The sequence below is a fragment of the Saccopteryx leptura genome, chromosome 2, assembly GCF_036850995.1.
Source record: "Saccopteryx leptura isolate mSacLep1 chromosome 2, mSacLep1_pri_phased_curated, whole genome shotgun sequence".
NCBI classification, from domain to species: Eukaryota; Metazoa; Chordata; class Mammalia; order Chiroptera; family Emballonuridae; genus Saccopteryx; species Saccopteryx leptura.
Genome location: NC_089504.1, coordinates 145104363 through 145937583, shown reverse-complemented (window position 1 = coordinate 145937583; position 833221 = coordinate 145104363). Strand labels below are relative to the sequence as shown.

At 39.2% G+C, this 833221-nt stretch overlaps 5 protein-coding genes, 4 non-coding genes and 1 pseudogene across 16 annotated transcripts; 7 read left to right on the top strand and 3 right to left on the bottom strand.

The window, feature by feature from the left end:
- Positions 1–120759: 120759 nt before the first annotated feature.
- Positions 120760–633379, bottom strand: TMEM117 (transmembrane protein 117). Of its 5 annotated transcripts, none has more exons than XM_066369004.1 (8): positions 633072–633379; positions 620373–620680; positions 523764–523896; positions 345135–345234; positions 284536–284633; positions 214428–214587; positions 135226–135355; positions 120760–122496 (listed from the first exon to the last, which is right to left on the bottom strand). In XM_066369004.1, the coding sequence occupies exons 2-8, from the start codon at positions 620647–620649 to the stop codon at positions 121850–121852; spliced, it is 1545 nt and encodes a 514-aa protein (XP_066225101.1). In that variant the 5' UTR covers positions 620650–620680; positions 633072–633379; the 3' UTR covers positions 120760–121849. The 5 variants fall into 5 exon arrangements, with proteins under 5 accessions (XP_066225101.1, XP_066225103.1, XP_066225102.1 ...); XM_066369006.1 differs by lacking the exon at positions 633072–633379 and adding an exon at positions 632832–633043; XM_066369005.1 differs by lacking the exon at positions 633072–633379 and adding an exon at positions 632743–633042.
- Positions 283376–283451, top strand: TRNAV-AAC (transfer RNA valine (anticodon AAC)). Its single transcript has one exon. It is a non-coding gene; the product is annotated as a tRNA-Val (tRNA).
- Positions 419554–427031, top strand: LOC136393916 (GTP-binding nuclear protein Ran-like). The gene is made up of 4 exons (XM_066366518.1): positions 419554–419643; positions 421077–421124; positions 421785–421967; positions 426054–427031. Exons 1-4 carry the CDS (start codon positions 419554–419556, stop codon positions 426684–426686), a joined length of 954 nt encoding a protein of 317 aa, XP_066222615.1. The 3' UTR covers positions 426687–427031.
- On the bottom strand, positions 448435–449793 carry LOC136393915 (septin-10 pseudogene; annotated as a pseudogene).
- TRNAP-GGG (transfer RNA proline (anticodon GGG)) lies at positions 569203–569278 on the top strand. Its single transcript has one exon. It is a non-coding gene; the product is annotated as a tRNA-Pro (tRNA).
- On the top strand, positions 581360–581435 carry TRNAS-AGA (transfer RNA serine (anticodon AGA)). The gene has a single exon. It is a non-coding gene; the product is annotated as a tRNA-Ser (tRNA).
- TRNAV-GAC (transfer RNA valine (anticodon GAC)) lies at positions 584800–584875 on the top strand. Its single transcript has one exon. It is a non-coding gene; the product is annotated as a tRNA-Val (tRNA).
- Positions 633380–674741: 41362 nt separating the features above from the next.
- TWF1 (twinfilin actin binding protein 1) lies at positions 674742–687094 on the top strand. The gene is made up of 9 exons (XM_066369003.1): positions 674742–674856; positions 676485–676562; positions 678480–678658; positions 680001–680096; positions 681254–681358; positions 683303–683428; positions 683696–683846; positions 683974–684095; positions 685742–687094. The coding sequence occupies exons 1-9, from the start codon at positions 674832–674834 to the stop codon at positions 685910–685912; spliced, it is 1053 nt and encodes a 350-aa protein (XP_066225100.1). The 5' UTR covers positions 674742–674831; the 3' UTR covers positions 685913–687094.
- Positions 687095–707772: 20678 nt separating this feature from the next.
- IRAK4 (interleukin 1 receptor associated kinase 4) lies at positions 707773–733898 on the bottom strand. Of its 3 annotated transcripts, none has more exons than XM_066369001.1 (13): positions 733804–733898; positions 726168–726310; positions 725304–725473; positions 722387–722532; positions 721420–721596; positions 720272–720432; positions 718685–718749; positions 715133–715247; positions 714702–714811; positions 712676–712859; positions 711648–711710; positions 708917–709075; positions 707773–708683 (listed from the first exon to the last, which is right to left on the bottom strand). In XM_066369001.1, exons 3-13 carry the CDS (start codon positions 725462–725464, stop codon positions 708648–708650), a joined length of 1377 nt encoding a protein of 458 aa, XP_066225098.1. In that variant the 5' UTR covers positions 725465–725473; positions 726168–726310; positions 733804–733898; the 3' UTR covers positions 707773–708647. The 3 variants fall into 3 exon arrangements, with proteins under 3 accessions (XP_066225098.1, XP_066225097.1, XP_066225099.1); XM_066369000.1 differs by having other exon boundaries at positions 726198–726310; XM_066369002.1 differs by having other exon boundaries at positions 721432–721596; positions 726198–726310.
- A 115-nt stretch (positions 733899–734013) lies between these two features.
- Positions 734014–767375, top strand: PUS7L (pseudouridine synthase 7 like). 2 transcript variants are annotated; one of them, XM_066368998.1, is made up of 10 exons: positions 734014–734146; positions 735353–736278; positions 746111–746270; positions 747768–747925; positions 749397–749524; positions 755242–755340; positions 757168–757249; positions 759343–759623; positions 763688–763741; positions 764795–767375. In XM_066368998.1, the coding sequence occupies exons 2-10, from the start codon at positions 735369–735371 to the stop codon at positions 765119–765121; spliced, it is 2199 nt and encodes a 732-aa protein (XP_066225095.1). In that variant the 5' UTR covers positions 734014–734146; positions 735353–735368; the 3' UTR covers positions 765122–767375. The 2 variants fall into 2 exon arrangements, with proteins under 2 accessions (XP_066225095.1, XP_066225096.1); XM_066368999.1 differs by lacking the exon at positions 747768–747925 and having other exon boundaries at positions 749332–749524.
- Positions 767376–833221: the final 65846 nt, after the last annotated feature.

The window sequence follows — 833221 nt, the reverse complement described above, 5'->3', positions numbered from 1 at the left end:
GCCTTTTCTACCCTGCTCTGTATCCTAGGGGCTGATCTATATAGACCATATTAATGGGTTCTTTTGTCCTCTGGATTCTGGTTTGGTTTGAGCAGTGGAGACCACTGGCAGGATATATGGGAAGGAAGTCAAGTTTGGGTTTATTCTGCAGGCTGTTTTCCTGCCAGGTCACTATCGGGATTAGCTGTGTCACTTTATTGAAGGCTACATCTCTTCTGACAGGTGGCCCTCTCTGTTCAGCGACCCTCTCCAGGTTGATAACTTCTTCAATTTGCTTCTTCTGGATTAGAGACACGGCCAACCCTGGCTGTTGTATCCTCAGGAAGTACCTGCTGTACTTCTTGTTGGTTTTCTTATTTTCTGTCACATCGTTGTGAACGGTCCCTTTATTAAACTTTCTTTAATTAATCAGCTTGATTGTGCCATCTGTTTGCTGCCAGGACTCTAACTGATGCACATGGAAAGGGAGTATGAGAGGGTTGGGAGTGTCTTCAAGAATTGATCCTTCATGTTTCAATATAAAATGTTAAAGAATCCCATGTTAGGAGGAATTATGATATTACATTTTAAATTTTTGATGCACTAGAATCTCAGAAGTGGTGAATCCAATATTGCCCTATTCATATGTTTTGCTCTAGGGTAAAAAGAAATAAAAATGTTATCAAATTAAATTTTAGTTGCATAGAAACTTTTTCTCCTATAAAGAAAACAGATAGGCTAGGACATGACCAACACATGCTACAGAAATGGTAAAGTGGCTTTTAACCATCCCTTCACCATTACTATGGGAACAACCTAACGTGAGCTGTGCTGAAGGATAATTTATAAATGTCAATATTTTGGCATGTACAATATTTGTTGAATATATGAACTCAAGTATCTATAATATGTAGATTTTTAATAAATGATTTTTTCTGTAGCCTATTTATATTTAAAATTTTAGCAGAGCATAAGGTTTATTTTTATCAGCTATTATTTACTATGACAAATAACAATACCCTCCAAGAGGGTATTAATTTCAACGTGATTTTTTTTCTGATGTAGGTTTGAAATTTCATATCAAATCTTCCTGAAAAAAATAAATGTTTTACTTTTATGAAGAGAGTAAGAAATAGTCTCTGTGTGTGTACCTACACAGACTCATGTCTACATCTATGTGCTTATTATATATTCACCACTTAGATATTTTATGCCTTTTGGAAGAAGAATCAAGGCTGAAATGGCATATTATCAATCTATGAGAAATCTTTGTAGGGCTCTGAACACTTCAGTAGCTTAGAAACCCTGGTTTCTATAGATTGCTGGAGGAAAATAAACTCATAACATTGAGAAGAAAAGAGAAGAATCTAAGATTATGTTCATTCAAGGACGATTAAAGCTATAAATGTGTTCAGATTGAATTTTTTTCCCTTCAAGGTTTATCCTATAAATAATAGATCCCCTGGAGAATTACTGTTTACCTTGGCAAGCAGTGATCAATTGCTTCTTAAGAACTTTGTTCCTTGAAAAAGAGGCTGTTAATACCCTATTTTTTACTCTGGAGGTAATTGGCCAAATGCCATGGTTGAATTATGCCAATGTTATGTGAAAATGAGAACTAAAAAATGTGAATTTAATTTGTGGGAACTTGGCTTTTTAGAGAGCAGCCATTGCTAGAAAGTCTATATCACTTTTCCTTATTTTCCTTTTTTTTTTTTTTTTTTTAAAGACACATGAATATTGAAGTATGATTCTTTGGTGATTTGTGTATGGCAATTTATATCATTTATCTCTCTTTCAAAAGACTGCCATATTGCTTTTTTCCTTGGCCTTTTGTGCTGGTAATGAGAATATGGGTTTGTTCAATTGCACTGCAGTATCATGGAACTCCTTTCAGCCTCCCAATAACTTGCCTATCTATAGCCGAAGTTGAGACACCCTATAATTGCCTTTAAAAAAATGAATGGTATATCAAAGCTCTATAACAGCAATCAATACTCTATATATTGGAGTAGCAGAGATTATTCAGTTGAACAATGCTGAGGGTACATGTAGTGAATAAAAATAAGCTTCAATTCACTAAGCATTACCTCATCTATCAAATTCAACATTGCTGCTTGGTTAGGAGTTCTGAAGGTCAGCAGGTTGCACAAAACACCCTCATGGTCCCAGTCCTGTTGCTCTAGACCTTATCATTGATGAAGCCAACCTTTTTTTTTTTATTGGAGCAGGCCTTCTTATTTTTTCAATGTAGCGTATTAACGATACAATAGTAAATTGGGCTCAGAGAGATTCATGCCGAAAGGAACCCCGAAGGCAGTAAGTGAATGCTACACACTCTGTGTGCACTTTATTCGCTGTGGTTCCTGCATGCTCCCCCTCTGCAGTTGTTTGTTACATCGAAGTTGGCTCATTGTGTTCTTACTGACCTTTCATTACTGATGCACTGTTTTCTGACCTAGAATTTAATAAATGAATTGTCACCTTGTTGCAGAGTAATTGCCTTTACTTAATAAACCTGTAGGTAAAAGGCTGGGATACCTTGAGCTTTAATGGCTCTGGATCTGTAGCGAACTAAATTGACAAAGAATGGGACCATTGGGGGAGATTTCAGTCGGATAATCTGAGTTGCAGTTTCCTGTATACCTTGTATTTGCCAGGAGGCCAGGACAGCTCTTTCCAAACCTGTTGTCTTTGGACAGGATCAAATCATTGTTCGTAGAGATGCTTTGTATGACAGATTCTGAAATCTGTGGGTGGAGCACAGAGCGCATTCCTAGCAGCTGTGGCTGATGCAATGCTGTGAGAATACTCCAGCTCCCAGAAGCCTCCTGGGCATACCCAGGAAGGAAGCGCGCCTGCTATAAGGAAGTGACTTAGTGTCAACCACGCAGCTCCCTGATCTTTTCAGCCATTGGCTATGAAGGACACACTGTAACACACCCTATAGACTGAACCTATGTATATAAAAGCTAACTTACTTCCTGAATAAAGTGGATCTGCGTCACTGAACCTGTTCCCCGGAGTCGGGTCTTTGCGTCTCCGTCGTCCTCACCCCCACAGGACTTGTCCACAGAAATCTTTTATTGTGAATGACAAATGCCATAATACAGGTTTGGACAAAAGTAGATTTACAGTTATTCGTATGGAAAATAATAATAATACAAGAATAAACTTTCACATACTCACAACTGTAAATCTACTTTTGCCCTACTCTGTATATTACTGACACCACCAAAATACTGTATTTAAAACATGATTTTCCATTATCACCAGTGTTAAGTGTCTTAAAGTATCACTCTGGAATAAGAGTGTGACTAACTGGTAGAAGTAGAGATGATGTCGAGTTCATTTTTGAGTAATTTTATCTTTCATTAAAGCACAGCAATAAACAGGGAAAAAGTAAAAAATGTAAATTTCTGAAAATATATATAAAGAATCCATAAATAATAGTCTAATAATAAACTTCTATCAAAAGAGATGCATGGCCTTATGGAGAAAATATAAAACCACATGGAACAAATACTTTCTGTGGGCCTACTGAATACCAGTCACTGTTCCAGGCACTGTCAGAGCTTACGCGACAAACCAGTTTCCCTGCAACAGTCAGTGTGTTGCTGGGTAGGAGCATGCAGGTACCACCGTGAATCAAGTAGACACAAAGCATAAGCAGTCGTGTATTGCCTTTTTGTGGAGTTTACATTCTAAAGAAGGAAGAAGGTTAACAAATAGATGCTATGTCAAGTGGGGGTAAATGCTACAAATAAAAATCCAGTGGTTTCTGGTAGTAACACAGACGGGTGATAGGGTGGACAGGAAGTCCTCTTTAAGATAAAATATTGGATATTGGAGCAAATATGTGAATGATGTGAAGGTGTGAGCCATGTGTACACCTGAAGGGAGAGATTTCCAAGCAGATGAAAACAGGGTGTGAACGGGAACAAACAGGAGTGTGCTTTTATGTGACTTGAATGAACTAAGTGAGCTGAGACTTATAGAAGATGTGGGCAGAGGAGTGGCTGGTGACCAAACCGTGCAGGTACACATTCCTAGGCCACGGTTAGATCTGTGTTTTTATTCGTAGTGAGATGGAAGTCCTTAGAGAGTTTTGAGCATGGCTGTTACATAATCTGATTGACAGTTTAAAGGATCACTCTTGCCCCTGTGTGGAGAATAGACAGGTGCGTTGGGGGAGGGATCAGAGTGTAGTGAGCATGGAAACAGGAGGTAAATTTATATGGCAGAATTTCAGACAAGATAATAAGAATTTGGATGAAGATAGTGACAATTAGGGTGAAAACTGAAAGCCAAAAGGATTTAATATTGAAGAGCCAATTAAGTGAAAAAGTGAGCAGGAAGATTAAATATCATAAAAATGTCATTCTCCCCAGTAGTTCTAATAAGAAAAAAAAGTTATTTTAAGGTGATCTTAAACTATTGTAGAAAAGCAAATAGCCAAGAATATTTTAAATGTTATATTTGGGGGGCAGGGGAGACTTGTTCTACCATAAATTAAGATGGTATAAAGCTATAGGAATTGAATCATTGCTATAGAAATAAACAAGAAAGATGATGATGGATATAAAAGCATGAAGACCTCAAAAATCATCCCATGCCCATACGGATACATGATCCGTTCCAGTGCTTACAGTAAAGAAATGGGCCTGTGGAAATTGCTCATAGAAAAACAAAAACAAAAATGTATGATTACTTCATACAAGTCAATTCTACATGGAGTAAAGACCTAATTATGAAAAGCAATATAAAATTATGAAGAAATTCTAAGAGAATGCTTTTTGTCTCAGGAGATTTTTAAATAGAATCAAAAAGCATATATCATAAAATTATAGTTAAATTTTACTATATGAAATACAGTGAAAAAAGAGGCCACAGACTAGAAAAGGTATTATATAAGGCATTATATATAATCACAAAGGATTTGTCACCATACTATATATATTTTTAAAAAACTCTGGCCTGACCTGTGGTGGCGCAGTGGAGAAAGCATTTACCTGGAATGCTGAGGTTGCTGGTTGGAAACCGAAAGCTTGCCCGGTCAAGACATGTATGGGAGTTGATGCTTCCTGCTCCCCCCCACCCCCCTTCTCTCTCTCTTCTTTCTAAAATGAATAAAATTTTTAAAATCTTTAAAAATAAAATAAAATATAAACTGAAAAAAGAGACAAGAACCAAGCCTCCAATAGAAAAATTCTGAAGATATATATACTGTATAGATATTTCACAAGAAAGAAAACCTCAAATGTCTTGTAAACATGAAAATTTGCTTAGGCTCCCTCAAATAAGTTTATATTAAAACCACAATGACAATGTTTATTTTAAATCACAGAATTTTTTTTAAAAAATAGGATAACACCAACTGTTGAGGAGGGTGTGAAACAACAGGAACTCTTGCACTCCAGCAGTGGGATTATACATCACACACCCCTGCAGACCTCTTCAGAGGACAGTTTCGCAATATAAAGTTGAGGATGTGCGTCCCGCTTGCCCCGGCTGGAACTCCTAAGTGCATGGTGTAGAGCTGCACTGGCCAACAAAGTAGCCACTAGTCATCTGTGGCTATTTAAATTTAAAATACTTACAATTACATTGAGATTTAGTTCCTCAGTTGCACGAACACCATGCAAGGGCCCAGTGGCCACTCTCTGACTACTGGCTACTATATTTGATAATACTTTTTTCATTGTAGAAATTTTGTGGGACATCATTGATCTATAGAAGTTTTCATGCACATGTACAAGAAGAAATATAAAGGATATATTTACAACAGCATTATTTGTAATACCAAAATTCTAGGAAACACTCAACTGTCAATCAGTAGGGTTACTGATAAACAAAATGTGGTATGTTTATAATCTAGAATACGCTAAAGCATAAAAATGAATAAAAATACAGCAGCATGAATGAATCTCATAAACAATTCTCAGAAACCACAACAAACGGGCTAGAAACAATGTTTAGGGAGAAAAAATTCAAGATGTATAAGTGCATGCATAATATGTAAGCATAAAATATTTAAATGTCCAAAATCAAATATTGGGTAGGAATACATAGGGGTGGGCAAAAGTAGGTTTACAGTTGTGAAGTTTATTCTTGCATTGTTTATTCTTGTATTATTCATATATTTTATTATATGAATAGTTGTAAACCTACTTTTGCCCACTCTTTGTATTCCTGCAAGCATAAGTATTCTTAAATGCATTGAGTGACAAATACCGTATTTCTCCATGTATAAGACACACCCTTTTTCTAAAAATTTGGGGTCTAAAAGGTGGATGCTTCTTATACAGTAGTTGTAGATTATTTTACTTGCATTTCACACTTGAGGAGTTGTATGAATTTTATGATGAATAAAACCTGAGCTCAATAACTTTATGTAATTTTTTTTTTTCAAATCTTGGGCCCAAAATTAAGGTGCATCTTATACATGGGGAAATATGGTACTCATTAGACTAGTGGTTGCTTCTGAGATATGGAAGATGGGTGCCAGGTACACACAGTGCATGATTGTATTGGTCATATTTGTGTATCATTTCATTCTGTGTCCTTTAGGTATTTCAAAATAATGTTGCTATTGTTGGCATTCAGTTAAGTAAATTTACAAATTCATTAATTGTGATTTTATTTCTATTTCTATTCCTATACTAAGCCAGTTAGTTTTTCACATGTGAGTATGGAAATCACAATATTTGTGGAATCAAGGCTTTAAACAATTATACATCCTAATACCAGGTATAAAAGTTTTCCATCTTAATTATTTAAATAAATCTAGTACTACTTTTAAAAATATTTATTTATTTTAGAGAGAGAGAAAGGGTGGAGGGAGGGGGAGAGGGAGAGAAAGAAAGAGAAAGATTTTTTGTTTTACCTATTTATGCATTCATGGGTTGATTCTTGTATGTGCCCTGACTGGGGATTGAACCCACAAACTTGGAGTATCAGGATGATACTCTAATCAACTGAGCCACCTGGCCAGGGCCTGTACTACTATGTTTTTAAATTATTTTTATTTTTAGTTTATTTATTGTGGTATTAACCCCTTATTAGACCTATCAGCAAATATGTTCTTCCATTGAGTATGTTGTCTTTTTATTCTGTTAATGGTGTCTTTTGCCAAGCACAAGATTTTTAGTTTAATATAGTCTTATTTATTTATTTTGTCCTTAATATATATATATATTTATATATATATATCTCACATGATTATATCAATAGATGCAGAAAAAGCATTTGATAAAATCCAGCACCCATTTATGATCAAAACTCTCAGCATAGTGGGAATACAGGGAACATACCTCAACATGATAAAGGCCATCTGTGGCAAACTGACAGCAAACATCATACTCAATGAGCAAAATTAAAAGCAATCCACTTAAGACCAGGAACAAGACAGAGTGTCCCCTTTTACCATTCTTATTCAACATAGTACTGGAAGTCCTAGCCACAACAGTCTGACAAGAAGAACAAATAAATAAAAGGCATCTTAATTGAAAAATAAGTAAAACTGTCATTATTTGCTGACAGCATGATACTGTACATAGAAAACCATAAAGTCTCAGTCAAAAGACTACTGAACCTGAGAAATAAATTTGGAAAGGTGGCAGGATATAAAATTAATATTCAGTTCAGTGGCATTTTTATACACCCAATAATGAACTGTCAGAGAGAGAAATCAAGGAAACAATTCCATTTACTATTGCAACAACAACAAAAAGTAATTAGGAATATATTTAACCAAGGAGATAAAAGACTTGTACTCCGAAAAGTATAAGACATTGAAAAAAGAAGTCGAGGAAGATTCAAACAAGTGAAAACATATACTGTGTTCGTGGATAAGACTTAACATCATTAAAATGTCCATACTAACCATTTCTGACTGGTTGTTTTTTTATAGTTTCAATGTCCTTTTTAATGCTTACTAAATTTTCACTCTGATCATCCATTCTTACTCTAAGATCCTTAAGCATCCTAATAACCATTATTTTAAACTCTGCCTCTGGTAGTTTGGTTGTTTCTATTTCATTTCATTCTTTTTCTGGAGATTTTTCTTGTTGATTATTTGGGTCGTATTCCTTTGTCTGCCTATTTTGTCTGTGTATCAGGTATCTCCTCTGTGACTCCCAGATTTGTCATGGCATTTTCATGAGGAAGATGGGCTCAGCAGTATTAACTTCTAGGCCACCTGATCTCCTGGCTCTAGGAATGTTTCTTTTAGGTTATATTTACCCTCCTGTTGTGAGTCTTGAATGCTGTTGGCCCTTTCATGGGTGGAGTTATCCTTTCAGGCTGTCTGGTTCTAAGGATCAACCTTGATCACATGAATTAGATGCTGTGCATGTCTGTCCTATGGGTTGTTTTTCTCAGTAGGGTCTGGTGCCTGCTGAACTCTTCCTTTGAACATGCCGTTTATGTGGCTAGCTGCGTCTAGCATTGGTACAATTTGTCACCCACTACTAGTTGTTATATCTCAGTCCTCTTGGGTAGAGTTTAGATGTGGGTTGATGTCAGACATTGTTTGTAACCTGCCATGGGCTACCTGTCTGGAACTACCTCTCTGTTCACTGTTTTTGTCTGTGTTTTCTGTGCCTGGGTGTGTGTGGGAGGGGCTAACCTGTCTATAAGGATCAACTTCCTTCTTCTTAGAGCTGACAGCAGCTCTATTAAAGGGCCCAAGTTTCTTAAAATTTGCCTGCAGTTTTCAGTTGCTCCACCTCCTCTTGCAGCTGCCTGGTCTTCCCACAGAATCTTCTGTAGAAAGACGGTAGTGTGGGCTCAGACTGGCCTCACCCTACCAACCCCTCCACAGGTTGCAAGGTTAGTTGGTTAGGGCAGCTGAGGTTGGGATGATAATGTTAGAGGTACCTCCTACTTCAGGGGACTCTCGGTCAGGAGTTCAGTACAGGGAAAGTGTCCCCTACTCCAAAGCCTAATCCCTCAGCCACTGCTGAATATTCCAATTATATTTCTCCCCAGCAAGGTGAGCAGCAGGTTCATACTGGGTGGAGTCACCAGTCCCAGTCCCCTCTACAGAAGTTCTTTCATCTGGAGAGCCCCTGTACTCAGGGAGGAAGATTGAGAGAGTCTTCCACTGAAGTTGAGTGTACCCCCCCCCAGAAGGTGGCTAAGCTCCTCAACTGGTCCCAATAATAGGCCCCAAGGAATTTACATTTTGAATGTCTGTGCTCTAAGCCTCTCTCCTCCCCCCTGTGGATCTTAGACCAGTGGGGCAGGATATCTAGGACTTGGGCTGGCTGAATGTGAAGCTCTACATCATTTAATGCAGTGGTCACCAAACTACAGCCTGCGGGCCACATGCAACCCCCTGAGGCCATTTATCCGGCCCCCACCGCACCTCTGGAAGGGGCACCTCTTTCATTGGTGGTCAGTGAGAGGAGCATAGTTCCTATTGAAATACTGGTCAGTTTGTTGATTTAAATTTACTTGTTCTTTATTTTAAATATTGTATTTGTTCCCGTTTTATTTTTTTTTACTTTAAAATAAGATATGTACAGTGTGCATAGGGATTTGTTCATAGTTTTTTTTATAGTCTGGCCCTCCACCAGTCTGAGGGACAGTGAACTGGCCCCCTGTGTAAAAAGTTTGGGGACCCTTGATCTAATACATGTAAACTTCTATACAGGTGTTGACCACAGAAAGTGGAATTTGCCTCAGCTGGGTTTGGTGCCCGACACACTCTCCCTCTGAATATGCTGCTAGAAAGATTAGCTGGTCCTGCTTTAATGCAGTCCATAGCTGGCCACTGGATGTGTTGGTTCTGGGCCTTCCAGAAAGGACCCCAGTGCAGACCAGTGCAGGACACTGCCTGTGACTGGCCCTCAGCAACCTTCCTGGAGATACAGGCAAGTCAGAGTTTGAAACTGCTTCTCCTGGGGCCTAGGTGCACATAGAAATACCAAGCTGCATACCCAGGTTGGCTTCTACCCACACTGGGCCTAGGGGTAAGTCAGCAAAAGATCCAAGTTTCCCCGAGGTTCTCCTGCTGCTTCTGCCACTGAAAAAGCCTTTGGTAGAATCTAGAACCTGAGGCAGTTCAAGGATGAGGAAGGGTGGTGGGTGTGGCTCTGGCCCTCAGCCCCAGGTGTCAGTCTGACCTGACTTTTCACAGACCTCAGTAGAGTTTGGCCACCAGGTATCTGGTGGGTGTAGCCTCTGAAACTCAGAGATGTGGTCTGTCTGCAGTCTGGACAGTTTCTACTGAATCTGGTGGAAGCACCAGTCATAGTCTCAGGAGAATGTGGGGAAAGCTCCAGCCTCTACACCAGAAAACTGAATCACTGACATGCCCCCTGCTTCCTGGACAAGGCTGCTTACTTCTCAGAATGTCCCAGTCTCTACAGGATGGGGCAGGAGAGACTCCCAAGGGTGGAACTGTTTTTTTCTCCCAGGCTGATGCCACACGGAGGGGACATTTCACCCAGGAAAGAGGGCAACTGCAGTATTGAAGAGTGGCTCAGCACAGAGGTTCCGGTGGCCATCCACTACCGCGTGACTCCCCAGGCGACCAATTTCACACTCTCCCCGTACAACTCTAGTCCTCCCAGTCCTCACTCCCCTGGAGCCTCAGGTTAGTGGCTATGAACAAGATTTCCTGTGCTGGCCCTTTACGGTGGAGCCTGCATGTCTGAGAGCTCCCGTCTCTTTCTCACTGACAGAAACACCTGCTCTTTTCACCAGCGGATGATGTGTGGGCGCATCTCCTAGGCTCTGGGGCTCTGGGCTGGGGCGCCAGGCCTGGGGCTGAGCACCCACACCTCGCAGGGCGACCCTTCCCGCAGTGAGAGTCCCTCTGGACCCTCCACCTTGCTCATTCCTGGGAGCGGGGCAGACTTTTCATGTCTCTGCCCTTCCTACCGGTCTCTGTGGCTTCTTCTGTAATTCTTGGTTATAAACTGCTCTTCCTTTAGTCCAAAGTTGATTTTTCAAGATGATTGTTCTTAAATTTAGTTATAACTCTAATTTAGTCCTGGGAGATGGCAGTTGGAATGTCTGCCTACTCTGTTGCCATTTTGGAATCCCCCCAGTACTACTTTTTAAAAAGACAAATGGTAAAGAAAAAATATGACTTCACCACCTTGCTACAGATTTTGGTCTTAGCAAATGCTTGCATATTCTACATAGTTGCAGTCACATTATGGTTTGTATTTCTACCTTTTGCATAGCATTTACTTACAAATAATGTTTATATTATTAGGTATTCATAAAATTTTAATGATAAATATTTTATTGATTTGTTGGAAATATAATTTATTTTCTTCTAACTTTTTCACTGTTATAGCTGCTGCTACAATCCATACCATGTAAGTTATTTTCTTAGACTGTATTATCAGAGTAGACTTAATGAAGTAAGTTATAAACAGTTCTAATGATGGGATTTTCTTGTTTTATTACTTTTCTAAATGCTGTGCTGATGAACAATGCCACTGGCAATGTATGGAATAATTTTTAAAACAACCTTGCAGCTACATTATAAATTTAATTTTATTCTTCAATTGGGTTTCCTTTATAGGTATAAAATGGTATACTACTGTTAACTTTAATTTATTTGAATTTCTGAGGTTAAACATGTAGGCATTCTCATTTCTATTTATGTTCTTTGTTTATGTATTTCTGTGCTTTGATGTTTTTCTTGTAGGTCAAAATAAAATATCCATGTGTAATTGTTAGAAGTCCTTTAACATATTTTGTCATCTTTTCCTCAATATATTACATTTCATAGTTGATTTTTTCTTTTTTGTAATAAACAATTTTCACATGCATCATTAATGGTTACTTTTATAGTTTCATACACATCTTTTTTGTGACAGAGAGAGGGACAGATAGGGACAGATAGACAGGAAAGGAGAGAGGTGAGAAGCATAAATTCTTCATTGGGACACCTTAGTTGTTCATTGATTGCTTTCGCATATGTGCCTTGACCAGGGGGCTACAGCAGAGTGAGTGACCCCTTGCTCAAGCCAGAGACCTTGGGCTTCAAACCAGCAAACTTTGGGCTGAAGTCAGTGACCATGGGGTCATGTCTATGATCCCACGCTCAAGCCAGAGACTCAAGCTGGTGAGCCCACGCTCAAGCCAGTGACCTCAGGGTTTCAAACCAGGGTTCTCTGAGTCCCAGTCCAATACCCTATCCACTGTGCCACTACCTGACCAGGCTAACCTCTTACATTTCTTAAAAAAGTCAGATTACTATATCTCCAAATAGCTCCTTGTGCACATATCGAAAATGAGAAAGTTATCATTTTGAGGAGCCATCCATTCCAGTTCTGGAATCCTCTAAGTTCTTCTGAACATCAGCTGAAATCTATTTTCTATAAATTTCAACTTAATTTATGTTGTGTTCCTAAGGCCGTACTCTCCCACTTCCCTTCAGATATTCTACTAGAACCTTCATCTTCCAGTATGAAATGTCTCTAATTCCTTCATTCTGTCTTGTTTACAACCTCCAATGCTCTATTCCAGATGTTCTCCAGTTGTTCATAAGCCTATACATGTGTCAAGCCTAGAACCAAACCCCATATTCCAGGACATATCTCTTCAACAAAAGCCAGACTCAGTTTAGGAACTGAGACTGGGGGACTCCTTTACTGGACTTCTCCACCTTACCGAAAAGAAACAATTATTTTCTCTCAATTCACCAAGTGATCTTTTCTATTTGAAATACATAAAAAATTTAAAACCTTAAATAAGGGAACATTTATATTCAAATTATATTCTCCCAAGAGTGTTTATAAAATCATCTTCTAAGAGCATATTCAATGCAGTGTAAAATCTTATTCTATTTGGTGGCAGATTACTATCCACAAGGAACCCAGTGGCTTGTATTTTCTACTTCAAATTGAATTTTTCTAGTAATTTGTGCTTTTCATGCACAGTAAATACATGAATACATTCCTCAGTACAGATCTCTGTGTTCCATTTCACCATCTCTAAATCGTATTCCAAAGGAAGATAACTTTGCCTTGCTGCGAATAAAACAGCTTGATTATATTTTAGTAATTTGGATCATTTTAACTGCAAGGCAAAGCCAGTAGAAAAAGAATTGTATCATGCTGTTTACATTCTCACTCTACATAGAGCAAGACCCAAGTCAAACACTGCACTGAGTAATGATTAACACTAACGACAGTTATTGCATTGAGACATTTGCCATATGTTTTCTGAAGGTTGCTTCTTATTATTTCATATGTGACATTTGTTAGCCATACCATAGTTTTATCTTCTTTATGGAAAACTACTTCTATGTTGGCTTTTATCAAACACAAACTTCTTTGTTTATGTGTTGCTTTATGTATATATATTTTTTTATAATAATTTTATTTTTTTAATGGGGTGACATCAATAAATCAGGATACATATATTCAAAGATAACAGGTCCAGGTTATCTTGTCGTTCAATTATGTTGCATACCCACCACCCAAAGTCAGATTGTCCTCTGTCACCTTCTATCTTGTTTTCTTTGTGCCCCTCCCCACCCCCTTTCCCTCTCCCATTCCCCCCTCCCCCCCGTAACCACCACACTCTTATCAATGTCTCTTAGTTTCACTATTATGTCCCACCTACGTATGGAATAATACATTTCCTGGTTTTTTCTGATTTACTTATTTCGCTTCGTATCATGTTATCAAGATCCCACCATTTTGCTGTAAATGTTCCGATGTCATCATTTCTTATGGCTGAGTAGTATTCCATAGTGTATATGTGCCACATCTTCTTTATCCAGTCATCTATTGATGGGCTTTTTGGTTGTTTCCATGTCCTGGCCACTGTGAACAATGCTGCAATAAACATGGGGCTGCATGTGTCTTTACGTATCAATGTTTCTGAGTTTTTGGGATATATACCCAGTAGAGGGATTGCTGGGTCATAAGGTAGTTCTATTTTCAGTTTTTTGAGGAACCACCATACTTTCTTCCATAATGGTTGTACTACTTTACATTCCCACCAACAGTGTATGAGGGTTCCTTTTTCTCCACAGCCTCTCCAACATTTGCTATTACCTGTCTTGCTAATAACAGCTAATCAAACAGGTGTGAGGTGTAATCTCATTGCTGTTTTGATTTGCATTTCTCTAATAGCTAAAGAAGATGAGCATCTTTTCATATATCTGTTGGCCATTTGTATTTCTTCCTGGGAGAAGTGTCTGTTCATATCCTCTTCCCATTTTTTTATTGGATTGTTTGTTTGTTTGTTGTTGAGTTTTATGAGTTCTTTGTATATTTTGGATATTAGGCCCTTATCTGAGCTGTTGTTTGAAAATATCATTTCCCATTTAGTTGGCTTTCTGTTTATTTTGTTATCATTTCTCTTGCTGAGCAAAAACTTCTTAGTCTGATGTAGTCTCATTCATTAATTTTTGCCTTCACTTCTCTTGCCTGTGGAGTCAAATTCATAAAATGCTCTTTAAAACCCAGGTCCATGAGTTGAGTACCTATGTCTTCTTCTATGTACTTAATTGTTTCAGGTCTTATGTTTAGATCTTTGATCCATTTTGAGTTAATTTTTGTACAGGGGAGAGACTGTAGTCCAGTTTCATTCTTTTGCATGTGGCTTTCCAGTTTTCCCAGCACCATTTATTGAAGAGGCTTTCTTTTCTCCATTGTGTGTTGTTGGCCCCTTTATCAAAAATTATTTGACTATATATATGTGGTTTTATTTCTGGACTTTCTATTCTGTTCCATTGGTCTGATTGTCTATTTTTCTGCCAATACCATGCTGTTTAGATTGTCGTGGCCCTATAATATAGTTTGAAGTCAGGTATTGTAATGCCCCCAGCTGCATTCTTTTTCTTTAGGATTGCTTTGGCTATTCGGGGTTTTTTATAGTTCCATATAAATCTGATGATTTTTTGCTCTATTTCTTTAAAAAACGTCATTGGAAGTTTGATGGGAATTGCATTAAATTTGTATATTGCTTTGGGTAATATAGCCATCTTGATTATATTTATTCTTCCTAGCCAAGAACAAGGTATATTCTTCCATCTCATTATATCTTTTTCGATTTCCCTTAACAATGGTTTATAGTTTTTATTATATAAGTCCTTTACATTCTTTGTTATGTTTATTCCTAAGTATTTTATTTTTTTTGTTGCAATCGTGAAGGGGATTATTCTTTTGAGTTCCTTCTCAGTTGTTTCATTGTTGGCATATAGAAAGGCTATTGACTTCTGTATGTTAATTTTGTATCCTGCGACCTTACTGTATTGGCTTATTGTTTCTAGTAGTCTTTTTGTGGATTCTTTGGGGTTTTCGATGTATAGGATCATATCATCTGCAAAAAGTGATACCTTTACTTCTTCTTTTCCGATATGGATGCCTTTTATTTCTTTGTCTTGTCTGATTGCTCTGGCTAGAACTTCTAGTACCACATTAAATAAGAGTGGAGAGAGTGGACAACCCTGTCTTGTTCCTGATTTAAGGGGGAAAGCCTTCAGTTTAGTGCCATTTAATATGATGTTAGCTGATGGTTTATCATATATGGCCTTTATCATGTTGAGATATTTTCCTTCTATACCCATTTTGTTGAGAGTCTTAAACATAAAATTGTGTTGTATTTTATCGAAAGCCTTTTCTGCGTCTATTGATAAGATCATGTGGTTTTTGTTCTTTGTTTTGTTGATATGGTGTATTACGTTAACCGTTTTACATATGTTGAACCATCCTTGAGATTCTGGGATGAATCCCACTTGATCATGATGTATTATGTTTTTAATATGTTGTTGTATTCGATTTGCTAGTATTTTGTTTAGTATTTTAGCATCTGTATTCATTAGAGATATTGGTCTGTAGTTTTCTTTTTTTGTGCCATCCTTGCCTGGTTTTGGTATGAGGGTTATGTTGGCCTCATAAAATGTGTTTGGAAGTATTGCTTCTTCTTCAATGTTTTGGAAGACTTTGAGTAGAATAGGAACCAAGTCTTCTTTGAATGTTTGATAAAATTCGCTTGTATAACCGTCAGGGCCTGGACTTATATTTTTGGGGAGGTTTTTAATGTTTTTTTCTATTTCTTCTTTACTGATAGGTCTGTTTAGCCTTTCTGCTTCTTCTTGACTCAGTCTAGGAAGGTTGTATTGTTCTAGGAATTTATCCATTTCTTCTAGGTTGTTGAATTTAGTGGCATAAAGTTTTTCATAGTATTCTACAATAATTCTTTGTATATCTACGGTGTCCGTGGAGATTTCTCCTCTTTCATTTTGGATTTTGTTTATATGAGTTCTTTCTCTTTTTTCCTTGGTAAGTCTTGCCAAGGGTTTGTCAATTTTGTTGATCTTTTCAAAGAACCAGCTCCTTGTTCTATTAATTTTTTCTATAGTTTTTCTGTTCTCTAATTCATTTATTTCTGCTCTGATTTTTATTATCTCCTTTCTTTGGCTAGTTTTGGGTTGTCTTTTTTCTTCTTTTTCTAGTTCCTTAAGGTGGGAAGTTAAGTGGTTCACTTGGGCTCTCTCTTGTTTGTTCATATATGCCTGAAGTGATATGAACTTCCCTCTTATTACTGCTTTTGCTGCATCCCATAGATTCTGATATGTCGTATTGTCATTTTCATTAGTCTGTATATATCTTTTGATCTCTGCACTTATTTCTTCTTTGACCCATTCATTTTTTAAAAGTATGTTGTTTAGTTTCCACATTTTTGTGGGATTTTTTTCCTCTTTTTTGCAGTTGAATTCTAGTTTCAAGGCTTTATGATCAGAAAATATGCTTGGTACAATTTCAATTTTTCTGAATTTGCTGATGTTGTTTTTGTGGCCCAACATATGGTCAATTCTTGAGAATGATCCATGTACACTGGAGAAAAATGTATACTCAGTCACTTTGGGATGAAATGTCCTGTAGATGTCTATCATATCCAGGTGCTCTAGTGTTTTGTTTAAGGCCACTATGTCTTTGTTGATTCTCTGTTTGGATGACCGATCTAGAGCCGTCAGCGGTGTATTGAGGTCTCCAAGTATGATTGTGTTTTTGTCAGTTTTTGTTTTAAGATCAATAAGTAGCTGTCTTATATATTTTGGTGCTCCTTGGTTTGGTGCATATATATTAAGAATTGTTATGTCTTCTTGATTCAGTGTCCCCTTAGCCATTATGAAATGGCCATTTTTGTCTCTGAGTACTTTTGCTGTCTTGTAGTCAGCATTATCCGATATGAGAATTGCTACACCTGCTTTTTTTTGGATGTTATTTGCTTGGAGTATTGTTTTCCAGCCTTTCACTTTGAATTTGTTTTTATCCTTGTTGCTTAGATGTGTTTCTTCTAGGCAGCATACAGTTGGATTTTCTTTTTTAATCCATTCTGCTACTCTGTGCCTTTTTATTGGTGAGTTTAATCCGTTTACATTTAGTGTAATTATTGATACTTGTGAGTTCCCTATTGCCATTTTATATCTTGCTTTCTGTTAGTTTTGTGTCTTGTTTGATCCTTCTCTTTTGTTTTTCTATCTTTTGTTTTTATTTGGTTGTATTCCATACATCTTTCCTCTGTTGCTATCTTTTTTATCTCATGTGCTTCTGTGGTGGTTTTTTCAATGGTGGTTACCTTTGAGTAATGAAAAGGGTCCCTACCCTGTTCATTGTAGTGAACTATTTTGTGAGTACTTTTGCACTCCATCGTCCTTTGCTACTGTTAATCTCCATCTTCTCCCCCTCTTTCTTTTTGTTGTTGTCACAGTTTAAATTTGGTTTTATTGTGTTCTTCTTGGAGCTTTTACTTGTGGCTCTGTTTTTTTTTGTTCTTTGTATCTGATTGGAGAACCCCCTTTAGTAATTCCTGGAGTGGGGGTTTTCTGATGATAAATTCCCTCATCTTTTCTGTATCTGTGAATGTTTTTATTTCTCCTTCATATTTGAAGGATAGCTTTGATGGGTATAGTATTCGTGGCTGAAAGTTCCTCTCTTTCAGGACTTTAAATATTGGGGTCCACTCTCTTCTAGCTTGTAGAGTTTCTGCTGAGAAATCTGATGATAATCTAATGGGCCTTCCTTTATATGTTGTATTCTTCTTTTCCCTGGCTGCCTTGAGAATTTTTTCTTTGCTGTTGGTTTGTGTCAATTTCATTATGATATGCCTTGGAGTAGGTTTGTTGGGGTTAAGAAAACTCGGAGTTCTGTTTGCTTCTTGAACTTGAGGCTTTAGTTCTTTCCACAGGCTTGGGAAGTTCTCATCTATTATTTGTTTGAGTATGTTCTCCATTCCATTTTCTCTCTCTTCTCCCTCTGTTATTCCTATTATTCTTATGTTATTCTTTTTGATGGAGTCAGATAATTCTTGTAGGGCTATCTCATTTTTTTAATTTTTGAGTCTCTTTCTTCTTCTTTCTGCTGTGCCTCAAGTTGCTTGTCTTCTATTTCACTAATCCTCTCTTCTATCTGACCTGTTCTTTTAGCTAAGCTTGTTACTTCGTTTTTCAGCTCGTGAATTGAGTTTTTCATCTCTGTTTGATTTGTTTTTATAGTTTCAATTTCCTTGGACATATATTCTTTGTGTTCATTGAGTTGTTTTCTGAGCTCCCTAAATTGTCTTTCTGTGTTTTCTTGTATATCTCGGAGGATTTTTAGGATTTCTATCTTGAATTCTCTGTCATTTAGCTCCAAGGTTTCCAATATATTAAATTTTTTCTCCATAGATTTTTCCTCATCTAGCTGTGTTACCTCTCTTTCTTTTGTATCCATGATATTCGATTTTCTCTTCCTTAATGGCATCTGAGGATGGTTTTGTTGATAGTATTAATGAGATTTAATAAAGAATAAAAAGTTAAAAAAAATAATATAAAAAATCGAAAATAGTTGTTTTTTTTAAAAAAAATTAATAATGAAATAAAGAAAAATAAAAAAAAATAAAAATTTTTTAAAAAAAGGAAATTATTCCCCCCCTCCTTTTTTCCTCTCCTCTCCTCTCCCCTCTTTCTTGAGAAAATCTTGTGGTGAACTGTGAATTGTAACAAACAATGCCTGTGATGAGGGCCTGAATTGGGGAAAAGTAATAAAGGGGCAAAAAAAAAAAAAAGAAAAGAAAAGAAAAAAAAGAAAAACGAGAAAAAGAAAAAAAGAAAAAGAAAAAAAAAGAGCGTATGGACCCACAAAAAGCAAATAAGGAAAAAATTTGGGTCAAGAATAAAATGATTTGCTTTTAGGTGTTGGTTGTCTAAGAGTTATGATGAGAGGAATAAGAGGAAAATGGAAAAATGGGGAGACAAATTAAAAAATTACTATTGTATTTAGTGGAACAAGAACTAGATAAAATGGAGAGCCAGGGATGGGAGCACTGCTAGTTAGTTAAAAAGGTGAAGTAAAACCCCCCCAAAATGCCACAAACATAAGTTTGAGTCCCAGATAAGATAATTTGTTTGTTATTGAGGTTTGAATGAGAGGAGATGTAAAGGAGAAAGGAAGAAACTAATATAGAGGGAGAAAAGAAAGAGAGATAGAGAGAAAAAAAGAGGGAACCACTAATAGAAGAAAAAAGAAAGGAGAGAGAGAAAGAGAGAGAGAGTTAAGGGTTTTGGAGTGCAACCCTCATAGAGAGAAAGGAAGAGAAGAGAAAAGATAATGGGAGATGTAACACTTATGGGTAGTGTAGTTCAAGGAGAGGAGAGAGTAAGACCGGCAGAGAGTTAATCGGCCAAATTGGAGGAGGAAAAAAAGTATCAAGAATGAAGATAAGAGAAATAAACGAACAAATATAATAAAATGGGATAGGTTATAAAGTCTGCAGATTATTCTTGATTTTGAGAGGTTATCTTCTTGCTTTTTCTTTTCTCTCCCTCTTCCTGGTCGGTGACTCTGTACCTCGGGTTCTGCCCCTTTGGCACGCTCAGGTAGAGGTTTGCAGTTGATAAGTCTCTATGGCAATGTCATGTATTGTGCTTTAGTCTCGTTGGCAGTCGAGGCTATTAGCATTTATAGGCTCCGACAGTGAGAGAGTCCGTGTTCCTGGAGCCTTTCTCCTAGTCTTTCCTTCCTCAATTAGTAGCCTGATAATCCAGCTATGGGGTTGCTGCTGCCTCTGCCTGGATAGTAAGAGGCTCAAAGAGCTGGCAACTCCCCACTCTATTTCCACTCAGCACAGGGCTCTGGGTAAGGCTCAGTCAGTCAGAGCTGCTAGCATAATCAGGCGGGCTTTCCGCCCACTCAAAGACCTCTGGTTCTGTCTGCCACTCTGTCCGGTAACACAGGCGGGCGCCCATTTCCGGGGCGCTTGGAGGAAACTCTCACTCACTGGCTGTGCACGCAGACCAGGATATCCGGCCAGCAGTCTCACGCTCTGAGTGAAACCCCCAACCGCAGGGAAAAGTTGCAGCGTTGGAATTGAGTCTCGCTCCGTCCCTGTGTGCGGCTTTTGCAAGGTGCTGGGGCGGCCTGAGATTCCGCTTTGGCCCACACAAAGGCCCCTGACTCTGCCCCTCTGTGCGATAACAGGGGCGCGCACTGCCGAGGCACTCGGAGGAATCTCTCATTCACTATCTGCGCGCGCAAACCCAGATATGAGGCCGGCCGCGTTTCCCTCTGAGTGAAACCCCCAGCAGCACGGAAAATTTCCACCGTTGGAATTAGTTCTCACTCCCTCCCATGCGTGGCTTTCCCAGGGCGCTGGGGCTGCCCAGAGACTCTGCCCTCGGCCCACAGAAAGGCCTCTGACCCTGCCTCTCCGTGGGGCAACACAGGCACCCACTCTCGGGGCCTAGGAAGAAATCTCTCGCCCACTAACTGCGCGCACGCCGACCAGGAGACCGGGTAAAATGGCCGCCCCGCTTGTCTTTCTTTGTTTGGGTTTGGCGCAAGTGTTAGCTTGTATTGCCCGGGTTGTCACAGGATCAGTTTTTCCTCGGCTTGGATCTCCGTGCCACAGCCTGGTTCAGCCGTTTGTGCCGTGGCCTGAATCTATTCACCCCCTTTGCCCGCCTCAGTTTCTATATTCACAGTTACCAGAGAAAGCCGCCCTGTTTAGGTTAGTGAGGAAGGCGGAGCATTTCTTACTCCCTATTTCCTTCAGGGTTTGGTTATATATTTAGCCAATTTTTCACTCGACCATACCTTTGGGTGTATTGCGAAGCATCTGGAGGCTCCAAGTATAGGTTTTTCTGTTTCTGGTTGAAGATCTTGTTGAGTTTTGGGGGAGATTTATCGGAATCGCTTCCTACCCCGCCATTACTCTGACGTCATCTCCTTCTTTATGTATATTTTTAATTACATTTTTAAAACTTACTCTCTTTCCTATTATTCCTACTGCTGGCATCACTTTGTCATTATTCTGATGAGGGAAAGACAGCTCCTTAGGCAGGTCTGCTCTGAGCCATGGAGAATCTTTTTGAATGCTGCCTGTTCTGATGCAAGGACGAAAATCATAGGGATGGTATTGAGTGTGGAAGCAATGAAGAGTGTGGAAGCCTCCTCCCTGGTTTCTCATTATTATTCTTATTAATCTTCCTTTTATATACTTTATCTCTATAACTTGGGATAGTTTTCCTTTATCATTCTTCTTCTTAACAAACCACATTTTTCTGCAAAAATTTAACTCAAATATTAAATCCTTATTCTTACTCCAATTTCCAGCAACTTATATTCCTCCACCTCCTCTTCCTGATTACCGTTCACTCACATTGGTTTGTTAATCCTACTGAGTACACCTGAAAGCAGGACTCATGGTCTACTCACCTTCTAACTTCCACACAGTGCAGTGGCTAGTGGAGAAGGCAATCTCGATTAATATTTTTATATTCTAGATTTTGACTGAGGTACATATATAAGGAATGGGGTGGGGAGGGAGAGAGAAAACATTTAAGTTCTATTCTCTTAGCAAATTTCAGTTATACCATCCAGTGTTATTGTAGGGGATTAAAAAATAGTTTTTCTCCCACCCTCTGAATTTTTCTAGCTAAGCTAATAATCAAATTAACAGAGACAGATTAAAAAGAGAAAATGTCTGTGGTGGCACAGTGGATAAAGCATCGACCTGGAACACTGAGGTCACTGGTTCAAAACCCTGGTTTTGCCTGGTCAAGGCTCATATGGGAGTTGATGCTTCCTGCTCTTCTCTCTCTCTTTCTCTCTCTCTCTCTCTCTCTCTCTCTCTCTCTTGCTCTCACTCTCTTCTCTCCAAAATGAATTTTTAAAAATTCTAAAAAAGAAAATATCCAAGTTTATTATTCAAGCACACACATGGGATTGCCATAAAAAAAAATGAGATCCACCAAGGACATACTGGGAAATTGAGACTTACATGCCATTCTGGAACTAAGAACAAGGGGCCATTGTGGTCTGGAACTCCAAAGGGCAGAGAAGCAATTCCCATGCAAATGGAAAAGCAAGTGATTGGTAAGTAAATGCCTCCTGGGCTGTCTTTCATTTTGGGACACGGGATTTTAAGCAAATTGGCCTTGCTTGTTAGGTTTCTCCCTGTCTATCACACACTAGTTTATATTAATCTATAGATAGCTATGATGATATATCTCTCTTGGAGCAGGTCCTCTATCTAAATTCCTTCTTTAGGCTTTTAAGGGGGAGGGAAAAGTTGTTTTTTATTTGTTTTGTTTTTCTGAGTCATTCGCTGAAAGTCTGTATCCCTTTACCAACCTCTCCTTATTTCCCCTAGCCCTAAGCCCTGGCAGCGACTCCTCCACTCTGTTTCTGAGTCTGACTTTTTATTTAAAATTCCACATATAAGTGATACCATGCATAATTTGCCTTTCTCTGGTTTACTTCACATAGCATAATGCCCTCAAGATCTATTCATGTTGCTGCAAACTGCAGGATTTCCTCCTTTCCCATGGCTGAACAGTATTCTGCCATATATATACACATCTTCTCTCTCCTTTCATCTGATTATAAACACATAAATTGTTTCCATATCTTGGCTATTGTGAGTAATGTGGCAATGAACATGGGAGTGCAGATATCTTGTCCGAATCCTATTTGTGTTTCCTTTGGATACATACTCACATACTCAGAAACTCGATTGCTGGATCATGTGATAGTCTAATATATGAGATGTATGATGTCAAAGAGATTACATTTATTTACTTATTTATATTATCACTGAGACTGTATAAATACTGAGGCTTTGATTAGGAAAAGAAATAAAGCCAACGAAAGTTCATAGAACCCCAATACACAGCTAATACTAATATAAATAAGTTTGCAATTTCCAAAACAAGACAAAGAAATTGCAAAGTTATTTCTAAGCTTTAAACCAACTCTCAAGGTTATAATAAAAATGATGATCACTACAAGAAAAAGAGTGACAACTCCCCCTTTATAAGAGGCACTCTTCTCGTGTCTGGTCAACTCACATGCCACGCTAGGGTACTCTTTAGAGATAAAATTTAACATCTGCTTGGTTTCCTTTCTCTGTCACCTTCTGGATCCTGCAGGTGAGGCCAATATAACCCTACCTGTGAACTGAACTTCCTTAATCAACCTTAACCCAGGAAGACTATTTTAAGAGCCACCCCAATTCTGTGGGACATGACATCTAATGACTCTTCTTTCATATCTGGGTCTAATTTTTCATTTACTTGTTCTTATTTTTGGTTATTCAAATGCCTGCCTTACACATGAATTTCTATGTCATTCTTTGCAGTATCTTTTTAGAATCTTTAGATTTGGATATTGAAATTGTTCATTCAAATCTTCTCCCAAGGACTAGAATGTGAATGACTACATAAAAAGCTGCCCAATGAGGTGACATCAGAAAAATGGTGCTGTGAGGAGCGATACCAATAAATCTCTCCAAAATTTCAACAAGTTCTTCAACCAGAGACAGAAAAATCTATCCTTGGAGCGTCTAGAAGTCCCACACACTGAACACGAAGGTATGATCAAGCAAAAAATTGACTAAATATATAATCAACCCCGAAGGAAATAAGACGGAGAAAGGAACACTCTGCCTTCCTCACTAACCTAAGCAAGGGCTCCTTTCACTTGGAACTGAGAGAGTAGGAGCTAAGGCAGGCAAAGGGGGTGGAAAGAGCCAGGCTGCAGCTCAGACGTCCAAGCCAAGGAAAGACTGTGCCTGCGGTGACCCAGCCAACCCAAGCTAATGCCCGTGCCAGACCCTGACAAAGACGGCCGAGTGGTGGCAGCCATTAGACCTGATATGCTGGTCAGCGAGCGCGGATAGTGTGCGAGAGGTTCCTCCTAGCACCCCGGGAGTGGGCACCTGTGTTCCCAGACAGAGGGGCAGAGTCAGAAGCCTTTGCGTGAGCTGTGACCAGAGTCTTGATGTGGTTCCTGCACCCTGAACAGCGGCGCGCGGGGAGTGCACGAAAGTGAACTTCCCTACACCCGAACTTCTCCGGGTGGGCGGGGCGCCTCACCCAGCCATACAAGCTAACAGACCCGGGAAGGATTAGTTTAACCCACAGTCTGCTCACCTCCCAACTGACCTATGCGACTCTAACTGACAAGATCTCTCTCAGTTCAGCGATCTAAGATAAGAGGCGTGATATTTTTTAGTGCCTCTTGCTATGCCCATAGGGGTGGGGGCAACTTCTGATTGGCAGAGCTTTCATACTCAGGGCTATACGTTAAAAAGAGGGATTTGGCAGCTTGTAAGACCTCCTGTTTTGCAAACAGCGACTAGGGCATTTTCTACCTAGCCAAAACAGGTTATAAAGTGCAAAAAGCCTGAGGAGAGTGGTCCCACAGAGTGCTGAGTCATACTGGACATGCCTGGAGGCACATAGAAAGGCACCTTGAAAGCAATTGGCTCCCAGCCCCATCTGATTATGCTAGCAGCTCTGACTGACAGAGCCTCACCCAGAGTCCTGCACTGAGTGGGGATTTTCCAGCTCTTTGAGCCTCTTACTCTCCAGGCAGATGCAGCAGCAACCCCATAGCTGGATTATCAGGCTGCTAATTCAGGAAGGAGAGACTAGGAGAGAGGCTACGGGAAAACGGATTCTCTCATTGTCGGACCCTGCAAATGCTAACGAGCCTCAACTGCCAACGAGACTGAAGCCTAATATATGACATCTCCATAGAGACTTATCAACTGCAAACCTCTACCTAAGCATGCCACAAGGCAGAGCCTGGGGTACAGATTCACTAACCAGGAAAGAGAGGAAAGAAAAAGGAAGAAAATAACCTCTCAAAATCAAGAAAAATCCACAGACTTTATAACCTTTTCCATTTTTTGTGTGTGTTTGTTTGTTTCTTTCTTTCATCATCTTGTCTGAATTATTTTCTTCTTCTTCCACTTTGGTCATTTTATTCTCTGCCCGTCTTATTCTTTCCTCTTCTTGAACTATACTACCCATAAGTGTTACATTTCCCATTTTCTTTCTTCTCTTCTTCCTTTCTCTCTATGACAGTTGCACTCCAAAACTCTTAAATCTCTCTTTGTTCTTTTTTCTTTCTTTTGTTTTTTCCTCTTTCTTTTTTTCTCCTTCTATATCAGTTTTTTCTTTTCTCCTTTACTTTCCTCTCATTCAATCCTCAATCACAAAAAAAATTATTTTATTTGGGACTCAAATTTTTCTTTGTGGCACTTTGGGTGCTTTTTACTTTGCTTTTATAACTCATTAGCAGTGCTCCCAACCCTGGTTCTCCATTTTATCTAGTTTTTGCTCCACTTAATAAAATAGTAATTTTTAAATTTTTCCCCTATTTCCTGTTTCCCTCTTATCCCTCTCATTATATCTCTTAGTCAACTATCACTTACAAGAAAATCATTTTATTCTTACACAAAATTTTTTCTTTTTTGCATTTTGGTGGGTCCATACTTCCTTTATCACTTCTCCCCAACTCAGGCCTTCCATTATAGGTAGTTTTTGTTCTATTTAGCACAATATAATTCACAGTTCATCACAATTTTTTCTCAAGGAGGAAGGGAGAGGAGAGAAGAAAAAAAAGGAAATAATAAATTTTCTTTTTTTTTTTACTTTTTATTCTTTATTAATTCTCATTAGTACTATCAACAAACCACCCTCAGATGCCATTAAGGAAAAGGAAATCGAATATCATGGATAAAAAAAACAGAGATGTAGCACAGATAGATGAGGAAAAATCTATGGAGAATAAATTTAACATATTGGAAAACTTGGAGCTAAATGACAGAGAATTTAAAATAGAAATCCTAAAAATACTCAGAGATATACAAGAAAACACAGAAAGGCAATTTAGAGAGCTCAAAAACCAACTCAATGAACACAAAGAATATATTACCAAGGATATTGAAACTATAAAAACAAATCAAACAGAGATGAAAAACTCAATTCACAAACTGAAAAACGAGGGAACAAGCTTAGCTAATAGAACAAGCCAGATAGAAGGTAGGATTAGTGAAATAGAAGACAAGAACTTGAGGCACAAAAGAGAGAAGAAGAAAGAGACTAAAAAATTTTAAAAAATGAGAAAGCCCTGCAGGAATTGTCTGACTCCATCAAAAAGAATAACATAAAAATAATAGGTATATCAGAGGGAGAATAGAGAGAAAATGGAATGGATAACATATTCAAACAAATAATAGATGAGAACTTCCCAAGCCTGTGGAAAGAACTAAAGCCTCAAATTCAAGAAGCAAACAGAACACCAAGTTTTCTTAACTACAACAAACCTACTCCAAGGCACATCATAATGAAATTGGAACAAACCTACGACAAAGAAAAAATTCTCAAGGCAGCCAGGGAAAAGAAGAATACAACATACAAAGGAAGGCCTATTAGATTATCATCACATTTTTCAGCAGAAACTCTACAAGCTAGAAGAGAGTGGACCCCAATATTTAAAGTCCTGAAAGAGAGGAACTTTCAGCCAAGAATACTATACCCATCAAAGCTATCCTTCAAATATGAAGGAGAAATAAAAACATTCACAGATATAGAAAAGATGAGGGAATTTATCATCAGAAAACCCCCACTCCAGGAAATACTAAAGGGGGTTTTCCAACCAGATACAGAGAACAAAACAAAACAAAACCACAAGTAAAAGCTCCAAGAAGAACACAATAAAACCAAACTTAAACTGTGACAACAAAAACAAAAAAAAAAAAAGGAGGGGGGAAGAGGATGGAGATTAACAGTAGCAAAAGATGATGGATTGCAGAAGTACTAATAAGATAGTGTACTACAATGAACATGGTAGGTACCCTTTTCATTACTTAATGGTAACCACCCTTGAGAAAACCTCCACAGAAGCACATGACTTAAAAAAGATAGAAACAGAGGAAAGAAGTATGGAATACAACCAAACAAAAACAAAGGATAGAAAAACAAAAGAGAAGAATCAAACAAGATACAAAACTAACAGAAAGCAACTTATAAAATGGCAATAGGGAACCCACAGTGTCAATAATTACACTAAATGTAAATGGATAAAACTCACCAATAAAAAGGCACAGAGTAGCATAATGGATTAAAAAAATAAAATCCAACTGTATGCTGCCTAGAAGAAACACATCTAAGCAACAAGGATAAAAACAAATTCAAAGTGAAAGGCTGGAAAACAATGCTCCAAGCAAATAACATCCAAAAAAAAGCAGGTGTAGCAATACTCATATCTAATAATGCTGACTACAAGACAGAAAAAGTACTCAGAGACAAAAATGGTCATTTCATAATGATTAAAGGGACACTGAATCAAGAAGACATAAAAATTCTTAATATATATGCACCAAACCAAGGAGCACAAAAATATATAAGACAGCTACTTACTGACCTAAAAACAAAAACAGACAAAAGTACAATCATACTTGGAGACCTCAATACACCACTGATGGCTCTGGATCGTTCATCCAAACAGAAAATCAATAAAGATATATTGGCCTTAAATAAAACACTAGAGCATCTGACTATGATAGACATCTACAGGACATTTCATCCCAAAGTGACAGAGTATACATTTTTCTCTAGTGTACATGGAACATTCTCAAGAATTGACCATATGTTGGGCCACAAAAACAACATCAGCAAATTCAGAAAAATTGAAATTGTACCAAGCATATTTTCTGATTATAAAGCCTTGAAACTAGAATTTAACTGCAAAAAAGAGGGAAAAAACCCTACAAAAATGTGGAAACTAAACAAGATACTTTTAAAAAATGAATGGGTCAAAGAAGAAATAAGCGCAGAGATCAAAAGATATATACAGACAAATGAAAATGATAAAACGACATATCAGAATCTCTGGGGTGCAGCAAAAGCAGTGATAAGAGGGAAGTTCATATCACTTCAGGCCTATATGAACAAACAAGAGAGAATCCAAGTGAACCTCTTAACTTTACACCTTAAGGAACTAGAAAAAGAAGAACAAAGACAACCCAAAACAGCAGAACAAAGGAGATAGTAAAAATCAGAGCAGAAATAAATGAAATAGAGAACAGAAAAACTATAGAAAAATTAATAAAACAAGGAGCTGGTTCTTTGAAAAGTACAATAAAATTGACAAACCCTTGTCAAGACTCACCAAAGAAAAAAGAGAAAGGACTCATATAAACAAAATCCAAAATGAAAGAGGAGAAATCACTACAGATATCATAGATATACAAAGAATAATTGTAGAATACTATGAAAATGTATATGCCACCAAATTCAACAATCTAGAAGAAATTGATAAATTCCTAGAACAAAACAACCTTCCTAGACTGAGTCAAGAAGAAGCAGAAAGCCTAAACAGACCAATTAGCAGGGAAGAAATAGGAAAACTATTAAAAGCCTCCCCAAAAATAAGAGTCTGGGCCCAGACAGTTATACTAGTGAATTCTATCAAACATTCAAAGAAGACTTGGCTCCTATTCTACTTACTTAAAGTCTTCCAAAAAATTGAAGAAGAAGCAATACTTCCAAACACATTTTATGAGGCCAACATAACCCTCATACCAAAACCTGGCAAGGACGGCACAAAAAAAGAAAACTACAGACCAATATCTCTAATGAATACAGATGCTAAAATACTAAACAAAATACTAGCAAATTGAATACAACAACATATTAAAAACATAATACATCATGATCAAGTGGGATTCATCCCAGAATCTCAAGGATGGCTCAGCATACGTAAAACGGTTAACATAATACACCATATCAACAAAACAAAGAACAAAAACCACATGATCTTATCAATAGATGCAGAAAAGGCTTTCGATAAAATACAACACAATTTTATGTTTAAGACACTCAACAAAATGGGTATAGAAGAAAAATATCTCAACATGATAAAGGCCATATATGATAAACCATCAGCTAACATCATATTAAATGGCATAAAACTGAAGGCTTTGCCCCTTAAATCAGGAACAAGACAGAGTTATCCACTCTCTCCACTCTTATTTAATGTGGTGCTAGAGGTTCTAGCCAGAGCAATCAGACAAGATAAAGAAATAAAAGGCATCCATATTGGAAAAGAAGAAGTAAAGGTATCACTTTTTGCAGATGATATGATCCTATACATCGAAAACCTCAAAGACTCCACAAAAAGATTACTAGATACAATAAGCCAATACAGTAAGGTCACAGGATACAAAATTAATATACCAAAGTCCATAGCCTTTCTATATGTCAAAAATGAAACATTAGAGAACGAACTCAAAAAAATAATCCCCTTCACGATTGCAATGAAAAAAATAAAATAACTAGGAATAAACATAACAAAGAATGTAAAGGACCTATATAATTAAAACTACATAGCATTGTTAAGGGAAATCGAAAAAGATACAATGAGATGGAGAAATATTTCTTGTTCTTGGATAGGAAGAATAAATATAATCAAAATGGCCATATTACCCAAAGCAGTATACAAATTTAATGCAATTCTCATCAAAATTCCAATGACATTTTTTAAAGAAATGGAACAAAAAATCATCAGATTTATATGGAACTATAAAAAACCCCGAATAGCCAAAGCAATCCTAAAGAAAAAGAATGCAGCTGGGGGCATTACAATATCTGACTTCAAACTATATTATAGAGCCACGACAATCAAAACAGCATGGTATTGGCAGAAAAATAGACACTCAGACCAATGGAACAAAACAGAAAGTCCAGAAATAAAACCACATATATATAGTCAAATAATTTTTGATTAAGAGGCCAACAAAACAGAGAAAAGAAAGCCTCTTCAATAAATGGTGCTGGGAAAACTGGAAAGCTACATGCAAAAGAATAAAACTCGACCACAGTTTGTCCCCTTGTACTAAAATTAATTCAAAATGGATCAAAGACCTAAATATTAGACCTGAAGCAATAAAGTACATAGAAAAAGACATAGGTTCTAAACTCATAGACCTTGGTTTTAAAGAGCATTTTATGAATTTGACTCCAAAGGCAAGGGAAGTGAAGGCAAAAATAATGAATGGGGACTACATCAGACTAAGAAGTTTTTGCTCAGCAAGAGAAACTGACAACAAAATAAACAGACATCCAACTAAATGGGAAATGATATTTTCAAACAACAGCTCAGATAAAGGCCTAATATCCAAAATATACAAAGAACTCATAAAACTGAACAACAAACAAACAAACAAACAATCCAATAAAAAATGGGAAGAGGACATGGACACTTCTCCCAGGAAGAAATACAAATGGCCAACAGATATATGAAAAGATGCTCATCTTCATTAGTTATTAGAGAAATGCAAATCAAAACTACAATGAGAAACCATCTCACACCTGTTAGATTAGCTATTGTCAACAAGACAGGTAATAGCAAATGTTGGAGAGGCTGTGGAGAAAAAGGAACCCTCATTCACTGTTGGTGGGAATGTAAAGTAGTACAACCATTATGGAAGAAAATATGGTGGTTCCTCAAAAAACTGAAAATAGAACTACCTTATGCCCCAGCAATCCCTCTACTGGGTATATACCCCCAAAACTCAGAAACATTGATACGTAAAGACACATGCAGCCCCATGTTCATTGCAGCATTGTTCACAGTGGCCAAGACATGGAAACAACCAAAAGCCCTTCAATAGATGACTGGATAAAGAAGATGTGGCACATATACACTATGGAATACTTCTCAGTCGTAAGAAATGATGACATCGGATCATTTACAACAAAATGGTGGGATCTTGATAACATTATACAGAGTGAAATAAGTAAATCAGAAAAAAACAAGAATTGCATTATTCCATACATAAGTAGGACATAAAAACAAGACTAAGAGACATGGACAAGAGTGTGGTGGTTACGGGAGGGGGGTGAGGGAAAGGGGGAGGGGGAGGGGCACAAAGAAAACTAGATAGAAGGTGATGGAGGACAATCTGACTGTGGGTGATGGGTATGCAACATAATTGAATGACAAGATAACCTGGACATGTTTTCTTTGAACATATGTACCCTGATTTATTGATGTCAGCCCATTAAAATTAATAAGAATTAAAAAAAATTTGAAAAGGGAAACTATTTGATAAAATGGCTAAAAAAAAAAAAAAAAAGGCTGCCCAATGAACACCGAACAGGCCTATGGCATGAATTAGAAATATAATTTGTGTTACACTACTAAAATTTTAGGTATTAGGCTACAGTGTTAGCCTAATACCTAAAATGTGTAGAATGTGGTTTATCAGGAGGAAGGTAGTCACAGACAGAAAAGCAGGAAAGTGTTACGCTATGGAAAAGACATTTGCAAAAATCTGTTTCCAGCAATAATTTGGTAGGCAAGCCATGTCCTTATTGAATTGTAGCCTTAGGAAAGGAGTTAGAAAACTATGTTAGTAGTCTAGCCTAACTAGTGGTGTCTGATTTTGGCAGGGTTTTATGGGGAAGAAATAAGCTTAGGAAAGAGTTGGCCATTTTGCAAGCAGAAATGAGAGGGAATAGAGAGTTTTAAAATGTGAACCATTAAAGGTTTGAAAATGTCTGTGGCTTCTAGATCCCAAATATTAAGTGATTTGATTGAAAAAGGCTTTGATTAACAAAAAATCTTCTGTTGAGTAAAGTGGTTAGGCATCGTTAGGCATCATTAAGTTAAAAAAAAAAACAAATGGGGGAATTAGATAAGAAAAATCAAGCTGACTTGAGAGCAATGTCTGGAAAACATCTTTGGGTGTGGTTATAAGATCATGCTACTTACTCCAAGCAAATAAATCTGAAGCTGTTCATGAGGAAATTGCATGGCGCATAAAACCATGAGGGTGGTCTAAGGAAGCTTGTAATTAAAGAGCATTAAAATAATCTTTGAAAAGGCAGGGAGCTGTCAAAGTGCTCCAGCCCCACTTCAGATGTGCCAAGGAGAATATGAGCTATGGAAGAACCTCCCAAAGGGTAAAGTCAGAAGGCCATGGAGAATAATGTGCTAGTTAGTGTTCCTTACAGAAAGCGGCTCAGAGAAGAATCAAAGAACTTCCGGTGCTCTTTGGGTAAGAGCCTTCCCAATATTTGTTCATCTGTGCTGCGCACCAGTGCAGCTAGTAATTCCAGGTCCTGAGTGGAAATGGCACAGAATTAAGAAAATAGGCTTAAAGAGAAAAAAGTATGGGCTTGGGAGGACTCTTTGCAAAAGATAGTTTGCAAAAGGCCAAGAGCCCCGGGCTTGCTTCATTATATAGCCATATGCAAATAAGGAAGTCTGGATACAAAGTCACACATCACCAAGGCAACCCAAGAATTCTCCCAAGTGCAGAAATCACCCAACATCAGAACAAACAAAGGGTGAGAGGAAGGGGATGTAAATTGCTTCTAACAACTTAAGTAAGCAAGTGAAGTGGGGTGATGGAATGAGTGCAGATACTCAGCTTCATAACCAATATGGAGGTGGGGGGGAGAACTTAGCCTTTGGCAACTTAACCAAGCACGTGAGGTGGGGGGTTGAGCATACTGTCAGCTTACTGCCAGTTCCCCACACCTTTGTCCCCCAAAAATCTAAACTGCAAGGACCCTGTCATCTTGCAGTTCCTAACACATCTGGATAACCCCTGATCAGTATCTACTGAGTCTCCTCCTTCTACCCTTTCCAAATAGAACTATTTGTTATGGTGGATGTCAAGGACATATTCTAAGTCCGTAAGTCACAGGACTATGAACAACTATATCTGACATACTGTAGAGGGCATGTATTACTTAATACCCTGGACTTTGAACTGCACATCAGAAGTGAGTATAATCTCCATGTGGAAAAAAAGGAGAAAATTAAATTTTGGTTACCAGAAAGAGTAGGCTACAGTGGTAATGTGCACCAATATCCATGTTCCCAAGAGGCTGGGAAAGGTAGGGAAATAGATTGTCTCAGAGGTCCTCCAAAATAACCATAGCCCCAACAACACGTTGATTTTAACCCAGTAAGCCTCCCTTTGGATTTCTAACCTCCGAAATTGTAAGATAAGAAATTTGTATTGACGCTAAGTTTGTGGTATTTTGTTATAACAACAACACGAAACTAATACAATATGTATTGATATTACCAGACTGAGACCACATTCAAACATTCCCAACTGATAGGAAAGCAATCTCCAGAAAAATTAGAAAATTTAAAACATAATACTTATCATAGTAGAATTTCTTCACACACACACACACACACACACACACAATGAGGCTGCAACCTAAGTGTCCTTCTAGCTCATTTGTTAGCCAGGTAAAGAAAGCCGGTACTGTTAATGAGTTAAGTTGCATTTGATTGCAGCAGTTGAAGAAATGCATCAAGAGAAAATAAATTCAAAATTATTACTCTTTTGATGAGCACAGTTGTTAAAATAGTTAAAAATATTGCAAGCAACATCAGTAGTTGACAAAAATATCAATAAAAATACAGGCAAATAGGCCCTGGCCGGTTGGCTCAGTGGTAGAGCGTCGGCCTGGCGTGCGGGAGTCCCGGGTTCGATTGCCAGCCAGGGCACACAGGAGAAGCGCCCATCTGCTTCTCCACCCCTCCCCCTCTCCTTGCTCTCTGTCTCTCTCTTCTCCTCCCGCAGCCGAGGCTCCATTGGAGCAAAGTTTGCGCTGGCGCTGAGGATGGCTCTGTGGCCTCTGCAGAGCGATGCCCCAGATGGGCAGAGCATCGCCCCCTAGTGGGCATGCCAGGTGGATCCCGGTGGGGCGCATGCGGGAGTCTGTCTGACTGCCTCCCCATTTCCAACTTAAGAAAAATACAAAAAAAAAATATACAGGCAAATATTTTGAGTGGTCTGTTTTCATTCTTGATGAGGAAATGTTACCTACCGTATTTAGTTGTTAATTTGGTGCCATGTTTACAGTTACTGAATTATCTGAGGGGAACAACTACAGGTAAACACATTTTTAGATAAATTGAAAAAATATTAATTCAGTACAAACCAAAATGGAATCTGCTAAGATGCATTACAACCCACGATGGTAAAAATATATGTGGAGCAGAAAAAGGTTAAGTTGGATAAATTAACAAAGCTAGTGAAAAAATAAGATAAGCCTATTGTTATTGTATTATTGAAGAGCAAACACTTGGCAGAAAATATTTGAATCTATCATGCTATTAAAACATAAGTGTCAACAGTGTACTTCATTTGATCTCATGGATATATCTATCCATCATTAGTTCCATGAATTTGTGTCAGGAATAAAAACTGAATATCCTGACTTGGCCTCCTACACAACAGTCTGATGGCTTAGCAGTGTTAATGTTTTATTGTCAAAATCAAGAGTCAAAATTGACTTTTTTTTTTTTAAGCAAGGAAAACAGTGCTGAGCCACTATTGTAACACACAAAATGATTTTGGAAATCAGTTTTACCAATTGATAATGTTCAGTGAATTCAACCTAAAGTTTTGAGGCAAAATAGCACTTGTAATGTGGAACACATACTGTTTAATATTTTTATAACAACTAGTTTTTGAGTCATAAGTAATGTAAACTGCTTTATATGTTTCCTGTGCTATAAATTTTAAACAAAAACCAAAATTTCCATTCCAACACACATTTTTAGTGATATGTTTTCCCAGCTTATACACTTCATAAGGGCAGACATGTATTATTATGATTATTATTTTTTGTATTTTTCTGAAGTTGGAAACGGAGAGGCAGTCAGACAGACTCCTGCATTCGTCCGACCAGGATCCACCCAGCATGCCCACCAGGGGGTGATGCTCTGCCCATCTGGGGCTTCGCTCTGTTGCAACCAGAGCCATTCTAGCGCCTGAGGCAGAGGCCACAGAGCCATCCTCAGCACCCAGGGCCAACTTTGCTCCATTGGAGCCTTGGCTGCAGGAGGGGAAGAGAGAAACAGAGAGGAAGGAGAGGGGGAGGGGTGGAGAAGCAGATGGGCGCTTCTCCTGTGTGCCCTGGCTGGGAATCGAACCCGGGACTCCTGCATGCCAGGCCGACGCTCTACCACTGAGCCAACCAGCCAGGGCCTATTATTATTTTTTTAATGCTACAATCACAACACCTAAAATAGTACGTGACAATCAATTATCATATAATGCATTTGATGAATAGTCAGGGAAAATTTGTTGAATAATGAATTGGTCTAATACAGTCTAAGGGAGTTACTTCTTCTTATCAAGGTAAAGCTTTCAGAGCCTGATCTTGCCTCAGAGCTAGAATGGACCTATGTAGTACAGAATTTTGTCTACCAGCCTACATCTCTGAATAACCATGATTCTTGTGCCTATGATTTGCCAACTCATGGGTCCTTTTGTGATCCTCTGTGTGCCTCAGATGTTGCTCTGAGCTAATATTTGTTCATTGCCAGTCCTAAGTTGTGTCACCAAAAACACCTCTGCTCCCTTCCATCAGAAGGCCAAGCTTTGTCCCTCACTGTTTTAATTTTCTAAGCCCCTTACAATTAACTGAGCGCTGAGGTAGAAGCTTTGTCTTAGTGATAAGAGCAAAATCTAAGTTATCAAAATCAGGACCAACATTTACAGTCAAGTTATTATTGGGTGACTTAAAATTGAGAGCCCCAGCCCTGGCCAGTTGGCTCAGTGGTAGAGCATCGGCCTGGCGTACAAGAGTCCTGGGTTCGATTCCCAGCCAGGGCACACAGGATAAGCACCCATCTGCTTCTCCACCCCTCCCTCTCTCTTTCCTCTCTGTCTCTTCCCCTCCTGCAGCCAAGGCTCCATTGGAGCAGGGTTTGCCTGGGCGCTGAGGATGGCTCTATGGCCTCTGCCTCAGGCGCTAGAATGGCTCTGATTGCGGCATAGCGACACCCCAAGATGGGCAGAGCATCGCCCCCTGGTGGGCATGCTGGGTGGATCCTGGTCTGGCACATGCGGGAGTCTGTCTGACTACCTCCCGGTTTCCAACTTCGGAAAAATTTAAAAAAAAAATTGTGAGCCCCAGAGCACTGGGTTAGTATGTACAGCTCTCCTTCCCAAGGTCAAGACGGGATCCAGAAATACTGTTAGGGCTGGTGACTGGTGACAGACATCAAGGTGTAAGAGCAATGAGAAGTCGGAAATACAAATTGAGATAAGATCTGCAAATGGGAATATTATTTTATTTGTATCAGTCCCACTTGCTGATCTTTCTCATCAAATATGGATTTCCAAGGTCTGAGCAGAGGGGAGCTCTGGGACAAGAAACTCCAAAATATATTCTGTCTAACCCTATGACCTTTATCTTTTTTCTAGAGCTCCCTCACTTCTATTTTCAAGGCCAGTATTCACCCAAACTGTGACCCAATTAAAAAAAAAAAGTCATTAACCTTCAGCATAGCTGAGCTATATTGGCATTTTGAAAAAATTCACACTGATTCTAAGATAGATAAAATTAAACAAGTAAAATATAAACCACATGAAAATTATTTCCCTAAGGATAAACTCCCTTCTAGCCATCACAAAGGCTTGCTACATTTTCATCTGTCTCTAGCACGGCTTCCATCTCTCTTTGATTCTTTCGTATTTCCATGAGACAGATGCCATCTCTGTCCTCATTTTGCTGGTAAATATCCCAATCTTCTCTCTCAGGCAGACATATCTTCCATTGTAGTGTATTTTGAAGTTGCCCCCACCACAACTCAGTATTTCTCAGTCACAAAATCTTAATCACAGCCCACCTCAGAAAAAAAGACTAAATTTTGTTTTGATGATTCAGTTTCCAATCACTGCTAGAACTTTGTACAAAACCCACTGGTTTGCTATGGCAAACTTTTGTTAAAATCCTCTCCTGCACCAAGCCCTGTGCGACATTCTAAGCGTACAAAGAGGAGTTGGCACAGGCTTCCCTGTCAAAAATTTGGTACCACAGGTGAGTCCACAAACAACCAGTGAAACACTAGGCATGCTATGACTTCAGTTGGGAACTATATTATCAAAGTAATTGCTGAATTTGGCAGGCACTGAGTAAAATAAAGGCTGAGGTCCTTCTCATAGAAGAAAGCATTGGATATAGCAAATAGCTACTGAAGACAGTTGAGAGTAATTTCAGTGGGACATGGCTACACTGTCTGTGAGATAGAACTTTTTTTTTTTTTGGACATATAGCAATTAATTTATTGGATGCAGAAGTGAAATTGTTATGAATAGATGAAAAAATAGCATTGCACAAGTCTTTTGGAGGTTAGCAGGCTGGTCTGTGGCAAAATTTTGTGACATAATGCAGCTGGGTAAATAACATGTTGTCTGAACTTCCCTAGGTCTTCAAAGTTAGCAGTAGTGTCAAAATAAGTGGCATATTTTCTCACTCTTAATTCTTCTCTAAAATTCCATAGATTACTTGATCTCCTTTATCAGATGTTAGAAGTTCTAATCATTAACACTCCTTATTTTTGTAATGGTGTTCAGGACAGTGTATAATGTATTTTTCAAAACATTTTTAAAATGGATCCATTGAAATAAATTAATAATCCCATTTTAACTGATTCATTTATAAGAATATATTTACTTGACAAAAGGGAAATAAAATGAAAAGGAAGTCTTAGGTAAATGAAGAAACAGGAAAATTATGAAACCAGAGTCTGAGTAAAATTATACATTTAAATTTGTCAAAGCATTGCAGGTTTTTTTTTATATAAATTTTTATTAATTTTAATGGGGTGACATCAATAAATCAGGGTACATATGTTCAAAGAAAACATGTCCAGCTTATTTTGTAAATCAATTATGTTGCATACCCATCACCCAAAGTCAGATTGTCCTCCGTCACCTTCTATCTAGTCTTCTTTGTGCCCCTCCCCCTCCCCCTTCCACTCTCCCTCCCTCTCCTCCCCACCCCCCCACCCCCGGAACCACCACACTCTTGTCCATGTCTCTTAGTCTCGTTTTTATGTCCCACCTACGTATGGAATAATGCAGATCTTGGTTTTTTCTGATTTACTTATTTCACTCTGTATAATGTTATCAAGATCCCACCATTTTGTTGTAAATGATCCGATGTCATCATTTCTTATGGCTGAGTAGTATTCCATAGTGTATATGTGTCACATCTTCTTTATCCAGTCATCTATTGAAGGGCTTTTTGGTTGTTTCCATGTCTTGGCCACTGTGAACAATGCTGCAATAAACATGAGGCTACATGTGTCTTTACGTATCAATGTTTCTGAGTTTTGGGGGTATATACCCAGTAGAGGGATTGCTGGGTCATAAGGTAGTTCTATTTTCAGTTTTTTGAGGAACCACCATACTTTCTTCCATAATGGTTGTACTACTTTACATTCCCACCAACAGTGAATGAGGGTTCCTTTTTCTCCACAGCCTCTCCAACATTTGCTATTACCTGTCTTGCTAATAATAGCTAATTGAACAGGTGTGAGGTGGTATCTCATTGTAGTTTTGATTTGTATTTCTCTAATAACTAATGAAGATGAGTATCTTTTCATATATCTGTTGGCCATTTGTATTTCTTCCTGGGAGAAGTGTCTAGAACTTTTTTCTATATCAGATTCTCATCAATTCTGAAAGTGCTTCTTTAGCTTTTTTTTAAAAGGATGAATTATAGTTCCATATTTTTAGCTTTCATCTTTTTAAACTTTAATTTTTGGGGTTTTTTTTAAAACTACATATAAAATATTCTTCTGAAAGGGGATAACTAACATATAGTCATAATTTTGCCAGTTTTATACTCAGTAATACTTTTATATTTAAGATCAATAATCCAGAGTCAAATGATTTGAGATCCTTTGTGTTTAAGTTTTACAAATCTCTTTGATTTCAGAAAAGTCCCTACAAATACTGTATTTTTTGCTCCATAAGATGCACCTGACCATAAAACACACTGAGGGTTTTAAGGAGGAAAATAAGAAAAAAAATATTCTGAACCAAATGGTGTGTTAAAATATTTAATAAAATGCCATATTTTTCACTTCATAAACTGCATGGGCATTTTCCCCTCCACTTTGGGGGGGGGGGGAGTGCGTCTTATAGAGAGAAAAATACGGTAAGCATGTAAATTACTCAAAAGTTAAATTTTAAGTTCTATTGATGTTATTCTTCCTAAATCTCAAAAGAACCAGAATGCACAACACAGTCCATTCTATTTACCTTTTGTTAAATATTTTCTACACTGTTTAATATTTTTCTTATTTCTACAATAGACATAAATGGTTTCATCTTAAAAACTTATTTAAAAAGAATTCTGATAAAACATCTTAACTTGGAAACTATATGTTTCCTCCTGATTTTTCCAAACATAGAACCATTTCACTCGTATTTGACAAGACGGTTGAGGGGTTTTGTTACAACACTGTGAAATCATACACTTGCTCAAGTATTCTTCAGACTTTCACATTGCTGTCAACACTGACCTAGTGTTACTGAAAGAAGATTCCTGGGAACTATCGGCTCCTGTTCCTTCATGTCGCTGATGCTGAGAACCCACATAACTCAGGACCGCACATTTTATTAGTTTATGGCAAAATTGGAATAAAGCCCAGAATTTTAGATTTCTATTTGAGGATACTTTTATTATAATACAGCTGCTTCCTTAAGTAGCTATAAAATAATAAAAATCACTTTTGAAATAAAAGTTGTAATGTCAGTAAAAGACTTTTTATTATACCCCAGATATTTAAATATACCTATGATAAATAATGATAGAAAAATCCCCTAAATTTTAAAATTTAGGAAATTTAAGAAAATTTCACTTAAAGTCAGTGTTTGACTTTAGTAATAAGCACAGTAGCATGTAGTCTTAAATATTTACATTATTGTAAATATCTTCAATCAATAAGTATATTTTAAACATTCCTACTTGCAGATTATTGTCTTAGTTCCCAAGGAAAATTGTTGGGGAGGTTGAAGAGGATTAAAGAGAAGTAAAGTACATGGTCTTTATATTTAAATAAAACTTTCAATAGGCCCTGGCCGGTTGGCTCAGTGGTAGAGTGTCGGCCTGGCGTGCAGAGGTCCCGGGTTCGGTTCCCGGCCAGGGCACACAGGAGAAGCGCCCATCTGCTTCTCCACCCTCCCCCTCTCCTTCCTCTCTGTCTCTCTCTTCCCCTCCCGCAGCAAGGCTCCTTTGGAGCAAAGATGGCCTGGGCACTGGGGATGGCTCCTTGGCCTCTGCCCCAGGCGCTAGAGTGGCTCTGGTCGCGACAGAGAGACACCCCGGGGGGGCAGAGCATCGCCCCCTGGTGGGCAGAGCGTCGCCCCCTGGTGGGCGAGCTAGGTGGATCCTGGTCGGGCACATGCGGGAGTCTGTCTGACTGTCTCTCCCCGTTTCCAGCTTCAGAAAAATAAAAAAAAAAAAAACCCCAAAACTTTCAATATAAAATGAAGGGAAAAGCCATGAACAAATAAAAACAACTTTCTTATTGATATTTTTGTCTTTAAATTTTATATGCTAGGATACAGTGAGAGAGAAAATCATTTTTAGCATCTCTCTTTAATCCCAAATTTTATTCCTCTGTATTAAAAATAGTTCCAGAACCTGATCACCTCTTGCCATTTCTACTGTCATAGAAAGAAGGTGACTGCCTTTCTGGATGGTTGAGGGCTTACAGTTTTTAAGCCTTACTCCTCCCTCTTTTTCATCTGCCCCACATCTGGGAAAGTTACTTTATAGAAAGCCTGGGTGTCCCCTCCTTTGGCATCAGTGAGAGATTCAAAGCATGTGTGAGAACTCTCAATCCAGCCCACTCCCTCATCACCGCACAATGCCAAGCCAATTTTGGACCATGTTGGCAAGTCTATCCTGTTTCAAAAGGCCTCTTGTATTGGTAAGCTGTTCTCTCTCTTGGTATGTGCATGTATTCAACAGTCTCAACCTCTGACACAAAATTTGGAGGGGGGTGCATCTCATTTCTGTGGGGTGGCCACAACATATTATCACACTCGTTTAAGGTGCCATTAACACTTGCTTGGATTCTTTCAACAAGCTTCTAAATTTTTGGTCCCTCAACTTCAGTTCTTGCCCCATTTTTGTCTCTTTCCCATAAGGCGACCTGGATGTTAACTTAAAAATGTAAGTCATTCATGTCACTCCTCTATTCAAATTTCTTCAATGGATTCACTCAAATAAGAGTCTTATTTACCACAGACAATAAGACCATTTGTGATCTTCCTTCCACTACTTTTATGACATCACCTCTTACCATTCTCCTTTATCATTTCAGTCTGGCTCGTCACGGCATCCATGTTTCTTTGATGTGCTAAGCATGCTGACCTTGTTAGCATTTACTGTGCCCTCTGCTGAACTTCTGGTCCTTTGCTATTCCTCCAGCTATCCTGACTCATTCCCTCATTCTCTTCATATGTCTGCTCAAATATCTCCTTATCACTGGGGCCTTCTCTGACCACCTATAACATGTAAAAGGAGTAATTTCATCACTCTCTAATATGCCTAATCTCTACTATCCTGCTTTATTCTTTCTTTATAGCATTGACCACTCCCAACATATAAACATATCATAATATTAATTATTGCCCATTTTCAACTAAAAGTTAAGCAATCTGAGGGCAGGGACTTCAGTTTGTTCATTGTTATATTCCCAGTACTTATCAGTGCCTGGCTCGCCCCACCCCACACACACATACACACTGACATACACAAACAGTCACAACTCATGGTTTTGAAAATACATTGCTTGGGTTACTAAGCTAATTATTGAATCCCACCTTCTCTATGGACACACATATATAAAATGAACAATACTGACAGTCTTTTCTGGTTCTTATTCCAAATTTCTATTCTCCCTGGGCAAGTAGATAAGAAGTAATATGCAGAATTAAAAAGTTACACTAAAAAGAAATTAGTTTTGTGCCCCAGTCTTATTCCAGACATACATTTTGCTATCAAAGAATGCCCATTGGACTGCCATTTCCACAGAGAACAGAAGGCTATGTCTTAAACTGAGACCATGGGCTTGGTTTATATTCGGGAGATGAGAAAGGGGAATTCTGGAGTCAGCAGAGACTACTTTACACCAGACACTGTGGTAATTAAATAGAATAATTCTGCCAGCCATTTTTTTAACTCCCTATGTTTTCTTTAGAATTCTGCCATGCAGTTTTCCCATGGAGGGGCCTATTAGATGCTATTTCGGAAGCTACAGCTTGTCTCAAATGCATCCTTTCTCCTCTGTTGCTTTCACTCAGTGTGGGGGAAATGGCTGCATTCGTCTTGCTCACAGGTTTACCGGCTGCAGGCTATTTGTGCAGGTAGTGCAGGAGCACGTGAGCACCATTGTAAGGATGTAAATGCTTTCCCTCAGCGGGGCAAGGAGGGAGAGCTCTCCCCACCACTGATAGGGGCAGTGGGTTTGTCCTGATCCCTTGCCCTCCATTGCGAAAAGCAGGTTTTTCCTTTCCCTTTGTACTTTCTTTTTTCCTTTTTCTCTCTTCTTTAGGCTTTCTTGTCTCGGTGAGCCTCTAATAAATTGTAATGGCCCACCATCCTCTGTCTCTACTGTTCCTTTACCATCTGCCCGGATTCAATGTGAATCTGCATGGCCACGACCACTGGCCTTACACTGAGCATGGCAGTCCTTGGGAGGCATCCCCTCCAAAGAGATGTGCACTTCCAGAGGCTCCGCAGAGATGCAGAATCAGACTCCTCTGCCAGGTAAGACAGTGTTTGTAGAAAGCTGCATGAAGAGGGGTTCCCACAGGAACTTCGACGTTTGTTTTAGTTGGATCTTTAACATACTTCTTCTGTTAAATGATAATTGGAAAACTAGATCTCAAACTATACTTAAGTGCAAGGATCAAGGCTGTGTGATGCCCTAATAGGACCCAAGGAGATACGATACTATTGCATTTAACCTGTGGCCATTCCGAAACTGGAAGTAAAATAAATACTGGGGTTTCTGCACCTTGCATTTGAATTGATGACTTTGAATCCACTTTTTCATATTTTATCTTTGTCTTTGTTTGCATCTCTCTTTGTGACACGTAACATCCTATGTTGTGTATATTTTTACTCCTACCATTCTTATCACATTTATCACACTATTCCTTGTATTTCAGTTACTTTTATAGGTTGGTCTTCCCCAGAGTGTAAATTGCTGGAAGGCAGGAAGGATTTATCGTGTAATCTCCTTCACCTTGGGTCATACTATTGCAGGAATCAAAGGATGGCAAAACACCCAGACAACTTGATGAAGGAAGTAGGATTTATTTAGCCAGCAGAGCAGCATAACCCCAAAAGAGGCAAGCCGAACACGTGCTCCCCGAAGTTAGATTTCTTACATCTTATATACCTTTTACAGAGCACAGGTTTTCATGCAAGGGTCTCGTGATCCCTTTGTCTAGCGGAATAGTCACTCACATGACTAGCATGGGAAGGTGAGTTTAGGTGAGGTCAGAGAATAAGTGTTGGAATTTGTAAATTAAAGTCTTAAAAACTTTTAAGAAAGGAGAGAGGAAAAGGCTTACAGATAAGCTCTATCTTCCTTTCTCTGTGTAGCAAGTTGCCCCATGCACCTTTTCAGAGAACTATGGTAGCAGTTAATCCTCTGCAGGCTCCCTTCCGCTGCATTCTTCCTGCTTCTTCCTCCCCCGTGGATGAGGAGTAGAAGGGTCTGACTTCTCCTTCCATAATACCCTTTACCAGAATTCAGAGGGTCTGGTTGCTCCTTAGTGTAAATCTGTACCTAGGATTTCTCAGCCTCCACCCCAGGTTTTTATCTAGTGTAAAATAGTCTTTAAAATACCAACGCAATAAAAAATTTTAACCACTTCTCAGATGTCAAAATAACTCAAATCAGGGGCAAGGAAGATCAGAGACCTCCAGCAATAAGATATCCCATTCTTGACCCTGAGTTTATCAGCATTTGGCATTGGTGGTGTCTAGCCAAGCTCACTAATAAGAGAGGCAGTGGTCTGTTCTCATCACATTATCAGATTCACAAAGATTAAGAATCATTATATATTCCTGATAGATTTATATTTTGTCCTTATAGAATGTCTCCCTTTATCTCTAATAATGCTCCTTTTCTTGTAGCCTTGCTTTATCTGACGGTCATCCCATCACTATTGTTTGAGGGTGTATGGCCAGTAGCCACGACTACCATTACAGCCGCCTGGTCCATGCAGGTTCACATTTGATTCTGACAGACATTAATGAAACAACAGAGCCAAGAACTGGTGGGCCATTAGCTTTCATCCTAGCTCGCACCCAGTGGGCAAGAAATACACACAGTGGGAAAACACTTCCCTTTCCATTCAGGGCTCCCAATGCCACTGACTTATCTGAGTTTCCTAGAATCAAAGGTTTCTAGCTCACCAGCCTTATTCACTTCTGTTCTCCATCTCCTTCTCTCTACACAAACTCTGCATAAACTGGCTTCTCCTTCAGCACTCCGCCATCTTGGCTGCTTCTCTTCTCCCCCACGTGGCCTTTCTCTACTCTCCTCCAGCATGGGCTCCTCTGCCCATTTTATAGTGTAGAAATCAAAACCTTTAATCCAATATACAAACAAGGAAGTCTCTAATACAAAACCACTTAGAGTGGGAAAGGTTTAGTCTTAAAACTAAGCCTTAGGCCCTAGCCGGTTGGCTCAGTGGTAGAGCATTGGCCTGGCGTGCAGGAGTCCCAGGTTCGATTCCCAGCCAGGGCACACAGGAGAAGCGCCCATCTGCTTCTCCACCCCTCCCCCTCTCCTTCCTCTCTGTCTCTCTCTTCCCCTCCCGCAGCTGAGGCTCCATTGGAGCAAAGTTTGCCCGGGCGCTGAGGATGGCTCTGTGGCCTCTGCCTCAGGCACTAGAATGGCTCTGATTGTGGCAGAGTGACGCCCAAGATGGGCAGAGCGTCGCCCCCTGGTGGGCATGCCGGGTGGCTCCCAGTCGGGCACATGCGGGAGTCTGTCTGACTGCCTCCCCGTTTCTGGCTTTGGAAAAAATATAAAAAAAAAAACCCCAAAAAAACAAAACAAAAAAAACTAAGCCTTAGGCTATAACGACCCTGCCTGCTTACAGCCTGTCGCCCACACCCAATGCAAACTATAAGCGAGCAAACATATACATCATATTTGCAAACTTATTTGACCAACAGAGGGTTTGTTAGGTAGATCTCTTTCCTACCTTTGATTTTCAATCTTATGTTTAATGCATGTTCCTAGAAAGCAGCATATTCTTGCTTTTTCCTTTTACATCTAATGAGAAAACTTGATGTTTTACAGTATAATAAAAATGATTATTTTCCCCTACTTCCCTAGCAATGATATAAACTGAAAAATTTTAAACTGTTTCCCTTCCCCTCCCATATTTTGTGTTATTCTCTTTTCTATTGTCTTCTGGCTTCTCTTGCTTCTCTGCTGTTTTAAGACAGGCAAACTAGGGCTCTGGCTGTCTAAATGCTTTTCTCTTGTCTGTTTATAAGCAGATTCAGTATGATTTACCTATATGTGGTTAACTATTTATTGTGACTAGGATTTATAACAATTCTTAAATGGCTTGATGTTTTTCATCAGTTTTTAAAAATTCTTGTCTCTCATCTATTCAGATGTTAAATTTACTCTATTGTCTCACTCCTTCCCTATAGGAACTGGTTCTTTAACCAGTTTAGTGCCTTTAACCTAAATTACATTTCGAGTGATTTTAATATTGCTGCTTTTGCTTTCTTTGTGTTTGCACTTGACTGATATTTTTTTAAAATCCACTTCTCCCTTATTTTATAAAATATATTCATATGACTTTATTTTGTGGAGGTTACTTAGACTACTTAAAAGTCCTTTTGTTTTGTTTTAAACACAATCTGACAGTTCCTATCTTTAAAACTTTCATTTACATGTCATGCTATAACTAATATACCTGATTTGATTTCTTTCTTTAAAGTTATTATTATTTTATCTCACAATTTGCTTTTTTTCCTTCTTTAAAATTATTGCTGTTTTATTTATTTTTATTATTATTATTATTATTATTATTTTTGTATTTTTCTGAAGCTGGAAACGGGGAGAGACAGTCAGACAGACTCCCGCATGCGCCCGACCGGGATCCACCTGGCACGCCCACCAGGGGTGACGCTCTGCCCACCAGGGGGCGATGCTCTGCCCCTCTGGGGTGTCGCTCTGCCGCGACCAGAGCCACTCTAGCACCTGGGGTAGAGGCCAAGGAGCCATCCCCAGCGCCCGGGCCATCTTTGCTCCAATGGAGCCTTGGCTGCGGGAGGGGAAGAGAGAGATAGAGAGGAAGGAGGGGGGGTGGAGAAGCAAATGGGCGCTTCTCCTATGTGCCCTGGCCGGGAATCGACCCCGGGTCCCCCGCACGCCAGGCCGACGCTCTACCGCTGAGCCAACCGGCCAGGGCCTATTGCTGTTTTATATAATGTGCAAGTCACTTCATCTTTCTCTCTTTGTTTTTTTGGATGTTCCATTGAACTTTCCAGTGTTGTGAGATCGTCACTGGCTTTTCCCTTGTGACCCATAGACAGATCTTAACTATATTCACTAGCTGGTGTCCTAACGGGCTCAACACCGTTAACCAAGCGCTTGCCTAGACCGCAGGATAGGAAAGCCCTTGCACAGTTTCCCCAGGACCTCAGCAGAACTCAAGGCCTCCCTTACACCCCCTGCCAGTAGGACCCAGTGGCTGCTTGACTCTGGAGAGCTAAACAGCATGAAGTTGCTCAGGAGAGGGAGGAGGCTACATTTCAGGGAGCCATGTTACCAGAATCCCTCCTCAAGGTATTTAATTTAATCCTCCTACAAAACATTTTCAAAGAATATGTTCATTTTCCCAGGTCTACATTAGGAGACACAACCTGTGTAACAGCACACAGGGGTGCACACCTGTCTTTGGAGCTGAGCTGAAGCACTGCTCATACTATTCTCTTAGGATGCACTCCCTGTGCAATTTAAAGTCTACTCATCTGTCTGGAAAGGTCTCTGCTCTGTAAACACAGTAGACTATTAGAAATCCTTTCTGTGCAATCTCTCCATATGACCTAGGTCTACTTCCACAAAACAGTTGTAAAGGATTGCCATCCCAAGACATCCTATGGTTCCTCAGGACAGATGACAATATTAGCTATTGTAACAAAAACAATTACAACAATGTTGGTCACCAATGATTGGCTGTGCACTTTGTAACACCATGCCAAGTAAATAAAATGTCATTAATCTTCACAACTTTACAGAGGAGTGTAATTATCCTCTTACTACAGGTGAAGAAAGTCGGACTTTAGGGAGCTTAAATAATTCACCTGAATTCATTCAGCTTTTCAATGGAGCACCTGGGTGTAGACTATCTTGGTTGGCTTGTCCTTCTAGGGCTTGCTCAGAGCCTCTTTAGGGCAGGGGAGGATTGAAAGGGTGTATTTCCAGCCCCACCCATGTTCCCACAGGAGAGAGGCAGCCCAGAAAGCCCCTGTCATGAGGATGGGGAGTGGGTGAGAACTGGAATCGAAGATGGCATTGACCACTTGCTCTGTGGGGGCCTAGTTCTGTTCTTCCAACACTTCCTGTATCTCAAGGCTTGTCACGGGTGTGGCATGCCAAAGCTCTTTTCTTACTTGCCATGTTTCCATTTTTCTTCTTCTTTCTATTTCCTTGCTCCATTTCTGAGCTCTATTCTAAATTGAAACTTCTAAAGTATTACATGATCACCAACAAAGCCAGAGCTACAGGAGACTTTAGAGATAAGATAAAGATAACTCCTCTTGATCACACAGAAGCTGGGGTGGTCGATGAGGCCTAGAGAGAGTGTGTGTGTCTTACTGGAGGAGAAGTCCCTGACTCTTGGCTCTGTTTCTTCCCCACAATGTGATGCCTCTTTAACACTAGGTGAGATAACTCACATGGTTAAAGGCATACTTTCTCTCTCAAGGGTACTTAAAATTGTGGAAGATGTAATGCCTGACAAACAGGAGGCTGAGACGGGTGCCGAAGGGGCTACCCTCTGCCTGGAGGAAAGAAGACTGATGTTCTGGCATTTCTCCAGAGAGAGTAAAAATTAAGGCTGGAGCAATTACATGTGGTGTTTGCATACCCACTAATGGCTGTTGCTGGACATCAATTGATATAATTATGTTTTCATCTTCAACCATTCACTTATGCTTTGAAATGTGAATGTATTAAGAACTAAATAGAATATTTCCCGGAGGCATTTCCTGGCATGTGAGTGGTTTTTTTCTTTTTTCCTTTTCTTTTTTTTATGACAGAGACAGATAGAGAGACAGAGAGATATGGACAGACAGACAAGAAATGAGAGAGATGAGAAACATCAATTCTTCATTGCAGCTCCTTAGTCTCCTTAGTTGTTCATTGATTGCTTTTCCATATGTGCCTTGACTGGGGGGCGATAGCAGAGCGAGTCACCCTTTGCTCAAGCCAGTGACTTTGGGCTCAAGTCAGTGACCTTGGACTTCAAGCCAGCAACCTTTGGGCTCAAGCCAGCAACCATGGGGTCATGTCTATGATCCCGCGCTCAAGCCAGCAATCCCACACTCAAGCTGGTGAGCCCACGCTCAAGATGGATGAGTCTGTGCTCAAGCTGGTGACCTCGGGGTTTCGAACATGGACCCTCCGTGTTCCAGTCCGATGCTCTTTCCACTGCACCACTGCCTGGTTAGGCCATGTGAGTGTGTTTTTAAGTAGACTTATGTTTAAGCCTCAAAGTCATCAGAGCTGACATGAAGACAAAACTACTGCTCTGAAATCAACCTGAGAGAAATCAGGGTAGGTGTTCAGAAACATCTACTCTCCCTGGCCTACGTTTCTTCCTTTCTTTTTTCTTTATTTCTTCATTCAGCAGAAGCATTATCTGTGGCCAGCAAGTGTTTTATCTCCAGGTATGTGGATATGCCTGAGGCAGGACAGTTTTTCAGTAGAATGGAGGCACCATACACCATCTCAGTTTTGTGTACCCAGTCAATGGAAAGAATGATCAGTTAGGATTTTCAGTTGCAAAGAACAGAAATCATCGTTAGCTAACTTGAGTAAAAAAGTTATTGGAAAGGTTTGGGGAGCTCACAGAATCCTTGGGAAGAATGGAGGTCAGTCCACTTAGAGTGTCTGCAGCCTCCATGACTGACAGCATCACTAGACTCATAGACTTCTTTCTGGAAATGTGATATCCATTATCCCTGTTTTTTTGCCCAATCCTCTCAAGATTCAAAGTCCAACGTGAAAACATTTGATTGTTCAAGTCATATGCTAGTTGATGGAGTGTGAGAAGAGCTGGTATCTGACCCCTCTATTTCTCCAGTGGGAGACCCTGTACTTATTTAAAATCAGAAGGGTATTCAAATATTAGATAGTCAAAGAATCAAATATCAGATAATCAAAGAATTGTGAATAGTCAGCAATTTCCCAGTTCATTGAAAAAGTTATTCTGGCCTAATTTCACATTATCCTGATAAATCCATCAGGCTTTCTACATTTATGGATTTACTGGATGTATGATGACATTTTAATTTATCTATGCGTCCTGGCCAGAGGCCTTAATATGGGAAATACATATGTTGGGTCCAGTCTCAACAGCTAAAGTACTTTATCCTCAAAATAACTCTGTGCCTAAATGGCCTTAAAATCTAGAGGAAAACAAGAGTTTGTGTTCCCGACATTAAACATTATGTTGGCTATATATTATAGCACTGTTCAATAACTGTTAGTTGAGTGAATACTTATAAGAGGTACTTTTTATTTGACATTTAGCTGTGTGCCAGGCGGTGTGAAAAGCAGTTCATATGGATTATCTAATTTAATCACCATTATTATTATCCTTACTCTACAAATGAGGTAACAGGTATAATGAGGTTAGGTAGCTTGTTCAGTGTCCAGTGTGGAGATAATAAGTGGTGGCATCACCAGAACCCCGGTCTATATAAAGTGAGCTAGGAAATGGGAGACTTCCTCAAACATGTGCTCTACTCTATGCTCCCAGTAAATGCTGAAAATCTTCAAACTTTTATTGTTATCATTAATATAAATATATCCTAGAATAGAAACAGGGCAAAAAGTAGAAATTGTGCCAATTCTTCTCTAGCTAGCTCTATTTTCTTAAACAGTCTACCTAGACCTTTAGTTTTTTTCCTCTAAGTGAGGAAGGGAGAGTTTTGAGGGGGGAAAATATTATCACCTATAAGAGGGACAGATAAGCACTTTGGGACATGGTCAGAGTTTGTGATTTTCAGAAGCAGGAGGAAACAGGTCAAATGTTCTACTTATATTTCATTTATAAAGATAGAATTTCTACAGACATAAGCCAATTTCTAGACAGAAGCTAAACAGAAAAAAAAAGCCACAAATCCAGAGAGCTTTAAAAAAAAGAAAGAAAGAAAAGGAAGTTGACAGTTGCTAATTGGTTAATTAGTGCTTAACTAAAATGACTCCAAATTTGAGCACTCCCAGATGAACAGTCGGAAAAGTAAGCAGGAGACACATTGAATGTACTTGAAGTGGAAGGCACGTGCTGTTAGTTGGATGAGCAGCTGGCCTATGTTTTCTCGCCCGCCCTGGGTGAGGTAGTGCTTTCCTGAAGTAGCATGTGAAAATGCATATAACAAAGGGAACACTCAGTAAATATTAGTTCACTTCCCTCCTCCACCCACCTTCATTCCTGCAAGGAGAGAGGCTGGGATGAACCCCTGTTATCAGCGAGAGAATGCACGTGTGCATTCATTCATCAACAGAATTTCCGGGGGTTGAAGGGGCAGTCTGCTGTATGTCAATCACCACCATGCTAGACGCTGAGAAAAAAAATAACACATCCACATGGTCTCTGTTCTCATGAAACTTATAGTTGTGCACAGAAAAAGACTTTAAATCCACGATTACTTAACCTTCATGATATGTGCTGTGAAGACAAAGGAGACAACCACCGAGAATCTAAAGAGTGGAAAGGAAGGATGCCCACAACTAGAAGCAGTCTCCCTTTTCTTCTCCCTTCCTCCTACCTCAGGCAGGGATCCCACGCCTGACATAACTGGGCAAGAGGTGAAGAACTGGGTATAATACTGGCCATGTTCTCATAATCCGATTGTACCTGGCCTCCAGCTCAGACTCGGACCGGAGCTCCCAGGAAAGCTTGTGAGGAGCTCCAGCCGGTGCTCCCAGGGAGCTCACACGTGGTCAGCCACTTTAAATTGCCTCATTCCCTGAGGAAGCTCTTGGCAACATTCTCTGAGCCAGCAGCTGAGGTATTTTTAAAATAGGCCAGCAAAGGATGTCTGAAATAGCAGATGCTCTTGTTTAAATGTCAGTGAGATGATGGGGTTGCATAGTTACCTCTGTGTCCTTAAATCTCTCTGTAGCTTTATAGTTAAGCAATTGTTCTTTCTCAGGCACTGAGTTTTGGCTGATCTTTATATCATAAACATAGAGGCATACAAGAGCTGACTAATGTTTGCAGGCAACTGAAAGTTATTTCTTAATAATAGTAGCTAACAATAATTAAGTATATACTTACATGTCATACACATTTTATACATCAGCTCTTGAAGGCATTATTATCTTACTTTATGAAGATCTTGATGCTATAACAAGCCAGGACTGGGGGGTTTTGAAATTTAGCTCAGTCCCTGAGAGCTTAATTTAAATATTTCAGTTTGAACAGAGGTCTTAAAATCAGGCTCTCCAAATTGTATTCCGATTCAGGACAGTGCTTTTTGCTGTGTCACCTAAGGCAAGTTCCATAGCCCCTTGGGCGATGGTTCATAAAGTGAAGGGGTTACACTGGATAAATTCTAAGATCCTTTTCAATTATACCATCTTTCTATGTGTAATTGATTTTAGAGAAAGGTTTCAAAGTAATTCAATGGAGACAGAGAATTTTCAATAAAAGATGCTTGAGCAATTATATATCTCTGCAGAAAAAAATAAACCTTGACCAATAGCTCTTTCTAATTCAAACCAATGAGTCATACCATCTACATGTAGAGAGTGATGATGGTGAAGAGTTTAAAACCCTTTGCTTTCCTTATTCAAGAAAATACACAAAAAGAAAAAGAGAGGCTGATTTTGATGACACCTAGACTGAAAGCAGTATTAGATTTCATTTTTTCCCCCAAATTGTTTCCTAATTCCCCATGGGTACCTTTCATACGTGATAAGATAGAAACTTCAGAAGTGAAACTTGAGGCCTTTTCATTGATTCTCAAATGAAATCCTAATGAGAGTATGTTCTATTTATATAAGGATCAGAGTTGGGAGGGGAACAATACTCCTACCACATTTGCAGCAATCTTGAATAACGGCAGTTTAGATAAGGTTTGTCAGTCTTCTCACATGGTTAGAATTCAAACCTCCAGGAAGCTGGAAATGAGTAAGTACTGTCTTTTCAACCAGAGCATAGGACCAAGTTCAGTTTTCTACTTTATCCCAGATTTCTGTGCAATCATTAAAAAAAAAAAAACTTTAAAGTGACTCTTGCAAATTTCCCTGCCTATAAATAGAAAAAAAGAAAGCATCTCATGCCTCACCCGAGGGTTGTGGGAACTCATTTTTGTTTGTAAATGTTAATCAAATGATAGGCATGGATACTGCAAAGTATGGTTTCTCTGTAATTTCAAACTGGCCGGGTTATTGACGGCAGTCTGAGTAATTATTACAGCTGGAGTTTGCTATGTAATTTGGTGCCCCTCTTCCTTTCATGTTAATTTGGAGCTAGGTGGGAGCTTTAGGGCTTTCTGTAGAGACAGTGCCTATAATGATTTATTTAAATTCTGACCATGCTTTCTAATTATGTAAATATTCAATCACTTCTATTGCTGCCTTGCCTCTCAAGATGCCGAGAACATTTTCTATACGTAACATTTGGCAAAGTTTCCTGGCTCCTATGCATTAAATGTTATGAGAAAATAAGTGTTGCAGGGGAAAAAAGAATCAAGCTGAGTGCTTTTAAATCATTCATCATTCTTCCTAGGTAAAAAAAAATCTAGCACTTACATTTAGAAGCACTAACCATGCACCCAACAATTTTGTAATTGCTTGTGCTCACTGGAAGACCTGAATATGTCATCAGTGTAACCCCGCACCCATTCTTTGGGCATACTAATGACTTGGCCATTCCAAGGCAGGAAGTAGACACCTGAGTCTTGACTGAATTCATTAGGATCAGTGTGAGATGGCCATACCTTTTCATGTGCAATCCCAAGAGAAGAGTATCAAGCATTAGCAAGCTGTAATTATTTTTCATCATGATATACTGTTATCTTTTACTTCCTAATTAAACTTTCGGACTTCCATCTCCTAACAATCTCCCCATGCTCATTGCACGGCAGCTACAATGGCTTCCTTGTTGTTCTCTCAAACACCGTAAAGCAAACAGCGCCCACTCCCACCCCTACTCCAGGAGCCAGGACTGCTAATGTTCCAAATCCTGCCTCAATTGCTCCCGACTTTCTGCTTTTCTCAAATGCCATTTTTTGGACATTTGACCACCCTCCTCACATAATGGACAGCACCCATTTGTCTCTGTTGAACTCTATCTCCTTATCCTGGTTTATTTTTTTTCAACTGACAACATACCCATTGATATATTTTTATATTACTATCTGACTAGTATAATATAATATACATAATATAAAATAAGTGATATATTATTTGACACATATTTAGCTATCTTCCCCCCACTTATAACTCTGACTTTTCCCCTTCACAACATTTATCTCAATTTGACATATTTTTTTTATTGTCAACACCTAGAACAGTATAGTGATCACTCAGAAAACACTTAGTAATTAAATGAATGATTGAGTCATGACTGATGAGATTGTCTCCAATTCCACAATGTGTGAAATGACCCTATTATCTAAAAAAAAAAAACGCAAACTTTTTGGCATGATATTCAAGGTCTTCCAACAGTCAGGCTCCAAACATCTGATATAATCTTGACTTCTGCCATATATTGGCACCTGGCCCATTCATCATCTTTCTCTTCCAATCCTGAGGGATAGCAGCTATTCTCAGCACACACGCAGCGTTCTTCCCTCTCAAGGTTTTGTTCAAGGTGCATCGGTGCACCTCTGCACTGCCCTCATTAAATATTTCCCTCCTCTGTTAGTTTGCTAAGGCTGCCATACCAAAGTTCCACAAACCGGGGGGCTTAAACAACAGAAATTTGTTGTCTCACAGTTCTGGAGACTTCCTGTCTGAAATCAGATGTCTGCAGGGTTGGTTTGTTCTGGGGTCTATAAAGAAGAATCTGCTCAAAGCCACTCTCTCCTGGCTTCTGGTGGAAGCTTTTGGTGTTCCTTGGCCTCTGCTGCATCGCCATGATCTTGACCTTCGGCTTCACATGCTGTTCTGTCTGTGTGCGTGTCTGTGTCTGTGTCCAAATTCCTCTTTTTATAAAGACCTCAGTCATATCAATGAAAGGACCATACTTTTCTATGCCCTCCTCTTAACTAACTACGTCTGCAATGACCCTGTATCCAAATAAGGTCACATTCTGATGTACGGGGAGTAGGACTTCAACACATGAATTTTTAGAGGACACAATTCAAACCATAGCCCTTTCTTTAAATCCTAGAACAGATATTATTTCCTTCCAAATGCTTTCCTGATGCTGTTAGAGGGAATCTCTCTCATGTCTGTGTTCCCGTGGTGATAGCTTTGTATCTATATTCTTCCTTTTACAACACCTACTCCACTAACTTATGATTAGTTTGTGTATTATTAGTAGTAGTAGTATTAGTATTATTAGTTTGTGTCTGGGATCATGTGGTAAATAAAATACTTTCTGCCTTCCTGGAGCTCCTAGACTAGTGGGAATGACATTTTAAATTCTAGAAGTGCAGAGATCTCATCTCTTGGTAGATACTCATAAATTTTGGTTGAATTCAACAATTACTCTTCAATTTAATATTTGCCAGAGACATACATATAAAAAAGCAATGGGATAACAAAGGAGAATGTTTTACAAGAGAAGTGCTTGCTTTTGTCTGGAAAAATCAATTGGCTTGAATAAGTGTGGAACAACAGAGATTTCAAGCAGAGGTGGCAATGGTTTGGGGGAGGCATGAAAGAACAAGTCACATTTGTGACATTGCAAATAGCCAAGGATTCCTGGGATGCAGGAGTGGGGAGAGATGGGAGAGACCATCAGGAGTTACATCATGAATGTCTTTAGAATCATAATTAGAAATTAAATGTGACTGAATAGTGAATACTATTTTTGTTCTCTCCAAATTTGTCTAAAGCCCCCAAATTGAGGATAATTGATAAGAGGAGCAACAGGCACCTTATTAGATCTTATTAAGATGAGTCCAAGGCCCTAACCAGTTGGCTCAGTGGATAGAATGTTGGCCTGGTGTGCAGACGTCCCAGGTTTAATCTCCAGTCAGGGCACACAAGCAACCATCTGCTTCTCTCTCTCTTCCCCTCTCACAGCCAATGGCTTGACTGGTTCGAGTGTCAGCCCTGGGCATTGAGGATAGCTTGGTTGATTCGAGCATCAGCCCCAAACAGGGGTTGCGGGGTGGATCCTGGTCCAGGTGCATGCTGGTGTCTGTCTATCTCCCCTCCTCTCACTTAAAAAAAAAGACTTCCAAACCAATCTTTCTTCTCTTTCCCCAGCCCTCCTTCTGGCTTATATAACAATTCTGTTTGCTGAAGGGGAGATTGATAGAGGCAGTGAATTGTATGCTTAGAGGGAAAGTAGTTTGTATCTTCCTTCCTTCCCCTCCACTCCCCAAACCAAGAGAGGGAACACTCATAATGAGATAGATAAGGATAGATAGAGATAGAGAGATGCTAGAATGAACAAATGAATGAATGACACAGGCAGAGAGGTTCGGGATTCCTACAGAAAGAAGAGGTGAGCATTTTACCCCTAAAGTAATGCTTGTTCACCTACAGAGACTCTTAAGCCCTTCCGAGTGGAGAGAATCCTTGAGAAACATCCTTGGACTTAGAGGCTGTATGTATTTCTTTTTTTTTTTTTTTTTTTTTTTTTCATTTTTTCTGAAGCTGGAAACAGGGAGAGATAGTCAGACAGACTCCCGCATGCGCCCGACCGGGATCCACCCGGCACGCCCACCATGGGGCGGCGCTCTGCCCACCAGGGGGCAATGCTCTGCCCATCCTGGGCGTCGCCATGTTGCGACCAGAGCCACTCTAGCGCCTGGGGCAGAGGCCACAGAGCCATCCCCAGCGCCCGGGCCATCTTTGCTCCAATGGAGCCTTGGCTGCGGGAGGGGAAGAGAGAGACAGAGAGGAAAGCGCGGCGGAGGGGTGGAGAAGCAAATGGGCGCTTCTCCTGTGTGCCCTGGCCGGGAATCGAACCCGGGTCCTCCGCACGCTAGGCCGACGCTCTACCACTGAGCCAACCGGCCAGGGCTGTATGTATTTCTTGACCAGAGGATCCTGAAGGTGAGAGGCTGAGTAGAGCTCCACATGCTAGCGACAAGGCTGGGAGTACGGGGAGCGGCAGGGCCGGCTGCTCCTCCAGCATCTCTGTGGTTGAGTGTGCCTCATAGATCGTCACCCAAGGGACACCTGCTTCTCAGGGTTGTTGGAAGGTGCTATGAAAATACACAGAGGTAGGGTAAACAATTAGAGGCAGAGAGGTGCCTTAGGGCAAAAGGCCCTGAGTGGACGAGAATCCAGGGCCTCTCTGACTCTGGAGACAGTTCATGCTGAAACAGCAAAACAGCAGGATAAGATCTAGCAAGAAAAAATGTTTAGGCTCTCAGAACAGAGATTAAGCGTCAGTATGGTTTTTGTCCTATATTTCACCCCTGAAAACTTCTTCTTTCTGCTTCCTTGAGTTATTTGTACTGGCTAATAAATATCTGAGTAAGGCTGGGAATGGGGCCTTAGTCCTTCAGTCTGCTGACCGGGGATGTTGTCTCCCCTCGGCCCCTTGGAGCATTTCATCTGGTCTCCAGATAGTTCATTGTCACCGCAACAAGTGGTGCCCTGTGTGAGGAACGGGAACCAATCGTAAGTTTCGCTACTTCAGGTCATTCATTGTCACAGCGACACAGGGTGAGAAGGCTTTGGGGATAAGACACAGGGAATTGAGTTGCTGGGACAAGAGCTGCTGGGCAGGAGCATGGGAGGAGTGGGAGGATCTAAAACAGGCTCAGCAGAGAATATTTAATTCAGCATCAATTATACAGTGTGGAGGTCCCTCCAAAGAACCTGCAAGCTTACTCCACAAGAGAACCAGCATTTGGATGCTGCCATAGGGCCCTCGCTGATTAAATGGTTCTTCCTTCTTCCTTCCTCCATCCCTGTTCACTAACCCAGAACTTAACGATAGAAGCTGGAATGAGAGGGCAAATCAGAGGAAAATGGAAGAACAGACCCTGTTCACTCTACCCTTTCCCTGCTGCAGGGCCCCCTAGCCTTGAACTGGACACTAAGCTGAAGGTTTTTTTCGGGCTAGACTGGATTTATTTCTACATTTGAGCTGCAAATTGGTTGTACCACTTAACTTCAGTCCATTTTGAAAGATGTCAAATGGAACTTAACTTAAAACACAGCAATTTTCAACTGGTGAGCTGCAAGAATTTTTAAAACGTGAAATGCCTGATTATTTAGTCAGGGGCATTGACCTCTTTTCCCTCAGAATGTCAAATAAAAAAGTGACAACAGCCAACAAAACAAGAGCCATCCTGTATAAATTAATCAAAACCATACCCTTTTTCTGTCAGATCAGCAAAAAATATCTAGTTTTTTGATGTGCTGCTCAATTTTAATAATTAGCTTATGTGTGCCATGAGATGAAAAGGGGTGATAAATTGCTGTTATAGTGAGTGCAATGTTGCTAATGGTTTTAAGTCAAGGAGCCATGTATTCACGTTGGTCTTTCTATATAAAACACCAGTGAAATCCGGTACATCTTTCAAACCCAATCATCATTTTCTCAGGTGAGTCTCCCTATTTCTAATATTCACCCATATAGCAGTATGTCTCTCCTACAGAGAAGTGCAGGGTGGTTTTGAATTTAAAATTCTTTGTTAAATGCTTCTCTCCCACACTTGCATGGGAGTTTAATGGGAAAAAATGTCTTTATTCTTTCTTTTTTTTTTTTTTTTTGCTCTTTTGTCCTTAAGGCCTAGTCTGAATATCCATAAAAATACTTATTAAATATAAGAACAAAAAGTTCTTACAATATTTTTCATGACTACACTGTAAATTTTCTGAAAGTGAAAATTATGACCTATTGGTACTTCTACTTATGAATTTGTCTAGATTAGTACTCAATAACTCTTTTAAAATTAAATTAATTCTCAATACTGTTAGTTATTTTGAAACTCCACATGTCTGATAATTCCCGTCTGATATCTAGAGCTTACAGATGTTCCTGCTGTTTATTCTTTTCTTTTCCTCTGGTCTCAGTCAGGCCTTATCTCCTCATGTATCTTGCTATATATCATTGATTCTGTGTGTGACTTTGATACTGTGAGGGGAACTCAGGAGTTAAAATTTTAGCTTGAGTTATGGTGGCTTTGGTTAAGGTTGGTGGGCATAATGGTTAATGCAAATAAAAGTTTCGTTCTGGGAACTAGCGTACCTGAACAGGCCTGCAGGACAACATGATCTGTGAGTGATCCACCTTTGTGCCCGGGGGACTACAAGTAAAGCCTTTGTGCTCCAAGGATGAAATGGACTATGATCCAATTAACTTTGAGTATGATCTGATAAACTCTCCTGTGAAATCCCAAAACGCTTACCTACCCTTTCCCTCCCCTTATAAAAGGGTTGGCTGGGAATGGGGGCGGAGACGATTTGAGAATGTAAACCCCATCCTCCCAGGTTGCCGGCCATCTGAATAAAGCAACCATAAGGATTTCATCTCTATCTCTACCTTTTGGGCTGATTTGGTGACAGGCAGCGCAAACTCTTTTATTTCCAGTTTCAGTAAGAAAAACTGTTTCTAGAAATAATTTACGTAGCACAATAATATGCTCCTCCAGGAAAACTTTTATTTGCTTTCACAGGTCCCTGGGGCATCAACATTTAGGAATTATTTAAATCTAATTTCAGACTAAGATTTTCTCAACAGTATGGATGGTTTGAAACTGTGCTGCAGTCAAAGAAAGGCTAGTAGTGTACTTGTGGGTCACACTTTGTCCTGAGGTATAGCCTTTTGGGTCCCAATCCAAGATATAAATGGTTTACTATGCATCATCTTGGATCACCTGCCCCACTAGGATCAGCAAATGTCCCCAGGACAAAACCAGCAGTAGTGGAGTCTTTCTCTTTTCAATTTTGGCCTGATATTCCCCAGAGTCTCTTATCTCTCTGAGCTTGCTGCAAACTATCTGAGCATATAGTTTTTTGTCTTGTGCCATCTTTTCTGGTTGTCCTCAGAGACAGTCCTCAGGGCTGGTGCAGATTATCTAGTCCATTATTACTAAATACTGAAGCCTTGAAAAGCACAATGTGCAGCTGACTCAATGCTTTTGTCTAACTCTAACAGATCGACCATTGGCTTTGGTGGATTTTAAATCAGCCATAATAAGAATCCTGGATTGTGGGCTGAGTGCTGGGTAACATTTTGAAAGCTACCAGTAAATGTTAATGAAGTAACAGATTCTATACCTCCAAAGGCTAAAAAGAGAGACAGACGGAGATGGAAGGAGACTTGACTTGGGGTAGTGAACACACAGTGCAATGTACAGATGATGTGTGATAGAATGGTGCCCCTGAAACCTATATACTTTTATTAATCAATGTCACCCCAATAAATTCAATTTTAAATAAAATTACCATAGTAAGAATGCTGGATTGTGGCCTGAGTGCTAAGTAACACTTTAAAAGCTACCAGGAAATATTAATGAAATATCAGATTCTACAATTCCAGACTTTAGCCAAGTACCTCCACAACTGCAGACTGATACAGAATACATTCAAACTTTTATGCAAGTCAGTCTTAATTCCCAGTTACAGTTAAATGTAGGAATTAACATCCTGGTAACTTAAAAAAATAATTTCCACAAGGAGTCTCCTTACCCAACAGCAGGATTTGTCAACAGGTAAAAAGAGATAAATAGGCCCTGGCCGGTTGGCTCAGTGGTAGAGCGACAGCCTGGCGTGCAGAAGTCCCGGGTTCGATTCCCGCCGGCCAGGGCACACAGGAGAAGTGCCCATCTGCTTCTCCACCCCTCCCCCTCTCCTTCCTCTCTGTCTCTCTCTTCCCCTCCCGCAGCCAAGGCTCCATTGGAGCAAAGATGGCCCGGGCGCTGGGGATGGCTCCTTGGCCTCTGCCCCAGGCGCTAGAGTGGCCCCGGAGGGGCAGAGCATCGCCCCCTGGTGGGCATGCCGGGTGGATTCTGGTCGGGCACATGCGGGAGTCTGTCTGACTGTCTCTCCCGGTTTCTAGCTTCAGAAAAATACAAAAAAAAAAAAAAAAAAGAGATAAATAGAACAATGACACCTGACCAATCAGACCTGAAGAGCAAAGCTTCTTTCTGTGGTGACTTTAAGGTATTTTTTTTTCATTATTTCATAAACTATTTATCAGAACCCAGAGGTGTGCCAGGTATGGCCATTGATGCTGGGCATGGAAAGCAACAATTGAAAAGAACGCCATGGGCCTGCCTCCTCACGATAGTGTGCACTCTACTCAGTGCTTAATGTGCTGCTGCTCTCCCACTTCCCAACCTTACTCAGAAGTCACTGTTTCATCTATTCTACTATCCAAACACATTCGGAGTAGGTCGTGAGCAAGGGAGCATCCCTAAAAGGAGTTACTCACATGGGCTTTTGTCTTTCTACAGCACCAGGTTTATGAAGGGAGACTGCCCCAATAAGCCGACTGAGTCACACACAGGTTATACACAGAGAGAGGGAGCTTATGGGCACGAAGTGCTGGTCACTGGCAGCGTCCACAGGTGGAGGGTGGGGCGTCGGTCTCAAGCCAGGCTGCTGCAGCAGTGGCAGGCATCCAGCGGAGTGGGAGCCCGGCGGGGCTCTGAGTGTGACCCTTGGCACAACCAGGCTCGAGTGTTGGGTGTTTGGAGCTCTAAGGTCTTTCAGCCCACAATGGGTGAAGGTCTCACTCAGATTGGAGTACAGACTTGCGGTTTTGGACATTCTCGGCCCTCCTCGAGATGTTCTGTTACACCCCACTACCTCAGTCTTGACATAGCAATTGGCTTGCTGTCATAACTAACAGTGACTCCATATTGTGTTGTCAGAGGTGTCCAAAAAATCTGCTCTGTTCTTGGTCTATACAGAGTGGACCCCCAAATTGGAAATTCATGGCAACGTGGAGGAAGGTAAGGACACTGATATGCAAGGTCACCCTGATTCCTAGGTCCCACTTTAGTATTTCCCCTTTGTGTTGAGTATCTGCTACCTGGACAAGAATCTCTTTATCCTGCTTTACCTTTCTTCTCACCACGACCAAAGTATCATAGTGAGACTTCTGCTCAGCTGAATCAGCAGCTGTCTCTAATGAGGCTACGGACAGGACACAGCACTGTTTCCGCCATTTTAATAGAGCACAGCTCCAATTAAAAGCCAAGAAAAAAATGAAAAATTTCAAATGCGCTATCCTTATTAACTTCCTAGACCTTTCCAGAAATTTCTAACACTCCTAAAGAAAGCGACAGTTAGGCCAAGCACATTTGCTAAGTATAAAAGAGAATTAGAAAGTTAAATAGACTAGCAATATGCTGTGCAAATTAATCAGGCTCCTCAGATTGGGTCCTATGTCTAAAAACCAGGGCCATGACTAGAAACTCATGTTTCTCCTCTCTCTCTCTCTCTCTCTCTCTTTCCCTGCACTGTAAATCATTCAGCCAAATTGACACATACTGGTGAAGTGCAAATATGTATGAATAAGTTGGTTGAACAAACCTGCCTTGTGTTTGGATGTGGACATTAAAGACAAACAAGTCAATATTGTGATTTGACAGAGTTAGAAATAAGAAGTTGGAGGATTACAAACGTGTAAGATTTGAGAATTAAAGTGTCAAAGTATGAAAGTAAATGAAACTTCATTAACACCGCAGTAATTCACATTTCCTGAGGAAGTAATCTGATATGGGCAGTCTAAAATTGTAAAACTGCACTGTTTCTACTGTTGGTTTTCTATTATGTTAGTAGTTAATTAATTAATTAATTAATTGAAACTGAACTTGGCTGTCCAATTAAATTTTAATTAATACAATAATTGGAGCTAGTCAAGCAAAGCATTGTTTACCAGCAGCCCTTCGGGACCTGCTTTTGAACAGAGCAAAATGTTTCATAATGAGGTGTCAATTATTTATATGTAAATGGTATTTCTAAAGGGCCTGAGGGCATCTTGAAAAGTTCATTCTCAAGAGATTTAAACTTCTTTCCCACCTGTAACCTTATTTAGGTTTATTATTAATTTTCTTAGCATTATGTATTCACAGGGAGTTAACAGGAGTGTAAACCAACTTTTCCTATGCTTGTTTTAAAAATTCTGAACTTAGAGCAAGTAAATAAGTAGAATTTTCTTATATTTTTATTTAGTCTTTTGAATAGCTCATCAGTGGATAGCGTTGTGTCTGTTTATGAGACCAGTTTGACTAAATTCAGCTTAAATCTGGTTCTTTTAAGGAAAAACATGTCATAAACTTGATAGGCTGATTTATCCTTTCCCCTCCCTCCTCCCTCTGTCTCTCTCTCCCTTTCTCCTTCCCTCTCTCCATCCTTTCCTTCTTTACTGCAACTTTGCCAGAAGGTCCTTGGCCTTTATGTTTGTTTATTTGCTGTACACACTAATCAAATAATTTTTTTTTTAAGTGAGAGGAGAGAGATAAAGAGATAGACTCCTGCATGTGTGATCCTGATCCACCTGGCAACCCCAGCTGGGGCCATTATTCAAGTCAACCGGGCTATCCCCAGAACCTGGTGCTGATGTTCATACTGGCTGCAGGAGGCGAAGAGAGAGAGAAAGGGGAGAGGGAGGGGAAAAGAAGCAGATGGTCACTTCTCTTGTGTGCCCTGACTGGTCATTGAACCCGGGACATCCACACTCTGAGCCGAAGCTCTACCACTAAACCAAGCGGCTAGGGCCTAACCAAATCATTTTAATCAAAGATATTTACATTCTTGTGGAACTTACATGAACACTTTTTCCTTTAATTCTCACAATTCTAAGATATTTAAAAAAAAACTTTTTTGTTTCATTTTACAGATGGGAAATTAAGTCTCAGAAAACATGAAGTATCAGATTCAAGATCAACAATTACTAGGTAATGAAATTGCTGTTATTTTAACACATTTGCCAATATTAACCAATTTTATGTGCTATAAAACTAGAGTAAGATATCTATTAAATATCTCATGACCGTACCACCTGGGCATGCAGCAGAGTCTGGGATGCCTGCAAATGCTCTCTTTCCCTCTGAGTTTGTTGCCCTTCTTTCTGTCTTCACCAGCATTGCTCCATGTTAGACAAAACTAGACCTCCAGCAATCCCACTGTCCAAACACGGAATCCTTTGAAATCTTATCTGAAAAACTCAAACTATTTTAAATTGTCTTTCCTGCCCCAATTTTGCCTGCAAATGTTCATTTCTGGGCCTTATATCAGAAGGACTTTTTATGTCTCTTATAAGACCTATGCCTTTTGCATGAAATTTGACACAAGGATCGCACATCTAGATATAACTTTGACCTGTGATTTTGGGTAATGCCCCTATGTTGAACCACTGTCACCATGCCAATTCTAATTTTATATTTGTATTTGTGTAAATGCCCATAACTAAGCATTTTTCATTTTTTAAAATATCTAAAATCATTATCTTTAACAAGCACATGATCTCTACACCTTCTTCTCTAACCTCCTGAAAATGTTAAAATTTCCTAACTTGATAGATAGTTGAATTCAGGAAATAATCAGCAGGATAACATGTTCCCTATTAACGTGGGACAAAAGCATCTCATCTATTAAACATAAAAACCAAAAAAAATCTGACAATAACAATCTATGGAAATATATATTTCTGAAGAGTCAGATATAGTCACCACTGAAGAGCTGATGCAGAAAGCGAGGTACAGAAACCTGGAATTGCATTGACAATTAGCGGAGGTAGACAGCTGCATATATTACAATCACATCAATTTCAATTACATTGTGACTAAATAGCTTTAGGCTACGTAGTCTGGGACTGTGTTTCCTTCTCATAGGTTCTGCTGATGCTCTCCACCCTCCGTAGTCTACTGCTCAATTGACAGATAGTGAAGTAGGGTAAAATTTAATCTGTATTTCTAAGGCATCTCCAGGTTGTGGCTAGAGGTGAGGTTATTATTTTTAGTTATGATTTATTATTTATAATACAAAAACAAACATGATTGTTCTAAATAAGTTTCATTTGTTCTTGCAACCACTCGTAGATTCAAGTTCACCATCAAGTATTTGTAGGAACCCAGAGAGCTATCTTATGTGTTCTCCTGAGTAATTATGCCCCCTTGGGTCTCTGCTATTGCTCCCTTAGGTTCCAAAGATCCCTAAAGGCACCATAATCTTCTGGTAAGCTCTGCCACTGCTCCCTCAGGCATCATTGTGAATGCACTCAAGTCCTATAGTAGATAAATGGGCAGTGGGTGGAATGCCTGTCCTCTCTTTGTGGTATCATATGTCAGAGGGGTCCCCAAGCAGCACTGCCTATACACCAACCTTTTCAGAGCTTTTATGTGAAACCTCTTTCAGTTTTTCATGATCATTTTCTCTCTTTTTGGACATGTTTACAGGCTGGAGATTAATTTGAGTGATAGCCATTATGTTGTACTCAAAATTCTTACTCTTTTTCAATGACAAAGGCTTTGTTTAGTGTGGCATGTCTGCATCCTTTTTCCTTTTGGTTAAACACTTTTCAAGACGGCTTCTCAGACCCTGTGAAAATAGACTTGAGTCAGGGCCATACCAAAGTATTCCAGACACATCAGAATGCTAGCACTAGGCATAGAGTAGACTAAAGAAAACAAATCTTTGCTGTAGAAATAAGAACACATTTATAGACTAGCAGAACTGATAGGTCAGTTGATACTCTGATATTTTGTTCAACATATGAAAACTTTAAAGACAATTTTAAAGGAAAGCAACTCAATACTTAATAGTCATATTCATTTGAGTCAGAGCATCTAAGTGAAAACTATGCAATTGGGAGTCAGCTTAGAGTTCCAAAATGGATTATCACTTATTGGGTGTTAAATCTCTTTTATCTTTCATTTTCTCATCAGTATAACTCTAAATTCTAATAGAATATGGATAACATTATAAACTTAGATGCTACGTTCCTCCTTCTTGGACAAGAAACTATGTAATAATTTTTCACTCCCTCCTTTCAATTAGTAAAAATATGTTTTTATAATTTTATTTTTAAATGTGAGAATTAAAAAAATTTATAGAATATTTTTTGTAATGTATGAATATCTGAGGCACGTTATTTTAGTATTTTACAATTATGTCAGTTCCACAAAATCAGGGTAAGCAGTCTGGACAGAGGCTCCTTTTGACAGAAGTCCTTTGTACTTTGTTGTGTTACCAAGTCCAAGCTAATACCACTCACCACACAACAGCCAATCAGTTGAGTGACAAGGTATTGGAGCAAGGGAAGTGACTTTATTTGGAAAGCCAATAAGCCAAGAAAATAGTGGGCTAGCAGCTGGAATAACAATCTCAAGAAAATATAGAATTCAGGCTTCTTTTATGCAAGAGAAGGGGAAAATGGGAAAAGCAACAGGTGATTGACAGCTGCAGACCTCTGGACACCAGCTGGTCCAAGGAAGAGTATTAAACTTCTTTGTTCTTAATCTGTTGACTCTAGTTGGTGTCAAGAAATTCATGCAAATTTTTGATAAACAGATTTGTTTTTTGTATATACTATCCTATGTCCTCCGCAGAAGCATTTTCTGAATAAGGAACTGTTTTTGCAAAACTCAAGTCACAAGCAGAGTTTCTCTAATGATTAGCTTCTCTATATGCAAGAGTAAGTAGAAGCTATTAACCTGAAGACCACAAAAACAAAGAAGGCTTGAACAAGATGATGTCAGAGTTCGCCCCCTGGTGGGCGGAGCGTTGCCCCTGGTGGGCGTGCCGGGTGGATCCCGGTCGGGCGCAAGCGGGAGTCTGACTGTCTCTCCCCGTTTCCAGCTTCAGAAAAATACCAAAAAAACAAAACAAAACAAAAAAAGATGATGTCAGAGAGACCAAGCACTTCACTCTGTCACAGCTGCAGTTTTCTTCTGCTGGTTCTTCAGAATAAGCTGTTTCAGGGTGCTCAGGAGCCAGACCTGAGTGGAGTGGAGCAGGAAAGTATTCCATTGATGCTGGCTTTATCTCATTGCATTCTTTTCTCTCTTCTCTTTAGGTTCTGGGGTTACTCTGGGACAGTGTGGGTGGGGGGACTAAGATTGAAATACTTGCATATGCTGAGCACTGGAGAAGCTTTGCCTTTAAGCATTGGATTTCTCAGTCTGATTAATAATAACCAAGGATTAAAATGGAAGTGTACAATTCTTCCTCCATGTTCACTGAGCTCTTTCCCTAGAACTCCAACTTTACTCCCATTATTGAGTTGCTGAGAGGATTTGGCTTTGTGTATTATACAGCACCACATGAATATTATTTGAGTAATCATCATGTGAGATGGAATAGTAGAACTGATTTACTAAGCGACCACTGACTGCTAGGACTGAGGACCCAAGTCCCAGTGATGAAAGTCATACATAGTCTGAAACTAAAAATTAAAATTCTAAGAACAGAATTAATTCTTCATTCTTAACAGATCACCTTAATTAAGTCCATATTGTCATTTCAAGACTCTTTGGGAAGTATTTCTCAGCTGCCATGTCCTATTCTCCATTGACATGATGATTGCTACTGTAGAGGCCAGAGATGAGCAAAATCATCAAGGTGTTCACTGCACTGACTTGCTGGTGGGGTGTCTGGTCCATACTGTCCTACAACAGGAACTAAGAATGGGAAATCCACTAGTTGTAGCCCTGCATTCACAGTCATCATAGGCTACAGAGAAGAGCTGCCTTGTGTCCTCTTTTTCACCACAAACCTTAGTAAAACAGCTTTTTAAAGTGCCTTTGAATTTTTGATATATAGCAAGTTTTCTGATTTGGGTGCAAAGATAATGATCAAATTATTGATGTGATATTTTTGTACACAAAGGTTGTTTCAGATACACTTTATATTTTTCTGCATCAAGGTACTATCTTCTTCTGAGTGATACATCAGTGTACCTGAAATGATCCAACTGTTTTCAGTGATTTTTCTTAAATAATATGTGTTCAAAGATGTCATTTATTTGCAGAGAGGAGTTACTATGAATAGTATGCTGGTCCAGCATTGCACTTAATGACAGGACAAACTGAGATGAGATTTGGGACACACAATTTTAAATGTTTCATATAATGGTAACTAAATCACTTTCTGCTTGAGTGGTGCTTGCTAATTAGTTCTATATGTTGTCAAAACTCTTCCAGCATCTCATTTTTATAGCATAATAACCTTAGCCTACTTCTTCCCCAATATGTAACCTTTGCTAGTTTTTTCTCAACAAATTGTATGGTGTGAGGAAAATCAACAGCTTATTTTTAGCAGCAGTGAGATGGATAAGCCCAGGAAGAGTTTCAGTCAAGCTTTGCCTTCTTCTGAGAGGGAAATGCATGTTTTTCCTATTTCAAGCTGCACAGTTTACAAGCAGAAGTTGGAGGTTTTGCTGAACTTCCCAAACTTAGATCTAGTGGCTCTTTAAGGCCTTTCTGAGTGTATCTATATTATAGATTCTATAACCACCCTTTCCTGCCAAGTTCGATTCCATAGAGATTTTTATCCTGAACTGTGCTCAATAAGTGTTAAGGCCAGTTAAGTAACAAAGAAAGCCGTTAATTGGCAAAGCTAGGTGGTGGTGGTGATTGAACAAAGAGAAATCTCGACACTTTTCATGTGTCAAAAGGTGCAAGGTTAGTGTGGTTATGTTTTTTTTTTTTTTAAATACTTATCAAAAGTAACATGATTTTCAACCTACCTAATTTTGCTGATTGTTAGAGAAAAATTAATGAGGGATTGATTTAATCGCAGCTGGAAGCCATTTTTGTGCACTTGGGCATAATTAATTCATATGTATAGTCTGGTAGGTAAATGGTTGTTGCTACTTTTTATAAAATCAAGGTAGGTCATCCTAGTAGAAAATTGCCTTGTAGCAAAAACTCTGTATTTTTTTTAATACCTCTTATAATGGTAGGATGCATCTTTATTAAAAATTATGACTCCTACACAGGAATAGTAATAGTCATGATCTGGAATGTCATTAAAGTAAAAATGCTGGGAGTAAGCAGGTTTGAGAAGAAACAGACATGAGTTCTTTGTTTCACTGCTCACTCTAACCATTCTAAAAAGAATGCCATCCATGTTTCCTGACTGCCTTTTCCTCACCCAAACTTTCCAGAACTATACTACTTTAACCCCATCTCTACCCATCCCCATTAAATTCTCTTTCCCTAGAAAGAAGGTCATGAAATTCTACTAACAATCATTACAGAGTGGTTTGCATCTTATAAAAGATGCTTTTTTTCTTATTTCTTAATGCAATCCTTTAAAGTAAGATCCCTGTGTGTGTGTGTGGCAGACAGAGAGAGACAGAGGAAGGGACAGATAGGAACAGACAGACAAGAAGGGAGAAAGATGAGAAGCATCAATTCTTCATTGCGGCACCTTAGTTTTCATTGATTGTTTTCTCATATGTACCTTGACCAGGAGGCTATAGCAGACCAAGTGACCCTTTGCTCAAGCCAGCGACCTTGGGCTCAAGCTGGTGAGCCTTGCTCAAACTAGATGAGCCCACAATTAAGACAGCAACCTCAGGGTTTTGAACCTGGGTCCTCCACATCCCAGTCCAATGCTCTATCGACTGTGCCACCACCTGGTCAGGTTAAAGTAAGATCCTTTTAATCCAAGGTGCACATGTAATAAAACTGAGACTCAGCATCCTTGAGTGCCATTGTCCATGGCCATCTGTTAGTGACCAGCAGAGTGGGGAAGGAAGCACAGTTGCCATCCATAACTCTGCTGCTCTGAGTATTTCTGTCATGTAGCTCCATACCATTTCATCTCAACTGTCTGAGTACTTGTTATAAATGCTGATTTCTGAGCTCCATCTTAGAACTACTGAATTAGAATCTTTTACAATAGTGCCCAGTAATCTTATTTTAAATAAATACTACAAGTAGTTTCAGTGCGTACTCAGTTTAAGAATTCCTGTGTCATATTATGCTATCTTTGATGTGATCATTCTTCAGAAGACATTTGAATGATTTTACGATTTTTAATAGATTTTATCCTCAAAGAAAACCTTGTAATTGCACAGAATGAGTATTAACTTTCCTGCCATTCCCTTTTCCCCAGTATCGTTTAAGACAGAGAAACTGAGACAAGGGGAAAAGTGATTTGCCCAAGGTCACAGAGTAAGTCCAGAGTTAAAAGCATTTTTGAAATTGAAATATAAAATGCCACTACCAGAAATCATCTGTGTAAGACTGCTTTTTGAAGTGACTCTGTATTAGCTTGGCTGTGTGGGAAGTACTTGTTTCAGTAAGGCCCATTTCTATGGGGCAGTCCGTGCCAATGCAGACATTGCAAATGGAGTCTAGATTTTAAAATTAGGAGTAATGAGCAACTCTTGACAGAAAATGTAATAGTGCCCTTTGAAAGCTAGTTTCCACTTCAAGTTCCAATTGATTGTATTATTTGTTTAGGTCTCCAAAGGTCTGATTAGAGAAAGCAGAAGTAGTAAATTCAAAGCCTATGTGATGAGTCAAGGGGAATGTACCCTTTGGCAGTGACTTAGATTGAATAAATTCCCATCATATGGAAGACATGGTCATTGACTTATTGTCTCCTCTGACTTTGGTGTCCCCTTTGGGCAAATTTCTATTTGTGGCTCTGGGATTTAAGGAAATTGGTGCAGTGTTCACCTTGGATGATATTTCTTATTTTATGCAGTAAAAAATTGGGTGGAATGGCATGGCAAATTGCCATAGAAAATGACTATTCAAGGATAAAAGAGCCAAAATATCATGGGTGCTCTTTATTGGATTAGTAACTCATTCTTCTATCACTTGCCCCTCCCCAACGCCCAAGGGTCAAAGTCCTTGTTCCAATCTTGGGCAACTCTGAAGGACCTTCCCAGCTCCAGGGCTCCCTGTTAGATTGGGTAAAAATTTTATTGCAACTTCATCACAATTTAACTTCCCCCTCTGCCCAGTTCCACTTCACTCATGCCTCACAGGTACACTAGAGTACACCCCCAATATGCTACTGTGTGCGAATCTCAAAGTCTAAGAGTCTGTTTCTAGGGAACTGGTTCTACAACCAGGCCTTTTGAAGACAATGAGTGGTTATTTCCCTCATAAGTCTAATGACAGGTGCTGAGACATCCATGCAGAACTAGCCTGTGAGCACGATTCCTTATCAAACATTCCAGCCTACTTGAAGCAAGACTTGAAGAGTGCTGTAGACCTCTGGGGAGAGTGATTGATCTTCTTCCCTGTGGGCCATGCCCATCCTCAACTCCAAGTCAAAGAAGAGGTCCCTAGAAGAGCTTTCAATTAAGGTTGGAGCTGTCCACACAGAGAGACTATTTATTCTATGGCTGGAAATGACCAGAACTGCAGAATTGTGAGTTTTGAGGCTTCCATGGACTCCAACAGAACACTATAAGAGAGTTCTTGGGAAAGCTGGACAAGTCATCATCTAAAATTAGGGGCATATGTTAATATGCTGTTTGCTCTGAAGACGGCTAAAGATAGGCAGGAAATTAGGACAGCCTGTATTTGTACAGAGAAAAGAGAAAGCGACAGAGGAAGTAGTGGTTAGGAGGCACAAGTTACTACATTCCAAGTGAATGCTGTGCATGGTAGCTGTGCTAGAGCTGTGTTGATGCGACTTCAGTAGTAAAAAGCCAAGGGGTATATGTCTAGGGGCAGGAGCCAAGGGAGAGTTAAAGGAGGTCATCTGGAGTGTCCACAAACTATGTCAGTCTCTAAGCTCTACATCAAGATTTATTGGACTGGGCATGTGCATCAGATCTCCTGAGGGTTCTTCACTGGTCACCGCTTCTACCTGAGCTTTACACTCCCAAGGTTTGTTATATACCTTTCTCTCTCATTCAATCTCCTCCCCCATCTCTCTTCCATGAATCACTTTTTTCCAACCCTTCAAAATTTTCCTTAATTTCTTTAAGAGAACAGTTGAGCTATCTCTTTGCCTTACTCCTCATCTATGCTCCAAATAGCCAATATGTTCGACCTATTCTCTAACATTTTGGACAGAGAACCACTTAAAATAGTCACTAAAATTGTATATTATTCCAAACAATTTTTACTTATTGTGGATTTACTTTATTTAAAATTACTTGATGCTTTTAAGAAAAAGTTGTTATAAAGATAATTCCTTAATTTAAGGAAGAAAGGAGACCGAGTGTTTTTATGTACTCAAGGTGATTTGATAACCATAATTAGGTCTTCAATTTGGCTCAATTAAATTCCCTGGCAGTAGAGAAAAGAGATGTGAGAGTTATAAAACATTGAGTTTCTGGCAAAAGAAAATGTTTTAAATTTATCAATAGAGAAACTTTTTTCAGAAACTAAATTCAAACATGAATTTATTGCATGAGTCATTAAATAAGAGATGCTATGATTTGTGAAAGATATATAAATGCTGTTATAATGAATGGCTCTTGAATGAACATCTATTAAAACCTGAAGGCATAATATCACACTGTAAGAACAGTTTTGTGGAATAGTGAAAGCACATTTGACCCAGAAACAAAGGATCTGAGCTTGAATTCTGGTTCTACAACTTCAGGTAACTTTGTATAACCTTATTGATCTCTTTGAGCAAGTTGTTTTTCTTTTTTCTTTTTTATCTCTAAAGATTAACACCTGCTTATGAGACTTTCTTTTGAGAAATAATTAATATATATGACAGTGCATAAATTTGCCTGGCTCAAACTAGAAGATCAGTAAATGTTTCTTAAATTTTGATCTGTGAAGAAAAGAAAGATAAGGAAATATATTCATTGACCAACTATATACATATTTTCACAGGGCATTTAAATTTATTTTTGTATTTTACATATACAATTTTCCTTTTCTCCCAAATCTCATTCCCATCTTAGAAAGAATCAGACTCTTGGATCCTAGGCTGATCTTGGCCCATACAAAATGATAGACTCTCAGAAAAATAAAATAAAATAAGACAACAGTGACTCCCTTCTGCTGAATGCTCTGGTAAGGACATCCAGGGGAGTTTCATAGTGGGCTGAGCCCACTCTGCCCCTGAAGCCGGAGACTAGTAGGCTCACAGCTTGAGAGGCAGCAGAGCAGAATATTTTTTCTATAGCCCCAATAGAACTTTTCAAATTAGCCCGTAGCAACAGAAATCGTGATATGGTCACCAGCACATAAAGAATGCTGTTGCTCCAGAGTATGGTAAGGGCCCATGGTAAATATACTGTGTATGGGCAACAAATGAGAACAACTCCACTGAGGCTTATGGATAGTCAGTAATGGCCTCTCCAAGAACTAATTTCCAACTTAAAATATTTCATAAATGAATTAAAGAATTGTCACTGTTGAGACCTGTTGGGGACCGAATAAATAAACAGGGTACTTTTGCAATCTGGACAGAGGTGCTGGCCCCAAACCCCACCTCATTTGCCTCGTTAACAAAGAGCTACACCTGATTCTCATTTGTCTCACCCATGTTCTCCGGAGGAGGCTGGAAGCTAGTTTCTTATTAGTGTAAAGTAGATTTGGATGGTATGGTGGGGGTTGTCTTTGAGTTGCCTTGGAAACATAATTGAATTGCTGATGGATCACATTTTTTTCTATGAATAAAAGTGGATGTGGCCCTGGCCGGTTTGCTCAGTGGTAGAGCGTCAGCCTGGCATGCAGGAGTCCCGGGTTCGATTTCCGGCCAGGGCACACAGGAGAAGCGCCCAGCTGCTTCTCCACCCCTCCCCCTCTCCTTCCTCTCTGTCTCTCTCTTCCCCTCCTGCAGCGAGGCTCCATTGGAGTAAGGATGGCCCAGGTGCTGAGGATGGCCCTGTGGCCTCTGCCTCAGGCGCTAGAATGGCTCTGGTTGCAACAGAGTGACGCCCCATTTCTGTAGAAATGTTTCCATATGAGGACGAATCGTTGTCTGAAGAGTATCAGGGTGAGCCCGAAGCGGAGAGATGTAAATGTGGGAACAATTTGGAGTCTAAGAATGACTTGGGAGGATAAAAATTTCGTGGCTGTGGCTGCCTTAACCGCGGGACCTCCGCCGCCCTCGGCTCCTTCCTACATTCAATCCTCTGCTCCTCCGTACCCTTATCAGGCTAATTCCACAGTCTATTGCTCAAAACCTGGGAAATCCCTGCTCCAACAGTCTATAGACCAAGCTCAAAATATAGGGGAAACAATAAATGGCTTTACCTGTTTTCCTGTTGTAGAAAGACAGGACAACAAGGGAAAACTAGTGCGAGAGCATGAAACTATACCTTTTAAAACCCTGAAAGAACTTAAACTTGCTTGTGCTCAGTATGGGCCTACTGCCCCTTTTACACTTGGTTTATTAGATACTATTAGTGCAAAGGCTCTGCCGCCAAATGACTGGAAGGTGATTGCTCATGCCTGTCTCTCAGGGGGTGATTATTTGCTGTGGAAGTCAGTCTTTTATGAAAAGGCCATGGAGCAGGATGAGAAAAATCAGCAAGAGGAGGTTGTTTTTATGTTAACTGGAGAAAGACAATATACCCATACGGCAAATCAATTAGAGTATCAACTAACTATTTATAATATAATTAATCAGATAGCCACAAAGGCATGGAAATGCCTGCCTACTTCAGGAGCCAAAACGGAAGAATTTGGAAAAATTAGACAAGGTTCAGATGAGCAATATCAAGAATTTCTTTCACGGTTAATTTAAGCAATTGAAAGAATAGTAGAGGATAAAAATGTAGGAAAGATTTTAATAAAGCAATCAGCATATGAAAATGCTAATTCTGCTTGTCAGGCTGCACTTCGGCCTCACAGCAAGAAGGGAGATAGAGAGGACTACATCAGAATATGCGCCGATGTTGGGACTTCATACATGCAAGGTCTTGCTTTTGCCAGACGTTAAGGCAAGATTTCCAGGACTATACTTTGATAAAAGGCGAACAAGCAAAGGCAGGAAGTTGGGGAAGTACTTCTGCCCGTGGATATTGTTTCCAAGGCAGGGGTGTGGGACATTTTGCTAAAAACTGCCCTGCTCCCCCCAGATAACAGTCTTGGCCTCTCCCTCAAGGACGGCTGGACCTTAAAACCCTGGACCTCTGCCCACGTTGTAGGAGAGGGAAACACTGGGCAAATGAGTGTAAATCTAAATATACTACCAAAGGCCAGGGAAACGGACAGTGGGGCCCTCCCCGGCCCCATCAAATAATAGGGGTAATGTATCGGTTTCCTCAGCATATTATGATTCCAGCAGGCCAAGCATTGCCCAACTATCCCGGGCAACAACAGGCAGTGCAGGACTGGACCTCAGTCCCACCTCCAATTTGTATTAACTCCAGAGATGGGACCTCAGCTATACTGACTGGAATTTTGGGGCCACTTCCCAGTCATACAGTAGGACTCTTATTAGGCAAAGTAATTTAACTATAAGAGAATTTTTTATTCTTCCTGGAGTAATAGATTCGGATTATACAGGAGAAATTAAAGTAATGGCTCACACTCTGAGGAATATAGTCACTATCTCCCCTGATATGAAAATTGCTCAATTAATCCTTTTACCTCCTTTAAGACAAGGCCAAACCCTGCAAAAGGGACCCCAAGAGAATCAAGGATTTGTCTCCACTGATGGTGCCTATTGGATTCAAAAAATAGGTCATGAACACCCTGAAATGGAACTAACAATACAAGGACATAAATTTAAAGGACTATTAGATACTGGAGCTGATGTATCTGTTATTGCTAAGCTACATTGGCCTCCTTCCTGGCCCACTCATGCAGCAGCCACAGAATTACTAGGTATAGGGCAGAGTAAATCCCCCTCAACAAAGTTCTAGTATTTTAAAATGGGAAGATAAAGAAGGTCATTCTGGATTTTTTCAGAAGTCCAGAGATGAGGTGGAACCAGTACAGAAAAGCATGTGTAAGTGGCCAGTCTGGTATGAGAATCAAGAGGGAAGTGTCCCGGAAGCCAAACCATGACAGGTTTTCAAGGAAAGAGTGGTCCGTGTGTGTGATTTTTATTTATTTATTTTATTATTATTATTATTTTTGTATTTTTCTGAAGTTGGAAATGGGGAAGCAGTCAGACTCCCGCATGCGCCCGACAGGGATCCACCCGGCACGCCCACCAGGGGGCGATGCTCTGCCCATCTGAGGCGTCGCTCTGTTGCAACCAGAGCCATTCTAGCGCCTGAGGCAGAGGCCATGGAGCCATCCTCAGCGCCTGGGCCATCTTTTGCTCCAATGGAGCCTCCGCTGCGGGAGGGGAAGAGAGAGACAGAGAGGAAGGAGAAGGGGAGGGGTGGAGAAGCAGATGGGTGCTTCTCCTGTGTGCCCTGGCCGGGAATCGAACCCGGGACTCCTGCACGCCAGGCTGACGCTCTACCACTGAGCCAACTGGCCAGAGCCCATGTGTGTGCTTTTTAGAAATGCAACATCTCAGGCCAGACCCACTAAATTAACATTTAAAGTTTGATGTAACTCCCAGGTGGTTTAGATTGCACACTGACCTGCCGTGTTGCCCTGGGAGCCCCGCCTATCCCCTCCAGTGCTCATCCCATTCCCGACTGCTTGCCATGCTCCCTCTGTGTCTGCCCTGGAGTCGCCACATCCTTCCTTGTTCAGTGCTATTCCAGGAATGCACGGATCATACCCCCTCTTCAAGGTCTTCGTATTAACTGTTCCTTCTGTCCGAAATGTGCTTCCTCCGGATATCTGCGGGGCTCCTTATTCATGATTCTGTCCAACTGTCACCCTCTTAGAGACCTTTGCCAATTACCTTGTCTAACAGAGCAACTCTATCCCTGCATCCAGCTGTATACGGCACAGTTTATATATTATAAATTGATTTGTTTTTCCTGTACCTTTCTGTATTAGAATATAAGCTACATAAACACAAGGGCTTAATTTTGTCTACTAAAGGAGTGTCTGGTCTAGTTGGCCATCAATAAAATATTTGTTGAATGAATGAATGAATGTACCTCATGCTCCAGCATACGTGATTTGTTGCCATTCTCTAGACACAATTTATCTGTGCTCCTTCCTCTGCCTTCTACTGAAATGCTATCCAGACCCACCCCTCCACTAAAACAGTCTTTCATGAGCCTTTCTCTCACTTTTTAAAATTATTATTATTAAGTGAGAAGTGGGGAGGCAGAAAGACAGACTCCCACATGCGCCCAACTGGGGTCCACCCAACAAGCCCCCTCCAGAGTGGTGATGCTCTGCCTATCTGGGACTGCTGCTCTGTTGCTTGGCAACTGAGCTATTTTAGCTCCTGAGGTAGAGGCTATAAAGCCATCCCCAGTGCCTGGGGCCAACTCACTCAAACTACCTGAGCCATGGCTGCAGGAGAAGGAGAGAGAGAAGGGAAGAGAGAGAAAGAGAGAAGGGGGAGGAGAAGGGGTGAAGAAGCAGATGGTCACCTCTCCTGTGTGCCCTGACCTGGAATCAAACCTGGGACATCCACATGCTGGACCGACTCTTACCAACTGAGCCAACCCGACCAGGGCCTCTAACTCTGTAAGTGAAAATAATCCCTCTTTTTTACATTTCCATCTAAATTTCTATCATTTTTACAGAAGCATCTACCCCAGCTTGTCTTACATTTTGTGGGTTCAAATGATTGATCATCTTTTTGAACAATTTTATGGAGGTATAATTTACATATGTGCATAACTCACACCGTAAGTTTATAGGTGATGTGCACGCCATCTAACCATTAGCCAACCAGATATAGACTATTTTCATCACCACAATGATTTCTGTCATATCCCCTTTGCTGTCTGGCCTTGCCCCACAAATTGCCACATCAGGTAGCAACTAATCTGGTTTCCATCACTGTGGCTTATTTTGCCAATTTTAGGGTTCGACTAAATCTGACTTTATTTCATTTAGCATAATGTTTAAAATGTATCCATGTTGTTTTGTGTATCAGTGTTTTCTTCTTTTTATTGCTGAGAAGTATTCCATCATGTAAACACAGTACAGGTTGTTTGTTTACCCATGCACCTGTTGATAGGCCATTTGATCGTTGCCAGTTTGAACTGCTCTGAATACAGCTGAGAGAACATTTTCGCGCTTTCCTTTTGCAGATGTGCATTTTTGTTTACCTTGTGTAAATACCCAAGGGTAGAAGGAACTGGTTTTATGACAGGTATTATTTATCTTTATTAAAATTGATAACATGTTTGAAAATAGTTGTATAATTTATACTTCTACCAGCAATGTATGAAGTTATTTTTATTTCCCTGATGACTAATGATGTTGAGAATCTCTTCATGTGCTTATTATTGTTCCTATATATTCTTTTATAAAATATTTATTCAAGTCTTTGTCCTTTGACTGAGAAGGAAAAGCCCTTTATATGTTTTTTTATATTCACATAAAGTTATTTTTATATATTTATTTATTCTGAATACTAGCTATTTGTTAGAAATTGCACATATTTTCTCCCTTTGTTGCTTTCATTTAAAATTACATTTTAAAAAGCATAGATGTTTAAATATCTTCTTCCTTATTACTTTTTATGGTCTAAAAAATCTTTGCTTACTGCAATGTCACTGTTTTAAAGTCAAGAATTATCTCCGATTCAAGGCATTGTTCACAGGCATTCACTAGTGATGTTTATGTGACTGTGAAAGTCATGACTCTCAGAGCTGGAGGAGCGTGGGTCTAATGCACTAGGTACCGCCCCAGTTACTTAGTTGATGATTAAGCATAGAGGTGGGACACCATGAAAATGGGATTGCCTCAGTCTTAGTGTTCCCACTTTCTCTGATCTCAGCAGCTCTTGTTCTGCAGGCACCAAAGAAGTAATCAATTCAGTATCAGTCACATAGTTACAGGCAACAGAAACCAGACATGTTTTTAAAAACATGAATCTATAGGAAAGATATTGAATAGCTCACAAGCATTGGGGGAATCTGCAAAAGTTGTCTTGGAAAATAGGCAAGCACCTAGGGAGCTCTGGAGGCTGAAAGGCAGGTGATTCTGGCATGATGCCCCCTCACTGCTGCTCAGTGGCTCTGCCCACATCATCTCTGTTGAATACCTCCTCCAAGCAACTCGATTACTATTGTCCCCCAGTGTGGGTCAAATAAGTTTGCAAATATGATGTATATGTTTGCTCGCTTATAGTTTGCATTATGTGGGGAACAGGCTGTAAGCAGGCCCGGTCGTTATAGCCTAAGGCTTAGTTTTAAGACTAAACCTTTCCCACCCTTTTACTACTAAGATCTTCTCAACACTAAGCTTTTCTCCACACTCTTGACTGTTGCATGATGTGAGGTGGTGCACTCTTATGAGGAATCCCATTTATGCCTCAGATAAGTGGCTTTGTATCAGAGACTTCCTTATTTGTATACTGTCTCAAAGACTTTAATTTCTACACTATAAAATAAGTGAGACCAAGGGCTCTCTCTCTTGGTTCCTGAAATTAGCACTACAGAGGAGAAGCAGCCAAAATGGTAGAGTGCTGAAGGAGAAGCCAGTTTGTGCAGAGAGAAGGAGATGGGGAACAGAGGTGAATAAGGCTGGTGAGGTACAAACCTTTGAACCTAGGAATACTCGGATAAGTCAGTGGCTTTGGGAGCCCTAAATAGAAAGGGAAGTGTTTTCCCAGGGTATATATTTCTCGCCTGCCAGGTGTGAGCTAGGATTAAAAGTAATGGCCCACCAGTTCTTGGCTCAGTTGTTTCATTATCATCTGTCTGAATCAAACCTGAACCTGCATGAGCCAGGCAGCTGTGTTGGTGTCCAAGGTTACTGGCTTTACACCCAGCTAGAGTGAATTTTAAATCTCCTTTCATTTTGCATTATTACTCGTGACTCACTATTTTGTTCAGGAGTATCAAATTCACTTAACATACGCTTATTAATCTTTTTTTTTTTTTTGGTATGTCAAGCAGAGTTCTAAATGCTGGGGATATACAAATTATATATATATATAATATATATATATATGTGCTTCTGTTATGAAGCTTATGGCATTATGAAGGTTATGGAAACATACAGACAATAACAATACATATCATAAATAAATGAAATATGCAATATGACAGGCTTACTTTTTCTTTTTTTCCAAATGAGAAGAGAGAAGATAGAGAGACGGACTCCCACATGCACCTTGACCAAGATCCACCAGGCAACCCCCATCTGGGACCAATGCTTTGCCCTTCTGGGGCCATGCTCGCAACCAAGCTATATAATGCCTGAGGCGGAGGCTTCATGGAGCCATCCTCAGTGCCTGGGACCAACGCACTGGAACCAGTTGAGCCATGGCTATGGAAGGGGAAGAGAGAGAGAAGGGGGAGGGGAAGGGTGGAGAAGCAGATGGTTGCTTATCCTGTGTGCCCTGGCCAGGAAACGAACCTGGAACATCCACATGCTTGGTGGACACTCTACCACTGAGCCAACTGGCCAGGGCTGATGATAGGCTTTTTATTTGTTTTCTGGAAGTAAGTAGAGAATGTGTATCTCCCATTTTAGCTTCTGTTTTAGTCAATGTGGGCATTTCATCACATATATGAAAATAAGGAGTTCCCCCAAAGTATGTATAAAAATTGGATGTTGAGGAGGCAAAAAGAAAGAAAGGAAAATCTTATGTTGTTTTATTTATAGTATGGGTGAATACTTCTTATTATTTTATATTTTCCTAATAACATTTACTGAGCTCTTTGTTTTAGACTGTACAATTCAGTCATGTATATTATTTAATTGTATACTCACAAGAATTATATAATCCCTAAATTACTACCTTTACTTTTCTGAAATAAGGCAACCGGGAATTTAGAGTGGTTATTTCACTTATATGAAATTGAAAAACAAGATTCACTCCAACTCTTTTCCTGCTTTATCCTGTATTTCTCTCATGATGCCATTCCTCCAGTTAATAGAGAGGTTTGGTTACTGACACCTCAAATGATGGGAAGTATATTGTGTGCTCATCTGTTTTCACGTGGCTCCAGCTCCCACACTGAAGTGTGCCAAATTTCATGAGTGCCCCTAATCCACAGAATGAGCCTTAATGATTTTACCTATGGCCTTCACGAATGTTTCATAAATAATAACTAGCCCCCATTGCAGTTCAGGGATGATTATTTCTACTTCTGGGGATAGGAAATTGTAGGAAGAGAAGCAGTTATTGCATCTTGCTCTGACTGATGAAGTGCATCTTATTTGTATCAAGTCAGATCATAAAATTCATAAAACTGCATTAAAAATTACTGTAGGAAAATGTTTCCACTGACCTCAGAAGCACTCGGAGCGTCACTGATCTGGAGGTCGCAAGAAGGATTATTGTTGTTGCTTGTTTCTTCCATTAGATGTTTACACTTGGCAGTCTATTTGGCAATAAGCTCAAGGTTATGCTGTCAGTGCAAGATCATTAGCTTTACAGTTTTTCAAAAAGCATTTGCCTTAGCAAATGTTCATCCCAACCTCAGTGAGCATGTTTATGTCCAGGTGTAAATCCTGTTGCTGAAAAATCTGCTTGCTAATTACACTGGCCACTGTTCTGTATTTCTCTGTGCGTGAATCGGACAGCAGAAATGCATCAGAAAACTTCTCTTCCTGAACGACATTAGCTAGGTTTTCAGCCTAAGCTTGGGTGGTTGTGCATTGGTAAGCAATTTCTTCCTGTCAGCTCTCCAGGACAAGGTCTAAAAAGCTGTGCCCCCTTCACCCCACTGTCATCAAGGCAACTAGAAAAATAAAAAATGTCTAGTTATTTTTGGTTAAAGTGACTTTGGATTGATATCAGAAAATGTTTGGGCTTATGAATATCTTCTTTTATTTTCCAGGAATGCCTCTTGAGAAGGAAAAGGATATGGTTTGGTAGTGTGGTAGGGGGTGGGAGGTTTGGCAGGGTCACATGAGACTTGGAAGAGCAAGTAGAATATGGTGTATACTGTGCTCAGGGCTTGATCTGCAAGGATGGTGATGTCCCTACCGTCAAAAAAGAAGTCTAGAGGAAAGAAGGCTATGTAAAGAAATAATTACAATAGTGTATGGTAACTCATATATGAGAATCGCATCTTTTCACTGAGGCAAAAGAAATGGCTTCTTCTGTGGAGCAGGTTGATAAGGTAGATTAGTCAGGGTTCTCCTGAGAAACAGAACCAATTGTATAGATGATAGATAGATAGATAGATAGATAGATAGATAGATAGATAGATAGATGATAGATAGATAGATAATCGATAGATACACAGAGACATAGATAGAGACACAGATAGATATGTGGATAGATAGATAGATATAGATATACAGATACAGAGATTTAAGCTCATGTCATGAATGACTGGATAAAGAAGTCCCGTGATTTGCTGTCTGAAAGCTGAAGAAACAGGAGAGCTAGTGGTATAAGCTCAGGTCTGAGTCCAAAGATCTGAGATGCAGGGATGTCAGTGTTTGAGGGAAGGAAAATAAGGAATGTTCGGGTTCAAACACATAGCAAATTCATCCTTCCTCTGTGTTTTGTTCTATCCTGACCCCCAAGAATTGGATGATATCCACCCACGTTGTTGAAGGTGATCTTCTTTACTCAGTCTATCAATTCAAATCCCAGACACACTCAGAAATAACGTTTTACCAGCTCTCTGGGCATCACATAGCCCCATCAGGTTGACACATAAGATTAACCATCACAGAAGGTTTTATATAACAGGTGAGATTTTTGATGGTCTCACAGGTAACTGAGAATTGAACAGGTTTGGTTTTCAAATTGGCAATACATTTCATATTTTTAATATTAAATTTGAATTATGTGGTCACACATATAGTACTTCTACTTATCACCTGTTCCTGCAGTGACTTTTGAAATTTATTTTGCATTTTTAGGGATCACAAAAATTTCACATATATATATATATATACACACTCCTATAATTAACAGATCTGAGAATAATAACTAGGAAATAGTTGGTCTGCCTACATGCAGTGTTGGAGCAAAGAGCTAAATGCAAGCAGGGCTGAGGCAGGGATGGAGGGGCTCATTTGGGAGCTCTTTAGAGTCTGGTCCCTGTGAATTCTTTAGGCAGAAGCACATCTGAAAAGGCTAAGGCCATTATAAGGACCACCCAAGAACCTTGCTACTAGCTGATGTGTTATCTTAAAAGCAAAAAGGTACAAAAACAGGACTTTGTAGAATCAGAAGACTTGGGTTCCAGGGCTGGTTCTGCCACATTGAAGATACGTGATTTCACATGAAACTCTCTGTCCGACCCAGGCTCCAAGGTTGTGAGGATCAAGCCAAACACAGTAGCTGTGTTAGTCTGGGTTCTCCAGAGAAACAGAACCAATAAAGAGATTATGCTAAAGAATTGTCTTTATACTAGCTAAGTGGAGACTGGCAAGTCCCGAGATCTGCAGCTGGCAAGCTGGAGACCCAGTAAACCTGATCAGCAGTTGTAGTCTGAGTTCAAAGCCTGAGGACCAGGCGGAGCTGATATTTCACTGCAAGTTCAGTGGCAGCAAATAAGCCAATGTCCCAGCTGACAGTCAGGCAGGACAGATTTCCTCTTACTCAGTGGTGGGATTCAAATAATTTAACAACCAATTCTCTGCCTTAATGACTGTTTTAAGTATAAAAAAGGATATACCAAAAAGAAGTTTATTATTTCATACATTTAATACTTAATTCAGAACAATAAAAGAAGTACACAAAACTAGATTATGGTTATAAGAAAGAATTTTAAAATATTAATGAAAAAATATTAATGTAACATACATTTTCTTCATTTTATTGATACTAAACAAAAATTTCTGAGCTGACTTAATAAATGGCATAGACTATGCTGATTAAATATGATTGAATAATGTGTACAACCAACCTGTTTGTCACAGGAAAGTTATAAACATTCTTCCACAGCTTCTGAAATGGGCCATAAGATAACCCTTGAAATCTATATTTCTATTGGTTCATTATGTCCTAGCTTCCTGTTGGTTTCACCATTCGGGGAACACTAGCGCGCTCATAATATCTCAGGGGAATTTTGGGTGTAACACAAAGCTGAAACAAGTGACAGCTTGTCACCCCCTGGATGTTTGGCACTTTTTCTCTTTATGTTATATGTTTGTTTACTGAAGTAAAAAATGTGAAGGAATTAAAATGCAGTATTTCATCAAAGGTATAATGAGTTTTATGAAATGAATAAATATTACAAGCATAATTCCATCAACTTCTTTTCATCTATGGACAGAACGAACATTACTACGGGTGCTTAGAATACGCTGTTGAGCAGATGAACATTAAAAAAGAGTAAGGAATGTAAATTTGTGATTTCCACATTGGGCGGCTGCCCAAGTGCCCACCTTAGAGAGAACCCTCATTACAAATGCCATTTTAACAACTGGCTCACTGAACTCAACAAAAAAAATAGGTATCGGTTCTGCAGAACTGGTTTGAACCAGCTGAATCCCAACACTGCTCTTACTCATGGGAGGGTCAGTCTTTTTGTCCTATTCAGGCCTTCAACTCACTGGATGAGTCCCAGTCACATTAGGGAAGGCAAACTGCTTTACTCAGTTTACCAATTTAAATGTTAACCTCATTCAAAGATAACTAAACAAAAACACCGAGAATAATGTTTGAACAAATACCTGGGCACCTGGTGGCCCCACTCAAGTTGACACATAAAATTAACTATCACAGTAGGCAAACTTGCTAAGTAAATTAAAGTGGCATATGACTGTAAGGTATTCATATGAGGCGTTCACGTAGCCCCTACCCATCAACTACAAGCTGTGGAAAAGAGGGTATTTTTTTCCTCTATCCAGCCATTCATTAATCACTCATATATAAGGCCTATCTTGTACTAGCACTGCACTTGGCTGAGAGATAAAATAGTAAACAAAGCAATCTCTATCTTCATGGCCATTATCATATGCTGAAGTAACACACATTAATCAAGCATTTACAAATGTAAACATTGATGAGTTGTGCTTTCTGCTAAGGAGAAAAATGCCAGAGAAATACCCTTGGACTAGGGGTGGAATGGGGTTGCCAAGGAGGTTTCCATGAGAGAGTGAAGCATAAACTGAGATTGGAGGGTGAACAGGGCTACAATAGATGAAGAAAGGGAAAGGAATATTTATTCAACAAATATTTAATGAATGCCTCTTCAAGCCTGTCACTGTTCTAGGCAGTTGGGCTAAATCTCTGAAGAAACCAGATAAAAACCTTTGCCCTCAGGGAGCTTACAGTCCAGCTAGAGGAGAGAGACAATAAAGAAAACATAGTAAATAAGTAAATCATATAGCACACTAGAAGATGACGGGTGGTATGGAATGATGTCATAAAGAAAACATAGTAAAGAAGTAAACCATATAGCACACTAGAAGATGATGGGTGGTATGGAATGATGTAAAAACTAGAGAAACTTAAGAAGTGTCAGGAGTGTAGGAATTTAGGGCAGTTTAAATAGGACACTCAAATTTGTTCTCACTGAGACAGTGGCACTTGAGCAAAGACTAGATAGTGATGGAAGAATGACCACATGGACACCGGCTTTTGTAAATGTCCTAAGACACTTAAGTACATATAAGATGTGTTTGAGGAAAAACAAGGAAGCCAGTGGCTGGAGTAGAGTAAGTGGGGTGGGGGGGAAGGCAATAACAACATAATGTGCAAAGCACAGAGCAAAAGCCATTTCGTAATTATCTCTTTTAGTCCTCACAACTCTATAAGCCAGGCACAATTACCTTCATTCTACAGATGACAATGAGGTTCAGAATTATAAAGCGTGTGATTCTGAATTCTGTTAATCACAAGTTTCATTCATCCCAAAGACTGCCAGAGATGCTGGAATGTAATGGCTGAAAATATCACCTCTGGGACCTGACTGTCACAGTTTGAGTCCTGATTCTGTTCATTACAAGCTGTGTGATATTGAACTAGTGATATGACCTTTCTGTGCTTCAGTTTCCACATCTGTAAAAATGGAATGATGATAGTATGAGCTTATAGTGTTTTCATGAGAATTAAATGAATTAATTAATGTAAAGTACTTTTATATTGTGTCTGGCACATAATAATTACTTCAATAGTGTTAGCTATTATATTGAATTCCATTCTATGTAGTTGCTCAAGCAACTACTGTCATTCTCTTCTCCCAGCAAATGGGAACTGAGTGCCCGCTAGCACCTGGGTGCTGGTGATATGGAGACAAATGAGGGCAATTACTGTGAGGTTCTCTAAGACAAGAAGGCAAGCTCTGACCAGGACAGATACCATCCATGGTGGTTACAAAATGATGAATGTAAGCAAGCTACTTAGACTTTGTCATGTTGATAATGGGGGCTTTTAAGCAGTGGAATAAGAAATAAGATTTGACTTGTAAATATTAATATGACAGCAGTGTGGAGGCATGGCAAGATAAGGGGGAAGGAAAGTTAGAGAAGACATTTCTAGAGTGCCAGGAATAAGAGGAGCAAAGTCTGAATTAGGGTCTAGTTAACAAGAATGCAGTGGAAGAAATGCACTGGAGAGACTGCAAGTATGCAGACTGACTAGATGAGTGATGTCTGGGAAAGCAAATTATCCTGGATAAGTCTTATATTTGTTAGCATAGGAAGCTATTAGGTGTTAACAAAAGAGAAAGGAGCAAAACTGGCTAAGCCCGATGAGCTCAGGAAGCTACACCCTCACAGATACTGCAGGGAACTGCTGCATCCTCTGCCAATGGGCCGTTATGTCCCTGCAGAAACAACTGGCCCATCTGCCCAGATTACAGGGTAGGAGGGAACTGTAAGGAGGATATTCCTTGCTGGGGGCGTGCACAGCAAAAGACAAGATGGCATAGCGGGAGGTCCTCCTACCAAGCACATGCATAGAAGACAAGTGATAAAGCAGAACTTTGAGGAAGGCACAATAGAAGCAAAAATGGCGACCATAAAGGGGAGGAGTCCAGTCTGGGAAAATCTTGGGGAAAGACCCAGTAGTATAAGGGCACAAAACCCCGGAAGATCCAGGAAAAGGATTGTATGAAGGAGGGCCCAGCACAACCCAGGGAAAACCCAGGAAACAGGTTGGACAGTTTGAAAGACAGCCTGCTTGTTTCTGAAACACAGAAAATATAGAGAGGATTAGCAGGGACTTTGGGAAATTTACTACTAGAGCCTGTCCCCTCTTTATGTCCTTGAGAGCATATTATTTCTTTTCATCCCAATAAATCTTGCTACTGTGCTTAAACTTCTCCCACATGTGTGTCCCTTAAATTCTTTTCTTGTGACTCCACAAAGGCCCATTTTCTCCAGCAACACATTCATGACTTGAGCATCTGACTGAACTGTAAGGTCAGCTACCAGACAGGAAACTTATGCAAACTGTTAAAAAGCCAATTCAGTAGATCAGAAGATGTCGCATTATTGGGTGAGTATGCTAACCTCTAATGGAGGTGCGGTCTGTGCTTGTTTTCTCTCACAACATTGCTACTAGGTAGCATGTTACCCCAAAGGCAAGTCTTAGGCCAAAATCTGTGCAATGCCCAAACACCATAGCAAGAAGACACAAAAATAGTGCCACACTCACCTGACCAGGCAGTGGTGCAGTGGATAGAGCATCGTACTGGGATGCAGAAAACCCAGGTTTGAAACCCCGAGCTTACCAGCTTAAGCTTGGGCTCATCTGGTTTGAGCAAGACTCACCAGCTTGAGCCCAAGGTTGCTGGCTTAAGCGAGGGGTCACGCAGTCTGCCGTAGCCCCCTGATCAAGGCAGATGATCAGGCAGATGTACATTGATTGCTTATGAGAAAGCAATCAATGTACAACTAAGGTGCCACAATGAAGAATTGATGCTTCTCATCTCTCTCCCTTCCTGTCTATCTGTCCCTCTCTCTGTCTCTGTCACATAAAAAAAAAAAAAAAATAGTGCCACACGCTGCACCAGGCATCTAACCAGCCCCTTGCAGAAAAGGTTCAGGGGAAGTGATTTTGGTACTTTCTGAGAAAAGGGCAGCTTGCCTTCTGGCTAGGTGACAAGGTCCTGTGTGGAGTGGGGAATGCAGAACCATTGGGACGTTAGCCTTAGGCAATTTCTGGATTCTTATTTTGGGTTTGTGCAAGGGGGGGGTGGAGGCTAAAATATTTCTAGCTGATCACATTTCTTAAACATGTTCATTTCTTTCATAATATTTTTTTAAAAGTGTTCTAATATCTCAGGCTAATTATATACTCTAAAGTCTTAGATTTTGACAAGAATAATTCAAATGCTTAGTAACCATCCTTGAAGGTTGATTTCTGATGGGATACTTCAAATACTAAGTAAATCTCCCCTTAGGGCATAGATTAAAATTTGTACTATTTTAAAATTAAAAATACTTCAGACTGTTTATAAAGAAATGTTTTAAAAGTGATCGATATAATAGGAGGTCTGTGGGAAAGTTTTAGACACAGTAAATACAAAATGTTTATGAGGGCCAAGTGGATATGGTTAGCAGGCATTTTCATGTTTAAATCTAAATTTCAAGAGGGGACTTGGAAATGTAGAATTAGGCATCATCAGTACAAAGAGTCTAGATCAGGCGTTCCCAAACTACAGCCCGTGGGCCAGCGGCATGCAGCCCCCTGAGGCCATTTATCCAGCCCCCCCCCTCGCACTTCCAGAAGGGGCACCTCTTTCATTGGTGGTCAGTGAGAGGAGCACTGCATGTGGTGGCCCTCCAGTGGTCTGAGGGACAGTGAACTGGCCCCCTGTGTAAAAAGTTTGGGGACCCCTGGTCTAGATCAAACAGAGGGACAAAACAAACTGGCTTGAGTTATACCCATATAGCTATGAATTTATTTGCATACTCTACACTGGGTAGCTTGCTTGATTTCCATTCCACATGGATAATAATCACACTAACTACATATATTAATTTATTAATCCTCACAATAACCCTCTGAGGTAGGTGCTATTATTCTACTTATGTAGACGAGGAAACCAAGGTACAAACAGGTTAATGAACTTGTTCAACATCACATAACTTAACATTCTTCTTTTTTTTTTAATATTTTATTCCATTTTCAGAGGAGAGAAAGAGAGAGAGAGAAAGAGGGAGAGAGAGAGAGAGAAGGAAGGAGGAGCAGGAAGCATCAACTCCCATATGTGACTTGACCAGGTAAGACCAGGCTTTTGAACTGGGGACCTCAGTGTTCCAGGTCCACGCTTTATCCACTGCGCCACCACAGGTCAGGCCAACAACATCACATAACTTAAATAAAAAGTGGTTCAGAGCCTGTGTCTTTCACCACTAAAATGAAAATTAAAAACCTATTAACAAAGGAGACAAGGTAGGTAAATAAAATGCAGAGACTTGCTGTTTGTTTATTTTTAAAATAGAAAATCAGATTACTCTCTTTAAATAGAGCTGTTGAAATTCTGTTTCTTTCTGTAAGTTCCAAACCCATAGTAGAGTTTAATGAAGGTTCTTAAGTAAACAATGTGGTAATTAAAAAGCAGTCTTTTTAAGTGGCTGGTTGAAGGGGAGGGCAGACTAGGACAGTAACCAAAGACTGGGCTCCGGGAAACGGTAACACCCAACTCTCTCCCCGTGAAGGGAATTAGAGGTTTGATTCGTCAGCAAGGTCAGGCACCCAGGAGCAACAATATTTGCATAACTCTCACCAGACTGTCCTCCCTGATTGCATCTCTGGGAGGGCTGTGTGTACTCTTCTCTTTGCCATTCGAGGTCTTGAGCTAAATTTACAAGTCTCCTGGGGCCACCAGGTAGAGAGGAATAGCCCATGCCAGCTGCAGCACTGGGTCACAGTCCTGAATTATTCATGTAGCCTCTGGGAACAAATTCAAGTGGTGTTTTCCCGGGAGACAGACACAAGCACGGGACTGTGTAGTGCCCCCCTCCTCCTTAACGTGGTTTCACAGGATGAGACTGCTCTTCCGGGAGCTGTGCGGATTCCACCGGGGGTGGGACCGATGTCTCACATGCACAAAAGGCCTTTAATTTTAGTCCTTTTCTTGTTCTTTCCAGATAACTTTATCCACCTGCATAGAGGGTGGGATTATACACATAGACCACCAGGGTTCAGCTCTCAGATCCACACTTGCCAGCTGTCACATTTGGAGACATCATGTCATCTCTGCATGTCTTAATTTTTCACCTATAAATTGAAGATTATAATATCTACCTCAAGCTATTGCAAAGGTTTTAATAGTCCTGAGAAAAAACAATACTAGCTGCTACTCTTATTATTAGTAGTGATAGTAGTGATACTAGCAGTACATAGAGCACAAAACTGAGAATAAGGGACAAAACTGAGATAAGGCATTCTTCATACACATTTGTGACACAACTGTTTGTAATACACTATGAGTTAATATATTTTAGAAGTCCCATTATTATTTGACAAACAGGACAGTTATATTGCTCTCTTTATTTTATATACACACACACACACATACATACACACACACACATATATATATACATATTTTTAAATTTGAAACATTTTATTTAAGAAATATAAGATAATTTTTGGACCATAAAATTTTTATAGATCTATTTTGGTCCCTTTTCTTTTTTTTTTTTTTTTTTATAATAAATTTTTATTAATGGTAATGGGATGACATTAATAAATCAGGGTACATATATTCAAAGAAAACATGTCTAGGTTATTTTGTCATTAAATTATGTTGCAAACCCCTCGCCCAAAGTCAGACTGTCCTCCGCCACCCTCTATCTAGTTCTCTGTGCCCCTCCCCCTCCCCCTAACTCTCTCCCTCCCTCCCTCCCATGTCCTCCCTCCCCCCACCCTTGGTAACCACCACACTCTTGTCCATGTCTCTTAGTCTCATTTTTATGTTCCACCAATGTATGGAACCATGTAGTTCTTGTTTTTTTCTGATTTACTTATTTCACTCCTTATAATGTTATCAAGATCCCACCATTTTGCTGTAAATGATCTGATGTCATCATTTCTTATGGCTGAGTAGTATTCCATAGTGTATATGTGCCACATCTTCTTTATCCAGTCTTCTATTGAAGGGCTTTTTGGTTGTTTCCATGTCTTGGCCACTGTGAACAGTGCTGCAATGAACATGGGGCTACATGTGTCTTCACGTATCAATGTTTCTGAGGTTTTGGGGTATATACCCAGTAGAGGGATTGCTGGGTCATAAGGTAGTTCTATTTGCAGTTTTTTGAGGAACCACCATACTTTCCTCCATAATGGTTGTACTACTTTACAGTCCCACCAACAGTGAATGAGGGTTCCTTTTTCTCCACAGCCTCTCCAACATTTGCTATTACCCGTCTTGTTGATAATAGCTAATCTAACAGGAGTGAGGTGGTATCTCATTGTAGTTTTGATTTGCATTTCTCTAATAACTAATGAAGATGAGCATCTTTTCATATATCTGTTGGCCATTTGTATCTCTTCCTGGGAGAAGTGTCTGTTCATGTCCTCTTCCCATTTTTTTATTGGATTGTTTGTTTGTTTGTTGTTGAGTTTTATGAGTTCTTTGTAAATTTTGGATATTAGGCCCTTTTCTGAGCTGTTGTTTGAAAATATCATTTCCCATTTAGTTGGCTGTCTGTTTATTTTGATATCAGTTTCTCTTGCTGAGCAGAAACTTTTTATTCTGATGTAGTCCCATTCATTTATCTTTGCCTTCACTTCTCTTGCCATTGGAGTCAAGTTCATAAAATGTTCTTTAAAACCCACGTCCATGATTTTAGTACCTATGTCTTCTTCTATGTACTTTATTGTTTCAGGTCTTATATTTAGGTCTTTGATCCATTTTGAATTAATTTTAGTACACGGGGACAGGCTGTAGTCGAGTTTCATTCTTTTGCATGTGGCTTTCCAGTTTTCCCAACACCATTTGTTGAAGAGGCTTTCTTTTCTCCATTGTGTGTTGTTGGCCCCTTTATCAAAGATTATTTGACCATATATATGTGGTTTTATTTCTGGGCTTTCTATTCTGTTCCATTGGTCTGAGTGTCTATTTTTCTGCCAATACCATGCTGTTTTGATTATCGTGGCCCTATAATATAGTTTAAAGTCAGGTATTGTAATGCCCCCAGCTTCATTCTTTTTCCTTAGGATTGTTTTGGCTATTCGGGGTTTTTTATAGTTCCATATAAATCTGATGATTTTTTGTTCCATTTCTTTAAAAAATCTCATAGGGATTTTGATGGGAATTGCATTAAATTTGTATATTGCTTTGGGTAATATGGCCATTTTGATTATATTTATTCTTCCTATCCAAGAACAAGGAATATTTTTCCATCTCATTGTATCTTTTTCGATTTCTCTTAACAATGCTTTGTAATTTTCATTATATAGGTCCTTTACGTTCTTTGTTATGTTTATTCCTAGGTATTTTATTTTTTTTGTTGCAATCGTGAAGGGGATTATTTTTTTGAGTTCGTTTTCTAGTATTTCATTGTTAGCATATAGAAAGGCTATGGACTTTTGTATGTTAATTTTGTATCCTGTGACCTTACTGTATTGGTTTATTTTTTCTAATAATCTTTTTGTGGAGTCCTTCGGGTTTTCGATGTATAGGATCATATCATCAGCAAAAAGTGATACCTTTACTTCTTCTTTTCCGATATGGATGCCTTTTATTTCTTTATCTTGTCTGATTTCTCTGGCCAGAACTTCTAGCACCACGTTAAATAAGAGTGGAGAGAGTGGACAACCCTGTCTTGTTCCTGATTTAAGGTAGAAAGTCCTCAGTTTTATGCCGTTTAATAGGATGTTGGCTGATGGTTTATCATATATGGCCTTTATCATGTTGAGATATTTTCCTTCTATACCCATTTTGTTGAGAGTCTTAAACATAAAATTGTGTTGTATTTTATCAAAAGCCTTTTCTGCATCTATTGATAAGATCATGTGGTTTTTGTTCTTTGTTTTGTTGATATGGTGTATTACGTTAACCGTTTTGCGTATGTTGAACCATCCTTGAGATTCTGGGATGAATCCCACTTGATCATGATGTATTATTTTTTTAATATGTTGTTGTATTCGGTTTGCCAGTATTTTGTTTAGTATTTTAGCATCTGTATTCATTAGAGATATTGGTCTGTAGTTTTCTTTCTTTGTGCCATCCTTGCCAGGTTTTGGTATGAGGGTTATGTTGGCCTCATAAAATGTGTTTGGAAGTATTGCTTCTTCTTCAATTTTTTGGAAGACTTTGAGTAGAATAGGAACCAAGTCTTCTTTGAATGTTTGATAGAATTCACTAGTATAACCGTCTGGGCCTGGACTTTTATTTTTGGGGAGGTTTTTAATAGTTTTTTCTATTTCCTCCCTGCTGATTGGTCTGTTTAGGCTTTCTGCTTCTTCATGACTCAGTCTAGGAAGGTTGTATTGTTCTAGGAATTTATCCATTTCTTCTAGATTGTTGTATTTGGTGGCATATAATTTTTCATAGTATTCTACAATAATTCTTTGTATATCTATGATGTCTGTGGTGATCTCTCCTCTTTCATTTTGGATTTTATTTATTTGAGTCCTGTGCCTTTTTTCCTTGGTGAGTCTTGCCAAGGGTTTGTCAATTTTGTTGATCTTTTCAAAGAACCAGCTCCTTGTTTTATTGATTTTTTCTATAGTTTTTCTGTTCTCTATTTCATTTATTTCTGCTCTGATTTTTATTATCTCCTTTCTTCGGCTGGTTTTGGGTTGTCTTTGTTCTTCTTTTTCTAGTTCCTTAAGGTGTGAAGTTAAGTGGTTTACTTTGGCTCTCTCTTGTTTGTTCATATAGGCCTGAAGTGATATGAACTTTCCTCTTATTACTGCTTTTGCTGCATCCCAGAGATTCTGATATGTCGTATTTTCATTTTCATTTGTCTGTATATATCTTTTGATCTCTGCGCTTATTTCTTCTTTGACCCATTCATTTTTTAGAAGTATGTTGTTTAGTTTCCACATTTTTGTGGGTTTTTCCCCCTCTTTTTTGCAGTTGAATTCTAGTTTCAAGGCTTTATGATCAGAAAATATGCTTGGTACAATTTCAATTTTTCTAAATTTGCTGATATTGTCTTTGTGGCCCAACATATGGTCAATTCTTGAGAATGTTCCATGTACACTAGAGAAAAATGTATACTCTGTTGCTTTGGGATGAAGTGTCCTGTAGATGTCTATCATATCCAGGTGTTCTAGTATTTCGTTTAAGGCCACTATGTCTTTGTTGATTCTCTGTTTGGATGACCGATCTAGAGCCGTCAGCGGTGTATTGAGGTCTCCAAGTATGATTGTATTTTTGTTAGTTTTTGTTTTAAGGTCAATAAGTAGCTGTCTTATATATTTTGGTGCTCCTTGGTTTGGTGCATATATATTAAGGATTGTTATGTCTTCTTGGTTCAGTGTCCCCTTAATCATTATGAAATGACCATTTTTGTCTCTGAGTACTTTTTCTGTCTTGTAGTCAGCATTATTAGATATGAGTATTGCTACACCTGCTTTTTTTTGGGTGTTGTTTGCTTGGAGTATTGTTTTCCAGCCTTTCACTTTCAATTTGTTTTTATCCTTGTTGCTTAGATGTGTTTCTTGTAGGCAGCATATAGTAGGATTTTCTTTTTTAATCCATTCTGCTACTCTGTGTCTTTTTATTGGTAAGTTTAATCCATTTACATTTAGTGTAATTATTGACACTTGTGGGTTCCCTACTGCCATTTTATAAATTGCTTTCTGTTAGTTTTGTATCTAGTTTGATTCTTCTCTTTTGTTTTTCTATCATTTGTTTTTGTTTGTTTGTGTTCCATACTTCTTTCCTCTGTTGCTACCTTTTTTAAGTCAAGTGTTTTTGTGGTGGTTTTTTCTAGGGTGGTTACCATTAAGTAATGAAAAGGGTACCTACCATATTCATTGTAGTACCCTATCTTATAAGTATTTCTGCACTTCATCGTCCTTTGCTACTGTTAGTCTCCATCCTCTCCCCCCTTTTTTTCCTTTGTTGTCACAGTTTAAGTTTGGTTTTATTGTGTTCTTGGTGGAGCTGTTACTTGTGGTGTTGTTTTCTTTTGTTCTTTGAATCTGGTTGGAAAACCCCCTTTAGTATTTCCTGGAGTGGGGGCTTTCTGTTGATAAATTCTCTCATTTTTTCTGTATTTGTGAATGTTTTTATATCTCCTTCATACTTGAAGGATAGCTTTGATGGGTATAGTATTCTTGGCTGAAAGTTCCTCTCTTTCAGGGCTTTAAATATTGGGGTCCACTCTCTTCTAGCTTGTAGAGTTTCTGCTGAGAAATCTGATGGTAATCTAATAGGCCTTCCTTTATATGTTGTACTCTTCTTTTCCCTGGCTGCCTTGAGAATTTTTTCTTTGTCATTGGTTTGTGTCATCTTTATTATGATGTGCCTTGGAGTGGGTTCGTTGGGGTTAAGAAAACTCGGTGTTCTGTTTGCTTCTTGAATTTGAGGCTTTAGTTCTTTCCACAGGCTTGGGAAATTCTCGTCTATTATTTGTTTGAGTATATTCTCCATTCCATTTTCTTTTTCTTCTCCCTCTGATATACCTATTATTCTTATGTTATTCTTTCTGATGGAGTCAGACAATTCCTGTAGGGCTTTCTCGTTTTTTATTATTTTTGAGTCTCTTTCTTCTTCTCTCTGTTGTGCCTCAAGTTGTTTGTCTTCTATTTCACTAATCCTATCTTCAATCTGGGCTGTTCTGTTAGCTAAGCTTGTTACCTCGTTTTTCAGCTCGTGAATTGAGTTTTTCATTTCTGTTTGATTTGTTTTTATAGTTTCAATTTCCTTGGTAATATATTCTTTGTGTTCACTGAGTTGTTTTCTGATCTCCCTATATTGCCTTTCTGTGTTTTCTTGTATATCTCTGAATATTTTTAAGATTTCTATTTTAAATTCTTTGTCATTTAGCTCCAAGGCTTCCAATATGTTAAATCTTTTCTCCATAGATTTTTCCACATCTATTTGTGTTACCTCTCTTTATTTTGTATCCATAATATTAGATTTCCTCTTTCTTATCGGCATCTGAGGGTGGTCTTGTTGATAGCACTAATTAGAATTAATAAAGAGTAAAAAAAATAAAAAATAAAAAATAAATAAAAAAAGGTAAAACACCCCACAAAAAAAAAACAGTAATAATTTATTATTTCCCCCTTTTTTCTTTCTTCTCTTTCCCTCCTCTCCCCTCCTCAGGGAAATATCGTACCTATAATGGAGGGCCTGATTTGGGGTGAAGAGTTCAAGGGGCAAAAAAAGGGAGTAGGGACCTACTAAATGCAAAAAAAAAGGAAGAAAATCTTAGACAAGCATAAGATGATTTGCTTGTAAGTGATGGTCAACTAAGAGATATAATGAGAGGGATAAGAGGGAACCAGAAAAAAGGACCAAAAAAGAATAATAAAGAAGAAAAAAATAAAAATAATAAGTAAAAATCTGTTGTATTAAGTGGAGCGAAGACTAAATACAATGGAGACCTTGGGTTGGGAGGACCCAAAATGCCACAAAAATAAACAAACAAGAAAAAAAATAAAAACAAAAGCAAAAAGGAAAAATAAAGCCAAAAAATGCCTTGAGTCCCAAATTAACTAATTTGTTCGTGATTGAGGATTAAATGGGAGGAAAGTAAAATGAGAAAAGAAAAAACGAATAGAAAGGAAAAAATAAGAAAAAGAGAAAAACGAAGGAAGAAATAAAATAGGAAGAGAAAAAAATACAAAATAAAGCAAGACAAAAAAAAAAAACAAAAGAGGAGAGAGTGAGAGTTAAGTGTTTTGGAGTATAACCTTAAAGGAGGGTGAGGATGAAGAAGAGAAATAAAATGTAACACTCATGGGTGTAGTTCAAGAAAAGGGAAGCATAAGATGGGCAGAGAATAGAAGGACCGAGGTGGAGGAAATAAAGGCAATAAGATAGAAGAAACAAACAACAACAACAAAAAAGGAATTAGTGGAACAAGTTGTAAAGTCTGTGGATTTTTCTTGATTTTGAGAGGTTAACTTCTTCCTTTTTCTTTTCTCTCCCTCTTCCTGGTCGGTGACTCTGTACCCCAGGCTCTGCCCCTGTGTCACACTTAGGTAGGGATTTGCAGTTGATGGGATTCTATGGCAATGTCATATAATTGGCTTTAGTCTTGCTGGTAGTCAAGGCTTGTTGGCGTTTGCAGGGTCCAATGATGAGAGAGTTTGCTTTCCTGGATTCTCTCTCCTAGTCCCCCCTTCCTGAATTAGCAGCCTGGTGATCCAGCTATAAGGCTGCAACTGCTTCTGCCTGGGGAGTAAGAGGCTCAAAGAGCTGGGAAATCCCCACTCTATCCCCACTCAGTGCAAAGCTTTGGGAAAGGCTCTGGCAGTCAGGGCCTCCAGTGTAATCAGGCGGGGGTGGGTGTCAATTGTTGTCAAGGTGACTGTTCAGCGCCTATCATTCAGTTGGACCTCTCAACCCAGGCTTTCCACACTTTGTAGCCTGTTTTTGCTGGGAAGAAGAGGCACTAGTCTCTGCTTGCGACTAGTGTAGTATAGATCTTATTATCTGCCAAGTCCTTCTTGTTAGCGTTTATCCCTGAATATGGAGGCTCTATCAATCAGAAGTTGCCGCCGCCCCTTTAGCGAGAGGCACTAAAAAATATCACGCCTCTTGTCTTGGATCGCTGAACTGAGAGAGATCTTATCAATTAGAACCGAGGGTGCGCAGATTTCATGGGTTAAGCTAATTTCAGTGATTGGGTCGCAGCTGTGCTCCCGAAGGTATTTTAGGCTGCCTGCGTGCGCCCCTCCCCCAACGCTTGATTGTTAGCTTGAATGGCTGGGTGAGGTGCCCCGCCCACGGAGAGAATCTCCCAAACCTCTCCCGCTCGCCCTGCCGCTGGCGGCTGGATCGCACCAGGCGCAGGATAATGGGGCCCCCTGGGTGTGCGGGCCAGTAGGGCGCTCTGGACGCGTGGAATGCCCAGGGCACGCGCGCGAATGGGGTGCTCCGGGCACCGGTGGCTGGCGACTCTCACTTGTAGTGCGCGGGCCACTGGGAATGTAAGCGGTGCTCACTCTGCAACCGGACCGGGCGCGCGCCCCACGGCTCGCGGCGGCTCGGCTCGCGGCGGCTCGCGGCGGCTCGGCTTGCGGCGGCTCGCGGCTCCCGAGTGTGGGCTAACTCACCCCAGGCGCACTTCCTCGCGGCTTGAATGAACGTCCCTGCGGTAGCTTCCTCCACACCCTCGTCTCTCAGATTCAAGTGATAACAGTCCTTTTGCTATCAGTTTGTGTGGAATTCCGGAATGCTCCGAGGATAGATTTTTCTGTTTCTAGTTGATAAATTTGTTGTGATTTAGGGGAGAGCTGTCGGACGCACAGCTCACGGCGCCATTTCCATCTATTTTGGTCCCTTTTCAATTTTTATATATATCCAGAAGCCTCAGGAAATGGAAGTTGCCAGAACCACTTACTATTTATAAAAGCTTGATGCTCATCACAATCATTGGCATTAGAGAGAGTCCTAATTTGTATTGCACATGAAATGAGCTGAATATATTTACTTTTTCTTATCTTTTACTATTAGCTAATCTATTGATGAAATATAATGTTAAAATATATCCTTACAGATTGCAAGTATTTTTACTTGTAAAGTTCTTTGAGCTCTAGCATAAAAGATGACACAATTATAATTATAGTAATGTAAGTAATGTATTTTATCAAATAAACATTATATTTATGTAAGCTAAATTACTAGTGAAAAAATGGTTTAAGTGAACTATGTTCATGGAAACATAATTCTAATATTCAACTACTGGAAGCTTTAATTACTATTTACTTAAATTTTTAATTAAAAAATTCTTAGCTTTATTGAGATCTATTTTTTTTTTTGTATTTTTCTGAAGTTGGGGAGGCAGTCAGACAGACTCCTGCATGCGCCCAACTGGGATCCACCCGGCATGCGCACCAAGGGGCGATGCTCTGCCCATCTGGGGCGTCACTCTGTTGCAACCAGAGCCATTCTAGCACCTGAGGCAGAGGCCATAGAGCCATCCTCAGCGCCCGAGCCAACTTTGCTCCAATGGAGCCTGGGCTGCAGGAGGGAAAGAGAGAGACAGAGAGGAAGGAGAGGGGGAGGGGTGGAGAAGCAGATGGGCGCTTTTCCTGTGTGCCCTGGCTGGGAATCGAACCCGGGACTCCTGCACGCCAGGCCGACGCTCTACCACTGAGCCAACTGGCCAGGGCCTTTATTGAGATCTAAATGATATACAACATTTTGTAAATTTAACGCATTCTGTTTAGTGATTTTATGTATGTGTGTATTTGCAAAATGATTGCAAAAATATAATAAAGTTAGTTAACACATTTATCACTTCACATAGTTATAATTTTTTTTGGTAGTGAGAATGTTTCAAATTTACTTTTTAAGCAAATTTCAAATATACATTACATTACATTACACCCCCAGGACTTATAACTAGAAGTTTGTACCCTTTGACCACCTGCATCCATTCCCCCCTACTTACCTCTTGCCCCTGGCAACAAGCTATCTCTTCTCTGTTACTATGATTTCTTTTTCTTCTTTAGATTCTACATATAAGTGAGATCATACAGTACTTGTCTTGCTCTGTCTGATTTATATCACTTAGCATAATGCCCTCGAGCTTCATGCATGTTGTCACAAATGCCAGAATTTTCTTCTTTTTTAAGTCTGAGTAATACTCCATGGTATGCATTTGTGTGTGTGTGTATATACCACTTTTTTCTTAATTGTCTTTATTTTGTAAAACAGATTGAGATTTACAGAAAAATTGAGCAGAAAGTATACCTCCTGTAGACAGTTTCCCTTTCTATTAACATGTAACATTAGTCTGGTACAGTTGTTACAATTAGTGAACAAATGTCAATACATTATTATTAACAAGTCCATAGTTTATTCAGATTTCCCTAGTTTATACTTAATGTTCTTTTTCTTTTCCAGATTCTATAAAGAAAACCACATTGCATTTGGTGGTCATGTCTGCTTCCGCTGCTCATCACTGTAACGTTTTCTCAGATTTCTACCTGTTCTCAGTGGCCTTGATAGTTTTGAGGAGCACAGGTGACATAGAATGCCCCTCCATTAGAACTTGTCTGATGTTTTCCCCATGGTTAGACTGTAGTTATAGGTTCTAGAAAGGAAGACCACGAAGGTAAAGTGCCATTTTCATCACATCGCGTCAAAGGTACATGTTTTGACTATGTTAATCATGATTGCCTGGGTGAATAAGGTTTTCCTGGTTTCTCCACTGTAAAGTTACTGTTTTTTTCCTCCCTCCTCACACCGTACTCTTGGGAAGAAAGTCACTGTGCAGAGCCCACATGGAAGGAGTGAGGAGTCATGCTCCTCTCTTCTTTATTTTTTAAAAATTTTTATTAATTTTTAATTTATTGTGCTTACACAAACTCAAGTGTCCCACTGAATATAACTTCCTCACCCCCACCCCTGTGTCTCTTTCTATCCCCCCTTTGCCCCCTCCTCTTAACGCCCTCCCCCCTTTCCTCTAGGTAAAGGGATTAGTGACACTATATATACATGTATATATACATGCTCTTCCTTTCTTTAAGGTGGAGCGTCTACATAAATTATTGGGAATTCTTCTGCATGAGAATTTTGTTTTTTCCTCTCTAACCTCATTTTAAGGTCATTCAGCCATTCATTTCTGTTCGCATGAACTCATGGATTTTATGCTTTGGGCTAGAATTCAATACTTTATTTTATTGTGCAAATGGTTCCAGCTTTGGCAATGGAGCTTTTAAAATTGGCCCCTATGTCCATTTGACATATCCCTTAATGTGGGTTTTTTTGTTTTTTATTTGTTTTTGAGCACTTTCTTATTTTCTGGCACCACAATATGCTCCAAGCTCATCTTGCATATTTCCTCCCTCAGAATGAAAATCAGCCATTTTTCTAGAGAGCCTTTCATAAGAAAATGGTATTAAAATCACAATCTGGGTGCTAAGTGTGCTCATTGTTACTGATGTGTTATTTCAGACTCTCTCAGTTGACAGAACAAAGAAATATATGTTTGTATACTAAACTGTATATGTACATACAGGGTCCTTGGGTTACGACACAGTTCTGTTCCTATGATGGTGATGACACTGGAATTTACGTGTAAGTCAAAACACACCCTAGTCTAAGTCACTTACATATCCTAACACAGTTGTAAAATCATAATCTAGAACACAAAAACACAACTAAGTCACAGAAAAAGGAAAAGGACATAAATATACTGTCCTGTCATAACAGAAAAAATGACAAAAATAAGTGTAAAAAGAAATTCCTTACCATTAATCCTGTGGTCAGCTCGCACACTGGAAGGGGCATTGCAAGGTGGGAGAGAGTGAGCTATTGGGAGGAGGAAGCTGGAGAGGCAGGAGAACCTGCAGAAGGTGCTGGAGATACTGGGTCAGGTGAAGCAGGATTGTCTAAGGAACATGCAGGAAATGCTGGAGATGATTCTACCTACACTACAGGTGTTTTTTCTAAAGAAGCAGCTGATGTAGAAGGTACAGGATCTGTTGCAGGCCTCTCTACCTGCTTAAGGGATTATTCTGGGGCTAGTCTGGAGCTAGTTTGCCCATGTAGTCCATAAGTATGACACTAACAGTGTAAGCCAAAACACTCATTATCTCAAATTTTTTAAGTTTTTATAGACTTGAGCATCATCAACTCAAAACATTGTATGTTGATACTGTCATAACTTGAGGACCCCCTATATACCTATAAATATTTCTATGTAATCATTGGTAGCAATATTAAGTTAAACTGACTTTATCATACTTTTCTCTCCAACTTCAATCTATTACTACATGAATCATTCTAGCCTCTTCCCTTGCTTATCTTTTATTTATTTTGTTTTGTTTTTGTATTTTTCCAAAGTGTGAAGTGGGTGGAAAGCAGAGAGACAGACTTCTACATGTGCCGGACCGGGATAGACTCCCCACCTGGATAGACCTGCATGCCCAACCTGGGGTGATGCTCAGCCCCTCTGGGACCTTGCTCCGCTGCAGGTGGAGGACATGGGGCCATCCTCAGTGCCTGGGCCAACTTTGCTCCAATGGAGCCTTGGCTGCAGGAGGGGAAGAGAGAGATAGAGAGAAAAGAGGGGGAGAAGGGTGGAGAAGCAGATGAGCACTTCTCCTGTGTGCCCTGGCCGGGAATCGAACCTGGGACTTCTACAAGTCAGGCCAACACTCTTCCACTGAGCCAACTGGCCAGGGCTCTTCCCTTGTTCGTCTTTTATTTTTTTATTTATTTTTTATTTTTGTATTTTTCTGAAGCTGGAAACGGGGAGGCAGTCAGACAGACTCCTGCATGTGCCCAACCGGGATCCACCCGGCACGCCCACCATAGGTCGATGCTCTGCCCATCCGGGGCGTTGCTCTGTTGTGACCAGAGCCAGTCTAGCGCCTGAGGCAGAGGTCATGGAGCCATCCTCAGCACCTGGGCCATCTTTGCTCCAATGGAGCCTCAGCTGCGGGAGGGGAAGAGAGAGACAGAGAGGAAGGAGAGGGGGAGGGGTGGAGAAGCAGATGGGCGCTTCTCCTGTGTGCCCTGGCCGGGAATCAAACCCAGGACTTTCGCACGCCAGGCCAACGCTCTACCACTGAGCCATCTGGCCAGGGCCATCATCTTTTAAATTCTTATTTCAACAGTGAGAAACCTGGCTCCTCCCATCCCTCAACCATTTACTTAATTGTTCAATTCCAGTGCATGTACTAGCAGTCTCAGAATTGTTAACCTGCAACCCAGTAGGATGCAGTTTTTATATACAATTCTTTTTGTTTGCTTGTTTTACAGACTCCACTCATTACCAAAGTCCACAATCCACTTTAGTAAGGTTGTTTCATTTATATATATTTAATATAATTAGATACTCTTGTCACATTCTTTCCTGAATGATGTTTCCAAAAAATATTTGCATACATTAAGATTCACTCTTTGTCCTATAATGTTCCATGGGCTTTGAGTAGTGTATAGTGTCAAGTGTCCACTATTACAATATTATACAGAACAGTTCCATGCCCTGAAAGTCCCTGTGTTTTACGTATTAACCCCACTGCCACACACACATCTGAATCCCTGGCAACCACTTACCTTTTACTGTCTGTGTAGTTTTACTTTTTCCAGAATGTCAAGTACTCAAAATAATTTAAATCATACAGCCCATAGCCTTTTCATACTGACTTCTTTTACTTAATAATATGCACTTAAGATTCTTCCATATCTTTTTTGTAGTATGATATCTCATTTATTTTTATTGTTGAATAATATTTTATTGTATGGCTGCACCAGTTTATTTATCTATTCACCAATTGAGGATATCTTGGTAGCTTCCAGTTGGGATTATGAATAAAAGTACTATAAACATTCATGTTTAAATCTTTGTGTGGACCTAAGTTTTCAAATCAATTGGGTAAATGTCTAGGAATGTTATTTCTGGAACATAGGTCATGATTAACTTTGTAAGAAACCGATAAAGTACCTTCAGTGTCTGTATCATTATATCAATACATTCCCACCAGTAGTAAGTACGAGTTCCTGTTGCCGCTCATCCTCAGCATTTGATATTGTGACTGTTTTTTTCTTGCATTTAACCATTCTTATAGATGTTTAGCATTATCTCCTGGTTGTTTTAATTAATTTGCAATTCCTTAATGACAAATGATGATAAATATCTTTTCATATAGTACTTGCTATGTGTATATCTTCTTTGGTGGTTGGATATTTTGTTCATTTCTTTCTCATTGGGTTGTTTTCTTAATATTCAATTTTAAGAGTTCTTTGTATATTTTGATACCATACTTTTACAGACTTGTATTTTGCAAATATTTTCTTCCTGTCTGTGGCTTTTCTTTTCATTTTCTTAACAATGTATCTTGTAATGAATAAGTTTTTAATTTTGATAAAGTCTTACACTTAATTTTAAAATAAATTTTGTTTTCCGTGTTGTGTCTAAACAGTCATTGCCAAACCCAAGGATATCTAGATTATTTCTTGTTATTGTAAAGAAATTTTATAGTTTTTCATTTTATATGTAAATTTATGTTCTATTTTGAGTTGATTTTTGTGAAAGGTATATGATTTATGTCTAGTTTCATTTTTTGCATATGAACGTCAATTTTTTTCATCACCATTTATTGAAAAGACTATCCATTCTCCATTGTCAAAGATTATTTGGCTATTTCTGTTGGTCTATTTCTGGCCTCTCTTATTCCATTATATTGACCTATCTGTCTATCTTTCTCCCAATATTGTGCTGCCTTGAGTACTGTAGCTTCATAATAAGTCTTGAAGTTTAATAACTTGAAGTCTTCTAATGTTATTCTTCCTGTTCAGGATGTGTTTGCTATTCTGGGCCTTTTGCTTTTTCATGTAAACTTTAGAATTAGTTTGTCAATATCCACATAATAGCTTGCTAGGATTTTGATTGGAATTGAGCTGAATACATGTATAGATTAAGTGGGGAGAACTGAGATCTTAATCATACTAAATTTTCCAAACCTTGAAATGAATTCTCTCTCTGTTCATTTATATGTTCTGTGAAATTTTTCTTATCAGGGATTTATAGTTTTTTATGTATAGATTCCTACATATTTTGTTAGATTTACACCTAAATATTTCTCTCCTTTTTTGGTGTTATTTAAATGGTAGTGTGTTTTTATCTCAAATTCCAATTGTTTATTACTGTTATAGAGGAAAGCAGTTGACTTTGAAATATAGAGCAATGATCCATCTGCCCAGGACCCTCCCGGCCTTCTGTCCCAGTGCCAGCGAGTCCTTGTCCCTGGACTCACACTAGCACTCCCTGCGCATGCCCTACCTCCACTCATAGACCAGTGATGTGGTCCTGGGACCTTCTGCTTCAGAATACCTGTGCTGTTTGTTTAAAAGTGCATGTCCTACGTATGGAAACTCAGTACTTTCTGTTCAATTTTGTTGTGAACCTAATACTCCTCTAAAAAATAAAGTCCGTTTAATAAAGAAAAAATAGGTGCATATCCTATTGACTAGATCCTGAGTCAGGATCTTAGAGGTTGGGGAGTACAATCCATGACTATAAGTCCCTCTTGCTCCTATTCCGCCACCGCCATCATCCTGGCCCTTATATGCACTTAAATTTTATTGCCATCACTCTTAGAGTAGACGTTTAATAAAACACTAAATTAAACTGAATGTGAGTGTATAATGTGCAATTCAAATGTACCAAATAAGTATATACTCTCATCGTGCTATAAGGAACAAAAAAATAAAAAAGATGTGATCTATGTCTTTAAAACATTCACAATTTAGTAGAGCTAACAGAATAAAACAACTAACTAAGATGCTTATTAAGCTCAGATAATGTAAGAACATAGTAACAGGAGCTGGAATGATTACTTCTAATGAAAGAGATCAGGAAAGATTAGTGGAAACGGTGACATTTATATTAAGCTTTGAAGAATGGAGAAGGAAAGGTGTGTGTTTCAGGGAGAAGAAACCCCAGGAGCAATGTCAATGACCTTGGCAGTGATTGGCATGCATGTGTGGCAACTATGGGGACCTGGGAGGCGGAGATGACTCGTACGCACTTCAGCTAAGCCCTGGGACACCAGAAGTAAACTGGTGCTAGACTGTGACAGTCCTTGCATTCCAAATTAAAGAACTCAATTTTATTCTGCTAAAAGGAAAAAGGGAAGAGGAGTTCTTGAAAATTTCTGAACAGTGGGTGACATGATTACCTTGGTGAAATATTATGGCAGAAATATAAAAGGAAAGACTGGGATGAAAGACAGTTGGGGGGCTGTGGCAATAATCCATGTGACAGATAAAAAAGACCAGTCTAGATGAGTAGCCAGGGGGGTTCTAGAGAAGAGGAAGTCACTTAGGAAGGTTTATATTTTCTGTCAATTTCAATTAATTTTTTTAAAACAGTAATGTCAAAGCTGATGCTGAGGTTTCTAGCTTGCATAAGTAGATGAGTGGTAATAATAACCAAATGCAAACAGACTTAAGCCAATTGGACAACGCATTCCTCTTTGGCACTTTTATAAATAAATAAAGTCTCTAAAAGTTTGAGATGATGGAGGTTGTACAATAAAGGCAGGATGTTATATAAAAAAAAGTAGGTCTTAGACCAAATTCCGCCGACACTTAGACATTTATTAAATACTTTCTCAGCAGGCATAAAATGGTGCATTTTGTCTGTCCTATAATCTTATTAACATCTCATATCTCTGTTCTATTAGGAGACTTAACACAACTTGCATGAAATATGCACCGAAGGCAGATTGAACAATATTTTAGAGGCAAGGTGTGGTCACCTTTCCAGTAACAATCAGCAAACCAGGATTCTTTGATCTAGGGGCTAGAGCCAGAAAGTCCTCTAGGGATTAAATCTTAAGTGCCTCCTTTAAAAGCACAAGACACAGGACTTGCTAGATTCTGGTTCATGCAAAAATGGGAATTAGCATTAAAATATCATTATAACTTGACTATCAATTTTTACCAATGAGAGCTCATTTCTGCCATTCATTATACTATGTAGTAACATCAAATCAGAGATCCACATAGCTAGAACACTGTAGAAAGTACTTGCAGTGTGGTCTTTCTAATCTAATGTTAAAACTTGCTAGCTGACCCGCCTAGAAATGAGAGTTTCTATTAGACAACTTACTACCCAAGAACGTATGCTTAATAAACATGCACACATTTGCATTCCTTTAAGTTGAAGGGTATTTTAAAATAATTTTTATATCTTATAATACTAAGTGCTAAAGTACAAAAAGAGGAATGGTTTTGAGGAAGAAATAGTAATTTGCTTACGTAAATCCCAACGTTGTACAAAAAATATATAGCTGCGCAAAATAGACAGATGTTTGACCATCAAAAACACTCTGTGTCTAACTTTGCTTAAATTCTTTGCTTTTTTTTTGGTGCCATGTAAAATTCTCTGCCAATAGAAACATATAGCAAAAGCTAAAAGCAGTTTTCTATCAGTATTTTTGTTACAATCTGTTTGAGAAAATTGGTTTTCCAAAGTAGTAAACCAGTAAGATCATATCAGAGCAAAGACTGGCCAAAGAAACAATACATTCCGACATGTATGAATTTTAAATATGCTAATTATCACAGAATCCTGCAGGAAATTAAATGAATATAATATGTTGGTAGTTAAATTTGATCCAGTGAAACTAGACTTCCTCACCTTAAGTTCTAAGAAATGCTGCAAGCAAGACACGAAAATCAATTTTGTTTGGAGGACCATGGTAAAGCACACAATGACAGCCAACAGCAGCAGCAACAACAACAAAAAACCCTGCAGCTGAAGCCTTTCACTGATCTCTCCTTGCCATGTGTCCTGCTGTCTGTCTGTCCTCCTACCATACTGCTTGCATGAAGTCTAGGTGTAGAGTTCAAATATATAGAACTATGTATCTACAGGTAACATATATTACATTGCCCCTCATTTGAATTTGGCTATACCCCTTACTGGTTCTGCAACATTGTTCCTGACCTACTCTTATACTCAGCTTCTTAGTCTGCAAAAAGGAGATAGTTGTGTTTATCAAGACTCTATATAGGGATCAAACAACCTAATATGGGTAAAGTGTTTAACAAAGAGCCGGACACACAGTAAAGCACTTAGTATTTGTTAACTGTTACCACTGCAGCACAAAGCAGGGAAGGCTGAACTCAAAAACATTGTGACAAGAGACAAACTTCTGTGTTTTCTTTGTTGGGGAGAGCCATCCATTTACCTTGTAGCAGGGCTTCAGGGTTCAGGTAAGATCTGAAGGAGTAGTTCTTGTTCTGTAAAGGTAAGACTGATTTCCCTTGAGGCAGAAGGAGTAGGACATTTGGTGGCCTGACAAAGAAAAGCCTTCTCAACAACCAGTAGGATGTGGAAGAGGTTAAATATGGGGCCAATAAGCCTCCTACGAGAAAGAGAGACATCGCCTCTGTTGAGGTTCAGGATTATCCAAAAATCTATAATGGATTCCCATGATTTCAGTTAGTCATTTGGCAGGAAGAAACAAGGGCCCTGTTAACCTAAAAATAAAAAGCCGAAATGAGAGGCAGCAAGATCTTTGGGATCAAAATGAATTGTCATTCTGAGAGCCCCGAGGCAGAACCCCAAATCCCAAGCAGTGCTCCAATCCCAGGGTGAAGGCAAGGGTTTATGAGAAAAGAAAGGGAATAATTTTCATGAATAGAAGATAAAAATTTCTACTGGTGCTGACAAGCTGAGTTACTCTTTTGTTACACATGGCTGGCTACCGATTCTGTCTTCAGAAAGAGAGTCCATAATTGTTAGTTTTTGTGATGAGATGTCTCCTTTTCCGGTTGGCCTTACCAAACAGTTGTTTGTAGGACAATGTTGGTTTGGCCCAGTCCAAAACTTATTTGCCCAGTTCAAACCTTCCAAACATTCAAGGAGCAAGACATGTAAGCAGTTCTCTTGGAATGTCTGCTGTGGCTTTATTTTAAAATGGCTCCACTTATGTCAACTTTTCATAGTCCCAAAGGGGTGTGAGTTATATGGAAATGAAGAGTTGGGCTCAACACCAACAGTAAAGTTGATTTGGGGACAGGGCTGCTTTCAGTCCTTTGTCACCAAGACTAGAGGACTCCCTAGACCCAGCGCACTGCTCACTGAATTGTGCTTTGTATAAAGAATGATCCTGCATGGAGGATGAACTAAGAGTCTGCATGTTGGGAATTCAAGGGTGGAATATCCAGTATATATTTACTGAAGGTGAAATTTAAAACAGAGACCTTTATAAGACATGATTTAGCCACAAAGGGGCCAATGAGCCCATCAATCAGACCTGCTTTATAAGGAAGCACATTAAGGAACTCCTTAGATTTAATCTGTTACCACCTCATCCGTGAAACATTGTATACTCAGAAGATCTAATCATCACCTTACCACATGTTTCACTCTGTGTGTGACTCTGTGTGTGTGTGTGTGTGTCTACACAGGTATTTTTGTTTACAGATTCTTGGAATGAATGACAAAGTACTTATACCAGTCTTTGCTTGGTTTCGTATAGTGACTGCTATTTTGGTGTGGAACATGGTTTTGCAAAACAAAATAAAACAAAAGCTCCATAACACACTACGTGGAGTTGCCCACACTACTTGCTGATGTCCCTCTTGTCTACCTAGCAAGACAATTTGGTATCAGTTTGGCTCCCGTGGAAGCACTGCTCGCCCTTTCCTCCCAGGGCCACACGGGGGCAGTACTGATGGAGACTCCTTGCATAACCATCCAGGAATGACTGTCCAGTTATTGCCATGTCGGCCCTTACGATTCTAGAATAAATAAATTCTCACCAGCCATGAATTATCAGATATTTCTTCATCTGTTCAACAAGGATAATATTATTAATAGTGCAGTAAAAACAGGACTGCATTTGTGGATCTGTTGTTTTTGTTCCTTCACTAATCTTCTATATTTTGCTTTTTGGCCTCAACATGCTAAAATAAACATGTAATTTGCATAAAAGAAGACATCTGATCCAATATTCCTTAATTAATGTAATTCTTTGAAGGGTATCCCAATATCCTTGGAAAGTCTTTGAGCACCTAGGCAGAATGAGGAAAGAGCTCACTGCACTTGTTTAAGAATTCCTGTTTGTAGCAGTGTCTCTCTGAAGTATGTTACTAAGTATCCCCACAGCTTCTGGACAGCCCCTGGGCTCACAGAGAGATGGTGGGAAGGTTTGAGATGAAAGATTGTTTTTTCTGTCTTAATGAGCACAATTAATTGAGTTTGCTGAAAATTCTCTCCAAATTAGGACAGATAAAACATCTTTTGCGGTGTGATATGTTTTCAGCGGGCAACTCTGGTTTCTTCCTGTAGAGACTGCTTACCAGCTTCCCTGTTAAGAGTTTATTCCCAGTTAAGTTTTTGACTTGATGCCTCAACCTCAACAGTGCCCTGAAAACACAGACACAGGAGCTTAGGAAGCAAAGTCAGGCTAGAGCCTCTTTTTTTTTTTTTCCGCTGGGGTGTCCAGTGATGGAGGCCGATATCAACTGCTTAGTCATTTTGTCTGCTCGGTTGTTTAACTGCTTGCTCTTTCATGGTGACTGGTTTCTTGTGAGCACTAACATGTGACACAAAGACCTGATCACTCCCCTGTGTTGGATCATATGCTTCCACCACCCGACTAGGCTGCCAGGCCACTTGCCACAGTCCTAAGTCCATATATATTCTAACCTGGGTTACTTCTCTTTCCATACAATGTATCTGACCAGGTAGACCAGCCAAAGCACTGCCCCTTGGGAAAGGTGTCTTTTTCCAATGTCTTTTAACACCTCCCTGAATAAGCCATAGGACAGTTGCTGTCCACGTTCAGCTGGTGCCCAAATACCAGGGCAAGCTAACCAGATACCAAGCCTGGGGTTTTTTTGGTCTATTTTGGATCTGCCATGTGTCCACAGGTATGAGTGAGGGAAGTACACTATTATCATAGAGCTGATGCTGTCTTAGTGCAGGCTGTTATAACAAAAGTACCATAGACTGCGTGTTAACAGTAAACATCCCTCACATCTCTGGAGGCTACAAAGTTAGAAATCATGGTGCCAACAGATTTGGTGCCTGGTGAGGGCTGGCTTCCAGGTCCACAGACAGCCATCTTCTTGCCAGGTCTTCACCTGTTGGAGAGACTGGCTCTTCATCTCCTTCTGAGGACACCTATTCCATCATGGGACTCTACTCCCCAAACCACATCCGAAGCTAATCACCTCCCAAAGGCCCCACCTCCAAACATCATCACATTGGGAATCAGGCCTCAACATATACATTTTAAGAGGCTACAAACATTCCATCCATAGCAGATGCCACGGGCTGGGAGGGGGCCTGTGGGATCTGGCCAGCGTGCCCATGCAGCTTGCTCGTGCTCTCTGGTCCCGCTTGTGTTTGATACCAGATGTACTGCTTCCTTCTTGCAATGACTAATGCTGGGCCTACCCAGCCTTATGCCTGGCATTGACGGAACCCAGCCCATGATGAGCAATTGAGCCGTATGGTCGTGTGGTGTCCCATCTCTGCCAGGGCCTAGCTCCACATTAGAAGCTGTTGTTGTTCAGAAAGCATGTAATTCTGCTGCAGATGGCACGGCTTTGCTCCAGGAACCCAGGGGCCTGTGTTGAGATTCTCTCCGTGGGGCATGGCAAGGCTCCCCTCAGCCTTCTTTCCTCACCACCAGGGCCTCCAAACCTTCAGGGTCCACTGACCCTGTGTCCTAAGTGGTGACAGAGTTGCTTGTCTCTCGTCTTTGACGTCCCGGAGAGTCCCCTCCCTCCTGTCTAGGCTTCAACTCACTTGAACCGGGCAGCCTTTCACGTCACCTGGTGCAGGGGCTGGGGCTGTGTTTCCACGTGTGAAATGCAGCCCACTAGGCCTTGTGCTTTCTTTTTTGTGTTAGGAGGTGCAAGGTGTACTCATTTTGAGGGGATGTTTCAGTATGTTCGCAACCACTGGGCCTTTAGAACTGTTATAAATGTGTCAGGCCCCTGGATTTTCTCAGGGCCCAGATCCTGACTTACGGGGCACATTTCTCTTACCAAGACCCTCGGTAGGCCAGCCATCTCTTACCCAATCCCTCCTATAAACTTAATATCGCTGATAGAATGAACCAAGTGGAAATTCTGTCCAGATGACCCAGATTTCTTTGAACTGAGCTTTGACTAAAGTCAGGCGAGTTATCCTTGGGTAGCATTATAAATAAATGTTTTCATCTGACCCAAGTGAATGCAAATGGCTATTGATACTCATTTCTGGTGAAGATAGCAAAGAATGTGTTTGTGTTGCTCCAGGAAGGGCGTGCCCCTGGGGAAGGTGGCTCTCTGGAGCTGAGGCCAACCCTGCGGAGCTGACAGCCAGTGGTGTCCATTGATGACATCCCACACAGCTGGGCAGCGTGTCCTCTCTACAGATCTGAGCACTTCTCAAGTGCACCACGAGTCACTGAGGAGCTTTTTATAGGTGTTTTTGTTTGTTTGTTTTACAACTCTTATAGAACTGAGATTCTTTATTTTTTCCTTAAAAATAAAACAAAATAAGAGTGGACCAAAGCCAGAACTGAGACACATGATAGCTTTCCTACATTGTATAGTTATCTGTACATATGAACCCAGACATATGTGCCCCTTTTGAAGAGTGGTGCATAGTTCACTTTGTTATATGAGTTGACATCTTTGGCACTCTTTCAATCCTTGCAAAGATCTGAGTTATAAGATCCTCTTCTGGGACCTTAACCTGGATGGCCCAACCTAATTGGTCACCATTTCCTTATTGTCAATGGTGAGCACACAAAATTAAAATCCTAGTTAAAACAGGCCCATTTGGTGAATCAGCCTCACACAAGCAAGTGGTGAATAATTTTGTCCAATTGTAGAGAAGAAACCAAAGTCAGCAAAGTCAAGGCCAAATTGACTTAATCATCCTGCTCTACTGATGGCACCTTGACATCTATTCTTTGTCAGAGTGACTTTTAAAACATTGCTATACCATTAACACCATTTCTTACCTAAAATTCTGTAGCGGTTTCCTGTTATCTTCAGAAGGAAGTGCGAAGTCCTCAACATGGTCACCAGGCCCAAACCTGCTGACCCCTGCCCAGCCCCCAGCCCTCCCATCTGAGAGAGGTACTGGTGTTATTGGAGGACCTTGCAGAACAGTAGAAAGATACACTTTAGCCACATGATAACACAAATAACCATGCAGTTATAGTTAGGAGGAGCAGGGACATTACTTCTGTCTTTTTTTGAAGGTAGCCTGTTTTAAAAGCAAATGCAATCTTTCTGACATTAGTCTCTGGCATTATTTCAGTACGTTTTTGTTTTTCCCCCCACAAACATGTCCTTATATCTCTGGGTTCAGCTTTCTTCAGTCACTAGGGGCTCCTGTAAGACTCTAGACATGTTCTCAGTGTTTCATTCTCAGCAGTGAGGTCCAGTCCCATAAGCTGGCTTGTTTGGTGAGGGGTGAACAGGGAACATTCAAGTGTTACTTCCCTCTGAGGGCGGGTCAGGTGGCAGGGCTACAGCTCAGCCTGGGGTCTCACAGGCAGTCCAGTTCTGCTGGTATCCTGCCATGAACCCCACACCACTTGAATGGCGGCCAAGTGACCCACAAAATGCAAGCTGGCCAATATCCCAACCTGGGCTGTCCCTGTGCTCTCCAAAGGAACACCCACCCCCCCACCTCCCATCCCCACCCCCACCCCCACCACTGCTCCCTGCTTCACACTGGTCTGAGTACACCTTGCGGGCTTGAGCAGGGTCTGCTGACGCACCTCCCCCCACCCTAGACCTCTTGGATAAAGAGCATTTTCTGCCTTCTTGACCCTTTCAAATGGATGAACCGTGTAGAGAAATTAAACCTTTGGCCCTAGCTCCTCAATGTCCAGGTTTATTACCCTTTTATTTTTGAACTTGGGCTATGACAAGTCCTAAATATTTAAATCCTTAGGTTTCAAAAAGAAAATCTATTCTCTGTCCTTTAGAAAGGACAACACGAAGTGGGACTGGGGGCAGGGATCGGGGCCGTGGAGTAAAAAAAATCTTACTTCACTGCCTTGGGGTAAGAGGTGGCTGATGATAAAATGCCCACGAGGCAGAAAAAGGGGACGCAAGACATGTCTCTCCCGATGTTCGCTCTCCCTACAGCCGTCGTTCCGGGCGGGCGGGCTCTCGGCTGGCAAGGCTGGCTTGGACGCTGGCCCTAAGAACCCACACTATCGATTCGCTCAGGGCTGGGAGCCAGGTTTCCCTTCCAGCCCATACAAAACTAATCAAATTAATGGATGCTGCTGCTGGTTTTCATCAAAGGCCATTAAAATATAACTCTTTCATGAATAATTCTAAACACTGACTCAAAGCGATTGATTACAAGAACTACATATTTCCAATGGGAGGAATAATTGATGTTTTCAAATGTAAATTGGCTCCTAAGGAATTCTCAAGTTGGAAGGGTACAGCTGGAATCACAGTTCATTTGAGTTTTAGAGCCTCTGCTTTGTGTTTATTTTCCAATTTTGGTTTTCAGGGAGCAACCTACGAAATCCTATAAACCTGTTTCATCCTTTCATTCTGTCCAGTCCTGCCCGCGAATCCCTTGAGAGCACGTAAACACCTACGAGCTGCTCACGAAGCTGTGTAGACGCGGGCGTATATTCACTTCCTTCTGGAAGCCTGGCATCTCAGGATCCGCAGCCAGTCCTCTGGTAACTGCTCTCGCAATCAGTCACAGTCAGCTCACGCAAACCAGTCTGCAGAGGAGGAGCCGCCAGTCAGCCGGGGATACAGCTCCGCTGTCAAGGGGATTAGACCGACGGGCTTCGGCTGCTGCTCTCGTTTGCTGCGCTTGTTTCAACTGCCTCATGAGCTACGTCTGGGTTTGGCTCTTAGTCCCTATTTGAGCCTTCCTTACTCGAGGAAGAGTGTGGACACATTTTTTTTTTCTGGCTCAGCTGTGGCATTTTCTTTTAATTCGATTTTTTTCTCTTTTAATTCAATTTTTTAAATTTGCTATCCTTACCCCTTGTTAACTTTGTGTGCCAACCTGTGGGGACCACAGGTGCCCAGGTTGTAACTCACTGTGTCAGTAAGAGTGTTTTCAGATGAGATTAGCACTTGAATTGGTAGATTGTCCGCCCCAGTGTGGCTGGGTAGAGAACAAAAGGCAGAGAGTGGAGAAACTCCTCCCATTTTTCCTGCCTCACTGATTGGGCTGGAACAGCTTACTTTACCTTCTCCTTCTCTGGAACTGGGGTTTGTATCATTGGTTCCCTTCGTTCTCAGGCCTTTGGACTCAGACTGAACTATATTAATACTTTCCTGGGTCTCCAGCCCTCAGAGACTTGATGTGGGATTTCTTTGCTTCCATAATCTTGTGAAACCTAGCTGGGTATGTATTTTGTAAATGCTCTTTTGTCTAGAAATTCCGCAAATTGTTCCTTGTCCATTGCAGGCACAGAGCTGAATGACATTTTCCTTTGCAGTTAATCGGGCACTGCAACACAGCCTGGTCAATGGAGTGCAGAAAGTGATGTATGCCATTTCCAGGTCTGTTCCCAAACTGTCTCTAAAACCTTCCTCATCATCTCTCTTCCCTCACCAGCCACAGACACACAACCACTTGTTGGGATATGCCAGAATCCCCAAGTCGCTGAAGGGCAGGCCACCCAGTGGATAGCCAATTCAATTGCAATATGAGAAAGCAATGGACTTTTATTGTTAAGACATTGGGAATTTGGAGTTAAACACACTCATTAAAAACCACTGGTTAGCAATAAGTGGCCACTGAAAAAGTTAAATAATATGATCATATTTAGACTCTAGAAAGGCTGTTCTGGTGAAAGTGTGGAAAATAAATAGCACTGGACAAAGCAAGAGTTGGGAAGACCAGTTAGGACTACATTGCAGGCACCCCAGCAAGAGATGGTGAGGTCTCTGCATGGTGGTAATCGATAAGGACAGACACAGGAACTACGTGTGATCTATTACCACTGGAGACAACTTGCATTGTGTAAACGCAGAGCCTCCCAGTTTGTTTGGAGCTCTATTGCTCTTCCAATTCAAATTCAAGAACATTATAGCAATTTCACCATTATCAACTCTAAAAAGTAATTGTTACAGTGGTCTTTCTTGACCTGGTTAGTCACTTTCTTTCCTATTACACTTTTTGTTTAGTCAACCATGAAAATTTTTAAAAGTAAGCTTAGGTTTAAGTCAAACTGGAATGTCTAGGTAAAATAATGTATTAAAAAATATATACATCTATAAACTAAATGGAAAATGACAATACTGTTTGAAAATGTGATTTTATAAAGCACCATGGTTTGGCCAAGGAATTGCCTTGAATCCATGAAATACTGTACTAAGGTGGCTTTTCTTAAAAGACGGGGCTGGGGCGACATCTGATTCACAAGTGGCTTCCTCAGCTGCATCCAAATACAGCCAGGGAGATCGGAAAGTGCAGGGTTCAGGTGTGTGTGTCGACCCCCCTTTAAATGCGGATGACACTAGCACCTTCACATCGGGACTTTTGAAAGTTGATGGATTACTGGCACAATGCGAACGTCTGAGGAGAGAAGCCGGTAGAGAACCATGAAAAGAAGGCAATCATTTACGAACTTGAGAGCAGAGGAAACCTTGAGGAATAAATCCCGCCAGCAGTTCGAGGGATTATAGACATTGATTTTAGACAATTTAGCCACTTGCTTTAAACTAGGGGATCTGAACTTCTGTTAAAAGTGAGAAAGGATTGCACAGGAGCTTGTAGAGTTCAAAACAACTGCAGCGCAGGGAGACAGGAAATGGGAAGCAAACAGCCTAACCACGTTCAATGGCAGCGTGACAGGGAGCTGCTGGTGGGGCCAGCACCGAAGGGTGTGTGCCCCAAGGCTGCACAGCTTGCTGCTGTGCACAGCGTGCTTTCACACACAGATGATCCTCTTCAAAACTCTGGGAGGTAGCCCCACTTCAGGGAGGAGAAACTAGGGCTCACCGTGTCCAAGGGACATGTGTTTAAGGCTAGTGCTTGTCCTATCACAGCACAGCTAGCTCACCTTGGTAATGATTTAAAAAAATAGTAATACATTTTCGACGGTCACTTCAATATAGAATTGTCTCTGGAGCCTATATTTGAATGATGACTTCTAAAACCAGCCATTTGCTAATCATTCTCTTCCTTGCTTGAATATTTGAAACTGCCTATTCCCTTGTTGACATTTCCCTGGGGATGTTTAAAACATGCAGGGACCCATTCTTTTCCTTCCCAAAGGAAAGGAAAATTGTGGGGGAAACCAGTACCAATGCCGAAAATTGTATTAAGACAAATCTGTGTTGTGGTTTTATAAATGTAGCTTAAATCAGAACACCTGGCAATGAATGAATACTTCTGCCATTTAATTCAATCTTATCTGTTTTAATCATATGCTTTAACTTGTAAATTGCATCCAGACAGCTGTTAGAAATTATTTAAGTAAGGATCCTGAATGATGAGAGTTGTTAGATCTCAGGCATCTTAAGTTTTTATAACTGCTTCTCATCAAAGACCATGATTCAGATGGACACTCTAGGTTAGACGGATGTTTATGAGCAGTAAGGAAAATGGGACTTTGGAGTCAGACAAGCCTGGTTCAAGTCTTAACTCTGCATTTGCCACCTTTGTGATCTTCAGCAAGTTAATAAACCTCTCTGACCCTCAGCTTCATTGTCTGTAAAGGAAAATTACTTACTTTCAATGGTTAATGTGAGGATTAAATGAGATGGTTTGTTTGCTCAGAGCAAATACCTATAAAGGTAACGTAAGCACTGAGCAAAGATCTGACTAGAATGAAAACATTTGTATTAGGGTGAGGAGCATCTATAAATGGGTTTTGTTCCTAGAGTTCTCAATTATAAATTATAGTGTTTTTTCTCAATAACACAGGCAAGACCTCAGAAAGTGGTATTAAGGAACTTAATACTGTATGAAAAACCGTTGGAGGACAGAGGTAAGAAATAAACCTGGGAAATACATTATGTGTTTTACATTCTCTAAAATAAAATAAGCTGCTGTCTCACATTAAGTTAAAACAATATCGGGGTGTATTACACATATTACATTAGTAATAATACTGTCCACTTGTTTCTCACTAAAAATTTTCAGAATATTTATAGCCAAAATATCTGCAAGATATTTTGGTTACCAAGATGCCAGCTTTCTATGCCAATGATATGCCTACACACAGACTTTGCCCCCATGTTTGTTTTCCTATCAAGGGGGTTCCAGTTTCTCTGAAGTAAGTACTGGTTTTTGTCTTGATCTTCTCATGTTGCCTACTGTTGGGTAAATTAGTTTGTAAAATGTGATTTTTGAGTTTGCTCACTTTCATTGTTAAAAATGGTGCTGCCCACGTGAATGGCACTGTCCAAGTGAAACTGCAAATTACCTTCCTGCTTGGGAAGGGACTTTGTTATGCTAATGTTGCTGGAAGAGGGGTTTTTGTGGGCCCAGGTAGCTTTAAAGGAGGAGGAAGAAGGAGGAAAAAAAAAAAGAAGCCAAGATGGAAGGGAAGGAGAGAGAAGCCAGTTTTGCAGAGTAAGAAGCCATGTTGGCAGATGGGGAACCAGAGGTGACTTAGACTGGTGGGGTCTTTGATTCTAGGAAAAACCAGATGAGTAAGTGGCTTTGGGAGCCCTGAATGGAAAGGGAAGTGTTTTCCCTCTGTGTGTGCGTGTTTTATTCACCAGCAGGAGCGAGGCTAGAATAAAGGGATGGCCCACCATTTTCTGGCTCCACTGTTTCTTTACCATCTGTCCAAATCTAACGGGAACCTGTACCTGCCTGGCAGTGATGGCGGCCATGACTACTGGGCCTACACCTACACCTACTCTCTTGACACTTACTTCTGTAATTTGTTTCATGGGCCCCGGTCTCCTCTCCTAGGTCTCACCATGCTCCTTGGGGCAGACACAAAGTAATTTGAGTGCTAAACCTAAGCATACTCTTAAGAGGCCTAAGGAACCAGCCAACCTACCTTTTGTGACAAGCCCTCACCTGTGCTGACCATAACTTTCTGAGTCTCCTCTCTAACAGTAGGAGTGTTTGACTCATGGTAAATTTCCTTTTACAAAGGCCTTGCTTCCCTCCCTAAGGTTTTAATGCTCGTTCACCCAAAACAGCCATTTTTCATTTCCAAGACTTCATTTCAGCAAATTCCACCATCAGCCAAACCATTTCTTTCTGTTATAAATATCCACCAGAATGACTTGTGAGCTGCAAATACATCTAAACTCTCTAGTTGTTCAAAGTATAGAACAGATGTAGTCCTAAAGAGTAGTAAGTCAAATATTTATGACCCTACTTCTCTTATCTATATTGGTTCCTATATTGGTTCCATGTATTGCTTCATGACCCTATGTACACAAACATGTTTAAAAATAAAAACAGGGGTAAATGAGAAAAGTGCCAGTTTCTCTGTTGTAAACCTTAGTTGCTCTCCCCCTTTTGAAGACTAAGAGGTTAGAGTTGGTTCCGAGGGGCAAAGCTGGAGGAAACCAGGCAGCTAGGCTAGTGCGCCACACAATGGCCTTAGGGAGGAAAGCTAGCAAAAACGCAATACCCAGATTGTGGTTGCATGACCAAGGGTGTTAATTAAAAATAGGGATCATTTTAGAGTGAGGACAGATAGAAGCTAAGGTGATGAGGGGGGAGGGTGCTGAGGTCTGGGCTGAATGTCAGCTAATCCCGCTGGCCTCATGAGCCATCAGTTATAGGGACAGCTAAGAGTGATTCATTAGTGTTACCTTTCTCATGTTTCGTAATGGGTTGTGTTGGTGACCCACTGGCCAGCCAGATAACTTCACAGAGTTGCTAATAGGGCCCAGCGGTGAGATACAACTGTGGTATTGACTCCCACCTTCCAATCCATGTGTCTGTTGGATGACTTCTCTCTGTCACATTGGCAGCCAGTAGTGCTTTTGCAAACTGCTTGTAAAATATAAGCTATAAAACATTTTGTGCTTGGCTGACCTTAGAGCAAATGGGGAAGAAATGATTCTTAACATTTCTAACAGGATTCATAGTGATCCTAGATGTGTTAAAAGATAAGGGAACATGATAAGCAGCCATCATGGGGAGAAGATGAGGTAACTAGCTATAGTTATATAAATGGGCATAGGGTGATGAGATTTATGTCTAGGCATACATCATCAGGCAGAAATTCATGGTGTTTATTTAATTTTCCATTTAAACGACTAATGAAATACTCTATAATGTAGAATACTAAATTAATGCAATTTCTGTACTTCACAGAATAAAATAGTATAATTACTAGACAGTAGAAATATAATTGTTTACAGTCCTTAAGCAGCACTGTAATTAAGGCATCATATTTGTTGTACTTTCTTTAGAATCTGTGGTGAGTGATATTGAATCCATTTAACTCTTCATTTTCTGAGTTTAACTACACTTTTCTTAAAATGCTCTCAAGAGTACAAAAAGTTCTGTAGAGTCATAGTCTATTGGCATATGACTCAGAATTTAAGATTACACATGAATGGATGTCATTTTAACTTTGATTTTATTTTATTTCCTAACCTTAGCTGGCCTAAGTGCAAATGGAATAAACAATATCCCAAAAAAGTTAGGAAAAAAAGGAAGACTAGTGTATGGCTAAAAAGGTTGAAATTGGTATATACAAGTGGATATTGAAAGCTTTTGAAGGTTCAAATCTTGTCTATTAAAATGCTATCCCTGGAGAGTGTTCCACTTGGTACTAATATTTATGAAAACTTTAAAGATACACTTTCATAATCAGCTGATAGTTTCTCTCATCAACCCCTAGAAACACATATGCGTACTGTTCTAAATTTTCTTATTTTTTCTACATTATTTCTAATTAAGCCCCCCAATGGAACACTTTTTTCTTAATACCCACATAAAGATTCTCAAATATTATTAAAGCATCTACTATGTTAAGATTTTATTTTTAATTTTGATCTTCTTAATTTTTTGTTAAACTTATTGGCGTGACATTGGTTAGTGAGATTACATAGGTTTCAAGTGTGTAATTCTATGACACATCATTGGTATATTACATTGTATACATACTACCCAAATTCAAATCTTCTGTTACCATATATTTGGCCCCTTACCCTTTACAACTTCCCCACCCTCTTCCTCTCTGGTAACCACCATTCTGTTGTCTGTGTCTATGAGATTTTGTTGTTTTTCTTGTTTGTAAAGACTGCACACTGATAATAAACACTTTATAAATCAATTTCCTTCTTCATTTTACAAAACAATGACTTTTAGAATAATTAAAAATATAGTCATAGGTAGTATTATTTTCCTATCCCAGAGGCAAAAGTTGAAAGTTCTATGCTATGCAAATTTGGTAGTGGCCAATGTTATCATAGGTCAGGTATCACATGGTAAGTTACTTTAGACAGTATGGTCAATGGGCTATGTTAGTGAGCTTGATCTCTGCATTTTTAGTGTCAGAGATACAGTAGTTATGATTCTAGCACCATTCATGGCTATTAAAGGTAAAAGAAACAGCAGATGCATGGTTCCAATAGCTTAGCAAACAACTGATGTAAGAAAGATGTTTATAAAAGCTGGCCTTCAAGTGACAGATAAATGCATAGCTGTCTTATGCATGCTAAATCCAGAATGCTGCAAGTTTAAAAGCAGATAGATCAAAACAAGAGAGATTTAAAAAATCATAAAGACAAAATACAGCTACGTCAATATGTGACAGGAAAATAATTTTGTCTTAAAAGTGATCTTCCCCAAGCCCTTCAAGAAACATGTTAGCATAACTCTGGAACAAAATTAAAGGCAAGTTGGAAGTGCTCCATTTTTTAACTTGGCTGGCATAGAGTTTAGGAAATAAAAAGAGCAGGGACTGTTGTTAAAGATACAATTAAATCCCTCTATTATAAACAAAAGACATTACATAATTACTGGTATATAATTTTCTTATTTATTGAGATATTTAATTCTTAAGAAAAGAAAACAAAACACGTACACAAAACAAGCCACTAAACATATTCTTTCATGCATGATCTTTTCTATCTCACAAGATTCCACTGCATGTCTTTTAAAGGAGTTCCCTTGCTCAGGGTTGGCAGATGTTTTTCAATTATCTCTGTCCAGAGCCATATTTACAGGAAGATGTACAAATATTGTAGATGGTGGGTTATGCAACCCTCGTATGATTAAAACTTCAGTTCTTTGTTTTTCTAGGGCTTTGTGTAAATGCCAATAAATTTGAGAGTTCACCCAACAGTGCCTCTTAACCTTTGATCTTATAGGTGAAGGGCAGGATTTTTAATCAAGTAGCAATTTATCTTTAATTAGGAAAACATAATTAAGTATTATCACCTAATTGCAATTACTGGTTGGAGAAAGTCACATTTCACAAGTGGTGACCCAGGCTGGATTACTGTTCTCTTATCATGGAATTTCGCATCTGTATTTGTATTTGGTAGACAGTCAAGAAAAAGTCAAAGGTAATCACCATGCATCTCTGCAGTCCAGCTATCAAAGTCACCAACTCCGCTGCTGAATAAGAAACCAAGAGATGCTTCCTGAGCTGCATCTAGGCTACATCTGTTTCCTGCTCAGACATCATATATAGATCAAAATAATTGTATACAAAAAACTCAAATAAAGTAGATTAGAGACCTGTTCCACACTTCGTTTCTGGTACAGTTAAAAACAGTTTAATGTCTCAAGGCACCACTATGGTTGAACATCAGATACACAGGTAATCAGCTAATCTTCTACTATGCTGTGAAGTCAGTAAATAGCTTGTGCAGTTGTGAAAAGCAATCTCTAGAGTGCTGTTAGATATGTAGTAGGCACATGTATCATAATACAAATAGAAAACAATGAGTCCTAGAAAAAGCATGTTGAGCACCGTTGTGGCATTGTTTGTATTTCTCTACCTAACACTAAGTAAACCTTGCATTTACAAAAAGAAAGATTAACCTTTTAAAGTTACACTCGGGGTTGTTTTTTTTTTTCTCTCTCTTCAAGTAAGTGAATCTAGTTCATAGGAGTACTTCTAGAAGTTGTTAAATCAGGGTTGGCTTCTGTCGCACTGGTCTGCTCATTCAAGTGCGAGCTCAAGTTTTCTGACGTTAGGTGGGAAGACTTATAGACAATCTCATTGAAGTCAGACCTGATGCAAACCAAAGGAGGGTCGTTCAAAGGGTCTTCCACGGAGGCCTGTGTGTTTTCTCGAGTGATTCCCATGTCTTTACTATGTTCTGATGGGGATTTTCTTTTCATGCGAGTGTAAGTTTTGTCTTGATTCTCCATGCCTTGCTCATTTTTCAAAAACCGTCCAAAGAACCATATGAAGAATCCAAACCACACAAAAGCTATCAAACTTGGAACAAAAGCCAGACACTTGACATCAAGGCTAGCCCCTGTGAACCTACTGTGTAAGAACAGGTCTCCCTCAGCATACGTTTTATTTGTCTGAGGGTTAGTGTGATTGGACCGCCATTCCCAAGATAGCTTGGTTCTGTTCAAATCTTTTAAACTTTCTGAGTCTTTCACTGTATATATCTTCTGCCCTGGGCCGATATACTGTCCATATTCATGAGGCTTATAAAATATCTGGTTCTTCCACATATTAAGATCCAAAATCAAGACGAGAAAGATAATTCCATAGTTAAACCATTTACCTGTATTAAAAAAGAAATACTGTGTATTAGTCAAAGACCCATAAAATTGCAATAGGGTTTTCTCCAGTAAAATGGAGACAGTAAAAATTGTTAATGTGTTAGATCTGTTAACAATTAATTTTTTGAGAGTGATATGCTGCCATTAAGTGAAAATCGGCAAAGAGATTTTCCTAAAAGGATTCGAAGCCTATGAAAACGTGACTATAGTTCCCACGGCCAGAATTTATGCTCTTTACATTAACCAGGTTAAATCTCCTTGTTTTATAGGCTCTACAGCCATATTCAGATTTGGGTCCATGAAGGTTATTCTCTACATTTCAATTAATGTTTAAAAACAAAGTTTTAATAAAATTCTTAGAAAAGTCCAATGTCTAATTCAACATCTCTTACAGTTTTATAATTATGTCTAGGCAGGACATAAATCATTTTGCAATGCAAGCACAGCAGTATATCAGTTGAATTCACAATGCCGTTTGTAGGTGACCTGTTGATTAAACCATTAGTTGATGTGATTCAGATCAATAATCCATGAACATTCACTTCAAGACTTTAAAAATAATTGCATCAAATTCTCATTGAACAGAATGCATTTATCAGACATATAAATATAACAAGAGCAAATGAACTGAGAAGATACGATTTGGAGAGATCAGAACTTACTATGATGTCTTTGTAGTATTTTAGAACTTTATATAAATAAGATATTATTCAGAGTCATATTAACTAGTGGTATCTTTATATTTGCAAATGCAATCTGTGGAGATTTCAAGGAATATTACATTCCACTAAAATTTTATTATAATCATCATTTACTGCAAGTTTTACATCAAGTTAATCACAATAAAATAGTAATACCCACCTCATAGATTTGCTGTAAAAAATTAGTTGACATATGTAACATAACGGGTTCTAGAAGCTTTTGTTGTAATTATTACATTCATCATATCAAAATTATTTCACTTGTATGTGAAAATTCCAGTATTGAATATTATTGTCACTGCTTCACATGGTTATAGAACTGTTGGGACTGCAGAGAGCTAGGAACTTGGGCAAACTTATTAAACTAAGAATGATAAAAATGTATCTTGCAATATGTACTCTAACAGAATATATAGCTATATAAAAAGATAACTTTGTGAAGAGTTTAGGAAAGTATTTTATCATCATCACACATTTTCAAGTTCCTAGGATATGCATGGTTGAAGGGTTTTAATCCTGGCTGTGTTTAAATTCTCTAAACCCCAATTTCTTTACATGCAGAAAATAATAGTACTTATTAAAGCTGTTAGCATTTTTTATGAGATTATTAAATGCCAAGAACAGTGCCCAGCATAATAGAAATTCAATAATTATTACTATTATCATCAAAGCCTTGCCCAAGTGATGATGATGTCTTCACTCGCATGGGAAGGTACAACTTTTATTCTATGAAGAAAGTTTATGTAAACTCTATGAAGGGAAATTATAACTGCCTGTTTTGAAATTATTCAACTATATAGAATTTATAATATTTATAATTGAAGCTCTTGCCTGAATGATTTATTTTGCTCACCTAAACTAGAAAGCATGTTGGAACACTGGATAGGTCTCCAGATGTGATAAGACATTTATAATATAGTGTGTCTGTAAAGTCATGGTGCACTTTGGACCGGTCACAGGAAAGCAACAAAAGACGATTGAAATGTGAAATCTGCACCAAATAAAAGGAAAACTCTCCCAGTTTCATACCTATTCAGTGCAGTTCGATGTGGGCTCACGCACAGATTTTTTAGGGCTCCTTAGGTAGCTATCGCGTATAGCCTCTACAGACTCGTCACTGACTGATGGCCTACCAGAATGGGGTTTCTCCACCAAACTGCCAGTTTCCTTCAACTGCTTATCCCACCGAGTAATGTTATTCCTATGTGGTGGCGCTTCGTTATAAACGTGCCGACATTCACGTTGCACTTTGGTCATGGATTCGAATTTAGCGAGCCACAGAACACACTGAACTTTCCTCTGTACCGTCCACATCTCGACTGGCATGGCCGTGGGCTGCTCCGCTGTATACACGGTGTTACATCATCATCTGCGCATGCACACATGCTGCCACATCATCCTACAGAAACTGGGAGGGTTTTCCTTTTATTTGGTGCAAATTTCACATTTCTATCACCTTTTTTTGCTTTCCTGTGACCGGTCAAAAGTGCACCATGACTTTACGGACACACTGTATTTGGCACTGTTAAGTTCAAACCACTCCTGCCCACCTGGTCCTTCAAAACTAAAACTGATTCTCACATAGAACTAACCTGAAACAAATTTTCTGGCTAAAAGCAGAAAATGTAATCGAGTACCAAAATTGAATATCATTACCAAACATTTATTGTGCTCATTACAGACTCTGCGTAGGATGCCTTAGAAAATGCTTAAAAGCCCTGGCCGGTTGGCTCAGTGGTAGAGTGTCAGCCTGGCGTGCAGGAGTCCCGGGTTCGATTCCTAGCTAGGGCACACAGGAGAAGCGCCCATCTGCTTCTCCACGCCTCCCCTCTCCTTCCTCTCTGTTCTTCTCTTCCCCTCCCAGAGCCAAGGCTCCATTGGAGCAAAGTTGGCCTGGGCACTGAGGATGGCTCTGTGGCCTCTGCCTCAGGTGCTAGAATGGCTCTGGTTGCAATAGAGCGATGCCCCAGATGGGCAGAGCCGGGTGGATCCTGGTCGGGCACATGCGGGAGTCTGTCTGACTGCCTCCCCGTTTCCAACTTCAGAAAAATACACACACACACACATACACACACACAAAAAGAAGAAAATGCTTAATATGTTTCTGTGTTCCAGAGAGAAACCCATCATCTTGTTGGGAAAACAGGGCAGAAACATCAACAAAATTTGAGAGGTGCTCCACGCGGGCTCAACCCATAAATGCTGAAGATGTTGAGAAAACAGAATGAAAACTGAAGGCTGATTTCTGTGGAAAGGATTTTGAAAGAAACAGTAACTCGTGTGGTCCTTGAAAGAAAAACAGGATGGAGAGTAGTTTAGAAAATCTTTCATTTCTTTTAGTTTGTTTTTATTATGCCGCAGGTAGAATAGTACACAGAGAAAGATCAGATGATGTGTAAGAAAAGAAGCTGAGGGGAGAGAGAAGGGAAAGAAGGAAGGACATTGTAAGAGAAGAAAGGCAGGAGAGGAATGAGTGACAGGCAAAATGAAAAAGTTCAGAGGTTTTTTATCCAGTACTCAGGAGGCTCTAGTGTGCAGCTTCCATGATAGAAAGCAAGAGGAGAGAGGTGCTTGGGGTGTTCTTCGCTGCAGATTTGTACTCGTTCCCTTGCTGTGAACTCCATGTGTTATAGCGCTTGATGGAATGGTGAGGGGAAGAGGTCCTTGAACTTGTAGGACTGACCATCACCTTCTTGATCCACAAAGGGCCCTTGGAGAGACTTCACCTTCTCTAGGTCGTTTTTATAAACTCCTGAATAGGGCAATCCTCCAGTAAGGGTGTCCCTGTTTCTATGGAAACAGGATATCAGGAACTGAAGTCAAGCAGCAGCACGGCATCAGGGAGATGCCCACGGAGCTGGGAGAAGGGTGCTGATCCGGTGGGGAAGAGATGCTCAGTGAACATTGACAGACAGAAGAAAAGCAAAATCAGAGAATAAAAATGGAATGATGTACACTGATTACACCAAGAAGAAACTCTGAAGATAGGAGAAGCTTTTTTACCTACTTCAAAATCATTTTTCTACCATCTTAGATAAATGGTACTGGCTCAGTCTGACCACTAAACTTTGACATTAAAGAATCACTTTATATTATTTCTCATGTCACCTGGAGTCTGAATATTTAGAGGAACCACATTAAAAATGTAAGGGTTGACATCAGTTAATGGATATCATCACCCTGCTTTAAGACATCTTTGCACATTTGCGACAGAGAACGCCCTAGTGACAAAAACTGTGGGCTGGACACCAGCAGATGGAGATGTCATTCTAACACTCAGCTTGAATAATACAACCTTGGGTGACCTGTTCAACCTCTCCAGACCTCAATAATTTTATTTCAAGTTGAGAACACTGAACTAGATGCCTTCCAGTTCTACGATTTTGTCCTCATCTCCCAAATCCTTCTACTTACTAGCTCTGTGAATTCAATTTTTATTCTGTGAGATGGAGAATAATATCAATGTAACTGCATCAAAGGACTATTGTGAGGATATTATGAGAAGTTAGATTTGAAGTTGTCTGAGATATATTGTTTTCCAAAAAGGTAGGGTAGTATTATTTATACAATTTCTTCTTCAATCCAGTTACTATAGGCTGTTGGTGACAGAGTAGAGGGAGAGAAGAATATGTAAGGTTTGTAATAATTATATGTCTTAAAGGCGACCAGTTTGGATAAAACAATGAATTACTGCACATTGACACTAATGGCTATATGTCACTGGACCAGTCTCCTAAGAGGACCCAGTATGTATATGGAAATATGCTTTGAAAATCAGCATATTTAACGTGAAAAAATCATTAGTGATTGGTAATTGGTCTATAGGTTGCAGAATACTGCTCCTGAGAAAAGGTCTTATAGATACACAGATTCTGAGGCTAAAGAACAGGAGATAGTGCCATCCCCCACCCCCCAGCACAGAGGCCATGTGGAGGAGGGAAAATACAGAAGGCCAAGAAGAGACTGAGGCAGAATCTCTACTGATATCTTATTGCCTTAATTGATTCTATGGCTGCATCATTGTCCTTCCCTACACTGTCATAGACATTCAGTCAAAACTTGAAGCTTCTGAAAATTTAGACGAAATGGCTCTTACTTTTTGTTTCCAAACGGCTTGACATAACTTCTGGTCCATTTATCCATTTGTACAGAGGAAGGATGTTTATCTTTCTCTATCAACCATCCTTACATTTTCCACACAGTGTTTTGTTACCTTGGTAATGCTTTCTCCTCTTAAAAAAAGAAAAAATTACTGTTGCCCTATGAGATGTGACAAAACAGCAGAATCAGGTGGGACAACTCAACCTCGTGTTCTTGGCTAAAACTTAAGGAAATTGAGCTAGATAATCCTTACAGCTTCTTCCCAGCCCTAAGAGTCTCTTAAATGAATCTGTGAAATAAATATGGCCTAAATATTCGTGTTTTATGATGGGCCAGAAAATCTCTCCATTATAATAAAGAGGCGGAATATACAATTTTCAGATGGAGAAAGCTTTCCTTAAAAACAAAACAAAACAAAACACTAAAGGAAACAAAAACAAAAAGGGATTGTATATTCTGAGAAACACTGTTTACCATAAAAAATAAATCTGGCCCTGGCCGGTTGGCTCAGCGGTAGAGCGTCGGCCTAGCGTGCGGAGGACCCGGGTTCGATTCCCGGCCAGGGCACACAGGAGAAGCGCCCATTTGCTTCTCCACCCCTCCGCCGCGCTTTCTTCTCTGTCTCTCTCTTCCCCTCCCGCAGCCGAGGCTCCATTGGAGCAAACATGGCCCGGGCGCTGGGGATGGCTCTGTGGCCTCTGCCTCAGGCGCTAGAGTGGCTCTGGTCGCAACATGGCGACGCCCAGGATGGGCAGAGCATCGCCCCCTGGTGGGCAGAGCGGTGCCCCATGGTGGGCGTGCCGGGTGGATCCCGGTCGGGCGCATGCGGGAGTCTGTCTGACTGTCTCTCCCTGTTTCTAGCTTCAGAAAAATGAAAAGAAAAAAAAAAAAAAAAAAAAAATCTGAGTTCCTGACATAACCACACAGAAAGGATATAAGACACAAAAAAGGAAAGACTAAAAAGTGTTTTTCTTTCGTTGTTGTGAATGTACAATCAACAACAACAAGGTTTGTTATTTCAACATTAATCATATGAGAGATACTGCATTTCCCCCTGTTGTTTCAACTACATAACATAATGTAAATCAGCAAGGAGGTAGGGTGAAAATCCATACATTATTTCTATTAATCTCCTTGTTGAAATATCTCACTGTCTCCTTTAATGAGAAATCACTGCATGGTGTTGGAGGGATTACCTCTTTCCTGTATTTTGTGTTTTTAATGAATCTTACTGATTGTCAAAAATGATATTATAATGGTAATTTTATCATTTTAGTTTGTGGGAGTCTATACAATCCTGGGCTCGTTAGTTTTCAAAGGATTCTTCATTAAATATCAGCCTCACTTACCATAGGAAATGACAACAGTTTGGAAGAAAGTGTCTTCTTTTCAATTAAGTAAAAAGCCCATAAAGCGCTCATATTTCCACCACGACCAAAACTTTCAGTATTCAAATATGCAATCATAATACTTTAAAAGTCTCTTTCTCAGTCGTTTCCAGTTAGCACTGTGTCTGAGCTGTGTGCTATGAGGACCTCTGACCAAGTGGATGCCACTCTGGCATCCAGAGAAGACACATGTAATTGTCATGTTCCACAAAGGTGTTCAGTATCCACTATGAAATAGCACGAGGCCTTGGCCTTGAAGAAGATGAGTTTTGGATAATGAAAGAAATAACCGTCTGCGGTAATGGGCTTCTTGGCCATACTCAATGTCTTCTCATTGTGGACATGAGCAGTGAAGACAGGGCTCCTTGAGTGAGCATCCCTAAGTCCGTCCCTAGGAAATTGATGAATATCTAAAACCACATTAAGTGCATGGGCCATGGGGAGACCATTTAGTAGACTGAAAATACTTGCTAAATAACTTATGAATTAATGAGTCATTTGAGTTAGTAAAGTACCTTCTTAAGACTTGAAAGCAAATAAATACAGCTTCTCAAAGTGCCTTTCTTGTCATTATTGTTGTAAGTGGGAGATTAGTCCTTTAGGACATAAACCAGTATGACAAGTAGAAGAAGAAACTAAGGCTGATGAAAGAGAAAGAAAGGGCCATGTAGCATACTGATGATTACACTGAAGATTCTTGAGACTGGGAATTGCGTCACTTTGGTGTTTGTATTTCCTAGGTCCTAGCTTGGGTTTAGACACATACTAACTCAGATAATGTCTGTTAACATATGAGACAACTGAGCTAATGTGTCAAAATAATACAATGAGTGACATTCTATCATCTGAGTCAGATACAGATGTCACAATGATCTGGTGAATTACAGGAGACTGCTAAACTCTAATATAATCTGGAAAACCAGAACAATAAAATATTCATGTATCAAAGTTTAATTAATTATATAGTTCAAGTTCTTCCCCTGAGTGTAAAGACAGTTTCTGAGGAGCTTGTGAGTTTTATAACAAAATTCCTCGTCTGGTCAGAAATGAAGACAGGACACCTGAATCTGGGCAGGGCAGGCCAACTCAGGGGCAGCAAGGACACACAGATTACCAGCCAAGCCACAACAGCTGGAAGTAGATAGTTTGGGACAAATAAAATGAATTGCTGCTTTATGTAGAAGTAAACAGTTAATTCTTAGGCATGCAGAAATGTGTTGAAAATGGAAATTGCTTCAGGAAAGGTTTAGAAAAATTCACAAGTAGGAGACTAGCAAGAGGTCCTGTGTACTCTGAATAAATGCACGGTCTTTGGGGACTGTCCTGGTGAGCAGGATGCATCATTTTTCCCTATAACAAGTCCCTCGCTAATACTGTCAGAAAGAATATTCTGCTGGATGGACCACTGGCCTGCTCTCCCTGGCACTTCCCATGACCTGACTGACACAGGAGAGCTCTTTAAGAAACAATCTCTGGGAACTCACTTGCCAGAAATCATGCACCTTTGGAAAGAAAGCGAAGGGGTTTTTTCATTATTTTCCACACTCTCGCCATTGTGCAGCACCTGTGCCCTCGCACTGTTCAGGGAGCCAAAATAGAACACAGACGCTACGGAGGCTTGTTTTCTTCTACAATTTCCATTTCTGCTGAAAGGGTTCCCATGGGCCTCATCGTGCCAACAGCGTGAGTTCTCCCCTCGCAGAGGCACAGGCCTCCCTTCTGCCTTTCCCCCAGCCCCCTCCTAATTTACTCAGATGACGGCCACCAATGGGACACTTCCTTTGTCTGGCTGGGATGACAGATGGCAGAGCTTCCACCAGGATTGGCATTAATAGGACTCAGAGGAGCTTCCGAGACTGAATTGAGAGGCCATTCCTCTCCTGTCCTCACAGACTTAGTACATCACATTTTGAGTCCATCTTTGCACTCACCTTATAGGTAAATGGGAAGAAGGCAGAGGAAAGAATTCTACAGTTGCATTTAGCATTTACTTTGGGCTTGGGCTAAAAGCACCAATGTGATCTAATCACTACTAACCATTTATTCCCTTTGATACTGAAGTCAAAATTCCCAGGAAAAAAAATATTTTAACATACCCTTAGATAGAGATGCTCTCCATACTGCAGCAGACCATCTGCCTAGGGGGATCCAGATGAATTAAACAGATGCAACAACTCAAGTTATTTCTGACACGGAATCAGGATTAAAAAATATTCCAATCCTTAATGCTTTGGAAATGTCAATGGGAACCCATCAGTGTCAGACACGCTGCTACAGCCAGAGCATTTCAATGGGAGAGAGATTTTTCTCCCCATTCTCAGTGCCCTCCTTCTCGAGGACTCAGAGCAGCCACAGTAGAGAACTCAGAATATGACTGAACAATAAGAGTGCCCTTTCTTGGCTGCCTAATATATATTTTTAAATTAAACAGAAAACACAAAACCTGGATGAATAAGTAGAAATGCTTTAGGTAAAGAGAGTAAGCCTTTGAGTGCTTAATACATAGCAGCTAGTGCTTTATGGGCCTTGTCCATGTGAATTAATTTAATTCTCACAGCGACCAAGGGGTAAGTACCAGTATGGTCTCCATTCAACAGATGAGAAAACAGAGCCTCTAAGAGGTTCAAGAGCCTGACAAGGGCCATGCCACCTGCCAGCAGCAGAGCGGGAGCCTGGACACCGAGCCTGTGCATCGCGCCCCCTCAGCCTGCGCTGAACACGCTTTGCAGACCACACAGCATTGATGGTCGAGCCATTCTTGACCCTTAGAGGACCCCAGCCATCCTTGTCTAGCCTGTTCCAATGCAGAAGAAACACCGCAGAGAAAGGAAAACACGGAGGCATATGGGGGTCTGTGCGATCGCTTCCTAGCCTGGCTCCAGTTTCTCCCGTGGTCCCAGACCTGCCCCAGCCAGCTCTGCCTTGGAACCTCCTTCACGGGCCGCAGCTCTACACATCCCAGCTCCTGGCAGGCCTCCCCCTTCTGCCTTTCTCCCTGGCCACCCCATTTCTACAGAACTTGAATTCTGATCCTCGGCTTCTGTTTGAAGAGTTGCATATAAAGAGAAAGTAAAGTTGAGATGACAAAATTGATCCCATCACCTTTCTGGAGTGCCCATGTGTCTTCTTTCCTTGGACTGCCCTCAGCTCTGGCTCCAAAGTCATCTGAGTCCCCCCCCCCCAAGGACTAGATGGCACTGTGGGTGGCTGCCCTGGGCTTCAGCACCACACAGGCCGCCTGCCCTGTGAGCCTGCAGCCTGTCAACCTCACAGACTTGTGGGCACAGGAGGGCATGGGCCACCTGGGGCCCTGAGTCGCGAAGTCGGCTTGCCCAGACGGGCTGCAGCCATTCGTTCCCACGACGGCAGCCCTGTAGCAGCTTTCCTTCATAAATAATGCCTGACCATTAAAAAAAATGAGAGAGAAATTCTGACTATGATGATGTTGCTCAGGAGCAGTGTTTCTCAAAGCGTGGTCCCCAGGCACCCTGCACACGCCTCGCGGGTGGCACTGGAGAGGGCGGCCCGTTCCGGCCCCATCACTGCACAGGCTCCGACTTAGTGTGCGGCCCACGGATTCCTTTCTAAACAAGTTCTCCAGGTGATTTTTATGTGCACTAAAGTTTGATGGCCACTGACGCACATAGAGCATTTCATCCTTAACAATCCCCGCGATGATACTTGATTTGCTTATCAAGTAAAGCTCTGACGTCCCCCTACAGAGAAAAGCCGCCCGAGGAGCGGCAGATTCAGTTAGCGTCTGTGGGGCATGTGGAAATCCAAAGACTACCATCTAGGGAGCAGGTTCAACTACAACGGGGAGCTTCGTGTTTGGGAAATTTGACTTCAGTTTGCCCAGAAACAAGGATTTTACAAAGTCGGATACAGTGAAAGGCCTTTCGCAGGAGGTTAGATCGTACCCCAGAGTGGCCTCAGCAGCCCCTTTAGCTGCTTGACCAAGCAAAGAGCAATGAACAAACACAAGAGGGGGAGGCCATGACTTTCTTTAGCCTCCCAATCTATCACCGGTTCCCTAGAAAGTGGTGTCACTGGTGGGCCTGGGGAGACACATGATCATCTTACCACAAATTGAATTTCCATGTTTATGGTGAACCCCTGCACCACAAAGCCCACATGTTCCCTATTTTATTTTTTAATTTAAATTGTACAATCCTCAGAAGCCTCCCCGACATGTCCAGGAATCCAGACATTTGCATGCATGGCCTGGCTCAGGGAGACAGTCTGACCTCAACCGTGGCTTCTCAATCAGAGGGAGAAGTTCCCCAAGATCAGCAACACCTGGGGAAGCTTTTCAAAAGTCCCATTCCCTGGCTTTTGCCCAGACCTACTGAGTGGGAACCATTAGGATTGGGGCCCAACAACCTGTATATTTATAATGTTCCCCAGGTGAAATGATAATCAGTTTAATTTGGCAAACATGGCACAAAAACCTTAATCACAGTATATTCCACATTCTGGCAAACTTTATTAACATGCAGTCTCCATTAGGTTTTACAAAATAATGCATGGTGGGACAAGGGTTTCAGCTCAAAGGCATAGGAGTCTCTACGCCAAAGCTAATGTTCAGGGGGCCCCTTCCAAGGCCCTCAATGTAATTTGCAGTTGTGCTTTTGTATTCATACTATTAAACAGAGGATCCCAAATTGTGTAAACTTTGAATCCCACAAAACTTGAACCTGCCCATCTGTGAATGACAGCGTATCTGACAAAACCATGCAGAACAGTCTCACATTACTTTTAACAGCTTGATGTTTTTTTAATCTCCCTCTTCCCTTTTTTAAACCTGATTTCTGCACTTGAGCAGCATATTTTTTGATGGGGATTCTGACATTCAGTCAGAGACAATATTAGTGCCATCATGGCCTGGGACAAGAGCCGATAGCAAGAACAGATGGTCCAGGCAAAAGGCCACCCAAAGGGATACGATGATGCCATGTGCATGATAGCTGTTTTAGAAGTCCAAGAGATTAAGTGGGGACTCTGAAACCACTCTATGTGACCTGAAATCAAACTGATTGATTTACCCAGTGAATTTAATAGATGGGCCTCATTCATTCTAAATAGGAAAAGGAACCTGCTGCATCTTCCCTATTCATGAGCTCGTTCTCCAATTTAGGAAGGTCTCCTCAAGCTGAAAACAAAAAGCAGCCATCGGTTCAGACGCAAAGGTTGTTTGCAGTTCAGGTTTTCTGTGTTCAGACTACCCTCACTCAGCAGCACAGACGGTAGTGTAAACCCAGATTTCTTCAGCGGTTTTTATTATAGCAGATGTGGGATCCTCGGACATTTCCCTTAAATCACAAACATGTTGGCTACCTGTGAAACAGCTTGGGCACTGATGCCATCCTTTATTTGATCACTCAGCTGTCTGTTTCCTCTTATAAAGAAAGAGAGATATAAAACGTAACCCTAGGAAATCTTTTTTTAGATGAAAATGACTGAGATGTCGTGAAAGAGTATTACAGTAAACCATATTGGGAGTGTTTCAAGAGCAGGACACATCTGAAAATGAAATGATCTGAGGAGCCACAAGAGAATGACTTGAGACAAACACAAGCTCTGCCACAGAAGGAGGTTTTTACTCTGTCAGACGAGAAGTGGCCTAGCTCCTTGGAGGCACGTGGTGTGATTGGAGTTCTAGGATACCATTGTTTTTATCTCAACCGTAAATGAAGAACAAAGTATAAAAAGTATGTTTCATGTTGAGAAAATTTACTGAGCTGTATTTCATGAAAAGGAAACCCACCAATGAACAAAATCAAGGGAAGGGGTGGTGTAGGGAGTATGGCGAACTCTATATTATCTATGAGATAGCATTAACTAATGCTCCACATCAAAGATATATCCTCCCCCTCCATAATCCTGTGCTATACCACTAGGTCTGACACCAGAAGCGGCTGCCTGACTGGGAACTACATTTGCCCCCACTCCTTGACTCTAAATGGGGCTATCTGACCTGTTATTGCCAATAGACTGAGTATAGCTGACATATTTCTTTTCAAACCAAGGTGGTATTGAAACAGGTAAGCCTTCTTTTATTTATTTTTTTTAAGATTTTATTCATTTTTTTTAGAGAGAGGAGCAAACACGCTTGGGATAGAGAGAAAGAGAGAGAGAGAGAGAGAGAGAGAGAGAGAGAGAAGGGGGGAGGAGCAGAAAGCATCAACTCCCATATGAGCCTTGACTAGGCAAGCCCAGGGTTTCGAACCGGCAACCACAGTGTTTCAGATCAATGCTTTATTCACTGTGCCACCACAGGTCAGGCCAGGTAAGCCTTCTTAATCATTTCCCCCATTCTCTTTATTCCCAACTGCCTGCTAGATATTGAAGTTGAAATTGTTAAAGCCGTCCATAGTGTAAGTCCCAGAGTAACAGCTGGAGCCCAAGCTGATCTGGAACCTCCTTGTACTGTTAAGTGAGTAAAAATAAAACTAGACTTAAAATGTTACCATTTGCTTTTTAAAATAGCAGCTAGCACAACTCTCAGTAGGAGACCAATCTTGCTCAAAGTTATAAATACCTGTTATGTGAATACGATATTCTTCTTTGAAGATCTTCTGGAAGAAAGGAATCTTGAACTGCATGTGAGGCGTATGCAACCCAGGGAGATTTACATCAACGTCGCCCATGAAATGTGGGAATTCCCAGTCCTATCAGAAAAAAATCAACACAAAAACATGTATGTGATTTGTTTTGTACCTAAGCAGCAAAACACCAAAAAAAATTACTTTTTGTAAGCACTTATTTTAAATTCATTTAAATGCAGCCAGCTGTTGTATGTACCAGTTTCCTTCTGTGATGGTTATTTTATGTACATTAGATAGTGGTATGCATTCAAAATCAAAATTAAGTCATAACTTATATGCTCACTTTTCCCTTTAATGTGGTGATAAGAAACCAATATGGAGTTGATTTGCATCCATGCATGTTTATCTCTCTCTTCTGAAAAACTGATTTTACAATTTTATAGGAAGGAAGTAATCCGTATTTTATAAACACAGGATAATTTTCTTTCACTACTTTTAAAAAGTATAAACCCCATAATAGCATGGTTTATGTAAGAAGACAAAGTAAAAAGGATCTGATTCATTTAACCAAATTCTTCAATTTACATCAAGGGACTTTTATTAATCATCTTTGCTAGCAACTATATGAAATGGAAAAATGCCAAAGACTCCTGTCTTGCTCTCTTGCAATGTAGCATCAGTTGGAAGTAAACAATGCTGAGCACAGAGCCTGGCATGCTACCATAAGGGACAAGCAGCAAATTAACTCCCAAACTGTCATTAGTTAATTCCTTGTCCCAAAGGTGAGCAGATGGGATGACCCTCCCTTTCACAAGGAAGGGAAACAGATGCAAATGAGGCTATTTTTAGGTGTCTCACCTGCTCTTGGTTTTTGGAAAGAGGCATCAAAATAAAGTTCCTAACTAGCAGGTGAAGAAAGAATGCACTAAATATAAAGGAACATATCAGGTAGATCCATAGGCATTAATACAGTGTGTCCGTAAAGTCATGGTGCACTTTTGACCGGTCACAGGAAAGCAACAAAAGATGATAGAAATGTGAAATCTGCACCAAATAAAAGGAAAACCCTCCCAGTTTCTGTAGGATGATGTGGCAGCATGTGCGCATGCGCAGATGATGATGTAACACCGTGTATACAGTGGAGCAGCCCACGGCCATGCCAGTCGAGATGTGGACGGTACAGAGAAAAGTTCAGTATGTTCTGTGGCTCGCTAAATTCAAATCCATGACCAAAGTGCAACATGAATGTCGGCACATTTATAACGAAGCGCCACCACATAGGAATAACATTACTCGGTGGGATAAGCAGTTGAAGGAAACCGGCAGTTTGATGGAGAAACCCCGTTCTGGTAGGCCATCAGTCAGTGACGAGTCTGTAGAGGCTATACGGGATAGCTACCTAAGGAGCCCTAAAAAATCTGTGCGTGAGCCCACATCGAACTGCACTGAATAGGTATGAAACTGGGAGAGTTTTCCTTTTATTTGGTGCAGATTTCACATTTCTATCATCTTTTGTTGCTTTCCTGTGACCGGTCAAAAGTGTACCATGGCTTTCCGAACATACTGTATTCCACTTTTAATAATGAAACAATCATTAAACCATCAGTTCTATATTTAGTGACTATTTTTTAAAAATTTGACTATGAAAAAAATAATGAACAAAATACTAATTTAAAATTTCAATCCATTATCTCAATATAAAAGATTAAAAATTTTATAAGACTTTTATACATGCAGCTGATAGAAGTGGGCTAATAATAAGTGCCTGAATGTGGTGGGGTTTTCCTGTCTGTTCTGTTCCCCTCTTTTCGGTGAAAAATTTTTTTTGTATTTTTCCAAAGTTAGAAGCAGGGAGGCAGTCAGAGAAACTCCCACTTGCACCCAACTGGGATCCACCTGGCATGCCCACCAGGGGGCGATGCTCTGCCCATCTGGGGTGCCCTCTGCTATGGCCTGATCCACTCTAGTGCCTGAGGCAGAGGCCATGGAGCCATCCTCAGCACCCAGGCCAACTTTGCTCCAATGGAGCCTTGACTGCGGAAGGTGAAGAGAGAAACAGAGAGGAAGGAGAGGAAGAAGGATGGAGAAGCAGATGGGCGCTTCTCCTGTGTGCCCTGACTGGAATTGAACCAAGGACCTCCACACACCAGGCTGACGCTCTACCGCTGAGCCAACTAGCCAGGGCTGAAATCTTTTTATTTTTAAGTGAGAGGAGGGGAGATAGTGAGACAGACTCCCTTCCACATGTGCCCTGTAAAATCCACCCGATAACCCCCATGTGGAGCCAATGCTCAAATCAAATGAACTATCCTCAGTGCCCAGGGCCAACACTTGAACCAACTGAATCACCTGAATCACCAGCTGTGAGAGAGGAAGGAGAGCGGGGGACAGGGAGGAGGAGAGACGCAGGTGGTTGCTTCTCCTGTGTGCTGACTGGGGATCGAACCCAGGACGTCCATATGCTGGGCCAACACTCTATTATACACTGAGCAAACTGGCCAGGACCTTTGCTGTGAATTCTGATTAAGGGAAATTAGGCCTTAAAGAAAGGAGAATACATGTGTAGTAGTAAAACGGAAGCTTTCAATGTCTATTTCTTGATCTGTGAATCACTTCAAGTTGCTAATAAGAAATATACAAGAAGAAAAATGAAATGATGCAACACCATCTCTTTTTATTGGTATCTATGCAAATATCTTGCTGGTCTCACCTCTCCCTATTTTTCAGACATTAGCAGCAACCAGGCATGGAATTTGGGAGATTCAGAAAACCCAGAGCATTAGAGCTAAATGAATGTAAATATTCTGATCTGAATTGTAAACTATTGCATTTTATTAAAATGTATTTCATATTACCTTGTTCTTTCTATATTACTTGCAAGACTCCTGAAAAGAGAATTGAAACTGAATTTGGCCTTTCGATAAATAGAGCTGACATCTCCCATGAAGAATTATGCTTGGCAAATAAAGAGCCAGATGACCAGAATCTTTCACTAGCGCTGGAAAAACAAGTCAAAGTATTATCAGCAGAACTAGTCTCTCTTTTTATTTCTTGGTTTAAGAAAGAGAGTAATTCTTGGTAATAATTAGGAAAATGTACTTAGTGTACCTTCTTTTTTGGAAAGACATTGTTGGACTATTCTCATTTAGCTTTTCATTTCATTTAACTGAAGTTTCTATTGAGTACCAAATTGGTTTTAGTTTGAAAGCAATCTCTAGAGATTTCTTTTAGCCTGGGATCAAAACTTCATTCACTAAAAACTAGTTTCTCAATTATTTCCCACCTCTACTTGGAGATAGAAAGATGAGTTATGGAAATAGAGGTTGAAGAGAAGAGAAAGTCTTGCTCTTTATCTGGAATGTAGCACTACCTGTCTTTTTTTAATATAAGAAATTTAAAAAAGGATTAATAAAAAAAGGTAATACATAAATTCTCTTACATTTTTCCCCCCTTTACATATTTTTTATAATCACATTTTGTTTTTCAAAACTCTTTTCCTGGCCCTGGCTGGTTGGCTCAGTGGTAGAGTGTCAGCCCGGCATGTGGAAGTCCCAGGTTCGATTCCCGGCCAGGGCACACAGGAGAAGCGCTCATCTGCTTCTCCACTCCTCCCTCTCTCCTTCCTCTCTCTCTCTCTTCCCCTCCCACAGCCAAGGCTCCATTGGAGAAAAGTTGGCCCAGGTGCTGAGGATGGCTTAATGGCCTCTGCCTCAGGTGCTAGAATGGCTCCAGTTGCAACAGAGCAACGCCCCAGAGGGGCCGTGAATCACCCTCTGGTAGGCATGCCAGGTGGATCCCAGTCGGGTGCATGCGAGAGTCTGTCTGATTGCCTTCCTGCTTCTAATTTCAGAAAAATTAAAACAAACAAACAAACAAAAAACCCTGTTTTTCTTACTTTTGTCTCCCCCTCCATTCCTATCTTACTACTCTAGTCTTTGTACTTCAATGCCTACTCTGTATTTCTCCAGACTCATTATTGAATTGGTGTAAACTCTGGCGTTATTTAGCAGGGTGGCATGGTAATAAAAATAATTGCTCCCATTGGCAGAATGTCTTGGGCTCATCTTACTGGAGAATGCGTGTCTGAGGCTGGTAATAATCCAGGTATTTATTTGAAGGATGTAGAAAAAGGAAGGTGGACAGTGCCCTGAATCTCCCTATATTTCAGTCTCTTTCCCAGCATGATTTAAGGTCAGGTTCATACTGAGAGTGAAGCAGAGGAAGCCAATAGGTCTGTTTTCAGGAGGATTACACAGAAGACAGCTTCACAGTCTAGAGGAGAAAGGGAGCAGACCATCTTTTCCTTTCTGCCCTTGCCCACTGCACAGCACTGGCCTCCTGAGGTCCCTGACTGGGACTCGGGGCAGATCAGAGCTCTCCCAGGGGCACTGGGAGAGGGCCACAGAGAAGGGGGCCTTTGCTCAACAAAGAGATGCAAGCTGGCCTCATGAGGAGGCTTCTCATGCAATATGGGTCACACTGGGGAGATCTCCAGAAACAACTGTGGGTGACTTTAATAGTCATGGAGGGAAGCGCCACGACTACATATGTAGTAGTTAGTAAGTCGGCAACATGTGAAACAAAGGGCTGAGGAAGTCTGGATATTTGGATATGACTTACTGACCACTTGCAATGTTCTAGCATCATTCTAGGCAATATATTTATATCTACACTTATATGCAAAGTGATCCTGAAAGCTTGCTATTAACCCATTTTACAGATGAGAAAGTTTACCTCAGAGAGATTAAGTTGTCACAATGCGACATGTCACAGAACCTGGCCCAAAGAAGACATTTTCTGCTAGGTCACGCTGCCTTTAACTATGAAAAGTGACTACCCTTATTGTTTATTATTCAGAACCGCAATGATCTGCACCTGCTCTATCTGGTGGTGGTTGAGGATCACTGAGGGCAGCCATGCCTGCTTGTCCCTCACCAGAAGCCAGTTCCATGAGGAACTTGAAACCACATTTCTTCCACCACCACTCCAAAATGGCTCCCATTTCTATCTGACCCGACTTTGACAAGAATATCATTCTTTCTCCACAAAGCAGTTGTCCCAGAAATAGTTAGCTTCTAATCAGACTGATGAGAGAAATTTGACTAATGGGTGATTGATAGCAAATATTAATTCTCTTGGTATTGTAACTATGGATGTATGTAACCAGTTTCATAGACAAATTGCTTATAAGTGTTAAAAAGGCCATGGCTTTCTTTCCTTCTGCACAAATGTGAAATATGTATTTTTAACACAATGTGAAAATGTTGAATTCAGAGAATGATGAGGCGAGATGTGTTTGGCTCCTGAGGCCAGGGTAGATCCAGGCTGATCTTGTGATTACATATTATGAAGTAGTCACTTACTTTGTTCTTCAAAAAATGTTACCAGTATTTAGTAATTCAAAGCTTCTTTACTAATTTTTGAGACTAAACCTAACAATGACTACAGAGGTCTTTCACAGTCAGAGCTCAGTGATGTAAGAATCATTTAGGCATATTGTATCGTACACGCTCTATTCCAGCCACATCCTGCTACAGAGACAAGACAGCATTTCCATTCGGATGGGCATAGTTCCCATATAAAAATAAATGAGCAATGCCATGGTATATATCTAACATATGTTTTACATACTATGATTTACTATGCCTGCAAGCAATGAAAATCACACTTAAACACTAATGTTTATGTCCAAATGTGGCCCTGTTATTCACGAACCACATTTGGACAGACTTTCAGGACAGTGGTAAGTATACAGGCAAGATGGTCTCAGTATATCCTGGAGTCATCATTTCCCCACGTTTTCGCATCGAGAGGCATGCCCCAGGGCCAAAGAAGAGAGAACCAGGTACTATGCAGGGGAACTCAAGCTTGACACCAAAACTGTCTTGAATTCCCCAACTGGCATTCAATTTCCCAAATCAGACGAAGAGATCTCATTTCTATCTGGAGAACCGTGACAGGATAAAAGAAAATGTAATAACACTGATTACTCTATCCTGCAAAATACAGTCATAGTATCAGAATACAAGTTTTATTTTTGGGGTCAAGGATTGGCCACCTGGTTTTTAAGGAAATTGAGAGATAGATCAAATTAGATTTTACTGAAAAGTGTTGATAACCATTCAGAATAGAATTGATAATAGGTTCGTGAGGTTAATAAAATATACCAACATTTTTCAATCTAATACTTTGTGTATCTATTTAAAGGTATTAAATTATTAAACTTTAAATGATTGCAAAAGCCTCTTTCCAGATATATTTCTTTCTCTTTTTTATTCTCTATTCTTTCAGAATTTAGATCCATGAATAACAGAACATCATTCTACCAAAAATTCCCCCAGCTTATAAAGTGCCCTTAGCTTTTTCTATGCTTAGCAGTGTCCTAGCAACAGGATTTTACATGACAGTGAGCAGTGGTGGCTTGAAGAAGTGTGCTTCTACTTTGGGTGATGTTTTTGTTTCTTATTGAGAATCTTAAGTGCCTGATTTCTTTCCATGACCCTATGCTTCTTCTAATTGACAAAGTTGCTATGGTATCACTTGGCTGGAAAAGCCTTGGAAACCTTGTCATATAGAACATATTGCATATATGTTTATTTGTTGTCTGTCTTTCCCATTGGGATGTGAGCTCTTGGGAGCAAAATTATTTTCCCTGTTTTGTTCACTGCTATAGCCCTCCTACCTGAAATAATGCAAAGCATACATTAAGAACTCAAACATTTGTTCAATTAATAAATGGAGCACTCTCAAAGTTAAAGACACACAACAATGCCTTTTTTTGGTTTCACGTGAATGGATACTCAGGATGGATTTAGGTAAACAGAGATGACATAGTAAATACTTATTTTTGTAAACAATATTATACATCAACTTGAGAGTCCTTGTTATGAGAAAAATTTGTTTTTTTTCTTCCCTATAGACTAAGTATACTGGGGTCATAGAGTAACCTAAAGATGAAGCCATTTGACAAAGATCACAGAGGAAAGAAGATAGCAGATAATTAGAGAAAGAAAGTAGAGGCCAAATGTAAATATTATGAGATGAGGCAGGTAATATTTGGGGAATTAGTTAAAAGGGGTGTTGGGATTATTCAAGAATAATGAAGCTTGTAATGAAGCTCACAAGACCCATAGTACAAGAAAAAAGAACATAAACCAATGTGTGATTTTAAAAAGGTGGGATAATCATTTCCCAAGGTGGCTGACACCAGAAATGCTGCCAAAGCCAACCTGAATATCAGAGATGCCCTGCTGTAAATGTTGTACACTTATTTTTTTCTTAATAGTCACTATTTTTTTTCCTCAAGAGCAAGTGAATTCTATAACTTCTATAACCTCTCAGGAGGCATATGTGATATTTAAAATATTAAAAACCATTGGGAAAACATCTCAGCCTTCTAGCTGAAGTCAGCTTCTGTCAACAAGTAGTAGAGATGGTAGATTGTGTTTATCACTAAAAGAAAGCCAAGTCAAAGTGTAAATCCTTACTTAAAACTTTCAAAGAATTTGACTTTTTCATGTGTATTGTGTATTCTATGATACCAATTAACTCTCAAAATTACCATTGCCTAAGCAATCTAATTTATTCTAAAGACCTATTTTGTAGTGTTGTTTAATGTATTTTCATTATCAATAATTATTTGTACTAGCAAAGGTCAACATGAATTTTCCTGACTAATTCTGAAGCCAATGGTCATCAATAAAATTATAATAATGCCTATAAAAAAAGCAAATGAGTCTGCCTGATCAGTAGTGGCACAGTGGATAGAGTGTAAATCTGGGATGCTGAGATCCCAGGTTTGAAACCCTGAAGTTGCCAGCTTGGGCTCATCTAACTTGAGTGTGGGCTCACCAGCTTGAGCATGGGGTCTCTGGCTCGAGTGTGGGATCATCAATATGATCCCATAGTTACTGGCTTGAGTCCAAAGGTCACTGACTTAAAGCCCAAGGTTGCTGGCTGGAGCCCAAGGTCACTGGCTTGAGCAAGGGGTCACTGGCTCAGCTGGTGTGCCCTGGTCAAGGCACGTATGAGAAGCAATCAATGAACAACTAAAGTGCCGCAACTATATATGAGTTGATGCTTCTCATCTCTCGCCCTTCCTCCCTTTTATCTCTCTCTCTCGCTAAAAATAAAAAAGCAAATAATTCAATCACAGAGTAGACTTGAAAATTAAATGTAGTTTGTTACTTTTAAGCGACCTTACCGCAAGGCTCTGCCAGGACAGCAGTGGGTTTTTATTATATAGAGACATATTGAAAGCATTCTTTAAGTACCAAGGTAGAAGTGAGTCTGATGAATGCACTGGCCCTTATTTATAGATGTCCTACCTGGCAGATTGATGTGACAAAGAACAAAATAAAAGTCAGTCTTTTTTTGTGTGTGTGTGACAGAAATGAAGAGAAACAGAGAGAGGGACAGATAGGGTCAGACAGATAGAAAGGGAGAGAGATGAGAAGCATCGATTCTTTGTTGTAGCACCTTAGTTGTTCATTGATTGCTTTCTCATATGTGCCTTGACTGGGGGGCTACAGCAGACTGATTGACCCCTTGCTTGAGCCAGCAACCTTGGGCTCAAGCTGGTGAGCCTTGTTCAAACCAGATGAGCCCATGCTCAAGTTGGTGGCCTTGGGGTTTCAAACCTGGGTCCTCTGTATCCCAGTTCAATGCTCTATCCACTGCACCACCACCTGGTCAGGCATAAAAGTCAGTCTTATAAGTGTTTACAACTAATAGAAATGCTTCATGTGGCATCTAGGAATGATGGGAAATCAATATTCCTTGCTAGGGCAATGCAATTTACTAGTACACAAGGAAAGAGTGCTTGACATTTTAGAGATGTCCATGGGGGGTGAGGAAGAAACAAGGAGACAAACCATTGGCTGTGACAAGTTGCTGATAACTAAAGTTGATGCAAAGTCTAAAAAAATAGATTGTTATAACTCAATAATAGGTTCTTTCGGATAAAGTCCCATTGGTCATCAAACAACAACTTGACCTACTTTGCCCTTCTTAAGAAGAATGAATAATAACTATGTAACAATTTGGTGTACTGTTTTACTTGAACAAGAACTCCTAATAACTTATCTTTTCCAAACAAAGAGTGAAATATAGTGGAAAGAAGTTATTAGACAACACACTTTAGTGTTATTTCTCAGATTTCTCAGACATTGGCTGTCATTCCATAACACATAGTTCTTGCTTATTCTGTGCTTTATTGTATTCGCATGTTTGGTACAAAATGTCACTGCTCTGGCGCTATACATGCTGCTAGTAATGGTCACATTCAATTGTCTGAATGACTAATTTCTTCTATAGGCTATACAGGAAAATTAATTGCATGCTGTCAAAAGAGTATATATTGTCCTTGGTACAGTTTTTATTTAATATTGAGGTCATTTCTCTGTGAAAAAATAATAGTGGAAACTAGTGAGTAAATGTGATTCAATATAAATATCAATATATTCACTTCACAAACAATAAGAGTTTGAAGTTGATCTAGATATCAGAAGAGTGGTTAAGGTGAGTGACCTCTAGGGTTTCTTGCAATGGGTTCATTTCTGTATTTATAATTTTTCATAGAAATTTCTCATGGAGCATACAGTTTAGGTGGGAGACACAACAGTCAGCAGACAGCAATATAATATGATGTCAAACAAAGAGCTCTGAAGGAATTAAAGTGGGAGAAAAGGATGGAGAGTAGTGAATTAGGAGAGGTGGGTGCTAGTTTAGTTAGTTAAAGGAAAGCTTCTTCATGGGTGACCTTTGTATGGTATGAAAGAGCAAACCCTGGAAATCTCTAGAGGAGGAGCTGATCAGCCAGAAGAAGGAGCAAGTGCAAAGGTCCTGAGGAGGAAATGAGATGTATATGTCCAGAAACAGCAAGGTTAAAATGATTAGGGGAAATCAGAGAGTTTCTATGAGAGTGGTAGGCTGGCTATAGGGAAAATAAAGACCAATTAGGAGATCTGAAGTAGTTTAGGTGTGCGATGATGGTGGGGTGAAACAAGGGTGGTCAGGTGTTTAGATCAAGATATATTTTGAGGAGACCTGAAAATGGCAGCGGAGTAGGCGGATGCACAGACGCCCAGCTCTCACCACTAAACTGGAATACAAATCAATTTAGGAAAAATCAGCATGAAAAACCAACTCTGGACTACAAGAACAGCTCTCAAAAACCAAGGAGCAAAGAAGAAGCCACAACAAACCTGGTAGGGAGCACCTGAATCTCCCCTGCTTACAGAAACGGGGGTGGGGGTGAGGCTGAGAGCCCAGAGGAAATCTAACTCCAGGAAAAAAAAGAGCAGAAAATACTGCTCACAGCCACTTGCCTGGCGACCAGGGAGTGAGGTGTGTTGAAAAGATCAACTTATCTCCCAAGTGGAAAGGAAAGAGAGAGGGACAGACTGTGAGGGGCTAAGGAATGCAGGAAACAACCTAAAAAAAAGCTGAATCATTTGTGCTGGAGGCGGCCATAGCTGGGGGAGGGACTGATCCTTCCCCACAAAACAGTACTGAATTGCTTCTGGATCAGAGATCTCCAGACATATCTCCAGCTCCAATCAGCGCAACAAGACACAGCTGAAAACAAGAAGTGGGGAGGAGGGCAGTAACTCAGGTCTCCATGGAGATCTGAGATACACCTCCCCCTACTAAAGCTGAGAAAACACCCTGCCCCCAGAGAGATTAGTTGGTGGAAGAGGCCTTCAGAGTCTCAGGTTACACCCATCCCATTCCTGGATACAGTTTCAAGGAAGCCCCCTGCTGAGATCAGTAAACAAGACTATCACCTGGTAAGAAAACAAACAAATCAAGACTTCAAAGCTGCCCAAATCCAAAAGTGGATTACAAATAATAGCTGATACCAACCCAAGAAGACCTAGAAATAACAAAACTGAAAACTGGAGGCAGACAACAAGCCTAGACTCAACCAGCTCTATAAGCAAAACACCCAAACATAGACATAATGAGAAGACAAAAAAGTCTAATCCAAATGAAACCACAAGAGACACCTTCAGGAGATGAACTGAGTGATATGGAAATAATCAAACTTCCAGATATGGAGTTCAAAATAATGATTGTAAGGATGCTTAGGGATCTTAGAACAACAATGGATGGTCATTATGAACACCTAAATAAAGAAATAGCAAGTATAAAAAGGAATGAGTCAGAGATGAAAAATACAATATCAGAAATAAAGACCACAATGGAAGGAATTAAAAACAGAATAGATAGAGCTGAGGATCGAATCAGTGAGTTAGAGGACAACTGGTATGAAGGCATGAAAGCAGAGAAGAAAAAAGAAAAGAGACTCAAAAAGTCTGAGGAAACTCTTAGAGAGCTCTGTGACAACATGAAGAGAAATAACATCCACATCATAGGGGTTCCTGAAGAAGAAGAAAAAGAACAAGGGATAGAGACTTTGTTCAATCATATCATAGCTGAAAACTTCCCTAAATTAATGCACGAGAAACTCTCACAAGTTCAAGAAGCACAGAGGACTCCATTAAAGAGAAACCCAAAGAAACCAACACCAAGACACATCATAATTAAAATACCAAAGCTAAGCAATAAAGAGAAAAAAATTAAAAGTTGCAAGAGAAAAAAAGCTATCACCTACAAAGGAGCCCCCATAAGGATGACATCTGACTTCTCAAGAGAAACACTTGAGGCCAGAAGGGAATGGCAAAAAAAATATTCAAAGTAATGCAGAACAAGAACCTACAACCAAGACTACTTTATCCAGCAAGGCTATCATTTAAAATCGAAGGAGAAATAAAAAGCTTCCCAGACAAAAAACAACTCAAGAAATTCATTACAACCAAACCAATGCTGCAGGAAATGTTAAGGGGTCTGTTGTAAACAGATCAAAGTGGGAAAAAAAATATAGCAAAAAAGGAATACAGCTTTAAAGAATAAAATGGCAATAAACAACTACATATCAATAATAACCTTAACTGTAAATGTATTAAATGATCCAATCAAAAGACATAGGGTAGTTGCAAGGATAAGAAAACAGGACCCGTACATATGCTGTCTATAAGAGACACACCTTAGAACAAAAGATACACATAAATTGAAGGTAAAAGGATGGAAAAAAACATTTCATGCAAATAGAAATGAAAAAAAAAAGCTGGGGTAGCAATACTTATATCAGACAAAGTGGACTTTAAAACAAAGGAGATAGTAAGAGATAAAGAAGGCCACTACATAATGATAAAAGGAGTAATCCAACAGGAAGATATAAGTATTATAAATATCTATGCACCTAATATAGGAGCACCTAAATATATAATGCAGACTTTGATGGATTTAAAGGGCGAGATCAACAGCAATACTATAATAGTAGGGATTTCAATACCCCACTAACATCACTAGATAGATCCTCAAGAAAGAAAATTAACAAAGAAACAGCAGACTTATTGGACACACTAGATCAACTTGATTTAATAGATATCTTCAGAACCTTTCACCCTAAAGCAGCAGAATATACATTCTTTTCAAGTGCTCATGGTACATTCTCTAGGATAGACCACACATTAGGTCACAAAAGCGCTCTCAACAAATTTAAGAAGATTGAAATCATATCAAGCACAACGGCATGAAACTAGAAATGAACCACAACAGGAAAGCTCAAAAATTCTCAAACACATGGAAACTAAATAGCAGGTTGTTAAATAACGAATGGATTAAGAATGAGATAAATGAATAAATAAAAAAATTCCTAGAAACGAATGACAATGAGCATACAATAACTCAAAATTTATGGGACACAGCAAAAGCAGTATTGAGAGGGAAGTTCATAGTACTACAGGCAAACTTTAAGAAGCTAGAAAAAGCTCAAATAAACAACCTAACCCTGCATCTAAAAGAACTAGAAAAAGAACAGCAAGTAAAGCCCAAATGTAGTAGAAGGAAGGAAATAATAAAGATTAGACATAAAGGCTAAAGAAACAATGACATAGAGGATAAAGAAACAATACAGAGGATCAATGAAACTAGGAGTTGGTTCTTTGAAAAGGTAAACAAGATCGATGAACCTTTAACTAGAATCACCAAGAAAAAGAGAGAGAGGACTCAAATAAATAAAATTAGAAATAAGAGTGGAGAAATAACAACTGACACAACAGAAATACAAAATATTGTCAGAAAATACTATGAAGAACTGTATGCCAAAAAACTAGACAACCTAGATGAAATGGACAAATTCCTTGAAACATACAATCTTCCAAAAATCAATCTGGAAGAATCAGAAAACCTAAACAGACCGATTACACCAAATGAGATCGAAACAGTTATCAAAAAACTCCCAACAAAGAAAAGTCCTGGGCCTGATGGCTTCACAAGTGAATTCTATCAAATATTCAAAGAAGTAACTCCTATCCTTCTCAACCTATTTAAAAAAATTCAAGAGGAAGGAAGACTTCCAAACTCCTTTTATGAGGCAAGCATAATTCTGATTCAAAAACCAGGCAAAGACAACACAAAGAAAGAAAATTATAGGCCAATATCTCTGATGAATATAGATGCTAAAATCCTCAACAAAATATTAGCAAACCGAATCCAACAATATATGGAAAAAATCATACACCATGATCAAGTGGGATTTTTTCTGGGGAGGCAAGGCTGGTACAACATTCATAAATCAATCAATGTGATTCATCACATAAACAAAAAGAAGGAGAAAAACCATATGATAATTTCAATAGATGCAGAAAGAGCATTTGATAAAATCTAGCACCCATTCATGATCAAAACTCTCAGCAAAGTGGGAATACAGGGAACATACCTCAACATGATAAAGGCCATCTATGAGAAACCCACAGCCAACATCATACTCAATGGGCAAAAATTAAAAGCAATCCCCTTAAGATCAGGATCCAGGCAGGGGTGCCCCCTTTCACTACTCTTATTTAACATAGTCCTGGAAGTCCTAGCCACAGCAATCAGACAAGAAGAAGAAATAAAAGGCATTTAAGTTGGAAAAGAAGAAGTAAAACTATCATTATTTGCAGAGGATATGATATTCTATATAGAAAATCCTAAAGTCTCAGTCAAAAAACTACTGGAACTGATAAATGATTTCAGCAAAGTGGCAGGATATAAAATCAATACTCAGAAATCAGAGGCATTTTTATATGCCAACAATGAACAGTCAGAAAGAGAAATTAAGGAAACAATCCCCTTCACTACTACAACCAAAAAAATAAAGTACCTAGGAGTAAACTTAACCAAGGAGACTAAAGACTTGTACTTGAAAAATTACAAAGCATTGATAAAAGAAATCAAGGAAGATACAAACAAGTGGAAGCATATACCGTGCTCATGGTTAGGAAGAATAAACATCATTAAAATGTCTATTTTACCCAAAGCAATCTATAAATTCAATGCAATAACAATTAAAATACCAATGACATACTTCAAAGATATAGATCACATATTCCAAAAATTTATATGGAACCAAAAAAGATAACGAATAGCCTCAGTGATCTTAAAAAAGAAGAATAAAGTGGGAGGTATCAAGTTATACTACCAGGCCATTGTACTCAAAACAGCCTGGTACTGGCATAAGAACAGGCATATAGATCAATGGAACAGAACAGAGAACCCAGAAATAAACCCACAGCTCTATGGACAACTGATATTTGACAAAGGAGGTAAGGAAATACAATGGAGTAAAGACAGCCTCCTTAACAAATGGTGTTGGGAAAATTGGACAGCTACCTGCAAAAAAATGAAACTAGACCACCAGCTTACACCACTCACAAAAATAAACTCAAAATGGATAAAAGACTTAAATGTAGGCCATGAAACCATAAGCATCTTAGAAGATAACATAGGCAGTAAGCTCTCAGACATCTCTCGGAGCAATATATTTGCTGATTTATCTCCATGGGCAAGTGAAATAAAAGACAGGATAAACAAATGGGACTATATCAAACTAAAAAGCTTCTGCACAGCTAAAGACAATAAGAACAGAATAAAAAGGCAAACTACACAATGAGAGAACATATTTGACAATACGTCTGATAAGGGGTTAATAACCAAAATTTATAAAGAATTTGTAAATCTCAACATCAGGAAGACAAACAATCCAATCAAAAAATGAGCAAAAGAAATGAATAGACACTCTCCAAAGAGGACATACAGATGGCCAATAGGCATATGAAAAAATGCTCAACATCACTAATCATTAGAGAAATGCAAATTAAAACCACAATGAGATATCACCTCACACCAGCCAGAATGGCGCTCATCAACAAAACAACACAGAATAAGTGCTGGTGAGGATGTGGAGAAAAGGGAACCATCCTGCACTGCTGGCGGGAATGCAGACTGGTGCAACCACTGTGGAAAACAGTATGGAGATTCCTCAAAAAATTGAAAATTGAACTGCCTTTTGACCTAGCTATCCCACTTTTAGGAATATACCCCAAGAACACCATAGAACGGCTCCAAAAGGAGAAATGCACCCCCATGTTTGTGGCAGCATTGTTCACAATAGCGAAGATCTGGAAACAGTCCAAGTGTCCGTCAGAGGACAAGTGGATTAAAAAGCTTTGGTATATATATACTGTGGAATACTACTCAGCCATAAGAAATGATGACATCGGATCATTTACAATAACATGGATGGACCTTGATAACAGTATACGGAGTGAAATAAGTAAATCAGAAAAAACTAAGAACATACATACATGTATGAATCCATACATAAATAGTACATAAAAATGAGACTCAGAGACATGAACAAGAATGTGATGGCAATGGGGGTGGGGGGTGGGGGAAGGGTGGATGGGGCGAGGAAGGAGAGAGGGGTGGGGGAGGGGAGGGGCACAAAGAAAACCAGATAGAAGGTGACAGAAGACAATTTGACTTTGGGGGAGGGGTGCACAGCACAATCAAATGTCAAAATAATCTGGAGATGTTTTCTCTCAACATATGTACCCTGATTTATCAATGTCACTGCATTAAATTTAATAATAAAGAAAAGATATATTTTGAAAGCATCACCAACTGAACTTCTAAATTTACTCTTAACAACTGGTTAATGATAGCAGTATTTATTGAGATTGGGAGACTGGGGAACCACTACACTTGCAAAAGACAGAAAAGTGGGCTAGAAATCCAGAATCTATTCAGAACCTGATATTAGACATCAAGTGGAGGTGTTGTGCATTTGGTTTGGGAGGCTCAGGGAGAGGACAAGCCTAGAGATACAGATGTGGGAGTCACCAGTGCATCTGTTGGTCTGGCATAGAACTGGATAAAGTCCCCTTGAACAGGAGTATAAAAAGCCGAAGAAAAAGGGCCAGGGACAGAGCACGGAGGCACTCCAACACTTTGGTTCCGAGTTCAGAGGAGATCGAGCTCTTTCAGGGTGGTATGGCCGTTAACTCCACCACTTTGAAGTTGTAAGAGGAGAGGACAGGAAGGAAAACTGCAAAGGAATGGCATAGATTACAAGAAGAACAGGAGAAAGTACATCCTAGAAGCCAGGTGAAGAAAGTATTTCAGGTAGAACGGAACGAGTGATCTACTGAATTGAATGCAGGTGAAAGTTTGAGTAAGAAGTTTAAAAATTAACCACAGGATTTGGTAAAACCAGGGATATTGATTTTGACAAGGCCTCTGAGCTCCAGAGGAAGCTGATATTGGGGACAAAAGCCTGCTTGCAGTGTGTTCAAGAGAAAATAGGAGGTGAGAAGTATAGGCAATAAATATAGAACTCACGAGGAGTTCTCTGTTAATGAAAGCAAGGTAAAAAGGCAGTACCAGGAGAGAGGCTACAATTCTGTTCATTTCAAACACATTTGTTAGTATCAAACACATTTCATTTTATACTAGGGGACTCTGAGACCTGAGGTTCCTTTTTCTATTTTCAGAAGCTTCTGCAATGACTGATGTTAAAAGGGGTACCGGAACAGATAGACTGGCTGCGTCCAGCTGGTGTCTCTTCTCCTGGGCAGTGTCCATTCTGATCTCTGCTCTACCAGTAACTACAAATTCTGACCATCATTCTTTTTGAAGTCAAGATGACTGTTATTCTGAAAACAAAATAAAACAAAACAAAACAAAACAGCCCTGGGCAAGGTTCATTGTGTCTTGAATGCAGCAGGCTTTTCGACACAACAGGCTGTATCCTCGCTGCTCCATGTCCTATGTTGTTTCCTTCTGTTTTCATTCTCTCTTAGTTAAGGCTTCAGATTCTGGCACGATCATAAAGTCTCTGCCCCTGACTCCCGAGGACCACCCAGTGATAACAGAAAGTAACAGAAAGTAAAACCTATAGAGCAATGGATTTGAACTGCCAGACGTCCCATTCCTTTCTTCAACGAGTTTTAGGTCAAGAGTGTTCATCCTCTGAGCTCTAGAGAAAAATTATCAACCCTCAAGTAAGAGGGAAAAAACTGGAAATACAAGATATATAGAGGCAAGGCAGAGGGATGGAAAAAATGAAAATACCTTTTGTTGTTTGTGAATTATACCCTCAGTGAATTGAAAAATTTTCTGAAACTATTGTTAGTCCAGAGGTCAATGGCCAAGAAAAAGCTGAAATGCATTGTTTTTCTTGATGGGCACCCATAGGAGAGAGTTTATCACCCTCAGGTTCCTTTTGGAAACAAGTTTGCAAGCTGGAGTAAAGAAGCCTAACATGCATGTTAGCAGTTGCTTGTCTTTATATTGACACAATCCATTCAGAAAAGCCTGAGGTGGCTATAGTAGGCTTGACTTACAGCACTAATAGAGTGAATAGGAAGTCTACATTTCTTGCAGAAATTCCCAATAACACTCTTACGTTCCCCATAAGACGGCATCACATTATTTTTCAACTAATTCAAGTTATTCAATGCTTATTAGAAGAGACCAGATGAAATTTAATCAGTAGCCCCTGAACTCTATTTCACTACATCCTTCTTATTGAGAACCCCATTTAGGAGAAAGAAAATCCTATTTAAGAACTCAATGATATTTTCATATTCTATTTAGACTAAACAATTCAACCTTTGTCACGGACTTTCTCTGTGACAAGCATTTGATCTACTGTAAACCACACACAGTTATATATGGTAGGTAGACTTTTTCTCATTTTATAAGGAAGTAAACCGAGGCTCAGAGAACAATTTTTCATGACTCTTTCTGATCTGGCTCCAATGCTGCAAGTATTTTCCCACCTAAAAGCCAACTGTCATGCTCATATGTGTTTCTGTTGCTGCTAACTTATATCTGTAATGAAGTTTCCTTTTGGTGGTATGTTGTAGCTCATTTTGAAATAATACTTCTTCAGAACTAATTTTCTACCTGCAGCACACAGAGAGGGAATCCTGTCTAACTTCCACTGCAAAGTGAAGAAATGGGTCTATGTTTATCCTGCAAGTCATGGACAAACCTGCAGAATATGCCGGCTGAGATGCACATAGCTCTAGAGCAGCGGTTCTCAACCTGTGGGTCGCGACCCTGGCGGGGGTCGAATGACCAAAACTGCTGCTCTAGATGGTTTATGACCATTCTACAATTTTTCTGCCAGTGCATAGATTTGACCCTAAACTTAGAATATTTCTTGTAATGAATACTATCTCTCAACTTCTTTGGACTCTGGTTCTCTCATTTGAGTATATTTTCCATCATACTTAGGCACACTGATGCCACAGTCCTAGATCACTACACTGGAAAACAGGATGGATTTGGGGATGGTGTAGTGCCCACTAGTAATGGCAATCAAACTTTGCAACTTACTAAAATAACAACTTTTATGTTGCTTTGGAACTTGTATGATGGTAAAGTTTGTGCTCCTAACATATTGTGGCTGTGCATATTATGAAATGATAAAATTTTATATCATGTAGGTGATTCAAAGTAGAGCAGAAACACACATACACACAAACTAAAGAATATATTATATACATGGCATAGCAATCTAACAAAAATATTTTATTTCATCTCAAGTCTTCCTTGTTCTGTATGTTAGTAAACTAAGTTATTGTGCTAATGGGAGCCCCTTCTTACTTCAAGAATTAATTCTTCTGGCTCATAATTATGATCAGTAAAAACAACAATTTCCACAAATATAACATTATTAATAATTTTATTCAAATCCTTTCATATATTTAATTTTAAATAGACATATTAGTGCAACCAACATTAAAAAGCACATTGATAATTTTATGAGGTAGACTCTATATATTATGTCTGCATGGTATGTCAGATTTCTAATGAAATGTGTCATATAAATAAAAATATTATAGATAAGAGCCTGTATAGAAATGAAGCAACACTGGACTTTGGGAGGGCAGCAAAAATTACAGAAAATTGTTTTATGCTACTTTAGAATGATATCTCATATAATTTTTATTCATAAAAATTGATAAGCCTATGGTTCTGAAAATAGACTTTTAATGCACAGAAAGCAGCAATATGAAGGCAATCATAAAGACTAAACATAAAATTTGCCTTCAAGCATTGGATTGTATTTGGTGAGTAATAGGAAAATGTGAAATTATTACATTTGCCAGTTGCCAAAGGCTTTGCTCTATAAATATCTGAACATATATATAGAAATCAATTAATGTTATTTTTCCTATGTAAACCCAGGTGCACTGATTCATTTCATCTCACGAGAGGAGAAGTTGGTAAATCAACATCATTTAAAAACTGTTTAAGGAATACACTATATTCAGAAATTAATTTCTGAAAAAGGTTCCAAACTGCTTTACAGAAATATTATTTGCTGATCGATCCACACCCTCACTCTCAACTCGGAGATATTGGGACATTTAATATTGTGTTTGCCTTAACCACACACACAGATTAAAAACTTCAACTAATCATATACTATTTGCCTTTCAGTGACTGCCTTAGCCCCAAATGAGAACTTCTTCAAATCTCTCCTTTGGGAATAATACATACTAAGAACACTTAGGCATTTTAAGGCAAGCACTTCTAAGGTAGGCTAATTAACTCAAAATCAGTGAAAGATTTCTTCAAATGTACTCCTGAACCACTATTACAAAAAAATGTGAAGAGGAAAAAAATTATCATATGAACAATTTTTATTTTTTAAGTCAATGGTTTATGATTTAGTGTGCTTTTACTGAATATTATATAGCATTACCAATAGGGCATTCGGCTTTGTTCTAGGCTCTGCCTTCATGGGCCTACAATTTGAATGTAGCATAAATGCATAAACAGAATAATTTCAGAAAATGCTTAGTGCTAAAGAGAAAATGAACCGGGATGATTATTTGGCAAAAGCAACATTACATAGGGTTAGAAAAGAACTTTGTGAGGTCCGAACCTCCCAGTTAAAGGGATAGGCACTGTGGATGCAAAAAGCTCTGAAACAGATGAACAGAGCCCCCCCTTCAAGTAGCGCAAGTCTAGAGGGAGTGAAAGATCAAAGAACTAGTGAAGAGTCAAATAAATGAAATCAGTGTTAATAACCTCTGCAGAGGAAATAACCCAGAGCCTGACAAAGAGAACGAAGAGGCCACTAGGGGAGGCATCTTGAAAGAGGTGATATCTGAGCAGGGTGCTGAGGATGAGAATGGTCCAGCCACACAAAAAGCAGAGAATATTGAGCAAAGCGGTTGCTCATTTACCTGCTTTACGCCAGGTATTCTACCAGGTCCTAAGAGTACAGTGGTGAACAAAAGCCCATGTGAACCCTGGCTTCTTGGAGCTTATGGTCTAGTAGGGAAGTTGGACAGGAATCAAAAAATTATGGAAATAGACCTTGGTACCTGTGGGCACACTTATATGACCATGCCCATCCATCACTCACTTAACCACTAGGATACAATTATTTTTGGTACACTTAACTCTTCTTGGCTGTTTTCCTCAGTGCCAGCCTCAGTGTAAGAATCTTCTGTTACAGCTCCATGATAAACTAGTCCATGGCGTTCATTAACTTTTCACAATTTATGTGTTGATTATACACTACTTGAAAATACATTTCTTTATATTTCTTTGCCCTTAGCATAATGCTAAATACATAGCAGGAAGTAAAAACTATTTAATTGTTTGTTCACCAATATTTACTAAGTGTTTGACCATGTGCCAGAGATTATACAAGGCCTTGGGATACCAAAGATATAAAAAAAAATTCCTGCTTCGAAGAAACTCATCTTCTATAGAAGAGGTTAATAAGTTAAACATTGCTTCTAGGAAAATATGAAAGCCTTATAATACAGGCATGATACCAGTTCTCCATGAACCTATGGGGGAAGGAGTTCCTCATTCAAACTGTGAGAGAACGAGTAAATTAACCAACTATTCTCTGTCTTCTGTTTTCACAGTGACCACAGTCCACTGAGAGCATGCAGCTTATCACCCCGCTGCAGGAATACCATGTAGCCACCACATAAACTGCTCATTTGACTATAATTTGTGGAACTATTGGTTTTAAGAAGAGTTCAAATGAACTTTTCCTAATGAGCAATATTGTTAATCTAACTTTAGGTGTCCTAAAGAGAATCTTCCACAGATGTACTTTTCTTTGACTTAAGTCCTATTTTTCCCAAGATAGACCATGCTTACTAGTACATGTAGTACAATAAGAAAACGCAACCTCTGGGACTGCCACAGTGCTCAGTGCATGTCATTTGAACACCATTGTTAAGCAATAAAAATAAGAATGATTTACAAAATTTTGAGGAGCAATTGGAAGTGTTGTAGGTGTCTTACATTAATCTGAGTCAATTTGTAACATTGCTTCTAAACATAAGACAGATAAAAAGGGGTATATGATTTATGATCAGTAAGAATATTATTGTGAAAAGTGATTAAAATGTTAAGATCCCCAAGCCTTTAGTTAAGATTGTAAGCGTTATTTAGATTTAACCTAGTATTGACTACATACTCTGGTGACCGTTTAGATTAATTGCCATGTGGAGTAACATTAGCCAAGCAATTTCCTTGGTCAGTATTTACATTACACATCAATATTTTGTAACACATACCTTAACCAAAGCCAATATTTTTTATCCTAGACTCCTGAGGTAATTACTTTGGTAAATGACTATGGCATAAATCAGATAACTATATAATAATTCACCACTGAAAAACAGTTATGTGCATATCATTTTCCCCAATGCCTCTATAATTAAATAAGAAAACTTCACAATTCCATTTACCTTCATGAAATGGTACTTTAGGTATTGATACAGACACACACACACACACACTCCTAATTGTTTTCAGAGAACATTCGACCATGTAAATTAAAATTGAAAGCAAAGAAATTACCTGGTCTACCTAAGTTAATTACTTTTCTACATCCGGTACAAATTTGTGTTTTCTACGAGATTCAACTTTTTCTTTTTATCCGGTCAAATAGTTGAATTAAACAAATAACATGATAAAAGATAAAAATCAAACCACTTGCTTGTGCAAAGACAAAAACTGCTTAGTTTTTCAATTTTAAAGTCTCTGCTTTGCCAGTTTATAAACAGAGCTGTTCTTTAAATAGAATTATTTTCACATTTTTTCACTTATACATTAATTTGGGAGTATTTTTATGCAGTCATGTTTTAACATACATCCACATTAATCTGATTAATTCTGTCCAGAAATCTTTGCTAAAGAAATAATTTTAAAAAGGAAAAAATCCTTAAGCATAAAAAGAGATTTCAATTTACTGTTATTTTATATGGTGAAAAAGTAGAAACAACATTATGGTAGCAGAGTGGAACAAATTATGCTATATCATCCCATGGAAGATTATACACATTTCTCAGGATTATAATTATGCAGACTTCATGAAATATTGTTAAGTAAAAATACATAAAACAAAATTTAATATAATATATGCTATCATTCTAAGTAGAATCTTGCAGATACACCATAAAAAAAAAAAACCTGGCAAAAGAAATAAAGATAATATACCCAAATTTGTTGTTGTTATAGTAAAATTGCAGATAGTTTAAAAAACTCTTGGTCCTCACATTTCTATAATGATCATATATTCTTTTAATTGTGTATACAAATATTTACAAATACGTACTCTAAATACTTTTCCATTTTTTAGAGAAATTCCTTTTTTCGTTTGGCTTTAAATCTCTCTTTAATGCTAAAATAGTCAATTTCTTTCCTTAAGCTATAACCTTTTATCCTCTTATAAATCTTGCTTTTATTCAATCTCACTTTTATTTACTTTTGGTTGAAGCAATCCCCTTTCTGCTCTGGGTTCAAAGGGGCTATCACATCACCGGCACTCTCTCAATGTCCCCTGTGCTGTGAGATTTAATGAAATAACATCCATGCAGCACTTTATGCTCCTTAGAGAAAGGTGCTATATAAACACAATGCATTATAATTATTTATGTTATTATAGAAGCCACAGAGATATTAGAGCTACAATTTAGCACAAGCAGACAGGGTTGGACGAACTCCAAGTGCAAGCTGGGCAATGTCCCTTAGTGGCAAACCAGAAGGAGTGGGAGGAAGTTGTTTCCTGTGCTTAGAGTGCCAAAAATGCAATCCTAGTTTCTCTCAATGTTAAAAATAGGATGGTTTCGTTCTGATGTACAGTTTTCTAAAAATTATAGTATGCCATTTACATTTATTTGATATACCACTCTCCTGACTCTGTTCAGTTCCAACTAAATATATTTCCAAGTATTTATGGACGTAAACTTACAGAGCCAGCATTAAAAGCAGATATTATTATTTACTAAATCCAATAGTTTGTGTGCCGATGAAGAGTGACACAACTTCTGAGTTGTATTAGGAGTCATTTAGTGTGGCCGCCCTCTACCTTATGCACAAATCCCCTCTCCAGGTGCTCATGTCTAGAGAAGGGACACTTCACTTCCTAACATAAGCTCTGCTTTAAGAATATTCTCCTTTCCATGTAGCCAGATCCTGTCATCCTGTAGTTCTGCTTTCCAAAGCCTCACTGTTTTTCCTCTGACAGTTCACTAGGCTTCTTTATTCACTCATTTTTTCCAACACTTCTTCTGTAGCCATTGTGTGAGGCTCTGGGGGTGCAGAGGATTATGACACTTCTCTGTCCCAGAGGTTCTCACAGACTAATGGGGCACAGACACCAAGAGAGAGAAATCATCCTAAACACAGTATGTACTGTGTTGGAGGTAGGACGTGCAGTGCCAAGGACGGAGTGGAGGAAGAATATCTGAGAACATTAAAGAAGGCTTCCCAGAAAAAGTGATTTTGCCTTCTGTTAAAAAATTGACTAAGATGGCTAAGATTCTGCCAATTGGATAAAGTATGAAAGGGTGTAAAAATAGATGTGAATGGGACAGGTTTATGTGGGGAACACTGAGAAGTTCAGCGTGGCTGAATATGAATGAAAGCAATGACATTGAGTGGCCTGTGTGCGCGGGCCCCATTGTCAATGCTTACAAGATTGGACCTCATGGCTCATGCAGTGGAGCCAGTGGGGACTCTGGAGCTAGTGAACAGCATAATAAGATCTGTCCTTAGGAAGGTGACTATAGTAATAACGTAGATAGATTACTTACTAAGGTGTGGAGAGCCTGTGTTAAGGAGCTATTGTAAAAGTCTTGCCTAGCCTTTTACAACAAAACTATAGTCTAGTGGTAGGAAGGCAAGAATAAAATTTGAGAAATTAATAATGGCACTGATGTCAGTGTATCGAATATGAGAACCAAAGGAGCGGGAGAGGCAAAAGGTGACTCTATTTCCTTACTCGAGAGACTGAATAGGTGGTGACATCATTAACTAGAACAAAATTTTAGAGGCAGAGCCACTTGGGGAAGGATGATAAGGTAACAAACTTAGTTCTGACTGTAAGTACGACGTTCCCATAGGACCGTGGTCGGCAAACTCATTAGTCGACAGAGCCAAATATAAACAATACAACGACTGACATTTCTTTTGAGAGCCAAATTTTTTAAACTTAAACTATATAGGTAGGTACATTGTTATTAACTTAATTAGGGTACTCCTAAGCTGGCCTTTGAGCCACACTCAAGAGGCCAAAGAGCCGTATGTGGCTTGTGAGCCACGGTTTGCCAACCACTGCCATATTTAAGTGGTGATGTCCAGAATACCACTGGAAATGTGGACCTGCTGCTTGGGGAAGAATTAAGAAAAAAACTAGAAAAAAATATTCCAAATAAAATAAACAGAACAAAATAGTTTAGATGAACTCATTTGAATACCCAACGAGGCACTATTGTGATCCTCCTTATTCTGTTAATATTGTTATTTCTTCCTCAAATGCTCTTGATACCATGAACTCATTCAGAAGGCAATAATGTAAGTGTAAAATTAAGGAAAAGAGCTTAATTTAACTACATTTTGCTACTTTATCATTTTGCCTTTGGGTTTAGTTTTGTTGTCTGACAAGTGCAATTCTTCTTGTTTATCTGTTTAACATGTAATCTTCTAATTTGTCATTCTTATCCTATTACACTAGTCTTTTATTACCATATCACACCAAACTATCTTCCCCAAGACATCGTCCAGAGGAAAAATAACTTAAGACATTTCAAAATCTCTTAAATGTAAGCTGTGAAACCATAAGCATCTTAGAATAAAATATAGGCAGTAAGCTCTCCGACATCTCTCGTAGCAATATGTTTGCTGATTTATCTCCATGGGCAAGTGAAATAAAAGACAGGATAAACAAATGGGACTATATCAAACTAAAAAGCTTTTGTATAGCTAAAGACAATAAGAACAGAATAAAAATACAAACTATACAATGTGAGAACATATTTGATAATACGTCTGATAAGGGGTATTGTCAAAATTTATAAAGAACTTGTAAAACTCAACACCAGGAAGACAAACAATCCAATCCAAAAATGGACAAAAGAAATGAATAGACACTTCTCCAAAAAGGACATACAGATGGCCAATAGGCATATGAAAAAAAATGCTCAACATCACTAATCATTAAAGAAATGCAAATTAAAACCACAATGAGATATCACCTCAACACCAGTCAGAACGGCGCTCATCAACAAAACAAACACAGAATAAGTGCTGGTGAGGATGTGGAGAAAAGGGAACCCTCCTGCACTGCCGGTGGGAATGCAGACTGGTGCAGCCACTGTGGAAAACAGTATGGAGATTCCTCAAAAAATTAAAAATCAAACTGCCTTTGACCCAGCCATCCCACTTTTAGGAATATATCCCAAGAACACCATATCACTGTTTCAAAAGGAGAAATGCACCCCCATGTTTATGGCAGCATTATTCACAATAGTTAAGATCTGGAAACAGCCCAAGTGTCCGTCAGTGGACGAGTGGATTAAAAAGCAGTGGTACATATATACAATGGAATACTATGGGGCTATGAAAAAGAAGGAAATCTTACCTTTTGCAACAACATGGATGGACCTGGAAACTATTATGTTAAGAGAAATAAGCCAGGCAGAGAAAGAAAAATATCATATGACCTCACTCTTTTGAGGAATCCAATGAACAAAGTGAACTGAGGAACAGAATTGAGACAGAGGAGAGATCAAAGGGACCAGAGGAAAAGAGGACAGAGGGAAAGGGGATGATAGGATGGGATAAACCTGAAGGGAAGGGGGGAGGGAGATGCTGGGAAGGGGGAAAGGGAGATGTTGAAGGGAATACGAGGGAAGGGGGGATGCATTTGGGGCAACACTAGAATCTATATAAACACAATAAATTAAAATCAATTAAGAAAAATCTCTTAGTTTTAAAAAATTGCCCCACTATCCCAAGCATACACTGTTTCTGAGAAGTCAACCAATGGGCTTGACAATTGCACATAACTTAGTTCTCTGTTTACCAAACAGCATCTGCCTTTTCTATGTACTTCTTTTTTTTTTTTCTTTCTGACTCACGACAGATATCGACCACAGAAGACAATACTCATGAACCTCCTGGGAAAATGCCGGAAAGCCACTGAGAATTCTAATTAGCCTCTGTGAAATTGTCTCCACCCTTAGCATCGCAGGTTTTGCTTCCAGCTAAGTACTGCCAAAGATGTTTCTGTTCTGCCTCTCAGCTGGGTCAGGGATCAGGCTGATTGAGGCTCCACAGCATTCATTTTTTCTGTTCTAGCCACTCTGTTCTTCTGGTGCTATACATAGGTTACTTCCATCAATTTTCTCTATGTCAACGTCTATCCCCAGAGGATGGATTATTTCCCAAAATACTCCTCAGTCCATCATGCAAATGGAGTCTTGGCAGGCTGATCCCTGAGGGCTCTCCGTACAAATCTGATTATATCTGACTCAAAGTAAATACAGATGGGCTGATCACGGTAATGCCGTACATCTCAAGTGGAATACAGGAGTCCGGCTTACCTGCCAGAAATCCGTTCCAAGGCCTCCAGGGGATGCCTAAAGCTGTGGGTGGTGCCAAGCCCTTACAAGTTCTTTAACTGCCAGCAGCCTCTTCACTGGCAGATGCAGCCTCTCCAGTAATTTTTATAATTTCAGTCCTAACCTATTCTTGCATCTGTGTAACCATCCCTTACTTGCAGTTTAATGTCTTGGTTTCCCTTGTTTCTGGGGATCCATCCCTGAAGTCTTGCTTAGTGCTGTCTAGGGCTAGATCTTGTGGTGAACCAGAACCTGTTTTGTGTTTGTGTCTTTCACCCACAAATGCAATGCCTTTCCCCTAGGTGCTTATGGCTCCCTGTGGCTGAAACCCTCTCCTTCTGAGGTGAGAGAACAAAATTAGCTAGGATTTCTCTTTCCTTCTTCACAATGTCAAGGTAAGACAATTCATTCTTACAATAGAGCTCAGCAACCTCACTATGAAGTTGTTTTCTTTCCTTGTTGAGAACTTTCACCTTCTCACAGACAAGAAGTACTTTATGTCTCTGCAAATCTGAATTTTCACCATCATTACTCATGCGCTTTGGGGCCATTTTTAAATAAAATAAGAGTTACCTGAACACTAGCACTGTGATAGTGCAGCATTCGATCTGATGGCCCAGATGGATACTGAGTGACTAACTGGCTATTGAGTGACTAACTGGCTGGGAGTGTCTACTGCGTGGAAACACTGGGCAAAGCAATGAGTTACTTCCCAGGAGAAAGAGCAGGAACAGTGTGAGAGTTCATCATGCTACTCAGAAAAGGTGCACACTTTAAAACTTATGAATTGTTTACTTCTGGAATCTTCCATTTACTATTTTCAGACCTTGGTGAGCTGCAGGTAACTGAAACCATGGGAAAAAACCCTGCAGATTAGGGGTACTATAGTAACCAGAATAGAGTCTATGTACTTTCCAAATGGCCAATGGAAAAGGAATTGTTGAATCAAACAGAACTAAATCTCTTCAATTCTGAGAAACTCAAAACACTGTCTTACATTAAACTCAAACAGAATTTTGATCATTCTAAAGTAATATAAACCAGAAGATAGAGATTTCAAAACAAATATATGGAGCTTAAAAGGCAAACTCATTTAAGAAAAAGTCATTTTTCAAATTATTGTGCATCATTTAATTTTTACAAATCATGCATGAATTTTCAGATAAATCATGCATGAATTATCCTTTGGAAATAATAAAAAACAGTACCATATATCCATTTACATTGGGTCTGCTGAGTTTATTATTTTTAATACTAATAAAAAAGTTCTATACTATGAGTATGCACATAAAATTAATTCTAATTGTCTGCTTTTTCCAACAATGACAGTTCTGGTGGCAATTTTCAAAAGAACTGAGGAGACATAAAACTTCTTATGACTAGTTCTCTTTACAATTTAACACCACTAAAAATTGTTTCCCAAATTAAAATCACTTTACTTTTTATCGGTGAAATGTTCTTTTTATAACTTACTACGCATATATCTGTCTTAAAAAAAGAAACAAAAGGGAAAAAGGCAAGAGAAGTAAATAAAAATGAAAAGAAGATAAATCTGTTTACCAGCCTCCTGTCTGACCCCGATGCAGAAAAGGATTTACTGAGAGCAACTGCTGGGAAAGGCAATTTCAGCGTTTTTCTGCCTCGGCAATATATCTACTGATGCCTGCGCTGTGCGGAGAAAAGGAGCATCGTCCCGAAAGCAGTTCAGTTTTCAGAAATCACTTCTCAGAAGTACTCTGAACTGTATTCTAATTGCTAAACTCACTTGCATTTTGACAAACATAACAGTTTGGCTTGAATTTTAAAATAATTTTTGTTAAAAATCCACAAGCAAAATATAATTAATTTATTGTTGTGCAACCCTAATCAAATATCTGTGTCAGAACCAGAATTTATTTGCGGGCCTTAAGTGAGTAAAGTATGTCAGGACAGTCTTGGTTATTCCAGCAATGAATAATTTTTAGAAGAGATAGAAAATATTTTTGAGACTTTTAAAGAAAATACCAGTGATATGGGCACATGGTTGGAGAAGAACTGGGTCAGTTAAAAACACAGGCTATCGATTGGTTACTTCTCTCTCCATCCTCTATTGCATTTCCTTACACTGACATTTGGAGCTGAGCATCCTCGTGACCTTCACAGATGTCACCTTCGCTTTCCCTGGCTGAATTAGAAGTGCCTGCATATGGCAAGTTGGCAGACTTTGTCTTTCTCTCCCGCTACATTGTAGTAACTGGAAGGCAAGGGCTATCTTAGTCATCTTCTATATTCTTAGCACCTAATACAATACTAAAAACATAGTAGAAAGACTTAAATAGTGCCCAAAAAATGGGTGAGTGAATCTATTCCATAAGGTATCTGTAATTTCCTAAACTAGGGAAAAAACCAGAAGGATGCTACTTCTAAGAGTGCTTAACACTTCTCTGGGAACCCAAAATGCAGATTCCAGAATATATTCCCACATGGAGTATCACACACCAGCACCCAGTGCTCTGAAGTTGTCAGGAATGAATGTCAGTTTCTAAGTTGCAGCTGATAGTGGAGGGACAGGACAAGCACTCGGAAATGAGCCTCTTGCACTACTTAAACCAGCTGTTAGGATCTCCTCCATTACAAATTCTGCTAAAGCATCCTGACAGTTTGATTCAAAGCTGTAAATTCAAAGCTGTAAAGAAAGAAGCAAACAACAAAAAACACCTCATTTATATTTTACTGAATGGGTGGTTTTCTTTTAACATACGGTCGTAATTAAGAAATTTACTTAGTGCTTGTTTGAACAATAGAAGATAACTTTGTGTAACAGAGGCCCAAAAAATGAGTTAAATTGATCTAAAAAAACAAAATAAATGAAAAAACAAAACAAACTCATACAGAGAGCAAACTGATGGCTGCTGGATGGGAGGAGGCAAGGCGCAGTGGCAGGTCCCGATGCACGTGGGGCAAGGGGTTGTGGGGGCCCCTCAATACAAATGAGCAAATCTAAAAAACACCACCTGTATTTTACCCAACAATTCCCTGGGAGCACCCGGGGGTGAGGGGTGGGGATGATGGCGGGGGGTGAAGGGGGGGGTGAGGGGCAGTGGCTCGGGAAGCAGGGGGGAGGGGGGAGGGGGATGTAAAGTACAGCGTTAGGGAATAGAGTCAATATTATTGTAATAACTATGTATGGTGCCAGAGGTTCTAGACTTTTTAGGGCAGGGGTTGGGAACCTTTTTGGCTGAGAGAGCCATGAACGCCACATATTTTAAAATGTAATTCCGTGACAGCCATACAATGACCCGTGTACGTTATGCATTATCCAATAAAAATTTGGTGTTGTCCTGGAGGACAGCTGTGATTGGTTCTAGCCACTTGCAACCAGGAACATGAGCGGCAGAAAATGAATGGATTGTAATACATGAGAATGTTTTATATTTTTAACATTATTTTATTAAAGATTTGTCTGCGAGCCAGATGCAGCCATCAAAAGGGCCACATCTGGCTCGTGAGCCATAGGTTCCTGACCCCTGTTTTAGGGGGATCACTTTGTAAGTTATATACATGTGTAACCACTATGCTGTACACCTGAAATTAATATAATATTAAATGTCAACTATAACACTGGGGAACAAAATTTTTGTTGCATCCACAAAAACACTTGTTCTTCCCTAATTCAAATGTGCTGATCTCAAATCTGACATTAGTTTTTCTCTGTAAGCTAGAGGTTTTTTTGCAAGTCAGATTTTAGGTTTTCATCTTATTGTAAAATTTTCAACATTTAGTTTAACATAATAAAGGAAAATGTCTTCTTGGGCATCATCTTTGTGAAACTATAATAATTTATATAATGCAGTAAATACACTAATGCAATAAAAGATATGATTGCATCAGAATTTGTCTACAATTTTTAAATAGAACATATTAAAACACTTATTTTAATCATAAAATTTGCACAAAACTTATTTAAATTCTATTCAGGCAAAAATTTGTGTTTGTAGCTCTTGCGTTTGTGTCCTTGTTGAGGACAATCTCGTTTGATGCTCCAGCAGTAATCTGCTCATCACTAACAGCTCCAAGATTTTTGGGAAACTTATCAAGGTGATGGTTCAGGAAGTGAATCTTAACGTTCATGTTACATCTAATGTCGCGGAAAGCCAACAGCATCCTTTAAACCAGAAGTTCATAGTTTTCTGCTTTTTTGTTGCCAAGGAAGTTCTTTGTAACTGTCACAAAAGACTGCCATGCTGCTTTCTCCTCCTTATTCATCTTCTTGGCAAATTCTTCATCACATATGAGGGTTTGAATCTGAGGTCCATCAAATACACCTGCTTTTATCTTCTCAAAAGACAAGGCAGGAAAAGCAGAAATAATATATTAAAATCATTCACTTTCTCTATTCAAAGCCTGAACAAACTGCTTCATTAAACCAAGTTTGATGTGAAGTGGGGGAAAAATGATCCTGTCTTGATTAACTACAGGTTCATTCACAATATTTTGCATCCCTACTTCCAGAGCTTCATGTTTCGGCCACTCCTTCTGTGTCCAGTGTTTCTCCCGAGCTCGGCTGTCCCACAAACACAGAAAGCAAGGATATTTTGTGAAACTTCTCTGTTGTCCTAGCAGGAAATTTACCATTTTAAGATCCACACAAATGATCCAGTTATGCTCCTCATAGTTCAGAAAGTCAAGGACAATTTTTATGTCATTATAATCTTCTCGCAGATGAGTTGAATAACCAGTTGGAACCACTGCAGAAAAATTACCATTGTGTAGGAGAACACATTCAGACTCTGTTTAGAGCTGTCAAAAAAATAGCCGCCATTCTGTTGGACTGTAATTGGTAACATCTAGCTGGCTGAGAAGACTACTGATATCATCACAGTAAACAAAGTGTTCGTTTTTGGAAAAAAGTCCACAAAAATTTGTTCACGCTTCCTGAAATGGGATATTTTAGCTGACTGGTGAAGTACATTCTTTTCTTGAAGCACGGAAGCTAATAACTCAGTTGCTTTCTTTGATAGGCCCAAATCTCTTATTAAGTCATTCAATTCAGGTTGGTTAAACTGCTGAGGGGTTAATGACTTCTTGGCATCAGAAGAAGACCCTTCAGATTCTACAACCATTTCCTCATGCATCTTTTCAAAATACACTTGATCACCACGTTCACTTTATTTGTCCTTAAAGAAATAAAACCATTGAAAACTGGAACTGGGAGTGTCTCAGAATGTGGAATAGGTCGTATTGCTGAAGGAATATTAGGATATGAGATCATATGCTTTTCTTTTTCTTGCCAATGCCCTTTGTATGGATCAGACAGAAATAACAGTCACTGCTCTGGTCCTTAGGTTCACGCCAAACCATGGGAATACCAAAAGGCACTCCTTTGCATTTTCTTTTTGTCCAGTCATGAAGCATTTCCTCACAATTATGACACACAATATGAGGAGCCCAATTCTTGTCTTGATCGCCAAGGGGAACTTGAAAATAGGCAATATATGCACGTGTCACAAATGATGAAATATTGTGCCTTTGACGTTGAAGTGTGTAACAGCCACATATATAACAGAAGGTGTCAGGGCTATTCTTACATTTACGCCTACTCGAAGAAGCCATAATTCAATCTTAAAGGAAAATAAGAGGGTGTTTTTATCAGATAGTAATTTTTTACATTTAAAAACAACTACAATTATGTAAAAGTGATGTTTGGAAAACATTAATTGCCTTGTGGTTATGTTCAATCCAAGAGTCGTTGCCCCTTAACTCCAATTTAAAAACCAATGCATGCCATTAACTAACAAAAAGAAGTTAAAATTGCATAAAAACTAGAGCATGCACCAAAAAACGAATTTCAGATTTGGTACCAGCGATGCAGAGATATATAGAAACAGTTTTAAAACCTCATGCAACAGAAAATGGAAAAAAAAAATTGTTCCCCAGTGAAATCAGTGAAAGTGACTGCTGACTGATTACTCAGTAAACAGTGCTAAGATAACTGCTTTTCCAAATGGAAAAATAAATTGTGTAGGTAGAGCGCAGAGCATTTATCTAGCAGCTGTGGCTGATGCAATGCTGTGAGAATACTCCAGCTGTCGAAATCCTCCTGGGTACACCCAGGGAGGGAGCTTGCCCACTATAAGGAAGTGACTTAGCGCCAGCCACGCAGCTCCCTGATCTTTTCAGCCAATAGCTTTGAAGAACACGCCGTAACACCATATAGGCTGAACCTGTGTATATAAACTAGCTTACTTCCTGTATAAAGCGGATTTGCGTCACTGAACCTGGTCCCCGGAGTCGGGTCTCTGCATCTCCGTCTTCCTCACTCCCTGTGGGCATTGTCAACAGAATTGAATCACTGTTTCACACCATACTTATAAAAGAAATTTAAGGTAAAATAAAAAACTAAATATGAGAAGAACCACAATAACCTTTAGGAAAAAATATGGAATATCTTTACGACCTCATTTATGTCAACATGATAGACCTAGCTAGAGGTTATTATGCTAAATGAAGTAAGTCAGACAGAGAAAGACAAATACCATTTCATTTATAAGTTTTTTTAGATTTCAGATTTGGAATCAGCAATGCAGAAATATATAGAAACAGTTCTAAAACCTCATGCAACAGATAATGAAAAAAAAAGTTCCCCAGTGTTATCTATTAACTTACACAGAAACAAACATAAGTCTGAAAATATACACACCATCATACTTTGCAGGCTATGGCTTCTGAAATGATAAGGAAGTGTATCACTGACATCAGTTAGTATTTCAAGAGGTGCAAAGATGCAGTTAGTTTGAAGTCCTGTATCAATGGATCGCTGTTAAAAATATGGTTGATTAATAATAATGCAGTTTTTTGTCAGTACTCACTGTGACTGGTGATAGCGAAACCCCGAAGTTGGAATTTGGCTTCAGCAATAGTAGTCTATAGTTGTAATCAATAGGAAACTATGTAAGGGATAAGAAATGGTTCGTATGCTTGCTGTTTTTTCGTAGGGGCTTTCTGGCCTTCCTCTGTTGAAATGCAGCAGGACCTGGAAAGTGTCCTTGGAAGCAACATTTAGGAGGAACTCAAAGGTTAAAAAAGGAGATAGCCAGTCTTGAAAGCGGCTAAATCACAAATCTTAAATCTTTACCTTGTCTCCCAGAGAGAATAGGGAGTCTCTTTTACAGATGGTTCCCAGAGGCATCAGGCCCCTGCCCTTGGCTGTTCCTTGAAGACAGTTGACCCTGGCTCTCTTGAAGATATTACCAACTACACCAAACAAGCCCATGCTAATTAGACCTGTGTTTACATCAGAAGAACTTGCAGAGGAGACATTCCTGCCAGCGGAACTCCCCCACCTCCTGCACATTGTCATGTCAGTGACCAAGGCTACAAACCAGGATATGCTAAATGTGCGCATACCAGGTGTACCTATCCCCAGTCAACAAATGCCTGTGGCTGCCGCCCCCAACCCCTATATCTAACACTCCTTCCTGTAGCTCAGGGCTTACGCCTTTCTGGTCTCAGCCCGTCTGTTGGCAGATGCTTTAATAAACGTTTTATTTATAAACCTCTCCACTCTGGTTCCTCTCAGCAGTAGACATTACAATTGGGGAACGTTTTCAACAAAAGAATGTTGTTTTGATGCTTTCACTGGCACAGTACTTTAAACTTGGAGATATAGGTTAGAATATAAAGAAATAAAATCAGCTCGCACGAAATCAACTCTATTTAAGGATGTGAAAAAAATAAGCCCTGTAGAGAAAAATAAACTCTGGGAGAGAAGAGCTCCATTTTAATGGTCTCAATGTTTCAGCACGAACTATCTTCCACTTCTGCTGACACTTCCTTACTTCGGTCCTTCCTGCCATCACCACACTTTCTCCAAAGGTACAAATACCTCCTTTTCTTAATTCAAAGGCAAAAATTGCAAGTGAAATAAAATGCCTTTCTGCTAGTCCTTTTTAATAGAACTAGGTCTATACCTTCGTATATACCATGTACAAGAATAAACTCAAATGAATTTAAGACTTAAATATAGGACTTGAAACCATAAAACTCCTAGAAGAAGATACAGGCAGTAAAATTGCTGACATTTCTCATAGCAATATTTTCTTCTGATATACCTCCTGAGGCAAGGGAAATAAAAGAAAAAATAACAAAATTACATAAAACTAAATTTGTTTCATAGTAAAGGATACCATCAATATAATAAAAAGACAAATTACTAAATGGGAAAAAATATTCGCCAATGATACATCTGAGCAGGGGTTAACAGTTAAACTTTATTTTAAAAACTCATACAACTCAAACCCAAGAAAACAAACAATCCAATGAAAAAATGGAAAGAAGATCTAAATAAACACTTCTCCAAAGAGAACATACAGATGGCCAATAGACATATGAAAAGATGCTCAACATCATTAATCATCAGAGAAATACAAATTAAAACCACAATGAGATATCACCTCATACCTGTCATAATGGCTAGCATCAATAAATCAACAAACAAGTATTGGTGAGGATGTGGAGTAAAGGAACCTTCATGCACTGTTGGTGGGGATGCAGATTAGTACAGCTACTATGGAAAACAGTATGGAGTTTTTTCAAAATATCAAAAACGATCTACCATATGACCCAGCAATTCCACTCTGGGGATTTATCGGAAGAAACCCAAAACACTAATTACAAACAATATATGCACCCCTATGTTCACTGAAATGCTATTTACAATAGCCAAAATATGGAAGCAGACCAATAGACAAGTGGATAAAAAAGCAGAGCTAAATATATACAATGAAATATTACTCATCCATAAAAAGGAATGTTACCATTGGTGTCAGTATGAATGGACCTAGAGGGTATTGTGCTAAGTGAAATAAACCAGTCAGAGAAAGGCAAATACCATACAATTTCACTTATATGTGGAATCTAAAGATCAAAATAACTGAACAAAAACAAGTGAAATAGACTCATAGATACAGAAGACAGACTGATGGTTGCCAGAGGGGAAAGAGGCTGGGGGACTGAGTGAAAAATTTGAAGAGATTAAGAAGAACAAATTGATAGTTATAAAATAGTTGTGGGGATATAAAGTAAACCAAGATAACAGTCAATACTATTGTAGTAACTATGTATAGCACTAGGAGGGTACCAGAAATATTGGCAGGTACACTTTGTAAAGTATATAATTGTCTAACCACTATGCTGTACGCATAAAACTAATAAAAATATAAACTGTAATTAAAAAATAAAAAAAGTAGAACTAAGTCTAGCATTAACTTTCAAAAGAATTGAAGAAAAAAATGAGATATAAACACAGAAAATACAAAAAAAAAAGCTTTAAAATGTATGTTTTTGAAAGGACAGTAAATAATGCCATCACCTACTAGGCAATGAGAATTTATCTGGTGTGTTCTGTTTTAAATTTGGTCTTGAGGCCCTGGCCGGTTGGCTCAGTGGTAGAGCATCGGCCTGGCGTGCAGAAGTCCCGGGTTCGATTCCTGGCCAGGGCACACAGGAGAGGCGCCCATTTGCTTCTCCACCCCTCCCCCTCTCCTTCCTCTCTGTCTCTCTCTTCCCCTCCCACAGCCCTCCCACAGCCGAGGCTCCATTGGAGCAAAGATGGCCCAGGCGCTGGGGATGGCTCCTTGGCCTCTGCCCCAGGCGCTGGAGTGGCTCTGGTCGCGACAGAGCGACGCCCCGGAGGGGCGGAGCATGCCCCCTGGTGGGCAGAGCGTCGCCCCCTGGTGGGCGTGCTGGATGGATCCCGGTAGGGCGCATGCGGGAGTCTGTCTGACTGTCTCTCCCCATTTCCAGCTTCAGAAAAATACAAAAATACAAAAAAAAAAAAAATTGGTCTTGATAATTTCTGAGATGTTCATAATGTTAAATAACATTTCTGTTTTAAGACAGTCTCCGTGAAAACAGTTTTTATAGCCACCTGAGGTGAAACACATCTACTCTTAAAGGTCCTGTGTGTTTTAATCACAATGCTGCAGCAGGATTGTAACTATTGATAGCAGCTGAGTCAAGTGCTCCCTGTTACTCCACTGGATACTACTTGTTTGTCATTGGCCACCTTAATAAAGCATAACCTCCCCAGGCTGGGTGCTCAGTCCCCCCTCACTGGGTTCTACCCTCACAGAGTCACTTCAGTTGCTCTACAGTGAGACTGAGATGCAGGTATATTTTTAAAGTTCAAAGAATTCTAATGTGCAGCCAGATTTGAAACCATTGTTCTAAAAGATGAGTAAAGAAAAGTTTAGAGGAAATATTCTGATGACAGGGTACAGTTAATAGTCTTTGACTATTTTTCTGAGATTTTTAAAACACTAATCTATCACTTTGATTTTGTGATTGCTTTTTATTTCTGAAATCTTTTATTGATTGATTTTAGAAAGCAGAGGGAGAGAGAGAGAGAGAGAGAGAGAGAGATCAATTTGTTGTTCCACTTATTTATGCATTCATTGGTTGATTTTTTTTATATGCCCTGACTGGGGATCAAACCCACAACCTTGATGTATCAGGATGATATTCTAACCAACTGAGCTCCTTAGCCAGAGCATGGCTCGTTCTTAAAAGAAAAGTATCTTTATTAGTAAGAGAAAACACAATGTTCCCTAAAAGGGAAGTGAACATCTTACTTGACTATTGTTAACATCCTAAATTCTCTTGGGAACAGAGCCAGATTTAAGAAAATTAATTTTTTTGATGATTTTATCTCCAGAGCTCTCCTATGTTCATATATAGAGAATTTGGGGTTTATAATCTGAAAGAGTCCTACATAACAAAGCACATACTTATATAGACCATCAAAACCATGAGGTTATGTTGAAAGATAAGAATCACTCAGAGGAATTAATACCTTTTACTCTGTGAATATTCAATACTTAAAACTTAAGTGCTCTTCAACCCAAGAGTATTCTTGGGAACACACCTGAGATTTATGATTCATTCACAGACTCTGAATATTCTGGAGCTCAACTTTATTTCTACACCGTTGTATCCTCAGAAGAAGTTTAAAATGCATGGCTTAATGAAATCCTTTCAAATCAGTTAGCTATGGGAAAAATTTCAAACTTTTGATTTAGAGGACTATTTGCCATTGACTGAAAGGTTAAAAAATAGGAAGACTGATTTAATTGCAAGATCACACAATAAAAAAAAGGTCCCCTTTAACTAATATGTTATATGTGGGGCTGTGTAATGACAGACTAGATAAAAATCATGATGGAGGCCCTGGCCGGTTGGCTCAGTGGTAGAGCATCGGCCTGGCGTGCAGGAGTCCAGGGTTCAATTCCCGGCCAGGGCACACAGGAGAAGCGCCCATCTGCTTCTTCACCCCTCCCCCTCTCCTTCCTCTCTCTCTCTCTCTCTCTCTCTCTCTTCCCCTCCTGTAGCCGAGGCTCCATTGGAGCAAAAGATGGCCCGGGCGTTGGGATGGCTCCTTGGCCTCTGCCCCAGGCACTAGAGTGGCTCTGGTCGGGACAGAGCGACGCCCCGGAGGGGTAGAGCATTGCCCCCTGGTGGGCAGAGCGTCGCCCCCTGGTGGGCGTGCCGGGTGGATCCCGGTCAGGCGCATGCGGGAGTCTGTCTGATTGCCTCCCCCGTTTCCAGCTTCAGAAAAATACAAAAAAAAAAAAAAATCATGATGGAGAAGATTTATAAATAAATTATATTCAACTCTCTAAACAAATGGCAAATCGATATCCCTATCGGAAACAAAAGCAATCAAAATTAATTCACTGACCCAGAAAAATTATGTCTTCTCATAAGGCATCTCTCAGAGCACCATCATTTGTAATGATATATTTCTTTACTGTGGCCATTTGGAAAGGTACAACCATTATGCCACTTCAGGTGAACTGAAGATCTATTTTGGCATAAGGCATCTTTTCCCTGCGTTACGAAAACTCATCAGCTAAAGTTCACATAGATTGCAACTACATAGGAGGCACTTGACTCTGAAATCAATCTGTCCATTCAGATTGTGTTCTGCAGGGAGCTGGTCAAGCTGCATTTGACACAATGAGGAACGACTCAGCGAAATATGCGGAAGTGGCAGTCTGAGACACAGGAACCAAGCGTATTCTGGCGCCTAGTTCCTTGCCTCTCACCCAGTGGGGGCAAGAGTCTAAGAGACAAATGGACTTACTGAGTGCTCTTCCTATTAGAAAAAAAAAGGGAATGAGAGAGCAAGTGCCAAAGGGTCTGACTTCGTTGTGTATTTTGTGTGCTGCGTGTGGTCTGTGTACTTTGAAGAAGAGATTATGGACAACCACACTCTGTATTTTAAAGCAGGATGATGGACAATCACATTTATGTTTTATGAATGATGGACATAGCGTAGGCATCTTAATGCAGAAACTGAAAGTTGATCCTCCTTTTCGGAATATTGTAAGTGGTATACACCACTACTAAAGCAACATGCTATTTATGAATTAAATATAATTAAGCATTTGTCCAAAATAATCATTTCAAGAGCATAATATGAGAGCAGTAGCACAAAGAAATAAAAGCCTTGTTTCCCGGCTAAGACTTTGAAGCGATTTGTTAACTTCTTTAAAGACAGCCAACTTACACAAACAAAAAAATTACTTTTTTACTGACTTGATAGAATATTAGGAAAAATAATTTAACACTTTAAAAGACATAGTTTCATAGATCTCAATTTCTTCATTTGTTAAAAGAGGAGAAAACTTTAGCAGATAATCTGTAAGGTTCTTTGTAGCTCTAAAATATTCTGTTTCTCCAGATGTGAGATAAATAATTTTAGTAGAGGATAAGAAACTACACTGTCCCTGTCATTTGTAGAACCATAAAAAAGAGAATCTAACAATTTCAGGCTTCATATTCAGATATTTTTAATTTTAAAATGTAGAATTAGTTACATATGTTCATACAAAATAATAATAACCATCTGAAAATACGTAAATAATAGTGATGTTGGCTGTATAAATGAATAGCAATGAGCTTTTCTGTTCGCCTTGATCCCCACAGACTTTTGTGCTAGTCTGTTTCATGTATCTTTAGTCCTTCAGTCTCTGAATGATAATTATAATGGTAATAATATTAATAATGGGTACAAGTCATTTAGGATCTATTTTGCTCTTCATACTTGACATATCTTATTTAATCTTCAGAGTAATACTATGAATGTGTGTTTTATAAAATGAGAAAAAATGTAAACTAAGCTCAGAGAGGTAAACTATTTAAGGTGTCCCTTCTACTTTGTGACGATTCCAGAAACTGAGTTCAGGCCAGACAGCGATCAGGGTGCTGTTCCTTCCACTATTCACAGGACAAAGGGACTGAGGTGAATAGACACTGAAGACATGGGAGCCGGTGAAATGAACTGTCCCCCCACCCCCAAGCTCAGCTCAGCTCAGACTGGACAGCATTCTCACCGTGAGGACTTTTGCATGGATTAGTGTCCCTTTTCACCATGACATTGTACCAAAGGAGCTCTACTCTCTCCCTTCTGCCCTTCACCCTGGCTCCTAAGTCTCAGACTACAGCTTGTGAGTCCCATTCCCCTTTCCAGTTCCCAGTTAGTTGAAATCTCTGATCTAAAACTTGACGGCTGGTTTAATGCACCCCTCTCTGGGCAGACCCACTCTAATAAACCATCCAGGTGAGAGGTGTGGGAGACCCTGCAATCCTAGGCCGACTCACTTGGAGAACCAGAGACAGGACCTTGGCCTTATCCCATCCAGGGTCTTTTCCATGCAGCAGTGATGGCATCAGTAGAAAGAGAAGCAGCGTGGACATGCACTGTGTGCAGGCCCTTCTGGGCCTGGGCCCTGTGAGACTACACAGGCTGCACGCCTGTGAAGACAGCCTGACTTGCCTGTTCAGTCTTTACCTGGTGAACACTATCCTCCTGGGCAGCTTTCCTCTGGCATGTGAAAACTGTATGACACCCCTATTATTAAACATATGTAAAGCAACGGACATTTGTTTTTCATCACAACTAGAGTTCTTAGGTGGCATTAAAAAGTTACTTTTATTATTTCCTTATTAAAAGGAAATAGTTCCATGACATTGTAGTTGTGATTTTGAATGAAAGCCTGCTTTTTCTTACTTGCTTCTCAACTATTATAAGATCTACTTAAATATCTACTCTCCAAGAAGAATGTTAAAATCCTTTGAAGTTGAATGTCTCAATATAAACTTGCAAAGAGGCCTGTTTCTTAGGTTATTACAAAAGAAGAAAAATGCCTTCTTTTTTTGGTCTAGTACTAATAAAACAACAATCATTCAGGTAACCAACCTGCAAACTCTCCCACTGTTAACACTGTTAAATATTTATGGAGTCTTTTTTCTTTCTTTCTTTCTTTCATTGTGACTAATCAGCACTTCATTTCTGCTTTACTTAGCTTTAGCTCACCCTCTGCACTGGGAACACTTTGCCTAGATATGCAGATCATTGCTGCTGACCTTGATAAAGGTCTGTGTTTGTGTAATTTAGATTAGTTCAGTACAGTAATTGTTTGGAACAGAGGCCAGGAATCTTCCCAGGGCTATTAAGCATTCTCTTTGAGGACTCAGTGCTCTGGGAGAAAGAGAAGGTCAAATGGAAGCTGCTTTGCCACCTCTGTCCCCAGGTCAGGCCTACTGCTGCAATCTAGAAGCAGCTGCCTAGAATCCATCAGCGGGAAGCTTTTTGAAAAGGGGGAGGGGGATGATTCCCTAGATTTTCCTGGAAGCTGAGATGTAGTCAAGCTGGCTAATCTTTGGAACAAAGCAGAAAGCAAAGCCAAATAGGTCATAATAGTGGTCCTGTGGCCTTTGGATGTGACAGACCGTTTGCTCTGGTTTTGCTTTAAATAGCTGGTATCCCAGAATAGTTTTTGAGAAACTAGGTGGCTGACTTGTAATTTTACAACCTATTTTAAGTTTCTTTTCTTATGTAGAACTATTCCTTTTTTGTTTTGTAAAATATCTGGGGACCCCTACTAACAGTGAGTACAAGTGAAGAATAGATAGCTTCCAAGAATCCGAGAGTTTGATCTCTATCCCTTTTATTCCACTAATTCACCCTGACAATAGGCTTAGTTCTGAATAGCTCTCAAGATGGGAGGACTCAGCACTTGCCACTGCAGCCTCCTCGGAGAGCCTCACTGCTTAGCATTCTCTGCTTTCGTCAATCCAAAACTGTTTCCTTTAACATCCTCCCCGATGCAGTCATATCCCTGGAGCCAACAGCCAACACGTTTTAATGCCTTTTTAGCCTCTTTTTCCATAAACACTACTGTAATTTCTATCCCAGTTTTTCCTTATCCAGCTCTGTAACCCATTCGAATGCTTGTTTAGCCAGGATTGCTAATTCCCTCTTGCCATGGCTGTGCTTCTCCTGACACGTTCCAGCTGGTTCCCGGCCTCTCTCAGAGGACAGTGCCTATGTCTGAACCTGAACCCAGGCACAGTCTGACACCTGTCAGGACAGAGCACGAGCATGACTGACACCAACCCCATTCTAGATGCTATACCTCTTTTAAAATAGAACTTTGCATGCTGTCAGAAATAAAAACATGCCTGCAGGCAGCTGGATGTCCATAATGCATAATCAGTTCTCTTCTGTTGGGCAAATGAGTCTGTAAAATATGATTTTTGAGTTTGCTCACTTTATTGTTAAAAATGGCGCTGGTCTGTGAAATTGCTAATTACCTTCCTATTGGGAAGGGCCACTGTTATGCTAATGTTTGCTGGAGGAGGGGTTAATCACCAAAAAGTTTTAAAATGAAAAGGAGAGAAGAAGGAGGGAAGAAGGAAGACATCTTTTTTTTTTTTTGTATTTTTCCGAAATTGGAAATGGGGAGGCAGTCAGACAGACTCCCGCATGCACCCTACCAGGATCCATCCAGCATGCCCACCAGGGGGCGATGCTCCGCCCATCTGGGGCGTCACTCTGTTGCAACCAGAGCCATTCTAGCACCTGAGGCAGAGGCCATGGAGCCATCCTCAGCGCCTGGACCAACTTTGCTCCAATGGAGCCTTGGCTGTGGGAGGGGAAGAGAGAGACAGAGAAGAAGGAGAGGGGGAGGGGTGGAGAAGCAGATGGGTGCTTCTCCTGTGTGCCCTGGCTGGGAATCAAACCCGGGACTCCTGCATGCCAGGCCGACTCTCTACCACTGAGCCCATCAGCCAGGGAGGAAGCCATTTTTTGCAGAGTAAAAAGCCATGTTGGCAGATGGGGAACCAGAGGTGACTGAGACTGGTGGAGGCCTTTGATTCTAGGGAAAACTGGATGAGTCAGTGGATTTGGGAGCCCTGAGTAAAAGGGAAGTGTTTTCCCACTGTGTGGTTATTCGCCAGCCAGTTGCGAGGCTAGAATAAAGGAATGGCCCACCAGTTTTTGGCTCCACTGTTTCTTTACCATCTGCCCAAATCTAATGGGGAACTGCACCTGCACTGCCATGATGACCGTGACTGCTGGCCATACATCTTCCCTCCCCCAAAAACTCCAACCCCTACTACCCCATCCAGAAACAACTACTGGACAGCATTTCAGAAAACAAATAATTTACATGCATTCCAAAGTACTTAGACGGTTTGGGATGAGAGTCTGAGCTGTTTTTCCCAAAGCTTCATATATTTTTATCAGAAAAGCTCCTGGGCAGTTGGAAACTGACTTAAAAGTGAGCAGATCACCTCCCCAACGTTGCTGAAAAATGAGCTGCACTACTGCTGGCTGTCCTCTCCAGGGGCAGAACACACAGCGGATCAGTGCTCATGGAGGGCGTCCCGCGGCCTCCAGATTTGATAGGTGAAAGAGGGTGCATAAAATCATTTTCCATTTCTATTGATCAACTATTTCTTTATATTCTTTACTCATTTTCTTACATTCAAAATTTGCTTCATCTAGAAGTGGATAAGGAACTAGGTTGTGATCTGACTTTATTTCTTTTTCCAAATACCTAGTCAGTCGTCACAATAGTTACTGAAAAATGTATCTTTCCTTCACTGACATGAAATACTACCTTCATTTTATATTAAATTATTTCTGTATGTACTTTAGATGTATTCTATATCTCTATACTAATCCAGTGAATTTTCCATTTTTTCTTTTTTTTTAAAAGATATTTTTATTCATTTTAGAGAGGAGAGAGAGAGAGAGAGAGAGAGAGAGAGAGAGACATGGGAGAAGCAGGAAGCATTAACTCCCATATGTGCCTTTACCAGGCAATCCCAGGGTTTCAAATCAGTGACCTCAGGACTCTAGGTCAATGCTTTATCCACTGTGCCACCACAGGTCAGGCATCCATTTCTTCTTAATGCAGAACGACTTTAGTTGTGGCTTCATGATATATTTTAACTGCCAAGGCCCATCAGACTTTTAATGGCTCATTTTGCATACGTATTTTTTCATGATAAATGTAGAATTGTCAGGTTCACAAAAGGTCTTGTTGAGTTGAGAATATATAGTATATATATTTATAGAAAATTACACTCTGATAATACTGAATCTTTCTGTTCAAAGCTAAGTATGTCATTACATTTGTTTATTTTTTATTTATTCTAGCAGGAATTTTCAAGAACTTCCACATAGCCTAAATATCTTTATTAACTTTATGTCAGCTATTAGATCTTTTTTGTTATTGCTCTCGTAAATGGGATAACTTCTTCCATTGCATTTCCTAATTGGTTATTGACTAGAGAAAAGCTATTTGATTTCTATGTATTTATTTTAAAACCAAATATCTTTTTGAAACCTAATTGTTTCTAGGAGTGTTTGTGCTGATTCTCTTGGTTTTTGAAGTATATGACTGTATCAGCTGCAAACATGATCATTTTGCTTCCTGCTTTATACTCCTATCTTTTCCTTGTTTAATTCCATTTGCTGCTATTTCCAGAGCAATGGGTGGTAACATGGGAGATGTTTTAGACCACTTCAGTCATGGCCATTTCATGATCCTTTTAGAAGGACTTATGACTTGCTAGAGGCTAGAAATCCAAAAAAACTAGTATCTCACACCAAGAATGTGTCTCCTTGAGATCTGGAGGGAGAGTAAAGGAAACTGGGCTGTGATTCTGGTCAATTCTGAAAACCCGGATATTATCATAGAGGTTTTGGGTTTTCTCACCCATACAGAGACCCAGTGTCTAATACCTAGATTTGTAGGTATTGAGAGGCAGTGAGCAGGGCATTGATTTGGTTCCACAGATTCTACCTGAGATGGAGTGGGCATGGAGCTAACAGCTGGGGCAGTGGTGGCCAGATTTCCCTGCTTTGAAACCACAACAGTGGCAGTAGCTCTTGGCAGGCCTGGTCTAGGCTGGTGTTCTAAGGGACATACCTGGAAGCTAAGTCTAGTGTTTGTTCCACCAGCTCTTTAAATATTTCACAATCAATTCTACCACATGGCCTTTTCTATTTAAACTAAATAGAATTGTTTCTGTTATCTGCAACCAACTCTCACTGACAGAACATCTTAATGTTGTTCCTAACTTGAAAGGAACTATATTGAGAATTCTAATATTTCTGCATTAAGTATGATGTTGGCTTTTGAACATGTGTGTGTGTTTGTGTGTACAAATATTTTTGCGTAATACTTTAAAAAATGCTTTTGTGATTATTCCTTTAATTTCCTCCCTATTCATAGTTATTTACTCTTCTCATATCTAATTTTATGTTTTTATTTTGCCTCCTTGGTTCCTTTAGCTTCCTGCTTTGATAATCAATTGACAATGGACATTCACTATTCATTTATTATTTTTTAAATGTTTTACACATTATCTTTACAGTTATTTTTCACCATCCTTGTATGTGTGAGAGTATATTTAAAGAATAAGATCCACCTTTTACTTCTGTTAAATTACATCTTCTTGGAGTTGACCTAGAGTTTTGTTATTTAATACATTATCTATACTTCATCTTTGTTTTATCTGAAGTTTTGACTAGAATATAATTTACATAATTTGTTTTTTAAGAAAGTTAAATAGGATAAAATTAAAAGTAAAAGCCTACTCCTAGCATTTAGAAATAACTTTATAGACCAACATTGACTTTTAAATTTTTTTACCTATCATCTTCAACCAGTTCTAAATTCACCAAATTATACTCACACTTATCCCATATTTCTTTACCTTAATTTACATCAGGACACAGGATAAAATTTCTTAAATAATGCATCAATTGCCTAGAAGTGCAAAACTTATTTTTTAAAAATTATTGTTCTAATGAACTTTTAAAAATACTTTTTGTAAAAATATTCAAAACAAGATTCTGTAAACTTCAGTTCTAATGAAAACTTATATAATATCCTTTGAAATTAGAGATCAAAAGTGTTTCTCCTATTTTAAATATTCAGTCAGCCTATTCCCACCGTAAGCCAGTGGTTCCTGACCATTCATGGCCACTTCTCTGCTCTAGGGTTTGTACAGAAAAGCACTGTTAGGCTGCACTTATTGTCATCAACACTCAATGTATATGTATTATTTTTGCCCAAAGTATTCTGTATTCTTGAATTTAATGATGCCAAGGTACTTTGAATAAATATGTATGCATAGTGTAAAGAATGTATATATTATATATTCAGATATAAAATATATATATTTATACAAAGTGAATACATATTCTATCTATCTATCTATCTATCTATCTATCTATCTATCTATCTATCTATCTATCTATCTCTCTACCTGGATATTGCCATGGAGTCAATCCAGTCTCAAGTCCTCTTTGTCAACTTGAAAACACTATCAATTTTAAGATACACTCACAATTAATTTAAAATCCATTTTTAGGACAAAGAAGAAATGGAACTAATGCCCTGAATGTTCTCCCTAAATATGAGATGCATTTTGATGTGAAAATGGGCGTGCTAGAATGGGCGCACTCTGTAACACAAACTCTCCCAAGAACCTCTTGCATGTGAGGTGTCCTCATCTCAATCAGAAGACACTGCTTATTTTTTTTCTCAGCTATTTGGATGACTGGCCCTTTGGGAATACGTGGTCAGGTTTTCAGTCCATAGCAGAGACGTCTCTCAGGGATGAAGGGCGTGGGTGTGCTTCACAGGAAGGGAGCGGCCCTTTTTCTCCTGGGCTCGCTTCCCCCCTTATACTGGCTCTGCAACAATCTCACTCCACTGGGTACCACCAGGTATTTTCTACAAGTTTCCACAACTACAAAGGAATATTACACAGCTGAAGGGCATAGCAGTTACAGAAGGCATCAACTTTGAAATAATGTTCTAAGTACTAGACTTGCTTTAACTTCATAATACAACCTGTCAGCAGCTTCCTTTTTTTTTTTTTTACTTTTTTTGGCAAGAACTGCTCTAATAGACAGTGGGTCCTACTGATGACATTTATTCATGTAGTTTAGAATGAATAATTCTGTAACAGATGCAGCCTGCAGCATGGGAGGGGAGAAAGTGCAAGAAAAAAAAATCAGGATTTAAACATTTATAAAGTACTTGCTCTATGACTGATACCATGTTTTACATCTAGAACTTACTTGGGGGAAAGAAAGTTTTGGTTTAAAAAGAAAAGCCTTTAAAATGCAACTGTCAGGCATTTTTCCAATGCTTAATGGATTGCTTTAAAACTTAAGACCAGGAATACAGGAATTATTTGTTTCTGGTTTCCAATAAAGCTTCATTAATCACCAGAGATCACTGAAAATCAGTAAAATGTCATAAAAGCTTGTGTTTCATTTTCTTGCCAACCTAGTGCTGACACTTGTATAGTGAAGGTAGAAAATGAAATGGATTAGATGTGTTTTAGAATACAAACTAGTGGTTTGTGGCAAATGGGAAATATACGTATGTCTGCATCTGCATATAAAATAGATGTATAATCGTAGTTTTGCTGGCATGAGAACTTTTTATTCCTTACCATTAATTTATTTCTTTCATTAATTTATTTCTTTATTCCTTTCCTATTTTCAAAGAATCACAGATAAAATTTACTGAGTATTATCCACATTTTATAGACAAAGACTAAGATTTACAGAGGTTAAGAAATATACAAAGATAACAAATTAATAAATGGGGAGGTGATCTACCCTAGGGTTTATACCCCAACAAATTTGATTTTAGAATTTGTCTTCTTAAACACAATACTCCACAGTCTTCTCACAAAGCAGTCAACAATAAATGATCACATGTCTTATTCTGTGACCAAGAGTATGAATCAACTAACAGCACTCAAGACATTAGGTCAAACATGTTCATTGCCATATCCTAAATTTGTTCTATTTATAAAATATACATCATGTCTCTCTTACAGAAAAACAAGACTTTGTAATAAATCCTAATTTCTTATTTTATTTCTTATACTTTAAATCTATAGTTTAAAGTCAATGCATTTTAACAGCAAGAATTATTTCTGGATTTTACATACAAGCTAAATTAATACATATTACTCTTTGAGAATTATGCCACTTCAGTAATATAAACTTGGGTTTATCCAGAAACATCTGACTAATGCTCTTCCATATTGTTGTGTGCGTTGACAACATGCACATATTTTTAACCTTAAAAAATAAAAACCCTCACCAACAAAAATCTTGGACCTTTTCACCACAATTATGGTAATAATATTTTAAAACAATATATATAAAAAACTGCACTATCGAGTAGCTATCATGAGATAAATTTTAGTTTTAACTTTAATGGTAGAGATTTGAAATTCATAAATTCTTCCCTTTAATCTTGACTTTGCCAGTAATTAACAAGATTACCCTGAACATGCCACTTAAGCTCTCCAAGCATCTATCTGCTTCTTCATCTGTAAATACTGTCCTCCTACCAGGTTGTACTACCATGATGATCAGTAAGATAAAAGAAACGCACATGAGTTAGAAATTAAAGATATTATTTAAATACAAATTATTATTTTAAAATGATTTTGTTCAGAGTCTAATTTATTTTATACAGTTCATTTGCTAAAATATATGCTAAACTTTTAGAAAGTTTATTCTGAGCATGTCAGTTTCATATTCAATGCCACCAATGGCTCCACATTTCCAAGTCCAGCCAGTCTACACTCCTCTTGATTTTCAAGACGCTCCATAGTCTGACTTCAGGCTGACTGTGCAGCGGCGGCTCCCGCTACTAACCACCATGGTGCTGCTGCTCTTTTTAAGCCTCGATCCACACACTGTCCCATATTTACTCCTAATGCTCCTCATATCTTGTTTCTGTTCCCTTTTCCCCTTAGTAAATTCTCTTCCAATCTTCAAATCCCCAAACTTCCTTGACCATGCCTGGAGTCCCTAAAGAAGTGAGTGTACCTCATTTGATGATGTCCTTGTTATGTTGTCTGATTTTTTGTTTATGTTTTAGTCTTGCTCTCCTCACTTAATTATAATCTTCTTAAGGTGAAAGCCCAGTCTATATACTTTCTCAGAACATTTTTATCATATTGAGCACATAACTGGTGATCACTTTTCTGTCTTAGATGATGAGCTAGACAGTCACTGAAAAGTACCTATTAAATGTCAGGCACTGAGGCACTGTGCCTAGAGCTGAGGAAAGAGGTGGTCACTGTTCCACTTGCCATGGAGAGCACAGCATGGGGAAGAATCAGTTCTGTGCATATTCACTAAAGAGTTGTGGGTTTTTCCTTAGGGGACTCCATGGGAGTATCATAACCAAACTTTAGGTAGTCAAGGCAGGTTTCTCAGAGGAGGTGACCCTTGAGCTTAGAATCCCAGAAAGAATAAGAATCAATCATTTTTTAGCTTCCCAAGCTGACTGAGCTAAAAAGCATTTAGGATTCACCTGAGAACCAGAGCTGTACCATGACTTTTCAAGTACTTCAATTTAAATCATGTCCACCTAACTCTTAATTAGTAGGTTTTCCATTAAGTCACATGGCTTTACTCAGCTGAGCTAGTGATATGCATAATGCATGCTATTTTCCCAAAGTCAATGAATCCATTACCTTAATTACATTACTGGTCAAACACTTGACTTGAAATAAAATGCCCTAAATTTAATATCAGTATTTCCCTAGCAGATACAATTCTATATAATATGTGCTTGTATTTGACTGGAATAGAATTTGGGGTAACACTTAAGAAGACAAATACAAGTTTATAAAACATTAAGAAAATGTCACCACAGGAGCTATGGAAAGATAGGACAATATTATTTAGCACTGAATGTACACAACATACAAGCCACCAACAAATCTATTGTCATCTTCAAGAACTCAATTGTGGTAAATACAAGAAGTCCTTTAATAACTTAGAAAACTGCAATTTCAGAGAGCTTAAGCCATGTGCATCAGGACAAAGAAGACAGATTTGAAACTGTGAGTTCATGTTCTTTCCCTACATCACCTTAGTTACCTAGCTGATTGGACAGAGAAGTGATCTCTAACCAAGCTCTCCAAACCAGGCCAAGTCCTCTTTTTTCAATGTTTTCATATCTCTCTGGACTTTTCCATAAGAGAAACCACCACAGCTTGTACTTATGTATTTATTTCTATGATTCATTGATTAATATCTGCTTCTGCCCCTATATTCCAGGCTCCAAAAAGGCAATGCCATATTTATCCACCATATTTTATGCCCAGGTCTTGGCATATTGTTGGTATTTAATAAGTAGTTGTCAAATAAATGAAATTTACAACATACAGTCTGAAGCGAGAAACTTGGGAGTTGCTGATCAAAGACACTTTCCTGATAAGAACAGCCCGGTCTCAGATAAGGAAACGATATAAATTGACTGAGTGGTTCGGGCAACACAATTGTCTATCAGTTTTGAAATATTAAGAAACACTCTCCAACAATCTTACTGTATTTTTTGCTCCGTAAGATGCACTTTTGTCCCCCCCCCCCCCCCGCCAAAGTGGAGGCGAAAATGCCCGTGCATCTTATGGAGTGAAAAATATGGTATTTTATTAAATATTTTAACACACCATTTGGTTCAGAATATTTTTTTTCTTATTTTCATCCTTAAAACCCTAGATGTGTCTTATGGTCAGATGTGTATTATGGAGCGAAATATATGGTATACACTTATAAATTGTAATAAAAATATGTAATGTGATAAGAAACTGTTGCTTTGGCCGGTTAGTTCAGTTAGTTAGAACATCGTACTGATATGTCAAGGTTGCAGGTTTGTTCCCTGGTCAGGGCACATACAAGAAGCAACCAGTGAATGCATAAATAAGTGGGACAACAAATCTCTCTCTCTTCTCTCTCTCAAAATCAATAAGTTAAAAAAAAAAGAAACTGTCAATGTACAAAGACATATTTTTCAATCTCTTGGTATCAGTTTCAACTGAATAAGAAGAACTTTTATATAAAATTATTTTAAACTGAAAGATATTTTAAAGTTATAAATACTTAAAACCTTTTAACTATGTTAAATTTCTGAAATTGAATACCAGTATTTCCATTGCAATACATTTCTGTATTTGTGTGTGTGGTTTATTTAATTTTGTTTTTGTAAGGCCTAGCTATAAGCTGATTCTGCCTAAAAATTTTTATAAGGGAATTTATACATTAATTTGCTACAGTTATAACTTTTAATTTAGATTATAACAGGGATCTATAGAATAATTTTATCAGTGGTCTTATTATTGCACAGTATTTGAAGGTACCCTTCCCAATAAATTCTATTAAAAAAAAAAAAAGAAGGTAGCTTTAAATAAGCCTATTTAGTTTCTCTTCATTTGGCCCAGTTCTTTGCTTGATACACAGCAATCTGGTATAAGCCACTGAAAGACTTGACTTCATTCATCTAAATGAAGAGATGGTTTTTCACTTTCTAATAGGAAGTGAAATGCTTGACCCAAACTCATTCCATTCTTGTAAAGTGAAGACAGGAAGAAAGGGGGTTAAAGTAAAACCTATGTAATCTGACTGCAACTCTTAGCAGCAGTATTATGCTGCCACCTTATAAACAAGGGACACAGAAGCCCAGAGAGGTTACATAATGCATCCAGTGTGGCAGAGCTGGTAAAAGACCCAGTCAGGATGTGTGTTCTCTGAACCTTAGTTTACAAACCAGTAACAGAGAAGTGGCTGCTCCATCTCAATGTACCTAATTTATATAAAAAATGATTAATTAGTGCTATGCCTCTGGCACAGAGTTGGCACTTCATAGGAACTCACATAATTATTGAATAAATATTATTTCATTAGCTAAATGAATTTTTGGCAGCATATGTAAAGCCCATGTGCCCAAGGTGGTGATAAAAAATTTTCCTCATCAGCCCATGGGTCAACAAGTGACAGCGAGCACCGTGGTGGAGCTGGATGCGCCGGGGAACTGAAGAGTGGCAGCAGGAATGGGTTCAGTCCCTGGGCAGCTCTGCCTAGATGGGAGGGGGAAACCCAGTGTACAAGAAAGGGTATCCGACACTCTGAGCAGTAAGAAATTGTTAAATTCTTATTGCTCAATATTGTAGTCAATATTGTCCATTAAATTTCAACGAAATGTAGTCAATATTGTCCACTAAATTTCAACGAAACTCAATGCATCACTAATTCGTAAACAATTACCCTGTGATCCAAACCGTCAACATTTAAGCTTAACCTGACAAGAAGTTCCTTGTTAATTGTTTAAAAGTGCTCTAACTTGTTGGCATGCAGGCTGGATATAGATGAAACAAATATGAAACCCCAAGGAGCACTGAAATGGGCTTGAACTTAATGGTTATTAGTGATGGGCTAGCCCCAAAGATGACTTTAGGCTTATGAAACATTACTGTTATTAAAGCTGACAAGGATTCCAGAGGATCTAATATCTCATGTGACAATTTCTGATTAAGCATCCGGGGTACTTTATTTACATTACAGTGCCTTAGCTTCTGCAGAGATTAAAAAGATGCTTAGATGATCAAAGAGTTTAAATGGCACCAGTTATGTGATTCAGTATCTGCTGGAATAAAAGAAAGAAAGAAAGAAAACTTTTAAAAAAGTGTCCCAGGCCAGTTAGCTCAGTTGGTGAGGGCATCATCCCGAAACACCAAGGTTGCAGGTTTGATCCCCAGTCAGCACATACGAGAAGCAACCAATGAATACATAACTAAGTGGAACAACAAATGAATGCTTGTTTCTCTCTCTCCCTCTTTCATTCTCTGTCTAAAATAAATCAACAAAAAAATGTAATAGGAGAAATATTATAGCTTATTTAGAGGTCTTTCTTTGGCCCCCAAATCAAATACTCAAGTGGTCACCTCTATACTGAAATTGACAAATTGATTAATGGTGTGATTACAAATGTTTCTGTATATTGATTTCTGAGGAATCAAAGCATTTGTGGTTAGATTCCCAGACCAGCAGAACAATATATTCAGCTATAAGCAGACTGAAAGTTTAGCTGAATACTGTGATATTTTTAATATGTGAAGTAGTATAAAACAAGACTATCATCTCAGAGTAATATAGAAAAATAGTAAGGCTTGCTACTGCTACCCAGAGGGAGGTGTCCTTCTCTGTGTGTGCATATTTGTGTAGTCAGTGTATGGGTGGGGAGGTGGCAACATGTTCTCAACCACACACTTCACATCCTTTAGGATGGGTTTTAGATAAAGTAAATAAACAAAAGAAATAAGTGTTTGAGAGGACATAAGAAATTGGAACTCTTATGTACTATTGGTGGGAATGTAAAACGGTATGGTTGCTATGGAAAATGATATGGTGATTCCTCAAAAATTTAAAATTAGAATTACTATATGATCCAGTATTCCACTTGACTATATACACAAATGAATTGACAGCCAAGCCTCGAACAGATATTTGTATCCCCATGATCACAGCAGCCCTATTCACAACAGGCAAGAGGGGGAAGCAACCTAGTATCCATTCATTGATGGATGAACCTTGAAGATATTATGCTAAGTGAAACAAGCCAGTTATAAAAGGTGTAATACTGTATAATTCTACTTACATGAAGCACATAAAGTATTCAAAATTAAAGACAATGTAGAATGGTGGTTGCCAGGGGCTGGGGGAAGGAGGGAATAAAGACTTATTTTTTAATGAGTATAGACTTTCTGTTTTTTAAGATACAAAAATTCTAGAAATATATGGAAGTGATGATTGTGTTTAAAGCAAAAACTTTATTCTAATATTTGTTAAAATGGTAAGGAAGACTCTATTCAGGACTATTGTTAACAGTGTCAAGACCATCACAATAAGGAAGAGAGATCGGGCTCAATTCTGCACACAGTAGACAGCTGGTGATTTATAACCAAGGAGCAGAGTGGCAGGGGTGGGGGGTCAGCATTGGAAGATGGGACATTACTGAGAGGACACATCAAAGATAGGAGGGTTCTTACTAAATGAACTTAACAGGATTCTTGCTGAAGGCAGGCCAAAGTAATCAGATATAAAAGATGACTGTCAATGTAGTTCTTGGAAAGATACCAATGGAATAAATACAGTGGTCCCTTCTCTATCACGGCAGTTATGTTCCAGATCTCCCCTCCCACCATGATAGGCGAAAATCCATGACGTAGCGACCATATATTTATTTTATTATTTATATATATATATTTTTAGGGTTATTTATATCACATATATTTTAAGGCTTTATAAACCCTCCCCACCTCTTATAAACCTTTCCCACACTGTTACTAACATTTCCCACACTTTTATAAACACTTCCTATGCTTTTAAACACTTTCTACACTGTTTAACTTATGTAATTTTAACATAAAATTTTACATGGGTACTTACCAGTGAACACTAATATTTCAATTAATATCTTTTATATTACTTAAATATTGTTTTCAAATTTTTAGACTAGAAAATACTTATTTTACAACAAAAATAATTAAAATAATAAATATATAAAAATACTTATATACCTTAAAATCCCACAATATAGAAAATCCACGATACAAAATTGATATATACAATTTAATAATCCATGATACAGTGGAACCGTGAAAAGTAAACCATGATATGGCAAGGGATGACTGTGTTTCACAGAACTGGAAAAAATATATAAAAAATGTAAATGAAAACACAAAAGATCCCTAATACCCACATCAATCTTGAGAAAAGAGAACAAAGTTAGAGGAATCATGATACCTGATATTAGACTATTCAAGGCCATAGTAATCAAAACATCATAGTATTGGCATAAAAAACAGACATAAAGGTCAATGGAACAGAATAGAGAGACTAGAAATAAGCCCATGCCTTTATGGTCAATTAATATTTGACAAAGGAGGCAAAAACTTAAAATGTGATAAAAATAGCCTATTCAACAGATGGTGTTGGGAAAACTGGACAGATACGTGCAAAGAAAAAATAAGAAACTAGACCACCTTTTTACATCATACACAAAAGTAAATTCAAAATGGATTAAAGATTTAAGTGTTAGGCTTGAAATCATAAAAATCCTAGAAGAAAATACAGACAGTAAAATCTTGGACATTTCTCATAGCAATATATTTTCTGATATTTATTACCTTAGGCAGGGGAAACAAATGAAAAATAAACAAATAGGTCTACATGAAACTAAAAGATTTTGCACAGCACAGAATGAAAAGGCAACCCACTGAATGAAAGAACATATTTTCCAGTGATGCATATGATAATGAATATCCAAAATTTATAAGGAACTTATAAAACTCAACACAGAAAAAATCAAATTAAAAATTAGGCAAAGGACTTCAATAGACACTTCTCATAAGAGGACATAAAGATGGCCAATAGACCTATAAAAAGATGATTAATGTCAACTCAGCATCAGAGATATGCATAATAAAACCATAATGAGATATCACCTCATACCTGTCAGAATGGCTATCATAAATTAACACACAAACAAGTGTTGGTGAGGACATGGAGAAAAGGGAGCCCCCTGTGCACTGTTGGTGAGAATGCAGACTGATACAGCCTTGTGGAAAGCAGTATGGCATTACCTCAAAAAAATTCAAAATGAAACTGCTTTATGACTCCATGACTCCACTTCCGGGAATATATCTGGAGAAACCCAAAACACTCATTTGAAAGACTATATGCATTCCCATGGTCATTATAGCATTATTTACAAGAGCAAATATCTGGAAGCAGCCCAAGTATCCATCAGTAGAGGAGCAGATAAAAAACCTGTGGTACATTTACACAATGGAATACTACTCAACCTTTTGCAACAGCATGGATGGACCTGGAGAGTATTGTGCTAAGTGAAAAACCAGTCAGAAAAAAATAAATACCCTATGACTTCACTTATATGTGAAATCTAGTTAAAAAAATAAACTGACAAATAAAATAAAAACAGGGTCATAGATACAAAGAACAGACTAACAGTTGTCAACGGGGAGTTTGGGGGGCTGGGTAAAAGTCATGAGGGGATTAAATAAAAAAATAATATTTATAGACAAAGACAACAGTAAAGTGATTGATTACCAGAGGGAAAGTGGAAGGTGGGGAAGGTAAAAGAGGGTAAAGGGAGGAGAAGTGGTGCTGGAAGGAGACTTCAGTGGGTAGTGAATACACAACACAACATACTGATTATTACAGAATTGTACATTTGAAATCTATATAATTTTATTAACCAATATCATCCCATATCCCAATAAGTTCAAAAAAAATTTTAAATAGCAAGGAAACATGAGTTATTTTCTTACACCCGTCAGAATGGCTTTTATCAAAAAGACAACAAATAAAAAGTGTTGGCAAGGATGTCAAGAAAAGAGAACCCTTGTGCATTATTGGTGGGGATGTAAATTGGTTTAGCTATTGTCAAAACCCATATGGAGGTTCCTCAAAAACTAAAAGAGAACTATCATACAATCCAGAAATTTCACTTTTGAGTATTTACCTGAAGACACTGAAAACACTAATTCAAAAAAATATACATGCAGCTCTTATGTTCATTGCAGCATTATTTACAACAGCCAAAACACTGAAGCAACCTAAGTATCCATCAATAGAAGAGAAGAATAACATTGGTATGCTGATAGAAATTGCACTGAATCTGTGCATTTTTTGGGTAATATGGTCATTTTAACAATATTAAAATATGGAAGCAATCTAGATGTCCACTGATAGATAAAGATGTGTGTTATATGTATACAATGCAATATTATCAGCTGTAAAAAAGATGAATAATATGATTTCACTTATATATGGACTCTAAAACGCAAAACAAATGAACCAAAACAAAACAGAAACAGACTCATTGACATAGAAAACAAACAGATGTTCGCCAGAGGGAAGGGTATAAGGAGATGGATGCAATAGGCAAAGGGGATTAAGAGGTATAAACTTCCAGTTACAAAATAAATAAGTCATGGGGATGTATTGTACAACACATGGAATGTAGTCAGTAATATTATAAATTTTTATGGTGACAGATGGTTACTAGACTTGACACAATGATCTCCTCATAACATATTTAAATGTTGAATCACTATGTTGTACAACTAAAACTGATATAATATTGTATGTCAACCATGCTTCAATTAAAAAAGAGTCACTGAGACAAGATGTCACTGATGCATCAAGAGACTTTTATTTATATATTCCATTTAACAACTATTCCTAGTTTTCTCTTTACCTCTTTACACCAGGCTTTTTAAGGTCTCTGAACTCTCTTCTAAATAAGCACATCATTCCACCACAGGAAGATTCCAGAATTCTCTGGAAGCAAGTTGAAACGGTAGTAAGAATTTAAGGTAAATATTGGGAAAATCGGTCCGAATCCCAATCAAAAATATATTTCAGTTAAAAAATACAACATTGATAATAACATTTGCTTTGCTAGAATTTGCTGCTATGTCTGGTCTGTGACAACAGTTTTCCAGAAGTAGCTGAATAGATGAACTAACTACAAGAGCTAATAGTTTGCTTGTGGAGATGTTTATTTACTGGCAAAATAAAATGCACTGGTTCTTAAAGCTTCAAATTCTAAACAGAACTGAGAGTGTTGGTAGTGCTGAAAATCTTGGTAACTTTTATCATCCGTGGCAGATAAAGTTAATTCAACCTCAGCACACATTTACAAAAACTTACTGCAACACACTGGCTAAACAGTGTTGATACTGAGATAAATATGATGGTTCATACCTTCAAGGAGTTTATAGGCTGGTGGGCTCTGCACAGTTTTGGAACCTGCAAAGGAAATCAGCCTTAGCTAAAACAACTCTGATGTTCTATAGTAAAAGAATAAAAGGGTTATTAATCAACCATGAGAAAAAGCTCAGGTTTTTTATCAACTAGAGATAACATCAAACTGCGTTTGGATGACAAGTCTACTATTTAGAAGTCACTTAATCAGCTCACTGCTCCACAGAGAGAAACACATTTGTAATCTGTCACAGAAATTTGGGTCTGGGTCTAGGCATCTAACTCACCACGTGTGATCTTGAGGAATGCATTTTCCTTAATGAGCATTCCATGACACTCACAGGCCAGCTCTAAAAGTGTGCAGATATGGATATAAAGTATTGGGAGCTTCTGACCTTGGCAAATGTGGGATTTCTACAGACTCAAAACTCTAAGCTCATAGCAAGCACACTGGCATCTGAAAATACTGACTCCAAATGCAATAAAAACACTTGAGTAATTTGCTGCTAAAAAAACTACAAGTTCTAATTTAAATTGCTGTGTAACAATAAGGAAAAAATTGTCTTCTTCCATGTAGTGGAAGAGAAAATTATCCATTAATGACCAAGATGAAATATAAATATAACAGATGCTAAAATACTTAACATATTCATTATCCCAAGACATTCAGTGATTAACTATGCACATTGTCTTTTGTTATGCAAAACATGCAGCCGCTTTATTGAACATTATAAGGATTTCTAAGCAAGTAAAAATGAGCATGTCTTTCAGTTAGCAAGCTATATAACACCAATCAAATTTTCAACGGAAGCATAAACATCTTTCACTTAATCATCTTGGCAAAAACTATGCATTTGGTTCAGAACACAATGCTACTTCTCTACATAACTCAAGCAAGTTTAATTCTTTCCCTTTCATTTATCCTCTTAAACGTAAGTTTATGTCTGAATGCATTATAAATTCACTCAAATTTTAATAATTGCTGAAATGTGAATTATATAGTTGTGAGTTCTCCAATTTTATATTTCACTAAAGTTCCCCATTTAATTTTCATTAATTCTTTTTTGTTGTTTTGAGATGTCAAAGATCTTAGAAGAGAGGATATATATTTTATTCATCTTTGTGGCCTTAGTACTTAGCCTATAACTATTAACTACATATTAATAAAAAACATCACTGGGCTTTTCAAAGACTTATTTGCTGGGTAAGGTCACACTGGTGACATTAAGGAGAGGATCATAAGAGAAATTGACTCCCAAAGACTCGGCCCTGAGCGGAGCTGAACACATGCCTCAGGCCAGAGGGAAGAAGGGTTTGGTTGACCAGATAGCTCATGAAACTGAGATTTGAGAAGGAGGAAAGATGCATGAATGTTGTGCAAATAAGTTTGTAAAATTTGTATTTTTTGAGTTTGCTCACTTTTATTGTTAGAAAATGGCACTGGGCAGCACCAGGTATATGTCATGTGGTCTGTGGAATTGCAAATTACCTTTCTGCTTGGGAGAATTTGTTTTGCTAATGTTTGCTGGAGGAGAGGTTTTCATGCCAGGAAGTTTTGAAAAGAGCAGAAGAGAAGAAGAAGAGGAAAGAAGCCAGTTTTACAGAGGAGAGATGCTATGTTTTAAAGATGAGAGCAGAGAGATGCAGAGTGCTGAAGAAGAAGCCAGATTGGCAGGGAAAGAGAGAAGCCATGTTGGTGGACAGGAGAAGGTGTGCGATGGGGAATCAGAGGTAAGGGGGGTGAGCTCTGCTGAGACTGGTGGGGCCTTTGATTATAGGAAAAATCAGAAGAGATTCTCCTGGTTGTGGAACCAGAGAATGTGTCCTTGGCTTTGGGAGCCCTGTGTGTGTTGCTTGTCAGCCGGTGCGAGTCTTGAATAAAGGAATGGCCTACAATTTTTTGGCTCCACTGTTTCTTTACTGTCTGCCCAAATCCAACCTGAACCTGCATGTGAATGGCCATGACGGTGGCAACTACTGCCCTACAATGAACCTGTTGAGTTTTTGAGAAACTTGAAGCCATTCAATTGGGCAGCACAATGGGTGAGTAGTATGAGCATGGAAAGAGGTGAGGCTTCCACATGAGCGATCTCATGTCTGTAGTGTTCTCCTAAAGACCACAAAAACTGCAAAAGGGTCCCAAACAGGGAAGCAACAGAATCAGAGATGTTTTATAAAGAAAAATTCACAGTGGAAGATGGATTTGTTGCCCTGAATTTCAACACACTGCTTTTCTTAAAGCCTTCTGGTGCAACAGAGAAGAGCTACATTCTCTCTTTGGCAGTAGAAGATAGCTAGCATGTCCCTCTCCAAACTATATACTTCAAGGTAAACATCCCCATTTCTTCTGTTGTGGACAAGTCCTGCCAGGGGTGAGGACGACGGAGACGCAAAGACCCGACTCTGGGGACCAGGTTCAGTGATGCAGATCCACTTTATTCAGGAAGAAAGCTAGCTTATATACACAGTTTCAGCCTATAGGGTGTTACTCAAAGCCAATGGCTGAAAAGATCAGGGAGCTGTGTGGTTGGCGCTAAGTTACTTACTTATAGCGGGTGAGCTTCCTTCCTGGGTATGCCCAGGAGGCTTCTGGGAGCTGGAGTATTCTCACAGCATTGCATCAGCCACAGCTGCTAGGAATGTGCTCTGTACTCCACCCATATTCCATTATTCCTTTGTCATTTTTACTGGGTGTCTCAACATCTTGGTTGTTGGCCTTTGGACATACTCTCAGGTTTGTCTGTGTATCTTGAAACACAGCGCTCACAGCTTAACATACAGTGTGTCCGTAAAGTCATGGTGCATTTTTGACAGGTCACAAGAAAGCAACAAAAGACGATAGAAATGTGAAATCTGCACCAAATAAAAGGAAAACCCTCCCAGTTTCTGTAGGATGATGTGGCAACATGTGCGCACGTGCAGATGATGATGTAACACCGTGTATACAGCGGAGCAGCCCACGGCCATGCCCGTCGAGATGTGGATGGTATAGAGGAAAGTTCAGTGTGTTCTGTGGCTCGCTAAATTCAAATCCGTGACCAAAGTGCAACGTGAATATGGGTGTTTATAGTGAAGCGCCACCACATAGGAATAACATTACTCAGTGGGATAAGCAGTTGAAAGAAACCAGCAGTTTGGTGGAGAAACCCCGTTCTGGTAGGCCATCAGTCAGTGACGAGTCTGTAGAGGCTATACGGGAGAGCTACCTAAGGAGCCCTAAAAAATCTGTGCATGAGCCCACATCGAACTGTACTGAATAGGTATGAAACTGGGAGAGTTTTCCTTTTATTTGATGCAGATTTCACATTTCTTTCGTCTTTTGTTGCTTTCCTGTGACTGGTCAAAAGTGCACCATGACTTTACGGACACACTGCATAAGGCAGTACTCACAAAGGAAATGACTGACGGATTTCAACAGACCTAAAGTGAAAACAACTACAAGTCGAGCAAACTCTACCATAAACCAAAATGTGATTCTCTGATTACCTGCATCAGATTCACTTTTGGCCTTCGAAGATTCAGATTCCAGAATTCTAGCTTGACATTTTATATCAAATTTTCAGTGGGAAGTTTTTAGAAATTTACATTAAATATGCACATCCATCCCACCCTGTATGACACCCACATACACACATACATACCAGGTGATTTAGGGTGGGGACAGACTTAAAGCTTCAAAACAGCTGTTGTAAACAATCTTAATAAAATAATAAAACTCAAAATAATATTTATAACATATGTAACAGAAAAACAGATCATGAGTTTAATATGCAGAGAGCTATTACAAGCCAAGGAGGCAAATATTAAGCACCTTGATGAAAAATTGAGCAAAGGATATAAAAAGAAAAAATTCAAACAGCCACTACACTTAAGAAAAAAATGCTCACCTTCACTACATGTCCACCATCCCTTATACTCAATTTTGAATAAGAAAAAGCTCTGAAAATAAGATTTTCAAGCTTCACACAGCAGCAAGGCTAATCTGACCTCAGCTCTTTTCGTGGCAAGGGGGGACGCTTAGTGTGGACATTCACTTGTTTCCTGGCTGAAGGATGAGGTGTTTGCTTATTTACGGTTTGCTATGCTACCCCAAGCCCCCTGAGGTGGCGCTATAATGTACTGTTTTGTATTATCTTGCTAAAAGTCAGAAAGAAACCCAAAATTTCAGAGTTATTGAACTAGTTATCACAGACATGCGTAATTAAAAAATATATATCAAAATGAAATATTCATTTTTTGGCCAATCAAACTGCAAACTAGCAATACAAATCCAATATTCTTTGTTGGTGAGGGAAATGGTCACCTTCCTATACTTATTGTGGAATGATATATAAAACACCCTCTGGAGGGAAATTTGCCTAAGCATATTAGACTCATTATAGTATGCAACCATTTTAACTTAACAAAGCAACTTCTGGGAATTTCTCTCAAGAAAATAATTATTGTATCATGTTCATTGCAGCACCACAAATAGTAATAAAATGAACACAAATGTTTAACAGTAGGGAATTTGTTAATACCATCTCAGATGAGATTATAATACATTCATTAAAATGATCTTGTGTAAGAAAATTTCATGATGTGGAAAATTTTAATAACATATTATGAAGTGAAAAAGCAGGTTACAAAATAATAATAATGTAGATGATGATTCTGTTTTGGAAAAATACATATATAATTATGTGTATAAATTAAAGTATACAAATAATAATAGATTTACCTGGATGATTGCATTATAAATAATTTTATTTCTTCTCTGTTCTGTGCTTACAATTTTTTTTTGCAACGAACTTGTAATGCTTTTGCAATTTAAAAAGCAATACATTTTTAATGTACTACTCCACACTCTACATAATTCTGCTGAAATGTTCTGACTATGATGAAGTAATATTGTGCTATTACTTCTCTTATCCTGGACACTTCTACTAATACAGTCCAGGTTAACTTTATAAAAGATGAATAAACAATGTATTTTAATTTGACATAATGCAAACAAGCTTTCATATAAGGCATAACCACAATAATGATAATAACAGTAACAACATTAAGATATCACAGGAAAAGAAATCTAATGAAATTATAGGCAACCAGAAGCCATACTGCTGACAGCTCTCCAAGGAGATCCGTCCTATGTCTCACCTCCTTTTCCTTCTATAATTACAAGATGGTAGACGGATGTAAAACCTCTCTGATTTTAAAAATGGGCAGGATGGGGGTTTCAACTTCAAAATGAAAGTTTAAGATAATATATTTATTCTCATTTTCTCTCTAAATACCACTGAAATTGTTGATGTAATATAAAAATGGGTAGGGAAAGATGTATGACAGAGCATAGAACAACAGAGAACACCACAAAAAGCTCCCATAGACTGAAATGATTCCAGAGCACAGCAGAGACAGAGGCTTTCAATCCATTCATAACATTGACATAACACGATACAAGTTAGTAGGAAAAGAAGGATACACACATCTCACTGATAAATATACATACAAAACCAAATTGAGCGCACATTGAACAACAACGCACTACCACAAAGTAGGACACACTCTAGTGATGCAAGGATGGGTCAAGGTAAGAAACCCATTCTCATAGTTTATTACATTAATAAAGTAGAAAACAAACAAAATCACGTGATTATCTCTAGTGATGTTAAAAAGTTGCTTTATTTTATAAAAATTCACCACAAATTCCAGATAAAGACCTAGAAAGCATTTCTTTTAATATGTTAGATACCAACAACAAAAAGGACACTCAATGGTCAAATGAGTAAGGAAAAAACCCTAAAATTTCAGTAATAAAATAGGATCAACCCATGAGCTGGTCATCCATAAAGCGATTTTAATATTCATTTATTATCTTACAGCTCTGGAGGTCAAAATTTCAGAGTCTCAAGGAGCAAAATCAAGGTGCTGGCAGGGCTGCCTTCCTTCTGGAAGCTCTAGGAGAGGAATTCGTTACTTTGCCCTTTTCTGAGTATAGATGCCATCAGAACTGTGTGGCTTGTTGGCCTCCTCCTCTAGCTTCAAAGCCAGGAGTGTCAGGCCAAGTCTTTCTCATGCTGCCATCTCTCTGGTTTTCTCCCATCTCCCTGTTCCTCTTTTAAAGACCCTGGTAATGACCATGAGCTTTCCTGGGTAATCTGTATACTCTCCCTATTTTAAGGTCAACTGATTAGCAACCTTAATTCCAGTGCAACTTTTATTTCCCTGTGCCATATAACTTAACATATTTGCAGGTTCTAGGGACAGATTTCAAAAGTAGTGTTGAAAATATTTACACTGACCCTCCTTCCTCAAGTTCCATGATGACCTATTCATTACAGCCTCATTAGCAAGTTCAAGTCTATTCAGAGATGAGAATAACTTTCTAAGATGTTCAAAAACAAATCAGACTTATTTTACTGACAGGTCAGGGACTTGGAAAACCAGTTAAGTAGTGAGATGAATTTGCACAGAAATTGTGGGGGTGACAAAACACTGTAGATCTATGGAATAAATAATTTTTTAAAAAGATGTTCCATTATTCTTTTAAATATTTGTCTCATTGGGCCAATCTCAGAAAACAACAGACAATCTTAGAGATTAAACAGAAAATGTTCCGGAGCGACTAACCACACAAATGCAGACAGAACTAACACCTGGAACATGCTGAAGGTGATAAGCTTAGTGTCTTCTCCATATCAAGGTTTGTCTGATATAAGCTATCAAAGTATTTTATATAATAATCAAATTATGCCCTTGTATTGCTCATCCCCATGGTCATATAGCTAGAGATATTTTCTTCAGTTATAAAAATCTCATTTTATGAGAATCCCTCTTTCAAAAGTTCTCTCACTTATATTGTTAAAACCACATTTTCTTCCTCTCCTTAGCAAAATAAACCATAACTTTTTATTGCTTTATTATAGAAATTATAATAAATATATATTAAAAGTTACCCCTGCCATGAAGTTTGAACCCTTGAGTGGTTGGTTCTATATGAACTAACGCAACACAAAAAAGTGTACTTATTAACAATAAGTAGTTTGTAGCTGAAAGCAGATTATTATTTTTATAATTAATAAAACATAGGTTCTCTATGACTGAATTTAAGATTACGAGCCATTACAGGGTTAACTCATTTGGTGCAGTTTTCTCACCCATAGAAAACAAAATGTTTACTCCTAATGTAAAAGTCAGCTGCTGCAGTCCTCCAGCATTTCATTCACAGGAAAGCTCCTCAAGGGGGTGTCACCACGGCTCTCTTAGCAACAGGACAGGTAAGCCAAGGCTCAGCTATAATATTCTCCCCTCTCTTCCTTCTTCCAGGGATTAGGAAAAATACAACAGGGTCTGCCATGCTCAGAATCTTTTTCTGATGACTTTGCAATTAATTTTCTTAGCCTTTTTCATAGTATGAGGAGGAGCAATCCTACCAAATTTTACTTCTCTTCAAGTCTCTTTTGTAGCTGTTTATAATGGGTATGTTAACGACACTCATTCAGGACACCAGTTTCAACTAGAACAGTTTAGTTGAGCAAAAACTGGGCTCAGAGAAATATAGTATGGTAAAGTCAGAACAAAGACTTCTTTGAGTAGAAATGGTTGTGCTTTGCAAAATATGAAGAAATTGAATTATATGATAAATATTTCTCAAATCTATACCAAATTCAATGCATAAATTGTCTAATGTCAACAGGACCTTAAATAAGCCGTGTAAAAACAAACATTTCAATTTCTGATCAATACAAATATGATTCTCATATAAAAAATTTTATAAGTAGCTCAAATACATTGAGCCCATAATCTAAAAAAAATAACAAAATTGCTTCCATTTGGAATAAAACATGATTATTGAGTACCAGAGACATGTCAAGTACTGGTCTAGATGCAGGTCTAAGCATAACCAATATCTGTTGAATATTTTCTGTGTTGGACCTGAACTATTCCATGTAATTCTCACAACTTCTCAATGAAATAATTTATATGGAAACTAACAAATGCAATGCAACAGGTAAATAAATATAATTAAAATTTTTAAAAACTGCCATGGACAAAGAAAGAAGCATTTAAGTTTATCTGAGAGAGGCAGACAAGGCTTCACAGAGAGGAGACCATTTATGTTGAGAGTTAAAAGATGGTTGAGGGTTAAATGAGCCAAGCATTCCCATCGAGGAGAGGCCCTTATAGTGCATGTGTGAGGGCCTACACCATGAAAATGTACTATGACAGGTGATCAGCTGGTATTTCAGAATTGCGTATCAAATGGAGTTGGGGGTGCGGGAAGGGGAAGGAGGGTGATAGAAAGAAGTCAGCAGCTAGGCCTGAGCTAGTAGGGCATGCAAAGGAAATTATGCATGCAAAAAAAATGGCACGCAAGATAAAAATCAGAGAAATTTTGAGGATGAGATTTTGTTGTTGTTAAAAAGATTACTTTGGAGAAATGGTATAAGACTAAAAGAAGATAAAGAGGTTGTAAGGGTCTAAAGAAGGACCAGATTCAAGAGCTATTTAGCAAGAATGTATAACCTTGATGACTGACCTGAAGGTAAGTGAGAAGGAGAAATCTTGGATATTTCTCAGGTTTTTGGCTTGAATGACCGAATGGATAACAGTCTGAGGGATTCATGATAGGTTGGTGGTTTTGGACACGATGAACCAAAATGCACCAAAATGCCTAAGGAATACCTAGGTGGATGTGGCCAGCTGGCCGTTAGACATTCAGGTCTGAAATCCAGCAGAGACATGTGAACTTGAGAAAGACCAGCTTTAAGGAAGACTGGAAGCCATGGCAGAGCTTGAAACTGCCTCGGAAAAAACAGCTGAGAGGAAAAGTTAAAAGAAGCCAGGGCAGAACCTCGGGGGACACCAATGTTTAAGGAGTAGTTAGAGGAAGTGGATTTGACAAACTGGACTAAAAAAGAGACGTATAGTTTGACTTTGAGTCAATAAAGAGAAAGTTTCATTGAAATAAAAAGAGAAAACCACTTCAAAAGCTGAACTAAGAGGCAGTCATAAGGAAGAGTGAATGTATCCACCAGACCTTATTTATTCATTCACGATTAGAAAGAAGGACCTACTCATTTACATACTCCCAAAATCAGAATATACTTTGGCCTCCATGACCTTGTCCTTTCCCTGACTCTTGCCCAGAAGCTCATCTTGAATTGAAAGAGGAGGTTGTGGGGAGGGAAAAATCATGCCGAAAAGACTGAAGAATTTTATTTTTAACTGAAATGTTCTTGGGAAGTTGGATGTAGGCTGTAACACTGTATATGATAGAGAAAAGTTTTCAGAAAATCCTCTCTTTCTTTCAAGTTCTATTAGCTGTGGCAGCTGTCACCTCTATGCCTTCTCTATTTTTTCCCCATAATAATTCCTTCCAACCTTCTGGCTCCTACTGTCCTACTGCATAGGCAAGAATCCCCCTCTAGGTCTCCATTTTCACATCCGTACCTCAGACCCTATTCGTTAAATCAAAGGGTATTTCTTGGCACTCCCTTTAAAAGGCCTAGAGAAGGCTGAAAAAAATTATACATATAAACACTTAATTTTTCACCAGGGACATATTTTTTTTGTATATAAAGTTAGTTTCTAATAAAACTAAAAAAATATATACCTCTTTGGTTTCATGTTATTCATACACTTTAGATCTTACTCAACTCATCAAACAAATGTACTCAGCTATTGCAATCTAACAAAGATGAAATAAATGGCAAGCATCTCAGACATAAATACATTTTTTCAGCAAAGGAATATTTATAAACTCTATTTTCATAAAAAATTAGCAGAAAATGTGCCAAGTACATATTTGGTTTTAATTGTCCAGCTTTCACCATAGGAGCCATAGGAATGATGTAGTTTTACAGGACAAATGCAAAATTCTGAACAATTCCCCAAACTTCATCAAATGCAATAAATTCCAAGTAGCATCTGGCAACTTAGAATTTTCTTGGGGTTCTTTTATGTAAAGCAATCTGAACCAAAGTAACAACAAACATTTACTTATCATCAGTATATTAATTTAGAGCAGTGAGTTTCAGAGCAATAACATTTAGGCTTAAAAAACCCCTCAAATTCACAGAACAAATTCCTAGTGATCCTGATCCTACTAGATAAAAGGAAGAACCCAAGACTCTGTCGTTTGACCAGCATCAAGTTGACTAATATGGTGACCATCGTCACAAGAACCATCTGCAGTGTCTACTAATTCCCAGGCACCACTGCAAGCTAACTGCACTAGAAACTTCTGGCAATCTTCCCAGAGAACTCACATTCCTCTTCTAAGAGTGTTGGTGACCCCTATGATCAGATTATGGCTATAATACATTGTTACTCAGACTCTAACTTCTTCATGTATCATCACATTAATATAGTTTGCCTTAATTAAAATCAAAAGAGCCCTGGAATGATTAATTGCAATTCAAAGCATACCTCTGAATTAATTTATTTTCTTCTATCCAGATTATATTATTTGGTATGCAAAAAATATCACATTTCAAGTATCTTTTTAATTTGACAATCATAAAAATCCTATAACGTGGGTCAGGAAAAGATCGTTATGTTACAGATGAGAAAATGGATTCTTAGAAATGAAATGACTTAATGAAGGTCACCCTGCACTAAGAAAGGTGATGGGGTTAAGCAAAGGAATAAGAAAAACCTAATGGACACAGACAACAGCGTGTTGGTTGCCAGAGGAAACCATGCGTGGGGAGAGGTAGCAGAGGGTACAGGGGGGGGGGGTAAACAGAGATGGAAGGACACTTCACTTGGGGTGGTGAACACACAGTGCTATGTACAGATGATGTGTGATAGAATTGTACACCCAAAACCTGTATAATATTATTAACCAATGTTACCCCAATAAACTCAATTAAAAAAATACAGTTGGTTCTAGTCTATTGTAGGAGTGTTCCCCTTATTACTAAGCTTCCTGCTACCTATAAAATGCTTTCCTGTGGTTCTGCGTATGTCATTTCTTTTGATATGCAAAACAATTGTAAAAGGTATGGAAAAGTATGGGCTTTAGAGTAAGAAAGGCTGTTGTTTTATCACTTGCAAAATTATAGCTAATAATACTATCAATCTTGTGGGGGTGGGTGGGTAAGGAGATAAATAAGATAAAGTGTGTCTAAGCATCTAGAACAATGGCCAATATACAGTGAATGCTAGCTTTTTATTTTTTTATTTCTGCCTCCTTCCCTCTCTTGCTCTGTCCCTGTTTTCTTTTTAGTCCACTTGTGTTTCCACTGCCCTTTTTAGTAGCTTGTTTCTCACTTACACTATAAATGGTCTCATTTGGTATTGGTCCTAGACTTAGTAGATTAGACTTTGAGCCACTGTTGCACAACATTCTCCAAGGCTCCAGTATAGCCAGTAGCCACGCCACCATCACAGCCGCCTGGCCCATGCAGGTTCACATTTGATTCGGACAGTCGGTAATGAAACAACGGAGCAAAGAACTGGTGGGCCATTAGCTTTAATCCTAGCTTGCACCTGGCAGGCAAGTAAAAACACACACTAGGCTCCAAAACCCACTCATTCAGTGCTCACAAAGCTACTGACTTATCTGAGTTTCCTAGAATCAAAGGTTTCTAGCTCACCAGCCTTATTCACCTCTTGTTCCCCATCTCCTTCTCTCTGCACAAACTCTACACAAACTGGCTTCTCCCTCAGCACTCCACCATCTTGGCTGCTTCTCCTCTCCTCCACATGGCCTTTCTCTGCTCTCCTCCCTGCTCTCTGCCCTCCTCCTAGAATGAAGTCATTCTTCTCCTCTAATGCTAATCTCAGGAACCGAGAGAGCAAGCTCCCGGTCTGCCCCCCATTTAATAGTGTAGAAATCCAAACCTTTAATCCAATATACAAACAAGGAAGTCTCTGATACAAAGTCATTTATCTGAGGTATAATGGGATTCCTCCTGAGAGTGCACCACCCCACATCATGCAACAGTCAAGGGTGTGCGGAAAAGCTTAGTTTTAAAACTAAGCCTTAGGCTATAATGACCTGCCCTGCTGACAGCCTGTCCCCCACACACAATGCAAACTATAAGCAAGCAAACATATATGTCATATTTAAAAACTTATTTGACCAACAGCTCCTCTTACGTGGCCAACTGCAGAGTAAATGGACTTCTGACTTAGAGACTACCTGCTGGGAGAGTGGGTTGAGATTTAGAAGACCCAGGTTCTAGACTGGGCCCAGCACTGATTAACTTTATGAGCTCAGGCTTTGGCTATAAATATCAGGATATGATCATATGGTCCTAAATGTTCCTCCTGCTCTAAAATTCTACGATTCTAAGAAATTATTAATGTTGTCTGTCTAAAAATGGTTGTTTTTCATTTTTTTTATTTTAGGCAAATTATTATAAAATGAATGTTCTGAGTTACTGGGGGTTATTGTACTGGCTTCAACAATTTCTCATTTTCTACAGCATTTCTTTTTTAACTTGTTCCTTAGCTTTATCAATGTATCTTTAAAAATTAATAGAAGAGCCCACAGAAATAGCTCATATCCTTGATACTCCATTAGGAATAGCTACAAAGTATTGGTCCTTTTGTGCTGGGGAGAGAATATTTGAAATGAATGTCTGTTAGTAGGGTTTACATTTAGCATCTCTATGACATTCTGACCTGAATTACAACCATATTCTGAATTTAAAACCTACCTAAGGCCCTGGCCGGTTGGCTCAGCGGTAGAGCGTCGGCCTAGCGTGCGGAGGACCCGGGTTCGATTCCCGGCCAGGGCACACAGGAGAAGCGCCCATTTGCTTCTCCACCCCTCCGCCGCACTTTCCCTCTCTGTCTCTCTCTTCCCCTCCCGCAGCCAAGGCTCCATTGGAGCAAAGATGGCCCAGGCGCTGGGGATGGCTCTGTGGCCTCTGCCCCAGGCGCTAGAGTGGCTCTGGTCGCAACATGGCGACGCCCAGGATGGGCAGAGCATCGCCCCCTGGTGGGCAGAGCATCACCCCTGGTGGGCATGCCGGGTGGATCTCGGTCGGGCGCATGCGGGAGTCTGTCTGACTGTCTCTCCCTGTTTCCAGCTTCAGAAAAATGAAAAAAAAACAAAAAAAAAAACAACAAAAAAACAAACAAACAAACCAAAAAAAAACCTACCTAAGCCCTGGCCGGTTAGCTCAGCGGTAGAGCGTTGGCCTGGAGTGCGGGGGACCTGGGTTCGATTCCTGGCCAGGGCACATAGGAGAAGCGCCCATTTGCTTCTCCACCCCACCCCCTCCTTCCTCTCTGTCTCTCTCTTCCCCTCCCGCAGCCAAGGCTCCATTGGAGCAAAGATGGCCCGGGCGCTGGGGATGGCTCCTTGGCCTCTGCCCCAGGCGCTAGAGTGGCTCTGGTCACAGCAGAGCGACGCCCCGGAGGGGCAGAGCATCGCCCCCTGGTGGGCAGAGCGTTGCCCCTGGTGGGCGTGCCGGGTGGATCCCGGTCGGGCACATGCGGGAGTCTGTCTAACTGTCTCTCCCTGTTTCCAGCTTCAGAAAAATACAAAAAAATAATAATAATAATAAAAAAAATAAATAAATAAAACCTACCTATGAGGTGCTGGCACCTCAGGAAATGAGTGAATGTGTCAGTCTTCAACATTGTAGTTTTTTTTCATTTGTTTGTTTTTGTTGTTTTATCTTGTATAAGTGTTGCAATGAAAAGTGGCAGCTGCTTCACATAACTTCCAGGGCCAACTGTGAAACACACATACCCAGGGGTGAGGGCTAATGGGGGGCACATTGTGTTGAGGTGATGATCAAGCACTAATGATTTCATTGCACTGAGAAACAACCATGCATCTATTGGAAAAATAAAATTTGAAGAATTATATCTTGCTGCCTCATATGGCTTTGAAAAATTATTGCTTATATGTAATAGTATAGGATTTATATTTTCCCAGTTTTTAAATCATGTTCTAGCTCCATATTAAAAAAAAAAAAATACCTTGGAGATTGGAGCATTTCAATCGGGATAAAGCTTAAATGTCTCTATTTTCCACTTGCTTACCCAAATCTTATAATTCCTTCAAGCTACATTCTTTCCACATTATCCATAAAGACTTGAGTGATCTCTTTTCCTCACAATAATCCTCATAAAACTCACTGCCTGTTTCAAAATTGTGATCTATATCGTATGCTCACCAGACTATTAGTTTCATTTTCAAGTGTGTTTGTCACTTCAGTACTCATGATTGACTCCTGATTTTTCTTTTTTTTTTTTCCTTTTTCTTTCTTTCTTTCTCTTTTTTTTTTTTTTGCCTGTTAACTCCAATGCTCCAGCAAAGGTATTACCTTCTGCCAAAATTTTTCCGTCATCATGTGTCACCTGCCAAGACATAGTCTCTGGCAACTCCTGCAGAATGCTCAGGTGGCTGGACTTCCCCACGCTGTATGGATATGACTTACCATGGTAAGTCTGTCTACTATTTGGAGGCTAGTCAATGGTCTACAAATACATACATATATTGAGGTTCATTTTAGGATTCTCTTTGAATAGTCTCTCTTTCCACTGGACCAGCACTGATGTCAGATATTAAAAATGGTGACAGTAAATAAAGTGGTGATTCAACCTCTTAGACATTAATAGTTAAAATGGGTAATACTTAAACTATAAGCCTTTTTGCCATATAACCACTTGGGACCTATCACAGAAGTTACCATATGTTTTCAAACAGGAGTTTAAACCTTGAGTAAGAAAAATGAAGATGTAAAGCAATTGTGAAAAGGCGTTTAAAATACTTTAAGGAAGGTTATTCCCGAAGTTGGGGAATATATTAAAACATTACACAGACATTTAAACAATCCTTTGTTTCGAAGTAGCCTGTAAACAAAATCAATTGGGATAACTCATTTTGAAAATACATGCCAACTTGTCTAAACAGCATGGCTGTTTAATTAAAATAGGTTCATGCTTGTTGTTCTGCCCTGTGTTCCAAACTGACTGATTTTACTTTCTATAGCTATGCCCTCATGAAAAGGGCCCTACTCAAGAGAGGTCAATGGATTTTAAAATCAAGTCTACCAAGAGTCATAAGTCTGTTTTTTAAAGTAGCCTACTTCTGAGAATCATGCACAAACCAGAAAACAAACATGTTTTAGATGTTTACACAGTGAATATTTGTAGAATGTAATTTTCGTAATTATTTTTTCAGTGAGTTAAGAATTACTTTTCAGGAAATATCACTTATTTTTAAGTGCTTTTCAACTGGATCAAGAGTCCTTTTTAATGCTTAATGTAGCAATGTATTCATATTTTTATTTGGATATTTAAAATCTGTACTATTATAATTCAATGGAAATGACCTAGTCTAATATTATTGATGGTTCACTCTCCTTATGTTGGTAAATATTTCACATCTTAAAAAATCTCATGTTCTTTGGCTTTTCTGAAATAATGTTATGTTCATTTCCTTTGTTCTTTCATTCGGCAAATATTTACGGTAAAACTGTGTTACGCTGAAATTGAGCTAGTTTTGAGAATGAACAAATTGAAAAAACACATTTCCTCTCTTTGAGGAACTCATACGTTATAGGAGGTAGGTAGATACAAGGGTACTAGGGAGGTACCTAGATAAATTATAAGAAGTGTTGAGAAAACATATCAACAGTGTAAGAATTCACCAAAATATGATCCTTGGTTCTTTTCTTTAAAAGTCTCTCTTTTGCAAGTGTTCTCTTATCACCTTGAAATCCATAAAGCTAAGATATTACATATATAATGTATTTTTATGTTATGTATTTGTTTATATCTATAAATCTAAGACACACACACACAGCCTGATGAGAGAAGCCTTCAAGAGAAGAGGCTGTTAAAGAGAAGAAAGGCTAGCGTGCACGTGTGGGAGAGAGAGAGAGAGAAAGAGAGAGGGAAAGAGAGAGAGAGATGATGATACAGCTATAGATGTATCTTACAAAACCTTTCCTCCTGGGTACTTTGTTCAGCAGAAACTATCTTGACGCTAGACTACATGGAAGTTGTACAACTCAATAGTTTAAAGTTTTCTCTACACCAATCCCCTAGAATTTAGTTATATAGAGCATTTATGAAAGGCAAAGAATGAGAGGCAAAGAGTAGATGAAAACTTAACAACAGACATAACTTCATCACTCTCTACAGTAATTAGCACTGCCTAACCCTGCCCCCCCCCCCCCCCCATCCACACACGGGAGCAGAGCGTAGCTCTGGCTCCTCACCTCTCCTCTATTCTTTCCTCTTCCTCTCTCTCCCTCTTTCACTGTCCCTTGCTTACTGTATAGTAAAAAGGCACAGAACATTCTTTACCTTATGAAGAGAAATTTCCTCTCTTCTAAAGCCTTCATACCAGCAACTAGGTCGCTGGGGGAGAGGAATTTAAAATGTGACAAAAGTAGAAATGTTTACTTTCCACTTGAATAATTCTTCTAAATAAATAATTCTTTCTAAATTGTCTCCACTTTTCTACTCTCATTTCGTCTATTAAGTGATTAATTCCTCTGTTCAACTACAAGCCCTCGTTCGTGGACCACGCCATCGATCTCCTTTCCTCCACCCTCTGTCACCAGCACCTGAGGGATGGGCACTGTGAGTGAACTCGGAAATGTTCTCTGAACGTAATGGGACTAAACTGAGTTCCCACACTGACGATTATGATAGCATTCCCAGCTGGACAGATTTTTCTTGTTCATTGTTCTGCCTTTTCACATTCTAGCTGCCTGCCCTTCTCTGAAGCTTTCCCTACTGCTCAGTCGACTCTGATATTTCTCTCTCTCTATCTACTAAGGCATTTTGGTTTCTTTGCTTACTCTACAACACATCATATTTTTAATTCATATACCTTAGATATATCTGTTCTTCAATCTAGCAGAAGAGATGAATGGGTGGGACATAACTGCAAATTAAATATTTAATGAATTGAAGAGGTAGAATAAAATCAAATGCCATAATTATAAATATTAAACAGAATCAGATAAAATTTCCTTAGAGAGAAGTGTACTTTTTTTTTTTTTTTTTTTTGTATTTTTGTATTTTTCTGAAGCTGGAAACGGGGAGAGACAGTCAGACAGACTCCCGCATGCGCCCGACCGGGATCCACCCGGCACGCCCACCAGGGGCGACGCTCTGCCCCTCCGGGGCGTCGCGCTGCCGCGACCAGAGCCACTCTAGCACCTGGGGCAGAGGCCAAGGAGCCATCCCCAGCGCCCGGGCCATCTTTGCTCCAATGGAGCCTTGGCTGCGGGAGGGGAAGAGAGAGACAGAGAGGAAGGAGGGGGCGGGGGTGGAGAAGCAAATGGGTGCCTCTCCTATGTGCCCTGGCCGGGAATCGAACCCAGGTCCCCCGCATGCCAGGCCGACGCTCTACCGCTGAGCCAACCGGCCAGGGCCGAGAAGTGTTCTTTATAACCAATTTCTCATGCTCCGTAGAAATGGGTGATTGATAATAAGTTGTGTTATATTTTATTGGCATCTGTTTATGCCTTTGTTCTAGAGATTTGACTAGAACTACAGAAAAATGTGACATGAGTAGTTTTCACAATAAGTGTAGAAAAATCCTATAATAAATATTCATAAAAATAATTATACTTTCACTACAAGTATTCAGAATCAACTTACTAATTTTGTTAAAATTTTTACAGCATTAGTACCATATTGTTATGGTTTTATTTTTTTACCAAACATTAAACTATCTTTTGATAGTATCAGCTAAATTCTCCTACCATTAGAAAAGGGTAGGGTCAATTGCTTTTAAACCACTTAAATAATTTTAACGAGGACAAACCTTTTAGTGAAAATACTTGCTCATTTCCACTAATTTTGCTACTTTTCTATTTTTCTTTTTTCTGAAATATGTGAATATGGAATGGATTAGATCACACTTTAGTTAGTTATGGTCTTGTTAGGATATCTGTATTATATATTTTTAAATATCTTGAATATATATGCCTTTAGGGGCTCTGTTTCTTTAAATCCACTCTCTTACCACATGTGTTAGTTCCTGGAATTTCAACAGAATGCTCCCAGAGGGGGACAGAGTTTGCGCAGGATTCAGTGCTGAAATGCCACTTCTTTATCCTCATCAAGCCGTTATTACTCTGGGCCTACTGCTGCCCGTGTGGGGCTCTGTGCTGGGAAGCCTCCTGGGATACAGAGGTATAAGCTATGGTTTCTGCTCTGTAGGATAAGAAATGCTGATTTGCAGTCTAGGTACAAAGTTCCAAGAAGTTAAAAGCAGGAAGTAATCACCTGTCTGCAAAGTGGCGGACTTGCAACAGTTCTTAAAGACAGGGTCTAGAAGAGCAGAGCAGGAAACACACGTGGGGAGAAAAAAGGGGGCTCAGAACATCCTGGCATGAGTGTACTGTGGTCAAGGGCTAAGCAAGCCCTTGGTCTGGGGCAGACCTAGGGACAGGAGACGAGGGCGGGGTGGGGGCACAGCCAGGGCCAGACAGGGAGGGCACTCACAGGCTGCTCCTGGAGTCGGGACTTCCTTCGTGGATAGTGAGGAGTTACTAGCTTTGGCTAAGACATAGCATTTCAGGCTTGAAGGTGATGATGGTGAGCTGTGTAGCATATATGGGGCCGAGACATCTAGAGAAAGCAGGTTCCACGAGGGGTTATTTTACAGTAGCACAGAGGATAGGCAGGACTGGACTGGTGGCAGAAAAATGAGAAAGAAGGATTAGGCTCAAAGACACAGAGCAAAAGATGAATCAGTAGGTTTGGCTCACTGACTCCATGTTGGAGGAGAGTAAAAGGAGTTAAGAGACTTCCCCTTTCGGCCTTAGTCTTCTATTTTGTATTCGGTACCTACTAATTTGGCTGCTGAGGCCCAACCTCTCTCCCTCTTTTCTTTGGGACTGCCTTACCTCCAGACAGTTCATGGATAGGCACAGCTCAGTCCTGCGCCAGCAATGTGGAATTAGGCCTGACGCCTCGAGAGTAGTCTCCCCATGAGGTATTGCTTGTATCTGCTTGTGAGATAGGAAGCTAAAAAGGCTGCTTTATAGTAAGAGAAAAGAAGGAAGCATACGTGGGGGGAAGGTAAGAGAAGAAAAAGTAGGCCTGGGTTCCCTGTAACATTTTGGCTATGTTTTCATGTGTCTCCCAAATGCAACTGCATCCCTCCCATAATTCTGTAGTACATCCTTAAAACACAGGAATGCATTCCCCCTTTGATTAAGCTGGCATGGCAGGGTTACTGTTACTTGTAGCCAAAGCGATATATTCCTTAGTATGAACTCTATCTTCAGTCATCTGGTGCTCTGGCTACTCTTCAAACACTTCAGCACTTTACTAGTCGGTAAATATTTTCATGCCATCTCCTTCATCCGGAATGTCTCTCCCTTCCCAATCCTGCTGACTCCAACTGTGCAAATACTATAAATCCTGACTATGCTTCCTTCTTCCATTTCTCTTTATTAGGCAATTTTTGAGGAAGTCCATAATATCTGTAAATTGTAATGTTACACTGACCACTTCAAGTCCCTGCTTATAGTGAATTTACTGGAGAAATAATTAAAACCATATAAATAAGGCGAAGGTGGTTGATGGTCATAGAAAAATCATGAAATTCTTGCTCTCACATATATAAGTTTAAACAAACTCAAAAGACAGTGTTCACTTGCCTACTAATACTTTTGACTCAAAGGTGGATTGGACGAGGTACCAGTGGGCCACCTGGCCAGAGCAGATATATTAGTTTGAGTATTATAAGAAAGAAGATAAAAATAGCCTTTAAATAAGCAATACATGATTCTTCGTTGCGTAAGTGCTATAAATTCAGTTTTATAAACATCCAGAGGAAGTCCTACAGCAAGGGAGAGTCAGATATGGAACCTGCTAATGCTTTCTCACTCAAAATCCAGGGCTTTCTCCACTCTGTGAAACTATCCCATTGGAAAAAGAACAAATACGTCAATTTTTAGATGAGTAAAAGAATACATTTTTGTTTTCAAATAATTTTTAAAGCAATAATGTATTTTAAATGACCATCCATTAAAATAGTTATATACTCTTAAGAACCATGTTGAACCTAATGTTTGGACTATATTATATACCAAAGAAAAAAGAAACTGTTTTTCTCTTTTAAGACAGTATAGAATATTTCTTATAAAGATCTCTTTGTAACTCTAGAAATGAGAAAACCAGTCTGCTAGCCTGTGAAATCTCACATAAATTTGAAACACAATAGAGTACACAGTACTTTCATTCCAGCAGTGCTAGCCTTTGTTCGAATAACATATACTGCCTCAGGAGGGGAAAACCCAATATACCTTATGAAAACAATACAAAAATGTCTAGATAATGGACGGGGAAGATAAAATGCCAAGAGATAGTTAATGTCTCTTTCTGCCCCATTCAAAGGACACTTCTAAGACCCCAAAGCATCCACACCGGAAGATTACATGAGTAGAACTGGTTAGCATGATGCCATTGTACAAACAATCTGTTACTAAGCAGGGCAGAAATATTGTCTACATGAAAATGGAAGGATCTCCAGTGAATACTGAAAAGAAGCGATAATTTCCACAACCAGTAAAAGCATCTTTACATCATTCCATTTCAACTGCTACAAACCGAGTTGCTTTGGCGAGTGCTTATCCCCGTTGTGCTGGATCTCTGTCATCCCCACGTCTGCAGCTTTCCATTTACTAAACGGCAGGGGGTCTTCTGTGTTTTGTTTTGTATTGCTTTGTTTTGTGTTGTTCTCTGAAGCCTTGGCAAGAAATATCACCATGCTGTATGGTTTCTAGGGGCCCACCTTGCAAAGTTCATTCAGTGGATTTTTGGTGCACCTCTCATAAAAACCCAACTGACTTATCCTGGTGAAACTGCTGAAAATATGAACAGAGGAGGCCCATTAACAGCAATCGTGAACGATGCACTCCTTGAGCTTTATGGAGCCTTTCACTGGAGAGCATTTGTTCTACTGAACACAAAGCACAGAGCAGATTCAATGAGAAGAGGAAGACACAAAGACCCTTACCTGCATTACAATGAGGAGGTCAAAGACCAAGATGAAAGAAGCCAGGAAAGCTCTGGAAACTTCATCACTGGGCAAAAATCCCCGATTCAGCTTGTCCCAGCTGATCCAGTCAGTTGTAATGACGAGTACAACCACGGAAGTCAGAGTAAACAGGACTGTCCTGCAAGGAACAAGACATTCGTTAAAAGCATGAGATGTAGTAATACAGACCGTGCACATTATATGTGCTATATTAAATGTCTCCTCCTTGCCAAGTACCTACTGCAAGGCATAATCACCAAAAGGAAGATGGGAAAAAAAGTAAATTGGCCCTGGCTGGTTGGCTCAGTGGTAGAGCGTCGGCCTGGCGTGCGGGAGTCCCGGGTTCAATTCCCGGCTGGGGCACACAGGAGAAGCGCCCATCTGCTTCTCCACCCCTTCCCCTCTCCTTCCTCTCTGTCTCTCTCTTCCCCTCCTGCAACCGAGGCTCCATTGGAGCAAGGTTTGCCCGGGCGCTGAGGATGGCTCTGTGGCCTCTGCCTCAGGCGCTAGAATGGCTCTGGTTGCAACAGAGCGATGCCCCAGATGGGCAGAGCATTGCCCCCTGGTGGGCATGCCGGGTGGATCCCGGTCGGGCGCATGCGGGAGTCTGTCTGACTGTCTCCCCGGTTTCAGCTTCAGAAAAAAAAAAAAAAAAGGAAATTAAGTGCTTTCTTTCAAAAGCAATTAGAGAAAAGTATGATAGCATCTCCTCCAAGATTTTCCCATAGGGACATTAAGATAATGATTACAGAACAAATAACGACAAAAATTTCACAAATGGCCTTGGCTAGTGCAATGTATCACAAAGAGAACATTGGTATGTACCTCTCATTATATGTACATCATTTTCTGAGAGTACTGAACACATCTAATAAGAACTTAAGGCAGATGGTAAATGGGTGAGGAAGTCCTTGCATTCTATTATTATCTAACAAAAGACAGGAATTGCTAGACCTCACATCATTACCCTCATAGCCTGAGGAGCTCCATAGAGAAACCACCTCTAGGCCCTGGCTGGTTGGCTCAGTGGTAGAGCATCGGCACAGTATGCGGATGTCCCAGGTTTGATACCTAGTCAGGGCATACAGGAGAAGCAACCATTAGCTTTCCATCCCTCTCCCACCCCTTCTCTCTCTCTCTCTCTCTGTTTTCTTCCTGCAGCCATGGCTCAATTGATTTGAGCGAGTAGGCCCCAGGTGCGTGAATATCTCTGTGGCCTCTGCCTCAGGAGCTAAAAATGACTCAGTTGCCAAGCAACAGAGCAATAGCTCCAAATGGGCAAAGCATTGCCTGGTGGGAGATTTCCTTTTTCACAATATCTTATTTGGAACAATTTATACTTTGATACAATGGATATAAAACACACCTTCTTAGATTCCACCCCTATGGTGACTAGAAAAGATATTTAATTTTGGAAAATAAAAATTTCCAGTAAAAATTTCATTTATTTTGTTAAAAAGACAAACTCAAAATAATTTGACTAATGCCTGACCTGTGGTGGCGCAGTGGATAAAGCGTCAACCTGGAAATTCTGAGGTTGCCGGTTCAAAACCCTGGGCTTGCCTGGTCAAGGCACATATGGGAGTTGATGCTTTCTGCTCCTCCCCGCTTCTCTCTCTCTCTCTCTCTCTCTCTCTCCACTCTCTATAATGAATAAACAAAATCTTTAAAAAAATAATTTGACTAATGATCTTTAAAATATAAATTAAAGATCACCTCTACTACCATTTAGAATGCCTTTGATCATTTCCAGTAGTCCAAATGCATTAAATAATTGTAAAGATTATTTTTACAGTTCAAAAGAAAGAAATTGCATATATATATATATATATATATATATATATTTTAAACCTAAGACTAATGTGATTTCAAACAAGTTTTTCTCCAGGTTAAGTCACTTTATTTTGTGTTTTTGTATTTTTGAGTTTGAAAAACTTTCAGCAATTCCAAATGAAATTAACACAATTTCATTTTTTTTTAATTTTTATTTATTGATTTCAGTGAGAGAGGATAAGAGAGAGGCATGAACATTGAGCATTCCTGTATGTGCCCTAACCAGGGATCAAACTGGCAATTTTGTGCTTCTGGATGATGCTCCAACCAACCAAGCTATTGGGCCAGGGCCACAATTTCTCTTGTCAACAAAGAATATAACAGCCTCCATGAAGGAAAGATAAATAGTGACTATTCTTCAAAGCTTCTTTGGGTAATAAGGGTATTTCCTTTTCACATTTAACTTTTCAAATGATGTCCCACAAGGATGCCATGAATACATACAGCTCTTTGAGATGCACTGGATGACTGAAGAGGTTGATAAATATTGGGGAGCCCAGTTTCCTTAACATCAGCCGTCTTTGCCTCCTCAGCCTGCGTCAGAAAGCCCTGTACCTCCCTATTGGCCAGCACTGCAGTGGGAAGCCCTGGTTCTCTAGTACCTCACTGCAGCTCTGTGAGCATTGCCCCTTCTCTTATTTAGTTTGTTTTCTACAGATTAATATCCCCGGCATTTTCGCTACCTTTTGCAAGGATAGATGATTATATAGAAATTGGTACTCTAATGGCTCCTTCATTGGTCTAAATATGGAAATTGATACTGTAAAATTAAATACTCATACTGAGGAACTTTTATACCTGTCAAAACTCATGAATTCAAAATAGGTGTCTGCTGAGAAATCTGAAACCTCATCTATTATACGATTTATAAAAAAATTGTTTTTATTCATATCAGTAGCTTCCTGCCTGACCAGGTGGTAGCACAGTGGGTAGAGCGTCAGACTGGGATGCAGAGGGCCCAGGTTCGAAACCCCGAAGTTGCCAACTCGAGCACAGGGTCTTCCAGCTTTGAGCGCGGGGTTGCTGGCTTGAGTGTAGAATCATAGTCATGGCCCCATGGTCACTGGTTTTAGCCCAAAGATCACTGGCTTGAAACCTAAGGTCACTGGCTTGAGCAAGGGGTCACTCACTCTGCTGTAGAAACCCCTCCCCCACTCCTGGTCAAGGCACATATGAAAAAGCATCAATGAACAACCAATTTGCCTCAGAAAAGAATGGATGCTTCTCATCTCTCTCCCTTCCTGTCTGTCTGTCCCTATCTGTCCCTTTCTGACTCTCTCTGTCTCTGTCAAAAACAAAACAAAACAAAAAAACATCCTTGTGAGTGATATCATTACAACTAATCACTAAAACTATTTTTGGAGTTATCATAATGCCTGTTGTGTGAGAGCTTCCCTAAGGCAAAATCTGTACCAGTTCACCTCTGGGAGGTTTGCTTTATTTGATATATTTCATTTAATCCAATCATTGGTATTTTCCTGCCTTTATTAAGTACCTGTTTTGACTAAGAGTATTGCTATGGATCTCAAGAAAAAGTTTCTGGTAATATTTACTCCAAAGGGAAATTTAAAAAAAAGTATTTTGTCTGATATTTAATATTTAATACCACAAAAAGAATAAAAATGGCAATTATTAAATATGAATACATATAGCTCAGAGATCAAGCCTTAAAAATAAAAACTCAGGAGAATGAAAAAAAAAAAGGCATAGAGGGACCAAAATACATTAATTGGCCTTAGGCCTCCCAACTTATACTCAGTGTCTTGGCTATATTTGACTAAAGAATTTATGTGTTGCACGTGGTTTGATTTTCCAAGCCACTTCTTATAAAACTGATAGATTTCATCATGCTATGATAATTCAGTCAAAATACCAGTTTATAAGCACTGTGACTCAGTTAGATTATATAAAAACCACCTCTTTGATGTGAAACTGCTGTGCAGGAACCAATAGTAATGGCAGACTACCATTACAGTAACATGCCGCTTACAATGTGCCCAGCATGTATACGCACTTCACACGAATTAGCTCGTATAATCCTTACCACAACCCTATTATCACCACCCTCAATTTACAGTTGCTGGAATCAAGTCACAGAAAATTCAAATAGCCTGACCAGAGTTACAGACTGAATAAGTTACATAAAATATAAGATGTAAGTGGTATAAGATGATTCAACCCGAGGCTAATTCATGACAGTCTGTGTCATAACCATCGTACACATTGCCTCTCATAGGAAACACCAGATATTACCCTCTTGTTACTATGTTTGTAGCTAAAATTTCGCTTGTTTTCCTTGGAAATGACCCAGAACAGTTAACATTGAAAAGTAGAACTGACAGAGACTGGCGACCACTGCCAGGGAACAGCTCAACGGAATGTTTTCATGGCAGATGAAATGGAACCTGATGGAGCTCCTTGGGTTTTATTTAAGCAATATGGTTGAAAAGATGTTTACTCTGGTCCATGCTTCTTGGGGAGCTCCAGCTCCTCTTTTTAAGAAGCATCCAATTAAGCACTTATCTGGATTATTTCCCTTCAGGCTGCAGCCAGCACCAGCAGGACATCCTAAAGCATCAATTCCACTGGCTGCTTTCTGGCTGCCAAATAGGAAGAACTCATACATAATTATCAGCTTGAGTGGTTAGTCTCACTTCCATGTTTTCAACATTCCAATTTGTTTGCTTTTCCACAATTGCTGCTAATTCCTCTTAGATAAATAGGAGTTAGACTGTTTGATCAAGAAGGGTTAACAGAGTTTTTCTAATCCAATGGCTTCCAACCCTGGGTGGGCTCCTGGGAACTACAGAGTTGCTGCTAAGCAAGTGTGGATCTATATGTGCACTAAAGGTTGTTGGCAGAGTGAACAGATAAAATGCTTCCAGACAGGTTAGGGGCTTGGCTCGAGTCACACAGACTGCCAGTGACAGAACTTCAATGAGGACTTAAATCTACTGACTCGGAGAAGGAATTGCCCTAGAGTAAACTATTTTCCTTTTTCAGCTAAAAATCTGCAGATATTTTCAAAAATTTCGTATCATCTTGATCTCTTCTGGAAACATACACATCTTATAGCCTCTTCTAATACCTATTTTATATGGTAATCAGAGACAGAGTCATGCATGTAAGTAAATGGAGATAATGTCTCCAAACATGATATAATTCTTAGTCTGAATCATTCCATCTTAACTTCTGCATTTCTAAAAATACTGAACCTCATTACAAGTAATGAAGATTTATATGTAATTAGTATTGTTTTTCTTCTTCCATTCATAACCACTTTAAGATAGGCATTGCATAGACAAATTGAAAGCAGACATTAAACCAAGAGAGAGAAGAATTAGCATTAGGTTTTAAGGTCTAATTCACAGGGCTAACTATCACACGATTTCATTTTAATTAAACCAGGGAGTAGGAATGTGAAGACTCTCCTAACTAATGTACTATAAATTGTGTCAAACAAAATTGCAACATTTTACTATGTTTTATCCTACTGAAAATGGCAATTTCATGTGTTTTAATATATTAGCTATTATTACTCATGCTCTAAATTATTTATAATCTTTGATTCCAGACATGAATCTCATGTTCCTTTCTGATCATGCTGCATAATTATTGTAACATTTAAAAGAAAATTTAAAAAAGCACTCTATTTTTCTTTAAGGTACCTGTGTTAAAATGTTGGAACAATCAAAACAAGTCAGATCATGTGTCAAAATTTCTCATAGTAAAATCAAAATCTGTGAATATTTTTAAAAATGGAAAGTTTAAGGTTACCACTACAATAAAAGAATGCATGGATCAAGATATCAATTTTAATTTTACAATTAGCTTATAATATAGGCCCATATTTCAAGTGTGAAACAAGAAACGAAATGTGCCATGACAATGAAATTTAACATGATTTAATACCATCATTTCTAATCATGTTGTTTGTTTAGAGGGGCAAATACAATAAACAGGCGTAAGAAGAATACTTCCCTTCCCTTTCATTGCAAAACCGAGAGCCAGTTCAAACATCCAGTTCCCTGCTGAACTCGTAAGTACCAGCACACAGAAGTCACAGATGGCCATGAGAAAATGCCAACCCTTTTCATTTTGCTTGTTCTAATCATCAATGTTGCCAATGCAACTCGGAGAGAAAAACAATCAGCACTCGAGTTCTCAAGCCAGTTAATCCTGAAATATGGGAGCTTATTCGGTAGCATAGCCTTGCTGACAAAGTCAAGGTTGCTCCCCAGAAAGTCAGCAAGGAAATGGATTAGTGTCCTTCTGGTCTCCTATTCTTGAGTTCAGGAAGCAGTAAGGGAACACAAAGGTGAAGTGTGCTAAGTGATCTGGTGAAAGAGCATAGATTCTCCATCTGGCTTTTAAAGAAATGCCACTGCCAGGTTTTGGCCAATCTAAACACGTTTGTCAAGATAGGATCCCTAAGAAAGAAGATGCAGTTATTAACTCATCATGTTTGTGGCTCTAATGGGATCTGGAGTCTGTAAAGGAAATTATTAGATTCTAATGTTGTCCATTAAGTGATACATTTATGTGTTATTTATCATTACAGCTCTCTGTTGTTCAACGAAAATAAGTCCCCTGAACATGCATGGCCCAAAAATCACTGAGCAAATTGAAGTGAAGAAACAGCTTGGTAACTGGTTCCTGAAAGACCACAAGAGAGGAGGCTGAGACAGACTCCTCTGGGTCAGAGCATTTGGCCACGAAGTTAGTAATTTATATGAACAAGGTCCTGACGTCCTAATCTATGTAAACAGTGCCCTTTCGAGTTTTTCAGTGCTCAACCATTGCCACCTTGGGTGGTATCCTGGGCATCGACAACCTTGGTAATAGAGGTGGCAAATGAAATGATCATATATTTCTTAGTTGCCTGAATTCTTCTATGTCTGAGTAGTGTTAGTTTACCAAGAGGTACTTAAAAGTAGCTTATCGACATAGAACACAGTCTTGGTCAGGAGAAAGCATTTTTTTCTTTAGTTTTAGGTGTGGAGTAAAACATGTTTTAGGAAAAATACTATATAGTAGATTGAAAAATCCTTAGGATATAGGCTGTGTCATTTATTGTTGATTAAAAATGACTGGCACATCATTGGTACTTAAAAAAAATAGGAAATGAATGAATAAATCTATGTACTGTATTTCTCCATGTATAAGATGCACCCTTTTAAAAATTTATTCATTTTAGAGAGGAGAGAGAGAGAGAGAGAGAAGAGGGGAGGAGCAGGAAGCATCACCTTCCATATGTGCCTTGACCAGGCAAGTGCAGGGTTTTGAACTGGTGACCTCAGCATTCCAGGTCGACGCTTTATCCACTGTGCCATTACAGGTCAGGCACTAAGATGCATCTCTTTTCAAAAAACCTGAGGCCTAAGAACTGGGTGCGTCTTATACAGTGGTTGTAGAGTTTTTTACTTGCATTTGCTGCTTTTTTGCACTTGTTTTTGTGCTCATTGTTGAAGACAGTGATTCATCATCAGGTACAGATGTGGACGAGCTAATGGATGGGAGTTTTGACAGTGACAGTGATGAGGAGTTGTATGAATTTTATGATGAATAAAATGAGTTTAATAACTTTATGTAATACATTTTTTTCAAATTTCAGGCCCCAAAATTAAGGTGCGTCTTATACTGTATTTAACCTGTAGTAGATAATACTCATTTATTAATCTTCACCAAGCGCAGATACTACTGCAATTGATGATACTTCCTCCAATGTCTACAGAGCTTCCAAAAAAGAGGTCTATGCAGTGCAAGTTCGATTGGATGGACATAATGGCCATATTAGTACTGCATGTCTCTTAGCAAACTCACCAGCCCAATTTTTCTCCCTAATGAAAATTATCTTATATATACTAAATAATTCACCAACTCAGTAAAATAAAACATATGAGATATGCTCTCCTCTTTGATACCCCAAATATATAATATTACAACAAGTTCAGTAATAAAAATAGTAATAAAGATAGAACTATGGATAAAGGTCCATTAACTACAAATACTGTAATGCCAGCAAGAACTATAACCATTATTAAAGAAAACTGAATGATAGCTATGATATTCCAAACACACTTTTGACTTTTAAAAATGCAAAGTAGGCCCTGGCTGATCTGCTCGGTGGTAGTGTCAGTCCAGCATGTCGATATTCCAGGTTCGATTCTCAGTCAGGGCACACAGGAGAAGCAACCATCTGCTTCTGCACCCCTCCCCCATCCCTTCATCGCTCTTTCTCTCTTCCCCTCCTGTAGCCATGGTTTAATTGGTTCTAGTGCATCAGCCCCGAGCACTAAGGATATAAGGATAGCTCTGTGGAGTGTCCACCTCAGTGCTAAAAATAGCTCAGTTGCAAGCATGGCCGGAGGTGGACAGAGCATTGGCCCCTGACAGGAGTTGCTGGGTGGATCCCAGGTGGGGCACATGCAGGAATCTCTATCTCTCCTCCTCTTACTTGTAAAAATAAGAAAAATAAATAAGTAAATAAAAATAAAAATTCAAAATAGAAAGTTTAAACTAAGTGTACCAAACCTCATCTTTTTCCTGTTGTTAGATTTGCTTTTAAAAGAAATAAGAAAAATAACCAGGTTTTAATTAAGTAGGAGTGAGCAGAACAAATGTATGTGTTATTTGATTTAAAAAATAGGATGAATTTGCCTACTGGGTTAAAAATAAATGTTCAAGTAAAAGTGTGTGACTTTGTTGAAGCCAAGATATTTATATAAGTCAAAATCAAAGCAAGAGTGTATTTTGAATATCATCTCAAACATCTCTTGAATAGAATATACCATCAGGAGACTGTCCATTGGGAAGAATACTTTCAGAATTCTCCACGAGTACACAGCTGGAAAAGAAACAAATCTTTTCAATTACATTGGGAACATGACATAATGTCTAGGAAAGTAGATATTACGAACATAAAATACTTCTCTATTATGAAAGAAGATCATGAAATAGACAAGAGGAACAAGAAAAAATTCCCTAAATTTGTACAAAAATACTTAGAAAAGTAATGTCATGTCACAATGGAAGATCAAAAGTTAGTATTGGGATTCATAAGAGACACACTTCATTCTTGAATTCTAAGGGAAAAGATATTTTAAAACATCTAAATCTTTATTACTGCAAATATATATTTAGTTTATGTTGGGCACTCATGAAAAATAATTTGATTTATTTAAGAATAAATCAGGATAAACTAGAAAAAAAACAATATATCTCACTCAAAAATAGGAGAAGAACATACTGGCAATAGTGATCAGAGGACCAACGATTAAGTTTGATTTAATTAAACATTGCATATCAGCATTTTAAAGGTAGATCATCAGCCTTGTCTGCTCAACCCAGTGGAGAATTTTGAAGCTATATAAAATGCGTAGTTTAATCAAGTATTTAGAAAGCTCCTTGATAGAAAATGCTGTCTCAAGTAATGTACAAGACTGGAAAATATAGTATTGCTTTTTGAATGAGAAAGTCATATTGTAATGCATACCAGGGTATGGAGAACTCAAGAAATATTTGTTTGCATCTATCATGCCAAAGGCACAGAGCTAAGCTGAAAGGACACAGGAGTGATCTCTGCCCGTGAGGAACTTGTTGCTAGTTGAAGAATGCCAGTACATACAAAATGATCACAAGTAAAAAACATAAAGCTATGGATATTTCCGAGAATATCTGATTTATTTTTATTCAGGTTTGAAAGGTAGCTGGGAGGTCTAATAAAATTAGACCTAAAAGATGGATAGATTTCTAAAATGGCAAGGATACTGCAGGCAAAAGACAAATGTAAAGGAAAACGTGAAAATGTTAGTGGGCGGGCAGCGAAGCATGGGGGAAGAATGGTGAACGCTTTCAGAGTTTCTAGATTGTGTGACTAAAAGGATTGTGAAGACTGTCACTAAACTAAGAAATGTGGATGAAAGCAGGGATAAAATATTACAAATTCTCTTTGGGACACATGACTGAGTTTAAAGGGCTGGCAGGACATATACACAGGAATGAACAACAGTTGGCTGGAGTTGGAAATCCAGGCCAAGGAAAGGTCAAGTCCTAAATCTTGACTCATTCAAACCCATTAATTGTTAGAGTTTTGGAGATAAGTATGATTTTGGGGGATAAAAATAAATATAAAAAAGATAAGGGCCTGATCAGGTGGTGGCGCAGTGGATAGAGCGTCGGACTGGGATGCAGAGGACCCAAGTTTGAGACCCTGAGGTTGCCAGCTTGAGCACGGGCTCATCTGGTTTGAGCAAAAGCTCACCAGCTTAGACCCAAGGTCGCTGGCTCTAGCAAGGGGTTACTCGGTCTGCTGAAGGCCTGCAGTCAAGGCACATATGAGAAAGCAATCAATGAACAACTAAGGTGTCGCAACGAAAAACTGATGATTGATGCTTCTCATCTCTCTACGTTCCTGTCTGTCTGTCCCTATCTATCCCTCTCTCTGACTCTCTCTCTCTCTGTCCCTGTAAAAAATAAATAAATAGCCTTTAAAAAAAAGATAAGGAAAGTCAAGGGCAGAATCTTGAAGATCACCTCTGTTTATGGAACATCTAGGGAAGGATGAAAACTGGTAAGGCCAGAAATATATGAGAAATCCACACGGAAACAACATGATAGAAGCCAGAGAAAAATAATTTCAGGAATAAATTGGTGACCCCAAATTCCAAATGCTACAGAGAAATTTAATGGGATAAAAATTGAAAATGGATTAATGTTGAGAATACCTTTTTTTCTTCGATACAAGAATCATCTGGAAATTGCAAAATTGGATGTAAATGTAGTTTCAGATATTTTCTCTGTAAACTCAGATGTGAGACTAATTTGTGTTCTGCTCCCAGAATCTTTGGTAATAAGGAAGAGAAAATTGAGAGAACTGAGTAATTCAGTTTAAAATTATTTGGCTGAGAGTAGCCAAGTAATTGACAGTTTTATTAGAGTTTATCCAAATATATCAGGCAAAGGTTTCAATTTTCTGGTGTATTTTATGAATAAAAAATAACCAATTCAAGTCATTCTGTTTTGTAAAAATATATTTCCCAGTAACAGATTTTTGACTTTGACTTTATCATTTCCTCATTAAGAGGAAGTAGTTAGCATGTATATTTTGAGGAATAGGTCAACTATGTATCAGCACAGAATTATGACACAAATACATCTACTCTTCAGTACTTTGAAGTGTAATTAGGGAAATGAGTTATCATCTAATTAGGAAAAGAAGACTATCATGTATCAAAGTATAATCAGGAATAAAAGAAAATCTTAAGGAGGCACTGGAATTATTTTGTGTCCTGGGGGAAGCGAAAAAAATCAAGACAAAGGATCATCTCGACGGAGGGACAAACTTGGTAGGAGTCATAACATAGTGTTGTGAGGTAATGAATAAACCTGCCTAAATGGCAAGAGATAGGAGGGATGGATTGGATACGGAGCTGAATAAGACCGGATATTTTTAGGTAAGATCACATTGTTGATGGCCTTAAAAGTCTCCAAGGAGAGTTTGATTTGATGCTATAGAAAAACATTTAAGAACTATACTATCCATTAAAATAATTGCTTTTAGGAAGACTTCAGTCCTAGAGGGAAATGAAACTCAGACTGAGAAAGAGTAGAAAGTAGACTACTGTAATAATGAATGAATAAGCTTATAACTAAATTATGATACAGAGGACAAATATAAAATATATTTGAAAGTAAAGTTAATGGAAGTTAGGCTAAACTTGACTGGTATAAAAACAGGGAAGTTGGGAAGAAAGCTTGTTTGAGAACAGAAGATTAAGACAGATATTTAGATAGCTTCAGAAACTGATACTTGCTTGCCCCAGATCCCCGAGGCCTTAGAATAGGCAATATTTGAAGATGATGCCCAGTGATTCTTGCCTGTGCACAACAATTTCCTCACCTTGAGTCTGGGCAGAACCTATAAATACGATGCGATATCACTCTTGTGATTATGTTACCTTATATGTCAAAGAGATTTTTGACAGATTTAAATAAGATGGTTAATTAGTCCACGTTGGTTTAATCAGATGGGAGATTATCTGGTTGGACCTCACCTAATCACAGAAGCCCTGAAAAAGCAGTTTTCTCTGGATGGTAACAGCATAGGCAATTGGAGGGATTTGGAACGTGAGAGGGAAATTCTCTGTTGCTGAGACAGAGAAGTCATGGGATGATATATGAGGGTCTCTGGAAAATGAGAGCAGTACTGGTAGGTAGAGAGCCAGAAAATGGGGACTTCCGTCCTATACCTCATGAAACTGAGTTCTGCCAAGAAATGAGCTTAGTGAAGGACGCCATGCTCCTGATGAAAATGCCACCAGTTGACAACTTAAGTCTGAACATAGTACCAGGACACGTCTTGTTAGACTTCTGACTTACAGAGCTTCTGTAATATAAACTATGAAAGATAATATATGTTTTAAAAAAACACACTAAGTTTGTGGTAATTTGTCATGCAGAATGGAAAACGAATACAGCTGTAGAAATTTAGGACTTCTGGGATCCTAAAATGATTGCTCATTCTAAACATGTTCAAATGAGATACAGAAAAGAAATGCTTATCTCTTGATATCTCAGACAATTAAAACAAACTAAAATTATTACTTATCCAAACTAGAGAATAAACCTAACTTCTGTGGAACATGTATTCACAGGAAAAAGCTCACTGAATTAGAAAACCAAACATTAGTCTTCAAAGAAAAGTTGGTCCAACTACCTGTCTCCAAGTGCGTAAATAATTGTACAGGAAAGGCTAGATCTGTGTCTTTCTTTAAAATGAAACTGAAAGAACAATGCTTTCAAAGCTCATTTAAGCATATGAAAATGCTACCTATTACTGATATGCATTTTCTCTTAGTTCCATTTAACCTATTATACCCCTAGAATCCATTTGATAGGATCTGCTTGAGAAAAAGTCTTCATAAATTTTTTAAAAAAACCTTGTCAAAGGAAACAGAGAAATGAGTGTTTAGTTGTGGTTCATACTACTTATTTTTGTGTACTTAGAAAACAGTTACCCTTTCAGGCTTAATTTCTTGATCTCTGAAAATGATGAAAATGATTATGATGATGATAAAGAAGTAGGTGATGATGATGATAACAGGAAAAAAAGTACTAGCTAGTTATAATTAAATTATCACATCCAAATACTTCATTCTGAAACCAATCCTCTGAGCTAAATATTATTAATCACTTCATTTTGCATGCAGAATATTAGACTTATGAAACCTGTCCAAGATAACAAAGCTATCATTAAATATGGAGCTTAGATTTAAACCCAAGTCTCTCTGGGAGAAACTCCAAAAAACATCAAAACCTCCATGCTTCTCATGTTTGTGATAATTGTTCAAATGGTTCTTTATGGAATATGAAAAGCTATCATGGTAGGAACTCTTTATTCCTACATTATTTTCCTACATTATTTTCCTACTGGCTACTATGTAGGTGCAAGACAATGTGTATGGGAAGGTGGATGCTGCCATAGTTAAAGCTTAGCTAGAGAGTGATACAAAATAACTCTTGATCTTGAGAGAGATTTCTAAATTCATTTTTTTCAATGTCTTAATCCATGCTTTGCTTTTCCTAATAAGTCATGACTCAACTGCTACCCGTGCTTGTGTGAAATTTCAAATTCTTAATGTTTACACTCGTTAGGAAAACATAGAATATTCACCTTTTCTACCAATAGCTTTGTTTGTAAGGGTGTAGTAATGGACTGCTAGCAAATATTATACCCCAATTGCTCAAAATTAAGAAACCAGATAAGGTTTTTAGGCAATTTCCTGGATATTCATTCAAAGATAAAAACATTTCACATTGCCTAACCCTGTGGTGGCACAGTGGATAAAGTGTCAACCTGGAACACTGAGGTCGCCAGTTCAAAACCCTGGGCTTACCTGGTCAAAGCACATGTGGGAGTTGCTGCTTCCTGGTTTCCCCCCTTCTTTCTCTCTCTCTCTCTCTCTCTCTCTCTCTCTCTCTCACTCACTCTCTCTTCTCTCTAAAATGAATAAAATCTAAAAAAAATAACTGAAAACAAAAAACCTTTCACATCAAGATGAGTAAACCATTCCGAATCTTGTTTTAACGAAGAACTATAAAAGGAAATAAATCCAGCATGGCAATGAGAACATAAGTGAGAAGAGATTTTGATGAGTTTTCAGAGAAAGATATTGGTTTGGGACGTAGTGACACACAAGTGAAGGCAGCAGAAATGCAGGCACACACAAAGGCTCAGCAGAGAGTCCCCCATTCCACTGACAGTCCCAAGAAGCTTAAAGCAGCGAGATAGCAGGTATAAAAATCAAGAAGGAAAGTGCACTGAAAATAAGCGAGCTCTCTTTATTTTCTTCTTCTACTACCCATGGCTTTGGTCTTCCCCTTGAATAGATGAAATGTCATCACCTTAACTACATGACAGTCATATTAATTTATTTTTCAGTGAATCAATTTTCAAAACATAACATACAGTTTAAAAACCATTAGCAAGTTTGCAAATGTTGGACTAAATCAATAGACTAAACATGTAAGGCAGTTACAGAAATTTGGGGAAAATCACAAATATGTGAAAATTAAACAACACAGAATTGCCCGTGGGTCAAAAAATAAATTGCAAGAAAAGTTAGAAAATATTTAAAAATGAATGAACCAAAAACACAACAAATCAAAACTTAGGGGATGTGATTTGCAGAGGCAAAGTTACAGCTGTAAATGCCTATATTAAAAAGGAAGGGAGGGAGGGAGGGAGGGAGGGAGGGAGGGAGGGAGGGAGGGAGGGAGGGAGGAAGGAAGGAAGGAAGGAAGGAAGGAAGGAAGGAAGGAAGGAAGGAAGGAAGGAAGGAAGGAAGGAAGGAAGGAAGGAAGGAAGGAAGATAGGTCTCAAATAAATAACCTAATTTTGCACCTTAAGAAATTAGAAGAAAAAAAAGAGCAAGCTACACTAAAGCACAGAATGAAGAAAACTGCTGAGAAAGGCAGTCATGTGTATGTAGCGTTTTGACCTCCACAAACCCCCTCGCTCTACCACACACACAGTTGCCAAGAATAGGCTTTGGGCTTGGAACACTTGCTTACCAAGAGATCAAGGGTCCTCCAAGCCACGTTAGGCTAATCATCATGTATGGGAATATCTTTCCCTGTTTCCGATTCGCTGTGTGTTCCTTTGTTCTGCGTAAGCACGTGTACCATATAGCACTTGGCCAACCCCACTGCTATGCTTGCCCCTTGTAGGGAGGGGAGAGTCCTTCGCCCTGGAGTCCAAGAGGAGTGCATGCAGGCCATTTGTTTTGAGAGAGAAACCCACTGGTACATGAATATTCATAGCAGCATTATTCCTAATAGTCAAAAGTGGGAACAACCCCAATATCCATTAACTGACGGATGGATAAATAACATGTTTTATTTATATATATAATGGAAGATATTTAGCAACAAAAAAGAATAAACTATTGATAAATATTATACCATAGATAAACCTTAAAAATTTTATGCCAAGTGAGATAAGCCAGTCATAAAAGACTATGTATTATACAGTTCCATTTATATGAAATATCCAGAACAGATAAGTACATAAGGACAAAATACAGATTGGTGGTTGCCAGGTGTTGGGGGAAGGAAAAAGAGGAACAACTATTTAAAAGGTATAGGGTTTTCTTTTGGGGGTGATTAAAGTATTTTAGAACTAAATAGAGGTAGTGGTTGTACAATATTGTGATTATACCAGTGTTACCAAATCGTATACTTGAAAATGGTTAATTTTATATCCATTTCACTTAAGTAAAAAATAAAGTTTGAGAAAAAAATCCTGAATTTCTCCACTTGTCTCCATCTAACAACTCACATTCTAGTTTAAGCCACTGTCCTCTCTCACCTGGACCATATGGACAGTCTCATAACTGGAATTATGGCTGATAGTTTTTGTTTCCCTTTAACACATGCTGCACTGAACAGCCAACACGGCTTTTTAAACTCGAATAAGATCATAGTCCTATCTCCTCCAAAGGTGTCTCATTGTACTGAGGATGAAATCTAAACGCCCTACCTTAGCCCTGTATGATACACACCTTGTTCCCCTTGCAAATGTCACCTGGTACCATTTCACTCTGGCCCTGCCCTTGTCCCTGGCCCACACCAACCTCCTTCCTGCTCTATATCCTGTGCATTAGCTGTTCTCATCTTTGCTTTCCTGGCTTCTTGTCATACAGAATCCAGCTTAAACCTCAGACAGTGGTGCTGAACTCCTAATCACAAACAGCCACCTAAGCACTCTTTTTTCATATCATCCTATTTTACTTCTCAACAAGCAATCTTCAGAATCCGGTATTTGTTTGTTTCGTGCATGTTTTTTACTTGTTTGTCTATCATCTACCCCCACAACATATTCTGGAAGCACACTGCCTGCTTTTCAATTCCAGCTCTGTCACTCTGGGGACAATTTACATTATTTGTACAGAACTCATAGGACAGTTTTGAGGCTTAAATATGGTAATGTTTATAGAATGTGTAAAGGTGGGACTAGATTTAGTATAGATTAGTTATTATTCATTTTGTATTTTTTAGTTAATATCCATATAAGTGATAAACAGTATTATTTCTATATATTCAAACCATATCTTTATATTTTTCTCCTTTTGTTGGTTTTATGGTATCTAAAAAAGCATCTCTTCTGTCAGATCTCTGTGGTTCTCTGAGTACTTTGGTCCCTCTGATGCATATACACACACACAATCTGAATGACAAAGGTTGCCCACGCTGTCAGTCACTTCCCCTGGAGCAGTTGGGTGGGATGTCTCCACTCTCCTTATGCCTTCCCTTACACTTCACCAGTAACATCATTTCTGTCTGAGGAATCTCTGAGCAGACTTCCTATTCCACTCCATTTCCCTTCCCCAAACACTCCCCCCTCTCAGAAACACTGTCAGGTGTCCTGAGAGCCATGGAGCTAAGACAATAGATTTTGAGAGGGAGCGCACTGCCTATGGGTCATTCTGAAGGTAACTTCACAATGTTCATGTGTGTGCTTGGCAAGGAAAACATATACCATTGGGGGGGGTGCACTTGATTAATAGTTAAAATCAAGGGGGGAACAGAAAACACTGGGAGTAGATTCTGAATTTCTAACTAGGGTGAGCTTTTTAAAGGAAACAACAGAAATTAAAACAATGAACAAATAAGGAACACACTATTAAAATAAAAAGGTTATCTTCAAATCAGTTTAATATATATAGCTTTACCATATTAAACTGAATCTCTTATCTATGTAGAGAATGTTAGTCTACTTGTAGGTATACTGAGAACTCTTTAAATTTTTTAGAAAAGCATGAAATTGAATAACATTTTAGAGCCTAAAACAGGGATTCTAATTATTGAGTTGAATTGTTGCAAAACATTAAACAATTCTATTACTTTGAAAATGTTCATGTGATCATCCAGGATATAAATGTACCTTCACTAAAATAAATTATGAACTAACAGACTATGGCTTGATTATTTTATTTTATCAGGTGAAGAAATATGTATATTTTCAATTTATACTTTTCATGTACAGGCATGTGTCTTTCCATTAGTTTTCCTTATGAGAGACATAATGACAACTCCAAAGAAAGAATAGCATCATCAATGGCAGGTCAAATGGCTAATTCTCTTCAAGAATGGCCCTTTAATCTAGATGACATTACTTTGCCTTACAGCAAGAAATAGTTAAAATAATAGATGTAGAACGGATTTTATGTTTTTCTAGAAGGCATGAGGAACCAAATTAAATAAACAGCACAGCACTTGGTTTCCTTAAAAACTCTATGTTATAGGTAAAAGCAGCTCTGAATTTATTTTACCATATCATTAATGTTCCAGAATGAAAGTGTTATCTATCTCAAACACCAGCTCATTTAAATTAAATGTTGTTATAAATGCCACTAGCTCTCTGTGACATAGCAAAAGAAAAGTTATAGCCTTATAAAAAGCACAATTTCAGTAAAGAATTATCACATGAAAATTAAAGCAAGAATTAAAACAAATTCTGGTCAAGACACTTTCCTGCCTATCTTGTACTCCTTAAAGGTTACTTTCATTTAGTAAGATAGCAATATTAAAAACTAATTTCATACTATGAAAAACTGTGGTATATGATGTTAATTTAACTTCTATAAAATTATTCAGTATGAACCACAAGCCATGTGAAACTTATACTCTGGTAGCTTAGTATAAAGGTATTTGTATCTAACTATTACTTTCACACTGCAAACAAGAAACCTTCATTTCTTTCAAACATAAAGCAACAACATGGATGGACCTTGATAACATTATACTGAGCGAAATAAGTAAATCAGAAATAACTAAGAACTATATGATTTCATACATAGGTGGGACATAAAAAATGAGACTCAGAGACATGGACAAGAGTGTGGTGTTTACGGGGGAAGAGGGGACGGGAGGAGAGGGACGGGGTGGGGGGAGGGGAGGAGCACAAAGAAAACCAGATAGAAGGTGACGGAAGAGAATTTGACTTTGGGTGATGGAAATGCAGTATAATCAAATGTCAAAATAACCTGGAAGTGTTTTCTCTGAACGTATGTACCCTGATTGATCTATGTCACCCCATTAAAATTAATAATAAAACAACAACAGCAAAAAAACATAAAGCAACAGGAGTGAACAGACTTCCCTGTTCTTTTGGTCCTATCGGTGGGTGAACAAAAAAGCCCTGACTGTATCATAACTCTGCTTCAGTTTTTTACTTCCTGCCAAATAAAAAGTAAGATTCTTTTTTTATCTCTGTATTAGTTTTCTAAAACAAACAAATAAATAATGAGTGTATTAGTAAATACACATTATCAATGCAAGTTTACAGAACTGTAATACACACACATATATCCACACTGCAGTGTGAGTCTATGTATGTGTGTAAACTGAAAAATTTGTGGTACTACTCAAATTTTAGAATGTTGAATATAGTCAGTATAACACTTTTTTCCTCCTTACTTTTAAGACAGAGCTTATCTTTTGCATAAAAATGTTCAGCAAGAGCTCTGGAGAATTTGGCTTCCACCTCTGTTAATCCTTACAAGGTTTCCTTTTACATAAAGCTCAAATGGATTTTCTTTTAATAGCAAAAACATTGGCTGTTTACATTCCATTTCATTAAACAAGGTAATTTTCAACTTTGAACAAAGGTCATTATCTTGTAATTCCTGCACAAATCAGTAGAGAATAACAATAGGATTAATTTTTCAAAGTGAAAAGTGAAAAAAAAAAGACTACTCCAGAAGTTCAATCAGAGAGACATACTGACTTGCTTTTAATTGAGTTTTACTCTCATGCTTTTTCAGACTTCTATTCTGCAATTTACCATTCAACTGGAAAAAGTACAATGGTTTTCTTTACCAGTAATATGTCATAACATCAATGGCAGGATTTTTTGAACACCACAATACCTTCTATCTATGTTCCTATTATTAAATTGGATTCAAGCTTTATTTTTTAATAGGAATTTTCCCCATAACAATACTACTCATAAGTACCTACAGCATCCACGTTTTTCAATATAAACTAAGTAAAAGTAGTACAAAAAAATGCTAAACCCTCAATACCCAAAGGTTTTCTTTCTATTATGGCAGAAGTCTAAAATTTTGGTACCAAGAGCAAAATTTCCATATTTTCCTGCACTTTCTACTGTATAATTTCATAGAAGATCAGTTTTGAGTTAGGCAGACCTATGTTTGAATCTCAGCGCTGCTTGTTTGCTCCTCATGTGACAATAAGGAAGTGACTACTCTCTGAGCCTTAGCCGCTCCCTCTGGGAGATGGACACGATCTCCATAACATAGGAGGTGCTCCATTAATGATCATTGTTTTATTAATGTTTTATTTTTAGTTGGTATTTTTAAAATTATATTTTAACTTAGACCAACATACAGTATAATTTTGCAACCTATATAGACTTACTACTCAAAAAATATCCTAAAAAATCCAAGACAAACTGAAGACTTAATTTATTTCATTACTAGAGATATTGGAATTATGTTATATATAGTCTAATATGCAACTCACAATTAAAAACTAGAATATTTTACAAGCAGCTTGTTAAGATTGCTCTCTCTCTGTTTTCTGGTGGAGTCTGATTAAAATACTTCACCCCAAGATCTGTGCCTGTCTATCTCTCCTTCCACTGCCAGAATACATGATTTATGAATGGTCTCTCACTATAAAGCTAGTAGTGGGGAGCGGGTCTGGAAGAATGGGGGGTTGTTTTTAAAAACTGAACTAATCCCTGTCCATCAAAAGAAAAAATTTGTCTTTTTTTCCTTCTAAATTTGAATAGTCCAATTTACATGCTGTCATGGCAAATAATGATTACCATCTTTTACATGATCTCATTCTGAATAGTATTTTTCCTAAATATCAAGTAATAAATACTGTATTCTTTTTTGTTTTTGTATTTACTGTGCTCCAACAATTGATTATATGACCAAAAGATTAAAAATAAAGGATATTAGAAAATGCCTAGAAAATGTGAAGTTCTTTACTACTAAGAACTTTTTTGGTCAGGACAAATTACAGCATTTTTATATACACTCTCTTTTGATATCATATGGATTCTTATCTAACATTAAAAAAGTCTTTACACCTGGTGTAAATAGGCAGGATATGAGCAAAGGGTTAGACCCTTCGTAGCCAGGAGGCAAATCAGAAAATCACAAGTAAATTTCTAAGGCACAACCTCATTGGAATTACCACAGTAAATACATTTGTGACTACAGACTGCTTTAGAGAATTTTTTTTTTTATCTTTCTTTAACCTGCAGATATTTGTGGGGTTATTTTGATGACCAAGTAGATTCTTCTGGGCAGCAGACTTACCCGCAACGGAAGGACATTACAGCTACCACCAGTCCCTACCTAGGGATTACCTGGAACAATGGGGAAGATGTCCACAGCCAGTTCTGTCCAGAGAAACAAAGCCTAGTTAAGGTAGGTTTCAACACAATGTCCCACTGTGCTCCATTAGTCATTTTCATGGTAGTTTTTTTTAAAGAAAGTATTGGTTCTTAATGAAAAAAATATTTCATAAGTTAATGGGTTTCATTCTTCAACTAATCATATATTAGTAGTACTAAATATGGGCCAGAGTATAAATAATTTAATAATGAAGTAAGTTTTGGTATATATTTAGTTTCAGATGCTTTTTTCTCTAAATAAAAGAACTAATTTTAGTTCAAAAAGGGTAATTTTTTTAAATGTCAAATATTATTTAATCATTGTAATGGTAACATGAGAGAAATATTTAGATAAAGTGTTCAGAATGCAATGATTTATCATTCCTTGAGGTCTATATTTAATAGCATACTGGCTATAAAGCACCTAGATTGGAGGAATCTTTTATAAGTGTTACCCATAATCATTCTCATTCTTATCATCACACTCAAAGGCCAGTGCACTTTGGCATCACTCCTTGACTGAAGTCAACAGTGTCATAGATTCCTGGAATGTTTTGCGATATAAGAAGGAAAGCAGTTGCACAGGGAACAAAGAGTAAGTTATAAAGACTTGCAGTTTTGAATTCTAACTTAGCCACTTAGACATTGTTATATTAAACAAGTTTTTGAGGTGTCTGAAATGCTGTTTCCTCGTCTTTAAACTAGGGTTACAAAACTACATCATGGTGTGTTGTGAAAAGCAAATGAGATCATTTATGGAACTCATCAAGCACATTGTAGGAACTCATACTGCAGGTTGCTATATGATATAACTAGAACATTTAAGAAAATGCTTAGGCTTATTACTTCATACTAAGACATAGTTCTCAGTCCATTAAGACAGCAGTCCTATCTCACATGTAACCTAGTAAGAAATAATGCCTTGGGAATGCTATAGGTATTAACAGAACACCAATATAAAAGGTAAAGCATATTTTCATTTATGTTTTATACACCAAGATAGAAATATGACACAAATCACAATGTGAGCCACATATGTAAGTTTTCATTTTCTAGTAGCCACACTAAAAAAAGTGAAAAGGAAAAGGTGACATTCATTTAAATAATAGGTTTATCCCAATATATCTAAAATATTGTTATTATAACATATAATTGATAAAAATTATAGATGATTTTTTACACGTTTCTCTCTAACTAAATCCTTGACATTCACTTTGTGCTCCTTATGTATATATTCAGCCACTCTTAGTGCACACCTCAATTCAGATGAGCTGCACTTCAGATGCTCAGTGGCCACATGTAGCTAGTGGCTCCCCTACTGAGAAATGCAGACAGATGAAACATTTATCAATATTCATCTCAATATTCCAGCAGCCTGGGGCACAGCCACTGCTACATATTTCCAAATTCTGTGAGTTATACACGTCATTCTCAAGGAACTCCATCTTCTCTACTGATATGCTCAACAGAAACATTGACTCCTGAATTGTGAAAAGCTATCCATGGTAAAATATAATTACAAATTGTATTTTGAACTCATTTTGAATATTTCTTCCAAAGAGTTTTAAAAATATAATTCTTTTATTTAACAAGATTGATTTTTCTCCGGTAAGAGTTTATATAAAAGAAATGTCAAAACACGCTGATGTTTTTTTTTCCCCTGGAGATGCTTTAATGTTAAAAATATTTCCCTAGAATACATACCATATGTCAGCAGGAAAGAAGAAAAAAATTTTTTCCTACGTAAATGAAATTTTATAATCAGCTCGATGAGCAACAAGTCATTAAAATACTGAAAGAAATAGATCAGCCACTATACAATGAGGCCGTGTCTGTTCATATCTCATAGACAGTAACTGCCTAAGGTACCAAGGACTGTCAAATCAAAAATACAAACACATGCCGGTATTTTTGAAAACCTAGTAGAATAAGTAGGGAGGTTCTTTTATGTTTTGACAGGACTTGCACTATCTGGCATCAAATATTACATCACAGATGCATTTTGTCCATATTTTGTCCACCTAATGTTTTGGTACCTACTGAGTTAAATTCTAATTTAAAACAATAAGAAAATTCATAGCAAAAAGATAATTAAGTTTTCATCCTAAAAAAAAAGGAATATTCAAACTATTTTTAATATATAATACAATTTATTTTTTATTTCCATTTTATTTGGTATTATTGACAAAAATTTACTTATATATTTATGTTGTACAACAAGAAGTTTTGAGATTATATCATATCATATATATGTAAAATATATGTGTGTGTATGTGTGTATATACAAATGATTACCACAATCAAGTTAACTAACAAATCCATCACCTCACATAATGTGTGTGTGTGGTCAGAACATTTAAGATTTACTCTCTTAGCAAATTTCAAGTATACAATACGACGTAATTAACTATAGACATCAGCTATACATTAGCTCCCCAGAACTTCCTCATTCTGCATAACTGAGACTTTGTACCCTTGGACCAGCATCTTTCCATTTCAAATTAGATTTTATCTTTCCATAAGAACAAAAGATATAAATAATCTTGAAGATTTTTTAATTTGCTTATTTTAAAGATATGGGATACAAATTATTCTAAAGAAACCTACGAGAACTATCAAAGTTATGACGGAACAGCAGTGAGTTGAGAAATATTATAGCAGCAGTAATTCTGGCTCAACACAAAAATGTGCAAAATGCATATTTTATATAAGATAGAAATATTTTCTCATGTATTTCCTCTTTATTATATATTTTAGCTCCTTGTTGTGGAAAGAAAATGCATAAAATGTTTAATTTCATCAAGCAGAAGCAGGGATCTGGGAGTTAAGTGGTGTCTAGGTTGGAGTACCTGATTTGGGAAAGAAAAATTCTCATTGATATGCAACATCTACTACTTACCTTTCATTTGGTCTTGGCCCAAGTCATATGGTCTCTTAAATAACCTAGTAAGTATATGGGCTACTTGAGGATTTAATGAAGTAGCATTTGTATAAACATCTGGTATATAATAGGTATTTCATAAATCCTTTATTCCTTTATGTGAGGAAAGGTTAACTAGGACAGAGAGAGGCCACTTGCTAGGGCCAGCAGGGACCAAGTTACCTGGAAAAGGGAAAGACCAAGCATAAAACCAGGCTGTTTATCTAAATAATGTCCAAGTTACAAACCTTTTTGAAAAAGACTTAAAACAAAATTACCATCACACAGGGACTAGTAAAATCAATAGCTTGTAGAAAAATTGTGCATTTTTAAGATAATGAAAATGCTTTAAGGGTATTGATTTTTTAATAGAAACATTTCTTTTATTATCCCAAATAATGCTATTTTTCAGAAGAAGAAATCAAGTAAAATAAAAGTCCAGGTTATTTTATACTTTTTAATTGTATCTGTAAATTCTTTCGGGGTTTGTGACATCATACTAAATTCTAATGTGTTATATTACTACTGGCTATAATTTTTGGTATAAAATCCAAGAATGCATGGTAATATAAGGCAGTAAAATTCCACATTGTATAAATCTACATCAAAATCCACATCAAATACCCATGTATTATTTATAAGAGTAATTTCATCTTGTGATTCAGATCAAATCATAAATAATGAGATGAGGCCTAAAATGAATTTAGCTTTATTGAAACATGTGATTGCATATTTCTTTCCTTTTTCATATTTAAAAGGTTAAAACATGACATTTTGGGTTCACATCTAATATTAACTATTTTAAGTATAATAATGAGATTCCATATATCTAACCAACAGACCTTTACATACTGTAGGCTAGGTGTAGCTGCAATTTAAAAAAATATAGAAATGCAATTTAAAATTTAAAAAATATATTCTTTTCAAAAAGTATACATGTAGTTTTATATACACATACATATATACATAAAAGTTATATATACATCTAGGTATATATAAACTACATATACATATCTTTATATGTATATATGTGTGTGTACATATGTGCATGTACTGTGTCTGTGTGTATGTATCAATATATACACATTTACTTTAAAACAAAGTTTTTCTAAAATTGCTAAACACAAATGACATTCCTAACTAGTGCTTCCAGTAATGCAAGTTGAGTTATAAATGACCGATATAAATAATTTAATATAAAATGCCCTGGGGGATCGGAGGCACTGTCTGACTTGGCTCTGTGTGTCAGATGATTAACAGCTCACTTCACCAGCAATCTGTAGGCATCATCAGTGTCCAGTAATATATTCTCATTCTGAAATATAGAAGGATTGTTTTTCAAAACTTATTTTCTGTATTAGTTTTAAATGCTCATAGAAAATTACATATAAAAGTATATAGTAGAAAATAAAATTGCTCTGGCAATAATTTGATGGGTGATTTTTCTGCCTGGGTTTTTTATTCTTTGGTTGTATTTTATTCCAGTATTTTCTCTAGAGCTGTGTGTGTATGCATGTGTGTGTTATAGAATTGTGATCCTGCTATGTCCGAGTTTGTATCCTGTTTCTTCACTTAACTTGTTAAATTTGGGATATTTTTATCAGAAAACTTTAGCATTCTTCAAAAATACAGTCTTAAATAGTTGTGTGATATTACATGACACAAATTTATTAAACTTATTTGGTCTTGTCATTAGACATTTAGTTGTTTCTAGATCCTAGTCAACATCTAGTACTTTCTTAAGCTATGCTCCCAAAGCAGAATAACTACTGAGTCAAATGGCATAACTACTTCACAGGTACTTCTCAAAGTATAAAATGTATTTCTTATAAAGTTAATTCAAATCACAATCCTCACTACCAGTGTACATGAGTGTCTATTTTTATCAAACCCAGTAGAAACATTTTTTAAAATCTAAGTCAATTTGGTAGGTGAAAATGGTATTTTGTGGTTTTCATTTGAATTGTTGGGATCAATAATGAAGTTGCTTATTTTATGTTTAGTAGTCATTTCTATGCATTTCTTCTATCAACTTGTTCTATATTCAAAAAAAAATTTTTAATAGATGAATTCTTTATCTACTGAGAACATTAATTCTTGGTCCAACACCAAAATGTTTTAATTTAAATACATCAGATCAAATATGTCCTCCCCCCCAACTCCCACACACTCACATGCCCTCACCTTATTCATTAACGTCTGGTTACTCATTTGACAATGTAATCATATCAGTATATATATGTAGCAAACCAAAACAACTGTCTACCTCAATCTTACACAGTGCTACATGTCAATTACATCTCAATTAGAAAAATGTAAATGTTTTCTCCCCTGTTTATTTCTCTCCTGTGTTTTGACAGGAAACTTTTATGAAAAGTAGGAAGGTAATAATGTTAGACACCATTTAAAACCATTGTTCAAAAATGCATTGGTTCTTAGACATTTGTGCTTCAAACATCAGTGTTTTTTTTTTAAATTAGAAGTTCAATCTAGAAAGGATTGCTATTTTTTTCTTCCTTCTCCCTCTCCTTCTCCTTCCTCTTCTCCTTTGTTGTCACCCAAGTAACCAACTATCAAAAACAATAACCTCCTCCTTTATAATCTTTATTGTTCTCATTTTGCTGCAGAACAAAGAAAGAATTTTCTTGAACAAGGTGGGCCTGACATTTTTAAAATGCCTTTAAAGACTACTCTGTTTCAAAAAATATATAGCATTTAATAATCTGAATCTTTGGATACAGATAAAATTTAATAGGTGGAAGATGACGAAGGCACTGTGGGCAAGGTGGAACATAATCAAAGCCACAGAGCGGGGCACATGTGGAGCTTGTGAACACAGGAGCAGACCGTGGGTAAGCTGGTATGTCAAGAGATAGAAAACAGGAAATGGAGAGCTGAACCAGAGGCTACAGTACAAAGCCCTGAAAACTATGCTAAGAAGCTTGTAATTTTTTCCTGTAGGAAAGCAGGCTGCAGGCACAGGGCAGTGAGGGAGGGGTGGGAACTACCTCTCAGGGAGAGGTCACCACTCAGGGGAGTGTCACTGCTCAGGGAGTGAAAGTTTCTGAGTGATCTGACCGAACCAGTGCTTTAAGAGGCTGATGCTGGATGCTTTTCTTTGTTACCAACTTGTTTGTAACCTTGAACATTTGTGCTTGGCTCAAATAGAGGTGAATGACTCAAACACCATTTTCTTCAATGACCTAGTATACAGAGTTACTAACTAAAAAAAATAGTTTTTGTGTCATCTAATAAGATTATTTGCTATTTCTAATTATGCTGTTGCCAAGGTTATAAGTTAATTCAATATATAGTTTTTAAAATCTACCTTACATATAAATGAATGAGCTGTAAAACATTTCCTCAGTGGTCTGGGCAGTGGTCAAACTACACTTGGCCTCATGTTGCTATCAGAAACGATTAAATGCCAGGTCTCAGAGGAGCTGAATCTCTTATCTTATAACCACCCTTAGGATTTCCTGAGTAAAGAAAAGCACCCAACAACCAATGGCCTGCAGACATTCAATGCCGATGTCCTGAGAGATGCTCTGAAAGCACGGAGCTTTGCTAGCTCATAAATTGGCCATGACAGATCCATCAGTAACCACCTTTTAAATGCCTCCGTGGGGTTTTCAGGTTTCCATTTTAGAAGCTTGTTTTCCTTTTAAATCCAGTTAAATTATGGTGATGCCTCAGCTTTTTTCCTGTAATAATGTTGTAAATCTCTTTCAAAGGTGAACGCGTGGACTTGGTGTTGTATCTATCAGAGATGTCAGTCACTGGGAGCCCTGGCTCTGGGACCGGTAGCTCCGCTGTTTCCCGGCATGAGGTCAGGTGTAATGGGGAAGGTGCCCAGACAGCTCCCACAGCAGTCAGGGCGCGGAGAACCCTCTCAAAATCTTGACCCTCTTTGGATAATTTGCCCATTATATGGATTCTAGTTTGATAATACCATTTCCTGCAGGCTTCAGCCTAGACTAATAATTGAGCAAATAATATGAGAGATCATTAGTCGTGTCTTACCTATGTTTAAATACACGGGCAAGAAAAACACACAAAATAAAAAAGCAATCTTTTCTCTATTAAATATCTTTTCATTCTTTGTACTTAAAAAAAAAAAGAGCATAGAAGAAATGCTGCCTTCTCAATCTGTTGGGGTTTATTTTCTAAAAAAACTTTCTATAGTCGATTTACTCAGTAATTGTGTAATAGCTCCATTATTCATTAATGGCATAAAGGGCCGCCAGTCACTAGCATACAGACTTCTCTTTGTGACAGAGAAAAGTAATGATCTGAAGATACAAATTACAGCAATAACATAAGTGAATTGTAATTTGAAGGCCTAAATACCACCGCTGTGAGCAGATATGGGAGTTTTGCTAATGCTGATACTTTCAATTAAATGGGCTGAATATTGTCTGACATACTCTTAATAGTGCCAAATTTATTAATATATCAGTGTTGTGTACCTGAATGCTAATTCCAAACTCTTACTCTTCCTCCTCTGCCTGTACCTCTTGAGATGATTAAAAATAACCACTCTTCCTGCGGGACTGTCAGTCAAAGCTCTGCCGGGCGCAGTATATGCAAGCCCTAGGAATGTTTTTAGGCCATCAAGCATCAGCTCACTGGAAGGTGCTGAATAAATTAAACCAAAAACATAAAACCCAGGTTGATGCGTTTGAACTTCTCAGCAAACGTTCTTCATACATATTTAATTGCTCCACTGAGATTGTTACTGTTTGGAGAGGTTTCAGGCATTATTTCCATTCCATTAGTAAGCTTGCAGGGTGTCTACTCCTTAACTCAAAATGATTGATTCTATAAATGCCTTCCACTTACTGACCTCAACGCTAATTGAGTTTGTGTAAAGATTTTTTAAAAAGTGTGTTTCCAGAAATTGTTCAAAATATATTGCTGTCACTTAAACTCCTTGTAGCAGGAGAAAATGGCATGTCTAAATGATGACACTAAACATCGGAATTGGATTTTTAAAACACGGTGCGTAGCAAACTAAGTTACAAATGCTGGAGAAAAAGCAGCTAATATAGATTTTTCAATGCAAAAGCACGCTGTCTTCTTTAAAAAGAGAATAAACATTGTGGATATATTAACATCTTACCCTGCTAGCTTCCAGCTCTCTTTCATGTGGTAAATGTATTTATCATAAGAAAACATAAATTTCCTGTATTCTATTACAGAATATCTTATTATTTAGTTCTACTCAAGAGGAAAAGCTAAATGTATCTTAAGATCTTTATAAACAGATGTAAAATGATGAAGTGTACATTGCCCTACTAGCAGAGTAAAACTCCTACCTTCATACATAGGTCGTTAAGATAAAATATTACTAATTAATGCTAACTTAATGTAACTCAGCTTGAAAATGTGACCTTACAATTCTCACTTTTATTCACTGCTTTGTTACCCTACAGACTGTGATCAAACTTACATTCTTAAATCTCTATCCTAATATAGAATGAGTTAAGGCAGTTTCTACAATAGGATACATTAATAATTATTTTGACTCTGCAAATATGGAGTTATATGGATGTTATGTATATTGTATATGTAATGCATGTCTTTCAAATAGTCATTTCCCATTTGAGAATAGAACCTAACTTGAGATCATAAAGAGTTTTCTGTTCCCAATAATCCTACTACATATTTTGCTGATAATTATCCTAATGTCTAGGATAAGTATTCCCTTTAGTCCTCTAAATACACCATCCAGAGCTGTCAGCAGTACAATTCTTAGTTTTCCCCAAAATGATTTTCCTTAAATAATTACATTTAAAGAATAAACTATTTGAATTCATTCATAGTTAGTATTTAATCTAATTTTTAACAACCTGAGACATGTGTAAACTCTTAGATTACAATAAGGCACAGAATACCCTGCAGGGTGTCTTAGGTGGAGCTTGCTGATCAATTGAGCCTGACCAGGAATCATACAAGATAATAACCTAGAAGTCTGTTTTTGTGTATTCTGTAAGGACATTAGTTCTAATGGATCTAAATCTGATCATACCATCATTGAAAAGGTAATCTACAAGAAGGTATAGGAAGGATTCAAAATCAAACACTGAGACAAGAATATTAAGAACTTTTAATTTCTAAAATTGCCTGTTGTTGACTGGAACAATGTGAGAAGATGTGAGGAAAATGATAAAGCTATCAAAAAAAGGGCAGGGGATTTCTGTACTACACATGGAGTAAGAAATTCAAGGAAGAGACAGAGCCTGTGACTCCACAGAGTTATTATAGACATATATGTAAAAAGCCTAGATCTAGAAAAAATGAAACCCTCTGCTTGCCTGTTTCCTCCGTCCCTTCTTCCTTGCAAACCTCCGAACCATAAATGTTTACTGAGTGTTACTATGATATTAAATTATGTTCGTATTTGGGATGCCAAAATCAACTCAAAGCCCCTTTCATTTATACTCACAATCTCTACACATACACATCACCACATGGGACTGCTGCACTGAGTAATGTTTCACCCTCTTGCCTACACTCAGCTTTATTCAACTTTTCTTATAACTGCTATGTTACAAAACATACACATTTCTTCTTATCTGTAATTTCTTCACATTTATTTTGAAAGCAATGTGAATGTTTAAGCATGTTTCACAAGTGTGGTCAAACCCAAGACCATGTATAAAGAATTCCTTTCACGGCTTTTTCTCATTAGTCTATAAATGTTTTTTGGTGCTCTATATACAGTACAGCATTCTGCGTCCATCACTGCTCAGTAAATATCTGCAGATATCACTGTTTTTGTTCATTATGGTTTCAATGAATATAGAAATAATATTTCTGCATGGGTATATTTAAAATACATAACTTATTTTCAACTTGTACTGTTTTGCTTGTACCCTGAGGTTATAGAACATTCATTTATTTATTCAACAGATATTTATTTAATAATTGTCTGCCATGAACTGTACTAGAAAATAGCTATAGTCTTTACCTTAAAGAAGCTTGCTGTTTAATGGAGTATATGAACAAATGTGAATTATAATGTGGACTAAAGTATGCTGCAACAGAAATGGAAAATGGTCTACGGAAGCAAAGAAAGTTATGTAAACAATATTTGAGGGCCTAGGATGGCTTTACTGAAGAAATGGTCTAAACCAAGTCCTAAGAACAAGAAAAATTAAGCAGATGAAAAGTGAGCATTCTAGGTAGACATAATTAGAGACATTTTTTTGGGGGGGGGGGGTGTCAAATGATCTTTAATTGAAATATTTTCTTTTGTAGTTCTTCACAAGCCGGGCATCCCACTGCACTGCTGTAGATGTCATCTATGGTGTCATGAGGGTGGCAGCCATCAACATTGTCACCCACAGACTGGACAGTCCCCAGGGTCTCTTTAATGTTTCTGAGGTGTTTGTTCTCTAGCTAAAGATTGGTTCTATAGCTATGGGATGATGTTGACAATTTCATGAAAAGTGGTATTTCCACTGTGTTTATGAATTTTTCCCCTTCTTTCTGTCTCCTGGTGGTTCTTGAAGGGCTTTGATGGCCAGGGAAGAGGCAAAAGGCACTACCTCAGTCTAGGCCTGTCTGTTCTTAATAGTCAGTTTCACTGTAATCCTCAGAACCAATGTCATCACCAATCTCTTTTGAAAATAGGCCAAGAGGACCCATCTTGGTGCCAGGCAGACATGGTACAGACTTTCCCACTGGTGCACCTCGGGTATACAACTTTGATCTCTGTTGGGGTTGGACTGTGGCAGCATGGTAGAGCCAGCTGGTGTTGGATGAATTCAGGAGGGCCAAGGACAGCTGCACTTAAACTTTCTCCCAGAGGTAATAAGGAACTAGGAAATTCAGATCAAACATTTGCTGCAAACTAAAAAGGCTGGGTAACATATAAAAGCAATATTCTCTGAAAGCACAAAAAAGCTAACAGGGTAGTGAAAAATTACTAAGATGAAATATAGAGGAAAGATATCCCAGAGAGGTAGGCGTTGCAATCAATGCTGGTTTTGCTTGGAAGAGGTCTGTTCATCAATTCTGACTCTACAAACTTGAGAAGTTTGTAGATTCAGAATAAAAACCTCATCCCTCACTGGGGTGAGGACTCTGATAAATCACCATGGCTCTATATTGAGAACATGAAAGGCTATCCCCTTAGGCAGGGGAAATAGTAGCCTGTTAATATAGTAGCCTTGCATGGACTCTCATCCTAGCTTTATTATAAATACTTCATCTGGGTAATGATGTCTCAAACCTTGAAATTATATTGAGAAAGAGCTAACGTACCTAACAAAAGAAACAAAAAACTACTCTGAAGAAAAAAAAAATCACCATCTTAAACCTCAAATTATTCTTTAAAAAAAAATTTAATGTTTATTGACTTTAGAGTGAAAGAGAGCTAGGAACCATCAATTTGTTCCTATAAGTGCCCTGAGCAAGGATCAAATTGGTAACCTCTGTGCTTTAGGATGATGCTCCAACCAAGCAAGCTATTGGGCCAGGGATTAAGCCTCAAATTGTTCTTATAAAGCATTTTTCAGATACTAAATGCCTATTAGAGAGCCAGCAATACCCAGGTATGCAAGGAAAAAAAATATTAAAGTAAGAATCTGTAGACACAATATAAACATTCAAAGCATTCAAATATGAGAATGATCAGACACAGACCTTTCACAACTATATTCACTATTTTCCAAGAAATGTGTCACAAATAAACCTTAAGCTTTAAAATTCCATGCGGGAACTAAAAACTTTAAAAAACGACACAGTAAATTAAAAAAGAGAAATTCTATAAGTAAAAATTATTGGTTGAAATTAAGAACAGGATTAGCAGAAAATTAATTGGAGAGAACTAATTAACTAGAAACAAGCCTGAGGAACCTATTAAGAACATAGCAACGAGTGACAAACTGGAGAGGAAAAAAAGCAGAGGTGCGCCTCAGAGACGGAAGATACAGAGAGAAGGTTTAACATTCATTTGTCAGCATAGAGAAATGTAAGAGAGTAGCACAGTGGCAATATGGAAAAAAGAAAAAAATAGAATTGAGAAATTTCTGAATTTAGGAATGAAATCTGTCCACTGATTCAATAATCACAAGAAATTCCAAGCATGCTACAATGTCATTATACACACACACATACACACACACACACACACACACACACACATACATATGTATATATATACACATGTGTTATACACACACACACACAAATCTAGATTTAGGCATATCAATGTCAGAGAGAAAGAGACCAAAAACAAAGAGAAGAGCTCAGAAGCAGCTACAGAGAAAGAACAGATTACCTTTGGAATTGGTTAGAGTAGCAGTGATCAGGAGGGAGAAAAATGATATATTTGAAATGATATATTCAGTGCATTAAATGCAAAAAGGAATATTAACCTAGGATTTTATAGTCAGCAAAATGTTCTTCAAGATTAAGGTAAAATTAAGCAATATTCAAATTGTAACTGGGGGATTTTGTAACTAACAGACTTACACTTAAAGAAATAATAAAGAATTACTTCAGGCAGAAGAACTGATGGGAAATGAGACCAGGTGAAAAGTAATAGATGGAGAAAAGAAAGTAAAATTGGAGAAAGTAAAGATGTTAACATTAGATTTTGATAAAAACGCATTTCTTAAAATCCTGGTAGTACGCTAGAATTAAAGCTGGGTTTATTGCTCTCATGCTTTCAGGGGAAAATAAATGACATGATGAAAAAATACTGATCCAATCAAAAATAAAAAAAGCAAAAGGGGTAACAATTAAAGTACAAATTTAGGCCCTGGCCAGTTGGCTCAGCGGTAGAGCGTCGGCCTGGTGTGCGGGGGACCTGGGTTCGATTCCCGGCCAGGGCACATAGGAGAGGCACCCATTTGCTTCTCCACCCCCCCCCTTCTCTCTGTCTCTCTCTTCCCTTCCCGCAGCCAAGGCTCCATTGGAGCAAAGATGGCCCGGGCGCTGGGGATGGCTCCTTGGCCTTGTACACTTACAAGAGACATCTAAAACAAAGATGGTTGAAAATGAACAAATGGAAAACAAGATACCCATGACAACCAAAGAAAAGCTGGTGCTTCTGTATTAAAAAGCAGACTAAAGGCAAAAAAAGCGTTTCAAAATATAAAGAGAATCACTGCAAATTACCATAGGTGTACCAATTTTAAAATTGTATACACCATCAAGATGACCTCAAAATATGGAAATAGCCCTGGCTGGATGGCTCAGCGGTAGAGCGTCGGCCTAGCATGCGGAGGACCCGGGTTCGATTCCTGGCCAGGGCACACAGGAGAAGCGCCCATTTGCTTCTCCACCCCTCCGCCACGCCTTCCTCTCTGTCTCTCTCTTCCCCTCCCGCAGCCAAGGCTCCATTGGAGCAAAGATGGCCCAGGCGCTGGGGATGGCTCTGTAGCCTCTGCCTCAGGCGCTAGAGTGGCTCTGGTCGCAACATGGCGACGCCCAGGATGGGCAGAGCATCCTCCCCTGGTGGGCAGAGTGTGCCGGGTGGATCCCGGTCGGGCGCATGCGGGAGTCTGTCTGACTGTCTCTCCCTGTTTCCAGCTTCAGAAAAATGCAAAAAAAAAAAAAAAAAAAAGGAAGTAAATTGCTATCCCGATAAAAAGAAATAGATTCTACAAGTATAGGTAATTTTTAACATACATACATATAGCTCTTAGTACTGAACCAAGCAGACAAAAAAATCAGCAAAAATATTTAAGAATTTAATACAATTAATAAACTTGACCTAGAGGTCAGAGAACTATGTACCTCCAAAATACAGAATACATATTTCCAGGACATCAGAAGGTTTTTAAAATGTGACTATACACAAATAGTTATGAAATATGTGTTGGCAAATGTTAAACTATTCTTGCTAACTACAATTCAATTAAGCTGTCAATCAATAAACAGATAACTATACATTACTGACATGTAAATAAAGTAACACTTGCGTATTTACATTAGAAGTGTGCCTGTGATGTGATTAAGTTTCAATTTCAAAATGTTTCATTCAAAAGGAAACAGCAAAAAAAAGAGAAAACAAAGGAAAAAGCAGAGATTAGTAAAAACACAATCAAAAGGGTTAACAATGACAAAGGTAGTTCTTAGGAAAGACTACTTAGTATTAAGAAACTATAAATAATTATAAAGAAAAAGAAGAGGCACACACAACTAATATGAGTAATGAGGTCAGAACCATGTCTACAAATCCTGCAATCCTTAAAGATGGAGAACAAGTTTATGGCAATAAATCTGAAAATGTTGACAAAACTAGATAAATGTCAAGAAAGGTAAAATTTATCAAAACAAACAAGACAGAAATTAGAAGGTGACTGTAAATCATCCTTAACAATGAAAGAAAATGAGTTATTTATAAACAAAATATTCTCACAGAAAAAATTTAAGGCCCAAATGTCTTCAATGACTTTGCCAAACATTCAAGAAATAAAGAATTCCAGTTTTATACCAACATTTCCTGAGAACAGAAAAAAAGTGTACAAACTCAAACGTATTCTAGAATGCCAGCATAACCTGAATCTATACACAGTTGACAGTGTAAGAAAAGAAAAATACAGGCCAGTATTACATATGTACCTAGATGTAGAAACTTCAAAGAAGTATTAGCAATTGAATCCAGCAATATATGAAAAGTAAAATGCAATGTTACCAAACTGGATTTATACCCCATTATGCAGATTATTTTAATAACAGCAAATTAATCAAGATACATAAATGTTCATAAAAGCACTTATAAAAATAACAAAAACTTGGAAGCACACAAATGTTCTTCAAAGTGAGAATGAACAAATAAAATGTGTTATATTCACACAATAGAATTTCATTTAGTAGTCAAAACAAATTATATATACCTGCATTAATATAAGTGCAATTTAGCAATATAGTATTATGTAAAAAAGTAAATGGCAACATGATATTCTTTTCATAAAAAAATACAATGAAATATTTTAAAAAGAAAACGTTTTTTTGGATTATTTTTGCTTGGGTAGGCAAGGATGAGATAGAAGCAGGCCATGTGGATGAATGTCAATTAATGTGAGTGATACTGCTATTGCTTTGCATATAGCAATACACATACTTAATGTATTATTTAAAATAGTTCACTAGAATAATTAAATGAATATGTAATGTGAGCATCAATAAACTAGAAATGAGATGGTATCCTGAATCAAGAATTATGATTAATCTAATTTTGTGCACCTAAGGTTAAAAAAACTTTTCAGAAAAAGAAAATTAAAAAATCAATCAACATATACATTAGCTGGGGTGTATATGACCATATGATTATCTCTACAGATGCAGAAAATCATTTTATGAAATTCAACATCCATACATAATAAAATTCTAAGCAAACTAAAAATAAAATATTATTAAGCTAATAAAGGCAAACTACAAATAAATCCACTGCAAATATCACACTTAATAAAGACATTATTGAAATCAGGAACAACTCAATTCTTCTTACTTCTACTCAGGAGTTGTATTGGTGGTTTTAGACATCACAGTAAGGTAAGAAAGATATAAAAATCATAAAGATTTTAAAAAGTAAAACAGTCATTCACAGTATTATTAGTAACAAAACCCCCAAATAAACTGTATATGAATCATTAAAAATTAGTAAGAGCATTTAGCAAGCTTGCTGAATACAAGAACAATATATAAAATCTAGTTTTATTCTTACATGCTAGCAAAAGTTAGAAAATAAAATTATTATAAAAAGATAATTTACAGTAGTATCCAAAAATATGAAGTCTCTTGACCCTGGCCAGGTAGTTCAGTTTGTTAGAGCATTGTCCCAATAAGCCAAGGTTGTGGGTTCAATTCCCCATGTGGGCACCTACAAGAATCAACCAATGAATGAATAAATGGGTGGAACAACAAATTAATATTTCTCTTTCTCTCAAAAATCAATCAAATAGATTATATTTTAAAAGTGTTTAACCCCTAGTAATATGTCATATAACAATGTCTACTGGGAAAATTTCATAATTTATTGAGAGCATTAAAGACAACCGAAAAAAAAAGGGATACATCTATGTTCAGAACTGGAAAATTCAAAATTGTTAGTTAAAAATGTTAGTTCTTCACAACTTGAGTCATAGTTTTAGTGAAATTGCCTTCAAAATCCCAGTCTTGTTGGGGAAGTTGACATGCTGATGTAACTAGAGATATTCACTACAGCATGTAAACCTTGTAAACATAATTGTGAGTGAAAGAAGGAAAACATAGAGCATGAATATATAGACTGTAAAAGAGGAAGCACTAACCCAGACCATACTGTCGAGGAATTCATATGTAATTGGTAAAACTATAAAGAAAAGCAAAGACTGGATCACCATAAAGTCCGAATGGAAGTTGACTTGGGCATGGTGGAAGATGGTAAGCAGGGTGTAATATAAAGAGGCATGGGAGAGTGCATTATTTCTTGACTTAGTGGAGGACACACGGGTGTTCAGTTTATAATTACTCATTACATAATTCCTATGTTTAAGTCTTTGTTTCTCTGTGTGTTTTATTTTTCAATTTAAAAAAAGCTTTAGTGCACCAGACAGAGGGGGTAAAAATGTGTGAAGATCCAAAGGCAAGTGATTATGTCAAGCCATCTAGGAATTAAAGGCATTGGTTATGATCAGAGCAAAGTGTGTCAATGGAGTTGCAGGTGAAAGGGGAAAAGGGATGAAGTCGAAGACCCACGCAGAAGTTTCATATTATCAACACTGAAACTGAAACCCCAGTGAAAGTTTTGGAAGTTCATAAGAGCCCTCTTTAAGGGGGAGCCATCAAAAGATTTTAAATAGGGCAGACATTTTCTTCTGGCTGCCCAGTGATGAATGAGTTAAAAGGGAGGAATGATGCAAACAGGAAGATAAGTAGCCAGCTGTTGTGGTAGTTTCTGAGCAAGAAGGTGACAGCCTGAACTGCAGGAAATGGCAGAGAAGTGTGGGGCAGGGGAGGGCAGAAAGGATGAAAGAAAGGAGAGAAGGAGAGGGGGAGAGGAGGAAAGAGAAGAATTAAAGGGAAAATAGTGAGTTCACTTCGGGAGTCTCTGTGACATTCAAGATGAGATATCGAGTAAGCAGCATTATTTTATCTTCCAATTGATACATATTTACTAAGTTTCTGCAGTTTTGGGCACTGAGCTATAAGGGTGAAACAACAGAGGCTTCCCTCATTGAAATTTTCATAAATCTTAAGCTCAGTAAAAGCCAAGGTAGAAAGAGTTGGAAGCTATCGTTGGCTTCTACAATTTCTATTTTTGGAATAGGAAAATTACTGTGAATAAAAGTAAACATTTCTATAAAATCATAGCATGTGACTCAGGAAATAGGATATAGAACAAGCTGAAATAATAGATTATAGTAGGGCAAGGTGGCATAATTAAAATTTTTATTGAATTTATTAAATCAAGCTAACTTGATAACTGTTCAAAAGCTGGGAGCAGGTGTCAGCTCTCCTACTTACTAACTACACCATATTGAGCAAGGCATGGTCCACTCTTGGGCTATGTTTTCTCATTTCAAAGAGTTAATGTGCCAAGTAAATGAGGTAGTATAAAAACACCCTGTTTAGGCTGTAATGGAGGCTTGACACTAAATCTAAATCCGAAATGAAGATAACATGGTGCTTTTAGATAATGTACAGGAAAGCGGGCCATTAGCGCATACATCAAGGATATGACTGCAGAGTTAAGTAGCTCACAAAATTGAACAATGAAAGATTTTGAAAATGTAAAATTAGTTTGGCTTATGTTATTTTTATAAGTAAGTAGTACCACCGATTTGTGTGTTGAACATGGCTGTAAAGTATTATTAGAATAAAGTGTAACATTTTCCACCCAAAGCCTACACATCTATCTACAAGTTTTCTTCCAATGTGGTTAAAGCTAACACTTGTTAAGTGTTATAGCTTAATTATAGTTTCCAAAGGATGTCTCAAACAGTGGAATTGGTGGAAACACACGCATATTTATTGTCTCTATTACAAAGTAAGGAGGCAAATGTGAGGAAAGGCTCCCAAAGATTAGAGTGACTAAAGAGATGATTTCTAGAAAAGCAAGAATTGGGGGGACGGGGAATCTAGCAGTGAGTTGCTCCAGGATCTCTGTGCAATAGGCGTGAACTGTGCCATGCCCTTTCCTCTGGCATGGTCCATCCAGTTCGGCTCCATGAGCCCATGGCGTTGTCTAATAACTCCATACAACAAGCTGTGGCCACGTCTCAACCATTGGGAGGTCACAGTGGTGTAACTCTACTCAGGGTTTGGGTTTTTAGTTTTGTTTGGTATTGATTTGTCTAAGGTAAAACGGTCTTTTTAAATTTTTTATTTATTTATTCAATTTAGATAAGGGAGGGGAGGGGAAGGGAGGGGAGGGGAGGGGAGAGAAGGAGGGAGGGGCAGAAAGCATCAACTCCCATACGTGCCTTGACCAGGCAAGCTCGGGGTTTTGAACCAGCGACCTCAGCATTCCAGGTCCACACTTTATCCACTGCACCACCATGGGTCAGGCACTAAGGTAAAATGGTCTTAACTAAGCTAGGGTACTTCATTCATTTCTCCAATATGATGCTTAATACACATCTCAACTTAACATTTAGCATTTCATTGCTTGAATGAGAAACTTTGAAAAAAAAGTCTGACCTCTTTTCCCCCTTTCTTTCCCTGATACCAGCCTACCTGGCAACTTAGGTGTTTAATAGATACCTGTCCAAACAGATATTTTGACTCGTCTCCAAATCTGCTCCTCTATTAATTTTCCATCTCTAAATGGCATCATCTGCCCAGGTGCTCAAAGCCACAAGGTACAAGTCATCTTTTGACCATCTCTCTCTGTAACTCTTTACTTCTATTTTCTCTTCAAGACGTATTCTGAAATTGGTCCCCCTGTCCATTTGTACCACTACCATTCTGATCCATGCCAACATATGTCTTGCCCAGATCACTGTTTTTCAGACTGCCTTCATATAATCTATTCTCCACACAATAACTAGTGTGACTATTTAAAAAAAAAAAAAAACTGGCTAAATTTTCACAATGGTTTTCTGCTATACTTCTTAGGGTGACCCTCTACTTACTGCCTCTTGGACCCACCTAATCTCAAATGACGCCCTCCCCCAACTTTCCCACTTTCTGAAAGCCACACTATCTTCTCTATTCTTGGAAAACGCCCAGCTTGTTTGCACATCACGGTTTTTGCATTAACCATTTTCTCTGTATGGGATGCTCTCAAAGATCTGCTTGTGGCTGGTTCCTTCTTGTCATTCAGCTCTCTAATTAAATATCTGTGGGAGTTACCCTGGCCACACAATTTAAAGCGGCATTTTTCGGTCATCACTCTGCTTTATCTTCTTTCTGGCGAAAATTTTTATGGGTTTTTGCTGTTGGCCCTCCATATCTATGGGTTCTGCATCCATGGCTTCAACCAACTGCATAGAAATATGTTTTTAAATGTTACAACGTACCTAATATGTTCTATCTAGGCCTACAACAGTTGTGTCTGTACTGAGCTGGTAAACATTTTTTTTTCTTCTCATCATTCCCTAGACCAGTGGTTGGCAAACTCATTAGTCAACAGAGTCAAATATCAACAGTACAAGAATTGAAATTTCTTTTGAGAGCCAAAGTTTTTTTTTTTTATAATTTTATTTTTTTAATGGGGCGACATCAATAAATCAGGATACATATATTCAAAGATAACAAGTCCAGGTTATCTTGTCTTTCAATTATGCTGCATACCCATCACCCAAAGTCAGATTGTCCTCTGTCATCTTCTATCTAGTTTTCTTTGTGCCCCTCCCCCTCCCCCTTTCCCTCTCCCTTTCCTCCCTACCCCCGTAACCACCACACTCTTATCAATGTCTCTTAGTTTCACTTTTATGTCCCACCTACGTATGGAATAATGCAGTTCCTGGTTTTTTCTGATTTACTTATTTCACTTCGTATAATGTTATCAAGATCCCACCATTTTGCTGTAAATGATCCAATGTCATCATTTCTTATGGCTGAGTAGTATTCCATAGTGTATATGTACCAAACAGAGTCAAATATCAACAGTACAACAATTGAAATTTCTTTTGAGAGCCAAAGTTTTTAAACTTAAACTATATAGGTAGGTACATTCTTTATCAAGGTAGTGCCCGCATGTGGTATTTTGTGGAAGAGCCACACTCAAGGGGCCAAAAAGCCGCATATGGCTCATAAGCCGCAGTTTGCCGACCAGGGCCCTAGACAATATAGTATAACAACCATTTTACATAGCATTTAGATTGCAATAGATATTATAAAAATCTAGAGATGAATTAGGTACGTAAAATATGAGTAGGTTATATGCAAATACTACACCATTTTATATCAGAGACGTTTGGATCTGTGGATTTTGATACAGCGGGTCCTGGAACCAATCTCCCATGGATACCAAGGAAGGACAGCAATTAATTAATTAATTAATTAATTAATTAATTCACTAAGTGGTTTGTTTTCATCTGTATAATCCCACTAGAATACAAACTGCATGTCCTGACAGCAGGTACCTCATCAAATTTTGCTCATATATATTCAGTGTCTAAAAAAAACAGTGACTGACATATAACAGATAATAAATTACTTGTCAAATGAATAGTTAACATCTTCATACCCAAAACCTCAGCAAATCCTGTCAGTTTTCCTTCCACAATATATATGGGATTTATCTACATCTTCTTATCTCAGCTACCTTTCCAACAGTTCAAGCCACCAACATCTCTCTCAAGGGTGCCTACATTGTCCTCTTTTTTCCTCTATTTTTTTTATTTTTTAAATTGAATTTATTGGGGTGACATTGGTTAATAAAAGTATATAGGTTTCAGGCCCTGGCCTGTTGGCTCAGTGGTAAAGCACTGGCCCATTGTGTGGATGTCCCTTGTTTGATTCCCAGTCAGGGCACACAGAAGAAGTGACCATCTGCTTCTCCATCCCTCCCCATCTCTTTTTCTTTCTCTCTCTCTCTCTCTTCCCCTCCGACAGCCATAGATTGATTGGTTCGAGCACATCATCTCCAGGCACTGAGTACAGCTCCATAGAGGCTCTGCCTCAGGTGCTAAAAATAGTTTGGTTGTGAGCATGGCCTCAGATGGGCAGAGCATCGGCCCCAGATGAAGTCTGCTGGGAGGATTCCGGTAGAGGTGCATGCATGAGTCTGTCTATCTCCCCTCCTCTCATTTGGAAAAGAAGAAAAAAATTATATAGGTTTCAGGTGTGCCATTCTATAATATACCACCTGTACACTGCACTGTGTGTTCTCCACCCAAAATCAAGTCTCTTTCCATCACTATTTATCCCCCCTTTACCCTTTTTTACCACCCCACCTCCATTTCCCTCTAACAATTACCATACTGTTGTCTGTGTCTATGAGTTATTTCTTTCCTTTGCTTGATCCCTTCACCATTTTCACCCAGACCCCCGATCCCCCATTCATCTGACAGGTGTCAGTCTGTTCTCTGTATCTATGAGTCATATGGTATGTACTTGTCTTTCTCTGACTGAGTTATCTCACTCAGCATAATAATTTCCACATCTATCCATGCTGTTGCAAAAGGTAAGATTTCCTTCTTTTTTTTACAGCTAAGGAGTATTCTATTGTGTGAATATACCACAGCTTTTTATCTATTCGTCTGGGCACTTGGACTATTTCCATACTGTGGCTTTTGTAAATAATGCTGCAGTGACATAAGGGTGTATATATTTTTTCAATTTAGTATTTTGGGTTTCTTTGGATATATTCCCAGAAGAAATGCTAGGTTATAAGGCAGTTCTATTTTTAATTTTTTGAGGTAACACCATACAGCTTTCCACAGTGGCTTCACCAGTTGGCATTCCCATTAATGGTACATAAGAGTTTCCTTTTCTCCACATCCTCACCAACACTGTTGTTAATGGATATTTATTGATGAGAGCCATTCTGACATCTTAATTGGTATTCTTGCTTCCCTCAGCAGCCAGAGCAATCTTTAGAATTATGAATGAATCCCTTCTGGCCTGCAAAGTTTCTGTTGAAAAATCAGCTTACAGTCTTATCAGAGCTCCGTTGTACATGTACTGACTGATTTTCTTTTGTACTTTTAAGATACTCTCTTGTCCTTAACTATTTGCAATTTAATTAGGATGCATCTTGGTGTGGGCCTCTTTGGGTTCATCTTGTTTGGGACTGGCAAGAAATATTCAAAAAAAAATGAAAAGCAAGGACCTACAACCAAGATTATTCTACCCAGCCAAGCTATCATTTAGAATTAAAAAAAAAAGATAAAGTGCTTCCAGGCAAGAAAAAGCTAAAGGAGTTCATCTCCACCAAACCAATACTATATGAAATGTTGAAGGGTCTTCTTTAAGAAGAAGACAAAAAGATCAATAATTTGAACAATAAGATGGCAATAAATAATATCTATTAATAATTGAATCTAAAAAACAACATAAGTAAATAAATGAACAAGCAGAACTGATACAGAGAACATTTTGATGGTTGCCAGATAGGAGGTTAGAGAGATGGAAGGAAAAGGAGAGGGATTAAGAAGTACAAATTAGTTCTGACAAAACAGTCATGGGGAGCATAGGGAATATGGTCAATAATATTCTAGTAACTGTATCTGGTGTCTGATGTGTACGAGAGTTATCAGGATGGTCACTTAGTGAGTTATGTAATGTCTAATCACTGACCTTAATAATCTGTCAACTATAGTTGAAATATTTTAAAAAGTGATTTATAAATTTTAAATAAAATCATATCATGAATCTATTTAAAACCATACACAGCTTTCTAACTATATTAGAATAAAATATCAACACCTAAAATAATCTAGATACTGACTGCCTGCCCATTCTCTATTATTCCTTCCCCACCCTAACTTCTCACTTTTGTGTCTCTTCCTAATCGTACCTGTCAATTAAACTTTCTGGATCTAAGGTTCTTTGGCTGTAAAAACAGTATTTCTGCAAAGGCACAGAAGCTCCATATAAACATACACTGGACACCTGTTGTGTGCCAAGAACTCAGCTGGGCCCTGGAAACCGTTATCTGAACAGGCTTAGTCTCTGAGTTTGAGATCAACATACAGGCAAACAAACTACATAATGGTGCAGTGAAAGCTATCAGAGAGAGAAAGCTGCATGATGTGAGATCAAATGGGGTTGAAGTTACTAGCAGACCCGGGAAGGCTGCACAAAAGAGCAGCCAGTGCTTGCAGAGGTCCTGTGTGGATTGTAAAGCACACTGGAAATGCAAAGTATGTAATATAGTATTTGTGTTCAAATATAAAAGTAAGTATGAGACTTGTTTTCAGTTAAGTCTGTTTCATCTTTACACATGAGTAGAAGGGAAGAGCTGTTTGAGTAAACTGAATTTTCCAGCTAACTTGAAAACACATTTTGTTTTAACTTATTAATATGTCTAAAAATCTAATAATCCATTTCTTGCTTTTATAAGGGTAATAGACTAAACATGATTGAATCTTTTCTTTCATGACTGCAAATAATACAGTGCCCCAGGGTCATGTTTCTGCAAATCAGCTACTGCTGTGAGTCTGGAATGCAAATATTGGGTATGTGGGAGATTGGGCACAGCATGTAATGAGCCCCGGGCATCCGCCCCAGAAACTGCCCTTGTAAAAATCCAGGATATCAGGTTGTTTTGGTATTATTTAACTCTTTATTATTTTTTAAAACACTAATTGTTTGGGGATTAGAATTAGTTGGGCTGATTTTTAGTGTATTTCTATTATACAAGTGCATTAGTTTACTAGGGATGCGATTACAAAGTACAGTCTGAGTGGCTGAAACAACAGAAATTTATTTTCTCTCAATTCTGGAGGCTAGAAGTTGGAGTTCAAGGGGTTGGCAACGTTGGTTTCTTCGGAGGTCTTTCTCCTTTGTTATCTTTTCCCTCTGCCTTCATATGGTTTTTCGTGTGTGTGTGTGTGTGTGTGTGTGTGTGTGTGTGTGTATCTCAATTTCCTATTCTAATAAGGATATCAATCATATTAGATAAGGCCCACCCCAATGACCTTATTTTAACTTAATTACATCTTTAATGGCCCTATCCCCAAATACAGTAACATTTTGGGGTACTGGATGTTAGGCCTTCAACTTAGGAATTTGGGGAGTATATCTAGTCCTTAACAACATGTATTATATATTATATATTATATGGTAGGATTCAAATAATTTAATGCATTCTCTGCCCTAATGACCATTTTAAGTATAAAAAAATATATACCAAAAGGTAGTTTATTATTTCATGCATTTAATGCTTAAATAAGAATATGAGAGGTACTCAAAACTAGATTATAAGAAAGTTTTAAAATATTAATGAAAAAATATTAAATAATACCTGACAAAAAACAGTAAAACTGTTATTTAAGATATTTCCAAATCGCGTCCTCACTTGCAATTTTTTTCACCTATGGATAGATGAACATTACTATGGTTGCTTAGTACATGCTGTTGTGCAGATGAACATTAAAAAAATAAAGAAGAGTAAGGAATGTAAATTTGTGATTTTCACATTGGGCGGCTGCCCAGGTGCCCATCTTAGAGAGAACCCTGATTACAAATGCCATTTTAACAACTGGTTGCCGAACTCAACAAAAAATTAGGTATCAGCTCTGCTGAATCGGTGCAAACCTGCTGAATCCCAACACTGATAATATACATTGATCTATATATAGATAGAAATAGAGAGGTGGATAGATAGAAAGATAGATACATATTGAGTTCACTATATATATATACTTACATACTTGCTTTGAGTTCACTGGGTTACAAGTGAGGTAAACTGTCCTTATTTCAAGATAGAAGACATTCTGTGATCCTGAAACCAGGGAGTTTGCTATTTACATACTACAACTTTTAGAAAGAAATTATGCATTCTACCCACACTATTTTAAGGGCTTTTCCAATGACTCCCACCTCCGTATGGGCACAACTCTGTTAAAGAATATTCCTAGAGTGCAGAAAGTCAGGGGAGTTTAACTGGAGTCCTCTACAACTAAAATGGATTTACAAGCAACGATGCTCACTATCCAGTTCACTGACCTCAGAGGCTTCCAGTTGATGCTATGATATCTTGCATAGAAAAAGTATATTGCGGTAAAGTCACTAATGAATGTATTTATATAGTAAAATTGCTTTAATTGAAAAAATATATAGTATCTACATATAATGTAGGTGTGAACTTTGAATTCAGTTGAACATTATATACATATATATATATATATATATGCATCTTATGTTAAAAGGAAAAAAAATCACTTATTCACAGGGGAAGAAAAACATACCAAATTGCCTTTGATAGTTTCAACCTTGGCAATGTTCTGTTCTTTTAATTCCAGCAACTCTATCATGGTGCTATTCTTGCAACGCAACTGGGGTAATTCAAATGTACACCAAGTAAATGTTAATGCAGTTTCATGGCAGCTTTTTGGCCTATCATTTCCTCCCTGATACTCGCATTTCATTTCATGTCATTAAGTACTAAGTTACTTCATGGTATGTCATAAGGGAATCTGGGCCAGCTGCATTTTAGAAATGTGAGGAGAAACCTAAAAGTGATGTGTTCTTTCTCAATTAGGTAAAACATACAAAGTACATTTTTGGCGTATAGTCTTTTCCCTTTCCTACCCCAAATTTACCACTCCACACAAGGACACGTGAAGATGCTGGTATGTTTCTCTCTTACCAGACCTGCAGATATAAATCCCTTGTGCCTATTCTGGGGCACAGAGTACAGCTTTCTGCATCCCCACAGCCGGAGGGAGAGTGGGAGCCTTGGTGGTAAGGGTAGCTGCCCTGCCTCAGCCTTCCAGAAGATTCTGGGGAGATGGGATAAGAGCAGGGCTGCAAGAAGACTTGGGCGGAGGTGAACCTGGGGAGAACAAAGCTATGGCAATTTTCTGAAATTCTTCATTTGCCCTACAATGACAGCTGCTGTGTACTGCTGAATCACAGTGAATCGCCTCACCTCTGGCATGGCTTGGTTACTGAAAGTGTTCAGAAGCAAGACAGACAGAGGAACTGGGAATCACACTGTCATGAAGGGTCTGGAAAGCAAAAATGAAGCTTCCAGTTGCTTCCAAATCCTACTTGACATGCTTCTAACACTTGAAATTTTGTCAAAGGTGATCTTCCTTTAGATCACGATTTTGTTACAAAAATATATGCCGGTTCTTGAAAAGAGCATGATTTATTCCTGGCTCCCCTTTACACTGGATTTGTCATAGATCAAGGGGTTTGAGAAGGGTTAATAATGTAAATGTAGATTTGAGGTAAACAGAACAAGAGTCTAATTTAACATGTTTGCACTGTGTGGGTTCTAAGGCAGGTTGATGCTGATTGAAATCTGTAAAGTCTAAGATTGACATAGAGATATGCAAATAAAAGATGGTCTGTAAAGGGTCATGAATGAGAGTGTCGTGGACCAAGGGCTACCATCAATTCGATGTTTGTGCATGCATATGTTCAAGTGTGTGTATGTGTGGATTTATGGGCATTTGTGTTTGCCTGGGGTAAGTGTACATGTGTCCAGGCGGTGTGGGTGTGAAGCCGGTAGAAATGGTGTTCTTCCATAGTCATAAGGAAAGCATTCCAAAGACCCACATAGGGGGAATGAGGCATTTATGGTGAGATTTGGGGTTGAAATGAAAGGCTGCCCACAAATTTCCACTGTCTTGTCTTTGTCTGCCCCTCTGAGGAAAATGTCCAGCCTAGTCTTCACCAGACCCAACACAAAGATTAGTGGCCAGGTATTCTGTGCCATGGTTCAATTCATATCAAAGCTCAGTCCTGTCCAGCTGCTGCTTGGAGACTGTGTACTTGTAAGTCTACGTGGCTGCTGGCCCCCACAACTCCTGGGGCCGCATGGCTGCTTGAAGAAGGAGTGAACAAAAGGCAAGCATGCATTTCCAAGTGGGGAGAAAAGAGGCTGTTTGTTAGGCGTGGGTTTATATTACCTTGGGCTGGTTAGAACCAGCCTTTCTTCAAACCAATCAATCAGCTTCTTAATTTTTCACAGGTTTCTACTTGTTCCTCCAACTAACCAATCATATCCTTCTACTAGGCTAGCCTGACAGGCTTCTATGGCTGCCATATTTGCTTTTACGGCCCTTATCTTAAAGTGGTAGCACAGAAGCACCTCCCCCCATAGCCTGGGGATGGACCTGTTATACTTTGAGTAGACTGAAAAACTTCCCTACAAAGGGGATGGAGGGGTGCTAATCCTCTTAGCCAGCAAGGCTGCAATCCCCTAGAGCAGTGGTTCTCAAACTTTTTGAAGTTGGGGTGCATTTAAAATCCTACAAATAATTGTAGGCACACTACATACAAACTTCTGAGAAATATGTTGTAATAGCTAAGTCAAATATTAAAGAAAAAAAAAGTCCAAGCGTGCTTTTATGGCAATTAAACAAAATAAATACGACAAAATTAAATTTATTCTGACATTAAAAAACATTTTTGTTACATTTTTTGAGTTGCTTTTTAGAATTCATAAAAAAGAGGAGTTAAAAAATAAAAACATGACAAAAAAGTTATCTTTTTATATATGTAGATACATTCTTAGTAAGATTTAGTAAATTCAGCAAGTCTCAGCACAAATGTGTTAAGTATTTTGAGAAACATAAGCCTGATGCATCCTTCCAATTTCTTCAATGTTTGGGCATATATTTGAAAGGCAAACTTTCATTTCCTCATCAATACATTGAAGAATTGCTCTCTATTTACTCTTAATTGTGTTGAGTGCAGAAAACCCCACCATACATATCATCTTAACTTTACACCAAACAAAGGATAGAAGAAACTTGCCTCCAATCTTTCCAGGGAACATGGGGGGTAGTGTAAACAATCCAGCACCACAGTTTAACAGCCTTTTGCAACCTTATCAGTCAAGTGAGATGGGGGGTTGGGCAGACTGTCAGTTTATAGCCAATTCCTCTGTCCCCCCAAAATCTAAACTCCAAAAACCCTGTTGGTTTTTTGTTCCCTGACAGGCACATATTTCTCTGGAATACCATATGGTGCACCTGGAAATCTTCTAGGGTGCATCTGTGTACCCTGGTGTACACTTTGAGAACCACTGCCCTACAGTGTTCAGAACTGTAATTTCCCAGTGAAGCAAGCAGGCTTTTCAGTGTTTGATTTCCTTTGCTTTATTTCTGTATTAATATTTAGCTACATACATTAACAGGTGGTGTGTGTGTGTGTGTGTATGTGTGTGTGTAAGATGTAGGAGAGCTGTGGATTGACAGCCTGGGTGATGGATCACATACCACAAAGTCCTCATCTTCTGGAAAGGCCCAGCTAATTGGCAGGCTGAGGCAGACAATCATACTTTGCAGAAGCTTCTCTTGTATTTTGGGTACTTTTGTTTATTATTGATTTGGATTTATGTTTTTGCTTTGGTTTTCTATAGGACCTGACAAGTCGGCCTGTACTAGTTTGTTGGTACAGTGGATAGAGCGTCAGCCTGGGATTCTGAGGACCCAGGTTCAAAACCCTGAGGTCGTGGGCTTGAGCGCAGATTCATCTGGCTTGAGTACAGGCTCACCAGCATGAGCATGGGGTAACCAGTTTGAGCATGGGATCAAAGACAAGACCCCATGATCACTGGCTTGAGCCCAAAGATCACTGGCTTGAGCAAGGGGTCACTGGTTTAGCTGAAGCACCTCCCACCCCCATCAAGGCACATATGAGAAAGCAATCAATGAACAACTAAAGTGCCACAACTATGAGTTGATGCTTCTCATCACGTATCTCCCTTCCTGTCTGTTCCTGTCTGTCTTTTCCCTCTCATTAAAGTAGTAAGTTTTAACTTTGGCAGCAAGAATCAGACTTCATCCAATATGCACATAAACTGAAGGGTCTAGTTCCAAATGATGGTCTAAGTAGACACCACCATGAAGAGAAAAGACTTTAGTGGAGGTAGAGAGGACTTTGACACAATAGAGAGCCCCAAGTCATCTACAGAAACACTGGTATTCTAATGCTGGAATAAGGGGAACTTAGTACAATATAAAGAAATTCATATGGAATGGTGGAGGGACTGAGAATTAAAAGAAAGTTAAAGGAGATTTTTTCCAATTCTTGCTTTATGATTTGTTACTTAGGTGCACCTTCACAGTTTCAACATCTTCCTGGGCTGCAAGCACCATAATACATGATTTACAGAATGCAGCATTCTGAAAAGACTTGTATTCCTAGAAAGCCTAGTATAGGGCATTATAGCATTAGTTCCATGTAAGACCAGTGTAGAGATGTAATGAGGACTACATCTTAGAAATATTAAGCCAACATATTTCAATTCTTGCTAATGCCTAGTTTCTGATAGTCAGTGTCCCTCTATCAAGAGCGTGAGCTAACCTGAACACAGGAATAAAGATAATACAGGATGGACACAGTATAAGAAAATTTCCTGCCTAGGAAAATGGAGTAAATCTTCCCTTCCAGCCACTGGGTATCAAAAGAAATGATAAATAGAAGAAGGATGAGGAGACCGGACAGCAAGGATCTTATCCCCTTACACCACCAGGGTCTACTTTAATGGGGAAGTGGTGACACACAGAAATGACTAGATAAAAATGAAGGTGCTCAACCACCTCAAGACTTCTCTGGTGGTGGCCCCAAAGAGGTGGCAGTGCTTCCTAGAGAGGAATGATGTCACAGCTTTAGGGCATTTGTAGGGGAATGTAGCCAGGTACAAAAGATTGAGCCAACTCCCGATACCTCCTAGAAGTGTGGGATCAAGGAAAAGGGACTGCTGTGACTTGCGTTGGAAGTGGGGGAAGGCAATGAAATCCATAACTAGAATAGGGCTTGAGAGGTCAGGCAGAATCAACTGTACTTCAGCCATCACTGTTCACAGATAAGGCTAAACCAATAATTCCACTGAAAAGATCCAGAGGCTTTCCTCTCCTCCAACACCTTAAAGTAAGGCAAGGAAGTCAAGACAATGGGTGGGAGAGGGAGACCTAAAACACCAAACTACTCCAGACAGACAACACCTCAGATGTATCATTAACAAATAATGAAAAATCTTGTGATGATCTTCCACACAAACAAATCATAGCGTCTAGAAGTAGGCTTTATAAAGAAGACGTGGTCAGTTACAGATCACAATATATTCTGACTTCTTTGAACATCTGCAACATATCTGAGGTATCACTACATTGAGAGGAAAATGGTATCAGAAAATAAAACAGAAAAGTGCATAGTTAGAATCTTATTCTAAGGCTAGAACACTGGTCATATGAATGATATGGCTGCTGTTGCCTTGAGGTATAACTAGAAGTAGGCAACAACAAAATATCCTTCTATAAATAACTCAAGTTGACTAAATAACTTGGGAAAAGGCTTCTCAAATTGTTAAAAGGGGGAGAGACAGATGGTTTTCTCTTTTTTTTCTGATCTACTGAGGATAAAGTGTTTTAAAATTGAGCCAAGTATATATGAAATGTTTATAATAGGACGGCATTTTAGAGATGTATAGGGTCTTTTTTTTTTTAATTTTTGTTCTTTTTTTTTTTTTTTAATTTATTCATTTTAGAGAGGAGAGACAGAGAGACAGAGAGAGAGAGAGACAGGGGGGAGGAGCTAGAAGCATCAACTCCCATATGTGCTTTGACCAGGCAAGCCCAGGGTTTTGAACCGGCGACCTCAGCATTTCTAGGTCGATGCTTTACCCACTGCGCCACCACAGGTCAGGCAATGTATAGGGTCTTAATCCATGCTCATGACATGACCTGTCACTGATGATGTTAAAGTTAAACACATGGTCCAGGAAACATTTTCTGGATTTCTTCACTGCAGGGAAGTTAAGTTGTTTCACCCTTTCTATCTACCTTTGGGAAGCAAGTCACCGAGTTCAGCCTAGACTCAAGGGGAGTTGAGATTCACTATCTTAAAAGGATGAGTACCCACATATATTATTTAGTATTCTTTTATACAAGGGATTTCTCTGTTGGTTCCCATTTTTTTATTCAATGATTTGTTCAAAGTAGTATGGGCTCATGGATATTTATTTGGTACTTTGGATTATGATCTAAGATTATGACATTTATTTTGTTGATTAAATTGTGCTAACTTTGGCCATGGAAGCTATTTCAAGTTTATTCTTGTGGGCCTTTGACATGCCCTCATCATTCTATTTTTTAGTGCTTACTTTTTTGGCAATGACAAGATGTTCCAGGACCATCTTAAATTTATATAGTCTCTGCCCCAGACCTAGAATCAGTCATTTCTCCCAGGTTCCCTGGATTCTTTTAGTGAAGAATGGCATTTGAAACCAAAATGCAGGCACAGGGTGTGCTCATTGCTACTGGAGTGTCATTCTAAGACCTCTCAGCACAAGAGAACTAGGAAATATATGTATATATTCTAACCCATACATGCAAACATATCAAAAACTATTTTTGTAACTTCCTATCTGTCACTATATTAAGCTAAACATGACTTCATAATAATATCTCTGACACTAATCTAGTGCCACATTGTTCATTACAGCCTACCCCTGATTTCCTGTTTGTACTGTAAGTTCCCTCTTTCACAGTGAGAAATCTGGCTTCCCTCACCCATCATTTATTTATTCATTAATTAATCCTAGTATTCATGTAAAGCAGGTACAGAATTGTCCACTGATGACCCATGAGAAATGATTTTACAAACTAGAATACAGTTATGTCTTGTTCCCTTTGTCTTTAGTCTTTCAATTACCAGTCAAAACACGATTTCCCAAAGTTACTTGGAGCAGCATCTTTTTTACCTCCTCCATTCACGTCATTCAATATCTTGCCAAAACACAGCTTCTAATGGCTGGATAGTGTTCAAAAGAATAAGCATGCTAAGACTACATTTCCTTAAGATGTTCCTCTGAGTTGTTTTAATCATTATTCTGAGCACTCCATGTCTGTCCAACACATAAATAACCTTAGACCAAAAAACAGTCTACACAGAATTAATTTTAGAATGCAAAGAGTTTTTTATATCACCTAGACTATTCTTGCAATTAATATGTGAATATTCTCTCTCTGGTAGATATTTTCTGAAGGAGCACTGGACTCACTATTTTCCAAGGAGTCAAGTCCTCTTTTTTATGGCTATCATGTTTAATATCTTCTCACTTTCAGTGTTTCCTAGTAAAATGCCCAGTTTTTGTTGTGATTATAATTTCAAGCATTTAGAACATCAACTATAATCTTTATTTTCAATCTTGCACATATATTTTAAAGAAATTAAGTCTTTGAAACAAACAAGAAAAACGGTAATTGACTTTCCATATGAGAACTTAAATGAAGCTTCTGTTAATACATTTCACTTTATTGGCATATTATACTATGTATTGTATTATACATCTTTTTCTTGCCTAATTCCTGTAATTGAGAGAAAATGATATACAATTACATCAATTTCAACTACACAGAATGTTCTGATTATTACTATTGGCTTATAGGAGCTATTAACTCAACATGACCAATCATCAGCAAATTATTTTAGTTTGAATTACATTGATTTTTTAAATAATGGGTATATAGGGAGGCAATGTAATGCAGTAAAAAGAATATTAAACCATGAACCAATATCCCTGAGTGTTCATTGCCACAAAGACATTGGTTAATTTTGTGCCCTTGGATCGGTCACTAAACTGACTTTTGTTTCAATATCTTTGTCAATAATATAAGGGTATTGATATATAAGTAGATAAACTCAAGGATTATGTCCTTTAAAAAAATTATTTACTGATTTTTAGAGGGGGGAAGAAGCAGGAAGTATTAGCTCACAGTAGTTGCTTTCTGTATGTGCCTTGACCAGGCAAGCCCAGGGTTTCAAACCAGTGACCACAGCGTCCAAGTCAAAGCCTTATCCACTGCACCACCACAGGTCAGGTAATTTTTTGTTTTCCTTTAGTCAATCCAAACCCATTTTCCAGGAAAAAGAAGGGGTTAAAGCGAATATAAATGTGAAAAATATTATTAATCATTAACTGTGTTAAATGTCTTAGAATCTTGGAATAAGCGAGGCTGCTCGGTTTGGTATGATTCAGGCTCTGACATCAACCTGCCTAGAGTCAAATCTCAGCTCTGCTCTTTGCCAGCTTTTTAATCTCTCTAACCCACAGGTGTTTGTCTTTAAGATGCAAGTAATATAAATGGTGATGACTTGATTTAGGGGCAGGGGGTGAACATACAATACAGTGTACAGAGATTTGTTGTAGAATTGGGCAACTGAAACCTGTATAATTTTGTTAACCAGTGTCACCCCAATAAATTCAATCAAAATACAAATAACAACAATGTTTAGCTCACGAGTGATGATGCAGATTAAAGAAAAGGAAAACTGTGAAGAGGTCAGTCCTGGGCTCACCAGAAGCACTCACTAAATGCTAATTGCTTTGGAATAGAATTATAAAGCTATTTCAATAGTGAGGCAATAACTGAAAAGTAATATGGTTAAGAATCACACAGCGATTACTCAAAGCTAGTGCTGATTTCTTACATGTAGGTTTGGGCTCCTTCATGGTTCATATATAATACTCTGGGTAGACTACTAACTATATAGAGGGCAGGGTTATTCCTGGATTAATCACCAGAGTCTGTCAATAAGTCAAACCTATAACTGGAAAGGTGATTATAGCATTGTTCCAGACTTATTCAGAAAGGGCTTCATTATAGCCACAAATACAATGGCTCAAACCATAAAGAATCAGCCAGAGCAGCAAGTGAAAAAAACTCAAAAGTCCCTGACAATTGTTCAGATGCCTGAGATGAAGAGATAGACCTGTATGCACGTAGGTTACCATGCTGTGTTTTTATCTGTACATTCTGAAATATTTTTTTGTGCTATTTTAATGTTTGGTACTGGTCTTCTGGGAAACTTTGGACTCTACAATAAATATGTTTCATATCATGTTTGGCCCATGTTGTGGTGGCAGCAGAAATGCAAATGAGATGACCCCCCAGAGGAGGGAGACACCCTAGGGGACAAAATGCAGTTCTTCATACAAACTGCCCATCAGGATGTCTTCATTCCAGATTGATTCTCTACTAAAAAAAAATATTAAAACATTCTAGGTTTGTTTACCAAGGAAGACTGAACTCATTTATTCTGGTATCAGTGATGAAACAAATATTTATTAAATAGCTAGTAGGCCCCTGGGAATACTGAAGAAAACAAAACATGGCATTTCCTTGCAACTCACAGTGGGAGGAACACAGTAAGAAACCTACATAAATGCACTTGCACGGTGTAGTTGGGAATAAAAGACCAAACTGTAAATCTTCATCTCTCATGGAATCTCTGACTCAATCCCAGGGGACTCGGCACTGGGCCAACACTGTTGGTTGTCTGGTTCACAGCCTAGTGATCGGTTGGTTTTTGGCAGTTCCTGAGAAATCTAACATTTTGGGGTAAGACCTTATATGTACTTCCCTCTAAATCCCCAGCTCTGCGACAAGATTATTGATATCAGAAAATGAAAAAGCTTTCTTGTTGCCAGGTACCCACATTTGGGCTTGAGATCGCCGATTGCTCCAATCTTCCTGTAAGAGCACTCTTCTTACTTGTTGAACTTCCATCTTCTAGGTTCTACTCTGTGCTTCTTCTCGACCCCTAGTTTCTTCAGGGTCCGAATTAGACCCAGCTTCCTCCATGGCTACCCCAATTTTCTTTGGTCATGTTCCATTTCCACATGGAACTCTCAGTCAGTGTGAGATAATTAAATTTTTGGTTATAAACCATTTCAGGTTATCTGCCATTCATTGTAGTTATGTAAATTTTGACTTGCCTAAATCATCTGCCTGGTTGCTGAGGGTTGGGATCATGCTGCATGTTTTCTCTAGCATCCACAATTCTAGCCCAAGGTAGAATCAGTGATAAGAGCTTATTAAATGCTTGCTTAAAATATTGCTGATTTTGAGCTACCTTAAACAATAGAACACATTTAAAGATTGGCAGAGAGCAACATTTATTTTTCAAAAGTTTACTGAGCCAAGCTGAAAATGTGCTACACTAAGAATATATTCAATTCCTAGGTGTTTGCATTATAAGAAAATATTCATACTATTATGTTGTGTTGTCTAAGGTTCATAAAATCTTTTTTTTTTTTTTTTTGTATTTTTCTGAAGCTGGAAACGGGGAGAGACAGTCAGACAGACTCCCGCATGCGCCCGACCAGATCCACCCGGCACGCCCACCAGGGGCGATGCTCTGCCCCTCCGGGGCGTTGCTCTGCCGCGACCAGAGCCACTCTAGCGCCCGGGGCAGAGGCCAAGGAGCCATCCCCAGCGCCCGGGCCATCTTTGCTCCAATGGAGCCATGGCTGTGGGAGGGGAAGAGAGAGACAGAGAGGAAGTAGGGGGTGGGGATGGAGAAGCAAATGGGCGCTTCTCCTATGTGCCCTGGCCGGGAATCGAACCCGGGTCCCCCCGCACGCCAGGCCGACGCTCTACCACTGAGCCAATAGGCCAGGGCCTAAGGTTCATAAAATCTTAAAAGAGTTCTAATGAATCCTCATCAATAAATGGAAACATCTCATTTCAGTACCCAAAACAGAATATGCATCTAAAAATACCCTTTGAAAGGTAAGTTTTCTGTGCTAGATTAAGAGTCTAAAAAGGCTTGACATTAAACATAATATATAGTTTGGTGCTGAGTACCGAGCTATAGGAAAACAAAACAATCTTTTTATTTTCCTTCTCTCTTTCTCCTCTCCTATAAAGGACAAAAAAATTATCAAGACAATGTTGAGAATTAGATTTTGAGAATTAGACTGTGGTTATGAGACAGAATGTTCTTGTTTTAGAAACTACAATGAAGTATTTATTCTTCTGTAAAAGAAGAGGTTTAGGACACACAATGCAATATTCAGATGATGTATCATAGAATTGTGTGCCTGAAACCTGTATAATTTTAGTAACCAATGTCATCCTGTAAATTTATTTTTAAAAAAGGAAAGAGGTTTAGGAAAATACAATGAAACATGTATCCTTTCCTAACAGAAGGACATTCTCTCACATGACTACAGTCTAACTATAAAAATCAGGGAATTAATATTAATACATAAGCATTATCTAATAATACAGTGAGAGAAAAAGAAAAGAAAATGAAACAAATGTCATAAAATGTTGCCTATTGGAAAGCATGAATGAAAAATACACAATAATTCTTTCTACTATTCTTATAACTATATGTAAGTTGAAAATATTTCAAAATAACACCATTTAGATTTATGATTCAAACCAGTGAAATATTTAAAGTACTATTTTGCCAAACATGCTGACTTAGTTTGTTTAGGCTGCTGTAACAAAATACCATAGACTGGCTTATAAACAGCAGAATTTATTTCTCATGGTACTGGAGGCTGGGGAAGCCAAGACCCAGGTGTCAGCAGATTTGGTGTCTGGTTAGAGCACACTTCCTGTATGAGTAATAGCCATCTTCTCTCTGTGTCCTCATATGATAGAAGGGACCAGAGAGCTCCTGGGGGTCTCTTCTATAATGGCACAAATCCTATTAATGAGGACAGCACCCACTTAACCTAATCACCTCCCAAAGGTCCCACCTCCAAATACTATCATATTAGGGATTAAATTTCAATATAGAAATTTTGAGGGGGCACAAACATTCAGTCTATAGTATATATTTTATGTAATCTCCCCTACCTCTAAATTTTCATAACATTTTTATTTTACCTATTGAAGCCTGTGTTTCACATCTTGATGTGTGCTTTAAGCATGCCAAATCCTTCCTCCCTGCACGCCCTCAGAACGAAAATACAAAGCCTTGTACAAAGTGATAACATTATATTTATTAATTTTAAAATGGAGAAAAAGTTCTATTCTAGAGTATTATTATGATTCTCAATAAACACTTGAAAGGCTGTCCATATATTAGTGCCAATTAAAAATTTTGTTGAAATAATATTTTATATTTAAGAAAGTAATACAATGTATAATATTCATATGAAAATGTTTTTTCTCGTTGTTTGATTTAAAGAACTTGAAAAAAAAGTCAAATATTACTGTTTAACTTTGTCCTTCCATAACTGCCCACTTTAAATAAAAGATGGCTTGCCAAAGTCACTAATGCATGATTAACCTCCAAGTCAGTATCGGTTTATGCAGAAGTATGACAAAAGCTGAAATTCAGGAGACTTGATAGTAAGAAAGAGTGAATGAATAAGTGAGTGAGACAAGCTTGCATTTTTTTTCTGACTTAATAGCAAAGATCTGTCGAGCATACACATGGATCCAATGGTTCCTGTGTGATTTCCAGAATGTGGGTCACTCAAATGCCCAGCCATTGCAATTGAAATTTTATTTAACCCTTCATCTGACCTGTGATGCCTTCCTGTACATCCTACCTCTAGTTCATCAGAAAGCTTCCTAAGTACAGTGACAAACATCAAAGCAAAGCATTTCAACCTTCAATACAGTTTGGGCACCCACCCTTTCTTCCAAAGAGAGAAGGCATTTAGAAAGTGAGCTCTTAACCAGCACTAGAAAATGTAAAAACAAGATATTCTGAAAACAAAAGCTGATGTTATAGAAACAGCACTTCTGGGGGGAATTCCATTCTGATCCCAGAAAGACACTGTATCCTTCCTATAATAAGAAATCTAAGGGAGGTGGCCTAGTTTCGATCAGTGGCTCATGAAATAAAGAATCAGTTCCACTAAGATAATGGTGAAAAGTTGCCCTGTAGAGAACATCAGAGTATTAGTTACCAGCAATTTTGGTTTGAAAGTCAATCAGTTGTGAGTTTCCAACAGTGACTAATGTACCACAAAATTGAGTTTGTGAATCGCCCATCTTAGAACCAGATGCGAACCACAGTTAAGTCATGGATACTAAACAACCATCTGTACCTTGGTGATACTGAGACTTTGTTCCCCAATCAGTATGAAAAAAGCTGATGCAGGTTATGATGGGAGTGATTTAAATAAGGGATTACAGCTATTCTGATATAACTGTCACCTGAAATGAAGGTCTTAATTCTAATGGGCAGGTTCTGATCAAAGCACACAAAAGCAAACTTTTTTTTAAGGAGGACTTTTATGCCAGTAAAATACATTATCATGGCAGCATTTTATTCAAAGACATTTGTAATGTGACCACTCTGTAAAATATTTTCAGGATAAAGATAAATACCAATGGTTATTGAAAGACATGGAGAAATAACAAGACTGAAGATATCTGGGGTTTTGACAAGTCAAGTCATAAAAATATTTGTTGTTTTGTTAATATGAAAGGCTTGCATTTTTAGTCTACTAAAGATGGGAGTGGGGGCGTGAATCGTGAGAAAGAATGAAAAGATAAGGAAATATTTTCCAAATCGCTGAAAGAGAAAGCCATAAACTTGGTTAAATGTTGTTTTGTTTTAGGATTTATTGTTTTGATTTTAAATTTGTGCATTTATACAGTTACATGTGAATCCAGGGACCTTTGAAAACATGACTTATACTTAAGAAAACTTAATAAGTATGACATAGGTCATGGCTCAGGGGAGTATTCCATTCAACCAGCAAATTTCAGATTGAAGAGGAATAACTCTGTTCCACCAATAACAGTTATACAGAAAAACTATGTGGTGCTTTCAAGCCCCTATTAAAGGGGCATTATATTTTAAAGATTCATAAATCTAAGGATTGTTCTTGAGCTCAATGTTCCAGCCTTTAGCAATTAGAAGGCCTATAATAGGGTAATACTAATTAAGCAATTGAAGAATAGCTTAATTCTTTTTCTTTAAATTTCACTTTTCTTTAAGAAATGAGGAAAAGAACCTCAGATAGAAACTTTCAGGGTCAGTTTGGGGGTGATGCATGACTGCAGTTATAAATCCCACAGTTTTAATAATGTTTTAATAAATGTTCTAGTTATAGGTAAAGCACAGAATTTGTGGGTAGAGCAGTCATCACCACGATGAGTTTTAAAGTACTGAAAATAAACATTTAAAAAGTTTTTCAGAAAAAATAACTCATAAGCATTATAACTCTCCTTATAAAACATCTGTTAATCACAAAGCCAAAAGACTTTTAATTATCCTCTCACCATTTTGAATAAAGTACTTTATCTGAAGAAATCTACAGAAATATCAGATGGTGTGGTAGATTTGAAAGTCTTCATCAAATTAATTAATTCAACAAGAATGCATTTAATGCCTCCTGTGTGTCAGGTACCGCACTAAGTCCTAGGGACATAGTGAAGTAAGATGCTATTTTGCTCTCAAGTAATATGACATAGGCAGAAATATGTAGATAAAATTATAGCCATTTTGACTCTAATACACTTCTTTAAACCTTTGAAGGTATTTTAACTTAAATCCTTATGAGCTCTTCATTCTTTATCTTTCTATTAATAAATAAGAATTACATACATAGTAAATTTTTACTACAGAATTAAACACAAGGATTTATTAATTCAATACCTGTGTAGCAAATAATTTTAAATGAGTACCTTCTCTTAAAATAAAAGGTTGATAGCTTTCAGGGGGAGGTTGGGTGATGAGGGTTGAAGAGTTGAGCAAAAAAAGGAAAAGAGAGAGAGAAAAGAAAAAACCTCATGGACACAAACACCAGTTGGTAATTACCAGGGGGTGGGGGGAGGCTGAGGAGGGTACAGAGAGGATAAATGGTGATGGTCGGAGACTGGACTTGGAGTGGTGGACACACAATCCAGAGTACAGATGACGTGTTAGGGACCTGGGCAACTGAAACCTATATATTATAATTTTGTTGACCAGTGTCACCACAACAAATTCAATAAAAAATAAAAATAAAATTAAAGGACATGCTCTGAAGAAAACAAATCAGTAAGTAACCAAATCAGTAAATCTATTTAAATTCTTCCTAGGGAATATTCATTTTTAAATATAGCTGTCCCTCTAATCGGCTCTCTTGTCTTCTGACTATGCTCACTGTTCCAATCTCCGCCAATCTTATTCATGCCTTGACTGAGTACAAGTCTGGCTTCTGTCAATAACATTCTGAAAAACGATTCTTGCCAAAGTCATTATTCGTGGTCTTTATGGAGTTAAAACCCATGAACACTTTGCATTTTGATCTTATAAGCTCTTTTTTCTGCATTTGACTGTTGAGATTGTATGTCTCAATAGATGCTCATCTCTTGGCATCTGTAACACACACTTTTCATATTTTTTATTCTTTTTGTTTCTCTGTCTTCTTTGTTGATGCCTCTTCTTGCCTGCTCCCAAATCAAAGAACGCTATAGTTTTCCTTTAACAGACTTTTTAATCTCACTCTACACCCACTCACAATCCTTCAAATACCATTTACTTTCCCTGAGCTCACTTAGAACCAGATCACAGTACATATGGATCAAGCCATGATTGGGAGAAGAAGTAGAAGAAATACTGAGTGTAGTCAGGAGGTGAGAGAAAAGATTGGAGGGACACCTGAACTTGGAAATGAATAACCTCTACTCATTATCCATGCTACCTCTTCCTCTTCTCCTCCCTTCACATTCTTTACTTACAATATATAATATATATTGTCCATATGACCATATATATAAATATATGGTCAGATTCCTTATTTTCATTTTCAAAGTTAAATTCTCAGCACCATGGACAGCACCTAGTGCTGCATAACAACAAACATACCACTTAACAGAAACTAGCAAAGCAATACACAACAGTAAGTAGTGAAGACAGTACTGAAAGCCACACAGATGGCTCAAGCATCTGTGCTCCTAAACCACTATTTTATACTGTGCTTACCATTTAAGTATTTACTTAAATTTTAGTTAATAAAAACAAGGTTTGTTCTTAATTCAGCAAAATTAAGTCTAGAAGGCCACTAGATTATGTTAATGCTCAGGCTCAAATATGTGTCTGAGAATTAAATCTCTCAGACATTAGTATAGAATTTACTTTTTTAAATGAAAATCTCCAAATAATATGACAACACAGTATGTGTCAACACAGTAGTACAATATGAATCACCTTTTTATACAGAAGTAGGAAATTTAATCTAACAGGAAAGCCGGTAGAAGCATACCCATGGATCTTTGTGCTTAGGAGGAGCCAGACTTAAACTGGACCCTGTGAACTCAGCATAATATTCAAAGTTAATATGACTGATTTGATAGGTATAGTTATCTGATTTGGACTAAAAGTGTTCTGTTTTTTCTTAGTCACAGAGGCAGCTTTTAGTTAAGGATAGACAACTGCTTAAAGAGATGTGTTCAGATGGAAGGAACACTAAATAAAGGCAAGAAGACAAAATTCACCCAGAGGAACTATATGGGCTAATTTATTATTTGGGAAGTAAGGCAAAAAGCATTTCACACTATAGTTGCCCCTGGAACCTCTCATAAATTATTGTCTAGTGTACAAATTTTGCTCATTAATGATGATGGATTTATACAGAATGTATTAAATTACAATTAATATAATGCAGAATAATATAAAGCAGAAAATGTGCAATACTTTTGTAGTTAAAACTGTAGAGTCATGGAATCTTCAAGTTTGACAAAAATTTAGGAGTAATTTCTATATTTTTTCTCATTTAACATAAAAATCCTGCTATAGCATCCCTGAAAGATGATCTAGCCTTTTACAGGAATACTTTTACTAATGGGAAATCAGCTTTTCATCTGGCAGATTCATTCAGCACTGACAGGCTCCCGTTGTTAGGGCGGTCTTTCATAGGTGCGTGTAAATCTGCTTCCATGTGACGTACACTCATTGGTCCATGTCTTAGTTCATTGTGCTGATACAATAAAATGCCACAGACAAGGAAGCTTATAAACAACAGAAGTTTATTTGTCATAATTCTGGAGGCTGAGAAGTAGAAGATTGAGACACTAGCATGGTTGCATTTGGTGGGGACACTCTTCCTGGTTTATAGCTATTGCCTGTCACTTGTTCTCACATTGTGGAAAGGATCCTTTTTATAGGGCACTAATTCCATTCATGAGGACTCCACCCTCATGTTCTAAGCATCTCTCAAAGGCCTGGACTCCTAGTATCATCATATAAAGTACTGGATTTCAACAATCGAATTATGGAGGGAAAAAGATATTCAGACTATAGCAGTTCATATTCTGCCTTTGGGGTAAAGCAGACAGAATTACTCTTTCATCAGCATCTTATGTTTATAATAGAAATAGCATTATAGAGCTGAAAAGGATCACACATAATAATAAAACACATCTCTTTGTCATAAAATAAAATAGAAACCTAAAGTAGTCATACAACCTGATATTGGTAGAGCTATTACTAAAAAACACCTTTCACTGACATTGCATCTGATTCTTATGCCTTTTTAATTACATTTTTGCATTATTATTTTATTATTATCATGTTACTCTTCTACACCATGTATATTAAGATAATAATAATTTATGACTAGCTCTTGACTAATCAAAGTGAAACAACTAGGTTCACTTTGTTGGACTTTAATAATAATCATGGTAATCAAAGCAGGAAAAACACCAGCAGCTACATTTGTTTCCAGGATAAAAATTAAAGCAATCATAATCAATATATGCCTATCCAAATCATCATAGCACAAGATAAAGTACTTCTGATTAAAAAACATTATCAAAAACAATAAAAGCTGCCTGACCAGGCGGTGGCGCAGTGGATAGAGCATTGGACTGGGATGTTGAAGGACCCAGGTTCGAGACCCCGAGGTCGCCAGCTTGAGCATGGGCTCATCTGGCTTGAGCAAAAACTCACCAGCTTGGACCCAGGGACGCTGGCTCCAGCAAGGGGTTATTCGGTCTGCTGAAGGCCCGCAGTCAAGGCACGTATGAGAAAGCAATCAATGAACTAAGAAGTCGCAACGCGCAACTAAAAACTAATGACTGATGCTTCTCATCTGTCTCCATTCCTGTCTGTCCCTTTCTATCCCTCTGACTCTCTCTCTGTCTCTGTAAAAATAAAAAAAAATAAAAAAAATAAAAGCTGATCTTCTCTATGCATTAGAATGAAACAGAAGTGGACAAGGCACGCAGATGCACACAACAGCATGCTATTAGCATTCTGTGGGCCAACTTCTAGAGCAGTGGTTCTCAACCTTTCTAATGCTGTGACCCCGCAATACAGTTCCTCATGTTGTGGTGACCCCAAACCAAAAAATAATTTTGGTGGCTACTTCATAACTGTAATTTTGCTACAGTTATGATTCGGAATATAAATACCTGATATGCATTATGTGTTCTCATTGCTACAAATCAAACATAATTTAAACATAGTGATTAATCACAAAAACAATATTTAATTATATATTGAGAAATATTTATTACTAATAGACCTCCTTACCTAGTGTATTGGGGCTACCATTCCGTAAATAGCTGCTTAACTAATGGATCTGTTTTTTCCAGATTAGTGGCAAGTTTTCTATATAGAACAGTGTGAACTACGTCATAGGATACACTGCAGTTTCTGCACAGCATGGTATCTTTCAGGGCTCTTTCACACTATAAAGCAGCAGTTTCTGCGGTGGAATCCACATCTCATTTACTTCAATGGGAGACCCGTGGATTCCGCAGAAGAGAGATCCCTGTACAGCAGAAATGCAGTTCCACACAGTTCTTCCTCTCCTATTCAAGTCAATGGGAGGCCTCAGCAGATTCTGCTCAAATATAGAGCATGTTGTTTAATTTTTTCCACGCTAGAACTTTTCCTAGAACAGAAAAATTCCAAAGGTGGAATCCACTACCCCCAATAGACTGAAAGAGGCCTCACACTGAGGAATCTGCTGTGCGGATTCTGCAGTGTAAAAGATCTGCCTCCTAGAGAAGTTTATTGGGGGTGGCGGATTCCACCTTTGGAATTTTTCTGCTCTAGGAAAAGTTCTAGCGTGGAAAAAATTAAGCAACATGCTCTATATTTGAGCGGAATCTGCTGTGGCCTCCCATTGACTTGAATAGGAGAGGAAGAAATGTGTCGGAAACTGTCATTTCTCCGCCTCTTATTGAAATCAAAAGGAGGCTGCGGCGGATTGTGCAGTAACCCAAGATTCTCGGGAGCTCTCTTCCACAAAATCCGATGCACTCCCAATGAAATCAATAGGTGGCGGATTCAATGCTGGAAACTGCGGATTTCAGCAGTTTCCTCATTCAGAATATGGGGAAATAGTGGGAGATATGGGAGATAATTATACATTGGAGAACAGTGTGAACTACATCTTATAGTGGTCTCTTATAGTATTAGACCAATGTAGTTCACACTGTGTAAATGTATGGTGCTTTGTGTAAGTGTAAGCTGCTTTGTGTACTGTGTAATGATTACACACAAAGCAGCTTACACTTACACAGTATTGTGTGTATGGTGTGTGTACTGTTTTTACATTATTAACCTTTTTTACACCAGCAGGCTGTCTCGCAGGCTCTCTTGGCTCTCCGTCTCCTAGGCTTCTGCCCTCCTGCACTTGCTGCACTCGCCCACTGATGACGTCATCAAGCGCCGGACACATGTAATGCGCTGCTATGAACTGTAGAGCGTTCCCCCCCCCTTCCCCCACCCCTAAGGCCCCAGACGGATGATGCAATCACGTCTGCGCAAGACCGCAGGCATTCAGTTTGAAACGCACATCCTTAACGGCGTGCGTTCAAGCTGAATAGCGCTGCTGCAGACAGTAGCATGGCTTCTCAGCGGCTAAAGCCATCGGGAAATATGTATTTTCCGATGGCTTTAGGCGACCTGTGTTTTGGTCGTTCGACCCCCGCCGGGGTCGCGACCCACAGGTTGAGAACCGCTGTTTTAGAGCATCTCAGTGATCACGCACATTTTTCAATACTTCACCATTAAAACACCTACATTAACATCTTTCTAGCCTCCACCATCAGTTCCCTTGCCATTTGCCATCCAACCCTTAAAAATATATATATATTTCAGCTTTGTGTTGTGGCAGCCCTCCACTTCTAGGGATCAACTTCTGTAAACATCAAAATAGGCCAGTTTATGGTGCAATTTCAAGCAATCCCCAAATCTCAGTGGCTTAATATTTGCAAAGGAGCTTTTCTTGCTCACGCTACATGTCTTCTGTGTTGTTAGGGATGCTTGGTTTATTCTAGCCATTCGGGGAAAATGCACGACAAGGGATCCAGCTAGACATAAGCTTCCACAATCGCTACCAAGAAAAAGAACTCCCTTCAAAGTCTGATTGAGGATGAAAGGCTTCTCTCTAAACATGACACATACCACTTTCACTCACATTTAAATGAGTCAAAGCAAGTCATGTGATCAAAGAGAACAAGAAAGTGTAATTTTGTCATTTGTTTGGAAGACAGAGAACTGGATGCAGTATTTGTGAAGCCCTAAGGATTACCACATCTTCCAACCCCTTCTGCCAGTTCCTCCCCAATCACAGAAGAGTGTCACCCTCGACTTTTTAAAAGCTAACCCTTTGTAAAATATCATCCCAAGATGCTTCCTATCAAAAGCATATAAACTGTGTCTCCAGAGAGTAAATAAAGCAGAAAGACAGGAGTTAAGATAAATATCATATTATTTGTTTCTCTTTATGTATACATTCTTTTACTATGGATATAAGTGAGTGAAAATAGATTTTGGTAGTTCATTGAAAAATAGAATAGTCTCTGGCATTCATGTGGAATTTAGATTCTTAAATCTTTATTCTTTCTAATTATGCAAAGGTCTGAGAAAAGGGCTTTGGAAGGGAAGGTTGTGAATATTCTCTCCTTTCCCTTTTAGGATTTTCAAACAGCCACAATTTACTTTCCTCTCCCTATTGGAGATAAGAGCCCATGTGCTGTAACCTCATCTTTGCACAATTCTCTGTAAGAGAGAAACAGAAACCATTTTCTTCAGTGTAGCAACATCTATCACTAAGAATCACGGAAGAACTCAGCCACACAGTTGTGAACAGAATAGCTTTTGACAGGCACTTGTGAGTTAAAGCAGCTACATGCAAGCAAGAGATAAGTATACTAGAACAAAACTGCACGTTGTACTGTTTAAACTGCTGCACATAATCACATTCAAACTAATGAAAGCTTTCCTTTGTAGAATTTCCTCTCCACCATAGATTTTTTACACTAATTCTTCTTTCCTTAATTAGAACAAAACAAAAACAAAACACCTCTTTTTGAGTGGCTGACACATAGTATGTAAATGCTATCTTCTATTTCATTTAGAACCTTTCCAATGATTTCTGGATGTTATCTCCTAGAGCTAAAAAAAATATGACCTTTATATTTGCTAAATCCCTTTTATCTGAAAAGTATGAACAAAAAGGAAGACTTCTATGCTTCCCACATAATTTCCATATTCAACTTTTTCTATCAGATTTTCCTTTTATAAAAGGAAGAATACTGTTGTCGAGATAATCTAACGTATAGAAATGGATAAAATAGAAAAAAAGCATTTTTAAAGTGACATTTAAATTCTCTTCCAGTTACTTTATGCTTTCCACAATTTGAAATACTTTGGAAAAATCATTTCTAATAATTATCTTCTATCAATAATTATAGAGAAACAATGACTATAAAAAGAAGTTTTAGTTTGTTCTCCATTCAAATCTATTAACTTTCAGTGACTAAATTATTTTTAAAAACATTTAGAATATGCTTTAGATAGCCCATTAGAACTATGTTATCACATTTGTCAAAAAATAAACCCATTTGTATAAAAAGATATTGGTAATACATAGACTAGAATAATAACATTCAAGGGGAAATATAATAAAATGTTCAGGAAAAATCTAGTAGGGATTTCTTTCCTCAGAAATGGCAATTGCAATTAAGAGTACCCAATGACAACAACCACGGAGGCCTTCAGGTGACCATGCATGCCTCACCTTTGCAAATAATATACATGTGACCTTGGTAACTGACCACATTGAACAATAATTGATAGGCTGTCTTTGAAGATACATTGAAGGATACAAAATGTCTGCAAACATAGTAAGTGTATATTGTTTTTTATTGAATTTAGTGGGGTGACACTGCTTTGTATAATTACATAGGTTTCAGGTGTACAATTCTATAATACATTATCTATATAATGTATTGTATGTTCACTTCCCCACGTTAAGTCTCCTTCCATCACCGTTTATACCCCCCCCCCTCTGACCTCCCCACACCCCCTTGGCCTCTTGTAAAACCCATCCTTTATCTGTGTATGTGAGTTTTTTTCTTTGCTTCATACTTCTACCTTTTTTACCCAGCCCCAACCTCCATCTTCTCTGACAGCTGTCAGTCTGTTCTCATATCTATGAGTCTGTTTCTATTTTGTTTGTTAGTTTATTTTGTTCAATAGTTTCCACATATAAGTGAAATTACATGGTACTTGTTTTTCTTTGATGGGATAGGTCATAAATACTTTTAATACTAGAATATATCTCCTCTTTTTGGTGACAGAGACAGAGAAAGGGACAGATAGGAACAGACAGGAAGGGAGAGAGATGAGAAGCATCAATTCTTTGTTGCAGCTCCTTAGTTGTTCATTGATTGCTTTCTCATGTGTGCCTTGACCGGGGTGCTACAGCAGAGCAAGTGACCCCTTGCTGAAGTCGGCGGCCATGGGTTTCGAACCTGGGTCCTCTGCATCCCAGTCTGATGCTCTATCCACTGTGCCACAAACTGGTCAGCTTACCTTTAAGCTTCTTAAAACCCCTGCAGAGAATTCTGTAGGGTGGAATAATTTTCCAGAATCTCACATTCTTATCTAGCACCATCATCTAAAAACAGATTAATGATAATCATTGGGACAGTGGCACACTTATGTATCTCTTGTACTTCCAGAGGCAGTTTGAGTAATGATTAAAAACTAGGCTCTGGCCTCAAAGACCCATGTTTGTTATAATAGGACCTACCTTACAGGGTTGTCAGGATGAAATGAGTAAATATATAAAATCTTAAGTACTTTGTATAATGTTTGTAGCAAAACATACCTTTAGTAAACATTTGCCACAATTATTATGATATATATTATTTAGACAAGCTACATGAGGAACTTCTAGCCGGGGAAAAAACATGAAGGTTAAATGCATCATAAAAATAGGCCACACTTGATTCATAGACACAGGTGTGAATAAACGTCTACAAAATCATGTTCATTTTTACAATTTTGAAAAATCTACTTTTGTGTACCTGCTAAGTATTGGGTTTAAAATGCCCTATATCTCTAGCAACAGTTAATGATAGTGCAAAAGCACAAAGACAGCTTAGAGTGTCAATTTTCCAGGTACATAGTGACTACAATTTTTCTAGCTTGTACGTTAAAAAATGAATCCCCCAGGCCCTGGCCGGTTGGCTCAGTGGTAGAGCGTCAGCCTAACGTGCGGAGGACCCGGGTTCGATTCCCGGCCAGGGCACACAGGAGAAGCGCCTATTTGCTTCTCCACCCCTCCGCCGCACTTTCCTCTCTGTCTCTCTCTTCCCCTCCCGCAGCCAAGGCTCCATTGGAGCAAAGATGGCCCGGGCGCTGGGGATGGCTCTGTGGCCTCTGCCCCAGGCGCTAGAGTGGCTCTGGTCGCAACATGGCGACGCCCAGGATGGGCAGAGCATCGCCCCCTGGTGGGCAGAGCGTCGCCCCTGGTGGGCGTGCCGGGTGGATCCCCGTCGGGTGCATGCGGGAGTCTGTCTGACTGTCTCTCCCTGTTACCAGCTTCAGAAAAATGAAAAAAAAAAAAAAAAAAAAAAAAGAATCCCCCAAATTAAATCCAGAAATAAACAGATTTCCCCATCATTTCAAAAGGCGGGTGAATAGGCCAGAACTTACCAGGCAGTAGGCATTGTCAGTTACAACTTTTTTGCATGTTAGTGAACATACTTTTCATACATCAGGCTGCGTAGCAGTGCCAGGGAGGCGAGAGCACCGCCAGGTGAGGGCGCCCTTGCTGCGCTCTCCGCCTCGATTGTTTCTGTCTAACCTTGCGCAGACACTCAAATAATGGTGATGCCACAAAAAACAGAGTTCTATAAGAATAAATTGATTTTTAATTGCAATAGACAGGGCTGGTGATATGGGAAACTACATAAAGAAGTAATGCCAACGAGCCAGATGTGATTTGCAAAGAGGTTTCTTCTCCGTATAACTTCAAAGAAAATTATCTCGTGTCAAACATACTAGAAATTTAGCATTTACTGAAGACATTTGAATATAACATTTCATTGATAAAAATTACAGCTTGTTTTTGATGAGTCGAAAACCTGCTTGCCTATGGTAAACTTTATGTATCACTATATAATCAAAATTTGTACCTTGTAAATGTGTATATGCAACAATATGTAAGCAGAAATTTAAAACATAAAATAATTATGATGATTGGTTTTAATCATTTTAATGGAGTAGAGTATACATTTATAATGTCTCTCCAGCTGGAATTCAATACATCTAATTCAAGTACTTCAGTGAATAAGGCAAGGCATAAATCAATAAATTAAACAACCTCTTACCAGAATAAAACAATCCTAACATTTCCTTTCTTCCAGAAAGCTCTCGCCGATTTTCCCCAGTCAGGATAGGGTTTGTCCTGAAGCATCATATCGGTGACCTGAAGCAATCAAAAACACTTATTTAGCACTTGCAGAAATTTACATTCAGGTTCCGATATGTAGATAATTTACATTTTATTAAAAATAAAATTATGTACGTACTTTAACATTAGAACACAGGCAAAGATAAAAGTTTGAAGAATTGCTTCCTTCAGTTAAAAACTTTAATAGTTCACATTCTTTACATAACAAATGAGCATATTTAAGGTCAATCTGACAAATATTGAGATTGTTTCTTAAACATCAATCAAGATTACCTTATAAAAGGAAGTATCATTAACATACTAGTAACCTGTCTATAGAAACAAAATACAGACGAACACGTAATAAATTCAGTACCATGTTCTTGCTAACTTAATCAGAAACTCCAAATCTAAATATTTCCAGTAAAAATATTACTAACCTCCTTTCCCTATTTTTCTTCAGTGATGTGTAAGGTGTGATACTTGAGCCCAGTTTTATGGCACATTATTCTAATTACCTAACGCTGCAGACCAGCGTGGCTCCTACTTCTGGGTCTTGAGTGAGAATGGTGAGGAATTAAGAAAGCAGCCTTATTAAGAAAAAAGGATGGGATCGGGAGGACTCTTCAATGCTGATGGCAATATCGGAGTGGCCCATCACCCGTTTGCTTTATTATAGAGCCATATGCAAATCAAGGAAGTCCTTGATACAAAGTTACACATCTGAGGCAAAAACAGGAACTCTCCCAAGGCATAAACAGGAATCCCCCCATCATGCATAAGCGAAATCAACCAACATCTGAACAAACAAAGAGTAAGAGGAAGGGCATGTAAATTGCTTCCAGCAACTTAAGGAAGCAAGTGAAGTGGGTGCAAATATTCAGCATCATAGCCAATATGGAGGGGGAGGGGGGAGAACTTAGCCTTTTGCTAAGCCTCGAATCTACAATGGCTTTTTGCCATTTACAGCCCACAACAACCTAGCATGCTCTTACCTCCATGCAATTAGCAATTTTATTTCTTTTTTCAGAAAAGTTCTAACTTTCTCAGGCACACAGATTCTTCCCATCTTCTGAGACATACATAAGTCATATTACCATTGTGAGGCCTTCAATGTCCTTTCCAACTATCGTTCTTGAACCTTTCATGTTACATATCTCTCTCCACCTTCTTTTTTACACTTATGTTCACTTTTTCTCTCAACTAGCCTTCAAATCATAGAGTTGAAGATTTATCTTTGTATCATTTCCAATATCTAAGGATCTTTTCTATAAAAGACTAAAACATTGCTCAAAGAAGAAATGATAAAGTGAATTACAATAAACATGCTTACTTTTAAAAAATGCATTAACAAAGTAAATTGCTCATTGTCAACATCCATATTACTAGTTTCAGTAAATGTCTAAAGTATCATAGATGAAATAAAAGCATCTTTTAAAAACTGATGGGACTGAAAATAAATTTCCTTCTTTCTTCTAATAAAGGAAAACATGTTTGTATATTCTATAAGCACACAGACATATCATTGTTTTTCTTTTCCCAGAAAATCTACCTTCCATTCAAGAGAAGAAAACATTATTTAATTAATTATGGTTTTATTTATCAATGCTCAAACCCACCCCAAAAAAAGACAGAATCAAAATTAAGAACACTGATATGGAATGCAATAAATTGAATAGAGTAACAAAGACATTTTATCATCTATTAAAACAGGGGTCAGGAACCATTTTGGCTGAGAGAGCCATGAACGCCATATATTTTAAAATGTAATTCCGTGAGCCTGACCTGTGGTGGCGCAGTGGATAAAACGTCGACCTGGAAATGCTGAGGTCGCCGGTTCGAAACCCTGGGCTTGCCTGGTCAAGGCACATATGGGAGTTGATGCTTCCAGCTCCTCCCCCCCCTTCTCTCTCTCTCTGTCTCTCTCTCTCCCTCTCTCTGTCCTCTCTAAAAATGAATAAATAAATAAATAAATGTAATTCCGTGAGAGCCATACAACACCCATGTACCTTATGCATTATCCAATAAAAATTTGGTGTTGTCCCGGGGGACAGCTGTGATTGGCTCTAGCCACCTGCAACCATGAACATGAGTGGTAGGAAATGCATTGTAATACATGAGAATGTTTTATTTATTTATTTATTTATTTATTTTCCATTTTTCTGAAGCTGGAAACAGGGAGAGACAGTCAGACTCCCGCATGCGCCCGACCGGGATCCACCCGGCACGCCCACCAGGGGCGATGCTCTGCCCACCAGGGGGCGATGCTCTGCCCATCCTGGGCGTCGCCATGTTGCAACCAGAGCCACTCTAGCGCCTGAGGCGGAGGCCACAGAGCCATCCCCAGCGCCCGGGCCAGCTTTGCTCCAATGGAGCCTTGGCTGCGGGAGGGGAAGAGAGAGACAGAGAGGAAAGCGCAGCGGAGGGGTGGAGAAGCAAATGGGCGCTTCTCCTGTGTGCCCTGGCCGGAAATCGAACCCGGGTCCTCCGCACGCTAGGCCGACGCTCTACCGCTGAGCCAACCGGCCAGGGCATGTTTTATATTTTTAACGTTATTATTTTTTTTATTAAAGATTTGTCTGAAAGCCAGATGCAGCCATCAAAAGAGCCACATCTGGCTCGCGAGCCATAGGTTTCCAACCCTTGTATTAAAGTGTATTTTTCTTTGCCCCTTAAAACCTTATTGTTTCAATGTAACTAAACATTCAAGGGTAACTTCCAACAATGTCTTGACCTGGAATGGGTAAGATTTAATCCTCTGTGATGCAAGATGGTGATTCAGTGGGGAGCCCCACTAAATCAGTGACCCCTCCAATACTACTGGACTTTCTGCAGAAGGTGCATCAGTTCTCAAGCAAGCCCATCTTGTGCAACACTGCATCCCAGAAAAGGTCTCTGGAAACTTCCACTGGCATGCTAAAGCTATGCTCACTTAAGATGTCAACAGGCCCCGGCCGGTTGGCTCAGTGGTGGAGCGTTGGCCTGGTGTGCAGGAGTCCCGGGTTTGATTCCCGGCCAGGGCACACAGGAGAAGTGCCCATCTGCTTCTCCATCCCCCCCCCTCCTCTCTGTCTCTCTCTTCTCCTCCCACAGCCAAGGCTCCATTGGAGCAAAGTTGGCCCGGGCACTGAGGATGGCTCTGTGGCCTCTGCCTCAGGTGCTGGAATGCCTCTGGTTGTGACAGAGCAACGCCCCAGATGGGCAGAGCATCGCCCCCTGGTGGGCATGCTGGGTGGATCCCGGTCAGGCACATGCAGGAGTCTATCTGACTGCCTCCCTGTTTCCAACTTCAGAAAAATACAAAAAAAAAAAAAAAAAAAAAAAGATGCCATCAGAACAGTGGGTAAAGAGCCCAGTGTTTAGGACATATTTGATCCTCATTTTTCTTTATATTCTTTCTCAACATCATTTCTAGAACTGGAACTCTCATGCCTCTCTTGGTTGATGAGAATCAGAGCAGTTCATTGACCTTCACTGAGTAATACTGCAGCTTTATGCTAGCTCTAATTTGGGAACGGCAGTAATGCTGTGCAATGTGGCTTCCTTGTTGAAGAGATTCAACATAGCAAGTGGTTTTAATATAAACTCTCAATTTCTTTAAACTGCTAATTACTTTTATAAGTATAAATAAGAGCATTAAGAATTCAAAATGAAAAAAACATTTTTAAAAGGAAACTTGTTTATAAATGGTTTTCTCATCTATTTTCTTCATGACACATTAAAACAAGATTTTTTTCTCATGCATGAATTGTTTCATCAATCAAGAAAATCATATTCATCAAAATAAACAAAGGGAAGATGATAGAATAAAAATTAACCATGAATCAAGTGAGTTATTTTGTTACACAAAATGAATAAGTTCAAAAAATCAGAAAAATTTAAATCCCAAATACCCTGGGCATAAAAGAGTTTTATATCACAACTCCACTTGAGAAAAGAATTATATTTTTCCAGATACAATTTTATTCACTGCTGTTCTGTTACCTTCTTGAATAACAATCTTGTGTCAAATTTTATTTTTACAAAACCTCAAGGTTGAGTAAATAAATACTTAAATATTTCATGTTTTGCCAGTTTTTTAAAAGATTTAATTAATTCTGTTCAGCAATATTTACCTTGTTCCAGAAAGAGTCTGCATAATAATACATATTTTCAAGGAGCAGAATGATTATTGGGTAAATTTTATTCTATTTGCAATGTTTTCTCCAGGGCACTTTCTGGGAAATAATTATTATATTTTCTAGAAGGAGGCAATCTGTTGCTATATGACAAATTATTACAGCAGCATGTTTTGTAAAAATGGCATTCGAGGATAAAAGATTTCCCAGGAAAATGGCAAGATAAGGCCAAAAAACATTCTTTTCTGATGCCAGACAGCTGTCTTGTTCACCCCAAGCTTCCAACTGTTTATTTTAAGTCGTATCGCCAGATCAATGTCAGGTTACTTGCTAAATTGGCAGGAGCAGAGACAGTCATTAAAGGGATGCATTCAATAAAGAAAAATCCAATTACCTTCTGCATTAGAGAAATCACATTCATTCTGGTGTTGGTCAAGGACAGTCTTTGTGGGAAAACATGCAGAGAAGGGAGAGCTAGAACGATGCAAAAGGTTGCCGTGTAGCATAAATACAGTGTGTCCGTAAAGTCATGGGGCACTTTTGACCGGTCACAGGAAAGCAACAGAAGAAGACAGAAATGTGAAATCTGCACCAAATAAAAGAAAAACCCTCCCAGTTTCTGTAGGATGATGTGGCAGCATGTGTGCATGCACAGATGATGACGTAACACTGTGTATACAGCGGAGCAGCCCACGGCCATGCCATTCGAGATGTGGACGGTACAGAGGAAAGTTCAGTGTGTTCTGTGGCTTGCTAAATTCGAATCTGTGACCCAAGTGCAATGTGAATATGGGCACGTTTATAACGAAGCGCCACCACATAGGAATAACATTACTCGGTGGGATAAGCAGTTGAAGGAAACCAGCAGTTTGGTGGAGAAACCCCGTTCTGGTAGGCCATCAGTCAGTGACGAGTCTGTAGAGGCTATACGGGATAGCTACCTAAGGAGCCCTAAAAAATCTGTGCATGAGCCCACATCGAACTGCACTGAATAGGTATGAAACTGGGAGAGTTTTTCTTTTATTTGGTGCAGATTTCACATTTCTATCGTCTTTTGTTGCTGTCCTATGACCGGTCAAAAGTGCACCATGACTTTACGGACACACTGTATAACAGAATACTTGTTGATGCTTCCCCCAGAGGCAGATTAAGAATTGAAAATTGCAGGTCCTTTTTTTCTTAAAAAAAAAAAACAACTGGAAGAAGTTTAACTCTTTGAGTATCACAACCCTCCCCTTTCCTCTATACTAGCCAGGTCTTGGCACAAAACTCCTAACATCATCATGGCCCTTTCCACACTATGCCCTGCCGGGGTCCTTCTCAGTGGAATATAAACTATGTTAGGGCATGGCATTGTTCAACCTGAGCGAAAACATGGATGCGGAGGTTGAAAAGTCAGTAAACGATTGATATTGATCTGTACAGGCATCGAAGTGAAACCTTTGCTCCTCTAGGAGTTGAGCCTACCTGGTGTGGTGGCAGCAATGGCAAGGGTGGTATTTTAGTACATTTGCTATAGCGCCTCGTAGCATACAAAGCTCTTAGCTGTACTTTTCTTAATACCCGTCACAGTAACTGTATAAAGTAAGTCATTTTTCTCCATCTGTCACCACTACAGAAAGATAAGTCAGTGAGGTTAAGTAATAACTGAGCAGGTCGCGGATCCGGTACAGACCGGCACGTCCCTTTCCACGCCAGCCTACCCAGGTACGAGCCCTGGTCTTTTGTTTCATTTTGTTTTGTTCTTACTACTTTTTGATTTAGAGCAAAGTAGTTCATCTCTCTGTACTTCAATTTCTTATTCATTTTCTATGGGCACACAATACATATCACTAGGTGCCATAATTATTATTTATGTGTTATTGTTTACATCTGGAATTTCTACCCATTTAGCATCGTTTGACTATTGTGTTAAATAAACTGGATTTAGAGTCCAAGGACTTGTCAATCATCTTCATTTCTTCCATAAAGACAATACTATCATATGGAACTGTTAGAAATCATCAAGATATAGTGTAATGTTAAAATGTTACAGTAAAATGCGGGTGTTAAAAATCAAAGGGAATGGAGGTCAGCCACCGAGGGTTGCAATAATCTATGAAAGTTTCACAGAGGACTTGTGAAACATAATTGAGCATTAATTTGCATCCTATATCATTCTCCAATTTTGCCAATCTATTCGGAGCCTGATTATAAGCTACAAAACTGAAAAGATCTAAAGTGAGTGGCTGCCTTCATCCTGCAGATATACCCACCACCGAATGTAAGTTCCATGATTACAGGGATTTTGTCCGTTTTGTTCTCACTCTATTCCCATCATCTAGCATTGTGTCTGCTGTGTTCTAGACTCTCAGTACACATTTACTGAATGAATGTATAAAGGATAAATAAATGATGAACCAGAGGGAATCAAGAGGAATATGAGAAAGGCTAGGATAAGGAGCACAGTCCCAGTAACTCTTCCTGTGTCCTCCATTGAAAGCTCCTCCAGCAATTAGTGGTGATGATGGTGCTAATGAAGGTGGTAGTAATAGTTGGGGCAGGAGGAACAGTACAGAGATGGCAGAGTACATTCCTTTTCCTTCTAACCCTGCCCTTTCACTCCCTGGACAGGTAGAAAGACATAGGAGATAAAATGTTAAAATTCTAAAAGAGGCAGAGATGGTCTTTGTCAACCCCTGGAAAAATAAGAAAATCAAATATGATTTCAAGAAAGAGTGTTATTAAGCCTGAGATGCATGCTTATTCACATGATCCACTAGCATAATAAATCTGCTTTATTGTAAATTTATTTATAAATGAACTAAATAAGGACACATATAAATCATATATTTTACTGATTTCAGAGAGAGAGGCAGGGAGAGAAAAAAAAAGACAGGATCATCATTCTGTTCTTGTATGTGCACTGACCAGAGTGGGAACCAGAAATCTCTGTGCTTCAGGACAATGCTCTAACCAACTGAGCCTTCGGCTAGGGCTGAATCGCATATTTTAAAGATTAAAACATAGTACACTTTCATAAGTCTTGTGGTTTCGACATATTGTATAACAGAGGAGGGATGTTGGACAGTGCCCAGCTTGTGGATCCTTATATTGTGGTCCAGTTTTGTTGGTTTGCATCTATTGTAGCATAGCATTATTTTCTCTTCTTCCTTCTTAGGTCATCTGTATGGAAACAAAGTCTAAATTGTGTCTCTCTGGCAATAGGGAAATACTGTACTGCAGTGGTCCCCAACCCCTGGGCCGCGGACCGGTACCAGTCCATGGGCCATTTGGTACCGGTCCACAGAGAAAGAATAAATAACTTACATTATTTCCGTTTTATTTATATTTAAGTCTAAACGATGTTTTATTTTTTTAAAAATTACCAGATTCTCTCTGTTACATTCGTCTAAGACTCACTCTTGATGCTTGTCTTGGTCACGTGATACATTTATCCGTCCCACCCTAAAGGCCGGTCTGTGAAAATATTTTCTGACATTAAACCGGTCCGTGGCCCAAAAAAGGTTGGGGACCACTGCTGTACTGTATAGGGCAATGTGTCTTGTCACCTTTTGCTGCCCCTGATTCCCACCCGGCACCTACCACATACACAGATGTGCATCTAAAATTTGTCTTACACAACAGCACTTCCAGCTGAGACAAAGAAAGAGCCAGGCTCTAACCAGAAAGGATTACGTGCATTCACAGAGGAACATTAGCTGAGTATATAATTAAGTAAATGGAAACCCTGGGTGAAAGTTTTCTAAATTACCTAGTGATGCCTTGAATGAATTGTTACTGGAACTATCTGAAAATCACTGACAAACATATACTGGTGAACATAAAATTTAGGATGTATTCTACAGCTTTTTAGAAGCACAACCAGGATGTCATAAAGCATGAATATTAATGTACCTGCTTATTATCTCCAATGATAGCCTGCACTGCCTTCGTGATGTATTGCACCTTACTGCCGGATCCCTGCTGATTTACAATGAGTCATAGACTGTTTTATTATTAAGTAAGGAAATTGGGCATGTCTCAGAATATAGAACATTTTGAAAAATATACATGACTCACCTGAATACAGAAATATACACAATCAAAAAGTACCTTCCCAAGCAAAGTCTGCAGAGTTTCAAATAGTGTGTTAACAAATGCAAAATAAATACAATGTGCCCCAATACAATTTGCTTTCCACCACATTGAATTATAATTTAGAATAAATGAAAAAGTGAGAGTTGTGACTGATTTTGCTGAGCAAGAAGCCAGCAGAAAAATATGTACACCATCTTCTGACATGTTATTCCTTATGAGAGGCTAAATAATCAAGTGATGATAACCCAATATTATATGATTGAACATTTTTTTCTGTTTTGGCTTGAAAGAATGAGTAGTTTTCAGTACGCATATATTTTCTGTTTTGTTCACATAAACAAGTGATGGTTACTAGACATTTTAATCATACAAAATATACAATAATATCATCATGTGACATATATGAATGGAAGGGCAATAGAAACAGAAATGAAGAATATTTTAGAAAGGCAATTTTAAGAACTATTATCTAGCAAGGAACCCTTGAAACAACAGAAAGAGCAAGCATATTTTCAAAGGGAAAATCAATCTCATTTTAAGAGTCTTAGATTTCCAGTTTTCTGAATGAAATGCCCAGTGTGTGCTGGCCGTAACGAGAGAGACCAAGGAGCTGGCTCAGCCTCTCAGGCCCAGGACCCCCACGTAGCCTGCCATTTCTCTCGTATAATTACAATAATTTACCAACATATTCCACCAACTCAGTAAGATGACAAATCCAAAGCTATAGGCCAGTGGGATGAAAAGATGTTCTACTGGGTTGACATTCCTACTTCTTGGGCAGATAAATTAATTTATGCTCATCTCATTAAAGATGGCCATTGCCTCGTGGGACAGCTGATTGCCTTCTTGCTTGGGAAGGGGCATAGTTATGCTAATGTTTGTTTAGGGAGGGATTTTTGTGTGGAAAAGTTTTAAAAGGAGGGGCTAGGAGGCCATTTTGGAGAGAGTGACAACATTCTTGTAGAGAGGAAGAGCCCATGTTGTAGCAGGGAGAGAGGCCACATGGAGAAGAGGATGTAGCCAAGATGGTGGAGTGCTGAAGCAAAAGCCAGTTTGTGCAGGAGAAGGAGATGGGGAACAGTGGTGAATAAGGCTGGTGAGGTGGACGCCTTTGATTCTAGGAAAGCTTGGATGAGTCAGTGGCTTTTGGAGCCCTGTATGGAAAGGGAAGTGTTTTCCCGCTGTGTGTCTTTACTTGCTTGCCAGGTGCGAGCTAGGAATAAAGGAAAACGGTGCCCCACTATTTGGCTCTGCAGTTTCTTTACAGTCTGTCTGGATTAAATGCGAACCTGCGTTGACCAGGCGGCTGTGATGGTGGCCATGGCTACTGGCTTTACACTACTGTTAGTAAATAGTAAGTCCAAGAAAAGGTTGATTGATAATCATCCATCTGATATAACCACCTTAGTTTCATTTTCAGAATTTGAGACATTATAAAGTAAGGCAGCCAGAGAGTAACATGGTTTATAAGTGAAAGCAAGCATTATTTCTATGTTCTACTGTTGCCTGAAGACATATAATTATAACACTATGGACTGAGTGCTATCTGACATAATATCTTTAGCAAGCTTAGAAGTATGAAACCAATATTCTAAATGTGTATCTTGGCAATAAAAACTCCTAATTATCAGCATTCACTGTCTTAAAATAAAACCAAATATTTTCATTTTAAATACAAGTGAAATATTGGTTTTAGGGCATATTTTAAAAATTAAACAGAGTAAGTATGCTTTAATCAAAATTTTCAGATGTAGCTATTTATTCAAGATGCTTTCATTAAAATTATTTTGAAAAATGTGTGTGTGTATGTGTGTATATATATATATATCGTATATATATATCAAAGGGCATATAGTGTATAAATAATACATAAATAATAAAAGTAGATAGTAGAGCATTGTAAGACCAGTGGCCATTGCCATCCATGGCCATGCAGGTTCTTACTGGATTCGGGCAGACGGTAAAGTGTGGAGCCAGAAAATGGTGGGCCATTTCATTTACTAAAGTCTCGTAATGACTGACGAGCAAGCAGGCAGGGAAGACCGGTTCCCTCTCACTCAGGGCTCCCAAAGCCCTGACTCATTCTGTGGACTCTTCCTCCAGACCCCTAGGCCCCCCACCAGCCTCAGCAGTCCCCAGCCAAACAGGCCAGGCTGATATCCCAGGGTTCCCCACACCTCTCAGCACTCCCCCCCCCCCATCTCTCTCTCAACTCTCCAGCCAAAACCAGCTAGGGGAAAAACCCTTTCCCAGGCAGCAAATAGAACACAATTTCCCCTCCCAACAGGAAGGCAATCTGCAATTTGCAATCTGCAGCCCTGAGGGCAAGCCTTCCATAGACTATACACACTTGGCATTGCCCCAATACAAGAAAGCAAGCCTAAAAAACACTTTGTTACAGACTTGTTTGCCCAACAAGCATGTTCTCACTGCCTTAAAAAATACAAAAAAATCAAAGGTCTTGAAGTCCTCTGTGTACTTGTCCCCAAATTACCCTGTCTACCCCTATAAGAGGTAATCACAGTCCTAAATCTTAGATGTATATTTTTCATTTTCATGCTTTTATTTGTGGTTTTCTCCATCTGGATATAACTATAAATATAACAAAATATTGCTTAGCTACATATATTTTGTATATTAATTGTAAGGTCGGTGGATAATTGGGGATGGTCACATGGGGAACCCAGACCCATGAACTTTGGCTAGGACCGCCCACAACCAAGTGTGCCAAAAGAGTCCTCACAGGAACCCTTTGGAAAAAAGTGACCGTCTGCCAGCCAGTGAGATTTCACCACATCATATTAGCCCGACTTCCCTAGAGGACCCCTTTAAATATCTCCCACGCGGTTTAATCCTTGCGACCTCCCTGGCCTCCATCTTTCTTCGGGGCCAGGGAACCTTGCCAGGCGGGATGCGCTGTACTCAATAAAGCCTTTTGTTATTCCACACTTGGTGGCTCTGGCCCCTTCATTCCTTCTCGGTGGGGAAAAATACCTTACATTAATAGTTTACAGAATAATACAGTATAATTTTCGTATATCTGGCTTTTTTTTTTTTTTTTTTTTTGTATTTTTCTGAAGCTGGAAACGGGGAGAGACAGTCAGACAGACTCCCGCATGCGCCCGACCAGGATCCACCCGGCACGCCCACCAGGGGCAACGCTCTGCCCACCAGGGGGCGATGCTCTGCACCTCCGGGGCGTCGCTCTGTCATGACCAGAGCCACTCCAGCACCTGGGGCAGAGGCCAAGGAGCCATCCCCAGCGCCCGAGCCATCTTTGCTCCAATGGAGCCTCGGCTGCGGGAGGGGAAGAGAGAGACAGAGAGGAAGGAGAGGGGGAGGGGTCGAGAAGCAGATGGGCGCTTCTCCTGTGTGCCCTTGCCGGAAATCGAACCCGGGACTTCTGCACGCCAGGCCGACGCTCTACCACTGAGCCAACAGGCCAGGGCTTTGCTTTCTTTTTTTTTTTTTTTTTCTCAACGTTGTTTTTCTGAGGTTTATCTAGAGTGAAGCATATAGTTATACCTTTTATCTCCATTCTTCTGGTATTTTTTATTTTATATGACTAATTTGTACCTTTTTCTTTTAATATTGATTAATGTTATAAAGATTTGTCAATTTTATTAGGCTTTCAAAATTTTAATTCGCTCTTTATCTTTATTATATTAACTTATGCTCATATCTTTATTTCCTTCATTCCATTTTTTAGCATATGGAAGATCTTCTTTTGGCCTTCATAGTTGCTAGGTAGAAATCAATTATCTGTCATTTCTTTACAGGTCATTGTCTGGCATTTCCTTGAAAATTCTTATTACTTCTAAAGTTATTTTCCCTTTAGTGTTCACTTTAATGTTTCTAGGTATGAGAATTTTTTCTGTTTTGAGCATAATATGAATTCCAAAGATGATTCATGCATTTCAACAATTAGAGAAAATTTTAACCTATTCTTTTTCCTTCAAAAATTTGCTTCTCTCCCGTCTTCTCTTTAGCTTTTGGAACTTTGATTAGATCTACATTAGAACTCACTTCATATCTCTTACTTTCTTTTAGATATTTTCTATTTCTTTGTACCCCACTTTGGAGAAACATATTTCACATGTATTTTATACTTAACTAATTATCTACCTTTGTCTAACACGTTCGTTGACACAACAATTAAATTTTTCATTTTAATCATTATATAATTTTATTCATAAAAGTTATGTTTGGGCCATTCCAAATGACCCCTTCATTCCTGGCTTATAATTTCAATTCCTTTTTAGTTGATTATTTGAAATTACTATTTTATGTTCTATATAGATAATTCTAAAAACAAATCTGTGTGGGTGTAATTTTGTTAGCTGCTATTACTCATATACTTGTTTCCTTGTATGTTTAGTAATTTTAAATTTTTTAGCCATTTATTGGCATTTTGTTTGTGAAGGTATTTTAAGAGGTCATTTGTGAATGTGCTCCTCCAGAGAGAATTCATGCTTTGTTCTGTGAAAGATCTAAAGAAATGTCTAACCAGGAATCACTCTAAAATAAATTCTTACTATGTGGAGTTTTAACAAACCTGAAGGTGGTGAGAATCGGGCCATCTACCCACTTGAGGAATAGCTTATGGTTATAAATTCTCAGGACAGATTTTTATTTTCTCCTCTCTCCAGAACCTATGACAAGACAACCAAGTTTCTAATGTGCCTCCCTACTTCAGGCATTTTTTTTTTTAGTCAAATTCACATTGAGAATGAAGCTTTTCAGGGTTCTCAGCTTTTTTTTTTTTTTTTTTTTTTTAACAAGGACAGAGAGAGAGTCAGAGAGAGGGATAGATAGGGACAGACAGACAGGAATGGAGGGAGATGAAAAGCATCAATCATCAGATTTTGTTGCGACACCTTAGTTGTTCATTGATTGCTTTCTCATATGTGCCTGACCGCAGGCCTTCAGCAGACCAAGCAACCCCTTGCCTGAGCCAGAGAAGCGAGTGAGCTTTTTTTTTGCTCAAGCCAGATGAGCCCACGCTCAAGCTGGAGACCTCGGGGTCTCGAACCTGGGTCCTTCCGCATCCCAGTCCAACGCTCTACCCACTGCACCACCACCTGGTCAAGCAAGGGTTCTCAGCTTTTATGTTGACTGTTTCTGATTTGACAACATACCTTGTCTGGGCCTTCAGTTCTGTCTGTTTTCCCTCATATAAGTGTAAAAGCAAGAGCCTTGAGTCACTAATGATTGGTAGATGCTTAGGCCAGTCACTGTTTCTCTCTTTACTTATCTGATTTGCGTCACATTTTATTTTTATTCTCTAAGGATAGACTTTATTTCATAAAAAAAGACAATGGTTTTGAAAAGATTGCTGTTTTTTTATTATATTTGTTTGATTAAAAAAAATAAATATAGCCAAGCTATTTTGTATTTGGAGGTGGTAGTTGTTATTGTTGTTGCTTCCTCCTGGTTTTACCAGTTCACCATATTCCAAGAACAATGAAATTTTCCACACCTTTTCTATCATTCTCACATTAACACTTAAAAGAACCTAGTATTTTAACAAAGAATTCAAATTTTCATCATTAATTCTATAAAGGAATGATTAACACCCAGAAAAAAATTAATTCTAGAAAGAATAAAGATAGCCAATAATGTTCAAAGGTGGTGCACAGTCCAATGTACCCCATGGACTCTCTGTTTTGTTTTCAAGTCTACAAGTATAGAAGCTGGTTGCACTTGAGAAATGCCTCCCCTCCCCACACCTCATTCTTACCTTTAATTAATCTGATGCAGAGAAAAGGCTAATCAAATTTTTACTTCATATGTTTGAGAGCTTAACACATGTTTATTGACAACCAATTATGCATTTTTCTCCATGATCTAGGTGTTGCTACATTCCCAGTTTTATAGAACAGGAACATTCTGCTTGAAGAGGCTAGATAAGTGGTCTGCGGTCACGGTGTGGCAGGGCCAGCATGCAGACTAAATGCAGGAGTGCCAGGCTCTGAAGCTGAAGCACTTAGCCAATGTACTATGTGTCTAATTTTAGTAATATCAATGTTTTACTATAACTGTAACTGGGACTAAATATGTTATATTACTGATTTACTGATATTGGTCTGACTAGCCATAAAATAGAATTAAATAAAATGTACTAACAAAGTAAGCTTATAAAAAAATTTCTGTAAAATGTTAAATCCAATTTGTTGCTCTTCTAAGCATGATTTGATATTACTAGTTTGATGATTACAGTTATGTATTCTGTAAAAAATGAAGAGTACACATTCAGTCCTGTGCCTTCACCTCTGGTCAAGTCCTGGTTACAGTGAAATGGCCTGCGCTCCTCCAACTGACACACACAAAAGGTTAACATCTGAGCAAGAAAAATAAGCATAAGCGGAGCTGCGCCTCAGCCCTGCCCTGCCTCACTCCCACCCTGCTGGGATTGCAGTTCTGATTCCTTCTCAAGGCCAAGAGGGCAACTTGACTGTGGAAATGTGTGCAAACCTACTACAAAGAACAAAAACACGAGTTTATACGTTACTTGCTAGTTTCAATTCCTGTAACAACCAAAGAAGCAAACTCTGACCTGGAGATAGGCCAGCTCTGGGAGATGTGCTGACCTTCAAGCAGTTATCTGAACACACTAGGCTAGCCTGCACATAGCCCTTCTCAGCACAGAACTCTCAGCCCGCTCCTTTTGATTCCTTTCTTTTATTTTTGTTCATTCTCCCTCCTTCTCCCACTTTATCAAAAAACCTGCCTGCACCAAAAAAGTAAGATGTATTTTTGAGGACAGGAGTCCCCCCATCTTATCAAGTGGCCAGCACTTGAATAAACCTCTTTCTTTCTCATCAGCACCTGTGTCACGAATTTGGCTTTTGTTGGCGACAGGCAGTCAGACCTGAAGGTTATTTTTCTGGTTACACAATGAATAATTTATCATGTATTTTTCAGAATATTTTTGTGGAAACATATTTTGTTCACTCAATGTATTCAGCCAATACTTCACTTGCATTAAATGCACAAAAATTTTCAAAGCACTCAGAAATATCATTTATTGGTGTTGGACAAGTTTGACAATCTGCATTTCACAATTGGAGAAGCAGACACAGAGAAATTTCATGGCTTGCATAGAACAATTTAGTACTACAGCCAAATTAGGCCATTGTATTCTTTTTCTTAAGTGAGAGGAGGGAAGATAGTGAGACAGACTCCCACTTGTGCTCCAACTGGGATCTACCTGGCAACCTCCGTCTAGGGCCAATGCTCTAACCAGCTGAGCTATTCTCAGTGCCTCAGGCTGACAGTCAGACCAACTGAGCTATACTCAATGCCCAAGCCGACACTCAAACCAGCCAAGCCACTGGCTGCAGGAAGAGAAGAGAGAGAGGATGAGAAGAAGGGAAAGAGAAGCAGGTGGTCACTTTTCATGTGTGCCCTGACTGGGGATCAAACCTGAGATATCCGCATACTAGGCTGATGCTCTATTCATTGAACCAACCGACCAGGGTCCCATTTTATTTTTAATTTTTTTTTTTTGTATTTTTCCGAAGTTAGAAGTGAGAGGCTGTCAAACAGGCTCCTGCATGTGCCCGACAAGATCCATCCGGCATGCCCACCAGGGGATGATGCTCTGCCCATCTGTGCCGTCACTCCATTGCTGCCAAAGCCATTCTAGCTCCTGAGGCAGAGGCCCTGGAGCCGTCCTCAGCGTTAGGGTCAACTTTGCTCCAATGGAGCCTTGGCTGCGGGAGGGTCCTCAAGGAGAGAGAGATGAAGGAGAGGGGGAAGGGTAGAGAAGCAGATGGGTGCTTCTCCTGTGTACCTTGACTGGGAATCAAACCCAGGATTTCCACATGCCAGGCCGACGCTCTACCACTGAGCAAACCGGCCAGGGCCCCCTTTTATTCTTAATCCTCTTCTCTTACTTACACTTGCATTTGAAAAATGACAATCCCCTTATGAAAATAGTGAAAACACTGGGTATCTAACATATCTTGAAAGACAATGCAGTCAGAGAAGGAGGCATGGGGCCCAGAATGGGGTGCTGAGGACTTGGTTGCTGTGTATGAAGACACTACCACTGAAGAGGGAATGAGCCTGCATTGTAATCATCCTTTTCTCCCAAACCCACCCCCATCGTTACTCTCCTCTATGATTTGGAAAATGTTTATATATTTTATATGCTTATTAAATATTTTCTGTTTCAAAGGTGGTTTTTTTTTTTGGTTTGTTTGTTTGACCATCACACACTCCTTTACTTACAGGGAGAAAAAATTAAATTAAAAATTAAATTGCTACCCGGGTTCGATTCCCGGCCAGGGAACACAGGAGAAGCACCCATTTGCTTCTCCACCCCTCCGCTGCACCTTCCTCTCTGTCTCTCTCTTCCCCTCCTGCAGCCAAGGCTCCATTGGAGCAAAGATGGCCCAGGCGCTGGGGATGGCTCTGTGGCCTCTGCCTCAGGCGCTAGAGTGGCTCTGGTCGCAACATGGCGATGCCCAGGATGGGCAGAGCATCGCCCCCTGGTGGGTGTGCCGGGTGGATCCCGGTCGGGCGCATGCGGGAGTCTGTCTGACTGTCTCTCCCTGTTTCCAGCTTCAGAAAAATGCAAAAAAAAAAAAAAAAATTAAATTGCTAGTCCAGCTCACTTTAAAGCAATGCTCAATTTATGAGCACTAACTCTGTGGCTCTCTCCTGAGCACTGTGATAATTCCTTGACTTGCCTCAGGTTGTTCATCCATATATTGGGGTATGGTAGGCTGTGCATCCTTCGCAAGATTGTTGTGGGGCCCTGTAATGATTAATTTTATCTGTCACCCTGACTGGACTACGGGATGCCCAGCTTGCTGATGAACCATTAGATATGAGTGTGCCTGGGAGGGTGTTTCCAGGAGAGACCAGCATTTGAATTGGTGAGCTGAGTGAAGAAGACTGCCCTAGGATTGCTGGGCATCATCCAATCTGTGGAGGTCCTGAAGAGAACAAAAAGGAAGAGGAAGGGCAAATCTGATCCTTTTACTAGAGCCACAACACCCATATTCTGTTCTCCTTGGACACAGGTGCTTCTGATTCTCAGGGTTTTAGACTCAGGCTGAATTAAACCATCAGCTTTCCTGGGTATCCAACGTGCAAACAGCTGACCATAGGACTTCTCGGCCTCCATAAAAGCATAAGCCAATTCTAAGAATAAGTTGATAGATAATTGGATGGATGGATGGATGATGGATAGATTAGACTGATGGCAGATAGATAGATTTATACGTGTGTGTGTGTGTGTGTGTGTGTGTGTGTGTGTGTGTGTTCTGTTTTTCTGTGAACCCTGACTAATATAGACCTGGGAAGATACTATTTTAAATAATCCAGTGTGTAAAGTTATTACTGTACAAGGTGAGCATATCAGAGTCCCTCCCCTCATGGAGTTTAGAATCAAGCAGTAGAATGCACTCAAATCAGTTTGATGCATGACAGACAGAAAAATACATGTCAACTGAAGCCATTACTACAGGTCTACCATCTCTTATCCTGAAGCTATTGGGGGCCAGATGCATTTTAGGATTAGAATTATTCAGATTCTAAATAGGCAATATTGTACGTATACAGTTCATCAGGTACACCTCCATCATAAAATATGCTAACGTTTATGTAACAAAACACATGACTGTCACACATAGTGAGATAAATAAACAAAGAGCTTCAGATTTCTTACTTCAAATATGATTTCAACAAAACTGAACGGGGGCAGAGCAGGTTTTGCCACTGAGAGGGTTGTTTAAAATTTTTTCTGTCGGTGTTCTTTTCCAAGCTTTTTAGATTTCAGAATTGTGAACAAAGATTTGTAAATCTGAGGGGTATTTAACTAAAATAATTACGTATTATCTGTTTCTTACTCCATATATTGTCTTAATTTATTTAGATATTTTTCTAGTTATTATCTAGAATCTAGATAAATGGTTTCTCTTTCTTTAGTGAAAAGAAGTCAGCAACAAGTATCAGAATGACCTGGATAAAGTTCCTATTGCCCAACTGCTGAGCCTCACTCAGGGTTTTCAGATCTCACCTACCTGGAGTAGAATCCAGGACTAGGTGTTTTTCAAAGTTGCACAAGTGATTTGCTACACACCTTTCAGAGAGAACCATGATTTGAAGCGACATTATTTTTGCCTTATATCTATGTGGCTTGTGTAAGAAACTCAACAAGAATATTTTCTGTAAAACAAACCACTCCCGAAACCCAAAGTTGTTTTTTCCAAAATCTTAGCATTTTGGATGCTATATTTTAAAAGTGTTTGGATATCATGAAAGTGGGTTGCCCATTTTATTAAATTCCTTGAGTGGTCATTTTCATTATTACTTTCCCAAAATTGGCTCTTCTATATACCACACTGTGTGCACACAGCTGGCATGGCCCAGTCCTTGGGCTACAGCTGGTCCTGTTTGTTACCTCTGCTCACTTAATTGAGCAATTTAATCAGCTTTTGGCATAATGCCTTTGAACCTTCTGTCAAAAATCATGCTTGGTTGCTATTTACTTAAAAATAGGTAAACCCAGAATGTCACACATTTTCAACCATTTCACCAATTTAGCACACAGTTTCTAAGAATTCAGCAGCAATTATTAAAACTCTGGATTTTTATTGATAAAATCAATCTAATTTTTCTAAAATAAGCTCTGTGTCCCCTTAGAGCGATGCAGACAAGTTCATTGTGATAGCACTTCTTAGTTCTTTCCCTGAGTGTTGAAGAATAGCAATACATCACTGCTTTTCTTTTCCCATTTACATTTCTGAGCCTTTTCCCTTTCCTTTTAACACATAGACCTTTAAGCATTGCAGGTTACAGAGACATATTTGTTTTATGGAGGAGTAGCTAGACAATATTTAGTTTTATCTTTCAGGTATAGCATGCTGTCATATCCTTTCGTACATTGCAAACAAGTTAATAAAATTCATGTTCATGATAACATGAGCCTAAGGTAAATACCTTTATTTCCCAGAGTATACTACTGTACAGAAGCAAGTCCAATATTCTTTTAGTATGTCTAACTTATCTAAGCCCTTTTCGCAAATATTTCTATATATTTTTTACAATAACAACTAATCCTTTCATTCTGTAGAAAGAAATACCATTTTCTGAACTAACACTTGATTGAAGAAAAGATTTCCTGCAAACAGATATTGTAAATAAATATTAAGAATGCAAAATATGCTCTTTTCTAATTATGGCAATAATGTGGATGGACATGGAAGTCATTCACTCGTTTATTGAATAAACATTTAGTAAGGATAATCTATGTGCTAAAGCACTATTCTAGATCCTCGGGCTATGTTAGTGAAAACAAGCAAAAATTATGGTATTTAGATTCTAGTGGAAGAGAATTTTAAATAACAAATATAAGCTACATATCATGTTATATGAGGTATGACGGGGAAAAATTTAAAAGAAATGAGCATGGGAGGACAGACAGCAGGACAAGGGGGAGAGAAGGGCAGAAGATGGAAGTACTCAGTGGGGGGGTAACATTTAAGCAAGTGGACTGCATGTGGGAGACGTTTGTACAAAACAGAAAGCATCAGGAGCCAGGAGGCTTGTCTCCAGTCCACTGATCCCCTCTATTTATCCACTGATTTACGAAGACAAGAATCAAGAAGAACTAACTGGTCAAGCCTGATGAGGAGATCCTTGGCCCTCTGGCCCCTAAAAATTGCAAAGTTAAAACTGAGTTGCTGTAGAAACCAAGGTCACCTGCCAATACTCTCAGATTCTGTCTCTTTACCAAGTTAAGGGGCCCTTGAACATGGCAATGAAATGGAGTGAGAGTAAAAATAGGACCAGAAAAACAATAAGGAAAACTGAATCAGGATTAGCAGCAAAGAGTAAGCAGAAAGCACAAAGTCAAATGGAATCTAACCAGAGCCACTGAGAGGGAAAACGGAACCACATGCCTAAAAAGAGAGGAGCCAAAATTTGGAATAACTAAAATCAGACATGGAGATGTAAGAAGTTCACACTGGCCAGGCAATTTAAGGTGATCTTTAAGGCCTGGCTCTACATGCCTGCCTGCCAGGTAAGGTGTTTCCAACCACTGTATTGCATTTCAGAGCCCCCTTTTAAATACTTTCTGGAGGACCTGAAGATGGCAGCAGAGTAGGCAGACGCACAGACTCCCAGCTCACACCACCGAACTGGATTATAAACTAATTTATAAAAAATCAGCGTGAAAAACCAAATCTGGGCTACAAGAACAGCTTTCAAAAACCAAGGAGCAAAGACGAAGCCACAACAAACCTGGTAGGGAGCACCTGAATCTCCCCTGCTTACAGGAACGGGGGGGAGGGGGGTGAGGCTGGGCTCTCACGCCAAAGAAAAGAGCAGTAAATACTGCTCACAGCCACTTGCCTGGCGACCAGGGAACGAGGTGTGTTGAAAGGGCTCGCTTGTCTTCCAAAAAGAAAGGAGAGAGAGAGAGAGAGACGGATGGTGAGGGGAAGAGGAATACAGGTGATGACATGAAAAGCTGACTCATTCAGTGCTGGAGGCAGCCATAATTGGGGGAGGGGCTGATCCTTCCACAAAGCAAAATACAAAAGTACTTCCAGGTCACAGAGATACAGACATCTCTCCAGCTCCAATCAGCGCAACAAGACACAGCTGAAAACAAGAAGTGGGGAGGAGGGGCAGTAACTCAGGTCTCCATGGAGATCTGAGATACACTTCCCCCTACTGAAGCTGAGAAAGCAACCCGCCCCCAGAGAGATTAACTGGCAAAAGAGGACTTCAGAGCCTCAGGTCACACCCACCGCATTCCTGGATACAGTTTCAAATAAGCCCCCTGCTGAGATCAGCAAACAAAACAATCACCTGTTAAAAAAACAAACAAATCGCCCTGGCCGGTTGGCTCAGCGGTAGAGCGTTGGCCTAGCGTGCGGAGGACCCGGGTTCGATTCCTGGCCAGGGCACACAGGAGAAGCACCCATTTGCTTCTCCACCCCTCCGCCGCGCTTTCCTCTCTGACTCTCTCTTCCCCTCCCGCAGCCAAGGCTCCATTGGAGCAAAGATGGCCCGGGCGCTGGGGATGGCTCTGTGGCCTCTGCCCCAGGCGCTAGAGTGGCTCTGGTCGCAACATGGCGACGCCCAGGATGGGCAGAGCATCGCCCCCTGGTGGGCAGAGCGTCGCCCCATGGTGGGCGTGCCGGGTGGATCCCGGTCGGGCGCATGCGGGAGTCTGTCTGACTGTCTCTCCCTGTTTCCAGCTTCAGAAAAATGAAAAAAAAAAACAAAAAAAAAAACAAACAAACAAACAAATCAAGACTTGAAAGCAGCCCAAATTCGAAAGTGGGTTACAGATAATAGCTGATGCCAACCCAAGAAGACCTAGGAACAACACAAATGAAAACTGGAGGCAGACAACACCAAGCCTAGACTCAACCAACTCTACAAATAAAACACCCAAACACACAGACACAATGAGAAGACAAAGAAGTGCAATCCAAATGAAACCACAAGAGAAACCTTCAGGAGATGAACTGAGTGATATGGAAATAATCAAACTTCTGGATGCGGAGTTTAAAATAATGATTGTAAGGATGCTTAGGGATCTTAGAACAACAATGGATGGTCATCATGAACACCTAAATAAGGAAATAGCAAATATAAAAAAGGATATTGAACTATTAAAAAAGAATCAGTCGGAGATGACAAATACAATATCAGAAATGAAGACCACAATGGAAGGAATTAAAAACAGAATGGATAGAGCTGAGGATCGAATCAGCGAGTTGGAGGACAACTGGAATGAAGGGATGAAAGCAGAGAAGAAAAAAGAAAAGAGACTCAAAAAGTCTGAGGAAACTCTTAGAGAGCTCTGTGACAACATGAAGAAAAATAACATCCACATCATAGGGGTTCCTGAAGAAGAAGAGAAAGAACAAGGGATAGAGGCTTTGTTCAATCATATCATAGCTGAAAACTTCCCTAAATTAATGCAGGATAAACTCTCACAAATTCAAGAAGCACAGAGAACTCCATTAAAAAGAAACCCAAAGAAACCTACACCAAGACACATCATAATTAAAATACCAAAGCTAAGTGATAAAGAGAAAATATTAAAAGCTGCGAGAGAGAAAAAGGCTATCACCTACAAAGGAGCCCCCATAAGGATGACATCCGACTTCTCAACAGAAACACTTGAAGCCAGAAGGGAATGGCAAGAAATATTCAAAGTAATGCAGAACAAGAACCTACAACCGAGACTACTTTATTCAGCGAGGCTATCATTTAAAATTGAAGGAGAAATAAAAAGTTTCCCAGACCAAAAAAAAACCTCAAGGAATTCATTACAACCAAACCAATGCTGCAGGAAATGTTAAGGGGCATGGTGTAAACAGATCAAAGTGGGAAAAGAATATAGCAAAAGAGGAATACAGCTTTAAAGAATAAAATGGCAATAAACAACTACATATCAATAATAAACTTAACTGTGAATGGATTAAATGATCCAATCAAAAGACATACGGTAGCTGCATGGATAAGAAAACAGGACCCGTACATATGCTGTCTACAAGAGACACACCTTAAAACAAAAGATGCACATAGGTTGAAGGTAAAAGGATGGAAAAAAAAACATTTCATGCAAATGGAAATTAAAAAAAAGCTGGGGTAAATACTTTCTGGAAAGGGTTCTGTGTGCATCTTCCTCCCACAAATACCAGGTTGGATTATTTTACTTCATTTCTTACGACGTCACTCTCAGATTCACCTAAAGTAAGGATTTAATTTCATCAGCCTCTTCTTGAGGTATAAAGTTAGCTAGATTGATTTTTCTTTAGGCTTAGTGGATAGACAGATCAATGCTAAGTAAATCACTGTTTAAAGTTCCATATGAGTTAAGAGTTTTGCAGAGGATCTCTCTGCTTAATACACTACAACCCATACATAAAACAGCCACCTCCCCCTGAAAAATATTGATGATTATTTAAGGGCAGCAGATGATTAATCCTCAAATTTGCCTGAGAAGCTACCCACTTCTTTGTTTAATTTTATTTATGACCCAAGACTCAAGACCAAGCAAAAATGCAGCATACCCCTTTCTCTCATTAGACTATGAGTTCCTTCTGGTTAGAGGTCCCAACATATTCAACTTGAATTCCCCCACTCTTCCTTTGTTTGGCACATAGTGTTAATTCAAAACACATTACTGAGTGCCAAGCATTGAAAATATATGCCCTTTATGTCCCAGGGGCTATCAAATATTTAATAAATGATTAAGTACACAAATAAATATTAGGTGAACAATATCAGTTCTAAGGGGTATAATATGAGAACCTACATAGCCAAAATTATTCTCTTATAAGATATAACATAAAATAATATACTATCATAATATAGAAACATAAAATTTCTTCTTTGATAACTATATAGATAAAAGGAACAGAAGAAATATTAAAGGTCATGAAGATGTTGATTTTTTTTCCTATTTACCTCTTTTCATTCACAATATGGGAAAAATAAATATGCAAATATAGAAGTCTGGCTACAATTAAAAAGCATGTGCACATTAAATAGTTTTCAGAAACCTCCCTAGTGAGAGTCCATCTGTGCAAGAAACTAACATGTAATAGAAAACTTGAGTGCCTTGAGAATTAAATAAGAAGGATGCCTAAACATGAACTCGCTGCTGGATAGGATAATTGTTTTACATACCCTCCCAGGTTCTTGCACTTCTTAAGTCACTGTGAACAAGTAAGTCAGGCATGCCTAAAGCTAGGGTGACTCCTTCTGTCCACTGGAGAACCACGATCTAGTTGTACTCTCATGAAATGAAATTTTAATGTGCTTCTAAAGTGCTGAGCGCACACACACGGAGTAACAATATCAGTTCTAAGGGGCTTTGGGAGATTGGGAGAGGAAACTGATTTTGCTTTTGTGGTGTCATTATTATCTTTTTATATACTTTTTTTACAAATTTATAACCTTTGCTTATTTTGGTTTTCTTCCACCAAATCATTATAACGTGAAGAGTGCTAAGAGAACCCTTCTATTAGAGTCTGTAAAATGAAGACCTCCTAGATACACAATGTGGCTAGTCAAAATTGTTTAAATGAGCAGAGTTCTGCATACTACTAGACTTTTTAAACATATGTTCCTTGAAAAAATAGGCTCTTATGAGAGTAAGTCATTCTCGTGTTCACCTACCCCGTTCCATAGGCAAACTGGTTGAGTGTAACACAACATATGGGGATGTTTGGCAGTAAGCAATTCACATGCGCATGCCTCCAGAGTCTCCTGTTTTTTTCTGTGCATTTCACAGCTCAGAGAGACTGGCTATCCATTAAACAAACACGTAGAGTGAAGAATAATCTCAGGACTCCCTTTTCTTGGTTTGCCAACCTAAGTTCCCCAAGGGGATAAAAATATTCTGATCACTTTTATGTAGGCATAAGGTTTATGGGAAGGCAGGTCAACAGGGGTCCCTTGACTCAGCTGTCAGTGTTGGTGCAGGAGGGCGAGGGCTTTCCATGCTATCTGTGAGAGCAGATGTCACAGCCCTAACCAAAGCTCATTAGCACAGCACCCAAAGGCCATGTGCACAAAAGTGGAAGTTTTAGCAGAGATTCCAGTCAAATCATCTGCTGATCATTCTGCCTTCCGCCTGCTGAAATGCCCTTAGGGGGCTTCTCTTGGATTTGCATGCTTTCTGTCTCACATTGCTGCAGAACATTCTGGTGACCCGCTTTAATGTGCAGCTTTGTGTCAAATGGGTAGTAGGTGGAATGTGAAAAAAGGCACTAATAATAACACTGTAAGAAAGTATAGCTATTATGTATAGATTAGGTAGGTCTGAAAATGAGCAAGAAATCTAATGAACTGCTTTATTTCATATATTAACCAGATTCTTTTTGTTGTTATTGTACACCATGTTAAACAGAAGCAGGCAAACCATTAAACGACCAAATCCATGATTTCATAGAGCAGAGACCCTCCACCTGATTCAGGGAACAGAGTGGAAGGAAGTCAGTGGGCCATTTATAGCACATGATGGAATGTAATACAAAACACACTACCATATTTATATCACGTGAAGTATTTTACCAACTAGAAATACCGTATTAAGTTATGCATACAATATTAATTCACAACTATGAACATAAGTTCATGAAAAAATGCTTTGGCACAGCACCACTGCCTTTTTCTAAGTTTTTACATGGTTAATAATTTACTTTTCTCTTGTGGTTTTATGTACTACTTCTAAGAAAACAAGCAGGTGGTGAAAAGTCTGAAAAACAATTTATAAGATTAAACTGAAAACTAGAAAATTTTAATCATTGTACCTTTTCTGTAAATTGGCAAAATTATTTATTGTCCAGTTTTTATGGTTGAACACTGTGGTTCATCTCATTGACTGTAGTCTGAGAACCCTGTTCCTTCAACCATCACTTCAGCAGTCAAGCTTTGCAGGGCTGTAAGTGCCAAGCACTATAGCAATCACTGAAGATGTGAAGTCAGACAAGATGTAAATCCTTATCGAAACTTACTGAAGCCTTTTTAAGATGAACATAGCCAAGTAAATCAATGATTTCTAGTGTACAATTTCAATGGTAGAGGTACGCACAGGTTACTAAGGCAGTAGAGAGTAGAAGCATCTAACTCCTACTGAATCATATCAAGGAAAGCTTCCTAAAGGAGGTGATGCACTCATTTCAGAGTAATAGTAGGGGCTACTTCAAGAAAAAAAAGAGCATTTTAGGCAAAGAGAGGAGTATGGTCAAAAGTTTGGGTGTGTGGGACAGGAAGCTATGCTTCTATATGATTGAGACTGTATTGGTTTTCTATCATTGGCTATAACAAATTAACACAAATTTAGTGGCATAAAACAATATCGAATTTTTAGCTTACAGTTGTGCAATCAGAAAATGAGGCCTAGTCTAACTCTGCTGGTTTTCTGCAATCTGTTTCTAAGTTCATTCTGATTGTTGGAGAAGTCAGTTCCCTTCAGTTGTAAGACTGAGATTTCCTTTTGTACGTTTAAGTCTGAGGGTCATTCTCAGCTTCTAGAGACCACCTGATTTCCTTGATCCTCTTCCTCCATCTTCTACCCAAACAACGGTGGGTCAAGTCCTCATGCTTTGAATCTTTTTGACTTTCCCTTCTGACTATCTCTCCTGCTGAGTCTCCTGACTAACCCCTCTGCTTTTTTTTTTTTTTTTTTTTTACAGAGACAGAGAGAGAGTCAGAGAGAGGAATAGACAGGGACAGACAGACAGGAACGGAGAGATGAGAAGCATCAATCATTAGTTTTTCGTTGCGTGTTGCAACTTCTTAGTTGTTCATTGATTGCTTTCTCATATGTGCCTTGACCGTGGGCCTTCAGCAGACTTGCTGGAGCCAGTGACCCTGGGTCCAAGCTGGTGAGCTTTTGCTCAAGCCAGATGAGTCTGCGCTCAAGCTGAGCTGGTGACCTCGGGGTCTCGAACCTGGATCCTTCCACATCCCAGTCCAATGCTCTATCCACTGCACCACCACCTGGTCAGGCACCCCTCCGCTTTTTAATGTTGCTTCTATGAGTCCATGTGATTACTCTGGCTCATTGAGATAATCCAAGACAAATTCACTATTTTTAAGATGATGAGTAATCTTAGTTCCATCTATAAATTCTCTTCAAGCAGTACCTGGATTAGTGTTTGAGTAACCAGGGTCAGGAATCTTGGGTGAGAACTTTTAAAATTCTACCTATTGGCCCTGCCTGGTTGGCTCAGCGGTAGAGTATCAGCTGGCATGTGGATGGATGTTCTGGGTTTGATTCTCAGTCAGGGAACACAAAAGTGACCATCTGCTTCTCCACCCTTCCTCCTCCCCCTTCTCGCTCTCTCTCTACCCCCTCCATCCCACAGCCATGGCTCAATTGGAGCAAATTGGCTCCCAGTGCTGAGGATGATTCCATGGTCTGGCCGCAGGTGTGAAAATAGCTCTGTTGCCAAGCAATAAAGCAAGGCCCCAGATGGGAAGAGCATCCTGGATGGATCCCAGTTGGGGCGCATGCAGGAGTCTATCTCTCTCCGCTTCCTGGCTTCTCACTTAAGAAAAAAAGAATTCCACCTATTGCAGAGGTGTGTTTTAGGCTTTGAGCTTGGGGAGAACTTCCTGTATATGAACAAGTAGCTAGGCAACCAACCAATACATGGAACAGGAGGGAATTCTGTCAAACGGGGCGGTTAGTGATGAGCTCCCTCACTTCCTGTGTGCTTACACCAAGGTCAAACATTTGGGCCCTTCTCCACCTTTTCCTTCTCCTTCTCTCAACATACTACCCAGTTTCATGTTAATCCTTTATGTTTTTTTTTCTTTATCTGGCCTGCCTTTGATCCTAGTTTTTAACCCATTTTCATTTGTGCAAAACCATTCTATGTGTGCTCTAGACCTAGAAAACTTACTCTTGGTTTCTTTAAGTAAGTTCTCCCAGATCCTTAGTGAAGACCCCAGCACAGCACTCCTTAGGACTGTTCAGTTAACTTTTACATCAAACAACATAGTGATAATGTTTGGAGCAGCAGGGACGAGGCGAATACATGCTGAGCACATGCCTTTAGTATAGCTCAGTGCTTTATTATTTTTTTTCTTCTTTTTTGAGCTCAGTGCTTTATAATTAATCATGCCCAGCTTCGTGTCACCTAAAAATATAAGCACTCTCAATTAACAACTATGCAAAGTAAATATGCAAAATTAAAAGAGCAATAGGTTAAGACTGCACCATGGTGTACCGTGGCACATGCAACAATAATTATATAGACATGCATTCAATAATAGGGAATGCCTGAAAGAACAATGATCTAATTATATACTTACAAATAATGTAATGTAGCCTTTAATTGGGAAAAATATCAGAAATACACCAAAATTTAAACTACTGTAGTATCCCTAACTAAAAATTATTGACAATGTTTTGCTTTTCCTTTATACTATGTCTTAGTATTCTAAATCTTTCATGATTATATATATGTAGATATATAACAACAGCAATTGATAATTATAAATGGTCATAATGATGTCCATAGGAGTGTTTCAATATCCTAAAATATATTTTAAAAAATGGAATATACTAAGATAAGGAAAGCTACTAATATATTTAGAAAGTTATTTTAAATTAACAATTTGGATTAAAGATTTTTTTGTTGTTTATACATCAAATGAAGTTCTTGTGTGTAGGGCTGTCATGCCACTGGCCCTCTCTTCATACTATTGCCAGTCGGTACAAGCAGACTATGAGATACACTCAACCCCTTGCTGCAATTCAGGACAACTCTATGCACATCATGGTGTATGTCTGTATTACCTCTCACGTTCTTTCCTTGGTTTCTGTAACAACTTCATGATGCCTCAAAACCTTTTGTTATGTAGAAAGAATATGGTGAAATATCAGGAAGTTTTTTTGTCATAGTACCTTCAGAATCTTACTGGGTAAGAGAGAGGAATCTGTGCTGCATCCAGTTTAATAAAGGGGCATTCATAACAGTGGTGGTGGTGATGGTGGCAGAGAAAGTAAACTGTTCACCCAAACCGTGTGCTCTCGTTTACCAAGTGCTGAACTAACACTGGGAGGTGGCCACCCAGCTTGGGACCATATTTCCTGAGCCCTCCTCTTTGTAGCTAGATGAGGTCATATGATTAGTTCTCCCCAGTAGAATGCGAGTTTATGTGATTCCCTTCATGTCGAGGCAACAGTAGTTATGGGATAAGTATGCCTTTCCCACTCTCTTTTTAGATTCTTCTACTGAGATAAAGAAGACACAAAGATCTCCAGGAATGACTGAGTTCTCAGAGGAAAAGAGCCTTGGTCCCTGAATCACAACATGCTAATCAGAACAGCTCTCATTGGACTATTACCTAGCACTAAAATCTTTAAGGTATTTGTTATTACAGTTAGTTTTTTCCTAAATAACATAATGATGAGGATAGCCAGTATTAACAGAGCACTTACTAAGTGCTAGGCATTATGCTAATCAATTTACATACTCCATCCCATTTAAAGTGTTTCTCAGACTCTGAGAGGTAGATACATTATTTCCTTTTTATTCTACTTTTTTTTTAAGGGAGAGGAGGCGAGATAGTGAGATGGACTCCTGCGTGTTCTCTGACTGGGATCTATCCAGCAACCCCAGTCTGGGGCTGGTGCCAGAATCAAATGAGGTATTTTTAATGTCTAAGGCTGACACGCTCAGACCAATTGAGCTATCCTCAGCACCCAGGGCTGACAATCGAACCAATCAATCCACAGGCTATTGGAGGGGGTAGAGGGAGGGGGAGAGAGGCAGATGGCTTCTTTTGTACGCCCTGACTTGGATGGACCCCAGGACATCCATACACCAGGATGATGCTCTAACCACTGAGCAAACAGCCATGACTATTATATTTTTTAAAAAAGTAAGAAAACCATAATGTTGAAGGGTTGACTAAATTATCAAGGATAATTAAAATATTACATTTCTTTTATGTAGTAGGTTTGGAAATCATCTCTAGGATCTGATTTTTCAACCCATGCTCTTCATTACAATGAGATATTTACAGGTTTGTAATTAGTTGAATGACCTTATCCAAATGGTTTGATTAATGAAATGATGCCCACCTAGAGGGAATCCTGAGGTCTAATATATCAATCGATGAATTGCATGATTAAGTTCTATGTTTCAAACCTGTAGGTAACAGGGAACCTGCAAAAATAAGTAAATTAGACGGGAGAAAACGATCAAAGCATATATGAAAAGAATACAGAAATGGCCTGGGTCTTAAAAGTTAAAATCATATAAAATTAAATGTAATTTTCTATCATCCTAGTTTATAAACAAATTAGTCAGATACAAAATGGGAGAGGCACGGCTTAGCTGTAATTTACGTGACAAAGTACAGTTATCAGTATATTCAACATGGATTAATAAATTGATGTGATTATTAAAAGCAAATGTTATCTTGGCTAAATTAGCATGAGGAGTGATAGCCTAGCTCTTTTCTGCACTGGTCAGGACCATAGCAGGAGTAATAAATTCTGTAGTGCATCCATATTTAAAAAAATATATTGATAAAATAGTGACTGGATATTTAAGTATCTTGAAGTCAACTAAACTGAGAAATGATGTATGTTGTAAAGGTTTTCCTTGAAAATACAATGTTGAATTATGTTATGTATTTTTAAATATATAAAAGAGAAAGTTTTGATACTGCTGCAACAGTTGTAACAACAATCACAAAACATAAGTTTAAGAGAAGTAATTTTAAATCACTGTAAGAAAAAACTTCCAAAAAAGTCAGAATTGTCAGGAGCTAGAATGGACTTTTCCAAAAGTAACAGATGGCCATCACTGGAGACATTCAAGCCAACTCTAGACAATTCGTTGGCAAGTTGTAGAGAACAATCCAGTGATCATTGAAATTAATAAGACAATCATTACATTCTCTCTTAAAACTGAGAAACTATAATTGAATGAATGGTTTGTAACTTTAAATTTTAATCCATTCATACCCTAATTAGTACTTACTTTATATATTGTTAAGATTGAATTATTAATAACTTTCATGAGGCATGACAGAAGAAATGTGAGGGGTTTCAGCCTGAATATACCTAGCTCACCATCATTAATTAAACTGGCAACAATCCACTTCCCTCTACCTGCAGAGGCCCAGCAACAGGAAAATGTAGAACACAAATAAGCTATAAATAAATAAATATTTCAATTACAGTGCCAGCTTGTGATTATGTGTGTGGAAAGAGTAGACTGACTTTTCTGCAAAGAGATAGTTCATTTTGCATTGAGCCTTAAATGAGTTGTAACAGTAAATCCTTTGTGTAAAGAAGAAAAGGAAGGTGGATATTCAATAATATTTTGCCCAGCATATGTTTTGCATCTAGCAGAGTTAGATACCTAACCATTTAGCACAAAATAGCTGTGTATCTTTCTGTTCTAAAACAATATTTTCCTCCTGAAATGGTCAGTATAGTGCATTGTAAACAGAACGCCCCTACAAAAAATGCAGTAAGAAATGGTCCTGGGCTTTTTGCCAAAGATGCTTCTTGTGCCTCTTTAATGGTTTGTAGCTTGATTTTTGTTTATTTGAGAAATGCAGCTGGGATAGCAGTTTGTCAGCATGAGGAAGACGATGGCCTAAGGTATTTTACATGTCAAGCATACAATGTCCATTTCCTTTCTTAGCTAGTCTTCTATGTTCTGTACCAGTCCTCAGTTGCTATTTTTTATGTCCTAACTTTGTCATTCTCTTCCTGTGTTTTATAAATTATTTGAGGAGTTTAACTGTTTTGAGACCATTACGTAGCATCCTCTTCATCACCAGCGAGAACTCGCAGTACTGGGGACAGCTTATAATGCTGAGGATGAGCAGCCACAGTCGGGTGAAGACCACCACAATTCAATCTCCTTACAGGATTATTGTTAAAGAGGAAAATACTTTTTTCTGTTGTTTAAATAAACTAAAGCTTAAAAACAAAACAAGCTCTTTTTGCAGTGTCCCTTGGAGTCTAGGTTGTCACTTGGACTCCTTTCCTTCTTTCCATATGTAAGGTGAAAAATTAGTCATTCTGCACAAATACATTGAGAGCCTATTAATTACTAAGCTCTGGACATGATAATAAGGATCCATGAATTAACAAATCATAGCTCTTTCTGCTGAGGAGTTCACAGTGTAATGGGGATCTCAAGGCATGAGATTATTAGTTTAAAAGACTCCCACACTAAAGCAGTATCATTTATACATCTCAATTTAACAAATATGTATCAGTCATTCACTTATTCATTCATTTCATGGATATTTATTGAGTACCTACTATGTGCCAAGTTCTGTTTCATATGCTGAGTATACAGCAAAAAGCAAAGGAGATATATATAGATATATAAATATATAGATATATCCCTGCATTAGCCAAGCTTAAATTCTACTATAAATAATAATGTTCTCTTCTAGTTAGTTCTAAGTGATGCAAGCAATTTTCCATGCCAATGGTGGAAGAACAAATTAGTAATAATGTTTGAGAAGAAACTTAAAAATAGGTATGAGATTAAGCGTCTTTGTTTAAAAAACCCACACAAACCAAAAAACCTTCTTTAGCCCCATCTCTCCCATAAACTTCTATCTTATCTCTCCTTTCACAACCTAACTAAATCATGTACACTGTTGTTCCCCATCTTCACCTCCCACTTAACACAACTGTCTTCAAACTGTTCCTACAGCATAGCTCTGCTGTACTAACTGCACACCTGACACTGAAGATCACCCATTTCAATCAAACCAATAATCACTTTTCCAGTACTTCACTTGTCTGACTTCTCAGCAGCATCTGTCACTGTTAGCTACTGCTCCCTTTTAAAACACTCTTTCCTTTGAATTCATGATACCATTCTTCTGATTTCCTCCCATTTATGTTGTCAGTCTTTATTCATCTACTTTTTCCTGTTCTATTTCCTTCATCTGACTAAAAGCAATGGCATTCTTCGAGCCTTGATCCTCAGATATCATGTTCACCCCACTCTACACTCTATGCTCAGGTAAACTCACTAACTCTAATGATGTCTATAATCATTTGTTGGCCACAGATATCTGAATATATGTCTCTAGCTCTGTACTTGCCCCTGTTACAGGCCCTCAGGCCTGGGCTGGTCTATCTCACCTCTTTAGTGGCATTTACTTCTATGCATCATTTAGCCATCTCAAACTCAACTTCCTAGACTCCAATTCCCATTCTTAATAAACTTCTCTTCCAGTGCTCGGTGTCTTAGAAAGACACAGAAATCTACCCAGTTTCACAAGCCAGAAACTTGGGGTTATCGTTGGTTCCTCTCCATTCTCAACTCCCATCACTAGTTATTGCAAAAATCTCATCAATCCAACCTACAAAATTTCTCTCAAGTATGTTCCGTTCTTTCTGTCTCCACCACAACCGCCTTAGTAGAAGCTCCATCTTCCTTGCCCCGAACTCCCAACTGATATCTCTGCTTTGATTCCTCCTCATTCTTTCCAAAACATTCTCCGTTTTCCAGTCAAAGTAGCACACGAAGCTGCTTTCAGTAGTTTCTTATACTCTTAGAAATCAACACTTAACACAGTTTATAAAAAATAAAAAAAAATTTCAAACCTGGCCCAAAAACCATCTGGATGTGTCTGTCCCCCTGCCCACTCACTCTGCTGCTTCAGTCAAAATCTTGCAACTTTGAGGTTTTTATATTTCTCTGAATTTTCCTTTTTGGATCTTCAAACATTCTGCTCCTTCTCCCTGAGACTCCATTCTCTACTGCCAATGCTACTCGTGAACCTGATGATTGACTTTCATCTTCAGATGCCACCGCTTTTTTAAAGAGGCCTCACCTGGCCTTCTTGGTTTAAACCAGGATTTTCTGATGTGCAACAATCTCATTAAATAAGTTCTGTACGATGCTTATCAAAATGCTCAGCACATTTTAATGTATTTGTTTTCCTTGCTACATTGTAAAAACCATGTGTACTTCATTTATAAGTGTATTTCCAGGAACTAACACAGTGCTAGGTATAAAATAGGTATTCAATACTTTTTTGTTGAACAAAAGAATGAATGAGAATAAATGAATGAATGAATAAATGAATTAGAGTATTCAAAATTCTGGCCCAAGAAAAAAGGTGCAAAATTTCACTGTCAATTATATATTAAATAAACAACAACAAACAAACTTCAAAAAAAACGTACACTACTTACTTAAAACACAAAATGAAGGAATAGTTAAATATATCAGAGCAGAAATTGGAAAACTTTTCTGTAAAGGGTTAGATAGTAAACATTTTAGGACTTCTGTCCTGCACAGTCTGTCACAATCTCTCAACACTGCCATTGCAGCATAAACGCAGCCACACACAATATGTAAACAAACAAGTGTGGCCGTCTTCCAATAAAATTTTATTTACAATTTGGTCCAAAGGCCATAGCTCTCTGATTCCTTTATTAAAGAATATCCACATGATGGTACATTTGGAAATCTTTAAAACTAATACAAAGTATATTCAATAACATGCTAATATCATAATGTCAAAAAAAATGAAGCTCTGTAAATTATAAACACAGTTATATTAATATGGTAAAATATTTGCATAAAAGAATCATACAATACTGTTAAAAGCAGTTACCCATGGGTCGTGGATGTAGGCAAAATTGTTTTTTCTTTGATCTTTTCTGAATTCTTAAAATCATTAACCATCTCTTTTACATTTAAAATAAATATGAAATGCATCATCTTAATAATTAATAAAATTAAGCATTAACGTTATTTAAATATAAAGAAAAGTTTCCCATAAATAACTAGAAGACAGTATTCAGGTGTCTGCCTGACATGGCCACCGCCTAGCACCCAACTTCACTCAGCCAAGCATCACTGTTCACCAGCTATGCTCCAGCCACACAGGCCTCTCTTGAGTTCTCTAAATACACTGATCTCTCAGCAGTCTCAGGGCTCCCACTGCCTGGACACTCTTCCCGCTACTTTCTCTCTTCCTGGATCCTTCTCATACTTCCGCTCTCAGCAAAAATGTTATTGTCTCAAGAGACTGCCTCTGACCATCCCCTCTAACTGAGTCGCCATCTCCTGATATGCTCTACGTCAGTTTGTAAAATAGAGAACATCAGAGTTGGGTGGAGTCTGAATTAGATAGAGTCGTCAGAGATAGCCTCTTGAGAAGGTGCCTGGTTGGCCCACTGAACGAGCAAAACAACTTTATTATGATACTTAAAATGGCTAAGAAATTTAACTTGGAAGAAACCTTTCAGCTCTCACATTCATTTAAAAAATTACTACAAAGCTGCAGTAATTAAGACAGTAAGGCTCTGGCATATAGACTAAATAAAGAGAAATATGTAGACCAATGAAATAGGACAGAGTATCCAGAAATAAATCTTACATATATAACCAAAATTTTTTCTACAAGGGTGCCAAGACCACTCAGCAGGGTAGAGAGTTTTTCAACAAGTATTATTGGGAAAACTAGATATCTACAGGCAAAACTATGAAGTTAGACCCTTATCTTAAACCATACACAAAAAATTAACTCAAAATGAATCAAAGAGTTAATTATATAAAAGCTAAAGCTGTAACACTTTTATAGGAAAATGGGAAAAGCTTCCTAACAATGGCAATGATTTCTTGGATGTGACACTTACAGCACAGGCAGTAAAACAGATAGTTAAATTGAACTTCATCAAGGGACACTATCACACTCTCAACAGTAAAAGACAACCCATGGAACAGGAGAAAATATTTATAAATCATGTGTCTGATAAGAGGTGAATACACAATACATAGTTTTTAAAAGACTCCAAAAAATCAACAGAAAAAAACATCCCGACTAAAAATGGTCAAAGACTTTAGACATTAAAGCAGATAAATAGATGACTAATAAGGACATGAAAAGATTCTCAATATTACCAATTATAGAATACGTGCATTACAATCACAATGAAATATCACTTCACATTCAATAGGATGACTACTATTTTCTTTAAAATAACTTGAAAATACCAAGTGTTGTCAAGAATGGAACCCTTATTGTTCATTGGAAGTAAAGTGGTAGAAACCCTATAGAAAACAGTATGGAGGTTCTTCAAAAAAATAAATTAGAATTTCCATATGATTCAACTATTTTACTTCTGGGGAGAAAACTGAAAGCAGCGACTTGAAGAGATGTTTGTATACCAACATTTTGGCTGCATTATTCACAATAGTAGCCAAAGATGGAAACAACCCAAATATCCACCAGTGGATGAATGAATAAACCAAACGTGTTTTATACATATAATGGAATATTATTCGACTTTAAAAAAGAAGGGAGTTCTTGTACATTTTATAATATACACGAACACTGAGAACATTATGGCAAGTGAAATAAGCCAATTACAAAAAGACAAATATTGTATGATTCTACTACATGAATAACCCAGAGTAGTCAAATTCATAGAGACAGAAAGTAGAATGGTGCATGCCAGGGTCTGGAGAAAGTTTAATGAGGAGTTGTTTAATGGATACAAGCACTACAATTTGGAACTATGAGAAAGCTGTGTAGATTAATGATATTGATGATTCCACAAGACTGTAAATGATGAATGTCATTAAATTGTACATTTAAAAGTGATTAAAATAGTAAATTTTATCCCTGGCTTGTTGGCTCAGTGGAGAGCATTGGCCATGATATGTGGATGTCCTCGGTTCAATTCCCAGTCAGAGCACAGAGGAGGAGCAACCATATGCTTTTCCACCCCTCCCTCCACCCCACTTCTGCAGCCATGACTCAATTGATTCAAGTGAGTTTGCCCCTGGCGCTGAGGATGGCTCCCGTGGCCTCTGCCTCAGACACTAAAAATAGCTTAGTTGCTGAGAAAAGGAGCAACGCCCCAGATGAGCCTCATAGCGAGCCTACCGGGTGGATCCCAGGTGGGGCACATGTGGGAGTCTGTCTCTCTGCCTCTCCCGTTCTCATTTAACAAAAAAAAAAGGTAAATTTTATAATATTTATATTTCATTACAATAAAACATTTTAAGCTCATATTTTTGGTTCAAAAATTCTAACAGGTAATCTTTATGAAGAAAATAGCACGAAAAATTTTAAAAACTTCATGCACAACATGCATGATTATTTAAAACAGTACAACACTAGAAAGAGCCTGAATGCTAACAGTGAAAGAATGGCCACTTGAACTAGGTTATGATCACACATAATCATGATATAGTCATTGAAAAGATTTTAATAATGAGTAAGTGCTTGTGTTATTATGCTAAGTGATGTAATTTGGAATATAACATTAACATGCAATAGTAATAATGTATGGAGACATACAATTTTAAAAGAACATGAGTGTTAACCATGGCTTTCTCAAGGTGGTCAGCATATGAGTGATTTTTGTTCTTTTTTGTTATTTTCCATGACTTCAATAACAACCACAAACTTCTTGTACAAATATAATGTTTTGGGGGAAAACTGTCCCAGCAATAGGTTCTCCAAGGCAGCCATCAATCCTGCAGATACAGAGTATTTCTACCTGGCCTAACTAAATGTAGGAACTTAGGAAATAAAAGGACAATTTGGAACTTTCAAGAGGAGAGGAAATAATTTTTCTTTTAGTTCTGGCTGTGCTAGGTACTGAGTTACACACAAGTATTTTACATAGTGTGACCTGTATTTTGTAACTCAAACCTGAGCTCTGCTATGTGTACACATCATTTTCTTTACTCTTCTGGGGAAGAAGCTAAGACTCAGGAGGGCTACGACTTGCTCCCCGTTGGAAGTGGCAGAGCTGAAACCAGAACTCCGATTGTCTGATTTCAGAGTGTATTTTTTATTTCTTACATTATTGATCTCCATTAGTATTGAAGGAAGAGTGTGCCTAGGCATCTGAAAAATTGTATTAGTCTCTGGGCCAGGGGATTTAATATAAGACAGAGCTGCATTATGGTATAAAATAAATTTAATCTCTAGTACAATAAAGCACTTTTTATAGCATATAATTTCAGATAAAAATACTTTAGGTGCTACCCTATTGTATGGAGCTCAAACTTCTAAGAAACTCAAGTAGAAGAAAGATATAAAAATCCTCCAAGAGATGTAGCAATCTCTGTAAGAAGAGTGCTCCTTCAATAAATATTTATTAAGCGACTACAGTGGGCTAGATATGATACCAGTGTGGAAACAATTTACAGGCTTTAAATTTTGACAGTCTGGTTATATTTGATTTCTATATTGGATAAAAAGCTTTAGACATTCAGAAGGGGAGGCTGATTTCAGAGAGAGTACTGGGAGAATTCTGTGCTGACATTGCTCTTCTGATCTTCAGTCAATAAGGAAAATTTTGCAGAACGCTTAAATTTGTGTGAACGTAAGAATCTGACTACAGCGCTAATATAATCTTTTAATTACAAGACTGGTAGCAGCATAACCACTGAAGTAGGAAAGCATGCTTATTTTAGAAAATTTGATTTGTTCACTTGGAAACAGACGAGTCTTGTGTAATTCACCTCCACAAAGACCATGAACTTGCCAAACTGCAAGCATTTCCAGAGCCATAGGCTGGCTCTCCCCCAAGACTGTTCTTATTAAGGAGATTAAAGTTGACATTGGTATATCGGGTTCAAACACAATGTGAAACTTCATTTGTTCCCACAAAAATTCCTAGTAATAACCCCAAAATGTTCATTTTTTATAGATTTACCGGTATTTGTTTGTTTTACTTAATTGAAGGTGTTATAATCATATGGTTAAAATATACCATCCAGAGCATAGTTAAGTGATTCTCAGAGTATATTCAGGACCTCTCTGCTCATACCTTCTGCTTCATTTGCCTTCTCTACCAAGACCAAGGTTCTAGCCCCCTAATTTAGAAATCCTCTAGTTATGTTCCAGAGCTTCAGGAATCTTCCTAGTTTGTTTCTTCTATTTCAAACCTCTTATTCCATATTTCCAGCCTGTTTTCTTTGACCAGGGTTTTTGCCCCAGCCCTCAGAGTGGTTTGGCTCTATATCTTTAGTTTATCTTTCAACCCCACGGTGCTGTCTCTTAGGTCTCTCTCATTCCACTGTACGTCCATTCATCTCAGGACCACTGGGGATGCAGAAGGCATTGTGCCCAATCCCCCCCAGCACCTTCCTCATGCCCCAAGGATCACTGGGAGCCGTTTCAATTAACTTGAGAGCCCTCTCATCTGGAAAGGAAGAAAACAAGAATTTGTTCCAATGTATGGCTCAATGTTAAATAAAAACAAGTAAAATACTTGAGAAAAAATTGACTTTGCATATTAAAATGAGTGCCTTCAATATTTCTAAATGCTATTACAAGATTAGCTGTTTGTCCTAAAACATAACAAAGTAATCTGGATGCTATACAGAATGTTACCTTTCAGAACTCCCATTTCTGAACACTGCCTAATCAATGGCAATCCAGTAACACTATTAAAATTTGTACATGATGCTCACCATTTCATTTGGGGAGGAGTCAGTGAAATATTTTATTCAATCATCATTTTTGCTTAAGTAAAATGAGGCCAGATTTTCTGTTTTCACTTCGAATTCTATAAATCCTTACAAATAAACCTGGTGACTATCCAAAATCATTATAGTGCTTTCAGCGATGTCACATATTTACCTATTCTTGCTTCTAAGGCAAAGATAAGAATTTACTTACTGATTCTTTTATCCTATTGAAACTTCAAGAGAAAGATCATTTCAGGAATGGAAATTTAGCGAAAGATCGAAATGTAGATTGAGAAATGTAGAGCTCATCATAAAAAAATGATTTTAGAGCACTTTTACGCTCTCTATGTCCCTAAATGTTATGTCATGGAATCCTCTTGAGGACAGAAGTTATTAAGAAGGTATGAGAAGCTTGGTGAGCAATTTAAAAATGATATACTCAGTGCTGAAGAACTTTTATTTCTTAAATGTGGCTGGTCTAGACTTCTGTTAAAACACAAACATAGATTTGCTAAATTGTTCTCTTTCTTTCAAAAAAGAATATGTAAGCTTTTTAGTAAGCCATCTTTAAAGTTTTCCAGCTGATGTTTTCAAATGGCAAAGCCTTCTTTAAGACTCTCCAAATACATGTAAGTGCGCCAGAAGACAGGGCCAACGCTGGCCAGGAGAGGTCTTTGGTCCATGGGCTAGTGTTGCAGGAATTACCCATACACATTTATTTGATGCTGCTGACCAGTTAAAATATACTAAACATCAGCAAAGATTTTTCTAGGCTACAAAATTCACTTGGAAGAAGCTGGTTAATATTTGACTTAAAAATTAATTTTTAAAGTTTTCATTCACTTTATTTAAACTAAAACAAAAAATAAAACAAATAAACAAAAAACAATTTAACCATTTTTCTTACCCTGCTACCTGCTGCCTCTGGGAGTTCTCTATGAGCTTTTTTTTTTTTCCACTCTTCATATAAGAGAAATCATATGGTATTTGTCTTTCTCTTCCCAATTTATATCACTAGCATAATGCTCTCGAGGTCTATATATGTCATCTGTCACAAATGGCAAGATTTCATTCTTTTTGCAACTAATATTCCACTGTGTAACTAGATATCACAACATCTTTTATCCATTCATCCACTGATGGACACTTAGGTTGTTTTCATTTCTTGACTATTATAAGTAATGCTGCAATAAACATGAGGTTGCATATATCTTTTTGAATTACAGCAGATCCTCAAATAACATTGTTCCATTCAATGTTGTCTCATTATAATGTTAATGGAAAAAAGAAATTGATTCCTGGCTGGGGCCACTGTCAGTGTGGAATTTGCACATTCTCTCCACGTCTGTGTGGGTTTTCTCTGGGTGATCCAGTTTCTTCCAATATCCCAAAGATGTGCATGTGAGGTAAACTGGCATTTCTAAACTGTCCCAGTGTGAGTAAGGTGTCAGTCTGAATGCACCCTGCTCAGCAGAGGCATCCTGTCCAGGGTGGGTTCCTGCCTTGTGTCCGGAGCTGCTGAGGTAGGTTTCCAGCCATCCTCAACTCTGAACTGGAATAAGCAGGTTGGAAAAGTATTCTTACTTACTTTAATTGGTATTTTTAAAATGTATGTGTAGCTCACATTTATTTCAATGTTCAATGTAAGTGTTCTAGGTCTTTATTTAGAAGTTTGGTGGTATTTTCATGACCAGAAATATGCCACAGGAGCTTAACTTTTGTTTATATCAAGTAGCCTATGACAAAATTGATTTTGCAATCTGTCATTTGCTTAAAGCTGCAATTTCAAAGAACTCTTCAACATTAAGCTAAGGATTTACTGTAGTGTTTTCATTTCTTCAAATATCCACCATTCTAACAGGTGTGAGGTGATAGCTCATTATAGTTTTGATTTGCATTTTCTTGATAATTACTGATGTTCAGCAAAAATAAGTAACTTTGAGGAAGGCAAGTTATGTAATAACCATGCAGAAGGTCACACAACTAAATGCACAGTAGTCTAGTTTTATAAAATGACAGCAAGATGACATCAGAGACATTTTCAGGGGCCACTGCATGTATTCATGTAATCTGAGATCTACATAACCTCATTCATGTATTCTTCCCTTTACTGTTAATGCAACAGTAAAAAGATACATCTAGCAAGAAGAGAGAAGAAAAGGAGAAGATAGATCAGCAACCTGTTAAAACAGTGAGGTTTTGACAACATAAGCTTCTGGACCAGGCTAGCCCATGCAGTCCGTTAACTGATATGCATTAGGTCAGATCATGAGGAGCTAACAGACAGGTTGAGCGACAAATGAGGACACTTTTTATCAGAAAAAATCAGAGATTTTTTGATCAACACCATTTAGCTCTGGGGGAGGAGGAAAAATACATCCAGGGGCAGGGTGCCCATTACCACACCTGGAGAGAACTCAGATTGCTTCATTCAGAGGAATCTTAAGGGAGCAGAGAGAGCAAGACCAAGAAGTAGCATCCACCCCAAACTTCACTGCTCACAAAAATTAGGGGGCCAGGGAATGTGCAGATACTCTACGCTGTTGTATAGTGCATTTTCACCAATGAGATAAAAGTTGGTTTTGCATCTCATCTGCATAATTGAACTTTCTTTGACTTGTCATTTGCTTTTCTGATATTCTTGTCTAATAAAAAAAATCAAATGTTTCTTTTTTTTTTTTTTTTCATTTTTCTGAAGCTGGAAACAGGGAGAGACAGTCAGACAGACTCCCGCATGCGCCCGACCGGGATCCACCCGGCACGCCCACCATGGGGCCACGCTTTGCCCACCAGGGGGCGATGCTCTGCCCATCCTGGGCGTCGCCATGTTGCGACCAGAGCCACTCTAGCGCCTGAGGCAGAGGCCACAGAGCCATCCCCAGCGCCTGGGCCATCTTTGCTCCAATGGAGCCTTGGCTGCGGAAGGGGAAGAGAGAGACAGAGAGGAAAGCGCGGCGGAGGGGTGGAGAAGCAAATGGGCGCTTCTCCTGTGTGCCCTGGCCGGGAATCGAACCCGGGTCCTCCGCACGCTAGGCCGACGCTCTACCGCTGAGCCAACCGGCCAGGGCAAATGTTTCTTTTTTTATCGCTTCATATTCATTTTGAAATATCTCCTAATTTTGGTGAGAAGTATATAAAGGCCTAAAGAAGGTCAGTATGTCAACTTGTTGTAGAAGTGAATGGGCAGTTGAAGGCCAGAGTGGACCACAAATGCTTGTCCACACACAGTGGTTCTCTTCTATGTCTCTGACTAGTCATCCTCAGTTTTATTTTTAGTTATTTTTATGTATAGTTCTTTAGAATGACCATGTTCTCTGTAGCCCCACTACAGCATCGTCCACTTCTTATTCTTTAAGCTCACCCTGGTGCTTTCAAGCAATAGGCAAATTCTAATGATTCCCAAATGACCATCTAGAACCAAAATGAATTTCTTTATCCAGTTGCTGACTATATTCTTCTGCCCTGATGTTCCATAGGAACATGATGGCCTCACACCAGCATGTATAGCTGACTTCACCACTTAATTCTCAGCTTCCTTAATTACGAGTCTTGGTGATCAGGATCTAACACATCATCTGGGATAACTAGGCATTCAATAAAAATTAATAAATGCATTAATATACCATAACCATAAATCAGTAAGAATAGGGAATAAATATAACAAAACAACAAACTGAATAATGAAAACAAAATGATACTACAGTAATAACAATAGCTAGCATGTAATAAGTGCTAAGAATTTTCCCAGTACTCGGCCTGCATTAACTCATTTAATCTTTATCCTTATTGAATGTTAGCTACAAAGCACTGCACCAGTTTATGTCTACACACATATGCATTTAGAAATGAGGGTATATACAATTCTATTAGTGTAATTCACAGACCCCTAAAAAGTGGACATTATTCTTATTTTTCTTTTAAGGAGATGGAAGCGATCTAAAGGATACAGATATAGACATCAGCTCACTTTACTAATATGGAAACTAAGGCCTAGGACATATTACTAAGTAACAGGATTGAGATTTGAACCCAGCTCTACACAAATTCAACAATCTTTCCACTGTAAATAAAAATGGTTAACTTAGCTGTATCATTTTTACCTATTAAGATAGAAACATACGCAATAAATTTCATATACATTTTCATCAAAATGTAATTAGTTGCAAACTTGCAGTGATTAAGTTGCATATACGTTAAATACTGACTGTGGAAAAGTCTGTTTTTGGTGTCAAATGAGTGAGGTATTATTTACTATCCACAATAATCCCATTTCCCAATGCTCATGAACCTCTTGATTATAATCACTTAATAATTGTGTAATATTTGGCACACAATACTCCGTTCCTTCAGATGGAAAATGGAAATAGTAATAAATATACCCAATACATTTAAATAAATCAATAGGTTTTAAAAATTTAGAAGAGACTGTGGCACCTGGGCTTTACAAATTTTATGTTACTGTGATTACTATCGCAGCTACAGTAATTTTTTTCAAATCACCAGTATGAATCAGGGCACTGACAGAGTAATTTCTTCCACAGTCTAATGAAATTCAATTCTATTCAATAGTCCTATTCCTGAAAAATTATGTACAATTCAAATTTTTAATAAAATAAATAGCATTCTTTCTTAAAACAAATTTCACTGATGGATTACTTTGCATTGTAACCAACCCTTTCCTTTTAACATTTATTATTTAAAATAAAATTTTAGAAGGTAAGGTAAAAGTGGATTTCTGTATATTAAATATATTTCTAATATCTAATATATATAATAAAAACCTAGATTTTTATATATTAACTTCTCTGTATGTAAATATATAAATATGTATGTATTTACATAAGTATGTAGAAAAAGTCACTTAATACACAAGCAAAGTAATTTAAACACTCAGTAAAATGACACCACTGATTTGGTGATTTAAGAGTTAAGGCTGCTTACAAATGTGTGAGCCTTACTCCAGGGAGTGGCTTGGATATGTATATACATTCTCAGTATTTATCTTTATCCTTGGAACACCTTCAGGAAATGTCATGTTATTTTCAGGTTAGTGGTGGGGTCCTGCTAATTAACAATCTGCCACTTCTCTCTGTCTTCCTTTGGCCAGGGTTTTTGTGCTTTCATCTGTCCTCTGATTTGAAACTAAGAACCTGGGCGGAAATGAGCATTACCCTAAATTGCCTACATTTGTTTCTGCGCCTCCTCAGTCATTTCCACATCAGCACTTTGCTTCTCACCAGGCATCTGCTAGCTCGGGTTCTTTTTCTGAGTTACTTTTAGTCTCTCATGAACTATATCAGTTAACTTCATTCTGTTGATGATGTCAACAGAGTTACAAAGTAATTAATAATACTCTTGTCAGCATTTTCACATTTAATGCTATTGTAAGGGAGGAATGAGAAATATCCTTATATATATTTTAGGGTCTCAAATGCTAATCCATAGGCATGCAAAAATTATATGCCTCACAGTTTGACACCAAATCTTGTGATTATCTGGCTGTACTTTATACTCATGAATTTCAAGCATGAATGGGCAAAGCCTTCATTAAAAATTATGGACCCACAGTTCAGGGGAAAAAATGCTAACATCAAAAGTGAGGCTGGCATTTGGTAAGCAGAGCTCTGCAATTGTGTCAGCCTGATTAACCATTCACACCTTTGCATTCACGTTAGAAAATTAAACCATCTGCAGTTTTTGCTTTTGCTTTTTTTAAGGTTTTTAAGGAGTAACTAATGTGCTTGAACATTGCTGGCTGTTGTTCCTCAAAGTAAAGTGAACAAGAGTCGAGTCCAACAAGCTGGCAAATAATGTATCTCAAAGGGAAGGAAGGGAAGACGGCAGGGATTTAAGGCAGTGACAGAGCATCTGAAGAGAAACCAACAACCATTTGAAGCACTCCAGGTAAGCAGCCTTCCGCATAGCATGGCTGCACTATCTGGAGATAAACAATGATTGCCTCTCGCTGCGCCACTGCTGAGATATTGCTCCAGGACCTATACAGTTTCCTCCAATTCTCTCTCCATTAATTATTTTTCATTTACCTCCCCCCCCCAGTCCTAATCATCCCAATTATCGCAGAATTTCCCTGCTGATTCCTCCTCTCACCCATGCGAGCCCCCAGTCACTTAGGCTATTGCCATCTTTTATGACGCAACCCTTGTTCCCTCTGGCCACCTTTCGTCTTCACGTGCACATTAGCTACAAGCTGTCAGCCAGCTGTACCACAGCAACACTGCCAAAGAGCAGGGTGGACACTGACAACTACTGAGAACATGGTCAATAATTGTGTAGAGTCCATGTGAATTGACTTTTTCAGGCCTTGCTAATTTTTTTTAAACTTCCCAAATGCAACTTAATTTTTACAATGACATTTCTAAAGTTTATTATTTGCAATCTGTACTAAAACGCCCTATACCCAACATCTAACACCCAACAATATATAATTATTAATATTTTTAAGATGCTGTGGTAACCAAAAATTTATTTAAATGTGAATAAAAGAACTCAGATTTCCTTAAAAATCTTCTTTTAACTGGAAAGAATACCAATATAATTTTATGTGGAGTCTTGTCAAGTGCATTCAAGAAATGTCAAACTATATTTTTAGCCATGGAGTTTGCTTAATCTCATAAGACTCTATCTCACCTTTATGTTGACAAATGAACAGGACTGAAATATCAGGGATCTGAGCTGCTGTCAAGATTCACTTTTCATCAAAAGTTGTTGTTCTTGTGTGGCTGTTTGCTCAAAACTTCTGAATTAAAATCTACACTTACCAGCGAATTCTGCTGGGTTTGCTACTGAATTCCTTTGTTGTCATACCTTAATTGACTCCACGCTTTACTTTTATAGACAAGTCAATGAACAGTTGTGGAATCATAACACAGCGGGAGAATCAGATGAGCAGTGCCTGATAGTGGCAATGACTAGGAAAATGTCATCTTTACTCATCTGCTTCCCAAGTTTGCTCTTGACTGGCATGTTTGGCCCAAACTCCCTTGCCTTCATGTTTTTCTACATATAATCCATTTTAGAAAATAGAAAATTAGTATTTTAACAAAACTTTCAACTTGAACGCTACTAAAATAAGCAGTACTAAAAGTATATGACAAGAAAATTACTTAATTGAGTGTGTTATTTTTGTCTCTAATACCGGTAGAGGAACTCTAATACTATTTGGAACTCAGAGCCTATCAGCAGGAAAAATTATAAGACCAAGATTTTGGTGGTTAAAAGTTCAAATTCTCTACTTCGTGTCAAGGTTACATTTTAAAATTCAGCATTTTTCTGAAGTGAGATGCGGGGAGGCAGAGATACAGACTCCTGCATGTGCCTGACCGGGATCCACCTGGCAAGCCCACCAGGGGGCGATGCTCTGCCCATCTGGGGTGTTGCTCTGTTGCAACAGGAGCTGAGCCATTCTAGCGCCTGAGGTGAGGCCCGGGAGCCATCCTCAGTGCCCGGCCAACTTTGCTCCAATGGAGCCTTGGCTAAGAGAGAAGAAGAGAGAGAAAGAAAGAAAGGAGAGGGGGAAGGGTGGAGAAGCAGATGGGCGCTTCTCCTGTGTGCCCTGGCCGGGAATCAAACCAAGGACTTCCACATGCCAGGCCGACACTCTACCACTGAGCCTACCAGCAAGGACCTAAAATTCAACATTTTTAAACACTACTATTTAGTCTCTTATTTTGGTAAATAGGAACCACGGTTTATCCACTCAAATTTGTCTTATCATCTTTTGAAAGCATACATGAGATATAAGTATTCCTTAAAGAATATAAACTTTACATTGTGAATTTTCAGCACTAAACATAACATATAATTCAGATCTTACTTCCTATAAGCAGTGGAAATTCTGGCAAATGACATAGCACTAACATCAGGTATATTTATTCGTAGAGTGACCTACTTAAAACAACTCATTTTATTAAAAAAAAACAACAAAAAAACCTGACTTAAATAGTTCCCTATAAAAAATAGTGAATATACAATTTTGGTATTAGCTCATGTTTTGCTGAGCTGTAGAAATGGCAGCATAGAGAAAATAAAAAGATATAAAAATTAGTGAAAAGTCTTTATTAAGAAAATGCAAATTGTGAACTATATTTTAAGATGTTCTCATTTGTAAAATACTGTAATTTTTTTAATTAAGTAACAGTGTTAACAGTAATAATTCCACACATTTTATCTTTTCTCTCACAGCAGTCTGCAGCCATATTTTCTGAGTAATAATTACTAAAAGTAAGCCACCCTCTGGGTGAATGGCAATAATACTCACTAACATTAAATGAGAGGTAAAGAATGAAATTAAAGCACATGGAGCACTGGGGACGTAGGTCACTTACTGGTGGGAGGGTGACTCGGAAGGAAGTTTATGTAGATGACACTGTATTAGAATAGGCAAAATTATAGCATGCTTATTTTCTGTATTATGAACTTGAAAAAGGCGGGGGTTGGGATGCCTGCCCTGATATCTACAGAGGCAAACTTCTTGAATAATTTGAGCCAAAGCCTGGGCATAGGGATATTGGTCAGCTCTTCAGCAAGGCTGGTGGAGTGTATCAGAAGCAAGTCATTAAGTTGCTCTACAAAAAGCCAGAATCAAGTTCTAGACTTAGAGCTAGGCAGATTTATTGACTGTTCGCTTTCATTGCCCTGTGGCAACGTGAAGGCCTTTGGGTGCTGCCACTCAGTGAGTAAGCCAGCCCAGCTCCCATCCGCCGTGGCCAGCATGGCTGCTTCTCTGTCGTACAGTCTCTCAGAACCAAAATATTTCTCCCCTTGATTTCCTTTCAGCTTACTATCAGATGGTTCTGACCTCAGCATATGTCAAAACATTTCCATGCCAACTCCCCGGAATCACCTTATAGAAATGGTCCCAAGCATGTCTTCACATTAGAATCTCTGGGAACCTTTTAAACATTCTAACACCCGTGCTACAATCCAGACAAATTAAATCATTGTCTCTGGAGTGGGACATAGGCATCTGACACCTCTGAACCTTCCCAGGTAATTCCAATGTCAGGACAAATTTGGGAACCACACCACCTTACGGAACTCAGGTAAAAAGTAAGTGGGCAAACCAACTAAACAATAAGCTTGGTTCATTGTTTCTATATGGAAACTGCCTAAAAACTTTACAAATTCTGACACTTTAATATTTGTATTTGTTGAAGTTTTCACAGCGACTATTCATTCAGTGCCCATCCATACACCATTTCCTCATGATTAAGCAAATCTAGTCAGTAAGTCAACAGACGCAGCCTGCGCGTCAGGGCTCTCTGCACCCATGCTGATGGTGGCTAACCTGACCACACCACGAGCTTTTCGTTCACACTTCAGAAAGTGTTATTATGAACATGTGTTTTTGCCCACTTCAGCCTTAACTGTTCAGGAGGATCGAGTGCCAAGAGGTACAAGAACTCCGGTGGTTTTTATCAGCTGTGATTAGAGTGCAGGGAGTTCTTATCTCCCCTGCTTCTTAGTGTTTGTCACAAAACCGGGGGAAGCAACCCTTAGACAGGGTAAGTTTAAGAGTGTGACAGGGATGTTTCAGAGCGCCCCTTGCCCACATTCACTCCTCACACTGATCTTTCAACATTCACATCACGTCGGTTTCCAGCTTAATTCCCCCGGTTCATAAAACACAAAATATATGATCAGTGGGCAGAATTTGTGCTAAAGTCATTCCCTACTTGACATTCTTGGTATTTCTGCACTAAACTGAATTTTGATGCCTCTTTGTAGGGGATATGTTCTCTGTTTCAACACAGCTCCCTCGGCCCCCCATTCACAGCCTTTTATCTCACACCAGATGTTTCACAGTTTTACGAGATTGCCCTGGCCCACAGGGCATTTGAATATGCAACTCCAGTATTTATTATTTATGCAAGTTTAACACAAAAAGCCACTGTTATTCATTAAAACCTCACCACAAATTGATGACTGAGGATATTGAAAGAAGGTTGAGAAGATACGTACAGACCAAAAGATGTTACAGGACAACATTGTAAAGGGCTGGCTGGGGAAGGCCCTTAACAAGATGTCTTTAATAAGAAAAAGTTAACTGTGCATGCAGTGATACTAGAATTCCATTTTTGCCATATGTAATATGTTCTAATGTTTACTACCTCACACATTTTCTATTATTCTGTAGACACTCAGTATATATTAAGTAAATTATTCATTATTTTTAATTAATAAAAGAGCGAGACCCTCAGAAAAGTCTAAGACTACTAAAGGTCTAACTTTGCAGCATCAAAGTTTGGTAAATATTCAAACTTGATGCAATTTATTTGATGATTTTTTCACATAAGAGTATTTGTGAAAATAGTCGTTTAAATAAAGGCAAATGATACCTGAGAAAACATTTGGGCTAAAATATTAATTAAAATAAATTTGTACAATACCCATTTAGTAGAATACACCCTGAGATTTAACAGGTCCTTTGAAACTAGAGAACTCATTTTCTCAAAAGTAGTGTAGTCTATAGGTATAGTCATGGGTCAGCAATTTCAAAAAGACACCAATGGCCCTACCTTAAAGACATAAAGGACTGAGAAAGGAAAATACCAGGTATCAAGCATAATTTTTGGCTTGTTTTTCTAAATGTTCATATAGTCAAAGTAAAGCATTTGTAAAAAAGAAAAAACATTTTCTTTAATACACATAGATATGGTATTTTATACTTTGGGAAAAATGGATTTTAAAATCATCTTTGAAAGGACTTTTTATATTTCCACAATGTAGTAAAGCCAATTTGTTGGTAAAATTTTTTCAATAATTATGTCATTTTAATTAACTTAATCCTTTGTTGTAGTCAGAAAAATCATATAATAAAATATATATGGCCCTGGCCGTTTGGCTCAGCGGTAGAGCGTCGGCCTGGCGTGTGGGGGACCCGGGTTCGATTCCCGGCCAGGGCACATAGGAGAAGCGCCCATTTGCTTCTCCACCCCCACCCCCTCCTTCCTCTCTGTCTCTCTCTTCCCCTCCCGCAGCCAAGGCTCCATTGGAGCAAAGATGGCCCGGGCGCTGGGGATGGCTCCTTGGCCTCTGCCCCAGGTGCTAGAGTGGCTCTGGTCGCAGCAGAGAGACGCCCCGGAGGGGCAGAGCATCGCCCCCTGGTGGGCAGAGCGTTGCCCCTGGTGGGCATGCAGGGTGGATCCCGGTTGGGCGCATGTGGGAGTCTGTCTGACTGTCTCTCCCCGTTTCCAGCTTCGGAAAAATACAAAAAAAAAAAAATATATATATATATATGTAATAATCTATAAGGTCAACATATAAATAAATATTTATTCAATGAAGGAATGAGTTTAGATATTAAGCATTTTGTTAGGCAGAAAACTGATTCATTTTGCTAATTTCTTATTGAGGCAAAATATAATTACACTTAGATTTATCAAGAATCTTCTACTGATTCTGTCACCCTAGTTGAAATTGAAAACGCCAAATAGAAATTGGGATAATTATAACAGAAGTCAAGGAAAAAAGTACTCAGACCTTGAAAACCATTTATTTTCTCCAATAGCTACAGGTTCACAGTACCTTTTATGATGTATTTTAAAATCTTTATGAGAGGTGCTATTCTTTCCAATGAAAATAGATGGCTTCTCTCCAGGCTTCCTGTTTTATCTAGAGCACTTGGTTAATTTAGACATTACTTCTCAAATACCTTCTTAGTAGTCAAGAACAACTTGAAACTTTTAAGTTTGCACATGTGGTGTTCTAACTTTCTATAAACCCTGTTCTATAGCATTAAAGAAACTACTGAGGTGGACCTAATCTTCTGTTGTATTTGATACCTTTGGAAATTTCAAAAGTATTGATCTGATATTATCCTTAATTAGTAACAATTATTATTTTCTGCTTAGTTGACTTGTTTCCTTGTGCAATATCATGTTCACAACACTAGTTAAGATGTTTCATTGAGCAACTTGGTATACTAATGAAGGATAATGGAGCCAGGCCCAGGTGTGGAATAAACCTCAATATATTTTGCCAGCCAGGGCACATGGATGTTCTTTATTTCCCAGATGGCATTCAGACATGTGTGAACAGAGAAGAACATATGCCAAACATGATTTTACGTAACCATGCATTATTATTTCCTCTGTTCAATCAAATAATTCAGTCTCTTGAAACATATTATAATAGCTTTTATTAAGCAAGAACAACAAAAAACATAAGTACCAGGCACTTCATTGCTATAATTTTTTTGATGTTTATAGAACATTTAACTACAAATTCGACATACACTGTGAATATAAAAATTCTCTGGTTCTAAGTATCCTTGGGGCAAACAGCTGCGAAAGGACAGCAACTCATATGAACAGAACAGAGCTCAGTAGTCTGGAGTTACAGTCTCCCTTAATTATAGTATAATACAAAGGCATCCTTTCACTTCTTTCCCAGATACAAGGTGCTTTTAACCACCTAAATTTATTTGTCAGAAGGGAATAGAAATAAATAGATAAGTTTTCTAAAGTTTAAATATACTAGTTTGTCTGAGATGTGATGGACTCAATAATACCTGCAAAAGCAGGCACTCCCCTCCTCGCAGCTAATGACAACATTCAACAAATTTTATTGACATGCTGGTGGAAAAACAAGTACCCAGCCAACTTCTCTGTCTATAGTCCATGTCTTTTTAAGATCTATGGTTTAATATTCCCAAGAAATGATTTAGCTTAACAGAATATTATAGTAGTTGAAAGCACTAAAAACTTTAGGAAGTAATTGAAAACTTACACACACACACACACACACACACACACACACACACACACTAATGCTGGGCCCACAGAAAACAGCACTAAATAAAGGTTTAAAAGTGTTTAAGAGGAATATCTACTTGTAAAATTACTGCAAAAAGAAGCATATAATTTCTTTTTTGAGGTTCTAATCTAAGCTGATATTAACAATCAGCACTCATTTCATTTTATTATTGGCTTTCAGAAGAAAAAAAATATATCAATGTATCCTGGTTTTTATTTAAGCTACCTCTAGCAAATGATAGATAAATGGTACTTTGAAAAGTATGAAACATTGTTAGGAAAATTATAAAGAATGGGTGGACAAAAAGGATACGTTCTTTGAGTAAATATAAACCAAGTAATAGAAATAGTGTATAATGAAATTAAAAGATGCTGAGCCCTGGCTGGTTGGCTCAGCGGTAGAGCGTCGGCCTAGCGTGCAGAGGACCCGGGTTCGATTCCCGGCCAGGGCACACAGGAGAAACGCCCATTTGCTTCTCCACCCCTCCGCCACGCTTTCCTCTCTGTCTCTCTCTTCCCCTCCCGCAGCCAAGGCTCCATTGGAGCAAAGATGGCCTGGGCGCTGGGGATGGCTCTGTGGCCTCTGCTTCAGGCGCTAGAGTGGCTCTGGTGGCAACATGGCGACGCCCAGGATGGGCAAAGCATCGCCCCCTGGTGGGCAGAGCGTTGCCCCATGGTGGGCAGAGCGTTGCGCCATGGTGGGCATGCCGGGTGGATCCCGGTCGGGCGCATGCGGGAGTCTGTCTGACTGTCTCTCCCTGTTTCCAGCTTCAGAAAAATGAAAAAAAAATTATAAGAAAAAAAAAAAGATGCTGAAACTGAGTTGGGAATGGAAAAGATAAAAAAATGAGCCTCCCCTGCCTCTGCTGAGAATGTCTTTCCCTAAGATATGTTCTTAGTGTCTTTCACATCTTAATGTAGTTCAACCCACTTTCCTAGATACCTTTCTTACTCTTAGAATAATATATTCCATACATTTTTAATAAATGAATATAAATTACATATAATACACCTATACCATACAGAATTTCTGATAGATATTGAACTAAGGCAGTTGTAAGCAGAGCCAAAATATCTTATTGTATTCTTAAATATACTTGTGCTATACTAAAATCTATTTTACTCAGAAATCTTTTTTAATTTCACATGTTATGTTACTGTTTTACAAATCCAAAGGTCCTGAAAATTAAGACTTGATCACCATTTGTGATGCTATCTAAAAACAGGAAATTGGCCTCTCTTGTCTTATTAATTTTTTAGTGAAAAATTATTATTTTGAAGAACATGAAACACATTGATAAAATATTTATAGAGATGTTAAAATATTTATACATGTGAAAGCAAAATCCCCGCATTTGGTTCTATATTTTCTATAGAATAAAAAGGTAATGTAAAAAATAATGCCTCTATTATGCTCTTTGAGTTAATCAAATGACCAGATGAACTGGCAATGATTTTTGGCCATTATGGATGCCATTAATTCTATGTCTCAGGTTTTGTCTGTGTGGGAGCCAATGCTGGTGCCCAACCGGGATTCTCTTCACTTGCTGGTGTTCTCTATTCTCCAGGAACATGATACCAGCCCGGTGGATCAGGCCATGGGCAGACTTTACCTGGAGCCATATGACCACATCTCTGCTTGCCTCCTTCCCCTCTTCTCTCCTGCTTTACTCATCCCCTTACTAGTTTCTTGGAGAGCACTTCCTCAATAAATCATGAGTCCCCAAACCTGAGACATGCTCTTTTTCTATGGAATCTCACTTAACATAAAATCTTACTGAAAGAGAGTCTATAACCTAATTAAGTTCTTGATCCAGTTTCTCATTCACTGTAGAAAATAATGAAATGGAACTACAAATCTACCAAACATGGAGTTAACTAATCATGGAGTAGACTGAAGTCATAAACTAGCTCTAATGAACAGGCTGATGAAGAAAGCAAAAGAGAAAAACTCAGAGTAATGTTGGGCTCTGGAGTCCAGACCCAGCGGTTAAATGTCTGATGTGTGCCCTTCCATTTATCTTCACACTCATTCAGTGGGTTTGCCAACTCTGATCCTTCCTTCCCTGCTTCGCAGTTTAAATTCCTTTCTATTAGGAAGTTCAGTAAAGTCATTATTGCTACTTTATTTTGGATACAAATCAATTTAATTATGCCTTTTATTCTGTCATTTAAAAATATCAGTGGAGGAGAAATAATTAGAAAACTGGCATTGATCATAATACAAATTGTCAAGCTCAATTCTAGAAAGAATAATAAGCTAGATACCATGTCGGTTACATTCCAGGTTATTGTTCATTGACAAACAGCATTTGAGAGCAGTCCACAAACTAGTGCCATGTATAACAGAAAAATTTGAACTAAATAAACTAATACTAATTGGTAAAATAAAAGTAACAAAAAGAACCACACCCCTTCCTTAGTAAGTGTGCAATAAGCATGGAACAATAGAAAAAAAACTTACCTAATTTTAGGTTAGCATGTATACATAATTACAAAATTTGTTTTATATTTCAGCTAGAAGGAATAATTTATTCTCAAACACTGCAGAAGTATTTCCTTCCTCTGTTCTGTTCTAGATGTGTTAATAAATACTAACCCAGAAAGAGTATAAATTATCCCCAGGTACACAGCATTCTTTTTTTTTTTTCTTTCTTATTTTTTTGTATTTTTCTGAAGCTGGAAACGGGGACAGACAGTCAGACAGACTCCCTCATGCGCCCGACTGGGATCCACCCGGCACGCCCACCAGGGGACGACGCTCTGCCCCTCCGGGGCGTCGCTCTGTTGCGACCAGAGCCACTCTAGCACCTGGGGCAGAGGCCAAGAAGCCATCCCCAGCGCCCGGGCCATCTTTGCTCCAATGGAGCCCTGGCTGCGGGAGGGGAAGAGAGAGACAGAGAGGAAGGAGAGGGGGAGGGGTGGAGAAGCAGATGGGCGCTTCTCCTGTGTGCCCTGGCCAGGAATCAAACCCAGGACTTCTGCACACCAGGCCGACGCTCTACCACTGAGCCAACCGGCCAGGGCTACACAGCATTCTTAATTCTGCCTGCCTCCATCTACCAAAGTTTAACTAATTTCCATCTTACACAGAAACAACTGTCTGCTCCCGTGGCTGAAGGGGTACATCTCAGCCTACCTTCCTTTTGTCCTCTAAGCCAAGAACAGAACTTATGCCACTGACAGCAACATTGACCATTCAAGGAACTCTAGTAGGATCTGAGAAACTCAACCTTTGTTTGGCCAAAGAATGCCTTTTATACTCAAATGGTTACACCTCCATTCTCGGAGAATTCCCTCCACTGAAGACTGTTTATGAGCATGTGTCCTTCTGGTTACGGAAACAAGCTCAGCAGAAGCAAGTGCATAGCCTTTGGGGTGGAGGCAGAGCAGGGAAGGAAGATGGGAAGAATTGTTATCTATATATCCTGAACAACGCAGCTGTCCTCCCCATCACCGTTTTAGTATGTGCCATATTCATTTTAGAACACGAAGTCACAAAACAGAATGAGGAAAAAGGAAATGGAAGTTAAAGCGTATGTGCTCTCATGATCTACCTACTCTTTCAGGAACTATTTCCTGGGTACTTACTGCATGCCTGGTACTATGTTGTATGCTAGGAATATAACTGTGAACATAACTGGCACTGTAATTCCCCTCAAAGCATTTATAGCCACTTGATCTATGGAGACACAGTGGACAGAGTGAGCTGGAACCCAGAGGTCACTGGTTCGAAACCCTGGGCTAGCCTGGTCAAGGCACATACAAGAAGAAACTACTACAAGTTGATGCTTCCCGCTCCTCCCCTGCCTGTCTCTCTTTCCTCTTCTCTCTCTATAATCAACAAATAAAATCTTTTTAAAAAGCATTTATAGTCAACCAAGGAGGAGTTTCCAACCTTCTTAAATAGTCTTTTGAAACAAAATTAATAGCATTATAAATATGAATTATAAAATCTCTTTGAAGAAATAAAAAAAATATGAAAAATAAAAAGGCAAAATTTGTCACTCAAATATTTAAGACAAGGTATAACATTTACACGTAAAGCAAAGGCAGTTAAAATAGAATGGTAAAATAATTTTATAATTTTAAAGACTATTGTTCTAAAATCATATTCCTGATATAGCTTTAATAGAGAGAAATAATTAAGCAAATTTAAAAGTTTTATTCCTTGTTATAATCTGGCTACAAAGGCTATGTTTTACCCACTTAAAGGCATTTCCTCATGAAGGTACTGACTAAGCTTATCTGGCTCTAATGGAACTATGAGTTTCAAGAAGAAAAACAAAGTCTATTAAAATCGCATACAATTTAACAAGCAAATGGTGGCTATAAAAACTTGAAATAAAGGAAAGTCAATTGGCAAACAACCAACTTGTTCTGTGTGTGTATGAATAGCTTCATGGTGGCAGTGGCACACTTATATACAAAAGTCCACAGACAACCCTGGGAGAACTATGTCAAGGCCAAACAAGGCTCTATGATGAAAGAAGCTCAGTGATGATTTTAGTGTTTACTGTGAGAACTGTTTTCTTTAGTCATGGCTCAACTTCACCTGATTCGTACCCTGCCCTGCATGCCCCCTCTCCCAACCATGAACCCAGAGTCTGATGTTTCTGTCACTATCATAGCTGTAAGAGAAAAGCTCTGAAGCAGGAAGAGGAAGGGGATGGGAAAAGGGATGGTTAGGGCTACATAAACAGGAAGTGATTTTCCCTGGTGGTAATAAACGAGGAGCTCTCATGATGTCCTCAGAATCCCCTGCCACCTGAGACCCGACCGTAGGCTGTGTGACCTTTGTCTTGTGAAGGAGGGGTGGGAACACGGGAGCAATGTGCTGTGGGACCGACCAGCCCCACTCAGCTCCTTGCTCCATGGCACAGAGCATGGGCAGATTTGTGGATATGTGGCAATGGGGTCGCATGAGACATCCCATGTTTCTGATTCATGCATACCTTCATGACAGCTCTTCTCTGCACCCTCCAACATAAAGGGCCAGCTCAGTGATAAATTACACCAGGTGTCATTTTATGTGTTTTGGGTTTATTTTTAATTTCTTGATTTAGAGAGGGAGAGAAACACACACACATACACACATACACAGGGTGGGGGGGACCTTGACTGATTAGCCACTTCTTTCTGCACTCATTTGTTGATTCTTGAATGTGTGCTGACCGGAGATAGAACCTAAAACCTTGAGGTACCAAGACAGCGCTTTAACCAACTGAGCTACCTGGCTGGGGCCTATGTATTTCTTTTTATACTAATTATTCTTAAAAATCTATTTCACAAAGATTAGGAACTTTAACCCTGACTGACATATCGTTGTCCTCTGCATGAGGAGCACCGCAGAGCCAGGAAAAGCCAGGACTGCCTAGGGAATGGAACCCAAAGCCTGACGCTCAGTTGAGAGGGCCGAAGAGGTTTGCCAGATTGGTTGGCACACCGCTGCCTGGTGTATCGTATCAGTCCCTGTGTACCTTTTAAAGCCACAGGAAAGCTATGAATTATGTCTGGAAAAGAAAAATCCTCTATTTCAGAAATACATTAAAAAGCACACATTTATTAGAAATGTAAACAGTTACTTGCTCCTCCATGGCAATCACTTTCATCATTGATATTCATTTCACAATGAGAATTCTGTAGACAAATGAAGGTCAAAGCTACCCTAAGCTCCTCTCATGAGGAAAACTATTCTTTTTAAAATGTTATCAATGCACACATAGGTAGACAGACATATAAATATTTATACAGAAACTTACTGCCTAGTCAGTGAACAGAAATGGAAACAAAACTGATGTGTTCTGGGAACCCTCCCTGTGTGACTGTACTTGCAAATCAGGAGAGCACTGTGCTTCTTTTGTCATCCCTGTCCCTGTGTCTAATCCGTAAAGGTCAATATTTCATATAACATAAGCAGAAAGGGACTTTGGATTCTTCTCAGTTTAGAGAAAGGAAGATGAGAGGCCCTAGAAGGTTAAGTGACTCAAGATCATATTGCTGAGTTAAACCTAAAACATAATTTCCTTGACTCTCAATCCAGTCCTACTTCTGTAGTATTGGCAGTACAGCTCAGAGTGGTCATCTCTGGGATAGGGAGAGGTAAAAAGTTATCAGATTAGCTAGTAGAAATAGAAGGCATTAAATAATAAATTTAGAAGAAACTATGAAGGTTAACCAGAACTTAGAGAAAAAAAAAAAGACCACAGGCTGAACTATGAAAATATTTACATTTTCCTCAAGTAAGGCAGAAAAGTGCATAGTTATAAATCCAACCAAGAACAGTTAAGGTCGTTGGGCAAAGCTGCACCATGCATGTGCCTCCCCAGGCTTCTCTAAGAGTTGTATGACACCTTATGGTTCAAAAGAAAAAAGTCGCCTGACCTGTGGTCGCACAGTGGATAAAGTGTCAACCTGGAAACGCTGAGGTCGCCGGTTTGAAACCCTGGGCTTGCCTGGTCAAGGCACATACGGGAGTTCATGCTTCCTGCTCCTCCCCCCTTCTCTCTCTCTCTCTCTCTCTCTCTCTCTCTCTCTCTCCCTCCCCTCTATAATGAATAAATAAAATCTTAAAAAAAAGAAAAAAGTCTAAATAAAAACTATAACTGGTAAATAGAGGCAGAGTCATATATGACCTAGGAGACATTATCTTAAAGGAAAGTCAGAGTAGGAGCAAGATGGAATAGGGTCACAAACAAATAACAACGTCATCACAGGAAAGAAAATGATTTATGTATTAAATAGCTGACTTTTGCCTGCAAATTGCAAAGCAAACTCTGAGGTCTTAATGGTCTGTGGCTTCTCTCCTGACTTTTCTCAGGGTCAGTGTCAGACAGAAGTCAAGAGGCAATGGACCATATTGTCTTAGTCTATTCTAGCATTGGCAGTTGGAAGGAAACTCCAGCTCTGAACCCCAGGCCTTGGATAAGAAGCAATGCTCACACTCCAGAGGATCCAGAGCAGGGTCAGGAGGCTGAGGCAGCCTGAGGCTTGGGTCCCTGACCCAGCCTTGCCATCACTTCAACGCACTGGGCCCAGCCAAGGGCAGGAGGCCCCGAAGCATGAATGACAATGATAAAGCTCTAAGCCTACATTCCACTTCAGCATTTTAAGTCTTGGCCACATATTTAATGTTTACAGAAAACCTGTAATACTGAAAAGGAAGTATTAATTAAACCCTTTCAAGAAATGTGCACCCTGAGGCTCAGAGAATTGTGTATTCCTGTGGAAGGTCAAAACCACTGGTAGTGAGGTCAGAGAATCCACCTTTCTGAATTCTGATCTAATTCTCCACTTTAGTAAGCAGACTGACTATAACAGCATGGAGTCAAAACCCACAAATAAAGCAGAAAGTTTTCAAAAGGCATCACCTCAAGTTTCACAGAAAGTATATATTCTAAGTTCCTTTTAAATAATTATTTCCAATGGAAATAAAAATTTTTGTCATGAGGCAGCCTGGTCTCAATAGCTGGTATATTCTGATTGTTACTTCTAGAGAGTGCAAATAAAATAAATCACTTTACAAATTTAGATTTTAAAGTTAATGGAATGGGATGCATCTGGTCATTTGCTCTGTTAACATTCTATGACTGAACAAAGGTGGGAAGAAGCTCAAAAACAGTCTCTACAAACCCTTTTATGGTTGCTTGATACTCCTGCAAGATGATCACAATAGTAGCACTTAACATATCACTGCTTCTTTTCCCTGAAAAACTTCTTGAGAAGAAGCAAAACTATCAACAAAATGGCAGTGATGGTTCTGACAATCTACCTGTGGTCTCTAGAACACATCTGTCCATGCCAAGTCTTATTTAGGTTGGGTATCATCATTCCTTTGGTAGGTTTCCTTTTCAAATGAGTACATGAATAAAGCTAATTAGGATTAACTGCACTTACAAAAGGTGTTAATAAATGTTAAAATATCCCATTCTTATGAGAATTATGCTCTTTGCACTCCAAGATTTTCTTATAAACTTCTAAGTCCTAGAGCCTTTTAGATACCTACTATATTAAATTAACCCAAAGGTTAATAAACAGAAGCTACTTTCTTGACAGATAAGCTCAGCATGAGATATCATTTGACTATTTGTTGCAGACTTATAATAATAAAAACTGATGATAAATAAAAGGGATCAAATATATAACTCTCAGAACTTTTAGTTACCATTAAGTTAGGTTCAATGAGGAAACAATACATAAAACTATTTTAGAAGTTCTTCAAGAGTGTTTAATATGGTTTTTTGAGACAGGTTAGAAAACATTCCTTACCTGAAAATTGTACGCGTCTTAAAAACAACAACAACAACAAATTTTTACAAAATTATTAAGGACTTCCTAGGGAATAATTTTCTATTAATTCCATGAATTTGTATATCTCTCTCTCTGTGTGTGTGCACGTGTGCACATTTCAAGGGACAGCCATCAGTATTACCATTGTATTTTTTTCCTAAGGTAAACAGATAGTATATATACTCTCTGGATTTTTCTATATTCATGAATTTGTCCCACTCGAAATAGAGGTAACTATTTTGCTCTAAACCATCAAAAGCGGTGTCTATCCAACATTTTAAACAGGTCTTCTATCTGATATGTGAAATGAGTGAAGTTAAAATTTCTTACCATCCAAGCTGTGACAAAGTCCCCCATCCAGGTCCCTACTGCAGCTAATTTCATGAAACTTTCATTTCGGATGCCCATATAGTCTGTAATGATATATGCTCTGTGGAAACAAACACACAAGACATTGTCCAGACTCAGAGAGCCATACAGTCAAAGCTTCCTGGTTCAGCAACACGCAAAGGGACTTTTCCCCCTTTCAATATACGTTCCTGCTTTGTCTTACCTACACACTTAGAAATCTGAAAGGCTAGGAAGAGCTCAGAGGGTGTCTGGGTCAGTTCCAATTAGACCTGGTGACTATACCAATTACCATGTGCATTCCATTTTGAGCTGCAAGACTGACAACAGCTTTTGGAAAATCAAACAGAAATACTCAGCAAGGGCATCACTTCATGCTCACTCGAGCATGAAGAGAGCAGAAACAATTCCTGAATTAGAGGAACTTGAAAGGAAAGAGAAGAGCTCACTTTCCTTCAGTTCTGTCAAGTCAGAACTATTGAAGAGGTGCAGGACTGAGGCTGTAGCTATAATATACTACCTAAAAAATGTTCAGAATAATGTCAAGATTTGGGAAAATCTTCTACATAATGAAGAAAATTTGATTCAAATATATTTATTTTAAATTATTACTTAAATAACAATAACCAGAAGATTTAATTTCATCGTCCTTTTGTTTAACTAATTCTTATCTTCTTGCCATAACACCAATTCATATTCTTCACAGCTCAAAGAGAGATTCAAAGATACAACTGATCACTAAATAACAAATAATAAGACCATTCTTACTATTGACTAAGTATTACATTTCCATTTTCTCATTTGATAGTCAAGAAAATCCTAAGTATTATTTTCCCCATTTTTCTATTTCTCAGAAAACTGAGACTCAGAGGGATCACTTAACTTGCCTAATCAACATCACATAATTAATGAATGATAGTTAGGATCTACCTATGTATGTATGTATCTATCTATTTATTATCCATCTCTGTAACTAAGTTTTTCCACTCATATTTTTTTTTAAATTTGTTCTTTTCTTATATGATAATACCTGTACAACTTAGAGTACTAGTTGAACTTGATTCTTCTTATATTAACTTTAAAACAACATAAAGAATGATATATTTGTTATTTATCTACTAAATGTATGAAGAAGCACATTTTTGAAGTCACTGAGAGATAAACCATCTCCAGTCCAGTTATTTATTTCCTGGGGTTATTTCAGATAGTTTTGTAATCCGTAAAATAAACAGATAATTAAATAGTTTTTATTTAACAACAAGAACAAATTTAGGAACTTTTAAAAAACAACTCTTTTTCAACATGCTTCATTCAGCTACCTTGGAGGATCTATATAAATCTCTTAAGGTCTCACTCCAAAGTTCTGGGTCTCTAATTCAATGGCTTTCCATTATAGCCAAAAATAGATATAACTACGATAAAGTACACGCTTACAATGTGCCAGAGACTGTTATTAGCACTTTATCTACTGTGTCCCCATAAACTTTCATATCAGAACAATGAAATGGAGCATTACTCCTATTTCACAGATATAGAATTGAGGCTTTAGACAGATTTTGCAACTTTTTCAAGGTCAAACATCTGGTAAATGGACAAGACTGAATGAATCTAAATCTGACTGACTTCCAAATCTAGGCGCTTAACCACTATACTATACCTTCTTCCTACAAGTGCTGATGGAGAGATTTTTTTTAAAACCTAGAAAGGCTATCTACTCTGTTTGCCCGTGTACCAGCACACGTGATCTGTTTCCTTTGAGGGTAATTCATTATAAGACGTCAAGAGTAGCACCCAGGAGCTGCATCTCCCCAGAGCCACCACCCAGTCTCGGACTTCCACTGAGTTCACTAATCCAAGCAGCCTTCGGGAGACCTGCATTCCTGCACTTTGGATTCCATGGGACACCCTGTTAATGCCTAATAATTACTGCTCCCATCTAATTATTGCCCACCATTTTTGTTCTTAAACTAACCTGACATAGCTTCTCTTAGGTGCCATGACAAGAGTTATAACCAGTCACCAAAAGAAAGTTTTTAGACCCTAAAAATGTGAATATTTTGAATGTTTCATTCAGTTTTAACTATCCTTTAATTCCTTTGAGAAAGGAATGCCTCTGAACTGGCTGCAAGAAGACTCAGCAGTGTGGCTGACAGACTGAGGCTGGTTTTCAGGGCACTCCAATTAAGAACAAAAATCAATGTATATATTGTGCCCGTCTGTTATGCCACTGCCCAAGAAAACATGGAGACCTTTATTTAAATATTAGTGTACTGTTTATATGTACAAAATATATAAGTGTGCTACAGTTCAGAATAGCACACCCCTCCTTTAAATAAAGGGGTATAATACATGTTCTCATTAAAACCCTATCTGGCCTGACCAGGCGGTGGTGCAGTGGATAGAGCATTGGACTGGGATGCAGAGGACCCAAGGTTCGAGACCCCGAAGTCGCCAGCTTGAGCGCAGGCTCATTTGCTTTAAGCAAGGCTCACCAGCTTGGACCCGGGGTCGCTGGCTCGAGCAAGGGGTTACTTGGTCTGCTGAAGGTCCGCGGTCAAGGCACATATGAGAAAGCAATCAATGAACAACTAAGGTGTCACAACGAAAAACTGATGATTGATGCTTCTCGTCTCTCTCCGTTCCAGTCTGTCTGTCCCTATCTATCCCTCTCTGACTCTCTCTCTGTCTCTGTAAAACAAAACAAAACAAAACTAAACAAAAAAACCCTATCTGTTAGAATGTGAGATGTGAGGCACACTGTGAGAGTGTGTCAAATGAGTGGCAAAAAGTGTGGGAACATCTGTGCATTTCATAGATAAAAAGCTAAATAAAGAGATCACATATCTTAGCTTGGTAGTCTACAGGGAATCTGATTTTGAAATAAAAGGTGTTGACAAAAGACCAAATAAGGACAGATAAAGTATAGCTTGGAGAGAGTGGAGGCTGCATTTCTAACAGATTAAAGATTTTATAGGTTTGCTACAGAGAGTCAACAGAAGGTAACAAAAAGAGCAAATTAAGCAAACATCACTTAGTGGAGAATAGAGGGCTGGAGAGAGGTCACAGGAGGTTGGAAGAGGATCCCTAGAACTGAGTATGCCAATAATATGAGTAATTCGGGATGGCAGACATAGAATTCGAACACTTTGCAGGTGTTAAATACTATCAGGATGCTAAATATCGCACACCTTCACACTCAGCCATCCCTAGAATTGAACTCTCCATGTAACAGCCAAGCCCATGGGCCATCTCCTTAGTCTAACAAATGTCTAATTATTATCAAATGCTTTTCAAGTTAGAAGTGATATCACATTATTGCTCCATAAATTGACTCTGCATTTTTATTAATTACACAGCTTCATCTGACTTAACAATAAAGAATTCCACAGTCTGCTTTCACAGTGTGCTTTATAAGCTACACCACACCGGCCGATAGTAAGAACAAAAGGAAATAAAGGCAGATTTCCACTCTCCTTGTGAGCATTTCTGGCCCATGAGGTTCTTCCCAGATAATTCAATGAGGTTTCAAAAACTTATTTGTTCTGTGAGAACTCTTAGCTACCACAGTGCTATTCTCCAGTTGACACTGATGACAAAGATGGTTCCCAAGCTATCCTGTCCTACTGATGTTCACCAAAGTTGCTGCTATAGCTACCCATGTTGTCAGTGTATAGGCCAAGGTCCAAATGTACTGAGGCATGGAAGACATCATTACAAATTCTATTATTGTACCCTGTGACACCTTCATCAATTCTGAGATCAGTCACTGGTACACCCACATTATTACACTATCCTGGGTTGAAGACAGAAGTTACATTACAAAGAACACTAACCAACTCCACCCTTCCCACAGTCTTTATTATCAATTCCCGCCAAACACAACTCCTTTTCCCCAAATCTTACCAGTCGCAAATCTGTTTATACACAGACTTCCCAGTCATTTTTTATTGGCCAATCTTAAAAACCGACTTCAGATATAACATATTTGAAGAAAGTCTCCAACAAGAAATCAACAAGCTCAAAACTAAACAAAAACGAAGAAGTCAGAGGAAACTATGCAAAAAGCAGAGAAAAAGTAAGAGGCTATGATAAAAATATTTTTCAGATCGGCAAATTCAAAATTCAATTATTAGTTTCCTATAAAAAATACATCTAAAACTAAGGCTACATAAGAAAAATAGTAAACAAGGTAAAAAAAAAAAAAAAAGGTGTGCAAACAATAACAACAAGAAAAACCTGGTATAACTATACTGACTTGAATTAAGACAAAATGTACTATAGATTCACACAGAGTATGTGAGATATTAACAGGAATCTTCACTTAAAATCGTCAATAGATTCTGTGAGTTTAAACAAAAATGACATATAATGAAATCATTTTACTCTAGGCTTATTTACACAAACAAGAATTAAGTTATTTTTATTTTTGTATTTTGATGGCACCTTATATCTTCCTGATAAGTTAAAATTTTTGTCATTAATAAGGTTCTCTCTTAATCGAGCCCTTGAATAATGTCTTTCTCAATGTCATTTTGTTATAATCGACAAAATGGTAAGAAAACAATAGGCAAATTTACACAGAAAATGTGAGATATCAACATTACAGTAAGTTCTCTGTTAACGCCTTGTGAAAAGACTTAAAACTAATCACCCTCTAGGAAGACTAACTGAAATATAAACCAAAAAGGCCCAAATAACCAATGTCAGAAATAAAAAAGGGGCATCGGTACAGATGCTACAGAGATTCAACAAATCATAAGGGTACATTTTAAGAAATGTAGATGAAACCAACAAATTACTAGAAAAATATTTACAAATTGCCAAAATGTACATAGGAATAGCTCTAGTCACAAAACTGAATTTTATCATTAGAAACTGTCCCACAAAAACATTCTAGGCCCAGATGTGCACATAGGCACCAAGAGAAATGTGCAGGAATGTTTATAGCATCATTATTTATAATAGCCTAAAACTGGAAACAGCCTGAATGTCTATCAACAAAAGAACGGAGGGCATAGTCATACAATGGAGGCTATTCAACAATGAAAATGAAAAAACTACTACTGTACAAAGCCTAGATGGAGCTCAGAAACTATTACATAAAAGAAGCCCAGACACAAAAAAGAGAACACACTATATAGTTACAAGTATATAACACTTAGAAACAGGCAAAAAGTAAACCACAGTGATCAGGGAAGTATTACAAGTGGTAAAACTGTAAAGAAAAGCAAGAAAGGGAAGAGCATAAAAGTGAAATAGGGGTTACTTTGGAAGGAGAGGGAGGCTATCTATTAGAGAAGACAACCAGAGGGCATCAGGATGCTGCAGGGTGCTTCTATGTCACTTGAACGGCGATAAGGTGGGTAACGTGGGGATTCACTTATAAATATTTTATAACAATTCTTTATAATAATACATTATAAATATGTGTTCTGTGTACTTCTGCACAGGTATGTTATGTCTACATTTTTAAGAATGATAAAAACATCAAGTACAATGTTATTGTAGAAAAGGATTCAGGAATGGCAGCTACAGTTGTCATTTTGTAGGGGAAACATTGGGATAGCAAAAGATCGACACAGCTTTGAGGTAGAGGGGGTCACAAAGGCAGGTGGGGGGATAACAGATGGTTCCCGAAGTATGATCAAGCCCATGTGTGGGTTGGAACAGTGCCATTAGTGAAATGCCCTCACTAGAACAAGAACAATATAAAGGGATAATATACGATGAAGCTGAAATTAATGATGTAGTGAAAGGCACTGCATACCTACAATGTAATTCAGCCCCCGTTTTGAAGCCTGTGGACAATTCACATTCAAAATTCAGATGGTCTGAGTTTCTTTCATAAGGCTATGCTTTAAACATCTTTCTGATTTTACCTACCCATGTTTCTTTATTTCTTCAAGGAAAATGATGGTATAGCCTTATCAAAGCAAGAGCTACCATTTTGACATACATGGTGCTTGCTTAGGTAGAGATTAAATCAAGGGCCATGTGAAAGACCCGTAACAATTTACATCTGCTTCATTGAATTCAGCGGGTAGAACAGAGAGTCACCTCAAAGCACTTGTTCCCTCGGTTCTGTGAAGAATCACTTGGGCAAATTGCCAGTAGCTCACTGGGTTAAAATAAGAAAGAGAATAGGAAGAGTATACTAAGCTCCTGTGACTCTCACAAAGCTGTCCAAGACCCCTGACATGCAGAGCTGCTCACTAGGGAGAAAGTGGGTCAGCCTCTTCCTCCAGCAGAGAGGTACAGAGGCCTGTTGAGGGTGTGGCTAAGGCCCAGTGGAACGGAAGAATGACGAGGACACTCCCAAAAAAAACCATGAGAAAAGTGGGTGGTCAAGAGGCAGACTTAGGGGCATCCATGGGAGGGCTGTTTTTGGCACCTGATATAACTGATGCGGGTTCTTCTGAGCCCAGCCATTCTGTGGTGGCGGACTCCTCATGGCCCATGCAGGGTTTTGGGGCCAGAGAGGACACCAATGCTGAGTGGACAGGAGTCTCTCTCATTATGCAGGTGCACACTTCAATAGCAACACCATGTGGCAACAAGACACTTATAAAATAGAATAGTCAGAGGACACAGCTTCTTCCAGGGCTGGTATTTGAAAAAGACCCCAGTGACCCCCACACTGGAATAGATAAGGCATCAAATTTAAGGCCAATCTGTTGAGTAAAACTTCAGAAGGTAAACTGGACTCCTTGCTAATGAATGTAGGTAGAGCTTCAGGTCCTTAATTAGAATGGTTAGAATAAATTAGGCTAAAGTTGTACTGAGTTTATGAAGCATTCATGCTACCAGCATCTGATAACATAGATTTCTGTACAATCAGCTTATAGCACCTTTATGTGTATATCAGTCCCAACAAGTACTAAAAGCATAGGTCTTCAATGGAAATTACAGTTCTGTTTGCCTGGAAATTTCTTTTCGGGGAACTCAGGTCCAAGGAGCATACCCAGCTCTGAAAGAATAGCCACAAAGATACCTCCCAGCCACCTGCAACTTAACTCAAAGGAATCCATCAGTTACTTATTCATTCTTTGAGCAATGTGATTGAACACTTCTTGTATGCCTGGAACTGTGGTAGGTGCTGGAAATACAAAGATGAATATTTAAGATATTTGCTTAAATATCTGGGTTACAATAGTCTAGATTGTAAGATGATGTAAGTACATCAACAGAACCCTTTGGGGAAAATGTTCTACATGAGCAGAGAGGCAGAAATGAGGGCTTCCAGCTCTGGTGTGAAGGGGAGGGCAGAGGGAAGAGCAGGCTTCACAGGACAGAGAAGGAAAAACATGTCTGAAGTAGGAGGAAACACAGGTACAGAGACCAAGATGGCTGAAAGCAGCAGGTGTGCTAGGCGGAGCTCAGGGCAGCTCAGGGCTGCTCTCCGCACGCCCCAAGAGACAGGAAGCCCGGAACACGAGTGCAGCACGGAGCACATTGCACAGCCTGCATGAGTCTCGCTTTTTCACTCACTCATTGAAATGGGAACATTAGAAGGATAAACCCCACTTTTTCATTCCAACATCTACCTAAATATTATCTACTTCACATCTTTCACATGCTTTCCATTTAGGAAGCTGTATCAGACAGTTCTCCAGAAAAACAGAGAGATCAACAGATAGATAGAGACATGGATAGATATAGATGATAGCTAGATGATAGATAGATAGATAGATAATAATGATGATAGATAGATAGATAGATGATAGCTAGATAATGATGATGATAGATGATTGATAGATAGATAGATAGATAGATAGAGATGATAGATACAAACACACACATACAAAAAGATTTCTTTCGGGGATTTCGCTCATGCAATTGTGGCGGCCAGCAAGTCCCACATCTTTAGGGCATCCTGGCAGGCTAGAATTCCTTGGGCTGGAGCTGATGTCACAATCTACAGGGTAAACTTCTTTCTCTGGGAAACCTGTTCTTGCTCTTAAGCCCTTTCAACTGATTGGGTGAGGTCCACCCACGTTATTGAGAGTATGCTCCTTTAGCTAAAGTGAAGTGGTTGTAGATGTTAATCACATCTACAAAAGACCTTCACAATAACAGCTGGCTTGGTGTTTGCTTAAATATCTGAGTTACAATAGTCTAGCCAAATGGACACAAGCCATACTCCCAATTTACAGATAAATATTCACTTGTTTTTACATCCAAAACAACTCTCATTATCATCTGATATAACATTTTTAAATTCCTACAATTTAATTTTAGAATTTAACATAGAATTTCTGTAACCTTGCCTCTGCTTTCTCTAATACACATGCACGCACACATACACAAAATACTACCTCATAAAATAGAGATGATGCTTCTCATTAATAGTTTAATTTAGAGGTTGATTTAGCAATACCTTTAGTATATTATCATTCAAATTGTGGGATTTGACAGTATTTCTGAAATTTTAATTCAATATCCATGAACTCACACCTGTACTTTAATCTGTAATAAGTTTTGTTTTATTGTTTCAACATCAGGCTGTGAGCTCCCTTTCTCTTCTGGCTCCTTTCTGAAGTTCTCACACTGGAGTGACTTTGCTGTCAAGCATCAACTTTCTGCTCTTAAGCAAACAGCTTCATGTTACTAGATAAATCACTCACATTCAGTCCAGTCTAGAAACCATTCCTTTGAAACCCAAAGGTACTGACTTTTTTTTTTTTTTTTTTTTTTTTTTTCATTTTTTCTGAAGCTGGAAACAGGGAGAGACAGTCAGACAGACTCCCGCATGCGCCCGACCGGGATCCACCCGGCACGCCCACCATGGGGCGACGCTCTGCCCACCAGGGGGCGATGCTCTGCCCATCCTGGGCGTCGCCATGTTGCGACCAGAGCCACTCTAGCACCTGAGGCAGCGGCCACAGAGCCATCCCCAGTGCCCGGGCCATCTTTGCTCCAATGGAGCCTTGGCTGCGGGAGGGGAAGAGAGAGACAGAGAGGAAGGCGCGGCGGAGGGGTGGAGAAGCAAATGGGCGCTTCTCCTGTGTGCCCTGGCCGGGAATCGAACCCGGGTCCTCCGCACGCTAGGCCGACGCTCTACCGCTGAGCCAACCGGCCAGGGCGGTACTGACTTTTAATTCCTCTGGAATACAGAAGTCATGGTTAGACTGGGTACTTTTATTAAATGACCTATTTTTTTTTTCCATTAAAAACAGACTCTTCCTTGAACAGACTATCTCTTACATACACTGCAGCTTGCACATGGTACTAAGCAGCCATCAGCCGGTGAGAAACATTGCAGAATGTTTAATAACATGAAATCACGGCCAGCCAGTTCTGTGAAGATCAGCACCCTTCTGGGGTCCTGACAGCTCCAGGGCATCACAGAAACACGGTAAACATCTAACACGGTGCCTGATGCGTGCAGTAAATATTTGTTAAATCTGAAGGGAAAGGGACATAAGTGCCACCTTTCGGAGAAACACAACATTCTTTCTTAGATGATCAGAAAGAACTAGAAATTGATATCAAACCAAACTGAGTTTTGTATAAATTTATGCTCCATTTATTAATAGAAGAGCACATACGTACTACAGTTTTAAGCTGACTCATGCAAAAATATACTTTCAGATATCTTCATAAACCTCTTAGTTGAAGTGACTCATTGCTTGTGACCTGGTAGCTTACAGGGCAGGAGGTAGGTATGGGACACCACTGGATCTCTCAACAATAGTTGCCACATATGTGTCTCAGCAACCAGAAATCACAAGTCGGGGGCAAGCAATCAGAGTCTGAACTGGCATCCCAAAGCTAAGGATCAGCAGATAACTGAGGCCTATTTAGAGCTGCTCAGCTGATTAAAAAAATGAGATAATCAAATCCACGGAAATGATTTAATAGAAATGCGAGCACCAGGGTACAAAATCAGACAATGTCCATAGGCAAGGACAAGGAAGCTGGTAGCAACTCCTGAGCTAAAAACTAGGCCCTCCAGTTACAGACACGGTTAGCTTTTATCCTGCTCCTGCAGCTGGAGTGAGGGCACGCTAGGCGTGTTGACAACAGAAGAGCATACCTAAGCGGCCCCCAGACGTATATTGGTGTCTGAGCCCGGTAAACCTTTCTGGTTTTTACAGTCAAAGTGTAAGTGCAAAATGCAAGAACAATCAGGGACACAGCACCCTTCGTCAGATAACGTTTTTAGAGGCTTTATTTTGTCTAACAATCCTCCTGCAAGTCAGCAGCATTCAACACTAAGAACAGAAGATATCTAACAGGACAACTATAAGTTCGACTAATTTGAATTATTTATTGTCCATTTAACTGAATCATCCGTTTCCTTCCTGTATCTTCACAGTGTAACTTTGTCCTCAGTGATACCCAAGAGCAAGGAAAGTGACATGCATGAATTGTGTTTTAAACCATAGATGGAGATAAAACTACTTATGACAAAACAAAAAAATATGTATATAACAAGATCTGTCCAATGAGCATTATATAAGTAAACTGTGATAAAGAAATAAAAAAAAATACTAATACCTGGAAAAGAGAAGTGAGAGGAAAATGTTACTCATACTAATTTTAATACAGTCAGGTACTGCCTGTATTTAATAAGATAAGAAAAATCATCTTTATTTCCTTTCACGAATGCCTACTAAATTTAAGGATCAACAAAATAACATGCCATACAATGTTTTTACTCCTGTCTATCTCATACACACAGCCATCTTCAACCACTCTGAGTCCCCTTGCTTTTCTATGCCTGAGGTTTTGCACAATGCTGTTCCCTCTGCCTGGAATACGCTCCTTTACCTTCTTTGGGATTCAACCCTTGCCTATGTTTTGAAATAAAGCTCCACTATCACTTCTTCCTTCTACTCTTCCTCCACTACCTTCTAAAGCTGAGATTTTGTTTTCTAAATCATAATACTTTCCCCCTGGTTAATCCACACATAATAAACTTTTGTTAATTAAATTATTGGCATTCTCTTAAAAATAAATCTGGGTCATTACTCATTGAGAAGCAGATAAGTTTCAATAGAAAATTTTACTGCCGTCCATGAACATATGTTCCCTATATTTTGGTACTTTCTTTTAAGAAAATTTTAATCACAGTTTTTCAAATTTACTATTAAAATATGAAAAGTATTAAAGATTGGAGGAAATGTCACCTGACATTCCATCACTCAGTACAATAACTAGTTTCCTCCCAATATATTTTCTATACATAGTTTCTAAACCAAGAAAACAAGATGTGTATAAGGACAAAATGTGGCAGAAGAGTAGAGATGATAACTAGATAGATCAAGATTTACAAAGATAAATTATAAAATAATCTACAAACAAGAAAACTGATCATTTGTATACCTCAATAAATCTATAACACTACAGAGACCTGAAAATGGCAGCGGAGTAGGCGGATGCACAGATAACCAGCTCTCACCACCAAACTGGAATACAAATCAATTTAAGAAAACTCAGCGTGAAAAACCAACTCTGGTCTACAAGAATAGCTCTCAAAAACCAAGGAGCAAAGAAGAAGCCACAACAAACCTGGTAGAGAGCGACTGAATCTCCCCTGCTTACAGGAAAGGAGGGAGGGTGAGACTGAGAGCCCAGAGGGGATCTCACCCCAGAAAAAAAAACAGAAAATACTGCTCACAGCCACTTGCCTGATGACCAGGGAGCAAGGTGTGTTGAAAAGACCAGCTTATCTCCCAAGTGGAAAGGAAAGAGAGAGGGTCAGATTGTGAGGGGCTAAGGAATGCAGGAGACGATCTAAAAAAAAAGCTGACTCATCCATGCTAGAGGCGGCCATAGCTGGGGGAGGGACTGATCCTTCCACACAAAACAGTACTGAATTGCTTCTGGATCAGAGATCTCCAGACATCTCTCCAGCTCCAATCAGCACAACAAGACACAGCTGAAAACAAGAAGTGGGGAGGAGGGGCAGTAACTCAGGTCTCCATGGAGATCTGAGATACACCTACCCCTACTGAAGCTGAGAAAACACTCTGCCCCCAGAGAGAGTAACTGGCAGATGAGGCCTTCAGAGTCTCAGGTTACACCCACCGCATTCCTGGATACAGTTTCAAGGAAGCACCCTGCTGAGATCAGTAAACAAGACTATAACCTGTTAAGAAAACAAACAAATCAAGACTTCAAAGCTGCCCAAATCCGAAAGTGGATTACAAATAATAGCTGATGCCAACCCAAGAAGACCTAGAAATAACAAAACTGAAAACTGGAGGCAGACAACACCAAGCCAAGACTAACCAACTCTACAAACAAAACACAGACAATGAGAAGACAAAAAGGTGCAATCCAAATGAAAACTTCAGATGAACTGAGTGATATGGAAATAATCAAACTTACAGATGCGGAGTTCAAAATAACAATTGTAAGGATGCTTAGGGATCTTAGAACAACAATGGATGGTCATTATGAACACCTAAATAAAAAAATACTAAGTAAAAAAAGAATCAGTCGGAGATGACAAATACAATATCAGAAATAAAGACCACAATGGAAGGAATTAAAAACAGGATAGATAGAGCTGAGGATCGAATCAGCGACTTGGAGGACAACTGGAATGAAGGCATGAAAGTAGAAAAGAAAAAAGAAAAGAGACTCAAAAAGTCTGAGGAGGCCCTGGCCGGTTGGCTCAGTTGTAGAGCCTCGGCCTGGAGTGCAGAAGTCCCGGGTTTGATTCCCGGCCACGGCACACAGAAGAGGCACCCACCTGCTTCTCCACCCCTCCCCCTCTCCTTCCTCTCCCTCTCTCTTCCCCTCCCGCAGCCGAGGCTCCATTGGAGCAAAGATGGCCCGGGCGCTGGGGATGGCTCCTTGGCCTCTGCCCCAGGCACTGGAGTGGCTCTGGTCGCAACAGAGCGACGCCCCAGAGGGGCGGAGCATTGCCCACTGGTGGGCAGAGCATTGCCCCCTGGTGGCCGTGCCTGGTGGATCCTGGTCGGGCGCATGCGGGAGTCTGTTTGATGTCTCTCCCTGTTTCTAGCTTCAGAAAAATACAAAAAAAAAAAAAAGTCTGAGGAAACTCTTAGAGGTCTCTGTGACAACATGAAGAGAAATAACATCCGCATAATAGGGGTTCCAGAAGAAGAAGAAAAAGAACAAGAGATAGAGACTTTGTTCAATCATATGATAACTGAAAACTTCCCTAAATTAATGCAGGAGAAACTCTCACAAGTTCAAGAAGCACAGAGGACTCCATTAAAGAGAAACCCAAAGAAACCTACATCAAGACACATCATAATTAAAATACCAAAGCTAAGCGATAAAAAAAAAATATTAAAAGCTGCAAGAGAAAAAAAAGCTATCACCTACAAGGCAGCCCCCATAAGGATGACATCCGACTTCTCAACAGAAACACTTGAGGCCAGAAGGGAATGGCAAGAAATATTCAAAGTAATGCAGAACAAGAACCTACAACCAAGACTACTTTATCCAGCAAGGCCATCGTTTAAAATCGAAGGAGAAATAAAAAAGTTTCCCAGACAAAAAACAACTCAAGAAATTCATGACAACCAAACCAGTGCTGCAGGAAATATTAAGGGGCCTGTTGTAAAGAGATCAAAGTGGGAAAAGAATATAGCAAAAAAAGGAATACAGCTTTAAAGAATAAAATGGCAATAAACAACTACATATCAATAATAACATTAAATGTAAATGGATTAAATGACCCAATCAAAAGACATAGGGTAGCTGCGTGGATAACAAAACAGGGCTCCTACATATTCTGTCTACAAGAGACACACCTTAAAACAAAAGATACACATAGATTGAAGGTAAAAGGATGGAAAAAAAAATTTAATGCAAATGGAAATGAAAAAAAAGCTGGGGTAACAGTACTTATATGAGACAAATTGGACTTTAAAACAAAGGATATAGTAAGAGATAAAGAAGGCCACTACATAATGATAAAGGGAGTAATCCAACAGGAAGATATAACTATTATAAATCTCTATGCACCTAATATAGGAGCACCCAAATATATAAAGCAGACTTTGATGGCTATAAAGGGCGAGATCAACAGCAATACTATAATAATAGGGTATTTCAATACCCCACTAACATTACTAGATAGATCCTTAAGAAAGAAAATTAACAAAGAAACAGCAGACTTATTGGACAAACTAGATCAACTCAATTTAATATATATCTTCAGAACCTAAAGCAGCAGAATATACATTCTTTTCAAGTGCTCATGGTACATTCTCTAGGATAGACCACATTTTAGGTCACAAAAGTGGTCTCAACAAATTTAAGAAGATTGAAATTATATCAAGCACTTTCTCCGATCACAACGGCATGAAACTAGAAATTAACCACAACAAAAAAGCTCAAAAATTCTCAAACACATGGAAACTAAATAGCAGGTTGTTAAATAACGAATGGATTAAGAATGAGATCAAAGAAGAAATAAAAAAAATTCCTAGAAACGAATGACAATGAGCATACAACAACTCAAAATTTATGGGACACAGCAAAAGCAGTATTGAGAGGGAAGTTCACAGCACTACAGGCACACTTTAAGAAGCTAGAAAAAGCTCAATTAAACAACCTAACCCTGCATCTAAAAGAACTAGAAAAAGAACAGCAAGTAAAGCCCAAATGTAGTAGAAGGAAGGAAATAATAAAGATCGGAGCAGAAATAACTGACATAGAGGCTAAAGAAACAATACAGAGGATCAATGAAACTAGGAGCTGGTTCTTCGAAAAGGTAAACAAGATTGATGAACCCTTAACTAGAATCACCAAGAAAAAGAGAGAGAGGACTCAAATAAAATTAGAAATGAGAATGGAGAAATAATAACTGACTCAAGAGAAATACAAAATATTGTAAGAAAATACTATGAAGAACTGTATGCCAAAAAACTAGACAACCTAGATGAAATGGACAAATTCCTTGAAACATACAATCTTCCAAAAATCAATCTGGAAGAATCAGAAAACCTAAACAGACAGATTACAACAAATAAGATCGAAACAGTTATCAAAAAACTCCCAACAAAGAAAAGTCCAGGGCCTCACAACTGAATTCTACCAAATACTCAAAGAAGAACTAACTCCTATCCTTCTCAAACTATTTCAAAAAATCCAAGAGGAAGGAAGACTTCCAAGATCCTTTTATGAGGCAAGCATAATTCTGATTCTAAAACCAGGCAAAGACAACACAAAGAAAGAAAATTTTAGGCCAATATCTCTGATGAATATAAATGCTAAAATCCTAAACAAAATATTAGCAAACCGGATCCAACAATATAAGGAAAAAATCATACACCTTGATCAAGTGGGATTTTTTTCTGGGGAGGCAAGGCTGGTACAATATTCTTAAATCAATCAATGTGATTCATCACATAAACAAAAAGAAGGAGAAAAACCATATGATAATTTCAATAGATGCAGAAAAACCATTTGATAAATTCCAGCACCCATTCCTGATCAAATCTCTCAGCAACCTGGGAATACAGGGAACATACCTCAACATAATAAAAGCCATCTATGACAAACCCACAGCCAACATCATGCTCAATGGGCAAAAATTAAAAGCAATCCCCCTAAGATCAGGAACAAGGCAGGGATGCCCCCTTTCACCACTCTTATTTAATATAGTCCTGGAAGTCCTAGCCACAGCAATAAGACAAGAAGAAGAAATAAAAGGCATTCAAGTTGGAAAAGAAGTAAAACTATCATTATTTGCAGATGATATGATATTGTATAGAGAAAACCCTAAAGTCTCAGTCAAAAAACTACTGGACCTGATAAATGAATTCAGCAAAGTGGCAGGATATAAAATCAATACTCAGAAATCAGAGGCATTTTTATATGCCAACAATGAACAGTCAGAAAGAGAAATTAAGGAAACAATCCCCTTCACTATTACAACCAAAAAAATAAAGTACCTAGGAGTAAACTTAACCAAGGAGACTAAAGACTTGTACTTGGAAAATTACAAAGCTTTGATAAAAGAATTCAAGGAAGATACAAACAAGTGGAAGCATATACCGTGCTCATGGTTAGGAAGAATAAACATCATTAAAATGTCTATATTACCCAAAGCAATCTATAAATTCAACGCAATACCAATTAAAATACCAATAACATACTTCAAAGATATAGATCTCATATTCCAAAAATTTATATGGAACCAAAAGAGAACACGAATAGCCTCAGCAATCTTAAAAAAGAAGAATAAAGTGGGAGGTATCACACTTCCTGATATTAAGTTATACTACAAGGCCATTGTACTCAAAACAGCCTGGTACTGGCATAAGAACAGGCATATAGATCAAATGGAACAGAACAGAGAACCCAGAAATAAACCCACAGCTCTATGGACAACTGATATTTGACAAAGGAGGTAAGGAAATACAATGGAGTAAAGACAGCCTCTTTAACAAATGCTGTTGGGAAAATTGGACAGCTACCTGTAAAAAAATGAAACTAGATCACCAGCTTACACCACTCACAAAAATAAACTCAAAATGGATAAAAGACTTAAATGTAGGCTGGGAAACCATAAGCATCTTAGAAGAAAACATAGGCAGTAAGCTCTCTGACATCTCTCGGAGCAATATATTTGCTAATTTATCTCCACAGGGAAGTGAAATAAAAGACGGGATAAACAAATGGGACTATATCAAACTAAAAAGCTTTTGCACAGCTAAAGACAACAAGAACAGAATAAAAAGACAAATTACACAATGGGAGAACATATTTGACAATACATCTGATAAGGGGGTAATAACCAAAATTTATAAAGAACTTGTAAATCTCAACACCAGGAAGACAAACAATCCAATCCACAAATGGAAAAAAAAATGAATAGACACTTTTCCAAAGAGGACATACAGATAGATGGCCAATAGGCATATGAAAAAATGCTCAACATCACTAATTATTAAAGAAATGCAAATTAAAACGACAATGAGATATCACCTCACACCAGCCAGAATGGTGCTCATCAACAAAACAACAAAGAATAAGTGCTGGCGAGGATGTGGAGAAAAGGGAACCCTCCTGCACTGCTGGTGGGAATGCAGACTGGTGCAGCCAATGTGGAAAACAGTATGGAGATTCCTCAAAAAACTGAAAATCGAACTGCCTTTTGACCCAGCTATCCCACTTTTAGGAATATACCCCAAGAACACCATAGAACGGCTCCAAAAGTAGAAATGCACCCCCATGTTTGTGGCAGCATTGTTCACAATAGCGAAGATCTGGAAACAGCCCAAGTGTCCGTCACAGGACGAGTGGATTAAAAAGCTTTGGTACATATATACTATGGAATACTACTCAGCCATAAGAAATGATGACATCAGATCATTTACAATAACATGGATGGACCTTGGTAACATTATACGAAGTGAAATAAGTAAATCAGAAAAAACTAAGAACTATATGAATCCATATATAGATGGGACATAAAAATGAGACTCAGAGACATGAATAAGAATGTGATGGTAACAGGGGTGGAGGGTGGGGGGAGGGGGATGGGGATGGGGCGAGGAAGGAGAGAGGGGGTGGGGGAGGGGAGGGGCACAAAGAAAACCAGATAGAAAGTGACAGAAGACAATTTGACTTTGGGTGAGGGGTATACAGCACAATCAAATGTCAAAATAATCTGGAGACGTTTTCTCTCAACATATGTACCCTGATTTATCAATGTCACTGCATTAAATTTAATAAAAAATAATAATAATTATAAAAAAATCTATAACACTAATAGTAAGGGATTTCACTGAACTCTCTTGATGACTTTATTTCTGCTTCAGCAACTGAGTGGGTGGCGGTGTCTTTCACCAAATTAGGAAACACAGAAAGACCAGCAGATTTGAAGAGAAGAAGTATATTTAGTTTGAAAGAGTTGGGATTGATATGCCTATAGAACACCAAAGACATGCCCAGTAAGTAGCTGAATATTCTAGTCTGTGCAGGGACAGAAAGTTGCAAAAACAGTCAGGTTAGAGGGGGAGCTTGCAGTTTGTAGTTATACAAGTGGGTAAAACTCCACAAAGAAAAGAAAAGGGAACTGAGGTCAGAATCTGAAAAATGACAACCTCAAAGGAACTGGAAAAAGAAAAAAAAAAACACTACTGTTTAAGAAGAGGACTACTCCAGAGACAGGAGAAAAATTAAGAGTATTATGATGAAATATAACAAAGAAATCAAGAAATAAACTATAATAAAGAAAAAAATTACTGACAGAATAAAATGTTTAAGTAAAAGGAAAAATTAAGAACTGGAAATATGTGTTAAATCTAACATTTAGATCACTGTTGAGCTCAGCAAGAACATTTCAGTGGTTGAATAGAGGCAAATATTAGAGTGCATGAGTTCGGTCATATATAGGAAGAAAGGTAATGGAGAAAATGAGTATAGGTATTTTAATTCCAGAAGACTGGTAAAGGGACACAGAGATACACCAATAATTAAGCAACATAGGCTTAAGGAATGAGAGATACAATTGTGTTTCTAACGAAGGGAAATGAACCTAGGTGGACTTTATCTTGTATAATGGCTATTTTTGTTCATTACTTGCTTTCTCTATTGAATTCATAAGTGGTGAGACAGCAGAGACACAAACTCAGGTATAGCGGTGGCTCAATAAATGTTATTTAATCAATGAATAAGTCAATCAATCAGAAAGAATACGAAAAATAGGACCTATGCACCCAGACTTGAAAATTATAGAAACTTGATGTCACAGAGTAAAACTGGTATGGGAATATGTAACTCTAAATTTTAGTTCACATAAAAAAAAAATAAAAGGTTGTATGACTTTAATAAAAACTTTTATAATATTAGGACTTTAGATTCCTTAGCTGTAAATAAGAAAGTCAAAGTTAATCGGGAATGATGGAGGCTTTAATTCACCTCACTCTGATGGATTGGTTATAGCCGCTTGGAATAATGTGTTGTGAAGAATTGTGAGGCTCTGTCTTTACTAAAAAGAGAAGAGGACTTTTATGGACCAATAATGGACCATGTTTTCAGAAGCAAGAATGGGGGACACATATGTGACATATTTTCCAACCCTGAAATAGTTTATGCATACAGCTCCTAAAGAAAATATATGATTTATGGTCCTTTTTTTATGAAAATACATTTAGAATACAGTTTTAAAAAGAAAAATCTACAATAAGTTGGACTTAAGACTAGAGAGATATTTTATGTATGGCTTGGTTCAGATTTCTTTATTATAAAATCCAAACTAGTGTGTCTAGAACATACAATCCATATGTAGGAAATCAGAGAGTTGTAGCATTTTTATGTGAAATGGTAATGCTTATTTTATCACCTAAATATATAGAAGAACAATGGGTTATCCACCCCTACCCCTTACACCTCTAATATTTGGTCAGTGACTTTTCAACATCCATAATGCTCAATGGACATTCTTTTATTCACCTCAAAAGACTGAAGTTAGTGCTAAGTATAATTAGCCTCATCAGATAGGGAAAACAGCACAGAGGCTAATGAGCAAACCGGCAATGGATGTGGGGATGGTGTCAGGCAGACACGAGCCTAATTTAGGTACTTGCTCAACTTTTCCAGAGCTGTACAGAGAAAGGTTCCATTGAGGTCTCAGTTCTGTGTTTCACCATTTCCCCATGCTGAAATACTGCTCTAAATGCAGGTAGGCCTTTTTTTTTTTTTTTTTTTGTATTTTTTTGTATTTTTCTAAAGTGAGAAGCAGGGAGGCAGAGAGACAGACTCCCACATGCACCCAACCGGGATCCACACAGCATGCCCACTAGGTAGTGATGCTCTGCCCATCTGGAGCGTTGTTTCGTTGCAACTGGAGCCATTCCAGCGCCTGAGGTAGAGGCCACGGAGTCATCCTCAGTACCCGGGCCAACTTTGCTCCAATGGAGCCTTGGCTGTGGGAGGAGAGGAGAGAGACAGAGAGAAAGGAGAATGGGAGGAGTGGAGAAACAGATGGGCGCTTCTCCTGTGTGCTCTGGCCAGGAATCGAACCTAGGACTTCCACACTCCAGGCCAACACTCTACCGCTGAGCCAACTGGCCAGGGCCACAGGTGAGTCTCTTAATTTTAATTTTTATCTTGCTACAAAGTACTATAATTTTGAGTCATTTACTTATAAGCACCTAGCAGTATTTTATTCCTGCTTACCATTATGCTTAGACATAAAAAAGATATAGAGAAGTGAAGGTTGCCATTTTTTTAAAAATAGAAACTTAACAAAGTAATATGTTTTTCTCAACACAAGTGATTAATGGAACAAATAGAGATAAAATCAATTATCCTTTTTAAACTCTGTTTGATTGGTGTGCTGACCATAGCTCAACATATTTGCAAAAGAAGGTTTAGTCTAATTTGAACTGTTGAGAAGATTTTACTTATTTTATTATAAAGTGTCAGAATGGAAAACAAACAAATTTATAGAGCCAAATGAACAAATACAGAAAGGGCGTTTAGCTCCTAGAAGCCAGCTCAGACACTAACAGCTCTTTTGCTGTTATTAAATTGGTTTATTATAGGACATGAGCAACTTTGGGAAGGCCTAGCATACAATGTGCTTCAACCAAGCTTTTCTTAGTGCCTGAGGCAGAGTCCATGGAGCCATCTTCAGCCCCCGGGGCCTATTCACTCCAATCAAGTCATGGCTGTAGGAAGGGGAAAGAGAGAGAAAGAGGTAGAATAGATACAGAGAAATGACAGGGGGAGAGGTAGGGAAGCAGATGGTTGCTTCTTCTGTGGGCTCTGACTGGGATTCAAACCCAGGACATCTACATGCCAGGCTGATGCTCTACCACTGAGCCAACTGGCCAGAGTGAAAATAATGTTTCATGAATATAATTCTGGCCATCTGTCCACAAAGAAAACAAGATTGTTTTCATAAAACTTAATTTTAATATTAATGTTTCTTAAAAGAAGAGATGTTAATTGAACAAATGCTCAAAGAGTTGTGAAATTTTATGTGTTTAAATCAATAAATTTTTAAATAATTATTTTATTTCTTGAATTAAAAAAAAAAGTTTAGCTCTTAATAGTCTAAACTCTGGAGTCATACATATCAAGTTCCAATCCTCACCCTACAGTTTATCATCCCTGGAGGACAAGGGAAGTTTACTTAACTTTTCTTGACCATCCCTAATAAATAATAAATAAAATCCATTGTTGTTTTATATATTATCCTGATTGTCATCTGAAGGCAGATCTCTTAAATTATTAATGCAATGTTAATAGTAAAGTAACAAAAAGAAAAAAGAGATGTAAGAGTAACAAACCAAACATTCACAAGCTCTATTTTACCTGGCAAATCCCCATTTCTAAGAAAAAACTAAGCAATGTCAAAAACTGAGATTCCACGTACACTGTAAATATTCCATGTGCACTATAATTAGAAGTTATCTTTTATTCTACGTGCAAAATGCTCAATATCTATTACTTGTCAATTATTAATTTGGTGTCAATTATCCATTTGGATTATGTAACCTATAGAAGAAATTTCCTACATTCAAATGTATTTTCCTAGACATGTAATTGTTATTCAAAATAACAATACATAATTGTCATTCAAAGCAACAGACCAATTGATAAAACTAAGGTACAAGAGAAAGAAAACTGGAGTTCAACTTCAAAAAATCTTCAGCTCTGTCACTTAAGAGTCATGTTTGACCTCAGGCAAGTTATTCGCCCTCTTTGAAAACTGTGTCTGCTTTCATATATTTTAAATGGAAATAGTAATACCAATCACAGGGCCTCTGTGTGGTTTAAATGAATTAATAAATAAGGTAATTTAGTAGCATGTGGCAAATGGTACAGTGCAATAAATATTTGTGACAGAGGACCTAAGTGCTCCTTAATTGAAAACATTTATATGCTATAATTTTTATTAAATTGATTGCATATGCTTAAAATAATTTTTAAAAATTGTAATAAAGGTAAAAAGGAGAGTGAGTGGGAAGCCAAAGCAATAATTTAAGTGACTTTAGTTTGCTGTTACAGGTCATATACTAACTAATACTTTTACCTTATAGCAATCTTTCAACACCTGTTGAAATAGCAGTAAGTAGTGGTCACTTATGAACAAGCAATTCGGTATCTCGTGTACAGTGACCCTGCTCCTTTCTCTTGACTTGATTCCCTCTCTTTCCCTCTTCAAGAGAAGTACCAATTCCACTCTTCTTACTAGAGTTTATGTTGTAAAGTTTTAGTTCTGGGGTTGGTTGGGTCAAAATGAACTCGTGAGAATGAACACTAGAATGATCTGTCCAATTATGACATGAGAGCTAGTAAAAAAAAAACCAAACAAACAAAATTAAATTACCTGTCATCTTCTGAAATGCTTAAGGGGAAAATCTAGTAAACACCAGATAAAAAAGTCAAGGATGAGATATTATACCTGCTCAGGAGAAAAGAAAAATAGGTGTATCGATTCAGCCCCGTGACTTTCTCAAAATCAAGCCATACAAGCTTTAACATCAGTCACCTCAGTGCTGTGTGATTCCAGGGGCAGCTGCTGGGACCCAACAGCATGCCAAGAGACAGGTTGCAGGAGTGGCCTGAACGCGTGAAGAGACAATCTCAGGAAAAGATAAGATAAAGTCTGCCCCAAAGTCTGAAAATTAAGAAGGAATAAAAAGCCTTTGTCAGGTAGCTCTGTTAGAGTGTTGTCCAGATACATCAAGGTAGCAGGTTCGATCCCTAGTCAGGGTACACACAAGAATCAATCAATGAGTGCATAAAGAAGTGGAACAACAAATCACAACCCCTCTCTCTCTCTCTCTCTCTCTCTCTCTCAAATAAATAAATAAATAAATAAATGTTTTAAAAGAAATAAAAAGAACAAAAATACAATGGAGGAGAAATATGAGGCAATGTTAATGAGAGATAGACAGAGACAACTCCTTTCAGCAACAAAAGGAAAGGGAGAAATACACATGTAAGTAGAAAGATACCATAGCAACCAACCATATGGTTAGAAATGAAACCTGCAGCCTGACCAGGCAGTAGTGCAGTGGACAGAGCATCAGCCTGGGATGCTGAGAACCAAGGTTCGAAACAACCGAGGTCGCCGGCTTGAGCATGAGATCATAATAGATATGACCCCATGGTCACTGGCTTGAGCAAGGGGTCACTGGCTCGGATGAAGCCACCCCCCTCCAGTCAAGGCACATATGAGAAAGCAATCAATGAACAACTAAGGTGCGCTACCATGAACTGATGCTACTCATCTCTCTCCCTCTCCTTCTCTCTCTCTCTCTCTCTCTCTCTCTCTGTATCGCTAAAAAGAAAAGAAAAAGAAATAAAACTTGCAAAGGGAGTAAGCAGGGCATTGTGTGGCTTTCTTTGCTCCTCGGAGCAGAACTATTGATTAATGCCCCTTCACTCAGGCTTCTAATTCAATAATCAGCTAAGGAAGGAATTTCTCTGATAAAATGTATCCACAAGTTATATAGAGAAATTATAGAGAGAATTATTCTCAAAAGAAAAATATATGGAGCTGTGCTAAGAAAAGTATATTAGGCCCTGGCCAGTTGGCTCAATGGTAGAGCATCGGCCCAGCATGTGGGTTGTCCTGGGTTTGATTCCTGGTCAGGGCACACAGGAGAGGCACCCATTTGCTTCTCCACCCTTCCCCCTCTCCTTTCTCTCTGTCTCTCTCTTCCCCTCCTGCAGCCAAGGCTCCATTGGAGCAAAGTTGGCCCGGGTGCTTAGGATGGCTCCATGGCCTCTGCCTCAGGCTCTATAATGGCCCCGGTTGCAACAGAGCAAAGACCCAGATGGGCAGATCCCAGTCAGGCACATGCGGGAGTCTGTCTCTCTGCCTCCCTGCCTCTTACTTCAGAAAAATACCCCCAAAAAAAGTGTATTATAGGAGGAAGAAGATCTCAGACCATAATGTTAAAGCAAGTGATCATAAAAACTTTTCTGTACTCATTCATTACAGAAATAGAAATTTTACTCTAATTCCAAATGTTTGTAATGTCAGCCAAAAGATAACAAGAAAGTTGAGATAAACAATAAAAAGGAGAACAGTGTTTGGGACCATTTCTGAAAATCTTTTTTCGTATTTGGGCTAGAAGGATGGGGGCAGAAATATTGAGGAATGGAAGAACAAGAGATGAAACAAAGAGGAAGAAAAACAGAGCAACAGAAATAGAAAGACAAAAGAAAGAACAGAAAACTAGAGCGAGAGACATTCAAAGAAACTGATAAAGGCAAAAAAAGAGAAAGACAGAGACTGATTTACTGAGGAAAGAAAGGACTACAAGAAATCACCCAATTCTGTTCTCTGCATTAAGGCTGCTTTATACCTAAATTGGCTAGGCAGAAGAAAATAAATCTTTTTAGATCAACTGGTAAGTAAATTTTGAAAGTTTCATGAATAAACTATTCTTGATAGCCAATCCCTTATCTGGGAAATGTTAAACAAAGCATAAGGCAAACATAAATTCTACATGCTTAGCTGTATTTCTTTTTGACATTAATGGAGGATGGTTTCAGTCTATCCTCCAGGAAATAATTTTTCTTTCTTATACCTTCCCTCAGGCTTCTTATTCTCTTGGCTAAATCATTGTTTCTTTACCTGTTTTTCTTGGTTCTAATTTTCTAAACTTTTAATTATTTTTATTGCTTTCTTGAGTAACTTCTGCAAATCCCACTGAGCCCACCTCAGAGTGATCTAATAACAAGAACCACAATGTGGTAGGAAATTCAGCAGTTACAGAGGCCTTCTTTTCTCCAACCCTTAAAAACTCCCCTTAAAATAAACATGGCAGTTTCCTTTATTGTGCCAATGGGGAAAAGGCACAAAGAGATGAAACGCCTTGGAGATTTCTAGATGGAGAGGGGAGGTTGGCAGACATGTGGTCAGGAACAGGAACACAGGGGCAGCCAGTCCCTGTGTGGTGGAGAGAGGAGGGTGGTGGGACGTGAGACAGAAACAGAAAATGGAAGCCAGTCTCTGAAGGGGCTTGTGTGCCAGAGATAGGATTTTTATTCAGACCATTGGGCAACGGGTGTTTTAAGCAATCACGCACGGGATTGGACTTGTCTTAGTGGGTGACTACTCTGGCCAGTCGGGAGAGTGATCTAGAATTGGTGAAGAGGCTTCTGCCCCATAATCTGTGAGAATGCTGGAAGTCCCTTGGAATGACCTGTTGAGAGGTGGTGAGTCTCAAACTATGACAAAAGCTACAGCAATGGAGGGTTTGGACCCACATTCAGGAACCAGTAAAGAACAGAGGAAGGACAGCCAGTGAAAGAGCCTGAGAGGAATAGCCACAGAAGAGCAGGTGTGAAGAGTGGCACCTATGATAATGGCACCAAATGCTGCAGTGTGGACAAGCAGCAGCACAGAGACTTCAAAGAAGCTGCAAAACTGGTGCTCAGTAAGTAGGTCATGGTGGATGACCCTACAGGGATGCTTTTATTAATGGTGAGACCAGAAGGCAAACTATCACGAGTCAAGAAGTAAATATTCAAGAAATAAAAACTCTTCCATCTAGAAGTTTTACGGTGATGGTGAAGAATGAGATAAATGTGAAGGATATTGAAGAGGCAGAGAAGGAGTTTTGCTTCAGGCAATGTTGAAGACAGAAGAGAACGGGCAGAATAGAAGCAAAAAATCATCAAGCATCATATCCTCATGTGTGAAACACATCACCACTTGGCAATGAGGGAGCCTTAGCTAAAAATAGAATGAATCTGGCATGAAATATTTCCATGATATAAAATATCTAAGCACTGATATGTGCAATATCTAGGAGACAATTAGAATTTTTAAGTGAAATGTATTGATCTCTTCATGCATGTATATGTATATTAAACTCTCCATTAGCACTGCCCATAGGGGGAAAAAATGACCAGAACTACAAATAGAAAGCATAAATCCCAAATGAAACATTATCAGTCACTATATATTATTTTCCCACATATTAGTGGGTAATACACTGCTAGTGCTTCCCATCTGGCATGTTTATAGGGCATAAAATAACCCATGTATTTGGTTTTTAGCTTGTTATTTTCACTATACCACAAATTATAGAGATAGCTAGCATGGTGTCTAGACCATTATAGAAGATAAATGGAATTAAACTTTGTCAACCTTTGAAGTCCTGATATACCTGGTTCCTTTGCTTTAAAACAATCATTCAAATTTTTAAAACAGTTCTAAGCAATTCATGAAAGCTTTTTTTTTTTTAAGTCTATTTGTCCCTAGGTAATCTGTAACTAGAATTCTCATTAACACAGTATCAGGTCATCATTCTTGATGTCCCCACTACCCTCTGGCTTGCTCTGCTCCCAACTTGCTATGGCTTCTAGGCCCGTTCAAGCCTTGGTGGACTTTTCTAAAGTACTCTTCCATATGCTATGGCAAAATAATATTACAGGTTTATTTCCTCATTGTCTTCTTCACCAATAAAATGTGACATTCGACTCCTAACCTCTAGATTTTGAAATTGTGTTTTATGTAATTCTTTACTGATTGATTTGAGGGAGGGAGGGAGGGAGGGATTTGAGGGAGTGATTTGAGGGAGGGAGGGAGGGAGAGAGAGAGAGAGAGAGAGAGAGAGAGGAACATCGATCTGTTTATGTGTCCTGACTGGGAATCAAACCAGTAACTTTGTGCTTCAGGATGATGCTACAACCAAGCTATCTGGCCAGGGATGTGTTTTATGGAGTTTTAAGCCAGGACTTCACTCAATTTGCCTGCCTATCCAGGATTCAATTAGAGCATTTCAAATTTTATTAGGGTCACATATGTTATCTGTAAACAGGGCTGCACCACTAGTTTGAAGAAAAAAAAAGATGAAAGCACTTTTTTAAAAAGTTTTTGATTTCCTACTGTGCCACTGTTTTTTTTACAAGCCTAGTAATGCCAAAATAACTAACAACCACATACCCAAGTACGTACAGCATTCTAAGGAAAAGTATTCAATATAGGACTTTCTTATTTCGACTTTGGATGAAAAAAAAGTAGAGTGCTCATACTACTTTGTTCAATGAAGTCTACTATGAACTATAATACCATTTAGGGCAAAATACCACTGAAATCTGCATAGAACAACTGTAAAAAATGAATCAGTCATCAGGCAGAAATCTATTTTAGTATTTTTGTGCTGAGAGATTTAAAAAATAAGAAGAAAAGAAATATGCTGATACCAAGAAAAGACAGATTTTGTTAAAGGATAATTAGCTGCTGCTATGTTTTAAATCTCTTCAAAAAAGTAGAAGTAAATTTAGGTTGACTTTTTTTTTAAAGGTAGCTTGAGGTTGCTTTTGCCAGTAACCAAATAATAACAGCAGATTTTTGAGTAGATGGACTAGAACCAGATGTCAAAAGCAAATGATCACATCATGAGACTGCTCCTTCCCTGATCAATAGAAAGACATGATAAGAGAGTAGGCTGGCCCTTTGCCAGTCATACCCGAGGCAGGAACTGTCTGGGATAAGACGAAATCAAGGAACAGCATAAGGAAACCACCAGGAAGAAACAAGAAAAGAAGAACTTAACTGTTCTATCACTGGTTTAAAAATATTATCTCTCAGATCCACTCTCAATATTATTTGAAAGAATTGAATAAGACTTATTTCTTCTAGAAGTTTTAAGACAGAATAAGAACAGCTAACAGAGAAACTGGATGTCACTATCTAGTCCGGCTGGCTATTTCTCAAGAGACACAGAGAGATGATAGTAGAGGATCTGGTCCCCAGCCTTCAAGAATCAAAAACCTGATTTGGGTAGTGTCTGAGAAGTAATTCTTAGGGCTGGACTCACAGTAGACTGATGTAAAACATGAAATACTAATGATCATATATAAATATAAATACATACACACTATAAGGACAAAAGTCTTCATATTTGATTGATTAGAGTGTTCTTTCCCAACAGGCAGACACATCTGGGGATCCAAATGACGATTAGACACTTATATGGTTACATGGACTTAGATAAAGGGACATTAGTTAGATGATTCAATTCTTTAATAATAACCTACAGAAATGCTTGTTGCCTCTATCTTTGTAGGAGAGATACCCTGGACAAAACAGAAAAATGGTATCGCTGGCTCTCTCCTGGACACTTGGCCATATCATGCCAACCCTGACCTCAGTAATCGTAAGTCCTCTGAGAGGTCAGAGACATCATCTTCTTCTTCATTACTATATCTCAGGTCTGGTACCTGGTATGCATTCAATACATATTTTGTTGACTGACTGAACTCAACTCACCTTTTTTCTGTTTGCAAGACTGAACCAATGCATATTATATTTTAAAATGTTATTATTCAACCAGGTTACTATAGACCCTGCTGATCTTTCACTAAAGTTGACTCTCTGTCTCTGCTCTAATATTATATATTACACATGGACTCTCAGAAGGAACATCCTATAAATCTTATTTCAAAATTCATTATGGATATATAAGAGAACTGTCCCTAAGCTCCAGCTTATTTTATTTCCAGTTTGGTGTAATTCCAGTTTGACTACTGGTGAAGATATGGAAGCCATCTGTAAGTCAAGGGGAAAGTAATAGCTACCTGGACGTAACTGATGACCATTAACTGAATCTTCACATCTCTCTTTGCCATCTCTGCTCTGCTGTCTCAACTTTCTTTTGAATCTAAAGGTTCACTTTCTCTTCCCTTTTCCATGCCTGTTCTGGCTGACACAATTCTACATCTAAGAAATAGTTTCTATTTCTCCTCTCATTTTCCGACTCATTTCTACGTGGCCCCATCATATTTCTATCTGCACCACCATGCACCCCATCATTTAAAACCCTTTTCCACATACACTTCTTGCAAAATGCCTCCTCAATCCTAGTCACTGAATGAACTCGCTCTTTTTTCTAAATGCTCTTGCCAAGAAATTATCTGTTTTGGAGAGCCCACACACAAAAAGCTAAGAAAAAAAACCAAAACCACTTTTTTTTTTTTTGTATTTTTCTGAAGCTGGAAACAGGGAGAGACAGTCAGACAGACTCCCGCATGCGCCCGACCGGGATCCACCCGGCACGCCCACCAGGGGCGACGCTCTGCCCACAAGGGGGCGATGCTCTGCCCCTCCGGGGCGTCGCTCTGTTGCGACCAGAGCCACTCTAGCGCCTGGGGCAGAGGCCAAGGAGCCATCCCCAGCGCCCGGGCCATCTTTGCTCCAATGGAGCCTCGGCTGCGGGAGGGGAAGAGAGAGACAGAGAGGAAGGAGGGGCGGGTGGAGAAGCAAATGGGCGCTTCTCCTATGTGCCCTGGCTGGGAATCGAACCCGGGTCCCCCGCACTCCAGGCCGACGCTCTACCACTGAGCTAACCGGCCAGAGCCCACTTTTTTTTTTTTTTTTCCTTTCATTTTTCTGAAGCTGGAAACAGGGAGAGACAGTCAGACAGACTCCCGCATGCGCCCGACCGGGATCCACCCGGCACGCCCACCAGGGGCGATGCTCTGCCCACCAGGGGGCGATGCTCTGCCCATCCTGGGCGTCGCCATGTTGCGACCAGAGCCACTCTAGCGCCTGAGGCAGAGGCCACAGAGCCATCCCCAGCGCCCGGGCCATCTTTGCTCCAATGGAGCCTTGGCTGCGGGAGGGGAAGAAAGAGACAGAGAGGAAAGTGCGGCGGAGGGGTGGAGAAGCAAATGGGCGCTTCTCCTGTGTGCCCTGGCCGGGAATCGAACCCGGGTCCTCCGCACGCTAGGCCGACGCTCTACCACTGAGCCAACCGGCCAGGGCCAGAGCCCACTTTTTAATGTTAATGCTTCAGTATCAGACCCAGTAAAATGTTTGTATGTACTTGTGCAACATCTGTTGCATGTAAAACATGTACACACATAGCACAGACAAGTGCTCTTTCATGTAAACTTATCACATTACAGAAGCCAAAGGTCGTGGTGATGTACTGAATCCCTTTAATACCTGAGCAACATATTTCTGTCATGACCTAAGTGCCCATAAGAAAAAAAAAGGTTGATCAACCAGGCAGTATCCTAACTAACTATAGTCACTGCCTCTTAATGATGTTGTTAGTCAATGATGGGTTGCACACGAGAAAGTGGTCCCATAAGATACTACAAAGTGCCCTGCAGCGGTAGAGCGTCGGCCTACCGTGCGGAGGACCCGGGTTCGATTCCCGGCCAGGGCACACAGGAGAAGCGCGCATTTGCTTCTCCACCCCTCCGCCGCGCTTTCCTCTCTGTCTCTCTCTTCCCCTCCCGCAGCCAAGGCTCCATTGGAGCAAAGATGGCCCGGGCGCTGGGGATGGCTCTGTGGCCTCTGCCTCAGGCGCTAGAGTGGCTCTGGTCGCAACATGGCGACGCCCAGGATGGGCAGAGCATCGCCCCCTGGTGGGCAGAGCATCGCCCCTGGTGGGCGTGCCGGGTGGATCCCGGTCGGGCGCATGCGGGAGTCTGTCTGACTGTCTCTCCCTGTTTCCAGCTTCAGAAAAATGAAAAAAAAAAAAAAAAAAAAGATACTACAAAGCTAAAAAATTCCTATAAACAAGTGACATTATAGCCATCATACCATTACTCAGGTGTTTACGGTGAAAGTGCAAACAAGCCTGCACTGCCAGTCATACAAAAGTATAGCACATATAACTATGTACAGTATGTAATACTTGTTAATGACAGCTACTGGTTTATGCATTTTCTATATTGTATTTTTATCAATATCCTAGAATGTACTCCTTCTATTCATAAAAAGTTTGCCATAAAATAGTATGCCGTTATGTCATCTCGTGTTTACTGCGTCTCTTGATTGTATCGTTTTCTCTTGTGCTTAATTTAATCTCAATGTATTGTTCATCATGGCCCCTAAGTGTACAAAATCCACTGCTAATGCTGCCAGTGAGAGGCCACACTGAGCGACTGACTTGGAAATAAAATCGGAAGTGGACTATGAAGGTGGAAAATCAGTGGTGGCTACTGCTCGCCAGTCAGGCTGCCCCATCCCATTGCAGCTACCTACGATCTTGAAGAACAAGAACAAAAGTGACAGAAGCTGTTAAAGGATCTGCTTCGCTGAAGGCAACAGGACTAACAGAAGTTCAGGAAGGGCCTACATCGGACATGGAGAAGCTTCTAATGACCTGAATTAAAACCAGACACAGAAGCGCATCCCTCTCGGCCCCATGGCGATTTCAGCCAAAGTTTGTTCACACTGTTCAAGGAAAAGGCTGGACCTGACTATGATGTTGAATTTACCGCTAGCTCTGGATGGTTAAGTGAATCAAGAATTGTTCTGCATTACATCATGTGAAAGTGAGTGGTGAATCTATGAGTGCTGATGTGAAGACAGCTGAATGTTTTCTTTTTTTTTTTTTGTATTTTTCTGAAGCTGGAAAGGGAGAGGCAGTCAGACAGACTCCTGCATGCGCCCGACCGGGATCCACCCAGCACGCCCACCAGGGGGCGATGCTCTGCCCATCCGCGGCGTCGCTCTGTCACGACCAGAGCCACTCTAGCGCCTGGGGCAGAGGCCAAGGAGCCATCCCCAGCGCCCAGGCCATCTTTTGCTCCAATGGAGCCTCAGCTGCGGAAGGGGAAGAGAGAGACAGAGAAGAAGGAGAGGGGAAGGGGTGGAGAAGCAGATGGGCGCCTCTCCTGTGTGCCCTGCTCGGGAATCGAACCCGGGACTTCCGCATGCCAGGCCGACACTCCTGCACTGAGCCAACCGGCCAGGGCCCTGGAAACTCTTAATAAGCTGATTGTGGAAGGGAATTAGTTGCCAGAGCAGATATTCAATATGGATGAAACCTCCCTGTTCTGGAAACGGATGCCTGAAAGTTCTTTCATTCACAAGGAGGCCTAGTCCATGCCAGGTTCCAAGGCTTCTGAGGACAGTCTTGCTTGGGGGCAATGTTACAGGCTACAAATTCAAACCCTTTGTGATCTGGCACAGTGAGAACCCTGGGCACATCAACAAGCTCAGAGAGTACGACAGGTGCAATGAGAAGTCATGGATGACCCAGCTCCTCTTCTAAGATGTCCTTCTGAACGCTATGCCAGCAAAATGGGTAAGTACTCTTTGGAGAATAATAAACCTTATAAGTAATTTTGCTTATTGTTGCTAATGCTCCTGGACATCTAGCTTTTATTGGTAATTTTCATCCCAATATCAAAGTGAAATTTCTCCCTCTAATCACCACCTCTCTGATCCAACCAATGGATCGAGGAGTTGCAGCAGCTTTTAAGGCCCACTGCCGGACAACAACCTTCACCCAGGCTACGGCTGCAACTTAGGAAGACACAGATGCCTTTCTGGAAGGTTTATGTAAACGACTGCAACTAGAGCAGTGTGGACTTGGAGTGGTGTCACCAAGGAGTGACATGGCACGTGGACAAAGACACTCAAGAGGTTCATCCAGAACTTTGAAAGGATAAAGAGGTTGCAAAAGTCATCCAAGATGTGCTGAGATGGCAAACAGCTGTAGCCCGGGTGTGGACGGGGTGGGCAGATGAGCTCCTGGAGGCGGCTCCTGGGGAGCTGACGCGCGAAGAAGCATTGGGCTGGAACAGGAACACGCAGAAAAGAAAACTACAGGAGAATAAAATTAAGAACCCCCAAGAAAATCCACCATGAAAGGTTTGGCAGAAGCTTTGCAGACTTCAACAAGCTCCCTAAATCTGTTGAAACCATGGACCTTAAAATGAAAGGTTTTCATTAATGGAGAGGAATGTTCTTGGTGCGTTATCTACTTACAAGCACATCTGTGATGAAGAAAAGAAACAAACCAGCACAGACGTATTTCTGAAAAGAGTGACACGTCCTCAAGAAGAGCCTCAGGCAGATCCTGCAGGAGGTGTTCCAGAAGAAGGCCAGTGTCATCGGAGATGCCAGCGCCACACCGGTCATTGCCCCTGAAGACCTTCCCCTGGGACACGGTGTGGAGGTGGAAGAGGGTGAGACTGATGATCCTGGCCCTGTGGAGGCCTAGCCCAGTGTGTGTGTTTGTGTCTTCGTTTTCAACAAAAACGTTTAAAAGTAAAATAGAAAGTAACCTTACAAGGTCATAAATAAAATATTTTTGTACAGCTGTATAATGTGTTTGTGTTTCAAGCTAAGTGTAAGAGTCTAAAAGTTTTAAGAATTTTAAAGTTCATAAAGTGAAAAAGTTACAGTAAGCTAAGGTTAATTTATGAATCAAGAAAGAAAAATGTTTTTATAAATGTAGCGTAGCCTAAGTGTTCATTGTTAATAAAGTCTACGGTAGTGGGCACTAACTCCCCAGGCCTTTACAGTCACGCACTGACTCACCGGAGCAACGTCCAGTCCTGAGGGCTCCACGCATGGTAAGTGCCCTGCACAGGGGTCCCACCTTTTATCTTGCATACTGTATTTTTACTTTCTCTCCTCTATGTTTTAGATAATTTAAATACACAAATATGTATCACTGTGTTACTGTTGCCTAAAGTATTTGGTAAAGTAACACGCTGTACAAGTTAGCAGCCTAGAAGCAATAGGCTAGACGCTATAGCCTAGGTGTCTAGTAGGCTACACCAGTGTTTTTCAACCTCTGGTTTGCGGCTGTGCGCTCTGTGGTGTTAGGGCAACAGTGAAATAGCCATTGATGGTAGCACAACAGTTCTCAGAATGTATCCTCATCGTTAAGTAATACATGACTGTAATTGAGTAACTAGTCTTGTTAAGATCACACAGCTGATGTAAATATATGATGGTGGGTATATACGAAAAATTGTCACAAACTTTCAGATAATAAATATTTATTAATTGTACATAAATTAGGTAAAGTATCTAACAAAGTCCCAGACACACAGTACAAACTTTTGAAATTTTAATTCCGTTTCCCCCTTTTCCCTTTAGTTGAGTACCCCCTCTACTCACACACATGCACATGTGTGCATGTGTTCCCTGATTAATTCTATTCATTCATTGCTGAGGAGAGAGTTTTGAGAAAAACCAACATGCATGCTCACAGGATGGATTTTCTTAGTAATAATAAAATTCTTGGTATCTATCTTTATAACAGGAATGAGAAAATTAAATATTGGAATGAAGGAAAAATTAAAATGGATGTTCCTATCGATTGATTTATGCACTTTTATCAACCATCTGGACTTGCTCCTTGTGCTAAAGATGTCAAAGGTAATTTTTTAATACTTTTCACTAATGCAGTTCTTTCATTACTCCTTCTGGGGCTTTCTATATAATCAGCAAACCAGCCAAAATAAAAATTTAGGAGCCATTATTATTAATAAATGCAGGCTTCTATGTAAAGTGTCAAAACATTTCCAAAGGGCCAGATTTTAACCTCCAATTCATTCCACTCACTCTTGTCCAATTACAAAATGCATGCCTTTCTAGGCGAGGCACACATTTTTAAAGTTTGACATTGACATGCACCACACAGAGAGCAAACTGGGCAGAGGTCCATGACTTACTATGATTTATATTCTGTCATTGAAGCTAATGCATAGGGAATGGCTTAAAATCCTCTTCCCTTCCTCCAACCCTTTAAATGGAATCAAGCATGGGACAATATTAATTTTTGAGTTAACTTACTCTAATTGAATGGCAATGTTTTATTATAGTCATGTATCAAACAAAGACCACGATACATCATAAGTGACATAGCCAAAGTAGATCCTTTATGCTTTGCTTTTCATTCTCCTTGGGGTTTTTTTTAATCCACAAGCTCTTTAAATACCACCATTAGTATATTAATATACTCTGTTAGTAAATTAACATTACTAAATCATCCCTATACTAGTGACAGCATTCCTAAATCATGCACAATGATATGCAAACCAGTTCATTCTTCTTCCAACAGAGGTATTCTTGTACCATAGAAACACATAGCTAAAGGAATCTTAAATGGACATCCAGTCTCCATGCCTTCTTTCAAGAAGAAACAATTTTCTCACATGTTCTGCCTCTTTGTCCCTCAAATGGTTCTGTCTCTTAGAAACATCTAATTTAAAGTAATGAGTTTGTATTATTCCTCTTTTTTATTGTGGTAAAAATATATATAAGATCTACCCTCCTAGCAATTATATTCATTGCACAATACAGTATCATTGACTATAAGAACAATGTTGTACAGCAGACTTAGAAGTTCTTCATCTGCATAACTGAAGCCTAATACCCATTGAGCAGCAACTACCATTTCCCCTGCCACAGCCTCTGGCAATCACCAATTCTACTTTTTGCTTCTATGAGTCTGACTACCCTTATACATCTCATATAAATAAAATCACAAAGTAACTGCCCTCCTGTGACTGGCTATTTCACTAAACACAATGCCTTCAAGGTCCATTCATGTTGCTACATATGATAGGATTTCTACTTTAAAGGCCGAATATTCCATTATATGTATACCACATTTTTATTTTCTCTATTCAATCCTTCTTCATTGGACATTTAAATTACTTTCATATCTTGGCTGTTGTGAATAATGCTACACTGAGCATTAGCGTGCACATATATATCTCTTTGAGATCCTGATTTTAATTCTTTAGCTGGATCATACAGTATTTCTATTTTTAAAACTTTGAGAAACCTCCATACTGTTTTCCATAGTGGCTACACTTGTCTATGTTTCCATCAACAACATACAAGTATTTCAGCTTCTTCACATTCTCACCAACGCCTGCTATTTTGTTTTGTTTTGTTGTTTAGTTTTTTTATAATGGTCATCCTAACTGGTAGTTTTATATTAGAGTACTAACATAAAGACAGTTATACAGACAAATGGAACAGAATAGAAAACTAAGCCCGGCCTTGGCTGGTTGGCTCAGTGGTAGAGCAGCAGCCCAGTGTATGGACATCCTAGGTTCAACTCACAGGGGACACAGGAGAAATGACCATCTGCCTCTCCACCCCTCCTCCTCTCCCTTCTCTCCCTTTATCTATCTCTCTCTTCTCCTACTGCTGCCATGGCTTGGTTGGAGCAAGTTGGCTGTGGGCACTGAGGATGGCTCCATGGCCTCACCTCAGATGCTAAAATAACTCAGGTGCCAAGCAACGGAGCAGTGGCCCCAGATAGGCAGAACATCACGCCCTAGTGGGCTAATGATGGATCCCAGTCAGGGTGCATGTTGGAGTCTGTCTCTGCCTCCCCACTTTTCACTTAAGATAAATAAATAAATACATACATACATACATGTATATATGGGCAACTGATCCTCAACAAGGTGCCAAGATAACACGTTGGGAAAAGAATAGTCTCTTCAACAAATGGTGTTGGGAAAACTGGATATCCACATGCAAAAAAGTGAAATTGGGCCCTGACCGGATAGTTCGGTGTACTGAAGCACAAAAGTTGTCAGTTCAATCCCTGGTCAGGGCATGTACAAGAACAGATCAATGTTCCTGTCCTCTCTGTCTCTCTCCTTTCCTCTCTCTCTAAAATCAATAAAATAAACATTAAAAAAAATTTTTTTAAAGAAAAAGTGAAATTGGAGCCTTCTCTTACACCATACACAAAAATCAACTCAAAACTGATTAAAACTTAAATGAAAGACTTGAACCGATGAAAGTCCTAGAATAAAACAGGAGGAGATCTTTATGACATGGTTCTTGGTGATGATTTCTTGGATGTAATACCAAAAACACAAGCAACAGAAGCAAAAACAGCCATGGGAGACTACATCAAACAAAAAAGCTCTGCACACCCTGACCAGGTGGTGGCACAGTGGATAGAGCGTCAGACTGGGATGCAGAGGTCCCAGGTTTGAGGCCCCCCCAAGGTCACCAGCTTGACCACAGGCTCATCTGGTTTGAGCAAGAGCCCACCAGCTTGGACCCAAGGTCGCTGGCTCCAGCAAGGGATTACTCGGTCTGCTGGAGGCCCACGGTCAAGGCACATATGAGAAAGCAATCAATGAACAACTAAGGTGTTGCAACACGCAATGGAAAACTAATGATTGATGCTTCTCATCTCTCTCCATTCCTGTCTGTCCCTGTCTATCCCTCTCTCTCTGACTAACTCTCTGTCTCTGTAAAAAAATAAATAAAATTAAAAAAAAAAAAGCTCTGCACAGAAAAGAAAAACCAGAGTGAAAAGGCAACCTACAGAAAGGATAAATATTTTCAAACCACCTATCTATGATTTTATCCACACATGAAAAATCTGGAATGCAATGTATAGCTAAACAAAGTTAAGCATTTAAATCCACACACTGGTACAAGAATGACTTATTGCTATATTTAACTCTGAGTTATTTTATTATAAAGAGAAGAAGCTGACACATCAGATTCTTCACTGTGATCGGCACAACCCTTCTTTGCGACCGGCAAATCATGCTCATTCATATTCCAAGGTGAGGCACCCAAGCAGAGTGTCTCCTTGTGTTACCTGGGAAGGCTATACTTTCTCCCTCACCAGTCATACAAATCCCATGGCTTATAATTAATCTCATCAGCCCCCGTCTATGTTACTGGAAAATGTGGGTGTAGTATTTGGAAGAAACAGCACATATCCAAATAGATGGTTGCAATTCTGTATGAATAAAAACTGATGACTGACTGAATCTATCAGGATTTTTTCCAGGCTAACAAGAGAGAGAGAAAAAATAACTGGAAACAGGCAAATATTACTTGTTTCTGTTTTTATACTTCAATTTCTCATGGGTAAATATAACATCCAGACTGCTGTCCTTTCCAAAGCCTTAAATTTTGAAAAGAATGCAAAGTTGATTACAGTCTGCCCTCTGTTGTGCCAACTTGACTGCAATGCTGAGAACAGAAACGTTTCCCCCACTGACCTTACTATCAATCACTGGACATTGTCAAACTTGACATTTTATTGTCCCTTTCTTAGTGACACACTGTAAATAGAAACATTATTGTTATAAATTGTTCTTTGGAGTTTGACATTGTACAAATTACACTGTGTACTCTATTTTATTAAATGATAAAACTCAGCAGGCTTTCTGTCAGGAGGCCAACCTATGGTACTCTGTTATCCTAAGAAATGAGTGCTATGTTGGCAGGCTAAGCAAAAGGTCTCATCATAACCATTCTGTCAGCAAATAAATCATAAAATCTTTTCTTAGGATGCACATTAAAGCATTTATCCTGATCTTCAACATATATTTTAACACAGAGAGCACTACACAACAGCTCAACATGGGCTGATGCCTGGATTCAGCAAAGAACCAACACATAAACACAACGTCAAGAACTTAGTATGCAAGCAAAAGGGCAGCAGAATGAAAGTAAATTGGAATCAAGTGTTTTTCTTGTGTTTAATGGGTATTTAAGCCAAACACAAACATCTGATGTCTGAATACATACGTTCACGGTACCAGGAGAGATATATGGAATATTAAGAATAATAAGGTGGCCTGGCCTGGGGTGGCACAGTGGCTAGAGCGTCAACCTGGAATACTGAGGTTGCCGCTTTGAAATCCCGGGCTTTCCTGGTGAAGGCACATATGAGAAGCAATAAATGAGCAACTAAGGTGAAGAAACTATGAGTTGATACGAGTAGATACTTCTCACTCCGCCCAACCCTCTCTCTGTAAAATCAATAAATAAAATCTTTAAAAAAGGGAAAAAAGGTAATAAGGTTGTCTGCATGGAGCTTACAGTCTAGTTGGGTAAGTACTGGAGAAACACATTAAACACTAAAAAAAAGAAGACATTACATGATAAATGACTGATAATCACAATAAATGCTCTAGAACAAGGGTTGGTAAACTATGGCTCCTTTAAAAATAATAATTATAGGCCCTGGCCGGTTGGCTCAGCGGTAGAGCGTCGGCCTGGCGTGTGGGGGACCCGGGTTCGATTCCCGGCCAGGGCACATAGGAGAAGCACCCATTTGCTTCTCCACCCCCACCTCCTTCCTCTCTGTCTCTCTCTTCCCCTCCCGCTGCCAAGGCTCCATTGGAGCAAAGATGGCCCGGGCGCTGGGGATGGCTCCTTGGCCTCTGCCCCAGGCGCTAGAGTGGCTCTGGTCGCGGCAGAGCAATGCCCCGGAGGGGCAGAGCATCGCCCCCTGGTGGGCAGAGCATCGCCCCTGGTGGGCGAGCTAGGTGAATCCCGGTCGGGCACATGTGGGAGTCTGTCTGACTGTCTCTCCCTGTTTCCAGCTTCAGAAAAATACAAATAATAATAATAATAATAATAATTGTAAATCATCTGTAAATGGTTTTATTGGAACACAGATACACTCATTTAAGTGTTGTTCAAAACTGCTTTCATTCTAAAACAGAATTAAGTAGTTGCAGCAGAGACTTTATGGCCCACCAACCCCTAAAACAGTGGTAGTCAACCTGGTCCCTACCGCCCACCATTGGGCATTCCAGCTTTCATGGTGGACGTAGCGGAGCAACCAAAGTATAAATAAAAAGATAGATTTATCTATAGTAAATTGTTTTATAAAGATTTATTCTACCAAACTTAGCAAAAATCCAACATAAAGTACTTGATAAGTAATTATTATTATATGCTTTAACTTGCTGTAACTCTGCTTTATAAATTTTATAAAGTAAAGTTACTTTCCTACTTTATAAATCACCATTACTGTGAAACCGGTGGGCGGTTAGAAAATTTTACTACTAACAGAGATGCAAAAGTGGGTGGTAGGTATGAAAAGGTTGACTACCCCTGATTTAGAAGATCAAGCCAACACACAAAGGAGGGTAGAACAAAAGAAGCAAAGAGAAACAGAGGTGAGTCCCTGGCACACCTTTCTCTGAATTGCCTTGTCTGTGAACTGCTTCTCACATAATAGTGTCAAATGACAAAAATAATACCACTCAGTAACAAGTTTGATGTCTGTTTTTCAAGGGTAAACAATGCATGAATTGAAAGATTACAGTGCCTCACAAGCAGTGGGCAGAGTGATTTGGAGAAGGAGTGAGTTTTATAGAAAGTCAGAAGAGGAAACAGGGAATTGACTGCCTAGGAAGTTGGCGATTTCTTCATAAAGCTAGCAGGCCCTGTTCTCTATGCTAAGGTGAGCTAACTAAGCTGAGTTGGAGGATTATGATTGGTGTAAGTTGGTTTCCTTGACAGGTGCTTCCCATAGGTAGAGGCTGAATTTGGTTAGATTGATGACATGGGCAGGACTTTGGGAAACCCCCATTTTGTTAGTCCTCATATAATACGAATTAACTTTATCAATAACATAACTTTTCTATTCTTCTCCAGTCAATTTGCATCAGTGTTCTGTAGCTACCAATCAAAGGCTTATACAGCAAAACCCAAAACTTGATATTAGGCCACAAGTGGGTGAAAAAAAAATTTTGCTAAAGCACTTATGGGAGGAGACAACTACACAGTTAAAAATACAATATTTAAAAGCTAGGGGAAAAGCCTAGAATAGAGAATTATGTGAGGTTTAGCAAAGGGGCAAATTAGAAATGAAGAAATATACGGTCTACCGGAAAGTTCTGTCCATTTTTGGCATAAAACAAAATATAAATTTTTCTTACCGTCAATAAACTTTATTAAATAATATAATCGCCATTATTATTAATGATTTCTTGCCAGCGTGAGGGCAATTTGTATATCCCATTTTTGAAAAATGTTTTATCTTTTGATGTGAAAAATTGAACCAGTGCTTGTTTGATATCTTCTTCAGTTTTGAATTTTTCGCCCTTCAAAAAATTTTGTAAGGACAAAGCAAGTGATAGTTGGATGGTGCTAAGTCCGGAGAATATGGTGGATGTGACAGAATTTCCCAGCCTAGTTCTGCAATTTTTGACGAGTCCCCAAAGCAGCATGTGGCCTGGCATTATCATGATGCAGTATGATGTTCTTCCTATTGAACATCGCCGGCCTCTTTTCTTGGACTGCTGTCTTTAAATTATCCAGTTGCTGACAATACTTCTCCGAATTGAGCTTTTCGTTCGGTTTTAAAAACTCATAATGTATTGGTCCTCGAATGTCCCACCATATACACAATATTCTCTTATTCAGAGTCAAATTTGGTTTAGAGGTGGGAGGGCTAGGTTTTCCAGGTTCACAATATGCCCTTTCCTTACGATGTTTTCGTAGGTAATCCACTTTTCATCCCCAGTTATTATCCAGTTCAAGAAGGGCTCAATTTTGTTCCAAGCAAGCAGAGATGTGCATATGACGACTCGATCATCCAAATTCTTCTGACTTAATTCATGTGGCACCCATCTTGAATATTTCCACACCAGTCCTATCTTCCGAATATGGTCCGAAATGGTTTGCTGAGCTGAATTAAGCCTTTCTGCGATCTCCGATGTTGTCAGAAAAGGATCTTATTCCAACATGGTCTTAACAAAATCGTCATCGATCAAAGATGGTCGCCCAGAACATGGCTTATCAGAAAGGTCAAAATCACCTGTTTCGAATTTTTTGAACCATCTTCTGCATGTCCTATCAGAAACTGTACCTTCACCAAACACTTTCAATAAATTTCTACATGCTTCTGTAGCATTTCTTCCTTGTTGAAATTCATAAAAATTACAGTGGCGTAAATGAACTTTATCAGTAGCCATGGGTACACTATCGCTTCACACATAAGCCTAACGTGAATCAACTTTGTTTTAGTTAATTTGCTATGTCAGTATGTATACATTAAGTGATAAAAATAGAGAGGCTCACATGCACCAAATAAACGTGCTTACGTGTCAAAACTTGTGATAGAAATGAACAGAACTTTCCGGTAGACCTAAAATATCTATACACACACACACACACACATACATGTATTATGTATGTGCTTGCATGTGTGTGTATGTATATATTTACACACACACTCAAATGAATATGAGCTAAATATTCTTTAATATTGGACTTACATTCTTCTGTACCTGTGAGCAGTTGGCATGCAGGTATCCCTCTGCTGTATAAGAGAAATTCTAAAATTCACCTGTGCCCCATTTTTTTGCATGTGCCTTTGAATTTCAAAGAGAGGCAGGATATACCACAACACATCATACTAGGAAGGCAGCATGCATCATGGCCATAGTGTATAAACAAGAGATAAATACTCTAATCTTAGACTGATGTGAATAATCTATATGGTCATATAAAAACAAAAACTACAGCAAAAATAATAGCTAACACCTATATGGAGCTTACTATGGGCCAGGCAAAGTTTCTAATGCAACCAATGAATCCACTTCACTAACCAAAATCATTCAGATGCTGAGTAGCAATGCCAAGATTTAAAGCAGGTGGTCTTTTTCCAGAGTCCAGCCTTTTAATCAATATGTTATACTGTTCCTTCCCTGACTCCCAATTTTCTCATCTGTAAAATGAGAATTCTTCATCAGAGGAGGAATAAATTAAAGAATTTGGATAAAATACCAGCACTTAGTACTAACCAAAGCTTAGAAGACACAATAGCCTTTTCCAGAAACTTCAAATTGATGAACATATTTATCAATATTGTCATCTTAGTTACAAATAATATTAACATTCCTACAAGCTAATAAGATAATACAGAAATAAAATTGTCTCTCTATACTCCTATGTGGCCCTGGTCAACTGGCTCGGCGGTAGAATGTTGACCCGGCATGTGGAAGTCCCAGGTTCAATTCCCGGCCTGGGCACACAGAAGAAGCACCTATCTGCTTCTCCACCCTTCCCCTCTCTTTCTTCTCTATCTCTCTCTTCCCCTCCTGCAGCCAAGGCCCCACTGGAGCAAAGTTGGCCTGGGAGCTGAGGATGGCTCCAGGGCTTCCACCTCAGGCTCTAGAATGGCTGCAGCTGCAACAAAGCAATACCCCAGATGCGCAGAGCATCATGCCCTGGTGGGCAGACCAGGTGGATCCCGGTCAGGCGCGTGCAAGAGTCTGTTTGACTGCTTCCCTGCTTCTAGCTTCAAATAAAAATATATATCTATATCTATATATATATATCTATATCTATATATATATATAGATATATATATAGATATATATACTCCTATGTGTCTGAAATATAGTCAACAAATAACAAAAAGTTCAGCTGCTTCACTGTAGATATCCTTTCAGAAACCATTGGTAAGAGTAATATTTTTCTGTACAGTTAATCTTTATAGACAAAGAATCATTCCTTCTTTTGCATTTCTCAATGATCTTATACTTTATAGAATTAATAAAATTAAAGACCCTATCTAATATACTCAACACTTTATTATCTCTTTAATACTTAAAACAGTAAATATTATTCATGCAAACATACCAAACATAAATAAATCTCTACTGATATTATGTTATTATATCTATCATGTGGCATAAAGAGAACATATAAAAGACTAAACGTTGTCCTTGGCTGGTTTTCTCAGTGGTAGAGCATCAGCCTGGTGTGTGAATGTCCAGGGTTCGATTCCCAGTCAGGACATTTGGAGAAGTGACCATCTGCTTCTCCACCCCTCCTCGCTTCTCTTTCTCTCCTCCCCTCCTGCAGCCATGGATCGACTGGTCTGAGTGCATCAGCCCCAAGTGCTGAGGATAGCTCCATGAAGCCTCCACCTTAGGTGCTAAAAATAGCTCAGTTGCGAGCATAGACCCAGATTGGAAGAGCTTCAGCCCCAAACAAGAGTTGCCAGGTGGATCCCAGTCAGGGAACATGCGGAAGTCTGACTCTCTATCTCACCTCTTCTCACTTGGAAAAGAATAAAATAAAAAGTGTGATTCGAGGATTGCTGTGGAGTAGGTGGAAGCTACACTCACCTCCTCCCAGCATCAATCCAGATTTACAGCTAAACTATAGAGCATTCAACCTGAAAAACCAATTGAAAGACAGCTAAACAGAAGTACTATTGTGACCAATGATTTACAGAGAAGCCACCGAGAGACTGGTAAGAAGGGTGGAGACACAGAGAGGATTGGCCCCTGCACCCTTGTACAGCAGTTTAGAAATCAGAGGGATATCTCAGCTGTAAAAGTATACACTGAAGAATACACAAGGGCTGAGAAAAAGAGCCAGCATAGCATTAGGCAATGAAAATCAGTGGGGACTCTGTCCACCTGGAAGAGGAGAGAGTCTGCTAGAAACCCAGGTGCTCTCCTGAAGGGCCAATGCATAGGATCTTACTCTTGGACACTTACACAAGGCTCCATTAGAGGAAAGGTGACTCAGATCATATGGAAGTCATAAGAAGAAGATACGGGTGATGTGGCCCTGAGGTGAGATCTGGAAGGTCAGTCACTAAGTTTCCTGTCCTGAGTCCCTATCCCACACCACCCTCAAATGCCAAGTTCCCAGGGTTGAGCACTTCTTACAGCACCAGCCTGGGGAGTACACTGAGCCAGACCTCCAACTCTGGTGACACCACCCTGTCAAGCTCAAGTCTTGCAGAAAGGTCTTTTGGCTTCACCCAACAAGATGTTTGGTACGCTCTTTATCTGGAGAATAAAGATACATGGACTGAAAGAGAAGGTTTGGAAAGGATGTTTCATACAAATAAGAACAAAAAAGGTGGGGTGGCAATACTATGTCAGACATAATAGACTTCAAAGTAGAGGCCATAACAAAAGACAAAGTAGTACATTACATAATACTAAAGAAATCAATACAGCAAGAGGATATAACCTTGTGAATATACATACCCCTAAAATAGAAAGAAAATTTTAGTGGACATAAAGGGAGACATGACAGTAATACAATCATAGAAAGGGAGTTTAAGACTCCATTAACATCAATGGATAGCCCTTCCAGACCAAAAATAAAAAGTTTAAAAAATCAACAAAACAACGGGGCCTTAAATGACATACTGGAACAGATGAATTTAATTTATATTCACAGAACATTATATCTGACAATGCAGAATATACATTTGTTTCAAGTGCACATGGAACATTTTCTGGGATAGACCACATGTTAGGACACAAAATAAATCTTAATAAATTCAAGAAGATTGAAATCATATGAAGCATCTTCTCTGAATACAATAGTATGAAACTTAACATCAATTACAATAAAAAAAATTGAAAAACAAGCACACGGAGGCTCAATAACATTTTACTAATCAATTAATAAATTAACAATGAGGTCAAGAAAGAAATCAAAAGTTCCTTTGAGATAAACAATAAGGAACACACAAGAAGTAAAAGCAGTCCTGAGAGGAAAGTTCATAGTGTTACAGGCCTACCTCAAAAAGCAAGAAAAACCTCAAACAAACAATCTAATCCTACACTTAAGACTAGAAATATAATCATAAACAAAGCCCAAAGTAGAAAGAAGGAAATAATAACAGAGCAGTGATAAGTCACAGAGACTTAAAAAAAAAAAAAAAAAACAAGAAAAGTATTCCATGGCCAATGAAACCAAGATCGAAAAACCTTTAACCAGACTCAAAAAGAAAAAAAGAGAACACTCAAATAAAATCATAAATGAAAGAAGAGAAGTAACAACTGACACCACAGAAATACAAAGGATGGTAAGAAAATATTATGAACTATTATATGCCAAGAAATTGGACAACCTGGGCCAAATGGGTAAATTCCTAGAAACATACAATCTTCCAAAACTGAATCAGAAAGAATCAGAGAATCTCAATAGACCAATTGCAACTAATGAAATCAAAGCAGGAATCAAAAACTTCCCAGCACACCCAAGTCCTGGACAGGATGGCTTCACTAGTGAATTTTACCAAACATTCAAGAAAAAACTAACAGCTATCCTTCTCAAACTATTCCAAAAAATTCAAGAGGAGGGAAGATTCCCAGGCTCATTTTATGATGCCAATATTATCCAAATTCCTAAAAAGACACAACACAGAAAAAAATATATATATAGGCCAATATCCCCGATGAATTTAGATACTAAATTCCTACAAAATATTAGCAAACTGAATCAAAAAATATATTAAAAAGATGAGCAAGTGGGATGTATTTCTGGGATGCATGGTAGGTAAAATATCCACATATCAATTAACATGATACAACATATAAACAAAATAAAGGAAAACCACCACATGATCATATCAAAAAATGCCAGTAAAAACTTTTGATAAAACCTGGCACCTATTTATGTTAAAAACTCTCAGCAAAGTGGGAATAAAGGATTATATCTCAACATGATAAAGGCCATATATGACAAACCCACAGCCAATATCACATTCAGTAAGCAAACTACAAGGTTTTCCTGTAAGATCAGAAATAAGACAGAGATGTTTACTTTCACCACTCTTATTCAACATCGTACTAGAAGTTCTAACCACAGCAATCAGACAAAAAATAAATAAATGGCATTCAAATTGAAAAGGAAAAAGTGAAACTGTTCTAATTTGCAGATGATATGATATGGTATATAGAAACCTCTAAAAATTCCACCAAAAAAATGACTAGATCTGATAAATCAGTAAATTAGCAGAACACAAAATTAATATTCAGAGATTAGTGGCATTTTAATACACCATTAATGAACTATCAGAGAAACTAAGAAAACTATCCCATTTACAATTGCAACAAAAAAATTAAGTACCTAGGAATAAATTTAATTAAGGAGGAAAAAGCTACTGTACTCAAAATAATAGGATACTGAAGAAAGAAAATGAGGAGGAGGCAAATAAATGGCAATATATACCATGTTCTTCGATAGGAAGCATTAACATTATTAAAACTAAGTGAAATAAGCCAGTCAGAGAAAGAAAAGTATCATATGATTTCACTTAAATGTGGAATCTAATGAACAAAATAAACTAACAAATAAAATAAAAACTGACTCATAGATACAAAGAACAGACTTTGGAAGGGTGAAAAAGGTAAAGGGATTAAGCAAAAGAAAACACAGACACAGGCAACAGCGTGGTGCTTGCTAGAGGGGCGGGGCGGGTAGAAGAGAGGAAAGGGGAACCAATGTGATGGAAGAAGACTTGAATTTGTGTGATGAACACACAGTATGATACACAAAACAATATGTTATACAATTATACACCTGAAACCATATGTATGCTTTTATTGACCGATGTCACCCTAATGAAGTCAATAAGAAATGTTTAAAAATAGAATAATGACAAGAATAGTATTTCAGAAGATGCTACCTAATGGGAAAATAAATACATAAAATAGAGTGAACCCATTAAAAAATAAAAATACTGAATGTTGAGAAGTGCTTAGTTTCCATGGCATTATAATTAAATAGAGCTTAGTTTGTTCTTTGAATAGTGTTAGAAACATCCAGGTAGCTTTGGCTTATCCAAACCAAATTCTGAAACTTGAACAGCGTAAAAGCAATGAAAAGATCTTTCCACTAACCAAATTAGAATGGTTAGAATTTAAGATCAGCTTTCCAAATTAAGTATTTAAGCCATAGAGTTAAACGCCGAAGAAGAAATATTAAGGCTAGCAGAGAAAAATTGAAAAAAAATTAATATCGCTCCACTCTATGGGCCTTGCATTATGGTAAATTTGCACACATTCATAAATAATTTACAGACTATGAAAGGCAAAACAGTTCTGATAGAAACAGATCTCAGCATTAAATTAATATCATTCATGTCACATTAACCTTGCATGAAGAAATCAGTCCTCTCAACAAAAAGATGACTTCAAAAGGACTACCTCTGATATTTTGTTAGCATTGACAGGGGTTTGAATCAATGACTGATAGGTAATAAACCTCTTAACACTGCCTGTTACTTTATTTAGTTCAGTTTCTCCCAACAGGCTTAGCTAAAGGCAAACGGCAAAAGAAATTTCCCTGGAGGATTCGGTACAGCCAGAGCTACTGTAAAGGTGAGAAGATGAATAATGCATTATCAGATACTTTAAAAAAAATTTATCACATACATTGTATTCAATTTTTTTTTTTTTTGTATTTTTCTGAAGCTGGAAACGGGGAGAGACAGTCAGACAGACTCCCGCATGCGCCTGACCGGGATCCACCCGGCACGCCCACCAGGGGCGAAGCTCTGCCCACCAGGGGGCGATGCTCTGCCCCTCTGGGGTGTGGCTCTGTCGCGACCAGAGCCACTCTAGCGCCTGGGGCAGAGGCCAAGGAGCCATCCCCAGCGCCCGGGCCATCTTTTGCTCCAATGGAGCCACGGCTGCGGGAGGGGAAGAGAGAGACAGAGAGGAAAAAGAGGGGGAGGGGTCGAGAAGCAGATGGGCGCCTCTCCTGTGTGCCCTGGCCGGGAATCGAACCTGGGACTTCCTCTCACCAGGCCGACACTCTACCACTGAGCCAACTGGCCAGGGCCTCAATATTTTTTTTCAATGCTATCTCCACTTCCCTCTGTATTTCTTAAGTATATTGATATTTGGGGGGGAAAACATAAATTTGTCATTGTCCTATTATTTTTGATGATTCTATTTTAATATACTTTGGGCCATGTTTCTTTCTTTCTAGCTTTTCCCAGACAGGACATGTGTAGCACACTTCAAAAATTACTGAGGTATATCAGGTGGCCCTTCTTGCTCACATGTTATTTCTTTTAATATGTCCATTCCCCATAGAGGAAACTATTTAGTCACCTCCTCAGAAAGAGAACAAAAGAATTAATGGCATTTGGGCACATGTGTTTCCAGGATGAGATTATGTTTTGCTACCAAGAGCATGCGACGTGCCCTTGGGAGCAGGAGAAAAGAGGAAACTAGTGACGGCATTCATAGAACCCCTGCAGACGGTGGTGGGAGAAGGGGACAGGTGACACCGTCATCAGAATGTAGTTCTACAGAAAGGCAAACTGATGCCGAGAAAGAGAAATGACCACAACATAGGAAGCATGACCTTGCACAGTATGGAAAACCTATCGCTTGCACAAACATGGCACAGGAATGATGGCTAATATTCTCAAGCAACAAGATTATTAGCACAGGCCTGACCTGTGGTGGCGCAGTGGATAAAACGTCGACCTGGAAATGCTGAGGTCGCCGGTTTGAAACCCTGGGCTTGCCTGGTCAAGGCACATATGGGAGTTGATGCTTCCAGTTCCTCCCCCCTTCTCTCTGTCTCTGTCTCTCTCTCTCCCTCTCTCTGTCCTCTCTAAAAATGAATAAATAAATTTAAAAAAAAATTTTTTTAAAAAGATTATTAGCACAAAAGGGGGAAAGAAATAAGGTAAGCCATGAAAACCAGCAGGAAACTAAAAGAAAGAGAAAAATGAGAACTTATAGAGTGGATTCCGAATGCATATAACAAATTTTGTGTAAATTAAAGAAAAGTCCCCCTCTCTACAAGAGGTTGGAACTGGAAAGGTAGCATCCTTCAAAGGGAAAGAAAGTCAAAGGAAATTAGTTTTTTCTTTCACATTTTTTAAAACTAAAATAGAGCTCACAAACGTGTGTTGTTAAGGGTCAAATGAAAAGGAAGGTATGTTTCTTCACGGTCTCTGGAGCAGATGGTGCTCAGAGGAGCCCAACATCACCTAGCACAGCACATAGATAATAAGAGGCAGTTTTATTAAAATTTCATGTTAGGACACATTATTTTGAAACATTTTTAAGAAGGCAGATATTTCTTAATACGTTCACGATGGAGAGAGAATGCACTGACAGGAAACAAGAAGTTTTAGGGGTTCATATGACTACGTTGCATAACACAAGCAAAATCAAGCAACATTGGAATTCATCCATTCTATCAACAGGTGTGCAATACCAAGGCTAAACTGCACTGAGAGAAGTTAGAGTTGTCAGAAACCTGCGCTACTAGAAAAGTCACTACATTCAGGTGAGTATCACTCATGGAAAAGGCCTCCTCTTTTTTTTCTCAGGGAACACTGTTCCAGGCACCAATAATAAACGGCCAAAAGTAACAGGGATGACCAAAGCTTTCAGGCAAGACTATTCTTTGTATTATGTTTCTATATACCCAGGCATTGATATAGCTACATCTAGAGAGAAAAGGCTTGAAACAAGCTTTAAAATATTTTCATCCAATGATATGATCCTATACATCGAAAACCCAAAGGACTCCACAAAAAGATTATTAGAAACAATAAACCAATACAGTAAGGTCGCAGGATACAAAATTAACATACAGAAGTCCATAGCCTTTCTCTATGCCAACAATGAAATATTAGAAAACGAACTTAAAAAAATAATCCCCTTCACGATTGCAACAAAAAAAATAAAATACCTAGGAATAAACATAACAAAGAATGTAAAGGACCTATATAATGAAAATTACAAAGCATTGTTAAGGGAAATCGAAAAAGATACAATGAGATGGAAAAATATTCCTTGCTCTTGGATAGGAAGAATAAATATAATCAAAATGGCCATATTACCCAAAGCAATATACAAATTTAATGCAATTCCCATCAAAATTCCTATGAGATTTTTTAAAGAAATGGAACAAAAAATCATCAGATTTATATGGAACTATAAAAAACCCCGAATAGCCAAAACAATCCTAAGGAAAAAGAATGAAGCTGGGGGCATTACAATACCTGACTTTAAACTATATTATAGGGCCACGATAATCAAAACAGCATGGTATTGGCAGAAAAATAGACACTCAGACCAATGGAACAGAATAGAAAGCCCAGAAATAAAACCACATATATATGGTCAAATAATCTTTGATAAAGGGGCCAACAACACACAATGGAGAAAAGAAAGCCTCTTCAACAAATGGTGTTGGGAAAACTGGAAAGCCACATGCAAAAGAATGAAACTCGACTACAGCCTGTTCCGTGTACTAAAATTAATTCAAAATGGATCAAAGACCTAAATATAAGACCTGAAACAATAAAGTACATAGAAGAAGACATAGGTACTAAACTCATGGACCTAGGTTTTAAAGAACATTTTATGAACTTGACTCCAATGGCAAGAGAAGTGAAGGCAAAGATAAATGAATGGGACTACATCAGAATAAAAAGTTTTTGCTCAGCAAGAGAAACTGATATAAAAATAAACAGACAGCCAACTAAATGGGAAATGATATTTTCAAACAACAGCTCAGATAAGGGCCTAATTTCCAAAATTTACAAAGAACTCATAAAACTCAACAACAAACAAACAAACAATCCAATAAAAAAATGGGAAGAAGACATGAATAGACACTTCTCCCAGGAAGAGATACAAATGGCCAACAGATATATGAAAAAATGCTCAGCTTCATTAGTTATTAGGGAAATGCAAATCAAAACTACAATGAGATACCACCTCACACCTGTTAGATTAGCTATGATCAACAAGACGGGTAATAGCAAATGTTGGAGAGGCTGTGGAGAAAAAGGAACCCTCATTCACTGTTGGTGGGACTGTAAGGTAGTACAACCATTATGGAGGAAAGTATGGTGGTTCCTCAAAAAACTGCAAATAGAACTACCTTATGACCCAGCAATCCCTCTACTGGGTATATACCCCCAAAACTCAGAAACATTGATACGTGAAGACACATGTAGCCCCATGTTCATTGCAGCACTGTTCACAGTGGCCAAGACATGGAAACAACCAAAAAGCCCTTCAATAGAAGACTGGATAAAGAAGATGTGGCACATATACACTATGGAATACTACTCAGCCATAAGAAACGATGACATCAGATCATTTACAGCAAAATGGTGGGATCTTGATAACATTATAAGGAGTGAAATAAGTAAATCAGAAAAAAACAAGAACTACATGATTCCATACATTGGTGGAACATAAAAATGAGACTAAGAGACATGGACAAGAGTGTGGTGGTTACCAGGGGTGGGGAGAGGGAGGACAGGGGGAGAGTTAGGGGGAGGGGGAGGGGCACAGAGAACTAGATAGAGGGTGGCGAAGGACAATCTGACTTTGGGCGAGGGGTATGCAACATAATTTAATGACAAAATAACCTAGACATGTTTTCTTTGAATATATGTACCCTGATTTATTAATGTCATCCCATTACCATTAATAAAAATTTATTTAAAAAAAAAATAAAATAAAATAAAATTCAAAAAGAAAAAAAAACAAAACAAAAACAAACAAACAAAAAAAAAATATTTTCATCCAAAAAATAAAAATAACAGATTATCCATCGCTAGGATTAGAGCCCCACATCTCTAAGTCTACTACAGTTCGAGAACTGGGCTGCTTTGGGTTTTATACAAACAACTAGAGTAATCTTCAGGCAATGTAAGTAGGATTATGTCACCTTCTGCTTTCACTTTCCATTGGTTTTCCTTGTTTTTAAAATCCAAACTCTGTGGAAGACAGGCTGCAAACTGACAAAGTCCTCATAGCCTAGGGTTTAGTTTAAGACTAAATTCTTCCCCACACCCTTGGTTGTTGCATGGTAGGGGGTGGTGCACTCTTCAGAGGATTCCCCTTTAAACCTTAGATATGGCTTTTTATCAGAAACTTCCTTGTTTTACAAATGGCTTTTGTTCTCTGCAGTATATAATAAAGCTGGCCAGGATACTTGCAGGAGTTGAGTATGTGGCTCCCCTTCCCCCTTCCTTCCCCTCCCCCATTCCCTTCCTGCTCCCTTTCCCCTCTCCTTTCCAAGGCAATCACAGCTTCAGCTTTCACATTCTTCACTTTTCAGGTGGGGAAGACAAAGCCCAGAGAGGTCGGGAACCACAAAAGACCTTCTGCTTTTTTCCAGTGGTCAGCACAATGCCGGTGGCAAACCCCGTGCGGCTCTTTGGCCCCTTGAGTGTGGCTCTATCAGAAAACACCACGTGCAGGCTCGCAGGTGCGCTGGGCATGGGTCAGTCAGGTGACTGGGAGAGGCCCCTCAGAGACAGGCAGCAGGATATGCAGTGCTGGGGAGCGAGTTGAGTGAGCATGTGGCTCACCAGCCCTGGTTTGCCGACCACTGCAGAGAAAGAAGCAGAAGGTACTTTGTGGTTCCTAACCTCTCTGGGCCTTGTTTTCTGCACCTGAAAAATGAAGAATGTGAAAGCTGAGGCTGTGATTACCTTGGAAAGGAGAGGGGAAAGAGGAGGGGAAAGGGGAAATGGAAGAAGGGGAAAGGGGGGAAGGGGGGAAGGGAAAGGGGGGAAAGGGGGAAAGGGGGGAAGGGGGAAAGGGGGAAGGGGAGCCACATGCTCACTCAACTCCTGCATGAATTGGGTGCACCTCCCCTGGGCTGGGTATCCTGTGTGCCCGCAGGTGGTGTTTTGTTGAAAAGCCGCACTCAAGGAACCAGAGAGCCTTCAGTAAATATCAGCTGGTGTTAAAATGGCTTGCTGGCTGCTAGTTTTCAATTGCTGGTTTAGACCTTTAAATGTCATGGTAAGGGGTTTGTCATATATATATATATATATATATATATATATATATTTGTGTCTCATATTTTTAATAAAGTTTTTGTTAAATTTCCTAATAAATTAATATTTCTAATAAATAAATTTTGGTTTAATGCTATTCTCTTTACATGGAATCCCTAGGCCACATTCCTCTCTTCCAAAATCCTTCTAGAATTGGATAGCATTTTCCTCGGGGAGGAAAGGTTGAATCCATACTCCACACCATATGTAAAGATAATCTCCAAATGTATTTTAATATTAAAATGACACCAAGAGAAAAATTAACAGAATATTTGTCAGACCTCACTTAGGAAAGGACATTTTAAGAATTCATAAAGGACAATGAGATACCATTTTATTTCTATGGATCTAATAAAATTTTAAATGATAATATGCATGCTAGTGAAGAAATATGGTAACAAAGCTGGTATGACTAGACACAATATGGTAGTTTGTCCTTTTTGCCCTCCCAAATATTTACCATAAAGAAATACTCCCATACTTAAAGGTGTAACACCTTTAAGAGGCAGTCTCCTTGTTTCTGTTATCTAAACGGAAATGCTGAAATCATCTTAAGTCTCTTCTTCCAGACTCTGTAGTCAGTTGGAAGCCAAGTATTGCGTTATGAAAGTTATTCTTTTTCTTTTATTTTTACTGTCACCCCAACTTTGGTTTAAGTTCCATTAATTTTTACCTAGACTGCTGAATAAATTTTCTAAAAATAAAATCCAGTCTTTACCATGGGCTAATAATATATTACAAGATTTCTAAAATTACACTGTTATTAGAGTTAATACAATTAGAGGTATATTGAAAAGGAGACAAAATAATCGCTATTTATGGAAGATATAAATGACTACCTGGAGAAAAAAGACTCCCCAAGAAACTATTTGACCCAATAATTGACTTATAAAATAAGAAGATGAAAATCAATTCTTTCCTTTCCTAAAACATTTACTGTCTTTACCAAAAAGGTTTTTTCTGAGCCCTTCCCTGTAGGGTAGAGGAAGAAGAGACGGCCAAGTACAGGTCTGGTCAAGAAGGGTTCAAAGAATGGGTCGAAATCAACAAAGGAAGGAAATGAAGGCAAAGGAATCAAAGCTGAGGGGCCACATGAGCAGAAACGCAAAGGTGGGGAACTGCGGGTGGGCAGCGCACAGGCCCACCTGGGAAGGAGGTGCGTGCAAGTGTTTGCCAAAGTGGAGACCACGTGGAAATGGTGGTTTGAGTTGGGCACAGAATGACAAGGCACCCAAATGCCAAGTGAGGAAACATGGACTTTCTCTTCACAGTCAAAGGAGCTTTGTAGTGATGGTTATGATTTCGTTTGTTTAGCTTTGTTTTCATCAGGTAAGTAAAAGAAAGCAGTCATTTTATTGTACCAAACTATATCAGTTTACTGCAGAGCAAAGAAAATAGTCAAAGGACTTTTTATACCACCTCTATAAATTCATCCTTCCTTTTCACTGATTTCACAGAAAATTTCACAGTTTTATATACAGTGTCTTTCCCAGCATATACCGTGTCCATTACACCTGTGACCCATATTTCTTCATGTTTAATACTTGGAGAATCAAAGCTTTGGAGCAGCAACAGAGGAAGCGAGTGGGTTTTGACCCTGTCCCTTTTGATTTACAGGGTGTATGGTGCTCTGTTATTTTGATTTGCCCAAAGGTTAAAGCTTAAAGACTGTACAGGACAGTGCAGTCCTCCAAAGAGATAAATGCACCAGGGCCAGCTCTCAGCAAAACAGCACTTGATATTTTTTGCTATTGGCTGTTGGCCATTTTAGCATAAAGTCAACTGGCTGGCTATAGCTCAGCCTGGAAAAGGCCTGGCAAATTTGTCCAAGTATCCAATCACTCTGAGTGGAGTGGCCAGTCATAAGCCTTTGTCTCTGCCAGGCTTTTCCAAAGAGCACAACTATATTCTGAGACAGAATTACCAGTTCCTGACAGGTACGATCCCAGAACTCCCTGGATCCAACTAACAAAGAGCCCTAAACCTTCAGGTTATCCCTGAACCAAAGTCCACTTCCAGGTGTCACGTAAGACCAGATCAGACATCACGGAATCACTTGTTAAATGGGAGACTCCAGTTCTGACTCAAATCAGTCTCATATTCTGGGACTAGACTTAACTAATCTAGTTTCAAGGAGAATTTTTAGGTTGCAAAGATACTGGAGAAAAATATGACATAATGAAAAAATCACAGTTTCTGCAATTGGAAGTTGAGTTTAATTTTACCAGTTGAGCTCCCTTGAGCCAATCACTTAATTTCCCTGAACATAATATCTTCCTACCTGCACAATAACATAATCGTAATGTCACAGTGTTATTAAGTCAAAATAGAAAACATTTGTGCAAGCATATTGCAAACTTCAAGCTGCTTTACAAATATTTCTTGTTATTGCCAATTTGTGTTTTATACAGCAGTTCCTAAAGTGTTGTCTGGGGGCCCTGGTGGTACTGAGACCCTATTAGTTCTGCAACAACAAAACTCTTTTTATAACAAAACTAAACTATTTGACATTTTTTACTCTGATTATCTCAAGTGTACAGGAGTTTTCCAGAGCATAAGTCATACATGATGACATCATCATTCTATCAGTTAATGGAATGGTGTGCTTGTATAATCTGTATTTTCCAGAATTTTCTAAAGTAAATTTTGGGGCCCTCAATAATTACTAAAGGAGTAAAGGGGTCCTAATATCAAAACATTTGAGCAATGCTGTTTTATAAGTTCAGAGCTTGTTAAATGTGCTTTAGAAGCAAATAATGCCCTGGCCGGTGGCTCAATGGATAGAACATTGGCCCGGTGTATGAATGGCCCAGGTTCGATTCCCAGTCAGGGCACACAGAAGAAGTGACCATGTGCTTCTTCCCCCCTCCATCCTTCCCTTCTCTTATTCTTCCTCTCCCCCAGCAAGTGAGTCAATTGGTTCAAATATGGCTCAAGCACTGAGGATAGCTCTGTTGGAGTGCATCAGCCTCAGGTGCTAAATAAAAATGGTTCAGTACTCAAGCATCGGCCCCAGATGGGGTTGTCAGGTGGGTCCTCATCAGGGCACATACAGGAGCCTGTCTCACTATCCCCCCTCTTCTCACCTAAAAAACAAACAAAACAAGCCCTGGCCGGTTGGCTCAGTGGTAGAGCATCAGCCTGGCATGCAGGAGTCCCAGGTTCAATTCCTAGCCAGGGCACACAGGAGAAGCGCCCATCTGCTTCTCCACCCTTCCCCCTCTCTTTTCTATCTCTCTCTCTCTTCCCTTCCCGCAGCCAAGGCTCCACTGGAGCAAAGTTGGCCCAGGCGCTGAGGATGGCTTTATGGCCTCTGCCTCAGGCGCTAGAATGGCTCTGGTTGCAACAGAGCAACACCCCAGATGGGCAGAGCATCGCCCCCTGGTGGACATGCTGGGTGGATCCCGGTCAGGCGCATGCGGGAGTCTGTCTGACTGCCGCTCCATTTCCAACTTCAGAAAAATACAAAAACAAACAAACAAAACACATCATTCACTCCTCTGGTAAATATGAGTGTATATTAAAGCAGAAGAGAGGGATATCTTTAAATGTTATACATTTGTAAGTTCATCCATTTAAAAATAAGAAGGGAAAAAGAAAAACATTGCAAATTCTGTTTTATGTACTACAGTGCACATTGAGTACCTTTTATGTTTCACATCTTGCTCTTAAACAGGGGTCCTCAAACTACGGCCCGCGGGCCTCATTCGGCCCCCTGAGGCCATTTATCCGGACCCACTGCACTTCTGGAAGGGGCATTTCTTTCATTGGTGGTCAGTGAGAGGAGCATAGTTCCCATTGAAATACTGGTCTGTTGATTTAAATTTACTTGTTCTCTATTTTAAATATTGTATTTGTTCCCATTTTGTTTTTTTTACTTTAAAATAAGATATGTGCAGTGTGCATAGGGATTTGTTCATAAGTTTCTTTATAGTCAGGCCCTCCAACAGTCTGAGGGACAGTGAACTGGCCCCCTGTATAAAAAGTTTGGGGACCCCTGCTCTTAAAGAACAAACAAGAAAAGTCCAACACACTTTCTGCTCCAAAAATTCTAAAACAATTTGTAAGCAAAGAAGTATTTTATAGAGCAACTGGATACACTCATTAAAATTCTGAATAAGGCTAAATATTTTTGTAAAATTAGCAATATAATCAGGCATAATTTAGAACTACATGTTCTTACTGTGTGGCACAGAAAAAAATGAAAAGAATTAGAACAGGAATCTATGTCAACAAGTAATATTATCTATGAAATCAAAATTACAAAAATGATAAATATTTAATTAAAATGAGATAAAAGTTGTTGTTCTTGGGAAACAAAACACAGGAATTGACCCTGGTTATTGTAACAAGAAGTCATAAGTATTGTGTGATTTCATCTACTGTTCATGCATTACAGTGACAAAAGTAAAAACTATTTTTAAAATTAACTTCACTAACACATGTAGCCCCATGTTCATTGCAGCACTGTTCACAGTGGCCAAGACATGGAAACAACCAAAAAGCCCTTCAATAGAAGACTGGATAAAGAAGATGTGGCACATATACACTATGGAATACTACTCAGCCATAAGAAATGATGACATCAGATCATTTACAGCAAAATGGTGGGAACCTGATAACATTATACGGAGTGAAATAAGTAAATCAGAAAAAAACAAGAACCATATGATTCCATACATTGGTGGAACATAAAAACAAGACTAAGAGACATGGACAAGAGTGTGGTGGTTACCAGGGGTGGGGGGAGGGAGGACATGGGAGGGAGGGAGGGAGAGAGTTAGGGGGAGGGGGAGGGGCACAGAGAACTAGATAGAGGGTGGCGGAGGACAATCTGACTTTGGGTGAGGGGTATGCAACATAATTTAATGACAAAATAACCTAGACATGTTTTCTTTGAATATATGTACCCTGATTTATTAATGTCATCCCATTACCATTAATAAAAATTTATTTAAAAAAAAAATTAACTTCACTATTTCATGATATTGTAAGAATTCACCAAAATCTCAAATAAACTGCAGCAGAACTCTTACAAATGTCCTTTGACCATCTGAATTTCTGATCTATCCAGACAGATTTCTGTTTGGGATTTGAGCCAGGAGCAGAGAAAGTCAAGCAGGTCTGGATCTGAATAGAATCTGAGGATAAAGACTGCTTGGAGTGCAAACCTAGCTCTGGAGTGGAAAACAGGACCAAAATAGGATGTAAGCAGGAATCAAGAGTTAGAAGCAACATCCAGGACCCCAAGCCAAAACATTTTAAACACTCAATATCCTACTGAAATAACAGCCACAAGAGAGACTAGCTCCATTTTCCATTATTGTTAGCTTTCAGGTTCATTCTTCTTTGTTAACACGGATAGTCAGGAGTGAACTGTGCTGAGATGACTTATAGCAGGAAGATTAAGTAAAGGAGAACAATTCATACGATTGAAAACTCCATAATGCAGAATAACTTGAGACATGGTCTTACAATCCATAGAAAACACTGAAATAAAGATTCTTTTAGCAAAATTCACCCTGACAAAGATTGAGTCAAGAAAAAGACAAGCCAGAATTAGGACACACCATAATGGCTTTTAGGAAAATTTAATATCTCTGCCACTCTCTCTCTTTTTCCAGACACTGTGATTTCAGAAGTTAAAATTGTTCAAAGAGCCCCACCTCATTTCTTCTCTTTCTCTTCTCTTGAAAAGAAGGGAGCAAAGGCGACAGTATGTTTAAGCATTTTATAATTGTTATATTCAGGGATAATTAGACATGGGAATAAGGAAGACCATTTCTCTCTTCCAGGAAGAAGAGAAATTGAATAATTTAAAAGTAGTCCAGATTTAAAGAGCTAAACATACAAGAGCTAAAATTTATTATTAACAACTGTCTTTTGTAGATGAGAAAGCATCATTTTGCTGTCCCCTAAATATATATTTCTCAATCTATTTTTCATGTTGTTGAAAATGGACTCTTGAGCCCCTGTAAGACGGAGTTGAAGGTGACCTTGAATGTATACTCAGATCAAGGTCCCCAGAAATAACTTGGTGATAGTGAACCAGACAGAATGGTTATAACATAGCCCCTGAACCACTAGCCAACCTGAAATACTAATGGCCTTATAATTATGATTTTTATTTTAAAGTTCAAATGAATACATGTTATATTCCTACTGGCCAAGTACATTTCTTGAGTTTGCATTTATGTGGCAAATATACCGAATCATTGACTAATTCAATCAAGACAAAAATTGTAAGCATTTATTATATAAAAACACTTTCTTAGGTACTATGTAAACAAATGAGATAAAGTCCCCATCAAATTAATTTTCAGCAGATTATGAGAAATAAAATCAATACAAAAGGAGTCCCCCAAAAATGACTATAAAATGAGAGATGCTCTTATGTTAAAAACAAAGGATTGGTAAGGGCAGCCTTATAAATTAATAGCAAAATATGGTATATGCCAAATTTGTAAATTTATATCAATGCAGAATCAACATTTGTTTTCTTCCCTGGTAACATTTGATGAACACGTACTGTATCAATCACTGATATTTAATCCTCATAGCATTTAGCTGAATGTAATTTTCAGGAAGTCTGCCCTTATGAGATGGTACAGACTAGCAAAGATTCAGAGAAATTCTCCCAAATCTAGTTCCCTTACTCTTTAGGAATCGAGATTTAGGATCAACTTTCACTCCTGCCTCGGGAGTGCTGGTTCAAATGTCTGATGAAAGCAGCAGTATAGAGAGCGCTCTTTCGTATAGGAAACAACAGCACAAGAATATCTTCAGCACTGGACTCCACCATGTTCATCGTTATGCCCCTGTAAATACACGAAGTCAACGAGTAATCAGACTTAGCATGGGGGCCCAGGAGCCAGGGAAGAGCACTGAAAGGACAGGCCTTGGGAATTCATGCCCTGTCTCCAGGTAGGAAAGATGATGCGAATACGTAATTATCCCCGACAATAACCTTTCCTGATACAGAGGAAGGAAAGAGAGAAGAACACCTTACAGGGATACCATCTGCTTCAAAGAACACACTTCCTCTTACAGCTGAAATAGCACTTGAGGGCACAATTCGATTTTTAAACTGTATTTAAAATAATTGCAATAGTTAGCATAACAATGTAGAAGTATCTTTTAGATTGATATTGTTGCATCCACCGGTTACGAGAACAAATGTCAAATGTCGGAGACTTTCAGGAGTTTAGATGTTACTTTATTGGCCAGTTTAACCTGCGCAGGGGCGAACTCCCAAGATGTCTGAAGACACCGTGCTCACGAGGAGCTGCAAACGGAAGCCGTGCCTGGCGCTTACAGCTAGGTCCTTATATATCCTAAGTGAGCAAGCATTTTACAGAAGCAGATGTGGCAGTTTAGCTATTGGCTAGGGAGGTCGCACGCAGCATAGCAACAGGGGCCGGCATAGCAACAGGGGCCGGTTTTAGCTTAGTGGAGAATTTCAAACATAAACTTCTGATGAGGGTCTCTGACCTTCTTTGTTCTCAGCCTCACAGGGGCCCTATCAGCACTCCCTGTTCCTTCAATAGTTACACTCTTGGCAGCCCCAGCATATCAGTACTCCCTGAATCTAACAATATTATGTTACCACTGACAATGGGATGATGATATACTAGTGTAAAAGGCTTTTAAATATATATAGAGAGAGATAGTAGCAATGGTGTCATTATCATGCCGAATTTCTAAATTCTATAAATATAGAAAAACTTTGTAAAGTGCAAAGTTTAATATAAGTGATAATTAATATAAAAGGGTGAGAGCCATATTCAGTACTTAGTAATAATACATATATTAGAATTTAAGGCTTTAGGATGAAAGACCACTCTTAATTCTGGGTTTAAAACACATAAAACATATTTCTAGCTACCAAATATATCCGTCATCTGCTTTTTTTTTTCCTTTTGTATTTTTCTGAAGCTGGAAACGGGGAGAGACAGTCAGTCAGACTCCCGCATGCGCCCGACCGGGATCCACCCGGCATGCCCACCAGGGGGCAACGCTCTGCCCACCAGGGGGCGATACTCTGCCCCTCCAGGGCGTCGCTCTGTTGCGACCAGAGCCACTCCAGCGCCTGGGGCAGAGGCCAAGGAGCCATCCCCAGCGCCCAGGCCATCCTTGCTCCAATGGAGCCTCGCTGCGGGAGGGGAAGAGAGAGACAGAGAGGAAGAAGAGGGGGAGGGGTGGAGAGGCAGATGGGCGCCTCTCCTGTGTGCCCTGGCTGGGAATTGAACCCGGGACTTCTGCACGCCAGGCCGACGCTCTACCACTGAGCCAACCGGCCAGGGCTCTGTCATCTACTTTTAAATACAGTGTTTAGGCCCTGGCCGGTTGGCTCAGCGGTGGAGCATCGGCCTAGCGTGCAGAGGACCCGGGTTCGATTCCCGGCCAGGGCACACGGGAGGGGTGCCCATTTGCTTCTCCACCCCTCCGCCGCACTTTCCCTCTCTGTCTCTCTCTTCCCCTCCCGCAGCCAGGGCTCCATTGGAGCAGGGATGGCCCGGGCGCTGGGGATGGCTCTGTGGCCTCTGCCTCAGGCGCTGGAGTGGCTCTGGTCGCAACATGGCGACGCCCGGGATGGGCAGAGCATCGCCCCCTGGTGGGCAGAGCGTCGCCCCTGGTGGGCGTGCCGGGTGGATCCCGGTCAGGCGCATGCGGGAGTCTGTCTGACTGTCTCTCCCTGTTTCTAGCTTCAGAAAAATGGAAAAAAAAAAAAATTAAATACAGTGTTTAAGCAGAGATGGACATTCTGTTGTTGGAGACCATTTTAGATTTTAAAATATTAATAATGCTTTACAGAATCAACATCATGTTCTGAAACACTGTTGAGTTTCAAAACATTTTGTTTGTGTTTTTTTGTTGTACTTTAGGGTAATTTTATTTAGGACAAAGAGTTTTAATATAAAACAATAAAAAAACACTAGGGAGGAAAAAAAGCAACAAAAGACATAACAAAATAAAAGGCATTTCACAGAAGAAACATGTAATCATAATAAAAATATAAGAGATGTTCACCCTCTATTAATCAGAGAAATGAAAATTAAGACCAAAAGGAGATCATTTTACACTGAATAGACTGGTATAAATTAATGTTTGATATTACCAAATGTTAGTGAGAATGTGGATCAAATAGAATAGCACTAGTGATGGTGTAAGTTGGTACAAGTGTTTTTGAAAATAATTTGTCATTGGTAAAGTTGAACATTTAGATACTATGATCTTGCAATTCTCATCTTCATTTACATTCCTTAGAAAAACTTGCAAATGTGTATCAGAAGAGTTTACACTATTATTAATAGTAGCACAGGCCTGACCTGTGGTGGCGCAGTGGATAAAGCGTCGACCTGGAAATGCTGAGGTCACCGGTTCGAAACCCTGGGCTTGCCTGGTCAAGGCACATATGGGAGTTGATGCTTCCAGCTCCTCCCCACCTCCTCTCTCTGTCTCTTTCTCCTCTCTCCCTCTTCCTTTCTCTCTCCTCTCTAAAATGAATAAATAAAATAAAATTAAAAATTAAAAAAAAAATAGTAGCACAGTATAATAGAGGGGGACATGGGAATAGCCCCAATGCCCAGTGATAGGATCATGGTAAATAAATTCTGGTATGTTCATGCAATAGGTTATTTTACTTCAGGGAAAATGAATGAAGTACACACCCAGATGCCATATCAAAGGTGAAAATAAAAAATTACTAAAGTTCAAAGATAAGCCAAATTTTGCAATACATTTTAGTTTTATGCTATATAATAATTTAAATAATGGCAAGGAAATAATAAAAATAAAATTCAAAATAATTGCTAGCTTGGCTCAGCAGTAGAGCATGGACCTGGCATGTGGAAGTCCAGGGTTCTATTCCTGACAAGGGCACACAAGAGAAGTGCCCATCTGCTTCTCCATCCTTCCCTCTCTTCTTCCTCTCTGTCTCTCTCTTCTCCTCCAGTAGCCAAGGCTCCATTGGAGCAAAGTTGGCCCGGGCGCTGAGGACGGCTTCATGGCCTCCGCCTCAGGTGCTAGAGTGGCTCCAGTTGCAGTAGAGCAACGCCCCAGATGGGCTGAGCATCACCCCCTAGTGGGCATGCCAGATGGATCCTGGTCAAGCTCATGCGGGAGTCTGTCTCTCTGCCTCCCCTACCCCTCCACTTCTCACTTTGGAAAATTAAAATAAATAAAAAAACAAAATAATTGCTAGCTCTGAAGGGATCCTGGATGATACTATTGATAACGTTCTGATTCCTGATTTAGGGGTAGAGTTTATTATATTGTTATGCCATAGCATATTTAAAAAGTTACATGTAAAATCATGTTACATAATTATTTCTTAATTATAATTATTTCTGATTGTTCTTAACTTCCCAGAAAGTATTTTTAAATAATTTATTTTCCCAACTATATTTTATCAATCCTTCATATGTGCTTTTAAGAGCCATATAAGTAAAGATCATTTATTTATTTATTTTAACTTTTCTTAAGTGAGAAGTGGGGAAGCAGAGTGACAGACTCCTGCATGCACCCCAACTGGGATCCACCCGGCAAGCCCCCTACCGGACGATGCCCTGCCCATTTGAGGCCATTTCTCCATTGCTCAGCAACCGTGCTATTAGTAAAAGTCACTTTAAAATGGTCAGAAGTTTCAACTAAATGCCACATATACTTAGTCAAAAATACTGAACTATGACTAAAATACCCTTTAATATGTTAATTGTTTAAATCCTTACCTAATTTTAACTCAGATTTTCTATACTATCGCAGTCATCGTGCTTATAAATAATGTGGGTATAATTTTGATATTTTTTTTATTTTTATTCATTGATTTTAGAATGAGAGGAAGGGAGAAAGAGAGGGAGAAAAAGAGATGAAGAGAAATGTTGATTTATTGTTCCACTTATTTATGCACTTATTGTTTAATTCTTTTATGTGCCCTGACCTGGTGTTGAACCCACAACCTAAGTGTAGAGGACAATGCTCTAACCAACTGAGTACCTGGCCAGTCTAATTTTGATTTTATATCAAACAGTGTAAATAAAGATTAATATGGTATCAGTGTCATTCTAAGAGAATTATCCAATTTATTTTACATATAAGCAAATAGTTACCCACCTTTTTGTTCAAATGATCTTACATCTCAAATATTTTAAGCTTAAAATTTCATTAAAAGAAATTAAATAATATTTTAGTATTATTTACCTAAGAAAGTATGCCAGAAAGTTTTTCTGGCATACCTGTCTGTTCTAACAGGTTTTAACATGTTCTCACATTAAGCGTTATACAACTGACTCCCACTCACAGTAGTGCGGGCTCTGGCTCTAACACCTGAGTGTTGTAGATGCGAAGTATTAAACATGCTGATGTGACACAAGTAACGAAACTGAGACATCACATCTCTAATTCACACGGCATCCAATAAAGGATGAGCTTGATGAGATTTAGAGATTTGTTTACTAACTCAGTCAGAAGTTTTGCATTTTAGACTTATTCTAGCCTCAAAAAAGTCCCCAGAGATTAACTTTAAAAATAATTATCAGTAATCACAAAAGCCGCAGACTTAGGAACCAAAAGAAGGAGTCTACTAGAGGAAAGCCTTCTACAGCAGAAATCTCAGATTTATATTACAAGGCCATCTAATTACCGACTCTCTACAAATCAATTTCTTTATATATAAATAGATGATTACAGATCACAGAAGCTTTTGTCTTTCGCTGTGAATAATGGTGGAGATTTGCATATATTTTTTAATACTGTATGACACAGAGGAACCATAAAAAATGAATTGGGAACAGGAAGAGCTAGAACACCACGCATCTAACTAAGACTGCTTTTAGCTGAGTAAAATCAGACGCCAGTATAGCTTGTGATTCTGCAAATATATTACTTTCAAATTTATGGCAATTAATTACTTAAGACATGACTAATATTACTAAATCAAACAAGTCTCCAAAACTACAGTTTAAACTAAATCAGAAGAAAAAAATATGTGGCTAAAATGCATTATTCTGTTTTGTACTGATATTTTCCAGCTTCCTCAATCAATTTATTCTTGGATTTCTTATAAAAAAAAATAAATTTACTGAGCACCTCGTACATGTCATGCAAATGCCAATGCAAAACAATACTATGGGCCAATAAAACCTGTTTTGATTAAGAGTTTATAGTGTTATTCCACAAATAATTATATCATAAAGTCCATTTGACTCTAAAAACTACTTACTTTTCCATTAGGTAATCATAGATCAAAATTAGAAATTAAGTAATTTAGAACAGGAGTTGGCAAACATTTTCTGTGAATAGCGGCAGAGTAAATATTTTAGGTTTTGAAGGCTGGATGGTGTCCGTAGCAGCAACTCCACTCACCACGGCAGCACAGAAGCAGCCACACATGGTAGACGACAGGTAGCAGATGATACATAAGTGAAGAAGCAGGTCTGTGTTCCAGTTACACTCTGTTTATGGACACTGAAATTAAAATTTCATGCACTCTTCACATGTCATGAAATAGGATTATTTTCATTTTTTTTCAACCATTGAAAAAATGTATCATTTCATTTCTCCAAGGATTCCGTAAATGTCTTCCTTGTTTAGTCAGTAGCTGAAAGTTCCAGCATGATGAAGAACATCTTATCTACCCGTTGGTTATTACTAGGAATGACCAGCTCTTGAAGGGTAAGCAGGACTTGGAAAGGCAGAGATAGTAGGAGAGCATTCCTGTCAGAGAGACAACCCTCAGTAAAAACCCACAGCCCGCAAAGATTAGGTGACACACTGGGAATTGAAAAGGGTTTCATCTGTCTGGAGCCAGAGATATCTGCAGAGAGCTGTTGGAGAATAAGAGATGAAGCAAGAGGTAGAGCATGTCTGGCATGTGAGTGAGTTTAGGTTTTCAGAGATAGTGCAGTATGCTGATTAAAATCCAGGGCTCTGGAGTCAAACTGTCCATATCTTGGCTCTGCCACTTACTGACTGGGCCTCAGATTCAGTTTCCTCATTGTTAAGTGGAAATTGTGAGAGTGCCAACCTCATTAGAGTATAGTGGAGATTATTTTTTTTTATTTTTATTTTTTACAGAGTCAGAGAGAGAGAGAGAGGGATAGACAGGGACAAACAGACAGGAACAGAGAGATGAGAAGCATCAATCAATAGTTTCTCATTGCGCACTGCAACACCTTAGTTGTTCATTGATTGCTTTCTCATATGTACCTTGACAGCGGGCCTTCAGCAGACCGAGTAACCCATTGCTAGAGCCAGCGACCTTGGGTCCAAGCTGGTGAGCTTTTGCTCAAACCAGATGAGCCCACGCACAAGCTGGTGACCTCGGGGTCTCGAACCTGGGTCCTCGGCATCCCAGTCTGACACTCTATCCACTGCACCACCGCCTGGTCAGGCTATAGTGAAGATGAAATGAGTCAAGACATGTAGTGCTGGGTGTGGAATAAGCATTCAATAAATGCTAACTTTAAAAAAAAATGTAAAAATCATTCTTAGCTCATGAGCCAAAAACCAAACCAAAACAAGCAGGGTTTGGTCCACAGTTTGTAGTTTACCAACCCTGGCTTAGAACATAAAGTTGTTCTCTTTTAGAAAAGTCTTTTTCTAAGAGGGATCATTTTTATACATCACATTTAAAAAAAAGTAAACCTTTGTGTTTTTGTCTTTCTTATATAATTTTAAAGGTTCTACGCTGGTACTTTGGACAGAATTACCAAACTTCAATAAATTACTTAGAGGAAAAACTCCTTTATTGCATTTAATTTGAATTCATTTTACAAAGTACCTCCCTAAGGATAAAGAATTTTGTAGTACGTTTCCCCTCAATCTCATAAAATTTTATGTTAAGTTCAGAGGATCTGCCTTATCTAAAAGATCTTGATATATTTTTAAACACTGGATTTTAAACAAGTGCCAGCAAATATATTGTACATCGAGTCCCAAATGCCTTCCCTGTGGTTCACCCAATCATGCGTACATTCTTGAGCTACCTGCAGAATACGTCATTGGGTGCAAACAACCCACCACAGATGAGCCAGCAGTGTGTCACAAGCAGTATGGAAATGAAACATCAAGCCGAGGAAAGATGCTTCTCCTCGAATGCAGAAGAGCTGCTTCACATGCTGCATGGCTTCATTCTCAGACGGCATATCCAATTTATTTCCTATGGTTTTATTAATTGCTATGAAACAATTCAATAATTCTGTGGGATCTTAAATATTTCTGGCATAGTTAGCATATCTCTCTCCTCCAAAGGCACGATCCTGAACAACCTCGGTTGAAGCAGGGAGAAGTACCAATAATATGAAAATGTCTTTTAAACAAATGGTGTTCCATTTATTAAAATTAAACATTTTTGGCCTGACCAGGCGGTGGCGCAGTGGATAGAGCGTCGGACTGGGATGCTGAGGACCCAGGTTCAAGACCCCCAGCTTGCCAGCTTGAGCGCAGGCTCATCTGGCTTAAGCAAAAAAAAAAAAAGCTCACCAGCTTGGACCCAAGGTCGCTGGCTCAAGCAAGGGGTTACTCAGTCTGCTAAAGGCCCACGGTCAAGACACTATGAGAAAGCAATCAATGAACAACTAGGGTGTCATAACAAAAAACTGATAATTGATGCTTCTCATCTCTCTCCGTTCCTGTCTGTCCCTATCTATCCCTCTCTCTGACTCTCTCTGTCTCTGAATAAAATAAAAAATAAAAAAATTAAACATTTTTGGATAATTGCAACATTCCTTTCTCTGAGTTTTTATCATCAACACAGAAGTTATGATTATTTAATTTCTGCAATTTTCCTTTCCGAGTTCTGTCTCTTGATTTTGAATTTCTTTTGAGTTACTTGGCTTGTAGGGAATGTCAAGGAAATATGTATTAGCTTTTTTTCTTCCTCAAGTTTCTCTTTGAATTTGTATAATATAAGTACAATAATATATTTTAGTATCAGAGAATTTCTAAAGCTATATCTGAGAAGTAAAGATTTTCTATAAAGAAGAAAATATAAGATTTGTACCAGGAACCTGAAACTCTCAGCAAATTAAATAAAATCATGCTGTTGGAGTCATTTGCTTAGTTAGAAGGACTCCGCCAAAATCATGATGCAGGAACATTCTGCATCTTCCTCAAGGTCAAAACTGAACACGAAACTATCTTAATGCTTCTAAGTTGTTCTTAGAAAGTAAGCTTTCATTTAATCAAAAGTTTAGAACATAATTTAGCAATTTAGCAGATGGTATTTCAAATGAGAGCAAAATCTTCCAGGAGTAATTCCCTTCAGATCAACATAGAGGTGCAGTGAATTCACCAAGCTCAGGGCTGACGGGTGACATTGTCTCTGTTTGGTCACTCAAGGGGTAGAAAATATAAAGTATAAACCATTGTTTAGGTTTTCTACACGAAATAAATTTAGCCCAGACCATTCAACAGAAAACCAACATATAAAAGTTCTTAATGGTTCAAACATCAAATGAAAACAAAGCTCTCTATATTCTGCAGAACTTCAGAGCAGAGTTCTTGACCTGTTGGCGGCACGTTGTACCCGTGGAAGTGTTAACTTCAGGGAAGCATCCAGTAAAGAAACATAGGTTGGGAGGGCGTTATAAATGTGCCTCATTTGAGCAACTGTTCTAATGAACACTTTCCACTACCCTCAGCGGGTTAGAGTATTAAAGCTTTGTTCCTGCTGAGCGTGCCTGGATATTTTCTATTTGTTAACTCCCCAGGAACTTGTTGTAATATCTCCCGGTGAGTATAAGACAGTAGTACATTCTGTAGTTGCCAGCTGGTAGGAGCAAGAACACCTGGGCAAAGTACCTGCTTAATGGCATATTTCTTCTCCATGGCAGGCACGGCAGATTGAATAATTTGCTTCCTAGTTTAGCCTTAAAAAAAAAATACATTGCACAAAGTATGAAAGAAATGGTTTAGGTCCTGTATTTACTGCTGCTGCTCCGGATGTGTGTGGTGGATTTGGGATTTGCTGCTCTTCTCCTCCGCTGGGCTGACCACTTTACAACTTGCTACAATGAATCCACCGTCAACCCTTTATCCATTGCTGCTCTCAAAGGGCTTTACTTATAGTATCAAAGTTCAGCTACTAAGGGAACAACTACTTTTATCCATGCATAATCAGAAATTAACATATTTTTGTGGACACTGATTACTGAAATATATAACAGCATTGACTAATTGGGGATGTGGGCTGATTTGCTAACCATATTCAAATCTACAGGATAAATGTAGGATCATGAATAAAATACCTCACTTGCATACTAAATAGCTTTCAACTTCCTGAGCTGAGAGGTGCGAACAATAAATCAAAATCTTTCTGACACCCCAGCAATAATCCATTAATTTATTCAGAAGGGACAAATTAGTAATATTTTTAAGGACTGGTTTTTTTCTTGCCTTTGGTGTTCAAGTTATGATTTACTTGAATGTTATATTACCTTATATATAACTGAAACTCCACTCTTCCCATCAGTAATGAACAGAAGGAAAAGAGGCTCACATGCTAAGGTAGTTTATATGTCACGGACCACACTAACTCGAAATATTACAAAGTGATCTTAATTTTATCAACAACTCACCTCTCTCTGATGTCCCCTCACCAGTTTTAAAGTACCTCCAGCCCCTTACAAAATCCACTGAAATTATTTCTCAAAAGAGGGCAGGACATTTCTCATATCTGTTTTTAACATGGTGCCTGAGGAGCCACCTGGCATCTGCCATTGCCTCGCCTTCCTCCCAGGATGTCAGTCCCCTTCCATGGTGGTTGTGGCAGTGGGTGTATCTGCAGCCTGGTTCCCTGAGGTCCCTCAAAACCCAAAAGGGAACTTTACTACCAGGATCAGCACTGCTGATGGCACTGGGCCCATGCCAGTCCACCAAGCTTTGGCACCAATGCCGGCACCAACCCTGTGGTACCACAGGCCAGCTTTGCCAAAGTAAAGGGAAACCCTCCCCAACCTTGCCATACCATGAGACCAAGGTTCTCTAAAGGGCTACCTGTGCTTCCTAGGTCTCTTAGATAGTCTCACTTGAAAGAGCACTTTGATTTCCCCACTGCCCACTGCATGGCACACGTCCACAGCCAGCTAACCCAGCAGTATGAGAGGTCAGCACTGTGTGAGAGCCAAGTTCAACCTTCCTTTTTAATGACTTGAACAGTCTGGATTAAGCTCAAGGCATGACTGTGCCTTCCCACTTGACCATCCTTTCCCAGGTGGATCTCACATATCCCAAGAGGAAGAAAACACTACTATATTTGTTTTATAAATAAATAAACCAAGGCTTAGAAACCAAAACCACCACAAAATTCACAAGAACTAATGCAAAATGAAAATGTGGGCTCCTTGTTCAAGAACTATTACAAATTTCCAACTAGAGACAGGGGAAAATTAAACCAAGAGCAGGGTCCTTCTGAGAACCGGGCCACGGTTCACTGTACAGTCACACCACGCATCGAGAAGGCCAGCCCTGCTCAGAGAAGTGAAATCACTTGCTCACCGCCATGCAAAGGGCTGGCTCAAGCCAGCCAGCCCTAAGCTCCTACATTCAAGGCCACCAGCTCCTCTGCTCCTCATGCAACACTGCTGTCGTCCTTCAGGTGTTCCCAGGCTCAGCCAAAACCTGAGCGGAAAGCATAGCTCAGGTCCAAGATGGGAATCACAACGTAACCCTGGTCTAGTCTCTTACATATAGACAAGGTTACTACTGAACCAATTTTAAAAATCAGCGTTTGTCACCATGTAAAAAAAGCACAAGACAAGGTTAAATTCAAAACACTAAACCTCTGAGAAAATTGACTGGACCTTTGGCATGAAGAAGACACATACTAGGAAAAATAATGTACAACAATTCATAGACCTTTCCAAATTTTTTTCTAAATTACCTCTAAGTAAAAGACGTTCCCATGTTCTTAAGGGTTCCAAGAAGAGAGACTCCAACCTTCATAGAAAAACGCAACCTACCTCTTTTCTTAAATTCTCTTGCTGTTTCTGAGACACTGAATTTTTCTAAGCATCATAATTTTTACTTAAGCGCAGTTATTAAACATCTTTCTGCTTTAGACCAGAACTGTCTGTGTATATTCTGAAAATGTCCCAAGTCAGACAGATTTGAAATTAAAACCTCATGTATACCTATCACTTACTAGCAATTTAACCTTGCTTTATAAGTATGAATAAGAGGTAATGACCAGCAAATAAGCATTCAATAAATATTAACTTTAATTTCTTCCTTTTATTTTTTTTTAATTTATTTTTATTTTTATTTTTTTTTGTATTTTTGGAAACGGGGAGGCAGTCAGACAGACTCCCGCATGCGCCCGACCAGGAGCCACTCGGCATGCCCACCAGGGGGCGATGCTCTGCCCATTTGGGGGGCCGTTCTGCTGCAATCAGAGCCACTCTAGCACCTGAGGCAGAGGCCACAGAGCCATCCCCAGCGCCCAGGCAAACCTTGCTCCAGTGGAGCACTGGCTGCGGGAGGGGAAGAGAGAGACAGAGAGGAAGGAGAGGGGGAGGGGTGGAGAAGCAGATGGGCGCTTCTCCTATGTGCCCTGGCCGGGAATCGAACCTGTGACTCCTGCACGCCAGGCTGACACTCTACCACTGAGCCAACCGGCCAGGGCCTCTTCCTTTTATTTTAAACACAGCTTTTCTCACAGTGTCTGCATGAGTGAGCTTATAAATTTATTTCTGATATTAACTAATAAATGACTAAGGGTAGTTATTTAATAAATAAAAACTATAATCAGGCTGCCCATAAAAGCCCATTTATACTGTGCAACCCAGTTTGACCTGACAGTCATTGTCTCAACCTTAAGGTGTACCATTTTTAATGATAGGTTTTTTTGTGTGTGTGGTTTTTTTTGTATTTTTCTGAAGCTGGAAACGGGGAGAGACAGACAGACTCCCGCATGTGCCCGACCGGGATCCACCCGGCACGCCCACCAGGGGCGATGCTCTGCCCCTCCGGGGCGTCGCTCTGCCGCGACCAGAACCACTCTAGCGCCTGGGGCAGAGGCCAAGGAGCCATCCCCAGCGCCCGGGCCATCCTTGCTCCAATGGAGCCTTGGCTGCGGGAGGGGAAGAGAGAGACAGAGAGGAAGGCAGAGAGGAAGGGGGGGGAGGTGGAGAAGCAAATGGGTGCTTCTCCTATGTGCCCTGGCCGGGAATTGAACCTGGGTCCCCCGCACGCCAGGCCGACGCTCTACCGCTGAGCCAACCGGCCAGGGCTAATAGGTTTTGTGATTGCTCTGGATATACTGTAACTGTTATCACTTCAAAAGTTACCACCCCTCCCATACCAGATTTTTTTTTATCAAAAAAATGATTTTGTTTATAGATCTGCAAACTAAACCAGAAAACAGAAAAAACACATTCATTCATGAGCACATGTTTAATCAGCACTTACTTCCTAGAACCCCTCTGTTAGGCAGGTGAGGGCAACAGAAATTTAAAAAACCAAAATCCCTGTCACTAGTTTTGTCTTGTATCTTTTTTTTTTTTTTTTGCCTTTCCAAAATGGCTCATGGACTAGAAACATTAAGAACCATGTTCCTATGTGAAAATAATAACACATCCTTTATTTTTGCCTTATAAAGATAATATTTCTTCTGCCACTTAAGTTTTTGATATTTCTTCATTTGTGTAGCTCATACACAAGTACCACATACTGAAGCTTCATTTGCAAACGTGGTCAGCGCACGCTTTGTACCAGCTCTGGCTGTTCTCAGAGGCTCCTTCCCATGCCTCCCCCTGCTCTGACCTCCAACAGCACTTCTTGCTGCTCCAACTATCTGGTCGGTACTCATCACACTGCCTTTCATTCCATCGTTACATAGGGACAGTTCTTTGTCACCAGCTGTACTATCAGCTCCTGAAGGCAGCTGAGAAACCTTAACAAGAATACAAATTGAAAGTCATTAAACGTTAAATGCACGCCAAATGTTTTACATACTTAGTTATTTAAATTCGAAAAGTCCCTTTAAGGTATACATTATAGATTAAAAATTTTTAAAAAACGAAAAAGAAGAAGCCTAGTGGAGACAAATTATTGGCCTGAGCTCACCCTAGTGGAAAGCCCAGGCAACATGTGACCCAAGGTTGTTTTGACTCCTAAGTCTATGCTCTTAGCGTACTATTATTTACATAGCCCCCAAATCTACACAGTTATCTAGGCTCTGGAAATACAGAGCATTCTCCAAGCATTTAACTTATAAAATGTTCCAGTCAACAGGCATAATGAATGTTCAAAAGTGACGTATTCATTAATATATTTAAATAGCTTTTAATACAGAATAGGTAAACACATTTTAAAGGTTTTCAGCAGGAACCCAAAGACGATGTGGTTCTCTAAATCAGTTATTTTAATCATCAGTTATATATTGGTTTAGCACCTGGCATATATCTAACAGACAATAGACACTCAATAAACAGTTATTAAATAAAGGAACAAACTTAAATTCAGGACTAGACCTTGGATTTTTGTTTCATTTTCTTCTGTTTGTTGCCGGACTAAGCAATTTAAACAAATTAAATTTAAAGCAATCCCTAAGCCCAACGTCAGCCTGAATGGCATGCAGGAGATCTGACCGCTGGGACTCAATGTGGATATGGTGGGTGTGGCAAGAGAGGCAATCGCTCAGAACCACAAAAGACCTCAGATGAAAGACCAAAGCAGGAGGAATGATACTTCCTGACTTCAAATTATACTATAAAGCTATAATAATCAAAACAGTATATAATACTGGCGTTAAAACAGACAAATAGACCAATGGAACAGAATCGAGAGCCCAGAAATGAAACCCAAGTATATTCTGTCAACTGATACTTGACAAGGGAGCCAAGATACAACAGGGAAAGGACAGTCTCTTCAATAGCTGATGCTGGGATAACTGGATATTTACGTTTAAGAGAATAAACCTGGACCACATCTTACACCACTCACAAAAGTTCATTTGAAATAGATTAAAGACTTAAATCTAAGACTTGAACCCATAAAACTCCTAGAAGAAGACAGAAATAAAACTCCTTAACAGAGAACTTGGTAATGACTTTTTGGTATGACACCTAAAGTACAACTAACAAAATGAAAGTGGGACTATACATCAAACTATTAAGCTTCTGAACAGCAAAAGAAACTACCAACAGATTAAAAAAACAACCTATAAGTGGGAAAAATGACTTGCAAACAGTATATCTGATAAGGATTTAATACTAGTCAAAATATACAAAGAACTCATACAACTCAATAGCAGAAGAAAACAAAATAACCCAATATTTAAAAATGGCCAAAGGACCTGAATAGACAATTTCTTCAAAGAAAATATACAAAAGGCCAACAGGTATATGAGAAGATGCTCAACATCACTAGTTACTAGAGAAATGCGAACTAAAACCACAGTGGGTATCACCTTCCTCCTGCTAGAAGGGCCCTCATCAAAGGACAGTAGCAAAGACGAGTGTAGATGTGGAGTAAAGGGAATTCTTGTGCACAGCTGGTGGGATTGGATATTAGTACAGCCTCTATGAAAACAGTATGGAGGGTCCTCAAAATATTAAAAATAAAACTACCATGTGAGCCAGCCATCCCACTTCTGGGAATTTATCTAAATAAATGAAAAAACTAACTTGAAAAGATGTCTGCACCCCCACATTCAAAGGAGAATTATTTACAATAAATGAGATATGAAAACAACCTCAGTATCTATCAATGAATAAATGGATAATGAATAAATGGATATATATACACACACACCCCACAGAATCTTTTTAACCATAAAATCCTATCATTTGAAACAATTAAAATGGATCTTGAAGACATTTTGCTAAGTGAAATAAATCAGAGAAAGACAAACAATGTATGATATCTCCTACATAGGAAATCTAAAACAAAAAACCAAACTCATTAAAAAAAGTGATTAGGAGATCAGACTTGTGGTTTCTGGAGGTGAAGGGTGGAGGATGAAGTGAGGGCAAATGGGAGGAAGATGGTCAGATAACCACAAGGTACAAACTTCCAGTTATAAGATTAAAAAGTACTAGGGATGTAATGTACAACATGACTATAGCTAACACTGATGTGTCAGAGGAAAGCTGTTAAGAGAATAAATCCTAAGAGTTTTGATCAAAAAAAGTAATAACTCAGAACCCAGGACTGTAATTCTTGTTAAAAAAAGGCAAAAAACAAAAGTCACCTTTTGTACCAAAGATTTTGAAAGAAAGAAGCAGTGGGGATGGAAAGTCTGTAGTGACAGCAGCAGTATTTTTAGCATCCTCTGAGAATCTCTTCTAGCGTGCCTGGTTGTGTGAAGGAAATAAAACATTACAGAATCGAAAGGGGGGAAATAAAATAAAGCATGCTGTACATTTCCCATTTTGTGTTGTTGTTTTTTTTTCTGTATTACCTAGAAAAGAAGCTGCAGCTATATCTTCTTTAAGTTCTCAATGCCAAATTGGAACAAACGGGGGAAATCTCCACTGAAGAAAACCTGTCTGTCTTCATTCGCAAGCAGTGCATCAATCTGTTTTCTACCCACTCCTTGATGTGGAAGCCTCCTCAATGCCCGGTGCGGTTCTGACCATTGAATTTCAATGTTGAGCAATATTTCTTGTAATGTCATTTGCAGAAAACCAGCATCAAAGTTGTCTGAATACTTACTAAAATGGGATTTTCAGACTCTGCCCCACCCCTACATAACCAGAATCTCTGGGTGGGAGCCCAGGACTTCACATTTCAAAAGAGACTCCTTAAATGATTCTTAAGCATGAGAAATTTGAGAACCACTCACACTGACCTTGATCCAGGCCATAACAAACCCCATTAATAGAACACCTCTAGTATTACCTATTTCAGAATTTGGTCCCTGAGACCCTAAAACTTATCACGTTTCTTAATTTTTCCTCAGAGTTTTCTTAGATTGTCCAGGACACTCCAGAAAGATGTGCGTATCTGGGTAAGTAGAACACGCTTGGATCCAAATCCCAATTTTAGATTGCTTATTGGCTGAACTTCAGGTAATTTACCTCTAAATTTGTTTCTTTATCTATAAAACAGAAATAGTAATAAAAATAGTAACATCTCACACCCATAAATATAGTTTATGCTCCCAGTATCATAAATAGATTAAAATACCCATTCATTGTAATTTTTTACATTTTTATTCTTTATGCCTAAACTTGGGGCCTCACTGTATCTTTTCATAGCCAAGACAGAGCCTGGTCATTAATTATTTCGGCCCCCTGGTCTCTTGGCTAAAACACAATCAAGTCTTGTGAAAGGGAAGGGTGAGCGCACACCTGGCCAGAAGATGGATCTGAGCAGCCGCACGAGCCTCTTGAACCTGCATCCACTCTGAGACCAGAGAAAAAACTGCCCATCTGGTGTGAAGCTCAGCTTTTCTGCCTCTCACAACTACTAGGAAAGCCAGCTTTAAGTGAATCTTACATAGAAAACCACAAATTTAGTCAAAAGACAAAGGGCAATTGTTATCTTTTAAAATCATTATGCAATTCACAAAATTAAAAAAAAAAACATATACTTTCTTTACAGAGAGAGCTTTTCTGGTACATTTTTAATGTTTCTGCAAAAAACCATTTTGTTCATGAATTTTCAGGAACTCTTCTATTGTGTCACAGGCCAGGACACCTCTGCCTCTCGCCTCCCTAGCATAATGCTTTCCCTTACTCTTTGGCTTTCCGCACTGCCCAGAGGAGCTCGGGTCTTCGGTAACCAGAAAAACGCCGCAAGTAACCGCAGTCTCCAAGCCCTCAGAGAGAGCAGAGGCTGGCAGCAAGAGGTAAAGCATCTGCTGGGGCCAGAATCCAGACTTTTCATGATTCTAAAGTTAGGTGCCAGGAATAATGAATGAGAGTCAGTGGCATCTGTTCTGGCCTCTGTTCGGTCATTAAAATACCTGTGAGGTGTCACTTCCCCTCTGGGCCTTGTCTTTCTTATCCCTAAAATGGAGCTTACCTTCCCTTTCTCGCTTCTCCCCAAGGATCACTACAGGATGAATTGGGGGAGGGGGAGGTGTACATGAAAGAGCTTGGTTGGTAAAGTGATAACAACACAGATAGAGGAGACCATGGCTGTCAGATACTACAGGATGACTGACACAGCACCTATCCCCAACTCCTCTTCCTTCCTCTGCTGGAGAGCTAAGAAAGCAAGTAGTTTCTCTCTCATCCTTTCTTACAGATAAAAACAGCCCGTTACACAGTGGTAAAGCTTCCAAGTAGAGATGGCTAGCGTTGCCTTCCCTTCCTTCTCTCTGCCTTGAACAAAGATGTGATGTCTGAAGCTGAAGCAGCCATACTATAACCATGAATCAAAGAGCACAAAGAGGAAAGCAAGGATGTGGAGGATGGTAGAAAAGAAAGACAAAATAAAAGCCTGGGTCTATGGAGGCCTCATGGAAACATTGCACCAATTCCAAAAATCTCTTGCACCAAAAAAAAAGAAAGAAAGAAAGAAAAATAATCCCCTATTGATTTAAACCATCATTAGTCAGGTATTCTGTTACTTGTAACCAAATGTATTCTTAACTGTAACAATGAAAGAAACTAGAATGATCCTTTCTAAAACTCAAGTCAGATTACAATGCTCCTTTGCTTCAAAACACCCCAATGAGTCCCTACCTCAATCAGGATACAGGCAGTTCTCCAGAGGCCCAAAATAGCCCTCCACAGTCTGCCCCTTGTGAATTCTCTGACTTCATCTCCTGCCATTTCCCCCTGATTTGGTCCCCTCCTTAGTCTTGACAACACACCAGTCATACTCCTGCCTCAAGCCTTTTTGTTCTTTAGTTTCCTCAGCCCAGAAGACTCCTCCCCTACATCTCTGCCCCTTCTTCTGCCAGGGCTTCGCTGGCTTGCTACCCTGCAGTGAGGGCTTCCTTTCACCCGATACCAAACTGCTAACCCTGCCCAGCACTGCTTCACTTACCTGTATCTTTTAAAATTAATATAGACCCCCTCGTATTTCCCACAAAATATATTTCACTCAAAAAAACTGATACAATTCTTTTCCCAACTGTAAATATATTTTTAAATTATTTATGCTATGAAAATTCTAAAATGGATTTGAGGTACTTTATAAAACAAGCCACACGCAGAGTCAACTGTTATATAAATAAACAAAAAGTCATAAAGATTAAAGACTTTAATGATGATTCCCCTTTCTACTTATTCCAAGCCCGTAGGGTGGACTCAAACTCTTTGGTAGAAGTCAAGAAAAATAATTAGCTGTGACAACCAGCTGCCATCACTGCTCGACGCCCACACCACTCTACTAAGTACCTGCACGAAATAATGTCCACATTCTGTGAGGCCTGAGGTTGTCTTCGATTAAGCAATGGCTTCAGAATAGAACAGGTGACACAGGTAACTCAAAATTTATAGCTTATTTAGTCACTAAGTCAGCAGGAAACTCACTGGCTTGAGCATGGGCTCATCTGGTTTGAGCAAAGCTCACCAGCTTGAGCCCAAGGTCTCTGGCTTGAGCAAGGGATTACTCGCTCAGCTGGAACCCCTCGGTCAAGGCATTTATGAGAAAGCAATCAATGAACAACTAAGGTGCCGCAACAAAAAATTGTTGCTTCTCATCTCTCTCCCTTCCTGTCTCTCTGTCCCTATTTGTCCCTCTCTCTCTATCTCTGTCACACACACACACACAAAATCGTAATTTGATGGGTATTTATTTTTTCCAAATTAAAAATAATATGTAATCTTACAATCACATATATATTTATCTATAAACCACCCAATTTTTTAACAACTGTTGATAGAAATCTAATGATCCAGGAGCTGTTCTTGGCACTGAGGATAGTGCTTATTATAACCTAAACCTCTTCATGGAGTTTATAGTTTCCTATTATTCTTACATATTAACTGTATCTTTTCAGGTCATCTTATTAAAAGTAAACTGAAAGGACTAGTGTAATGAGCACTAAATTAAGCATAAGCTTCATACTACTCAAAGCCAAAGAAAGAAACAGTAGTTTTACATATCACATTGTAATCATACCCTTCAGGAGAGAAAATGCTTATAAAAAGTGCCCTGGACAAGGCACTTTATCACCAGAGTCACTGTACTGCGGAAACTGCCAAACATTTCAAAGAAGTCTTCCTCAGCACACTGACAAAACATGCACACTCCTTCTTCAAAGAGCCACTTGATAAACTACCTCTGCAATTTAAATAACTTTAGCACCTGTTGGCAGAATCATGGGTTTGTTTTTAGTCGAAATAGCAAGCCCTGAAGGTTACTGAAATAATAAATTACCATAAGTTTCCAAACTGTTTTTTAATTAAAAACATATATTATGCAAATAGCTAAAGTTTAACTAAAAATAAGCATCCATATCTAGCTGATACTCTTTCAGCTCTTTGAAAACAAAATCGAAATAACATCAACTGATTCATTGTTCTGATGGCTTAAAAGAGAAACCTTCTCCTCTGCGACCCACTTAATTTTGGCTTGACTCCAGAAGTTTGCCATCATCTCTCTTTTTAGAGGATCACCTTGCACTCTGTGGTTTTCTTTTTTGACCCAGAAAGCCATAGTTCTTTCTCCAGAATTGCTTCTCAGTAATCCCTTTGAGGAGACCTCCAAGAAACCTGCAAATTCTCCTGGGCATACAAACATGTTTATAACCTCCCTAAAACAAGAAGAGTTTTTTTCTGAGAAATCGTTTTAAATTTCCCTCCTTCCATCTGATTAATGCCATGTTTAATAGGAGCAAGCCAATAAATTTACAGCCTCTGTTGGCTGCACCTAGCAAGCCCCTTTAGCCACTCCTCTCCCTCAGAGCCAGGCATCCTTTATTACATCAGAAAACGACATAATGTTAATTGGCTTATTACATCTTCTAAGGAAGAAATGGAGTAAGGACAATGTATAGAGCAAAGAAACAAAACCAGGATTGACAAAACTGCATCCTATTAAACCACACAGAAACTTTGCCACCTGGTAAGCATACTGGAGGTTACTCTGAGCAGTAAGACTTTATTCTGAAAAGGCAACTGGCATTGCTAATAAAAGATTCAAGGTTACGCAGCGAATACCAACTGTCAATCAGGGGTTTAATAGCTCTGCAGCATTCTTTCAGAATCCTAAATACTTCTTGCTTCAAAATAGAAATAACTCTGTGTTGAAGAATGCTAATATACATTCCAAATGTTTTTTTAAAAAGATGGTAAAGGATTCGTGGCGACAGGATTTCAGTCTCAGTGTCTCTTTACGAGTGCTCTGAGCAGCCACTTTCGGCAGAAGGGGGGCTGGTGCTGTTTCCAGTCTCAGCTAAATGTTCCGACTGCTCCACTGAGAATACACCATGTGGCTCCTACAGCAGGTGCACTACATCATCTTCTCCATGAACCGAGAGTTCATGCTCTTTAAAGACAAATGGTTCAAATGATATTTTTATGATTATATCTTTAGGTCCTTTTAGAAATTGGACCTGCAACCATGACTTTTCCATCATTATGGCTACAGGTAGACTTCAGGACATCCTTTTCATTTCAGGGACCACTTTCAGTTCCTTGTCTTAGCATTTATCGAATAAAATTCCCCAGAGGGAGAATCGTATTAGTTTAGCTCATCCTTTATTGCCAGGCCATGGATTATAAGTCACTAACTATGACTTAGCTGTCCTAGGTCAGGGACTCTCACATTCCAATCGGCTGTGGTCTAGGACTGACTAGGACCACTTGGCTAAAACCCTGGCTCCCAGGTCTACACCTTCAGTGGGGACAGACTTTAAACATGGAAGTTTCTCTTCCAGGAGACAAAGGGTAGAGAAACGCTATGAAACATATCTAATACAGCCTATCATGAGCAAAACACTGAACTACTTAATGGAGGACTAACCACATTTAAATAGTTCTCCCAGGTCCAGTTCAAACTCGTTTTGGTGGGTGATGGTGGGACCGGGAAGACGACCTTCGTGAAACACCACCTGTCTGGGGAGTTCAAGAAGTATGCCGCCACTCTGGGCGTGGAGGTCCATCCCCTCGTGTTCCACACCAACAGAGGGCCCGCCAAGTTCAACGCGTGGGACACGGCAGGCCAGGAGAAGTTCGGCGGGCTGAGGGGCGGCTACTACATCCAAGCCCAGTGTGCCACTATAACGTTTGATGTAACTTCAAGAATTACTTACAAGAATGTGCCTAACTGGCATAGAGATCTGGTGCGAGTGTGTGAAAACATCCCCATCGTGTTGTGTGGCAACAAAGTGGACATTAAGGACAGGAAAGTTAAGGCCAAATCAATCATTTTCCACCGAAAGAAGAATCTTCAGTACTATGACATTTCTGCCAAAAGTAACTACAACTTTGAAAAGCCCTTCCTCTGGCTTTCTAGAAAACTAATCGGAGACCCTAACTTGGAGTTTGTCGCCATGCCTGCCCTCGCCCCCCCAGAGGTTGTCATGGACCCAGCCTCGGCAGCGCAGTACGAGCACTATCTGGAGGTTGCTCAGACCACCGCTCTCCCGGACGAGGACGACGACCTGTGAGCAGGGAAGCTGGAGCCCAGCGTCAGAAGTCTAGTTTTATAGGCAACTGTCCTGTGATGTCAGTGGTGCAGCGTGTTTGCCACTTTATTATCTAGCTAAGCAGAACCTGTGCTTGATCTTGAGATGCTGAGAGATGAGTGGGCTTCAGAGTGAATGTGGCAGTTAAAAAATACCTTCGTTTTCTGGACCTGCATATTTAGTTGTTTGGAGCACAGTTGTTTCCTTATTGAGTTTCAACCATAAGACTGCTGCAGTAGCATCACAATATTCCATGGTCAAACCTTGTTTGTTAATGTCATTCCCATTCCTTTCGTTTAGAATCAGAATAAAGTTGTATTTCAAGTATCTCAAAAATAAATAAATAAATAAATAGTTCCAACAGTACAGTCTGAATTCAAAAAATATACCGTATTTCACCATGTATAAGACGCACCTAGAGGCCCAAAATTTGAAAAACAGTGTATTACATAAAGTTATTGAACTCAAGTTTTATTCATCATAAAATTCATACAACTCCTCATCACTGTCAAAACTCCCATCCATTAGCTTGTCTTCATCTGTGTCTGATGACGAATCACTGTCTTCAACAATGAGTGCAAAAACAAGTGCAAAAAAGTGGGAAATGCAAGTAAAAAAAAATCTACAACCACTGTATAAGACCCACCCAGTTTTTAGACTCCAAATTTTTCGGAAAAGGGTGAGTCCTATACGTGGGGAAATATGGTATATATAGAGAGATGTAATAAAAATGAAGATGATATCGACACCTATACACATATTTTAATTTGATGCCCTAAGACATATAAGTTTAGTTAGACTTTTTTTTTTAAAAGAAAACTGACATATACCTAACCACCTATTTCAAAATTGGCAGCAACCTCCTGACATCATTTCAGGCATAGTATGCAGTCCTTTCTACTGAAATATATCCTTAGACTTGATTCACTTCTACTCCAAATGGCAACATCACCAGAAAAATGTCTAAACTAACATAATGACATTTAAACTACTTTTCTATGCTGCTTGAAAATCATTTTATTCATTCATTCAATCAGATGGGCCAAATTTGTCTTCCTCTGGCCCTCTGTTCAACCCTGCATCCTCATCCCAGAAAGTGACCCTGTTCCCGCTGATAAAATACGATGGTGAGCTTCCCTTGGCATAATCTGTCACCTGAGTGTCTCTCTCAAAATTCTCTCACACAATCACCACTTCACTTTAAAATATCTCTCTGTCTTTCTCAAGCTTCTCCCTTTTCTTCTGCTTCTGAGGAAAAGATGAGTAACTCTTCCTGTTCATAACATAACCTATTTTTTTGAGTCCATCAAATCTCATTTCTATACCTCCAGTCTATTGCTCTCTTCTGCTCCCCACCCCCCGTAAATGTACCAACTCAACTACTTTAAGCATAAAGCAATCTAAAACAGCTGTGAGAAATTAAACGTCCTTGAAGATGGGCCCGCTTTCTTACGAGATGACCAGTACTTTACCAACATCAATCTTGCAAGAAAAAAAAACCATACCAAGTACATCTTGGATTTTGTAAGATAACAGGGAGCGTCATGTCACAGAAAGCAGAGGTGTTTCACTCAGAAATATTTCTATTACACACATCTCCTCCTCAGTCGCTCTCCTTGAACCTCGGCCACTGTATCTTGCTGTACAATCCTCTCACTGGAAAGTGCTATGTGGGAGACTGCAAGCTGACAGGGTCCTTACAGTTTAGATTTGTGAGGGACAAAGAGGTGTGGGGGACTGGCAATAATCTGACAGGTCCTTGCTGCCTATCCCCCCACCTCACTTGCCTGACTAAATTGCTAAAGGCTAAACTCTTCCCCACAACCTCTGACTGATTGTTGAAGTTGGTACAGGCAATTTACATGCCTTTCCCCGCACCTCCAAGTTAGCTGTGATGGTTTCTACTCATCCTATCCCCCACGTCTCTTGAAGAGACTGGAGACAGTTTTCCCTTTACCCTTAGTTTTGTGAAGTTAAGATGTGATGCTTGGTGGGAGTTTTCTGCACTGGGGAGACTTCTTGGTTTGCCTCAGAAATGTGACTTTGTATCAGAAATCTCTTCGATTTGCTAATGGCTTTTCTCTCAGCCCTATAAATAAAGCATTTTGGGGGTGAAGACTCACTTATGCAAGCTATCAGCTTGGCAGTGGGTCCTCCCAATCCCATCCTTTTTCTTTTCCATGTTTACTTTCTAATCCTCAACCGTTCCCACCTGAGACCTGAAAACTTATTTGTCACGCTGGTTCACGACAGTGCTAGACCAACCCTTCCCCTTTCTCACTCTTGTGTCGTCAAGAGTTAATTTTTTTGCTTCAACATAAAACGCAGCCCAGCCAAGCTACAGAGCTTCCTCCTACACATCTTATCCTAAAAAGAGCATGTTCTTCCCATGCTGCGAAGCTACCCAAAAGACCTCCCGTGACCCCAGACACTACAGGTCTCCCCTCATATTTCTCTCTGACACTGTCCAGTTTCCCCAGAGACACATGCCTCCTGCCTCTGATTCCTAACCATGAACTCTTCCTTCATTCCCAGCAAGGAATCTTTTCAACTTTTCAATTGAAACTCCTGTCTTGAACTTCACCAAAAATCTACCGAAGTCAATGGATTTGTCTAATTTTTTTCTTTTGTGTATCTTCTCAGAACCACTTTAAACCTTCCTCTTTGAACTCTCCAGCCTTGGGGAGGTAATCACAAAAGCAGAGCTTGAAGTCAGATAATCCTTGGTTCAAATCCAACTTTGTCAATTAAAAATTACACAGCCTAATTTGATAACCAATGCCTCCTTTTCTGTTCTGGAACTTAGTGATAGTACTGTATTAGGCTGATAGAAAAATGAAGTGAATTAAAACCTGTAAAGCCACCATAGAGTAACTGAATCTAGTAGGAGATGAATAAGAGTCAATCTTCCCCCAACAAAAATGACAATCTTTTCTGCTGTTCTCTCCTATTTCTTCAGTGACCATCCTTTTACTCTGTCTTTTACCAGTTTTGCTTCCTCCAATCTGCCAAATGGGAGTATATGCCAAAGTCAGTTAAAAGCTAAGACCTTTAACTTCCTCCTTCTTCCTCCTCTTACCTCCTCCTCTGCCCCCTCCTTTCTCGGTGTGTGTGTGTGTGTGTGTGTGTGTGTGTGTGTGTGTGTGTGTGTGTGTGTGTGCCTTTCTGTCTCTCAGTCTCTATCTCTTTGCCTCTCTGTCTCACTTTGAAAACCACCAACACTGTAGCTTTGATATATACAGCCATAACCTTTCTTCTATGTTTCTGTGCCTCCCGCATCTCTTAAAATACCCAGTAGAGGAAAAAGGGGCAATGCTAAAACAAAAGGGAATTTTAAATATCTGTAAAGATTCTCACATATCCTCATCACTGGGTTAGGAGCTTTTGCTCACCCTCACAATATTCCTGAGGGGTAGATACTATCGTTGCCTGTGTAATGGTTCTAGGGCTAGGAGCTTTCATATTTGTCACATCTGGAACCCATTGGGTGATACGTTCTCATTCATCATTTCGAATTTCCAAAGTACTTGGGATAGTCTATGCGGACAATGTGTCATCACAGAATTATAGTTACATGTAAGCTATTTCACTGTGTTTTTCACCATTTAGCTAAGCAAGAGGCTGGATCTCTAACTTTAGTCCATAAAGCTGTCACTGCAATCCTCATGGACAATTTACAGTGACATGCCCATAGGCATGTCAAGAAGAAACACATATAAATGTCATAGTCAAATATTTGGTGGCAATTTATTCTGCTTTTCCTGTTGCTGTGATTTTAATGAGCACACTGCAAGTTCTTGTGTGGGACCTGCGATCCATCAAAGAATGCTGCTGTGTACTTTGGGTAGGACTTACCTGTCACAGAGTGACTTGCTGACGAAATGAAAATTATGCCTTATTTCTGCAATGTGACAAGAGGTAATGGTGCAAACTTTTGTAAATGACTCACAAAATGGGTACCATAACCCACTTATACTTTTTTAAAAATAATAAGGACCGCCTCAAAAAGAAAAAGTAAGTTTATTTTTCCACCACTGCAATACATTTCCTAGCACCAATGTTGGAATGTCTCAAAAGCTAAGCTCCTCGCCTTAAAACAATGGGACTCTGAAAGAAAAGAAATAAAAGGCTATACATTGTTCTTTTCACAGTTATTTATTTACACACTTTCTCTTTATTTTAAATTGATTTTTGATAAATTGACAAGATGGGTGCCAATAGCTATTTTCTTATAAATTTACCCAGTCTTCATATTTATTTCTAAATTGCAGATCCTTTAAATAAACTAAAATATATGCTTTCCCTCTTTGGTTCATATAGTTGATTTCTCTGGTCTGTGAAGTTTACAGGGAAGAATGTTTAAAACACTTTGGCAATACTGTGAACAAAATAAGCTGAAGGACTGTGGTGGGGAGGGGGAAGGAGAAGGAGGGAGTGGGAGGAGGGGAGGGGCACAAAGAAAACCAGATAGAAGGTGACAAAAGACAATTTGACTTTGGGTGAGGGGTATGCAACATAATCAAATGTCAAAATAATCTGGAGATGTTTTCTCTGAACATATGTACCCTGATTTATCAATGTCACCCCATTAAAATTAATAAAAAAAATAAAATTTAAAAAAAGATGAAGGGAAGGTTTAACAGCAGAATCCTCGAGGCTACAGAGCTCAGATTACACTTGCTTCATACCCACAATGCAGTTAACTGCAATAATTATATGTACATTAAAGAAACCAGTTTCCTCTCTAAGAAGGAACACTTCCAGAATGAATGTTATCTATGTGGGTATTTTTTTTAATCACCATGACAACTTTTTTTCTTTCAGTATATGAATTTGTTAACAGTTTAATACGTTAAAGTATGATGAAAATAAGATGTAGTGTTTCGTTCATTTTTAAAGTGATACTGCAGGAAAATACAAAAACCTGAGGAAACAATTACATTTGTATTCACAGCAGAGAAAAACCGATCCAGGTAATATCACCTATCAATGCCGTCCTGGGTAACACCTGGTGAAATACCGTAGCTCTCCACTGTGATAACGGAAGATCGCATTCAGCCAGAAAGTATAGGCTTCAGATTTTGTCATACTGATTTGACTATCTCTTGTTGAATAAGTGAGCTTTCACTTGTGACTAGAGGCTGCTGAGATTCTAAGCAAATATATTATTTTGAGTAAGTTAAATTGCCTAGTATCTGATGTCAATAACAAGTATGATGATTATTCCAGAAAATAGCATCTTTATTTCCTACATCTCTATGTTGTTGGTTTTCTCCAAATTTAATATTGAATAATAAATAATGAAACACAGCTGCTCCCAAATGGCTTCTCATCAACATAATTGGAATGAAAGAAATGTTTCAGTAACAGTTTACTATTGTATAGAATAACCTTGGTAAAATAAAATTGGAAAACGGGAGCAATCCTGACACTGTGAACTGAAGCCTGAATAGGCATTAGGGAGACCAGATCCAGTCACCGTTCCTTAAAACACAGACACCGTTTAATACAAAACCAGTCAGCTTCATACAGGCTTTGTTATGCAATTTGGTCCTGACATATATTTTGTGTTTCTATTTCTAGATAAGGACACTGAGGAACAGAGAGGTACATGGTTTTCCCCACCATCACGTATCTCATCGAGGGCAGAATTAGGGCCAAAACCTGGATTTTGAGATATTCAAACAGTGTTGTTTGGGTTGGCTCAATAATTTCAGTTGCAAGTGGCATATTTTTTAGAGCAGTTTTCTAATCTATCAACTGGCCGTATGTTTCTTTCTTATCATCTTATCCGAAACAATCATAGCAGTGATATTTTTATGGCCATTTTCTCTCAGGACCCCTGTGACATGATTTCACTCTATGCTGAAGGGGGAAAACTTTTCCTCTCTTTAGAGCTCTATCGTATCCACTTGCAGTTTTGATATTTCCTGTACTCTCCCCACAGCACTTTTCCCCAGTCTGTCTCCATCTTGCTTATTTATATGGTATTGGCCTCCGAAGTTCCTTTAGAGTAGGACATAAATCTGTTTTATTTAAGTGTGACTGCCCAGAATTTAGGAGGATCACAACTGGCACATAGTAGGTGACCAAGAAACGTTTTGTTGAATGAATGAATAATTCAGAAGACACTCTCAACAACATGAAAATTTAGCTGTACAGCTTACTTTTCTAATGCAAGCTAGAGTTCAGAAAACAGTCATCTTAGATTAAACTCTCCAATGTAAAATATAACTTTTTAAGCTATGTTAATGAAGGACAGCTATCATTTAAAGTAATTTCCTTCAAAAAAAAAATCGCAGACACAAATAGGGTTGAGCTTTCGGGCTTTCTCCCAGAGTCAAGGGTAAGTCCCGGACAGCCGATCTGCTCTGATCTGAGCTGCAGCTTCCACTTCTCCACCCTGCGAATTGGTGCCCGCTCACATCTGCTCTGCACGGCGGCCTGTGCCAGCCTTACGTGGAACCCAAGTCTTACTTCACACTTGGCTCATTATGCCTTCACATGTCTTAAATGAGGCTGCTATTTCTCAATTCTTGAAATGATGTTGCAGGCTACATTTTATATCTCCACATTCTGAAGGAAATTCACCCCTAGCAAAAATACAGTGTGTCCATAACGTCATGGTGCACTTTTGACCGGTCACAGGAAAGCAACAAAAGACAACAGAAATGTGAAATCTGCACCAAATAAAAGGAAAACCCTCCCAGTTTCTGTAGTATGATGTGGCAGCATGTGTGCATGCACAGATGATGATGTAACACCGTGTATACAGCGGAGCAGCCCACAGCCATGCCAGTCGAGATGTGGGCGGTACAGAGGAAAGTTCAGTGTGTTCTGTGGCTCACTAAATTCAAATCCGTGACCAAAGTGCAACGTGAATATCGGCGCGTTTATAATGAAGCACCACCACATAGGAATAACATTACTCGGTGGGATAAGCAGTTGAAGGAAACCAGCAGTTTGGTGGAGAAACTCCGTTCTGGTACTGGTAGGCCATCAGTCAGTGGCGAGTCTGTAGAGGCTATATGGGATAGCTACCTAAGGAGCCCTAAAAAATCTGTGTGTGAGCCTACATCGAACTGCTCTGAATAGGTATGAAACTGGGAGAGTTTTCCTTTTATTTGGTGCAGATTTCACATTTCTATCGTCTTTTGTTGCTTTCCTGTGACCGGTCAAAAGTGCACCATCACTTTACGGACACACTGTATGTGGTTTGCTTTTTCTCATTGATTCCTGGATAAAAGAATTTAGAAAGACAATATGTGTTGAGCACAGATTCAAAAGCCAGACTGCCTGGGTTTAATTCAAGGATCAAGCACAACTATGAAAATGGGCAAGTTACAAAGCTCTCTATGCCTCAGTTTCTTTATCTGTAAAATTGGGATAGTAATATAGCCTGTCTATAAAGGTATTGTATCACATATAGATGTTACATATCATATACCTGTGCATAGATAGATAGATAGATTTAAAATACACAAATATACACCACTTAGCACAGCATTTGGCACCTAATGTTATTTGTGCTTATTGTTAACAGGCTGAATGGAAAACCCATTGTTCATTTTCCTCCCTATGTTACCCACTTTTCCACAGATGCTCTTTAAGTATAATTTATGTTAAAATACAAAAAAGAAAGTCAAGCTCAAGTCCCAGCCATCTGCTAAAGTTGCCACACATTTTTTCAAAGCTCTATTCTAACACCCACAACTGCTATTAACATTATAAAATTCCTTCCAACTCTCTGTTTGAGTAAGTATGAGACTCTAAAACACTTAACCTCTAGAAAAGAGATTAAAATAAGCTATAATGTTCATTCAGCTGATGAGAAAGTCTTTGGAGCATCTTTCTCAACATGGCATATACAACTGCTTTGAAAAGAGAGGTTTGAAAAAGGGAGGCAATCTCCCCATTCACTGACCCGTGAAAGAAAATTACTGGGACATTAGAAAAATCAATTTGTCAATTTATTTTTAAAATGCTTACCAATGTATATACAGACATATAATTCCACTTCACACTTTTTAACCTAAAATCATGACTGTTGTGAATTTAGATAAAAGAATCATATTATGATTTTGTTTCAAAAAAAACACCCTGAAACCTGGAAATAAGCTTAAAGTATAATAAACTTATATCATTATGATTTTGCTATAAACAAATAATACGTTGCTCTAGGCTTTTAATAATTGAATTACGTAATATATTTAAGACATGGAAAATAATTATAACATATTAAGTGAAAGAACAGGAACAGAGGTACAGTAGGATAAAACTCTTGCCTAAAGAGGAAGTGTGTGTTTCTTATTTAAAGGACATTTATATCACACTCAGTACGTTTCAGAAACTGTTTTGAGCACTTTACAAGTATTGACTAATTTAATATTTATATTAACTCTATCAGAAAGTGGCTATTATTACTGTCACCACTTTACAAACGCGGAAACCCGAGGCACAGGGAGGGAAGCAAACCTGCCTGGCGTCGTGGCGCCGGTCGGCGCTCAGGCCGGGATTTGAACTCTAGGGTCCTGGGTTCCAAGCCCATGCTCTGGTTCGCTAGTGTTTTCTTTCCTAAGGTTAATTTTTGAGTATCCATAGTTTTAAAGTCTTCTCTGCTGATTTGGTATTATTTTGGTTACAATGAGAGTGATTTTAGGTGTGTGGTAGGGGACGTACATGAAGAATAACAGCATGACCATGGCTGGATAACTGGTCCCCAAAGCTAAATGCTTATGCTTCACCAACGTGTATATTCATTTTCAAGAAAAATATCCTAAATAAAAATAATCAGTAGAAATAGACAAAAATTTTACTTACTACAAAGTTTTGTCTAATTTAAATGTTCTGTCTCTACTTTACTTTAAGAGAATGTTCCCTGCTAACTATACAGAGTTTTTTAAAATAGAAATAAAATTTGTTTGCATCACAGATTTATACTTTCCTCATTCTAAGCTGTTTTCTATGTTATCAGTTTGGATTTGAATCACCCAACTGTCTACTTATTACAAATAAATAGAGTAACATGCATGTAGCTCTCTGATAAAGGTCCGAGTAGGGTTAGCGACTTATGGCCATGGCTTGTCCGCATATTATGCTGGTATTTGGAGCATGGACATTCTTTTTTCTTTTTTTGGGTGGGAGGGGGTTGAATAGGGTAAGTCTATGCCAACAATCCCATTGCCAGCTATAAAAAATATATATCATTCATTTTACAACCTAACTCATAAGCCTAAAAGCTAAAGAAAAATTGTGCTCAAATGACAAGGTACTTCTAATATTTAAAATATATTTTGCATAGAATTCCAAAGTTTTCTAATTTTATTTATAAACATATTTTTTGAAATACGCCATATGTTTTTTAAGATAACCTTTCCATGCAGCTTTCACAATTATATTATAACCAACACTTTGACACAGTTTAGTTGAATTTTAAACCTGATTGTTCATATATTTGGGGACATTTGTAAGAAAATCGATTTCCAGGTTATGAAAAAGAGCAGGTCTTTCAAGAAATCTCAATTTGATCCCAAGGTGTTTTTCTAATTCAAAGCATTTTAGTTCCTTAATACATTTTAGAAAATTTACAAATTACTAGATATCTTATTCCTTCCCAATCCTCAAATAAGATTTATAAGCATACAGATTCTTTCTGCATACAAACCTTTCAAAATAGAAAAAGGTCTTTCTCAATATATATCATCGCTTTCAAGGTTTTGGTACCCAGGGATCTCCATTCAAAGTAGTTCACCAAAGGCAAGACCTTCATGGTGTTTACAGCAGACATTAAAAAATGTGTCACTAGTTATCAGGGAGGCAATTTTTCAACAAGGTCTTTGATCTGCATCGTTTCCTTGTTCTTACAATTACCTAACTTGGTACATTCCAAGAATATTTAAAGTTACCCCACCCAAATTTAAAGGCCCTTCTTGCTCTACATAAATGAACATTTATGTCAAAATACCTCTGTTGCACTTTCACTGGGTCACAGGACGTTAAGTGGGATTCTTCCTGTCTCACTTTTTAGCCGTGACCCTTAGACAATACGTACCAATTACGCCCAAGGTCCACGGTGCTGGTATTATAAAAAATGTATATTTGGTCTTTGTCCCAGTTTTAAGCAGAGCTTCAAAAAAACCCTTGGAATTTCCTAAGTGATAGGAGTGCCTTTCGTTTTTCATACAAGCCCCTTTGAACCCTACCAGAGTGTACAGTAGTAAAGTGTCTCACAAGGAAGGTGAGGGAGCAGCTAGATGGCTTCTGGTGGAAGAGACTGATTGCCCCAAAACTCAACCACATGATTAGAGAATTGGAACCACAGCCCAGCCCTCCAAACTTGAGGGAGGGGAAGGGAACTAGCAATTAAGTTCAATGATGTGGCCATTGAGTTCATCAATCATGTCAATGTAATAAAACCCGGATAATACCTCTCAGCAGGGAGGCTGGAAAGTCTTCCTGGTTGGTGAGCATACTGACGTGTTGGGTCAGTGGCATGCCCAGAGTGGGCTCTGCACCCACGACCCCTCCAGACCTTGCGCCCTAAGTATAACTCTATCTGGCTGTCCATTTGTAACTTATAATAAAAGTCACTGTAAGTATAGTGCTTTCCTGAGTTCTGTGTCATTCTAATAAATTTCTGAACCTGAAGAGGCATTGTGGAAAACCCCAAATTTGTAGCCAAGTTGGACAGAAGTGCAGGCAGCATGGGGAGCCAGGACTTGTGGCTGGCATGGGACAGAGCAGTCACATGGGACTGAGACCTTGGAACTCAAGCAGTTCGTTTCAGAACTGAACTGATTTGCAGGTCACCCAGCTGGTGTCAGAGAACACTAAACAGACTTACAAAGCAACCCTGACCTGATCACCCACCTCTGAGGTCAGAGAGACTGAGAGGAGAGGTTTTGGGGGGCAGCGAGTGATGTCCTTGAATCTTTTTTTTTTTTTTTTTGTATTTTTCTGAAGCTGGAAACAGGGAGAGACAGTCAGACAGACTCCCGCATGCGCCTGACCGGGATCCACCCGGCACGCCCACCAGGGGCGAAGCTCTGCCCACCAGGAGGCGATGCTCTGCCCCTCTGGGGCATCGCTCTGCCGCGACCAGAGCCACTCTAGCGCCTGGGGCAGAGGCCAAGGAGCCATCCCCAGCGCCTGGGCCATCTTTGCTCCAATGGAGCCTTGGCTGCGGAAGGGGAAGAGAGAGACAGAGAAGAAGGAGGGGGGGTGGAGAAGCAAATGGGCGCTTCTCCTATGTGCCCTGGCCGGGAATCGAACCCGGGTCCCACGCACGCCAGGCTGACGCTCTACCGCTGAGCCAACTGGCCAGGGCCAGTCCTTGAATCTTAAGCCCAGGGAAAGCGCTATCAGAGATGCCTACGTGTCCCCCAGAACTAGGTGATACATTAGGCTGTATTTGATCTATACCTGAGAAATCAGAAGAGGAGGAGACTCTAGCTGGCTTCCTAATTTGACAGCCTTACCAAGGGTGGTCCCTGTACAGGGGACAGGCCACAATCACAGAATGTGTTGAGCCAAAAGGTATGGTTTCCCCTGGGTCAGATGTAGCTCACATGTGAGAAGGCTACAAGGAGTTGTCTTAGATTCTGCCCAAGAGAAGCTTTGGTGTGGGTGGGGACACCAGCAGTGACTAGGGAGTGAGGGTAGAACTATAAACAACCAGAAGAATTTTTTTTGTCCACATCACGGGAGCTGCAGGGGAGGAATGCTCAGCAGCACCGCAGGAGGGTGTCCAAGAAGCCCACAAAAAGCCCCACAACTGTCTGCAGAGTCCCAGCATGATCAGTACAGTTACAACCAATGATGATGTTTCCTGCCCCCTTCCTCCCTCCTTTGCTGGAGGAGTCAGAAGGAGCCTAGAAAACTGGGGAAATAAGTCAGAGTCCTAGGTCCTAGGTGGTCAAGTAAAGAGGCAAACGACCTCGTGCCAAAGCCGACCAGGAGGCAAGGGGCTTTAACTCAGTGCTGAAGGGCATTGGATTAGGACCCTGAACTGAACTGAAGCTGCTTCAAGGAGAATGAGAAGTAACCAGATGAATTTATTTTTACCTAAAAGATCCCAGAAATGCCTGACCTGTGGTGGCGCAGTGGATAAAGTGTCAACCTGAAATGCTGAGGTCGCTGGTTCGAAACCCTGGGCTTGCTTAGTCAAGGCACATATGGGAGTTGATGCTTCCTGCTCCTCCCCTCCTCCCTCCCCCCCCACTCTAAAAATAAATGAATGAAATATTTTTAAAAATATAAATTAAAAAAAAAATGCGCCCTGGCCGGTTGGCTTAGCGGTAGAGCATCGGCCTAGCGTGCAGAGGACCCGGGTTCGATTCCCGGCCAGGGCACACAGGAGAAGCGCCCATTTGCTTCTTCACCCCTCTGCCGTGCTTTCCTCTCTGTCTCTCTCTTCCCCTCCCGCAGCCAAGGCTCCATTGGAGCAAAGATGGCCCGGGCGCTGGGGATGGCTCTGTGGCCTCTGCCTCAGGCGCTAGAGTGGCTCTGGTCACAACATGGCGACGCCCAGGATGGGCAGAGCATCGCCCCCTGGTGGGCAGAGCGTCGCCCCATGGTGGGCGTGCTGGGTGGATCCCAGTCGGGCGCATGCGGGAGTCTGTCTGACTGTCTCTCCCTGTTTCCAGCTTCAGAAAAAATGAAGAAAAAAAAAATGCTAGAATCATCATTAGGCCTCACAGAACTGTTGCTAAAAATAGCTAGAATACTTTGAAGAAATTGTTCACTGAGGTATCTTCCTAGAACTTTACCATCATTGCCAATATTTATTGAGTTGTAGTATGTGCTACACATATTTAAACTATGGAACTATGAACTATAGGTACTGCTATTACCACCTTTGTGTTTGATAAGGATATTGAAACTTAAACGAAATAATTTACCAATACTGCCATCGACTTAAGGGTAGAGCTGGTATCTGAACCCAGATAGATCTCTTGACAGCAGTGACAGTGAGTCCCTTTAAATTAATATATCGTGCTGGTTTGCCAACTGAATTTAAGTTTTTAAAAACACACTGATCTAATGAATGATGATGAAGTCTACATGACTCTTTTCACAGTGACTGCCGTATACTCAAGTTCATTGGTTTATACAGTAATAAATAGGGTACATGTGCGACATGGTCACTCAGACACTAATGCCTTCACAGTGTCCCCACCTTGGCCGCATCACTGCACTCATTCACACAGGTGTGTTAGGATACTAATTTCAGCACCCTAATTTTTTATCAAGAGACTATTGTTTCCAACATCAAACAACTCAATCATAGTAAGTCTAAATAGAAGTCTCTGAAAGGTTACCTGATCTACCACTTGAAAGGAGGGGAAATATTTAGTGAAGGTATACATAATACACAATTGTCCTCTCACAACATTAGTCCTGCCAGAGATTTGTTTTACAGTAATTTTTAATTATATACCTCTAGGTCTCAAGTATATTTTATTATTCATTTATTCTTGAGAAATGAAAGGCAGTCTGACATTTCTAGCATATACACATAGCACAGCTTTGGCTCCTGTTGTTCATTAGAACAGATGTGGATATCATCTATCATCATCATCACCATCATCATTAGTGCCCTCCCACCAGCATCAAATTGCCATGAGTACTGCGAATTGGGAGAGGGTTTGCAACACCTCTGGCATTGCACAGGATTGATCATATTTTGAGACTACAGGTCCCCTCAGGACATCAAGGGCATTGGTGTATATGCCCATGTCCATTCCCTTCACCATCTCTGTGATGCCACCCTGAACTGTATACACAGTCTGTGACACGCTCAGGAATCCTTCAAAATGAATGACTCCACAGTCTATAACACATAAGGGGATTATCATTGTTGTCTACAATTATCTCAAGTCCCAAGGTTCATAATAAATGAAGCATCAGAAATAATGAAATAATAAATTTTCATTTAGAAAAAGTTGCAATCTAAATATCTTTAGTATGTGCCATCACTCTCAGTCCTCAACTTCCTAGGACAAGGGTGATACTGCCCTTGAATGTCCTCAGGGCTGTCAGTAAGATTAAATCTTCAGGCTTTACTGATGTAAATTCTTAACTCAAGGGAATATAAGACATTCATTGTGAAACCAGAATTGACAGATGAAAATGGTTTAAGAAATTACTCTTTAGAACTAGATTAGTAATAGATCTCTTACCACTCTGAAAGTTCCTTGTGATCATGTACCTAACAAGCAGAATGCCTTAAATGTGCTTGTTCATTAACATAAGATTTTTAAAAAGATTTTTAAAGGAGAGACAGAAACGCATTCAGAAAGACACAGACAGACACAGAGACAAAGAACAGAGAGAGAACATCAGAAAAGAGATTCATGAACCTATCAACACCGCCGTACCCAGCAGCTGTTACACTGAGAGTCTGAACTGCCTTAAAGCTCTGCCTGGGAGAAGCCCCACTCTTTGGCCTATTGTCTCCCGCAAGGTTTTTGCTGGCACCAATTTAAATCAGTTATAATTCCTTTTGGAAGTGTGTAATGTTACACCTTAGTTAAAACAGACACACATCTCTAAATTTTGAATAAAAATCAAATCAAAGCCTATAAGTAAAAAAGTGGAATAACCCTCTTATGACTTCACTGTGGTACTCACATTGCATGTAAGGCATTATATTATTTCTCTTAACTCTCTTTTATCTTTAAGACTATATCTTTTTAAAATTTTTGTAATTAATTTTAATGGGGCGACATTGATAAATCAGGGTACATATGTTCAGAGAAAACAACTCTAGGTTATTTTGACATTTGATTATGCTGTAATTATTTATTTATTTATTTATTTATTTATTTATTTATTTATTTATTTATTTTAGTGAGAAAGGAAGGGAGAAAGAGACGAGAACATCAATCTTTTCCTGTATGTGCCCTGACCGGGGATCAAACCAGCTACATCTCTGTTTAGGGATGATGCTCTAGGCTATCCAGCCAGGGCAAGAGTTTTATATCTTGATCAATTTTTCTACATTAAAAACATTTCCAAAGCCCTGGCCAGATAGCTCGGTTAGTTGGAGCATCATCCTGGAGCATGCAGGATGCCAGTTCAATTCCCTGGTCAGCGCACATACAGGACAGCTTGATGTTCCTCTCTTTCTCTCCCGGCCGACACCTGAAATACCTGTGATAGGAGTAGGGTGTTTCATTTCTACATATTTAAATATATATTTTGTTTTTAAGTACTTAAAATTATATATGCTCTATTTAGAAACTCTTATGTTTACAGTGTTAATAAAAGGAAAGTGTGATTCCTTGAAGGCAGTTAGCAAAGAAAATAACACTGGTAAAGTAGAGGTTTAGAGGAGAGGGCTTAAGAACTGTATCAAGTAGTAAAATCAGAAAGAAATTACAAGTTAAAACAATATTTCAACCATCTATATTTAAGACTCAGTATTTGGTACTGTAACATATTCAAAATAAGTGCCGTCCAGCTCTTCTCTCTAAGCAATTTGAAATCAAGTAGAGAAAACTGAAAATAGACAAGTTAATATAATGTATGGGGTATTCAAGAGATTCAGAGAGCAGAAATGACCTCCAGTTGGTGAGATCCAGGCCAAATTCTACAATGCGTGTGAGACCTGTTCAGGTTATGTGTTAAGGTTCAAGGGAAGTGGAATAATATTATGGGGTGGGCAAAAGTAGGTACACAGTTGTGAGTATGTGAAACAGTACTTGTATTATTCTTGGATTATTATTTATTAATTATTGTATTATTTATTTGTATTGCAACTGTAGACCTACTTTTTCCCACCTCTACATAGAAGTGCTATGATCACAGGTGCACTAGTTTAGTTGGAGCTAGTTTTAAGAGAAGGCGGGCTCCAGGGGTGACCATAAAGAAAGGTGTCTACCTGGGAATTTAATGGTAATGGTGATGACAGTGAGAAGGACAGTGACAATGATAACACATTCCATCATCCAACACACTCTTGCTGTTGAGATCAGCACTATGATTTAATGATCAAAAAGACTTACCATCTGTTCTCAAGGAGCTCATAATTTAGGGAGGACATAGACCTAACTGAACAGTCCTCCTGATGATTTACAGGTAAGACCCTGCTCAGTCCTGCAGATGATACAAGTCTGCTGCACTGCACAACTACAAAAACCTCCATCCACACTGTCTGCTAGTCAAGGGGAAAGAACTTGACCTACTTGGGGAAGTCAGAAATGCTTCATTGAAGCTATTGGTTGAACTGAGATCTAAAGAAAGGTTAAGAGTTCAGTAAGTGAAGTGGGGGATAGGAGGGAGGGTGTTCTGTGCAGAGGAAACTGTATGTGCCCAGAGCCTGTGATGGGGGCAATAGGACACATTTAAGGAATGAAAAGAATGGCAATTTGCTTAGAGCTCAGAGGCCAGTGAGAGCTTAGAGTGAGATGAGGCTTTAGAGGCAGGTAGGGGCCAAACTAGGAGGGCTTGTAGGTAATTAACATGTTGGTCTTTATTCTGCCATCAAAGAGAATCTATCTGATTTTTAAACTATGGTCAGATTTTGTGTTACCAGAAATCATGTTGGTATGGATGTGAAGAAGAGATTGGAAGGGAATAAAAATGGGAGTGAGAAAAAATTGTTAGGTGACTACTCAAGGAGAGAGATGATGGGAACTATGGTGATAACACAGAAAACTAAAATGTATTGCACTCTAACTGTGTAGCAGACACTATGCTGAGTGTTTTATATGCATTATCGATAACTTGCCTGGAAAATTGTGGTGCTCTATCAAAGTAAGTTCACATTTTCACTTTGCCTCCAGTCCCACTGCATTAAGCAAGTGCAATGACGTTCTAAGATGTTAGCCAAGATATTAGAAGCCACTAGATGCCTAAAAGGCAAAACCATAGACTGAGACTTGATCTTATGACATTTCCTTACAAATGACTCTTATACTTCCCATCTCTCTGATGCCAGCTATGGGCAGATGTCAGTGCTTTGTAGCACAGATACAGCAAATCAGGAAGTCCAGATGCTTGCAAGCTTCAAAGAAGCAAAGATGCCAGGAATTTGTAGAATTAATTCCCTACAGATACCTAACTACAAATGAATCCTCAAATTTCAATTATCAGGTACTTGAAACCCCAAAGTTTTAAGTAACTTTAAAAGGTAAGAATAGTAACAAATCAGATGATAGTTGTACTCACTACTTTTTATTTTATTGTCATTTGTGTATTTAATATTTACTAAAGTGACTACCATGTGCCAGACACTTCACTCGACATTGAAGATACAGTAGTGAAGAAAACATGAAAATTCCTGCCCACATGAAACTCACTTAATGGGGAGGAGAGGCAGACTATGAAAAAGATATATAGTTTAAAAATATAGTAAATTACATGAAACAAATATAGAAAATAGTATATGTCTTATAGTTTATACTATATTTATACTATGGTATAAATAATATAGTTTGTATCTTAAATATCTAATATTGATAAAGTATTTGATGTCATAAATGAACATAATCACCCCTGCCTCAAGATTTCTGTTCATTTTTGTTTTATACATTTTAAATTTATGAAATTTAAAAAATTTTTATAACCATAATTTGCACAGAAATTTCAGATGGTGGAAGTATAATGAAAACTGATGAATGTGTTTGCCAGTCCTCTGTATCTATTAGCTTCATCCTAATTACTTAGATCTTTTTCTTTCTAACTATGTATTCTGTGATTATGACTGGCTTTCTTTTAAGTTGGAAACCTTAAGCCATATGTATTTCATTCTTTGCTTTAGCAGAGATGTTGTATTCTTTACTTATATTTTCTTTATTCATACATTTTTTTTCTTTTTTCTCTCTTTTGAAAAAGATTACTGATTTTTAGAGAGAAATGAATGGGGGGAGGGAGAAACAATTTGTAAGTGGAACAATTTGTTGTTCCACTTATTTATGCATTCATTGATTGATTCTTGTATGTGGTTGTATGTGCCCTGACTGGGGATTGAACCCACAACCTTGGTGAATCAGGATGATGCACTAACCAACTGAGCAACCTGGCCAAGGCCTAGAAGCCATTTTAGACATGAGTCGAGGTAAAAGCCATTCTATGGCATGGCTTCAGAGCCAAGGTGAGGTACGCATCTTACTCCCCTCCACCCAGTGGAGGGCTGCCTTGATCCACATTCTAAAATCCCGTTGCCCCTATCCTGCTCAACTCAGTTCAGGGAAGGAATGGGGAATGGGGGTGCAACTTCAAGCAGAGACCTTTGGCATAACCCCACTGGAGCCTCCCAGGAGGGGTTCTGGCAGTGCGGGTGCAGGGCTAGGGAGAGGCGTGAAGCTTCCTCCCCTCTGCAGGCTAGTGCCCCTCCCACGGCCTTGGTCTGTTTTTTAAGTCCCAGTTCTGCAGAGGAACATGGGTGAAATGGATAAATTTCTAGAAACATACAATCTTCTAAAACTAAATGAGGAAGAATCAGAAAATCTGAATAAACCAATTACAAGTAATGAAAGTAAAACAATAAAAAAAGAAAAATCTCCCAGCAAACAAAATACCTGGTTCTAATGGTTTCACAAGTGAATTTTACCAAATATTTGAAGAAATAATACCTATCCTCAAACTGTTCTAAAAAATTCAGGAGGAAGGAAGATTTCCAAGCTCATTTAACAAGGCCAGCATTAACCTAATTACAAAACCAGATAAAGATACTACAAACAAAGAAAATTGTAGGCCAATATTTTTGATGAACATAGATGCTAAAATCTTCAACAAAATATTAGCAAACCATATCCAGCAATACATTTTTTTTTTTTTTTTGCATTTTTCCGAAGCTGGAAACGGGGAGGCAGTCAGACAGACTCCCGCATGCGCCTGACCGGGATCCACCCAGCATGCCCACCAGGGGGCGATGTTCTGCCCATCTGGGGCGTTGCTCTGTTGCGTCCAGAGCCATTCTAGCACCTGAGGCAGAGGCCACAGAGCCATCCCCAGCGCCTGGGCCATCTTTGCTCCAATGGAGCCTCGCTGCGGGAGGGGAAGAGAGAGACAGAGAGGAAGGAGAGAGGGAGGGGTGGAGAAGCAAATGGGCGCCTCTTCTTTGTGCCCTGGCCGGGAATCGAACCCTGGCCGGGAATCGACTCCTGCACGCCAGGCCGACGCTCTACCGCTGAGCCAACCGGCCAGGGCCCAGCAATACAATTTAAAAAGTCATAACCACGATCAAGTGCAATGTATTTTAGGAATGCAATGTTTGTACAATATTTGCAAATCATAAAAATGATACATCACATAAACAAAATGAAGGATAAAAATTACAGTCATATCAATAGATGCAGAAAAAGCATTTGATAAAATCCAGCATTTATGATAAAAGCTCTCATCAAAGTGGAGATAGAGGGATCATAACTCTTATAAAGACCATATAAGAGAAACCTACAACAAACATCATACTCAATGGGCAAAACACTAAAAGTGTTTCCCTTAAGATCAGGAACAAAACAGCGATGTCCACTTTCACCACTCTTATTCAACATAGTAGTGGAAGTTCTAGCCACAAATCAGACCAAAAGAAGAAATAAAAAACATCCAAACTGAAAAGGAGGAAGTAAAACTATTATTTACAGATGACATGATATATAGAAAACCCTAAAGACTCCACCAAAAATCTAACAGAGCTAGCAAATGAATTAGAATTTGGCAAAGTAGCAGAACACAAAATTAATATTTAGGAATTGGTAGCATTTTTATACACAATAAACTGTCAGAGAGAGAAGTTAAGAAAACAATCTCACTATTTCAACAACAACAAAAAAAAGGTACCTAGGAATAACTTTAACCAAGGAGGTAAAAAATCTTTACTTGGAAAATTATAGGGTACTGAAGAAAAAAAAACTGAATGGCACAAATTGAAGAAGGTACAAATAAGTAGAAACATATACTACATTTATGGGTAGGAAGAATTAATATCATTTAAGTATCCATACTATCCAAAGCAATGTATAGATTCAACTCAATTTACCAATGGCATATTTCACAGATCTAGAACAATTACTCCAAAACATTATATAGAAACACAAATGACCCTGAATAGCCTCAGCAATCTTGAGAAAGAACAAAATTGGAGGTATCACACTACTTAATATCAAACTATATGACAAGGCCATAGTAATCAAAATAGCATGTTATTGCATTAAGACCAGGCATCCAAATCAATGGAACAAAATAGAAAGCCCAGAAATAAACCCATACTTTTATGGTCAATTAAAATTTGACAAAAGAGGCAAGAACATACAACAGGATAAAGATAGTTTCTTCACTAAATGGTGCTGGGAAAATTGGACAGATACATGCAAATAAATGAAACTAGACCACCAACTTAAACCATACACAAGAATAAACTCAAAATGGATTATAGACTTAAATGTAAGTGCATAACCATAAAAATCCTAGAAGGAAACATAGGCAGTAAAATCTCAGACATTTCTTCTAGCAATATTCTTACAGATATATCTCCTCAGCAAGGGAAACAAAGGAAAGTATAAACAAATGGGACTATATCAAACTAGAAAGGTTTTTTGTGCTAGAAAATGAAAGGTTTTATTTGCAACTTACACAACTTTGTAAAAAAAACAAACAAAAAACACAGTTCAGAGTCTAACATAGGCTGTTAAACATTTTGTTGTCTGAAAAATACTTGTAATATACCTGTTTAAAAAAATTCAAACATAAAATTAATGAACTTTGATAAAATGTTTCTTAAGATGACAGTTTATAAAAAGTTAATGTAATTTAAACACATATTAGTAAAAATGCAGATATATTTTGTCAAGAGTAAAATATCAGTTTTATTTAGGCTAAGTACAAAAAATAAAACAGATTATATACCTACAACCATTAAAATATTAATTGTTCTGAGAATACTAAGGCACTGAATTCAATGATCCCTTTTGAGATGAATTATTTAAATTTTATATCTTTAATATTCAGATGTTCATAGCTATTTTAAAAAATATTTTTAGTAAGATAAGCCAATCTTATTATTTCTGTAAGACAGGGTTCTAAGCAACAGGTATGTAACACATCCTAATACAAATATTGTGATAACATCTGTGTTTAAAACTACTTGTCACTAGAATAGAGTCTGTACACCTGGGTGCTTTTACTTTTAAGCATACTTTGTTCCATCAGAATACTACATATCAACCACAAGAAGGCATGCGGAAGCATGGAAGGCCGCCGTGTCATACAAAACTTGATATGGACACCTAGGATCACATTACCAACTGGATATCAAAAATTAAAAAGTTCTAGAAAATTATTGAGAGGTCAGAGTTTCAGGTACATAATACATTTTAAAACATGTTCCCCAAATTTCACCCTTCGTATGTTCAAAAAGGGCTCATCTTAGAGTATAAATGCAATCAGCGAGGGGAATGTGGATATGCAGTGTGTTTCCTGTGGTGCAAACGCTGCCCTGTGGTGTGTGTGACGCTCTGCAGGGATGGGAAGTGAGCAGCAGGGGCAATGGGCTAGACCCGTGACAACCCGCACAGGAGCAGCAGTGGGGTGGAAGTGCTTACCTCTGGCTTAAGCTTTGACCTTACACTTAAAAGTGGTTTCCAGAGACCGCAGTAACTGTAGTCACTGACCACATACAGAATAAGGGCTAGAGCAAATAAAAACAGCAAGAAAATCACAGCAGACTTCTAGCATTTTAATAACTTTTGCTTTTGATGACCTTCTGTGATCTGGACCCTTTGTTTTAGATACAATTGGGGAGCTTACAGTCCTTGTCCTTCTTCAGGTTGCTGCCCACTGCCATAAAGGTCTGATTCTGGTAGATCTCGGAGGTGGCTTTATCTTTAGAGAAAGACATAATTTCTTCTTCCAAAAGCCTTCTCTTGTCTTCAAGCTTCATTCTCTCTTCATTGTGAACCCTCTGGAGGTGCTCAAACTTGGCCTGTATCTCCCTCTCTGCTTCCTGGAACATGGCTTCCTTCTCCTTCACCCGCTGCACAAACATCTGCTTCATTTTCTCTTCTTTCCTCTGGCATTCCTCGTAGAATTCGTGTCTTTTGGCTTCATAGGTCTCTTGAAGGCTGAGTGGCTGGCACTCAGGGCCCAGGTCTGTGAAGCCCATCTCCTGCAGCCTGCAGCGCCGGTACAGCTCGTAGTGCCTGCAGTGCGTCTGCTCCCGCAGGTCCTCCATGTTGGTGCAGATGAGCATCTCCCTCAGCTTGACGACGTCACAGTGGCTTTCATTTTCCACTTCTACAACACCCCACGCGTACTGGCGCCCTTTGACCATCTTATTTCCAACCTTCACCTCTTCCCTACTTCCTACAACAGCAAAGGGCAGGTGTTCATTCATTGAAGCATTGATCTTAGCCACAGTGTCATCCTCTGTTGGGAACTGGTATATCTGGACGCCACTGTTGACCAGCTCACTCATGATCTTGATCTTAAACTTCTGCAGTTCAGTTTTAGAAATTGTATCTGCTTTGGCGATCACTGGTATAATGTTCACCTTGCTGTCCAGGCTCTTCATGGTCAGGAGGTCAAGCGTCTTCAGCGAGTGGCCTGTCGGGGAGATGAAGTAGAGGCATGCGTGGATGCGGGAGTCCTGGTAGTTGAAGAGGCAGCGCTTAATTTTCAGTTCTTCTTGGAGAAAAGCCTCAAACTGAGCGTCTATGTAGTCAACAATCGGCTGGTAGCTCTCTTCATTGTTTATTTGGTCACCAAATCCCACTGTATTCACAATAGTCAACTTCAATTGAACATTACTTTCTTGGAGTTCATAAGTCTGAGCTGCAAGTCTAACATTTGGGTAAAAATGTGGAGATTGACAGTCTTCAAAATTAGTATTAAACAATGTATCAATCAGCGTTGATTTTCCAATTCCAGTTTCCCCAACACAGAGGATGTTAAAGCAGAAGCCTTGCTGGATGAATCTGTTGACCAGCTGATCAGGCAAACTGTCAAATCCAATGTGGCCAGATGTCCTTAAAGAACGAACATTTTCTCTTTTACTCTGTTCATCATCAGGTACTTGGGAGGACAGACAGAATTCTGTTGCCACGTGAGACTGAAAGAGCAGGTGCTGCGCCTCCTCCGAGGTCATAGCTCCGGACAGCAGCGGGCGGAAGCTAGCAGAGCGGGAACTCAGCCCAGCCCCCCCCCCCAGCAAGCGGCCAGTCAGAGCCGTTGGGAGGGGAAGGGGCAAGGGGGGAGCACGAAGGAGTGAAGGGCAGTGGCGGCTGGGGAAGTACCAGGGGGAGAAGGGTGGGGGGGGCCGGGGGTGGAGGGTGAGGGCAGCGGTTGGGGAAGCAAGAGGGGGTGAGGGGCGGGGGTGAGGGGCAGCAGCTCCGGAAGCACACGGGGGGGGGGGTGAGGGACAGGGAGGAGGGGGGAAGACAGGGGGTGAGGGGCGGGGGCGAGGCGCAGCGGCCCCTCAATACAAATGAGCAAACCTAAAAAACACCTGTTCGCCTGACCTGTGGTGGCGCAGTGGATAAAGCGTCGACCTGGAAATGCTGAGGTCGCCGGTTAGAAACCCTGGGCTTGCCTGGTCAAGGCACATATGGGAGTTGATGCTTCCAGCTCCTCCCCCCTTCTCTCTCTCTGTCTCTCTCTCCTCTCTCTCCCTCTCTCTCCTCTCTTAAAAAGAAAAAAAAAAAAGAAAGAAAGAAAAAAAAAAGAAAAAAACACCTGTTTACCCAACAATCCTCTGGGAGGGGAAGGGAGGGTGGGGGGTGGAGAGTGGAGGTGAGGGTGGGGGGAAGCAGCTCGAGAAGCACGTGGGGGGCAAAGAGGGGGGGCAGGAGAAAAAAAAGAAAAGAATTCTTCTCACAACTAGGTTCATTGATTTCTAAATAGGTTGAATAGCCTGCTGCCCACCAACCCTTCTTCTGGACCCCAACCAACTTGGCTTGGCCACCCCAGACCGCCATGCAAGCCTTTGCTTTTAACACTGTCTGGGAAGAACTGCCAGGTACACTGACCTGCTGAGTTCACGGAGTGTTCAGAGAGGTAGTGCTGCTTCCCCGTCAAATGGTTTGCCCATTGTTTGAAAACGAAGACTCTCCAGCCTGTGTTTCTGAACCTTGTGTGTCTGCAAAACTTCTGTTTTATGTGAGGCTGAAACATCATAATCCTTTTAAGTACCTCTCTATTCTAGTGGCTTCTGCACTTGAGTTTGCAAATTGACAGTCTCCCTTTATACCTCTCCCATCTTTTGTTTCCCCCATTTTCTACAGCGAATTTTCTTCTTTCTATAGCTACTTTTGGCTCCTTTCATAAGGCCAATTTGTTAACTGAAGTACTTAGTTGTTGACAGTTTGCAATAATAAATGATTAAAATACAGTTTCTGACCATTTCATTGTATATGTGCATCAAGCTGAGAACACATGTGTTCCTTAGTATTATATATTGTAATAGCTTTATTGAGTTAAAATTGACATTCAATAAACTGTACATATTTAAAGTGTAAAATTTGATGTTTTGATGTGTGTTACACATCTGTGGAACCCTCACCACGGTCCGATAGTGAACATAGCTGCCCCCTGGGTTTCCCCAGCGCTCCTTTGGAACCCCCTTCTTCAGGGATCTACCGATTTGCTTTCTGTCACGATGATACTTGGCATTTCTTGGAATTTTATGTAAATTGAATCATAGAGTGTGCACTGTATTGTTTCTCTGTTATATATTTGGAATGTTTCCACTTTGATTTTTGTTATTTGTTGACAGGGCATCCAGGCTAGAGAGGCAGGTGCTGATAGACAACATACTATGGCTCAGTTTGTGGTTCTGCCAACTGTGAACAAGATGACATCCATTCTGAATTTTCAAGTGTGCAACTCTTAAAATTTCCGTGATCAGAATGTTACATTATTTTATAGCTTAAGTTTGGAGTCCATCCTGAAAATTACCTGTGTACAATGATATAGTAACATGCCTTTCGCCGCCACCACAGTTTTTTTTTCTTTTTTTGCTCAATCCCTTTACCTTTACCCAGCTCCCCAACCCCACTTCCCTCTTGCAGCTGTCAGTCTACTCTATGTATCTGTGCTCCTGTTTCTATTTTGTTAGGTAGGTTGCACATATAAGTGAGATCATGTGGTATGTCTTTCTCTGACTGGTTTATTTCACTTAGCATAATATTCTTCATGACCACCCATGCTGTCACAAAAATACAAGCGTCCGTCCTTTTTTTTTTTTAACAGCTGAGTAGTAATCCATTCTGTAAATGTCCCACAGCTTTTTTATCCACTCATCTGTTGGGCACTAGGGCTACTGCCAGATCTTGGCTATTGTAAATAATGCTGCATGAACATAGGGGGCAGACATTCTTTCAATTTAGTGTTTTGGGTTTCTTCGGATATATTCCCAGAAGTGGATTCACTGGGTCAAAAAACAGTTTCATTTTTAATTTTTTGAGGACACTCCATACTGTTTTCCACAGTGGCTGCACCCATCTGCATTCCTACCAACAGTGCACAAGGGTTCCCTTTTCTCCATATTCTTGCCAGCACTTGTCATTTTTTTATTTATTAATGATAGCCATTCTGATGGGTGTGAGGTAATATCTCATTGTGGTTTTAATTTGTATCTCTTATAATTAGTGATGTTGAGCATCTTTTCATATCTCTATTGGCCATCTGTATATCCTCCTGGGAGAAATGTCTGTTCAGATCCTTTGCCCAAAATGACTTCCAGTACTATGTTGAATAAGAGTGGTAAAAGGAAATACCCGTTTTGTTATTGATCTTAAGGGGATTGCTTTTCATTTTTGCCTAAAAGTACGACCCTTGCTGTTGGTTTGTTATATGTGGGCTTTATTATGTTGAGTTATGATCCCTCTAGCCCATTTGATGAGAACTTTTATCATAAATGAGTGCTGGATTTTAGCAAATGCTTTTTCTGCATCCATTGATATGATCATGTGATTTTTACCCTTCATTTTGTTTATGTGGTGTATCACATTTATTGATTTGCAAATATTATAGCACCCTTGCATTTCTAAAATAAGCCTCACTTGATCATGGTGTGTGATCTTTTAAATGTACTGCTGGATCCAGTTTGTTAATATTTTGTTGAAGATTTTAGATTCTCCAGGGATGTTGGTTTAAAATTTTCTTTCATTTTAGTGTCTTTATCTGGTTTTGGAAGTAGGATAATTCTAGTCATGTAAAATGAGCTGGGAAATCTTCCCTCCTCTTGAATAGTTTTAGGAGAATAAGCATTAGTTCTTTGAATGTTTGGTAAAATTCTCCTGTGAAGCCATCCAGTCTAGGACTTTGGCTTGCTGGAAGTTTTTTAAATTATTGTTTCACTTTCATTAGTTGTAATTGTTCTATTCAGATTTTCTGATTCTTCCTGATCCAGTTCTGAAAGATTGTATATTTCTAGAAATTCGTCCATTTTTCCCATGTTGTCCAGCTGGTTGGCATGTAGTTGTTCATAATATTTTCTTACAATCCTTTGTAGAGTGTTTCTATGGGGTCAGTTGTTACTTCTCCACCTTCACTTCTGATTTTATTTATTTGGGTCTTAGAGAAGACCCAAATGATGTCTGGTTAAAGGTTTGTCCATTTTATTTAGCTTCTCAAAGAACCAGGTTTTGTTTTCACTGATATTTTGTATCTTTTTTTTATTATTGTTTTTCATCTCTATGTTGTTTAATTCCACTCTGATTTTGTATGTGTGTGTGTGACAGCAAGAGAGAGAGAGACAAAGAGAGGGACAAATAGGGACAGAGAAATAGGAAGATGAAAAGCATAAATTCTTCCTTGTGGCTCCTTAGTCTCTTTAGTTGTTCATTGATTGCTTTCTCATATATGCCTTGATTCGGGGGCTGCAGCAAAGCAAGTGAACTCTTGCTCAAGCTAGCGACCTTGAGCTTCAAACTAGCAACCTTTGGGCTCAAGCCAGCGACCATGGGCTGATGTCTATGATCCCATGCTCAGGCTAGTGACCCCGTGATCAAGCTGGTGAGCTTGTGCTCAAGCTGAGTGAGCCCTCACTCAAGCCAATGACCTCAGGTTTTCAAACCTGGATTGTTTGCATCCCAGTCCAACGCTCTATCCACTGCACTACTACCTGGTCAGGCCACTCTGATCTTTATTATTTACTTCCTTCTACTTACTCTGGGCTTTGTTTGCTATTCTTTTTCTGGTTATTTTGGGTGTATAATTAGATTGTTCTTTGAGATTTGTTTTGTTTTGTTTTGTTTCTTGAGGTAAACTTGTAATACTATGAACTTCCCTCTGAAGACTGCTTTCACTGTGTCTCATAGATTTGGGGTTATTGTGTATTCATTTTCATTTGTTTCCAGTGAACTTTTGATTTCTTCCTTGATCTCATTATTAACCCATTCATTGTTTAATAACATGTTATGTAGCCTCCATGTGTTTCATTCACTCAGCTGACTGTGATAAGTTCAACATCAAATGCAGCAAAAGTGTTAGAACTCAGAGAACTGGAATGGCTTCCTGCAGAAAGAAGATCTGGGAAGAACCTTGCATACGATTTTGATGAGCCAGGGGGAGGGAATGTATGCTCAAGAACAAAGGGGCCTTACAAGCAAAAGCAGGGAGGCTGGAGAGCCCGTTGGCATGGAGGGAATGGAAGGACCCTACGAGTCCTGGAGCACGGGATCTGTGGAGGGGAAACCGTGGGAGATGAGGCTGGATGGCCTAGTCCAGCTTCTTGAGACATTTACTTATGTGAAGGGTGCGTGTGAACTAACTATGCTTCTAACCCATCCTGGTTCTATTGATAAACTCCATACCCTATGTGTAAATCTTTTTAAATTCTAAAAGTAAAGTCTATTTAACTTAACAAGATTTACAAAATGAGATCTGTAAAATAAAATAATATGCTTCCTCTAGTTGTAGTTTTTTATTAGATGTCAGACATCCTTGATGTAATTCACTGTTTGAAAATTAAAACTAGAAGATTCCTTGTTTGCTTGTTTTTTTATCCACCTCTGTACTTGAGTGATATTTTTGCGGTCTGAATATAAAATGTGAAGACTATACATATGTGAATCTTGAGAAAGGAATATATGAGTAATGCTTTGATCATTTGAGGGCACTTTTATTCTTGAGGATTATTCCCTTCCAACATTTCATACTAGTCACGTTTCAGAATTATTTTTCACGTAAATGCAGAATTACTGCCCAAAGTCCCAACTGAGTATCGCCTACTCCTAAATATCTTGCTTCTGTCATATGCTCTTATTTCTCATAACATCTGTAGCTGACTCATATGATATTTGTACTTCATTTTACCATCTCAACACATATACAATACACGTCTGTCTGTGCACTAAAAACATTGAAAAAAGAATCCTTTTGATCCTCAGAGTAACCTTATAAAGGAAGTGCTATTGTTACCCTTATCTGATAATAATAAAGAACATGAGGTTCAAAAGTGGCAGTTACAAAATAGTCACAAAGACGTCAAGTACAGCATAGGGAATCTAGGCAATAATACTGTGATAATATGGTTGGTGTCAGATGGGTACTAGTCTTATCGGAGGGTCACCTTGAAAGTTATATAAATGTCCCACCATTATGCTGTGTACCTGAAATTAATATAATATGGAATGTCAACTGTAGTTTTAAATTTTTTTTTATTTAAATTTAAGGCTTTTAAATATGGTTCAGAGAAATTCCCCTAGATCACATCACTGGTAAAGCCAGGACTTGAAGATGAAATCCTCCCTCTTAATTACACTGTGCTTTAGGGTTTACCAACTGAGTCCTTTATTTGAATTTATTAGGGTGATATTAGTTAACATCATCACTCAGGCTCCGAACTCCACAACACATCTCTGCACACGGCACTGTGTTCACCCCCCCCCCCCAAGTCAAGTCTCCATCCATCACTATTTATCCCCCCGTGCCCTCCTCCACCCCACCCCCTGGCAATCACCACACCGTTGTTCATGTCCATAACATTTCTTATACCCTATATTATAGTGAGATCAATAAAAAGAATTACAAGTAGCACCATCCTTATTTTATACCTCTGAAATTGAACTTCATAGAGGCTAAGTGACCTGTCCATGGTCACACAGTATTAAATAAATAAGAATCAAACTCAAGACCTCTGACTTTAATGCATTTGCTGTTTCATGATATCATACTACCTTTTATATTCACATAAAAAGAACAACAAAAACCTATTTCACACCACAAATAAACAACCATCGTTAATACATCATTTATAGATTCATTCTCTTCGTGCCTGGTCAGAAGCAAACATATCGGCTTATTATTTTTTAAGATATACTCATAGATACATATTAGACACATGTGTTAAGTTCAGGAATCTGGCAGCTAATCAAGGAAGAGGCAGTAATACACAACGAGCTCTAGTAGGTGGCACTAAGAACTGAGTAAGAGGGGAAGCTCCTCCCCACACAGACATTCTAGATAAGGTGGGCACCACTCAGAAGAACAGAGCAGGGAATTTTCTGGGGCCAGAAGAGAAACAGAAAGAGGGCTTATGTGTCTAGCTGATGTCACTCAGTATGAAGAAACAGAGAGCTCAATATCAAGAGACAGGCAGGAGTCTTTCACAGCTAAAGTCTGTCTTATCTATGGTCAGTTGGTGTTGGGTGCAGTTTTAAGGAGTGTATAAAGTAGGCAGGCTCCAAATGGCTGAAAAAATATGCTAATTTGGGCTACATTTAAAGCAACTGAACATGCAAAAATTTGAATTTGATGCCAGCTAACTATCCTAGCTAGCTCTGAAAAAGTGAACCAGAAAGGGGTCATGTCAGGCTAATACACATTCGCCATCTTTGGCCCATTGACATGACAATATACAAATCTCCAATCTAAAGATGGTATGCCAGTTAAATTGTGCAAAGGGAAAGAATAACAGTTAAATGCATGAGTTTTCCTCCTGTTCCTATTTTTAACAAACAAGCTGATAAATTCTACCTTTATTTCAGGCAAGTAGAAAGAAATAAACACCTGGTTTTTACAAGTCTTGTAGTTTCTATCACCAAACTCAGCTAGCATTAGAAATAAAGGCATGCCCTAATTGTTTAACAAACTGATGTGTAAACTGAAGAACAATTTTGGGTTTTGTAATTTCTATGTGCTGTGGCTTCCATTCTGTTTTCGGTACCCTCCCAATGGAGGAGAGATTGAGTTGAGTTCTAGCCGCTAGCTGATCTTGGCAAACTGTCAACTCCTTAAAATATTTATAACATACCCTGACTATTGAGAATGCCAAAAATGTTTGTAAAAACTCCTTAGTCTCAGGTTTAAATCAGCATTTGTAGCCTTGGGGTATGCCCAGGGTTTTAAGCATATTTGCTTAAATATTCACATAATACTTGAGGGCTGAAGGCACAAAGGATGTTCGGCCAGTTCTCTTGATATTGGGAGTAAATGATGTCTCAGCATCACAAAGATACTTGGCAGCCAGTGATAGACCAGAGGTCAGGAGTCTTGAGTTCAAGATGTGTTCTTGAGTTCTATGCCATGCTACCACTGTATAAATCCTCCAGAGTTGATCATTGACCATGAGGAAAATATATAGAAAGTGGATGGTATAAGGTATGACATGCATGTGTACTTTTAGAAAGCAGATTATTTTTTATTTTAAGTGAAAGGAAATGAAACAGGGAGACAGACTCTGGCATGCACCCCCACCAGATCCACTTGGCAAGCCCCCTACGGGGCAATGCTCTCCAAGTTATTTTTAGCATCTTAAGTGGAGGCCAAGGAGCTATCCTCAGTGCCTGGGACCAACTCACTGACACCAATCCAGCCATGGTTGCAAGGGGAAAGAGAGAGGGAGAGAGAGAGAAGGAGAGGGGGAATCGAACCCCAGACATCCACACTACAGGCCAACACTCTACCACTGAGCCAACCTTCCAGGGCCAGAATGCAGATTCTTATCAGATTGGGCTCCATGTAATACAGAAGATATAAAATAACTCTGAGTAAACAGTGACTCATGGATCACAACATCTGAAGACTGCTATATAGAACCTTACTATTTTCACAGAAAGAGTTAAGCTATTTGTTTCTCTTATCAAAGACCTGATCATTAGATTGACCACAAGACCTAGAATTCCTCAATCTTCTCTAAAAAAAAAGAGAAATTTTTAATTTACTTTTAATATGTATAGTTAATAATTGGAAATGTCTAAGGAAATGCCATTACTGATGAAAAGATTCCCTATGGTCCAGACAGATAGCGGGAGAAAGAATTTCTATTTGCTGAGTATTATCACCAACCAGAGTCTATCACACTGTGTCAACAACCAAAACCTTCATTCTGTTCACAGAGGCTTTTTACTGAAGTTGGGGATTAGCATACATGGAATGAGAAAAATCAGGGAAGTTTAAGGGGATTCACTATTCATGTTCAAGAGCGGCTGTACTGAAATACTGACAAAATTTTAGAGAGGTGTAGTTTCATCTTGTGATGATGAGGAATGTAAAGGAAAGACTTTTCACATGTTTATGCAACACACCATGCATCATCTTGCAGGTTCATAATCTATACCTAATTACTCTGACTGATGAACCTGCCATTTTAAAGAAATAAAAATTATCCAGAAATTGTTTATGAAAAAAAAAAGATAAAAAACTTGAAATAATGACATAATAAACTTAAATTTCTTTGTCTAAAATACCTTTATCCAGAAGAAGAAGGAACAGGAGGAAAAAGATGAGAAGGAGGAAGAATGGGCGGAGGAGGTGAAGGAGAATGAAAGTGTAATGAAGAGAACCCCAGACCAGATGGCAAAAGATCCGAGTCCAGATCCTAATTCCAGTGCTTACTCACTGTCCAAACTTAAATGAGCCAATACCTCTCGGAGCCTCAGTTTCGAGCACTGCCTCTCCGGAATCTTCTAGGTGAGCATGCTTGGGAAATATAATGGATCTCAGGCAGAGGGAACTGCCTGTACCCAGTCATTCCAGAAGGTGTAAGTACTGTACAGATTAGCCTGAGATGATCTTTGCCTCAGGCTTTTACATGTTTCACAGTCTGGGGAAATAATGAGTCTGATCACACAGGTGAGCTTGCCTCAAATGCATTCAAAACATGGCTGCGCTCCTTCCTAAAGCCCCACCTCCAAACAACAATCTTTCATACAAAAAGTACGTACAATTAAACAAGCAAAACTCCATAGGCAATTTGGATACATAAATCAACTTCTTGTTTGACCTCTGCCCAGGATTAATAGCCACTGACTTAGATGAAGTCTACTTATGGTTAAGTGCAGCGGCAAGAGTGGAGAGTTAGGAGACAAGATGGCGCTGGAGTAGGCGGACATACCAACAGCTACCTCCTAGAACCAAAGTGGATTACAAACTAATTTCATGAACTATCATCTGGAAAAATCAACTTTGGACTAAACTAAGAGGACTCTTCAACCAAGGAACACTGAAGAAGCCACACCGAGACTGGTAGAAAAAGCGGAAACGCGGAAATGCGGAGAGGGCTGCCCAGCTCCCCCAAGCGAACGGCAGCAGGGAGAGGCTCGCGTGGTGGGAAGTGAGTTTAGCAGAGGGGAAAGGGTCCTGAGCCCCAGGAACAAAGCCCCAGCCTGCAGCCCCAGAGCCCAGAAGAGGCGTAAGGACAGTATTTAGCTGGAAACAAGTCAGGATACTGTTTGTGAGAAAGAGTCTGATTTCTCAGACCCAGGATTCTTCTTAAAGGGACCACACAGAACATCTCTCTCACAACCACTCACCCGGGGCTCCTGGGGATGGGGGGAGAGAGGAGAGGACCAGAGTTACAGGAAGAGAGTGTAATCTAGGAGGCACAGGGAGAAACATTTTGAGAGATAGCCACCCTAACGCCTGGGATGAGTCACTCCCCAAAGCTGAAGTGAATATTTCCCCCGGAAACAGCAATATCAGCAAAGGAAAGCAGGAGAGCAGCCAAACAAGCTCCCCTGCGGCATTCAGAGCAGAGTCACATAGAAGGAGGGAGCTTTCGGGTCTACAGTAGTGAGTCTTAGGGTCCGAGCTGCAACGTCCCCACCCACGCGGCTGAGGGCGCGCGGGAGGGCGGGTGGCAGCAGGAGACAAAAGTGTGGTTCTGCTGGCAGGGGCGGAAGCCAGCTGGCCACCACTGGGCTCAGGTGTGAGCTCAATCTTGCCTGGCTGGGGAGAAGGGGTCGTGCAAAAGCGATCAAGCTCAGCTGCCGGCAGCCTGTAATCCAGCCTGCAAGAGAAGGGCGGGAACCCCGGAAAGGGTGGAGACCAGCCCCTGAGCAAGGGCAGAGGAGCACAGCCTTGCCCCGCCCGTGCAACCCAGGCTTGTGGTATGACTTGGTAGCCGGCTCCTCCTGCAGGGGTGGAGCCAAAAGCCCAGAAGAGGTGGAGTTCCGCTACTGAGCTGAGCTTGGGCATGCAGCCCTGCCTGGCGGTAGAGCCAAGGCTAGCAGCTGTTCCTTGAGTGGGCTCCTCCTGCAAGGGCAGGGCAAAAGCTCGGAAACAAGCGGAGACCCGCAGCTGAGCAAAGGTGCTCACCAGTGCCCTCAGGACCGAGCATAATGTCACACACGGGGGTGGGGCAAAGGCCAAGGCCACCAACGCTTGTGCATCCGAGCACGTGATCACAGCCACTCCCGTGAAGAAAAAATGTGGAGGCAGAGAAATACAACACAAATAAACCAAGAGAAATCCCCAGAAAAGGACCTAAGTGAATCAGATATAACCAAATTACCAGATGCAGAGTTTAAAATAACGATTGTTAGGATGCTCAAAGATATTAGAACAACCATAGATGGCCATTACGAAAACCTAAATAAAGAGATAACAAATATAAAAAGGACATTGAAATAATAAAAAAGAATCAGTCAGAAATGACAGAATACAAAGGAAAGAATTAAAAGCAGGATGGATGAAGCAAGAATCGAATCAGTGAGTTAGAGGACACGATAAGTAAAGGCACGGAAGCAGAGCAGAAAAAAGAAAAGAGACTCAAAAAGTCTGAGGAAACTCTAAGAGAGCGCTGTGACAACATGAAGAGAAATAATATCCGCATCATAGGGGTTCCTGAAGAAGAAGAGAAAGAACAAGGGATAGAGACTTTGTTCAAACATATTATAGCGGAAAACTTCCCCCAATTAAGGCAGGAAAACATTTCACATGTTCAGGAAGCACAGAGAACTCCATTAAGGAGAAACCCAAAGAAACCAACACCAAGACACATCATAATTAAAATACCAAAGCTAAATGATAATGAGAAAATATTAAAAGCTGCTAGAGAAGAAAAGACTATCACCTACAAAGGAGCCCCCATAAGGATGACTTCTGACTTCTCAACAGAAACACTTGAGGCCAGAAGGGAATGGCAAGAAATATTCAAAGTAATGCAAAACAAGAACCTACAACCAAGACTACTTTATCCAGCAAGGCTATCATTTAAAATTGAAGGAGAAATAAAAAGCTTTACGGACAAAAAAAACCTCAAGGAATTCACTGCAACCAAACCAAGGCTGCAAGAAATGCTAAGGGACCTGTTGTAAACAGATCAAAGTAAAAAAAGTATATAGCAAAAGAGGAATACAGTTTTAAAGAAAAAAAATGGCAATAAACAATTACATATCAGTAATAACCTTAAATATTAATGGATTAAATGATCCGATCAAGAGACATAGGGTAGCTGCGTGGATAAGAAAACAGGACCCATACATATGCTATCTACAAGAGAGAGACACACCTTAAATCAAAAGATGCACACAGACTGAAGATAAAAGGATGGAAAAAAATATTTCACGCAAATGGAAATGAAAAAAAAGCTGGGGTAGCAATACTTATATCAGACAAAATGGACTTTAAAACAAAGACCAAAGTGCCCTGGCCAGTTGGCTCAGTGGTAGAGTGTCGGCCTGGCGTGCAGAAGTCTCGGGTTCGATTCCAGGCCAGGGTACACAGGAGAAGTGCCCATCTGCTTCTCCACCCCTCCCCCTCTCCTTCCTCTCTGTCTCTCTCTTCCCCTCCCGCAGCCGAGGTTCCATTGGAGCAAAGATGGCCCAGGAGCTGGGGATGGCTCCTTGGCCTCTGCCCCAAGCGCTACAGTGGCTCTGGTCACAATAGAGCGACGCCCCAGAGGGGCAGAGCATCGCCACCTGGTGGGCAGAGTGTCGCCCCTGGTGGGCGTGCCGGGTGGATCCCGGTCGGTCGCATGTGGGAGTCTGTCTGACTGTCTCTCCCTGTTTCCAGCTTCAGAAAAAATACAAAAAACAAAAAACAAAAAACAAAACCAAAGACCATAGGTTAGAGATTAAGAAGGTCACTACATAATGATAAAGGGAGCAATCCAAAAGGAAGATATAACCATTATAAATATCTACGCACCTAATATAGGAGCACCTAAATATATAAAGCAGACTTTGATGGATTTAAAGGGTGAGATCAACAGCAATACTATAATAGTAGGGGATTTCAATACCCCATTAACATCATTAGATAGATCCTCAAGAAAGAAAATTAACAAAGAAACAGCAGACTTAAAGGACATATTAGATCAACTCAATTTAATAGATATGTTCAGAACCTTTCACCCTAAAACAGCAGAATATACATTCTTTTCAAGCGCTCATGGTACATTCTCTAGAACAGACCACATGTTAGGACACAAAAGCGGTCTCAACAAATTTAAGAAGATTGAAATCATATCGAGCACTTTCTCTGATCACAATGGCATTAAACTAGAAATCAACCACAATAGAAAAATTGAAAAACATTCAAACACTTGGAAACTAAATAGCATGTTATTAAATAACGAATGGGTTAACATTGAGATCAAAGAAGAAATTTAAAAATTCCTAGAAACAAACAATAATGAGCATACATCAACTCAAAATTTATGGGACACAAAAAAAGCAGTCCTGAGAGGGAGTTTATAGCATTACAGGCATACCTTGAGAAGCTAGAAAAAGCTCAAATAAACAACTTACTTAACCCTGCATCTAAAAGAACTAGAAAAAGAACAGCAAGTAAAGCCCAGAGCTAGTAGAAGGAAGGAAATAATAAAGATCAGACCAGAAATAAATGACATAGAGGCTAAAGAAACAATACAGAGGATCAATGAAACCAGGAACTGGTTCTTTGAAAAGGTAAAGATCGATGAACCTTTAACGAGACTCACCAAGAAAATAAGAGAGAGGACTCAAATAAATAAAATTAGAAACAAGAGTGGAGAAATAACAACTGACACAACAGAAATACAAAATATTGTAAGAAAATACTATGAAGAACTGTACGCCAAAAAACTAGACAACCTAGATGAAATGGACAAATTCCTTGAATCATATAATCTTCCAAAAATCAATCTGGAAGAATCAAAAACCTAAACAGACCAATTACAACAAATGAGATTGAAACAGCTATCAAAAAACTCCCAAAAAAGAAAAGTCCTGGGCCTGATGGCTTCACAAGTGAATTCTACCAAATATTCAAAGAAGAACTAACTCCTATCCTTCTCAAGCTATTTCAAAAAATTCAAGAGGAAGGAAGACTTCCAAACTCCTTTTATGAGGCGAGCATAATTCTGATTCCAAAACCAGGCAAAGACAACACAAAAAAAGAAAATTATAGGCCAATATCCCTGATGAACTTAGATGCAAAAATTCTCAACAAAATATTAGAAAACTAGCCTGACCTGTGGTGGCGCAGTGGATAAAGAGTCGACCTGGAAATGCTGAGGTCGCCGGTTCAAAACCCTGGGCTTGCCTGGTCAAGGCACATATGGGAGTTGATGCTTCCTGTTCCTCCACCCGACTCTCTCTTCTCTCTCTTCTCTCTCTCTCTCTCCCTCCCTCTCTCTTTCCTCTCTAAAATGAATAAATAAAATAAAAAAATATATATATTAGCAAACCGGATCCAGCAATATATGAAAAAAATCATACACCATGATCAAGTGAGATTAATTCTTGGGAGGCAAGGCTCGTACAATATTCACAAATCAATCAATGTGATTCATCACATAAACAAAAGAAAGGAGAAAAACCACATGATAATTTCAATAGATGCAGAAAAGCATTTGAAAAAGTCCAGCACCCATTCATGATCAAAACTCTCAGCAAAGTGGGAATACAAGAAACATACCTCAACATGATAAAGGCCATCTATGACAAACCCACAGCCAACATCATACTCAATGGGGAAAAATTAAAAGCAATCCCCGTAAGATCAGGAACAAGGCAGGGGTGCCCCCTTTCACCACTCTTATTCAATATAGTTCTGGAAGCCCTAGCCACAGCAATCAGACAAGAAAAAGAAATAAAAGCATCCGAATTGGAAAGGAAGAGTAAAACTATCATTATTTGAAGATGATATGATATTGTATAGAGAAAACCCTAAAGTCTCAGTCAAAAAACTACTAGACCTGATAAATGAATTCGGCAAGGTGGCAGGATATAAAATCAATACACAGAAATCAAGGCATTTTTATACACTAATAATGAACTGTCAGAAAGAGAAATCAAGGAATCAATCCCCTTTACCATTGCAACCAAAAAAATAAAGTACCTAGGAATAAATCTAACCAAGGAGATTAAAGACTTGTATTCGGAAAATTATAAAACATTGATAAAAGAAATCAGGGAAAATACGAATAAATGGAGGCATATACCATGCTCATGGTTAGGAAGAATAAACATCATTAAAATGTCTATATTACCCAAAGCAATTTATAAATTCAATGCAATACTGATTAAAATACCAATGACTTACTTCAAAGATATAGAACACATATTCCAAAATTTTATATGAAACCAAAAGAGAACACAAATAGCCACAGCAATCTTGAAAAGGAAGAATAAAGCGAGAGGTATCACACTTCCAGATATCAAGTCATATTATAAGACCATTGTACTCAAAACAGCATGGTAGTGGCATAAGTACAGGCACATAGATCAATGGAACAGAACAGAGAACCCAGAAATAAACCCACAGCTCTATGGACAACTGATATTTGACAAAGGAGGTAAGAAAATACAATGGAGTAAAGACAGCCTCTTCAACAAATAGTGTTGGGAAAATTGGACAGCTACCTGCAAAAAAATGAAACTAGACCACCAACTTACACCACTCACAAAAATAAACTCAAAATGGATAAAAGACTTAAATGTAAGCCGTGAAACCATAAGCATCTTAGAAGAAAACATAGGCAGTAAGCTCTCTGACATCTCTCCCAGCAATATATTTGCTGATTTGTCTCCACAGGCAAGTGAAATAAAAGACAGGATAAACAAATGGGACTTTATCAAACTAAAAAACTTCTGCACAGCTAAAGACAATAAGAACAGAATAAAAAGACAAACTACACAATGGGAGAATATATTTGACATTGCGTCTGATAAGGGGTTAATAACCAAAATTTATAAAGAACTTGTAAAACTTAATACCAGGAAGACAAACAATCCAATCCAAAAATGGGCAAAAGAAATGAATAGACACTTCTCCAAAGAGGACACACAGATGGCCAATAGGCATATGAAAAAATGTTCAACATCACTAATGATTAGAGAAATGCAAATTAAAACCACAATGAGATATCACCTCACACCAGTCAGAATGGTGCTCATCAATAAAACAACACAGAATAAGTGCTGGCGAGGATGTGGAGAAAAGGGAACCCTCCTGCACTGCTGGAGGGAATGCAGACTGGTGCAGCCACTGTGGAAAACAGTATGGAGATTCCTCAAGAAATTAAAAATCAAACTGCCTTTTGAACCAGCTATCCCACTGTTAGGAATATACCCCAAGAACACCATAGCACTGTTTGAAAAGAAGAAATGCACCCCCATGTTTATGGCAGCATTGTTCACAATAGCCAAGATCTGGAAACAGCCCAAGTGTCCACCAGAGGACAAGTGGATTAAAAAGCATTGGTATATATATACTATGGAATACTACTCAGCCATAAGAAATGATGACATAGGATCTTTTACAACAACATGGATGGGCCTTGATAACATTATACTGAGCGAAAGAAGTAAATCAGAAAAAACTAAGAACTATATGATTCCATACATAGGTGGGACATAAAGATGAGACTCAGAGACATGGACAACAGTGTTGGGGTTACAGGGTGGGGGGAGGAGAGGGGGAGGGTTGGGGGAGGGGAGGGGCACAAAGATCATGGCTTTTCAGCATTTGCCATATTCCCCCCTTAATCCATAGACAGCAAATATTTATGTATGGTGTTTCCACTATAAAGACTGCTGTCTTAGGGACATAGAGCTCCATGTTTCATAGGACATACTCAAGCTCACTCCATGCTCCCTGGAGCTTTAGTACAAGGGAATGACTTTTTTTTTTTTCTCTTTTCTTTCCTTTTTTTTTTTTTTTGTTGTTGTGTTTTTTCTTTTATTTATTTATTTTTTGTATTTTTCTGAAGATGGAAATGGGAAGGCAGTCAGACAGACTCCCGCATGCGCCTGACTGGGATCCGCCTGCCATGCCTACGGGGGTGGGGGGGATGCTCTGCCCATCTGGGGCGTTGCTCTGTTGCAACCAGAGCCATTCTAGCGCCTGAGACAGAGGCCATGGGGCCATCCTTAGTGCCTGGGGTGGCTTTGCTCTGGTGGAGCCTTGGCTGCGGGAGGGGAAGAGAGAGACAGAGAGGAAGGAGAGGGGGAGGGGTGGAGAAGTAGATGGGCACTTCTTCTGTGTGCTCTGACTGGGAAACGAACCCGGAAATCCTGCACACCAGGCCAATGCTCTACCACTGAGCCAACTGGCCAGGGCCTAGGAATGCCCTTGTTGATCAAGCTACCCAAAAGAAAATTATATGGAGCAACCATGACAGACCGAGCAAGTCAGTCTCATACTATTCATCACCAGAATGCTGCAGCCCGATGTAAACAGTTTCAACTTTCCCAGGAAGCAGCACGGCAGATTGGGAAATCCTGTCCAAGGGGTCCTATACTGCCCCTTCATTTGGAGTTAATCCTCAAGGACCCCTACCAGGACAACTTTGGCAGAGGGATGTTACTCATATACCTTCATTTGGCAAACAGTCGTATGTCCACATTACAGTGGATACATATTCCGGATCTACAGTAACCTCTGTCAGAACAGGAGAGGCTGCTAAGCATGTTATAGCTCATTGTCTGTATGCATTGTTCTATTATTGGATTTCCTAAACTGGCTAAACTGAAAATGCTCCTGCATATGGAGCAAAAGCATTTACTGTATTTTGTCATGCTTACAATCTTTAAAGTTAAGGTATTATTAAAGTGTACTCAGCAAACATTTTAAGGTCAATTTAAAAAGAAAAATTTTAAAGGGGGTAGTCATATCCTGGAACTCCTACGGGTCTACCATATCATGCTTCTTACTTAAAAAAAAAAAAAATTTAAATTTCTTTTGAATGCTGATGAACAGGAGACACCAAATCTTTTTCGCCTGCAAACTACTACCTTCTTTATTAGATCCAGCTAATAACACTGTTTTGTCTTTTTCCAAATAGCTCCAGATATATGGAAAAGATTTATATAGGCGGATGGGGATCCTCAAACCCCTCAGCGAGATCTTCTGAGCATGGCTTTTAAGATACCTAGAAGCAGAAAAAGCCCAATAGAGATCAGGTGAACTACCAGCTTTTAGGATACACCCTTAAAGGCTCCAACACCCCAAAGGGGTCTCATAGGATGCCATCTGGGTCCTGCTTCAATAGTGGAAAGGAAGGTCATTGAGCTAAAGCCTGCCAGGCTTACATGCCTCTGCTGTGAGGAAACAGGGACACTGGAAGGTAGGCTTCCCCCTCGCTCCTCTAAGGGACGGTTCAGTCTCTTCCAGCCCTGCTCCAGCCACCTATGACCTAACCTTGCCCAGAATGCTAGGGTTAGCCACTGAAGGCTAAAGGTGCCCAGGGCCGTCGGCCCCATCTATGACACTGTGGATGACCCTAGGGTATTTCTTCCAAGAAGCAGGTAAACTGATCTCATTTACACAAGGGCCACTTAACTATGTTTTGCCTGAATAGTCAGGTTTTTTATTCTTCCCTCGAAGATCTCTGTTGTGGGTGTTGATAGTCCTATTTTCTGCTGCTTTGCTTAATATATAGTGTTTCCTTTATCCCTCCTACCTCAATGCCCCACTCATATTTCAGGCTGGGACCTACTCCTAATTTAGAGCTCTCTTTCCCCCCTTTTGCCAACTTCTATTATGAATCTACCTTTGCCACCCAGCTTAGTGTATCCCAAGGTTCTCTTTACCATGCCACAGTCGGAGAGCTCCAGGGAAAAGCAACCTGGTCTCATCTCTCCAGGCAGAGGAGAACAGAAGCTCCATATCCACGCATGCTGCAAATGGCTTTTCCAGTCTACCTGAATCATTACCAGCTAGAAGCAGCGGTCATTGGGGCTTGGACATGAGCTGCAAAGTATAGAAAGGTGACAACAATTCCAGTGCCATGAGGACTTTTCCTGGATGTGGACTGTTCCTGGATTCCTGCTCCCTGTGACAGCTCCTAACAGACTGAACTGTGGTTGGGTTGCATTTTTCAGGAATTTGGCATGGTGATGGGGCCAACTTGGACTTGATGAACATGTTAAGGACACTACTCTTTTATGGATTCTTGCTGTATTCGCCAAGAGTTTGCTTAAAGGCTTTTAATCACTGTAAAAAAATAGAAGACTGGATAAAGAAGATGGGGCACATATACACCATGGTATACTATTCAGCTAGAAGAAATGATGACATCGGATCACTTACAGCAGAATGGTGGAATCTTGATAACATTATGCGGAGTGAAATAAGTGAATCAGAAAAAAACAAGAATTGCAGGATTCCATACATTGGTGGGACATAAAAACAAGACTAAGAGACATGGACAGGCGTGGGGTGGTTACGGGGGGTGGGGGGAGGGGAGGAGGAAGAGGGGGAGGGGTACAAAGAAAACTGGATAGAGGGTGACGGAGGACGATCTCTCTTTGGGTGATTGGTATGCAACAGAACTAAATGACAAGATAACCTGGAAATGTTTTCTTTGAATATATGTACTCCAGTGCCAGTCCTCATGGCACTGGAATTGTTGTCACCTTTCTATACTTTGCAGCTCATGTCCAAGCCCCAATGACCGCTGCTTCTAGCTGGTAATGATTCAGGTAGACTGGAAAAGCCATTTGCAGCATGCGTGGATATGGAGCTTCTGTTCTCCTCTGCCTAGAGAGATGAGACCAGGTTGCTTTTCCCTGGAGCTCTCCGACTGTGGCATGGTAAAGAGAACCTTGGGATACCTTGATTTATTGATGTCACCCCATTAAAATAAAAATTTATTTATAAAAAAAAAAGAGTGGAGAGTTAATTATCAAAAGCACTTTCTGGATAAAATAATTGATAAGATCCTAGAAGTTGTTCTTTAGGACACATTATGAAGTTTAAGAAATTCATAATAATGGTAAAAGTCTCCATTCACCTAACAACTAATAGAATAAAAAGTACAAAAGGTTAGTTTCATAATCTTAGAAAGGTAACATACTTATTAAAATTACTGCTTCTAAATTACTGTGACCATTTCTAATTAAAACTCTTTCAAATATGTTTCACCTAATATATTCTGTTCACTAAAAGCTTTGGAAAACTGTTGAAAGTTTGAATTTTTATTGCATGCTTATAGTTCCTGCAAATTCAGTAGGTCAAAGATACAATTTTTACCTCTCCTTAAAGCACACACATCATTTTCAAATGATTGAAAGAAAACCCAAAGCTTAGGAACAAAGAAGAAAATATAATGACTCTCTTAAATTTTGAAAGTCTTTTCTTTATTCAGTCAGCCAAGATTCATTTTTTACCTTTTGTAACCATTTCAGAAGTCTAGTTGACTCACCAGGGTTAGTGCAATTTCACACACATTTTGATATTTCTTTTCTAAATTCAAGACAAAGGTAGCAAAGGGTTGAGTCAGGGCCCAGCTGCGTCACATAGCATGAAACGCACCCCAGGAGGGTAGGTAGCCTAGTCACCATGAGCAGCCAGCATGCACCAAACTGTGAGTGATTAATGTGTGATGCACCAACTAGATAGTCTAATTAAATAACAGTGGTTAATTACTAATTAGTATGTGACTTATGTAGATAGAAACACTTGTCAGATGTGAAAAAAAGAACATTGAAAAAAATCAAAGCTCTGTCATTTCAATGATCTATTTTAAAATGACGCATCAGAGATACAATTTTTTTTTTTTTTTTTGCCATCATTTGTCTAGCCAGAACACATCCTGGAAAACTTATTTTATCTTGCTAAAACTGTTGTCCTCATTCTGTTTCAGTAATAATCTTACTTTGAAGCATGAAAAGCTACACCCTAAAATGATATATTTTGAAGTGTGTATCCAGGGGGTTTGTACAGGCCCTAGTATCCATTTAAAGCTAGCATATTTGAAATGTATCCATTACTAGTCATTTGGATATATTTGAATATCACTTCTTACACGATTACTTTCTGTATATTTAGAAAGCTCTAGTTTCAAATAAAATTCCTCTATCTAGCCAATTTAATGATAACAAACATTTAGAATATATAAATCTATTCTCCATGGAGGCTACGAGGGGACCACCAGTAGGATCCAAGATATGCTGCCTTTCGAAATTATACAAGATTTGGGAGGGTGTTTTTTTCTTTTTTTCTTTTTGGCATCTATAGGAAAAATACCATCTGTCTCCTCATTACCCTTAAAAAAAAAAAAAAAGAAAGAAAAGAAAAGGCTTGACATGGCATACTGATGCCAACTTTCACTTTCAATTATTTATTATCTAAAAAACCACACACAGAGAAGGTTTCATGAATAATGCTTTCTCCTTTTGTGAAAAGTATAGGTGGAAATACTAGCCCTGTAGTCCTAAAGGGGCAGACCAGGTCAATGCCTGTTATTACTAAACATAATTTTTCCATAACCTCACCAAGCACACCAACTATACACTTCTGTCTCCTTGGTGATAGTAACACATTTGCTACTTTAAAACAAGAACCCATTAACAAAAGATACACTCTAAAATTGGTCTGAAAGGAGGCTTGAGAATGGAGGGCCTATTGCACCATTTAGTAACGTGTGGCCTATGCTTATGGAAAATGCGTTTTCCTGAGTCTCACTCCACATCTCTGGGAATCTGAATGTTTGACAAGCCTTTCAGGTGATATGGATACAACTTAAATTATAAAGGAGGTTTGTGGTGTCACCATCCAGAGAGGAAGGTGCTGGATCCACACACCTTCAGACATTTTGCATACCATTCACCTCCCCTTTCATCCCCATCAGCTCTGAGAAGAAAGAAACTTGATTTTCAACTCAAGCTAGAAAGGAAAGGGAAGAAGGGTGGGGAGAAGTTAACTGTCAATCAAATTTTGTTTCCTATCTAGTTTAAAATTCTCTTTGAAATGCAGACTAAGGTAATAAAAGCTCTAGAGAAAAAAGAATTGGATAATTCCAAAAACAATCATTAAATTAGAGGAAAGAGAGTTAAAGAGGGAAGGAAGAAAAGAGAACCATTTCTAGGACAGAGGGGTAAAAAGGAATTGTGCTGCAGCCATGAGCATGGTCCTTTTCCTTCCTGGGAAGTGAGCTGAGTGAATTTCCAATTCTAGATCTGGGTAGAGTGATGCTAAAAGAAACTACCCTTGATAGTGTGGGACTTGGAGGAAATGGCTCCACCCAGTGGCTGGGGCTGGCTTGACATCTGGCTGCCTTTAAAGATAAGCATGAAATACTACTGAACAACACCAGGTAGCGAAGCAGAGGTGTCTGGAGGTAGTGGCCAAAACAGCTGAGTGGGCTCCAGGAGGAGAAGTAACCCAGTCAACCAACCCAACCTACCACCAAGAGAAGGGAGTTGGGAGTAAGGGGCTAATGCTATCATTCCAGTTCAGATTAAGAGTTCATTGCTGACTATTTTTGTTTTATTGTTGCTTTTGAAGAAATAAGATTGCAATTTTGTAGTATGTATTTCCAAGCTAGTAGGCATCTGTATTTAAACTTGTCTCACCCAGCACCAAGCCCTCAAAAAATCTTTTAGATTTTTTAAAACCCCATTTCATATAAATAAATTGTAATTTAATTGGGGCCTTTTTTATTGTTGTTTTTGTTATTATTTACTTTTAGGTAGCAAGTAAACCTTAGTTATAATATATATTATTTAACAAATGATGGGGGATTAACTGAGGAACATACCACTAATTATTTTATTGCTTCTATGAGAAAAATGCATACTGAGTTCCAAAGAAGTAATTTTGAAATAAAATTTTGGATCGGTACATATGGGTAACCCAAGACTTACTGTACAACTAAATTTGGGCAAGTTAGAGCTCCTATACAAATAGCTTCGGTACAAATGTTTAGCCACAGTGCTCTCTAGTGGTACTAATTGTCATTTCAACCAAATAAACAAATCCACTGAAAAAAGCTTTACCATGTTATGAGAGGAATGTATGTATTTAAAAATATCAGAACTACACAATACAAGAATTTTACATCTGGGAAATACTAAGAAACTTCATTTGAGTTTATTATACATTCAAAACTTAATCCTTGGTCACTTGATCATGACACAAGAGAAACATTTGAAGCATCAATTAACCAAGGCCTTCCTTGGTTTTGTTCTTTTTAAATTAAAGACATCAGTATGACTACAATAATGAGTGATTTAATACAGGCTTTTTCCCTGACTTGAGTCTTTTAAGTCTTTGTGGGAGTCCAGCTTCTCCTCTTTTAGGTGATGCACTGTCCCTGCACAGATCCTCTCACTGGTAACAACAGTAAATCACAGCCAGAGGAAGAGTTTTTTCCTATGGTAACTTCATCTGTGTCTGAAATCTCAGATCCCTGATTTATACATTATTACCGCAGTCACCCAATTTGCTGTGTCTGAACGGAGTTTCTAAGGTTTTTCAGATGCCCCTCAACAAATAAAACCTCCAAAGTGAAGTTAATAGTAGGAATTATGGCAGCCTTTGTGCTGCACTCAGGCTAGAGGCAAGGTAGTTTACCTTCAACTTAATTAAGTTGTATTATTTTCACATACTTAGCACAGTGTTTCACAGAGCATGGGAAGACACACAATAGAGCAGAGTTTCTAAAGGAAGATCAGAATAAGGAGAACAAAGAAAATGAGGAAAGAAAGAAAAGGGCCCACATAAAAGCATGCCATTAAAGACAAAAAACACTAGTAAACAAGAAACAAAAATGTAAGTGTCCGTTTTCCTTGCTACCTCTAGGAAAAGTACGCCAGCCATGGAGCTGGGTAGGAGAACAGAGCTTCTGATCACACAAAATGTTAGGAAGTTGGCTATTCTATAGTGTAGCGGTTTTCAAAGTGCTGTGCCAGAAACAGCAGCACTGGTGACACCTGCAAACTTGCAAGAAATTCTCAGGCCCCACCCCAGACCTTCTGAATCAGCATGTCTGGATCTGCACTGGTCCTCCAGGATTCTGACGTGTGCTAAAATCTCAGACCCACTGGAGCTCAAATACTGTCCTCGCTTGAAGGTAGAATTTGGAAAACCTAGGTTTAAATTCTGTGATGATTCTGAGCAGCCTGATCTCAGGTTTCTGTTTTTTCATCTTTGAAAAGAAGACCAAATTACCCACCTGATACAGGCAGCAAACTCCTTGATATCACTAGTATTTAAGCCCATTCATTCATTCATTCATTCATGGTTTAAACAAATATTTATAGAGCACCTCCTATGTGCTAGGCACTGCTCCAGATGCTTGGGATCTATCAATAAATAAAACAATAGAAAAGCTGTGCTTCCCTGGAGCCTATGATTCAAGCGGAATAAAACATACCCTAAACAATAAGCATATTACATTAGCTCCCTAGGGCTGCCATAATAAATACCACAACTGGTTGGCTTAAATATTTATCTGTCCCACCATTCCAGGGGCTCGTCCTGTAGATGGCCATCTTCTCCCTGTGTCTCTTCATATTGTCTTCCCACCATGTGTGCCTTTTTCTGTGTCTTGTTTCCCCTTTTTATAAGGATATTGGTCATACTGGATTATGCTCACCCTCATGATCTCATTTAACCTGATTACCTCTACAAAGACCCTATCTCCAAATAAAGTCACATTCAGAGGTCCTAATGCTACTGGCAATTAGGACTGCAACACTTGATGGCGGGCATAATCCAACCCATAACACACATTACATAAATAAATTATATGTTAGCTGATAGATAATGCTAAGGAATCGTTGGGTTTTGGAGTTCTGGAGTTGAATTGGGATAAAAATTTAAATAGCAACTGAAATGAGGCAGAGCAGGCCTCAGTGGGCAGGTGACATGTGAGCAAAGACATGAAAGGAGTCTTAGAACAGATGCTACAGAAGAGACTCAAGCACCAGGAGGCGATCGTCTGTGTCCACTGTGAGTCTAAGACTTGTCATCCTCCATTCTATTATCCAGCTCTCGGCTGTGTCCTCCTGAAAGTGAATCTAAATATATAGGAGACTGGTGTCAGTGACCACAGACCAGTGCTCCCAACTATTTTCTGAGGCTCCTGCTCTAAAAAATTTTTGGAAATATTATGTTACAGTTACTTTTACCAATTTTCCTAAAAAACAGAGAAGCAAGGATCACTCCACCCAGAATATATTTTCCCAGGACATTGAAATGTCAGTACTGTATTCTGTGGAACAAAACAGAAATGTTGGAGCAGGTGTGACCATTTAGTGAGTCACTCATTGGATTACAGAGAATGCAGTTTATAGTCACCACTCTGTCATCCACCCTTCCTGAAAAGCAATGTCCTACAAAGTTTCCCTTGTTAAATATCCAGGACTTCCTAAAAGATACTATTAACTGGAGACATCAGTATGAACAATTCATTTTTTAGACTTAAGTTTCAGGAAGTCAGGCTTAAGAAAATGAGCCCTATACTCTTCTTAAAATATATATTTCTAGACTAGTTTTTATTATTTTGATTTCCTACTATGCATAAACTGGTATGTCCTTTACATGAGGTACCTGGCTGTGCGTTTCTCTTGAGGAGATGTAAGAACTATGGTAGATATACCATCGCTACCAGAGGACCCAAATTCCATCTCAGCAATTCCCTTATTCTGAGTGCTTAACGTCAGTTGTCTCAACTGCAAAATAAGAAGGGCCATCTGAGCATCTCTCAACTCTCTGCTGACATGCACACACCCGAGGGAAATGACACAGTTTCATCAGTATCAGAAGTTCACTAGAACATTGCAAGAGGATGTGTGGGGACGAAGGGCAGAATGTCTATTTGAAAAATTCCCACACAAAACTCTGATATGCCATAGAGGCCAAGATGAGCTGTAGTGTCCTTGCCATTCTTCAATATCACTACTGTGGGTAGAACCTTCTAGACATGATGTCTGAGCCAAGCCTGAGACTGGAGGTCAATGTACCAATACTACTACTACCTCATCACCATCTCCAACGTCACCATGTCTGCTCTCACGAGTAGTCACTGCTATTACTATTCCTTCTATTGTCACTATTGTTTCACTGATTGCTCAGTACATGAAAAGTGCTGTACCAAGTATGGTGGTTAAACACTGTTTCAGTCTTCAAAGCCAAGTGTGCAAAATATCACTTTATTTTCTCTGTAATAGAAATTTCTGCCTCTAGTTCATATCTGGCCTGGAAGGAGAAACTTCATGTTTGTCGTGAGAAAAGTTCCTTAGGGGCCCAGGTGTATGACCTTCTGTCCATCTTTCTCATCTTCTCATCCCTCATCCTTCCCATCTCAACCCTGAGATCTCCTCAGGCCCACTGAGAGAACATGTCCCAACCAATCACAGTGGCAAGGGGGGAGATGATTCTGCTCTTCTCTACACCACAGAGTCCCCACTGGACAGCTATAAGGTTGCCTTGGTCTAGTGGTCGGCAAACTCATTAGTCAACAGAGCCAAATATCAACAGTTTAATGATGGAAATTTCTTTGGAGAGCCAAAGTTTTTAAAATTAAACTATATACGTAGGTACATTCCTTATCGAGGTAGCACCTACACGTGGTATTTTGTGGAAGAGCCACACTCAAGAGGTCCAAGAGCCACATGTAGCTCGTGAGCCGCAGTTTGGCAACCAGGGCCTTGGTCTATCTACCTGAACCATTTGCTCCTATGCTGTGAGGCTGAAAGGGCTTCTGACCATGGCTGCCACCTCCCAGGCTTCACACAATGAGCACCACACAGGACTTCCCTTCTCCAAGGTCGCCAAGTGAGTCTGAAGTGACTAATGTACTTCTGCTCAAATCCTCTGCAAAGCTTGTTGGGTTGAAAACCCTTTCTCAGGGACTGTCATAAATTGATGGTTATCTTTATGGGTCAACTTGGCTAAGCTATAGTATATAGTTATTCAAACAGTAATCTAGGTATTGCTATAAAGATATTTTGTAGATGTGGCAAACATCTACAATCAGTTCAATGCAAGTAAAGAAGATTGGTCTCAATAATGTGTGTGAGCCTGGTTGAATCTGTCCAAAGGCCTTAAAAGCAAAATTGAGGTTTTACTGAGGAAGAACACATTCAAATTCTTATCAGCAGCATCACCTCCTGCCCAAGAGTTTTCAGCCCACCTGCCTACTCACACCTGCCGGCTCCCACAATCATGAGCCAGTTCCTTGGCTGATTATATACATATATTGGTTTTTCCATCTCTGGATCTGTTTTGGTAGAGAACTCTGATATACAGTGTGTCCGTAAAGTCATGGTCGCACTTTTTACTGGTTACAGGAAAGCAACAAAAGACAACAGAAATGTGAAATCAGCACCAAATAAAAGGAAAACTCTCCTAGTTTCTGTAGGATGATGTGGCAGCATGTGCACATGTGCAGATGATGACGTAACACTGTGTATACAGCAGAGCAGCCCACGACCATGCCAGTCGAGATGTGGACGGTACAGAGGAAAGTTCAATGTGTTCTGTGACTCGCTAAATTCGAATCTGTGACCAAAGTGCACCATGTGGTGGTGTTTATAAGGAAGCGCCATCACATAGGAATAACATTACTTGGTGGGATAAGCAGTTGAAGGAAACCAGCAGTTTGGTGGAGAAGCCCCGTTCTGGTAGGCCATCAGTCAGTGATGAGTCTGTAGAGGCTATACGGGATAGCTACCTAAGGAGCCCTAAAAAATCTGTGTGTGAGCCCGCATCGAACTGCACTGAACAGGTATGAAACTGGGAGAGTTTTCCTTTTATTTGGTGCAGATTTCACATTTCTTTTGTCTTTTGTTGCTTTCCTGTGACCGGTCAAAAGTGCACCATGACTTTAGGGACACACTGTAGATGTCGACTAATCTCCAAATCACTGGTCTTGCCCATTAACCGATACTCTCTGAAATGAGTCTAATGGCTGGTGCTTAGCATATGTGATTGTTAATTGCATGTGTCAAACTGACGGAACCATGGGGTGCCCAGATTAAACATCATCTCTGGATATGTGTGCAAGCTTGTCTCCAGCATTTGAATCAGTGAACTGAGTAAAGCAACATTGGTGGTGGGCCTCATATAGAACAAAACCGTGAAAGAAAGCAAAATGTGCTCTCTTAGCCTGACTGCTCAGCTAGGACAGCAGTGTCTTCCTGCCATTGGACTGGGGCTTGTGCCATCAGCTCTCCTGGTTCTCCGGCCATTGGGATAGGACTAGTATTTATACCAGCAGCATTCCTGGGGCTCTAGCTTACAGATAGTAGGTCATGGGACTTCTCACATAAGCCAATTCCTTATAATAAATCTTATTTTTGCTATATTTTCTCATATATTGTATGTTTCTATGTATGATTTATATATATTTCCATAAATAGGTGATAGATAAATAGATGATAGATCCAAGATCCCACTGGAATTGTCTCTTTGGAGAACCCTGACTAATACAGCATATCTACATGCTGATACACCTGTAATAACCCAGGGCACCCACAGACACTCTCATGCAATTTTCCTATTCAATCCTATTGTGATCAGTCAGCTTCTCTATAATTCCCGAGCAATAAATGAAGTCCCATGCTTGGAGGCAAAACCCCATCCCACCTGCAAAATGATCTATGTATTGTACCAGCTGAGATAGATTTTTGCTGTGGATTTTACCTTACCTACTCAATTCTATAATCCTTTAAACACTGGCCAGAATACTACACCTTATAGCCTACTTGCAGTTGCCCTGTCTTGCCCCGTGCAGTTGAGAGAACCATGCCTATCATAGAATCTGAAGTAAGCAGTAATATTAGAGTGGGTGTGGTGTGACCATGGGCTTTGAGAGCAAATGGATTCAAACCTGGGCTCTACCACTTATTATGTACACAACCTTGGAAAATGTATCTTTCTAAGGCTCAGTTCCTTCACATTTGATATAGAAAGAACAATTTTAACCATGGCATCAATAAGAAGAGTAGCAGTAGAAGTACCTGCAAAGCTTTACAGTGAATAAACTGAATGAGGTAATACACATCAGCTGCCTAACTCATGCCATATCCATGTCGGTCACTTTGTAAATATTAACATCAGTGATGAGGAGGAGGATTTTGATAATAATCTCACAGGCTCTATGTAGATATTCTTATTTCTAAAACTTGAGGGGAATGAGAGCAATTGAGAAGGTAAAAAAAAGAAGCAAGAAACCAGGCAACTTTAACAAAGAAGTTGATAATTAGTCCCAACTAAATAAGTTGTCTGGAATTTATAGACAGGGTATATGTTAAGAGTATATAGTAGCCCTGGCCGGTTGGCTCAGTGGTAGAGCGTCAGCCTGGCATGCGGGGGACCCGGGTTCGATTCCTGGCCAGGGCACACAGAAGAAGCGCCCATTTGCTTCTCCACCCCTCCCCCTCTCCTTCCTCTCTGTCTCTCTCTTCCCCTCCCGCAGCCAAGGCTCCATTGGAGCAAAGATGGCCCGGGCGCTGGGGATGGCTCCTTGGCCTCTGCCCCAGGCGCTAGAGTGGCTCTGGTCGCGGCAGAGCGACGCCCGGAGGGGCAGAGCATCGCCCCCTGGTGGGCGTGCCGGGTGGATCCCGGTCGGGCGCATGCGGAAGTCTGACTGTCTCTCCCCGTTTCCAGCTTCAGGAAAAAAAAAAAAAAGAGTATATAGCAGTGAGGATCTTCAGGCAGAAACACAGAAACTCAAAGGCAGAAAGAAAATATTTTCTCTCTGTTTCATATTCAGTTCTCTGTCCCTATACCAACAACAACAAAACTGAAAAGTTTAACACTAAAACGCACAGGTGCTTATGCATCATTTCTTCTGTTCTTGCAATGATTTTTTTTTAAAACATAAAGAAGAAGTCCCAGAAAACCTCTGTTCCAAGAGTTATGAATCTTAATGGTTAAGCTCGCAGGCTTTGGAGTCAAGTATACTGCTCACAAAAATTAGGGGATATTTCAAAATAAATGTGAAACAACAACAAAAAAAGAAGCATTTGATTTTTTTTAATTAAACAAGAACATCAGAAAAGCAAATGGTGAAAATGCACTATACAAAAGGCTGAAAACACTGGAGTATCGGCACGTTCCCCGACCCCCTAATTTTTGTGGGCAGTATATATCCGGGTTCTGTCACACTTCTACCACCGTCCAGCTTCCTTCCTTTCTCTGAGCCTGTTTTCTCCTCTATACCAGTGGTCCCCAACCCCCGGGCCACAGACTGGTACCAGTCCGTGGGCCATTTGGTACCAGTCCTCAGAGAAAGAATAAATAACTTACATTATTTCCGTTTTATTTATATTTAAGTCTGAACGATGTTTTATTTTTTAAAAATGACCAGATTCCCTCTGTTATATCCGTCTAAGACACACTCTTAATGCTTGTCTCGTAAGTTCGACAATTATATTTAAAAATACCACAGTTTTGACGCCGGTCACATAATTTTATTTTGTGCATTTATCCGTCCCACCCTAAAGGCCGGCCCGTGAAAATATCTCTGACATTAAACCAGTCCGTGGCCCAAAAAAGGTTGGGGACCACTGCTCCATACCCTCCCAAGGTTCGTGTATTCATCAGAACATGCTTTAGAAAGCCAAAGAAACCCAAATCAAACCAGCTTCAACATAAAGAGAATTTACTGCTCTAGGCATCCAACGAAAGGTTTAAATTTGAGCCCTGGGAAGCCGGAAATGAAACCGAGTTACACAGAATTGGGCAGGGGCTTCTCTGTGTGTCTGCACTGTCAGCTCGATTCCCTCTCACTGAGACCAGCAAATACAGCCACTGGGCTTCAGCTACCAGGGAGCTCCCAAGTTTAAAGTTTTCTGGGGAAGCACTCCAATTAGCTAAGTTTGGCCAAGTGCTCACCTCTGTTCCAACCAAATATAAACAGTGGGATATGGTTAAATAAGAACATGTTGTTCCTACAGTGACCATAGACAGTGGAGGACCGGGACAGACGGAAGGATGATCCTTACGGAAATGATACCCCATAGAGAGCCATTACAGTGCTATTTTTAAACAATTTAAAATAATGCTTATTAAAGAAAATTGTTTTGGTGAAACGGATACATCAACTTTAAGAGAAAATAGACATAAAACTGTATACAGAGTATAATCTCAACTTCAGAAAGTATAATATATACTAAAATCACTGTAAGAAAATGCATTAAAATATGAATTATGTTTCTCATGGGTAACAAAATCATGGATAATTTTTATTTTCTTAAAAGATATTTTACGGAACTACATTTTTTTTTCTAAAATAAGATTGGGCTACTTTTCTAATCAGAGGGAAAACAATAGATTTTTGTTGTTGTTTTAATATCATCTACATTTGTTTCAGATTAAAACCTGTGGACTCAGGTTCATACCTCGCTCAGTTTATCACCCTAGTAATAACCTTAGGGACTGAGATGAAAGCCTTATCAGCTATCTTTTGACTCTAATCAGAATTGGCAAAGTTTTCTAGAGAACATAGTGCTTATTTAGAGAAAGAGCTACAAGAGGAAGAGTTTTCAAAGATAACTTGTAAAGATCACATAGGTTGTTAATTTTATTATCTGGCTTCTTATCCTACTAGCAATGAGTTGTTAAGAGTCTATTTTCTTACAGCCTGTAACTTCTGATCATTCAGAATTCTGCAGGCATACAAAGTCCAGATCACTAACCAGTACTAGTTAATGAGAAGGCAGTTAACTACTGGTAATGCTTTCATCTTTTTTTTTATTATTATTTATTCATTTTAGAGAGGAGAGGGAGAGACAGAGAGAGAGAGGAGAGACAGAGAGAGAGAAGTGGGGGAGGAGCTGGAAGCATCAACTCCCATATGTGCCTTGACCAGGCAACCCCAGGGTTTTGAACCGGCGACCTCAGCATTTCCAGGTCGACGCTTTATCCACTGTGCCACCACAGATCAGGCATAAAATGCTTTCATCTTTGAAGGTTATTCTAGCTCTTCAAAGAGTATGGGTAAGTATTTCTAATATAGCTGGTAACAGTAAAGTCAGCTCCCATGTAACCAATAAGTAATCTAAAAAAGTCTTTAGATGATACAAGGTTTTATAAAAGGTATTTATCGGGGGAGGAGTTTGAGAAGAATTTTACAGGCTTCAGAGTCAAAGTTGAGTTTAAAGACCAACTTTGTAAGCTTGTGACCTTCATTCAGCAAATCCCTTAATTTCTGAAGTCTCAATTTTCTTTCCTATAATAAAGTTGCACATGTGCATCTAACATACAACAGGGATGCTGCATGTACTCAGTGAGGTAACATGTGATATACCCGTGATGGGCCTGGCACACTGAAGACACTCATCAAAAGTCCATTTTCTCCTTCAACCCATCCCAACTCCTTTCCTTCTCTTCTGCCTCATCTCAATGAAGGTCATTTTCTATCAAACATCATGTGTAAAATTATAAGCAAAATGTGATTCCCCATAAGCATATATATTCTCTATAATAAAGGAATAATTAGAAGACTTTTAATTCATTGAAAAGAAAAAGTAGCTTTAAATTTCAATGCTAGATGAAAAAGAAAGAAAAACAAGACATGTCTAGTCTATGTAGTTATTGTGTCCAAAATCCTGGACTTTACTGGTGTTTTGCTGTTATTTATATGTTTGTTTATTTTGCTTTCTCAATCTCTGGTCCTCCAAAATAACAAAGCTTAATAACTATAAAAGTTATTCTATGAAAATAATTTTTTCACATCATTAAATGCTTAGTGTAAATTGACCTATTAAGTATTTTGTTGTAATTATTATAAGAAATAGGAATATAGTATTTTAAATATATATAAAGTCTTATTGAATCATGATAGTCCATTGTAAATAAATATTTTGACTACCTGACTAGTGGTAACACAATGGAAAGAGTATAAACATGGGACACTGAGGTCCCAGGTTCAAAACCCCTAGGTCACTAGATTAAGCGTGGGGTGGCTGGCTTGAAAGCAACATTGACATGATCCCAAGGTTGCTGGCTTCAGTACAAAGGTCACTGACTCGAGCCCAATATCACTGGCTTGGCTGGAGCCCACTGATCAAAGCATGCATGAGAAGCAATCAATGAACAATTAAAGTGACACAAATACAAGTGATGTTTCTCATCTCTCTCCTTCCTCTCTCTCTCCCTTCCTGTCTCTCTCTCACATGCACACTAAATATATATATAAAATATATATATTTTTGAGGCAGGTCTATTATTAATAAACATAACTTTATTCATCAGAGTTGCTCCTCATTACCTGCCTCAGATTGGAGAAAGCATTTGTTAAACCATGAGACCTTTAACAATACAATGGTCTCTCTCCTCAGAGAAAAAATACTTTCATGAAATTTTGCATTTTTTAATTTCAAAGAGTTAACCCATCCAGAAGACACTCAAAGGCCTCCAAGTAGACTCAACTTTGGTCTCTGGTTTATCAGAATTAAGAAAATCTAAATATTCTACATTAATAATTTCATTGTCATGAAAACATTCTCACAATAAAATATTCTCAAATACTACAGTTTTAAAAGAAAATAATTTCTCAACTATTGGTAATTCTTAAAGAATTTCACATACACAATTCCATATCTGCTCCCTGAGACACATATATAGTAATTAATTTTTTTCAGTCCCCTTCCATTTTCTCCTCAACACTTTCATCACTTCCATCTTCTCAAAGGCTCTTCACTCAAGATCTTGAACCCTAACATAAGGGTCTAATGCACATACCAGAAATAAATGTACTCCTAATCACTGGCCATAGGAAAACAGCTGACATTTGCTTAATCTGTCCCTCGAAAGAGCTAAGGATTCATTTCATTGAGCTGAGGTATATAATACAATCATAATATAGACTATCCATTTTATAGCTGTATAACATCTAACAGCTAGGAAGTAGCTGAGTTGGAAGTACATCCTGACACAAAGGCTACCCTGTACCTGCTGCCTGGAGTTTTCTTTGAATGTCTTCACTCCAAAAAGATCAAGAAAAAGACTCAAGTGCCAACACTCTGTGATCCTTTCTCTGCATATAGAGTCAGACAGGAGCTCTTCTTTCTGTAACTTGTATCACCCTCTTTGTCTGAAGCAATTATTAACAGTTATTCCACACTGTTGTCTATTGTTACTTACTCATCAAACATTATTTACTCATCATTTATTGAGTACCATATTTCCCCATATGTAAGACACACTGGATGCATCTTATACAGTGGTTGTAGATTTTTTTATTTGCATTTCTCACTTTTTAGCACTTGTTGAGGAGTTGTATGACTTTTATAATAAATAAAACTTGAGTTCAATAACTTTATGTAATGCATTTTTTTTCAAATTTTGGGCTCCAAAATTAAGGTCCATCTTATACATGGGAGCGTCTTATACATGGGGAAATATGGTATCTACCATGTGCCAAGACCTGAAGACTGGGGAAAGACCAGTGAACAGGATACAATCCCTGATCTCCAGGCTCCTGAGGTCAGAGATGGAAAGAGGCAGAAAGGTTATTGTAATCAAATATGGTAATAGGTAGGCAGGTGAAAAGAAAAGTCTTTGATAGCACCTAAGGGATCAACAATGACTTCTGGGAGGAGGTATATAAATGGAACCTTGACAGATGAATTGGACAGAGTCTGATCAAGGCAGGAAAACAGGCTCAGATGATGGGAAGAGTGCCCCGGCTCAAGCAGGAAGTGGAATAGGGGAGCAGGCCAGGCACGGAGCCTGTGGCCCTGGGGAGGCATGGATTGCTGGCACAGTGCCCACGCTGCAGAGTTTGGAATTAAGTCAGAAGATGGGGGAAGTACAAATAAGCCTGAAGAAGCAGTCAGGGGCTGATCACCGTGGGCGTGGTCAGTCGGGTAAACTAGTTCATACAGAAGTACATGAAGAGCAATGAATTTTAAGATAGTGACTATCATGCTCAGACTTGCATTTTATTAAGTTCTCTTTTGCTTCAATGTGGGAAAGTGATTGAAAGCACTGAGAGTGAAAACAGGGAGACCAGCGTGGAGGCTCCGGTACTAACTGAAATGAGAAACGAAATGGGCTGATTTCCAGCAGTGGGATGGAGAACAAAAATGCAGCATGATCTATAATGTCTCTCTCTCTCCCTCTCTCTCTCTCTCATCTTGTACATAGATAATAATTAAGACATATTTATTGAACCCTTACTATGTAGCAGGTTCTCTCCTAAATGCTTTATACCTAACTCATTTAATGCTCAAGTCAAATGCTCGTTATACAGGTGAAGAAGTTGAGGTTCAGAAATTAACTTGGCCAAAGTTCTCAAGGTCAAAGACATTACCATATTTTTCATTATATATGAAATAAAATTTTATATATAAATATTATATATAGCTAAATATGTAGGTCTCTATAGCTAGCTGTGCATTGGCTGTTACATTTATTCATCAGCAGAACAGTTTCTTAGAGATACATTTCCTTCTCCCAAAGTGCTCAGGCAGAGATTGTGCAATGACTCATCAAGCATACTTTGCAACAAAAGCTTATATTCTGTGGAAGTTAGACGCAGAAAATCCTAAGATCCCCAGTAACACTAACATTCCCTTGACTTTATGATTCAGTGAATTTGAAGGATGCACATTGGTTAATAGAAAAATCTCACCTTGCAAGGTTCCCAATGAGTAAGAAAATCACCACTAATCTCAGCCACACTTACAGTCACCATGTGCTCCCTGGCTACTATTTCTGATGCTCTCCTTCAGTGTGCCTTACATGACAGAACTAAAGGAAATACCTATTTTTGTGCAGGAAGGACCCTTCCGTCACACAAATATCCCCGGAAACCTAATCAAAGTGTAATAGAGAGAAAGAGATATTTTATTAAATTTCTCTAAGGTCCATTTTCATTTCCTAAAGCACTGGGTATGTAATAATATGCTAATTTTCATGGACAATGTAGCACTTTAGAGTGGAATATATTCTGGGAAAAGGTTGAAAATCTTTCAAGTCAAGAGACAACTCCTTTATTGCTTTTCTCCTATTAACTTGCTCTGGGACTTGAAGCAAGTCCCTTCTGTCTCTCTCTGCTTCATTTGTACCTTATTTGTAAAATAAGGAATAATACTTAATGACTACCTCACAGAGAGAGTCTGAAAAAATAACGAGCTAATGCAGACAAGAAAGATGCTTCGAGATCTTTGCATCAAAGTTCCAGCACATTAAATCCTAGTTAATTTTAATGATTTAAAGTTGCACACAAATCCTATTAATGTATACACTTCAAAGGAATTCACTGCGATATTAAAAACTCTACAAAAACTTGTACACGTATGAGATCTAAAAACATTCAAATACAAGATCATTTTTCAAATGTTCTCTCCTTGTCAGATTAAAAGCCAGCAATGCTAAATTTCATCTTCTCCTAAAACTGCGGAGGATAGTAAAATAGCTTATGATAGCATTGTAAGTCATTTTGGGACAATAAAATGGTTTCAAGTCCAACTTGACCCTCAATACCCGGTCTGTCCACACTTCTCACGGGGGTATATAACAGGAGAAGATTCCCACCGCCAGGAACACTGGAGTTTGAGACTGAGGGTTGAATGTCCATTGCCCTAACCTCCTCCATTCCAAGAACTGCCTGTAACAAGTTTTTCTCTTAAATCAATTGTCTTATAATTAATATCTCCTTAGGTACTTCATCATTCCCATTAGGAAATGTTGGCTTTGATGTATGTACCAGTTTAAATCTTAGCACAGGACATGTTTCTTACTTTGGAGGTTGATCCTAAAATGCTATCTGAGAGCAAGTGCATAACAGTCCTTGTCTCCCTCAAATGTACTGCATTGAAGGTAGGCAGGAATAACAGAGAAATGAAAATCAATTTCTTCAGGAGTAAGGAAATGTCACTGATTCTGAAAATAAGAGATTCTAACATCTAAGCTTCTAAATGAAAGTTAATTGTTCCATATTGTTGTATTAGCATAAAATCTTAGGCAGAAACCAAAATAATAATAAGTCATTATTACTTAATAACATTATTATTATAATGTATTGATGTAATAAATTAATAATATTTTGTTAACCCTTTGAGTAGTTTTTTTTTTATGCTCGCTGACCCCCCAGGAGTGAAGTTTTTTTTTCAAAAACTGAAATTAGTTACAGTTAGTTTTATTAACTTAAAATCATGTTTGATAACCAACGTATGGAAACAAGAAGAACATACATTTGCCTTTTTTAATGTTGCCAGCGTACATGTACAATCATACTCTGGATGGTCAGGAGGCACGAGGACGTACATGAACATTCGTACTACTCAAAGGGTTAATAATAATAATTGCTATTATCACTATTTGGGGAATAGAGAAACGAGTTCTACAGAGTTGAATTCCCTCAAAAGATCTTTGACATTTTTCAAGACTTAACAGCTAAGAATTCCCTAACAGAGAAGAGAATTGTCCAGAAAAATAAATATTTTTTAGTTAAAAGAGATCATCTATCTGATTGGAATCATGAAAGTCATAGCAGAAATTCCCAATACCCAAATGTTGTTACTTTCACAAATATCAACTAGTCTTTGAAAAAGGATAGGGAAGCCAGCCATGGGTAGAATAAACTCTAGGAAAAAGAATAATATTGCAGTTTTTAAAAATGTAGCAGTAGACAGATTCTAAGTCTTACTTTGTGAAGCCAGAACTAAATTTCAAATACAAATGAGTTATCAGGAAAGCATTTCAGCAAAACTGCCTGGCAACCTAATTCCCAGTCCAGTAAGGTCTGAATCAAGAGCAAAAACTAGGAAGCAATAAATAATACAAACATACACTCAAGAGCAACAAATTCTGAAAGCCTGTCCCAGATATAATAAAAATAAAGTTGGGAGGAATAAAGTTGTGCCCATTTTTAAATCTATTTTTAATATATTTATGAGGACCAAATGATAAAAAATTGGATGTAACATGTATTATCCTAGCACTTGCAGAAGGGTCAGTAAACACCCCATTGAACATGGAGACAGTCTTAGAATCCTCTCAAATCACTGCTCCCACCTCATCACTCTCTATGAACTAGAGTTGCATTTTGAGGTGATACCTACTTCCCATCCTCAACTTAGGAACTCATAAGAAGAAAAAGTTCCTAACATTTAAAAAGCAGTGGTTTCTCCACAATGAGATACCACCTTACACCAGTCAGAATGGCACTCGTTAACAAATCAACACACAATAAGTGCTGGCGAGGGTGTGGAGAAAAGGGAACCCTCCTGCACTGCTGGTGGGAATGCAGACTGGTGCAGCCACTGTGGAAAACAGTATGGAGATTCCTCAAAATATTAAAAATAGAACTGCCCTTTGACCCAGCTATCCCACTTTTAGGACCATATCCTATGAATACCAAATCACTGATTCAAAAGAAGAAATGCACTCCCATGTTATTGCAGCATTGTTCACAACAGCAAAGATCTGGAAACAGCCCAAGTGTCTGTCAGTGGACGAGTGGATTAAAAAGCTTTGGTACATATATACTATGGAATACTACTCAGCCATAAGAAATGATGACATCGGATCATTTACAACATGGATGGACCTTGATAACATTATACTGAGTGAAATAAGTAAATCAGAAAAAACTAAGAATTATATTATTCCATACATAGGTGGGACATAAAAGACTCAGAGACATGGACAAGAGTGTGGGGGTTATGGGGGGGGGGGAGGAGAGGGAGGGTTATAAAGAAAACCAGTTAGAAGGTGACGGAAGACAACTGGACTTCGGGTGATGGGAATGCAGCATAATCAAATGTCAAAATATCCTAGAGATGTTTTCTCTGAACATACGTACCCTAATTTATCAATGTCACCCCATTAAAATTAATTTAAAAAAAATAAAAAGTAAAAACAAGCAACAACAAAAAAAGAAAAAATGCACCCCCATGTTTATTGCAGCATTGTTTACAATAGCCAAAATCTGGAAACAGCCAGTGTCTGTCAGTGGATGAGTGGATTAAAAAGCTGTGGTACCTATATACAATGGAATACTACACAGCTGTGAAAAAGAAGAAAATCTTACCTTTTGTGATGACATGGATGGACCTGGGGATTATTATGCTAAGTGAAATAAGCCAGTCAGAGAAAGAAAAAATATCATATTATCTCACTTATATGTGAAATCTAATGAACAAAGTGAACTGAGGAATGGAATAGAGGCAGAGGTGGGGTTACAGGGAGCAGAGGGACAGCTGTCAGAGGGAAGCAGGATGAGGGTATGGGATCAGAGAAAGTGAAGGGAATTAGTGAAATTATATATACATAACACATAGATACAGAGAACAGGACAGCAAATCCCAGAGGGAAGGGGGGAGGGGGTTAAAGGGAGGGGGAGCAAAGGGGTATAATGGGGGCACGGGGTTGGGGGGTGAGGGTGTTATATTGAGTGGGACTCTTGAATCCAAGTTAACACAATAAATTAAAAAATTTAATTAAAAAAAAAGCAGTGGTTTCTCATTTATCTATTTTGTTTACCAAATACAGAAATACATACTTGTAATAGTTTTGAAAAATACCAATTTTCACTCAGAGGAATCACTAATTGACCTCCCAACCTATCCCCCATGCAATTCCCATTGAAACCACTGTGTAATAGTTGGTATGATTCTTTCTAGAATTTTCTTAATGCACTATCATCAAAATTCTTCTTAAGTCTAAATGCTTACATCCCAATTTGCAGCAATTTAACAACAGCTTTCCTGGAGAAAAAATAAAAGTGAAACACTACCATATTAATATAGAAATAATTTAAGACACTGCCAAATTTCACAGACATTACAGTGTTAAGAATATGTGTGATACATGTATTTTGATAAGCTAAGCTGAAAACTCACATTGTTCTATTGTAAGAAGTATATACTTCTACACCAAGGGTTAAAGATCACACATATTTACACCCTACTTCTGCAGATGCTGCCAGGCACCTAATCTATAGGTGAGTCTGTGGTCCCTTTCTGTGAAGACCTATTTCCACACAGTATCTTATTTTATTCTCTTATATGAGAATATTTAACTGAAATTTTTCTATTCAGTGCTTCACGTTTTCATATTTTCCATAGCACTAATGTCTGTCCTAAGGCCTGGCCTAGATTCTAAAGCAATCCCAATCAAAAATAGCATGTTATTTCTGTTGTTGCAATACTAGAATATGGTAAAAAGCTGACAAATTAAAATGAGTGGCTTTCTATAATTAATTGCAGGTATTAAATAGAGTTGAAAATAAGGTCCCACCCCATCTTCAAACCCTCATATGTTTTCCTGCCAAATATAGAAATGAATATTAATATTTAACTTCCTGCAGGAGGCCAAGAAAGACATAACTTGCAGATATGACAGAGCTCAGTAATGGATATCACTGAATCATCATCAGAGCAGGATGTAGGCTGATAAATACACTCTTTTTTTTTTTTCAAAAAGCAGAATATGAACATTGATCTGAACTTTAAGAAATGTGTCTCATGGCCCTGGCCGGTTGGCTCAGTGGTAGAGCATCAGCCTGGTGTGCAGAAGTCCCGGGTTCGATTCCCAGCCAGGGCACACAGGAGAAGCGCCCATCTGCTTCTCCACCCCTCCCCCTCTCCTTCCTCTCTGTCTCTCTCTTCCCCTCCTGCAGCCGAGGCTCCATTGGAGCAAAGATGGTCCGGGCGCTGGGGATGGCTCCTTGGCCTCTGCCCCAGGCACTAGAGTGGCTCTGGTCACAACAGAGCGATGCCCCGGAGGGGCAGAGCATTGCCCCCTGGTGGGCAGAGCGTCGCCCCCTGGTGGGTGTGCCGGGTGGATCCCGGTTGAGCGCATGCGGGAGTCTGTCTGACTGTCTCTCCCCATTTCCAGCTTCAGAAAAATAGAAAAAAGAAAAAGAAAAAGAAATGTGTCTCATATCATAAAAAAAAGTTCTAATTCACTAGTACCTAACTAAGACAAATTAAAATGAGATTCAATTTTTGTCCATGGGGATTATTATTTTTTAAACTGGCCCAGTGAACACGAAATTTCCAAGAAATGAAGTAACTAGAAAACTGGAAGGTAACCCTGGCCATTTGGCTCAGTAGTAGAGCATCACCTAGCATGTGAATGTCCCGGGTTCTATTCCTGGTGAGGGTACACAGGAGAAATGACTATCTGCTTCTCCATTCCTCCCCTTCGACCTTCTCTCCCTCTCTCTCTCTTCACCTCCCACAGCCATGGCTTGATTGGTTTGAGGAAATTGGCCTGGGTGCTGAGGATGGCTCTGTGGAGCCTAGCCTCTGCCATTGGGCACTAAAAATAGCTTAGTTGCCAAGCCACAGCCCAAGATGGACAGAGAATCACTAGGTAGGCAACTTGCCAGGTGGATCCCGGTCGTGAGCATATGGGAATCTGTCTCTCTGTCTCCCTTCCTCTACCTTTAAAAAAAAAAGAGAGAGGAAAAAAAAGAAAAAAGAGAACAGGGAAGTGACATCAGCAAAATGACAGGGTAGGAAATCCTGAACCCTTCTTGCCCACACAAACATACTTATTCAGCAATAACTAACAGAAAAATTCCCTTTGTGAATAATTCAAAAACAAACTGAAAGGCTCCTGCACTTCAGGAGAATGTGAAACCAGACTCGGTGAAGCCTGTAGGGAAATTTGGAATACCCCCTGCCACAGTTCCTGTCTCTGGTGTAGTGCCATGTGATCAGGGAAACACTCCCTACCTCCAGCTGCTCCCAGGGAAGGAAATGAATTGGTTCATTCATTTAGCATCCCAACATTTCTGATGGGGCTCCCTAGAGAAATGGCTTTTGTCTTAATAATCTTTGAAATCTGACTTGTCCGGCACAAATTAGCCTCCCAGAAGAAAACAAAGATGGCAGCTTGGGCTGACAGATGCCATAGATCCCATCCTTTTCTCAGCACAGAGTTAGCAGACAAAATGATCCCAGATTGCAGTCTCCCCCTGGGGAGAGAGAGAACGGATCTGTGTGTCCAGTAACCCAACTTCTCTGGGACCAGCCAGCCAGCTGGCATCCATCATAGCAGTTTTGAGGTTCTGGTGCCATGTGGCACAGTCCAGCAGCCTGGAATGAGGTGACAGCTAGGGGTGATGGACACCACAGATCCTCCCCACACCCTGCTCAAGTAGAATGAGTGGATGAAAACTCCACGCATCCACTGCCCCAACTTCTTCAAGGATATTTTAAAAATCAGTATCTGTTTACCGCTCTGAAGTTCTGACAGGTCCAGCACAGGTTAGTTGCCGGGGAGGGAACAGTATGGTACTGGCACAAAGACAGACATATGGACCAATGAAATAGAAGAGAAAGCCCAGAAATAAATCTTGTATATACAGTCAAGTAATCTCTGACAAGGGTGCCAAGAATACACAATAGGAAAAAGATAGTCAATTCAACAAATGGTATTGGAAACACTAGATATCCACATGAAAAAGAATGAAAATAGACCTTTATCATATACCTTACACAAAAACACACTCGAAATGGACTAAAGACCTAAATGTTAGACGACTAAAGACCTAAATGTTAGACCTGCAACTGTAAAAATCCTAGAAGAAAACATAGGGGGAAATCTTCATGACATTGGTCTTGGCAATGATTTCATGGCTATGACAGCAGAAGCATAGGCAACAACAAAATAGAACTACTTCAAACTTGAAAGCTTATGCACAGCACAAGAGACAATGAGAGTGAAAAGGCATCCTATAGAACGAGAATGCAGATTGGCACAGCCACTATGGAAAGCAAGATGGAGTTTCCTCAAAAAATTAAAAAATAGAACTACCATATGATCAAGCAATCCCACTTCTCGGTATTTGTCTCAAAGAATAAATACCAGGATCTTGAAGAAGCATCAGTGCTCTGTGATCACTGCAGCACTAGTCAAAGTGGCCAAGATGTGGAAACAACCTTAAATGTCCATCAATGGATGAACTGAAAGAAATCTGCGATATACACAGAATGGAATACTATTCAGTCGTTAAAAAGAAGGAAACTCCTCAATATGCAACAATAGCGATGAACTTTGAGGATTATGCTAAGTGAAATAATCCCAGCACCGAAAAATTGCATGATTCCACTTATAGGATATATTTAAAATAGTCAAATTCATAGAAATGGTGGTTGCCAGGGGCTAGGAGGATGTAAATCAATGAGCATATGGTTGCAGTTAAGCAAAAATGAACAAGCTCTAGAGGTCTGCTGTACAACATTATACCTGTGGTCAAAAATAACGTATTAAAAATTGCAAGAATTTAGATGTCGTTGTGTTCTGTGATAATTTTTTTTAAAACCCACAAAATTTCTCCACTGAGACTTTCAAAAAAAACTACTCAAACACAGGCACAGTTATTATCAATCCTCTTATGAAGTTTCTATTCAGAATCCTAAAAATAAAATAAGGAAATTTTTAAGGGGGAAAAAGAAACTAAAAGCCTTGCTGAGAGATAAGTTCACAACACATGTACAGGCTATACAAGGCAATGAAAACACCCGGTGGACAAGACAATGGAAAGAACTAGAAAATGGATCAAAATATATTTACATTAATAGAAGATTTTAAAATAAATAGAAATCACAATCAAAAGAAAATATCTTAGTATGTACATTAGTTTGCTAAATTGGGCATAACAAATACCACAGACTGGGTGGCTTAAGCTACTGAAATTTCTTTCCTAATAGTTCTGAGGTCTAGAAGTCCAAGTCTGAGGTTTGATTTTTCTGAGGCCTCTCTCCTAGCCCTGCAGATGGCCATCTTCTTGCTATGTGTTCACGTGATTATGCCTCCGTGTCTGGTCTTTGGTGTCTTTTCTTTTCTTCTGAAGTGAGAAGCAGGAAGGCAGAGAGACAGACTCCTGCATTCATCCAGCCGGGATCCACCTGGCATGCCCACCAGAGGGCGATGCTCTGCCCATCCGGGGCTTTGCTCCATTGCAACTGGAGCCATTCTAGCACCTGAGGCAGAGGCCACAGAGCCATCCTCAGTGCCCAGGCCAACTTTGTTCCAATGGAGCCTTGGCTGCGGGAGGGGAAGAGAAAGACAGGAAGGAGAGGGGGAAAAAGATGGGGAAGAAGATGGGCACTTCTCCTGTGTGCCTTGGCTGGGAATTGAACCTGGGACGTCCACACTCCTGGCCCAGGCCGATACTCTACTGCTGAGCCAACCAGTCAGGGCTTGTCTGGTGTCTTTAATTCCTCTCTTTATAAAGACATCAATCATATTGGATTAGGGATGACCCATCTGACCTTATTTCACCTTCTCTCTTCCAAAGCACTATCTCTACCCTGGCTGAATGGCTCAGTTGGTTAGAGCACTGTCCTCATGTACAGAGGTTGCTGGTCCAAACCCCAGTCAGGACACTCTCTCTTCCTTTCTCTCTCTCTAAAATCAATTTAAATAAAAGAAAAATAAAAGCCTTATCTCCAAATATAGTCAGTCACACTGAAAATACTGGAAATTAGAACTTAAACATGAATTTGGGGGGAACACAATTAGATCCATAACAGTATAGAAGGGGGAAATGGCTGATTTGAAAAAATAAAACTTATATAAATAAAAAATAGTCTGAAATGTAAAATTCAATTGGTAGATTAAACAGAAGTTCACTTGAGAGTTTAGGGAGAGAATTAGTGGACTGGGAAACATCTATGAATAACATATAATATGACACAGAGATAGAAAAATGTAGACTAAGAAGCAGTGATTAAGAAGAAAGAAAAAATAATATGAGATGATTCAATATATGTCTTCCTGAAATTCCAGAGAAGATATTACATAAAGGAGGAGGAGATAATACCTCAAGACATATGATTGAGAATTTTCCAAAATTTAAAAAAAAATTAGTTTTAAAATCTGGGAATCCCTCAAAATTCTAAGCAAGATAAATGAAAAGAGATCCACATTTGGACATATTATACTGAAATACAGAACTTCAAACACAAAGAGACATTAAAAGCAGTAATAGAGGAGGACAATGTCATTATCTAGAATGAAATAAGAATTATAAAGACTTCAGCAACATCAGATGCAATAGGACAAGAGAATAATATTTGCAAAGAGCTGAAGGAAAATAAGTTATTTCCAATTGTATATCCAGCCATATACCACATTCAAAAAAGAAGACAAAACAAACAGAAAATAACTTAAATGTGTCTATACAAAAAGTTAATTGTAATTACTTCTGAGTACATTAATTATAGATGAGTTTTATTTTTTCTTTATACTTTTATGTATTCTCAAAAATGTATATAATGAACCAGTTTCTTTTAACATCTACCACTTTAACATTGACAATTAACATTAAGCAAAAAAAAAAAAAAATCAAGCAACTAAAACATATAAAAGTAAAAAAAGAATAACATTATTGTCATCCTCTCCACTTTAGTCAAATGTAATTTTTCTTAGTGTATTACATCTCAGAACTCATTAAAATAAATGTTCATTCAAAGATAAACTTTTACAATAAAATTAATGACTCCCAAATTAAAACAAGACAAAATGGAGAAGTGAATTGGAATTCAGGTGTAATGGAATTATAATATTTTATTACTAAGTTAATAAAATGTTATATTAATAAATTAATAAAATGCTATTGAATCTATGTATTATAGAACCTTCAGTTTGATGAGTCAGCTTTGGATCGCCCTCTGGTGGTTTGTTGTCTCCACAGCAGCCTATTGTGTCAGCAGTTGGAAGAGTGGCCCAACATGCCCAAGGAGGAAAACTTGGGATTTTACACTCAGTTAATCTTAGATTAGTTTTAAAATCACTTTCTTTAAATCACCTTCATTTTCAATTAGTATCATTTGTTTACTAATATCTAAATTATTTTTTATTAATGTATCTTGCACTGATTAAAAAGTTAATTGTTGTTGCTCAAGTTTACCTTCCAAAAGTGTATCCCTATAAACAATATTTGAAAATAAAACCAGTAAGAAATAATCACACCACAATTATATTTTACAAGCACTTTTAAAATTAAAAATATAGTTCATATCTAAGAAGTATACTCTTCATTATAATTTATTTAATTGGGGATAATTATTAAATCATACCATGCCATTTTCTTTTTCAGTGTGTCTTTGGAATATGCCATATTTTAGAAAAATAATACTACCTTTTTGTCTGAATATTACTTTCATATGAATATAAAGCTCTGACCTTGTTATTTTCAATGTTTTATTGCAATTATACTAACATCTGGGCTCTGGAAGAATCCCGCTGTTTTCCTTGCAATAAAATGATTTTAAAATAACTTTCCAGCCCCACACTTGACACGGTGATCACAGAAGATGAAGGCTTTAAAAAGATCCCTAATCAATCTATAAAGCACTCTTGAGAATTTCAAGTTACTATTTGAATTCTTTGCACACGGAGATTTGTAGAAATTTATGGACATTTTCTTCCTATTGTTTTCTATCAAATGATTCCCAGCTTATTAATTTGCAATTTTCATTCATGTTGCATACGTATGAGGAAAATAATCTCAGAGGGAGAAGCTTCAGATAAAGCCATGGAGCAGGAACTTAATTCAACCAAAAAAAAAACTTCCACTGGAAATGATCCTATTTTGTTGATATTTTCCTTAAGAGTCTCTTTCCCCTCCAACATTTAATGGGAGGGTTTGATTTTGCAAATAAGAGAAGACATTTCAGTATGTGGGCTGATTTTAAAAGGAATATTACATTTTGCATGATTGAAGAAAAATGAGATTAAAAAAGAAATGATAGCCTGACCAGGCAGTGGTGCAGTGGATAGAGCATCGGACTGGGATGTGGAGGACCCAGGTTCGAGACCCCAAGGTCGCCAGCTTGAGCGCAGGCTCATCTGGTTTGAGCAAAGCTCACCAGCTTGAGCCTAAGGTCACTGGCTCGAGCAAGGGGTCACTCGTGTCTGCTGTAGCCCCCGGTCAAGGCACATATGAGAAATCAATCAATGAACAACTAAGGAACCGCAACGAAAATTGCTGTTTCTCATTTCTCTCCCTTCCTATCTGTCCCTATCTGTCCCTCTCTCTGACTCTCTGTCTCTGCTACAAAAAAAAAAAAAATAGCTCGATGTTTCTGTTTCTCTCTCTCTCACCCTTCCTCTCTCACTGAAATCAAATCAATAAATAAAAATTTTTTAAAAAAAAGAAAGAAATGATAGTAGTTGTGACACAATACATCCTCCTTACCTCTTTTAGACACAAAATCTGAGTAACAAATGCCTCAGCTCAAACCCACAGCACTGTATCCAGACTGTTTCAGTCCCTCTTTTGCTGCTTATTGGTTTCTGAAAGGGTCTATCAACCAGGAAAATTTATGTTCCAAGTCACAAAGAAATGTTAATAGATACTGATAAAAAGAGATTAATTGCAGTGGAAAAGGTCAGGTGCTCATCACCTGATTAAAACACCATGTCACTGCAATACTGCAGCCAAGGTACACCTGTCAGATAAATCTGGAGTGGGAAGAGAGTGATATGTACTTAATACTCCTGGGTATGAGCATTCTGGTTTCACATGTTCCTGGAGGCCAGATGAGGTAACAGATTGGCTTGCTTTTTATAAAGGCCATCCATTGCTATAACTTTATTATGTATTGTGAACCAACACATTAAAATAGTTTATGAAACAGTAACTATCCATGATACATACCGTTATGGATATTTGCTCATCGATTTTTCTTTTTAATGCTTTTGACACCATGAAACTGGAGTATGACTTGCTAACTGTGACCTTGGACAAGTTATTTGCCTTCACCACATCTCAGTGTTTTCCCTCGAGTCCATGAAACTAAATGAGATAACGTATGTATATGATGTATATGATGTATATGATGTATATGATGATCTTGGCACCATGAGCTCTGGAGCTTCTCAGTGTTTATTTCTCTCCTGTCCACTACACGTTTTTTACAGTACTTAGAGTCTATGCTCATCCTATGTTGACCAAAACCAATAACTAAATGCATCAAAAAAAATTAAATGTACACACAAACACAAGAGATGACCATAGTAATCACTCAATTTATCACACCTCCATGTATCCAGGACCCTGCACGGTCCTCTTTCTCACCAATGTGTGACTTGCTTTGTCCAGTGCGATATAAGCAAATGTGACACAGGTAGAGGCTTAAAAATTGTTTGTGCATTGGATTTGTCCTCATGCTGCTCAGAACTCTCTCTCTCTCTCGTGACTTTTGAAATGCTGCCACCATGTGAACAAGTCTACTGAGGACTGTAGTCCAGCCAACAGCAGGAACCAAGAGACGAACATGTAAGTAAGGTCATTCTAAAGCGTGTTACACTATGGCTGCATGAGACAAGCATAACCAGACCCAGCCAACTGCAGCCTGAATTTCTGATCCGCAGGTTCATGAGCAAATAAAACGGCTCTTTTATTAAAGCCACTGAATTTTGGAGTGGTTCAGTATGCAGCTCTTTCAACGGCATAGTTATTGATATTTTCAACTTTGTAGTAAAATTTTAAAAATAAGATTTGTTAATCTACTTGGGAAGACACAGATTAAGAAAATCCTTAACCCGGGGAAATGGGGTCAAAGGACTTTTTCCAGGAAAGTCATGTAACTCAAGTCCCTGATGGCTGAGCTCTGAACCAAAGTATATAACAAACAAATAGTCTGTTTTCTGATTGCAATATCACAGTAAAAGAAAGCACGTTTTATTCCCAGGTTACTGCCAGAAGAAATTATAACTGAGTGATTTGGGCTGTGATTTTTTCCTGAAAAACAAGAGGCATAGACAAAATGATTTTTAAAAGGAAATGAGACCTTTTCTCAGTATGAGCAAAAGCAAAAATATTAATTTGCCAGCTCAAAAGCTTGTCACGTATATGTAAGGAGATAGATGAAACAATTATGGTAATGTAGAAAAATTAAATAAGAAGTTCACTATCAATTTAAAAAGAGACTTTATCACTGGTCTTCTTAGTTTAATTTATAAAAGCTTGATCAAAATAGGCAATTTTTAAAATGTAAAATTTGGGTAATAAAACACACAGATAGGACCCTACTACAAATAAAAATATCTAAAAATAAATAACTACAGGACTACAAAATTTAACTTGATCTACAGTATTATTTTTTAATGTATTTAATTAGAAGGAAAACGACCAGGAAACAAACGTGCGGGATTCTTTGTTGGAGCCGTCTTTTTCTGCACCTGCTAAACGAGGGGCAGGATATGATGTCAGTGTGTAGATTAGGTCGGCCTACCAGACACCTCCCTTTGGTGGAGATGGAGACATTAGAACTGATGTGACTAAACATTCAACTGCTCATCTATTCCCTATATACAGAGTCACCCTCATGCTAGACCCCTCCAATAATTTGACTTCCAATATTGTATTCTTCAGAGAAGCCATTTAAATGGGTCCAAATATCCAGTTTTCCTGATAGCTGTGGTCTTGTCCTAAAATAATAAGTTCACATTCCTACTTATAAAGAGAAAACTGTATTTACTTCTACAATAAAAAGTTAATATTTCTTTAAAATGTAATTTCTATAGGCCCTGGCCGGTTGACTCAGTGGTAGAGCGTCAGCCTGGCGTGCAGGAGTCCTGGGTTTGATTCCCGGCCAGGGAACACAGGAGAAGCGCCCATCTGCTTCTCCACCCCTCCCCCTCTCCTTCCTCTCTGTCTCTCTCTTCCCCTCCCGCAGCCAAGGCTCCACTGGAGCAAAGTTTGCCCGGGCGCTGAGGATGGCTCTGTGGCCTCTGCCTCAGGCGCTAGAATGGCTCTGGTTGCAACAGAGCAACGCCCCAGATAGGCAGAGCATCGCCCCCTGGTGGGCATGCCAGGTGGATCCCGGTCAGGCGCATGTGGGAGTCTGTCTGACTGCCTCCCTATTTCCAACTTCAGAAAAATACAAAAAGAAAAAAGGCAAAAAAAATGTAATTTCTGTAATAGAACCCATTTTCTTTTTCATTTAATTTCATGAGGCAATAATTTGCTCCATTGCAAATATTCATGGGTCTTTTTTTAAAAAACCATATTAAAGAATTTTGGATTTAGGAGAGACAATAGACATTATCAGGTTGAACTAATCACCCAAAGTAGAAATCTTTTCTATATTCTTTCTGTCTAATAGGTAGTTTATCTAGTAGCTGCTTGAACACTTGACTGGCAGGGAACTCATTGTTATACCAACCAAACAATCACTTCAATTCCAGATGGCTTATGTAGTTAAAAACCTCTTGCTTATAGTAAGCTCAATCTGACTCTAACTGTGACCCATTCATCTTTCCCGCTCTGTCCTCTGGCACTACACAGATTAAATCTGCTCCCAATTGTACACGACAGCTCTTCATGTATTTGAAGGCAGTGACAACATTCCCCAGGCTAAAACCCATATTAAACAGTTCCTTCAATAAAACAGTCAGAAAACCCTTCATTAGTGTGGTCTGGCCTCCAAATGCAAGGAAATGGCCAGTGAACCGTTTACCCCATGGACAAGACCTAGTCACATGCGCCAGACACGGTCTGAGACTGCAGAGCACCACTCACTTCCATATTTATTATGCTTCCTGACATGGCGTCAGCTCTTTCATCGTCATGACACACTACGGATTTCCATTCAACCCCAGGCAGCTAAAACTTTATTAAGAGCTTTATTAAACAAACTTCTATCAACAGGAACACCCATATTTTTCTTGCGGACTTTTTAATCCAAGTGTAGGATTTGAAGTTGTCTCTAATTTTACTCTTGCTACTGTCAACCCATCACCCTAGTCTATGAAGATTCTTCTTCGCGCTGATTCCTTAACTACCCTCCTCAGTTCTCTGCCATCATTCAACCACTGACAGGCTGAGAGGCTGGGCCAGGTCCAGAGCCCAGAGGGGCGGCGTTACAGGCTGCTGACGGTCTTCTGGCTGGTGGTCTTTTTAACATGTGCCTCTTCATGTCATGCTAAAATCATAAAGCTTTCTGCTTTTTTTTTCCTGTATAAAATAATCAATCAGTACCACAAAGGCACTGGATTTCTGGCAAAAATCATCCTTGTTTACTAGAGAATGCAATGTACCCTAAGAGTCCGCTAATGCTTGGTGTATGAAGACTGATTTTAGAGAGAAAAAAAGTGCAATTTTTACACATGCTATTAATCACCAAACTAACCCTATGAGGTAATTACTACCATGTTTACTTTATAGCTGGGAAAATGTAACCTGGCTAACACTACAAGTTTTCTGGAATCTGAAAGCCTGCATTTGTGACTAGGCCCTACATGCTATCAGCAGCATGACCAATGGCAGAATACCTAACCTCTGTTAGCGGTCTCCCCTCCTAAGACTCTCACGAGCATGAAATAAAATGATACATGCAAACCATGTAACATAGTACACCTGGCAAATAGTAATGTCTTGGTAAGTTTATTTACAGTTCTCACGGCCTAAGACAAGAGAGTTAGAAAAGTGGCAGAGGCAGGATCTGATGCAGAGTTTGACGCCAAACAACAACAAATACGTCAGGTCAAGGACACATGCAACTAATTTCATTTTTATTTTTCCCCCAGAAAATACAACTTGTCTCCCTGACCGTATCGTTTGATCCAACAAAAAGTAAAAGTAGGATTTTCAGACTAATAAAAGAAACAACACAACTGAAGACACAGCCTAGTTCGGGATTTTGCACTGACAACGTAAAGGCAACAGCCAGGCTAAGAACGAGGTCACAGGAAAGAGGAGTTACAAGGCAGCCAGGCTGCTGTTCGAGGCAGAGTGTGGGGGAGGCAGCGACAAATCCATTTGCTGTCAAGTATTTGCTGGCAAATGCTCAATGAACTTTAGACTGCCCCTTAAATTTTCCTAAATAATGACTAACACTCAGGAGGCTAAATTATTCATTAGCATTGCATATTATTTATAAACACATCAATGGTATTAAGGCTACAAATCTCAAATGAAGACACATAAATCGTCAACAGATATATTTTTTAAAAGTTCAACATCACTAATCATCAGGAAATTGCAAATCAAAATCATGATGCGCCATCGTCTCACAGCTGTTAGAACAGCTGCCATCAGAAAGATAAGAGGTAACAAGTGTCTGCAAGGATATGGAGAAGAGGGAACCCTTGTGCACTGCTGGTGGGAATATAAATCAATACAGCCACTATGGAGAATAGTATGAAGGTTCTGAAAAAAATTAAAAATACAACTACCATATAATCCAGCAATCTTGTGTCTGGGTATATGCCCAAAGGAAAGGATATCATTATCTACATGTCCATCAAAGCATGAATGAAGGAAATGTGAGATACACACCCATATACACTCAATGGAATACAATATCATTACGCCTTAAAAAAGAAGGAAATCCTGTCATATGTGACAACATGGGTGAACCTTAAGGACAGTAAATGAAATAAACCAGCCACAGAAAGACAAATATTGCACAAACTCATTTTTATGTGGACTATAGTTATTAATACAGTATTATATACTTGAAATTTGCTAAAGGAGTCAATAGTAAATGTTCTTACCACACAAAAATAAGTAAACTATGGGAAATTGTAGATATGCCAATTAGCTTGGTTGTGGTCATTTCATAATGTTTACATATACCTAATTATCACATTGTACACCTTAAATATATATAATTTTTGTCAACTTTTGTGGCTTTAAATAAAAATTATAATACAGATATGAATGTATTTACCCTCACTAATATTTAGTGACCAACTCTATCACTCTAGGCTTTACTCTCTGTTTCTTTAAATGCCTCAAGTTCTACATTGTTCTTGGTGCCCTGTTACTATCTTCTTTTTTTCGTTAAAAACAATGCTTCAGGGAAATATCTCCAAAGGCCCATAGTGAACGTCTATTACTTTCTGTTCCACCTAGCACACTTTACTTTCATGAACTGACTTCAACAGGGTAGCCACAGGCAATCACATGGTTCTAACTTTCTTCTTCATAAAGGTGAATACAAGACTCATGGCCGGCTAGTCAAAGCACACAGTCCCTTTAAAATAGTGATTAATCTAGAACAGATGCATCACACAAAGTGGCCAACTTCTGCTCTTGGAGAGAGAGAGGGAGAGAAAGAGAGAGAGAGGGAGAGGTTTTTTTCTCATTCTAACAGAGACAATAATGAACTCAATAAAGAGAATCTATAACTATGTGAATCTATCCCTGCACAGTGTGGTCAAAGACCCTCTAAGAATTAAGCTACTAGAAGAAAGTAGAGCCAAAAGATAATGAGAAAGAGACATAATAATGATGATACTTGAACCCTTGCATCCAGTAATGTTTAAAGCCAGCTTCCAGTCTGGACTTTCTAGAAATTTAAACCAGTAGTCCCCTTCTTATGCTGTTGTTGGAGCCCAGGGAAGGCTGCCCCAAATATCCCACAATGGCATATTACTATTTCGAATTAAAGTCACTTGGCACACAGCTGGGCTAAGAAGGGAAAGTTGACCCTCCCTTGCCTTTGTTAATGCAGGAAATAAATCTCACTTGTGAAAGTGGCCTCCCTGCTGCAAGGGGACTAAGTCAGACACCCTTATTACTAGACTTAAAAAATCCAGCACTGAAAATTTTACATGAAAAGAAACCCTTGTTACTCCATTACTGATTTACTATCCAAGCCTAATTTTGTTTAAATTCTGTACTCATGATCACCCAAATTTGTGTCTTTGTTTTGGCAATTCTTCACAAATTTATTATTTGTCTAAAAAGTATAAAAAGCTGGCTGGTTCATCCTTTCTTGGAGCATCATTTATTATCTCCCACGTGCACATGTTAAATTGGTGTTTCTCCTGTTAATCTGGTCTTGTATCAATTTTATTATTAGTCCAGCTGTTAGCAGCAAAATGGCACCAGGATATTACCAGTGATTGTACTTGGTACTTGAGTTCTGGCTAAGAAAGAACTCAGTCAAGACTCAAATACAAGCAAAAGTTTATTTATAAAGTCAAAGAGGTAGAAGAAGTGAGCCAGCTGGGCTGTGTGGGCTCAGGGCTCAGGAAACAAGTTACAGAGGCAAAGGGAGGGCCCTTGGAGCTTAGGAGAGAGAGAGCAAAGAGACACACCCAACAGAAGAAGGAGCAGGCAGAGAGAGAAAGAAAGAGCCAATTTTTGTCAATTATAACTCAACAAAGCTGGGGAAGGAAAGGACATCAAGACAGAAGACTTCATTGTCTACGCTTTTTTAGTAAAAATATCTATTTCTATGTTGTAACAAAGTTGAGGAGGTTATACTGGATACATAATACCTGAGATAAAAGACAAAAAAATGTCCACCTGGAACAAAGTAGGTAAAATAGAGGGATAGATCACAAACTTTGTTTATCTTAGTTATCGGATTAAGAAAACAATGGGAAATAAGAACAGAAATTTTAAAGTGCATTCTGCCACTCTCGGGTATCACTTAGTCTAACATATATTTAATCATTAGGCACTCTTTGAAGCTATATCAAGAACTTAGAAAGAGAGCAAATCTGTCACTAACCATACTTTCCAAAGAATAATTCTCAGCTACATATTCTTTCATCTTATTTTATTTTTATTTTTATTTAGCCAGAGAAACAAAGAGAGCGACAGACAGGCAGGAAGGGAGAGAGACGAGAAGCATCAAGTCTTCATTGCAGCATCTTAGTTGTTCATTGATTGCTTTCTCATATGTGCCGTGACCAGAGGGCTACAGAAGAGTGAGTTACCCCTTGCTTAAGCCAGCGACCTTGGGCTGAAGCCAGTGACCTTGGGTTCAAGCCAGCGACCTTTGGGCTCAAGCCAGTGACCATGGGTTCATGCTCATGATCCCACGCTCAAGCCAGCGACCATGTGCTCAAGCTGGTGAGCCCGCGCTCAAGCCAGCGATCTCGAGTTTCAAACCTGGATCCTCTGCATCCCAGTCTGACGCTCTACCCACTGCATCACCTCCTGGTCAGGCTATATTCTTTCATTTTAAAAAACAATAATCATGATAGTCTACTACAAAATGAAAAGTTTTCTGAAATTTTAAAATGCTGCAGTTTACTTAAAGTCTCTAATGTTGGGTCAACTAGATATCTATAACCAGAGTCTTTCTCAACACTGAGATTGATGAAAAAAGACAGTGAAATGTCATAGCCCTTTCCAGAGCATGACAAAGACAGGAAACTTTGCTTCCCAATTACGGCTTAAAGTCAAATAACTGAAGGGTATAGAAGTTACTTCATTCAACTAAAATGAGCCCTGCTGCTCTTTCTGGACAAATGGAATGGCTCTGGTGGAAAGACTGAGTAACATGCAGTAACAGTATAATATGTAAGAATTCTTGTTTATATAGCTAAACTGACAAAAAATATGCAAAATGTTATTTTTTAGCTTCTCAGGTATCTCAATACTCAAGCAAACTTCACTTTAAAAATAAGAAAAGTCACTAAAATTTGGCATATAAAAACAGGCAATAATCTTGATTTAGTCTAGTCAATGAAGTTCACCTGCTGCTTCCTTTAAACAGCGAACATCTAAAATGTATCACAGTAGTAATTAAACCATTGTGGAAACTAATCCCAACCCAAGAATCCAAGGTTGCCTGAGAAGCTTTGAATGCAGCAGTAAGAATGTCACAGTCCTGTAGTATATGCCACTGCCAAGGACAGCCAGTCTGGTTTCAGATTTTTCCACTAAACACATTCCAAAGTAGGAACCACTTTTTAAGGTGTTCTGCAGCTCACCTTTGGAGAAAAGAAAATTAACAAGTAACACCAACACTGAAAGGGAACATCTCTTTACACTGCATGGACACTCTTATCCATCATCTCAAATGCTCCTCAAAGCAAGTGTGAAAGGTGTTTGTTTTTTTTTAACTCTATAAAAACTGAGGCTCAAAGACATAAACAACTTGCCTAAAATTTGACATCTAACAAAGAGAGCCAAGAATGAAACCTCCACATTCTTGCTAGAGCAGCCCAATTATAGCAGCTCTCTCTCCACATGCCCTAAGCCTGCAAGGGCTGTCCATGATCCAATGCCAAAGTCTTGCTGCATTTGTTCCTCTATGTATGCTTTCCCTTTTTAAGAAGAGCATGAAATACATGGATAAATGTAGAGTATCCCTGATATCTTTATTTATAACAAAATTATATTTCTCATGAGAATAAACTACAAGAGAACACAGAAAGATTATCACAAGTCTAGAATGATGGGATGCTGTCTTTAGGCAAAAGTAACGAAAAATCAGAACAAGGTAAGCTAGGACCATATTATTTCAAGCCTTAAAAGCCATGAGAAGAGTTTGGACTTTATTATAAAGACAATGCAAATCCACTGACAAGTTGTAAGCAAGGGTATCTGTGCCTTTAGGGGAATCACCACAGTGTAGAATGGGAAGGGGCAGCTGTTTCAGTAACCCCAGGAAGAAATAACAGGGCAGGAGCAGGGAGGGAAGACCTAAGTAGAAGGATCTGCAAGATATTTAGCAGGTAGACTCTGATTTACTGCATGAACGAGAGAAGGGAGGGCAAGAGAGAATGAACCATGTGTCAGGCCTTAGTAACTGATTTGGGGAGCGGGGGGCTGAGATGATTTCACTTTTGGATTTATTGAGGTTGAATATTATTGAGATATTCAAATGGAGATTTACAGTAGTTAGCATGATATGCAACTCAGAAGAAAAAGATTGGCACCAAACATAAATATTTTTGAATCACTAGTGTAAGATTGTCAATCAAGCCAAAAAAGGTGCTCATACAAAGAGGCTAGAGAGAGTAAGAAAATCAAATTGGAACCCTGAGTAATGGGATCCTGAAGAAAGCAGAGAGATAAAAGAGTGTATGCAAATAGAACCCGAGGAAATAGAGCATTTCCAAAGGTGGGAATGGTGAGTGCCAGGTGCAGGAGGGAGAGACCGAGTAAAATAAGGTTGAGAATCACCATTGGATGGTTTTACGAGAAACTCATAGGTGACCAGATGGACTCTGGACACACCATGATGACAATAATTTGCAGCACAAACCAAGACTGAGGTGCTAAAGCATCTTCATGATTATGAGAAAAAAAAAATCAGCAACTGGCTCGATGACAGAACAGAAGACGCTGAAAGGAAATGCTAGGAAGCTCCACGGTTTTTACATAAGAGCAGGGGTGTGATTTTAAATTAATAATAGAAGGACGGTACATCGGCATGGACATCTATCACTACGAGCATTCTGTTCATTACAGGAAACTGCTTCATTCCACAAAGTAAAAGGCTATTTCTATGGTTCTGCCTTGCTTTTTTTGATGAGGGAGGCTGTGACACTACTTTCTGGAAAGTGTTTAGCGTGTCTTTTTATATTTCCGCTTGCAACATAATTCTTACTTCCTGAAGTAAAATTCAAACTCATTTCCTACTAAAAGGATATACATATAAATCAGCATGCCACACAAAGCTCATGAGGAAATGCTAAGTGATTTTAGTAAGAATTATTTGTCCGTGTGCAGGCTGCAGTAAAACCTGCCAAGTCTGAAAATGGTTTTAAATACAGGTACTTTTTCATGCCTAACTTGAAAGAGCATTATGCCATTATTCCTAAATTAAAGTGGTATATGGCACCTATAATCTGATGACTCTAAAAATTTGTACTGTACTAAAAAGAAAAAAAATCCTACAGAGTTTTAGCTTACCCCCACCTCAGTCCAAATAGTATGAGAAGAACTTAATTTAACCTTCCTTCAGTGGGTTTTTCAAGCAAAATATTTACTTTTTTGGTAAGAAATAGTAATAATAATAAATAAGTTTTAAATTTTTTTTAAAAAATCACAGAATGATGTAACTGAAAGAAAAATCCCATTAAGATGTTACCTGCCCACTACTTTTCCCTTGATCACAACAGAACTTGAAACCATCCTTAACAGACAACCTGCCAAAGAAACCTGACAAACGCCTTCGCTGTGATGCTCAATGTTGCTGAAAAAGCCCAAGACGTAAGACGTTCTCCTCGGAAAGTGTTAAGTTTCACTTGGCTGTCATACCTACAATCAGGTTAGCCCTGAAGCCTGGAAATAGAGATCCTACTGACAGACTAGAAACGAAAGGGCTCACTGAAATACACTGTTCTACTTACCGTATGGAAATTATTAGGAATGTCATCAAGGATTCCCTTCTCTACGTTAGAGTCCTCTTTGGGGACATTCACAAGGCAGTTTTTGCTCTCGTTTTCAAAGGAAGGATCAGGAACGCTTCTGCCAAATATCTACTGTCCTATATGATACGTGGTCTCTACGCCTGAGATTATGGTAATTATTTGCTAATATTCTATGAGACTGCTTTAAAGTCTCCTCACATCAACAGGAAGGAAGACATCCAGAAAAACATGAAGCAGAAAATAAAATTAGTGCCAGGAACAGAGGACAGCAGCGGAAGAACTCCTCGGCATACATCTACTCGGCATACGGCATACGTATGGGTTGTGTGGCCATTCTGGGTGTGTGTGTTTTCTTTCTAAATATTTTCATCCCATATAACCCACTCTTTTAAACACGTTGTATTAGTTAACTCCTGCTGGGAAACAAATTATTCCAAAATGTAGCAGTTTAAAACAGCAGCCATGTATTATTTCATTGTTTCTGTGAGTCAGGAATCTTGGGGCAATGCAACTGGGTCCTCTGGCTCAGGCGACCATGACCATATCCGCTGAGGTTAGTTTAGTCTTCTCAAGGCTTGATTTGGAGAGGCTCTTGCAAGCTCACTCATATGGCCTCAGGTCCATGCTGGCTATTGTCTAGAGAGACAGTCCCTTGCCATACCGGCCTCTCTGTAACATAACTGGCAATGTTGCAGCTTGCTTCCAGAGTAAGGTCTCTGAGAGAGTGTGAGAAAGACAGACGGGGAAGCAAGACTAAAGACTAAACTTGGAATTAACATCGCATCACGTTCATTCTATTCTATTGATTAGAAGCCAGCCCCTAGGTTTAAACTGCAGTCAAGGGGGGCGGGGAGCACAAGACTTGAATACCAGGAGGCGGGGATCACTGCGACCATCTCAGAGGCTGCCAGTCATTGTCTCACATTACAGGAACTCTTCTTTACGCCTACTGGGGTCTGAGGCAAGAAAATGGGACTTGATAGGTTTGCTTTCAGCAAAATGAAACTGATTTTATTTTTCCTAAACTAGAGCCATTAACTATACGGGTGCAGAAAATGGAATCAAATTGGTCAGTCAGTCCTTAACCTCGATCATCAATCACTAAGGCCCTTTATGAGGCTTCACTATGTATATGGAACCCTGTGGTTTTATTTCTTTTAATTATACATTTTTATATAATTCTTGACTACATTCTAACCTGATAGAGGCTATTCCTGGAAAAGAAAAAGAGATCATGATCATTATTAGAATTTGGCTACAAATCAGTTACAAATGTCCAAGAATACCCAGTGCACATCAAAGCCAAGATTTTCTTCTAGAACATTCCCAGATGATCTTTTCTTCCTGTCTCTCTCCTGATTGTAGGTAAGGTAACCATATGTTTCAATTAGCTTTGGACATCACAATTTATGCCTTTTCTCCTGTGTTATAATTAACATTCCCTCTTATTTTCATGTGTCCTGGTTTGAATAATAAATTATAAAGTTGTCTTATTTCTAGATAATACTATGTGCTGTTTTTTTCTTAGTTCTATCCTGGTTTTCTTGTTTTGTTTTTATTAACTGAGACTTGTTTGGGGAGCTGCAGAGAGCAGGATGGAGGGAGCACTCCTTATCCTCTTCTTTTTCTAGTGAGGAAGGTTCAGAGAAGGAAAAGTAGAATTGACAGAGAGAAATGCTCATTACTGACTCTTCCCAGTCTCTTCATCTTCCAAGCAGTAGTGCACATTTGACATATATTTAATAAAAGCAGGAAAAGCTCAGACCCTGGAACAGTTTGAAAACATGTATTTGGCAAGGACAAATAACGCTCAAGGACAACATGAAAAACAAAATAAACTAAATTCACAGGAAATTATGGGCAAGCCTGTTTTGACTCCTAGGCAAATGAGAACTTCCTGGGTACCTGGAGGAACAGGCAGATGGCTCCAATCGAAACCATTTACACAGGTCACAATTCCCCAGGCCAGTGCTTTTCTGGGCTCTAATGGAAGAGATCATGTAGATATGGAACCACATGATTTACTGTAAACCTGGCTTTAACCAAACTGAGGGAAGAAACATTGCTGTGTGCAGGGCTATGCCCAGAAACTTTCAAGCTCAGGTTCATTTTAATTTGTTTTCCTTCTAAATTCAAATTCTTTTCTCATGACCTCATCCGTTGCCTGTAGCAAACTCCTCTCCTAACTTTCCCAGAAGCAAGTGTTGAAGTGAAAACATATTTCTCTACCTCCAGTTATTGCTTCACTCACACTATATTACTAGCATGGGAAGGGAGCCCTGTTGCCAGGGAAACCAGAAGGCATGCACAGGTTCAGCCTCAGTTGACTCCTCTAGTTTAACTGGTCAAACTCTAGCTGTGTTCTTGACTCATCTCAATTTTGTAGACATCAGAAGATAAAACCCTTCATAATTTCTCTGACTTATTATACGTTTTATCCATATCTTCATAAGGTCCTGCTGACCTGTACCTTTTCTCCTCAATTCACTAATTTAACTTATTTATTTCTTCTAACTGAGAATGATATTCAAAGTGTTTAGAACAGACAGGGCATGAGAAGTTCCCGTCAGAACAGATGTATTCAGCCAAATCAGAATGTATACCAGCTGTAGACAAGGACTGGCCGGAGCGTATTGGCCACCAGTCAGTCCAGGGTCTACTGATCCTGACACCTTTCCTTCTTCCTATCCACTGTACAATCGGATAAGAATTAGATTTGATATGAAATTTGTCCATGCCTTTTATGTCAAATCATAGTTATGATGGTTTCTTTTTTCAGAAAATCATTTTATATATCCCTTTCATAGGAAGAAAGACACTGTGGAGAAGGATGTTAAGGGCACACTATACAGCAAGGAGGGAAGGAGACGTAAGTTATCAGAAAGCACACCTGCACTTTCTAGCTGAGGTGGAAGTGGTCCCATGGCTGGTCAGTAGTGCTGTTCCTGACACATTTCTGTTCTCTCCCGTCTGGGTCCATGGCATGACTGCATTTCCCAGCTGCTTAGTGCCTGAGTGGACCCACATGACTAGTTCTAATCAAAGAGTTGTGAGCACACATGGAGTTTGTCATTTCCAGGCAGAATGCTGAATTACTTCCCTGAGACCCTCTAAGACCAATTAGACCCTTCCACGGTATAGCTGCTATTTCAGTCTTAATCCCGGGGAGAGGGTGCCTTGAATTAGAGCCCGCCAGCTGACTCACGGTCAAAATGTAGTGTGAGCAAAAATAAACTTTGTGACCTGAAACCACTGAAATTTTTGGATTGATTTGTTACTGAGGCACACTATAACCTATCCTGACTGATATATAAATATTTTAGTTTTAAGCCTCCTTATCATTGGAGGCTCCAGTTTCATGTCCTAATTCTGAGAGACCCACTTCACTGGCTTTAAACCTGGGGTCCATAAACTCCCGCATCTTGTACATAAAATTTAGCAGACTGGGGAAAAAGGTCCATAGTGTCCATTAAATTTTCCAAAACTTCTGACTTTAGCTCTACCTGTTGTGGATTCTTAACCTATAAATTTAGTCTTTAAGCATGACAAGTAATCTCTTGCTGCCAACCTTGGCTTACATCTCCTAGTCTTACATGCGTACCTTGTCATTGTAACCTGTCATCACTCATTGTCTGGCTATGATGAGCATGTCCATGACCTGCTTCCTGAACCAGCTCTCGTTACTTATTTGATCTCAAAGAGATCAGTCTTTAAATTATAACTGGTAATTGGTGTCCAAAGTAGATACTCAGAAAATGTTTTTTTTTGTTGTCATTTTTAAGAAGAGGAGGGGGCCCTGGCCGGTTGGCTCAGCGGTAGAGCGTCGGCCTGGCGTGCGGGGGACCCAGGTTCGATTCCCGGCCTGGGCACATAGGAGAAGCGCCCATTTGCTTCTCCACCCCCACCCCCTCCTTCCTCCCTGTCTCTCTCTTCCCCTCCCACAGCCAAGGCTCCATTGGAGCAAAGATGGCCCGGGCGCTGGGGATGGCTTCTTGGCCTCTGCCCCAGGCGCTAGAGTGGCTCTGGTCGCCACAGAGCGACACCCCGGAGGGGCAGAGCATCGCCCCCTGGTGGGAAGAGCGTCGCCCCTGGTGGGCGTGCTGGGTGGATCCCGGTCGGGCGCATGCGGGAGTCTGTCTGACTGTCTCTCCCCATTTCCAGCTTCAGAAAAATACAAATAAATAAATAAATAAATAAATAAATAAATAAATAAATAAAAAGAAGAGGAGGGAAGACAGAGAGACAGACTCCTGCGTGTGCCCTGACAGTGATCCACCTGGCAACCCCTGTTTGGGGCCAAAGTTTGGACCAACGAAGCTATCCTCAGCACCTAGGGTCGATGCTCAGACCCACTGAGCCACAGTCTGTGAGAGGGAGAGAGAGAGAAAGGGAAGAGAGAGGGGAAGAGAAGCAGATGGTCACTTCTTATGTGTGCCCTGACCGGGGATCAAACCCGGGGCATCCACACACTGGGCTAACACTGTACCACTGAGCCACTGGCCAGGGCTCAGAAAATGTTTTTTTAATTAGTGAGGCAGAGTTCAGTAAGATCAGCAGTATCCAGTATGTCTGGCTCTGACCTTGTTCCTATGAAAGATAAGAAAAAATGCCTACTGTGAATTTTAATTAGGAACCCTCCAAAAGCCTGAAGGGTCTATGTAATAAGTAAATTCTCTACAAGCAATTCACCAAATGGGTGCCCAATCTAGCTTCTTTACTAGTTTAGGTCATTGAATTTTCATAAAGTAACCCTAAACTGACTCACCTTTAGATGATGTAGTGAAGTAATAACCAAGGCCGACTCCTCCAGACTCTTAAGTAGTTTAAGAAGCTGAATGAATTCTCTAGCTTAGCTCTCCCCTTTCTGCTGAATCCTGTATCTACTGCACATGATCTCAACAGAAGTATTATATCTGTTGCTCATTTAAGATCTGTGAAACCTGCTTACTTATCATTCTTATGTATATCCACATATTCAATTAAGATGCCCCTGTAAAGTTCAGTATATACATACTGCTGCAAATTCTTAGCTCGCTGTAGTTACCATTACTTTATTTTGGATTCCTAGATTTAACTGGCAAACCAAATTCCCTAATAAATTATACTGAATAATTTATACTATTATATATATCTTTTATAATGTCTTAAAGATAATACAATCTACATATATAGATAGTACGTGGGCAATCTTGAAGCAATTTCCCTATATATATATGTTTGTTTGTTTTTTTGGCTAAAAGAAAATAAGCGTTTTATATGTGACATATATATTCTTTCCTGTTCCTACAGAGGATGCTGAGCATGTTATACTTTGCAAAATACCTGGAAATCATCCTTCTAATCTTCTAAAATATGTATTTTAGGGCAAGAGAATTAAACTATGTAGACTACAAAATGTACGTCAAAACCCAATACCCACTTTCTTTCAAACTTTTTTTAACTTTCACTAATCTTTTATTGTAAAAGATCTAAATTAATATTCTTTTAATTAGATAAGGGTTGTTACTTAAATCAGAATTGGTCTTTGAATGTCCCATTTCAAAGTAATTTTAATATTGCAATTATTATTATGCTTTCCCATGGCTTATGACACTAATTTAATCATGTATGTTATGCACATTTGCTTCTCTAGAAAAAGAAGGCAAAAAAGCTGAGTGTCAGGGTGGCCCGGCAGCCTAAAGAAACTGAACTAGAGAGAAGTCAATCAGTTCCAAGGGAATTCTCTCCTTGAGGAGAGCACAGGCAGGCGCACTTGGCCTCTTCCAGGCAAAAGGCATCATTTTCCTGGCCTTGTGCAAAGGAGTAAATGAAGCTGCAGCCATTCCTAAGCGAGCAGCCAGAGTCGTGTGTACTAGTGGCCTGCAACTGAGGTTACCTTACCAGGGGACTATGTGAATGATGTAATATGATGCAGTATGTTCTTAGTAACTGCAACTGAGGTTACCTCACCAGGGGACTATGTGAATGATGTAATATGATGCAGTATGTTCTTAGTAATAGAACTCTGTTTACTGGTTTTCATCAAGCCCTCAAGAATACTATGGGGTGAACAGATTACAAATAGGATTACTTGTCATAAAAATGTCACTTTCTCAGCAACGGCTGGATTGTCTCTTATTAACCTAAACTGTATAACCTCAGGTAAACCTTAAGCCTTGGGCTATCATATGTGTGTCTACCAGGTAATTATTTCTTGTGTGTTCATCACTGGAAAAAATAAATTGTGATGGAACTTCAAGATATTCAGAAAAATGGATAAATACATGCACACACATGTACACACACACACACATAACCACTACATCATTAATTCCCATGACATCACCCATAATTCCCTTGAATTTTTCCTCTCTTTTCAGGAAGGTCAAAATTAGCAAACAATCATTTAGTGACTTAATATGTGTTTGATATCCTCTTCTGAATCTTAATAAAATATAATTTCTGTATTTACTTTTCACTGATAAAATAAAGAAGTTTATGTACATTCATAAAGATGCGTTCTAACAGCATTCAAACAAAATGCTGTGTATTCCATACGTTAACTGACTCCATAACTTGAGTGTATTATGAATTATGACACAGGAAATTAATATTTATTGAAGACCTACTGATGCTAGGTATTCAGTTAGGCATTCTCCATGAAATTGCTAATAATTATTATAGTTGTATAGTTGTAATATTATTGACATAAATTACATAATTTTATTATATTGTCCAAAGTACTCATTGTTGTTATTATTATTATAACTAATATTTATTGAGGGCTAAAGTACTTGAGTAACTAAAATGTATGTTTTTTATTATTATAATAGCAACTAACATTTATTGGGAGCTATTATATATATGGTGGGCAACAATTGCTTTGCATATATTATCTTTGCATTGTCTTCTTTGGTTGTCACAACAGCCCTAAGGGGGGTACTAATGTCCCTCTCTTACACATGAGGAAATAAGGCTCAGAAGGTGAAGTTTACCTAAGGCAGTGATGGGCAATCTTTTGAGCTTGGTGTGTCAAAATTCGCCAAAAAATCAAGCATAACTCAGGTGGTGTGTCACTTCAAGAAAAAAAACATAATTTCACGATATTTATAGTTTAAATAACAAAAATGTAGAATTGTAATATATAACTGTATTTAATAAACCAAAAACTAATTATTTAACTTACCTGCTTAGTGACTTCTTTGTTCATCTGTCAGTCAGTTTCTTTTGTTGGTCTTGATATAATTTAACATGTATGGGGTACCTTGAACTATGGTAAGTGAGGGGGAGGGGGAATTCTTTAACTAACCTGCCTATTAGTGACTTTTTTGTTCCTGAATTTCATTGGCTAAATCTTCAATTGAAGGTTGGTATTTTGTACACTTCAAGCCCAAGCAAGCGCTACTAACTTCATCTGTCAATCTGTTTCTTTTGTTGGTTTTGATATTATTTAACCATGAGAATAAGTTCTCACAAAAGTATGTAGAGGGCCCTGGCCGGTTGGCTCAGTGGTAGAGCGTCGGCCTAGCGTGCGGAGGACCCGGGTTCGATTCCCGGCCAGGGCACATAGGAGAAGCGCCCATTTGCTTCTCCACCCCTCCGCCGCGCTTTCCTCTCTGTCTCTCTCTTCCCCTCCCGCAGCCAAGGCTCCATTGGAGCAAAGATGGCCCGGGCGCTGGGCATGTGGGTATGGCTCTGTGGCCTCTGCCTCAGGAGCTAGAGTGGCTCTGGTCGCAATATGGCGACGCCCAGGATGGGCAGAGCACCCCCCTGGGGGGCAGAGCACTGCCCCTGGTGGGCGTGCCGGGTGGATCCCGGTCGGGCGCAAGCAGGAGTCTGTCTGACTGTCTCTCCCTGTTTCCAGCTTCAGAAAAATGAAAAAAAAAAAAATGAAAAATGAAAAAAAAAAAAAAAAGTATGTAGAGGGAAAAATTATGAGTAAAGCCATTGCTGTATTTTTCAGGGTGTTAAAAGTGTCTGGTAATCGGTTCCAGACACTAAATTTCCTGTTCGTAGTGGCACTCCTCTTGATTCTCCAAGCGGCACCTTTCCCGATTCTCAAGCTTTGACCTCAAGTCGACAAACACCTGAGCCCAGATGCTGTCTTGAAATTCTGCAAGTTGCATCTTATGTAAATTAAGATGGCTACCACTATTTCTAATGGCGGGAAATGACACCAATAGCACAGGCCCTCGCCTCTCCCAGCTTCCCCCCTCACTTATCTCAGTAATGATAGTCAATTAGAAATCCACCACACCTCAGAACAGTAGATTGGATGATGGTTGCTGTGGTTATGTGGTTGCTGGTAATGGCGATCACAGGGCCCCCAGAGATGCGTCCCCCACGGCATTCCGCTGCTCCCTGCTCCGCCGGCCGGAAGTGAGGTCAAAGAGCCCCTATCAGCCTAACCGGAAGTCCCAGAACTAGACGCTCTGTGCCAGAGTTCTGTTGTTTTGGCCTACAGACCTCCGGCACAGAGTGTCTACACTACAGCAAATGTTTTATCCTCGGTTACTGCACCTGGCTGTGCAGGAGCCGAGGATGAAACATCCTTCTGGGCAAACAGCCCCATACTTCTCTGGTATGCGGCTGCATGAGGCCGCATGTCATTGAAAATGGCTACACGTGTCAGTGCTGACATGCGTGTCATAGGTCCACCATTACGGATCTAGGGCCACACAGCTTAAGGGTGTCAGGACAAAAGGCCATGCAGCTTCTCCTGCGCCACATTCCCTGACCTTCCGTACAAAGCAAAGTGAAGAGTAACCAAGATTTTTTAGAAATCAGAAGTTTAGCTTGTTTTTCGTAGAAACATGTGTTTCCTCAAGATTGATGATGATGACAGAATACTAATATTAACCCTATATCAACAACCGATATATTTCTCTTAAAAATGAGAAAGCTCTAACTTTTCTGAGTTATTTTTGCCAGTGAGTAGCTAAGAGGGGGCTAAAATCCAGCTATTCCATTTCCTGGATCAGAACTTTCCCCTTGTGAAAGCTGGCAAACTATCTAATGAGAGTGGAAATAAGTAACTATGAACAGAACACCTCTTAAGAGTGCCAAATCAGCGTGAATTCTGGTTAGATAATGTACTCCCCCTCCCTCCCCGAGTAATAAGGATGCAACATTGACTGTTTTTCTTTAATGTTTTAAAACTTCATCAACTCAGACAACATTAACAATAAACTTGTGATAATTTAGATATACTGTGCTATTTTACCTTTGTACTATCACAACCCAATGATGTAAAACCAATAATATTAAAAGCAGAAAGCTGTGCCCTATTTCTATACTACCTCTGCGTAAATAAGCCTCTCCCTCTCCCTCCCCCTCCCTTTCTCTCTCACCAAGCCTCCCTCCCCCTCCCTTTCTCTCTCACCAAGCCTCCCTCCCCTCCCCCTCCCTTTCTCTCTCACCAAGCCTCCCTCCCCTCCCCCTCCTGGACCACTCTGGGTCAGCCTCTTGACCTGACTCGGCCATCATTGCCGTTTTTCTTCATAACAGCCCATTCTTAGTAACCAGCTCTGCCCCTTTCTCCCAGCCTTAGTTATTAATTGTACTATTACTGTGAATTAATCATATAAGCAAATCAATGTTTAGCTTAATTAAGAGTAAAGCCATCAAATTATCTAAAGCACCACTCTAGCAGAATTTGCATTCGGCATTGTATCAGAAGCGAATCAAGCTTTTCAGCTATTGACTCAAGTACTTTCAAGATTCATAAATATTTACAGCTAAGCTCTCTCCCCACCCCAGCTCCTACCTGGCTAGGGTCTCCAGCCATTTTCCCATTCCTATATTCCCACTGCTTTGAAAATAATATCATGCCATTTTTTATTTACTACAATTTTTTTATAGTTTTATTTAGATAATTAATTCTAACGAGGTAACATTGGTCAACAAGAGCACATAGATTTAGAGAAAATATCTAAATCTATCAATTTAAATAGATAGATTTGTATGTCAATAATTTTGTCAGTGGAGGTCATATCAAAATTGTAGAGTTTAACCCTATTAAAGACTATTTTAATTTTTTTCTTGCCATTTCCCAAAATAAACATAGCACCTTTGAAAACAAAGTCCCAAACACACATTTCTTTCTTAGATGAATTTATCAGAGTAAACAATGGTAGCAGGTCAACCGACTTCATACTTGAAGAGCAATAGCATGTGAACATCACAGTTCTTAACAGTAAAAATATGTTTCAGAGCTCCAACTTTTAGATCAGTGGTGACTAGAAAGAGGAAATGTTTGAGTAAGGATCTGAAAGCAGAAGTGAATGTTTAAAAAAGAGTGACCTTAGTAAAGAAAACAGGACTACTGGAGTAAAATTTCACCCTGAATCTGTCCATTAAAGAATAATTCAGCCTGACCAGGCAATGGAGCAGTTGGATAGTGTCAGACTGGGACCGAGGACCTGGGTTCAAGATCCCAAGGTCGCCAGCTTGAGCGCGGGCTCATCAGGTTTGAGCAAAGCTCACCAGCTTGAGCCCAAGGTCGCTGGCTTGAGCAAGGGGTTACTTGGTCTGCTGTAGCCCCGCAGTCAGGGCACATATGAGAAATCAATCAATGGACAACTAAGGAACTGCAATGAAGAATTGATGTTTCTCATCTCTCTCTTTTCCTGTCTGTGTGTCCCTATCTGTCCCTCTCTCTGACTCTCTGTCTCTGCCCCCCCACACACACACACCAAAAAAAAAAAAAAAGAATAATTCAGCACTGGAAAAAATTAATGTGTTAAAACTTGTATCTATGGCAACAGAAACTGAAGCTATAAAGCAGAGTCTTTTCTGATATAATGTGTGGACACAGTGATGGGCCAGTGTATAAGTCATTCTTTTAAAGATGATGATAAGAGTATGAGAGGCTAAGGCCTAGGTCAGCTGTGCACATGGACTTTAAAAAGCATTAGATCTTGAAGAATTTCACCGAGCCCACAGATAAGTCTATGCTGTTCCTTGCTCTTGCTGCCCCCTCTGTCCCTAGAAGCCATGCACTTTAGATTTTAGTTGTGTCCATTTCAAATAATCCCTCTAGTCACCTCCCCTAGACCACCCCATATCCCACTCGCTGAGCGTCCTCACCACACTCAGACATTTAATGAGCATTCCACACAGGCTCTTACGAAGACTTATCAGAACAGTAACAGAAGAGAGACAGAATCTATTCCATTTTCACCATACCTACCACCTAATTTTTACCTTCATTTTTTTTTCCAGGTCCTGATTATAAATACTAATACATTTTTTAAAATTGCCTGAATTATTTTGTCTTATTTCTCAAATTCTGGCCCCAGAATACTTGACATATATTGATATATTAATTAATATTTGTAGAATTTCTATGGAATGGCTTTGCATTAGTAAAAATAAAACTCCTTTGTGAGGTGGGGTCATTAACACTAGAAAACATCAGCTTCCTAAAATACTATGCAGTCTTTGGAAATTCCACTTCATGAAGGAATTGTTAAAAGTCAGTCAAGCGAGAAACAATATTTATCCTTGTAATCCTGGAATAAGTCTACAAATATACAATTGTATATGTGTGCACAACCATGGTTATATATACTATCACTGTATTTAAAATTGTATTAAGAGCATAAAAAGGGGCCAAGCACATCATAAAATAATAAGTGCTTCACGTAGAGCTCACCAGTTATAATAACAGCTAGAAACACGACTATTGCAACATCACGTTCCAGAAATTCAGGAGGGGACTTTCAGAAGAGAAAGCCTGCGGGTGACAAGACAGTGAGGCGATCAGTGCCTGAACACTGCCTTTTGCTGCCATCAAGTGGCTCGTTGAGGAATTGTTTTTGTGAACATCAACCATGGTGTGTACAGGCTTCACTTTCTCACTGTTCCGTTCCTCATACATAATACATGAGCCATCCTGTGGAAAACTGGGATACTTGAAAACATGCAGAAATTCTTCCTAAACTAGGGATTCACACTATAGTTGCCATAAAAATTCCATGACTAAGGAGTTCTTCAGAAGGACAACATCAAAAAGGGTTTTTAAAGCATCAGTTTCTGGATAATCAATCTTCAATCTGTATTTGAAGTACACCTCTCTTTATTTCTACCAAATTTCTAAATAGATTGGCTTTAGAATGCCTACTTGAACACAGAGAAAGTCAAAAACAATTAGGGGAAGATTCACTTAGAATCATGTTTTTAAAAGCCCTGTACTGTGGAAGAACATGGTTTGATGTTTCTTTCCTGTCAATGTCTCCCTCTCTGGAGGCGTCTGCCCTGTGTGTCAACCACGCAGCATACCAGCTGAACGGTGATGACTCGATAACCCTAACGTTAACTCAGCCGATTGCCTTTGCCCGTTTTCTTTGAGCATCTTCCTGTTTCTCTCGCAAGAGACAGCTAATTAAGCATCAGCTGAACCAAAAGATAACGGAGAATTGCTATTTTAAGAACCACGCAAAAGCAAACTGCTGCGGCAGCAGCCCCCTTGCATTCTGAGAAGGCGGCCACGTTTATCTCAGAGTCCCGGGCTGCTGATTGGAAAGTGCATGAATAAGGTTTTGCTGATGAAAGGAAAAGCCCCCCGATAAATCACAATGGACAGAAGTTAAGATGAAAGGGAACTAAATTGCTCTAAATAATAAACCAGAGAAATTCTGAGAGTTATTGGAGAGAGGGGGCTCCAGAGAAGAGTAGAAACCTGAAACTGGGAGAAAAGACTATCCAGGGGTTTGTTGTGGGCGGTGAGGAATTCTAAAATCAAAAGAGACATGTATATCAAAACCAAAACACCACACCTATGGTTATGAGCTCCACGGAAGATTATGGTTTTTCACACCAAGTCCAGTATAGATCAGGTGAGGTTTCAAGATGCGACTTGTGCTAATGGTTATATACTTTCTAATCCACCCTTCTCTGTAGCACTTTTCAGATCCATCTAATGCAGGGGCTTCTGTTTCAATTTCTCACTTTAATATGAGACCAAATCTTTATGTCTGGTCCTGACATGGGAGTTAAAACACAAGCCCCTAAGTCACTGTCTCAAAGTGTCACTTCATAGGCTCACGGCCCTGGTTTTATGATACTTCTTTATTTCTGTCATCGTATTTTTCCTTACCTATAGGTAAGCCCAACTGTGCATTTAAGAAGAGTCTACTTGTCTGCATCACCTTTTCCAGCACTTCTGAAGATTTCGTACTAGGAGATGCTTCAGGTGGCCTAGTCTGCCCCCCTTATAAAACTGAAGTTGCTTATAAAATGTCTAAACGTAAAACTCTGCCCACGAATCAGAGCCTTCTCTGCAGACTCCTCACCTACAACTCAAACATTTATAGAAAAATAAATTTAGTTTGGTCTTGGTGACTTAAAGAATAAAAGAAGTCATGACAGCAGCGTTTCGGTGGTGTGAGGTATAGAGAGATGAGTAGAATTACGGTCTGTCTGAGCCCTGGCCCCTTCTCGCCCAGCCCGCTAACTGGCCTCTTTCCCCCTCCACCTGTCTGTCAGCTTGGCTCCCACAGATGGCTAAAGCCAGAAGAGAGAGCATGCTTCCGGAAGTCCAGTGTACTGGAAAACCAGGAGTAGGCAACTTGACTCTTACATCGAGTTCTGGCTAAAACTCTTGAGGTTCTGCTCAGATAAACTTAGAACTTTTGTTCAACCCCTAAAATTGGGGGCTGGGAAAGAAGGCAAATCATTCAAGGAAACTCCCTTTCTTCCCCTTTGAAACCCTAAACCCCACGCATTGGAAGCCTGAAGGCTACCAGCTTGGAAAGGAGTTCTAAACTACAGGACCACAGGTCTAGCCATCATAGAAAACTCTTGAAACCTTTTTCAGAATAGTTTCAGACCAATATTCCTAGCGAGATCCTCAGACCAATATTCCTAGCGAGATCCACAGACCAGGGCACACTGGAACTCCCAGTACAAATCAGATTCGTGGTCAAGAATCCTGCGCTCCCCTGTACCACCAGCAATCCTGTGGTATAAAACCAGCCAACTGTGACAGCTGTGTGCCTACTGTCCTTTCCACACCCTCTGGTGCACGGAGCGTTTCCCATCATTCCCTGCTGTACAAATAATGAGGCAAGGCCTGCTGGCATCTTCTGGAGAACCTCTAAGCACAGCTGTATCCATCTGCAATAAGAATTGCTTTTCCCCCAAGTTTACATTTGTACCTTAAAGCATTCTCTAGTTCCACTAGCATATTTCATAAAAGTTGGTAATATGTCTTTTATAAATGGAGATCTTTTATTTATAGAACTAAATCATTTGTCCCTTGCTTTGAATTTTTTTATAGTGGCACCATTAAGATGTCCTTTCAGTAAATGGTCCTTTTCCAACAGGATGAGGCTTATTGGTGAAGAGATCAAGAGTCACATAAGAATATGGGATACTGTAATTAGTCTGAGAATAAAAGAGAATCACTTTCGCCTGTAGGTAAGATCAATACACATAAATGCTTGACCAGCTCTTCTCTCATTTCCTGCACATACCTCCTACTTCTTTCAATTTTCAAATTCACACTGAATGATAAAAATGTAAAGAAAGGCTAATAGGCATAGGTGATTGAGCAGCAGAGTCAACCACCCATCTGATCCACTAGTGGAAGAGCAGGCTGCATAACTAGTATTCATAACTTAATCCCTCAAATCTTTTATTATTGTTTAAAATAGAAATTTAACTCTAATATAACCTCAGACAAGTGACAAAACCTTTCTGGTCCTCAGTTTCTTGATCTGTAAAATGGAGGTAATAAAAATACGTATTGCATAGGATCATCATGAGGTTTAATTGAAACAATCTGTCTGGTACTGAGTGCTCAGTGACTGGTAGTCCATATCAAGATTAGTTTCATTATTAGTGATAAAGTGCTTTACAACGTGCTAGGGACTGTTACTGCATTTAATTCATTATTGTTAAATCTGCTTTTCTCCCCAGAACAAGCAGTTCAGGTTAGTTTTTTAGCCCCACATTTAAAAAAACAACAACACAGAGTTAGATGAAAGTCAACTTCTATTACATACTGTTTAATATATTATTTCCAGCAACAGCTTTAAAAAAAATGTAAGTTTTACATAGGTCCCTTCACCTTCTGGCTGCAGTGCTGAAAGTGCACTACACCTCCCAGACCCTTGACTATGTTAGGTCACCCCAAGAGCACCATACCCGTCCCATTATCACAGGGGCAGCTCTGAGGCTAAGGTTATTCTGACTAGCTATGTAGTAGAGTCTATAACTCCACCATTTAAAAACAGACCCGGTATAAATGGTATCTTTTAAAGCTCAAGAAATAATTATAAGCCCTGGCTGGTTGGCTCAGTGGTAGAGCATCAGCCCAGCGTGTGTAAGTGCCGGATTCAATTCCCAGTCAGGGCACACAGGAGAAGCACCAATCTGCTTCTCTGCCCCTTCCCTTCTCCTTTCTATCTCTCTCTTCCTCTCCCGCAGCCAAGGCTCCACTGGAGCAAAGTTGGCTCAGGCACTGAGGACGGCTCCATGGCCTCCACCTCAGGTGCTAGAATGGCTGCGGTTGCAATGAAGCAACGCCTCAAATGGGCAGAGCATCGCCCCCTAGTGGTCATGCCGGGTGGATCCCGGTCAGGCATATGTGGTAGTCTGTCTCTCTACCTCCCTCCTTCTCACTTAAGAAAAAAATTTTTAAATAATAAATAAATAAATAAATATAGACAAAGTATTTTTAAAATTCCCCAAAGCATGACCATTTGATCTAAAGTCACATTTTTGAATTCACCACTTGTTGGTAATGTATAAGGCTATGAAATGCCTGCTTCCCCTTTACTATTCATCTTCTTTAATGGTGGGGAAAAAACAAAAATTTTATTGAGCTATCCCTCTGAGTACTGCACAGAGGTGGCTAAGATGCATACATAACATCAAAGCCACTGCACTTCAGAACTGGCCAATGCTCCTGCCTCACCTACATGTAGAAGAAAAGACTATCACCCAGCTTTCCAATCTATTGGAGGATAGATCAGAACCTTCCTTATGAACTACTTCAGTGCACCACAGAGATCTGAAGTGGCTTATTCTTGTCACTAGTCTAATTCTTAATGCTACAGACCAAGTAATTCTCCTGATATTCTGTGCTTAAAACTCACCAAGAACCGGAGAAAGTTAAAAATAATCTACGATCTACTTGGTAGCACTTCTTCATGCCATAGTGATGTGATTAGTGATTTGATAAGTATAGATCACAACCCTGGATTTAATACAGGGTGGCCCACTTTTAAAACGACCCATTTATAACAAAGTTCTCACTGTTGAAGCTATTGAGAGTTTAAAAAAAAACAAAAAACTGCCAACAGTATCACTTTTATTCAGCCCAATACTGTAGAGCAATGGAATTGCAAATCTGGAGACCTCCTTAGCCAAGCTTTACTAATCATATGAGTGTAAACAAGTCAATAAGGTTTGCTGATTCTCACACACGCTGTCACGGTTATGAAATTAGTACCTGCCCTCAAACCATCCCCACAAAGAAGTCCTAAAGAAGAAGGAACACAATAAAAGTTATTGTAAAAAGCTTCTTGGAGAAAATACTCTAAATGTCTTAAGTCAGAAAATGCATACATTATCCCTATTTAGGGTAGAATATTTGTAAAGGACATTTAGGCTACTACAAGCTAAAAAATTGTCTTTAAATTCTGATGAGTTTCAAACATAACACTCACCACAGTAGAAAGAAGAAATATAACCTACCCCATGTTCCCATCCATTAGAAGAATCGTGTTGTATATGTGAGAAAATATGAAGAGAAAGAGAATTGTGCTGAAGAACATTGTCATCCACGACCCATGATCTTCTCGAAACATTTTTAACCGGAGCAACTGACCTGCAATATAAATATTGTTAGAAATCAGTATACATCATAACTCAAAATTCATTCATCTTTGCTTTGCTTTAGTGAATCTCTGTTATCTCACTATATCATGACTCAGCCTTCTGGCTAGGACCAAGTGTATTATCTCACTACATTCTAAAGTCTTTGCCATAAGACTGACTTATTAGTGAAAGCAGTGTACAATGTCCTTTTTGCTCTTTTGTAAACAACTGATTACAGATAAAGTCCAAACCAACTATATTACCCTGGAGCAAATAACACCAACATAAGAACAGAGACCGTTCATTACGCTGGTGTGAAACAAGATGAACTAGAGTACCTACCTACTATAATTTCACAAATATGATTTTGGTTTATTTATCTGAAACTATTTAAGACAAATTGTAAAGACATTGCATAAATTCCATTTAATTCCCTTTTGCTTCCATAGACCCATTCCCAATACTAGCCAGACAATAAAACCAAGGCAGACCTTACTTACATGAGGACCCAATTATTGAAGGTGCATGAAAACTTAAAGAAAAAGTAAAGCCTCTATCATAAGTGATCAATGACTTAGCCTTACTCTTATGCCATACAGGCATATACACATGTGTGTGTGTGTGTGTGTCTGTGCCTGTGTGTGTTATAGAGCCTGGTGTTGCTCCCAGCAAAATATAATTGCCCTGAGACCTAAAATGTTATTTACAAAGATAAATGATAACTCAGAAAGAATGTTAAAATACAAATATTTCAAGAAAGAAACTGTATTAAGAGGAACACTATGGCCCTGGCTGGTTGGCTCAGCGGTAGAGCGTCGGCCTGGCGTGCGGGGGACCCGGGTTCGATTCCCGGTCAGGGCACATAGGAGAAGCGCCCATCTGCTTCTCCACCCCCACCCCCTCCTTCCTCTCTGTCTCTCTTCCCCTCCCGCAGCCGAGGCTCCATTGGAGCAAAGATGGCCCGGGCGCTGGGGATGGCTCCTTGGCCTCTGCCCCAGGCGCTAGAGTGGCTCTGGTCGCGGCAGAGCGACGCCCCAGAGGGGCAGAGCATCACCCCCTGGTGGGCAGAGCGTCGCCCCTGGTGGGCGTGCCGGGTGGATCCCGGTCGGGCGCATGTGGGAGTCTGTCTGACTGTCTCTCCCCGTTTCCAGCTTCGGAAAAATACAAAAACAAAAACAAAAACAAAAAAAAACGAGGAACACTAAAATGAAAATTACGAATCCCAAAATTAGTTCAGAAAAATGCTTGAGATGAACAGTAGAGGAAAGAGATGAGGGCACTTGTGCCCTGAAAGGTGGGATGATAAAAAACCATGGGAGCAAAAAGTAAGTAAACAAACACTGGTCACTCTGGTTTCCCCTAAGATAAAGCTTTTCTGTTTTACTTGTCTCTATTCCTGAGAAAGTGCATCTAAATAAAGATAAAGGAGATGATAGACATATAGGAACTAAAATTCTTATAACAGAATTTCTCACTAGAGAAAATATTATCTTTTTATTCATAAGGCAAAGTTATGAACACACACACACACACATATATTCCTGTCTAAAAATTGTCTCTCTAGGGACATACAGTGGCTCCTTTGTAGGTTACTGAGCATAGAAAGAAATGATCTTTTAAGATTTAACTGCTAGATTTTCCCTTGTACCTCACTTTTATTAAAACAGCACTTTAGATTTCATTTGGAAACCAGGCTAACAGAAACATTACCCTAGCTAAAACTTTAAATAGAGCAAAAAAGAGAGATTTGGTTACATCATCTGGTTTCTTGGCTTGCATAAGAAAAGCAAAGGGCAAATCTGAAAGTCAAGGTGAATGTGAATTGTAACTGAAAAAAGAATGTGGAAAACTTTCTACTGAAGAAAAAAAACTAGCACTGCAAATTACAATCTGATTTGATTAGTTGAATCAAAAGCTATGGAAGGCCCTGGCTGGTTTGCTCAGTGGTAGAGCATCGGCCTCACATGTGAATATCCCAGGTTCGAGTTCTGGTCAGGGCACACTGGAGAAGTGCCCATCTGCTTCTTCAACCTTCCCCTTCTCCTTTCTCTCTATCTCACTCTTCTCCTCCCACAGCCAAGGCTCCACTGGAGCAAAGTTGGCCGGCGGGGGGGGGGGGGGGGGGGGGGTTGCTGAGGGTGGCTCCATGGCCTCTGCCTCAGGCGCAGTAATGGCTCCAGTTGCAGTGGAGCAACGCCCTAGATGGGCAGAGCATTGCCCCCTGGTGGGCATGACGGGTGGATCTCCAGTCAGGCGCACGCGAGAGTCTGTCTCTCTGCCTCTCTGCTTCTTACTTCAGAAAAACAAAAACAAAAAATACAAAAAAACCCCAAAACTATGGAAAGTGCAGGGAAGTCTCCACGCAATGTACTGACAGGAATAGTATAAATAGATATTAAACAGAGAATGCTTGAAAATAAAAAACACATGCCTCAGATATCATGGAGCAAACTGAAAAGAACACTATTCATTCTATGCACAAATATTGAATGTGTGCTCATTACACGCCAACCATGGTTCTAGGTGCTGGGGATGCAATTGTGAGCAAGGCAGGAAGGTGTTTGAAGTCATCCATCATGTGTGTATTTACTAAAAATGTGAAATTATTTTAGACTCATGGGCTGTCTTTGTTCAAAGTTCCCTTTACTGGGAGTCCCCTCACCTTCAAAAAAACACTTACTTGAAGAACTGTGAAGACTAGCAATTAGAGTTCCTTAAAAATTTAATTGTGAATTTTCTTCTTAACATATACATATGTCAAAAAATCACTAGTGGATGTACTTTAAGAAGTCAAATAATAATGCTGCTGATTTAAAATTGCTTTGCAAATAAAACGGAGTGAATTAACTATACACCAGCTGAAATAGTGCAGTTAGTAAAAACAGAACCATCTATGCTGTCATCGCCAAGCTCATTGTCTGGCACTAATTTTAGTCATTAGAATCATTAGCACAAAATGGCAGGTTAACACAGCTTGAAATTCACTTGAAGCACACAATAAAAATGCTGTCATATTTCAAGCCAGAAATGGTGTGACTCAAATGTTGAGTCAAATCACATCAAACCAAGAACCTCAAAATTACCTGATGATGTTGCAGGAAAAAGTACTGTCTCTACCCTGTAGTGTGACCATGCATTTGGTTTGCTTGAGACAGTGTTAGCTTCTAACTGTTGTCCTGGCATAATTATCAATAGTGCCCACTTCTTTTCCTTAATATGCTGGTCTGGACAATAGACTATATCAGGGGTCCCCAAACTACGGCCCGCGGGCCGCATGAGGCCCCGAGGCCACTTATCCGGCCCCCGCCGCACTTCCAGAAGGGGCACCTCTTTCATTGGTGGTCAGTGAGAGGAGCATAGTTCCCATTGAAATACTGGTCATTTTGTTGATTTAAATTTACTTGTTCTATATTTTAAATATTGTATTTGTTCCCGTTTTGTTTTTTTACTTTAAAATAAGATATGTGCAGTGTGCATAAGGATTTGTTCATAGTTTTTTTTTTATAGTCCGGCCCTCCAATGGTCTGAGGGACAGTGAACTGGCCCCCTGTGTAAAATGTTTGGGGACCCCTGGACTATATGCTACCTTCCTCACAGATCACAGAATTCAGAATTTTATAACAATTTCTTTTGGAGGAGTTTTGGGAAATAACTGAGTGAAAATAGTCCTTATAGCTCAACAGAGTAAAAGACATCATTAAGAGAGCTACATGTCTACAAGGTCATAAATGACTTTTATTTTAATCATGGACATACCTGTAAATCTGAGTGTATATTTATGCTATTAATAAAATCTGTCTTGGACTGTATGAATTATCACCTTCAAAATTGTCAAGGTCACGGAATATAAATCTTAAAACAATCAGAAGCACAAATCTATATATAAGCTGGAGGTCAGGCCTGGTGGGCACAGAGGTTAAATGTGACAAATATTGGTTAAAATCAACTGACATGACTTATAACTTCAGACTCTTTCCTGGAAATACAGTAAGCTTAGGACCATTAAGATGCCATAAAATTTTAACAAGTCTAAAAATATAAAAGTATAATAAAACTGTATGATGAGTTCACATGTTATAGAAGACAGAGGTTTCTCTTTCCCCTCTCACCACTCCCCACCCTTTATTCTAGTTCCATCGACAGTCAACAAAGCCCAGTTTTCCTACGTTGGTACTGAACTCTCTGCTGAGATACTCTTCTTTCTCCACCACTGTAATAACTCCACTTTCCTGTGGGCCCTAAAATGCAGGTCAGAAAGGAGCTCCTCCAGGAGGTCATCTTCATTATTAAAGGCTTCTTATATTGGAGTAATAGTCAGAAAAGTTACAGGATGGGATCCCCGGGGGTAGTAAGTTCTCTCCGATGCGGACAAGGAGGAAGAGCCACTCGCCAGGCATAATTTAAACAGTTAGATTACAGGACTTTTATTATGATCCAGTCCATCTCTAGGATTGTAGCATTTGTTTTGTCAGTGAAAGATTAGCTTAAAGTCTACTATTCAAAAGACCTTTAGTTAAAAAAATTGTCCATAGGAAAAAAAAGTTTCTTCTTATGTTTATCTATCATATGATATGACTCTAATAAATAAAATGAACCCAAAGTAACACACTGATATAATTCTTTAAAGGTCAAGTTAATATTCAATATTCTAAATATTATAATTCTTGACAATAAATATAAGTTCTATTTTTTATGTCAAGAATAAAAGAATAAAAAATAAAATTGCATCAGCCTGAGCAGATGATGGCACAGTGGATAGAACATAAACCTGGAACACTGAGGACCCAGGTCAAAACCCTGAGATCACAGACTTGAATGCAGGCTCAGCCAACCTGAGCTTGGCGTCACCAGCTTGGGCATGGGATCATCAACATGACTCCATGGTCTCTGGCTTGAGCAAGGGGTCACTGACTTGGCTGGAGCCCCCTGGTCAAGGCACATATGAGAAAGCAATCGATGAACAACTAAGGTGCCACAACTATGAGTTGATACTTCTCATCTCTCTCCCTTCCTTTCTGTCTGTCTGTCCCTGTCTGTCTCTCCGTCTCAAAAAAAAATTTTTCTTAATCAAATACAATTGGATCAGAACACTTGAAAATTAACTGTAATTTTACCTCCAATCAGACTAAAATAAGTATATAAGGTCTTTCATGACTGGTTTGTATAAATTTCTAGTTATAAGAACATAATATAATTTTTTAAAAGCAATAATTGAAAACAATGGCAACAGAATAAAAAGTAACTGAAGTATTGTAAGAGAATTAGTCAATAGATGGGACATCAACAAAGAAAATTATCTAACAAAACACACCAGAATATCATTAAAGAGAAAAGACATTCGACAAATACGGCTTTATATAAGATCAAAAAACTTCTGTGCCCTAAGGGCACCATTCCATTAATATTCAGATCAAATCTTGTTATTTCAGTGTACAAAGAGAATTTAAAAACATTGAACAGATGGTTATCATTCCTTATTAGAAGTAGGAGCTTAAACTGAAAATGTCTGTAATTCACTGAGTTTGACAGAAATCCTATACTGAGAATTGAAATAAAATTCCATTTGATACTAAAAATATGTATTACAATATGCAATTCAAAAGAAGTTCTAGAAAGAAAAGAAGACAATGGTTAGAAACTCAGCAAGAATGATAGTATTATTAGATCTAGAGTTTAATGTCTATTTCAGAAGTACACCTATTGATATTCATTTTTAGGAACATGGGTTAATATAAATTATTCTCCGCATAAAAACAATAATAAACATTGTTTTATTGAGAAAGTCCAAATATAATATTTTATTATAATATAGCTCTTCCCATTAGACTAATGAAAATTGGGATTAATTGACTTAAATCGCTCATTATTGCACAGGAGAAAAAGCCTAATTCCAAAAGGAAATTATTACCTGTTATTTTTCCTTTTAAGGAGAAACTAGCCATTGAATGAAAATAATATTAGATTAACATTACATCTTACAGGTGTGATTTAGCAACATAATTTATACATGCATATAAAATGTATGCATGTATATGAAATCAATTTGTTCTTTATTTTTGAAATATGTACTAAGTGAAATCATTTTAAATAGCACTTTTAAGGTCAAAAATCCATCAAAAAAGTAAAAGTTAATAAACTATTGTATTTTCAAAAATGGTACAAATCGTTATCACAATTTTGTATCTTGAAATGGACAACAGAATAGAGTGTATAGCTCCCTATTGTTAAAAATTAATATCATATATCTAAAATTTTACATGATCATCATCAACAGAGTGATAACAGTTTTGAAAAACAACGATACTTACACTTTTTTTAAAGTGGGTTTTCACTTAACATCAGGCATCATATTTACTGAACAAAAAGGAAAGGTTCAATGGTCCAGACTAATCCCCTGTGGGCTGGTGCATGGCTTCAAGCAATCCTTACCAATCACAAGGTTAGACACTAAGGATAAGAGGGAACAGGAAGTTCTGGTCCTGCCACAACTATTAATATTGAGAAGGAAAAACTGTGCCAGAGGCCAGATTTCTGCAACATCACCCACATCTCCAATATTCCTATTATCTGTACCATGCAGTCAAGTCGCTCTCTGACTCTTTTCTTCTCTCCAAAACTTGGTTTTCCATAATAGCTTTCCACAAGTCCTCTAACTCTTTCATACTGTGTCTTGTACTTGCAAACTTGCTAATTTCTCAATCCATTTAATTGATAGATTTACTAAATTTTTTTGTTATAAGCCTGCAACTCAGTTGGTAAGGAACTGAGAGCTCCAGCCAAGAGCTAGCACCAACTGCCATCCCTTTGAGAGAGCCATCTTGGAAGAGAACTTGCCAGTCTTCAAAAGACTGAGCCCTGGCCAATGTACTGACAGCAACTTCATGAGAGATCCCAAGGCAGAACTGGACAAGTTGCTCCCAAATTCCTCACCCAGAGCAACTGTGTAAGATCACAAATGTTTATTACCATTTCAAGCCTCTGAATTCGGGGGTAATTTGTTACATGGCGATAAATCACTCTAGGCTCCATAATTATTCTGAAAGCTAATAGGAGTCATTTGAGAAGCAGAAGCCTGGAAATAACAAAATCGAATATTAGATGTGATTTTATGAGGAAAGGGCTGAAACAACAAAGTAGAAATAAAAGTATAACATTCATAGTGCTAATGGTCACTTTACCTTAATAAAATGTTTGACATTATGATGACAGAGCAAAAGAATCTTGGTAAAAATAGCCTTCATAGCATGAAAACCTGGAAATAATTATATAATTTTAAAGGGCAATCTTTGTATAGTAAATGTCACTAATGATATTTTCTTTTGATCTCTACTAGAATTCACATAACATGTCATAGTTTTACCATAGTTTTCTAGCCTTGTTAGAGTTTTGAAACTTGGATGAACAATAAAATAATAGATACAGGAGAAGATCAGTGTCTATGCAAACTCAATGAATAACAATGCTTTATAATTTAGATGTTAGGGTTCTTTTGTCTTTTAAGCATGTAGGTGATATCGCTTCCAAGTTTTAACCTACTGTGCTTTATAATTTGTCTCAGAAATAGAAAGAATAAACAAGCAACACAAATTAGGAGCCATTCTACATTCTGAATAGCCAACAAATTGCATTTAGAAAGAGATCTACAACCCAAAAGAATTCACAGTACTATTTTTGTTTGAAATTCTACTTCTACTGACTCCACTATTTTATTTAGTTCTTATTTAACAGCCACTTGTATTGTGTTATGGTCTTTCAAGCTGTATAAGTGCCATGTTAAAGAGTTAACTTATATAATCATTATCCTAATCCTTTGATGGCTATAATTTAATACTTATGTAGCAAAAATTGCTTTCCTACCATGATGCTGCCCCACCCATTATAACCCTATCCCTCTATAACTTAATCACTGTTGAATTTTACTGATATTTCTATTTCTGTATATGAGGGCATAAAAATATCTGTGGTTAGAATATTGTTCTATTTCTCAATACATTCAATTCAAAGAACTGTCTGTCCTCAGTGCAGTTACATGACTACACAAAATGAAATGGAATATTTTTAGTACATTAATTTGAAATTATGGCTGAAAAATTATCTTATAAACTTTTATTTAATCAAGTATGCAAACCAGAGAGATTAGTAGAAAAATCCAAGTAGGAAAATCTTTCCAAATATAATCTCATTTGAATTGGCCTCTTGCAGACTCTTGGAAATAGTAATTTGTCAGTGCCTGGAGGAAGTAATAACCTATGATGTGTTGGTGGTAAAGAATACTTATATTGTAACAGGCTAGATGCTCTCGGTTTGTCATTTACACATAAAAACAGTGATAACATGTTACAGAAGCATATTGGGGATCAGTGTCACATTTAATGGCCAATGGGTGACCAGGTGCCACCCTTGTTTGCACATTAAACACATGAAAAAAAATCATTTTTAGATATCAGTTAAATGCAAAGCATTGCCTGAAATCTTATTTGTTCCATTCATAAAATATGCTGAGATAAATCCATTATAAGTAATCATAAAATTATTTTTCTAATAATCAGATTATCACAGAGAATTAATACTATTAAAAGGAATGGCTATTCCCCAGTCCAGTTGTTTCCTTCGAGATAGAGAATGATCCACCAGCTATATCACTCTTAACCTCTCTCCACTTCTAGGGAGAAGCAACTTGACCTTATTTGTTGTGGACCATTAATGGCAAAAAGCCATTATAGATTCGAGGCTTAGCAAAAGGCTAAGGTCTCCCCCCTCCATCTCCATATTTGGCTTTGATGCTGAGTGTTTGCCCCCACTCCACTTGCTTCCTTGGGTTGCTGGAAGTAATATACATGCCCTTCCTCTGACTCTTTGTTTGTTTCAGATGTTTGTAAATTTCACTAATGTATCCTGTTTTTGCCTTGGGAGAGTTCCTGTCTTAGCCTTTGATGTGCAACTTTGTATCAGGGTCCTTAATTTGCATAGGTCTATATAATAAAGTGAACTGGGGCTGTGAGGCACGCAGATACTGCCAGGCAGTTTGAGGAGTCCTCCCGGTCCCATCGTTTTTGTTTTGACAAAGTGTGTTTCCTCAATTCCGCACCGTTATTAGGAGCTGCGCTGGTCCGCGGCAAGTGGCACCCGAACAGGGACTTGAGTATGAGTACGAGGAAACTAAAACTGAAGGAAGGTGACGGAACTCCCCAAAGTGAAGTGCGCACAGTGAGTAAAGAAAGTTTTGGGGGAAAGTGTAGTTGGGAGTAAAAGAATATGGGACAGATAGGGTCAAAAGTAAGGGACCTTTATGTAGGAATGTTTCCGTATGAAGACAAATATTGTCTGAAGAGTATCAGGGTGAGCTGGAAACAGAGGGATGTGAATACAAGGATAACTTGGAGTCTGAGGATGACAGGGGGGATGAAAAACCCGTGGCTATGGCTGTCTTAGCCGCGGGGCCTCCGCTGCCCTCAGCTCCTTCCTACATTCAACCCTCTGCTCCTCCGTTCCCTTATCAGACTGATTACCAGGCTTGAAATGTAGGGGAAACAATAAATGATGGCTTTACCCATTTTCCTGCTGTAGAAATACAGGATGATATGGGGAGACTAGTGCGAGAACATGAACCTGTACCTTTTAAAACTCTGAAAGAGCTTAAACTTGCTTGTGTTCAGTATGGGCCTACTGCCCCTTTTTCACTTGGTTTATTAGATACTATTAGGGCAAAGGCTCTTCCCCCAAATGACTGGAAGGTGATTGCTTGTGCTTGTCTCTCGGGGGGTGATTATTTGCTGTGGAAGTTGGACTTTCATGAAGGGGCTGTTGAGGTAGGAGAGAAATCTCAGCATGGTCAACCTGAGCCACCAGTTGCAGCAACTATAGAATTTGAGAGTGGAAAGGAGACTCAGGTATTAGGAAAGTTGCAGCTTTTCCTGTCATGGTCTGATTTTCTTTAATGTTTGGCTACAATCTTCTGAGCTATCATTTTGTTTCTTTCTTATTCTTTGCCTGGAAATTGAGGCAGGAGACCTGTGTTGGATCTGACTATAGAAAATATCCCAGAAGCTGCCGAGAGCAAATTTTCTCAGGGAGATTTTGTTTAGTCACATCCTTCAGTCCCTGTGTCTGAAAATGCCCTGAATATCAGGCAGGCATCTTTCTAATCTGGATGTGCTCTGAAATCCCGGGTTTCTCTCTGGTTTGTCTGGTTCGTCTAATTCTTGTTTCTGTTTAGTCTTTGTTTAATGTTGTCAAAATGTGTCTGTTTTTAAGGCCGGAATTAAATTTGTTTTGCATGAAAATTGGAAATGCTAGCTCTAATAAAATGTTTTTAGAACTTGTAAGGAGCACTCACTTAAATTTAAATAGAATAGAATGTAGATCCTTAAGTCTTACTGATTTAGTTAGTGCATTGTGAGGTATGTTCAGAGTTAGGAGCCAAATAGCAACTTAAGTATAAGGAAACTCCTGCAAATCTTCTTTGTCATGCTCTTTTTACTTTTAGTTTTTTGAATACTGATGTACAGGGTCATTCAGCAGCAGAGAGACTCTGGACCCTGCAAGGAAAGCCTTCCCTGAAGTGCGATGGAGGGACCCGCTCACAGGAATCTGGTAAGGGCCAGACCCTGTTCTCTTATGGGGCCAAGGATATGTGTGTGTTTTTCCTAGGTCTGCTGAAGCTCCTCGGTGGATCCCCGAATGACTGGTGAGACACCATGATTCTGGATGAGAGACTTTCTTCACAAGAGCAATTGCATAAGACTTATTTTACTATACTCTCTTCCCTTTCTCAATTATTATTACCTAATTTTTTTAATGTTTTAGATCATTTTATTTCTTTCCTGCTCCATTGTCTGAAAAGAGGGTGAAAGGAGGGCCTGATTTGGGTGTTGCTGAACAGAAATCTCATACGGCCGTCTTGAGATTTTTCGAGAGAGATCTCTGTTTAGTATACATCCTTATTACATTCCTATTAAGGTAGCCCTACTTAAGATCAAGCAGGCCATAGTTTAAGCTCTAAAACCCCGGGTTTCACTCTTGATTTGTGTGATTATATGTGAAGTCTTTGTTTAATGTCTAAGTGTCCTTGTTTATAAGGCCTGAATTAAGTTTTTCCTGGACTCCTGCTCCTGTGACAGTTTTTGATGGACTGAACTGGGGTTGGGTTGCATTTGCAGAGATTTGTAATGGTGTTGGTGCCAACTTGGACTTGGTGAACACTTTAAGGACATTACTCTTTTATAGATTCTTATTGTATTAGCTTAAAGAGTTTGCTTAAAGGCTTTAATCACTGTGATGTATTAGTATACTTGTTTTTGGGTATCTGTTAGCATTGGCTATACTAATTTTGTGTTTGTTCTGTGTTTTTTCCATCTGCCTCCAAATTAGAATCTGTGAAACTAGGAAATAAGATAAGTGCAAATCTCAGCACACAAATTAAAAATAAAAAAGAAAAGAGGGATATGTTGTGGACCGTTAATGGCAAAAAGCCATTATAGATTCGAGGCTTAGCAAAAGGCTAAGGTCTCCCCCCTCCATCTCCATATTTGGCTTTGATGCTGAGTGTTTGCCCCCACTCCACTTGCTTCCTTGGGTTGCTGGAAGTAATATACATGCCCTTCCTCTGACTCTTTGTTTGTTTCAGATGTTTGTAAATTTCACTAATGTATCCTATTTTTGCCTTGGGAGAGTTCCTGTCTTAGCCTTTGATGTGCAACTTTGTATCAGGGTCCTTGATTTGCATAGGTCTATATAATAAAGTGAACTGGGGCTGTGAGGCACGCAGATACTGCCAGGCAGTTTGAGGAGTCCTCCCGGTCCCATCGTTTTTGTTTTGACAAAGTGTGTTTCCTCAATTCCTCACCGTTATTAGGAGCTGCACTGGTCCGTGGCACTTATTGATCATTTTGAAAGAAGAAACCTGGTATGTGGAGCTTAGCACCTTTTCTCTAGAGACCATATATCTCCTGATCACCCTACATTCTGCTCTGTTTCTCCAGGGTAGACATGTCAGCATGGTACTCTCTGCAACTGGGGAAGCCTACTTAATTTCGGGGTTTAGTATGAAAAGGTCCCCTTGCCTGGAGATAAAACTGCATTCTCAGTACATAGTCTTCCAAAAGAGAGGTAATATTTGGTCATCATAAGCTTTATTTCTGTCTTATTTCTTAATTAATTCATAATGTGGAGAAAGACAGGGGTGCTTCTTATTGGACCTTCTAAGGGACTTTAAAACATCAATGATGAGCCTGACCAGTGGTGGTGCAATGGATAGAGTGCCAGACTGGGACACGGAGGACCCAGGTTTGAAACCCAAGTTTGCCAGCTTGAGTGAGGGCTTACCAGCTTGAGCAAGGGACCACTGGCTTGAGCACGGGATCATAGACATGACTCCATGGTTGCTGGCTTTAAGCCTAAGGTCACTGGCTTGAGCCCAAGGTCACTGGCTTGAACAAGGGGTCACACGCTGTGCTGTAACCCCCCAGTCAAGGCACATATGAGAAAGCAATCAATGAAAAACTAAGGAGCCGCAAGGAAGAATTGATGCTTTTCATCTCTCTCCCTTCCTGTCGGTCTGTCCCTAACTCCCTCTCTCTGTCTCTGTCATACACACACACACAAAAATCAGTGATGAAAACAACCAAACATTCTATAAAAAGACAAAATAAAAACACCTAGACACTAACCAGCACATACTCCAACTTTTATATTCATGCCAAATACCTAGGCTGTTTGAAGTCACAGTGAAGAGATTCCCAGAAATGACACAAAGATAAAGTTAACAAACCAACATGGCCTGACCAAGACAATCTCAAACCATTTTCAAAATAGGCAAAATGTAACAAAAAATAAAATGATGCTATACTAACATAAATTCACCAAATTGATCACTTTATGGCAATGCCTTTGTCTTACACAATCATACAGACATTTAAATCAGAGTATAATTAAACTAAAAGCACAAATGAGGGTTCAGTAAGCAAAGTGTCACAGAAAAAAAACAACAACCAGAAAATGCTATAAGATTCTGATGAGGAAAGATTACATTTTAAGAGAATCAATAAAGGCATTATTCAATAAAAGCTGAAAACATGGTCAGGTCTTTTATGACTAAAACCAAGATTCCTGTAATGAAGGACATGAGTAAAAGCGTAGTGGTGGAAAGCACAATTCAAACTGTGGAAGACTTCAAATATCTGGCTAAGAATTATATTTAATGTAGAATACACTAGAATGTTAGAAAAAAAGAATTATATTTAATGTAGAATACAATAAACATTTAGGTTTCCAAGGAGAGAAGAGGCACTCTCTGAATTCTGCTTTAGAAGATAAATTTGTACAAAGTTATCCACATTATAAAGAGTGAGCTTGAAAATGCTACTGATATATCGGAGTAAACAGCATTCTAGGTGGGAACTGATACAATGACAACAAGAGTGAAAAGGTAGGGGTGGGAGGTGCAAAGATAGTTAAGGGATAAAATTTATAAAATCTGGTAACTGATTTTATCACAGGCTTGCGAGAGTGGTGGGATTCAGCCAGTTCATCAGAACCGATACCTAATTTTTTGTTGAGTTCAACAAACCAGTTGTTAAAATGGCACTTGTAATCAGGGTTCTCTCTAAGGGGGGCACCTGGGCAGTCGCCCAATGTGGAAATCACAAATTTACATTCCTGGCCCTGGCCAGCTGACTCAGTGATAGAGCGTTGGCCTGGCATGTGGATGTCCCTGCTTCAATTCCCAGTCAGGCCAAACAGGAAGTGCCCATGTGCTTCTCCACCCCTCCCCTTCCTGCTTCTCTCTCTCTCTTTCCCTCCTGCAGCCATGGCTCAATTGGAGCCATTTAGCCCCAGGCACTGAAGATGGCTCCCTGGCTTCCACCTCAAGACACACTAAGAAGAGCTCAGTTGCTAAGCAACAGAGCAAGGGCCCCAGATGGGCAGAGAATCACCCCCTATTGGGCTTGCTGGGTGGATCCCAGTCAGGGCACATATAGGAGTCTGTCTCTGCCTCTCCTCCTATCACTGAATTAGAAAATAATAAAAGCCCTGGCCGGTTGGCTCAGCAGTAGAGCGTCGGCCTAGTGTGCGGAGGACCCAGGTTCGATTCCCGGCCAGGGCACACAGGAGAAGCGCCCATTTGCTTCTCCACCCCTCCGCCACGCCTTCCTCTCTGTCTCTCTCTTCCCCTCCCGCAGCCAAGGCTCCATTGGAGCAAAGATGGCCCGGGCGCTGGGGATGGCTCTGTGGCCTCTGCCCCAGGCGCTAGAGTGGCTCTGGTCGCAACATGGCGACTCCCAGGATGGGCAGAGCATCGCCCCCTGGTGGGCAGAGCGTCGCCCCATGGTGGGCGTGCCGGGTGGATCCCGGTCGGGCGCATGCGGGAGTCTGTCTGACTGTCTCTCCCTGTTTCCAGCTTCAGAAAAATGCAAAAAAAAATAAATAAAATAAAGAGTTTACATTCTTTACTCTTTTTTTAACATTCATCTGTGCAACAGCATACTCTAAGTGCCCGTAGTAATGTTCATTCCATTCATAGGTGAAAAATATTGCAAGTGAGGATGCCAATCAAGAAGCAATATGGCAATATCTTAACAATTTTATTGTTTTATTTAATATTTTTAATATTTTTTCATTAATATTTTAAAACTCTTATAATCTAGTTTTGTGAACCTCTTTTATTCTTATTTAAGTACTAAATGCAGGAAATAATAAACTACCTTTTGGTATATCTTTTTTTTATACTTAAAACAGTCATTAGGGCAGAGAACTGGTTGTTAAATTATTTGAATCCCACCAATGGCCTGTTGACTATGAGAGAGAGAGAGGCCAGAGAAGGGCGTTTTTTTGTTTGTTTGTTTGTTTTGTATTTTTCTGAAGCTGGAAACGGGGAGAGACAGTCAGACAGACTCCCGCATGCGCCCGACCGGGATCCACCCAGCACGCCCACCAGGGGCGATGCTCTGCCCCTCCGGGGGGTCACTCTGTTGCGACCAGAGCCACTCTAGCGCCTGGGGCAGAGGCCAAAGAGCCATCCCCAGCGCCCGGGCCATCTTTGCTCCAATGGAGCCTCGGCTGCGGGAGGGGAAGAGAGAGAGAGGAAGGAGAGGGGGAGGGGTGGAGAAGCAGATGGGCACTTCTCCTGTGTGCCCTGGCCGGGAATCGAACCTGGGACTTCTGCACACCAGGCCGACGCTCTACCACTGAGCCAACCAGCCAGGGCCCAGAGAAGGACTTTTGCGTTTCAAGCTCAGTCAAATGGGAAGTGATAATGACAGGAAGAGAAAAGGGGAGGATGCAGAGACTGATGCTGGGGTCGGGGTGCACTGGAGAGAAAGACTCATCAGTTAAATCTGGAGTTCCAGAAAAATATCAGCATGAAGGGGTCCTAGGAGAGATGGAAAAATTGAGTGATGCTGGACCTAGAGATATTATCCTGCCTTGTCTCAACCTAGAGTTAATCAGTAAATTCTTAAGTCACTAAAAGAGAAAGCTAAAGTGAGTAAAGAAAATGGGAATGGAGAGAAGGGCTGTAGACACCAGAGTCTTTGAACTACAGAAACAGCTATCTCATGAGGTTCACTTACCTATAGGAAACGGGAAGTTAGAGAACCAGTAAAAAAAAAAAAAAAAAAAAAAAAAAAAAGATCAAAAGGAGCGAAGAGATACAGCAGATAATGTTCATCATGGAAATCAGTAAGAAAATCTCCAGGTGAGTATGGTTAACAGTATCAGCTTGTACAGAGCTTAAAGAGAATGGAGACAGGAAAGAGGATTCGGTGTGTAGACGGTCAACTGAGATTGAAGACAACATTTTCAGAAGCATGGTTAGAACGTGAGGGTGGTTTTTAGTGTTGGTTACGACAGAGAGCTGTGGAACTCAGTAGAATGCAGGATAATTCCCAGTGTTCAAGAGGCTGGAGGGCATCAAGATACACTTGAGACATTGTAACAAGCAAGCATCAAACTAAATTTAAAGTTGGGAGGGAGGGAGAGGAAGGGAGGAAAAGCATGGGGAAGGATGGGAGGGGTGAGGAGGAGAAAGGAAAGAAAAGGAATTTCAAAGCAAAGCTTAACCTGTATCATCACATTAACTAGTGTTACCCTAATAAAATCAATTTTGAAAAAAAAAGAAAGAAAAGTAGAGTTAACTTCTAAGTAATTAACTCAGTTATGCAAAGCTGTCCAAAATGATTAGCATAGGGAAATAAACTTTTGTTTAGGCTGTGATTAATTCTCAGGTGAGGCTGGCATGGAGACACTTGACCATTAATCTCTGTAAGAATGTGATGATAAGTTCAAAAAAAGGAATCAAAAAAGAATTCAAAATTCCTGCAAGAGATGCTCTAAAAATGGAACAAAAAAATATGATTGCTGATAACATAAAAATAACCATCAACTTTAATCACTCTACACCAGATGGAGCTGACATAGACAAAAAGGGCACTGTCACTAATTATTAAAAAAAAAGAAAGAAGTGTTCCAAGAGAAGACAGAATGATGTCCCTCGTAGCAGCCATAAGCACAGCCCCTGTAGGGAGTCCGAGAGCAGCACTCAGGCGATACTTTTGTCAAATAATGTGAGTGTGTCTGATAATTATGTTCTATCGCAGGCGGTGTCCTTGATGATAAGCGGGTGCTGGTGGAGCATAAATAGAAACTGAAGGATTTTCTTCCCCACTAGAGAAGAACAAACTGGCCAGGATGACTCAGTGCCACAGACCAGGCACCCAGAATAGAGCTCAGGACAGAATCTAGCCATCGGAACAGAAGTCCCAATCAGCCCTCAACCAGCCAATGTTAGCATGACAAGCTAAGTCTATAAAACTGGATGACAGGGCAAGGGTATCACTGAGATCACTCACTCCAGCTCCAATACTCTGAGTCTGTGAATCCTCATAAAATTTTTTTGCTTTTCCCTGACAAAAATCTTTTTAAAAACCTAAACTTAGAGGCTGACCAGGCAGTGGCGCAGTGGATAGAGTGTCAGACTGGGACACAGAAGACCCAGGTTTGAAACCCCGAGATCACCAGCTTGAGCACAGGCTCACCAGTTTGAGTGCAGGGTCACTGGCTTGAGTGTGGGATCATAGTCATGACCCCATAGTCATGACCCCATAGTCGCTGGCTTAAGGCCAAAGATTGCTGGCTTCAAGTCCAAGGTTGCTGACTTGAGCCCAAGGTCTCTGGCTTGAGCAAGGGGTCACTCACTCTGCTGTAGCATCCCCCAGCCAAGGCACATATGAGAACCAATCAATGAACAACTAAAGGAGACCAAGGAGCCACAACGAAGAATTGAGGCTTCTCATCTCTCTTCCTTTCTGTTTGTCCCTATCTGTTCTCTCTGTCTTTCTCTCTGACTCTGTTACAAAAAAATAAAATAAAAAACCTACACTTAGAAATAAAGTAATTGGTTTGAAAATTTAAGAATTACAAACCTTCCTGATTTTAAATGAAAGTAAAAACATGTTTCTGATGTGCATGATGAGTAAGGGTGAGGACTCAGGAGACAAGTAAGGTTTAGCGGCTGCCCATCAAGGTGACCTACAGCCAGCTATGTACTGTCTTCTGTCACTGGTTCTTCATATGCCAAACAAGGGCAATGATAGTAACCATGTTACAAGACTACTGTTGGAATTACAAAGTAATTCACACAAACTACTCAACTGTCTAACATAGGACATGCAGTCAAGATGAGTTATTATTGTTATTATTATTATTATTATATCTCTAAATAAATCAGATTTGAGCTCTTCAGGCAACTCATCAAAATCAACTGGGCATGGGAGGTCTTAACTAAACACTGTTAGGCAATCTGAGTATGCACTAGGAGGCTTGACCCACATATAGATCTAATTTGGCAGGAAGGAAGGATGGCACCCTGGGAGGAACAGCAGACGGGGGTAGGCTCGAACACTGAGATTGTAAATCAGAGAAACAGCCCACATCTAGTTCAGGCCAATGAGAAATCAAAGAGCCAGAGACACTGTCCAGTATGTCTACCTGACTAATGGCTTAACCCCTTAAATCAGAGGATAGATGAGTCCTGTGATAGATGAGGAAAGCTATGAGATAACTTTAGTTATCTTCAGTCCAGAGCTGAAGAGAGAGCACCACGAGGACCTAGCAGTTGCAAATTAGCAGCAGTTAAGGCAATGACACTTTGTCTTTCTGACAATGTGGAAAGGTTTATGGACCAAGATATTCATTTCACATAAGGGTGATTGATGTAAATAATAAAATAAGGGCAGCATTCTATGAACATCCTAAATGATCACCCAAATATCATGATGCATTAAGGTGGTAAAATCATGCAGCCATTAAGATGTATCTATATATGATATTTAATGACCTAAAGGTCACAGACTTACAATAAATATTGAATATACAGTGTAAGTTCAAATTTTATAAGTATATATTCCTAAGAAAACATGTCAAAATACTAGCAATAACGATATCTAGATGGTGGGATTCCAAGATAATTTTTCTTCTTTGAACCTTGCTACATTTTCTAAATTCTACACAATGTTCTGTTTTAGGTTAAAATTTTAAGAAATATGTTTTAAGAAAAAGAGATTAGCACAGTTGGCATGAAGTCACTGAAAACATTTGGACATGGAGAGCAAACAGTTGGAACAAGGAATTCCTTCCTCTATTCAAGTTCCCCTGTACCTTCCCCTCCATGCTTCCCTCTTCTGATGGCCAAAGAGACCAGCACTATCAAGTTGCCCCAAAATAAGGCTAGGGAGAGAAGAGAGAAGAATGAGTTAGAGGCTGTGAGTATCTTCTCCTCTTTTTTCTTAGTCCTCACCATCTTCCTGCCACTACTTATCCAGAGCAGTTCTTTTTCTAGATCAAATAGGAGAGTTGTTATAGTAAGGCTGGTGGGGAAGGTGGGGAGTGGAAGGAGTGGTCAAGTCTGCAGCAGTGACAGTGAAATGTGGTCATATCCTCCCACCATAAAAGGAAGTCTTTCCTACCTTCACCTTGTCCTCTATATAAAGACTCTGTATGCTCAATAATCACTATTGGATTTTTCCCCCTTTTTTCTTTTTTCTTTTCTCTTTTCTTTCTCTTTTTTCCCCTTCCTTCCTTCCTTCCTTCCTTCCTTCCTCCCTTCCTTCCTTCCTTCCTCCCTCCCTCCCTCCCTCCCTCCCTCTCTCCCTCCCTTTCTTCCTTCCTTCTTTCTTTCATTCCTTCCTTTATTCTTTTCCTTCCTTCCTACTTACCTTCCTTTCTTGTTTTCCTCTTTCTTTCGCTTCTTCTTTTTTTCCATTCCTTCCTTCCTATCTTCATTCCTTCATTAACAATGGAAGCAAACCTTTTCTGTTCTCCTAGGCCTTACCTGAGCAGTCCTCTAAATCAGGCAAAGCTAGGGCTAGTAGACAACCATTATCCTGGGACTAAGGTACAAAAACCCTGTGCAACTGAGCAAGAGTGTTTGAGTACGAAGAGCTGATCACTGAAGAGTTTATAGATCAACTTGCAATATTGAGCACAAATATTTGAAGTTAGGGGGATTTATCAGGTATACTACACAAGGTCAAGTGGCAAAGGAGGGAAGCTCTAGAAACAAAAGTTATCTTGAGACAGGAGAGCTACAGCAGATGAACTAGGCTCAAAACAAGGTATCCAGCATCCATAGAAGAAGATTGATTTTGGTCTGTCTTCTATTTCCAGCCACTGGACACAGTGCTTAAACCCTCACGGACAATGTTTGGTCCTGAGACTATTAACTAAAAGGGACTCTACGTGTGGGGCACCTTTGGTAGATATCACTGAGGGGTAGGCAGAAGTCCCTCAGAGGACTATGGGTAGCACCTGGACCTGGAGGGCAGAACAGGGATGTCTATAGGCCTGGAAGGGCTGTCATTTAATAGTAACAGGGTGTGGAAGTAAAGAAGAAATGACAGTAACACTGTTCAAACAGCAGTGTTTTTCCCTTAAGGGTAGACATCAGCCAGACCATCTTTTAAAAGTCTAAGCTACTGAGCTTCTTGGGCAGATTAAGAGGGGAAAGACATCGCAAGAAGGAGATACTAGCCTTTCTGATATGTAGATCCATAATTAGTTTTAATTAAATTTGCTGGGGGGAAGGGGCTGAACTTATGCAACTATTACAGATTGATTCATAACTGTTACATTATGAACATAGCCAAGTATGATCCAATCCCTACCTTTTAAAGCTTCCATCTTCCTTTGGACCCAAAAATGTCCCTATACCCAACTGGCTTTTTGGACAACTCATCAATCCAAAACTGAATTGACTTCATGAATGAGAGAGAAGGGAATACAGAGGAGCTACTGTTACTGCCCAATTCCATCAATCACGGCATTCTCACATCCGCGGATTTATCAGTCGGAGACTGTGAAGGTCACCCATTGTTCCCCACAGCTTTCTCCCCTACCCTCCCTATCATGCATTCAGCCAGGGGCCTAAAGTTCCAAGGGACCGTGGACTGTGCCCTTTTGGTTCTCCACTGAACACCTAGCACAGTGCTTGGCACATAGTAGGCGCTCCGTGTTAATTTGTAAAATGCATTAGTTCATTTCAGTCACTGTATCAGATGTGGAGCAAGAATAAAGAAGAATAAAATGGGATCATAATCTAGAGGAAGAATAAAGAGGGCATTCATCAGCACTGAGACTCTTAGAAGAACTGCAGGCATAAGAAGGGAGTAAGTACTGACGGAGAAGAAGAGGAACAAAACCAACGCAGAATCGGAGCAAGCTTATGAACTCAGCGTTGTTCTCCATAGATAATGCTGCTGGCACCAAGCCCTCCTCGCCTACCCTCTCTCTAACCCTCTCCACGCCCCCACTCCCCCACATGGTGGGTACACACGGGGTTGTAGGATCAGGGCTTGCACTTAATGGAGTGAATTTAACCAAAGCCTTCCCTTGAGATCCTTCATCCACCACAGGATACACCAGAGAAAATATGGAAAGGATAAAGCGTGTCTGCCTTTCACATCCGATATTTATATCTAACATCCCAAAAGCACATGAGAGAAATAAGTCTGTTGAAAAGCATCATTATAAATGACAGCCCGTGATTCCTTTTATCCTATCTGACAAGATATATTTAATATTTAGTCACTTGTAATATTGCTGCTCTCAACTATAATTCTGTAAACAAGTAAAAATAACTTTTTCTTTTGCCAAGATGGAAGTGAACAAAGTGCTTAATTCAAAGGAGACATCAAGACTTTCCTCTATACTCTTATTAAAGTGTATTGTGGGAATCTGTGCACAAATTCAATTTATATTGATTTTCTAGTCCTAATATAGTGTGAGCTATAATGGCAACTTGTCACACAGTGGCAAAAATTGGAATGACTCATAAACTTAGAGAACAACTGGATGTCGGTTAGGTTTAAATAGAGTGACAGGTGCACACGTTTAGAATTACTTCTAATTGCTGAAGCTCCTTTTCCTGTGTCTAGTTCCTCTGCAAATGCCATGCAGCTCATCCCAGCCAGCCTTCTTTAAAGTAAAAGTCCCTCTCTGCTAGCTTCCTTCCCCTCACCTCTCAGGTATAATTAGGTCCTTTGTATCACAACATGCCAGGACAGGTACCTAGTACAAATTTTATTAACCTATGTGAATATCTGGACAGTTACAAGTTTAAAATATTATAAAGAAATGTGCCTTTTTCATTACTAGACATTGTTTCACTTAATATTTATTAAACATAAGACACTCTCCTATAATGGAGGATGAATCAGATCTGGAAACTGGGCTCAAGAATTTAGAGTTCAGTAGGTATGACTTCAAAGTCGCGTGTCCTATCCAGTCCAAGAACCCACAGAGAGTTCACAAATGAGCTTTCAAAGGCCTATAAACGTATAATAGTAAATGCCATGTGTGATTTGTTGGTATGTACATTTGAAGGGTCAGATGTTTGATAGAGATCAAATTTTCAAAAGGATTGGTGGCCCCAATGAGGTCAAGAACCACTGACTTTGGGGCTAATATAAAATATTCAATCTCTCAAAACATTTCCAGTTGTTCAGAATATTTTTTTAACGTTTCCCTTGAAATGTTTCAAAGGCTAAGGCAACTTCTGTGAATAATTTCGATGACGACAGTCTTTCTTGGAGGAGGACTCTGATTTTTAAAGTCATCCAAAATCATGGTAGGATAACGTGATAGGTAGATGCTTGAACAGTGACGTTTATTTTTGGTTGAAATGAATGTAAATATAAGTAATGAGGCTAATTTTCTTGGAGGACATCAAGTAGATTAAAGGCCATGTGTTAACTGAAAAACATATGGAAAGCACCAATTAAAACATCAAACATCAGGGCCTTAAGGATAATATTAAGACAGGGAAAAGGATCATATTTCATTTTTTTTTCATTGAACAAATATTTAATGAGTGTCCACCACATACTGGGCACTCTTGTCAGTGCTGAAAATACAGAAAAAACCTCTGCATTCATAGAGCTTCCATTCTACCATCATTGTTTAACTCTTTGAGTAGTATGAACATTTATGTATGTCTTCGTGCCTCTTGACCATCCAGAGTAACTGGAACTAATTTCATTTTTTTTTTTTTTTGTATTTTTCTGAAGCTGGAAACGGTGAGAGACAGTCAGACAGACTCCCACATGCGCCCGACCGGGATCCACCCCGCACGCCCACCAGGGGCGACGCTCTGCCCACCAGGGGCGATGCTCTGCCCCTCCGAGGCGTCATTCTGTTGTGACCAGAGCCACCCTAGCGCCTGGGGCAGAGGCCAAGGAGCCATCCCCAGCGCCTGGGCCATCTTTGCTCCAATGGAGCCTCGGCTGAGGGAGGGGAAGAGAGAGACAGAGAGGAAGGAGATGGGGAGGGGTGGAGAAGCAGATGGGCGCTTCTCCTGTGTGCCCTGGCCGGGAATCGAACCCAGGACTTCTGAACGCCAGGCCGACACTCTACCACTGAGCCAACCGGCCAGAGCCGAACTAATTTCATTTTTTGAAGAAAAAAAAAACTCACTCCTGGGGGTCAGCGAGCATGAAAATAAACTCACTACTCAAAGGGTTAAAAATGCAATTCATCTAATAGGTATCGCTCAACTTTGAGTATGTATAAAAATTGAAAAAGTAAAATGGAAAAGAAAGTATGCTATTGAGAAAATAATGTTTGAGTATAGAAAACTATTAATGGCAAAACCCAATGAAACGTGTAGGATGCTGGTAAATATATTTGGTGAAAGTGAACAGAATCATTGTAACCAAAACAGAAATAAAGAAGTAAGAAGTAAACAGCAGCCTGACCAGGCAGTGGTGCAGTGGATAGAGCATTGGACTGGGACACAGATGACCCAGGTTTGAGAGCCCAAGGCTGCCTGCTTAAACGCAGGCTCATCCAGCTTGAGTGCAGGCTCACCAGCTTGAGTGCGGGGTCTCTGACTTGAGCATAGGATCATAGACATGATCCCATGGTCATTGGCTTGAGGCCAAAGGTCACTGGCTTAAAGCCCAAGGTCGCTGGCTTAAGCCCAAGGTTGCTAGCTTGAGTAAGGAGTCACTCAATCTGCTATAGCTCCCCAGTCAAGGCACATATGAGAAAGCAATCAATGAACAAGTAAGGTGCCACAACGAAGAATTGAGGCTTCTCATTTCCCTTCCTGTCTGTCTGTCCCTAACTGTCCCTCTCTCTTCTCTCTCTGTCTCTGTCATACACACAAAAAAAGTAAACAGCAAAGGTATTTTGTGTTTGGCAATTCTAAGAAAATATGTGCTTGTAATTATATTCAGTCACCAAACCTAAACAAAAGCAATGGAAAGACTTTTGGGGATTTGGGGGCATGGGATCATAGGATAACATGGAGGCAATGAAAAATAAGATAGTCAACAGGCTGAAGGCTGAGTTTACTCCTTTCTCTATAAAGTATAAGAATATGCCAGAACCAGGGCCAGGAGTTCACGGAAATGTTCTTGCTCCAGGCATAAGTAACTTTCCTAAGCTAAATGAGCATATTAGTTTTCATCCTTCTCTAATATGAACACTTCAGTTTATTCCTAACACACTTAAGTTACAGATCAAAGAGCCAGAAATACCTTCTTTTGACATTATCCTTTATGCACACACACACAAATAAAATAGAATAAAAAATGTGTGACTTGATCAACAGTTAATGTACAGTAATAGGAGAAATGTACTGGAAGAAAGTCTTGATGCATGGGGTCTGCCAGGAAGAGGAGAGATCTTATCTTCTATTGCCCGGTCCCCATCAGGATTGCCCACCAACCCTCCCATCATGTGCCTCAGAAACTCAAATGGGGACCTATTGGAGATAAAAGAAGGAACAAGGAACCTTCAAGTATTCTAGCTTGAGTACAAAGAAACTCATCGGAAGCTTTATAACTGAAGCTGCTACTTCAAAGACATCTCTGTTTTAAAACAGAGGGGACTAGAAATTTTGAGGAAGCGCACGTGTGCGCGAACACACACACACACACACACTCTCTCTCAAAAACAGACTTTCTGACATGCAAATGTTGAAGCAAATGCTATTTTGGAATGCAACACTGGGACAACAAGAGACTACACTGGTTGGCATAATGATATAAGAGTTATTTTTCTGGGGTACAGAGACTATTAGTTATATAATTTTTTTTCTCCTTCAGATGGGTAGAGGATCAGATAGTTGGAAGCTAAGGCACTCATCTGGGGATGATAAATGATCACCTGATACAGATAAGCTGGCAGGGACCCAGGAGGAAAGACTTCCCTGTCAAAAAGCATAGTATGGACTCTAGAACTAGTGATATCAAAATTGATTTTTACATTTGTCTACTACCCTCATGTAATTTTCAGGCCTAAAGCATAGTTTAGTATATGCAGACTGAACTGAAATGTAAATATTTTCTACTCATCGGGAAGACTCAATGGCAACTCAAAAATCAACTCTACATCAGCAGATCCCTCTGAATCAAACGGTCTGCTCTACCATTTGGATTTTTTTAGAGAGAAGCAGGGAGAGAGAGAGACAGAACATCAAGCTGTTCCTCTGAGTGCCCTGACTGGGGATCAAACCGGCAACCTCTACTCCAACCAAACAAGGAATCTAGCCAGGACCACCATTTGGATTTAGAAACCGAACAATACCTTATCAGTCTAATTATTAATTTTCCCCACTAATTTCAATGCTGGTTTAACTCACATATGAAAGGAACAGTTTCCCACCTGTTATAAAATAGTTGCAAGTAATTCAGGATATGCTAAGAAATTCCCATTTGGAAGATTAAAGTATCATTTAAAACACTAATATCATAAAATATTTTAAAAGTAAAAAGTTGTTTGAGGAAATAAATTTTCTTTCAAGTTAACTGCTTAAAGAATCTAGTTTATCTTATGATTTAGAAAAGATTTTCAAAAAACCATTCTTTTTCATCTGTGAAGATGCCAAAGCCCCGGCAAACTGATCTTAGAAAAATCAAAATGCTTCTTTTTCTAAATTATACTACCTGGCCACGTGACCATGCAGTCATTCACTTAGAACACAATACTCTATGAATTCATTATCTTTAAATATGATAGTGACGAAAGTTAAAGAATTGGGCTTTGTTGCATTTTGTAGAAGAAAAAGTTAAGACATCAGAATGACGGTATTTGAGTACATAAAGGAGTCATTGAGGCAGAATTAAACACTTGCTCAAGCACTCTCAGTGGGAGGAAAATTAGAAAGGACAGGATTCCTGTTCCAAGAGGTCAGATAACCAGATAACCATGGCTAGGCATGCAAATGTCCAGGCTGGGCTGAGCTGCCAGATAAAACGTGTTGGTTGGGTTGAAAAATCTCCAAGGAAAAAAAACCTCACTGGCAGAAACTTTTTTTAAAGAGCAGTTATATCAGACATTTTTCAATTTTCTCTAATGTCAGGGCTCCCCAAAAGTCCACATCTCAGGCTATGAATGTTCCCTGATCACTAACCTCTTCATCTTGTTTTTATCTATAAAGAGCCCAGCCAACTTCAGCAGATTATATTTTTCAACTACTATAACAATTTTAAATGAAACTGAAATTGTTCTGCTGTACCAATATTCCCATTAAAAAAAAAGTGTGATGACTCATTCTGATTTTTTTCTCAGCTAATTTTTATTTTCCTCTATTCTACATTCAATAACTCCCTTTTGAACTCAGTTGACCTCAACCCCTCAACACTCAATTTCTTAGAAAAGTTCTCATTAAAGCAACAGCAGAACCAGTAATTAGTAGTGCTTAGTGACCTTTTCTCATCCAGCTCTAGAGAAACTGGATTTTTCTTTTCATAATTTCATGGTATCCACTTCCCTTGACTTGTAGCCAAAAAAATTACAATACTTATTCTGAAAATTATCTGCCAATTAGCATCAAGAGAGGTCTGATAAATATTTTATTCTTGTTCTAAATGTAATTGGACTCTAAAAAATCAAATAAATTTCAAGGGACCTTAAAACTGGCAAGAATTAAGTTACTAATGTCACAGTTTAAATATTCCATCAATATTCCATGAGTTTTCCAGAATAGGGCAACCAGCAAATAATGGTCTTCAATCCTTTAGTCTGTAATTTAGTGGAAATAATTTATTGGTAGCATTTGTTTTTCTATATAAAGGTATTAATATGCATTTGTATTTGCTAAGCTGCTGTTGGGTTTTAATCGTTTACCCCATTTTTCAAGGTAATGTTGAAATTTTATTTCCCAAAGTGCAAGCTACTATTTTTACTTAATGTCATTTGAGTAATTAATGGCTTGTTCTCTAATTTATCAATTTAATGGAAGTGTTAAATAGCACTAAATCTAGGACTGGCTCCCCTGAGTCCCATATAGCTGTCTAACTTCTAAAACATTGATAGTCACCTTTGGATGATACCACTGTGGTCTGTCTGGTTCCAATACCCTCCTTCCTCCATGCCTCCTCTCTCCACAGTGAAAGCCACTTAATCTCTCCTGGATGTTCAGCCTTATCTCAGGCTTTGAAACAATAGCATCCTCATGAGAAGAACTTTAGCTCAATATAGAGCACTAGGTATCAAGTCAACCTTGCTATTAATCCAACTCTGATAACTGATACTTTGGCAAAGGTTTAACAACTAGGCTTCTGCCTTGTTCCTGAAACCAAGTCCCATTGATCTTCTAGGTACAGTAACTGGGTCCCTTGCTCTCCTCCCTCTGTGCCTGGTATTCTGTCCTGATAAAACCATTAAATCTGGGACCTGAAGATGGCAGCGGAGTAGGCAGATGCACAGACACCCAGCTCACACCACCAAACTGGAACACAAATTAATTGAGGAACAATCAGCATGAAAAACCAACTCTGGACTACAAGATCAGTTTTAAAAAACCAAGGAGCAAAGAAGAAGCCACACTAAACCTGGTAGGGAGCACCTGAATCTCCCCTGCTTACAAGAATGGGGGGGGGGGTGAGGCTAAGAACCCAGAAGGGCTCTCACTCCAAGAAAAAGAGCAGAAAATATTGCTCACAGCCACTTGCCTGGTGACCAGGGAATGAGGTGTGTTGAAAGGGCCGGTTTGTCTTCCAAAAAATAAAGGGGAGAGAGAGAGACAGACAGACAGTGAGGGGCAAAGGAATGCATGGGACACCTGAGAAGCTGACTCATCCAGTACCGGAGGTGGCCATAGCTGGAGGAAGAACTGATCCTTCCACAAAACAAAAAACTAAAATGCTTCCAGGTCACAGATCTCCAGACATCTCTCCAGCTCCAATCAGTGCAACAAGACACAGCTGAAAACAAGAAGTGGGGAGGAAGGGCAGTAACTCAGGTCTCCATGGAGATCTGAGATACACCTCCCTCTACAGAAGCTGAGAAAACACCCTGCCCACAGAGAGAATAACTGGCAGATGAGGCCTTCAGAGTCTCAGGGTACCCAAGGCATTCCTAGATACACTTTCAAATAAGCCCACTGCTGAGATCAGTAAACAAGACTATTACCTGTTAAAAAAACAAATCAAGACTTCAAAGCAGCCCAAATCTGAAAGTGGATTACAAATAATAGCTGAAGCCAACCCAAGAAGACCTAGAAATAACACAATTGAAAACTTGAGGCAGACACAACCAGGCCTAGACTCAACCAGCTCTATGAACAATACACTCAAACACACAAACATAATGAGAAGACAGAGAAGTGCAATCCAAATGAAACCACAAGAGAAACCTCCAGGAAATGAACTGAGTGATACGGAAATAACCAAACTTCCGGATGCAGAGTTCAAAATAATGATTGCAAGGATGCTTAGGGATCGTAGAACAACTATGGATGGTCATTACAAACACCTAAATAAAGAAATAGCAAGTATAAAAAAGGACATTGAAATATTAAAAAAGAATCAGTTGGAGGTGACAAATACAATATCAGGAGTGAAAACCACAATGGAAGGAATTAAAAACAGAATGGATGGACTGAGGATTGAATCAGCAAGTTGGAAGACAAGTTGAGTGAAGGCATGGAAGCAGAGAAGAAAAAAGAAAAGGGATTCAAAAAGTCTGAGGAAACTCTTAAGAGAGCTCTGTGACAACATGAAGAGAAATAACATCCGCATCATAGGGGTTCCTGAAGAAGAAAAGAAAGAACAAGGGCTAGAGACTTTATTCAAACATATCATAGCTAAAAACTTCCCTAAATTAATGCAGGAGAAACTCTCACAAGTTCAGGAAGCACAGAGAACTCCATTAAAGAGAACCCAAAGAAACCTACACCAAGACACATCATAATTAAAATACCAAAGCTAAGTGATAAAGAAAAAATGTTAAAAGCTGCTAGAGAAAAAAAGGTTATCACCTACAAAGGAATCCCCATAAGGATGACATTAGACTTCTCAACAGAAACATTTGAGGCCAGAAAGGAATGGCAAGAAATATTCAAAGTAATGCAGAGCAAGAACCTAAAACCAAGACTACTTTATCCAGCAAGGCTATAATTTAAAATTGAAAAAGAAATAAAAAGCTTTCCAGACAAAAAATATCTCAAGGAATTCATTATAACCAAACCAATGCTGCAGGAAATGTTAAGGGGTCTGTTGTAAACAGATCAAAGTGGGAAAAGAATATAACAAAAAAAGAATACAGCTTTAAAGAATAAAATGGCAATAAACAACTACATATCAATAATAACCTTAAATGTAAATGGATCAAATAATCCAATCAAAAGACATAGGGTAGCTGCATGGATAAGAACACAGGACCCGTACATATGCTGTCTACAAGAGACACACCTTAAAACAAAAGATGCACACAGACTGACGGTAAAAGGATGGAAAACAATATTTCATGCAAATGGAAATGAAAAAAAAGCTGGGGTAGCAATACTTATATCAGACAAAATGGACTTTAAAACAAAGGCTACAGTAAGAGATAAAGAAGGCTTCTACATAATGATAAAGGGAGCAATCCAACAGGAAGATATAACTAATATAAATATCTATGCACCTAATATAGGAACATCTAAATATATAAAGCAGACTTTGATGGATATAAAGATCAACAGCAATACTATAATAGTAGGTGGTTACAATACCCCACTAACATCACTAGATAGATCCTCAAGAAAGAAAATTAACAAAGAAACAGCAGACTTATTGGAAACACTAGATCAACTCAATTTAATAGATATCTTCAGAACTTTTCACCCTAAAGCAGCAGAATATACATTCTTTTCAAGTGCTCATGATACATACTCTAGGATAGACCACATGTTAGGGCACAGAAGTGATCTCAAAAAATTTAAGAAGATTGAAATCATATCATGCACTTTCTCTGATCACAATGTGATGAAACTAGAAATCAACCACAACAGAAAAGCTCAAAAATTCTCAAACACATGGAAACTAAATAGCAGGTTGTTAAATAACGAATGGATTAGAATGAGATCAAAGAAGAAATTTAAAAATTCCTAGAAACAAATGATAATGAGCATACAAGAACTCAAAATTTATGGGACACAGCAAAGCAGTACTGAGAGGCAAGTTCATAGCACTACAGGCACACTTTAAGAAGCTAGAAAAAGCTCAAATAAACAACTTAACCCTGCATCTAAAAGAACTAGAAAAAGAACAGCAAGTAAAACCCAAATGCAGTAGAAGGAAGGAAATAATAAAGATCAGAGCAGAAATAAATGACGTAGAGGCTAAAGAAACAATACAGAGGATCAATGAAACTAGGAGCTGGTTCTCTGAAAAGGTAAACAAGATCGATGAACCTTTAACTAGACTCACCAAGAAAAAAAGAGAGAGGACTCAAATAAATCAAATGAGAAATGAGAGTGGAGAAATAACAACTGACACAACAGAAATACAAAATATTGTAAGAAAATACTATGAAGAACTGTATGCCAAAAAACTAGACAACCTAGATGAAATGGACAAATTCCTTGAAACCTACAATCTTCCATAAATCTATCTGGAAGAATCAGAAAACCTAAACAGACCGATTACAACAAATGAGATCGAAACAGTTATTAAAAAACTCCCAACAAAGAAAAGTCCTGGGCCTGATGGCTTCACAAGTGAATTCTACCAAATATTCAAAGAAGAACTAAATCTTATCCTTCTCAAGCTATTTCAAAAACTTCAAGAGGAAGGAAGATTTCCAAACTCCTTTTATGAGGAGAGCATAATTCTGATTCCAAAACCAGGCAAAGACAACACAAAGAAAGAAAATTATAGGCCAATATCCGTGATGAATATAGATGCTAAAATCCTCAACAAAATATTAGCAAACCGGATCCAACAATATATGGAAAAAATCATACACCATGATCAAGTGGGATTTATTCTGGGGAGCAAAGGCTGGTACAATATTCACAAATCAATCAATGTGATTCATCACATAAAGAAAAGGAAGGAGAAAAACCACATGATAATTTCAATAGATGCAGAAAAAGCATTTGATAAAATTCAGCAGCTATTTGTGATCAAAACTCTCAGCAAAGTGGGAATACAGGGAACATACCTCAACATTATAAAAGCCATCTATGACAAACCCACAGCCAACATCATACTCAATGGGCAAAAATTAAAAGCAATCCCTTTGGCCCTGGCCGGTTGGCAAAGTGGTGGAGCGTCGGCCTGGCGTGCGGGAGTCCCGGTTTCGATTCCCGGCCAGGGCACACAGGGGAGGCGCCCATCTGCTTCTCCACCCCTCCCCCTCTCCTTCCTCTCTGTCTCTCTCTTCCCCTCCCACAAGCCGGGGCTCCATTGGAGCAAGGTTTGCCCGGGCGCTGAGGATAGCTCTGTGGCTGGCCTCTGCCTCAGGCGCTAGAATGGCTCTGATTGCGGCAGAGCAACACCCCAAGATGGGCAGAGCTTCACCCCCTGGTGGGCATGCCAGGTGGATCCCAGTTGGGCGTATGCAGGAGTCTGTCTGACTGTCTTCCGTTTCCAACTTCGGAAAAATACAAAAAAAAAAAATTTAAAAAAAAAAGCAATCCCCTTAAGATCAGGTACAAGGCAGGGGTGCCCCCTTTCACCACTCTTATTCAACATAGTCTTGGAAGTCCTAGCCACAGCAATCAGACAAGAAGAAGAAATAAAAGGCATTCAAGTTAGAAAAGAAGTAAAACTATCATTATTTGCAGATGATATGATATTGTATATAGAAAACCCTAAAGTCTCAGTCAAAAAACTACTGGACCTGATAAATGAATTAAGCAAGGTGGCAGGATATAAAATTAATACTCAGAAATCAGAGGCATTTTTATACACCAACATTGAACTGTCAGAAAGAAAGATTAAGAAAACAATCTCCTTCACTATTACAACAAAAAACATAAAGTACCTAGGAGTAAATTTAACCAAGGAGACTGAAGACTTGTACTCAGGAAAATTATAAAACATTGATAAAAGAAATCAAGGAAGACACAAACAAGTGGAGGCAAATACCATGCTCATGGTTGGGAAGAATAAACATCATTAAAATGTCTATATTACCCAAAGCAATTTATAAATTCAATGCAATACCAATTAAAATACCAATGACATACTTTAAAGATATAGATCACATATTCCAAAAGTTTATATGGAACCAAAAAAGAACACAAATAGCCTCAGCAATCTTAAAAAAGAAGAATAAAGTGGGAGGAATCACACTTACTGATATCAAGTTATATTACAAGGCCATTGTACTCAAAACAGCCTGGTACTGGCATAAGAACAGGCATATATATCAATGGAACAGAACAGAGAACCCAGAAATAAACCCACAGCTCTATGGACAACTGATATTTGACAAAGGAGGTAAGAGCATACAATGGAGTAAAGACAGCCTCTTTAATAAATGGTGTTGGGAAAATTGGACAGCTACCTGCAAAAAAATGAAACTAGACCACCAACTTACACCATTCACAAAAATAAACTCAAAATGGATAAAAGACTTAAATGTAAGCAGTGAAACCATAAGTATCTTAGAAAAAAACATGAGCAGTAAGCTCACCGACTTCTCTCGCAGCAATATATTTGCTGATTTATCTCACGAGTAAGTGAAATAAAAGACAGGATAAACAAATGAGACTATATAAAACTAAAAAAGCTTCTGCACAGTTAAAGACAATAAAAACAGAATAAAAAGACAAACTACACAATGGGAGAACATATTTGACAATACATCTGATAAGGGGTTAATAACCAAAATTTATAAAGAACTTGCAAATCTCAACACCAGGAAGACAATCCAATCAAAAAATGGGCAAAAGAAATGAATAGACACTTCTCCAAAAAGACATACAAATGACCAATAGGCATATGAAAAAATGCTCAACATCACTAATTATTATAGAAATACAAATTAAAACCACAATGAGATATCACCTCACACTAGTCAGAATGGCGCTTATCAACAAAACAACACAGAATAAGTGCTGGTGAGGATGTGGAGAAAAGGGAACCCTCCTGCACTGCTGGTGAGAATGCAGACTGGTGCAGCCTCTGTGGAAAACAGTATGGAGATTCCTCAAAAAATTAGAAATCAAACTGCCTTTTGACCCAGCTATCCCACTTTTAGGAATATACCCTAAGAACATCATAGAACTGTTTCAAAAGGAGAAATGCACCCCCATGTTTATGACAGCATTGTTCACATTAGCGAAGATCTGGAAACAGCCCAAGTATCCGTCAATGGATGAGTGGATTAAAAAGTTTTGGTACATATATACAATGGAATACTACTCAGCCATAAGAAATAATGACATTGGATCATTTACAATAACATGGATAGACCTTGATAACATTATTAGGAGTGAAATAAGTAAATCAGAAAAAACTAAGAACTATATGAATCCATACATAGATGGGACATAAAAATGAGACTCAGAGACATGGACAAGAATGTGATGGTAACGGGGATGGGGAGGGGGTGAGGAAGGAGAGAGAGGGAATGGGGGGAGGGGAGGGGCACAAAGAAAACCAGGTAGAAGGTGATGGAAGACAATTTGACTTTGAGTGAGGGGTATGCAACATAATCAAATGTCAAAATAATCTGGAAGGCCCTGGCCGGTTGGCTCAGTGGTAGAGCGTCGGCCTGGCGTGCAAGGGGTTCTGGGTTCGATTCCCGGCCAAGGCACACAGGAGAAGCGCCCATCTGCTTCTCCACCCCTCCCCCTCTCCTTCCTCTCTCTCTCTCTCTCTTCCCCTCCCACAGCGAGGCTCCATTGGAGCAAAGATGGCCAGGTCGCTGGGGATGGCTCCTTGGCCTCTGCCCCAGGCGCTACAGTGGCTCCGGTCGCAGCAGAGCGACACCCCAGAGGGGCAGAGCATCGCCCCCTGGTGGGCATGTCGGGTGGATCCCGGTCGGGCGCATGCGGGAGTCTGTCTGACTGTCTCTCCCCGTTTCCAGCTTCGGAAAAAATACAAAAAAATAATAATAATAATCTGGAGATGTTTTCTCTGAACATATGTACCCTGATTTATCAATGTCACCGCATTAAAATTAATAAAAAAATTATTGGGGGTAACATTAAAAAAAAAAAAACCATTACATCTGCTCCCTGTCTCCCTGTGTACCATAAAGTACCTTCCTGGATGTCTTTTTCACCCAATGTCTGCAGTTAAGTCCTAGTCCACATCCCATCCCATCCTCAGTTTCCTATACTCAGGGGCATGTCTAGCTCCAACTTCATGATCTCCTAAACATTTCTGTTCTAATAAAGTAATAAACTCAGGCCTATCTCTGTCTTAAGATATAAATTCATCAATGCCATACTTGATCAAAAAGAATTTTTGATAGATTTATAAACGTATGTTGGTTGGGTAATCAATCATCTTATCAAAGTTAGAAAATCTTAACATGACTATTTCTCTCTATAATATGACATTATTATCATCTTATATGATGGGAAACCACACAGTCTTTAAAAATTATTATATATATTATCATATACTTAATGAAATGGGATAATCCAGAAACAAAATTGTATTCTGGTTAGTTAAGAGTGGTAGAATAGCAAGTGATTTTAATTTCATAGCTTTCTCTCTATATATACAGTGTGTCTGTAAAGTCATGGTGCACTTTTGACCGGTCACAGGAAAGCAACAAAAGACAATAGAAATGTGAAATCAGCACCAAATTAAAGGAAAACCCTCCCAGTTTCTGTAGGATGATGTGGCAGCATGTGCGCATGCACAGATGATGACGTAACACTGTATACAGCGGAGCTGCCCATGGCCATACCAGTTGAGATGTGGACGGTACAGAGGAAAGTTCAGTGAGTTCTGTGGCTCGCTAAATTCGAATCCATGACCAAAGTGCAACATGAATATAGGTGCGTTTATAACGAAGCGCCACCACACAGGAATAACATTACTCGGTGGGATAAGCAGTTGAAGGAAACCAGCAGTTTGGTGGAGAAACCCCGTTCTGGTAGGCCATCAGTCAGTGACGAGTCTGTAGAGGCTATACGGGATAGCTACCTAAGGAGCCCTAAAAAATCTGTGCGTGAGCCCATATCAAAATGCACTGAATAGGTATGAAACTGGGAGAGTTTTCCTTTTATTTGGTGCAGATTTCACATTTCTATCGTATTTTGTTGCTTTCCTGTAACCAGTCAAAAGTGCACCATGACTTTACAGACAAACTGTATTTCTATATCTCTCTACATATATTTCTGTCTCTGCCACTTTCATTTGGTTGTGTAGTTTCCAAATGTTCTATACTATGCATGTGTTGCTTGTAAAAATAACCAAAGGAAAAAAAAGAATTAGCAATATAAAATAATTTAAAAGCCTGAGAGTATCAAGTATAATAAAGGATCTAATGGATTTCTCTCTTTAATGCCTTAATAAGTTAACAGGGATGACTTCCCAAGAGACTTGTGCTCAGTGCTCCAACTTCTTAATCTATTTCTGAATGGGGCTGCTATAGTAAGAATACAGTTTTAGTAGATCTCTAAGATCTTAAGGAAAGAGTAAACAAACAAATACACCAAAAACAATGTATCTAAGAACACTATTTAAATGTAATAGGCTGAGGCAAACTTCAGCTGTCTAATCGCACCAGTAGATTTTTATTGCAGTTAAAAGAGTATCAGGGCCTTGGCCAGCTGATTCAGTGGTAGAGCATCAGCCCAGGGTGTGGATGTCCCAGATTTGATTCCTGGTCAGGGCACACAGAGGAAAAGCGACCATCTGCTTCTCCCTCCCGCAGCCTTCCCTTCTCTCTCCCTCTCCAGCTCTCCCATCCCCTCCCGCAGCCATGGCTCAGTTGCGGCAATTTGGCCCTGGATGCTAAGGATGGCTCCATGGCCTCGACTCAGGCACTAAAATAGCTCGGTTGCCAAGCAATGAAGCAATGGCCCTAGATAGGCAGAGCATCACACCATAGGGGGCTTGCCGGGTGGATCCCGGCCAGGGCGTATGCAGGAGTCTGTTTCTCTGCCTCCCTGCTTCTCACTTAAAAAAATAAAATAAAAAGAATCAGACATTTTGAGAATTGACTGAGAACACTGTAGGTGGGTTTCAAATTTGAAAATAAAAACTCACCATTCTTATCAATCAGGTCAACAGGAAAGAAGGAGTATAAACACTTACTGAAGGCCACCAATTTTTACCAGATTTGCATTAATAGACATGTGTGAACTAAATAAGTATGTATGAATCCTATGACAAATCTCTTCAGAGAAAAGAAAAGTAGTCTGTACACGGTCACAGATGTATTTAAGGAAAAATACACCTCTGACTGCCTCTGAATCTCATTTTATTTCTAATACACCACTGAGGACCAATGATTCTGCCAAGTCAAGACAGGGCAGTTAAAGAGAATGCATGTAAAGTACTTTGCATTGTGCAGACAGGTAGTGATTTTGTACATTCTCACTTCAAAAATACTTAAAATGTGGGGAAAATACATCTGAAATTAATCTCCAAAGCCTTCTATTAATTGAATTGGCTTTTTAAGAAAACAATGGGTAAAGCATCAACCTGGAACACTGAGGTCACCAGTTTGAAACCCCAGGCTTGCTTGGTCAAGGCACATATGGGAATTGATGCTTCCTGCTCCTCCCTCCTCTCCTTCCCTCCCTCTCTCTTTCCTTTCCTTTCTCTCTCCCCATCTCTAAAATAAATAAAATCTGTAAAAGAAAAAAAGAAAACAAGTACAATTTCCCTTATGATTTCAATATGCCACATTCACAATGTAGCAAATTCCTGTTTTGTCAGAACAATCAAGAAATGATGCTGCTTACTATTGCTACAATGAAATGCGTATCTGGACTACCAATGTTCTACACTACACTGCACGTGAGAAAAGCCATAGCATATACTGAAAATAAGTGTGCCATTCTATAATGCGTAATCTGTACATTGCACTGTGTGTTCCTTTGTCCAGAGACAGTTCAGAATCTTTCACAAACTGTGAACAAAATTGCCACAATGGGCTAGACAGAAGACCCACAGTAATGATAGTCAGTAAACTGTACTCTATAATCCAGGGGTCCCCAAACTACAGCCTGCGGGCCACATGCGGCCCCCTGAAGCCATTTATCTGGCCCCTGCCACACTTCCAGAAGGGGCACCTCTTTCATTGGTGGTCAGTAAGAGGAGCATAGTTCCCATTGAAATACTGGTCAGTTTGTTGATTTAAATTTACTTGTTCTTTATTTTAAATATTGTATTTGTTCTCGTTTTGTTTTTTTACTTTAAAATAAGATATGTGCAGTGTGCATAGGGATTTTTTCATAGTTTTTTTTATAGTCCGGCCCTCCAATGGTCTGAGGGACAGTGAACTGGCCCCCTGTGTAAAAAAGTTTGGGGACCCCTGCTACAATCCAACTTTTAGTTTTTTCCTTACAAAGCTCATCGCTGCTAGGATGCCTTCAATGGAACTAAAGGAAATATTTTAGGTTCCTTAATTAAACATATTGAGGACCAGACTTCAAGCAATATGAGTCTAAACAAAACATCATAATCATCCACTGTTCTTGTGTGGCAAAATTAGGATTTGTATTGAATTCTCCATAGTCTGAAAGACTCTCGTGTGAGGGCAGGGGCTTCATTCTCAAGATCTTTTTGAGCTTGCCATAATGCTTGGTTAGCAGGTCACTTGTATAGACGTCCACTGACTGACAGCTGCTCCATCCCAAGCAGAAGATGACGGCTGTCTTCTTTGGCTGGAATAAGAATCTGGAAGTTCTCGAATCAATCAGATAGGTTACTTTTCCAACGACTTCTAAGGCCACCTTTGTCTTAAAGCCAATCCTACTTTCTGTAGATCTGCTCAGACACTCTGGTTCTATTGCAAATGCTAGCAAATCAGTTCAGGAGTTGAATTTCAAGAAAAGTGTTATGTAAGAGGAGCAATCTGTTAAAGAGTACAACTAACCACTGTGCTAGACATTGTGAAGTAAGTTATTCAACACCAATGTCACATGGCGCTCACACCCACAGAAAACCTTTTAGGGGACATTCTGTTAGGTCAAGAAGATCAACTCCCTGCTGGAACTCTGGAGTCACTATTTTCCTGCATCCTAGATATCTAAAAGGGACTACAGGTGAGATGACAACAGCCCCTCATCCCATAGGCAGATTTAGACCATGTCTAGAAAAGTGAGTTAGAGTAAGATCTACTATTACTAATCATTATTCAGGTCGGGTCCATTATTAATCATTATTAGTCATAATACATCCTGAAAGTCTAGCTGAACAATGAAAATACCCAGAAGGGTATAAAAACATTACAGCTGTATTACCAAGACAAAAATAATACCATTAACAGAAAATTAAAAAGCCATAAGGACTCAGATTCATTAGATCAAGATGAGAAAGTACTTTAAAAATAATCAAGTAGCTCTATGAACTCATCTGGAGGGAATAATAAAGAATTCTGTTTTGACTTGTTAAGCAATATAATGCCAATAAGCAAACAGTAGAATTTAGGGGCGAAGTCAAAGCGATGAATTGTGTGTGTGTGTGTGTGTGTGTGTGTGTGTGTGTATGTGTATGTGTGTGTGTTGTGTGAAATAGATTTAATAGTCACCTACATAGAGGATGAGAGGGAATAGATAAGAACAGTAAGAGAAAGCATGGACAAAGGAAGTGAAGGCCAAGAGCAAACTCTTGGGGAATGCCCACAGTTGAAGGCTAAAAAGAAAGGCAAGCACAGAAGCTGGTCAGGTGAGAGAAGAACTGGAATTGTATCTTAAAGCCAATGAAAACTCACATTTTGAGAACGCAGGTCCTGGCAGCAGTTTAAAAATGCAGTGAGAGGCTGAGGAAGACAGGGACTGAGAAATGACTGTACCTGACAGTGTTTTGGTCAAAGCATTTGAGGTTACAAAGGAATATTTAAGTGAAGGAGGATTTATTTAATAATCTGAGAAGCAATTTCATTAAGAAAGAAACTAAAGCAAAGTTCAGTCTTATAGAAAGTTGAACCAGGAAGCAACTAGAACCAAAGCTACCTTCTGAGTATCCAATTTTTTTAGTAGCTTCCTCTCCTTATGCACAGACAGACACAGCTGCTTGAGTCAAAAACATTAAATCACAAGGCAAACATCTACTACAAACTGAAACTTCTCAATCTTCCTGCAAACTCATTAGAGAACCTGACAGGTTGATAAACTGTGGTTCAGCTCATGAGTTCACCAGCCTTGGATGAAGTCACATTCCCAGCCCAACGAACTGCAGCAAGGCAAAATCACATGGTATCATCGTAGTGGCCACAGCATTCAGCAGAGGGCACTGAGTCAGGCAGAATTCAGAAAGGGTGTGTAAGAGGATTTGTTCCCGACTATCCAGTAGCTGTTACAATTTTATTGGTGCATCAAAGCATGTGAGTACCTACAGCATACTAGGTACTATAATCGGAACCCAAATTTTGCTTCCTGGATGTCAGCAGGAGACTCAAAGAAGTTGAAGATAAGCGCATAATTACAAACTATGAACAATATGAGAACTGCCATATAAAAGTAATAAGAAGACCAGAGGAAATAAAAATGGAGGCAGTGCCTGACCTGTGGTGGTGCAGTGGATAACGCATCGACCTGGAAATGCTGAGGTCGCCAGTTTGAAACCCTGGGCTTGCCTGGTCAAGGCACATATGGGAGTTGATGCTTCCAGCTCCTCCCCCCTTCTGTCTCTCTCTCTCTCCCTCTCTTTCTCCTCTCTAAAATAATGAATAAAGAAAAAAAGAAAAAAAAGATTTGCCTGACCAGGCGATGGCGCAGTGGATAGAGTGTCGGACTGGGATGTGGAGGATCCAGGTTCGAGACCCCGAGGTCACCAGCTTGAGCACGGGCTCATCTGGCTTGAGCAAAGCTCACCAGCTTAGACCTAAGGTCGCTGGCTTAAGCAATGGGTTACTGGGTCTGCTGAAGGCCCACGGTCAGGGCACATATGAGAAAGCAATCAATGAACAACTAAGGTGTCGCAACAAAAAACTGATGATTGGGCCCTGGCCGGTTGGCTCAGCGGTAGAGCGTCGGCCTAGCGTGCGGAGGACCCGGGTTCGATTTCCGGCCAGGGCACACAGGAGAAGCGCCCATTTGCTTCTCCACCCCTCCGCTGCGCTTTCCTCTCTGTCTCTCTCTTCCCCTCCCGCAGCCAAGGCTCCACTGGAGCAAAGATGGCCCGGGCGCTGGGGATGGCTCTGTGGCCTCTGCCTCAGGCGCTAGAGTGGCTCTGGTCGCAACATGGCGACGCCCAGGATGGGCAGAGCATCGCCCCCTGGTGGGCAGAGCGTCGCCCCTGGTGGGCGTGCCGGGTGGATCCCGGTCGGGCGCATGCGGGAGTCTGTCTGACTGTCTCTCCCTGTTTCCAGCTTCAGAAAAATGAAAAGAAAAAAAAAAACAAAAAAAAAAAAAAAACAAAAAAAAAACCTGATGATTGATGTTTCTCATCTTTCTCCATTCCTGTCTGTCTGTACCCATCTGTCCCTCTCTCTAACTCTCTGTCTCTGTAAAAAAACAAAACAAAACAAAAACAAAAAAATGGAGGCAGTAACATTTTTCCTGACCTCTGAAAAATAAATAGGATTTCAACAAGAGATGGGAAAAGGGAGTAGGCTAGGGGTGAGGCCCTAGGAGACACTGTCTCTACCCCTAGGCTGAGAGCCCCTAAGGGTAAGGAGTATTTCCTACTCACCTTTGCATCTCTAATGCCTAGTAGAGTATCCCACAAAGTAGCACTTCAATTAATATTAATATTTTCATATTAAATATTAGTAAGTATGAATAAATAAGGGGAAAAGAGAGGAAAACATCCAGTGCTTGAGAAATCCTTCTATTTGCTGAACTGGGTGCTGCCAGATTCATGAATTGTTGAATAAAACCAATAAGATCTTTTAAAATGAAATGAAATGAAATGAAATAAAATATCCAGTGCTTGACAAGTAGTGAGAAGTTATGAATGTGAGGGTAAGTTTGTGGCCATATTATGAAAGGCCTTGAATATAAACTAAGCATTAGATCAAAAGCAACACAAGACAGGGATTTCTGTCTCTTTAGTTCACCACTGTATCTCCAGTAGCTAACACAGTGCCCACTGCATAGTTGATGTTCAATAAATGTTTCATTCATGACTATCAGAGCTACCGTTAAGGAGGAGCAGAAGAGTCAACAGAGCTGGCTTGAACTGCTATTCTTAGAAAAGGTCTGCAGAGTTGGCCCATGGCTGGCATGTGGGAATTTGGATTTTGAAAGGGTGCCCAGCCTGACCTGTGGTGGCGCAATGGATAAAGCGTCGACCTGGAAATGCTGAGGTCGCCGGTTCGAAACCCTGGGCTTGCCTGGTCAAGGCACATATGGGAGTTGATGCTTCCAGCTCCTCCCCCCCTTCTCTCTCTCTCTCTCCTCTCTCTCTCTCTCTCCCCCTCCCCTCTCTAAAAATGAATAAATAAATAAAAAAATTTAAAAAAAAAAAAAGAAAGAAAGGGTGCCCATCATTCTACAGCTAATAAGGCTATCTTACTGTTCCTAAACTGTTTATATAAATAATAAGGCTTATTCTGAACAACTGTTTTGGAATCTAGGTAAGTGTCTGGCAGAAAGTGCCTATGTGATCAGCCTCTAATAAAAACTGTGGATACTGAAACAGCCCAAGTGCCCATCAGTGGACGAGTGGATTAAAAAGCAGTAGTAGCCCTGGCAGGTTGGCTCAGCGGTAGAGCGTCGGCCTAGCGTGCAGAGGACCCGGGTTCGATTCCCGGCCAGGGCACACAGGAGAAGCGCCCATTTGCTTCTCCACCCCTCCGCCGCACTTTCCTCTCTGTCTCTCTCTCCCCCTCCCGCAGCCAAGGCTCCATTGGAGCAAAGATGGCCCGGGCGCTGGGGATGGCTCTGTGGCCTCTGCCTCAGGCGATAGAGTGGCTCTGGTCGCAACATGGCGACGCCCAGGATGGGCAGAGCATCGCCCCCTGGTGGGCAGAGCGTCGCCCCTGGTGGGCGTGCCGGGTGGATCCCGGTCGGGCGCATGCGGGAGTCTGTCTGACTGTCTCTCCCTGTTTCCAGCTTCAGAAAAATGAAAGAAAAAAAAAAAAAAAAAAAAAGCAGTAGTACATATATACAATGGAATATTATGGGGCTATGAAAAAGAAGGAAACATTACCTTTTGCAACAACATGGATGGACCCAGAAACTATTATGTTAAGTGAAATAAGCCAGGCAGAGAAAGAAAAATATCATATGACCTCACTCATTTGAGGAATCCAATGAACAATGTGAACTGAGGAATGGAATATAGGCAGAGGTGGGATCAAAGGGACCAGAGGGAAAGCAGACAGAGGGAAAGGGGATGATAGGATGGGATCAGAGAAGGGAAAGAGATTGGTGAGATTATATATACATAACACAGCTTTATAGAGAGCAGAAAAGTAAATCCTGGAGGGAAGGGGTAGGGCGTTGCGGGGAAGGGGCAGGGGGATGTTGAGGAGAACCAAGGGGTGGGGGATGTATTCAGCGGGACACTTGAATCTATGTAAACACAATAAATTTAAATCAATTAAAAAATAAAATAATAAAACAGAGGGAACCGAGTCTCTAATGAACTTCTTTGGTTAGCAGCATTTCACATGTGTTGTCATAACTCCTTGCCAGGGAATTAAGTGTGTTCTCTGTGCCTCCCCTGGGAAGCTTGTGCTTGCTTTCCCTAGGGTACTTTTTTCTTTTGTTGTTTTTGCTTTGTATCCTCTCACCATAATAAATCACATCCATTGAGGACTAATATATGCTGTGACCAGGGAGTCCTCTGGGGAATCATTAAACTGGAGTTGGTCTGGGTACCTCCCAACATGGAATAGCATTGCTACAGAAGCCAGTTAGGAAGAAGGCTTGGACCAATGGTCCAAGAGAAAGGCAGGGTGGGAACAGTGAAAGTCAAAAGAGATAAATGTGTAACTATATTTTCCCAAGGGACATTCTGCAAACTTTTAAAGACGCTGGATTACAAGAGGTTAAGGAATGAAGGAGAACTAGGGAGATGAAATACTAAATGCAGACTACCCTTGAACAATGGGGAAAACAAGACAGTACATTGGCATGAAAGTAGCTCTTTTGTGATAAAATTGTTAGAATGAGAGAATGTGAATATACTTTTAGAAAACAGATAGAAAGCTTGAAGATTCAATAACTATTTCCCATAGGAAACATTCAGAGATGAGCTTAAGAATGAAAATGGGTTTAAGAATATAAATGTAGGATTTTCCATAGCTCAGTGTCTTGTTCACTGGCATATTCCAAGTGCTTAGAAGAGTACCTAACACATGGTATGCACTCAATAAATGGTAAAGAAAGAAGAGGGGTCATATTAAGAAAACATGAAATACAGAAGAAATAGACATCAAATATGATTATCTAACACCCCTCTGTAAAGTAAGAAGCTCCTGGGTGTGAAGAAGGATGGTCTGTGAAGAGAAGAAGGAATGTTCATGGTCACCTCGCTGGGGAAACTGTCCAGGAATTTACAAGGGAGGAACAAAAATAAAGCACTGTCTTCCTACCCAGACTTCCTCTTTAGGGTAAATAATGTCAAATGAAATTTTAAAATACTTTTAGACTATATATAACATGACGCCTATCTGAACTCAAGTGAATCAATGCCTTCTGCAATAGTATTAATAGATAAATTCCTTTCCTCCAGGCCTAAAACCTGATTTTAAAAAAGAAGAAGAAACTACTTTTATCTTAAACCCATCTAGAATGGCAGTACTAAAAATGATCTTTATTTGAACTACGAGAGAAAAGGTGCTTGTGTATGTCAATAGTGGTCTTAGACTCTAGACCAAAATGTGGAAACAGTCAACCTAGTATAGAAGGTACAAAGGGAACTATTATCATTTGAAAGGAAAACACCAAAAAAGTAAGCTTCAAACAGCTTATTTTATAACTGCTTCAGAAACATAACACTAAAAATAAGTATATACTCCCTCCTACATTAAATGTTACTTTGCTCCTTTTTCTGAATTACATATCATAGAAGGTGTCACAGAAGCTGGGCTGCATCTCCCAGATCCTCCTTCCTCAGGCTGCTGGGAAGGTTGTCAGCTCTCAGCTGGCAGCTCTCAGCTCTCAGTCCCATCCAAGAAGGGCCCTTTTCTGCAGGGAGTTGCATCATCCAGTCATGCTCCCTTCCCAAAGCAGCCATCATCCAATGGTTGCCTGGGAGGTGAAAGTTTCACCCATTGTTCTAAGAGTAAAATGCAAAGTGAATCTATGCATTGCTTTTCTTTCAAAATTTCAGCAAAGTAGTTATTATAGGATCTCTCCCAAATTTAAGTTACTAAAAAATAAAACATGGAAAAGCACAAATTCTTCTTTTAAACATACTATTTCAGCTCCACCATTAATTATCTACATGAGCTTAGGCGACTTAAAATCTTTGATCCTCCATTTGTTCATTGTTAAATAAAAGATAATAGTACCTACCTTATTAAATCATAATAACCAAGTAATAAACTAAAGCGATGTATACAAAAGTACATGGTAAGTACTTAACAAATATCACTTCCCTTCTCTCCATTCATTATCAGTGGGCATGAGTTTAGGTTGCTTTCCCATAACAGCCATGCATTTGCAAACTCCTAGTAACAAATACCATGCAATTATAGAACAGTTGTATGCACCCTGAATGACATAGCTAATCAATAAACTATATAAAGTATTTTTTCATACAATATAGAATCTAATACATAATAGTAATTTAGCATTTACTGAGCTTTTACAGCATGCGAGGTACAATGTGGAATGTTTTATATTTTATTTGATCCTCAGAATAACACTAAGAAGTAGGGTATAATGCCTCTTTGGCGGATATGAAACTGGTGATGCTCAGAGAAAGTAAGTTATTCAAGGTTACTTATCTATTAAGTGTCAGAACGAATATTTAAACTTAGCTTTTCTGTATCTAGGCTTTTGTATTATATACGGTCTACCAGAAAGTTATGTCCATTTTTGGAATAAAACAAAATACAAATTTTTCTTATTGTCAATAAACTTTATTATATAATATAATTGCCATTATTATTAATGATTTCTTGCCAGCATGAGGGTTATTTGTATATCCCATTTTTGAAAAATGTTTTATCTTTTGATGCGAAAAATTGAATCAGCGCTTGTTTGATATCTTCTTCATTTTTGAATTTTTTGTCCTTCAAAAAATTTTGTAAGGACAAAAACAAGTGATAGTCGGAGGGTGCTAAGTCCAGGGAATATGGTGGATGCGACAGAATTTCCCAGCCTAGTTCTGCAATTTTTTGACGAGTCCCCAAAGCAGCACGTGGCCTGGCATTATCATGATGCAGTATGATGTTCTTCCTATTGAACATCACTGGCCTCTTTTCTTAGACTGCTGTCTTTAAATTATCCAGTTACTGACAATACTTCTCCGAATTGAGCTTTTTGTTTGGTTTTAAAAGCTCATAATGGGCCCTGGCCGGTTGGCTCAGCGGTAGAGCGTCGGCCTGGGGTGCAGGGGACCCGGGTTCGATTCCCGGCCAGGGCACATAGAAGAAGCGCCCATTTGCTTCTCCACCCCCACCCCCTCCTTCCTCTCTGTCTCTCTCTTCCCCTCCCGCAGCCAAGGCTCCATTGGAGCAAAGATGGCCCGGGCGCTGGGGATGGCTCTTTGGCCTCTGCCCCAGGCGCTAGAGTGGCTCTGGTCGCGGCAGAGCGACGCCCCAGAGGGGCAGAGCATCGCCCCCTGGTGGGCAGAGCATCCCCCCTGGTGGGCGTGCCGGGTGGATCCCGGTTGGGCGCATGCGGGAGTCTGTCTGACTGTCTCTCCCCGTTTCCAGCTTCAGAAAAATACAAAAAAAAAAAAAAAAAAAGCTCATAATGTATTGGTCCGTCCCACCATATACACAACATTCTCTTATTCAGAGTCAAATTTGGTTTAGAGGTGGAAGGGCTAGGTTTTCCAGGTTCACAATATGCCCTTCTCCTTACGATGTTTTCGTAGGTAATCCACTTTTCATCCCCAGTTATCATCCGGTACAAGAAGGGTTCGATTTTGTTCCAAGCAAGCAGAGATGTGCATATGACAACTCGATCATCCAAATTCTTCTGACTTAATTCATGTGACACCTATCTTGAATATTTCCACACCAATCCTATCTTCCGAATATGGTCTGAAATGGTTTGCTGAGCTGAATTAAGCCTTTCTGCACTCTCCGATGTTTTTAGAAAAGGATCTTGATCCAACATGGTCTTAGCAACATTGTCATCGATCAAAGATGGTCGCCCAGAACGTGGCTTATCAGAAAGGTTGAAATCACCTGTTTTGAATTTTTCGAATCATCTTCTGCATGTCCTATCAGAAACTGTACCTTCACCAAACACTTTCAATAAATTTCTACATGCTTCTGTAGCATTTCTTCCTTGTTGAAATTCGTAAAAATTACAGTGGCGTAAATGAACTTTATCAGTAGCCATGGGTACACTATCGCTTCACACATAAGACTAACGTGAATTAACTTTGTTTTAGTTAATTTGCTACATCAGTATGTATACATTAAGTGATAAAAATAGGCACACATACGCCAAATAAACATGTGCTTACGTGTCGAAACTTGTGATAGAAACGGACAGAACTTTCCGGTAGACCTGATACTATAGGATGTCTTTCTCTTTACTCCTCTTCCAAAGACTTGCCCAAGCAGAGGCGACCTCAGGCATCAGGAATACAAAGACATACAGAGCTATCTTAGGGACCATAGCCTGCAACGCATAGCAGAGAGAAGGAATCTGTAACCCTTGATGAGACCTTAACTGCAAAAAAAGCAAATGGTCTCCAGTAATACTTGCAGTACAATTTACTTTCTCTTTCCTAACAATAATTCATTTTTTCAATTTTTTTATGTTTAAAATGTTTACATTAACACTGGTCATTTTTTTACTTTATAGTGTTTTTAATTATTTTTAATTAAATTTATTGGGGTGACACTGGTTAGTAAAACGTAAGTTTCAAGTGTCCAATTCTATAATATATCACTTGTATGTTGCACGGTGTGGCTGTCAGATCTCCTGCCAGCACCATACTTCACCCCATCACCCTTTACTAATGTCTAGCCCTCTTTCCCTCTGGTGGCCATCATACTATTGTGTCTGTGAGTTTTTGTTTATTTTTCTTTTTTGTTTGTTTGTTCTTTTCAGTTTTATATCCCACATGTGAGCAAAATCATATGGTTCTTGACTTCTTCTGCCTAATTTACATCACTTAGCATGATGTTCTTAAGATCCATCCATGTTGTCACAAATGCAGAATTTTATCTTTTCCTGTGGCCAAGTAGTATTCCAGTGTGTGTGTGTGTGTGTGTGTGTGTGTGTGTGTGTGTGTGTGTGTGTGTGTGTGTTTGCAAATAAATGTTTTCAAATTTGTGGGTAGACACCCAAAACAGGGACTGCTGGATCATATGGTAACTCAGTCTTAATTTTGGGGGGAACTTCCATGCTGTATTCCTCAGTGTCTGCACCAATTTACATTCCCAGCAGCAGTGAATGAGGATTACTTTTTCTCTACAACCTCTCCAAGACTTACTGTTACTTGTCTTGTTGATGGTAGCCGTTCTACCAGACTGGGGTGGTTTCTCATTGCAGTTTTGATTCGCATTTCCCTAATAACTATTGAGCTTGAGCATCTTTTCACATATCTGTGTGTTTTCTTGAGAGAAGTACCTGTTTGGTCTTTAATTCCAAACCCAGCCCATGGAATCTGCCTCCTCATCACTGCTGCCCTGAAATAGAATGGTCTTTTCCTGAGTACTGAAGCTTCCCCAACCGTCCATCTGACCCTAAATAAGTGAATGTCTGCCCCTTCCTGCCCTCCAGGCCTTGAAGTGAGGAGCAGAGCGTGAGAGCTGCTGGAGTCAGTGTTTGTCTCTCCCATGGTGGGGGCCCCTGTTCTGAGACCCATCTTTGCACTATCTGAGAGGTGTAGTCATAAGGCAGATCAAACTAACCAAATTCTGGGTTGCAGATTTTTAAAGAACACTTGGCTTGGTTTCTTGTAAAAGTCCCTATATTAGCCACCAATGGTTGCCTTCCAACTGCTTAATTTTTTATGATGCTATTTCCATAACCTGCAATAATTTGCTTTAATCAGTTTTGTGTACATTACAGGAAATAGCATGAGGAAAAGTATGTTCTTTATGCTTAGCCTGCATTAGTCATTACTGCCCCTAGGGAATAATTATTTACAAGACACCAAAAATCATTTCCTCCTAGGAAATCTCAAGTACTAAATCCTAGCTTTGTCCCCGTGAGCAGTCCTAAGGCCTGCCTTGGGAGATCGACAGCAGGTTCAGACATTCAAACACTCGTTGAAAACTGGTAAAGCCCTTAACTGTCTATCAAGAACAAAAGAACAGTAAGGAGGGAAGCTTCATCCTGTTCTCTTTGAACACTCACGTGTTGACAGCAAGCCTACACGGGCATAGGGCACCTTGATCTCAAACAGTGTCCTCACAGAGCCTGCCTTGACTAGGACCAACACACACAAAGCTAAATTGTTCATGCCAAAAGAGGCCATGTGGCCACCCTGCTCTCAAGTGACCGTGATTGCTACTAATCCATGAGGTGTTCTTTGGCTCACTGCCCAGCTTTCACAAATGGGATGGGATAGGAAAACAGTAAGCGTGGAGCAAGATATATAGGAGATGGTTGAGAGGGTTGTTTGGATGATTCCACTTAAATGGATACTTCCTACAAATAGCTGTCTATCAAAGAGGACTTTGGGTCAAGATCTCTTATTAACAGACGGCTTTGTTGGAGACCATGAAACAAGCATATGTTTCTGGAAATGCTAGAAAGAAGTGAACAATAGTTATAGCTAAAACCAATATTATAAATCGAAAAATTAACTTTTTGGGAAAGTGGGTTTAAATGAACTTTTCATCCCACTGAGATATTTATATAATAACTAACAGTAGTACTATGTAATATTAAATAGGGATCTAAAAGTCTAATATTAAGTAGGGATCTAAAAGTCCATAGAAACTCATGAAAGTCTTTTTATTAATAAGCAATCAACAGTCATATCTTCATGAGAATGAAATAACTATTTCAGCTCTTTGCTGTCAATACAGGTAAGTGCTGGCCCCTCTGGCTAATAGAGTAGGCCATTCCTAAGTTTCCTTCCTTAGGACAGATTTGGTTGGTTAGCTCTTTGTTTTGTTTTCATCTTGTCTTATTTGTGTTGTGTTTTCATCATCAGAATGACTTTACAGATTATTGGGTCCTAAAGAAGGTAACAGATACAAAACAAGCCCAATTTTAGAAACAGGCTGCCAGGGTCTCCACATGAAAGGGAAATCCACTGGATGCATTTCCTTATAATCACTCTTACAACTACTTTCTTACATAAACCTAATAAGGCAATAAATGCTTCGGAGAACCTTGTTTACCAATTGGCTGGATGTTGAATCGCTTAATTATTGCTGGCCTTGGTTAATGCAATTCAGAATCATGAAACACCTATTCTGTTCTCAGTATAAAGATCTCAGTGATTTGGCAGGCTTTGAATATGAAATGTGATAACTGAATAATCTTTATATGTACATCAAGAAGTAACATAAAAAAAAAGAAATACATACAAATCATACCCTTTCAACTGTTTATCTTTTATAAATGCATGTCTAGGAAATAACTAAAATCAGTTCTTAGGAAAATGTAAGGCCCTAGCAGTTTGTCTCAGTGGATAGAGCGTCAGCCTGGCATATGGACGTCCCGTCCTAGGTTCAATTCCTAGTCAGGGAACACAGAAGAACCAACCATCTGCTTCTCTCCCCCTTCCTCTCTCCTTTCTCTCCCTCTTTCCTTCCCACTGCCAGCAGCTTGACTGGTTTGCACATCAGCCTCAGGCACTAAAAAATAGCTCAGTTGCAAGCATCGGCCCAAGAAGGGGTTGCTGAGTAGATCCCAGTCAGGGTGTATGTGGGAGTCTATTTCCCCTCTGCTCACTTAAAAAAAAAAGTAATATTATTGTGTATATATTTTCTTCCTCATTTACCTAATGAAGCTTACCTAATGGATTAAATATTTAAATACTCTCAAGTTTTACATAGAAAAAGGACAAAATATAAACCTCTGCTTCTTTTTATAATGAAAGACAAAAATCTCATTTAGGAGTTTGGGGAGGAAAAAAGTAGTCCAAAAACATGAACAAGAGCTTTGTAATTTTAAAAAGCACTCTGGCCTGACCAGGCGGTGGCACAGTGGATAGAGCAGGGGTCAGGAACCTATGGCTCACGAGCCAGATGTGGCTCTTTTGATGGCTGCATCTGGATCGCAGACACATCTTTAATAAAAAAAATAATGTTAAAAATATAAAACACTCTCATGTATTACAATCCATTCATTTCCTACCGCTCATGTTCATGGTTGCGGAAGGCTGGAGCCAATCACAGCTGTCCTCCAGGACAACACTAATTTTTTTTTTGGATAATGCATAACGTACACAGGTCGTTGTATGGCTCTCACAGAATTACATTTTAAAATATGTGGCATTCATGACTCTCTCAGCCAAAAAGGTTCCCGACCCCTGAGATAGAGCATCGAACTGGGACGTAGAGGACTCAGGTTCTAAACCCTGAGGTCACTGGCTTAAGTGCAGGCTCATCCGGCTTGAGAACAGGCTCATCAGCATGAGTGTGGGATCATAAACATGACCCTATGGTCACTGGCCTGAGCCCAAAGGTCACTGGCTTGAAGCACAAGGTTGCAGGCTTAAGCCCAAGGTCACTGGCTTGAGCAAGGGGTCACTTGCTCTGCTAGAGCCCTCTGGTCAAAGCACATACGAGAAAGCAATCCATGAGCAATTAAGGTGCTACAATGAAGAATTGATGCTTCTCATCTCTCGACCTTCCTGTCTGTCTGTCCTTATCTGTCGCACTCTCTGACTCTCTCTCTCTCTTTCTCTGTCACACACACAAAAAAAACACTCTGAATAATAATGTTCATATAACATTGTCTGAACCTTAGCATTGTATAACTAAGAAAAATAAGTCCCAGAGTTGATATAAGCTCCGGTTATGAAAAAAGATGCTATAGAGAAGTAAACATCAGTAAAGCTAGTCTGAGTTTTCCCCCAAACATCTGAAATAAACTATTTGCCTATCCCATCTTAAAACCTACAGTTGAAATCTAAGCTGCTATATTCAGTATATTCCACAAGACGGTGCCGTCTGTCTAGGAAGAAGAGCCTCCCTTATACATACACACAGCTAAACTATACCACTCACTGAAGCAATGTGAATTTCAAATCAACTTTTTATAAATGAAACCGCTGAGGTGAACAAGCTCTTGAAGTAATTCTAGTGAAATTTAGGTTGTGAGACAATGAAAATTAATGCTTTCATAAGTACAGACCTCTTTAAATTGCTGTCCAAATCAGGATTAAGGGAAGTTAACTTGATAAAAGGACATAACACATCTAATAGCAAGACCGTTTTGAGCAGTATTTGTAACAGAAACACAGTGAGAGTCTCAGATGCAATTTACATGTTCTAGTAATCACATTTAAAACGGAAAAGTGAAATTGATTTTTGTTTGTTTGTTTGTATTTTTCTGAAGCTGGAAACAGGGAGGCAGTCAGACAGACTCCCGCATGCACCCGACCGAGATCCACCCAGGACGCCCACCAGGGGGTGATGCTCTGCCCATCCGGGGCATCGCTCTGTTGCGACCAGAACCACTCCAGCGCCTGAGGCAGAAGCCATGGAGCCATCCTCAGCACCTGGGCCATCTTTACTTCCAATGGAGCCTCGGCTGCAGTAGGGGAAGAGAGAGACAGACAGGAAGGAGAGGGGGAGGGGTGGAGAAGCAGATGGGCACTTCTCCTGTGTGCCCTGGCTGGGAATCGAACCCGGGACCCCTGCATGCCAGGCCGATGCTCTATCACTGAGCCAACCGGCCAGGGCCAGAAATTGATTTTAATAACATTTTATTTAAGCAACATCCAAAATATTTAAAGATGTTATAAATATGAATTATTAGTAAAATATTTTACATATTTTTTAGTCATTCTGGTGTGCATTTTGCACGTGTAATACATCTCAATCACACTAGCTTCATTTCAAGGGTTCAACAGCTCAATACCATGTGGCTCATGGCTACTGTGTTGGACAGTGAATATCTAGAGCAGTGGTTCTCAAAGTGTGCGCCAGGGCACACTGGTGCACTCTAGAAGATTTCCAGGTGCGCCCTATGGTATTCCAGAGAAATATGTGTCGTTGGGGACCAAAAAACCAAAAGGGTTTTTGGGGTTTAGATTTTGGGGAGACAGAGGTGTGGGAAATTGGCTGTAAACTGACAGTCTGCCCAACCCCCCACCTCACTTGCCTGATTAGGTTGCAAAAGGCTGTTAAGCTGTGGTGCTGGATTGTTCACACTACCCCCCATGTTCCCCGGAAAGACTGGAGGCAAGTTTCTTCATTCCTTTGTTTGGTGTAAAGTTAAGATAATATGTATGGTGGGGGTTTTGGATTGATGATTAAACAAGGAATTGTCTCTTGAAGCTTTTTGGATTTCTAGAAAAGAAGAATATGTGGCAATATCTAAAAAAGCTTTGAACATTTTACTACAATTTTCAACATCCTGTTTATGTAAATTAGAATCTTCTACCCTCAACAAAAAAGTAAAAAGAGAGGAATTCTTCAATGTATTGATGAGGAAATGAGAGTTTGCCTTTCAAATATATGCCCAAACATTGAAGAAATCACTAGGACACATCAGGCTCATGTTTCTCATAAACACAAGAACAAAAAAAAACGCATTCGAGCTGGAACCAATTTACTAAATCTTACTAAGAATGTATCTATATATACAAAAAGATAACTTTTTGTCGGTTTTTTTTATTTTTTAAACCCTTTTTTATGAATTCTAAGAAGCATAACAAAAAATGTAACATAAAAATGTTTTTCAATGTCAGAAAATGTATGGTAAATTTAATTTTGTCATATTTATTTCATTTAAGTACCATAAAAGCACATTTGGACTTCATATTTTTTTCTTTAATATTTGACTTAATTATTATAACATATTTCTCAGAAATTTGTATATAGTGCACCTACAATTATTTGTAGGATTTTAAATGCGCCCTGACTTCCACTGCTCTAGAGAATCTAACGTACGGTATTTCCCTGAGCAGCAAACTTAATTTCTGATTAATGGGCTAAATGTTCTGCCTATATTTCTTAGGTCACATATATATACAAGCAAAAATGCAAACAGATGTTTTCTGATGCTTATCACTAACACAACAGAATGCACACGCTTTCTTATAAATCATATGAAAATATTTGATCTAGCCTGACCTGTGGTGGCGCAGTGGATAAAGCATCAACCTGGAAATGCTGAGGTCGCCGGTTCGAAACCCTGGGCTTGCCTGGTCAAGGCACATATGGGAGTTGATGTTTCCTGCTCCTCCCCCTTCTCTCTCTCTGTCTCTGTCTCTCTTCTCTCTCTCTCTCTCTCTCTCTCCTTTCTAAAATGAATAAATAAAAATAAAAAAATTAAAAAAAAGAAAAAAGAAAATATTTGATCTAAAGTCCTTTCATCTCTAAACTCTTTAGACTGATGAATACCCTATAGATATAAAATAAATCCTGGCCTTATTTAGTATCTGTGTTACTAACATAGCAAAACATAAAATATGTGGGACATTATAACAGAACAAAAGTTGCCAGCGCTCATATACATAAGATGGTTAGCACGTCATACATTAAACAAAAGAGCACTAAAAAGTAGATTTTTTTATCCACTGTGCTGGCATAGTGGATAAAGTGTCAACCTGGAATGCCGAGGTCACCAATTCAAACCCCTGGGCTTGCCCAGTCAAGGCACATAGGGGAAGCATCTACTATGAGTTGGTGCTTCCCACTCCTCCCCCCTCTTTCTCTCTCTAAAATCAATAAATAAAAATGTTTTTAAAAGTGGATTTAACAAGTATGTCCATCATAGAGGTCTTAGAATTCTCTATTTAACCAGTTCTGCTAGTTAAAACTTTCTTTATCGAAAGCCTTTTCTGCGTCTATTGATAAGATCATGTGGTTTTTGTTCTTTGTTTTGTTGATATGGTGTATTATGTTAACCGTTTTACGTATGTTGAACCATCCTTGAGATTCTGGGATGAATCCCACTTGATCATGATGTATTATTTTTTTAATATGTTGTTGTATTCGATTTTCTAGTATTTTGTTTAGTATTTTAGCATCTGTATTCATTAGAGATATTGGTCTGTAGTTTTCTTTTTTTGTGCCATCCTTGCCTGGTTTTGGTATGAGGGTTATGTTGGCCTCTGACACCTGTTTGATTAGCCATTATTAGCAAGACAGGTAATAGCAAATGTTGGAGAGGCTGTGGAGAAAAAGGAACCCTCATACACTGTTGGTGGGAATGTAAAGTAGTACAACCATTATGGAAGAAAGTATGGTGGTTCCTCAAAAAACTGAAAATAGAACTACCTTATGACCCAGCAATCCCTCTACTGGGTATATACCCCCAAAACTCAGAAACATTGATACGTAAAGACACATGCAGCCCCATGTTTATTGCAGCATTGTTCACAGTGGCCAGGACATGGAAACAACCAAAAAGCCCATCAATAGATGACTGGATAAAGAAGATGTGGCACATATACACTATGGAATACTACTCAGCCATAAGAAATGATGACATCGGAACATTTACAGCAAAATGGTGGGATCTTGATAACATGATACGAAGCGAAATAAGTAAATCAGAAAAAACCAGGAACTGCATTATTCCATACGTAGGTGGGGGACATAAAAGTGAAACTAAGAGACATTGATAAGAGTGTGGTGGTTACGGGGGGGAGGGGGGAATGGGAGAGGGAAAGGGGGAGGGGGAGGGGCATAAAGAAAACAAGATAGAAGGTGACAGAGGACAGTCTGACTTTGGGTGATGGGTATGCAACATAATTGAACGACAAGATAACCTGGACTTGTTATCTTTGAATATATGTATCCTGATTTATTGATGTCACCCCATTAAAAAAATAAAATTATTTTTTTTTAAATAATTTTTTTTAATTTTATTTTATTTATTCATTTTAGAAAGGAGAGAGAGAGGGAGAGGGAGAGAGAGGAGAGAGATAGAGAGAGAAGGGGGGAGGAGCAGGAAGCATCAACTCCCATATGTGCCTTGACCAGGCAAGCCCAGGGTTTTGAACCGGCGACCTCAGCATTTCCAGGTCGACGCTTTATCCACTGCGCCACCACAGGTCAGGCAAAAAAATAAAATTATTAAAAAAAAGAAAAAAAAAAAAACTTTCTTAATCCCAGATAGCAAAAGTATAAATGGCTTCTTTATCCATCCTGATTCTCTTTCTTCATAATACATTGTACTATTACATGAAGAATAGGAAGTTGATACAAAAGCATTCTTAACAAAAATGAAAAGGGTTGACTTCTCATTAGGCCAAAAGGTCCTGAAAGGAGGCTGGGTTTTATTTTTCTAGTCAAGCAGGAGCACAAGTTTAAAAGACAACCTTGTTTCATTTACAAGATGTGTTTATGAGAGCAGTGAAATACAATCACTTTGAGAAAGTGTAGCAGCACAAGGTCACACTGCTCTGTCTCAGTGGAAAATGGCTCAAGAAAAGCACTGTCTCTGGGTCTGTGGGGGAGTCTTCAGGGAGCCCTGCAAGCTGAACAGGTTGCAAGGATCCCTAACCGAAACTGAGCAATAGAACTTTTTCATTAGGAACTGCACAGCCAGAAGGATCTGGCATTCGTCAGCAATTACTCATGCTTCCCAAGGTTCTGCAATGACTCACCTACTTAATTCTACAAGATAATTTTGTAATTGGACGTGAGTAACTGACAGGCTGATTTTCTTTCTGAACAGGGAAAGTGAAAGAGGTAAAGATTAAGTTAGTGAGAAATCCAATTTTTAAAACATGCTCTAACCATTTCACATGGTTGGTTATATGATGTATCCAAGTAATAGTGTATAATTTAAGAAGTTATGAAAAGTAATAAAAAAAGGGGGTTGGGGGAAATAACACACTAAGAAACAAAATAACACTGAGAAAGAAAACAATGCCTTAGAGTGATGAGCAAATTTCTAATTTATAGGAGCTTTCATCTCACCCTAGCTATTTAATCCTCACAAAATTGTAGAATTGAGGGCAGGTACTATTACTTCATTTGATAAACGACAAAACTAAAGTTCACTAAAAGTTAGTGAAATAAGATATGTAAAATAATGTTAACTGGGAAAATATTAGAGACACTGCAATGACTTGAAGGAAGCTTTTATTTATATTCCTTACAAATGAATCATTCTTCTGTCTTGGTGGAAACAGATTTCCTTCCTAAGGGTCTGTTACAGCCTCCAGGTATTCTGTTCCTAGCCAACCAGAATCACTTTCAATCTCGCTCCAGCGAGGGAGCCTCCGCGCAGCAGCTTCTGTAGCAATGGGGCCGAGTACCAGCACACTCTCAATTATTCAAGATAACAGAGAAAGGCCTGGGGATAGATTACCCCCAATGCAGCAGAAACAAATTAACAGCTGCACTAGATAAACTTGAATAAATGAATGTTTTAAACTGTGCGTACTGATTAAATGCACACTGATAAAATCTGCAGAGAGGAGTCAGGAGCGCTCCATAAAAGTAGAGCAAGTGGGTGCAAGGTGACTACATCAAACCAAAACTCTATGGAGAAGCCACAGCCCACATGAGAAGCCACCCAGAATGAGGAGGGGGCAGGAACTGCCTGTCTTTGCATGTCAGCTACACACACTTGCCTTACCCACTAGCAAAACTTTTTATTTACTTCTTTGGGACCTGCACCAGGACAGCTTGTAAAAGTCTGATTCTGAATGACATGGCACCCCAGCTGACCTCACCAACAGAGAGCAAGAATTACCTACTTATATGTAACTTACTTATAGCATAGACTTATATACTGAAATACATGGTGGTCATCAATAACCACCATGGAAAATTTTCACTTTTGTATCAGCATTCAGGTTCATTGATTAAAAAAAAACAACCTTACAACTCTTTTGCTTATAAAGGTTTAGAAAATATAAATCAAATCGGCCTTATTCATTGACCAGTTATCACTTATTTGTGACACATTGAAATTATAGTCAGGTTTAAATTCTGAGACTCTTACAGGAGAAAATTTTCAGCATATAGTCTGGATAAAACTATAATGTGCATCTAAAATATACCCATATTAAAGCAATATTAACATGATAAACTGGTCTGGTCCCTGATCTAGTAATGTTTGACAAAGTTATTCACAAGCCAGTATGTATGATTAGCATTTCTGATTAGCATTTATAATTTAACTCAAATGTATTTTGTTCCTTGGCTGATCAAGCATAAGCACAGCTTTCCAGGCACTCCATGCAGTATTTACAAAGTATCACTGGCATACGTTTATAAACTGCTCACCTGCTATACTTACCGTCACTGTGCCAGCACCTCTGGTCAGGGGCTTTCAATTAGCAAGATCATATTCATGCGCAATAACCATTTTTACTTCTCTAAATAAAGTACTTATTTTACTTGTTTCCTAAATTACTAAAATTTCCCATTTCAAAATGATTTCAGCCCTGGCCGGTTGGCTCAGCGGTAGAGCGTCAGCCTAGAGTGCGGAGGACCCGGGTTCGATTCCCGGCCAGGGCACATAGGAGAAGCGCCCATTTGCTTCTCCACCCTTCCGCCGCGCTTTCCTCTCTGTCTCTCTCTTCCCCTCCCGCAGCCAAGGCTCCATTGGAGCAAAGATGGCCCGGGCGCTGGGGATGGCTCTGTGGCCTCTGCCTCAGGCACTAGAGTGGCTCTGGTCGCAACATGGCGACGCCCAGGATGGGCAGAGCATCACCCCCTGGTAGGCAGAGCATCGCCCATGGTGGGCGTGCCGGGTGGATCCCGGTCAGGCGCATGCGGGAGTCTGTCTGACTGTCTCTCCGTTTCCAGCTTCAGAAAAATGAAAAAAAAAAAAAAGATTTCATACAGCGCTACCAGGTTTTTAAATTTCTAAGGCATACAAAGGTGGTCTTCTTCCTTTTAATACTGACTCCTCTCCCTTAAAAAGACAAAATGTCAGTCAAAATCTCCACACCTCTAGTCAGTTACCAGAAGTGCACATTTAGCCGCGCCCTATTGTTTCTGTCCATATTTGAGTCTATACTTGAAGCTACTAGAAAAGTTGTCTTTCTCCTTTCTTTTGGAAATACTAGATTACTTCTGAGAACAACGGATATACTTTTGCTATTTCATCTTCTATTTTCTCTTCTGAAAAATATATTGTTTGGAATGAACGAGGCCAGAATGTGAGCTGACTATATTTTTAGCAGCCTTTCTGAAAATGTTTACCTCTGAGAACATCAATCATCTGAGCGCACCAATAACTGGAGAAATACCAATAGTTTAGCTATTACCTTGTGTAAAAAAAACCCATACAATTAAGTTAACTATAAAAGTCATCCTTCAGGGCACACCGTCAAAGCTCTGGAATTCCTCTGGGACTGAAGGAAGCTCCCGAGTTTAGAAAGCAGTTTTCAGAAAAGTTAGAGCAGTTTGCTAAAGCTGTGACTTTTTCCAATTTTTGTTATTATTTTTTTTATTTCAAGAGTAAAATTTCTTAATTGTAGCATATGAAGCAATAGAAAGACACACACCGCCTAGGACACAGTTTCAAAAATCTGAGTGCATCCTTCCACAACTTTGAATATGGTCAAATAAAATATACACATACCCATGGCGTGATTGTGTGTGTGTGTGTGTGTGTGCGCGCCTGTATGTGCTGGGCAAGTGAGTTTGTAAAATGTGATTTTTACGTTTGCTCACTTTTATTGTTAAAAATGGCTGCTGCCCAGATATGTGATCTGTGAAACTGCTAATTACCTTCCTACTTGGAAAGGGGCTTTGTTATGCTAATGTTTGCTGGAGGAGGGGTTTTCATGCCAAGAAAAATTTGTGAAGAAGGAGGAAAACGAAGAAGCCAAGATGGAAGGGAAGGAGAGAGGAGCCAGTTTTGCAGAGTAAGAAGCCATGTTGGCAGATGGGGAACCAGAGGTGACTAAGACTGGTGGGGGCCTTTGATTCTAGGAAAAACCAGAAAAGATTCTCCTGGTTGTGGAACCAGAGAATGTGTGAGTGGGTTTGGTACCCTGTGTGTTTTTTCTCACCGGCTGGGTGCGAGGCTAGAATAAAGGAATGGCCCACCAGTTTCTGGCTCCACAGTTTCTTTACCGTCTGTCTGAATCCAATGAGAACCTGTACCTGCATGGCCACGATGATGGCAGCAACTACTGGCCACACAGTGTGTGTGTGTGTTTTGTTTTGTAGTTTTACAAAAATATAATCATCACATTATTCTGCAATTTGTACTTCTCACTTAGCATCACGGACATCACCATAGATCAACAGTAAAGATAGTCTTAATGGCTACATAATCTGTAGCATGGATGCTCTACATTTTATTCAACCTTTTTATTATTTTTGGTTATTCACATTGATTTCAGCTATTTGCTACTACAAGCCTGCAGTACTGTAATTTATAATAAGAAATATATACCTGGTCTTCCTCACTGTCTAGCACAGAGCTCCGGAAACCTTTGGAATTTCCTAAGTGAGGACGACATAAAGGTGTCTTTTGCTATGCTAATGAGGTAACCTTTGAACACCACTTAAGGAAGGAGGATGGTTGCCAGAGCAGCCAACCAAGTGATGAGAAGTTTGGAACTCTCAGTCTCACCACCCCCCAGCCCCCACTTCTGAAAGCTGAGTTCCATCACCACTGACCAATGACAGAATGGACCATGTCCATGTAAGGAAGCCTCTATAACAGGGGTCGGGAACCTATGGCTCGCGAGCCAGATGTGGCTCTTTTGATGGCTGCATCTGGCTCGCAGACAATTCTTTACTAAAAAAAAATAATAAATAATGTTAAAAATATAAAACATTCTCATGTATTACAATCCATTCATTTCCTACTGCTCATGTTCATGGTTGCAGTGGCTGGAGCCAATCACAGCTGTCCTCCAGGACAACACCAAATTTTTATTGGATAATGCGTAATGTACACGGGTCGTTGTATGGCTCTCACGGAATTACATTTTAAAATATGTGGCGTTCATGGCTCTCTCAGCCAAAAAGGTTCCCGACCCCTGCTCTATAAAAAGCCAGAAGAACTGGGTTGGGAGAGCTTACAGGCTGGTGAGTACATGTAGGTATGGAGACAATAGTGCTCCCTTTCCCCAGGCCTTGTCCTATACATCTCTTCAGCTGGCTGTTTCTGCATTGTATCCCTTTATAATAAACCAGTAATCTAGTAAGTAAAATGTTTCTCTGAGTTGTGTGACCTGCTCTAGCAAATTAATTCAAGCTAAGGAGGGGTCTGTGGGAACCTGTGATCTATAGCTAGAAGGTCAAAAGCCTAGGTTTACAACTGGCTTCTGAAGAAAGTAGGAAGTGCAGTCTTGCAGAACGAACCCTTAATCTGTGGAATCCGACATCATCTCTGGGTAGACAGTGTCAGAACCGAGTTGCATAGTAGGACACCTTACTGGTGTCTGAGGAATTGCTTCTTGGTGTGGGAAAACCTCCCCCATACACACACTGGAATTAGGTTTGAAACTCCAAATAAAGACCCATAAAAATTACATATATGTTTAAATACAGCCACTTCTTTTTTAAAGGACAGATTCTCCCAATTAAGGATCAAAGACTATGGCTGCTTTTTAATAAATGGATATTTCCTCAAGTTAAAAAAAACAAAGATCTTATGACAAATTGGCAATAAATAGCAGGTAAAACTTTGCATATCCTTTGACTATAAAATCCCAATGCTAGGCATTTTTCCTAAAGAAATAATTGAGCAAATGAGCATAGATTTTTTTTAAATGTATGTACATAAATACTTGAACTTTTTAATAAAAGAAATAGAAAACATTCAAAATTCAAGAAAATTATTTTCAACACACCCATGAAACATTATTAGGCATACACTAAAACTGCATACTATTCATTAAAAATGATGAAAATAGCCCTGGCTGGTTGGCTCAGTGGTAGAGCATCGGCCTGACGTGCAGGAGTCCCGGGTTCGATTCCCGGCCAGGGCACACAGGAGAAGCACCCATCTGCTTCTCCACCCCTCCCCCTCTCCTTCCTCTCTCTCTCTCTCTTCCCCTCCCACAGCCAAGGCTCCATTGGAGTAAAGTTGGCCCGGGCACTGAGGATGGCTCTGTGGCCTCTGCCTCAGAGGCACTACAATGGCTCTGGTTGCAACAGAGCAACGCCCCAGATGGGCAGAGCATCGCCCCCTGGTGGGCATGCTGGATGGATCCTGGTTGGGCGCATGCGGGAGTCTGTCTGACTGCCTCCCCGTTTCCAAGTTCAGAAAAATACAAAAAAAAATGATGAAAATATGTTTACTGACAAAGAATAATGTATGCCAAATAAATTAAATACCGAATTGAATTTCACTTTTATAAAGTAATTTCAAAGAGAAGGATAATGATGAGGAAAAGGATATGCCAAATGCTAATAATAGTGTTTTCTCTATAGTAAGATTAAGTGTAATGTTTTACTTCATTATTTATTCAAAAAAAGAAAAGAAAATATCAGGCACTATGCTAAGCATAGTGTTGAAAAAAATGTAGTGTACCTTAATGAAAATTATCCTGTGTCTGTGAGGGCAGGAAGAGGTCAGGGGCTCAGGAAAGGTAAGAGGAGGGACTTTGCATGGTAGAGAGGGCAGGTCAAAGGCTCAAAAACATCTAAGTTGTATAATTTAATCTTTTTAACATGCCTTTGAGATATTATCATTTCCAGTTTAATCTAAAAGTTCTATAAATTGCCTAAGGTTACTGAGCAAATAAGTGATAAAAGATTAAGACTCAGATCTTAAGATTCCAATATTCTTCCAAATTAAAAATAGAACTACCATATAATTCAACAATTCCACTTCTGGGTATTTATTCAAGGAAAATAAAATCACTAATTTGGAAAGACATATGCACCCCTATGTTCACTGCAATATTATTTACATTAGCCAAGATATGAAAACAACCTAAATGTCCATCAATGGATGAATGGGTAAAGAAGATGTAGTATATAATACTACAATGGAATTCTACTCAGCCATAAAACAAAAAAAACTCTTGGCCTTGGCCGTTGGCTCATTGCTCTGGTTGGCAAACTGCAGCTCGCGAGCCACATGCGGCTCTTTGGCCCCTTGAGTGTGGCTCTTCCACAAAATACCACATGCGGGTGCTACCTCGATAAGGAATGTACCTACTTATATAGTTTAAGTTTAAAAAATTTGGCTCTCAAAAGAAATTTCAATCGTTGTACTGTTGATATTTGGCTCTGTTGACTAATGAGTTTGCCGACTACTGGCTCAGTGGATCGAGTATCAGCCAAGCATTTGGACATCCCAGGTTAATTCCCAGCCAGGGCCCACAAGAGAAGTGACCATCTGCTTTTCTCCCCCTCTGACAGCCAGTGGCTCAACTGATTCAAGCACTGGCCCCCTAGCACTGAGGATAGCTTAGTTGGTCTGAAAGTCCACCTCAGGCACTAAAAATAGTTTGATTGATTCTAGCATCAGCCCTAGATAAGGGCTGCCAGGTGGATCCCATCAAGGCACATGCAGGAGTCTGTCTCACTATCTCCCTTTTTCTCACTTAAAAAAGAAAGAAAATTACTCTTGACATTTGCAACAACGTAGATGGATCTAGATGGTATTATGCTATCTAAAATAACTCAAACACAGAAAGACAAATATCAAATAATTTCACGTATATGTAGAATCTAAAATTGTAAAAACCAAATAACAAAGCAAAACAGAACTCACAGATACAGAGAACAGACTAATGGTGCCAGAGGAGAGGGATGATGGAGGACGGGTAAAATGAGTGACAGTTATCAAGAATACAAACTTCCAGATATAAAATAAATTAAGTCCTAGAAAATTAAATCTTAAAAATTCACAAGAAAAAAAATTTTGTAACTCTTTATATTGACGGATGGTGGCTGGACTTACTGCAATGATCACTTTGCAGAGTTTACAGATGTCAAGTCATTTTGTCATACACCTGAAATTAACACTAGATTGCATTTCAATTATATTTCATTTAAAAAGGATTCCAATTTTCTCAGCAATAGAATATAAGCAGAACTAGTGTATGCTGCTTCCAGGCCGAGGCAGCGAGTCTGCCATCTGGCCACTAGGTATTAATGAGCTGAGTGCCCTTGAAAACCACATCTTAGAGACAAGCTTATGTTCCGGAATGATCCTAGAGATGACAGAACAATGCCAGAGGAAACTGAGTTGAGATGTGATGCTGGTCTGAGGACAGCCACAGCAAAGAAGTGGTGGGACATTTTGGGGAGGAGCCAACAGATGAACCTGTCAGAGACCCAGACAGCCAAATCAGCCAGGGAACACTGCCATACCTGAGCAATCTCGGAAAAGGGAAATCATGAGTTATGTCAGCTGCTAATCCTTACCGTAAGTGCCAGCAAGACGAACAATAACCAGAATGAAGGGACAAAGCCATGAAGACAGGATGAGGCATTGGACACCACGCAGATCATAAAAGGCACACTCTTCTACCGTAACCCCCAGAAGCTGACATCTTGCTTGGAGAGGGTGAGGAAATCTGAAATAATTATTATTATACCCACAGGGACTAAGTCCATCAAAATGACATCCACAAGGTATTCAAGTTTGAAGAGTCTAAAAGTTTAAGCTGTTCAAATTATCCATAGTAAGTTTACCAAATGAGACTAAATGCAGCGATTTCCAGCTATGCAGTGGACAGGATTTGTAGGCCCATGTCATTCTAAAAAAATAAGTAATATATAAAGGGAAGGAGAGAAGAGTGTGTTGTAAAGACAAGGCAAAATGATCTCGGATTTTTCTTCCCTTGATAGCTGTTCGCCAAACCCAGGAATAGTGCGGATTTTGCCACTCTTCCTTTCAACAACAAATACAGCCGCCCAACCTGTTTGTGTTCTAGGCCCTGTCCCAAATTAGACTCTTTGACTATTAAGCAGCTAGATGATCAATCCTACCAAAGTTGCTCTCAGAGGGAATTATAAAGAAAATAATAAAGAGATTAAGAAATGAATTTTAAAAAGAAACTCGACTGGACATGATCCCGTATGACTTTTAGAATGAAAATGAGAACGACACAAGCCAAGCTGAATTGCCTGCGCTACTGAGAACATAAAGCAGTAACATTATCTCAAGCTCAGATGCGGCCCTCCGAGTATTTCAGAAGAACTCGTAAATCTGATCTAAGGTTCTGAGTACCTAGACTATCAATAACGGGAGACATGCAGCTTCTGCATCTCCTGAAAAACACAGCTCCTAGCACAGCTTAGGATCAAGCCTTTCCGCTTATCTTCTTGCCTTACCAGACTCTCTGAATCCCTTTACATACACACACACACACACACATACCACATACACATATACATACCACATACACACATATATACACACACATCGCCACCATACTTTTCCATCTCTTGTCCTGGTTTTAGAAAAAAATAAAAGTGCTAATTTTTTTTAATGCTGCAAAGAAACTAGTTGCATTACACTTTTTTAAACATCATCTATAAAATAATTTGAGGCAACATATCAATTAAATGACTGAGGCTAACTTGTTCTTTACAGGGGAGAATTAGTACAGTTTGTATAAACTAGTTCAGTTCCCTTGGGGATCTCTTATTACTTAAGAAACTAGAAGAGAAAACTTATCCAATATCAAATGCTATTTACTAGTGAGAAAATGTAATTCCCACTTGCACCCTCAGGGGGATTTGGTCATCCTGGCTTCATTCCATCCCACCGGGCCCACTCTGGTATCACCGTTACCCCTTTGAGAAGTGAGGGGCTGGAGTGCACAGTGAGATGGCCAAGACGCCAGTACATTACATAGTGGCTCAAATGAACTCAGCTGATATATACACAGCATTTCTTGTGTGCCAAGTCCTGACAAAGCACTTAAACTGAAAAACAAGTCAAGTTAAAAAGAACACTAAGAATGCAGGCAGGATCAACTATCCAAGAACCTGCACAGATGAAAAAAAAGAGGAGCAAAGAGTGAGAGAAACAGACAGACTTATAGATAAGGCTGTTTTCCAGGATTTAATTGGCTTTCATCTCTTTTTTAACAGAGACTTTATCGTATATTTTATTTTTTATATGGCTTACATCTTTTTTACTTCTCCCCCTTGCAGAGACAAATTTAAGTTCCATAATTCTTTCCTATTTATGGTGATGGAAAAGCAGAATGATCTCTTGTCTTCACCATTTTCATTCCCTCCTACAGTGTTATTACGTAAAGAGTTCATTTTTACTAGTTCAAAGAGAGAACTACCAAAGTGGGAAAAGCTAGAAGGAAAAAAAACAAGAACAAAATAGAAAAATAAAAGGAAAGAAGTCAAAATAGAAGACTGATGGATAGTGAGTAAAATGACGGGAGGAGAGGAGCAAAGAGGGATAAATACACAGTGATGGAAAATGACCTGACTGGGTGATGGGCACACAACACAGACAACAGGAAAAGAAAAGAAAAGAAAAAAAGATTGATGGAGTTTTCTGTTCAGATGAAAAGCAAACTAGCTACAACAAAAGCAATTATAACTCCCTGGCTGTAACGATAAATGAGCAAAAGATGGTTGGGAGAATAAAAAGAAATGAAACAGAAAACAAGTATATGCAAATAACTTTAAGGAAGAATAAGAGAATGCAAGAAACTAAAAGAATGAAAACTTAAATGAACTGTTGATAAAAGGTAAGAAACAAATTCTCAGAATGAAACAAGAAATGAATATAAAAGAAAATAAAAACTAATGGAAAAAAAACTGTAAAAATGGGTTGAAACAGTAAAGAAAAAGAAACTCGAAAAGAGTAAAATGAAAGTGAGCAAGTTTTGTTGTTTTTTTTAATAACACAGAATTAACAAAAAATGTTTTACTGTCTCAGCATAAGCCTCGGATTTTGGCTAATAGTCATTCATGGCAAGCAAACACAACAGTTTACAGCCCACTTGACTTTCAATTTAAACTTGTCTACAGCCTGGCCCAGCGGTGGCGCAGTGGATAAAGCATCAACCTGGAACGCTGAGTTCCCCAGTTCGAAACCCTGGGCTTGCCTGGTCAAGGCACATACGGGAAGTAACTACTAGGAGTTCATGCTTCCTGTTTCTCCCCCGCCCCTCCTCCTTCTCTAAAAATCAATAAATAAAAAATCTAAAAAAAAGTAAACTGTTGCCTACAATATTCTCTTCACTGATCATCAAATGGATCCCAGGTTACTTGCAGTTTTCAGAATCGTATCTGATGTTGCATACTGTGGCCTGAGCCTTTCTGATCCCCCATCTGATTCACTCTGTGTGTGCGGAGCAATGCCCCAGATCCTACTCCACACCCAGAACTGTGCTGCTTACCATGTAAATGCCTGGTACATGATGCTATAAAGCCATCTTTCATTACAAGAAACCTTGAACTCACAACTTAGCCACTGTAGTTAGTGCACAGCTTCCACAGGGAAGGTTCTATTTTCTTCTTCCTCTAAGGACTAGCTCTTGTATCTCACAAAGCTTCATTTAAGTCCCCAACAGATTGAATTTAATGAGTTTTCTCTTTCAAGGATAATAAACTCAAATAAATTTTAAAATGTTATATATTTCTGTGAAGCTCCAATACATATGTCGGTGAATGAAGAAGGAATATCTCTTCTGTATAATTAAATACAAGAACAACCAACCATGCCTGACCAGGAGGTGGTGCCATGGATAGAGCACTGGCCTGGGACACTAAGGACCCAGGTGCGAGACCCCAAGGTCACTAGCTTGAGTGCAGGGAAGTGCAGGGTCTCTGGCTTGAGAGTAGGATCATCGACATGACCCCATGGTCATTGGCTTGAGCTCAAAGGTCACTGGTTTGAAGCCCAAGATCCCTGGTTTGAGTCAAGTCACTGGCTTTGAGCACCCCGGTCAGGGCACATTGAGAAAGCAATCAATGAACAACTAAGGTGCCACAACTATGAGTTGATGCTTCTCATCTCTCTTCCTTCCTGTCTGTCTGTCTCTCTCACTCATTAAGAAAAAAAAAAGGAAGAAAAAAGAAAAAAAAAAAGAACAGCTTCCTGCAATTGCACAAAATTCTCTCAACCAATTCTTCCACTGAGAACAAACAGAAAAATCAGAAAGTATTTTTCAAACTCTGATTAAAAGAACTTTAAAACTACCAAGGCAGTATATCAGTGAGTCTAAAGATGTGAGAGAAGAAAGCACCAGAACTGAGCCCTGAGATTGGATACTATTTCTCACCCATGGAATTTGCCATTTGAAAGGCTAAAAAGTCAAGAACTTTGACATTTGACCCTTGCTGACCCATCTACCTAACCTCGTGTACCATGAACAGTTACATTACCAAGGCAGAAAGAATATTATTGGCCACAGCATAATTAACTGACCAATAAAACAGTATAATTTCTTTTACATAATTATTCTCTAAACCAAAAGCAGAAATAAATGTTATGGGCTGCTAAATCCAGAGACATTTTAAAAAAACATAATAGATTGGCCCTGGCTGGTTGGCTCAGTGGCAGAGCGTTGGCCTGGCGTGCAGGAGTCCCGGGTTCGATTCCCGGCCAGGGCACACAGGAGAAGCGCCCATCTGCTTCTCCACCCCTCCCTCTCTCCTTCCTCTCTGTCTCTCTCTTCCCCTCCCACAGCCGAGGCTCCATTGGAGCAAAGTTGGCCCGGGCGCTGAGGATGGCTCTGTGGCCTCTGCCTCAGGTGCTAGAATGGCTCTGACTGCGGCAGAGCGATGTCCCAGATGGGCAGAGCGTCGCCCCTGGTGGGCATGCCGGGTGGATCCCAGTCGGGCGCATGCGAGAGTCTGTCTGACTGCCTCCCCGTTTCCAACTTAAGAAAAAGAAAAAAGAAAGAAAAATTTAAAAAAAATAAAAAAAACATAATAGATTCAATATTTTTACTACATGTTGGTATTAAAAATAATTTTTAAGAACTTCATTAGAGCTATAAACATCTGATATGTTAGATAATGAGCTTGATTCCTTTATCATGTAATTGAGTTAACAGAATTCAGATATATCTGTAAGATGTAAATATACTCCCATATACTAAAAGGTTTTTAAAGTAGAATCTCAGGCAAACAATTTTTAAAATAATCCTTATGCTGCAGAGCACTTGTTAAATGTGCCTGCTGCTACTGTACCAAGCTTAATAAAAAGAAGAAAAATAAGATTTTCTTTCATTTTATAAACTGTGGCAAAACACTTTGAGAATTCAAATCTGTAAAGCATGATCACTCTATAAAAAGAATAAAATGGAAGCAGTTTTTATTACAGACTATTGTCTCTGTTTTAACTATCACCACCACATTTAATGACTCTTTGCGACATCTTTCTGGCTTCCTTAAAGCGTTCAGCTCTACTGAGCACTCACTTCTTACAATTCTGTTTGCCATGGCATCGTTAATGCAATTCTCTGCGGTCTCCCTACATCATTTTACTATTGCTGCTACATTTTAGACTCTGACTTTATAATCTTCTATTTCAAGAAATTGTATAAAAATGCAATAAAATACTTCATCTGTATCAGCACTTCTTTTCTTTCTCTTTTTGCCAAAAATAAAAAAAAGGAATCAACAGAAGAAAACTAGGCTATAATCTGTGGCTGTGATGGGAATTGCATAATGCTTTTTAAGGATATTAAGAATTTAAAAACTGGCTAAATTTTATTTCATGACACAATTTCTTTGCACCATGAAGCAGGACAGACTACTTGATGGTACAGTAGTGAAACACATTATTATCTCAAATGTCTTAACTGAAAGGTGGAAAACTTCAAAATTACCTTTGCAACTGGGGGACTATCAACAAATCATGCTTAACTTCTTCTAATATAATGTCATGAAACAACTTCTGAATTTCTATTCTTGAGTAAGCTGATTCTCTGGTAACACTAATAATACACACACAAAAGCTCTGTAATGAAAATTATTTGGAATTCCCAAGTAAAAGTTAGAAAATAAGACACCTAAGCGAAAGTATCTTGCAAAAATAAATTTTCCTACTTCTCAATAGCTGCTGTGTCACTGAGTTCCACAGTGGCCAAACAGAAAGCAGCAAGACTTTAGTCATAGGTCTTCTATGGTCAGAGGTACAGACGATTTCTTCATTTATTTTTAGAATAGCATTTGTGTTCATAATGATGGTCTGTGCCAATACTGTTCTCAAGCCAGTCCTTGATTACTATAGGATATAAGCCAAAAATGGAAAATGATGAACCTGTGGTTTGAGGCAGGTAGCAGGTGGTTCTAAAGATAGAGAGCTTTGAAATGCCTTAGTCACAACTCACCCCATGAAGCAGCAGAGATTGCTGCCTTCCTTTGCATCATTAAACCTTTGACCAATTAACATTTAAGATTAAGATTATATATTTAATAATTAACAAATATATTGATGAAGAAATAGAGGAATTAAGATAGGACCCACAAAGCTTATCAACGTGTGTGTGTGTGTGTGTTCCTATCAGAGTCATACCTGGATGAATTTCTGGAGACCCATTAGGGCCTAGCACTGTGCTCTAGACACAAGCAAAAAAGATTCCTCATAAATGCATAAAAGAATGTCTCCAATTACTCTTTTATAAAACATTAACTTCTTGTTGGTATACATCAATTACCAAATCAAATCAGTAACAAGTCAATCCATTCTCAAGTGTTGCAAAATTGCTCTGTAATAGCTTACATAATTGTACTAAATACCAGTCACTGTTGTGAAGACAGCAAACTAGACAGGCATTTTACTCAGTTAATTTCCAGCAGTAAAATCATGATATCAGTGGGGATGATGAGTCAGAAAGGAGGTGGCTTCTTTGCATGAACCTGCCTCTGTTCATTCATCTACTCACGGAAGACATTCAAGAACTGTTTATTAAACCCCAGGAATATGCAATATATCAAGAGAAATCAGAGGGTAACATTTGAAATAAATTTTGAAGAACATAAGATTTGACATGCAGAAATGCAAGGAAACAGACAACATGATTTAAAAAGGCAGAAAAGAATGAGCAAGGGCAGGGAGCAGAAAACAATCCAATTGGCCTCCGATTCTAGGTTTTACCAATTGTGAATCACACTCCATTCTGCATTCAGAGATAAAATGAGAGTAAGACACTGATTAATTGTTCATCACAACAGAGTACACATTTGAAAGCATGTTCTAGTTTGCCCATAAATTTCTGTCCCTAGTGGGCAGAAAACAGCCAGAAACAATCAGTTCTTCTAAGTGTATTGCATATATTATAGGAAATGATCATTCCTGAAACTGTCCTTCATCTTTTCATGTCCTCCTTCCACCATGTGCATGTCTGACAAGTAAATTATTCGTAAAGTGCTTAGAATAGGGCCAAGCACATAATAAGTACTGTATAAGTATTAAAGAAATTAAAATAAATAAATCCTGATTCCCTTTTATGTAGGTGATAACACCAAGTCCTCAAGACCACTAGAAATGGAACCACTTAAGCCAGAAAATTTTGCTGTGGAGAACTTTTTGATAATGAGTTCAATTTTCTTGAATAGATATAGAGCTATTTAGAGTATTTCACCTTGTGTCAGTTTTACTAAACTCTGGCTATCAAAGGTCGGCCCTTTTCAGGATTTCTCTCATTACTTTCCAATTGCTGTGCCCTCCTTGAACTATATACTCTGAGTCCATAAATCAAGAGAACTGTGTCTTTCTCCTGGAGCCAGAGCTGCCCCCATGCTTCATGCACTGGGGAGTACTGTCAGGGTTAAAGCTCTATCTATACACATGGATCTCATCATGACGGCTCTTTTTTCTCAAGGCTGAATCCCCTCCTGATTCTGCCTTCTTCCGGTTATCCCCCAATGCCTTAAAATAGTCGCCTTTAGTTGAGGGGGAAAGAGGGGTAAGATGTTATAATTTTTTATCTACGGGTTGATTAGTCTATCATATTCCTAGAAGAACTGTATTCCCATACGTACCGAATTCATATTGAATAAGCATGAGTATACAGAGAGGCACATCAGATTTAATGTGTCCCAAACAGAAGTTTAACTTTTCCTCCTCATATCTTTTCTCCCCCAATCTCCTTACCTTATAAAATAGCAACATAATCCACCCAGTTGCGTGCACACGCACACACAATCTATCCTCAAATCCTAAATTTATCGCCCACATCCAATCCATCATTCTATCCTGTGGGATCAACCTCCAAAGCGCACTCTAATTTCATCCACTTCTGCCCATCTCCACTGGCACCACCCCGAACAAACCACCGTGCTCCTTCACATAAACAACGAAATTCCCTAATTACCAGTTAGAGGTTAGCCTTCCTGCTTTTATTCTTTCTCCCATACAGCCATTCTTTTCAAAGCAATCTAAAATTCACTGTAAAACCCTAAATTAGATGTCATTCCTCTGCTCAAAACCCTAAGGTGCCTCAGTCTTAAAATGGAAGAAAACTTCTTTATTATGACTAAGTCCTCTATCTTTAACTCCTACCTCCCTGTTCCTTCTCCTCCTCCCTCTTCAGGTTCCACGAATATTGAGGTTTCTCAAGTGTACCAAATGTTTTTGCCACCCCGGGATTTTTTTCACTTGCTATTTCTTCAATTTGCAGGTACTACTTACAGGTTTTCACTAACCTAGCTCCTTCTCAACACTCAGGTTTTAGTTCCAATCTAACTTCCTCAAACAAAGCTAATCTGACCACCTTATTCAGAGGAGACTATATCGCACCCCACAAATTTAGTGTCAGAGCTCCATGTCTTGTTTTCTTTATAGGATACATCATTATCTAAATTATCCTCTCTTTAAGTTGAATTTCTTTTTAAATTTTTGTATCAGTCAGGATAGGTTAGGTTATGTCACAGTAACAAACAATTCCAAATTCTTAATGGCTTTAAACAAGAAAAGCTTTATCCCTTTGTCATGCTACATGTCCACTGAAGGTCAGCTTAGGGCTCTATTGCACACTGCCTTCACTCCGGGACTCAGGCAAACAGAGCAGCAACTATCGAGAAAATAGCTGATTACTGAGGAAGTGAGGGGGGAAAGCTGGGAGTCATGTATGTGCAATCAAATGCTCCGACTTAGAAGTGCCACACTTTACCCTTGCTCACATCTAACCAACCAAAACTAATCTCAACACCAGAAGTCCAATATCACCACGTTTCAGAGATGGATGAGACAGAAATGTATGATGAACTACACGAATGACCACAGTTATTTATATTCTCACCACCTGAGTGTTTGACAAATGAGAAAATTAACCCTGAATGTTTTGTTGTTCTTTTTTATTATTATTCACTGTTGTAACCCCAGTTCTTGGAATTGGCCCTCCCATATAACAGGCACTCCAGAAATAAGTCTTAAATGAATGTATAATGGTATCTTTTATTAACCTTTCTTGTGTTTCTTCTTCCATCTAATGCTGATAGTTTTTTGAAAGAAAAAAAAAGTAAAAATATTCTTCTTTCATATTTAATTTGATCTGCCACCTAGAATTCAGCTGTTAGATAAATTCTGTGTCCTGATTTAAACATGGATCATTAAGTACTTGTTTTTACAAAATCCAGTAGAGGGCATCGAGTACAGTTGTCTGTTTAGGCTTTAAACAGAAGCAGGAGAGCAACCTAGAAATAAATAAATAGGGTAATTTTTCAGTTAGCTAAGCTAACAGACTCATGGCTGGGGTTATATTGGGAGGAAAGCTGAGAAGGGCTTTGAACTCCATCTCTACAACCTTCCTGCCTCATATAGACAGAACATCTATTCAACCCTAGAAAAAGAAAGGCATCCAAGAGGCAAAACTTTAAAAACAATTAGGACTGCCCCACAATGCTGCCTTTGGGTCCACCTTCTCCACCTCCACTGCTAAAAATACCATCACAGACTTGGCCCTGCGGGAAGGGCTGGGGGCAGGCATGGAGCAGACACACTCAACAGCACTCAATAACTCATCTAGCATTAAAAAAAAAGGAGCAGCTTTCTTCACTTCTGTGTCCCACTGGAGGCATGGAGGTGGGGTGGGCACCCCCTTAAAGCAGCCTAAAGGAGAGTTCAGAAGAATAAAGAAACTCCAGAATAAAAATCATTGATTATTAGCGCTGAGAAAGCTAAGAAGCAGGGCGGCTTAAAGGTTCCACTAAAGCCCCAATTTTAAATACAGTATATCTGTGTTAGCAACTAACTTCTTAAAGTTGGAGATGTATTTATATATTAGCGTTTTCCTTTTACTTTAAGGGAAAAGGACTTTTTCCAGTGAAACGCCTGTGACCCTGCCACCCCATCTCAACCCCACTTCCCTTTCCTGTTCCTCGGCTGCAGCCATTGACCTCTCGGCTTTCATCACACTCAAAATCTGCACCTGCCTGGGGCCCTGACCGCTCTCCATCTCCTTGGGTAGCTTCCCCCCAGAGAGCTCCTGGGGTTGTTCCTTCACCTGCTGCAGGTATTTGCTCAAATGTCTTCTATCAGAGATGGAATTCCAGCAATTTCCCGGAATCCAACTCTGGAGTCCCCACAGCATCTACAGCCCTGGGTTCATATATAATGACTTCTTTATTGTCTGTCTTTTCCCCCTAGAATGGAAGTTCAACCAGGGCAGAGACTTTGTGTTGTTCAGTGCTGGATCCCAGAGCCTAGAAAATGCTCCGTAAGGGTTTATAGCATGAACAAAATATATTGAGGCTGTATTATTAAGGCTGCCACACTTCACAAGTGAATTGTGACAAATCAAGGAGTATAAACCAAGAGAGTAAGCAAGCCCAGGCAAACACTGAGCTTCACAAAAGAAATTCAGCAGCATCAGTATCTTCACAGCATAATGGATTTATTTAGCTGTGAGTGTAAATCTGCTTTGTCCTTTGTCCTAGTCTCTTCTAGTACTGCAAATAACCAAAACAATACATTCATTGCTTTCAGCAAACTTAGAAGATGATCTAATGATAACTTAAGGTTCCAATTTTAGAAACTGATTAATATGCCTTATATTTAGTAAAATGGAAATGGACACAGGGAACAGAACTTCCTAAAGTGAAGATGCTATTTAAAAACAAAACAAAAACAGTGTGCTTGAGCCATCAGGTCTTCTTCCTTCACAGCCCTGCTTCCTTCCATCCCTTCCACTCCATTCTCATTGCCACGTCTAAACAGAGCCTCCGTCACCAGAGGTCAGGCGTACTCTAGCTCCGCGGCACGCCTCCGCGTCTGAAGGCCAGTCATCCCGCATTCATCTTTCTATTGTGAATGCCTTCCTTGTGATCAAATATGTTTAATTTCCTTCTTTGATTTCATATATTCTGTGGTTTCTTTTAACAACAATCTTGTACTACTTTTGTACCTTAAAATTTTAAAGGGAGAGACAATGCTCCATGACTTCCCATTTCCTGAAATTCATATCCATCCATAATTGGCCTTGTAATTTCCCTTTCCGGTCTCCACTGGACCCAAACCTGCTGATACAGGAAAACTGGCCCGTTCAAACTCTACCTCAATATCAGTTGTCCTTTCCTTCCCTACAACTTAGTCCTTGCCATTCCTCCAGCTTGTAATGCCCTCTTCCCTCCCACAGGACTCTTCTGGAAACACGAGGCACAGCTCAGATTCAGACTCAAGAACTATTATAGAAACAGGGGATCAGTCACACACTTCTTAGGGGATGGTGAGTTCACTATTATTAGAAATGCTCAGAGGCTGGCTGAAAATGTAAAAAGGAAGCTCTCACCCACTCCATGGACCCTGAAATACTATCGTTCCTATAAAATCCTACTTCTACTGTGAAGCCTTATTTGACCACTTCTGTCAGAAATGACTTCTTGTCCCATTCAAAACTAACTGTCCATCTCTCTGAGGTGGCAAAAACTATCCACTGGCGATGCAGTTGTATTAGAGCTATGCTGTCACATGGCAGTGTCTACTCTCCTCAGCTCACTGCAATCTCCTGGAAGAGAGTCTCATTGCTATGCTAGCACTGTTCTTTGCAAATGATAGATACTTGATGTTTGTCAGTGACAATGGTAAAACAGGAACAGTTCAAAGAGAAATAAATTGGGAAGAACAAGAAATATTGTTTTATATTCTTTCCTGAGATGGTCAGTCAAGTGTGGTCACAAGAGAGGACACAGCAGAAAAACATTTTTTTTTTTGTATTTTTCTGAAGCTAGAAACGGGGAGAGAGAGTCAGACAGACTCCTGCATGCGCCCAACCGGGATCCACCCGGCACACCCACCAGGGGGCGACACTCTGCCCACCAGGGGGCGTCACTCTGTTGCGACCAGAGCCACTCCAGCGCCTGGGGCAGAGGCCAAGGAGCCATCCCCAGCGCCCGGGCCATCTTTGCTCCAATGGAGCCTCGGCTGCGGGAGGGGAAGAGAGAGACAGAGAGGAAGGAGAGGGGGAGGGGTGGAGAAGCAGATGGGCGCTTCTCCTGTGTGCCCTGGCCGGGAATCGAACCCGAGACTTCTGCACGCCAGGCTGACGCTCTACCACTGAGCCAACCGGCCAGGGCCAGAAAACATTTATTGTATTCACAAGTCCTAGAGAAGCAGAGTCACTGCATGCCAGGAGTGCGCCACACTGGCGGCAGGGGACGCAAAGGCCAAGGGAGAGGGCTCAACAAGGCTGTTGGGGAGCCAAGATTGTCAGGACCCGTGGGCAAGTGCCTTTATTGGTGGCCAAGAGTACACAAGCCAAAGGGGCAAGAAGGTTTCATTGGTTATTTGAATGTCACTAGGGCACAGTGGGGGTGCAAGAAGAGGAAGCTTATCACGTTAGTAAACCGGTCACATGGGCAGAGCGCACACGGCCTGTCTGTGGGAATGTTGAGACAGCAGAAAAATATGAAGTGTAAATATTTATAATATGAACACTAACTTCCTTGGGCCACTGAAAGATAAGTTCAAGCTCACCCCCCTTGGGTTTATGTGTATGTTTGCTTGTCTTCTCTTAGCTGGTCTATCCATGCCAATGGGCATGTCCTCAAGAACACACAAAGTATGAGAACAGGCATGGAGTACCCCAAGGAAATCCTGATGTGTAATCATATTCCTCTTCGATAGAAGAAGTAAAGCCCAACACAGAATGTGAGGTTACTGACAGATGGAAGGGCAGAAAGCATTGTGTGGAGACCTGGGGCAGTGGCAGTGACAGGTTTTGTTCTAGAACTGTGCATGTCAGAGGGCTGGCCAGGCAGTGTGGTGCTGGAAAACCTCTCTGAACACAGACAAAGTGAAGCGAAGCTGTAGGGAGTGGCCTGGCAGGACCCAGCCCCGAGGCAGACGAGCTCGCTGGCTGCCAGTCCACCATCTGGGATGCCTGAAAAGACACCTGTCTGGGAATCAGGAGGGTGCTGCTTATGTTCCAATTTTACTGCTGGCTATTTTTGTGACCTTGGAGCCAGGCAAAATCAACCTGCACAGTTCTGTTTACACATCAACAATAAGTCTGGGTCAGGACCATGATAAAAATATAAAATCAAAATCAAAACCAACAGAACTGCTTCAACCACCACCAGTACTCAAAACTAAGTACACAGCTTCAAACTCACCATTGGAAAGCAATTAGTTTGTCTTTGGAGAGGCCACGTGCCCCTTAGTCCAGCCTGATGCCCTGGGAACTCCTGGGTCTCCTAACAGCCTTTGTTTCCCCTTCTCTCCAGAATCCTGCACGCCTCACACCTTCCACATCACAACACCCCCATGTCCTCCCACCACCAGCACTCGCCCTTTGGACCTGGATCTCCCAATAAGGCCAACGGTTAACATCCTTGCTAGTTCATCACACCTCTCAAGTACCATAAAACTTTAACCCAATAGAAACATCTTTACGAACCAATTATAGTTATAGGACTTATTGAAAGAAAACAAAACAAACCAAAGAAAACTTCTGTCAGTATCCTCTCAAATCACACTCCCCTGCCACCCAGGACTATTTACCTTATCATCTGAACAACAGAAAAAAACAGAATATATAGATGGTGTTATATATTCTGTTATTTAGGTGGTGTTAAATAACCAAGTACCATATTTGCCTACGTATAAGATGATCCCATGTATAAGACGCACCTAAACTTTGGGGCCCAAAGTTTGAAAAAAAAAATGTATTACATAAAGTTACTGAACTCAAGTTTTATTCATCATAAAATTCATACAAGTCCTCATCACTGACAAAACTCCCATCCATTACCTTGTCCTTATTTGTGTCTGATGATAAATCATTTTTCAACAATGAGCGCAAAAACAAGCACAAAAAAAAGCAGGAAATGCAAGTTAAAAAAAAACCTACAACCACTGTATAAGACGCACCCAGTTTTTGGACCTCAAATTTTTCATTAAAAAGTGCGTCTTAAGAAGACCTGAAGATGGCAATGGAGTAGGCAGACGTACAGACTCCCAGCTCACACCACCAAACTGGGTTACATATTAATTTATGAACAATCAGCGTGAAAAACCAACTCTGGACTACAAGAACACCTCTCAAAAATCAAGGAGCAAGCCTTGGCCGTTTGGCTCAGTGGTAGAGCATCGGCCTGGTGTGCAGGAGTCCCAGGTTCGATTCCCAGCCAGGGCACACAGGAGAAACACCCATCTGCTTCTCCACCCCTCCCCCTCTCCTTCCTCTCTGTCTCTCTCTTCCCCTCCCACAGCCAAGGCTCCATTGGAGCAAAGTTGGCCCGGGCGCTGAGGATGGCTCTGTGGCCTCTGCCTCAGGTGCTAGAATGGCTCTGGATGCGACAGAGCGATGCTCCAGATGGGCAGAGCATCGCCCCCTGGTGGGTGTGCCGGGTGGATCCCAGTCAGGCGCATGCAGGAGTCTGTCTGACTGGCTTCCTGTTTCCAACTTCAGAAAAATACAAAAAAAAAAAAAAAAAAACAACCAAGGAGCAAAGAAGGAGCCACACCAAATCTGGTAGGGAGCGCCTGAATCTCCCCTCATTACAGGAACAGAGAGGGAGTGAGGCTGAGAGCCCAGAAGGGCTCTCACTCCAAGAAAAAGAGCAGAAAATATTGCTCATAGCCACTTGCCTAGCGACCAGGGAACTAGGTGTGTTGAAAGGGCCGGCTAGTCTTCCAAAAAGAAAGAGGAGAGAGAGAGCCAGATGGTGAGGGGCAGAGGAATGCATGGGGCAACCTGAGAAGCTGACTCATCCAGTGCTGGAGGCGGCCATAGCTGGGAGAGGGACTGATCCTTCCTCAAAACAAAAGACTGAAGTGCTTCCAGGTCACAGATCTCCAACCATCTCTCCAGCTCCAATCAGTTCAACAACACACAGCTGAAAACAAGAAGTTCAGAGGAGGGAAAGTAATCAGGTCTCCATGGAGATCTGAGATACACTTCCCCCTACTGAAGCTGAGAAAACACCTTGCCCCCAGAGAGAGTAACTGGCAGATGAGGCCTTCAGAGTCTCAGGTTACACCCACTGCATTCCTGGATACACTTTCAAATAAGCCCCATGCTGAGATCAGTAAACAAGACTATTACCTGTTAAGAAAACAAACAAATCAAGACTTCAAAGCAGCCCAAATCTGAAAGTGGATTACAAATAATAGCTGATGCCAACCCAAGAAGACCTACAAATAACACAATTGAAAACTTGAGGCAGACAACACCAACCCTAGACTCAACCAGCTCTACAAACAATACACCCAAACACACAAACATAATGAGAAGACAGAGAAGTGCAATCCAAATAAAACCACAAGAGAAACCTCCAGGAAATGAACTGAGTGATATAGAAATAACCAAACTTCTGGATGCAGAGGTCAAAATAATGATTGTAGGGATGCTTAGGGATCTTAGAACAACAATGGATGGTCATTACGAACACCTAAATAAAGAAATAGCAAGTATAAAAAAGGACATTGAAATATTAAAAAAGAATCAGTTGGAGGTGACAAATACAATATCAGGAATAAAGACCACAATGGAAGGAATTAAAAACAGAATGGATGGAGCTGAGGATCGAATCAGCAAGTTGGAAGACAAGTTGAATGAAGGCATGGAAGCAGAGAAGAAAAAACAAAAGAGACTCAAAAAGTCCGAGGAAACTCTTAGAGAGCTCTGTGACAACATGAAGAGAAATAACATCCGCATCATAGGGGTTCCTAAAAAGAAGAGAAAGAAAAAAAGATAGAGATTTGTTCAATCAGATCATAGCTGAAAACTTCCCTAAATTAATGCAGAAGAAACTCTCACAAGTTCAAGGAGTACAGAGAACTCCATTAAAGAGAAATCCAAAGAAACCTACACCAAGACACATCATAATTAAAATGCCAAAGCTAAGTGATAAAGAGAAAATATTAAAAGCTGCTAGAGAAAAAAGGCTATCACCTACAAAGGAGTCCCCATAAGGATGACATTAGACTTCGCAACAGAAACACTTGAGGCCAGAAGGGAATGGCAAAAAATATTCAAAGTAATGCAGAACAAGAATCTACAACCAAGATTACTTTATACAGCAAGGCTATCATTTAAAATCGAAGGAGAAATAAAAAGCTTCCCAGACAAAAAAAAAAAAAAACCCTCAAAGAATTCATTACAACTAAACCAAAGCAGCAGGAAATGTTAAGGAGCCTGTTGTAAACAGATCAAAGTGGGAAAAGAAACTTCAAGAAAAATACAAAAAAAAAAGAAAACCCTAAATGTAAGCCGTGAAACCATAAGCATCTTAGAAGAAAACATAGGCAGTAAGCTCTCCAACATCTCTCGCAGCAAAATATTTGCTGATTTATCTCCCTGGGCAAATGAAATAAAAGACAGGATAAACAAATGGGACTATATCAAACTAAAAAGCTTTTGCACAGCTAAAGACAATAAGAACAGAATAAAAAGACAGACTACACAATGGGAGAACATATTTGACAATACGTCTGATAAGAGGTTAATAACCAAAATTTATAAAGAACTTGTAAAACTCAACACCAGGAAGACAATCCAATCAAAAAATGGGCAAAATGCCTGACCAGGCAGTGGCGCAGTGGATAGAGCGTCGAACTGGGATGCCGAGGACCCAGGTTCGAGACCCCGAGGTTGGCAGCTTGAGTGCAGGCTCATCTGGTTTGAGCAAAAGCTCACCGGTTTCAACCCAAGGTCTCTGGCTCGAGCAAGGAGACTGCTCAGTCTGCTGAAGGACCATGGTCAAGGTACATATGAGAAAGCTATCAATGAACAACTATGTGTCGCAAGGAAAAACTAATGATTGATGATTCTCATCTCTCTCCGTTCCTGTCTGTCTTTCCCTATCTATCCCTCTCTCTGACTCCCTCTCTGTCTCTGTAATAAATAAAAAAAAGCATAAAAAAATGGGCAAAAGAAATGAATAGACACTTCTCCAAAGAAGACATACAGATGGCCAATAGGCACATGAAAAAATGCTCAACATCACTAATCATTAGAGAAATGCAAATTAAAGCCACAATGAGATATCACCTCACACCAGTCAGAATGGCACTCATCAACAAAACAACACAGAATAAGTGCTGGCGAGGATGTGGAGAAAAGAGAACCCTCCTGTACTGCTGGTGAGAAGGCAGACTGGTGCAGCCACTGTGAAAAACAGTATGGAGATTTCTCAAAAAATTAAAGATTGAACTGCCTTTTAACCCAGCTATCCCACTTTTAGGAATATACCCCAAGGACACCATAGCACTGTTCCAAAAGGAGAAATGCATCCCCATGTTTGTGGCAGCACTGTTCACAATAGCGAAGATCTGGAAACGGCCCAAGTGTCCGTCAGTGGAAGAGTGGATTAAAAAGCTTTGGTGCCCTGGCCGGTTGGCTCAGCGGTAGAGCGTCGGCCTAGCGTGCGGAGGACCCGGGTTCGATTCCCGGCCAGGGCACACAGGAGAAGCGCCCATTTGCTTCTCCATCCCTCCGCCGCGCTTTCCTCTCTGTCTCTCTCTTCCCCTCCCGCAGCCAAGGCTCCATTGGAGCAAAGATGGCCCGGGCGCTGGGGATGGCTCTGTGGCCTCTGCCTCAGGCGCTAGAGTGGCTCTGGTCGCAACATGGCGACACCCAGGATGGGCAGAGCATCGCCCCCTGGTGGGCAGAGCATCGCCCCTGGTGGGCGTGCCGGGTGGATCCCGGTCGGGCGCATGCGGGAGTCTGTCTGACTGTCTCTCCCTGTTTCCAGCTTCAGAAAAATGGAAAAGAAAAAAAAAAAAAAAAGCTTTGGTACATATATACAATGGAATACTACTCAGCCATAAGAAATGATGACATCGGATCATTTACAACAACATAGATGAACCTTGATAACATTATACTGAGTGAAATAAGTAAATCAGAAAAAATTAAGAACTATATGAACCCATACATAGATGGGACATAAAAATGAGACTCAGAGACATGGACAAGAATGTGATGGTAATGGGGGTTGAGGAGGGGGCAAGGAAGGAGAGAGAGGGGGTGGGGTGAGGGGAGGGGCACAAAGAAAACCAGATAGAAGGTGACGGAAGACAATTTGACTTTGAGTGAGGAGTATGCAGCATAATCAAATGTCAAAATAATCTGGAGATGTTTTCTCTGAACATATGTACCTTGATTTATCAATGTCACCGCATTAAAATTAATAAAATGTGGCCCTGGCCGGTTGGCTCAGTGGTAGAGCGTCGGCCAGGCGTGTAGAAGTCCTGGGTTCGATTCCTGGCCAGGGCACACAGGAGAAGCGCCCATCTGCTTCTCCACCCCTCCCCCTCTCCTTCCTCTCTGTCTCTCTCTTCCCCTCCCGCAGAGAGGCTCCATTGGAGCAAAGATGGCCCCGGGCGCTGGGGATGGCTCCATGGCCTCTGCCCCAGGCGCTAGAGTGGCTCTGGTCGTGGCAAAGCGACACCCCAGAGGGGCAGAACATCGCCCCCTGGTGGGCAGAGCGTCGCCCCCTGGTGGGCATGCCGGGTAGATCCCGGTCGGGTGCATGCGGGAGTCTGGCTCTCCCGGTTTCTAGCTTCAGAAAATTACCAAAAAAAAAAAAAATTTAATAAAATGTGCTCTTCTTATGCGGGGGGGGGGGGGGGGGGGGGGGCATCTTATACATGGGGAAATACGGTAATCAAGCACTCATCACTTCCAATTGTACTCTATGTTGTTCAACCAGCTGTCAAGTTCCAGTCTGGCTAGTTACATGTCGCTCAGCAGTGAAGTCTGCCCGTTGCAATTCCACTTGACAGTCACGTTCATGAGAAATTTTGGACCTGTAGTGGCACAGTGGAGAAAGCATCGACCTGGAATGCTGAGGCCACCACTTCAAAAATGGGCTTGCCTGGTCAAGGCACATAACCATTCTTTCCCTTTCCCCTCTCTCTAAAAATCAATTGTAAAAAATCTTAAGAAAAAGAAATTTGTTGCCCTGGCCGGTTGGCTCAGCAGTAGAGCGTCGGCCTGGCGTGCGGGGGACCCGGGTTCGATTCCCAGCCAGGGCACATAGGAGAAGCGCCCATTTGCTTCTCCACCCCCCCCCCTCCTTCCTCTCTGTCTCTCTCTTCCCCTCCCGCAGCCAAGGCTCCATTGGAGCAAAGATGGCCCGGGCGCTGGGGATGGCTCCTTGGCCTCTGCCCCAGGCGCTAGAGTGGCTCTGGTCGCGGCAGAGTGATGCCCCGGAGGGGCAGAGCATCGCCCCCTGGTGGGCAGAGCGTCACCCCTGGTGGGCGTGCCGAGTGGATCCCGGTCGGGCGCATGCAGGAGTCTGTCTGACTGTCTCTCCCCGTTTCCAGCTTCAGAAAAATACAAAAAAAAAAGAAGAAATTTGTCCTATTACCTGCCATCGGTGGAAAACGAGAAGAGGAGTGGAGGCAATGATGGCACCTGGTAAGGGAGGTGCCTTGGCCCCTGAATGATGCATCTCTATCAAGTACAGTAAAAACTAGCTAGAAAGGTACTTGGTTAATAACTGTGTAATTAAACTGCTCTAACCTGAATTGGTTTTATGGAGCCCCTGAGGTATCCTCTGACAATGTGTGTATCCACTGTACTGCTGGAGCTAGAGCACCTAGATGATCCTATCACTGACAGCTGCAGCTGACTGCCCCTCAGTGCTAACGGATGCGCAACAACTATACTGCAAACAAATGAAGGCCCCTCGTCAGCAGGTGTGGGAGGAAACGGCTGTGTACTTGGAACTTCCAGCCTCACCTTCTTTTCCTGCTCTATGGCACAGAACATGAGAACAGGATGAGTCTTTTGTAAAGGGCTACCAAGTTCAATAACTCTTAGACATCAAATTTCCCTGTGAACAGGGTGTTCCTTGGGGATTATTTTAATGCCAAACATCAATCATTTCCCAACTTACCTCTCCTGACCTCTCATATCAAAACCTTTGCTTTCTTTCTCTACATTAAAGGCCACTCCAAGCACTGGAATAATATATTTCCCTAAATTTGAATTCTGTTGTCACTTCCGATTCTAAAATTATCTTACTCTACAAAAATGAATTGTGAGTTGACAACTCAAGTGTTAAAAAGAAAAAGATTCTGGCACTCATTGGCTGAGAATGAAGATGGTGATGAACATTTAAATAAGAGGTATCATGAATATCAAATGCTCTATTTTGAGAGGACTTAACACTATAGATATTCTAAGTAGCATTTGGCTTCATATATAGCATTTCTTCAAATAACTCCTCCAAAATAAAATCCTTATCATGTCAATTGTATAATTTTTAAAATAATCAATAGTTGAAAATCACTCTGAGTAGCAATACACATTTTTTTAAAATCTACTATCAGGATAAACTTGAAGATCATTTATACTATTCAGCTACTGAGATCTCTAACACAAAAGGGGTCAGATCATACTCATATCATTGTATTAAATGGTTTTCCTTCCTAAATTATGATTAAATCTGTTTCTTTGTGTTTTTATGTTCCCATATCCCCATGACTACGTTGCCCACACTTTCTGTAAAGTCTGACTTTTTCTATTTTGAAATGATATAATAGCCTGATCTGTGGTGGTGCAATGGATAAAGCATTGACCTGGAACCCTGAGATCGCCAGTTCCAGTTCAAAACCCCAGGCTTGCCTGGTCAAGGCACGTATGGGAATTGATGCTTCCTGTTCCTCCCCACTTCTGTCTCTCTCTCTTCTCTCTTTCTCTTTCTTTCTCTACCTCCCCCCTCCCGCTTCTCTAAAATGAATTTAAAAAATTTTTTAAAGAAATGGTAAAATCATGTGTAGTGCTCAAATACAAAGAAACAAATGTCAAACTAGGCACAAGCTAAGATGATAAAAAAACAAGCAAGCATTTTGCTTTATTAAATTCATTAAATGACAAAACGTTATTGAAGTACTTGGTATTTTATGGAAAACAGCCTTTTGTTAAAACAAAAGAAAAAATTCGAGAATTTGTCTTCTCAAATGTCTGGATGTATTGAGAATGCTTTACTCAGAGCTTCCTATTTAAAATTAAAGCAGACATAAGTACACAAAAAATAGCAAATGCCTTAATATTTTGCATAATATATATAAACATAACTAAAATACATTTTCAACATGTGTATTTCATAGATGCCAGGTTATCAATCAAAGCATTCTTTTTTTAAATGACAGATTTCTAGAAAGGAATCATAATTTTTATGCAGCTAGTATCTTGGGGGAACCAAAGATTTATATGAAATGTAGCTTATAGTCCAGCACAGGTTTATTATCCAGTTTCTGTAACTCTGAAATCCAAAAGACTCTGATCTTTGTAACTGATTTCTTGGCAACACCTCGCCAAACCTGAATTCCTTTGCAGCAAAACCTTATCAGAACAGATCGGAGGCTGTTATAGGCTTTATTTATACCACTTCATGTGAAAATATATATATATTTATATATATAATATATATTAATGTGTTTGATGATGGAGAATTTTCTCAGCCCCAAAGGGTAAGCTACTAAATGTAGGCACATGCACTGAATTCTGAAATACATCTAGTCTCAAGGTTTGGATAAGAAATGGTGGGCCTGAATTAAGTTCAGCAAACCCACATTGGGCTGTTCTGAGCACTCTTCCAGGTAAATGGGCTATCGCCTACATTCTCATTATCTTCACCCATCATTTCCTGAACTCATTATCCTCACTGGATTCTCTTAATGACTTTCTCTTTTCTTAAGAACATAATCACCCCCTTAATCACCCAGCCCAGTCTTCCTAATTACCTATAATCTCATCTTTATTCTCAACTCCTCATATATCCCGTCAGTTGTTGAAGTTTAGCAGGTTCCACCTATCTCCCTCCCACTGCTGGCTGTCCCACCCCCAATTTGATGTCTAAGAGTTATTGAACTTGGTAGCCCTTTACAAAACACTCATCCTGTTCTCATGTTCTCTCCCATAGAGCAGGAAAAAAAGGTGAGGCTGGAAGTCCCAAGTACACAGCCGTTTCCTTCCACACCTGCTGACGAAGGGCCTTCACTCACTTGCAGTGCAGTCCTTTGCGCACCCGTTAGCACTGAGGGGCAGTCAGCTGCAGCTATCAGTGATAGGATCATCTACAACTTAAACAATCTCAAACCTCAAAGACTGCAAGAGGCTCCAAAAATACTTTCATACTTCCTTTCTACTCCCCTAATCTCTACCTCGCCAATTCACACTAGATTCTGCTTCAAAATTAATCTTGTCATCCTCTTCCATCTTGTTCAAATACCTTCTTCGATTCAAATACCAGACTGGAAGTGAGAAAGTTCTAAGTATGAGACTGGCATTGGAAGACCAGACTTTAGAGTCAACCTGGCTTTCTACTACATTTCCTGCTCTTCTGTAACACAAACCTGTCACTCCAGTCAAAATAAACATGACTTTTCCAGTTTTTCCTCAGTCAAAAAAAAAGATAAATTGTTCTCAATTCTTTTGCTCACATCATTTATTCCATGACCTAAAATTTGCATTATATATCTGGCTATTTTATTAATCTCATTCATGCTTCAGACCCAACTTAAATACCACATTGGCAGTGAAGCTTTCTTTTGCCTTTCTGGACCACCATGACTTCCTTCTTTTTTCTTTTTTTTTTTTTTTTTACAGGGACAGAGAGAGAGTCAGATAGAGGGATAGATAGGGACAGACAGACAGGAACAGAGAGAGATGAGAAGCATCAATCATCAGTTTTTCGTTGCGACACCGTAGTTGTTCATTGATTGCTTTCTCATATGTGCCATGACCACGGGCCTTCAGCAGACTGAGCAACCCCCAGCTCGAGCCAGTGACCTTGGGTCCATGCTAGTGAGCTTTTTTGCTCAAGCCAGATGGCTATCCTGGGGTCTCGAACCTGGGTCCTTCCGCATCCCAGTTCAACGCTCTATCCACTGCGCCACTGCCTGGTCAGGCGACTTCCCTTTTTGATTCCCACAGTCTCATAGTCTAGGGTAGTCAACCTTTTTATACCTACCACCCACTTTTGTATCTCTGTTAGTAGTAAAATTTTCTAACCGCCCACCGGTTAGACAGTAATGGTGATTTATAAAGTAGGGAAGTAACTTTATTTTATAAAATTTATAAAACAGAGTTACAGCAAGTTAAAGCATATAATAATAATTACTTACCAAGTACTTTATGTTGGATTTTCACTCAGTTTCGCAGAATAAATATTTTTTTTTTTTGTATTTTTCTGAAGTTGGAAATAGGGAGGTAGTCAGACAGACTTCCGCATGCACCTGACCGGGATCCACCCGGCATGCCCACCAGGGGGCAATGCTCTGCCCATCTGGGGCGTTGCTCTGTTGCAACCAGGGCCAATCTAGCGCCTGGGGCAGAGGCCAAGGAGCCATCCCCAGCACCCAGGCCATCTTTGCTCCAATAGAGCCTTGGCTGCGGGAGGAGGAGAGAGAGACAGAGAGGAAGGAGAATGGGAGGAGTGGAGAAGCAGATGGGCACTTCTCCTGTGTGCCCTGGCCAGGAATTGAACCCGGGATTCCTGCACGCCAGGCCGACGCTCTACCACTGAGCCAACCGGCCAGGGCCTGGCAGAGTAAATCTTTATAAAACAACTTACTGTAGTTAAATCTTTCTTTTTATTTATACTTTGGTTGCTCCGCTACTGCCCACCATGAAAGCTGGAACGCCCACTAGTGGGCAGTAGGGACCAGGTTGACTACCACTGGTCTATACTATTCATTTGATACTTGATATGTACTTCCTTGTTTTATCAAAGTAACTAATTTTTCATGTATATGTATTTTGTCCCTCTCACCAGATTTTAAATTCCCTAAGAGCAGAAACTAGGTCTCATATTTTATGAAAAACAATTGAATACCCTTCTATAACTTACAATAAAAAGGCAACTTTGCAAAGGCAACATGAAAAAACAAAGGAACATTAATATTTCTTCATTCAGATTCATCAAGTACTACTATATTCCTGACAATATTTTTAGGCACTGAGGATTACATGATAAGCAATACAACATAGTCTTTGCTCTTGTGAGGCTTACAGATGGCTAGGAAATCAGACATTATTATATAAATAACTATATACACAAATGTATGTGTTTTGGAAAAGGAACCATCTAATATTAAGAGATTTAGAATCACGGGTAAGTGAAATAAAAGACAAGATAAACAAATGGGACTATATCACACTAAAAAGATTTTGCACAGCTAAAGACAATAAGAACAGAATAAAAAGACAAACTACACAATGGGAGAACATATTAGACAATATGTCTGATAAGGGGTTAATAACCAAAATTTATAAAGAACTTGTAAAACTCAACACGAGAAAGACAATCTAATCAAAAAAATGGGAAAAAGAAATGAATAGACACTTCTCCAAAGAGGACATACAGATGGCCAATAGGCATATGAAAAAATGCTCAACATCACTAATCATTAGAGAAATGCAAATTAAAACCACAATGAGATATCACCTCACACCAGTCAGAATAGCGCTCATCAAGAAAACAACACAGAATAAGTGGTGGCGAGGATGTGAAGAAAAGGGAACCCTCCTGCACTGCTGGTGGGAATGCAGACTGGTGCAGCTACTGTGGAAAACAGTATGGAGATTTCTCAAAAAATTAAAAATCAAACTGCCTTTTGACCCAGTTATCCCACTTTTAGGAATATACCCCAAGAACACCATAGCACTGTTTCAAAAGGAGAAATGCATCCCCATGTTTATGGCAGCATTGTTCACAATAGCGAAGATCTAGAAACAGCTGAAGTGTCCGTCAGTGGACGAGTGGATTAAAAAGCTTTGGTACATATATACTATGGAATACTACTCAGCCATAAGAAATGATGACATCGGATCATTTACAACAACATGGATGGACCTTGATAACATTATACTGAGTGAAATAAGTAAATCAGAAAAAACTAAGAACTATATGATTCCATACATAGTTGGGACATAAAAATGAGACTTAGAGACATGGACAAAAGAGTGTGGGGGTTACCAGGGGTGGGGAGGGTAAGGGAGGGGGTGGGGGAAGAGGAGGGCCACAAAGAAAACCAGAGAGAAGGTGACAGAAGACAATTTGACTTTGGGTGATGGGTATGCAACATAATCAAATGTCAAAATAACCCAGAGATGTTTTCTCTGAATATATGTACCCTGATTTATCAATGTCACCCCGTTAAAATTAATAAAAAAGAGGTTCAAAATCACTATCATAAACTATACCTGTTAACTCTTTCTGAGTTAGCCTTCTCTCTGTGTTTTAAAAAAAAATGCAATTAATAGAGGCTCTCTGTACATGTTAGAAAAAAAGGGGGGGCCCTGGCCGGTTGGCTCAGTGGTAGAGCGTCGGCCTGGCGTGCAGAAGTCCCGGGTTCGATTCCTGGCCAGGGTACACAGGAGAGGCGCCCATCTCCTTCTCCACCCCTCCCCCTCTCCTTCCTCTCTGTCTCTCTCTTCCCCTCCCGCAGCCGAGGCTCCATTGGAGCAAAGATGGCCCGGGCGCTGGGGATGGCTCCATGCCCTCTGCCTCAGGCGCTAGAGTGGCTCTGGTTGCAACAGAGCAACGCCCCGGATGGGCAGAGCATCGCCCCCTGGTGGGCGTGCCGGGTGGATCCCCGTCGCGCGCATGCGGGAGTCTGTCTGACTGCCTCCCCGTTTCCAACTTCAGAAAAATACAAAACAAAAAAAAAAAAAAAGAAAGAAGGGGGGCAGCAAATAGTAGCAGCAGTTTGTTGGAGAAATACATTTGTCACAATCTTGATGTTCTAAGATTCATCCTTGGGATAAAGTTATCCAATCAGAAAGCAGTATGTAGACCTTGATCACTTTGCCCTTCATAGAATTACTTTCAGGGACTAAAAACATCACAGATTACTTTTATGTTCAAAGGGCATTCTCTAAATTTTGGGCAAGTTTGCATTAAGACACAACAATATGAAATTCATTTCAGCATTTCCTACTTCACCATTCAGTGTCTCCTATACAAAACAAAGAACAAAGGAATTTTTTTACCAGGAGTTATGGCAAGGAAATCCCAGAATTTAGCGCTAAGAAAAATTCCCATGTGAAACGTAATTTTCATCACTTCTGATATTCAAAGTTATGTAATGTTTCATGTTTCTCTTTTTTGTCTAGGTTCCAAGAAAGCTCAAAACCAACCAGATAACAAACCTCATGGAATCAAAGCATATTTGCTACACCCTGATTCTGTGTATTAAGCATGCGTGTTGTTGTAAATCATTTCAATTACTTTTTGGAATAAAAATTATTTTTTGAACAAGCTCAAAAAATTAAATTAACTTTTGTATATAAGTCATATCAGCATAATAATTTTGGATTTCTCTATTCATAGATATCTCTAATGTATAATCCTCCAAAGACTAGGATGCATTACTTAAACATCTGCTTTTTTTTTTAATGAGATGTACCAAATGTATGGAAAAAAGAAGCTTTGGAAGAACATAAACTGACATTCCAATGGAATCCAGTTTTCATAAATCCTAATGTAATACATACTTCAACGAGACTCAGTATTATCTCTAAAGAAATTTTTCTAATATATATAAAGTCTGATTTCACATATAATCCTAATTATTTCCAACATTTGGGAAATTTGAGATTGGTGACCAGTCTGAAATCATAAAAATTTAGCAGTAATATGTAAAAACACCAATGCTCTCATATCATTCCAACCATAAAGTGAAGGGGAAAGAGAGGTATTTAAAATGCACTCATTCATTTGTGTTTCTGACAACATGCAATTTCCAATTTGCAAGAGTCACCATTTTTATTTGGGACAATTCCTACTACAAATTATAAACCATGAGAGAGTTTCATGTTGTTGACTAAAATAGACACAAAATTATAATATCTATCTCACATTAAAAAATAAAACTTATGGCCCTGGCCGGTTGGCTCAGTGGTAGAGCGTCAGCCTGGTGTGCAGAAGTCCCGGGTTCGATTCCCGGCCAAGGCACACAGGAGAAGCGCCCATCTGCTTCTCCACCCCTCCCCCTCTCCTTCCTCTCTGTCTCTCTCTTCCCCTCCCGCAGCCAGGGCTCCATTGGAGCAATGATGGCCCGGGCGCTGGGGATGGCTCCTTGGCCTCTGCCCCAGGCGCTGGAGTGGCTCTGGTCGCAACAGAGCGATGCCCCGGAGGAGCAGAGCATCGCCCCCTGGTGGGCAGAGCGTCGCCCCTGGTGGGTGTGCCGGTGGATCCCGGTCGGGCGCATGCGGGAGTCTGTCTGACTGTCTCTCCCCGTTTCCAGCTTCAGAAAAATACAAAAATAAATAAAACTTATAACCAATGAAGTGGATTAAATCGTGCTCACAAAATCATTCACTCTTTTCATGCACGCTTAAAATTGGAGATATTGTGTTGTCCTATCTGGAATTTATTAGGAGAGACTTTTCATCATAAAATAAATGGGGAAAGACTCACAAATTAATTAAAAAGGGCAATGACAGGGGTAGTGGCATTTTATTCAATATTTCTATTTGGCATTTCATAAGAGAATGACAAAAAAAAACTAAATGATCTCACAAAATGATTCTGATTATTTTCTAAACCACTTCCATTTCTATAACAAGAATTTCTGTGCTTGTAATTAACAATCCCCTTCTCTCAACATATATACACCATTATCACTGTAACCTACCACAAGCTTACATCTACAAATTATTAAAGGTTTGAATATGACTTTTTAAAATGAACTATGTATAAGTGCTAATTATTTGGAAACAAAGGTGAAAACATTTATCACTTCCAAGCCAATAAGAACAATGCATATGCTTGCATTAAATTTTGGATTCTTTTCCAAAATGTTGCATGGCTGTCAGTTCCAAAATACCCTGGTGGACTTGATGTTACTCTCTTGGGTGCATGTGGACACAAGTGGAAGCCGGAAGGGAAGACCACAGACAGAGGAAGTTAAAGAAAGCATCCCAGGAGGCATAAAACTTGAACTTGGATGTGAAAGAACATGAGAAGTTAGCCAACTTACCAAGGAAAGGGTGAGCAGGACAGGTGTGGGGCGGCACAAGTGCAAAGGCACAGCCATGAGAGACCATGAGAGACTGTTTTGGGGGACCAGGGTCTCTCCCCTTGTCCTTTCTAGGGTCACTATTTCTACCCGTGTCCTAAGTCACAGACCAAAGAAATGCTGTCTTTCTTCTATATCTTTATCTACACTTCAGTCCGGCTTCTTCCCCACAGGTTAGAGAGCCAACAAATAATTCTGCACAGTGTAGACCGTCAAGAGACCAGGTCTAAAGTCAGGCAGGAGTAGATCATAATAAGCTTTGGATTTCAATCAAAGGCATTTAAAACTTTATTCTGTAAGTGACAGGAGACATTTAGCCACGTAGAAAAATTATTTCAGTAGCAAAATCCAGAATAAATTGTGGAGAGATTACAAGCAAACGATTAAGGGTTTGTGAATGAAGGAAGAAAGAACAGCTGTAAGGAAGATGAAATGACACAAAAGGAGAGCACAAGATTCAAGTTCATTAGAAAGTTCAATCAGGAGTCTAGTTATCCACTTCCCATCAAAACTGGCAGAAGGTTATCATTCCTTCTCTAATACCCCATATAATTGCATAGATTTTTAGTGAAAAGAAAAAAAGAAGGAAACTATCATATTGCCAAATAGAAGTGATAAAGTTGAGCACATTATAGACTCTTTCTTATAGTAAGCAAAAATATATACATAGATACATAAAAAGATACTCTTGCACTATTTTAAAATCATCTGTACTCAGCTTACCACTTGAAATCTAGAGTGACTTTCCAGGGTTAAATTATTTATACTAACAGGAGAATTAAAAACTAAGAAATTACTAAAATATGATTTCAGTATGAGAGATAAAACTGTAGTGGAAGGCCTTGGCCGGTTAGCTCAGTGGCAGAGCGCCGGCCTGGCGTGCGGGAGTCCCAGGTTCGATTCCCGGCCAGGGCACACAGGAGAAGCACCCATCTGCTTTTCCACCCCTCCCCCTCTCTTTCCTCTCTATCTCTCTCTTCCCCTCCCACAACCAAGGCTCCATTGGAGCAAAGTTGGCCTGGGCGCTGAGGATGGCTCTGTGGCCTTTGCCTCAGGCACTAGATTGGCTCTGATTGCGGCAGAGTGATGCCCCAGATGCGCAGAGCATCGCCCCCTGGTGGGCATGCTGGGTGGATCCCGGTCGGGCGCATGCGGGAGTCTGACTGCCTCCCCGTTTCCAACTTCAGAAAAATACAAAACAACAACAACAACAACAACAAAAAACCTGTAATGGAATAACTTAATAAAATGCAGCAATTATACAACCAAATGATCTGCCCCTATTATTAATACCATAACTTTGACGGTATGATTCTCAATCTTTCATATAGGCAGAAAGCTTTTCTCCAAACTGGGTATTTTGGTCTAAGTTTGCCTTAAATTTCTACACTGAGCAAATTTCCTGAATGGGCTACAAACATATCCAGTCATTGCTTGTAATGGATATCTACTGTTTTGTCTGCCCAGCACATGTCTCTCCACTCGTTTTTGGAAACTAACCCACCCTCACATTTAACCTCTTCTACCCATGTTTACTAGGCAGGATACCATGTTGGTTCAGTGCTTGGTGAATGGCCAAACTAACACCCAGTTCCTAAATATCCTCTGTATCAATGACATCTCTCTCCACTCTACTTTAGCACCTACTCTCTAAAGACTACACCAGTGGTTCTCAAAGCATGCGCCAGGGTGTACTGGCGCGCCCTAGAAGATTTCCAGGTGCACCTATGGTATTCCAGAGAAATATGTGCCTGTTGGGGACCAAAAAACCAAAAGGGTTTTTGGAGTTTAGATTTTTGGGGGACAGAGGTGTGGGGAATTGGCTGTAAACTGATAGTCTGCCCAACCCCCCACCTCACTTGCCTGATTAGGTTGCAAAAGGCTGTTAAGCTGTGGTGCTGGATTGTTTTCACTACCCCTCATATTCCCTGGAAAGAGGGAGGCAAGTTTCTTCTATCCTTTGTTTGGTGTAAAGTTAAGATGATATGTATGGTGGGGGTTTTGGATTAATGGTTAAACATAAGGAATTGTCTCTTGAAGCCTTTTGGATTTCTAGAAAAGAAGAATATGTGGCAATATCTAAAAAACCTTTGAACATTTTACTACAATTTTCAACATCCTATTTATTTGAATTAGGATTTTCTACCCTCAACAAAAAAGTAAAAAGAGAGGAATTCTTCAATGTATTGATGAGGAAATGAGAGTTTGCCTTTCAAATATATGCCCAAACATTGAAGAAATCTCTAGGATACATCAGGCTAAAAAAACTTAACACATTCATGCCAGGACCTGCTGAATTTACTAAATCTTACTAAGAATGTATCTATATAGCCTGACCAGGCAGTGGCTCAGTGGATAGAGCGTCGAACTGGGACGCAGAAGACCCAGGTTCAAGACCCCGAGGTCGCCAGCTTGAGCATGGGCTCATCTAGTTTGAGCAAGGCTCACCAGCTTGAGCCCAAGGTTGCTGGCTTGAGCAAGGAGTTACTCAGTCTGCTGGAGCCCCCCAGTCAAGGCATATGTGAGAAAACAATCAATGAACAACTAAGGTGCCGCAGTGAAGAATTGATGCTTCTCATCTCTTTCCCTTCCTGTCTGTCCCTATCTGTCCCTCTCTCTGACTCTCTCTGCCTCTGTCACAAAAAAATGTATCTATATATATAAAAAGATAACTTTTTTGTTGTTTTTTAATTTTTTAACCCCTCTTTTTTATGAATTCTAAAAAGCATAACTCAAAAAATGTAACATAAAAATGTTTTTTAATGTCAGAATAAATTTAATTTTGTCATCTTTATTTTGTTTAATTATCATAAAAGCACACTTGGACTTTATATTTTTTTCTTTAATATTTGACTGAATTATTATGACATATTTCTCAGAAATCTGTATATAGTGTGCCTACAATTATTTGTAGGATTTTAAATGCGCCTCAACTTCAAAAAGTTTGGGAACCACTGGCCTACACCCTAGTTAGGAATCACCACAAAGAATGGCTGTTAATTCTGTTAAAACTTATCTAACCACACCCATCAGTCCTTTCCCTTTTCTTAAGCTCATTTCACCTGTTCAGTTTCATCCAAACCTCAGGCCCTTGGCCCACTCCTCCCAGACCATCATCTTCCCCACCTGCTCTCCATGTCCAGCCAAAACCTCCTATTAATCAAATCAATAACTTTTTTATTAGACTCCTCCATTTATGTTCCATCCTTTTTTTCCAATACAGCAAAACTGAGCTATCCTCACCCAGATAAATCATTCTCAAATTCTGTTCCAGGTGACTGAGCTCTCACAGAGAAAACTGTTCAACAATGCATATTTACAAATTTATAGCAGCTAACCTCAACATCTCTCAGTAATAATCAGTAACTCTTTCATTTTTCCCTACCCCGTTTGCTTCCACATGCCCTTGGATCACTGTTCCAAACCTTGACCACTTTCTTAAATTCGTTGTGTCATATCCAGCCTCTCCGTCTTTATCATTAGCCCTTCCTTCTTCATAGTGAAATAGAGATCACCAGATGGCAGCACCATTACCCCTGAGCTCCTCCACATCAAACATACCTATGAGAGAGCCAGCCTTTACCTCATTGAGGACTATTTCTGAGGAGCAGGGGTCTCACTTCTGTCCTTAAGGCCACTACTTCTACCTGTGTTCTAAGTCACAGAGTAAAGAAACCTTCAGAGATGCTTTCTTTTATATCTTCAAGTGCACTTCAATCTAGCTCCTTCCCTGACAACAACAAAGAGAGCAATCAATCTCACTCCTCAAATAAATTCTCCACCACCAACAACGATGACAACAAACATCTACCCTTGGTCCTTCCATTTTTAGCTACTTCCCATTTTCTTCTTCCATTTCCTCACCAAGCTCCTTGAAACTATGTACATATATAATAAATATAAAATATGTACATTTTATATATTTATGTAATAGAACCAGATGGCAATAGTTTGAGGAGAAAGTAGAGAGTAAAAGGAATATATGTTTAATATTATGTATCTGTATATGTGCATGTGTACATATATAGCTTTTTTGTTCATTCCTTAAAACACTGCCATCTGTTTCTAACCAAACTTCTATATTGAAAATACCCACAATAAGTCATCTATGATCTTATAATTGCTAAATTCAAAGTTCTATTATCAAGTCCTCTTCCTAATTGACCCAGCAGCATTTAAAACTTTCTTATTCATAGTACCTACCACCTCTTTGCATAGTATAATTTTACTTGCTTAGTGTCTTTCTCCTGTAGGATGTAAATTTTCATGTGGGCAGAGATCTTATCTGTTTGATTCACAATCTAGAATAGTGTCTGGATGTAACAAGTCATCAGTGAATATTTGTTGGATAAATATCACCCACCTCTTGGCCAACACCAGTTAGGTCAGAGGTGAAAACCATACCCAAACTGGTTAGCTCCAGCCTCTTCCCTGAACGTTTAAACATGGGATCAAGAGAGTAAAGCGAGCCTTTCTGTGTGATACAAAATGATCTTCAACGTGCACATGGAGAATAAAGCAGACATGAGAGAGGAGTCAAGACAAAGAATATCCTGATAAAATTCAAGCCCCTGGTTCCATTAATCCCAGTAATTAAAGTCAAGTCTATCCTTGGTCTCTGTGCAAGATCCCAAAATCCTTAACAGTAAGGTACAGTATCTTATTATCTTAAACTAATATAGTCTCTTTTTTTTCTGTTGATTACTACCAAGGGGTTTCTTACTAATATATTGCTCTGTGTGGTTGAATAAGCTCAAAATAAACACCCTAAAGCCAATTTTGATCTATTTATAATATCACACTTATGTAATATTTATGAGGAAAGGGTTATTTTCATCTATTCCCTAAATAAGATTACACATACATTCATTTTTCTCTAAAGCCATTTTTTGAAATGAAGTCTGGTATTAATTTTACCTCATGCTAATTTTCCTTAGGTCATAGCAAAATAAACTTTAAACAGAGAATAGTTGAAGAACCTAGCTACAACAGTGTATAACAAATTAAGGCTGGAGGGAAAACTGAAATGCATCTTAACCTTTGCAGTTAGAAATAACAAAGCTCTATTTTGGAGAATAGAAATGAAATGATTATCAATTTTATATTCCATGGGCACTTACCAAACAAACGCTGGTGGAACAGAAATTTGCCAGCTATTAATCCAGTGAGAATGGCGAGTAGCCATAGAAGCACCTTCAGGATCCTCCAGCCAACTCCTCTAGGGTATTTATTTGTTACAAATGAAAAACAGTTTCCAACAACAATAACATTGGCTTCTGTTTGGCTATGAGAAACTGGGTCCTCCGCAAATATTAAGAAGTTAAAGAAGATCACCAAGTAAGCCACAATCATGCGAGACCAGGGGTGCTGGAAATAATATCGAAAGTCTTTACCCATCCTTCAAAACTTTAGTTCCGTCGTAGCGTACCTGTATGAGAAAAGATACATAGGGTTAGAGCAAAAACCAAAGTCTCCCTCTTCCTACTCTCTGTTCAGATGTATAACAGCTCAATAAAAATTTATTCAAAAATGCTCAACATCAGTAATTATTAGAGAAATGCAAATTAAAACCACAATGAGATATCACCTCACACCAGTCAGAATGGTGCTCATTAACAAAACAACACAGAATAAGTGCTGGTGAGAATGTGGAGAAAAGAGAACCCTCCTGCACTGCTGGTGGAAATGCAGACTGGTGCAGCCACTGTGGAAAACAGTATGGAGATTCCTCAAGAAATTAAAAATCAAACTGCCTTTTGACCCAGCTATACCACTTTTAGGAATATACCCCAAGAACATCATAGCACTGTTTGAAAAGAAGAAATGCACCCCCATGTTTATGGCAGCATTGTTCACAATAGTGCAGATCTGGAAACAGCCCAAGTGTCCGTCAGTGGACAAGTGGATTAAAAAGCTTTGGTACATATATACAATGGAATACTACTCAGCCATAAGAAATGATGACATCGGATCACATGGATGAACCTTGATAACATTATTCTGAGTGAAATAAGTAAATCAGAAAAAACTAAGAAATATATGATTCCATACATAGGTGGGACATAAAAATGAGACTCAGAGACATGGATAAGAGTATGGGGGTTACGGGCTGGGGGGGGAGAGGGAGGGGGTTGGGGGAGGGGAGGGGCACAAAGAAAACCAGTTAGAAGGTGACGGAAGACAATGGGACTTTGGGTGATGGGAATGCAGCATTATCAAATGTCCAAATAACCTAGAGATGTTTTCTCTGAACATATATACCCTGATTTATCAATGTCACCCCATTAAAATTAATTTTTTAAAAAATAAAGCAAAAACAAAAGATTATTCAGAAAAGATGATACCTGTTCCTACTTACACCACCATGACAAGTCTGAGATTGAGGGACATACGGTAAATAGTGTCCCTTCTCCATGAACTAATAATAGCTATGGTCACTGGTAGATTTAGGAAAGAAGAATGAAAGAGCAAGGGGACTGGTGGGGACAGACATGAGAGGGCAGAACACAGTCTAAAAATGCGACAGTGACTGAGATGACACGTGGCAGTCACCTCAGGAAGAAATGCAGAGCAAGGAAAAAACAAGGCAATACTTTTCTTTTCCTGATATTATATTTGTTACAATTATAATCCAGACTCATTTAAAAATTAAAGCAATGTAGAAGTTAAGTGAGCACATATTCCTCTGCCCGACACCCTCTCTTCAGAGTTAAGACCCCTGCATAAGTTGGTGGGTTTACTTTCAGATCCTTCTCTAAACACTGAAAAATGTACCTGTGTGTGGACATTTATAAAAATGTTCAGTCTAGTTGTCAATTTCAACACCGTCAAGTTTATGGAACAGCTAAGTGTATGGATGAATAGTTACACCCAGGAGGGATTGGGCAATGCTGATTATAAGAAGGAATGAGGAGAAAGGAGATTTCAAGGAAAAGTAGATACCCAAATTGAAGGCTGAAAAATTACAGTAGGAGGATTTTTTTCTCCCCAAGTGACAAAGGCAAGGATGTTCAGTCTAGGCATATGCAAAGGCACAGAGGCAATGCAAAACAGATACCATGCCTGCAGCAGTGGGTCCTAACCTGGATGTGCATTGGGAATACAGAAGCTTTCTGAAAATGCTGCTGTCCAGACCCCACCTCAAACTCCCACTCAGCTCCTCTCTCTCACCTCTGGGAGCCAGCCTGCACGTAAAGAACACATTAAGCCTGCCAAGCTTTACTAGGGCTGCGACTTGAGTGACTTAAGTCTAACTCTGGGTGCCGTGGACCAGTGCAGTTAGTAATTCTGGGTCTGGGTCTTGAGGGAGAACAGTGCAGAGTTAAGAAAACAGACTCATTAAGAAAAAAGGACGGAATAGGGAGGCCTCTTCAATGCTGATGGCAATATCTGAGTGCCCCATAGCCCCAGTTTGCTTTATTACATAGCCATATGCAAATCAAGGAAGTCCTTGATACAAAGTTACACATCTGCGGCATAAACAGGAATCCCCCCTACCTTGCATAAGCGAAATCAACCAACATCTGAACAAACAAAGAGTAAGAGGAAGGGCACGTAAATTGCTTCCAGCAACTTAAGCAAGCAAGTGAAGTGGGTGCAAATACTCAGCATCATAGCCAATATGGAGGTGGAGGGGGGAGAACCTAGCCTTTTGCTAAACCTAGTATTTACAAAGGCTTTTTGCACCTTGCAGTCTACAACATCTGGAATCAGTTCTGGTAAGCCTGTTTGGTGCTCAGACTAAGTTATAGCTTTCTTTTTAAAAAAAAATAATAATAAAGCTGAATAAATCTCATATCAAAATAATAATAAAGGCAAAGTTTCACCACCATCTGCCAATTCTTTTTTTTCTTCTTTCTCAATTTATTTAGAACTGGAAGAGAAAAGAGGGACTCTTACAAAGTCTACAATAATTGACATCCAGGCTCAATGTCGGGTGTCTGCACGCATTATTTCATTTTTGTCATAACAACCCTCTGAAATACTGTCATCGCTTCATTTCCAAGCAGGGAACTGATGCTCTCACAGATTATATAACTTGCCCAAAGTCATCCAACTGGAGAGTTCTGATTTGAGCCTCTGAGGTCAGAGCCCAGGACCTGATCTCCAGCCCTTGCCAGCAGCCGACCAGCTCCAGGTGTTTTCCTGGCCTGATGGGGCAGACCCAGGGCCCAGCCCCAGGGACATCATCCCTTAAATGCCTTCTGGGGATCCATTCTCCTCTAGAGATGATTATATTAACTCTGTAATACATACTTCTATAGCACAGGAGAAAATATATGTATAATTGATATGTAGGTAAATACATATATGGCTAAAAATACAAAGATCAAGCCAAAAGCCTAAAGTAACTCTAAGTTAATGGAAGATCTGAGAATAGGCTCTAAGGCTCTCAAATCCCAATCCAATATTCTAGGCTGATGAATGTCAATTAAACCACAATTTAAGTTAATGAAGACTTAAGTACTTTAGAAAGACCACATAAACACACAAAAGGACTGACCATAAAATTCAGCAAAACAGTCACCGTGCAGTGGGTTTACAAACCTTTTAAGTAATTTCAAGTCCTTTGTGATCTGTGTGAATACTCTGAAATATCAACTGTCCCCTGGAGCTGCGGCTCGGACGCTTAGAAATAGGAACTATCACAAGTTTCTTTCTTTCCTTTTTTATTTTTATGTGTGGTTCATCACACCGTACAGCAATACAGACCTGTCTGGTTCTCACACCAAAAAAAGAGCAGAGAAAGCAATGAAGAACAACAGTGAACATCATGTGTTTTCATGGCATTCAATATGCAAGGATGCCGAAATGGGTCAACTGCCAATTCCATGCAACACCTTTGGAAAAGTCCAGAGATGACCACCACAAGAGAACACACAGCAATCATCTCAAAGCCAATAGTCTTGAAGCAAAAGTGATTCCTACATGCCATCAGAAATGGACAGGGTAATCATTTATGAGGATTCTCTGTTGCTTCTCTCACAGGTGAGGAATTCTATTGCAGTTGCACCAACACCTCCCCTCCTCATACCTACACGCAAGCAAGGCAGCAGAATATGGAACACTGACTGAATACACATGACCTTGATCCTTGTTTAAATAAGCGCTTTGTGCAGGGCTGGCATATACTTATTTTATTGTTGTTTTTAACTTCAAAATGTTGCTTTGGGTGCAATGTAATGTAGACATGGCCCAAGTTGAATTAGAACATTCTAAAAAAAAATGTTGGAAACAGCTGTTTCTCTCTGGCATTCATATTGTTTCAAGAGCAAGAACTATCATATTGAGCTATAGTAGTACACTAGTACAGATTTTAATGCCTACCATGATGCTACTATCATGCCATGTTACAAATGAGGAAACAATGGCTCAGATATCCAGGAAGTGGAAGAGCCAGTATTTGAATTCAAATTCATTCCTAGCCCTTGGTTTTTCTAATATACCTCAAAGCTAGAAGTGCTTCTTCCCATAAGATATTTCCCATCACATTTACAGTTTATTCTTAATTTCCACTAACAGGTTCAGTGACTTAGATACCAGCCAAATGAACAGGGCCCTGTTATTGATCTTTTGCTCTTTTTATTTTATACAAAATATGGCTGATATTTATTCATTGCCTTGCACTCCAAAGCTGGAGTGATGTCTTCTGGGGACTGGGAATGGGGAATCCCAAATTTCAAAACCTGCATAACTTGAATAAAACTTCTGTTGATTCCCACTTCCGGATTTCATATATAAGGTTGCCAAAAGTTTGCCTAGTCATCTCAGCCCTGTTTTCTAGTTCCTCGGGTATCTGATATCCAGAACTCTAAAACTTCATTCACTGCTGTGGCTTACATACAGCATCTTTATGGTCAACACAATCACTTGGTGACTCTAATGTTAATAATCCAGGACTGGGGTTGTTCAAGCTGACTATGTGGCACCATGCATGTAGTCAGCAACCCTTTATACATGTTTTTAAATTCAATTCTGCAACCATGGATGAGCTCTTAATTAAATGTGTTTTTATCTTGGCTCTTAGCATAGCATAGAGAAGTAATCTGTAAAAGTGTTCATCTTCCTCACTAGATCATCAAGGCCTCAGGGAGGGGGCTGTTTACTTCCAGGGCACAGCAGAGGGCTGTGGATCCCCAGACTGTGGCCCCCTGAGGCCATTTATCCGGCCCCCGCCACACTTCCAGAAGGGGCACCTCTTTCATTGGTGGTCAGTGAGAGGAGCATTGTTCCCATTGAAATACTAGTAAGTTTGTTGATTTAAATTTACTTGTTTATTTTAAATATTGTATTTGTTCCCATTTTGTTTTTTTAGTTTAAAATAAGATATGTGCAGTGTGCATAGGGATTTGTTCATAGTTTTTTTTATATATAGTCTGGCCCTCCAACGGTCTAAGGCAGTGATTTTCAACCTTTTTTTTTCAGGGCACAAACACATACTAATTACTAAGGTCAGTGCCCCTGACTAAATACAACCATTTTCATCTCATGGCACAAATAAATTAGTTACTAAAGAAGAGGTCAGGGCCCCTTTTTCTTTAGTAATTAGTTTATGAGTACGTGAGAAACAAAGGTTGAAAATCACTGGTCTAAGGGACAGTGAACTGGCCCCTTTGTAAAAAGTTTGGGGACCCCTGGTCTAGCCCATAGTAGGCTACCCATAAACACCTACCGGATGAGCTGAGTGGTGCAACGCAAAGGAGAAGCCCCTCCTTGTTTAGATGAGATGAGAAGGAGGCAGAGAAACCTGCCATTAGCTTCCATTAAGGGCAGAGAAGAGCAGGGGAGCCTCAAGACGGCACTGATGCCAGTAACAGCAGTGATGTGTCCCCACCCAACACCATCTCCCTTTAACACCAAGCTCTGCAATATCATCACTATTACTGAGGCCGACATTTATCGAGTACTTACCACATACCAGGCATTATGCTCATGAGCTTTACCAACACCTCATTTAAATTTCTTAGCAGCCCAAGAAAGAAAAAACTACATTATTCTACAACTGTTGAAACCAAAACTTAAGAGTTCAGTAACTTGTACCAAAGAACAAAATGGATCTGTGTCAGAGCTGGGATTCAAACTCATACCACCTGGTTTCAACACTCTACGCCAGGGGTCCCCAAACTTTTTACACAGGGGGCCAGTTCACTGTCCCTCAGACGTTGGAGGGCCACCACATACAGTGCTCCTCTCACTGACCACCAATGCAAGATGTGCCCCTTCCAGAAGTGCAGCGGGGGGGGGCCAGATGCCTTACTCACATCAAGACATAAATTCTAAAATCTTACCCTTTACATACTGGTTTAAAAGTTCTTAGTAATAAAACTGTCCAATATAAGATTCACAGTACTTCTAGGATGAATGAACCTACTATTACTATTCAAAAGGACCGTGGCAGCCTGGCCAGAAAGAACTAGAACCATGTGACTGACAGGATTGCTCAAATTTTTTTATCTTCTTTGAGCATCAGTGTTAAGTAGTTGAGCTGGTCTGACCATCCTTTGATCCTGTATCACTGACGTTCACTCTGTGATTTTACAGCAATGTTTATAGAAAACACTGCATCTCTGAGAACTAGACCAACCCCCACCATGATAACTAATGATATCATTAGGAACATGCCACTAGGAATACATAATAGTAGTGACAAAGATATTGGAAATTGGTAACAAGCTCAAACTTGATATACTATTTGATAATCCACAGACCTTCAGATATGGTTTCCAACTCTAAAGGTTCTAATATTTATATTTGATCTTAGAAATGCCACATATCTTTCTACAAGCCAGAAGTTCACCTAGTACTACAGGCTAAGAATGTACAGGAATTCAAAGGAAAATGGGCAAAAGGTGTGAACACTGAGGTTGGGAAGATACTTTGAACAAAGGCACAGGAGAGAGAGAGCCAGGGACTGGCAGAGAGATGTATCAATAGTTCTGTGTGGCTGGAACAGAGAGTGCTTGGGGGTATCTTATGAGAGTAAAGGATAATTTGGGGCCACCTGAGGAAGATTATATGAAAGTGTTGTTTCACATTTTACTTAGTAGAAATAGGGGATAAAAGGTTTCAGAGCAGAAGAGTGTTACAATTAATTGGAACCGGGTTTGGGGAAGATTCTCTGTCAACTTGGAAAATGACCAGTTGGTATGTGGCACGATGAAAGTGGGGAGACCAATTTAGAGACAACTCCAACAGTTTAAGTAAAAAATGATCAGATACCAGACGAAGGCAACATCAATGCCCTAACAATTATTGCAATAATTTGTTTCATTGAACCAAAGTACCAGGCCTTCCTTCCTTATGAGAGTCTTGACAAATAAATGAAAACACTAAAGGTCTTCAGGAGTGTGAATGTCATGTTTCTCAACAGAGACCCTGGCTCAGGCAAAGGGTTTTTTCTTTTTTGTTTTTTGTTTTGTGGTGTTTTTTTGCACAATGACAAGTATGATCAAGATAGAGTGTATCACTTAGATTAAAAATATTTAAGGATGTGTATGGAAAAGTCCCTCATGGCCCTGGCCGGTTGGCTCAGCGGTAGAGTGTCGGCCTGGCGTCCGGGGGACCCGGGTTCGATTCCCGGCCAGGGCACATAGGAGAAGCGCCCATTTGCTTCTCCACCCCCCCCTCCTTCCTCTCTGTCTCTCTCTTCCCCTCCCGCAGCCGAGGCTCCATTGGAGCAAAGATGGCCCGGGCGCTGGGGATGGCTCCTTGCCTCTGCCCCAGGCGCTCGAGTGGCTCTGGTCGTGGCAGAGCATCGTCCCCTGGTGGGCAGAGCATCGTCCCCTGGTGGGCAGAGCATCGCCCCTGGTGGGCGTGCCGGGTGGATCCTGGTCGGGCGCATGCAGGAGTCTGTCTGACTGTCTCCCCGTTTCCAGCTTCAGAAAAATACAAAAAAAAAAAAAAAAAAAGAAAAGTCCCTCATGGACTAATGAAATCTGCTATATAAAAGACACATTATTACTAGTCAAGTAACCATACCCAAAGCACCATCCTAATGTAGTATCTTAGCATTGGGTAATAATAACCAGATAACAAGAACAGAGCATTATCACTGTAGAGCTCTATTAAAGGATAAAATTAAAATCTTTCCAAATTTCTTGAAGCTCTTTGGGATTTATGACTGAAAATTCATCTGTAAGCCCTCCTGGCTCTTATTAAAGGGCTGTACTCTGTGCCTGCACTCTGCCAAAGTGTGAACATTATTTCAGAATCCTGAATCCAATTTTTTAAAAAAATAATGTTTAAAAAGACCTCCAGTACTTTACTTTTTATGGAACATACTTTGTGACGCATACAGCTATGTTTTAGACAGTTCTTGGCTATGTTAGTACTAGACAACATTAAAGGCTATTTTCGCCAATTACCTAGTTGTAGCTTTCTCCCAATATAGGTGTACTTCTTTGCAGATAACAGAACACTCTTAAAATCATTTCATTTAATCCCTAATATATAATCACTTTTAAAATCACATATTAAAAGGGAAAATGGAGCTTTTAAATTATTTAATATTATTTCCTTAAAAGGTAAATAATAGTGTACATTATATCACATTTTATCTTAGTGTTTTTAATGGCAAAATCACACCATTAGAATGCATTAGAATGATTCAAGGGAATTAGGAACATCTGTTTTGCAGACAGCCACCTAATGTGGTGGGAGGAATATGGTCCAACTCTGCCTGACTCGGCTACTCACTAGCTCTGTGACCTTGGGCAAATCTCTAGCCTCTCTGAGATTCTATTTCTTCACCAGTAAAATCCTAATAAAAGTACTTTCTTCATAGAGTTGTAGCAAAGACCAAAGGAGATTTCATCTGTAAAGAATCTCGTCCCTTCCAGCTATGTCCTACCCTGAAGACCACTGTTAAAACACAAGTGACTCTTGGTCATTTCCATAAAAATGAGCATCAAAATAATATCAACTATATATTATATTTACTGAGTGATTATATATACTATTCTCAGTGTTAAAGAATTACTACAACTCTAGAAAGAATGACTATTATCCTTATTTTACAAATATGGGAACTGAGGCTCAGAAAGCTTAAGCTACCTGTCCAAAATCAGAGAGAAAGTGGTGGAGTCCAGATCTGTTAACTTCAGAATAACATCCATCATTCGTTTGTTCAATACATGCAGATTGCCTATTTGCGCCAGGTACAGGCCTATGTGTGAGGGTTACTAACAGACAGTTCCCGGTTGCCTTGCATGTTATAGTCTCATGTGGGAAACAGACATTAAGAGAAAAATTAAATACTATGTATTTTTTGAAGTTATCAGTTGATGGAGAAAAGCAGGAGAAAATTAATAGGGAGTATTAAGAGTAAGGGAAGTTGAAGAAGGCCTTATTATAAGGTGACATTTGAATAGAGATGTGAAAGGAGGGAGGGAAGCAGACATCTGGGGAAAGAGTGATCCAGACAGCGGGGACAACCAATCACAAAGGCCTGTGCTGATGCATGGTTAGTGCACATAAGGAGCAGCAAGGGGCAGGTATGACTGGATAGTGGGTGGGTGCAGGGAGTGGAAGGGGACAATCATGATCAGGCCTGGAGGCCACACTATGCACCTGGGCTCTCCTCTTGTGTGAGGCTGGAGGGCAGGAGAGTGACACAATGTGACTTAATGTCAGAAGAGCCACTCTGCCTGATGGTTGCAAATGTCTCTGCTCCTGGGTACATTTTTTTTTTTTTTTTTTTGTATTTTTCCGAAGCTGGAAACGGGGAGGCAGTCAGACAGACTCCCGCATGCGCCCGACTGGGATCCACCCAGCACGCCCACCAGGGGGCGATGCTCTGCCCATCTTGGGGCATCGCTCTGCCGCAATCAGAGCCATTCTAGCGCCTGAGGCAGAGGCCACAGAGCCATCCTCAGCGCCCAGGCAAACTTTGCTCCAATGGAGCCTTGGCTGCGGGAGGGGAAGAGAGAGACAGAGAGGAAGGAGAGGGGGAGGGGTGGAGAAGCAGATGGGCGCTTCTCCTGTGTGCCCTGGCCGGGAATCGAACCCGGGACTCCTGCATGCCAGGCCGATGCTCTACCACTGAGCCAACCGGCCAGGGCCTCCTGGGTACATTTGAAAGGAGGAGCTGACAAGATGAACTGAGGGACTGGATATGGACATGGCCTGGCAAAACCCAGAATGGAATTGCTAGTCCTTGAAATGGGGGATGCACTTTGTGAGATGAACACCCTTTAAGCAGATATAAAAAACATAATAATAACATTTGTGAGTGCTTTTTAATGTTTTGGGCTCTTGGCAAGCACTTTTCACGTATTGTCTCAATTAGTTCTTATACCAACCCTTTGGGTTTATGAGTGAAGAAATAGAGATTCAGAAAGGTTATAACCTGCCCGAGGTCAGACAGCTACCAACTTGCAAAAACAGGCAGCAATACCTCCACATGACCCAAGGCCAATAATCTTAATACTACTGTGCTCCCTGCACTGAGAAGTACAGACTACAAAATAAACTTACATTGGGAAGGAAGCAATAAGTACTAGGTGATAACTTACTCCTCTTAGGCACTCAATTATTATTTGCTAATGGATGAATAAAATAAATCATAAATGTATGGATGGTTGTATCTCAGACCAGCTTTGGGTGAGAAAAAGACAAAAATACTGAAAAATCCATTTCAGAGAGAATAGACGCTGGATAATGGGATGTTCAAGTATTTAAAAGAAGAAGTAGCAGAAGATAGAAAAACCAAACATAGATTTCCCAGGACCAGCCCTACAGTAAGGAGAGGGCTGAAAATACTGAATTGTTAGATGAAAAGGTAGGCATGAGGAGATGGCACATAGCAATTAACATAATACAAGTGCTTAATGCAGCTTTTAAAAAATACAAATATCAATAATAACGGTAGAGTCGGAACTTCCTACTTTTAGTCCAATACAAGAGACCACACAGCCTTTTAAATAAAAAGCAAAAGCAAACTTTTAAGTTAATCAATGAAACCACCATAAGTGGCTTTGCATAGATACAGATAGGATGGTATTTGTGGTACCCTAGCTAATTTGAAAGATTACATCCATAAATCACTGCCTAGACGTTCTGTTCACATTTTTTCAAACTTTAAGTGATTTTATTCCCTTGTTCTCATCCTGCAGTCCTTGGAATAACAAAGCACTGAACCAATAAAAGGTTTTTTAGGCCCTGGCCGGTTGGCTCATTGGTAGAGCGTTGGCCTGATGTGCAGAAATCCCAGGTTCGATTCCCGGCCAGGGCACACAGGAGAAGCGCCCATCTGCTTCTTCACCCCTCCCCCTCTCCTTCCTCTCTGTCTCTCTCTTCCCCTCCCACAGCCGAGGCTCCATTGGAGCAAAGATGGCCGGGCGCTGGGGATGGCTCCTTGGCCTCTGCCCCAGGCGCTAGAGTGGCTCTGGTCGCTACTGAGCAACGCCCTGGAGGGGCAGAGCATCACCCCCTGGTGGGCAGAGCATCGCCCCCTGGTGGGCGTGCTGGGTGTATCCCGGTCGGGCTCATGCTGAAGTCTGTCTGACTGTCTCTCCCCGTTTCCAGCTTCAGAGAAATACAAAAAATAATAATAATAATAAAAAGTTTTTTTAAAACAGAGAACCTGAAAGCAACATAGACCTGGGACTCTCTTCTAACAAAGACACTGCCAACTTTTCATTAATATTGCAAAATATTTAGGAGAGTATTCACATTATTAAGTTGAAAAATAATCAGTAATAAATTCTTTAAAAATGTTTAGACCTCCTTTTCAATGATACATTTATGATCATCTAAGCACAACTCCAAAGAAGATAAGAGCTAATGAATAAAATAGAATTCATTCGTATCTAAAATTATTTTTTAAATGACTGGCAGTTTAAAGAAGAAAATTAAATAAAACAGACAAGTACTTGTTTCTGATCACAGGGACCAGATGGAGGTGGAATGGAGGTGGGATGGAGGTGGAAAGTAAATACCTATGTCAAATGAGTTAGAAGGTTCACGGCAAAAACTCAATAGTTTACAACAATGAAAAACCAGTTTTTACAGGGATTCTACTATTCTTCATATTCCGTAAGTAAAAAGAACTTTTTTTCTGAAAAAACAAAACCCTGGAATCTTCCTAGAAGTCTTTTTCTGGGTTTCAGACAATTCATCTTTTATCATTACATTTATTCAACATTCTTTTACTCAAGAAATTCTTTGATTCATGAGACTTATATGCACATATAAATACCCAAATAAGCACGTGATGTTGACTACTACCATCGCGCGCACACATGCTCAGTTTACTGTGCCACACCACCTGGTAGAATGAATAATGGCAGCCAAAGTGTTACCACATGGGTCAAACACACTTGGGGGCCTGTGGTATTTTTGAAAATGGAAATGAACAAATAGCTTTATTTAGTGATGATCAAGTTAGTAAACACCCAAACACTCAAGTGCTGTTGCTGTTTAATGAGAATACCCATTACTGCAACCTGTTAATTTAATTAATCACTGATAGGGCTTCTACTCAATTCTTACCCTCGGAACTAGTGAATCGAGGAAAGTTCAAGGTCTGCTCTGGAGACGTCCCTTACCCGCCTGGAGCTCAGGAGTTGAGGGATACCCACCAAGAGCCTTCCCCCCAGGAGTCTCTTCTGCGCTCTCCCTCAAGGGCCGGCATGTCTGTTCCCTCCCAGACTCGTTACCCTGCGTCCCGCTCGCGGTCCGGGAAGGGGGGAGGAGAGGCACCGGGGGGTTCGGGCCGAGCTGCCGCCGCTTCCGCATTCGCGGGCAGGGACCTGGCGGCAGCGGGCTGCGGTCGGACCGCGCGGCACAGACGCGCGCCCGGCGCCGGGCCGCGTACTCACCCGATGGGACCGCGCGGGCTCAGGGCGCCCGCACACCGGGGACACGGTCGAGCACAGCCCTCCGCCGCGCCCGCGGCCTCGCTGGGAAGCGCGGCGAGACCGAGAGGCGGTGTCTCCGCCGCCGCTACTGTCACCGAGCTATAAATACCGGCTCGGCCCACAGCCGCCGCCGCCTACGCCGGGCGCCCTCCGCAAAGTCCGCCGGGCAGCGGGAGCGCGAGGGCTACGGCGCCGCGCGGGTGACCGCCGGGGCTCCAGCTGTGCGGCAGCCTCCGCAGCTGGAGGCATGGCCTCCCGCCGCCCGCGCCCTCCCGTGCCCTCCCCTCCCTGTCTACCGCCTGCGCGGCCGGCCCACTCCAGCCCCCGGGCCGTGCGCGCCGCGGAGAGCCTCCCGGGCCTGGCCCGCCACTGCGGAGCAGGCGGACGCGCGTGGGGGACAACTAAGGAACCCGGAGGGGCGGGGAAGGGGGGGCGGCCGGCTGGAGCCCTACGTGTCAGCGGCGGTCCTGTCTTCCTGGGGGAATCTGCCGATTTCGAAAACCCACCATCCTGCAGGGACCCAATGAGGTTCCCAGGTGGAATGTCCTCAGAGAGCTGCATACTTTCTGATGCAGCCTCCGGTCGCAAAGCATCCTTTCTGCTTTAGGCTGTTGGTGCTGTGGAGGGGCGGGGGTAAGGGTGGGAAGAGACAGAGCCTGTGAGGAGTATGAAAAGTCTAACACTTACTTTCCAGTCTGTCTAGTCTGAAACAAATATACAAATATGCATATTTATAAGGATATACACATTCACACACAGAAATGACATGTGTATATACATTATATATAAAACTACATATATTAGTATGTAATAGGCACACACATACACATATGTGCTATTTTTAACTTTTCCACAGCCTGAAGTTGTCAGGAGCCTCTCATGCTGTATGCTTAAATGATTCATCTACGGCTCGGGGGACACTTTGACCACATTTTGACCAATTCCCTTCTTAATGTAATCTCTTTCCCATCTTACATATCTTGGCCTTTGTTTCCTTCCATACCCAATGACAGCTGCTACCTCCATTTACCAGTCACTTATAATGAGTTATGAATGGGGAGTCAGCATACTGGTGGTCTGCGCTAATGAAAGTGATCACTAACCTATGTATCAAATGGGAAATGGGATAATTCACATATGCCTATGATAGCAAACTTATGAGAAAACTAGCCTTTCTCCTGGACTGGCAGCATGACTCCGAAATGGGCGTGGTAGCCTCCGGGAGAGCTGGGAGAAGTCAGCAGGTTTTACAGTGGATCAGAGAGAGCCATGGCTAAGACCTGCAGTGTAGCTCACTTGCCCAGGCATAGGCATAACTGGGTATTCACTGCCATACTTCTCATGAGTTTGACATCTTTTCTATTTTCTGGGAACAACCACATTTTTCTCCATTGTAGTCACAGTTGGTGATCATCTGAAGAAACTCTTAGCTTAGTAAGCTTTCAAAAGTTTTCTCAGAGTTATTTCCTAGACTCGCACTTTGTACATTTATCTATGACACTTCTTACATCTTGCTGTAGTTTATTGCAATGTTTATTTCTACCCCACTGAGCTATAAACTCTTTGAGGGCAGAGACTAAATCTTTCTCACCGTTGCATCCTCAACATTCAATGTAATGAGTTATAGTAATAGCTCAATAAATAGTAGATTAATCCTACAGAATAATCATTAGAGTCTACTGTGCTTTTATAATTATGATTAGGACTATTTTACAAAAAATTACTGCTTAACATGGTTTTCATGTGTTATTGTTCTTTATATCTGCATTTAAAACAAGGAGTCTTCAATCGGTTGAAACTAAAAAATATTAAAGCTTCATAAATAATGCAGCATAATAATGAGATCTGTGGTTTATTATCCTCCTTCTTCCTCCCCCCCCCCCAAAATCCAGAAGACATTTTTCCTATCATTGAAAGAAAGTCATTAAAACACATATTTCAAAAGCTAGTTGGGGTAAAAGTTATTGAGCAGCTTCTCTTCTGCCTACTTGAGAGATAGGACTCATTTCATTCACTGATCAATTGAATTACATGGGTGTTTAGAATGAATTCAGTTAATCAGAACTGAAATGTCTAGCTTCAGTTACATGGAACTTGATACCCTACTTTTGGATCCCTGTCTTCTTTACATATGATCTTGCTTCCTTTAATAATAATTTTAAGAATAAGCTTAACTGATGCTCACTATTTGCTCTTACTTGAGAGCTCTCATGGTTTAAAGAACATAGTTCTCCAGGAGCACTTCAAGGCAAAATATTGAAATGGGCACGTTTTTCTCCAATATCAGTGCTCCCTCTTTACCACTTTATCAAGAAGTGTGTGCTGCCTGACCAGGCGGTGGCGCAGTGGATAGAGCGTCGGACTGGGGTGCAGAGGACCCAGGTTCGAGACCCTGAGGTTGCCAACTTGAGCGCAGGCTCATCTGGTTTGAGCGAAGCTCACCAGCTTGGACCCAAGGTCGCTGGCTTGAGCAAGGGGTTACTCAGTCTGCTGAAGGCCCGCGGTAAAGGCACATATAAGAAAGCAATCAATGAACAACTAAGGTGTTGCAACGAAAAACTGATGATTGATGCTTCTCATCTCTCTCCATTCCTGTCTGTCTGTCCCTATCTATCCCTCTCTCTGACTCTCTCTGTTCTGACTCTCTCTGTCTCTGTAAAAAAAAAAAAAAAAAAAAAAAAGTGTGTGCTTCAGTGGCCAGCCAGGATCTACACCTTAGCCCTAAGGACCAGGAAGGACAGCCTTCCACATTTGATCTTTGTCACAATAATATGCAGTGATGAAAGATCAACTTTTTGAAGGCTTGTTGTATACCAAGCCCATTCCATCTATTAAAACATTTCATCTCTGCAATAGATCTGTGAGATAGATGCTATTAGTATTACCATATTTCCCCATGTATAAGACAAGCCCATGCATAAGACGCACCTTAATTGTGGGGCCTGCAATTTTTAAAGAATGTATTACATAAAGTTATTGAACTCAAGTTTTATTTATCATAAAATTCATACAACTTCTCATCACTGTCAAAACTCCCATCCATTAGCTTGTCTTCATCTGTGTCTGATGATAAATCACTGTCTTCAACAATGAGCGCAAAAACAAGCACGAAAAAGCAGGAAATGAAAGTTAAAAAAAAAAATCTACAACCGCCATATAAGATGCACCCAGTTTTTAGACCCTAAACTTTTTGAGGGGGGAGTGCGTTTTTTTCTTTTTTTCTTTTTTCTTCATTCATTTTTAGAGAGGAGAGAGAGGGGGAGAGAGAGAGAGACAGAGAGAGAGAAGGGGGGAGGAGCTGGAAGCATCAACTCCCATATGTGCCTTGACCAGGCAGGCCCAGGGTTTCAAACTGGCGACCTCAGCATTTCCAGGTCAAAGCTTTATCCACTGCGCCACCACAGGTCAGGCGGGAGTGCGTTTTATACATGAGTAAATATGGCACTTCCATGTTTACCTTTGAGGAAAGAGACACACAGAGACTGAGTAGTTTTTGCAAGTTGTCATGACTAACCAGAGTGATGGACTGAGGATCAGAAGCCAGGTAATGTAGTATGCCGGCCCACGTTTTAAAGCCCTTACTTTATTCTTCCTCCCCAAGTACCGGGAAAGGGATGTGGGTTTTACAGTCAGAAAACCTTGGTGTGAATTTTAAGTTCTGCCACTTAGGAGCTACAACTCTAAGCAATTACTATTATAAAATTAAAATAAAGAATCTCTAGATCTGCCTTTCTTCACCTATGAATGTGTGAGATGTTAGATCTACATGTGGACTTAGGGGTCCAAAGTAGATCATTTGGTCTGTTTAAGACTAGGATTTAGACTACCATTCTCCATATTCTCCAGTCTCCTTCCATCTCAGTCATTACAGCACAGATCTGTGAGGAGTTTTAAATGCCTTACTTAATGCATGGCAGGCACCTATATAGTGTTAGGTACATAATAGGTACTCAATAAAAGCCATTGCTCCTTCCTATCAAAACTTAATATTCTATGAAAACTTTCCTTAGGACCAAAATCTATTGGCCAAGCACACAGATGGTGATTGTTTACTCACAGAAATTAACCATTTCTCCAGTGTTGGCCAGCACTGTTTAAAAATGTTATAAAAATAAGTCAACAAATAAATAAAAATGGAATTGATAGAAGCCCAGTAATAAACCAAGATGGCAGAGCTTCAGATCTCCCACTTACCCCATCTATATTTTAATTTTAAAAGTTTTATTTTTTTTCTATACAGAAATTAGCTATAATTTTAGACACAGTGTCAGGGCAATGGTAGAAATAGTTTGAGCAACTCCCAATCATTCTATCCAACATCTCCAACATCCAACAGTCAATCCTGCAGACAGACTCAAAATGTGTCTTGTTAATACATAATTCCTTTAGAAAATCTGACCCACGAGTGTAAAAAGTAGAAATAACTACATAAGACAATGTTTTTCTGCTCATCTCACATACCTCAGTAAATTAATAATGCAGTTATACTATTAAAAAAAAGACAAGCTCAATATACATTTCAAAAATTGATGAAATTTTTTATTATGACCAAAATGTATCTTCTCTAAATGACCCTGCCAAAGCAAAAGGAAACAACAGCTGGAAGAGTCAATAATCTGTGCAAAGTCGATCCAGATATACTTGTATCAGTACTCTGATGGACGCCAGCAAAACTAGTTTTACCTTCCAATAGGCCAAGCAGGATGATGCGAATTGTACACGCCAAATACAAACAGCATAATTTCCTTAGTGCCAAAGAGACAAGAATAGCAATTTGAACACGATCCACAGTATTCTTCTGGTATTTAAAGGCCAGTGACTCTATTGACCAGGATTTTCCTTAACAGTCCTTACTGCAAATGTCCAGTCCTATTATGCCCAATGGACACTAACATATTTAAGGCCACATGTCCTGAATTTTGCTTGAAAAAGATGGTTGGCCCTGGCCGGTTGGCTCAGGGTTAGAGTGTCGGCCTGGCATGCAGAAGTCCCAGGTTCGATTCCTGGCCAGGGCACACAGGAGAGGCGCCCATCTGCTTCTCCACCCCTCCCCCTCTCCTTCCTCTCTGTCTCTCTCTTCCCCTCCCGCAGCCAAGGCTCCACTGGAGCAAAAGATGGCCCAGGCGCTAGGGATGGCTCCTTGGCCTCTGCCCCAGGCGCTAGAGTGGCTCTGGTCAAGACGGAGCGATGCTCCGGATGGGCAGAGCATCGCCCCCTGGTGGGCGTGCCGGGTGGATCCCGGTCGGGCGCATGTGGGAGTCTGTCTGACTGCCTCCCCGTTTCCAGCTTCAGAAAAATACAAAAAAAAAAAAAAAAAAAAAAAAGATGGTAAGATGGTCATTGCATGTCTACTGCTTGGAATACTAGAGTTGGTGGTCTGGAATCCTCATTCTGCCACTGGGTAGCAATGTGATATGAAGCAAATTAACCCCTCTGTACAGCATTAACATCTGCCTTACAGGTTGTAAAGTTATTAAATAATGTTACACTTTTAACATTTGTTCTGGTACATATTAAGTTTTTCATAAATGCTCTTTTTATTATCATTATTGTTCATTTCAGCTCTGCCCTGCTTATATTCTGCACGTCCCAGAGTTTCTTTTACTGAAGGACTGATTGACCAAGCCTTCATTTTACCTACAATGGCCGGGCAAAGGAATATTTCTGTACAGTTTTTTAAAGCAAAGGAGTCATGCAAACAGAGGGTGAGCTAGCTGTCATAGCAGAAGTAGAGCTGTCACCTGCCTGGTGGCCAGCATCCACTCTGACTCATACATGGACCTCTCCTGAAGTCTCTGTGTCAATGCAATAGTTCTGTCAAAAAGCCATTCCTCTTGTGATGACAGGGAAGGGCAACTGTCTCGCTGCTCCCTCCCTTCGGTCCCTTACCACCTCTTCTTGCCTTCCCCTCTGCCCCTCAGCCTCCTGCATACACAGAAAGAAGCCCTAGAAACTGACAGTGCTTGACTTCCAGGGAGCTGTGCTTAATAGAGATTGGTGAGGACTTCATTCACAGGAATGTGACTACTAGTTTTAAATGGCAAATTCGCTTTTGGGAAGGTTTGACCTGGTCTTTTCTTTCTTTTTTTGCTTAATTTCTCCTAAAAAAAAAAATGGTCTTTGACCTTATTCTGATTCCCAGACCCACTTAAATAAGTTTTGATAGATCTAGCCCAAGGAGGAAAGGAGGCTTGATTTGGGGGAACAGAAAAGTATAATGGCCTTCAAGAGTCTTCATGTAAAGTACCAAATCCACCACCCAATCAATAACTATATCCAAAGCAGCTAGTCCTACAATGCACTGCAAGGTGTTGAGATTTCAAAGATAGACACAGAGTGTCAGTTTTCCTCAGGAAACTCATGATCTAAATGAGCAGACAAGAGAGGGCTTATAATCACCATAAATAGTGATACACAGTGACATGTGATTAGATCTAAATGTATGGTACTGACCATAAGGGCTACAGAAATTTGAAATGGAGAAATGAATGTATCCTTCAGAAGTGCTATAGAAGGCCAGATGGAATGAGAAGCTTGAGGCAAAAACATTGAGAGATAAAGAGAATTTAGAGAAACAGAAAGGAAAAGAAAAGAAGACATTTCAAGCAAAGGGTTGTAGTACAAAAGTATTGCTCATTACCCAGAAGGCTCCCAACATATATATATGGCTGAAGCAAGGAGGAAAGGCAAGGATGAGGCTAAGAGAAAAAGTGGGAAGAGGAGATGAAGAAAAGAAGCCAGAAGGGACAGGAATACTGTGGTCCATTCGCAGGAGTGAATAATAGGGGACAGTGAAATATGTCATTTAGAGAAAAAAGGAAAGCCAGGTTGTTAAGAATAGTCTTTCCAGTTCTAGGTGTTTTAGCAGTAAGAGGGTAGAGAAAAAGGAGTGATAAAATGGAAAGTAAGAGAAATACTGGGCACCAGATATTTTAAGTAATAAGACATTAAAATGATTAACTCCTGTATTTGAAGATTGTTGGTCAAATAAATTTGGAAATATGATGTATGTTTGCTCGCTTACAGTTTGCATTGAGTGTGGGAGGCAGTCTGTAAGCTTGCAAGATCCTTATAGTGTAAGGCTTAGTTTTAAGACTAAACCTTTCCCACCCTTTTTATACTAAGATCTTTTCAACATCCTTCTAATATTAAGATCTTCTCGAAACTAAGCTTTTCCCCACAACCTTGACTGTTGCATGATGTGGGGTGGTGCATTCTTATGAGGAATCCCATTATGCCTCAGATAAGTGGCTTTGTATTAGAGACTTCCTTATTTGTATATTGGCTTAAAGGGTTTGATTTCTACACTATAAAATAAGGCAGACTGGGGGCTCTCTTGCACAGTTTCTGCCATCAGCATTGCAGAGGAGAGTCAGCCAATATGGCGGAGTGCTGAAGGAGAAGCCAGTTTGTGCAGAGTTTGTGCGAAGAGAAGGGGATGGGGAACAAAGGTAAATAAGGCTGGTGGGGCCTTTGATTCTAGGAAACTCGGATGAGTCAGTGGCTTTGGGAGCCCTGAATGGAAAAGGAAGTGTTTCCCACTGTGTGTATTTCTCACTCGCCCAGTGCAAGCTAGGATTAAAGCTAATGGCCTACCAGTTCTTTTTTTTTTTTCTTTGTATTTTTCTGAAGTTGGAAAAGGAGAGGCAGTCAGACAGACTCCCACATGCGCCCAACCGGGATCCACCCGGCATGCCCACCAGGGGGCGATGCTCCGCCCATCTGGGGCGTCGCTCTGTTGCAGCCAGAGCCACTCTAGCGCCTGAGGCAGAGGCCATGGAGCCATCCTCAGTGCCCGGGCCAACTTTGCTCCAATGGAGCCTTGGCTGTGGGAGGGGAAGAAAGAGACAGAGAGGAAGGAGAGGGGGAGGGGTGGAGAAGCAGATGGGCGCTTCTCCTGTGTGCCCTGGCCAGGAATCGAACCCGGGACTCATGCACACCAGGCCAAAATGCTCTACCTCTGAGCCAACTGGTAGCCTTAATGGCCTACCAGTTCTTGGCTTCATTGTTTCATTACCATCTTTCTGAATCAAATGCGAACCTGCATGGACCAGGCAGCTGTGATGGTGGCTGTGGCTACTGGCTTTACAAAGATAATGGTCAAATTTTCATGTGGCCATGAAATGAAAACAGTAAGCCTCACCCTTTACCCATAGACTAGAAGGACTGATCTATACTCTCCCCTCAGGGGTTAGGAGAAGCCATTCTCCCCACTCCACCCCATCACCCAGTGTGTATGAAGAGATGAGGAAGGGGCTTAGCCTGACTTTTTTCAGCATCTGGGTTTCTCCCGTCTATCACAACTGCTCAGCCAAGATAGCGCACTCTTCCAAGTTTTTAGATGTCATTTAAAAAAAAAAAAGAGTTCTACAGATAGTGTTATCTTCTCATAATGAACACTTATATGTGTTAGGTATTATGACACTTCACAATACTGTAGACGAACTTATATATGGCACAATCTACATATCCTCCTATCCACAAGTCAGCAAATATCTCCTCTCTTCACTGTATTAGTTTCCTAGGCTTCCATGACAAATTACCAAGAGTGGTGGCTTAGAACAACAGAAATTTATTTTCTCACAATTCTTTGGGCTAGAAGTCTGGAAATCAAGGTGCCAGTAAGGCCACACACACCCCCCCCTGAAGGTTCTAGAGAAGAATCCTTCCCTGCCTCTTTAAGCTTCTCGTGCTTCCTGGTGTTCCTTGGCTTATAGATGTATTACTCCAGTCTCCACCTTCATCTTCCTGTGGTCTTCTCTTCTGTGCCTCAGTGTTCAAGTTTCCATCTGCTGTCTCTTAGGAAAACACCATTCATTGGATTTGGGAACCACTTCAAATCCAGGATGATTTCATTTCAAGATCCTTAACTAATTATATCTACAAAGACCCCCACCCCCTTTTTTTTTAAGAGAGAGAAAGATGGAGGGTGGGTGGTGGACAGGCAGGGACAAACAGGAAGGGATAGAAAGGAGAAGCATCAATTCATAGTTCCAGTTCCATAGTTGTTCATTGATTGCTTTCTCACATGTGCCTTGACCCAGAGGCTCCAGCCAAACCAGTGACCCCTTGTTCAAGCCAGTGGACTTTGGGCTTAAGCCAGTGATCATGTAGTCATGTCTATAATCCCATGCACAAGCTGATGACTCCATGCTCAAGTCAGATGAACCTGCTCTCAAACCAGCGACAGCAACGTTGGGATTTTGAGCCTGCGTCCTCAGTGTCCGAGGCCAACGCTCTATCCACTGCACCACCACCTGGTCAGGCTAGAGACCTTATTTTCAAATAAAATCACATCCTGAAGTTTTGGTAAACCTGGATTGAGGGGGGAGGATACTATTCAACCTACTCTATTCATAAATAGGAAAGTATCCCCTGTCTAAATGTCATAATTTGGCTATTGGGTTATTTATTTATTTATTTATTTATTTTGTATTTTTCTGAAGTTGGAAAAGGAGAGGCAGTCAGACAGACTCCCACATGCGCCCAACCGGGATCCACCCAGCATGCCCACCAGGGGGTGATGCTCTGCCCATCTGGGGCGTTGCTCTGTTGCGACCAGAGCCATTCTAGTGCCTGAGGCAGAGGCCACGGTGCTGTCCCCAGCACCCAGGCCAACTTTGCTCCAGTGGAGCCTTGGCTGCGGGAGGGGAAGAGAGAGACAGAGAGGAAGGAGAGGGGGAGGGGTGGAGAAGCAGATGGGCGCTTCTCCTGTGTGCCCCGCCCGGGAATCGAACCCAGGACTCCCGCACGCCAGGATGACTCTCTACCACTGAGCCAACCGGCCAGGGCCTGGTTATTTTTTTAATATAGGGTTATTCCTCTAATATAGGTTAAACATACATACGAGAAATAATTTACTTAATGAAAAAAATTATTTGTCTTTTCTTTCTTTGGGTTTTTTGTTCCTCAAAAAAATGTTACCAGAATCCCTGGAATAATGAGTAGAAAACAATGGCAGGGGCCCTAAACTCTGGGGTCTGTAGTTGGGTGGGTAGTATCATTGTGGGAAAGATGACATTACCTATTTTGAAGCAGAGGGTCTAGCTGGCAATTGGAAATATGAGGAGCAGGGCTAATAACCCCTTAGCCTCAGGGGTTCTAAGATGCCAAATGCTAGACAGGAAATTCAGTGGCTTTAAGAAAAGATTGAATTAATACACATGGAAAAAGTTAGAGCTCAGCATAGAATAAACCTTAATAAATAAAATGGCTGTTATTGGTCTGTCCCAGAAGAACTGGATTACACTCAGCCAAGTTAGAGTAACTGAGCAGCCATTGCAAAGCTTGATTAGGAAAGCAGCTATTTGGTGGACATGCGGGTTCCTCCCTTGCCCCTTGCACCCTGAATGCTAGAGCCTACCCACCAAGGGTGCAAATGCAGATTTCTGCCTTGAGCAACTAAGTTGATGATGATGCATTCCAATGAATTAAAGAATGTAAGGTTTTATGCAGACTCTGAATGAAAATCTAGCCTTGGTCCTGGCTGGTTGGCTCAGTGGTAAGTGTCAGTCTCACATGTGGATGTCTCGGGTTTGATTCCTAGTCAGGGCACACAGGAGAAGCGACCATCTGCTTCTTTGCCCCTTCTCCTTTTCTTTCTCTCTCTCTCTACCCCTCCTGAAGCCATGACTCGATTGGCTCAAGCGAGTTGACCTCCGGCATTGAGGATGGCTACATGGCCTCCCCCTCAGGCACTAAAAAATTGGCTCTGTTGCTGAGCAACTGAGCAATGGCCCCAGATGGGCAGAGCATCACCCCCTAGTGGGCTTGTCAGGTGGATCCTGGTGGGAGTGCATCAGGAGTCTGTCTCTCTGCCTCCCCTCCTCTCACTAAAAAAATAAAATAAAATAATACAGTCATGTGCCCATTGATAAAAGAATATTCTGAGATGCATCTTTAGGTGATTTTATCATTGTGCAGCCATCAGAGTGCACTTACACAATTCTAGATGAATAGCCCATTGCTCCTAGCCTACAAGCCTGTACAACATGTTACTACACAAAGCTTAGATTAAAACAAGCACAAGAGGAAATGATTCGATCAAGAGATGCAGAGAACACAAGATGTTGAGGCTGCTGCTGCAGTAACACAGCATACTATTTTACAGCAAACTTGTTTTTTTGTTTGTTTGTTTTGTGTGTGTGTATGTTTAATTGAGAGACAGGGAAGCAGAGAGACAGACATCCGCATGCAACCTGACTGGGATCCACCCAGCAAGTCCCCTACCAGGCAATGCTCTGCCCATCTGGGACCGTTGTTTCATTGCTTGGCAACCAAGCTATTTTTAGCTCCTGAGGCAGGCCATGAAGTCAACCTCAGAGTGGGGGGGCCAAAATGCTCAAATCAGTAGAGCCATGGTTGTGGGAAAGGAAGAGAGAGAGAGAAAGAAAGGAGAGGGGAGAGGTGAAGAAGCAGGTGGTTATTTCTCCTGTGTGCCCTGACCAAGAATAGAACCCAGGACATCCACATGCTAGACCAATGCTCTATCATTGAGCCAACTGGCCAGGGCCTACAGCAAACTTGTTCTTATAAGTAGAAAAAGTACAGTCTAAAGTAACAATAAAAGTGTGCTGTAGTAAATATACTGGTGGATGTATTACCACAGTCGTTTATTATTATCAAGTATTATGTACTGTTCCTAATTGTATGTCCTCTACTTTTATACGATCAGTAGTACAGTAGGTTTATTTACACCAGCATCACCACAAACACTCAAGTAATGCATTGCCCTATCATCTTATAACGGCTATATCACAGTTGATAGAAATTTGTCAGCTCTGTTACAATCTTATGGGTTCACCATCATAAGTGTGATTCCTCATTGAGATGTCATTATGTAATGCATGACTGAAATAAATTTGGATTTAGACAATAATTTTGAGATATCCAGGTAAATGAGGTGAGTATTTCCAGTAGGCAGTTGTACTTCCAGATCTGTAACCTAGGCAGGACACCAGGGCTGCAATAACAAATGTGCCAGCAATCAGCTGACACTGATGAGTCAGTGTTTCTAAAGTGTGTTCTCCAGGCCATATGTGTTAAAGTAAACTAAGGTGGGTGTTAAGAGCAAGTTCTAGAACACTCCTACTGAATCGGAATCTCTTGCAGTGCAATTTAGTAACATGTATTTTAATAAGCTCATGAGTGGTACTGATGTGCATTTAAATTGGAGAAATACAAGTAGAAGGAGTTTGTTACTGTCACGGCTCCATAGAAAAAGTTATATAAGCCTGACCTGTGGTGGATAAAGCGTCAACCTGGAAATGCTGAGGTCACCGGTTCGAAACCCTGGGCTTGCCTGGTCAAGGCACATATGGGAGTTGATGCTTCCTGCTTCTCCCCTCTCTCTCTCTCTCTCTCTCTCTCTGTCTCTCTCCCTCTCTCTCTCCTCTCTAAAATGAATAAATAAAATAAAAATTAAAAAAAAAAGAGAAAGAGAAAATTTTAAAAAAAGTTATATAAGGAGAATGGAGGAAATAAAGAAGCCAGGGAAGCCTTTGATATGGCCCGTTAGCACCTAGAATTGAGTGAGTAGGCCACAACCTTGACTTCACATCAGAACAATCTGATACTTGGGACCCACACCTGACCATTGAAATCCATATCTCTTTGAAGAAATGAGGTAGATCAGCCCTGGCCGGTTGGCTCAGTGGTAGAGCATCGGCCCGTCATGTAGAAGTCCCGCGTTTGATTCCTGGTCAGGGCACACAGGAGAAGCGCCCATCTGCTTCTCCACCCCTCCCCCTCTCCTTCCTCTTTATCTCTCACCTCCCCTCCCACAGCCAAGCCTCCACTGGAGCGAAGTTGGCCCAGGTGCTGAAGGTGGCTCCATAGCCCCCACCTCAGATGCTAGAATGGCTCTGGCTGCAATGGAGCAACAGCCTCAGATGGGCAGAGCATCGCCCCCTGGTTTGGCATGCCGGAGTGGATCCCGGTCAGGCACATATGTGCGTCTGTCTGACTGCCTCCCCGTTTCTAACTTTGGAAAAAATACAAAAAAAAGAAAAAAAAGAAATGAGGTAGATCATTTCCCTCCAGAGTTCCAAATGGCCACCCTATAAACAAAGCTTGAAAACTGATGACAATTTGCCGGGGGATTATTTTCTTTGACTCCGACACTATGTTAAAACTTTAACTTAGTTGCAAATATTTAAAAACCAATGGATCTTACATTTAAAAAAAAATTTCTAGCTTATCATGAAAACTTGAAGAACTGGCTTTGCTGAGCCTACTTTCTTGAATGGCAAGACAGCTGCCCCAACAATGCCTTTTGTGGTCACTTGAATTAGTCGGTTGCTCACCTGGCCTCTGGAAGCACTGACACAACATCCAGGGGCTTTTTCAAGTCATCCTCCCCAACCCCTCCCCTGCATCCCAGTCCCCACACCAGCCTCTTGTCACAGATCCCAACGTTCCCCTGAGCATGGCACATAGTTTGGTGAAACCATGTGAAACGGGCCCTACCTTATCTGCTGGTTTTAGTCTCTGATTCTAGGGCCCATTTCTTGGAGCTGAGGTTGCTGAAGTGTCAGGTCACATGGAGAGAACTGGTGCAGTGGGAGCAGGTGTCCTGGAGGCCGTGCTCAGCTGGGCCAAGGTGAAGTCTGACACTGACACTGACACTTCTGCTTTCCACTTCAGGGCAAGGCTCCTCGTTAACCCCGAAGCAGCTGCACACCTGGATTTCCCAGAATGAGCCCTGGTGAGCTCCTGACCTCATCGAAATCACTCTTCTTTGGGAGGGAGCATTGCCGCTTGTTTGACCTGAGAAGGTCCCTAGGTCTCTGGTCTGTGGGGGGCTGGATTTGGTTAGCTGAACTTGAGAAGCATGGCCCTCCCTGGGGTAACAAACATTCTCATTTCTTTCTTTCGTTTCCTTTACTTCCACAAACATTAGCTAATAGATTAATCCTTATTTTTAAAAATATCAATTATAGATATTTGCATATAATTTTTAGTGTTTTAGTGCTGTGAGAATATACATATATTAATAATGTAATTCATTACTTAAAACTACTAAGCTGGCACAAAATGTGTCTTATCTGCAGTAACATGAAAAAAAAAACGTGAAAATTAGCATTTGAGCTCAAAGGGAAAGTACTTCAATTAATTTACTGTCAGCACACAAAAATAAAACTCAAACAATGTTGTTTGAAGTTTGCAGCCTTACTCAAAAGAACGTGATTATCCTTTTCTTGACCGTCTCATCTTTCACCTTGAGGAAATGTGTAGTGTAAGGAAAAGAAGGTAAATTTTTTTGGAGTTAGGCAGGCCTGGATTCAAATCCGACTTTGCTGTATACTCCATCTAAAACAGATGTGCTTGTCTAAAATATCTGGCTAATCATATATAAGTTATGGACACTATGAGGATTAAATTAAATACTATAGTAAGGGTATAACATCTGATATATCCTGGGACATTTTCTATTACCTTCTTAATAGATCTTTATTCATTCCAGTGGTAAGCAGGTCTAGTGAAAGGCCTCACATTTTTACAATAAAATTCCTCACAAAAATGTTCATGGAAAAACGTCATCAGGCTCTGCCCAGGTAGCTTAATGTGTCGGGAGCCGATCCACTAATGCTGGCTAACTAGGTCACAGCAGGAGAAGATCCACAACTGCTGGTTGACAAAGTCACAGCAAAAGAAGATAGAGTCACCGCAGTAAGACCAACAGCTGCGGGTTGACAAAGTCACCGCAAAGGAAAGGCACAACGATACTCCCCCCTTTAATCTTTTGAATTAATCTGGCCTTATATCCCCCCTTTTCTGGGTGTGTGCTATTATTTGTAGCACAGGGATAATAGTACCGTACTTTCCCTGTAGATTCGTAGTAATTTCTTTGGAAATGAGACAGAAGGTGTAAGTTCCACAGAAAGGCCTGTAAGCCCCTTGAACTGGGCTCATAAACATAAGAGGCTGGCCATGATATCCCTCATAAAGGGTTAAGTTTGTAGGAGAATTTCTTCTTATTAATCATGTTATAAAGAATAAAGTTAGAACTTAGCTAGTATGTGAATATAGTAAATAAATAAAGTTTAACTAGACATTAGAATCTTAGGTAAAGTGTAGTGGAGTGGCCTGTTGCGTGGCCTTGGATAGGAGTGCAGCTGGCTAGTAAAGAATGTTTTGTTAAAAGACTTGTTTTGTCACTGAAGACAGTTGCTGGGCTTTTCTCAGTAAAACATTCTCATGAGATTTTTGCATTTTCCAAGAATAAGGAGAGGAATGTGGTGGGATTCATAGCAGCAATAGCAACTAATGCCTTCTGATATTATGTTGCTACTAGCTATCTTGCAGGTGCACTCTATGTATCTTTAAGTAAAAATTACTCTTTATACTATGTCAGTTTCTTAATAGCAAGCCTTTTGTAGTCTTGTGAGAAAAGAATTAGGACACTACATGAACTCAAGGCTATTTGCCTGAGCAAGCGGTGGTCCTTTGCTAGTTCTTGATAATTTTGTCTGCTATCTCTTTCTGCGCCCTTGACTCACAACAACAGTAAAATAGAGTTATTAATTAGTACTAATCTTTTAGAAGTTTGTACCGATATTGTTATTACTATTCAAGTTATTGTATAACTGTACTTTGAATGACTTACCACCTGACTTGTAGCTTATAGATATGAATTAACTGTTATCTAAAAATATGTAACCACAGTGAAACTAAAACAATGATGTATTCAAAATACCATGTGATTGTAACTTAGTGTGTGTGCATAAAAAGTAATGTTAGACCAGCCATTGGGAGAGATGCCTGGCAGTAAATGCTAACCAGAGAATAAAGAATTCGGCTCTCTCACTCGATTTTCGCCGACGCCGTCTCTTCCTGTGGGACCCCTGGATCCCCCCCGGGGCTGGACCCCGGCATTAATGGATAAAGCATCATCCTGGTGCACAGGGGTCACCAGTTTGAACCCCAGTCAGGACACATACCAGAAGCTATCAATAAAGTACACAACAAAATGGAAGAACTAAGTGGAACAGCAAGTTGATGCTTCCCTCTCTCTTTCTCTTTACCTTCCCCCCGCCTCTCAAATCAAAGGAAACAAATTCTTAAAGAAAAACATCATCACACCCTCTGTGTCCATAAGTTTTACTCAGTACTTTTTAACCATGTTAGGTGAGTTCAATTTGTACAGTAGTTCTGATATTGTTATAACTATATACTATTAAGTAGAACTCTGTAGAGAAAATGATTTTTGAATTTCAATATATAGCCATTTACTTCAAGGAATATTCAATTCATTCTTTTAGCAAACATGTACTCTCTGCTATAGAAACAACTAAGATTACCTTAATCTTGCTCCTCTCATGGAGAAAAAGACAGGCAAAAATGCCATCACATTACAATATGGACACTAAGGACTAAATATCCTCTAAGAACCGAGTGCTGAACCACCAGGTTTAACTATAAGTTGGAAAGGAGTCACAGAAGAAGTAAAGGTGATATTATAAGATTACTATAAAAATGATTTTGCCATCACAAATAGAGCTTGTTTTAATGGCATTTTACTTGTTTATTCTTTTTTTTTAATTTTTATTTTATTTATTTTAGAGAGAAAAGAAGGGAGGGAGAGAAAGAGACAGACAAGCACATCGATCTGCTCCTATATGTGCTCTGACCAGGGATCAAACCACAACCTCTGTGCTTTGGAACAATGCTCTAACCACCTGAGCTATCCTGCCAGGGCTGCTTGTTTATCCTTTCCATTAATTTGTGTTCTGCTCTGTGAACCCACAGGTTGCTTCGTGTATGGCTGCCTTGTACCGAAATAGATCTACTGCATTTAAAAGAGATATATCCAGAGAGCTTTAAAAAAGAAAAGAAAAGAAAAAGATTCCCTCATTTCTAAAATTATAGCATTTAATTTTTTTGTAAAACATAATGGAAAAAGTTAAAGGCTCTCTTTGGACCTTTAAAGATTTTATAAATACCAAGCTATAGCCATTAATAAAATTATTGAAATTAATGTTGTTGTGTAACTGAACAGTGCTACAATATATCATTATTGAAAAAGCATTAATCGTGAATTTAATTTGAGAAATTAAGTTTTTATTATATTCTGGAAGTTTCTCTGCAGTATTGAACAGCAAGAAGAGAAAAACTTTGTTTTGATATGGGTGTTGAATGGTTATCCAAGCTCACACAAGAGCTAAGTGACTCTCTGAACCTGGCCTACCATAGTAGTCAACTCACATTTGTGCCTTGGTAAAAATATATATTAACACATGGACTGAATCTTGGGTGCCCATCTGTCTTGAAATCTGAAACATCGATTCCATATTCACAAATGCCTGGATCTCCTAAAGTTTACAAAAATGCACTGAGACCCATTATCTTCTTTGTAATTGTCCCCATGAAAGAGACAAACAAGATGTCAGACCCACGTCCACACCTACAGCTAATTCATTCAAAGTGGTGTCCTAGGCTCGCATGCCTGACACTCTAGAAATATGCAAAATAAGATAGAATACTGAAAAATTTATCTTTCTTGAAAGGGCTGCCTGCCACTTCCCACTAAAGAAACACAATAATTTGAGAGTTCAGTAGCCTTGCAAATGATCACATGTGAAGTTTAACAAAAGGAGAATTAAAAAGGAATCAGGAAAGGTGGGTTTTGTGGCTCTGCCAAAGCCAATCTGTATGACCTTGGACGAGGTCATTAGTTTCTGTACCTCCAGGGACCCAAAGATTTTTGTGAACTTTAGGAGATCCAGGCATTTGTGGGACTTCTCCATGGGCACCCAAGTTTCACTTCATGTACTTCTGTGTATTTTTACTAACACACAGGACTTCTCCATGTGAAATATAAGGGTTTTAAACACACAAATAGTTGTCTATTTAATTTTTTAAATGCTATAGTTCTAAATACTTTATATCAAGTGATAATAAATGCAAATTTTATTCATTTTGTGTCTTTATACTGCTCATAGAAAGATAAACAAGTTTGGTAAAAAATTAACTCAATTATTTGTCTGTGTGTTTGAGACTAATTTGTCTTATTTTTTGAGTGAGCCGTGGTCTTCCTCCTGCTGTCTTCTGATTATGAGGACAATAAAGTGGATATTATGAGTAAACTTGTATATCTGCATAATAAAGAAAACTTGCTGCTTATTTTTCTACTGCAATACATTAATTCTGTTTAGAAAAATACACCTTTAATTACATGCTCTTAAGAACTGGAGAGATAGAATGTTTGTAAAATATGTAGAGGATGATCATTTTTCCCCTTATTTTATTTTATCATATGTATTCAACTCCTTTATCTGGGAAATGTAAAATAAAATGCAATAATATTTTTTTGTAGAATTCAGCATCAGCCTACAGAGTAATAATGCATATTTCAGTTTAACCAACCAGTCATGACTGTGATAACAGAGAAAATCAATGCTGTTGGGTCAGACATCCCTTCTGAAATATCATAAGAAGAAATGCAATACTACTCTGAGAAACAAGATAGGGGAGTTCATCTTACAGTGGAGTCTGCCACCAATCAAGCCACTAATCAAGCCACCAATCAAGCATCAGAATCAAAAATCAGAAAAACCTGTGTAAATAGAAAGACTCACAGATGGGTAGAGGTCCCTATTATTTTCCACTTTAACAAAGCTATAGAGCATAAAAGCAATAAAAACTTGGCATATACTGTCTATACCACTCCATAGAAATTGAATTATTAGGTCAACAATCAAACAACTGGTTCAACAAACCCTTCTCCCCACCCCATATTTAGTAATTTAAACAGTAACTGTGACCTAATGTTGCCTCTTCCCCCACAATTCAGTCTTCAGTTTCATTTTAACCTGGCGTTGTCAAGTTATGCAGCCCATCACAGAGAATTATGAAATCCCCTCAGTTTTGTTAGAGTGGTGTGATGCTGAGGGGTATTTAAAGTTGAAAGAACATACAACAAGGAACCTGACCTGTGGTGGCGCAGTGAATAAAGCATCGACCTGGAATGCTGAGGTCCCTGGTTTGAAACCCTGGGCTTCCCTGGTCAAGGCACATACAAGAGTTGATGCTTCCTGCTCCTCCCTCCCTTCTCTCTCTCCCCTCTCCTCTCTCTCTAAAAATAAAATAATAATAATAATAAAAAGAACAGATGACAAGGAAGAAAAAGGAAAATCATCAGAAGAAATAAAAGGTAGAGAGGTATTATGAAGATATGTGATTCCTTTATCATATTATGGACCTAAATATCTCTCTCTTCTCTATTTCTCACTTCCACTGAAAATATATCAAAATATGAACTGAGACAGTAAGGGTGATATTAAAATGTTAAGATTAAGAGAACAGAGGTAAAATTTAAAAGTAAGAAAAGAAGGCTAAGGGGTGAGGTGGGTGGTAAGTGCAGACTACTTATAAATGAGAAAACAAATATTTGTTCAGAAGTTAATTTATTTTTCAGAAAATGGAATAAAAAATAGCACTTATTTTTATGTACTTTCTATTCACCACAAGAAATTTGATTCACTCAAACACTTAGAACAATCACATATAAATGGGTAGAAGTAAGAAGCTATTTGCAAGTTTTAAAGTGCATGTAGTAAAAAAAACAACTGTCCTTTTTTCAATAACACGATAAAGGTGCACTTAAAATTCTACAAACTCATTAGAGAGTCATCCCTGAAAAATGAAACCTTCTTTCCCTTATTTTCAAGTTGTTGAGTAAGTGCTAGCAGGTACCTGTTCTATTACTAAGTACACATTTTCAAGGAAGGTAATCCAAAAGTGAACATAAAGTATCTTTGTTTCTTTATGTTTTTTAAAATAGCACCATTACTCATAAGATAAACTAAGAAGTATCTCAAATTTAGTTCATGAAACTAACCTCTCTGAAAAATAAAGCTCTTATACTTGCACTAATATAGCTGATATAAGTAAATTTTATGCTAGTGAGGAATAAAGATATAATTCAGTCTAAACCCAAGCTTGTAAAAAATTATTTTATTTATTCTGCATTGATGCTAAGTGGAATCAACCAATATAATAAGAGTGTCCCTTCAAAAATATTCTAAGACAATTGTGTTCACACATACCACAATCCATAGTCTGCAAAATAAAAGGTGATTTTAACTCAAAAGAATGATGTAGTTGCTTGTCAGACAAATCCAAAATATTTATAACGTTTCCATCACCTCAGGAGCAGTGGAAGAGTTCCTTTGTGTCTGTCTAGATGTGTAAAAATCTCAAGCTCATTCCAGTCATTTAAGTACATAAATTCAAATTGTACTCCTGTCAAGTCAGGACCCCAATGAAAATAAATATACATGGTTTTTCAATTATACAACAAAAGAAGTATGTTCTAACTCATCCTCATTTTTCTCCAAAGAGAAATTTTTATTCACTCACTATGTTTTATTTATTTATTTATTTATTTATTTATTTATTTATTTATTTATTTTGTATTTTTCTGAAGCTGGAAACGGGGAGAGACAGTCAGACAGACTCCCGCATGTGCCTGACCGGGATCCACCCGGCACGCCCACCAGGGGCAACGCTCTGCCCACCAGGGGGCGATGCTCTGCCCCTCCGGGGTGTCGCTCTGCCGTGACCAGAGCCACTCTAGCGCCTGGGGCAGAGGCCAAGGAGCCATCCCCAGTGCCCGGGCCATCTTTGCTCCAATGGAGCCTTGGCTGCGGGAGGGGAAGAGAGAGACAGAGAGGAAGGAGGGGGGGGGGCGGGGGTGGAGAAGCAAATGGGCGCTTCTCCTAAGTGCCCTGGCCGGGAATCGAACCCTGGTCCCTCTCACGCCAGGCCGATGCTCTACCGCTGAGCCAACCGGCCAGGGCTCACTCACTATGTTTTAAAAACATACTACTGACAGGAACATATTTCCCTAACCAGACTTTATCCTTTCAGGTAAGGCCAATGCCTTTTGAGATCCATAAAGATTACTTTTCTAAGAGTAGATTAACAGGCACATTTTCTATCCAAATTGCTTTCCTACCAATTTAAAACCACTTGGCCCTGGCCAGATAGCTTGGTTTAGAGCATCATCCCAAGTACAGAGGTTGCTGGTTCGACTCCTGGTCAGGGCACACACAAGAACAGACTGATCTTCCTCTCTTTCTAAAATCAATAAAAAATTTTAAAACTCTTTGCATTTTTTTCCAATTTCATCATTTATTCTTATTTGAAAGGAGCATATCAGAACCAATATTTATATCCATTTAAAGTTGACGTTTTGAAAACCCTTTCTGTTGGCTGAAGTGCTGCAGAATCCGCTGTCTCCTGGACAGCTGAAAGGGCTGAGCCAGCTAATACAGTTCTGTGTTCCTTCGAAGCTCCTCGTTTCCAAATATTTTCAATTGATTCTAAACTCTTCATGGTCTTCAGGTCGTGTGAAATATTAATTATACCATTTTGAATAAAACTAATATATATCAGATGGCAGAGAAAATAATGCTGGCATCACATCATAGTCTGGATCTCAGGTAGTTTATTTTTAATAACTACAACAATATATCAATTTAATGAACCTTTAGCTTATGATAGAAATGTCATAAAAAAAAAACGGTAATCATCATAATGCAGTTTATTTCAAAAGCCTAAGAAATTTGTAGGCTTCTGCTTGCATCAAATGACCAAAGCGAAAACACTGGCATTTAATGGTTCTTTTCTTTTTCTGCAACTAGTTTCTAAACTCCGAGTTAACCAAAACCCCTATTGTCCTATCACCAGCTACTCTTTTATCACAACAATCTTTCCAGATTTTAGATTGCCATGGGTAGTGGGCAGGGAGTGAATATAAGTAACAAGAGAGAAGCCTGGATGGAATGGAGAGGAACCACATCAGAGTAATGGAGAACTCCGCACCCCTCTCATCCCCCACAGCTCCATCCCCACAAGCCTTTTGTCTGCCTTCTTCTCCCCCCAAAGCTGCCAACCCCAGATGACTGCTCAAATGCCATTTGAAGTGCAGCTTCAGACTGATTTCAGAATCCTTTAGAGAACATACGAACAAAATAAGAATTTTAAAAAAATTCTCACAACTGCAAAAGCATCCAAGGCCTACTCGATGCAAACGACCAGATGTTTCCTTTAGGCATTCCGAGATTTGACACATTAAACATTGGAAGCCGTACACATTTGAAAAGTACAACACAAATTTAGGTGGCAAACAAAATAAACGGAGAGCTTCGCTCCCGCTTTCTGCTGCGCTGCCCCCTGCCCTGGTGCACAGCGCGCTCGCTGGTCTCCAGATTTATCATTGTCCTCTCTGTTCCAGTGACGCTGCCGATGGCTGATGGTGTTGTTTTGTGCCCTTGCTAGTGAGGCGGGAGGACGGCTGTTCCCTTCCTGCTGGCAGTTCTCTTCCTCCGCGTCTGCAGGAAGGTGGTCCTTTGCTTTAGGGCTGCTGCACCATTTTTCAAAGCCTGTTACTCTTTATGGCTTTGGGTTCTTCACCTTGTGTCCTACCTGATACCTCCACTCCGAACAAGTGACCTACTTTTCTCTTCATGATCTGCTGTTGCTGTGTCCTAGCGGTTTATAGCCAGGCTGCCTCGTTTGAAAACGTACCTCTGTGTATCCTTATAACACCTTTTAACACCTCTCCTGTGTCTTCAGCAATTCTCTCTGCTTAGATTCCTCAGACAGCTGATACTTGGGTATTCTGTTGTCAGAACCGAGACAACCGGTGTGGGTAAGTGGCCGGAAAGGACGCCTCTGGCTCCCTAAAGGTCTCCCACAACCTGTCACCAGACTTAAAATTTGTATTAATTAAGACAATCTGCATCCAAAGTCCACGTGTTAACTTTAACTGACCTGTGGGGGCACAGTGGATAAAGCATTGACCTGGAATGCTGAGGTCGCTGGTTCCAAACCTGTGGCTTGCGGGAACAAGGCACATGCTGGAGAGTAGATGCTTCTGCTCTTCCCCCAACTTTGTGACCCCCCCCACTACCTCTAAAAAAATCAATAAATAAAGTTAAAAATAAGTGTTAAAGGTCCCTGTAAATGATAAATGGTAAGGGTAACCAATAATATCCAATAGTCACTAATTATTTAACAACCATTGTGAGCTAGCCATAGTGAACATAATTGTCCTTAAAAACCAAACACTCCTTCAAAGAGGTATTTTTGTCGCCACTGACTGATGAGGACACTGAGACTTCCAGAAAGGCTAAATAAATTTTTCCAGGACAATATCTTGCAAGTGACAGGATAAGATTCAAAGCCCAGACTGACCCCAAAGCCCAAGGCTGCCACACTGTACACTGATAATGCAGCCAAGTGGGCTTGGTCAGTCACTCACACCTGGCACACGAGCTGGGGTGCTCGATAAATGTTTGATGAGTCCGTGAATGAGCACCTTGCTGTGAATTACTTTACCAGATTGGCTTCCAGTTACCTGACAAGTTTGCTGAACAAGTGAGACCTTGGACAAGTTAGTGGTGGCAGGGGAAAGGGAGTGTGCTGTCCAGCACAGAGGGCCCTGGACCAGCAGGCTAGGGCGAGGCCCCTTCCAGGGAAGCCAGGGGAAAATCACAAAATTACTATAATGTTAAAAGGATGGCAGTGAGGACAATAGAAACAACCAGGGAGGATAAGAAAATACCAAAAAGAATTCTGAACTCATTATTGTGGTTCAAAAATGACTGTTGCTCTCATTGCTTGTTGCTCCTTTTTACCATCTTACATTCAACTCACACATCCAGGCAGCTGTGGAAGTGAGATTGGAACCCTGAGCTTTTCCCTTTGGGAAATATAGCCTCCCATATGCACAGACTTTAATTCTTAAAAGTGCCATTTATCTCACTTTGAGCTGTACTTTTCTCAAGATCACTGCCCATTATCTCAAATGTATTTCTATTCCAGACCTGAGGTGTAGAACAGAAAGATCTGTATCCTTTTGAAAACTTATCCCAGCTCCTTTATAAACATCTAAGATGTGCTGTAATAATAAGAATATACTTGAGAATGCACTGGGGACCTCTCCCCTCTGTTCCACTTCACTGTTAATGAGCTAGAATAGTACATGGAAAATACCAGGGCACTTGTAATGGCTGTTAGAGGAAGAAAGAAAGAAAAGGGGGGAGAGAGAGAGAGAAAGGAAGGAAAGAAGGGACAGAGGGTGGGAGAAAGGAAAAACAATCTTTAAAAAACAATTCAGGCCCTGGCCGGTTGGCTCAGCGGTAGAGCGTCGGCCTAGCGTGCGGAGGACCCGGGTTCGATTCCCAGCCAGGGCACACAGGAGAGGCGCCCATTTGCTTCTCCACCCCTCCGCCGCACTTTCCTCTCTGTCTCTCTCTTCCCCTCCCGCAGCCAAGGCTCCATTGGAGCAAAGATGGCCCGGGCGCTGGGGATGGCTCTGTGGCCTCTGCCCCAGGCGCTAGAGTGGCTCTGGTCGCAATATGGCGACGCCCAGGATGGGCAGAGCATCGCCCCCTGATGGGCAGAGCGTCGCCCCATGGTGGGCGTGCCGGGTGGATCCCGGTCGGGCACATGCGGGAGTCTGTCTGACTGTCTCTCCCCGTTTCCAGCTTCAGAAAAGTGAAAAAAAAAAAAAAACAAAAAAAAAAAAAACAATTCAGAATCAGACCTGGCCAGGTAGCTCAGTTGGTTAGAGCGTTGTCCCATCATGAAAGGTTATGGGTTCGATCCTTGGTCAATACACATACAAGAATCAACCAATGAACGCGTGAATAAATGGAACAAGTTGATGTCTCTCTTTCTCTCTCCCCTTCCTCTTTTTCTTTAAAAATCAATAAATAAAAAAGTAAATCAAAGTTAAAGTGGATTGGAGGTGATTGTCTCTAGAGCCAGGGAAAGTGGCCTTCGATGTAACGATGTGCTGTTGTTCTGTGAGGGAATGGCGCAGGAAGAAGCAGTAGCCTATGAGCAAGGGCCTTGAAATGAGCTTCATTGGGAGGAACCCTGACAAGAGAGATGAACATCCATATGACTGGTCACAGCAAAGGGATAGAATATGAAGAAATAGGCTGTGGTATTGTTTCAGGGAAAGGGAAGAAAGGAGTTCAGAATGTGAGAGATGAGAAGAAAAACCAGCCCAGGAAACCTAAATGAAACACCACACCTAGCGTCGTCTGGAATGCTAGTGAGAGCATTACTATGAGGGTAAATGAGATGGACCTGCTGAGAAAGTGAGTTAGGGGACAGCAAGAACAGCTTCACACTGAAGCCATACGGAACTGGGCTTGGGAACCAGAGTAGCAAACTCAGCTTCTGAATAAGAAAGCCCACCCTTGTCCCAGGAGCAAAGTCAACTAACTAGTTTAGTAGGATGGATCACAATTGCCAAGTGTAAAAGCTAGTTAGTGACAAACTGGGAGACAAAAATTAGAAACACATGGAAGAGTTAGGTTAATTTGTGAAATCTTTGCCATCCTAACAGTGGAATAGCTCAAAAGTAATAGTTTGCCATTTCTCTCATTGGCATACCAATATATTCTTCACTTTCCTCTTACTATAGTTAATCCAAAGTGCACATTGTTTGTATTAAAATGTGCCACACTGCTGTGAGTGAAGAGAAAGATAAGGTGGGACAAGTTCAATGCTCCTGAGAATTCCTTGGTCCCATCCACTCAGTTCTCCAACAAGCTTGATTCTCCGCTAACAACAGGTCAAACATAACTGACATGAAACACCAGAGAGGAACTGTTCCCAAGCGTTTTCTCTCTTAGGAGCTGCCTCTGAGAATTCATTTAAGAGAAAGCACAGCTAACAAAGAATGAGGTACAAACCAGAATTGTAAGATTATATCATAAAATCAAAGAGGGAGTATTGATGTCTGTTTATAAGACTCTTTGGCAAAGCTAGTCAACAAGTAGATTCCTAAATATTTTTTAAGATGGTAAGGACTTTTGGGAATTCCTATATAACATTGTTGTTGAGTCAATATTTAGAAAAATGTTTGAAAACTTTAAGTAGATCACCTGCACCTGACCAGTGGTGATGCAGTGGATAGAGCGTCGACTTGGGATGCTTAGGACCCAGGTTCGAAACCCTGAGGTCACCAGCTTGAGTGCAGGGGTGCCAGTTTCAGCATAAGATCCCGGGATCCCATGGTCACTGTCTTGAGCCCAAAGGTCACTGGCTTGAGCAAGGGGTCACTGGCCTGGCTGGAGCTCCCACGTCAAGACATGTATAAGAAGCAATCAATGAATAACTAAAGTGATGCAACTAGGAGTTGATGTTTCTCATCTCTCTCCCTTGCTCCCCAAAAGAAAAGAAAATCAAGCTATAAAAAAACTTTTTTAATGTCTTAAAATGTTTCAATTACTATAGAAGTGAATCTCATTAAACTTTAAAATTCTTTTACAAAATAAAGAAATATATACTTGAAAGATCTACATACAATATTTCTAAATCAGATAAAAATGCATATTTATCTGCTTTTATACAAAGGAGTATTTTTAGGTGTAGGCCAATTTGCTTCTCTTATTTAGCAAAGCTATTTAAAAATTTTTGCTACTATCTTGTTACAGGCAGGAAACATAGAATATCAACTAGCTGTAATTTCCCCTCAAAAACTGTATGTGTCCCTTGCATTCTAAATTCTTACTAATTGCTATGCAAAATCCAAGACCCAAATGATGTTGGATAACAGAGCTCTCTCTCTTTTTTTTTTTCTTCTTTTTTTTTTTTTTTTTCATTTTTCTGAAGCTGGAAACAGGGAGAGACAGTCAGACAGACTCCCGCATGCGGCCGACCGGGATCCACCCGGCACGCCCACCAGGGGGCGACGCTCTGCCCACCAGGGGGCGATGCTCTGCCCATCCTGGGCGTCGCCATATTGCGACCAGAGCCACTCTAGCGCCTGGGGCAGAGGCCACAGAGCCATCCCCAGCGCCCGGGCCATCTTTGCTCCAATGGAGCCTTGGCTGCGGGAGGGGAAGAGAGAGACAGAGAGGAAAGTGTGGCGGAGGGGTGGAGAAGCAGATGGGCGCTTCTCCTGTGTGCCCTGGCCGGGAATCGAACCCGGGTCCTCCGCACGCTAGGCCTGAGCTCTCATTTTACAAGCCTGCTATCCAAGTTCTTTCTCCATGAACTTAAAGAACTGCATAATGAGAAATATCTATACATAACAGTTGGTGAAGCAAATGTCTCACTACAAAATATATTTGGCTTATAGTAACAGAGACTGGAAATAATAGCGGCTTAAATAGGATAGAAATTATTTTTTCTCAAATGCATGCGAAGTCTGATATCGGAGAGAGACACCATCAACATGGACCCTGTTCCTTCTGTCTTTTTTTCCCTCCTACCTAACTGGTGGCTTTTATTATCAAGGTTGCCTCACATCCAATACAGCAGCTGAAACTCCAGTCATCACATCTTCATTCCAGTAGGAAATAGGAGGAAGTGGAAAATAATGGAAGGTCCTCATCAGCTATCTAGCCTTGTTTCAAAAAGTCTTTCAGTAAGACTCACTCAACAACTTTTCCATCTCATTAGTCAGAACTTAATCACATAGCCACACCTAGCTGCAGAGGAGATGGAAATGCAAACTTTTATCTGGGCACTTTGCCACACCAAGTATAATCTGAGTTTTCTTGTTCAGGAGTAAGATCATTGTGTTAAAGTGACTAACTTTTTTGACAATGAAAAGGAGGACAAAAATAATTGAAGAAAACAATATCGTAAATAAAAGAAACATTTTATTCATTGCAACAATAATACACCATAATATGATAAATGCATAATAAAAACATTTGTAATATTTTATATTGTAATTATGCTTACATGCCTATTAATTTTTAATAATAATTGTAAGAAAAAGTACTTATTTAGATACAAATATGTCACAACACACGCAATGGATCTACTTTGCATCGATCGAATACGGACATGCACAGATTAGTCTTCCAATATCAAAAAAAGGACATGTAGGAGGACACTTTTCAAGGGAAGACGGAATTTACAAAAGAAGGACTGTCCTCCCTAAAGGAGGACGATGATCACCTTACTCTATTGTGAGTGCAAAAATAGTTATAGGACATAGGTTGTCCCCATGGTGCACTCAGTATTTGAGAGACTTTTCTTCACATGCTAATTAAATGTTAGAGGAATGGGGTTTTTTTGTTTGTTTGTTTTGTTGTTTTTTAAAATTTTTCTTAAGTTGGAAAGGGGGAGGCAGTCAGACAGACTCCCGCATGCACCCAACCGGGATCCACCTGGCATGCCCACCAGGGGGCGATGCTCCGCCCATCTGGGGCATCACTCTGCCGCAATCAGAGCCATTCTAACGCCTGAGACAGAGGCCACAGAGCCATCCTCAGCGACCAGGCAAACTTTGCTCCAATGGAGCCTCGGCTGCAGGAGGGGAAGAGAGAGACAGAGAGGAAGGAGAGGGGGAGGGATGGAGAAGCAGATGGGCGCTTCTCCTGTGTGCCCTGGCTGGGAATCAGACCTGGGACTCCCGCACACCAGGCTGACGCTCTACCACTGAGCCAACCGGCCAGGGCCTTAGAGGAGTGTTTTAGGTGTTAATTAGTATCACTAGAAAAGACAGAGAAACAAGGAGAGAGAGAGAGAGAGCACTGTCTTTTCAAAGTAGTTTAAATTATACCCATTAGCTATATAAACCATCCTACCTACATGAAGACATTAGAGATAATGAGAATAAGGTTCAAGATGCTGTTGCTAAGGCAGGCACATACCCAGAAAGGGTGAAAATCCCACTACAAGTAATACAGTACATTAAAATATAGGTTGCTTTGTGCTATTCTGTACTTTGATTCCAATATGCATCCTTATCATTATCTACAAGCCTTTTGAACAAAATTTTCCCTGTTTCTTTCATTTGAAAGTGTATATCACTTATTAAGATTACTTTAACCCAGATTTCACTCAGGGGAGAATAATAAAGAGGTATCATTTGTTTGAACTAATCTTTAATCCAAACTCATTGTTCCGTTTCCTTGGTGACTCATTCAAGCATCAATGAGCACTTTTGCCAGGTGTTTATTACAGATTGTTTAGGGGTTACAATTACAGGCATATAAAAAGTTATTTAATATTTGATCCTTATTTTTTTATTACCAAGAGTTATTTTCTTATTTGATGCTTTATAACTTCAAAGAAACGGTGAAGAAAATATAGCAGTTAACAGTGATATTTTAACAAAACAACTTTGGTTCATTGCTTTTGATGTTTGGAAATTCAGTCTGACTTTATTTTTCTGCTTTTAATGACATATTATTTTGAAACATACAGTGTACGTTTCAAACACACTGTATTATGTAGGACTAAATTCTTACTAAGTAAATAAGAATTCTAAATTATACTGGGAGACTAATATGTGTCAAAAGTTTTAGAATTTCGTATCTCACTTGATTTATGACAGCCCTGAGACATTGGTATTGCCATAAGAGAAAATTGAGGCTCAGAAAAGGTGAAAAATTTTTGTTTATGATTATACAGCTTCTACATGACTTTTTCTTCTATAACAGAAAAATCTAAAGCAAATACTGAAGCTTTTTAGAAATAATTATCTCTGCAAGTACAGAGATGATTTGCTTCCATCCAAAGTTTCAAACTCAGAGGCAGGATGAATGAATGATTCTTTATAGTTCTTTGTGTACTTACATTATGCACAAGCATGTATACTACTCACATTAATGTTGTACATGTTACATTTTCTTCCACTGCATAAAAACTTTATGGAGGATGTAAGTTTTTTAAACTTACATTATCTGACAATCACTCAGACAAAAGAGCTAGGTCAGAAGTCCTTAACTACCAGTTCATGGAGAAAATCACACCTATAGTCATGGGTCCTCTTGTTTGTTTTGCTTTGTTTTCTCACTCATTGGTTTTTTAAATAAGTTTAAATAGAGATTTTTACATAAAACCCCAATTCCTGAGGTCATCTGAAAACCAGAATATGATTTACCCTGCACCTGAATTTCCATTGAGCGTCAGTCAGGTTGAGCTCGGTAGAAGATAGAGCCTGTGCTCATCTGGGTGACAGTCTCCATCTGTGAGGGTCACTCATTTATGTTATGTAATGGCTGTCTGTATGCATTTGAATTTGTGACTTTTTTTTTTTTTGTATTTTTCTGAAGCCGGAAACAGGGAGGCAGTCAGACAGACTGCCGCATGCGCCCGACCAGGATCCACCTGGCACGCCCACCAGGGGGTGATGCTCTGCCCATCTGGGGCGTTGCTCTGTTGCAACCAGAGCCATTCTAGCGCCTGAGGCAGAGGCCATAGAGCCATCCCCAGCACCTGGGCCAACTTTGCTCCAATGGAGCCTCACTGTGGGAGGGGAAGAGAGAGACAGAGAGGAAGGAGAGGGGGAGGGGTGGAGAAGCAGATGGGCGCTTCTCCTGTGTGCCCTGGCCGGGAATCGAACCCGGGACTCCTGCATGCCAGGCTGACGCTCTACCACTGAGCCAACTGGCCAGGGCTGAGTTTGTGACTTTTATCTTAGGACCTAAGCACCAGTTTCACTAAATTGTGAAAAGTAGGAACGCTGAACCTGTTTCTCACACCCAAGTTTCATCACCCCTCTTAGAGTAACTGCCTTTCATTCATGAGCAGTTTGTACTGGATACACCAGCCAGCTTGGCCAAGGATGATTTGACACCTGGGGCAAGCAGGGTCAATTACAGCCTCTCTTAGGAATTTGAAACTGGTACTTAGAAACAACTATTTAATATCTGCAGGTAGCCAGAACTATGACTGTCATTTTGGGAAGTACAGGGTGGCCATCTCTGCCATTTTTAGTGAAAATGCAGAGATATCCCATTTGGAGAGAAAGAGAGAAACAGAGAGAGAAGCAGAGATGAAGCCAGGACCTTGGGATCCATAAGATTCTCCCATAACCTTATAATATATCCTGTTATTTGCATACATTGTCTTAAAGTGGTTTCCATCTCTTACAAACACTTGTCCTCTCCTTGAAACTTGCTGACTTCCCCTCCCTATACCTCAATTTCCAAATCGCTGAAAGTTAAAGAATAAACTCTGGTAATATTTCACTTAATCTGTCAGATAGAATTATGTTGGTGCCCAAATAAGTCTATATATGTTCTTTGAAACCTGTAAACCATTATACAAATCTAAGGTACTCTTATGATGATAGTTCTAACAAATGTTTAATAACTGAAGACATAATAGATAAGAAAAGTAGGAAAATATTTGTGACTAGAGCAGAGGATACATACACATAAATAATAGGAGATAAAAATACATAAGTTGATAAGGCCAACAGTAAGGTGCCACTGTTAAACCAGTTAATTTTTTAAAGAAAGAGGTAAAGGTTAGAGAATGCAATTTTTCTGTCTGAGCAGTTAGTGCTAAACAAATAATTATTATAAAACTAAAGATTTTTTAAAAGGAAAATATTACAAGGCAGATTTTTCAAAAGAAATTGTTTAATTGCATAAATTGGAACTGTTTCCAAATAGTTTTACTGAGTGAATATATAATCATTTTAATCACCAAATAATCATATGATTTGGTAACTTGGAAAAGCATTCTTGTAAAATTGTTTAGCAACCTTGTTTCATAGTTCTACTAAAGATCAGTGACTTAGGAACATCTATATCCATCCAGGAAACAAAAATCAAGACTTTAAAAATTCCTACAGAGCACTGTGATCATTATACCTACAACTTAAAAACACCATGTACTGAATGAAAGAACAGATGAATGAATGACTACTAACTATATGTGTGATTCATATAAGAACAAGATAAAGTCCCCGATATCAAGGACTCCATGGTCTAATAAAAGACTAGGATAAGGCACACATCTGTGACTGCAGGAAAGAGTAAGAGAGGTGCTAGAATAGACACACAAACTGCTATAGGTATTTTGAAGAAATAAGACTTCATATATGATTGAGATTGAGGAAAGGCTTCATGTAAGTTGATATGGCTCCCAAGAATGGGTTAAATATTGAAAAGCAGAGAGAGACAGCAGGAAAAAAATGCTAGGATGTATATAGTGAGGGGAGTGAAGAGCTGTCTTCCAGATTAGGAAAAACAGCATGACACAGACAACATAGTGTAGTTTTTAGGGATGAATGTGTTGGTTTGACTGACGCATAGGACACAATTAGGAAAGACATTGCAGAGGGCACTGGGTGCCAAGCTGAGGAGCTTGAACCATATTCTGCAGGCAGTGGGGAGGCACTAAGAGTCCAAAGGCAGGGGACTGACTGGTCAGAAGATTACTTCAAGAAATGAACTTCACAACTGAGTGTGAATTTGTTAATGTAGGGCTGAAACAGAAAATAATGTTAGATATGGCAAGAAGAGTAGGGAAATGAACACAAGGAAGGGAAGCTATAGAATGGCTTTGTTTTTGAGGCAGTTAACTTTATAAGATTTAGAAAATAATTGGATGTGAAGATTTGAAAGAGGCATAAGTGAGGGACTGGGTAAATGGAATAATTTAGTCAATGCTAATTGCCTACTCTGTTGAATGCTTCATTGAACTTGGCTAAGTAATTGGCAAGACTGATTTACTGAATATGGAATTGAATATGGAAGAGATGAGCCTCACAGTTTCAAAACTGAACATTTTAATTATGATCTGTATTACTTCTACATCTGAGACCAGTTATGTGGCTAATACAAGCAAGTCTTCCCACATCTAGAAGTATGTCTTAAAAAAGGGTCTGAAGTCTGAAGTAGGGCTAATTTGTTAAAGAAAATATAAATTAATTTTTTATGTATGTTGGCAAAGTGAGGTAAAGAAGACAGAGAGGAGTTCAAGAGTATTAGAATTCTCCAGAGAAACAGAATCAATAGGATGTGGCTATATACTTAAAAAGAGATTTATTTTAAGGAATTATGTCATGCAGTTTTGAGACTTGGTGAGTCCAAAATCTGAAGGGGAAAGCCCTTCTTCCAAATAAGGTAACTTTCTCCGGTTCCAGGGATTAGGATGTGAACCTATCTTTTGGGAGGAGATTTCAAATTCAAAGGCAATTTGCTGGCAGAATTCCTTCTCACTTTGGGGAATTCAGATGTTGGTCGAATAATTTGATGAGGCCCATTTACATTACGGAGGACAATTTGCTTTATTCATAATCCAGCATTTTAAATATTAATCTCACCTAAAACACCCTCACAGTAACAACCAAAATAATGTTTGAAATGAAGAGGAAGGTCAGTTTCGTGCAGTGTTAAAGAAGAAGGAGCATGTCAAAAAGAAGCAATAATAAAAGAAAAATATCAAAAGTCTTACACATCTAGAGTGGGTTGAATGGTAGCCCCACCCCCAAAAGATGGGTCCATATCCTACTTACTGGAACCTGTAAATGTTATCTGATTTGGAAAAAGGATTTCTGCACATGCAATTAAATTAAGGATATTGAAATGAAGACATCATTCTGGATAATCTCAATGGGTTCTTTTTTTTTTATTTATTTTTTTATTTTACAGAGACAGAGAGAGAGTCAGAGTGAGGGATAGACAGGGACAGACAGACAGGAACGGAGAGATGAGAAGCATCAATTATCAGTTTTTTGTTGCAACACCTTAGTTGTTCATTGACTGCTCTCTCATATGTGCCCTGACCACGGGCCCTCAGCAAACCGAGCAACCCCTTGCTTGAGCCAGCGACCTTGGGTCCAAGCTGGTGAGCCTTTGCTCAAACCAGATGAACCTACGCTCAAGCTGGCGACCTCCGGGTCTCGAACCTGGGTCCTCAGCACCCTAGTCCGATGCTCCATTCACTGCGCCACCGCCTGGTCAGGCTCAATGGGTTCTAAATCCAGTGACAAGTGTCCTTAAGAGGAAAAGCAGGGGGAGATAAGACAGAAGAGGAGAAGAAAGCATACCACCATAGGGGCACAGACTGGAGTGATATGTCTGCAAGTCAAAGAATAACAGCAGCCACCAGAGTCCAGAAGAAGCAAGAAAGATTCTTCCTGAGCACCTCCAGAGGGCTAGCAGCTGTACTGACACCATGATTTTGGATTTTTGGCATCTAAAACAATAGAATAAATAAATAAATTTCTGTTGTTTTAAGCCACCCAGTTTGTGCTAATTTGTAACAGCAGCCATAGGAAACTGATAAAACATCTGAAGAGATAAATATTTTCTATAGAATTCTATAGCAGTGGTCCCCAACCTTTTTTGGGCCACGGACCGGTTTAATGTCAGAAAATATTTTTACCAGACCACCTTTAGGGTGGGACAGATAAATGTATCACGTGACTAAGACAAGGGTCAAGAGTGAGTCTTAGACGGATGTAACACGAGGGAATCTGGTCATTTTTAAAAAATAAGATTTTTTTTTTTTACAGAGACAGAGCGAGAGTCAGAGAGAGGGATAGATGGACAGACAGACAGGAACAGAGAGAGATGAGAAGCATTAATTATCAGTTTTTCATTGCGGCACTTTAATTGTTCATTGATTGCTTTCTCATATGTGCCTTGACAGTGGGGCTACAGCAGACCGAGTAACCCATTGCTCAAGCCAGCGACCTTGGGTCCAAGCTGGTGAGCTTTGCTCAAACCAGATGAGCCCGCGCTCAAGCTGGCGACCTCAAGGTCTCGAACCTGGGTCCTCCGCATCGCAGTCCGACGCTCTATTCACTGCGCCACCGCCTGGTCAGTAAAATATCGTTCAGACTTAAATATAAATAAAACGGAAATAATGTAAGTTATTTACTCTTTCTCTGCGGACCGGTACCAAATGGCCCATGGACTGGTACCGGTCTGCGGCCCGGGTGTTGGGGACCACTGATCTATAGTATTCTAAAGAAGTAAGATATACAGTCAAGAAAAATAGCTTCTATAGAGTGGTGTGGAGAAAACCACATGCAAAGTTTATAACGCAGAGGTTTCCAAACTTTCTCCACTTACGGGAACTTTTATATGTCAGTCATTTTTTCATTGTGTTCCTAACTCAAAAGAAATGATTTAACAATTCAGTTTATTAAGTAGTTATGTAATCAGTATCTACGTACTAGCAACTTAGTAGCTGTTTGAAAAGTAATACATATAAATTCAAGGAAAAACAATGTTTGACTTTTTAAATAATCACAATTATCTATACACCTGTTACACACTACACAACTTTTTAAATGTTGGAATTAGACTGACACCAGCCATTGTCATTTCCTATTCCACATTGATTTTCACCCCAGAGTTGCTTTTATCACAGCAACTACTGAAAATCCATTTTTGTAAAGATATGACACTATGGAAAGCAATGTAGACTCATCTAATATTGAAACAGTAAACCATCTCAAGCTATTTTGTAAACTATCGCAAGTATTTTGTGTGGTCTCAGAAAGATATCAAATTCACAATATTTCCTTTAAATTTTGCAATATCCCCAAGGCAGTCTCATGAATTAAGTGTGGCTGGAGTACCTAGGCATACAGTTTGAGAAGCATGGATTTAAGGAGTGAGAAGTGAGAATGTATACACAGAAAGTGTAGATAATATTTATAAAATATTTAGTAGAAACTTAGGGAAGGAAAGCTAGAAGATATTCAAACTTTTAACAAATATATTCTAAAGACAAGAAAAGCAACAATATAAAGAAGATATATTGAACTACATCAAAAATTTATTTTACTTTTTTTAAATTTATTTTTTTATTTAGTGAGAGGAGAGGAGGCAGAGACAGATTCCTGTATATGCCCCAAGCAGGATCCACCTATGATCCACCCAGCAAGCCTACTAGAGGGTGATGTTCTGTACTGGAGCCATTTATTTTTTAGTGCCTGAGGTGGAGGCAATAGAGCCATCTTCGGTGCCCAGGGAGGCAACTTGTACCAATTGAGCCATGGTTGCAGGAGGGAAAGAGAGAAAGAGAAAGAGATAGAGAAAAAGAAAGACAGAGATTAGCGAGAGAGGGAAGGGTGAAGAAGCAGATGGGCGCTTTTCCTGTGTGCCCTGACTGGGAATTGAACCCGGACATCCACACATGGGGTCGATGCTCTACCACTGAGCCACCTGGCCGGGGCTCATGAACTACATCAAAAAAAATTTTTTTAAAAACCTCTGTGGCCTCACCAGGCGGTGGCGCAGTGGATAAAGCGTCAGACTGGGATGCAGAGGACCTAGGTTCGAGACCCTGAGGTCACTAGCTTGAGTGCGGGCACATCTGGTTTGAGCAAAAGCCCACCAGCTTGAACCCAAGGTCGCTGGCTCGAGCAAGGGGTTACTCAGTCTGCTGAAGGCCCACGGTCAAGGCACGTATGAGAAAGCAATCAATGAACAACTAAGGTGTTGCAATGCGCAATGAAAAACTAGTAATTGATGCTTCTCATCTCTCTCCGTTCCTGTCTGTCCCTGTCTATCCCTCTCTCTGACTCACTCTCTGTCTCTGTAAAAAATAAACTAATTAAAAAAAAACAACAAAAAACCTCTGTGCATCTGGGCAAGTGAAATAAAGGACAAGATGAACTAATGGGACTATATCAAATTAAAAAGCTTTTTTTTTTTTTTTTTTTGTATTTTTCCAAAGCTGGAAATGGAGAGAGACAGTCAGACAGACTCCCACATGCGCCCGACCGGGATCCACCCAGCACGCCCACCAGGGGGCGACGCTCTGCCCCTCCGGGGCGTCGCTCTGCCGCAACCAGAGCCACTCTAGCGCCTGGGGCAGAGGCCAAGGAGCCATCCCCAGCGCCCAGGCCATCTTTGCTCCAATGGAGCCTCGCTGCGGGAGGGGAAGAGAGAGACAGAGAGGAAGGAGAGGGGGAGGGCTGGAGAAGCAGATGGGCACTTCTCCTGTGTGCCCTGGCCGGGAATCGAACCCGGGACCCCTTGCACACCAGGCTGACGCTCTACCACTGAGCCAACCAGCCAGGGCCTCAAACTAAAAAGCTTTTGCACAGCTAAAGATAATATGAACAAAATAAAAAGACAAACCACACAATGGGAGGACATATTTGACAATACATCTGATAAGGGGTTAATAACCAAAATTTATAAAGAACTTGTAAAACTCAACACCAGGAAGATAAACAATCCAATCAACAAATGGGCAAAAGGAATGAATAGACACTTCTCCAAAGAGGACATACAGATGGCCAATAGGTAGATGAAAAAATGTTCAACATCACTAGTCATTAGAGAAATGCAAATTAAAACCACAATGAGATATCACCTCATACTAGTCAGAATGGTGCTTATTAACAAAACAACACATAGTAAGTGCTGTCAAGAATGTGGAGAAAAGGGAACCCTCTTGCACTGCTGGTGGGAATGCAGACTGGTGTAGCCACTGTGGAAAACAGTATGGAGATTCCTCAAAGAATTAAAAATTGAACTGCCTTTTGACCCAGCCATCCCACTTTTAGGAATATATTCCAAGAACACCACACTGATTGTGTGAAGAAATGCACCCTCATGTTTATGGCAGCATTGTTCACAATAGCGAAGATCTGGAAACAGCCCAAGTGTCTATCAGTGGACGAGTGGATTAAAAAGCAGTGGTACATATACACAAATATTATGGGGTCATGAAAAAGAAGGAAATCTTACCTTTTGCAACATGGATGGACTTGGAAATTTCACTTATGTTAAGTGAAATAAGCCAGGCAGAGAAAGAAAAATATCATATGACCTTACTCAGTTGAGGAATCCAATGAACAATGTGAACTGAGGAACAGAATAAGACAGTGGAGGGATCAAAGGGACCAGAGGGAAAGCAGATAGAGGGAAAGGGGATGAGAGGATGGGATCAGAGAAGGGAAAGAGATTGGTGAAATTATATACACATAACACAGCGTTACAGAGAACAGAAAAGCAAATCCTGGAGGGAAGGGGGAAGGGTGTTGGGGGGAGGGGGTAAGGGGGATGTTGAGGGGAACACGGGGGAGGGGTGATGCATTCAGGAGGACACTAGAATCTATGTAAACACAATAAATTAAAATCAATAAAAAAACAAACAAAATATCCCCCCAAAACCTCTGTGCATCAAGGACACAATCAAAAGAATGTAAAGGAAACCTGTAGAAATAGAGAAAATATTTGCAAGTCATATATCTGATGGGTCAATATTTAGAATGAAGAACTACTACAACTCAACATAAAATATTTTTAAATGTGCAAATGACTTGAATAGACATTTCTCCAAAGAAGATATCAAAATGGCCAAAAATATATGAAGATGTTCAACATCATTAATCATTAGAGAACTATAAATGAAAACCACAATGAGATATCACCTCACATCCATTAGGCTGGCTACTATACATACAAACCAGAAAATAACAGGTGTTGACTAGGATGTGGAGAAACTGGAACTCTTGTGCACCACTGGAACAAATGTTAAATGGTGTGGACACTAAGGAAAAGAATGAGGTGTTTCCTCAAAAACAGTATAAAGAGAATCACCATACCATCTAGCTATTCCACTTCTGGGTACATGCCCCAAAGAATAGAAAGCAGAGACTCGAACAGATTATTTGTACACCCTTGTTCATGACAGTATTATTCATCACAGCCAAAAGGTGAAAAGAACCCAAGTGCCCATCAGTGGCTGAATGGCTAAACAAAATGTGGTATATGCACACAATGGAATATTATTAACCTTAAAAAGGACAGAAATTCTAACACATACTACTACATGAATGGACCTTGATAACATTATGCTAGGACTCGATGAAATAAATAAGTAACAAAAAGAAAAATACTGTATGACTCCACATATATGAGACACCAAAAGTAGTCAAATTCATAGAGCCAGGAAATAGAATGTTATTTGCCAGGGGCTGGGGGGTGGGTGTAAATGGTAAGTTGTTTAATGGATACAGAGTTTGTTTTGCTTGCAAGATGAAAAGAGTTTCATAACAAGATGAATATATTTAACACCACTTTAAAATGGTTAAGACAATAATACATTTTAAGTTACATGTAGTTTATTACAACTAAGGGGAAAATATGATTGGGATCAAATTTAAGATATAGGAGAGATTAAAGGAGCAAGAGTAAGTACCTGCATCACTAGTAAAATACAGGGGTGAACAAAAGAAGATTTAATTATTTGTATGGAAAAATATATAATACAGAAATACTTAATAATACAAGAATAAACAGTTTTGCATAGTCACAACTGTAAACCTACTTTTGCCCACCTCTGTATATGCACCACTAGCACTCTATATATTCAATAAACCATTTCTCCCTTAGTACCAAGCCAAACTTTAACCCATTCTGAATTAACATCAGACATAAATTAGTGAGATTTAAGTATATTGTCAATATTAACCATAAACATTTTCATAATACAACACCCTATAAAAGTACCAAGAATCCATTTTCACACATACATAGAAAATAGTAAAATAAAGGAAATTACTTAACTATATGTAGCAATATTGGTGGACAGTAAAAAAGATCATTTAGCCATGCACTTTATAGTTTAGCAAATATTTTCTCCTGCTCAGATTCCCTCTTTTGCTCAGAACTTTTGTTATTTATAAAACAGTGCACCCAAAGTCCTTGCAGCTTTTTAAAGTCAAACTAACAACATATTGGCAGAAAATAAACACTTTCCCAAGGACGCCAGAGTGATCCACCCACCCTAAGTGAACTTTCCCTTCTTGTCAGGGCTGAGGATACAGTGGCCCTTATTAAGCATGAATACGGGAGAGTTCTTTTTTTCTCATCAGTACTTTTGATCAATGCCAATTTCCTTAAGCAATTTTCCCTAGTCACCAGAACATGAATCAAAGAATTGTAAAACGCTATAATTTCCTCTGCTTAACAATGCAATCAAAACTGGTAAATCAGGGAGAACTGTTTTGTCAGGAAGAAGTCAGTTAGATTGAAACTCCTCCCTACATTTATTAAGTCCAAACAAGTCATAAAACTCAGATTAAATTTTGCTTATTCTGGAACATACAGATCTGTTTGAGAAATAGAGGTTAGATAACAAGGAATAAAACAGAGCAACCTTGTTTACCCTGATCCTTCTAAAGAAAAACTGCCTGCTTGTTGTTGTCTCAGTAGAGCCCAAGCTCTACTTCGATTAGGTGTCCCTGATTCGACTTCCCCATGTAGTGGGACACTCCTGCTTATTAGTAGGGCTGGCAGCTTTTTCGAGACTACTCTTGAGGCGGCTATGAGAATGCTACTGTTAAGTGCCACCGGAGGAAAGACACGACCGACACACAAATTAGTTGCAATAATTACATAGGTAATTTATTATTCACAAATTCTTTTGGCGTGCCTGGGTACAGTTTAAGGGGGCCCTGTCGGCGTGCTTCTCTTGGCTGTCTTTGGTCAGAGCTCAGAGCCGCGTGGAGATAGTCCACATCAATGTTGGAGTTTGGGCGACTGCTGCAGCACCGGGCCCCTCAGCTTTAGTATTTTTTTTCTGGCCAAAGCCTTCTAATAGGTGTCAATTTACAGGATTATTACCTCAAACCATCTTTTTGGGAGTTCTTCGCAGGGAATTCCCTCTATGTCAATTTACTGAAATGTTTACATTAAACTACTTTTTAAGATGTTCTTATTTACATTAACTTACAAAGTTAATATAAATAACACTAAGCCACTTCTTATTTATGTATAACTTCACACACATACTAACTGGGCTCTGCTTGAAAATCAGAGTCTGTTTATTACATTATAGAGTTATGGTACTAAGTTACTTCTTATCTATGTATAATTTCACACATATACTAACTGGGCCCTGCTTGTAAGTCAGAGTTTATTTTATTACAGAGTTACGGCACTATTAATTTTTATTCAAATGGCATAACTTTATTTAATTTTAATAATTATTTTTAATATTATTTTTATATTTCTATATATTTAATTACTATTACTTTATATTACTCTAACAGTTAACAACTAATTAAAAATATATTGTATTTGAAGAGTGATTTGTTAAATTGCCCTTGTATTATTGGCCTGAACAAATTATTTGTTGATAAGCAAACTGTGATTTTGTATGTTTTGTTAGAAACAGAAGCTCCAGCTTTCTACATAGAAAACTATAATCTGGAGTGGTAAAAAAGTATACAAAAATAGTTACTAAAATTTTCCTTAAAGGTAAACACGTGTTCATAAAAAAAAAGGGGGGGGGGGAAGAATTTTAAATATCTGCTGTTATCTTGCAAACTTATCAAGTAAAGATTGAATGATTAAACAATGAGCCAATCTTATGTAGGAAGTATTGTAGTCTGCAATGGTAGAGTTGACCAGAGTCGTTACCTCAGCTAATATTCTCACTCAGTGGCTGTTTCTTTTTTGGAATGAAGAGAAAGGAGAACTCAGTTTCTACATGAGCTCAATGGAAAAAAAAGAAAAATTAATTTAAAAACGTGGGAAATTTTGATGGGAGAGACCGCCTATGGTATATTCATTCTCATTTTTTAAAATGGGGCGGGAAGAGACCTTTCACATTGATTTGTATAGATTACAGGAAGAGTAAACCAAGGATATTGTGCACGTCTTTTTAAAGCTGAATATGTAGCTTCAGTAAAATGGTCATTTCCGTTTTTGAGCATCACTTCGCTAAACCAGCGAATTGGCAGTGCCGGCAGAGAAGCAAAGCCATCGCCGACGAAGGCAAGGACCCCAGGTACAGGGCCTGAGGAGAGGGCCGCGGCCGGGTGGAACCGAACACGAGCGGGGGCGCGGTTAGCACGGCGCGCAAGGACGCCGTCGGCCTCCCGGGGTGGGGCGGAGCGGCCGCCGGTCGCAGGCTGATGACGCGCGAGGCCGGCAGAGGAGCCTCCACTTCCTGGAGTCGCCGGTCGGGGCCGCTCGCTGTACTCAGCGCCGGAGCCCGGAGCCCGCGGCCGCCGCCATGTCCCACCAGACCGGCATCCAAGGTAACGCCGCCCGGCGCGTCCCGCGGGGAAGGGACTCCCGGGAGGCCCCGGGCGAGCCGGGCGGGTTGCGGGCCGGGAGCGCAGGGAGTCAGTTTCGCAGGGGGCCTCCCCGCGCTCTCGTGTCCCGGGCGCTCCTGGCCCGCATCCCTCCTAGCCCGGGCCCGGCCGCCGCCACGTTGCAGACGGACCCGAAATTCGCTGGAGCGAAGGAAACTGGTTTCCGAGGCGGCCTGGGGGAAGGGGGCGTGCCTTCCACCGCCCCCGACATAAGCCCAACTTTCCCCCTTTTTATCAGGTAGGGAAGACCTGGAAAGGTAGAGGCGACTCTGGCTCCTTTTGCTGTTGAGAAACGGGAGGATTTTTCTTTGTACGGTTCAGAGGAGATTGTTACGGCATATGACTGTAAAAAAAAAAAAAAAAAAAAGATGCTGGAATGTTTTTTTTTTCCCCCACGAAGAGTTCCCAAACTCTTCCGCATTTTCTTCTAAAACAAGAACATGAAATGTGTTGTATTCTGAAATCCTGAGTATGGGCGTCTTGGTCTTTTCTTTAGTACTTTCCCAGGCAACGGGAAAGTCTGAGCTGGGTGGCTGCCTTTAATTACCCGTGCAGGCACTTGAACGTGCAGTTATATTTCTCCGCCATTCCTTGTGTGAAAACGGTCAGTCTGGAAGCTCTCACCTCATCAGTCAAATAATGTATCCCGGGGTTACTCGAGATCGCTTAATGAGAACTAATGTAAACACGCTCTTCCTCTTAACAGACCACGAACCTTTAACGTTTCCTGTGTTTTGTTCTTCAGGGTTTTGACAGTACCCCACACCTGCCCTGCACACACAGACATAAGCCAAAGAGTCTCAAATCTAAAATAGTTGTTTTATTTGTCCGCGTTAGTTTTGACATCATTTAAATATGTAATTATTAAATTTCATGCTTGAGCTTAATGGCAAGCAGTACTGAAATAGTGGTTCTTGATATCAAACTTGCAACCCAAAAACGAAATTGAAGCTTTAATAGGAACATAAGGATTAGGGTATTAAATATATATTTGCTCAGTGAGCTTATTGCAGCATTTTGTGAAGTACAAGTTAGAAAAGTGTAATCAGAAGTGTATGTTTGAATGCGTTTTATTGACTTTTTCTTTAATCGGGATAGGATATCTGATATTTAGTGTTGTTTTTAATGTGAAAATGAAGAAAATAAATTGATTGAAGTGTTTTTATTTACCATTAGCTTGAAATTGTACTAGAAGTTCTAGAATGGAAGCAGGTTTTCAACATTTTCCAAAGAAGCAATAAAGGTGTTTTTCAAAATTGTAATTTGTTCATTATTGGGTTTGAGTGAGTATTATATTCACTCCCAGTGTTATTTCTGCTATGGAATTATCTAACTAAAACAAGTTAGAGTTAATATTAATGTACTTTAAAAATATACTTATATTTCTTAGCTGTATAGTGTCCACTATGTTTTACGTTTTAAGTTTTTAATTTTTGAATTACTGATAAGAGGATGCTACATACTCAAAACATTTTGCTTTGTATTATAATTTATTTTCCTCACTTAAGTAGCATGAAAAAGAATTTATATAGAAGTATAAAAAATACTTTTATCTTTATCTTTTTCCACAGCAAGTGATGATGTTAAAGATGTCTTTGCCAGAGCAAGAAATGGAAAATACAGACTTCTGAAAATATCTATTGAAAATGGTTAGTTAAACTTTTTTTTTTTTAAAGCGAGAGAGGAGGGTGGTAGGGAGAGAGACAGAGCAAACAGGAACATTGAGCTGTGCCTCTAGGTGCGCTGACCATGGATTGAACTGGCAACCTTTATGCTTCCAGATAACGCTCTAATTAACTGAGCTATCCAGCCTGGACTAAACATTTTTAAACATTGCTTGTCCTTGAATTTTTGGGTGTAATATTTTTACACTTTGAAGTTCTCAGTGACTTGAACTATTAATGTGAGGCTATTTCAAAGCTTGTCTTTAGCTAACTTGGATCCTGTACATTTTGGGCACGGTCCATGGGCCCTTGCTTACCTTCTGAATAATGAACTTGATTTGACTATCAGGAAAAGGAAAGATATTGGTTTTTGGTATGACGTCTTCCTCTTTTACTTTTTGTCTGAGTTTCTGCACAACAGTCCATTTCTAATGTCAGCGCTTCGATCTCTGAAATGGAAATCAGGAAATAGATGATTATCTGAAAGAATAGTTATTTGTGAATTGTTACTCTGTAAAATTAGTTTTGAAATAGAAGTAAAGGATTTCAGACCCCTATTTTCTCCACTTAATTGCAATCTCTTCTGCAGAAATGATTCCCTTTCTTTTGGGAAAAAGTTCTAAGAATGTGACAAACTATAAATTGATTCTTTCAAAATCTATAAGCAGGGGCAAATTGGTTGGGTGAGAGAATCTTTTAATTCTGCTAGATTTAAATTTGAACAATTTATATTATAACTAATCACAAATGAATATGTTAAATAATTCCATTTGGCCTAATTTCTTAAGTATCCTGAAATATTTTGCTTTGGAAAAATAACCAGTTCTCTAGTAAACTGGTAAGTAAACAACAATTTGCTCTCTATTTTCTACTTAGATATTAAAAATACCAGAATAGTTTGAAAATATGGAATTGTTCTACATATATTACCACACTGAACAAGAATAAATATATACTGTAAAGCAGCATATTTTAGAAATACTGAGCTAAAATCTTAAAATGCCAAAGTTTAACTAGCATCACTACAGAAGGAAAATGACACTGTTTCCTAAATCTTTATTTTCTGGTTTTACTTTATTTTTGTTTTGAGAAAATATTATAAAGAAATTACGAAGAGTAAATAACAAATACGTTCATCTCCACTTAAAGTGCTATTAATAGGAATAGAATTTTATGTGACTATATCACATATATATCTATTTTATTGATATATTTAGGCTATTTTTGGTTTTCACCATTTTATAGGGCTGCAGTGAACACCTTTGTTATCATATATATGTTCAAGAGATTCTCTATGCAGAGTACATTTACACTTTAACTTGATTCTGCCAAATAGTGCCTTGAGGGGCTATACCAATTCATGCTTCCAGACAAAATTTAAATTTGTAGTATTATGGCCAAATAAGAGCTAAACCTGGTTTTATTTAATATTTCTTACTGTACAATTCAGTGTTAATTTCAGAAATGATCATTTGAGGAGTAGTACACTTAATCTCTTTGAGTAGTGAGTTTTTTGTTAACCCTTTTAAGGATGTACATGAACATTCGTACTACTCAAAAGGTTAAATATATTTTGTTGATAACTTATAGGATAAGCATTTTAGTAAACAATATATTCACCCATTCTTTATCCATCTCGCTCAACTATTTGTGATCTTTTTTATCTGTTCCTCTTTTGTTTTGTTAATATATAACCTTTTTTTAACCATGCTAGTCATAAAATTTTTTGTATGTTCTTAATACTACTTTATATCATAATTTTTATAGAAATCATTTTTCATTCAATTTTTTGATATAAATAATAATTAGAATATAACTATAATTTTATTCTTCTATTCTTCATTACTTTATAATTTAGTATTTCATACCATTTATGTATCTTTTAAAAATTGTTCTTCATAGAGAAACTTGTGATTGGATCATGTAGTCAGCCTTCAGATTCCTGGGATAAGGATTATGATTCCTTTGTTTTACCCCTGTTGGAGGACAAACAACCGTGCTATATATTATTCAGGTTAGATTCTCAGAATGCCCAGGGATATGAATGGATATTCATTGCGTGGTCTCCAGACCATTCTCATGTAAGTAACTTAACATTAAATGCTAGATTTTTTTTCCTTTAAAATTTTAAAATCTGTGTCAATTATAAATGACTATGGACCTCTAAAGGAAAAGGCTAACTTTACTTTGAGAGTAATAATTCCAATTATTCTGAGAACTCATTGAACATTATATTAAATAGTCTTAATGGTTGCCATTCAAAGTGATGCACAAACAAGATTTTTTTTTTTTTAGTAAAGTTAAAATTGACTAAATAGATGGACTAAATATATGGATACTACCGTGCTTAAAGAGTGATTCTTTTGTTTCTTGTAGAAAAACTATAATTTTTAAAGTTATTATTCTCAAAAGTAATCTCTTTAATTCTATATGTTCTATCTGAAAGAAATTCTGGGTTTGATCATTTAGGATTATGAAATTATTTCTTTTGGTTGACAGTTGTCTTTAATAGTTTCTTGTAGATGCTGTTAGAGTATTAATAGTATATATTATAGTTCTTTTCATTATGTGTCTCTCATGTAATGATGGTATATGTCATAGCTATACCATGGATATTTGATTCTTAATTTGTAATATCTAATCTAGATTTGCTTTAAGTAAAATATCAGTATCAAGGTCACTCTTTTCAATGTTTTCATATTTTAAAATATTTAAGTAGTTTTTTATTCTTTTTTTAATATTTATTTTTTTTTGTATTTTTCTGAAGTTGGAAATGGGGAGGCAGTCAGACAGACTCCCGCATGCGCCGGACCGGGATCCACCCGGCACGCCCACCAGGGGGCGATGCTCTGCCCATTTGGGGCGTTGCTCTGTTGCAACCAGAGCCATTCTAGCGCCTGAGGCAGAGGCCACAGAGCCATCCTCAGCGCCGGGGCCAACTTTGCTCCAATGGAGCCTTGGCTGCGGGAGGGGAAGAGAAAGAGAGGAAGGAGACGGGGAGGGGTGGAGAAGCAGATGGGCGCTTCTCCTGTGTGCCCTGGCTGGGAATCAAACCCAGGACTCCTGCACACCAGGCCGACGCTCTACCACTGAGCCAACCGGCCAGGGCCTAGTTTTTTATTCTTGAACTCATTTTATACTTTGAAAAATGAGTAATTTTTTAAATTTAAGATTTTTTTTTCACTTTTTGAAAAATATGACATTGTGAATTGCTACCTACTTTAATACTCATCGATAGTTCACATGTTGGTGTTATGATGTTTATTTGTAGATACATACTTTAGCATATCACAGTCGATGGATTTCAGCTTTGCACAGTTTATTTTATTGTGCTTGAAGATTTTAATATAATCAGAAAGCGTTTTCTGTTGTAGTGATAGTTTTTTATGTATAAACTACTAAGCAAACTTTCACAATAAATAGGTTCGTCAAAAAATGTTGTATGCAGCAACAAGAGCAACTCTGAAAAAGGAGTTTGGAGGTGGTCACATTAAAGATGAAGTATTTGGAACAGTAAAGGTACAAAATTTATACTTTTATAATTATACATGATTGAAGAACTGAGGAATAGGTAATTGATATGAATTCAGATTGATGAATCTGTAAACATAAGAATAAGAGAAAATAATGTTACACTTTATATGGTGTATAAGTTAACTGAAACATTGTACTTTTTAAAAAATGTGTTGGGAATCTCTTTTGTTAGACTTAAATAACTAGAATATACCTTAGAGATGCTCTACTTCAGCCCCTCATTTCGTTCAACTGTTTCACTTTAGTGATGGTGAAATAGGTTCAGAAAAAGGAGAGACTACTTGATAGAGTAATTTTTAGGTATTATGGGCATTTATACCCATGTTGTGGAAGCAGTAACTATTTTATTTAAAGCAGAACTTTGAGGCAGGTAAATTGATTTGCTAATTAATTGGGATAATTAGCTGATTAATATATTTTCATTGAATTATTAAGAACTTCTTTGTTATAAAATTGATATGTAAATACTTGTATTTGTACATATGCACACAAATGAAAGAAATTGAAATATATTTTTTGAATAGGGTTTTTGTTGTCTAGACTTTTTATTCTGACTCAGAAAGTATAATAAAAAAAGGAGTGTAATCTATTTTATAGAATACAAGATTGGATGGGAATACTTTGCCTATTCATCATTAATTGTAAAATGGCCTAGTTTCTTAATTCTGTCCTTAGTCTTCCAAATCACAAAATTATGAGATAAAGTAGACCTCTTTAGAATATTATTTTCTTTGAAATAAGTACTATCATTATTTCCTATGAATAATTATGGAAAAATTATGTTATTATAATAAGAATTGAGAATATGAATGTGTTGATTATTAAATAATTATAGGGCAGACTTCCCCAGAAGGTTAATGATAATTGTTCTTTAGACTTAAAGCATGACGGGGTTCATCATGTGGCTGGTCATCATCAGCACCACACTCATAAAAAGACTTGGTAATATTAAAATTTAGGAAATGGAAAGTAGATTATCCTCTTAAAATATTTTTGAAACCTATAGAAGATTTAAAATAAAATTCATAGTATTTTTTCAGTTAAAATATTTTCTGTTAAATTAATAATTTTGTTTATCCTAAGTAACCTCACTGAGGTTTGACTTCTAGAGAATAACTAATAGTGCATTTCTCTGCTTACAGGAAGATGTATCATTACATGGATATAAAAAATATTTGCTGTCACAATCTTCTCCTGCCCCATTGACTGCAGCTGAGGAAGAATTAAGACAGATTAAAATTAATGAGGTAAATTACTGTTTTGAAACCACTTCAAGATTTAAAGTGTTTGAAAATGTATTTTTAATTAATAGATGTAGAGATAACTAGACAAGAAGTTGGTTAGATAGCTTACATTTATTCTGTTTAGTGTAGAGACAAGATTATGCTCAATGTGTTTTCAGGAAAAAGTTAAAAATGAACATTAAACTCATCAATTTCATAAGTAGCTTTCTTCTCTCTTTATAATGTTTGTTACAGAATAGTAAATCTTTCTGATAGAAGTGCAACTGTTTTTAACTTTGTACTTTGTAAATAATGGGAAAAGTATGTTACCCATTTAGTGCAAAGAATATTATATCTAAGGAGGTTGCTTGAAGCAGGTTTGTTTTATGTTATTTCAAGAGTAGTGATAACTAAAGGGCATAAAATGTAAATGCTGTTGGTTGAGTTCTAGAAACTATAAATTAACTTCTGTGAACACTACTTAGATGTGTTTGTATGTATATTTGTTAAGCATTGTTGAGTTAATAAATTCCATCCATATTATACCATATATTTCCCCACGTATAAAATGCACCCATTTTCGAAAAATTTGGGGTCTAAAAACTGGGTGCGTCTTATACAGTGGTTGTGGCATTTCAAATGCCATAGATGGAACTGAGGATGAGGCAATACATGAAGACAGTGATTCGTCATCAGACACAGATGAGGACAAGCTAATGGATGGGAGTTTTGACAGTGATGAGGAGTTGTATGAATTTTATGATGAATAAAACTTGAGTTAAATAACTTGATGTAATAAATTTTTTTTTTCCAAATTTCGGGCCCCAAAATCAAGGTACGTCCTTATACATGGGAACGTCTTATTTATGGGGAAATATGGTAGTTGATAATTTTTTTAATGTGTTTACTGCATCCATTCTAATTACAAGTTAGAAAAGCTACTGTATTTCTACTGGAATTTATAGAAAAAAATAAGCAAAAGCCACTGTTCACTAGTCTGAGTAACAGACTAATAGGAATCAGTCTGGAAAATGATTATTATTTAATACTAACCTGATAGCAAGGATCTATTTTTACATTATTTTAATTCAAGTAATTATAGTAGGGATTTTTATGTGATTTTTTTTTTTTTTACAAGTGTGAAAGTTTGTTTTATTTCTTGCAATCAGAACCCAGAGGATCGTATTGGGGTATGCATTTGCATATGTTCTATGATGTTTTCATTATCCAGTTTCATTTATGCTGTAGAATCTCCATTCATTTTTTTAAAAGTAAAATTTCTATTTGACTTTTTGTTGCAACACTGCAAATGAGACCCTATATTAGCTATCATTTATTGAGTGTAAAAGTCTTAAACATGCACATTGAAGCTTTCTTGAAGTACTGTTCTCTTTTTCCAGTACATGTATACCCATGGTCTTACTAATGAAAGCTCTGAGTCTGGAACTTCTGCAGTAGTATACTTTATTAAGCTGTGTTGTGTCTTTGTATACTGTTTGTACTCTAATTTAGTGCATGGTGTTTGTGTTACATTTTATGTCTAGCAGAACAAAGTAAACTTCTATACTTAGCGATTATTTATATATCACATTGTTAATAAATTTTATCAAATAAAATTTGATAATTAAAGGTGTAGACTGATCTGAGGACAATTCAGAGTTTATGTAGCTCATTGCAGTTGTGCCAAACATAAACAAAAGCCCCAAAGCCCCATTAACACGTTCACTTCCAACATTTTCATAAAGATATGTTATGCACTGTGCATGTTGACAAAGTGCTGGCAGAACATTAACAAATATGAACAGTTATTTGCTTTTTAAGTTTGTAGTGTTTTAAGTGTTAATTTTAATTACATTGAAATGGGCAAGGGTGGAATGACATTTTATAGAAATTGGATTTTGTAATCTTTGCTATATGACACTGCTAAACGCTAAAAATTCATCAGTACATTAAATCTGTCACACTTAGGTACAAACTGATGTGGGTGTGGACACTAAACATCAAACACTGCAAGGAGTAGCATTTCCTATTTCTCGAGAAGCTTTCCAGGCTTTGGAAAAATTGAATAGCAGACAGCTCAACTATGTGCAATTGGTAAGAGACATTTACTGATTCCCATGAAATAGATGCTCTTTTTGGTAGCTTATGGTTTATAGAAAGTCTGTTTTTAATAGATTTTAAACTTTTTTATTTGCTTCCTGATTATTTTATTCATATTTTTAAACTACATAAGCAGTACATAATATGTTCTAGTGAAAAAGTCAAACCTCTGCAAGTTTCTCGTCTCCTAAGTATTTTAATTATAAATTTTAAATATCTTTGTATTTGTCTTAATGAATATATTTTTTTTCTTATTTACAGGAAATAGATATAAAAAATGAAATTATCATTTTGGCCAACACAACAAATACAGAACTGAAAGATTTGCCAAAGAGGATTCCCAAGGATTCAGCACGTTACCATTTCTTTCTATATAAACATTCCCATGAAGGAGACTATTTGGAGTCCATAGGTACATGACATTGTTTTTAACATGTTACCTATTTCTTACCCAGAAGGCTTAGTTGTAGTTTTATGAGGTTTAGTATTTGCTTTAATTGATATACTGCTAATTGTTCTTACTATTATTTAACTTACAGTTTTTATTTATTCAATGCCTGGATACACATGCAGTATAAGAGAGCGGATGCTCTATTCTAGCTGCAAGAGCCCTCTGCTAGAAATTGTAGAAAGACAACTACAAATGGATGTCATTAGGAAGGTAAATTACCTGCCTGCCTATCTCATTTACCTTATCAATGTATTTTTATCTGATGCCTACCTACTTAAAAATTTTTTAGGGTTTATTAGATTTTTATTGCCTTTTCCCTTTAGCTTATGATGTATAGTGATTAATAAATAAGGATTTTTTTTTTCTTGTTCTCACCATAAATCCTTAGGATCTCCTCCACTCCTATCATGACTTTAGCCTCCGTATTGATTTGTACTCTCTTAATATGTAGCCACAAACTGCCTTTGGCTATTTAAATTTAAATATCAATTAAAATTAAAATTTAAAATTCAGTTCCTTAATCACACTAGCCACTTTTCAAGTATTCATTCACTACATGAGGCTAATGGCCACTATATTGGACAGTGCAGAATTTAGAGGGGCATTTCCATACTGTAGAAACTTCTGTTGGGCCCTGGCTGGTTGGCTTAATGTTAGAGCATCGTCCTGGTGTGTGGAAGTCCCGGGTTTGATTCCCCCTGCCAGGACACACAGGAGAAACACCCATCTGTTTCTCTACCCTTCCCCTTCTCTTTTCTGTCTCTCTCTCTCCCCTTCCCGCAGCCCAAGGCTTCATTGGAGCAAAGTTGGCTCTGGCACTGAGGATGGCCCCATGGCCTCTGCCTCAGGCACTAGAATGGCTCCAGTTGCAGTGGAGCAACGCCCCCTGGTGGGCATGCCAGGTGGAACCCGGTTGGGTGCATGCGGGATTCTGTCTGTCTGGCTCTCCCGCCCCCCTCACTTCTCACTTGGGAAAAATACAAAAAAAAAAAAAAGTCGGACAGGGCTGCTAGAGTTACATACTTGTGATTATCTCAAGACTTGTTATTAATAAGGAAGTACACTTTCCATTTATAACTGAATCATGGGATGGTTGAGAATCTTTCCAGGTATTGGGAAAGGAGGGAATGGGCATAAACATGACTTTTGGGAGCTAACCTACCAATTTACTTAAACTTAGTTCTTAAATATAGGTGAGGCATGCGTAGAGATAGGGTGTATTCTTAAGCCCTTCAACTCTTAAAACACAGGTCCTTATAAACTACAAGTATTTTAGGTACTAAACCCTTCATGCTTTTTAAGTTCTTAAAGAAGCACCTTCCACAGGAGGGGCTGGCTAACATTTTCTACAAGAGAGCCAGATACTAAATATTTCTGGCTTTGTCAGGCCACATATGGTCTTTATCACCTATTCTTCCTTATTACTTTGTTTTTACAGCCCTTTAAAAAAATAAAACATGTTCTTAACTTGAGCTAGATTAGCCTGCAGGCCAAAGTTTGCCACCCATTTTGGAGTGGTTTTAAGTGACCCAGGTGATGAAGGAGCCATGAGTAATGTTTCTTGAATATATACATCAAAGCAGAACAATTTAAGAATTTAGCAGTGCCATCTACTTTTACGCAATAATAGTTATATGGAGAAGAAAGAGAAGTTACTATAGCTAATTTTATCTTCAAGCAAGGCTCCTGCTACCTCCCCCCAAAAAGATGAAGGTGAAACTTTTTACATAATAAGGTATTTGATTCTCTCTGGTTGGATTTGTGAACATTCACACGTGAAAACTGGCTTGTTACTTGTATTAGGTTTTGCATGCTGTACTTTTCCATTTTGCATTACTCTATTTCATCTCTTGCAGATTGAGATAGACAATGGGGATGAGTTGACTGCAGACTTCCTTTATGAAGAAGTACACCCCAAGCAGCATGCACATAAGCAAAGTTTTGCAAAACCAAAAGGTCCTGCAGGAAAAAGGGGCATTCGAAGACTAATTAGGGGTCCAGCTGAAACTGAAGCCACTACTGATTAATATAATTATATTAAGCACTACAATACTAGTTTTTTAAAAGTCCAGCTTTTAGTACAGGAGAACTGAAATCATTCCATGTTGATACATAGTAGGGGGGAAAAAGTTGTACTTTTTGAAAAATAGCACTTTTCACTTCTGTGTGTTTTTAAAATTAATGTTTTAGAAGTCTCATGATTTCTATCTTTGAGTTCAAGGTAGAAAAGGGTTCAGGTTAGTGATGTTGAATTTTGTCACACTTTTCATAGAGTGATGGTTCCACACTTTCACATAATTCTTAAAGTTTTATACAGTTGGGCCAATTCCAGAAAGTCTATTGTCTGAAAGAAAGATATACTTCTTATTACTCTTTAGTGAGAAATCACATTGTTTTCTTTAAGGCAAAAAGACCTTAAAATACTCATACTAATTAAGAAATATGTTAAGAACCAGGCTAGATTATTTCTAAGATGAAAATGAGTGTGCCTAAGAAGAGGTGGAAAAAGTTGCTTACTCGGAGGAGCACTGCTGACTCAGAGTGGGATGTCGGAGACGGAAACAGTGCTTTATTGCAGCAGTCTTCCATTGGACTTTTTGGTTTTTTTAAATGGCATTAAAATTCCAGATCAGCTCACACTGAAACCTTAAGGGTACAAAATATTTTCTGTACTACAGGATTCCTCATGTCATTGGAAGACATGTTTATACAGCTTTAGTACATTTTCTAGTGCTTTAAAAAATTCCTATTTCAAAAGTAAATCTTTTCATTAGAAGTAATGTGAGGCCAAATATTTATGTTCACTTGAATATTAATATACTTCAAAAGCAAATACTTAAAGTCAATAATATTGAGAAAATCTTAAACATGAAGATTGATTTCTCTCTAAAGTCAATATATTTATTGACAAATTGTGTTCTTAATCAAATTGTTCTAAGGCCCCAGTACTTATCAGCCTAATACAGATAAACTCTTAAGAATCTTACTTCAATTTACGTCTTATTTCAAAACACATTTAACTGGTTTCTAAAGCTTTGCATATTCAGCTACAACCTACAGAGATTTTGAGCCTCATTTTTCTTTGATACTTGAAACAGGGAGCTGGAACACATCGTGTCCGATCTGTTAAACCTGCTGCAGAGCCATCGCTTGGAGGTGTTTTCTAAGTGAACTGGGGATCCAGGCTTTAGAATTTTCTGATCTAAACTTTATGCTGCAAAAAACAATATCAGAAATGCACATTTCATAGTATAAAATATAAAACACTTTTACACCTTATTATCTAAGGTAATATATGCACCTTTCAGAAATTCGATGTGTGTTCAAGCATAATTATAGGTTGACAGATTTTTTTTCTAGAATTAAGAGTATTTGTGTGGGGTTTTGTTTGTTTACAAATAATTGGACTATAATGTATAAACATGCAAAATAATCAACTAATGTTGCACTTGTTTACTATAAACACACTTTAAGTTGTTCCATGGGTGCACACGTAGATTCAACAGGCACAAAATTCCTGCATTGGTTGTTATTTTAGTTAAGAAGATTGTTAACCTGTCGTGAAGGGATAAAATAATTTAATTTAGTAGTGAATATTTTTGTGTACCATCCATGTGCAATTGTATTCTAAATTCCACTACACTACGTGAAAGTAAATGGACATTCCAGAATATAGATGTGATTCTATAGTCTTTAGTATTAAACCAATGATTGTTGAAAATCAGTGAAGTGTTTGTTATAGAGTATAACTCATCGTTTACAGTATGTTTTAGGTGGCATCATCATAACTAGAAGATGAATAAAGTATTCCCAATAAATTTATATAGCATTGAAGAATTATGTCTTCTGTGGACATTTTATAAATGCATTTTATATTACAATAAAATTTTTTCTCTTTAAATTGTGTACTAAGTTGGTTTTCTAGTATAACCTCTCCCCCTCTTTTTTTTAATGTTTGGACAATTCTGTACAATGCAATACTGGTGATAGGTTAGAATTCCCATTCATCTATCCATTTACTACGTAATTACCCTGTCTAAACCAAAAAGGATTTCAGTACAGTGAAACCTAGGCAAGTTGTATCAAGAGTGCTTAATTTAGCTTAGAACTTCCCTACTGCTGCAGCAGTAATGAAAATGCCATGAATCATTCCATTCTTACTGTAATAGAAGCATCCAGTACAATAAGGTGACCAACATACTTGACACTAAGCTTGTAAACAAGTTTATTCAATCAACAAACACTGAATGCATTCTTGTTTTGTAATTCATTATCAAATTGATCCTTTTTATTTGGGCTATCTTAAAATGAATGTCTTTGGCTGCAGTTTTACAAAAAGTGGAGCATTGTGTGTGTGTTTTTTTTTTTTCTATTTATTTATTTATTTATTTATTACAGAGGCAGAGATAGACAGGGACAGACAGACAGGAACGGAGAGAGATGAGAAGCATCAATCATCAGTTTCTCGTTGCGCGTTGCGACTTCTTAGTTGTTTATTGATTGCTTTCTCACATGTGCCTTGACCGCGGGCCTTCAGTAGACCAAGTAACCCCCTGCTGGAGCCAGCGACCTTGAGTCCAAGCTGGTGAGCTCTTTGCTCAAGCCAGATGAGCCCGCGCTCAAGCTGGCGACCTCGGGGTCTCGAACCTGGGTCCTTCCGCATCCCAGTCCGACGCTCTATCCACTGCGCCACCACCTGGTCAGGCTGGAGCATTGTTTTTAAAAGGGCTACTAAGCCCTGGCCAGTTGGCTCAGCGGTAGAGCGTCGGCCTAGCGTGCGGAGGACCCGGGTTCGATTCCCGGCCAGGGCACATAGGAGAAGCACCCATTTGCTTCTCCACCCCTCCGCCGCGCTTTCCTCTCTGTCTCTCTCTTCCCCTCCCGCAGCCGAGGCTCCATTGGAGCAAAGATAGCCCGGGCGCTGGGGATGGCTCTGTGGCCTCTGCCTCAGGCGCTAGAGTGGCTCTGGTCACAATATGGCGAAGCCCAGGATGGGCAGAGCATCGCCCCCTGGTGGGCAGAGCGTCGCCCCTGGTGGGTGTGCCGGGTGGATCCCAGTCGGGCGCATGCGGGAGTCGGTCTGACTGTCTCTCCCTGTTTCCAGCTTCAGAAAAAATGGAGAAAAAAAAAAAAAAAAGGCTACTAAAACCTTTTTAAGAGTGATGTCAGAGAAATGGCGGCGTAAGGAGTGATACCGATAAATCTCCCCCAAAATTCAATAAGATCTTCAACCAGAGACAGAAAAATCTATCCTTGGAGCCTCCAGAAGTTCCACACTAAACGTGAAAGTATGATCAAGCAAAAAATTGACTAAATATATAATCAACTCCGAAGGAAATGAGGAAGAAACACTCCGCCGCCTTCCTCACTAACCTAAATAAGGGCTGCTTTCTCTGGGAACTGAGAATATAGGAACTGAGGCGGGCATAGGGTGTGAATAGAACCAGACTGCGGCACACATGTCCGAACCAGGCTGTGGCACGGACATCCAAGCCGAGGAAAAACTGCTTGTGGCAAACCAACGCAAGCTAACGCTCGCGTCAAACCCAAAGAAAGGCACTTGGGACAGCCATCCCCCCCCCCCCGATCTCCTGGTTGGCGCGCGCAGATAGTGGGCGAGAGATTCCTCCTAGAGCCCTGGGAGTGGGCACCCATGTTACCGGACAGAGGGGCAGAGTCAGAGGCCTTTGTGTGGGCCGAAACCGGAATCTCGGGGTCGCCCATGAGCCCCAAAAAGCAGTGCACATGGAGGGAGTGGGAGTGAAATTCCCTACGCACAAACTTTTCTGTGTGGGCGGGGCGCCTCACTAGGAGTATGAGGCAGCCGGCCTGATATCCTGGTTGGCGAACGCTGAGAGTGGGCGAGAGATTCCCCTGGGAGTGGGTGCCCATGTTCCCGGACAGAGGGGCAGAGTCAGAGGTCTTTGTGTGGGCCAAAGCCCCGCCTGATTATGCTAGGGGCTCTGACTGATTGAGCCTTACCCAGAGCCCTGTGCTGAGTGGGAATAGAATGGGGATTTGGCAGCTCTTTGAGCCTCTTACTCTAGGTAGAGGCAGCAGTAACCCCATAGCTGGATCATCAGGCTGCTAATTCAGGAAGGAAACACTAGGAGAGAGGCTCCGGGAACACAGACTCTCTTATTGGCGGAGCCTGCAAATGCTAATGAGCCTCAACTGCCAAGGAGACTGAAGCCCAATATATGACATCGTCATAGAGACTTATCAACTGCAAACCTCTACCTAAGCGTGCCACAGGGGCAGAACCTGGGTTACAGAGTCACCGAGGGGGAAGAGGGAGAGGAAAGAAAAAGCAAGAAGATAACCTCTTAAAATCAAGAATAATCCACAGACTTTATAACCTATCCGACTTTATTATATTTGTTTGTTTGTTTCTCTTCTTGTCTTGATTATTTTCTTCCTCTTCCAATTTGGTCGTTTAATTCTCTGCCGGTCTTACTTTCTCCTCTCCTTGAACTACACTACCCATAAGTGTTACATCTCCCATTATCTTTTCTTCTTCCTTTCTATGAGGGTTGCACTCCAAAACACTTAACTCTCTCTCTCTCTCCTTTTATTCTTTTTGTGTTTTCCTCTCTTTTTTTTTTCTCCCTCTATATTAGTTTCTTCTTTTCTCCTTTACTTTTCCTCTCATTCAATCCTCAATCACGATCAAATTATTTTATCTGGGACTCATATTTTTCTTTGTGGCACTTTGGGAGTTTTTTACTTCGCTTTTTTAACTCACTAGCAGTGCTCCCAATCCTGGCTCTCCATTTTATCTACTTCTTGCTCCACTAAATATGAGTAATTTTTTATTCCCCCCCCCTTTTTCCTGTTTCCCTCTTATTCCTCTCATCATATATCTTAGTCAACCATCACCATCACCTAAAAGCAAATCATTTTATTCTTGACCCAAATTTTTTCCTTTTTTGCATTTCGTGGGTCCATACCACCTTTTTTTGCCCCTTTATCACTTCTCCCCTACTCAGGCCCTCCATTATAGGTAGTTTTTGTTCTATTTAGTACAATATAATTCATAGTTCACCACAAGATTTTCTCAAGAAGGAGGGGAGAGGAGAGGAAAAAAAAAGGGGGGGGAATAATAATTTTTTTAATTCTTTTTTATTTTTATTTTTAACTTTTTATTCCTTATTAATTCTCATTAATACTATCAACAAAACCACCCTCAAATGCCATTAAGGAAAAGGAAATTGAATATCATGGATACAAAAGACAGAGAGGTAGACCAGATAGATGAAGAAAAATCTACGGAGAAAAAATATAATATATTGGAAACCTTGGAGCTAAATGACAGAGAACTTAAAATAGAAATCCTAAAAATACTCAGAGATATACAAGAAAACACAGAAAGGCAATTTAGGGAGCTCAGAAAACAACTCAATGAACACAAAGAATATATTACCAAGGAAATTGAAACTATAAAAACAAATCAAACAGAGATGAAAACCTCAATACACAAGCTGAAAAAAAGGTAAGAAGCTTAGCTAATAGAACAGGCCAGATAGAAGGTAGGATTAGTGAAATAGAAGACAAGCAACTTGAGGCACAACAGAGAGAAGAAGAAAGAGACTCAAAAATTTAAAGAAAAATGAGAAAACCCTACAGGAATTGTCTGACTCCATTAAAATGAATAACATAAGAATAATAGGTATATCAGAGGGAGAAGAGAGAGAAAATGGAATGGAGAACATATTCAAACAAATAATAGATGAAAACTTCCCAAGCCTGTGGAAAGAACTAAAGCCTCAAATTCAAGAAGCAAACAAAACTCCGAGTTTTCTTAACCCCAACAAACCTACTCCAAGGCACATCATAATGAAATTGGCACAAACCAACGACAAAGAAAAAATTCTCAAGGCAGCCAGGGAAAAGAAGAATACAACATATAAAGGAAGGCCAATTAGATTATCATCAGATTTCTCAACAGAAACTCTACAAACTAGAAGAAAGTGGACCCCAATATTTAAAGTCTTGAAGGAGAGGAACTTTCAGCCATGAATACTGTACCTATCAAAGCTATCCTTCAAATATAAAGGAGAAATAAAAACATTCACAGATACAGAAAAGATGAGGGAATTTATCTTCAGAAAACCCCCACTCCAGGAATTACTAAAGGGGGTTTGCCAACCAGATAAAAAGAACAAAACAAAACAAAACCACAAGTAAAAGCTCCACCAAGAACACAATAAAACCAAATTTAAACTGTGACAACAACAAAAAAAAGGGCAGAGGACGGAGATTAACAGTAACAAAGGGCAATGGAGTGCAAAAGTACTCACAAGATAGTGCACTACAATGAACAGGGTAGGAATCCTTTTCATTACTTAATGGTAACCACCATTGAAAAAACAACCACAGAAGCACATGATTTAAAAAAGATAGCAACAGCCTGACCAGGCGGTGGCGTAGTGGATAGAGCGTCGAACTGGGATGCGGAAGACCCAGGTTCGAGACCCCCAGTCGCCAGCTTGAGGGTGGGCTCACCTGGTTTGAGCAAAAAAAATTCACCAGCTTGAACCCAAGGTGCTGGCTCAAGCAAGGGGTTACTTGGTCTGCTGAAGGCCCGCGGTCAAGGCACATATGAGAAAGCAATCAATGAACAACTAAGGTGTCGCAATGTGCAACGAAAAACTAATGATTGATGCTTCCCATCTCTCCGTTCCTGTCTGTCTGTCTCTGTCTATCCCTCACTCTCTCTCTCTGTCTCTGTAAAAAAAAAAAAAAAAAAAAGATAGCAACAGAGGAAAGATGTATGAAATACAACCAAACAAAAACAAAAGATAGAAAAACCAAAGAGAAGAATCAAACAAGACAGAAAACTAACAGAAAGCAATGTATAAAATGGCAATAGGGAACTCACAAGTGTCAATAATTACACTAAATGTAAATGGATTAAACTCACCAATAAAAAGGCACAGAGTAGTAGAATGGATTAAAAAAGAAAATCCAACTGTATGCTGCCTACAAGAAACTCATGTAAGTAACAAGGATAAAAACAAATTCAGCCCTGGCCGGTTGGCAAAGTGGTAGAGCGTCGGCCTGGCGTGCAGAAGTCCCGGGTTCGATTCCCGGCCAGGGCACACAGGAGAAGCGCCTATTTGCTTCTCCACCCCTCCCCCTCTCCTTCCTGTCTCTCTCTTCCCCTTTCACAGCCGAGGCTCCATTGGAGCAAAGATGGCCCGGGCACTGGGGATGGCTCCTTGGCCTCTGCCCCAGGCACTAGAGTGGCTCTGGTTGCAACAGAGTGACGCCCCGGAGGGGCAGAGCATCGCCCCCTGGTGGGCAGAGCGTCGCCCCTGGTGGGCGTGCCGGGTGGATCCCGGTCGGGCGCATGCGGGAGTCTGTCTGACTGTCTCTCCCCGTTTCCAGCTTCAGAAAAATACAAAAAAAAACCCCCAAACAAGCAAACAAACAAACAAAAAACAAAACACAACAAGTTCAAAGTGAAAGGCTGGAAAACAATACTCCAAGCAAATAACATCCAAAAAAAAGCAGGCGTAGCAATACTCATATCTGATAATACTGACTACAAGAAAGCTAAAGTACTCAGAGACAAAAATGGTCATTTCACAATGATTAAGGGGACGCTTAATCAAGAAGACATAACAATTCTTAATATATATACACCAAACCAAGGAGCACCAAAATATATAAGACAGCTCCTTATTGACCTTAAAACAAAAACTGACAAAAATACAATCATACTTGGAGACCTCAATACACCGCTGACAGCTCTAGATCGGTCATCCAAACAGAGAATCAATAAAGATATATTGGCCTTAAACAAAACACTAGAGCACCTGGATATGATAGACATCTACAGGACATTTCATCCCAAAGTGACAGAGTATACATTTTTCTCCAGTGTACCTGGATCGTTCTCAAGAATTGACCATATGTTGGGCCACAAAAACAACATCAGAAAATTCAGAAAAATCGAAGTTGTACCAAGCATATTTTCTGATCATAAAGCCTTGACACTAGAATTCAACTGCGAAAAAAGAGGAAAAAACCCCCACAAAAATGTGGAAAATAAACAAGATACTTTTAAAAAATGAATGGGTCAAAGAAGAAATAAGTGCTGAGATCAAAAGATATATACAGACAAATGAAAATGACAATACGACGTATTAGAATCTATGGAATGCAGCAAAAGCAGTAATAAGAGGGAAGTTCATATCACTTCAGGCCTATATGAACAAACAAGAGAGAGCCCAAGTGAACCACTTAACTTCACACCTTAAGGAACTGGAAAAAGAAGAACAAAGACAACCCAAAACCAGCCGAAGAAAGGAGATAATAAAAATCAGAGCAGAAATAAATGAAATAGAGAACAGAAAAACTATAGAAAAAATTAATAGAACAAGGAGCTGGTTCTTTGAAAAGATCAACAAAATTGACAAACCCTTGGCAAGACTTACCAAGGAAAAAAGAGAAAGAACTCATATAAACAAAATCCAAAATGAAAGAGGAGAAATCACCACGGACATCATAGATATACAAAGAATTATTGTAGAATACTATGAAAAACTTTATGCCACTAAATTCAACAATCTAGAAGAAATGGATAAATTCCTAGAACAATACAACCTTCCTAGTTTGAGTCCAGAAGAAGCAGAAAGCCTAAACAGACCAATTAGTAGGGAAGAAATAGAAAAAACTATTAAAAACCTCTCCAAAAATAAAAGTCCAGGCCCAGACGGTTATACTAGCGAATTCTATCAAACAATCAAAGAAGACTTGGTTCCTATTCTACTCAAAGGCTTCCAAAAAATTGAAGAAGAAGCAATACTTCCAAACACATTTTATGAGGCCAACATAACCCTCATACCGAAACCGGGCAAGGACAGCACAAAAAAAGAAAACCACAGACCAATATCTCTAATGAATACAGATGCTAAAATACTAAACAAAATACTAGCAAATCGAATACAACAACATATTAAAAAAATAATACATCATGATCAAGTGGGATTCATCCCAGAATCTCAAGGATGGTTCAACATACATAAAACGATTAATGTAATACACCATATCAACAAAACAAAGAACAAACACCACATGATCTTATCAATAGATGCAGAAAAGGCATTCGATAACATACATCACAATTTTATGTTTAAGACTCTCAACTAAATGGGTATAGAAGAAAAATATCTCAACATGATAAAGGCCATATATGATAAACCATCAGCTAACATCATATTAAATGGCAGAAAACTGAAGGCTTTCCCCCTTAAATCAGGAAAAAGACAGGGTTGTCCATTCTCTCCACTCTTATGTAATGTGTTGCTAGAGGTTCTAGCCAGAGCAATCAGACAAGACAGAGAAATAAAAGGCATCCATATTGAAAAAGAAGAAGTAAAGGTATCACTTTTTGCAGATAATATAATGCTATACATTGACAACCCCAAAGAATCTACAAAAAGACTACTAGAAACAATAAGCCAATACAGTAAGGTCGCAGGATACAAAATTAACATACAAAAGTCCATAGCCTTTCTATATGCCAACAATGAAACATTTGAGAACAAACTCAAAAAAATAATCCCCTTCACAATTGCAAAACCCCCCCAAAAAAACCTAGGAATAAACATAAGAATGTAAAGGACTTATATAATGAAAACTACAAACCATTGTTAAGGGAAATTGAAAAAGATATAATGAGATGGAAGAATATTCCTTGCTCTTGGAAAAGAAGAATAAATATAATAAAGATGGCCATATTACCCAAAGCAATATACAAACTTAATGCAATTCCCATCAAAATTCCAATGACATTTTTTAAAGAAATGGAACAAAAAATCATCAGATTTATATGGAACAATAAAAAACCCCGAATAGGCAAAGCAATCCTAAAGAAAAAGAACGAAGCTGGGGGCATTACAATACCTGACTTCAAACTATATTATAGAGCCACAACAATCAAAACAGCATGGTATTGGCAGAAAAATAGACATTCAGACCAATGGAACAGAATAGAAAGTCCAGAAATAAAACCACATATATATGGTCAAATAATTTTTGATAAAGGGGCCAACAACACACAATGGAGAAAAGAAAGCCTCTTCAACAAATGGTGCTGGGAAAACTGGAAAGCCACATGCAAAGGAATGAAACTCGACTACAGTTTGTCCCCTTGTACTAAAATTAATTCAAAATGGATCAAAGACCTAAATATAAGACCTGAAACAATAAAGTACATAGAAGAAGAAATAGGTTCTAAACTCATGGACCTTGGTTTTAAAGAGCATTTTAGCCTGAGCAGGCGGTGGCGCAGTGGATAGAGCATCGAACTGGGATGCAGAGGACCCAGGTTCGAGACCCCGAGGTTGCCAGCTTGAGTGTGGCTCATCTAGTTTGAGCAGAAATTCCACCAGCTTGAGCCCAAGGTCGCTGGCTCCAGCAAGGGGTTACTCGGTCTGCTGAAGGCCCACGGTCAAGGCACATATGAGAAAGCAATCAATGAACAACTAAGGTGTTGCAATGCGCAATGAAAAACTAATGATTGATGCTTCTCATCTCTCTCCATTCCTGTCTGTCTGTCCCTGTCTAACCCTCTCTCTGACTCACTCTCTGTCTCTGTAAAAACTAAATAAATTAAAAAGCAACAACAACGTATGCCTTCTGTAAAAAAAAAAAAAAAAAGAGCATTTTATGAATTTGACTCCAAAGGCAAGGGAAGTGAAGGCAAAAATAAATGAATGGGACTACATCGGACTAAGAAGTTTTTGCTCAGCAAGAGAAACTGACAACAAAATAGACAGCCAACTAAATGGGAAATGATATTTTCAAACAACAGCTCAGATAAGGGCCTAATATCCAAAATATACAAAGAACTCATAAAACTCAACAACAAACAAACAATCCAATAAAAAAATGGGAAGAGGACATAAACAGACACTTTTCTCAGGAAGAAATACAAATGGTCAACAGATATATGAAAAGATGCTCATCTTCATTAGTTATTAGAGAAATGCAAATCAAAACTACAATGAGATACCACCTCACACCTGTTAGACTAGCTATTATTAACAAGACAGGTAATAGCAAATGTTGGAGAGGCTGTGGAGAAAATGGAACCCTCATTCACTGTTGGTGGGAATGTAAAGTAGTACAAGCATTATGGAGGTAAGTATGGTGGTTCCTCAAAAAACTGAAAATAGAACTACCTTATGACCCAGCAATCCCTCTACTGGGTATATACCCCCAAAACTCAGAAACATTGATATGTAAAGACACATGCAGCCCCATGTTCATTGCAGCATTATTCACAGTGGCCAAGACATGGAAACAACCAAAAAACCCTTCAATAGAAGACTGGATAAAGAAGATGTGGCACATATACACTATAGAATACTACTCAGCCATAAGAAATGATGACATCGGATCATTTACAACAAAATGGTGGGATCTTGATAACATTATACGAAGTGAAATAATTAGAAAAACCCAAGAACTGCATTATTCTATATGTAGGTGGGACATAAAAACGAGACTAAGAGACATTGATAAGAGTGTGGTGGTTACGGGGTGGAGGAGGGAGAAGAAAAGGGGGAGGGGGAGGGGCACAAGGAAAATTAGATAGAAGGTGATGGAGGACAATCTGACTTTGGGTGATGGGTATGCAACATAACTGATTGACAAGATAACCTGGACATGTTTTCTTTGAACATATGTACCCTGATTTATTGATGTCACCCTAGTAAAATTAATAAAAATAAAATAAAACCTTTTTAAAAAACATTTTTAACGAGAGACAGAAAGAGATAGGAACAGACAGGAAGAGAGATGAGAAGCATCAATTCTTCATTGTGGAAACTTAATTGTTCATTGATTGTTTTCTCATATGTGCCTTGGACAGAGGGCTACAGCCTGAGCCAGTGACCCCTTTGAGTGCTGTTCCCACACTGGATCACTAGTCTAATAGCTACATGTCTTTCTCCTCACTTAATGCAGGTCTCTGCTCAAGTGTCCTCTGAGGTCTTCTCTGACATACACATATACACATACAGACACACACATGCATATGTTGTTTGTACCCTAAAATACAAGCTCAATGGGGGTAAAGGACGAGGGTTTATTCACTGCTGCATCCTCAATCCTAGGACAATGTGTGTAACATAGTGGATATTTTATTTGTTGAGTGAATAAAAGAGTGAGAAATTGATCTTGAACAGTGGAGAAAGGTGCACATTCAGCAGTGGTAGGTGCAGCACAGGGGCCCTGGTCTCTATCACTGGATTTCTGGCCAGGGCAAATATCACTAGCACTGACAGCTTCTTGCCCTCTGCACACCATGGTGTCTCTCACAAGAGACTCCAGTATTGATGCCTTCAGAGCAGCGAGTGTCTTCCAATGGGGCTCCTCATTCAGCTGACTGCTCTGGAAAGACCAAGACCAGCCTCTACTCAACTGCCAGGGCTGACGCACCACCATATGCACTTGCTAGGATTCGGCCATGCTGAAGTCCCAGATAGTGGCAGGCCCCGGGTTACAAACAAGTTAGGTTCTGTAGGTTTGAAAATGCTTAAGTATTTATATGCACAGAAATTTAAAAATTAATACTGTGTTAAAATATCTAAGTTGCATTTAATAGGTAAATGTACCTGTTCCAATTTGCATACAAATTCAACTTAAGAACAAACCTACAGAACCTATCTTGTTCGAAATCTGGGGACTGCCTGTACTGAAATGCTTTTCAACCTTCAGACAGGCATTGGTTCATGGACCAGAGGTTGAAAAACACTGCCTTATGGCCTTATATCCTAACCAAGCAGTGGCACAGTGGATAGAGCATTAGATTGGGACACAGAGGACCCAAGTTCAAAACCCTGAGGTTATTGGCTTGAGGGCAGGCTCATCTGGTTTGAGCACAGCTCACCAGCCCAGCTTGAACCCAAGGTCGCTGGCTTGAGCAAGGGGTCACTTGGTCTGCTATAACCCCCAGGTCAAGGCACATATGAGAAATCAATGAGCAATTAAGGTGCTGCAATGAAGAACTGATGCTCCTCATCTCTCTCCCTTCCTGTCTGTCCCTCTTTGTCTCTCTGTCACAAAAACAAACAAACAAACCCACTGCCTTATAGAACTCTGGATGCTTAATATGAAGAGGCAAGTCATTAACAGGAGTTAAATTAATTTCTTAGTTTTCTATTACCCCACTGTATGGATAAGACAACATGGGTCATATCTGTATGTCTTCACATGTATGTGTGTGATGCTGCCACTTACTGGCTAAATGACTGAATGAGTTATGCACTGCTACCATACTAATGCATAATAAAGTACTCCCAAGTGTGGTGGTTTAAAACATAACTACCATATTTCTCACTGTCTAGAGTTAGCTGACCAACTCTCTTCTGGTTACCATATGCATGGTATATCTTTCTCCATTTACCTTCAACATATTTCCATCTTTGAATCTAAATTGTGTCTCTTGTAGCCAGAATATAGTTGGATTGTGTATATTCTTATCCATTTTCCAATCTCTGCTTAGAGAGTTTAGTCCATTTACATTTACGTAATTCTGAGAAGGTAGGATTTACATCTGCCATTTTGCTATTTATGTTCTATATATATTATAATGCCATTTTTCATTCCTCATTTCCTCCATTACTGCATTCTTTTTAAAATAGATATATTCATGTGTGATATTTTAATTTCCTGTCATTTCTTTTACCATATTTTTAAGGTAAACTTTTTAGTAGTGCCCTTGGATTAATATGTAACAATCTAGTATGGAATAATACCAACTTAATTTCAATAGTATACAGCAACTTTGTTCCTATATTGGGCTGTGTCCTACCCCTTCCTTGGTGCCATGATTATCATACAAATTACATCTTTATACATTGTGTGCCCACCAACATAGATTTATAAATATTTCAAAAATAAGATAGGATAAAAAAGAATAAGAAACAAAAAAAATACATATATCTATAATGTATTTAATATTTACCTACACAGTTACCTTTATTGGTGCTTTTTATTTCTTCCAGTAGATTTGGGTTACTCTCTAGTCCTTTAATTTCAGCCTGAAGGATTCCCTCTTTTCTCATAGGGCATACTTTCTTCTGAGAAATTCTCTCAACTTTTGTTTATCTGTGAATGTCTTATTTGCTCTTTCAATTTTGAAGAATAGCTTTGTTAGAATTTCTAATTGTCAATCTTTTTGTTTTAGCATTTGGAATATAACATCCTATTGCCTCTGGCCTCCATGGCATCTAATAAAAAATCAGCCATTCATCTTATTGAAGATTCCTTGTACCTGCTGAGGCTCTTCTTCCTGCTGCCCTCAAAATTGTCTGTGATTATGATGTGGATTATGAAGTGGATGCCTTTGAATTGATCCTACTAGCATTTGTTACTTTCTTGGATGCATGGAATAACATTTTTCATTAAATTTGGGAAGTATTGGGTTATTTTGTCATCAAATAATCTTTCTAGAACTTCCTTGACTCTCTTTTTGGGACTTCCATTATACATTGGTAGTAACTTTAAAGGTGTCCCACAGGTCTCTGAGGTCCTGCTTTATTTTTCTTCATTTTTTCTTTTTTCTGTTCTTCAATTGATTTATCATTAAGCTTGTTGATTCTTTTGGTTTGTTTGCTCAAATCTGCTGATAAGCACTTATAGTGAATTTTTCATTCCTATTATTGTACTTTTCAAACTTCAAGATTTCTATTTGGTTCATTTATATAATTTACATCTCTTTATTGATGTTCTCTATTTGGTAAGACATTATTCTCATACTCTCCTTTAGTCCTTTAGACATGAGTTCCTTTAGCTCTTTAAAAATGTTTAAAATAGCTGATTTAGACCCTGGCTGGTTGGTTCAGTGGTAGAGCATCAGCCCATGAGTGGATGTCCTGAGTTTGATTCCCAGTCAGGTCACACAGGAGAAGCATTTGCTTCTTTACCCCTCTCCCTCTTGCTTCTCTCTCTCTTCCTCCTCCTCCTCCTCCTTCTCCCCTCCTGCAGCCATGGCTCAATTGGAGCGAGTTGGCCCCAGGCACTGAGAATGGCTCCATGGCCTCTGCCTCAGGCACAAATGGCTCCAGTTGCAATGGAGTAAGGGCTCCAGATGGGCACAGCATCGTCCCCTGTTGGGTTTGCCAGGTGGATCTTGGTCGAGGTGCATGCAGGTATCTGCCTCTACCTTCCCTCCTCTCACTACAATAAAAAATAATACTAATGGCCCTGGCCGGTTGGCTCAGTGGTAGAGCGCCGTCCTGGCGTGCAAAAGTCCCGGGTTCGATTTCCGGCCAGGGCACACAGGAGAGGCGTCCATCTGTTTCTCCACCTCTCCCCCTCTCCTTCCTCTCTGTCTCTCTCTTCCCCTCCCGCAGTGAGGCTCCGTTGGAGCAAAGATGGCCCGGGCACTGCAGATGGCTCCTTGGCCTCTGCCTCAGGCGCTAGAGTGGCTCTGGTCGCAGCAGAGCAACACCCCAGAGGGGCAGAGCGTCGCCCCCTGGTGGGCGTGCCAGGTGGATCCCGGTCAGGCGCAAGCAGAGTCTGTCTGACTGTCTCTCCCTGTTTCTAGCTTCAGAAAAATACAAAAATAATAATAATAATAAAATAACTGATTTAAAGCATTTGTCTAGTAAGCATATCTGGACTTCCTCAGGTGTAGTTTCTATTGATTTTTTTTTTGTCCCTGGGTATGGGCTATACTTTGTTTCTTTGCATGTCTAGTATATTTTTGTTGAACACTGAGCATTTAAAAAATATAATGTGGCAACTTTGGAAATCAGACTCTGTCCCTTTCCCCAGTTTTGCTGTGGTTGCTAATTGTTTTAATTGCTGTTTAGTGACTTAAGTAAACTAATTTTATAGTTATGATATGGCCACTGAAGGCTCTACCTAGCTTAGTCATCAGGTAATGAATGAACAGATTTCCTTAAAAATCTGTAACCAATAAGTCTCCCAGTATTTGCATGTGGCTCTGTATACATATCAAGACACAGCTTCAACAGCAGTTTGGACTCTGCCTTGTCTTTACTTCTTGTCTGGAGTCTGAAGGTCAGGCAAAGGTAAAGCCTAGGGCCCTCTCAGGTCTGTTTTTTGAGCATGTGTGGCCTTGCACATGTTCATGGCTTTCTAGGTTCCCAAAAATATGTTGGAAATTTTCAATGCCATAATGAACTTGTTCCTTGGCTTTTCCTTTTAAGCTTTTTGGTTAGCCTCTTGTTTATCCCAACTATTACTTATCACCTCAGGAAGCTGTGATTAAAATATCTGCCTGTAAATTTTTGACAAATGACTCCAGAGAGGCTTTGAACACAAAGATAAGCCTTTCAATGGGGTCTTCAGGGACCCACCAGAGGGATCAAATACTTAACATTTCTTTCAGAATAAGGTTTTGAAAAAGCTCCAGCTCTTGTTCTGTTCCCTCTGGCACCAAGAATGCGGGCTGTTATTTTTCAAGGCTATCACTGATCTCAGGAGCAAGAAATGAGATCAGGATAAGATAATATGTCACAAGCTTGTCCTTCTGAGATTCAGCTGTGTTGGTCAAATAAGTTTATAAATATGATATATAGGTTTGCTCACTTATAGTTTGCATTGAGTGTGGGGGACAGGCTGTAAGCAGGCAGGGTTGTTATACCCTAAGGCTTAGTTTTAAGACTAAGCCTTTCCCACCCTAAGTGACTTTGTATCAGAGACTTCCTTGTTTTTATATTGGATTCAAGGTTTTGATTTCTACATTATAAAATGGGGCAGATTGGAAGCTTGCTCTCTCTCTCTCTCTCTCTCTCTCGGTTCCTGAGATTAGCATTAGAGGAGAGAGCAGAGAGAGGCCACATGGAGGAGAGGAAAAGCAGCCGAGATGGCGGAGTACTGAAGGAGAAGCCAGTTTGTGCAGAGGAGATGGTGAACAGAGGTGAATAAGGCTGGTGAGGTAGAAACCTTTGATTCTAGGAAACTGGGATATTTCAGTGGCTTTGGGAGCCCTGAATGGAAAGGGAAGTGTTTTCCCACTGTGTGTTTTTCTTGCCCACCAGGTACAAGCTAGGATAAAGATGATGGCCCACCAGTTCTTGGCTCCGTTGTTTCATTACTGTCTGTCCGAAACAAATGCAAACCTGCACAGGTCAGGTGGCTGTGATGGTGGCCGTGGCTACTGGCTTTACAAGCTGTTTCTCTTGAATAAATGTTTTTGGGGTTGCTGCAATTCCTTGGTTAGTTTCCAGTTTTGAAGAAGTCAATTCTAACAACTTTTGCCAGCTTTTTCATTATTTTTAAGACAGATGAATTTTCAGAGCTCCCTGGCCAGTTGCCAGGCCTGAACATTTAAAGGCAGAGTTATTATTGATCTTTCTTGGCTAAGGAAGAATATTGTATGGCAGTTTCCTGTTATGTTTAATGGAGTAAGTTATAGCATGTTTCCTCCACTAATTTATGGATTAAGAATATTTTACCAAAGAATGCCACCAATGGAACTGATATTGAGTTTGTTTTTTAACAGTTACTGGTCAGCATTTCAAAAATTTTAAGGCTATTCACTAATTTATAATAGTCAAACTCTGTTATCACTATAAAGATGGATGCTAGTCTTCTAAGCTATATGATAAGGATATGTCTTTGTGTGTGTGTGTGTGTATGTGTGTGTGTGTGTGACAGAAACAGTGAGAGGAACAGATAGGAACAGACCAACAGGAAGAGAGAGAGAAGAGAAGCATTAATTCTTTGTTGCGGTACCTCAGTTGTTCACTGATTGCTTTCTCACATGTGCCTTGACCGGGGTGGGGGGCTACAGCTGAGTGAGTGACCCCTTGATCAAGCCAGTGACCTTGGGCTCAAGCCAGATGAGCCCGCGCTCAAGCTGGCGACCTCAGTTTCAAACCTGGGTCCTCCGCGTCCCAGTCCAACGTTCTATCCATCACACCACTGCCTGGTCAGGCACATGTCTCTTTATAATAAAAGCCCTTTCATTATTTAGACATTTTATAAAAGAGCTGAGAAGCTAAGAATGTAGTCCCTGTTTAACTTTTTAATTCTTCCCCACTCCACCTCCGCTTTATTGAGATGTGATTGACATATAACACTGCTTAAGTTTAAAATGTACAACAGTTTAAGGTGTACAACATGTTGATCTGATACACTTATATATTGTATAATGATTACCAACATAGCATTAGCTACTTCTTAATTCTTAAAAGAAGTGGAGATACCATCTGGCTATTAGAATGGCTAGAGCAGCAGAAAGGGTCCCACACAGTCTGTGGTTTAAGAGTTCAACATTGGAGGACAGCCTGAGATCAGTCTCTGAAAATTTAATTCAGAAGACTTAGGTATAAACTAGAATGTGATTTTATTAATCATAAAAAGACACTCTGCAAGAGAAACTGATATTTAGTTGTAACAGTCTTTGGCACTGTACATTATCTTTTAAAAGGCAAATCTAGGCAATAAGAAATCAAAATAAAAAGCTGCTAGATAAGCATGGAATTAGTGCAAGGAAAACAGGTTAGGTGACCTTCACAAAAATCTTCACCAAACTCCACTGATGCGAATTGCCAGTGGAAGAAAATAGCTCACGTAACCTGGAACACAGTATTCCTTTCCCTAGGACAGCAGTAGAAACATTAGGACAGTCTTATTCTTGGCTCATTGCTGACCTAAAGTCCTCTATTAACCACAATAACACACAAATAAAATCTGATTCAGTTTAAGTTTTTTGTTTCTTTTATTCTAAGTTAAAGTACATTCTAGTCATTCCTGAGACTACATACTGATAACACTTGTCACTACCTGATATTGTCTAATTTACTTATATATTAGCATCTCCCCTGAACAGAGACTTTCCCCTTAACCTTGAGAACAAGGACTTTGGATATATCTACTCCTTTTATAACTTCCTGAACCTGCCTGACCTGTAGTGGCGCAGTGGATAAAGCATCGACCTGGAATGCTGAGATTGCTGGTTCAAAACCCTGGGCTTGCCCGGTCAAGGCACATATATATGGGAATTGATGCTTCCTGCACCTCTCTGCTTCTCTTTCTCTTCTCTAAAAAGAATTTTGTCTTAAAAATTAAAAATAATAACTTCCTGAACCATAGAAGACAATAAAATATTTTAAAATTAATTTATGAATTATTGTTTTAGGTCAGGGGTCCCCAAACTTTTTACACAGGGGGCTAGTTCACTATCCCTCAGACTGTTGGAGGGCCGGACTATAAAAAAAACTATGAACAAATCCCTATGCACACTGCACATATCTTATTTTAAAGTAAAAAAACAAAACGGGAACAAATACAATATTTAAAATAAAGAACAAGTAAATTTAAATCAACAAACTGACCAGTATTTCAATGGGAACTATGCTCCTCTCACTGACCACCAATTAAAGAAGTGCTCTTTCTGGAAGTGCGGCAGAGGCCGGATAAATGACCTCAGGGGGCCGTAGTTTGGGGACCCCTGTTTTAGGTGATAGTATTTAATAAGATGACTTCCTAATTTTATCGAAGGAGTAAAATATTAGCATTAATTTTGGAGATTTATGGCCATTTCCTCCAAATTGACTGTTTCTGAGATTAGAATTTGAATGATTAAAAAACTATTCCAATCTTAGAGTGGAACAGTATAAATTTTAAAGGAGTATGGACAGGGGCTGCTCAAAGGGTATAAACTTTCAGTTATAAAATGAGTAAGTTCTGGGTACCTAATGTCCACCATGATAATTATAGTTAATAACAACGCATTATATACTTAAAATCTGCTAAGCAAGTAGGACTTGTGATCCCACCATACCAAAAGAAAATAAAAGGTAAGTATATGAGGTGATGGATATTAATTAGCTTGATTATGGTAACCATTTCACAATGTATACATATATCAAGGCATCATGTTGAATACCTTAAGTATATACAATTTTTACTTGTCAAGTGTACCACAATAAAGCTGAAAAAAAATGATTATTTTGAAAGTGAATAATAGTACTATGAAAGGCTGAGATCTATGGCCATTTTATATGGCTACAGAACCAAAAAGTGGACAGAGCAATAAATGCTTTATAATGTCTTAAATCTCTCTTAATTATATATTAGAAAAGTAAAGCAAAATATTAACTGTTCCTATTACCTCCTTGCTCCTCATAGAGCATATTAAGATGAGAGAAAATAGAATCTAAAATTATGAGTTGGCTAATTAGCAAACCAATGGGGTCAGAAACATGGGAATAAAAACAAGTTGTTCAGCCCTGGCTGGTTGGCTCAGTGGTAGAGTGTCGGCTCGGTATGTGGAAGTCCTGGGTTCGACTTCCACACAGGAAGAAGGCACACAGGAGAAGAGACTATCTGCTTCTCCCCCCCTCACCCCCTCTTCCCTTCCTGCAGCCATGGCTCAATGGTTCAAGCAATTTGGCTCTGGGCACTGAGGTGGCTCCATGGCCTCGCCTCAGGCACTAAAATAGCTTGGTTGCTGAGCACGGAGCAGTGGCCCTAGATGGGAAGAGCATCCCCTGGTAGGGGGCTTGCTTGGTGGATCCTGGTTGGGGTGCATGTGGAAGTCTGTCTCTCTGCCTATTTATTTTATTAATAATAAAATAAAATAAAACAAGAAAAATCAATGTAGCACTACTATCCAGAGGTCTCTCTCTCTCTTTGTTGTGAAACAAACAAAAAACAACAAAAGAGTAGGGACTGAGGAAAATGAAGAAATCCAGTGAAAATCAGTATACTTCAGCCCACTGGGGCACACACTGCGTCATCCCCATCACGCCCCTGAGTGTGGGCAGAAGCTGTGAACATGATGGGGTATCACCATGGGAATATCTGTTTCCATTTTCTTTTTTTTTTTTTTTTTGCATTTTTCTGAAGCTGGAAACAGGGAGAGACAGTCAGACAGACTCCCGCATGCGCCCGACCAGGATCCACCCGGCACGCCCACCATGGGGCGACGCTCTGCCCACCAGGGGGCGATGCTCTGCCCATCCTGGATGTCGCCATGTTGCGACCAGAGCCACTCTAGCGCCTGAGGCAGAGGCCACAGAGCCATCCCCAGCGCCCGGGCCATCTTTGCTCCAATGGAGCCTTGGCTGCGGGAGGGGAAGAGAGAGACAGAGAGGAAGGCGCGGCGGAGGGGTGGAGAAGCAAATGGGCGCTTCTCCTGTGTGCCCTGGCCGGGAATCGAACCCGGGTCCTCCGCACGCTAGGCCGACGCTCTACCGCTGAGCCAACCGGCCAGGGCTGTTTCCATTTTCTATTGCTGCATAGTAACTTACCACAAACTCGGTAGCTTTTTTTTTTTTTTTTTGTATTTTTCTGAAGCTGGAAACCGGGAGAGACAGTCAGACAGACTCCCACATGCGCCTGACCGGGATCCACCCGGCACGCCCACCAGGGGGCGATGCTCTGCCCCTCTGGGGCGTCGCTCTGCCGCGACCAGAGCCACTCCAACGCCTGGGGCAGAGGCCAAGGAGCCATCCCCAGCGCCCAGGCCATCTTTGCTCCAATGGAGCCTTGGCTGCGGGAGGGGAAGAGAGAGACAGAGAGGAAGGAGGGGGGGTGGAGAAGCAAATGGGAGCTTCTCCTATGTGCCCTGGCTGGGAATCGAACCCAGGTCCCCCGCACGCCAGGCCGACGCTCTACCGCTGAGCCAACCAGCCAGGGCCAAACTCGGTAGCTTTTAACAACTCATTTATGTCACGGTTCGGTATGTCAGAAGTCCAGGAACAGTTCAGTTAGATTTGCTACTGCGGGTCTCACAAGGCTGAATTTGAGGTATCAGTAGGGGCTACAGTACCATCTGAAGCCTGGAGCACTCCTCTAAGCTAATTCAGGCGGGTGGAAAATTCAGTGTCTTGTGGTTATATATCCAAGGTCTCAGTCTGCCTTGCTGGCTGACAGCCAGAGGTAGCTCTCATCTCCTGGCGGCCACCCTGAGGTCCTAGCCAATGTGGCCTTCTTATAACATGGTAGCTTCCTTCTTTAAGGCCCATAGGAGAATCTCTCAGACTTCTTTCTTGTAAGAACTCACCTTCTTTGATCAGGCTCACCCAGCACAGTCTCCCTGTTGATACTCAAAGTCAGCTGCATAAGAATCTTAACTGCATCTGCAAAATTCCATCACCTTTGCCATATAACAGACCCCAATTATGGCCAGATCATGGGAGTATCATCTGGGCATATTTGGCTTGTCATGAATAACTGCTTAAAATAGCACACTGTGAACATGACCTTATAAACAAATGACTATAATAACATTTTATAATCATCTATATAAACTTTAAATTTGATATCACTTTTTAAGTTACCAAGTACTTATAAACATTTTGCATCCTTTGATTTTCATAACTACCTGTCAGAGAAGCACAGTGGCATTACTCCAATGTTACAGATGTAGAAAGCAAGGCTCAAAGCAGTTCAGAGACTGCCCTCAGCTTTACAGGAAATTAGTAACGGAACTGGACTTCAGCCAGGGGCTTTTCATTCTATAGTCCCATCCTCTTTTTGCTAATCATGTAGTTTTCAAGTTGATTTGGTGAAGTTCCACGAAGAAGTCTTAGGAATTACTGTAAGAGCTGAGGCTGACACTGAAAAGGCAGGGCCAAGCGCTGATGTGGCAGCTCGGCTTCTGTTTGTTCTGTATGCTGGGGTTCTGCACAAGCTCTAACAGCCACTGCACTGCACCATGCGCCTTGTTAAAGGGAAAGAAAAATATTCACCAAAAATATTTACTCTATAAAATGTTTCTGATAGTTGTATATAAAAATCCAAGAGTATTTTACTAATGTTTTAAGAAGCTGTCATTTCTTGCAGCAGTTGTTGGACCTTTAAGAAAGAAAGAAAGAAGAAAGAAGAAAGAAGAAAGAAGAAAAGAAAGAAAGAGAGGAAGAAAGAAAGAAAAAAAGAAAGAAAGAGGGAGGGAGGGAGGAAAAAGAAAGAAAGAAATAAAGAGAAAGAAAAAAAAAAAACAAATGGCATTAAATAGTTGGTTTGGAACATAAAAAAAATTAAAAGCCCCCACCTCCTTCACTTTTTAAATAAGTGTAAAAAATTAATACCTTCTTAATGTCCGGTCTCTTATTTTTCTTTTCATGCAGACATTGACTGGCAACAGAGTACATAGTTTCAATGGAAGTAAAATCAATGTCATTCATCTTCTTATCAATATAATCTTCAATTGTCTTTTCTTCATCTTCAATTTCTTCTTTAATATCTAGCTTTAAAATAAGTGTTAACACGATAAGATTTTCAAATAAACCAAAACATAAATTTTAATTATTTAATCTACTTCATAATAACTTATACTCTTATTTTACTCTCTACTTTTAAAACCTTGTTAAAAATTGAAGACATAAAGAAGAAATCTTGTTTGTGTCTTTTTACATACATATATGCATACCTCCTAGGTACTTTCAGACAGTTGCCGTCTAATTTTTGTATTTATGTTATTTCTGAGCTAGTTGCTGTCATGCTCCCATTAGCAGCATGTACTAGGCTGCCAGCACAAGGCGGTCAACTTCTTGATGTGCTCCTGATAACATAATTCCAACTTCTCAAAACAGACTCCCCCCTCTGTACACTCAGATTCTCTATGGGCACTCAAAATTTCAATCAAAGACACAGAGAAAGGAGAAGGGCCATGATGAGAAAGTAATGAAGAGCGAGAGAGGCATAGGACTAGGATGATATAGTGGGTTGAGCAGTGGCCCCAAAAAGGTGTGTCCAGGTCATTTTAAACCCCAGTTGTGGTAATTTTCTTTATGGCAAACTGAGGAGACTAATACAAATGGCAAAGACTAGGTGAGGTTGATTGTAAACTCTCCAGAAATTCTTCCAAAAGATGAATTTTGAAATTATTTGCGTAGTGGCAGAATACAGTGATACAAAGGTTCTTTAACAGATCACTCTTTTAGTAGTACTCATATTTAAAATCTTATCACTTTATAGTCAGTCATACAGCATTCAAACCTTAAGAATAAGTCAAAGAGTATAATCCTCCCTGAAGTTTCATGATTTTCACTATTATTATATAGTGATGCACAAAACTTGTGACTGAGATGGGTTCTATGTTTTTCTGTATTACATCCTTATTCAAACCAAAGTTGAGGTTTTTACAATATTCTGAAGGAGAAAAACATCTCAGGTGAAAGGATGGTAAATTTTAGGTCTTTAGGCAAGGAGGCCTTGCTTCAAAAACTATAAGATGTAAGGCAGTAAAACATTGTTTTGTTTTTTCTATTTTTCTGAAGTTGGAAACGGGGAGGTAGTCAGACAGACTCCTGCATGCACCCAACCGGGATCCACCTGGCATGCCCACCAGGGCGTGATGCTCTACCCATCTGGAGCATTGCTCTGTTGCAACCAGAGCCATTTTAGCACCTGAGGCAGAGGCCATGGAGCCATCCTCAGTGCCTGGGCCAACTTTGCTCCAATGGAGCCTTGGCTGCGGGAGGGGAAGAGAGAGACAGAGAGGAAGGAGAGGGGGAGGGGTGGAGAAGCAGATGGGCGCTTCTCCTGTGTGACCTGGCTGGGAATTGAACCCGGGACTCCTGCACGCCAGGCCGATGTTCTACCACTGAGCCAACCAGCCAGGGCCAGAACATCGTTTTTTAACTGTCCTCCTGTATTATTAATATATACACTTTCTCTGTAAGATTCAGTCCACACCGAAAGCTTTATCTATACCTGTATCCTAATGCTCAAAACTGAATCTTTGACCCAGGCTCCTTTCCTGGCCACCAACCACCAATGAAACAGAGAATATAAGTTTTTCAATGAAGACAAAATTTTACTGTGTGCCACGGTAAAAAATTCCTTTTAAAAATAACAACTTTGCACAATAATATTATGTTCCATGAATATAGTTTAATATGAAATATTATATAGCATGTAATATTGCATTGCTACACATCCAAGAAACAGAGAAAGCTTTATAATGCAGTTTTATAAGGGATATCTGTAGCAATATCATAATATATAGATATTATACTTATAGATTTTCTTAAAAGAGTATGATATCTACCTCCTGAGCATATATTATACCTTTTGACTTTCTAATCCTTATGCTAGGAAAAGAACTAGATATACATATATTGTCTGAATTTGTCAAATAGGTTTGTCCCTATTAGAACACATAAAATTAGAATAAAGTCAGCATAGTTATCTAATTTTAAGAAAACCTTATATACAATAGCAGCTATTTCTATAACTCTTCAATTTTATAAAAAGACCCTCTAAGTCTTTAAAATTTACTATATAGGGAAAAAAGGGGAATGGCATAATTTTCTTGTAGCTTTAGCATTCAGTGGGTCTATTTGTGTAATTGTCCATGAATGTCTAATATAATACATAGGTGACGTTTTCTATAACTTTATAAATAAAATACTCCATAATAGAAATGGAGAGAGAATTTTGCTAGGAATTCTATTCTGATACAAATTTGAAGGGAAGCCATATTGTTTTTCCTCTGTGAGCTGAAAAGGCTATTACAAATCACTCTGAAAGCAACAAATAAAAGTATATGGGAGATGATCGCAAAATTATGTCATTCTGTTCCGATTTATTCACAAAGAAACTAGAATACAAAATATTTTAATATATAAATGACTTTTCCAAGCTTCACAGGTACTTCATGGTAGAGCTGAGGTGAGTAGTATTTGATGCTCTTTCCATATGCCACAATGTAACTGCCAATAGAAAATGACATTTCTAGATGCCAAGTATATCCATATAAATTCAGATTACAAATGCAAAGAGAAAAGAATTGGAAAAAATGAATCTCTCAATTACCAATAACTGAGGTTCCCGGTATTCATCCACAGCTGGAAGTCCAGTAATTATTTCTAGTAAAACCTGTTTAGACAAAAAACAACATTCATGTAACACTCAAGGTACCATATAGAAATTAGAAGGAATATGAATTTTGATTATGAAATCTGATTCATCATTTCCATACACGCATTACGTCTTTTAGGCATCAAAGCAGAAAGAACAGGAGCTGTGGTCATTTCTCACCACCCCTCCTTCACTGACACCTTGGACTCCACCCATCCCCAAAAGTTTATTTCTCTGTTGGCGACTTACTCAACAGTCAGTTCTACTCAACATGTGTTATGGACAGTCCTTTTCCTGTTTTGCAGGGAATTCTTCACAAGAATAATTTTCTCTGGCTCTTAGGAGAATCTTATTTTCTAAATTTTAGGCACATCCTACAACCCTGTGCTTAAGTTCACAGTCCTAGGCAGTTAGATTTCCATATATAAACACATGAAAAAATAAGATGAAGAAGCACCAATTTCTCCAACACACTGCTCACTCCACCTTAAAAGTTATCAGGAACACACTGGTAGGTCAAAGAATGCCAAAGTGTATTCCATTTTAAAAATATTTCATTTAAAAAATATGACAGTACAGTGCATACTGTGGGACATGATTTATTTTATGCACTGTTTTAAGTTTCATACTAATTCATGAGGATAGCATGGCCAAAAAAACATTTCCTGCAATCATTTCAGATATCAATATAAATGTTTGCTTTGGCAGCACATATACAGAAATCGATATAAAAGTTTTATAAAGTTGGAGAAGTTATTATAACTTTCTCATTTAACTAGAGGTTAAAGTGAACAATTTATAGTGAGCTAAACAAGATAGGTGTATTCAGAATATTCTACTTCAATTTCATGATTATCAGAATGATTATTGTTACCAAATATATATATATAGTTACCAATATGATTATTGTTACCAATATATATACCAATTATATTATAGCACCCAATTACCAATTATATATATATGATATATATGCAACTTACCACACCAAAGCTGTAGATGTCAGATTTGGGTGTTATTTCTCCTCGCAAAGCTTCAGGTGCCATATAAGCTGTTGTTCCCACAATTCTGCTAGTCATGACTGTCTGGGAAAACTTCTCAGAAGCCCGTGCAAGCCCAAAGTCAGATATTTTGGCTGTAAAGTCTTCATCTAGTAGAATATTTGCACTGAAAAAGTGTAAAGTTTAGAGGGAAAAAAAATGTTTTTCTCTTCAGGCAAGTCAAATGGCTCCTTAAATAGGTATATGAGTATATGTAGGTGTATATATACAGAGTATACCATGTTATAATATACATTATAAAAAGTCTAAAATTTGTGCCTGGCCTTTGGTGGCGCAGTGGGTAAAGCATCTACCTGGAACACTGAGGTTGACAGTTCGAAACTCTGGGCTTGCCTGGTCAAGGCACATACGAGAAGCAACTATGAATTGGTGCTTCCCACCCCCCCCTTCCACTTTCTCTCTCTCTCCTCTCTCTAAAATAAATAACTAAAAACTTCTTTAAAAATCCTAAAAAAAAAAAAAAAACTTAAAAATTGTATAAGTAAATCTATATTTCAGTTTAAATCTCAAAAGAAATGACTGTCTTCCTTTTTTAAAAAAATTATTTTATTAAGTGAAAGGTGGGGAGGTAGAGACAGACTCCCACATGCACACTAACGGGGATTCACCTGGCAAGCTCCTACTAAGCAAAGCTCTACCTATCTGGGCTGCTGCTCCACTGCTTGGCAACTGAGCTATTTTAGTGCCTGAGGTGAGGCCATGGAACCCGCCTTAGCATCCAGGGTCAATTTTACTCGAACCATTAGAGCCACGGCTGTAGGAGGGGAAGTGAGAGAGAGAGAGAGAGAGAGAGAGAGAGAGAGAGAGAGAGAGAGAGAGACAGGAGTGCAGAAGTTGGTCGCTTCTCCTGTGTGTCCTTACCAGCTATTGAACCCCGGACTTTCACACGCCAGGCCAATGCTCTAATGCTCTACTGCTGAACCAACTGGCCAGGGCCTCCTTTTTGTTTCTTGAGGAAAAATTGTAAGAGAATAAAAACAAAATAATCCTATTCACATTAGTGAGAGACATTTTCATTATTTCACAAATAGTTTATTACAGGGTCATTTCCCTTAAATTCCTCAAAGCACCATTCTTAATTCCTTTCCTGTGCTGTCCAGATAGCTTAGTTGGTTAAGCATTGTCCTGAAGCCCAGAGGTTGCCGGTTCAGTCCCTGGTCAAGGCGCACACAGGAGCCAGATAGATGTTCCTATCTTTCCCTCTTTTCCTTCCTCTCTTTAAAGTAAAAAAAATAAACATTAAAAAGAATTCCTTTCCTAACATTTCTAAATTAATTTAAAAAACAAATTTCCAATCCAATTTCAAGAAACTGGTATCCAGGCTTGATTTTTATTTTGAATTTATTTTTTTTAGTGAGAGAGACAGAGATAGAGAGAAAATCAGAGAGAGGAAGAGATAGGAACAGACAGATAAGAAGGGAAAGATGAGAGGCATCAATTCTTTGTTGTGGCACCTTAGTTGTTCACTGATTGCTTTCTCATATGTGCCTTGACTGGGGGGCTTAAGCCAGCGACCATGGGGTCATGTTTATGATCCCACGCTTAAGCCAGTGACCCCACCCTCAAGCTGGCAAGCCTGCACTCAAGCTGGATGAGCCAGCACTCAAATTGGTGACCTTGAGGTTTCGAACCTGGGTCTTCTGCGTCCTAGGCTGATGCTCTATCCACTGCATCACTGACTGGTCAGGTCCAGGCTTGATTTTTAGGGCTATAAACTGGTACTGTAGTAGTGAATAGGTAAGAACTGGTATACATAGGGTGAAGGCTGATCAGGAGGGTTTGTAATAAAGTCATTGACTGATAGTAAGGGTCTAAATAAAGACAGAGCACTGGCGAGAAGAAGGACATCTATAATCTTGGAGTGCTCTAGATCAAGAATGCATGTGCATACTGAATAGGAAGACAGCAAATCATTCTTTAAAGATGGTTTTCCAAAAGTAGCATTTACCTTTTAATATCTCTATGAATTTGATGGTTTTCATGTAAAAAACTGATGCCATTAGCTGCACCCTGAGCAATCCTGCATCTCATGTGCCAAGAAAGTGGCGGAGTATCATCCTTGTGAAGAAACAAACCAATTTTTTATAAAGAAAAATATCTATAGAAATATTTAACAGAAAATTTTTTCTAAGTAACTTTTAAATGGGGGTTAGCATTTCTCATTTGACAATAAAAATATGTAAGCGCATCTTCAAAGTCTAAACTAATATTTTACATTTTAAATTATAGAATAGCAACCTCATTTTTTACATGTCAATTGTTAACTTTCATAGAGCAGAAAAAATATTGACATTAATGTGGTTTAAATAATCCTGTCACAAAGTGAATATTAACATGCAACAAAGAAAAAGCCAAAAATCTGATGAACAAACATCTTACCAAGCAAGACAGTCTGTCTAGCAATGAGCCATTAGCCATGTAAACATATACTAAGCAGAGGTCATCGCCATCACTTGAGAAACCAAGTAGTTCTACTAAATTTTCATGTTGGCACCTGTGACAAATAATTTTCCACTCAAAATTATTATGATACATACATGTATTCAGCAGTAGGTTGGAAGTTATTCAGTTTAGAGCTTTAACAGAAAAAAGATCAAGAAAACAATTAGCTATGTATCATTATAATGATATGTTTATTATAACAATATATGTTTATTATAATGGTTTATAGTTTTCTGCAAACAGTTCCCGTTTTAATCAATATTGATCAACTTAGAAGTAAACATCTTTCTTTTTCATAGTAAAAGCTCAATAATTCAGACTACTGGAACTTATAATAGTTTGGTTAAGGATTAAGCTGATGTTTACCTTTGTTTAGCACAATTTTCAATTATAGCACAAACAAGATTACAAGAAATCTGTTAAAATTTGTATGCCAGTCATCTCAAGAATGCGTAACATACCCAAGTTCTGATTTGCAGAGATTTTATCTTTAACCACATCTAAAATGTACATTTCTGATATTTAATCAAATCTGATTTGAATTTTTTAAATATAATTGAGAGTAATGAAACCAAAAAGAGCTCAAGTATAACAAAACTGCAGACATCTGTGATACAGTAGAAAGAAAACTGGGCTTTGTTCAAAGTCCTAAGTTTGAAGTCCTGTTCTGCCACCTCCTGGTGTATGACCTTTGGCAAATGAACAACTCACTGAGCCTCAGCAATCTACCTGCTAACTGTGGGTAACAACACCTATTAGATAACATGGATGCTGCGAGAATTAAATGAGCAAATATGAGAGTCTAGAAATGTACCTAGAATATGATAAATATTTATCCAAGTGCTTACTCATTTTGTTCATTCAAAATCATCTATAATTCTGGCACTTTGTTATTTCAAATCAGATTTTGATTTGAAATAGGTCTATCCTCAAAAATATTTTATAAAGTGCCAATTAAAATGACAAGTGCTCCATGTTCCAGCAAATTGGCACATTTTAGAGATGAACAACATTTGCTGATTTTATACTTATATAAAGCACTATAATAGATGATTTACCTTCACAATAACATAATGAAGAACTATTATTAGCTCATTTTATAGATGAAAAAACTAATGGATAGAGTGTTAAGAAATGTGGCCAAGGTCATTCTGCTAGTAAGGTCCAGAGATGGGTACTTATTAAAAAACAGTGAAAGCCCGGCCCTGGCCAGTTGGCTCAGTGGTAGAGCGTCGGCCTGGCGTGTGGGGGACCAGGGTTCGATTCCCGGCCAGGGCACATAGGAGAAGCGCCCATTTGCTTCTCCACCCCCCCCCCCCCTTCTTTCCTCTCTGTCTCTCTCTTCCCCTCCCGCAGCCAAGGCTCCATTGGAGCAAAGATGGCCTGGGCGCTGGGGATGGCTCCTTGGCCTCTGCCCCAGGCGCTAGAGTGGCTCTGGTCGCGGCAGAGCGATGCCCTGGAGGGGCAGAGCATCGCCCCCTGGTGGGCAGAGCGTAGCCCCTGGTGGCCAGGAGGATCCCGGTCGGGCGCATGCGGGAGTCTGTCTGACTGTCTCTCCCCGTTTCCAGCTTCAGAAAAATACAAAACAAACAAACAAACAAACAAAAAAAAACAGTGAAAGCCCTGTCTGGATAGCTCAGTTGGTTAGAGCATTGTCCTAAAGCACCAGAGGTTGCTGGTTCAATCCCTGGTCAGGGCACATACAGGAACAGCTCAATGTTCCTGTCTGTCTCTCTCCCTCCCTCTTCCTCTTTTGCTAAAATCAATAATAAAAATTTTTTTAAAAAATTAAAAAAAAACAACTGATAATATTCAATGGTGGTGAGGTAGCAGTGAAGTCTGAACTTGTAATACTTTGCTGGTAGGAGTATTAGCCATCATAACTTATCCATAAGGCCATTTGGACATATACTTGGAAAGTCTTTAGAAAGTTCATGCATTCTGAACCAGTAATTCTTCTAGGACTCCATCCTGATGAAATAAGCAGAGTGGCTTTAAAGATTTATATACCAAGAAATTTAAAGAAGTTTTAATTTATAATATTAAAAATTAGAAACAAATCTAGTAGGGTAATGGTTAAATAGAACATAATCCTCACATATGCTAGCATTTTATACAGTAATTTAATTTTTTTTTTTTTTTTTTTTTTTTTACAGAGACAGAGAGTCAAAGAGAGGGATAGAAGGGACAGACAGGTATGGAGAGATGAGAAGCATCAATCATTAGATTTTTGTTGCACATTGTGACACCTTAGTTGTTCATTGATTGCGTTCTCATATGTGCCTTGACCGCAGGCCTTCAGCAGACCAAGTAACTCCTTGCTTGAGCCAGCGACCTTGGGTCCAAGCTGGTGAGCTTTTGCTCAAACCAAATGATCCCACGCTCAAGCTGGCGACCTCGCGGTCTTGAACCTGGGTCCTCGGCATCCCAGTCCAACGCTCTATCCACTGCGCCACCGCCTGGTCAGGCAATTTAAAATGTTTTAAAATTAGACATGAAGAAAAGTTTATCAACTATAAGCAGTTTTATCTGTGAGTGATATAATTAAGAGATGATTTTTATTACCTTAAAAATATTTTTCTGTATTTCCCAGATTACCTACTTTGAACAAGTTACTTTTAAGATCGGAGAGTGGGGGTAGGGGTGGAGAGAACAAAATGTGAAAGTTTTAATTTTTCTTATCAGTATGCAGTATTTTTACTATGAATAAGTTAATTCCATTTGTTATTTCTTTCTTGAGGTTAAGCAACCAAAATTCTTGACTAATAGCAATGGGTCTAATGAGAATTCATATTAAAAACTCAAGCTCTGGAATCAGACAGACCTGGATTTGAAACCCAGCTCTACTATTTATTGGCTATGTGACCTTGGGCAAGTTATTTAACCTTTCTAAATCTCACTGTAAAAAATAAAACATTGGGAGGTTACAACAATTATTGTGAGGATTAAATGAGACAATGCACATAAAATACATTGCACAGTGTCTGGTATGTTATATACACTGAAGTATCAATTATTATAATAAATTTCCTAATTTGTTTTTGTTACTTTTCCTGATGATGTCCAACAATTTTCAAACATACTAGGGTCAATGCCTTCTAAGCATTCTCGCATATAACATTTCCTTGGTTTATGGGAGTTCATTTCTACCCAGGGGCCTATTATTCTATACCTTTTTCTTTTGTATCTCTGCGATTTATCTCTCATAAATTCTGGGAGCAGAAAACATGATAATGGAAGACAGTTGAAATTCCATGTCACTTTTCTATCATTTAAAAAAATGACTGCTGTTTAATCTACAGGCACATGGATATATTTACTACTAGAATTGTAATCTAAGTTCTTTCAACTCCTCTAATCTAAACCTTTTACTTCATTTACATGCATTAAAAAATATCACTAGTTGATGTCACACTCTGGGTGACACACCAGGTCCTTCACGCCTTGTCCTGCTCTTCTCCATTACACCATGCTGCCAAAGTAACTTACTTTGCCATTACTTTTATTTCTTGATCAAATTGCTGTTTTAGTTCTTCAGTACTAATGTCAACCATCTGAAAAAATAAAATAATATGCAATATAACACAATATAATAACCCTAAGGCCCCTAATGCTAGAACATGGCTCAAGAGATCAACTGGCTGATACTGCTTCCCTTAAAATTGTAAGGCATTATTTTCCCCATTTTACAGAACAGCTGAGAACAAGGTCCCATGGTTGGTTAGTAGAAGGAAAAAATCTTTTCAACCATATAAACCTGAGTTATTGTGGAACAAAAAAATAATATGAGACCTCACTGCATAAACATTTTGAAAAAAATTTCTGTATAGCAGAAAACATATGCTATTTGAAGACAAATCAAAAAGTAAAACCTGCAAAAGTATTTTTAGCATATATAATAGGGTTACTATCTTTATCATATAACTATGTATCATATTAGTATTTTTAGAACATACAACAAATTTAGACTATACCAAGTAAATAAGTAAAAGGTGAATACCCTAATAGAAATGGGAAAAAAGGATATAGACAAAACAATTTTCAATTTTTTTCTCAATGCATATTTTAAGTTTTATTTATTTATTTATTTTTTTGTATTTTTCTGAAGCTGGAAACGGGGAGAGACACTCAGACAGACTCCCGCATGCGCCTGACTGGGATCCACCCGGCACGCCCACCAGGGGCTACGCTCTGCCCACCAGGGGGCGATGTTCTGCCCCTCCAGGGCATCGCTCTGCCGTGACCAGAGCCACTCTAGCGCCTGGGGCAGAGGCCAAGGAGCCATCCCCAGTGCCTGGGCCATCTTTGCTCCAATGGAGCCTTGGCTGCGAGAGGGGAAGAGAGAGACAGAGAGGAAGGAAGGGGGGGGGTGGAGAAGCAAATGGGCGCTTCTCCTATGTGCCCTGGCCGGGAATCGAACCCTGGTCCCCCGCACGCCAGGCCGACGCTCCACCGCTGAGCCAACTGGCCAGGGCCTTAAGTTTTATTTTTAAATGAGAAAAGACAAGTTGTTTTTATAAAATTTTCTTAGTATCTTATCATTTTAATCTTGCTTATGTGTGAAGCACTGCGTAAAGCAGGGGTTCTCAACTTTATTTTGTGAATCTCCCATAATTGTATGTGTAATTTTATGTATGTGTGCATAACTACGTTTTTGTAGGGATAGGGCCCACAGATTTCTTTTTCTATTTTAAGATTTTTTAAAAGACTTTATTATTCATTTTAGAGAGAGGAATAAGAGAGAGAGAGAGAGAGAGAGAGAGAGAGAAAGGAGGGCGGGAGTAGCAGGAAGCATCAACTCCCTTATTTGCCTTGACCAGGTAAGCCCAGGGTTTCGAACCAGTGTACTCAGCATTCCAGGTCAATGCTTTATCCACTGTGCCACTACAGGTCAGGGGCCCATAGCTTTCAACAGATTTTTAAGTGTTAATAAATATCAGCTCAGAATAATGTTAATTTAAAGAAAATATGCACTGAAATAATACATTTCCTAAAGATTAATTTAAAAATTATTATATAGCATACCAGGAAGTAACTCTTGCTTTAAATCTTATTATTCCTGAAACTATAACTTACTGCCGCAAGCCTCTTCACTGCCACAGTTCTGTTGCTCACATGGCCTTTATAAACAACTCCAAATCCGCCCTCTCCCATTTTGTTACCGCCGAGAGAAACGGGTCGTTCATCAAAGTTATTTGTGACATTCTTCAATTCATAAAACGAAAAACTGTGAAAACCTACAATGTCAATAAGTAAGGAAAAACTGTTTCAATAAAAAAGAAATGTTTTAATAAATCTAGTATTTTCTCAATTTAAATATTAATAAGCCAGTCAGAGAAAGACAAGTACCATATGATTTAACTTATATGTGGAATCTAATGAAAAAAAAATAAACTAACAAACAAAATAGAAACTGACTCACAGACCCAGAGAACAGACTGAGAGCTGACAGAGGGGAGGGGGGTTCGAGGCTGGGCAAAAAGGTGAACCAAAGAAAAAAGTCATAGACACAGACAACAGGGTGGTGATTAGGGGAGGAAAAGAGGGGTGAGCGGAGGTGCGAGAGGGTAGAGGGGGAATAAATGGTGATGGAAGGAGACTTGACCTGGTAACATGACACAGTGAACAGACGGTGTGTTATGGAACGGTACACTCGAAACCTATGTAATTTTATTAACCAATGTCACCCCAATAAATTCAATTTAAAAATAAAATCAATATTTATTACTGTGAATAAGACAAAATTGGAGAGAGAAAAACCCTTTTTAAATAAAAACTGTGCCTGACCTGTGGTGGCACAGTGGGTAAAGCACCGACCTGGACGCTGGGTCACCAGTTCAAAACCCCAGACTTACGCAGTCAAGGCACAGACAAGGAGCAACAACTATGAGTGGATGCTTCTGCCCCCCCACCTTTCTCTCTCTCTCCCCTCTCTTCAAAATCAATAAATATATTTTAAAATTATTAAAATATAAATAAATAAAATAAAAATTGTAGTCACTCATTGTCTTTATATACAATCCTTTCAAGTTGTGTGAATATTTATTTATTTCCTCTACTCACAACACAATGACTTAAACAATAAAGAAGGCGCTTAATAAATCAGGAGGGAAAAAAAACACCAAAGAGCTATTGCCAATGTGCACTAACAAAAGGAGAAATTTGTTTTTAGCAGTAATGCTCTTAATGACAAACGCTAGAGGAATGCACTGCACGTTACTCACGTGTATCACTACCTTCAAAGCTTTCTGGACTTGAGGAGTCAGGTGGCACATAATTTTGTTCAGGATTCTGCATAGGTATCACAAACATCCCATCTTTGTCATACAGAGGCATCTCTTTATGCTCAACTGTTACAGCTTCTTTACAAAGTTGTGTATTAACAGTTTGGGAAACCACATCTGCCAAATGAAGTCAGATACAAGTTGACCTTCCACAAAAAAAGTGTTGCGAATAAGTTAAACTAGGAACTTGGCTCATTTAACATCATTCCAGTTTCTATGTTAGGCTCCATATTCTCACACAAGAAGCTACCTAGTAAGAATTTTGTTTTGTTAAAAATGGGTACGGCTGTGTTTTTAAAAAGTTGTCTATGAGCCATCTGCATTAGAAGCACAGAAGTACTTGTTTAAAAACACAAATCTTGAACCCAATTCCAGAATTCCGATAATGATTTCTGTAATAGAGCCCAGCAAGCTATTTATAAAAACCCCAGATGATTCTATGTACACTAAGGGGTGAGAAGCATTGGTGTAAAAGATATCAAAGGGAAAAAGTACGGTTATGGGACGGCAACAAAGCACTAAACAGAATACAGGATAGGGAAATCAGGACCACAGAGTCTCACTGCGGTGGAAGTTGAGGGTGAAAAAAAGCAAGTGCTCAAAAAAAATCCCCCCCAATAAAAACAAATTCACATCTTTCTAAACCCCTCTTGGCACAAAACTACCTTAAGTTAATGGTGAGACTCAATCACAAAGCCTCTACCTCTTTAATCAGCAAGCAAGCAAGTCTGCAGTGCCCTAAGTCTGGGGAGCTTGTTAAGGGTTGGGGAGACTTGAAAGAATGAAAAGGAGTCTCAAATGTCAGGTTCATCTGTTATGAGAAAAAGTAAGAGTACGAAGAAATGTTCCTATTTCTGTACTTGCTTTTCCACCCTCATTGTTGATACCCTAGTCACCCACAGTTTACCTGGAAGCAAAAGACTCGCAGGGGCAAAAAACTCATTTTGGACCAAAAGATCCACGAGATCACCAACTGTGCAATTTGTGGTGCCCCAGTCAAAGAGTAATTCACTAGTGGGACTTTGTCCAGTTTGCAGTAAGGCTTCAAATCTCCTTAAAAGCAAGTAACAAAGAAACAAAATTAGTATGTGAATGTAGTTAACATGAAAATGAGAATTATTTTCCCTGTCCCTTTCTCCCATAGCACCTCCTATAATTTTAAAGAAAAAGGACAATAAGAAAACCAGCAAGAATTACAGAGACTAGGAAAGAGAGGCAGGAGGAAAAAGGTGCTGACAGGTGATGATAGTACAAATCAACACATATTGAGTACTGTACTTAATGAATATTTGCTCAGTGGACTATGGGATGTATACATATGAACCATTTAATTCTGAAAGATACTAACAAATATACTAATTTACTAATAAGAAAGCCGGGCATGGGGAAGTAAAGTAACCATGCCATATTCACACAGCCAATGAGCTGTCTAAACTGAGATTCAAATTCGGATTTCAATTGACATAAGATCATGCTCTCAACCTACTAAGATATATGACTCCCCTACATAAAAATGATGAACCCTGCTAGCCATATGTTTTTAACAAACCAGCCTGCTTAAAGAAAAAGAATATACATAAACTTGGAGAAGTATTCTTTTGATCTTAACAATATTTCAATTAAATTAAAAGAAAAACACATCAGGTTTTCATTCTCATTTCTTTAAAAATGTTTTGAAAAGTAGCATTTAAAAACGTAAGAATATTTTCTTTCTCTTCCAAGTTCTAAATTTTGAAAAATTTCAAAAATACAGAAAAGTTGAAAAAATAACACCACAAACAACCATTTACCTTTTATGTAGATTCACCAATTGGCCAACTGAAAACAGTTTGCCATGTTTGTGGTCTTGTACTCTCTCCCTCTCCATCTCTATCTGTATAGGGATGTGTGCGTCTGGGTACATGTGTGTGTGTGTGTGTTTATCACAACTGGAGGCACATAAGGGCAGTATGTTCTATTATTGGTGACAAAAAGTTTGATTAGTTGGTTAAGAAGGTGGGCTTCAAATTTTTTCTTATTATAAAGTAAGTTTTCTATTTCCCCTTTGTAATTTATAGGCAAACTGCAGATAATACTTTCAAATCTCGTGCAATCTTGCACACCAATAACTTAGCACTTTACGGTTTTTAAGCACTCACTTATAAGCCTTGTGTGAATCAATTACTCATTGGTGGCTGTAACTGGTAACTTCTTTTCTTTTTTTTTGCATTTTTCTGAAGCTGGAAACGGGGAGGCAGTCAGACTCCTGCATGTGCCCAACCGGGATCCACCCAGCATGCCCACCAGGGGGCGATGCTCTGCCCATCTGGGGCATTGCTCTGCTGCGACCAGAGCCACTCTAGCACCTGAGGCAGAGGCCACGAAGCCATCCCCAGCGCCCGGGCCATCTTTGCTCCAATGGAGCCTTGGCTGCGGGAGGGGAAGAGAGAGACAGGGAGGAAGGAGAGGGGGCGGGTGGAGAAGCAGATGGGTGCTTCTCCTGTGTGCCCTGGCCAGGAATCGAACCCAGGACTTCCGCACGCCAGGCCGACACTCCACCACTGAGCCAACTGGCCAGGGCCGGTAACTTCTTAATTCTACCATTGTTTCAATAATTATTTGCTACCATAGTTCTGCAAAGAGCTTTGCCTCCTCACCACCACTTCAACTATCCTCCAAAAGTTTTTAACAGTAACATCAAGAAATTATCTTTAAAAATAGGCTTTCTGGCCCTGGCCAGTTGGCTCAGCAGTAGAGCGTTGGCCTGGCATGTGGAAGTCCTAGGTTCATTTGCTGGCCAGGGCACACAGGAGAGGCGCCCATCTGCTTCTCCACCCTTCCCCCTACCCTTTCTCTTTGTCTCTCTCTTCCATTGGAGCAAACTTGGCCCGGGTGCTGAGGACAGTTCCATGGCCTCCGCCTCAGACACTAGTATGGCTCCAATTGCAGAGGAGCAACGCCACAAGGGGCCGAGCATCGCCCCCTGGTGGGCATGCCAGGTGGATCCAGGTGGGGTGCGTGCAGGAGTCTGTCTGTCTGCCTCCCTGCCCACTTCTCACTTCGAAAAAATATCAATAAAAAAAAATAGGCTTTCAAGCTTTAAACTTAAGCTTTTTCTAAGTAATTTCCGATGTGCATCCTTGATACAAGGAAACATTTCCTAGAAGAGAACTATGGTTTTAGGTTCTTTATCAGGTTAATGCTGAAAATAACAGATACATTTCTTTTCTTCTTGCTTCTAAAGACACATTTTGACATAGGTTTGAACTGAAATAACTGACCAAAATACAACCTATTCTCATACTTTATGCTAAACCAAGCAGAGATGAATGAAGAGAAAGAATAGAAATTATCTGTAGATAATGTTGAAAAATCCTGGCTAAGAATTGTGTTCATAGATGCATATACATTTACAAGCAACTATGAAATGTCAATTTGACTTCCCAAAATACACTGTTAAAGTGAATTACAGATTGACACACATAGAAGTTTAGGCTCCAGAATTTTGCTAGTAATTCTTATAATATCCTTATTTTACTTCAAACTAGAAATGACAAGTGTAAAGCAGAGTGAACTGTACTCCTCAGCATGCCAAACAGAGAACTAGAATAAAAGTGGGGATCTTGATTCTAACTCAAGAACTTATTTACAAGATCACAGTATTAGCCCAGCTGAATGACGCAAACATTGCAAAAAACAGGGTTGGGGTGAGGGGTTTAATTACCACTATCTCCCCTGCAGAGAGGTTTATTTTCTGAACTGCAATATTAGACAGCATTTATACCTATTAATCATTCTCGATTGTGATGTAAGAATTTAAAAAGAAAAATGATCTTATATGTTACCTTATGTGAAACTGATTGTATCTATCATCACCAGATGGTTTTTTAATAGCTACTGCTAACTTCTTCCATCCTTCTTGAGGATCAATAAAATCTGACAGCTTCCTAATTAGTCCAACATTGAGGCAGCGTACATATGTTGATGGTGTGATGGGTTTGTTCATCTTTTATTCCTGTAACATAAAAATTTCTCATTAAAATTTTACAGTAGTTTTAGTGATGACATCTGTAAGCTTATATATCACTCTGCTATAACATATGAAATGTCGGCAACTGATTAGACCATAACAGAGGAGCAGTCCAAAGTCAACTACAGTTGACCCTTACACAACATGTCTGAACTGTGCAGGTCCACTTATATGCAGACTTTTTCAATAAATACTATAAATGTATTTTCTGTTCCTAATGATTTTTTTAATAACATATTCTTTTCTCTAGCTTACTTTGTTGTAAGAATACAGTCTATAATACAAAAATGTAACATACAAAATATGTGTTAATTGACTTTATATTATCAGTAAGGCTTCTAGTCAACAGTAGGTTATTAGTAGTTAAATTTGGGGGAAGTAAAAAATTAAACATAAATTTTCAACCGCATGAGTGTTAGTGACCCTACCCCCTGAATTGTTTATGGGTCAACTATAGTTGATATACTAAGAAGAAATTAAAATTGTGGTTTATTTGTCTATCATCTCGGCTTGCTTTCTTATTTCACGTATAATATGAATTAAAAAATTATAAGATTTATTTTCTGACACATTTTCTGAGTAAAATTCACACAAAGGAGTAAAAAGTTTACTTTTTCAGAAAAATTCATGTGAATATATTTAGGAATGAAATCTGTTAATAAAAGAGATTTAGCCTGACCTGTGGTAGTGCACTGGATAGAGCACTGACCTGGAATGCTGTGGTCGCCAGTTCAAAACCTCAGGCTTGCCGGGTCACCGCACATATGAGGCGCAAACACTATGGGTTGATGTTTCCTGTTCCTCGCCCCTCTTCTTTAAAATCTATAAATAAAATTTAAAAAAGATTTATTTTTCAATTTAAAATATTTTTATAAGTCAGTATTTATTTCTATTAAGTATTTATACAACACTCTTTGGTAAAAGTAAGAATTATTATGTCCTGAAATAATTTGTATAGCACTAAAAGACATAGTCTGTCCACCACCTTTTCACATCACGTTCTCTTCCTTGACTCTGCCACCATTTTTGAGTCCATTGGACCTGTCTGATCCCAATTCATTCCTTACTAAGCTAAATCTGTGGTTTACCACCATAACTACTCTTTAGACAAAACCTTTACTTCTTCTGTTCCCTCTTTATTCTGCTACTCCACGCTGGAGAGCTGCAGCTAGGGATAAAACTCACAATTATTATTTTTTTTGCATACCAGCGCTGCTAAACACAGCTGTGGAGAACTAGATAATAACTGAGAAGATTGGTGTAAATGCAAATTTATGGGGATGCCTTTTCTACAGGGCCTTCAACAATGCTATTAATCCTTTTACTTGTCTTTATTCATTGTTCTTATCAACTATTTCACACCTTTACCTCTCTACGAGGTTTTATTTGATCTGTTATTCTCAGCAAATGGTTATCTCTCCTTTCAAGTAATCAAGACAAATAAATTCAGATATTCTTCTGCCAATTATTTTCCTTCTCCACTATATATTTTTATTTTTAAGATGTAATACAAATAATTTTTGGAGTAAAGAATATATTCATGTGGTGCAAAATCCATAAGCTATAAAAGAGTAAGAAACAAAGTCTCCCTATGTATCCTAGGTCTCTGTGTTAGCATTTTCTTCTCTTTGGCCTGCTTTGACCACCACATCTAAGTAGGCCTATCTTCCTTCAACCTAATTATCTTTCATCACTATTTATTTGTAATCATTTAATTATTTGTTTAGTTGTTTACTAACTGTCTCCCACATTAGTCTGTAAGTTCCACGAGTTCAGAAACTATGACGATTTTATTCAGTAGCTTGTAACTAGTGACTACCACATTGTAGATATTGGTGTTGTTAACTGTTAGGAATAAATTTCCTGCCCAGTAACATGCTAAATGATTTATATATTTCACTTAATCTTCACAGTGACTAAGGCAGTTTTATTATTTCTATTTCACAAAGGTACTAAGTTCAAGGTAAGACTGGAACCCATATCTGACAAATTCATGTAATATGTACCCACTTATATAATGCAATGCTCATTCATTTCATTCTCCTTTTTAGAAAGACCAGTCATTTCCTTTCGTTTAGTCCTACATTCACAAAATATGTATGTCTGCCTTTGTACTAAGCCAACAATGTTCAACTTTTTTTTTTTTGTATTTTTCTGAAGTGAGAAGTGGGGAGGAAGATAGACAGGCTCCCGCAGGTGCCTGACCATGATCCACCACACATGCCTACCAGATGTGATGCTCTACCCACCTGGGGCATCGCACAGGTGCAACTGAAGCCGTTCTAGCACCTGAGGTGGAGGCCATGGAACCATCCTCAGTGCCCAGGCCAAGTTTGCTCCAATGGAGCCTTGGCTGAGGGAGGGGAAGAGAGAGACAGAGAGGAAGGAGAGGGGGAGGGGCGGAGAAGCAGATGGGCGCTTCTCCTGTGTGCCCTGGCCAGGAATCGAACCTGGGACTTCCACATGCCAGTTCAACGCTCTACCACTGAGACAACTGACCAGGGCCCTTTTTCATCTCATGACACATAAAAACTAATTACTAAATTCTGTGGCACACCAAAAAATATATTTTTCCAATCTGACCAAAAAAATAGGTATAATTTTGATTCAGTCACACCAGATGGCTATTGTTGTTTAGGTTGTTGTCATTTTTTAAAATTTGACAATCTAAGGGAAAAGAGGTCAGTACCTGTGATTGAATAGTCAGGTATTGCATGTTTTAAAAATTCTTGCAGCACACCAGTTGAAAATCGCTGTAACAAGTATTAGGAGCGACAGAGAAGAGAAAAATCTTTGTTTTCAAGTTTTTCAGTCTAGCAAGGAATAAAACAATTTCCAGGGATACAGGTTATAAGAGGTGTGTGCAGAGTGTTATGGGGCCCAGAGAAGGAGCATCAAGCTGACGAAGCCTGTCTGAAGGAAATGTCTCGAGACAGGTTTGGGTGGTGCGGAAGGTTAGAAGGATGAATGAGGTGGCAGTAACAGCACAGAAGAGCATGGATGAAGCTCAGGGGAGTTTACGAAGGCTGGATCAGAGGATGCATGTCACCTAGTATCAGGAGATGACGTTAGGCAGGCAGAGCCAAATCATCAAGTGCCTTATATGCTATGACAAGGAGTTCAAACTTGATTCTAAAAGTTACAAGGGAGCCATTTCAGGATTTAAAAAAAGGTATTATGCAATCTTACTTGGTTAAGTGGATTCCTCTAGATAAAAAATTGAAGGGAGACCAGTTTGAAAACTTTGCAATAATCTAGACCAGTGGTAGTCAACCTGGTCCCGACCGCCCACAAGTGGGTGTTCCAGCTTTCATGGTGGGCAGTAGCAGAGCAACCAAAGTATAAATAAAAAGATAGATTTAACTATAGTAAGTTGTTTTATAAAGATTTATTCTGCCAAACTGAGCAAAAATCTGACATAAAGTACTTGGTAAGTAATTATTATTATATGCTTTAACTTGCTGTAACTCTGCTTTATAAAATTTTATAAAGTAAAGTTACTTCCCTACTTTATAAATCACCATTACTGTGGAACCGGTGGGTGGTTAGAAAATTTTACTACTAACAAAGATACAAAAGTGGGCGGTAGGTATAAAAAGGTTGACTACCTCGATCTAGGAGAAAAGAAAACCTGAAAAAAGTGTATGATCAAGGAACGGAAAAGAAATGATTGAAAGATTTAGGAGACCAAGTCAAAATAATTTAATGAAAGATCAGATATTAGAGATAAAGCAGAGTGAGGGAAACAAAGAAGCTGATTCCTGGCTTTTCTGGCTAGAGCAACTGGATAGATGATAGAGGAAATAAGTTCTGGTCATGTTAAATTGGAAATACCCATCTTTGTCACCATCTGGGAAAACAGCACTAAATACACTAGCTAGATGTATGGTCTAGAGCAGTGGTCCCCAACCTTTTTTGGGCCATGGACTAGTATAATGAGAAAATATTTTCACGGACCGGCCTTTAGGGTGGGACGGAGAAATGCACAAAATAAAATTATGCGACCGGCGTAAAAACTGTGGTATTTTTAAATATAATTGTCGAACTTACGAGACAAGCGTCAAGAGTGAGTCTTAGACGGATGTAACAGAGGGAATCTGGTCATTTTTTAAAAATAAAACATCATTCAGACTTAAATATAAATAAAACGGAAATAATGTAAGTTATTTATTCTTTTTCTGTGGACCAGTACGAAATGGTCCACAGACCGGTACCGGTCCGTGGCCTGGGGGTTGGAGACCACTGGTCTAGAGCTTAAGAGAGAGGTTTAGGTAAAGAATGCTTACTATATGAACATTCTCATATATTGATACATGAATAGCTGGTTGAAGCAACAGGTAGATATAAAGTCCATTTGAATATACAGAATGTGAAAAAACGAAAAGAAAGAAGAAACTTCAAGAAGTATTGATAAGTTATGAAGGTAAAAGAAAAACTAGGACAGTAGCACATTTCCACAGTGGGGGACAAGTTAGTATGAAAGATCCAAATATGGTCTTTTACTGATGGGTGAGTTAGATTTGGAAACCAGAGGCCACTGGTGACTTTAAGAATAGCTGTAGTAGCCCTGGCCGGTTGGCTCAGCGGTAGAGCGTCGGCCTGGCGTGCGGGGGACCTGGGCTCAATTCCCGGCCAGGGCACATAGGAGAAGCGCCCATTTGCTTCTCCACCCCCACCCCCTCCTTCCTCTCTGTCTCTCTCTTCCCCTCCCGCAGCCAAGGCTTCATTGGAGCAAAGATGGCCCGGGCGCTGGGGATGGCTCCTTGGCCTCTGCCCCAGGCGCTAGAGTGGCTCTGGTCGCGGCAGAGCGACGCCCCGGAGGGGCAGAGCATCGCCCCCTAGTGGGCAGAGTGTTGCCCCTGGTGGGCGTGCCGGGTGGATCCCGGTCGGGCGCATGCGGGAGTCTGTCTGACTGTCTCTCCCTGTTTCCAGCTTCAGAAAAATACAAAAAAAAAAAAAAAAAAAAAAAAGAATAGCTGTAGTGAGGCCCTGGCCGGTTGGCTCAGTGGTAGAGCGTCGGCCTGGCATGCAGGAGTCCCGGGTTCGATTCCCAGCCAGGGCACACAGGAGAAGTGCCCATCTGCTTCTCCGCCCCTCCCCCTCTCCTTCCTCTCTGTCTCTCTCTTCCCCTCCTGCAGCCAAGGCTCCATTGGAGCAAAGTTGGCCCGGGTGCTGAGGATGGCCTGTGGCCTCTGCCTCAGGCCCTAGAGTGGCTCTGGTTGCAACAGAGCGACGCCCCAGATGGGCAGAGCATCGCCCCCTGGTGGTCATGCCAGGTGGATCCCGGTCGGGTGCATGCAGGAGTCTGTCTGACTGCCTCCCCGTTTCTGGCTTCGGAAAAATACAAAAAAAGAAAAAAAAAAAAAAGAATAGCTGTAGTGGAGCAGTGAGTAAATGGTAGAAATGCGTTCTCCAAAAAATCTTGCTATAAAGGAATAAAAATAAAAAGAGATAGAGAGAGCAGCAGTTCTTAATCTTGGTCTCAGTATCCTTTACACTCTTAAATATTATTGTGGACTCCAAGAGCTTTTGTTTATGTTGCTTATAGCTACCAATATTTACAATGTTAGAAATTGATAGTGAGAAATTTAAAAAATATTTTATGTATTACATGTTAACATATTTTTTTATTATTTATTCATTTTAGAGAGGAGAGGAGAGACAGAGAGAGAGAAGGGGGGAGGAGCTGGAAGCATCAACTCCCATATGTGCCTTGACCAGGCAAACCCAGGGTTTCGAACCAGCAACCTCAGCATTTCCAGGTCGACGCTTTATCCACTGCGCCACCACAGGTCAGGCCTACATGTTAACATGTTTTTAAAAACATTTATTGATTTTTTTTTTTTTAGAGAGATTAGAAAGAGAGAAAAATGAGGAGCAGGAAGCATCAACTTGTAGTAGTTGCTTCCCCTGTGTGCCTTGATTCAACAAGCCCAGGGTTTCAAACCAGTGACCCTCAGCATTCCAGGTCAATGCTTTATCTACTGCGCCACCACAGGTCACGCCATGTTTACATATTTTAATAAAAAATAAAAATATTCTCCCTCAAAATAGAAAAGTGGCATTATTTTACAGTTTTGCAAATCTTTTGTGTTTAGTTAGATTTTCATATCTATTAAATGCTTCTGCATTTAATCTGCTGCAATATATTGTTTTGTTTGAAATACATGAAGAAAATCCAGCTTCACAGAGACAAGTAATTGAGAAAGGAAGTATTTTAATAACCTTTTTGCAAATTAGTAATATTTTTCTTTGACACCATACTAAAACTTGACAAGAGATAATTTCTTAAAATTTAGTTGCAATGTGGAATCTGAAGCCATATAATGAACTCTGTCACATTGAAATTCATTGCACTCTGAATGAATCTTTTAATCTGAATGTGATTTTGATCTTATGAACCTCCTGAAAGAGACTTGGGGACTCCAACCACACCCTGAGAACTGCTGGTTTAAGATTTAAGACTTAAACTGGGCTGAATAAACAAAAGGGATAGTGAATAGAGTATGAGTTAAGAGGTCAGCCTTGAATAGAAGAAAACCTCTTCTGAATCTAGAAAGATACAGATATATTTGAAGACAGAGGAAGAATTCCCACACAATGATATTTTCTCTGTGAAGGAGGTAAATTCATCTAGGGCTAAGTAAAAGAATTGCCCAAGCACCTTTAGGGCACCTGGTATATGCCTCCTATCCCTTCAAGCCCAACAAAAAGGCACCACTGATTTTTCTTAATAGTCATCTCTTTCACTTCAAACTGTCACCTGGGTTATTCTTCTATTCTAGGAAACTCGGATAAGTCAGTGGCTTTGGGAGTCCTGAATGAAAAGAGAAGTGTTTTCCCACTGTGTGTATTTCTTCCCCGACCCATGCAAGCTAGGATTAAAGCTAATGGCTCTCCAGTTTTTGGCTCCGTTGTTTCATTACCGTCTGTCCGAATCAAATGTGAACTTGCACGGGCCAGGCAGCTGTGATGGTGGCTGCCGCTACTGGCTTTACAGGAGCCAAGAACTGGTTGACCATTACATTTAATCCTAGCTCGCACCTGGTGGGCGAGAAATACACACAGTGGGAAAACATTTCCCTTTCCATTCAGGGCTCCCAAAACCCTGACTCATCTGAGTATTCCTAGAATCAAAGGCTTCACCAACCTTATTCACCTCTGTTCCCCATCTCCTTCTCTCTGCACAAACTGCCTTCTCCTTCAGCACTCTGCCATCTTGGCTGCCTCTCCTCTGCAATGCTAATTTCAGGAACCCACACAGAGAGAGAGAGAGTGCCCCCCAGTCTGCCTCATTTTATACTGTAGAAATTAAAACCTTTAAGTCAACATACAAATATGGAAGTCTCTGATACAAAGCCACTTATCTGAGGCATAAATGGGATTCCTCATAAGAGTGCACCATCCACATTATGAAACAGTCAAGGGTGTGGGCAAAGCTTAGTTTTGAGAAGATCTTAGTATTAGAAGGGTATTGAAAGATCTTAGTATTAAAAGGGTGGGAAAGGCTTTGTCTTAAAACTAAGCCTTATGCTATAATGACTTTGCCAGCTTACAGCCTGTCTCCCACAACCTGTGCAAACTATAAGCGAGCAAACATATATATTTACAAACTTATTTAACAACACAATCCCATCAATAACAGATGATAAAAAAATAGTGACTATTTTACGGCATAAATTTTTCTTGTATCACATACTTAAAAAAGAAATGTGCAGAGCTGTATTTAAGCTCAATATTCAGAATAGTGGTGAGGGTCCACTGAGAGCGAGGAAATAGGAGGTCTGAGAATACAGCTAAGCTTTTCAGATTGTGCCAGCCTTATTTGATCAAGCATAGCTTCCGGGCGGTCAGGTGCACTTTTCCTATCTGATAGTGCACTACTCTGATCCCTGTGAGCCCCCGTCCCCTTTGTCACTTCCGGGAAGCTTGGGAGCCGGAGAAACAAGCTCATTAGGATCTTGTGCAGGCGCACTGCTTCCCACTTCACGAGCATCTCTGCCGGGTGCGGGCTTCACTTCCTTGTTCTCAAGAGAGCAGATTTCGTAAACGGGTTCTCGGAACACACCGCCTGAGAGAGGCCGGTCTGGGAAGGAGCAGCAACCCGGCCACCCGGTGAATGAGTGATGCCTGACTACGCCCACGTTCCTCCTCGGGTGAGGAGGGTCCCAAGGGTTCATTCTGGAGCACGCTCTGCCCACGGAACCTTCCGAACCGGTCCCTCAACAACCCTTGAACAGAGGAACCGCGGCCGGAGCGCGGACCTCCGACAACCTGCGAGGAAGGAGAAACATGTAGTAGTCGGAATCCCTTACCTATCCAAGTGCGGGGACCGGGGCGGGCCGGACCGTCCCCGCTGAGCTGTAGCTCAGGAAACAGTGCGCTGGAAAGGGGCGGGGCGGGGCGGGGCGGGGTCAGGGCGGGCCCAAGCCTGCACACTCCGCCCCAGGCCCCGTCCCGTCCCGTCCCATCTAGTTCTGCCCTCCCCTTTTACAGCCTTCGGGCGGCTCAACAATGTGGGAAATTGGAAGTCTCGCGTGAGGCGCTTTTTTAAGTGGGAGCCTGCCCCTTTAAATACGCTTCTGTCGGAGGCTCAATATTTTATTTTCCGGCATTCGTACAGCGCTGTGCTGGGAAATGCCTTCACCTGGACGTAAGGTAGACTGGGTCGAGCTTCTTGAGTGATCTAGGGCTTGTGTATGGGGATCTGACCTGATTGGCATTGGGACCCCGACTCTTGACCCGCAACAGGAGGGCGACATTGGCTAAGGGCGCGCCGCAGAACAGGCGGTGTGGGAGAGGGAGAAGCAAGTGGAGATGCTTGCGGTGTCTGGGGTGCTTTTGGACAGCCACGCCGCCGAAGACTGCAGTTTTGTGACCTGGTGGCAGAAGTAGGAAGTAGGATTGAGTTCGGCCCTTAACTAGCAATTCCCCTGCCTTGTGTCAGTCAGACTGCCCCCTCCCACCCACATCAGCATGATCTGTTGTGAGGAACGCTGCACACTGATGCTTACCTCCACGTGGGCCCCGCGGCTCTCCTCCAGCTTGGTTCCACTATTTCACCAAGATGCTTGATTGGAATTTCCTCATCGAAACATTCTCCCCACGCTGTTCTAGTTTAGAATGTCTTCTTCCTTTTACTGGGGAAAGAGTGTATTATTACTCTTTTAAGGCCAATCCTAAAACTGTGTTCTTGATTACATTGCTTTCCAACTCTAAGTCTTAATCAGATTTATATTGCTCAGTGCCATCAGTCATCTTACTAAGGCGTTTTATTAGATTGTGTAATTTTCCTACCCAAACTCTTCCAGTGGCCGTGCATTGACCACTCAATGGATTCTAAATCCTTGACCTGCATTAAGTGTTTTGCATAGTTCGGCACTAATCCAGCTGTATTTTCCAGGACTACTAGAAAACGCTTTCTTCAACTGCTCTGTATCTGGGCTGTTCAATTTTCTCTTAATACATTGCATATATATAATATATATAATATATAGTACATTATTTATGACATGACTTGGATTCCATTCTATTGCTTGGACAATTTTGAGGACTTAGATGGCCACTTCTTGCATTATGCCTTTACTAATTTATAGGCAGAAGTGATCTCTTCTTTTTTTCCTCTTCTCTCTTACAGCTCTTATTTTTGTACTAGTTGTTTCATTTATTCAACAATCACTATTGATTGCTGGCATACTGTGTGCTTGACAGTGTTCTGAATAGAAAATAATCAGTGAATAAGTTAGAGAAGGTTCTTGCTGTCATGGACTGAAAGGGAGAAAGAGAATTAAATCCAAACATTTATTTTTTGACTATCCACGCCTTTCTTTCTGATAGCTAACTGCCTTTTTGTTTATTTTGTAGGCATTGTTATTTAAGAATGGAAGAGGATACAGATTTTAGAATAAGGTTTAGTTCTTTGTGTTTCATTACTGATCATGTTGGGTTTCATGGCACTATAAAAAGCTCACCAAGTGACTTTGTTGTTATTGAGATTGATGAACAGGGACAATTAATTAATAAGGCTACTGATGAACCTGTTTGCAAGATTAGTGAAATACTACCAGCGCCAAATAATTTTGCCAAGAAAACAAAACTAGGTTTTCCAAATGTATCCTTTGAGGAGGGAAGCAACCAGGAAGTCAATACTTTAGTCCGGTGCTCTAATGTTGACCAAAATCGTCAATCTGGTTCAGAAAGGGAAGAGACTATCAATGATGGAACTTCTCAAGGTGAAGAAGAAAAAGTTTATTTATTAGGCTCTTTGTTAGATGAAAAAACAAATGAATTACTGAATCAGTTTGCCTGTGATATAAAAGAGAAATGGAACTCTAAAAGCGAGCTAACTGAAGCCTCTCCTGAATTCTCACTAGGAAGAATCCTTGACAAAAAACAGAGGGCTATTTTGCATAGTGCCATTCGCCAGAAATTTCCTTTTTTATTAACTGTAGGAAAAAACAGTGAAATTGTTGTGAAACCAAATCTTGAGTATAAAGAACTCTGTCACTTGGTATCCGAAGAAGAAGCATTTGACTTTTTTAAATACCTGGATGCAAAGAAAGAAAATTCCAAATTTACCTTTAAACCTGACACAAATAAAGACCACAGAAAAGCTGTTCACCATTTTGTCAACAAAAAGTTTGGAAATCTTGTAGAAACCAAATCTTTTCCTGAAGCTAATTACAATGCTGGTAATCCAAATATAGTGATAACAGTAAGATTTCGTGAAAAAGCACACAAACCCAGGAAAAGATCTGTGGAATGCCAGGAAAGAAAAGTTATATATACAGGTAATTATATAAATCATTACCATTTTCTTTGATAAACAGTTAAAATTGTGAATCAGTGAAAAATTAGTGAAAGCTGAGTAATTCAAGTGAATTGAATAGATTTCTCCAGAGAAATATTGAAAAGAAAATATGGGTCAGTTTTTTTGATGGACAATAAGAACTTTCAAATTACACTAATTGTAGAAATTACCCTTAACTGGCGACAGTGTCGTTAACACAGGCATTTATAGTTAAAATAGGCACAAGTATATAAGGCTGAAGCAGTTATTTTGTGTTTAATAAGTTTTATTGGAGGTAAACTGATATATTTTGAAAGTTATCTTAATTAAAATTAAATATTTGGAGATATGCAGAATATGTTTGCGAAAGTGAAGAGAACACTTTAGTTTGTCAAACAGATGAACCTCACTACCCTGAAAAGTTACAGGGAGCCCTTTCCTTTGGCTCTGTCAATCTTTTAGAGAAGAGACTCTCAAATGTTAGTATACATTATAATTACCATAAGGACTTCTTAAAACAGATTCTGAGCCTGACGAGGTGGTGGTGCAGTAGTTAGAGCATTGACCTAGGATGCTGAGGTGTCCGGTTCAAAGCCCGGAAGTTGCCAGCTGAGCACGGGGTCATGGGCTTCAGCATGGGATTGTAGACATGACCCCGTTGTTCCTGGTTTGAGCAAGGGGTCACTAGCTCGGCAGGAGCTCCCAGGTGAAGGCACATATGAGAAGCAATCAATGAATAACCAAAGTGATGCAACTATGAGTCGATGCTCCTCATCTCTTTCCCTGTCTCTCTCTCTATATCAAAAAATAAAAAATAAATAAAAACAGATTCTTGATCTGAGAATAGGTCTCAATCTCTGATATAGGAAATGTGGTGAGGGCTTTCACCAATTCCCAGGAGATGCTTTTTCTGTTGGCCTGAGAACCATATTTTGAGAATCACTTAGGGCATATATTCAATTCCTAGGATGGGATAGAATTGATAAAATCTTACTCTCAAAGTTGGGCTGACCATGTTTAATTGGCCTATCTCTGACATGAGGGATTGAAAATGTTTCAGATGGTCATATTTTATAAACGTAAAATACAGCAAAGCATTCAAGATGAAAGCAGTAACCCCAACTTGCTCAGATGTGTGTGGCAGGAACAGTATTGTACTTGTATGGACTCTGTGGTGTAAATGAAAGTGTTTGAACCTTAGAACTGTATGGTTTTATTTTACATTATGACTGTAGTTCACAAAAAGACTTAGGAACTTTTTAATAAAATGGTTTCTACAAATGTAAAAATGAAGAGAATACCATGGGCAAGTTACTTAATGCATAACTTTTGGTTGTATTTTAAAAATGAGATATTAGTAAAGTGTAAATCACAATTCTAAGGATTAGAGGAAATAATTAAGGAAAATGTTTAGTACATAATAGTTACTTAAATATTGATGTCTTCTCTCCTGGTCATTTGTTTGGTTGTATGACTTGTCTTCCATGAGAAAGCTGTTAGCATAGGACTTGACATATGAAACATGCAATAAATGTTAACATAAATCTATTTAGAAGGAAAAAGAAAACTAGTTTTACAAGTAGGGGGAAGGATTACTTATAGTGATTTAAGCTTCGATAGATTTTATACTATTTGAAATTCTAAAATATTAATTTGAATTAGTGAACCAAAAAAATTTGTGGAAATTTTTTACATATTAGTTTATAAAAACTGAACAACTGGAGGGATACCTTAAAGGGAAAAATTGATGGTTCACCAGAGGATAGTATAAAGACACCAGTGTACCTACAAGTCCAAGAACAAAGGAAAAGATATAGATAAACTTTGCCTGTCCCAAATTTTGCTTAAGCCAAAGTTTTATAACAACAAAAAAAGCTCATTTTAAAAATAAATTCCTCAATAACTAGATCTAGTGAAAAAATAGAACACTAAAAAACTTTATTTTTGTATATTTTAAAATATATATAACACATAATTTGCCATTTTAACCATCTTAGAGTGTACAGTTCAGTGGCATTAAGTGCATTCATGTTGTTGTGTGACCATCACCATCATCCGTCTTCAGAACTGTTTCATCTCTTCACACTAAAACTGTTTCCATTAAACAATAACTCTCTATTTTCCTCTATCTCAGCCACTGGCAACCACCATTCTGCTTTCTATCTCTATGAATTTGAATACTTTAGGTATCTCCTATAAGTGGAATCATGTAACATTTGTATACTGCTCACTAGAATTAGGGGGTCAGGGAACTTTCCAGTACTTTCAGCCTTTTGTCTAGTGCATTTTCACCAATGAAATAAAGTTGGGTTTGCATCTCATTTGCATAATCACACAACTTTCTTTGACTTGTCATTTGCTTTTCTGATGTTCTTGTTTAATAAAAGAAAATCAAATGCTGCTTTTTTATCACTTCATATTCATTTTGAAATATCCTCTAATTTTTGTGACAGTATATTTTTATGACTAGCTTATTTCACTGAGCTTAAAGTCTAAGACTCATCCATGTTATATATTATGTTAGAAATTTTTCTTTCTTTTTAAAGCTGAATAATCTTCCATTGTATGTATGTACTCCTCTTTATTTATCCATTCATCTGCCAATGGACTTGGGTTGTGTCTGTTTTTAGCTATTGTGAGTAATGCTGCTAGGAACGTGGCTATAAAAATATATGTTCAAATCTTTATTTTCAGGGTTTTGTTTGTTTGTTTGTTTTTGGTATATACCCAGAAGTGGAATTGCTGAATCAAATGATAATTCTTTGTTTAATTTTTTGAGGTAGTGCCATACTGTTTCCCTAGAACAAGTTTTTGAAGAAGAAATCATATGAAACATTTAGGCATCCAATGCAATTTTTATTTCAGATACTGCATTTCTCAGCTTTGGGAGTTTCATTTGGTTTTTTCTTAGGTTTTCAATTTCTTATGTGTTCACTCTTTCCTATACTCTTTGAGCTTAGTTCTAATAGGTCTTTAAAAAGATTTGTCTGCTAATTTCTCTCTGTCATTTCTGGATATATTTTTGTTGGCTAACTTTCATTTGGGTATGGGTCATATTTTCCTGCTTCTTTGCATATCTAGTATTTCTTTTCTGTTTCAACATTTTTTTAATTAAAGTTAATGGGGTGACATTGATTAATAAGAGTACACTGGTTTCAGGTGAACATCTCTATAGCATTTGAACTGTTGATTGTGTTGTGTGCCTGTCACCCAAAGTCAAATCATTTTCTGTTGCTGTGTATTTGTCTCTCTCCCACAGATCCCCTCCCCCGGATAACCATTTCACTTTTACCTATGTCCACGAGTCTCAGTTTTATATCCCTCTTATGTGGGATATATATTTGTCCCTCTTTACTTCCCTCCCTGATGCCCTCCTCTCCCTGGTAACCACTTATCTTTTTTTTTTTTAATCTTTTATTTATTTATTTTTTTATTCATTTTAGAGAGGAGAGGGAGAGACAGAGGGAGAGAGAGAGAGGAGAGACAGAGAGAGAGAAGGGGGGGAGGAGCTGGAAGCATCAACTCCCATATGTGCCTTGACCAGGCAAGCCCAGGGTTTCGAACCGGCGACCTCAGCATTTCCAGGTCGATGCTTTATCCACTGCGCCATCACAGGTCAGGCCAACTTATCTTTTTTTGAGGTCAAACGTTGTGGGTGTTATCTTGCTGAGTGTCCAGATTTTGTTGTATTCTTTTAAGGAGTGTTGAACTTTGCTTTACCAGTAGGAGGTAAGTTACAAATACATTTAAGAATTTATTTTGAGTTTTACTTAAGGAGGTGTGGAGTAAGCTTTACTCTAGGTCTGTCATATAGCCCTACTATTATAGAATGATCCTTCTGTGGTTTCTACTGAATGCCCTTGCTTTTTAATTAGATCTGTTCTTTCTGACCAGACTCTAGGCTTATGTAATCTCTGGCAGGTTAAATGCATGGTATTATGTTGTCCAACTTGGTGGAGTGTGGTAGCCAGCATCCACATGGCCTCCAGTGGTCCTTAACTATTGGTATTCATGTCCTCAGTATTCCTCCTTACACTGAATTTTGGACAGCCTGCTTGACCAATAGAATATGGCAGAAATGATAGTAACTTTTTAAAAAATATTTTTGATTTATTGATTTTAGAGAGAGAGGAAAGGAGAGATATAGAAACATTGACTTGTTATTCCACTTATTTATGCATTCATTAGTTGATTCTTGTATTTACCCTAACTGGGTATCGAACCCACAACCTTAGCATATGGGAACAACACTCTAACCATCTGAGCTACATGGCCAGGGCTGACAGTGAGTAACTTTTGAGGCTAAGTTATAAAAGGCATTTTGTATTACTCACTCTGACAGAAGCAAATCTTCACACCTTGAACATGCTCAAGAATCCCTGTGGAGAGAAAACAAAGGCCTCCCGAAAATAGCACCAAATTACCACTGATGTGAGTGAAGTACCTTGCAAGAAGATACTCTAAATTTAGCTGTTATTTCACTTCAACTTTACGTTAGACCCCTAAGGGTCTTCTTTTCAGCAGAAGCTCTAAGTAGAAAGTATCCTGTCCTGACAAAATGTGAGTGTATTTTGGTCTAACAGTGAACCCAAAAGGGACCCACACACTGTTGAAAGGGTCAAAGACAATACAAAATAAAGATAAGACTTTGGACTCCCAAGTGTTCTGAGGCAGGAATTAGGCTAAGAAAACTACTCTGCTATAACAAGCTATCTTTTGTGGGAAAAGAAGGTTCACTCAGATGGTACAACCAAGACCCAGAGGTGGACCCTACAGCCAGGACAATCATTCCCAGATAGTGGTAAGACTGAATTCCAACATAATCCTGGAATAACCAACATATGCATGCCTGGGTTCAGAATTGCTGCGTATCATAACTTCCAGGTATTTTTAATTTTCTCCCAGTTGGAACAGAGTCTCTATAGTGCTTGTTCTGTGTGTTGTAACATGTAAGGTATGTGAACAGCAGATTTGTTTCATGTTTCATAATCTTCATATTAAGAGAAATTGTATTTGAGGATTCTCATAAAACATGTACTTAAGGAGCCTTATTTACATCCAGACCTAATTTAGAGGGAAAAAAAATACTAGAATTTGTTTTGATGTTTTAATGCAATGAGTCTTTGGAGCCTTAGAAAGGAATGAGCGTGTTTTTTTTTATTATTATTTTTTGTTGTTTTTTTTGTATTTTTCTGAAGCTGGAAACGGGGAGGCAGTCAGACAGACTCCTGCATGTGCCCGACCAGGATCCACCCGGAATGCCCACCAGGGGGCGATGCTCCGCCCATCTGTGGCGTTGCTCTGTTGCAACCAGAGCCACTCTAGCGCCTGAGGCAGAGGCTACAGAGCCATCCTCAGCGCCTGGGCCAACTTTGCTCCAATGGAGCCTCGGCTGCGGGAGGGGAAGAGAGAGACAGAGAGGAAGGAGAGGGGGAGGGGTGGAGAAGCAGATGGGTGCTTCTCCTGTGTGCCCTGGCCGGGAATCGAACCCGGGGCTCCTGCACGCCAGGCCAACGCTCCACCACTGAGCCAACAGGCCAGGGCAGGAATGAGTGTGTTTTAAATGGGGCTGGGGTGTGATGGCAGGGGTCCCCAAACTATGGCCTGCGGGCCGCATGCGGCCCCCTGAGGCTATTTATCCGGCCCCCGCCGCACCTCCGGAAGGGGCACCTCTTTCATTGGTGGTCAGTGAGTACTGTACGTGGCGGTGTCGCTCACGCAGAACGCACGCATCACGGCTCCAGAAGCGCGTCATATCACTTGTTACGGCTAGCAGTGACGAATATGGAACCGAACATTGACCATCTCATTAGCCAAAAGCAGGCCCATAGTTCCCATTGAAATACTGGTCAGTTGATTTAAATTTACTTGTTCTTTATTTTAAATATTGTATTTGTTCCTGTTTTGTTTTTTTACTTTAAAATAAGATATGTGCAGTGTGCATAGGGATTTGTTCATAGTTTTATATAGTCCGGCCCTCCAATAGTCTGAGGGACAGTGAACTGGCCCCCTGTGTAAAAAGTTTGGGGACCCCTTGTATTAGAGCCAGCAGATGGGTTGTGGTTCTCCACATTCAAGAAGATTCTCAATGATCTGGTATTCACACAGAGTGGCCTGAGTATGGCCAACAGAATATGACAGAAGGGATGGTGTGTGACTGGTAAGGCTAGATTTAAAAAGTTTTGCACTTATTTGCCCATGTTTCTTGAATTGCTCATTCTGGGCTAAGCCAGCCACCATACTGTGAGGATACTCATGCGGCTCTTTGGAAAGGAACTGAAGCCTCCCACAACAGCTAGCACCAACTTGCCAGCCATGTGAGTGAGTCCACTTGGAAATGGATCCTTCAGGTCCTGTCTGGTTTTTGAATAACTGTAGCCTCAGCCATGTCCAACTGCAACCTCATGAGAGAGCCTGAGCTAGAACCACAAACAGATGCTCTTGAATTCCTGACCCACAGAAACCATGAGAAATAAATGAACACTGTAAGCCACTAAGGTTTTGGGTGACTTGTTACACAACATTACATAATACACAGCATTTAACCCTAGCCGTGTGTAGATTACAAATCAGCAGCAAACTCCAGGGATCACCTACATGGATTTCTGAACTCTCTCTGCATGGCTTTCTCTTAGCTGGTACTCTGCCCCATGAATTCCAGCCCACTCAGCCTTCCTGAACTTCGTCCTCTACCTTCTTAATTCAGCAAAACCACTTTACTCTAGCTAGATTCCTTTTCCCCATACTGTGGTCCAGAAAGTACCTCTAGACAGAAAATCAGGGTATTTTAGATTTCACCTCATCTCTTTTTCTTTTGGTTCACAGTTCTGTATTGCCTGTTCTCTAGTGTCTAAAACATGTATTTCATATGTTTTGTCTAGTTTTCTGCTTGTGTTCAGTTTATGGGTGGGGGTCCTGTTTGGTGTCAATTATTCCCACATGGCTAGAAGTAAGTCTCTAAAATTGAAATTTTAAATAAGCATAGTTGATTTTCTTTTTAAATACTTAAGTTGTTCCAAATAATTAAGAAAGTGTTATGAATCTTAAAAATTTAGTGATCTTTAAGTTTTCCTATTGTTTACTATTATAATGTGATTTGAATAGACAGTGTGTAACTCCTAGCCAAGCTGATGCAATACGTGATTGAATTTTGCATTTCTTTTACTCTTAAGATATTTTAATGACTGTCTTGTTCCCTAGATTTGGTGTACTTGAGGGACTACTATATTTTTTCACATTATTCCTAAGTGGTTCTCAAAGTTTTTGCGTCCAGGACTCCTGGACAGTATAGCTCTTATGAATTACTGTGGACCACAACCAGCTTTTTAAAATGTGGTTATTATCTATTAATATCTGACCTATTAGCAATTAAAATAGAAATTTTAAAAATCTGAATTTCAAGATGAATCTATTACTATTAACATGATAATATATATTTTAATGAAAAAAAGACCATATTTTTAAACTAAAAATTAGTGAGAAGGATTCTACTCTTTCACAGTTCTATGAAACTTTCTAATATCAGACATTCAGGAATTCAACTGGATTCTCATTTCCTGCATTCAATCTGTTGTAATTTTTTGTTTTGATTGAAGCAAATGATCAAAATGCAGCATCACACAGGCATGCAGTTGAAGAATGGAGAACATTATGGACTCCCTAAAACAATAGCTCTGAGGAATCTTACAGACATTAAAATATTTAGCATTGTGATCTTTCTTTTGCTTTGACCATTTGCCATACTTCTCTTCATTCTTTAAGCCTCCACAGCAGTAGCACTTCTTTCAGGCTCTCAAGGCTGAGTGTTCCCAAAGCAGGGGTCCTTTTTGTTATACTGGCCATTGTAACGTTAGCCTAGCGCATCTTCCCAGATCATTTTATTAAACTCTGTAATTACTTTTATCATGACAATAGCTGGAATATTTTGAGGTTACAGTCTCTACCTTTTAAATGTGGGCTTTTAATATTATTTTATTTGAGACCTTGAAATCAGAGGTTTATATTCGAGTCCATTTGGCTAAGATACCGTAAGGCTAAGATTGTGACTTAGCACACCATAGTGACTTGTATGATTCTTTCCTTTCCTCTACTTCTTTTATCAGTTCTTTAAGAATAATAGAAGTCATAATACCTTTAATTAATCACTGCTGTAGTATAAAATTTGGAGAAATCTGGGAAGCTGTTATGATAGTACAAAATAATTACCCTAGTAGTAAAAATATATATATATAAAAAAATATATATATATACACATATATATATATTAGAAAATAGGGGACAGTGTTTGAATATTCTTCAGAAATTATAGTGTTACACTTTAACAATTCTTAAATATTTAAGTAAAAATACAAATCTGTTTTTCTTGTAAAAACTGAAACATTGAAAATATACTACATTGAATTGCAGACTTAAACCTTTCACATAAGTGATATACACTATACATATTTTTGAATCTTGCTATTTTCATGTCTTTAGAGATTATTTACATAGAGATATAAAGAACATGTAGCTCTTACCCAGTCTATTAAATACTGTATGGTATTCCAAAGTATGGCTATTTAAGCTTTGTTTAGCTATTTATATGCAGGGTAGGGCAAAGGTAGGTTTATGGCTGTGAGTACACAAAACACAGGTTAGTCTTGTATTATTGTTATTATTGTGTTATTTTCCATACAAACAACTGTAAACCTACTTTGCCCCATTCTGTATTCACAGATAGATATTACATAAATTTTACATCTTTTTACTTGCTGGGTCATATTTATATCTAATGTTTGTTTTTCTTAGAGCACTCTTCAGAGAAGCCCTTGTAGCTGCTGATGACAATTACAACAATTGAACAAAATATAAATTATTCTGGCAGAGTATTGAAATTTGCTTTACATGATCTGAAAAGAGAGAGCAATACTTTGAAGTATCTCATGTAAATATGGTGAACTGAGGATTGGGATATTTTGTCACTATCAATGCTGGCAGGTTATATAGGTCATTGTATTGGGGGGCTTTTTTGGTGGGTTTAGTCCTTCTCTCCACCTCCACAGTCTCACTCCCACCCTCTCATCTAGTACACACATAAAATATCTACCATGAAACAAGCACTATTCTATTCCCTGGCCTGCTGGTTTGGGACTCCCAGTGTGATGGACAAGCCATAAAGGGATACAGTTATAACACATGGTGTAAAGTATCATGATGCAGATAATAACAACTTGTGGACACATGCACGATTAAGCAATCAATTCCTTGTTGAGTTCATTTATTCATTGATTCAACAAATATTTGAATACTTAACTATGTGTTAGGCTGAGGATATAATAGTAAAACCAACATGATCCCTGCTTAGGAGCATTCAGTCTTGGGAACCTGGAAGGGATTTGAGGTAGGACTGCTGCTGCTGTTGGATCATGAAGAATGAATAGAGGTATGGAAAATAAATGGAAGGAGCACATAGTTTGGACAGAGAGACTCAGATGTGCCAAAGTACAAAGCTGTGGAAGGCTCTAGTCCATCCAAGGATTATGGGAAATCCTAGGTCAATATGACAGGATATGTGAATGCAAGTGGCATATGTGAAGACTGAAGAGGGAGGTTGGACCTGATATGAATGCTAAGATGAGGAATTTGGCGTTTCTTTTTTTCATTTCTATAAACCTTTAATGAGCCAATTAGCATTTTTTAAAATGACAGATGAATTCTATAACATGGATTTTGTATTTTGATTAAAAAATACTCACTTAAATTAATGATTTGATTCATTATATTAATCTGTTAAGAATGTACTTGATGTATGGTGCTGCTATTTTTTTGTAACCTAAGATTATTATTTTTTCCAGCCTTTACCCTACGGAAAGAAAATTTAGAAATGTTTGAAGCAGTTGGTTTTTTAGCTATCAAACTTGGTGTGATTCCTTCGGATTTTAGTTATGCAGGCCTTAAAGACAAGAAAGCTATCACCTATCAAGCAATGGTTGTTAGAAAAGTGACTCCAGAAAGGTAAAGATATTACTTGATAAGAGAAAACTTTTCTTTCTTATTGCATCAAATAAGAAAATGTAAGATTAAACTAAGAATAATACTAGGAACATATTAACCTCATTAATATTAATTTATTGAGTACAGGCTTACCGAGCAGCACATTCTGCATTGATAATATAATTATCTTCCATATAGTTATGTCTTAAATTTACATTACAAAACAGGTAGTTTTAGCATAGAAACTTTGAAAAGTGGCTGATTTTAAATGATCAAAATTGTTTCTCACATCCTGTTCTCTATTCAAATATGCATTTATACTAAGGACAGTATCTTACAAATCTTTTTTTTCTCTAATTACTGTAATAATTTTAAACTTTTGTTGTACTTCCTTATATTTAAAATAAATCTGTGTTAAATAGAAAGTAAAAACACTCAAATTTTAATCTCCCTTCAGCTTAATTGGTTAATAAGAATATTTTTTGTGATTTTCCAAGAAATACATGTTCATTGTAGATGTAAAAAATAGAAAACAAGTACTGTGTAAAAAGAAATGAAAAGTCATTAATAGTTCCACTACTCAGAAAGAACCACAATAACATTCTGGTCTATTTCCTTCCATACTTTTTTAGATTATACTACATATACACATTGTACAAAGACTATTTTATTTATTTATTTATTTATTTATTTTTTGTATTTTTCTGAAGCTGGAAACGGGGAGAGACAGTCAGACAGACTCCCGCATGTGCCCGACCGGGATCCACCCGGCATGCCCACCAGGGGCAACACTCTGCCCACCAGGGGGCGATGCTCTGCCCCTCCGGGGCGTCGCTCTGCCGCGACCAGAGCCACTCTAGCGCCTGGGGCAGAGGCCAAGGAGCCATCCCCAGCGCCCGGGCCATCTTTGCTCCAAAGGAGCCTTGGCTGCGGGAGGGGAAGAAAGAGATAGAGGAAGGAGGGGGTGGGGGTGGAGAAGCAAATGGGCGCTTCTCCTATGTGCCCTGGTCGGGAATCGAACCCGGGTCCCCCGCACGCCAGGCCGACGCTCTACCGCTGAGCCAACCGGCCAGGGCCAAAGACTATTTATATATGTGAAAATAATGTTGTATATGCAATTTATATTTTACTTATAAAAATAAAATATTTTAAAGAAAATTTTTGTCATGAAATATTTCAAAGTGATGTTCATTATTTAGGCTTATTTGTTTAACATTCCCCTAGTTTTGAGTATAGAAATTTATTTTAATATTTCACTGTAAATTATATTGTGATTAACATTATTGTACTTAAATCTATGCCTTGTAGGTATTTTGTAGAAGTTGAATCAGTGGGCCAAAATTGAGCCTAATTTAAGTAATAATAACATATTAATCTGTAGCCATAAGATGTTTAAGTATTCACAATTTGCTGGTAAATGCTTCTAAGTTCTTTTTTTTACTGACCTTTTTTTAATTTTAATTTTTTTATTCATATATTTTTCTCTTTTTTTTTAATTTTTAAATTTATTCATTTTAGAGAGGAGAGAGAGAGAAAGAGAGAGAGAGAGAGAAAGAGAAAGGGGGGAGGAGCAAGAAGCACCAACTCCCACATTTACCTTGACTGGACAAGTGCAGGACTCCAAACTGGTGACCTCAGCGTTCCAGGTCAACGCTCCATCCACTGTGCCACCACAAGTCAGGCCTATTCATATATTTTTTGACAGAGACAGAGAGAGAGTCAGAGAGAGGGACAGATAGGGACAGACAGAAAGGAAGGGAGAGAGATGAGAAGCATCAGTTCTTCGTTGCAGCTCCTTAGTTATTCAATGATTGCTTTCTCATATGTGCCTTGACCTGGGGGACTACAGCAGAGTGAGTGACCCCTTTGCTCAAGCCAGCGACCTTGGGCTCAAGCCAGCGACCATGGGGTCATGTCTATAATCCCACGCTCAAGCCAGCGACCCGTCACTAAAGCCGAATGAGCCCGCCCTTAAGACAGAAACCTCGGGGTTTTGAACCTGGATCCTCTGCATCCCAGTCTGATGCTCTATTCACTGTGCCACTGCCTGGTCAGGCAATGCTTCTAAGTTCTTATATGAAGGACCAAAAAAAAAAAGTATATGATTTTTGTCTTTATGGTCAAAAGTGCAGCATAGATAAGGGAGGAGGACATTAGATGTAAAAGGTATTTAAACATTAAAAGATAGCTTTTAGCCCTGGCCAGATAGCTTGGAGCATTATTCCAGAGTGCAGAGGTTGCTGGTTCAGTCCCTCGTCAGGGCACGTATGGGAACAGATTGAAGTCCTGTCTCTCTCTGTCTCTCTTTCTCTCTCCTTCCTCCCTCTCTCTCCCCCTTCCTCTCTATAAAATTAATAAAATAAACATTTTTTTAAAATACAGTTTTTAACAAAGACAAATATTACTGGTTCCTAGGAGAGAGTACTTTGAATTGACTTATGGGTATGGGATTTTAGTTACCCATCAAGTAAATAGTAAGATTTTAGTTAATGCAAAAAAATTTGAAGATATGTTTGGAGGGACAGTATCTAAACAATCTGTCTAATAAAACAACTACTGTAAGGACTATAGAAAATATGAATGCAAAGAACAATTTACATCTGTTTTTATAGGATCTTAAAAGTTATGCTAAAATAGTTAGAATCTATTATTTATATGTTGAGGAAGAAGTCAAAGTTTGAGTAAGAAATTATTCATAGCATAATTTGGGGGACATTTTCTGGTGCTAGTAGTTTTTCTTGGTAATGTTGGGGGAAGAGAGACTGAGAAGGAGAGAAAAAAATATAAGGATAGGAAGAACAAAGAATAGTTATGGAAGTGTATCACTTGAACTAAGAAGTCAAAAAGCCTGCATAGATTAAGTGATAACATTAGGAATATATGTTCCAGTTCTTAAAATAACTGGTTAATATAATCCTATAATAACAGGTTCTTGTGCGCATTTGTTGAAATATTAATTTTGGAAGATTCAAAAAATTTTTGTTTTAGTGTTGGGATAGGTGCTTACCTGGCAAGTGTCATTTAAAACTTACAATGATTTTTGAAATGTACAATTTAACTGAGTGAGATTTATCATTTATAGGTTGAAAAATATTGAAAAAGAAATTGAAAAGAAAAGAATGAATGTGTTTAATATTCGGTCTGTAGATGATTGCCTTAGACTTGGTCAGCTCAAAGGAAATCACTTTGATATTGTCATCAGAAATGTGAAAAGCCACACAAATGATTCTGCAAATCTGAGAGAGAGAATTTTAGAGGCAATAGAAAATGTTAAGGTAAGAAAATTCAGTTTTAAAAGAGGATTACTGGAAAATCTTTATAACCCCTCTATTTAATTTGAGGTAAAAAAGGTAAACTTTCTATTTTTTACTTTTTATTTGCATGTATAATTATTTTTTTCATTATTATGGCCATTTGGTTTATTTTTTTATTTTCTTCTTAGTATATTTTTTGTATTAAAAACCCACAACTTTAATGTAATTAAAAAAATAAAATGTAGCCTGATCAGGCGGTGGCGCAGTGGATAGAGCATCGGACTGGGATGCAGAAGGACCCAGGTTCGAGACCCCTGAGGTCGCCAGCTTGAGTGCGGGCTCATCTGGCTTGAGCAAAAAAATAAAAATAAAAAGCTCACCACCGAGTAACCCCTGGCTCGAGCAAGGGGTTTATCTGTCTGCTGAAGGCCCGCCGTCAAGGCACATATGAGAAAGCAATCAATGAACTAAGGTCTCGCAACAAAAAACTGATGATTGATGCTTCCCATCTCTCTCCATTACTGTCTGTCCCTCTCTCTCTCTGTCTCTGTAAAAAAATAAAAAAAATAATAAAAGAAATAAAATGTATAGAGTTCCCCAGAGAAGGGAGGAAAATGAAATTATTTGTATGAAAGGAATTTTTCTAACATCTGCCATATAGAGTAATATTTTAGGGAAAGGGATTAATTTTTTTGGAAATTTTGTTCAGTAATTCTGTCCAGAAATCTTTTGTAATTTGGTAAGTTACTTTTTAGAATTACTATACATAGCCTTTTTCTTTCTATCTAATATTTAATTTTGCTTCAGTGTATACAAATGACAAATTGTATACATTATTTTATTTCTTACCATAAAAAAATTACTTAACATATATATATATATATATATATATATATATATATTTTTTTTTTTTTTGTATTTTCTGAAGTTGGAAACAGGGAGTCAGTCAGACAGACTCCTGCATGCGCCCGACCGGGATCCACTCGGCATGCCCACCAGGGGGTGATGCTCTGCCCATCTGGGGCGTTGCTCTGTTGCAACCAGAGCCATTCCAGCGCCTGAGGCAGAGGCCACAGAGCCATCCTCAGCACCCAGGCCAACTTTGCTCCAGTGGAGCCTTTGCTGCAGGAGGGGAAGAGAGAGACAGAGAGGAAGGAGAGGGGGAGGGGTGGAGAAGCAGATGGGTGCTTCTCCTGTGTGCCTGGTCAGGAATCGAACCCGGGACTCCTGCATGCCATGCCATGCCAATGCTCTACCACTGAACCAACCGGCCAGGGCCAACATATATTTTTAAGTGATATTTGCCAGGCATTTAAACATACATAATCAACCATAGCCTTCAGTCTGATCATTTAGGTCAGCAAATTTTTTTCTATAAAAGGCCAGACAAGAAATACTTTTGGCTTTGTAGGTGTATGGTTTCTGTTGCAGCTACTTATTACTGTTGTGAGGAAGCAGCCATAGACAATGCATAAATGAATGAACATGTCCATAAAACTTGATCTACAAAAACAGGTGTTGGGCCAGATTTGACTTCTTACTAGTTTGCCAACTCCTGATCTAGACCAGTAGTTCTCAACCTGTGAGGCTTTAGAAATTCTCAGCAGTCAAGCTCTACTCCATGGCCAATTAAATAAGAACACTTGGGGATGCAGGTTAGACATTTTGTATTTTTCTAAAAACTCCCTAAGTGAATCTGCTCTGTAGCTAACATTGAGAAACACTGATCTAAATTTCTGACCACAAAGACTTTTTTATACAATTTTATGCCTCTCCTTGAGGAAAACAAAATGAAACAAAACAAAAAACTGGTGTTTAATCAATATTATGACTTATTGTCAGGAAAATATCTTCCAATTAAAGATCTTAAACCCAGCAGATACACCTGTGTGTAGGAGTTCTCTCACAGTATACTCTTATATAGTTGTTTTCTTTTATAAATCTACCTAAAGTTATTTTTTTCCCTGAAAAACTGTTATAAAAATGATGTCTCTTGCAAAATGGAGTATACAATATTGTGATTTATAAGAAATATATATTTGCTCATTCTTGATCAAATATATTTTTCATATATATTTGGTCTTCATCCACAGTTCCTGGCTCACAGCTGCCCCAGTCCCTTGGAACTCGCTAAGCGTTGGGAGTGAATGAGTTATCTTTTGTTATGTTATTGAGGTGACTTTTGGAAAGCACCTAAAGAGGGCTGGTTGTCAATGGAGTCAAACTTGTGATTACAAGGTTGTAACTTTTAGTACCACTCCCTGAACTGGGAGGGAGGAGGGGAGAAGGTTGAATCAAGTGCCAGAAGCCAATGATTTAATCAATCTTGCCTCTGTAATGAAGTCTCCATAAAAACCCAAAAGGACAGGGTTTGTCTATAGAGCTTCTGGGTTGGTGAAATCTGGGTTGGAGATGCAGGGAGACCGATGTACCCAGAGAGGGTATAGTAACTCCACTTCCCACTTACTCTGTTCTATGCATCTCTTCCATCTGGCTGGTCCTGAGTTACATAAGTCTGAGTTTATAATGAATTGGTAAATAAAATGTTGCTCTAGTTCTTCAAGCCTCTCTAGCAAATTAGTTGAGCCTAAGATAGGGGTATTGGGAGCCTCTAATTCAGCGGTTCTCAACCTGTGGGTCGCGACCCCGGTGGAGGTTGAATGACCAAAACACAGGGGTCGCCTAAAGCCATCGGAAATACATACTTTATTTTAAAATGTATTGTATAATAAATATGTATTTTCCACCTAAAGCCATCGGAAAATACATATTTCTAAAGCCATCGGAAATACATATTTTATTTAAAAATGTATTGTATAATAAATATGTATTTTCCAATGGCTTTAGGCGACCCCTGTGTTTTGGTCATCCGACCCCCGCTGGGGTCGCGACCCACAGGTTGAGAACCGCTGCTCTAATTTAAAAGCAAGTTGGTCAGGCCTGACCTGTGGTGGCACAGTGGATAAAGCATCGACCTGAAATGCTGAGGTTGCCAGTTTGAAACCTTGGCTTGCCTGGTCAAGGCATATATGGGAGTTGATACTTCCTGCTTCTCCCTCCCCCCTCTTTCTGTCTCTCTCTCTCTCTCTCTACTCTCTAAAATGAATAAATTAAAAAAAATTAAAGCAAGTTGGTCAGAATTATAGGTAATACCCTGGACTTTCAGCTGGTGTCTGAAGTCCAAGTGTTTATTATAACCTTCAATCTATAGCAGGTCTTCATGTGCAGCCTAGGTTTCTGACTGACCTGGCATCTGAAGGTGGTGGGGGTGAGGTGATCTTCAGCTGAACCCTTTACCTGTGGGATCTGATGCTGTCTCTGCATAGATAGTGTCAGAATTGAGTTGAATGCTAGGACACCCAGCTGATGTCCAAGGGTTGTTTGTTGATGTGGGAACCCCCTTCCACATTGAAAGTGGATGCTCAGAACATCAAAAGAGCAGTTTTGGCCTGACCTGTGGTGGCGCAGGGGATAAAGTGTCTACCTGGAAACACTGAGGTCGCCAGTTCAAAACCCTGGCTTCCCTGGTCAAGGCACATAAGGGAGTTGATGCTTCCTGCTCCTCCCCCTTTTCTTTCTCTCTCTCTCTCTCTCTCTCTCTCTCCCCCCCTCCTCTCTAAAATGAATTTAAAAAATAAATAAATAAATAAAAAAGAGGAGTTTCTCTGAACTCTGATAGCAGTTATTGCCTGTCTTTCATTTGGTACTTATTAATATATAACTATAAAATTCTCATTCAGAATAATTTTTTTTGAAGATTTTATTGATTGATTTTCCAGACAGAGGAGAGAGAGGGGCAGGGGAGTGAGAAGTATTAACTCATAGCTGCTTCACTTTAGTTGTTCATTGATTACTTGTTGTATGTGCCTTGACCGGGCAAGCCCAGGGCTTCTAACTTGCGACCTCAGCATTCCAGGTTGACACTTTATCCACTGCGCCACCACAAGCAACCCATTTGGAATAATCTCATAGACAACTTTCCTTTAGGTCTCATGATAAGGGTAGGGAGTTGAGAAGCCCCAAAAATAAGTTTGAAGTTTTGTTTTAGAAGGTTATGTCTCTCATTGCTACAAACCTTGTTATTTCCAACCCTAAGTAATTAAAAGGTGTAGTTAAAATTTTTCTGGCTATTCTAGGATATTATCTGATGTTATTTTTTCAAATTAAAAAATTTTAAAATACTAACTATGAGATTTAATACAGAGAGTACTTACTTTTTCTGCAATTGAATTTTTGTGGACGGCATAAGGTAAGGGTGCCTTTTATAGCATGCTGGTAACAAATTGTCTTAGCATCTTTTTTTTTTTTTTTTTTTGAGAGAGAGAGAGAGAGAAAAAAAAAAAGGACAGATGGACACAAGGGAGAGAAATGAGAAGCCTCAACTTATAGTTGTGGCTTCTTAGTTGTTCATTGATTGCTTTCTTGTATATGCCTTGACTGGGGGGCTCCAGCTGAGTCAGTGGCCCCTTGCTCAAGCCAGTGACCTTGGGCTTTAAGCTAGTGACCTTTGAGCTTAAGCCAGCAACCATGGGGTCATATCTATGATCCTACCCTCAAGCTAGTGACCCTGTGCTCTAGCTGTTGAGCCCACACTCAGGCCAGATGACTCCGCTCTCAAGCCAGTGACCTCTGGGTTTCAAACCTGGGTCCTCAGTGTCCTAGGTTGATGCTCTATCTACTGTGCCACCTCCTGGTCAGGCTGTCTTAGCATCTTTTATTGAATAGTTCTGGAGATGGTGCCCAATAATAATTATTAAACATGTACTCCCCTCAAAAAGTGTGGAAACTTTTTATTTTTCAAGAAACCATCTAGTGCTGGTGTTTTCTTTATGAGAATATATTTAACCACTGACCATTGTCTTAAAATGGTTGTAGTAGAACATTCCAATTTCCTGTTCTTGAAGGGACACCATGCCATTGTCTGGGAACGCTTTCAGAAACTGAGATAACTGAAAGATGAATTGTTGTATATAAAAGAGTCAGGACTTGCTGGGTTTGAAAATAAACCTATTTCTTATTCCAAGCATGTCCAGACAGCTGAAGAGTCTCAAAATCAGAAAGAGCTCCAGGGAAAAGATCAGATCCAATACTAGTTAACCAGTTCATCCTAGTCTTCCCAGAATTTTCCCCATTTTGGCACCAAAAGTCCCATAACCCAGATCCCTCAGTAATGTAAATGAAAAGCTGACATTTTTAAAGCTTTTTTACTCATCTTATTTTCTACCTTTTAATCATCTGTTTTTCTCTTTAACTGGGTAACATTTCTGAGACCATTTGGTCCCCACATATAAATTGCTGATTACAGGATTCTTTTATTACAATAAATATGAAGAGAAAGACTTGATTACATATTCTGATGTGATAATTGTATTTATTTGTCTTAATTCAGGGCTATAACAAAGAACCATGGACTGTATGACTTTTGAACAACAGAAACTTGTTTCTCATAGTTCTGGAAGCTAGAAGCCTGAGATCAGGTTGCCAACATGGTTTTCTCATTATATTCCTATGTGGCTGAAAGAAGCGCATGCTAGCTCATGGTCTTTTCTTATAATGTCACTAATCCTATTCACGAGGACTCTATCCTCGTGACCTAATTATTGTATCTCCCAAAATCCCCACCTGCACATGCCATCACATTGCAGGGTGGGTTTTCAACACATGAATTTTTGGGGGTATACAAGCATGCAGTCCATTATAATATACTTTTAATTAATTGATTTTTCTTTTATTTATAGAATAAAGGGTTTGTGAATTACTATGGACCACAGAGATTTGGGATGGGAAGGAAAGTTCACACAGATCAAATTGGGTTGGCTTTGCTGAAGAGTGAAATGGTGTGTATTTTTTAAAAATACGATCTTTTCTGTTTTCTCGGTTGTACTTACTCATGAGCCAGCCCTTTGCTTTCTTAACCCAACATATATACACATGTATATACACACATGTGCCATATACTACATCATTGAGCAGTTAATACTATATTCATGACATCACATTATAGGAGAGCAAACTGTATGCAGTGTCCAATATTGTTTGATGATTAACGGAGAACTGACCAACATCCACCAAATTTTTAATGAACTCAATAGAGCATTTAGAGGAAACCTATAGCCTACAATTTTAGAAATCTGGTATCAGATTATATAAAAGACAGGAATTTACCCAAAGCTAGACACTAAAAAGGGAACAACAAATTTGAAAAATTGTCTGACTAGTTTCAAATGAAACTATAAATGAATATCACAAATAAGAAGCCACATTTGCCCAATTATTAAAATTATATATACACTTAAAATGTACATGTAGCCCTGGCTGAATAATTCGGTTGGTTAGAGCATTGCCCTGAAAAACAAGAGGTTGCTGGTTCGACCCCTGTTCAGGGCACACACAAGAATGGATCATCATTCCTGGACTCTCTCTCAGTCTCTCCCTTCTCTCTCACTAAAATAAATAAATGAAAATTTAAAATTAAATAAATAAATAAAATGTATATATACATTTAAATGTATATTTTATATATAATTATATATTATATACATATATATTTGCATTGAATGAAGTATACATAAAGTATAAAAACTATAAAAATTATGTTCTTGGGCATATTCAAAATTATTTATATGATAGTGTCATACTCATTTGTGTTATAATTTTATTTTATTTTATTTTATTTTTTTTAGCGAAAGAGAGAAAGGGAGAGAGATGAGAAACATCAACTTGTAGTTGTGGCACTTTAGTTGTTCATTGATTGCTTCTCATATGTGCCTTGACCTGGGGGCTCCAGTCGAGCTAATGACCCCTTGCTTAAACCAGCGACCTTGGGCTCAAGCCAGTGCCCCCACACTCACGCTGGTGAGCCTGTGCTCAAGCCAGCGACCTCAGGGTTTTGAACCTGGGACCTCAGTGTTCCAGGTTGACACTCTACTCACTGCACCACCATCAGCCAGGCTATATGTTTCCTTAAGTGGAAGAGATAGGAACAGTAAAAGCACTTGTGAGGAGCATTGTGCATGTGAATATTGCCTTATACCTGGAAATAAGGTTGAGAGCTGATATAGGCCACATATGCAAAATAGCAGTCAGTATTGCTACTCAAAGACACATACTTAGAAATAGATCGCAGAGCTAGAGACAGTGATAAATTACAGGAACTAGTAGATAACATTTTTTTTTTTTACATAAAATCTTTTATTTAGGTTTTAAAATAAAATATTAAAGGTGGCAATTTTAAAAAAAGAGTTTGGCAATTATTTTTAAAAGCAAAGAATTCTAAGACTTGAGAACAAGTGGCTTGCCATTGCCTTATGCTTGTTTCCTTCCCTATTTTTGTTGTGTATGTTGGTCTGATCAAGTCTGAGTTTTAGATCATTACTTCACACTTGTATTCAGGCCTCAATGATAGAGATAAAGAATGGCAGAAGAAGAACTATGGAAGGCATGGGAGAACACTTTTTCTAGTCCATAGTATTTTAAACCTCTAGATTAGCTTGCTTTGTACAGAAGTTTATTTCTAATTTTTAATATTGATTGTTTAATTTTTGGAAGCTAAAAGATAAAATTGCAGCATCAAATATTTGTTAAATGCCTATTCTTTTAAGATATATGTTTTTTTTAAAAGTAATTTGTCACTTTTATTTACAATTTTTGCTTGCTTTTTAAAGGTGAAGGCTGTAAAATTATTTCTTACACCAGAAGATTTGGATGATCCTGTAAATAGAGCTAAGAAATATTTTCTTCAAACTGGTATTTATAAGTTTCCTTACCCCATTCATAACCTTGCAGATACATAATATAAGGTCTACCAGAAAGTTCTGTCCGTTTCTATCACAAGTTTCGACATGTAAGCGCATGTTTATTTGGTGCATGTGTGCCTCTCTATTTTTATCACTCAGTGTATACATACTGACGTAGCAAACTAACTAAAACAAAGTTGATTCACGTTAGTCTTATGTGTGAAGCCATAGTGTACCCATGGCTACTGATAAAGTTCATTTACGCTGCTGTAATTTTTACGAATTTCAACAAGGAAGAAATGTTACAGAAGCATGTAGAAATTTATTGAAAGTGTTTGGTGAAGCAATAATACCGACTATCACTTGTTTTCGTCCTTACAAAATTTTTTGAAGGGCAAAAAATTCAAAAATGAAGAAGCTATCAAACAAGCACTGGTTCAATTTTTCACATCAAAAGATAAAACATTTTTCAAAAATGGGATATACAAATTGCCCTCACGCTGGCAAGAAATCATTAATAATAATGGCAATTATATTATTTAATAAAGTTTATTGACGATAAGAAAAATTTGTATTTTGTTTTCCAAAAACGGACAGAACTTTCCGGTAGACTTTATATAAATGCTATGTCAGCAGGAGGACATTCATTGCAACACAAATGTGATAAGAAATAGATTGTAATATATTGTATATTTAATCATTTTATTACATGCCCTAGGTACTCCATTTTTGGCCCAGTCTTAAGGACTTTTTTCTGTTCTAAATCTTGCTTCTGAGGCGGGTGATGGGGAGGGAGAGATGGCATCTTAGTTTTTCTCTGAGAAGGTAGGAGTTCCTAATTCTAAACTGGTACTGATGGAAGTATAATTAACAACTAGAGGAGATGGAAAAATAAACTAAATAAAAGAACATGTGTTATATCTGATACTTTGTGCATTGTTTTTGGTGTAGTTGCCATTCAGCCCTGACTACTGAAAACTCTGGTTCAATATGATGATGTATATGCAGAATGCTTAATAGGAAACACTGTAGAAAACTTGTTATGAGTGTGGGTTTTAGAGTCAATTTATATGGGTGTCACTCTCAGCTTAAGAATTTCCCAGCTATATTGGTTTGTGCAAATAGGTTAGCCTCATTGTTTTCATTTCTTCATCTGAAGCTAATAATGGTACCTAAAAAACTGTTATGAAATTTAAATAAGATAACAGATATGATGCTCCTAAAATAGTGCCTGGAACATACTAAACACTGAATAAAAATTACTTATATTTAAATAATAATAGCAGCAATCATACCGTTTTAGATTCTTTCAAATATGTGATCTACATATATATGCATACTGAATTTCACTTACATTGAAATAAAGGACATCAGTTTTCAAAAATCTCCATTATTTTTAATTATGTTTAATATTATATACATGTAAATATTCATAGGAAATGCTTTTAGTCTATAAATAGTATGAGCATTTCAAAATGTTATGAATAATCTAAATAATACTAAAGATGATTTAAAATGACATTTTTGTTTGTCTCTATTGTAGAGTCCTGAGAAGATAATTTCCTTATGGAAATGATTTTTAAGCTTTAATGTTTGTAAGAAACCTGATACAGTTATTAAAATGCTGATTCCAAGGCCTAACCTGAAACAATCATCTTTACTGTAGTCTCTTATTTTAAAAACCATTACACCAACAAGACCAAATAGTACACTTGAGAGCCAGATAGCAACCATTTTGTATTCAAAATAGTATATGTAACTGTCTATAATTACACTTTTAAAACCTCTAGGTTCAGAGGTTTATTTAATGCTCTTACAAAGTCCTTTGAATAACTAAATTTATCTTCATTCTGAAGTAGGAATTACTAATGCGTCTTTTGTTATTTTGTTTAAAGCAAGGAAAGTGAGTGGGTCATATGATTAATAATCTTTATTAAAAAACTCTTCAAGTATAGCTAGGTTTATAGTTGGTGATGAACATCTTCATATTCAGGTGTAAAAGCACAGTTCATCGACTCTCATTTAGAGAGCATAACAGAGGTCTTTATAACTGACCTTGACATAATTAAAGTGGCTGACTAACTGATTTTCTCTCTATTGCAGAGGATGCTAAAGGCACACTTGCATTGATGCCCGAATTCAAAGTTCGAGAGAGAGCATTGTTGGAATCATTGCATCGCTTTGGCATGACTGAGGAGGGCTGTATCCAAGCGTGGTTCTCACTGCCCCATTCTATGCGCATTTTCTATGTTCATGCATATAGCAGCAAAATTTGGAACGAGGCAGTATCTTACCGGCTTGCAACCTATGGATCAAGAGTGGTGGAGGGTGATTTGGTCTGTTTGGATGAAGATAGTGATGATGAGCATTTTCCAAATAGTAAAGTAAGTATCATTTTATCAGTGTGTCCCAGGAGTAGTTACCGTAGCTGGAACAGTTATTTCCAGCAGCCCTTATTTTAGAAACAGTTTAAAATTAATTAACACTGAGAAATGAAAAGGCAGGGCTTAGAGGCTCAAAGCTCAAAATGTAAGAAAAAGAAAGAATAAGGTTTTTATAATAATGATATATAAGGTATGTAATGTCTATATTTCTTTTATAAAAGTGCTATTTTACAACTTGGTTTTTCCTTATTAACAATATCCTAGAAACATTTATATTAATTCCAAGTAATGGAAGCCCACCTCAAACTACTTAAGGAAAAGCAGACAGGAATTTATTGGTCCTCGTAACTGAGAGGAAAGTCTGAGACTGATTCAGACCCATCTGTTTCCAGGTCTTAACGCAGTGTCCTACACCAACCAGCCCTTGTCTTTTTCATCTTTCAGCTCTGTTCTTGTTAGCTCCATTCTCAGTTTGGCTTATTCATAGTAGTTGTTTCTGGTATGTGCCTTGACTGGGCAAGCCCGGGGTCCCGCACTGTTAACCTCAGCGTTCCAGGTCGATGTCTTATCCACTGCGCCACCATAGGCCAGGCAGTCTGGCTTATTCTTTTAGTGGCAAGATGGTTATTAGCAACTCCAGGCTTATTTCTCACAATTTATCTAGAAAAAAGAGGGCTTTTCTCTCTAAAGTTTCAATAATAGCCATGGAATTGAGTCTCAGTGGCTAGGAAGGACTTGGCTTGGGTCACATGTCCCAAACCTATTGCTGTAGGCTGGAGTATGTGATTCATGACCCTGTGTTCCCAGGGCTCCTTCCTGAAACCAACCCACCCAAACTGCATTCGAGAACGAGAAGGGGAGTCAGCTCCCTGGAAAACACACTGCCAGGAAAGAGGTAGTAACGGCTAAGCAGGTCAAAGCAACAGATGTCTGCTTTACCATTTTGTTAAATGGATGGCTTTTAAATATTTTGATAAGGAAGTAATGGTATGTAATTACTACTAAGAATGATAATTTAACTGAGGTACTGACTCTAAAACTGTGTAGCATTGTAAGTTTTATTTTATCTTGTGGATGGAAGAAATATCAGTGATCCTCTTTTAGTAAATAATTTAAAAATTTTAAGTTTTTAAAATACTTTTCAGAAAACATGTCCATTTAAATATCACCAGCGCTGCCTGACCAGGTGATGGCACAGTGGATAGAGCATCGGTCTGGGATGCAGAGGACCCAGATTCTAGGCCTGGAGGTCACCAGCTTGAGTGTGGGCTCACCAGCTTGAGTGTGGGGTTGCGTCTTGAGTGTGGGATCACAGACATGTGCCCACAGTCACTCACTTGAACACAAAGGTCACTGGCTTGAAGCCCAAGGTCACCGGCTCTGCTGGAGCCATCCCCTCTTCCCTGTTAAGGCACGTGTGAGAAAGCAATCAATGAACAACTAAGGTGCTGCAATAAGTTGATGCTTCTCATCTCTCTCCCTCCCTGTCTGTCCTTCTCTCTCTTTTTTGCAAAAATAAATAAATAAATGAACAGAACAAACAAATATCCTTGGGGTAATATATTCTTTAGTAAGTCACCCATTTCTAATTCAGATTTATAGAAATTAAAGGTTAGTTTAACAAAATATTGCAATAGTCTGAAATACATGTATTTTATAGACCTCTTTGTTCAACCTAACATTGCAAGGAGTTTTGTGATCAGAATTGTATTAGTTTTTTTTGGAGCTGTAAGAGAAAAGAGAACATTTTCTTCTTCATATCTTACAGAGTTTCCTTTTGTTAGCAGCAAAAAGTGTTTTTGTATATTTTAAGACCAATCATTTATACTTTATTAGCATTGAGAAAAGAACAGGCAGGGCTTAGAGGCTCAGAACTTAAATTATGAAAAGGACAAAGGGAGAATAATATTTTTAATAAATGGTATTAGGGCATGTAATGTTGTATATCTATGATTAAAAATGGTAGGAAACTAATCTGATACCCTTTTTGATAATTACTAGGCTAACAGGTATATCATAATTTCAAGGCCTGTAGTAGATTTTATTATAATATGTGTGTGTGTGAGCAAGATAGAGAAATGTGAGTTAGACAGTTTAACCCTTTGAATAGTGAGTTTTTTTTTTCATGCTTGCTGACCCCCAGGAGTGAGTTTTTTTTTTCTTCAAAAAATAAAATTAGTTGCAGGTACAGTTTTATTAACTTAAAATCATGTTTGATAACCAATTTATGGAAACAAGAAGAACATACATTTACCTTTTTTTTTTGTATTTTTCTGAAGCTGGAAACGGGGAGGCAATCAGACTCCCACATGAGCCCGACCGGGTTCCACCTGGCATGCCCACCAGGGAGCGTTGCCCTGCCCATCTGGGGCGTTGCTCTGTTGCAATCAGAGCCATTCTAGCGCCTGAGGCAGAGGCCAAGGAGCCATCCTCAGTGTCAGGGCCAACCTTGCTCCAATGGAGCCTTGGCTGCGGGAGGGGAAGAGAGAGACAGAGAGGAAGGAGAAGGGGAGGGGTGGAGAAGCAAATGGGCGCTTCTCCTGTGTGCCCTGGCCAGGAATCAAACCCGGGACTCCTGCACGCCAGGCCGACGCTCTACCACTGAGCCAACTGGCCAGGGCCTACATTTACCTTTTTTTAATGTTGCCTTATACATTTTTAAAATAAAAATTTTTGTCAAGATATGAATATCTTCCAGAGCTAGCCTTCCTGCCTGATTATGTCTCGACATCTTTCCTGGGGAAGAGCTGAAAATTTTAGACAAATGAATGATGTATATGTTGAGGAAAAAGCAAAAATGATAACTGTACCATGTAAGATCCTGAATATTGTGGTATTAGAACAACAATAACTTATAAGATGACAAAAACCAGCTGTGAATGCAGTTAGTTCTGTTAACAGAATTAGGGCAGCTACATATGGGATACACGTACGCAAGGCTGGACGTGTTATGTATTAGCATGGAACAGGTAGTAGCACTCTTCAGAGGTACTTTATAGTGATAATTGGGCTCACCAGCCTCCAGGGTAGATGGCAACACATGCTACAATGCTTCTAGAAGGGACGCGTGCATGCACAGCTTTACTGCTCCAGCTCAGCGTTCAAAGAGGTACATGTATTATCATACTCTGTATGGTCAGGAGGTACGAGGACGTACATGAACGTTCATACTACTCAAAGGGTTAATATGTGAATTCATATGTGGGGAGCAGACATACAGTATTGTAGGGATGGTTATGAACTTGTGAAAGATGAAAGGCAAGGAGTGATGCAGGAGAGATCACAGTCCCCTGTGTTCTGGTCATATCACACCGGAGTTTTATATCCATTTCTGAGTATAACAGTTAAAACAAGTTATTCACCTATAAATAAACAAACTCAAATGGAAATTTTACGAAAAGGAGAGACTTTATCGATAAGAGTAGAAAGAATCAAAGGGAAAGTAAGCAGATTTAGAAGAGAGCCAGACACTGTATTATATGATGAATGATTCAGGAAGATGGTAATACTGTCAGTCCTTGTGGAATAGTGGCAGCTGCCTTTATATTTGAGCTCTTGTGTGCAAGAGAAATAAAAATTATTCTGTGATGTCCTATAGCAACATTTTTTAAACTTAATATATTACTGGCTTCCTACATGGGATACCTCTCACTATTCTATGAAGCGCATTTTGAGAAACACTGCTTCCCATAGAGTAGGATATATGTTGGGGACGGGTGGGGAGGTGTAGTTTCACAGAAGCAGATTTTTGATTCAGCATAGAATAAAGATCAGCTTTGTAATTTAGAAAAAGGTTGTTGGTGACTGAGTTAAAGTGTCACCTTAAATATGTTAAGCTGCCCACCATAATCTGTGTGTTGCAACTTCAGTTATCAGTGGTTAAAGTAGGAAGAATTGTTCTATTTTTTTATGCTGTCTGCTCCTCCAGAAACAAATTGTGGAATGATCTTGTTTGTGTATAAGTAGCATAGGAGTCAAATTATGCATAACAGAATTAGGGAAAATTGAAGGTTTTGGAGCATTTGAAAATCACATATATTTTTCATCATGTTTCTTAAAAATAGGTTCATCTAATTACTGAAGAAGAAGAATCAGCTAATACATATTCAATACATCAGGTAAATTTGCTTAAAAATTAGTATCACTTAGATCTAAATGTAGACATTATCCTCAAAAGACAATGGATTATATTTTAATATTCTGTTTCTCTTCCCCTACTTTTTTTTTTTTTTTTTTTTACCACTTTTGAATTTAGGTATAATATATATGGAATAAAACTCAATTTTATTTTACATTTATATGCATTTTTATAAATGTATACAGTCATATGACCACCACAAAAATCAAGATAACAGTTCAATCTCTCCTCATAATTTCCCTGTGCCCTTTGTAGCCAACCCTCAGCCCCTGGCAACCACTCACCTACTTTCTGTCCCTATGGTTTTGCCTTTGAAAAAATGTCATATAAATAGAATCATGTAGTATATGGCCTTTTGTGTCTGGTTTCTTTCAATTAGCATAATAAATTTGAAACTCACTAATATTGTGTGAATTTGAGTTTTTTCCTTTACTTCTCTTTTGACTACCCTTTGGTACTATTCAAGGAAAATGTCTAGAAGTCATCAGCAAAGGAGGAGAACCCCATAAAATGCAGTATTTACTCATAAACAGCTGAGAAAATGAACATTACTTTTGCTGTTTCTTGTTTGCTTTCATGTTTTTAAATAAGTAAGAAAAAGGTCAAGTTATCAACTAAAATACCAGTTATGTGATTGAGCAGTAGGGATTATCTTTTGTGTTCTGGAAAGAATATACTTTTAGGATTATATGACTACATAGAAATCAAGTCTTTGTTGGTTAATTAAATGTACCTAAACGTCTTGTTCTATCTCTTCTATCTTAGCAGTAGTTTGTCTAATATAATATCTGATTTGAATTGGTTGCCTAAGTCCTTCCTAATTTTAGTTAGCTCTTTTCTTTGCCTGGCAACATCAAAATTAATCAAAGTAGTATGGTATTCAATAGCATATTTTAGGCTGATTATATTTTAATATTCTGAGACTGTTTTTACAGATCTAAGTCCCAGTCATAAAGGAAATTTAAAATATGATCATACATTTTTCTGAAGGCTGTTTCATGTGTCTTCCCCCCTCCCCCCTCCCCTCGCACAGGTGGTTCTCCCAGTGCTCGGATACAATATTCAGTACCCAAAGAACAAAGTTGGGCTGTGGTACCAGGAAGTACTTAGCAGAGATGGACTACAGACCTGTAGGTTTAAAATACCTGCTCTGAAACTGAATGTTCCAGGATGCTACAGAAAGATTTTGAAACAACCCCATAATCTCTCATACCAATTAAGAGAAGAACGTGATAGCGATGTCAAAGCAGAAGGTTCCCACATCGACGAAGCAACTTTATCTCTTTTGATTTCTTTTGATCTCGACGCTTCATGCTATGCTACAGTTTGTCTGAGGGAAATAATGAAGCATGACTTTTAAAACCGGCATCTTTCATATAACATATATATGTCACTCTTTAAATGAAAGGGAGCTAAATTTTCTTGAGCATCTGCCATGTGCTGGGAGCTTTATAATTGTTGTCTCCTGTAGTTACACAATATCCTGATGAAGAAGGAATTTGATAATAACATTCCTGAAGACATATAGCCAGTAAGTGTCAGGGTCTGAATTTAAGACTCCAAAGCCTGTGTTTGTTCAGTGACCTTTATTCTGTGTTATAAAAGGTACAATCATTCTGGACTATGAGGAGCATATGATACTATAAGATAACATTTAAGAAAAAATGTTTTTGGAGTTCTGTTTATATCCTTTAGCTCCTTGCTTAGAATATAAATGAAACTAGAGTATAATAAAAACCTGTAGTTGGGGATAAAGATAGATGGAGCATTTTGTTAATTATTGTAATTCTTTCCTATTTTTGAAATTATTATTTTTTAAGTGTTTTTTAAAATTTATTTATTTTTTTAGATTTTATTTATTCATTTTTAGAGAGAGAGAAAAAGAAGGGTAGGAGGAGCAGGAAGCATCAACTCCCATATGGGCTTTGACCGGGCAAGCCTAGGGTTTCAAACCAGCGACCTCAGCATTCCAGTTTGACACTTTATCCACTGCGCCACCACAGATCAGGCCCTATTTTTGAAATTATTGATCAGAAAAATGTGATTCCTCTATTTATGATAAGCGACCTCATGGTAGTTTACCCCTTTATTAGATAAATAACCTTTAATAAAGATTGAAATAAAAATTTTAATATATTTTTATTATCTTGTCATACATTGACCCTCAACTTTCCCCCATTATCTGAAACATAATTTTAGAGTCAGATAGATCTGGGCTCAGACTCCAGCTCTGACATGTACTAGTGACTTTGGGTATACTGTTGATTTTTTTGAGGTTCACTTAAAGAATCAAGATAGCACCAAACTGGGCCTGGCCGGTTGGCTCAGCAGTAGTGTCAGCTTGGAGTGTGGAAGTACGGGGTTTGATTCCTGGTCAGGGCACACAGGAGAAATGCCCAACTGCTTTGCCACCCTTCCCCCTCCTTCTTCTCCCTCTCTCTCTTCCTCTCCTGCAGTCATGGCTTGAATGGTTTGAGGAAAAGTTGCCCAGTTGCTGAGGATGGCTCCATGGCCTAGCCTCAGGTTGCTGAGCAATAATTCGGTTGCTGAGCAACTGAGCAATGCCCCAGATGGGCAGAACATCGCTTCCTAGTAGGCTTGCTGGGTGGATCCCAGTTGGGGTGCATGTGGGAGTCTGTCTCTCTCCCCATTTCTCACTTAATATGAAAAAAAGGCACCAATCTTATAAGCCACAAATAAGATTTTTATGTTACTTTTTTTATGTCCATCTTTTATGTTACTAGAAGAAGAAAACATTTTGCCCATTTAAAAATTTATATATTATTAGTTTAACTATTTCATATCATAAATCATCCTTAACCATTTTATATTAGTTAAGTTTGGGGGGAAATGGGAAGAGCTGAGCATTCTTTTATTGCTGGTAGCATTATATAATGATACTTAAAAATCTATACATTATATATTAGTAATGTGCCACTTTGATAGACTTTTAAGTCAGTCAAACAATTCTAGGAATATTAGCGTAAGGCAATGAAATTCAAAAAAAGGAGAAAAGCTATATACAATTTAAAATTTGCTTATTGCAGCATTTTTATATGTAATGAAAGAAATGAGAAATAGCTTGAGAGTCCAGCATTAGATAATGAAAATGAGTAAAATGAGATGTAGCAACTTGACGGCAAAACATGTTAACTATTAAAAATGATGATAACAGTTTTAGGTATGAGAAAATATTGCCCCTCAAAAGCAGAACATTATATTACAAATGCGGTACATACCCTGAATGCAGCTTTTTCAAATGAGAGGTACTTTAGCCTAGTGATGAAAAGCGTAGATACTGGAGACAAACTCCTTGACTCGGCCTCTTATGTGGCTGAAGCAATGTGTGTGGCCTTGCACATGTTATTTAAGTTTGTGTGTGTCAGCTTCTACATCTATAAAATGGCGATGGTAATATTCCTACCTCTTTGGATTATTGTGATGATTTGCTCGGTTAATACATGTAAGGCAGCTTGAAAAAGTGCTTGGCACTTAGTTATAAAATAAATGTCCACAGATGCAGGTCAAGAAAAGAACAAAAATTTAAAAAAATAGAAAAAGAAAGGAAAGAAAGAAAGAAAAGAAAGAAAGGAAAGAAATAAATAAAGAAAGAAAGAAAAGAAAGGAAAGAAAGAAAGGAAAATAAAAAAGAAAGAAAGAAAAGAAAAGAAAAAAAGAAAGAAAAAGAAAGAAAGAAAGAACTAAAGAAAGAAAGAAAAGAAAGAAAGAAAGAAAGAAAGAAAGAAAGAAAGAAAGAAAGAAAGAAAGAAAAAATGCCATTCTATTAAAATGACAGGGTGTTTGGAATTTTTTAAAACTAAAGAAGTTCCTTTATTGTCATTATATATTTTCATAAATAAATTTAGGAAATAAAAAGAGATTGCAGTGCCGTGGATTAAAAAAATACCTTCATTTTAATGTTTATTGAAAATCAAATGATATATTAAGTGGTAAAACATTTTAGAACATTTAGAAACATTTAGAAAAACTTTTACTTTAGTTTATATGATAAATTATATTCTGTAAATACAATCAGAAATGAATTATGTAGATTGTTAAATCCCAGGTTTTTTTGAACATTGAGTAGCCAAGAAAATGTGACATCATTAAAATGTGCTGTCATTGGTATTATTTTCGTTGCCTGTAGATGGCACTATAATTTTAGCTATCTTTTTTATTTATGTATTACTTTGGCTATGTATAAAGAAACGATCACTACTCTTGTTTCAAGCCATCATAAAATATATTCAGATACTGTACATGTCGAGAATTATTTTTTATACCAATAACATTTGCCATGTTCATTTTTTCCAGTTTATGGACTTTAAGATACTTTGGACCAAATGGTGACCACATTTTTGCAGTTTTTCTTTGTCATTTCAGGCTTTCCATAGGATACTCTTTGGATGAGTTTTAATTTTCAAAGTTGCATTTGAAACTCAACCTTAGTGCTTCAGGATTACTAAGGTAAAACAAATGGAGGTCTTTTTATTAAAATAAAAACACTTGGATTATTAGTAAACTGAAAGTCACATGTAACTTTCGATCCAAATAGCATTTATTGAGTGTCTGTTGTGCCGGACATTTCTTTCATTTTAATTCATGTACGCACCCTTTAGATAGGTAGTATTTTCCTGTTTTTGCAGATGAGAAAGTACTGAGTGGTTTACTGACCTATTCAAGGTCAAACAAGATAGTATGTGGTTGAACTTGACTATGCTTCCTACATCAGTACTGTTTTCATCTACTAATACTTGCCTTCTGAAAATAAAGTTTTTGGTTAATAACTTCCATTTTTTACCAATTTGTCATTATTTACCACTTATTAATAGGTATATTGGAGCAGAGAAAAGCAAGATTTCTTTTGAGATTCTGAGACCAAAGTAAAAGTAAAGGAGATTGATCCTTCAGGAAATTCCTAAATCATTTTGTTGTATTTTTCAGAATATTTTGGGAATTGGATCACAATCACAGGCAAAATCATTGGAGATAAGAGGAAGTTATTTGAAATTTTACCTGGCACAGTATGATGTCAGTGAAATAATACAGTGAGAGATTACTCCTTTTCTAATGCTCTTTCAGTCCTTTAACCAATCATTCTGTTTTAGACAAAGACAGGACTGACTGATACTAGTTTACATATATCACTAACTTGCCGATTTACCTTTTTAACAGAAACAGTACAAGTCTCAGGCTCAGGAGTACCAGCAGGCAACAATAACCAGAATTTAAGCAGTTTGCTTTTGTTTTATTGAATTTATTTTTCCAGTTACCTTTTTTCATTTACGGCAAATAATTCAGATAAGTTTTCCACTGATATGATGCTCCATTTAAAAATAAACTTATTTGTAAAAAGAGGGAATCAGTTTAAAGATATAAAGGAAATACTGGTGTAGATATAGTGCAGCAGTGTAAGAGTGATTGATGTTTGGGAACTTCTGTCATAGCTGCAAATACTTGAACTCGGAGAAGGCTTGTTGGGTAAACAAGTGTTTAGGTTTGCTTGCTTGTATTTTGCTTTGGCTCGGGCAGCGCCATGTGTGTGTAGTCTGAAAGGCTGTGAGCGCTTGCCCTCAGGGCGGCAGATTACAAATTGCGGATTGCCTTCCCGCTTGCGAGGGGCCGTGGTTTGCTATTGTTTGCTGGAGAAGGGGTTCTTTCCCCCAGCGGGTTTTGACTGGAGAGTTTAGAGGAGAGGTGAGTCCGGCTCTGGAGCCCTGAGATTTCCTCCCAGTCTGTTTGGCTGGGGACTGCTGAGGCTGGTGGGGGCCTGTCAGTCCAGAGGGAGAAAAGAAAGCGGTTTTCCCTGCTTGTTTGCTCTTCAGCCCTTACAAGACTTGAATAAATGGAATGGCCCATTCTTTTCTGGCTCCACGGTTCCTTTTCCGTGCGCCTGAATCCAATATGAACCTGCCTGGCCACAGCGGCGGCTATTGGCCTGACAGGGCTCTGCCGCTGCATCAGTGTGTGGCTCTACTCACTCACCGAATTGCTCTGTTTTGCCGAGCTCAGGTTTGAAGTAAGGATAATAATCATTTACTCCAGGACAATATTACATCAAACAAAATGCTAAAAAATAGACAAATTCAAGATATTCTGAACAGAGGTACTGAAGAGCACATGCCATACCTTTAAATTTCGCTTATAGGGACTTTATTTTAGAAACTGTTTTGAGTGCTCACTTCAGCAGCAGATATACTTAAAAATATAGAAAATATGAAACACTAAGAATAGGGTTTAGCTTCTACTTAATTCTCAATAAATGTCAGCTAGTGTTACTACTATCACTGATATTAAAGGCTGCTGCTAGTGTATGAAAACGGAAAGATTGAAGAGGAAATTCTTCCTGTTTTTAAGATAAACATGATTTTGATTGTTGTGGAAAAGACAGACCGATAAACCAACACTGTAATAAAAAAAATATTACATCACTGTGTGCTCTGTTGAAAATTTTTACAATTAAATGGTTAATGACCTTCCCTTGAACTCTGTCTTAAAGTAATTAAAATTTAGCACACTTTAGTTTGTTGTTTTTTTTTTATAAGTAGAAATACCTAATTCTAAATCTGGGAATTCAGCAGGTCATTCAAATTAAGATCTTTTTTTTTTTAATTTTTTTTTTTTTTTTTTGTATTTTTCTGAAGCTGGAAATGGGGAGGCAGTCAGACAGACTCCCGCATGCACCCGACTGGGATCCACCTGGCACGCCCACCAGGGGGCGATGCTCTGCCCCTCCGGGGCGTCGCTCTGTCGCGACCAGAGCCACTCTAGTGCCTGGGGCAGAGGCCAAGGAGCCACCCCGAGTGTCCGGGCCATCTTTGCTCCAATGGAACCTCGCTGCGGGAGGGGAAGAGAGAAACAGAGAGGAAGGAGAGGGGGAGGGGTGGAGAAGCAGATGGGCGCTTCTCCTGTGTGCCCTGGCCGGAATCGAACCTGGGACTTCTGCACGCCAGGCCGATGCTCTACCACGGAGCCAACCGGCCAGGGCCTCAAATTAAGATCTTTAAGAAGGATTTAGGTCAGTGTTCCTCAGTATTTTCTACCCGGGACTAACCATTAAGAGACGGTAAAGAAAATAAAGCCTAACAATGCAGAGTTTTCGTGCATTAATGTAAGGATAGTAAAAGAGTTTGGAGGAAAATATGGGGAATAGGGAAAATAGGACCTTTTATTTCCATTTTCTTCTGCAATGCTTGGATTTTAAAACAAGAATACGTTTATTAATTTTTCATTTAAAAGCCTTGAAGAATACTTCGAGTTCAAAGAGGGTAATGTAAAGCAATTGATGAAGGATGCTTAAATTTTTTCAGAATGTTTCTTTTGGCCCATGCTGGAATACTGCCAGAAAGAAATTTATGCATTGCATATTTTAATAGCACTAAATGCAGTTAATGTAAATAAATTAAATTTTAGTGCCTGTGCTATGGATTTTGCTTTCATATTCAGAAAGATGCTTAGAGGTAGGTTGATATTTTATGGTACTGTTTTTTGTTGTTTTAATTTTTCTAAAGTGAGAAGCAGGGAAGCAGAGAGACAGACTTCCGCATGCTCCGACCAGGATCCACCGGCATGCCCACTAGGGGGAGATGCTCTGTCCACCTGGGGCGGTGCTCCATTACAACAAGAGCCATTCTAACGCCTGAGGCAGAGGTCATGGAGCCATCCTCAGCGCCCTGGCCAACTTTGATCTAAGGGAACCTTGGCTGAGGGAGAAGAAGAGATAGATAGAGAGAAAAGAGAGGGGGAAATGTGAAGAAGCAGGTGGGCGCTTCTCCTGTGCCCTGGCCGAGAATTGAACCCAGGAGGAACATCCACACGCTGGGCCCTCGCTTTACCACTGAGCCAGCAGGCCAGGGCTCTTATGGTACTGTTTTAATCTGTATTTTCCTAAGCCTTCTGATTTACCTATTTTGATAAAGCACAAAGTGTTAACATAAGAAACATCCAAACCTGTAAGAATTTTTATGAGCTCATTTGAGCCAAACTATTGACAATTGCTGGAAAGCAAAATCTCAACAGATTGAGAAAAGGGTCTGGAAAATGGCAGTTTCGTCACTTACTTGATACATCGTCATGAAAGGGGAAGACCTAAGGGGGTCACTTGAAATCCAGTGGTGATAGATTAGGGAAATGGGAGGAAACCAAGCGGGAAATATTAAGGTTTGGATAAGAAACAAAATGTATAGAGACACACGTATTTTTACATAGGTATTAAATAGTTAACAGTTAACAATTAACATGATAATAACAACAATGAGGGGATTTGTGGTTTTCTGCTCTGGTGGGGTGGCTGCACCCTGAGGGGCAGGAAAAGAAGATTACTCTTACATTTCAAAGAAATGTTATCAGGTACATTATTGTAGCTGCAAAAAGACTCGGACAGGCTCAATTAAGGTAAACATAGGCCTTCCTTAGAGAAAAATCCCTCCCTAGGACATGACTACTTGCTAGGAACTACTTTTACTTAGAAAGTTTTCATTTCAGACTATCCTATGTGGTTACTTTAGGTCTCCGAGTTTGCAGAGCTATCAAGCAGGCTTCCCCTGAGCTTGGCGTGTTCCGCATGTGGCCCTTTTTCTTCTACAAAAGTAATGTCAAATATATGACATGATAATCAACAAATATTTGAATGCCCCTAAGTTAAAAAGGCACTCCATAAGATGTTATGGAGAAAGACAAAAATAAATCACGTAATATCTCTGCCTTGAAGGGATTATAGTATTATATCCTTTAAACCGTCATTTGATTTAAAATATCAACTGCATAAAGAAAATGCAGACTAAACGGCGAAGAGAAAAGACAAGCAACATTTTTCCATTTCACTGTGGCTCACCATATAACCAATAATGTTACTTGACCTCTCTGAACCTTATTCTGAATCTTTAAATGATACTTATATTAGCATTTCTAAGCATTTAAGATCTCCTCTTAAAGTATGCTTTGAACTATTCAGTCTAAATGCTGCTTTCTATAAAGCTACTAGTTTAAAGAATGGGAAATGGTGTTAATGGAGTTAATCTTGTGTAATTTCAGTGTGGGTTGTCAGGAATACCTTTAAGCAAAGAAAATGACTCTAATCTTCTTAAGCAATTCGTTTTCTTAGCAACTGTGAAGCAGAAGCTAATTTACTCTGCCTATGTACATAAACCATGAGTTATTAGAGAAAATTTTCACTCAAGGAAAGAAGTTAGGATAGCCATGAAATAATTTAAATTTAGACATTGAAAAACATCACAAAGTATAAGACAATAAATTGTTTTTTCTGTTTTCAGTTTCTTTAATAAATGTCAATTACCAATACATAAATAAATCCTCGTTACAAGGAGAAAATTTTTATCATGGTGTCGAAACAAGAGCTATTTGATTGTTTTGAAAGGGAAGAGATCAAAGCTGTTCACTCCTCAACTAAGGGTGTTTGAGCAGCAGGATGGGGTGGGGAGTGGAGAGGGTTCGGGACTCAATTCTTTATGCCTTTATTCCAAGTCACCCTTTTCTGGTAAGCCTCACTGACATTTTCTTAGACTGGTTAAATCAGGATTCGGAATTTTTCACTACAATGGGGTTTTAATCTTAGCTGATTATTGTTTCCACCCCCACTCCTGGCCATAAAGGAACAGTGTTCTTTTCTAAAATGGGAAGATGGAGACTCTTTCTATAAATAACCTTTATAATTTCTTTAGGTCATAATACAATGGATTTATTTTTGCATATAATTTTCAAAGAGAACTAACTTAGGTTACATTTTCCTATGAAATATCTTAAGAGAAATTTAGTAATTTTAATGGTATGTAAATAATAACACTGCACTTTTTATATTTAGGAACCAGTAGAAAATCTGGGAAGCAGTAATTCTGAATTCAGGGAACATTCTCCCAAGGCATTGAAAGAAAAAACTTTAATTTCACAGTGAAGCATTTGATGATTGTGTATTTTGTGTACATATTCTCTCTCATTTTGATTATTGTGATAATTTTCCAACTGGCTGCCTCCATTCTTCACTGGATCCAGTCCTTCTTGTATTCTAATGTCAGTTGCCCTCCTAAAAGTAAATGTCTATCCTTGTATTTAGGCATATAATATATCAGTGGCTTCCCAGTAGCTATGGAATAAAAGTCCAAATCCCTAAACATAGCACATGCAGACCTGCACAGTATGGCTTCTTATTATCTTTCAAGAGTCATCTGCCACTTTCCCTGTAAAACATCCCTTTGTTTCAGTTCTGTTTGTTCTTTCCCACATACAGCAAGTTTTCCATGTTATACACCTCAGCCTTTTATCTGCATTGGCAGAATGTAAGCTGTGTACTCACAACATTATGTATATGTCTCTACTATTTTATTGCTGACATCACAATAAACTTATTTGATTTAATATCTGGCTCATCTACTACTAACTATTTAAGGGTGTTCATATTTGTACCTCAGGCATCCATCAGGAAAAGTGTCAAATATGTGTTTAAATATAAACAAACATTGACTCATTTGTTCTTCTTGATCCCTTCACCTTTATCACCAGCCTTCCAAACCTCCCTCCCTCCAACAACCATCAGTCTGTTCTCTGTATCTATGAGTCTGTTTCTATTTTGTTAATTTATTTTGTTATTTAGATTCCACATACAAGTGAAATCATATGGCATTTGTGTTTCTCTGTCTTAGCATAATACCCTCCGGGTCCACCCATGTTGTTGCAAATGGTAGGATTTCATTATTTTTTATGGTCAACTAATATTTCATTGTATATATGTACCACTCTCCTATTGATAGAGACTTGGGTTATTTAATAGTACTGCAGTTAACATAGGGGCTCATATATCCTTTTGAATTAGTGTTTGTGTTTTAACATTAAAATGTTCTAGAACAGAAAAAGTTGTTAGGGCCTGACCTATGGTGGCGCAGTGGATAAAGCGTTGACCTGGAAATGCTGAGGTCGCCGGTTCGAAACCCTGGGCTTGCCTGGTCAAGGCACATATGGGAGTTGATGCTTCCAGCTCCTCCCCCATCTCTCCTCTCTCTCTCTCTCTCTCTCTCTCTCTCTCTCTCTCTCCACTCTAAAATGAATAAATAAAATTTAAAAAAATTAAAAAAAAATTTTAGAAAAAAAAAAAGTTGTTAGCTTCTTCAAACATATTGTACTTTCAAGTGCTGTAAACTTTGAATGATTATAGAAATGATTTAAAATTTTTCTAAAAAATTTTATGTTGTTATGTGGTATTTACTATTTTCTAGACACTGCCACAAACACTTAAATTTTTCCTTTAGTCATAAGTTTTGACCAGGAAGTGTGTGTAACTATTTCACACACAAAATTTACTATTAAACATTATGCTCAGAGAAGGAATTTCTTATTTAAAATTTGAAACTACTTTAAAACTTCATATAAATTCTATACTTAATATTTTCCTTAGCACTTATATTTTATTTTTCTTATATAAGGACAATATTTTTTCTCACTAACTCATACCCCCCCAAATTCTCTCCAATCTACTTTAGTGTGATACAAATATTATTCTCTACATATGAGGGAAAAAGGTTGGGAAACACTGTAGAACCAGATAGGGTTGAGGAAGAGTATGAAGGGAAAGAGTCCTTATTATCTTTAATTGTTCTGCATTTTAAGGCTATATTTAAAAACAAAAAGCATTAAAAAATATTATATGTGGCCTGACCTGTGGTGGTACAGTGGATAAAGCGTCGATCTGGAATGCTGAGGTCGCCAGTTCGAAACCCTGGGCTTGCCTGGTCAAGGCACATATGGGAGTTGATGCTTCCTGCTTCTCCCCCGTTCTCTCTATCTCTTTCCTCTCTCTCTCCCCTCTCTCTAATAAAAATGAATAAATAAAATCTTTAAAAAAAGTAAATAAAAAATATTATATGTATATGAATATTGCCACCTACATTTATTACCTTGTGTGTTTCCCCTTTCTCTTTTTTTTTGGTTCATGCTCTCATTCTGCATTTGACAACTGACTTGATCAGTTCCATAGCCACAAAAATTCGTAAGTGGTTGGCTTCTTAAGATACTTCTGTGACCTTTGTACTGATGGTGACTTAGTGTTCCCCAAAGAAAACTCACTGGAAGCCAGCCTTCAACTTCAATGCCTGCTCTAATTTCACAATGAAATATATCCCTGCACTTGTAACCCCCTCCTAGCTCATCTAACTCTACTAAGTATTCTTCATGTCTTAAGGCTCTAAGAAAATCTGAGAGTTATCCTAGGATTTTCTCTGCCTATTTCTGCAGTGTTAGAATGCTTATTTTATCATGTAGTCACTGTATAGATGGCAAATCAAGTAAAATATTTTGATAATCAGCTGGGTTTCTCTAGTAATTGCAGTGGAATAGAATTTCTAGTAGGAGCTATTGGGAAATATTCCACATGTGTTTAATAAGACAAATTAGAGGACTTAACATATTAAGTTCTTGGTTACTGCTTTTATAATTGGTTTCATGTCATCCAAGAGAGTAAACTAAACGATAAGTCTTATAAGACATAAGTTAAAACTTAGATCTCTGCCAAAACACCTTCAGGTGACTTGACAGGAATGTGGCTGCACAAGTAGGCTTTCCCCCCTTCTCCTGGAAATCATAGAAGAGCAATAAGGAAAGTAATTTTTTAAACTTGCAAACAATAAGCCAACTTACTTGTGAGAGCTATCAAGAGAGCTGACCCCTGAAAAAGGTTGCATGGTAGGAAGTGGAAAAAAGGTGGGAAGGCAGTTCAGTAACAGCCGTCCTCAAAAGTAGGAACAAACGCTTTTTCTGAAGATATGGGGCCTACCCTAAAGAGAAAAAGTTATAACACTTACTTGGAAGGGCCTGAGAAATGAATTGGCAAGGCTGGTAGTACAAACTTGCTGAACCTGGTTTGGGGCTAAACAAAGCATCGTAAACAATGATGTTTTATATTTGTGGGGAGCAGAAGAGAGAATCTTTTAGTTATAAATCATGAAAGATTATATTGATCTCTCCTCAACAAGAACTTTCTGCAAATAGCTCCAGGAAAATTCAATTCATACAATTATGAGTAATAAAAGAAAGTCATACAGTTTTCAGCTCAGATACTATAAAGTAAACATGAAAAGAGAGTAGCAAAATTTGTGAACAGGTGATAAAAAGGCCATAAAGAAGGTAAAACTTGTGACACACTTGTTAATATTTTATTTTTGGCAAAGCAATCAGTTCTATGAAGGAAGACTGCAAAATGGAAATAGAAGAAGGAAGAAAAGAACACAGGAGAAATAAGATGACAGAAGTAGAAGAGAAAGCCTGAGACGGTACATCTCAGGAAGATGCAGAAGACAATAGCAACACCGTCAGAGAAGTGAAGGTGAAATGGAGACAAGCACAATAAAAAAAACAACCACCAATGAGAAAAATAAAATAAAAGACAAAAAATAAGGAGAACAAAATTGAATTCACCCAAATATCTAAAAATTTAAACACATACACAGGGAAAATAATAAAATGTTAATGGTTAAGATTTAAAAGGATACAAAAGACTATGTTTATGGTAACAAGAAAACCTGGGACAAAATAAAAATTATATAATACTTCTCTATGGAATTCTTAAAGAGTGTTGAGTGCAAGGAAGGGTCATGAACTGAGGGCCAGGGTGAAATGAACTCTTCATTCCTAAGCAGAGAGGGTAGGTGAACTGAACCAAGTAAAGCTGTGGACTGACCTAAATGCAAGTCCCTAGAAAGAGTCAGAATACACAGCCTTTCTTTCCAACAGTCAAACAAGGAAGGAACTTGGACTGTATGAGAAGTAAATAAAACATCACTAGCCCTTACATCATTCGCTAGTGTTGGGAATGAAATTTTAAAGATAATACAGTGAAAGAAGCAAGAATATATGACTCATTAATGAAAAGAAAAATGAATGGTGAAATAATTGAACATTCTTTTCCTTCAAAAGAAAAGGCAATGATGTCTGCACTCACCATTTCCATATAGTAGAGGTCTTAGTGTAATAAGGCAAGAAAAAAATGTATGAGTAAAGTTGGAAAGGAAAATACTAAATTTTTATCTTTGGAAAACAATATGATGGTGTAGATAAAAAATACAAAGGAATCTGCAAAGAGAACAAAAGGAGCAGAACTAATGATTTTAGCCTGTTCACAGATTACAAGGTCAATGTACAAAAGTCAAATTTATTTCTAATAATAGCAATAAATAATTAAATAATGAAAATTTTAGAGCAAGACTATTTACAATAGCCTAAAAACATGAAATACGAGGGAATATATTTAACAAAGGCTTACATGTCCTATACACCATTAAGAGCAAAACATTTTCAAAAAGAAAATAAAAAACCTAAGAAAATGGAGAGTGATATGACAGTTATTGGAAGACTAAATATTTTTAAGATGTCAATTCACCACAAATTGGGATATAAATTGGTATGTAAGTTCAATTAAATACTGGTCAAAACAGCCCGATGTTTGAGTAAAAAATGATACAAATGACTTGGAAAGCTGGTGGTATCTCATACATTTAAACATATTCTTTTCTGTGTGACTCAACAATCCCATTCCTAAGTATTTATCAAAGATGAACAAAAACATTCTCTAAGAAAATGTACAAAAATATTCACAGTAACTATATATATAATAGTCAATGATTAAAAACAACCCAAATCTCTATAAAAGAATAATAAAGAAATGGTCATACAGGAACAGCTAGATGTTCCTGTTTCTCTTTCTCTCTTCCTTTCTTGCTGAAATTATAAATTAAAAAGAAAAAGAAATGGTCTATACCCAGTAGAGGAATTTCTGGGTCATATGGTATTTCTATTTTTAATTTTTTGAGGAATATGCCCCCCAAACGCAAAAACACTAATACATAAAGACACATGCAGCCCCATGTTCATTGCAGCATTGTTCACAGTGGCCAAGGCATGGAAACAACCAAAAAGCCCTTCAATAGAGGATTGGATAAAGAAGATGTGGTACATATATACTATGAAATACTACTCAGCCATAAGAAATGATGACATAGGATCATTTACGACAACATGGATGGCCTTGATAACATACTGAGTGAAATAAGTAAATCAGAAAAAACTAGGAACTGTATGATTCCATATATAGGTGGGACAAAAAAATGAGACTCAGAGACATGGACAAGAGTGTGGTGATTACGGGGGGGGGGGGCAGGGAGGGGAGGAAACAGAGGGAGGGATTGGAGGGAGGGGAGGGGCACAAAGAAAACCAGATAGAAGGTGACAGGAAGACAATTTGACTTTGGGTGATGGGTATGCAACATAATCTAATGTCAAAATAACCTGGAGATGTTTTCTCTGAACCTATGTAACCTGATTGATCAATGTCACTCCATTAAAATTAATAAAAAATTTTAAAAAGAAAGAAAGAGTTTATATTCATACAATGGAATAAAAATTTTAAGATACATGTGACATTATGTATGAATATAAAAAATATTGTATTGCACGAGAGAAGCCAGAAATAAAAGAGAACATGTGCTGTGATTCCACTTGTATGAAGTTCAAAGCAGGCAAAATAAACTATACTAATAAAAATCAGAACAGTGGTTGCGTTAGTGCAGTGGTTCTCAAACTTTTTGAAGTCGGGGGCACATTTAAAATTATACAAATAATTGTAGGTGCACTATATACAAATTTCTGAGAAATATGTTATAATAATTAAGTCAATTTTTAAAGAAAAAATATAAAGTCCAAGCGTACTTTTATGGTAATTAGGCCCTGGCTGGTTGGCTCAGTGGTAGAGCGTCGGCCTGGAGTACGGAAGTCCCGGGTTCGATTCCTGGCCAGGGCACACAGGAGAGGCGCCCATCTGCTTTTCCACCCCTCCCCCTCTCCTTCCTCTCTGTCTCTCTCTTCCCCTCCCGCAGCCCAGGCTCCATTGGAGCAAAAGATGGCCCGGGCGCTGAGGATGGCTCTGTGGCCTCTGCCTCAGGCACTAGAGTGGCTCTGGTTGCGACAGAGCAACGCCCCAGATGGGCAGAGCATCGCCCCCTGGTGAGCGTGCTGGGTGGATCCCGGTCGGGCGCATGTGGGAGTCTGTCTGACTGCCTCCCCGGTTCCAGCTTCAGAAAAATACAAAAAAAAAAAAAAAAAATACGACAAAATTAAATTTATTCTGACATTAAAAAACATTTTTATGTTATGTTTTTTGAGTTATACTTTTTAGAATTTATAAAAAAGAGGGGTTAAAAAATAAAAAAGTTATCTTTTTATATATATAGATACATTCTTAGTAAGATTTAGTAAATTTGGCTGGTCCTGGCACGAATGTGTTAAGTTTTTCATTCTTGTGTTTATGAGAAACACAAGCCTGATGTGTCCTAGCGATTTCTTCAATGTTTGGGCTTATATTTTAAAGGTAAACTCTCATTTCCTCATCAATACATTGAAGAATTCCTCTCTTTTTACTCTTAATTGTGTTGAGGGTAGAAAATCCTAATTCACATAAATAAGGTGTTGAGAATTGTAGTAAAATGTTCAAAGCTTTTTTAGATATTGCCACATATTCTTCTTTTTTTATTTATTTATTTTTTTATTTATTCATTTTTTTAAGGAGGAGAGAGAGAGGGATAGAGAGAGACAGAGAGAGAGAAGGGGAGAGGAGCTAGAAGCATCAACTCCCATATGTGCCTTGACCAGGCAAGCCCAGGGTTTCAAACCGGCGACCTCAGCATTTCCAGGTCGACGCTTTATCCACTGCGCCACAACAGGTCAGGCATATTCTTCTTTTATAGAAATTCAAAAGGCTTCAAGAGACAATTCCTTATGTTTAATCATCAATCCACAATCAGTGGATATAGCTGCCAGTTCTTCTTCTCTTAATGTTAAACCAAAATCACTTGAAGCTTTCATGAATGGGTTTCTAATCCAGTCGTATTGTTCAGTGTTAAGTGATGGAAAATGCTATAGATTAAATTCTGCCCGTCAGCCTTCAAGTCCTATTTTATTTACACTTAACTTTTGCTCACTTCCAGAATTGGATTCTTCAATATCACGCTTCTTTTTGAGAAATCTATCCATTTTATTTGGGTGTATTTATTTAAAAATAATATAATGATGTATTAATAATAAATATAACAATGATATGTTAACAAAAAGAGCAGTATTTCCATAATGAAATGGTATAATAAAGTAACTATATTTATTTTTATATCTGGGCACATACTGTGAAACAGCGCAGCTAGTAATTCCAGGTCCCGAGTGGGAACGGTGCGGAATTAAGAAAATACAGGGTTGGGAGGGCCCTATAATTGTTGCTGGCTAGAACAAAGCACGCCCCAAAACCGCATCTTGCTTTATTTATAGCGCAATGTGAGGCCATTCGCAAATCAATGGTCTCTGATCACATTTCCAAGGCAACCCAAGAATTTTACCAAGTGCAGAAAACCCCCACCATACATATCATCTTAATTTTACACCAAACAAAGGATAGAAGAAACTTGCCTCCACTCTTTCCAGGGAATATGGGGGGGGGGGGGGGAGGTAGTGTAAACAATCCAGCACCACAGCTTAACAGCCTTTTGCAACCTAATCAGGCAAGTGAGGTGGGGGGTGGGTAGACTTTCAGCTTACAGCCAATTCCCCACACCTCTATCCCCCCAAAATCTAAACTCCAAAAACCCTGTTGGTTTTTTGGTTCCCAACAGGCACATATTTCTCTGAAACAATACCATAGGGCACACCTGGAAATCTTCTAGGATGCACCAGTGTGCCCTGGCGAATGCTTTGAGAACCACTGCCTTAGTGTGTATGTGTGTGTGTGTGTGTATGTTGGGGGGGTGATTGTGGGGTGGCAATGAGGGGCAGAAGGAAGGAGGGCTGGATCCAAGGGTCTGAGAAAACTTTTTTTCTGAGGAAATAATCTCTATCATGTTTGGGATGGAGTAAAAGCATTTATAAATTTGTCAAAACTTGCTAGACTGTGTACACTTGAGATTACATGTGAATGTTATGAAATGTTTTTGGTAGCCATGGAGGTCTTTTATGCACATTTCTTCAAGAGTGACCTGCTGTGAGGCCTGCAGTCAGCACACGGCCTCAGCTGTAACCCAGGGGTCGGGAACCTATGGCTCGTGAGCCAGATGTGGCTCTTTTGATGGCTGCATCTGGCTCACAGACACATCTTTAATAAAAAAAATAATGTTAAAAATATAAAACATTCTCATGTATTACAATCCATTCATTTCCTACTGCTCATGTTCATGGTTGCAGGTGGCTGGAGCCAATCACAGCTGTCCTCCAGGACAACACCAAATTTTTATTGGATAATGCGTAACATACACGGGTCATTATATGGCTCTTATGGAATTACATTTTAAAATATGTGGCATTCATGGCTCTCTCAGCCAAAAAGGTTCCCGACCCCTGCTCTAGCCCCTTCAGAATGTGCCATAGCACTGGCGCTGACGTGTGCTCTCCTGCAACTCCAGCTAGTGACTTAGCATAATGGAAATATCAGAGCCTGGCCATATCTGCCCAATGAGACTCCCAAGGGCAACCTTTGTTCTAGAATTCCCCTTTAGAACTGGTCACCATGGTTTTCAGAGCTGCTCTAGTCTGAGGTTCTTCCTACCCAGCCAGCTTTGCTTCACCCTCTCTCTTCTCAAGCCTTAGACCAGTACCAGGGTCTGACGGCTTTCCTGCCTACTTCTGCTCAGTGTCGCCTTTGTCTTTCACAAGCATTACACTTATTAATCTCTTGTATGTCTAACTTCATCTTGGCTTTTGATACAAACTATCACTGTAAAAAATCTGATAGAAATGAGACCAAATATATGTCATATCAATATATTTAAATTGGTTTAATTCCAGAAAAATTTTCTTTTCTTTTTAGAAAGGAATCATACTTTATGTGTTTATGCTGTATGGAACAGGCCCATCTAAAACCAGTATATTAATAGGCGAATAGAAAGTTGTGAACAAAGGCAAATGCAAACAGAAAGCAGGAGTTATGATCTTAACAGCAGATTAGAAGAAATTCATGCCAAAACCCATTAAGAAGAGGAAATACTCATTTTGACAGCATAAAGGGACATTTCAAATATAGGTGACTTTAAAGGCAATTTTAGGATGAAAACAGAAAAAAATTCCCCTCAAAACAAATATTTGAACATGCGAATCGTTCTGTATTTAATTTAATTTAGTAAACCTATGTAGATGAGCCAAAAATATGAATTTATTTAGTATAGTCTTGGATCCAACTCTCTCTTCAAAAACTTATTTTCTTTAATAACCAAAATATATGTTCTGTCTGAGAAACTTTATAACATCTGGTTTAAATAGTTATACATAATAATTTCCAAAGTAATTCAAACCCATTCCATAGCATTTATCTCAGATGAAACTTTATAAATTTCTGTGATTATTTGATTAATGTCTCTCTCAGCATACAATGGAATTTATTAGGGCAGGAATATTATATGTTGGTTGATTGGTTGGCTTACTTGTATTTATTATTGTGTCTTCCACACTGTAAACAGTGTCTGGTCATAGTAGGTATTCAAGAATTCTTATGATTCTAAATGAAGAATAGAACACAGTAAGATTGATGTAATCCCTTATGACTATAGTTATATTTGCTCTTTCTAAATGGAAATCTTTCTGGATGCAGAGAGATATTTTTCTCATTCATCAATTCATTCAATAAATATTTACACAGCAGACACTGTAGTAAACATAGAATAACAAGCAGTAACCAGAATAAATATAGTCCTTGCTCTCGAGGAGCTCCAGCCTGGTAGGTAACTGCTTCTGTACTTAACAATTCTAATAGTTAATGTACAACTAATCATACATTTGTAATAGTACCATGTCAGAGAGCTCTTTTCTTATTTGATCCTTACAGCAATGGTATCTCCATTTTATAGAGAAAGAAACCAGATATAAGAAAAGTTATGCTTTGCCTAGGTTAGTTCATTCATTTAAAAAATATTTATCAAAGGCTCACTGTGTTTCAGTAACTTTTTTTTTTTTTTACAAAAGAGAGAGAAAGAAAGGGAGAGAAATGAGAAGCATCAACTCATAGTTGCAACACTTTAGTTGCCCATTGAATGCTTCTCATATGTGCCTTGATCAGAGGGACTCCAGCTGAGCCAGTGACCCCTTGCTCAAGCCAGCGACCTTGGGCTCAAGCCAGCGACCATGGGTTCATATCTATGATCCCACACTTAAGCCAGTGACCCCACACTCAAGCTGGTGAGCCCATGCTCAAGCCAGTGACCTCAGGGTTTCAAAGCTAGGACCTCATCATCCCAGGTGGATGCTCTATTCACTGCGTCACCACTGGTCAGTCTCAGAAACTTTTCTAAGAGCTGGCAACAGCAATGAATAAGACAGAAAAGGACCCTTCTAGTGGAAGATGGCAAACAATAAACAAGTAAAAAAGGATAAGTTATAATAGCAGTTGTTACAGAAGAAATGAATAATGCACTAGAGAGTGACTACAGAGAAATAATTCAGGGAAGGACTCTTTGAGGAAGTAACATGGAAACCATGAAGTGAAGAGTATTAGATAGACCAGCCATGTAAAGGGTTATGGGAAAGCCATTGAAGAGAGCACAAAGTCCAAGGCAATGAGCAGGATATGAGGTTGGCATATTTAAGGGGAAAAAGGGAAGGCTGGTATTGCTGGGGCAATGGGTTGCACAGTATGAGATATGACTCAAAATGGTGTGAGCCAGATCTTGCAGGGCATCTCAGGTCAGGGATTTTGGTCTTCATGCATTGAGATGCCAATGGAGAATTCATACAACTTACTTAGCATGGGTACTCACAGATGAGGATTCCTTGGCATTAAGTATAAAATAAGCAAATTGTGCTTAAAATTAACTTTGAAGAAAACATGGACTCAATAAAGAAGTTTAAAGTGATTATCTTACAACAAGCTGAGGAGTATTCCTTAGGCCACTGAATCACATCAAAAACACTAAAGGTGTTCAGTCTTCTTCAAAGGTGTAGGGGCGGGGGGAAGAAGGCTGGTAATGCCTAGGAGACACTGAGCGTATGCAGTGGTACGGTTCTGGTCTAAACATTGCATTTCTTTTTAATGTGGTTATCTTTATTGGGCATACTCTCTTTATCGGATTTTGGTTTCTGGTTTGTATTTGCTATGTTCAGTCATTTTCGTCATTGCTGTATCTGAGTTGTTTTAACACTTGTGTCCTATATGTTGAATGAAAATGCGTTTGCAGCTGTTCTTTCTTTCTGGTCCACTGCCTTTGGGCATCCAGGGCTGCTTCACCCGAGAGACTCCATACTTTCTGTTGTAACCATATTTGATATTATTATTATTATTATTGGCTGACAAGACTCTATTCCCTTCTTAAAATGGCACTCTGATCAGTCTTTTCCAATTAACTCTTCCTTGTTGTGTGCAGTATTGACATGATGGAAATCCAAGTGCTTGGTTTGCTCCTACAAAAGAAACCAAGGAAGTTACTTGGCTCTTCTTCCTAAATGCGCTGACCTTCCCCAGTATTGTCAAGAGCGAGGTAAGAGTCTTAAATATGGCTAATCGGTTGCCCTCCTGGGACACTGACCTGAGTGAAGTAATGCAAAGAGAAAAGAAACTGTCATTCATGTCTTAGCAGTCATGGCCATGTAGGATTGGGAAGACTTGGAGTTGTCTGTTTCCAACCTTGGTTTTCAGCTTTCCCTTAGGACCTGTGAACTCATATTATTATTATGTTTTATCTTCAGTTAAGTCATCCACGTTTGGTTTCTGTTGCTTGTTACTAAAGAATCCTAAGTAATACATAAATTATACCAGGGTCTTCCCTAACTTTCCATTCTCACAAATAAATCCTCTAGGGAAATAAGTCCTATTAAAAAAAATAAATAGCTAAGTTGATAATAAATGTAAATCATGGGTTTAATAGTAGAATATATTTTTCTTGGCAGAGACTGTTTGCATTTTCATAAGAAATGCTTTAATGGAAGAAATGTTTTGCTAATATTGTGGTAGGTCTTACCCAGAAGTTGCCCAGAGATGATCCTGAACAATATTTCTTACACCTCCAGCACAACAGACACAGTGCAGTCTTCACAGTTGACACTGTTGGCAGGAGCCAAAAGAACAAAGAGGAAGGGCGCAGAGAAATGAGAGAGCAGAAATTTGTTCTCAACCTATGCTCTCTAAAATCACCTTAAAGCTTCTGTAAACTTAATTTTCATTTAAGCATAGCTTCCTCTTCTCTTATATATTTTATATTTCTGTTTGCTCTCTGAGTTTCACTTTGGTGTTTTTAAAATTCCCCAAATAAATAGAGGTGACACAGAACAGCTTTTATACTTTGTAAGACTGTGTTGTGATAAGGTTTAATAGTTTTTAAAAATAGTATAAAAAAGTCTTAAGACCAAATTTTCCTTTTCCTAACTTCTTTCAAGGCCAATAAAAATAAGCCTTTTGAAACTGAATATAACTTGATTAAAGCTTAAATCTGAACTAGCACTGAAATCAGGAAATAATATTTAATAATAAGGTTATTTCCTAATAGTATTACTTTGTCTAAAGATAAAATACTTTCTTTGAAAAGATTAATGTTGTGTTTATTTTGGCTTACATTTTCTTTCATTAATTTTTGGTCTCTGGTTAGTGTATCTCATAGTCATTTATTTTAAATCATCCCTCAAATAGTAAATAATAAATTGTTTTAAGATTTATAGTCTATATGTTGGGATTGAATCATAATTTGCAGCTCTTTTCCTGTTTCAATGAAATGTAAGCAGCATTTAACATTTCTATTACATTTTAATTTTTGGCTTTCTCTAACATAAATGGACCAAGTAAACTTACCATTAATGATTTATATTTTTAGCCTCATTATTTTTGCTCTTTTTAAAAAATCTCTATTCCTCATTTCAACTTGTCAGTTCCAGGCATCCTCATAAAGCATAATTCAACTCTTTTCTCATGCAGCAAGTCTTCAAAGAACGTTCCAGGTCAAACCTTCCTGGCTCAAAAACTCATCTAACACTGGATCATGGGTTGCTTTGTGATACTGGTTTTTGTTGTTGTTGTTGTCTTATGATTGAGTGTTCCACTATTTTCTCCTCAATTCAACTGTAAATTCCCTGAAATCAAGGAGTGAGTTAGTATAGCCAAATATTTAGCACCGCGGACTCTTTAACTCAAGTAATTGCTTTGGGTGAATCCCTGCTCTGCCACTATTTCCCTGTGGGCATCTGACTCAACATCTCTAAGTAGTTTATTCTTCTCCCTAGAAATACTCTTCAATAAGTGTCCGCTCTTCTGCTTTTTAATAGTGATATTATTTATATAGCACATTAGCAATTTATTGGGTTTAATCCTTATGATATTCTATTAATATATGTTATTTTCCTCACTTTATAGATGAAGACCTTGTTGCTTAAAGAAACTGAGAACTTACATGGAGATATTTGTGACATTGTGAGAAGTGGAGTCAGGGCTTGAACCCAAGGCCATTCACCCATAGCACAGTACTTTGCATGCAGACTATACTGAAGTAGGTGATTGATGAGTTGTCTCTTGATTGAAATCTTTTCCTACTTGGGCTTTCTTACTTGAAGACAACTGTTAATTTCTTTGGAGTTTCTCCCTGTTCATTTCCCTTCAAACTTCCCCACTTCTCACCTCAAGAACTTTAAGAACGGGAGAGGATTAATTATGTATTAACTACCATTTCACTTAAGTCTAATCAGAGTTTGAAATTTCCTGCTTGACTTGCTAAGTCAGTCTATTTATTTTGTGCTTTCCAACCTCATCTTCTCTTGATCACCTTTCTGTGACTGCATAGCTGAGTCACTCTTTCATGTTCGCTGCTCCATTGCTCACTTCCTTTCTTCCCCTCAAGCCATTACATCTGTCCTTCCTTACAAAATATGTTTCTTGTTGGTTGAATCTGTTTTTAATTCAAGTCTTCAATCATCCTTCATTGCTTGGAGTACTTACAGCTTGTCCAAAAGCCTATTTGTAATTTTATCCCTTTACTTTAGATTTCTTCTTCTCTTTCTTTTTTTCTTTCTAGGACTCTTGTTTTATAGATCTTCTTATGGTATTATTTCTTTATCTATTGCTTGTTCAAAGTTTACTATTTTTCTCTGCTCATTATAGCAGAATGAATTGGAATTTATCTGTTAATAATCACACCTCTGTCGTTAGACCTCACTCTAGAATTATACTATATACATTGAATTAAAAAAAACAAACACTTACCTCTGCCTCTTCTTCTAAATCTAAATTTAAAAACCTAGGGTTTTGTTGTCTTTTAAAAATGATGGAGTTTCAGGAGTAGGTAAAATTTAGGTAAGATAAAAATTTCTATGAAAACTTGGTTATACTAAAAATCTGCTCATTTAGTATAAATTCAGTGTCTGTAAAAGACCTGAATTTCTTTTTCTCTGTGTTGATATAAAAAGCTTGTGATACTGCCTAGCTCTGTATCCTAATTGCTTTCTTTCTCATGGTAGCATTCAATTGATGTTATGATCCCAGGTAACTCAACTTCTTGGGTTAAAGGATTTTCCCTATCAGGGTTTGACTATCAGGCCTCTGAGAGCCTAAAGAGCAAAACTCCATATTCTCACATTTACAAGCAAATGTCTTATTTCAGATTTCCAATAATAACACAGATTCTGCATTACCCTTGGAAAGGCCCAAGACTAGTGAGCAACACCTAATTCTGCTGAAGTAAGAATACCTTTATAGTGTTAGAGCCTCCAGAAATTACCTTACCTCTTGATTTTAAGGAATCTTAATTTGACAACTGTTGTTGTCTTATACTTTATAAAACTCTGCTATGCTTATAAATTAGCTCAAGGAAGTCTAACGTATCTAGAGTTTGGCTCCCTGTATCAAGAATTACCGTATTTGTTTTTTCCACTCCTTCCTGATCAAGGGTATCTGGAGTTTCAGGCCAGTCTTTTGCTATGAGACAAATTCTAGTCCTGAGCTAAACATACAGGGAGCCCAACACTCACAGACTCCTCAGTTCAATAATAAACACCATTTTTACTGTTGATTACCCATGCATATTGCTCAAAGTCATCTAATGGGAAGCTGTTCCCTGACTGCTAAGCTCATTGGCTTGAGTTTCTGATCTTGTATTGCCCAGAATGTCTAATCTTTGATCTCTGTCTTCCAGCATAGCTTCAAACCCTTTCAGATGTCACAACTACCTAATTTGTAATCAGGGTCCAAGGTACCTGTCTATTCTGGCCTGCCTTTGTTACTTTTCTTGACTTGGGTCTTTGCCTGACTAGATCTTCAGTCACAGCCTTAATATTTACTTTTTTTTTTTTTTTTTTTTTTTTTGCATTTTTCTGAAGCTGGAAACAGGGAGGCAGTTAGACAGACTCCCACATGCGCCCAACCGGGATCCACCCGGCACGCCCACCAGGGGGCGATGCTCTGCCCCTCTGGGGTGTCGCTCTGTTGCATCCAGAGCCATTCTAGCGCCTGAGGCAGAGGTCACAGAACCATCCTCAGCACCCGGGCCATCTTTGCTCCAATGGAGCCTCGGCTGCGGCAGGGGAAGAGAGAGACAGAGAGGAAGGAGAGGGGGAGGAGTGGAGAAGCAGATGGGCGCTTCTCCTGTGTGCCCTGGCCGGGAATCAAACCCAGGACTCCTGCACGCCAGGCCAACGCTCTACCACTGAGCCAACCGGCCAGGACCTATTTACTTTTTTATAGCTCCAGTCCTAATTCTGTTCCTGCATTCTCCATCCGTTTTTGTTTTGAACTGAGCTCTGGTTAAATGCCCTAGTCATTTTACAACTTGCACATTATGTTTAAGAATATTATTTTTCTCAATTCACTGCCTTTGTAGTTTAATCAAATATAACACCAAGTAGTCAATCAAAAGAATGATGACTGCCCGTACTTATTATGAATTAATACATTAAGTAATCTATAATTATGAAATGGTAACATAATTATTGAAATTTTCATTCAAGAAATGAGTCAGAATGGTTTAGTCTCACTATACTAGTAACTCAGCCTTATTTTTTATTTTTAATTTTTTTTACAGAGACAGAGAGAGAATCAGAGAGAGGGACAGACAGACAGGAATGGAGAGAGATGAGAAGCATCAATCATCAGTTTTTCGTTGCAACACCTTAGTTATTCATTGACTGCTTTCTCTTACGTGCCTTGACCGTGGACCTTCAGCAGACCGAGTGACCCCTTGCTTAAGCCAGTGACCTTGGGTCCAAGCTGGTGAGCTTTGTTCAAACCAGATGAGCCCACACTCAAGCTGGCGACCTCGGGGTCTCGAACCTGGTTCCTCCGCATCCCAGTCCCATGCTCTATGCACTGCGCCACCGCCTGGTCAGGCTAACTCAGCCTTTAAGCAGATCTTGCTAAAGCCAATTTATTTTTAGTTATGTTAAAAAGAGCCCTGGAGCCTGACCAGGTGGTGGTGCAGAGGATAGAGTGTTGGACTGGGTTGCCGAGGACCCAGGTTTGAGACCCCGAGGTCGCAAGCTTGAGCGCGGGCTTATCTGGTTTGAGCAAAGCTCACCAACTTAGACCCAAGGTCGCTGGCTTGAGCAAGGGGTCACTCGGTCTGCTGAAGTCCCGTGGTCAAGGCACATATGAGAAAGCAATGCGCAACGAGAAACTAATGATTGATGCTTCTCATCTCTCCATTTCTGTCTGTCTGTCCCTGTCTATCCCTCTCTCTGACTCTCTGTCTCTGTAAAAAAAAAAAAAAGAGCCCTGGCCAAAGGACTCAGTGGATAACGTGTCAACCCAGTGCACCAGAGGTTGTGGGTTTGATCTCTGGTCAGGGCACATAAGAGAAGCAATCAATGAGTACACAACTAAATGGAACAACTAAGTGAAACAATGAGTTGGTGCTTTTTTCTCTCCCTTTCCCTCTCTCTCTCTCAAATCAATGAAAAACTTAAAAAGGTCAAGTGATAATAATTTTCAGTACAATAGTGAAGCATTTGCTCCTCTTTAAATATAGAAATGCCCTGACAGAGACTTATTTATATGTATATGAATAAATTAGCATGGGAAACAATACAAAGAAGGTTGATAAATGTTCATTGAATAAATAAATGAATGATTCAACTAACCATTTAACCAGAAACATGACATGTTGCTAGACCTGATTATTTTATTCACTCAAATATATATGGTTCCTTTCCTCAGAGTTATAATGGAGTTTAATTACTGGCCAATTGATTACAAAAATGATTTTAAAAACTCATGCATGATTGGAATTCATGTGTTGTTTTACTTCTCAGAACAAGTCTGAGGAAGTTTTTTCATTTAATATGTTTGCTGCATTTTTTTTGTACCAATAAGTAGTAAGTTCAGGTATTCATTATTCAATATCAGATATAACTATCAATTCATTGCCATTCAACACCTTATAAATAGTGTACAAAGTGTTTATCTACAATGAGACTTTTAGTAGGAAATTCATGCTAGATAGGTGTATGGCCAGTGGCCACCACCATCGTGGCCATGCAGGTTCACATTGGATTCGGGCAGATGGTAAAGAAACAGTGGAGTCAAAAAATGATAGGCCATTCCTTTATTAAAGTCTTGCACTGGCCGACAAGCAAACACACAGGGAAAACACTTCTCTTTTCATTCAGAGCTCCCAAAGCCCTGACACATTCTCCAGTTCCACAACCAGGGGAATCTTCTCCGGTTTCTCCTAGAATCAAAGGCCCCACCAGTCTCAGCAAAGCTCCCAAAGCCCCTCACCTCTGGTTCCCCATCTGCACACCTTCTCTTTCCCTGCCAACATGGTTTCTCTCTTCAGCACTCTGCATTCTCTCTGATTTTACTCTGCAAATATGATTTCTTTTTTCCTTCTCCTTCTCCTTCTCTCTCTCTCTGCAAAACTTCTGGCTGGGGCCACAAAGACCCCTCCTCTAGCAAACATTAGTGAAACAATGGCCCTTCCCAAGCAGGAAGGTAATTTGCAATTTCACAGACCACTGTACCTGGCACTGCCCAGCCCCCAATGCAAACAAAAGCAAGCAAACATAAAAATTATATTTTACAAACTTATCTGACCAACAACAGGGATCTTAGTTTTTGGCACTGATGTCCAAGAAAATTAGCTGGTGCAATAATCATGTATCCAATATGGTATGTTCAGTTGCCAGTAACAGAAACCCAAAATTACGATGGTTTAAATTAGAAAGAAATATATTTACCTCTCAAATAAATTTCCAAAATGGGCAATGCAATGCTGTAGGGGAGATCTGTTTCACAAAGTCCTGGGGAACCAGATTTCTACTATCTTATTCTGCCATTCATAGATTTCCATTCCCAACAATAATAATGATCCTGACTGGAAGCTCCACCCACATTCTAAAAGGCAGGAAGGGAATAAGGGACCAAGAAAGGAGCAAAAGGTGTGGGCCAGCTATTTTTTTTTTTGTATTTTTCTGAAGCTGGAAACCGGGAGAGACAGTCAGACAGACTCCCGCATGCGCCCGACCGGGATCCACCCGGCACGCCCACCAGGGGGCGACGCTCTGTCCCTGGGCGGGGGAGGTCGCTCTGTTGCGACCAGAGCCACTCTAGCGCCTGGGGCAGAGGCCAAGGAGCCATCCCCAGCGCCCGGGCCATCTTTGCTCCAATGGAGCCTTGGCTGCGGGAGGGGAAGAGAGAGACAGAGAGGAAGGAGGGGGCGGGGGTGGAGAAGCAAATGGGTGCTTCTCCTATGTGCCCTGGCCGGGAATCGAACCCGGGTCCCCCGCACGCCAGGCCGACGCTCTACCGCTGAGCCAACTGGCCAGGGCTGGGCCAGCTATTTTTAAAGAAAGATTGTGCTTACATGTTATTGGTTAGAATTCAGTCATAACGTCACATTGAGCTACAAGATAGACCAGGAAATGTAGTTCAGATTCTGGGCATCTATGTGTCCAAATAAGATGTCAGAAGTTCTATTATGGAAGAAGGGGAGAAGGACTATTGAGAGGCAATGGGTCACTACCACCATATATAAGTTAGCTTAGGGTGAAGATGCTCTGAAAATAAAGATGAAAGATTTAATTACTTTGATTAGTCATTGAAGAATATTGTAAGGTAGTCACTGTAAATTTTTAATATAAAAATTGCAATGTATTTACATATTATAATTTACTATGTGTATCTAGTCAACTTCCCAATTAAAAAAATATTTGAGATAAGGCATGGAAAAAATAAGTAAATAGTAGAAGTTAAACATTAGTCATCATTTTTAATTGTCTATTTACCAAACCAGGTTAAGTATAAAGAACATGAATTGCTCAAAATTATCTGAAATTAAAATAAAATTCCTTAGTAAAGTAGCACTTTGGTAATTTTATATTTCCTACATTATTGCTTTGCAGGTTAGAGAAGAAAAAGAGAACAGGGCACTTGAATAAAACAAATCAGATGAACTAGAAGTCCTGCTGAGCATCATTTATCGGAGGGTTGGGGCCAGCTGGATTAGAATGAAGGAGAATTGGCCCTGGCTGGTTGGCTCAGTGGTGGAGTGTCGGCCTGGCGAGCGGAAGTCCCGGGTTTGATTCCTGGCCAGGGCACACAGGAGAAGCACCCATCTGCTTCTCCACCCCTCCCCCTCTCCTTCCTCTCTGTCTCTCTCTTCCCCTCCCGCAGCCAAGGCTCCATTGGAGCAAAGTTGACCCGGGTGCTGGGGATGGCTGCATAGCCTCTGCCTCAGGCGCTAGACTGGCTCTGGTCGCAACAGAGCGACACCCCGGATGGGCAGAGCATCGCCCTCTGGTGAGTGTGTGCCGGGTGGATCCCGGTTGGGCGCATGTGGGAGTCTGTCTGACTGCCTCCTCGTTTCCAGCTTCAGAAAAATACAAAAAAAAAAAAAAAAAATGAAGGAGAATTAAGAAGACATAATCTTTGCAATACTGAATATAACAATTTTTGATATTATTATTTTTCATATTTGTATATTTTGAATGTATAAATTTTAAAATGTGGAAGAAATGTCCAGAAACTTATGTAAGTTTAAAGTAAATATTAATTCAATAATGTTTCAATTTTGGTGATCTCTTATTTCATTTTTTGTATTACTTGTTATGCACAATTTTCTCTCCTTTTTTGCACCTGCCTTTACAAGATGCGAAAATGTGCTACACTTTCCACCCCCCTCACCCTAAGAACTTTGCTCAATTTATACTTTATGAGGAGAAGCTTAGAGGTGGGTGTTTGCTTTCAGTGCTTTTACACTTGAAAAGATTGAATTCTCTAAGGTTACTTTAAAAAAGATGTCATTTATTAAAGTTATGTTTTTTTGATCAATTTTAGCGTTTTCTCATCTGTCTTGCTATGAAAATGTTACCAACGTAAAACGTTAGGGACAGTTTGAGACATCTACTGCCCACTCCCTTCCTTTTGTTGCCTCTGGAACAGCTGTGTTTTAGAACAAGGCAAGATGATAACACAGCAAGGGCTATCTTAGTCTCTTCCTCTGCCATAGCCAGGGATTTATAATGTTGATAGCATGTTATGTAGTACACAAATATTATGTTTGTCATTAACATTTTGTGCGATAAGTTAGGCATCGCCCCCCAATATTTTTTTCTCTTTTAAATTAGAAGTTTAAACGAATTGGGTGTCATTCGTCCTTCTCTTTTTTTCTTTGGCTTACCAAGGTGACAGGATGCAGGTATCCAGAATGATGAGGTGTTGACAAAACCAAGAGTGTGTATTCCCTTTACATTTAGCGGAGAAAAGTTTCCAAAAAATTATACTTCTCACAAAAATTAGGGAATATTTTATAACTTCACATTTATTTTGAAAATATCCTCTAAATTTTGTGAACAGTGTATACAGTGTGTCCGTAAAGTCATGGTGCACTTTTGACTGGTCACAGGAAAGCAACAAAAGACGATAGAAATGTGAAATTTGTACCAAATAAAAGGAAACCCTCCCAGTTTCTGTAGGATGATGTGGCAGCATGTGCGCATGTGCAGATGATGACATAACACCGTGTATACAGCGGAGCAGCCCACGGCCATGCCAGTTGAGATGTGGACGGTACAGAGGAAAGTTCAGTGTGTTCTGTGGCTTGCTAAATTCGAATCCGTGACCAAAGTGCAATGTGAATATTGGCGCATTTATAACGAAGCGCCACCACATAGGAATAACATTACTTGGTGGGATAAGCAGTTGAAGGAAACCGGCAGTTTGGTGGAGAAACCCCGTTCTGGTAGGCCATCAGTCAGTGACGAGTCTGTAGAGGCTATACGGGATAGCTACCTAAAGAGCCCTAAAAAATCTGTGTGTGAGCCCACATTGAACTGCACTAAATAGGTATGAAACTGGGAGAGTTTCGTTTTATTTGGTGCAGATTTCACATTTCTATGGTCTTTTGTTGCTTTCCTGTGACGGGTCAAAAGTGCACCATGACTTTACGGACACACTGTATTAGCAAGTGAAAAGAATATTTAGAAGAGTGAAGACCAGCAGTGGATTGAGGTTTTGTGGGGCCTGAGTTTTATTTGATACAGAAGGGAGAGGGTTCTTCTTTTTTTTTTTAATTTTAATTAAAAAAAATTTTTTTTTACAGAGACAGAGAGAGGGATAGATAGGGACAGACAGACAGGAATGGAGAGAGATGAGAAGCATAAATCATCAGTTTTTCGTTGTGACACCTTAGTTGTTCATTGATTGCTTTCTCAGATGTGCCTTGACCATGGGGCTACAGCAGACCGAGTAACCCCTTGCTTGAGCCAGTGACCTTGGGTCCAAGCTGGTGAGCTTGCTCAAACCAGATGAGCCCGTGCCCAAGCTGGCGACCTCAGTGTCTCGAACCTGGGTCTTTCGCATCCCAGTCCAACACTCTATCCACTGCACCACCGCCTGGTCAGGCGGAGGGGGTTCTTCTTTAAGAATCAGGATACAAAATATAAACTTAAAACAAATGGCCATGTGACCATATTTGTAGGGTCCTGTCTAGAATCTTTGAGGTTGCCTGTGTAAGAGGCCCTGAAGTGTATTTGGCTTTCTGGTAGAGTTGCCTCTGGTCACTCCACAGTGTTGTTACAGATGTCCATTGTGGGGGCTTTGCCACTGATTAGTGTATACTTCACTTTGTCTTTTATTTTGACTTAATGGACTTTCTGAGGTTAAGCATTGGATTTTCTCTGTTACAGACTAGAAGTTGGGTAGTGCCCTTGGCTTCAAACTAGTTTTGCAGAGCCTGTTTCGATCCAAAGGCTGGAACCTACCATGTACCCTTTTGTTTTCTCCCTAACAAGAGATCATAAGGTCTTTTTCTGGAAGGGGAAAGATTAATGAACTTTCTTCTTGTAAAGAATCATGTTAAATTGTGTCCAGTCATCCTGTATGTATTGAATATCCAGTATAAATAAACTATTTCAAGTAGAAATCCACATGCCATAAAATCTAATGACTATTACTCATGTGTAACTCTTGTGAACTCCTCATAAACTAGATTATGAAATACAATATTGAGTGTGTCTGTGAATTTTATAATAATTTTGTCAGTTTAGCAGAAAATGATTTTTCCTTAAAATCATAATTTCTTGGACCCTTGTATTTATAGGTTATTAACATACATAGTTTAATTATAAAGTAAAAATTTTCATGTCAATTTTAGAAAAAACTTGTCCATTTATTCAATATGGCCAGCTGGGATTTTCCTAGAATTGCACTAAATCTGTAGATCAATTTGGGGAGTACTGCATATTAACAATATTATGTCTTCTAATCCATGAACAAAGACTATATTCCTATTTTCTAGGTCTTTAATTTGTCTCAATGATGTTTTATAGTTTTCAGTATACTAGTGTTGCACTTGTTTTGTTAACTTTATTTATTTATTTATTTATTTATTTGTTTATTTATTTATTTATTTATTTATTGTGACAGAGACAGAGAGAGAGATAGAGAGAGGGACAGATAAGGACAGACAGACAGGAAGGGAGAGAGATGAGAAGCATCAACTCTTCATTGCAGCACCTTAGGTGTTCATTGATTTCCTTCTCATATGTACCTTGACCTGGGGCTACAGCAGACTGAATGACCCCTTGCTCAATCCAGCGACCTTGGGCTCAAGCTGGTGAGCCTTGCTCAAACCAGATGAGCCTGCACTCAAGCTAGTGACCTCGGGGTTTCGAACCTGGGTCCTCTGCATCCCAGTTCGATGCTCTATCCACCGCGCCACTGCCTGGTCAGGTGTTAACTTTATTTGTAAGTATTTTGTTACTTTTTTTATATTATTGTAATTGGAATGGTTTCTGCTTTCTTAGTGTGTAAGTTTTGAATTATTTAATTTTGATAGTTTTTGTTGATGTATTCATAGTCTCGTACACTATATTTTATCTGTTATGACTCTGAAAAAAGATGATGTCACATCTTCAAGCAAGACAATTTTATGTGAAAAGCCAACAAGACTATTTTGGTATTATTCTTTTGCTATTTGCATTCTAAATTCACACTCTAACCCAATGTTTCCCAAATTTTGTTATTTCCCCCCCACCTTCATCACTCTTGCCATATCTGCATTCCATATAATATACTTTTAAAAATATAACATTTTAAACTTAAATAAATTTATATGAAAGGAAATTTTATATCAAAGATTTAGGGAGCAAATGCATAGATTACTTCTAATATGCATCACTGTATGTATATTATTATTATTAAAACATTCTTTCATGTATCACCTAATATTATTTTTAGGTAATCGTAAGTTTACTGCTTTTTGGGATTCTCTGCTATAATCAGTATAATTTATTGATGAACTAGAAATTTCCATAAAATTTAATTTATGGTGGCTGGATTGTCTCAGTTATATGAGTCTTTGGTGGAATACTTTGACAAAAGACAAGATTAATTCCTCCAGTTCTTAGTTTTCCTTTTCTTGGGAATATCTAAGGGATATGTATCAAACTAGTGATTCTCCGATGAATAAAATATGCCCTCATTCAATGTTCCCTGGATTACATCATGCTGCTATCTTATAAATATGAATAATTTCCTCCTACAGGGTAGAGACTGTGTCTATTTAACTTGCCTCATACAGCATGCATCATGACATTATGTTCATTTGGGCACTTAATAAATGCAAGTTGACGATATAATGCATTTGTTAATCACCAATCATCCTGAAAAATAATGATGTACCCAGAGCTGATGGGTCTACCCCAGAGTTTTCTTTTTGAGGGTTGAACATTATTGAGAGGCCTCCACTTAGAAGGAAAGACAGTAGAAAATTGTTCAACTTTTCAACAAAAAGAAGGAGGTTTTGTCCTTGATAATTAAATTTCTTTTCCAAGCTAAGATTACCTGAATGCTTATTTTACTTGGAGAATAACAATATTTATTTAAACAACAATTTAAAGCATTTCATCTAAAAAAGAAAACATTTCATCGCTGGAGTTTTAAACAACCTCCCAATAAAAACCAGGCCACAGGCTCTTTGGCATGAAAAATTAGTTAAGGGTTAAGAGCTAGGAAAACAGAGACCTCTGGCTTATCTCTTGACACTAGAGTGTTGAAACATTTAGAAAAATACCAAAACTTGCCTCATTCCGACTGTCATATCTACTTGCATGCCACTCCTGTTTTAAATTCCCAGTGTAGCTTCTACCGTTAGGGACAATTTTAAGAGGGGAAGGCCCTTTCCTATAGTTATTGCTGTTGTCTAGTAATGCAAAAGCTAAAAGAGTAGTTGTAGTGTAACTAGGAACAGCTAGAGAGCCATGACTCCTATAATTTGATTTTAGACATAACCTTCCTAGATGTTGCACTTCAGTAGGAAAGAACATAACATTTCCTAGATGTAGCCAAGAAAGGGTAGGTGAGTATCATTTAATGAACACAAAATTATTTACAGAGTTTTATAATCCAATATAGGTTATGAATTAAGTTATAAACTGGCACCAAATTGCTATAGGACTGAAAGATATACCTGAAGTCAATTTTTAGTGTTTTAAAAATTTACTCTTTTTACATTGTGAAAGAAACAGTGAGAGCCTTTAGTCTAAGAGCAAGCAGTTACTTGTACTGTGTCATGACCTGCATTTTTCCTCCCTATAAAATGTGTGTTCCTGTATTTCTTTTGATTTCACTATAACTTTGATTGAAGAGTTGTTACCTTGATTAAAAAGATGATAGAGCATCTATCTAACTGGTAATCTAAATAGAAATTCAAAGGTGACAGGAAACTCCTTGATCAGATGCCCAGACTAAAGGTAATGTAATTATTTGTCTTCCTGTTGAAAATGCCCTTCATAATTCAAGGAGTTTGGATACTTGAATGAAGAGTTTAGGATTAATGGAACAGTTGGTGTTCCAAAATCCTTAAATTAAAGGATCTATATAAGGCTATATATATCATTCGTTTGTTCTATTAAAGACAGAGAAGTTTGGTTATGTATCAAAATATAAAGTTGTGAGAATGAATTGTTTTCAAGAATAAAACTAAAAGTACATCTATATTTTTTCTTAGAATTTTGTTTTTTTAGAATAGCAAACACCTTAAAGACAGAGCAGAGAGATTTGTGTCTTTAAGTAATAACAAATTGAAGTGATTGGCTATAAAGTCTCAGTCTAAGGCCTCTTGACACTGAGAAGACTCAACCCCCTTGCCAGTACATATAGACTTTTGCTTTGATGTGCTCAAGATCATTGGATTAAATAACTTCCCTTTCCTATCTTGTACGTCCTTGGTATTGGGTACAACAAATCTGACCTTTCTGCATATTTGTCACCCTCCTTCCCTGCCTCCCTCTCCTCTTTCTTTATTCTTGATTACCATTACCTGGGTTTGCAGTCCTCATTAAAATCATAGCTTTTAATTCAAGCTCCTTGTGGCAGACCCAAACTAAGATAAGCATCTTCCTACACTCATTATCCATAAAACTATATATATAAATTGGGATTTCATTTTTTTATTTCCTGTGACCAGAAAACTTTAAGTAACAAAAGTTTCTGCATTAAATGATAATTATGATTATATATTATGAAAACAGAAAAATGATTAAAAAACATAAACATGCATTTTGATGAATGAGTGGTTAAATATTAAAATAAACTTGTATTGGCAATACATCTCTTAATGAGATGGAAATAAGGCTATTTTCTTTAATTAGTTTATGTATCCATGGATGATTATTTATGTTGGAGTATTTTCTGAGGCAGTATAAAATAGTAAGATTCAGGATTGATAAAAATTGTGTCTTTCCTCGTAAGGAAAATAAAAGTCATGAAAGATCATGTGGCTAAGGAAAACTTGCCTCTTTTATCAAAGGCACTTTCTCAGGTAGAGCCTTGAGACATTTTATAATCCTTTTGAAAATGGATTACTTTAAGAATAGCTACAGGCCCTGGCCGGTTTGCTCAGTGGTAGAGCATCGGCCTGGCGTGTGAGAGTCCCAGGTTCGATTCCCGGCCAGGGCACACAGAAGAAGCACCTATCTGCTTCTCCACTCCTCCCCCTCTCCTTCCTCTCTGTCTTTCTCTTCTCCTCCTGCAGCCAAGGCTCCATTGGAGCAAAGTTGGCCCGGGCACTGAGGATAGCTCTGTGGGCTCTGCCTCAGGCACTAGAATGGCTCTGATTGCGGCAGAGCAACGCCCCAGATGGGCAGAGCATCTCCCCCTGGTGGGCATGCCGGGTGGATCCTGGTCGGGTGCATGTGGGAATCTGTCTGACTGCCTTCCCGTTTCCAACTTCCGAAAAATACAAAAAAAAAAAAAAAAAAAAGAAAAGAATAGCTATGGACATTGGAGTGATGCGGCCACAGAGCAAAGAATGGCAGCAATGATCAGAATGGGTGGTATCTAATGAGCTAAAACATAAAATCACAGGTCACTCCTTTGTGGTTGTTAACCACAGGTTCTCTGTTAGAGGCTAAGGACTTTCTCTGACATAGAACCCCCTGGTCCAAACTGAAGTCAGCATGGATTGCTAATTCCAAGGTATCTAGAAATAACGAAAAGACCAAGAGTATTCCACAAAATCTAGATTTTCTTCAAGGTATAGGTACCTTTCTATTTTATTCTATTTACCTTTCTTCATACCATATGTTCCAGATAGAGCTACAATTCCATTGGATCTCTCTGCTCCCAATTCTGGCTTGCTTAAAGTTTTCTGGAGGTCACTCCCATGTTTAGTTTGTTGTCCTTCTAACACTTTTAAGATCAAATCTCTTATCTCTCTCTATAGATACATCTATGTAAAATGGATAGCATTGCTTGTGTGTACAGGTGTGTGTGTCTGTGTAAGTCCCCCCCAAATGTTATCAAGCTATATTTGTCATTTTGCAACTTAGCTTGCAACTCAAAATGTTTTTGGAATGAAGTTGCATTGATGCACCTAAACATACATTAAATATTACAACAATTCATCTAAAATATGTACCACATTTGATCTATTCTCCTATATATGGATGTTGAAGGAATTTCTAATGTTTTGGTCTCATAAACAATATCCTGGTACAGGCATCCTTCTATACAGATGTATGCTATTGAAAGAGTGAATAAAGAACTTGCCTCACAACCTGACCTAAACTCCATGTTCTCAAATATTTTCATTTTTGTTCAGATTATTAATCCATTTAGACTTTATTTGTGTGTATTATGTGAGCTAAAGTTATAATTTCTTTTTTTCCATTTTGTTAGCCAATTTTTAAACATTATTTATTGAACTTTTTATACTTTCTTCATTTATCTTATTTGTCATGTAGCACATTAGTTTATATGCATAAGGCTGTTTATTATTGTGTCCTTATTCTGTACTCTAAAATCTTTTTTTCATTTTTTATTATTTTCTTAAGTGATAAGTAGAGAGGCAGAGAGACAGACTCCTGCATGTGCCCCGATTGGGGTCCACCTGGCGAGCCTCCTATGGGGTGATACTCTGCCCATCCGGAGCCATTGCTCCATTGCTTGGCAACTGAGCTATTTTAGTGCCTGAGGTGAGGTCATGGAGCTCTCCTCACCACCTGAGGTCAACTTGCTCCAACAGAGCCATGGCTGTGGGAGGAGAAGAGAGAGATAGAAAGAGAGAAGGGGTAGTAGAAAAGTGGAGAAGCAGATGGTTACTTCTGCTGTGTGCCCTGATCGGGAATCAAACCCAGGATGTCCAAATGCCAGGCTGACACTCTAATGCTAAGCTAACGTGCCAGGGCCTGTAAAAATATTTTTCATAAGTCATTCTATTTACCTTTCTTCATAGCAGTTGTTTACACTTAACTTGCTCATTTGCTTATGATCTCTTTCCTACTACTATAATATAAACTATTGATATGTTTGCTTTTGTATCCCAGCACATGGAATAATATCTGGCATATAGTAGAAGCTCAATAAGCATTTATTGAATTAATAAAATTTTAAATTGGCCAGCTTATGAAATCATTTTGTGTTATTTCCTCTAATATATTTATTACCTTTGTTGTTTGTGTGTATAACTAGATACATAATTTAGTTAAAATAGCGAGTCTTTCCTCAGACTTGAAAACTATTTTATAATGTTGGGAGACAGTTCCCTATGGGTCTCTTATATTTCTACATATCTTGTGAGCAGACACTGAGCACTTTTGTTTTATAATATACTTTTAAGGATTTTTTTTATACCTTAGGTGGCCCATGTGTCAATTTAGCTCTCCATCTATTGTTGTAAATAAAGTTTTATTGAAACTTGCCACACCTATTCATTTGCATATTATCTATTTCTGCTTTCACACAATATCACACAATTACAGCCCACAAAGCTTAACATATTTACTCTCTGTCCGTTTAAAAAATTTTTGCTGACCTCTGGTATAGCAAATATTTTTGGAAGATAGAAATAGTATATTTTTCCAGAGCAAAGGGCAGGTTTGTTTATTGTCCAGTATAATAAATGTTATTCTTTGGTACAAGGTCAGGCAGGCTTCCTGACCCTCATGAAAGATTCAAGTTCCCTAAGCTCAGAATTCTGCTCCTGTAATGCAATCTAATACATGCATATGAGACATCCTAGCTCTACGTACATCATCTTATGGGAAGTGAGACTCAGGGAAGCAGCACAAATACTGACACTCAGGCTGCTGCTATTACTGTGACCAATAAACTGTCCTTTGTCTCTGACTCCAGAGACTCATCTCTTTTATAAGCCTACAGCAAACTGTGGCAGGCTAATTTGTTAGCTTGCAAGCAGGGTACAATTTCTGACATTTCACAGCTTTTGACCATATATCTACCATATTTATTTCCAAGATTTAAAACCAGTGTAGCTAATGGCTGTAGAAAAATGCTATATTAGCCCTTACATTTAGATTATAAAACAAGATTAAAGAGGGCAGTATTTTAAAAAATAAATCATATACTACCAACATTTTGCTTGAGAAAACTCTATATTCTTATACTTTATAAAATATGTTAAGAAAAATCATACAGAAATTTTAAAGAAAACTTGGAAAAACTCAACAGAGAAATAAATGACCTATAATGTCATCATTGTAATAAACAACTACTATTAAAATGTCTTTATAAATTTCTTCATCTGAACCACTCTGCCACATTTTGTTGACAGTTTTTAATAACAATACAAAACAGTAAGGTCATGTTTCAGATATGCTAGAATTTCTTTCTTTTCCACCTCCCTCCCTCCCTCCCTCCCTCCCTCCCTCCCTCCCTCCCTCCCTCCCTCCCTCCCTCCCTCCCTCCCTCCTTTCCTCCCTTCCTTCCTTCCTTCCTTCCTTCCTTCCTTCCTTCCTTCCTTCCTTCCTTCCTTCCTTCCTTCCTTCCTTCCTTCCTTCCTTCCTTCCTTCCTTCCTTCCCCTTCCTTCTTAAGGAGAGGCAGGGGGGCAGATAGACTCCTGCATGTGTCCTGGCTGAGATCCACCTAGCAAGCCCCCTACCGGGAAATGCTCTGCCTATCTAGGGCCCCTGCTTTATTGCTCATTGCTTGAGCAACCGAGCTATTTTATAGCCTGAGTCAACTGGCCAGGGCCTCAAATATGCTAGAGTTTCTTTAGCAACGTATAATGGAACTGTAATTTGTGACTTTTTTTTGAGAGAGAGAGATAGAAAGCGAAAACGAAGATGAGAAGCATCAACAGGTAGTTTCATCACTTTAGTTGTTCACTGATTACTTCAGATGTGCCTTGACCGGGGGCTCCAGATGAGCCGGTGACCCCTTGCTCAAGCCAGTGAACTTGGGCTTCAAGCCAGTGACCTTTGAGCTCAAGACAGAGACCATGGGATCATGTGGACTATCCCACGCTCAAGCCAGTGACCTCATCATGTTCAAACTGGTGAGCCTGCACTCAAGCTGGCAACCTTGGTGTTTCAAACTTGAGACCTCAGCATCCTAGGTTGAAGCTCTATCCACTGCACCACCAACTGTCAGGCTTATAATTTTTCTTTTTCTTTTTTTGGTCTTTGATATATTTTTATTCTGGACCTCATAAGAGGAAAAAAGTTTTATTATCTCCTAACAGTTTTTATCTGAGTACATTTGCATTGTCCTAATATCCTGGAAATTTTTGAGTAATACATATTCACTCTATTTGGTATTGTTATTGATTTCTTGGTTCATAATCCTTCTATTTTTTTATTTTTTATTATTCAATGAGAAGAAGGGAGGCAGAGACAGACTTTCACATGCACCCTAACTGGGATCCACCCAGCAAGCCCATTAGGAGACAATGCTGTGCCCATCTGGGGCACTGCTCTATTGCTGAGCAATGCAGCTCTTCTTAATACCTGAGGTGGAGGCCATGGAGCCATCCTCATTGCCTGGGGCCAACTCGCTCCAACTGAGCCATGGCTGCAGGAGAGGAAGAGAGAGAGAGAAAGAGAAAGAAACGAGAGGGAGAGGGTGAAGAAGAAGATGGGTGCTTCTCCTGTGTGTCCTGACCAGGAATCAAACCTGGGACATCCACAGGCCGGGCCAACACTCTACCACTGAGCCAACTGGCCAGGGCCAATCCTTTTTTTAAAAATTCTGTCATCATATCCAAAATCTCATAGATGTTCGATTTTTTTTCATCCCCCAAGTCAGTTAGTTTCATTCTCTCTCTGAAACATTTTCAAATTCATTGTATGTTTTCCAGATTTCAGGAGTTCTATTTCTTACTTATTGGGAGAAACGTCCTATTTTTGATAAATCATTAGTTCGTTAATGGAATTTTGAACTGTTAATCTAAAAATCTGTAAAGAACACAAACATTTTCTGTAATAACTATGATAGTATTCAGAGCTCAGAGAGCATAAATAAATGCAGAAGAGATCCTTGGGCCTCAGTTAAAAAAAATCAAACCAATAACTTTTAACATTGAAGTTGTTGCATAAAAGATATAAAATAAAATTTATATGATTTAAACAATGATCTCAGTTTTATAAAAAGGTTATAAGAAACTCATTCACATACATACATTTTTTTCATTAATTCAACCCTATGCTTTATCTCATTTTAAACTAGTTAACATGATGCCTCATAGTCAATGCAATGTGGTCAGTGTATTATTCCGTTTGCAGCATGTTTTCAGAAAGATAATGGGTCACAGATGATATAAAGGTTCATGACCCTTCAAGGTAAGTGATTTTATTATGGAAATCAGAAATAGTGAAGGCGATCCTATTTCAAAAATAAATTTTCATCTATTTTGACATTTGAATGGAATGACATTTTTTTGATAAAAGATTTTATTTAAGACAGAGTGCAATAATCTTAAGTATAGCTTCATTACAGATGTCTAAATTAATGTGAAGAATGTGTTCCAAAGAAGAGATGCTTGAAAGGAATAAGGTTATCTTTCTTTTTTAGCAATGTCAAAGATGATCGAAAGAAATTTGTTTCTGAGGTTTTCCTAACACTGTGACCTTGAGCTAGCCAGCCATTGTATTTTCTTATTGACAAAGACATTATTCAGATTAACAATCAGTGAGGAAGAGTCTTGGAAGCTTTAAATAAAATGTATAATTATACTATTAGTAAGTGTTATTGGAATGATCATCCTGTGACCATAGTCTTAACGGCTACATGTCAAGATTAAACCATGGCTACTATTATGCCTACTTAGAGATTTGGTCACTATTTGTGATTTTACCTTTCCTCCTTTATGACTTTCCAACTTTAATGTTAATCTCCTCTTTTGTAATAAATTTTCTGGAAATTGATGGATCTGTTCCACTTCTTTCTTGTTTCCTACAGCTATGCCAAATGTTGCTTTATTTCTGCTCTTGAACTGTCAGAAAATCTAAGCATCTTCTCTTCACACAAGCCAAACAGCTTCAAGAGTAACAACTTGGCCACATGCCAAGGTCTTGCTTTCAGTTATTTTTGCCTAGATATTTATTATACAAATGCATCACATGTAGTTTATTAAGTAAATGTTATCAGTTGTAAAGAGCTAAAATCATTATAAATTTTAAAGTGTGGCAGCAAAGAATCTGCTTACTAATTAAAACTACAAAATGTTTGTCATGACTGATAAAGTTAGAGTAAAAAAATGGAATGGTTGGGGTTTGTGAGAGAACTAGTAGATAACAAAAGCAACATTTAAAAATTTTTATAATGATTTCCATGGTTACACAAAAGCCAATCTGATCCACACAACAACTTTATGAGTTAGATATTTTTATAAACTCCATTTACAATTGCTGGGCCTAAGGCTTAGAAAGATTAATGACTTTTCCTAGGAAATAATACCTAGTGAGTTCCAGAGAGGGTCTCAAACTCTGATACTTGACTTTTCCTATGAAAGGAGTTAACAGAAAAGATATGTTATGTTACTACAGGGGAAAAAAGGAGAAGATATTCGGGTTTCACCTAATCTTCTAGCTTTTCCTTTTACTCTTTCAAATTATTGCTGAGATGCATTTGTTTGGGGGTGGGTTGAGGAACGAAGGGTGGTTTCAGGCTTTTCTATCCATCTTCATTAAAATGGATTAATTTATTACAGTTGTTACTTCAAGTTAGCCATTTTGGAAGAACTAGAGTTTTTTTTTTACAGTTGAGAACTGAAAAAGTCAATTTTAATAGGAAACAGGGATCTGCTTTGAAGGGGGTTGTATTGCTGTGACTGGGAAGATGGGGAGAGAGGAATGTGGGAGTTGAAAGGGTAGGAAAAGGAACCCTTGACATTTTCACCTATTCTTTTCTATGCTAAGGGCCAGACAAGAAACCTGGGCTGGAAGTAAGGCAAGACTAGGGTTAGCAAGATGATACTCAGATTCAATTTTCTTTCCTGCCTCATTCATCTTTTCCTGGTTCTGTTAGGTTTTTTAGAAAGATGTTGTCAAAAGATAGGGTTTCATGGTAGAGCACTTCTGTTCCTGTCACTTGCGAGAACAGTCTGTTGCGGTTAAGATTGACAGGGGTGAACTGAGGTAGGTGTGGAGGCAGAGGCAGTAGCTGCCTCTTGTGCTTTGTTCTATCATTAATGGGAAACAGACAGTCCACACACCTCTTGTAAATGCTCAGATCTACCTCCGTCAGACATTGTGAACACTAGTGTGATATACTTTTTTTCGTCTTTAAACTATGAGCATGCAGACCTATTAAAAAAAAAAGCACCAGCATTTTTACAACATTTACTTCATTCTAGGAGGACTTACCCGGATTGAAATTTGTGAGCTCCTTCTTGGGATCGGGTTGCTTGCCAAAGCACATATTTGCCTTTCACAGACCCGTTCTTTACAGTGACCCAAAGGGCAGCCGGTCATTTTGTATAGGAAGAGAGACTTCTTTATAAAGAATGGCCTCAAGTTTGGTGAGAAATTTTTCCTAAGCTGAAACACAATGAAGGATTTACAGATTCTTTTTCATGTAACTAAATATTCTTTAAACATGAACATTTATCTGAAAGCTTGCACTATTCCTTTCCACATAAGTTCCTCCTTGTTCATTGAGTTCTTTCCTACTTAGAAAATATCTGTTACTTCATAATTTATATTCACTTGATGAGTAGATTATATAAAAACTAGAGATAAAGTCCAATTAAAGAATAAAGGATATCATTTTTGTTAGATAATGTTTTGAAAATATTTTTAGAAAGATTTGAAAATTTAAAATAAATATTCTAAAGTTAGGTGTTTGATAGTCTGATTTTGTGGTAGACTAGCTCATTAATCAGTAGGATATAAATTATGAGATGAATTAATGATTGACCATGTGAAACTGTAATCTGAAGACAAATACTGAAATTATTTGTTTCAGTGAATTAAACATATATTTTACCCTTCTATAAATTTCCACAGATTGATTGTAAATATTGATTTCAGGGAACTTACCAGGAAGCAGGGGTCCTTGGGTTACAACAGTCTCTACATATGATGTTTTGAGTTTACAATGCTCACTGACATAAAAACTGAACAGAAATTGAGATGTGAGTATTTCGGCTTATGCTGTTTGCATCTATTTATAGACTACATGGGTGAACTAGTTTGGTGTGCACTGTGAGAGAATATACAATAAAGGGGCTAATGAGTGAGGGAGTTGGCATTCCCCAGTATGCTTACCTACGCTTTGAACTGTGTTATGGCCTGATGCGCAGTGGATAAAGCATTGACCTAGAACCCTGAGGTCACTGGTTTGAAATCCTAGGCTTGCCTGGTCAAGGCACATATGGGAGTTGATGCTTCCTGCTCCACCCCCTCTTCTCTTTCTCTCTCTATCTCTCTAAAAATGAATAAATAAACTAAAAATATAACATAGAAAGCACAAGAGTTCTGTTTGTGTTAGGCGAGGGTGTGTTTTGACTTACACCAAAATTTGGGTTACTGTTGTAGGAACAGAACTGTGTTGTAACCCGAGGATCCCCTGTATATTAAGTTTACAGATGGCTATTTGAATACAATATTTGCTTTTTAATCTGGGAACACATTTAGACTTTAAAAGGTACTAATAGTTTATAATGAGGTGAAGATCACTTACTCTTCTGATCCAGGGTGTGTTTGACAAATGCAAAAACTTCTCAGCATTTTTTCTCCAAAGGGAAAGTTAATTTAAGTACTTTTCTGGTACTTAGAAAAATTGTAATTTTCTAGCATCTCAGTCAGGACTCCTTTTTTTTTTTTTTTTTTGTATTTTTCTGAAGCTGGAAACGGGGAGAGACAGTCAGACAGACATCCACCCGGCAAGCCCACCAGGGGGCGACGCTCTGCCCACCAGGGGACGATGCTCTGCCCCTCCAGGGTGTCGCTCTGCTGCGACCAGAGCCACTCTAGCGCCTGGGGCAGAGGCCAAGGAGCCATCCCCAGCGCCCGGGCCATCTTTGCTCCAATGGAGCCTCAGCTGCAGGAGGGGAAGAGAGAGACAGAGAGGAAGGAGAGGGGGAGGGGTGGAGAAGCAGATGGGCGCTTCTCCTGTGTGCTCTGGCCGGGAATCGAACCCGGGACTTCTGCACGCCAGGCCGATGCTCTACCACTGAGCCAACTGGCCAGGGCCTCAGTCAGGACTCTAATGGGGTCCATGTTCTGTACTTTTTCTTTAATTATTGACTTGTATCAATATATTCATGTGTAGTTTAGTTCAGACCAAAGTGACTATTAGGGCAAGGCTTTGGGTTATTAGGTGGAGATTACAATTATGTTCTTACTTTAGGCATAAAAAGGACCAACTGTGAGGTGCTTCTAGGAAGAATCTATCCCAGTCTCTGTGCTATGTCTGAGGTTTTCCTTGAAGGTTTATTGTTTGTTTTTTGTTTTTAAGTGAGAGGCAGAGAGACAGACTCCTGCATGCACCCTGACTGGTATCTACCCAGCAAGCCCCCTATGGGTCAATGTTCTGCCCATCTGGGGCCGCTGCCCCATTGCTCGGCAACTGAGATATTTTAGCGCCTGAGGCAAGGCCATGATGTCATCCTCAACGTCCAGGGCCAACCTGCTCAAACCATTCAAGCCATGGCTACAAAAGAGGAAAAGAGAGAGAGAGAGAGAAAGAAAGAGAGAAGGGGAGTGGAAGGGGTGGAGAAGTAGATGGTCACTTCTCTTGTGTGCCCTGACTGGGAATCAAACTGGTGACTTCTACATGCTAGGCCAATGCTCTACCACTGAGTCAATGGGCCAGGGCTTTTTTCTGTTTTTAAAATTTATAAATTGATTTTAGAGAGAAAGAAAGGGAGAGAGACTGGAACATCAATCTGTATGTGGCCTGACTGAGTATTGAACTGGCAACCTTTGTGCTTTGGGGCAATGCTCTAACCAACTGAACTGTCTGGCCAGGGCTGCCTTGAAAGGTTTGAGAGTAGTATATCTTATTTGCCTTATCACTTATTTCCTAAACTCTGAAAATTATGATTTTATGCAAGCATAAAAAGTGATACTAAATTTTTAAAAGTTAGCAAAATAGAAGTCAAATTCATATATATTTCCTCCTTTGAGTATTATTTATTTTAACAATACAACTCATTATGATACATTTAAAATTATTTAAAATGTTTCAATTCAATGGAAAATAAAGTTGAAAGCAATTCTAAATAATTAATTCATTTTCAGGTATATTCTTTTAAATTAGAATTTCTGATAACATACTAACTAGCATATATTTACTTTTTAGACTATAGTTTTGGAAAAAACCCTCACATTTTTGGTAATAAGTTAATTTGCAATAAAATAGTGATATTAAAAAAACTCAAAAAGTAAAGTTTCTTTAATTCCTTAGCACAACAATTAAGGATATGCAAATTATTCTGCTAAATGAAAATATTACATATGTTAAAATTGAACAAAGCATTTATTTAGAAATATATTTAAGCAGTTCCACCTGATATATATGCACAATAAATTTTCATTTCTTTAAATAATTCTGAAAGCGGTTTGAAATGTTTTTCTATACACTTTGGACACCCCTTTGGTTCATGAAGGAAATATATGAACTGATAAGAGAAGGAAGATTCCGTAGAGCAGTGGTCCCCAACCTTTTTTGGGCCACGAACCGGTTTAATGTCAGAAAATATTTTCACAGACCTGCCTTTAGGGTGGGATGGATAAATGTATCACGTGACCGAGACAAGCGTTAAGAGTGAGTCTTAGATGGATGTAACGGGGAATCTGGTCATTTTTTTATTATTTTTTTATTTTTCCCACCTTTATTGAGATATAATTGACATAAAACATTATGTAAATTTAAGATACATAACATGATGGCATGATATACTTATATATTGCAAAATGATTATTGCTATAGGGTTAATTAGTACCTGTATCACATCATGTAATTACCATTTTTTTTGCTTTTATTTTATTTATTTATTTATTTATTTTAATAATTTTATTTTTTTAATGGGGTGACATCAATCAATCAGGATACATATATTCAAAGATAACATGTCCAGGTTATCTTGTCGTTCAATTATGTTGCATACCCATCACCCAAAGTCAGATTGTCCTCTGTCACCTTCTATCTAGTTTTCTTTGTGCCCCTCCCCCCCCTTTCCCTCTCCCTCTCCCCCCTCCCCCCGTAACCACCACACTCTTATCAATGTCTCTTAGTCTCACTTTTATGTCCCACCTATGTATGGAATCTGGTCATTTTTAAAACATCATTCAGTCTTAAATATAAATAAAACGGAAATAATGTAAGTTATTTATTCTTTCTCTGAGGACCGGTACCAAATGGCCCATGGACCGGTACTGGTCTGCGGCCCGGGGGTTGGGGACCACTGCCATAGAGGCAGAAACATGATTATAAAGCCAGAAGAGATTAGGATCAAGGTCATCAAGGGAGTCAAGTTTTGACAAGTCATATATGTGAACAGTGTTAATGCAGCAGGAAGGTTCAGCAAAATAAAGACTGAGAAGACTGCATTGCATTTGGAAACCTGGAGTTCATTGGAGACCTTACTGAAAGCAGTTCAAATGGAATGGTGCCATTGGAAATCAGATTGCTGAGGCTGAAAGACAAAATGGGATGTGAAAAATCAGAGACAGAGATCAGGTTAATTTTTCAAGTCTGAGTGGTTAAGGAAGGCAGAGGAAATTACCAGGCTAAGTAATGAGATTTGAGGAAAGAAGGCAATGAATCTGTGTGTGTACATACCAGGCAAGGGGGAGCCCAGAGTCAGGAGAGAAAGTAAAAATCAGGAAGAAGAGAGATGATCAATAAATACTTACTGAATATATAAATTGCTTTATCTTAGTACAAATAGAGTTATACCAAATGAACCCCTTTTTCTTTGAACTCCTTTTAAGGTACAAAATCAGGACAAGGGACAAAGAATTTCCAAAAGTTACAAAATTGTATTTGTGTCTAAAGTATACTGATGATGCATACTGCCTAAGCTATTTTAAAAATCGACTCTCATTCAATTTTTTCCTTGTCAAATTTCATCCAGTTGAGAAATGTTTTTTATTTCCTATTTTGGGGGAAGAAATTGTTTAAGATTAATATTATTTCATAAATATTTAGTAAAATTCACCAATAGGCACCTGTGGCTAGATCTTTTATTTGTGGGAGGATTTTTTACTATTATGCAATTTATTTAATAGAGGAAGAAATGCATATGTATTAATATAAATATAGGACTATTCAAAGTTTATGTTTCTCCTCTGTCAGTGTTGGTAAGTTGTGTTTTTCTAGAAATGTGTCTATTTCATTTAACATTTAGAATTAATGGACAAAAAATGTTTTGCCAGTATTTATTATCTTCAAATATTGGTAAGGAGTATAAATCATTTAAGATATTGGTAATTTATATATTTTTCTCTTTTTCCTTGGTCAGTATTTTCAGAGATTTATAAGTTCTATTAGTCTTTTCAAAGAATAAACTTTTGGCTTTGTTATTTTTTTTCTGATATGCTTTACAGTTCATTGATTTCTGCTCTTATCTTTATTATTTCCTGTCTTCTACTTTCTTTGGATTTAATTTGTCATTCTTTCCTTAACTTGTTAAAATGGATAGTTAGGTAATCTGTTTTTTAGCACTAATTATTTTCTAATATAAACCCTTAAAAAGATGTAAATTTTCTTTCAGCACAGCTCTGCTTGCATCCCACAGGTTTTGAAATAACACATAATCAGTGCAGTTCAGTTCAAAATATTTTTAAATGTATACATTTATTATTTAACTCATGACTTATTTAGAAATGAATTTTAAGTTTCAAAATATTTGAGTTTTTTAAAATGATACTTATGTTATTGACATTTAGGTTAATCTTACTATTATAATAGAACTTTTCTATCGATTCAGTCACTTTGAATTTGTTAAGATTTGCTTTGTTATCTAAGATATTGTTAGTTTTTCTGTACACTTAAAAATTATATATATTCTGAAGTTTGTGGTACAGTACTTTATGTATATCATTTTTGATAATTGTGTAATTCAAATTGTCTGTGTCCTCATTGTGTGTGTATGCTAGTGTGTGTGTATGTGTGTGTGTGGTTGTTCAGTCAATTGCTGAGAGAAGTGTGTCAAAATCTTCCTTTTTTCCAATTTATTTATTTATTTTTAAAGACTTCATTTATTTAAATTTAGAGAGAAGAGAGGAGAGAGAGAGAGAGAGAGAGAGAGAGAGAGAGCAGGAAGCATCAACTTCCATATGTGATCAGACAGACCTGGGGTTTTGAACCAGTGACCTCAGTGTTCCAGGTTGATGCTTTATTTATTGTGCCACCACAGGCCAGGCAACATCTTCCATTCTGATTACAAATCTGTTTTTTCTTTTAGTTTTTATAAAATTTTTCTTTATATGCTTTGAGGCTATATTACTGTGTGAATATAAATTTAAATTTTACATCTTTCTGGTGGATTAACATTTCTACCACAACAAAATGTTTCTATTTCTAGTACTGTTTCCTTTTTTAAAATTATTGAATTTATTGGGGTGACATTGTTTAACAAAATTATGTAGGTGTGGGCACACAACTCTACAACACATCATCTGTACACTGCACTATGTGTTCACCACCTCAAGTCATCCCGTTCATCACCATCTGTGCCCCTCTACCCTTCTTCACTGCCCCCACCCCTCTGAGTCCTGCAATCTCCCCACTGTTCTCTGAGTCTGTAAGGTTTTTTGTTTTGCTTAATCCCTTCACCTTTTTCCCTAGCCTCCTACCACCATCCCCTCTGACAGCAGTCAGTCTGTTCTTCGTATCTATGAGTCTATTTCTATTTTGTTTGTTAGTTTATTTTCTTCATTGGATTTTGTTGTATAGGTGAAATCATCCAGTATTTGCCTTTCTCTGAGTGGCTTATTTTACTTAGCATAGTAATCTCCAGGTCAATCCATCCTGTCACAAAAAGTAAGATTTTTTTCTGTTTTACAGCTGAGTGGTATTTCATTGTGTAAATGTAACAGCTTTTTTTTACCCATTCATCTACTGATGGGCACATGGTCTACTTCCAAATCTTAGCTATTGTAAATGATGCTGCAATGAATGTAGGGGTGCATATATTCTTTGAATTAGTGGCTGGATCATAGGCAGTTCCATTTTTAATTTTTTGAGGTTACTCCATACTACTTTCTAAAGTGTCTTCACCAATCTGCATTCCTACGAGCAGTGCATGAGGGTTCCCTTTTCTTCACATCCATGCGAACGTTTGCTGTTTGTTGATTGCCATTCTGACAGGAATGAGGTGATATCTCATTGTGGTTTTAGTTAGCATCTCACTGATTATTAGTGATGTTGAGCATCTTTTCATGTGTCTATTGACTATCTGTATATCTTTGGAGGCATGTCTCTTCAGATCCTTTGCCCAATTTTTAATTGAATTGTTTGTTTCCTTGGTCTAGTTGTATAAAGTATTTATATGTTTTGGATTTTAACCCCTTCTCAGATGTATCAATGACAAATATTTTCTCCCATTCAGTGGGTTGCCTTTTCATTTTGTTGATAGTTTCTTTTGCTGTGTGAAAGCTTTCTAGTTTGATGTAATCACATTTGTTTATTTTTTCCTTTGTTTCCCTTCCCAAGGAAATATATTGGCAAAAATACCACTACAATAAATGTTTGAGATTTATTGCCTATATTTTCTTCCAGGATTTTTATGGTTATGTGATTTAAATTTAAGACTTTAATCCATTTTCAGTTTATTCTTGTGTATGGTGTAAGTTGGTGGTCTAATTTCAATTTTTTTGCATGTATCTATCCAATTTTCTCAGCACCATTTATTGAAGATACGGTTTTTATCCCATTGTATGTTCTTGTCTCCTTTGTCAAATATTAATTGACCATAAAGGTGTGGGTTTATTTCTGGACTCTTTAGTCTGTTTGATTGATCTATATGCCTGGTCTTATGCCAGTGCCATGCTGTTTTGATTACTATGGCCTTGTAGTATCTTTTGATATCGGATAGTATGAGTCTTCCAACTTTGTTCTTCCTTCTCAAAATTGCTATTGATATTCGAGGTCTTTTGGAATATTTATTCTAGTTCTATGAAATATGCCATTGGTATCATGATAGAACTTGTGTGGCTAGTTGGTTGATCACTGTTTGGTTTAAAGCTCTTCACTGGTTGTATTGGTTCTGAGTCTGTTTGAGTGAAATTCAGGTACAGGTAAAGTCATATGTTGTGTGTAACCAGCCTTGAGCTACCTGTCTGGAGCTATCACACTGTTCACCTTTTGTGGCTGTATCTATTGGGCCTAGGTGTACATGGGAGAGGTCTTCCTCCAGCCTAGAGCTAGCAGCATATATATAAAAGGACCAAGCTGCTGTGTACTCAAGGATCGGGAAAGTGGCCCTCTTTCCAAACCCTGAGAGAGATGCAGCTCTGTGCCTCTCTCTGGTCTCCCTGAGCACAGCAAACTCAGCCACACAGATGAGCCAACAGTTCTACCAGGTCAGGGGGAGGGGAGCCAGCGCTGTGTGCTCAAGATGGGGGAGATGAGTCCTTTTTCCAAAGCCTCACTGCCTGGCCATTGTCCGTAGCTCCACCACAAGCCTCCCCTGAAAGAGAGTGGCCTTAAAAGCCACTGCTGGTTGTAGCCTGCAGACCCCTCTGTAGGGCCAACCATGAGTGGCTGCACCAGCAGCTAGGGGTGGGGAGTACACTCGCCATACTGGTGCTGTAATAATGGGAGTGCTTGCCCCTCTGTAGTTGGCATCTGGGTGACTCAGGCAGCCTGAAACCCCTCTGATCTTAACCACCAATTCTTTGCAGGCTCCTCTTCTTGCCTCCTGTGCTCTGGGTCAAGGATCCCTGCTTAGGATTGAGAATTCCCACTCCTGGGGAGGGGAGAGTCCTTTTGCTTGGCTGCAACACCTGGGCACAGGACCAGCCCTTTTCACGTCTCTGACCTTGCCAGTCTCTTTGTGACTTCTTCTTCAAATCCTTGGTTTTAATATTTTAGTTCGGCCCTGACTGGTTGGCTCAGTAGTAGAGCATTGGCCCACTGTGTGGAAGTCCTAGGTTCAATTCCTGGTCAGGGTACACAGAAGAAGCAACCATCTGTTTCTCCATCCCTCCGCCATTCTCTCTCTCTCTCTCTCTCTCTCTCCCTCCCCCCCCCCCCTCCCACAAGCCATGGCTCGAATAGTTAGAATGTTTCAAACAAAGTTGGCCCTGGGCACTGAGGATGGCTCCATAGCCTCTGCCTTAGGCGCTAAAATAGCTCAGTTGCTGAGCAACTGAACTGTGACCCACCTGGGCAGAGCATCGCCTGGTAGGGTCTTGCCAGGTGGATCCCGGTTGGGGCACATGTGGGAGTCTGTCTCTGCCTCTCTGCCTTTCACTTAAACAAATTTTTTTTTTAGTCCAGATATCCATCAGTTAGTTATTTAGGTTGTTAACACTATAAGTTAACTGTAAATCTGGTTTGGGACTGTGAGCAGGTGATTATAACCATCTTGGAATCTGTAATGCTTCTGTCTTAAAGTTTATTCTGTCTGGTATAACTGTGTAAGTATAGGTATGTAAGTATATTGTTTTCTTACAGTTAATGTTTGCATAGTGTATTTTTATTTACTTAACAGGTCTTTTTCAAACCTTTATGTCTTGATGTGTCTCTGGCAAGCATTTAATTCTTATTTAATTCATTCTAATAATCTTTGAGTTTTAATGGCAGTATTTAAATCTATTATTTATTTATTTTCTTGTGTTTTCTTTTTCTCTCCTTTCCTTCTTTCTTTAGGATTAATCAGGTAATTTTTTATTATGGTGTGTAAGAAGCAAAAAAAAAAAAAAAAAGAGAAATTGTACTCATTCAACACTGTGTATTTTTGTGAACTCTCTTTCTTGTCTTTATGTTTGTATGTTTAATTATTTTCTTTTCAAGATAGAGATTTTATTTCCTTCAGATATATACCCAGAAGTGGGATGCTAGATTGTCTCTATCTTCTAGTTTTTTGAAGAATCTTCAGTGTTTTCTATAATAGCTGTGCCAATTTTCTTCTCCATTAATGGTGCCCAAGGGTTACCTTTCCTTCTGTTTTCACCAGCATTTGTTATCTTTGACTTTCTGATAATAGTCGTCCTAATTGGTATTAGGTGATAACTTGTGATGTTTTGATTTGCATTTCCTTGACAATTCAGGATGTTGAGTATTTTTTCATATATTCTTGTTGGGTATTTGTATGTCTTCTCTGGATAAATGTCTATTCAGGTGTTTAACACATTTAAAAATTTTTTATTATCCTTATATTTTAAAATAGATAATGTAGAAATTAACTTGTCTATTTTGCTCAGAGTTTATGAGAAGTTATTTTGGACAGTTTATCACAGCATTTGCTAGTGCTTTCAGGTGAAATCAGCAAAGACCCATTGCTCCTATAAATATGTCAGAGGTGGACATAATTTCTGTGTATCTTATTTTCTCTATTAATAGTCAGTATTAGGACAATGAAAACAAATACAGAAGTCTTCCTCAAGCATCAGCCCCAGATGAGGGTTGCCCCAGACAGGAGTTACCAGGTAAGTCCCGGTTGGGAGCATGCGGGAGTCTCAAAATCTCCCTTTCTCTCACCTAAAAAATAAAAAAAAAAGAAAGAAAAGAAAAAGAAAAAAAGAAAGATAAAAATACTCTAGGCAAATTTATAAAATATAACTTGTACCTGTCAAAGCAGGATAATTAAATGTTACTTAATATTAGAATTTTTATTCATTCTGTAAATGTGTTTGTACTGCAGATGATAATTATGAGATAAACTAAAAAGACTTGAATTTATTCATGTTTATGGGCCTCTGAAATTTCCAGTTTTTGTCTTAAGTCACTTAACTCAGTTGAAGCAAACTGAATTTGCATTGTAACTCAAGTCTTTTGCCACCTTGACTTTAAAATTGGCTTCAATTTCCTCATCTATTGGTTAAGAGTTCATAAAATGTTTGCAGTGGCTGTTTCTGTGATGTGAAGTGCTTCCAGTGGGTTTTACAGTTCCCCTGGAACCAAAAACTTTGCATCCTGAGGGGATTTTCGTTCTACTGATAGTGAGAAAAAGGAATGATCTAAATATAGGTCATTTTGCCTCCTCTATTATTCCTTCATTCTATCCCCAAATAAGCCCAAACAACAAAAACTGACTAAAGTCTTCTAAATATCTGAGATATATTAAGAACAATAATCAGTATACAAAAAGAGATATCTCTAAGCACCGCAATACTTACTTAATAGACACTTACTTATCTCACGCTTATTACGTGTCAGATCTTGAGCTCAGCATTTCCAAATATTAACTCATTCTGAGCCTCCTAGCTCCCCTAGGAGGTAGGTGCTATTATTATTACCCACATTTTACACACGGGAAAATTTAGGCATTGAGAGGTTGAGAAACATGGCCAAGGTCAGAAAACATTTAGCAGTGGAGCCGGGATTCAAACTGTCCAATCCGCATTCTTACCTTCCTACTTGTTCTGCATCTCTGTGAATAATGATGAGCTTATTGTATTATTGTAAGTAAAAAGTGAAGGTCTTGTGAATCTGTGTTTAAAGTGAGTTTTTTGCTTTACAATTGGTGTGTAGCCTACTGGTTTGTCTCCATTAAACTGTAAAAAATATAAGGACAGAAACATTATCTGATCTATCTCTGTATTTTCTCAGTTTCTAGCAAAACACACCATAAATATTTAACCATTTTCACTCTGAATGAATATTATTTTCAGATAAATAAATGGTCCCTTGTTAGAAACCTTATATTGCCCTGAATTAGGCCTTTTCCTTCTCAGATTGCTTAACTTCCCAGAAGTTTGATTCTGGGTAAGGCCATGGAACTGAACATCTCCAGGAGGTGCCACTCATACACTGCAGCTCTCATGGCAAATGGCACAACCTGTATGGCCAAGTGCATTGGCCCTGCTGTAGAAGGCAATGTTTGTTGGTCCAAGTCATTAATTATGAATGCCTGCCTTGAAATCAATAATACACTGCTCACAAAAATTAGGGGATCAGGGAACATGCAGATACTCTAGTACTTTCAGCCTTTTGTATAGTGAATTTTCACCAATGATATAGAAGTTGGTTTTGTATCTCACTTGCATCATCGAACAACTTTCTTTGACCTGTCATTTGCTTTTCTGATGTTCTAGTTTAATAAAAAATAATAATAAAATGCTTTTTTAATTGATTCATATTCATTTTGAAATATCCCCTTATTTTTGTGAGCAGTATATGTGCTAGTAACCCCAAGGAGGTGAACAGAAGGTGTGATAGGGTTAATTGAAGTCACTCACTGAGACACTGCAACACAGTAGTTAGGAACTGGGGTCCAGAGTCAGAATACCTGAGTCAAATTCTGACACTTCTCTTTACTAGCTGGTTACCTCTGGCAGTCTATCTTCAAAGGTTCAGAGAGTCCTCACCTATAAATGGGATTTTTAGTTACTAACTCCTAGGATTTTGGTGAAGATTAGATGAGTTAAAATTAGAAAAGTGTTTACAATAGTACCTACCTCAGTATGTATACAACAAATGTTAACTATATTTAAAATTATTATAGATAAGATGATATTACAGAATGTTTAATTTATTATACTGACTTAATCTCCCTGGGCCTGTGTTTCCTCACTTATAAATAGAGATGAGGAAGCAGAGATTAGGTGGGTGAGGTAGGGCAGAGAGTCTAAGGGGCTGGGTAATGGGGATGGAGAAGTATGCACTGAGGTCAGTGGTTATCACGCATTTGAATTTCACAACCAGTAAAATATGTATATATACATACACACATACTCATATTTGTTGTCTTAGGGATCCCCAAGATCACCCTTAGATTTGATGACTCACTGAAAGGACTCATAGAATTCAGAAGCTGTTATCCCTGTGGTTATGGTTTATTACAGCAAAAGGATATGGATTAAACCCAGCAATGGAAAAAGGTGCGTAAGGTGGACTAGGAGAGACAAGTCTTAAGTCTTTAATTGTCCTCTCCAAGTCGGGCATGGCCCAAGGCTCCTGTATACAGAGCCACTTGGATCAGGACTGAATATTACCCAGGGCTTAGAGGTTATTTCCCATGAGCCAGTCAAGGGCCAGTCCTGCGGTCCTTTGGAATGTGGAAGGTTTAAATAGATCAGGCCTGAGTTAAGCCTTTATGTACATACACAACACACATATATTTATATATATGTAAATATATGTATATAAGATTTTGGTGAGGTTGGGTTTAGGGGGAAAATTATTAAATTATGAACTTCTTAACTTTACAAATAAAACTATTAAATTAATAATTATATTCAATTACCACCATCATTTAATTAAACAAAGGTCATTTTATCAGCACAAAAGAAGGAAGGGAGCAATTGCAGAATAAGCATGTCAGAAAGAAGATGCTCATTCACTCACACAGTAAAATATTATTGAGATGCATAAATTTGTAATATAAAGCTAATTTTCTGGCATTTCCATATATAATTATTGTCTTGAATGATTGTTAGTTTAAGAATCTATATTTATTATGTACCACAAAGTAGAGTTTATTCATCCAATTTTTTCCTAGACTATGTTATTTTTCACAGCTAAAACTAGAAAATACTATTTTAAATGGGAATGTTGACCAAAAATAGAAAAAAAGTTAATTCTAATTTATTTGGAATATTCTCAGAAAACTGAGAGAGGCCTAGCAATGATTTCCCCAGGCCTTGGCCTCTAGTTGGGGTGACTGGCCAGTGAAGGCTGCAGGAAGGGGCTCAAGGGCTAGAAACTTCGAGCTGGGAGTAGGGAGGGCACCCATTTCTTTAAAAAGATCAGTCCATAATTTATATGAGAAGATGTTTTGGACCAGAACAATGACACCAGACCAGGGAAAAAAATCTGAAAACCACTGAGCTGGATGAACTTGAGTTCTCTTGCAAATTACCTGATTTGGGGAAAACAAATTAAAAACAAATTTAGACATTGCTTTTAAGTAGTTTGTTATAGAGCTTGCAGAAATAAAACTAATAGGAATGAAAGAAGACAAAGGAATTACATACCTAATGGCATATTGCGTTTGTTCGGAAGGTTTCAGAGTGATGGGAAGCCTCAGGGAAGATGTGAAATTTGATCTGGGCTGTGAGGAATTAGAAAGATTTGAAAGAGTAGAAGGAGAGGGAGTATGCCTTCTCGGTGGGAGAAAGCAAGAACTGAGGCAGAGGAGTGGACTCACCTACGTAGACCAGGGGTCCCCAAACTACGGCCCGCGGGCCGCATGCGGCCTCCTAAGGCCATTTATCCGTCCCCCACCGCACTTCCGGAAGGGGCACCTCTTTCATTGGTGATCGGTGAGAGGAGCTTAGTTCCCATTGAAATACTGGTCAGTTTGTTGATTTAAATTTACTTGTTCTTTATTTTAAATATTGTATTTGTTCTCATTTTGTTTTTTTACTTTAAAATAAGATATGTGCAGTGTGCATAGGGATTTGTTCATAGTTTTTTTTATAGTCTGGCCCTCCAACGGTCTGAGGGACAGTGAACTGGCCCCCTGTGTAAAAAGTTTGGGGACCCCTGATGTAGACTGTGCCAGTGCCAGGGGTGGCTCTACTCGCTGAAGGGAACCGGGTCTTGTCTTCATAGGGAAGGACCAAGTTAGGGAGGTCTCAAAAACTTAGGCAGCAGAGTTAGACTATAAATTGTGATGAATGAGGTATATAGGTTTTTTTGGGGGAGAGGGATTTTACTTACTTTTTTTTAACAAATATATATTGACTACTACTATGTGGCAGACACTGTACATAGTGCCTATAAAGAGTGACTATGTCAGATGTAATCAGCTCTGCTAAATGCTTAAGAACTGGCACCCTGGAGAAAAATAAGTCGGGATTTATAGCATTCACTGATTTTGGAGGTTTTAGTATCTTCACCATGGCCAATTTCAAGCTATCGACATGACGTGGCTGAATTTCGAGTTGAGAAGAGTTTCCCACAACCTGCCTTTGCCAGCTGGGGTGAACCAGCTCCACCACACCTCTGGGTAATCCCAGCTCTCATGAATCTTAAAAGTGATACCTCTGCAAGGGGCATCTAGCAATATTGCTGAGGGTCACTTGGCAGAGGAGGGAGAGAGCAGCCCAGCAACCTGCCTGTTTGCAGTATCCAGGTTTAAAGCAATATGCAGAAAGCTATAGCAATAGAAATTGGAGAAATGTGTGGATAATGGAATCATTTTAAAGGAAGAAATGGTGGTATTTGGAAACACAGCTGTGGGTGATGAAGAAGAAGTCAAAGATTGACTTCAGGGCATTGAATTCAGTAGGCTGAGAGAACTATTATTAGAAACAGAATGGTTGGCATATACACTATTCTAACTCTCCACTCCTGTGCCCTTTCACCCAAGCAGCTGAGGCTCTTTTGCTTTTTTTAGGGGGAGGAGCTTAATCCTATACCAAACTCTGAGACTAATCTTGACCTATGCAAAGGAAGTTCTTGAAAACTTTATGAGAGCCAGCTGTGTGATAAAATAAACTAAACCGAGTCCTGGGTTCAGAAAGTGAAGATTTGGTTACAAATTCTGGCTCTACCTGCTAGTTATGTGATTTTAGACAGTTTGCTTCCAACTATTAGCCTTTAGTTTTCTCGCCTGAAAATCTAGGATCATTATGATAAACATTTCACTTTTATATAAGCTATCTCATTTAATCCTCAAAACAATCTTGTACAGAAAGCCAGTCAGGTATTATGAATGCCTCATATTACTCATGAGGAAAATACAAGTCAGAAAGTTTTGATGACTTGCTCAGCAATCATAGTTAATGACAGAAGCTGGAATCTAGGGGTTTTTTTTTCTTTTCTTTTTTTTTTTTTTTTTCATTTTTCTGAAGCTGGAAACAGGGAGAGACAGTCAGACAGACTCCCGCATGCACCTGACCGGGATCCACCCGGCACGCCCACCAGGGGCGAAGCTCTGCCCACCAGGGGGCGATGCTCTGCCCATCCTGGGCGTCGCCATGTTGCGACCAGAGCCACTCTAGCGCCTGAGGCAGAGGCCACAGAGCCATCCCCAGCGCCTGGGCCATTTTTGCTCCAATGGAGCCTTGGCTGCGGGAGGGGAAGAGAGAGACAGAGAGGAAAGCGCGGCGGAGGGGTGGAGAAGCAAATGGGCGCTTCTCCTGTGTGCTCTGGCCGGGAATTGAACCCGGGTCCTCCACACGCTAGGCCGACGCTCTACCGCTGAGCCAACCGGCCAGGGCAAATCTAGGGGTTTTGATGAAAAATATTAATCATAGTTATATTTTTCTGAATCCTAACTATGTGCCAAGGATTTTATCTGTGCTAAGTGCTTTACTTACATTACCTTGATTAATCTCACCATCACATTGTGAGCTATGATCTCTATTTCAAGGAACTAAAAAGCTTAGAACTTGGAAAATTGCTCATATTCGAAGAGCCATTAGGTAGTGAAGTGTTTTCTTCGTGACATACTAGCTCTCTTTGTTTTTAAAGGTGTAATGGGGGTGGCTGAGGCCACGCAGCTTCTCTTTGAATTCAGGAAGACCACAGAAGAACGGTGGAGCTGGAAAGCATCGGGCCATTCCCGTATATTGGAGGCTCCCAAAGACAAGAGAGCAAATAAACAACAAAAGGGAAAGCGCTAATAAACAAAGGAAAATCTGCTATTCGCAGTAAGGGCGAGGGAGCAAGGAAAACCTCATCTCACCGTGGCAGTGGCAGGAGAGTGATCTGGGAGAATCACCACCCAGGGGAAGCACCCTCAGTCTCACACAGCCCGCACACTCCACGTGGTGCTGCTCTGCACCCACGCACCGATCAGGCAGCCCGTAAACCCACGAGCAAGCCTAACACAGCTGTTTTCCCCATGTAAGGGACAGTATATCTAATGCTATAATGAAAGTAAAAGTACTTGGCAAACTTAACTCACTGTGTTTCAGTATTGTATATCTTTTAAGATAAATAACCAATCCTTTAATCTCATGTAATATTAATCATTCACAAATACGTAAATAGTGCAAAGTTCAATCTGCTCACCAAATTTTAATAAAACCATGTCTTTACTGATCTATACCAAAGTATAAGATTATATGTTTTATAACATATTTCAACTAATTTAATTAGAAGCATGAATGCACTATTAGGCATTAATGTTAGTATTAAATTGATAATGCCATGATAATTTTAGGGGTATGATTTCTTTTTTCATTTTAAAATCTGTATTGCAGCCAGAATTTCACATTTTATATAAAGTTATGTATGTCTTTCTAGGAGTTATGAAGGTGACACTTATTTAAGAAAATTTGGAAAATTGTTTTAGAAAATAAATAAATGACACAATTAGTAGATAGATTCAATTTCTTTCAAAGAAAGTGATTCTGTGCAGTGTCTAAGGAAAATGGCATATGACAAAAGGCGATTCAAACTGCCAGGATGCAAGAGCAAACCTAAATTATTTCAGAAAATTATAATTAAGTGCCAGATGCAAGAGCAAACCTAAATTATTTCAGAAAATTATAATTAAGTTGCTTAATTGTTACTTTTTCTCATAACTCCAATTAACATATATCCAGGAAGTATGTACAAGTATAGTTTATACAATTATGTCAATTTGTAAAATTCCAAGTGATTAGACATAAATATATAAGTTAGCAACTTTCTTCCTATTTTTGAGATATGGAGCAATATTGCTATATGAAGTGATGCTACTTTTATAAGATATCCTCTGAAAATTTAACCTATATATTATTATGTCAATGCCTTTATTAGAAATATTTGTTTTCATTGTGCCATTGAAATAGCTTTTTAGAGCTACTTGACCAAGTTAATAAAACTTTTGATGGATAAATAGAAAATGTTAATACAGCATGTCTTCCTTCCTAGATGTGGCTTATTTCCTACATACAAAATGTGGCTAGAAAAGGAGGTCATTCCAATATATTTGCATGGTTTCCTGTGTGTTTCATTAAATTAGAGAGACTGATATTGATCTTCCAGTGGTATTGGGTTGTGGATCTCAGCAAAAGCAGCAACTCTCTTTACCAAGTCTGCTCTCTCTCCTGAGCCAGCATTAGATGTTCTTCTGTACATGTTCTGCTTTTACCATCAGTAAATAATCCTTTCATTTATTTGATAGAATACACATATATTACCTTTTTTCTTAAAAAAAAACTGCACAAATAATATAAAAACAACAGGTTTATAAATCATACAGAATGCTATCATTTAAAATAACCTAATTGTTCCATTTCCCATAATTCCTTTTGGGATAGTTTAAATCTAAACAAAATATTCTTTTTGTTTGTTTGTTTTTTATTTTAGAGAGAGAGATAGGAAAAGAGAGAGTTGAGAAGCATCAACTCATAGTTGCATCACTTTAGTTGTTCATTGATTGCTTCTCATATGTGCTTTGATTGGGGGACTGAAGCTGAACCAGTGAGCCCTTGCCCAAGCCAGCAACCTTGGGCTTCAAGCCAGCAACCATGGGATCATGTTGATGATCCTGCATTCAAGCTGGTGACCTCAGGATTTTGAACCTGGGACCTCAGCATCCTGAGTCAACACTATCTACTGTGCCACCACTAGTCAGGCTAAACCAAATTCTTCAGATCATAAAACTAACTTCTAAAATTGTCATCTTGGGGGAGGTAGAAGAGATTAAAGGGGGGATAAATTGGGATAAAAGGAGACTTGACTTGGGGTGGTGAGCATACAATACAATATATAGATGATGTATTATAAAATTATGTACATAAAGCCTATATAATTGTATTAACTGATGTTACCCCAATAAATTCAATTTAAAAAAAGAATAAAATAGCATGACCAGGTGGTGGTGCAGTGGATAGCACATCGACCTAGGACTCTGAGGACCCAGGTTTAATACCCCGAAGTCACTGGCTTGAGCATGGGTTCATCAGGCTTGAGCTTGGGCTCATCCGGCTTGAACATGGGCTCACCAGCTTGAGTGTGAGGTTGCTGGCTTGACCAGAGGATCATAGACATGACCCCATGTTGCTGGCTTGAGTCCAAAGATGGCTGGCTTGAAGCCCAAGGTCGCAGCATGGGCCCAAGGTCACTGGCTTGAGAAAGGGGTCACTGGCTCAGCTGTAGCCTCCCCAACCTATCAAGGCACATATGAAAAAGCAATCAATGTACAACTAAGGTGCCGCAACTACAAGTTGATGCTTCTCATATCTCTCCCTTCCTGTCTATCTGTCCCTGTCTGTCTTTCTCTCACTCTAAAAAAAGAGAAAAAACAGAGCAAAATAAATAAATAAATAAATAATAAATCAAATTATCATCTTAACTTTATTCTAAAACATTTCCTTAAATAATATTTTCTCAGGAATTAAACGTAAGAACTTATGAAACCAATAAAATTTTATCAGTCTGACATTTACCTGTATAGCTCAAGTTGGGTACCCTAGGAACTCAAAGATGATTAACATGGATATTATTAGGTAGTACTCTTGGGATCAACACTGAAGAAGGGATGTGACAAAGCAGGACTGAACAGAGAAAGAAGCTGAGGTATGATGTGGTCCCAAAGAAGGCTTCAGCCCAACATTGGGGGAGCTCCAGATCTGGGGTCATCCTTCAAATTATCCTGATGTTCCAACTCCCACATCCCAGAGCCAAAGTGAATTACAACTTAATTTTGAGAACAGTCACCTTGAAAAACCAACTATGGCTAAACTAAGAGGATTCTATAGCCAGGGACCACCAAAGAACCCATACTGAGACTGGTAGGAAAGATGGAGACACAGAAAGGGCTGCCCTGCTGCCGGGACTCTCACAGTGGGGAGGATTGTCTGGCGAGTTGTGGGTTGTGGGTCCTTAGCCCCAGAACTGGAGTCCCAGCCTAGAGCCCTGGAGCCTGGAAGGGGCAAACAAAACTCTATTTGGCTGAGAAAGGAGCCTAGATACTGTTTGAGAGAAGGAGACAGAACTCTCGGACCCAGGCTCCGATTTAAAGGAACTGCATGGATAGCCTTGCTCACAGCCACCTGCCTGGGAGTCCGGGAGTGGGGTGAGCTGGGAGGACTGGAGTTGCCAGAGGAGAGTGTGGTCTCGGAGGCACAGCAGGAGACACCTTGAGGAACAGACACCCTAACCCCAGGGCTGAATCACTCCCCAAATCTAAAGTGACATTTTTCCTTGGAGCAGCAACACCAGCAAAGGGAAGAAATTACCCTGCATACCAGAGGCTCTCCTGCTCCAGTCATATCAAAGAGGAGCTTAGAGGCAGGCAGCACATTAGGGACACAGGTATTGAGTGCGGAGGTCTGAGCTACACTGCCCCCCCCCTCCAAGCTCCTGAGTGCTAGCCAGGTGTGGGCGGACTGCTGGGGGCAGGGCGTGGCTTCAGGAGCCAGGGTGGTCCAAGCAAGCGCACACAGGCGGGACCGCACAGTCAAAAGCCGTGGCAGCCACTGTGAAGATCGGAGCAAGCATGCAAGGCCGCCCGCAGCACAAGCCCAAGCAACTGCAGAGGCGTGTGAGCCCACTGTAGAGGTGGAGGCCGCAGAAGGCATTGTGGAGGTCCAAGCTCGCGTGCAATCCTGCCTGCAGCGTAGGCTTGCCCTTGGCAGTGGCTGAGGACCGGGTGACAGCGGAAGCGGTCTGAACGGGCACATATGGGCCCGCCAGCAGCAGCAGAAGCCACAGCAGCCACGACGGCCGTAGAGGTGAGCTGGTACCAGCAGTGCCTGAGGCCAAACACCGGAGGTGGCAACAACAGTGGTGGGGGGCCAGCAGACGGACCACACATCCGGAGCAAAGAGGCCACACCCACTGAATCCCTGTGACCACACCCTTCTGAGTGCTGAAAAAGAAGAAAAAAACAAAACAAAATAAAATAAATAAAAAGTCTTGATAGAAAGACATCTGAGGCTAAGGGGCAAGCCACATCCAATATCATACCTAATAACTGAATTACAGTACTGAGCCCAACAAGTAGCCAGCAATAAGAGGCAGCTGAAAGCGAATCTCAGGGGAATTTTAACATTTAAAGGAATTTCCCCCAGGCCAAGAGTAGATAAAAGCTAGCCTAGGAGTGCAGCTGATATCTACAATGGCACCTGGGCCCAGCAGAGGCTGCCACAAGATCTGGATCGCCTGTAGCTCCAAAAAGGTTGATAAGAGCCAATCATAGGCAGTGACCCCCACAGATCTTCACCAGGCTTCAGCCAGTGAGATCCAGGGCAGGCACATCCAGGGGCCAGATACAGAGAGAATCAGTTAAGGACCTAACAACCCTGTTAGAGTGGTAGTTTAAGGAAGGGATCCTTACACCTGACCCAGCTAAAACATAGAAAATGCTAACACAAATAGCAAAAAGAATAGTGATAGCAGATAAGTAGCCCACAGCAAATTACAAACAACAGCTGATGCCAACCCAAGAAGACCTAGAAACAACACAAATGAAGATTGAAGGCAGACAATACCAACCCTAGACTCAGCTAGATACACAAACAACACACCCAAAGGAAGAGTGGATACACAGACAAAATGGGAAGACAAAGAAATGCAATCCAAATGAATCAAGAGAAATCCTCAAAAAAAGATTTGAATGGGACAGATAACCAAATTACCAGATGCAGAGTTTAAAATAATGATTGTTAGGATGCTCAAAGATCTTAGAGCAACAATGAATGGACATAATGAACACCTAAATAAAGAGATGACAAGCATCAAAAAGGACATTGAAATCATACAAAAGAACCAGCCAGAAATGACAAATACAATATGAAAAATGAAGAATACACTAGAAGGAATTAAAAGCAGCTGGATGAAGCAGAGGGTTGAATCAGTGATTTAGAAGACAAGATATATAAAAACATGGAAGCGGAGCAGCAAAAATAAAAGAAGCTCAAAAAGTCTGAGGAAACTCTAAGAGATCTCTGTGACAATGTGAAGAGAAATAACATCCACATCATAAGGGTTCCTGAAGGAGAGGAGAAAGAACAAGGGATAGAGAAACTGATTGAAGAAATCATAGCTGAAAACTTCCCTAAATTGATGCACAAAAAAGTCACACAAGTTCAAGAAGCACAGAAAATCCCACTAAAGAGGAACCCAAAGAGACCTACACCAAGACACATCATAATTCCGTGATAGCGAACCTTTTTATAAAAAACTCCACTTTTGCAGTGCTGGTCAACCTGGTCCCTCCTGCCCACTAGTGGGCATTCCAGCTTTCATGGTGGGCGGTAGTGGAGCAACTAAACGGTGCAGCAATTGGCCCACTAGTGGGAGGGAGGGACCAGGTTGACCAGCACTGTAAAAGTGGGTGGTTTTTATAAAAAGGTTTGCCATCATGGTCATAATTAAAATACCAATGCTAAGAGATAAAGAAAGAATACTAAAAGCTGTAAGAGAACAGCAGTCAATCATCTACAAAGGAGCCCTATAAGGATGACATCTTATTTCTCAATAGAAACACTTGAGGTCAGAAGGGAATGGCAAGAAATGTTCAAAGTAATGCAGAACAAGAACCTACAACCAAGACTTCTTTATCCAGCAAGGCTATTGTTTAAAATTGAAGGAGAAATAAGAAGCTTCCTGGACAAAAAAAACCTCAAGAAATTCATTACAACCTAACCACTGCTGCAAGAAATGTTAAGGGGCCTGTTGGAACCAGAACAAAGGTGGGGAGAATCTAATAAAAGAGGAATGTAGATATAAAGAATAAAATGGCAATAAACAATTACATATCAATAATAATCTTAAATGTAAATGGATTAAATGCTCCAATGAAAAGACATAGGGTAGCTACGTGGATAAAAAACAGAACCCATACATATGCTGTCTACAAGAAACACACTTCAAAACAAAAGATACAAATAGACTGAAAGTAAAAGGTTGGAAAAAAAATTTTATGCAAATGCAAATGAAATGAACAATACTTATATCTGACAAAATAGACTTTACAACAAAGGCTATAGTAAGGAATAAAGAAGGTAACTACATAATGATTAAAGAAGCAATCCAACATGAAGATAACCATTATAAATATCTATGCACCTAATATAGGAGCACCTAAATATATAAAGCAGACTTTGATGGACATAAAGGGCGAGATCAACAGCAATACTATAGTAGTAGGGGATTTCAATATCCCACTAACACCACTGGATAGATCCCCAAGAAATCAAATTAACAAAGAAACAGCAGACTTAAATGACAAACTCGGTCAATTGAATTTAATACATATCTTCAGAACCTTTCACCCTAAAGCAACAGAATGTACATTCTTTTCAAGTACCCATTGCACATTCTCTAGGATAGACCACATGTAGGGCACAAAACGAGTCTCAACAAATTTAAGGAGATTGAAATCATATCAAGCATCTTCTCTGATCACAATGGCATGAAACTAGAAATCAACTACAATAGAAAAACTGAATAACACTCAAAATCTATGGGACAAAACACAAGCAGTACTGAGAGGGAAGTTCATAGCATTACTAGCATACCTTAAGAAGCTAGTAAAAGCTCAAATAAACAACCTAACCCTGTATCTAAAAGAACTAGAAAAAGAACAGCAAGTAAAGCCCAGAGGAAGTAGAAGGAAGGAAATAATAAAGATCAGAGCAGAAATAAATGACATAGAGGCTAAAAAAAACAATACAGAAGATCAGTGAAACCAAGAGCTGGTTCTTTGAATAGGTAAACAAAATTGATGAACCTTTACCCAGACTCACCAAGAAAAAAAGCGAGAGGACTCTAATAAATAAAATTAGAAATTAGAAATGAGAGTGGAGAAGTAACAACTGACACAGCAGAAATGCAAAAGATTGTAAAAAAATCCTATGAAGAACTGTGTGCCAAAAAATTAGACAACCTAGGTGAAATGGACAAATTTCTTAAAACATATAATCTTTCAAAAACCAATCTGGAAGAATCAGAAAACCTAAACAGACTGATTACAACAAATGAGATTGAAACAGTTATCAAAAAACTCCCAACAAGCCCTGGGCCAAATGGCTTCACAGACAAATTCTACCAAATATTTAAAGAAGAACAAACTCCTATCCTTCTCAATCTATTTCAAAAAATTCAAGAGGAGGGAAAACTTCCAAGCTCCGTTTATGAGACGAACATAATTTTGATTTCAAAACCAGGCAAAGACAACACAAAAAGAGAAAACTATAGACCAATATCCCTGATGAACTTAGATGCTAAAATTCTCAACAAAATATTAGCAAACCAGATCCAGCAGTACATGAAAAAAATCATATATCATGATCAAGTAGGATTTATTCTGGGGAGGCAATACTGGTACAATATTCGCAAAGCAATCAATGTGATTCATCACATAAACAAAAGAAAGGCGAAAAACCACATGATAATATCAATAGATGCAGAAAAAGCATTTGATAAAATCCAGCACCCATTTATGATCAAAACTCTCAGCAAAGTGGGAATACAGGGAACATACCTCAACATCATAAAGGCATCTGTGACAAATCCACAGCCAACATCATACTCAATGGGCAAAAATTAAAAGCAATCCCCTTAAGATCAGGAACAAGGCAGGAGTACCCCCTTTCACCACTCTTATTCAATATATTTCTGGAATTCCTAGCCATAGCAATCAGACAAGAAGAAAAAATAAAAGGCATCCAAATTGGAAAAGAAGTAGAACTATCATTATTTGCTGATGATATGATACTGTACATAGAAAACCCTAAAGTCTCAGTCAAAAAACTACTGGACCTGATAAATGAATTCAGCAAGGTGGCAGGATATAAAATTAATACTCAGAAATCAGGACATTTTTATACACCAACAATGAACTGTCCGAAAGAGAAATTAAGAAAACAATCCTCTTCACTATTACAACAAAAAACATAAAGTACCTAGGAGTAAATTTAACCAAGGAATTTAAAGACTTGTATTCGGAAAATTATAAAACATTGATAAAAGAAATCAGGGAAGATACAAACAAGTGGAAGCATATACCATGCTCATGGTTAGGAAAAATAAACATCATTAAAATGTCTATATTACCCAAAGCAATTTATAAATTCAATGCAATTCCTATTAAAATACCAATGACATATTTCAAAGATATAGAACAAATATTCTAAAAATTTATATGGAACCAAAAAAGAACACGAATATCCTCAGCAATCTTGAAAAGAAAGAATAAAGTGGGAGGTATCACACTTCCTGATATCGAGTTATACTACTAGGCCATTGTACTCAAAACAGCTTGGTACTGGCATAAGAACAGGCATATAGATCAATGAACCAGAACAGAGAACCCAGAAATAAACCCACGCCTTTATGGACAACTTATATTTGACAAAGGAGGTAAGAGCATACAATGGAGTAAAGAGAGCCTTTTTAACAAATGGTGTTGGGAAAATTGGACAGCTACCTGCAAAAAAATGAAACTAGACCACCAACTTACACCATTCACAAAAATAAACTCAAAATGGATAAAAGACGTAAATATAAGCTGTGAAACCATAAGCATCCTAGAGGAAAACATAGGCAGTAAGCTCTCTGACATCTCTTTCAGCAATATATTTGCTGATTTATCTCCACTGGCAAGTGAAATAAAGAACAGGATGAACAAATGGGAGTATATCAAACTAAAAAGCTTTTGCACAGCCAAAGACAATATGAACAAAATAAAAAGACAAACCACACAATAGGGAGAACATATTTGACAATATGTCTGAGAAGGGGTTAATAACCAAAATTTATAAAGAACTTGTAAAACTCAACACCAGGAAGATAAACAAAAAATGAGCAAAAGAAATGAATAGACACTTCTCCAAAAAGGACATACAGATGGCCAATAGGCAGATGAAAAAAATGTTCAACATCACTAATCATTAGAGAAATGCAAATTAAAACCAAAATTAGATATCACCTCACACCAGTCAGAATGGTGCTGTTTAACAAAACAGCAGAGAATAAGTGCTGGCGAGGATGTGGAGAAAAGGGAACCCTCCTGCACTGCTGGTGGGAATGCAGACTGGTGCAGCCACTATGGAAAACAGTATGGAAATTCCTCAAAAAATTAAAAATGGGCCCTGGCCAGTTAGCTCAGTGGTAGAGCTCGGCCTGGTGTGCAGGAGTCCCAGGTTCGATTCCTGGCCAGGGCACACAGGAGAAGTGCCTATCTGCTTCTCCACCCCCTCCCCCTCTCCTTCCTCTCTGTCTCTCTCTTCCCCTCCCGCAGCCAAGGCTCCATTGGAGCAAAGATGGCCCGGGTGCTGGGGATGCCT

Excerpts from the sequence above, each read along its gene's own strand:
- LOC136393916 (XM_066366518.1), top strand. The coding sequence starts at position 419,554 with ATGCGAACTAAAACCACAGTGGGTATCACCTTCCTCCTGCTAGAAGGG. Across the intron at positions 421,125-421,784 it reads AGAAAGATGTGCGTATCTGG|GAACTCTTCTATTGTGTCAC; the intron begins GTAAGTAGAACA and ends ATGAATTTTCAG. Across the intron at positions 421,968-426,053 it reads GCAGAGGCTGGCAGCAAGAG|TTCTCCCAGGTCCAGTTCAA; the intron begins GTAAAGCATCTG and ends ACATTTAAATAG.
- TMEM117 (XM_066369004.1), bottom strand. The coding sequence starts at position 620,649 with ATGGGTAAAGACTTTCGATATTATTTCCAGCACCCCTGGTCTCGCATG. Across the intron at positions 523,897-620,372 it reads GTTCCACCAGCGTTTGTTTG|GTCAGTTGCTCCGGTTAAAA; the intron begins GTAAGTGCCCAT and ends TTTATATTGCAG. Across the intron at positions 214,588-284,535 it reads GTTAGGATTGTTTTATTCTG|GACAGTCCTGTTTACTCTGA; the intron begins GTAAGAGGTTGT and ends TGTTCCTTGCAG.
- TWF1 (XM_066369003.1), top strand. The coding sequence starts at position 674,832 with ATGTCCCACCAGACCGGCATCCAAG. Across the intron at positions 683,847-683,973 it reads AGACTATTTGGAGTCCATAG|TTTTTATTTATTCAATGCCT; the intron begins GTACATGACATT and ends TTTAACTTACAG. Across the intron at positions 684,096-685,741 it reads AAATGGATGTCATTAGGAAG|ATTGAGATAGACAATGGGGA; the intron begins GTAAATTACCTG and ends CATCTCTTGCAG.
- IRAK4 (XM_066369001.1), bottom strand. The coding sequence starts at position 725,464 with ATGAACAAACCCATCACACCATCAACATATGTACGCTGCCTCAATGTT. Across the intron at positions 718,750-720,271 it reads CAGTGAAGAGGCTTGCGGCA|ATGGTTGACATTAGTACTGA; the intron begins GTAAGTTATAGT and ends TTATTTTTTCAG. Across the intron at positions 712,860-714,701 it reads ATTCATAGAGATATTAAAAG|TGCAAATATTCTACTAGATG; the intron begins GTAAATGCTACT and ends ACACTTTTTCAG.
- PUS7L (XM_066368998.1), top strand. The coding sequence starts at position 735,369 with ATGGAAGAGGATACAGATTTTAGAATAAGGTTTAGTTCTTTGTGTTTC. Across the intron at positions 736,279-746,110 it reads AAGAAAAGTTATATATACAG|CCTTTACCCTACGGAAAGAA; the intron begins GTAATTATATAA and ends TATTTTTTCCAG. Across the intron at positions 763,742-764,794 it reads ATACATATTCAATACATCAG|GTGGTTCTCCCAGTGCTCGG; the intron begins GTAAATTTGCTT and ends CCCCTCGCACAG.